The sequence below is a fragment of the Rana temporaria genome, chromosome 4 (assembly GCF_905171775.1).
Source record: "Rana temporaria chromosome 4, aRanTem1.1, whole genome shotgun sequence".
NCBI classification, from domain to species: Eukaryota; Metazoa; Chordata; class Amphibia; order Anura; family Ranidae; genus Rana; species Rana temporaria.
In genome coordinates this window covers 51,549,681-52,703,113 of record NC_053492.1, presented here as the reverse complement: position 1 = coordinate 52,703,113, position 1,153,433 = coordinate 51,549,681, and the positions used below count along the sequence as shown (strand labels likewise).

Below are 1,153,433 nucleotides of genomic sequence, written 5' to 3'. Positions count from 1 at the left end.
CCTGGTCTTCTGGGGTCCCTCGGCGGCTGTCTCGGCTCCCCCTCGCAAGAACTCATCACCTTCATGTGAGCGAGCTCGCAAGGTGATGAGTTCTTGCGGGCATGCTCCTGTGATACAGCCGGTGGCCATAGCCGCTCACTGTATCATTCGGCCCCGCCCCCGGCGCTCCGTGTCATTGGATGTGATTGACAGCAGCGCCAGCCAATGGCTGCGCTGCTTTCAATCAACTAATGAATGAGCCGAGAAGCCGGCCGAGAAGCAATCGTGTTCACGGCGCGGGACTTTCGAAGGGGTCAGGTAAGTAAAGGGGGGGGGGGGGGGGCTGGGGACCACTAATCTGCAGATGTAGAATGCATTAAGGTGAAAATTTGTTTACCTTTACAACCCCTTTAACATAAGACTACAAATCAATTAGTGCCTGTAATTTGGAAATTAAAACGTTGGATAAAGTGGTTTAGCAGAAGACAATTGACACCACTCAGTGCACAAAAATGTTGCGAGTTGCCATTCCACAACAGGAAATTCAGAGCTGGGTGTATTCCTGGCAGATGAATAGTTTTTTTTCTATACTTGCTTGTACAAAGAAGCAAGAAAAACCTGTAAATGTGCTTGTATTGCAGAGATATACTGGAATTTTCTTTTTTTATACTGTCTGTAATACTTTTTTTATTTGCACTAACATACAATTTTTCAGGACAAGCTTTCAGGGTATGTCCCCTTCTTTAACCACTTAAAGTGGAGGTTCACCCTATAAAAAATTTCTAACACTAGATCCAGCCCAGTTCTGCATATAAAATGACACTGACCTTTTTTTTTTTTTTTCTCGTAGATATCGTTTAGCCTTAGACTTCACCGCGGCCTTGGAATTCACCGCGGCTTCCGGGTAGGGAATCCTGCGGGAGTGGGCGTTCCCATTGACATGCCAATTGATTGACATACTAAACGACGGCGCACACAGCGCGTCACGACTTCCCGAAGGAAGCTCGGGTCGGCTCGGCTCTATTCGGCGCCGGTGCGCAGGCGCCGAATAGAGCCGAGCTGACCCGAGCTTCCTTCGGGAAGTCGTGATGCGCTGTGTGCGCCGTCGTTTAGCATGTCAATCAATTGGCATGTCAATAGGAACGCCCACTCCCACGGGATTCCCTACCCGGAAGCCGCGGTGAATTCCAAGGCCTTGTACAGACAAGCAAACATGTACGATGAAAGCGGTCCGCCGGACCGTTTTCACCGTATATGTCTGCCCGGGGATTTCTGTATGATGGCTGTACTCACCATCATACAGAAATCCGCGCGTAAACAATACGCGGGGCGTGGCCGCGCCGTCGCCGCGACGATGATGCCGGGACGTAGGTGGCCCTGCCAGTTCAATGCTTCCACGCATGCGTCAAAGTCATTCGACGCATGCGAGGGATGGCGGGTGCTCGGACATGTACGGTAGGTCTGTACAGACGACCGAACATGTCCGAGCGGACAGGATTCCAGCGGGCTGTTTCTAAACAAGTTAGGAAATATTTGCCCACTGGAAAAAGGCTCGGCGGGCAAATGTACGCTGGAATCCTGTCCGCTCGGGCCTACACACGACCGAACATGTCTGCTGAAACTGGTCCGCGGACCAGTTTCAGCAGACATGTTCGGTCGTGTGTACGGGGCCTAAGGCTAAACGATATCTACGAAAAAAAATAAAAAAAAGGTCAGTGTCATTTTATATGCAGAACTGGGCTGGATCTAGTGTTAGAATTTTTTTATAGGGTGAACCTCCACATTAAGACCCGGACCTTTAGGCAGCTAAAGAACCCGGCCAGTTTTTGCGATTCGGCACTGCGTCGCTTTAACTGACAATTGCGCGGTCGTGCGACGTGGCTCCCAAACAAAATTGGCGTCCTTTTTTTCACACAAATGGAGCTTTCTTTTGGTGGTATTTGATCACCTCTGCGGTTTTTATTTTTTGCGCTATAAACAAAAATAGAGCGATAATTTTGAAAAAAATGCAATATTTTTTACTTTTTGCTATAATAAATATCCCCCAAAAATATATATAAAAAAAAAATGTCCCTCAGTTTAGGCCGATACGTATTCTTCTACCTATTTTTGGTAAAAAAAATTGCAATAAGCATTTATCGGTTGGTTTGCGTAAAAATTTATAGCATTTACAAAATAGGGGATAGTTTTATTGCATTTTTATTTTTGTGACTGCGACATTATGGCGGACACTTCGGATAATTTTGACACATTTTTGGGACCATTGTAATTTTCACAGCAAAAAATTCATTAAAAATGCATTGTTTACTGTGAAAATGACAATTGCAGTTTGGGAGTTAACCACAAGGGGGCGCTGAAGGGGTTATGTGTGACCTCATGTCTGTTTCTAACTGTAGGGGGTGTGGCTGTAGGTGTGAAGTCATAGATTGTGTTTCCCTATAAAAGGGAACACACGATCGATTACGGCCCCACAGTGAAGAACGGGGAAGCTGTGTTTACACACAGCTCTCCCCATTCTTCAGCTCCAGGGACCGATCGCGGGACTCCAGCAGCGATCGGGTCCGCGGGTCCCGCGGTCACGAAGCTTCGGACCAGGTCGCGGGCGTGCTACCCACGGCTGGGCACTTAAAGAGGACGGTCCTTAAGTGGTTAAGGTCCCAGCATGTACTAAAGTTTTAGCAGCATGTTAAAAAAAACACAATCTCTGAGGCCCCTTTCAGACGAACGGCTGTTTTGCCGCAGCTAAAAACATGTTTATGTTTTGCTGGAATTCTAGACTGCACTTGTACAGTGCTTTTAGCTGCGGTTGCGTTTAGCCGTGGCACGATATTGAACGGGGATCCGACCTGGATCCCTGCCAATACCAAGCACTGCATTTGGGGGGGATGTGCAGGTCTTCACCGCTGTCTGGTTCTCTTCCGCCGGGGGGGCGCTTTCTTCTTTAGCTCTTTTACAGCGGCCCCCTCCAGGGCTTCTCATTCTCCTGCTCTCCAGGATTGAGTCTGAAAGAGTGACTCCTCCCCAGGGCAAGAACTAGCTCCAGTAGTAATCGGCGTACGGATCCTAGCAGTGGGACGTACGGCTCCTGGAGCCAGACAGGCAGGGCTTCCACCCCCAGCCTTCGCTTCAGCTCAGCCCCTGGTCCCCCCTGCCACGGCTGTCTGCTTTTCTCCGCAGACTCATCACCTGGCTTCCCCCCGGCCTACCTGACGTCCCCTGGCTCCCTCCTTCATCCCCTCTCCAGGGAGCCAACAGGTAAGCCTGTTCTCAGGGCCAGCTACTGGGATCGTGAGCGGCCGTCCTTTTCAGGACAAGCCGCCGCAGCGACCCGATCAGCACGGCTCTCCCCCTGCTCCTCACCCCCTCTGCTATATCCCCACATAGCCATCCATAACCAGGACTTACTCACCTACTCCCCCGCTGCAACCGCCCACCGTTTTCAGCGTTCTCCGGACATCCGCACCGGCCTATGGAGAGCCGCGGCAGCCGCGATCTAGGAAAGACCGCGGCTTCACCTGCGGCCTAGCGGTGCACCGCTTCCAACGCCCCATAATCTCAGCCAAATTGCCCAGAAACACCCCCCCACCCCAGAAGGTTACCTGTGCCTCCTGGCTACCGATCCAATCCTCCACAGTAGCACCAATCCACCAAAACAGGCAGCCCCCAGCCTGGTTCCTGCAGCCTGGTCAGTGACCATCTTGCTACACTCAGCAACAAGGATACCCCTCATGCCCACTCCCCCCCCTTCTCAATACAATCAGCACTTGATCCAGGTCTTTGTCCGATCGCCTCTCGGGGGGTCAGGAAGGAATTTTTTCCCCTGCCGTAGCAGATTGGCGTAGCTCGGCCTTCCTCTGGACCAAGCTAGGAGGGAGGATTAAGTTAATCTCCCCTCCATCACCCTTAAAAACTACCCCTCCACCCCCCCCATGGTGTTTGGCGACCATGGTTAATCTGCAATATTCGGCGGAAACCATTTGGGGTCTGAGGCGTTTTGCCGCAATACTACCAGCCATCACCAAAAAAGCACTAAGAATTGAGCGATTACTTCGACGATCAACTGTCAAGAATGTCAGCCATTCACCCAAGCCTAAGCACATATTATGTGCTTTGATCAACACAAGATCGGCAGTAAAACACTGACTAGAAATCCACGATCTCATTTTGCAATACGACTTAGACTGTCTATTCATTACAGAGAGCTGGCTCACAGCCGACTGTAACACCATTCTTGGAGAACTGGTGCCAGAAAACTATCGTATCATAACCGAAAACAGAATAGGGCAAAGAGGAGGAGGCCTGGCAGTGATCCACAGGAATCACCTGGCGATCACAAAACCAGTCCTCCAAAACCCCCTTCCATTCATGGAAACCCTTACTTTGCAACTGCAAACCAATCCCCAGGAAACCGTCAGCATTCTACTCTGCTATAGGCCACCTGGCCCAAAATCGCAGCTTCTCCCATCATTGACGGAGTTTATCTCCACTTACACCCTTAATAGCAAACACTTTTTGCTGCTCGGGGATTTCAACCTTTGGGCCAACTCCTCACAAGACCCCATTGCCGATGCCTGTATTGACCACCTGGAAGGATTAGGGCTACAGCAACTAGTATGTGGGCCCACACATGCTTCAGGTCACACGCTCGATCTTATTTTCAGACAAGATCTGGAAATAAACATTTTGAAAAATGAACCGTTGCCATGGACAGACCACCATGCAATCAAATTCATAATTTCCAAAATCCCCTCCTTAACAAAAACATCAAAACCAGTGACAACACACTGGACTAGATGTCAGAGGAAGCTCCATTCTGAACTCTTCAAAACCACATTAAGGGAAAAAACAAAAACAATCCAACCTCATCAAACGGCCTCAGAAACACTGAATGCCATAAATGCAGCCCTATTACAGTCAGCCGACTTAATAGCGCCGAAACGTAAAACCTGCATCCGGAAAAACACCTCTAGCTGGTTTAACAACCAGCTATCGTTACTGAAGCAAGAGCGCAGAAGGGCGGAAGCCGCCTGGAAAAGAAGCGCCTCAGAAGAAAATCTCATCATCTATAAGGTAATAACAAGAAAATACCATAAAGAAATTTTTAAAGCCAAGAAAAATTACTTTTCCAAGGCTATCAACAGCGCCCTAAACCGCCCCCGCGAACTCTTCATGCTGGTCACTCAGACCATGAATCCCGTCTGTCTTGAAGCCCCCAATTCAGACACCCAAGAGTTCTGCAATGAATTGTCGGATTACTTCATTAATAAAATTGAGGGAATCTGGGAAAGCATTCAACCAAACAATACCCCCCTCAACCCCCTCCGTAATTATTTACTTAATACCCACAGAAATTCACCACAATTAGGAAAATTCACTCTAGAACCGATTACCATCGACGACACTAAAAATATCATCGGAACTTTGCGAAACAGCACAGCACCAAATGATATTATTCCAACCAAACTGCTGAAGGAATGCGCCGATATCCTGGCACCTCCTATCACGCAGCTTATAAACCAGTCTTTCAAGGAAAGGTATAGTGCCCTCCCAATTGAAGGAGGGCATAATTCAACCCATCTTGAAGAAACCCACCCTAGACCCCAAGGACCCACTTCATCGCCGTCCCATAACAGGCCTAAACGTCCTCTCTAAGGTAATGGAGAAAGTAGTGGTACTAAAGCTGCAACAGCATCTAGATACCCATAACCTACTTGATCCACTCCAATCGGGTTTCCGCCCCGGACACGGTACGGAAACAGCATTACTCAAAATATGGGACGACGCTCTAGAGGCCGCAGACGAAGGAGAATCTTGTCTCCTGGTTCTACTGGACCTGAGCGCTGCCTTCGACACTGTAGACCACAAACTGTTACTGACTCGGTTAGCTGACGTAGCCAAAGTCGCAGAAGGTGATTTGCCTTGGTTCTCCTCTTTTTTGGAAAACCGGTCACAAACAGTGAAATTAGGATCTTTCACTTCTGAGAAACGCACGGTACCGTACGGAGTCCCTCAAGGATCACCTCTGTCGCCAGTGCTGTTTAACATCTATCTTCGTCCTCTTTTCGAAATCATTAGCAGCCAAAAACTGCTTTATCACTCCTATGCAGACGACACGCAACTGTATTTCCGCATTTGCAACAAAAAGGATCACCATCTCAATCTAGAGACATGCCTCTCTTCGATAGAGAACTGGATGACAAAGAGTTATCTTAAACTCAACGGAGCGAAAACAGAAATTCTCCTGTTTCTCGCCAAGCGTATGAATCAATCTGCAACAACCTGGATACCCCCACCCATTCTGGGCAAAATCATCTCCCCTAGCGCCAAAGTCAAAAGTCTCGGGGTCATCTTCAACTCCCACATGACAATGGACGCACAAATAGGGTCAGTAGTCAGTGGATCTCACCATCTGTTGCGCCTACTACGCAAACTCACCCCTTTTATTCCCAATGAAGACATAGCAGTCGTGGTGGGAGCTATTGTAAACTCCAGATTGGATTATGCAAACGCCCTTTACCTCGGGCTCCCAAAGTACCAAGTCGCCCACCTGCAAGTCGTTCAAAATACGGCCACCAGACTAGTGACTGGGAAAAAACCTTGGGAATCAATCTCACCTTCACTGAGAGCCCTTCACTGGTTGCCAGTTAAAGACAGAATTGTCTTTAAAGCACTCTGTCTAACGCATAGATGTATCCATGGGAATGCTCCCCATTATCTATGCGAAAAAATAAAAGCTCACAACTCCAATCGCATTCTGCGATCCACCAACCAAAATCTGCTCCAAATACCAAAAGCCAAATACAAGTCCAAAGGAGAAAGAAGATTCGCGGTCCAGGGTCCCAGACTGTGGAACGCTTTACTAACCAGCATTCGGTTGGAGGAAAATCACTTAGCTTTCAGGAGAAAGATCAAAACTTATCTCTTTTGATATCAAAGGAGACAGGAACAACAAGCGCCCAGAGGCGATTTAGTTCGCATGTGCCGCGCTATATAAGTTTTTCATTCATTCATTCATTCGACGTCTTCGGCGGGAGGTGCCCAGGCTTCTGTCGCCTTCTGCCTTCTTCTCCTTCTCTTCTTCTTCTCCTCCTCCTTCTTCTCCGATGTCTGGAGCATGATGGGACTGTGACGTCATAAGAGGCCTATATAAATTGGTGCGAGCCGCCGCACATGGCATTGCAGCGGGAGGAAGCGACGTGTCAACATCGGAGAAGAAGGAGGAGAAGAAGAGAAGGAGAAGAAGGCAGAAGGCGACAGAAGCCAGGGCACCTCGCGCCAAAGACGTCGAATGAGAAGCCCTGGAGGGGGCCGCTGTAAAAGAGCTAAAGAAGAAAGCGCCCCCCCCCCCCCCCGGCGGAAGAGAACCAGACAGCGGTGAAGACCTGCACATCCCCCCCCAGAAGACATCGAAGAAGCAGCCCCCCCTCGTAAAAGAGCTAAAGAAGAGAGGGGGGCCCTCGGAGCTGACTAATAAATTACTTTAATAACCATGTGTCATGTTATTTTTTACATATTTTTTTTTTCCGCCAGGTGAATGGGTAGGGGGTACGATGAGTACCCCATACTCATTCACCTAGGGAGGGGGGCCGGCATCTGGGGGCCCCCTTATTAAAGGGGGCTCCCGGATTCCGATAAGCTCCCCTCCCGCAGACCCCGACAACCAATGGTCAGGGTTGTCGGGAAGAGGCCCTGTCCTCATCAACATGGGGACAGGTGCTTTGGGGTGGGGGGGCCACAGGGCGCCCCCCTGCCCCAAAGCACCGACCCCCCCATGTTGAGGGCATGCGGCCTGGCACGGTAAAGGAGGGGGGGGATACTCGCTCGTCCCCACCCCTTTCCTGACCGGACGGGCTGCTGCTCAGAGAAACGTGTCTGGTATGGATTTTGGGGGGGAACCCCACGCAGTTTTTTCAGCGTACGGGGTGTCTCCTTAAAATCCATAGCAGATCCAAGGGCCTGGTATGCTCCTGTAGGGGGAACCCATGCCGGTTTTTTATTTGAAATTTGGCGTGGAGTTCCACCTCAAGATTCATACCAAATGCAGCTGACACAGTGCACTGCGGTTACCTGCGCTTATGTGCCGATAGTAGCGGAAGTTCGCAGCTGGACGCATCCAGTTCTATTTTTTCTATCCGCACAAAACCGCGGGGAACAAAACCGCAGGTAACCGTAGTGTGTGAATGATGTCATAGGAAAGTGTGCTTCTAGCTGCCGTAAAATCCGCAGCTAAAAGCACCATTCTATCCGTCCGTGTGAAAGGCCCTTGAGGGAAAGGAAATAAAAGAGAAAAACAAACACCCACAAACAAATGTACATAGCAATGGTAATAAAACTAGCATAGTTAGTGAGATAAGACAGAGGGCGGGCTATAGACTGGGGGGTGATAATCACAGAGGGGGGGGGTTTGGCTGCGCTCGGCTCCGGCGCCCCCATCTCAGGCCAAACGTGATACTGCACACCGCTTTGGCCTGAATCCTGCTCGTTTTGTGAGATAACACTCACAAACCGAGTTAGGATTTTTTTAAATACAGTGCTTTGAATATCGAAGTGTAAGGCCTCGTACACACGATAGGTTAACCAGAGGACAATGGTCTGAAGGACCGTTTTCATCGGCCAAAACCGATCGCGTGTGGGCCCCATAGGTTATTTAACCTTAGGTTAAAAAAATAGGAACTAGCTTTAAAATCATCCTATGGATTCCTAACCGATAGGTTAAAACCAATCGTTAGTAGGCACGACCATCGGTTAAAAAACCCACACATGCTCAGAATCAAGTCGATGCATGCTTGGAAGCATTGAACTTTGTTTTTTTTCAGCACGTCGTTGTGTTTTACGTCACCACGTTCTGACATGATCGGTTATTTAACCTATGGAGTGTAGGCATGACGAACCATCAGTCAGCTTCATCGGTTAACCTAAGACAACGGTCCTTCAGACCGCTGTCCTCTGGTTAACCTATCGTGTGTACGAGGCCTAAAAGTGTTGATCAATGAGTAAAACTGTTTTAGACTTTCTTCCTCTTCTCTCCATATGGTGAAGATATCTTCAATATAGCGATAATATCTGAATGGCTTTTGTTGTATGCTACTCAGGAATTTGTCCTCCAGATCAGCCATAAACAAGTTTGCATATTGTGATGCCATTTTACTTCCCATAACAGTACCCATACACTGGAGATAGATGGAATTGTTGAAAGTGGTAGTTGTGTGTATTGCCATGTACACACGGTCAAAATTTCCAACAACAAATGTTCAATGTGAGTTTCTTTTTAGAAAATCCGACCGTGTGTATGCTCCATCACACATTTGCTGTCGGAATTTCCGACAACAAATATTTGAGAGCCGGTTCTCAATTTTTCCGACAACAAAAGTTCTTGTCTGAAATTCCGACTGTCTGTATGCAATTCCAATGCACAAAAATCCTACGCATGCTTGGAATCAATTTGACGCATGCTCGGAATCATTGAGCTTAATTTTTCTCTAGGCTCATCACTACGATGTACATGCCTGTGTTCTTGACGTTCAGAATTTCCAACAACATTTATGTGACTGTGTTCATGCAAGACAAGTTTGAGCGATCAATCCGTCGGAAAAAAATCCACGGTTTTGATGTCGGAATGTCCGATCGTGTGTACGCGGCATAGGAATGAATTTGATGAGCTGTATAACATCCTCAGCACTGTACTTGTGGTTTGATGAGGATGATAAGAATCTGTGACATGCAACCAACTCATCCTTGTGGGGGATGTTACTGTACAGAGATCCAACATCCATAGTGACTAGAAGTGTATTTGGTGGTAATTGATGTATATTGTTGAACTTGTTCAGAAAATCAGTTGTGTCTTGCAAGAAACGCACAGTATTTATGATTAACGGTTCTAACATATTTTCTACAAGGCCTGAGATATGTTCAGTAAGTGTATTCATACCTGCTATAAAATAATGGAAGTAAACCCTTCAATAAAAAATGCTCCAATTTGTGAAACCAGATCAATCTATCTAAAAGTGTCACACACACAAATGGGACCTTCAATATCACGGGATCATAAATCTGTACCTCCAGTAATGTTGTGTACCTTACAACTCTGTATCCTGGCCTAGGCCAACAAGGCCCAGGCCTAGGGCAGCACGGAAAGAGTCCCCGCCGGCTTGTGCTACACTGTTAGTGTAACGCAAGCTGCTTCTAATTTTGACTGTCCTATTAGTCTGGACCACAAACCTTCCTCACTGTGCTATGTTTTTTGTTGAACCATTGGCTTGGCTATTGTAACGGTATCGGTATGATATCCCCGTCAAGCATTCCCTCCTCTCCATACAAGAACATCACAGGATCCCCCACACATGAGTCAAGACTGGATGCTGGAACCAAGACTGAGTTTAATGTTATAACACACAGCTTATATGTCATTTCCAAAACTGTTACAATGACAAATCTCCGCCCCCCCTCACACTGGGGCTTCCATACAGATGAGTAGGCAGACACGACGGAGCCGAGTCTGAAAACACATTTTCTTTAGATAATGACATCAGTGGAGTTGAGTACTAGTTGTACTAAATACATTAACTAGACAACTCGACCCCGCATATAGAGAGATAATTACCACAATGAAGCAATCAGAATAATTAACACAAGCCACATAAACACAGATCTCCTTCACACAACACAATAGATCAATTAACCTTTAGAAATAGTGAGGGGACATTAGCACTTCAATAACCGGATGGTAATCACAATGGCAAGCAGGGAGAGCATTAGACTGAAGCATATAGGCAAATGTATCACAATGGCCCCCCTTTTTCTCCCTGCTCCGGAAAACCCGGTTGGACCTTCCCTGGTCCAGTAGGGTTGACGGGTTCAGAGCTTTTAGTCCGAGGTTAACTCCGTTTGGCATGACTGACCTCCCTTGGCAACTGCTTCAGACTCAGGTATGCCACCGGGTCGTCAGATCACACGCCGGTCAGTCCCCAAGTCTTTGTGCGATCTGCAAAGTCACCAGAAGTCAGTGTGAAGACAGCGAATGGGTCTGTGTGCCGCCATCTACAGTAGGTGTTTGTGATATTGTGCTTTTAGCACGACAGCGTCGCGCTGATACTCGGCGACATGGTGCCGAGATCTCGCACTCACTGGAATAGTGACAGCACATCCCAGCAAGCGCGTCATAGAAGCGACGGGAGATCAGACTTGGATTCCCGCCAATTCTACACGTGTGCGGCGTTTGTTATGAATCCTGAAGGGGAAGTCCCCGCCGGATTTTAAATAAAAATCCGGCATGGGTCCCCCCTCAGGAGCATACCGGGCCCTTAGGTCTGTTATGGGTTGTAAGGAGAGCCCCCCTACGCCGAAAAAACGGCGTAGGGGGTCCCCCTACAATCCATACCAGACCCGTATCCAAAGCACGCTACCCGGCCAGCCAGGAAGGGAGTGGGGACGAGCGAGCGCCCCCCCCCCCTCCTGAGCCGTACCAGGCTGCATGCCCTCAACATGGGGGGGTTGGGTGCTCTGGGGCAGGGGGGCGCACTGCGGCCCCCCCACCTCAGAGCACCCTGTCCCCATGTTGATGAGGACAGGGCCCCTTCCCGACAACCCTGGCCGTTGGTTGTCGGGGTATGCGGGCGGGAGGCTTATCGGAATCTGGGAGCCCCCCTTTAATAAGGGGGCCCCCAGATACCGGCCCCCCACCCTAAGTGAATGAGTATGGGGTACATCGTACCCCTACCCATTCACCTGCAAGAAAAGTGGTAAAAACACAAATAAACCACACAGTGTATTAAAATATTTTATTTTTCTGCTCCGGAGGGGCCTCCCCTGTCTTCTTTATTAGCTCTTTTACCAGGGGAGGCTTCTTCTTTGACGTCTTCGGGTGGGTGGGGGCCGCCGTCTGGTTCTCTTCCACCGCCGGGGGGGGTGGCTTTTAAAAAGGCCCCCACCCCCCCGGCCGGTTTCCTCCGGCGTCTTCGGCGGGGCTCTTCTTCTTCCGCTATCCCGACGGGTCTTCTCCGCTATCCGGGGGGTCTCGCCGCTCTCCGCTGTTGACTCGTCGCACCCCGGTTCTTCGTCTCGCTGTCCGGTCCCTTCTTCCATGCTGTACGTCTTCTTCCGTGCTGTGAGTTCTTCTTCCGCGCTGTGACGTCATGTTCTTCACTTTTCTTCTCCCGATGTTGACATGCCGGTCCTCCTCGCTGAAATGACGGATGCGCGCCTTGCATCGGACCTATATAGGCCTCACAGTCCCATCATGCTCTGTACCTACCCATGTGATACCTACCCACGTGGGTAGGTATCACATGGGTAGGTACAGAGCATGATGGGACTGTGAGGCCTATATAGGTCCGATGCAAGGCGCGCATCCGTCATTTCAGCGAGGAGGACCGGCGAGTCAACATCGGGAGAAGAAGAGAAGTGAAGAACATGACGTCACAGCGCGGAAGAAGAACTCACAGCACGGAAGAAGACGTACAGCACGGAAGAAGGGACCGGACTGCGAGACGAAGAACCGGGGTGCGACGAGTCAACAGCGGAGAGCGGCGAGACCCCCCGGATAGCGGAGAAGACCCGTCGGGATAGCGGAAGAAGAAGAGCCCCGCCGAAGACGCCGGAGGAAACCCGCTGGGGGGGTGGGGGCTTTTTTAAAAGCCACCCCCCCCGGCGGTGGAAGAGAACCAGACGGCGGCCCCCACCCACCCGAAGACGTCAAAGAAGAAGCCTCCCCTGGTAAAAGAGCTAATAAAGAAGACAGGGGAGGCCCCTCCGGAGCAGAAAAATAAAATATTTTAATACACTGTGTGGTTTATTTGTGTTTGTACCCCATACTCATTCACTTAGGGTGGGGGGCCGGTATCTGGGGGCCCCCTTATTAAAGGGGGGCTCCCAGATTCCGATAAGCCTCCCGCCCGCATACCCCGACAACCAACGGCCAGGGTTGTCGGGAAGGGGCCCTGTCCTCATCAACATGGGGACAGGGTGCTCTGAGGTGGGGGGGCCGCAGTGCGCCCCCCTGCCCCAGAGCACCCAACCCCCCCATGTTGAGGGCATGCAGCCTGGTACGGCTCAGGAGGGGGGGGGGCGCTCGCTCGACTCAGAGCCCCATAAGGTCAGCCACCCCCTGCTCCCTCCGCAGCCGCCGGTTCTCCTCTTTGAGCTTCTCCAGCTCCATCTCCAGTTCATGGAGCCTGGGGGGGTCAGCCCGCTGTGACCTCAGGTTGTTGTTCTCCTCCTCCATGCGGCTTATGCACTCCTCCAGCTCCATGTACTCACGGATCAGCTCCTGCTTGCTCATGTCCTGCAGGCTTTCCACGTGGTCCTTCATCATCAGGAACTGGGTGGTGGTGTAAGGGGCCACCGGTGGGCCCTTGGCGAACATCTCGGCCCGCATCTGGGACGCCCGCTGCGACTCCCTCTCCTCCAGTCGCTTCTTCTCCTCCCAGGTCCGCTGGTTATATGACTTCCAGGACCTCTTCTTCTTGGAGGGTAGCTGGCGGTGCCTCTTTCTGCCCAGCTCCCTCCAAGGCCCCTCCGGCTCATGGCTGTCGCCCATGACCAGCTGACAATGGTGTTCCCTGTTGTCCGTAATAACAGATTGTACCATGAGGGCTTCGTAAGGGGTGCCCAATGGTTCTTCCTGAGCCAGCTCCTGGGGATCCCAAGCCGAGTCTACACAATGGGCTGCTGCTGGTGGGCGGTACCCAGGTTGAGACCAATTTGACCTGGTGTTGTCATTCATGGGGCAATTCTGCTTGAAGTGACCCAACTGTTTGCACCGGAAGCAGCGTTGTTCGTTCTCCTCCTGGCGTGGGTAGCGAGGGCTAGATGTCATCGGTCTGTTAGGAGGTTGGTATCTAGCGGCTGGTGGGTGTGAGGGCGCCGTTGGTCATGGAGGTTGTACCCGTGGTGTGACCTGGTTTGTCTTGCGAGTATCCGCATATTCATCCGCCAACTTAGCGGCCTCTGGTAGAGTCATGGGCCTGCGATCTCTCACCCAATCTTTGACGTCCATCTGGATGTGATTGTAAAATTGCTCCAGGAGCATTAGTTGCAAAATGTCCTCTGTGGTGGTGGCCTGGCTGCTGTTAACCCAGTTAGAGGCCGACAGGGATAACTGGCATGCCCATTCCGCATAAGAGTCTTCCGTGGTTTTGCGTGAGTCCCTGAACTTCTGTCGGTGGGACTCTGGGGTTACTGCATAACGAGCCAGGAGCACTTCTTTAACCCGGGCGTAGCTATGGATATCCTGATCTGGCACGGTCCGGAAAGCATCAGAAGCTTTGCCTGACAGTTTGCCTGACAATATTGCAACCCACTCTCTTCTAGCTATTCGGTGCAGGTTACATTGTCGCTCAAAATCCGCCAGGTAGTTATCAATTTCACAGTCCTTTTCATCAAAAGCTTTAAAAGCGCTAAACGGAATCTTCCTTGCGTCTGCTGTGCTGTACTCACTGTTCGGAGAATGTGCGGCTGCTTGTTGGACTGCTGCCAGTTTTAACTGTAGTTTTGCATCTCTTATTTGTTTATGCTTCTGTAGTTCTGCGTTTACTAACAGGTCCATCACTTTCAGCACCACATCCGGCGTTGGGCTTGGGCAGAACCACGCTAGCTTCTCTCTCATTAGCTTGTTGGCTGGTGATTCCTCTTCCTGAATCACTGGTGTCTCCATCTCTTGTACTGCTGGCGTTGCTGCAATCACGTTCTCCTGGTCTCGCTCCATTAATTCTGCTATGATGACCCGCTTGGTTTTGTTGCTAGCAATCCTTCCACGAACTTCCAGTAGTTCTTTCAGTGTATTTCTTTTAAGCAGGGTGTAGCAGCCTTCCATTCACTGTTCCCAGTGTCTGCTTGGAGTCCTGGTGTAAGGGAGAGTAGACGGGAAGATCCCGCTGCTGCCATCCAATTGTAACGGTATCGGTATGATATCCCCGTCAAGCATTCCCTCCTCTCCATACAAGAACATCACAGGATCCCCCACACATGAGTCAAGACTGGATGCTGGAACCAAGACTGAGTTTAATGTTATAACACACAGCTTATATGTCATTTCCAAAACTGTTACAATGACAAATCTCCGCCCCCCCTCACACTGGGGCTTCCATACAGATGAGTAGGCAGACACGACGGAGCCGAGTCTGAAAACACATTTTCTTTAGATAATGACATCAGTGGAGTTGAGTACTAGTTGTACTAAATACATTAACTAGACAACTCGACCCCGCATATAGAGAGATAATTACCACAATGAAGCAATCAGAATAATTAACACAAGCCACATAAACACAGATCTCCTTCACACAACACAATAGATCAATTAACCTTTAGAAATAGTGAGGGGACATTAGCACTTCAATAACCGGATGGTAATCACAATGGCAAGCAGGGAGAGCATTAGACTGAAGCATATAGGCAAATGTATCACAGCTATATCTCCTTAGTTCTCTCCATAAAATTAACAGAAATTTGTGCTTAAAGTAGAACTATAGGCATGGGGAGGGAGGGTTATAACCCCAGTCAGTTTATGCAGAGATTTCCCTTCACTTCCTGTCCCATAACCAAACAGGAAGTGAGAGAAAATCTATGCAAGTTAAGGGAATACATTGCCCCCCCCCCCTACTCCCTAAGAACTAGTGTCCCTACTTGAAAATGTCAGGATGGGTCTTAAACAGAAAGGGGAGTGGCCTTGACAGGAAGGGGTGGGTTTAATATTTAAATTAGGGGTGCATGAGTTTAGTCAGGCCTAGGGCAGCACAAAACGTAAATACACTACTGGTACCTTATCCAATGCAAAAGATGTAGCATAGGATCGTATGTTGGTGAAACAGGACAGAAGTTGCAAGCGAGGATAAATTTGCACAGAAATACCATCAAGGAACATGAAGAAGATGTTTCTGCCCATCTGTGGGACATCATTTCTCACAACCGGACCACAGTATAGAAGACCTCAATGTTTTAGTTCTTTAAGGGGATTTCAAAACTATCAAGGAAAGAAAAACTTTTGAACTAAGAATGATACTTCTATTTGACACAAAAAATAGCACCCTAAATTTAGATATGGGTTTTCATACCCATTATCCAACAGTTTTACCAACCCCGCTGTGATTATTACCCCCCCCCCCCCCCCAATCTATAGCTCTCCTTTTGTCTTATCTCGCTAAAGCCCCTTACACACGATTGGAATTTCCGATGGGAAAAATTCCGACCGTGTGCATGCCCCATCGGAGTAATTCCATCGGAGTTTACATAGAGAACATGTTCTCTTTTCCTCCGATGGAATTCCGATGTGAGTTTGGTCGGACAAAGGTGTGCAGGGCATAACTTTGCTAGTTGTATTACCATTGCTATGTACATTTGTTTGTGTGTGTTTGTTTTTGTTTTTTTATTCCCTCAGATTGTGCTTTTTTTAACATTCTGCTAAAACTTTTGTGAATCAGTACTGCTGGGATCTTGAAGAAGGGAACATACCCAAAAAGCTTGTCCTGAAAAATTGTATGTTAGTTAAAATAAAAAAGTTTCACGAACAGTACTCAGTTGTATCTGGCGCAGGTGCACAATATGGCTACAATCACCTCAAGCATGATGGAAGATACTTTATTTTGCCATGAAATCCGCTTTGAAGCGGAGTTACACCCAAAAGTGGAACTTCTGCTCATCGGATCACCCCCCCCCCCCCCGGCACGGTGCCATAATTGCCACCTTTCAGGGGGGAACGGACACCTGTCTTTGACAGGTATACTTTCCCACTTCTGGGAGTCCGGGCTGCAGTCCGCGACGTCAACGCGGGGCTCCCTCCTCCTCCCCTGGCCGCCGGGCCAGTAGGAGAGAGGAGCGGGCCTCATGCATGAGCAGTAGGGTTCCCGGCATGAAGCCAAAAGGCTACACTGCTGGGTACCCTTACCCCCAATGGAAACATCAGCTGCGGGTGCCAACATAGCTGGACTCCAGGACAGGTAAGTGTCCATTTATTAAAAGCCAGCAGCTGCAGTATGTCTAGCTGCTGGTTTTTATTTTATTTTATTTTTTGGGTGGGACACCGCTTTAACTTGGTAATATGAATGAGAGCAACAGGAGAGACCAAAGACTTTTTATTGATATAAAAAAGAAAAGGAAAATATTTTTCTAAGAATTTTATTTTAACTTGAAAATTGTTTATTTGAACCTAGAAGATCAGCTCACCAAAGTAATATTTCACTTTTGGGTACATGATAGCAGGTTGGATCACTCAATGGCCCAGATTCAGGTAGATTCGCGCAATATTTGCGTGGGCAAAGAGCAAAAAATTTTCTCTGCGCCCACGCAAATATTGCGCTTTGCCCGCGATTCACGGAGCAGTTGCTCCGTAAATTGCGCGGGCGATATGCTAAACAGCCGGGCGTAAGGCTGCCTAATGTAAATGATCCCGCCGGGGGCGGGAATCATTTAAATTAGGCGCGCTCCCGCGCCGAGTGAACAGCGCATGCTCCGTCTGGAAACTTTCCCGACGTGCATTGCGGCAAATGACGTCGCAAGGACGTCATTTGCTTCTAAGTGAACGTGAATGGCGTCCAGCGCCATTCACGGTTCACTTACGTAAACGACGTAAAATTTGAACGTCGCGAGCTGGAAGCGCAGCTATACTTTAGCATTGGTTGCGCATGCTATTAGCAGGAGCAGCCTTATTGCTAAAGTCGCCGTACGGAAACTCCGTACCTTGCGTGCGCAGGGCCCGCGCAACTTTTGTGAATCGGTGGTAGTATGCAATTTGCATACTATACGCCGATCACAATGGCCGCGCCCCCTAGCGGCCAACGCAAGAATGCAGCCTGGGATGTGAAGGCATAAGGAGGCTTATGTCTGTCACATCCTAGGCTGCAGTCGGTGTAACGAGGTTCCTGAATCAGGAGCACTCGTTACACCGGAGCAAGTAAGCCCTTGCGCCGCGCAACCTATGGTTGCGCGGGCGCAAGTGCTTCTTGAATCTGGCCCTATGACTTGATACATCTTTTAAGGATTCTAGCAGCTATAGTCTCTGTTACACTTCTAGGATCTGCCCTTCTTTTAACAAGTAGTCTTACGCCTTCAAAGGGAAGTATGAACCTTGTCATAATGTCGTTAAGAAGGATATCCCAAGTTAGTTGATGATCCAACATCCTAACATCTACTCAAATATAAAATATCGGCTTTGATTGGCCTGCATAAAATACATTTAAATGTAGAAATAAAATGCTTGGCTCTTCTCCACCATATCCTCATCAAAGCTGAAGGTCGAATTAAAAACAGGAAGGAGTGTTATCTACTGGAACTCCAAAGACCTGGACTTCACAGAGCTGGAGATAGGTCTGCTTCCCAGGAAGGACGATGTTCACATATCGGCCAACCATGCCGTTACACTGGAAGGATTGAGTGGCACCGTTCGGTATGTAGGTGATTTCTGAACAGCTGTATAAAAATAGTGAAATAGTGAAATATTAAACATAAGTGACAAGACATACAGTAACACTAATGATGCTGTGTTGATCACATTTAGCAGTCTAATGCCCCATTCACACAAGAGAGCATGAGCGTTGTTGCATGAGCGTTGTTGATTGGAGTACTGCTGGACTGCTGTAGACTCCAACCAATGCATATTGAGTGAAAGCAGCAATCCAGCTCTCCAGCCTGCGCCGGCATAAAGAAAGAAAGTTACCGCTCCAGGTGGATTGTGTTAGGATGATCAGTATGGTCTCAGGAGATCAAGGGTGCTGACAATGCACAAGGCAACAAATGGAAAAAGAAAATATGGACAGCCGCACTCCAAAAAACCTTGATGGTTGTCTGTATTTAAAAAAGGAAAAATGCACTACAAGTCACAGCACACAACACGGGAGTAAAACAACTGACGCGTTTCACACTATAAATTAGTGCTAAATCATAGCTATGATGGTAAAAGTTGGTGTCAATATTCCCATCAATGGCATTAATGGCGTTAGTGATGCCGCTGAACGTCGATGATTGGGTTGCTCGACCTCGAAGGGCAAGATTCCGATCTGCGTGTATAAAAAAAAATGTAACCATAAAATGAATGTGGTAATAATAGACTCCCTTCTACAAGGTTCCAGTATAGATAAAGGTCACAGCTATTATATCCAGAAATGTTTTTTTCATTCTGTGCACCCCAAACAATTATGGCTAAAGGCATTTGGAGCAGCAAAAAAAAAAGTTTCCACTGACACCATTGATCTTTTTAGCCATTTGTCAGGGGGCAATTCTTATTAATGACCACAAGTGTAAGAAACATTCTTCCCAATGACATCACATAATGTATCATGAGTTGTAGATATATAAATGTTTATCAAACGTTCCCCTTAGAAATAGAAAGTTATTTCAGTGGTTCTTCTGTGTTGGAAAAGGCTGAATTAAAGCGGCTGTACAGTATACCTCGCTTGGTGATTTTTATCTACAGGTAATCCTATCATAGGGCTTACCTGTAGGCAAAACGAATTGTAACGGGAGTCCCTTTTGGGCATAGGATGACTGAGAACTGATATCTCGGATTACATGAGATGGGACATTAATGATAATTCAGGTATTGCAGGATATCTTGGAATATTACAGGTTGTTTATTCTGACCACAACAGGTCAATAGAGTGTCTTATTCAATGTGTAACGTAGACTGTTGAGATGCTAATTAAGTCCACCTGGCTGTAGTGATGAAAGCTGTGATTGCATTCTGTTGTCCATTGTGCTAATTAGGTCTGCTCCTAAGATATTTCATTGTGTATGCTGATGACACTGTTTTGTGTGAAAATAGATGTGGAATGTGACTTGTCAGCTGTAGTAATTAACTCCTATAGATTCGGTGCCAGAATGTCTGTCTGGGATGTGGATTGAGGGGGAACTCATTAAGCACCCATTGTGTGATGTTTTGGGTGGAGAGTTTTATTGTCCCTGTGATTACTGTAACATGCTTGTAACTGTATATAACAAGGCTGAGTTACCATTAAAGCATTCATTCGTTTGGAACCAGAAAGAGAGCTGTGTGTCTCGTCCTTCTGGGGAATGGAATAGGTCCTGTCTGCTGGATTGTGGAGTGTCGGATAAGCTGTCTTGAATTGGTGGAATGGAATTCGTAAACGGTGTTAACCCCTGACCGTTACACGAATGTCTCCTAAATGTACACCCTTTAGGAGATATTAATCTTGCATGCAGCCTCTGACGTCAGCGCTTTGAAGGTCCGGCTTATTGTGTCGGAACTTCAGAGCTCCTTGCCAGAACGGAAGGCTCCTGCGCGCATGTGCTGGAGTGACGTTGCTGCGTCCACAGCACCGCAGCCTGGAAGAAACGCTGGGGGAACATGTCAGCTCCCTCAGCGGTCACCAGGCACTACTGCAGGGACTTTGTTCTATGGTAAGTATTCCATAATGTGCTAGCACATTATGCTATTGTCTTGCAGGGTTTTATTTTGCGGTTTACTACCGCTTTAACCTAACTAAAGCCTAATGCTGTACAGCACAAATATTTAATACTAAGTTACTAGATTAAAAGATCTATTACTGGAGTTGAAGATCTCATTAGCATTTTAACGGCTACAAGCAGGTTAAAAAAAGCTGTTACAGGTTTGGTGAATTATTAGAAATATTTTATGTAATTATGAAACCAATAAAATATTTTAGCAGTTATGGCATAGCTGTTTTTAAACTGTATGTCCAGCATAAACGTTTTTTATTTGTTGGATTTGAGCCTAGGTTCACACTGCTGCGAATTCAAAATCCATGCACAGTGCCCACCTATCAGTGCCCACCTGTGCCACCCATAAGTATCCATCAGTGCCACCCATAAGTGCCGCCCATGAGTGCCCATCTGTGCCGCCCATGAGTGCCCATCAGTGCCGCCTATGAGTGCCCATCAGTGCCGCATACCAGCGCCGCCAATCAATGCCACCTCATCTGTGCCCGTCAGTACTACCTCATCGATGTCCATCAGTGCCATCTCATCGGTGCCCATCAGTGCCGCCATATCAGTGCCCGTAATTGAAAGAGAAAAACTTATTTACAAAAAAATTAACAGACAAAAATAAAAACGTTTTTTTTTTCAAAATTTGCAGTCTTTTTTTAGTTGTTGTGCAAAAAAAAAAATCGCAGAGGTGATCAAATACCAACAAAAGAAAGCTCTATTTGTGGGGGGAAAAGGACGCCAATTTTGTTTGGGTACAGTGTTGTATGACCGCGCAATTGCCCTTCAAAGTGCGACAGTGCTGAAAGCTGAAAATTGGCTTGGGCGGGAAGGTGCGTAAGTGCCTGGTATGGAAGTGGTTAAGGGAATCCAGTGCCCCCCTCCCCCCCAGAACTAGTGTGTGGGTCCCCTGAAAATTACTGGGCGGGTCATACAAAAACAGGGTGTGACCCTGACAGGAAGGGGTGGGTCATTTTTCTATTAGGAGGTGCAGATATGTAGTCAGGCCTAGGGCAGAACAAAACCTAAATATACTACTGCATATTAGGGCTTATTTAGACCGGATCCGATTTACAGCGTGTTTTTATATTGTGGGAGGAAACCCACGCAGGCACAGGGAGAACATGCAAACTCCATGCAGATGGTGTCACGGGCTGGATTCGAACCAGCGACCGCAAATACCGTTGGAAATCAAATAAAAAATGACCGCCACTTTATTCCCTAGGGTGTCTGCTAAAAAATTATATATAATGTTTGGGGGTCCTGATTAATTTCCCAGGAACAAAATATAATTTTTACATGAAGGAGAGAAGTGCCAGAATAGGCGCGGTATGGAAGTGGTTAAAGTGAAATAATAAAAGTGAAATATTCCTTTAAATTTCAGACAGGGGGGAGGGGGTACACGCATGTTTCCCGTGCTTAGAACTGTCCCTGTACAAGATGTCATTTCTGAAGTGAAACAAAAAAAAGGAAGTTTAAAGTACTCATGGCTATAAAGAATACAGTCATTGCTCATTAAAAATAATAAAAAAAAAAATGGGGGTCCCTCCAAATTAAATTACCAGGCCCTTCAGGTCTGGAATGGATATTAAGGGGAACCCCGCCGTAAAAACCCCCCAAAAAAATGGCGTGGGGTCCCCCCAAATATCCATACCAGACCCTTCAGGTCTGGTGTGAATTTCAAGGGGAACTCCACCCCAAATTGAAAAAAAATGGCGTGGAGTACCCCTAAAAATCCACACCAGACCCTTATCCGAGCACGTTGACCTGGCCGGCCGCAGAAAAGAGGGGGGGACAGAGTGCGCCCCCCCCTCTCCTGAACCGCACCAGGCCACATGCCCTCAACATGGGGAGGATGTCCCCATGTTGATGGGGACAAGGGCCTCATCCCCACAACCCTTGCCCGGTGGTTGTGGGGGTCTGCGGGCGGGGGGCTTATCAGAATCTGGAACAAAGGGGACCCCCAGATCCTGGCCCCCCCCCTATGTGAAATGTTAATGGGGGACACAAGATGCGGACGAGGAGGCTGGCGGACGGACAGAGAAGAAGACAGGAGAAGACAACGGGCAAGATGCGGGACCAGAAGGCTGAAGGACGGACGGAGAAGATAGAAGAACACGTCGGGCAAGATGTGGACGAGAAGACCCAAGAAAGAAGCAGCGGAAGAAACCCGAAGGAAAGAAGAAAAGAAGATTTTATTAAAAGATTTGTCAAAAACCGGCTACTGTCATTTTTAACACTTTTGACATTTTTTTGGGGGTGAAATGGTAGAGGTACAATGTACCCCATTACCATTTCACATAGGGGGGGGGCCAGGATCTGGGGGTCCCCTTTGTTAAAGGGGTCTTCCAGATTCTGATAAGCCCCCCGCCCGCAGACCCCCACAACCACCGGGCAAGGGTTGTGGGGATGAGGCCCTTGTCCCCATCAACATGGGGACAAGTGCGGTTCAGTGTGGCCTGGTGCGGTTCAGGAGAGGGGGGGGGGCCGTACTCTGTCCCCCCCTCTTTTCTGCGGCCGGCCAGGTCAACGTGCTCGGATAAGGGTCTGGTGTGGATTTTTAGGGGCACTCCACGCCATTTTTTTTTTAAATTTGGGGTGGAGTTCCCCTTAAAATCCACACCAGACCTGAAGGGCCTGGAATGGATATTTGCCGGGAACCGCACGTCTTTTTTTTTTTGGTTTTTACGGCGGGGTTCCCCTTAATATCCATTCCAGACCTGAAGGGCCTGGTAATTTAATTTGGGGGAACCCCTACACATTTTTTGTTTTTGTTTTATGAATGAATCCCTTTAGAATTGTCAGAGCCGACAATTCATTATAGCCGCGTGTGAATTTTTAAATGACTTTTTTCCTTCTGAATGTCACTTTGTGCAGGGGCAGTTCTAAGTGCGGGAAAAATGCGCTATTTCACATGCTGACATTACACCCCCCCCTAGGTACGAAATTTAAAGGAATATTTCACTTTTAGTGTTTCACTTTAAGAATTATTAATTTCACTGCTCCCGAAAAAACGTCCGTTTTAAAAAATAAAAAAAGCATTGATACATGTCCCCTGGGGCAGGACTGAGGTCCCCAAACACTTTTTAGGACAAAACTTGCAGATTAGCCTTTAAAATGAACACTTTTGATTTCTCCCATAGACTTCTATGGGGAGTTCGGCGCGGCTTTACATATTACTTTCAATGCGCCGGCTGCTACGCTGGTTCATGCGCCCAATTAAGCCTCCACCCGGCGCACTAATTAAGGCATGAACCAGCGCAGCACACAGAGCATAGTAAATCAGGCCCTTTGTGTAGCAAAGCCCTAAAATATAATTTCTTACCTGTTATGTTGGTGCTCTGCAAGAATGACCAGCAGAATCAGGGAGCCTTCATGGCTATAAGTATGCAGCTGAAAATGATACGTCACATTATTATCTAAAGCAGAATTCCTATGGACAATAGGCAAAGCTGGTCCTTGATAATGGTTAGAAAATTCATATATATAAATTGCAGAATAATCAGACGGTGGCCCAGCCGATGCAATGAAGCAAATATTTAAACTGGGGGTTTCCAAACTATATTGATAGTAATAATGCCTAGAGCTTCGAGCTGTTAAGTTGTCACGACACAAGTTAAAAGGGCATTCCAGATAAAAGCGCTTTTTCAGTTGAGCTTGGTGGACTCAGCTATTGGCTCCTTATATTTCTTGGATGCTCCAGCAGTAAAGTTTCCTTGAAGTGTAGTATGTCTTCTTAGCAGTTTTCGCAACTGGGGGCGCGGGTTAGTAATTCTCGTTGTAATAAGGTGGATACAGTAGGAGGGTTCTTTTCTTCCCAGGTTGATTCTGGCCAGGTTTACCAGACTTATCCCTGTTTGAATGCATAGTTCTCCCTAAGAACTAATGCCTTTCTGATGGGAATGGTTCTGCATTTGCCTGGCCAGGAGACAGGTATAATCACCACTAATATGGTTCAATAAAGCCAAAGCTGGGTCAGGGAGGAGGGTGTCGTGTAAGAGGGTAGAGGCCATACGGAATATCAGCTTCCAGAACTGTTGTACAATGGGGCATGACCACCAGATATGCTCATGGGTACCCCTCTCTCCACAACCCCGGAAACATACTGGAGAATACAAAGGTGAGAATTTAGCTATCCTAGCTGGGACCAGGTACCACTGCATGAGGACTTTATAGTTGGCTTCCATGGCCACCACATTTTGAGTGGAGGACTTAGTGCGGGCCTAGATATTTGCCCAGTCCTCTGGTTCCAATGCTATTTGTAGGTCCTTGGACCACTGTGCAGCATATAGAGGGAGTTCAGAAGGTGGGGTCGTGAGATGGCTATAGATTCGTGAGATAATGCCGGGAGCATGTGGATCTGAGTTACATATATTCTCATAGAAGGACATACCGTCAAATGAGGAACAAGCACCCACCACTGTACAAGTGAAGTGGGATATTTGGAGGTAGCGAAAGTATTCGACAGAGGGTAACTTAACTTGGGTCTGGAGCTCTGAAAAAGTTTTCAAAGTGGTTTTATTCACTATATCGCTTATCCGAAGGACTCCGGTTCTACGAAAGCAGGATAAAAAAGTGGGTGGCCAAAAAACGAAAGTAAGGGGGCATGGGCGGAAACTAAATGGAAAGGGGAACGTAAAGAGTCCCAAAGTCTGAGCAAGTGACGCGTGACCGGGTTAGTAATGGAGGCGCGGACCGATGATGGTAACCATAGTAAATTGTGGACCAATAGGGGGGAAATATCAATGGCTTCCAAACCGACCCATATAGGGATTTCAGTGGACGCTTGAAGCAAAGTGATTTGTGCTAGCTGGGAAGCCTGATAATAACGAAGAAAGTTGGGAATCCCAAGTCCCCTGCTAAGCCTGCTGCGGAGAAGAATGGATCTGGAAACCCTTGGTCTAATAGGGCCCCAAATATATTGGAAGACTCGGGATTGAATAACTCTATGATAATATGATGGGACTGCTATCGGGAGGACTCTGTAAAGATAAAGTAATTTAGGGAGCAGGGACATCTTAACAGCAGCAACTCTGCCCATCCAGGACACACACGAGGGTTTCCAAGATTCTAGTAAAGACGATAGCTGTGCCAACATGGGGAGGTAATTGGACCGAAAAAGGGAAGCTGGGTCGCCCGTCAGCTTTATGCCTAAATATGGCAGGGAGACAGTGGACCAGGTGAATGGGAAATATTCTTGGAGATGAGCAACCTCGTCATTAGGGAGATTTACCAATGGGGCTGATTTACCAAGCCTTTACTCCATGACTCATGGAGTAAAAGCAGGAGTAGCAGCCGTTTGGCCATTTACTAAAGAAATACGCTGCTAGTGCAGTGTATTTCCCTAGTTACTAATGTGCTCCGTGCGCCCAGGAGAGGGCACATTGAACTGTAAATTGCGGGGGTTTGGGCGGGAGTTTATTAGGGGGGGAGGTGGGGGGATGCAGGGGAAGTGAAGTGACATGTGTTTTGAAGTGTTTGGCGGGCCGAATTGAAAGGGAAAGTGTTTTTTGAAAACAGATCCCCGTACGCTTGCACAGTGCGCCTGAACCTCGGGAGGTTCATTTGCATACTGGGCATGCGCAGAGAGAAAAGTCAGGGATTCCCGTGCGCCTTGTCAGTACGCCGTGAAAATCTTGGTAAATACCAAGCGGCGTACCCGTGATTGCGCTGCGTGACGCGGCGCACGGGAATCTCCGAGCTGTTTTCAGCCCTGAAGGGGAACTCCGCGCCAAATTTCAAACTTGAAATCGGCGCGGGTCCCCCTCCAGGGCTACATTAGGCTCTTAGGCTTGGTCCGGAACGTGAGGGGTTAAACCCGCGCCGATTCGGCGCGGGGGTCCCCCCCAGATCCAAACCAAGCCCTCATCCCAAGCATGCAGTCTGGCCCGGACAGGAATGGGGGCGGGACGAGCGAGCGCCCCCCCCCCCTCCTGAGCCGTACCAGACCGCATGCCCTCAACATGGGGGAGTGTGTGCTGTGGGGGAGGGGGGCACTGCCCCCCCACCCCACAGCACTCTTGCCCCCATGTCGATAGGGACAAGAGCCTCTTCCCGACAACCCTTGCCATTGGTTGTCGGGGTATGCGGGCGGGGCTAATCGGAATCTGCAAGCTCCCTTTAATAAGGGGGCCCCCAGATGCCGGCCCCCCACCCTATGTGAATGAGTATGGGGTACATCGTACCTCTACCCATTCACATGGGGGAAATGTAAAGTAAAATAAAACACCACACAGAATAAAATATTTTATTAATCTGCTCCGGAGCCCCCCCCTTTCTTCTTTAGCTCTCTTACAAGGGGGGGTTTCTTCTCTCCCGATCTTCCGCCGGGACCCTGGGCTTCGGGGGAGGGCGCCATCCCTCGGTCCTCTCTGGAGCCTTCCGCCGGATGCCCCCACCCCATTTAAGCTCTTTTTCATTAGGGAGGGGCATCCGGACTTCAGAGTCTTCTGCCGGGGGATGGCGCCTATCCCCCGGTCTTTCCGGTGCCTTCCGCCAGGGTTCCGGTCTTCCTGGTCTTCTGCCAGTGGGTGCGCCAACTCGTCGTCTTTTCTCTGCTCCCTCTTCTGCCTGGCTCCCCCGCGGAGCCAGGGCTTTCTTCCGTCTTCTTTCTTCTCTCTTCCTTCTTCTGCCTGTCTCCTCCGGGAGCCCAGGGCTTGTCTCCGCTGTCTTCTTCCTTCTCTTCCATTGGATGTTGACACGACGAGGTTCCGAGCTGACATGCCGTGTCAGCGGCGGGCATGGACTTATATAGGGTAATGCCACCATGTGACCTCAACCCATGTGACATCACATTCCCTGGGCATGATGGGAATGTGATGTCACATGGGTTGAGGTCACATGGGCATGATGCCCACTGCTCAGACGGCATTCCAGCGCCGGACCTCGTCGTGTCAACATCGAATGGAAGAGAAGGGAGAAGACAGCGGAGACAAGCCCTGTGCTCCGCGGAGGAGACAGGCAGAAGCGGAAGGCATCGCAGAAGCCTGCGGGTGTCGCCCCCCGGCGGAAGACACCGTAGAAGCCCGGGACCCTCCCCCAAAGGCAGGAGCCTCACTGGTGAAGGGGGTCCCGGTGAATTACGTCGCTGAAGACGGGGGTGGGGTGCCAGTGCACCCCCCCCACAGAAACCGTCGTAGAAGCCCGGGACCCTCCCCCAAAGGCAGGAGCCTCACTGGTGAAGGGGGTCCCGGTGAATTACGTCGCTGAAGACGGGGGTGGGGTGCCAGTGCACCCCCCCCGCAGAAACCGTCGTAGAAGCCCGGGACCCTCCCCCAAAGGCAGGAGCCTCACTGGTGAAGGGGGTCCCAGTGAATTACGTCGCTGAAGACGGGGGTGGGGTGCCAGTGCACCCCCCCCGCAGAAACCGTCGTAGTAGCCCGGGACCCTCCCCCAAAGGCAGGAGCCTCACTGGTGAAGGGGGTTCCGGCAGAAGATGGCGAAGCCCGGGGCCTAATGGGGTGGTGGTGGGGGGCCCCGGCAGAAGACCCCCGGCTGACTAATAAATTAATTTTTAAATGTGTGGTGTATTATTTTTTTCCATTTTTTTCCCCAGGTGAATGGGTAGGGGTAAAATGTACCCCATACTCATTCACATAGGGTGGGGGGCCGGAATCTGGGGACCCCTTTATTAAAGGAGTCTCTCAGATTCTGATAAGCCCTCCGCCCGCATACCCCGACAACCAACGGCCAGGGTTGTCGGGAAGAGGCTCTTGTCCCTATCGACATGGGGACAAGAGTGCTTTGGGGTGGGGGGGCAGTGCCCCCCTCCCCCACAGCACACACTCCCCCATGTTGAGGGCATGTAGTCTGGTATGGCTCAGGAGGGAGGGGGGCGCTCGCTCGTCCCCACCCCCATTCCTGTCTGACCAGACTGCGTGCCTGGGATAAGGGCTTGGTTTGGATCTTGGGGGGGACCCCACACTATTTTTTTTTGCGCGGGTTTAACCCCTTATGTTCCAGACCAAGCCTAAGAGCCTGGTATGCACCTGGAGGGAACCCACCTTATTTTTTTTTTGGGGGTCTGGAGTTCCCCTTCATGAACAGCGATCTGTCATTTACACATGTCAGTCCCACCCCCCCCCTACAGTTAGAACACACCCAGGGAACATATTTAACCCCTCCCTCGCACCTAGTGTTAACCCCTTCCCTGCCAGTGGCATTTTTAGAGTAAGCAATGCATTTTTACAGCACTGATCGCTAGAAAAATGCCAATGGTTCCAAAAAAGTGTTCGATGTGTCCGCCATAATGTCGCAGTACCGATAAAAATCGCTGATCGCCGCAATAACTAGTTAAAACAAAAAAATATATATTTTGTAGACGCTATAACTTTTGCCAAAACCAAACACTAAACGTTATTTGCGAGTTTTTGGAACCAAAAAGATGTAGAATACGTATCGGCCTAAACTGAGGGTTTTTTTCTTTTTTAGAATATATATTTTTGGGGATATTTATTATATCAAAAAGTAAAAACATTTTTTACATATGTGGGCGGGACTTACGCAAGTCCCGCCCACATATATAAACATCGTTCAAACCACACATGTGAGGTATTGACGCGTGCGTTAGAGCGAGAGCAATACTTTTACCACTAGACCTTCTTTGTAACTATAAACTGGTAACCTGGAAAAAAAAGAAAAAGGTCGCCTATGGGGATATTCACGGAATTAATTTTGGCCCCATTGCAGGAGTGTTTCCAATAGTAAAGCGTGACATGTAAGGTATCTATTTACTCGGTCTAACATCATCTTTCACATTATCCCCAAAAATTGGGCTAACTTTTGTGTTTTGTTAATTTTTAACCACTTGAGCCCTGGACCATATTGCTGGTCAATGACCAGGCCAGGCTGGAAAGCATGAGATCAGGGGGAAAAAAAAAAATCATGCCATTGCAGCTTGGTTCCTACATGTGTGGTGAACTGAGCATGCTCAAACACTTAGAAATAATCCTTTCTTTTTAAAAGGTGAAAATCTCTTGGATGGTCATAGAGCGTGGGCTGGGTTAATTAACCAGGTGTAAGCTCACCCACACTAGAGACTGAAATTTGTTCATGTGATTTCAATTGCTTCATTACTAGCACATATAAAAACCGTGCATCGATCAGTCCTCAGCTGCCCTCATAGGGGCAGGCAGAAATGCTGTTGTGGAACACAAATGTGGTTTGTTGCATGGGTTTTTATTTTGCCAATGGTTTTTGTTTATTTTTAAATGATGTTCACTTTGATGTATTTGTCTCTGCTGCCTTATTTTATGAAAAAATTGTGAAGATGTTGCGACTTTAAATCTGTTTATTTTGAGTTTTGAAATGTATTTTTGTTTGTGTGTGTTTGTTTTTTTTTTTTCTTTCCTTGTTTTGTTGACCAATAAAAATTACTTTAAAATTTTGAAGTTTGTTTTTTGTTACTTTTTCATGCAACATATTTTGACAGCTGCAGCTGAACTAGGTTAGGGCCTAACAAATTAGGTGTGATTTTTGTCTAAGCTTCTTTCCTGGTGTGTAATCATGAAATGTTTGCCATGTTTATTCCCCATGACTTTAAAGACAAAAACTGGTAAGTATTTTCTTTTAACTGTAGTGGTCCTCAGCCCTCAAGTACCCCCGACAGGACATGTTTTGTGGATTTCTCTTAAGAATTGCTGTCCAGACATGTGCAAGATGAAGGAAAACCTGCAAACATGGCCTGGGGGGGGGGGTTGCTATTGGTGGACAGGCTTGAAGTGCTGATTTACAGCACTGTGCTTAAATCTAGCGCAAGGCAATCCTATTCTAATTGTGGGTGTTTGAGGGAAGCCAAGTGAGTGTTAGAACCCCTGCTTGTGTTTTTTTTTTGGTGTTGAGCTTTGTGTCCCTTTTCTTAAAATTGGCTTCACTTCCTGTCACACAGCTGAACAGGAAGTGAGGTTAAAACCCTACCAGTGTCTTTTCTTGGGGACACAGGTCAATCTAACTAGTGTCCCCATTAAGCAAATTGCACTCCAGCACTGCTGTGTACACCCCAAATCATGGGTCTTCAAACTACGGCCCTCCAGTTGTTCAGGAACTACAATTCCCATCATGCCTAGTCATGTCTGTGAATGTCGGTGCATTACAAGGCATCATGGGATGTGTAGTTCTACAACAGCTGGAGGGCCATAGTTTGAGGATCCCTGCCCCAAATGATTATTTAGTTTGGGGTTTAGTAAAGGCAAAGCCACTCTGCAGTACAAGCATAGTTGCTGAAAATCAGAGAGGAAGCACTGATGGTTTTAACATCCAATCCTGTAGAAGCAAAGTTGTTTTGTTTTCTTCCTTGCTTTGCACTTGTAGTGCAAAGTGGATTTGCCTTTAGTAAATGGACCCCAAAGTCCAAGATCCCTAATAATTTGGGGTGTACACAGCAAAATACTAGAGTGCAATTTACATAATGGGAAACTATTTAGATTGATCTCTGTGTCCCCAAGAAAATATATTAGTAAGGTTTTACCCTCACTTCCTGTTTGGCTATGTGACAGGAAGTGAATGAATTTGAATTAGAAAGGGTGAAGACACCTCACAAATGTTCTCACTATCAGGGGTGCAGACATCCCCAAAAAAAAAGCAGATAATACTTATTTGCAAATTAAATTTTGTTTAGTTAACATTGGGTGGGGTGCTCTAACACACACATTCATACATATTAGCCACGCTGTATCCTGGCCTATTGGCATGGTTATATTTTCTTAGGCCTCTCAATAAAACTCTATGAAATTTGTGCTTAAACTAGAACTATAATCAACACTTTTTATTTTCTTTAATTTTGGATAGAGTGAGGGAGGGTTATAGGCCCTGTCAGTTTATTTTGTATTATCTGTGTCCAATTGGGGAGATTTGCCTTCACTTCCTGCCCCATAGCCAAACAAAAAGTGAGAGAAAAACTATGCAAATTAACCACTTCCCGCCCAGCCTATGGCCGATTTACGTCCGGGAAGTGGTTACACAATCCTGACAGGACGTCCTGCAGGATTTCATGCCGTGCGCGCCTGTGGGGGCACGCAGCGCGGCGATCGGTGATGCGGGGTGTCAGTCTGACACCCTGCATCTCCGATCTCGGTAAAGAGTCTCTCACGGAGACTCTTAACCACGTGATCAGCCGTGTCCAATCACGGCTGATCACGATGTAAACAGGAAGAGCCATCGATGGCTCTTCCTCACTCGCGTCTGACAGACGCGAGTATAGGAGAGCCGATCGGCGGCTCTCCTGACAGGGGGCGTTCGCGCTGATTGTTTATCAGCGCAGCCCCCCCTCGGATGACCACACTGGACCACCAGGGATGCCCACCCTGGACCACCAGGGATGCCCACCCTGGACCACCAGGGTGGGCAAAAAAACAAAAAAAATATGAAAAAAAAAAAAAAAAGCATTAAAAAAAAAGAAAAAAGATGCCAATCAGTGCCCACAAATGGGCACTGACTGGCAACCTGGGAAAATCAGTGCCACCCCACAGTGTCCATCAGTGCCACCCCACAGTGCCCATCCATGCACAGTGCCCACCTGTGCCACCCATAAGTATCCATCAGTGCCACCTATAAGTGCCGCCCATGAGTGCCCATCTGTGCCGCCCATGAGTGCCCATGAGTGCCCATCAGTGCCGCATACCAGCGCCGCCAATCAATGCCACCTCATCTGTGCCCGTCAGTACTACCTCATCGATGTCCATCAGTGCCATCTCATCGGTGCCCATCAGTGCCGCCATATCAGTGCCCGTAATTGAAAGAGAAAACGTATTTACAAAAAAATTAACAGACAAAAAAAATACTTTTTTTTTTTTCAAAATTTGCTGTCTTTTTTTAGTTGTTGCGCAAAAAAAAAAAACGCAGAGGTGATCAAATACCAACAAAAGAAAGCTCTATTTGTGGGGGAAAAAGGACGCCAATTTTGTTTGGGTACAGTGTTGTATGACCGCGCAATTGCCATTCAAAGTGCGACAGTGCTGAAAATTGGCTTGGGCGGGAAGGTGCGTAAGTGCCTGGTATGGAAGTGGTTAAGGGAATCCAGTGCCCCCCCAGAACTAGTGTGTGGGTCCCCTGAAAATTACTGGGCGGGTCATACAAAAACAGGGTGTGACCTTGACAGGAAGGGGTGGGTCATTTTTCTATTAGGAGGTGCAGATATGTAGTCAGGCCTAGGGCAGAACAAAACCTAAATATACTACTGCATATTAGGGCTTATTTAGACCGGATCCGATTTACAGCGTGTTTTTATATTGTGGGAGGAAACCCACGCAGGCACAGGGAGAACATGCAAACTCCATGCAGATGGTGTCACGGGCTGGATTCGAACCAGCGACCGCAAATACCGTTGGAAATCAAATAAAAAATGACCGCCACTTTATTCCCTAGGGTGTCTGCTAAAAAATTAGATATAATGTTTGGGGTCCTGATTAATTTCCCAGGAACAAAATATAATTTATACATGAAGGAGAGAAGTGCCAGAATAGGCGCGGTATGGAAGTGGTTAAAGTGAAATAATAAAAGTGAAATATTCCTTTAAATTTCAGACAGGGGGGGGGGGTTACACGCATGTTTCCCGTGCTTAGAACTGTCCCTGTACAAGATGTAATTTCTGAAGTGAAACAAAAAAAAGGAAGTTTAAAGTACTCATGGCTATAAAGAATACAGTCATTGCTCATTAAAAATAATAAAAAAAAAAAAAAATGGGGGTCCCTCCAAATTAAATTACCAGGACCTTCAGGTCTGGAATGGATATTAAGGGGAACCCCGCCGTAAAAAAAACCCCAAAAAATGGCGTGGGGTCCCCCCAAATATCCATACCAGACCCTTCAGGTCTGGTGTGGATTTTAAGGGGAACTCCACCCCAAATTGAAAAAAAAATGGCATGGAGTCCCCCCTAAAAATCCACACCAGACCCTTATCCGAGCACGTTGACCTGGCCGGCCGCAGAAAAGAGGGGGGGACAGAGTGCGGCCCCCCCCTCTCCTGAACCGCACCAGGCCACATGCCCTCAACATGGGGAGGATGTCCCCATGTTGATGGGGACAAGGGCCTCATCCCCACAACCCTTGCCCGGTGGTTGTGGGGGTCTGCGGGCGGGGGGCTTATCAGAATCTGGAAGACCCCTTTAACAAAGGGGACCCCCAGATCCTGCCCCCCCCCTATGTGAAATGGTAATGGGGTACATTGTACCTCTACCATTTCACCCCCAAAAAAATGTCAAAAGTGTTAAAAATGACAGTAGCCGGTTTTTGACAAATCTTTTAATAAAATCTTCTTTTCTTCTTTCCTTCGGGTTTCTTCCGCTGCTTCATTCTTGGGTCTTCTCGTCCACATCTTGCCCGACGTGTTCTTCTATCTTCTCCGTCCGTCCTTCAGCCTTCTGGTCCCGCATCTTGCCCGGTGTCTTCTCCTGTCTTCTTCTCCGTCCGTCCGCCAGCCTCCTCGTCCGCATCTTGTGTCTTCTCCGGACCCAGCGTTTGAATTTGATTTGGCCGCCGTGTTCCCGCTCCTGGGACCCGCCCCCCTCTGATGCCACAAATAAACTCCTTAGAAGGTCATGTGCGTCAGAGGGGGGCGGGGTCACAGAGCGTTACACAGCGGAGGAATTCAATTTCAATCGCGCCGCCCGGAGAAGAAGATGCCGCCGCTTCCAATTGAAGTTCCCGCCGTGTCACACTCATGTGACCCCGCCCCCCTCTGACGCACATGACCTTCTAAGGAGTTTACTTGTGGCGTCAGAGGGGGGCGGGTCCCAGGAGCGGGAACACGGCGGCCAAATCAAATTCAAACGCTGGGTCCGGAGAAGACACAAGATGCGGACGAGGAGGCTGGCGGACGGACGGAGAAGAAAACAGGAGAAGACACCGGGCAAGATGCGGGACCAGAAGGCTGAAGGACGGACGGAGAAGATAGAAGAACACGTCGGGCAAGATGTGGACGAGAAGACCCAAGAAAGAAGCAGCGGAAGAAACCCGAAGGAATTTTATTAAAAGATTTGTCAAAAACCGGCTACTGTCATTTTTAACACTTTTGACATTTTTTTTGGGGTGAAATGGTAGAGGTACAATGTACCCCATTACCATTTCACATAGGGGGGGGGCCAGGATCTGGGGGTCCCCTTTGTTAAAGGGGTCTTCCAGATTCTGATAAGCCCCCCGCCCGCAGACCCCCACAACCACCGGGCAAGGGTTGTGGGGATGAGGCCCTTGTCCCCATCAACATGGGGACATCCTCCCCATGTTGAAGGCATGTGGCCTGGTGCGGTTCAGGAGAGGGGGGGGGCCGCACTCTGTCCCCCCCTCTTTTCTGCGGCCGGCCAGGTCAACGTGCTCGGATAAGGGTCTGGTGTGGATTTTTAGGGGGACTCCACGCCATTTTTTTTCTATTTGGGGTGGAGTTCCCCTTAAAATCCACACCAGACCTGAAGGGCCTGGAATGGATATTTGCCGGGAACCGCACGTCTTTTTTTTTTTGGTTTTTACGGCGGGGTTCCCCTTAATTTCCATTCCAGACCTGAAGGGCCTGGTAATTTAATTTGGGGGAACCCCTACACATTTTTTGTTTTTGTTTTATGAATGAATCCCTTTAGAATTGTCAGAGCCGACAATACATTATAGCCGCGTGTGAATTTTTAAATGACTTTTTTCCTTCTGAATGTCATTTTGTGCAGGGGCAGTCCTAAGTGCGGGAAAAATGCGCTATTTCACATGCTGACATTACACCCCCCCTAGGTACGAAATTTAAAGGAATATTTCACTTTTATTGTTTCACTTTAAGAATTATTAATTTCACTGCTCCCGAAAAAACGTCCGTTTTAAAAAATAAATAAGCATTGATACATGTTCCCTGGGACAGGACTGAGGTCCCCAAACACTTTTTAGGACAAAACTTGCAGATTAGCCTTTAAAATAAACACTTTTGATTTCTCCCATAGACTTCTATAGGGAGTTCGGCGCGGCTTTACATATTACTTTCAATGCGCCGGCTGCTACGCTGGTTCATGCGCCCCAATTAAGCCTCCACCCGGAGTACTAATTAACGCATGAACCAGCGCAGCGCACAGAGCATAGTAAATCAGGCCCAATGAGAGCCCGCGATTTAGATTGATTAACTTCTAGACCTGAGATTTTAGCAAATTTATCGAGAATTCGTAGTAGACTTGGGAGGGTTAGACGGGGGGAAGTTACAAATAGGAGAGCGTCGTCTGCAAATAAACAAATCCTGTGAGAGGTAGAGGCAATTTCTAGTCCCTTAATTTCAGGGCTGGACCTAATCAGGGCAGCCAGTGGTTCTATTGCCAAGGCAAAGAGTAGAGGGGATAGGGGGCAGCCTTGCCTAGTGCCCCTACCAATTTGGAAGCTATCAGAGCGGAATCCAGAATATTTGACATATGCCTGTGGGTGGCTATAGAGGGAGCCCATCCATTGTAAAAAATGTGGGCCGAAACCCCATCGGGAGAGTATAAAATTTAGATAGGGCCATGAAACTGTGTCAAATGCTTTCCTGATGTCGAGGGACAACAGGTGCATGGGGATTTTACGGCTTCTAGCAACATGTTGAAGCAGGACCACTCTGCAAATGTTATCACTAGCTTGGCGGCGGGGAATAAAAACCCACCAGGTCTTTGTGTATCATTCCTCCTATGATGGGATTAAGACGTAAGGCCATAATCTTGGCTAATATCTTGATATCTAAATTGAGTAGCGAGATAGGTCTAAAATTGGACCAGAGGGTATTGTCTGAGTTGGGTTTAGGTATCATCGCTATAATGGCTGTCAAAGTGTCTCGGCCAAACGAATGCTGTTGCAGGATTGCATTAAAAGCTTTAGAGAGAAGTGGGGCCATTTGATTTTTTTACCCCCGTACTCACAGTGTAATCGTACATTATAGATTTCGGCTCCCGCGGGGAATGGGCGTGCCTATGGAGAGGGAGGATGATTGACGGCCGGCCCTGGCACGTCACTCTCCCCGAAGACAGCCGGAGTAGGTCTCGGCTCTTCACGGCGCCTGCGCACAGGCTATGCGCAGGCGCCGTGAAGAGCCAAACCTATTTCGGCTATTTCCGGAGAAGCGTGACGCGCCAGAGCCGGCCGTCAATCATCATCCGTCTCCATAGGCACGCCCATTCCCCGAGGGGAGTCGGTATCTTCACGGTATACACGGTGAGTACGGGGATAAAAAAATCGGGACAGGCATACTGTAGCTCGCGCTACAATGCCTGATTTTATGGTAGAAGAAAAAAAAATTTTTTGGGGGTTTATAGGGTGAACCCCCGCTTTAAGATATTCTGTCAGGGCAATCTGGATATCAAAACAATAGGACTGGTTAGTAAGGTGGGCTTCATTCAGACACCAGGTGCGATCTTTAGAGCGTGGAATCAAGGACAAGACTGAGGTTAATACTGCACAGTGGTCAGACCAGGTAATAGGCTGGATGGTGGAGCTAAGCAAAATAGGAGATGAGGCAACCGACACAAAAATATGGTCAATCCTGGAAAATGACTTATGGGGTAAGAATAAAATGTGTAGTTTTTCTTGGTTGGATTACATTCCCGCCATGAGTCAAGTAAGGAAGCCTGTTGGAGAAGTTTCCGAAAGCGCAGAGAGGGAGAGTACTGATCAGGAGTATAAGGGGATTTGTCCAGGTGGGGCTGTAGTATCAAATTTGAGTCACCGCATAAGAACAGAGTGCCCTTGCAATGGGAACGTAGGACCTGAAACAGGTATGAAAAAAAGGGAATTGGGTTGGTATTTGGGGCGTAATAGGAAACAAGAGTGACCTCTACTTCTTGGAGCAAACCAATCAATATAATGTAGCGGCCTTCAGGGTCACTGTAAAGGGGAGTGAGTGGTGTAGGGCAATGAGGACACCTCGGTGCTTTGTACTAGCTGAGGCAGTAAACACCTGAGGGTATTTAGGGCTAAAATATTTTGGAGTATTGCGGTCAGAAAAATTAGTTTCCTGGAGGGCCACTATGTCAGCCTTCAAGGAGGCAAATGTTTGAAACGCCTTAACCCGCTTGTTATAAGAGTTCAGGCCCTTGACATTCAGGGAAAGAACATTCAGGGGGGCCATTTAAGGCTGAAAAGATTACTATTCTGGGGCCTCACCAGGGGACCCCGACCACGCCGACAGGGAAAGAGAAGAGAGAAGAGAATAGAAAGGTGAGACAAGGAGGAGGAAGAAAGGGAAGGGGAGGGTTCGTAGGGCAAACCAGTAAACATCAGGAAGGGTGAGAGTCGAACTCTGTCGCCCGACCAAATAGTGCACCGATCACCGGCCAGCCAGCCAGCACGGGGGTGGGTGCACCGTAGAAAGGGGGAGCAATGACTGCTCCTCGCCACAAACGGGGGATGTAAAGATTGTGTATCATATGAATACGTGAAAGGAATAGCATACAGTAACTTCAAATCAAGCCTATTCCTAACAACAAAAAGTAAAAAACAAAAATGACAACTTTAGTAAAGTTTTCAAACTAAACTGAGGGCGTGTTTGGTTAACTATAACGTCATATACCAGAGGATAAGCACCCGGTCCTAGACCTGGGTGTTAAAATAACCCATTCTCTCAGGGGGACACTCAAGAGTGTAGCGGGGTAGGGAAGGGAGTATGGGCGAGGGAGGGTAAGGGAAGGTAAAGGAGGATATGGCGTTTTGGGGGCAGGGAGAGGATCTAGGGAAGATTAAGGTAAGTTGGGAAGGATAGGGGAAGGAGGGTAGGAGGGGGAAGCATTATTCCTGAGATATAAGTCCCGTGGGGGAACACAATGCAGAGCACATAGTAGGAACCAGGAGGCTCCTGATGGTGAACCAAACAACCATTAATAACTGTAAGAATGGAACTATACCTGTGGGGATAGGATTGTATTTGTAACACACATAATGCATAGGTATAACTTAAAAATGAACCTGGTAGGTGAGTGCAAAAATGTGTCATACTCACTCCAGGCCACAAAAAGTCGCGGCCCGAGACGAGCAGACTTAAAACTAAATGAAGAACATTCCTGAATGTATATGTATATATAAAAAAATAAAAGGCATAAAAAAGAAAAAGAAAAAATGGTAGATAGCAAAAAAAATAGAGGACTGGACCTGAGCAACTCCTGCAGGTTTCACAGGGTTGTAGGAGCCTCTCTCCGGGAGAATGGAGTGGAGAACCAATGCTGGCAGTCTCTCCTAGCTTCAGCTAGATCTTCCGCGGGTGGAGCAGTGCAGGGCAGCAAGCATCATCTGAGTATTAGTTCAGTTCGGCACTGGGGAAGAAAACAAGAAACAACGGAAAAAGGAAAGGGGGAGAGACCTGCAAAAAAAAAAAATGAAGTTAAACAAGCCTCTTCAGTGAGGCGAATACAGTTGACGGTCAGGAGCTCCATCTCTATGGGAGCGAGCAGGGGTCCCCTTGCGGACTGAGGAGGGACCCTGCTGTGCTCTCCTCGGGGTGAAGGAGTACAGATGAGTGGTGTGACGAGATCCTTCCTCGCCCAGGTCCTGCTCTCCCGACACTCCTCTGCTACCAGTGAGTCAGCTTGCAGATTGCAGCGTCTGATGGTCCAGTCATCCAAGGTTCCGGGGTCCGAATTACAGCTATGTGCCATTCAGACCCATTAAGAACAAACACCAGGCAGGCTGTATGTAAGTTCAAGCAGGACTCTTTATTTTCAAATACACAGCACACTTTTATACAGAATTTGGAACATCCCACTCCCAACAACCGCTTTCCTATTGGTCAATTGTAAAGTATCCAGTCTTCACTCAAGTCCTCCTTGACCATGCAAATGAGGACTTGAAATAGTCAACAGGGATTGGTCCAATAGCTTGGATAGAAAGACTTGTGTATTGAGACAGAAGCCCCAGGGGGTAATCAATGTACACAATAACCCGGTCTACTTAATTACTACCTCTGAGAGGTTACATTGCTTTAGACAATAGAATGCTAATTCAATGCTCCTGACAGGAGGCTTCTGACCTTTAGAACAGTACAAAGGCACTTAGCATAAACACTTACATCTTCAGACGGGCTGTCTCCGACAGAAGACACCCACACCTGATAATCACAAAGGCTTTAACCAGGCTTATCACATAATGGAAATGTCTCAATATAGCTCAGTAACCACTCCATTACTCCAAGGTCCATGACATTACTTCCCCTGGGAAACAGTCCAACAGCCGCAGTGGGACCCAAACGGGTCAACTCGAGGATGTTGGAAAAGTAGTCTTAAGGTTCCAGGACTGTCCGCTGGGATGACCCATCTGCCTTCCTGTTTTGAGGTCCTGGCCCATAATCGGATGGCAAGAGGCTTACATTCAGTCCTCTCCAAAAGCCCCTGTCCCGGCTAGGTCTGTCACACATCTCCCCCTTTGGCAGGAGACTAACACTGGGAGAGACCCCAATTCCGGTACCCACCCAGTACCCCAGATAACTTGTCCCAAACAGAGCATTACTCACCCAGCCAATCTCTGCCTCTCTCAGAGAACACGCCTGCCGCTGGGGAGAGGCCTGGACTGGCCCTTCTCCCTGGAGTCCTTTCAGCCGCTGGAGAGAAGACAGGGTGGCTGGGCTCAGTTCATCATGCCGTTGGGAATCTGGGCCAACTGGCCACCATTCCTGGGGTATACCAGTGGAGACTGCAGTCCCATCCACTGAGGCTAGGTAAAAATCCCCCGGTGCTTGCAAAGCAAAGCCGACATCCTCCTGTCTCAGTGCCGCACCATGTTCTGGGGTTGTGTCCGTGGAGATCGGAGTCCCATCCACTACCACCGGAACCCCCTCTTCTGTTAGTTGAGAGCAGAGGCCCGGGGCACTCTGCTCTGTTGCCAGCTCTTCCGCTGGGTTGCTGTGAGTGGGGACCACAGTCCCATCCACCGATATCCGCTCAAGCTGTAGTGGTGTGCAGCAGCCAGTAGCATCCTGCCCTGCTGCCAGTGATTCAGCTGGGAGTAACAGCTTCACTACCTCAGCTTGTTGCTGGGGAGGGGGGCCAACCGCCCCGGCTCCCTGGAACTCCACAGTTGGTCCCGGTGCTGGGCAGAGATGGCTAGCATTCTGCCCTGTTGCCAGCACTTCTGCTGGGGGTGCATAATCCATAACATCCTCTGAACAGTCCATACATTCTGTAATCTGTGGCTGGGGAGTGATCGCCATCTTCTCACCCTGAGCCTCCGGAACTGCCACAGGGGTGGGGCAGAGGTCTTGATCCCTCTGTCCGGTGACCAGCGCTTCAGCTGGGGAAGTTCCTTGTAACTCCACAAATACTGTCCTTGGTGCTGGGCAGAGCACAGTGAAGTTTGGCCCTGATACCAGCTCTTCTGTTGGAGGCTCCCCAGGTTGTTCTTCCTCAGCAGAAAAGTCTATCAAATCCCCTGTCTCTACAACTGGTGTCTGGGGATAGAGGTTCACCATCTCCTGTCCATGGAACCCAGCAGATGCTATGGGTACTGAGCAGAAGTTAGCAGAGCTCGGCCCTGCGGTCAGCACTTCAGCTTTGGGAATGGCAAGCTCCCGATTTTCCACTGCTGATTCATCAGCCAGGATTTCATCACTGTCAGCTGATATTTCCTCATAGTCCCAGGTAAAGGGAACCTCACCCTGCTGCTGAGCGGAGTCTAGCAGCTGTTTGTAGGCAATTTCCAGTTCCCATTCCTGAGCGGCCAGGAATTCCAAATCTTCCTGTAACCAGTGCACTTCCGGGACATTCAGTCTTCGCTCTCTGTGCTCCATTATTTCCTCCCAACGCCACTCCCGATCGCTCCCAAAGTTGGGATCCCTGGACATCCTCCAATACAACAATCCCAGGCCATCATAGTCAAAGCCTTCCGTGGGGCTGTCATCCGCTGACCACGGGCACTCTTGGACTACATACCACCGGAGGGCTCTGTAGCTCTCGTCCAACCGCATCTCTTCCCGGATCAGCCTGCTTAACTCTGCTGTCCACTCCTGCTTTGGTTGTTCCCCCAATAACAACATCCGTACTTCATACTGTGACCAGTACCTTACATGGATGGAGGGGAGAGCTTTTCCCTGGTGTCGCTGCTCGCAGGCTAGCGCTTCTTTCCAGAGTTCGCAGCGGATCGAATCAGACCATCCAAGCAGGACCTCCTCTGATACTGGTCCTCTGCGCTGTATCTGCTTCTCTCGCAACCTCCTTCTGAATTCCTCTTCCATGGTTACTGATATCTGTACCTCTCCTCTTCTTTCATTTGGTGCTGCTTCTTTAGGCGTTGTCACCGATCGCCGTATTTCTGCAATTCTCAGCTCCTGTTGCCGCTCTCGTTCTCTCTGTTGTCGCTCTCGTTCTCTCTGTTGCCACTCTCGTTCTCTCTCATCCTGCCGCTGGAGGTCTCTAATGGTATTCTGTATGGCGGTCTCTGATGGGTTCGCACCATATAATGCCAACCGCTGTTGAACTCGCTGCTGGAACAAGTCTTCAACTGACCGGGGTCCTGCATCACCATCCCTCTGATCCATCTCGGCTAGCGCAATGATCAGGGTGGCCTTGTTCTTCCCACCGGTCCCTCCACGGCTCTCAAGCAAGTCTTTTAGCATGGTTCTCCTCCAGGCTGCATAGCTGGTCATTCATGGTGGTGGTTTGGAGTTGTCCCAGTAACTGGAGAGCAAATCCCACCGCTGCCAACCAATGTGACGAGATCCTTCCTCGCCCAGGTCCTGCTCTCCCGACACTCCTCTGCTACCAGTGAGTCAGCTTGCAGATTGCAGCGTCTGATGGTCCAGTCATCCAAGGTTCCGGGGTCCGAATTACAGCTATGTGCCATTCAGACCCATTAAGAACAAACACCAGGCAGGCTGTATGTAAGTTCAAGCAGGACTCTTTATTTTCAAATACACAGCACACTTTTATACAGAATTTGGAACATCCCACTCCCAACAACCGCTTTCCTATTGGTCAATTGTAAAGTATCCAGTCTTCACTCAAGTCCTCCTTGACCATGCAAATGAGGACTTGAAATAGTCAACAGGGATTGGTCCAATAGCTTGGATAGAAAGACTTGTGTATTGAGACAGAAGCCCCAGGGGGTAATCAATGTACACAATAACCCGGTCTACTTAATTACTACCTCTGAGAGGTTACATTGCTTTAGACAATAGAATGCTAATTCAATGCTCCTGACAGGAGGCTTCTGACCTTTAGAACAGTACAAAGGCACTTAGCATAAACACTTACATCTTCAGACGGGCTGTCTCCGACAGAAGACACCCACACCTGATAATCACAAAGGCTTTAACCAGGCTTATCACATAATGGAAATGTCTCAATATAGCTCAGTAACCACTCCATTACTCCAAGGTCCATGACAAGTGGCATCACGGGCAGGGGTGCGGGGCAAGTTAGTCTCTGGTGATTGAGCAGGGACGGCGAGGTGGAGAGATTCCAAGAGGTGCTGCAAGGATTCAGGCGACGTGCAGGAGTGTTGTTGGCCTTGATGGGTGAATTGCAGGGCGAAGGGGAATCGCCAAGTATACTTCAGGTGGTGCTTGATGAGAACCTGCAGCTAGGGTTTCATCGCCCGTCTCTTAGCGATGGTGAGGGGAGCCAGATCAGAGAAGAGCTGATAGGTATGGCCCTGAAACAGGAGGGTATCTTTGTTCCGTGCAGCAGCAAGCAATTGTTCCTTCGTGCGAAAGAAATGCAGCTTGATGATAATGTCCCGGGGGGGGGGGGGGGGCCATCTTGCTGGCGGCGGGTTAGGGCCCTATGGATCCTATCGAACTCCAGGCGTTCAATTGGGATGGAGGGTGCAAGCTCTTGGAACAAGGCTGTAGAGAAGGATTGCAGGTCATCCACAGTTTCAGGGATGTTGCGGATACGTAAATTGGACCTGCGAGAGCGGTTTTCGGCGTCCTCTAAACGAGAGAGAAGCGTGGCGTTCTCCTCACGGAGAGCCGCCTGCTCTTGGGCCTGTTCCTGGAGGGTTAGTTCAATGTCATCCACCCGAGATTCGAGGTCTGATGTACATTGACCAAGCTCCCTGATCTCCCGGGACAGCCTATTGGTGATCTGATCCGAGGTGGTTTTGAGTGCTTTGTGAAGCATGGCCTCCATATATTTAAAGAAGTCCCCTTGTGACATACCTGATGGCGGTATAGTAGATGATTCACCGGGGTGTGCTTCGATGTCCTCATCGTCCTCACTTTCAGCACGGATGGATCTGTCCGGGAAGGCCACGAGCTGCTTAGCCAATGCCTTCGCCGCCATCTTGGACGAGGCGTGGGCCAAGGCCTCCTTAATGGGTTTAGGCTTCGTTTTGCCTCGATGTCCGGTCAGGACCATTCCGGGAGGTGCCTGGTGAGTACCGGAGGGGATTGCTGGAAAGAATGGGGTTGCTGGGCGGTCCAGATCGTCAGTCAGAGCCCGTTGTAGTGGCGGGGAGTGCGGAGCTCTAGAAGGACGCGTCTTCCATCACGAGCTTCGCGCATGCGCCCCTGACACAATCGTTTTTTTAACTGATGGTGTGTAGGCACGACTGACCATCAGTCAGCTTCATCGGTTAACCGATGAAAACGGTCCATCAGACCGTTCTCATCGGATGGACCGATCGTGTGTACAGGGCTTAACAGGTTTTCTTCTAAGATTGCCCTATATTTGGCTCCATCCATCTTCCCATCAACTCTGACCAGCTTCCTTTTCCCTGCTGAAGAAAAGCATCCCCACAACATGATGCTGCCACCACCTTGTTTCACGGTGGGGATGGTGTGTTCAGGGGGATGTGCAGTGTTAGTTTTCCGCCACACATAGCGTTTTGCTTTTTAGGCCAAAAAGTTTAATTTTGGTCTCATCTGACCAGAGCACCTTCTTCCACATGTTCGCTGTGTCATCTCACAAACTTATGGGTTTTTTTTCAACAATGGCTTTCTTCTTGTCACTCTTCCATAAAGGTCAGATTTGTGGAGTGCACGACTAATAGTTGTCCTGTGGACATATTCTTCCTACTTGTGGAGCTGTGGATCTCTGCAGCTCCTCCAGAGTTACCATGGGCCTCTTGGCTATTTCTCTGATTAATGCTCTCCTTGCCCGGCCTGTCAGTTTAGGTGGACGGCCATGTCTTTGTTGGTTTGCAGTTGTGCCATACTCTTTCCATTTTCTGATGATGGATTGAGCAGTGCTCCTTGAGATGTTCAAAGCTTGGGATATTTTTTTTATAACCTAACCCTGCTTTAAATTTCTACACAACTTTATCCCTGACCTGTCTGGTGTGTTCTTTGGCCTTCATCATGCTGTTGTTCACTAAGGTTCTCTAACAAACCTCTGAGAGCTTCACAGAACAGCTGTATTTATACTGATATTTAATTACACACAAGTGGACTCTTTTTTTCTAATTAAGTAACTCTTGAGGGCAATTGGTTCCTCTAGATTTTAGTTGGGGTATCAGAGTAAAGGAGGCTGTATACAAATGCACACCACACTTTTCAGATATTTATTTGTAACAAATTTTGAAAACCATTTATCATTTTCCTTCCACTTCACAATTATGTGTCAATTTGTGTTGGTCTATCACATAAAATCTGTAATAGAATAGTATGCACTACATATTAGCTCATTATGCAATACTTACCTTAACCACTTAACCCCCGGACCATATTGCTGACCAGAGCACTTTTTGCGATTCGGGACTGCGTCGCTTTAATTGACAATTGCGCGGTCGTGCGATGTGGCTCCCAAACAAAATTGGCGTCCTTTTTTCCCCACAAATAGAGCTTTCTTTTGGTGGTATTTGATCATCTCTGCGGTTTTTATTTTTTGCGCTATAATCAAAAATAGAGCGACAATTTTGAAAAAAAAATTTATTTTTTACTTTTTGCTATAATAAATATCCCCCAAAAATTATAAAAAAAAAAAAAATTCCCTCAGTTTAGGCCGATATGTATTCTTCTACATGTTTTTCATTAAAAAAAATCGCAATAAGCGTTTATTGATTGGTTTGCGCAAAAGTTATAGCGTTTACAAAATAGGGGGTATTTTTTTGGCATTTTTATTAATATTTTTTTTTACTAGTAATGGCGGCGATCAAAACAAAACAAAAAAAAACTGTGTGGCCGGAAGTGGGTTCAAATACCTGTCTTTAGACAGGTATCTGCACCTACCTGAAAGTTGTCAAATGTGACACCGAAGGGGGGAAGGGTTTCCGATGAGCGGAAGTTCCACTTTAGGGTGGAGCTCCACTTTAAGGTCTCACAGGCTGGGAATTTGTTTTGCTTCCCCTGCCTCTCAAAAAAGCTTCCAGAGCTTAGAGCTGGATATTCAAATCGGCCAGCCTGAATATTTTTCAGATTTCGGCCAATCGCTGGAGGGGAAGTGTCCAGAAGGGGGCAAAGTGAATCTAATTGTACAATCTCTATCAGATCTTCCATTAACTATGTGCAGGAATGGCTTGCTTGATTTAAAATAAATTGTTTAGGTTTGTCCTCATATTATATAATTTTAGTAAATCTAAAGGAGATCATAGATTGTATGGTCAGATTGTGATTTGTTTGGCCAGCTTTACTCTGTACTTGGCCTAATGATCACTGTCACCGGGGCTGGAATGGAGGGAAATCCAACATGTTACACTGATCAAATAGGGAAATCCACCAATTGGGACATTTGTTTTGTGAAAACTGCCATGGGTGTCCAACCTGCAGCCCTCCAGCTGTTGTGGAACTACAAGTTCCATCATGCCTCTGCCTTTGAGAGTCATGTTTGCAACTGTCAGCCTTGCAATGCCTCATGGGACTTTCCTTGCAATGCCTCATGGGTCCTGTAGTTCTGCAACAGCTGGAGGGCCACAGGTTGGACACCCATGGTCTAAGGCAGGGGTCTCCAAACTATGGCCCTCCAGTTGCTCAGGAACTACAATTTCCATCACGCCTAGTCATGTCTGTGAATGTCAGAGTTTTACAGTGCATCATGGGACGTGTAGTTCCACAACAGCTGGAGGGCCTTAGTTTCTAGATCCCTGGTCTAAGGGGTTCTTTCTAAATGTGTTTCCCTCTAAAGAGTGATCCACAATCAGATTGCTCTTTAAATGGCATTTGATAGTTAGTGAGGAGGTGTTATATCTCCTTCCCACCGCTTGTTTTAAACTTCTTAAACCCCACACCAGCATGGTGCAACTGTGTGCATTGCATGGGGTGCTCCCATTCAGTTGAATAGGGTGCGTTCAGCGGGCAGGACTGCCTGATTAACACAATAACTGCAACGATTTGCCACATAATATGCATACCCCTCTCCGCTGCCTTTGCAACTTGAGTGATAAAAATGAAGCCCAGCCATGCGTTCTTACCATTCCCAACCACAAGTGTTAACCAAGTCTTAGGCCTCGTACAGACGAGGGGACAGTCCGCTGAAAACGGTCCGCCGGACCGTTTTCAGCGGACATGTCCCCTCGGAGATTTCTGTCTGATGGTTGTACACACCATCAGACAGAAATCCGCGCGGACAGACAGTGCAGTGACGTGTCCGCGTCGTTGCCGCGACGATGACGCAGCGACGTGCGCGACGCTGGAAGGTCAATGCTTCCACGCATGCGTCGAAGTGATTCGACGCATGCGAGGGATGGCGGCCGCTCGGACATGTACGGTGAGTCTGTACAGACGACCAGGGCCGTCTTTACCACAGGGCAAATGGGGAAGCTGCCCAGGGCCCTGTCACTGTTGGGGGCCCACTTTTTAGGGGGCCTCACTGGGGGCCTCACTTTTTAGGGGTCCGGAGGTCCCCAGGGGCCCGGAGGCCCCCAGGGCCCCAGATGGCAACCCCCCTTTTTTTTATTTATTTTTAAATTAAAAAAAATATATTTTTTTAATATATTTTTATTTTATTTTTTATTAAAGGGCTAATTTTTTTTTGAGTTTTTCTTTTCAAAGGGACAATTTTTTTAGGGGTCCCCAGGGGCCCAGAGGCCCCCAGGGCCCCAGATGGCAACCCCCCTTTTTTTATTTATTTTTAAATAAAAAAAATATATTTTTTTAATATATTTTTATTTTATTTTTTATTAAAGAACCAATTTTTTTTAGAGGTCTGGGGGTCCCCAGGGGCCCGTAGTTCCCCAGGGCCCTGGATGACAACCCCCCTTTTTTATAAAAAAAATATTTTTTTATAAAAAAAATATTTTTTTATATATTTCTTTATTTCTTTTATATATATATATATATATATATATATATATAATATATTATTATTATTATTATTATTATTATTATTATTATTATTATTATTATTAAAGGATCCAGAGGTCCCCAGGGCCCCGGATGGCAACCCCCCTTTTTTATAAAAAAAAGATTCATATTATTTTATTTCTTTTTTTTCTTTTTATTTCTTTATATATATATATATATATATATATATATATATATATATATATATATATATATATATATATATATATATATATATATATATATATATATATATAAATATATATATATATATATATATATATATTTTTTTTATTATTATTATTATTATTATTAAAGGGCTCAGAGTTCCCCAGGGCCCCATGTGGCAAACACCCTGTTTTATTTTTTTTTATAAATGTTTATTTTTTTATTTTTGTTTATATATATATATTTTTTATTAAAGGGTCCAGAGGTCCCCAGGGCCTTGGATGGCAACCCCCCCTTTTTTTTATAAATGTTTATTTTTTATATATATTTTTTTTATTTTTTATTAAAGGGCCCAGAGGTCCCGGATGGCAACCCCCTTTTTTTGTAATTTATTTTTATAAAAAAAAAAATATTAAAGGGCCCAGAGGTCCCCAGGGCCCCAGATGGCAACCCCCTTTTTAAAATAAATAAATATATATTTTTTATATATATTTTTAATTTCTTTTTATTAAAGGGCTCAGAGGTCCCCAGGGCCCCGGATGGCTACACCCCTTTTTTTATATATATTTTACTTTATTTTTTTTTTATTTTTTTTTTTTGTAAAAGGCCCCCCGCTTCTAAATTCGCGGCAGCCCCCCCCACTGCTTCTCAATTTCAGGCGACAGCACCCCCCCCCCGGTTCTCTGCTCCAGGGGGCCCATGCCTGAAGCTGTTTAAGTGGCCCCATAATTCCCGATCCCTGCCACCCGTTAAGCCCCTGTGCTGCCCACAAATCAGGCTGAAAATCATCAGCGGCACGCAGCCAGTGACAGTACTGCTTCCCTTCCCAGTGTTTTAAAATGTACAGCACCCCTGGCTTCCCTTTAGATGTGCACTTCTCCCTTCCTGCCACTGGGTGCTGCTTGTATATAAAAGTGAATTAGAATGTGATTTTATAACATCCCCAATTTGCTCTTCCCGAGGCTGACTTCTTCATGTCCTGCTCCTCAAGGTATGTCACTGTTTGCTAATCTATATTGTAAATAGAAGTTTTCTGTAGAGTGTGCCCAAAGTCTTTATAATATTTGATGATTCACTGCAGGTCTGGTCAGTGTTTTAAAAAGTTCCTCTATTTTACACATGGCATGGCATGGGGGTCACAGCACCGTCTGTCCATTCTGCTTTAGCACCATGGGACCCCATGCCATGCCATGTGTAAAATAGAGGAACTCTTTAAATCACAGACCAGACCTGCAGTCCAGGCTGAGTAAGGCATCAGAGCACATGGCATTACTGTCTGTATTTAACTGCTTGATGGGCTTATTTTGGGCCTGGCTGGTTCACATGTATGTGTTTTGGCGGCCCACATTTGCGCAGGTACAGCAGCCCATTCATTTGAATGGGCCGCCATGCCTGCGTTTCCTGCAAAGAAAAGCGCATGCCTCATGTAATAGGCTGCGCACACGGCACGCCTATGCCCATCAAGCACTGAAATACAGCACTGTCTGTCCATTCTGCTGTCTGCTGTGACTTATCTGCAGTTCCCGCACTGTCAAACTTGCTGCATTTTTAGACGTTTAGGTCACGCTTTTAAAAACACAGTGCGTTTGTGTGTGTGCAAGAACTGCAGGTAAGTAGCAGGGTGCAAAAGCAGAATGGATTTCAAGGCAACTGTATTTTTAAAATGCTGAATGCACCTTCTGCAGGAAACAAAAGCATGGCAGCCCATTCAAATCAATGGGCTGCTGTACCTGCACAAATGAGGACCGCCAAAACATACATGTGAACCAGCCAGGCCCAAAATAAGCTGAAGGGGGGCCCAAAAAAAATGTTTGCCCAGGGCCCAAACCATATTAAAGACGGCCCTGCAGACGACCAAACATGTCCGACGGACAGGATTCCAGCGCACATGTTTCTTAGCATGCTAAGAAACATTTGTCCGCTGCAAAACGGTCGGCTGGACAAATGTCTGCTGGAAACCTGTCCGGTCGGCCGTACACACGACCGAACATGTCTGCTGAAACTGGTCTGCGGACCAGTTTCAGCAGACATGTTCAGTCGTGTGTACAAGGCCTTAAAGGGGTTGTAAACCTTTGTGTTTTTTCACCTTAATCTCTAGGTGAAAAAACACCTCGCAGTCACCGGCCCCCCGAGCCCCCGTTTTACTTACCTGAGCCCCGAATCTCCATGGGCACGATCCCTCGATGCTTTCCCCAGCTCTTGTCGGCTCTTCATTGGATGATTGATAGCAGCTTAGCCATTGGCTCCCGCTGCTGTCAATCAAATCAATGACGAGGCGCATCAGGGGGCCGAGTCATACACTTGGCGGCTGTGGCCGCCGAGTGTATCAGACGAGAGTGTGCCCGCAAGGTAACCCCCTTGGGAGAGAGCTTTCCAGAGGGAGTTATCTCTTGCGGGGAGGAGCCGCGAGAGCCGCCGTGGGACCCCAGAAGTGGACGATCGGGGCCACTCTGTGCAAAACGAACTGCACAGTAGAGGTAAGTATGACATGTTTGTTTTTTTTAAAAAATTAACTTTTGTAGCACCCTGCTCCCAAAGACCAGGCGCTATGTCAAATTTAGAGGTGCCTGAGCTGGTAGTTTAGCTCAGACTTTGTTAATTGGGGTTAAATCAGCCTCTGTTCTGGCTATGGCTGTGCCTGGAGGGATTTCCCTTTGTTTGCCTGTAGGTGGCGATACCACCACAGGCCACTGTTGGAACTAAGGCAGGTCATGGTGTTTGGGTGTCTTTCCTCGGGAACAGCCTAGTGGGAGTGGTCTCCCTGCTGGGCATCCTGGGGAAGGATACTTAACCTCTTGACCACCGAGGACATCCCTGGGACGTCCTCGGCTTTGTGCGGTGATATATGAAAGATGCCTGCAGCTACAGGCATCATTCAGATATCGCCGTCTTCAGCCGCCGATTCTCTGCACCATAAGAGTGATCAAAGCAGCTTGATCGTTCTTAGAGGCAGCGGGAGAGGACGTCCCCCCTCCAGCCACCATTCGGTGCTTCTCCGGGCTCTCCCGTGCAATCAAGGGCCCGGAGAGCGAATCGGTCGGCGCTGCTGGAAAGCATAGAGATGACTGGTGACCAGATGGTCACCAGTCATCTCTATGACCGTCGGAGGCCGGTACCCGGAAGTAAACAAAGCCGCAATCGCGGCTGTCGGCATGTGATCGTGATTTTTTTTTCACTGATTTCATGCTTGTAAGCCTGGAGGAGAGATGTGGGGTCTTATTGACCCCACATCTCTCCATAAACCTGTCACACTGATTCCTATTACAAGGGATGTTTACATTCCTTGTAATAGGAATAAAAGTGATAAAAAAAAAGGGTAAAAATAAAAAAATTAAGTAAAAATATTTTTTTTTCAAAACGCCCCTGTCCCCGTTATCTTGCGCGAAGAAGCGAACACGCATGCAGGTCCCTCCCACATATGTAAACGCCGTTCAAACCCCACATGTGAGGTATCGTTGTGTGCGTTAGAGCGTGTGCAAAAATTCTAGCACTAGACCTCCTCTGAAACTCGAAAATAGTAACCTGTAAAAAATGTTAAACCGTCACCTATGGAGATTTTTAAGTACCGAAGTTTGGCGCCATTCTATGAGCGTGACATGCTAGGTATCTATTTACTCGGCGTAACATCCTCTTTCACATTGTACAAAAAAAATTGGGCTAACTTTTCTGTTTTGTTATTTTTTAATTCATGAAACCATTTTTTTTCCCAAAAAAAGGCATTTGAAAAATCATTGCCCAAATACCGTGCAAGAAAAAAAGTTGCAATGACTGCGATTTTATTCCCTAGGGTGTCTGCTAAAAAAATATATATAATGTTTGGGGGTTCTGATTAATTTTCTAGCAAAAAAAATGAGATTTTTACATGAAGGAGAGAAGTGCCAAAATTGGCCCGGTGGTAAGTGGTTAAGGGCAGATGACATTTTTCGGGGCTCTTCGCCTCGTGGCACTCCTGGCGCGAGGTATGTGTCGTGTGATTTTTTAGCCTCGGGACCATGCTGGCCCAAGGCTGCATTTCGGCCTGGTAGGCCTATTTACCCTGACTGGGGCCTGTGCCATGGAGGTGATCCTGTGCTGTCTGTCCTGCGGGAGGAAGCCACTCAATGGAGAAAACCGTGGGAGGACCTGTCCCAGAAAGGACCGAGCGGAAGGCTGGTACTTTGGGAGAGGCCTGGTAACTTATTGAAGGATGCACCATAGCCTACAATACCTTACAGTGTGCCGGGTTGGCTTAAAGGCTCTAGAACTGTAAGGCTGGATCTCCAGGTGTCAAACCCTGTGGCAGAGGATTCCGGAATCCCTCATCTGAACTTGCAACCAGTCTGTGGCAGGGATTATTCTTGTGCGTGCATCATCTCGGCTGCTAGGTGAGAGGGGCCTATCCGGGTGAGCAATACCCACTTAAGAGAAAGTGGTAAGTGTGACTATGAATTCCCCAGTGATCTGCTTTGTGCGCCTGAACCTTCCACTGATCATTCCCCCCTCTACTTCTACAAGTGGTTTGAAAATAAAAGCAAAAGAAAAGGAACTATAACTTGTGGACATTGAACTTTTTGCTGACTCTCAACCCCTAGACGACGAGGAACGAGGTAACGTGCAAGGCCCAAAACAAATCAGCAGCTCCTACGGGGGTAGTGCTACACTTTAGTATCCCTTTAAAGCATTCCCCTCACTTCCTTCTTTGTCGACAGGAAGTGAAGGGAATCAACGGGACACAGATGGAAAAAAAAAGGTTTGGCTTCAGAAATATTTTACAAAACTGCCCTCATTGATATTTGCACTTTCATTAGAACAGTAAGGATACACTGATACATAATTTATTAAAGCCGGACTCTGGACAGAATTAACAAGATAAAAACAAATAGTCTGTTAAAAGATACAAAAACAGTTTTTGCTGTAAAATTCAACTTCAACCCAGAGATTTCCATCTGAAGTACTTTTTCTGCTGCATCATTCAACCCACTTAGCCTGAGCTCAAGACATCCTGCACCCTCCCCAAGCCTGTGATTGGACAGTGGAAGCGGCACAGCGATGAGCTCATGTCTCTGTCACTCTGCTCTCTCCTCTAAGGATGAGCTCCCCCTAGCATACATGCTAGGGGGAGTACAAATGGGGGGATCTGTGATGGAGAAGGATCTGGGGGTCTTGGTAGATCATAAGCTCAATAATAACATGCAATGCCAAGCTGCGGTTTCCAAAGCAAGCAAAGTCCTTTCTTGTATTAAGAGAGGTATGGACTCCAGAGACAGAGATATAATTTTGCCCCTGTACAAATCATTAGTAAGACCTCATCTGGAATATGCAGTTCAGTTTTGGGCACCAGTTCTCAAAAAGGATATCAGGGAACTGGAGAAAGTGCAGAGAAGGGCAACCAAACTGATAAGAGGCATGGAGGAGCTCAGCTATGAGGAAAGATTAGAGGAACTGAATTTATTCACTCTTGAAAAGAGGAGAATTAGGGGGGATATGATCAACATGTACAAATATATAAGAGGTCCATACAGTGGACTTGGTGTTGAGTTATTCACTTTACGGTCAACACTGAGGACAAGGGGGCACTCTTTACGTCTAGAGGAAAAGAGATTTCACCTCCAAATACGGAAAGGTTTTTTCACAATAAGAGCTGTGAAAATGTGGAACAGACTCCCTCCAGAGGTGGTTCTGGCCAGCTCAGTAGATTGCTTTAAGAAAGGCCTGGATACTTTCCTAAATGTACATAAAATAACTGAGTACTAAGATTTGTAGGTAAAGTTGATCCAGGGTAAATCCGATTGCCTCTCGGGGGATCAGGAAGGATTTTTTTCCCCTGCTGTAGCAAATTGGATCATGCTCTGCTGGGGTTTTTTGCCTTCCTCTGGATCAACTGTGGGTATGGAGTTGGGTGTATGGGATTGTACTGTGTTTTTTATTTTGTTTGTTTATTTTTTGTGGTTGAACTGGATGGACTTGTGTCTTTTTTCAGCCTGACTAACTATGTAACTATGTAACTATGTAACTATGTTCGACTCGAACATCGGTCGTTCGATCGTTCGTCGAAACTCGAACAAAACGGGTCGTTCGCGCCAAATTCGAATGACGCAAAACGTCCCATAATTCACTGCGGCGTTGAGCGCTGATGATTGGCCAAGCATGCGGGACATACAGCATGCTTGGCCAATCATCAGCGCTCAACGCCGCATCACAGCGCGCAAAAAACGAAGAGCCATAATTGGCCAAAGCCAGGCTGGCTTTGGCCAATTATGGCTCAGGGGGGTTTAGTACACGCCCCACACTATAAAAGGCAGCCTGCAAGGCTGCCTTGTGTAGTGTGTTCCGGCTTTGTGAAAGAGAGGAGCAGTCAGACAGTTAGAGAGAGAGAGATAGATAGAGACACAGTACTGGGGCTGATTTACCAAGCCTTTGCTCCATGACTCACGGAGCAAAAGCAGGAGTAGCAGCCGTTTTGACATTTACTAAAGAAATACGCTGCTAGTGCAGTGTATTTCCTTAGTTACTAAAGTGCTCAGTGCGCCCAGGAGAGGGCGCATTGTGCACCACTATAAACCTGGCGCACGGCACATTGAAATGTAAATATCTGGGATTCGGGCGGGAGTTTATTAGGGGGGAGGTGGAGTGATGCAGGGGAAGTGTAGTGACATGTGTTTGAATGTGTTTGGCGGGCCGAATTGAAAGTGAAAGTGAACTAGGTGGAGCTCCTGCGCTGTATAGGATATATGTGGAAGGGGGTGGGCCGGGAAAGGGGGCAGGGGGGTGAATGAAGGTAGATACTGCAGCAAACAAAAATGATTCTGTCCTCTCAAGACAAGGAATAATAATGCAAAAAATGTGTGAGATTGTCTGCGCTGTGAAGTAAAGAAATGGGGAGGGGGAAAGGGAGGGGTGAGTGGACAAAGATCCGTGGGCCTGTGGAGTGGGAAGGTGTACAGACACAAATGGAAGTGACCTACAACCAAAAGTTGGATAAGTGCAGTCTTGGCTGGACTGTATTGCGGTGAACACAGCAAAAAATCTTCCAGTGTAAGTGATTTATATACTGAAACTCAAAAAATCATGAATTGGAGGTAAAAATAAAAATGGAAAAACTGAAATCCTGAAAAAGTTCAAAACAGAGTGCAGTCCAAAAGTTCCAGACAAGTTTAAAGTGAAAGTAGGTGAATAAATGGTTGAATGTGGAAGGTTCCAGACTCAGGTAAGTGAAGGTATGTAATCAGGTGAAATCCACACACCGTGCACCCCTCACCAATAGTGAATCTTGACAGCTTACCTCCCTGCAGACATTCAGAGCCATAATCCATTGAAGACAGCGGAGACAAGAGGAGCCAGGCAGAAGCGGAAGGCACCGCAGAAGCCCGGAGGGTGGCGCCCTCCGGCGGAAGACAGCGGAGACAACCCCTGGCCCCCGCGGAGGAGCCAGGCAGAAGCGGAAGGCACCGCAGAAGCCCAGAGGGTGGCGCCCTCCAGCGGAAGACAGCAGAGACAACCCCTGGCCCCCGCGGAGGTGCAAGGCAGAAAAGGCCATCGAGAGGCACCCCCCCGAGCAGAAAGCGACGAAGCCCGGGGCCCTCCCCCATAAGCAAGGAGCTTCATGGTGAAGGGGGTCCCAGCGGAAGATGGCGCAGAAGACCGGGGGGTAGGTGCACCCCCGGCAGAAAGCGACGAAGCCCGGGACACTCCCCCATAAGCAAGGAGCTTCATGGTGAAGGGGGTCCCGGCGGAAGATGGCGCAGAAGACCGGGGGGGTAGGTGCACCCCCCGGCAGAAAGCGACGAAGCCCGGGACCCTCCCCCATAAGCAAGGAGCTTCATGGTGAAGGGGGTCCCGGCGGAAGACGGCGCAGAAGACAGGGGGGAGTAGGTGCACCCCCCGGCAGAAAGCGACGAAGCCCGGGACCCTCCCCCATAAGCAAGGAGCTTCATGGTGAAGGGGGTCCCGACGGAAGATGGCGCAGAAGACCGGGGGAGTAGGTGCACCCCCCGGCAGAAGGCCGGGGCCCAATGGGGTGGTGGTGGGGGGCCCCGGCAGAAGACCCCCAGCTGACTAATAAATTAATTTATAAATGTGTGTGGTGTCTAATTTTTTTTTTTTTCCCCAGGTGAATGGGTAGGGGTACAATGTACCCCATACTCATTCACATAGGGTGGGGGGGCCGGAATCTGGGGGCCACCCTATTAAAGGGGGCTCTCAGATTCTGATAAGCCCCCCGCCCGCATACCCCGACAACCAACGGCCAGGGTTGTCGGGAAGAGGCTCTTGTCCCCCCTCCCCCAAAGCAAACACTCCCCCATGTCGAGGGCATGCGGTCTGGTATGGCTCAGTAGTGGGGGGGGGGCGCTCGCTCGTCCCCACCCCCATTCCTGTCCGGCCAGACTGCGTGCTTGGGATAAGGGCTTGGTCTGGATCTGGGGGGGAACCCCGCACTGGTTTTCGGCGCAGGGTTTAACCCCTTATGTTCCAGACCAAGCCTAAGAGCCTGGTATGCACCTGGAGGGGAACCCACGTTATTTTTTTTTTGGTCTGGAGTTCCCCTTCATGAACAGCGATCTGTCATTTACCCATGTCAGACCCACCCCCCCTTCAGTTAGAACACACCCAGGGAACATATTTAACCCCTCCCTCGCACCTAGTGTTAACCCCTTCCCTGCCAGTGGCATTTTTATAGTAAGCAATGCATTTTTATAGCACTGATCGCTAGAAAAATGCCAATGGTTCCAAAAAAGTGTCCGATGTGTCCGCCATAATGTCGCAGTACCGATAAAAATCGCTGATCGCCGTAATAACTAGTAAAAAAAAAAATTAACAAAAATGCCATAAAAATAACCCCTATTTTGTAGACGCTATAACTTTTGCCCAAGCCAATCAATAAACGCTATTTGCGATTTTTTGGAACCAAAAAGATGTAGAATACGTATCGGCCTAAACTGAGGGATTTTTTTTTTATAATATATATTTTTGGGGATATTTATTATAGCAAAAAGTCAAAATTATTCTTTATTTTTTAAAATTGTCACTCTATTTTTGGTTATACAGTTGTGTTCAAAATTATTTAACCCCCCAATGCTGTAAAGGGTTTTAGGGAATTTAGTGCACATTTGTAATTGTATTCAGAATGAAATCCTACAAGGACTTCTTAAAGAACCATATGCAACTAAAATGACATCAATTGGTTTTGTAATACAGTAGTAAATGTGTATTTTGTGAATTCTTCATTTACACAATTATTCAACCCCTTAAAGACTACCACTCTGAAGAACAGAGGTTCATTGAAGTGTTTTCAATCAGGTATTGAAAACACCTGTGGATGTTAGGGAGCAGCAATAAAGCCTAATAAGCACCAATCAGGCAGCTTTAAAATGACTGTGATACTCAGCTCCTTCTAGACATTTACTGGTGTGGTTACAAACATGGTAAAGTCAAGGGAATGGTCCAGGATGACAAGAGAAGAGGTGATTACTCTTCACAGGAAGGGCAATGGCTATAAGAAGATTGCAAAGATGTTAAACATACCAAGAGACACCATAGGAAGCATCATTCGCAAATTCAAGGCAAAGGGCACTGTTGAAATGCTACCTGGTCGTGGCAGAAAGAAGATGCTGACTTACACTGCTGTGCGCTACCTGAAGTGTAGAGTGGAGAAAAGTCCCAGTGTGACTGCTGAGGAACTGACAAAAGATTTGTCAGATGTGGGTACTGAAGTTTCTGCTCAGACAATACGGCGCACACTGCGTAATGAAGGACTCCATGCCAGAACTCCCAGGCGCACCCCCTTGCTGTCTCCAAAGAATAAGAAGAGTCGACTGCAGTATGCAAAAATCATGTGGACAAACCACAGAAGTTTTGGGATTGTGTTCTGTGGACTGATGAAACAAAATTAGAAGTGTTTGGGCCCATGGATCAACGCTATGTTTGGAGAAGGAAGAACAAGGCCTATGATGAAAAGAACACCTTGCCTACTGTGAAGCATGGCGGGGGGTCAATCATGCTTTGGGGCTGTTTTGCTTCTGCAGGTACAGGGAAGCTTCAGCGTGTGCAAGGTACCATGAATTCTCTTCAGTAACAGGAGATAGTGGATAACAATGTGATGCAGTCCATCACAAACCTGAGGCTTGGGAGACGTTGGACCTTTCAACAGGACAATGATCCCAAGCATACCTCCAAGTCCAATAGAGCATGGTTGCAGATTAAAGGCTGGAACATTTTGGAGTGGCCATCGCAGTCACCAGACTTAAATCCGAGAACCTCTGGTGGGACTTAAAGAAAGCAGTTGCAGTGCACAAGCCTAAGAATGTGACTGAACTGGAGGCTTTTGCCCATGACGAATGGGCGAAGAAACCCCTAGATCGCTGCAAGACACTTGTGTCAAGCTATGCTTCAAGTTTAAAAGCTGTTCTAACTGTAAAAGGATGCTGTACTAAGTACTAAGATTGAATGTCAACTGGGGGTTGAATAAAAACTGATAATGATGTGAGCACAGAAAAGACATTTGTGGTTATTTCATTATAAATGTTATGTTATATTTGTCTGATCTACACGTGCCTCTTTGATTTAATTGTAAGCAGGATGACTGAATGATCAAAATCAATGTCAAACTGGGTAAAACAATCAATTTCAGTGGGGGTTGAATAATTTTGAATACAACTGTAGCTCTTAAAAATAAAAAAAACGCAGAGGTGATCAAATACCACCAAAATAAAGCTCTCTTTGTGGGAAAAAAAAAGGTTGCCAATTTTGTTTGGGAGCCACGTCGCACGACCGCGCAATTGTCAGTTAAAGCGGCGCCGTGCCGAATCACAAAAACTGGCCCGGTCATTGACCAGCAATATGGTCCGGGGCTCAAGTGGTTAAAAAATAACAAAACACTAAAGTTAGCCCAATTTTTGGTGATAATGTGAAAGATGATGTTACACCGAGTAAATAGATACCTTACATGTCACGCTTTACTATTGCAAACACTCATGGAATGGCGCCAAACTTCAGTAATTTAAAATCCCCATAGGCGACCTTTTTTTTTTCAGGTTAACAGTTTATAGCTACAGAGAAGGTCTAGTGCTAAAAGTATTACTCTCGCTCTAACGCACACATCAATACCTCACATGTGTGGTTTGAACGGTGTTTACATATGAGGGCGGGACTTACGCAAGTCCCGCCCACATATGTAAACATTGTTCAAACCACACATGTGAGGTATTGACGCGTGCGTTAGAGCGAGAGCAATACTTTTAGCACTAAACCTCCTCTGTAACTCTAAACTGTTAACCTGAAGAAAAAAAATGTGCGTGTTCGCTTCTGACTGGTAGGGCAGGGGCATTTAATTATTATTTTTATTTTTTTTTACGTAATAATTCACTAAGACCTCCCCTTCAGGCTGGAAAGCATTAGTTCAGGGGGGAAAAAAAAACTCTCATGCTTTCAGCAGCCATTGCAGCTTTGTTCCTGCATGTGAGATGAACTGAGACTGCTCAGACACTTAGAACATTTTTCCTTTCTTTTTAAAGGGTGAAAATCACTTGGATGCTCATAGAGAGTGGGTGGGTTAGTAATTTAAGGACATCCTTACCAGGTGTAAGCACTTACAAGCTCACCCAAACTAGAGACTGAAATTAATTAATTAGTACACATGTTATAAAAAGCGTGGATCGAGCAGTCCTCAGCTGCCCTCAGAGGGGCAAGCTGGCAGGAATGTTGTTGCTAAACAGAAATGTGGTTTGGAGCATGTTTCTTTTTATTTTGCCAATGTTTTTTGTTTATTTTTAAATGATGTTCACTTTGATGTATTTGTCTCTGCTGCCTTATTTTGAAAAAAAATTCTGAAAATGTTGGGACGGTTAACCTATGTTTATTTTGATTTTTGAAATGTATTTTTGTATTTTGTGTGTGTGTGTGTGTGTGTGTGTTTGTTTGTCTTTTTTGCTTTCCTTGTTTTGTTGACCAATAAAAATTACTTTCAAATTTTGAAGTTTGTTTTTTGTTACTTTTTCATGCTACATATTTTGACAGCTGCAGCTGAAATAGGTTTGGGCCTAACAAATTAGGTGTGATTTTTGTCTAAGCTTCTTTCCTGGTGTGTAATCATGAAATGTTTACTGCCATGTTTATTCACCAGGAAATTAAAAAGACAAAGTGGTGAGTATTTTCTTTTTACTGCAGTGGTCCTCAGCCCTCAAGTACCCCCGACAGGACATGTTTTGTGGATTTCTCTTATCAAGAATTGCTGTCCAGACTGTCTTTTAAAGCACATGTGCAAGATGAAGGAAAACCTGCAAACATGGCCTGTTGGGGGGGGGGGGGGGGTATTGGCGGACAGTGTCACGGAAGCATGAATCAGACATACAACAATAGATAAATGAAATAGGAAGGCTTTATTGAAAACCAAAGGTAAAAGGTAAGGTAAAAGTCCAAACGGATGATCAAACAGTGCAGAGTCTTCCACCAGAGCCAGGGATCAGGAGCCAGAAGGATAGTCCGAGCGAAGCCAGGGATCAGGAGCCAGAAGGGTAGTCCGAACAAAGCCAGGAATCAGGAGCCAGAAGGGTAGTCCGTGGAAGCCGGGTCGGTAACCAAAAGCAGCAGCACAATCTCAGGAGCATGTGAATACAAGAGGACCAAGCAAGGAACTGAAGCAACAGACCTCCTATATATATGCAAGGCATCCAGCTCCTCCCAGTGGGAAGGAGGAGCCGCGGAGTGTGGTAAGTTATAAGAAGCCCAGAAACCAACATGGCCGCCAGCACATGTCAGATGAAAGAAGCCAGCAAGAGGTAAGACCATGACAGTACCTCCCCCTCAAGGGCCCCTCCTCCGCGGCGCAAAAAACGGTTTCTGGGGGAAGCGCGCGTGGAAGTCTCGGAGCAAGGCAGGAGCATGGACATCTGCGGAGGGAACCCGTGCAACCGGAAGACCTCCCTGGCGAAAACCGTGGCCAACTCTTGTGCAGAGGGTAATTTCTTGAGAGGAACACAGTGGCACATTTTGGAAAACCGATCCACAATCATGAGAATGACCGTATGGCCTTGGGATGCAGGAAGGTCCACAATGAAGTCCATCCCAAGGTGTGACCATGGGCGCTCCCCGGTAGTGATGGGTTGCAGAAGGCCCAACGGAAGGTGCCGAGGGGATTTACTCTGGGCACAAACAGAGCATGCCGCTACATATGCGGCGATGTCAGAACGTAGAGAAGGCCACCAGAACAAACGTGAAACAGCCCAGGACAGCTGATTCTTTCCAGGATGCCCCGCGGTCTTGGAGTTATGGTAGGTTCGCAACAACCGAGTGCGCAACTCCTCAGGCACAAAACATCTGCCGTTGGGTCTCCCAGAGGGAGCACCAGATTGGGCCGCCAAAATCTGCTCTCCAAGGGGAGAGGTCAGGCTGGTGCGAATGGTGGCCAGGATCTGATTAGGAGGTATGACCGAAGTCGGTATCGATTCCTCCCTGGACAGCTCGGAGTATTGACGTGATAAGGCATCCGCCCTGACGTTCTTGGAACCGGATAGGTAAGAGACCACGTAATTAAAACGTGACAGGAACAGAGCCCATCTGGCCTGACGTGGTGTCAATCTCTTGGCCTCAGAAAGGTAAGTCAGATTCTTGTGGTCCGTCAGGATGAGAACCGGAACCACCGAACCCTCAAGCAAATGCCTCCACTCCTTGAGAGCCTGCACGATGGCCAACAACTCTCTGTCACCAATCTGGTAGTTGCACTCCGCGGGAGACAGTTTCCGGGAGTAAAACCCACAGGGAAGCAGAGGACCCTCTGGTGTTCGACGCTGAGACAGAAGGGCGCCTACTCCCATCTCAGACGCGTCCACCTCGAGAACAAAGGGCAACCCAGGGTTGGGATGAGACAGTATTGGAGCCGACACAAAGGCAGATTTTAGAGCCTCAAAAGCCCGGATGGCCTCGGGCGGCCAGACCTGGGAATTACTGCCCTTCCTGGTCAGATCCGTGAGAGGCTTGGCCAGCGTGAAGAAGTCCCTGATGAACTTCCGATAATAATTGTCGAAGCCCAAAAAGCGCTGCAGGGAACGAAGACCACTGTAAGACAGCCGAAACCTTCTCAGGGTCCATGGAGAACCCCTCAGCGGAAATGATGTAACCTAAGAAGGTTACCTGGGACCTGTGAAATTCGCATTTCTCAAGCTTAACGAACAGCTTGTTCTCTCGTAACCGTTGCAACACTCGCTTGACATCCAGAATGTGGGCCTCCATGGATTCAGAATATACCAAGATGTCATCCAAATAGACCACCACACACTGCTGCAACAGGTCACGGAAAACATTGTTGATGAATTCCTGAAAGACTGCGGGCGCATTGCACAACCCAAAGGGCATAACCAAGGATTCATAATGACCGGTCCTGGTGTTGACCGCGGTCTTCCACTCGTCACCAGCCTTGATCCTACCCAGGTTATATGCCGCCCTCAGGTCGAGTTTAGTAAAGACCGTGGCCCCTTTCAGGCGATCAAACAACTCGGAAATCAAGGGTATCGGGTATGCATTCTTGATCGTGATGCGATTAAGGCCTCTATAGTCGATGCAAGGCCTCAACTCTCCGCCCTTCTTTTTCACAAAGAAAAATCCAGCCCCTGCCGGGGACGAGGATTTGCGAATGTGACCACGGGAAAGCGCCTCCTTCACGTACTCCTCCATGGCCTCATTCTCCGCAACCGACAGTGGATAGACCCTGCCACGAGGAGGAACGGCACCAGGTTGTAACTCTATGGCACAATCGTATGGGCGGTGCGGAGGCAGGGCAACAGCGCGCACCTTATCGAATACATCCCGGTACCCCTCGTATTCAGGAGGCAACACAGAGTCCGTGGAAGTACACAACAACTTGACAGGCCCATGGATGCAACTAGCCCCACACTGTGGTGACCACGAGAGGATCTCGGCCGATCTCCAATCGATAGTCGGATTATGCTTCTGGAGCCAGGGGTACCCCAAGACCACAGAGTAGTGTGGAGACGAAATGACCTGAAGGCAGGCCGACTCCCTGTGAACGGCCCCAATGGCTATCCCCACTGGAAGGGTCTCATGAGTCACGTGTGACGGCTGGAGGGGTCTGCCGTCTTTCGCCTCGAGAACCAGCGGGGAAACTCGAGCCTGCAGAGGAATGGAGTTGGCGGCAGCGAACTTACTATCAATGAAAAATCCACCAGCACCAGAGTCCACCAACGCCTGGGTCGTCACCGAGCCCCCGACCCAGGAGAGAACAACGGTGATCAGTGGTTTATCAGCACGGGAAACCAGGGACGAAGAGACTCCACCCAAGATCTGCCCCCGACAGGATCTCAGGTGCGAGCGTTTGCCGGACGGTTCGGACATGCCAACCGAAAATGCCCACCGAGACCACAGTACATGCATTGGCCCTCGCGTCTCCGGAGTGCCCTCTCCCCCTCGGACAGGCGAGTAAACCCCAGCTGCATGGGTTCACCCCCAGACATGTCAACTCCAGGAGGCGTGGGAGGAGAGGGAGGCACGGGTGGGACAGCAAACGTAGGCGCCAATCTGTTAGGAGACCTCCGCAGGCTCTCCTTAAAGGAAGGTCTCTCCCTGAGTCTGGTGTCAATCAATATCAGGAAAGAAATAAGAGCCTCGAGCTCCACTGGTAGGTCCTTAGCTGCAACCTCATCCTTCAAGGCATCCGAGAGACCATGGGAGAAAGCAGCGACCAGAGCCTCATTATTCCAGCCCACCTCTGCTGCCAGGGTACGAAACTCAATGGCGTATTCGGCTACCGATCGTGAACCCTGTCTGACGGACATAAGGAGCTTCGCAGCAGAGGCAGAGCGAGCCGGTACATCGAATACCTTCCGAAGAGAAGCAACAAAACCGGAAAACTCGGCAACCACCGGATTGTTGTTCTCCCATAAAGGGCTGGCCCAGGCCAAGGCCTTGTCCGAGAGCAGCGAGATCAAGAAGCCCACCTTAGATCTCTCAGTAGGAAAGGCATGTGGCAGCAACTCGAAATAAATGCCCACTTGGTTAAGGAAACCTCGGCACTGAGTTGGCTCTCCCCCAAAGCGCTGCGGAAGGGGGGCAGAACCGGTCATACCCCGAGACACTGCAGGCGCAACAGGTGTCGGGGTAGACTCTGGCGCAACAACCGGAGCGGCAGTAGGAGCAGACCCAGGAGCGACAACCGGCCTATTGGCAATGGGAGTGAGATGAGCCATGCGTGCAAGCAGGGTTTGCAACGCCTGAGCGAACTGACCCAGCAGGTGATCCTGCTGATCAAGTCTGGCAACCAGCATGGGTAGCGAAGGTGGCCCTGTACCGTCAGAATTCATGGCTTGGTCCTAATGTCACGGAAGCATGAATCAGACGTACAACAATAGATAAATGAAATAGGAAGGCTTTATTGAAAACCAAACAGCAAGGTAAAAGTCCAAACGGATGATCAAACAGTGCAGAGTCTTCCACCGGAGCCAGGGATCAGGAGCCAGAAGGATAGTCCGAACGAAGCCAGGGATCAGGAGCCAGAAGGGTAGTCCGAACGAAGCCAGGAATCAGGAGCCAGAAGGGTAGTCCGTGGAAGCCGGGTCGGTAACCAAAAGCAGCAGCACAATCTCAGGAGCATGTGAATACAAGAGGACCAAGCAAGGAACTGAAGCAACAGACCTCCTATATATATGCAAGGCATCCAGCTCCTCCCAGTGGGAAGGAGGAGCCGCAGGGTGTGGTAAGTTATAAGAAGCCCAGAAACCAACATGGCCCCCAGCACATGTCAGATGAAAGAAGCCAGCAAGAGGTAAGACCATGACAGACAGGCTTGAAGTGTTGATTTACAGCACTGTGCTTAAATCTAGCGCAAGGCAATCCTATTCAAATTGTGGGTGTTTGAGGGAAGCCAAGTGAGTGTTAGAACCCCTGCTTGTGTTTTTTTTGGGTTGAGCTTTGTGTCCCTTTTCTTAAAGTTGGCTTCACTTCCTGTCACACAGCTGAACAGGAAGTGAGGTTAAAACCCTACCAGTGTCTTTTCTTGGGGACACAGGTCAATCTAACTATGTCCCCATTAAGCAAATTGCACTCCAGCACTGCTGTGTACACCCCAAATCATGGGTCTTCAAACTACGCCCCTCCAGTTGTTCAGGAACTACAATTCCCATCATGCCTAGTCATGTCTGTGAATGTCAGTGCATTACAAGGCCTCATGGGATGTGTAGTTCTACAACAGCTGGAGGGCCGTAGTTTGAGGATCCCTGCCCCAAATGATTATTTAGTTTGGGGTTTAGTAAAGGCAAAGCCACTCTGCAGTACAAGCGTAGTCGCTGAAAATCAGAGAGGAAGCACTGATGGTTTTGACATCCAATCCTGTAGAAGCAAAGTTGTTTTGTTTTCTTCCTTGCTTGTCCACTTGTATTGCAAAGTGGATTTGCCTTTAGTAAATGGACCCCAAAGTCCAATATCCCTAATAATTTGGGGTGTACACAGAAAAATGCTAGAGTGCAATTTACATAATGGGAAACTATTTAGATTGATCTGTGTCCCCAAAAAAAGATATTAGGTTTTACCCTCACTTCCTGTTTGGCTATATGACAGGAAGTGAATGAATTTGAATTAGAAAGGGTGAAGACACCTCACAAATGTTGTCACTATCAGGGGTGCAGACATCTCCAAAAAATGAGCAGATAATACTTATTTGCAAATTAATAATTTTTTAGTTAACATTGGGTGGTGTTTGTGGGTGGCCCTAACACACATTCATACATATTAGCAACGCTGTATCCTGGCCTATTGGCATGGTTATATTTTCTTAGGCCTCTCAATAAAACTCTCTGAAATTTGTACTTCAACTAGAACTATAATCAACACTTTTTATTTTATTTAATTTTGGATGGATGGAGGGAGGGTTATAGGCCCTGTCAGTTTTTTTTGTATTATCTGTGTCCAATTGGGGAGATTTGCCTTCACTTCCTGCCCCATAGCCAAACAGGAAGTGAGAGAAAAACTATGCAAATTAAGGGAATCCAGTGCCCCCCCTCCCCCCCAGAACTAGTGTGTGTGTGCCCTGAAAATTCCTGGGCGGGTCATACAAAAACAGGGTGTGGCCTTGACAGGAAGGGTGGGTCATTTTTCTATTAGGAGGTGCAGAAATATAGTGAGGCCCAGGGCAGCACAAAACCTAAATATACTACTGCATATTAGGGCTTATTTATACCGGATCCGATTTACAGCATGTTTTTATATTGTGGGAGGAAACCCACGCAGGCACAGGGAGAACATGCAAACTCCAGGCAGATGGTGTCATGGGCGGGATTCGAACCAGCGACCCTTTTGCTGCTAGGTCAAAGTGCTATGCACTACACCACAACGAACATGATTGCAGCTGAAAGCATGAGATCTTTTTTATTTTTTATTTTTGCAATACCATGCTTTCCAGCCTTATTGACCCCGCCTCTCTCCATAAAGAGGACCTGTCACACACTAGTCCTATTACAAGGGATGTTTACATTCCTTGTAATAGGAAGAAAAGTGATCCAAAATAAAAAAAGGGACAGAAAAGTGCAAAAAGAAAAATATTAGGTAAAAAAAAAAAAAAAAAACGCCCCTGTCCCTAGTAGCTTGCACTCAGAAGCTAACAATCTTGTAAGTCCCGCCCACATATGTAAACACCATTCAAACCACACATGTGAGGTATTGACACGTGCGTTAGAGCGAGAGCAATAATTCTAGCCCTAGACCTCCTCTGTAACTCTAAACTGGTAACCCGTAAAAAATAAAATAAAGCATCGCCTATGGATATTTTTATGTCCCAAAGTTTGGCGCCATTCCATGAGTGTGTGCAATATTAAAGCGTGACATGTTAGGTATCTATTTACTCGGTGTAACATCATCTTTCACATTATCCATAAAAATTGGGCTAACTTTACTGTTTTGTTATTTTTTAATTCATGAACCGTTTTTTTTTTTGGGCCAAAAAAAAAAGGCGTTAGAAAAATTATTGCGTTGGAAATCAAATAAAAAATGACCGCCACTTTATTCCCTAGGGTGTCTGCTAAAAAATTATATATATAATGTTTGGGGGTCCTGAGTAATTTCCCAGGAAATAAATATAATTTTTACATGGAGGAGAGAAGTGCCAGAATAGGCGCGGTATGGAAGTGGTTAAAGTGAAACAATAAAAGTAAAATATTAATTTAAATTTCATACAGGGGGGGAGGGGGGTATAACATGCCTGTGAAGCGCATGTTTCCCGTGCTTAGAACTGTCCCTGTACAAGATGTCATTTCTGAAGTGAAAAAATAAGTAATTTTAAAGTACTCATGGCTATAAAGAATACAGTCATTGCTCATTAAAAATAAAAAAATAAAAAAATATATGGGGGTCCCCCCAAATTAAATTACCAGGCCCTTCATGTCTGGAATGGATATTAAGGGGAACCCCGCCTTAACAAAAAAAATGGCGTGGGGTCCCCCCAAATATCCATACCAGTCCCTTCAGGTCTGGTGTGGATTTTAAGGGGAACTCCACCCCAATTAAAAAAAAATGGCGTGGAGTCCCCCTAAAAATCCACACCAGACCCTTATCCGAGCACGTTAACCTGGCCGGCCGCAGAAAAGAGGGGGGACAGAGTGCACCCCCCTCTCCTGAACCGCACCAGGCCACATGCCCTCAACATGGGGAGGATGTCCCCATGTTGATGGGGACAAGGGCCTCATCCCCACAACCCTTGCCCCGTGGTTGTGGGGGTCTGCAGGCGGGGGGCTTATCAGAATCTGGAAGACCCCTTTAACAAAGGGGACCCCCAGATCCTGCCCCCCCCTATGTGAAATGGTAATGGGGTACATTGTACCTCTACCATTTCACCCCAAAAAAAATTCAAAAGTGTTAAAAATGACAGTAGTCAGTTTTTGACAAATCTTTTATTCTCTTCTTTCCGCGGTTTTTCTTCTTCTTTCATTCGGGTTTCTTCCTCTGCTTCTTTCTTGGGTCTTCTCGTCCACATCTTGCCCGACGTCTTCTCCTATCTTCCTCTCCTTCCGTCGGCCTTCTCGTCCAACATCTTCTTGTTCTTCTGGGTGTCAGGAATGCTGGTAGATCAGACTGTGTGACCGCACAGAGGAACCAAACAAGGTGAGTAGTGAAATAAAAGGTGTTTATTTACAAATGTGTGAACCACCAGTGCACAATAAAACGACAAACAGTATGTACAAATAAAGGGGAATACCGTATTCATAAACGAGCCAAGCCAAGGTCATACACATGGGAGGTCAGTAGATGGGTAAGGATGGGGACAGGAATCAGGACACAGGGAGGACAAGTCCAGGCAGGGATCAAGGATCAGGTCCAGAAATCAGGGTCAAATTCAAGATCAGGGTAAGTAGACCGATACCAGGGCGAGGACTGATTGCACACGCCGGGTATATATAAGCCTGTTAATTACGTTCAGGTTACACCTGAACGCAGGAAGGGCTGTGTGCTCCACACTGCTAAGAATCCCCCGCTGGTGGATGCCAGTACTGCAGCCCAAGGATAACATAGCACCACCAGGGAAGAACTCCCCCGACAGTCCAAGACTGTCGGGAGACACCTGGTGGTGGGCCACAGTACTGCACGCCAAATACCAGGCAGTAACACCAGCAGGGGGAACCTTCCCTGACAGTACCCCCCAAAGGAGCGGCCTCCGGACGCTCCAATTAGATGTTGCTGGGGGAAGTCCGTGGTGTCAAGCTGGGTAGCAGATAAAGTCACATCAGGTTTGGCCGGATGAAAGTCCATGACTTTTAACAGGGCAAAGTGCAGCTCAAGCTGGGCAGCGGGTACAGAAATCTTAAGTTGGGCAAAAAGTACATCAAGCTGGGATGCAGATAGGGGCAAATCAAGCTGGGTAGCAGACTCCGGGTCGTCGAGCTGGGCAGCAAACTCCGGGTCGTCGAGCTGGGCAGCAGGCTCCGGGTCGTCGAGCTGGGCAGCAGGCTCCGGGTCGTCGAGCTGGGCAGCAGGCTCCGGGTCGTCGAGCTGGGCAGCGGGCAGGGACACCTCAGACTGGGCAGCGGATGGCACTGAAACAGGCAGGGCGGCTGGCACTGAAACAGGCAGGGCGGATGGCACTGAAACAGGCAGGGCAGATGGCACTGGCACAGGCAGATGGCACTGGCACAGGCAGGGCAGATGGCACTGGCACAGGCAGGGCAGATGGCACTGGCACAGCAACTTCAGGCTGGCAAACTGGCACAGCAACTTCAGGCTGGCAAACTGGCACAGCAACTTCAGGCTGGCAAACTGGCACAGCAACTTCAGGCTGGCAAACTGGTAGCATAGCAGGTAGAGGTTTGGCAGAATCAGGTTCAGCTGGCATGCAAGCAGACTGGAGCAGGTTGGTTGGTGTGGAGACAGGTTGGGTTACTGGCAGGATCATCTTGGTTGGGAAAAACTTTCGTTTTTTCTTGGGCTTAGCCACAGAAGCTCTGTAGGTAAGGGGTGCAGTGGACTGGAAAGGAGGATTGGGATATGGTAGAGTAGAGGGAACAGTAGCTGGAGGAAGTTTTTGTGGGTTAGTAGGCAGCTGAGAAGAGACAGGTGGGTTGTATGCAGGATAGGTACAGGGAGCAGAGACTGGATATTGGTATCTGGTGGGAAGCAGTGTATACTGAGCTGCGACTGGGGTTGCCATTGGTGATGGACAGATGGATCTTTGGGAAGGTGAGTGGTTAATGGCAGGGCTGGAAACAGGTGGTTTGGCAGAAATCAGGAGATCTGACCATGCCTGCAGCACAGACTGAACAAAAGCAGGTTCACACACACCTTGCCTAATCAGAGACTGCACAGAACAAATGCACTCAGACAACTTTTGCTGGGGACAAGAGGAATAATGCTCATCAAAAGACGCCGGATCATCCTCTAATAACCACACCAGGGATTCAACTTGGTCATGACTGAAGGGGGAAGAGAAATCGTCACTGCCATCAGGAATAAATGACAGAGCTGGCTTTACACACAACCGAATTAATGCCTGAACATCATCATAAGACATATAATAACCCTGATCCACCATGGAATGGGCTGATCGGATGGCTTCCATCAGCTGGTCACTTGTCCATCCCTCAAAAACCTGGCGACAATACTCCTCATCCTCCTCTGCCAGCAGAGAATAGTAAATGATTTCATTGAAATCCATCTTTAGAGCCACACACTACACCAGTATGGTTCCTCAAAGCAATCACGTCTGATCAAGGGATGGCCCTGGTATACAGGATCAGGAATGCTGGTAGATCAGACTGTGTGACCGCACAGAGGAACCAAACAAGGTGAGTAGTGAAATAAAAGCTGTTTATTTACAAATGTGTGAACCACCAGTGCACAATAAAACGACAAACAGTATGTACAAATAAAGGGGAATACCGTATTCATAAACGAGCCAAGCCAAGGTCATACACATGGGAGGTCAGTAGATGGGTAAGGATGGGGACAGGAATCAGGACACAGGGAGGACAAGTCCAGGCAGGGATCAAGGATCAGGTCCAGAAATCGGGGTCAAATTCAAGATCAGGGTAAGTAGACCGATACCAGGGCGAGGACTGATTGCACACGCCGGGTATATATAAGCCTGTTAATTACGTTCAGGTTACACCTGAACGCAGGAAGGGCTGTGTGCTCCACACTGCTAAGAATCCCCCGCTGGTGGACGCCAGTACTGCAGCCCAAGGATAACATAGCACCACCAGGGAAGAACTCCCCCGACAGTCCAAGACTGTCGGGAGACACCTGGTGGTGGGCCACAGTACTGCACGCCAAATACCAGGCAGTAACACCAGCAGGGGGAACCTTCCCTGACACTGGGTGCTGCGCTTGAAATTGAAGATCCCGCCGTGTTCCGCTTTTGGGGCCCGCCCCCTCTGACGCCACAGCTTAACTCATATGAAAGTCCGCGTGTGGTATATGTGCATCAGAGGGGGGTGGGGTCACATGAGCGTCACTCGGCGGGAACTTCAATTGGAAGCTCGTCTGCGTAGTGCGGCGGCTTCTTCTTCTCCAGACGGCGCGCTTGAAATTGAATTCCCCCGCCATGTGACGCTCTGTGACCCTGCCCCCCTCTGACGCACATGACTTTCAAATGAGTTTACTTGTGGCGTCAGAGGGGGGCGGGTCCCAGGAGCGGTCCCAGGAGCGGCTAATTCAATTTCAAGTGCTGCGTCCGGGGAAGAAAAAGATGTGGACGTGAAGGCTGGCGGACGGAGAAGAAGACAGGAGAAGGCACCTGGCAAGATGCGGGACCAGAAGGCCGACGGAAGGAGAAGAAGATAGGAGAAGACACCGGGCAAGATGTGAACGAGAAGACCCAAGAAAGAAGCAGAGGAAGAAACCCGAATGAAAGAAGAAAAGAAGAACCGCGGAAAGAAGAGAATAAAAGATTTGTCAAAAACCGGCTACTGTCATTTTGAACACTTTTGACATTTTTTTGGGGTGAAATGGTAGAGGTACAGTTACCCCATTACCATTTCACATAGGGGGGGGGCATGATCTGGGGGTTCCCTTTGTTAAAGGGGTCTTCCAGATTCTGATAAGCCCCCCGCCCGCAGACCCCCACAACCACCGGGCAAGGGTTGTGGGGATGAGGCCCTTGTCCCCATCAACATGGGGACATCCTCCCCATGTTGTGGCCTGGTGCGGTTCAGGAGAGGGGGGGGCCGCACTCTGTCCCCCCCTCTTTTCTGCCACCGGCCAGGTTAACGTGCTCGGATAAGGGGTCTGGTGTGGATTTTTAGGGGGACTCCACGCCATTTTTTTTTTTAATTTGGGGTGGAGTTCCCCTTAAAATCCACACCAGACCTGAAGGGCCTGGTATGGATATTTGCTGGGAACCGCACATCTTTTTATATCCATTCCAGACCTGAAGGGCCTGGTAATTTAATTTGGGGGAACACCCGCACATTTATTGTTTGTTTTATGAATGAATCCTCTCTGAATTGTCAGAGCCGACAATTCATTAGAGCCGCGTGTGAATTTTAAATGACTTTTTTTCCTTCTGAATGTCATTTTGTGCAGGGACAGTTCTAAGTGCGGGAAAAATGCGCTATTTCACATGCTGACTTTACACCCCCCCTAGGTACGAAATTTAAAGGAATATTTCACTTTTATTGTTTCACTTTAAGCATTATTAATTTCACTGCTCCCGAAAAAACGTCAGTTTTAAAAAATAAAAAAAGCATTGATACATGTCACCTGGGGCAGGACTGAGGTCCCCAAACACTTTTTAGGACAAAACTTGCATATTAGCCTTTAAAATTAACACTTTTGATTTCTCCCATAGACTTCTATAGGGAGTTCGGCGCGGCTTTACATATTACTTGAAATCGCCGGCTGCTACGCTGGTTCATGCGCCTAATTAAGGCTTCACCCGGAGTACTAATTAAGTCATGAACCAGCGCAGCCCACAGAGGATAGTAAAACAGCCACAAAGTGTTTTCTTTGCAGTAAAGGGGGATTTGGGGCTAGAGTATGAGTGTAGGGACAGTGCTGGAGAGGATTTGAAGGTAGGATTGTATTAAAGTGTATGACTGGATTGAGTGTGTTTTTGTTTTTAGGGAAGGGGGGTTAAAAGAGTAAGATTGAGTATGATTGGGTGAGAGTTGAGTTTTGGGAGGTGGGTTTTCAAGTCATGCCTTAAATTTATGTTCAAAGGTATGGATGTGTGTTGATTGTGATAAGCCCTTTAGTGGTAGGTAGGGATAGGTAAGTTGTTTAAGGAAAGTGTGTAGGCAGAGTGAAGGTAGGCGGTCAAGTTTCAGTAGGGGTAAGTGAGTAATATGTCTGAGCTTACATGATAAGGTGGTTGCTTGGGGGGAAAAAACTCATGGACATCGCTTCTTGGCCTTTTGGCTAAAATCAAGTGTAGTTCTGCTGCATTTTGACTTGGTCAAGACGTGCCCGGGGTACCCAACGGTTAGCCTTGGGGGGAATGTTCCTTTTCGGAGGACCCCCCCTTGCTGCTATTGGCCTTAGGCAACGGGAAGCGATCACCCATCTTAAGGCATTCAGAGTATGTTTCAGGGGCCCCTTTGGGGGTTCCCTTGGATGGAGGAAGAGGCGTGGTGCCTTTTGGTACCAAGATGGCGTCCCGTGGGATACGGGATTCCCTTACGGTTCTTCGTGAAGCCGGAATTTAAGTTATAAGTCAGCCTGAAGACGATTGTAGTCGATGTCTTGATGGAGTTCCTGGGCCTACGGGTAAGGGATATTGTGTGTTTACAGGATTTTCCTCAGCAGAGGTTATATGATATTACTTTCTCTTCTACCGAGATGTGCTGGAACATATATGAAAAGGTGAGGAATACAGATAATGTCTTATTAAGGAAGATGGATGTCATACCCTTGTTTATGCAAGAAGAAAAAGCAATTGTGGTACATATGTACAATCCCTTTGCGGATGTGAACCTGGTTAAGGCCTTTTTGAATAATTACTGTGAGGCAGGCCCGGACTGGGACAAAAAATAGGCCCGGGCATTTTAGACTGAGCAGCCCGGGTGGGGGGGGGGGGCGCGGCTGCACTTTGCGACGGTTAATCATGAGATGTGGGGTTCCAGCACCCTGCACCTCTGGACCCTTTACATTACACAACACCCTGGACCCCTTTACATTACACAGCACCCTGCACCTCTGGACCCTTTACATTACACAACACCCTGGACCCCTTTACATTACACAGCACCCTGCACCTCTGGACCCTTTACAATACACAGCACCCTGCACCTCTGGACCCTTTACATTACATAGCACCCTGCACCTCTGGACCCTTTACATTACACAGCACCCTACACCTCTGGGTCCCTTTACATTACACAGCACCATGCACCTCTGGGCCCCTTTACATTACATAGCCCACAGTTTGTTACACGGACACCCCCCTAACAGTTCTGGACCCCCTGCATGTTACACAGACCTCCCTACAATGCAGACCCCCTCCTTACAGTGCAGACCCCCCTACAGTAAAGACCCCCTCCCTACAGTACAAACCCCCCACAATACAGACCCCCCCTACAATACAGACCCCCCCTACATTTCAGACTCCCCTTACAATACAAAACCCCCCCTACATTTCAGACAACCCCTACAATACAGAACCCCCCCCCCACAATACAGAAACCCCCCCTACAATACAGACCCTCCCTTCAGACCCATAATGTACCTCATATCCGTGCGCGACTGCATGTCGGGTTCCCTCCCCCTGTGTAGACATAAAGGAGGCGACTTCACTCTGCGGCTCCGACTCGCAGCTGAGAGTGCACTGGGGGGGCAGAGGTGTATTTAGGTTTTGTGCTGCCCAAGGCCTGACTAAACGTGTGCACCCCCTAATTTAAATATGACCTACCCCTTTCTGTCAATGCCACACCCCTTAATGTTTAAAACCTGCCCTATCACCTGTAAATCACACCTCTTCCTCTTAAGGATCCACCTTGATGGCGCTATATAAGTACGTAAAATGAAATAAATGAATAACTAGTACAGTGATACGGCATATTTTTACCACTGATCACTGTATTACTGTCACTGGTCCCAAAAAAAGTGACAGTGTCTGATTTATCCACCACAATGGCCCAGTCCCACCATGTACATGAAAGAGTAAAGCCCAGGTATCCATAGTGTAAATTCATATAGTAGGAAGCGCTTGTAGCTTGGGAACAAGCAGTTTTATATGTGAGTAGCAGCTACTTGTAATGGGAGCAGGTGCTTTGTGAATACTGTTCTTGCCTCTCAATGTTACATCAGCGTAGCGCATATGAGATGTGCTACGCCCGCACAAATATATGCCGCTCTACGTGAGTCCGGGCCATGGTGTTTTTATCATTAAAGAGATAGGTGACAGGCAGGGACAGAAGCTATCAGACCCAGTAGCAGCTGGTGCTCCAAATTTTTGGAGGGGCGCAAACAAACTGAAAAATACTGAAAAAAAATCATCAATTGCAGCCTCACTGTGCCCATCAAATGCAGCCACTGCACCCATCAAATGAAGCCACTGCACCCATCAAATGCAGCCACTGTACCCATCAAATGCAGCCACTGTGCCCATCAAATTCAGCCACTGCGCCCATCAAATGCAGCCACTGCACCCATCAAATGCAACCACTGTACCCATCAAATGCAGCCACTGTACCCATCAAATGCAGCCACTGTAGCCATCAAATGCAGCCACTGTGCCCGTCAAATGCAGCCACTGTGCCCATCAAATGCAGCCACTGTGCCCATCAAATGCAGCCCCTATGCCCATCAAATGCAGCCACTTTGCCCATCAAATGCAGCCATTGTGCCCGTCAAATACAGCCACTTGTGCCCCATCTAATACAGCCACTTGTGCCCCATCTAATACAGCCACTTGTGCCCCATCTAATACAGCCACTTGTGCCCCATCTAATACAGCCACTTGTGCCCCATTTAATACAGCCATTTGTGCCCAATCAAATGCAGCCACTCCTGCCCATCAAATGCCATCACTTTTACCCCATCAAATGCCACCACTTGTACCCCATCTAATGAAATCACTCATGCCCATCAAATGCTGCCAGCTGTGCCCATCAAATGCTGCTACTGTGGCCCCTGCCTGCCCGGCACTTACTCCATCTCAGGCAGTGGGTGACGGTGTTGAGCTGTGGGACAGCTCCTGTGTCCTCCATTCTTTCCCCTCCTCTGTTGTTCCATTGCATCCAATAGGAGCCAATCAGGTAACGGGTATTAAACCCACGCTACCTGATTGGCGGAGAGGCGGTTCAGTGTTAGAAAAGCAAATATTAATTTGCTTTTCTAACACATCTGGGTGGACTGCAAGAACAATGCTTTGTGCTGGCAGTCCTCCTTTTTGAAGCCTGTTAGAGCCTACGGCTCTAATCAGGTGCTTCAAAAAAACACCCCTGCTGCTGTAATTCAGACGCCCGGCATCGGAAAAGAGGCCGGACGCATAAATAGGGGGTGGCAGCGGCAGCCATGGATAGATTCATGCAATGCATGAATCTATCCATTCTACATAGAGGGGGTGGCTGTAGAGAGGGGGCAGTGCCCATGTACCCTTAATGGACGGGACACCTCAGACCCATGTGGCATTTAATTGCAGCTTTTGTCCATGTCTGCACCAACAGGGACATTGCTGGAGCCATGTGTTTGCTGGGGACAGACCTATACAGCATGGATTGGAGCCATAGGAAGTGCTCTTAAAATCCTCCTCAGCTCTGTGCTAGCTACACAGGTCTGACTGACAGAAGGTGGGCAGAGACAGGAGCCAACAGCTAGGGTACATCAAACTCCTCCTTGGCTACATCGTGCCACACAGGCTTGGCAAGTGGCAGTGGAACTAGCACTTACATTTAGAAGGAGGATGCAATAGTGCTTTGCTTGCTGGACGTGCAGGTCTGCATGTAAGTTCCCCTCACTCATCCAGTCCAGAGAGCCCAGGCAGGAAGGATGGTGCGGAGGAAGGTGGGCGGAGTATTAGGCTCCGCCTCCGGCAATTGTAGTGAGTGCGGCCAGCCTGGACAATCACCGCTCAAGTTTTTTACACGGGGTTCGGCTGTAAGACACAGCACTGCTGGGGGGGGGAGACATGCCATGCCGCCCGAGGGCCGTCGCGGGCCACTCGCGGCCCGCGGGCCGCCACGGCCCACCGGGCAAATGCCCGGTATGCCCTATGGCCAGTCCGGGCCTGCTGTGAGGACTTGCGTGGTGGTGACAAAGTACTCAATAAATTTGAAATATGGACAGGAAAGTATAGGTTCTATGGGAAGTTCCGTTCCTACCCAGACTGTGTTGGGGTGAGGAGGCCCCCTGCGGTGTTTATTATTGCTGGAGAGAAGGGGACATACAAGTGGGGATTGTGACCGGGGAGTTATGTGTAGGTTCTGTGGGACTGAAGATTATTACTCTAAAGACTGTAGACAAAAAAAGATGTGCAACATATGTAAAAAAACAGGTCACCTTGCGAGACAATGTGAGCAATACTTTGCAGCAAAGAGGAACACGGCGTTGCACGAGAGGATAGCCAAGACCTTTGACAAAGAGGAGAAAGAGCAGCAAAGGCTAGGATTTATGTCTTGGAGGGAAGTAGCAGTGTTAGGCCTGCCAATGCGGGTCGGTCTGCTGCGTCCTCAGGGCGTAAGGCCAATGACACTGTGCCTACAGTGCAAGTGGAGGCGGTGAACAGGGAGGTCGACGGTGGCGCTGCTACTGTGGTTATGGTGGCAGGTGCTAGTACTGACTCTGGGAGCCTTGATACTGCTGTAGGGGAAGAACAGCAAGTGGATGTTGTGCATGGACCTCTGGCGGGTCAACAGGATGGTGGTTTGGAAGAGGAACAGAAGAGTCTGTCGATGACAAGCCCAGGACGTTTTTAACTGATGAGTGGGCTGTCATCCAGTGCAGAGGAAGAGGAGGACGAGGATGAAGAGATGTATAGTGACGAATTTTTGGAATGTGGACAGCGGCTTGTAATCTCTATGGGAAAAGAAAGAAAGTTTACCGCTCAGAGGTCCCAGAGAACAGCAAAGTGGAGTCCAAACACTTGGGTGCAGGCACTGCAATAGTATGCAAAAATGTGTAGCGCTTACCCCCGAAGGAGCGGCTAATTGTTTTGGGCCTGCACTCTGCTTTATTACCCCCCCCCCAGTATTCTGGGTCTCACTCCCCTGGCCACAGCTGTGGTGCAAACTGACACAATAGTTAATGCGCGACAAAGGAACCGTTTAGACACAAGTTAAACTTAAATAATCATTGACTTTACTAAACAGTTGTTGTAATACACAATCGGAACATAAGTGGTGCACATACAGTATTGCGAAAGGCTGTGCGCAACAATTTCTTTACACCCCCCCTACGGCCGCAGGTATTTTGGTGTCTCCAAGTGGGACTAGCGCGCAGGCCTTACTTCAAGCTGCGCGCCTTCCCACTTCCAGTACACAACCACACAGTATGTGCCACGCAACACCCAACAGAATAAAACACAACCGTAACGGGTAATCACTCAGTAACTTCCCTATGACAGTATCTGTCTAACAGTAACAGTGCGGCAAGGCCTTGCCAATAAAATGTAGCAGTATTAGTCCTTGATCTTCTTTCTTCGCTAGCAATGTGAACTCAATTTGTAATCCACAGGTATTTTAATAGTAGTTTGATGCAAACAGGGACTGCGGATTAAACGTGGAGGGTGACTGCGCACTCTTTCCTGGTTAATACACAATATTCAATGGCCGGTCATCAAGCAGTTGATTAAGGCTTTCAGGTCCTGGCACATGTGGCTTAGGGAAACACACTGGCAGCGTGGAACTAACGGTCCCAGCAGCACTCCCCGGCAGTCTAAGTGTGTGTGTGTGTGTGTGTAAACAGTACAAAGCTTTGGGCCCGAGCCCTCTCACCACACGAGGCCCAGATGACTGGATGCTCTCACCACACACGGCCTCCACCTGGTCTCTGCACTCGTCTGGTTGTCCAGTTCCCACTTTCAGAGACGATCGGGAACCCTCCAACACTTGCCTGGATACCGATGGCTTGCTTCCGCACGAGGTAGGCCAGAGCTCCACCTAACCCACTGTGAAAGGGTTCCTCCAGGATGTGGGTCCCGAGGCCGAGAGAGCTAAAAAATGGCCACACAAGGTCTTTTATCTCTTCCCAGCATGCCTTGTAGCCCTGAGTGTTCCTGGGTAATTATTCATATCCCTTCTGGATGTTCTGAAAAAAACAAACCTTGAACACGCCGTTCCATTTCTTCGCCAGTAGATGGCATCAGACGCTTATTTACATTATAAGACTATCAATTCTACCACTTCAGATCTGAGCATTCTTAATAGCAAAAATTGCCCCCGCTACATACTCCCCCCACTTTGAATCTTTGGTCCCCAAAGACATTTTTAACTCTACTGCACATTTTTGCCTCTATGCGGCTGCTCAATACAGACAGAGGAGCCTCCCACCACTTTTCATAAGATGGGAGGCTGTTCTGTGCACTCTCAGGTGACACCGCAGTGTCTGGTACAGATGTGTCCAGGGGTGAGTTGGGGTTCTCTCCTTCTAGGTTTACAGTAAGGAGACCAGGCATATCAGGAATTCTTTTGGGGGCAAGCCAGGCCTGTTCAGAACATTCGCCCAGAATATCATAAGTCAGTTTCTTAGGCGCATGAACTTCCCTCTTGACTCTTTGTCTTTTAGGAGTAGGCGCTGTCTCTTCTTCTGCCTCACACTCTTGCACCTCAGTGTCAGCAGGTGAGTGATCCTCAGAATGCCCACTTTGCGGCACAAATTCCGGGGCCTCAGGTCTCAAAGTCACAGTGTCTGTCTCCTGCTCATGAGGTAAGCAATTAGTATCAGTTTCCGGCATCTCAGGCGACCACAACCAGCTTATCTCCATCCCATCCTCTTTCTCACTACCTTCTGTGGCCAGGGATCCTGACTGAGACCTAGTTACAGGTCGAGGCTCAGCCATAGGCGATAGTTCCCGTCGTGGAGTTTTCCTGACTGCTTCTGTTAAGGGCAGAAGGTGATTCCGATGCCATACCTTCAGTGGTCCAGTACTCCCTTCTGGTCTGATTTCGTATACCGGTAATCCCGGGAGGCGCCTGCATATGATGAATGGCTGTGACTTCCAGCGATCAGCCAACTTGTGTTTTCCTGGTACACCCAGATTTCTCAATAGCACTCGGTCTCCAGGTTGCAGGTCTTGGATCCGCACTCTGAGGTCAAAGTTCCTCTTATTCCTGCGTCCCCTCGCATCTGAGGTGGCCCGAACTTTCTCATATGCGGCCTTCAAACTCTTCCGTAATCTGCCCACATATCCTCGATGAGAGGCCTCCGAAGTGTGGTCTAAAGAAGTACCAAACGCCAGATCCACCGGCAAACAAGCTTCCCGACCAAACATTAGGCGATAGGGTGAATATCCTGTGGCATCACTCACGGTGCTGTTATAAGCATGTACCATGGCTGCAATGTGCTTACTCCACTGTTGTTTCTGCTCCGAGGCCAGTGTTCCTAACATGTTGAGGAGAGTTCTATTGAACCTTTCGGGTTGTGGATCCCCTTGTGGGTGATAGGGGGTAGTCCTAGATTTTTTTATATCCAGCAAGTCCAGTAGCTGCCTAATGAGGGTGCTCTCAAAATCCCTTCCTTGATCTAAATGGATCCGCTGAGGCAGGCCGTAATGGATGAAGAATTTCTCCACCAAGATCTTTGCCACAGTAGGCGCTTGTTGATCCCTGGCTGGAAAGGCCTGAGCATATCTGGTGAAATGGTCCGTGACTACCAAAATATTTCCTTGCCCACTGAGATCGGATTCCACACACAAGAAGTCTATACATACTAGATCCATGGGTCCGTGGCTTTCCATATGGCCCATTGGGGCGGCTCTCTGAGGTAAAGACTTCCTTTGTATGCACCTGAGACAAGAGCGACAGTAATTCTCCACTTCAGATCGCATGTATGGCCAGTAAAACCTGTCTCTCACTAATTGAAGGGTCCTTTCCGATCCCAAGTGGCCATGGTGGTCATGCAGAGCAATCAGAACTCTTTCCCTATGTTTCTCCGGCAGAAACAACTGCCACTTCTCCTCCAGATCTTCAGAGGGGGCCCTCCTGTACACCACTCCTTGTTTCAGCTGTAACCGACTCCACTCCTTGCATAACAGGCGAGCTTCCTTCTTGGCGCTCTGTAGGAGTAGATCAGAATGTTGAGTCTCCAAGGCCTCCGACACAAGGCTACAGAGGGGATCTTCTTGCTGGTCTCTTCGGAGGTCCTTCCTGGACAGTTTAGGCAAACCCTCATCCACCACTTGAGTGACATTACAGTAGCCCCTAGGCACTCCCACAGCGGACACTCCTACCTCCTCAGCCCTGGCTCCACCCTTCGCCGGTTGTTCTGCTCCTTCACAAAGAGCCCTCACACCTTCAGGGGTAAGTTGGGTCCAACCTTTCCGGCGAGTTCCAATCGTAGTGGGGCCTTCTGGATAATGCATCAGCGTCCCGATTTCCGACCCCTGGACGGTATTTTAGACTGAAGGTGAATCCAGAGAGTGCAGCCAGCCACCTATGCCCTGTAGCATCTAATTTTGCTGTGGTGAGTAGGTAGGTGAGAGGATTGTTATCTGTCTTGATCACAAATTCTGCGCCATATAGGTAGTCTCTCAGTTTGTCCACTACTGCCCACTTCAAAGCCAGGAACTCAAGTTTGTGAGTTGGGTAATTCCTTTCAGCAGGTGTCAAACTTCGGCTCACATAGGCAATGGGTCGTAGGTGCCCGTCATACTCCTGGTAGAGTACTCCACCCAGTCCATCTCGACTGGCGTCCACATGCAGTTCATAAGGCCTGGCAGGGTCTGCGTAGGCCAAAACCGGGGCAGTAGTGAGGCTCCGCTTCAACTGTACAAAGGCCTCTTCACACTGAGTGGTCCATTGGTCCTCAATCAACTCTTTCTTCTTCCTGGGACCCTCCTTAGGCTTCCCAGGTCCATCAGGGTCCGACCCAGCCCCCTCTTGGTTCTTTAATAGTTCAGTGAGTGGGTGAGCTATCTTGGCGAACCCTTCAACAAATCTGCGATAGTAGGAGCAGAATCCCAGAAAAGACCTGAGTTCAGTCACATTTGTTGGCCGGGGCCATGAGGTGACAGCATCCAGCTTCTGCGGGTCCGTGGCCACTCCTTCCGCGGACACTATGTGACCCAGATAACTCACTGATGACTGGTAAAATTTGCACTTTTCCATCGAAAGCTTCAGGCCCTCTTCATGGAGTCTACTCAAGACTTTCTCCAGGCGCTCTTCGTGCTCTTCCAGTGTTCTGCCGAACACTATCACATCATCCAGGTATACCAGCACTTCAATTAAATTCATATCACCTACAGTCTTCTCCATCAACCTCTGGAAGGTGGCCGGGGCCCCCGACAAGCCTTGTGGCATGCGGTTAAATTCAAAAAACCCCACCGGGGTAATGAAAGCTGTCTTCTCCCTATCTTCAGGATGCATGGGAATCTGGTAGTACCCACTCTTCAGGTCCAGCACACTGAACCACTTCGCCCCCGACAAGCTCTGTAAGGCATCTTCTATTCTGGGGGTGGTGTATTGGTCGGGAATGGTCCTCCGATTCAGTGTCCTGTAGTCAATGCACAGCCGTAACGACCCATTCTTCTTTCTCACTACCACTATCGGGGAGGCATAGGGGCTCCGAGACTCCCGGATGATGCCTGTTCTCTTCAGCTCAGCCAGTTGCTCTCGCAAATCTTCCAGGTCTCCCAGTGGAATCCGCCTGACCCTTTCCCGGAAAGGTTTGTCCTCTTCCAGCCGGATCTTGTGTTCAGCACTTTTGGCCAGCCCCACATCGAACTCGTTTTTTGAGAAAGCCATCCTCCATTTTAGTAGCTGGGTCTTTGCTCTCTCCATCCATTCGGGTGACAGGGGGGTGTTTTTTGGGAAGAATTCTCCCAGAGGGATCTCCTCTCCTTGTTCTTTCAGCATTTCATACGGAGGAACTGGGGTTGCTGGCTGCACCTCCCCTAACAACACTCTAGCCGGCATCTTCACTGGGGATGTTGTGGTGTTCCGGACGCTGACGGAGACTTTCCCTCTTTTTCTCTTCAGTAATTTAGTTGGTAGCAATTCGGGGACTATCTCCAACTCGTTGTTCCCCTGTTTTCTGTCCGTCTCAAGGACGATGAAAGGTCCTGGTTGTTCCCAAGTGAGCTTGACAGAAGCTCGCAGGCAGACCACCTCACCAGGCTGTATCACCTTTTCTCGTCTATCCAAACGCCAGACTCTTCCCACTCCTTCGGCTGGGGCCCCCTGCTCATGCAGTAAGTTCTGATACACCTGGGTCAGTATGGGGTGTATTTTTATGGCTGAAGTGTCCTGCTTCTGCATAAGTGGTGTCAAGAGTCTCCGGACTAGGTTGGTGTTGGTCCCAATAATGATGGAACTCTTGTCCGCCCCTGGTGGGCGGGGGCATACTACTGCCAGAGCATCGAAGACTTCAGCCTCCCCGGCCACGCTTGGGTCGAAGGTGAGCTTAATAGGCAGGAAACCGTCATATGGGAAATTCTGAGTTCCTAGACCCCATATCTCCAGTTCCTCCAGCTTCTGGAGAGGCAGGTGCCTGAGGTGCTTCTCATAGAAGTCCCTGTAAAGGAGAGTTACTTGAGCTCCAGTATCCAGCAGGGCTTTGGTATAGATTCCTTCCACTTGGATAGGGACAATGGGAGAGGGCCCCACTAATTCAGGGGGGAATCCACGTGGGGTGGCAAGGTTAGTCTGTTTGGTGGTTCGTACCCTTACACCCTTCTTCCGGGGGTGTTTTTCCAACTTCGACCCCCGGGGGTCACTAGGGACCGGGACGGCGTATGGTTGTTTGGAGTTTACTATTGTGACCAGGCGCCCAGCTGACTCCTTCACTGGGGCCCTCTGGAGTTTTCCGCCGGCTTCTGGGCCCTTGCTTCTGTCTTCGGCGGGCTTGGACACACTTGGCGGTAATGTCCCACTCCTCCACAGTTGAAACAGGTCTTTGACCTCACCGGTCTCTCAATTTGAGTGACTGCGGGGTCCGGTGGGGCCTTCTGCCTCTGTGGGCCCTCTGGCCTAGCGGTCAACAAAGTCATCATCTCCAGTATTTCCTTCTGCACTTGAAATAGCTTTCCTAGTTCAGAACGGGGCATATCATCAGCGGTTGCTGTCAAAACACTAGTCTCCGGGGAGCTCTGTGAGACATCAGCGTTATGCCATCTGATCCTTGCGGTGATACCGGACTGAGCTTTCCCTTGCTTCTTCTCTCCCTCTGTTTCCATCCGGGCCGCCTCATTGGTCTCTTCAATGAGCACCTCATCTGAGGTGGAAGGATCATCCAGGTACTGTCGCAACTGGAATTTAACATAGTCACTCCTCAGTCCTGTAGCCACAGACCTCAAGAACTTCTTCTGGATGACTTCTGGCCCAAGATGTCCATCCGAATCTTCTTCTCGGGAGGCGGACAACAAGCGATCCTTCAGAGCGATGGCCCTGAACAGGAAATTCTGCGGGGTCTCCTGGGTGTCTTGTGCCATATTTATTAGTTGATGATACAATTCCGCAGCATCTTCCTCCTTATAGTAACTTTTTAATATCCTCCTGAGCTGTGTCAGAGTTAACCCATTCTTCATCTCCAACATCCTTCTGATGCTCAGATCCGGGCTAATGGCGTTGACTACGGCCTCTGTGATCTCAGATTCATGATAGCCCTTCTGAAGTCCCAGCTCCACCTGATGTAAGAGATTTGTATAGGACAGGCTTCCCCCTTGGTCTTTTTCCCCTATCCGTCCTTCGATTTTAAAATCCTTCCGGATCGTCACTTCAGGTAGGCGATTTTTGGTACGTCTCGAGGGAACTGAGGCAGACCTCGAGCTTAGCTTACTGTTATTTGAATCTTTGCACGAGACACTTAGCTCTTCAATGTGTCCTGCGATCACACCAGAGGCCTCCTTGAACCTTTCCTGTATGGTGCGGCACTGCCGTTTCAGGTCAGATAGCTGCTGCTCTGACTGAGAACCTCCCCTGTACTTTCCATATACAGGTTTTACCTTCCCTTGAGGGGGTCTTGAACTGGTATGGGCTGGGGTTGTTTTCTGATCAAATCCCAGCGCCGTTGGCTTTACAAGGCTAGAGTTGGCAGTGCTCTGACCAGACCCTTCTGGATGTGTCAGGTATAACTTGGTTCCTCCAGCTAGCTGTACACTCGGACCCCTGAAGTTCTCCGGAACTTCCGTCCTCCACTCCAATAGGGCATAGGTGTGGGAGGTTTCACAGTCTGGTCTGATGGCGATCACCCAGGCCTTTCTATTTGGGGACAGTGCCTTCACAACCTTTTTGATCTGCTCACTATCCCAGGTTTCTCCCGGGAGGGCGATGGCTACGCTCGCTTCGGAACGGGCGCCTTCAGTTCCACACCACCGAGCCACTGTGATAGGATCCATGCTGATACCAGGGATGGGTTTTATTTGCAGAGGTACAGGATCCCGGACGAGCCCCCACGTGTAGCGCTTACCCCCGAAGGAGCGGCTAATTGTTTTGGGCCTGCACTCTGCTTTATTACCCCCCCCCCAGTATTCTGGGTCTCACTCCCCTGGTCACAGCTGTGGTGCAAACTGACACAATAGTTAATGCGCGACAAAGGAACCGTTTAGACACAAGTTAAACTTAAATAATCATTGACTTTACTAAACAGTTGTTGTAATACACAATCGGAACATAAGTGGTGCACATACAGTATTGCGAAAGGCTGTGCGCAACAATTTCTTTACACCCCCCCTACGGCCGCAGGTATTTTGGTGTCTCCAAGTGGGACTAGCGCGCAGGCCTTACTTCAAGCTGCGCGCCTTCCCACTTTCAGTACACAACCACACAGTATGCGCCACGCAACACCCAACAGAATAAAACACAACCGTAACGGGTAATCACTCAGTAACTTCCCTATGACAGTATCTGTCTAACAGTAACAGTGCGGCAAGGCCTTGCCAATAAAATGTAGCAGTATTAGTCCTTGATCTTCTTTCTTCGCTAGCAATGTGAACTCAATTTGTAATCCACAGGTATTTTAATAGTAGTTTGATGCAAACAGGGACTGCGGATTAAACGTGGAGGGTGACTGCGCACTCTTTCCTGGTTAATACACAATATTCAATGGCCGGCCATCAAGCAGTTGATTAAGGCTTTCAGGTCCTGGCACATGTGGCTTAGGGAAACACACTGGCAGCGTGGAACTAACGGTCCCAGCAGCACTCCCCGGCAGTCTAAGTGTGTGTGTGTGTGTAAACAGTACAAAGCTTTGGGCCCGAGCCCTCTCACCACACGAGGCCCAGATGACTGGATGCTCTCACCACACACGGCCTCCACCTGGTCTCTGCACTCGTCTGGTTGTCCAGTTCCCACTTTCAGAGACGATCGGGAACCCTCCAACACTTGCCTGGATACCGATGGCTTGCTTCCGCACGAGGTAGGCCAGAGCTCCACCTAACCCACTGTGAAAGGGTTCCTCCAGGATGTGGGTCCCGAGGCCGAGAGAGCTAAAAAATGGCCACACAAGGTCTTTTATCTCTTCCCAGCATGCCTTGCAGCCCTGAGTGTTCCTGGGTAATTATTCATATCCCTTCTGGATGTTCTGAAAAAAACAAACCTTGAACACGCCGTTCCATTTCTTCGCCAGTAGATGGCATCAGACGCTTATTTACATTATAAGACTATCAATTCTACCACTTCAGATCTGAGCATTCTTAATAGCAAAAATTGCCCCCGCTACAAATGTATAAGAAAGAACCGGGACGGCCGCACTCCAAAAATAAAAATTTGTTCCTTTTAATAAAAACTGGTCACAACATGGATGTCACAGCAAAAAATCTGGAAAAAGGGCTAATGCGTTTCACACTCTCATACCGTGCTTATTCATTGAGTGTGAATTGCGTTAGCCCTTTTTCCTGATTTTTTGCTGTGACATCCATGTTGTGAGAATTTTTAATTAAAAGGAACAAATTTTTATTGTTGGAGTGCGGACGTCCCGGTTCTTTCTTGTAATCTCTATGGATGAGACTGCTCAGTCCTCCACTAAAAGAGCTTGGGAGGAAGGGGCAGGAGGGGAGGGGGAAGGTGGGCGCTTTCCCGATAATGGAGGCTCAGGATCTGAGTCTACCAGTTCACCTTTCATAAGGAAAAGACTGACATATGCGAGAGTGGCAAGCAAAGGGCAGGAGGAGGATACGCATTATTTATATGTTTTTGATATGGCTGGGCTAACTTTCTTGATATTTTTTGTGATGGCTTTGACTGTGAGCTCTGTAAATGTTCTGTGTGAAGGCGAGCTGTGGTTTTTGAGCATTTAATCAGGCTTAAAGCGGATGTGATTTGTCTGCAAGAGTGTGGAATATCAAATAATGAGTGGAAATGTGGAGTATTTTTGTGGTCCCCAGTTTGTGAGACCAGAAGTGAAGGTGTGGGGATCCCGGTCAATAATGGAAATATATGGTGTGTGTCGCATGAAGTCGTGGTACCAGGGAGGATGCAGGTAGCCATTTTTGAGATATTGCAAAAGAAGTTTTGTGTGATTAACTGTTATGAGCCTGCTGACAAGAAAGATAGATGCGCTTTTTTTTTAATATACTAAATCTATGGTTGCCTGGGAGGATGCCTACTTTTTTGATGGGTGATTTCAACTGTTAGGACGAATGAGGAGAGAGAGGGTGGTGGTGATGGGGGTGGTGTGGATAGTTCTTCAAAATTGTTAAATGACCTTGTGACTGATTTTCACTTTCAGGATGTGGTGGCTGTGGTGGAGGGGGGTGATTTTTCCTTTAATTTTCATTCAGATAAGGGAACTGTTAAGTCTAAGATTGATTTTATTTTTAGTTCCTCCTCTTTTGAGGTACAGGGGTATGAGGTGGTTCCTGTTGCGTTCTCTGATCACTCTGTAAAATTGGGTCGTATGAATTTGGAGGTGGGTGTTAAATTTGGAAGTGGTGTGTGGAAATTAAATTGCTCTATGCTTGAAGATGATAAAGTTTGCATGAGGTTTGAGTCCTTTTATGAGGTCCTGCTTTTTAAGAATGTGAGTTCGTGAATGCGCTGGAGTGGTGGAACTGGGCCAAAAAGGAAGTTGGTGCTTTTTTTTTTTTTTTTTGGAGAATGGGAAGGGAAGAAACGCAAGGAAAAAACGGGAGGAGGAGGAGCACTTGGAAAATAGGCTGCACTTTTTGTTTAAGTGTAAAAACATGGGAGTGGATGTGGAGGAGGAAAGATGAGAGTGGATGTGGAGGAGGAAATTAAAGCTGTGCGGGAACAGAGGAACGTGATGGTTAGGGATGAGCTTCGAGTTCGAGTCGAACATTGCCTGTTCGCCTATTCGGCGAACAACGAACAATTAGGGGTGTTCGCGGCAAATTCGAAAAGCCACGGAACACCCTGTTAAAGTCTATGGGAGAAATCGAAAGTGTTAATTTTAAAGGCTAATATGCAAGTTATTGTCCTAAAAAGTGTTTGGGGACCTGGGTCCTGTCCCAGGAAACATGTATCAATGCAAAAAAAAAGTTTTAAAAATGGCAGTTTTTTCAGGAGCAGTGAATTTAATAATGCTAAAAGTGAAACAATAAAAGTGTAATATTACTTTAAATTTCGTACCTAGGGGGGGTGTAAAGTCAGCATGTGAAAAAGCGCATGTTTCCCGTACATAGAACTGTCCCTGCACAAAGTGTCATTTCTGAAAGAAAAAAAGGCATTTAAAACCGGCTTTGCGGCTCTAATAAATTGTCGGCTCTGGCAATTACAGAGATGAATTATTCATAAAAAATAAAAATAAAAAAGCTGGGGGTCCCCCCAAATTTCATTAACAGGCCCTTCAGGTCTGAAATGGATATTAAGGGGAACCCCACCGTCAATTTAAAAAAAAAATGACGTGGGGTTCCCCCCAAATATCCATACCAGACCCTTCAGCTCTGGTGTGGATTTTAAGGGGAACTCCACCCCAAATTTAAAAAAAAAATGGCGTGGAGTTCCCCCAAAAATTCACACCAGACCCTTATCCGAGCACGTTAACCTGGCCGGCTGCAGAAAAGAGGGGGGACAGAGTGCGCCCCCCCTCTCCTGAACTGCACCAGGCCACATGCCCTCAACATGGGGAGGATGTCCCCATGTTGATGGGGACAAGGGCCTCATCCCCACAACCCTTGCCCAGTGGTTGTGGGGGTCTGCGGGCGGGGGGCTTATCAGAATCCAGAAGACCCCTTTAACAAAGGGGACCCCCAAATCCTGGCCCCCCCTATGTGAATTGGTAATGGGGTACACTGTACCTCTACCATTTCACGAAGGAAGTGTAAAGAGTTAAAAAAAACACACTGACACCGTAGAAAAAATCCTTTATTAATAAAAAAAAAATCCAGCGATGTGAATCCACTCTCGGCCCGGCCCACCCGCTCCAACGTTGTCTTCTATCCAGCGACGGATGATCTCCCCAGCAACGGGTGATCAGCGGTCCGGTGCAGCGATGAGAAGATCCCATCCGTCCAGAGCGCAGCAGGCGAGCTCCTCTCTCCGCTGGACACAGCCCAGCGGAATGACGCGCTGGAGCTGTGACATTTCTTATATAGGGGAAGCGGCCACCCGTCACGTGACCCCGCCCCCTCTGACGCACCCTCGTACGTCACTGGGAAAGACCAGGAAAGACGGGTCTTTCCCAGTGACGTACGATGTTGCGTCAGAGGGGGCGGGGTCACGTGAGGGGTGGCCGCTTCCCCTATATAAGAAATGTCACAGCTCCAGCGCGTCATTCCGCTGGGCTGTGTCCAGCAGAGAGAGGAGCTTGCCTGCTGCGCTCTGGACGGATGGGATCTTCTCATCGCTGTACCGGAACCGCTGATCACCCGTCGCTGGAGAGATCATCCGTCGCTGGATAGAAGACAACGTTGGAGCGTGCGGGCCGGGCCGAGAGTGGATTCACATCGCTGGATTTTTTTATTTTATTTTATTAATAAAGGATTTTTTCTACGGTGTCAGTGTGTTTTTTTTTAACTCTTTACACTTCCTTCGTGAAATGGTAGAGGTACAGTGTACCCCATTACCAATTCACAAAGGGGGGGCCAGGATCTGGGGGTCCCCTTTGTTAAAGGGGTCTTCCATATTCTGATAAGCCCCCCGCCCGCAGACCCCCACAACCACCGGGCAAGGGTTGTGGGGATGAGGCCCTTGTTGAGGGCATGTGGCCTGGTGTGGTTCAGGAGAGGGGGGGCGCACTCTGTCCCCCCCTCTTTTCTGCGGCCGGCCAGGTTAACGTGCTCGGATAAGGGTCTGGTGTGAATTTTTGGGGGAACTCCACGCCATTTTTTTAAAAAATTTGGGGTGGAGTTCCCCTTAAAATCCACACCAGACCTGAAGGGCCTGTTATGGATATTTGGGGGGAACCCCCACGTCATTTTTTTTAAATTGACGGCGGGGTTCCCCTTAATATTCATATCAGACCTGAAGGGCCTGTTAATAGAATTTGGGGGGACCCCCAGCTTTTTTATTTTTATTTTTTATGAATGAATCATTTCTGTAATTGCCAGAGCCGACAATTTATTAGAGCCGCAAAACCGGTTTTAAATGCCTTTTTTTCTTTCAGAAATGACACTTTGTGCAGGGACAGTTCTATGTACGGGAAACATGCGCTTTTTTCACATGCTGACTTTACACCCCCCCTAGGTACGAAATTTAAAGTAATATTTCACTTTTATTGTTTCACTTTAAGCATTATTAAATTCACTGCTCCTGAAAAAACGGCCGTTTTTAAAACTTTTTTTTGCATTGATACATGTTTCCTGGGGCAGGACCCGGGTCCCCAAACACTTTTTAGGACAATAACTTGCATATTAGCCTTTAAAATTAACACTTTAGATTTCAAATGTTCGAGTCCCATAGACTTTAACTGGGTTCTAAAGTTCACACGAACATTTGGTGTGTTCGCAAGTTCTGATGCGAACCGAACAAGGGGGTTGTTCGGCTCATCCTTAGTGATGGTAAAGGAGAAGGGAAAAGGCATAGTGTTCCAAGCAAAAGTGGAGGAGAAATTGAAGAATATTGTCAAGTGGTGAAAGGGAATCTGGAAGGAAAAGATGCTGAGGTTGTTCTAGATGCTGTGACGTAAAACGAAGTGGAGGATGTTCTGAGGAAAATGAAGAAAAACAAGACACCCGGTGGTGATCGAATCCCGGTAGAATTTTTATCTACGTTTTTGGCCTGTGATAAAAGATCAAGTCTTTGAGGTGGTTCGGTTCTGCATGGAAAGGAAGATATTATTAAAGTCCATAAAGGAGGGGATCATCACCCTACTCTACAAGAAAGGGGACCCACGCAAAGTTAAAAACTGGAGGACAATAATCTTGCTCAATACAGATTATAAAATTCTAGCCAGGTTGTTAGCAAATAGGATGAGGGAGGTGATCGGTAAGGTTATTGGTGAATATGGTCTGTGTGGTCCCAGGAAGGAGAATATCTGACAACCTTATCCTGCTGAGGGATCAAATTTTTTATGCACAGAGTAACAACTTACCTTTTGCAGGTGCCAGATGTGATCTGGAGAAAGCATATGACCGAGTATCGCATAGTTACCGGTTGATGGTCCTGAAGAGCCTGGGTTTTCCTGAAGATTTGGTGAGAATGGTGAAATACCTATACAGAGATATTAGTAGCAGGATTTGGGTTAACGGGAGCCTTACTGAAGCGGTGAAAGTGAGATCGGGAGTAAGACAAGGGTGTTCCTTGTCCCCGATAATATTTATCTGTGTAATGGAGCCCTTGATGAAGCACGTAACCTTGGATAAAACCTTTTAAGGGGATTGTTGTACCCGGGAGCGATGGAAGCAATGTTAAGGCCTTGTGCTATATGGACGATGTGACCTTTCTGTGCAGTTCAGCTAGAGACCTGAATAGGGCTGAACTCCAATTGAAGATCTTTGGAAGTATGTCCGAATTAAGCGTTAATTGGGAGAAAAGTAATGTGTGCGCCTTGAGTGGTACGTGTGACGTCTCCCGAAGAAGACTGAAGGAGGTGGAGAAGATTGTCTCTGTCTGGTAAGACGTTGGTAGTAAAGGCTATAATTATGCCTTTGCTATTATATTTTGGAATTATTTTTCCAATGAATAAGCGGTGGACCCAGAAGGTGACGAAGATGCTGTTTATAATTTTTTGGGGTTCCAAGATGGAAAGAATTACAAGAGAGACAGTGATAAAAACGGAACAGATGGGTGGATACAACTTCCCCAATGTAGAAAGGTTCCTCGAGGTACAGCGGTGGTTGGCCCATCATAAGGCTTTTTTGGCAGGTGGGAAGGTGACTTCCTTGATGAGATATTTAATAGGATGACCACTTTTGAAATGGGGGTGGTGCGAGAAAGATTTGAGGAGGACTATGTCCTTAGCTGGGAGAAACTGATATTTAAGTATGAGATCCTTTTTTGAGCAGAAGGGGCTCCTTGGACTGGGGCTAAATGCAGTTAAAAAAGCTTGCCTGTGGAAATGGTTGAATGTTAGACAAGTTTTCTGGGAGTGTGCTTTTGTGAAAAAAGTGTGAAGGAAGATGGAAGGCTTCTTAAGCAGAGTGTTTAATGTGGAAAACGTGTCTTTTGTTTCTGGTGTATATGGGTTGGCTGGTGGTGGAAAGGAGGCACGGCGGAAAATATGTATTTTTTCAGCTATGTTTAAAGAAGTGGTGTGGGAGGCGAGGTGTGCGAAAAATAAGTTTGTGTAGAATGGTATGTGGCGAACCTGTATTATGTGCTGGTGATGGAAAGGAGGAGGTTGGGGAGGAGGAGGCTGATGAGGTGTGGAATTTTAAGAGGTGAAAGGGGGGGGGGGTTTGTATTTTTTTTTATGTGTGTATATATGTATAAAGCTGTACTGTTTTTGATACTTGTGCCCAGATAAAGAAAGGAACACTGTCAGTGAAGGTGCCGTGAGTTCGTGCTGAGGAAGTGATTCAGTCTGATGGGATAAAAAAAAAAATCTGTTCTTATCAGTTGCCAGAGGAGGTGCTGTGCTACTCTCATGGGGAGAGCTATGCAAATACTGTTTCGGTAGGAACTATGCCAGTGCTGCCTGACAGATACTGGGGGCCGTCCAATGGTGAAGTCTGAGACATTCGGAAGGGTGCTCCTGGTGAGGATGGGTGCTGCATCGGCTCTGGCCTTTTGGCTGTTTTTTTCCAGCCTTCTGGCTACTATTGGTGTGGTCTCTGTTCCTGTCAGCGACCGGTGGAGGAGCTGGCATCACCCTGGCAAGGGACGGGGTGATGCCATGCAAATCTGTTGGAAATCTGTTGGATTGATGGGAGCCTGGAATGGCTAGTATTGGTGGAGGCTGTTAGCCCAAGAAGATATTTGCAATAAATTAAAGTTGAAACTGCATTTTAATGCCGCAGAAACTTTGATTCCTATTGGTCAACTGCCAGAAAATTAGGTAAAAGATGTTTGGGCAAAAGCTACCTGTAAACAGCTCTTTAATATTCAAAGACTTAGCATGTGCACGAATGTCTGCCTACCAAGGCATTTCAGCACAAGAGAGGAGTCACATCATCACCTAAGTGTCCAAGGTCCTTGTGCAGAGCTAATGAAACTGTAAAACACTTTCTATGGGATTGCTTCTACGCCAAAGAACTTTGGAGAAAGGCAAAACCACTTTTAGAACAGGTGGCAGGAATTAAAGAACTAAGGGCCAGATTCACAGCGGAGATACGACGGAGTATCTCAGATACTCCGTCGTATCTCTCAGAGTATCTATGTGACTGATTCATAGAATCAGTTACGCATAGATCTCCCTAAGATCCGACAGGTGTAATTGTTTTACACTGTCGGATCTTAGGATGCAGTACCGCGGCCGCCGCTGGGGGGAGTTCGCGTCGTAAACCAGCATCGGGTATGCAAATTAGGAGTTACGGCGATCCACGATGGATTTTCGCGTTCGCTACGTCGCCGCTAGTCTAGTTTCTAGTTTTTAGTGCCTTAACTTTACACAGCAATCGTATTGCTGTATAAAGTATGGCCGTCGTTCCCGCGCCGAAATTTAAAAAATAACGTCGTCTGCGTAAGCCATCCGGGAATACGGAATTACGCTACGCGCGGCGCCGTTCGAAAAAATGACGTCACTTCGCGCAAAGCACGGCGGGAGTTACGAAATGGAGCATGCGCAGTAGGTCCGGCGCGGGAGCGCGCCTAATTTAAATGGCACACGCCCATTTAAATTACGCGGGCTTACGCCGGAGGCCGCCGGCGTATGTTTTCATTGCAAGTGCTCTGTGAATCAGGCACTTGCGATGAAAACTTGCGGCGGTGTAACGTATCTACGATACGGTACGCCGCCGCAATTCTACCTGAATCTGGCCCTAAACTTTTATTTAGTTCTTTATGGTAAAGTGGACACTATACCACAGGCTAAATTTGTTGTCTTATGGAAAATGATAAACCGTTTCAAAGAAGCTCTGTGGAAAGTTAGAAATAAAATCTTTAATTCCAATGAGGTTACAGTCAATAAATGTATAGCTTTGAGCTTTAATGCAATGCGTGTATATGTTTTTGCTGGATGAAAAGTACTCCACAAACAATAGCAGGTTTTGGTGTCAGGAAAAATGGGTTACATTTTTTAAATAACTACTGAAAATTTGAATTCTACTGCATATGTACAGTCTGTTTCATTTACTAATGTATTTTTGTTGAAAGTTTTGCAAAGTTGAAAGGTGAACTTGTATATTTTTTTATTGACCTAATAAAGCTTTTAAAAAGTGAAAGTAAAAATGGTGGAGGCTGTTGTGTCCGGGTGGCTCTCCCTGAAAAAATCTAGAAGGGCTGTGCTGATCTGGCAGAGGGTTAGATGGGGAACTGAAAGCCTATGATGTATGCGCCTTTGGAGTGGCAGTAAAGGGGTGCTGTACAATCACTGTGAGCGAGGGTCACTTTGATTTATGGCACCACGGTCACTGCACCATATACACGTTTTTATTTTTTTCTCACCTTCCTCCTGGGCTGGGACCGGAGGAATTTTTTATTACTGCCAATTGTATTGCGCAATGGCCTCCTCTCCCTTACTCCCCCACTTTCTTTTATTTATTCCTTTGTGCGTCATTTTTTTGTATTTTTGTGTTTGTACACGTTTTTGCACGTGTGACTGGTAGGGTGTAGGTCCTTGGCCCTGCCCTAAAAAGTCTTGGGAGGGGGTGGACATGGCCTTCTGGCTTGGTTTGCCCTCTCTCATGGGGTCTCCCTTCTGGGGAGGGTGGGTCTGTTTTGGCCAGATGGACCAAGAGTAAAGTACCCTTGTCCAGTGTCTGGAGCCCAAGGCACTGGGGGATTTAGGGCAAGGCCCTCTGATTTTAGAAGGCTTGTGTACACCTGTTGCACGTTTTGTTGTCACCTTTTTTTTGTTATCACAGGGTGAAGTTTTTGAGTGCGTTTCACACGCCATGGGCTTTCAATAAAAAAAGAACCTCATGGACATCACTTCTCACCCTTTTGGCTAAGATCAAGTGTGTATCTGTTATTAGTTGCCAGAGGAGGCACTGTGCTACTACCATGGGGAGGGCTATGCAAATCTTCTGACGTAATTGCATCCCGGAAGGGCGGTTTCGGTAGGGGCTATGCCAGTTCTGCCCGACAGATACTGGGTGCTGGCCAATGGATGCGCCTGAGCCATCCGGAAGGGTGCTTCTGGGGAGGATGGGTGGCTGCATTTGGTCTGGCCTTCTGGCTGTTATTGGTGCGGTCGCTGTTTCTGTCAGTGTCTGGTGGGGAGCTGGCGTCGCCCTGGAGTGGACGTGGGGTGGAGCTATGCAGATCTGCTGAATTGAGGAGGGCCCGGAAAGGCTAGTATCGGTGGAGGCTGCTTGTAGCCGGTGGCTCTCCCTGAGAAATTATGGAAGGGCTGCACTGGTTTGGCTGAGGGCTGGATCTGAAAGTGAAAAAATTAAATGGTGTATGTGCTCCTGGAGTGGCAGTCCAGGGGTGCCGTACAATTACTGTGAGTGTGGGTCACTTTGATTTATGGCACCATGATCACTGTACCATATACACACTTTTTTTTTCTCTCCTTTTTGTACATGTGACTGGTAGGGTGTAGGTCCTCGTGCCTGCCCTGAAAGTCTTGGGAGGGGGTGAACATGACCTTCTGGGTTAGTTTGCCCTTTCTCATGGGGTCTCCCTTTGGGGGAGCCCCAGTTAGTACTTAGTGAGATTGTTATGGCAGACCCTCCAGAGCATGGGGTCCGTCTGGTTTCAGCCATATGGACCAAGTGTAAAGTACCCCAGTCTCCGTCTGGAGCCTAACGCCCTAGGGGATTAGGGCAAGGCCCTCTAATTTCAGATGGTTTGTGTAGCGGGTTTGTGTACATGCATGTTTTTGTGTCGCCTCTTAATGTGTATGCACCTTTGTTTTGGGCACCGGGTGAAGTTTTTGAGCGTTCCCACACCATGGGCTTTTAAAAAAAAAATACCTCATGGACAGCTGGAGTTTTTTCCCCAGGGTGTGCTCTAGATGTTCAGTTGAGGGAAGTGACAATATTAAGCAGGAAAGGACTCCCCAAAGGCAAAATGTTAGCTGATATGCCCAGGGGTTAGGGAGCAAGATTACCATGAGGCCACCTCCATTTGTTCCTCACAAGTGCCCTGCCCCCACCCTGTTAAAACTTCCAAATATTTCCCTAATCTATTAGACAACTACAACAACACGCTGAACAAAGGCTCCTGGAAATCTTATGCCAGCCATTCGTGGTTCGAATCTCAGCTGGGTCAGCAGAACCTGGCCAAGATTTGAACTGTTAATGGGCAGGCTAAATGTACCAAGCTGATCAACTTGGGTACAACCACCCTGCCAGATTGTCTTACAATTATTGCTAGTGGCTGCTATAGCCACTAGCAGTAATCACTGTCTTCTCCCAGCATGTCTGCATGCTATAGTCACAAGGCCCAAAGCTGTGGGCTGAGCAGAACGGAAGCTGAGAGGAGGTACAGTGATTGTACAGGAACGTTGGTACATGGCCAAGAGGGCTGAAGCGTAAAGCCTAAGCGGCAGTATTGCTAAAGAGAGCCAGGTGGCTTAGTATTTTCTGTTTAATTATTAATTTGAATGACAGCAGAAAAGTATTTCTGACAAACACACAAATACATCTGCCATGGATGATAATATAGGAAGAGGTTTAGACCTTTCCAGCGGAATATGGTGCTTCTGCCCGATGTCCGTCCTACTCCAAGACCACCTCCCTTCCACCATAGGGGAAATATATACTGTAGGCCCAAGAAACCACTCGCCCGCTCATAGCTGGGCCCTGGGTCTTCACCGCATAGTTAAGTACCAGGAACAGGCCAAACATCCTGAATGAACAACGCACAGAAACCAATTGATGTAGGGTCCATGGAGGAGGACAAAAAAGAGACACAGTCCATAGCGCTAAGCTCAAACTTATGGGTATGGGGTCCTATAGCATTGGAGAGGAGGCGGGGTTAACCCACGTGGGGTTAACCCACACGTAGTCTGCCATGGAGTCTATCGGGAAATTGGATTTCATTTTTTTTATTGGGTATGTTTTATAGCAGAATGTAATAAGTATTGTTTTTTTTTTCAAAATTGTTGGTCTTTCTTTGTTCATAGCGCAAAAAAATAAAAATCACAGAGGTGATCAATTACCACCAAAAAAAAGCATGAATTGTGGGGAAAAAAGGACATAAATTATATTTGGGTACAGTGTCGTATGACGGTGCAATTGTCAGTAAAAGTTACGCAGTGCCATATCCCAAAAAATGGCCTGGTCATTAATGGGGTAAATCCTTCAGGATCTTAAGTGGTTAAAGATTAGGAATAACAGTCTAACTATAACATCTTAATATCTTTGAGAACTCTCAGGTGTAAGCCATCTATCTGGTCCTGGTAATTTACTCACATTAAGTTTTTCAAGTATTTTTGAACACTGGCTTCTGTTAGCCACGTGGTAACATTCAGTGTTGTGCTACTAACAATACTGTCTTGTTTATTATACCCCTCCTTTTACTTTGTAAAAACTGAGGAGAATGTCTTTAGTACAGTTAGATAAAATGTAATCGTGCTAAATAGCTTAGCAGTTCATAAATGACAGAGTCTACCAGTGTTCATAACTATGGTCTTATTAATAAATCCATCCACCATTTTCCGCGTGTGAGTTCCACCAACGAATGAAATAGATGTCTCCTTACCAGATTTTCTTGACCCCCCCCCCCCCCATTACAGAAGCTCACAGAATGCCCGTAACAGTATACAAGTAAAATGCGCAAGGGCCCAAAAACAACTTATCTTGTCAGTATTAAATAATTACGGTAATGTACAAATTATGTACAATTAGTAAGGGAAGAGTCCAAGCTCTGGGAATGTGTAGGAAAAAGTCCAGGGACCGTAAAAGTCACATATACATTCTCAGGGCTGCCATCAGGGGGGAAACAGAAACCACAAGGGAAGAGGCGCCTCTGAGTGTTGACGTTTTAAAACAATTTAATACAGAAGTAATAGTACAGGCAACTTACATTTGTCTAAGGAGCACGACTGCCACGTCACACGCAGCACGCCAGCTCACGAAATGCGTCGCTGCTCCTCGCCTGCCTAGACGAACATCGCTCCAGGACTCGCTCTTAAGTTACTCAATCGCAGCCGGCTTTCTCTCCTCCATCAGCGATGTATAATAATCTCCAGCAGCACAGCGCCCCAGCAGGACTAGGATCGGATTGACTGACCTGATGATCCCCTTTCTCTTTTGGAATTCGTACCAATGCCTACTTTTACCTCGCTAAATGTCAGTTGCCTGTACTATTACTTCTGTATTAAATTGTTTTATAATGCCTACACTCAGAGGCACCGCTTCCCTTGCTTTGAATGCCAGTAACAGCCTAGGTTCTTTATCCAAGAAAAGGTCGTACACAGGGGCGGATTGACAACTCATGGGCCCCCCAGGCAATAGAAGATTATGGGGCCCCTGGGCTTACAGATGGCCACCATGCCAGAAGGCAGTGCAGAGGCGCGGCAGCTAAAATCTCGGGATTGGTGATGACGTCACGCCCGGGTCCCCACTGAAGCGTAAAAGGTGAAAGATGAGGCAGAGGTCCAAGTAAACGTCTCCTCCACTGCGGCACCTGAGACTTGCCAGCTGAAGACAGCACTCCCATGTGGATCCATTCAGTGGATGACAAGTCTGGGAATACGTGATATTCACTTGTGAACGTGTGGTTCTGGAAGTCCCCTGTGTTGTCAACCTAGCATCAAGGACTGACCTGCTAATTCCCTCTGGGAGTTTGGACTTGATTGTCTTCTAGTCTCATGCAGCAGATGTAATAAACATGTTTTTGTTAAACCAAAAAAAAATAAAAAAAATCTTGGGATTTTCACATCAAAAGCATGTCGGTTTCGGACATATCGGGGGCAGATCTAAAAAAAACATGGCATGGGGTCCTCGGGCAGTGCCCAAGTGACTCAATGGTCAGTCCGCCCCTGGTCGTACATCTAACATCCGGCTATCTCACACCCGTTGTCTCATACTTGTAACAGTGTATGGATGGTTATCATAAAAAAATAAAGGCTCCATATAGTGTAAAACCTTAATCACATTTATTCAGTTAAAATGTATTGCACTTACAGCATCCAAGTTACAAGACCGCCTTAAGTCTGCTGTGCCCACCAGCGCACAAACCCAATCAAACCCGTCCTGATAAACACAAGGTGACGTCAGGACATCGCTGGTCCCTACGCGTTTTGTGAGAGTTCACGTTGTGCAGGGGACCATCCATACACTGTTACGAGTATGAGACAACAGGTGTGAGAGAGCCAGATATTAGATGTACGACCTTTCCTTGGATAAAGAACCTAGGCGTTTACAGGCATTCTGTGACCTTCTGTAACAGGGGGTCTAGAAAATCTGGTAAGGAGACATTAATTTCATTAGGTGGTGGAACTCAAACACGGAAGATGGTTGATGGATTTGTGAATAAGACCATAGTTTATGTCATTTATGAACTGCTAAGCTGAGATTTGCTAAGCTATTTAGCGCGATTCTATTTTTATCTATTTGTGCTCCACTGTTTGTTATTTACAGGAGAATTGCTGCTTTTTTTATATTATTCATTTTGATTACTATTATGTGTGCTTAACATTTAGTAAAGTTGCCTTCTCCCTGTAACTTTTAACTAACTCCCCTGCGTTTTATTCTTTTTAATACACCCTTGCATTTAAATTCAACACACATAACATGCTTTCTATATATATACTGGAATGATGGTGAACTCAGATAACACATTTGGGAATACACACATGATGCTTAACAATTTTTATTAAGTAGTATTTGATTATTATTTTTTTTCTCTTCAGATTACTGACACATTAGCAATACAGTATAACCTTTATTATTTAATCATCTGTTCTTTTTAAGCGGGGCTTTCATTCCTTGTCGGCGGTCCAGACTTCAACTTCACATAAAGTAAGATATTGTGTTTGTCCACGTAAAATTATATTGACGTATCTGCCAACCAGGCCTCCACAGTAGAAGTTCTGTGTTCCTCCAGCTGGGATAGAGGTAACCACTGCACACCTGTGAAGGCAAATTATTAATACCAATAATAACAGTTCCAGAATAATTACGGTATACATGCATTTATTTATTTATCTTAAAAGCAGCAACATTATATGTAAAGCAGAATAGCTCAATAAAATATGAAATAAAACAGCAGCTTTTCCTCCAAAGTTTATTGCCAATCTGGAGCTATTCCCCACAATACTTATTTTTGGCCACTAGATGTCCTCAGTTTTCAGGTTAAATGAAAGTCAGCATCCCACCCACTTCCTCTGAGCCCAGAATGTCATGGACACAATCCCTGGGGTAGCATCATCATGCAGCCTGGGATCAAAGTATTACAGCACTACTACTGCTGCTAAAGAAGGAGAATGATGTAATTGGACCCGTCATTGTACCACTGGCAAAAAATGATATGCAGTAGCACACATATACTTGCTTTGGATTTTATATATATATATATTTATATATTTTATATATATATATATATATATATATATATATATATATATATATATATATATATATATATATATATATATATATTACACACAGGTATACCTGCTTTAGATTTGTATGGATATTTTTTGGAGGTGAACACCATGACATTTACCTCATACATAGAGTGTGGTGGCAACCCTTGGAACTGTAAAATATACAGCACCAGTGGCGGCTGGTGCTCAACATTTTGGGGGGGGCGCAAACGAAATAAAAAATGAAAAAAGCTGCAGCCTTACTGTGCCCATCAAATGCAGCCACTGTGCCATCAATTGTCACCACTGTGCCATGCCATCAAACGCAGCCACTGTGCCATCAATTGTCACCATTGCCATGCCATCAAATGCAGTCACTGTGCCATGCCATCAAACGCAGCCACTGTGCCATCAATTCGCGCCACTGTGCCATGCCATCAAACGCAGCCACTGTGCCATCAATTGTCACCACTGTTCCATGCCATTAAACGCAGTCACTGTGCCATGCCATCAAACACAGCCACTGTCCCATCAATTGTCGCCACTGTGCCAATTGTCACCACTGTGCCCTTTAATTGTCGCCACTGTGCCAATTGTCGCCACTGTGCCCATTTATGTCACTGTGCCCTTTAATTGTCGCCACTGTGCCAATTGTCGCCACTGTGCCAATTGTCGCCGCTGTGCCCTGTAAAATGCCCCCCCACCTGGCACTTACCTTTCTGGGGGTTAAATATATAAAATAATATTGCGCTACTCAAAAATTATAAGTGAAAAATAGATCAGCAGTTGTAGGCAGCCAACATACCAATGGATAATTGTGCAAAAGTGAAAACAAAAAATGTAGCGCCAACCTATGTGAGAAATATATCCACAAAGTGGCCCCAAATGGACAAACACCCTATAGGGAGATATGTCCAAGAACTTAGCTGGGTACACAGTGGAGAGAAGGATCATATATACCACGAACAAAAATAAATAACGTTCAAGGCTAAATATGAATAAGTGAAAATACAAAGGTGAAATAAAACAATTAATAAGTCCTGTAAGTCTGTGTGGCCACAGATATAATTAATTTGCACACAAGTGAAATAGTCCCATATATATGTGTGGGGGTGGTTCCTTATGATACATTCATAGCTCGTGACTGTGAAGTTGTTTTTCAACTGAGGGGAATATTTGAACACAGTCACGAGCTATGAATGTATCATAAGGGAACCACCCCCACACATATATATGGGACTATTTCACTTGTGTGCAAATTAATTATATCTGTGGCCACACAGACTTACAGGACTTATTAATTGTTTTATTTCACCTTTGTATTTTAACTTATTCATATTTAGCCTTGAACGTTATTTATTTTTGTTCGTGGTATATATGATCCTTCTCTCCACTGTGTACCCAGCTAAGTTCTTGGACATATCTCCCTATAGGTTGTTTGTCCATTTGGGGCCACTTTGTGGATATATTTCTCACATAGGTTGGCGCTACATTTTCTGGGGGTTAACCATCCTCCTTTCACGTCCCTCGAGCCGCTGGCTCTGATGGGCACTTCCGCACAGCCAACCAGCTGCCATTATTCAGGTGGCTGGCGCTCACCGTCCGGCCATCTGTATAGACCAGCGGCCGGCAACAATAACATAGATTCATGCAATGCATGAATCTATGTTATTGTAATCAGTGGCGGTGCAAGAGCCAGAGGGGGCGGCGCTCCAGCGCCCTCTATAGACGCACCGCCAGTGTACAACACCTTGAAAAAGTATTCATACCCCTTGACATTTTTCCAATTTTGTCATGTTACAACCAAAGATGTAAATGTATTTTATTGGGATTTTTTGTGATAGACCAACACAAAGTGGCACATAATTGTGAAGTGGAAGGAAAATGATAAATGGTTTTAAATTTTGTTTTAACAAATATGTGAAAAGTGTGGGGTGCATTTGTATTCAGTCCCCCTGAGTCAATACTTTGTAGAATCACCTTTCACTGCAATTCCAGCTGCAAGTCTTTTTGTGGATATCTCTACCAGCTTTGCACATCTAGAGAGTGATGCTTTTGCCCATTCTACTTTGTAAAATAGCTCTGTCAGATTGGATTGAGAGCGTCTGTGAACAGCATTTTTAAAGTCTTGCCACAGATTCTCAATTGCATTTAGGTCTGGACTTTGACTGGGCCATTGTAACACATGAATATGCTTTGATCTAAACCACTCCATTGTAGCTCTGGCTGTATGTTTAGGGTCGTTGTCTTGCTGGAAGGTGAACCTCTGCCCCAGTCTCAAGTCTTTTGCAGACTCCAACAGGTTTTCTTCTAAGATTGCCCTGTATTTGGCTCCATCCATCAGCCCATCAACTCTTACCAGCTCCCCTGTTCCTGCTGAAGAAAAGCATCCCCACCACCATGTTTCACGGTGGAAATGGTGTGTTCAGGGTGATGTGCAGTGTTAGTTTTCCGCCACACATAGCGTTTTGATTTCAGACCAAAAAGTAACATTTTGGTCTCATCTGACCAGAGCACCTTCTTCCACATGTTTGCCGTGTCCCTCACATGGGTTCTCACAAACTGAAAATGGGGCTTCTTATGGCTTTCTATCAACAGTGGCTTTCTTCTTGCCACTTTAGCACTCTTCAAGGCCAGATCTGTGGAGTGCAGGACTAATAGTTATCCTGTGGACAGATTCTCCCACGTGAGTTGTGGATCTCTGCAGCTCCTCCAGAGTTATCATGGGCCTCTTGGCTGCTTCTCTGATTAATGCTCTCCTTGCCCGGCCTGTCATTTTAGGTGGACAGCCATGTCTTGGTAGGTTTGCAGTTGTGCCATACTCTTTCCATTTTAGGGTTAATAGATGGATTGAACAGTGCTCCGTGAGACGTTGAACGATTGGGATATTTTTTTTAACCTAATCCTGTTTTAAACTTCTCCACAACTTTATACCAGACCTGTCTGGTGTGTTCATTGGCCTTTATAATGCTGTTTGTTCACTAAGGTTCTCTAACAAACCTCTGAGGGCTTCACAGAACAACATTACTTATACTGAGAAGAAATTACACAGAGGTGGACTCTATTTACTAATTGGGTCACTTTTGAAGGAAATTGGTATCACTAGATTTTTGTTAAGGGTATCAGAGTAAAGGGCACTGAATAGAAATGCACACCACACTTTTCACATATTTATTTGTAAAAAATACTATTCATCATTTTCTTTTCACTTCACAATTATGTGACACTTTGTGTTGGTCTATTACATAAAATCCCAATAAAATACTTTTATATTTTTGGTTGTAACATGACAAAATGTGCAAAATTTCAAGAGGAATGAATACTTTTTTTTTCAAATATAATTTTTATTGAGTAACACCAAGGAGAGAGGCCTCCACATTACAGTCAGTATAGTCACACAAAGCAGGGTACAAGTGCATCAGCAGGACATTGCATGTAAATGGATCTTTGCACAACAGTACAACATCATCTAGGGTAAGAATTACCAACTCAGAAAGGACGACTAGCAATATAGGACCTCTCCACTCCCTTTTCGCTTTTCCTTACAGAATCTCAGAGTGAGAAAGGTGTAGATGGGAGGAGGGAAAGAAAAGAGGAGAAGAGAAATAAGGGAGCAGGGAAAAAGCAGAGAAAGAAAGGGAAAAGAAAGAGAAAGGAAAGGGAGAAAAGGGGGGGGCAGACACACCAGGGAGGGGGGGTCAGTCCAGAGAGAGGGCGCCGGGGCAGGGAAGGATGCCAACGTCAAGCGGCGAACCACCGCCGGGTCACTGTTGCAGAAGCGTCATCCCTTCGTCAGAAAAAATGAATATGTTCCAGATGTTCCAGGTCTCAGAGAATTTCTCACGATCATGCCGCGCAGTGAGGACCAAATCCTCCATGTTTTTTATCTCCTCCACTTTTCTCAGCCAGCCTGAGATGGTCGGGGGAGCCTGCTGTTTCCAGAACAGAGGGACACAGGCCATGGCGGCATTTACTAAATGGCGCAGCAGTGACTTCTTGTATGATTTGAAGGACATCGTAGAGTGGTGAAGAAGGAAGAACGCCACGTCGTCTGGGATTTCGTATTCTGTAAAGGACTGAGTTATGCGGCGCACCTCCTCCCAATAGCCCCTCAACTTCGGACAAGACCATAAGATATGCAAGAGCGAGCCAACCTCCTTCCCGCACCGCCAGCAGCAATCCGAGGCGGACGGGAAAGATCTACGCAGTTTGGCCGGCTTGAGGTACCACCTTGTCAGGACTTTATAATTTGTCTCCTGGATTTTGGCGCAAATTGGAGTTTTAAGCGCACAGCTGATAATGCGCTGCTGTTGTGCTGTTGAGAAGCTTCGATCCAGGTCCCTCTCCCATCTCTCAATAAAGGGTAAGTGAGGCTGCGTGGGCAGTGGATTCAGCAGAGAGTACATTTTAGAGAGTGTCTGCGACACCGGGCCAGATTCAGAGCAGAGTTCTTCAAATGTCGTCAGCTGACGCGTGTAAGCCTGGGGGTCGGGGATAGAGTGCAAAAAGTGGTGCAATTTCACTGCACTCCAGAAGGGGAGCCGGAAGGCCCCTGTCTCCTCTGTCAGTTCCACAATAGTCGGTCATCTATTTGTCAATACGAATCTGGAGGCACACTCACCGCCCTCCTCCCTCAAAGTGGCGAATTCTGTGGAGCTCAGTCCCGGAGTAAAGTTGGGATTACCCAAAATCAGGTAAATCGGAGAGGAACTTGACGAAAGGGATGATCTCATAGCCGCCCTGTTGCCATGGCTCACAGTGGCCCCTATCGTTGGGTGTGACCTCAGTCTCGAATGAAGGTCGTTATGGCACCAAAGCGTGCTCCCCAGGGGCACCGACGCCTGTGACTGCTCGCGGTGCACCCATAATTTAGTTGTCTTGTTACGTCTCCAGTCTAAAATCCGGCCTAAATGAGTGGCAAGATAGTATTGTCTGACATCAGGTAGGGCAAGGCCTCCGTTTTGCTTGGGATGCGATAGTAAGTGCCGCCGCAAGCGGGGCTTTTTGTTCGCCCAAACAAAGCGGGTGAAGAGCATGTGTACCTGTCTAAAGAATGAGAGTGGGATGTTTATAGGGAGGGCTTGAAATAGGTAAAGGAACTTGGGTAGGATACACATCTTTATTAGGCTTACCCTACCGAACCATGAATGTAGGCCCTTGCCCCAGCCCTCCAGCAGCGAGCGAACCTTCGCGAGAACAGGCGGGAAGTTGAGAGCGAACGTGCGTGTGATGTCCTTTGGCATGTACGTTCCGAGATAAGATATAGCCGAGTACGTCCACTTGAAGCGTAAGATAGATTGCAGGGATCTCAGAGCTTGGGGGGGCATAGCCACCCCAATGGCTTCAGACTTCGAGAAGTTTATCTTCAGGTTCAAAAGGGCACCGTAAACATCGAATTCCTTAAGAAGATTTGGCAGGGAGACCAAGGGATTTGTCAGCGAGAAGAGGAGGTCATCCACGTACGCGGAAATTTTGCATTGGGAGTCCCCCACTGGCAGCCCCCGTATGTCCGGATTTAGCCTGATTTTGCAGAGAAACGGCTCAAGTGACAAGGCAAAGAGGAGGGGTGAGAGAGGGCACCCCTGTCGTGTTCCATTTCCAATGGGAAACGGAGATGAAAGCAAGTCATTCGCCTTCACCTGTGCCGTCGGGTTGGAGTAAATCTTTTTGATCCAAGAGATCATCTTCTCTCCAAGCCCTATATGGCGAAGTACTGAGAACATGTAGGCCCAACTCACCCTGTCGAAGGCCTTCTCGGCGTCTGTACTCAAGAAGACACAGGGAGTACCTCCCGAGGAACGCCACGTGGATAAGGTTCAACACCTTGATGGTGCTGTCCCTAGCCTCTCTTGTAGGGATGAAACCTACTTGGTCCAGGTGTACTAGTGACTGGAGGTGTTGTGCTAGACGGGAGGCCAGGATCTTCGAGAACATTTTTAAGTCCGCGTTGAGTAGGGAAATGGGCCTGTAACTCCTGCAGGAAGTTGGGTCCTTGCCCTCTTTGTGGATCAGGGAGATGTGGGCTTGCAGTGTGTCCCTGGGGAAGGTGTGGTCTGAATCCACTGCATTAAAGAAGGCCACCATGCGAGGGCCAATCAGAGGGAGAAATGTCTTGTAGTACTGAGTAGTATACCCGTCCGGGCCCGGGGCTTTGTCCGGTCTCATGGCCCCCACCGCACTCTGGATCTCCTCCAACAAAATTGGTGAGTCCAACTCCTCCCGTATTTCCACCGGAAGAGAGGGGACCTGAGAGGATGCAATGTATTCCTCTACAGTGGCCAGCGAAGGCGAGCTGTTTGGTAAGTTAGATAGAGAAGAGTAGAAGTCGCGGAATCCTTGCGAGATTTGCTCTTGCATTGTGACCATCTGACCATTTGCGCACTGAATATGCGGGATATAAGTCGCCTGTTTGTGTTCCGTCACTGCCCTAGCCAACGTCTTCCCACACTTGTCCCCCGACTTTTCTCTCAAAGTCTTCCCATTGCTGTCAATGGGAAAACGCCTATGTCGCCTGAAAAAAAATGTCCGAGACTTTTTTTCAGGCGACAGTCGTTCGGCGTCTATGAGATGTGAACCATCTCCATAGACAGCAATGGGAATTCTCCCCTCGAGCGACAGAAGCGTCCGGCGTTTTGACGCTCAGGTGTGAATGGGGTCTTGGGGACTTCTTGGATGAGAGCATTGTGTGGAAAAAAAAGCTTGTAGGCTGGGGTAGAGAGGAGATGACCGGGAGCTCACTCCAAACACGTCTCTACTCGGTCATGTCCAGAACACGCCCCCTCGGAATGAATACTTTTTAAGGCACTGTATAGTTGGCATGTTCAGGCACTCGCAGAACTTAGGCCCCATACACACTATTCGATTTTCTGCAGATTTTTTTAGCCAAAACCATATAATATGAGGTCAAACCTTATGAGTTTCAATTTGTATGCAATCAGACAAGCCCTTGCACTACATGGTTTTGGTAAATCTGAAGACAAATCTTCAGAAAATTAATAGTGTGTATGGGGTCTTGGGCTCCTTTCACACTAGCCGACTCCAAAGTTGCACGATTTCCAGTGCAACTTTAGAGTCCAACTTTAATATGACTTTGAAGTGACTTTGATAAGACTTTTACACTCTCTTGCATTCAAGGTGTATCAAAGTCGGATCAAATTACTGAAGTCACAGCGACTACAGTAGTATCAATTGGAACGGCTCTCAGAGATACATGGCGTTTTCCATGTCCTGCAACTTTCGGTCTCACAAGTCAAATCCTAAGTAGCACAAGTGTGAAAGTAGCCTTAACCATGATGCTCACTGCCCTCCAGATACAGCTGATTACAGATCGGGGTAAAGAGCCAGTCAATGACAGCTGATAACGATGTAAACACAAGCCGTTTATTGGCATTACTTTCCTCATGTTGTGAGAGGAGAAGAGAGCCGATAACCAGGTTGTGTGAAAGGAATATCTACACTGATAATCAGGGCACTAATTATCAGTGACCTGTTTCTCAGTGCAGTCTCTACAGTACCCACCAGTGCTGCCAATCAATGCTCATCAGTGCTGCCAATCGGTGCCTCTTCATCTGTGTCACCTATCAGTGTTGCCTACCAGTGCCCATCACTGCCACCTATCAGTATCCTTCAGTGTAGCCTATCAGTGCAGCCTCATCAGTGCCTCCTCATCAGTGCCCACCAGTGCCACCTTATCAGTGCCCATTAGTTCAGCTTATCAGTAAAAACTAAAAAACAGACATTTTGGAGGGGTGGGGACCTGCCGAAACACCAGTGCAAAAAGAGTAATTTTTTCCTTTCATTTTTCTTGTTGTTTTGCCTTAACAAGCTGACATTGTTTTAGATTTTTGAGAACATCCAGGCATTTGGTTCAGATAGTATGTTTGTACGAATCCTATATATGGAGACTACTTCATCATCAACATTTAAAACCAAAGGAATCAGCAGCCATCCCTGCCACTTTGCTTTCAATTCAGCTGTCAGACCAGGATTTTTTTGGTGGGAGTTGTTCATTGTGGTTAGCAAGAATCATTGTAGGACTTTTTGGATTTTCTTTTTTGGTATAAAGGACTTGTCAAAGTGTGTGGTGCGTTTATTTACTGTTAACTTTATTTTGTAAATGAGTGTGGGGGAGGGGGGGTTCCAGTATTAGGGTCCATCTTTCTTTAAAAGGGGGCTTCGAGATTGTGATAAACCCACTTGCCCACAGACCCCTACAGGTACATCTATTGGTCCAGAGTTGTAGGGAAGAAGCTCTTATTGTCTTCAACATGGGGACAATGTGCTGGCAGGGGGTTCCCCCTGGCAGGGTGGCATTCCTAGGTGGAGGGCATATTGTTTGGCATGGTTCAGGAAGGGGGTGCATAATCATCTCCCCTTGCCAGCCGAATGAGGTTTTGGTATGGATTTGGCTAGGGGATCCATTTAATTGTTCTTGTTTTTGTGTAGGGTATCCCCTGCCAGGATTTTGAAGGTCCCCATACATTCTTTTTTTTTTTTTTAATATGAGGTTTACCATAAAATCAACAGCAGGCCCTTGGCAAGTATAAGGTATGAATGTGTTTGCTTTTTATTATTAGCCTTGAAAATGGTCAAAGGAATTTTGGGAAAGCCCTCGTTCACATCGGACTGTTTTGTCATTTCGCTTGCCAAATCAGAGCCTATTGCCGGCAACGGCACCATCCAAATTGTACCTTTATCAGTTCCTGCACTACTTTTGGCGACTTTGGGGGCAATTTCAATAAACATCTGTCTGTCTCTCAAATCGCCCCCGAAGTCAGAATGAAATGCAGGTTTCAAATCGTGCAAGTTCAGCTGAACCCGCATTCAATGTGAACCTAGGCTCAAGCTGATATGAGCCAGATCTTTAGGTTAGCTTCACATCTATGCAGGTTTGCAGTTGATGCATTTTTCCGGGGAGTTTTACGGTGCGTTTTACATTTTGACGCATTTTTAATGCATTTGTTTTCTCATGTTTTTTGGAGTGTTTTTTTTTAACGCACTTTACACTTTCTGGCACTCAAGTAGAATCAAAATCGTATCAAAGTCACATCAGGCTCCATTTACACTTGTCGCAACGTTGATGCTACTTTAATGCGACTTTGGGTACAACTTGGATGTGACTTGGATGCGAGGGCAGCCGGATCTGGGGTCTACTTGTTAAAGGGGCTTACGGATTCTGATAAGTCACTCTCTGCAAAACCACCGGGCCAGGGTTATGGAAAGAAGCCCTTGTCCTCATCAACATGGAGACAAGGTGCTTTAGGGAGAGCCCCCCCTTCCCCAAACCACCCCCTCATGTTGAGGTTATATGGCCTGGTATGGGGGGGGGGTTAACCCTGACTTACGGGGCTGCATGCTCAGATAAGGGTCTGGTATGATTTTTAGGGGAACCCCACTCCATTTAAAAAAAATTGGTTTGGAGTTCCCCATAATATCTATACCAGACCTGAAGGGCCTGGTATGGATTGGTGTGTACCCCCAGGCAGTTTTAATTTAATGCTGCCATTCTTTTGTTTACATTCAGCTGTCAGCGGGGAATCCCGTTGACAGCTGATGAGTCATTGGTTGTTAAGGACAAAGCAGCCGCCTGCTCCTTACCAACCCGCTATTTACTGGCTGTTAGAGGTGGCCCGCTCCATAACCATAAGTCGCATCCAAGTCACACCCATCCAAAGTCATATCAAAGTAGCATCAAAGTTGCGACAAGTGTGAATGGAGCCTGATGCGACTTTGATGCTACTTGAGTGCCAGAGAGTGTAATGTGGTATCAAAATGGCATTAAAGTGGCATCAAAGTTGCACTACACGAACAGAACTGTCATTCTTTTCTATTAGCCTCCCCCAAAAAATGTAATAAATTAAATACAAAGAAAAGCACATTCAAAATGTATGTTCAAAAATGCACCGTAAAATGCGTCAGGAAAAACAAAACCTACATAGATGTGAACCTAGCCTAAAGATTTGGCTCCTATTAATGATGTTCTAATTCACATTCAGGACTTTTTAGCTGTTTGAGATCCAAACCCAGGTACGTTTTGCTCATTCCTACTTGTTAGCACTCCGGCCTTGGAGAACTGTGGTCCTTGGTTTTAATCCCAACATGAACACTACCTGTGTACAGTTTGAATATTCTCCCTGCTCTTTTGTGGGTTTTCTCCCAAACTCCAAAGACATGCTGCTAAGATAATTGGCACATGTCTAAATTGGGCCTGTTATTATTGTGTGAGAGGGTCCTCAGATTTGTAAGGGCAGGGACTGATGTGAATGTACATTATGTAAATAGCTGTTCAAATGTCTGTGCTTTACAAATACAGTAAAACCTTGAATTGAGAGTAACTTGGTTTGAGAGTGGAAATTGGGCAGTTAGTGGTTGAGTGTCCTAGTTAAATAAGGCACCGCATCCCTTAAATTGATTAAAAAATAAAAGGTGGAGGGTATTGGGATTATCATGGTGCTACAGAAAGAAACCAAGTTCTTAGTACAGTTTTATACAAAAATAAATATATATGTAGCGGGGTCGTCCTGTCAGAGTCCAGTTACAGGCCATCCTCGCTGGGACTCTATTCACGCTTGTAAATATGTAAGTTACCTTTAAGGAGTTATGCATTGTGGGAATGCAAGTAGCGGGAGATATGGACTCCATTGACTCTTAGGAGAAACAGACTACACATCCCACAATGCCCTGCAGCATCGTAGCATGTGACACCTCCGCACAGACTTATGGGGGAGGTTACTTAAGGAAAGGGCGAGGCTGATTTCGCTCTCTCGGGACCTGCATTCTTCTCTGCGGAGCTGCCGACACAACAGCTGTGCTGCTAGGCCAGAATCCTGGGCCTAAACCCACCGAGAGACCAGCCATCCAGAAGGAAGCAAGACTCCCGTATCCAGCCAGTGTTTCCGGAGATCGAAGTGGCAGCCCAGCTGACAACTGAAACAGTGGAGCACCCTCGTCCAGGATCCTTGTGCTGCGGAGCAGTGTTCTACCAACGCACCTTCTGAGGAGAATTCAGACAGATCGGCCTGTCGGGTGAGAGAGCACACGCTGAACTCCTACCTCCCCTTTTAGATAGACACCTTAGGGCCACCTCACAGGCCGGAGATACATGTTGGCCTCCCACTGAGACTTGGAGGCCCTATTAAATGTTTAAGTGTTCATAGAAGTGACTGACGCTGACGAGCGATCAGTTCACCAACGTTTACTGCTCTAGATACTCTGTTTTGTAGCTTTGTTCATCAATTGCCACTTGTGGATTATAAGTTTAACGTGCACCAACCGGCCGCAACGTGAGCTCTAACTGTTTACAGGACTGCCCGCTAGAGGGCGCTTGTGAGCATAGACTGCCTAGCTTAGTTAAGTGAATGGTACCATTCTTTAGTTTAAATCTTTACCTACCACATATTGATTTCTGATTCCTGCAAGGGCCCTTGCAAAATCATAGTGAGATATTGTCTAATAGTTATTTGTTTGTGATCTGAACCCATGCTTGTTCTTCAAGTTCATATACAGTAAACTTACCTTTCCTGCCTGCTATTGTGACCCCGGCGCAGCAGAGGTCACAATATCCTACCCACCAGACTTCTGATGTGTCAAGGGAGGGTTCGAGCCAATAAATAGGGGTGAGCCAAATCAAGAGAGTAGATCCCAAAACAAATCAGCGGCTCCTGCGGTGGTAGCGCTACACGTGGGGGCTCGCCCGGGATTCTACTTCTCAGCCTATCAAATACCCCCTTATATTGAACTTTTCCCCTTGCCAAGATCAGACATGGATGCAGCCGCTGCCACCCAATGGTGCATCGAAGAGGATGTCCCAGTGGACAAAGGGCTAGTGGCAGAAGTACGGGGAGAAACTTGGAGTGAAGGGGAAGTACTCTAGATCCTAAAAGCTTTGTCCACAGATCAGAAAGTCTGGGCGTCTGGCTCAAGGGTAGACAATGAGAACCCCCACACCTATGTCCTATGTAAATGGAAATATGGGGTTCCAGCCTGTTTTAAAGAGCCTAGTATCGAGACCCTGGATGGCACAAAACTTTTTCTGCTATTGCCTGAATAAGAATCAGCCACTCCCTCTTCCTTTGAGTGCCACCTCTTCTACTAGCACTTTGACCCCTGTTGGGGCTTCAGGACAAACAGTGAAGGGGTCTATCAAAGCACCACTTAAGAACTTTAACCCTGAGTTGTGTGCTGTCCTGGGGGAGATTGTAGCTCAATGTAAAAAAGACTCTCCAGATTATTTGACCACCAGGTATAGGAAGTTAAGAATTTTTTCTGGAAGACACCCTGTGCCCTCTTCAGAGGACGGGTTTGAAGAATGGATGGATCATGCTGTCCAAGCTCTAGAAGAATGGGGAATCCCAGAGAAAAATAATAAGCAGAGGATTATGGAAAGCCTCAGAGGGCCAGCCTTAGAGGCCATACGCAACCTCAAACATAGTAAAGAAGATTGCACTGCTCAGGATTATTTAGATGTTCTACAGAATGTATTCGGGAGGACGGAAGACATTAGTGAGCTCCGCTGTCAGTTGGAGCATTGTTTCCAAAAGAAAGGGGAAAGATTGTCCGAGTTTGTTAGCCGCCTGGACAAGATCCTACACCGACTGCTGGTAAAGAAAGGTCTGGAGTCAAAAAGAATGGATGAAACGCGCTTTCAACAAGTGATAAGGGGTGCCCAACCAATGGACACCATTGTCTTTAAGTTACAAGCTCAAAAGGGAGATGGAGTGTTGAAGTATCCCGACCAAGTCCGGATCATCCGACAGGAAGATCTCCTAGATCAGAAGAACAAATATCAAGCCACACAGGCTCCTGCACGAGTGCGTGTCGTAGCCACTGAGGATAGCGACCCCAAAGTCGAGTTCTTGTAATCACGAGTGTCTCAGTTGACTAAACTAGTAGCCGCTCTATCTGGCCAAGCGGGGTTTCCCTCTCACCAACCTAAGAGAGACAAGACCGAGAAGACAAACCAAGAAGGTTAATTTCCTGTTTCAATTGTGGAGGGATAGGACACACTAGAGAAATTTGTCCCAGCCCAACTAATGCCTACCCCTCAATGTACAGGCCGGCGGAAAACTCCAGAGGGCCCCGGTGAAGGAGTCAACCGGGAGCCCGCTTATTGTAGACAACTCCAAAAATGAAACAGAGGGACAGAGGCAGAAAGGAGAGCCCTCTTTTAGGCCAACTCCCAGCTCCAGTTCCCGTGACTGGGTAAAGTTCAAAAGAAGCCTACGAAAAAGAAGAGTGAAAATACGAGTCACAGGAGAAGGAGGGAAGGTTACACCTCGTAAGTTTCCTGCAAATTTAGTGGGGCCATCCCCGTTAGTGCCCATTCAAGTGGAAGGGATTTACACCAAAGCTGTCTTAGATACTGGAGCACAAGTAACCCTTCTGTATAGAGATTTCTATGACAAGTACCTCTCTCACCTGCCCCTACAGAAGTTGGAAGAGTTGGAAATATGGGGCATTGGGACTCAGAGTTTTCCCTATGATGGATATCTATCAATACGCCTGACCTTTGACCCATCGATAGCGGGAGTAGTGGAGACCTTCGACACCTTAGCGATAGTCTGCCCCCGACCTCCAGGGGCCCACAAGAGCTCCCTTATCAAAGGAACTAATACAGCTTTGGTCCGAAGACTCTTGACCCCCTTAACCGAATCAGCAGGAACCTCAGCTCAAAGGGTCCACCCAATGTTAAGGAGGGTGTACCACCAGCTGGTGATGGAGGGGAAGGCCCTGGAAGAAGGAGTAGGAAGGGTCTGGCGAATAGGGAAATCCACAAGAATTTTACAGCCTGGAGAGGTGACCTGCCTCAGGGTTTCCGTCAAGCTCACCTGGTCCCAGCCAGGCCCGTATCTTGTCCTTGAGCCTGACCCAGATGAACTCTCAGAGGGGTTAGAGGTGATACCTGAAGTGATTCCATTGAAGGTACTGGAGAAGAATCGTGGGTGGGTGTCCGTCAACATCCGGAATCCCACCATCAACCCTGGGAAAGTGCCAGCCAGAGTGCTACTAGGCCGGGTACATCAAGCCACCCCCGTTAACCCCTCCACCTGGAGGAAGGTGCAAAGGGAAAAGGCCTCAGACAGAGTCAACAGCCTGACTGCGCTGAACTCTCACTAGAATGGAAAGAGAGCATGGAGGCTCAACTTAGTAGGTGGCAGAAGATATTCTCAAAGACTGAGTTTGATGTCGGATGCGCAAGGAGTGCCACCCACCGGATTCGGCTGAAGGAAGACCAGCCTTTCAGAGAGCGAGTCTGAAGAGTCCCCCTGACAGATTTAGAAGATCTCAGGGAGCAACTGGTCAGTTGGTTTTTGTGCATAGGTGGTTGGTCTCGGATGCGGGTGACTTGGCTACCGTATTGGAGGCAGCTCATCTAGGGTCCTATGAGTCCCTCCGTCTGGCTATTCATAGGGGCATTGGTCGGGATCTCCCTCTTACTGATTCTATGAAGGCTACTGTTAAGGCTTGGGAGGAGGTGGTGACGTTAGCTTGTCCAAGTTACAAGGGTTTTTCCCCTTCAACCACCCTGTGGATGAACCCGAAGCTGCAAAAGTTCTATAAGTTTGATGACGCTGTGGGATGGGCATCTAAGGGGGTTAAATTGCTTAAAGATATTACTTGCAATGGGGTACTCTTGACGTTTGACCAATTGAAGGCCAAACATGATCTTCCTAATGCACAATTTTTTCGATATCTCCAACTGAGGAATGCATTTCAGACTCAGTTTGGGACAGAGAATCTTTCCCTTCTAGATTAGAGGACTTGCTTATGACAGACGACCTGCCCAAGACCTTGTCAGTGACATATAAAGAGCTATTTAAAACTAGTCCCAAGGCCTTGCTCAAGTGCAGAGAGCGGTGGGAGGCAGAAGTTCCAGGTATACAGGGAGAGGAATGGGATGACATGTGTAGTGTTGCTCACGAATATTCGCATTGCGAATATTCGTTACGAATATGGCATATTCGAATATTCGCGAATAACTCGAATTTCGCGGCCAATATTCGCTATTCTGATTATTCGTATTTTTTCAATTTTATTTTTAAAACAGATCACATCCTAGTGATCTCCATCGACGTCTAAAAGCATTGCTGGTATGATTAGAGACCCTGGGCCGAGTAGCTAAGCTGAGGCGATCCTTTTATGTTGCCGAATATTCGATTTCCGAATATTCGCAAATACTTTCTCCGCCCTTCTTTTGCATCAGAGCCAATCAGAGTTCTCCTACCAGAGTTGTCATAGGAGAGAGTGGAGTGTTTCTGTGCGTTTTTCCAGTGTATCACATCTTCAAAGAATTTTCCATCTTTTGTCCCGTGTCATCATCATTTGCATTTCACCTCTTTAATGAGAATAATAACTGTTTAACATAAAGACATTTAAGAGATGTCAACGTAAACGGTTTACTTGTATTTTCCAAATCTATGGTTATTCAATATTTATTAAACTAATCAATATACAAATTGGTCAAAGTAAACCCTCAAATCTATATAATAATGTATTTATTTTATTAATACCTTGTTAGTTGCAGGGTCCATTACGTAAAACCACACTTTTTCCAAAGGGCAGGTGAAATTGAATGTTTCAAAATTTCGCAATCAATTTCGCATTCGCATTAGCGAAATTTCGCAATCAATTTCGCATTCGCATTAGCGAAATTTCGCAATCAGTCTCGCATTCGCATTAGCGAAATTTTGCAAAATTTTTTTTTGATAACATAACACGAATATTCGATTTTAGCGAATATTTCACGAATATTCGGCTATATATTCGTGATCTATCGCGAAATCGAATATGGCGTATTCCGCTCAACACTAGACATGTGGGACCGTCCATTTAAATATTTGGTGGCGGCTAGGGACCGGCTGATTCAGTTTAAGTTCCTACATAGAGTGTATTATACCCCTGCCAGGTTGGCGTCGATATATCCATCAGTGCCCTCAGGGTGTTGGAGGTGTACGTTTGCTCCGGCGGACGCGCATCATGTATTTTGGGGCTGCTCCCAGATCCAGCAGTTTTGGACTGGGGTCACCTCCTGTATAGCGGAGGTTCTGGGGGTACCAATTCCACAAGAAATTTGTGTATGTCTGCTCGGCCTGGTGGAGGAAGTGGTCCCGTCAAGGGCTCACAGAACTTTACTCAGTATCCTACTATTCTATGGGAAAAAGGCTATTTTACTCAAATGGAGGAGTCCGGGGGCCCCGGAGGTTGCTTTCTGGAAAGGGCTGGTAAATGCTATGATTCCATATTATAAGGCGACGTACTTGTCTCGGGGTTGTGGTGGTAAATTTGAGAAAGTATGGAGGGCCTGGTATGAATCTGATTTGACAGTTGGGTAGCTAAGAAAGATCACTGATGTATGAAGGTGCCCGTATTGCATTGTCATTTCATTTAGTCCGGGTGCATCGGATTTAGCGAGTTGTATCTCGCATTGGGGAGGAGGAGGCTTCTATTCAATATGATTAAAGATATGGTATGACGGGGGGTAGGGAACTGAGTAGGGGGGGATGGGGTTAAGTTGTTATGACTGCTATCTGTGATGGCAAGGTTCTACGTTAGTATGTAACGGGTCATGTTGACCATTAGGTAAGCTTGGTGTCGTGCCAAGTAATGTATATCTTGTTATGTCCTAAAAAAATTCAATAAACAGAAAAAAAAAAAAAAGATACTCTGTTGTGTAGCTTCGTTCATCAATTGCCACTTGTGGATTATAAGTTTAGCGTGCACCAACCGGCCACAACGTGAGCTCTAACTGTTTACAGGACTGTCCGCTAGAGGGCGCTCGCGAGCATAGACTGCCTAGCTTAGTTAAGTGAATGGTACCATTCTTTAGTTTAAACCTTTACCTACCACATATTGATTGCTGATTCCTGCGAGGGCCCTTGCAGAATCATAGTGAGATATTGTCTAATAGTTATTTGTTTGTGATCTGAACCCATGCTTGTTCTTCAAGTTCATATACAGTAAACTTACCTTTCCTGGTTTAAGTATATTCACTGTGTGGAGTGTATTTTTCTCGTCTGGAGGGATCTTCCTTGAAAGCAGGTAATACTATTGTTATATTGTCACTGTATATTGCATGCCTGCTATTGTGACCCCAGCGCAGCAGAGATCACAATATCCTACCCACCAGACTTTTGATGTGTCAAGGGAGGGTTCGAGCCAATAAATAGGGGTGAGCCAAACCAAGAGAGTAGATCCCAAAACAAATCAGCGGCTCCTGCGGGGGTAGCGCTATATATATAATTTTTTTTTTTTTACAAAAAAATTATAAAAAGTCTATTCAATCACATGAACAGTACATTGTAAACGTGGGAGCAAAATATCGTGTGTACAAACGGTCAGGTCCTCTCGACTAGTTTCGCCAAACCCTTGGCTTCATCAGGGGATTTTGACGTGACCAGCTCAGTAAATAGCTCCAAATCCCCACAAGGATCAATCAGGGAAACACAGACCCCATTAGGGATGAAGTCGGATCCACAGAGCCCAAGCGTTCATTAACCGATGGTGTGTAGGTACATCAGACCATCAGTCTCATCGGATGGACTGATCGTGTGTACGCGGCCTAAGTGTAGCAATATGGTTACATTTATTGAAGGTACAACATTTAGCAACTCACATAGTTGATGATTAAAGTAGAACTATAGGCAAAACTTTTTTCCACATTTTGGATAGAGCAACCCCTGTCAGATTTATTTTCACCATCTATGTCCTGTTGTGGAGATTTACCTTCACTTCCTGTCTCATTGCCAAACAAAAAGTAAGAGAAAATCTCTACAAATTAAGGGAATTCTTTGGCAACCCCCAGGTCACCAGAACTAGTGTCCCTATTGGAAGATTTCCCCTCTCTTACTTTTATGGGACAACACCAAATTTTGAGATTTTCTGTTACTTGCACTTTCAATGATAATGGTACACAGAACAAATAGAGAGGGGGAATCTTCTTAACGGGGCACAGGCTGTAATAAAAACCCTGACAGATGTTCTAATCCATCTGCACTCTATCCAAACCTGAAAAAAAAAGTTTTGCCTTTGGTTATACTTTAAAACAGGCACATCTAAGTATGCCGGCATCCGGGGTAAAGCTGTCCACATAGACCATCGTTCACACCGCCATCAACATCATTCCTTCCATGAGCGGTTCAGGCCACTCTTTCAGATCGCTCTACTGCAGGGTAGTCTTCCCAGTCACGATTGACAGCAGTGAGAGCCGGAGGTGCAGAGGACTGTCTACATGGACAGCTTTACCCCGGATGCCTGCATACTTAGTGCCTCTTTTAATCATCAACTATGTAAGTTGCTAGACTAATGCCTTGTACACACGGGCAAAAGTCCGCCGTGAGCCTGTCGGAAGTCCGATGGACAGAAAGACGGACTTCGACAAAAAAAGTCAGATGGAGGCTACACACGGCCAGACTTTCCGAGGGGAAAAAAAGCCTGTCTGACTTTTTTCTCGGAAAGTCCGGCCGTGTGTACGAGGCATTAGAGACGCCTCTCTTCTGTTTTTTATACTCTGTAGCTCCTGCTGAGTTTTACTTCTAATCCCCTTGTTGAGGCTTCTATTTGTTGATGGACATTTTATGGTTACACAACCTATCACATTGCTATAATCTTTTTATGGACTATAAACTGAAGAATTTATGAATAAATGGTTGTGGAACGAATCGTTTGAGTTTCCATTATTTCTTATTGGAAAATTTGCTTTGATATACGAGTGCTTTGGATTACAAGCATATTTCCGGAATGAATTCTGCTCGCAATCCAAGGATTTACTGTACCTATATTAAATTAACGTTATCTGTAATCAGCTATATTTGACTCTGTCTCACCTTAGCTATTTTATTTTTCACTCTTCTCCTTTATATATTATTTTCCAGATTTTTTTTGTTTATTTCTATATTTTTTAATGATCATTTTCTTTTGTGTTGTTCTGTAACTTTTTTTTTTATTGTAGAATTAAAAAAAATGTTAAAGTATACATTTTTTTTTTGCATTTGTAATTTTCTTTAATATGCTGTGGATCAGAATCCAAATTTTTGTGTCATTTTAAACAGGACAAATTTTAGAATACAATTTGTACTTTTTATTTACTGTAACAATATTTTTTAAACTAACACTGATCAAAGTAGATAAAAGTGAGTTTAGTTTCATTATTATTTTTGTCGATGGATTGAATAATAAATTCAATCAAATAATGCAAGACTGTTTCACCAAAAGAAAGCCTTGATTGGCCTTAAATGATTATTATTACTATTATTAGTATTACTTTGATACCGTAACCCCTTAACGCCCGCCTCACGACTATTTACGTCCACAGAATGGCACGTGCAGGCAGAAGGACGTATATATATATATATATACGTCCCTGCCTTCTAGCGGGTGGGGGGTCCGATCGGGACCCCCTCCGCTGTGTGCGGTGGGCGGATTCCCTCGGGGAGCGATCCGGGACGACGGCTCGGCTATTCGTTTATAGCCGCTCCGTCGCGATCGCTCCCCGGAGCTGAAGAACGGGGAGAGCCGTATGTAAACACGACTTCCCCGTGGTTCACTGTGGCGGCGTATCGATCGAGTGATCCTTTTTATAAGGGAGACTCGATCGATGACGTCAGTCCTACAGCCACACCCCCCTACAGTTGTAAACACACACTAGGTGAACCCTAACTCCTACAGCGCCCCCTGTGGTTAACTCCCAAACTGCAACTGTCATTTTCACAATAAACAATGCAATTTAAATGCATTTTTTGCTGTGAAAATGACAATGGTCCCAAAAATGTGTCAAAATTGTCCGAAGTGTCCGCCATAATGTCGCAGTCATGAAAAAAATCGCTGATCGCCGCCAATAGTAGTAAAAAAAAAAAAATTAATATAAATGCAATAAAACTATCCCCTATTTTGTAAACGCTATAAATTTTGCGCAAACCAATCGATAAACGCTTATTTCGATTTTTTTTACCAAAAATAGGTAGAAGAATACGTATCGGCCTAAACTGAGGAAAAAAAATAATTTATATATGTTTTTGGGGGATATTTATTATAGCAAAAAGTAAAAAATATTGCATTTTTTTCAAAATTGTCGCTCTATTTTTGTTTATAACGCAAAAAATAAAAACCGCAGAGGTGATCAAATACCACCAAAAGAAAGCTCTATTTGTGGGGAAAAAAGGACGCCAATTTTGTTTGGGAGCCACGTCGCACGACCGCGCAATTGTCTGTTAAAGCGATGCAGTGCCGAATCGCAAAACCTGGCCTGGGCATTTAGCTGCCTAAAGGTCCGGGGCTTAAGTGGTTAAGCAATGACAAAGTTGTCACAGAAAAAAACAGGCTCATAGCAGAAATGTAAAAACTGCTCTGGTCTATAAGGAGTATATAGGAGAGAGAGCTGAAGTAGATGAAGGGTAAAAAATAAGTAAAGATCATCCATACCTGTTATTATTGTTTCCATTGTTGGTCAGACAGTTTCCAACGAGAATTTCAGCACCATTCAGTCTTTCACTCGCTGTAATTCTATTAGTGATCGTGATGTATTCAATTCTGTACGGTTTCAGCAAGTCCACCCTCCACCAAGGAGACATGTAATTATGTGTATGTGTGCAGGAACCATGGTTAAATTCAGGGTCCGGGTTCCCATCTATTGCATTTATTGCTTCTGACAGGTAGCCATATTCTACTATGTTTAAAATTGAGGACTGAGTTGCTCGACCTCGAAGGGCAACATTCCGATCTGTAAGACAATATGAGAATAGCAATACATATTACTCAATGTCCAAACAGTACAAGAGAGAACATATATGAGACATAATGCAGGAGCACATGGGGATTCTTAATAGCTTTTTATCACGATAGACATTTTGATGCATTTCCTTCGGCTCGAAATTCGAACAAAACGGGTCGTTCGCGCCAAATTCGAGTGACGCGTCACGGCCTATAATTCGCTGCGGCATTGTGCGCTGATGATTGGCCAAGCATGCACTATGACCCGCATGCTTGGCCAATCACAGCGCACAAAAAACGGAGAGCCACAATTGGATAAAGCCAGGGTGGCTTTGGCCAATTATGGCTCAGGGCTTTAGCACACGCCCAACACTATAAAATGCAGCCTGCAAGGCGGCCTTGTGTAGTGTGTTGCAGCGTTGTTAATGAAAAGATCAGTCAGTCAGAGAGAGAGAGAGAGAGACAGAGGGCCAGATTCTTAAAGACTTACAACGGCGTATCTCCAGATACGCCGTCGTAAGTCTGAATGGCCGCTGTCGTATCTATGCGCCTGATTCAGAGAATCAGTAAGGAATAGATTTGGCCAAGATACGAGCGGCGTAAGTCTCCTACGCCGTCGTATCTTGGGTGCAATATTTACGCTGGCCGCAAGGGGCGCTTCCGTAGATTTATGCGTCAAATATGTAAATTAGGTAGATACGCCGATTCACGAACGTACGTACGCCCGTCGCAATTAGTTACGCCGTTTACGTAAGACATACGCCGGCGTAAAGTTAAAGCTGGTCTCTAGGTGACGCAGCCCATGCAAGGTATGGAACAAGCGTATCTTTTTACGTCGTTTATGTAAGTCGTACGTGAATGGGGCTGTGCGTAGGTTACGTTCACGTCACAGACATTGAGCCGGCATATCTTTGGGAGTAAATACGACGTGATACTGAGCATGCGCCGTTCATGGGGTCAAGCCTCATTTAAATACAACACGCCCCCTACCAGCCTACTTTGAATTACGCGCGCTTACGCTGGCCCATTTACGCTACGCCGCCGTAACTTAGGACACAAGTGCTTTGTGAATACAGCACTTGCCTCTCTAAGTTGCGGCTGCGTAGCGTAAATACGATACGCTACGCCCGCGCAACGTAAAACAGCCCTACGTGAATCCGGGCCAGTGTCTTTTTCTACCAGATAGATAGAGCAGGCAGGCTAGTCAGTTTAGTTAAATTTACAAGGCCAGATTCAGAAGCAAGATACGACGGCATATTTCCTGATACGCCGTCGTATCTCTGAGTCCGGCCGGTCGTATCTATGCGCCTGATTCAGAGAATCAGTTACGCATAGATATCCCTAAGATCCGACTGGTGTAAGTGTCTTAGGCTGCATATTCACGCTGGCCGCTAGGTGGCGCTTCCGTATAGTTACGTGAGGAATATGCAAATTAGGTATTTACGCCGATTCAGAAACGAGCGACCGGCTTTTTTTTACGTCGTTTGCGTTAGGCTTTTTCCGGCGAAAAGTTACCCCTGCTATATAAGGGGTATGTGCGGCGTATCCTATGTTAAGTATGGCCGTCGTTCCCGTGTTGAAATTTGAAAATTTTACGTCATTTGCGTAAGTCGTTCGCGAATAGGGCTGGATGTAATTTACGTTCACGTCGAAAGCAATGACGTTTTGCGGCAGATTTTCGAGCATGCGCATGCGCCATTCACAAAAAAACGTCAAATACGCGGGTCAAGTCAAATTTAAATAAAACACGCCCCCAACATCCCCATTTGAATTAGGCGGGCTTACGCCGGCCCACATACGTTACGCTGCCGTAACTTAGGACGCAAGTTCTTTCTGAATACGGAACTTGCGCCCAAAGTTACAGCGGCGTAACGTATCTTAGATACGTTAGGCCGGGCGGATAGATACACCATTGTATCTGAATCCGGCCCACAGTGTGTAGAGGATATATATACATCCCAGGAGTTGTACATATATTTATACACTGTATAGCTTAGCTAGATCAGCTATTCCTATTTGTCAGGCAGTAGATTGTGCTAGCTGCAGTGTTCTAACGTGTTGTATTGCCCATGTGCTGTTTAGTTTGCACCTAAACGTACTTGTTGTTACTGCACTTGTGCTGTTTATTTGCACCTAAACGTACTTGGTGTTACTGCACTTGTGCTGTTTATTTGCACCTAAACGTACTTGTTGTTACTGCACTTGTGCTGTTTATTTGCACCTAAACGTACTTGGTGTTACTGCACTTGTGCTGTTTATTTGCACCTAAAGGTACTTGGTGTTACTGCACTTGTGCTGTTTATTTGCACCTAAACATACTTGGTGTTACTGCACTTGTGCTGTTTATTTGCACCTAAACGTACCTGTTACTGCACTTGTGCAGTATAGTTTGCACCTAAACGTATTTGTTGTTTACTGCACTTGTGCTGTATAGTTTGCACCTAAACGTATTTGGTGTTTACTGCACTTGTACTGTATAGTTTGCACCTAAACGTATTTGGTGTATACTGCAAGTGTTCTCATTAGTTTGCACATAAAGCTACCTGGTGTGTACTGCACGTGTCCTCTGCAGTTTGCACCTAAAGCTACGAGGTGTGTGTACTGATTTTGTCCTCTTCATGCTATTATAATGTCAGGAAGGACAACAAAGAGAGGCAGAGAGTCACGAGGGCAAGCAGGCTCTGCATCTTGAGGCAACAGTGCTGATGGTGGACATGGTGCATCCTCTTCAGCACGTGACCGTTGCACACGCGCGTCCTTCTTTTCGGGAGCTGGCCGTGTTGAGCCTCAACATGCAGACAAATTGGTAGAGTGGATGACCAAGCCATCCTCATCCTCATCCTCTCTCACCCAGGCTCAGGGTACTTTGTCTGGCAAATTAGCTGCCAAGGCGTCCTCTTCCCTCTGCTCAATGGCATCACTTACTCCTTCCCTAGTCCCACCATGTCCTCCTGAAGAGTCCCCGGAACTGTTTCAACACAGTGTTGGGTACATGCTGCTGTTACGACCCTGATTCTGAGAACACTCTGTCTCAAGTTTAGACTCCAGCTGTAGAGGCCTATCAGAATTAACCACCAGCTCACTCTCACTGAACTATAAGAGTATGGGGTCTATATCATCATATCCTCTGATTGGAGCAAAACATGTAGTAATAGTTTAATACTTGTTAAACTATATAGTAACCTTTGTCTAGAGCAATGACAAGGATAAGTCTTTAGTAAGTGCTTTTTGAATATATAGGTACTGAACTTGAGTCATGTAGGAAATTAGCACTCCTGATATAACATATAGAAGCAAAACCTCAATATATTTAGAGTAAGTATCTCAATAGTTAATATGTATTTCTGAAAGAGAGAGAAGGAGGTAGTCCAGACTATGGGCAACAACACTAACTATATGGCAAAATAGTCTTTAAACACAAGCAGTTAAAGAGGTAGTGTGGACCAGGTCAGTTTGCATAGTAGTAGATGGTAATCCCAATGTGCAATAATATGCTCTATATAATTATGCAGTTTAAGAAGTAGTGTGAACCAGGTCTGTTTGCACAGGAGTAGATGGTAATCCCTTTATGCAGTAATATGCTATATATCCTTATGCAGTTTAAGAAGTAGTGTGAACCAGGTCTGTTTGCACAGGAGTAGATGGTAATCCCTTTATGCAGTAATATGCTATATATCCTTATGCAGTTTAAGAAGTAGTGTGAACCAGGTCTGTTTGCACAGGAGTAGATGGTAATCCCAATATGCAGTAATATACTCTATATACTTGCGGTTAGGAGGTAGTCCAGACTGGGAAAATAAGCACAGGTGTAACGCTGGTGGTCCTTCTATCTAGTATAGCAACTAAGATCTAGATCCAAGTATCCCAAAAGTGAAGTTCAAGGTTGGTGTGAGTTGGTGGAGGGTCTCCAGGTGGCGACAGGGTCCAACAGGAATATTCCAACAACCTGTCGCCAGTGCTGGAGGTTTAAATAGCCCGGTCTCCCATGCACGCCGAGCGCCGCACACTGGAACGCACTTCCGCGTTCCAGCGTGGAGCGCAGACGTCCGCGTACCGGAAGTGACGCGGATGTCTTTGTGAATGGAGCGCAGCTGTCATATTAGGTAAAGCTGCGCTCCTAGTACATAAATTAACGCTAATAGCGTTACATACTCCCCTCCTCAAGGGGGCCCATCCGGGGCGCCTAATAGGAGATGGTTTATCAGGATATTTGTGATGGAACTGCTTAATAAGTCTAGGGGCATGAATATCTGATGATCATTCCCAGGAATCATCTGTGGGAGAATAGCCTTTCCAACGAATCAAGTATTGAATGGAAGAACCTCTCCTCCTAGAATCCAAAATTTTCTCTACTTGATATTCAGTCTCACCAAAAACTTGAACTGGTGGAGGAGGTTGTGGATCTCTGTTTGGAAAAGGGTTTGGTTTGAAAGGTTTAATTAATGAAACATGGAAGGATGGATGAATCTTCCAATCGGAGGGTAGAATTAATCTGACAGCATTATTGTTAATGATGTGGGAAATTGGAAAAGGTCCCGTGTACTGACGGCCAAGTTTCTTAGAAGGAATCTTGAGTCGTAAATTCCTAGTAGATAACCATACCAAATCTCCAATCTTATAAGATGGGGGTTTTGTTCTATGAGAATCGTAGTACTTCTTTTGTCTAATCTGCGCATCTTCAAGATTAGAACGGAGAGTATCTAGAGTATCCTTTATGGTTGATAAAAGATTCTGAACAGCAGGGACATTAGTTGAAGGAAAAGTAGACGGTAAATTATTAGGATGAAAACCATAATTTGCGTAAAAAGGTGAAAACTGGGAGGATGAACTGGAGGCGTTGTTGTAAGCAAATTCTGCATGTGGAAGTAAATGAAACCAGTCGTCTTGGAGGTGGGTGCAGTAACAGCGCAGATATTGTTCCAGTGTTTGATTTACCCGTTCTGTTTGCCCATTAGTTTGGGGGTGATAGGCGGTAGACATGCGATGATCTATTTGTAGCGTTTGACAGAGAGCTTTCCAGAATCTGGAAATGAATTGTGAGCCTCTATCTGAAATGATCTGAGATGGTAAGCCATGAAGTTTAAGAATATTGGATATGAAAGCCTTTGCCGTCTCTTGAGAGGTTGGTAACCTCTTCAAAGGTACAAAATGGGCCATCTTTGTTAAAACATCAACTGTGACCATGATGGTGTTTGTTCCATTTGACCTTGGGAGGTCAACTATGAAATCCATAGAAATAACGTCCCAAGGTCTATTTGGTACTGGGATAGAAGTTAATAGACCATAGGGAGGTTTTCTAGAATGTTTGTTGGTGGCACAGGTCTGACAAGAATTAACATAGTCCTGAACTGTCTTTGTGAGATTTGGCCACCAGTAATTTCTCTTGACTAGATGAAGGGTCTTAGTAATGCCAGGATGTCCTGCAAGTGGAGCATCATGAAGTTGTTTTAGTAACATAAGTTGCAATTTTGGTGGAACATATATCTTGTTGTTAAAAGTTAATAGTCCGTTAGACTCTTGTTGTAAACCCATAGGTAAATGAGATCTCTCTTTAGTGAGGGTTTGAATAAGCAACTTATTGAAGGTCATAGTAGTACCCAGAATCCTATTGGATGGAATAATTGAAAATGGTGGAATCTCCAATGTTTGTTCTTCATGCATACGAGACAAAGAGTCTGCTTTAGTATTTTGAGTGCCAGGAAGGTAGGAAATAACAAAATTGAATCTATCGAAAAATAGACTCCATCTGACTTGACGGGCAGAGAGAGTTTTGCAAGATTTTAAGTGTTGTAAATTTCGATGATCAGTGAGGATGGTGATAGTATGTGTTGAACCCTCCAGCAAATGTCTCCAGTTAGAGAGAGCATCTCTTATTGCTAGTAATTCTTTCTCGCCAATAGGATAATTTTTTTTCCGCTGAGGAGAGTGTCCTGGAAAAAAAGGCAACTGGATGTAGTGGTTCCGATAATGTAGGTTGTTGGGAGAGTACAGCGCCAAGAGCAAAATGCGAAGCATCTACTTCTAATGTAAAATGGTATGATGGATTTGGCAATTGAAGAATAGGAGCAGAAGTGTAACTATTCTTGAGTGTGTCAAAAGATTTCTGTGCTTCATCATTCCAAACAAAAGGTATCTTTGAACTGGTTAAGCTGGTTAATGGTCTCACAATAGCTGAAAAGTTCTTTATGAACTTTCTGTAGTAATTTGAAAAACCGAGAAATCTCTGAAGAGCTTTCCTAGTTTGTGGTGAAGGCCAGGACAGAATACAATCTACCTTAGATCGATCCATCTGAACTCCACTAGGAGTAATTTGGTAACCCAAGAAGGAAATAGTAGTTTGATTGAATACACACTTTTCAAGTTTTGCATACAAAGAGTGTGTCCTAAGCCTAGCCAGAACCCAGCGCACATGTTTGTGATGTTCATCCTGATTCTCAGAATAAATTAAGATGTCGTCCAAATAAATTACAACGCAAATATCAAGTAGATCATGAAAAATATCATTAATGAACCACTGAAAAGTTGCTGGAGCGTTACACAAACCAAAAGGCATTACACAATACTCAAAAAGGCCATATCGGGTTTTGAAGGCAGTTTTCCATTCGTCACCCGAACGGATTCTGATCAGATTATATGCACCTCTGAGGTCCAGTTTTGTATAGATCTTGGCGTTCTGTAGACGCTCAATGAGTTCCGGAATGAGTGGTAATGGGTATCTATTTTTTACAGTGATATTATTGAGGGAACGATAATCAATGATTGGTCGGAGTGAACCATCTTTATTTTTTACAAAAAAGAGAGCTGCACTTGCTGAAGAGGTGGAGTTCCTAATAAACCCCTTTTTTAGATTCTCATCGAGGTACTCTTTTAAATGTACAAGCTCTGGTTGAGAGAGGGGGTAGATTCGAGCAGTAGGAATAGGACTGTCGGGAATAAGGTCTATGGGACAGTCGTAAATTCTATGTGGAGGAAGTTTATCTGCATTAGTCTTACTGAATACATCAAGGAAATCATGTAAATATTCAGGTAGGTCATGTGGAATGGCGTCAGAGAAAGAGATGATGCATGGGGAATAACAGAACTGTTTACAATAATCAGACTGTAAAGAAATTGATTTGGTGGACCATAAGAAAATAGGCTGATGAAGAAGTAACCATGGGAGGCCTAGAACAATGGGAAAGACAGGTGAGGAAATAATATCAAATTTGAGGGTCTCAGAATGACCAGTGGCACATGTAACCTTTAGGGGAGATGTCTGAGATATAACAGGACCATGAGTTGAACTGGACCCATCAATAAAAGTGAGTGACACTGGATTTTGCTTAAACACACAGGGAATTTTATTTGATCCTACAATACTTGAATCTATAAAGTTGCCGCAGGCTCCGCTGTCGACCATTGCTTCAATGGAAATCTTTTCTTGATCCCACTGTAGAGTAAGAAGGATAAAGATATATCGATTAGACGTGGAAAGGGATGAGTCTAATTTATTAATGTGGGAAAATTTACCTTCAGAGTTTTTCTTAAGTAGAGGACAGGTAGACACAATGTGGTCTGGAGCTGAACAATAAAGACATAGATTATTGGCTCTACGGCGTTGCTTTTCTGCTGGAGTCAAAGGTCCTCTTATAGTTCCAAGTTCCATTGGAGACTCTTTTGAAGGCGATCTGAATCTCCTGAAGGAAGTGACTGGGTATGTATTTGCACGTTCTGCCTTTCTCTCACGCAGACGGCGATCGATAGTCACTGATAGGTGCATGAGGTCTTCTAGAGTATCAGGGAGCACGACGCGAGCAAGCTCATCCTTCATAGCCTCTGATAAACCCAAACGAAATTGATTTCTAAGAGCAATCTCTGACCATTGGGTCTCCCTGCTCCAGCATTTAAATTCTGAAATAAAGTCCTCCACAGGCCTCTTACCCTGTTTGAGGGTTCTGATTGAATTTTCAGCTGTTAGCTGTTTGTTAGGATCTTCATATAAGAGAGACATCTCATTAATGAAAGTATCAAAAGCTCCCAAAAGATCTCCATGTTCTTCTATGTATGTATCAGCCCACACTCTGGGTTCACCTCTGAGATAGGTAACTAAAGTGAGGATCTTTATTCTATCAGAGTAATAAGTGCGCGGACGTAATTCGTACATCAAACGACATGAACTAATAAATTGTTTATAATTCTTCCTTTCACCAGAAAAAAGTTCTGGTGGGCAGACCTTAGCTTCAGGTCTGTCTCTAGCTTGTGCATGATTGAGATTGCGTAAGGTATCATTCTGAACACGCAATTCATTCATGTTAGCAGTCAGGTTATCCACTCTTTGAGAGAGTGTAACTAAATGATTTGCAAGTTCAGCTGGATCCATCTTGAATGTTTCCCTTTTTTTTTTTTTTTTTTTTTTTTTTTTTTTTTTTTTTTTTTTAAAGGGGTTGGAATATTATGTTACGACCCTGATTCTGAGAACACTCTGTCTCAAGTTTAGACTCCAGCTGTAGAGGCCTATCAGAATTAACCACCAGCTCACTCTCACTGAACTATAAGAGTATGGGGTCTATATCATCATATCCTCTGATTGGAGCAAAACATGTAGTAATAGTTTAATACTTGTTAAACTATATAGTAACCTTTGTCTAGAGCAATGACAAGGATAAGTCTTTAGTAAGTGCTTTTTGAATATATAGGTACTGAACTTGAGTCATGTAGGAAATTAGCACTCCTGATATAACATATAGAAGCAAAACCTCAATATATTTAGAGTAAGTATCTCAATAGTTAATATGTATTTCTGAAAGAGAGAGAAGGAGGTAGTCCAGACTATGGGCAACAACACTAACTATATGGCAAAATAGTCTTTAAACACAAGCAGTTAAAGAGGTAGTGTGGACCAGGTCAGTTTGCATAGTAGTAGATGGTAATCCCAATGTGCAATAATATGCTCTATATAATTATGCAGTTTAAGAAGTAGTGTGAACCAGGTCTGTTTGCACAGGAGTAGATGGTAATCCCTTTATGCAGTAATATGCTATATATCCTTATGCAGTTTAAGAAGTAGTGTGAACCAGGTCTGTTTGCACAGGAGTAGATGGTAATCCCTTTATGCAGTAATATGCTATATATCCTTATGCAGTTTAAGAAGTAGTGTGAACCAGGTCTGTTTGCACAGGAGTAGATGGTAATCCCAATATGCAGTAATATACTCTATATACTTGCGGTTAGGAGGTAGTCCAGACTGGGAAAATAAGCACAGGTGTAACGCTGGTGGTCCTTCTATCTAGTATAGCAACTAAGATCTAGATCCAAGTATCCCAAAAGTGAAGTTCAAGGTTGGTGTGAGTTGGTGGAGGGTCTCCAGGTGGCGACAGGGTCCAACAGGAATATTCCAACAACCTGTCGCCAGTGCTGGAGGTTTAAATAGCCCGGTCTCCCATGCACGCCGAGCGCCGCACACTGGAACGCACTTCCGCGTTCCAGCGTGGAGCGCAGACGTCCGCGTACCGGAAGTGACGCGGATGTCTTTGTGAATGGAGCGCAGCTGTCATATTAGGTAAAGCTGCGCTCCTAGTACATAAATTAACGCTAATAGCGTTACAGCTGCATGAAGATGCGCAGCGTTTTGAAGGCTCCGATGATGGAACACAGATAGAGGAAGGCGGTAATGTGAGCCCAGAGAGAGGGGCTGCCCGAGAGGGACAGCAATCTGACAGTCATGTTCCCCCAGCTGCAGAGCATACTGCCAGGTTTTCGACAGTGATGAGGGAGGGGATGATGAGGTCACTGACTCTACGTGGGTGCCTGATAGGAGGAGGAGGAAGAGGCACAGGCACATCTCCAAAGAGGCAGGATGCCCTCCAGGGGCCAGCTTAAGGGCAGCACACCAACTGCATTACATCACAGAGCTACACCTGTGCAGGGCGCTGCTGTGTCTCAACATTACTGCAAAAGTTCTTTGGTGTGGGCCTTTTTTGAGACATGTGCATCAGATCGCACCATTGCTATTTGCAACATATGTCTCAAGCGTATCTCGCGTGGCCAAAACATCACCCGCTTGGGCACCACATGCTTGACCAGACATATGTCGACCTGCCATGCAGTTCGTTGGCAAGCATACCAGAAAGACCCACACCAAAGAGGACCTCCCCTTGCCCCTCATCAGCTGGGATCTCCAACCCCACTATACCCTCAGTCCTCTCTGAAGCCTGCACTGATAGGACTGAAGGTGTAGAATTAGGTGTGTCTCAACCTAGTACTACATGCGGGCAATCTACTATCGGTACACCGAGTTCAGATTGTACCAGCCAATTTCCCTGCCCCAGCTGCTGCAGCGCCGAAAGAAGTACTCTCCCAGCCATCCACATGCCCAGCGGTTGAATGCTAGCTTAGCGAAATTGCTAGCACTTTAACTGCTGCCTTTTCAGTTAGTAGATTCTGCCCCCTTCCGTGAGTTTGTGAAATGTGCGGTACCTCAGTGGCAAGTTCCCAAACGCCACTTTTTCTCATGGAAGGCGATTCTGGCTCTCTACCGCCATGTGGAAGGCAATGTCCATGCCTCGCTGGACAGGGCGGTCAGTGGTAAGGTGCATATCACCGCTGACTCATGGTCCAGCAGGCATGGACAGGGACGTTACCTCTCTTTCACGGCGCATTGGGTGACTCTGCTGGCAGCTGGGAAGGACGCAGGGCAAGGTACAGTAGTGTTGGAGGTTGTTCCGCCACCACGCCTCCAAAAAACTCCTACCGGTTGTGACACACCTCTCTCCTCCACCCCCTCCTCTTCTTCTTCCTCTGTGGCCTCTTCCTGTGCTGATGTGTCCTCGGAACCAGCCGTGCTCCGTAGGCGTACGAGGGGCTACGCAGGAATGCAGGCAAAGAGATGCCATGCGGTGCTAGAGCTGATGTGCTTGGGAGACAGGAGCCACACTGGGGCAGAGGTTCCGTCAGCTCTGTAGGGGCAGGCTCAGAGGTGGTTGACACCACGCCAGCTTAAGCCAGGAATGGTGGTACGGCTATGTGGGCAGCGGTGCCACGGTGCCACTCTGCCGCTTTTCAACGCTATTTTGGTGAATGGGTAAATGTACTTACTAAAATGAAGGGGGTGAGATCTGGGGGAACCCTTGTTAAAGGGGACTTCCAGATCCTGATAAGCCCCCTGCCCAAAAAAAACACAACCACAGCCAAGGGCCTGGTGTGGATTGGAGGGAAACCGCATGCTGTTTTTTTTAAACATATTTGTATTGCCGGCAATGGTATTATATTGTTGGAAATTTAAATGTGTTTTTTTTTTCTTTATAAATGTCAGTTTTTCTGCAACAGGTTCTAAACACAGTACAGATGCACCATTTTACAGGCAGACTAAGGGGACCGCCCACGCACTATAAAGGAATTTTTCATTTTTATTGTTTCACTTTAGGCATCATTAAAATCATTGCTAAAAATGTTTGCATTTACAAGTGTGCCCCACAGCAGTAGCCTTTCTATGGACAATAACTTGCATATAAACCTTCAAAATGGACCTGTTCGGAGCTGTTCGGCTCCAAAATGTTTGGAAGTTCTGTTTGCGAACCGAACTGGGGATTGTACGGCCCAACTCTGTTACTCGCTAAAGTTCTGCAGTTGACCTATGTCTCATATTACCATATGTGTCTATATTTCATGATTTATATGTGGTCTTATATAGGATTAATAAACTATTACAACATTAATGTCAGCCTAATATAGCCAAATTCCAAGCAGGCAGGACTTACACTGAGATGAAACCACACAGAGGATCCCCAAGAAGGCAGCAGTTTGTAGAAATATCATTCTCACGATTGCCTAGGTTTTACAGAAATTCACCTAAAGGAAAATGTAGAGAAAGTTAATAAAATATAGGTGTAAAGGAAAATGTAGAGAAAATTAATAAAATGTAGGTGTAGAATAAAACAGATTTTTATTTGCTGTTTGATTTTAGAATTCTTAGGTTTGTGTAGACATAACCATTACAAATCAATTCATAGAGCATAGGAATTGTCCAATTATAATAAGTCCTGAAGGTGCAGTTGCAAGTAAAGAACACCCTCAGTTGTGTAGTGATGTCGGATACACCCTTACTGCCTTTGAGGAGCAACTTGAGCATGACTGCGTGCTTTAGCCACAGATAAAGTAATACACACACTTGGTGATGAGGCACTGTGCTGATCCTATTCGGGGAGGGCTATGCAAATCCTCTGGTGTATTGGGACCTAGACGGCTTGTATCGGCAGGGGCCAAACCCGGGCTCTCCTCAGCAGAGGCGGCTTTGTGAGGCCTTAGGCAAATCTGAGATATGAGGCCCCACTCACGCCCAATCGCCCATAATGGGAAAAATAATTCAAGCAATAAAAATTAACTGTATAAATTGCATATATTAAGCATTTTAAATTCTATGAACTATGCATTCACAGTTTATAGAATTTTCTCTAACCAATACTTTAAGCAAATAAATATATATTACATATATATTACACGCATATTTGTCCATTTACATGAAGGTCAGGTTAATATAACCCAGCCTGTACAGAGTTCCCCCATATATCAGAGTCTGCAGGATTCCCCCTTACAGCGCAAGGGAACTCTGATATAAAGGGGAATGCTGTGGATCGTGATCTAAGGGGGAACCTGCAGACTTTGGTGTAAAGGGGAACTCTAATGTAAGGTGTGGGGGTGCAGGCTGGCGCTGGTTGTCCTTAGGCAGTCTCAGTGTGTTTAGTCTGGGTGATCACCCATGAGAGAGATCTCAGTTACAGCAAAATAAGACACACACGCGATGTAGCTGAAATCATCTCTGGTTTTAGTGATAATACTACTAAGAATATATGCATTACAAAAAGGGGAAGGGCCATATTATCTAAACAATATGTGATTGGCTAATAGAGATTTTTCTATTCATTAAGCGAGACACCTGCATGAACTAATTGGGGAAAAAGGAGTAAAGTATCACATAGTTGAAGTTGAAGATAAGAGTGTACAAAGTTAATTAGTTTTAACAATTACTAAGGACACCTGTGAAAATAATAAGAAGGAAGATACATTTGTCCAATTATTAAAGAATGTTACATGTGTAATGTTTTGTTCAGAGATAAGAATTAACAAGCAATTATATGTATGCAAGGCCATCTTAGAATTCTACTAACAAGAAAGAAATAATATTCACTTCGAAAACCTCTTAACATCTTAGGCCCCATACACACAAGAGGATCCATCCGCTGGAATTGATCCGCGGACCGGCTCCAGCGGATAGATCCCCTGGTGTGTACAATCCAGCGGATCTGTTTCCGCGGATTTTTATCCCCTGGGATGGATTTCCAGCGGATAAAAATTTGAAGACATGCTTTCAAATCTATCCGCTTGAATCTATCCCAACGGATTGATCCGCTGGTCTGTACAGACTCACCGGATCAATCCGTCCGAATCAATCCCCCGCATGCGTCGTAATGATTCGACGCATGCGCGGAATTCCTTATATGACAGCGTCGCGCACGTCGCCGCGTCATCATCGCGGCGACGGCGCGACACGTCATCGCGATGGGATTTCGGCGCGGATTTCGATCCGATGGTGAGTACACTCCATCGGATCAAAATCCTCGAAAATCCTCGAGAGGATTTATCCGCGGAAACGGTCCGGTGGACCGTATCCGCGGATAAATCCTCTCGTGTGTATGGGGCCTTATAGTATATGTAACAGTTAAGGAAGCACCCTAGCTTCAGAACATTAACCCCTTACATAAGGAAGCTCTGGTGACCAAAGATTACCTTTATATCAGAGTCCACTGCATTCCCCTTCACGTCACAGAGTTCAAATTTGCATTTAAAATGGGAACTCTAATGTAGAGGGGGCTCTGGAGCACCTTCCGTAGAGTTGGAGAGTCGCAGACATAATACAGTAGATGGCCGGAGACTGCAGACATGATACAAGAGATGGTCAGAGACTGCAGACATGATACAAGAGATGGTCAGAGACTACAGACGTGATGCAAGAGATGGTCGGAGACTGCAGACATAATACAAGAGATGGTCAGAGACTGCAGACATGATACAGGAGATGGTCAGAGACTGCAGACATGATACAGGAGATGGTCAGAGACCGCAGACGTGATACAGGAGATGGTCAGAGACTGCAGACGTGATACAGGAGATGGTCAGAGACTGCAGACGTGATACAAGAGATGGTCAGAGACTGCAGACGTGATACAAGAGATGGTCAGAGACTGCAGACGTGATATAAGAGATGGGCAGAGACTGCAGACATGATACAGGAGATGATCAGAGACTGCAGATGTGATACAAAAGATGGTCAGAGACTGCAGACATGATACAAGAGATGGGCAGAGACTGTGCTTACATACTACAGGAGAAGATCAGAGACTGCAGACATGATAAGTGCAGCCACTGTACCCATCAAGTGCAGCCCCTGTGCCCATCAAGTGCAGCCCCTATGCCCATCAAGTGCAGCCCCTGTGCCCATCAAGTGCAGCCCCTGTGCCCATCAAGTGCAGCCACTGTGCCCATCAAGTGCAGCCACTGTGCTCATCAAGTGCAGCCACTGTGCCCATCAAGTGCAGCTACTGTGCCCTAAATAGCAGCCACTGTGTCCTCAATAGCAGCGACTGCGCCCTCAAATGCAGCCACTGTGCCCATCAAATGCAGCTACTGTGCCCATCAAATGCAGCCCACTGTGTGTCGGTGTGGCTTTCCCCCTTAACCAGCCACAATGGATGGAGTAAGGATGGGATTGAGGGGTAGGGGGATGGATAAAGCTGGGATGGGATCGGGGGGAATGGATGGAGCCGGGATGGGATTGGGGTTGGGTGGATGGAGCCGGGGTGGGATAGGGGGTGGATGGAGCCGGGGTGGGATGTTGGGTGGATGGAGCTGGAATGGTATGGGGGATGGATGAATCTGGGATTGGAGAAATGGATGGAGCTGGGGTGGATGGAACTGGGATGGGATGGGGTGGATGGAGCTGGAATGGTATTGGGGTGGGGTGGATGGAGCTGGGATGTGATCCGGTGGATGGAGCTGGGATGGGATTGGGAGTGGATGAAGCTGGGATGGTATGGGGGAGGGATGGGGATGTATATAGATGGGATAGGGGGTGGATTGGACCAGGATGAGATGGGGGGGTGGATAGAGATGGGATGGGGGTGGATGGAGCTGGGATGGTATTGGGGTGGGGTGGATGGAGCCGGGATGGAATGAGGGTGGATGGAGCTGGGATGGGACAGGGGTGGATGGAGATGGGATGGGGGAGGGATGGAGCTGGGATGAGGGTGGATGGAGCCAGGATGGGATGAGGGGTGGATGGAGATGGGATAGTATGGGGGATAGATGGAGCTGGGATTGGATGGGGGGGTGGATGGATATCCTCTCCCCCAAAATCACTCCAAGTGAACTCTTTGCTTGTCCCCATCCCTCACCCTCTTCTTCATCATCATGCCCCCCTCCCCTCCTCTGTAAGACTCACTTTTAAATTACTCAGACGGTGCACTCACTGCACTGTGGGTGTGTGTGTGTCAAGCAGCTGGGGAGAGATGTCGGCAGGCTGCAATGCACAGTGGAGTGGAGCTCGCGGCGTGCGGAAACAGAGACACCCCACACAAGCCGCGAGCATTGCAGGACTCTGATTCGCCGGGACTCTGGATCACATTGCAGGACGGTCCCGGAGAATCATCGATGTTGTGGTATGGACAAATTAGGTGGCCGCGGGGCCCCTTTGGGGGCGAGGCCTAAGGCGACCGCCTAATTTGCCTAATTAGAGAGCCGCCTCTGCTCCTCAGTATTGGAGGCTGGCACTTGGTCGAGTCAGAAGGGTGCCCCTGGTGAGAATGGGTGCTGCACTGGTCTGGCTGGAGGCTGGGTCATCCCGGTGTTTTGGATAGGATTGGTGTGGTCTCTGTTGCTGTCAGCATCCGGTATAGGAGCTGTCACCCTGTCTTTGGGCAGGTCGGGGGGGTTGCCATGCAAATCCACTGGAATGATGGAGGCCTGGAAGGCTAGTATTGGTGGAGGCTGTATCTGGTGTCTGTGGCTCTCCCCGAGAAAACCACAAGGGCTCTCTATCTGGCAGGGACGGAGGTTGCACTGGTCTGGCTGAGGGCTGGGCCTGAAAGAAGCCTGTGGTGCATGTAACCCTGGAGTGGCAGTCCAGGGGTGCTGTACAATCACTGTGAGTGAGGGTCACTTTGATTTATTGCACCATGGTCACTGTACCATATACACGCTTTTTTTTCTTCTCACCTGCCTACTGGGCTGGAACCATAGGAATTTTATATTCCTGGCTGGAGGGCTTGGCCATTTCACTGCACAATGGACACCTTTTACTTCCCTCTACACTCCCTTCTCCCCCACTTTCTTTTTATTTATTCCTTTGTTTGTCACTTTTTTGTTTGTACACAGCTTTTGTATGTGTGAGGGGGTATTAATCCAGGGGTGTTGTAGCTTCACTGTGAGTGAGGGTCACTTTGTGTTAAAACCGAGGTCACTGCACTACCACACACTTTTTTTTACACCTGCCTCTTGGCTGGGACCAGAGGAATTTTTGATTCCTGGCTGAAGGGTCGGCAATTGTATTGCACTGCACAATGGTAACTTTAACTTCCTCTCTCCACTTTCCTCCCCTACTTCTTTTATTTATAGCCCATTTTTTTGTCTCTTTTTTTTTTTGTACATGGTTTTGCACATGTGACTAGTAGGGTGTAGATTGCCCTTTCTCATGGGGGAGCCCCACCTAGTACATGGTTGGGTCTGTGTCCTCCAAAGAATGGGGTCCATATGGTTTCGGCCAGAGGGACCAAGTATAAGTACCTCAATCCCCATCTGGAGTGTAACGTCCCGAGGGATTAGAGTTAATGTCTTTCTTCTTTGGAGGACTATATGTGCATGTTTTGTGTATCACTCTTTATGCGTATGCACTTTTTTTTGGCACCGAGTGGAGTTTTTGGAGTGTGTTCACACACCATAGACTTTAAAAAAAAACACCTTGGTGATGGCCAGGTATAAAGCATTGAAATGATGGAGGTAAACTTGCTTTTTGATTTTTGGATACATAGCCTTTAGGTGGTGATTAAATTGTATGTAAAACAAAATCCCGTTTTGGATAGACTAGGGAAGCATTAAAACCTGTGCCAGCTCCTTTTTTTATTAACTGTCTGTGACGAGACCCTTTCTCGCCCGGTTCTGCTCTCCCGACACTCCTCTGCTTCTATTGGATCAGCTTGCAGATTGCAACGTCTGATGGTCCAGTCATCCAAGGTTCCGGGATCCAAACTACAGCTATGTGCCGTTCAGACCCATTAAGAACAAACACCAGGCAGGCTGTATGTAAGTTCAAACAGGACTCTTTATTTTCAAGTACACAGCACACTTTTATACAGAATTTGGAACATCCCACCCCCAACAACCGCTTTCCCATTGGTCAATTGTAAAGTATATGCAGTCTTCACTCAGGTCCTCCTTGACCATGCAAACGAGGACTTGAAATAGTCAACAGGGATTGGTCCAATAGCTTGGATAGAAAGACTTGTGTATTGAGACAGAAGCCCCAGGGGGTAATCAATGTACACAATAACCCGGTCTACTTAATTACTACCTCTGAGAGGTTACAATCCTTTAGACAATAGAATGCTAATTCAATGCTCCTGACAGGAGACTTCTGACCTTTAGAACAATACAAAGTCCCTTAGCGTAAACACATACATCTTCAAACACACATAATAGATTCAATTAACCTTCAATCCACAATTCTAGCCAGACGGACTGTCTCCGACAGATACCCACACCTGATAATCCAAAGGTTTTAACACAGGGTTATCACATAATGGAAATGTCTCAGTATAGCTCAGTAACCACCCCAGTACTCCAAGGTCCATGACACTGTCTATTTGGGGAGGTTTCCCTTTTACTTCTCCTACTTTCTACGAAGTGAAAGGAATTTCCCTCTTAGACAGATATCACCAGAATAAGCATGCCCTTCTTGGTCACCTAGTGTCTTGATTTTGGCCACTATATATGAAATTTCAGAATTTATTTGTTTTAACTTAACTTTAGAATTAACTTCTAATATCTTTGCAAGCCACCAAAATTTGAATTCAGATCTTTCTCAGATGCTTTCTTGTCGGTTTCAAGATTGTGCTCCAATTGTATTTTGGAAGTATAGCATCCTATATTTCAAAAAGAAGGGTTACCCAATTGACTTCACTGAGGAACAGTTTATCTCTCAAATGGACTTGCCCCATAAAATTACAATTGACAAGGTGAAGCAATCTGGGAACACGGACAGATTTGTAACCACATATAACGACAAGTACAAGTCTATCTCTAATGTCATTAGTAAGCATTGTATAATTTTAATATTAGATCAGCACCTTGCCCCGATATTGCCCGCCTTTCTGCAAATTACTTTTAGAAAAAAAAATCACACAGTAAAGAACATTCTAGCTCCCAGTAAAATGGTAACCCTGAACAAGAAACCTTCTCGATATAAGATCGTACTTTGACCGAAGGATAGGCGTCTTTCAATGTCATAAGTTTGGTTACCTGACTTGCCAGTTCACAACGCACGGTAGTACAAATATTATAACCAACAATGGTAAAAAAACTTTCACATTAAACAATTCATTACTTGTTCAACTGAATTTGTGATTTATGTTCTACGTTGTCCGTGCAAGATGTTATATGTCGAACAGACTATATGTACCTTAAGAACAAGAAATGGTGAACACCAGAAGCTTATACACAAAGGGTGTGAAAAACATAGCTTCCTACATCATTTTTTTTTTTTTAAACATAAAAAGGATATTAAATGCCTCAAGGTTTTTGCTATTGAGGCTTTTTCCGATGGGCACACTCACGGCCAATGAAAGCTTTTCTCTCTTTTGCAGGAAAGAACATTTTTGGATTTTTATGATGGGGTCACTTTTGCCCCATGGCTTAAATGAAGACCTTGAGATTAATACCCTTATTTAAATTTGCTCACTCTATGCACATCTTATTTTAGGTAAATTTTTAGTATACAGTGGAACCTTGGATTACGATCATAATCCATTCCAGGAGAATGCTTGTAGTCCAAAGTACTCGCATATCAAAGCGAGTTTCCCCATTGAAGTCAATAGAAATGAAAATACTTTGTTCTGCATTGACTTCAGTGGCATGCAATACCACATGTGGCCAGAGGTGGAGGGGTACTGAAGAGTGTCGGAATCAATTGGAAAGGCCCGAGGACACCTCGACTGAATTCGGAAAACCTCGGAAAGGCTCATGAACGGAGTATTTCTGAAATTCTCCAAGCATTTCCGAACGGCTCTGCTCATTTCTGCCACCCCCTCACCTTAGGCCAAAGGTGAAATGGGAATGGGCTATCCCCTGATTACATTTTTGGATATTGGATAGACTTAAATGTGTGTATGGTCATGGGTAAAGTTTTTTTTTTGTTTATCATGTTATTATTATTTTTGCATAGGGACTGTTGTTTTTGATTTTGTTTTTGTTTGTTTTCTTTTCATATATATGACAATTATTTGTATTGCTTTTATTTTATAGCCTACCCCTTAAAGTGGTTGTAGACCCTTACAACACACTTTATGCTACAGTTAAGCCTATATTAAAGCTTACCTGTAGCTACCCTGGATATCTCCTAAACCTGCACGGTTTAGGAGTAATCCCCCTGTGTCTACATGAACCTTGGATTGCGAGTTAACAAGCGTTTTGCAATACGAGCACTGTATTTTTTAAAATCCGGACTCGATTTGCAAAACGAGCAGGATTCAAGCCAAAGCGGTGACGTCATCGCGGCTCCAGCCAATCACAGTGCCGGAGCTTATGATACCCGGTAGTCACTCCGTGAGACATGTCAGCGCCGGAGGGGGGGGGGGGACAAGGACCACTGCAGGGGCTTTGATCTCAGGTAAGTAATTCATAATGAGCTAGTATGCATACTAGCTCATTATGCCTTTGTCTTGCAGGGTTTTTTTTCAAGAAGGTTTACAACCATTTTAAGACTGAGCAGTGAGGAGGTTATACTTATCCTCAGGCTTGTAATTAGCTCTCTCTCTATATATTTAGCTTATGTTGCCGTCCTGGCCGTGATTATGACAAAGCACAGGCGCGTGAAACATGTAAGTCATGGCAACAGAACAGTGGGCGCTTACACAACTGACTTCAGGACACCTTTCCACTTCATCTCCGACACAGCAGTGATGTCAAGGAAGGCGCATAGGCGCGCTGAGAATATCAACCTTGCTCGGCTTGGTTGTTCCCTCTGGGGCCGTTTACATCACACAGTACTACTTTGGAATTTATTTGATCATTCTTTCAGACCGCTGCATTTTGTGTTTTTTTTTTTTACTGTCGCATCTCTTTCCATGCTGTGCTTGGTGCACTGGGTCTGATCCACTTATCTGATTACTCCTCATCAGAGCACTCTACTTGGCCCATAGACTTGCAGCGCTCCAGGTGTTCTCTATTTTAGATGAACACAGTCACTCTTTGGTGCAGTAAACAGTCCAAGGGTGTTTTTTTGGTGTTTTTATTTTTGGGGTAACTTGGATAAGGATTGGGGAAGAGTGGAATGCTACAAAAAAGAACTATGCACAAGATGAGTACACTAAAGTTCTTCTTCTGCAGCACTTTAAGCATAGTAATGGACTTGGCTTAGTTGAAGCAGATGAAAGTCATGACTTGTTTCAGCAACTCAAAGTCCCTTAGCACACAATAGGGTGGACAACGCTGGTCCCCCCTTTTTCCCTGTACTCTCAGCTGACTCTCTGACACAAGAGGGGTGGGTGGCAGTGGCCCACAGACTCAGTCTTTAGGATCTCTCACACAGTCTGTACTCACAAGCCTTCAGACGAATGGATGCCTCCTTCCAGGGTCTGCAAATAGTCCCAGAACAGATCCACCATGAGACAGTCCCTCAGTCAGCTTTCAGCCCAGCTGAGGTCTCGCAAACAGCAAGCACATGACAGGGTTGCCAGGGAGGGTAAAATGCCCTCCAAGCTGAACTTCTCCCCTCTAGGACAAGACAAGACTGCTCTACAGAGCAAAGTATTTTTTCTCTTACCCAGCAGCCACCAGTGCAAGGCTTCACAAGATTGGCTAAAACAGTATAAATAGTCATGCTGCCCATTACCATTACTCCACAACTGTATTCCAGAATTACCTAGGTAACCCCCAAGGATTGAGTGAGAGTAATTAACCACTTCAATACAGGGCATTTTCACCCTCTTCCTGCATAGACCAATTTTTAATCTTCAGCGCTGTCGCATTTTGAATGACAATTGCGCGGTCATGCAACACTGTACCCAAATTATTTAAAAATATTTATGTTTTTTCCACACAAATATAGCTTTCATTTGGTGGCATTTGATCACCTCTGCGGTTTTATTTTTTTGTGCTATAAACAAAAGAATAGAGACAATTTTGAAAAAAACACAATATTTTTTACTTTTTTATTTAATAAATATCACAATTTAAAAAAAAAATATTGTTTTCCTCAGTTTAGGCTGATATGTAGTATTCTACATATTTTTGGTAAAAAAAAATCCCAATATGCGTATATAGACTGGTTTGCACAAAAGTTATAGTGTTTACAAAATAGGGGATAGATTTATGGCATTTATTTTTTTTATTTATTTTTTACTAGTAATGGCGGCGCTCTGCGATTTTTTTTTTTTTATTGTGACCGTGACATTGCCACAGACATTTCGGACACTTTTGACATGTTTTTGGGACCATTCACATTTATACAGCGATTAGTGCTATAAAACTGCACTGATTACTGTGTAAATGTGACTGGCAGGGAAGGGGTTAACACTAGGGGGCGATCAAGGGGTTATATTTGTTCCCTAGGGAGTGATTCTAACTGTAGGAGGAGGGGACTCACAAGGGGAGGAGACAGATGTATGTTTGTCTGTACTAGGGATGAGCCGAACACCCCCACGTTCGGCTCGCACCAGAATCTTCGAACGTTCGCGCGGACATTTAGAACCCCATTGATGTCTATGGGACTCGAACATTCGAATACAAAAGCGCTCATTTTAAGGCCCAATATTCAAGTTATTGTTGTAAAACGTCTTTGAGAACCCAGGTCTTGCCCCAGGGAACATGTATCAATGGAAAAAAAAGTTTTAAAAACTGTAGTTTTTTCTGGAGCAGCGATTTTAATGATGCTTAATGTGAGAAAAAAATGCAAAATTCCTTTAAATATCGTACCTGCTAGGTGTCTATAGTATGCCTGTGAGGTGGCACGTGTTTAGAACTGTCCCTGCACAAAATGAGATTACTATAAGAAAAAAAAAAATTAATACTGCTTGCGGCTTTAATGTAATGTTTGGTCCCTGCAATATGGATAAAAATCACTGAAAAAAATAGCATGGGTTTCCTAGCCACCACTCCCCCCAGGTCATTACAAGACCCTTTGGCCCTATATACTTTGAACAGCAGTATACAGGTGGTGCAAACAAGACAAGGACTGTAGGTTTGTTAAGTAGAATCTGAACCATGTCATACTTTGCTGCTGCATATTGCACAATTTCCTAAAGAGACCCTCAACAAACTACATGACACTTGTGCCTGATGAGGCCATTGATATTCCAGTGGCGGCCCATGAGCCTGGCCATACAGGCTTGGCCCCCCAAAGCGCACGTGCTGTGTCGCAACAATATGTCGATTATTTTAGGGGTGGGGCCATTCCAATGCCAGATCTTGGCTGAATAAATTATTTTTTGAGGAAAGAAAAATTCTAGAAAAAAGGGGGTTGCCATCCGGGGCCCCCTTTGAACAAATTCTGTGAAGAACTCCTGTTCACTGAAGGCCTCCATTATTTCTGCAAGTCAAAATTAAGCAAAAAAAGCTAATGTCAGTCAAGCCTCTTACTACTAAGCTTTCTCCCTATATCTAGCCCACATACCTATCCACTGATCATTAAGTCCAAAATCAAGTTACGTACCGTTGTACTACACGATTGTTTCTTCCGCCTTTTTCTACAGACTGTGAACAACGTTTTCACTCACGCGATATCCCTTTATACACTGCGCATGCAAAAAGCTCCACACGTTTCGCCGCCCCTGACGATCTTTTTGGTGACAGTTGAAGTAGAGGAGGATCAGAGAGACAGGATCAAACAGCCTTTAAACACAATTCAAAGGATTAACCCCTTAGATTCCACAGTGGGTATAACAAGCATGCTTTACTGCATATACAGACTGATTTTTTCGTTGTGGGTTTAGTAACACTTTATCTACATGTACTGTACTTTTTATAGCAAGTTATAGAAACTATACATGATACAGCCCCCATTAAACAGTGAACCATCACCAGTCTACGCCTATGCATTCTACAATAAAGCCACATACCAGAAGAGTAAGGAAATAGCAGTAGCAAAATGCTTCCAGAAAATGTTTATCCTGCGAATCCCGGAGATACTTATTTTCTTTTTGGCTGAACATTACTCAGAGTTAACTGCTATATATATATATATATATATATATATATATATATATATATATATATATATATATATATATATATATATATATAAGTTTATGAGTTTCTGATGTTATCTCCAAGAGCAGATGGATGGCATAGTTACACCCAGTTTTTCCAGAACAGTTTATATAGCTCAAATTATAACTTTTATTATGCATAAAGAGTAATATAATATTTATAAGAATTTATTACATTTTGTCTTTGGCTGTTCTGCTGAAACACAATTAATCTGATTCATTCCTTTACAAACTAGGTGTGAGACTTTTCTCAAATAGTGACCTAAGAAATTAGGTAATTTGTTTTTTTACAAAGAATTTCCTTAAAAACTAGGTGTGTTACTTTTCTTTAGAAAGCAGTACATTTTTTGGACCAGGCAACTAACGATCAGCTTCAGGTCTGGTATGGATTTTAAGGGGAACCCTGTGCCAAAATGTAAAAAAAATGGCGTAGGGGTCCTTCCCAAAATCCATACCAGAGCCTTATTTGAGCATGCAACCTGGCAGGCGGCAGGAAAAGAGGGGGCATGAGAGAGCGCCCCCCTCCTGAACCGTATCAGACCACATGCCCTCAACATGGGGAGGGTACTTTGGGGTCCCCAAAGCACCTTGTCCCCATGTTGATGGGGACAAGGGCCTCATCCCCACAACCCTTACCCGGTGGCTGTGGGGGTCTGCGGGCGGGGGGCTTATCAGAATCTGGAAGTCCCCTTTAACAAGCTGACCCCCAGATCACGACCCCCCTATGTGAATTGGTAACGGCCTAACGGGTACATTGTACCCCTACCAATTTACAAAAAAATTGTCAAAGTCCTTTATTTAAAAAAAGGCCCGACGAGCCGAAAAAAAAATGCAACAGCTTCACCTACAAGGGAGGCTCCCACCGAGTGATGCTTCTTCCATGTGACAGCTGTTATATATCTGAGGGTGGGGCCACCCGGTGACGTAAACAGCTGACCCGCTTCTCTCTGACGCCATGTGAAGTCAGAGGGAGGTGGGGTAATTTTGCTGTGTTTTGTTCTAAACACAGGAAAATTGTGCCACTTTTCAGGCATACTATAGACACCCCAGGCACGTTTTTTAAAGGAACATTTCATTTTTATTGTTTCACTTCAAGCATTATTAACCACTTAAGCCCCGGACCATTTTGCAGCTAAATGCCCAGGCCAGGTTTTGCGATTCGGCACTGCGTCGCTTTAACAGACAAAATTGGCGTCCTTTTTTTCCCCACAAATAGAGCTTTCTTTTGGTGGTATTTGATCACCTCTGCGGTTTTTATTTTTTGCGCTATAAACAAAAATAGAGCGACAATTTTGAAAAAAATTCAATATTTTTTACTTTTTGCTATAATAAATATCCCCCAAAAACATATATAACATTTTTTTTCCCCTCAGTTTAGGCCAATACGTATTCTTCTACCTATTTTTGTTAAAACAAATCGCAATAAGCGTTTATCAATTGGTTTGCGCAAAATGTATAGCGTTTACAAAATAGGGGATAGTTTTATTGCATTTTTTTTTTTTTTTTTACTACTATTGGCAGCGATCAGCGATTTTTGCGACATTATGGCGGACACTTCGGACAATTTTGACACATTTTTGGGACCATTGTCATTTTCACAGCAAAAAATGCATTTAAATTGCATTGTTTATTGTGAAAATGAAAGTTGCAGTTTGGGAGTTAAACACAGGGGGCGCTGTAGGAGTTAGTGTTCACTTTGTGTGTGTTTACAACTGTAGGGTGTGGCTGTAGGATTGACGTCATCGATCGAGTCTCCCTTATATAAGGGATCACTCGATCGATACGCCGCCACAGTGAAGCACGGGGAAGCCGTGTTTACATACGGCTCTCCCCGTGCTTCAGCTCCGGGGAGCGATCGCGACGGAGCGGCTATAAACGAATAGCCGCGCCGTCGTCCCAGAGGGGATCCGCCCGCCGCACGCAGCGGAGGGGGTCTCGATCGGACCCCCCACCCGCTAGAAGGCAAGGACGTATATATACGCCCTTCTGCCTGTCTGTGCCATTGTGCGGACGTAAATAGTCGTGCGGCGGGCGTTAAGGGGTTAAAATCACTGCTCCTGGGAAAAAAAAAGTTTTTAACATGTATTTTTGCATTAATACATGTCCCCTGGGGCAGGACCCTGGGTCCCCAAACACTTTTTATGACAGTAACTTGCATAAAAGCCTTTAACCACTTAAGGACCTTGGCTGTTTTTCAGATTTGGCGTTTACAAGACTAAAACGTTTTTTTTTTGCTAGAAAATTACTTAAAACCCCCAAACATTATATATATTTTTTCTAACACCCTAGAGAATAAAATGGCGGTCATTGCAATACTTTTTGTCACAGCGCTCTTACAAGCGCACTTTTTTTGGAAAAAATTCACCTTTTTGAATTAAAAAATAAGACAACAGTAATTTTTTTTTTATATATTGTGAAAGATAATGTTACGCCAAGTAAAATGATACCCAACATGTCACGCTTCAAAATTGCGCCCGCTCGTGGAATCGCGTCAAACTTTTACCCTTAAAAATCTCCATAGGTGACGTTTAAAAAATTCTATAGGTTGCATCTTTTGAGCTACAGAGGAGGTCTAGGACTAGAATTATTGCTCTCGCGGTGATACCTCACTTGTATGGTTTGAACACCGTTTTCATATGTGGGCGCTACTCACGTCGGGACGGGGTGCTTTAAAAAAAAATAGTTTTCTTATTTATTTTTATTTATTTTATTATTTTTTACACTGAAAAAAAAAATGGATCACTTTTATTCCTATTACAAGGAATGTAAACATCCCTTGTAATAGAAAAAAGCATGACAGGTCCTCTTAAATATGAGATCTGGGGTCAAAAAGACCTCAGATCTCATATTTAGACTTAAATGCAATGCTATGGGGACGGGTGGGGGCCATCTTGCCTTCACTCATATCCCAGCCGAGGAGAGGAAAGGACCCGATCGCCTCCGCCGCTACTGATGTCTCCGGTAAGCGGCGAAGGGTGCGGGAGAGCGGCGGGAGGGGGGCCCTCTCCCGCCGCCGATAACAGTGATCTCGCGATGAATCCGCCACAGAGACCACCGTTATCGTTTACAGGACCGCTCACAGTAAAGATGGATAATTCGGTTGTGGCAGCAGCTGTATTGCGGCACGCCCAGTAATTCACACCTCCTTGAAGTCTCTAACACATAGAGAGCATCCTGCTGCACAGATGTAGTTCACAGGAGGGGGCAAGCACGTCACTGACCACCGCAGTAAAGCCTCCCTTCACGGTGGTGAGTAACAATCAGACAAGCAGGAAGTGAACAGAACAGAGAAAAAATAGAGCAACTTCTGAGCAAAAACGAACAATGAGGAAGTGAAAAGAGGAATATCTGCAGGTAAAGGATGCTTATTATGAAAAAAAAAAAATCCTTTACAACCCCTTTAAAGGGGTGGTTCACCCTAAAAACAAAATTTTCTTATTCCACTGCCCCCCCACATTACAATCCGATTAAGGCTCTTATTATTTTTTTCATGCTGTACATACCTTGCGGCCGTGATTTTGCCGCGATTTTGCCGCGATTTCGGCCGCAATTTAATGTAAATCGCGGCCCAAAATCGCAAAAAGTAGTACAGGAACTACTTTTTGAAATCGCAAATGCGGCGTCGCACTGATTAGGACAGTGCCATTGCCGACAATGGCCGCCGATTTGAGATGCGATTTGACATGTCAAATCGCATCTCAAATCGTTCCAAATCGTACCCAGTGTGAACCAGGGCTGAAAGGCTGCCTGCAAAGCTACTGGCGTTTTTTTATAGCTTTTATCAGCTTCAGTGTGCATGGAGCCTTACACTCAGCCACGCATGTTTATTATTAACCAAATTTCATTTAAATAATTGATTAGTTTCAATTAATTACACAATTGATCACGTGTTCAATATGCGCTACTATATATTTGTAGCAAAGCCTTGTGGGTGTATAGCTATGACTAAGCACTGTTGATAGTGTGAAATGCGTCAGTTTTTTATCCTGTACCCTGCTGTAGTGTGTACTTTTGTCATTTTGCACAATAAAGGCGTTTTTATTGGAGTGCTTCTGTCCAGAACTTCCCTCTTCTAATTGCACGGCCTGTTGGATGGTCGACAGAGTCTCCATTTTGAATCTTTCTTATTTTATATATTTGTTTAGAAAAGTTAGATCCATCACTGGGCGCCATGCCCCGCTTTTCTTCTGAACTAAGAAGAGGGGGGAGTGTACCCCCTAAAATTCTTCATCCCCCAGAACGTGCACTACTGCTCCCTGAGTCTTCAGCAAATCTACGTAAGACAGTAACACCTGCTTGATGGCACAGTAGTCCGAGATTGAGGCCACCCAGACATGCCAGAAGAGGAGCAAACAAGCCTGGGCGGGCGCAATCTCAAAAAGACTTTGCTGGTTCATGGACGTCTGGCTCTTAGCAGGCTTACGGAAGGATGCTTGCCCTCTGCTCCAGTTTTTTTTTTAAGTGCTTCCTACACCAGGTTTGTTTGGACGCTGGGTCGGCAAGCCAAGGGCGTTATCACAAGGCCCGCTTAGCCGTGACCGAGGATAACATGGTCCAAGCCATCAAACGGATCAGATCAATAGATGCCTACCCCATGAAGGCTGCTGCCAGCTCCTCAACTGCTGAGCTTCTGGCCAACTCCTCCGAAACACCCCTGAGTACGGAGTTTACATTTTCTGTCCAGACTTCCATAGCTTTAGCTGCTAGAGCCAGGGCAGCCCATAAATTCTTTTTAGGTCTTGATCTTTTTTTCACTCCAGTCCGTCCTTGAAGGACACCGCATCTTCTAAAGGAAGAGTGACATGTTTAGCCAGACGCATCAATGCTGCATCTACAAGGGGAGTGTTTTCCAGATACTTCACTTCTTCTGTTTTGAAGGGGTATAATCTGCCTGGTTGAGAATCCTGTATTCATACACTGGTGGGGTACCACACTACCACATACCCCCCCCCCCTTTGTTTTGACCCGGAGGGCGGAACACACCAGTACAACCTTCCCACTTTGGCATGACCATGTAAGCTACCACCTACATGGGCCAAACCTTGTCCCATCGGGTGAATTTCTCTATGTCCTCCTGCTACATTTACTCTGGTTCTACAAAGACACTCCCATGCTTTTTTACGTGTATGTTCCCAAAAGCGCTGTCTTCCCATTTCCCTTGGACCTATACTATCCACCTTGACAGTAGGGAGTTTACTAATCTTGGTACCTTTTTTTAAACAAGGCAGACATCTGAGCTTTAAGGGTCGGATATCGGTAAAGTTATAAAGTGCTCCCTCAATTTCCACTATACCACCCTTTTTCTTTTTACTTAATGTAGAAGGAACCACATTTTGAACCACTTAAGACCCGGACCATTATGCAGGTAAAGGACCTGGCCCCTTTTTGCGATTTGGTGCTGCGCCGCTTTAACTGACAATTGCGCGGTCGTGCGATGTGGCTCCCAAACAAAATTGGCGTCCTTTTTTCCCCACAAATAAAGCTTTCTTTTGGTGGTATTTGATCACCTCTGCGGTTTTTATTTTTTACGCTACAAACAAAAATAGAGCGACAATTTTGAAAAAAAATCAATATTTTTTACTTTTTGCTATAATAAATATCCCCAAAAAATATAAATATTTTTTCCCCTCAGTTTTGGCCAATACGTATTCTTCTACATATTTTTGGTAAAAAATGGCAATAAGCGTTTATCCAGCTCTTTCTGCCTGTGAGGCTGCCAAAGATCTTGTGGAGTGCGCTCTGATACCCTCTGGAATCTGTATGCCTCCTAACCTGTAAGCCTATTCAATGCCTTCTCTTAGCCATCTAGCTATTGTGCGTCTAGTAGCTCTATGTCCCTTCCTAGCTTCAGAATGCAAAATAAATAAGGAATCCGTCTTCCTTAGAGTTTTCGACACTTCTAAATAATGTAAGACGCATCTCCTGACGTCTAAGTTATGGAACTTTACTTCCTGTTCTTTAGAAGGATTCGGACAAAATGAAGGTAACACAACTTCTTGTTCCCTATGGAACCTCGAGATTACTTTTGGCAGGAATCCCGGGTCCATCTTAAAAACTATACGATCTGCAAAGATCTGAAAAAAGGGGGGGCTGATTTTTTAAGGCCTCTATCTCACAGACCCTTTTTGCTGTGGTGATTGCCACCAAAAAGACTGCTTTTAACGTCAGCGTCTTTAGGTTGCAATCCTCTAATGGCTCAAAGGGTTCCGCTGTCAAAGCCTGCAATACTAATGACAGGTCCCATTTTGGAAAGACTGAATTTTGTATAGGTCTTTGCCTGCTCAGAGATCTGAACGACCTGATTATCCAATGGGTCAGATGCTAATCTCTCCTCCAGGAACACTGACAGTGCGGATACTTGACTCTTTAAAGTACTAAGGCTTAGTCCTTTCTCTACACCACTCTGCAGAAACTCTAGGACGGCCACTGAACTCTGTGTATTGAAGGAGTTCTCTGTGCACCAATTGCTAAAGCACTTCCACACTTTGTCATAGATCTTACGTGTCTCCATATTCCTGCTTTTTAGCAGAGTCGCGATTAAGCGGCTCAAGAAACCCTTTGCTTTCAGCAGCTGCTCCTCAGATACCATGCGGCCAAGCTCCACCTTTCCATTTGAGGGCAGTATACTTGGCCTTGGGAGAGTAGATCTTCCTGGACTGGCAATAACCAAGGGGGCTCTATAGCTATTTCTTTCCACATAGAGAACCACGGTCTTCTGGGCCAGTGAGGTGCTATGAGAATTAGAGTTGTGTTCTCTGCACAAAGTTTCCTTATTACTGCTGGTATTAATACTGGTGGAGGAAAGGCATAACATATCCTGAATGTCCACCCTTGTGCCAACGCATCCACTCCTAGTGCTCCGTCTTCTCTTTCTAGCGAGAAGAACGTTCTGACTTTTTTGTTTCTTCTTGATGCAGATAAGTCCACCTGAGGTGTTCCCCATTTTTCAAGTCCCTTGAGTTATCTGGGACCCCAGATGTGCTCCCCATCCTACGCCACTTGCGTCTGTGGCAAGGATCTTGGAAATGGGAAGTGTCCACAGCCGACCTTTGGTCACAATTTCTAATGTCCTCCACCACCATAGTTTTTTTTTTACCTTTGTCGGTATTAGAACCTGAGTGTCCAAGGACCAGGGCCGTGTAACGCTATTAGCGTTAATTTATGTACTAGGAGCGCAGCTTTACCTAATATGACAGCTGCGCTCCATTCACAAAGACATCCGCGTCACTTCCGGTACGCGGACGTCTGCGCTCCACGCTGGAACGCGGAAGTGCGTTCCAGTGTGCGGCGCTCGGCGTGCATGGGAGACCGGGCTATTTAAACCTCCAGCACTGGCGACAGGTTGTTGGAATATTCCTGTTGGACCCTGTCGCCACCTGGAGACCCTCCACCAACTCACACCAACCTTGAACTTCACTTTTGGGATACTTGGATCCAGATCTTAGTTGCTATACTAGATAGAAGGACCACCAGCGTTACACCTGTGCTTATTTTCCCAGTCTGAACTACCTCCTAACCGCAAGTATATAGAGTATATTACTGCATATTGGGATTACCATCTACTCCTGTGCAAACAGACCTGGTCCACACTACTTCTTAAACTGCATAAGGATATATAGCATATTACTGCATAAAGGGATTACCATCTACTCCTGTGCAAACAGACCTGGTTCACACTACTTCTTAAACTGCATAAGGATATATAGCATATTACTGCATAAAGGGATTACCATCTACTCCTGTGCAAACAGACCTGGTTCACACTACTTCTTAAACTGCATAAGGATATATAGCATATTACTGCATAAAGGGATTACCATCTACTCCTGTGCAAACAGACCTAGTTCACACTACTTCTTAAACTGCATAATTATATAGAGCATATTATTGCACATTGGGATTACCATCTACTACTATGCAAACTGACCTGGTCCACACTACCTCTTTAACTGCTTGTGTTTAAAGACTATTTTGCCATATAGTTAGTGTTGTTGCCCATAGTCTGGACTACCTCCTTCTCTCTCTTTCAGAAATACATATTAACTATTGAGATACTTGCTCTAAATATATTGAGGTTTTGCTTCTATATGTTATATCAGGAGTGCTAATTTCCTACATGACTCAAGTTCAGTACCTATATATTCAAAAAGCACTTACTAAAGACTTATCCTTGTCATTGCTCTAGACAAAGGTTACTATATAGTTTAACAAGTATTAAACTATTACTACATGTTTTGCTCCAATCAGAGGATATGATGATATAGACCCCATACTCTTATAGTTCAGTGAGAGTGAGCTGGTGGTTAATTCTGATAGGCCTCTACAGCTGGAGTCTAAACTTGAGACAGAGTGTTCTCAGAATCAGGGTCGTAACATAATATTCCAACCTCTTTAAAAAAAAAAAAAAAAAAAAAGGGAAACATTCAAGATGGATCCAGCTGAACTTGCAAATCATTTAGTTACACTCTCCCAAAGAGTGGATAACCTGACTGCTAACATGAATGAATTGCGTGTTCAGAATGATACCTTACGCAATCTCAATCATGCACAAGCTAGAGACAGACCTGAAGCTAAGGTCTGCCCACCAGAACTTTTTTCTGGTGAAAGGAAGAATTATAAACAATTCATTAGTTCATGTCGTTTGATGTACGAATTACGTCCGCGCACTTATTACTCTGATAGAATAAAGATCCTCACTTTAGTTACCTATCTCAGAGGTGAACCCAGAGTGTGGGCTGATACATACATAGAAGAACATGGAGATCTTTTGGGAGCTTTTGATACTTTCATTAATGAGATGTCTCTCTTATATGAAGAGCCTAACAAACAGCTAACAGCTGAAAATTCAATCAGAACCCTCAAACAGGGTAAGAGGCCTGTGGAGGACTTTATTTCAGAATTTAAATGCTGGAGCAGGGAGACCCAATGGTCAGAGATTGCTCTTAGAAATCAATTTCGTTTGGGTTTATCAGAGGCTATGAAGGATGAGCTTGCTCGCGTCGTGCTCCCTGATACTCTAGAAGACCTCATGCACCTATCAGTGACTATCGATCGCCGTCTGCGTGAGAGAAAGGCAGAACGTGCAAATACATACCCAGTCACTTCCTTCAGGAGATTCAGATCGCCTTCAAAAGAGTCTCCAATGGAACTTGGAACTATAAGAGGACCTTTGACTCCAGCAGAAAAGCAACGCCGTAGAGCCAATAATCTATGTCTTTATTGTTCAGCTCCAGACCACATTGTGTCTACCTGTCCTCTACTTAAGAAAAACTCTGAAGGTAAATTTTCCCACATTAATAAATTAGACTCATCCCTTTCCACGTCTAATCGATATATCTTTATCCTTCTTACTCTACAGTGGGATCAAGAAGAGATTTCCATTGAAGCAATGGTCGACAGCGGAGCCTGCGGCAACTTTATAGATTCAAGTATTGTAGAATCAAATAAAATTCCCTGTGTGTTTAAGCAAAATCCAGTGTCACTCACTTTTATTGATGGGTCCAGTTCAACTCATGGTCCTGTTATATCTCAGACATCTCCCCTAAAGGTTACATGTGCCACTGGTCATTCTGAGACCCTCAAATTTGATATTATTTCCTCACCTGTCTTTCCCATTGTTCTAGGCCTCCCATGGTTACTTCTTCATCAGCCTATTTTCTTATGGTCCACCAAATCAATTTCTTTACAGTCTGATTATTGTAAACAGTTCTGTTATTCCCCATGCATCATCTCTTTCTCTGACGCCATTCCACATGACCTACCTGAATATTTACATGATTTCCTTGATGTATTCAGTAAGACTAATGCAGATAAACTTCCTCCACATAGAATTTACGACTGTCCCATAGACCTTATTCCCGACAGTCCTATTCCTACTGCTCGAATCTACCCCCTCTCTCAACCAGAGCTTGTACATTTAAAAGAGTACCTCGATGAGAATCTAAAAAAGGGGTTTATTAGGAACTCCACCTCTTCAGCAAGTGCAGCTCTCTTTTTTGTAAAAAATAAAGATGGTTCACTCCGACCAATCATTGATTATCGTTCCCTCAATAATATCACTGTAAAAAATAGATACCCATTACCACTCATTCCGGAACTCATTGAGCGTCTACAGAACGCCAAGATCTATACAAAACTGGACCTCAGAGGTGCATATAATCTGATCAGAATCCGTTCGGGTGACGAATGGAAAACTGCCTTCAAAACCCGATATGGCCTTTTTGAGTATTGTGTAATGCCTTTTGGTTTGTGTAACGCTCCAGCAACTTTTCAGTGGTTCATTAATGATATTTTTCATGATCTACTTGATATTTGCGTTGTAATTTATTTGGACGACATCTTAATTTATTCTGAGAATCAGGATGAACATCACAAACATGTGCGCTGGGTTCTGGCTAGGCTTAGGACACACTCTTTGTATGCAAAACTTGAAAAGTGTGTATTCAATCAAACTACTATTTCCTTCTTGGGTTACCAAATTACTCCTAGTGGAGTTCAGATGGATCGATCTAAGGTAGATTGTATTCTGTCCTGGCCTTCACCACAAACTAGGAAAGCTCTTCAGAGATTTCTCGGTTTTTCAAATTACTACAGAAAGTTCATAAAGAACTTTTCAGCTATTGTGAGACCATTAACCAGCTTAACCAGTTCAAAGATACCTTTTGTTTGGAATGATGATGCACAGAAATCTTTTGACACACTCAAGAATAGTTACACTTCTGCTCCTATTCTTCAATTGCCAAATCCATCATACCATTTTACATTAGAAGTAGATGCTTCGCATTTTGCTCTTGGCGCTGTACTCTCCCAACAACCTACATTATCGGAACCACTACATCCAGTTGCCTTTTTTTCCAGGACACTCTCCTCAGCGGAAAAAAATTATCCTATTGGCGAGAAAGAATTACTAGCAATAAGAGATGCTCTCTCTAACTGGAGACATTTGCTGGAGGGTTCAACACATACTATCACCATCCTCACTGATCATCGAAATTTACAACACTTAAAATCTTGCAAAACTCTCTCTGCCCGTCAAGTCAGATGGAGTCTATTTTTCGATAGATTCAATTTTGTTATTTCCTACCTTCCTGGTACCCAAAATACTAAAGCAGACTCTTTGTCTCGTATGCATGAAGAACAAACATTGGAGATTCCACCATTTTCAATTATTCCATCCAATAGGATTCTGGGTACTACTATGACCTTCAATAAGTTGCTTATTCAAACCCTCACTAAAGAGAGATCTCATTTACCTATGGGTTTACAACAAGAGTCTAACGGACTATTAACTTTTAACAACAAGATATATGTTCCACCAAAATTGCAAGTTATGTTACTAAAACAAATTCATGATGCTCCACTTGCAGGACATCCTGGCATTACTAAGACCCTTCATCTAGTCAAGAGAAATTACTGGTGGCCAAATCTCACAAAGACAGTTCAGGACTATGTTAATTCTTGTCAGACCTGTGCCACCAACAAACATTCTAGAAAACCTCCCTATGGTCTATTAACTTCTATCCCAGTACCAAATAGACCTTGGGACGTTATTTCTATGGATTTCATAGTTGACCTCCCAAGGTCAAATGGAACAAACACCATCATGGTCACAGTTGATGTTTTAACAAAGATGGCCCATTTTGTACCTTTGAAGAGGTTACCAACCTCTCAAGAGACGGCAAAGGCTTTCATATCCAATATTCTTAAACTTCATGGCTTACCATCTCAGATCATTTCAGATAGAGGCTCACAATTCATTTCCAGATTCTGGAAAGCTCTCTGTCAAACGCTACAAATAGATCATCGCATGTCTACCGCCTATCACCCCCAAACTAATGGGCAAACAGAACGGGTAAATCAAACACTGGAACAATATCTGCGCTGTTACTGCACCCACCTCCAAGACGACTGGTTTCATTTACTTCCACATGCAGAATTTGCTTACAACAACGCCTCCAGTTCATCCTCCCAGTTTTCACCTTTTTACGCAAATTATGGTTTTCATCCTAATAATTTACCGTCTACTTTTCCTTCAACTAATGTCCCTGCTGTTCAGAATCTTTTATCAACCATAAAGGATACTCTAGATACTCTCCGTTCTAATCTTGAAGATGCGCAGATTAGACAAAAGAAGTACTACGATTCTCATAGAACAAAACCCCCATCTTATAAGATTGGAGATTTGGTATGGTTATCTACTAGGAATTTACGACTCAAGATTCCTTCTAAGAAACTTGGCCGTCAGTACACGGGACCTTTTCCAATTTCCCACATCATTAACAATAATGCTGTCAGATTAATTCTACCCTCCGATTGGAAGATTCATCCATCCTTCCATGTTTCATTAATTAAACCTTTCAAACCAAACCCTTTTCCAAACAGAGATCCACAACCTCCTCCACCAGTTCAAGTTTTTGGTGAGACTGAATATCAAGTAGAGAAAATTTTGGATTCTAGGAGGAGAGGTTCTTCCATTCAATACTTGATTCGTTGGAAAGGCTATTCTCCCACAGATGATTCCTGGGAATGCTCATCAGATATTCATGCCCCTAGACTTATTAAGCAGTTCCATCACAAATATCCTGATAAACCATCTCCTATTAGGCGCCCCGGATGGGCCCCCTTGAGGAGGGGAGTATGTAACGCTATTAGCGTTAATTTATGTACTAGGAGCGCAGCTTTACCTAATATGACAGCTGCGCTCCATTCACAAAGACATCCGCGTCACTTCCGGTACGCGGACGTCTGCGCTCCACGCTGGAACGCGGAAGTGCGTTCCAGTGTGCGGCGCTCGGCGTGCATGGGAGACCGGGCTATTTAAACCTCCAGCACTGGCGACAGGTTGTTGGAATATTCCTGTTGGACCCTGTCGCCACCTGGAGACCCTCCACCAACTCACACCAACCTTGAACTTCACTTTTGGGATACTTGGATCCAGATCTTAGTTGCTATACTAGATAGAAGGACCACCAGCGTTACACCTGTGCTTATTTTCCCAGTCTGAACTACCTCCTAACCGCAAGTATATAGAGTATATTACTGCATATTGGGATTACCATCTACTCCTGTGCAAACAGACCTGGTCCACACTACTTCTTAAACTGCATAAGGATATATAGCATATTACTGCATAAAGGGATTACCATCTACTCCTGTGCAAACAGACCTGGTTCACACTACTTCTTAAACTGCATAAGGATATATAGCATATTACTGCATAAAGGGATTACCATCTACTCCTGTGCAAACAGACCTGGTTCACACTACTTCTTAAACTGCATAAGGATATATAGCATATTACTGCATAAAGGGATTACCATCTACTCCTGTGCAAACAGACCTGGTTCACACTACTTCTTAAACTGCATAATTATATAGAGCATATTATTGCACATTGGGATTACCATCTACTACTATGCAAACTGACCTGGTCCACACTACCTCTTTAACTGCTTGTGTTTAAAGACTATTTTGCCATATAGTTAGTGTTGTTGCCCATAGTCTGGACTACCTCCTTCTCTCTCTTTCAGAAATACATATTAACTATTGAGATACTTGCTCTAAATATATTGAGGTTTTGCTTCTATATGTTATATCAGGAGTGCTAATTTCCTACATGACTCAAGTTCAGTACCTATATATTCAAAAAGCACTTACTAAAGACTTATCCTTGTCATTGCTCTAGACAAAGGTTACTATATAGTTTAACAAGTATTAAACTATTACTACATGTTTTGCTCCAATCAGAGGATATGATGATATAGACCCCATACTCTTATAGTTCAGTGAGAGTGAGCTGGTGGTTAATTCTGATAGGCCTCTACAGCTGGAGTCTAAACTTGAGACAGAGTGTTCTCAGAATCAGGGTCGTAACAGGCCGGCCCTACCATGGGACCCGATGGTACCATTGTACCAGGCAGCACTTTCAGGGGGGCAGCAAATTTCCTGCCCGCACACCATCCCATTCCGCCAGCTCCACTCTCCACTCCACTGTGGGGCTAATTGCCGCCCGACCGCTCCTCCCGTTCCACTCTCCGCTCCACTGTGGGGTTAATTGCATAAATAGAGCCATAACAGGTCCTTTTTATACTCCTATATACATGTATAGAGCCATGATAGGTCCACTTTAGTTATCATGATATAAAATAATGGATGTGGGGGCATTTTGGTGAACGTAATTTTTTTTGGGGTGGGCAGCATTTCATTCTTGGTACCAGGCAGCACAATGTCTTGGGCCGGCACTGCCAAGGACTCCTGCTTGTGATCCCAAATCTTTAATAGGAACATTTGCAGTGGACGAAAATGCATGGCTGCCCATTGAACTGCTGGGATTGCGGATGTTAGTAACCTCAGTGTTGACATAACCTGTCTAATGGTGCATGGTAAATTTACCTGGATTGCCCTTGCTTCTTTTTAGATTTTTCAATTTTTTCTTTGGGTAGAAATATCCTTTGCTGAACAGAATCTATCACATATACCAGGTATGTTATTTGTTGTGTGGGTTGTAGGTTGGATTTTTCCACATTTATTAGCCACCCCAGACCCTTTAGAAAGGTCTGTGTGATCAAGGTTTTTTCGTAACCTCTCTGGGGATTCTGCAAACAGAAGCAGATCGTCCAAATATGCGATGATGGATATGCCTTGGACTCGCAAGGGTGCCAGGGCTTCCGCCAGAATCTTTGTGAAGATCCTGGGTGAGGAGGAAAGGCCGAAGGGTAAAGCTTGGTACTGTAGGTGTAAGGTCCTGTTTCCCATTTCTATCGCTAACCTTAGAAACTTTTGGCACTCTTTGTGTATTGGGACGTGTAGATATGCGTCCTTTAAGTCTAGGGAGACCAGAAAACAGTTTGGAGGTAGTAAAGCCTTCACTGAATATATTGAGTCCATTCTGAATCTCTTGTAGGTTATGGACACGTTCAGGGGCTTGAGGTTTAGCATTGGTCTGACCTTTCTGGTGGGTTTTTGTACTCCGAATATGTAGGAGTAAAACCTGTGTCCCCTTTCTTTTTTGGGTACCTCTACCACTACCTCCTGTTTCTTGAGATCCTCCAAGGCTCTCATTAACCCTTTAGCTTTTCCTCTGTCTTTTGGAAGTTTTGTTAAATAGAATTTCCTTGGGGGTGGTTTGGAGAATTCCAAATGATAACCGTCCTTTATTATTCTTAAAATTAATTGATTTATCTTTTCCCACCGAGGGAGGAAAACCCCCAGTCTTCCTCCCACTGCGAGCAACTTGTCATTTTTTATCATAGGCTTGTTCAGAAGGACGAAAAATAGCTCCTGCTTTGCCTTTCCCCTTCTGGGCCCAAGGTCTTTTTTGATTGTCTGCCTTGGGTGTTGTGAAATGGGGACCTTTTGGTATTCTTTGGTCTCCTTTTATTCTGCTGTGGCTGACTCCAAGGTGCTTTGCGTTTCAGCGGAAATGCTTTCTTTTTATCCGCTGTACGATCTAGCACTCTTTCTAGTCCAGGCCCAAAAAGCAAGTCCCCTATAAAAGGGATGCCGCATAATTTGGTTTTAGACGCGCAGTCCCCCTGCCATGTCTTTAACCATAGAGCCCGCCTAGTGGAGTTAGCTAGTGTGGATGATCTAGCTGCCATCCGCACAAGTTCAGCTGAGGCATCTGCAATATACGCTATGCCTCTCAGCAGTGTGGGAAAGGAGGATATGATTTTCTCCTTCGCAGTTCCTTCCTGCCTGTGAGCCTGGATTTGGTTTAACCAGAACTCCATGTTTCTGGCAACCACCGTGACTGCCATTGCTGGTTTTAAACTTCCCAGCGTGGAGTCCCAGGACTTCTTTAATACCGAATCCATCTTTTTATCCATTGCTTCGGATAAGATGCCCATGTCCTCAAATGCTAGGTCGGTATGCCTTGATACTTGTAAAAAAGCAGCATCTAGCTTTGGTGTTTTGTTCCATATTGAGGATGGGTCATCTGAGAATGGAAAACGTCTCTTTAAAGCTTTAGAAAAAAATTGTTTTCTTTCTGGTTCCTGCCATTCTTTTTTAATCGCTTCTACCAGAATGTCATGAACTGGAAAATTCCTCTTTTCCTGTTCTCCTAAACCTTCATACATCTGGTCATGTAGGGATAGAGATTTTTTCTCTGTTTGAATACCCAGAGTGGTATATATGGCTCCCAAGAGGTGATCTACATCCTCTAATGAGAGCTTATAGCGGGAAGGCTTCCTGGAATCACCTTCCTGAGCCTCCTCCTCTGACTCCTGGGAACCGGACACTGCGCTGTCAGGTTCCTCTTCTGGCTCCCCTCTAGGAGCTATTGAAGGGCCTGCACTGGTGGAAGGTCTAAATTCCGGTAGTATAGCTGCTGCCTGTACCGGAGGAGAAGCTGACTGAAGCTGCGGGATCTGGAAACTTTCAAAAAGTGTTTTAAAAGATTCAACAGTGCTGGATAGTTCCTAACAGATGATGCTAAGTCATTTTGCAGTATGCTCCTGTACTAGCTTGTTAATACAATCGCTACAAATAGCTTTCTTCCATGACTCCCTAAGTGTGACTTTGCAGGTTGGACACTTTCTCTTTGAACTGTGGGTAGTCTTATCTTTGTCAGTTTTCTGAAAGACACAAGGGAAAAGATATACCCCACAGTTAGTACCGTAACCTTCCCCCTGCCACACGGCAGGTGTGCAGTGCCTTCATACGGGCTTACCTCACTAGGGGCCCTATGAATCACCCTCTGACACTGAGGGCTTGATCCATCTCCCCTTCCCTATTGGGGAGAGGGGTGGTGGGTTTTTTAGGAGAGGGGAGATCCACCCTAGGTTCCCCTTACCTTAAAGCGGGAGTTCACCCGAATTTTTTTTTTTAACATTAGATTCATGCTCATTTTGTCAAGGGGAATCGGGTAGTTTTTTTTAAAAACGAAGCAGTACTTACCGTTTTAGAGAGCGATCTTCTCCGCCGCTTCCGGTATGGTCTTCGGGACTGGGCATTCCTATTTGATTGACAGTCTTCCGACAGGCTTCCGACGGTCGCATACATCGCGCCAGTAGCCGAAAGAAGCCGAACGTCGGTGCCACTCTATATGGCACCTGCGCACCGACGTTCGGCTACTTTCGGAAAATCGTGACGCGATAGATGCGACCGTCGGAAGCCTGTCGGAAGACTTTCAATCAAATAGGAACGCCCAGTCCCGCAGCCCATACCCGGAAGCGGCGGAGAAGATCGCTCTCTTAAACGGTAAGTATTGCTTCGTTTTTAAAAAAACTACCCGATTCCCCTTGACAAAATGAGCATATATCTAATGTTAAAAATTAACATTTCCGGGTAAACCTCCACTTTAACATGGCTGGAGCTGGTCTCTGCTGGAGCAGTATCTTTGCCTTCTGTCCCGGACATATCCGTGTCACCAGCGCTGCTTCTGCTGTCTCTACAGCGATTTCCGTTTTTGAGTTTCGTGGCCGGAACCCGCGAACCAGTGCACGCCCCCGTATGCCGGACATGACGTCACCCGCCGCCAGCTCCGAGCGGTCCCAATACCCGGCGTCACTGCGCTCTGGAATCCCCATTCCTGCTGTAGCCAAACGCCGATTCGAGCATGGGACGCTGGCTGCACTCCTTTACACCACACTCGGTGTTTGCAAAAACGGAGCCCCCCCGACCTACACCTGCGCTCAGGGATGTGAGGGTGGCCATCCTACACAGGTTAGTGACCTGGTCTTGCCTTAAGAGCCCCTGCTCTCTTTCTGGGCTGTCTGCCTGAGCCTTCCTTGGCTCTTCCTGGCTGGTTCCTAACGGTGTCTCCCCTCTGGAGGAAACACAAATAACTGAGGACCAGCAGGGGAAGAGGAAATTTATAGGAGGCTGGCGCGGTGTTTCGAATAGAGGGGAGGAGCCAAGGTCTCTCTCAGATGGCTGTCCTGAAAGACGATTAGGGGAAAATATCGTGTGCATTTTTCTCTTTCTTCCATATCTTTAATTTTGGCTTTAAACAATATTTCTTTGCCTTTTCTCTTCAATTCTTAATTTCTTTCCCCGCACACTTGCTGTATTTCTTCTTCTTCTAGCCCCAACCTTTTACATTTATATAGGAAATGCAGTTTTACAGTTTTAACATTCTCTTCTCTCCTCTCCCGAGCTTTCCTCACTCCTACATCTCTGAAGAACTCAGCCACCTGCTTCTTTACTTCATCCCACCAGAATAACATATTACCAAAATTATTCTTTTAGGCCACCAATTTTTAAAAGAACACAGCAAACTCATTATACACCTCTGGGTCTTGTAGAAGCAAAGTATTCAATTTCCAAACTCCTTTATCAAAAGAAATTTGCTGATCCACCTCCACTCTACAGCTTAAAACCACATGGTCATTAACCGCTTGCCGACCAGCGGCAAGCAGGTCGGCTCTGCTGGGTGAGATCACGTAGATCTATGTCATCTCGCCGAGCAGCCAATAGGGGTGCGATCGCTCGAGTGATAACTGGGAGCTGTGTGTGTAAACACACAGCTCTCGGTCCTGTCATGGGGAGAAATGACTGTTCGTCTGTTCATACAATGTATGAACAGCGATCTGTCATTTCCCCTATTCAGTCCCACTCCCCCGTCAGTTAGAACACAATGAGGGAACATGATTAACCCCTTCCTCGCCCCCTAATGTTAACCCCTTCCCTGCCAGTGACATTTTTACAGTAATCAATGCATTTTTATAGCACTGATTGCTATAAAAATGCCAATGGTCCCAAAAATGTGTCAAAAGTGTCCGAAGTGTCCGCCATAATGTTGCAGTACCGATAAAATTCACTAATCTCTATTACTAGTCAAAAATATATATATTAATAAAAATGCCATAAAACTATCCCCTATTTTGTAGACGCTATAACTTTTGCGCAAACCAATCAATAAATGCTTATTGCAATTTTTTACTGAAAAATATGTAGAAGAATACGTATCGGCCTAAACTGAGGGGAAAAAAAATTTATATATATTTTTGGGGATATTTATTACAGCAAAAAGTTAAAAAATATTCTTTTTTTTTTCAAAATTGTCGCTCTATTTTTGTTTATAGCGCAAAAAATAAAAACCGCAGAGGTGATCAAATACCACCAAAAGAAAGCTCTATTTGTGTGAAAAAAAGGACGCCAATTTTGTTTGGGAGCTACGTCTCGCACAACCGTGCAATTGTCAGTTAAAGCGACGCAGTGCCGAATCGCAAAAAGGGGGCCGGTCATTGACCAGCAAAATAGTCTGGGGCTGAAGTGGTTAATGCATAAGATGCATTAAGCTGAAAAAACATGAGGGTTTACAACCCTTTTAACTTTTTACACTTTTATTTACTATTTATTTTCACCAAACTTTATTTTTTATTACAAAAGGGTCAAAAAACGTTCCCTATGTGATGGTAGTTTTTTTGGTGACAGGTTCTCATTTAATGAGACGTCTTGTATAATTTTTACTGAATGAATGACTGGAGGAGGGTGGAAGAATGTCACAATCTTCCTTACTCCATACACAGAAAGTTTTGCATTCACTGAGATGAATATGTGACATTTATGAATGGATGTGATGCACGAGTGACCCGCTATTGGAACTGTACTCCAGAAAGAACTTTACATTTCTGATGTTGAGCGTTTAGTGTATGGGAGTAATGATACTAACAATTTTACTAAATGTATCAGCAGCCATACATCGGGTGCAAATCATTGGTGGTAACTTGTTATTACATTGCAAATTCCTAAAAACAGTTTTCACCCAGAGTTCAGCTTTAAAGGTTGACTCCAGTTTCGTGGGAAAAAAAAGTGTAAAAAAAAATATATATAAATAACAGCATATATAATTGCTACACAAGTCATATTGCAATTTAATGTTATTAAATATTACCTTTGCTTTTCAATCTGCGGCGCTGTAATTTTCTGTAACATTCAATGCAATATGGCAACTTGGAGGTGTTCTGTTCACTCTTTTGGAAATGTAGTTTACTGGTTGTGTGATTGCCTCACCGATTTTTCCCAGAAGTCTGCACTAAGATACAAATCAATTAGATTTTAGGCATCCTCTGCAACAAAAATATACTTTTTGGTGAGAAACCCTTAAAGGGTTAATCACTTCTAAAGGGATGTAGACCCTGCCACTTTTCTCATTGGAGCCCAGCAGGTGCATCAGCTGATAATAGTGATAACATCACTCCTTTTCAGATTTACCCTGCAGATTTACTTAGCAGCTTTTTCTTCAGATCAGAAACAAGTACATTTATTAAAATCCCTGCAATGTACATAGATTACCCAGAGAGAGGGGATTCTTTTTTTTTTTGCTTTTTTTTTTCCGACAAAAATAGAGATACTCTTTAAAGCGGGGGTTCACCCCCAAAACATTTTTTAACATTACATTCAGCCGAGTTGTCAGAATGACAATCGGCTGTTTTTTTTTATTTTATCGCCGTACATACCGTATTTTCACCGCCGCTTCCGGGAATGTCTTCTGCGAGACTGGGCGCTTCTAATTGATTGACATCCTTCCGACCGGCGCATACTGCGCGTCATGAGTTGCCGAAAGAAGCCGAACGTTGGTGCACAGGCGCCGTATAGAGCCGACTCGCAGTCCGGCTTCTTTCGGCAACTCGTGACGCGCTGTATGCGACGGTCGGAAGCCTGGCAATCAATTAGGAATGACCAGTCCCACAGAAGACATACCCGAAAGCGGCAGTTAAAATACGGTATGTACGGCGATGAGATAAGAAAAAAACAGCCGATTGTCATTCTGACAACTCGGCTGAATGTAATGTTAAAAAAAAAAATTTGGGTGAACCCCGGCTTTAAGCACTTTACAGGAAAGACCATTCTTCTAGTCCACAGCCTTGTCACTCTTAAAATAAATAGACTTATAAAAAAAATAAAAAAAAAATACAAAACAAAACTCTTACAATCAAGGTTCTTTTTTTTTTTTTTTTTTTTACACAATTTTATTATAGCGAAACATAACATATAGTAAGGATCTCCCAATAAAAGTGACATAAAAGATCAGTTTAAACACTGGCAGCAATTCAAAACATGAACAAAAAGCAGACCAAAAAAAAAAAAAAAAAATACGTTTTCCATTTAGGTTTGAAGCTTATAGTACCCAAACATATTGTATAGTATATGTGACATTATAATGATTTTATATATATATATATATATATATATATATATATATATATATATATACTACATATAAATATATATATATATATATATATATATATATATATATATATATATATATATATATATATATATAAAATGATAAATATAATAAAGTAAAAATGTAATACATAATATAAATAATATGCTGTATAATATAAAACATAATATAATAAAATTATATTTTATACAGTATATCGAGAGAGAGAGAGAGAGAGAGAGAGAGAGAGAGAGAGAGAGAGAGAGAGAGAGACATTTAAAAAAACCTTTACCTGTTTTTCTCTGAGGGTTTGAATATTTCCATTCACTTTTCTATCTGGAATAAGCTGCATATGAAAAACAACTGAACTTTAAATATATGTGTTAATAACCTATCAGTTTGGATTAAACTATGATTTTATCTGCCATTATAAATAAGGCAACACCCCAATGATAACACATTCATGTTCATTTCTATGTAAAGGTCATTATTAGCTGATAATATGCTGCACATAAAGAGGAAAGCATGGTTAGTAAAGTCTATAGAAGGTAGGGCTCATGGGCATAAAAAAAAACACATCATTTACAGGCATATAACATAATTTTAAATGTTTTTAACTTTTTTTTATATATATATTTTTTTATGTCTTTTATGTCTTTAAATGCAGTACTAAGTTAGCCTAGGTTGCCACACACATCAGGCATTTACATCAGCATTTTAAGAACAGCATTTTAGATCAGGGTTTGACAAATTTGCTTGGAATCTAGGAGCCAGCTAAAAAAGTTAGGAGCCAGAAAACGCGCCCCGTCCCGACGAGCTTGCGCGCAGAAGCGAACACATACGTGAGCAGCGCCCGCATATGTAAACGGTGTTCAAACCACACATGTGATTTATCGCCGCGATTGGTAGAGCAAGAGCAATAATTCTAGCCCTAGACCTCCTCTGTAACGCAAAACATGCAACCCTTAGATTTTTTTTAAACGTCGTCTATGAAGATTTTAAAGGGTAAAAGTTTGTCGGCATTCCACGAGCTAACGCAATTTTGAAGCGTGACATGTTGGGTATGAATTTACTCAGCGTAACATTAACTTTCATAATATTAAAAAAAATGGGGATAACTTTACTGTTGTCTTATTTTTTAATTAAAAAAAGTGTAATTTTTTCCCAACAAAGTGCGCTTGTAAGACCGCTGCGCAAATACGGCGTGACAGAAAGTATTGCAACAATCGCCATTTTATTCTCTAGGGTGTTAGGATAAAAAATATATATAATGTTTGGGGGTTCTAATTAGAGGGAAGAAGATGGCAGTGAAAATAGTGAAAAATTACATTAGAATTGCTGTTTAACTTGTAATACTTAACTTGTAATACCAACGGCCACCACCAGATGGCGCCAGCTCACATAAGGAAGAGCTGGGGACTTCACAAGGCTGCAAAGCCGCGGCCTCAATTAACGGACATCACGGGCCCCCCGCGATCGAGCGGCGGGGGAGGTGGGGGCCTAGTCCGCCGTGATCCTGGGGAAAAGGCGCTCCGCGGACTAGGCCGAAGCCGCGGCCTCACCTAAAACATCCTGCCGGCAGCGATCCTGGGAAATGGCCGCAAACGGCAGATGCCGCTCGCGGCCTTTTCCCAGGATCGCAGCGAGCTGTGGGCAGGATGTTTTAGGCGAGGCGAGGCTTCGTCCTAGTCCGCGGAGCGCCGGTCCTATGGAACAAAATATATATTTATTTATTTTTGCCCACCTCTTGCCAAGTCACCAAGATGCTATTTCTAGTTGCCATGGCGACCGGGATTTGTCGAGCCCTGTTTAAGATGCATAAAAAAATGCACCAAAGCTGCATTTAGAGAGGAGATTATGAACATATTTTATGTTTACTGTATATGTGTATATGCACACACATTTGATCTAGTGGCCAGAATAAATTTATATTCTGACAAGTAGAATGACCTTATACTCCACACCATGCACATGTAAACATGCATAATTACATGCCATAACAAGCATTTGTTATGCTCGATTACATGCATAACGCACATAATTACGTGCCAAAAAGAGTATTTTTACACTGGATTACGTACATACCACCGGTAATTACATGCCAAAACAAGTAACCAGCTTTTTTATGCTTGATTACATACATAAAACACATAATTACATGCCAAAATTAGAATTTTTTACGCTTTCTGTCATCTCCTGGCAGAAGAATCCAGCATAGACAGGAATGTTTTAATATGCCCATGTGCCCGCAGCCTTATGGCTGATTCATAGCATATGCAGCCTAGTGCATTTCTATTCTGCATCAAAAATGCATGGACAGTGTTTAGCATGGGTAACATGGATTCCGATGGCCCTAGTTCACACCACTGCAGTGTGTTCCAGCCAGTGGCAGCTGGTGCTCAAAACTTTTGGGGGGGCCAAACAAACTGAAAAAAAAAAAACATCAATTACAGCCACTGTGCCATCAAATGCAGCCACTGTGCCCATCAAACATTGCCACTGTGCCATCAAACGCAGCCACTGTGCCCATCAAATGGTACCACTGTGCCATCAAACTCATCAGTTTTTTTTTGCCATCTGTGTCCCATTGACAAAGCTCCCAAGTGTCCCTGATTTCGAGGGACTGTCCCTGATTTTGAACAAATCTGTCCCCTTTTCCTCCTCATTTGTCCCTCATTTTGGTCTGATCTATATAGTTGTATATAAAAAGCCTGATTTATCTTTCAAAAAGTGTTTTCCAGTACTAAATCTTTCATCCAAATTTTAAATTGCTGCATTTGTACATTTAAAAGCCAGTATAAAGGAATAGTAGTGGTAAAACAAAAGAGCTTGTAAGTTTACCTAATCATTTTTTTTTATATATAATTCCCCTTTAATGGGGCATGGCAGGGGGTGTGTCCTGTGCTTACATACTTTTGCTAATAAGTGTCCCTCATTCCCATCTCAAAAAGTTGGGAGGTATGCATTGTTGAGATTTCCCTTCACTTCCAGGAAGTTAGAGGAAATCCCTGCGAATTAAGGGAATTCCTTGGGCCCCCCAGGGAACCAGTGTCCCCATTGGAAGATTTCCCCTTTATTACTTTTTTGGAGACGACCCAAACTTTTAGATTTTTTTTTACTTTCAATGATAATGGTAAACGGGACAAATAGGGAGAATCTCTTTAACGGGGACACAGACAGCAATAAAAACTGAAAAAATTGATGTTGTAATCCTTCTCTACTCTATTCAAAACTAAAAAAAAAAAAAAAGTTTTGCCTTTAGTTATACTTTAACTGTATACAGTTGTCTGAATGCAATATTCTTTGAATATAGTGGTTCTCTAAAGCGAAGCTAACGTGTATCTGAACAACACAAACCAAAAACACGATTTAATAAATTTTTAATATTCAATGCAAACTCCCCCCATCCATCGGGAGCTTTCCAATCATGTGACTGCTATGACAGCAAATCATGGCGGTCCCGTGATAATAAACCCCGCCTTGCCTAAACCCCTTAAAGGTCCGGGAGGCACCAGCTCCATGGGGTTAAAGACTTTTATTAAATTTAAAGCCTAAAAAAATAGTTTCTCGTATTTGCTATATTGTGGTCTTTATTTTATCTGTTTAACTAGTTGCCGACCGCGCGCCGTCATTCTACGGTGGCAGGTCGGCTCTCCTGGGCGAGAGCCCCTAGCTCTACGTCGGTCGCGTGAACGGCAAGGGGGCACGCGTGCGCCTCCCCGCCGTTCCCAATGATCAGATTCGTTTCAGAACTGATCAATCATCAGGTCCAGGCCAATAAAATCTGGCCTGGACCTGGTGATCACTCTCAGCCAATGGTTGTTTTGTAAACATTGACAGGGGAAGTACTGCTCTCTCCCTTGTGTCGGTCTTTTCGTTCCAGACCGAGAGGGAGAGAGCATCTAAACGTGAGTTGCACAACAGCACACTAACACCAGGTCACATAGGCATACATTTAACCCCCCGATCACCCCCTGATCACCCCCCAAATTAACCCCTTCACTGCCTGTCACTGTGTCACCCAGTACAGCGATCAGATTTTTTTTTTTATCGCTGTACTAGTGTCATTAGTGACTAAAATAATTGTTAGGGTAATTAGTCTTAGGCCCTAATAAGTCAAGGGACCCCCCCTAACCCCCCCCAATAAAGGTTTAACCCCTTGATTACCCCCTGTCACCAGTGATCACAGTATAAGTGTCACGGGTGACACAGTTTAGCTAGTTTATTTTTTATAGCATCAAGGCACCCGCCATATGTTTTGCAATAAAGTTTTAACCCCCTGATCGCCCGGCGGGTGATCAAAGTTTGGTTTTAGCGCCAGATAGGGTCTGCGTCGCCCCCAGGCAGCGTCAGATTAGTTGAAAATATACAAAATGCCCAGACGGTGACCCTAAGGGGTAAGGTTACCTCTGGGCAAGAGGCTACTGTAGGCAAAATACGGACTATACTCAATTTATGCAAAAATATTAAATTTAATGAATTATTAATTAGTTACATAACATGATTAAAATCGATCAACTGTAAATACAAATTGAAAATGTGGCAGAGCTATTTGATGAAACAAGAAGCTCCCGCAATAGCGGTTGTGAAGTTATCAGACAAACAAAGTTCAGGTCAGTGCATGGGACACTTTTCTTTTTCTATTTAGCGTCAGATTAGTGCCAGTAGCGCTAACACGCACGCACCATACGCCTCCCTTAGTGGTATAGTATCTGAATGGATCGATACCCGATCTGATCAGATCTATACTAGCGTCCCCTGCAGTTTAGGGTTCCCAAAAACGCATTGTTAGCGGGATCAGCCAAGATACCTGCTTGCACCTGCGTTTAGCCCCTTCGCCCAGCCCACCCCACCCAAGTGCAGCATCGATCGATCGATCACTGATACAAAACACAAAAACACATAACTGCAGCGTTGGCAGAGTCAGGCCTGATCTCTGCGATCGCTAACAGTTTTTTTTGTAGCGCTTGACTCAGTCGCTAACAGGTCAGGTGCTTTTTTGCCTGTGAATCTTACCACTGTACCCCTAAATTTAGAGCCCAAAATTGCAAATCGAAGGTACAGTGGTGAAGAGGCCTACTTGTTTCTGAGCCTGGCAGATAGTGAGGAGGAGGTCACGCATCTGTCAAATTCTAGCTCAGAATACGATCCTGTAGACGACAGTGGCTCCCTGACATGATAGCTCTGACGACGGAGTTGTGGTCCCTGCTAGGGTCAGGCGTACCAGACCCCGATCTTCTGCTGTTGCTGAGGTGCAAGAACCGCAGGGCTCTCGTATGGAGCAGAGAAGTACTAGCGCCGCTATTCCTTCTGGTGAACTGGCAAGCACCAGCGGCCTAGTACATCCTGGTCATACATCCAGCACTGCAGTAACACTTGGTGATGTGGCGAGTCCCATAAGTGCAGGTCAAGCTGGAGAGGTGGCAAGCACAAGTAGTGTCCCGCTGCCACCAAGAAGAAGACGACAAAGACAGGCCCGTCCCCATAGTGCCCTTCCTGCTGCATTCGCCATTCCTGATTGGGTACCCACCACTTCTGCAGCACCCGTACTTCCCCCATTCACTGGCCAACCCAGAATTCAGGTGGATACAGTTGATTTTACGTCACTGGATTTTTATTCGCTGTATTTCACGGAAGATCTCTATAGATCTATTGTGGACCAAAGCAATTTGTACGCTGGTCAATACATCGCCGCTAATCCCCAGCTGTCCCTTGCCAGAGATTGGAAGCCACTTATGGTTTCCAAATTTAAGATTTTTCTGGGCCTTTCCCTCATCATGGGCATGACTAAAAAGAGTGAGCTGCGGTTGTATTGGTCCACGCACCCAGTTCACTATATGCCCATTTTCTCTGCCTCCATGGCCAGGACACGATATGAGCAGATTGCGGTTCATGCATTTCAGTGACAATGAACTCTGTCGTCCTCGGGGAGACCCTGGATTCGATCGGCTCTACAAAATTCGGCCCCTCGTAAACCACCTCAACGAACGGTTTGCAGCCTTGTATAATCCCCAAGTTGTCTGCGTTGATGAGTCCCTGATTAAGTTTTCTGGCCGCTTGTCATTCAAACAATACCTTCCCAGCAAGCGTGCCAGATACGGGGTCAAGATGTATAAGCTCTGTGACAGGGCAACAGGCTATACAGCTTTATGGTTTACGAGGGAAAAGACAGTCACGTAGAGCCGGAGAATTGCCCAGATTACATAGGGAGCGCTGGTAAGATAGTGTGGGAATTGGTGTCACCCTTATTCGGAAAGGGGTACCACTTGTACGTGGACAATTATTACACAAGTGTGCCACTTTTTAGTCACCTATTTGATTATGGAATTGGTGCATGTGGCACCGTGCGACCTAATCGCCGGGGCATCCCCCAACGGCTTGTAGAATCCCGTCTTAGTCGGAGGGAGAGAGCCTGCTTACAGTGTAATCATTTGTTAGCAGTGAAGTGGAGGGATTCACGGAATGTTTTCGTTCTGTCCACGCTTCACACAGACACGGCAGTCCAAATTCCTACGGCGGCTGGTGTTGTGGAGAAACCCCTCTGTATCCACGAGTACAACCTTAACATGGGAGGGGTGGACCTCAATGACCAGTTGTTGGCGCCGTACCTAATTGCCCGTAGGTCCAGACGCTGGTACAAAAAAGTGTCTGTTTATTTGTTTCAATTGGCTTTGCAGAACGCTCATGTGCTATACAGAGCTTCAGGACGGACTGGATCCTTCCTAAAATTCCAGGAAAAGATCGTCGAAGCCCTTCTGTTTCCAGATGGTGCTGTGCCCCACCTTCCCAACGCAAATGCAGTGAGCCGGCTGTATGAGAGGCATTTTCCTTTTGTCCTCCCTGGTATCCCTACCCAAAGAACCCGCCAAAGAAGATGTCGTGTCTGTAGCAAACTCGGATTTAGGTGTGACACCCGCTTTTATTGTCCCGACTGTCCTGACCAACCTGGTCTCTGCATTGGTGTATGTTTCAAATGCTACCACACACTAGTTGAGTTTTAGCGTAGGATACAGCACCACACAGTCCTAGGCACACTAACACAGGGTCTCGGGAATATGTGATGGCCATCACATTTTGAGAGACCATAATCTGCAACGTTCAGTTAACAGTTTTCTTACAGTTTTTATAAAAGTGAAAAAAAGTGGAAAAAAAACTCACACAAAAACACAAAAAATATATAAAATAAAAAATCCAAAAATAGTTGTGGTTGTATTTTTCTCCTCTCTTTATTGTTCTCTTATGTTCACTCTCTACTGTCCACTCACTATTGTTCTATATCTATTCTCTCTATTTTTACAATGTTTTATTGTATTTGCTTTGCAGGTATGGTATGTTATACTGTAATGTTTGTTTTATTGTTAACCATCATTTGCTTAGCAGGTACGCCATTCAGTTGCATCACGGATTTATTTAGCGTGACAGCAACAGCGTTTGCTCCCACGATATATAAAGCCGCGACTCCAACGCTGTAGGAGGTGATTTCACCACCACAGTTAAAAAAAGAGCATATATGCCGAAGCATGGGGGCATTAGGGGCGGAGGAACGATTTTGCTCCTAATGCCACGTACATACGGTCGAAATTCCGACGGAGGCTTGCCCGTGGAAAAGTTTGACCGTGTGTATGCGGCATAACTTTTTTTGCGGGGGGGATGCCCCCATGCTTCGGCATATATATTTTTTAGGCACAGGTTGCGTTAAAAAATGTTTTATTTTTTACTGTTTTTTTTTTTTTTTTGGTAGTTGCTTTGCAGGTATGGTATAGTAAGATCTTACTGTTAAAATGTAATGTTACTTTGTTATAATGTTAACCATCATTTGCTTAGCAGGTACGCCATTCAGTTGCAGCGCGCATTTATTTAGCGTGACAGCAACAGCGTTTGCTCCCACGATACATAAAGCCGTGACTCCAACACTGTGGGAGGTGATTTCACCACCACAGTTAAAAAAAGAGCATATATGCCGAAGCATGGAGGCATTAGGGGCGGAGGAGCGATTTTGCTCCTAATGCCGCGTACATACGGTCGAAATTCCGTCGGAAGCTTGCCCGTGGAAAATTCCGACCGTGTGTATGCGCCATAACTTTTTATGCGGCGTACATACGTGTGTGATCGGCATAACTTTTTTGCGTGAGGATGCCCCCATGCTTCGGCATATATAAATGGTGCATGTATGCCCATCATTAGAAGTGGGTGGATAAAGGGAGGTATTTCTAATGGTGGGCATACCCACCGATCAATCTCTTTTTTTCGTTCAGCCAACAGGCTGCATGAAAAAAAAAAAGATTACAATACATGTCCAACAAGAACCATCAACGTATGTAGTTGCTGGACTTTGAATGGTTATACCAGAATGATGCCTGCAGGTTTAGGTATCACCTTGGTATTATTCTTTTCAGCCAGCGGTCGGCTTTCATCTAAAGGCAATCCTTGCGGCTAATTAGCCTCTAAACTGCTTTTACAAGCAGTGGGAGGGAATGTCCCCTCCCCGGATATAAACTGCGCCATTGGGAAAGTGGGAAAACATTTTATCACACCGATCTTGGTGTGGTCAGATGCTATAAGGGCAGAGGAGAGATCTAGGGTCTAATTTTTTAAAAAAAGAGTACCTGTCACTAACTATTGCTATCATAGGGGATATTTACATGCCCTAAGATAACAATAAAAATTATAAAAAATAAATAAAAAAAGTAAGGAACAGTTTAAAATCAAATTAAAAAATCAAATTAAATAATAATAATAATAATTAAAAAAAAGCACACTTCCCCCCCCCCCCTTGCTCTCGCGCAAAGGCAAACGTAAGTGTCAGTCTGGCGTCATATGTAAATAGCAATTGTACCATGCATGTGAGGTATCACCGCGAAGGTCAGATCGAGTGCAGTAATTTTAGCAGCACACCTCCTCTGTAAATCTAATGTGGTAACCCGTAGAGGCTTTTAAAGACTTTTAAAAATGTATGTAGTTTGTCGCCACTGCGCATTTGTGCGCAATTTTAAAGCATGTCATTTAAGACCACTTAAGACCCGGACCTTTAGGCAGCTAAAGGATCCGGACAGTTTTTGCAATTCGGCACTGCGTCACTTTAACTGACAATTGCGCGGTCGTGCGATGTGGCTCCCAAACAAAATTGGCGTCCTTTTTTCCCACAAATAGAGCTTTCTTTTGGTGGTATTTGATCACCTCTGCGGTTTTTATTTTTTGCGCTATAAACAAAAATAGAGCGACAATTTTGAAAAAAATTCAATATTTTTTACTTTTTGCTATAATAATGATCCCCAAAAATATATAAAAAATATATTTTTTCCTCAGTTTAGGCCGATACGTATTCTTCTACCTATTTTTGTTTAAAAAAATCGCAATAAGCGTTTATTGGTTGGTTTGTGCAAAATGTATAGCATTTACAAAATAGGGATAGTTTTATTGCATTTTTATAAAAAAAAAATTTTTACTACTAATGGCGGCGATCAGCGATTTTTTTCGTGACTGCGACATTATGGCGGACATTTTTGGGACCATTGTAATTTTCACAGCAAAAAAAGCATTAAAAATGCATTGTTTACTGTGAAAATGACAATTGCAGTTTGGGACTCCAGGCTCAGCGGTCAGCTGCATTTGTACAGTGCTTTTAGCTGCGGTTACGTTTAGCCGCGGCACGATATTGAATGGGGATCCGACTTGGATCCCTGCCAATACCAAGCACTGCGTTTGGTATGAATCTTGAAGGGGAACTCCACGCCAAATTTCAAATAAAAAACCGGCATGGGTTCCCCCTACAGGAGCATACCAGGCCCTTGGATCTGCTATGGATTTTAAGAAGACACCCCGTACGGCAAAAAAACAGCGTGGGGTTCCCCCCAAAATCCATACCAGACTCGTATCCGAGCAGCAGCCGGGCCGGTCAGGAAAGGGGTGGGGACGAGCGAGCGCCCCCTCTCCTTAACCGTGCCCCTACCCATTCACCTGGCGGAAAAAAAATATGTAAAAAATAACACGACACAGGGTTATTAAAGTAATTTATTAGTCAGCTCCGGGGGCCCCCCTTTCTTCTTTAGCTCTTTTACGAGGGGGGGCTGCTTCTTCGATGTCTTCTGGGGGGGGGGTGTGCAGGTCTTCACCGCCGTCTGGTTCTCTTCCGCCGGGGGGGCGCTTTCTTCTTTAGCTCTTTTACAGCGGCCCCCTCCTGGGCATCCCATTCGACGTCTTCTGTGGGGGGGGGATGTGCAGGTCTTTACCGCCGTCTGGTTCTCTTCCACCGGGGGGGGGCGCTTTCTTCTTTAGCTCTTTTACAGCGGCCCCCTCCCAGGCTTCACATTCGACATCTTCGGCGGGGGGGGGGATGTGCAGGTCTTCACCGCAGTCTGGTTCTCTTCCGCCGGGGGGGGCGCTTTCTTCTTTAGCTCTTTTACAGCGGCCCCCTCCAGGGCGTCTCATTCAATGTCTTCGGTGGGAGGTGCCCGGGCTTCTGTCGCCTTCTGCCTTCTTCTCCTTCTCTTCTTCTTCTCCTCCTCCTCCTTCTCCGATGTTGACACGTCACTTCCTCCCGATGCAATGCCGTGTGCGGCAGCTCGCACCGATTTATATAGGCCTCTTATGACGTCACAGTCCCATCATGCTCCGGGCACCCAGAGCATGATGGGACTGTGACGTCATAAGAGGCCTATATAAATCGGTGCGAGCCGCCGCACACGGCATTGCAGCGGGAGGAAGCAACGTGTCAACATTGGAGAAGAAGAAGGAGGAGGAGGAGAAGAAGAGAAGGAGGAGAAGGCAGAAGGCGACAGAAGCCCGGGCACCTCCCGCCGAAGACGTCGAATGAGAAGCCCTGGAGGGGGCCGCTGTAAAAGAGCTAAAGAAGAAAGCCCCCCGGCGGAAAAGAACCAGACGGCGGTGAAGACCTGCACAACCCCCCCCCCCCCCAAAGACGTCGAATGAGAAGCCCGGGAGGGGGCCGCTGTAAAAGAGCTAAAGAAGAAAGCGCCCCCCCCGGCAGAAGAGAACCAGACGGCAGTGAAGACCTGCACATCCCCCCCAGAAGACATCGAAGAAGCAGCCCCCCCTCGTAAAAGAGCTAAAGAAGAGAGGGGGGGCCCCCGGAGCTGACTAATAAATTACTTTAATAACCGTGTGTCGTGTTATGTTTTACATATTTTTTTTCCGCCAGGTGAATGGGTAGGGGTACCCATACTCATTCACCTAGGGTGGGGGCCGGCATCTGGGGGCCCCTTTATTAAAGGGGGCTCCCGGATTCCGATAAGCTCCCCTCCCGCAGACCCCGACAACCAACGGCCAGGATTGTGACACAGTGCACTGCGGTTACCTGTGGTTATGTGCCGATAGCTGCGGAATTTCGCAGCTGGACGCATCCAGTTCTATTTTTCTATTTAAACCGCAGGTAATCGTAGTGTGTGAATGATGTCATAGGAAAGCATTGTGTGCTTCTAGCTGCGGTAAAATCTGCAGCTAAAAACACCATTCTATCCGTCCGTGTGAAAGGCCCCTGAGGGAAAGGAAATAAAAGAGAAAAACAAACACCCACAAACAAATGTACATAGCAATGGTAATAAAACAAGCATAGTTAGTAAGATAAGACGGAGGGAGGGCTATAGACTGGGGGGTGATAATCACAGAGGGGGGGGTCGAAAAACTGTAGTATAATGCGTAAGGAAACCCATGACTAAATTCAGGCCGTTATTTTTTGTGTCTTAGGCCTTGTACTCACGAGCAGACATGTCCGATGAAACCGGTCCGCGGACTGTTTTCATCGGACATGTCTGCCCGGGGACTTCTGTTCGATGGCTGTACACACCATCGAACAGAAGTCCGCGCGTAAACAATACGCGGGGCGTGTCCGCGGTGTCGCCGCGTCGATGACGCGGTGTCGCCGCGACAATGACGCAGCGACGTGGGCGGGCCTGCCTTTTAAATGCTTCCACGCATGCGTCGAAGTCATTCGACGCATGCGAGGGATGGCGGGCGGCCGGACATGTACGGTAGGTCTGTACAGACGACCGTACATGTACATGTCCGACCTGTCCGATCCGCCCGAAAATGGTCCGCTCGGGCCTACACACGGCCAAACATGTCTGCTGAAACTGGTCCGCGGACCAGTTTCAGCAGACATGTTTGGCCGTGTGTACGGGGCCTAATAGAAATATCATTCTTAGTTCAAAAGTTTTCCTTTCCTGGATAGTTCTGAGATTCCCTGTAAGAACAAAAACATTGAGGTCTTCTATAGTGTGGTCCGGTTGTGAAAAAAGATGTCCCATAGTTGTGCAGAAACATTTTCTTTATGTTCCTTGATGGTGTGTCTGTGCAAAACCTGTCCTGTTGGGGGGCGCATGCGCGGCGCGATGCTGAGAGGACTCGCCTGAGCCGAGCTACGCGAGACCTGGGCTTTCTGATCGGATTACCCAGGGCTTTTTTGCACCTTCAGCGGCGATTTCACCTGGCACCCCTGCGGGAACATCCAGTGCATGCCATCCGCTAGGAAGAAGCGGATTCGGAGCTCCGGCCATACCCTCACCAACTTTCTCCTCGATATGGAGCAGAGACACAGCAAGGTGTCCCAAGATGGCACCGGCCAGCACGAGGAGACACAGGCCTGCACAGACTTTCACTCAGCTCTATCCCACCCAAGCCAGCATAACAGTGAGTACAACTCCTCTCTCTCCAAAGCTGATCTGGACGCAAGCCTAACAGCAATATTTAATAAGCTGGTAGATAAAATTGAAAAAGAAGTCCATAACTCCACAGCGGCCCTTTCCCAGGAGATTGCCAGCATTGGTAACTGTACAGATCTCCTTGAAACAAAACATGACGAGCTCTCCCTGGCTCACAATGACCTTAGAAAAGACTATGAGAACCTGGCAGACAACTTTGCCTTTATGCAGGCACAGGTAGAGGACCTTGACAACCGAAATCGCCGCCATAACATCAGGCTGCGCGGGGTTCTTTCACAGTCTTTTGCCAGATAAACCACCATCTGCCTTCATTTGTGACAGGATTCACAGAGTGCTCCGTCCCAAACCCCCCTCTGACAACCCCCCAAGGGACATAATTATGTGTATGAGAGACTTCCTGATCAAGGATGACATCATGCGCGCCTCCAGGAATTCCCCCAATCTCATTATGGAAGGCAAGAGAATCCAGATTTACCTAGATATTTCTCCTGCTACCCTGGACAGGAGACACAGGATGAAAGAAGTCACCAACATATTGCAAGCCGCCAGAATTAAGTATCGTTGGGGATTCCCCTTTAAGCTTACACATAATGGATCGACATACACTGTATACAACGTCACTGAGGGAAAGGAACTGCTGGTAAAACTAGGCCTATTAACCCAAGACCCTCATATCCGCCCTCCCGCCACACCTAGGCCTTCTCCGATCTGGTCTTCCCCGTCCACCAGACGCAGTCAGAGAGACCAAAGAAGATTGATCCAATCTTTTCAAAATCAACCCTTCTGAATTTGTGTGGTCATTTTGCAACCGTTTTCATTTTATTTTTTCTCCTTTTTTCTTATTATTTGTTCCCCCCACCAGAGGATGCTACTAGCACGTGATACATCATCATCTTCTTCAGAGGTTCACCCAAGAACTCATCCCAAGAGACTCTCCTCAGCTGCCTACCCTTTCTGGACAGGTCATGGTAGGTCTGCACACTTACCATGAGTTCATGGTCACACGACTTTGTCCCAACACCAACTAACAAGATCTTGCCTTATCCCTGGTGTATTTTTGATCATAGCCGTGTCTCTGCTCTTGAAACTAAACTGACTATTATGATCATTCCTGTCTCCATAATTGTATTGCCCGTGACCAATGCTCTTCATATGTTGACTGCTGCATTTGCACTATGTGGTCTCGGTGCTGTTGGTCCGCTTCATTGCACCATTCGATCCGGTTGGGGCTCCCGCCCCATGCACATATTAACCCTTATTTCACTTAATTTTTTTTTTCTCAAGATGCCTGGAGCATCTGTCGTCGCTAGATTGACCCCACTCCTACAGCCGTACTTGACTGCTGCTCCATTTTCGGATTGGGGTATCACTCGTGCGGTTTGTGGGCTAGGGACATTTTTGTCTTTTGTCTTGCTACTTGTTTTTGTTGTATGATTGACAGGCTTCCTCCTGTCTCCAAAGTTTGTTTACTAGTATACTACTTATTTTTGTGGATCACGCTGATGGCCACTAAGGCCACTTATTTGATAAGCATCATTTTTGACAGTCACATGATTGATATATTCTCACTGGTTTGTTACTCATTCATTGTGTTATCTTTTGTTTCATTGCTCCATTTCAGATATGTATGCCAAATCTATGTTCCCTCTTATGATGCATTCTGGACAATACCCCTAGCGATAGCCATTAAGGCAGAGTATTACAGCTGGGGCCAGGGCCCCAGGTTTTACGTCCTTATTGAATTTTCTCTGCTGATAGGACCCACAATATCTGCCCATGGGTCTTAAGATTGTTTCCCACAACACGGAGGGTTTTAACTCACCCCACAAGCGCAAAAAGGCATTCCAACACTACAAGTGTCTGGGGCGGATATTATCCTACTCCAAGAAACTCATTTTGCCACATCCAATCACCCCACGTTTTTTAACAGGTCGTATGATCAACACCATTACACAACTTTCTCTAACAAGACCCGAGGAGTAGCGATATTTATCCGTAATTCCGTCATTTTCGATATTCATCACATATTTAAGGACCCTGACAGTCGCTTTATCATTATAAAAGGCACTATTAATAACAGAGCGATTACAATTGCATCTGTGTATGCCCCAAACGATTCCCAAACTACCTTTTTTTCTAACTTTTTTAACACCCTTGATCGTTTTCACTCCCCCCATATAATCCTAGGTGGAGACTTTAATCTAACTGCACACCCTGCCTTGGACAGAAGCAAAATCTCCCCCTCCTCCAAGTCGTTCTCCAAAACAATCAACAGACACATTAACAAGCTTCAACTTATTGATTCTTGGAGAGCTCATAACACAGGTGTTAAGGCATATACACATTACTCCCAGCCCCATGATTGCTACGCCAGGCTGGATTACATTTTCTTCACTCCTATTTTGCTAGCCAACTCATCTCAAGCACATATACATCCATACCCATGGTCTGACCATGACATCACTTAATTTGATACATCACATGTAGGCCTCTCCCCTTCATTATTTAATTGGTGCCTTAACGATTTCCTCCTGACGGACTCTGTCAGTAAAAATTCCATCTCAACCCACATTGACAACTATTTCTTGGAAAACATTAATGATGACACACCCCCCACATCTCTTTGGGTTGCTCACAAAGCAGTTCGGAAACTCGCAGCAACTAAGAACAGGGAAAGGTTGGCGGACATAAAATGCCTGACAAATGATTTAAATCATTTATATAACAAACTACAACACTCAAAATATCAGGACATCACACAAGAGATCCAATCCAAACGCCGGGCCCTTGACCTCATTTTGTCAGCTAACACGGAAAGATCCCTTAGGTTCTCAAAGGCCAAATTTCTATTGCACAGTAACTCTCCCTCGGTAATGTTTGCCAGGAAGCTGAATCAAGATAACAACTTATCTTGTACAAATTAAGAGACAACAATGGAAACCTTATCACACATCCACAAGGAGTACTTAGTATATTCACAGATTTTTACAAAAACCTATTGTCTGACCCAGGTATTCGATCAGATGTACATTTCAATTCCTGGCTGAACAATTTGCAACTCCCTTCCCTAGATCAACATCAAACTGATGCCCTTAATAGACCCTGTACAGTTGAAGAGATCTCCCATATAATCAAAACTCTTAAAGTGTCCATGGCCCCTGGCCCAGATGGACAACCTCCTATTACAGGGAGTGCAGAATTATTAGGCAAGTTGTATTTTTGAGGATTAATTTTATTATTGAACAACAACCATGTTCTCAATGAACCCAAAAAACTCATTAATATCAAAGCTGAATATTTTTGGAAGTAGTTTTTAGTTTGTTTTTAGTTTTAGCTATTTTAGGGGGATATCTGTGTGTGCAGGTGACTATTACTGTGCATAATTATTAGGCAACTTAACAAAAAAAAAATATATACCCATTTCAATTATTTATTTTTACCAGTGAAACCAATATAACATCTCAACATTCACAAATATACATTTCTGACATTCAAAAACAAAACAAAAACAAATCAGTGACCAATATAGCCACCTGTCTTTGCAAGGACACTCAAAAGCCTGCCATCCATGGATTCTGTCAGTGTTTTGATCTGTTCACCATCAACATTGCGTGCAGCAGCAACCACAGCCTCCCAGACACTGTTCAGAGAGTGTACTGTTTTCCCTCCTTGTAAATCTCACGTTTGATGATGGACCACAGGTTCTCAATGGGGTTCAGATCAGGTGAACAAGGAGGCCATGTCATTAGTTTTTCTTCTTTTATACCCTTTCTTGCCAGCCACGCTGTGGAGTACTTGGACGCGTGTGATGGAGCATTGTCCTCCATGAAAATCATGTTTTTCTTGAAGGATGCAGACTTCTTCCTGTACCACTGCTTGAAGAAGGTGTCTTCCAGAAACTGGCAGTAGGACTGGGAGTTGAGCTTGACTCCATCCTCAACCCGAAAAGGCCCCACAAGCTCATCTTTGATGATACCAGCCCAAACCAGTACTCCACCTCCACCTTGCTGGCGTCTGAGTCGGACTGGAGCTCTCTGCCCTTTACCATTCCAGCCACGGGCCCATCCATCTGGCCCATCAAGACTCACTCTCATTTCATCAGTCCATAAAACCTTAGAAAAATCAGTCTTGAGATATTTCTTGGCCCAGTCTTGACGTTTCAGCTTGTGTGTCTTGTTCAGTGGTGGTCGTCTTTCAGCCTTTCTTACCTTGGCCATGTCTCTGAGTATTGCACACCTTGTGCTTTTGGGCACTCCAGTGATGTTGCAGCTCTGAAATATGGCCAAACGGGTGGCAAGTGGCATCTTGGCAGCTGCACGCTTGACTTTTCTCAGTTCATGGGCAGTTATTTTGCGCCTTGGTTTTTCCACACGCTTCTTGCGACCCTGTTGACTATTTTGAATGAAACGCTTGATTGTTCGATGATCACGCTTCAGAAGCTTGCATCCCTCTGCAAGATATCTCACTATTTTTGACTTTTCTGAGCCTGTCAAGTCCTTCTTATAACCCATTTTGCCAAAGGAAAGGAAGTTGACTAATAATTCTGCACACCTGATATAGGGTGTTGATGTCATTAGACCACACACCTTCTCATTACAGAGATGCACATCACCTAATATGCTTAATTGGTAGTAGGCTTTCGAGCCTATACAGCTTGGAGTAAGACAACATGCATAAAGAGGATGATGTGGTCAAAATACTCATTTGCCTAATAATTCTGCACTCCCTGTATAAAAAAATGTTCCCCCCTTCTAGCCCCTAATCTTATGAAACTTTTCAATCATATTCTGGATTGCAACCAGTTCCCAGAGGAGATGCTTTTGGCTAACCTCTCACTGATCCCTAAACCCAACAAGGATCACACCCTCCCCCATAATTTTCATCCTACAGTATATCGGTATTAAATAACGATCTGAAGATCTTTGGTAGAATCCTTGCGGATAGACTGGCTAAGGTTATTTCCCCTTTAATACATCATGATCAAACAGGTTTCATACCAGGTAGGCAGATAGTAGACAACATCAGGCTGGTAACTAATGTTATCCAAGACGCCAATCTGTACTCTCGACAAGCCTGTCTCTTGAGCTTAGACATACATAAGGCTTTTGACAGCGTGAGTTGGTCCTTCTTAAATAAGCTTCTCCCCAAGTTTGGAATTTCGGGTAATTTCCTACAGGGCTTTAATGCTCTATACAATTCGCCTCAAACTCGTATTAGGATCCCGGCAACAATTCAGAGTTCTTTCCACTTGGTAGGGGTACAAGGCAGGGATGTCCCCTATCCCGCTCTTATTCGCACTAGCCATAGAGCCCCTAGCTCACGCCATAAGAAACAACACTGATATTCGAGGATACCTTAAGGACGGGTTGGAATTTAAAATCAGCATGTATGCAGATGATGCCCTGGTGTTCCTTACAGAACCCCTACTATCCATTCCTGTTCTTCTTGAAACATTAAATCATTTCCATGTCATTTCAGGCCTTAAAATTAATACTAATAAATGTTCGGCCCTCCCACTCAACCTATCTTCAGATTTACAGGGTTTGCTACGAAATAACTTCCCATTTATTTGGTGTCCCCACTCCTTTAGATATCTGGGAGTCAATATTACATCTTCACACACACTTCTATATAAGGCTAATTATCTCCCCATCATTACACGCATAGGATCTCTTCTGAATACCTGGTCCTCATATCACATCTCCTTTTTAGGCAGAGTCTGTGCTATTAAAATGAATATTATCCCTAAATTACTCTATTTTTTTTTGTTCCCTTCCTATAATCGTCCCAAAAACCAAGATTGAGGGCATCCAAAGAACCATCAACAAATTCATTTGGGCAGATAAGAAGCCCAGATACAGCTATGCTCTCTTGCGCCGTCCACAATCAAAAGGCGGTCTGGGTCTACCTAATCTCTGGCATTATTATCTGGCCACAAAACTTTCCCAATTGTCACAATGGTTCTCCCCTTCGCAGGATTTGCCATGGAAGAAATTTGAAACCACCTAATTTTACCATTCCATCTTCAGGGCATACTGTGGTCTAACAATGTGCTTTACAGAAAGCTCTCCGAACTTAATTTAATTGTGGCCCATCTCTTTCAACTCTGGATACAAATAAAAGACACCCACTTGCTTTCCTCGCCTATCTCCCCCCTCACATCCTTTCTAGGCAACACCAGACTCAATTTAGCCTATACTAACAGACAACACTTTTCATCTTGGATAGACAATAACCTTACTACACTGTCCTCACTACAATCCAAATGGGTGTTTAAATCCTTTGCAAGGATACAAAGGGACTACAATCTCCCCCCTTCAGAGATAGAGAACTACAGGCTGACAAAGTCTTTTTATACACAACACTTCTTACTCTCCACCCCCTCCACCAACACTTTATTTGAGAGGATATGTCTATCCTCCTCAAGAGATAGAGGGATGATCTCTCGCCTATATAACTACCTTAATAACCTTGACCTGCATGACAAGTCCACTCAGATGCTTCACTGGGAGGAGGATCTAGACAGCTCTATTCCATCAGAAACATGGTACTCTATGGCAGAGAATCTCCACAAATGCAACAAAGCTATATCCTTTAGAGAGACCCCAATAAAATTATTTTCCAGATGGTACTTTACCCCTTCAAAGTTACATTCCTTCTACCCTTCCGTCTCCCCAAGCTGTTTCAGGGGCTGCGCGGAGCAGGGCACATTACTACACACCTTTTGGAGTTGCCCCCTTCTAGACCAGTTTTGGAAATCGGCGGCATCTAGATTTGAAATGTCTTCAGGTTATAAAATCACCCTCACCCCTCAAATTTGTATCTTATATGCCGAGGTCCCAGGTATTCCTATGCCTTGTACCAGACTATTCCATTTTCCGTGTAGTTCCATACAATGGATGGTCGCACTCAACTGGAGATCTAGCACTATCTCCTGGACACAGGTACTAGATCGGGTGGAGATTCTCAAACTTTCTGAAATAGTCTACCACACTCTTAATGATAGCCTTCATGTGTATAACACCAAATGGTCAAATTGGTCCACCTCTCAATAACGATACCTCTAGTTGCATTCATCTCTACATTTCTTCTTTTTTCTTTCCCTTTTTTTGTTCTCGTTTTGCCTGACATAAAGTTGAGCAATATATTCTCATTTATTAATCATCTATTATGCAATGTTACCATACTCTGATCAGTGTACTCTTTACAATGACACTCCGTTGACTTTTGTACTGTCCACTTATTATTATCTGTATGTTTATTTACATTTATATTTACAATAAACTTTTGTAAACAAAAAAAACCTGTCCTGTTTCACCAGCATAAGATCCTTTGCTAAATCTTTTGCATTGGATGAGGTACGCAACATTACTGGAGGTACAGCTGTAAGATCCCATGATATTAAAGGTCCCATTTGTGTGTGACACTTTTAGATAGAGTGATATGGTTGCAGCGTTTTTTATTGCAGGGTTTGCTTTCATTATTTGTGACTTCATTATTAGAATGAATTTTTCTGCTGATTAGTTTATGTTTAAGGTTGGGTGGTTGTCTGAAAGTCAATATCAGGGGTTGTTGGAATATTTCTTTTAGAGCTTCATTCTCTATTATAATGGGTTGTAAATCTTTGATTATCTTTTTTATCCCTTCTAGTGCTGGATTGTATGTGAAGACTAGAAGTACAGTGGAACCTTGGATTACGAGCATAATCTGTTCCAGAAGAATCAATCTTTCAAGCTACCAGCTTTCCAATGATGAGAGGATCCTACTGACGAGAGGTTTAACCTTCTGCCCCCAGGCACCCCTAGATACTTTTGAGCTTACTAAGGATATTCACCTGTTTGCCAGGAAACTGCTTCTTAAGAGCCTATACTCCAAACCAAAAAAAGAAATCTCTTATGCTAGTATTCAACAACATAATGATGATATCGATTTACTTTTATCGTTATGCGATGAGGTGGACCTGGTAGACCCCAGTGGCCTATCGGACTTAGAAGATCTGATGTCCGAATTTACTCCAACTATACCACCTGAACCACTACGGAATACATTAAAAAATAAATCCGATAAGTTCCCCCCTTTACAAATGAATTCCAATCTAGCTGCCTTTGTGGCTCTTACCACGGCTGAGATTAAGAAATTACACAAATCCCGTAATGCTGGACGCATGACTTACCAACCTAATGAGGCACTTGAAAAATTAAAAGATTGTCATCAGCTTACCATTAAGCCTTCTGACAAAGGAGGGAATATTGTGATTCAAACCAATGATCAGTACAGGAGTATGTCTAAAGATTCTTTCCAATAAGGATTGGTACATTCCCATCCCAAAATCTACTATCATCAGATACGAAACTGAGTTTTATGCTCTGGTGGATGGAGCGTTCTCTCAGGGCGTAATTAATCAAGACACATGGGAATTTATCCGTATTAAATACCCGAAAATTCCAACATTTTATTGTTTACCCAAGGTACATAAGGACATTGTTAACCCACCAGGGCGACCCATTGTATCTGGCAATGGCGCCCTAACTGAGAATCTCAGTATGTGGGTTAATTCCCACCTCAAACCCTTTGTACTGCACCTCCCATCTTACATTAAGGATACCATCCACCTCTTACAAAAAGTCCAGCATTTTAAAGTATCCCCAGGAGCACTACTGGTAGCGATCGATGTGGAGGCTCTTTTTAGCTCAATCCCACACTCCTTGGGATTATCTGCTATAAAGAACATTCTCCTCCCAATTTTTCGGGGAGATCGTGGGCTCGGAGAATTTCTTATCATGGCACTGGAATTTATACTTTATCATGGCGTTTTTTCTTTTGATGGCTCCCACTTCCCCCAGGTGCAGGGGGTTGCGTTGGGGACTTTGTGTGCCCCATCGTATGCCAACCTGTACCTGGGGGAGTGGGAGAAGTTATTTTTGACCAGTACCCCTGTACAACCCCTTATTCATCTTGTATCTGGATGGTACCGATACATAGATGATGTTCTTATGATCTGGGAGGGTTCAATTCCAGAGCTTGAGCGGTTCATGACTATCATGAACTGCAATGATTTCAACCTTAAATTCACTATGAACTTTAGTAGCTCTCGGATTGCTTTTCTCGATGTCACCCTGCTAAAGAGCCCTGATGGGACCCTATCAACGGGACTCTTCATTAAACCCACAGTGGGTAACACCATATTACACGCCACCAGTGCCCACCCCTCTCCATTAATAAAATCAATACCATATAGCCAATACCTGCGCCTCAAGCAAAATTGTTCGACACAAGAAGATTTTCTTCTAAAGGCGGCAGGACTAAGAGATAGGCTACTACTTAGAGGCTATTCCAAGAAAAACTTAAAAAGATCCTTTCAACGTGCTAATGGGCACCCTCGGTCACTCCTTTTGACTCAGACAGGAAAGAAATCCTCCGATAACAATGAGGCTGTTAGGATAATTACAAAATACCATTCCCAACATCAACTAACTAGAGACATTTTGAAACGATTTTGGCATCTGCTTTTGATCGATCCCCAATTAGGACCTTTCGTACCAAAGGAACCTGCGATTACATATCGCCGAGCTCAGTCACTCAGGGACCACCTTGTGACCAGTGAGTTTAAAGGCATCTTTAGGTGTGATCCATGCAAGAGGAAAGGCACCTTCACTTGTGGAGGATGCTCTATTTGCCGTTATATTTACTCCGATCGGCAAATTGTTCTACCCAATGGCCAACTCCATAAACCCAGACACTACGCCAATTGTAAAACCTTTGGCGTAGTGTATTTGCTAACTTGCCATTGCAAGAGGTTTTATGTGGGTAAGACCAAACTACCCTTCCATAAACGGGCATCCCGTCACCTGCATGCCATGCGTACGGCCAATCCTGATTTACCCCTCGGGCGTCATATTCTGACCGAACACGATGGACACTTTCTGGGGTCAAATTTTTGATCCTTGATAGAGTCCATCCTAACCCCAGAGGGGGGGATTGGAACAAAGTCCTCTTACGGCTCGAAACTCGTTGGATCGCTGAGCTAGAGGCCAATCACCCTCCTGGTCTTAACGAGCAGATCAGTTTTAGGCCCTTTTTGGAGGGCTTTTCATCTGGGGGGTGCGAGAAAGATTGATACGATACTGTGTTATTTGGTGTTTTTGCCCTTTTTTTTTTTGCCTTTTGCATTTCATGTTTCTTGTCCAATTGATTTCTTTGTCTTCATCGTTGTGTAAACATTGATGACTTATGTATTCATTATCATGTCCCTGTATCCCCTGCGCATTCCCCTTTTTAGGGACTTCCCACAGGCTCAGAATTGTTGTCCGTGCGGTGTTTGTTTCACTATACATAGCTGGGCGTACGTAAGCCGTCCCCCTTTTGAGGGACGGCTTCCCCAGACCTGGTCCCTTCGCACCTTTCAGGTGTCGTTTGACCTAGGGTCTATACCTGCGCCCATAACAGGGATTTGGAAACTGCAGGGGTTTCATTTATTTTACCCCTGGCTTTCCTGCATGTCCCTGGATCTCTTTTTGGCCCTTTGTCCATATACTTACTACTTTAATACCTTTACCTCGTTTGTGTCCTTGGCCTGGTATACACTGAACAATGTCCCCTCCTTATTTAAATGGCCTTATTATTTTCCTATTATATATTTTATGCTTGGTGTCCTTCCCAGCAGCTTTCTCAGCCGTTTTTTACAACCAATAATCATTTCCCAGTTTAACCTTCATTGCTGACACCTTTTCAGCAGTCTTTATCTCCGCACCGCCCCTTCCCTTTACATTAGCCTATTCCCATTTTACTTCCTGTCCCACCCTCCTTTCCGTGTCAGGTGACTGACTGTCACCTGACAGGCCTTCTCTGTCTTCTCCCTATGCTATGACGCATCACACGTCGTGACTCCGCCCTCGAGGGCGGCGCTGTGGGATCCCAGCTGTGTGAACAGCGTCCTCTCGCCCCGCCTAGTCACGCCCCCTTTTATGACGCAATCGCGTCTGTTCACTACTGCCCACTTCCATACAACCGGCCTATTACGGCTCGCCTGGTCTCTCCGACCACGCCCGCCGTACCAAGGCCCGCCCCCTTACTTCCCTATATAAACCTCTAGCCGTCCAAACAATGTCAGACATTGCTGGACGGCAGAGGTACTAGTGACATGTCCGGTGGCCACACTGAGCGCTTGTCTCTTGTAAGTATTCCTTTACTCTGGATCTTTTTATTTACCACCTTTTGCATTGGTTCCCTCCTTCCTTATCTAATGCCTGTTTCTATTGCCATCCATTGTATTCACAGATTGGAGCTCTGCTAGCTCTCTACTGACACCTCTGGCCAAATTTAATATGACACATTTCTGCTAACCTCAGGTATGCAGTTATTTAATTATTTTTTGACATATTTTTCTACATATGGTTAGGTATTTCATTACATGTATATTTATCCTGCCCCTTTTTTATGGACAGGTTTTTACATTATCATATGTTACTTTGTGACTATATGGGCCTGAGGTCTTGCTATATGTGATTCTGCACCGCCGGCTTCCTTCCTCTTAATTTCATCCAGAGGAGTCTTTCTGCGTCCTGATAGCGGTGTCCTTTCTCTGGGGTGTGCAGGGTTGATTAAGCGCTGCGATTGGTATGTGTGTGTTTTTATCTGCACCTTTTGATGTATTTATTGCCATTTTCTATTTTGTAACACTTGCAACATATATGCTTTCTTTGTTTTTTAGAAAAGTGGTTCTTATACTCGTTGACTACATATACTTCGGCCCCTGATGAAGGGTAATCCTAAACGCGTAGGGCCGTGTATGTCTTCATGGACCTTGCTTTTCAATGACACCTAATCATGTACTGTTTTTAAATAATTCTATGTGATATATGTGTATAATTTCCATTTTTTAATATTAAATTACCTATTTTTTGGATTACTGTGATTACTGTATACATTTGTTGCCTTTAAAGCCCCATTTAGGGGGTCCCTCCACTTTTTCCTGTTCCAGAAGAATGCTCGTAATCCAAAGTACTTGCATATCAAAGCGAGTTTCCCCATTGAAGTCAATGGAAACTAAAATAATTTGTTCCGCATTGACTTCAATGGCATACAATACCGCATGTGTCCAGAGGTGAGGGGCGCCGGAGAGCCTCGGAAACGGGCAGAAAGGCCTGAGGACAACTCGGCTGACCTTGGAAAGACTCAGTTGCCAAGGTTTTCTGGGGTCAGTCGCGCTGTCTTTGGGCCTTTCCGTGCATTTCCGAACAGCGCCAATCGGCTACGAACGGCGCCGTTCAGCTGCGCTCGGCTCCGGCGCCCCCATCTCAGGCCAAACGTGGTACTGCACACCGCTTTGGCCTGAATTCTGCTCATTTTGTGAGACAACACTCACAAACCGAGTTAGGATTTTTTAAAATACAGTGCTCGTATTGCGAAACACTCATTAACCGCGTTACTCGCAATCCGAGGTTCCACCGTACACAGTTATTTTTTTTTCTCTTTGTATTGGAGAAGATTTTCTCTTTGGGTTTTCAAGGCTGTGTTTATGCTGTTGTTGATGGTTTTGTTTTTGTAACCTTTCTTATGGAAAGAGTCTGCTAGTGTTCTGAGATGTTTATCTCTGTCTTCTGGGTCTGAACAAATTCGGTGGTATCTGATGGCCTGGCTGTGTATGATGGCTCGTTTAGTGTGTTGAGGGGGAAAACTGGAACTATCGAGATAGCTGCATCGGTCAGTCGGTATTCTGAATATCGAAGTCTAAGGCCTCGTACACACGATAGGTTAACCAGAGGACAACGGTCTAAAAGACCGTTTTCATCGGTCAAAAACTATCGTGTGTGGGCCCCATAGGTTATATAACCTTAGGTTAAAAAAATAGGAACTTGCTTTAAAATCATCCTATGGATTCCTAACCGATAGGTCAAAACCGATTGTTAGTAGGCACGACCATCGGTTAAAAAACCCACACATGCTCAGAATCAAGTCGACGCATGCTTGGAAGCATTGAACTTTTTTTATTTCAGCACGTCGTTGTGTTTTTCGTCACCGTGTTCTGACAAGATCGGTTATTTAACCTATGGAGTGTAGGCGTGACGGACCATCAGTCAGCTTCATCGGTTAACCTAAGACAACGGTCCTTCAAACCGCTGTCCTCTGGTTAACCTATCGTGTGTACGAGGCCTAAAAGTGTTGATCAATGCGTAAAACTGTTTTAGACTTTCTTCCTCTTCTCTCAATATGGTGAAGATATCATCAATATAGCGATAATATCTGAATGGCTTTTGTTGTATGCTACTCAGGAATTTGTCCTCTAGATCAGCCATAAACAAGTTTGCATATTGTGATGCCATTTTACTTCCCATAGCAGTACCCATACACCCATACACTGGAGATAGATGGAATTGTTGAAAGTGGAGTAGTTGTGTATTGCCATGTACACACGGTCAAAATTTCCAATAACAAATGTTCAATGTGAGTTTGTTTTTAGAAAACCCGACCGTGTGTATGCTCCATCACACATTTGCTGTCGGAATTTCCGACAACAAATATTTGAGAGCTGGTTCTCAATTTTTCCGACAACAAAAGTTCTTGTCTGAAATTCCGATTGTCTGTATACAATTCCAATGCACAAAAATCCTACGCTTGCTTGGAATCAATTTGACGCATGCTCGGAATCATTGAACTTTATTTTTCTCTAGGCTTATCGTAGTGTTGTACGTGCCCGCGTTCTTGACGTTCAGAATTTCCAACAACATTTATGTGACTGTGTGTATGCAAGACAAGTTTGAGCGATCAATCCGTCGGAAAAAAATCCACGGTTTTGATGTCGGAATGTCCGATCGTGTGTACGCGGGATAGGAATGAATTTGATGAGCTAATAGGTAGATGAGGCACAGAAGGTCAAATCAGAGACACCACATCCCGGTATAAGAACAATAATAAAAGGTATGGAAGGGTAACAAACCCTGGGATTTTTAAGGTGTCATGATAAATAGTAGATCAAACAGATGTAATAAGCAAGCAATAATTTATTAGAAAATATAACATGGGATAAAAAGAGATACACAAAACATTGATCTGCTTACAGGTATTATTCCGGACATATGCAATTGCCGTTTGTTCAGGCATACTATCTTTATTGGTGTTTGATTCAACAATCCCATTGATGGTTTTTCCTATATATCTCCCTATTGTGTTTTGTTTCTCAATAGTACCCTGCACCTCTGGAGTTTTCCTTTTGCTAAGCTCAGACCAGTGATTTGGTTAACCCCTTCTAGGCTGGATTAATTACATTTTTCAGCTAAATTTGGAACTGACTCCCTTTATAAGATCAGGTATCTTTTTATCTCTATAATATCATGGAGTTTGATCTATATTTTTTTTGGCCCCTGTGTTTTAATCTATTGGGACCATTACATATACTTTTTACATTTACTATTTTTGCTTTTTTTACTGTAGCATCTGTGATCATCCTGCATGGATGGACTTGGTTCATTGGGGCTTTTTCGGGTGAGCAGGCTTTTGGTGGCAACAACTATGGAATTTCGTTCATAGCTATGGATATAGCTTTTATGGTTACACAACGTTGTTATTTAAAATCAATTGGATTACCTTGGCCCAGTCAGGTAGGATTGCTCATGGTCACTTCACTGGATGATTGTTAAACCAGTTTTTATGATCTGTACAGTTGCATCATTTATCATTATAACAAATCTATGTATGTCCAATATTTGATTGTTTTCAGTCATAAATTACATTGTGAATATGTTTTGACATTTATGGTTTTGTCCAATGTTGTTATATTATATGGCATCACTTACAATGCCCAATATTCATGGATTATTATCTCTTTGTATTTTTAGTTTACCCTGTTACACTGCTCCTGATGAAGCTTTTTTCCTGAGCGAAACATGTCAAACTCATTTCTAACATGCTCTGCTGTGGTTTTTCCTCAAAGCCGTAAATAATCCCAGGGATCATAAATGTTTTGTGTATCTCTTTTTATCCCATGTTATATTTTCTAATAAATTATTGCTTGCTTATTACATCTGTTTGATCTACTATTTATCATGACACCTTAAAAATCCCAGGGTTTGTTACCCTTCCATACCTTTTATTATTGAATTTGATGAGCTGTATAACATCCTCAGCACTGTATTTGTGGTTTGATGAGGATGATAAGAATCTGTGACATGCAACCAACTCATCCTTGTGAGGGATGTTACTGAACAGAGATCCAACATCCATAGTGATTAGAAGTGTATTTGGTGGTAATTGATGTATATTGTTGAACTTGTTCAGAAAATCAGTTGTGTCTTGCAAGAAACGCACAATCATTTATGATTAACGGTTCTAACATATTTTCTACAAGGCCTGAGATATGTTCAGTAAGTGTATTCATACCTGCTATAAAATAATAGAAGTAAACCCTTTAATAAAAAATGCTCCAATTTGTGAAACCAGATCAATCTATCTAAAAGTGTCACACACACAAATGGGACCTTAAATATCACAGGATCATACAGCTGTACCTCCAGTAATGTTGTGTACCTTACAACGCTGTATCCTGGCCTAGGCCAACAAGGCCCAGGCCTAGGGCAGCACGGAAAGAGTCCCCGCCGGCTTGTGCTACACTGTTAGTGTAACGCAAGCTGCTTCTAATTTTGACTGTCCTATTAGTCTGGACCACAAACCATCCTCACTGTGCTATGTTTTCTGTTGAACCATTGGCTTGGCTATATCTCTTTAGTTCTCTCCATAAAATTAACAGTAATTTCTGCTTAAAGTAGAACTATAGGCATGGGGAGGGAGGGTTATAGCCCCAGTCATATTATTTTTTTACCATCCCTGACCCATTGCAGAGATTTCCCTTCACTTCCTGCCCCATAGCCAAACAGGAAGTGAGAGAAAATCTATGCAAGTTAAGGGAATACATTGCCCTCCCCCCCCCCCCAGGCCCTAAGAACTAGTGTCCCTACTTGAAAATTTCAGGATGGGTCTTAAACAGAAAGGGGTGTGGCCTTGAAAGGAAGGGGTGGGTTTAATATTTAAATTAGGGGTGCACGAGTTTAGTCAGGCCTAGGGCAGCACAAAACATAAATACATTACTGGTACCTTATCCAATGCAAAAGATGTAGCATAGGATCGTATGTTGGTGAAACAGGACAGAAGTTGCAAACGAGGATAAATTTGCACAGAAATACCATCAAGGAACATGAAGAAGATGTTTCTGCCCATCTGTGGGAAATCATTTCTCACAACCAGACCACAGTATAGAAGACCTCAATGTTTTAGTTATTTAAGGGGATTTCAAAACTATCAAGGAAAGAAAAACTTTTGAACTAAGAATGATACTTCTATTTGGCACAAAAAATAGCAACCTAAATTTAGATATGGGTTTTCCATTATCCAACAGTTTTACCAACCCCTCTGTGATTATTACCCCCCCCCCCCAATCTATAGCTCTCCTTTAGTCTTATCTCGCTAAAGCCCCTTACACATGATTGGAATTTCCGATGGGAAAAATTCCGACCGTGTGCATGCCCCATCGGAGTAATTCCATCGGAGTTTACATAGAGAACATGTTCTCTTTTCCTCCGATGGAATTCCGATGTGAGTTTGGTCAGACAAAGGTGTACAGGGCATAACTTTGCTAGTTTTATTACCATTGCTATGTACATTTGTTTGTGTGTGTTTGTTTTTGTTTTTTTATTCCCTCAGATTGTGCTTTTTTTAACATTCTGCTAAAACTTTTGTGAATCAGTACTGCTGGGATCTTGAAGAAGGGAACATACCCAAAAAGCTTGTCCTGAAAAATTGTATGTTAGTTAAAATAAAAAAGTTTCACGAACAGTACTCAGTTGTATCTGGCGCAGGTGCACAATATGGCTACAATCACCTCAAGCATGATGGAAGATACTTTATTTTGGCATGAAATACGCTTTGAAGCGGAGTTCCACCCAAAAGTGGAACTTCTGCTCATCGGATCACCCCCCCCCCCCCGCACGGTGCCATAATTGGCACCTTTCGGGGGGGACAGGACACCTGTCTTTGACAGGTATACCTTTCCACTTCTGGGAGTCCGGGCTGCAGTCCGTGACGTCAGCGCGGGGCTTCCTCCTCCTCCCCTGGCCGCCGGGCCAGTAGGAGAGAGGAGAGGGCCTCATGCATGAGCAGTAGCGTTCCCGGCATGAAGCCAAAAGGCTACACTGCTGGGTACCCTTACCCCCAATGGAAACATCAGCTGCGGGTGCCAACATAGCTGGACTCCAGGACAGGTAAGTGTCCATTTATTAAAAGCCAGCAGCTACAGTATGTCTAGCTGCTGGTTTTTATTTTATTTTATTTTTTGGGTGGGACACCGCTTTAACTTGGTAATATGAATGAGAGCAACAGGAGAGACCAAAGACTTTTTATTGATATAAAAAAGAAAAGGAAAAGATTTTTCTAAGAATTTTATTTTAACTTGAAAATTGTTTATTTGAACCTAGAAGATCAGCTCACCAAAGTAATATTTCACTTTTGGGTACATGATAGCAGGTTGGATCACTCAATGACTTGATACATCTTTTAAGGATTCTAGCAGCTATAGTCTCTGTTACACTTCTAGGATCTGCCCTTCTTTTAACAAGTAGTCTTACGCCTTCAAAGGGAAGTATGAACCCTGTCATAATGTTGTTAAGAAGGATATTCCAAGTTAGTTGATGATCCAACATCCCAACATCTACTCAAATATAAAATATCGGCTTTGATTGGCCTGCATAAAATACATTTAAATGTAGAAATAAAATGCTTGGCTCTTCTCCACCATATCCTCATCAAAGCTGAAGGTCGTATTAAAAACAGGAAGGAGTTATCTATAACTTTTTTAGAATGCATGTTTTTTCTCTTTGTGACGTATTGACAAGTTAGACCCTCATTGCCTTAACTTGAAGTTATGTAGGTTTCACTCTGAGTGACCATAACCTGCCTCCAGGTAACAAAAGTGGTCCCATTAGGGGTTCCTGGGGGTGGATCGTGTCCACTTACTATATCGACCTATATGTAATGTGACATTTTGAAAACTTCCTGTTATCAGTTTTTTTAACCTGTTTGTGTTCAAGCACACAATCCTGAGACGTTTGTTACCGTCTCTTAATGTATGACAACGCTATACAATGTCTGTCTATATTTATCTTGTTTATGATAAACTTCAATAAAAATCTATTGTTGGAAAAAAACAGGAAGGAGTGTTATCTACTGGAACTCCAAAGACCTGGACTTCACAGAGCTGGAGATAGGTCTGCTTCCCAGGAAGGACGATGTTCACATATCGGCCAACCATGCCGTTACACTGGAAGGATTGAGTGGCACCGTTCGGTATGTAGGTGATTTCTGAACAGCTGTATAAAAATAGTGAAATAGTGAAATATTAAACATAAGTGATAAGACATACAGTAACACTAATAATGCTGTGTTGATCACATTTAGCAGTCTAATGCCCTATTCACACAAGAGAGCATGAGCGTTGTTGCATGAGCGTTGTTGATTGGAGTACTGCTGGACTGCTGTAGACTCCAACCAATGCATATTGAGTGAAAGCGGCAATCCAGCTCTCCAGCCTGCGCCGGCATAAAGAAAGAAAGTTACCGCTCCAGGTGGATTGTGTTAGGATGATCAGTATGGTCTCAGGAGATCAAGGGTGCTGGCAATGCATAAGGCAACAAATGGAAAAAGAAAATATGGACAGGCGCACTCCAAAAAACCTTGATGGTTGTCTTTATTTAAAAAAGCAAAAATGCACTACAAGTCACAGCACACAACACAGGAGTAAAACAGCTGACGCGTTTCACACTATAAATTAGTGCTTAATCATAGCTATGATTAAGCACTAATTTATAGTGTGAAACGCGTCAGTTGTTTTACCATGGTAAAAGTTGGTGTCAATATTCCCATCAATGGCATTAATGGCATTAGTGATGCCGCTGAACGTCGATGATTGGGTTGCTCGACCTCGAAGGGCAAGATTCCGATCTGCGTGTATAAAAAAAATGTAACCATAAAATGAATGTGGTAATAATATACTCCCCTCTACAAGGTTCCAAGATATAGATAATGGTCACAGCTATTATATCCAGAAATGTTTTTTTCATTCTGTGCACCCCAAACAATTATGGCTAAAGGCATTTGGAGCAGCAAAAAAAAAGTTTCCACTGACACCATTGATCTTTTTAGCCATCTGTCAGGGGCAATTCTTATTAATGACCACAAGTGTAAGAAGCATTCTTCCCAATGACATCACATAATGTATCATGAGTTGTAGATATATTAATTTTTATCAAAAGTTCCCCTTAGAAATAGAAAGTTATTTCAGTGGTTCTTCTGTGTTGGAAAAGGCTGAATTAAAGCGGCTGTACAGTATACCTCGCTTGGTGATTTTTATCTACAGTTAGGCCTATCATAAGGCTTACCTGTAGGCAAAACGAATTGTAACGGGAGTCCCTTTTGGGCATAGGATGACTGAGAACTGATATCTCGGATTACATGAGATGGGACATTAATGATAATTCAGGTATTGCAGGATATCTTGGAATATTACAGGTTGTTTATTCTGACCACAACAGGTCAATAGAGTGTCTTATTCAATGTGTAACGTAGACTGTTGAGATGCTAATTAAGTCCACCTGGCTGTAGTGATGAAAGCTGTGATTGCATTCTGTTGTCCATTGTGCTAATTAGGTATGCTAATGACACTGTTTTGTGTGAAAATACTATTGATAATAGATGTGGAATGTGACTTGTCAGCTGTAGTAATTAACTCCTCTAGATTCGGTGACAGAATGTCTGTCTGGGATGTGGATTGAGGGGGAACTCATTAAGCACCCATTGTGTGATGTTTTGGGTGGAGAGTTTTATTGTCCCTGTGATTACTGTAACATGCTTGTAACTGTATATAACAAGGCTGAGTTACCATTAAAGCATTCATTCGTTTGGAACCAGAAACAGAGCTGTGTGTCTCGTCCTTCTGGGGAATGGAATAGGTCCTGTCTGCTGGATTGTGGAGTGTCAGATAAGCTGTCTTGAGTTGGTGGAATGGAATTCGTAAACGGTGTTAACCCCTGACCGTTACACGAATGTCTCCTAAATGTACACCCTTTAGGAGATATTCATCTTGCATGCAGCCTCTGACGTCAGCGCTCTGAAGGTCCGGCTTATTGTGTCAGAACTTCAGAGCTCCTTGCCAGAACGGAAGGCTCCTGCGCGCATGTGCTGGAGTGACATTGCTGCGTCCACAGCACCGCAGCCTGGAAGAAACGCTGGGGGAACATGTCAGCTCCCTCAGCGGTCACCAGGCACTACTGCAGGGACTTTTGTTCTATGGTAAGTATTCCATAATGTGCTAGCACATTATGCTATTGTCTTGCAGGGTTTTATTTTGCGGTTTACTACCGCTTTAACCTAACTAAAGCCTAATACTGTACAGCACAAATATTTAATACTAAGTTACTAGATTAAAAGATCTAGTACTGGAGTTGAAGATCTCATTAGCATTTTAACGGCTACAAGCAGGTTAAAAAAAGCTGCTACAGGTTTGGTGAATTATTAGAAATATTTTATGTAATTATGAAACCAATAAAATATTTTAGCAGTTATGGCATAGCTGTTTTTAAACTGTATGTCCAGCATACACGTTTTTTATTTGTTGGATTTGAACCAAATTTAGGTTTACACGGTTAGCCAGGGCCTCGTTACAGAGATTTCCCTTCACCTGACATGGTCACAGTGACAATAATTTTAAACATAAAAAATAGAAAGCTTAGTGAGTCTCCTCCACAAAGGTCTCTCTGTGTCTGTTTTCAGAATTCCCCCTGCTATTGGAGAAGGAGGTAGAATGTAGAAGGTCCATGATTCCCTATCTAAAAAAAAAAGAAAAAGAAAAGCTGAACAGAAGTCAGGGCCAATCCATACGAGTGGCAGTTAATGCTATATTTTTTTTGGGGGGGGGCTCTGCGCCCCGAGCCCACCATTTTTTTTAGCCAGTTAGAGCCTCTGGGTCTAATCATGTGCTTCTAAGAAAAAAAAAACCATTGGAATCCATGCGTCCGGCTCCCTGCATGTAGATAAGGGGTCAGGCGCATGGATTAGGGTGGCGTATGGACAGCTTGCCACTGATCAATACTTGATTCCTAAAGGAATTCATCAGTTAAGACCGGTGCACAATCCCCACATATACCAAATAAAGCATTAAAAAAAGACCCCCAACACTTGTACACATCACAATACACAACACCCAGCACAGAGAAACACAATTTACTTGACTTAAATGTCCTTTATGGCTAAACACATTTGGAAGACAAATGATAACTGATATTTAATTTATTACAGGTACTTATATAGCGCCGTCAATTTTAAAAGCCCCGTGAAGGACAAAAGTAAAGGAAACCCATGAAAACACAGAAACATGACCGCTATATACTGTTGGCCAGATTCACGTAGAGGCGCGTATCTTTATGCTGGCGTAGCGCATCCTATTTGCACTACGCTGACGTAACATAGTGAGACAAGTACTGTATTCACAAAGCACTTGCCTCCTAAGTTACGTCAGCATAGCGCAAATGGCCCGGCATAACCCCGCCTAATTCAAAATAGGCAGGTAGTGGGCGTGCTTCATGTAAATTACCCGTGACCCCATGTAAATGAGGGCATGCTCAGAATCACGTCGCAAATACTCCTTTCTTTCGACGTGAACGTTACCTACGCCCAGCCCCATTCACGTACGCTTACGCAAACGACGTAAAATTCGACGGCACTTCCGACGTCCATACCTTGCATGGGCTGCGCCATCTTTTGGTGGTTTATCTTTACGCCTGAAAAACGCCTTACATAAACAGCGTATCGGGCGCAAGTACATTCGTGAATAGGCGTATCTTTCTCATTTACATATTCTAGGCGTAAATCAACGTACATGCACCTAGTGGCCAGCGTAAATATGTAGCTAAGATACGACGGCGTAGGAGACTTACGCTGGTCATATCTTAGCAACAGAGAAGCGTATCTCAGTTTGAGAATATGCTTAAAGATACGACGGCGTACATTCGGACTTACGACGGCTTATCTACTGATACGCCGTCGTAAGTCTTTCTGAATCTGGCTATGTGTGTGTATATATATATATATATATATATATACAGGGAGTGCAGAATTATTATGCAAGTTGTATTTTTGAGGTTTAATTTTATTATTGAACAACAACCATGTTCTCAATGAACCCAAAAAACTCATTAATATCAAAGCTGAATATTTTTGGAAGTAGTTTTTAGTTTGTTTTTAGTTTTAGCTATTTTAGGGGGATATCTGTGTGTGCAGGTGACTATTACTGTGCATAATTATTAGGCAACTTAACAAAAAAAAATATATACCCATTTCAATGATTTATTTTTACCAGTGAAACCAATATAACATCTCAACATTCACAAATATACATTTCTGACATTCAAAAACAAAACAAAAACAAATCAGTGACCATTATAGCCACCTTTCTTTGCAAGGACACTCAAAAGCCTGCCATCCATGGATTCTGTCAGTGTTTTGATCTGTTCACCAGCAACATTGCGTGCAGCAGCAACCACAGCCTCCCAGACACTGTTCAGAGAGGTGTACTGTTTTCCCTCCTTGTAAATCTCACATTTGATGATGGACCACAGGTTCTCAATGGGGTTCAGATCAGGTGAACAAGGAGGCCATGTCATTAGTTTTTCTTCTTTTATACCCTTTCTTGCCAGTACTTGGACGTGTGTGATGGAGCATTGTCCTGCATGAAAATCATGTTTTTCTTGAAGGATGCACACTTCTTCCTGTACCACTGCTTGAAGAAGGTGTCTTCCAGAAACTGGCAGTAGGACTGGGAGTTGAGCTTGACTCCATCCTCAACCCGAAAAGGCCCCACAAGCTCATCTTTGATGATACCAGCCCAAACCAGTACTCCACCTCCACCTTACTGGCGTCTGAGTCGGACTGGAGCTCTCTGCCCTTTACCAATCCAGCCACAGGCCCATCCATCTGGCCCATCAAGACTCACTCTCATTTCAGCAGTCCATAAAACCTTAGAAAAATCAGTCTTGAGATATTTCTTGGCCCAGTCTTGACGTTTCAGCTTGTGTGTCTTGTTCAGCGGTGGTCGTCTTTCAGCCTTTCTTACCTTGGCCATGTCTCTGAGTATTGCACACCTTGTGCTTTTGGGCACTCCAGTGATGTTGCAGCTCTGAAATATGGCCAAACTGGTGGCAAGTGGCATCTTGGCAGCTGCACGCTTGACTTTTCTCAGTTCATGGGCAGTTATTTTGCGCCTTGGTTTTTCCACACGCTTCTTGCGACCCTGTTGACTATTTTGAATGAAACGCTTGATTGTTCGATGATCACGCTTCAGAAGCTTTGCAATTTTAAGAGTGCTGCATCCCTCTGCAAGATATCTCACAATGTTTGACTTTTCTGAGCCTGTCAAGTCCTTCTTTTGACCCATTTTGCCAAAGGAAAGGAAGTTGACTAATAATTATGCACACCTGATATAGGGTGTTGATGTCATTAGACCACACCCCTTCTCATTACAGAGATGCACATCACCTAATATGCTTAATTGGTAGTAGGCTTTCGAGCCTATACAGCTTGGAGTAAGACAACATGCATAAAGAGGATGATGTGGTCAAAATACTAATTTGCCTAATAATTCTGCACTCCCTGTATATATACAGTATGGTATATATATATATATATATATATATATATATATATATATATATATTGTAGTAGTGTGGTACCCCAGGGGTGTGGTGACCCAGGATTCTCAACCAGGCAGGTTGAGGGGCTCCAGGGTATTTGCTGGTTTAAGAGGAAACTGGCTTTTCAGTTTCCTCTGTATTTACTAAAATCCACTTTGGGACCTGGAGCCCGGGGATTTCGTAGAGATCCGGGTGGGATGAAATCCCCAGTCCTGAGTTCAGGCTTTAGAGCTGATCAGCACACTGATTGTGCAGGTGTGTGTGTGGGCCTGATAGCAGACTCAGGACCAGCATTCTGGGCTCCACCCTCCTGAGGAGTCCAGGCTTGCAAGGGAGAACTCAGAGAGTGCAGGTGTGCACTGTGAAGTGGCTGGAGAAGCTGGAGAGTGCAGGCTGCACTGTGAAACCCCAGAGACCTGAGTCTAAGGTTGCTGACAGGAGTCAGGAGAGAGCTCCATGCTGGAGCCTGAGCAGTTGTGCTACTGCTGACAAGAGCCAGATGGCTTGGTATTTTCTTTGGCACGTATAAGCCAGGAGGCTGAAGGTACCGTTCTGTGTGGACAGTGAAAACCCCCTGCGTGGGAAACCTATGTTTGGATTTTGTTTATTTTTGCCTTTTCAATAAAAGTGGGCCAACAAGCCTTTAAACATAGTTCCGGACTGACGTGAATCGCTTAAAATCGCATATCCCACTTGAGCTAAACACCCCCAATATTCCAAGTGGTGGATTCAGCGGGCACAAGACGGTGGTATCCGGGTCCTTGCTCTACAGTGAGTTCACGTCAGGAACTGTTGGCTGTGTGCGGAAGTGCAGCCAGGAAAAAGGCATTGCATGTTGCAGGTTATGTACCTGTGAAAGGAGAATCTTGGCAGAACTGGAGATCCCTGCAAAAGTAAGTTCATCTGTTATATGAACTGTGTTTGTGTGCTTGAGACAGCACAATTTGTGTGCAGCTGAGGAGAGCTTGCATGAAGTGAAAAGCAACTTGCTTTAAAGTGACAGTGCTTCATTTTTTGTTTGACGGTGCAAAAGTTTGGTGGAGTTACTGCGAAGATGATGCAAGGGTTTGAGCTTGCCGGAGAGCATTGCAGACTGTTTTTTGCGAAACTAACGCCAGTTAAAGGGGAAGTGCATGTGGTTGCCCCTGGTAACGCTAGTACAAGCAGGCCAGCTGTTAATATGCAAAGTCCCATGCTTACAAGAGGATGCAGTTGGGGAGGCCCTGTTAAGGCTCTGAAGCAAGAGCGCTGTTTGCGGTGCAGAGAGTGGGGGCATGTTATCTCCAAATGCCCTTTGTCTCCGTCCCCAAGACAAGGTGACATCGCTAAACAAAAGCCTGCGACAATGTTTGGGAAGCCTGATTTGAGTGCCAGGAGTGTCCAAAAGGTGGATCCGAAGTTCACGAGGCATGTGGTTGCCCGTAGCAACGGTGGTGATGTCAAGTCTGCGGACCACGTGAGAAACGTATTGCCGACAGAGGAGCGTGGCAAGTTGACAGCGACAATGTTTCAAGGATCGCAAAGTCGCTGTGTTTGGGAGAGTCAGCAAAGTACAGCTGGAAGAGGACCGTCTCCCTTAGCAATGAGAGATCAAATAGTAACCGGAAGGAGGAGCTACAGTGGAGATGTGGAGAGGCGTCCCACTAAAGATGTGTGCAAAAATGTACCATGCCTGGAATGTGGTCAGTTTGGGCATGGAATTTTTTCTTGTCCCAGCTTATGGAACATGGCTGGAGACATGGTTACTGGGCAGGACACTTTGTCTGCAAGCCCAGGTCCTTGTGCAAGCATGTTTGCAATCACCTCTGGCAACAGTGAGGAAGTACCTGTTGTGCCTGCAGGGGGTGCTAAGGAGTCAGCAGTGGCTTTTGCAGTTTCATCCCATGGCCACCAGGGAGAGTTGGCCAGTGAAAGTGCGATAAAGGATGCACAACGTACTCAAATCAACATGACAACCCCTGTTACAGTGATCGGTAAGACTGTTGCTGGTAAATGCATAGAAAATGACTATGGGAATGTGCACACTGCAGTTGAAATGACCCCAAATGGGAGATCTGCTGTCTGTGTGGAACAGGACTTGCCTCGCTGCAGTGCCCTGTTCAGTGGGGAGGCAAGTGGTAAACTTGAATGTGACAGTGTGATGGGTAAAACTGACAATATCGTGTTGGCTAAAGTTGATGGCCCAGCTGCTAATGGGCTAGTGCAGCTCACTAGAGATATAAATGTTGATATGAATACAGTTAAAGATGTGCTATCTGCCCTAAAAACTGTGATGAATGCCACAGAGGTGTCCCTAGAAACCCCCAGGGAGCTCTGCGTTTTGGAGCCGGAGGTTGCCTGGGACAACTATAGTGCCGCTCTGAGGGATAAGACGGTACCTGAACATGGTGATGACAAAATGTTAAATGCTAAAACTGATATGTTTGAAAACACTCATGATGGAAGTGTCTTAATGCTGTCTGGCAATGACAGGTGTGAAGGTGTTCATGTGTTTAATGAAGCGCCACCAGAGCAAGGTGGTGAGAGTGTGGTATTGCAGCCTGCTCTGGTTAAAAATGTATTACCACAGTCTAGTTTAAACAAAAGTGACATGTGCAATGTGTCGGTTACTGAGCCACTCTGTCCCTCAGTTGGCACAGAGATAACAGACTGGGACAGTTGGGCAAAAAGCGTGTTGGCTTTGTTGGAAAAGGCCTCTGTTGGTAAGAGTGGAGCAGACATGATTTCTGCAGTGCCAGATGAAGGACCTGCAGAGCAACTTGTATGCAATGGTGCATTTGCTGCTGCAGATGATGTTGCTCACAAGATGGAAGCGCCAAGTAACGGCAAACGCACAGAAGAGGTCATGTCTGTGTTCCACAAAGGTTCTAATGATGTGGTAATGGATGGTCCCGTGCCAAATGAGCTGATGTTGGTGGAAGTGCCAGAGGGCACAGCAATAAGTGAACTGATTGTAGTCAAAGATCCAAATGTTGTGTTATGCGATGTTCAGCGGTCGGGACAGTTGCTGGCAGAGGATCTCATGCCAATGGAGTTGGTGTATACTGAAGCTGCCGGAGACAACCACACCGTTGGGTGTAGTTCCTCTCCAGATACTGCCCTGTCAAACATGGGTGAAATTAAATATGACAAATGCATTGATATTTCTGACCATGATGAAAAATGCAGCATGTTGGCGATTTTTGATGGTTTGGTTGCCATGGGTGACATCAAAAATAATGGTAAACCTGATGGTCTTGGTCAAGTTGATCTGGTTGGAGCAAACCCTGAAAATTGTAGTGAGACAGGAAATGATAGGTTTGACACAGAGGTAAAAGGTAAAGCAGAATTAGGCCCCCTACAGGTTCAGAAGGGTAATTCTGGGGAAGGTTTCCTGAGGTTTGAGGAACTTCTAGGATCTGAGAAGGATCCTGGTAAACAATGGTCAGAAGGAAATAGCCCAAAGCTTAGCAAGGTGTCACATGACTTAGAAACCTCAGAGTGGCAAGACAGTCAGGATGTCCTTCAGAGGGAGACTAGGATGAGGCCGCAGTCTTATGAGGGTGTTGGTGATGAAACTGACAGCATGAAGCATGCAGTGTACATGGGGAAACAAGTGACGCCAAGTTTGGACAGTAAGGGGGTGCCCGTACATAGAGCTCAGAGAGGGACCAGTGTCGCCCCAATAAAAGAGCCCCCACTTATCGCTAAACAAGGGTTTAAAAATCTGATCCCTTACAAATTAAATAAACGGAAAGGGGGTAGTCTATCGGAAATTGAGGGAGTCCTTGGTAACCTTAATGGTATCGGACCCTCAAAGCTCAGAAATCAGCCTTGGGTGAAAAAAGGTGCCAAGAGTAGTAAACTCCCTACTGATAAGGTGGCTAGTGTAGGTCCAAGGGAAATGGGAAGACAGCGTTTTTGGAAGCGTACACGTAAAAAGGCATGGGAGTGTCTTTGCAGACCCCGAGTAAATGTAGCAGGGGGACGCGGAGAAAGTCACCGGATGGGACAAGGTTGGGCCCATGTGGGTGGTAGCTTGCATGGTCATGCCAAAGTGAGGAGGTTGTACTGGTGTGTTCCGCCCTCTGGGTCGAAACAAGGGGGGGAGATATGTAGTAGTGTGGTACCCCAGGGGTGTGGTGACCCAGGATTCTCAACCAGGCAGGTTGAGGGGCTCCAGGGTATTTGCTGGTTTAAGAGGAAACTGGCTTTTCAGTTTCCTCTGTATTTACTAAAATCCATTTTGGGACCTGGAGCCCGGGGATTTCGTAGAGATCCGGGTGGGATGAAATCCCCAGTCCTGAGTTCAGGCTTTAGAGCTGATCAGCACACTGATTGTGCAGGTGTGTGTGTGGGCCTGATAGCAGACTCAGGACCAGCATTCTGGGCTCCACCCTCCTGAGGAGTCCAGGCTTGCAAGGGAGAACTCAGAGAGTGCAGGTGTGCCCTGTGAAGTGGCTAGAGAAGCTGGAGAGTGCAGGCTGCACTGTGAAACCCCAGAGACCTGAGTCTAAGGTTGCTGACAGGAGTCAGGAGAGCTCCATGCTGGAGCCTGAGCAGTTGTGCTACTGCTGACAAGAGCCAGATGGCTTGGTATTTTCTTTGGCACGTATAAGCCAGGAGGCTGAAGGTACCGTTCTGTGTGAACAGTGAAAACCCCCCTGCGTGGGAAACCTATGTTTGGATTTTGTTTATTTTTGCCTTTTCAATAAAAGTGGGCCAACAAGCCCTTAAACATAGTTCCGGACTGGCGTGAATCGCTTAAAATCGCATATCCCACTTGAGCTAAACACCCCCAATATTACAATATATATATATATATATATATATATATATATATATATATATATATATATATATAATCATTCACTTCAGTCCCTGCCCTCGAGGAGCTTACAATTTAAGTTCTAACTCGCATTCCATTAATACATACACATACAAATACAAGCCCCACTCGCTACAGGCTGCCTGCAGAATGCTGGAAGGAGCGGAGACAAGACCAGCTTTAGAGATCCCATGGCTGTTCACCAGTCTATCAAACCACTTTGTTAATCTAATTACTCATGTGGTTGAGATAAAAAGTATGATAAGCCAGAAAAAAACATGTCTTTAATAAACCATTTAAGTAAATAAAAGAATCAAACTTACTGGTAGGAGGGGAAGGGAAAAGAGGGTTCTGAGCACAAGCTGCAGACAGGATCCCAACAAGAATTGCCAAGTGTAGAAATGCCATTTTTAGGAGTTACACCTAATGAAAACCATGAGAAAATGTATTTCACACAGATGTTAATGAGTCTGGCAAGATAATATTATTTAGACTTTTAACAGACTTTAAGGAAAGGGCTGAATGCTGTTCTCATCAGTATCTCTAAAATAATTCTGTAGTTTATGTAAGATTCATATACATGCGAATCATAACGTGTCTTCGTTTTTATAACAACACAAACATACCTACATCAAAGGTAATTATTTCACCCCATATACAGTAACATGCAATGTGGAAAACTAGTAAACATGGTTGACCCCCTTGACCCCATAGACCAGGGGTGTCAAACTCAATTTCATTGTGGCCCGCAAAACAGCATTATGATTTCCCTCAAAGGGGCCGGTTCTATCTGTAAGATTAGATGTCCAGCACATCCCCTTCCCTTACATTAGATATCAGGAACCACCTCAACATCAGAAGTTGAGTCCCCCACTCTCACTTACATCACAGTGCACCCCCCTTTCCTTATGCTGCTGCTGGGAAGAAGCTGGATGCATTGCTTGAAAGCAGAAAGTAGGGGTCTGGAGGAGGGCCAGAGGTGGGTTGGAGCTCTCCTGCAGCTGCAGGAGAGGTGCGAGGGCCACATGAAATGGCATAGAGGGCCGGATTCGCCCCGCTGGCCTTATGTTTGACACCTGTGCCATAGACCATGTTTACCCTCTAAAGCTCCTGCAGCTATTCTTTTGCCTTTACAGCTTTACCTACTGTACCTAAAACCCAGTTGAGCTTCTGGATCAAGGTTAGCCAAGGGTACCCATCACATACCTCCCAACATTTTGAGATGGGAATGAGGGACACCTACCAGCAAACGTATGTAGGCATGGGACATGCCCCCTGCCACACACCCTTAAAGGAGAATTAACCCCCACCCCCAAAAAAAAGATCAATTAAATCCACAAGTGTTTTTTTTTTTACCACTACTATTTCTTTATATTGGCTTTTAAAATGTACAAATGCAGCAATTTAGCATTTGGAAGAAAGGTTTAGCACTGGGAAACACTTTCTGAAAGATAAAAAGTGCATTTTATATACATCTATATGGATTAGAACAGAATGAGGGACAAATGAAGAGCAAAGAGTGACAGAGGGGCATTGCTCCAAATCAGGGACAGTTGGGAGCTATTCCTATCATACCACTGGCTCAACGACATGCAGTGCAGAGAAGAATAAAATCTGTTCTGTGCCATCCATCTGCATGGAGGTGTCAGGATAGATCTGCATTCTCTAATGTTTCTTCTATCTTACTTTTAATCCAACAGCTATATGCAGGGGGGGGGGGCATCTTTGCAGACACAACTGTTGTATATTTTGTGTAGCAAAGCCCTAAAATATAATTTCTTACCTGTTATGTTGGTGCTCTGCAAGAATGACCAGCAGAATCAGGGAGCCTTCATGGCTATAAGTATGCAGCTGAAAATGATACGTCACATTATTATCTAAAGCAGAATTCCTATGGACAATAGGCAAAGCTGGTCCTTGATAATGGTTAGAAAATTCATATATATAAATTGCAGAATAATCAGACGGTGGCCCAGCCTATGCAATGAAGCAAATATTTAAACTTGGGGTTTCCAAACTATATTGATAGTAATAATGCCTAGAGCTTCGAGCTGTTAAGTTGTCACGACACAAGTTAAAAGGGCATTCCAGATAAAAGCGCTTTTTCAGTTGAGCTTGGTGGACTCAGCTATTGGCTCCCTATATTTCTTGGATGCTCCAGCAGTAAAGTTTCCTTGAAGTGTAGTATGTCTTCTTAGCAGTTTTTCGCAACTGGGGGCGCGGGTTAGTAATTCTCGTTGTAATAAGGTGGATACAGTAGGAGGGTTATTTTCTTCCCAGGTTGATTCTGGCCAGGTTTACCAGGCTTATCCCTGTTTGAAGGAATAGTTCTCCCTAAGAACTAATGCCTTTCTGATGGGAATGGTTCTGCATTTGCCTGGCCAGGAGACAGGTTAAAAAAAAAGCCCGCAGGGCTTGTGTCCCTGTAGTGGCAGTCCAGGGGTGGCGTAAAAATTCACTGAGGGATAATTCACTGCATTTTTAGTATGCCACCTTGGTCACAGCACCCTTGCATGTTTTTTTCCATACCTGCCTCCTGGATTGGGCAATTTGGCTGGGACAGAAGACATTTGTATACTGGCCACAAGGCTGGCTACTGTGTTGCACTTTGGCACCCCAAGGCACTTATTTATTTTGCACCTTTTTGCACAACACGTATGCACCTTTGATTAGTAGAGTGTAGGTCCTCGAAATTTCCCTGCAAGTCTAGGGGGGAGGACACGTGGCCGTATGGTCAGGTTCTCCCCCTCCCATGGTGTCTTCCTTTGGGATTCCCCTACCTAGTACTTGCTACACTTTCAGCTTGACTTAATGATTTCTCTTTTAGAAATGGTTCCCACACTGGCACATCAAATTTAAATCTTCTGATGAAGTGGGCACTGCCCCATGACTCACATTGAGATCCCAGTCCAAATGTAGATTCTCTAAAATATGTCTAACGTTGTATATATCTGTTTAATGTATATCAACATATGTACATCATGTCTGTGCTATGACACATGTATTGCCCATGTTTTCTACAAAATTTGAATTTAACTTCAATATGGAATTAAAAAAAAAATTCCTCTACATTATTGGCATAACTCAGTAAAGTTCCATGGGCAATTTTCTTTTCAAGTTTGTGCATTGTTTAAGGGACTGAGTTCTGCCATTGTCTCAGCACTTATGGCCTTTTCTAATTTGTGCTAGTACTTGGGTGGACCTTGCCTCGGCAGGTCCCCTGAAGAACGGGGTCCACCTTTGTTTCGGGTGGGTAGACCACGATTACTCCAGGCCCATCAGGTGTCTTGCACCTCGAGGATCAGGGACAGAGTTCTTTCTCTTCAGAGGAGGACCATGTGTACAGCCTGTGCACTTTTTTTTTTTGCTGACTTTTTTATTGCGCCTGGTCTTAGTTTTGAGTGTGTAATTGTCCACCTGGGAATTTTGGGTGTCCTTGACAACTTTTGTGTGTTCCAGCTCCTCCTTGTGCATTCTCCATAACATAAAATAATCAATCTAGCAGGGACGGTGGAAATCTTTCATAATAGTCAAATACAGTTTTATATATCCTTGAACTCAGGGCAGAGATCTCAACAACAGAGTTCATGAGAAGTAGAAGAAACTGTCAGGAAATGTAACTTTTCAACATCTACCAATAACTGAAAAAAAATTTGGGTGGCCTAACCATATACCTACTAAGCTGCAATCCGTATTAAAATTGCAGGATCCATATCCATTGCTAATTCCGCTAAAGCCTCAGTGAATATCCCTGCCAGATCCAGTCATCATTTACAATTATAGCACCCTGGTTCTAAACAGGGCTGCTAATAAATCTAGTTGTGCTAGGTGGTAACTAGCCTGGCTAGGTTGACCCACTGATTCCTGTCCTAAGTCTGAGTTTAGGATAGTCTCTCTCTTCTGTCAATAGGTGGCACTGTTGCTTTTGGCATTAGAATGATGGATTACCATAAATTCAGGTAATGGGTAACTAGGTTGTCTTAAGCCGATGGACCGTTTTCATCGGTTAACCGATGAAGCTGACTGGTGCTCAGTCACGCCTACACACCATTGGTTAAAAAAACGATCGTGTCAGAACGCGGTGAAGTAAAACACAACGACGTGCTGAAAAAAACGACGTTCAATGCTTCCAAGCATGCGTCCACTTGATTCTGAGCATGCATGGATTTTTGACCGATGGTTGTGGCTACTAACGATCGGTTTTGACCTATTGATTATGAATCCATCGATTAAATTTTAAGCAAGTTGGCTTTTTTTTAAACGATGGTTAAATAACCTATGGGGTCCACACACGATCAGTTTTGATCGATGAAAACGGTCCATCAGACCGTTGTCCTCTGTTTAACCTATTGTGTGTACGAGGCCTTAGCCAATCAGCAGGAGTTTCTTTAACCGCTGTGTATGCTGGGATAGGTTATTTAATTGGGAGGAGTCAGGTGATCTTCCCGCCAGAGGCTGCGGCCTGGGTGGGTATTGAGAAGCTTCTGGTTGCTAGGCCTGAAGCCTGAGGCTTATCCAGGAGGCATGTTGGCTGCCAGGTCCACTTAAGGGCTGTCCAGAAGTTCAGGGTTACGCAAATGAGGAGCAGCCAAGGGTAAGTCCGAAGCCTGGGGCAGAACCGCATGTGTTAGAGGCTTGGCCTGAGGGGAGCCTGATCGTTGTCGGAGGTAAAGGAGAAGCAGCTGTCACAAAGGGACTTCACTCCTATTACCGGAGGCAAGTTTGGAAAGGATGAAGTTCTGAAGGAGTACCAGAGCAGACTCTTCACTACCGTACAGTGAAGTGGTGGGAAAGCTTCAGAAGAGACTCATCCAGGAAGGCAACAGGTAGCTGTGAGTAAAGCTTGAAGGAGTACGGTGGGTAGATGTAAGTAAATCTTAAAGATAACTTACAGTGGTTAGCTGTGAGTCAAGCTCTGGGAATCCAGTGGGTGGCTGAGAGTCCAGTGAAGTGAAGTGAAGTGAAGTGAAGAAGTCTAGTAAAAAAAGATGGCGAGTTGAGCTTAAGGATCTACAGTGGGATACTGTGAGTTAAACTGTAAGATCTACAGTAGGATACTGTGAGAGAATTTGTTGCCATAGAAGACAACAGTTGCTAAAAGATATAGGCCCAGATTCAGGTAGATTTGCCCATTAGGGCAGCACAGTGGTGCAGTGAGTAGCACTTTCGCCTAGCAGCAAAAGGTTCGCTGGTTCGAATCCCAACCACGACACCATCTGCCTGGAGTTTGCATGTTCTCCCTGTGTCTGCGTGGGTTTCCTCCGGGTACTCCGGTTTCCTCCCACACTCCAAAGACATGCTGGTAGGTAAATTGGATCTCGTCCAAATTGGCCCAGTATATATGTATATATGTGTGTATGACTGTGTGTCCCTAGCGTGTCATGATCCTACGGGGTAAAAATGACCGCACCAGCCAAGAAGATTCTGGCTGGAAAGAGCGCCCAGAGGCGATTCAGTTCGCATGCGTTGCGCTATACAAGTCATTCATTCATTCATTAGTTGCACATGTGAAGAGCAGCTGATTTGCTCTGCGCTGGGGCAAATTGGAAAGATTGCCACCTGATTCAGGATTCCTTTTGTCTGCTAACTTGCTCCAGGGCCTAAGGCAGCGCAAGTGAAAGTGGGTGTGCCCTATGCAAATGATCTTTTTTCCACTCAGCAGTGGTTTGCGCCTATTTTCAGGGCGAATTCTGCCCAGCTGCTTGCACTGAGCAAATAAATAGGGGCAGACCTGCGCAGGTCCTGTGCAAAATTACATCCTGCTTCCCCCCCCCCCCCCCCCCCTGAGCAAGGTAATTTTGCCCTTTTTGCTGATATGGCACCTCCTCATGAAAAAAAAAAAAGAAAAGCTAATTTTATAGCTTCAGAGATGGAGATACTTCTTGTGGCACTCACGCGCCATAGTGATGTGCTGTATGGTGCCCAGCGGCAGCACTCCACTGTAGCCCAAAGGAGGGCTATCTATGATGGCATTACTCTGGACATAAATGCCCTGGGTAATGAAGAAAGGACGTGGGAGGACATTCAAAAGAAGTTGAATGACATGCGGCGTAGGGTCCGGGATAAGCTTGTGCTTATCCGTAAGCATACGAGTGGCACGGGAGGAGGACCACCCTGCAAGATCCGTCTAAATCCTGATGAGGGGGTGATCGTGCAAAGTCTAGCGCTGGAGAAGGTGGAGGGAGTCCCAGGCTACGACTCCACTGTTGGGGACTGGTAAGTTTTTTGTTTTCATATTTGCTGTGTATCATGGGAGGGGGTAGAAGTGAACATATGAGGGGGTAGAAGGGAACATGTAACAAGTTTTTGTTTCTCATATCTGCTGTGTATCATGGGAGGGGATAGAAGGGAACATATGAGGGGGTAGAAGGGAACATGTAACAAGTTTTTTGTTTTCATATCTGCTGTGTATCATGGGAGGGGGTAGAAGGGAACATGTGATAAGTGTGTTGCTCCAGCAACATTTTTGTTTTGTGTCATCCACAGATGTTGATGATGAGGCTGGGCCGTCGTCGGCTGTAGGGCGACCCACGCCATCCCCAGAACATCATGGGGTGCAGTCAGGCCCTCTGCAGATCCTGGGCATGTTGGTGGAGGAGGATATCGGCCAGAGCCCATCTAGGGAGGAGGAAGTGGTGGAGGAGGCCGTTATCCTCAATCTGGAGGAAGCAGTGTCCCTCCAGGAGGATCCCACCATCCCTGACCGACCCACCACCCCCCCGACCATAACATCATCCCCCTCCAGGGCAAGCCCCTCCAGTGTCCCTCCCTCCAGTGTCCCTCCCTCCAGTGTCCCCCCCTCCTGTGTGGCCCCCTCCCCTTCTGCTCCCTCAGTTCGTGCCCCAGCCTCTCCTCCAAGGAAGGCTCTTTCTAAAACTAGGGGTGTACCCTCCGGCCTCCGTGAGGGTCTGCAGGAGGAGCAGGCCCGGCAGACCCACCATATAGGGGAGATGGTGGGAGACCTGAGGCGGGTGGCGGACAGCCTGGCATCCTCCTCCTCCTCTGTCCAGCAGGCCCTCACCCACCATGCTGACCGGGGGGACCGACAGAATGAGACCCTGGAGGACGTTAGTGGCAACTGCGCAGCCATTGTGACCTGTCTGGTTGAACAGCAGGATGCCACTGCATTATTAACTTCGGAGGTGAGCAGGTTGGCAGGTGCGGTGGAGGCCAACACTGCTGCTGTGCGGGAGGAGGGGAGACTTACCCGACGGCAGTTGAGGATCACTACCACATGGCAGATGAGGATGTTGGGACAGACCAACACCGTCCTCAACCGCCTGGCCAACGCCATGGAGGGCTTGCAGGCACCACCTGCCAGGAGAGATGAAGTAGGGGTTGATTCTCCCCTCCCTCCATCCCCACCCCATGCTCCACCACGGCGTCTGAGGAGCCAGAGCCGGGGCACCCTTGGGCCAAGGATGTCCAAAAGAAAAAAATAATTTATGACCATTTTTTTTTTTTTTGGTGGCTCAGATTATGAGCTTGTTTTTTGGTTATGCTCAGATTTTGAGTTTTTTTTTTTTATTGATGCTCAGATTATGAGCTTTTTTTTATTTTGTAGCTGCCCCTGGCATGTTGGCACACAGATGTGAGATCCAGAAAGTGTGGGTGCTCTGCTTGTTCAGCTCGTCCGTCTTGGTGCTGCTGTAGTTGCTCTCCAGCTGACCTGTGGCCATCTGTTGCTAACTTGCCCCTGCTTTTATAAAGTGCAAATTTGCCCCGGCCAAACAGCTTGCGCGCTTTGGGAGCAAAATGCTCCTCACACGCGCAAGTTTATGAATCAGTGGCAGTTCCTCATTTGCATATTTGCTGAGGGAAAACCATGAGAGTGCAAGTTGCTCCCTGAGCAAAATTGCCCCTTAATTGCGCCGGGGCAGAGAAACTGCCTCCGTGCAAAAATGGCACATTTCAGGCTTAGCTTGCTTTCTGGGTCACCCGCAAATTTGCCTGGGAGCAAATCCGTACTTGCGCGGCGCAAATCACACTTGCTCCCGCGCAAGTCGTACCTGAATCTGGGCCCCAGATTGCTGCGTTTAGCTTAAAGGCCCTTGTTCTTTATCGCTGTCTGCCTAGTTCTATTTTTGTCTGCAGAGTTTGCCTTAATTGCTATTGCATTTGCCTAAGGGTGTCCTGTGCCTTTAACCATCTCTTCCCAACATTCCTGTTAAAAGAGATAAAACGCTCTTTGTTTATTTTTGTCAAAAAGTGACTGGCGCCCAATCTTTTCACCCTGCGCCACACCCACTATGCCTAGTGGCCTGCATCCTGAGGAGGCATGTCAGTTCTCCCTGGCCCTGGAGGTCAACAGAACATAATTTGATCCTAACAATGATCCATTTCCATATCACCTAATGGTTTAACCATTCCAATCACTACAATGTTAAACATCTATGCCCAAATTAAAAATGTGATTAGTCTAAAATGGCATATCTGAGAATTCTTTACATTAGACATGTGCACTGCTGAAAAGAAAAAAATGTTTTTGTTTTATTTTTATTTTTTTTCCCTTTTAGATTTTCGGGTCATTCGTTATGACTGCAATTCGTAAATCCGAAAATAAGAAAGAAAACCTGAAGATTCGAAAGAACGAAAATCCCAAAATTCTAAAGAATAACTAACTAACTAACTTTTAAATTATAGGTATTGGAACTTCCTTTCAAATTTGGCCATTAGTGAAGGTAACGAATACAAATTTATCCAAAGTTACGAATTATCCAAAATAACGAATACCGCATCTACACAAATGAAACAGAACAAATTAATAATAAATAAAAATAAAATGTTTTTATTATTTATATTATTATTGTTATATATTATTATTAGTTCATTACATTACATTCGTTTAGATACGGCATTCGTTATTTCGGATAATTTGTAATTTTGGATGAATTCATATTCGTTGCATTTACTAACAGCCACATTTCAAAGGAAATTCCAATACCTATAATTTAATAGTTAGTTATTATTTCAGATTCTAGAATTTTCAGGTTTTAGGATTTCGAATTTACATAAATTACGAATTTCAGAATTTTATGAATTTACGAATTTTCAAATATTCAAATTTACGAATATTCAGAAAAATTCAGTAAACAGGTTTTCGTTAATTCGGATGTTTCCGAATCAATGAATTTGTGAAAATTAAAACTAAACTAAACGAATTGCACATGTCTACTTTACATCCTGTTATGCATTTCCAGATTCCTCAGTATTGTATCGCTGTAGCTTTTACCACTCCCAATTCCAGAACATGTCATCTAAAACTTTATCTTATATTGTCATCATTATGGAACATTTTTATTCAAGTTAGGGTGGTTTTATCATTCATTCTACAAGAAAGTTTTCCATTCTTTCATAATCATAGTGGTTAATTTATGGGTAATATTCCTGTATTTTATGTAATTTTTTTGGCCTTGATGAAGATGGAAAGGGTTAGACATTAGTGTGTTTGCTGTTTGTACAGCATGAATTCATTCTATTATTGACAGTGGTTATATTTTTCATCAATGCCACATGGAATATCTTTATCAGTTCTACACAGATCATAGATTCTACTCATTCAATTTTCAATCTCAAATTCAACACACATAACATGCTTTCTATATATATACTGGAATGATGGTGAACTCAGATAACACATTTGGGAATACACACATGATGCTCAACAATTTTTATTAAGTAGTATTTGATTATTATTTTTTTTCTCTTCAGATTACCGACACATTAGGCAATACAGTATAACCTTTATTATTTAATCATCTGTTCTTTTTAAGCGGGGCTTTCATTCCTTGTCGGCGGTCCAGACTTCAACTTCACATAAAGTAAGATATTGTGTTTGTCCACGTAAAATTATATTGACGTATCTGCCAACCAGGCCTCCACAGTAGAAGTTCTGTGTTCCTCCAGCTGGGATAGAGGTAACCACTGCACACCTGTGAAGGCAAATTATTAATACCAATAATAACAGTTCCAGAATAATTACGGTATACATGCATTTATTTATTTATCTTAAAAGCAGCAACATTATATGTAAAGCAGAATAGCTCAATAAAATATGAAATAAAAAAGCAGCTTTTCCTCCAAAGTTTATTGCCAATCTGGAGCTATTCCCCACAATACTTATTTTTGGCCACTAGATGTCCTCAGTTTTCAGGTTAAATGAAAGTCAGCATCCCACCCACTTCCTCTGAGCCCAGAATGTCATGGACACAACCCCTGGGGTAGCATCATCATGCAGCCTGGGATCAAAGTATTACAGCACTGCTGCTGCTAAAAAAGGAGAATGATGTAATTGGACCCGTCATTGTACCACTGGCAAAAAATTATATGCAGTAGCACACATATACTTGCTTTGGACTTTATATATATATATATATATATATATATATATATATATATATATATATATATATATATATATATATATATATATATATTTTTATATATATATATATTTATATATATATATATATTTATATATATATATATATATTTATTTATTTATTTTATATATATATATATATATATATATATATATATATATATATATATATATATATATACACAGGTATACCTGCTTTAGATTTGTATGGATATTTTTTGGAGGTGAACACCATGACATTTACCTCATACATAGAGTGTGGTGGCAACCCTTGGAACTGTAAAATATACAGCACCAGTGGCGGCTGGTGCTCAACATTTTGGGGGGGGGGCGCAAACGAAATAAAAAATGAAAAAAGCTGCAGCCTTACTGTGCCCATCAAATGCAGCCACTGTGCCATCAATTGTCACCACTGTGCCATGCCATCAAACGCAGCCACTGTGCCATCAATTGTCACCATTGCCATGCCATCAAATGCAGTCACTGTGCCATGCCATCAAACGCAGCCACTGTGCCATCAATTCGCACCACTGTGCCATGCCATCAAACGCAGCCACTGTGCCATCAATTGTCACCAATGTTCCATGCCATCAAACGCAGTCACTGTGCCATGCCATCAAACACAGCCACTGTCCCATCAATTGTCGCCACTGTGCCAATTGTCACCACTGTGCCCTTTAATTGTTGCCACTGTGCCAATTGTCGCCACTGTGCCAATTGTCGCCACTGTGCCCATTGATGTCACTGTGCCCTTTAATTGTCGCCACTGTGCCAATTGTCGCCACTGTGCCAATTGTCGCCGCTGTGCCCTGTAAAATGCCCCTCCCCCACCTGGCACTTACCTTTCTGGGGGTTAACCATCCTCCTTTCACGTCCCTCGAGCCGCTGGTTCTGATGGGCACTTCCGCACAGCCAACCAGCTGCCATTATTCAGGTGGCTGGCGCTCACCGTCCGGCCATCTGTATAGACCAGCGGCCAGCAACAATAACATAGATTCATGCAATGCATGAATCTATGTTATTGTAATAAGTGCCGGTGCAAGAGCCAGAGGGGGCGGCGCTCCAGCGCCCTCTACAACACCTTGAAAAAGTATTCATACCCCTTGACATTTTTCCAATTTTGTCATGTTACAACCAAAGATGTAAATGTATTTTATTGGGATTTTTTGTGATAGACCAACACAAAGTGGCACATACAGTAATTGTGAAGTGGAAGGAAAATGATAAATGGTTTTAAATTTTGTTTTTACAAATATGTGAAAAGTGTGGGGTGCATTTGTATTCAGTCCCCCTGAGTCAATACTTTGTAGAATCACCTTTCACTGCAATTCCAGCTGCAAGTCTTTTTGTGGATATCTCTACCAGCTTTGCACATCTAGAGAGTGATGCTTTTGCCCATTCTACTTTGTAAAATAGCTCTGTCAGATTGGATTGAGAGCGTCTGTGAACAGCATTTTTAAAGTCTTGCCACAGATTCTCAATTGCATTTAGGTCTGGACTTTGACTGGGCCATTGTAACACATGAATATGCTTTGATCTAAACCACTCCATTGTAGCTCTGGCTGTATGTTTAGGGTCGTTGTCTTGCTAGAAGGTGAACCGCTGCCCCAGTCTCAAGTCTTTTGCAGACTCCAAAAGGTTTTCTTCTAAGATTGCCCTGTATTTGGCTCCATCCATCAGCCCATCAACTCTGACCAGCTCCCCTGTTCCTGCTGAAGAAAAGCATCCCCACCACCATGTTTCACGGTGGAAATGGTGTGTTCAGGGTGATGTGCAGTGTTAGTTTTCCGCCAAACATAGCGTTTTGATTTCAGACCAAAAAGTTCAATTTTGGTCTCATCTGACCAGAGCACCTTCTTCCACATGTTTGCTGTGTCCCTCACATGGCTTCTCACAAACTGAAAATGGGGCTTCTTATGGCTTTCTATCAACAGTGGCTTTCTTCTTGCCACTTTAGCACTCTTCAAGGCCAGATCTGTGGAGTGCAGGACTAATAGTTATCCTGTGGACAGATTCTCCCACGTGAGCTGTGGATCTCTGCAGCTCCTCCAGAGTTATTATGGGCCTCTTGGCTGCTTCTCTGATTAATGCTCTCCTTGCCCGGCCTGTCATTTTAGGTGGACAGCCATGTCTTGGTAGGTTTGCAGTTGTGCCATACTCTTTCCATTTTAGGGTTAATAGATGGATTGAACAGTGCTCCGTGAGATGTTGAACGCTTGGGATATTTTTTTTTAACCTAATCCTGTTTTAAACTTCTCCACAACTTTATCCCAGACCTGTCTGGTGTGTTCATTGGCCTTTATAATGCTGTTTGTTCACTAAGGTTCTCTAACAAACCTCTGAGGCCTCGTACACACGACAGAGGAACTCGACGTGCCAAACACATCGAGTTCCTCGTCGAGTTCAGGGATGAAGCCGCCGATGAGCTCGGCGGGCCGCCTTCTCCCATAGAACAACGAGAAAACATGTTCTCTATTTTCTCGACGAGTTCCTCGGCGGCTCCATCGGGCCAAAAGTGTACAGACGACAGAGTTTCTCGGCAGAATCAGGCTCTGACCGAGTTTCTCGCTGAATTCTGCCGAGAAACTCTGTCGTGTGTACGAGGCCTGAGGGCTTCACAGAACAACAGTACTTATACTGAGAAGAAATTACACAGAGGTGGACTCTATTTACTAATTGGGTCACTTCTGAAGGAAATTGGTATCACTAGATTTTTGTTAAGGGTATCAGAGTAAGGGCACTGAATAGAAATGCACACCACACTTTTCACATATTTATTTGTAAAAAATACTATTCATCATTTTCTTTTCACTTCACAATTATGTGACACTTTGTGTTGGTCTATTACATAAAATCCCAATAAAATACTTTTATATTTTTGGTTGTAACATGACAAAATGTGCAGAATGAAATACTTTTTTTTTCAAATATAATTTTTATTGAGTAACACCAAGGAGAGAGGCCTCCACTTTACAGTCAGTATAGTCACACAAAGCAGGGCACAAGTGCATCAGCAGGACATTGCATGTAAATGGATCTTTGCACAACAGTACAACATCATCTAGGGTAAGAATTACCAACTCAGAAAGGACGACTAGCAATATAGGACCTCTCCACTCCCTTTTCGCTTTTCCTCACAGAATCTCAGAGTGAGAAAGGTGTAGATAGGAGGAGGGAAAGAAAAGAGGAGAAGAGAAATAAGGGAGCAAGGAAAAAGCAGAGAAAGAAAGGGAAAAGAAAGAGAAAGAAAAGGAAAGGGAGAAAAGGGGGGGGGCAGACACACCAGGGAGGGGGGGTCAGTCCAGAGAGAGGGCGCCGGGGCAGGGAAGGACGCCGACGTCAAGCGGCGAACCGCCGCCAGGTCACTGTTGCAGAAGCGTCATCCCTTCAACAGAAAAAATGAATACGTTCCAGATGTTCCAGGTCTCAGAGAATTTGCAGAAGATATGCAAGAGCGAGCCCACCTACTTCCCACACCGCCAGCAGCAACCCGAGGCGGACGGGAAAGATCTACGCAGTTTGGCCGGCGTGAGGTACCACCTTGTCAGGACTTTATAATTTGTCTCCTGGATTTTGGCGCAAATTGGCGTTTTAAGCACACAGCTGATAATGCGCTGCTGTTGTGCCGTTGAGAAGCTTCGATCCAGGTCCCTCTCCCATCTCTCAATAAAGGGTAAGTGAGGCTGCGTGGGTGGTGGATTCAGCAGAGATTACATTTTAGAGAGTGTCTGCGACACCGGGCCAGATTCAGAGCAGAGTTCTTCAAATGTCGTCAGCTGACGCGTGTAAGCCTGGGGGTCGGGGATAGAGTGCAAAAAGTGGTGCAATTTCACTGCACTCCAGAAGGGGAGCCGGAAGGCCCCTGTCTCCTCTGTCAGTTCCACAATAGTCGGCCATCTATTCGTCAATACGAATCTGGAGGCACACTCACCGCCCTCCTCCCTCAAAGTGGCGAATTCCGTGGAGCTCAGTCCCGGAGTAAAGTTGGGATTACCCAAAATCAGGTAAATCGGAGGGGAACTTGACGAAAGGGATGATCTCATAGCCGCCCTGTTGCCATGGCTCACAGTGGCCCCTATCGTTGGGTGTGACCTCAGTCTCGAATGAAGGTCGTTATGGCACCAAAGCGTGCTCCCAGGGGCACCGACGCCTGTGACTGCTCGCGGTGCACCCATAATTTAGTTGTCTTGTTACGTCTCCAGTCTAAAATCCGGCCTAAATGAGTGGCAAGATAGTATTGTCTGACATCAGGTAGGGCAAGGCCTCCGTTTTGCTTGGGATGCGATAGTAAGTCCCGCCGCAAGCGGGGCTTTTTGTTCGCCCAAACAAAGCGGGTGAAAAGTGTGTGTACCTGTCTAAAGAATGAGAGTGGGATGTTTATAGGGAGGGCTTGAAATAGGTAAAGGAACTTGGGTAGGATACACATCTTTATTAGGCTTACCCTACCGAACCATGAATGTAGGCCCTTGCCCCAGCCCTCCAGCAGCGAGCGAACCTTCGCGAGAACAGGCGGGAAGTTGAGAGCGAACGTGCGTGTGATGTCCTTTGGCATGTACGTTGCGAGATACGATAGAGCCGAGTACGTCCACTTGAAGCGTAAGCTAGATTGCAGGGATCTCAGAGCTTGGGGGGGCATAGCCACCCCCATGGCTTCAGACTTCGAGAAGTTTATCTTCAGGTTCAAAAGGGCACCGTAAACATCGAATTCCTTAAGAAGATTTGACAGGGAGACCAAGGGATTTGTCAGTGAGAAGAGGAGGTCATCCGCGTACGCGGAAATTTTGCATTGGGAGTCCCCCACTGGCAGCCCCCGTATGTCCGGATTTAGCCTGATTTTGCAGAGAAACGGCTCAAGTGACAAGGCAATGAGGAGGGGTGAGGGAGGGCACCCCTGTCGTGTTCCATTTCCAATGGGAAACGGAGATGAAAGCAAGCCATTCGCCTTCACCTGCGCCATCGGGTTGGAGTAGATCTTTTTGATCCAAGAGATCATCTTCTCTCCAAGCCCTATATGGCGAAGTACTGAGAACATGTAGGCCCAACTCACCCTGTCGAAAGCCTTCTCGGCGTCTGTACTCTAGAAGACACAGGGAGTACCTCCCGAGGAACGCCACGTGGAGAAGGTTCAACACCTTGATGGTGTTGTCCCTAGCCTCTGGCCCCATACACACGGGAGGATTTATCCGCGGATACGGTCCAGCGGACCGTTTCCGCGGATAAATCCTCTCGAGGATTTCAGCAGATTTTAATGCGATGGAGTGTACTCACCATCGCATTGAAATCCGCGCCGAAATCCTCTGGCGATGACGTGTCGCGACGCTGTCATATAAGGAATTCCACGCATGCGTTGAATCATTGCGACGCATGCGGGGGATCCCTTCGGACGGATGGATTCGGTGAGTCTGTACAGACCAGCGGATCCATCCGTTGGTGAGTCCAACTCCTCCCGTATTTCAACCGGAAGAGAGGGGACCTGAGAGGATGCAATGTATTCCTCTACAGTGGCCAGCGAAGGCGAGCTGTTTGGTAAGTTAGACAGAGAAGAGTAGAAGTCGCGGAATCCTTGCGAGATTTGCTCTGGCATTGTGGCCATCTGACCATTTGCGCACTGAATATGCGGGATATAAGTCGCCTGTTTCTGTTCCGTCACTGCCCTTGCCAATGTCTTCCCACACTTGTCCCCCGACTCGTACGTGAGTTTGCGGGACCTTTGCAGAGCCGCCTTGGCCCTGTAGTGGAGGAGATCTGTAATCTGTCTACGAGTCAATCCAAGCTCAGCTTCCAGGGCCTGTGCGGGGGCGTGTTTATGTCGGGCCTCCAAAGAGTATAACTTGTCAAGGAGCTTGACTAGCTGCTCGTTCCTCTCTCTCTCTTTATGCGTGCTCCGTGCTTAATAAGCACTCAGCGGATGACCATTTTGTGTGCCCCCCATAACAAACCAGGTTCACAATCTTGGTTATCGTTTTCCCGGAAGTAACAGGTTATTTCTCTGGTTACTTCTGCCAACACCTCTGGGACTTGAAGGAGGCTCTCGTTCAGACGCCAAAAACGGGAGCGTGACAAGGCGCCCCCTGAGAGTGAATATGTAAGGGAGATCGGCACATGATCGGACCAAGTGATGTGGTCAATTGAGGTGTCTGCAACTGAATGCAGCTGGCTATGGGGGACCAGGAAGAAGTCTATCCTGGTATACAATTTGTGTGGAGGCGAGTAGAATGTGTAGTCTTGCTCGCCCGAGTGTTGCAAATGCCACACGTCAACCAGCTGCGCTCTATGTAGCGCGTTGGCTATGCGTTTCCTATGACTCTGGGGGAATGGAGGAGTGGCCAGAAGATGTGTCGGACACGGGAATCAAAGGGACGTTAAAGTCGCCCCCTAGGATTAGTTGGCCCTCAGTGAACTCCATGAGCTTGTCCAGGGTTGTTTTAACGAATGTGTCCTGATGCTCATTAGGGGCGTACAGTGTTGCCAGCGTGAGTTGCACCTCCCCGACCAGGCCCTTGATAAATACGAAACGACCTCCAGGGTCCCTTATCTCCGCCTGACACCTCCAAGGGAGTCTGTTGGAAATGAGGATGGACACTCCCTTAGACTTGGCCACAGGGTTGGTGGAGTGGTAGGCCACTGGGAAGTATCTACTTTTGAGGAATGGCAGACTGTTGTCCCTGAAGTGGGTCTCCTGCACAAAGGCGACATCCGCGTGAGATCTCTTGAGGTCATCTAGAAGCATGCGCCTCTTCTCCGGCAAATTGAGGCCCCTCGCATTCAGCGAAAATATTTTAACCGCATCCATCACTCTAGACTGACAGGACAAGAAGGGGGGGTGGGAATAGAGATAGAATGAGGGGTAGGGGTAGAAGTGACTACGCAGGAAAAGAAAAAGAAAAAGAGGTTACGAAATATAAAGAGAACTGGTCAGTAGACCCGTTAAAACTAAGTGTACAAGTACTAACTTGAGTTGACGTCACACTACCAGAATTCCAGAGGTGTGCGTCGGCCTAATTGGGGAAGAAGTTGAACAGTAACCGGGAAGAAAAGGTCCCGGCCTCCCCAACCACCCCAACCAGGGTAAAAGTGCAAAACAGAAGCATAACATATCTTAATCATAAACACAGCATGTTTTAATACAGATAACAACAATACCCACAGCAGCGTCAAACCGAGCCCAGGAGCGCTAACAATAACGCAGGCAGTATACATCCCTCTAGCCCTCAGAAGCGCATACCTCCTCCCCCTCCCATGAGACCCAACCCACCGTTTTCCAAGTAAAGGCCCGTTTCTCTGCTACCTCTTTGCAGAACCCGAGGTCCATCTCCCCCACATCGGCCCTAAAGGCCGCCTCCGCCGGATCGGCCAGCTCACACCCGCCAACCCCGAAGGCTGAGCAACGCCCCCCCCCCCGCCGGCCACGGGAGCCCAGGCCCCAGCTCCATCCGGGCCTCCCCAGGTCACTCCGCGGGGCGATCCCCCAGAAAACCTCCCCACCCACCCCCCACGCGCATCAGGGCCCCCCCTGCCCCCCCCAGGTATGGTGGTATAGACAACAGGATATACTGATAGGGGGCATGGAAGAGGGAAACAGTAAGGGACCCCACAGTAAGGCACCATTAACAGAGTAGGCACGTACATTCAGTCTGAATTCTCACCAGGTAGATCTTCTTCTCCTACCGTGCGTCTGGCACGTAGATAGTTAAAGGGGGGAGAGCGTCTAGGTGATGTGCTGGGGCGGTGGGACAGGGACCTCCATCCCTGAGCAGGTGGATGGCCAACTCTTCGCAAAGTGGGGAGTCCTGAGCCGGCAAGCAGACCCGGACAGTCAGGGGGGACAGAGGAGCGGTCAGGGGGCGAGAAGCACAGGCACGGCAGATGCAAAAAGGGCCGAAGCGGAGAAGGGGAGTAAAGTGGAACACAGCAGCCGGGCGAACGCGTCCAGGCTAGCTTCAACATGAGGGAGGGGTACCGGAGGCTCAAAAAAAAAAACACTTGCTCGGGGCTGGGATCGCTCACGCCTCTCGGGCGCTCTTCGGGGACGTCGCTCTCGGTCTCCGCCGGCTCCTTTGTGGCCTATAGGAGGGCCCGACAGAAATGCATATGCAGGAGTCACCCTGCCCAGGGGTCTCGGCAGAGAGCCCAGCCAGTCGGGGATCTCAAGCGGTTCCGCCTCCAGGAACCAAAATAGCGCTGGCAGTGCCTCCGGAGCGCGCAGAGTAAAAGAACGCTGCTCTTTATGGAAGGTGACTGCAAGGGGGAAGCCCCAGCGGTAGGTGACATTGTGACTCCTGGCTAAGTCCAACAGGGGCTTCAACATAGCCCGGTGCTGCAGGGTCGCTCTCAAAATGTCCGGCAGGATCTTCAGCAGTGCTCCGTCTAGCTCCAAATCCTGCAGTTCCGACGCTTTGTGGGCAATAATCTCTTTGTGGGTGTAGTGGTGCAGGCGGCATATTATACCCCGCGGTCTGGCGGGGTTCTCAGACCTCGGGCCCAACGCCCGATGCACGCGGTCAAACTCCAGGTGACCCTGAATCTGCTCGCCCGCTACTTTTTTGAAGATGTCTGTGACTGTAGCCAGCAGATCTGACGGCTCCGTAGCCTCCGGCAGTCCCCTGAGCCGCAGGTTGTTTCTACGGCTCCGGTCCTCTATTTCCTCCATACGCAGCTGCAGGGTCGCTGAAGCCTCGGCCTGAGCTCTCTGTGATGTCTCTAATGCTGACACCCTGTGGTCTAACGACGATAGGGAGGATTCACCTGTTGTCAGTCTGGAGGAGAGGGAGAGGATGTCCTTCTTAACGATCCCTAGTTCCTTTCTATGGGCTGCTTCCACTCGCCCCACAAGGGTCTCTATGTCGGACTTCGTCGGGAGCGCCTGGAGGATGGCTTTTAGTTCCTCGTCTGCTCTGTAAAGCAAAGGTACGTGTAGGGGCTGTTGGCTATCAGGTAGCAGGGACCACGGGGTACTGCGATGGATCTCAGGACTCAGCGAGCCCTCAGGGGAAGCAGGCCGGGCCTCAGCCATGAGGCTCGAGGACTGTGAGGCATGAGCCATCGCCATCTTGAATTCAGGAGAGCCCGACTGCAGCAGTTGGAAAAATCTCTGAATTTCGCCCGGGGAGGAAGCCGAAGTTAGCTGTGTGTTAGCCTTTTTGTTCTTCTTCTTAAGGGACTTCTTGGATGAGAGCATTGTGTGGAAAAAAGAGCTTGTAGGCTGGGGTAGAGAGGAGATGGCCGGGAGCTCACTCCAAACACGTCTCTACTCGGTCATGTCCAGACCACGCCCCCTCGGAATGAATACTTTTTAAGGCACTGTATAGTTGGCATGTTCAGGCACTCGCAGGACTTAGGCCCCATACACACTATTCGATTTTCTGCAGATTTTTGTCAGCCAAAACCATATAATATGAGGTCAAACCTTATGAGTTTCAATTTGTATGCAATCAGATAAGCCCTTGCACTACATGGTTTTGGTAAATCTGAAGACAAATCTTCAGAAAATTAATAGTGTGTATGGGGTCTTGGGCTCCTTTCACACTAGCCGACTCCAAAGTTGCACGATTTCCAGTGCAACTTTAGAGTCCAACTTTAATGTGACTTTGATAAGACTTTTACACTCTCTTGCATTCAAGGTGTGTCAAAGTCGGATCAAATTACTGAAGTCACAGCGACTACAGTAGTGTCAATTGGAACGGCTCTCAGAGATACATGGCATTTTACATGTCCTGCAACTTTCGGTCTCACAAGTCAAATCCTATGTCGCACAAGTGTGAAAGTAGCCTTAACCATGATGCTCACTGCCCTCCAGATACAGCTGATTACAGATCGGGGTAAAGAGCCAGTCAATGACTCTTTACCACGTGATAAGCTGTGTCCAATCACAGCTGATAACGATGTAAACACAAGCCGTTTATTGGCATTACTTTCCTCATGTTGTGAGAGGAGAGGAGAAGAGATCCGATAACCAGGTTGTGTGAAAGGAATATCTACACTGATAATCAGGGCACTAATTATCAGTGACCTGTTTCTCAGTGCAGTCTCTACAGTACCCACCAGTGCTGCCAATCAATGCTCATCAGTGCTGCCAATCGGTGCCTCTTCATCTGTGTCACCTATCAGTGTTGCCTACCAGTGCCCATCACTGCCACCTATCAGTATCCTTCAGTGTAGCCTATCAGTGCAGCCTCATCAGTGCCTCCCCATCAGTGCCCACAAGTGCCACCTTATCAGTGCCCATTAGTTCAGCTTATCAGTGTCCATCAGTGCAGCCTTGTCAGTGCACATCAGTAAAGGAGAAAAATTACCTGTTTGCAATTTTTTTTAACAAACTATGAAAAACGTTTTTTTTGTGTTCAGGTTTTTTTTTCATTTATTTAGCAAAACAATAAAAAACCCACTGGTGATTAAATACCACCAAAGGCTCCATTTGTGTGGAAAAAAATATATATATATAAATATATATATATGGGTATCGTGTTTCATGACCGCGCAATTGTCATTCAAAGTGTGAAAGCTGAAAATTGGGCAGGAAGGGGGTAAAAGTGCTGAATGGGCAAGTGGTCAAAGAACGAGAAAAATGGAAGCAAAAATGTGTTAATTAAACAGACATTTTGGAGGGGGTGGGGACCTGCCAAAACACCAGTGCAAAAAGAGTAATTTTTTCCTTTCATTTTTCTTGTTGTTTTGCCTTAACAAGCTGACATTGTTTTAGATTTTTGAGAACATCCAGGCATTTGGTTCAGATAGTATGTTTGTACGAATCCTATATATGGAGACTACTTCATCATCAACATTTAAAACCAAAGGAATCGGCAGCCATCCCTGCCACTTTGCTTTCAATTCAGCTGTCAGACCAGGATTTTTTTGGTGGGAGTTGTTCATTGTGGTTAGCAAGAGTCATTGTAGGACTTTTTGGATTTTCTTTTTTGGTATAAAGGACTTGTCAAAGTGTGTGGTGTGTTTATTTACTGTTAACTTTATTTTGTAAATGAGTGGGCCCTTGGCAAGTATAAGGTATGAATGTGTTTGCTTTTTATTATTAGCCTTGAAAATGGTCAAAGGAATTTTGGGAAAGCCCTCGTTCACATCGGACTGTTTTGTCGTTTCGCTTGCCAAATCAGAGCCTATTGCCGGCAACGGCACCATCCAAATTGTACCTTTATCAGTTCCTGCACTACTTTTGGCGACTTTGGGGGCAATTTCAATAAACATCTGTGTATGAATCCGTAAAGCTGTCTCTCAAATCGCCCCCGAAGTCAGAATGAAATGCAGGTTTCAAATTGTGCGAGTTCAGCTGAACCCGCATTCAATGTGAACCTAGGCTCAAGCTGATATGAGCCAGATCTTTAGGTTAGCTTCACATCTATGCAGGTTTGCAGTTGATGCATTTTTCCTGGGTGTTTTACGGTGCGTTTTACATTTTGACGTATTTTTAATGCGTTTGTTTTCTCATGTTTTTTGGAGTGTTTTTTTTAACGCACTTTACACTTTCTGGCACTCAAGTAGAATCAAAGTCGTACCAAAGTCACATCAGGTTCCATTCACACTTGTCGCAACGTTGATGCTACTTTAATGCGACTTTGGGTGCAACTTGGATGCGACTTGGATGCGAGGGCAGCCGGATCTGGGGTCTACTTGTTAAAGGGGCTTACGGATTCTGATAAGTCACCCTCTGCAAAACCACCGGGCCAGGGTTATGGAAAGAAGCCCTTGTCCTCATCAACATGGAGACAAGGTGCTTTAGGGAGAGCCCCCCCTTCCTCAAACCACCCCCTCATGTTGAGGTTATATGGCCTGGTATGGGGGGGGGAGTTAACCCTGACTTACGGGGCTGCATGCTCAGATAAGGGTCTGGTATGATTTTTAGGGGAACCCCACTCCATTTAAAAAAAAATTGGTTTGGAGTTCCCCTTAATATCTATACCAGACCTGAAGGGCCTGGTATGGATTGGTGTGTACCCCCAGGCAGTTTTATTTTAATGCTGCCATTCTTTTGTTTACATTCAGCTGTCAGCGGGGAATCCCGTTGACAGCTGATGAGTCATTGGTTGTTAAGGACAAAGCAGCCGCCTGCTCCTTAACAACCCGCTATTTACTGGCTGTTAAGGACGCCAGAGGTGACCATAAGTCGCATCCAAGTCACACCCATCCAAAGTCATATCAAAGTAGCATCAAAGTAGCATCAAAGTTGCGACAAGTGTGAATGGAGCCTGATGCGACTTTGATGCTACTTGAGTGCCAGAGAGTGTAATGTGGTATCAAAATGGCATTAAAGTGGCATCAAAGTTGCACTACATGAACATAACTGTCATTCTTTTCTATTAGCCTCCCCCCAAAAAATTTAATAAATTAAATACAAAGAAAAGCACATTAAAAATGTATGTTCAAAAATGCACCGTAAAATGCTTCAGGAAAAACAAAACCTGCATAGATGTGAACCTAGCCTAAAGATTTGGCTCCTATTAATGATGTTCTAATTCACATTCAGGACTTTTTAGCTGTTTGAGATCCAAACCCAGGTACGTTTTGCTCATTCCTACTTGTTAGCACTCCTGCCTTGCAGAACTGTGGTCCTTGGTTTTAATCCCAACCTGAACACTACCTGTGTACAGTTTGAATATTCTCCCTGCTCTTTTGTGGGTTTTCTCCCAAACTCCAAAGACATGCTGCTAAGATAATTGGCACCTGTCTAAATTGGGCCTGTTATTATTGTGTGAGAGGGTCCTCAGATTTGTATGGCAGGGACTGATGTGAATGTACATTATGTAAATAGCTGTTCAAATGTCTGTGCTTTACAAATACAGTAAAACCTTGAATTGAGAGTAACTTGGTTTGAGAGTGGAAATTGGGCAGTTAGTGGTTGAGTGTCCTAGTTAAATAAGGCACCTCATCCCTTAAATTGATTAAAAAATAAAAGGTGGAGGGTATTGGGATTATCACGGTGCTATAGAAAGAAACCAAGTTCTTAGTACAGTTTTATACAAAAATAAATACATATGTAGTGGGGTCGTCCTGTCAGAGTCCAGTTACAGGCCGTTACTGGACTCCATTGACTCTTAGGAGAAACAGACTACACATCCCACAATGCCCTGCAGCATCGTAGCATGTGACACCTCCGCACAGACTTATGGGGGAGGTTACTTAAGGAAAGGGCACGGCTGATTTCGCTCTCTCGGGACCTGCATTCTTCTCCTCTGCGGAGCTGCCGACACCACAGCTGTGCTGCTAGGCCAGAATCCTGGGCCTAAACCCACCGAGAGACCAGCCATCCAGAAGGAAGCAAGACTCCCGTATCCAGCCAATGTTTCCGGAGATCGAAGAGGCAGCCCAGCTGACAACTGAAACAGTGGAGCACCCTCGTCCAGGATCCTTGTGCTGCGGAGCAGTATTCTACCAACGCGCCTTCTGAGGAGAATTCAGACGGATCGGCCTGTCGGGTGAGAGAGCACACGCTGAACTCCTACCTCCCCTTTTAGATAGACACCTTAGGGCCACCTCACAGGCCGGAGATACATGTTGGCCTCCCGCTGAGACTTGGAGGCCTTATTAAACGTTTAAGTGTTCATAGAAGTGACTGACGCTGACGAGCGATCAGTTCACCAACGTTTACTGCTCTAGATACTCTGTTGTGTATCTTTGTTCATCAATTGCCACTTGTGGATTATAAGTTTAACGTGCACCAACCGGCCGCAACGTGAGCTCTAACTGTTTACAGGACTTCCCGCTAGAGGGCGCTTGTGAGCATAGACTGCCTAGCTTAGTTAGGGGAATGGTACCATTCTTTAGTTTAAATCTTTACCTACCACATATTGATTGCTGATTCCTGCAAGGGCCCTTGCAAAATCATAGTGAGATATTGTCTAATAGTTATTTGTTTGTGATCTGAACCCATGCTTGTTCTTCAAGTTCATATACAGTAAACTTACCTTTCCTGGTTTAAGTATATTCACTGTGTGGAGTGTATTTTTCTCGTCTGGAGAGATCTTCCTTGAAAGCAGGTAATACTATTGTTATATTGTCACTGTATATTGCATGCCTGCTATTGTGACCCCGGCGCAGCAGAGGTCACAATATCCTACCCACCAGACTTCTGATGTGTCAAGGGAGGGTTCAAGCCAATAAATAGGGGTGAGCCAAATCAAGAGAGTAGATCCCAAAACAAATCAGTGGCTCCTGCGGGGGTAGCGCTACACGTGGGGGCTCGTCCGGGATTCTACTTATCAGCCTATCAAATACCCCCTTATATTGAACTTTTCCCCTTGCCAAGATCAGACATGGATGCAGCCGCTGCCACCCAATGGTGCATCGAAGAGGATGTTCCAGTGGACAAAGGGCTAGTGGCAGAAGTACAGGGAGAAACTTGGAGTGAAGGGGAAGTACTCTCGATCCTAAAAGCTTTATCCACAGATCAGAAAGTCTGGGCGTCTGGCTCAAGGGTAGACAACGAGAACCCCCACACCTATGTCCTATGTAAATGGAAATATGGGGTTCCAGACTGTTTTAAAGAGCCTAGTATCGAGACCCTGGATGGCACAAAACTTTTTCTGCTATTGCCTGAACAAGAATCAGCCACTCCCTCTTCCTCGAGTGCCACCTCTTCTACTAGCACTCTGACCCCTGTTGGGGCTTCAGGACAAACAGTGAAGGGGTCTATCAAAGCACCACTTAAGAACTTCAACCCCGAGTTGTGTGCTGTCCTGGGGGAGATTGTAGCTCAATGTAAAAAGACTCTCCAGATTATTTGACCACCAGGTATAGGAAGTTAAGAATTTTTTCTGGAAGACACCCTGTGCCCTCTTCAGAGGACGGGTTTGAAGAATGGATGGATCATGCTGTCCAAGCTCTAGAAGAATGGGGAATCCCAGAGAAAAATAAGAAGCAGAGGATTATGGAAAGCCTCAGAGGGCCAGCCTTAGAGGCCATACGCAACCTCAAACATAGTAAAGAAGATTGAACTGCTCAGGATTATTTAGATGTTCTACAGAATGTATTCAGGAGGACGGAAGACATTAGTGAGCTCCGCTGTCAGTTGGAGCATTGTTTCCAAAAGAAGGGGGAAAGATTGTCCGAGTTTGTTAGCCGCCTGGACAAGATCCTACACCGACTGCTGGTGAAGAAAGGTCTGGAGTCAAAAGGAATGGATGAAACGCGCTTTCAACAAGTGATAAGGGGTGCCCAACCAATGGACACCATTGTCTTTAAGTTACAAAATTCAAAAGGGAGTTGAAGTATCCCGACCAAGTCCGGATCATCCGACAGGAAGAAGATCTCCTAGATCAGATGAACAAATATCAAGCCACAGAGGCTCCTGCACGAGTGCGTGTCGTAGCCACTGAGGATAGCGACCCCAAAGTTGAGTTCTTGGAATTACGAGTGTCTCAGTTGACTGAACTAGTAGCCGCTCTATCTGGCCAAGCGGGGTTTCCCTCTCACCAACCTAAGAGAGACAAGACCGAGAAGACAAACCAAGAATGTTAATTTCCTGTTTCAATTGTGGAGGGATAGGACACACTAGAGAAATTTGTCCCAGCCCAACTAATGCCTACCCCTCAATGTACAGGCCGGCGGAAAACTCCAGAGGGCCCTGGTGAAGGAGTCACTCGGGAGCCCGCCTATTGTAGACAACTCCAAAAATGAAACAGAGGGACAGAGGCAGAAAGGAGAGCCCTCTTTTAGGCCAACTCCCAGCTTCAGTTCCCGTGACTGGGTAAAGGTCAAAAGAAGCCTACGAAAAAGAAGAGTGAAAGTACGAGTCACAGGAGAAGGCGGGAAGGTTACACCTCGTAAGTTTCCTGCAAATTTAGTGGGGCCATCCCCGTTAGTGCCCATTCACGTGGAAGGGATTTACACCAAAGCTGTCTTAGATACCGGAGCACAAGTAACCCTTCTGTATAGAGATTTCTATGACAAGTACCTCTCTCACCTGCCCCTACAGAAGTTGGAAGAGTTGGAAATATGAGGCATTGGGACTCAGAGTTTTCCCTATGATGGATATCTATCAATACGCCTGACCTTTGACCCATCGATAGCGGGAGTAGTGGAGACCTTCGACACCTTAGCGATAGTCTGCCCCCGACCTCCAGGGGCCCACAAGAGCTCCCTTATCAAAGGAACTAACACGGCTTTGGTCCGAAGACTCTTGACCCCCTTAACCAAAGCAGCAGGAACCTCAGCTCAAAGGGTCCACCCAATGTTAAGGAGGGTGTACCACCAGCTGGTGATGGAGGGGAAGGCCCTGGAAGAAGGAGTAGGAAGGGTCTGGCGAATAGGGAAATCCACAAGAATCTTACAGCCTGGAGAGGTGACCTGCCTCAGGGTTTCCGTCAAGCTCACCTGGTCCCAGCCAGGCCCGTATCTTGTCCTTGATCCAGCCAGAGTGCTACTAGGCCGGGTACATCAAGCCACCCCCGTTAACCCCTCCCACCTGGAGGAAGGTGCAGAGGGAAAAGGCCTCAGACAGAGTCACCAGCCTGACGGCGCTGAACTCTCACTAGAATGGAAAGAGAGAATGGAGGCTCAACTTAGTAGGTGGCAGAAGATATTCTCAAAGACTGAGTTTGATGTCGGATGTGCAAGGAGTGCCACCCACCGCTCTCTGAAGGAAGACCAGCCCTTCAGAGAGCGAGTCTGAAGAGTCCCCCTGACAGATTTAGAAGATCTCAGGGAGCAACTGGTCAGTTGGTTTTTGTGCATAGGTGGTTGGTCTCAGATGCGGGTGACTTGGCTACCGTATTGGAGGCAGCTCATCTAGGGTCCTATGAGTCCCTCCGTCTGGCTATTCATAGGGGCACTGGTCGGGATCTCCCTCTTACTGATTCTATGAAGGCTACTGTTAAGGCTTGGGAGGAGGTGGTGACGTTAGCTTGTCCAAGTTACAAGGGTTTTTCCCCTTCAACCCCCCTGTGGATGAACCCGAAGCTGCAACAGTTCTATAAGTTTGATGATGCTGTGGGATGGGCATCTAAGGGGGTTAAATTGCTTAAAGATATTACTTGCGATGGGGTACTCTTGACGTTTGACCAATTGAAGGCCAAACATGATCTTCCTAATGCACAATTTTTTCGATATCTCCAACTGAGGCATGCATTTCAGACTCAGTTTGGGACAGAGACTGTTGAATCTTTCCCTTCTAGATTAGAGGACTTGCTTATGACAGACGACCTGCCCAAGACCTTGTCAGTGACATATAAAGAGCTATTTAAAACTAGTCCCAAGGCCTTGCTCAAGTGCAGAGAGCAGTGGGAGGCAGAAGTTCCAGGTATACAGGGAGAGGAATGGGATGACATGTGGGACCGTCTATTTAAATATTTGGTGGCGGCTAGGGACCGGCTGATTCAGTTTAAGTTCCTACATAGAGTGTATTATACCCCTGCCAGGTTGGCGTCGATATATCCATCGGTGCCCTCAGGGTGTTGGAGGTGTACGTTTGCTCCGGCGGACGCGCATCATGTATTTTGGGGCTGCTCCCAGATCCAGCGGTTTTGGACTGGGGTCACCTCCTGTATAGCGGAGGTTCTGGGGTTACCAATTCCACAAGAAATTAGTGTATGTCTGCTCGGCCTGGTGGAGGAAGTGGTCCTGTCAAGGGCTCACAGAACTTTACTCAGTATCCTACTATTCTATGGGAAAAAGGCTATTTTACTCAAATGGAGGAGTCCGGGGGCCCCGGAGGTTGCTTTCTGGAAAGGGCTGGTAAATGCTATGATTCCATATTATAAGGCGACGTACTTGTCTCGGGGTTGTGGTGGTAAATTTGAGAAAGTATGGAGGGCCTGGTATGAATCTGATTTGACAGTTGGGTAGCTGAGAATGATCACTGATGTATGAATGTTCCAGTATTGCATTGTCATTTCATTTAGTCCGGGTGCATCGGGTTTAGCGAGTTGTATCTCGCATTGGGGAGGAGGAGGCTTCTATTCAATATGATTAAAGATATGGTATGACGGGGGGTAGGGAACTGAGTAGGGGGGGGGAGGGATGGGGTTAAGTTGTTATGACTGCTATCTGTGATGGCAAGGTTCTACGTTAGTATGTAACTGGTCATGTTGACCATTAGGTAAGCTCGGTGTTGTGCCAAGTTTGTATATCTTGTTATGTCCTAAAAATTTTCAATAAACAGAAATAAAAAAAATAAAAAAAGATACTCTGTTGTGTAGCTTCGTTCATCAATTGCCACTTGGCCACGTGGATTATAAGTTTAGCGTGCACCAACCGGCCACAACGTGAGCTCTAACTGTTTACAGGACTGCATAGACTGCCTAGCTTAGTTAAGTGAATGGTACCATTCTTTAGTTTAAACCTTTACCTACCACATATTGATTGCTGATTCCTGCGAGGGCCCTTGCAGAATCATAGTGAGATATTTGTTTGTGATCTGAACCCATGCTTGTTCTTCAAGTTCATATACAGTAAACTTACCTTTCCTGGTTTAACCACTTCCAGACCTGCGCACGACGATGTACGTCCTGTTTTTAAAGATTGATATCTCGGTAACGGCAGCAGCTGCTGCCACAACCGAGGTATCGATCTTTAGTGTGCGCGGTCTGGTACACGATAACGGTGGTCTCCACGGCGGATTCGCCGCGAGATCGCCGTTATCGGTGGCGGGAGAGGCCCCCCCTTCCCGCCGCTTTCCCGCGCCCTCCGCCGCTTACCGGAGCCGTCAGTAGCGGCGGAGGAGATCGGGACTGTTCGGCAGCTGAGCGGGGACGAGACTGAAGGAAAAATCTCCTTCGCCCATCCCCATAGCTTTGCTGGGCGGAAGTGACGTCAAAACGTCAGTCCCGCCCAGCCTCTTAAAGAGACAATTTTTTTTTTGTCATTTGAAAAAATTACAGTTTCAAATTTTTTTTTTTTTTGCATTTTAGTCTAAATATGAGATCTGAGGTCTTTTTGACCCCAGATCTCATATTTAAGAGGACCTGTCATGCTTTTTTTCTATTACAAGGGATGTTTACATTCCTTATAATAGGAATAAAAGTGATCAATTTTTTTTTCAGTGTAAAAAGTAATAAAATAAATAAAAATAAATAAGAAAACAAAAAAAAAAATGTTTTAAAGTGCCCCGTCCCGACGAGCTCGCGCGCAGAAGCGAACGCATAGTAGCGCCTGCATATGAAAACGGTGTTCAAATCACACAAGTGAGGTATCGCCGCGATCGTTAGAGCAAGAGCAATAATTCTAGCCCTAGGCCTACTCTGTAGCTCAAAATGCAATCTCTAGAATTTTTTAAACATCGCCTATCGAGATTTTTAAGGGGAAAAGTTTGACCCCATGCCACGAGCGGGCGCAATTTTTAACCGTGACAAGTTGGGTATCATTTTACTCGGCGTAACATTATCTTTCACAATATATTAAATAATTGGGCCAAATTTATTGTTGTCTTATTTTTTAATTCAAAAAAGTGAATTTTTTCCAAAAAAAGTGCGCTTGTAAGACCGCTGCGCAAATACGGTGTGACAAAAAGTATTGGAATGACCACTATTTTATTCTCTAGGGTGTTAGAAAAAAAATATATATAATGTTTGGGGGTTTTAAGTAATTTTCTAGCAGAAAAAAATGTTTTAGTCTTGCAAACACCAAATCTGAAAAACACCTAAGGTCTGGAAGTGGTTAAGTATATTCACTGTGTGGAGTGTATTTTTCTTGTCTGGAGGGATCTTCCTTGAAAGCAGGTAATACTATTGTTATATTGTCACTGTATATTGCATGCCTGCTATTGTGACCCCTGGCGCAGCAGAGGTCACAATATCCTACCCACCAGACTTCTGATGTGTCAAGGGAGGGTTCGAGCCAATAAATAGGGGTGAGCCAAACCAAGAGAGTAGATCCCAAAACAAATCAGCGGCTCCTGCGGGGGTAGCGCTATATATATATATATATATATATATATATATACATACATTTTTTTTTTTACAAAAATGTTGGAGCAAAATATCGTGTGTACAAACGGTCAGGTCCTCTTGACTAGTTTCGCCAAACCCTTGGCTTCATCAGGGGATTTTGACGTGACCAGCTCAGTAAATAGCTCCAAATCCCCACAAGGATCAATCAGGGAAACACAGACCCCATTAGGGATGAAGTCGGATCCACAGAGCCCAAGCGTTCATTAACCGATGGTGTGTAGGTACATCAGACCATCAGTCAGCTTCATCGGTTAACCTTCGGACCGTTCTCATCGGATGGACTGATCGTGTGTACGCGGCCTAAGTGTAGCAATATGGTTACATTTATTGAAGGTACAACATTTAGCAACTCACATAGTTGATGATTAAAGTGGAACAATAGGCAAAACTTTTTTCCACATTTTGGATAGAGCAACCCCTATAAGATTTATTTTCACCATCTATGTCCTGTTGTGGAGATTTACCTTCACTTCCTGTCTCATTGCCAAACAGAAAGTAAGAGAAAATCTCTACAAATTAAGGGAATTCTTTGGCAACCCCCAGGTCACCAGAACTAGTGTCCCTATTGGAAGATTTCCCCTCTATTACTTTTATGGGACAACACCAAATTTTGAGATTTTCTTTTACTTGCACTTTCAATGATAATGGTACACAGAACAAATAGAGAGGGGGAATCTTCTTAACGGGGCACAGGCTGTAATAAAAACCCTGACAGATGTTCTAATCCATCTGCACTCTATCCAAACCTGAAAAAAAAAAGTTTTGCCTTTGGTTATACTTTAAAACAGGCACATCTAAGTATGCAGGCATCTGGGGTAAAGCTGTCCACATAGACCATCGTTCGCACCGCCATCAACATCATTCCTTCCATGAGCGGTTCAGGCCACTCTTTCAGATCGCTCTACTGCAGGGTAGTCTTCCCGGTCACGATTGACAGCAGTGAGAGCCGGAGGTGCAGAGGACTGTCTACATGGACAGCTTTACCCCGGATGCCTGCATACTTAGTGCCTCTTTTAATCATCAACTATGTAAGTTGCTAGACTAATGCCTTGTACACACGGGCAAAAGTCCGCCGTGAGCCTGTCGGAAGTTCGATGGACAGAAAGACGGACTTCGACAAAAAAAGCCAGATGGAGGCTACACACGGCCGGACTTTCCGAGGGGAAAAAAAGCCCGTCTGACTTTTTTCTCGGAAAGTCCGGCCGTGTGTACGAGGCATTAGAGACGCCTCTCTTCTGTTTTTTATACTCTGTAGCTCCTGCTGAGTTTTACTTCTAATCCCCTTGTTGAGGCTTCTATTTGTTGATGGACATTTTATGGTTACACAACCTATCACATTGCTATAATCTTTTTATGGACTATAAACGGAAGAATTTATGAATAAATGGTTGTGGAACGAATCGTTTGAGTTTCCATTATTTCTTATGGGAAAATTTGCTTTGATATACGAGTGCTTTGGATTACAAGCATATTTCCGGAATGAATTCTGCTCGCAATCCAAGGATTTACTGTACCTATATTAAATTAACGTTATCTGTAATCAGCTATAATTGACTGTCTCACCTTAGCTATTTTATTTTTCACTCTTCTTTATATATTATTTTCCAGATTTTTTTTTGTTTATTTCTATATTTTTTAATGATCATTTTCTTTTGTGTTGTTCTGTAACTTTTTTTTTATTGCAGAATTAAAAAAAATGTTAAAGTATACATTTTTTTTTGCATTTGTAATTTTCTTTAATATGCTGTGGATCAGAATCCACATTTTTGTGTCATTTTAAACAGGACAAATTTTAGAATACAATTTGTACTTTTTATTTACTGTAACAATATTTTTTAAACTAACACTGATCAAAGTAGATAAAAGTGAGTTTAGTTTCATTATTATTTTTGTCGATGGATTGAATAATAACTTCAATCAAATAATGCAAGACTGTTTCACCAAAAGAAAGCCTTGATTGGCCTTAAATGATTATTATTACTATTATTAGTATTACTTTGATACCTTAACCCCTTAACGGCCGCCGCACGACTATTTACGTCCACAGAATGGCACGTGCAGGCAGAAGGACGTATATATATACGACCCTGCCTTTCTAGCGGGTGGGGGGTCCGATCGCGAACCCCCTCTGCTGTGTGCGGCGGGCGGATTCCCTCGGGGAGCGATCCGGGACGACGGCGCGGCTATTCGTTTAAAAGCCGCTCCGTCGCGATCGCTCCCCGGAGCTGAAGAACCCCCGTGCTTCATTGTGGCGGCGTATCAATCAAGTGATCCTTTTTATAAGGGAGACTCGATCGATGACGTCAGTCACACAGCCACACCCGCCTACAGTTGTAAACACACACTAGGTGAACCCTAACTCCTACAGCGCCCCCTGTGGTTAACTCCCAAACTGCAACTGTCATTTTCACAATAAACAATGCAATTTAAATGCATTTTTTGCTGTGAAAATGACAATGGTCCCAAAAATGTGTCAAAATTGTCCGAAGTGTCCGCCATAATGTCGCAGTCATGAAAAAAATCGCTGATCGCCGCCAATAGTAGTAAAAAAAAAATAATTAATAAAAATGCAATAAAACTATCCCCTATTTTGTAAACGCTATAAATTTTGCGCAAACCAATCGATAAACGCTTATTGTGATTTTTTTTACCAAAAATAGGTAGAAGAATACGTATTGGCCTAAACTGAGGAAAAAAATAATTTTATATATGTTTTTGGGGGATATTTATTATAGCAAAAAGTAAAAAATATTGCATTTTTTTCAAAATTGTCGCTCTATTTTTGTTTATAGCGCAAAAAATAAAAACCGCAGAGGTGATCAAATACCACCAAAATAGAGCTCTATTTGTGGGGGAAAAAGGACGCCAATTTTGTTTGGGAGCCACGTCGCACGACCGCGCAATTGTCTGTTAAAGCAACGCAGTGCCGAATTCGCAAAACCTGGCCTGGGCATTTAGCTGCCTAACGGTCCGGGTCTTAAGTGGTTAAGCAATGACAAAGTTGTCACAGAAAAAAACAGGCTCATAGCAGAAATGTAAAAACTGCTCTGGTCTATAAGGAGTATATAGGAGAGAGAGCTGAAGTAGTTGAAGGGTAAAAAATAAGTAAAGATCATCCATACCTGTTATTATTGTTTCCATTGTTGGTCAGATAGTTTCCAACGAGAATTTCAGCGCCATTCAGTCTTTCACTCGCTGTAATTCTATTAGTGATCGTGATGTATTCAATTCTGTACGGTTTCAGCAAGTCCACCCTCCACCAAGGAGACATGTAATTATGTGTATGTGTGCAGGAACCATGGTTAAATTCAGGGTCCGGGTTCCCATCTATTGCATTTATTGCTTCTGACAGGTAGCCATATTGTACTATGTTTAAAATTGAGGACTGAGTTGCTCGACCTTGAAGGGCAACATTCCGATCTGTAAGACAATATGAGAATAGCAATACATATTACTCAATGTCCAAACAGTACAAGAGAGAACATATATGAGACATAGTGCAGGAGCACATGGGGATTCTTAATAGCTTTTTATCACGATAGACATTTTGATGCATTTCCTTCGGCTCGAAATTCGAACAAAACGGGTCGTTCGCGCCAAATTCGAGTGACGCGTCACGGCCCATAATTCGCTGGGGCATTGTGCGCTGATGATTGGCCAAGAATGCACTATGACCCGCATGCTTGGCCAATCACAGCGCACAAAAAACGGAGAGCCATAATTGGATAGGGTGCCAGGGTGGCTTTGGCCAATTATGGCTCAGGGCTTTAGCACACGCCCCACACTATAAAATGCAGCCTGCAAGGCGGCCTTGTGTAGTGTGTTGCAGCGTTGTTAATGAAAAGATCAGTCAGTCAGAGAGAGAGAGAGAGAGACAGAGGGCCAGATTCTTAAAGACTTACGACGGCGTATCTCCAGATACGCCGTCGTAAGTCTGAATGGCCACCGTCGTATCTATGCGCCTGATTCAGAGAATCAGTTATGCATAGATTTGGCCAAGATACGAGCGGCGTAAGTCTCCTACGCCGTCGTATCTTGGGTGCAATATTTACGCTAGCAGCAAGGGGCGCTTCCGTAGATTTATGCGTCGAATATGTAAATTAGGTAGATACGCAGATTCATGAACGTACGTACGCCCGTCGCAATTAGTTATGCCGTTTACGTAAGACATACGCCGGCGTAAAGTTAAAGCTGGTCTCTAGGTGACGCAGCCCATGCAAGGTATGGAGCAAGCATATCTTTTTACGTCGTTTACGTAAGTCGTACGTGAATGGGGCTGTGCGTAGGTTACGTTCACGTCACAGACATTGAGCCGGCATATCTTTGGGCGTAAATACGACGTGATACTGAGCATGCGCCGTTCGTTCGGCCATGCATCTACATGGGGTCAAGCCTCATTTCAATACAACACACCCCCTACCAGCCTACTTTGAATTACGCGCGCTTACGCCGGCTCATTTACGCTACGCCGCCGTAACTTAGGACACAAGTGCTTTGTGAATACAGCACTTGCCTCTCTAAGTTGCGGCTGCGTAGCCTAAATATGATACGCTACGCCCGCGCAACGTAAAACAGCCCTACGTGAATCCGGGCCAGTGTCTTTTTTACCAGATAGATAGATAGATAGATAGATAGAGCAGGCAGGCTAGTCAGTTTAGTTTAATTTACAGGGCCGGATTCAGAAGCAAGATACGATGGCGTATCTCCTGATACGCCGTCATATCTCTGAGTCCGGCCGGTCGTATCTATGCGCCTGATTCAGAGAATCAGTTACGCATAGATATCACTAAGATCCGACTGGTGTAAGTGTCTTACACCGTCGTATCTTAGGCTGCATATTCACGCTGGCCGCAAGGTGGCGCTTCTGTATAGTTACGTGAGGAATATGCAAATTAGGTATTTACGCCGATTCAGAAACGAACGACCGCCCGGCGCTTTTTTTTTACGTCGTTTGCGTTAGGCTTTTTCCGGCGTAAAGTTACCCCTGCTATATGAGGGGTATGTGCGGCGTATCCTATGTTAAGTATGGGCGTCGTTCCCGCGTTGAATTTTGAAAATTTTACGTCATTTGCGTAAGTCGTTCGCGAATAGGGCTGGACGTAATTTACGTTCACGTCGAAAGCAATGACGTTTTGCGGCGGATTTTCGAGCATGCGCACTGGGATTTTTTCACGAACGGTGCATGCGCCGTTCACAAAAAAACGTCAAATACACGGGGTCAAGTCAAATTTAAATAAAACACGCCCCCAACATCCCCATTTGAATTAGGCGGGCTTATGCCGGCCCACATACGTTACGCCGCCGTAACTTAGGGTGCAAGTTCTTTCTGAATACGGAACTTGCGCCCAAAGTTACAGCGGCGTAACGTATCTTAGATAAGTTACGCTGGGCGTATAGCTTAGCTAGATCAGCTATTCCTATTTGTCAAGGAAGTAGATTGTGCTAGCTGCAGTGTTCTAACGTGTTGTATTGCCCATGTGCTGTTTAGTTTGCACCTAAACGTACTTGTTGTTACTGCACTTGTGCTGTTTATTTGCACCTAAAGGTACTTGGTGTTACTGCACTTGTGCTGTTTATTTGCACCTAAACGTACTTGGTGTTACTGCACTTGTGCTGTTTATTTGCACCTAAACGTATCTGTTACTGCACTTGTGCAGTATAGTTTGCACCTAAACGTATTTGTTGTTTACTGCACTTGTGCTGTATAGTTTGCACCTAAACGTATTTGGTGTTTACTGCACTTGTACTGTATAGTTTGCACCTAAACGTATTTGGTGTATACTGCAAGTGTGCTCATTAGTTTGCACATAAAGCTACTTGGTGTGTACTGCACGTGTCCTCTGCAGTTTGCACCTAAAGCTACGAGGTGTGTGTACTGATTTTGTCCTCTTCATGCTATTATAATGTCAGGAAGGACAACAAAGAGAGGCAGAGAGTCACGAGGGCAAGCAGGCTCTGCATCTGGAGGCAACAGTGCTGGTGGTGGACACGGTGCATCCTCTTCAGCACGTGACCGTTGCACACGCTCGTCCTTCTTTTCGGGAGCTGGCCGTGTTGAGCCTCAACATGCAGACAAATTGGTAAAGTGGATCACCACGCCATCCTCATCCTCATCCTCTCTCACCCAGGCTCAGGGTACTTTGTCTGGCAAATTAGCTGCCAAGGCGTCCTCTTCCCTCTGCTCAATGGCATCACTTACTCCTTCCCTAGTCCCACCATGTCCTCCTGAAGAGTCCCCGGAACTGTTTCAACACAGTGTTGGGTACATGCTGCATGAAGATGCGCAGCGTTTTGAAGGCTCCGGTGATGGAACACAGATAGAGGAAGGCAGTAATGTGAGCCCAGAGAGAGGGGGTGCCCGAGAGGGACAGCAATCTGACAGTCATGTTCCCCCAGCTGCAGCATACTGCCAGGTTTTCGACAGTGATGAGGGAGGGGATGATGAGGTCACTGACTCTACGTGGGTGCCTGATAGGAGGAGGAGGAAGAGGCACAGGCACATCTCCAAAGAGGCAGGATGCCCTCCAGGAGCCAGCTTAAGGGCAGCACACCAACTGCATTACATCACAGAGCTACACCTGTGCAGGGCGCTGCTGTGTCTCAACGTTACTGCAAAAGTTCTTTGGTGTGGGCCTTTTTTGAGACATGTGCATCAGATCCCACTGTTGCTATTTGCAACATATGTCTCAAGCGTATCTGCACTGATAGGACTGAAGGTGTAGAATTAGGTGTGTCTCAACCTAGTACTACATGCGGGCAATCTACTATCGGTACACCGAGTTCAGATTGTACAAGCCGAATTTCCCTGCCCCAGCTGCTGCAGCGCTGAAAGAAGTACTCTCCCAGCCATCCACATGCCCAGCGGTTGAATGCTAGCTTAGCGAAATTGCTAGCACTTTAACTGCTGCCTATTCAGTTAGTAGATTCTGCCCCCTTCCGTGAGTTTGTGGAATGTGCGGTACCTCAGTGGCAAGTTCCCAAACGACACTTTTTCTCATGGAAGGCGATTCTGGCTCTCTACCGCCATGTGGAAGGCAATGTCCATGCCTCGCTGGACAGGGCGGTCAGTGGTAAGGTGCATATCACCGCGGACTCATGGTCCAGCAGGCATGGACAGGGACGTTACCTCTCTTTCATGGCACATTGGGTGACTCTGCTGGCAGCTGGGAAGGACGCAGGGCAAGGTACAGTAGTGTTGGAGGTTGTTCCGCCACCGCGCCTCCAAAAAACTCCTACCGGTTGTGACACACCTCTCTCCTCCACCCCCTCCTCTTCTTCTTCCTCTGTGGCCTCTTCCTGTGCTGATGTGTCCTCGGAACCAGCCGTGCTCCGTAGGCGTACAAGGGGCTACGCAGGAATGCAGGCAAAGAGATGCCATGCGGTGCTAGAGCTGATGTGCTTGGGAGACAGGAGCCACTCTGGGGCAGAGGTTCTGTCAGCTCTGTAGGGGCAGGCTCAGAGGTGGTTGAGGCCACGCCAGCTTAAGCCAGGAATGGTGGTATGGCTATGTGTGCAGCGGTGCCACGGTGCCACTCTGCCGCTTTTCAACGCTATTTTGGTGAATGGGTAAATGTACTATGCACCCCATACTTACTAAAATGAAGGGGGTGAAATCTGGGGGAACCCTTGTTAAAGGGGGCTTCCAGATCCTGATAAGCCCCCTGCCCAAAAAAAACACAACCACAGCCAAGGGCCTGGTGTGGATTGGAGGGAAACCACATGCTGTTTTTTTAAACATATTTGTATTGCCGGCAATGGCATTATATTGTTGGAAATTTAAATGTGTTTTTTTTTTTTCTTTATAAATGTCAGTTTTTCTGCAGCAGGTTCTAAACACAGTACAGATGCACCATTTTACAGCAGACTAAGGGGACTGCCCAGGCACTATAAAGGAATTTTTCATTTTTATTGTTTCACTTTAGGCATCATTAAAATCATTGCTAAAAATGTTTGCATTCACAAGTGTGCCCCACAGCAGTAGCCTTTCTATGGACAATAACTTGTATATAAACCTTCAAAATGGACCTGTTCGGAGCTGTTCGGCTCCAAAATGTTTGGGAGTTCTGTTGCGAACCAAACTGGGGATTGTACGGCCCAACTCTATTACTCGCTAAAGTTCTGCAGTTGACCTATGTCTCATATTACCATATGTGTCTATATCTCATCATTTATATGTGGTCCTATATAGGATAGCGTAATATAGCCAAATTCCAAGCAGGCAGGACTTACACTGAGCTGAAACCACACAGAGGATCCCCAAGAAGGCAGCAGTTTGTAGAAATATCATTCTCACGATTGCCTAGGTTTTACAGAAATTCACCTAAAGGAAAATGTAGAGAAAGTTAATAAAATATAGGTGTAAAGGAAAATGCAGAGAAAATTAATAAAATGTAGGTGTAGAATAAAACAGATTTTTATTTGCTGTTTGATTTTAGAATTCTTAGGTTTGTGTAGACATAACCATTAAAAATCAATTCATAGAGCATAGGAATTGTCCAATTATAATAAGTCCTGAAGGTGCAGTTGCAAGTAAAGAACACCCTCAGTTGTGTAGTGATGTCGGATACACCCTTACTGCCTTTGAGGAGCAACTTGAGCATGACTGCGTGCTTTAGCCACAGATAAAGTAATACACACACTTGGTGATGAGGCACTGTGCTGATCCTATTCGGGGAGCGCTATGCAAATCCTCTGGTGTATTGGGACCTAGACGGCTTGTATCGGCAGGGGCCAAACCCGGGCTCTCCTCAGCAGAGGCGGCTTTGTGAGGCCTTAGGCAAATCTGAGATATGAGGCCCCACTCACGCCCAATCGCCCATAATGGGAAAAAGAATTCAAGCAATAAAAATTAACTGTATAAATTGCATATATTAAGCATTTTAAATTCTATGAACTATGCATTCACAGTTTATAGAATTTTCTCTAACCAATACTTTAAGCAAATAAATATATATTACATATATATTATATATTACACGCATATTTGTCCATTTACATGAAGGTCAGGTTAATATAACCCAGCCTGTACAGAGTTCCCCCATATATCAGAGTCTGCAGGATTCCCCCTTACAGCGCAAGGGAACTCTGATATAAAGGGGAATGCTGTGGATCGTGATCTAAGGGGGAACCTGCAGACTTTGGTGTAAAGGGGAACTCTAATGTAAGGTGTGGGGGTGCAGGCTGGCGCTGGTTGTCCTTAGGCAGTCTCAGTGTGTTTAGTCTGGGTGATCACCCATGAGAGAGATCTCAGTTACAGCAAAATAAGACACACACGCGATGTAGCTGAAATCATCTCTGGTTTTAGTGATAATACTATAAGAATATATGCATTACAAAAAGGGGAAGGGCCGTATTATCTAAACAATATGTGATTGGCTAATAGAGATTTTTCTATTCATTAAGCGAGACACCTGCATGAACTAATTGGGGAAAAAGGAGTAAAGTATCACATAGTTGAAGTTGAAGATAAGAGTGTACAAAGTTAATTAGTTTTAACAATTACTAAGGACACCTGTGAAAATAATAAGAAGGAAGATACATTTGTCCAATTATTAAAGAATGTTACATGTGTAATGTTTTGTTCAGAGATAAGAATTAACAAGCAATTATATGTATGCAAGGCCATCTTAGAATTCTACTAACAAGAAAGAAATAATATTCACTTTGAAAACCTCTTAACATCTTATAGTATATGTAACAGTTAAGGAAGCACCCTAGCTTCAGAACCTTAACCCCTTACATAAGGAAGCTCTGGTGACCAAAGATTACCTTTATATCAGAGTCCTTTGCATTCCCCTTCACGTCACAGAGTTCAAATTTGCATTTAAAATGGGAACTCTAATGTAGAGGGGGCTCTGGAGCACCTTCCGTAGAGTTGGAGAGTCGCAGACATAATACAGTAGATGGCCGGAGACTGCAGACATGATACAAGAGATGGTCAGAGACTTCAGACATGATACAAGAGATGGTCAGAGACTGCGCACATGATACAAGAGATGGTCAGAGAATGTGCACATGATACAAGAGATGGTCAGAGACTACAGACGTGATGCAAGAGATGGTCAGAGACTGCAGACATAATACAAGAGATGTACAGAGACTGCAGACATGATACAGGAGATGGTCAGAGACTGCAGACATGATACAGGAGATGGTCAGAGACCGCAGACGTGATACAGGAGATGGTCAGAGACCGCAGACGTGATACAGGAGATGGTCAGAGACTGCAGACGTGATACAAGAGATGGTCAGAGACTGCAGACGTGATACAAGAGATGGTCAGAGACTGCAGACGTGATATAAGAGATGGGCAGAGACTGCAGACATGATACAGGAGATGGGATGCTACAATTCTTCTGATTGGAGCAAGTTTCTTGGTGATTGCTACTTTGTGTACCCCGTCTGGTACTTGAAGCTTGTTATGACTTGATTGACGTACGTCATTTCAGGTCCACCATCTTCGGTAAGCCTCCATTTACTACCACTGGTGGCGGTGATCACTCACTACACAATTTGTCTCGATGGGATTCTAATCAAGTTCCCTCATTTTGCACGTGGTGTCTACAGATATATGGACTTTGTGTTTACAACCATTGGACTCTATCTTTCACGAGAACTTTTTTATTGCATTTGTTACTTTATTTATGTTCCCATTGTTCCCATGAGGAACTACCATTATAGATATTAATTTGCCATAGCGCTACACAATTTTGTTTCTGTTTGTTCCAGCTAATGTGTCTTTGTTAGCAGTGTGAGCAGCTGGTCTTATTAATTAGTGTGTTTTAAGCAGCGCAGTATAATCACCCTTTTTTGTTTCATGATACAGGAGATGATCAGAGACTGCAGATGTGATACAAAAGATGGTCAGAGACTGCAGACATGATACAAGAGATGGGCAGAGACTGTGCTTACATACTACAGGAGAAGATCAGAGACTGCAGACATGATAAGTGCAGCCACTGTACCCATCAAGTGCAGCCCCTGTGCCCATCAAGTGCAGCCCCTATGCCCATCAAGTGCAGCCCCTGTGCCCATCAAGTGCAGCTACTGTGCCCATTAAAATCCAGCCCACTGTGTGTCGGTGTGGCTTTCCCCCTTAACCTGCCACAATGGATGGAGTAAGGATGGGATTGAGGGGGAGGGGGATGGATAAAGCTGGGATGGGATCGGGGGGGAATGGATGGAGCCGGGATGGGATTGGGGTTGGGTGGATGGAGCCGGGGTGGGATAGGGGGTGGATGGAGCCGGGGTGGGATGTTGGGTGGATGGAGCTGGAATGGTATGGGGGATGGATGAATCTGGGATTGGAGAAATGGATGGAGCTGGGGTGGATGGAACTGGGATGGGATGGGGTGGATGGAGCTGGAATGGTATTGGGGTGGGGTGGATGGAGCTGGGATGTGATCGGGTGGATGGAGCTGGGATGGGATTGGGAGTGGATGAAGCTGGGATGGTATGGGGGAGGGATGGGGATGTATATAGATGGGATAGGGGGTGGATTGGACCAGGATGAGATGGGGGGTGGATAGAGATGGGATGGGGTGGATGGAGCTGGGATGGTATTGGGGTGGGGTGGATGGAGCCGGGATGGGATGAGGGTGGATGGAGCTGGGATGGGACAGGGGTGGATGGAGATGGGATGGGGGAGGGATGGAGCTGGGATGAGGGTGGATGGAGCCAGGATGGGATGAGGGGTGGATGGAGATGGGATAGTATGGGGGATAGATGGAGCTGGGATTGGATGGGGGGGGTGGATGGATATCCTCTCCCCCAAAATCACTCCAAGTGAACTCTTTGCTTGTCCCCATCCCTCACCCTCTTCTTCATCATCATGCCCCCCTCCCCTCCTCTGTAAGACTCACTTTTAAATTACTCAGACGGTCAGACGAGCGCGCTCGTGGTGTGCCTCCTTCCCTCCTCCTGTTCCTCTGTACACAGGAAATCATTACAGCAAAGAAAGAGGAGGAGCGTGTTCAGTTCGCTCCGCGGTGCACTCACTGCACTGTGGGTGTGTGTGTGTCAAGCAGCTGGGGAGAGATGTCGGCAGACTGCAATGCACAGTGGAGTGGAGCTCGCGGCGTGCGGGAACAGAGACACCCCACACAAGCCGCGAGCATTGCAGGACTCTGATTCCCCGGGACTCTGGATCACATTGCAGGACGGTCCTGGAGAATCATCGATGTTGTGGTATGGACAAATTAGGTGGCCGCGGGGCCCCTTTGGGGGCGAGGCCTAAGGCGACCGCCTAATTTGCCTAATTAGAGAGCCGCCTCTGCTCCTCAGTATTGGAGGCTGGCACTTGGTCGAGTCAGAAGGGTGCCCCTGGTGAGAATGGGTGCTGCACTGGTCTGGCTGGAGGCTGGGTCATCCCGGTGTTTTGGATAGGATTGGTGTGGTCTCTGTTGCTGTCAGCATCCGGTATAGGAGCTGTCACCCTGTCTTTGGGCAGGTCGGGGTGTTGCCATGCAAATCCACTGGAATGATGGAGGCCTGGAAGGCTAGTATTGGTGGAGGCTGTATCTGGTGTCTGTGGCTCTCCCCGAGAAAACCACAAGGGCTCTCTATCTGGCAGGGACGAAGGTTGCACTGGTCTGGCTGAGGGCTGGGCCTGAAAGAAGCCTGTAGTGCATGTAACCCTGGAGTGGCAGTCCAGGGGTGCTGTACAATCAATGTGAGTGAGGGTCACTTTGATTTATTGCACCATGGTCACTGTACCATATACACGCTTTTTTTTCTTCTCACCTGCCTACTGGGCTGGAACCATAGGAATTTTATATTCCTGGCTGGAGGGCTTGGTCATTTCACTGCACAATGGACACCTTTTACTTCCCTCTACACTCCCTTCTCCCCCACTTTCTTTTTATTTATTCCTTTGTTTGTCACTTTTTTTGTTTGTACACAGTTTTTGTATGTGTGAGGGGGTATTAATCCAGGGGTGTTGTAGCTTCACTGTGAGTGAGGGTCACTTTGTGTTAAAACCGAGGTCACTGCACTACCACACACTTTTTTTTACACCTGCCTCTTGGCTGGGACCAGAGGAATTTTTGATTCCTGGCTGAAGTGCCGGCAATTGTATTGCACTGCACAATGGTAACTTTAACTTCCTCTCTCCACTTTCCTCCCCTACTTCTTTTATTTATAGCCCCTTTGTCATTTTTTTGTCTCTTTTTTTTTTTTTGTACATGGTTTTGCACATGTGACTAGTAGGGTGTAGATTGCCCTTTCTCATGGGGAGCCCCACCTAGTACTCGGTTGGGTCTGTTTCCTCCAAAGAATGGGGTCCATATGGTTTCGGCCAGAGGGACCAAGTATAAGTACCTCAATCCCCATCTGGAGTGTAACGTCCCGAGGGATTAGAGTTAAGGTCTTTCTTCTTTGGAGGACTATATGTGCATGTTTTGTGTATCACTCTTTATGCGTGTGCACTTTTTTTGGCACCGAGTGGAGTTTTTGGAGTGTGTTCACACACCACAGACTTTAAAAAAAAAACACCTTGGTGATGGCCAGGTATAAAGCGTTGAAATGATGGAGGTAAACTTGCTTTTTGATTTTTGGATACATAGCCTTTAGGTGGTGATTAAATTGTATGTAAAACAAAATCCCGTTTTGGATAGATTAGGGAAGCATTAAAACCTATGCCAGCTCCTTTTTTTATTAACTGTCTATTTGGGGAGGTTTCCCTTTTACTTCTCCTACTTTCTACGAAATGAAAGGAATTTCCCTCTTAGACAGATATCACCAGAATAAGCATCCCCTTCTTGGTCACCTAGGGCCAGATCCACAACGAGCGGCCGTAACTTAACTTTTCCAATTTAAGTTACACCGCCGCAAAATCTCTACATAAGTGCCCGATCCACAAAGCACTTACCTAGAAATTTTCAGCGGTGTAACTTAAATTCGTCCGGCGCAAGGCAGGCCCAATCTAATGGGGCGAGTCCCATTTAAATTAGGCACGCTCCCGCGCCGGACGTACTGCGCATGCTCCCGACGCGATTTTCCCGACGTGCTTTGCGCGAAGTTACGTTACGCAGAGTTTTGTGAATCGCGCCGGGTAAAATAAGTTGCGTCGGGAAAAAAAAGAGATGCGGCGGGAAAAAGAAATGTAAAAAAAAATTTGACAGCGTCGCGGGAAAGAAGGGTCTACTTTTACATGGTGTACTAACTTTACACTTTGTAAAAGTAGCCCTAATTTTGCGTTTGCAAACTAACAACTTACGGAGACTTCACGAAGGGAAACCGCTTCGTGGATCTCCGTAAGTGCTAATTTGCATACCCGACGCGGAATTTCTACGAGAAATTCCCCCAGCGGCGGCAGAGGTACTGCATCCTAAGATCCGACAGTGTAAAACTATTACACCTGCCGGATCTTAGGAATATCTATGCGTAACTGATTCTGTGAATCAGTCGCATAGATAGAAACAGGGATACGACGGCGTATCCCTTTTGTGGATCTGGCCCCTAGTGTCTTGATTTTGGCCATTATATATGAAATTTCAGAATTTATTTGTTTTAACTAAACTTTAGAATTAACTTCTAATATCTTTGCAAGCCACCAAAATTTGAATTCAGATCTTTCTCAGATGCTTTCTTATCTGTTTCAAGATTGTGCTCCAATTGTATTTTGGAAGTATAGCATCCTATATTTCAAAAAGAAGGGTTACCCAATTGACTTCACTGAGGAAGCGTTTATCTCTCAAATGGACTTGCCCCATAAAATTACAATTGACAAGGTGAAGCAATCTGGGAACACGGACAGATTTGTAACCACATATAACGACAAGTACAAGTCTATCTCTAATGTCATTAGTAAGCATTGTATAATTTTAATATTAGATCAGCACCTTGCCCCGATATTGCCCGCCTTTCTGCAAATTACGTTTAGAAAAAAAAATCACACAGTAAAGAACATTCTAGCTCCCAGTAAAATGGTAACCCTGAACAAGAAACCTTCTCGATATAAGATCGTACTTTGACCGAAGGATAGACGTCTTTCAATGTCATAAGTTTGGTCACCTGACTTGCCAATTCACAACGCACGGTAGTACAAATATTATAACTAACAATGGTAAAAAAACGTTCACATTAAACAATTCATTACTTGTTCAACTGAATTTGTGATTTATGTTCTACGTTGTCCGTGCAAGATGTTATATGTCGAACAGACTATATGTACCTTAAGAACAAGAAATGGTGAACACCAGAAGCTTATACACAAAGGGTGTGAAAAACATAGCTTCCTACATCATTTTTTTTTTTTAAAACATAAAAAGGATATTAAATGCCTCAAGGTTTTTGCTATTGAGGCTTTTTCCGATGGGCACACTCACGGCCAATGAAAGCTTTTCTCTCTTTTGCAGGAAAGAACATTTTTGGATTTTTATGATGGGGTCACTTTTGCCCCATGGCTTAAATGAAGACCTTGAGATTAATACCCTTATTTAAATTTGCTCATTCTATGCACATCTTATTTTAGGTAAATTTTTAGTATACAGTGGAACCTTGGATTACGAGCATAATCCGTTCCAGGAGAATGCTTGTAGTCCAAAGTACTCGCATATCAAAGCGAGTTTCCCCATTGAAGTCAATAGAAATGAAAATACTTTGTTCTGCATTGACTTCAGTAGCATGCAATACCACATGTGGCCAGAGGTGGAGGGGTACTGCAGAGCGTCGGAATCAATTGGAAAGGCCCGAGGATTTCCAATTTCCGAACGGCTCTGCTCATTTCTGCCGCCCCCTCACCTCAGGCCAAAGGTGAAATGGGAATGGGCTATCCCCTGATTACATTTTTGGATATTTATATATTGATAATCTTTTATATTAGACTTAAATGTGTGTATGGTCATGGGTAAAGTTTTTTTTTGTTTATCATGTTATTATTATTTTTGCATAGGGACTGTTGTTTTTGATTTTGTTTTTGTTTTTGTTTGTTTTCTTTTCATATATATGACAATTATTTGTATTGCTTTTATTTTATAGCCTACCCCTTAAAGTGGTTGTAGACCCTTACAACACACTTTATGCTACAGTTAAGCCTATATTAAAGCTTACCTGTAGCTACCCTGGATATCTCCTAAACCTGCACGGTTTAGGAGTAATCCCCCTGTGTCTACATGAACCTTGGATTGCGAGTTAACAAGCATTTTGCAATACGAGCACTGTATTTTTAAAAATCCGGACTCGATTTGCAAAACGAGCAGGATTCAAGCCAAAGCTGTGACGTCATCGCAGCTCCAGCCAATCACAGTGACGGAGCTCGTGATACCCAGTAGTCACTCCGTGAGACATGTCAGCGCCGGAGGGGGGGGGACAAGGACCACTGCAGGGGCTTTGATCTCAGGTAAGTAATTCATAATGAGCTAGTATGCATACTAGCTCATTATGCCTTTGTCTTGCAGGGGTTTTTTTTCTAGAAGGTTTACAACCATTTTAAGACTGAGCAGTGAGGAGGTTATACTTATCCTCAGGCTTGTAATTAGCTCTCTCTCTATATATTTAGCTTATGTTGCCGTCCTGGCCGTGATTATGACAAAGCACAGGCGCGTGAAACATGTAAGTCATGGCAACAGAACAGTGGGCGCTTACACAACTGACTTCAGGACACCTTTCCACTTCATCTCCGACACAGCAGTGATGTCACGGAAGGCGCATAGGCGCGCTGAGAATATCAACCTTGCTCGGCTTGGTTGTTCCCTCTGGGGCCGTTTACATCACACAGTACTACTTTGGAATTTATTTGATCATTCTTTCAGACCGCTGCATTTTGTGTTTTTTTTTTGACTGTCGCATCTCTTTCCATGCTGTGCTTGGTGCACTGGGTCTGATCCACTTATTTGATTACTCCTCATCAGAGCACTCTACTTGGCCCATAGACTTGCAGCACTCCAGGTGTTCTCTATTTTAGATGAACACAGTCACTCTTTGGTGCAGTAAACAGTCCAAGGGTGTTTTTTTGGTGTTTTTATTTTTGGGGTAACTTGGATAAGGATTGGGGAAGAGTGGAATGCTACAAAAAAGAACTATGCACAAGATGAGTACACTAAAGTTCTTCTTCTGCAGCACTTTAAGCATAGTAATGGACTTGGCTTAGTTGAAGCAGATGAAAGTCATGACTTGTTTCAGCAACTCAAAGTCCCTTAGCACACAATAGGGTGGACAACGCTGGTCCCCCCTTTTTCCCTGTACTCTCAGCTGACTCTCTGACACAAGAGGGGTGGGTGGCAGTGGCCCACAGACTCAGTCTTTAGGATCTCTCACACAGTCTGTACTCACAAGCCTTCAGACGAATGGATGCCTCCTTCCAGGGTCTGCAAATAGTCCCAGAACAGATCCACCATGAGACAGTCCCTCAGTCAGCTTTCAGCCCAGCTGAGGTCTCGCAAACAGCAAGCACATGACAGGGTTGCCAGGGAGGGTAAAATGCCCTCCAAGCTGAACTTCTCCCCTCTAGGACAAGACAAGACTGCTCTACAGAGCAAAGTATTTTTTCTCTTACCCAGCAGCCACCAGTGCAAGGCTTCACAAGATTGGCTAAAACTGTATAAATAGTCATGCTGCCCATTACCATTACTCCACAACTGTATTCCAGAATTACCTAGGTAACCCCCAAGGATTGAGTGAGAGTAATTAACCACTTCAATACATGGCATATTCACCCTCTTCCTGCATAGACCAATTTTTAATCTTCAGCGCTGTCGCATTTTGAATGACAATTGCGCGGTCATGCAACACTGTACCCAAATTAAAATTTTATGTTTTTTCCCCACAAATAGAGCTTTCATTTGGTGGTATTTGATCACCTCTGCGGTTTTAATTTTTTGTGCTATAAACAAAAGAATAGAGACAATTTTGAAAAAAACACAATATTTTTTACTTTTTGATTTAATAAATATCACAATTTTAAAAAAAAAAATATTGTGTTCCTCAGTTTAGGCTGATATGTAGTATTCTACATATTTTTGGTAAAAAGAAATCCCAATATGCGTATATAGACTGGTTTGCACAAAAGTTATAGCGTTTACAAAATAGGGGATAGATTTTTTTTTTTTTTTTTTTACTAGTAATGGCGGCGCTCTGGTTTGCACAAAAGTTATATCGTTTACAAAATAGGGGATAGATTTATGGCATTTTTTTTTTTTTTTTACTAGTAATGGCGGCGCTCTGCGATTTTTTTTTTTTATTGTGACCGTGACATTGCCACAGACATTTTGGACACTTTTGACATGTTTTTGGGACCATTCACATTTATACAGTGATTAGTGCTATAAAACTGCACTGATTACTGTGTAAATGTGACTGGCAGGGAAGGGGTTAACACTAAGGGGCGATCAAGGGGTTATATTTGTTCCCTAGGGAGTGATTCTAACTGTAGGAGGAGGGGACTCACAAGGGGAGGAGACAGATGTGTGTTTGTCTGTACTAGGGATGAGCCGAACACCTCCACGTTCGGCTCGCACCAGAACCTTCGAACGTTTGCGCGGACATTTAGAACCCCATTGACGTCTATGGGACTCGAACGTTCGAATACAAAAGTGCTCATTTTAAGGCCCAATATTCAATTGTTGTAAAACGTCTTTGAGAACCCAGGTCTTGCCCCAGGGAACATGTATCAATGGAAAAAAAGGTTTTAAAAACCGTAGTTTTTTCTGGAGCAGCGATTTTAATGATGCTTAATGTGAGAAAAAAATGCAAAATTCCTTTAAATATCGTACCTGCTAGGTGTCTATAGTATGCCTGTGAGGTGGCACATGTTTAGAACTGTCCCTGCACAAAATGAGATTACTATAAGAAAAAAAAATGTAATACTGCTTGCGGCTTTAATGTAATGTTTGGTCCCTGCAATATGGATAAAAATCACTGAAAAAAATAGCATGGGTTTCCTCGCCACCACTCCCCCCAGGTCATTACAAGACCCTTTGGCCCTATATACTTTGAACAGCAGTATACAGGTGGTGCAAACAAGACAAGGACTGTAGGTTTGTTAAGTAGAATCTGAACCATGTCATACTTTGCTGCTGCATATTGCACAATTTCCTAAAGAGACCCTCAACAAACTACATGACACTTGTGCCTGATGAGGCCATTGATGTTCCAGTGGCGGCCCATGAGCCTGGCCATACAGGCTTGGCCCCCCAAAGCGCACGTGCTGTGTCGCAACAATATGTTGATTATTTTATGGGTGGGGCCATTCCAATGCCAGATCTTGGCTGAATAAATTATTTTTTGAGGAAAGAAAAATTCTAGAAAAAAGGGGGTTGCCATCCGGGGCCCCCTTTGAACAAATTCTGTGAAGAACTCCTGTTCTCTGAAGGCCTCCATTATTTCTGCAAGTCAAAATTAAGCAAAAAAAGCGAATGTCAGTCAAGCCTCTTACTACTAAGCTTTCTCCCCATATCTAGCCCACAAACTCATCCACTGATCAATAAGTCCAAAATCAAGTTACGTACCGTTGTACTACACGATTGTTTCTTCCGCCTTTTTCTACAGACTGTGAACAACGTTTTCACTCACGCGATATCCCTTTATACACTGCGCATGCAAGAAGCTCCGCACGTTTCGCCGCCCCTGACGATCCTTTTTGGTGACAGTTGAAGAAGAGGAGGATCAGAGAGACAGGATCAAACAGCCTTTAAACACAATTCAAAGGATTAACCCCTTAGATTCCACAGTGGGTATAACAAGCATGCTTTACTGCATATACAGACTGATTTTTTCGTTGTGGGTTTAGTAACACTTTATCTACATGTACTGTACTTTTTATAGCAAGTTATAGAAACTATACATGATACAGCCACCATTAAACAGTGAACCATCACCAGTCTACGCCTATGCATTCACAATAAAGCCACATACCAGAAGAGTAAGGAAATAGCAGTAGCAAAATGCTTCCAGAAAATGTTTATCCTGCGAATCCAGGAGATACTTATTTTCTTTTTGGCTGAACATTACTCAGAGTTAACTGCTATATATATATATATATATATATATATATATATATATATGAGTTTCTGATGTTATCTCCAAGAGCAGATGGATGGCATAGTTACACCCAGTTTTTCCGGAACAGTTTATATAGCTCAAATTATAACTTTTATTATGCATAAAGAGTAATATAATATTTATAAGAATTTATTACATTTTGTCTTTGGCTGTTCTGCTGAAACACAATTAATCTGATTCATTCCTTTACAAACTAGGTGTGAGACTTTTCTCAAATAGTGACCTAAGAAATTAGGTAATTTTTTTTTTACAAAGAATTTCCTTAATAAACTAGGTGTGTTACTTTTCTTTAGAAAGCAGTACATTTTTTGGACCAGGCAACTAACAATCAGCTTCAGGTCTGGTATGGATTTTAAGGGGAACCCTGTGCCAAAATGTAAGAAAAATGGCGTAGGGGTCCCTCCCAAAATCCATATCAGACCCTTATTTGAGCATGCAACCTGGCAGGTGGCAGGAAAAGAGGGGGGATGAGAGAGCGCCCTCCTCCTGAACCGTATCAGACCACATGCCCTCAACATGGGGAGGGTACTTTGGGGTCCCCAAAGCACCTTGTCCCCATGTTGATGGGGACAAGGGCCTCATCCCCACAACCCTTGCCCGGTGGTTGTGGGGGTCTGCGGGCAGGGGGCTTATCAGAATCTGGAAGTCCCCTTTAACAAGCTTACCCCCAGATCACGACCCCCCCTATGTGAATTGGTAACGGCCTAATGGGTACATTGTACCCCTACCAATTTACAAAAAAATTGTCAAAGTCCTTTATTTAAAAATGAAAAAAGAAAAATGTCCTGCAAGGAAAATCCATCTCACGTCGCCCGACGAGCCGAAAAAAAATGCAACAGCTTCACCTACAAGGGAGGCTCCCACCGAGTGATGCTTCTTCTCTCTGACAGCTGTTATATATCTGAGGGTGGGGCCACCCGGTGACGTAAACAGCTCACCCGCTTCTCTCTGACGCCATGTGAAGTCAGAGGGAGGTGGGGTAATTTTGCTGTGTTTTGTTCTAAACACAGGAAAATTGTGCCACTTTTCAGGCATACTATAGACACCCCCAGGCACGTTTTTTAAAGGAACATTTCATTTTTATTGTTTCACTTCAAGCATTATTAACCACTTAAGCCCCGGACCATTTTGCAGCTAAATGCCCAGGCCAGGTTTTGCGATTCGGCACTGCGTCACTTTAACAGACAATTGCGCGGTCGTGCGACGTGGCTCCCAAACAAAATTGGCGTCCTTTTTTTCCCACAAATAGAGCTTTCTTTTGGTGGTATTTGACCACCTCTGCGGTTTTTATTTTTTGCGCTATAAACAAAAATAGAGCGACAATTTTGAAAAAAATGCAATATTTTTTACTTTTTGCTATAATAAATATCCCCCAAAAACATATATAAAAAAAAAATTTCCTCAGTTTAGGCCAATACGTATTCTTCTACCTATTTTTGGTAAAAAAAATCGCAATAAGCGTTTATCGATTGGTTTGCGCAAAATGTATAGTGTTTACAAAATAGGGGATAGTTTTATTGCATTCTTATAATTTTTTTTTTTTTACTACTATTGGCGGCGATCAGCAATTTTTTTCGTGACTGCGACATTATAGCGGACACTTCGGACAATTTTGACACATTTTTGGGACCATTGTCATTTTCACAGCAAAAAATGCATTTAAATTGCATTGTGTATTGTGAAAATGACAGTTGCAGTTTGAGAGTTAAACACAGGGGGCGCTGTAGGAGTTAGTGTTCACTTTGTGTGTGTTTACAACTGTAGGGGGGTGTGGCTGTAGGATTGACGTCATCGATCGAGTCTCCCTTATATAAGGGATCACTCGATCGATACGCCGCCACAGTGAAGCACGGGGAAGCCGTGTTTACATACGGCTCTCCCCGTGCTTCAGCTCCGGGGAGCGATCGCGACGGAGCGGCTATAAACGAATAGCCGCGTCGTCGTCCCGGATCGCTCCCCGACAACCACTTAAGACCCGGACCATTATGCAGGTAAAGGACCTGGCCCCTTTTTGCGATTTGGTGCTGCGCCGCTTTAACTGACAATTGCGTGGTCGTGCGATGTGGCTCCCAAACAAAATTGGCGTCCTTTTTTTCCCACAAATAAAGCTTTCTTTTGGTGGTATTTGATCACCTCTGCGGTTTTTATTTTTTTACGCTACAAACAAAATTAGAGCGACAATTTTGAAAAAAAACAATATTTTTTACTTTAATAATAAATATCCCCAAAAAAGATATATATTTTTTCCCCTCAGTTTTGGCCAATACGTATTCTTCTACATATTTTTGGTAAAAAATGTCAATAAGCGTTTATCCAGCTCTTTCTGCCTGTGAGGCTGCCATAGATCTTGTGGAGTGCGCTCTGATACCCTCTGGAATCTGTATGCCTCCTAACCTGTAAGCCTATTCAATGCCTTCTCTTAGCCATCTAGCTATTGTGCGTCAAGTAGCTCTATGTCCATTCCTAGCTCAAGAATGCAAAATAAATAAGGAATCCGTCTTACTTAGAGTTTTCGTCACTTCTAAATAATGTAAGACGCATCTCCTGACGTCAAAGTTATGGAACTTTACTTCCTGTTCTTTAGAAGGGTTTGGACAAAATGAAGGTAACACAACTTCTTGTTCCCTATGGAACCTCGAGATTACTTTTGGCAGGAATCCCGGGTCCATCTTAAAAACTATACGATCTGCAAAGATCTGAAAAAAGGGGGGTCTGATTGATAAGGCCTCTATCTCACAGACCCTTTTTGCTGTGGTGATTGCCACCAAAAAGACTGCTTTTAACGTCAGCGTCTTTAGGTTGCAATCCTCTAATGGCTCAAAGGGTTCCGCTGTCAAAGTTTGCAATACTAATGACAGGTCCCATTTTGGAAAGACTGAATTTTGTATAGGTCTTTGCCTGCTCAGAGATCTGAAAGACCTGATTATCCATGGGTCAGATGCTAATCTCTCCTCCAGGAACACTGATAGTGCGGATGCTTGACTCTTTAAAGTACTAAGGCTTAGTCCTTACTCTACACCACTCTGCAGAAACTCTAGGAAGGCCACTGAACTCTGTGTATTGAAGGAGTTCTCTGTGCACCAATTGCTAAAGCACTTCCACACTTTGTCATAGATCTTACGCGTCTCCACTTTCCTGCATTTTAGCAGAGTCGCGATTAAGAGGCTCAAGAAACCCTTTGCTTTCAGCAGCTGCTCCTCAGATACCATGTGGCCAAGCTCCACCTTTCCATTTGAGGGCAGTATACTTGGCCTTGGGAGAGTAGATCTTCCTGGACTGGCAATAACCAAGGGGGCTCTATAGCTATTTCTTTCCACATAGAGAACCACGGTCTTCTGGGCCAGTGAGGTGCTATGAGAATCAGAGTTGTGTTCTCTGCATGAAGTTTCCTTATTACTGCTGGTATTAATACTGGTGGAGGAAAGGCATAACATATCCTGAATGTCCACCCTTGTGCCAACGCATCCACTCCTAGTGCTCCGTCTTCTCTTTGTAGCGAGAAGAACGTTCTGACTTTTTTGTTTCTTCTTGATGCAAATAAGTCCACCTGAGGTGTTCCCCATTTTTGCGTGATTTGTTTGAACACCTCTTGGTTTAATTCCCAGTCGCCTTCTTTCACCTGAATCCTGCTGAGAAAATCCGCTACTGTATTTAAATCCCCCTTTAGGTGGATTGCTGATAGAGAGAGTATGTTTTTCTCTCCCCATCTCAGGATTTCCTCTGCTATTGCCCACAGGGTTCCACTTCGTGTTCCACCCTGCTTGTTTATATAAGCAATGACTGAGGCATTGTCGGACCTGATTTGTACATGATGTCCTTTTAGCTGTTTCTGGAAGGATTGAAGTGCAAGCCCTACTGCTTTCAATTATTTCCAGTTGGATGATCTCATCCTCTCTTCCCTCTTCCAAGTCCCTTGAGTTATCTGGGACCCCAGATGCGCTCCCCATCCTACGCCACTTGCGTCTGTGGCAAGGATCTTGGAAATGGGAAGTGTCCACAGCCGACCTTTGGTCACAATTTCTTATGTCCTCCACCACCATAGGGTTCTTTTTACATTTGTCGGTATTAGAACCTGAGTGTCCAAGGACTCCTGCTTGTGATCCCAAATCTTTAATAGGAACATTTGCAGTGGACGAAAATGCATGGCTGCCCATTGTACTGCTGGGATTGCGGATGTTAGTAACCCCAGTGTTGACATAACCTGTCTAATGGTGCATGGTAAATTTACCTGGATTGCCCTTGCTTCTTTTTAGATTTTTTCAATTTTTTCTTTGGGTAGAAATATCCTTTGCTGAACAGAATCTATCACATATCCCAGGTATGTTATTTGTTGTGTGGGTTGTAGGTTGGATTTTTCCACATTTATTAGCCACCCCAGACCTTTTAGAAAGGTCTATGTGATCAAGGTTTTTTCGTAACCTCTCTGGGGATTCTGCAAACAGAAGCAGATCGTCCAAATATGCGATGATGGATATGCCTTGGACTCGCAAGGGTGCCAGGGCTTCCGCCAGAATCTTTGTGATGATCCTGGGTGAGGAGGAAAGGCCGAAGGGTAAAGCTTGGAACTGTAGGTGTAAGGTTCTGTTTCCCGTTTCTATCGCTAACCTTAGAAACTTTTGGCACTCTTTGTGTATTGGGACGTGTAGATATGCGTCCTTTAAGTCTAGGGAGACCAGAAAACAGTTTGGAGGTAGTAAAGCCTTCACTGAATATACTGAGTCCATTCTGAATCTCTTGTAGGTTATGGACACGCTCAGGGGCTTGAGGTTTAGGATTGGTCTGACCTTTCCGGTGGGTTTTTGTACTCCGAATATGTGGGAGTAAAACCCGTGTCCCCTTTCTTTTTTGGGTACCTCTAGTACTACCTCCTGTTTCTTGAGATCCTCCAAGGCTCTCATTAACCCTTTGGCTTTTCCTCTGTCTTTTGGAAGTTTTGTTAAATAGAATTTCCTTGGGGGTGGTTTGGAGAATTCCAAATGATAACCGTCCTTTATTATTCTTAAAATTAATTGATTTATCTTTTCCCACCGAGGGAGGAAAACCCCCAGTCTTCCTCCCACTGCGAGCAACTTGTCATTTTTTATCATAGGCTTGTTCAGGAGGATGAAAAATCGCTCCTGCTTTGCCTTTTCCCTTCTGGGCCCAAGGTCTTTTTTGATTGTCTGCCTTGGGTGTTGTGAAACGGGGACCTTTTGGTATTCTTTGGTCTCCTTTTATTCTGCTGTGGCTGACTCCAAGGTGCTTTGTGTTTCAGCGGAAATGCTTTCTTTTTATCCGCTGTACGATCTAGCACTCTTTCTAGTCCAGGCCCAAAAAGCAAGTCCCCTGTAAAAGGGATGCCGCATAATTTGGTTTTAGACGCGCAGTCCCCCTGCCATGTCTTTAACCATAGAGCCCGCCTAGTGGAGTTAGCTAGTGTGGATGATCTAGCTGCCATCCGCACAAGTTCAGCTGAGGCATCTGCAATATACGCTATGCCTCTCAGCAGTGTGGGAAAGGAGGATAGGATTTTCTCCTTCGCAGTTCCTTCCTCAATGTGAGCCTGGATTTGGTTTAACCAGAACTCCATGTTTCTGGCAACCACCGTGACTGCCAATGCTGGTTTTAAACTTCCCAGCGTGGAGTCCCAGGACTTCTTTAATACCGAATCCATCTTTTTATCCATTGCTTCGGATAAGATGCACATGTCCTCAAATGCTAGGTCGGTATGCCTTGATACTTGTGAAAAAGCAGCATCTAGCTTTGGTGTTTTGTTCCATATTGAGGATGGGTCATCTGAGAATGGAAAACGTCTCTTTAAAGCTTTAGAAAAAAATGTTTTTCTTTCTGGTTCCTGCCATTCTTTTTTAATCGCTTCTACCAGAATGTCATGAACTGGAAAATTCCTATTTTCCTGTTCTCCTAAACCTTCATACATCTGGTCATGTAGGGATAGAGATTTTTTCTCTGTTTGAATACCCAGAGTGGTATATATGGCTCCCAAGAGGTGATCTACATCCTCTAATGAGAGCTTATAGCGGGAAGGCTTCCTGGAATCACCTTCCTGAGCCTCCTCCTCTGACTCCTGGGAACCGGACACTGCGCTGTCAGGTTCCTCTTCTGGCTCCCCTCTAGGAGCTATTGAAGGGCCAGCACTGGTGGAAGGTCTAAATTCCGGTAGTATAACTGCTGCCTGTACCGGAGGAGAAGCTGACTGAAGCTGTGGGATCTGGAAACTTTCAAAAAGTGTTTTAAAAGATTCAACATTGCTGGATAGTTCCTTAACAGATGATGCTAGGTCATTTTGCTCCGCAGTATGCTCCTGTACTAGCTTGTTAATACAATCGCTACAGATATCTTTCTTCCATGACTCCCTAAGTGTGACTTTGCAGGTTGGACACTTTGGGAAGTGTCCACAGCCGACCTTTGGTCACAATTTCTTATGTCCTCCACCACCATAGGGTTCTTTTTACCTTTGTCGGTATTAGAACCTGAGTGTCCAAGGACTCCTACTTGTGATCCCAAATCTTTAATAGGAACATTTGCAGTGGACGAAAATGCATGGCTGCCCATTGTACTGCTGGGATTGTGGATGTTAGTAACCCCAGTGTTGACATAACCTGTCTAATGGTGCATGGTAAATTTACCTGGATTGCCCTTGCTTCTTTTTAGATTTTTTCAATTTTTTCTTTGGGTAGAAATATCCTTTGCTGAACAGAATCTATCACATATCCCAGGTATGTTATTTGTTGTGTGGGTTGTAGGTTGGATTTTTCCACATTTATTAGCCACCCCAGACCTTTTAGAAAGGTCTGTGTGATCAAGGTTTTTTCATAACCTCTCTGGGGATTCTGCGATCTTCTCCGCTGCTTCCCGGGTATGGTCTTCGGGACTGGGCATTCCTATTTGATTGACAGTCTTCCGACAGGCTTCCGATGGTCGCATACATCGCGTCACGAGTAGCCGAAAGAAGCCGAACGTCGGTGACACTCTATATGGCACCTGCGCACCGACGTTCGGCTACTTTCGGAAAATCGTGACGCGATAGATGCGACTGTCGGAAGCCTGTCGGAAGACTTTCAATCAAATAGGAACGCCCAGTCCCGCAGCCCATACCCGGAAGCGGCGGAGAAGATCGCTCTCTTAAACGGTAAGTACTGCTTAGTTTTTAACCACTTGACACCCGCACGCCGTCATATGACGTCCAAAACGGGGACCTGTTATCCTGGGTGGACGTCATATGACGTGATGGGCTTTGCGGGGGGATATCTCAATGATGCCTGCACCCGGAGGCATCATTGAGATATCATTTTTTAGCGGCGGCGATCCTGCGCACCATAAGAACGATCATAGCGGCGGTTCCGCCGCTAGATCGTTCTTACAGGCGGCGGGAGGGGACATCCCCCCCCTCCCGCCGCCATCCGGTGCTTCTCCGGGCTCTCCCGTCCCACCGGGGGCCCGGAGAGATGATCGCCGTCCGCCGGATGTTTGCCATAGAGAAGACTGGTGACCATCTGGTCACCAGTCATCTCTATGACCGTCGGAGGCCCGGGCGCGATGTGATGACGTCACGCCCGGGTCCCCGTAAGTAAACAAACCGCAATTGCGGCTAGTTTGAATGAGATCTGTGAATTTTTTTTCACGATCTCATTCTTTCCAGCCTGCAGGAGAGATGTGGGGTCTTATTGACCCCGCATCTCTCCTTAAAGAGGACCTGTCACACACATTCCTATTACAAGGGATGTTTACATTCCTTGTAATAGGAATAAAAGCGATTGAAAAAAAAAAAAAGTGTAAAAAAAAGTGTAAAAAATAAAGAAATAAGTAAAAAAAAAAAAAATAATAATAATAAAAAAATTAAAATGCCCCTGTCCCCGGTAGCTCGCGCTCAGAAGCGTACGCACACGTAAGTCCCGCCCACGTATGTAAACGTCGTTCAAACCACACATGTGAGGTGTCGCCGCGTGCGTTAGAGCGTGTGCAACAATTCTAGCACTAGACCTCCTCTGTAACTCTAAACTGGCAACCTGTAAAAATTTTAAAGTGTCGCCTATGGAGATTTTAAAGTAACGAAGTTTGGCGCCATTCCATGAGTGTACGCAATTTTAAAGCGTGACATGTTAGGTATCTAGTTACTCGGCGTAACATCATCTTTCATATTTTACCAAAAAATTGGGCTAACGTTACTGTTTTGTTATTTTTTAATTTATGAAACCATTTTTTTTACAAAAAAAAGCAGTTTAAAAAATTATTGCGCAAATACGGTGCAAGATAAAAAGTTGCAATGACCGCCATTTTATTCCCTAGGGTGTCTGCTAAAAAAACATATATAATGTTTGGGGGTTCTGAGTAATTTTCTAGCAAAAGAATGAGGATTTGTACATGTAGGAAAGAAGTGCCAGAATAGGCCCGGGAAGGAGGTGGGTTTTAAAGCCCGGTATTGAAGTGGTTAAAAAAACTACCCAATTCCCCTTGACAAAATGAGCATGAATCTAATGTTAAAAATTAACATTTCCGGGTGAAAATCCACTTTAACATGGCTGGAGCTGGTCTCTGCTGGAGCAGTATCTTTGCCTTCTGTCCCCGACATATCCGTGTCACCAGCGCTGCTTCTGCTGTCTCTACAGCGATTGCAGCTCCCTGCAGCCTCTGCCTGGCTCAGTTTTTGAGTTTTGCGGCCGGAACCGGAAGCCGCGAACCAGTGCACGCCCCCGTATGCCGGACATGACGTCACCCACCGCTGGCTCCGAGCGGTCCCAATACCCGGCGTGACTGCGCTCTGGAATCCCCATTCCTGCTGTAGCCACACGCCGATTCGAGCATGGGACGCTGGCTGCACTCCTTTACACCACACTCAGTGTTTGCAAAAACGGAGCCCCCCCGACCTACACCTGCGCTCAGGGATGTGAGGGTGGCCATTCTACACAGGTTAGTGACCTGGTCTTGCCTTAAGAGCCCCTGCTCTCTTTCTGGGCCGTCTGCCTGAGCCTTCCTTGGCTCTTCCTGGCTGGTTCCTAACGGTGTCTCCCCTCTGGAGGAAACACAAATAACTGAGGACCAGCAGGGGAGGAGGAAATTTATAGGAGGCTGGCGCAGTGTTTCGAATAGAGGGGAGGAGCCAAGCAGTGGCGTATCTAGGCTATGGCACATATGGCTAGTGCCATGGGCGCCACATGAAGGGGGCGCTCGTGAGTGGCTGAGGATGTTCCGAGGATGCCTGACAGTTTGCCGATCCAACATGATCCTATCTGTGCCTCTGCAGAAATTGTCCGCCCCCCACAACCGACTCTCAGCCAATCAGCATTCAGATGCCTGCAATAACCCGCCCACTTCCTTCCACAGCCCGCCAAATTTGATGAAGAAGATATGGATAGCCAGAAGTGGGACTGTACTGTATGGGGGGAGTGCTGGGCTGACGTCTGAACTGTTGTTTGTGCTTTACCAGTAAGTAAGCAATGGCATTGCTACCTTTTGGCAGTTTTTTTTCTACAGCTGGAAACACACCTCCAGCTCGTGCCTGCATGTGTCCTCCTCCTTTCTGTCTCTCCCAAGCCTGTCACAATCTGCTCTACACCCAGGCTGCAGAGCTACACACTGTCCTCTACTCTCCAGCTGCTGCCTGGGTGTTCTGTGTATATGAGCCACTCGCTGGTGCAGTAACAATGTCCTCCGATGCCCGAGGTGGGCTTGCTGACGTTTTTTTGCTGCTGGACAGAGCTATATTCTATATAGGGGGTGTTTTGTTCAGGGAGGTCTGTACTATTGGAGGAGGGGGGTGGTCTGTGGTGGGGGACACAGCAGTGTGTCTCTCTGTAGTTGTGCAGGGCAATGTGTAGCAGTCTATGTACAGAGCAATGTGCAGCAGTCTGTCTCTCTGTGGTTGTGCAGGGCAATGCAGAGCGGTCTGTGCGCAGGGCAATGCGGAGCAGTCTGTCTTTCTGTGGTTGTGCAGGGCAATGCGGAGCGGTCTGTGTGCAGGGCAATGCGGAGCAGTCTGTGTGCAGGGCAATGCAGAGCGGTCTGTGTGCAGGGCAATGCGGAGCGGTCTGTGTGCAGGGCAATGCGGATCGGTCTCTCTACTCATGGCAATGTGTGCCAGTGTGTTGGCATCATCCGTGATATATTTTTTTTTTTGTTAAGGTTATCTGAAAGACGGGTTTCAAATGTTTTGACAGGGGCGCAGTTTCACTGCTTGCCATAGGCGCCATTTTCACTAGATACGCCTCTGGAGCCAAGGTCTCTCTCAGGTGGCTGTCCTGAAAGACGATTAGGGGAAAATATCGCGTGCATTTTTCTCCTTCTTCCATATCTTTAATTTTGGCTTTAAACAATATTTCTTTGCCTTTTCTATTCAATTCTTAATTTCTTTCCCCGCACTTGCTGTATTTCTTCTTCTTCTAGCCCCAACCTTTTACATTTATATAGGAAATGCAGTTTTACAGTTTTAACATTCTCTTCTCTCCTCTCCCGAGCTTTCCTCACTCCTACATCTCTGAAGAACTCAGCCTCCTGCTTCTTTACTTCATCCCACCAGAATAACATATTACCAAAATTATTATTTTCAGCCACCAATTTTTAAAAGAACACAGCAAACTCATTATACACCTCTGGGTCTTGTAGAAGCAAAGTATTCAATTTCCAAACTCCTTTATCAAAAGAAATTTGCTGATCCACCTCCACTCTACAGCTTAAAACCACATGGTCATTAACCGCTTGCCGACCAGCCGCCGCAGTTATACGGCGGCAGGTCGGCTCTGCTGGGCGAGATCACGTAGATCTAAGTCATCTCGCCGAGCAGCCAATAGGGGTGCGATCGCTCGTTACAGAGCGAGAACCAGGAGCTGTGTGTGTAAACACACAGCTCTCGGTCCTGTCATGGGGAGAAATGACTGTTCGTCTGTTCATACAATGTATGAACAGCGATCTGTCATTTCCCATAGTCAGTCCCACTCCCCCGTCAGTTAGAACACAATGAGGGAACATGATCAACCCCTTCCTCGCCCCCTAATGTTAACCCCTTCCCTGCCAGTGACATTTTTACAGTAATCAATGCATTTTTATAGCACTGATCGCTATAAAAATGCCTATGGTCCCAAAAATGTGTCAAAAGTGTCCGAAGTTTCCGCCATAATGTTGCAATACCGATAAAATTAACTAATCGCCATTACTAGTAAAAAAAAATATATTAATAAAAATGCCATAAAACTATCCCCTATTTTGTAGACGCTATAACTTTTGCGCAAACCAATCAATAAACGCTTATTGCGATTTTTTACTGAAAAATATGTAGAAGAATACGTATCGGCCTAAACTGAGGAAAAACATTTTTTTTATATATATATTTTTGGGGATATTTATTACAGCAAAAAGTTAAAAAATATTCATTTTTTTTTCAAAATTGTCGCTCTATTTTTGTTTATAGCGCAAAAAATAAAAACCGCAGAGGTGATCAAATACCACCAAAAGAAAGCTCTATTTGTGTGAAAAAAAGGACGCCAATTTTGTTTGTGAGCCACCTTTTTGCACAACCGCGCAATTGTCAGTTAAAGCTACGCAGTGCCGAATCGCAAAAAGGGGCCCGGTCATTGACCAGCAAAATGGCCTGGGGCTGAAGTGGTTAATGCATAAGATGCATTAAGCTGAAAAAACATGAGGGTTTACAACCCTTTTAACTTTTTACACTTTTATTTACTATTTATTTTCACCAAACTTTACGTTTTTGGTGACAGGTTCTCATTTAATGAGACGTCTTGTATAATTTTTACTGAATGAATGATTCCTTGTGACTGGAGGAGGGTGGAAGAATGTCACAATCTCCCTTACTCCACACATAGAAAGTTTTGCATTCACTGAGGCCCCATACACACGATAGAATTTATCCGCAGATACGGTTCAGCGTATCCGCGGATAAATCCTCTCTAAGATTTCAGAGGATTTCAATGCGATGGCGTGTACACACCATCGCATTGAAATCCGCGCTGAAATCCTCTGCCGATGACGTGTCGCGCCGTCGCCGCTATTATGACGCGGCGACGGGCGCGACGCTGTCATATAAGGAATTCCACGCATGCGTCTATTCATTACGGCGCGTGCGGGGAATCCCTTTGGACGGATGGATCCGGTAAGTCTGTACAGACGAGCGGATCCATCCGTTGGAATGGATTCCAGCAGATAGATATTCTGTGCATGTCGACAAATATTTATCTGCTGGAAATCCATTCCAGGGGAGATTTATCTGCGGATAAATATCCGTTGGCGTGTACACACCATAGGATCTATCCGCAGAAACCCATTTGATGGGATTTATCTGCGGATAGATTCTATGGTGTGTATGGGGCCTGAGATGAATATGTGACATTTATGAATGGATGTGGAGCACGAGTGACCCGCTATTAGAACTGTACTCCAGAAAGAACTTTACATATCTGATGTTGAGCGTTTAGTGTATGGGAGTAATGATACTAACAATTTTACTAAATGTATCAGCAGCCATACATCGAGTGCAAATCATTGGTGGTAACTTGTTATTACATTGCAAATGCCTAAAAACAGTTTTCACCCAGAGTTCAGCTTTAAAGGTTGACTCCAGTTTTGTGGGGAAAAAAAGTGTAAAAAAATATATATATATATAAATAACAGCATATATAATTGCTACACAAGTCATATTGCAATTTAATGTTATTAAATATTACCTTTGCTTTTCAATCTGCAGCGCTGTAATTTTCTGTAACATTCAATGCAATATGGCAACCTGGAGGTGTTCTGTTCACTCTTTTGGAAATGTAGTTTACTGGTTGTGTGATTGCCTCACCGATTTTTCCCAGAAGTCTGCACTAAGATACAAATCAATTAGATTTTAGGCATCCTCTGCAACAAAAATATACTTTTTGGTGAGAAACCCTTAAAGGGTTAATCACTTCTAAAGGGATGTAGACCCTGCCACTTTTCTCATTGGAGCCCAGCAGGTGCATCAGCTGATAATAGTGATAAAATCAGATTACCCTGCAGATTTACTTAGCAGCTTTTTCTTCAGATCAGAAACAAGTACATTTATTAAAATCCCTGCAATGTACATAGATTACCCATAGAGAGGGGATTCTTTTTTTTTTTTTTCGACAAAAATAGAGATACTCTTTAAAGCGGGGGTTCACCCCCAAAAAAAAATTTAACATTACATTCAGCCGAGTTGTCAGAATGACAATCGGCTGTTTTTTTTTATTTTATCGCCGTACATACCGTATTTTCACCGCCGCTTCCGGGTATGTCTTCTGCGGGACTGGGCGCTCCTAATTGATTTACATCCTTCCGACCGGCGCATACTGCGCGTCACGAGTTCCCGAAAGAAGCCGAACGTTGGTGCACAGGCGCCGTATAGAGCCGACTCGCAGTCCGGCTTCTTTCGGCAACTCGTGACTCGCTGTATGCGACGATCGGAAGCCTGTCAATCAATTAGGAATGCCCAGTCCCGCAGAAGACATACCCGGTAGCGGCGGTTAAAATACAGTATGTACGGCGATAAGATAAAAAAAAACAGCCGATTGTCATTCTGACAACTCGGTTGAATGTAATGTTAAAAAAAAATTTTGGGTGAACCCCGGCTTTAAGCACTTTACAGGAAAGACCATTCTTCTAGTCCACAGCCTTGTCACTCTTAAAATAAATTATAAAGCAAAAAAAAATACAAAACAAAACTCTTACAATAAAGGTAAATAATTTTTTTTTTACACAATTTTATTATAGCGAAAGATAACATATAGTAAGGACCTCCCAATAAAAGTGACATAAAAGATCAGTTTAAACACTGGCAGCAATTCAAAACATGAACAAAAAGCAGACCAAAAAAAAAAACAATACGTTTTCCATATATATATAAAATGATAAATATAATAAAGTAAAAATATAATACATAATATAAATATTATGCTGTATAATATAAAACATAATATAATAGAATTATATTTTATACAGTATATATATCTCTCTATATATATATATATATATATATATATATATATATATATATATATATATATATATATATATAGAGAGAGAGAGAAAGAGATATAAATTTAAAAAAAGCTTTACCTGTTTTTCTCTGAGGGTTTGAATATTTCCATTCACTTTTCTATCTGGAATAAGCTGCATATGAAAAACAACTGAACTTTAAATATATGTGTTAATAATCTATCAGTTTGGATTAAACTATGATTTTATCTGCCATTATAAATAAGGCGACACCCCAATGATAACACATTCATGTTCATTTCTATGTAAAGGTCATTATTAGCTGATAATATGCTGCACATAAAGAGGAAAGCATGGTTAGTAAAATCTATAGAAGGTAGGGCTCATGGGCATAAAAAAAAAAAACACATCATTTACAGGCATATAACATAATTTTAAATGTTTTTAACTTTTTTTATATATATTTTAATGTCTTTTATGTCTTTAAATGCAGTACTAAGTTAGCCTAGGTTGCCACACACATCAGGCATTTACATCAGCATTTTAAGAACAGCATTTTAGATCAGGGTTTGACAAATTTTCTTGGAATCTAGGAGCCAGCTAAAAAAGTTAGGAGCCAGAAAACGTGCCCCGTCCCGACGAGCTTGCGCGCAGAAGCGAACACATACGTGAGCAGCGCCCGCATATGTAAACGGTGTTCAAACCACACATGTGAGGTATCGCCGCGATTGGTAGAGCGAGAGCAATAATTCTAGCCCTAGACCATCTCTGTAACGCAAAACATGCAACATGTAGATTTTTTTTTAAACGTCGCCTATGAAGATTTTAAAGGGTAAAAGTTTGTCGGCATTCCACGAGCTAACGCAATTTTGAAGCGTGACATGTTGGGTATAAATTTACTCAGCGTAACATTATCTTTCATAATATTAAAAAAAATGGGGATAACTTTACTGTTGTCTTATTTTTTAATTAAAACAAGTGTAATTTTTTCCCAAAAAAGTGCGCTTGTAAGACCGCTGCGCAAATACGGCGTGACAGAAAGTATTGCAACAATCGCCATTTTATTCTCTAGGGTGTTAGGAAAAAAAATATATATAATGTTTGGGGGTTCTAATTAGAGGGAAGAAGATGGCAGTGAAAATAGTGAAAAATTACATTAGAATTGCTGTTTAACTTGTAATACTTAACTTGTAATACCAACGGCCACCACCAGATGGCGCCAGCTCACATAAGGAAGAGCTGGGGACTTCACAAGGCGCTCCGCGGACTAGGCCGAAGCCGCGGCCTCACCTAAAACATCCTGACGGCAGCGATCCTGGGAAAAGGCCGCAAACGGCAGATGTATATGTGTATATGCACACACATTTGTTCTAGTGGCCAGAATAAATTTATATTCTTACAAGTAGAATGACCTTATACTCCACACCATGCACATGTAAACATGCATAATTACATACCATAACGAGCATTTGTTATGTTTGATTACATGCATAACGCACATAATTACGTGCCAAAAAGAGTATTTTTACACTGGATTACGTACATACCACCAGTAATTACATGCCAAAACAAGTAACCAGCTTTTTTATGCTTGATTACATACATAAAAAACATAATTACATGCCAAAATGAGCATTTTTTACGCTTTCTGTCATCTCCTGGCAGAAGAATCCAGCATAGACAGGAATGTTTTAATATGCCCATGTGCCCGCAGCCTTATGGCTGATTCATAGCATATGCAGCCTAGTGCATTTCTATTCTGCATCAAAAATGCATGGACAGTGTTTAGCATGGGTAACATGGATTCCGATGGCCCTAGTTCACACCACTGCAGTGTGTTCCAGCCAGTGGCAGCTGGTGCTCAAAACTTTTGGTGGGCCAAACAAACTGAAAAAAAAAAAAAAAATCAATTGCAGCCACTGTGCTATAAAACGCAGCCACTTACTATTAAATGTAGCCACTGTGCCCATCAAACAGTGCCACTGTGCCATCAAACGCAGCCACTGTGCCCATCAAATGGTGCCACTGTGCCATCAAACTCATCAGTTTTTTTTTGCCATCTGTGTCCCATTGACAAAGCTCCTAAGTGTCCCTGATTTCGAGGGACTGTCCCTGATTTGGAACAAATCTGTCCCTTTTTCCTCCTCATTTGTCCCTCATTTTGGTCTGATCTATATAGTTGTATATAAAAAGCCTGATTTATCTTACAAAAAGTGTTTTCCAGTACTAAATCTTTCATCCAAATTTTAAATTGCTGCATTTGTACATTTAAAAGCCAGTATAAAGGAATAGTAATAATATATAAACTACAGCGCTACTAGATCCAAAATTACACCACACAATTAATAATCAAATGTAAAAAACTGCAGTATGTGAAAAAAGGTGACCAAACCATAAACAATGTAAATAATGTACATATGCGCTAAAAACAACTAATTAATGTGATATCTACTACAAAAGATCAGATGCCAAATGTGATAAAAAACAAACAAAAATTGCTAATACTGATGAGTGAACTCGGTATTGTTATCACCGCAAACAAATGTGATAAAATCAAAATAGCATCGACTGCATAAGGTTTCCAATAACCGTCCCTATAGTTGAATGGATATTGCTCTGAAGGGTTAACAGTGCGTGTTTAATCAGCAGAAAGTGAATGTCAGTGCAATCAAACCAACACAGCCTAGGATGGCTATTAAGCACTACAAATGGATACAGACCCGCTTCAGTGTGATGATACCACACAGCCTTGTTGAATGATATGCAATGCAGTTACTTCAGATCCACTCCACACAAATCACGGCAGGATGTGAGATATATGAGGGAGAGAAAGAAACACACAATAGTGTAATGCTGCAAAGCTCCAAAGCAGAATCAGAGGCGCTGTGCGCTGATACACTCACGATTTTCCCCCTCTTTGTGAAAGCCGCTCAGTAACGAATTGTAGAGATCCTCACTCGGGAACTTCCGACAGGTCTCGTATGGCAGGCTCCTCCCCCACGTGTATCGTCACTTGCCACGTGACTTAATCATGGGTAATGTCCATAGAGCATTGCCCATTGCTCTATGGACAAAAGGAATAGTAGTGGTAACACAAAAGAGCTTGTGAGTTTACCTAATATTTTTTTTATATATATAATTCTCCTTTAATGGGGCGTGGCAGGGGGTGTGTCCTATGCTTACATACTTTTACTAATAAGTGTCCCTCATTCCCATCTCAAAAAGTTGGGAGGTATGCATTGTTGAGATTTCCCTTAACTTCCAGGAAGTTAGAGGAAATCCCTGCGAATTAAGGGAATTCCTTGGGCCCCCCAGGGCACCAGTGTCCCCATTGGAAGATTTCCCCTTTATTACTTTTTTGGAGACGACCCAAAATTTTTGATTTTTTTTTACTTTCAATGATAATGGTAAACGGGACAAATAGGGAGAATCTCTTTAACGGGGACACAGACAGCAATAAAAACTGAAAAAATCGATGTTGTAATCCTTCTCCACTCTATTCAAAACAAAAAAAAAAAGTTTTGCCTTTAGTTATACTTTAACTGAATACAGTTGTCTGAATGCAATATTCTTTGAATATAGTGGTTCTCTAAAGCGAAGCTAACGTGTATCTGAACAACACAAACCAAAAACACGATTTAATACATTTTTAATATTCAATGCAAACTCCCCCCATCCATCGGGAGCTTTCCAATCATGTGACTGCTGTGACAGCCAATCATGGCGGTCCCGTGATAATAAACCCCGCCTTGCCTAAACCCCTTAAAGGTCCGGGAGGGTCCATGGGGTTAAAGACTTTTATAAAATTTAAAGCCTAAAAAAATTGTTTCTCGTATTTGCTATATTGTGGCCTTTATTTTATCTGTTTAACTAGTTGCCGACCGCGCGCCGTCATTCTACGGTGGCAGGTCGGCTCTCCTGGGCGAGAGCCCCTAGCTCTACGTCGGGCGCGTGAACGGCGTGTGCCTCCCCGCCGTTCCCAATGATCAGATTCGTTTCAGAACTGATCAATCATCAGGTCCAGGCCAATAAAATCTGGCCTGGACCTGGTGATCACTCTCAGCCAATGGTTGTTTTGTAAACATTGACAGGGGAAGTACTGCTCTCTCCCTTGTGTCGGTCTTTTCGTTCCAGACCGAGAGGGAGAGAGCATCTAAACGTGAGTTGCACAACAGCACACTAACACCAGGTCACATAGGCATACATTTAACCCCCCGATCACCCCCTGATCACCCCCCAAATTAACTCCTTCACTGCCTGTCACTGTGTCACCCAGTACAGCGATCAGATTTTTTTTTGATCGCTGTACTAGTGTCGTTAGTGACTAAAATAATTGTTAGTCTTAGGCCCTAATAAGTCTAGGGACCCCCCCTAACCCCCCCCAATAAAGGTTTAACCCCTTGATTACCCCCTGTCACCAGTGATCACAGTATAAGTGTCACGGGTGACGCAGTTTAGCTAGTTTATTTTTTATAGCATCAAGGCACCCGTCATATTTTTTGCAATAAAGTTTTAACCCCCTGATCGCCCGGCGGGTGATCAAAGTTTGGTTTTAGCGCCAGATAGGGTCTGCGTCGCCCCCAGGCAGTGTCAGATTAGTGCCAGTAGCGCTAACACGCACGCACCATAGGCCTCCCTTAGTGGTATAGTATCTGAACGGATCGATACCTGATCTGATCAGATCTATACTAGCGTCCCCTGCAGTTTAGGGTTCCCAAAAACGCATTGTTAGTGGGATCAGCCCAGATACCTGCTAGCACCTGCGTTTAGCCCCTTCGCCCAGCCCACCCAAGTGCAGCATCGATCGATCGATCACTGACACAAAACACAAAAACACATAACTGCAGCGTTGGCAGAGTCAGGCCTTTTTTGCCTGTGAATCTTACCACTGTACCCCTAAATTTAGAGCCCAAAATGGCAAATCGAAGGTACAGTGGTGAAGAGGCCTACTTGTTTCTGAGCCTGGCAGATAGTGAGGAGGAGGTCACGCATCTGTCAAATTCTAGCTCAGAATACGATCCTGTAGACGACAGTGGCTCCCTGACAGATAGCTCTGACGACAGAGTTGTGGTCCCTGCTAGGGTCAGGCGTACCAGACCCCGATCTTCTGCTGTCGCTGAGGTGCAAGAACCGCAGGGCTCTCGTATGGAGCAGAGAAGTACTAGCGCCGCTATTCCTTCCGGTGAACTGGCAAGCACCAGCGGCCTAGTACATCCTGGTCATACATCCAGCACTGCAGTAACACTTGGTGACGTGGCGAGTCCCATAAGTGCAGTTCAAGCTGGAGAGGTGGCAAGCACAAGTAGTGTCCCGCTGCCACCAAGAAGAAGACGACAAAGACAGGCCCATCCCCATAGTGCCCTTCCTGCTGCATTCGCCATTCCTGATTGGGTACCCACCACTTCTGCAGCACCCGTACTTCCCCCATTCACTGGCCAACCCGGAATTCAGGTGGATACAGTTGATTTTACGTCACTGGATTTTTATTCGCTGTATTTCACGGAAGATCTCTATAGATCTATTGTGGACCAAAGCAATTTGTACGCTGGTCAATACATCGCCGCTAATCCCCAGCTGTCCCTTGCCAGAGATTGGAAGCCAATTATGGTTTCCGAATTTAAGATTTTTCTGGGCCTTTCCCTCATCATGGGCATGACTAAAAACAGTGAGCTGCGGTTGTATTGGTCCACGCACCCAGTTCACTATATGCCCATTTTCTCTGCCTCCATGGCCAGGACACGATACGAGCAGATCTTGCGGTTCATGCATTTCAGTGACAATGAACTCTGTCGTCCTCGGGGAGACCCTGGATTCGATCGGCTCTACAAAATTCGGCCCCTCGTAAACCACCTCAACGAACGGTTTGCAGCCTTGTATAATCCCTATCAAGTTGTCTGTGTTGATGAGTCCCTGATTAAGTTTTCTGGCCGCTTGTCATTCAAACAATACCTTCCCAGCAAGCGTGCCAGATACGGGGTCAAGATGTATAAGCTCTGTGACAGGGCAACAGGCTATACATCTAGCTATATGGTTTACGAGGGAAAAGACAGTCACGTAGAGCCGGAGAATTGCCCAGATTACATAGGGAGCGCTGGTAGGATAGTGTGGGAATTGGTGTCACCCTTATTTGGAAAGGGGTACCACTTGTACGTGGACAATTATTACACAAGTGTGCCACTTTTTAGTCACCTTTTTGATTATGGAATTGGCACATGTGGCACCGTGCAACCTAATTGCCGGGGCTTCCCCCAACGGCTTGTAGAATCCCGTCTTAGTCGGGGGGAGAGAGCCTGCTTACAGTGTAATAATTTGTTAGCAGTGAAGTGGAGGGATTCACGGAATGTTTTTGTTTTGTCCACGCTTCACACAGACACGGCAGTCCAAATTCCTACGGCGGCTGGTGTTGTGGAGAAACCCCTCTGTATTCACGAGTACAACCTTAACATGGGAGGGGTGGACCTCAATGACCAGTTGTTGGCGCTGTACCTAATTGCCCGTAGGTCCAGATGCTGGTACAAAAAAGTGTTTGTTTATTTGTTTCAATTGGCTTTGCTGAACACTCATGTGCTATACAGAGCTTCAGGACGGACATGATCCTTCCTAAAATTCCAGGAAGAGATCGTCAAAGCCCTTCTGTTTCCAGATGGTGCTGTGCCCCACCTTCCCAACGCAAATGCAGTGAGCTGGCTGTATGAGAGGCATTTTCCTTTTGTCCTCCCTGGTATCCCTACCCAAAGAACCCGCCAAAGAAGATGTCGTGTCTGCAGCAAACTCGGATTTAGGCGTGACACCTGCTTTTATTGTCCCGACTGTCCTGACCAACCTGGTCTCTGCATTGGTGTATGTTTCAAATGCTACCACACACTAGTTGAGTTTTAGCGTAGGGTACAGCACCACACAGTCCTAGGCACACTAACACAGGGTCTCGGAATATGTGATGGCCATCACATTTTGAGAGACCATAATCTGCAACGTTCAGTTTACAGTTTTCTTACAGTTTTTATAAAAAGTAAAAAAAAAGTGGAAAAAAACTAAAAAAAACTCACACAAAAACACAAAAAAAAATATAAAATAAAAAAATCCAAAAATAGTTGTGGTTGTATTTTTCTCCTCTCTTTATTGTTCTCTTATGTTCACTCTCTACTGTCCACTCACTATTGTTCTATATCTATTCTCTCTATTTTTACAATGTTTTATTGTATTTGCTTTGCAGGTATGGTATGTTATACTGTAATGTTTGTTTTATTGTTAACCATCATTTGCTTAGCAGGTACGCCATTCAGTTGCATCGCGGATTTATTTAGCGTGACAGCAACAGCGTTTGCTCCCACGATATATAAAGCCGCGACTCCAACGCTGTAGGAGGTGATTTCACCCCCACAGTTAAAAAAAGATCATATATGCCGAAGCATGGGGGCATTAGGGGCAGAGGAGTGATTTTGCTCCTAATGCCGCGTACATACGGTCGAAATTCCGACGGAGGCTTGCCCGTGGAAAAGTTTGACCGTGTGTACGCGGCATAACTTTTTTTGCGGGGGGATGCCCCCATGCTTCGGCATATATATTTTTTAGGCACAGGTTGCGTTAAAAAAAATTTACTTTTTACTGTTTTTTTTTTTTTTTGGTATTTGCTTTGCAGGTATGGTAGTAAGATCTTACTGTACAAATGTAATGTTACTTTGTTATAATGTTAACGATCATTTGCTTAGCAGGTACGCCATTCAGTTGCAGCGCGGATTTATTTAGCGTGACAGCAACAGCGTTTACTCCCACGATACATAAAGCCGTGACTCCAACACTGTGGGAGGTGATTTCACCACCACAGTTAAAAAAAGAGCATATATGCCGAAGCATGGGGGCATTAGGGGCGGAGGAGCGATTTTGCTCCTTATGCCGCGTACATACGGTCGAAATTCCGCCAGAAGCTTGCCCGTGGAAAATTCCGACCGTGTGTATGCACCATAACTTTTTATGTGGCGTACATACGTGTGTGAGCGGCATAACTTTTTTGCGTGAGGATGCCCCCATGCTTCGGCATATATAAATGGTGCATGTATGCCCATCATTAGAAGTGGGTGGATGAAGAGAGGTATTTCTAATGGTGGGCATACCCACCGATCAATCTCTTTTTTTCGTTCAGCCAACAGGCTGCATGAAAAAAAAAAGATTACAATACATGTCCAACAAGAACCATCAACGTATGTAGTTGCTGGAATTTGAATGGTTATACCAGAATGATGCCTGCGGGTTTTGGTATCACCTTGGTATCATTCTTTTCAGCCAGCGGTCGGCTTTCATGTAAAAGCAATCCTAGCGGCTAATTAGCCTCTAAACTGTTTTTACAAGCAGTGGGAGGGAATGTCCCCTCCCCAGATATAAACTGCGCCATTGGGAAAGTGGGAAAACATTTTATCACACCGATCTTGGTGTGGTCAGATGCTTTAAGGGCAGAGGAGAGATCTAGGGTCTAATAGACCCCAATTTTTTCAAAAAAGAGTACCTGTCACTAACTATTGCTATCATAGGGGATATTTACATGCCCTAAGATAACAATAAAAATTATAAAAAAAGTAAGGAACAGTTTAAAATAAAATTTAAAAAGCAAATTAAATAATAATAATAATAATAATAATAATAATAATAATAAAAAGCACCCTTGTCCCCCCCTGCTCTCGCGTAAAGGCAAACGTAAGTGTCAGTCTGGCGTCATATGTAAACAGCAATTGTACCATGCATGTGAGGTATCACCGCGAAGGTCAGATCGAGTGCAGTAATTTTAGCAGTACACCTCCTCTGTAAATCTAATGTGGTAACCCGTAGAGGCTTTTAAAGACTTTTAAAAATGTATGTAGTTTGTCGCCACTGCGCATTTGTGCGCAATTTTAAAGCATGTCATGTTTGTTATCTATGTACTCGGCCTAAAATTAAAAAATATGTATTTTTGCCCAAAAAAAATCGTTTGAAAAATCGCTGCGCAAATACTGCATGGAAAAAAAAATGCAACACCCACCATTTTAATCTGTAGGGCCTTTGCTTTAAAATAATGTATAATGTTTGGGGGTTCAACGCAATTTTCTTGCAAAAAAAAATGTCTTCATGTAAACAAAAAGTGTCAGAAAGGGCTTTGTCTTCAAGTGGTTAGAAGAGTGGGTGATGTGTGACATAAGCTTCTAAATGTTGTACATAAAATGCCAGGACAGTTCAAACCCCCCCCCCCCAAATGACCCCATTTTGGAAAGTAGACACCCCAAGCTATTTGCTGAGAGGCATGTCGAGTCCATGGAATATTTTATATTTTGACACAAGTTGTGGGAAAGAGAATTATTATTTTTTTTTTTTTTTTTTTTTTGCACAAAGTTGTCACTAAATGATATATTGCTCAAACATGCCATGGGCATATGTGGAATTACACCCCAAAATACATCCTGCTGCTTTTCCTGAGTATGGGGATAATACATGTGTGAGACTTTTTGGGAGCCTAGCCGCGTACGGGACCCCAAAAACCAAGCACCGCCTTCAGGCTTTCTAAAGGTGTACATTTTTGATTTCACTCCTCACTGCCAATCACAGTTTCGGAGGCCATGGAATGCCCAGATGGCACAAAACCCCCCCAAATGACCCCATTTTGGAAAGTAGACACCCCAAGCTATTTGCTGAGAGGTATGGTGAGTATTTTGCAGATCTTGCTTTTTGTCACAAAGATTTGAAAATTGAAAAAATAAAAAATAAATATCTTTCTTCATTTTCAAAAATAAATGAGCGCTGTAAAGTACTCACCATGCCTCTCAGCAAATAGCTTGGGGTGTCTACTTTCCAAAATGGGGTCATTTGGGGGGGTTTAGTGCCATCTGGGAATTCCATGGCCTCCGAAACTGTGATAGGCAGCGAGGAGTGAAATCAAAAATTTGCGCCCTTAGAAATCCTGAAGGCGGTGCTTGGTTTTCGGGGTCCCGTACGCGGCTAAGCTCCCGAAAAGTCACACACATGTGGTGTCCCCGCACTCAGGAGAACCAGCAGAATATATTTTGGGGTGCAATTCCACATATAACCATGGCATGTGTGAGCAATATATCATTTAGTAACAACATTGTGCAAAAAAATTAAAAAATTTAAAAGTTTGTCATATTCCAGCAACTGGTGGCAACATATAAAATATTCCATGAACTCAACATGCCTCTCAGAAAATAGCTTGGGGTGTCTACTTTCAAAATGGGGTCATTTGGGGGGGTTGTGTGCCATCTTGGCATTTTATGGCCTTCAAAACTGTGATAGGTAGTGATAGGTAGTGAGGAGTGAAATCAAAAATTTATGCCCTTAGAAATCCTGAAGGCCGTGCTTGGTTTTCGGGGTCCCGTACGCAGCTAGGCTCCCAAAAAGTCCCACACATGTGGTATCCCCATACTCAGGAGAAGCAGCAGAATGTATTTTGGGGTGTAATTCCCCATATGCCCATGGCATGTGTGAGCAATATATAATTTAGTGACAACTTTGTGCAAAGCAAAAAAAAATTGTCATATTCCCGCAACTTGTGGCAAAATATTAAATATTCCATGGACTCAACATGCCTCTCAGCAAATAGCCTGGGGTGTCTACTTTTCAAAATGGGGTCATTTGGGGGGGGGTTGTGCTATTTGGGCATTTTATGGCCTTCAAAACTGTGATAGGTAGTGAGAAGTGAAATAAAAAATTTGCGCCCTTAGAAATCCTGAAGGCGGTGCTTGGTTTTCGGGGGCCCGTACGCAGCTAGGCTCCCAAAAAGTCCCACACATGTGGTATCCCCGTACTCAGGGGAAGCAGCAGAATGTATTTTGGGGTGCAATTCCACATATAACCATGGCATGTTTGAGCAATATATCATTTAGTTACAACTTTTTGTATTTTTTTTTTTTGTCATTATTCAATCACTTGATACAAAAAAAATAATATTCAGTGGGCTCAACATGCCCCTCAGCAGATTCCTTGGGGTGTCTACTTTCCAAAATGGGGTCATTTGGGGGGGGTTGTGCTTTTTGGGCATTTCATGGCCTTCAAAACTGTCTTAGGTAGTGAGAAGTGAAATCAAAAATTAGAAAAGTTAGAAATCCTGAAGGCGGTGCTTGGTTTTCGGGGCCCCGTACGTGGTTGGGCTCCCAAAAAGTCCCACACATGTGGTATTCCCGTACTCAGGAGAAGCAGCAGAATGTATTTTGGGGTGCAATTCCACATATAATCATGGCATGTGTGAGCAATATATCATTTAGTTACAACTTTTTGTAATTTCTTTATTCTTTGTCATTATTCAATCACTTGGTACAAAAAAAAAAGTATTCAGTGGGCTCAACATGCCTCTCAGCAATTTCCTTGGGGTGTCTACTTTACAAAATGGGGTCATTTGGGGGGCTTTGTACTGCCCTGCCATTTTAGCACCTCAAGAATTGAGATAGGCAGTCATAAAATAAAAGCTGTGTAAATTCCAGAAAATGTACCCTAGTTTGTAGACGCTATAACTTTTGCGCAAACCAATAAATATACGCTTATTAGCATTTTTTTTACTAAAGACATGTGGCTGAATACATTTTGGCCGAAATGTATGACTAAAATTGAGTTTGTTCGATTTTTCTTATAACAAAAAGTAGAAAATATCTTTTTTTTAAAACAACAATTCGGTCTTTTTCCGTTTATATCACAAACATTAAAAATCGCAGAGGCAATCAAATGCCATCAAAAGAAAGCTCTATTTGTGGGAAAAAAACTACGCAAATTTTGTTTGGGTACAACAATTACCGGTTAAAGCAGCGCAGTGGCAAATTGTAAAAACACCTCTGGTCTTTAGACTGACAAATGGTCCGGGGGTAAAGTGGTTAAGTGACCAAAAAAAAAAAGGAAAACTGTAATATTTTTAGAAATTTAGAGCTATCCTGTGTCCTCTGAACACTTTCTGCGCTATCTCAAGATTCTACTTAGCCCTCCTTGTTCTTAAAGCGGGGGTTCACCCGTACAGAACACTTTTTTTCCTTAGCTTCATGCTCGTTTTGTCTAGGGGAATCGGCTAGTTGTTTTAAAATATGAGCTGTACTTACCGTTTACGAGATGCATCTTCTCCGCCGCTTCCGGGTATGGGCTGCGGGACTGGGCGTTCCTTCTTGATTGACAGTCTTCCGAGAGGCTTCCGACGGTCGCATCCATCGCGTCACGATTTTCCGAAAGTCCTGCGTTCGGCTTCTTTCGGCTACTAGTGACGCGATGGATGCGACCGTCGGAAGCCTCTCGGAAGACTGTCAATCAAGAAGGAACGCCCGCTCCCGAAGACCCATACCCGGAAGCGACGGAGAAGATGCATCTCGAAAACGGTAAGTACAGCTCATATTTTAAAACAACTAGCCGATTCCCCTAGACAAAACGAGCATCCATCTAGGGGGATTGTTTGGAAAAAATTGTTTTATGGTTGAACCCCCGCTTTAACCACTTCCATACAGGGCACTTATACACCTTCCTGCCCAGACCAATTTTCAGCTTTCAGCGCTGTTGCACTTTGAATGACAATTGCGCGGTCATGCTACACTGTACCCAAACTAAATTTGTATAATTTTGTTCCCACTAATAGAGCTTTCTATTTGTGGTATTTGATCACCTCTGGGATTTATATTTTCTGCAAAAAAAAAAATTAAAAAGACCGAAAATTTTGAACAACAAATGCTTTTTTTTTGTTTCCGTTACAAAACTTTGTAAATAAGTACGTTTTCTCCTTCACTGATGGGCACTGATGGGGCTACACTGACAGGCACTGATAAGGCGGCACTGTTGGGCACCGATGAGGTGGCACTGATGAGATGGAATTGATGGGTACTGATGGGCACTAATATGCAGCACTGATGGGGCACTTATAAGCGGCACAGATGGGCACAGATAGGCCGCACGGATTGGCACAGATAGGCAGCATGGATGGGCACGGATAGGCAACACTAATGGGCACAGATAGGCGGCATGGATGGGCACTGATAGGGGGCATGGATGGACACTGATAGGTGGCACGGATGGGCATGGATGGGCACTGATAGGTGGCACGGATGTACTGTATTATATTGTACTTATGGATGCCAATCAGTGCCAAACAACAATGCCTGCCAATCAGTGATGCCCATTGTGAGCACTGATTGGCATCCATTGTGGGCACTGATTGGCATCCATTGTCGGCACTGATTGGCATCCCTGGTGGTCTAGGGTGGCATCCCTGGTGGTCTAGGGTGGCATCCCTGGTGGTCTGGTGGCATCCCTGGTGGTCTGGTGGCATCCCCGGTGGTCTAGTGGCATCCCTGGTGGTCTAGTGTGAGCATCCTCGGGGGAGCTGTGCTGATAATCGATCAGCACAACCCCCCCCCCCCCCGTCAGAGGAGCAGCCGATCGGCTCTCCTCTACTCGCGTCTGACAGACGCGAGTGAGGAAAAGCCGATAACCGGCTCTTCTTGTTTACATTGTGATCAGCCGATTGGACACGGCTGATCCCGTGATAAAGAGTCTCCGTCAGAGACTCTTTACCTAGATCGGTGTTGCGGGGTGTCAGACTGACACCCTGCAACAACGATCGCAGCAATGCACGCACCCGGGGGCGCGCAGAGGCTCAATATCCTAAGGACGTCATATGACGTCCAGTCAGGATATTGAAACCACTTTGCCGTCGTCATTTTGTAATAGGGCGGGCGGCAAGTGGTTAAAGGGTATGTAAAGGAATTTTTTTTTTAAATAACAAACATATCATACTTACCTCCACTGTGCAGCTCGTTTTGCACAGAGTGGCCCTGATCCTGGTCTTCTGGGGCCCCTCGGCGGCTGTCTCGGCTCCCCCTCGCAAGAACTCATCACCTTCATGCAAGCGAGCTCGCAAGGTGATGAGTTCTTGCGGGCGCTTCTGTGATACAGCCAGTGGCCATAGCCGAGAAGCAATCGTGTTCACGGCGCAGGATTTTTGAAGGGGTCAGGTAAGTAAACGGGGGGGCTGGGGGCCACTAATCCGCAGATGTTTTTTATTCTATGCATTAAGGTGAACAAACTATTACCTTTACAACCCATTTAACATAAGACTACAAATCAATTAGTGCCTGTAATTTGGAAATTAAAACGTTGGATAAAGTGGTTTAGCAGAAGACAATAGAAGAAAAAAAGGACGCCAATTTTGTTTGGGAGCCACGTCGCACTCAGTGCACAAAAATGTTGTGAGTTGCCATTCCACAACAGGAAATTCAGAGCTGGGTGTATTCCTGGCAGATGAATAGTTTTTTTCTATACTTGCTTGTACAAAGAAGCAAGAAAAACCTGTAAATGTGCTTGTATTGCAGAGATATACTGGAATTTTCTTTTTTTATACTGTCTGTAATACTTTTTTTATTTGCACTAACATACAATTTTTCAGGACGAGCTTTCAGGGTATGTCCCCTTCTTTAACCACTTAAGACCCGGACCTTTAGGCAGCTAAAGGATCCGGCCAGTTTTTGCGATTCGGCACTGCGTCGCTTTAACTGACAATTGCGCGGTCGTGCGACGTGGCTCCCAAAAAAAATTGGCGTCCTTTTTTTCCTACAAATAGAGCTTTATTTTGGTGGTATTTGATCACCTCCGCGGTTTTTATTTTTTTGCGCTATAAACAAAAATAGAGCGACAATTTTGAAAAAAATGCAATATTTTTTACTTTTTGCTATAATAATGATCCCCCAAAAATATATAAAAAATAATTGTTTTCCTCAGTTTAGGCCGATACGTATTCTTCTACCTATTTTTGGTAAAAAAAATCGCAATAAGCGTTTATCGGTTGGTTTGTGCAAAGTATAGCATTTACAAAATAGGGGATAGTTTTATTGCATTTTTATTAATTCTTTTTTTTTTACTACTAATGGCGGCGATCAGCGATTTTTTTCGTGACTGCGACATTATGGCGAGCACTTCGGACAATTTTGACACGTTTTTGGGACCATTGTAATTGTCACAGCAAAAAATGCATTAAAAATGCATTGTTTACTGTGAAAATGACAATTGCAGTTTGGGACTCCAGGCTCAGCGGTCAGCTGCATTTGTACAGTGCTTTTAGCTGCGGTTGCGTTTAACCGCGGCACGATATTGAATGGGGATCCGACTTGGATCCCTGCCAATACCAAGCACTGCTTTTGGTATGAATCTTGAAGGGGAACTCCACGCCAAATTTCAAATAAAAAACCAGCATGGGTTCCCCCTACAGGAGCATACCAGGCCCTTGGATCTGCTATGTATTTTAAGGAGACACCCCGTATGCCAAAAAAACAGTGTGGGGTTCCCCCCAAAATCCATACCAGACCCGTATCCGAGCAGCAGCCCGGTCGGTCAGGAAAGGGGTGGGGACGAGCGAGCGCCACCCTCTCCTTAACCGTGACAGGCCGCATGCCCTCAACATGGGGGGGTCGGTGCTTTGGGGCAGGGGGGTGCCCTGTGGCCCCCCCACCCCAAAGCACCTGTCCCCATGTTGATGAGGACAGGGCCTCTTCCCGACAACCCTGGCCATTGGTTGTCGGGGTCTGTGGGAGGGGAGCTTATCGGAATCTGGGAGCCCCCTTTAATAAGGGGGCCCCTAGATGCAGGCCACCCACCCTAGGTGAATGAGTATGGGGTGGGGGATGTGCAGGTCTTCACCGCCGTCTGGTTCTCTTCCGCCGGGGGGGTGCTTTCTTCTTTAGCTCTTTTACAGCGGCCCCCTCCTGGGCTTCCCATTTGACGTTTTCGGTGGGAGGGGGATGTGCAGGTCTTCACCGCCGTCTGGTTCTCTTCTGCCGGGGGGGGGGGGCGCTTTCTTCTTTAGCTCTTTTACAGCGGCCCCCTCCCGGGCTTCACATTCGACATCTTCGGCGGGGGGGATGTGCAGGTCTTCACCGCCATCTGGTTCTCTTCCGCCGGGGGGCGCTTTCTTCTTTAGCTCTTTTACAGCGGCCCCCTCCGGGGCTTCTCATTCGACGTCTTCGGTGGGAGGTGCCCGGGCTTCTGTCGCCTTCTGCCTTCTTCTCCTTCTCTTCTTCTTCTCCTCCTCCTCCTTCTCCGATGTTGACACGTCACTTCCTCCCGCTGCAATGTCGTGTGCGACGGCTCGCACCCGGAGCATGATGGGACTGTGACGTCATAAGAGGCCTATATAAATCGGTGCGAGCCGCCGCACATGGCATTGCAGCGGGAGGAAGCAACGTGTCAACATCGGAGAAGAAGAAAGCGGAGGAGGAGAAGAAGAGAAGGAGAAGAAGGCAGAAGGCGACAGAAGCCCGGGCACCTCCTGCCGAAGACGTCGAATGAGAAGCCCAGGTTGGGGCCACTGTAAAAGAGCAAAAGAAGAAAGCCCCCCGGCGGAAGAGAACCCGATGGCGGTGAAGACCTGCACACCCCCCCCCGCCGAAGACGTCGAATGAGAAGCCCGGGAGGGGGCCGCTGTAAAAGAGCTAAAGAAGAAAGCGCCCCCCCGGCAGAAGAGAACCAGACAGCAGTGAAGACCTGCACATCCCCCCCCCAGAAGACATCGAAGAAGCAGCCCCCCCTCGTAAAAGAGCTAAAGAAGAGAGGGGGGCCCCCGGAGCTGACTAATAAATTACTTTAATAACCGTGTGTCGTGTTATTTCACCTAGGGTGGGGGCCGGCATCTGGGGGCCCCCTTGTTAAAGGGGGCTCCCGGATTCCGATAAGCTCCCCTCCCGCAGACCCCGACAACCAACGGCCAGGGTTGTCGGGAAGGGGCCCTGTCCTCATCAACATGAGGACAGGTGCTTTGGGGTGGGGGGCCACAGGGCGCCCCCCTGCCCCAAAGCACCGACCCCCCCATGTTGAGGGCATGCAGCCTGGCACGGTTAAGGAGGGGGGGGCGCTTGCTCATCCCCACCCCTTTCCTGACTGGCCAGGCTGCTGCTCGGAGACGGGTCTGGTATGGATTTTGGGGGGGAACCCCATGCTGTTTTTTTGGCGTACGGGGTGTCTCCTTAAAATCCATAGCAGATCCAAGGGCCTGGTATGCTCCTGTAGGGGGAACCCATGCCGGGTTTTTATTTGAAATTTGGCGTGGAGTTCCCCCTCAAGATTCATACCAAACGCAGCTGACACAGTGCACTGCGGTTACCTGTGGTTATGGGCCGATAGCTGCTGAATTTCGCAGCTGGACGCATCCAGTTCTATTTTTTCTATCCGCACAAAACCGCGGGGAACAAAACCGCAGGTAACCGTAGTGTGTGAATGATGTCATAGGAAAGCATTGTGTGCTTCTAGCTGCGGTAAAATCTGCAGCTAAAAGCACCATTCTATCCGTCCGTGTGAAAGGCCCCTGAGGGAAAGGAAATAAAAGAGAAAAACAAACACCTACAAACAAATGTACATAGCAATGGTAATAAAACTAGCATAGTTAGTGAGATAAGACAGAGGGAGGGCTATAGACTGGGGGGTGATAATCACAGAGGGGGGGGGGTCGAAAAACTGTAGTATAATGCGTAAGGAAACCCATGACTAAATTCAGGCCGTTATTTTTTGTGTCTAATAGAAATATCATTCTTAGTTCAAAAGTTTTCCTTTCCTGGATAGTTCTGAGATTCCCTGTAAGAACAAAAACATTGAGGTCTTCTATAGTGTGGTCCGGTTGTGAAAAAAGATGTCCCATAGTTGTGCAGAAACATATTCTTTATGTTCCTTGATGGTGTGTCTGTGCAAAACCTGTCCTGTTGGGGGGTGCATGCGCGGCGCGATGCTTAGAGGACTCGCCGAGACCTGGGCTTTCTGGGCGGATTACCCAGGGCTTTTTTGCACCTTCAGCTGCGATTTCACCTGGCACCCCTGCGGGAACATCCAGTGCATGCCATCCACTAGGAAGAAGCGGATTCGGAGCTCCGGCCATACCCTCACCAACTTTCTCCTCGATATGGAGCAGAGACACAGCAAGGTGTCCCAAGATGGCGCTGGCCAGCACGAGGAGACACAGGCCTGCACAGACTTTCACTCAGCTCTATCCTACCCAAGCCAGCATAACAGTGAGTACAACTCCCCTCTCTCCAAAGCTGATCTGGACGCAAGCCTAACAGCAATATTTAATAAGCTGGTAGATAAAATTGAAAAAGAAGTCCATAACTCCACAGCGGCCCTTTCCCAGGAGATTGCCAGCATTGGTAACCATACAGATCTCCTTGAAACAAAGCATGACAAGCTCTCCCTGGCTCACAATGACCTTAGAAAAGACTATGAGAACAGGGCAGACAACTTTGCCTTCATGCAGGCACAGGTAGAGGACCTTGACAACCGAAATCGCCGCCATAACATCAGGCTGCGCGGGGTCCCTGAAACAGTCACAGATCTGATGCCTGCGTTATCAAAGATCTTTCACAGTCTTTTGCCAGATAAACCACCATCTGCCTTCATTTGTGACAGGATACACAGAGCGCTCCGTCCCAAACCCCCCTCTGACAACCCCCCAAGAGACATCATTATGTGTATGAGAGACTTCCTGATCAAGGATGACATCATGCACGCCTCCAGGAATTCCCCCAATCTCACTATGGAAGGCAAGAGAATCCAGATTTACCTAGATATTTCTCCTGCTACCCTGGACAGGAGACGCAGGATGAAAGAAGTCACCAACATATAGCCGCCAGAATTAAGTATCGTTGGGGATTCCCCTTTAAGCTTACGATCCCACATAATGGATCGACATACACTGTATACAACGTCATTGAAGGAAAGGAACTGCTGGTAAAACTAGGCCTATTAACCCTTGACCCTCATATCCGCCCTCCCGCCACACCTAGGCCTTCTCAGATCTGGTCTACCCCGTCCACCAGACGCAGTCAGAGAGACCAAAGAAGATTGATCCAATCTTTTCAAAATCAACCCTTCTGAGTCTGTGTGGTCATTTTGCAACCGTTTTCATTTTATTGTTTCTCCTTTTTTCTTATTATTTGTTCCCCCCACCAGAGGATGCTACTAGCACGTGACACATCATCATCTCCTTCTTCAGAGGTTCACCCAAGAACTCATCCCAAGAGACTCTCCTCAGCTGCCTACCCTTTCTGGACAGGTCATGGTAGGTCTGCACACTTACCATGAGTTCATGGTCACACGACTTTGTCCCAACACCAACTAACAAGATCTTGCCTTATCCCTGGTGTATTTTTGATCATAGCCGTGTCTCTGCTCTTGAAATTAAACTGACTATTATGATCATTCCTGTCTCCATGATTGTATTGCCCGTGACCAATGCTCTTCATATGTTGACTGCTGCATTTGCACTATGTGGTCTCGGTGCTGTTGGCCTGCTTCATTGCACCATTCAATCCGGTTGGGGCTCCCGCCCCATGCACATATTAACCCTTATTTCACTTAATTTTTTTTTCTCAAGATGCCTGGAGCATCTGTCGTCGCTAGATTGACCCCACTCCTACAGCCGTACTCGACTGCTGCTCCATTTTTGGATGGGGCATCACTCGTGCGGTTTGTGGGCTAGGGACATTTTTGTCCTTTGTCTTGCTACTTGTTTTTGTTGTATGATTGACAGGCTTCCTCCTGTCTCCAAAGTTTGTTCACTAGTATACTACTTATTTTTGTGGATCACGCTGATGGCCACTAAGGCCACTTATTTGATAAGCATCATTTTTGACAGTCACATGATTGATATATTCTCACTGGTTTGTTACTCATTCATTGTGTTATCTTTTGTTTCACTGCTCCATTTCAGATATGTATGCCAAATCTATGTTCCCTCTTATGATGCATTCTGGACAATACCCCTAGTGATAGCCATTAAGGCAGAGTATTACAGCTGGGGCCAGGGCCCCAGGTTTTACGTCCTTATTGAATTTTCTCTGCTGATAGGACCCACAATATCTGCCCATGGGTCTTAAGATTGTTTCCCACAACACGCAGGGTTTTAACTGACCCCACAAGCGCAAAAAGGCATTCCAACACACACTACAAGAGACTGGGGGCGGATATTATCCTACTCCAAGAAACTCATTTTGCCACATCCAATCACCCCACGTTTTTTAACAGGTCGTATAATCAACACCATTACACAACTTTCTCTAACAAGACCCGAGGAGTAGCGATATTTATCCGTAATTCCCTAATTTTCATAATTCATCACATATTTAAGGACCCTGACAGTCGCTTTATCATTATAAAAGGCACTATTAATAACAGAGCGATAACAATTGCATCTGTGTATGCCCCAAACGATTCCCAAACTACCTTTTTTTCTAACTTTTTTAACACCCTTGATCGTTTTCACTCCCCCCATATAATCCTAGGTGGAGACTTTAATCTAACTGCACACCCTGCCTTGGACAGAAGCAAAATCTCCCCCTCCTCCAAGTCGTTCTCCAAAACAATCAACAGACACATTAACAAGCTTCAACTTATTGATTCTTGGAGAGCTCATAACACAGGTGTTAAGGCATATACACATTACTCCCACCCCCATGATTGCTACGCCAGGCTGGATTACATTTTCTGCACTCCTATTTTGCTAGCCAACTCATCTCAAGCACATATACATCCATACCCATGGTCTGACCATGACATCACTTCATTTGATACATCACATGTAGGCCTCTCCCCTTCATTATTTAATTGGCGCCTTAACGATTCCCTCCTGAGTAAAAATTCCATATCAACCCACATTGACAACTATTTCTTGGAAAACATTAATGATGACACCCCCCCACATCTCTTTGGGTTGCTCACAAAGCAGTACTGAGAGGTCATATTATCAAACTCGCAGCAACTAAGTAACAGGGAAAGGTTGGCGGACATAAAATGCCTGACAATGATTTAAATCATTTATATAACAAACTACAACACTTGACATCACACAACAGATCCAATCCAAACGCCGGGCCCTTGACCTCATTTTGTCAGCTAACACGGAAAGATCCCTTAGGCTGCATTCACACCTCGGCGTATATACGCCTGAAGCGCAACGCTCGTGGCGCTGGAGGGGCAAATTTCCATTGATGTCTATGAGATGGTTCACATCTCACGCCGAAACACTGTACGCCTGCTGCCTGAAAACAAGTCCCGGACCCTTTTTTTCAGGCGGCATTGGCGTTCGGGCATAGACATCAATGGAAATTATCTGTAAAAAAAAAAAGTAAACAAATCGCGGCAAAATACGCCGCGTACGCGGCGTTACAATGTGAATGCAGCCTTAGGTTCTCAAAGGCCAAATTTCTATTGCACAGTAACTCTCCCTCGGCAATGTTTGCCAGGAAGCTGAATAAAGATAACAACTTATCTTGTACAAATTAAGAGACAACAATGGAAACCTTATCACACATCCACAAGGAGTACTTAGTATATTCACAGATTTTTACAAAAACCTATTGTCTGACCCAGGTATTGGATCAGATGTACATTTCAATTCCTGGCTGAAAAACTTGCAACTCCCTTCCCTAGATCAACATCAAACTGACGCCCTTAATAGACCCTGTACAGTTGAAGAGATCTCCCATATAATCAAAACTCTTAAAGTGTCCATGGCCCCTGGCCCAGATGGATTTACAACCTCCTATTATAAAAAATTTGCCCCCCTTCTAGCCCCTAATCTTATGAAACTTTTCAATCAAATTCTGGATGGCAACCAGTTCCCAGAGGAGATGCTTTTGGCTAACCTCTCACTGATCCCTAAACCCAACAAGGATCGCACCCTCCCACAAAATTTTCATCCTATATCGGTATTAAATAACGATCTGAAGATCTTTGGTAGAATCCTTGCGGATAGACTGGCTAAGGTTATTTTCCCTTTAATACATCATGATCAAACAGGTTTCATACCAGGTAGGCAGATAGTAGACAACATCAGGCTGGTAACTAATGTTATCCAAGACGCCAATCTGTACTCTCGACAAGCCTGTCTCTTGAGCTTAGACATACATAAGGCTTTTGACAGCGTGAGTTGGTCCTTCTTAAATAAGCTTCTCCCCAAGTTTGGAATTTGGGGTAATTTCCTACAGGGCTTTAATGCTCTATACCATTCGCCTCAAACTCGTATTAGGATCCTGGCAACAATTCAGAGTTCTTTCCACTTGGTAGGGGTACAAGGCAGGGATGTCCCCTATCCCCGCTCTTATTCGCACTAGCCATAGAGCCCCTAGCTCACGCCATAAGAAACAACACTGATATTCGAGGATACCTTAAGGACGGTTTGGAATTTAAAATCAGCATGTATGCAGATGATGCCCTGGTGTTCCTTACAGAACCCCTACTATCCATTCCTGTTCTTCTTGAAACATTAAATCATTTCCATGTCATTTCAGGCCTTAAAATTAATACTAATAAATAGAGTTGAGCGGACACCTGGATGTTCGGGTTCGGACCCGAACCCGGACTTTGAAAAAAAAGTTCGGGTGAAGTCAATGGGGACCCAGACTTTTGACTACAAAAATGTCTCTAAAAAACTAAGGGAAAGGGCTGGAGGGCTGCAAATGGCAGCAACATGTCGGGAAGAGCATGGCAAGTACTCTGGAAATAAATGTGGATAGGGAAATAACTTAAAATAACATAAAAAAAAAATAACACAAAATTATTGAACCCCCCCAATGCTGTAAAGGGTTTTAGGGAATTTAGTGTACATTTGTAATTGTATTCAGAATGAAATCCTACAAGGACTTCATAAAGAACCATATGCAACTAATATGACATCAATTGGTTTTGTAATACAGTAGTAAATGCAAAATTCAAGGCAATGGGCACTGTTGAAACGCTACCTGGTCGTGGCAGAAAGAAGATGCTGACTTCGACTGCTGTGCGCTACCTGAAGCGTAGAGTGGAGAAAAGTCCCTGCTGAGGAACTGAGAAAATATTTGTCAGATGTGGGTACTGAAGTTTCTGCTCAGACAATACGGCGCACACTGCATAATGAAGGCCTCCATGCCAGAACTCCCAGGCGCACCCCCTTGCTGTCTCCAAAGAATAAGAGTCGACTGCAGTATGACGAAAGTCATGTGGGCAAACCACACACGTTTTGGGATTGTGTTCTGTGGACTGATGAAACAAAATTACAACTGTTTGGGCCCATGGATCAACGCTATGTTTGGAGGAGGAAGAACAAGGCCTATGATGAAAAGAACACCTTGCCTACTGTGAAGCATGGCGGGGGGTCAATCATGCTTTGGGGCTGTTTTGCTTCTGCAGGTACAGGGAAGCTTCAGCGTGTGCAAGGTACCATGAATTCTCTTCAGTACCAGGAGATATTGGATGACAATGTGATGCAGTCCGTCACAAACCTGAGGCTTGGGAGACGTTGGACCTTTCAACAGGACAATGATCCCAAGCATACCTCCAAGTCCACTAGAGCATGGTTGCAGATTAAAGGCTGGAACATTTTGGAGTGGCCATCGCAGTCACCAGACTTAAATCCGATTGAGAACCTCTGGTGGGACTTAAAGAAAGCAGTTGCAGTGCGCAAGCCTAAGAATGTGACTGAAGGTGGAAGCGGCGGTGGAGGAGGAGGAGGAGGAGGTAGCCAACACAGCAGGTTTTGGTTTTTAATTGATTTATTTTTTAAATTAGGGTAAACCCCAAAATAGTGGGACAGATCTAGGGTTGCTACCTCAACACTTTAAACCTGAACACAGAGTTACACAGGTTCTGGGGCTAATTTGATGTCGATAAGGTACCAAGTGAGTTTAATTAGCAGCACCTTAATCAGCCAGAGAACCTGTGTAATTAATATGTTTTTGCTTTGAAAGGGATGAGATGGCAACCCTAGAAAGCTCAGAAAAAAACAATGGCTGGGTAAGGCCGGCCCGGTGTCTATTCTGCACAAGGTACGGACAACTTCTCTGGGATCCATGCCTGGTTCATTTTAATGAACGTGAGCTTGTCCACATTGGATCTGGACAGGCGGCTGCGCTTGTCTGTGATAACGCCCCCTGCCGTGCTAAATACACGTTCAGACAATACACTGGCCGCAGGGCAGGCCAGCACCTCCAAAAGGGTAAAGGGCAAGCTCAGGCCATGTGCCCAATTTGGAGACCCAGAAGTTTAAGGGGGCATAGCCGTCATTCAGTACGTGTAGGGGTGTGCTCACATACTGCTCCACCATGTTGCTGAAATGCTGCCTCCTGCTAAAACGTTCCATATCAGCTGGTGGTGCTGTTTGTTGTGGCGTGCTGACAAAGCTTTTCCACATTTCGGCCATGCTAACCCTGCCTTCTGAGGTGCTGGCGGTGCCCCTGCTGCGTTGGTGACGTCTTCCTCCTCCTCTGCCTTCACCTTCTGCTTCCACTGTGGCCCCGCTGCCAGGTGGGAATTGCACCAGCAGCGCGTCTAACAGCGTGCACTTGTACTCGCGCATCTTGCGTTCACGCTCCAGTGAGGGGATTAAGGACGGTACATTGTCCTTGTAACGGGCATCCAGCAGCGTGGCCACCCAGTAATCAGCACCTGTCATAATGTGCGAAACACGCCGGTCGTTGCGGAGACACTTCAGCATGTAATTGCTCATGTGTGCCAGGCTGCCCAGAGGAAACGAAAAGCTGTCCTCTGTGGGAGGTGTATCATCTGTGTCCTCTGTATCCCCCCAGCCACTCACCAGTAATGGCCATGAGCTGGTCTGGATGCCATCCTGCTGTGAACATGGTTCCTCCTCCTCCTCCATGTCTTCCTCCTCCTCATCCTCCACCGCGTCATCCTCCAGAACTGTGCCCTTGCTAGACAATTGTGTACCTGGCATTGGTTGGTGCACGAACCCACCCTCGGAGCCACTTGTGAATGACTGCCCTGAAAGCCTTGCAAATGATCCCGATTCCTCCTCCTCCTCTTCCTCCTGTGCCACATCCTCTTCCATCATCGCCCGTAGCGTTTTTTCAAGGAGGCATAGAAGTGGGATAGTCACGCTGAGAGCGGCATCATTGGCACTGGTCATGTTGGTGGAGTACTCAAAACAGCGCAACAAGGCACACAGGTCTCGCATGGAGGCCCAGTTATTGGTGGTAAAGTGGTTCTGTTCCGCAGAGCGACTCACGCGTGCGTGCTGCAGCTGGAACTCCACTATCGCCTGCTGCTGCTCGCACAGTCTGGCCAGCATGTGCAAGGTGGAGTTCCACCTTGTGGGCACATCACATATGAGGCGGTGAGCGGGAAGGCCAAAGTTACGCTGCAGCGCTGCCAGGTGAGCAGCAGCAGGGTGAGAACGCCGAAAGTGCGCACAGACGACCCGCACTTTCTGCAGCAGCTGTGGCATACTGGGGTAAGTTCTCAGGAAACTCTGCACCACCAAATTCAGCACATGCGCCAGGCAAGGAATGTGCGTCAAACCGGCTAGGCCCAGAGCTGCTACGAGATTTCGCCCGTTATCGCACACCACCAGGCCCGGCTTGAGGCTCACTGACGCCAAACACTCATCGGTCTGTTGTTCCATGTCCCTCCACAACTCCTGCGCGGTGTGTGGTTTTTCCCCCAAACAGGAGCGTTTTAAAACTGCCTGCTGGCGTTTACCCATGGCTGTGCTGAAGTTGGTGGTGAGTTTGTTACGCTGACTGGATGAGGAGGCGGTAGAGGATGAGGAAGCGGAGTAGAAGGAGTTAGGAACAGGAGGCAAACTGAAGCGCCCTCCAATCCTCGATGGTGGAAGGACATGCGCCAAACTGCTATCCGCCTCAGGCCCAGCCGCCACTGCATTTACCCAGTGCGCTGTTAGGGAGATATAACGTCCCTGACCGTGCTTACTGGTCCACGTATCCGTAGTTAGGTGGACCTTGGCACAGATGGCGTGGCGCAGTGCACACCTGATTTTGTCCCCCACTTGGTTGTGCAGGGAAGGGATGGCTCGCCTGGAAAAGTATTGGCGGCTGGGCACGACGTACTGTGGGACAGCCAATGCCATCAGGCTTTTAAAACTCTGCGTCTCCACCAGACGGAATGACAGCATTTCAAAGTCCAGTCATTTTGAAATGCTGGCATTCAGGGCCAGGGATCGCGGGTGGGTAGAGGGGTACTTCCTCTTACGCTCCAGTATTTGGGAGATGGAGAGCTGAATGCTTCCATGGGACATTGTGGAGATGTTTGGTGACCCAGGTGGTAGTGTTGCTTGCCGGTCCTCTAATTGAGGGGTGGCAGGTGGCACTGTCACTACGGAGGTGGATGAAGAGGCAGAGAGGCCCGAGACTGATGCAGAAGAGGAAGCAGGAGGAGCCAGAGACCTTTCTTGGTTTTTGCGGTGTCTACTCCACTGCAGCTCGTGCTTTGCACTTAGATGCCAGGTCATGCAGGTTGTGCTCAGGTTGAGAACGTTTATGCCTCGCTTCAGGCTCTGATTGCACAACGTGCAAACCACGCGTGTCTTGTCATCAGCACATTGTGTGAAGAACTGCCACGCTAGGGAACTCCTTGGACCTGGCTTTGGTGTGCTCGGTCCCTTGCTGCGTTGGGCAGTAGCAGGCGTACTGTCTAGGGCAGTGATGGCGAACCTTTTTGAGCCCGAGTGCCCAAACTCCAACACAAAACCTAATTTTTTTTTGAAGTGCCAACACTGCAATTAAACATGAATACCAAGGTTTTCGTTTAGAAAAATCAACTCGTACACTTGTCCAAACTAATTAACAGCTTTTGTTTTAAAAGAAAAACACAATAACAGAGCTTTCTATTAAACATTTTTTTTTTATTGAAAAAGATTCTCAACAACTGTACTTGTGCATGTATTTTTGGATAAGGATACATTTGCAGATCGCTGGTAAAGATGCCTTTGCTGATCGCTGGTAAGGATGCCTTTGCTAGGCATTTTCAAAGATGGCTTTGCTGGGCATTTCCAAAGATGGCTTTGCTGGGCATTTTCAAAGATGACTTTGCTGGGCATTTTCAAAGATGACTTTGCTGGCCATTTTCAAAGATGACTTTGCTGGGCATTTTCAAAGATGACTTTGCTGGGCATTTTCAAAGATGACTTTGCTGGGCATTTCCAAAGATGGCTTTGCTGGGCATTTCCAAAGATGGCTTTGCTGGGCATTTCCAAAGATGGCTTTGCTGGGCATTTCCAAAGATGGCTTTGCTGGGCATTTCCAAAGATGGCTTTGCTGGGCATTTCCAAAGATGGCTTTGCTGGGCATTTCCAAAGATGGCTTTGCTGGGCATTTCCAATGATGGCTTTGCTGGGCATTTCCAAAGATGGCTTTGCTGGGCATTTCCAAAGATGGCTTTGCTGGGCATTTCCAAAGATGGCTTTGCTGGGCATTATTAAAGATGCCTTGGTAAGGCATCTTTAAAGATGCCATTGCTGGGCATTTTTAAAGATGCCTTGTCTGGGCATTGGTAAAGATTGGTAAAGATGCCTTGGCTGGGCATTGGTAAAGATGCATTTGCTTACACAAGGGATAGAGATCTACAATGCTGTGATGGGTACAGGCACAGTATACTTTGCATAGCTAAAAGACATTATTGAACATAAGCAGAGGATGAGTCTAATGATCTATTGCTGGGCATTATTAAAGATGCCTTGGCTGGGCATTGGTAAAGATGCCTTAGCTGGGCATTGGTAAAGATGCCTTGCCTGGGCATTATTAAAGATGCCATGACTGGGCATTATTAAAGATGCCATGACTGGGCATTTTTAAAGATGCCTTGGCTGGGCATTGGTAAAGATGCCTTGCCTGGGCATTATTAAAGATGCCATTGCTGGGCATTTTTAAAGATGCCTTGGCTGGGCATTATTAAAGATGCCATTGCTGGGCATTTTTAAAGATGCCTTGGCTGGGCATTGGTAAAGATGCCTTGCCTGGGCATTATTAAAGATGCCATTGCTGGGCATTTTTAAAGATGCCTTGGCTGGGCATTGGTAAAGATGCCTTGTCTGGGCATTGGTAAAGATGCCTTGGCTGGGCATTGGTAAAGATGCCTTGCCTGGGCATTATTAAAGATGCCATTGCTGGGCATTTTTAAAGATGCCTTGGCTGGGCATTGGTAAAGATGCCTTGCCTGGGCATTATTAAAGATGCCATTGCTGGGCATTTTTAAAGATGCCTTGGCTGGGCATTGGTAAAGATGCCTTGTCTGGGCATTGGTAAAGATGCCTTGGCTGGGCATTGGTAAAGATGCAATGACACATTTTTGTTTTTTTCATTTTAGCCCTTTGGATTCTTCTTTGCAATTCTTGTAGATTAGAATCTACAGCAGCTTCCAGACCCAGCAGAGCAGTGGGCATTTTTAAAGATACCTTGGCTGGGCATTTTTAAAGATGCCTTGGCTGGGCATTGGTAAAGATGCCTTGCCTGGGCATTATTAAAGATGCCATTGCTGGGCATTTTTAAAGATGCCTTGGCTGGGCATTGGTAAAGATGCCTTGCCTGGGCATTATTAAAGATGCCATTGCTGGGCATTTTTAAAGATGCCTTGGCTGGGCATTGGTAAAGATGCCTTGCCTGGGCATTATTAAAGATGCCATTGCTGGGCATTTTTAAAGATGCCTTGGCTGGGCATTGGTAAAGATGCCTTGTCTGGGCATTGGTAAAGATGCCTTGGCTGGGCATTGGTAAAGATGCCTTGCCTGGGCATTATTAAAGATGCCATTGCTGGGCATTTTTAAAGATGCCTTGGCTGGGCATTGGTAAAGATGCCTTGCCTGGGCATTATTAAAGATGCCATTGCTGGGCATTTTTAAAGATGCCTTGGCTGGGCATTGGTAAAGATGCCTTGCCTGGGCATTATTAAAGATGCCATTGCTGGGCATTTTTAAAGATGCCTTGGCTGGGCATTGGTAAAGATGCCTTGTCTGGGCATTGGTAAAGATGCCTTGGCTGGGCATTGGTAAAGATGCAATGACACATTTTTGTTTTTTTCATTTTAGCCCTTTGGATTCTTCTTTGCAATTTCATCCAAACAGGCTACAAATCTCTCCAAGACCCGTCCTCTGCTTAGCCATCGTACATTATTGTACATAAGTAAAGTATTATACTGTGCCTGTACCTCATCAAGAAGTGCTTGAAACTGTCGAAAATTAAGAGCACGAGCCATGATGTAATTCACCATTTTTGTGACATCCTTGAGGATATCGTCTAATATTTTGCTGCTTTCCTTGGCACAAAGAGCTTCTTGATGTATAATACAATGAAATTGAATGACTGGGTGCTTTGCTTCTTTGACAAAAAACTGTATGAAACCAGATGTTACCCCCACCATGGAAGGTGCCCCGTCACTAGTAACTGAAACCACTTTTTCTGGCCTTATGTCTTGTGAGACAAAAGCCTCCATCACAGCATTGTAGATATCTATCCCTTGTGTTCTTCCAGGCAAAGACAACAGTTTCATGAGCTCCTCTCTCATGGTGTCACCAACAGCATAACGCAAAATTACTGCTAGCCTTGCATGATTATTTATGTCTGTGCTTTCATCCAAGCACATGGAGTAACAGGCTGCCTTTTGTAAGTCAGTGGTGAGCTGCTGACTAACATCACTTGCCATACGCAGGACTCTATCTTTAACAGTATTTCTGCTAAGTGGCATTTCAGAGATTCGTTGCTTAATTTTGTCCTTGTTTGGAAATTCATGAAAAAGGGAATTACTCACAGCCAACATGGCCGTTTTGATAAAATCGCCATCAGAGAGGGGCTTTCCATGTTTTGCTATGCACAGTGAAATTTCAAAGCTGGCATTTGCCAGATAATTTGTTTTAGAAAGATAGTTGCAAAAACTACGATACTGGCAGTGATATCTCTTCAATTTCCCATCAAGAAACTCTTTTCTTTCAGCTACACCAAGTTCGGCAACACTTTTGTGGTTGGTATCAAAATGACGTTTGACACTAGATGTGCGAGATACCACACTTTCACTACACAGAACACATAACGCTTTCCCATTGCGTTCAATCACTCCAAATGACTGTGTCCAGGTCTCTTGGAATGATCTTCCACTATCTGTTTTTAATTTTGCTTTTTTTGATGTACTCATTTTTGGTTGTTCATGTCTACAAAAAACACAAAATGTATAAAATAAGGATGGATGAAGCACCCAATACAAATCTATCCCTACCTACCTATACCAAAAATATTATTGCAACATTTCACAAAAAAGGTAGAACAACTCACGGTTTTGTAGACAGATATACATCGTCCAATATCCTGTGAAACAAGAAGTCGCGCTGTGCCGCTGCTGACACCGCTATGCTGGGTCTGGAAGCTGCTGTAGATTCTGAGGCCGGGTACACACGGACAAACATGTATGGTGAAAGCGGTCCGTCGGACCGTTTTCACCATACATGTCTGCCAGAGGGCTTCTGTACGATGGTTGTACACACCATCGTACAGAAGTCCGCGCGTAAACAATACGCGGGGCGTGTCCGCGGTGTCGCCGCGTCGATGACGCGGTGTCGCCGCGACAATGACGCGGCGACGTGCGCGGCCCGCCTTTAAAATGCTTCCACGCATGCGTCGAAGTCATTCGACGCATGCGAGGGACGGCGGGCGCCTGGACATGTACGGTAGGTCTGTACTGACGACCGTACATGTCCGAGCGGGCTGAATTCCAGCGGGCTGTTTTAAAACAAGTCCAGGAATATTTGTCTGCTGGGAAAAGGCCCGGCGGGCAAATGTTTGCTGGAATTCGGCCCGCTCGCGCCCACACACGACCAAACATGTCTGCTGAAACTGGCCTGCGGGCCAGTTTCAGCAGACATGTTTGCTCGTGAGTATGGGGCCTGAATTGCAAAGAAGAATCCCAAAGAGAGGGCTGTAATGAAAAAAAAAATATGTTTTCATTGTTGTCCATAGGGACACAGGAAACTACCATAGCTCGGGGGCCAGATGTGACCCTTAGCAACTTACGTTTCTGTAATGTAGACAGATATAAGCTCAAATCGTCCAATGTCCTGTGAAACAACAAGGCGTGCTGTGCCGCTGCTGACACCGCTCTGCTGGGTCTGAAAGCTGCTGTACATTCTACAAGATTTGCAAAGTAGAATCCCGGAGAGAGGGCTGTAATGAAAAAAAAAATATGTTTTCATTGTTGTCCATAGGGACACAGGAAACTACCGTAGCCCGGGGGCCAGATGTGACCCTTAGCAACTTACTTTTTTTAATGTAGACAGATATAAGCTCAAATCGTCCAATGTCCTGTGAAACAAGAAGTCGCGCTGTGCCGCTGCTGACACCGCTCTGCTGGGTCTGGAAGCTGCTGTAGATTCTACAAGAATTGCAAAGAAGAATCCAAAGGGCTAAAATGAAAAAAAAAAAAAAGTGTGTCATTGTTGTCCATAGGCCAGGACACAGGCCCAATAACAGCAATGATGGGGGTTATATGTTTGCAAATGACACCTATGCCCAATAACAGCAAACATATTACCTCCCTCATTGCTGTTTTTGGGCCTAGGTGTCATTTGCAAACATATTACCCCCCTCATTGCTGTTATTGGGCCTAGGTGTCATTTGCAAACATATTACCCCCCTCATTTGCAATGAGGGGGGTAATATGTTTGCAAAGGACACCTAGACCCAATAACAGCAATGAGGGGGGTAATATGTTTGCAAATGACACCTAGGCCCAATAACAGCAAACATATTACCCCCCTCATTGCTGTTTTTGGGCCTAGGTGTCATTTGCAAACATATTACCTCCCTCATTGCTGTTATTGGGCATAGGTGTCATTTGCAATGAGGGGGGTAATATGTTTGCAAAGGACAACTAGACCCAATAACAGCAATGAGGGGGGTAATATGTTTGCAGAACAAAGTTTCCCAAGTCAGTCAGCAACTGTCAGAACACCCACCAGCGAGATTAGCTAAAGTAATTGTTCAGCAAAATTTTACATTTTAGATTGGGTGATGTTAGCAGGGCAACCCATAAAACGACCCAGGTATCCCATGTCTAAATAGTATTCGAGTAATAAGTATTCTTACCTTTGTCTGCAGCTGAATCAAACTGCGCAATGAAGAAGATGGCTTCACGAGTCTTGCAGCTCTTTCCCGCCGTGCGTCTTCTCCTCATGCTCCCAGTCACGCCCAGCAGCACGTCAGGCAGTGGATGATCTGAGAGCTTTCATTGGGTAGCAAGCTAACACGTGACCTCCGGGCGCTCATTCTAAGTTACGCCCACTCGGACACGTCACCGCTAGCACAGGGTAGTGTGGGAAATGTAGTTTCTAGTTGCGGTTGACGATTTAATTTTTTTTTCTTTGACATTTCTGCATTGTCACCGCGTGCCCACCAAAACAGCTTGCCGTGCCGGGAGCGGCACGCGTGCCACGCGTTCGCCATCACTGGTCTAGGGGATGGACGCTCTGCTTTGGCACCCTGCTCCCTCTTCTGCTGTGCTGGTGGCTCTGTGCGACCACCGCCTCTTCCTCCGAACTACATGGGTCACCTGCATGAGGTTGATTCCATGTCGGGTCGAGGACCTCATCGTCCTCCACATCATCTTCCACCCAGTCTTCACCACTGCCCTCCTTGTCGGTCTGCACAATTGCAAAAGCACCAGCAGTTGGCAACTGTGTTTCATCATCATCATGCAAGACGTGCTGTGATGGTCCCCCCATGAACTCATCCTGAAATATAAGTGGTTGGGCATCGGTACACTCAATCTCTTCCCCTTCTGGGGCTGGGCTAGGTGGATGGCCCTGGGAACACATGCTAACAGACTCATCAAAAAGAAGAGACTGCTGCATACTTTGGGGCTCAGACTGCTTGGCTGATTTGCAAGGGGGTGAGGTGAAAGACTGATGGTGGACATCGGCTGCAGGCGCCAACTCTGAACTTTCAGCACAAGACTGGTTGGAAAACAATGTGAAGGAACTGGAGGCACTGTCAGCAACCCAATCTACTACCGCCTGTTCTGCTCCTGGCCTCAACATTCGTAGAGCTGGATGAGCTGAAGTCGGCTACTCGCACCTGAAAAAGGTGTTTCACTTGTGCTTGTAGCTGGCACAGATCGACCACGTCCTCTCCCTGTAACAGGAGCTCCACCAGCAGCACCACGACCGCGGCCACGTCCCTTATTTGAGGTTTTCCTCATATTTCTCAAATTTAGGGTCTTGCCCTAATTTTGAGAAATTTTAAATACAAAAATAGTGTAAGCTGGTGAAATAGGCAGAGATTCAGCTATATATTTCTCTACCTATAGCAAGAGGCAGGAACACAGCCCTAAACAATGTACTGGTGGAGTGCTGGTGAAATGGGCAGAGATTCACCTATATATTTCTCAAATTTAGGGTCTTGCCCTAATTTTGAGAAATTTTAAATACAAAAATAGTGTAAGCTGGTGAAATAGGCAAGAAGCAGGAACCCAGCCCTAAACAATTTACTGCACAGACAGTATATCACAGGGGAGAGGTGCAGTGCTGTTGAAATATTCCGAGTCACCTATAGATTTCTGACTGCCCCTATAGGAAAATTGCAGGAACCTGTCCCTGAACTATGTACTTGACAGAAAAACACAGTATATCACAGGTGCACAGGTGCAGTGCTGTTGAAATATATTCAGAGTCACCTATAGATTTCTGACTGCCCCTATAGGAAAATTGCAGGAACCTGTCCCTGAACTATGTACTTTATAGAAAAAGACAGTATATCACAGGTGCACAGGTGGTGGCAGGTGCAGTGCTGTTGAAATATTCAGAGTCACCTATAGATTTCTGACTGTCCCTATAGGAAAATTGCAGGAACCTGTCCCTGAACTATGTACTTGACAGAAAAACACAGTATATCACAGGTGCACAGGTGCAGTGCTGTTGAAATATTCAGAGTCACCTATAGATTCCTGACTGCCCCTATAGGAAAATTGCAGGAACCTGTCCCTGAACTATGTACTTTATAGAAAAACACAGTATATCACAGGTGCACAGGTGGTGGCAGGTGCCGTGCTGTTGAAATATTCAGAGTCACCTATAGATTCCTGACTGCCCCTATAGGAAAATTGCAGGAACCTGTCCCTGAACTATGTACTTTATAGAAAAACACAGTATATCACAGGTGCACAGGTGGTGGCAGGTGCAGTGCTGTTGAAATATTCCGAGTCACCTATAGATTTCTGACTGCCCCTATAGGAAAATTGCAGGAACCTGTCCCTGAACTATGTACTTGACAGAAAAACACAGTATATCACAGGTGCACAGGTGGTGGCAGGTGCAGTGCTGTTGAAATATTCAGAGTCACCTATAGCAATAAGCAGGAACCCAGCCCCAAACAATGTACTGCACAAACAGTATATCACAGGGGACAGGCGGAGTGCTGGTGAAATAAGCAGAGATTCACCTATATATTTCTCCACCTATAACAAGAAGCAGGAACCCAGCCCTAAACAATTTACTGCACAGACAGTATATTACAGGGGAGAGGTGCAGTGCTGTTGAAATATTCAGAGTCACCTACAGAACCTGTCACTGAACTATGTACTTTATAGAAAAACACAGTGTATATCACAGGTGCAGTGCTGTTGAAATATTTCCCTATCGTAAGTGAAGCACAGTCAGTGACAGGGAGCCAGATAGCATTAGATGATGCAGATATAAAAAAAAAAAAAAGTGTGTTTCTTGAGATTTCTGGAGCCAGCAGAGTACACCTAACACTGTCCCTGGACGCCAAATGCAGTCTTTCCCTATCGTAAGTGAAGCACAGTGACAGCGAGTCAGAAAGCATTAGATGATGTAGATATCAAACAAATAAAGTGTGTTTCTTGAGATTTCTGGAGCACAGAACACCTAACATTGTCCCTGAACGCCGAATGCAGCAGCCTTCCCCTATCATGAGTGAAGCAGAGTGACGATCTGTGCTGTGTGCCTCTTTCTAATATAGAGGCTGGTCACATGATAGGTCACATGCTACACTGGCCAATCACAGCCATGCCATAAGCAGGCATGGCTGTGATCAGTTCCCAGTCACAGTTGTAAAACGAATGGCGATTGGCTGCCGTGCAGCGCGCCAAAACATACCTGAACTCCGAACCCGGACTTTTTCCAATTATTCGGGTTCGGGTCCGGGTTCGGGAAAAACCCAAAGTCCGTACCGAACCCAAACTTTACAGTTCGGGTTCGCTCAACCCCACTAATAAATGTTCGGCCCTCCCACTCAACCTATCTTCAGATTTACAGGGTTTGCTACGAAATAACTTCCCATTTATTTGGTGTCCCCACTCCTTTAGATATCTGGGAGTCAATATTACATCTTCACACACACTTCTATATAAGGCTAATTATGTCCCCATCATTACACGCATAGGATCTCTTCTGAATACCTGGTTGTAACATCTCTGATGTTTCGCTGTGCAGAACGAGCGCAGCTGTGCCTTGTCCAAGCAGCTGCGCTCCGTTCTGCAAGATGTCCGCGTCATTTCCGGTGTGCGGACGTTTGCGCTCCAGCGTGGAACGCGGAAGTGCGACTCTGCGACCTTCCCCGTTTTCCCCGCGAATTCGGGGATATTTAAACTCCTCAGAGATGGCGGCAGGGTGTTCGGTTATTCTGTCGGATCCCTGCCGCCACTCGAGAAGCACCAACCCCCAGCACCAAGCCCTGGAACCAGTGCAGCACTCCTCACCTGCCTCTCTCCAGACGTCGGATCTCTGTCTCCCTGATCCACAGGCTGCATGCCTGCACCCTACTGCACTCAGCCTTAGCCTGACCGGAAATCCTCAGCTTCCAGGATTCTTGGACCCCGTCACCTACAACCTACAACGATCCTCCGGTGTACCACAACCACCAGCAGAACAGCAAGTATCTTGAATTAAGATTTGCTTCTTGCATTGTGACCAGATATCTAAATGCATACAAGCTGTGGGGATTGTTAGTGATGAATGCTGTACCTACAAGGATCTTTTCTAAACACATACTGAAGGACTGTTTCTATAGATAGTACTATTCCTAATATTGTGAAGGAACAATATGACTGCCAGGGATTAGTACTTGCTGCATTGAGATCTATCACATTTATACGGCATAGCAAAGTTAATACAGTCAGATTACATTTGTTTTGAAGGACTTTAACCTTATCCCCTTATTCTAGCTTATTGGGGAATAAGCTAGTATACCTTGATACCACATGTGAGGTTGTGATGATATAACCCCAAACTTTCTGCTACATAAGAGAGTGCACTGGTGGTTAAACCTGAGAAACCTCTAACTGCTGAGTTCCAACCATACTTCCTAATAATTAATAGGCAGGAGTGTCACACTGGTCCTCATATCACATCTCCTTTTTAGGCAGAGTCTGTGCTATTAAAATGAATATTATCCCTAAATTACTCTATTTTTTTTTGTTCCCTTCCTATAATCGTCCAAAAAAACAAGATTGAGGGCATCCAAAGAACCATCAACAAATTCATTTGGGCAGATAAGAAGCCCAGATACAGCTATGCTCTCCTGCGCCATCCACAATCAAAAGGCGGTCTGGGTCTACCTAATCTCTGGCATTATTATCTGGCCACAAAACTTTCCCAATTGTCACAATGGTTCTCCCCTTCGCAGGATTTTCCATGGAAGAAATTTGAAACCACCTCAATTTTACCATTCCATCTTCAGGGCATACTGTGGTCTAACAATGTGCTTTACAGAAAGCTCTCCAAACTTAATTTAATTGTGGCCCATCTCTTTCAACTCTGGATGAAAAAATAAAAGACACCCACTTGCTTTCCTCGCCTATCTCCCCCCTCACATCCTTTCTAGGCAACACCAGACTCAATTTAGCCTATACTAACAGACAACACTTTTCATCTTGGATAGACAATAACCTTACTACACTGTCCTCACTACAATCCAAATGGGTGTTTAAATCCTTTGCAAGGATACAAAGGGACTACAATCTCCCCCCTTCAGAGATAGAGAACTACAGGCTGATAAAGTATTTTTATACACAACACTTCTTACTCTCCACCCCCTCCACCAACACTTTATTTGAGAGGATATGTCTATCCTCCTCAAGAGATAGAGGGATGATCTCTCGCCTATATAACTACCTTAATAAGCTTGACCTGCATGACAAGTCCACTCAGATGCTTCACTGGGAGGAGGATCTAGACAGCTCTATTCCATCAGAAACATGGTACTCTATGGCAGAGAATCTCCACAAATGCAACAAAGCTATATCCTTTAGAGAGACCCCAATAAAATTATTTTCCAGATGGTACTTTACCCCTTCAAAGTTATATTCCTTCTACCCTTCCGTCTCCCCAAGCTGTTTCAGGGGCTGCGCGGAGCAGGGCACATTACTACACACCTTTTGGAGTTGCCCCCTTCTAGACCAGATCTGGAAATCGGCGGTATCTAGATTTGAAATGTCTTCAGGTTATAAAATCACCCTCACCCCTCAAATTTGTATCTTATATGCCGAGGTCCCAGGTATTCCTATGCCTTGTACCAGACTATTCCATTCTCTGTGTAGTTCCATACAATGGATGGTCGCACTCAACTGGAGATCTAGCACTATCTCCTGGACACAGGTACTAGATCGGATGGAGATTCTCAAACTTTCTGAAAGAGTCTACCACACTCTTAGACCCCATTCACACCTAAGCGACAAAACGCCTGACGCGGGACGCTTCTGTCGCTAGAGGGGAGAATTCCCATTGCCGTCTATGGAGATGGTTCACATCTCATAGACGCGCAACGCCTGTCGCCTGAAAAAAAGTCCCGGACCCTTTTTTTCACGCGACAGGCGCGTTTTCCCATAGACAGCAATGGGAATACTTTAGGGAAAAAAAAAATGAAACATTTGTAATCGCGGCAAATCTGCCGCTACACGCGAACGCGGCTGTCGCTTAGGTGTGAATGCAGCCTTAATGATAGCCTTCGTGTGTATAACACCAAATGGTCAAATTGGTCCACCCCTCAATAACGATACCTCTAGTTGCATTCATCTCTACATTTCTTTTTTTTACTTTCCCTTTTTTTGTTATCGTTTTGCCTGACATAAAGTTGAGCAATATATTCTCATTTATTAATCATCTGTTATGCAATGTTACCATACTCTGATCGGTGTACTCTTTACAATGACACTCTGTTGACTTTTGTACTGTCCACTTATTATTATCTGTATGCTTATTTACATTTATATTTACAATAAACTTTTGTAACAAAAAAAACCTGTCCTGTTTCACCAGCATAAGATCCTTTGCTAAATCTTTTGCATTGGATGAGGTACACAACATTACAGGAGGTACAGCTGTAAGATCCCATGATATTGAAGGTCCCATTTGTGTGTGACACTTTTAGATAGAGTGATATGGTTGCAGCGTTTTTTATTGCAGGGTTTGCTTTCATTATTTGTGACTTCATTATTAGAATGAATTTTTCTGCTGATTAGTTTATGTTTGAGGTTGGGTGGTTGTCTGAAAGTCAATATCAGGGGTTGTTGGAATATTTCTTTTAGAGCTTCATCCTCTATTATAATGGGTTGTAAATCTTTGATTATCTTTTTTATCCCTTCTAGTGCTGGATTGTATGTGAAGACTAGAAGTACAGTGGAACCTTGGATTACGAGCATAATCCGTTCCAGGAGAATGCTCGTAATCCAAAGTACTTGCATATCAAAGCGAGTTTCCCCATTGAAGTCAATTGAAACTAAAATAATTTGTTCCGCATTGACTTCAATGGCATGCAATACCGCATGCGTCCAGAGGTGGGGGGCGCCGGAGAGCCTCGGAAACGGGCAGAAAGGCCCGAGGACAACTCGGCTGACCTTGGAAAGACTCAGTTGCCAAGGTTTGCCAAGGTCAGTCGCGCTGTCTTTGGGCCTTTCCGTGCATTTCCGAACAGCGCCAATCGGCTACGAACGGCGCCGTTCGGCTGCGCTCGGCTCCGGCGCCCCCATCTCAGGCCAAACGTGGTACTGCACACCGCTTTGGCCTGAATTCTGCTCATTTTGTGAGACAACACTCACAAACCGAGTTAGGATTTTTAAATACAGTGCTCGTATTGCGAAACACTCATTAACCGCGTTACTCGCAATCCGAGGTTCCACCGTACACAGTTATTTTTTTTTCTCTTTGTATTGGAGAAGATTTTCTCTTTGGGTTTTCAAGGCTGTGTTTATGCTGTTGTTGATGGTTTTGTTTTTGTAACCTTTCTTATGGAAAGAGTCTCCTAGTGTTCTGAGATGTTTATCTCTGTCTTCTGGGTCTGAACAAATTCGGTGGTATCTGATGGCCTGGCTGTGTATGATGGCTCGTTTAGTGTGTTGGGGGGGAAAACTGGAACTATGGAGATAGCTGCATCGGTCAGTCGGTATTCTGAAAATCGAAGTGTAAGGCCTCGTACACACGATAGGTTAACCAGAGGACAACGGTCTGAAGGACCGTTTTCATCGGTCAAAAACTATCGTGTGTGGGCCCCATAGGTTATATAACCATAGGTTAAAAAAAATAGGAACTTGCTTTAAAATCATCCTATGGATTCCTAACCGATAGGTCAAAACCGATCGTTAGTAGGCACGACCATCGGTTAAAAAACCCACACATGCTCAGAATCAAGTCCACGCATGCTTGGAAGCATTGAACTTTGTTTTTTTCAGCACGTCGTTGTGTTTTACGTCACCGTGTTCTGACACGATCGGTTATTTAACCTATGGAGTGTAGGCGTGACGGACCATCAGTCAGCTTCATCGGTTAACCTAAGACAACGGTCCTTAAGACCGCTGTCCTCTGGTTAACCTATCGTGTGTACGAGGCCTAAAAGTGTTGATCAATGCGTAAAACTGTTTTAGACTTTCTTCCTCTTCTCTCCATATGGTGAAGATATCATCAATATAGCGATAATATCTGAATGGCTTTTGTTGTATGCTACTCAGGAATTTGTCCTCCAGATCAGCCATAAACAAGTTTGCATATTGTGATGCCATTTTACTTCCCATAGCAGTACCCATACACTGGAGATAGATGGAATTGTTGAAAGTGGAGTAGTTGTGTGTATTGCCATGTACACACGGTCAAAATTTCCAACAACAAATGTTCAATGTGAGTTTGTTTTTAGAAAATCCGACCGTATGTATGCTCCATCACACATTTGCTGTCGGAATTTCCGACAACAAATATTTGAGAGCTGATTCTCAATTTTTCCGACAACAAAAGTTCTTGTCTGAAATTCCGATTGTCTGTATGCAATTCCAATGCACAAAAATCCTACGCATGCTCGGAATCAATTTGACACATGCTCGGAATCATTGAACTTTATTTTTCTCTAGGCTCATCGTAGTGTTGTACCTGCCCGCGTTCTTGACGTTCAGAATTTCCAACAACATTTATGTGACTGTGTGTATGCAAGACAAGTTTGAGCGATCAATCCGTCGGAAAAAAATCCACGGTTTTGATGTCGGAATGTCCGATCGTGTGTACGCGGCATAGGAATGAATTTGATGAGCTGTATAACATCCTCAGCACTGTATTGGTGGTTTGATGAGGATGATAAGAATCTGTGACATGCAACCAACTCATCCTTGTGGGGGATGTTACTGAACAGAGATTCAACATCCATAGTGACTAGAAGTGTATTTGGTGGTAATTGATGTATATTGTTGAACTTGTTCAGAAAATCAGTTGTGTCTTGCAAGAAACAACGGTTCTAACATATTTTCTACAAGGCCTGAGATATGTTCAGTAAGTGCATTAATACCTGCTATAAAATAATGGAAGTAAACCCTTCAATAAAAAATGCTCCAATTTGTGAAACCAGATCAATCTATCTAAAAATGTCACACACACAAATGGGACCTTCAATATCACGGGATCATACAGCTGTACCTCCAGTAATGCTGTGTACCTTACAACGCTGTATCCTGGCCTAGGCCAACAAGGCCCAGGCCTAGGGCAGCACGGAAAGAGTCCCCGCCGGCTTGTGCTACACTGTTAGTGTAACGCAAGCTGCTTCTAATTTTGACTGTCCTATCAGTCTGGACCACAAACCTTCCTCACTGTGCTATGTTTTCTGTTGCACCATTGGCTTGGCTATATCTCCTTAGTTCTCTCCATAAAATTAACAGAAATTTGTGCTTAAAGTAGAACTATAGGCATGGGGAGGGAGGGTTATAGCCCCAGTCAGTTTATTTTCTTACCATCCCTGACCCATTGCAGAGATTTCCCTTCACTTCCTGCCCCATAGCCAAACAGGAAGTGAGAGAAAATCTATGCAAGTTAAGGGAATACATTGCCCCCCCCCCTACTCCCTAAGAACTAGTGTCCCTACTTGAAAATTTCAGGATGGGTCTTAAACAGAAAGGGGAGTGGCCTTGACAGGAAGGGATGGGTTTAATATTTAAATTAGGGGTGCATGAGTTTAGTCAGGCCTAGGGCAGCACAAAACGTAAATACACTACTGTTACCTTATCCAATGCAAAAGATGTAAGGGGATTTCAAAACTATCAAGGAAAGAAAAACTTTTGAACTAAGAATGATACTTCTATTTGACACAAAAAATAGCACCCTAAATTTAGATATGGGTTTTCATACCCATTATCCAACAGTTTTACCAACCCCTCTGTGATTATTACCCCCCCCCCCAATCTATAGCTCTCCTTTTGTCTTATCTCGCTAATGCCGGGTACACACGAGAGGATTGATCCGCGGATACGGTCCGCCGGACCGTATCCGCGGATAAATCCTAACTAGGATTTCCGCGGATTTTGATCCGATGGAGTGTACTCACCATCGGATCGAAATCCGCGCCGAAATCCCATCGCTATGACGTGTCGCGCCGTCGCCGCGATGATGATGCGGCAACATGCGCGACGCTGTCATATAAGGAATTCCGCGCATGCGTCGAATCATTACGACGCATGCGGGGGATTCATTCGGACGGATTGACCCGGTGAGTCTGTACAGACCAGCGGATCAATCCGTTGGGATGGATTCAAGCGGATAGATTTTAAAGCATGTCTTAAAATTTTTATCCGCTGGAAATCCATCCCAGGGGATAAAAATCCGCGGAAACAGATCCGCTGGATTGTACACACCAGGGGATCTATCCGCTGGAGCCGGTCCGCGGATCAATTCCAGCGGATGGATCCTCTCGTGTGTACGGGGCCTAAAGCCCCTTACACACGATTGGAATTTCCGATGGGAAAAATTCCGACCATGTGCATGCCCCATCAGAGTAATTCCATCGGAGTTTACATAGAGAACATGTTCTCTTTTCCTCCGATGGAATTCCGATGCGAGTTTGGTCAGACACAGGTGTACAGGGCATAACTTTGCTAGTTGTATTACCATTGCTATGTACATTTGTTTGTGTGTGTTTGTTTTTGTTTTTTTATTCCCTCAGATTGTGCTTTTTTTAACATTCTGCTAAAACTTTTGTGAATCAGTACTGCTGGGATCTTGAAGAAGGGAACATACACAAAAAGTTTGTCCTGAAAAATTGTATGTTAGTTAAAATAAAAAAGTTTCACGAACAGTACTCAGTTGTATCTGGTGCAGGTGCACAATATGGCTACAATCACCTCAAGCATGATGGAAGATACTTTATTTTGCCATGAAATCCGCTTTGAAGCGGAGTTCCACCCAAAAGTGGAACTTCTGCTCATCGGATCACCCCCCCCCCCCGCACGGTGCCATAATTGGCACCTTTCGGGGGGGACAGGACACCTGTCTTTGACAGGTATACTTTCCCACTTCTGGGAGTCCGGGCTGCAGTCCGTGACGTCAGCGCGGGACTCCCTCCTCCTCCCCTGGCCGCTGGGCCAGTAGGAGAGAGGAGCGGGCCTCGTGCATGAGCAGTAGGGTTCCCGGCATGAAGCCGAAAGGCTACACTGCTGGGTACCCTTACCCCCAATGGAAACATCAGCTGCGGGTGCCGACATGGCTGGACTTAAGGACAGGTAAGTGTCCATTTATTAAAAGCCAGCAGCTGCAGTATATCTAGCTGCTTGCTGTTTTTTATTTTATTTTATTTTTTGGGTGGAACACCGCTTTAACTTGGTAATATGAATGAGAGCAACAGGAGAGACCAAAGACTTTTTATTGATATAAAAAAGAAAAGGAAAATATTTTTCTAAGAATTTTATTTTAACTTGAAAATTGTTTATTTGAACCTAGAAGATCAGCTCACCAAAGTAATATTTCACTTTTGGGTACATGATAGCCGGTTGGATCACTCAATGACTTGATACATCTTTTGAGGATTCTAGCAGCTATAGTCTCTGTTACACTTCTGGGATCTGCCCTTTTTTTAACAAGTAGTCTTACGCCTTTAAAGGGAAGTATGAACCCTGTCATAATGTCGTTAAGAAGGATATTCCAAGTTAGTTGATGATCCAACATCCCAACATCTACTCAAATATAAAATATCGGCTTTGATTGGCCTGCATAAAATACATTTAAATGTAGAAATAAAATGCTTGGCTCTTCTCCACCATATCCTCATCAAAGCTGAAGGTCGAATTAAAAACAGGAAGGAGTGTTATCTACTGGAACTCCAAAGACCTGGACTTCACAGAGCTGGAGATAGGTCTGCTTCCCAGGAAGGACGATGTTCACATATCGGCCAACCATGCCGTTACACTGGAAGGATTGAGTGGCACCGTTCGGTATGTAGGTGATTTCTGAACAGCTGTATAAAAATAGTGAAATATTAAACATAAGTGACAAGAAATACAGTAACACTAATAATGCTGTGTTGATCACATTTAGTAGTCTATTGCCCCATTCACACAAGAGAGCATGAGCGTTGTTGATTGGAGTACTTTGTAGGAGCCATGCTGGACTGTTGTAGACTCCAACCAATGCATATTGAGTGAAAGCAGCAATCCAGCTCTCCAGCCTGCGCCGGCATAAAGAAAGAAAGTTACCGCTCCAGGTGGATTGTGTTAGGATGATCAGTATGGTCTCAGGAGATCAAGGGTGCTATGATTAAGCACTAATTTATAGTGCGAAACGCATCAGTGGTTTTACTTCTGTGCTGTGTGCTGTGACTTGTAGTCAGGGCTTTTTTTCTCAGAAAATAGGTGCAGGAACTCAACCACGACCCGTTCAGATTTCACAAACAGTAGAAGAGTCTTAAAGGTGCATTAAATACCAGGATTGCATTACATACAGAGTGTAGAGTTCAGGGGGTTACACACAGAGTGCAGAGCTGTCATTTGCAAACACAGAAACCAGACTTCTGTGTTTACAAGTGATTGTGGTGAGCAGGCACCGAAGGGTCTGAGCCAGAGGTGGTGGAACTGAGTTCCCCCAAGTTCCCCCTGAAAAAAAGCCCTGCTTGTAGTGCATTTTTCCTTTTTTAAATAAAGACAACCATCAAGGTTTTTTGGAGTGCGGCTGCCCATATTTTCTTTTTCCATTTGCTGTGCCGCCATAAGGCAAATTAGTACAAGGTTAAGCAGGAGCACAAAAAAATGCTTCATTCTTTAACTATAATTCAGCCTAATTGCATAACAAGTAAAAAAATAAAAAGCAAGACTTCGATGGGCCTTTTAGTAAAAACAAAAACCTAGTGACCTTGGATTGTTGTTTCCATTGTTTTGTAAGGAGTTTCCAACCAGAATGACGGCTCCATTCAGTCTCTCTCCACAGCAGTCTCCTCTGTTGGTGATGACAATTTGGGAAATTTTATGTGGCCTCAGTAGGTCCACCCTCCACCAAGGGGACACGTCAGGGTTTGTACATGAGCACGAACCATGGTAAAAGTTGGTGTCAATATTCCCATCAATGGCATTAATGGCGTTAGTGATGCCGCTGAACGTCGATGATTGGGTTGCTCGACCTCGAAGGGCAAGATTCCGATCTGCGTGTATAAAAAAAAATGTAACCATAAAATGAATGTGGTAATAATAGACTCCCTTCTACAAGGTTCCAAGATATAGATAAAGGTCACAGCTATTATATCCAGAAATGTTTTTTTCATTCTGTGCACCCCAAACAATTATGGCTAAAGGCATTTGGAGCAGCAAAAAAAAAAGTTTCCACTGACACCATTGATCTTTTTAGTCATCTGTCAGGGGGCAATTCTTATTAATGACCACAAGTGTAAGAAGCATTCTTCCCAATGACATCACATAATTGTTTATGAGTTGTAGATATATAAATTTTTATCAAAAGTTCCCCTTAGAAATAGAAAGTTATTTCAGTGGTTCTTCTGTGTTGGAAAAGGCTTAATTAAAGCGGCTGTACAGTATACCTCGCTTGGTGATTTTTATCTACAGGTAGGCCTATCATAAGGCTTACCTGTAGGCAAAACAAATTGTAACGGGAGTCCCTTTTGGGCATAGGATGACTGAGAACTGATATCTCGGATTACATGAGATGGGACATTAATGATAATTCAGGTATTGCAGGATATCTGGGAATATTACAGGTTGTTTATTCTGACCACAACAGGTCAATAGAGTGTCTTATTCAATGTGTAATGTAGACTGTTGAGATGCTAATTAAGTCCACCTGGCTGTAGTGATGAAAGCTGTGATTGCATTCTGTTGTCCATTGTGCTAATTAGGTCTGCTCTTAAGATATTTCATTGTGTATGCTAATGACACTGTTTTGTGTGAAAATACTATTGATAATAGATGTGGAATGTGACTTGTCAGCTGTAGTAATTAACTCCTCTAGATTTGGTGCCAGAATGTCTGTCTGGGATGTGGATTGAGGGGGAACTCATTAAGCACCCATTGTGTGATGTTTTGGGTGGAGAGTTTTATTGTCCCTGTTATTACTGTAACATGCTTGTAACTGTATATAACAAGGCTGAGTTACCATTAAAGCATTCATTCGTTTGGAACCAGAAACAGAGCTGTGTGTCTCGTCCTTCTGGGGAATGGAATAGGTCCTGTCTGCTGGATTGTGGAGTGTCGGATAAGCTGTCTTGAGTTGGTGGAATGGAATTCGTAAACGGTGTTAACCCCTGACCGTTACACGAATGTCTCCTAAATGTACACCCTTTAGGAGATATTCATCTTGCATGCAGCCTCTGACGTCAGCGCTCTGAAGGTCCGGCTTATTGTGTCGGAACTTCAGAGCTCCTTGCCAGAACGGAAGGCTCCTGCGTGCATGTGCTGGAGTGACGTTGCTGCGTCCACAGCACCGCAGCCTGGAAGAAACGCTGGGGGAACATGTCAGCTCCCTCAGCGGTCACCAGGCACTACTGTAGAGACTTTGTTCTATGGTAAGTATTCCATAATGTGCTAGCACATTATGCTATTGTCTTGCAGGGTTTTATTTTGCGGTTTACTACCGCTTTAACCTAACTAAAGCCTAATGCTGTACAGCACAAATATTTAATACTAAGGGCCAGATCCACAGCCCCGCAGCGCAACGTAACTTAACAGATTTAAGTTACAGTGCCGCAAATTTCCTAAGTTAGGTATCGATCCACAACACACTTACCTGGAAATTTGCGGCGGTGTAACTCAAATCCTACCGTCGCAAGGCGTTCCTAATCTAATGGGGCTAGTCCCATTTAAATTAGGCGCGCTCCCGCGCCGGACGTACTGCGCATGCTTGTGACGCAAATTTCCCGACGTGCTTTGCGCGACGTGACGTAATTTTTTGATCGGCGCATAGCGTATTTCCGTATTCCCGTATGACTTACGCAATCGACGTAAAATTAAAAAATTTGACGCGGGAAGGACGGCCATACTTTACACAGCAGTGCGCCTGCTGTGTAAAAGTAGGGCTGCTTTACAAAAGTGTAGATAAGCGACGGGAAACTAACGTAGCAGCGACGTAGCGAACGCGAAAAAGCTTTGAGGATCGACGTAACTCCTCATTAGCATACCCGACGCGTAATTTCGACGATGAATGCCCCCAGCGGCGGTCGCGGTACTGCATCTTAAGATCCGGCAGTGTAAAACTATTACACCTGCCGGATCTTCTGTCTATCTCTTGGAAACTGATTCTGTGGATCAGTTCCAAAGATAGAAACAGGGATACGCAGGCGGAACAGCAGATCCACCTGTGTATCTCTTTTGAGGATCTGGCCCTTAGTTACTAGATTAAAAGATCTAGTACTGGAGTTGAAGATCTCATTAGCATTTTAACGGCTACAAGCAGGTTAAAAAAAGCTGTTACAGGTTTGGTGAATTATTAGAAATATTTTATGTAATTATGAAACCAATAAAATATTTTAACAGTTATGGCATAGCTGTTTTTAAACTGTATGTCCAGCATAAACGTTTTTTATTTGTTGGATTTGAACCAAATTTAGGTTTACACTGTTAGCCAGGGCCTCGTTACAGAGATTTCCCTTCACCTGACATGGTCACAGTGACAATAATTTTAAACATAAAAAATAGAAAGCTTAGTGAGTCTCCTCCACAAAGGTCTCTCTGTGTCTGTTTTCAGAATTCCCCCTGCTATTGGAGAAGGAGGTAGAATGTAGAAGGTCCATGATTCCCTATCTAAAAAAAAAGAAAAAGAAAAGCTGAACAGAAGTCAGGGCCAATCCATACGAGTGGCAGTTAATGCTATATTTTTTTTTGGGGGGGGGGCTCTGCGCCCTGAGCCCACCATTTTTTTTAGCCAGTTAGAGCCTCTGGGTCTAATCATGTGCTTCTAAGAAAAGAAAAAAACATTGGAATCCATGCGTCCGGCTCCCTGCATGTAGATAAGGGGTCGGGCGCATGGATTAGGGTGGCGTATGGACAGCTTGCCACTGATCAATACTTGATTCCTAAAGGAATTCATCAGTTAAGACAGGTGCACAATCCACACATATACCAAATAAAGCATTAAAAAAAGACCCCCAACACTTGTACACATCACAATACACAACACCCAGCACAGAGAAACACAATTTACTAGACTTAAATGTCCTTTATGGCTAAACAAAGTTGGAAGACAAATGATAACTGATATTTAATTTATTACAGGTACTTATATAGCGCCGTCAATTTTAGAAGCCCTGTGAAGGACAAAAGTAAAGGAAACCCATGAAAACACAGAAACATGACCGCTATATACTGTTGGCCAGATTCACGTAGAGACGCGTATCTTTATGCTGGTGTAGCGCATCCCATTTGCACAACGCCGACGTAACATAGTGAGACAAGTACTGTATTCACAAAGCACTTGCCTCCTAAGTTACGTCGGCATAGCGCAAATGGCCCAGCGTAACCCTGCCTAATTCAAAATAGGCAGGTAGTGGGCGTGCTCCATGTAAATTACCCGTGACCCCATGTAAATGAGGGCATGCTCAGAATCACGTCGCAAATACTCCTTGCTTTCGACGTGAACGTAACCTACGCCCAGCCCCATTCACGTACGCTTACGCAAACGACATAATATTCGACGGCACTTCCGACGTCCATACCTTGCATGGGCTGCGCCATCTTTTTGGTGGTTTATCTTTACGCCTGAAAAACGCCTTACGTAAACAGCGTATCGGGCGCAAGTACGTTCGTGAATAGGCGTATCTTTCTCATTTACATATTCTAGGCGTAAATCAACGTACACGCACCTAGTGGCCAGCGTAAATATGTAGCTAAGATACGACGGCGTAGGAGACTTACGCCTGTCGTATCTTAGCAACAGAGAAGCGTATCTCAGTTTGAGAATACGCTTAAAGATACGACGGCGCGCATTCGGACTTACGACGGCGTATCTACTGATACGCCGTCGTAAGTCTTTCTGAATCTGGCTATGTGTGTGTGTGTGTGTATATATATATACAGTATGGGGTATATATATATATATATATATATATATATATATATATATATATATATATATATATATCATTTACTTTAGTCCCTGCCCTCGAGGAGCTTACAATTTAAGTTCTAACTCACATTCCATTAATACATACACATACACATACAAGCCCCACTCACTACAGGCTGCCTGCAGAATGCTGGAGGGAGCGGAGACAAGACCAGCTTTAGAGATCCCATGGCTGTTCACCAGTCTATCAAACCACTTTATTAATCAAATTACTCATGTGGTTGAGATAAAAAGTATGATAAGTCAGAAAAAAACATGTCTTTAATAAACCATTTAAGTAAATAAAAGAATCAAACTTACTGGTAGGAGGGGAAGGGAAAAGAGGGTTCTGAGCACAAGCTGCAGACAGGATCCCAACAAGAATTGCCAAGTGTAGAAATGACATTTTTAGGAGTTACACCTAATGAAAACCATGAGAAAATGTATTTCACACAGATGTTAATGAGTCTGGCAAGATAATATTATTTAGACTTTTAACAGACTTTAAGGAAAGGGCTGAATGCTGTTCTCATCAGTATCTCTAAAATAATTCTGTAGTTTATGTAAGATTCATATACATGCGAATCATAACGTGTCTTCGTTTTTATAACAACACAAACATACCTACATCAAAGGTAATTATTTCACCCCATATACAGTAACATGCAATGTGGAAAACTAGTAAACATGGTTGAGCCCCTTGACCCCATAGATCAGGGGTGTCAAACTCAATTTCATTGTGGCCCGCAAAACAGCATTATGATTTCCCTCAAAGGGGCCGGTTGTATCTGTAAGATTAGATGTCCAGCACATCCCCTTCCCTTACATTAGATATCAGGAACCACCTCACCATCAGAAGTTGAGTCCCCCACTCTCACTTACATCACAGTGCACCCCCCTTTCCTTATGCTGCTGCAGCTGGATGCATTGCTTGAAAGCAGAAAGTAGGGGTCTGGAGGAGGGCCAGAGGTGGGTTGGAGCTCTCCTGCAGCTGCAGGAGAGGTGCGAGGGCCACATGAAATGGCATAGAGGGCCGGATTCGGCCCACTGGCCTTATGTTTGACACCTGTGCCATAGACCATGTTTACCCTCTAAAGCTCCTGCAGCTATTCCTTTGCCTTTACAGCTTTACCTATTGTACCTAAAACCCAGTTGAGCTTCTGGATCAAGGTTAGCCAAGGGTACCCATCACATACCTCCCAACATTTTGAGATGGGAATGAGGGACACCTACCAGCAAACGTATGTAGGCATGGGACATGCCCCCTGCCACACACCCTTAAAGGAGAATTAACCCCCCCCCCCAAAAAAGGTAAATTAAATCCACAAGGGTTTTTTGTTTTTTTTTTACCACTACTATTCCTTTATATTGGCTTTTAAAATGTACAAATGCAGCAATTTAGAATTTGGAAGAAAGTTTTAGCACTGGGAAACACTTTCTGAAGGATGAAAAGTGCATTTTATATACATCTATATGGATTAGAATAAAATGAGGGACAAATGAAGAGGGACATTGCTCCAAATCAGGGACAGTCTCAAAATTAGGGACAGTTGGGAGCTATGCCTATCATACCACTAGCTCAACGACATGCAGTGCAGAGAAGAATAATATCTGTTCTGTGCCATCCATCTGCATGGAGGTGTCAGGATAGATCTCTAATGTTTCTTCTATCTTACTTTTAATCCAACAGCTATATGCAGGGGGAGGGGGGGGGGGGCATCTTTGCAGACACAACTGTTGTAGATTTTGTGTAGCAAAGCCCTAAAATATAATTTCTTACCTGTTATGTTGGTGCTCTGCAAGAATGACCAGCAGAATCAGGGAGCCTTCATGGCTATAAGTATGCAGCTGAAAATGATACGTCACATTATAATCTAAAGCGGAATTCCTATGGACAATAGGCAAAGCTGGTCCTTGATAATGGTTAGAAAATTCATATATATAAATTGCAGAATAATCAGATTGTGGCCCAGCCTATGCAATGAAGCAAATATTTAAACTGAGGGTTTCCAAACTATATTGATAGTAATAATGCCTAGAGCTTCGAGCTGTTAAGTTGTCACGACACAAGTTAAAAGGGCATTCCAGATAAAAGCGCTTTTTCAGTTGAGCTTGGTGGACTCAGCTATTGGCTCCTTATATAAGTGTAGTATGTCTTCTTAGCAGTTTTCGGAAACAAAATGCCAGTTCCCTTTCCCAGCTGGGGGCGCGGGTTAGTAATTCTCGTAATAATGTGGATACAGTAGGAGGGTTATTTTCTTCCCAGGTTGATTCTGGCCAGGTTTACCAGGCTTATCCCTGTTTGAAGGCAGAGCTCTCCCTAAGAACTAATGCCTTTCTGATGGGAATGGTTCTGCATTTGCCTGGCCAGGAGCCAGGTTAAGAAAAAGCCTGCAGGGCTTGTGTCCCTGTAGTGGCAGTCCAGGGGTGGCGGAAAAATTCACTGAGGGATAATTCACTGCATTTTTAGTATGCCACCTTGGTCACCGCACCCTTGCATGTTTTTTTCCATACCTGCCTCCTGGATTGGGCAGTTTGACTGGGACAGAAGAAATGTGTATACTGGCCACAAGGCTGGCTCCTGTGTTGCACTTTGGCACCCCAAGGCACTTATTTATTTTGCACCTTTTTGCACAGCACGTATGCACCTTTGATTAGTAAGGTGTAGGTCCTCGAAATTTCCCTGCAAGTCTAGGGGGGAGGACACGTGGCCATATGGTCAGGTTCTCCCCCTCCCATGGTGTCTTCCTTTGGGAATCCCCCACCTAGTACTTGCTACACTTTCAGCTTGACTTAATGATTTCTCTTTTAGAAATGGTTCCCATACTGGCACATCAAATTTAATTCTTCTGATGAAGTGGGCACTGCTCCATGACTCACGTTGAGATCCCAGTTCAAATGTAGATTCTCTAAAATATGTCTGTAACGTTGTATATATCCTTTTAATGTATATCAACATATGTACATCATGTCTGTGCTATGACACATGTATTGCCCATGTTTTCTACAACATTTGAATTTAACTTCAATATGTAATAAAAAAAAAAAATTTACTTTTTAAGGAAATGTTCCTCTACATTATTGGCATAACTCAGTAAAGTTCCATGGGCAATTTTTTTTTCAAGTTTGTGTATTGTTTAAGGGACTGAGTTCTGCACTTATGGCCTTTTCTAATTTGTGCTAGTACTTGGGTGGACCTTGCCTCGGCAGGTCCCCTGAAGAACGGGGTCCACCTTGGTTTCGGCTGATTAGACCACGATTACTCCAGGCCCATCAGGTGTCTTGCACCTTGAGGATCAGGGTTCTTTCTCTTCAGAGGACGACCATGTGTACAGCCTGTGCACTTTGTTGTGTGCTGACTTTTCATTGCGCCTGGTCTTAGTTTTGAGTGTGTAACTGTCCACCTGGGAATTTTGGGTGTCCTTGCCAACTTTTGTGTGTTTAAGCTCCTCCTTGTGCATTCTCCATAACATAAAATATTCAATCTAGCAGGGATGGTGAAAATCTTTCATAATAGTCAAATACAGTTTTACATATCCTTGAACTCAGGGCAGAGATCTCAACAACAGAGTCCATGAAAAGTAGAAGAAACTGTCAGGAAATTTAACTTTCGAACATCTACCAATAACTGAAAAAACTTTTTTGGGTGGCCTAACCATATACCTTCTAAGCTGCAATCCGTATTAAAATTGCAGGATCCATATGGCACGTATTGCTAATTCCGCTAAAGCCTCAGTGATTATCCCTGCCAGATCCAGTCATCATTTACAATTGTAACACCCTGGTTCTAAACAGGGCTGCTAATAAATCTAGTTGTGCTAGGTGGTAACTAGCCTGGCTAGGTTGACCCACTGATTCCTGTCCTAAGTCTGAGTTTGGGGTAGTCTCTCTCTTCTGTCAATAGGTGGCACTGTTGCTTTTGGCATTAGAATGATGGATTACCATAAATTCAGGAAATGGGTAACTAGGTTGTCTTAGCCAATCAGCAGGAGTTTCTTTAACCGCTGTGTATGCTGGGATAGGTTATTTAATTGGGAGGAGTCAGGTGATCTTCCCGCCTGAGGCTGCGGCCTGGGTGGGTTTTGAGAAGCTTCTGGTTGCTAGGCCTGAAGCCTGAGGCTTATCCAGGAGGCATGCTGGCTGCCAGGTCCACTTAAGGGCTGTCCAGCAGTTCAGGGTTACGCAAATGAGGAGCAGCCAAGGGTAAGTCTGTACTACCGTACAGTGAAGTGGTGGGAAAGCTTCAGTAGAGACTTATCCAGGAAGGCAGCAGGTAGGTTTGAGTAAAGCTTGAAGGAGTATGGTGGGTAGATGTAAGTAAATCTTAAAGATAACTTACAGTGGTTAGCAGTGAGTCAAGCTCTGGGAATTCAGCGGGTGGCTGAGAGTCCAGTGAAGTGAATTGAAGTGAAGTGAAGAAGTCTAGTAAAAAAGATGGCTAATTGAGCTTAAGGATCTACAGTGGGATACTGTGAGTTAAGCTGGAAGATCTACAGCGGGTTACTATGAGTTAAACTGTAAGATCTACAGTAGGATACTGTGTTGCCATAAAAGACAACAGTTGCTAAAAGATATAGATTGCTGCGTTTAGCTTAAAGGCCCTCGTTCTTTATCGCTGTCTGCCTAGTTCTATTTTTGTCTGCAGAGTTTGCCTTAATTGCTATTGCATTTCCCTAAGGGTGTCCTGTGCCTTTAACCCTCTCTTCCCAACGTTCCTGTTAAAAGAGATAAAACGCTCTGTTTATTTTTACAAAAAGTGACTGACGCCCAATCTTTTCACCCTGCTCCACACCTACTATGCCTAGTAACCTGCATCCTGAGGAGGCATGTCAGTTCTCCCTGGCCCTGGAGGTCAACAGAACATAATTTAATCCTAACAATGATCCATTTCCATATCACCTAATGGTTTAACCATTCCAATCACTACAATGTTAAACATCTATGCCCAAATTAAAAATGTGATTAGTCTAAAATGGCATATCTGAGAATTCTTTACATTAGACATGTGCACTGCTGAAAAAAAAAATGTTTTTGTTTTATTCTTTTTTTTTTTTTTCTCCTTTTAGATTTTCGGGTCAATCATTATGACTGCAATTCGTAAAACCGAAAATAAGAAAGAAAACCTGAAAATTCGAAAGAACGAAAATCCCAAAATTCTAAAGAATAACTAACTAACTATTAAATTATAGGTATTGGAATTTCCTTTCAAATTTGTCCGTTAGTGAAGGTAATGAATACAAATTTATCCAAAGTTACGAATTATCCAAAATAACGAATACCGCATCTACACAAATGGAACAGAACAAATTAATAATAAATAATAATAAAATGTTTTTATTATTTATATTATTATTGTTATATATTATTATTAGTTCATTATATTACATTCGTTTAGATACGGCATTCGTTATTTCGGATAATTTGTAACTTTGGATAAATTCATATTCGTTGCATTTACTAACAGCCAAATTTCAAAGGAAATTCCAATACCTATAATTTAATAGTTAGTTATTATTTCAGATTCTAGAATTTTCGGGGGTTTTAGGATTTCGAATTTACATAAATTACGAATTTCTGAATTTTATGAATTTACGAATTTTCAAATATTCAAATTTACGAATATTCAGAAAAATTCAGTAAACAGGTTTTCGTTAATTCGGATGTTTTCCCGAATCAATGAATTTGTGAAAATTCATTAAAAAACTAATTCAGAACTAAACGAATTGCACATGTCTACTTTACATCCTGTTATGCATTTCCAGATTCCTCAGTATCGTATCGCTGTAGCTTTTACCACTCCCAATTCCAGAACATGTCATCTAAAACTTTCTTATATTGTCATCATTATGGAACATTTTTATTCAAGTTAGCGTGGTTTTATCATTCATTCTACAAGAAAGTTTTCCATTCTTTCATTATCATAGTGGATAATTTATGGGTAATATTCCTGTATTTTATGTAATTTATTTGGCCTTGATGAAGATAGCAAGGGTTAGACATTAGTGTGTTTGCTGTTTGTACAGCATGAATTCATTCCATTATTGACAGTGGTTATATTTTTCATCAATGCCACATGGAATAACTTTATCAGTTCTACACAGATCATAGATTCTACTCATGCATCAGACAGATATTTGCTAGAAATTACACCCATGTTGTTGTGACGATCGATCGCTCGTCACTCTGCTGCCCCACCGCCATCCTCTGTGAGGGAACCATGAAGTGAAGCGCTCCGGCTTCACTGCCCGGTTCCATACGGCGCATGCGCAAGTTGCGCTGCGCCGTGCTGACTGGGTTCTGCTGTGTTCTGGGAGCCAAGTGTTTCCCAGAACACAACGGGGTGGGGAGGGTAGGATCTGACGTCCTGCCCGCAGTCTACCCGCATATTAAAAAAAGGGGAGGGAGAAACCAGAGGGTTTCAGAAAGAAATAGTCAGAGAGGAATACGGATTAAGACTGCAATTTATTGATTAGTTATCCACACAAAAAAAAAAAACTGTGGCCGGAAGTGGGTGCAAATACCTGTCTTTAGACAGGTATCTGCACCCCCCTGAAAGGTGTCAAATGTGACACCGGAGGGGGGAAGGGTTCTGATGAGAGGAAGTTCCACTTTAGGGTGGAGCTCCACTTTAAGGTCTCACAGGCTGGGAATTTGTTTTGCTTCCCCTGCCTCTCAAAAAAGCTTCCAGAGCTTAGAGCGGGATATTCCAATCGGCCAGCCTGAATATTTATCAGATTTCGGCCAATCGCTGGAGGGGAAGTGTCCAGAAGGGGGCGAAGTGAATCTAATTGTACAATCTCTATCAGATCTTCCATTAACTATGTGCAGGAATGGCTTGCTTGATTTAAAATAAATTGTTTAGGTTTGTCCTCATATTACATAATTTTAGTAAATCTAAAGGAGATCATAGATTGTATGGTCAGATTGTGATTTGTTTGGCCAGCTTTACTCTGTACTTGGCCTAATGATCACTGTCACCGGGACTGGAATGGAGGGAAACCCAATATGTTACACTGATCAAATAGGGAAATCCACCAATTGGGACATTTATTTTGTGAAAACTGCCATGGGTGTCCAACCTGCGGCCCTCCAGCGGTTGTGGAACTACAAGTTCCATCATGCCTCTGCCTTTGAGAGTCATGTTTGCAACTGTCAGCCTTGCAATGCCTCATGGGACTTTCCTTGCAATGCCTCATGGGTCCTGTAGTTCTGCAACAGCTGGAGGGCCACAGGTTGGACACCCATGGTCTAAGGCAGGGGTCTCCAAACTATGGCCCTCCAGTTGCTCAGGAACTACAATTCCCATCACGCTTAGTCATGTCTGTGAATGTCAGAGTTTTACAGTGCCTCATGGGACGTGTAGTTCCACAAGAGCTGGAGGGCCGTAGTTTCAAGATCCCTAGTCTAAGGGGTTCTTTCTACATGTGTTTCCCGCTAAAGAGTGATCCACAATCAGATTGCTCTTTAAAAGGCATTTGATAGTTAGTGAGGAGGTGTTATATCTCCTTCCCACCGCTTGTTTTAAACTTCTTAAACCCCACACCAGCATGGTGCAACTGTGTGCATTTCATGGGGTGCTCTCATTCAGTTGAATAGGGTGCATTCAGCGGGCAGGACTGCCTGATCAACACAATAACTGCGACGATTTGCCACAGCATATGCATACCCCTCTCCACTGCCTTTGCAACTTAAGGGAGTGATAAAAATGAAGCCCAGCCATGCGTTCTTACCATTCCCAACCACAAGTGTTAACCAAGTCTTAAAGGGGTTGTAAACCTTTGTGTTTTTTCACCTTAATCTCTAGGTGAAAAAACACCTTGCCCCCCCGCGCCCCCGTTTTACTTACCTGAGCCCCGAATCTCCATGGGCACTATCCCTCGATGCTTTCCCCAGCTCTTGTCGGCTCTTCATTGGATGATTGATAGCAGCTTAGCCATTTGCTCCCGCTGCTGTCAATCAAATCAATGACGAGGTGCACCGGGAGGCCGAGTCATACACTTGGCGGCTGTGGCCGCCGAGTGTATCAGACGAGAGTGTGCCCGCAAGGTAACCCCCTTGGGAGAGAGCTTCCCAGAGGGGGTTAGCTCTTGCGGGGAGGAGCCGCGAGAGCCGCTGTGGGACCCCAGAAGTGGACGATCGGGGCCAGTCTGTGCAAAACGAACTGCACAGTGGAGGTAAGTATGACATGTTTGTTTATAAAAAAAAAAAAAAACTTTTGTAGCGCCCTGCTCCCAAAGATCAGGCGCTATGTCAAATTTAGAGGTTCCTAAGCTGGTAGTTTAGCTCAGACTTTGTTAATTGGGGTTAAATCAGCCTCTGTTCCGGCTATGGCTGTGCCAGGAGGGATTTCCCTTTGTTTGCCTGTAAGATGCCTACCACCACAGGCCACTGTTGGAACTAAGGCAGGTCATGGTGTTTGGGTGTCTTTCCTCTGGAACAGCCCAGTGGGAGTGGTCTCCCCGCTGGGCATCCTGGGGAAGGATACTTAACCCCTTGACCACCGAGGACATCCCTGGGACGTCCTCGGCTTTGTGCGGTGATATATGAAAGATGCCTGCAGCTACAGGCATCATTCAGATATCGCAGTGTTCAGCCGCCGATTCTCTGCACCATAAGAATGATCAAAGCGGCGGTTCCGATGCTTGATCGTTCTAAGAGGCAGCGGGAGGGGACGTCCCTCCTCCCGTCGCCATCCGGTGCTTCTCCGGGCTCTCCCGTGCCATCGAGAGCGAATCGGTCGGCGCTGCTGGAAAGCATAGAGATGACTGGTGACCAGATGGTCACCAGTCATCTCTATGACCGTCGGAGGCCCAGGCGCGATGTTATGACGTCACGCCCGGTACCCGGAAGTAAACAAAGCCGCAATCGCGGCTGTCGGCATGTGATCGGTAATTTTTTTTCTACCGATTTCATGCTTGTAAGCCTGGAGGAGAGATGTGGGGTCTTATTGACCCCACATCTCTCCATAAAGAGGACCTGTCACACTGATTCCTATTACAAGGGATGTTTACATTCCTTGTAATAGGAATAAAAGTGATCAAAAAAAAAGTGTAAAAATAAAAAAATTAAGTAAAACATTTTTTTTTTCAAAACACCCTGTCCCCGTTATCTCACGCGAAGAAGCGAACACGCATGCAGGTCCCTCCCACATATGTAAACGCCGTTCAAACCCCACATGTGAGGTATCGTTGTGTGCGTTAGAGCGTGTGCAACAATTCTAGCACTAGACCTCCTCTGAGCTCGAAAATAGTAACCTGTAAAAAATGTTAAAGCGTCACCTATGGAGATTTTTAAGTACCAAAGTTTGGCACCATTCTATGAGCGTGACATGTTAGCTATCTATTTACTCGGCGTAACATCCTCTTTCACATTGTACAAAAAAATTGGGCTAATTTTTCTGTTTTGTTATTTTTTAATTCCCAAAAAAAGGCGTTTGATAAATTATTGCGCAAATACTGTGCGAGAAAAAAAGTAGCATGTTATTCCCTAGGGTGTCTGCTAAAAAAATATATATATAATGTTTGGGGGTTCTGATTAATTTTCTAGCAAAAAAATTGGCCCGGTGGTAAAGTGGTTAAGGGCAGATGCCATTTTTCGGGGCTCTACGCCTCGTGGCACTCCTGGCGCGAGGTATGTGTCATGTGATTTTTTAGCCTCTGGACCATGCTGGCCCAAGGCTGCATTTCAGCCTGGTAGGCCCAGTTACCCTTACTGGGGCCTGTGCCATGGAGGTGATCCTGTGCTGTCTGTCCTGCGGGAGGAAGCCACTCAATTGAGAAAACCGGGGGAGGACCTCTCCCGAAAAGGACCGAGCGGAAGGCTGGTACTTTGGGAGAGGCCTGGTAACTTATTGAAGGATGCACCGTAGCCTACAATACCTTACAGTGTGCCGGGTTGGCTTAAAGATCTAGAACTGTAAGGCTGGATCTCCGGGTGTTAAACCCTGTGGCAGAGGATTCCGGAATCCCTCATCTGAACTTGCAACCAGTCTGTGGCAGAGATTATTCTTGTCCGTGCATCATCTCGGCTGCTAGGCCAGGTGAGAGGGGCCTATCCGGGTGAGCAATACCCACTTAAGAGAAAGTGGAAAGTGTGACTTTGAATTCCCCAGTGATCTGCTTTGTGCGCCTGAACCTTCCACTGATCCTTCCCCCCTCTACATCTACAAGTGGTTTGAAAATAAAAGCAAAAGAAAAGGAACTATAACTTGTGGACATTGAACTTTTTGCTGACTCTCAACCCCTAGACGACGAGGAACGAGGTAACGTGCAAGGCCCAAAACGAACCAGCAGCTGCTACACTTTAGTATCCCTTTAAAGCATTCCCCTCACTTCCTTCTTTGTCGACAGGAAGTGAAGGGAATCAATGGGACACAGATGGAAAAAAAAAGTTTTGGCTTCAGAAATATTTTACAAAACTGCCCTCATTGATATTTGCAATTTCATTAGAACAGTAAGTATACACTGATATATAATTTATTAAAGCCGGACTCCGGACAAAATTAACAAGATAAAAACAAATAGTCTGTTAAAAGATACAAAAAAACTGTTTTTGCTGTAAAATTCAACTTCAACCCAGAGATTTCCATCTGAAGTACTTTTTCTGCTGCATCATTCAACCCACTTAGCCTGAGCTCAAGACATCCTGGACCCTCCCCAAGCCTGTGATTGGACAGTGGAAGCGGCACAGCGATGAGCTCATGTCTCTGTCACTCTGCTCTCTCCTCCTATCACCATCATTGGCTCATTGTGCTGCTTCTTCCTCTTTTACTCCGACCCTGCTATGCACTAATACTGGTTCAAATTCAGGTACCCAGCCTGCTTATATAAAAAAAAATGCATTTAGCATGCATTGCGCCCGGCGCAGTAAAGATACGCCGTTTCCGTAAGAGTTACGCTAGTTAAGTATGGCCATCGTTCCCCCGTCGAAATTTGAAAAATTTACGTTGTTTGCGTAAGTTGTCCATGAATGGGGCTGGACGTCATTTACGTTCACGTCGAAACCAATACGTCCTTGCGGCGTACTTTGGAGCAATGCACACTGGGATATGTACACGGACGGCGCATGCGTCAGGTCACCAATCATTTCCATAAAACACGCCCCCCCATCCTCATTTGAATTATGTGCGCTTACGCCGGTCACATTTACGCTACGCCGCCGTAAGTTAGGAGGCAAGTGCTTTGTGAATACAGTACTTGCCTCTCTGACTTAAGGCGGCATAGCGGAAATCCGATACGCTACGCCGCCTTAAAGATGCGGCGTCCTACCAGAATCTGGCTAATATTTGTTTATATCTGCCTGGAGTTCAGCTTTAAGTTTAACATCTCTAAACCACCAAACTAATGTGTATAGACCGGGTGTTTAGCATTAAATGTGAGGGCAAACATGGATTGAAGAAAGAATCTCTGTAGTATTGTTTGAATATCATGTCCAATATTTGCCTACACTTCACCTTTCCTGCTTCCCAGTATCAGGGATTTGTTTAATCAAAACTGATTAGAAGGAGAAAAAAGCCATAACGTGATAAAACACGGGTGTTCACCTGAGCTTTGATCAATATGTAGGTGTAGGCATATATGTATATACAGTACAAAGGGTCAGTACTAACCACTGGTGGAGTCAGTACCATAGCACCAACATAGGACAAAGCGCTGTACATAAATCTTCAAAGGGTTTTTGTCATGCTGCTTGTGGAACCAAACATTACCTACACTTAATTGCTAAAGTTAAAATGAAGCTGTGCAGCTGCCTGCAGACTTAATAGCTTAAAGTTGGAGTAAACTTCCATCTCTGACTGTTACCTATAAGTAAGCCTATAATAAGGCTAACCGTCCTATAGGTACTGCAAATATCTCCTACATATGCGATACAAGTGTTGCTGGCGCAAGTGAAATTATTCTATAATAGTGGGTGTGCTGTAATCAGAAGAGAAGGGGCAAGACAACCTATGGTGTCTAGTCCTTAAAAAATGAATGTGGTATGTGAATTGCGCTCCCCTGGTGGTTCATCTATCGCCACCTACTGGGCAATAGTTTTAATTATTAACCCCAATACATATCGGCCCAGATTCTCGAAGGCGTTACGACGGCGCAACACCATTAGCGCCGTCGTAACTCCTCATCTGGCCCCGGGTATCTATGCGACTGATTCTTAGAATCAGTTGCGCATAGGTACCCATTAGATCTGACAAGCGTAAGGCTGTTACGCTGTCAGATCTTAAAAGTAATTTTTTTTCCCGCCGCTAGGTGTCGCATCGTCGCTTTTCCCCGTCGTCTATGCAAATGAGGTAAGTACAGCGATTCCCAAACATACGCGAGGTCGACGCAGCGAATTAACGTCGTTTGCGTAGCGTACCCGACGCGTAAGGTTGCCCCTGCTATTAGCAGGGGCAACCAATGTTAACTATGGCCGTCGTTCCCACGTCGAATTGAATCAAAATTACGTGGTTTGCGTAAGACGTCCGTGAATGGCGCTGGACGCCATTTACGTATACATCTAGGCAAATGACGTCGGGGCGACGTCATTTAGCGCAATGCACGTCGGGTAATTTACCCGACGGAGCATGCGCAGTACGCTCGGCGCGGGAGCGCGCCTAATTTAAATGGTGCCCGCCCCATTTGAATAGGGCGGGCTTGCGCCGAGCAATCTAACGATACACCGCCGCAAGTTTACAGGTAAGTGTTCTGAGAATCAGGATTTAAACCTGTAGACCTGCGGCGGTGTAACGTAGAGCTCATACTTACGCTGCCCAGGAGCAGCGCGAATGTATGAGAATCTGGGCCATCACCTCTAAGGATGAGCTCCGGGGGGGGGCCGCATAGAACACGTGCAGAGCCCGCCAGGAAGTCGGCACCCGCGCTGCGCTAATCACAGCCAGGCAGACATTTCCCGATCTCTGCAGCCGAGCATCGGACAATGTCTGCCTGGCTGTGATTAGCGCAGCACGGCTGCCGACTTCCTGGCGGACTCTGCACGTGTTCTATGCGAACACGCCAGAGCTCATCCTTAATCACCTCCATTTGACAATACACCAAATAAATATAAATGTGTGCCAAGTGCCCATATACAGATATTCTTCTCAGAAAAAATGCAACAAAACATACATATATATGCTATACACTTATTAAATAGTGCTCTTATAAAGCATGTGTTCCCCTATGCCAGATTCAAAGAATCACTACCACAAAAACAAACAAATATTATAGTGTAGCGCCCCCCCCCCCTTTAAAGTTAGTGGGCGTTACGCTAAAGTTAGTGGGGAATGGGAGATTTCAGTTGCTCCCATTCACTAATTGTTAGTTTGTGCTGTTGCCAGTTCGGAACTGCCTCATGGGTCAGTCTGTGTGTCCAGGGGTGCGTTGACAGTTGGCGCTATAGGGGTTTCTGACAGAACCATTCTCCCCAGCAGCCAATCAGAGGAGTTTTCCCTCTTTGGGCATGCTGGTGGGGGGTATATCTGGGGCACCCGCCATTTTTTGGTTGTTCTCTGCGGGGCCCGAGATCCAGGTGCGGCATCCACCTTCAGAGTGCGCGCATCCACGGGCCCCATCCTCATGGCCTGCCTGGCTGCAGCTATGCACCTCGCGGAGCCTTCTTTTGATGAAGAGAGGGACCCCAGTGGCTTGCTGGGTTTCAGATCCTAAGCTGGGAGCTGAACGGTGGGGGATTGGCTCGGGAGAACCCAAGTACAGAGGTTGTTGGCGAGGTCTGGACGAACCACCGGGGATCTGGTCACCACGCTACATGACAGGTACCCTTTTTTTTTGCTGTCAGTAGTTGACCCTAAAGAATAGGACTTACTGGGAGGATTAGTTATCCTTACGTTTTGATTATACTGAGAAAATTTATTAAGCCTGTGGCAGAGGCATTGTTTCCTCCTAGTGATTTGATTATTGCAAGTGACCCTTGCGAGGGTGGCGACGTTTTGAATCGTCTGTGCCGAGAGCAGACTTGCTCTCTATGCTTCTGATATCCAAGGCCTGATGCTACAAGTTCTTCCTACTCATCAACCCTTTTCTCTACTGTGTGTCATGTTGATGATGGCCATTTTGGCCTTGGAATAAAGCATTGAAAACTCACGCTACCGGCTGGACACTTGCTCTTTTATCCACACTCACAAGTAAGGATGAGCTCCGGCGTGTTCGCATAGAACACGTGCGGAGCCCGCCAGGAAGTCGGCACCCGCGCTGCGCTAATCACAGCCAGGCAGACATTTCCCGATCTCTGCAGCCGAGCACCAAAGTCAAAAGTCTCGGAGTCATCTTCGACACCAACATGACAATGGACGCACAAATAGGGTCAGTAGTCAGCGGATCGCACCATCTGCTACGCCTACTACGCAGACTTATTCCATTTATTCCTAAAGAAGACATAGCAGTCGTGGTGGGAACAATTGTTAACTCCAGACTGGACTATGCAAATGCCCTTTACCTCGGACTCCCAAAGTACCAAATCACGCGCCTGCAGGTCGTTCAGAATACGGCCGCGCGACTTGTGACTGGGAAAAAACATGGGAATCAATCTCCCCATCACTGAGAAGCCTTCACTGGCTGCCAGTGAAAGACAGAATCACTTTCAAAGCACTCTGTCTAACGCATAAATGTATTTGGGGAAATGCCCCCCGATACCTATGCGAAAAAATAAAAACATACAACCCCAATCGCGTTCTGCGATCCTCCAACCAAAATTTACTCCACATCCCCAAAACCAGATACAAGTCCAAAGGAGAAAGAAGATTCGCTGTCCAAGGCCTGCGACTTTGGAACACTTTACCAACCTCCATTCAGTTGGAGGAGAACCATTTGGCCTTTAGGAGAAAGATCAAAACCCACCTCTTCTGAGCTCAAGGGAGAATGTGCTCAAACAAGCGCCCAGAGGCGATTCAGTTTGCCTGTGTAGCGCTATATAAGTTTTTCACTCACTCACTCACTCACGTGTTCTATGCGAACATGCCGGAGCTCATCCTTACTCACAAGTATTACCCCTAGACAGAAGAATTTGGTAACTTAATACGCCAATCCCAAATCAACCAGCGGCTCCTTTGGGGGTGAGCGCTACAATAGTAACTACAAAAAAATGTAAAATGTATATATGGAAAAAAACATGTGACAATTAGATAAAGGGTTTCTAGATTGGTCCTCTTCTCATTAAAGTCCCAATATGCTAATCAAGTGCTTATATGAATGCTTCTCCCGTGAGATGTTAAAACACAACAACATTTCACCACTTCAGTGATATTCCCGTCACCGTTAGAAATGGCCACTCACCAGATCTCATTTAATGAATGCCTTTGGTTCTGTCAGGGAAGGTTCCCCCTGCTGGTGTTACTGCTATGTTATCCTTGGGCTGCAGTACTGGCGTCCACCAGCGGGGCGTTCTTGGCAGTATGGAGCATACAGCCCTTCCTGCGTTCAAGTGTGACCTGAATGCAATCAGCACGCCTCTATAAATACCCGGCGTGTGTAATCACTCCTCGCCCTGGTATCGTCATACCTCCTGGACCTGAGCTTGTATTTGACCCTGATTTCTGGACCTGATCCCTGGACCTGATCCTGATCCTTGATCCCTGCCTGGACTTGTCCTCCCTGTGTCCTGATTCCTGTCCCCATCCTTACCCATCTACTGACCTCCCATGTGTATGACCTTGGCTTGGCTCGTTTATGAATACGGTATTCCCCTTTATTTGTACATACTGTTTGTCGTTTTATTGTGCACTGGTGGTTCACACATTTGTAAATAAACACCTTTTATTCCACTACTCACCTTCTTTGGTTCCTCTGTGCGGTCACACAGTCTGATCTACCAGCATTCCTGACAGTATACCAGGGCCATCCCTTGATCAGACGTGATTGCTTTGTGGAATCATACTGGTGTAGTGTGTGGCTCTAAAGATGGATTTCAATGAAATCATTTACTATTCTCTGCTGGCAGAGGAGGATGAGGAGTATTGTCGCCAGGTTCTGGAGGGGTGGACTAGTGACCAGCTGATGGAAACTATCCGATCAGCTCATTCCTGGGTGGATCAGGGTTGCATAACTTTCAATGATGTTCAGGCATTAATCCGTTTGTGTGTAAAGCCAGCCCTGTCATTTATTCCTGATGGCAGTGACGATTTCTCTCCCCCCTTCAGTCATGACCAAGTTGAATCCCTGGTGTGGTTATCCCTTTTATTCCACTACTCACCTTGTTTGGTTCCTCTGTGCGGTCACACAGTCTGATCTACCAGCATTCCTGACAGGTTCATATCTCCTACAAGCTGTTTAAGTGATATTTATTTTTATTTTTTTTCACAATCAAATGGTTTTATTGGGAAAAAGATAGCATAGTTACATGTTTAACAAACTTTTGTAACATAGAAAAGATAACAGTTATCTTGTAATAACATAATATTGACATTGCGCTCAGATAAGTGAAGAACTATGCATTGTAATAATCACTAATTATAGCTTCCGTGTTAGGAAGTATTAAAACTGATCCTAAAGAAATTCCAAGGATGTGAGTAAAAGTATAAAGAAGGAGGAAAAAAGAAGGGGAGAGAGGGAGAAGGGTGGGGTAATAAAAAGAGGTAGGGAAGTGGTATATCACACTAGAACATGCCCCGCTCATAGCTTTGGTATATAAGTTACTTGGAAAGTTGTAAAGACATCGACATAAGACAGTTTAGGATTTATTCAGGGTCATCCATATTTTCTATGTATCTGGAGAATTAAGAGTCTGATATTCTTTAGAGTATATGAATATTAACCAGTTTTTCCATGTTTTGTTGAAAGCCTGCCCATTTTCCTTCTTCATTGCTGTGATTTCTTCTAGTCTATAAATGTAATTGACCCTGTCCAGCCAATCTCTGACCGACGGGGCACGTGTTGTTTTCCAGTGCAATGGAATGAGAGTCTTGGCTGCAAGCAATAGGTGTCTGGTTAAAGATGTCTTGTATTTGCTCAAGGAATAAGAATTTATATGAAGTAGACATGCAGCAGCATTTAGGTTTATCTCAGTCTCTGTTATATGTTTAATCCAGAGTGAGATTTGTGACCAATAGCCAGAGATTGGTGGGCATTCCCACCATATGTGTAGGAAGGTTCCAATGTCTTCGTTGCAGCGCCAACAGAGATCAGATTCTGATGGGGACCAATGTCTAATTTTGTGTGGGGTGAGATACCATTGGGTCAAAACTTTGTACGATATCTCCTGGTATCTCGTGCTGATCGAGCATTTGTGTGTGAGGATACATGCTCTTTCCCATTGCATTTCGCTGAATGTAGTACCTAGATCTTTCTCCCATCTTTCTTTATGATGGGCAGAGTCTTTATGTGTGTATTGTTGTAGCCAGGCATAACAAATGGAAGTGGTTTTAAGGATCGGTCTCCTATTCAGGCAGATTGTTTCTAACGGGGATGTGTTTTGAAGGAATGCTTTTTTGTGTTTATTGTTCATTAGGAAGTCTTTAAGTTGTAAATAGAACCAAGGGTTTGGGGAAGAGTTCCCATATTCTGATTTAAGTGTGTCCAAGGATTTAATTTTACCGTCAGCTATGCAGTGAGAGACCAGAAATTTGGAAGTGTGTTTTGGGATGGGAAAGATTCTCTGGTTCTGACCTGGCAAAAAATCAGGGTTGTTGATAATAGGAGTGAGAGGGCCTGGAACGGAAGTTAATTTGTATCGTGTGGCAATTTGGTGCCATATCTTTAAGGTTGTCAACACCATAGGATTTTGTGAGCATCTATGAGGTTCAAGGCTTCAGATTTAGAATGGTTTACTTTAAAGTTGGAGATGAATCCAAATGTTTTAAATATCTTACTAAGGTTAGGGATAGAAATATGGGGGCTAGTAACAAAAAAGAGCAGGTCGTCTGCATAAGCAGCAATTTTGTATTCCCTGTTGTGAATTTTGAAACCTCTTACATCTGGTGACAAATTTATGGTCCTGATAAGGGGTTCAAGTGAGAGGATGAAGAGTAGTGGCGAGAGGGGGCAACCTTGTCTCGTGCCGTTCTTAATCTTGATGGTGTCGGAAAGGGTGGAGTTAATTTTTATTCGAGCATGAGGATTTTGGTACAGTGCTTCTATCCAATTCATCATGTTGTTGCCCATGCCTACGTGGGAGCAAGTGGACGACATGTAGTCCCACGAGACCCTGTCGAAGGCCTTCTCCGCATCAGTAGACAGGAGAAGGCCTCTCAGGTTCGATTCTCGAGCTAGATGAATTAGGTTTAGCGCTTTAGTTATATTGTCTCTGGCCTCACGTCCTGGCATGAAGCCTACTTGTTCTGGACCAATTATTTTGTGAAGCAGGGGTTTGATTCTATTTGACAATATTTTTGCTAGCAGTTTGATATCTACGTTGAGTAGGGAAATGGGTCTAAAGTTCGCACAGTCTGAATGGTCTTTGTCAGGTTTGGGGACTACTGCTATATGGGCTTCTAAAAGGGATGTAGAATTATGTTTATTTCGGGCCAGATAATTAAATGCTTTTAAAAGTGGGGTGGCTAGTAGTTGTGGGAATGTTTTATAATACTGTGAGGTAAATCCATCAGGACCTGGGCTCTTCCCTGTTTTTAAATCTGCTATTGCTAGTTGCAGCTCTGTGGTGGTTATAGGTTTCTCAAGAGTCAGGGTTTCTTCTTTGATAAGGGAGGGGATTTTGCTGTCTTTTAAGAATTGTTTAATCGTCTCCTCTCTGGATGTCAACAAGTGTAGTGGTTTATGTTGTTCTGGGAGATTGTATAGTTTTTCGTAGAAGTCGTGTAAGATTTTTGCTATTTTTTCTGGTGTATGTTCAAGCGTCCCCTTGCGGTCTCGTACAGCGTGGACATGGTTAGCAATCGTGGCATCCTTCAGGGTTCTGGCAAGCAGTTTTCCACTCTTGTCACCATGTTCGTAGAATATACTTCTCTTAAAGAGGAGAGATTTTTGTGTTTGTAGGTTTAGTATCTGTTTCAAGGAATTTCTGGCATGGATGAGGTCTTCCTCAACCTTGACCGCAAGAGAGCGCTTGTGCATTGTTTCTAGTTTGGCTATTGTGTCCATTAGTGAGTTAATTTCGTTATTCCTTTCCTTCTTCCGTCTTGAACCCCATTTTATCAGATCTCCCCTAATTATGCTTTTGTGTGCTTCCCAATTATTAAGGGGGTTTGTGTCAGAGTCAACGTTATTGCAGAAATATGTGGAGATGGATTTTTGTATATCATCCCGGATAGATTGATCCGTCAAAAGGGCGGCTTTGAGCCTCCAGTTGAATACAGCTTTGTGGGATAGTCTACTTTTTAGGGTTATAGCTGTGGGAGCGTGGTCTGATAGGGCAATTACACCAATTTCTGCTCTAGTGAGGTTTGACAGGTCTCTCTGTGAGATGAAGATTAGGTCTATTCTAGAGTACCTCCTATGAGGTGTGGAGAAAAATGTGAAGTCTTTCTCTGAGGGGTGTGTGGTTCTCCAGGTGTCTACTAGTGCTAGGGATTGTAGCAACGTCTTGATCCTTTTCAGGATTTTAAATGAAACGTGGGAGTAACCTGTGGAGGTGTCTTGGAGAGGGGCGAGGGGTATGTTAAAGTCACCTCCAAGGATTATGCAACCTTCCGCAAACCATTTTAGCTCAGAGATGACAGTATTGCAGAATGTTATGTGTGCCTTGTTGGGGAAATATACATTCGCCAAAGTAATGGGAGATCCCTCCCATGTGCCTTTCAAAAAGATATAACGTCCTTCTGGGTCTGACAGTTGCTGTTTAAATTTGAACGGTGTGTTTTTGTTCAGTAAAATTGTAACACCTTTTTTTTTTGCTAGTGGGTTTGTGGCGTGATATGCCGTAGTGAAAATATTGTCAGTGATTTTGGGTATGTCGCGGTTCTTGAAGTGTGTTTCTTGTATGAACACTATTGATGGGTTAACTTTTTTGATCTCTTTTAGGAATTTTGTGCGTTTCTCTGGAATATTAAGGCCATTTACGTTGTGCGATATGATGGTAGGGGATTTGCCAAGGAAAGAGTATGTCATGTTGGATTTAAGTTCGTGAAACCACTTTGGGGAGAGGAGTGTGAAAGGAGGGGGTGTAGGGGAATGGGGTTTAGGGGTGAAGGGGAAGGTATCAGGGTACCTTATAGGAGTCTCGTCTCTGAGTCTGTAACAGTACAGACAGAGTTGGCGGTAGTCGTAATGGAGACTACCCCTTTATCGACTCTTGGGGTTGGGTGGGAGGTGCGTCCGTGCGTGGATATTTGTAATGAATTAAAGGAAAAATCGAATAAATTGAGAAAATTGAAAAAATTGAAAATAAAAGAGGGAGTGTCTACAGGTGAAGTAGTACTCGTATATATGTGCGTCTGTTGTTGTGATTTCTGTACCCAACTATAAGACTATTTGTTAGGCCCAACCTCCTCACCGAGAGGACATTGGATATCAAGCGATTCTTTAAACGTCCAAATGCTGGAAAACTTAACAGTGTGAAAAAAAATGGGAAAAAAAGGCAACAAAGCATTCTATGGTCATCAGTGGTGTATATCTTAGGTGAACTATTACCAAGAATCTAATGTGCCTTCAATTGTATAGCTTTTGCCAAAATGTATAACCTATTAATACAATTTAAAACAGTATGGTCATAGTGCAAACAACATGAATTAGTATATCATTTAAATGCATATATGTTTAACATTGACAATCAAGGTGAAATACCCAGGCCTGGGTATGTCGTGTCCAATTCTGAAAAAAAAAAAAAAAGGGGGGGGGGGGTTGGGGGAGTCCATTCTCTCCTTCTCCTTTTGAAGAAAGCACCTCATTCATCTGGTAAAGTTGTTTAGCGGTAGTTACTCACTGTTAGGTCGATCTGTGGCAGCTGTTTGTGCAGTTGTAGTGAGTTGTTACCAGCTATGGGTGGCGGTGCAGTGCGTCTACTCTTGATTGCAGAAGTGACCTTGGATATTGAGGTAGAAGAACAAAAAAAAAAACCTCCAAAAAAGGGGGGGAAAAAAGGGGGGGGGAGATTAAATAAATAAGTCATAGCACAGAATGGTGTGAGAAACAGAAACTCAATGTGTCCCTTCTTTGTTAAATTAACAGGCGATGGGTGTGCATTAATAATCCATCTCGACCTTACTGTAGTCTTAGGCCCCATACACACGGGAGGATTTATCCGCGGATACGGTCCGATGACGTGTCGCGCCGTCGCCGCGATTATGACGTGGCGACGCTGTCATATAAGGAATTCCACGCATGCGTCGAATCATTACGACGCATGCGGGGGATCCCTTCGGACGGATGGATCCGGTGAGTCTATACAGACCAGCGGATCCATCCGTTGGGATGGACTCCAGCAGATGGATATGTTCTGCATGTCAGCAAATATTCGATCTGCTGGAATCCATCCCAGGGGAGATATATCCGCGGAAACAGATCCGCTGGCGTGTACACACCATAGGATCTATCCGCTGAAACCCATTTGCTGGGATTTATCTGCGGATGGATTCTATGGTGTGTACGGGGCCTTATTCATATGATCTTCCAGGTCTGCTGGCAATTATGGCTTTTGCGGTTATTGTTTGTCCATTTGCACACATTTGAGTGCACTCACATTTTCTTATGCAGTAAGCGTAATGGTGTTTTCAGTTAATAGTCTTAGGGCACCATCTAGTGGAAGGATTGAATGCACAATAAGTATAATAGTGGTTATTGAAAATGGTCTTAGAGCACCATCTAGTGGAGGAATGAAAAATCTGCCAGAGCCTACTTTGTAGAATGAGATAAATTCAGCTACATTAAGAATGAATGAGGGGAGTGAATTAAGTAAAAAAATATATATATAAAAAGGGAGAAAATAACCAAGGGGGCAAAAATATAAGGAGAAGAAGAGAAAAATAAAAAATATGAATAAATTGTTGACACTTCGATTGTTCATTCCACGTTGATATTGGAGTAGTTATGAACTGTACTATGACACATATTCACCAGTCTTACTGACAAGGAGGCCAACTATTGCCCAGAGTTCATCATCCTGGAGCCTTTGGCAGCAGGTGAATTGAAGTTGAATCTCTCAGAGTTCTTGCGTAGATGCCCCATATGATATGGTGATTTGGCGGGTGAGGGACCTTGCTTGGAGGGCACATTGTTAATTGCGGGGGGCATGCGGAAGTCAGCATACCACTCTGGCAGGTCTACTGGAGCTATCTGCAAGTTCTCACAGAACTTTAGTATGTCTTCAGGGATTCTCAAGAAGTGTTGTTTGCCATTAAAGGATGCTTGCAGGGCAAACGGAAATTTCCAACGATATGTGATTCCCTTCTCCTTTAGGACTTCTAGCAGTGGTCTCAGGGCTGTTCTGTTTCTCAGTGTTATGGGGGATAGGTCCTGGAAGAGCTGTACGTGTGCACCATTGAATGCAATCTGGTCGCTCAGCCTGGCTTTTTGCAGGATCTCTTCTTTAAGAACAAAATTTGGGAGACAGCATATAATATCCCTAGGGGAATTTTTATCAGGAGCCCGTGGTCTCAGAGCCCTGTGAGCTCTGTCGTATTCAATAGGGGATGCGTCGGGTCTGTCTAGGAGGCCATTAAAGATGGTGGACAGGGCAGGCTTGATATGTTCAGGGGTGACTGACTCTGGGACCCCCCTCACCCTGATATTATTTCTTCTTCCTCTATTGTCCAAATCTTCTAAATGTCTGTTCATATCGATCAGGTGTTGTGAGTGATCGACCACTATGTTGTCTAATCTAATCAGGGCCCTGTCGCTCCTCTTTCCTGCTCTTTCCCCCACCGCCATTTGCTCAGATAGTTTCATTAACTCTGATTTAATGTCTGTGATCGCTGCTGTGAACGAGCTTTTTATGTCATTAGCTATTTCCATCATAATGGCATAGTTCAGGGGATGATCGCTAGCAATGTTACCTCTGGATGAGTCTTCCGAAGCAGGCAGTGAGAGCTCATCATCCTCCATCGCATGTGCTGTCGGCGCCATCTTGGGTCTTTTGCTGTCGGCGTTGAATCTGAATTTACTCAGATTTGCTGGGGAGATCTTTCCTTTAGGGGTGCCAGTCGAACGCAGGGATCTGTTGTGTGTGCCCCTCTTGATTTGTGTGGACATATTCGGCCATTTGCTGGGTGTTTTGTCAGCCGAGATCTCCCGAGTATCAGAGCTCCTCTATTCTGCGTCCATGCACGTTGCGCGCCAAGCCACGCCCCCGATATTTATTGTATAAGCCAGTGGTCATCAACTCCTGTCCTCAGGGCCCACTAACAGACCAGGTTTGCAAGATGACTGAATTACATCACAGGTGATATCATTTGCTGCTCGGTGATTGCAGTATTCTAGTGTGCATCTCCCCAAGGAAATACATAAAACCTGGCCTGTTAGTGGGACCTGAGGACAGGGTTGATGGCCACTGGTATATGCAGCCAATGACGTCACCAGCACATGCGATCTGAAGGAACGGCCTCCCGGGCTGTACCTTTAGAGTTCTGTGCCGTAAATGGAGTGACGTCATATCGGCTCCGGCGAGTCACACAGCCGGAGTCCAAAGACACTTTAGGAAGATGGGTGAAGACAGAGCATCGCTGGAATGCTTTGTTTTTAGGTAGGTTTAACATAATGTGCTATGTGCTAGTATGTGATGCATACTAGCACATTATGCTTTGTTCTTTCAGGTAAAAAAAAAAAAAATCACCCAGCGGTTTACTACCGCTTTAAAGTGCTAGTTCACTTTTAGGGTTCTTTCCCATTGGCGGCTGGGAAGAGGTGAAAACAGGTGGCTAAGCTGCTGTTTTACTACCACCGTCCATTGAATCCAACAGAGGGCTGGGATTAAGACCCCTTTCACACTAAAGGCATTTTTCAGGCGTTTTAACGCTAAAAATAGCGCATGTAAAGCACCTGAAAAACGCCTCCCATGCCACCCCAATGTGAAAGCCTGAGTGCTTTTACACTGAGGTGGTGCGCTTGCAGGACGTTAGAGAAAGTCCTGCAAGCAGTGTCTTTGGGGATGGTGTATACACCGCTCTTAAACCGCCCCTGCCATTGAAATCAACCCCTTGTTAGCTCCTTCTTCGGGTTTAAAAATGACCACCCGCACAGCTTCAGTAAAGCGCCGCAAAAACTAGAGGCGCTTTACCGCTGACGCGCCCCAGTGTGAAAGGGCTCTAAGTATATTGTATTTAATTATGGTATTAACCTTTGAGTTTGGGGTGGAGGAACTTGACTGGTCTGAACAGAGTCCTGACCCCAACCCAAGAGAACACCTTTGGGATGGATTAGAGCGTAGACTGCGAGCCAGGCCATCTCGTCCAAAATCTGCCTGACCTCACAAATGTGCTTCTGGAAGAATGGTTAAACATTCCCATAGACACACTTCTAAACCTTGTGGACAGCCTTCCCAGAAAAGTTGAAACTGCTATAGCTGCTAGGAGTGGGCCAACTCAATATTGAACTCTACGGACTAAGACTTGGTTGCCATTAAAGTTCATGTGCATGTAAATGCAGGTGTCCCAATACTTTTGGTAATATGGTGCATGTGCACCTAAAATGTCCTGCTAGGTGTTTTTGCTGCTTTTGAGAAGACTGCTGTTCAGGCATCCTGATGTCCAGTTCCTCCTATGCCAGCAAGGGTGCCCCCAAGAAGAGAATGTAGAGTAGTGGAGATCTCTGTCTTTTCTCCTTCCTTCTTCAGCTCACAGCCTGGAGGCAGAGCCCCCTATGCCCTAGGGTCCCCTCCCAGGCCACATTACACAGCCTCAGCACTCCATCTTCGACCAGATTCCCCTGCTGTCCAGGTTCCACAATATTTATGGGCTGACCCAGCCACCCTCCCAGACCTCCTGCCTGGGGATTGGCAAGATTCTCCTAAATATGCAGACCATGGCCTCCTTACCTCCACCCACTAGCTTCTAGAAACTTCTCCAAGTTTTTGGAACCAGGGGGAGGTACCAGATGCCTGACCTGTAGAGCCCTCCAGCCTGACCTACAGTAACCCAGACCAATTCCCCAGACTCACCGAGACCACAGTGAGGCAGAATACATTTACCTAAAATTCTGCATAAACCCCTGTTTAGCTAGAGCCCTCCTGTAGTGATGTCATGTTTCAGTTGATGCTCATATATAAGTCAGGTTGGGAGGAGCCCTTGTACAGTTGAGAGCCAGATACCCCATCATCAGGCAGATGTAATCAGCAAGTATAGGACAGGGCTGGAGGCTGGATAGAGGTGGACCTGCACCCAGAAGTGTAGACTTCCTGACCCTTATGAAGGTGGGGGCTAAGGCAGGTTGCAAAAAGGCCTTTTAGGCCAGGCCAAGAATTCCCTGGAGAGAGGCTATCCCCCCTCAAGGGTAACAGGAGAGGTGTACCCCTGGCGGAGGTGAATGCAGAGATCCCATCTCAGTGAGTACTAATGACCCTGGATGGAGAGGGACTGTTTAACGGAAGATGGCTTACCAAAAAGGCTGCATTATGCTTTCATATATGCCTACTGTAGACCATCCACTAAATGTGATTAACAATAGACTGTCAAGTTACCCCGGACAGTATGGTGTGATGTGACTGCTTGTGCTATCCTCCAAGTTCCATCAGTAAAGTGCAGCAGTCTTATCTTTGCATGGGGATTCCTTCCTTTGGGGATATAAAGGTTAAACACCTGTGAATGTTGGGGGAGGGCTTCTGGTATGGAGTGGACACAAGATGATGGAGGGTTAAAGCCTCAAGCATGAGGGTTACTGTTCTAGCAGGAGAAAAAGTCAGATCGTGTGTACGGGCCTTTACTCTGTCTAACATTAAGAAAAAACATTTTGGCCTGAGTTCCCCAAATTTGTCTTTTTATTTACACTGCGTTTTCTGCTTAATGTTGACTCATTACACTGGAAATGTGTTATCACTGGGTGCAACCTTATCTCACCTTACCAAATAAAGTTTTGATGAAGACTGATAATTGTATGAATGCTTACATTTATACTCCCTGCTGTGCTTTCCCGAGCAGAGGAGAGAAAGGCCAGTCAACTAAGAAATTCAGACCCTCGCTCAGAAACAGGTAACTTCAACCATAATTCTAATACACTGTATTGTAAATCTTTTAATACACTGTACTGTAAATCTACCTAATTAGCTACTTGAAGATTTACTTAATTGCTGTATCATGTGTCTACCAATTTATAGGGTGTATTTGTAAAAGATTCCATGTAATGTGTCTAAAATGTGTGTTTACTATCATCATCAGTTCCATTTAAGGACCATAAAGAGGTATTTTCCCGATTGCGCTACTTTGGAAAAATATTGCACTAGGACACTAGATGGAGCTGGTGATCGCGGATTCGATGTTCGCTGGGTGCCTGCGATCGTGCCATGGAGCGGCAGAATGGGGAGATGCCTATGTAAACAAGGCATGTTCCAGTTCTGCCTAGCAACATGAAAAAAATCTACTGCTCTCTGTCATCGGGAGCAGTGATCTCTGTCATTCTGTAGTGAGCCCATGCCCCCCACAGTTAGAATCACTCTTTAGGACACACTTAACCCCTTGATCGCCCCCTAGTGTCCCCTTCCCTGCCTGTGTCATTTACACAGTAATCAGTGCATTTTTATAGCACTGATCGCTGTATAAATGACAATGGTCCCAAAATAGTGTCAAAGATGTCCGATGTGTCTGCCATAATGTCGCAGTCATGTTAAAAAATCGCAGATCGCCGCCATTACTAATAAATAACGGGACCCTCTTACAACCCACAGAGGTGTCCTGACCAGAAAGCATAGGAGGCGCAAAGGAGGACAGCCGGAGATCACTGCCGGGCAAGTACAAGTCTCCAGGAGTTCCACAGAGGCAGCCAAGAGGGCTGGTGAGTGTTCACACAGTCCAGAGGACTAGGAGGCTTGCCTGAGAGGACTGAGATGGAGCAGTCTGGGATGGGTGCAGAGCCAGTCTGGATGATTGTAGTGGCATGGGCAGATGAAAGGAGCAGCTGCAGCCAGGAGGGCTAGCAGTGCATGAAGAGGTGGTACTGGGAGCAGGGAAAGTCAGCACTGAGACTTTCTATATTTTTGCTACACCAAAGGGGCCCATGGTCCCTGCCTGCAAAGGGCATCTGCTTTAGGCCTGACTGAGCCAGTATCAGGCCTACTAATCAGTGCTAACTGGTTCGGGAAGTGCAGCAAGTGGAGTGCAGGAGGAAGAGAGGAGACTGTATATAGTACTGTGGATGTATATAGTTGATCCCAACATTGACTGTCAATTATATGGGCATCTCATAATTTTCCTATCCAAGTTAAATTCCCCTCAATACAATACAAAAAACAAGTGCAAGGACTATTTTATGTCTCTGGATGCTTGAAATTGTGTGCCTGGCTGGGCAGGGTGATGTACCACTACACTCAGCAGACCTTATGGGAGTACTGCTAAACATACAACTCACCCTGCCCATACGCCACACACAGGGCCGGCGCTAGCTAGCGCAAGGCGACATGGGCACTTGCCTTACGGCACCAGGGAACAGGGCTGAAAATTGACCGGTCCGTGACAGTCGCCTGATCATTGAGATAGAGTGTGTGTGGTGTGGGCTGCCACTGTGGGCGGCATCTGAAGGACGAGTCCCAGCAGCGGCGCTGACCTGTGCAGTCACTCTGTCTCAGTGTTTGACTGTCTCGTCCTTGGCTATGCGGCGCCTACGTCCTACTTCAGTGGGTGATGTAAGTGGCGTTCACCTGGCCGCTCAGCCGCATGATGTGAAGGTACGAGGGCTGCAGGAGGCGGAGCAGCAGACGGACCGGACCCGTACCAGCAGGCAGTGCAGCCTGCGGCGTCATCCTGGAGGCGACGGCGACCTTTTGAGGGACTCGGGACGGGAGCCACCTGGGGGAAAAAGATTGGTGTTCAGAAACAGGTAAGGGGGACCGACCTGTTTTAAAGTTTCCTGTTTAAAAAAAAAAAAAATTCACTTTTCAAAACCACAAAGAGTTTGTTTGCGATCTTTCTCTGTAAAAGATAAATAAGTTCTTCGGAAGGGGGAGCGGCAAAATGCACCTTTGCCTGAGTTGACAAAAATCCTTGCACCGACCCTGGCCACACACTCTATTTTTGGGCCAGATAAAATCATGTGGTGAGCCCTACAGTATGTGGCCCCTCCGGCTGAAGATCCCCACTCCATATAACAGACCAAAAGGGACCAAATAGGAGAAGTTCATTGTTAGGTTTTACATACACTGAGTTATGCTGTGGAAATGTGTCCAGAGAGATCACAAAACTTTTCTTATTTTTTTGCAGATTGCTAGAAGTATCAGATTTGGTCTCTCACATCTATGTATTGCATTCTCAGAATGGCGTCCCTGCACTTTTCTTCCCTCTTGTGGATCTTGTCTGTTGCTGCAGCTCGGAATTCTCAGTTCCCTCCGCTTGGTAAGTTGCATCTTTTATATAAAAAAAAAAGGGTTGTATACAAGATATTTTTACACCAGTCTAGCATACCTGCATTTCAAACTCAGAACCAGAAAACGTGACTCTTCAGATCAAAAATATTTTTTTGTATTTATTACAGGTATTTATATAGTGCCAACTATTTCTGTAACAGTTTAAAGCGGTAGTTCACCCCCCCCCCCCGCCCCATTTTACCATCGAGACAGGCATTGTAGCGCGAGCTACAGTATGCCTGTCCCGATTTTTTTAACCCCGTACTCACCTTGTAGTCGTCCATCGTAGATTCCGGCTCCCGCGGGGAATGGGCGTGCCTATGGAGAGGGAGGATGATTGACGGCCGGCCCTGGCACGTCACTCTCCCCGAAGACAGCCGGAGTAGGTCTCGGCTCTTCACGGCGCCTGCGCACAGGCTATGCGCACGCGTCGTGAAGACCAAGCCTATTTCGGCTATTTCCGGAGAAGCGTGACGCGCCAGAGCCGGCCGTCAATCATCCTCCGTCTCCATAGGCACGCCCATTCCCCGGAATCTTCGATGGACGACTACAAGGTGAGTACGGCGGTAAAAAATTCGGGACAGGCATACTGTAGCTCGCGCTACAATGCCTGATTTTAAGGTAAAAAAAAAAAAAAAAAAAATTTCCCCGTCGATAGGGTGAACCCCCGCTTTAAATACTGTACATTTACATCAGTCCTGCCTTCAAGAAGCTTATGCCGCGTACGCGTATGTTTTCAGGTTGTAAAAAATGACGTTTTTTTTTATGTCATTAAAAACGATCGTGTGTGGGCTTCAGAGCATTTTTCGGGTTCTGAAAAAGGGGCAAAAAATTTCGAACATGCTCTATTTTTTCACGACGTTTAACGTTGTCGTTTTTCGGGTTGTAAAAAATGGTCGTGTGTGGGCTTTAACGACGTGAAAAATCCACGCATGCTCAGAAGTAAGTTATGAGACGGGAGCACTCGTTCTGGTAAAACTACCGTTCATAATGGAGTAAGCACATTCATCACGCTGTAACAGACAGAAAAGCGCAAATCATCTTTTACTAACACGAAATCAGCTAAAGCAGCCCAAAGGGTGGCGTTATCCGAATGGAACTTCCCCTTTTTAGTGCCGTTATACGTCACCGCGCTTTGCTAGAGCATTTTTTTCACAATCGTGTGTAGGCAAGGCCGTTTTAATGATCGGGTTGAAAAAAAAAACTTGTTTTTTTTCTAGAGCCTGAAAAACGTTGTTTTTTTACAACCCGAAAAATGATTGTGTGTACATTACACTCTAAGGGCCAGATCCACAAAGAGCCGGCGTAACGTAAAAATTCCCATTTAAGTTACACTGCCTTAAAATTTCTACCTAAGTGCCCGATCCACAAAGCACTTACCTAGAAATTTCGGCTGTGTAACTTAAATTCCGCCGGCGCAAGGCGTTCCTCTTCAAATGGGGGCGATTCCCATTTAAATTAGGCGCGCTCCCGCGCCGGCCGTACTGTGCATGCTCGTGACGTCATTTTCCCGACGTGCATAGCGCGAAATTACGTAACGCCAAGCTTTGTAGATCGCGGCGGGTCAATAAAGTTGCGTAAAAAAAAAAAATAAAAAAAAAAAGGTACGGCGAAAAGAAAAAAAAAAAAAATTTAAAACAAAAAAAATAAAAAACGCGTCGCTGGACAGAAGGGTCTGCTTTTACAAGGTGTAAACAGTTTACACTTTGTAAAAGCAGCCCTAATTTTACACATGCAACTTAATACTTACGGAGAGAAAACGAAGCGTAAAAGCTTCGTGGATCTCCGTAAGTGCTAATTTGCATACCCGAAGCGGCATTTCGACTCGAAATGCCCCCAGCGGCGGATGCGGTACTGCATCCTAAGATCCGGCAGTGTAAGTCCCTTACACATGTCTGATCTTCTGCCTATCTTTTGGAAACTGATTCTGTGGATCAGTTCCAAAGATAGAAACAGGGATACGACGGCGTATCAGTAGATACGCCAGCGTATCCCTTTTGAGGATCTGGCCCTAAGGTCCCAGACAGGAGTCAATTAACATACCAGCACAGCCTTTCTCAACCAAGTTTTCCGTGGTACAGTAGGGTTCCTCCAAAGTTTGCCAAGGGTTCCTTGAGCAACAAATGTAAAGAGCATAGGGCCAGATTCACGTAGAAGTGCGGCGGCGTAACGGATCGTAGATACGTTACACCACCGCAAGTTACACCACCGCAAGTTTTCATCGCACGTGCCTGATTCACAAAGCACTTGCAATGAAAACTTACGCCGGCGGCCTCCGGCGTAAGCCCGCGTAATTCAAAGGGCCGTGTGCCATTTAAATTAGGCGCGCTCCCGCGCCGGACCAACTGCGCATGCTCCCTTTTGAATTTCCTGCCGTGCTTTGCACGAAGTCACGTCATTTTTTCGAACGGCGACGTGCATAGCGTACTTCCGTATTCCTGGACGTCTTACGCAAGAAGGAAAAATTTACAAATTTCGACGCGGGAACGACGGCCATACTTTATACAGCACATACGTGTGCTGTGTAAAGTTAGGGCGCCAAAAACGACGACTAACTTTGCGACGGGAAACTAGACTAGCAGCGACGAAGCGAACGCGAAAAACCGTCGTGGATCGCCGTAACTCCTAATTTGCATACCCGACGCTGGTGTACGACGCAAACTCCCCCCAGCGGCGGCCGCGGTATTGCATCCTAAGATCTGACAGTGTAAAACAATTACATCTGTCGGATCTATGAATCAGTCGCATAGATACTCTGAGAGATACGACGGAGTATCTGAGATACGACGGAGTATCTGAGATACGACGGAGTATCTTGGTTGTGAATTTGGCCCATTATTCCCAGTGACCCACAAGCTAGTATCCAGTAGAAAAAGTAATCAGTGGGGGTTCCATGAGCCTTGAAAGTTATCCCAAGGGTTTCACCAAGCTAGAAAGTTTGAAAAAAGGTTGTACTAGCATGTCTGGAGTGTGAAGGTGGAGTCCCCAGGAGAAACCCACACAAACACAGGAAAAACATTCACACCTGGAAGTTTTAAATAGTTTCTGCCCACAATTTCAAAACGCTCTGCTAAAATGACAAATCACGCTAAGCTAATTTCAGATGCATTTAGTGGCACCTAAAAACATGGTTGCAAGTGTGGCGAACCACATAGCGCGAAGATCGCCGCCTGAAAGAAGCTACTGATCCTTTTTTTTGGGTAACAAGCTTCACGCGATGCGGTTTGCAGCGATTGCAGTGCCATTTATCGTGTAACAATCACGGAAGACCCGCACTGCATTTTTAGGTATTAAAAGGAAATGTATCGGAAATTCGCATTGTGCGATTTGTCATCTTAGCAGAGCGTTTTGAAATCACTGGCAGAATCATAGCAATTCTGCCCACAATTTAACACGCCCAGGTGTGAATGCAGTCTTATGCCGCATACACACGACTGTTATTTATGTCATGGAAAAAAAAAAAAGCTGAGTTAGGCTTACCGGTAACTCCTTTTCTGAGAGTCTTCCAGGACAGCCCATGAGACCTAGGGCTCCTCCTACCAGGACAGGAAACACGTTAACCCCCACCAGATAAAAGGGCGGTCCTCCAGGCCCCATGCCAGTCTTCTCGAGAACCGTAGGACTACCCTGAAAAACATATGCATTAATAACACATAACTTCCATACAACAAAACCGGGTGGGAATCCGGCTGTCCTGGAAGACTCTCAGAAAAGGAGTTACCGGTAAGCCTAACTCAGCTTTTCTCTCAAGCGTCTTCCAGGACAGCCCATGAGACGATGAGCCAGAACTTACCAGTCTAGGGTGGGACAACTGCCTGAAGGACCTTTCGACCAAACGCCTGATCTTGAGCTGATAGCAGATCCAGGCGATAATGCTTAATAAAGGTCGAGTAACTGGACCATGTGGCAGCTTTACAGATTTGTTCCGGTGAAGCACCAGCCCTCTCAGCCCAAGACGCAGCCAAAGCCCTTGTTGAATGCGCTGTAACAAAAGGTGTGGGAACTTCTCTGATTTTATAGGATTCTGAGATTGCCTGCTTGATCCATCTAGCCAAAGTGGCTTTAGATGCACCTTTACCTTTGTGTGTACCTGAAAATAGTACAAATAAAGCGTCTGTCTTCCTGAAGGTCTTGGTGACCTCTAAATATGCAAGAAGGGTTCTTCTTACATCCAAAAAACTAAATTTCTTTTCCTGATCACCCTGTGGTGAACTACAAAAGGATGGCAGTACAATGTCCTGTGATCTGTGAAATGTACTAGCTACCTTAGGCAAAAAACCTGGATCAGTTTTTAATACAACTCGATCCTCTAGAATCGTGAGGAAAGGCTCCCTCACTGATAAGGCCTGTAACTCGCTTACTCTACGAGCTGAGGTAATAGCTACTAAAAAAATTGTTTTTAAGGTAAGTAGCTTAACAGAAATATCCTCTAAAGGTTCAAAAGGAAACTCTACCAGAGTTTGAAGTACCAGGGACAGGTCCCAAGTTGGACAACTTCTTACCACTACCGGCCTGGCCCTTGAAATGGATTTAAAGAATCTAGCTACCGTGGGATTTTCCAAAAGAGAAAACTGGAGGAAAACGCTGATAGCTGCCGCCTGTACCTTCAAGGTACTAACTGAAAGACCCTTGTCGACACCCTCTTGAAAAAATTCCAAAATAGAAGGAACATCATGCGTTGATCTTTGGTTTTCAGACAACCATGAATTAAACTTTTTCCAAACTTTGGAATAAATGGCTCTAGTGACTGGTTTTCTGCAATTTACCAAGGTTTTAATCACCTTGTCCGAAAACCCCTGAGCCTTCAGTATCTTCTCTTCAGATACCAAGCTGTTAAGCTTAATGAAACCACCTGTGGGTGTGACACTGGACCCTGCGACAGCAAGTCCTCTCTGTTCTGAAGTCTCAGTGGAGGCTCCGAGACCAGAGACTGTAGCAGGGAAAACCATGGCCTCTTGGGCCAGAAGGGGGCGATCAAAATAAGGTCTGTCTCTTCTAGGAGAAACTTCCGGAGTACTTCCGGAATGAGTCTGATCGGCGGAAAGGCATAGCAAAGGTCGAAGGGCCATGGATTTGCTAGGGCATCTATCCCCAGAGATCGATCCCCTGGGTTTAGAGAAAAGAACTCCTCTGTCTTGCTGTTTTCCTGATTCGCGAACAAATCTGCTTCGGGATAACCCCATTTGTTGGTGACCTCCGCAAAGACTTCTGGATGAAGTGACCAATTGTCTCGCTCCACCCTGTGGCGACTGAGGTAGTCTGCCAGACTGTTTTGTGTCCCCTTCAGGTGCACTGCTGAAATTGAGCCTAGATTTACTTCTGCCCAGGACAACATTTCTTGTGCTATTCCTTGAAGAATTCGACTCCTCGTGCCTCCTTGTTTGTTGAGGTACGCCACTGTCGCAATGTTGTCTGACAGAATCTGGAGATTGTGACCCCTGATCTCCGATTGAAAGGCTTGCAGTGCTCTGTGAACCGCTAGGAGTTCCCTCTGGTTCGATGAAGCTCTTGCTTCCTTCAAGGACCATTTTCCCTGTGCGACCTGATCTTTGAGGTGGGCTCCCCATCCCCAGGCGCTTGCATCTGTCGTGATCCTCTTGGATATCGAGATGGACCATGGCAGGCCTTTTGTTAGGTGCAGATTCTTTCTCCACCACCACAAACTTCTCTTTACCTTGGTAGGTAACCAAACTTTTGACTCTAGGGACCTGGCGTCCCCATCCCAATTTTCCAGAAGGAATCTCTGCAATGGTCTCTGATGGAACCTTGCCCATGGTACCGCAGGGAAACACGAGGTCATGAGACCTACCGTCCTTGAAATTTCCCTCAGCGAGACCAACTGATTGGTCTGTAAGGCTGACACTGCTTGCACCATCTTGGAGACCTTTTCTTCTGGGAGAAAAACTTTTTGGACTACTGAGCAAAAGTCGTAACCCAGGTACTTCACCCTCTGGGCTGGAATTAGGGAAGATTTTTCCCTGTTTATCAGCCAGCCCAGGGACTGAAGAAAGTCTAGCACAGTCTGGAGATCTGCTAGTAATTTTTGGTGAGATTCTGCCACTATTAATAGGTCGTCCAGGTAAGGGATGATAGTTATCGCCTTTAACCTTAGTGGAGCCAGCGCCTCCCCCAATACCTTTGTGAAGATACGAGGGGATGAGGACAGACCGAAGGGGAGGGCCTGAAATTGAAAGTGTCTGATTTCCGTTCCCATTTTTACCGCTATTCTCAGGAATTTCTGGAAAGCTGGGTGGATCGGGACATGTAGGTAAGCATCCCTTAGATCCAATGTGGCCATAAAACAGTTTGGGTAAAGCAGATTCTTGATAGAGAACACTGTCTCCATCCTGAAGTGCTTGTACCTGATCGATCGATTTAGAGATCGAAGGTTCAGAATGAGCCGATACTTCCCTGACGGCTTTCTGATGACAAAAATGTGGGAATAAAACCCTTTGTTCTGATCTGACCGGGGAACAGGAATCAGGACTTTTTGGTCTAACAATTCTCCTACTTGGAGACCCAGAGCTCTTGCTTTCTCCCGATCTTTGGGAGGAGAGGTGATCAAAAGACGTTCTGGTGGCTGGCAGGAAAACTCTAGTCTGTACCCATTTGCCACCAGATCCAGGATGAAGGGACTTGAGGTGACAGCTGCCCATTGTGGGAGAAAGGCCTTCAATCTTCCCCCCACTGGCAGAAGCTGGTCATTGTGGTTTGGCGGGTTGCTGAGGTGTGTTAAATAAAACACCTCCTCTACCTTTGCATCCGGTCCAATGTTTCTTGGGCCTATTGTCCTTTTCTTTAGGACCCTGTTGCCATGGCAGGCCTTTGTTTTGGCCACGAAAAAATTTTCTTCCAGTCTGTTTTTTCTTTTCTGGAAAGGCCTTTTTCCTATCGGCCGTACGTTCCAGAGCTTCCTGCAGACCTGGGCCAAAAAGATGCTCCCCTGTCAGCGGCAGCGCACATAATCTTAATTTAGATGCTGCATCCCCAGACTATGTTTTAAGCCAAACACTTCTTCTGGCTGAGTTCACCAAAGCTGAAGTCCTGGCTGTCATCCTTACTGATTCTGCCGAAGAATCAGCTAAAAACCCCACGGCACTAAACAGGAGAGGAAAGGATTTTAAAATCTCTTCCCTAGAAGTACCTGCCAAAAGATGGGTTTGGATTTGTGTAAGCCATTCCTCCAAATTCCTGGCTACACAAGTGGAAGCTAAAGCTGGTTTGAGATTCCCCATAGTTGAATCCCAAGCTCTATGAAGAAGGACGTCACATTTTTTGTCCATAGGATCCTTAAGCGTACCCATGTCATCAAACGCCAGGTCCGAATTTTTTGAAACCTTTGAAAGAGGAGCATCTAACTTAGGGTTTTTGTTCCACGGTAGCGCTGCGTCCTCATCAAATGGAAACCGTCTTTTTAGGTTACCAGAAAAGAAAGGTTTTCTCTCTGGATTCTCCCACTCCAGTTTGATCGTATCAAGGAGGGAATCGTGCACTGGAAAGTTTTTACTTCTCTTTTTGTGCAACCCTTTGTACATAAGGTCATGTTTGGACATTTGTACCTCCTCCTCCTCCATTTCAAGGGTAGTATAGATGGCTTTTAACAAGTTATCCACATCTTCTAAAGACAGTTTAAACCTTGAGCCCTTAGAGGATACTCTATCCCTAGTCTCTGTATCTGACCCTGAGTCTTCCTGAGAAGAATGGGTAGATTTGGCTTCAGCCTCGGAGTCTTCACTCTCTACGCTCACCTGTGGGGTGCTAGCAACTGAAGCCTTTCTTTTTGAAGATGTACCCTGTTGGGGAGCCTGAATTTTGTCAATTAGATTTCTAAATGAACCAAAAGTAGAAACAAGCTCATCCCTGACCGAAGTCAACATTTTTTGACATGAGGTCACTGGGTCATCCTTCACTAAAGCATCTATACATGTGCGACAAACTGCTTTGTTCCAAGTGGAGCTCAGTTTGTTACCGCACACCGCACACTTTCTCTTATGTGGCTGCGCTTGGGATTTTTCCTGGGTCTTGCCCTGGAAGACATAAAATAAATAAATAAATAAATAAATAACCCCCATAAGTAACAAACCACAATAAATACTCCATCACCACGTGCAGGAGAAGGGAAAGTGTGTCCCCTAACACCAAATCCTATGATTGGGAGGGGGGGGGGGAAGAACACTCAGCAGGATAGCAAAAAAAGTCCATACTTAGAGCTTACCTGAGAGGTGCTGGTGTTGGAGGCTGCATCTGCCTGAGAAGGAACTGCAGGAGAATCCATGCCGCCCGACTGGTATTCTAACAGCCTGTGCTGCTTCTACCAGCGATCACCAGCCAGCCATTTAAAGCTACTTTTTCGCGCCGTTTTGGAGACTGGAACCGCGTCTCCGGCGCCCGATGATGACGTCATATGACCCGGAAGCGACCCCTCCGGATCTTCCTGTGGGCCAGCTTGGAGCGCAGAAGCCCCGCCCCTCCAGCGCCAGTGACTTCCTGGAATCCTAGCACGAGACAGCCATGCTGTGTGCGGGACCCGTCACCACCAAACGGCTGCAGCGTTTGCCAAGACGCTAGGGACCCGACGCCATCCCGGTCTTGGCCCTCTCCAGGCACAGAAAAAAAGAGCCGCAGATTACCACCTCTCCAGTGGACACTGCACATGGCACGGAGGTTAGTTTAAAAATGAACACATACCCCATAACAGCCGTTAGAGCCTCTGCTCATGAGACCTAGGGGACCAGGTTCCTTGAAACATGTTACCCCCCGTCCGGAGGAAACACTAATACTGGCATGGGGCCTGGAGGACCGCCCTTTTATCTGGTGGGGGTTAACGTGTTTCCTGTCCTGGTAGGAGGAGCCCTAGGTCTCATGGGCTGTCCTGGAAGACGCTTGAGAGAAAAACTGTTTTTCTCGACGCGATTCCTCTCAAGCCTGCCCTTCATACACACGATCGTGATAAAAAAATGCTTGCAGTGACGTACAACACGTACGACGGCACTTCCATTCGAATGGCGCCACCCTTTGGGCTGATTATGCTAATTTCCCGTCTCATAACTTGCTTCTGAGCATGTGTGTTTTTTCCCCCCTCGTTAAAGCATACACACAACCATTTTTCACGACAAGAAAAACGATGACGTGAAAAACGACGAGAAAAAATAGAGCAGGTTCGTCGAGACAAATGCTCTGGAGCCTACACACGTTTTTCACGACCAATTAAAAAAAAATTCTCATCATGAAAAACGGTCGTGTGTACGACGCATTATCCTCTGTGCTTATAGAAAAAGATGTGGAAGGGATAAAAATTGCGTCACTCTTGGAGAAAGCAGAGTCTCAATACCCCATCAACACATGGCCAGTCTGAGAGGTACAATGGGTGTAAATAGCCGTCTAAAGGAAACCTCTATTGAGGAAAAGCTGCTGCTATCAGTGGCGGCTGGTGCTCAAAATTTTTGGGGGGCGCAAATGAAAAAAAAAAAAACACAATTGCAGCCTCACTGTGCCCATCAAATGCAGCCACTGTGCCCATCAAATGCAGCCACTGTGCCCATCAAATGCAGCCACTGTGCCATGCCAAACGCAGCCACTGTGCCATCAATTGTCACCACTGTGCCATGCCATCAAATGCAGTCACTGTGCCATCAATTGTCACCACTGTGCCATGCCATCAAACACAGCCACTGTGCCATCAATTGTCACCACTGTGCCATGCCATCAAACGCAGTCACTGTGCCATGCCATCAAACACAGCCACTGTGCCATCAATTGTCACCAATGTGCCATGCCATCAAACGCAGCCACTGTGCCCATCAATTGTCGCCACTGCGCCCTTTAAGTGTCGCCACTGCGCCCTTTAAGTGTCACCACTGCGCCCTTTAAGTGTCACCACTGCGCCCTTTAAGTGTCACCACTGCGCCCTTTAAGTGTCACCACTGCGCCCTTTAAGTGTCACCACTGCGCCCTTTAAGTGTCACCACTGCGCCCTTTAAGTGTCACCACTGCGCCCTTTATGTGTCACCACTGCGCCCTTTAAGTGTCACCACTGCGCCCTTTAAGTGTCACCACTGCGCCCTTTAAGTGTCACCACTGCGCCCTTTAAGTGTCACCACTGCGCCCTTTAAGTGTCACCACTGCGCCCTGTAAAATGCCCCTCCCCCGCCCGGCACTTACCTTTCTGGGGGTCAGCCACCCTCCTTCCACGCCCCTCGATGTCTTCTCCCGCCCTCGATGACGCTTCAGCCAATCAGGTTACCAGAACTGGTGAACCTGATTGGCTGAGACGCCTGTCAGTCTTATCCAAGGAACGCACCGCCGGTACGTCCCTTGAGAAAAGAAAAAAAGGGGGGTTCCCCTGGGTGGACTTTTAAGGCACTGATAATATTTCAAAATATACAGGATATTGAGAGTAAAAAAGGTTTTATTCACAATTGAACATATTCATCCAAAAAAAGTTTAAATATTAAATTAAAATACAGAGTTCTAAAGATTGTCACCATATAGGTGAATACAAGAAGAACCTTCTTTACACCTGATGCGTTTCGGGATAACCTTCTTCAGGGTTGTGTAGAAAAGGACAATTAGTTCATCTGGAGCGTAAGAATACATAGAGTTAATTACATGCGTTTTTAGCATTATTAAATATATACAAAAAGTTATATACAAAAAGTTATACACACACACACACGTAATTGTTCACTTACGTATTTTAAAGGATGATGAATATTTAATTGGATACGTTTTAAAAGAATTGAAAATATACAGCACGCTGGGTTCAAACAATGGGGTTGCCAGTCAAAGAAGGGTATCAGGATGTACAATTAATGCAAGTTTTGGATGTTCATCCCATTAGGGAGAAATTATTCCAAAGATCAAGATGCCGGTGGATCAGCCAGAAGGGATATACTGGGACTGGATTGGAGGTCCCTAAAATTATAAAAGATAATAAATACCAATGATAGTTTGTACCCAAATAAGGCTAAATAGTACATATTATATAAATAGAGTAATAATTTGCTACAATAGCAGTTTATATGTTAATGAAAGGTTATATGTATATGTACCTGATTATATGAGATCCGCAGCAAACCTAATAATGTCCGCTGTCAAAGAGTACACTGAATTACTACAGGGATAGAAAAAGATATGACATTACTATAGGGATTTATCTAGCCTTAATTTTAACCTCTATTTTTAAAAAAAGTATTTGTAGAGCTATTTAAATTAATATTATATACAAAAAAAAAGGGAGGGGGCTAAATCAAATATATGCACTATATAATGATATTTTCTGTTTTATATTTGTTCATAGAGGATAACATAAACAAATAAGTTTAAATAACTAAATCCAAACTAGGGAGTATCCGAGCATAGAGGTGATGGTTTAGTAAACGTAAGAGCTATGATAGTGTTGCATAATATCATTAAAGCAGGTAATATTGACTTACTTGACAGGAGCAACATCACAGCTTGCCAACCCAGCAAAGAATGCTGGTGTGAAGGTGTGAGTGCTCTGTATTTATAGCAAGATCCTCCCATCAGCTATCACAGTTAACTGAAAACAGCTGACTGCAAGAGACAAAAGTAGTAAGGAACTCCTAATTAGTACCCTGAATAAGGTGGATGCGAGCATATGGGTAGTGGTTTAGTAAACCTGTAGAGACCATATCTATGGAAGTCCACTAGAGGGTAGTGTTGCATAGAGTCATTAAAGCAGATAATATAGACATGGGACTTACACCACAGCAAACAATGCTGCTATGGAGGTATTGGTGCTCTGTATTTATATCAAGTATCTCCCATTAATATTGCAGTAAACTGCAGACAGCTGGCTGCAAGAAACCAAAGTAGTAAGGAATACTAATTAATCCCCTGGATCTAGTGAAAAAAAAAAACCCTATCTGTAGAGATACACTAGAGCAGTGGTTCTCAACCTGGGGGTCGATAGATGATTTGCCAGGGGTCACCAAATCCTGGGCTGTTCCTGAAGCCGGCACCGCTCTCCCAGCCTTTTTGTTCCTGGAGCACACTGCCACACACTCAGCCTCTTTGCATCCGCCTATTCAGTTCACAGCATGGCTGGGTGGCAGAGAATAGAGGTCAGCTGACTGGTGAGGAATGTGAAGTGGGAGGGACTGAAGGAGACCCCATCTCCTGATTTTGGCATAGGTGTCACTGCTATGAGACACTACAAAGTCGGAGACACATTGACTAACACTACCTGTGATTATAGTTGCCATTAAAAGTCCCCACCACAGTTCTAAGATCAGCAGATGACCTTGATCAAGAGCACCTAAAGTTGGCTGATCAGAACTCCCACCAGCATTGCCACTCATTTCCCCAACCCCCCTAGGAGTAAGAGAAGGAATAAAAATAGAGAATACATGGAAGAGAGAGGAAAAGAGGGGAGGAACAAAAGAAAAAGGAAGAGGGAGAATAAGACAAAGAACAAGAAAGATGGCTAGAGAGAGGGATGGGGGGAAAAAAAACAAGAAATTAGGGTAGAGAGAGATAAAAGGGAAAGAAAGGAGACCAAAAAGAAAGAGTGGTAAATCCTAAAATGTACCATAAGGGGTTTTAATACTGTATGAGTGGAAGGGACTCAGGGAGCGATAAATGTCCGTGGGTTAGGGGCTCAAATTAATAGTCTTGCCTTGGGTGTTGACAACCCATGCTACAAAAATAATTTTACTGTTAGGGGTCCCCACAACTTAGGAAATTTTATCAAGGGGTCACGGCACTAGTAGGGTTGAGAACCACTGCACTAGAGGGTAGTATTGCACGATATCATTGAAGCAGGTAATATGGAAGTGAAACTTATTAAATGACCTCACACCATAACAATCCAACAAGGAATGCTGATGTAGAGGTGTAGGTATTCTATATTTATTCTATATTTATATCAAGTCCCCTGCATCAACTATCGCATATAATCGCAGACAGCTGACCGCAAGAAACTAAAATAGTAGGGAACTCCTAGTTAGTCCCCTGGACCTAGTGTGCGCGGCAAAGCCCCCACCGCGCATGCACTAGGTCATCGCGTCGGGGCAGCGTTACGCACACCACATCCACCGACACAATAAGCCTCAACTGCGGACTAAGTATATCTGCTAGGAGTGGCAAAATAGAGAGTATGGGCGGGGATGGAAGATCAACCCACAGAGTCTCTGGCGCCGCCCAGGTTCGAAGAACCGGCGGCTTTGTGTGCCGGGCAATCCCTTCGATCGACCACCACAAATAATCTAATAATAATAATAATAAAGCAAAGACAAGAGATAGTAATACCCAAATATGACATAACAGTTTAATCAATAATAAGAGTGTTCAATATAAAATTGACTGGCATACCCCATAGATGTTAAATAAGACCTAACTAGAAGATAGCAAGATTACATAGGCAGATACATTAATCATGAATTGTAAGTTATAAAAGATTTAATGGTATTAAAAGGCAAACCAGCAGATATTAATATTACACTTACATTAGTGGCTCATTTTTCTATGCCACCTGAGGAGAAACCATCCAGAAAAGGTTTAAAGCAAATAGCCTCATTTAAGCCTGGAGGCAATGTAGCATTTAACTGGAAGATCCATCTCAGTTCCATCTGGAGGAGGGTTTTATTCCGGTACGTCCCTTAGAGCCGCTGGCTCTTATAGGCACTTCCACAACCAGCTGCCGTTATTCAGGTGGCTGGCGCTCACCATCCGGCCATCTGAATAGTGGGCGGCAGTGGCGAAAATACAACCTGATTGGCTGAGACGCCTGTCAGTCTTATCCAAGGAACGCACCGCCGGTACATCCCTTAGAGCCGCTGGCTCTGATAGGCACTTCCACACAGCCAACCAGCTGCCGTTATTCAGGTGGCTGGCGCTCACCATCCGGCCATCTGAATAGTGGGCGGCAGTGGCGAAAATGCATAGATTCATGCAATGCATGAATCTATGTATTTCAGTGGCTGTGCGAGAGCCAGAGGGGGCGGCGCTGCGGCGCCCTCTATGGACGAACCGCCACTGGCTGCTATTATCACCATTTTCTTCCAAAAGTGTGTGTTCCCCAACGTTCATGCTGGCTTTGTGTCCTCTGTACTTTCTAAATATCTGTAAAAAGGAATATATGTTAATGCGCAATCTGAAGGTCGCATATCTCAGCGACTAATGTAACACAAAATAATAAATGTAACGAAAAAATTAAGTGTTATGAAATAAGATGTGTTAGATTTGGTCCCTTGGAGTTAACCAGTGAAAGTGATCTGAAAAGGAACAAACAACAGTATCATTGCACCAAACCCTCAACACTTGTGATAAATGGTCATTCAAGTCCATAAAAATACACAAAATTAAAAAGGTACTAATGAATGGTGAAAACTTGGAAGTCCACGTAAATAACAAAAGCAAAAAGTGAAGTCCACAAAAAGTGTAACACTATGGCGAATAGGTTGCAGATTTTCATTCAAACAGGCATGGAAATAGAGATGTTAATCTTCAAGTCTAGACGCTTCTTTCATATAAGGTAATTGAATGGCCGCTTACCGGAACAGATGGACCCCCATTACAGAGATTAAATCAGCTCAGCACACACAAGATGGTTCATCTGGCTCCAAACGTGGAAGTCAATCCCCAGCAGGAAAACAGCCTTTAGGCCTCGTACACACGGCCGAGGAACTCGACGTGCCAAACACGTCGAGTTCCTCGGCCAGTTCAGCCCTGAAGCCGCCGAGGACCTCGGCGGGCCGAGAGCTCCCATAGAACAACGAGGAAATAGAGAACATGTTCTCTATTTCCTCGCCGAGGTCCTCGTCGGCTTCCTCGGCCGAAAGTGTACACACGACCAGTTTCCTCGGCAGAATTCAGCCAGAAACTCGGTCGGAAGCTGAATTCTGCCGAGGAAACTGGTCGTGTGTACGGGGCCTAAGTCGTCTTCAAGTCATCTTCAAAGATGAATCACTGGGATCCTTGGTGCACATACACCATCTCCTCTCAGGACAGCAGAGGGGGCGTTCAGTAGACATGTGCATTCGTTTTCGTTAGAATGCATTTTCGTCCGAAAATCTGTTTTTTTCGTTATCGTTTTAACAAACGATAACGAAAGTGCAAGAAACGAAAACCGAAAGATCCGACATAAAAAATGCTTTATTTTCGTTTTCGTTGCGGTAAAAATTCGATATAGAGAGATTCGACATTATAGGGAAAAGATTCGACATCATAGAGAAAAGATTCGACATTATAGAGAAAAGATTCGACACTATACAAATAATAGATTCGACATTACAGAGAATAGATTTTGATTTATGAGAAAATAGATTCGACATTATAGAGAATAGATTCGACATTATTACTAGTCATACAACATTAGAATTCTTGTAGGCAGAATATTCGAACGGAAATGTACGAACCGGCGCAGCGCATTGACATTAGTAAATCAGCCCCTATGTCTCAGATATTATGCAAAGAATCTAAAATCAAATATATAGCAATGCACCAATGTAGAAACCATTTAAGTGCTCTTGAAAAAGAGATTGCGGAGAAAAAAAAGGAGAAAAACAGAAAAAAAAGGGAGGGAAGAAGGAGGGGGGGGGGTTTTCCCTTTGTTATTCACATGTTCTAAGTGGGTGATACTTCTACTTAGGCCTCAATAAAGCTCAGCCAAGAAATCCAGTAGCTTTGAGTCTTTAAATGTTAACCAGGCCAACCATACCCTTAACTTCTCCGTAGTATCCTTATTTTCAGCTACCAGTTCTTCCATACGCATAATGCCATTTGGAGTCTCGATCCACTCCATAAATGAAGGAGTGGTAGATGACTTCCAGTACCTAGGAATTAATTGTCTAACTGCTGAGACAAATAGACATAGAGGAGATTTCCTAACTCAAGGTAAAATTTGGGGTAAAAGAGGAAGAAGGGTCACTTCTGTAGAATTAGGAACTGACTCACCTGTAACTAGATTATAAAGATTTATTACACGTTCCCATAGTTTGTTAATAGGAGGGCAGGCCCACCAAACATGAAGAAAATCTTCCATAGAGACATGGCAGCAGCAGTACGATTCCGACTGAGACGGAATGATGTGGTATAAATTGACTGGAGTGCGGTACCATCTTGATAGCAGTTTAAAATGATGTTCCATAGGCCCCGTACACACGAGCAGCGGACCGTTTTCATCGGACATGTCTCCTGGCTGCTTTTGGTCTGATGTGTGTACACACCATCAGACCAAAATCCCCGCGGACAGAGAACGGGGTGACATAGAAGACACCGACGTTCTCAAACACGGAAGTGCAATGCTTCCATGCATGCGTCGAATCAATTTGACGCATGCGCGGGATTTCGGGACGCTGGTTACACGTCATAACCAGCGGACATGTCCGATTAGGTGTACTAACCATCGGACATGTCCGACGAACATGTTTCCAGCGGACAAGTTTCTTAGCTTGCTAAGAAACTTTTGTCTGCTGGAAACCTGTCCGCTAGGCCGTACACACGGTCGGACATGTCTGCGGAAACTGGTCCGTGGACCAGTTTCAGCTGACTTGTTCGACCATGTGTACGCGGCCTTAGTGTCACCAGCCATTGAAAATGTATGGGTATTATTAACATTTTTATCCAATTCCTCTTCCTGAATTGAAAAACCTAGTTCTATCATCCACTTTACCGTGTACGTGGGTAAACCTGGTGAATCTAGATTAGATAATATTTTATAGATCTTAGATATAGAGTGGGTTGGGGATATGCACAATTGCTCGAATTCTGTGAGGCCTCGTACACACGACCGGACATGTCCGCTGAAACTGGTCCGCCGACCAGTGTCAGCGGACAGATCCGATCGTGTGTACAGGCTAGCGGACAGATTTTCAGCGGACAAATGTTTCTTAGCATGCTAAGAAACATGTCCGCTGGGAAGCTGTCCGGCGGACATGTCCACTGGTTAGTACGTCTAACCAGCGGACAGAAATCCTGCGCATGCGTCAAATTGATTCGACGCATGCGTGGAAGCATTGAACTCGCGCGATAGAGAACGTCGGTGTCGTCTACGTCACCGCGTTCTCTGTCTGCGCGGATTTCGGTTTGATGGTGTGTACAGCCATCAGACCGAAATCTCCCAGCGGACATGTCCGATGAAAACGGTCCGGCGGACCGCTTTCATCTGACTGTCCACTCGTCTGTACGGGGCCTAAGCGGTCGATGGATGGTAGTTTTCAGTGCCGGAGATAAAGTAGAAACACTGTGGGGCAGATTCAGATAGATCTGCGGATCTTTAGATCCGCTAGATCTACCTGGTTTACGATCCGCCGGTGCAATTTAGCGAGGCAAGTGCATGATTCATAAAGCACTTACCTCGCAAACTGCACCGTCGGATCCTATCTCCCCCCGGCGGAATGCAAATTCCGCGGCTAGGGGGAGTGTACAATTTAAATCAGGCGCGTTCCCGCGCCGATTTAACTGCGCATGCGCCGGGGCGAAAAAGCCCAGTGCGCATGCTCCAAATGACGTCGCTACGACGTCATTGTTTGCGGCGGTACGCAAACGACGTAGAAAATGTAAAAATCGGCGCGGGAACGTCGGCCATACTTAACATTAGCTACCCCTCATAGAAGCAGGGGTAGCTATCCGCCGGAAAAACCCGAACGCAAACGACGTAGAAAACGAGCGACGGGCGGGCGTACGGACGTGAATCGGCGGTTTTCCTCATTTGCATATGCGACGGGTAAAAAATTGCGACGACACCTAGCGGCCGGCGGGAGATTACAGCCTAAGATTCGACTGGTGTAAGTCACTTACACCAGTCGGATCCAAGGAAGATCTATGCGGAACTGATTCTTATGAATCAGTCGCATAGCTCCGACGGTGGGATCTCACAGATCCGACCGTCGGGTCTCACAGATACGACGGCGGATCAGGAGATCCGCCGGCGTATCTCTATCTGAATCTGCCCCTGTAACTGCAAATAGAGAAACCAGGGGCTTCTCGTCTGACCGTGTGTAGTTTGAAAATTTGAAAATGTAATGAATACATTTTTTTAAATCGTATGCCTAATTTTTGGCCAGAAAGATTTATCCCAGCTTAGAATAGCGTGTGGATGAAGACCAATAGGGAGAGAAGGATTATCTAATAATGGTGTAAGAGGACATGGGATAGAAGATATTGAAAATAAATGTAAATAATTATGCCAACACTCTATAACTGTATAAGTGATCAGTGGCCAGGAGGAGCACTGTCCTATATCTTTCAGAGAGATCCACAGGGCGGCTTTAGGATATAGTTTGGAAGAATCCATTTCTAGTTGGACCCACTGTTTATCGTGGGAAGGATGGAACCAGTCTAGAATACAGGAAAATATGGCTGCCTTGTAATAACGCTCGACATCTAGTAGAGCGGTGCCTCCGCGTGCTTTTGATCGGCAAAGCCTTTTCCGATTGATTTGAGGTTCGGTAGTCTTCCAGATAAATTGTAAGAAACATTTATTTTGATTATTAACAAAAAGTTTTGGGCAGTTTTATAGTTAAAGTTTGGAACAAATACAAGTATTTTGGTAAAATATCCATTTTAATGGGGTGAATTCTACCAAACCAGGAAATAGAGAGTTTTGACCAAGTTGAAAGTTCAGATTGGGTTTGTGTCAGAAGAGGAGAGAAGTTTAGATCATAGATAAGTGAAAGATCCGTGGGGATCATCACTTCTAAATATTTCACGGCTACATCCTGCTGATAGAAAGGAAATAAGGAAAGGTAACAAACTCCACTAGGTAACAAAATATTCAGTATATCTGATTTGCTTAAGTTGACTTTAAAATTACTTAAACGTCCAAATTTTTTAAATTATTTTAGAATAGAAGGAATGCTAAGCCTGGGTGAAGTGATGTAGAGTAGGACATCATCTACATAGAGAAAGATTTTCTAATCCAATTCCTTAGTGATAATGCTGTGTATGGAGGGGTTGTTACATATAGCCGTCGCTAAGTGCTCCATATTTATCACATATAATAATGAGGATACGGGGCAACCCCGACGAGTCCCGTTATTCATTTTAAATGGGGATGAAAGAGTGCCATTAATTCATACCTGTGCATGTGGGATGGAGTATAATGCCATTATTTTATTAATCATATTGTTGCCCAGGTTGATCTGAGGAAATGAGTGTAATGAGAATCTCCAGCTAAGACGGTCAAATGCCTTTTCGGCATCGATCGAAGGATGGAAGGAAGAGGGAGGGAGGGAGAGAGGGGGAGGGTGGAGAGAGAGAGAGGAGGAGGGAGAGAGAGGGAGAAGGAGGGAGAAAGAGGGGGAGAGAGAGGGGGAGATAGGGAGAGAGAGGGGGAGGGAGGGAGGGAGAGAGAGAGAAGGGGAGAGAGAGAAGGGGGAGAGAGGGAGAGGGGGGACATGGAGAGAGAGAGAGAGGGAGAGGGTCTAGTACACAGTTCATCAGCACCAGTTCCAGGGAACCCTCCTTACCCATCAGACATACGCAGCCAATAAAACATCTGGGACCTAGCAAGGTGGAAACCCACCCCTCCAAGAATTTCCCATGCCTTGGGGGGAAGTAGTGTGGGGGGGTCCCAGTACAGCACACATAGAGAGAGAGAGAGGGGGGAGGGATAGAGAAGGTAATAGAGAGGGGGAGCGGGAGAGAGAGAGGGAGGTAGAGAGAGGGAGGAAGAGAGCGGGGCAGAGAGTGGGGTGAGGGGGAGGAGGGAGAGAGAGTGGGAGGGGAGAGAGTGTGGGAGATGGGGAGAGAGGGAGAGAGAAGTAGAGAGAGGGGGACAGGGAGGAAGAGGGAGGGAGAGAGAATGGGAGAGAGGGAGAGAGAATGGGAGACAAGGGGTGAGAGGGGAGAGAGAAGGGGACAGGGAGAGAGAAGGGGAGAGGGAGAGAGATAGTAGGGAGAGAGAGGGAGAGGGGGAGAGAGGGAGGGAGAGAGAAAGGGAGGGAGAGGGTCTAGTACACAGTTCATCAGCACCACTTTCAGGGCACCCTCCTCACCCATCAGACATATGCAGCCAAGAAAACATCTGGGACCTAGCAAGGTGGCAACTCACCCCTCTAAGAATTTCCCATGCCTTGGGAGGAAGGAGAGTGGGGGGATCCCAGTACAGCACATAGAGAGAGAGGGGGAGGGAGGGAGGGAGAGAGAAGGGAATAGAGAGGGGAAGCGGGAGGGAGAGAGAGGGAGGGAGGGAAAGAGCAGGGGAGAGAGTGGGGTGAGGGGGAGGAGGGAGAGAGAGGAATAGGGGGAGGGGAAGAGAGGGAGAGAGAAGTGGAAAGAGGGGGAGAGGAAGGAAGAGGGAGGGAGGGAGAGAGAATGGGAAAGAGGGGGAGAGAATGGGAGACAGGGGAAGAGAGGGGAGAAAGAGGTAGAGAGGGGGTTAGAGAGAGGGAGGGAGAGTGAGGGGAGAGAGGGAGAGGGGGTCGAGAGAAGGAGGGAGAGAGAGGGAGAGAGAGAGGGGGGAGGGAGAGAGAGAGGTGGAGGAGAGGGGGAGAGAGTGGTGGAGGAGAGAGAGACGGAGGGAGAGAGAGAGAGAGGGAGCAGTGGGAAGGGGTGAATGGGGGAGAGAGAGAGACTAGGGGTGACACAGAGGAGGAAGGTGACAAAAAGAGGGGTGTGAGAAAGAGAGGGGGGTGAGGGAAAGGGGTGAGAGAAAGGAGGGTGACATAAAGAGGGGGGAGAGAGATAGGGAAAGAGAGGCGGAAGGAGAGAGAGAGAGATAGAGAGAGAGAGAGAGAGAGAGGAGAGAGTGAGGAAGGGGGAGAGAGCAAGGGGGAGAAAGAGGATTGAGAGGGAGCAGTGGGAGAGAGAGATAGGAGGAGGCGAGAAAGAGGGGGGTAAGGTAAAAGGGGTGAGAGAGATCCCAAGCCCTGTCCCTGCCTGCAGCCGCTCCTGTGCCCCATATCCCAGTCTGTGAGAGCACTGGGGGAGTTGAGAGCACTGGGCAAGAGCAGGAGAGCACTGCGGGGGGGGGGGAAGAACAGGGTGGAGCTGGAGAGCACTGGTGGGGGGGCAGAGAGTACTGGGGGGAGGGGGTAAAGAGCAGGGAGGAGCCGGAGGTCAAGGGGGGCAGAAAGCACTGGGAAAGGTGGAGAGCATAGGAGGGGTGGTGGCTGGAGAGCGCTGAGGGGGAGCTTGAGAGGAGTGGAGTCAAAAAGAATGGGAGTGGAGAGCAGGGGGTGCTGGAGAGCAGGGGGGTGGAGAGCACTGGGGAAGGAGCCAGGGAACACAAGGAGGGACCAGAGAGTAGAGGACGGAGCCAAGCAGAGGCCAGAGAGCAGGGGGCAGAGCCATGTAGCACAAGGAGGGTTTGAAGAGCAGGGGGCAGAGCCATGTAGCACAAGGAGGGTTTGAAGAGCAGGGGGCTGAGCCATGTAGCACAAGGAGGGAGTGGAGAGCAGGGGCGGAGCCATGGAGCATCCCTCTTTTTCTTTCTCTCTTTCCTTCTGCCCCTCTTTCTCTCACACTCCATCCCTCTTTTTTTCTTTCTTTCTTTCTTTCTTTCTTTCTTTCTCTCTCCCTCCCTCTTTCTTTCCTTCTTTCTTTTTTCTCTCTCTCCCTCCATTCCTCTTTCTATCTCTCTCTCATTCTTTCTCTCTCTCCCCATCTGTCCCTCTGTATTTATCCCTCTATCTCCCTCATCCCTCTTTATTTATTTATTTCTCTCTTTCTTCATCCCTCTTTCTCTCTTTCCCTCCCTCCCTCTTTCTCTCTCTCCATCCACCTTTCTTTCTTTTTGTCTTTCTTTTTTTTTCTTTCTTTCTCTCTCCCTCCATCTCTCTTTCTTTATTTCTCTTTCTTTCGTGCTACCTCCATCCCTCTTTTTTTATCTTTTTATATCTCCCTCCATTTCTCTTTCTCTCTTTTTCCCTTCCTCCATCCCTCTTTCTTTATTTGTCTCTCCTTCCATCCCTCTTTCTTTCTCTCTCCCTCTGTTGCTCATTCTTTCTCCTTTTCTCTCTCCCTTTATTTCTCTCTCCTTCCATCACTTTATATTTATTCCTTTCTTTCTCATTCTCTTTCTTTCTCTTCGTTCGTTTTTCTTTCCCTCTCTCTTTCTTCCCCTCTCCCTCCATCCCTCTTTCTTCATTTCTGTATTTCTCTCTTCTTCCATCCCTCTCTTTTTTTCTTCTTCAAATGCTCTTTCTTTCTCTCTGTTTTTTTTCTTTTCTTTCTTTCTTTCTGTCTCATCTCCTCCATTCCCTGTTCTGTCTCTCTCCCTCTATCCCTCTTTCTTTCTCTCTCCCTCCATCCCTCTTTATTATTTTTCTTTCCCTCCTTCTTTCTCTCTCCCTCCATCCCTCTTTCTTATTTTTCTTTCCCTCCTTCTTTCTCTCTCCCTCCATCCCTCTTTCTTATTTTTCTTTCCCTATATATTACCACATTCTTCACTATGTAAGTCATCGCAGACTCTATTTAATCACACCCCTTCCAGCCACACCCAATATTTCGTGTAATTTCTTTTAGACCACACCTACATATGAATGTCCCACCCCTAATTATATGAATAATCTGCCTACATTCAAAAAAGTGTCCCTAAAGATTTTTTCGGAATGCTGCCAACTATATAGGCTTGTACACACGATCCAACTTTATGGCCATAATTGTCTGACGAACGTGTTGTGTCAGATAATGCGACCGCGTGTATGCTCCAATTGTATGTGTATGCTCCAATTGTATGCATATGCTACAATTGTATGTGTATGCTCCATTTGTATGTGTATGCTCCAATTGTATGCGTATGCTCCAATTGTATGTGTATGTGTATGCTCCAATTGTATGTGTATGCTCCAATTGTATGCGTATGCTCCAATTGTATGTGTATGTGTATGCTCCAATTGTATGCGTATGCTCCAATTGTATGTGTATGTGTATGCTCCAATTGTATGTGTATTCTCCAATTGTATGTGTATGTGTATGCTCCAATTGTATGTGTATGCTCCAATTGTATGTGTATGCTCCAATTGTATGTGTATGCTCCAATTGTATGTGTATGTGTATGCTCCAATTGTATGTGTATTCTCCAATTGTATGTGTATGCTCCAATTGTATGTGTATGCTCCAATTGTATGTGTATGCTCCAATTGTATGTGTATGTGTATGCTCCAATTGTATGTGTATTCTCCAATTGTATGTGTATGCTCCAATTGTATGTGTATGTGTGTTCTCCAATTGTATGTGTATGTGTATGCTCCAATTGTATGTGTATTCTCCAATTGTATGCGTATGCTCCAATTGTATGTGTATGTGTATGCTCCAATTGTATGTGTATTCTCCAATTGTATGTGTATGCTCCAATTGTATGTGTATGTGTGTTCTCCAATTGTATGTGTATGTGTATGCTCCAATTGTATGTGTATTCTCCAATTGTATGCGTATGCTCCAATTGTATGTGTATGTGTATGCTCCAATTGTATGTGTATTCTCCAATGGTATGTTTATGTGTATGCTCCAATTGTATGTGTATGCTCCAATTGTATGTGTATGCTCCAATTGTATGTGTATGTGTATGCTCCAATTGTATGTGTATTCTCCAATTGTATGTGTATGCTCCAATTGTATGTGTATGTGTGTTCTCCAATTGTATGTGTATGTGTATGCTCCAATTGTATGTGTATTCTCCAATTGTATGTGTATGCTCCAATTGTATGTGTATGCTCCAATTGTATGTGTATGCTCCAATTGTATGTGTATGCTCCAATTGTATGTGTATGTGTATGCTCCAATTGTATGTGTATTCTCCAATTGTATGTGTATGCTCCAATTGTATGTGTATGCTCCAATTGTATGTGTATGCTCCAATTGTATGTGTATTCTCCAATTGTATGTGTATGCTCCAATTGTATGTGTATGCTCCAATTGTATGTGTATGCTCCAATTGTATGTGTATGTGTGTTCTCCAATTGTATGTGTATGCTCCAATTGTATGTGTATGCTCCAATTGTATGTGTATGTGTATGCTCCAATTGTATGTGTATGCTCCAAGTGTATGTGTATGCTCCAATTGAAAACTGTTGGCTGAATTAACGACAACGAAAGTTGGCTCTTCATGCTCATCAATTGTTGGGCAATAAATCTGTTACGTCGGATTATCCGATCGTGTGTACGCAAGTCCGTCCAACTAAAATCCGATGTACAAACACGCATGCTCAGAACCAATGTTAAACATCAGCCAACAATAGCAAAAGTTGCCCAAAGGGTGGCGGTAAAGAGCTGAAAGACCATGTGGTTTGGTGAATGTTGGCTGAAAATGTTGTGCCGTGTGTATGCAGAACAAGTTCACGGATAACGTCCTTCGGACCAAAATCCACAGAAAAGTTGGTTGGAAGTCCGATGGTGTGTACGAGGCTTAAGACATTAAAATCCACGGGAATATCCAACATATCCGTCTGGATTTTCAAATGCTCCACCCAAAGTTGAAATGATTTTTGACTCCATCCAAAAAAAAAAAAAAGTGTCACATTCATACAGCGTGGGTGAAGCGACAGAAAAATGACAATGGATTTTCTTGTCTGTAGAATGTGATCACATCTATGGGATGATTTATTGGTGTCAGTGGGGTCATCGAGATTCAATTTTTCAATTCTGGGTGGAACGATTCCTGATTTCCAGACGTTGGCTCCTCCCATGGCTGTGAGTGTGGACACATGGACAGTCTGGACCTTCCTGTTGGTTTCCTCTTTGTGGGGAGAGAGAAGTTGAATTGGCTTTATAGTGCTGCACTATATTATTTATAGATGTATTTTTAGACATTTGCTTGTTTACCAGCAGAGGGCGCGCGTCTAAAAGTTCGGGCTTTTCAGAGCTTGTGTTAAAAACCCGCGCATGAGCAGTACTGTCCCTGAATAATGTTGAAGTTCCCCGTCCCAGGCTGACAGAGGATGGGCGGGGTATAGGGGGGCGGGCCACGTGACGCCACGACCAGCTGTGGCATCGGCCGATGTGTCCCCTCCCACCTCCCCTTACTACGAGCGGAGGTGACGTCACGTGTCGGCTCGTGGTGCCCCAGTCAGTCCTGTGTGAAGCTCCGGTATCTGGTGTAAACGCCGTTTCCCACCATGGCCGCGCGCTGCGAGTACGTCACTGCCGAGCAGCTCAGCGGGTTCGACCGCTACAAGGTGGGTGTGGCGCCCGGGGGAGGGCGGGGCTCCGGTGTTCTCGTTCTGAATGGGGTTCATTGAGTGTGTCATCTCTTCCATGGAGGGCGGAGGTGTGGTGACGGCGGCTATGTGACGGACTTCCAGCCTTTGCGTCTCTATGTGACAGGATATGGGGCCCCTGGCACTACAGACGTCACACTCCTCTCAGCTCATTACACATGGCCCTTCAGTAATGGGGTCACCAATTGGGGCCCTCAGGTTCATTATATGTATCGCATGAGGAATAGGGCCCCCTGGGGTCATTGATTGGGGCCCTCAGGTTCATTTATGTGTAGCACGTGAGGAATAGGGGCCCCTGGAAATCACTATATGGGGCCCCTGGGGTCATTGATTGGGGCCCTCAGGTTCATGTATGTGTAGCACGTGAGGAATAGGGGCCCCTGGAAATCATATGTGGCTCTTCAGTCATAGGACCCCAGGGGCCACTAATTGCTACATATAATGAAGCTGAGGGCCCCAATCATTGACCCCTGGGGTCCTATGACTGAAGGGCCACATATGATTTCCTGGGGCCCTTATTCCTCACGCGCTACATATAATAAACCTGAGGGCCCCACATGAGGAATAGGGGCCCCTGGGAATCATTATATGTGGCCCGTCAGTCATGGGGCCTTCAGGTTTATTATATGTAGTAATTAATGACCCCTGGGGTCCTATGACTGAAGGGCCACATATGATTTACGGGGACCCCTATTCCTCATGTGGGACCCTCAGGCTCATTATATGTAACACATGAGGAATAGGGGCCCCTGGGAATCATTATATGTGGCCCGTTAGTCATGGGGTCGCTGATTGGGGCCTTCAGGTTCATTACATGTCGTAATTAATGACCCCTGGGGTCCTATGACTGAAGGGCCACATATGATTCCCAGGGGCCCCTATTCCTCATGTGGGACCCTCAGGTTCATTATATGTAGCACACGAGGAATAGGGGCCCCTGGGAATCGTATGTGGCCATATCAGTGACCCCAGGGGCCTTATGACTGAAGGGCCACATATGATTTCCAGGGGCCCTATTCCTCATGTGCTACATATAATGAACCTTAGTGGCCCCTGGAAATCATTATATGCAGCCCTTCCGTCATACGACCACTGGGGTCACTGATTGGGGCCCTCGGGTTCATTATATGTAGCACGTCAGGAGTAGGGGCCCCTGGAGATTATTATTTATATATAACAATGACACTTTAGTCATGGGGCCCCCTGGGGTCTCTGATTGGGGCCCTCAGGTTCATTATATGTAGCAGTTGAGGAATAGGGGCCCATAGAGATCATTATTTTTGGCCCTTCAGGCGCAGGACCCTCTAGGTGTACATGTTACCCCATCAGGCATGGGCCCCCTAGGATCCTTCTGCATTGCCCCTTCACCATGGGGCCCCCTGAAGATCTTTTATATGTTGTCCCTCTGACACGGGCCCCCCTGGAGATCGCTGTACATGACCCTTCAGTCATAAAGCCCCTGGGGTCATCAATTGGGCCCCCCAGGTTCCTTATATGTTTGTTGCTCCTGAGGCACAGGGCCCCCGCAAACATTCTTTTTGCCCCTCAAGGCCTGGGGGGGGGGGCTGAAGCTCATTATATATGGCCCCTCAGGCACAGCGTTCCCCTGGATTTATATATCTTCCTATATGCACAGGGGGCCCTGGGGGACCATTATATGTGGCCCCCTGTGGATCTTTATATATTGCTCCTTGGACATCATTATATGTGGCCCCCTTGGGTCATTATACACTCTATTACCAAAAGTATTGGGACGCCTACCTTTACACACATGAACTTTAAAGTGGAGGTTCCTCGTTATTGCCGTTTCATCCCTTGGCTTCCGGGTATGATTCTGGGCGCTCCTAGTTGATTGGCGTTCCTCCGACCGGCGCATACTGCGCGTCACGACTTTCAGACAGAAGCCGAACGTCATTGCGCAGGCGCCGTATAGAGTCGGAAAGTTGTGACGTCAAGTATGCGTCGGTCGGAGGAACGCCAATCAACTAGGAACGCCCAGACCCGCAAGAATCATACCCGGAAGCCGAGGGATGAAACGGCGATAACGAGGTATGTACGGAAAAAAAAAAAACAGCATACCCGCAGTGTAATCAGTCTTCTCAATGTATTGTTAGAATTTTTTTTTAGGGGGAACCTCCACTTTAATGGCATCCCAGTCTTAGTCTGCAGGGTTCAATATTGAGTTGGCCCTCCCATTGCAGCTATAACAGCTTCACCTCTTCTGGGAAGGCTGTCCACAAGGTTTAGGAGTGTCTATGGGAATGTTTGACCATTCTTCCAGAAGTGCATTTGTGAGGTCAGGTACTGATGTTGGATGAGAAGACCTGGCTCACATTCTCCACTCTGATTCATCCTAAAGGTGTTCTTACCGGTGGAGGTCAGGACTCTGTGCAGGCCAGTCAAGTTCCTCCACCCCAAACTTTATGGACCCTTGCTTTGTGCACTGGTTCAAATCATTTGATGTAGGGGGGGATTATGGCGCAGGGTTGCTTTTCAGGGGTTGGGCCCCTTAGTTCCAGTGAAGGGAGTTTTTAAGGTGTCGGCATACCAAGACATTTTGGACAGTTTCATGCTCCCAAATTTGTGAGAAAAGTTTGGGGATGGCTCCTTCTTGTTCCAACATGACTGCACACCAATGCACAAATCAAGATCCATGAAGACATGGATGAGTGAGTTTGGGGTGGAGGAACATGACTGGCCTGCACAGAGTCCTGACCTCAACCCGATAAAACACGCGTATACTTACCCCTGCTTCTATGAGGCGCAGCCAATGTTAAGTATAGCCGTCGTTCCTGCGTCGATTTTGATTTTTTTAACGTCGTTTGCGTACGCCGATTCAGAAACCCGCGCGTCGCTAGTTACGCTCACGTCAAAACCACTGACGTCCTAGTGACGTCAGTGGGAGCAATGCACGCCGGGAAATTTCGCGGACGGCACATGCTCATTTAAATCGGGTCGGGAACGCGCCTGATTTAAATAGTACACTCCCCCCCCCCCCCCCTAGCCGCAGAATTTGAATTCCGCCGGGGGATTTGCGAGACGCCGCCGCAAGTTTGGAGGTAAGTGGTTTGTGAATTACCCACTTGCCTCTCAAACTTGCGGCAGCGTATCTTAAAGCGGGAGTTCACCCATTTTAAAAAAAAAAAAAAATCTCCCCTTAGCTTCCTGCTCGTTCGGTCTAGGGGAATCGGCTATTTATATTAAAATATGAGCAGTACTTACCCGTTTTCGAGCTGCATCTTCTTCCGTCGCTTCCGGGTATGGGTCTTCGGGAGCGGGCGTTCCTTCTTGATTGACATTCTTCCGAGAGGCTTCCGACGGTCGCATCCATCGCGTCACTCGTAGCCGAAAGAAGCCGAACGTCGGTGCGGCTCTATACTGCGCCTGCGCACCGACGTTCGGCTTCTTTCGGAAAATCGTGACGCGATGGATGCGACCGTCGGAAGCCTCTCGGAAACCTGTCAATCAAGAAGGAACGCCCATTCCCGAAGCCCATACCCGGAAGCGACGGAGAGGATGCATCTCGTAAACGGGTAAGTACGGATCATATTTTAAAATAAATAGCCGATTCCCCTAGTAATAACGAGCAGGAATCTAAGGGGGAAAAGTGCCCTCTAAGGGTGAACCCCCGCTTTAAATCAGATAGATCACGCGGATCTAAAGATCTACTGATCTACCTGAATCTGGCCCAATGTGTGTAAAGGTAGGCATCCCAATACTTTTGGTAATAGTGTATGTGGCCCCTCGTTCACATGGGTGTATTTAGGTGTACAGCTGCATGTTTGACATGGGAATGCACAGGTGTCTGTTCAGGCCGTCCCATTCATGTCAATTGGAACACAGCAGCTGCTCCTATTTGGACATTCGTGGGCCCCTAAACTCACACTGTCTGCATTCAGGGGGCCCGCAACCACACGGCTGTGCAGTTGTGTCCGTACATCCAAATTGACATGAATGGGACTGTCTGCCCTTGCAAGATCGGAACGTCCTGCACCTGCCATGCGGGCAAACGTCCTGCACCTGCCATGCGGGCAAACGTCCTGCACCTGCCATGCGGGCAAACATCCTGCACATGCCATGCGGGCAAACGTGCCCCTCACAGAGGTGTACAGGCGAGTACGGCTGTGTGAACAAAGCGACTAACAGTTGTCAGGATTATTTTCTACGTTTATTTGGCCCCCTTCACACAGATTCTTACGATCAGCAGCGGACGAATTTAAACGAATGGCCAGCTGACAGTGGGCGCTGCTGTTGCCATGTAGCTGTACACAGAGTGCATAGCTGTGGTCACGGGCAGATATCAAAGCCAGGGGGCAGCGGAATGCTTCTAATTTCCTTGTTCTTGGGGTGCACCAGATCTCGCACATGTGCACCTGAGATCTACTGCAGCTTGTTGTTTAGCCATTGTCTCTGTAGGATAGAACTGAATGAAATATTATGGGAGATCTTTCTTTTCAGCTATGTGACAGGCCCTGGTGACGTAGCCTTCCCAGGAGGGCAGCTGGGTGCCACAGTCTGTGCCACCAGTGCCTGGGGGAAAAGTAGAAGAGGCGTTACCTTTTTAGCCCTTGTTCAGACTGGTGCACAACTTCAAAGCTGCACAGTGCGATTTGCACTGCCAATTGGATTGCGGCTTCATTTAACAGAAGTCTATGCAAGTCGCAATGAAATCAGTTGAACGTAGCACAGGAAACTATTTCAAAATTGCCGAAAAATGAGTTGCCGCAATATTAACGGGTTCCATTGCCGGCAATTCCAAATCGCATGACAAGTCGCACCGGCGTGAGTGGGGGCAAAAACTCCCCTGTTTGTTCTCACAGATCCCCTGCCTGTCAGTCAGCATCTCTCCTGCTCTGATCCTCCACATTGATTGGAGCGCTGAGCTGTGGAGGGGCGGGAGCTGAGACTGCCATCAGTCAAGGTAGCTGGCGGATCCACACTTGGGAAGTCAGGGTGACGCGGTCCCTCGACTGATTGCAGTGATGTCACCGAACTTCAGACCCGGCTCTCAGCTGAAAACGGGTCACAGGAGTGCAAAACCAATTGTACTGCTGTGACCCAGAGGAGAAGCCCAGCCTAAAAAGCTCAGGCTGGACTTCTCCTTTTTCTAAGTACCATCTTGGGTTCCGCAGCCTCTGACTTCATCCCGGTGACATCTCCACAGCCTCTTCACAGCGAGGGAGCCACATTCAGTAAGGACCACACAGGAGATCCTTTATGCCTAGCCATGGATTATCACATATGCTTGCTTGTTTCTACAAACCTGTGAGTTTCCGTAGATTAGGTGATTTTAAATACTGCACTTATTCTGGCGCTCCCCCGTGTCTTCCTACATATATGGGGGGGGGCCAGGAACCATGAGAGAAATGGTATGTGTTGTGTACTGGGAGTGAATGGGGGATGTTTTTGGATAACGGTCATTAAAAGGGAACTAACCTGCTAATGAAAGTTTAAAAAGAAATGCAGATTAACTGTTTATCAACAAGTTAAAAAAATGCACATTTGCAAACTTTTTTTTAAAAGGATCTTTCATTGGAGGAGATATTTGTAAACTGCAGTCACTAAATGACCAGAAGCACCACAAGGGCCCAGATTCAAGAAGCTATTGCGCCCGCGCAACCATAGGTTGCGCGGCGCAATAGCTGTTTTGCTCCCGCGTAGCGAATGCCCCTGATTCAGGAACATCGCTACGCGGACTGCAGCCTAGGATATGACCGACATAAGCCTCCTTATGCCTTCATATCTCAGGCTGCATTCTTGCGTTGGCCGCTAGGGGGCGCGGCCATTGTGATCGGCGTATAGTATGCAAATTGCATACTACCACCGATTCACAAAAGTTGCGCGGGCCCTGCGCACGCAAGGTACGGAGTTTCCGTACGGCGACTTTAGCGTAAGGCTGCTCCTACTCATAGTAGGAGCAGCCAATGCTAAAGTATAGCCGCCCTTCCCGCTCGTGAAATTTAAATTTCACGTCGTTTACGTAAGTGATTCGTGAATGGCGCTGGACGCCATTCACGTTCACTTAGAAGCAAATGACGTCCTTGCGACATCATTTGCCGCAATGCACGTCGGGAAAGTTTCCCGACGGAGCATGCGCTGTTCGCTCGGCGCGAGAGCGCGCCTAATTTAAATTATTCCCGCCCCCGGCGGGATCATTTACATTAGGCGCCCTTACGCAGGGCTAATTAGCATAGCGCCCGCGCAATTTACGGAGCTACTGCTCCGTGAATCGCGGGCAAATCGAAATATTTGCGTGGGCGCAGAGAAAAATCTTTGCTCTTTGCCCACGCAAATATTGCGCGGATCTACCTGAATCTGGGCCACGGTGTCTATGTACCACAACACTGTCCCCGGGAAGTACAGAGACCAGGCCTATGCAGGTAGGGGGCACCTACAGATAAAAAACAAACTGCAGCTCTGACTAAAGTTGGACAATGCTTTTGCTATAGATGTAGGTCTTTTATGTACTTCTCAGAGATGACATGATCCCATCCTACCTTGTTGCTAAGACATTCCCAGCCAGTACTGCTCACCATCACAAGACTCCGTTCTCAAATCCCTGCACTTGTGGTTCACTTACCCCTCTGTTGTGGTATCACTGAGCTCAAAGCTACCTCGGGCATGGTAGAGTATTTATGTAATGGGGTTTGGAGTGTCTTGGCAACAAAACAGGATGCCATCTCTGGGGCGTTTTTCTAAGCCAGGTTTCAGGAGGTAAGTATGGCCTACAGTCTAGGGGTAGGCAACCTCGGCCATCCAGCTGTGGTGAAACTACAAGTCCCATGAGACATTGCAAGACCCTGACAATCGCGACTCCTAGAGGCAGAGGCATGATGGTATTTGTAGTCTCACCACAGCTGGAGGGCCGGGGTTGCCTACATCAAGGGTATCTTTTCAACTTTAGTCAGAGCTGCACAGTTTATCTACACACCCCCCCCTCTTTTTTTTATTTTTTTTTACCGGAAGAGTCAGTTTTTGGTAACTAATGCTGCGTACACACGATCATTTTTCGGGTTGTAAAAAACAACGTTTTTCAGGCTCTAGAAAAAATGAAGTTTTTTTCAACTTCATCATTAAAACGACATTGCCCACACACGATCGTGAAAAAATAAATGCTCTAGCAAAGCGCAGTGATGTACAACACGTACAACGGCACTATAAAGGGGAAGCTCCATTCGGATGACGCCACCCTTTGGGCTGCTTTAGTCGATTCCCTGTTAGTAAAAGACGATTCGCACTTTTCTGTCTATTACAGCGTGATGAATGTGCTTACTACATTACGAGCGCTAGTTTTACCAGAACGAGGGCTCTCGTCTCATAACTTGCTTCTGAGCATGCACAGATTTTTCACGTCGTTAAAGCCCACACACGACCATTTTTTACAACCCGAAAAACGACACCGTTAAAAAATAGAGCATGTTCCAATTTTTTTTTTTTTTTTTTTTTCTGGACGTTTTTCAGAACCTGAAAAATGCTCTGAAGCCCACACACGATCGTTTTTAATGACATAAAAAAAACATGTCATTTTTTTACAACCCGAAAAATGATCGTGTGTACGCGGCATGACCCTTTTATTAATGAAGTATCAGCTTAGCCCCAAGTTGGAGTTTACACACATGTGGACCTTTGTAATTTCATCAATGTGACACGTGGTAATAGTTTTTGCTGTGGTTGGATGAGGAAGTTTGTTTTTCTTCTTGGTGTGGTAATAGCATTGTGTGTGGCATATGGTAACTTGCACTATAAGGGGAATAATAATTCTGCTTGGTGGGGGAGGGGGGGGGGGGGGGTTGTGGAATCTGCGATTTTCATTTCATCAGGGCAGGATAGATCCCGGGAGACAGGCGGCCCATCTGCCTAGAATATTACACTTGGCTTCTAGTTGTGTCCCTTTTATTGCGGCTGAGGGTGAGGAGGATGCTTTCAAACTAATTGTTTTCCTGAATCCAATACTAATTTCTCCTGAATCCTTGTCAAAGTGTGTTTTTGGCACTGATCGCATTTTATTTTGGCTCCAAAATGATTGTCACTGTACAGAGCCCTTTCCCTGTACTGTACTTCCCGTATAATAATTTCCCTCCATGTATTGGGTTGTAGTGGATTATTTCTCCTGCTTTTGACTATTGGAAGGTTGAAGGACCAGGAGGTGACTCCTGATGATATCATGTATACGCCTTTTTCTCTTTAGCTCCCTGAGCAGTGACCTCCAATTTCTGTTCTTGTTTAGTTTAAATGCAGTTGTATGAAGATTCTTTCTTAGCGTTAACGCAGTATAAAGTAAATTTTCCAAAAAAACGCTGACGGGCAAGGTTTCTATAACGGAAGAGCCCCTAGTGGTCTCCTCTGTCATAAAATGCTTCCCCTTGTCTGCCAGCGGTAATAATATCTGAGCCACACATGTGCAGCTCAGGTCGTTTATGGTTCCCGATGTGTGCCATGTTGAAGTGACTCCCGTGCGCACGGTCCGGACAGCAGAAGACCAGGCAAAGATGGAGGCCTCATTGAATGAGGGAAATTGCAGTTTCTTATAGCAGTGCCAGGTAATGAGGGCTGATTTGGTGTATCTGCCTCCATTATACCTCTTCTGTTCTCCCCTGTGTCAGCCAGCTGCAGGGGAGAGGAGGGAGTGCGGACAGTGGCTGCACCATAGGCGCTTATAGGTGACATTGATTCAAGCTCTCCCAGCCATTGTTGAAGCGCACTCTCTCCTCTCCAGCCACCAATGGCAGATCACATGTCCGGAGCAGGCTGACAATAAGTATACACGTGTTTTTTTTTTTTGCATTGAAGCAGGCTAGTCAGCATAGGTTATGGGGGGGGGGGGCATTTTTAAGGCTAGTTAGGAGACAATGGGGTTGATTTACTAAGGGCAAATCCACTTTGCACTGCAAGTGCACTTGGAAGTGCAGTCGCTTTAGACCTGAGGGGAAGCTCTGCTGATTTTATTATCCAATCATGTACAAGCAAAAATGCTGTTTTTTATTTTTATTTCCTTGCATGTCCCCCTCAGATCTACAGTGACTGCACCTCCAAGTGCACTTGTAGTGCAAAGTGGATTTTCCTTTAATAATTTGTGTGGGAGTGACATCACGGTCCAGACATTTAAGCAGCTGGGGAGCGTGAGCTCAGAAGGAAGACCACACAAAGATGGGAGCTTCATTGCATAAAAGGGAAATTGTAGTTTCTCATAGTAGTGCTCCTCCATTATACTTCTTCCATGCTCCCCTGTGTCAGCCAGCCATGGCTGCAGGGGAGAAGAGGGCATGCTGACAAGTCTGCGCCATGGGATCCTATGGGTGATGCCATCACTTCCAGCTTTCACAGCTATTGTCGGAGCGCTCTCTCTTCTCACCTCACCATACCAGGGGATCGCGTGTCCCAATCAGGCTGAAAATGGGTTAGTATGCACATCTGTTTTTCTACATTGGTTAGTCAGCACGGTTATTGGGGGGGGGGGTGCGCTAATGGCACTAAATTCTTCCCGAGTTAGCTAGGGTTTGGCTGAGGCTCCATTTAGAAGAAGCAAGGGCATTAACAACAAAGTACGTTGCAGCGTGCGTTGTCACTCATTTTGATGCATTTCTATTGGTTTATTTGGAAAACGCCTAGATTTATATGGGCCCTTAATATGGACAGATGGTGCTTTTTGTGGGCCAGAATAAACCCACTATTGCAGTACACACTCCATGCAGGGAAGTCGTCTCTTCTGGTGCTTGTGTGTCCCAAGTCCAAGCCTATACAGATTTAGTAGTTTTCTATCAGATCTGACCTGACATGGAGTCTGCTGACCTCTCCTTCATTAGCATGGCATCTACTGCTTCTCACATGGCGGCATGAGACATTGTGACCCTGCAAGTTTAGCTTATGTAATCAGAGTATGTGTGTCGTGCTCTCTGGAAAGCATGTCCTATTTTTGTAAGGCACGACCCAGCCGAGTATAACCAAGGTCAAAGGAAATCCTGGTGTAAATTTCACTCTCGGTTGTTTCTTTATAGCTTATTTATTTTTTACAAATACATTTTATAGCTTATTTAGTACAAGCACTGAGGCCCCATAGTCTTTTATTTGTTATGCATAACAAAGTGGCCCTGAACTTCAAAAGTACACGATTTGTTTTGTTAATTGTGTCCAAGCAATACTTTTTTTTTCTTTCCCCCTCTGAAATTCCTTGTGAAATATAGTGTACTATGTGAGTGTGCCTTGCCACTCCGGTCTCTGGCTTCTAGTATCAGGAGATTTGGTATTGTCATTACTGTGCTGCTCACGGTTCTTGTTGCTGAAGGTTTTGACATGAGGAAGCAAAGCCCTGCCTCCACCAAGATGGCCGCTTCCACAGAGAAGCACAGTGCAGAACAAGGCATGGTAAGTAATGGGGGAAAAAAGTTGGATGCAGGGAGTCCACCAACAATAACGGTGACTAGTTTTTATTTTTTATTTATTTTTCCCTCTGCCTGTCTTTTATTGGGCACAGGTTCATTCTGATTTAAATTGTAATAAACTAGATGTTGGCAAAGTAAAGTAAACAGGGTCAGTTATCCGGCTCTTCAATCTAAATGAGGGTTAATTATTCTTAATGAAAGTTGGTGGAACTAGCAGCCACTATATTGATACAATATAATCCATAAGCCAAAAAGTTCTGAAAAAAGTCCTTAAAGGGTTGTAAAGGAATTTTTTTATTTTTCCCTAAATAGCAGTCCTCTTTCACTTGCCTCTTCCTTCAAATTTGCTTTTAAATGTCCTTATATATTCTGAGAAATCCTCACTTCCTGTTCTTCTGTCTGTAACTACACACAGTAATGCGACACTTTCTCCCTGGTGTGGAGAAAGCCTCTTGAGGGGGGAGGGGGCGAACAGGAGTGTCAGGATGCCCACTAACACACAGCTCCTTTCTCTGTCTGCAAATTAGAGTGTGTTAAGGGGGGGTTCCACTCCTCCCAGGACCTCCTGCTCTCTAGCTCCCTTGTTACCCCCTCCGATGCTCGTCTTTCAGGACTTCTCCAGTGCCTCTCCTACCCTCTGGAACTCCCTGCCCCAGTATGTCCGATCAGCCCCTACCCTGTCCACCTTTTTAGGAGATCCCTGAAAACTCATTTATTCAGGGAAGCCTATCCCACACCCACCTAACAACTGTCCCCAAGCCTCCCCCATCAAATCATTCTCTGCAGCTATTCCCTTTTGTACCACCACCCCCTCCCTTTAGAATGTAAGCTCTACAAGCAGGGCCCCTCCTTTTTCCTTCTGTATTGTAATTGTACTGTCCCCCTCTACGAAGTAAAGCGCTGTGTAAACTGTTGGCGCAATATAAACTGTGTATAATATTATAATATCTAAACAGTTACGCTATGAGAATTGTTTTCCTTCATGTTTGAGTGAGATTAACTCTATTTGGAGTGTACCAGTCCATGGTCCTGGTGAATTATTTGAGAGATCTTGGAAGATGGTCCCTTGGCATTGTTTGGGCATAACATATCCAAAGCATTATTTGACATATTTCTGGTAAGTGCAATTCCTGTGGGGGGTGGATTCTCCATACACCTGATGAATTTCTATGAACTGTTGCCCAAGCATCTTGAGTGAATTTGTCTCGCCGGGTGTCTTGTAATATTGTCATCTAATGGTGTACAACATTATTTGGAAGCGCTGCTTTGCCTTCAGGCCTTTTTTCGGAATGAACTTTATGGCTTATAAACTAGATGTTGTGTTCCTCACCACACCTACTATTTTAAAAGAAGATTCTGTCAATCACCAGCTCTCTGTTCTGCTCCTCCAGTCATCTCTGGCGCGCTGGGCTGTGGAAGGGACGGGAGGGGCTGGACGGGAGAGGCTGGCGCAGTCTATCGGTTGATCACCAGGTGCTGATTACAGGCTTCTGGGCAAGTTGCCAACCATATGGTTCAGATCTTTTCAGAGCCTGGACCAGCTCTGTGACATCAGCTGATAGCGAGCTTCAGCCTTTTGTCAGGTGAACATGGATCAAAGGAGTGCAAAATGAACTGTGATCCATAGGAAAAGCTTTGGTCATGCAGTACTCCTCTGATAAAGCTGAACTCAAAGTTTAAGTGAATTGTGCAAAAGTTTTGGCCAAGCTGGTCCTAATGGACTGCTGCGGTTCCTGCCGAGTTGGCCACATTTTGATCCATGCGTGGCCAGCTTTATTGTCATGCTTTTCTTCTACTTTAAGATACAGATGTGGAAATGAGTACCTTGAAACGGATGGTAAATACTGTGAACTGGTAAAGTGACTAATCTAATCATCATATCTATTCTCAGTGATTAGCTTCTAGTAATGACATGTAATGGCTGCCACTATCTTTTATCTAGTTCTCTATAAACACGTGACTTGTTTGCATTGAAGCACAATCGCACACAATATACTGTGCAGAGATACCAACATTTCCTGACAGTAGCAGATTAGGAGTGTTACAGTTTTATGGCCGTCCTCATGTTTAGGTAGATTAATAATAATCTTTTAGCGCACGTTTTGTACTTCGCTTTTATTTAAGTGTGTTTTTATAGTATGTTTTGACTTAATGACTTAATTTGCTGTTTATACATATATATATATATATATATATATATATATTTTTATTACCGTATTTTTTTTTAAATATTATCTGTTGATTGTTGGGATCTTGTATACAAGAGATGTATCATTGCATTTTGCATCAGAAAGGCAAAATGAATGAACAGAAATCTAAAATGTTGTTTTTTTTTTGTTTTGTTTTTTCCCTTTTTAGGTTAATTATTGATTGATCTATAACAGCCTTTCTCAACTAGAGTGCCGGGGCACCCTGGAGTTCTGTTTGGGGTTTTGGAGAGTGATGTGCCGGTGTTTTTGCACAGTGCCATGCATTTCCATGGTAGCGATGGGACGGCTGCCAACACCATGGAAACGCATGACACTAATCCAGGGCATCCCCAAAATTAACCACTTAAGAACCGGACCAATATGCAGGTAAAGGACCAGGCCCCTTTTTGCGATTTGGCATTGTGTCGCTTTAACTGACAATTGCGTGGTCATGCAACGTGACTCCCAAACAAAGTTGACGTCCTTTTATCCCCACAAATAGAGCTTTCTTTTGGTGGTATTTGATCACCGCTGCGGTTTTTATTTTTTGCGCTATAAACAAAAATAGAGCGACAATTTTGAAAAAAAAACAATTTTTTACTTTTTGTTATAATATCCCCCAAAAATCTATGAAAAAAAATATTTTCCTCAGTTTAAGCAGATACATATTCTTCTACCTATTTTTGGTAAAAAAAAATCGCAATAAGCGTTTATCGATTGGTTTGCGCAAAATGTATAGGGTTTTCAAAATAGGGGATAGTATTATTGCATTTTTATAAATTTTCTTTTTTTTTACTACTAATGGCGGCGATCAGCATTTTTTTTTTTCTTATTTTTTTTTCGTGACTGCGTCATTATGGCGGACACATCGGACAATTTTGACACATTTTTGGGACCATTGTCATCTTCACAGCAAAAAGTGCTATAAAAAATGCATTGTTTACTGTGAAAATGACACTGGCAGTTTGGGAGTTAAGTGTGACCTTATATGTGTTTCTAACTGTAGGGGGCGAGGCTGGACATGTGACGTCATTGATCGTCTTTCCCTATATCCGGGAACAGACGATCAATGACAGCGCCACTGTGAAGAACGGGGAAGGTGTGTTTACACACAGCTCTCTCCGTTCTTCAGCTCCTGTGACTGATCGCGGGACTCCGGCGGCGATCGTGTCTGCGCGTGCCGCAGTCACAGAGCTTCGGACCAGGTCGCGGGCGCGCGCCCACGGCCGGGCATTTAACAATCACGTACAGGTACGTGATTGTGCCCTGCCGTTCCATTCTGCCAACGTATATCGGCGTTAGGCGATCCTTAAGTGGTTAAAAAGGGGAGGAAATCTACCTCTGTTCAGACTTGCTTCATCTCCAACCCTCTGTCATTCTGCAAAAAATTGGAAGGTAGGACTCCCTACAGCAGGGATCTTCAAACTGTGGCCCTCCAGCTGTTGCAGAACTACATGTCCCATGAGGCATTGTAAAACTCTGATATTCAGACATGACTAGGCATGATGGGATTTGTAGTTCCTGAACTGGAGGGCCATAGTTTGAAGACCCCAGTCCTAGAGGATTCTGATGTGAAGGGGGGGGGGTGAGAACTCTGATGTGAAGGGGGTACCCGGAGACACCCCCCCCCCCCCCCCATATTGAAGTGCCTCTAAAAAATCAATATGGAAAATATGTACTTTTATTTATTTTTACTTTTTATTTTCAGTCTTGCCGCATCCTATAGTGCTCCTTTCCACCTCCACCAGGAGTCCTGTGCTGCCATTTTAAAAGATGTCACTGGTGACCAGCATCTTCCCTGTTCTCTGCTGGCCCGCCCACCAATGATTCCTGCACCAGACACGGTTCATGTGCTGTACCAGATCTGTCTCCTTTTTCTATGGACTAGCTGAACACCCGGCGTTGCCCGGTCTTCCTATCTTAACCTTTTGGGGAGGAAAATCATAGTAATATAAATATACCCATCTTTTATATAAGAGTGTAGGTAAGGGTTAATTTAACTGTCATATATTTTTATTTGGCATATAAGTAATATGTGTACCAGGTATTATTGAAATATCTCCAGGCGTACAGAAGGTATGTGGGAACATACATTTCCCATTGATTTGCATGGGACTTTAAACAAAAACCCCGACCCTCACAAATGGGGGTAGTTAAGGGATAAATTAACTATCCTATAGTTTAAGTGGACATATAAGTAACATGTGACCAAGTGTTATCGAAATATCTACAGCCGTTTGGAAGTTATGAAGTATAGAGTTGAATGGGACTTTAAAGGAAAACCCCGACCATGGCAAATGGGGGTGGGTAAGGGTTAAACCACCTATCCTATGTTTGTTGCTGACATATAAGTAACCTGTGTGCCAAGTTTCATGTTAATATCTTTAGCCGTTTGGACGTGATGCTGGAACATACATACGTACACACACACACACACACATATATATATATATATATATATATATATATATATATATATATATAGATTATACATTATGGTGAGTTTCACCATGCCCATTCACACTCGCATTCCTGAAGGCATAATAACATATAAACAACAATAAAAAAAGCCTCTTCCTCCAGATTTTGCAGTTCATTCATGAGGTTTCCCTGGAAGGTACTGGTGATGAAGCCTTCCCAGGGGGAAGCTCTAAAGCCCATGCAATGTCACCAATGCCTCAGAAAAGTGAAAGAAATTTGAACGTAATTTTACATTTGACTTTAACATGTTTTTATATATTTGCATGCAGAGCTGGGGGAGATGCTTTAAACACAAACTTAAATGCCTCCAAGACCACATAGCATTGTTGCACTGCTTTAGCATAAAAAGTCTGCACATGTATGCAGTGTTAATTTAGACATCCAAATTTTGATTTAGTTATAGTCTTTGGACTAAAATGCCATTTTATTCCTATTTTGGTCATCTGAATTGTTTGTCCTATTTTAGTCGACTAAAATCTCCAGTATATCTAAAATGTTATGGGTTTAGTTAAACTTAATGCATTATTTAACCGCTTAAGGACCACTTCCTGCACATATACGTTGACAGAATGGCACATGCATGTACCTGTACGTCGTCTTTAAGAGCCCAGACGTGGGTCGCGCGCGACCCTATCGCCGCCGGTGTCCCGCGATCGGTCACAGGAGCTGAAGAACGGGGAGAGGTGTGTGTGTGAGTGTAAACACACCTTCCCCATTCTTCTGTGTGGGCAGTGTCACTGATCGTCTGTTTCCCTGTTATAGGGAACGACTATCGGTGACGTCACACCTACAGCCACGCCCCCCTACAGAAAGAATCACTGTAAATCGCAGTAAATTCATTTTTTTCTCCATTGAAGTATATTGAACCAAAAAAAACAAAACAAAATAGCACCGTTTTGCATTAAAAAGTCTTTGCCCTTTCCAAATACGCAGCAGCTGAAAAAAAATCCTGGATGTGAATGTGTCCCAATGGAAAACATGTAACCTAACTGTAGTGTGTTTCTGCAAAAAGCACCAAAAAAACTGAGGTGTGACCCAGGCCTGAGATGTTTAGTAACATAATGGGGTTAAAAAAAAAATAAGTACAAAAAGAGCAAATAATAGCTATTGTAAGGGGTTCATTTTTTTTACTGTGGGACAGTGAAAGTAATATTTACAGTAGTGATTTGCTTTTTTTTGTACTATAAAGGCCTAATTTTAGTTTTTTTTAACCCCATTATGTTACTGGCCGATTAATCGATTATGAAAATTTCATAATCGATTAGTTGTTTTGGCCACAATACAGTGTACATAGATTTGCACAACAATGGGATAAAGGAATATTCCGGAACTTTGTTTTATCCCATGGTTACTGTGTAATTGTGTAATCGCATCAATGCAGTGCATGTTATCTCAGCTTGCAGAGCTTGGATTCATTGAATGAGTTTACAAAAAAAAATTGCAGAATATACAGCCTCATGCTACATAAGCTCAATTTCATGCTGAATAAACTCAATAATGTATCTTAAATGGAAAACTATCTTTAGATATATTTTTACTCCAAAATGAATTTGATAAAAATAAACTGATTTTAAATAAGTCATTGATTTGAATCCACCTTGCTGGCAGGGGATCTTTCACCCTCCACCTAGGCAGATCAAAGGTGAGTCCAGTGAAAAAATGGACAGCTGCCCATAGAGCAGGATGGACTCTGCTCTGCATAAAGTGAGCAAACACAGACCTGTTATCCGTGCACTCTGCCCTGATTGGCAGGGAAACAGCGGACAGATGCCCAGCTGATCCAAATAGAGTCTGCCCCGTGTGAAAGGGGCCTAACAGAATATGTTGCTTATCTGTCAATCGCAAGCATTCTGCGCACAGACGCCAAATCCTTTAGGGCTCATTCACACTTGCTTTGGTCTCTGAGTGAGTGAGAAACTTTTATATAGCGCAACACATGCGAACTGAATCGCCTCTGGGTGCTTGGTATCCATTCCCTGGGCCCTCAGAAGAGATGGGTTTTGATCTTTCTCCTGAAGGCCAGGTGGTTTTCCTCGAGTCAGATGCTGGTTGGTAGAGCGTTCCACAGTCTGGGTCCTTGGACCGCAAATCTTCGTTCTCCTTTGGACTTGTATCTGGCTTTGGGTATCTGGAGTAGATTTTGGTTGGTGGATCACAGAACGTAATTGATGCTGTGAGCTTTTAGTTTCTCGCATAGATATTGGGGGGCATTTCCTTGAACACACTTATGCGTTAGACAGAGTGCTTTGGAAAGTGATTCTGTCTTTTACGGGCAACCAATGAAGGGATCACAACGAAGGTGAGATTAATTCCCATGTTTTTTTCCCAGTCACAAGTCGAGCGGCTGTATTTTGAACGACTTGCAGACGAGTGATTTGGTATTTTGGGAGTCTTTGAAGAGGGATCCGTGGATGCATTCATCACATGCCCATGTGTATGGGTTTCCTCATCAAAATGCCTTTTTTTAAATATATATATATATATATATATACACAGTATGTGTGTGTGTTTTGTATGTGATCATAAAGCAGGGTTTGACAAATTTGCTTGGAATCTAGGAGCTAAAAAAGTTCAAGTTTGCCCGCAGAAGCGAACACATACATGAGTAGCGCCCGCATATGTAAACAGCTCGCCCGCAGAACCGAACACATACATGAGTAGCGCCCGCATATGTAAACAGCTCGCCCGCAGAAGCGAACACATACATGAGTAGCGCCCGCATATGTAAACAGCTCGCCCGCAGAACCGAACACATACGTGAGTAGCGCCCGCATATGTAAACAGCTCGCCCGCAGAACCGAACACATACGTGAGTAGCGCCCGCATATGTAAACAGTATTCAAAACAAACATGTGAGGTATCACCACGATCGTTGGAGCGAGAGCAATAATTCTAGCTCTAGACCTCCTCTGTAACTCAAAACATGCAACTTGTAGAATTTTTTAAAGTCGCCTATGGAGATTTTAAAGGGTAAAAGTTTGTCGGCATTCCACGAGCGGACGCAATTTTGAAGCGTGACGTGTTTGGTATCAATTTACTCTTTCACAATATAAAAAAAATGAGGATAACTTTACTGTTGTCTTCTTTTTTTATTAAAAAAAGTGTATTTTTTCCCAAAAAAAGTGCGCTTGTAAGACCGCTGCGCAAATACGGTGTGACAAAGTATTGCAATGATCGCCATTTTATTCTCTAGGGTGTTGGAATAAAAATTATATAAAAAAATTATATATACTGTTTGGAGGTTCTAGTTAGAGGGAAGGAGATGGCAGTAAAAAAAGACACATTAGAACTGCTGTTTTACTTGTAATGCCAACGGCCCCCACCAGATGGCGCCAGGTTACGAAAGGCAGCTTGGGCCTTCACAAGGCTGCAAAGCCATGGCCTAAATTACCGGCCGTCGCGAGCCCGCCACGATCGCGTGGAGGTTGGGGCGCACGGAGACACAGGATCCTGTGCCTCCATGCGCCCCCCGCGACGGCCGGTAATTGAGGCCGCGGCTTTGCGGCCTCAATTACCAGCGGGCGCCAGGTCACAATTTCTTTTCGCAAATTGCGACCTGGCGCCCGGATTTTGTCGAGGCCTGTCATAAAGACGTGTTGTTCAAAGTGTGCTAAAATGTGTAATGGTTGAGTAAGACCCCATATACACTATACAAGTTTTGTCTGCTTTCCTTTAGATTTTCCACAACCATGTACGGTAGTGCAAGGACCTGCCTGATTGCATACAAATTGAAACTCTTAAGCTTTGACCTCACATTATATGGATTGATAAATCTGAAGGAAAGAATCTTCGAAGAATTGTATCGTGTGTATCCAGTTTAAGAGCAAACATCAAATAAAAAAACAGGAGAGGAACTGCCAGCAATACTTGGCTGGGAATTACAAAGCTGGGGGGGGGGAATCCTTCCTGGATTGTTATTTTTGGAACCAACTTCAGTTTTGTGGTTGGTGGAAACCATAATATCATTGTTTCTAGTTCTTAAGCAGGAACTTCTCTATTGCCACTCTCACTTCTCGCCTCGTGTGTTTTTCCTTCACTCTTGCTGTTTTTTCCACCAAAGCTGTACTCGCGGCGATTCCAGCTTTGTAGGGTCATGTTCTTTGGCATGACCAGCAGTCTCTCTTTGGGTTCTTGCAGGCATACCCCTTATAATGTAAATGTGCCACAGTGCATTATCAAGGAGCAACGTTGTAGCTTCTGTTACTGCCCATGGCGGGTGCCCCCTGCCTCTATGGTGAAGAGCATCAAATGTTCCTTGGATGTTTTTGAAGCTTTGACTGCCGTACAGGATGTTTAGACTTGTTTCGTGCCTTTCATCTACCCAGTGTGCTACACTATGCTATTTATTTAACTATTGCATAATTGGGGTACCATATTGTATTCACTAATATTGATCAGTTATTCATGTGATGACCCTTGTCTGCTACATCCGCCGTAACCTGGATACCTTTTTACTTTTGATACCTACTCCTGGGTGATGTACATATTAATGTGTATGCCTAAGCTCCTGAAAGAAGCGTTCCTATGCGTAACATGTAGAGCCGAGCTTCTACACGTTTTGGATCTACTCACACCAAGCCTGTTAGAATAATCATTATTGTCTCCACAAGGACTCCGCCATAACCACTCAGGAGTATATTCTTGGTGTTTGGGTTTTGTGACGTATTAGTCTATAGGCAATTCCTACTTTGCAAAGTTTTTAAACAAATGTTTGGTTGTCCTTTTCCTTGAATCAGTTGGTAATAAAAAATATATTTTTTATCTTCAATATTTTGTATATCCAGTGCCTATAAAGTCCAGTACCAATTTTTCCAATAGTATTTCCAATAGTACCTACAATTAATGGGTGGGTGTCTAAACTAAAAATGCCGTCTGGTCCTCCCCTCATGCATTTGTCAGACATAGAGTTCAGATGCTTTCCAGCCAGGACCTTTCCTTTGGTAGGAAAGTGCTTCAGGCTGTTGTCCCTCCTTAAAGGGGAGGTTCACCCTAAAAATGACTTTCTAGTATTACATTGGCCCCCCACATTACAATACAATTATGCCTATTATGTTTTTTTGTATGCTGTACATACCTTAGGAACAGCTAATTCACCCGTGGCTTCCGGGTTGCGAGTCCCGCGGGAGTGGGCGTTCCTAACATGCTGGTGATTGACGTGATGACCAAAAACGAGCTCCCCCCGTCGCGTAAGCTGCGTCACGATTGGCGAAAGGAGCCGAACGGCGGTGCGCAGTCGCAGTATAGCGCCGACTCGGCGTTCGGCTCCTTTCGGCAATCGTGACGCAGCTTACGCGACGGGGGGAGCTCGTTTTTGGTCATCACGTCAATCACCAGCATGTTGGGAACGCCCACTCCCGCGGGACTCGCAACCCCGAAGCCACGGGTGAATTGGCTGTTCCTAAGGTATGTACAGCATACAAAAAAACATAATGGGCATAATTGTATTGTAATGTGGGGGGCCAATGTAATACTAGAAAGTCATTTTTAGGGTGAACCTCCCCTTTAAGGTATAGTATCCTGCTTATCCTCTAAAGTAGCTGTCCTGGAAGTGGGGGGGGGGGTACCCCCGTTAGACTTGGCGGTAATGGTATTTCCAGGACAGCGTCTATATTCCCACCCTATTTTTCGTGTTTCTATGTTTTTGTTTTTTTTCTCTGCCGAGTACATTTTATTGGAGGTTTACTTGATCTTCTAAACAACTGAGGGCCAGAGGAAAGGGAGGGGCCTTTTAAATTGTATCTGATTTGTGTTTCCTGTAGAGGGCGGAGCCAATCATCTCAAGTAGCTGTCCTGGAAATGCTGTGATGGGGTGGTGGGTTGTTGGGGGTGATGTGATGGGTTGGTGGGGAGATGAGGCGGATGATTGTAGGGTATATGAGGGAGGAATCGGGTTATTCCAAACATACAGCACGCAGAACTGAACATATGCCAGGAAAGATTGCTGTCTTGGCTTATAGATTGGGTTGGGTTGTTAAATTCAGCATTTATTTGGCTACCCATGATCTGTCATCTCACTGCTACATAGGAGGTGGCATTTATCCAGTCGGAGCTCATAGTGTCTGCGATGGAGTCTAGGAACTGTAGGAACAGCCTGGTTATTCAACAGATTTTCTTTTAGGAACAAAGAGTGCGTATAACACAATGACATTTTTGTGTTTCACAGAACACAGCTTTTAAGCTGCTTTCCATTTTTTCACAAAAATATTTTCAGAAGAAATTTTAATAGGGCGTTTTAAACATTTTTATGAATGTTTCCAGTGCTAAAATGAAAAACTGCACTATAAAGATTGTGAAATCTTATTTTAATAACAAATATATCTGTCCTAATTTAACATTTTAATCCTATGCATTAAGTTGAAAAAACATCTGACAGTTGCAGCCCCCCGTTTTTACTTACCTGAGCGCTGGAATATCCTGCGTCGAGAATGCGCTTGATGTTTCCCCGGGGTTCTTGGCTCTTCATTGGATAGATTGATAGCAGCGCAGCCATTGGCTCCCGCTGCTGGCAATCAAATACAATGACACAGGCTCCAAGGGGCGGGGCCGAGTCCTGCATGAAGGTAAGCGCACCCCAGAGGTAACCTCCTTGGGAGAGCGCTTCCCATAGGGTGTTATCTGAAGTGGGGAGGAGCCGAGAGAACCACAGAGGGACCCCCAGAAAACGGCGTTCGGGACACTGTGCATAACAAGCTGCTTAGTGGAGGTAAGTATTATATGTTTGTTTTTAAAAAAAATTAACCTAAAGTATCACTTTAAAGGATAAGTTCACCTTTTTGTTACATGTTATGTCCATATTCCCAGTGTAACATGTTACAGATGCACCAGCACCCCCCATTCCCAGTTTTGACAACGAGCAGGGCCTCTTCTCCCCCTGCTTGCTGTCGTGATCTAAAATAAACGCAGCTATGCGGGGCTCTGCCCACCCAGCCCTGGTCATGTCATTCGTTTACTGTGTTTTGTGAATGTGAAAACTACACGTACCTGACAGCCTTTGCAGTGTTCTCAATTAACTACCAGGGCACTGTTGCGTGCTCTATTCATTCATTGAGTGTAACAACCTGTCCGTATCGGAGGTATGGGGAGACAGCCACAGGACCTTGGAATTACACCCACAATCTGCTGATCATGGGTTCAATGCTTTAAAGGTTTCTAATAAAAAATGCACACTAGCACATTATGTTGCACTTAACTGCAACAAGCCCACAATGTCCCCACTTGTGGCCGCTTCCATCTTCACCCCTCTTTTCCGGGGGACTCTGGCTCTGTGATTGTCCTGAGTCATGTGACGTCACTCCCGTGCATACGTGCCCTTTCTTCAGTGGGCATGCGCCAATGATGTCAGTGCAAGCGTATATGGTAAATATCCCCTAAACAGTTTAGGTTAGATATTTCCAGTACCTACAGGTAAGCTTTAATAGCCTGTAGGTAAAGTGGTACCGCTTTAACTTGTGTCAGAACAAAGTTGGCAAGTTTGTCCTAGCTGAGTGTATTAAAAAATTATATTTTATATGTGTGAATTGCTGTTACAAATTCTTCTTTGTCTTCAGCTTTTCTGCTGTAGGGAGAAATGACTCAAATTTTTTTTTTAAATGATAAAATGTAAGTAGTGGTAATAGGAAGCCACCAGGATGCCACCTCACCACCTGCAGGACCAGATGGATCAGTGTGGAGTACACACCTCTTGGCTCCGATTCAAAGACCGCTTAAGGCAAAGCAGTTTCCAGGCAGCGATGAGCTTGGGTGTGTTCAGACAGGGAACCAAATGCACGACTGTAATGCCAAAAAACTGTCTGCTGTATGGTCCCACATCTGAGAATGGGACCCGCAGCCACACGTACATGCCCCTTGTGTACACTGGGCAGTGAATGCCCTGGCACACGTACAGGTGACGGCTTCCTGGCAGGCTAGCACATGTGAGTTTAGATTGGAGTCCCACCACACCCAAGCTCATCACTAGTCTTAAGATTTGCAGAATGTCACCCCTTTGTCCCTATGAATCTTCCATATTGGATGTTGGGGATTCAGTGTGCCTCGTCTACATCCTTTCTGGTTAACATTGTTTGCCATATCAGAAATTACTGGTAGATCCACAAAGTAAGTAAAACCGCCTGTCATTGGCGAGCATGTGCAGGAGCACAGCCATACATCTCCATGATGATGATATAGTTGCACACGCACTTGGTAGTGTTTTATACTCAGTAATATTGAAAATTCTGCTGTGATTTGGTAGCATAATCACTGCTACAAATTGCTAATGTGAGCTATCAACGGTGATTTGTAGCTAGCGATTTGATCATTGGAATCACTGATAATGGTGATCCAGTACAGCATTGGGTTGTGCAATGCTACAAATCACTGAAGCAGAAGAGTTATTAATCCCAAAGAAAATCAGATTGAAATTCTTGGTGAGAAACCAAAAACAGGGGGAGGGTAATCGCTCATATAATATCTGCTTTAATGACCGGATGATTATTCATGTAACGGGGTGTAACGTTTTGTTGCCGTTAATCAGTACAAGATAGATGGACTGTGGACATTGGCAAAGGCTCAGATAAGAGCCGTGTGCTCCGCTGAGCTGCTGCATGGCATGAAACTTTAATGATCTTTACATGAAAAGGAACAATCTGAATCCTTGAAGCTGTTTACAGGATCCCATTATTATTTAAACACCTGACCTGCTGAGCATTCAATATTGTGCGTGCGCCATCTTTTTATGTATATTTTATATCTGGGTGGACAAATGCTTTCAGTATTCTCAAGGCAGCCTGTACAGTCTTGAAGCCAACATGTCATTTTAAAGAGGGACTCTGAGTGCAATTTCAGAGGATACACATTTCTTATTTTGTCATTGTAGTGTTTGTTGCAAAGTATCTTAAAGTCACTAAACTTTTTCAGTATGTATTCTTCTATTGCTCTCAGCCTCTTCCAACTGTCCAAACCCCCCCCCCCCCCTTTTTATCCTTTTGGACATTCATTCTACATAGTCCCTCTTCCAAGATGGACTGTGGGATGTGTAGTGTGCATAGTACAGTGTACATGGCCACAGCTAACATCCACCAGCGGATGTTTAAAAAAAGGCAGAAAAACACAGTAGGATATTTTAAATAGAACTATATGCAAAAAAATTCTCTTATCGTCCATGGACGGACACAGCTCCTTAAATCTTGACAAGTGGGTTATGTTCCCTGTTTAGGGAAGGAGAGGACTAGGCAGAAACATGTTAGATAATTAAATACATGTTGCATTAACAGTGTTGAACAGCCGCGCCCAGGGGGCGGTCCCTCCAGACATAACCCTCCTCACTGCAGCATGCAGCCTCCGTTTTGTTCTGCCTAGCAAAGGAGAAGGATGTATGGCTCCCTTTGGGCCCAGCGCCCTGAGGAAAAGTTTTTATTTTATTTTTGACTTCTGTCAACTGTCGGCTGAGACAGGCTGGATATTATAGATCCTTGTAGTCTTCTCAGTCCGGCCAGCAAGCTTGGGCACACCTTTGCAAAGAGGCTGGGTCTGCCACGCCATACCCCATGACTCCTGGGGTGGCCGGTGAGCTTTGCTTTGAGGTCCACATATGACTGGGCTGTGGTGTTGTCTCACTCACAGTGGACCGGGCCGACAGCTACCTCCATTGCGGTTGTAGTTCTGTCAGGAATGCGTCAGTGAAGTTGTCGTGTGGACGGGTAAGTACAGTCCCTCCCTCTTAGGTGGGGTGGTACGGCTGAGCATTCCTGGGGTTTGGATATCCTTTCTTCCCTGCTCCCTTTTTCCCTCTGCTATTTCATTGCTGTTGGGTGGGGGGGGGGGGGCACCTTGCTGAGGGACTGTGCGCTGGCCTATGTGTTTTTTACTGCTGGGGGTCCTCCTTTTCTGGAGGTTTTGTGGTGCTGTGCAGCCTTTTTTGGGTTTCACCGTTTAAATTGTGGCGTTTTGCCGCCATTCTGGCGGCTCTGGCGCCATTCTTTGGGTGATTTTCAATTCCTATTGAAAATCCCATTGGCGGCCATTTTGTTATAGCCACGCTGTGATGCAGCATATTATTGCAGCCAGCAATTTTCCTGTGGCCGCGTCAGGCTCCATTTGCTGCGCTCGGCGGCCATCTTCCCTGAGTCCTCGGCCTCTAGTGCTGATTCCTACGGCGCCGTTCTCCTCACACAGCACCACCGTAGATTACCTCACAGCTACCTCACGGTTTTCTCCTCACACAGGTGTGTGCTGGAAACGGGCAGAGGCTCTGAGCAGGCTCCTCAGGTGTGGTGAGTCCCCTGGGTAAACCCCCCGGTCAGCGCAGCAGGAGTGGTGGGTTTTTTGTTCAGGTCTGAACTGGGCCCTGTGAGTTTATTCCTTTATAATGGTGTCAGTATCTGGCTATGGAGTCAGTATCTGGGTCCTTCCCCAACATGCTGGTGATGGCAGCAGGTGTTAGCACCTGGGCTTCCCACAGAGGCTTTATGGTGGTCCTTGACACTTTTGTGCCAGGGTGGGGGCAGACTGCGGACGGGCGGGGGTTAAGAGTGCCCCCTCCCCCCGTTTATCCCCTGGGGAATGCTCTTATGGAGCCATGGACCAGATACCTGGGTCGGTGCAGGATAAGGCATTATGGGTGCGCTTCTCACTGCTGTACGGGACTCTCTCCAGCTGGATAGTGCAGGTGGGTTTCCGCTGAGGGCTCGTTTTTTTTTTTTATTCACAATTCAGACCGTTCTGTGTAGGTTTTTTCCTTCTGTGCCCTTCTTTGATAATTTCTTAGATGCGGAAAGTGAGGAAAGCCTCTGAGGGCTTTTGTAGTCCCTCACCGCCGGGCAGTTCAGTGCCCCTTTGAGGAGAGCCCTTTCAAGAGGTGGACTTTTCTCCGGTGGTGGACCCTCCGGGTGTAATGTGTAGGTGACCATTCTCCCTATTGGGGGAGGCCCCGCTTGTATGGATCTGACTGATAGCAGATCCAAAGTATTGACCCTTTCCATGTTTACCATGCTGGGGTCTGACTTGCGGCCTATTGTGTCCGCTGCTCTGGGGTCTCAGTCACTCACGGAGTGAGCATTTTGCACCAGACAGTGGAGGAGCGCCGACTTAACCCGAAGTTATTAGGCTAGCGGACCAGCTGGGACTGTCCTTTTCTTCATATTTTAGTTTTCATTTAAAAGCAGATACAAATAAAATAGAGTTCTTCTAAATGCTTGAATTTAAAAAAAATTGTTGATGGAAACCATTGGCAGTAATTGTGATGCATCGTGGAATCTAATTGAATCGTGACACCAGTGAACATGCACGCCTCCACCTAGATTAGGGAGTGTTTTTAGGACTACATACCACCTCTCTCTTCCAAATCAGGTGGAGGTGTTTAGTGATTTAGCAGACAACATGCTAACTGATAACAGACCAGAGGCAGAGAGTTATCTGCTCACAGGTAGGGATAAACTTCAGGTTTTAGTCCAAAGCCGGGTAATTGTCCGCCCGGAAGCAGTCACCTGTGGTCCAGTACCTCAGTATAGGTAATCGCTTTCTGACGGGTTCACTCATCTGCATTTGGCATGAAATCCCAACACTCCCAAGCTCTCTCCACTCGCACAGCACTTGTCAAACAGAAAAAAAATTTTGACTGTATATTTAACAGACCAAAAGGGGGCAAATGAGAGAAACTTATTCGCGTTTGCATATACTTTAAGCCGCACTAACATAGGATACTTTGTTTTGTGCAGGGCTGCCCTGCATTGCTGCACACCTGCTTTTTAGATGTTACCACAGCACAATGGTGTGAAGAAATTTTGAAGACCAGCGAGTGCACATTTTGAGTCATTTAATATAACCTTTTACTGGAGTTCAAAGAGCAAAAAAAAGTTCCAACGAGAAGATATGCCTTAATACCTTGAGGTATAATACTTGCCAATCTTAGATTATTATTTTTGATTGGACAGTAGCTTTGCATTCCTAACTTTGATGGCTTTTCCCTTTTTTAATGTGAATGTTTTTTTGTTTTTTTTTTATTCACATTTTTTCTGTTGAGTATTTTGATTGTACATATACAGATTTTTTCCCCTGTGCAGTATATGGAGCAGTACAGCCAGCTGCCCAGGTACATGTCAGGGATAAGATTGGTGATCCAGAGTCAGTCTGTTTTTAAATCACTGTCATTAAAAATTATTCTGAAATTGTAATGGCAAAAAAAAAAGTACCACAGACAGCACTCAGCTGTGATATAAGCAATGTGAGTAAACCCAGACTGTGAAAGAGGAACAATGCAATTGCTATTACTATGAAACAATACAAAGCAGAACAAAGAGCCTGCAATATAGAGCAAGTATGGCTCCTTCCACTTTCATGTTTCCATTATACATCGATTAAAAGGTTATTTACACTTTAATTGCGTACATGAGGCTGTTCTGAATCCTGTGTATAGAACTGTGGAGATACATCTACAAATGTTTCTTAAAAATCTGCATTGTCAACCTCTAGAGCAGGGGGGTCAAACTCCATTTCATCATGGGCCGCATCAGCATTATGGTTGCCCTCAAAAGCCCGGTTGTATCTTTTTAAGGTTATAGAAATGTATCTGTTCTTTATGTTAAATAATTGCTTCTGCATTAAATTATTACTGCTTTTAGTCATGATTTAAGAATTAACTTCTTGCGGAATAGCCGCCATGTATTTACTGTGGCAATGTGACGCTATTGCGTGAAACTACATGCCTGTATGTCGCTTCGTTCAATAGCCACTAGATGGTGCCATCGTATCGCCGGAGGCACCACCGCGCCATGATTAGCTAGCGGAGATGTCAATCAATGGGTCCTCTGGACCCGATGTCCGTGCCGGTGACTTGTCCTCAATGTTCCACTGTGGGGAAAGTTCCTTCACTGACTGCGCAGGCGCAAACTTCCCGACGGAAATTCCCGAACCTCGCCCAGCATCCAGGCTCATTCTTTAACATCCCCCGTGGATTGGAGGATGTTAAAAAAAGAGCCAGGAGGCCGAGCGAGCGAAGACGTGAGGCCGACTGGCCACTTACCTCAAAATCCACTTCGCCCTGGATGCCGGGCCGCCGTTCGGGGATTTTCGTCAGCAAGTTTGCACCTGCGCAGTGCTTGAAGGAACTTTCCCGCATCAGTTCGCGCATGCGCTGGAACTTCCAGGACACCTGGAACCAGCACGGCAGATCACCGGCCTCCCGCGATCATCCCCTGGGAGAGGCAGAATGGTGATCTGCCTTGTTTGCATAGGCAGATCGCCGTTATGCAAGGGGACAAGATGGATCTCTGCCCCCCCCAATCAGTGCAACCCCCCCACAGATGGCACCCCCTATGGAACACACTTGACCCCAGTGCAAAAAATAAACTGCAGAGGTGATCAAATATCACCAAAAGAAAGCTCCTATTTGTGGCGGAAAAAAGGACATCTATTTTATTTGGGTACAGTGTCGCACGACCGCACAATTGTCAGTTAAAGTAACGCAGTGCCGTATTACAAAAAATAGCCTGGTCAAGAAGGGGGTAAGCTGTAAAGGGCAGGTGCAGACCAAGACGGTGCCCATTCTCACTCCTGTAGCAAATGATGCAAGTCTGAAAAGGAGCGTCCCATAGCGTTGGCTCAAAATTCTTAAAGTGGAGGTTCACCCTAAAAAAATTTTTTAACATTAGAGCCAGCATAGTAAGGGCATATACTTTCGGCAGGTTTTTTTTTTTCTCCGTACTTCCCTTTATATTCTGATTTGGTACAGGGTTTCCGCGTTCTGACTCCGGGACTGGGCGTTCCTATCCCTGCCTCAGGGTTCCGATGACTGCGGGACTGGGCGTTCCTATCCCTGCCTCAGGGTTCTGATGACTGCGGGACTGGGCGTTCCTATCCTTCGGTTCGATGATTGACGGCTTGTGAAACAGGTGACCTGTCGCACAACGCGCGTCACCAGATTTCTGGAAATAGCTGAGCTGCGAGTCGGCACTATACGGCGCCTGCGCCCGCCGTGTAGAGCTGACATCTGGTGACGCGTGTTATGCGACAGGTCAACTGTTTCACAAGCCGTCGATCATCGAACGGAAGGATAGGAACACCCAGTCCCGCAGTCATCGGAAGCCCCGGAGAAAAACAGATTATAAAGGTATGTACGGAGAAGAAAAAAAAAAAAACGCCGAAAGTAAATGCCCTTACTATGCTGGCTCTGCTAGATGTAATATTAAAAAAAAAATTTGGGGGTGAACCCCCGCTTTAAGTAGTATGTAAAGTAGTAAATTATTTATTAAAAGGTTGTATAAAAAAATAAACAAAACATGTGAAAATACATAGCATGTTTAAACATATTTTCATAATTCTAAATACTGTAATTCCTGCACTTCATAGCCTTGGCTCTGCCATGGTGTTCTGTCTGAGCAGTCTTCAATAAAGTTACTTGTGGATGATTCTGGTGCTGTGCGATCTGCCTCTTTAAATGGCTTAGAATTGTATTATAATTAAATTCAGATGTCCAGAGCACCCCACCTGCCCTTACGTCAGATTTCAAGAGCCCCTCCCTTACATCAGTGTACCCCCATTACCTTGTGCTGCTTCTAGGAGGAAGCTGGGAAGCCGTGTAGGGTCTGGAGGTGGACCAGAGGAAGGCTGGAGTCAGCTGCAGGTGTCTGCTAAATGCTGAGTCCAGGGGAGGCAGAGACGGACGAGGGGGTCCTGTGTCTGTACGCAAAGGTGCAGGATCTGTAGAAGGCATTTCGTCGTCCTCTTTTACTGCTGAGACAAGGTGGGCGCAGAGACGAGGGCAGTGTCACTGTAGCAGGAGTGGTGCAAGGGCCCATGAAATGGGGCATGGAGTGCCCGATTCAGCCTGCTCGCCTTGTGTTTGACTCGTGTGTTCTGGAGGTAACTTAAAGCAGAGTTCCAGCTGAAATATGACATTTTAGGATAAAAATACCCCAAGAATACTCATGCCTTGTGCAATGTAACAAAGGTATGCTGTAAACTATTCCCAGTTTTCTATCTGCAGCATCGCTTTCTTTGTGAAGTTTCTGCACAGCGCGGCCATCTCCAGTGTGGACATCTGAAGCCACAGTGTCCTTCCTGGATTCCGTGCATGCTGGCTACCAAGCATTTTTTGGTGACCGGTTCTTTTTAATGAGAGATGCAGGGTGTAAAACACCCTGCATGTCTGCCCTGTGCTCTACTGAATGGAATGTAATGTAGATCGCACTGCATTACATTGTTTCCCGGGTATGCTGGCCGGGAAAACTGTCAGTGGATACTCAAAAGGGGTGGAGAGCAGTTGCATGTCTGCTTTCCTCTCTCCCCTCTACCTGGTGGCATCTGTTATGCCGGTCCCGCAGGTGGGAAAGCAAAGCTTAGGATACATAGCGGGGTGCCTGGAAGCATTCAGGTAGCAACACAGCCGGCCGAATGCTTCCATCCATCAAGTAGACCCGGCTGACAAAAGTCCAGGCGCCAGGGTGCAATTTCTAGTCACTATGGCGGCCTGGGATTCGTTGAGCCCTGAGTTGGGTGCAGTCTGAGCTGTTTATGGCCAATTTTGGCCTTTGAGTTTTTAACTGAAAGTAGAGGATGTATTATTACAATCTTCTTCTATTCTATCAGTATAAACGTTAAGAGTCGGTTCACACAGCAGCGGCACGACTTCGGGGACGACTTCAGAGGCGATCTGCAAAACGACTTCTGTATAGAAGTCAATGCAGGTCGCCCCGAGCCGCCCCCAAAGTCGTACAGGAACCTTTTTCTAAGTCGGATCGACGCTCCTATTAGAACGGTTCCATTGCATTGAATGGGACGCAACACGTAAGGCGACTGAGCCGCCTGTCGTGTCGCCCCAGTGTCAACTGGGTCTAACTAATCCATTGTAAATTATCTGTTGGCCTGAAAGTTGGCACTGAATTTCCTCCTTTATCTTTTAGAGGTCGTCATGTTCTCACATGGCTGCCAACACAAGTACTGTGTGACTAGACTGGATTTTGATCTCTTTTGCAATCATAATATGTTATAGAGGGGTTTTAGTCCTCTTGGCTTTCAGTTGAATCCTTTTATTTTTTGCCCCTGTATAGCATTGTGTGTGTACATGCTTTTCCACAATTGGATTGTATTTCATATGTATTTTAGATTGTTCCTCTAGTGGCAGTCTATGTATCAAAGAACGTGATTGACAACCTTGCCTAAATGTAGTTTTAAACCTTCCTACCTGCACCTTTTTGTGTTTTAAAAAAAAAAAAAAATCGATTTTATGATTCAAATCCTTTTTTTTTTTTATGGACTCCGTGCCAGTCCTGGGGAGCAGGCGTTTTTAGGCGAGGCAGGAACCCGCACAGATGTCTCTGAAATCACTGCCGAAGTCGGGCTAACATGCGGGTATGAAACCGTGCGAGTTTCTAATCCGCTGTCAGTGTGAACCTAGGCTAAATTTTCATAGTTCCTGTGTTATCAGTTTTTGTTTGTGTTTTAAAGTGATTGTTACCCCCAACACTTCATCTTCCTGATATGTGGCTGCTGTACCATGTACTAGTATGATAAACTCTCCTGTTCACTTTGCATTGCTGAAAATCCTTGCTTTCCCTGCCAATCCCTCTGTTTCCTATTAAAAACTGACCATACTAAGCAGGCAAGCGCATCATGGTCAGTTCTCTAGCTATGCTGGGAACTCGGCATCCTCCAATGATCAGACTTGTCCTGACACGCCCTCAGTGTGCTGCTGCTTCTCCTCCCCCAGCTCTTATGCAGCTGAGAACAGGGGGAATGTGATCACTTATAGGGGGGGGGGGGGGGGTCTTTTTGTAGTGTGTGTGTGTGTGTTTTTTGTATAGGTAAAAACACCATAACAAGCTAGCAGCTTGTTATGGTGGCATCCACCCCCTCCTGATTGGCTCCCACTGCTGTCAGCCAGCCAATGGCACTGCTGCTGTGTCTCAGCCAGTCAGGAGGGATTAACTTTTCATTTCTATTTTAAACTGGGTGTTTTACTAGTTGATCGTTTACATATACTCTAAACATGGGGCATGAATGTATTAGGATAGAAATCTTCTATATAGGTTAATGCATTATTCCTGTCTGTAATCTAAGGACTGACACTTTCTGTGAAGAAATGATATATCCCACAATCCCTGGCTCACTGTCTAGTGTTCGGCAGATGAGGGCTTAATAGAGTTGTAAAGTCTGAAGGTTTTTTTTTTATCTTGATACATTCTATGCATTAGGATAAAACGCCTTCTCTGTGCAGCATTCCCCCTCACCTTCCCCAATACTTACCTGAGCCCCATCCCTGTCCAGCGATGTCCACCAGTGTCTGAGCCGTCCAAGACTCTCCCTCCTGATTGGCTGAGACACAGCATCGGTGCCATTGGCTGGCTGACAGAAGTGGGAGCCAATCAGGAGGGGGGTGCTAAACACCCAGTTTAAACTAGAAATTAAAAGGTAATCCCTTCTGATTGGCTGAGACACAGCAGCAGTGCCATTGGCTGGCTGACAGCAGTGGGACCCAATCAGCAGGGGGCGGATGCCACCATAACAAGCTGCTAGCCTGTTATGGTGTTTTTATTTTATACAAAAAAACACACACAGTACAAAAATAAGTATATGTAGGCGAATAGCCAAAGGGCTCCTGGGGGCCAAATGAACAGGAAGTTGGAGTGGGGAGACTGACACCATATTATACATGCTACTTCTTAAGCCTCGTACACATGATCAGGTTTTCAGACCGGAGTTGTGTGATGGCAGGCTGTTAGCCGAAAATCCAACCATTTGTACGCTCTATCAGGCAACTGTATGGCAGGCTTTAACATTTTCCAGGGACAACGGTCTGTTGTAGGATTTTCCGGTCGTGTGCACACAAGTCCGTCCAAAGTACAAGCACGCATGCTCGGAAGCAATGCTTACCAAACATTAGCAGAAGGTGCCCAAAGGGTGGCACTAGAGAGCTAAAAAATGATGTAGTACGTCTCTACGTTCGTGTTTGTTGGCCGACAATTGTGTGCCGTTTGTATGCTCCTGGCCAATGCTCTTCGGACAAAAGTCAGACGCTTTGTCTGCAGAAAATCCGATCGTGTGTGAGGCTTAAGTTATAAAAATGGCTTATATTCCACTCAAAGTTTAAGCCAGAGGGAATGCGGGTCTGGAGCAAAAATTTGATCTGACAGCCACAAGCAGACAGAGCACTGCAGGGAAGAGATGAGCTTCATCACATAACACTCCCACATTAGTGATTCAACGCAGAGAAATGGCGAGGACGCTGCGTGACCTGGAAGAAGCAGCTGCCTGTCCCTTTTAGACAAGATGGTGAAATGGATACATGGACTTGGGGTAATCGATCTTCCATGACACTACAAACTGCAGGCACAACACAGGGAATCTACTAATGCCTACTAAAAACATTTTGCATGTATACAGTGCCCTTTAGGGCTAGTCGGATAAGTTGACCCAGAGTGCGTTGGGAGCAACGACACCCACGGCTGTCGCAATAACCAAACGGTGACTGAATCTGATTGGGTGCAGTCATTGTTCACTCAAGATTTTTCTGCCTGGCTCCTTCGATTTTCCGTTTGAAGGATATTGGATGGGAGGGTGATGGGCCCACCCACAGCTCAAATTTCAACCAATTGTCATTCTTAAAGCAGAACTCTACCAATTAATTTAAAGAAGAGCTCTGGGATTATGATACAATATTCATGTTTTGATAGATGAGCCAAAGTGCTAATGTGATTTTTCATAAAATGAAAGCTTTGCGTGAAACTCATTGTTTTAAAAAGCAGTGATGTCATTTTTTTGCTCAGTTTCTTCCTGAATCTCTGGGTTCTGAGAGGAGGAGTCTCAGAATCGGGGATGTCACTTCCTGTTGGTGTTCGCTGCTGCTCACTGAGACTACAAATTCTATCGTACCCTGTAATTTAGAGTCTTGAGTGGGCAGATCATAGTGTAATGCTCATAGTCACTGCCCACACACATTGCTGCACACTCTTCTCCTGCTATCACATTTTATGGGTGTGATTACACAATATATTGTCTACACAGTATCGTGCATGGATGTGGTAAGATTTTTATAACCTGCAGGCACTGACAGAAAGTCAGTCAGTGAGGTCATGGGAGGTGGGACAGACGGGGAGTCTCCCGGCCCAACAAAGTGTTATGCAGCACTGTGGGCAGAAAAGACCGGGCAGTCTGAGACTGCCAGGTAAACGATTTATTGAAGCACCTGTATATTGATATAAAGCATTTTTTCTTGGAGTTCTGCTTTAACTATTACCCAAAACCATTACTTTCAAGTAACTGTTTATGATGCCAGTTGATGGGACTTCATGTAAAGGTGGTGGAATACTGCAAGGAAAAACACTTCTGTAAAGTAAACCTGCTGATGTAGTTTTACACAGAATAGAGTTGAAATATTGTAACTCCAATACTGTATATTGTGCTTTTGCTACTCTGGGATCACATCCGAAAAATTAAATTTGTATGATTTTTATCTTTAACCACTTCACTACTGGCCCATAGTCATTTGACATCCACAGATGGAATCTCCCATTCTGGGTGGATGTCATATGACGTCCTGGGCTTTGTGCAGTTATATATGAATGATGCCTGCAGCTAGAGGCATCATTCAGATATCATTCTTTAGTGCCGGCGATTCTGTGCACCATAAGAATGATCTTAGCGGCAGTTCCGCCGCTTGATCGTCCTTATAGGCGGCGGGAGGGGACATCCCCCCCCCCTCCCGCCGCTGTCCGGTGCTTCTCCGGGCTCTCCCGTGCCATCAGGGGGCCCGGAGAAAGAACCGTCTGGCGCAGGCTAGGAAGCATAGAGATGACTGGTGACCAGATGGTCACCAGTCCCTCTCTATGACCGTCGGAGGCCAGGGCGCGATGTGATGCCTTCACGCCCGGGTACCCGGAAGAAAACAAAGCCGCAATTGCGGCTAGTAAGCAATACTAAGCATGAGATCGGTGACATTTTTTTCACGATCTTATGCTTTTCAGCCTGGAGGAGATATGCCGGGTCTTATTGACCCCGCATCTCTCCTTAAAGAGGACCTGTCACACACATTTCCTATTACAAGGGATGTTTACATTCCTTGTAATAGGAATAAAAGTGATTAAAAAAAAAGGTGTAAATAAATAAGTAAAATATAAAAAATATTAAAACGCCCCTGTCCCCGGTAGCTCGCGCGCAGAAGCGAACGCACATGTAAGTCCCGCCCACATATGTAAAGCCGTTCAAACCACATATGTGAAGTATCGCCACGTGCGTTAGAGTGCCGGCAACAATTCTCGCACTAGACCTCTGTAAATCTAAACTGGTAACCTGTAAAAAAAAATTCAAGCGTCGCCTATGGAGATTTTTAAGTACCGAAGTTTGGCGCCATTCCATGAGTGTGCGCAATTTTAAAGCGTGACATGTTGGGTATCTATTTACTCGGTGTAACATAATCTTTATTTTTTACAAAATAATTGGGCTAACTTTACTGTTTTTTGTTGTTTTTTAATTCATGAAACCATTCCCCCCCCCCCCCCAAAAAAAGGCGTTTGAAAAATTATTGCGCAAATACCGTGCAAGATAAAACGTTGCAATGACCATCGTTTATTCCCTAGGGCAGGGGTGTCAAACTGGCGGCCCTCCAGCTGTTCCGAAACTACAAGTCCCATCATGCCTCTGCCTGTGAGAGTCATGCTTGTAACGGTTAGCCTTGCAATGCCTCATGGGACTTGTAGTTTTGCAACAGCTGAAGGGCAGCCAGTTTGACACCCCTGCCCTAGGGTGTCTGCTAAAAAAACATATATAATGTTTGGGGGTTCTGCGTAATTTTCTAGCAAAAGAATGATGATTTGTACATGTAGGAGAAAAGTGCCAGAATAGGCCCGGTATTGAGGTGGGTATAAAAGCCCGGTATTGAAGTGGTTAAAAACATTTACAACAAAAAGCCTAAACCTACCCTAGCTAGCTGGTATCACTTAGCCCAATGTATTATGGTAAAGCAATAAGCAAAATATGTAAATTTTGGCATATAATCCTAAAATTGATTTAGTCGGCTTTGGAACTCCTCTAGCCCCTCCTCCCTTTTTTTTCTGCTTTGCAGTTGTCTGTCCAAAAGTCCAGCATCATTCGAGGCATATCTCTCAGCTCCTGGCACCAATCACTGGTTTACTTCAGGTGGACACATTGTAAGAATAAAGCTGGATATAAACAGTGGGGTTGAACGGAAAAAAAAAAGACGGATCCCCACATCAACACAAAGATGATGTAGGGATCTCTTGTGTTGCACTGTTGTGTTCCTAAAGTGAGTGTGCTTGGCTGTGGGAGCTGGCATTTTCCATTTATTTTCAATGGGGCTGTCTACCCGCAGCTAATCGAGAACGGTGTTGGGGTATTATTTGCAGGCCACGTGTGCCCTTTGGCCCCTGTTTTCTGTTTAAGAGTTGGGCCTTGCAGTGTCAAACCTGTGTGTGTGTATGTATGTATGTGTATATGTATGTGTGTGTGTGTGTGTGTATATGTGTGTATATATATATATATATATATATATATATATATATATATATATATATATATATATATATATACGTTTAGAGTACATTTCTACACACTTAAAGGGGTGTTCCAGCCATTTTTTATGTTTGATAAAAGTCAGCAGCTACAAAAAGTGTAGCTGCTGGCTTTTAATAAACATACACTCACCTGCTCCACGTTCCAGCGACGCGCCGGCCGGGGCTCCGCTTCAGGAGGAGTGGGACAGGAAGTCCCACTCCTCCTGAAGCCCCCACTCCCCCCCCCCAAAAAAAATTACATGCCAAATGTGGCATGTAAGGGGGCGAAGAGTGGATTAAGCGGAAGTTCCACTTTTGGGTGGAACTCCGCTTTAAAGAGGAAGTAAACTTTTTTTTTTTTTTTTTTTTTAACACCCTGCACGACCAAGGCATAATGAGCTAGTATGCATAGCATTCTAGCTCATTATGAAGTATTTGCCTGAGATCGAAGCCCACGCAGCGGTGCTCGGTCACCTCCTCTGTCGGCAGCATCTCTCCACGAGTCTCTTCGGCGCTGTGACGACGTCACTCCCGCGCGGGTGCTGCCACTAACTGCATGATCGCCATTAGTAACCATCGGTGCCTTTCTTTTGCAAAAATCTCCTAAACCGTGTAGGTTTGGAGATATTTGTTGCACCTACATGTAAGCCTTAATCTAAAATCTGAATTCTGGTCGTCCAAAATTAAATTGGAAGGTATTCTCACAGCTATGCTAATAGAAACACAACTGAACCTGCTTTAGGAACTAATAAATGCAGGCAAGGTGATATGAGAAGCATAATGAAAGTAGTTTGTTCTCTGATAACTTGTCTTTAGAAAAGCTGAATGCATGACTGCCAGTGTGAATGAAGCGTTGGGGACCACACTTTATCAAAGGTGCCTTGACATGGCTTCCACATGTGCAAATGCAGGCAACTAAAGCCTCTGTGTTTTTAACCTAAAGAGTTAAAACAGATTAGTGTTTATTTTTTTTTTTTACAGGTGTCCCCTTTGTACTAGAATTAAGACTGACTATATTTTTGTGTGTAATAAAATAAAAAAATTTACATTTTTATCAATATATTTTTTTTTTTCTTACAGTACAGTGCTGTGGACACCAATCCCCTCTCTCTGTATGTTATGCACCCATTCTGGAACTTTATAGTCAACGTGAGTATTTATTTGATTTCAAACTATGCTTCCAACCCTCAGACCCCTTTCAGATGGAGCGGACTCAGTCAAGAGGATCTCTCTGCTGATCCCCTCTGAGCAGGCGAATGACAGGTCTGTATCCGCTTCGCTATGCAGAGCGGACATAAACACGGACACGGCCCACTGTTCTCTATGGGGCGGTCGGGTGGAAACAGGCAGCTTATTCGTTTCCATCCGACTGTCATCCGATCTGCCGGATGGATGGTGAATGTACCCCAATCCTTCTCTTTATCGGATCGGATACCGGTGGGTGTCAGCGGACACATGTCTGCCAGAGCTGCACAATTAATCATTAAAAGATCGCAATCTCGATTCAACACCCCTCATGATCTTAATCTAGCTTTCCACGATTCAGTGCAGAGCTGTACTCATCCCAAAGCTGTTTCTATCAGGTTGAGGTCAGGGCTCTGTGCAGGCTACTTAAGTTCCTCCACCCCAAACTCGCGTATCCATGTCTTTTATGGACCTTGCTTTGTGTAATGGTCCAAATCATTTGATGGAGGAGGATTATGGTGTGGGTTTGGCTCGTTGGTTCCAGTGAAGGGAACCCTTAAGGCCTCAGCATACCAAGACATTCTGTACACTTTGTGGGAACAGTTTGGGGTGGTCCCTTCCTGTTCCAACATGAATGTGCACAATGCAAGGTCCATAAACCCATGGATGAGGTAATTTGACTGGTCTGCACAGTCCTGACCTCAACCAGATGGGCTGAAATAGAGAGGAGACTGTGAGCCAGGCCTTCTCATCCAACATCCGTGCCCGACCTCACAAATGCGCTTCTGGAAGAATGGTCAAACACTCCCATAGACACTCCTAAACCTTGTGGACGGCCTTCCCAGAAGAGTTGAAGCTGTTATAGTTGCAAAGGGTGGGCTAACACAATACTGACACCTACAGACTAAGGCTGGGATGCCATTAAAATAAAGTACATGTGCGTGTAAAAGCAGGTGTCCCAATACTTTTGGTTATATAGTGTTGCCCTCGCTGAGAATTGGCACCATATTGGCCTTCCTCTACTGGGAATATTGGGCCACATGAAGCATCCTGGACAGTTCCGAGTACCTTGATGGTTACAAGGAGCCCAGGATTACCTTTTTCAATAACCATGAATGCTATGGAATGACTCGCTAAGTTTTTTTCCTTGCATCGTCTTCTTTCTTCTGCTTCAGTGCTCTAAGTTCCTCTGACATCACCAAGACCGATGTAGGGCCTATAGCCCTGCATTGGATGTGAGGATGCTTAGGGACAGTACAGTGTAGAGGAGAGCATTGTCTGCTGGGGTAGTGGATAATTGGGAAAGTAAAATTGCTGTTCCCATCCCCTAGATAGAAAGGAGAAGCACATTTTTGCAGTGCGGGTGGGCAAAAGAAGACTTGTTGTTTTCCCAGAATTGGACGAAGTTTCAGGACATTCTATCCAGACGTTTAGGTTATAAAGAAGATCCCATGTCCTAGGCTATTTGTTTTACCTATGGACATGTTCACACAGAGATTGTACTTATCATCCATTCTTGTTATCAATGTTGTTTCAAATCTTTCTCTTCCAGTTTGTTCCCACATGGCTGGCTCCCAATTTAATCACTTTCAGTGGTTTCTTGCTGCTGGTCTTCAATTTCCTGATGATGGCGTACTTTGATCCTGACTTCTATGCGTCTGGTATGTTTTATTGTGGACACCATCTCTTCACTGATCTGCCACATTCCTTACACTGAGCACAAATATTACACCAGGGTGGTGAACCATTAACATGCTGTGTAGAGGGTTTATGATGATGATTAAAGAACATGCACTTGTAATCTTATGTCATCTTTAAAATATAGGTGTAACTTTTATATAAAAGTCTGTATGGAGTTGGGCTCTCCTTTACATTTCTATAGTCTTTATAGTGTAGTGTGCCTGCTCACTGCATTACAAACTCTAGGAGGAAATAGAATGTGAACACTGCCCAGGGCAACAGGGAGCCGGGTGATAAGTGGGACTTCACGGCATCTGAGGTCAGGGGAATCCATACACAGTTTGAAAGTACAAGAGACACAGCTGTACTTTTAGGTGGGTGTGTGTGTGTGTGTGTGTGTGTGTTGTTGTTGTTGTTGTTGTTGTTGTTGTTGTTGTTGTTGTATACATCCTGGAAAAGGGGATAATGAACTGGGCAGTAGAATTTTAGGTCCTGTATATTTGTATTCCATTGTCTCTATTTTTGGATGGGAATTCTTTAAAGGCAGTGCTTTCTCCCTGCCCACCTTTTTCTCTTCTCCCTGCCCACCTTTTTCTCTTCTCCCTGCCCACCTTTTTCTCTTCTCCCTGCCCACCTTTCTCTGTCCTCTCCCTGCCCACCTTTCTCTGTCCTCTCCCTGCCCACCTTTCTCTGTCCTCTCCCTGCCCACCTTTCTCTGTCCTCTCCCTGCCCCTTTTTCTCCTCCTCCACCAATGTACAGTTGTGCGCTCTCTCTCCCTCTCCCTCTCCCTTTTCTCTTATCTCTTCTTTTTTTTTCTTAGGTTCTCTATGGGCGAGAGAGAGAAAGGGATCTCTGTCCTTCCTATATCCACATCAGTGTTTATTGACTTTTAGATACATAGAAAAAAATATCTGTAATATGAGCAGTTGTAATGTACCAAAGATTAATATACTATGTTAATGCATTTTTAACTAGAAAATTTAAAAGTTAAACCTGAATAAGCCTTGATTGCTGAAGGCATTCATCTGCTCCATGCAATCATCATTTAGCCTTTTTTTCCCCCTCATTTTCCCAGCTCTTGTGCCTCATTAGGTTGATCATGCTGATTTTTAGAAGTATTATTCTCTTGAAATGTTTCTGTTTTAAAGGATGTTAAACTTCCCTCATGTTCTGTTTTAATTAGAAGAGGTTTTTAGTCTAAATCCACCTCCCCCGCAGAGTTTTATGGTGAATCGGCCTAGAACACTAGTGTAGTAGTGGAATCCCCTTGGTCTCTGTATCTCCTGTCACACTGGAGAATGTGCTGATAATGACTCCTCCGAGGATTCTGACATAATTGGTTTGTTAGGAATGAGTTGGAGAAATTACAGCTTTTAGCAGAACATAATCACACAGAGGTCCTTCATTTGTGGCAGAGCCAGCGTAATTCTACTTTGGTAATACTGAATGCACCTCATATCTATTTAGTTGTTTATGGCATGATTATCATGGCTGCCGGTTTGCATTTAAAAATATACACTTGGTGAATGTTCATGTGAATTCCAGTGGACAGACAGGAGATCACAAGGTTCAGTTGTGATAAGACATTCATTGTTCAGCCAGAGTAGCTACACTGAGAGTATCCACTGTTATCATAGATGGGAGATTGTAGGTCCAGATCATGTGGGTCCAGACACATGGTAGCAACTGAGTGCATCTACATATGGTGAAGACGACTTGCTGAAGTTTAAATTGAGCATCAGAATGGGGAAGAAAGGGGATTTAAGTAATTTTGAACGTGGCATGGTTGTTTGTGCTGGACAGGGGCGGGTCTGAGTATTTCAAAAACTGCTGGGATTTTCATGCACAACCATCTCTAAGGTTTACGGAGAATGGTCCAAAAAAGAGAAAATACCCAGTGAGCGGGAGTTGTTTGAAAGAAAATGCCTTATTGAGGTCAGAGGAGAGTGGGCAGATTGGTTTGAGATGATAGAAAGAAACAGTATCTCAAATTATAACTCGTTGCAACCAAGGTCTGCAGAATACCATCTCTGAAAGCACAACACATCGAATCTTGAAGCAGATGGGCTGTAGCAGCAGAAGACCACACCGGGTGCCGCTCCTGTCAGCTAAGAACAGGAAACTGAGGCTACAATTCGCACAGGATCACCAAAATTGGACAATAGAAGATTGGGAAAAGTTGCCTGGTCTGAGTCTCGATTTCAGCTGCAACATTTCAATTCTGCACAAACAAGAGCATGTATCCATCCTACCTTGTATCAACTGTTCAGGCTGGTGGTGTAATGGTGTGGGAGATATTTTCTTGGCACACTTTGGACCCCTTTGTACCAATTGAGCATCATTGAATCGCCACGGCCTATCTGAGTATTGTTGCTGACCATGTCCATCCCTTTATGACTACAGTGTACCCATTGCATCTTCTGATGGCTCCTTCCAGCAAGATAATGTACCATGTCACAAATCTCCAATCATCTCAAACATGACAATGAGGTCCCTGCACGCCAATGGCCTACGCAGTCACCAGATCTCATCCAATAGAGCACCTTTGGGATGTGGTGGAATGGGAGATTTACATCATGGATGTGCAGCCGACAAATCTGCAGAAACTGTGCGATGCTATCTTGTCACTATGGACCAAAATCTCTGAGGAATGTTTCCAACACCTTGTTGAATCTGTACCATGAAGAATTAAGGCAGTTCTGAAGGCAAAAGGGGTTGTGAGTGTAGTGTAGTCCAGTGAGTGTATGTCTGCAGTCTCTCACTGTCTCCTGTAGTAAGCCTGCTGTCTCCATCCAAACCTGTAATATATCAGTCGTGTCTGATTGTCCTTTTCCCTAGTATGTCTGCAGTTCCCCTTCAGCTTTCCATATACTGAAAATTATGGGCAGCCCTCCAGTAATAGGAGCCACAACTGAAGACAATCACTGCAGTAATTCATTATTGGCTTAGCACAGAAATGGGCAAACCATTGCAAAACGGGAGGAGCCATTCAGCCCAGTCAGGTGTTCTCATGCAGGCAGTAAACATGCTTTTAAAAAACAGTAGAAAAAGTTCAGAATGTTGGATTCCGGATTTTGTTTTTGCTTCTGTAACCTTTTTCATCTCTGGTTTACCTTGTCTCTATTTTTCAGCACTAGGTCATAACCATGTCCCCAGCTGGGTGTGGATAGTCGCTGGACTGCTTAACTTCACAGCATACACACTAGGTAAGTCCCTGGTAATTCTGATCCTGTGTGCGTCCATGTCTACACTATGCTACATGCTATCTATACACACAATGATATCACTTTTTGACCAAATGACTATTCCACAGAAAGCATCATATCTGTTATTTTTAACACCCAATAGGTGATTTGAGTCGATTATCATTTTTACTGAATATAAATGGACCTGGCAGAAAACCAAGTCAAATTCAGCCAAATGTTTTTGCTTTGTGTTGAGTGATCCCTATTGAGCAAGAGATCATTGGGTACAGAACAATCTAATCTATGACCAGTTAATTATTTACTGTTATGTCTATGATCCGTGTTCTACAAAAAAAAAAAAAACTTGATGCACTGTGTCAGAAATATAATGAGGTAATAATCCTTTTACTGCCCAGGATGTATCCTCTGTGGCAATCAAAGAGTTTCAACAAGCTCATAGCTTCTATTTTAAAAAGATCTTGCAGAATAGAAGTGATCTGGGTGTGTGTAAGACATCCCAATCTCTCTTGAGGCTCGTTCACACTGGCATTGCTCTTTGAAGAGCAACCCGTGTTCGTATCACTTTTCAGAAAGCATATGATAGGCATGGGTGATGACGCGGAAGGGACATTTGTATGGTACCTGCCTAGAGTTCTCCCCCCTGAATGGCGACTGTTTCATTATGGTTTTGTTCCCACTCTCTGCATCGCCGGGTTGATTTCCCATCATTGCTGTATACATTTTTGATGTATACTTGTGAAACTATGCAATCATCTTGACTTTTGTACTGTCATTAGTTTGCGTGTATGTTTTGTCTTCAAAATAAAAAACTTTTACTGTGAGAAGTACTCCTTCTCACAGTAAAAGTTTTTTATTTTGAAGATTTTATCAAATTTCGCCTGACCGTTCCTGCTCTCGTATGTTATCCTATAATAGTGGCAGCACTCTATTAATCATCCCTAGCCAAGAGGACTTAGTGGGGAGGTCAGGTCCCCGCCATCGGAGCAAGATCTCCCTTCTAGCATAGAACAATGCGAAGGTGATGTAAAGGTTGGTATACCTATCCCCCTCAACGTCACCCACGTAACTGAGAAGGAACAGTCTCGGATCCAGCGGCAACTCCACCCCGCAGCGATCTGAGAGTGTCTCCGCCACCTCCAAACGACTCGGACATCCAACCGTGGTTGCCATATCTTAACATTTTTAGGGCATGCCCTACTCTTGTATATTTAAACTTTGGCAGATCCCCATTTACCATGCGGTAAAACTGTTGAGCTGTGGGTGGATGAGCTTCTTTCCAGAGCAACAAGATCACTTTTTGTGCATAAAATAGTAGCACGCATAATAAGATTCAAGTATAGGTCCTAGGAGTCATTCAGGATACCTAAAAGTCTGATTTCCCTGGTCTGCGGTATTGGAAGATTAATCTTATGCTCAAATAGAGAAAATAAATCATGCCGAAATAATATTGTCAGTCCTGAACAATTTTCAAAACATATAAAGAATATCCGCACCAGCGAATCCACAGCTACAGCAAGTAGACAGGATTTTGCCAGGATTTTCTGCAAATGAAACCTGATGATTTTGAGGCGAACTTGGCCTTTAACTACTTAACCCCCGGACCATATTGCTGGTCAAAGACCAGAGCACTTTTTGCGATTCGGGACTGCGACGCTTTAACTGACAATTGCGCGGTCGTGCGACGTGGCTCCCTAACAAAATTGGCGTCCTTTTTTCCCCACAAATAGAGCTTTCTTTTGGTGGTATTTGATCACCTCTGCGGTTTTTATTTTTTGCGCTATAAACAAAAATAGAGCGACAATTTTGAAAAAAAATTATATTTTTTACTTTTTGCTGTAATAAATATCCCCCAAAAATATATAAAAAAACATTTTTTTTCCTTAGTTTAGGCCGATACGTATTCTTCTACATATTTTTCGTAAAAAAAAATCGCAATAAGCGTTTGATTGGTTTGCGCAAAAGTTATAGCGTTTACAAAATAGGGGGTATTTTTATGGCATTTTTATTCATATATTTTTTTTTACTAGTAATGGCGGCGATCAGCGTTTTTTTTTTTCGGTACTGCGACATTATGGCGGACACTTCGGACACTTTTGACACATTTTTGGGACCATTGGCATTTTTATAGCGATCAGTGCTATAAAAATGCATTGGATTACTATAAAAATGCCACTGGCAGTGAAGGGGTTAACACTAGGGGGCGGGGAAGGGGTTAAGTATGTCCCTTGCCTGTACATTGTATGAACAGAAAATCAGCATTTCCCCTGCTGACAGGACCGAGAGCTGTGTGTTTACACACACAGCTCCCGGTCCCCGCTCTGTAACGAGCGTTCGAGTGTGCCCGGCGGCGATCGCGCCCGCCGGGCACACGCACGGGAGTCGGGGGCGCATAGCTACGGGCTCTCGCCCAGGAGAGCCGACCTGCCGCCGTATAATGACGGTGGCTGGTCGGCTAGTGGTTAAAGTTGCCAAGTGCAAGTCTCCTGTTTTAATAAAAATTGTTGCTATTGTGCAATGGCTATTGTAATGGATAACCTACAGACGCAAACTATTGATGTGTACAGAAGCAGGATGTTTTAACAATAGACGCAAGTTAAAGTGAAGGTGATCCCCCCCCCCCTTTTTTTCTTTTCCAGGGCCCTACTGAATACTTAGCCTGTGTTCTTAATGTACTGTATAATCTATTTGCAGATGGAGTTGATGGCAAGCAGGCTCGCAGAACAAACTCCAGCACTCCCCTGGGAGAACTGTTTGACCACGGACTGGACAGCTGGGCCTGCATCTTCTTTGTAGTGACTGTGTACTCCATCTTCGGGCGTGGGGAGTCAGGAGTCAGTGTCCTGGTACTTTATCTTCTCCTGTGGGTGGTGCTGTTCTCCTTCATCCTGTCACATTGGGAGAAATACAACACTGGAATCCTTTTCCTGCCCTGGGGATATGACCTCAGCCAAGTGGTGAGTCCGGCATTTCCTGCCCTCTGTTTTTCCAACAGTATTTCTCTTATCGTCCATGGACGGACACAGCTCCTTAAATCTTGACAAGTGGGTTATGTTCCCTGTTTACAGGAGAGGACTAGGCAGAAACATGTTAAATAGTTAAATACATGTTACATTAACAGAGTTGAACAGCCCCGCCCAGGGGGCGGTCCCTCCAGACATAACCCTCCTCACTGCAGCTTGCAGCCCCAGTTTCGTTCTGCCTAGCAAAGGAGAAGGACGTATGGCTCCCTTTGGGCCCAGCGCCCTGAGGAGAAATTTTATTTTATTTTACTTTACTTTTTCTTGAAGAATCTTCTTTCAACTGTTGGCTGAGAGACAGGCTGGATATTATAGATCCTTGTAGTCTACTCAGTCCGACCAGCAAGCGTGGGCACACCTTTGCAAAGAGGCTTGGTCTGCCACGCCATACCTCATGACTCCTGAGGTGGCCGGTGAGCTTTGCTCCGAGGTCCACATATGACTGAGCTGTGGTGTTGCCTCAATCACAGTGGACCGGGCCGACAGCTACCTCCATTTCGGTTGTAGTTCTGTCAGGAATGCGTCAGCGAGTCCTCGCTCGGACGGGTAAGTACAGTCCCTCCTGCTTCGGTGGGTTGGTACAGCTGGGCATTCCTGGGGTTCGGGGGTCCCTTCCCCTTACTTCCCTGCTCCTTTCCCTTGCTGCATTGCTAACATTGCCACTGTCAGGGGGGAGGGGGCCTTCCTGAGGGGACTGTGTTATCTGGCCTGTGTTTTTTCTTTTTTGTATTGGGCTTTCCTGTGAGGTAAAAAGCCCTGTGATGAGCACAGATGTTTATGATTATACTTCAGCAGACGCTGACTGATTGGTGACACCTGTAACGGTTTTGCTTTTTATGCTGTATCTGTGTCTTATCCTTAAATAAAACAGCCCTAGGAGGCTTTTCCTGTTTAAACACAGGTCCCTGCAAAAGTTACCTCACGGTTCTTTTCCTCACAGGCAGCGCTGTGCAGTCTCCTCCTGAGGGAGTCCCCTGGTTACCCCTGGTCAGCGCAGCAAGTGGGTGAGAGGCCCTGAATAGGGCTCTAGGAGCTTTTGTCTATTTGTATGGACAGGTGTGCATATTATAATACACACTATATGTAAATATTGGAGTCAGTATCTGGGTCCTTCCCCACATGCTGGTGGTGGCAGCAGGTGTTAGCACCTGTGATTCCCACAGAGTTTTTATTGTTAGTCCTGGACACAGTTTGTGCCAGGGTGGGGGTGGACTGCGGGCGGGCGGTAAAAGAGTGCCCCCTTCCCCCGTTATCCCCTGGGGAATGCTCTGTTATGGAGCCATGGACTAGGTACCTAGTTAAAAAAAAAAAAAAAAAAAGGCAGAATAAGGCATTTATGGGTGCGCTTTTTACTGCTGCAAGGGACTCTCCTAAGCTGCATAGTGCAGCTGGGTTTCCGCTGAGGGCTCGGTCTTTTTTGGATCACACAAATCAGACCGCTGTGTAGGTTTTTTCCTTCTGTGCCCTTCTTTGATAATTTCTGAGATGCGGAATGAGAAAAGCCACTGAGGGCTTTTGTAGTCCCTCACCGCCGGGCGGGAACCCCTACTTGTATGGATCTGACTGATAGAAGATCCGAAGTACTGACCCGTTCCATGTTTACCATGCTGGGGTCTGGCTTGCGGCCTATTGTGGCCACTACACTGGGGTCTCAGTGGTCGCTGGCGCTATTTTTTGGGAGATTTTTCAATTACATTGAAAACTCCCATTGGCGCCCATTTTGTCGTAGCCACGCTATGGCGCAGCTTACATTGTGCTGGCCTTTTTCCTGTGGCCGCGTTCTGAACGCTCGGCGGCCATCTTGGAGTAGTCCTGACCCCTAGTGCTGTATACAACTCACAGAGTGAGCATTTTGCACCAGACAGTGGAGGAGCACCGACTCTCTCCTGAGGTTATTAGCCTAGCGGACCAGCTGGTCCAGGGCCTCATATAGGTCTGTGATGCTTCATTGAATGCTGCGCCCTTGTTATCCAGGGCGTCTGTTTCAGAATGGTTTTATGCACACGGTGGTGTAGTGCTTAACTCCATTACTTGGCAGCAAAAGAGTCATTGGTTCGAATCTGCACACTGACGCCAATCTGCACACTGACGCCAATCTGCCTGGAGCTTGCATTGTCGCTCCCTGTGTCTGTGTGGGTTTCCTCCGGGTACTCCGGTTTCCTCCAAAGACATGTGTGCATACACCTACATAATATACATACACACTATGTGTGTGTATTATTTAGTGGCAACCCTCCCAGGCCGTCAAAGGCCCAGCTGTGGGACTAATCTGTCCCTGGGTGCATAAGCCGATCACGCCGGCACCCAAATCCTGCCAATGTATATAGCCTTCCCTCCCTGTCTCTAGGTGGGAGGGGCGGCTTGCAGGTTCACAATTCAGTGAAACCTCCCTGCTCTCCGACTAGTGGGTCTGCGAGGTGGTCTCTTCGGAGTACTAGATAGGGTTTCCTCCTATCCACAGAACAAAGTTCTGTCCTTGTGTCTTCCCCTCCCGGCCCGTCGGTCTGCCTTGGGCAGTGTGGGATTTGCTAAGCTGCAAGGTAATTTTACCTTTCCTGCAGGACGAGAGTTTTGGGGTTTTCTATGGGCCTCAGGCCCTAAATACCTTTGTGAACGTCGGGTAGTTCCGCATGGAATCCATTTGTTCGGTGGTAGCTGCGCTTCATCCGGGGGATGTCCTGACGTCCTCGGACATCAGGGACGCATACATGCATGTCCCGTTTTGCACATGTCACAGTGTTTTTTTCTGTGCTTCGTGATGAGAGAAGGGTCTCTGTCAGCCTGTGGCCCTCCCTTTTGATCTGGCGTCAGCACCATGGGTTTTCAGCTAGGAGCTCGCACTTATTTGAATTTTGTTGGGACAGCGAGGCTTTGCCTCATTGGCTACTTTGACGACTTTCTTCTGAGAGCAGCTTCTGTCTCCGACCTAGTGGATGGGTTATTCCCATTCAGACCCTCCGAAGATTCGGGTGGATGTTAAACGTTTAGGCCAGAAAGTGTAGCTCAGTGGCAGCAAGCCTGCCCTACATGTGTGCGACCCAGGGTTCAAATTATGGGCATGCTAGGTTCCGACTCAGCGTTGGAGTATCTAGTGTTGATCCAGACTCCTCAGTGGCAAAGGTCCTTCTTCCCCTGGAGAAATTGCAGACTCTTCAGTCTGCGGAGAAGGTATTGGCATCACGCAATCGGTCTTCTCTCCGGGCGCCTGCTGGTTCAGGGTCTGTGGGTAGCCTCCTTCAAGGTGGTACTGTATGCCCAGTTCCACACCCTGGTTTTCCAGTGGAACTACTGTCCAGGTGGTAAAAATCTCTTGTCTCTGAAATCATTAGATTCCTGTGCACCACCTAGTCAGAGTCTCTCTGAGTTGGTGACAGAGATTCCCGACTCTTCGGTCCGGGAAGTTGTTCCTTCCTTCCAGTGGTCGGTGTTTACGACGAATGCCAGCTCACGGGTTGTGAACCTGGAGGTTCACAAAACTGGGGGGTCCAGTCGGCCCTGAGTCGCTGGACTTGCGTGGACCTATGACCACACCTCCTTGAATGTGTCTGGTCTCGGTAGCTACCCAGGGTCGGGCCTGGCTAGTGCCTGGTGGAAGACCGCCTGGGAATACCAGGTGCTGTCTACTGTTCATTGTCCTACTATTTTAGGCGATCAGGCTATGCTTCTCCTTGTGGTCGACCAATCTGGTTTCAGCCGGACAACGCCACGGCCGTGGCTTCAGTCTACCATCAGGTATGCCGGCAGGCAGACTACTGGAGTCGCCAGATGCTGGACCAGGGCGACTGGTCTTTGTGCTTGGGGTGTTTCGGCTCCCTTGCAGGAGGTGAGCCTCACATGGCATGGATCTCCTGGCAGCTTGTCTCCACCGCAAGGGTGTCAGTTAGTGGCCAGGTCTAGTGATCTTGTACAGACGCGTCAGTCGCGCTGGTCGCCCTGTGTTGTCTGTATCGGTGATTTTTTGCCATTCCTCCATGGTAGTTGCTTCCTCGGCCGCTCCACAGAGTGGATGCTGAGGAGATCCCGATGATTCTAATCGCTCCAGATTAATCTCGGCGTCCTTGGTACGCTGATATCGGGCGCCTGGTAGCGGAGGCACCCTGGCGATTGCCAGGGCAGGAGGTTCCTGTCTCAAGGTCCCATACTTCCTCCTGTTGTACAGTCACTGACTTGCTTAACATGGTTATTGGAAGCCAGACTTTAGGTGACCAGGGTCTGTCTGACTCGGTCATCTCAACAGGGCACCGTAGTCTTCTTCCGGAGGATCTACCGTCGCACCTCTCTTGGTGCGAAGGGATGGAGTGACGTCCACGGGCGTACTTTCAATGTCCAGGGTCCTGCTGTTTTTAAAGCTTGGATTGGATCTGAAAAAATTGCTTAAAGCACCGTTTGGGGGCAGATTTCAGCCTTGGCTGTGTTCTTTTAGTGGCCTTTTTGCGGCCCGTTCCCTGGTGGGTCCCCTTTTTTTGTGTACAAGGGGTTTGTCATATACTTTCCCCTCTTGGCCCATCTCTTCCCCCATGAGTTTTGACTCTGGTGCTCTCGGTTCTTCAGGAACCTTCCTTTTGGAAACATCAGAGAGATTTTCTCTTGACACTATCTCAGAAGGTGGCCCCTTTAGTGGCCTTTACCTCTGTTAGAGGGGTTTCTGAGTTGGCGGTCTTGTCTTGCAAGCCGCCATGCTTGATCCCCCATAAGGATTAGGTGATGGTGCGCCCGCGACCTTCCCTTCTTCCGAAGGAGGTTTCGGCCTTTCATACTTTAGGCGTGGTACGCGCTTTGCGGGTATACCAGCCTACTACGGCTCCATTTCGGAGCTTCTGACTCTCTTTTGTGTCGGTGTCTGGTCCACAAAAGGGCCTGGCGGTCTCGTCGACCACCATTTCTCGGTGGATCGGGCAGGCCGTCATACAGGCCTATGCTCCTAAGGGCGGGCCCCCCTTTCCGGTCCCGGCACTTTCGACCAGGGCAATTGGTGCTTCCTGGGTTTTTTTTTTTTTTTTTTTTTTCCCGACATCATGCGTCGGTCTCACAGGTGTGCGAGGCGGCGATTTGCTCGTCCGTTCACGCTTTTTCCAGAATTTACATGGTTGCTGTGAGTGCATCTTATGATGTTTTTTTCAGCCGCTAGTTTTTGCCGGCGGCTGTTTAAAGTTGCACCTCCTCCGTTGAGGAGCTCTGCTTGTTTTGGGGTGAAGTTAAAATTGTTTTTACTGATATATTTCCCACCCCTCGTTTTTTGACACTGCTTGGGGACGTCCCACTTGTCAAGATTTAAGGAGCTGTGTCCGTCCATGGACGATAAGAGAAAATAGGATTTTTTGTACTCACCGTAAAATCCTTTTCTCTGAAGTCCATGGACGGACACAGCTCCCACCCCTCCTTTTTAGGTTTGTACTGCTTGTTACGAACTGAGGCTGCAAGCTGCAGTGAGGAGGGTTATGTCTGGAGGGACCGCCCCCTGGGCGGGGCTGTTCAACTCTGTTAATGTAACATGTATTTAACTATTTAACATGTTTCTGCCTAGTCCTCTCCTGTAAACAGGGAACATAACCCACTTGTCAAGATTTAAGGAGCTGTGTCCGTCCATGGACTTCAGAGAAAAGGATTTTACGGTGAGTACAAAAAATCCTATTTTTCTGATCTCACACCTTAAGAGACCATTCTTTTTGTTTCAGACCATTTCACTGGTGTACCTGGTAACTGCAGTGGTGGGAGTGGAGGCCTGGTACAAGCCCGTTGTGTTTAACATTTTGTATCGTGACTTCTTCACTACCATGATAGTTGGTAAGATCCTTGTTTACATGATGTGGAGCTCTGTGTCTATGAAAGCTGCCGCTGTTTAATCATTTTGTAGGACATTCAATGTATGTAAACCCTTAATGAACTGTTTGATCTGATCAATTATACCAATGCTTTTAATGGTATCTGTTCAAAAAATGGGGGAAAAATAAATACCTTTTTAATTCTGATAGAAATCCAGTGAACCTTGTAATTTAATGCCCTGAAATTTAAAGCAGTGTTATCCATTCTGTCCAGTTTGCCTATGTAAACTATAGAACACCGTCCTTCTAGAGAGATCTGTAGCCCCAAAGTTAGCCATACACTGATGGTGTTTTTTTTTTTTTTTTTTTATTTTTTTTTTTTTTATTTTATATATTTATTTATTTTTTTATATATATATATATATATATATATATATATATATATATATATATATATATATATATATATATATATATATATATATATATATATATATATATATATATAATCTCTCTCTCATAGAAAGATTATATAGATGTATATCTCTCTCATTCAGCTTGCAGATTCCTTTTTACAGCATAGTTGGACAAAACTCCCGATGTGCCTAATGTATGAAAGTCGGCCCCATCAGGTGTCAAAATACCCAAACTATGGCTGCATCTGCCTTTCAGCTGATCATTTTCCACCTGACTCCTTTGATTTTTCGATTGGGAAATGCTGGGCGAGAGGTGGCCAACAGGGTTACCCACCCAAATTCTATACAGTGTATGGCCAGCATAAGACCCTTCCTGTCCTAGGGTGGTGACACATCTCCATAGGTTCAGTACAGTCAGTGAGCATTGTCCTCCTAGGACAGGAAGTGTTACTGTCAGGATCACAAGGGAAAAACAAAGCTTGAAGAAAAAAAGATTGCATTAGTTTTATCTATACAAGAACTGGTAAGCTGAAAAATAAAATTTTAGGGTTAATTCCTCAAAAGGAAGCTAGTACTGAGCTGTCTGAAATACCTATATGTCGAAGGCTTTATTACCTAATTGTGTTTACCCATGCTTGCTATTCACTTCTTCTCACTTTACTCCCTTATTTCAGCTTTATGGGTTCCTGTGTTGATGCAAATCTTCAGTTTTCTCTGTGCCCTTGCATGAGTTGTGTTGATCCAATGCCCTTAGTCGTTCACAGTTAATGCAATCAATGCCACAGGCTGAATAATTACCATATTTGCTTCATTTTGGGTTGAATCGTGAAAATCTTACCTGTTGGTGATTTGAGTTGAGAACCTACTTTAGAGAACAGGTTGAGAAGAATTACGAATTTTTCTGCAGGAGGGGGGGGGGCGGCCGGTTTCCCTGGTTCCTGCAGGAGGGGGGGGCGGCCGGTTTCCCTGGTTCCTGCAGGAGGGGGGGGTGGCGGCCGATTTCCCTGGTTCCTGCAGGAGGGGGGCGGCCGGTTTCCCTGGTTCCTGCAGGACGGGGGGGGGGGGTCGGCCGGTTTCCCTGGTTCCTGCAGGGGGGGGGGGGTGGCCGGTTTCCCTGGTTCCTGCAGGAGGGGGGGGCGCCGGTTTCCCTGATTGCTGCAGAAGAGGGGGGCGGTTTCCCTGGTTCCTGCGGGAGGGGGGCGTGCCTGGTTTCCCTGGTTCCTGCAGGAGGGGGGACGGCCGCCGGTTTCCCTGGTTCCTGCAGGAGGGGGGGGGAGGCCGGTTTCCCTGGTTCCTGCAGGAGGGGGGACGGGGGAGGCCGGTTTCCCTGGTTCCTGCAGGAGAGGGGACGGCCGCCGGTTTCCCTGGTTCCTGCAGGAGAGGGGACGGCCGCCGGTTTCCCTGGTTCCTGCAGGAGAGGGGACGGCCGCCGGTTTCCCTGGTTCCTGCGGGAGGGGGGCGTGCCTGGTTTCCCTGGTTCCTGCAGGAGGTCAGTTTGCTTATATAGCTTATTCTAGTTGTGTAATTAACAGTTTGCTTAGGACTCTACTTTGAGAATTGCATACTAAGCTCTGCAATTAGTTCATTTGAGGTAATTTGCTGTCTTCAGTTACTTGAGTTTCAAGAAGGCAACACCACATGTGGCATCTCATTTAATCTCTAACATATGCTATTCCAACACTTTCACTAGATGCTGTATAGGAACATTTTGATTTTCACTGAGCAGTAATCTGCTTTGGGCACACCGGGTAGCCACAGATTACAGGTAATCTTGGGTGTCTGGTTTCAGAAGATCAGCTTAATTGTAAATTACCATCCCTCAGAAAGCAATATTGGATTATATTTGGAGATCTAAATGGCTTTGAAAGAATGTGATTGCTGTTTTATGTTTTTTAAATCTATTCAAAAGTGCTGTGCTTTTATTTTTCAGGTTGTGCAGTTACAGTCACTCTTCCTATGAGCCTGTACAACGTTATTAAGTAAGTTACATAGCAAGATATTTATAGCTAGGTTGATCAGTACATATGAGCAAGTTGGATAATTTACTCCCTATCGAGCTGCATTGCTACTGCAACAGAAATATCCTATACAGATTTTTTATATTGTATATCTATAAAGTGTGCATACCTCTGAAGATCTGTAATGGTTCAGCCCAACTCCTAACATTCCTAGCTTCAAAATGAACTTGCCTAACCCAGTGCATCAAATTGCATACCATTCTCTATGTGAGCTGATTACAGGAGCAGAGAAGATTCTTTGAAACACTGTTTAAAAAATAAACACTGATGCCACTCCTATAAAAATAAATACATTTAGACCTTGATCCGAATAACATAAAATTTGGACGTATTTACGAGCCGGGGAGCCACAGTTGCTGCCTACAGAAATCCATTAAAAAATGCGGGTATACACCAGTATATTCATAAGTACACAGATTTGTGCCCCTGGTCATAGACAGCCTGTGTAGTTCATACATGTGCACATGTTTACACTAATAGCAGAGTACAGCCACATCTTGTAATTGATTTCTATGGGCTTCTGCACGCAGCAGATGTGGACCTTGGGCAGGGAAATATGGCCAAATGTTATGATCTGTGGCCCAAGGCTCCCGTGTAAACTTGGGTTTTAAACAAAAATGTTTTACCTAAAAAAAAATTAAATGCTATACCAAAGTGTGTACTGTATGTGTGTGTTTAAACGCTTGCCCTTCGGATAGTTTTACTCCCTTCATGACCCAGGCCATTTGTTGCTATTTAGTACTGCATTACTTTAACTGACAATTGCGCGGTCCTGCAATGCTGTACCCAAACAAAATCTATATAATTTTTTGCACACAAATGGTTTTCTTTTGGTGGTATTTTCACCACTGGGCTGCTTTTTTTTATTTTTTTTTTGCAAAAATTAAGAAGAAAAAAATAAAGGATTTTTTACTTTCTGCTTTTAAAAGCTATCCAATAATTAATAGAAAATAAATAAACACACTGTAATGCAAGGCTTTCTCCCTGGTGTGGAGTGTCGTGCTCGCCCCCTCCCTTAAGGGGGCGAGCAGGAGAGTCCGGACGCTCTCTGCGTTGCAGATAAAGGAGCTGTGTGTTAGTGGGCGTCCTGACTCTCCTGTAGTCCAAGGGAGGGGGCGAGCGTGACACTCCACACTGCACTAAGGTAAAGGAAGCTATTTTAGGGGGAAAAAGTTTACCTTTACAACCCCTTTAATCCATATGTGATATACATAATTCACTACAATCATTAATATCGACATTTATCTACCATGTTATTTCATTATCAAAATCCATGAATCCATCAGTGTCTAGTGCAACAAAAGTGCATCGAAGGGGCCTGTGCTCCAATAAAGGGCATAAATCTTTATCTGTCAAACAATCTTCCTCCACAGCCCTCACACCTCTTGTGTGTCTAACCTTCCAATCTAACAACTCAACAGAGGTAATGATCAAGCCGCTCTTGTCTGGTATTACTTCATGGGATCGGGATCAACTTTCTTCCAACCCCTTCAGGATTATTGCATTTATTATTATTGCAGATGTGATAGCAGTTTGTTTTTCCTTAAAAGTCTAGCTTTGTTTTGTATGTTGTAATAACGTATTTAACTGTTTTATCTTTGTAGAGCTTATCGCAACAACACTTTGAAGCATACAACGTTATACGAGTCAATGCTTCCAATCATCTCTCCCGTGCTGCTCTTCATATTGTCCGCAATCTGGATCTTTGCCTCTCCCACTAAAATCCTGGATGCCTACCCTCGTCTTTTCTACTACATGGTGGGGACCACCTTTGCCAATATTACTGTAAGTCATTTTTCAGAAGCCTACAGGCTACCCTGAGTTGGCGGCATTCAAGGGGCAGCATTTTCTTAGAGCTGAAATGCTATTTTTATCACATTTCATGCTAGTAGTTTTCTACCTCTATTACTTGTGACAAGACCAGTGGGTCTTATGTGTAAAGGGTAAATGCAGGAAAAACAATTGTAGTTTTGCTGAACAAGCAGGGGCATTCCTCAGAGAAACTTCTATATTTTTTAAGCAATTCTATACAAATGCAATATACAAATGATGTTGTTTTTGTGTAGTCATACACAGATTGATTGCAGCATGATCTGTAAACAGTCTGCTAGGATGATCCCATGAAAGGATTACCCAATAGTGGTGAGCAGAAGCACATTTTCTTATGTACAAAAAAAAATTCTTCCTACTTGGTGTATACTAGTTTTTTTTTTTTTTTATCCCTTTGCAAACACAAGTAAAGAAAAATACCTGTTGATCCTGACAGAAATAACAGTGAGCTTCTAGCTTCCTTCCTAAGGGATACGGCCTCTTCTGCACTGATATCCCATGTGGTGTTGCCACTCCTTCTGTAGTTCTCCCCTGCGGGATTAGGGACCACCCCACCTCCCTTATGGACATAAGGAAAGTGGTATGTTGTGTAGTAGGGAAAATCTCCAGCAGAGATGACAACACTGCTTAGAATTTTAGTGCGACAGAGACAGCATTTTCAGTTCACTGGATTTGTTGGGGGTTTGCTGTACTTGCTGCATTTGCAAATGGATAACACCCTGCTTATGTCCTGCTCAGTTTACTTGCCACCCCTTTACCAACTTCTTAGACCCCTTTCACACTGGCGATTTTCAGGCGTTTTAGTGCTAAAAATAGTGCCTGAAAATCATCTCTCATTCATTTCAGTGTGACTTTTTACACTGGGACGGTGCAATGCAGGACGTTAGGAAAAGTCCTGCAAGCAGCATCTTTGTGGCGGTTTGGGAGTGCTGTATACAGCACTCCCAAAACGCCCTGCCCATTGAAATGAATGGACAGCACTTCCAAATCGATTCTTCAGCCACTAGCGTGGTTACAAGTGCCCCTCTAGTGCCCGAAAAGCACCCTTAAACAAATCGGTAAAGCGCCGCTGAAACGAGCGGCGCTTTACTGCGAACGCTTGGGCAGCCCCAGCGTGAAAAAGGTCTTGGGCTATGCCTCCAAAATGTACAAAAAAAAACCCAAAAAGGTCTGCTTAGGCCTTGGTGTATGATGTGCTTTACACCATCACTCTGAAATTGGACTAGTCAGTGTTTTTGCTTTAGCAAATGGTACTTGGCAACAGATGAACAAACGGATTTACATGGCTATATTTTGGGATAGGTTTAAAGTGTTTTTTTTGCCTTAATTCATTCCTTGCATTGAGGTAAAAAATGTTTAGGCATTGGTTTTGGCACCTTGCAACCCCCTCATGTACTCAAGTTGCACTCTTTTTGATCATTGTATATGTTAGGTGTGGGTCATAAAACATGGAGAATGTACTTGTATTGTATTGTATTGTATTGTATTGTAGAGTCTCTAATCCAATCCAGAGTCTGGGTTGTATTTGTACCCCAGTAGCTTTCTATTAGTGCAACGTTTTCTATTGTAAACCGTTTTATGCCTTTCCCTCCCTAATGTGCCTTTGTTCTTGTTTGTGTTGCAGTGTAAGCTGATCGTATGTCAGATGAGTAATACAAGATGCCAACCCCTAACCTGGCTGCTCGTCCCCTTGACACTAGTGGTAGTTGTCGTGGTCTCGGGGTTCGCCAATGAAACTGAAGCTCTCCTGCTAATTCTACTGACAGTAGTAGTAACCATGGCACACATACACTACGGAGTATCAGTGGTGAGTAAAGCAGAAGGCCCCTTTCTCTTGTTACTAGGCCCTATCACAGCTCTTCCTGGTTGTACCCATTCAGAAGAACATTTTCCATTTCAGTCGTTTATTTTTTATTTTTAGGGTAAGGTCTAAAAAAAAAATTGCCCACGCCAGGGGCAACAAAGTGCAGTGCCAAAGATCATAGATGGGAACTGGGGTGCAAGGATTCAGTAAAACTACAGATTGCAGCCATCCTAATTTTTGGAAACCAAAAATGATGATGTAGAAAAGGGAAGAAAATCGTCGCTGATCTAAAAATCTTTATTTAAACACCCTCTATCAATAATTATCCATGTAGTGTAAAAATTAAGAATCCTAAATAAAGTGCAAGAGTACAGTGCAAAATAAAGTGCACAAAATCAATGACAAAATGTGAGATATATACAGTAAATTTCATGAAAAAAATAGTCCATAAATGTAGTGATCCAAAAAGTTATAATCAAATTCTAAATTATTGCAAGTGTTAAAGCGGAGTTCCGCCTGGGCAATACAAAAATTAAGTCAGCAGCTACAAATACTGAGGCAGCTGACATTTAATAAATGGACACTTACCTGTCCAGGGAGCCTGCGATGTCGGCACCCGAAGCTGACCCGTCGCTCGGCTCCGGGTGCAGGCGTTTCACCATATATTTTTTTACCGCTTTGATGAACTTATTAACACTTGCAATATTTTATATATATTTGTATGATTTTAACTTTTTGGATCCATACATTTATGGACTATTTAATTTTTTTTTAGGTTTTTACTGTATATAACACATATTTGTCATTGATTTTTAGCACTTTCGCACTTTAGACCCCTTCCACACTGGGGCCGCCCGAGCATTGGCAGTAAATCGGTGCTTTTACCGCTGTTTATGCAGCACTTTTCGTCCGCTAGCGGGGCACTTTTTAACCCCCGCTAGCAGCTGAAGGAGGGCTTAAAAGCGCCGTGTTGCGACGCTTCAGAAGTGCTGGCCATTTATTTCAATAGGCAGGGTGTTTTGGCAGCGCTGTATACAGCACTCCCAAACCGCCCCAAAGAGGCTGCTTGTAGGACTTTTCCTAACGTCCCACAGGCACACTGCCCCAGTGTGAAAAGTCACACTGAAATGAATAGGAAGCGTTTTTTAAGCACTTTTCAGGTGCTATTTCTAGAGCTAAAACGCCTGAAAGCCGCCTCAGTGTGAAAGGGGTCTTATTTTTCACTGTACTGTATTTGTTGCACCTTTATTTAGGATTCGTTTAGGTTATTTAATACACTATAAGGATAATTATTGACATGAGGGTGTTTAAAAGATTTTTAGATCAGCGCTGTATTTCTTCCCCTTTCTACAAGCCTGGTAATGGGATGGTGCAAGAGAGCTGTATTATGGATCATTTTGGAGATAAGAACATTTTCTTTCATACCAAGGTAATCGCTAGGAATAACCCACATTTTCCTCAAAATCTGCCTCTCCCCCTCTAGAGCATGTCCCAGCATGAACTAGTCTTGTACCTTCTGTAGTGAGAAACCATTTGTATTAATCCCTGTGAGGTGACCACAGGATTTGTAAAATTCTTGCATTGTCCTTGGTCTGTTTCTATTGATGTAGGCACCCATTTTTAGATCTACTTTTTTCAAGAGCTCTGTCTCTACACACTGTGCAGGCCGGTGTCTTGGCGATCTAGTTCCCCCAACGAGATGGTTCCCTGCCTGACTGCGCAGGCGCAGACCAAGCCCATGGAAATCTCCGAACCTCAGGCGGCATCCAGGCTCATTCCTTAACATCCCTGTGGATTGGAGGATGTTAAAAAAAGAGCCAGGAGGCGGAGCGAGCGCAGCGAGGACGTGAGGCCGACTGGCCACTTACCACAAATTCCACGTCGCCCTGGACGTTCAGTGATTACCGTCGGCAAGGATTGCGCCTGTGCAGTCAAGACAGGAACCATATCGATAGGAGGAACAATATCGTCAGATCACCGGCTATTTTAAAGTGATAAAGCATGGCCACATATAAGGTTTTAGACAGGTTCTGCCTTATTATCAGACCATTGCTGTAGCCTTATCGCAAGTATCAGACTTAATATCTTCACTACTTGCAGTACACTTCTTTGAACATTCTTTTACCACTAATGCACCCTTCTCTGTTCCCCACAGTACCCTCACTCATAGCAATGGCTATAAACATTTGAGATACTCTTAAATGTTTTTACTCTTACAGATTCAGCCCTACAAGCACCTATTGCTGCAATTTCTGTTTGTCAAACTGCGCCTAATTGAATGGACAATAATCAACAGAATTCTGTCTTCCAGACACCAGCTCTTGTGGAACACTGACCAACACTACCTTCTGCCTTAAGCCTTGTACACGCGATCGGATTATCCAATGGGAATTTTGTGACGGCAGGCTTTTGTTGGGAAAATCCTACCATTTGTACTCTCTATCGGACGATTGTTGGATTTTCTGGCAACAAATGTTGGATAGCATGCTTTAAAATTGTTCGCCAACAAATGTGTGTTGGATTATCCGATCGTGTGTACATGCATTCTCAGAAGCAATGCTCACCATAACACAACATTAGCAGAAGTTGCTGAAAAACCATGTAGTTTCGTGTTTTTTGGCCGACAATTCTTTGCCGTTTTGTATGCAATGCAAGTTCCTGGCCAACGCCCTTCAGACAAAAGTCCTACGTTTTGTGTACGGAAAATCCGATTGCGTGTATGAGGCTTAACTCTTCTGTGTTTGATGCTTCAGAAGTCTATGACACAGATTTCCCAAATGGCGTTCATTTCTGTCCATGTGCACAGAATTTTATGGCTGCATTCACACTATAACTATATTTTGCCGCGACAAATTGCGGCGTATTGTACCGCGATTTGCCGCGACAAAACGAGTCGTTTTAACTTTTTTGTAAAAAAAAACAAAAACATTGTTAACATTGTTATCTATGCCGAAAGCCGAGGGACTTGTTTTGAGCTTCAGGCGTTTCGGCGTGGAGATGTGAACCATCTCCATAGACATCAATGTTAAATCACCCCTCCAGCGGCACGAGCGGCAGGCGTAAATACGCCAAGGTGTGAATGCAGCCTTATGGCTGAAAGACTGGTCGGCTGAAGCTGCTTGTGACAAGTGCATAAAGGAAGTCACAGGAGTAAAGGTCCTCCTTCCACAGCAGAAGACTCCAAAAACCCTCTTCAGGGGCGTTTGCCTCCTCTAAATGCATGGTGCACCATCTGTTCTCTTCAGGCTTCATCTTCAAAGCAAACATTTTACAACCTGTGCACTGTTAGTTTTTTTTTAAAGTCACCAGGTAGAGGCTCTATTCAGCACAGGTTTTTTACCACGCCAGCACGGGTTATTCATTATAAGTAAATTAAGTGTGTCTTGCTTAACCTAGTAAGGCTTCCAATTGGTTTTCAATTCATGCCTTCTCCAGTTTCTTCCGGGTTGATGGCCAGGCCTCTGCGGATGCAGGCTTCAGCACTGAGTTGAGTCCTAGACCCTTGTCTGTTTTGTTGGGCCCATTGGCTCAGTTCTTTTTGCCTTGTTGCCCATCTCTATAATTCATTGCTTGGGGTTGTCCTGGAATCTGAGTCTCTAGCCTAGTGTCTTATTTTACTATTAAGATAAAAGGAATTTATACTTCCCTGTACATTCCATACTTGGAGTACAGTTCAGGACACATGCCACCCTCCCCTCTGTTCCTATGTTCTGCATTGCTTGCTAAAAAACTGAGATCTCAGAGTAAGATTAGGCTTATGAAGGTACGGCCTAGCGGGCATGTCAAAAAGCTTTGCCTGTGTCAAACCACCTGAAGGTAGCAGCCCATAACCCAGATTCTGTGAATATCCTGCCTGTGTCATGGATATACACCAATACAAAACTGACCTTTAAATCTCTCTGATGGTTTTTCAAACTGTGACTGGTGGCTCACTGTCTGTCTGTTTTTTTCCTTCTCTTACAGGTTAACCAGCTAAGTAAACACTTCAACATCTTACCGTTTTCACTCAGAAAACCCAACACGGACTGACTAGAGGAGGAAGAGAAAATCGGCTTGCAGTCTGCAGAAGTTGTGTAAGAATCACCTTCTGGAACTTTGTCCATCACCACCCAGAACAGCGTTGGCCCACTGGGTCTCTAGAAACCAACAGTCCGCATTTCTTTTTCTTTTAACGGGCCGCTGGAGAACATGACAGGACTGCTTATTTGTAAATATTAGACCAATTGAATGTTCCCGGACCAGCCTGCCCCTTTCCCTTCATCTCCATTTATGTTTGGATTACTTTTTAATTATTTTTTTTACCTGCCCTTATGCACATGAGATGTAACTGGAGTCAGGCTGTGTCTAATATCCAGGTGAAGGTCATGGCACAGGAGCCAAATGAGTGAGTCTTCAGCACATTGTGATGTTTGTATCATGCTATAATCAGGAGGTCTATCTATTTTTTTTTTCTTTTTTATTAATCAGGTCGTCTGATCGTATAGACACTTGTATCAGAAACAAGACCTAGAAAGAAAGGTGGGCATTATGAGCGAAAGTGACAGGACAGCAGTTTTAAAGGATCACTAAAGGAATTTTTTTTTTTTTTTTAAGCTAAATAGCTTCCTTTACCTTACTGCAGTACTGGTTTCATGTCCTCATTGCTCGTTTTTGCTTTGAAGTTGCTGTAATTCTGCTCTGATCTCCACACTTCCTGGTTGTCTGGCTCCTTATGAAAAATCTCATGGCAGCTTTTCACTGTGGTCCAAGATGTGTGTCTAAAACTCCTCAGAACCAATCAGATTCATTTTAAAAACAAAACACTGCCCTGGATTTGTTTTTGTTCTGTGGGTCTCTTTACTTCACAGAAACGTGAAACCAGTTTAAAAACGAAAGTGAAACTGCAGGTACATTATATGATTGAATTTAATCTATTTTTAATATTTTTTTTTCCTTTAGTGACCCTTTAAGTGATGCTTAAATAAACCCCAACCATAGGATCTCTGTGCCAGAAGTCCAGCTGGTCCTTTGGGGCTTGTCCCCACTTCACTTATCTCCATAAGCTCTTGTACCTTTTGTAGTAATCTGCCTACCTGTACACGTGGAACGCTGATCATGATCTGTTTTTTAACAAACCTTTCTGAGTACAATATAATCAGGGTATTTTCCTGCTCATCACAGTACAGGTACTGCCAGACTTGTATATAGGATGATTTGTTTTGCAAATGGCTAAAGCAGAACTAAACCTTCCTATCCTTTACAGTCATGGAAGCTACCATACACATGGTTACATAGTCAGGTTGAAAAGACACAAGTCCATCTAGTTCAACCATAAAAAATAAATAAAATAAAAGATATCGTACAATCCCATATACCCAATTCTATACACACAGTTGATCCAGAGGAAGGCGAAAAACCCCAGCAGAGCAAATTAAACCATCTTGGTGTTTTGATCTGCAGTTTGCATGGTGCTGCACATGTGATTAGTTATGACACCATTATAACAGAATTAACAGAAAAAACAACCTTTTATATAGTTAAGTATATTTTTCTGAACCCTGTGCTTGTAAAATTCAACCACTACCTAGAAACAATGGTTTTTAAAATGTTCACATATGATCAGATTATTTACATCAAGCCAATCACAGTTGAAGACACAAGTGCAATCTTATAGGTTTCCTGTGGATATAAGTGTGTGCGATTATCTGAGAGTTCAACAGAACTCCTTTCGCTGCTGTGTATACTTTGCATGCATAACAAAGGAAGTTTGACACATGAACAAAGCCCAAAGGGGGGTCTGTGTAATTGTGTAGATGGGAAAATGGATAACTGGATACAGCAGACTGTATATGATACTGGGTGCTCTATCCTGATCTGTTACATACTTGGTGTATTGGCTACCTCTGCTGACGGGCAAATTAAACTTTTATACCTGTCTGCTGTATTGTAAAGGTCACCACATACAGTACCTCAATTTTTATTTATTTTTTGTTTAGCCCAAGGCTCCATGCGCACTGGCATAAAAAACGTTGCTTCCACAGGAGTTTTGTGTTCTGCCTGTAGAAGCAACTCAATGTTATCCTACGTGGCTATGCTCATTAGGACGTTAAGGCCGCGTACACACGGTCGGTCCAAACCAATGAAAACGGCCTGAAGTCCAGTTTCATCGGTCCAAACCGACCGTGTGTACAGCCCATCGGTCTGTTGTCCTTCGGACAAAAATTAGAGAACTTGCTTTACAATCGAACCGATGAACGGCTGTCCATCGGTCCAAACCGATGGTTAGTACACAAAAGCATCGGTTCAAAACCTGCGCATAGTCAGAATCAAGCCGACGCATGCTTGGAAGCATTGAACTTCGTTTTTTTTCAGCACGTCGTGTGTTTTACGTCACCGCATTCTGACCCGATCGGTTTTTGAACTGATGGTGTGTACGCACATCAGACCATCAGTCCGCTTCAGAGGTGAACCGATGAAAATGGTCTGTCGGACCATTCTCATCGAATGGATCGACCGTGTGTACAGGGCCTAAGAGGCATATTTTGAGAACAACGTTAAAATGCGCGTTTCTGATTGGAGTTCGCTGGCAAAAAAAAAAATACGTAAAACTCTCCTAAACTCATCTAAGCATTGTACAAAAATGCTCTATATGGACATTTATTACTCCAAAGAGAACAGCCGTTTTTTTAAGCCCAGTGTGCATGGAGCCTGAATGAGAGAAAAGCAGTTGATTTTCCCAATTTACATTCGGGCACCCTGAATGCAGTAGCTTTGCTGAACAGTGACTGCATCTAATCGGATCTAGTATCTATCCGGCTGACCAGTTTCCACCTAGTCCAGTCGATTTTTGCATCTACATTTGTAAAGTTAGAGCTCGCAAGGACATCGGTGCTTTGAATGTCATCCGATTCAGCAGGAGTTGCTTAAAATTCAACCCGTCTACATGGACATTCAGTGACAGAAAGATCTAAGATTACTTATTCAACTTTTCTTGTCTGGCAGATGTGATATTGTAAAACATTGAAATAATCAACTTTTAAATACCACATTTTTTTTTTTTCTGGTTGTTCATCCAAGTTCTTAAATAATTTACGTTTGGTGAGAAATGGATCTTCTCAACATAATGTTGGAACTATGCTCTACTTTGGTGGATGTCTCTGTGGTGCCAAAAATGTACTCATCGCTAGTGTTTAGGGCAAAGCTATGAGCGTTGGCATAGAGTCAGATATTTCCCACTATGCTTGTGTACCTCAGCCAAAACACACTTTTTTGGTTTTGGATGGATTGCTGAAGGATTAGAAGTGTTATCAAGTTTTCATTGCTATCTGGAGGCCCGTTGGAGAGATTATCTCTCACTTCCTGTCCTGCTGATAATGGTTTTATCAGACAGGAAGTAAAGCAAAATCTGACTGGGGTTCTACCCTTCCCATGCTCAAGAAAAGCCATTTTATTTCTCTGTGCTGCTGTTGGTGAGTTCCCCTCACTTTCTGTCTGGTAAAATGTCAGCTGGGGAGTAAATGTATCGGATGGACCCTTGATGGCAGTAAAAATGTACAGGGGATCGAATCCTTCCAACACTGGCTGGACATGTCTTTTCAAACAAGTGTAACACCCAGAGATTTGCAAGAAGAATTATTTTCGAGTTCTGTAAAAGGGTCAGCCGCTGACGTCATGACATACAGATCTTTAATCCTGCAGCAGAATTGACAAAATGAAAGCCCACGTGTGGCCAAAGGTGTTGTTCACATTGGTCATTATAGGGGCTCATAATCAGTTTGTCAGAATGAATTTAGTAAAATAGGTCAAAAGGACCTTTACAGACGGTCTGTACATTACTGTAGGAAGTTGTGCCCAAGATGAGCGAGCAGAAAAAGTATCAAAAATCATTTGATTTCACTGCATTGTCTTATTATGTCAAACATGCCAGTAAAGTGGACAGGAACGATAAAACTGCTTAAAGTTGAACTAAACGGTATTTGAGCTATTGAATACATTTATAATATTCAAAGGAAACTTGCTCATCCATTCATGTTTCCATTTTTTTATTTTTAGGTTTCTTCTGAGAAATCACTTTGGAAAAACTTGCCCCTAGCATTCCTGGCCGTAGTCATCTTGAATAAGGCAGGATGATTAATGTAGCATTTGCTTCTTATCTATCTGCCCTTAGCTCAGGCAGGCAGGAGGGTGGGCTTAGCTGAGAAAGCCCCTCCTCCAGATGAAAAAAGTGTCCATGAAGACTCCTGGGATGTGCTCAAAATTGTGGGAAAATTGACTTTGTAGGCACGTTTGTAAAATATAACAATTTTAATGTTTCACAATTGTGACATATTGATAAACAAATACATCTAAAAATAGAATACACAAAATAAATAGAATACATTACAAAAAATGGATCACGTGATAAAACTCAAGGTTTTTGTATTGTATTCTATTTATTTTATGTGTTCTATTTTTAGATGTATTTATCAATATGTCACAATTGTGAAACATTAAAAAAAATATATTTTACAAACGTGCCTACAAAGTCAATTTTTCCACAATTATGTTTAACCCATTCAAAATTAGGACGTGGCACATTTGTAATTTAGGGTGTTGATTACCACCCAAGGGCACCTGTAATCAATTTATATCTCATGAGACTCCTTGTATCATTTGGGCCTAGGCCAGGAAGAAACTGAAGAAATTTTTTTTTTTTTAAATAAGTACCGTATTTATCGGCGTATAACACGCACCCTAACTTTAAGAGGGATGTTTCAGGGAAAAAACGTTCCACACCCCCTGCGTATAACACGCAGGCACAGTTTACCCTCTATTTTCAGGGTAAATAAGTGAGTGTTATACGCCAGTAAATAGAATATACCATTCTATCTACTATTGATGGCAGCATAAGGATTGAAAATAGTTCCCGTTGATTGGGAGTTTAGTTCTGCTTTAACCAGCAGTGATTGTCCTTTTTAGCCTAATGAAAGCCAGTTACAAACCTAAATTGGTTTTGGTTGGGCATTAAAATTCCGTTTTCCCACATCTGTACAAAGTAGGTGAAAGTTTCTTGTACATGTGGAGTCACGAGCCGCCCTGTGTACTGCATCTTTTTAAATCAAATTTCTACGCCCTACTAAGACGGCTTCCTGGTCTGCTGGTCATGTGAGGTCACCAATCCTTTGTCCTCCAAAGACACGAACCACAGAAACCGGGAGATGCATACGATTTGCAAGTTGTTTTCTATATGGGACTCAGTTTACATTTGTAATGCAGTTAAATACATGAAAAGCTAAAGGCAAAAATGGTGGTCATTGCATAATAGTCAATGCCACGAGAACCGCTCCATTGCATACCATGGCGCAAATCTCAACCTTCATTTTGTACAGAGTTTTGCATATATTTAATTGTGAATTGTGCCCAAGTCTTGAAGTGCATCTTTAGGCTGCTTTCACATTGGGCAGCGGAGGTGCGGTGACGGTATAGCCGCGCTATTTTTAGCGGCGCTATACCGTCGTATTTACCGCGATATTCAGGCGCTAGCGGTGAGGTTTTAACCCCCGCTAGCGGCCGAAAAAGGGTTAATACCGCCCGCAATGCGCCTCTGCAGACATTTCCCATTGATTTCAATGGGAAGGCGCGGTATAGGAGCGGTAAACACCCCGCTCCTATACCGCTCCAAAGATGCGGCTAGCAGGACTTTTGGAGCGGTCCTGCTACCGCACCGCTTCAGTGTGAAAGCCTTCGGGCTTTCACATTGAAGCCTGCAGGGCAAGATTTATTCATGCGGTATAGCAGCGCTATTTTTAGCGCTGTACCGCATGAATAACGCCTCAATGTGAAAGGGGCCTTAGACTACAAACACTGGGGCAACTCCAGAATACACTAGAACGCAACAAATGCACGGCATGTTTTAGACAGCAACGTTATTATGTAAATAAGCTGTACCTTTTTTTTTTTTATATCATTTTTTTATTTTATTTTTTGCTTAGTTTTATTGAAATATGTGTTGAAAACATGATTCCTTCTGTCAATCAGGGACACGGGCCCCTCCCCCCCCAGCTTTTTTCCAATCTGCTCCCTCTTTTTGCCATTGTCTCTCTTCGTCTGGTGCTAATTTTTCTACTCTAGGTTGGTTCGCCCAGATTCGGTGGTGGGAAAGCGTAGCATGCCGGTTTTCTTTTTTTTTTTATATATATGGTAGGTTATTTTATTTAAAGCCTTCTTCCCCGTGCTTGAATGAAGGGTGTATCTAAACCCATTGTTTTATTTTGGACAGGGTACACTTGGAGGTACCAAGTGCGGTCAAGTGGTATTATATGTAATTTAATAGTATTGCTCAGTGTGGGATCCGCAGATGCATTTTTCTTTTTTTTTTCTTTTATTAAACGTGTCTGTGGGTGGATTCTGATATCAACCATGAGAAATAGTTGCCAATAACTTATTTTCTTTTTTAAATATGTACATGTACAATATACTGTGTGTTTCATGTTGTGACCGTCATATTTTTTTTAACATTTAACAATGATTACTTGAGTTTGGGTGAGGACACACTGGGGTTCCAGTGTAGCTGAAATATTAGAAAAGCAAATTTATAAACTAATGCTGTTTGTCTTTTTATTTATTTATGGAGAAAATGGTAAATATGCATTATATCTTCAACCTGTTCTGTTGCATTATTTATAGATAAAGCATATATATATGCTCAAGCAGTGAGCAAAATAATACCAAGAATCCCCTGAGTGATGTAGTTTGCGATGACTCTTCTAACATTTGAGCTGAAGTCTGCATACCAAAAAAAAGGAAAATCTTTTAGTGTTCCATGTTGTATAAAACTTCCATTGTTCCTACCTTCTGTTGCAAGAATCAAAACGGAAGGAACTCGAAATTTATCTAAAGCTGTGTTTTTTTTTAATTCTTACTTTTGTTACAAGTTGGGATGGTTGAAGCTGAAAATCTGCTTATATTTTGCCTTCCCTCTTTCCTCTCCCAACCCCCCCATCATCAACAAACTAATGACATTTTCAAATAAAATCGTACTGTTATTTTATTTCATTACATTCATTTAGTCCCAGTGATGTCATCACTGCCTCCCTGTGCTTCTCTTTGTAAAGGAGGCAGATCATGGCTGGTGGGAGGGGCCTGCAAGGTGCTGTACATCCCTAAAAACATCACAGCACCTGGCGTCGGTGATCCTAATGCCCACATTTAAAGCTGAGCCTCTATGGTTGAAATAATTAGAATTCATTGAAAAAGGGGATGGGACAGTCAGGCTGGGGGGGGGGGGACTATATAATTACAGTTACATAGTTAGTAAGGTTGAATAAAGACATTAGTCCATTCAGTTCAACCTGTGTATGTGTGTTCAACAGATTAGTTTGGCATGGGCGACCTTTCATAAATCCATGCCGACTATTGATGCTTTATTCATTAGCAAAACCTTGGATAATAGTCCCTTATCATCCCCTCCAGTTGTTTACATACTATCGATGTTAGACTGACTGGCCTATAGTTTCCAGGAATATATCTCGCCCATTTTTTTGAATATTGGTACCAAGTGGGCTTTTTGCCAATCGGCTGGTACCATTCCTGTCAGTATGCTGTACATAAAAATTAGGAATGGTGGTCTGGCTATAACCTGATTGAGTTTTTAGAGGACTTTCGGGTGCAAGTCATCCCATAATGATGGACATCTTCCAAATTAGGCAGATAATATCTGACTTGCTGAAGCTTCTAATGCATAGTGTGAAAAAGCTCACAATGTGCAGTGGAAATCAGAGTTGGTAAAATCAGTACAGGAGAGAAGCCTGTACAGCTGTGCAAGACTGGACGTCTGCTTTAATATATGAGCAGGAGGACTTGTCCTTGAGTTCAGCAATGTACTGTGAAATTGTGCACAGACTTTGAGAGGTATAATGCAGCCGTCTACTCTTTCCAAGAAAGCTGTGTTAAAAGGGACCCTGTCACCAGGTGAAGAACGTAGAACATTCAACAGCCGTCCTCTGTAATAGAGGAAGCTTTATAATTGCCCCTTTGGCAGGCAGTGCATTGAAACTTGGCTGGGTGCTGTGGTCCCCCCACCAACCCTTCACTACAGAACAGGGTAGTGATGTAGGGGGGCAGCAAGAGAAGCCAACACTCCCAGGAGGTGACCCACCAAACACAGAAGTGTCAGAAGCTGTCTGCAAAGTGTTTTTAAGAGTAAAAAATGTATGCAAATATTTGCTGCCCACCTGGGAGGTATTGTTATACAGGCTTTATAGAACGCCTAGAGTTTGTGCAGCAATTTATAAGATAAAAGGAGACGAGCAGTGACAATTCAATATCAATACAAGGGGGTTAGGAGGGCCCTGCCTCTGACAGTGTGTGTGTGTATGTATGTATGTATGTATGTGTGTGTGTGTATATATATATATATATTAGAGCGAGAAGAGTTGGATTCAAACTAAAAACCTGTTCTAATTAAAACATAAGAGCAGTTTAACATCCTTTAAACAGAAAAATTCCAAGAAAATAAGCTTCTATAAATCAGCATGATCAACGTAATGAGGCGGAATAGCTGGCAAAATGAGAAAAAAAACTACTAAATGATGAATGCATGGAGCAGATAAATGCCTTCAGCAATCAAGGCTTATTCAGGTTTAACGTCTCAATTTTCTAGATAAAATTACATTAATATTGTATATTAATCTTTGGTACAGTGCAGTACAACTGCTCATATTACAGTTAAACAGAAAACAATAACTTAAAGGCAATAAACACTGATATAGATGTAGGAAGGAGTGAGAGAGCCCATGGAGAACGTAAAAAAAAAAAAGCGCAAGAGCAATACATTCATGTTTCCCTGCAAAAAAAAGGCTGCTAAAAGAATTCCCAGTGATCTTCCACAAAGCCAGTTGGATTCAAAGTTCCCACCGGGAGCCGATGACGCTGCCTCTGTTGCACGACTTCCAACCAGTGTTGTAGGCCTTGCTGGAGTTTTCTCCTGCTGGACTACCGAAGACCCCTTGTTATGAAGAGAAGGTAAAGGAGGGAGCTGTTCTGTTGTCCAGCAGAGGAAAATGCTTGGGATTTCGGGCAGCGTATTCATCTCAACTACACGAAAAATCAGTGCTTCTGGTAGTTTTTGGAGAAATGTCTGTTTTGCAGAGATGTACTACATGCCTGTGGGTTTTTATTTGTTTTTGTTTAGACATGCACTACATTTCAAGGAGAAGGGCATTGGGGGGGGGGGGGCAATCTGAGCATCCCTTTTGGACTCGCTTTCTCTGACTGTGGCCTGTTAACTTTAATGTGTATGTACATCTTTTCAGAGAAAAAGCCCTACACCCAACCCAAAACTACCCCCACTGTACTTACCTCTGTGAGTGATGAGCCGTCAGTACCCATGCAGCCAGTGCAGTGGTCTGGGGATTTCAATGCCCCATTCCTCTCCCCCTTTCTGAAGGGTGGATCGGAGCGACGATCTGTGTCGGCACTGACCTATCAGTCTGTTCCGGAAGCCCTACAGAAAGAAGAGCGGTGATTTAAAATCCCTGGACCACTACACTGGCTTGCATGGGCACTGAGCTCAGCACCCACAGAGGTAAGTAAGTACACCGGGGCCCAGGGTTGTGGGGATAGTGTACAGTGTTCACTTTTTTTTTTTTTCATTTTTTCTGAATGATCTTCTAACCCTTTAATGTGTAAGGGAAAGGTTTTCCTTTTAATCTAACGACTTCTAGGGGTGAATTTACTAAACCGGAGAGTGCAAAATCTGGTGCAGCTCTGCATGGAAGTCAATCGGCTTCTTCAGATTTTTCAATTAAGCCTTGCCAAAAAAAAAAGCTGGAAGCTGATTGGTTACAATGCAGAGCTGCTCCAGATTGTGCACTATGCAGTATTCGTAAATCAACCACCTAATGTCTTTGAAGATGAATGCAGATAGCTGAGTAATATCTGAGGGCAGCAAAAGGACGGGATGAGGTGTAATGTTTCTTTTCCTGCAGGATATCATTGTGATTTCTATGATCTTCTTTGGAATTTTATGATGTAATCCTGTTAAAAATAAAAACAGCGAACGGTACACTAGTGTGTCCTCACTCCACCAACACTTTGGTTTTAAAGGGAATCTGTCAGAATAGAAGTATGGGAGTGGGGCTTCTCCTCTCAGGGCTCTTTGCCTTTTATCCTTCAGTGTGGAGTCTTTGACCGGGAACATGCATAGACCTATCAGGCATCATTCGGAGTTAGTAATTAAGTAAGAAAGCAAGGAAAAAAGCAACAAGCCAAACAAAAAATAAAAATACGTAGAACACCAAACGAAGAATCAATGGACAATATTTGATTTATTGTTGGGAACTTTCCAACACGTTTTGGTGGTCAGACGCCCCTTTCATCAGGGCTATGGCGAGAATATAATACAGTATCTACAACATCTGATAATACATTAAAACTAAAATAAAATGTATTAAAATAGTTGCATAATTATAAACTGATATAGTGCTGAGAAAACGATTGTGTCAGCAGTGGGGGTCCCCCCTTTTTTTTATCCTGACAGATTCTCAGTAACTACTGGTACATGTTGGCTTCGCCTTTCTATGACTGGAACCGTATTGTTAATCCGCTCCCGGCTGTGGTGTGATCTGTGAATATTATTGCTAGCTGCAGAAATGGACTCTGTTTAGTATTCAGTTGTTACTTTTAGCTTTATATATGAGAATGTTGAATGTGAAATCTCTATTGTATATTTTTTTTAACTCAACAAGAAGCCAGTTACTCATCTGTGTAAATATATTTCTAGTATACATCTAAAACAAGACATATCTTTCTGGAGTTGTCAAGGTTTTTTTTTTTTTTTGTTTGTTTTTGTTTTTTGTATGGCTTCAACTTTTCTTTTTATCTGACCAAAATCTACTGAGCGTTTTTTAAAGTGCATCTTCATCTCTAAGGTAAAAATTATTATGTTCAACTTTCGTTATGTTCGTGTTTTTTTGACCCTCTTCCTGATCTCTCTTTTTATTGCTGATTCCGTCTGGCCCCGCCTACTTTTTCTGATTTTGGGGGACCTCATGTGCATACATATCCAAGTGGTTATTGGAATTGCCACAACTTCTCTGTAGCTGCTACTCATGCACATTGCAGCTTACAGCAGATTCATGAGAAGCAATGCATGGAAATTATTATTATTTGAAAAATAAAATGCGTAGCTATTCATCCAGCAAAACTGCTAGTACATTTATTCTGTGCAAATGTTTCTTCTTTTCTCAACAGAAAACACTTCATTACATCCATTAAATGGAGCTGATGATTATTTTTATTCCTCCGCTCCATCTAGTGGTCGTAATGTGGGATTTTCCTTAACACCACTTTATTTTTATGAATGAATAAGGTTTAGCTTGTTGCGGAAATAAGAGAACCTTTGATTTTGCCCCTTTCGCACAGCATGAAATTTACCACCAGTTTTGCTGGACAAATAGCTTTTATATATATATTTATATATATATATATATATATATATATATATATATATATATATATATATATATATATATATATATATATATACAGCACAAAGCCTTATCCCCTTTAAAACTGACTGAAGGACTTGTGGACAATTTGAAGGGAAACTATGGTTTATTTGAAGTGAGCACTTGTGTCATTTTTGTACCATTTCCTCCTGTACGGTTTGTTCTGGATTTCTATTATTGTATAACATGTTTATAAATTATTTGCAAGAGACAGGCAGCTCATTTATCCAGAGGCGGCTTTAGGCTTTGTGGGGTCTTAGGCAAAACTTAGACACAAGGCCCCACTCCGTCCATCCGCTACGCGGCAGGCCTTCCCAGATTGCGATCCTCGGTAGGCCTTCCCAGATTGCGATCCTCGGTAGGCCTTCCCAGATTGCGATCCTCGGTAGGCCTTCCCAGATTGAGATCCTCGGTAGGCCTTCCCAGATTGAGATCCTCGGTAGGCCTTCCCAGCTAATTGAGATCCCTATACGGTGGATGGGGGGGGGGGTGATGTGAGTGGACGCAACGTCACTCCTCATTGGCTGGTAAGCAAAGCTCCAGAAGTCTTGGGTTATGTGAGGGGCGAGTGTGACAGGGCTCTTAACGCAGTCTGCACACAGCATTAAGGTGTCCTCTCACCTCTAAAATAAAGTTACGCTGCAAATCAATTGTTCGGCTGCCACGAGGCCCCACTTAAGTGATACAGCTCTTAACGCTGCCCGCGCGGAGCAGCTTTAAGGTTCCCTGTCCTCAAAACTGGGGCAATACATCAGACAAATTAAGCGGCCGCGAGGCCTTAGGCGACCACCTACTTTGCCTAATTAAAGAGCCGCCTCTGCGTTTATCCCAATACAGAGTTCATCTTTCCTACTTCCCTTCAGCTCCATCTAGTGTTGGGGGAAGCAGCTGCTGCAGGATGAGATGATGCAAACAAATTGCTTCCACAGCTGGAGGTACAATGAGACGGGGATGCCAATTTATTCCAGTACAAAGTGTACTGCTTTCTCTTTCCCTTCAGTTTGCAATAGTGGTGGAGGGAGCAGCTGCCGTAGGAAGAGTAAATATGTAAATATACTGCTTCAAGGCTGGGGACCTGTTCGGGATATACCGTAACACCCTTTACAGGGAGCTGAAGCAAGACAAGAGATGGGCTGCGCCCAATACAAAGTGTATCACTCACCTTCCTTTGTTTCCTCTAGTGGTGGTTGGGAGCAATGTTGCTATACACTAGAGCTGCACGATTAATCGTCAAGAATCGTTATCGCGATCTTTTTCCCGTTGCAATTTTTGATACAGGGCTTCACGATCTTTGACATGAATATAATTTTCTCTCTGCACTTTGGTATGCAAAGAATTTCCTGTCTGCTCTCAGCCAAAAGTCAGTCTGGGCAATCTGCCAAGTCTGGGCAGCCTGCCAAGTTTTAAAAACATTCTTTATCAGTGGAAAGTTAAGTCTAAACATTGTATCACTTCAAAGGAATAAACTTCTGTATGTAAATTAGGGAAGTTTAACCACTTAAACACCAAACCTTTTTCTGACCGCTCTTTTCAAGTTAAAATCATTTATTTTGTTTTGCTAGAAAATTACTTAGAACCCCCAAACATGATAGATTTTTTAGTAGAGACCCTAGAGAATAAAATGGCGGTTGTTGCAATATTTTATGTTGCACTGTATTTGCGCAGCAGTCTTTTTAAATGCTATTTTTTTGGAAAAAAATACTTTAATGAATTAAAAAAAAAATAGCCAGTAAAGTTAGCCCATATTATTTTTTTTTTTTTTATAAATGTAAAAGATTTTACGCCGTGAGAATCGTGGTCTTCATTCTAAGCAAAAAAAATCGTGATTCTCATTTTGTCCAGAATCGTGCAGCTCTACTATACACCATTGGAAGCATTTATGTGCAATGCTGTCTGGTAAGCATACCAACTGTCTGTATACTTTATAGTTAAGGTTATGGGAAATTGAACAAACTGTAAGGGTACTTGCACACCAGGTGTGGTAGGACTGCATTGGGAAGCTATACCAGGTGTGGTAGGACTGCATTGGGAAGCTATACCAGGTGTGGTAGGACTGCATTGGGAAGCTATAGCAGGTGTGGTAGGACTGCATTGGGAAGCTATAGCAGGTGTGGTAGGACTGCATTGGGCAGCTATACCAACGGTGTCCCATCACAAGAAAAGGCAAACTGTCTGTTTCCTACCTGGCCAGTTCACACCACGTGGTGGTGTGCACTGAAAAAAGTACAGTTTAAAAATATATATATATCTATCACAATGTGGGGAAATCCACCACCTTGCACAGCCTGAAATACTGTAGTTGCAGACTTTTAACAAAAGGACACTTGCCTGTCGAGATCCAGCACTGTCGTTACCCGGCCCAGTTCTACGCCAGTCTTTAGCTCCCCACTGTGGGAAGCCAGCTTCTACTTCACAGCCAACTCCCCACTTCACATGCCGTGCTGCATCCTGTAAATTGGTTCAGCAGCCTCCTGGGATTTATATTTCCCAAGAGGAGGGCCAGTCTTTGCTTGAATCGCCTAGGTAAACTGGATAGGCGTGGAAGCGGTACCTGTCAAAACCAGGACCCCCCTCCCAGTTCAATGGAGAAGGCAGAAAAGTAGAACTTTTTTCTTTCGGGGGGAAAGTTCTGCTTTAATGAAATGTCACTGTTGAACATCTCAATAAAATTCATAAAAAAAAAAAGCAGTGATCGGCGCATTGGAAAAGCTGCCATCATACTGCACACCAGACGCTGAGGTGAATGTACCCTTATACAGGGTCTGTGTAGAAGTGCTCTGGAACCTGTTCTGTGTAACCTCCTATTCTACTTCCTCCTTCATACACATTAAGGCTGTTTCCACTAGTGCACCCCCAAAGTTAGGTGATTAACAATGCGACTTTGAAATGTGATTTTTGATGCGATGTCATGCGACTGGTGAGAACAAGTCGCGCTGGAATCGGAACAAAGTAGTGCAAGAACCTTTTTTGGAGTCTCACCAATTAGAACGGGGACCATTGAAATACATGGGTTTTGACTTATTATGCAACTTCACATTTGTCAAGTCGCACAACAACTCACAGTAGTGGAAACAGAGCCTTAGACTTCCTAGGCACCTTTGCATCTAATTGGGGGTGAAGAAATATCTTAGTACTGACATTTCCAGGGAGAGGCGGTGTAGAGGGTGTTCCATCGTTACCACCAGGCGTGTTCCAGGATCAAGATTAGACATGGGAGTAAAGTGAATTGGTGTATTCTAGCAATGTCGGTCAACATGTTAACTGTTCTCAATATATCATAAGGTTTCTGACTAGTGTTGTATCTTTAACACACCATAGTTTCCCTTTATTTATATATATATATATATATATATATATATATATATATATATATATATATATATATATATAAATAATCAGGGTGAACTTGCACTTTAAACATGTGTAAAGTGTTCTCTGTAAGGTATACGGGTAGTAATAAATGTATCCATCCCGTGTACTATACTGATTCAATGGATGTTGTGCCATGTACATGTATGTAGCTTATGTGTGAATAGAAGTATCACATTTTATCCTTTTCATATGAAGTCTTGTCTTTTTACTTTTCATACCAAAGTCTCACTTTTGTGGGTTGTGAAACGCCTTCCTGGAGGATCATCAGAAACTGAAAGGAGAATTCCAGACAAGGCATATAATTCAACAGGAAATCTGTCTACTTAGCTGACCATTGATGGGTGGAATTTCAAACAAAACTTGTAAGAAAGTTTGTTTTTCTAATCCCTAACCACTTGCCGACCAGGCTTTTTCTGACACTTTTAGTTTTAATTCATATTTTTTTGCTAGAAAGATACTTATAACCCCCCAAACATTATAATATGTTTTTCTTTTTTTAAGCAGGGACCCTAGGGAATAAAATGGCGATCGTTGCAATTTTTTTTATGTCCTAATGTATTTGCGCAGTGGTTTTGCAAACGCAATTTTTGGGGGAAAAAATACACTTTAATAAAAACAAAACACAATAGATACACCATTTTTTTTTGTATAATGGGAAAGGTATCCATTTACTAAGGAAGGGATATGGGATAGGGGAATCTGCGCTAGGTGAAAGCAATAATAAAGCAATTAAGGGTGGGTCCCGGGAAGGACGTCCTGCAGCTGAACACAAATGTTTAGATACAAAAACAAAAAAAACGTATGAAAAAAGACAGTGCAGCGCTAGACAAAATATAACATCAAGTGTGAAAAGTGTGTCAATAGAATATTTAAATAAATCAATAAACCATGAATGAAAAATTATATAAGTGAAATATAAAAATAACACAATCTACTATGCCAATTATCCTCTGAAGTAAACAGGAATGTTGCAAAAAATAAACATGATTACTAAACCTGTGAAGGTAAGTGATGCCTAAAACAAATGTATTTCTGCAGTGAAGCCAGAGAACCTGTCTCAGTGTTCCAACAAATCAGTGTAAATTATGCCACATAAATAATCACAGTGATAATGATACACAGTGTTTCAGTATAAGTCCATGTTTCAAGGAAAGTATAAATAAAGGTGAGTAAAATTAAATAGAGTCCACAAAGGAAAAAAAACGAGGGAGGGGTTTTGTAGTCCCCTCAGGTGAAGATGAGTAAAATTAAATAGAGTCCACAAAAGAAAAACCCGCGGGGGAGGGGTTTTGTAGTCCCCTCAGGTGAAGATGGTAAAAGAGCAGAAGATCCACCAAAAGACCGCAAATGGAAATAGGAGGAAGCAATCCACAGACAATCCAATGTAAATAGAAATGGAGGCTTACCGGAAAGCCTGTGACCCGACCTTCTCAGGAAGGGTCTAAACAGGCGTGTTGGGATACAAACGTCCCTCAGGCAGTGGAGATGGATCGATATCCTTCACGGATCAAACATCAGGGTCCACAGCGTCGTAGCTCCTCATATGGGTCAGGGATGACAGCACTCACAGAGATATGTAGCAACGGTGGTCAGCAGATGTCATATGAAAAAAGGAAAAATTTCCATAGTATTGATATTGGTTTATTTAAAAATTCTATTAAAAATCCATTAAAAAGATGTCCCATACATAGGGAACAAATATACAGAGTCCTTGCAAGGAAAAGAAAAAGCTCCAAAATTTAAACAGACCGCCTTGGGCCGTTAGCGCATGCACAGTGCGTGTGTTGCAGCCCGACGATCGTTTCGTCCTAATGACATCATCAGGGGCACGCACACCTCACTGTGCATGCGTGATTAAAGGGGTGGTTCCCCCTAAAACACATTTCTAACAATAGATTCGAAAGACCCGTTACACTGCGGGTAGGCTGGCTTTTTTTTTTTTTTTAAGTACATACCGACATCTCAGCGTTTCGTCCCTTGTCAGTGGGCGTTCCTAGTTGATTGACGTTCCTCGGACGGGCGCATACGTGACGTCACGACTTTCCGAAAGAAGCCGAACGTCGCTGCGCAGGTGCCGTATAGAGCCGACTCTATACGGCGCATGCGCAATGACGTTCGGCTTCTGTCGGAAAGTCGTGACGTCACGTATGCGCCCGTCCGAGGAACGTCAATCAAATAGGAACGCCCACCGCCAAGGGACGAGACGCCGAGATCTCGGTATGTACAAAAAAAAAAAAAAAAGCCAGCCTACCCGCAGTGTAACGGGTCTTACGAATCTATTGTTAGAAATGTGTTTTAGGGGGAACCACCGCTTTAATACAGCCCAAAGCTAAAGCGAAATGAGCTCATTGGCCAAGGCGGAGTTAAGACAGAAATCACAATAGGCTGTACTTCTCATTGATTTACAAAAGAAAAAAGAACCATGCCATCTTGTGGATAAAAAAGCGTATTACCGCTCAAAAATATCTATACTTCAAAAATAATTTAAATTGACATGGAACCCGAAGATAGGGCATAAAGAACATACACTAACATTAATTATAATGGTGTGTATGAACAAAAAATGATTGTCCAACGGAAATATATATATAAAGGTTATATGTTAAAAAAAAAAAAAATATGCGTGCGCGGTCGCTTCTGTGCGTGAGCACGGAGGGATGGGAGTGCTTTTAGATTACATTTTTTTTTTTTTCAGTGCAAATTTTTTTTTAATTACACTTATTTCTATTGCATGGAATGTAAACATCCATTGGAATAGGGCATGACAGGTCTGCCTTTTGAAAATATGGGTCAATCAAATCATGTTAACTCCTTTCATCGCCTATGGGACCAGACGGCCGCACTGATCTGAGCCAGAAGTGGGGACGGGTACCTGTCAAAACCAGAAACCTGTTCCCCTCCCAAAAAGTGCCAAATGTGGAAGGGGGGGGGGATGTGCAAACAAGCAGAATTTCCCTTTTGGGTGAAGCTCTGCTTTACTAAGGTGGTATTAAACCTAAAAGCAAAGCAAACATTTGTTATATTGCAGCTGATCAATTCTTAAGCTGCGTACACACGACCATTTTTCATGTCATGCAAAAAAACAATGTTTTTCTTGATGTGATTCTTGTCAAGCCTGCCATGCATACACACGATCGTGAAAAAAAATGCTCTAGCAAAGCGTGGTGACGTACGACGGCACTATAAAGGGGAAGTTCCATTCGAATAGCCCTTTGGGCTAATTATGCTAATTTCCCTTCTCATAACTTGCTTCTGAGCATGCACGTTTTTTTTCCCGTCTTTAAAGCCTACACATGACTATTTTTTACGACGAGAAAAAATAGAACAGGTTCTAAATTTTTAATGGCCATTTTTCTCGTCGAGAAAAATGCTCTGGAGCCCACACACAACCGTTTTTAACGACCAGTTTAAAAAATTGCATTTTTCTCGTCATGAAAAACGGCCGTGTGTACGCGGCATGAGATGTGATGGCTGCATTCGTTTTTTTTTTGTTTTTTTTTTAGGATGTCCTTCCTTTTTAGTTTCATCTGGTGATTTAGCCAGTGAGTATGTTTCTTTTCAAAAGAACAAGCTCTCTTGCAGATAGAGGGTAGAGACAAGCCATTTAACTCTGGTAGGGGTGCTTACAAAGATTAGATTTTATTTATGGTAAAACCTGTTAGCTGTAACGTCTTACAGTGTTAGCTGGGGTTTAGTGTCTAAATCTGCTAGTACATCTAGCACTCCACTCCCCCCAGACTGACAGTGCTGCTGTGCCTTCATCCAGAGTCCAGGAAGTTTAATAAAGGGGGCATGTTACTAGCCAGATCATAAATACAACAAACACAAGTCACTGCCCCTACCTATGACCTATCAATACAATAAGGAGCGCTGGAAAGGGTGCATAAACATAGAATATCCGGGCTCAAACTTACTGACCAATCAGCAACCAACCAAATTCACCTGTCTGTGTGCATTAAAAACAGAGGTTTAGTTGCACGCATTTTCAAATGCATGTGTAAGCTGCAGGCCCCGTCAAGGCACTCTGTGTACTGCAGTCCTAACTATACGGCCCCATACACACGAGAGGATTTATCCGCAGATACGGTCCAGCGGACCGTATCCGCGGATAAATCCTCTCGAGGATTTCAGAGGATTTCTCTGCGATGGCGTGTACACACCATCGCATTGAAATCCGCGCTGAAATCCTCTGCCGATGACGTGTCGCGCCGTCGCCGCTATTATGACGCGGCGACGGGCGCGACGCTGTCATAAAAGGAATTCCACGCATGCGTCAAATCATTACGACGCGTGCGGGGAATCCCTTTGGACGGATGGATCCGGTAAGTCTGTACAGACGAGCGGATCCATCCGTTGGAATGGATTTCAGCAGATGGATATGTTGTGCAGCACAGCATATATTCGATCTGCTGAAATCCATCCCAGAGGAGATTTCTCCGCGGAAACAGATCCGCTGGCGTGTACACACCATAGGATCTATCCGCAGAAACCCATTTGCTGGGATTTATCTGCGGATGGATTCTATCGTGTGTATGGGGCCTACCTATACTGACCAAATCACCAGGTGGAAATAGAGGGAAAAAAACTGCAGCCACCACATCTAAAGATTGGTAAACTACACGGTTACATTTTTTGGTTGGAGGGTTTGATACTGTTTTAAACGTACACCCTTATGAGGTCTCTGATTTGCCTACATGAGATTCACAAGTGTTCTATGCATCCATGTATATGCAGCCCTATTCATGTCAATTGGGATGCAGCTGCTGCTCCCAATTTGACATCATTGTCTCAAAGAGCACAAAGTGTAATTTCTGTCTGCTGCTTTTATTCCTCTGCTCTCTCACGTTTCACTGGCACCAAGAGAAATAAAGGTGAGGGGGGAAAAACTTTCTGTGTGGAGGGGGGATGTGTCTCTTCCCTCCAATCAGCTCTCTCCTCCCTGAGCTCTGCAGTGTGTAATTTCAGCTCTCTGCCTTCTGTGTTCTAAAAGCTCAGACAAGCTTTATAAATTCTGAACTTTGATGCAGAGATGACTACAGATGAACAGGTACATCTTATGTAGGAAGATTTGTTTTATCTCTGTGTATTACCTGAGGCCAGTCATTTCAATGGGTGTATGGAAGGGTTTTCAACCCAAGTAAGACCGTGTGAACGAGATCGAAAAATGCAAGATGCCTGCAATTTTCCTCAAGAATATTATTTTTGATATATATTTATTACAGATATTTATAGAATGACATCTTTCCTTGACTTACTGTACATTTGCATCAGTTTCTGCCCTCAAAGAGTTTACAATCTAATGTGCCTACTCCCATAACACACAAACCTATGCTAGGACCCATTGGTCTATAATAGGGAAAATATGCAGGTAGTGTCCTGGCTGGATTTGGAACCAAGGAGCCCAGTGCAAGGCCGGAGTGTTAAGCACTAAGTCACACATACAGGCAATCATTTTTAGTGCGTTTAGCCTGCATTACTCGTTGCACCAAGTGTGAACAAACAGTTCATATTTAAAGGGGGGTGCCACTGTTTGCAAAAATGTAAGCAATGCACCCACATAACTAATATAACCACTTTCCAACCGTGCACAAGTTTTACTGGTACAGTGTGTGCCGGCTGTGCAGAATCCTGTATACCGTATATACTCGAGTATAAACCAAGTTTTCAGCATATTTGTTTTGTGCTAAAAATGCCCCCCCTCGGCTTATACTCGAGTCACCTTTTTGCGCCTAATCCCCGGAATTTGGGGAACCGTTGCCGGCCGGCCGGCCGTAGGTCCGCTGGACCCCAAACTTGGCACACATGTAGAGCCACTCTTCTACTACAAGTGTGCAAAGTTTGTTGTCCGGGGGAACAATGGTTGGGGAGCTCCGATTTTTCGAATCCAGGCACCCCTTCTATATACTCCCATGTTAAATGTAAGTCTAGTCATGGACACATTGAGGCATGCAGATGGACACCCTAGGCTTATACTCGAGTTGATACGTTTTGCCATTTTTTTGTGGTAAAATTAGGTGCCTCGGCTTATATTCAGGTCGGCTTATACTCGAGTATATACGGTAAGTATGTGATTCTGCATTTTCAGGTAGCGGGTATGCCTGCCCGCGCTGTCACTGGCTCCAGCACATGCCAATCGGCGGTTCTTGGCCAATGATTTAGGACCAGGACCCACCAATCGCAGGAGCGAGTGCCAGAAGAAAGCTTTGTGTATGTAAACAACACAAAGCTCCCTTCTGACAGGTTTTTGTTTCCCTGCAAAGCATGACCATGCAATCGGCAGGTAAAGTAGCGCTGTGCCAAATGGCAAAAAATGGCCTGGTCATGAAGGGGGTAAAATCTTCTGGAGCTGAAGTGGTTAAAAAAATCATGTGCATTTAATACAATTGCTTTAAAGCCTGCGGAGCATTGCAGTCTTGATCAGGGAATGGTGGGTGCAATGCACAAGGTCCTGCAGACTTTTCCCCCCAGGTCTGTACTGTGGTACAGCACTACTGTTACGGGGCTGGACAATGTAAAAAAGTGGAGTGCAACTGTCACTATGCCACCGTATGTGCTTCTGTGGGATCTCTGCCGTGGTGGAAGATTGAACGTGTAGCCTCTATATGTGATTAGAAGACACAACTTTGTGGATGGAGCCATACAAAGCTGTGCGAAGTTCAAAAACTAAAGCCTTCAGGGAGAAGCACCCCACAGTGATTCAGGTAAGGAAAGGGGGGGGGGGGGTGCTGGAGAATGCTACTATGTATTATGTTACACTCTAAATATAGATGTATCGAGCCATGGTCCCAAAGGTGGAATTGGCCTTTGAAAGGTGATTTTTATCTAAAATTATAGACTTGCGTACACAGGTCTACCGTTCCTTTCAATTAGCCTACCTGCTGCTCTATTTGTGGGGAAAAAAAGGACGTCAATTTTGTTTGGGAGCCACGTCGCACGACCGCGCAATTGTCAGTTAAAGCGACACAGTGCCGAATCGCAAAAAGTGCTCTGGTCTTTGAGCAGCCAAATAGACCGGGGCTGAAGTGGTTAATATTACTGTACTCCTTTAAATGAATCTTCTGTTACCACTAGTATTACCATTCTTCTCATTATTACATCCTTAGTACCCTCAGTATTACTGTCCTTCCCTTATTACTCCCTCAATATTTAACAGTTGGCAAATCGTTAGTGAGTTATGGTAGGGCAATTCCTCAGGAGTACGGTGAGCGAAAAGAAGGTTGTTGGTGAGGTAGGAGCTAAGACCGTTGTAGACTTATGCCACGTACACAGGGTTGTAATTCCTGACAAAAGTTCGATGTGAGCCTTTGGTCGGAAATTCCGACCGTGGGTAGGCTCCATCTGACTTTTTCTGGATTTCCGACAGCAAAAATTTGAAAGCTGGTTCTCAATTTTTCCGACAAGAAAAGTTCTTGTCGGAAATTACGATCGTCTGTATGCAATTCCGACGCCCAAAAAACACGCATGCTCGGAATCAATTTGATGCATGATCGGAATCATTGAATATCATTTTTCTCGGCTCATTGTAGTGTTGTACATCACCATGTTCTTGACGGTTGGAATTTTGTGTAACACAAGTTTGAGCCAACATTCCGTCGGAAAAAAATTCCATGGTTTACTTGTCGGAATTTCCGATCGTGTGTATGCCGCATTAGCGTTCTAAAAGTTTAGAGATGAATGGGAGCAATGAGATGGGTCTTAAATTGTTCAGGTTGGTGGGGTCCAGTGAGGACTTAAGTATGGGGGTGATCTGTGCATGCTTTAGAGGGGAGGGTGTTCCCTTAGAATTGCCATCTTTCCCAGTATTCCTCCCCTGGTACCCCGGTAGTCCTGTCCTTCCCATTGTTACTCCCCTATACCCCTAGTATTATTGCCCTTTCCATTGTCACTACCTTGGTACACCTGCCCGCCCCCTTCCGGTATTACTGTCCTTCCCAGCATTGGTACCCTGGTCCTCCCCACCCCCATATTTCTAATGATCCCTTCTGTGTATACCCCCCCCCCCCCCCCCAGAATTGCTGTCCTTTGCAGAATTACCACCCTGGTAAGCCATTTAACCTTTTATATATATATATATATATATATATATATATATATATATATATAGTACTGTGATTTCCATCGCCACCCCCCTCCCCAGTATTGTTGTACTCTCACCAGTGTCCCCAGTATTTTTCTTCCCTAGGTACCATGTAGTGGTGTTCTTCCCTGATCCTCCCTGTAGTAGTTGTGCTAATATAGTGCAGCCCCATGTCTATACTTTGCAGGTCTCCTAACCAAAGACACGTGTAGGCACTAAATGGCTGCACATTGCATGGGAAGAAGAGGGAAGTATTTACAGCCGCTGATCCGGGGGGAGTGTGTGAGACACTGGAACCGAAACCAGTCATAGGAGAGAGGATCGTTCTCCGTACTAGTAACAGCTGACTATCAGACTTAGACCGTGCGGGGAATGGTGCTGATGGGACTTGTAGTTCTGCAATACCGCCCCTGCCGGTGACTGTACGGGATAACCCAGCTAGAGTCTGTCCGGGAACTACAACTCCCATGATGCGCCCCGGACACAGCGCATATTGCAGCAGGCACAGGATAGAAACAGGGGCGTGGACGGGGAAGGGACATCCGGAGAGCGGACAGGTGATTGGCTGGATACTGGGCCGAGTATCCTAGCAACAGAAGGTAACAGCGCAGAGAGAGAGAGAGAGCAGGTGAGTGGAGAAACAAGATATTTTATACTTGTATGTATATACACCGAGCTTCATTATTACACTGTTTGTGTGCCCTCCACTACATGACCGATATCGTACCCTGATATACTGTGTGCACCACTAACTGTGCCCCCCCCACTACATACCTGACCCTGATATACTGTGTGCACCCAATAACTGTGCCCACTGCCCCCCACTACATACCTGACCCTGATATACTGTGTGCACCCCTAAACTGTGCCCCCCACCACATACCTGACCCTGATATACTGTGTGCGCCCCTAAACTGTGCCCCCCCACTACATACATGACCCTTATATACTGTGTGCACCCCTAAACTGTGTCCCCCACCACATACCTGACCTGATATACTGTGTGCACCACTAACTGTGCCCCCCCCCCCCACTACATACCTGGCATACTGTGTGCACCCAATAACTGTGCCCCCCACTACATACCTGACCCTAATATACTGTGTGCACCCCTAAACTGTGCCCCCCACTACATGACCGATACCTGACCCTGAAATACTGTGTGCACCCCTAAACTGTGCCCCACACCACATACCTGACCCTGATATACTGTGTGCACCCCTAAACTGGGCCCCCCACCACATACCTGACCCTGATATACTGTGTGCACTCCTAAACTGTTCCCCACACCACATACATGACTGATACCTGACCCTGATATACTGTGTGCACCCCTAAACTGTGCCCCACACCACATACCTGACCCTGATATACTGTGTGTAGGGTTGCCACCTCATCCCTTTAAAAAGGAACACATCTGAATTACACAGGTTCTGTGGCTTATTAAGGTGGTAATTAAACTCACTTGGTGCCTTATCTGCATTAAATTAGCCTCAGAATCTGTGTCATTCAGATGTGTTCCTTTTTAAAGGGATGAGGTGGCAACCCTAACTGTGTGCACCCCTAAACTGTGCCCCACACCACATACCTGACCCTGATATACTGTGTGCACCCCTAAACTGTACCACCCCCCCCACATACTTGACCCTGATATACTGTGTGCACCCCTAAACTGTGCCCCCCACCACATACCTGACCCTGATATACTGTGTGCACCCCTAAACTGTGCCCCACACCACATACCTGACCCTGATATACTGTGTGCGCCCCTAAACTGGGCCCCCCACCACATACCTGACCCTGATATACTGTGTGCACTCCTAAACTGGTCCCCCCACCACATACCTGACCCTGATATACTGTGTGCGCCCCTAAACTGGGCCCCCCACCACATACCTGACCCTGATATACTGTGTGCACTCCTAAACTGGGCCCCCCACCACATACCTGACCCTGATATACTGTGTGCACTCCTAAACTGGCCCCCCCACCACATACCTGACCCTGATATACTGTGTGCGCCCCTAAACTGTGCCCCCCACCACATACCTGACCCTGATATACTGTGTGCGCCCCTAAACTGGGTCCCCCACCACATACCTGACCCTGATATACTGTGTGCACCCCTAAACTGTGCCCCCCACCACATACATGACCCTGATATACTGTGTGCACCCCTAAACTGTGCCCCCCACCACATACATGACCCTGATATACTGTGTGCACTCCTAAACTGTGCCCCCCCCACTACATACATGACCCTGATATACTGTGTGCACCCCTAAACTGTGCCCCCCACTACATTATCGATACTGTGTGCATCCCTCACACCACTGCTGTCTTTCTTATTATTACTATCCCCAATGTTACCATTCTCCCTTTTATTGATTCTCCATCACCCCGTATTGTTCACCTTGCCATTATTACTCCCTCAGTACACCCAATATTACTTTCCTTCCCATTATTACCCCTAATATTACTATCTATTCCATTATTACTCCTCCACCACCCCTAATATTACTGTCCTTCCAATTATTGCTTCCCCAGTACCCCTAATATTACTGTCCTTCCAATTATTACTCCCTCAGTGTTACTGACCAGCCTATTATTGCTCCTGAGTACCCCCAGTGTTACTGATTTGTCTATTATTGCTCCCGAGTACCCCCAGTGTTACTGATGTGTCTATTATTGCTCCCGAGTACCCCCAGTGTTACTGATTTGTCTATTATTGCTCCAGAGTACCCCCAGTGTTACTGATTTGCCTATTATTGCTCCTGAGTACCCCCAGTGTTACTGACCTCCCTATTATTTCTCCAGAGTACCCCCAGTGTTACTGATTTGCCTGTTATTGCTCCTGAGTACCCCCAGTGTTACTGATTTGCCTATTATTGCTCCTGAGTACCCCCAGTGTTACTGACCTCCCTATTATTTCTCCAGAGTACCCCCAGTGTTACTGATTTGCCTATTATTGCTCCCGAGTACCCCCAGTGTTACTGATTTGCCTATTATTGCTCCTGAGTACCCCCAGTGTTACTGACCTCCCTATTATTTCTCCAGAGTACCCCCAGTGTTACTGATTTGCCTATTATTGCTCCCAAGTACCCCCAGTGTTACTGATTTGCCTATTATTGCTCCTGAGTACCCCCAGTGTTACGGATTTGCCTATTATTGCTCCAGAGTACCCCCAGTGTTACTGACCTCCCTATTATTTCTCCAGAGTACTCCCACTGTTACTGATTTGCCTATTATTGCTCCTGAGTACCCCCAGTGTTACGGATTTGCCTATTATTGCTCCAAAGTACCCCCAGTATTACTGTCCTTAAAGGTGTTGTAAAGGTTTTGTTTTTTATTTTCTAAATAGGTTCCTTTAAGCTAGTGCATTGTTGGTTCACTTACCTTTTCCTTCCATTTCCCTTCTAAAAGTTTTTTTTCTTTGTCTGAATATCTCACTTCCTGTTCCTCCTCCATAAGCTTGCCTCCATCATCCGAGCAGTTCTGGCTGGGGGTAAGTCAGCGTGCTCGCCCCCCCCCCCCTGGGACTACATCCCTGCGGGAAGACTCAAGCTTACAAGTGCCCCTGGGTCTCCTGCCTTACCTTATATGCCCACAGGTTGCAAAAGCTTGGAGTTCCAAACATTGCAAAATATTATCAGCACAAATCTTCCAGCTCACCATGCTCCAGGCTACATCTGACATCCCAATCTGGGTTCTTTTGGCGATCCCCAACTGTGCACTGGCCCCCATTTCCACCCTACTATGGCTCACCCCTAAACTGCCTCCCCCTCAATCAGTCCCCTAATGGCTCATAGCCTGAAACTTTGGGACATGGTCCAGTGTAGGCTCATGTCCCCGTCTCTTCCACTCCTCCCCCTCTTGAATGACCCCATGTTTCCTCCTGGCCAGGAACAGCCACGTCTACTTGTGGTGGCAACCATTTCTCAGATCTCGCACCTTCTCCACGTGGTCTTCGATCCAAGAGACCTACGAAGTTCCTTTAGTTGTATTTTTACGCTACTTTTTAATTGCGACACTGGATAACCTCTCTTAGACGCAATGATACTTTCCCGTATCAGAAAACCACCTTCGAGCATACATGCCTGCACTCCCCAGGACCTCCTGGTACCATATCCTTGATATACTCCTCCCTGAATTCTAGCAGGACCCCAGTTTCTCTATCTTATGTACTCAAGTGGGAGCGAGATTTACCCCCCATTGATTTGGCAGATTGGAGTAAAGCCTGGTCCAGTATTGCAAAGTGATCCTTTATTACAGCCACAATGGAGGCAGCCTATAAGGTATTGGTGTTGGCTGGTTTTGGGTCCCAACCCGCATTGCCAAATCAAACCCCAATCAGTGATAGATGTTTCTGGGGGGTGTGGTCAACAAGGAGACAAACTAACATCTGGTGGTCCTGCCCCCGATTAGTGGGATTTTGATCGAGGGTCTTTGGACTTCCATGTATCTACCCACAAAGACTCTAAATTGGCATTCCTTTACTGTCCAATCACAGGCCTCTTCTCCTGTCAGCAGAAATTGGCCACTTATTTATTGCCGCTAAACGTGCGGTAGCTACGGCCTGGAAATAGCCGACTGTTTCCATTGCAGAGGTAAAGAGCATCTTGACGACTTAATGAGAAGATGATTAGTATTCTCCAAGACTCCTACACTGAATTTCTTCATTTGGTGGCCTTATTCTCGTCTTACTTTGCACCTGACCAGCCTGGGCCTCTCTAATTGACCTCTTCTGCCTCCTAGCCTGGGTAGGGTGACCACGTGTCCTGGATTGCCCGGGACAGTCCCGCATTTTGCAGGTCTGTCCCGGGCACATTCATTCCAGGACAATACAGTGTCCCGGAATGAAACTGACACAGTCATCCCCCGGGGCAATATGATGCCCCCCAAAAAAGGCCGCCACATCACCACTTTACTTACTGACAGTACTTGTCCTGGCCGGGAATGCCTCGAGGAGCACAGTCCCGCCCCCTGCTTGTGATTGGAGAAATCATAAATCCAGCCTATTGTGTCAAATCACTGTGCTGTGATTCCTTACAGCACAAGCTGATTTTTTGAAGGGGGGTGTCCCTGAATTGTAGTTTGGAAATGTGGTCACCCTAGTCTGGGGGAATTTCCTCCCCCCCTATTCACTTATATTCCCCCTTTTTTTTTTCTACTGTGTCCCCTCTCACTTCTCACTTCCTCCCCCTTTATATGACCCCCCTCCCCTTTTCTCATCCCCCCTCTTCCCCTCCTTTTTGTTCTTGTGTGTCCAGTCTAGGACTTGTTTATACCCTGTGTTTACCCCCGGCTCTGACACCCTAGGCGAAACCTCATTTTGCTGCACCCCCTTGGCTCCACCCCTTTGTTCTGCCCATGTATACCCCACCTTTTAAATATAGTGCCCATCAAATGCAGCCTCACCAGCGCCCATCAAATGCAGCCTCACCAGCACCCATCAAATGCAGCCTCACCAGCGCCCATCAAATGCAGCCTACTAGTGCCCATCAATGCAGCCTACTAGTGCCCATCAATGAATGTTTGCTTCCATTCAAACCATCCATTCAATCCTCCACCGTCGCTGCGCCTCTGACACTATGTACGAACGGAGCGGCTGCTGATGCTGAGACTTAGTTGCTTGTTGCAGAGAGAAGAGACTAGGAATATCAGTGGCCGGGCGCCCCTAGGCAGCAGTGTGCCCCCCTGGTGGCTGCCTAGTTTGCCTAGTGGTATCACCGGCCCTGTAGGGCTACCTGGAGGTGTTCTGTACACAGATGGTGTTCTGTACACAGGTGGTGTACAGAATTTCACCAGAAACATTGTTTCCTGCTTCCTGCTGTGATTGGCTCACTGATTTTCCAGAAGTCTGCATTAAGGTACAAATTACAATTTAGGCATCCCCTGCAACATACATTTCATTTTCGGTGAGATAGTCCCAAGGGGTAAAGCCTTGTACACATGATCATATTTTCCAACGGGAATTGTGTGATGACAGCCTGTTGGCCGAAAATCCGACCTTTTGTATGCTCCATCTGACAATTGTTGTTGGATTTTCCTCCGACAAATGTTGGATGGCAGGTGTATAAATTTTCCACGGTCAACGGTCTGTTGTCAGATTTTCCTATTATGTGTACACAAGTCCATCAGACAAAAGTCCAAAGTACAAACACGAATCAATGCTCACCAAACACGACATTAGCAGAAGGTGCCCAAAGGGTGGTGCTCACGTGCTAATAAACCACATAGTACGTCTAGTATCTCACTACGTTCGTGTTTGTTGGCCGACAATTGTGTGCTGTTTGTATGCAAGACAAAATCCAGGCACACGCCCTTCGGACAAAAATCCAATCGTGTGTACGAGGCTTTAATGACATCTAAAGAGATGTAAACACCTCCACTTTTCTCATTAGAGCACTGCAAGAGCATCAGTTGATTAATATTGAAAAAGTCGCTCTTAAGCCCCGTACACACGATCGGAAAAGAGAACATGTTCTCTGTCTAAAGAGTCAGAGGGCCAGATTCTCGTAGATCGGCGTATCTTTGTGCGGGCGTAACGTATCCTATTAACGTTACGCCTCCGCAACTTAGACGGGCAAGTGCAGTATTCTCAAAGCACTTGCTCCGTAAGTTGCGGCGGCGTAGCGTAAATAGGCCGGCGTAAGCCCACCTAATTCAAATGTGGAACAGGGGGGCGTGTTTTATGTAAATAACTTGTGACCCGACGTGATTGACGTTTTTCACGAACAGCGCATGCGCCGTCCGTGGAATATCCCAGTGTGCATTGCTCCAAAGTACACCGCAAGGACGTATTGGTTTCGACGTGAACGTTAATGACCCATTCACGGACGACTTACGCAAACAACGTAAAATTTGAAAATTTTGTCGCGGGAACGACGGCCATACTTAACATTGTTACGCCGCATGTACGCCTCATATAGCAGGGGTAACTTCATGCCGGGAAAAGCCTAATGTAAACGGCTTATCTGTACTGCGTCGGCCGGGCGTACGTTCGTGAATTTGCGTATCTAGCTGATTTACATATTTCTGACGCGTTTCGCACTATAAATTAGTGCTTAATCATAGCTGACCATGATTATGCCCCATCAGACTTTTTTTTTGAGGAATTTCGTCAGAGTTTAGATAGAGAACATGTTCTCTTATACTCCGCTGGAATTCCGATGTGAGTTTGGCCGGGTAATAGCCCAATCGTGTGTACGGGGCATTACTCAGATTCACTCTGCAGGCATCAAACCACTTTTTCATCAGAGCAGAAACCGGTAGGAATCTGCAACAAAGCTTGTTAAAAATCCTTTTAATATACATAGAACACCCAGAGGGGATAGTTTTTATTCATTAACAAAAATGGAGTTGTTCTTTAAGTATTGATGACTCTTTGTCTGCAGAATTCCTGCAATTTCTGTCACTGTCACATTCACATCATGAGCTGGGACTCTGGAGCTGCGGACAGGGAGGAAACTGCAAACCCCGGCCCCTCCCTGGAATCCGAGGACCAGCAAGAGAGGATCCAGGCAAGAAGGCTGCGCATCAATGCCAGGATTGAAGCCAAGAGACGGTGAGACGCTACACACATCCACATATCATAGACAAATTCCCATCGCCAGGTGACATATGATTGGCACAAAATCTTTACTGTAGTTTGAGATGCCCCAAGTACTGTGAGTACCTTACCATTCAATCTGTCCTCTTCCTGCACTGTGGTGGAGGTCAGGGGAGGACTGGAACCCTTTGGGAGGCAAACACAACTAGAGGTCGACCGATATATCATCAGGACGATATATCGGCCGATATTTGGCCGTTTTGGAGAAATCGTCATTGGCCGATTTTTATCCAAATTAGGCCGATATTTAACATGGCCGCTAGCGGTGCCACGGCTCCAGAGCTAGGCCGAAGCCGGATCCACGGATTGCCGCCGCGGACACAGCATTAGGAAAGGCCACGGCTTCGGCCTAGCTCTGGAGCCGCGGCCATCTTGGTACACCCAGCGCGGCGGCTCTCCTCTCTGTATACACCCACAGAGGAGGAGGGGCCCGCGCTCGTGGGACACACACCGCTCTCTGGTGTCTGTACTACGGGGGGCAGGGGGGGTCTATACTGGAGGGAGAGGGGGTCTGTACTGAGGGGGGCGACACCATTTTTTTTGCACCAGTGCCACCTGCCAGTGCCACTTGCCATCCAGTGCCATCTGCCAATGACACCTGCCAGTGCCAATACCAGTGCCACCATCCAGTGCTAATTAGTGCCACCTTCCATCCAGTGCCATCTGCCAATGCCACCTGCCAGTCCCAATACCAGTGCCACCATCCAGTGCCAATTAGTTCCACCTTACATCCAGTGCCACCTGCCAGTGCCACCTACCACTGCCAACTAAAGCCATCAGTGCCACCTGCCAATGCCAACCAGTGCCATCTGCCAGTGCTAACTATTGCCATCCAGTGCCAATTAGTGCCACCTGCCAGTCAGTGCCAACCAGTGCCACCTGTTAGTGCCACCTGCCAGTGCCATCTGCCAATCAGTGCCACCTGCCAGTGTCAATTAGTGCCACCTGCCAGTGCCAATAAGTGCCACCTGCCAATAAGTGCCACCTGCCAATCAGTGCCATCTGCTAGTACCATCTTTCATTGCCATCCAGTGCAAACTGCCAGTGCCAATAAGTGCCACCTGCCAATCAGTGCCTTCTGCTAGTGCCATCTTCCAGTGCCAATTAGTGCCATCCAGTGCCACCAAAAAAAAAAATAAAAAATTGGCCGCAAAAATCGGCATCATATATCGGCCATCGGCCGCCCTGATTTCTAAATATCGGCATCGGCCAGAGAAAAACCCATATCGGTCGACCTCTAAACACAACCAACCGTTTTTTTCATGTTGGGGACAGATTCCAGTGCGCTAAAAAAGGGCACCACACACAGACTGCCCTGCTGTGATTTGTGATCAACAGAATTTTATTATAACATTGATTCATATATATATATATATATATATATATATATATATATATATATATATATATATATATACTAAAAAAGAAGGTTGTAGGGGATGCATTATAAATGGTGAAGTATGTTATGAGCTGAAAATTATACGGACCTACATTACCCGCTTCCAGGATAAAACACAGGCGCCACACTAAGTGCAGTATAAAAGTACATTTAATTCACAAACAGTTATAGGTATAGGGCTTCCTGTGCGTTCCAGATCCAGGAAGTGTCGGTGACCACCGGCGCAGCCCGCTCTGAGCCACTAGCAAGCAGCTCCACGGATGTACTCCATTCATGGACACTCGGCAATTTGTGCCTAATGCTTGTTACTACCTTACTCTTGTGAGTACCTATACCCGTTTGTGAATTAAATTTACTTTTATACTGCACTTAGAGTGGCGCCTGTGTTTTATCCTCAGCTGTTCCAGATGTTGCTCCTTACCTTCCACTGGGCTGCCTTCAAGGTGCTAGTACACGGACTTTATGGACTTTTTATTAGTCATTTTCTTTAAATATTCTCCCTGACCAACCCCACCCCCCATGTGTTAAATAGGCTGGTGTGCCAACACTGAGCCTTTTGCAAGCGCCAACTTATTTCTATGTGTATTACCTGCTTCCAGCCCGTCCCTTTGAAGTAAAACAGTCAGTTTTTTTAGGCATCTCCATCCCATTGGGGAGATTTCCCTTCACTTCCTGTCCCATAGCCACAACAGGAAAGGAGAGCAAATCTCTCCAAAGTGAGGCAATGCCTGGTTGTCACCAGAACTAGCGTCCCCATTGGAAGACTTTTTCTCTATTCCTGTTCTGGTGACAACCCTAGATTTGGTATTTTCTTTCACTTTCACTGATAATGGTAAACCAGACAGATAAAGAGAGTGAATTTCTTGAGGGCACAGACAGTTATAAAAACCTGACAGGGGTTCTAATCTCTCTCCACTATATCCAAACATTGCCTTAAATGATACCTTAACTACTTCAGTCCCGGGCCATAGTAAAAAGACGGCCTCAAGATGGCTCTATAAATCCGGGAGGCTGTCTTTTTACGGCCTAGGGTCTTCCGGCCACTGGGGGGCGCGCAGGCGCGTCACCGCGATGCCGATGCACATGCCTGGCGGCTGCGATGTCCGCCAATTACCCGCAATCGGCAGTTTTAGAGCAGGGAAGTGGAGCTCTGTGTGTGTAAACACAGAGCTCCACGTCCTGTCAGGGAGAGGAGACTGATGCTGTGTCCCTTGTACATAGGGACACAGCTTCGGTCACCTTCCCCAGTCAGTCCCCTCCCCCGCACAGTAAGAATCACTCCCAGGATACACATTTAACCCCTTCCTCGCCCCCTAGTGTTAACCCCTTCCCTGCTAGTCACATTTATACAGTATCAGTGCATTTTTATAGCACTGTTCGCTATACCAAAAATATGTAGAATACATATCGGCCTAAACTGAGGAAAAAAATAGTTATTTTTTTAACAAATGGGATATTTATTATAGCAAAAAGTAAAAAATATTGGCCCAGATTCAAGTAGAATTGCGCGATATTTGCGGGGGAGCAGGGCAATGATTTTGCCCTGCGCCCCCACAAATATTTTGCGCTGCCCTCGATTCACGGAGCAGTAGCTCCGTGAATTGCGAGGGCGCGCCGGCAAATTTGCCCGGCGTAAGCGCGCGCAAGTTAAATGATCCCGCCGGGGGCGGGAATCATTTCAATTTGGCGCGCTCCCGCGCCGAGCGTACAGCGTATGCTCCGTCGGGAAACTTTCCCGACGTGCATTGCTGCAAATGACGTCGCAAGGACGTCATTTGCTTCTAAGTGAACGTGAATGGCGTCCAGCGCCATTCACGTTTCACTTACGCAAACGCCGTGAAATTCAAATTTCACGGCGCGGGAAGGCCGGCTATACTTTAGCATTGGCTGCCCCTACTATTAGAAGGGGCAGCCTTGCGCTAAAAGTAGCCTTACGGAAACTCCGTACCTGGCTTGCGCAGGGCCCGCGCAAGCTTGTGAATCAGTGGTAGTATGCAATTTGCATACTACACGCTGATACACAATGGGAGCGCCCCCTAGCGGCCCCCGCAAGAATGCAGCCTAAAAACTGCAAGGCATAAGAGCCTTATGCCGTGCAGATTTTAGCCTGCAGTCGGTGTAACGAGGTTCCTGAATCAGGAGCACTCGTTACACCGGAGCAAGTAAGCACTTGCGCTGCGTAACCTATGGTTGCGCGGGCGCAAGTGCTTCTTGAATCTGGGCCATTGTTTTTTTGTCAGTTAAAGCGACGCAGTGCCGGAAGCTAAAATTTCGTTTGGGCAGGAAGGGAGTGTATGTGCACAGTAGCCAAGTGGTTAAGGGGGCGTGGCAGGGGGTGTGTCCTATGCTTACATACCTTTGCTAATAGGTATCCCTCAGTCTCATCTCAAAACATTGGGAGGTATGTCCTTCTATGGCCAGCCTTAGATCAGTCTGGATTACATCCTCTCACTTGTGACTTACTACAAAGTATTGTATTTCCCAGGAGAGGAGACTGAGAAAATGCTTCCTCTTAACTGCAGCAAACCAATGACATTATTCTCCCAGACTGCACTTCTAAGCCTTGGTACAGTCACCTGATTGGGCTTCTTTTTAATTATAAAAGATGGAGCTTTGTTTGAAAAATTTTGATGTATACCGCGTATAGTATAGAATGTATCATTGCAAACCTGTCGGTTGCTGCGTTGTGCACTTTAAAATCATTCCCTTTGGCCTCAGACATTTAAAAAAAAGTCATGATGGTAAAAAAATAAAAATAAAATAAAAATCAGCTTGTTTACAGTCAGTGTAAGTGGTCAATCTATTTTCCTTTCTCTTGTGGCATTCAGGGAGGCACTTGGCGAGGATCCGGCTTCCATATTGGATCAGAATGAAGAACAACGCAAGAGTTACAAGCAGATTGAGGACAGCAGACAGGTGAGAGTCCAATGAAGGGCCACATATACGAAGTACTTCACATAAGTGAAGGATTTATCTATACTGATAATCAAGCATTCCATACATTTCTCCATAGAGATCTACAACTGGAGTGGCCCCTTCAACTTTATATAGACCCCTCTCAGACATTCCTCGCACACCTTCTTTGTACGTTTTCAGGCCCAATTTCTTTTTTATGTTGGAAGAAACTCACAGTTACGACAGCTCTTAAAGTGACACTAAACAATATTTTTAGGCTTGGTTCCCACTACTGCAATGCCATTATGCTCTGATTTGCAGTTCCATCACGTAGTGCGACTTTGATTGTGTTTTGGATGTGGTTTGCATATTCCATGGGGCCAAACGGCATTGTAAGTTACACCAAAGTAGCACAGGACCCTTTCCCAAACCTTATCACAGCTGTGCTGCATTGATGTATACAATTAAAAAATGTATGTAAAGTGAAACTGTTACAGAGAAAGATCAGGGGCCATATTCTTGTAGAAAGTAGGCGGGCGACGCGTAAGTCATTTACACTCCGCCGCCCCAACCTACAGGAGCAAGTGCTGTATTCCCCAAACACTTGCTCCGTAGTTTGGGGCGGCGTAGTGTAATTGGCCCGGCGTATCCCCGCGTAAATCCAAGGGGGCGGCTTCTATTTAAATTAAGCGCGCCCCCGATTCGAACGAACTGCGCATGCGCCGGGCTTAAAATAGCCCAGTGCGCATGCTCCAGTTCTCGGCGTAAAACGTCAATGACGCCGACGTGTGCGTCATTGACGTAAAGTCGTATTCAACAACGACTTAGTAAAACGACGTACCCGACGGGAATACACGACGCGGACCCGACGCCATACTTAACATGGCCTACGTGGGACTGGCGTAAGGTTACCCCTCATATAGCAGGGGTAACCTTACGCCTACGCAAACGACGTAAGAGATGGTTACGCGACGCGAATTCGTTCAGGAATCGGCGTATCAGGCTCATTTGCATAAACAAATGAGACCTGAACGTAAACGCCACCTAGCGGCCGGCGGAGTAATTACATTTAGGATCCGACAGTGTAAGTGTCTTACACTAGTCGGATCCTAGCCTAAATCCGGCGTATATTGTTTTGTGAATACAAAACAATGATACGCCGGCGGGAATTTCGAATTACGCCGGTGTATCAGTAGATACACCGGCGTAACTTGTTTAAGAATATGGCCCCAGGTCTCCACCATGGTGGTCAGAGCTCAGCAGCCCTGATTTTCGTGGTCAGCGCAGAGAGGGTGACACAGAAAGTTGAGGGATCAGGGAGGGTTTTTTACCCTTTAGGCCCCTTTCACACTGGGGTGTTTTTCGGGCGTTTTTCGGGCGTTTTACAGGCGCTTTATCGTTAAAAAAAGCCCATGTAAAGCGCCTGAAAGAAGCCTCATCTGCAATCCCAATGTGAAAGCCCTGGTGAGAAAGGGTAACCGCTCAGATGTAGCCAAAAGAGCCTCCTCACCGAATCCAAACCATGGGTGCCGGCAATGCAAAAATACGGAGGAAAACTTGGACAGCCGCACTCCAGATAACGTTCCTTTTATTAAAACAGGTCACAAAAAATACATGTCACAGCAAAAAATAGAACAGAAACTGACGCATTTCACACTGTAGCTCAGTGCTTATTCATAGCTAGTGCTTTCAGAGCCCTTTCACACTGCCAGCGCCCGAAAAACGTTGGTAAAGCTCCGCTAAGACCCCTTTCACACTGGGCATTTTTCAGGCGCTTTGGCATTAAAAAAAGCGCCTCAATGGGAAGGGGGCTTTAGGAGCGGTGTATTAAACGCTCCTAAAGCGCTGCAAAGAAACTGTTTGCAGGACTTTTTTTGACGCCCTGCCAGCACAGCGCCTCAGTGTGAAAGCACTCGGGCTTTCGCATTGGGATTGCAGATGCAGCTTCTTTCAGGCGCTCTACAGGCGCTTTTTTTAATGCTAAGACCCCCTTCACACTGGGGCATTTTTTAGGCGCTTTAATGTGAAAGCACTCTGGCTTTCACATTGGGATTGCAGATGCAGCTTCTTTTTAGGTGCTTTACAGGCACCTGTAAAGCACCTGAAAAACGCCCCAGTGTGAAAGGGGTCTTAAAAAATGTATGTAAAAAATGTGCTGTGGGTTAGAGTTCAGCATTAAAGTGTTTGTTAATCCATATTATGAAGTCTATGCCAGCCCCTCTATTAGAGCCTGGCATAGCACACTGTTACCCGTCTTTTCTAAAAACAAGGCTTGTAAATGACTCGCGCACACAGTATAGCTCCGATGGATAACTTCTGCAGGAGGGGCCGAGATCTCCCTCTGACGTTAGCCGGGAGATCAGTAGCCCTGGAAACCAGCCGAGAGTCACGTGACTGGCCTGAAGATCGCAATATCGGTACTTACAAGCCTTGTTTATTTAAAAGATTTATACAGTTTGCTATGCCTGTGTATTATAGAGGGGCTTGGCAGTGACAATTTATAAATTTTTATCTTTACGAATAGCGGCGGGGGGTGGGCGTGACACAGACGCAGAGATGACAGTCAGGAAGGAGGGGGTGAGGGGGAAAGATGAGAGGACAGCAGCGGATGATAAAGGGATGTACTCTGACCATGGAGGTCAGAGCTCAGCAGCCCTGATTTTTGTGGTCAGTGCAGAGAGGGGGCACAGGAAGTAGAGGGATCAGGGAGGATTTTTTTACCATTTAGAGGGGAGCAGATTACACAGCACAAGCACTGTGCTGTTTAATCTGCTTTAAGGGACCAGAATCAGTATTTTTTTTGTTTTGTTTTGGGGTTAACAAACACTTTAAAAGAAACTTGCAGTGAGGATATATGAATGCTACATTGCTGACCTCTTAAAAAGCTAGTTAATGTCATGATTACTGTGTAATTTCCTCAGAACAAATCTGCAAATCAGGAGTTCAAAGTTCACTCTCAATGGTCCCTTTTCATTCTGGTGTTAAAATGGTCAAGTTGAAGCAGATGTATTTTTTCTAGAGTTCCCTGAAGTCCGGGTATAACTCAAATATATCTATCGTGTTGACTGGATGTATAAAACTTTTCAGTCCCAGGGAGTGCAAGAAGACGTGGGGACACACAATGAGATTGGAGGAGAAGCAGTTAAACCTTTAAAGTGACACTAAAGGTTCAGTTTTATTTAAACAAATATGTCATACTTACCTCTACTGTGCAGCTCGTTTTGTACAGAGTGGCCCCGACTCACCTGTTCTGGTGTCCCACGGCGGCTCTCGCGGCTCCCCCCCGCATTAGATGGCCCCCTTCTGGGAAGCTCTCTCCTGAGGTGGTTACCTTGCGGGCTTATGAGTCATACACTCGGCGTCCATAGATGCCGAGTATGTGACTCTGCCCCGCCCCCGGCGCCTGTGTCATTGGATTTTATTGACAGCAGCAGGAGCCAATGGCTGCACCTATCAATCTATCCAATCAATGCTGGCACTCCGTGGAGAGAAGGGCGGCGGGGACGCACCCACGGAAATTCGGGGCTCAGGCATTTAAGGTAAGAAAACACGTAGGTTTACAACCCCTTTAAGCTGCGTAGGGGGTTTTCACTGTCAGGGCGGTAAGGATGTGGAACTCTCTTTTACAATCTGTGGTGTCGGCAGGAAGTATGGATAGTTTTAAAAGACTCTTGGACGTGCATCTTAGCAAACACAGTATAAGGGGATATGGGGAAACAATTCTACACACCTACACAGGTTGAACTGGATGGACTGTTGTCTTTTTTCAAACTTACCAGCTATTTAACTATGTACCATCAATTGTTCCTAAACTCAAAAGCTATTTTTTTTCTAGAAATGTTCATTATGCCTAAGTAGTGCCCTGAAAGCTTTACCTTTTGCCTCCTAAAAAATAACAGTGCAATTCCCGTGCCTAGGCACTCCTGTGTTTTCAACCTTATGACTGTATATCTGCAGTGTGCAATCATCTAAGGCACTGCTGCTTCTGACTGCTAGTCTCAGGAGATTTGGAGTGAGATTTGGTAATGCCACTTCTGTGCTGCTTAATGTTCTCCTTGCTGGAGTGTAAGCTGTACTTGAACAACTGCAGTGCAAGGATCTTCCTGTTTTTGCTTCATTAACCACTTCAGCCCCAGAAGATTTGGGTGCCCAATGAAAGGGCCATTTAAATAGAGCTTTCTTTTGGTGGTATTTGATCGTCTCTGAGATTTTTATTTTATTTTTTGCGCTACAAACAAAAAAAGAGTGACAATTTTGAAAAAAACACAATATTTTATACTTTTTGCTATAAGCCTCAATAAAAATAAAAATAAAAAAAGCAATTTTTTTCTCAGTTTTGGTAATAAAAATCAAGATATATGGATTGGTTTGCACAAAAGTTATAGCATCTACAAAATAGGGAATAGATCTATAGCATTTTTATTATTATTTTTTTTTTTTACTAGCAATGGCCGCGATCTGCAATTTTTTATCGGGACTGCGACATTATGGCGGACACATCGGACACTTTTGAAACATTTTTGGGACCATTGTCATTTAAACAGCGATTAGTGCTATAAATAGCCACTGATTACTGTATAAATGACACTGGCAGGGAAGAGGTTAACACTAGGGGGCGATCAATGGGTTAATTGTGTTCCCTAGTATATGTTCTAACTGAAGGGGGGGTGGGACTGACGTAGAGGAAATGATAGATCGTGGTTCCTAGATATTAGGAACTCACGATCTGCATTTCCTCAGCTCACAAAACAGAGATGTGTGTGTTTACACACACGTCCCTGTTCTGCCTCTCGTGCCCAAAGATGGCTCCTGGCTGGTGGTCATCGTGACCGCTGGTCACGAGCATGGGCACTCCCGCGATACAGCGGGCACACGCGCGTGCCTGCTAGCCCGCTTAAAGCGACCGACGTACATCTACGACGGTTTGCCCAGCGGAGCCAACCTGCCACAGTATAACTGCGGTGGCTGGTCCGCAAACGGTTAAAGGATTTATTGTGGCAGTGAGCTAAAATAGCTGAAATTTGAACAAAATGGTTTCTTCTGATGTAATGTTCCTGCTTGTAAAAAGTTCTGAGTAAAATGTTATACATGTGAGTGTGATTAGAAAATAGTTCAGAAATTCCAAAACGCTTGCATCCAACTCCCCCTATCTTCAGGATACAAAGTGACCCTATTAGTGGCTGATAAATTAGGAAGATAACAGACTGTAGGTGTTATGCACTAACAAGCTCTTTAGAGGTTTACAAAATGCTTTAGGAACTGTAATTGATCATAAGCTTGCACTTGGCTCCTTGGCGTGAGCAGAGAGTTGAGTGACTTTGGCTAGCAAAATAATTACCGTATTTTCCGGCATATAAGACGACTGGGCGTATAAGACGACCCCCTAATTTTCCAGGAAAAATTTTGGTTTTGGGATATACTCGCTGTATAAGACTACCCCCTTCTTACTAGTCTTTCTGGAAGCTGAGGGGTAGCCAGAACCGCTGACAGAAACAGGCTTTTTCAAATCTCACTGTGCCATTACATTACATTCCTCACTGTGCCATTACATGCCCCCACTGTGCCATCACTTGCCCCTCACTGTGCCATCACTTGCCCCTCACTGTGCCATCACTTGCCCCTCACTGTACCATCACTTGCCCCTCTCTGTGCCATCACTTGCCCCTCACTGTGCCATCACTTGCTCCTCTCTGTACCATCACTTGCTCATCTCTGTGCCATCACTTGCCCCTCACTGTACCATCACTTGCCCCTCTCTGTGCCATCACTTGCCCCCCAGTGCAATCACCGCAAACAGACAGTGCAATCACTCACTTTTTTGTGTGAATAGACAGGCGGTGACAGTCTCCGTGCTGCGCGCGTCAATGATTTAAAAGACGCTTCTTCTCTTCAGAGTGTTCTGTGATAGGCGGAACACAAATTTTCCCAGGAGCGCCTCTGTTCTGTGTTCCGCCTATCACGGACGTTTTCTCATCTCGTCCGAGGATGAGAAGGCATCTGTGATAGGAGGAACACAGAACAGAGGCGCTGCTGGGAAGATTTGTGTTCCGCCTATCACAGAACACTCTGAAGAGAAGGAGCGTCTTTTAAATCATTGACGCTCGCAGCACGGAGACCGTACCCGGCGTATAAGACGACCCCCGACTTTGGATGCATTTTTTTGCATCCAGAAAGTCGTCTTATACGCCGGAAAATATGGTAGTTTGTTTTCCTGCATGTCTACTGTCCCGAGTCCATTACTGGTTTTCCAGAATTCATAGAGCTTTTCTGCTGCTACAATATAGCCAAAGCTCTTTTGGCTGTATGTCTCCAATGAATCACAGGGGTGCAGTTCATTCCGCCTTTTTAGCCAACAGCGGCCTAAAGTCTGCTGTTGACTGAAGTTACTCAGCCTGTCCAGGCTCGTAAAAGATCCCAACTTTACAGTCAGGATCCACCCAGAAGCCTAGGCCAGCAACTGGCTCAGCCTCTCAGTGAGCCCCTGGGAAACTGAGCCAGAAGCTCCCATCCCCTCCACAGCCCAGAGAGCAGAGGGACTGACAGTCACCACTCTCTTCTCAGAGATGAGGGGGAGAATTGCTGTTTGAACGCTCAGTTCTTGGGGTAGAGTCGGGCAGGGGGTGGCTGCAGCTTTGTTCGGTGCTGCAGCCATTTAGTTGAGTATGATTTTTTATTTTTCTGTAAAAGAATACTTTTAATTCAATGGCTTTGTGCTTTTTCTACTTCCCCTGCTCCTTCCTGAACATTACCCTCCAGCCAGCCAGATCTCCATTTATCAGAGGGAGCAGCTCTGACATTAGGAAAGAAGGACCTGCCTCCACCAAATTGGATACCTCCACAGAGAGGTACAGTGCAGAGCAAGTGAAGGGTGGTGTAACTCAGTAATGGGGAAAAATCATCTGCAGCTAGCCAACAGAAAATACCGGTGACTAGTCTTTTGCCCCCTGCTTGTCGTCTTTGGGTCTAGCTTCTACAGTTTATTCTTTCTTATAATTGTACAGCTCCTTCTACTTGGTGGTGGCATCAAAGAGTAAGGAGTGTCAATGTCAAGTTAAATGGAAAGTTAAAGCTATGCCAATTGTCTTTTTACCACAGAGGCTTGGTAAACTGGTGAATGACGGTACCCAGCTGGTGACAAATATACAGATTGCTGCAGATGCCAGAGAAACCCAGCGGCGGGCCACAGAGGAAGAGCTGAAGAGATTGAGGTATATGATGAGTTAATTTATTTATTCATTTATTTATATAAGGTACTTATAAGTGAGTGAGTGAGTAACTTGTGTAGCGCTACCCCCGGAGGAGCCGCTGCTTAGATTTGGGATCGGCGTATTTAAGTTACCTCTGTGTTGTGTCTAGGGGTGACGATGGTGATGAGAGCAGTAATAGAATGTCCAGACCGTTGGTTGACGTTTTCAATGCTTTATTTCCTGGTCAAACACAACCAACATGTCAACTTGAGGTAGACAGGATAGGTTGGTGAAGGAAAAATAACTTTGCAGAATCAGGCTATGGATAAAGAAAGCAGTCCTGCCTTCTATAATTGTATTTGTCTCGTTGCCACTCCAGCCGGAGTGGGTAAAGTGCCCCTGGACAGACCTCTCTCACAGGCCTGGCAGCCAGAGTGCTACTTAGAACTTCTGGGGAGGAACAAGTCTCTGCCACCGATTTGGCTCTAATTAAATTAGGATGTTAAGATGAGACCTCTGCCACAGGCCTAGTGCTTGAAAGTTTAAATGGTAGAGCAAATCCTCCCAGTATGTCTTTTTGGGGTCACCGACTGACAGTCTGAATGCAGGCTGTCCGTGTCCGGTCACCCAGATCCCCGATGGTTCGTTCAAGCTCTATTGGATCACCTGCCTCCGGGTTCTCCTCAGACCGATCCCCCACCGAACATCACCCAGCTTGGGATCTTCTCAATAGAAATGGGAACCCAGTAAGTGACTGGGGTCCCCTGGCAGCATCAGTTGCTCCGGGCTATGAGGCCTGGTAGGCCATAGTGGTGGGGCCCGTGATGTGCGCACACCCTAAAGGTGGGTGCCGCACCTGGAACCAGGAACCCGCGAAGAACCCCGAACAACGGCCTCCGCCACATAAATACCCCTCCCCAGCATGCCTTGCAAGGGAAAACTCCTCTAATTGGCTGCTGGGAAGAAGCAGCTCCGCCTGGACCCCTCTGGCGCCACCTGCCATCCAGAGATGAAACTGCATCTCTGGAATACAGACTTACCCACAGGACAATCCAGAACTGGCGACAGCCAAATTTAACAAATCAATGAATGAGAGCAACATAACTCTCTCATTCCCCCACTAAATTTAATATAGCACCTGTACGAAAATGTACACAGGCGCTACACTTGTATAGCGCTACAAATGCGAACTAAATCGCCTCAAGGCGCTTTGCATGCAGTGTCGTCCTGATCCTTCAGAAGAGGTGGGTCTTAAGTTTTTTCCTGAAGGCACGGAACTAGTCAGCATAACTGTCTTTGGAAGATGTGTTTCAAATTTAAGCAGGGTTTAACCTCCCTGGCGGTAATCCAGAGTATGGCTCGGGGTTACATTTCAGTACCATTAGCGGTAACCCCAAGCCACAAGGGTTACTTAACTTGTCCCCAGGATCCTGCAATGTCCCCCCGCTGTGTCTACGGGCTGTGTCCTCCGCCTGATGCCTCTGTGCCGGGCTCCATTCCCTGCAAGCGTTGCGATGCACGGGGGTGGAGCCCAGCGGCAAATTCAAACATTACAAAATTCATAATAAATAATTTCACATCCCTTTTGTCCCTAGTTCTTTGTCCAGTGCCCTGCCTGCACTTTTATATTATATATACTGTTCTTTCTGCCTGGAAACTTGAGATTGGTATTTGCTCCCCCTGTGGAATCCAGGTATTTGCTCCCACTTCCGGGCATAGATCACGGCAGTGACTTATGCCACGTCCAGGACCTACTCCGTCCCCCCCGCTGTCTTTTGGGAGACACACAGGTCCCAGAAGACAGCAAGGACCAGTGGGAACACGCAGCGCCACTCGCGCGTGTGCAGTGGGGAACCAGGAAGTGAAGCCGCAAGGCTTCGCTTCCTATTTGCCTTACCGAAGATGATGGTGCCTCCACCCGAGAGCCGAAAGACAGATCAGCTCCGGGTGCAGACATCGCGGGCGCCCAGAACAGGTAATTGTCCATATATTCAAAGTCAGCAGCTGCAGTATTTGTCGCTACTGACTTTTAATATTTTTTTTGGCGGAACTCCGCTTTAGGAGGGAATATGTTTGTAATATACAAATCTCTAAATGGGTACTCTAGCATTGGGAGGAAACTATTCAATCCAAGGTCTCTAAAGAAGACATATGGCTATACAATGAAGTTGGATGAGACTGGTTTAAGCTTAAACTGTCTAAGGGGTTGTTTATTGTATAAGTGGTAAGGATGCAGAACCCCCTTCCACAGTTGGTGGTGCCAGTAGAGAGTGTAGATAAAATAATAAGTCTATTAGCCATGTTTCTTAGCAAACAGAATGTACAAGGATATGGTAATTGGTAATGCCATTGACACCCACACACACAGATTTTAACTGGATAGACTGGTGTCTTTATTCAGCCTTACCAACTATGCATCATCAAAGAAAGGAAAGAAAACCACTTACTGACCCAGTGCATGAATTTGTGAATGAGTGTGGCCTCAGCCAGTACCGCTCCAGCCACGCCCTTTGACATCTTTCGCACCGGACACCAGGGATTATGACCAAGCCCCAATGTACGGGGTGAAACATGTCAGAGAGCGTGGCTGGAGCAGCACTGGCTGAGGCCACACTCATTCACATATTCGTGCACTGGGTCGGTGAGCGGAGTTCCTTCTTTTCTCTGATGATACTTCTACACCACTGAATGATGCATAGGTGCCTGCTCACTTCACTGCAAATGACGGGGAGATCTTTGCACCAGCTTAGAGTACGTTATACCTTACCAACTCAGTAACTATGCATACTGGCAGTGCAGAATTCGCTTTTTCGCAATGTCAGTAAAGCCTCATACACACCGTCGGACTTCAAACAAACTTTTCTGTGTATTTCTGTTTGAAGGGCGTTGGCCGTGAGCTTGGTATGCATACACATGGCAGGACTTTTTCAGCCAACTTTCACCAAATCACGTGGTTATTCTGGTCTTTTTTCTGCTTTTTACTACCACCCTTTGGTCAACTTATGCTATTGTTGGTTGATTTTAACATTGGTTCTGAGCATGCGTGTTTGTACTTTGGACTAAAGTCCGATGGACTTCTGTACACACGATAGGATTTTGCACCGTAGGACTTTTTGCTGCCGAAAAGTTTGTCCGTTTGCAGAGCGAACATTTGTCCGATGAAAACCGAAAAAGTTTGTCCGATGGAGCGTACATGCGGTCAGTTTGATCGTGTGTATGGGGCTTATGAATGATTTGTAAGTAGATAGTACTCTGTTGTTACTACAATGATAATCCGGATCTTTTCTGTAGATTCAAGTCCAGGCAGGTTTTCTGTGGCTTGCAACTGGATTGTAGGATTGATGTGTCCTCTGTGTTTCTCCTCCAGGGTCGAGAAGATAGATAATGAAGCCAAGAGCGGTTATGAGAAGTTTCAGACGATCACCAAGAAGTGGCTGCTGAGTCGGGAGAAGCAGATTCCCCAGGAGCTCTGGTCTCTACTGAACTCTCAGCAAGAACAATGTGCGCAGCTGATTGAGGCCAAGAACAAGCTGATCGGGGAGCTACAGCAGGTGGGCACAACTGACATTTGGATTATGTTTTCTACACAATTACCAGGACACTGCAATAGTTTACACAACTTCTTTGAAAGACGGGTGTGTATCTTTATATTAAATATCATCTAATAGGCAGTGGCGGCTGGTGCTCAACATTTTTTGTGGGGGTGCAAACAAACTGAAAAAAAAACATCAAACGCAGCCACTGTGCCCATAAATTGCCTCCACTGTGCCATCAAATGCAGCTACTGTAACCAATTGCTGCCAGTGTGGGCCCCTCAATTACTGCCAGTGTGCCCCATCAACTGCCACCAGTGTGCTGCCAGTTTGCCCCATCAAATGCCGCCAGTGTGCTGCCAGTTTGCCCCATCAAATTCTGCCAGTTTGCCCCATCAAATTCTGCCAGTGTGCTGCCAGTTTGCCCCATCAAATTCTGCCAGTGTGCTGCCAGTTTGCCCCATCAAATGCCGCCAGTGTGCTGCCAGTTTGCCCTATCAAATACTGCCAGTGTGCTGCCAGTTTGCCCCATCAAATTCTGCCAGTGTGCTGCCAGTTTGCCCCATCAAGTTCTGCCAGTGTGCTGCCAGTTTGCCACATCAAATTCTGTCAGTGTGCTGCCAGTTTGCCCCATCAAATTTTGCCAGTGTGCTGCCAGTTTGCCCCATCAAATGCTGCCAGTGTTCTGCCAGTTTGCCACATCAAATTTTGTCAGTGTGCTGCCAGTTTGCCCCATCAAATTCTGCCAGTGTGCTGCCAGTTTGCCACATCAAATTCTGTCAGTGTGCTGCCAGTTTGCCCCATCAAATCCTGCCAGTTTGCCCCATCAAATTCTGCCAGTTTTCCCCATCAAATTCTGCCAGTTTGCTGCCAGTTTGCCACATCAAATGCTGCCAGTGTGCTGCCAGTTTGCCCCATCAAATTCTGTCAGTGTGCCTCCCCATTGCCCGGCACTTACCTGTCTCGGGCCACGGCGCTGTCCTCTGAGTCCTCTGTCTTCTCCCGTCCTCTTCCGTCTTCTGCTATGACAGTGACGCTGTGATTGGACGCCTGATAGACGTCCAAACACAGCGCCTGTCACTTCAGCCAATTAGGTGACAGGTAACCAAACCCGGTGCACCTGATTGGCTGAGAGGCGAGTCAGTGTTAGGGACGCGATGTATTCGCTTCCTTAGCACACCACTGAGTAATCAGCGAACGCACAGCAGTGAGCCCGCTGCTTACCATTTTGGAAGCCTATTAGAGCCCACAGGCACTTCCAAAACACACCCGCTGCTGTAATTCATATGCCCGGCGCCCGACAAGGGGCCGGGCACATGAATAGGGGGTGGCAGCGGCGACAATAGATAGATTCATGCAATGCATGAATCTATCTATTGGTAATAGAGCGGTGCAGGAGAAGGGGGCGGCGCTCCTGCGCCCTCTATGGACGCACCGCCACTGTCTATAGGCCTTATTATAGCCTTGCCTATAGGTACAAACACACCAGGGGAGTTTACTTCCTCTTTAATAAACCCACTCCAATGTCTTCAATGCCAAGAGCCATAATGGGGGATTATTATACTGTAGTGCACTCATGTAATCACTGGAGAAACAGAGCACAAACTGAACAAGGCAGGCAGACCTTGCAAAGGTGTAGCTAAGCAATGCCCATCCACAAATGCAAGTCCAGTCAAGCAATGTACAAAGCAGAATGCACATCTAGAGGATCCTTGATACTCTTTGTTTATGATCCTGGATTGGAGACATATATTCGTCCTACTGACATGGGCCTGTGATTATAGCTCTCCGAGTGCAGGGAAATAAAAGTCAGACCTTCTATTTTCAGAGTTGTTTGTTACCCCTGGATGTATTAAAATAGCAGTTTTATTTTTTATTGATATTCATTTTTCCAGAGCAACATTCGGATTTTAGAAAAACATAGTAGGAAAATGAGGTGAGAACAAGCTAAAGAGAGCTAAAACAAAAACATTGTGTCAAGCCTCGTACACACGCTCGGTTTTCTCTGCAAGAACCAGCAAGAAACTTGCTGGCAGAGTAAACCGAGCGTGTGTACGAGGCTTTCAGGTTTCTCGTCTGGAAATCTGGCCAGAATCTCGACGAAAAAAATAGAGATCCTGCTCTCTATTTTCTCGTTGAGATTTTTTTCTGCCTGCTTCCTGACTAGAAACCCAAGAGTGTGTATACTTACCTGTCGCCGTGGAAACCCGCGCATGCTCGAAATGACTTAGACGCAAGCGCGGTAGCTTCCACGGCATAGGTAGGGTGAAGCAAGATGGCGGCGACAGCATCGAATGTGAGGAGCGCATGCTCGTCATAGGCGATGACGTCACAGCGTTCTTGCCTTTCAAGAGAACCGCGGTTCTTTTGAAAGGTCTGTGCCTACACTCGGGCGGCACTGAGGTGAGGATTCTAATGACCTGTTTGTTCAACGATTGGATCCAAGAAGTTTAAGTATTTGTATATGGACTCCTGAACTTTTTTAGGAGCTGAAGAGGAAAGATGACCAGTATGTGAAAGATCTAAAAAAACAGGCCGAAGACATTGACCTGCTGATCGAGAGAATGGAGAACCAGGTGAAAAACCTCATCAAGACCCATCGGGAAGAACTCCTGCTTATTGAGGTACAGCCTAACTTTTCCTTATCTCTATTAGTAAATTAATATTTCATTTGCCGATGCTTGTATCAAACTTAAAGTGACACTAAAGGTTCACTTTAAAAAAATAAAAAAATAACAAACATGTCATACTTGCCTCCACTGGGCAGTTCGTTTTGCACAGAGTGGCCCCGATCCTCCTCTGCTGGGGTCCCATGGCGGCTCTCGCGGCTCTTTCCTGCAAGAGTAAACCCCCTCTGGGAAGCTCTCTCCCGAGGAGGTTACCTTGCGGGCGTGCTCCCGTGTCATACAATCGGCGCCCATAGCCGCCGATTGTATGACTCGGCCCCGACCCCTGGCAGCCGCTTCATTGGATTTGATTGACCGCAGCGGGAGCCAATGGCTGCGCTGCTATCAATCTATCCAATAAAGTAGTTCTCAATAAACTGTGAGGGTGCTGATGAGCATTTTCGTAGTTCATTGACAATTCATCCAGCTTTGAAACAGAAAGCCTGTACACAGGTATGGGAAGAAATCTGCAGGCAGTGTCTGCAGAAGCCTGACATTGCACCTGTGATCTGCTCATCGAAGGTGCAGTCCTCTACAGGCTCCTGAGAAAAAAACTCATAAATGGACATTTTATACCTGCCAAAACATGTGCATGTATTGTTTATAGGTTAAAAAATTCACTTGGCCTTTAACTTGACTGTAGAATTTAAGAATTTTAGAATTTTGAGAAGGGTTCATTCAATTGTTACATTTTTACTGGGGTCAAACCGAGCTTCATTTTCAACCATAGTAAGGAGGAAACAGGATGGAAGATATTCATCAATGAATGATTTTCTAACTCTATGTGGTTTTTATTTGGGAAATTACATTTATTCCAAATGTGAATGTTAGAAGCAAACACATTTTTGAATTACATTTTTTAAGTCATCGAATGCAGTAGAATTTGCACTGAGAAATTCGAACATTTGTTCTAAAAATCTCTTATGCCACATACACACGACCGTTTTTCATGACGAGAAAAACTTAGTTTTTTTTCCATGACATAAAAAAGGGTCGTGTGTACGCGGCATATGCGTTTGGCCAGTTTTAGACAACCTGAATGATTTCAGCATTATTGTGGTGTAACTCTTAAAATATAATTTTAGGCTGAACTCTTAAATAACTGCCACCCATAGCTCATTGGCATTGTACCACTTTGATAAATAACCCCAACTGTTTCATTCCCCATCCTAACCTGTACACTAAATCTCAATTTCCATGTCTTGTAGAAATCATTTGAACAAGAACGAAGAGAGTTGTTAGACAAGGATCGAAAGAGGTGGGAACAGGGCATGCAGAATCGCCAGGACAAGGAGGTAATGGCTGAATTTCCATATTTAGTAAGCATTTAAAAAATATAAAGTGTTATTAAACCCACTTGATAAAAAAAAAATAGGGTTGCAGACTAGAGATGAGCTCCGACGTTTTCAGATCCTAGTCTGAGGCATTCCCCACCCTGCAGTCATGCATATACACATTACTTCTGTACAACTGGCTACAGGCCCAGAAATGCCTAGGCTGGAGATGATTGGCACAGTACAGATGACAGCTTTTGACCAGCTCACTCAGGGAGGATCTGACTAGGATCCAAACACACCTATGCTAATCCCTACTGAACACAAGTTACCAAGTGTTCTGTGTGCTTTCCTGAAAGAAACTACCATATGTGCTTTCTCCTGACGAAGAACTACATGCCAACCGCTCAATTCTACATGTATTGACACGCACACACAAACCCAAAGCCCATGACATCAAGCCTCTCTCCCGTGTCTCCCTGCAAGCAGTTGTTGGACAGTGGCTCCTGAGACTCTTGTTCTTGTTATTCAATTGTTTAGTCGTGTCCGACTCTTTATGACCTCATGGACCATGACGTGCCAGGCTTTTCTGTTCTCCACTGCCTCCCAGGGCTTGCTTAACTTCATGTTCATTGTTTTGATGATGCTATCTATCCATCTTGTTTTCTGTCGTCCTCTTTTCCTTTTTCCTTCCATGTTTCCAAGCATCAGGGTCTTTTCCAATGAGTTCTCTCTTTGCATTAGTTGGCCAAAGTATTTGAGTTTCAGCTTCAGGATCTGTCCTTCCAATGAATATTCAGGGTTGATTTCCTTCAGGATTGACTGGTTTGATCTTCTTGCCGTCCAAGGGACTTTCAATAGTCTTCTCCAACACCATAGTTCAAAAGCATCAATTCTTCGGCGTTCAGCCTTCCTTATGGTACAACTTTCACAGCCATAGTGTACTACTGGGAATGCCATAGCTTTGACTATACGGCACTTTGTCGGTAGGGTGATGTCTCTGCTTTGTATAATGTTGTCTAGGTTTGACATTGCTTTCCTCCCAAGAAGCAAGTGTCTCTTAATTTAATGGCTACAGTCAACGTCTTGGAGCCTAGGAAGACAAATGGCTACAGTCAACGTCTTGGAGCCTAGGAAGACAAAACCCATCACTGTTTCTTCTCCTTCTATTTCCCCAAGGAGTTACCATGATGTTAGTTTTCTTAATGTTCAATTTCAGGCCAGCTTTTGCGCTCTCCTCTTTCACCTTCATTGATAGACTCTTTAGTTCTTCTTAACTCTCTGCCATTAATGTGGTATTGTCTGCATATCCCAGGTTGTTGATATTTTCCCCTGTGATCTTAATTCCAGCTTGTGATTCATAGATCCTGGCATTTTTCATGATGTACTCTGCATATAAATTTAACTCAGTTTTCCCAAAAATGTGTTAATCACAGTTCATTCATGATTAAGGCAGGCAATCACTTTTTTACATAGGGTCAGGCAAGCTTTTTTTCCCCTTAATAAATAAAATCATCATTTAAAAACTGCATTTTGTATTTACTCGGGATACCTATGCATAATATTAAAATTTGTTTTATGATCTGAATTATTTAAGTGTAACAAATATGCATTTAAATCAGGAAGGGGGCAAATACTTTTGGACAGCACTGTATGGAGAGTCTACGCTTTCAGATAAAAAAAATGGAGTTCCAGACATTTTTGGGTTTATTAAAAGCCAGCAGTTACAAAAAGTGCAGCTGCTGACTCTTAATAAACACACTCACCTGTCCCATGATCCAGAGATGCAGTCGCCCAAATCCTCTCTTTTCTCCCCAGCGCCGGCATTGCAAGTGTGAGCACCCGGCTCTGACAGCTTGCGACTTCACAGCCAGGTGTGCACTGTGCATGCGCAAGTCACGCTGCACCTCCTCAATGGCCAGGCAATCTTCTGGGTCCTGTGACGTGTCCCAAAAGGTTGCAGAGAGGGAGGGGGAGAGGAGGGGGTTTAGGAGATATTTACACTAATTACAGGCACCAATGTCTACAGCGCATGCATGAGTGAGTGAGTGAATAACTTGTATAGTGCTACAAATGCGAACTGAATCGCCTCAATGTGCTTGGTATCCATTTTCTTCCTTATCCTTCAGAAGAGGTGGGTCTTGAGTTTTTTTCTGAAGGCCCGATGATTTTCTTCCATTCGGATGTTAGTTGGTAGCGCATTCCACAGCCGGGAAAAAAAAAACGGATATGTGGCGCACGATCCAGCAGAGCAACCAGTGAATAAACTGAGGTATATACAATTCTAATACTAGAGTCCAATAATAAAAGTGTCCATGAAAGTCCTGGATCAATAGAATGTGGTACAAGTGGCTGTGGGGAACACTTAGCGGCAGCACCTTAAAGCAGAAGCATTGCTCTGAAACGATCAAAAAAGAAACGATCAAAAAAGAAAAGACAGAGTGCGCCAATCTGAGTGCAGTAAGCCCAAATTTAATAGCTGGAGTGAAATAAATATACATATACAAAATGCCTACTCACAAACAAGAAGTAGATGGTAGGCAAAGAGACCAGAATGGGGAGATGTAGGCGATCAGCAAATGGATATGTGCCTGGAGTCCTGCAGTAGTCCTGGCTGGCGGGCATCCAGAGTGTAAGCTGTAGCAGATTGATGGAGATCGGTGTCAGGGAACAGGAACACCGGAGAGCCACAGAGGATGCGGCGTGCGCTTCACCGTGGAGCGCAGCGTGCCGTCGTCGCGCCGGAAGTGACGTGCAGGTCCGTGCCGGCCAATAGGATTACGCGTTTCACAGCGTCAGCTGTTTCATCAGATCCATGCTGTCCATAGGGGACAGACGTATTAAAAAGGAAAGGAAGTGCTGTGATAGGCTGGCGGCAAGCATCAATTTAACAACATTGACTAGAATGACAGAGATGGCAAACGTATAAGCACTGGAACAGCGCAATATACAATGCAACTAAAATATATTATTAATATGTAAAACAAACATTATGGGATATTATACAGCTCACATAGAAACGAAATGTTAGAAACCAGGTAATGAAAAAGGGGAATTATAGATAAATGAACATGATAACATAAATATATAATATATATATCTAGGAAATGTATATAAAAAGGAAAGAAGAAATCAAAACATATATACATATATGTAAAAAAAATAATAATAATAAAAATTAGTTATTATACATATATATAAAAAAAGGGGGGGGGGGGAGGGAAAAAAATATGTAATATCCATAAAAATCATCATTACCAGTATTTTAAATGTTTTAAAATCCCTCACATTACGAAAAATAATAATAAAATATTACAAAAAATAGTAATAGATTGTTTAAAAGATTAATTATATTAAAAATTATTATTATATAAAAAATATAAAATATATATATATATATATATATATATATATATATATATATATATATATATATATATATATATATATATATATATATATATATATATATATGCATAATATATATATAATATGCACACATATATATTATTATATTCGGACTTATCAAAGGGATAGAAAATGTATATATATATACATATGTACATATATGCATCCATGAAAAATACACATATACATGTACACACATATCACCATACATATACATATGTAGTATGAACACATGTACATATATAGTAATGGTATGGCCCACGCAAATGCAAACAAATACAAGACTGGTCATATAAGAATGTATATATGCACGTACTCTCCAACAGAACTACTCCTAATATAGCGACAATAAAAAAAGGAAGAACAATAGGGCACATAATTGATAAAAATATATGTGTGTGCGCAGAGGGTCTCAAAAAGACGCAAAAGACATCAGATGACATTATTAGTGTCAATTTCTTCATTCAAGCCATACGGCGACATAGTGTTGAGAGAATAGATCCAATAGGTCTCCTGTTTACATAAACGTTGGAATCTTTCTACTGCTGTAGGGGTTTCAGGAATTGCTTCAATAACCCAAACTTGCAGTAGGGATGTATCGCAGTGATGATGGGAAGCGAAATGGCGTGCTACACTATATTTGGGATTAGCTCCTTGAACAGCCCGCCTATGTTCACCAAATCTTGTGCGAAGAGGCCTGATAGTACGGCCAATATATAACAGGCCGCAAGGACAAGAGATACAGTAGATGACATAGGTGGTCGAACAATTGTAAAAAGAATTCAATGTATAAGTCTTGTTATTAACTATAAAGTTCTTCTTGCCATGCGGAACATGGCCGCTACATAGACGATATCATCATAATATGGGATGGGCCCATTACTAGTATCAGCGATTTTGTAGCTTACTGCAATGATAATTCTTTCGGCCTCAGTTTCACCTCAGTAAGTGACCCGGACTCATTATGTTTTTTAGACCTAGAGCTTTTTCATAATAATGAGATTATCAGTGCGAAGAATTTCACCAAACCAACAGCAGTTAACTCATATCTCCACTATTCCAGTTGTCACCACCCTAAATGGATTAATAATGTTCCCAAAAGTCAGTTCCATCGACTTAAAAGAAACTGTACCAGACCTGAAGATTACAATGAATTGAGCTCTAACCTCAAAGATAAATTTATTTCTAAGGGATATCCCCCTAATCTTGTAAAAAATGCTTGTGATTTATATTTGAGTGACCCTCCACCTCCACCTCAAAAAACCAATACAGCACCAATCACTCGTTTCATTACCCAATATCATGCCAAACACAAAAAAATGGAGAAGATTTTTGTAAAACATTGGTCTATTTTAACTCAGGACCCCCACTTATCTTCTTCCATTACCCCTTTACCTAAATTTGCTTATCGTAGAGCACCCAATATAAAAGGCAAGATTGCGCCCAGTAAAATCAAACCCACAGATAATTCTAAATTAGTAAGACTCAAACAATTAACTCTTATCCCCTTGATTGGGATGTACCAATGTAAAAAATCTAAATGTCTGGCCTGTGTTAATGTTCCGCATGGCAAGAAGAACTTTATAGTTAATAACAAGACTTATACATTGAATTCTTTTTACAATTGTTCGACCACCTATGTCATCTACTGTATCTCTTGTCCTTGCGGCCTGTTATATATTGGCCGTACTATCAGGCCTCTTCGCACAAGATTTGGTGAACATAGGCGGGATGTTCAAGGAGCTAATCCCAAATATAGTGTAGCACGCCATTTCGCTTCCCATCATCACTGCGATACATCCCTACTGCAAGTTTGGGTTATTGAAGCAATTCCTGAAACCCCTACAGCAGTAGAAAGATTCCAACGTTTATGTAAACAGGAGACCTATTGGATCTATTCTCTCAACACTATGTCGCCGTATGGCTTAAATGAAGAAATTGACACTAATAATGTCATCTGATGTCTTTTGCGTCTTTTTGAGACCCTCTGCGCACACACATATATTTTTATCAATTATGTGCCCTATTGTTCTTTCTTTTTTATTTTCGCTATATTAGGAGTAGTTCTGTTGGAGAGTACGTGCATATATACATTCTTATATGACCAGTCTTGTATTTGTTTGCATTTGCGTGGGCCATACCATTACTATATATGTGCATGTGTTCATACTACATATGTATATGTATGGTGATATGTGTGTACATGTATATGTGTATTTTTCATGGATGCATATATGTACATATGTATATATATATATACATTTTCTATCCCTTTGATAAGTCCGAATATAATAATATATATGTGTGCATATTATATATATATTATGCGCATATATATATATATATATATATATATATATATATATATATATATATATTTTATATTTTTTATATAATAATAATTTTTAATATAATTAATCTTTTAAACAATCTATTACTATTTTTTGTAATATTTTATTATTATTTTTCGTAATGTGAGGGATTTTAAAACATTTAAAATACTGGTAATGATGATTTTTATGGATATTACATGTTTTTTTCCCTTCCCCCCCCCCTTTTTTTTATATATATGTATAATAACTAATTTTTATTATTATTATTTTTTTTACATATATGTATATATGTTTTGATTTCTTCTTTCCTTTTTATATACATTTCCTAGATATATATATTATATATTTATGTTATCATGTTCATTTATCTATAATTCCCCTTTTTCATTACCTGGTTTCTAACATTTCGTTTCTATGTGAGCTGTATAATATCCCATAATGTTTGTTTTACATATTAATAATATATTTTAGTTGCATTGTATATTGCGCTGTTCCAGTGCTTATACGTTTGCCATCTCTGTCATTCTAGTCAATGTTGTTAAATTGATGCTTGCCGCCAGCCTATCACAGCACTTCCTTTCCTTTTTTATACGTCTGTCCCCTATGGACAGCATGGATCTGATGAAACAGCTGACGCTGTGAAACGCGTAATCCTATTGGCCGGCACGGACCTGCACGTCACTTCCGGCGTGACGACGGCACGCTGCGCTCCACGGTGAAGCGCACGCCGCATCCTCTGTGGCTCTCCGGTGTTCCTGTTCCCTGACACCGATCTCCATCAATCTGCTACAGCTTACACTCTGGATGCCCGCCAGCCAAGACTACTGCAGGACTCCAGGCACATATCCATTTGCTGATCGCCTACATCTCCCCATTCTGGTCTCTTTGCCTACCATCTACTTCTTGTTTGTGAGTAGGCATTTTGTATATGTATATTTATTTCACTCCAGCTATTAAATTTGGGCTTACTGCACTCAGATTGGCGCACTCTGTCTTTTCTTTTTTGATCATTCCACAGCCGGGGTCCTTGGACTACGAATCTTCATTCTCCTTTAGACTTATAGAGTAGACAACGGCGCAGGCGCACTGAAAGTCTATTTTTTCTTAATGGCATAACCAGGGTTAATGCAGTATTCCCGCACGCATGCGCGGGAGTGACGTCATCGCTGCTCCGGCCAATCACAGCGCCAGAGCTGCGAAAACAGGAAGTATCTGCGAGGGGACATGGCGTCGGTGAACGAGGAGGACTTTGAGGGCTTCGATATCAGGTAAGTGTCACATAATGAGCTAGTATGCTATACATACAAGCTCATTATGCCTTTCTCTTGCAGGTTTTTTCCCCCCATTTTTTGGGGGGTGGGGTTTACTACCTCTTTAAATGCCGTTGATTTGACATGTCAGATTGCATGTCAAATCGCACCAGTGTGAACCAGGGCTAAGCAACATTTACTTGGTGGATTTGAGTATAGAAAGCCATAAAAGTGCAGTGTACTACTACAATTGCACCAATATTTGGACTTAAAATGTATTTTTATTGTGTTTAGTCTTTAAAAAAAAAAAACATAAATTAAATAAAGTCAATAATAGTGGCATGAGTGGTGCCCTCCTTTACTGGGTTTTAAAGTGTATCTAAAGGTTTTCTTTTTTTTTTTTTGTTTCGGATATATGTGATAATTTGGAAGGGTTAGAACCCCTGTCCTCTGGGGAGATTCAGCGCCCTATATTTGTCCCGGTGATTATTGTCAGTTGGACAGAAAGTGATGGAAAAAACTGAATTTAAGGTTGTCACCAGAACACGAATAAAGAGGAAAACTTCTGTTGGTGACAACCGTTGAAGATTTTACATCACTTTCCCGGAGATTTCATCTCACTTCCTGTTCTGTCTCCAGCACAGAAAGAAAAGACACACAAAAAAAAAAAAAAAAGATTTGACAGAGGTTCTAACCATTCTGTACTCAAAATCTAAATAAATTGTTTCTGCCTTTTTTAATAAATTTTAGGAGAGAACATATAGAATGCAAATATAGAATATAGAACTAAGTCAGGGTTTGCGTTATTTAAAATATAACAATTGGAAATCCAGAGACCCACATGACTAATACAAACGTACAGCAGTGTGTTAATCAGAACGGTGATTGAATCAGTGTAAATGAATAAGCTGCCCTCTAATTGCGTGTATTGTATATGGCAGATGGAGAATCTGTTAAACCGTATGAAGAAGGTGGAGGAGTGCGAGAAACAGCTGAACCAGCTCCGGGTGCAGGATGGCGAGGAATACAACATTATCAAGATCAAACTGGAGACCGATGTGCAGGTCAGTGTTACATTTTCTGTCCATGTTCACACGATACTCACATGCAGAATGGGAGATTTTCCTAGCTTGTGACGGAAAATATTAATTATATGAAGACAGGAGGCGAGTATCTTATGCATTATCTTTCTTTTATTAATGCTCACAGCAGAAAAGTGTTTCTAAAAATCTTCAGTGTAAAAAACTAAAACAACTACCACCCCCAGCAGTCCGTACAGTCACTAACCACGCCCCAACGGGGTCTCCATAAAAGGGGGCTGCTTGTGGTGGTTCCTCCTCTTTCTTGCTGCGACACTCTCTTGGGTAGAACGGTCCCAAACGAAATGTAGAGGTGTGATCCTGGAAACTAGACCGGCCGGTCGACGTCCAGAATCTTCTGTGAAGAAGAGGAAATCCTCCACTGTGACCCAACATGGATCCAGGAAACGAGCGATCCCAGCGGAGAAAAGAAACGAAACAGGTCTATGTTTCAACCTATGGACGGGATTACGTCATCCTTTAAACTGGATACTCCGTCTGCAACGCGCAGGTTGTCCGTCAATAACCTGAGAGGAAGAGAAAAAACAATCGTAATAGGGAGGGTAGGGAGGGAAGATACTCGCCTCCTGTCTTCATATAATTAATATTTTCCGTCACAAGCTAGGAAAATCTCCCATTATATATCAGACAGGAGGCTCATATCTTATGCAAGTTCAAAGCTCATGTAACAACATATCAATGATATAATATATGATAACCTTAAGAGAGAACTGACCTAGAAATGTGATCCCTAGGCCTGAAATAAAATTGGCGGAACGTGGTCTCCGAGGACCAGTCCGCTGCTTTCAATAAATCGTAAAGCGAGCCTCCTGAGACGATCACCTTGGTGGCCATGGCACCTCTGGTGGAATGGGCCCCGAAGAGGGTGACGTCAATCCCCGCCATATCCATGGCGGTCCTAACCCATCGCGCCAAAGAGGCAGACGAGACTGGTAGATGGGGTTTCACATAGGACAGAAGGAGCTGTGAAGAGCCCGAGGGGCGCAGAGCAGAGGTCTGGGATTCGTATGTCTGTAGACAACGAACGACACAGAGAAGTGGGTGATCCGGAAATGAGGGGTAGAAAACCGATGTGATGCCGGTTTTCGTCCTACGTGTAATGGAAAATTCAACTCCCTGTGGTGAGAATTGTCGTCTGGCAATGTCCAGAGCTCTAACATCTGACACTCTCTTAACGGAGATGAGGCATAGAAGTACTGTTAGTTTAATGGATAACATTTTAAGGGAGAGATCTGAATTGTCCCCCCAACTGGCGAACATATCCAGCACCTTGGAAACATCCCAGGTCGCTTGGTATCTAGGCCTGGGGGGACGTTGGAATTTTGCGCCTCTCAAAAGCCGACACACCAGAGGGTGTCTGCCAATGGGTAGGGAATCTACGGGATGATGATATGCTGAAATAGCTGACCGGTAAATATTAATAGAGCTATAGGAGCTGCCGGAATCAAAGGAGTCGGCCAGATAGTTAACCACTAGTGACACAGGGGCTTGAATGGGATCAACTTGCCGTTGATCACACCAACAAACCCATCGTCTCCAGGCTGATCGATATGCCGATCTAGTCCCGGGGGCCCAGGCCATGGCGAGGAGGTTCCGAGCCGACTCTGAAAGCACTCTATCAGGGGAAGGGATCCCGATACTAGCCACGCGAGGAGTGGAAGGTTGTTGTCGAGCACTAGGGGGTGAGGATCCCCGGTCGGGTTGGTGAGGAGGTGAGGAAGTTGGGGAAGAAGTCTGGGAAAATCTATCGATATTGCTAGCAACCGAGGGAACCAAGGTTGGGTAGGCCACCATGGTGTTAACAGCACCACCGTTGCTCCCAGGTTGGTTATCCGGAGGAGAAGTCTGGATATTATTTGAAAGGGGGGAAAAGCGTAGTGTGTTCCCTCCGGCCAAGGTTGGCGAAGAGCGTCCACTGCGTAAGCCTCCGGGTCTGGCCTCCAGCTGAAAAAGCGAGGCAGTTGACGGTTGAGTCGAGAGGCGAATAGATCGAAAGATAGCGGACCCCAAAGCTCTTGCAAGAGGAGAAAGGTTGATCGATCTAGTCTCCAATCGCTGGAATCTCGAAGATATCGAGAGTTCCAGTCGGCCACGGAGTTGAGGATACCCGGGATGTATTCCGCTATAGGAGTGATGTTGTGGGCCAGACAAAAGTGCCAGAAATCCCTCGCGATATACGCCAAGGTTTTCGATCTGGTGCCTCCCAGGCGGTTGACATATTGCACCGCTGCAACGTTGTCCATGCGGAAAAGAATACAGCGTGCGGGAGAATGAGGCATGAAGCTCTTGAGAGCAAACAGAGCTGCCAGTAGTTCTAGTGCATTGATATGGAGGGATGTCTCTGCTTGCGACCAGGTCCCTCCTGTAGAGGCTACGCCGCACCGAGCGCCCCAGCCCAAGCGGCTGGCATCCGACTCTATGATCACATCCGGATTGGGACTGAATATGGTTCTGCCGTTCCACTCGACGGCATGGTGGAGCCACCATTTCAATTCCTCGGTGGTTTCTTGGCAAAGAGGTATCTCGTCCGAGTACCTGAGGCCCTGTCTTAGGTGCATGATCTTGAGCCTCTGAAGGGCTCTGTAATGCAGAGGGGCTGGAAATATGGCTTGGATAGAGGCCGCCAGCAGGCCCACCAGCCGGGCCAGAGTACGTAGGGAGAGGCATCCCTTGCGGAGGGCGGCACGAATCTCCTTGCGGATGAGCGTAAGTTTTACCTTGGGGAGGCTGAGGGTAGAGTGGATGGTGTCCACTGTAAACCCTAAGAACTCCATCTGTCTGGATGGGATAAGAACCGACTTGTCGCGGTTGATTATGAATCCTAGCCTCTGTATGAGTGACATGGTCCATGACATGTGGAGGAGAGCTTGGGGTTTTGAATGGGCCATAATGAGGATGTCGTCCAGATAAATGATCAGACGCACTCCTCTGCTCCTTAGTGCCGCCACCACGGGTTTCATGATTTTGGTGAAACACCATGGGGCGGATGACAGGCCGAAGGGGAGGCAAGTGAATTGCCACATCCTGCCCTTCCACGGGAACCGCAGCAAATGCTGGGAATCCGGGTGTATGGGGACCGTCAGATATGCGTCTTTGAGATCTACTTTCACCAGCCAGTCTCTGGGTTGGAGAAGGTCTCGTAGGAAGTGAATCCCTTCCATTTTGAAGTGACGATATTGGACGTGTTGATTTAAATTTCTGAGGTTGATCACAGGGCGGTAGCCCCCTCCTTTTTTGTGTACCAGAAATAGGTTGCTCATGTAACCAGGGGAAGAAGGGTCTACCTCCATGATGGCTTGCTTGGTAAGCAGGTCTAGCACCTCCCTGTCTATGAGCCTGCTGTTTCGTTTTGAGAAACGAATGGGAGGAGGAATGACATTGAGGAGTGGTAGGGTAAGTAATTCTATCCCGAACCCCTCTACAGAATTTAAAATCCACGCGTCTGCCGTAATCGCAGACCAGGCGTGGGTAAAATACCTCAGCCGACCTCCCACTGGAATGTGATCGAGTGTGGTGTAGTGTAAACTCACCGGTATAGGGTCTGGATCGAGGGTATCCGCGTCCCCCACGTCCGCGCCAGGGTCTGCCTCTGGGAGGGAAAAACGGTGCTGGCTGAGCCACCGGAGCGGAGTAGGTTGGAGCCTGGTACTGGTATTGGGCGGAATTTCTACCCTGTGGCCTGTAAAAATTAGCGCGGCCGGCAGAACGGCCTCTACTTCTGCCGGCCCTGTTGAAAACCTTATTGGTTCCCGTGCGTCTCAAAGAGCTTTGCGCTTTATCTAAGCTGGAAAATAGGCCGACAAATTTGTTAATGTCCTTTATGACTGAGTCCCCAAATAGCATGCCCTCGGCCGATGGGCCGGGTTCAGACTCTGCTAGGTGTGAGAGTTGGGGATCCAGGCGCATCAGGATGGACCTGCGCCGTTCTACAGAACATGCCGTATTGGCGGTGCCTGCTAAACATAGGGCTCTTTGCGCCCAACCTCTCAGTTGTGGTAAATCAACTGCTTGTCCCGAGGTTACTGCTTGTTCGGACAAGTTGAGGATTTTGGTCAATGGTCCCATAAGATCCAGGACGCGATCTTGTATTGACCTAAAGGACCTCTCTATGCCCTTCTTTTGAAATTTACCTGTTTTGATCAGGTATTTCGTAAGGACTGGGTCTACCTCCGGGGTAGCCACCACTTTCTTGGGTAACGAGGGTCTGGGGCACTCAGCCCTCAATTTGTTGCGAGCTGTTCTGTCCAGGGATTTCCTGGCCCATAACTCAACATACTGTGCCACATGTGGCAGGGGTGTCCAGTCCCCGGACCGTGGGTGCGTAATCGCGTCCGGGTGGAATAATGGTTCCCCTAAAGCGTCCAGGAGGACATCGTCCTGTGTAACAGGATTGGCGATTGTGTCAGTCGCCGTGGCCCCAGCATCATGAGTGATAGATTGGGAATCTGAAAACTCTGATTCGTCAGAAAAACCGGCTGATTCCTCCGCGGAGGAGTCCTCGTAGGAGTCCGGCTTAGTCCTTCTAGCGGACCTATACCCCTTTTGAGTCTCCCTGGGGTCCAGGGGTCGAGTAGAGTCAGATAGATGCTGGGGACGGTGGCCCGTGGTAGGGGCTACCTGATGCACGCTATTGTCTTCCCCTGCCGGGGAGTCAAGTACCACCAGGGTGTGCTTTCTTTTGTGCAAGACTTTACCCTTTTTTAAAGGTGGTTCGCCGCTCTGAGGCGGTGGTGTAGGTGCCACAGTGGGCTGTAGCGACCAAGCGGCCGGGGTAGTGGAGGCCAGGGCTGCTTGGATGGACATTTGGATAATGTCCTGCAGTTGTGCAGCACTTAAGTTATGAGAAGTGCTATTGGGATTACCCTCTCCATTAAGTGATTGAGAGTTATTTTCAGACATTATCAATATAGGTCTGTAGTCTGTATTATAATACTCAACTAGTGTGACAGTAATTTTTTAGATTATGTATAAAGTTTATGCTGTACAGTATCTCAATATAAGCATCTACTGTATGCAAACCGTATGGCTCTCTCAGGGATTTTAAGCCTGCAGTAAAGATATATATATCCTGTTAGGGATGTTATGTGCCCTATCCCCTGCGTGATATAACCTGCTAGGGATGTATATAGAAAGGGTGTGAGCGGGAGCGCTATTACCCGGTGATGCAGGGGAAAATTGAAGTGCCTCAGGCTCCAACTGTTCTCTCTCCTTCCGTAGGCGCCGAATGGCGACGGAAGGGAGAGGAGCTAAGGCTGCCCCAGCGGCCCGGGAACGAAGTCTCGCGAGACTTCGGCCGCTGGGCGCTGATTGGAGGAGCGATCGGAGAAGACGCTCCGCCCCCCCCGAACGCGCGCTGACTGCAGTAAGAGCTGAGGGAGACGTGTTCTCCCTCAGAAGGAGGTAAAATGCCGGGAACGCGGCGGGAAAGGCAGCGGGGTATATAGTAATAACGCTGCTGTTATAAAAACGGAAACAACGCGGTCTAAGAGAAAAAACTTCTGTCAAAATAACCATCTAGGGAAATAAGACAGTGGAAAATAATTTGGAAAACACTAGATAGGCATATATAGTAGGTATATATATAGTACAATAAAAACACTAGATAGGTATATATAGTAGGTATATATATAGTACAATAATGTAACAGTGTACACAGAGGGAAGAAAAAGGAACAGGGCTGGAAGGATCCCTGAAATTCCCTAGTAACAAAACTGACATCAACTGATGATAAAATAAATGTACTTATCTGATCCTGTGAGCAGAAAGAAAGAGGAGGAACCACCACAAGCAGCCCCCTTTTATGGAGACCCCGTTGGGGCGTGGTTAGTGACTGTACGGACTGCTGGGGGTGGTAGTTGTTTTAGTTTTTTACACTGAAGATTTTTAGAAACACTTTTCTGCTGTGAGCATTAATAAAAGAAAGATAATGCATAAGATATGAGCCTCCTGTCTGATATATAATTGTTTATTGCTGTAACAAGGTTAATAAATCGAGTACCTTAACCACTTCCATACAGGGCAGTTATACACACATCCATACCAGGCCTATTCTGGCACTTCTCTCCTACATGTACAAATCATAATTTTTTTGCTGGAAAATTACGCAGAACCCCCAAACATTATATATGTTTTTTTAGCAGACACCCTAGGGAATAAAACGATGGTCATTGAAACGTTTTATCTTGCACGCTATTTGCGCAATAATTTTTCAAACGCCTTTTTTTTGGAAAAAAATTGTTTCATGAATTTAAAAAATAACAAAACAGTAAAGTTAGCCCAATTTTTTTGTAAAATATGAAATATGATGTTACACCGAGTAAATAGATACCTAACATGTCACGCTTTAAAATTGCGCACACTCATGGAATTGCGCCAAACTTCGGTACTTAAAAATCTCCATAGTCAACGCTTTGAAATGTTTTACAGGTTACCAGTTTAGATTTACAGAGGAGATCTAGTGCTAGAATTGTTGCTGGCACTCTAACGCACGCAGCGATACCTCACATATGTGGTTTAAACGGCGTTTACATATGCCGGCGGGACTTGTGTGTGCGTTCGCTTCTGCGCGAGAGCTACTGGGGACAGGGGCGTTAAAAAAAATATTTTTTATTTCTTTTTTTTTTTTTACATATTTATTTCTTTTTTTACACTTTTTTTTGTAATTTTTTTTTTTTTATTATCACTTTTATTCCTATTACAAGGAATGTAAACATCCCTTGTAATAGGAAATGTGTGTGACAGGTACTCTTTATGGAGAGATGCGGGGTCAATAAGACCCCACATCTCTCCTCCAGGCTGGAAAGCATGAAATCGGTGAAAAAAAAATTCACCGATCTCATGCTTGCTGTTGCTTAGCAGCCGCAATTGCGGCTTTGTTTACTTACGGGGACCCGGGCGTGACGTCATCACATCGCGCCCGGGTCCTCCGACGGTCATAGAGATGACTGGTGACCATCTGGTCACCAGTCATCTCTATGCTTCCTGCCAGCGCCGGACGATTCGTTCTCCGGGCCTCCGATGGCACGGGAGAGCCCGGAGAAGCACCGGATGGCGACGGGAGGGGGGGATGTCCCCTCCCGCCGCCTGTAAGAACGATCTAGCGGCGGAATCGCCGCTATGATCGTTCTTACGTTGTGCAGAATCGCCGGCACTAAAGAAGGATATCTGAATGATGCCTCTAGCTGCAGGCATCATTCAGATATCCACCCGCAAAGCCCAGGACGTCACATGACGTCCTCCTGGATCGAGGATGTAATGTAATAGAAAAAAAAATGCGCATGTGCAAGAAAAGAATATTCCCAGAGAGAAACGAATATTCCCGGCAACATGAAGGTTTGGTCGGCCGAATTTCGAAAATCAATGGTGGCATCATCGGATCAGAAAAAAAAAAAAACGTTCTGATTTTGAAAAGAAAATTTGTTCGAAATTCGACCGTATATGCCGCCTATATGGCCTGCTTAAGACTCTTTCACACAGGCGGACCGTTCAGGTTCCCCTGCCAGTTTTTTAGGCAGACCTGAACGGGCACTCTATGCTCCTCTGTGGAGCCACGGATGTCAGCGGTGACATGCCCGCTGACAACCGACCCACTCCGATCTGCCAAAGTGTGATGGAGGAAAACCCTATTTCCTTCCATCTGGCGGATCGTATCGGGTGACAACGGACTCTACGGTCCGTCGTCATCCGACCCCTCATAGGGGAGAGCGGCGCTCTGACAGGTCGGTCCCTACACAGTGTGCAGAGACAGACCTGTCATCTGCCGGCTCAGCGGAGATCGATGGAGCGATTCCCGTTGAGCAAAGCAGAGCCCGAAAACGCTTCGCCCCGTGTGAAAGGGCCCTAACACAGTACAAGACTCTACTACTGCTATAACATAACAATGAAAGAGAGAGGCTTAGTGGCAGTAGGTAACAAGAGTGGTTCCAGAAGAGATGCTTGACCGTAAGGTTTACAATTCATGGGACCCAGTATTCCTCCTGTAACAGCCGAATAAGTATGGCCAAAAGTTTGTGGAAACCGGAACGTCACACTTTCTGGCCAAAATATGTAGAAGCCCCTCCAAATTATTGAGGTCAGATGTTTCCAGTGAAGGGTTTTGTTAATCCTACATTATACAAAGATATTTTAGACACATGGGCACTTCCAACCTTGTGGGAACAGTTTGGGGGAAGATTATTTACTGTTTCAACATGACTGTGCCCCTGTAGACAAAGCCAGCTCTAGGAAGTCATGGTTTGATGCATTTGGTGTAGATCAAGTCAAGTGGCCTGCACAGATCTCAACCCTACTGATCACCTTTGGCATGAATTGGAATGCTGATTGTGAGCCAGGTTTTCTCAACCAAATCAGCACCAGACTATGCTAATGCTCTTTTTCCTAAATGGGCACAAATTCCCAAAGACCCACTCCAAAATCTTGTAGGAAGGCTTCTCAGAAGACTGTTATATCTATAAAGGCAGGCCAGCCCAATATTAATGCCCTTTATTTTTCGAGAGTCCAAAAAGCTCATATAGGTGTGATTGTCAGGTGAGCATGTACCCAGTGTAAACTTCCCACCCGCTGCCGTGTCCACCAATGCAGCCTGCCCATGTCCACCAATGCAGCCTGCCCATGTCCACCAAAGCATCCTCACCCCCATGTCCACCAAAGCTGCCTCACCCGTGTCCACCAAAGCAGCCTCACCCGTGTCCACCAAAGCAGCCTCACCCGTGTCCACCAAAGCAGCCTCACCCGTGTCCACCAAAGCAGCCTCACCCGTGTCCACCAAAGCAGCCTCACCCGTGTCCACCAAAGCTGCCTCACCCGTGTCCACCAAAGCAGCCTCACCCGTGTCCACCAAAGCAGCCTCACCCGTGTCCACCAAAGCAGCCTCACCCGTGTCCACCAAAGCAGCCTCACCCGTGTCCACCAAAGCAGCCTCACCCGTGTCCACCAAAGCAGCCTCACCCGTGTCCACCAATGCAGCCTCACCCGTGTCCACCAATGCAGCCTCACCCGTGTCCACCAATGCAGCCTCACCCGTGACCACCAATGCAGCCTCACCCGTGACCACCAATGCAGCCTCACCCGTGTCCACCAATGCAGCCTCATCCGTGTCCATTATGCTGCCTACCTGTGTAGATAATGCTGCTTACCTGTGTAGATAATGCAGGGGAACAGAGGAGAGGAAGAGCATTAGCCGAGGGACAGCTTTGATTTAAATCGCTGAGTGTTCCCGCTGCTCGGCGACACATACAGCCCCGCCCCTTGGCCAGGGAACTTTGATTCATGTCACTCGTCCCGGGATTGGACAGGTGATCTGTCTATAAAATTCCCAGAGACCAGAGGGCGTGGCTGTGTGTGACAGCGAGTGCGGGGAACATTTGGCTATTGCAAAGAAAACCGCTAGTGATATCCCCCGTGCTCTGAATCATACAGCTGGCTCTCTCCTCTCTCTTCCCCTCCACAAGCGCTGGGAGAAGGACTCCCATACAACCCGCCAGCTGGCAGTGCTCGCCCCCCCTCTCTCCCAGGCAACCCTTCCTCGCCAGACATCAAAATCCACTCGCAAAATGCGAGCAGGCGAGTGGATTTTTTGAGGGCTGTATATAGTACATGCTAATGTCAAAGTTCCTAAGTAAAGTATGGCCCCATTCCAATGTCAAAGTACCTGTATAAAGTGTGGTCCCATTCTATTGTCAAAGTGCCTACATAAAGCAAAATCCCACTACTGTATATACTCGAGTATGAGCCGACCCGAATATAAGCCGAGGCACCTAATTTTACCACAAAAAATGGGAAAACTTATTGACTCGAGTATAAGCCTAGGGTGTCCATCTGCATGCCTCACTTTGCCTCACTGTGCCCATGCCTCACTGTGCCCATGACTAGACTGAAGTTTAACATGGGAGTCTATAGAAGGGGTGCCCGGCTTTGAAAAATCGCTGCTGCCCAGCCGTAGGCCGTAGCTGTGAATGGGGCTACATGTGTGCCAAGTTCCGGGTCCAGGGGACCTACGACCGTCCGGTACCGGATCCCCAAAGTCACCGGAGAAATTACCATTTAACATGGAAGTCTATGGAAGGGGTGCCCAGCTTTGAAAAATCGGTGCTCCCAGGCCTTAGGTCCCCCAGACAAAAAACTTTACACACTTGTAAAGGACAAGTGGGGCTACATGTGTGCCAAGTTTGGCCAGCTGGTACGGGAGATCAGGCGCAAAAAGGTGACTCGAGTATAAGCCGAGGGGGGCATTTTCAGCACAAAAAAATGTGCTGAAAAACTCGGCCTATACTCGAGTATATATGGTATATTGTTGAAGTGCCTATAGAAAGTGTGTCCCACTTGAAAGTCTAAGTGCCTTTTATAAATTGTGCTCCCACTTTAATCTATGGGAGAGCCGTCACAGGAGCAGGAATACCAATAAATAAATTGTGGAGGTCCCACTCAGATACAATATCTAATCATTTTCCTTTCTCTGATGGGCACAGATCCTCCAGCAGCAGCTTCAACACATAAAAGCCACCTTTCAACTGAATCAAGAAAAATTGGAGTACAACTTCCAAGTGCTGAGGAAGAGGGATGAGGAGAACACCATCACTAAATCCCAGCAGAAGAGAAAGATCACAAGGTAACTTCACCAACCACCACTCTTATGGCCCGTACACACGATCCGAATATTGGACGAAAACGATCGTCCGAGGAAGAATCCTACGATTTTCGAATCGTGTGTACACTACTTTCGAGAGCCAATCACGACAGTTCATCCAATATTATTCGATCGGACAAGCACGAAAATTTTCCTCGTACGATGCCAGATCGTACGATTTTCATTTAGGCAGTACAGTTGTCGTCAGAAAATACAATACAAATACATTAAAACCCATGACATTACTTCCGATTTTTTTTTTCTGTCGTACGAGAATTTTCGTGACTTTAATAGCCTATTCAATTTCTACTTGCGACTATTAAGCGAAAAAAGTTGTACGATCCGTTGTACGATATTCGGAGCGTGTGTACGGGCCATTAGGGGAAGGGGAAAAAGGCGAATTTTAGAGCAATCCAACACATTCAAAGGAACCTCATATTAACCAGTTTGGGTCCACCCTATGGCAGTTTTACTGCTACAGGGCGGCACCTGTGTGCCGGATCATGTATATACAGTGGGTAAAATAGGTCTTAAACAAGTCACCATTTTTCTAGTTAAATATAAGGGTTGTCGGTAGCAATCCATACATATAAAAAAAAAAAAACAAATGGGTTCAGAAATTAAGTTATGACTAATAAAATGGAATGACACAGGGAAAAGTATTGAACACACCAAGAAAGGGAGCTGCAAAAAGGCACGCTAACTGAAATGTATTTAATACTTAGTACAAAATCCTTTGTTGTTAATCACAGCTTCAAGACGCCTCCTGTATGGAGAAACTAGTCGCATGCATTGCTCAGGTGTAATATTGGCTCATTCTTCCACACGGTCTTCAAATCTTGAAGGTTCTGTGGGCCTCTTCTATAAACTCTGATCTCTAGTTCTGTCCATAGATTTTCTATTGGCTTCAAGTCAGGTGATTGGCTGAGCCATTATAGCAGCTTTATTTTCTTAAAACCAATTGAGAGTTTCTTTGGCTTTGTGTTTGGAATCATTGTCTTGCTGTAGTGTCCACCCTCATTTCATCTATATCATCCTGGTAGATGGCAACAGATTTTTTTATCAAGAATGTCTTGGTTCATTTTTCCATTCATCCTTCCTTCAATGATATGAAGTTTGCCAGTACCGTATGCTGAAAAACCACACCAGGATGTTCCCACCTCCAAACTTCACTCTTGGTATCGTGTTTTTGAGATGATGTGTCATTTGACCTACAAACATGGTGTGTATTATGGCCTTGTTCTAAACAAGGCAGATCGCCGTTCTGTCAGTAGGTGAAGCAGGGACACAGATCCATGCCTTCCCCTAGCAAAAGCACCTCCTACACCGTACACAAACACAGACTAGGTACACATTTTGACAACCCTTTGATTGTCCCCAATGTCATCAGAACAGGTGTTCCTGTCACCACTGGTGACAGCTGTAAAAACTTAGACCATCTTATCTTGGTGACAATGGTTTTTGCTTTTAACCGCTTGCCTACTGGGCACTTTCACCCCCTTTTCTGCATAGGCCAATTTTCAGCTTTCAGAACTGTGAATAACAATTGCACAGTCGTGCAACACTGTACCCACATTAAAAAAAAATTCACACAAATAGAGCTTTCTTTTGGTGGTATTTAATCGCTGCTGAGTTTTTTATATTTTTTCTAACAAAGGTTGCAAGATGTTTTGAACAATCTGAGAATAAAACTTGACAAACAGATCAAGCAATACAAGGACGACAACCAGTCGCTGACTGATGACTTTAAGAGGATTGTGGAGCAATACAAGGAACTGCAGAGGAAGATAAGGTCAGTTATTTTCTATTAATTGAATGCTGGAACACTGTCCATTAAGCCAATGCTGAGAGAGAGAGGTCTTTTGGGTGAGTGTTGGGATTTCTGACAAACCCAGAGCTGGAACGAGGGGTGGGCAGGTGCCCCTCCTGCCCACCCCAGTGAAGCAAAATACATGCAGGGTGGTACACCCTTTCTACATCATGTATCAACAGTGGGGGAGGGGGCATTCTGGATCCTTGCCTTGGGCGCTGGATGAGCCTGTCCCGCTACTGGACAAACCCAATAAAGATACCAATATCACTCAGACTGACTTTTTCAGGTCACCTAAATTCTCAGCTGGATGTCTTCCATCATCACGCCCCCCAACCCCCTCATTAGGAAAACCAGCTAATGTAATTGAGCCAATGCTAGATGCCTGTTCAGTGAGTGTTTTATGCTTTAAGCCAGCCAGACAGATTGAAGTTCGTCCTATTCATCAGGACCCCGCCAATTATGGGTCGCAGTCTAGTTGTACTGAAGTCGAATCTCCCGCTGTCAGAATGCAATAGCGCAGCGGGATTACTCCATTAACTCTGCCTGTGTGTGATTTTCTTTCCTTCAGCCTTTGGTGTACAGTATATATAATGTATTACCAGTCTTTAAAGCTTTAGGATGTCTCTAACCCAGCCGGATCCATGTAGAGTGTATATGATGGCCTCGCTGCTCCACTGACCTCTATGACTTGGCTTCGGTGGGTGGGGCGAGATGCAGCAGTAGGCGTAGGAAGTGGAGCAGCATTGGCTGAGGATGTCATATACACTCTACATGGATCAGGCTGGATGAGTGGCCTCTTAATCCTTTTCTACTGGCAAGTCAGGATGTGTGAGATTTGACAACCGCACCCCTATTCCTGAGCACCAGAGGGGAAGCAATCTGCGCTCTTGCATGGAGTGTTGCTACAAGGTCTGACAGGTCACAGTGTGGCCAGTCTTAGTATATCATAGTTTTTTCTTCTTGTCTTTACTTCCATTGTCCAGAAATGTACATAACTGTAACCATGGAGAGAAAACTATCTCCATCCTTTCCACCAGGGTAGGTATAAGCCCTTCGTCTTCACCATAGCATGTGCAGAAAAACGATTGGCCTAATATAAAGTCCATATAAAGTCCATATTTCGTAAAATTCACAACTTGCTTTTGTTGAAACTTTATGGACCAAGTATTTAGGGACCCCTTGATTTTTTTTTTTCCAGTAAAGGGTACTGTTTCACTATTAATGCTACAGCATCCACAGATCTTGTAGACAATTGTGCTTTTTCGAACCTGTGGTAGTGGTTTCGGAAGGTCCTTTTCTCTTCCAGCATGACTGTGCCCCTGTACAAAGCCAGCTCCATAAAGGCATGGTTTGATGAGTTTGGTATGGAGGAGTGAGTGACCCAAGCCCTGACCTCTGCCCTTACTGAACAGTGATGAGCGTGGTGTGGAGGAACTTGACTGGTCTGCACACGGCCCTGATTTCAACCATACGGAACTCCTTTAGGGATTAGGGATTTAGAAATTCTGATTGTGCAAGGCAATTCTGCTCATCCAACATCAGCACCTGATCACACAAAGGCTTTTTTGTGCAAAAGACACAATCTTGAGGAAAGTCTTCCCAGAATAGTGAAGGGTGTTATAGCCACGAATAAGGTAAATTCTATATTAAGACCCATAGTTTTGGAATGTTGAATGAATCCAGCATGCCCATATAGATGTGTCAGCTGACGAAGAAGGACTTTTTCTTCTATTGCATAGACTCTCCTTTTTTTGAAGTTTTTTTAAAAGTAAACTTGTGATGAAAAGGAACTGTTTGTTTAAGGGAGCAGGAACCCAGAAATAATTGTAGACCTTAGCTCACTTCCCTGAAACTTTAAACCCTTATACACAGTGCATGTAGTTTTAATTACTTGAGATCGCAGCTCTATTTTATTGCCATTATACATACAAACCATAGGTGTACACAGCCTATTGCATTAGGGTGTGCACCCCAAAGCTCAAACACATATGTGTGTATGTATGTGTGTGTATATATGTATATATGTGTGTGTATGTATGTATATATATATATATATATATATATATATATATAAATACAGTATATATACAGTATATATTGTCAGTGTCCGTAGAGCAGAGATTGGTGTCAGTAGAGCACTGGACACTGTCAGTATGGCAGTGGGTGGTGCCAGTATGACGGTGGATGGTGTCAGTGGGCGGTGTCCGTTGGGCAGAGATTGGTGTCAGTAGGGCAGTGGACGATGTCAGTAGAGCAGAGATCGGTGTCAGTAGAGCAATGGACAGTGTCAGTATGGCGGTGGATGGTGTCAGTGGGCGGTGTCCGTTGGGCAGAGATTGGTGTCAGTAGGGCAGTAGACGATGTCAGTAGAGCAGAGTTTGGTGTCAGTAGGGCAGTGGACGATGGCAGTAGAAGGTGCCAGCAGGACAGTGGACGGATCCGGCAGGACAGCGGACGGTTCCGGCAGGACAGTGGACGGTTCCGGCAGGGCAGTGGACGGTTCCGGCAGGGCAGTGGACGGTTCCAGCAGGCAGTGGGTGGTGTCAGTAGGGCAGTGGATGGTGTCAGTAGGGCAGAGATTGGTGTCAGTAGGGCAGTGGATGGTGTCTAAAAAAAAAAAAACTACAATTACAGCTTTATTTTTTATTATCATTTTACAATATTTTTGGGAGGCCCCTTAAGGGGCTTTGGTGAAATATCAGGGGTCTAAACAAGGGGAATCTGCGCCACGTAGGGTAATTAGGGTGTGAGATCTTGGAAGCAGACGTTGAAATGTTAACATAAAGACATAAGACTTTCTGGAATGAGTAAATAGAGTGACAGAAGAACTTAAGTACTTACCTGGTAAAAATACTGATCCAAAATCCTGTTTGTACTGGTCACATGTATGCAAAACGTTTCAACCCTTGTGCCCCCCAGAAAACGTACCTGTCTCCTCTCACAATCCAGCACAGTCCCGGCTGCAACTCTTCTCCCCAGCCTTCCTACTCTCATAGGAGACCCTGACAGCAGCGGGAACCATCCTGCTGCCATCAGTCAAATCCGGTGAGGAGGGAGCAGGGGCATGACTTGGCTATGATGACACACGTGTGTCTATTGACACACACAGCCCAGCTTCAGAGCACGCCCGCATGGGTGCTCTTCCAGCACTTAGCTTGCTGAGGGGGCACCCAGTGGAGAAGAGGAGTAAATAGTGCTAGTGGGGGATTCCAGAAAAGGAGGTAAGAGACCACTCTGCAATACCATTGCGCAGAGGAGGTAGGTATACCCCTTTTTTAAATACTGTTACTATATCTAAGGTTATAGATAGTGGGCGGTGTACTGAACATGTAACTTTCTTGGTAGACATTTTGCCTGTGTGGATGCTAAGAAGTTCCATGACATCTGGATAATGAATGAGGAGGAGATCAAACAGCTGGTGTACCGAGCACTGGACGCCGATCGAATCATCCAAGAGCAGCAGCTTGGCCTGCCATGGATTGCTCCAGATCTTGAGTTTATGGACAATGTCGGGCCTCTGGTACCTCAACCCAAGCAGCAAAAGACTGCAACCAAGCTGGCACAGGAAGTCATGTGTGCTGCAGGTGAGAGTTGAGTCTTGTATTAGATAAACCTGACCACACTGATATTGTGGGAAACGCAAATATACATGAAGTTTTCCTGAAAGGTTAGGTTTCCCGCCCCCCCCCCCCCCCCCGTTGTGTTGAAACACACGGCTCCCAGAACACAGCGGGGACCAGTGAGAACGGCGCAGCGCATGCGCACTAGGGAACCGGGCAGTGAAGCCGCAGCGCTTCACTTCCCGATTCCCTCACCGAGGATGGCAGCGTGGGAAGCCGAGAGCCGAGCAGTAGCTCGGCTTCGGCTGCCGCCGTCGCGGGCGACCTGGACAGGTAAGTGTGCATTTTTTAAAAGTCAGCAGCTGCTGTATTTGTAGCTGCTGGCTTTTAAAAAAAAAATCCAGGTGAACCTCCGCTTTAAGCAGCGAGCCACTGACAGATGAAATGTAAACAAAACAATGCCGACAATACAAAAATGTAAAAAAATTGGCGTGGGGTCCCCCCCAATCCATACCAGGCCCTTCGGGTGGTCCGCGCCAAAATCCATACCAGATCCTTATCAGAGCATGCAGCCTGGCAGGTCAGGAGAGGGGGGGGTGATGAGTGATTTTTCATTTTTATTGTTTCACTTTAAGTGGGGTTCCTCTATGGGCAGGGGGCTTATTGGAATATGGAAGCCCCCTATGTGAATGAGTATGGGGTACATTGTACCCCTACTCATTCACCAAAAAAGTGTCAAAAATAAAGAAAAACAGTAGACGGTTTTTGACAAGTCCTTTATTAAAAAATATATCCATCGTAATCACGACACCTCCCCCACACTCCCGGACCTGTAAAAAAAAGAAAAAAGCTCTGCCCGCGACGAAGGCTAACCACCTAATGTCTACTCTGCCGGGTGACCGTTGTTAACCAGTTGTTAAGGACATGGCGGCTGGCTTCCCGGTCCGCTGCTTAACAACCAGCTAATTTTCACACAGAATTCCAATTGGTTAATCATTTTTGTGAGGGGTGTACTCTTGTGAGGCACTGTATAATACACCGATAAATGTTCCTCATTATTTCAGAGGTTTGGTTTAGGGCTAATGTCTCTTTCTTCTTTTGTGTCAGCTGCTGATGGACAGAGAGATCCGGTAAAAGCTACCGATGAGGAAAGCCCGAGTGCTGAATCTCAGCCATTCTCCCCGCGGACTGTGAAACAGATCCTGGAACTGCTGTGTGATGAATCTGTAAGGGAGTAGGGAAGGGCTATTTTAATTGCAGGTGGAGTCTTTTAGGCTTTTTCTATCTCTTAGGGACTCCAGATCTGAGGTTTCCAAGTCCTCAACCATAGTTCTTGACTGTTCTTGCCCACTTTGGACTTCTGGAGTTCACCTCCACTCAAGGGTGTTCCCACTTCTCTTCTTGCGTTCTCAATAATATAAGTAATGTTTGCAAAGTGAATTTTCTTCCTTAAAGGGGAGTTCCAGCCTTTTACTGTTTATTAAAAGTCAGCAGCTACAAAAAGTGTAGCTGCTGACTTTTAATAAACAGACATTTACCTGCTTCATGGTCTAGCGACGCGGCCGCCCGGAGCTCCTCTCCTCTCCTTTCCCCCCCTCTCCGCCGGCGCCTCCATTCATAGTGTGGGCACCCGGCCGTAGCAGCTTTCGGCTTCACGGCCGGGCACTCGCTGGACAGGAATTCTCCTGGGACCTCCCACGAGATCGCCTCAAGGGAAGGCCGCCTAAGCCAAGAGGAGGAGTCGCTTAGGCGGTCCCTGGGTGGAAGTAGGAAGTTGGACAGGAAGTCCCACTCCTACTGAAGCCCCCACTCCCCCACAAAAAAATGACATGCAAAATGTGGCATGTAAGGGGCACTATAGGGCTTTAGGGCTTTAACCACTTGCCGACAGCTCTATAGCAGATTTACTGCTACAGGGCAGCCGTTCTGTGCAGAATCACACATATATATGGATGCCTGACCACACCCGCTGATCAGTAACGAGAGAGGCTAATCAGAGCTCTGCATATGTAAACAATGCAGAGCTCCGTCCTGTCAGCAGGTTTGTGATGTTTTTTTTCCCCCCTGCAGGGAATAAAACCTAGCACATCCGTTAGTAAAAGCAGCACACAGTACACATATAAACACTGGTTAGCACACATTTAACTCTTTAATCGCCCTAGATGTTTAACATTTTCCCAGCCAGTGTCCTTTAGTTCAGTGGCAGTGCATATTTTTAGCACTGATCGCTGCATTAGAGTTCCCACAAAGTGTCAGTTAATGTCAGATTGGCTGCTGCAACGCAGTCCTGCTAAAAGTTGCTGATCACAACCATTACTAGTATAATAATTCCAGTATATATACCATGGTTTGTAGACACTATGGGCCAGATTCAGGTACATTTGCGTATCTTTGCCCGGGCGTAACGTATCCGATTTACGTTACGCCTCCGCAACTTAGACGTGTATTCTCAAAGCACTTGCTCCGTAAGTTGCGGCGGCGTAGCGTAAATTCTGCCGGCGTAAGCCCGCCTAATTCAAATTTGGATCAGGGGGGCGTGTTTTATGTAAATCTACTGTGACCCGACGTGATTGACGTTTTTCCCGAACGGCGCATGCGCCGTCTGTGGAATTTCCCAGTGTGCATTGCTCCAAAGTACGCCGCAAGGACGTCATTGGTTTCGACGTGAACGTAAATGACGTCCAGCCCCATTCACGGACGACTTACGCAAACGACGTAACTTTTTCAAATTTCGACGCGGGAACGACGGCCATACTTAACATTGTTGTGCCGCACTTATGCCACCATATAGCAGGGGCAACATTACGCCGGGAAAAGCCTAACGTAAACGGCGTAAATTTATTGTGTCGGCCGCGTGTACGTTCGGGAATTCGCGTATCTAGCTAATTTACATATTTTGACGCGTAAATCAGCTTACACGCCCCTAGCGGCCAGCGGAAAATTGCAGTTACGATCCGACGGCGTAAGAGACTTATGCCTGTCGGATCTAATGGATATCTATGCGTAACTGATTCTAAGAATCAGGCGCATAGATACGACGGCTCGGATTAGGAGTTACGACGGCGTACATGGCGCTGCGCCGTCGTAAGTCCTCTGAGAATCCGGGCCTATAACTTTTGCACAGACCATAGACCTCAAGTTTACATCATGGCAAAATTGCGCGACTTTCAAATCGCGGCAGTATGAAAGGGGCCTTAAGCTGGCGTTGAAGCTTGGTAAATTGAGCTAGTTGTTTGCCTTTGTAATTTACATCACCAATAAAATTGTTTCTGTTTTTTTGTTTTTTTTAGGGCTTTCTCATAGAGAGTAAACTGCTGCAGCTCCTGTCTCCTCTGGAGAAAGACGATCGCTCCCTTATGAAGCTGGACTCCATATTTGGGGTATGTAGAAATTCTGGAAAAGTTAATGCTTGTAATTATAACATTTCTTATAGACTTTATAAAGTTTGAACAAAAATACAAAACTCTAACTCTGGGTCAACGGCTTTGCAAAATTTATATTTAAATGTTTAGCTTAAAGCGGTATTAACACCAAAATCTAAAATGTAGTGTTTTGCAGCTTACCGTGCCTTAGATGTGGTGGCTGCATTCGTTTTCTTTTTTAGGCTTTCTTCCCTCTGGTGATCTGGCCAGTAACACACCTTCTGTATTAGAGCGCCCCCACTCTGGACGAAGGAGCACAGGGTCAACTTTGGACAGCAGCATTGTTAGTCACTTTTCCGGCCTATTGCAAAATGATGGTCGGGCGGGACATTTGTTGTTCCGGGTGGATGTCATATGATGTCCTCCAGGAAAGCGCCTCACGCAGAGTCCCTGCGGGTGCAATCTGTCCACCGATGACAAATCACTGCACCATGTGTTCGTTGTGACCAAACATGACAATTATACACAATCGATGGCTTCCTTACATGACATCCAGTGTGTGTATAATTGTATTGCTAGCTGTGATTGGCCACAGTGATCACATGGTACACAGGGCCAATCACAACCCATCTGTACGATGTGATTAGATGTGGCCAATCACAGCTAGTCACAAAAATATTCACTGAATGAATCAGTTTCATTCAGTAAAAATGGTTGCTTATACCAACGAAATTCATTGGTATAAGCAATCCTAATGTGTAAAAAAAAAACCTGATCACTTCCCCAGAGTAGTACAGTGTTATTATGGTAACACTGCATTGCTCTGGTCACAGTGTGTTGAAAAAATCGTAAAAGAAAAAATATGTAATACATTTTTTTTTTAAGAAAAAAAAATCGTTTTTTATAATTAATTTCCCCCAAAAATTACAACTTCAAAAATCTTGCTATGCCTCTTACTAAATACCCTGGACTGTCTACTTTCCAAAAAGGGGTATTTGGGGGATATTTTTACTGTCCTGCCATTTTCGGGATTGATCGATGTTCAGATATATACACCATAGTTTGTTCCTTTCCTACTAAATAATATATACTGATTTGGGTTATTTTCACCAATGAAATGTAGCAGAATTCATTTTGGCCTAAATTTATGAAGAAAGATTATTTATTTGCAAAATTGTGTAACTGAAACTAAGAAAAACCTATTTATTTTTTTCAAAATATTTGGCCTTTTTTTTTCATTTATTTAGCAAAAAAAACAAAACTGGTGATTAAATAAATACCACCAAAAAAAAGCAATTTTTGTGTGAAAAAAATGATCAAAATTTAGAGTACAGTGTTGCCTGACCGTGCAATTGTAATTCACAGTGTGACAGCACCGAAAGCTGAAATTTGGCCTGGGCAGGAAGGGGGTAAATGTTCCCTGTATTGAAGCAGTTACAGTGGTTGTAAATGCTTTACAACCACTTTTACCTACAGGTAAGCCTAGATTAAGGCTAATTGTAGGTGCTGGAAATATCTCCTAATCCTCCACGGTTTAGGAGATATTTATAAAAATGACATAGACAACGGCGCAGGCGCGCTTTAGCAACGGCGAACATGCCTTTCCTAAAGGAGGCCGTGCCGTGACTGGCAGCTCCCGTGCGCATGCGTGGGAATGACGTCATTGCGGCTCTGGCCAATCACAGCGCCGGAGCCGCGATACCGCGGTGTACGAGGACGGCTGCAGGGGCTTCGATCTGAGGTGAGTATTACATAATGAACTAGCATGCTATGCATACTAGCTCATTATGCCTTTGTCTTACAGGTGTTTTTTTTTTTTTTTTTTAAAGTGGATTTACTTCCTCTTTAATCTTTGGGGCTTTGGAGGGTGGGAGTTGAGTGTTAGATGTACTAGCTGATTTAGATACACTAATAAATTGAAACCAAACTCCAACCTTTTTCCTTTTGGGATAAAGGTTTTACATAATAACTACAAACATTTTTATAAATTACTAAAAATTCTCTAAGGCCCCTCTCACACTGGGGCAGGACGTGCGGTGGCGGTATAGCACCGCTAAAAATAGCAGCGATATACCATCTATATTGCTGTGGAAAAGGGGCCTAAGGCTGGGGTGGCGGTAAAGCGGCGCTTTACCGTCGGATTTGCAGTGCTATTCGGCTGCTAGCGGGGTGGTTTTACCCCCGCTAGCGACCGAGAAAGCGTTAAAAACCACTGCAAAGTTTATATATATATACAGTAAAACCTTGGTTTGTGAGCATAATTCATTCCAGAAACATGCTTGTAATCCAAAACACTTGTATATCAAAGCATTTTTTTTACAGGGTATAAAAGAAAAGAGAGGCACCTCTAAGGGTAGCAGCAATATGTTGCTAAATGTTTGACCTTCATTAAATGGAACCATATTGCTACACTTATACCGCGTACACACGATCGGTCAATCCGATGAGAACAGTCTAATGGACCGTTTTCATCAGACCAAACCGATCGTGTGTGGGCCCCATAGGTTATTTATCCATCGGTTAAAATATTTGAAACTTGTTTTAAAATTAACCGATGGATACCTAACCGATAGAAAAAAAAACGATCGTTTGTAGGCACGTCCATCGGTTAAAAATCCGCGCATGCTCAGAATCAAGTCGACGCATGCTTGGAAGCATTGAACTTCATTTTTTTCAGCACGTCGTTGTGTTTTACGTCACTGCGTTCTGACATAATCGTTTTTTTAACTGATGGTCATCAGACCATCAGTCAGCTTCATCAGATAACTGATGGGAAAATCCATCAGACCGTTAGAGTCTCCTCTATTCTTTTTTTTATACTCAGTTGTGACATGACGCTACTCTTATATCAAGACATCACTTATATCAAGGCAAAATTTATTAAAACACTTTGCTTGTCTTGCAAAACGCTCTCAAACCAAGTTACTCTCAAACCAAGGTTTTACTGTATTCATAACTTCCATTTAAGCTGTGTATAACACACTCACCCGTGACATCTAGTGGTAGAAATGAAAAATGACATATAGGTCTGTCCCGGGCACATTCATTCTAGGACAATACAGTGAATGTGAATGAAACTAACACAGCCACCCCCCAAGGCCAAATCTGATGCCCCAAAAAAGGCCGCCACATCAACACTTTACTCACTGACAGTTAGGGGTGCAATGGATCGTGCCCGATCCGCGACCAGAATGGGCCAACCTGTTCGGATCAGCACAGAATGCGATCCGCTGAGCGCGCCGCGGCCTTAGGAAAGGCCGCGGCTTCGGCCTAGCTCCGGAGCGGTCGGCAATCTTGGTACACCTGGCGGCGGTGCGCGCTGACGTCATCACCCCTCCCTCTGCTCGTGGATCTTCTATTCTGCAAGAGCGCGCTGTCTGCATGCAACCGAACCGAGTACAGTGAGACTGAGTAGTACAGTGAGTTGATTCATGTTGGCTATATTACAGTGGGAAAAAGGGCTATACATATACAGTGTACGTTACTGAGTGTTTACTAGTGTGGGGGCCGGGGCAATGTTGGCTATTATTACAGTGTGGGAAAAATGGCTATTACAGTGTTACTTTTTTTTTTACTGATCCGAAAATAATCCGATCCGGATCATTTTTGAGTTTTTTGATCCGTAGCACCCCTACTGACAGTACTTGTCCTGGCCGGGATTGCCTGGAGGAGCACAATCCTGCCCCCTGTTTGTGATTGGAGAAATCATAAATCCCGCCCCTTGTGTCCAATCACTGTGCTGTGCTTCGTTACAGCACAAGCTGATTTTTGGGAAGGGAGGGTGTGCCCTGCATGGCAGTTTGGAAATGTGGTCACCCTAGTCCTGAGGCCTGGGAGCAACATGCTACCCCAGGGGTGGGAAACTGCGGCCTTCTAGCTGTTGCAGAGCTATAAGTCCCATCATGCCTCTGTCTCTGGGGGTCATGCTTGTTCACTGTCAGTCTTGCAATGTCTCATGGGACATGTAGTTCCATAAACGCTGGAGGGCTGCAGTTTCTCAACCCTGTTCCACCCTGTTGACACTATGTTACTTTTTTAGTGCTATCCATACCTTTTTCAGTTTTTATATTTTTTTCTTAAATTTTAACTACTAGCCGACCGCGCACCGTCATTATACGGCGGCAGGTCGGCTCTCCTAGGCGAGAGCCCGTAGCTATACGGCGGCTCTTCAAGCGGCCACTAGGGGCACATGCGCGCCCCCCCCCTCGCCCCCGACTCCCGTGCGTGTGTCCGGCGGGCGCAATCGCCGCCGGGCACCCGCGATTGCTCGTTACAGAGCGGGGACCGGGAGCTGTGTGTGTAAACACACAGCTCCCGATCCTGTCAGGGGGGGAAATGCTGATCTTCTGTTCATACAATGTATGAACAGAGGATCAGTGTTTCCCCTAGTGAGGCTACCCCCCCACAGTAAGAACACACCCAGGGACATACCTAACCCCTTCCCCGCCCCCTAGTGTTAACCCCTTCACTGCCAGTGGCATTTTTATAGTAATCCAATGCATTTTTATAGCACTGATCGCTATAAAAATGCCAATGGTCCCAAAAATGTGTCAAAAATGTCCGAAGTGTCCGCCATAATGTCGCAGTACCGAAAAAAAATCGCTGATCGCCGTAAAAAATATATATTAATAAAAATGCCATAAAAAAAACCCTATTTTGTAAACACTATGGGCCAAATCCTCAAAGGAGATACGCAGGCGGAACTGCTGTTCAGCCTGTGTATCCCTGTGCCTATCTTTGGATCTGATCCTCAAAAGGATTTTTCCAAAGATAGGCAGAAGATCCGACATCTGTAAGACACTTACACTGTCAGATCTGAAGATGCAGTACCGCATCCGCCGCTGGGGGCATTTCGAGTCGAAATGCCGCTTTGCGTATGCAAATGAGGACTTAAGCAGATCCACAAAGCTTTTTAGCTTTGTGTTTTCTGCGTAAGTTACGTTTTGCATACGTAAAATTAGTTCTGCTTTTACAAAGTGTAAACTAGTAACACCTTGTAAAAACAGACCTTTTTTTCGATCGCCGCGATTTTTTTAAAATTTTGATTTTTTTTTCCCGGCGCGTAACTTTTTTTTTACCCGACGCAACTTTATTGTCCCGTCGCAATCCACAAAGCCCGACGTAACGTAATTTCGCGCACTGCCCGTCGGGAAAAATGACGTCACACGCATGCGCAGTACGTCCGGCGCTGGAGCGCGCCTAATTTAAATGGGATTAAATGGGGTTTTATTTTTCAAAGATTTTCATTGGTGACAGCTTCTTATATATTTGTTTGCTTTATTGTATTTGTATCTTTTTGCCTGACGAAGAGGTCCTGCGTGGCCTCGAAACGTTGCTCTTTTTGACATAATAGATATGCATTAAATCTTTGGACGTTATGATTCCTGGTGTGCTGGCGAGTATATATATATATGATTTGCTTTCCGGTTCCCAGCCGGTGATCGTTTCAGCACCCTTTTACTACTTGGCCATTTTTCCGGAAGGTGTGCAATCGGAATATTTTTGAGATAATTTAAATGGGAATCGCCCATTTGAATTAGGAACGCCTTGCGACGGACGGAGTTAAGTTGCACTGCCGCAATTTTCCAGGTAAGTGCTTTGAGGATCGGCACCTAACTTCGGAGAATTGCGGCAGTGTAACTTAACTCTGAAAAGTTAAGTTACGCTCCGTTTCTGAGGATTTGGCCCTATAACTTTTGCGCAAACCAATCAATAAACGCTTATTGCGATTTTTTTTTTACGCAAAATATGTAGAAGAATACCTATTGTCCTAAACTGAGGAAAAAAAGGTTTTTTTTATATATATTTTTGGGGGATATTTATTATAGCAAAAAGTAAAAAATATTCATTTTTTTCAAAATTGTCGCTCTATTTTTGTTTATATCGCAAAAAGTAAAAACCGCAGAGGTGATCAAATACCACCAAAAGAAAGCTCTATTTGTGGGGAAAAAAAGGACGCCAATTTTGTTTGGGAGCCACGTTACACGACCGCGCAATTGTCAGTTAAAGCGGCGCAGTCCCGAATCGCAAAAAGTGCTCTGGTCTTTGGGCAGCAATATGGTCCGGGGGTTAAGGGAGTTGTTGGGAATACAACAACTTACTAGCAGTCTCTTGTAATGTGTCTTCAGTCTATAACTCTTCAAAAGCCCACCCCCCAGTCCCAGACAACTCCCTTAGCACGTTTGCAGTCTCTTTCAACATCTGGTAGTGGTGTGCATTCTGTGCCAGTGGAAGCAACAGGTGGTGCCAACGGTAGCCCAATGGCTCATGGCAGTGGATGACATTGAACGGATGGAGGATCTGACTTTACTGGGATATTTTCTGCTTCTCCGATTAATTCCTCCAATGCCTGATTGGTAACGAGGTTTCCTGCTCCTCGTGGGCGACTCCCTCCCCTCTCTCCCCCCTGCTCCCCTTCCCTGTTTTTTTTTTTTTTTGCCCTTTCTTTTGCTTACCCCCTTTTCCTCTTTTATTCTTTCCTTTTCTTGGGGTTCTCTTCCTCTCATACTTATTTAACGATAAATCTGTGTGTACAGGCCCTAGTTGAACCCCCCGCATCAGACTCGCCCCTGTGACTCTGTAGTTACCTCCTGAGGACAGAAGGATTCTCTATTAATACGTGGTTAGCTTATGTATGGCCTGGCCAGATGGTTCTGCAGTCTCTAACAGCTTCTTCAACATTACATTGACTGAGTATTATGTGTGGTCCAAGGATGATGTCAAGGGCTGCACTTTAGAAAAGCGTGTTATACTTTATAAAAGCGGAAATGCAGTCTTCTCACATAATTTGTAATAAAAACATCTTTGCCATTCTGAAGCTTCCCTCCAACCACTTTGCATATTATTTTATATATACTGTGATTCTGCACTTGCCAACTATGCTGCAGAAATCTCTCTCCACTGAGTCTGGCTGCAACCATTTTGACTATGGGCAGCTGAAGCTGCTGGCTGTTTTTTTGCTGAAAAAGTCCCCCCTCAGCTTATACTCGAGTCTCCCTGCCTCACTGTGCCCATCTGCTGGCTCATACACCTGCTCTCCTGGCGCTGTGACGTGCAGTCTAGTCGGCGGCCGTCCAGTGTAACAAAGCCCCGCCTTCTCCTCGTCCTCATCCGTGATAGGCGGAACACTGATTTGCTGCTAGGAACCTGAATCAGTGTTCCATCACGGACGTGGAGGAGGCGGGGCTTTGTTAAACTGGAGGGCCACCGACTAGATTGCATGTCACAGCGCGTGGGCTGCAGATGGACACAGTGAGGCAGGGAGATGGGCACAGAGAGTCTGAAAATGGGTACAGTGAGGCTGCAAATGGACACAGTGAGGCTGCAAATGGACAGTGAGGCTGAAAATGGACACAGTGAGGCTGCAAATGGGCATTGTTGACCCTCTTTTCCTCTTACAGTAGCTGCTGCATTTCTCACCCTAGGCTTATACTCGAGTCAATACGTTTTCCCATTTTTTTTTTTTTAGGTAAAATTCGGTGCTTCGGCTTAGATTTGGCTCGGCTTATACTCGCGTATATAACGTACATGACTCCTGCATGCATCCTTACCTGTCAAATATCTCCCCTTTAGCTGTTTGGAGCCCTGCAATACTCCAGATTCTGTGGGCAGGTCTGTTGTCCAGGGCTCGGTGGGTGGAGTCATGATGTCAGTAGACTCCCCATCCACCTCTACACTCCCCTTGGTCAGGCATCGATATTTCTTACACTGAACTTCTGCTGGTCTGTGGATTATGCCCCATGATCACTAACATCCAGTCAAAACCCAGGAAAGTCAACCCCATGACTTCAGCATGCCCAATCATGCTGAGGTGTAGAGCAGCCAATCCTGGGAGACCTGTAGAAGAAATTAGGAGGGATGTGAAGTACACAGAATGCTTCTCTCACACTCCTGCATGAGATGAGGAAATCACCTGTCACTCACAGCAAGGGGGAAGAAACAGACACCTATTTCTCTGTGTGTCTGTTTTTATCTTACAGAAGAAAGATAAGAGGATTGCTCAGAGCTGGATTAACTCTTCATGGCAAGACTGGGCACAGATGAAATGACGTTCTCTGCTGTAACAGATATACGTTTTAATGAAAACCTTTTTTTTTTTTTGAGTTTACATCCACTGTAAACCTTACATAATATACTATGATAGATAGATAGAGATAGATAGATAGATAGATAGATAGATAGATAGATAGATAGATAGATAGATAGATAGATAGATAGATAGATATTACACAGGTCACTCCCATTACTTCATGCCATTTTTTTTCAAATTTGCACTGAAAAAAGATTCTGTATATCTATCTTGAGGTGCGAGGACTCATACAGTGTGAGATGACCTGAGAGCTATGTGTTGTTTTCTAGGCCCTCCGGATCGAGGTGGAGGACGATGTGTACAAACTGGTGGACTTTTTCTTGAAGTACAGACAACGCGATGAGTCTCTGCAGGTAAAACTTCCCTCCTTTATCCCAAACACTAAAATGTAAAGCAATTCAGTCACATCCAGTTTGTATGTTCTTTCCTTCTGATATTGTTTAACTGAATTGAACTACATTTCATCTGAGCACCACAAACCAAAAATGCTATTTAATTCATTTTTATTTTTCAAAGCAAACTCCCTGATCCATCCATGTCTCTATGCTTTATTTTGCTGAGAAATCACCTTGAAAAACACCCCCCTAGCATTTCTAGCAGTGCCTACCCTGAGTAAGGGCAGATGATTCATGTAGCATTTACTTCCTGGAATCCATCTGCCCTTAGCTCAGGAGTGCAAACAGGAGATGTGCTTAGGTGAGAAAGCCCCTCCTCCCCTACTGAAGACTCCTGGGATGTATGACATCATTTGCCTAGGCATGCAAACCAGGAAGTCACTGAAGAAATGTAAAACAACAAATATGATATACTGTACTTTCCTATTTATTTACTAATGCCAGCAGCATAAGGATTAAATATAGTCAATGTTGATTGAGAATGAGTGAAGTTCCGCTTTAAAGGGGTTGTAAAGGTAATTTTTTCCCCCTAAATAGCTTCCTTTACCTTAGTGCAGTCCTCCTTCACTTACCTCATCCTTCTATTTTGCTTTTAAATGTCCTTATTTCTTCTGAGAAATCCTCACTTCCTGTACTTCTGTCTGTAACTCACCACCGTAATGCAAGGCTTTCTCCCTGGTGTGGAGTGTCGTGCTCGCCCCCTCCCTTGAGCGGGGAGGGGGTGAGCAGGAGAGTCAGGACGCCCACTAACACACAGCTCCTTTCTCTATCTGCAATGTAGAGAGCGTTCTGAATCTCCTGTAGTACCTCGTGAGTGCACCCGCTAGTGCTGGAAACGTAATGTTCCCGGGCGGCCCACGATTGCGGTCGGCAAAGGCAGAACAGGGGGATGCCTTTGTAAACAAGGCCTTTCCCTGTTCTGCCTAGAGACATGTCAGGGATCTACTGTTCCCTGTGTTTGGGAACAGTGATCGCTGACGTGTCACTGGTAGCTCCCCCCCCTCACAGTTAGAATCATTACCTAGGACACACTTAACCTCTTGATCGACCCCTAGGGGTTAACCCCTTCACTACCATTTTTATAGCACTGATAGCTGTATAAATGACAATGGCCCCAAAATAGTGTCAAAAGTGTCCGATGTGTCCACCATAAAGTCGCAGTCGCGATAAAAATCACAGTTCGCCGCCATTACTAGTAAAAAAATAATAATAAAAAAATGCCATAAAACTACCCCCTATTTTGTAGATGCTATAACCTTTGCACAAATACGCTTATTGCAATATTTTTTTTTAACCAAACATATGTAGAAAAATACGTATCTGCCTAAACTGAGGAAAAATTTGTTGAAAAAAAAAATGGGATATTTATTATAGCAAGAAGTAAAAAAATATTGGGCCAGATTCAGGTACATTACCGTATCTTTGTGCCGGCGTAGCGCATCTCATATGCACTACGCCGACGTAACATTGAGAGGCAAGAGTAGTATTTACAAAGCACTTGCTCCCAAAGTTACGTCGGTGTAGCGTAAATGGGCCATCGTAAGCCCGCCTAATTCAAAGTAGCAAGGCAGTGGGCGTGTAGTATTATAATGAAGCGTGACCCCATGTAAATGCATGGCCGAATGAACGACGAATGCGCGCGCATGCTCAGAATCACGTCGCAAATACTCCCTAAGATACGTCGGCTCAATGCTTTCGACGTGAACGTAACATACGCCCAGCCCCATTCACGTACGACTTACGCAAATGACGTACAATCCGACGGCTGTTCCGACGTCCATACCCTAACATGACTTACACCTGCTTTGTGAGGGATAACTTTACGTCGGACGTACGCCTTACGTAAACGGCGTAGCTTACTGCGACGGGCGCAAGTACGTTCGTGAATCGGCGTATCTAGGTCATTTACATATTCGACACGTAAATCAATGGAAGCACCCCTAGCAGCCAGCGGAAATATGCACCCAAGATACAACGGCGTAAGGAGACTTACGTCGGTCGTAGGAAGCCAAAATTCAGGCGTATCTGCTTTCAAGAATACGGCACATAGATACGACGGCGCATCCTACAACTTACGCGGGGTATCAGCAGATACGTCGGCGTAAGTTGTACCTGAATCTGGCCCATTGTGTTTTTTGTTCAAAATTGTCACACTTTTTTTGTTTATAGCGGAAAAAAAAATATCGCAGAAATGATCAAATACCACCAAAAGAAAGCTCTATTTGTGGGAAAAAAAGGGCGTCAATTTTGTTTGGATACAGCGTCGCATGACCGTGCAATTGTGAGTTAAAGCGACGCAGTGCCGAATCGCAAAAAGTGGCCAGGTTATTTGACAGCCAAATTGTCCGGGGCTGAAGTGGTTCATTTCTATGAAGACATTGGGCTAGATTCAGAAAGAATTTACGTCGTCGTATCTATTGTTACGCTGCGTAAAATCAAAGCTGCGCTGGCGTATCTTCTTTCTGTATTCAGAAAGCAAGATACGCCGAAATTAGGCTAAGATCCGACTGGCGTAAGTCTCTTACGCCGTCGTATCTTAGTTGCATATTTACGCTGGCCGCTAGGTGGCGCTTCTCAGCGTAGAATATGCAAATGAGCTGGATACGCCGATTCAGAAACGTACGTGCGCCCGGCGAATTTTTTTACGTCGTTTGCGTAAGGCTTTTTCCGGCGTAACGTTGCTCCTGCTATATGAGGCATAGCCAATGTTAAGTATGGAGGTCGGGACAGCGTCCAATTTTACGTCGTTTGCGTAAGTCGTTCGCGAATAGGGCTTTGCATAAATTACGTCCACGTCGAAAGCATTGACTATTTGCAACGTGATTAGGAGCATGCGCACTGGGATACGTTCACGGCTGGCACATGCGCCGTTCGTGAGAAACGTCATTTACGCGGGGTCATGTTTCATTTACATAAAACACGCCCACCTCTTCAGAATTTGAATTCGGGCGCGCTTACGCCAGCAGATGTACGCTACGCCGCCGTAACTTAGGGCGCAGGTTCTTTGTGAATCCAGCCCCAGCCTCACTAAGTTACGGCGGCGTAGCGTATCTGAGATACGCTACGCCCGCACAAACTTATGGCGGGCTAGCCCATTGTTGATAAGGTGTATCTATATATTTATTTTATGCCTTCAGTTTCTGTCTCTTCTGATGGTCTTTGTTTTTTCCAGGAAGAGGCAGGTGTCCAACATCCTCCTCCATCAACCCCCAGTGATCTCATTCATCCCAATGATGTCCTTCAAGCCTTGAGAGACTTCACCATGGAGTTCCACCGTTCTAGGTTCGGTTGAATCATAAGATTTGTCAAACTGTAGAGTTCCCAGATTCACAAATAAAATAATTTCCCAAATGATGTAACCGAAAAGGGAAATTATGATAGGTTTGGGTAATTTTTTATGTTTATAAAGTTTTTTTTAAAAGAAAACATTTATGACATGGTGTATACATAACATTAGGTTTGGAAGCATCATTTGTTTGTATAGTTGTCTAAGGATGAGCCGAACACCGTTTGGTTTGCAGCAGAACTTGCGAATATGCAATAAATTTGTTCGAACACCGTTAAAGTCTATGGGACACGAACATGAAAAACCCAAAGTGCTCATTTTAAAGGCTTATATGCATGGTATTGTCATAAAAAGTGTTTGGGGGACCTTGGTCCTGCCCCAGGGGACATGTATCAAAAGTTTTAAAAACTGCAGTTTTTCCGGAAGCAGCGATTTTAATAATGCTTAAAGTGCAATATTTCTTTAGATTTCGTACCTGGGGGGGGGGGGGGGGGGGAGGTTGTGTCTATAGTATGCCTGTAAAGTGGCACATTTTTCCCCTGTTTAGAACAGTCCCGCAGCAAAATGAAATTTCTGAAGGAAAAAAAAGAAAATTTAAAACTGATCGCGGCTGTAATGAATTGTCAGGTCTCGGCAATATAGATAAAACGTATTAAAAAAAACGGCATGGGTCCCCCCCTGTCCATTACCAGGCCCTTTGGGTGTGGTATGAATATTAAGGGGAATCCTGAACCAAAATGTAAAAGAAAAAATCACGTGGGGGCCCCCCCAAATTCCATATCGGGCCCTTCAGGTCTGGTATGGATATTAAGGGGAACCCTGCACCAATTTAAAAAAAAATGGCGTAGGGGTCCCCCTCAAAATCCAAACCAGACCCTTCAGGACTTACGTTCGACTCGAACATCGGGCTCATCCCTATAGGTGTCTAATAAGAAAGCCCAGCACTACATTTTATGCTTTCTGTATTAATACACTAGGATATTGTCATCTTCACCAGCAGATCATTCAGGTCTATATAGCAAAACGGCTGTTATATGAGACTCCAGCTACATAGAGCTCTATCTGCTGGTTGAAAATATTAAAAATAAAATATATCCCCGTGTAATGTAGGTGAGTTATCCACAACATGACATCACTCATAATAGTCACATTCGGTTGGACTTGTTCTGTAATGTTTAGGATGTTTCACAACTTACCTAAGCAGTGTGTGTTCAACATTACAGAACAAGTCCAGTTGTATCTGATTATCTACTATGAACTATTCATAATAGTAATATAGAAGAATTCATACACTTAATAATCTGCAATACATTTATTTAACAAAAAGTACATAGAAAAGCTATATAAAATCAATAGAGCTAGCCCAATAGGGTTCAACAATATTTGTTACAATACATGTCAAAATGGTTGACGCGTTTTAATATTTCTGCTTCTTTAGAACCAAATATTCTTGACTTGCGTATCAGAAGAACCTTAATTAGAGAATAGGAAGAGATAAAGATCATTTACAATGGTTGCATTAAACCTATGAGGACAGAAAGTCATTGGGCTAGATTCAGGTAGGGGCGCGCATAGTTACGGCGGCGCAGCGTATCGTATTTACGCTACGCCGCCGTAAGTTAGAGAGGCAAGTGCTGTATTCACAAAGCACTTGCCTTCTAAGTTACGGCGACGTAGCTTAAATGGGGCCGGCGTAAGCGCGCGTAATTCAAATGTGGATGAGAGGGCGTGTTTTATGTTAATGTATGATGACCTGACGTGATTGACGTTTTTTACCAACGGCGCATGCGCCATCCGTGTACATATCCCAGTGTGCATTGCTACCAAGTACGCCGCATCGACGTATTGGTTTCAACGTAAACGTAAATTACGTCCAGCCCTATTCGCGAACGACTTACGCAAACGACGTAAAAAAATTCAAAATTCGAAGCGGGAACAATGTCCATACTTAACATTGGCTGCGCCTCCTAATAGCAGGAGTAACCTTACGCCGAAAAAGCCTAACGTAAACAACGTAACTAAATTGCGCTGGGCTTATGTATGTTTGTGAATCGGCGTATCTAGGTCATTTGCATATTCTACGCCGAAAACAGAAGCGCCCCTAGCGGCCAGCGTAAAATTGCACACAATTATACGCCGCCGTATTCAAGTTACGTCGGCGGAGGAAGCCTATTTTTTGAACGTATCTGCCTTTGAGAATCGGCGTAAAGATACAACGGCGCAGATTTGAAATTACGCCGCGTATCTCCGTATCTGCTTCCTGAATCTAGCCCATTGTCTCATTTATTGAGATCTCCACAAAACTCATTAATCGTATAAAATAAATCGCAACTTACATGTTGTGAACCAATTGGACCAGCCAGAAGCGCGTCGACCATTTTGACATGCATTGTAACAAATATTGTTGAACCCTATTGGACTAGCGCTATTGATTTTATATAGCTTTTCTATGTATTACTTTTTGTTCAATACATTTATTGAAAATTATTAAGTGTATGAATTCCTCCATGGTACCGTGATAATCCATCAGGTTGTTTTATTTGTACATTGTACAAATACAGCCCTGGGCCTTGTAGAATATGTAAACTTTGACTTTGTCAGCCAAGCCACACTATTTAAAACCAAAGACCATCCTCCTTTCCCAGGTGACATCACTCATTTTTCACCAATTAGCTACAAAAGCACCCAGCTCTGAATTATGAGAGGCAACAAGGGTGGGTGCATGTGTGCTCCTGTCCCTGAAAGTAGCAATGGGTGTAGGCACTTTAGGAGGACTTGGCCTTAAAGTGGATGTAAACCCGATTCATGAAATAAGAGCTGGGCACATATATGTGCAGTATTTTGTTCTCTCTCTTCAAAGAGCTAAGTTCCATTGCTCTCTCCTGACCCATTACACTGTTATCAGCGTGATAACTCCTGACAAATTCTCCAACACATCAGATAAAAGCAGCCTGAAATTTCTGTCCCGGGAGGTTGCTATAAATAGATTAGCAGGCAGCTGGCCCTGTTACAAAACACCTCTGAGAGTCTCTCCCTTTGAGGAGAGTGGGTGTGTGCCTTTCCTCTAATCAGCAATTTTAGCTACCTTGGCTGTATGCCCAGACATCACACTCTGTGTTAAACAGTTAGTTCAGATTGTGTTAAGAAATTTTCTAAACAGTATATAAATGTGAAGACAGCAGATATACATGTAAAACCTTAGTAGGGAGATTTGTTTCATCTCTGTGGATCATTTGAGGCTGTTCACGTCACTGGGTGTGTGGAGGTTTTACATCCACTTTAATAACTGTCTTTCCCCTGGAAAGAAACTGGCATTTTTACCCATTTAGGACGAATGGAGGGTGTCTTTTGAATCGCCCAACCCAGTGATAGCGTTCCATTACCTCCTCACTGCTCCTTTCTCCGTTGCAGCTGGCACCAGAGCTGGTTGCAGAGCTTAGCCATGTGCTCTGTCCTAATGAATGAGCAATGTAATAGTGTCCTTCTGATTAGTTTAAAGAGTGAGTGAACAGAAGAAGGATTGTTTCAGTACAAGCAACAACGGGGGAGAGTAGGAGCAACTGAATACCATTGTTAGCATTGATGTCTGCATAGTTCTCTTTTATTGTTTTTAAGCATCTGATATTTAAATTCCCAACTCCTGCCAAAATGTATTATTTTCATTTTGGCTACAGTACGGAAGGGTTATAACCCTGTCAGTTTTTTTTTTTTTTTTTTTTTTCTCTGTGTCCCTGTATTTCAAAGTGGCACTTTTTTACATTTTGGATAGAGTGGAGAGGGATTAGAACCCATGTCAGTTTTTATTACTCTCTGTGCCACTGTTAGGGAGATTTGCTCTTTGTCTTGTTTACCATAATCATCAAAAGTAAAAGAAAACCCCAAATTTGGGGTTAACATAAGAATAGGAACAGAGTGGAAATCTTCCCATGGGGACACTAGTTCTGGTGACAACCAGGGATTCCCTCACTCTGGAGGGATTTCCCCTCACTTCCTGTTTTGGCTATGGATCAGGAAGTGAAGAAAAAGCTCCCCAATGGGACACAGATGGCAAAAAAACAAACAAGTTGACAGGTGTTATAACCCTCCCTTACATTATCCATATTTACTGACACTTCAAATTCTGTCCTGGTGACCAAATGGGAAGTGAGGAGATGGAAAGTCTATGAGAGACATAAAGATCTTGAAGTTTCTCACCCTCTTTGCGCTACTTGGGGGGGGGGGGACGTATCACTGTTTGTGTACTATTTGGAAAGATTTTAAACGCTGCCTGTCTCAGGGACTGGACAGCCTTATGGTTGGAATTGTGCGTTAAAGATGAACTCCAGCCAAAACTTTTTTTTTTTTGGTTGTGTGGGGAATGTGCCGGATTTTTACTAACTGTATTTCGAATGGGGCAATGTCCAGATGTCACAGTTATATAAATGTGTAATAATAATACCATTAGAGTGTAAGCTCTTCTGGTGCAGAGACTGATGTGACTGGCTTGGTGTTCTCTGTACAGCACCGCAGTATATGTCAGAGCTATATAAATGCGTAATAATAGTGTGTGACTGTGATGGGTCATTAGAGTGTAAGCTCTTCTGGTCCAGAGACTCATGTAAATGATTCTGTGTGCAGCTCTTTGCACAGCTACTGTGTGTATATATATATATATATATATATATATATATATATATATATATATATATATATGTGTAATGCTCTGTGTAAAGTTATATGGAGCTGTATAAAAAGGTCAATTAACTAAAAATTGTATAAATTGCATTTCAGAGAAAAGCTCTCCCATGTGAGACAGGACAGGTTAGAAGACAGAGACAGCAGTGAGGATGCTGTCTACTGGGAGACAGTTGCACATGTCATCCCCGAGTCCCGACTCAAAGTGTGGGATGCCCTGGAGTCCGCCATGGAGAAATATCAGTAAGTCTGGTGACTAGTAACTGATCGGTTGCAGTCCTGTCACTGACTTTGCATCAGCTGGTAATGCAAATTTATTTAAGACGGCAACCAATCATCTTCATTGTCAATCTTCCAATGTACTGACTGGTAAAAGATGAAATCGCCGGTCCCCTCACATTTTATATTTCAGTTTTTAGTGGATGCCGAATAGTTTAAAGTAGAAATCCATGTTTGATTTGACATTAAAGGTGTTGTAAAGGAAAAACAATGTTCCCCTAAAAAGCTTCCTTTACCTTAGTGTAGTCCTCCTTCACTTACCTCATCCTTCCATTTTGCTTTTAAATGTCTTTATTTCTTCTGAGAAATCCTCACTTCCTGTTCTGTCTGTAACTCCACACAGTAATGTGAGGCTTTCTTCCTGGTGTGGAGAAAGCCTCTTGAGGGGAGAGGGGGCAAGCAGGCAAGTCAGGACACTCTCTACTTTAGAGATAGAGAAAGGAGCTGTGTGTTAGTGGGCGTCCTGACACTCCTGCCTGCCCCTCCCCCTCAAGAGGCTTTCTCCACACCAGGGAGAAAGCCTCGCATTACGGTGTGTAGTTACAGACAGAAGAACAGGAAGTGAGCATTTCTCAGAAGAAATAAGAACATTTAAAAGCAAAATTGAAGGATGAGGTAAGTGAAGGAGGACTGCACTAAGGTGTAAAGGAAGCTATTTAGGGGCATTTTTTTTCCTTTACAACCCCTTCAAATAGTTTGTTCAGATCAAGCTGGCCCAATCAAACTATTTCCATTACATAGACATGTGGCTTGTGTGCTGTAAAGTACTGTAGTAGCAATTGCTACATACCGTAAGTGGCGAAGTAGTCCAGCAGCAGTATAAGAAAAGGATGAGAAGGGTGCGCTTATTCAATAATGTGCCATAAACTAATATACTCAATGAATGAATATGATGAGTATCCAAACATACAAATATATAAATGTGAATAAAAGTCCAACTAAAGCCCAATGGTAGAAGTCAGTTCATATAAAGGTAAAAATCTCATAGGGATACCTTGATAGAAGAAAAAACAGATAAAACATCAATTTAAACATTGACTGTTAAATTTATGAATTGGCCGCTCACCTCCGACAATGACCCAAGGGTCAAACAAGGCTCATCAGATAGTCAGATAAGGAATCCTGCTGATGGATCTGTAAAGGCATCCAGGTTCCAGGTGAAGACGAAGAACTACGTCCAAAACTTGGCATCAAAACATCTTGGGTAATTCCATATATAGAGGAAACAGCTCGCTCCAAGGAATGGCACTTCTTGTATAAATGGCGCTCAAAGGAAACAAAGAACAGCCATAGTGCAATATTGCCAAATTAAAAGTAAATGTATTTAGTAAAAGAAACTGCTTACCTCAAGTAAGGATAAAAACCGCAATGGGAGTAGTGACACTCTCGCCTCCTCACCGTGTACTTCCGTAAAACACCACCGGAACTGACATCACAAGGCTCCACCCGACGCATTGCGTCACTGGTCACGTGACTTCCTCAGGGACCTTATAACACCAGCAGCAGTATAGGTGCCTTTTATCTGCTGCCAGAATAAAAATAGCATCGGTCTGAGTGCTTCTCAGCCATTCAGCGCAATCCTTGTATTTGTATCTATGATTACTAGGCTTATTGTGATTGGCAGAGGTGGAAATTGTGACCCTGCCTCTCTACCTTGGCCAATCAAAGGAAGCCTTGTATTCTTTTATAAACTTACAAGGCTTCTCTAAATGGCAAAAAAGCATTCAGCCCAACTTTATTTAATTCTGGAAGCAGATGGGTAATCGCCCGTACTACTGCAGGAACACAGCGGAGCTTACTGTATGTAGGTTATGCCACTACAGTTCATTACAGCACACACAGCAATAGCCTCGTTATGTAAAAGAAAGAGTTTGTTTGGGCCATTTTTGCCCATATAAAGTTAAATTAAACCCACAGTTCTAGATTAACCACAGGAGAATGTATTCTGTCTCTTGAGGGCTTTTCGCGCGATCTCTATACTGAATTCTGGCTCTGCTGTGTCTATTATGAGGCCTTCCACCTTCCCTGCCAGATTTAGTTTTATTTTATATTAAGGAGAAAATTACAGGAAGGACACACAAGAGTGGACAGGAACATACAACAAAACTCCCAGGTGGACAGAAAGTTGTGGATTGTGGCAGGGAAATGTCGCTGCTGGAGCATCCGAGACATATCGGAAGCACGAGATTCACTAAACGCACCTAGCTGTGTGTAACATTCAACTATCACTGATGCCTAAAATGTGATTGGTTGTAATGAGTAAATTAACCATATTTACATGTGATATACTGGATACAGGTGGCCACTGTAGGGAGAATTAACACATCTGCAGAATAAATACATCGAAATATTGAACACGTTTCCTTTATTTTACGTTCACCACTTAAGGTATTTCCCTACAGTTCTAGCGGGATGATGCCTTCAGCTGCAAGCGTCATCCCGGTACCTTTTTTTAGAGCGCGTGGTCAGCTCTCTTGTAATAGCAATCAGAGTGGCTAACTAGCTGCTCGATTGCTATTACAAGCAGCGGAAGGGGGTTCCCCCTCTTTCAGACACCTTCTGCGGCTTGCTTGTGCTCTTCGTCCCACCAGAAAACCTGTGCGCGCCGGCTGGCTGGACATCCAGACAAAACCGAGATCAGCTTTAATCGTACTTTAACTCACTAAAATATGTGGTGCTTATGAGCATAGGGGAGTATGTGACTCGTTCCACTTCCTTCCACTCTAAAGCACTGGTTCTTGGCGTATGATCACATTGAGGTAGGAAGAGACTTGGTCCTGAGTAAGCTCTGACTAATTTGACTTGGAGATTACTTAGGGCTTCTTCTCACTACCCATGAAAGAAGCAGTGGGGGGAGCACAGGGTAGGTAGGTATTGTACATGCAGTTTCCAAGGCTTGCTTTAAAACAAACCTGTTGCTTTTTCTATCTTTTCTATCTTTTCATATCTTACGATATCTCTGTACAATTTTCAGTCAGAGAGCCTGAAGGCAAACACCTTGTGCCATGCCTTTTCCTTAGAAAATCCTGAACTTTCTGAGAATTCTGTGTCACAGCTTCATCTTCTATTAAAAGTGTATTTCTAAAATAAAAGGTTATATATAAATAGTAAAAAAAGATAAATATAAAACATTTGTCTAAAACATATAAACATTGACCTTCCAGATGCTCAGTTTTCATTTTTACTACAATGACCCCCCCAATGCTCACTAAACAGTATAGAGCCAGTGCACTACCCCACGCTTTCAATGCTACTAAACTTTTAATAGCTCAGATATCATGGGTCCTGCAAAGACCAATATGATAGATGTTATATATGGGCTTCTTGGATCCAGTACTTCACATCCTCTAACTTGGGAGCACCAATCCTAGATGAGTTTTCAATCCCATTGCTCATGGCAACCACACACTCTTTAGGGGCAGTTTGACTGAAACATCGCTGCTCTCCTATTTCCTATCTCACCTTCCCTTCCACCGGTACTCCACCTTCTCTCCTACCCCTACCCCACCTTCCCTTCTACCCCTACCTCACCTTCTCTCCCACTTCTACCCCACCTTCTCTCCCACCTTCTCTCCCACTCCTACCCCACCTTCTATCCCACTCATACTCCACTTTCTCTCCCACTCGTACTCCACCTTCCCTCCCATCCCATTCCTACCTCACCTTTCCTCCCACCAGTACTCCACGTTCCCTTCCACCAGTACTCCAAACTTCCCTCCCACACCTTCTCTGCCACCCCTACCCCACCTTCTCTCCCACCCCTACCCCACCTTCTCTCCCATTCCTACCCCACCTTCTCTCCCACTCCTATCTCACCTTTCCTCCCATTCCTACCTCACCTTTACTCCCACCAGTACTCCACCTTCCCTTCCACCAATACTCCAAACTTCCCTCCAACCCCTACCACACCTTCTCTCCCACCCCTACCACACCTTCTCTCCCACCCCTACCCCACCTTCTCTCCCACCACTACCCCACCTTCTCTCCCACCCCTACCCCACCTTCTCTCCCACCCCTACCCCACCTTCTCTCCCATTCCTACCCCACCTTCTCTCCCACTCCTATCTCACCTTTCCTCCCATTCCTACCTCACCTTTACTCCCACCAGTACTCCACCTTCCCTTCCACCAATACTCCAAACTTCCCTCCAACCCCTACCACACCTTCTCTCCCACCCCTACCCCACCTTCTCTCCCAGCCCTACCCCACCTTCTCTCCCACCCCTACCCCACCTTCTCTCCCACCCCTACCCCACCTTCTCTCCCACCCCTACCCCACCTTCTCTCCCATTCCTACCCCACCTTCTCTCCCACTCCTATCTCACCTTTCCTCCCATTCCTACTTCACCTTTCCTCCCACCGATACTCCACCTTCCCTTCCATCGGTACTCCAACCTTCCCTCCCACCCCTACCCCTCCTTCTCTCCCACCCCTACCCCACCTTCTCTTCCACCTCTACCCCGCCTACTCTCCAACCCCATCCCACGTTCTCTCCACCCCGACCCCACCTTCTCTCCCACTCATACTCCACCTTCCCTCCAATCCCATTACTACCTCACCTTCCCTCCCACCGGTACTCCACCTTCCCTCCCACCTCTACCCCACCTTCCCCATCCCCTCTGACCCCCAACACACTACCTTTCATATATACCTCTCCACCAGGGTTGCCAATAAATTTATGGACAGTTTATAAAATCGGCTGCCTGTAAAAAAATATGTCCGTGGGCTGACTTTTGAGCTGCACATGTCATGTCATTTCTTGTCAGTAAAAAAAGTCATGAGAACTTGTCACTCCTGCACTCCACCTATTTATGTTGGTGGAGCCTACTTCCATACGGTAATAAAACCAAGACTGAATGCCATAAAAGCGATGGCACTGTTAAGTATGTTGTCTTTATTTGCATAATCTTGAATATTTGTATCTTTTAACACTTGGAAAAAGCATTGTAATTAAATTTCAATGCTCGTAACATCCAGGATAATCAAAACAAAAGTTGTACAAAAAAAATGTGACGTCCTAAAAAAAATGTAAAAACAAAACTGACGCCCAAACTGTTATAATTTCCTTTTACAATGGATCTTTTCCATTTTTCCACTTTCGGGAATATATTTGGTTTGCGAGAATATTTTGCAGCAGAGCCGCTGCTTCACGTTTCTGTTTTGTACTATTTATCATTTTTCACTATGATTTGTTCTTATTTTCCAAGCGCAGTTTTTCTGTTGGTACAATAAATTTGATCCGACATTCACTCTGTGTTTTAGTGATGTTCTGACAAATCGAGGGCAGCTTATCTCTGAAACTTCAGCGCTGAGACAGCAGAATGGAGAGCTGAGGATGTTGTTACATCAGTACCTCAACTCCAAGGTAAGAAATATCACTTTGATTGGATTAAAGTCTCCATCACACCTTCTCATTTTTTTGCCATTTTTTTCTTCATGAAATATATGTTTAAGGGTCGTATTTATCACATATATAGTAAGTAAGTAGAGTATAGTAGAGTAAGTGTCTGTGCCTTATATCTGACAGCAGGTTTTTATATATTTTTTAATATTACCCTGACATGAACATTACCACAATACCAAGATCCACATTAGTGCTCATCATTGGCCAATCACAAAGCTTCCCTGAAGTAGCTGAGGGCTGTATTATCATTGTCACCCTCCCAGGCTCTTGCTTATTAGGGAGATCTATGTAAGAAAGCTTGTCTCCTGTTTAAAGGTAAAAAGGGTCTCAGTGAATTCCCCTTAGACGTGTATGTATGCCCCTGGCCACAGACACAAGAGATAGAACTGCTTTGTATCTTGTATCTGTGTGTGTCTCTCAGGGTAGCCTCCCGATGTCCTCTCATAGAGCTGAGCAGGGTTGCCAACCGCCAGTAAATTTACTGACAGTTTGTAAAAATATGTGATTTTTTACCACTGCCAGTAATTATCAGGGGCTGATAATTTCATGCTGTGTTGAATTTTTAAATTTAAATCAAGCAAATTTGTTAAACTTATTATTATTATCAGTGTTTCCATATCATGTTTATACTGTTCAAACATTCACTGTGTTAGTTTTCGATAGGAGTTCTGTAATTTCTCAGATTGCCAGTAGAAAATGTGCTCTGCCAGTAATTTTCCATGTTTTATCAGTAAAAAATGCTATGGCTGGCAGTAGGAGCGCATACACAGGGGACCTCTGCACTTACAGGGATATGATACTCCTGGAAGAGTGAAGAAAAAGTATCAAATTATTTTAATATTTATTACTCCCTACTGCTGATATTAATTTCATTTAAAAATGAAGGCTGGTGAAAGGATCCTTTAAGGCCAAAACCTACATTTACAAGTCATTGGATGTGGAATGGTGAGCAAGTGAAAGTGGTTCTAAAGGCAAACCTTTTTCTTTATAAAAAATGTTTTAATTATTTTAAAAAAAGGAAAATGAACAGCCTCTTCCATAATGGACATACATCAACTGTATATAAGTAACCAACAACATATCATCAAATTCAATATCGTTTAACCTTGACGTTGAATCTGGGGGAATATCAATGACTGGAAATATCTCCATCTATAGTCCACTTTCCAAATTGCTAACTGAACCTGGTCAGGTGGGAACGCAACCCCTGATTCAGGACCCGGCACAGCAACTCCCCCCTTAATGTTCCAGACATAACAGCTAATATCTGACTATTCCCCTCCTTTCCTTTTTCTGCCCCCTCCCCCCACCTTAAAGGGAAAAAAAAAGAAACCTAAAAGGAGAACCCTTCCAAATTCCACCACCCCCTCCCCCAAAAGGCTCTCCCTCCTCTCAAATTAAGTTATACGATACATGTCCTCCTCCCTCATTTCCTGGAGGTCACATCAATAGTTTTCTTCCTTCCTCTGAAGAAACAAAAAGATTCCATGGTGACCATGTTTGCATATAGATTTTTCATTTTTGTCGAGATGTCCAGACTACATCTTCCATTCGGTTTACTTCCTCTACTTCCTAAGCCATATTCCCACTGTGGGGGGCTGTGTCTGTTCCCAAGTAAGGGGCAAACATTTTTTTAGCCTTCTTTGCATTCTCTGCAATACAGTGGATGTAAACCGATTCATGAAATTTGAGCTGGGCACATATATCTGTAGTGTTTTCTTATCTCTCTTCAAAGCACTATGTCCGGTGTCTTTCTGCTGCTCCGTTCCTCTGGTATCAGTATGATAACTTCTGACAAGTTCTCCAACACATTAAATACAACCAGCCTGAAATGTGTGTCATGAGAGGTTGCTATACATTGGGGATCGAAAGTTTGGGCACCCTAGGTAAAAATTTGTATTAATGTGCATAACAAAACCAAGGAAAGATGGAAAAATCTCCAAAAGGCATCAAATTACAGATTAGACATTCTTATAATATGTCAAAAAAAGTTAGATTTTATTTCCATCATTTACACTTTCAAAATTACAGAAAACAAAAAAGTTTGGGCACCCTGCAGAGTTAATATCTTGTACTGCCCCCTTTGGCAAGTATCACAGCTTGTAAACGCTTTTTGTAGCCAGCCAAGAGTCTTTCAATTCTTGTTTGAGGTATCTTTGCCCATTCTTCCAGTTCTTTCTGGGCTGTCTGTCACGCACTGCTCTTTTATGGTCTATCCATAGATTTTCAATTATGTTGAGGTCAGGAGATTGTGAAGGCCATGGCAAAACCTTCAGTTTACGCCTCTTGATGCAATCCCCTGTGGATTTTGAGGTGTGTTTAGGATCATTATCCATTTGTAGAAGCCATCCTCTCTTTAACTTCAGTTTTTTCACAGATGGCATCAAGTTACCATCCAAAATTTGCTGAAATTTTATTGAATCCATTTGTCCTTCTACTCGTGAAATGTTCCCTGTGCCACTGGCTGCAATTCAACCCCAAAGCATGATTGATCCACCCCCCATGCTTAACAGTTGGACAGAGGTTCTTTTCTCATTCCGGCGAAAAAGTTCTATTTTAACCTCATCGGTCCACAGAAATTGTTTCCAAAATGCATCAGGCTTGTCTATATGTTCATTTGCAAAGTTCAAACACTGATTTTTGTGGTGAGAACGTAGAAGAGGTTTTCTTATGATGACTCTTCCATGAAGACCATGTTTGTACAAGTATCTCTTTATAGTGGAATAGTGTACCACAACTCCAGTGTCTGCCAGATCTTTCTGGAGGGATCGGGCAGTCAAACGTGGGTTTTGAATTGCTTTTCTCACAATCCTGCGAGCTGTTCTGTCTGATATTTTTCTTGGTCTTCCAGATCTTGCTTTAACTTCCACTGTTCCTGATGACTGCCATTTCTTAATTACTTTCCGAACAGAGGATATTGACATCTGAAAACGCTTTGCTATCTTCTTATAGCCTTCTCCAGCTTTGTGAGCGTCAACTATTTTCAGTTTCAGTTTTCTAGACAACTGCTTAGAAGAACCCATGGTGCTGATTGTTGGGGCAAGGTCAGATGAGTCTGGGCATTTAAAACCTTTGAGATTGACATCACCTGGTCTTCCCAGACGATGATTGAGAACAATCCATGACACTGGCAGGTCTCAGCTTTGCAAAGGGGGCAGTGCATGCTATAAATTCTGCAGGGTGCCCAAACTTTTGCAGACGCCATTTTTTTGTTTTCTGTAATTTTGAAAGTGTAAATGATGTAAATAAAATCTAACTTTTTTTGACATATTATCAGAATGTCTAATCTGTAATTTGATGCCTTTTGGAGATTTTCCATCTTTCCTTGGCTTCGTTATGCACATTAATACAATTTTTTATCTGGGGTGCCCAAACTTTCGATCCCCACTGTAAATAGATTAGCAGGAAACTGAACTATTCACAGAATAGCTCTACAAGTCTCTGCCTATGTGGAGTGGGGGTGTGTGCCATTCCTCCAATCAGCTATCTTGGCTGTATTCCCAGGCTTCACACTCAGTGCTGAACAGGATGAGAAAAAAGAGATTTTTAATACAGCTTACCTGTAAAATCTTTTTCTTGGAGTACATCACGGGACACAGAGCGGCATTCATTACTATATGGGTTATATGGAGTACCTTCAGGTGTAGACACTGGCAATCTCAAACAGGAAATGCCCCTCCCTATATAACCCCCTCCCATAGGAGGAGTACCTCAGTTTTGTAGCAAGCAGTATGCCTCCCAAAATGGTCCTCAAAAAAGAGGGGTGGGAGCTCTGTGTCCCGTGATGTACTCCAAGAAAAAGATTTTACAGGTAAGCTGTATTAAAAATCTCTTTTTCTTTATCGTACATCACGGGACACAGAGCGGCATTCATTACTATATGGGATGTCCCAAAGCAATGCTTACAATGAGGGGAGGGAGAACATCTCCAAGACAAAAGGATTTAATTTAGAGATATACTCAAATCATAATAAATCCAACTTAGTTGAGAAAAATAATTTTAAATTTTAAATTTAACTCAAAAAAGAGGAGCCCCCGGAATCCGAGGGTCTCAAACTGCAGCCTGCAGCACTGCCTGCCCGAAGGCAGTATCAGTATTCCTTCTTACGTCCAACTTGTAGAATTTTGTAAACGTGTGGACAGAAGACCAGGTTGCCGCCTTGCAAACTTGAGCCATAGAGATCTGGTGGTGTGCTGCCCAGGAGGCGCCCATGGCTCTAGTAGAATGAGCCTTTAATGATACTGGAGGAGGCAACCCTTTCAAGCCGTAGGCCTGAGTGATTAATTGCTTAATCCACCTAGAAATGGTGGACTTTGCAGCTGCCTGCCCCTTCTTGGGCCCATCCGGTAAAATGAACAGCACATCTGTTTTCCGGATCTTCTTTGTAGCTTTAAGATAGGCCTTCATGGCCCTGACAATATCCAAGGTATGCAGCAACCCTTCCTTTCTGGAAGTAGGTTTAGGGAAGAAGGATGGTAATACCAAATCCTGGTTCAAATGAAAACTGGATATGACCTTCGGTAGGAAGGAAGGATGAGGGCGGAGAACGACCCTGTCCTTATGAAAAACAAGATATGGTTCCTTACAGGATAAGGCCGCTAGCTCCGAAACTCTTCTTGCGGAAACTATGGCAACCAAAAATACTAACTTCCTTGTCAGTAGAACCAAAGGAATTTCAGCCAACGGCTCAAACGGTTGTTTCTGTAAACTTGACAGAACAAGATTTAAATCCCACGGACAAAGCGGGGATTTAACTGGAGGTCTAATACGTAAGACCCCTTGAAGGAAGGTCTTAACCAGCGAGTGGGTGGCCAGCGGCCGCTGAAACCACACTGACAGAGCAGAAATCTGTCCTTTGATTGTGCTTAATGCCAATCCTTTATCCACTCCTAGCTGGAGAAAACTTAATACTCTATCGATGGTAAATTTGCGAGAAAGCCATCGCTTGGACTCACACCAGCCTACATAGGCCTTCCAGACCCTGTAATAAATCACCCTAGAGACCGGTTTCCTGGCTCTGATTAGGGTAGAGACTACTTTCTGAGACAGACCTCTACCCCTGAGAATCAGGGATTCAGCTTCCAGGCCGTCAAATTTAGATGCCGTAAGGCAGGGTGGAGGATCGGACCTTGCGATAGCAGGTCTGGCCGTAGAGGAAGAGTCCAAGGGTCTCCCACTACCATCTTTAGGATGAGTGAGTACCATGCCCTTCTGGGCCATGCTGGAGCTACCAGGATGACTGGTATGTGTTCCACCCGGATCCTGCGCAGCAGGCGGGGTAGTAACTGGAGCGGGGGAAACGCATAAAGAAGTTTGAACTGATGCCAAGGGCAAACCAACGCATCGGTTCCGCAGGCCATCGGATCCCTTGAGCGGGATATGAACCTGTCTAGTTTCTTGTTGAGTCTCGATGCCATGATATCCACGTCCGGCACTCCCCATCTTTGGCAGAGTGCTTGAAAGACTTGTGGATGCAGAGACCATTCCCCCGGCCATAGAGTCTGGCGGCTTAAGAAGTCCGCCTGAAAGTTGTCCACTCCTGGAATGAATATTGCCGATATGCAGGGCACATGCGCCTCTGCCCATAGGAGAATCAAGCTCACCTCTCTCTGAGCGGCTTGACTCCTGGTTCCCCCTTGGTGATTTATGTATGCCACGACCGTGGCATTGTCTGATTGAATTCTCACCGGGAACCCCTGCAATTTTGACGTCCAAGCCCTGAGGGCTAGTCGAGCAGCTCTGAGCTCCAAGATGTTGATGGGCAACTGCTTCTCTGGCTTTGCCCAAGTACCTTGGCGAGTGCAACCATCCAAAATTGCTCCCCAGCCCGTCAGGCTGGCGTCTGTGGTCACTATCTTCCAAGCCACTGGGCTGAAAGACTTCCCCTTCAGTAGATTCTGAGGGTCTAACCACCAACACAGACTTTGTCGGACTCTTGATAAGAGCGGCAACGGGATATCCAAGGCCTGTGGCCTTCTGCTCCATGCTGACAGGATGGCTGCCTGTAGGATGCGAGTGTGGCTCTGGGCGTATGGTACCGCCTCGAACGTGGCCACCATCTTGCCTAGTAACCTCATACATAGGCGAATAGTCGGTTCTTTCTTGCTTAGAACCAGTAGGATTAATTCCTTGATGGCTTTTACCTTCCTCAGAGGTAGGAACACTCCTTGTTGTTCTGTGTCTAATCTCATGCCGAGATATTCCAACTGCCTTGTGGGCTGGAAAGCTGACTTTTCTCGATTTAGGACCCAGCCGAACCTCTCGAGGTATTGGACCGTGAGGGCCACTGCTCGCTCCAAGCCGGGAGACGAGTGGTCTATGACTAGGAGGTCGTCCAGGTATGCTAGGATCGTGACCCCTTGGATCCTTAGCTTGGCTAGGATCGGAGCTAGGACCTTCGTGAACACCCGGGGGGCCGTAGCCAACCCGAAGGGAAGCGCCACGAATTGGAAGTGACGCGAAGCCACCATGAAGCGTAGATATCTTTGATGTGGCTGATAAATTGGAACATGAAGGTAGGCATCCTTTATGTCTATGGACGCCATGAAGTCGTCCTTCTGGAGTGTGGCAGCTGCTGACCGCACGGATTCCATCCGAAATGAGCGGATCTTTAGATATGCATTTACCATTTTTAGGTCCAAAATTGGCCTGACATCTCCATTGGATTTTGGGATGATGAATAGGTTGGAGTAGAAACCCAGCCCCTGTTCCAGGACTGGCCGGAATCCGAGGCGGATCGTTTGGAATCCTCGACTCCTGGAAATGAGGAGGAGGAAACCTTAGGAAATCTAATTTGTAGCCTGTGGCCACGGAAGACCGTACCCACTCGTCGGGAATGCTGGCTTCCCAAATCTCTGAAAAGAGTCGCAGCCTTCCCCCCACCTTCGTGGGTGGGGGCGCCCCTTCATAAGGTTGGCTTGGGGGCTGGTTTTGCTGGTTTGCGAAACCACTGCCTTTTGCCTCTAACAGCCTGTCCTTGTGATTTGCTGTTGAAGCCGAAGTTTGCTTTTGCAGGAGGCCGTCGATACTGCTTGGCATTAGAGGGCCCCTGCCCAGGGGAATACTGTCGTTTAAACGCAGGCCCCTGAACCTTCTTCTTAGTTGGCAAGAGAGTACTCTTGCCGTTTGAAATGGTCTGAATGTATTTATCTAGGTCTTCTCCGAAGAGTCGTCCTCCATGGAAGGGGAACCCTACCAGGAGCTTCTTGCATGGGGGCTCAGCCTCCCAGCCTTTTAACCATAAGAGTCTTCTCATATGGATAAGGGATAACGATAAACGTGACGCTTGCTGGATAGAATCCTTGATTGCGTCTACCGTAAAACATATGGCCTTAGGGACATCCGAAAATTCTTCTGCCTGCTGGGCAGGAATAAGTTTAAGCATCTGCTTAAATTGATCCGATAATGCTTGAGCGACCCCAATCGCAGCCACAGCTGGCTGTACTACTGCCCCTGCAGTAGTGAAGGAGTTCTTAAGTAGTGCTTCCAAGCGCTTATCAACTGGATCCTTGAACACCTGTATGTTTTCTACAGGGCATGTTAACGATTTGTTAACACATGAGATGGCTGCGTCCACTGCAGGAGTAGCCCATCTTTTGGAAAAATTTTCTTCCATAGGATATAGGACAGAGAACTTCTTAGGTGGTAAGAAGATCTTATCTGGCTTGTTCCAATCTTGGAACAAAACTCCCTCTAATAGAGGATGGATCGGAAACACAGCATTGCTTTGAGGCGCCCTCAGTGAGCCCAAAGCTGAAACCGTCGATACCTGGAGATCTGGTACTGGCAAGTTGAATGCCCTATGGACCAAGTCCGACAATCCTTGAATCCACCAGCTCTCCCTCAGGGAGACTGCCCCAGACTCCTCTGTATCCGGATCTTCGATCCCTGAACCTACTTGGTCCTTGTCCAAGAGGTCGTCCAATTCCCCTGAGGAAAGGACCTCCTCTTCTGAGGGTCCGCGCTCGGGCGACGGAGATCTATTCCGCTTACTGCCCCGCATAGCTGCGGCTATCATTTTACCCATGCTTTTCTGCATCTCTTTTAAAGAGGTGAGTAATACCTCCTCCGTGACCATCTTAGGGTTGGACTGACCCGCGTCAGCTCCAGCCCCAGATCCCGATGGCCCCAAGGCTCCCTGTGGGGAAAGCAGCGGCATAGCTTTGTCCGAGACCTCAGACTCTCTGGGGGAATCCCCACCTCTTGTACCCTTGTTTTTTGATGCCATGGTACAATACCGAGGTACACCTGCTACTTATTGGTACCTGGGACTTATAAATAGTTAAATGCCCAAACACCTGTTTGGGGGATAAAAAATGCTTCCTCTCCCCTAGATGACACTTTTTTTTTTTTTTTTTTTTTTTTTTTTTTTCAAATCTAGGAAAGAAAAAACATTCTGTCCCCCTGAGTAGTATTGCAAGAAAAACTATGAGATGGAAAAGAAACAGCCTATTCCTAGGCTTGAAAACAGTCTTTCTGAAGACTGCAATATTCTTTCTGGCCACTGTGTGTCCTCGGCGCCCCGTGCTTGCCGTTCTGGTCTTTCCTCCTCAGTTCCAAAGTATTGAATGAGCTATATGGAACAAACAAGGAAGGGCCGCCCCTTCCTTAAGCCACTGACCCGCCCTTCCCCCCCAGCAATCTCAAACAGGAAATGCCCCTCCCGACAGGGGGGGGTGGGGTTGGGAGGAAGGGACCTCTCTGCTCCAGCAAACTGCAGCCTGCAGCCTGGAACCATGAGGAGGTCAGCGTTTTGCCTGCTTTGCAGGCCGTGAGGAGGAAGACTGAATGGAGCATCGCCTGGAGGCTTGCAGGTAAGCACAGCTCTCTGACACACACATATACTTTTATATCACACAGGCCCCACTCAATGCTTTTCCAACACTACAAGGGAGGTCACATCTTATGGGGAATAATACATATAGAGCCATCCTATCTTTATGATATGTGACTAGTTTGCCAGATGCAGCGCATAACTTTAGGCATGTCCCCTGTGACCCCCCAGAAAAAACCTGCTAAGAACCAAGTTCCGCAAGTTTTCCCCTCACTTACCTGCTCCATGCCGCAGGACTTTGCCAAGCAAGAGGCCCAATCTTCCCCCATCTCGGTGGGGATGTCTAGACCTTCAGGCCCTGGGTTCCTATGAAGGATCCACTGTCCTGGGCCCATATAGCACTCTGGCAACAGAAACATTAGGCACCCAAAGGTTTCTAAGTTCTGGGCCCAGGGTCCAGCTCTCTAAAAAGAAAAGCATTATGGGCTATACCCCAAGGGTTTGGGGTCCGGTTACTGACCACTTTAGCGCTGAGGCTTTTTTGGACAGAACCGGTTAGCTCACCTAATCCCAAGGATGTGGAGGCAAGCTAAACAATGACTAACACCTAAGACACTGGCGGAAAAACTGAGGTACTCCTCCTATGGGAGGGGGTTATATAGGGAGGGGCATTTCCTGTTTGAGATTGCCAGTGTCTACACCTGAAGGTACTCCATATAACCCATATAGTAATGAATGCCGCTCTGTGTCCCGTGATGTACGATAAAGAAAAGTGTAACACAATGTGAACTTCCTAAAAAATATATAAAGCTGAAGACAGCAGATATACATGTAAAACTTATGTAGGGAGATTTGTTTCATCTCTGTGTATCATCTGAGACTGTTCACTTCACTGGGTATATGTGAGGGTTTACATACACTTTAAGGTAAAAAAATCCCCCCCCCCCTTAAATACTTACCTGAGCCCTATCTGTATCCTGTGCTGTGCCCGTCTGCAGCAGCGCTGTCCTTCCCTCCACTCATCTCACAGGAGGTTTGACAGCAGCAGTAGTCATTGGCTCCTGCTGCTGTCAGTCAAATCCTGCGAGGAGGGAGCAGGTGGCAGGGCTGAGCCGTGCTATGTGTGTCAATAGATGCACATGGCCTGGCTTGGGATCAAGCTACACAGGTGACACACTCAGAAGAGAAGGAGCCTGGGGCACCAGCAGGGGACCCCAGGAGAGAAGGTTTGGGGCCACTTTGTGCAATACCATTGCACAGCGCAGGTAAGTATGACATGTTTGTTATTTTAAGGGAAAAAAGTACCTTTGCAATCAATTGAATGATGTTCTGCAAGTCCTGCAAAGGAATTAAAGGCCAAATCATTGATAAAATGCAGAAATAATCAGACTTGGGCTTGTGGTAACATTTGCTGTAGTATATGCATGACAGATATTACTGAGACCTGGATTTAACATTGAACAATGGGAAATTCCAATCCAGTGATGAGTCAACTTGCTAAATGGTTTCCTTATAAATATCAGTAGGGATCTGTAAGGACAGTCACCTTATCATTTGCTGGCTGCAGAAGAATATGTAACTGTATAGGATTATAGGAACTCCCTATGGATGAAAACTGAAATAGAGATTGAGTAAAATAAAATCCCATAGTATCATATTTCTAGATCACATATTACAAACCTAAAATAAATGTGCAAAGTGTAAAAATTCCCTACACTCCATCAGTGGACGGTCTCCCGGCGCCCTTATGTCCATTGCAGGGCCTTTAGAACCACTTTGAATTGTTTGTACTCCTTGCTGGTACACCAGAGTGATGTGATCCTCCTGTCAAACCTTCTGACTTTATATTATGTCAGATCACTCATATTGTCCTTTTTTGTTTCCATTTAAAGATCAACACAGAGCTAGAGATTCCTCCGACGCAGATAATGAAGGTGGATTTCGGTCAGAGTTGATTCACCAGGAAGTAAATTTATCATTTGTGTAAAAAGAAAAATGACAATAAACGTAGTTTTCTGTTTGTGTCAAATTTTTATTTTGTGTTTGTGAAGGTTATCGATTTATTCATACTATACCTAGTTACCTGCATTCAACTGGTCTTGTTCTTTAATGTGGAATGCATTTTACATTTCATCTCATTAGCATACTTGGTAGCCTCCTCAGTTCCAAAGAATGTCAGGAATAAACCACAGCATTCATAAGCACACTCGACAAATGTCCAACATTGGAGGGCAAACTCTGCGGGTCAGAGCTCAGCAGTCTTCCTACATGTAGCCCTGGTTCACATTGATGCTACTTTGAAATCGCGCTACTTTACTTGAAGTATCGTGATTTCAAAGTAGCAAGGTCAGCGCGATTTCAGGGGCTACTTGATAGACATTTGTGTTGCTTCATGCACAGGTGTCTATTGAAATCGCACCTCAAATCGACAAAAGTAGTGCAGGAACTACTTTTGCAAATCGGTGCGGCACCGCAAAATCGGTGTCGTACCGATTGGAACACTGCCATTGCCTCCAATAGGCTACGACTTGTCATGTGATTTGATCTCTCAATTCGCATTACAAATCGCTTCAATGTGAACCTAGGCGTAATGGAATAAGGACAGCTAGGGCCACATCATGGACAGAGAGAACATTTGGTTCTCAAGAGGCATGAGAGAGACCATCTATGTCATACTGGAAGAACTATCCCTAAGCAGGAGTGGGGGCCTTCAACGCCACCTGTCAGCTATTTGAAATGCTGTTTTAACATCTCTACCCTGGTGATTGGACAATTCACAACTTCAGAACACAATGGTTTCACAAACCTCCACCCTGCACCATTCTGTTTTTGGACAATCGGCATCTGCCTTGACAAATTTCATGGTGATTTCATCAAGATGACTGAGTCTCCTGTGTGACTAAAAAAATTATGGGGGTATATCTTGCCACTCATTAGAGGCAGGACACATGCTCGGTTTTCTCAGCAAGAACCAGCAAGAAAACTGCTGGCAGAGCTTTCTTGCCAACTAAACCGAGCGTTTCTCGTCTGGAAATCTGGCCATAATCTCGACGAGAAAAATAGAGATCCTGCTCTCTATTTTCTCGTCGAGATTCTTGTCGGCCTGTTTCCTGGCGAGAAACCCGAGAGTGTGTATACTTGCCTATCGCCGCGGAAACCCGCGCATGCTCAAAATGACTTTGACTCATGCACGGTAGCTTCCACTGCATAGTTAGGGTGAAGCAAGATGGCGGTGACGGCATCGAATGTGACGAGCGCATGCTTGTCGTACGTGATGACGTAACAGCGTTCTTGCCTTTCAAGAGAACCGCTGTGAACCGAGTGTACACTTGGGCGGCAAGAGATTCTTGCCAAGAATCTCGTCGGGAAAAACTACATTTTTTTTTCCTGACGAGATTCTTGCCCGTGTGTACGAGGCCATACAGTGTATTTTATTCTTGCAGGTGGATTTTCCTTATTTTACACCACTAAGAATGCATATAAGAGAAACTCGTGATTTCACAATGACTATGGCAGGAGTGGCAGACCATAAACACTGCCAGGGAGATCTTTCCCAATAGTCCTAGAAAAATGGAATGGTTGGACTACAAGACACTGTTGACAATCTAGGCATAAAAATAAACAGAATATTCTTCTTCTACCAGTGTCCCAAACCGGCCCAACTTCTCACCTACTCCCTCCCACTCAGGTACTTTTACAACCCCAGCCCCCTCAATCCCTATGCCTGCATAAAGATCCCATGCGGTAGTCAAAACCTTTCACAATATCAGCAAATCTCCTGTTTGTTACCCTATGTAGACCTTCACTTACCGTGGACGCACTCAACACAGTGCTATTTTCTATCTATATACATGCTTGACTTATGTTGTTTTAACATCTCAAGTCCTGAAACATTTTGAAGAGCAATTTTTTATTATTTCTATTTTTTTCTCTTTTTCATGTATGTTCAGGGTATGCCCAATTGGCGTTGTTTTGTAATAAAACCTTTTTTGAATACAATAAATACTTTAAATTTAAAAAAAAAAAATAAACAGAATCGCCACCTTATGTTTTCAAATATGTTCCTTTAATCCAATGTCAATGAGTGAAATTGTTCATACAAAACACAGGCTAGAAAAATAATCATATACAGAACTCAGTTTCTCTCTCAATATTAAATCTCTGTATTCCAATAATGGACCTATAAGACGCCTTCAATACATCATTAACTGTAAACATCGCAGTCATCTAAGTGGGTACTTGGATGACAATCCTTAAATGAGGTACTTTGTATTTTACTCCATTTAGTGTTGCACTATAGAGACTAGTTAGGCTACTCTGGGGCATTTGGTAGGTTACAGGTCACACCGATGAGCTGTACCTTGACTGCCCCTGGTGGAGATGAAAAAGTTGTTTAGAAATGGGGCTTCATGCCGGTCATAGAATTTACAAGACCTATGTATGTATGGAGGTTATAAACTGAATTTGAAGAAAGCATACTATAGATCTCAAGTTTATAAGGTGAGAGGGCCCAAAAAATAGATCCTCGCCCCTATTTACTCCCAGTATTAAGATGCTAACACACGTTTAAACGAACTTGATCTATTCAATTGATCCTTGAACTTGAATGGTGGTAAATTCCTGCCTATGATGCCACTACAAGTTTTTTACTACTACATTTAGTACCCAGAAAAGCCTCTTCTTTGCTTCTCTTTGATTTAGTGTCCCTTTGTTACTGGGGCCTAATTTTCCCCAACAAACCCTGCCAGCTACCATTCCACTATCCAGTCTCATTGAATAGTGTAGTGCAGGGGTGGCCAACCAGTGGCCCGGGGGCCACATGGGGCCCGCGGAGCCCTCTGATGTGGCCCGCAACCTCCTGCTCTGGAATGGTGGGTTGGCAAGCCCAGATCGCAGGTCAAAGCATCAGTGTTGTGAATAAAGCTGGTGGTAGAGGAAGAAAGCGGCTGCGGAGCAGAGCTCCATAAACCGATGCTTCCTCTACAGCGTCAGCTTTTGCCACATGTGGAGTCTATGGCAAAGTTCAGCTAACCCACACGATAGACACAGGTGCACTACGCTGCACCAGCGGTGTGGGTAAACCACAGTGCATCAATGTGAAAGCAGCCGTAGGCCCTTTTCACGCGATCAGCCCGACCAAATGGGACCCTCAATTCACCTCTATAGAGCGACAGGTGTCTGTTTACGCCCGCCTACCTCCAATCCGAAAAACAGCAGGGAATTTTTCTCCTTCATCCTTCATCAGGGCGGATCGGAGGGCCTATAGAGTAGCCGTGACCTGTCATCCGCCCGCTCCGCTCATTGTGGCCCTCGACTGGTTACCAAGTTGCTTAAGTGGCCCTCGCTCTTCAAAAGGTTGGGCACCCCTGGTGTAGTGTATGTATACCTTTTGCAAGGATATAACAGCTAATAATTATAAAAAATTGTGTCAGACTGGGTTTTTAGATTCATTTTATATATTCATCTACAGTATGTTTGTAACTAGGGAGACCTTTAACCCCTAAAATATGTTGGCTCATCTTGTCAATTACAAATAAAATTGAATTCTGGACTCACATAAGTGGAATGGTTCTCCTTTTTTTCCCCCTTCATCCCTTCTCCCTTAAGGACCAACTATAGGTGGCCTATAACCAGCAGAGCGTCCTGCCAACCTCCGATAAACACACAGGTATACGTAGAAGTCTTAATATTAGACTCCGTGGCCAGTAAAGGCATTGTAATTTGCCATCAGAGCTTAGTATCACAAGTCAGGTAAAGTCATGCCCCAGTTATAAAGTGAAACTAAATTAGAGAGGGGCACAGAAACATTTCTGGCTAATGATAGTAGTAGTAGGCTTCTTGTAGTGTCTGCTTTATGGCAGACATTTTACTTTTCTAATTTTACAATGGACTATATGTTGAATTTGGCTAGGCAAGCCCATGAGTCTGTCTGTTAAGCTATCGTTATAATACACATTTATCTACTGGTCTGGTTTGTTGACCAGATGCCAGTGAGTATAAGCTAGGTAACAGCAGAGAACAGAAAAGAGAAACAGCTGGCCAAGGGGTCCAAAGATCTCCCTTAGCCCTGGTTCACATTGATGTTTCTTTTGAAATCGCGCTACTTCACTTGAAGTAGTGCGATTTCACAGTAGCAAGGTCAGCGCGATTTCAGGTGCTACTTGATAGACATCTGTGTGGCTTCATGCACAGATGCCTATTAAAGTTGACAAAAATAGTGCAGGAACTACTTTTGCAAATCGGTGCAGGCGCTACAAAATCGGTGTTGCACTGATTGGAACAGTGCCATTGCCTCCAATAGGCTGCGACTTGTCATGCGATTTCAGCTATCAAATCGCATAACAAATTGCTCCAATGTAAACCTAGGCTGAAAAACTGAAATTTGATAATTCTCTGCAGATTACTGTCTAGAAATTTAGACAAAATGAGGTACGGCTCTGTGCGCTTCCAGTCTTCACAAAAAAAATAACTGCATGTTCAAATTAATTGCAATTCTACAGTCTTGGTTATTTGCTGACTCTGGATGTTCTTGTAGCTCTTTTTTAAGCAACCATTGCTTCTTCAATAGAAGACACCAAAAACATACCTCTCTGTTGGGCGGCTAGTCCAAACTCCGCTGTCTTCAAACAGTACAGCCTTGGGGAAAGTCTTTACTATTTAACAATTTTGGGAGTGTGGACTGTCTGTGAATGTGAATATATACAATGTGCCTTCTGCCAATGAAGCATGAAAGCCCAACTCCAGACATTTATTTTCCTCTGTTATTTTTGGATAGAATATTAAATAGAGCCTCTGATGGGCTTTTGTAGTTGTCTGTGTGTCAGTAGGAGTGATTTCCCCTCCTTCCCTGTTCCTGATGGCATGGTGCCAGTTACAGTGGTAGTGGACCCTCCACAATGCTAGATGAGTGTAGACCCTAAAGATAGCCAAGGCTCAGATTTAAAGAAGCCTCTTAGTATTCACACATGCACCCGCAAGCAGTGATGGGATTGCAAAAGCTGAAAAAAGTTAGATGTAGTACAGAGTTGAGATTGAGGTCAAATAGGTCTGGACAGGAGGCAAACAGGGGTCTTTGAAAAAACAGGCAGAGCCCATTAACGGGTATCAGAAACTGGAAAAGAAGTCGCAGGTACAGGCCTGGGAACATAATTCCAGAAAGGTCTTTGCTTTGACAATTCCCAATTGCAGTGAGCAAGTTTAAATTGCTTTTATGTCGTATGACATGATTGAAAATCTCTCCAATGGGGACACCTGCTCGGGTTCTAATTGTTCTCATTTTCTTGATGTCCCAGTGATGCCCATTCCCCCCTGTTACAGAAACAAGAAGTGAGGAAAGATGTCTCCAATGCATTCACAGTCATCACAGATTTTATAGAAGTTATAATTCTTCTTTTTTTCCTCCCTTATCCAAATGTAGCTGGAGTTGGGCTTAAATGATGGACTTACCATTCTGGAGAATATTAAGGATGCATCTGTGGGCTCTAAAAGGTGTTTTTCTCCATTTCTTAAATAATGTTTTACAACTGACACTACTAAGGTGGGAAAACAGTATACCCAGTTGTGGTTGCCTGTGGTAGCAAATAATAGAGCTGGGTTGGCATAATAAGCACCTTTTCAATATAGTTGGTTACATCTAGGATGTCTGTCCTCAGTGTCAAATTCATCTACCAGGATTTATAAATCTCTGGTTGAGCACCCCGGGTAATGTGTACAAAGCCAAGGCCAAAAACGTCAACAGCATGCAGGTCAACAACAGACCAAAGACATGCCACTTGTAATTCCTCCACACCAGTACGCACACTATACGCATCGGGTTAAGCAGCCACATCAGACTAGTATTAGGACGACTGGACGATGGATGGAGTCACCATTTTATTGTAACAAACAAGTCAAATAACAGCCACAACAACAAACACAAAAATAGACAAAACAAAAAAGAGAAAAGAAAAAGAAAATAACAAATTATAATTCACACAATAAAACTTATAAATAAAATTCTTTACAACATACACAAACTGAAATTAGTGCAAGGCAGGGAGGTACTTCCCTATATCATAAAGAAGGAAGAAAGTAACAATAAAATAAAAAGAGGCATGATGGTGGAAAAAATAAAACACTGCTAGAAATGTCATGATATCACACCTTAAATGCAAACAATGGTGAATGATGTGTGGATTGAGAGACTTTACCCTGTGCTCTTTAATGGATATTGTGCTTTGATCATCACTGAATGCATGGGGCTTATTGCATTGTGTTTCATGTCAAATAATTTTGCATATCCCCTGTTCTTGAAGTTGCAACTTGTCTGCATGAGTGGAATGAAAAAAGAACTATTTCCTAAAAGAAATATATTTTAAAGTTTCTATTTGCAGAGCTGTAACACACAGGTCATACCGAGGCCGTATAGAAGGCCTTGGTGCTCAACCCTTTTTTGGATACTGAAACCTATTCTATTTTTGAGATCCATGGATTGCAAGCTTTCACATTTTTTGCAGTTTTGGAATACGTACGACAATGAAACTTAAAGAAGAATTCCAGTTATGGATTTGTTTACATGGACCAGCTTGGACCTAAGTAACTAGGCATATACAGTACCTGTTGGATCCCTCTAGCAGCTGGAAATCACTGTAGTAGACACAACTATTCCAGAGATCTCCACCAGCTTCTGGGTCCTATCCCAAGCGGCTGCCCTGCTGCACTGTTGAGCTTTAAGAGGAGGTTGACCGTTTGGAATGCTTTGCTCAATGATTGCAAAACGTTCTCTGTTTGAATGAGGAGAGGCTGGGTGGTAACGTCATGCTAACCACCTTGTCCAATCAGAGAATGCTTTGCAAGCTGGACCAATGCAACTATGGAAGAAATGCCATACCTGGAATGCCTCTTAAAGGTTCCACAATCCTCCAACATGAGGGGCCCAATGAAAGTGGTTGAGAATTACTGGTTTATTAAAGCTCAACTGACAGTTTTTCTTTTATTGAAATATGAAAGGCCCAGACCTTGTTGAAATAAAATATGCAGCTCTTGCTACAATACTCACCTCCTTTCCAGTTGTAGACTCGTCGCTCTAGGCGCCCAGTGTCATTAAACCAGATTCCTGCTAGCGGACAGTGTCAAGGACCTGCCCCCTGGAGGCATGTCACCAGGTCATGATGACTTCACAGGAGAAAGTTGTAAAGACTGGCGACACATCATAATGTGGTGCCTCTCTCTATGGTATTTAGGACGAGGACATCGCTAAAGGAAGAGGACCTGTGATGTTATACTACCCTACCAAAGACTGCTGGAAAATAGTTATGTTTACAAATGGATTCAAAATAAAATGTACAAGGGGGCTGGAGGGTAGGGGGGGGTGTAGTTGGACTTTAATAATAGGATGTAAGTTGTGAGGCTGTTAGCTGTAAGATTTTACTGAGAAAATTGTGCTTTAGGTATATATAATTAAAAGTGCCTTAAAATCATATCCACAAGACCAGCTGGAACCTGCCAGAAGTATTTTAAATATATTATTATAATTACTACTATTATTAAAATTACTACTATTATTATTGTTATTACTATTTGATTTTCAGTTATTACACTGGAATGATTGATACCTTAAGGCTCAGATTAATTGATCATTTTGTCAAAATGATAAATAGTAAACCCAACTGGAAATGAATGATGTTCATTTGTGCAGAGAAAACTTTCAATTTTGGGGGAATAAAAAAAGAACTACAAAGAGTATTCTTGAATTACAGATTTCAAAACAACATAACATTCTGATAACCGTCTTTTAAAATACAACCCTTGGTGTACCTATACACAAGCAAAAATTGGACATATGGATCGATTCTAGTTGTTTTGGAAGACTGTCTATGGGTTTGCAAAGGTCAGATCTGAATATAATAATAATTTTACACGTTTTGTTTGCTTGGTCATGTGAAGGGCTGAAGATAAGCTGTTGATCCATTCTATGAGGATACATTTTCCTTCAAAATATATATTTGCACCTGATTGGAACTTATTTAACAATTTCCCACTGGATATTTGAAAGCGGATATCATTAAAACATGATCCACTGTTTCACTGCCCACCCCACTTGTTTAAACCCATGAAAGGCAGTAGAACAATAAAATACTAATTTAGGCTGTAGAAACTTCTGATCTGAGATTCCATAGCTAACTGGACATGTGACCAAACATTTTCCTGTGTGTTCACTATCAAGGAGAGGGTCAGCCAATGATATTGCACTTGAGCTGAAGGATTCTAGAGCAGCCATTTCTAGAGTTAAGCAGATTGTGGTTTCTGCTACCATTTACTGTATTGGGTTTTAGAGAGTGGGATTGGTGGGGGAGTGAAAGAACGCAGTATGATTGGTTGGGGTATCTTGAGGTGTTTGGTTTAAATTGTATAATAATGAAAATGTCCACTTCAGTGTATTTGAAAGTGTCCCCTTCCTATTTTAAGGATTTAGAATCGGGAATACAGGCAAGTGGGGAGAAAGATCCAGTTACTGCAGTTATGAGTAAATTTGCATAATTCAAAAACCATATCAACTAACATCCCTGTCTGGCTCTCTATCAACTATGAAACTATAATTCTCGTCATGCCCTACTAGCCAAGAAATCATGAGGATGATCTCAAAACTACTAGGATTTTAATAATAAAGCAAGCCTAAGTGTCCTACTCTTTGAACAAGGCTCATAAAACCATATTTTGACTTAACTGAAAGGATCCTGTATTGCAATATGGAATCCTAACCAACATTTACATCTTTACCACCTGTATAACTTTGGTCAGCGTTAAAGAGACAGTCACAGATTGGAAAATTCTACTGGTCTTGGTTTGGTTAGTGTTATGCCTTGTGTTGGGCAAAAATGTTCATAAACTCAGTGACAGTCTAACCTATATAACTCTCACCAAAGAGAATTGTTTCTAGATTTGAATGTTCTGTAAATAATCCAGGCTAGTATCTAAAAAGAAGGAAGCTTTTGTTGCTAAAGGAAAAAAAAAACAGTTTGAAGCCTCATCTTTTTCGGCAAATGTTAGCTTTTCCCCCTTTCAGTCGCTTCTCAGTAGAAACTAAAACAAAAATTCACACAGGAAATGTTTTGCTGAAACCCATCACAAAACTATACAGTCTATGATGGAAAGGACAAACGTTTTGAGCAAGGATAGGCACTGCAGAGTCTTTTCTTCTTGGGCTTCTCTTCATGCTCCCAACAACTTCTTGACCATGTAGCCTGGCATGCTGTACAGGAAGAGTGCCACCATCGCCAGTAGCAGCAAGGCCAAGACGATCTTAATGATGAGCCACTTGTAGCGATTACAGATGAGGTACTTGATGGACTTAAGCGGGTTAAGGAACCAAATGAAGGATGTGTCGGGCCGACTGTCCAAGGTGGCAAGAACCAAGCAATGTGGGCAGCAAAGATAGAGGAGAGAAATAGTTGTGGTTAGTAGAAAAATATTAGCAGTGATGTCTCTGAAATGTAAAATTAGTTTGTTAGTTGTCCAACAAAAGCATGCAGAGGGAGGGCTAGCAGAGGTAAAAGAGAAGGTGGGGATTAGCCTCCAGAGTCCTCCTGATTTGTTTTAGACTTCATTGGAACACAGCTGATATCACCCTTCATGTTACTATTAAAACATTAAGTTCTGGTCTGTGAATATGTCATTTGGTGGAGTCACTAATAGCCATTTTCTTTCTGAGCTTACCAGTGGACTTTTATTTGTTTTGCTAGTGATGAGTAGACAAGGATCTAAAGCTTCCTGCAGATATAGTATGCACATGATGGAACACTTAGGCCTCGTTCACACGGACAGACTGTCCGATGAAAACGGTCCGCCGGACCGTTTTCATCGGACATTTCCGCTGCCGGATTTTGGTCTGATGGTTGTACACACCATCAAACCAAAATCCCTGCGGACAGGATACGCAGTGACGTGGCCGCGCCGCGACGATGGCTTTCGGCTGAGCGGACATGTCCGGTAAGTCGTACAGACGACCGAACATGTCCGACGGACAGGCTTCCAGCGGACATGTTTCTTAGCATGCTAAGAAACATTTGTCCGCTGGAAACCTGTCCGATCCACCGGAAAATTGTCCGGTCGGACGTACAGACGACCGAACATGTCCACTGAAACTGGTCTGCGGACCAGTTTCAGCAGACATGTTCGGTCGTGTGTACGAGGCCTAAAACAGTCAAAAGATCTCTCCATTAACATACAGAAATGAATTGGCCAACTACTGTATGCATTCAATAGGAAATCTTCAGGCATGGTTCAAAATCATTATTGATCTGCAAGGGTCATCCAAACCAGGCAATCGATTCTTTGTCCAGGATATGTCTGGGAAGGTTAAGACGTGCCCACACACATACTATCATCTCTTAATCCAACTGGATTGGGTGATCATTTTATGTTGGTAAGTACCTTTTCAGTGAACTTTTGCTTTACTTTTTTGCCACATTCCTCAGCAGTACTTGCCTACTTAGCTTTCACTTCCCCCATCACTCTGTTTAGTTGGCAAGAGTTAGGAAAGGAAGCTCTATGTAATTTATGAGTCACTATAATTGGAAATTACATAGACCTGAGAACTCTCTCTCTCTGTCTGCATGTGACAGTGCAGGGCCAATCATCAAGCACGGGAGTATTCTGCAATTGCAACTTATTGGCTTGTATCCACAGTTAGGAGCTATGGGTAGAAATGATAATGTACATATCAGAGTTAATTTTACATTATGTAAGTGTGCTAGGCTTATGGTGTACATTTTACCTTCATATACACTATCACTTTACCCATTCAGGTGTTACTTTCATCCTGGCTTCACATTTTTACCAAGAGATCTACAACACCTCCCTGAATTCAGGGATAAGCACTGCCTACACATCTTTCTCTGTCCAATGCAAATACTGACTTTTGTGACTAACTAGGTAATTGCGAGCATCATTTAAAAGCTAAAATAGCTGAGTGAGTCTTCTAGTCCTTCCCCAAGCCCCCTCAACAGGTAATGTTTTCTAAATTACCACCATATGAAACAGGTGTAGTAGTTACAAAGTCCAGCTATGCTGATTGCAATACCAGCCCAAGATCAACTCATATAGCCGGATTCATAGAGACTTACGTACGTCGTATATTTACGCGTATTCTGAAAACCAGATATGCTTAAATTTGGCCAAGATACGACCGACGTAAGTCTCCTACGCCGTTGTATCTTATGTGCATATTTACGCTGGCCGCTAGAGGCGTGTACGTGGATTTACGCGTCGAATATGTAAATGAGCAAGATACGCTGATTCACAAACGTACGTACGCCCCTTCGCAGTAAGATACGCCGTTTACGTAAGACATACGCCGGCGTAAAGATAAACCACCAAAAAGATGGCGCAGCCCATGCAAGGTATGGACGACGGAACAGCCGTCGTATTTTACGTCGTTTGCGTAAGCGCACGTGAATGGGGCTGGGCGTAGGTGACATTCACGTTGAAAGCAATGAGTATTTGCGACGTGATTCTGAGCATGCGCACGCATGGGCCGTACCAACGGCCCTCATTTACATGGGGTCACAGGTACTTTACATGGAGCACACCCACTACCTGCCTATTTTGAATTAGGCGGGGTTACTCCGGGCCATTTGCGCTACGCCAACGTAACTTAGGGAGCACGTGCTTTGTTAATACTGGCCTTGCCTCTCTATTTTACGTCATACGCCGATATATGTGTATCTGGCTAACAGATCCTGGAAGCATGACCTGTTGACGGATCTTGAGGATGGAAGTGGAGAAACACTGTTGTAGGGGGCTCTGCTGGTGAGATCTTTCCTCTTGAGTTCCCAGCTCCACACATCTGCTGCAACCATTATAAGTCCCACTTTCCCTATTTAGATTACAATGTATTTTATATTGAGGAGAATGTGTCAGAAATAACTCTTTGGTTAGTGGCAACAGATAAGGTACGCAGAAAAAAGAAGATGTAGCCAATGGACAAATAGCCAGCCCACCAGACACTTACTACAACCAGAACATCACTTTTGTGTGGACTGACCCTATAAAGCTGAATTCCAGGCAACGACTTTTAAATTTCATATATGGGAGCTGCCAAAAGATTTTATTTCTGCCCATTCAGTTGTGAGATTAATACAGCACAGCTCTATCTCACAAGACAGGAGACCTGATTTTACTCTTACAGGGCTCGTGTAGGGCTGTGCTGTATGGCTCTTGTACTCCCCAAACCGGTGATTAGACAATGAAAGGAAAAGCAATAGAGTGACTGATGAGCTCATCTATAATCTCTCCTCCTACCAGCATGCTTTTTGTTAGCACATGAGACCAGCAGCATAACTGATTGGCTACATGTGCTGCTACTTCTTCTCTCAGCCTAAGCGCTGCTGCGTAGCGAGAGCAGGTCAAATTGAGGTAGATTCAGGTAAATTTAATGATGAATTTGTGAATATAAATCTTCATTATTTTGTGTCTTTTATATCTGCCTGGAGTTCAGCTTTGATTTTTAGCACTGTGAAAGTCTGAATGACAGAAAAAAGTGAAAAATAATTGGTGAAAACCTGATTTAGAGAATGACAGTGAGATAGGAGAGGACAGTACCATGGCAGACCCTCCTCAGGCTCCGAGGATCTTCTTCACTAGGTATCCAGGCATAGAGTAAAGGAACAGGCCCACCATAAGGAGAAGGAGGATGAGGATGAGGATTTTCAGAATCAGCCAGCGGTAAGTATGCCAGATAAAGTAGCGGATAGACTTCAGGGGGTTGAGAAACCAAAGGAAGCTTGTGTCTGGCCGGCTGGTGAAGGGAGGAGGTGGAAATCAGAAGACAGGCAGCCCAAAAATAAAAGGGAGGAGAGTAATGAGAAAGTCAACCTAGGGTTACATGTGTGAGTGAGAGAATGTTTGCATGCATGACACTTTCTATTCTTCATTCATTGTTCACAACTGGTTTAGGAGGACCGAAAGTAAAGTACTTGTCACCAGTATTGCCCGTGGTCTCCCTGCAGCTGACCCTTTACCCATTACTGAGTAAGCATTTGTTCTGTCTGTGTTGTCTATGTTGAAAAGTTAGTTTGAGAGACATTGGGCTCCATTCGCATTCACAATGCAGCAAGTTACCGCTTTGTGAATGGAGCCCAATGTCTCTCAAACAAACTTTTCAACATCAACACAGACAACACAAAACAAATGCTTACTCTGTAATGCGTAAAGGGTCAGCTGCAGGGAGACCACTGGTGACAGGTACCTACCACATCCGAGTTTGCAGTAAGATTCCACACAGCCATTTTCAATTGTTTTGGCATTCACCTAAGAACGATACTAAAATGCTGCATGCGCTCTTTTATGAAGTCATGTGGTATTTTAGTAGTAAAAGCCTGCGGTATGGAGTGGGGCTTGGTATGGATTGGAGGGGGACCTAACACCGTTTTTTCCCCAGATTATTTAATGCTGGTAATTCATTTCTTTACATTCAGCTGTCAGCTAATAACTAATCAGTTGTTAAGTATGCATCTGCCGCCATGCTCCTTGAGGCTGGGTTCACACTACTACACTACTTTCATCCTACTTTGCTCTGCTACATTGGTCCTACATTTATCCTACATTGGTCCTACATCCATCCTACTTTCATGAACAGGATACTACTTTGGTCCGACTTCAATGATATTCAATGGGCCTGAAGTAGGATCAATGTAGGACCAAAAGTAGTACAGGGAGCATTTTCAAAGTCGGACCGACTTGTGTAGGACGCTACAAGACGCTCTCATAGGGAAACATTGAACACAGAGCAAAGTAGGATGAAAGTAGTGTAGTAGTGTGAACCCAGCCTAACAGCCATGTTGTTTACTGGTTGTTAAGAACGCCGGGGGCCGCCTGCTCCTTAACAACCAGTACACATTCCTTAAATATTGCATGCCTCGACTGCTAATTAATTACCGCATGCAATTAATTATTTATTTAATCTGTGAATTGAGTTTAATGCCCATTCATGCGGTATTTACCAAGCATTTTCAGCATTTTGCAGTAGATACCGAAAGTTGACAGTCGAAAGTTCAGAGAACTTTTGTGTGACCGTATGTTTCAGAGGAATTCCGTCAAAAAAAACACCCAAGGTTTTTCCGACGGAAAATTTGATCGTGTGTATGCGGCATTACAGATTTTTTTTTTCATGAACCTATAAGGTCACTATAAACTAACAATACCACTGATGTAACAGGTTTCCGTTGACAAGGCAAAAAAAAAAAGATGTCTGCCAAAACACAGTGAACTCTAATGCCCTGTACACACGACCGGTTTTCCCGTCGGAATAAACTCCAACGGTTTTTCCGACGGAGTTCCGACAGAAAGAAGTTCTATGCTTCCGAGCATGCGTCCAATTGTTTCCAAGCATGCGTTGTTTTTAGTCCGTCGGAATTACATTCAGACCAATGGAAATGTATGCATCCAGACGAATGGATGTTCTCTATCTAATTCCGCTGGAATTTCCGACGGAAAAAGTCAGATGGGGCATACACACGGACGGAATATCTAATGAAAAGCTTCCGTCTGACTTTTTCTGTTGGAAATTCCTCTCATGTGTACAAGGCATAAGACACCTTATATTCATAGCATAGTTGCCAGCTGCCCATGAATTGTAGAGTCTGGGCCAGGAGTTGGTCATTGTATAGTCTCTGATTCTCAGTGCTGACCTATAGTGATGAGCAGTGAATCTGCCTTGGTTTAGTTCCAGAACAGTTTTGCAAATGAACTGAACCAAGGCAGATTCGCTCTTCACATATCTTGCTCAAAGTTTGTGAACTTTGTGGCAAACTTTCTTGAGCTTATGGTGGTGGGTGGCAAATCAAATTACTAAATTCTGGCTATTTGTAGACATAATAAGCAAGCTAGTGTCAATCAAAAGGCATGGGAAGCCTGGCACTGCTATGGGGGATGTACCAATGCCAAAAAAAATAAAAAACAGTATCCCTCCATAACTTCACATACAGACAATATGGCTGCTGTGAGCCCAACCTTTTATAGTGAGGGGAGGGGGATGGGTTATACATTGCTTCCAATCATTAGCGCTTGTGACTTAGCTGTCTAGGCAAAAAGCTATGCACTGCATTATGGGTTCCTCCTTTTTCCTGGCAGCAAACCTGCAAACATTTCAAGTTTGCAATTTGCGAACTTAGTAAATCCTGAGGAACCTCATCCCTATTGACCAATTACAAAAAAACGTCCTTTTATGCGACTGTTACAACCTATTCATTTTCTGCAAGCCCGTTAACTTGTAGAAGACTTTAGCTGCTAGGATCTGTTCACAACATTGTGTTTTATGTGCGCTACATGGCAGAATTACAGCGTGCTAGACACATGAAAACTAGTTGCCATTTTAATCTATGAAGCTCTACACATCAGTGCATTGCATATTTAATGGTGGCTGGGAGCATGCAGCAAGTATATATACGTGGCAACCCAAATTAAGGTCCATGCCATGCATGCAGTAGTCTCAAGGCTTTTGGATGTCTGCACAAGGGAGGATTTTACAGGTAAATAACATGCCTAAAATATGGTACATGCACATATAATCTTATGGGGAGATTTTTGTTGAAATGAATGGTCTGACTACAACAGGGTCTCTTTAAGCCCAAGCAACACCAAAGGCCATTGAGGCACTCATTCAGAGATGCTTAGAGTCTGTCTTGGAGTCTGGCCCCTAGTAAAAAGTGAAGCTAGTTTCAGAAAGGCATACAGAGGAGAGTTTATTATTTGGTATATATATATATATATATATATATATATATATATATATATATATATACACTATAATATTGCCAAAAGTACTGGGACACCTGCTATCACACGCACATGAACTTTTATGGCATCCCAGTCTTAGTCTGTAGGGTTTAATATTGAGTTGGCCCACCCTTTGCAGCTATTACACCTTCAACTCTTCTGGGAAGGCTGTCCACAAGGTTTAGGAGTGTGTCTATGGGAATGTTTGACCATTCTTCCAGAAGCTTATTTCTGAGGTCAGTCACTGATGTGGACAAGAAAGCTTGCAGACTTCACTCTAATTCAGTGTTTCCCAACTCCAGTCCTCAAGGCACACTAACAGGTCATGTTTTCAGGATTTCCCTCAGATGAAACGGCTGTGGTAATTACTAAGGCAGTAAAACTGATCAAATCACCTGTGCAAAATAATGGAAAGCCTGAAAACATGACCTGTTGGTGTGCCTTGAGGACTGGAGTTGGGAAACACTGCTCTAATTCATCCCAAATGTGTTCTATCAGGTTGAGGTCAGACCAGTCAAGTTCCTTCACCCCAAATATGCTCATCCATGTCTTTATAGACCTTACTTTGTGCACTGGTCCAAATCATTTGGTGGTGGGGGGATTATGGTGTGGGGTTGTTTTTTAGGGGTTGGGCTTGGCCCCTTAGTTTCAGTGAAGGCAACTCTTAAGGCATCAGCATACCAAGACATTTTGGCCAATTTCATGCTCCCAACTTTGTGGGAACAGTTTGGGGATGTCTCCTTCATGTTACAACATGACTGAGCACCAGTGCGCAAAGCATTGGTCCATAAAGACATGGATTAGCGAGTTTGAGGTGGAGGAACTTGGCTGGCCTGCACAGAGTCCTGATCTCAACCCGATAGAACACCTTTGGGATGATCAGTGCCTGACCTCACAAATGCACTTCTGGAAGAATTGTCAAACTTTTCCATAGACACACTCCTAAACCTTGTGAACAGCCTTTCCAGAAGAGTTGAAGCTGTTATAGCTGCAAAGGGTAGGCCAACTCAATAGTGAACCCTACGGACTAAGACTGGGATGCCATTAAAGTTCATTAGCGTGCAAAGGCAGGTGTCCCAATACTTTTGTTAATATAATGTGTATGTATGTATGTATGTATGTATGTATGTATGTATGTATGTATGTATGTGTATATATATATATATATATATATATATATATATATATATATACACACACACACACATATATACAGCTATGGGGATGTGGTACAGGAGGGCCTAGGCCCACTCACATAAGTACACTGCTATTTTCCAGGAGGAATTCCAGACAAAATCAAGATTTTTCAGGTACTGCTTAGGTACAATCAACACTTCTACATGTTCCCATAACACACCAAATCTTTAGTTTTTGAGTTCAAGTCCACTTTAAAGATATTTTTAAACAGGGACTACTTCCTGCACTTCTACTATACTGTATATTACCCGGTTGATTGATGCAGAGTGGGATTTGGTAGCTTTGCACGGGATGTTAATCCTTCCCTGTGTCAGAGCGATATCTTCTACCCATGTCACAATGTGGATTAGCATGACAGGAGGCTCCTCAGAATTAAAAGAACACGCTACTTTATATAGAATTATTACTCACAGGGATTTTATACTCATCTCACTTACTTTGGTTTTTCCAGAGGATCCGGCTCATTGCGTCCGAGACCTGCCGGTGATTTCTCCGCCTCTTCTGCTGATAGTAGGTGGAGCTCTGCCTCCACTTTACCCTGAGGAAAAAGAATAGTGGGTAATATTATTACCAAAGCCTGACATTTTTTAGTACCTGACAGAATGAAAAAGACACGATTCTGTGACACTCGAATAAAGAAATAGGGGTCAGCAATTGTCATTTTAATCCTACCTTACTAAAAATGTCCTATCAGGAAGAACGGGGTTCAGCTTGAAGGCATCTCGTTGCTATTACTATAGGGCCTGAGTTTTTATGTGCAAATAAAAAGTGAGCATTTTTCACTTTCATAGAGGGTTAAAGAAAAAAATGTTTTAGTCTTTAATTATTATTATTATTATTATTATTATTATTATTATTAGTATACAGGATTTAAATAGCCTCAACAATTTGCACAGCACTTTACAAAATTAAGGTAGACATTACAGGTACAATACAAGTTGGTACAAGAGGATTCAGAGGGCCCTGCTCGTTAGAGCTTACAATATAAGAGGTAATAGTGATACAAAAGGTAATAGCTGTGTGGGAATGTGCTGATGGAGAAAGTAAAAACACAATGGGCTAGATTCAGGTAGCTTTGTGCATTGTTACGGCGGCGCAGCGTATCGTATTTTTGCTGTGCCACCGTAAGTTAGAGAGGCAAGTGCTGTATTCACAAAGCACTTGCCTCCTAACATACAGCGGCGTAGCGTAAATGGGGCCGGCGTAAGCACGCCTAATTGAAATGAGGATGAGGGGGGCGTGTTTTATTTAAATTAATGGTGACCCCGCATATTTTAAGTTTTTTTACGGCGCATGCGCCGTTCGTGAAAGAATCCCAGTGCGCATGCTCGAAATTCCGCCGCAAATCGTCATTGCTTTTGACGTGAACGTAAATTACGTCCAGCCCTATTCGCAAACGACGTAAAAAATTCAAAATTTGAAGCGGGAACGACGTCCATACTTAACATTGGCTGCGCCTCATAATAGCAGGAGCAACCTTACGCCAAAAAAGCCTAACGTAAACAACGTAACAAAATTGCTCCGGGCGTACGTACGTTTGTGAATCGGCGTATCTAGGTCATTTGCATATTCTACGCCGAAAACAACGGAAGCGCCTCTAGCGGCCAGCGTAAAATTGCACACAAGTTATTCAAGTTACGTCGGCGGAGGAAGCCTATTTTTTCAACGTATCTGCCTTTGAGAATCGGTGTAAAGATATGACGGCGCAGATTTTAAATTACGGCGGCGTATCTGATACGCCGCCATATGTTGTTGCTGAATCTAGCCCAATGTATAGTTAGAAGCAGGATGGGCTTCTTTAAAGAGAAGGGTTTTTAGGGATTGTCCAATGAAAGATGGGTTAGGAGACAGTTGGACAGGTTGGGGTAGGGAGTCCCAAAGAATGGGAGAAGCTTTGGAGAAATCCTGGAGGTGAGCATGGGAGGAGGCGACAAGGGAGCTAGAGAGCAGGAGGCCTTGGGAGGACCGAAGAGAGTGACTTGGTTGATATTTTGAGACCAGGCTAGTGATGTAGCTGGGGAGAGTTGTGGATGGCTTTATTTATGGTTGGCTAAGTGGAAGTCAGTGGATAAATTGGCAGAGAGGGGTGGAGGACACTAAATGGTTGGTAAGGTGGATAAGTCTTGCATCAGCATTTATGATGGACTGCAGGGGGGATAGCCGATGTAAAGGTAATCCAATGAGGAGGGAGTTGCAGTAGTCGAGACGAGAGATAACCAGGTAGTGAATTAGAACCTTGGTGGTGTCATTGTTTAAAAAGGGGCGTATTCTGGAGAAATTGCAGAAAGTTGGGGTGGCATGTTTTGGACAGGGATTGGATGTGGGCCTGAAAGGACAATTCAGAGTCCAGGATTACACCTGGTACCCTTGTATGTGAGGACGGACTGATAGTTGTGCCATTGATCTTGACAGAGAAGTCAGATGAAGGGGAATGTGGGGGAGGAAATATTATGAGCTTGGTTTTAGATAGATCGGTTGTAAGATGTCCAGTCAGATATGTCTGTTAGTAAATCAGTGATGCGTGAGAAAACTGATGGGGTGAGCTAAAGGACAGAGAGAGAGATTTGGGTGTCATCAGCATATAAATGGTAGTGGAAGCCATGGGAGGCCATCAACTGACACAGGGAAGAGGTATAGATCAACAATAGGAGTGGTCCAAGGACAGAACCTTGGGGCATACCAATGGTAAGAGGAGTAGGAGAAGAGGAAGTAGAGTTGGAAGTGACACTGAAGGTGCCGTGAGATGGGTAAGATTTGAACCGATGGAGAGAACAGCCACTGAGACCAAGCAAATCAAGTTTTCTGAGGAGGATGGGGTGGTCAACTGTGTCCAAGGCAGCGTAGAGGTCCAAGAGTAATGCCGTGTATACACAACCATTTTTCGGGTTCTAAAAAATGAAGTTTTTAAGGGTCTAGAAAAAACAACGTTTTTTTCAACCCGATCATTAAAACGGCCTTGCCTACACACGATCGTGAAAAAAAAATGCTCTAGCAAAGCGCGGTGACGTACAACACATACCACGGCACTATAAAGGGGAAGTTCCATGCGGATGACGCCACCCTTTGGGCTGCTTTAGCTGATTTTGTGTTAGTAAAAGACGATTCGCGCCTTTCTGTCTGTTACAGCGTGATGAATGTGCTTACTCCATTACAAACGGTAGTTTTACCAGAACAAACGCTCACGTCTCATAACTTGCTTCTGAGCATGCGCGTTTTTTCACGTCTTTAAAGCCCACACACGACCATTTTTTACAACCTTAAAAACGACAGCGTTAAAAACGTCGTGAAAAAATAGAGCATGTTCGAAAATTTTAATGCCCATTTCTAAGATTGTGAAAAATGCTCTGAAGCCCACACACGATTGTTTTTAATGACATAAAAAAAACGTCAGTTTTTTTTAGAAACGGTCGTGTGCGGCATAAGGCTTAATGTACAGACATTTTACAACCTCCATGAACGATTTCACTTGACAGATAGACAACATTTAGAAAAGTCAGTTTTGCCGTGTTTGCGTTTATAAGAGCTTTTAAATTATTATATATATTTTTTGCAAATGGTCAAAAATGTAAAACACCTGTAAACGAAACGCAGTGAAACACAAGTTACAGTGTTTACAAGCTGGTGCAGGCATTTGGTGTTTCAAATGCCTCTGAACATGCGTTCTGAACAAATTTTTTTTTGCTTTTAAAAAAATGCTTTTGAATTCAACTGCCTAGAAAGGACTATAAACGACCCTGTGTACATGTACTGATAAGATAACATAGAGGAGAGTTCAGGGGCAGCTGAAAAAAAATCCCAACTGCTTTACCAGCAGCAGTGTACATGAATCCCAAGAATAGAATAGTGACTGTTGGTTTTAGCTTTAAAGTTTGAAATAAATTTGAAACGCTGTATGTATGTGTATTTCATTTTGTACTCTCTGTTTACTGCAGCAAACATCCTTGGCATCATATTAACTCTAGTGCCAGTATACTGTATATATCATATAGATATCTCTCTAGCCTACCCTCTTTGAGTCCTTTATTGGACCTTCTATATATTTTTTATGTAGTTAGTGTCAGTTTTTTATGCTATTTTAGCGTTTCAGCTGAACATTTTTTTTATCATCCCTCTCCTTTCATGGTCTACATCTGGCATCTCGTTTAACCACTTAAGGACCGGACCAATATGCTGCTACATGACCCACGGGGTTATTACAATTCGGCACTGCGTCGCTTTAACAGACAATTGCGCGGTCGTGCGACGTGGCTCCCAAACAAAATTGGCGTCCTTTTTTCCCCACAAATAGAGCTTTCTTTTGGTGGTATTTGATCACCTCTGCGGTTTTTATTTTTTGCGCTATAAACAAAAATAGAGCGACAATTTTGAAAAAAATTCAATATTTTTTACTTTTTGCTATAATAAATATCCCCCAAAAACATATATAACATTTTTTTTTTCCTCAGTTTAGGCCGATACGTATTCTTCTACCTATTTTTGGTAAAAAAAAATCGCAATAAGCGTTTATCAATTGGTTTGCGCAAAATTTATAGCGTTTACAAAATAGGGGATAGTTTTATTGCATTTTTATAAAAAATTTTTTTTTTTACTACTAATGGTGGCGATCAGCGATTTTTTTCGTGACTGCGACATTATGGCGGACACTTCGGACAATTTTGACACATTTTTGGGACCATTGTCATTTTCACAGCAAAAAATGCATTTAAATTGCATTGTTTATTGTGAAAATGACAGTTGCAGTTTGGGAGTTAACCACAGGGGACGCTGTAGGATTTAGTGTTCACCTAGTGTGTGTTTACAACTGTAGGGGGGTGTGGCTGTAGGACTGACGTCATCGATCGAGTCTCCCTATAAAAGGGATGACTCAATCGATGCAGCCGCCACAGTGAAGCACGGGGAAGCCGTGTTTACATACGGCTCTCCCCGTTCTTCAGCTCCGGGGAGCGATCGCGACGGAGCGGCTATAAACGAATAGCCGCGCCGTCATCCCGGATCGCTCCCCGCGGGAATCCGACCGCCGCATGTAGCGGGGGGGATCCCGATCGGACCCCCGACCCACGTCTAGGCAGGGACGTACAGGTACGCCAATGTGCATGTACGTCTATTCTGCCGACGTATATCTACATGCGGCGGTCGGGAAGTGGTTAAAGGGGTTTTAAAGGTTTGTTTTTTATATTCTAAATAGGTTCCTTTAGGCTAGTGCATTGTTGGTTCACTTACCTTTTCCTTTGATTTCCCTTCTAAATGTTTTTTTTTCCCTTTGTCTGAATTTCTCACTTCCTGTTCCTCCTTAGAAAGCTTGCCCCCATCATCTGAGCCATTCTGGCTGGTGGTTAGTCAGCTTGCTCGCCCCCTCCCTTGGGACTACATCCCTGCGGGCAGACACTGTGAACGTTCACAGTGTCTCCCCGCAGGGATGTAGTCCCAAGGGAGGGGGCGAGCACGCTGACTAACCTCCAGTCAGAACAGCTCGGATGATGGAGACTTGATTGAGGTAGAGAGTTCCAGTGAATGGGATGGGCTCTGTAGAAGTCCTGGAGACGAGCAAGGGAGGAAGAGACAAGAGAGCTAAAGAACAAGAGGGCTTGGGAGGAGCGGAGAGGGCCGTTTGGGTGATATTTGTAGACAAGATTGGTGATGAAGATGGGGGCAGAGTAGTGGATAGCTTTGTATATTGTTGTTAGTATTGTAAATTTAAATTGCTAAGCAATGGAAAGCCAGTAGAGGGATTGGAAGAAAGGGGTGGCAGACACTGAGCGGTTGGTAAGGTAGATGAGTCTAGCAGCAGCATTTATGATAGACTGAAGGGGGATAGCACATGTAGAGGTAGGCCTAGAAGATGGGAGTTGCAATAGTCAACATGAGAGATAACAGGGAATTAGCTTGTTGGTTTCATTAGTTATAAAGGGTGAATTTGTAGAGATGTTACGGAGTGAAGTCTACAAGCTTTTATACAGTGATTGGATTTGGAGCTGAAAGGACAGGTCTGAGGCTAGGATTACACCTAGTACCCTGGCATGAGGGTAGGGACTAATAGTTGTACTAAGCCCACAGGATGGTGAAACTATTAGAGGGGCGTAGCAAGGGAGCAGACTAGCTGAAGCCAGTCTTTACTTTATCACACCAGGCTTAATGTAAGTGTGGTGCTTCATCATTTATTGCATGCTCAGTGGTGTCAGGCCAGTGTTTATACTCTTTAATTCATTTTTTTGCTTCCTGTTTCCCACTGGGAAGATTTTCCCTTAATTTCCTATCCTGGAGATGAAACTCAGTAAATGAGAGGAAATCTCTCCAAGGCGTCAGGAGCGTCTAGCGCTCCTGCTCCTCAATCCAGCATCCTGGTTTTGGCTGTGGTATTCTCCTTGTCTGTCTGTCTGTCCACCCGCAGGGTGACTGATGTGGCTAGACTCTGGGTGGAGACCAAACCTGATTTAAAGTGATCAAGCTGTCTGTTTGTCAATCCTGCTCTGCTAGATTAGGTTTCCCTGTGTATGACCTCAGATCAGATAAGGACTGTACTCTAAACTCTGCCTCCCTTTTACCTGGACTGTCGTTGAACCACTCTGTCTGTCTGGCAACTGCAAGTACCTGTGTGCTTTGCTTAGTTCACACCTGCCCTGGTGTGGTGGCCAGGCACTATATCATTGTGTATAAGGGGCCTTTCACACTGGTGCGTTTTTGCCGCGTTTTTGCGGAAAAATAGCGCTATTAAAACGCTCCCCATGCCCCTCTCCATTGAAATGAATTAAAAACGCGGTAAAAACTTTTTTACCGCGTTTTTACAGCGTTTTTTAATTCATTTCAATGGAGGGGGCATGGGGAGCGTTTTATGAGCGTATTAATAGCGCTATTTTTACCGCGAATACGCGGCAAAAACACACCAGTGTGAAAGGGCCCTACGTCCTGGGGCAACCGAGTACCGGTAGGCCTGCTTTATGGGAAAGGGGGCTGCTATAGGTGAAGAACACAATAGCCAGCTATAGTGTCTGACCACCTGCATTAGGGGTAAGCATGACATTAAGTTTATGGAATTCCCATCTAAGGGAGCTGTCACTGGATAAGGCATTCCCATTGGAGGAGTTTCACTTTATTGATACCTCAAAATATTTGGATTGTCCATCCCTTTCTGTCTCAGTGACAACAATGGTCACCCATACCAATTAGGAGTGAATCTCTACGAAAGGGGACACAGTCAGCTATAAAAACTTGACAAAAGGTCTAAAGCCTCGTACACACGGCCGGGTTTCCCAACAGGAAAACTGCGAGGAGAGCTTTTCCCGGCCGTGTGTATGCTCCTCGCAGTTTTTCAAACAGGAAAACTGCCCAAAAACCGCCAGACAAAAAAAAAAGAGAACCTGCTCTCTTTTTTCCGCCGGGATTCCCGGTGGACTTTTTCCCCCGGCAGTTTTCCTATGGGAAAAACTGCGATGGAGCATACACATGGTCGGGATTTCCAATCACAGCTCTCATCTGAGTTTTCCTGATGGGAAAACCTCTCTTGTGTACGGGGGAAAAGTTACAGAGCAGGTTCTCGGTTTTCCCCCTGAGATTTTCGACGGATCTTTTCCCGTCGGGAATCACGGTCGTGTGTACGAGACATAACGGTTCCACCAAAACGAACAAAAAATGCTTCTTCATACACTTTTATGTTGCACATTTTCTTGCTTTTGTCACCACTTTTAAATTTGCAGAAAGGCCAACAGAATATTTATATTTTAATGGAAAACTCAATGAAATCACGCAACCTGGATCAAATTTTAAAAACAGATGCTAAAACAAGGAGAAAATATTTGGCAGCTTACAGTAAGTTCAAGTTCATCATTTTCATTTCTGGCAACGAACGGCCACCATCCTTTCACCCTCTTCTGTTTGAAGATAGAGACCATTGGCAAATCCACCTCAGGTGCCACCATGTCTATGGAGCATTGTTTCGCTGTCTTTGCTCCTCGAGGGAAACGGTTTAAGTCTAACTCGATGGCGCCTATAGGAGGGAAATATGACCAATGCAGTAACATGCTACAAACTGAAACACCCTTAAAAGATTTTCATAGGCATGACACAAATTTACCCGCAAACCTAGCCCTAATTACTGCAGCAATTTTTCAATAGTAAAATATATTAAATAAAAATAGAAACAGATCTTCTTGCAATGGCTTAATTATGCAATTTGGCACACATTTTCATCAAAGGTATTCCCAAACCTCCATTAGCTTGCCACAAAGGTATCATCAGTTTTAAGAGGGCTGATTCCCATGGACAGTAAGCACTACATGGTCAATGTTAAAGGGGTTATAAAGGTACAATTTTCCCCCTAAATAGCTTCCTTTACCTTAGTGCAGTCCTCCTTCCCTTAACTCATCCTTCAATTTTGCTTTTAATTGTCCTTATTTCTTCTGAGAAATCCTCATTTCCTGTTCTTCTGTCTGTAACTCACCACCGTAATGCAAGGCTTTCTCCCTGGTGTGGACGCCCACTAACACACAGCTACTTTCTCTATCTGCAATGTAGAGAGCGTCCTGACACTCCTGGGAGGGGGCGAGCATGACACTCCACACCAGGGAGAAAGCCTTGCATTATTGTGTGGAGTTACAGACAGAAGAACAGGAAGTGAGGATTTCTCAGAAGAAATAAGGACATTTAAAAGCAAAATGTAAGGATGAGGTAAGTGAAGAAGGACTAAAATATACTCCATTATTCACCGTCAGTACAATTCACATTATGTAATGTACAGTCATACCCAGGAAGTCATCAGCAGAGAAGTGGTCAGCATCCCAGACCTGTAGGGTAAGTCGTGCTGGAATCTTGTATTCTGTCTCATCCCAGGAGAACATAGACTCTTTCTTGGAGATGACAATCTTCTCCTCGGCCATCAGATAATCAAATGGATAAATGAACCTCCAGTTGAAGTTGCCCTCACCAGTAAGAGAGTGATAGTGGACGTCTGTATCTTGCTTGTCCTCCTGTTGTCCCTTCAGCCACCTACATGTCCCATCCAGAGACAGTCAGTAGACATACTTACATACAAAAATGCTAAGGATCATTAACTGTAATGGCACGCTCTAATACTGGGGAGAGTGGGGGTTAATTACTAGTATTTGTGTAAGGAGAATTTTATACAGGTCACTACCTCCATATTCTGGCAGACAGGGTTGTTTTAGGCTTAACTTGTTAGTACTTGACATGGTCATGGGGGACTTGGGTCTTGCCCAGTCAGTATCTGCTCAGATTGTGGTGGATGAAAAATCTGGTTGTATGATGACTACATGCATGCTAAAATTATCTAGGTATGACAAATATGAGGTCCAGCACAGTCCAAAATGGGTTCTGAAAATCCACATTAGAAGGAACACTCTCTAGTATACTTCCAAGCATAAAATGTAGATATCTCTACATCACACATAGAACTAGAAAACTGACATTATTTAATAGTACATTTTATCTAGTTCGTTGTTTGCTCTGCCTAGGAAATCTAAACAGCAGTGCTCAACTGTTAACACAGCACTTACCTTAGACCAACAAAGACTTCTAAAAGCCTAAACGTTGTCTAAAGCTATATATTACCCCACTTTTGAAGCTATGTTCAATACTACAAAATAAATCTGCCTATTGAAGAGTCAGTCCAGACAAAACATATTACTGTTCTAAATAGAAGTTGGTATTTTGAAAGGGCAACTCAAGGAATTCTTAAAATTCTCCCTTGCAATGGGGCTGTACTTGTACTGCAAGGGTTAACTGTTCCTTTAAGACTGGTACACACAATCCAAATAACAGAAACCTGCCACCATTCGACCAGTGTGTATAGCAGCCTGTCCGACAGAAGCCAGCCCAACATCCAGCTCCTGTTAAACAGGCATACTGAAAAACCAGCAGTCAATGGGCAGCCAATGGCTGCCAGAACTGACCAGTATGTTCTGGCGGGGAAACTCCCTCATCAGAACACAATAGCACAGCAGGGAGATTGCAAGCTCCTGTAAAAAAACACTTACAGTGTGTACCACGCATTATTCTTGTCTAGGGCATAGTAAAAACTGCTTTACTTACCTAATTCTCTTCTCCACCAGCAGATGGTGCTCTCCTTTGATCCACCTATGGCAGGGGTGCCCAACCTTTTGAAGAGTGAGGGCCACTTAAGCAACTTGGTGACCAGTCGAGGGCCACAATGAGCGGAGCGGACGGATGACAGGTCATGGCTACTCTATAGGCCCTCTGATCCACCCAGATAGAAGGGGACAAATGTTTTTCGGATTGGAGGTAGGCTGGCGTAAGCGGGCATGTGTCGCTCTGTAGAGGTGAATTGAGGGTCCCATTTGGTCGGGCTAATCATGTGAAAAGGGACTGCTTTCACATTGTTGTGCTGCGGTTTATCCACACCGCAAGTGCCGCTGTGTCTATTCTGCAGGTTAGCTGAACTTTGCCTTAGACTCCGCCTGTGGCAAAAGCCGGCGTTGTAGAGGAAGCATCGTCTTATGGGGCTCTGCTCCACAGCGGTTTTCTTCCTCTACCACCAGCTTCATTCACAACACTGATGCTGTGGTATGGCGGGTCGACAACCTGCAATCTTTGCTTGCTAACCTGCCATTCCAGAGCAGGAGGTCGCGGGCCACATCAGAGGGCTCCGCGGGCCACCGGTTGGCCACCCCTGACCTATGGAATGTCCCTCACAGCCACCATGTCCAATAACATCAAGACCTTAAGCCGGCCTTAGACGGTTCAAATCTCTGCCTGTTCAGCGGGGACCAGCCTGAGATTCGAACCATGTGTGTGCAGGCTGATTGTATCCAGGTTGATCAATCACCATATATGGGCAGGCTGATTGTATCCAGGTTGGTCGATCAATCAACTTGGGTACAAACAGCCTGTTGGATTTTTCATGTGTTTATTGCCAGGGGGCATTGCTATTGCTAGCAATAATCACTGTGTGTTCTCCCAGCTGGGACGGCTCCCCCTACAGGAGAATAGCGCTACAGGAGGACAGAGCCACAGGAGGGATTCTCCCATCGACACTGACTGTGTTGATAAAAGGACCAAATGACATTCTTTCCTGCCACCCATGGTGGCAGGAAAGAAAATCAAATCATCTATGGCTGGCCTTAGAATGCTGGAGTATGGAGGAAAAGATGCTGAAGGGACTGGTCTAGCAGTGCAGAGGAGTGGAGGATCAGGTAAGTAAATCTTTTCTATGCCGCCTCGACCTGAATGAGCAGTTAACCCTTGCAGTGTTGGCGCAGCCCCACTACAACAGAGAATCTTTCAAGTTTCCTGGAGTTTGGCTTTAAGATTGTGGTCGTCAGAAGACTAAACTTGAGTTCCCAATTCCATGTTCCTGCTGCAACCTTTACAAGGGTTGGGGAAGATCTAATTTTCCCAGCTACATTAATATTATGTTTAAGAAGGAAGCTCTTGAGGTAACATTTATTCCTGAAATCCTGTAGATATATAAAGAGCCAGAGGGTCTACAGTTCTGAGGGCTTCCAGGGCTGCCTACAGAGGGGAGGAAGTGTAAACCTGGCCCTGAAGATTGGTCTTTGGACCTAAAATGGTTGCAGGTGGAGGCTAAGTTCATGAACTGGCAAGGACAGTACTTGATTAGTAAAATATCCCAATATGGGAGTCAACTTATTGGTTTAGAGTGGACTGACCCTTTGATGACAAAACTCCTGTAATATTTTTTTTTTTCTGACATAAACATTTATGTACATATTAAATAGACATTCTTGAGCAGCATAACATTTACATGCTAAACATACACAACAGAAAATACACACAGACATAAACCCACATGCCCCACACAGGAAGGAAGTACAGAGCTATGCACATAGATATTTTGTTAACAGATATTAGTGTAGACATGAATGAAGGAAAATGAGAGGAAATGTTGCATGCAGTATACGCCGTTGATGCATCATCTTCGCCTTCACAGTCAGCTTTCTCTCTGCAGATAACCTCCTTGTTACTGGAAGGTCCAAAATGAGTTTTAAATGTGTATATGTTGCATAGACATAAGGGAAGCAGCCATTGTTTTCTGGGGAATTTTAACAAGTCCCAGTCCCAAATTTAGTTACTATGTGATACTGTACATAGGCCTCAAAACTTCCTTAACCTTTCCTGACTGAGCCAAATCCTCCATGATTTGTGTCTCACACGCTTCATCTCCCAGACACTGCAGCTCACACTGGGAGGGTTTCAGCAATAGAGGCAGTGCTGTCATTCAAGAAATTAGTTGGCAGGGCTAGGTGTGGCCAGGTGTTGACTGACAATCCACAGGATTGTGAATCAGCAGTGTAAATGCCGATAGCCACGAACCAAGCAGGCACAGACTACATTATTGTAGAATCATATTTACCTAGGCTCTAAGGCTGAGAACTGAGCGATCAAACACTGCCGATCGCTCAGATCTCAGAGCTCCCGACTGTCAGTCACTGCCTCTGCTCCGCCCACCCCTCTGTGCTTACTGGAGCGCTGGACTATGGAGAGGGCGGGAGCGGCCAGCTCAGGCTCTCAGTGAGAAGCTGAGCCGGGTGGAGATCCAGGCATGTGTGCAGATCCCGACTTTATGGTCGTGATCTTTCCCGAGCCTAGCCCGGCTCTGTGACATCAGCTGACAGTGGGCCTCAGCTTGCTGTCTACTAAAAACAGGTCACAGTAGTGCACAATGAACTGTACTCCTGTGATCCACAAGAGAAGCTTTGGCTGTACTTCTCCTTTAATGAGAGGCCCTAATTCTATTTTAAAGTGACCCCTTCCTTTATACATGAAAGTTTAAAGATAAGAGTCACATAAACTCTTCCGCTCCCAAACAAGATATTCTCACCCAACAGACTGGGAAAGGAAAGTCTTGTGTAAGCTCCGAACTGATTTGTCAGAGGTGACACAGGATACATTTGTTATTTTGACTGAAGTTTACCTTTACATAAAATATAGAAATGTTGCATAAACTTTCTTGGATCATGGTCAATGAAAAATTTACCAGAATCCTTAAAAACAGACAGGCCAGATTTGACAGGGTGTGGTCCCCCTGGATTAAGTACATCCAAGCCCTATAATCTAGAACTGGATAGTGGGGGGGCCTAGGCCAAGGGAAATTACCTCTGCTTTGGATTCCTGACCTTTACTCTTCTCCCTTTTCTCTCCTTCATCTTTTCTCTCCTCCCCCTCCTCTTCCTTATTTTATTTGAATAAATTTTACTCTAATTTATTTCTCTTTTCTTCTTCCCCTCCTCTTTTCTCTTTTTATGTTCAATGATTCAACTTATGGATACAAATGGAAAGTCCTGGAGCCTCTCTCTACTTGACACCAATGTGGGAGCAATGTAAAATAACTCTACTGTAAATACCTAACCACCTTTGGTAATAGGGGCCCTTATCTTGAGCTATGTTAAAGGCACTAAAACTTGATCCAACGTTACCGAGAAGTTATAAGTACTCTTTTCAGGTTCGAGCAGGCAGTAGCCTAACTCAACTGTAATTATCGTTATAATTGTTTTTGCATTACAGCCATATGGATTAGACACTTGGTCACCTCTTAAGAGTGCATGGATCTTTCTGTACTGACTTACTATTTGTATCCTAACAAAAATTTGTTAAACTTTTGAATAAAAATCTATTGCAAACAAAATATAGAAATGTCACTGTATCCAATGATTTGGCTACATGTAATAATTACTGGACAAATCAACAACGTAGTCTACACATTACTGTGATTTTACCTGTTCTATCAGTCCAATATACAACCATGGTGTTTGCCCTTGATCTTGGTTAATTTATGGTTTGCATTCCCGAAATATGTTTTTGTCATGGTCAGCAGCTACATTTAAGGACTCTCTCAGAAACAAGGAGGTGTGAAAGGCACTTACCTGGAATCTGGGAACACAATGCAAAAACATTTACATACTGTGCAAATAAAAGCCCTCTTATTGTAAACCTTGGTGCAAACACATGAATCACACTGTATGCAGACACACCCACTCCTGGAGGCATCGCTAGCTAGTGGGATTGTGTGGTGGAACCAGGGCGAGAAAGACCTCTCCAGTGCTGAGGGTGGACATCATCACACCAGGAGTCGGGATTGAAAATAGATTTTGTTCAAAACATTTTACCCCATATTAAGTAGAAAGGAAGATATTGGATCCTGAACAACGTAACTTTTTATGTTCAGGATCAATACATAATAGTCCCTTTAAATATTTCTTGCTAGTAAACATGAGACGGTCAGAGTTTTTTTTTTACCTTATCTTTCTAAATCCAAATAAGTTAGCTTGGGTGCAAGTTGTGTATCTATACCTGAATTATTAATAATTTATTTTCACTTGTGGCTAATTTTGCTGGTGTACCTAAACTGGTTCCTGTGTATCAGTATCTCAACTCAGAATAAGAATGATGTAAATTATATATTATATTTTATTACTTAAAAAATTTCTTGTGTTTTGTCCTAAAGTGTATTTCTGTTACTTTTAAAGATTTTTTGGACGATCCAATTTACGATGAGTAAAGTCATTTGGAATTAATGCCAGCTCCTTAGCTGATGTTCCCTTTATATATTTTTCCTGGTAATGAATATTATGATCTTATGAAGAGGTTAATTAAAAACATTAATAGTGGAAATTATTAAATAATATTATACATATCTGTGATTATCTGCCACAGATCAACATAGTGCAATCTGTGCTTGCAGAAAAGCTAGGCCAATGGATCACCTATCTTTATCATTAGATCATTTTTTACATGGACTTTTGTTTAATTGTTTTGGTAAAGAACATTTTGGAGCGATGAGATTTCCAATTTATAGCAGTCAAAGCAAGGAATTCAATTTAAATCGGGGCATATAAACCTGCGAAAGGTGGTGACAATTTTAGTTATGACCCTGGAAGTGTCCAGTAATTTTCCTGCACACATAATAAATTGGTGAAACGTAAATCAATTTGAGGACCTCAAAAACTGAAGAGTATTTTCATGGTATCAAAAAACCCAATAGATCCACCACATTGCAACCCAAAGACCAGCTAGAGATGGGAGCGAGCAAGCAAAAGGGTGTAGCAGACCAGTGCAGTTCAGTGCAGTGACACAAGCAGTGATGAGTGACAGGGGATATGCACAATTGCTGCGCCCAGGGAAGAGGGTTAGGCAGGTTAGAAGGGATGGGGGGTAGGGTAGGGTGTGGGTGTTAGAAGGGTCCGGGCCGTGCATCATTACCCCTTGACATAGATGTCTGACATCTTCTCTCCTGTCATGAAAGCATCATCTTCTAGAATCACTTCATCAGTGTTCCAAATTATAACACGTAGTTCAAAACTAGTTTTCAAGAGTGCGACGGTAAACATGAGGTAGACAAAGAAATCAAACAAAAAAAAGGGAGCAAAAAAAGCAAAATTCTGTTATTCACACACAACACAAAAGCGTAAAACCGGCAACAAAGGCAGCATGGGAACTGGTGTGTGCGCCACAAGTGTACACAGAAGCCCACACACAACACAAGTCAACCTTTTTTCACTGGTACGTACCCCCTGACAAAAATGTCACTAGACTTTTCTCCTGTGAAGTAATCATCATCTTCCAGGATTACCTCATCGGTATTCCAAATTATCACTCTAAGCTCGTATCTGGCAAGGAGATAGTGAGACAAGTGAGATGTGGGCACATAGGGACTGAGAACACGGGGAATTGTTTGGAGGTTCTAGATTATCTCCTTTGTTCTGGAATCTTGAATCCACCCAGTTGATGGACAGAAGTCCAAGAGATGTCATTATTTCAAGATGTAATGCCTATTTTCCAGCAAAGTAGATAGTTGGGTTCCATAATGATTGTCAACTGGAGGAACTGGTTTATCTGCCAGGATATTACTTGGCGAGTTCAGAGTGATATCAAAATTATTAAACTAAAAGTATACTAAGACAATACAATATCAAGATTTGTGTCTGAACAAAGCAGAAAATACACTTCAGTAAAACCATTGGAAATTAGGTTGAACTCCTATAGATAGAACACTGTTCTCTTAGACACTGGTACAATGTAAGGTCTTCCTATTAATACACGATGGCTTGTACTGTAAATCCCTGAAAGGGCAGAAGTGATTCACTTCAAACCCTCAACCAATGTACCAACGTCCAAACATAATGTCCTACCAGTTGCCCAGAAGAGCAGTGTTCTTCCTGTAGCTTTAGTACCCACCAATACAAGGTTAATTCATAATGCAAAACATACAAGGTCACTTGTGTATGAAATACAAGCAAGCAGCGCTACCTCTAAAATGTGATACTCTTACCTATTTTAATCCTGTGTCAGTATATGACAAAATCCGGTGTCAATATTTACTCCTGGTGATTTCACTGCACCAAATAACACATAAAGTAACTCATATAGTGCAGCGCCACTGAATATACCGCTTTAAAATCTTATGTATTCTGTGTTCTTAAAAAAGTCCTTTGCATAAAAATCAATTATATATATAATCCACCGCAGTGGTCTTCAATCACCAATCGGCATATGTCACCATTAGTGCACACCACCACCAGTTGAAAGACTTGCTCACCTCAAAGATGAGTTCAATAGGCTCTATGTAAAAAACACTCCTGCGATATACCCTTCTCCGATCTCCTTCTTCCCCTCAAGGGATCTAGCTCTGTTAGCACATCTCTTTGCTCAGCAAACCACACGCAATCAAAAAGGCAGACTACATAGTGCTCTCCATTTCAACACATTTATTAAAACGTCCCCATAAAAACACACTTACAGGATATACAAATAAAAGGAGCTTTAGTGTCTAGCACGTCTGCTTCCTCGCCACTCCACATGGATCGTGGTGGCTGTGTGACGTCACGGGCTTAGCTCCTTCCTCCTATACGCATGTCGCCCTCTCATTGGGCTTCTTTAGTAGCCTACTGAAGAAGCCCAATCTTCTTATTTACCACTCTGCATGGATCACGGTGGCTGTGTGATGTCACAGGCTCAGCTCCTCCCTCCTATATGCGTGTCACCCTCTCATATTCTTATTTAGTAGCCCACGGAAGAAACCCAATAAGAGGGTGACACGCATGTAGGAGTTAGGAGCTGAGCCTGTGATGTCTGAAGAAGCCTTTCTGCTTGCTCACCACTAGGCATGGATTGCGGTGGCTGTGTGACATCACAGGCTTGGCTCCTCCCTCCTATACGTGTGTCACTCTCTCATTGGGCATCTTTAGCAGCCTACTGAAAAAGTCCAATAAGAGGGCGACACACGCAAAGGAGGGAGGAGCCGAGCCCGGGACATCATGCAGCCACTGTGATCCGTGCGGAGTGGTGAGCAAGCAGACGTGCTAGACATTAAAGAGCTTTTTAGTTGTATATACTGCAAGTGTGTTTTTATAGGGGCGTTTTACTAAATTAGTTGAAATGGAGAGCATTATGTAGTCTGCCTTTTTGATTGCATGTGGTTCGCTGAGCAAAAAGACGTGCTAACAGAACTGGATCCCTGGAGGGGAGGAAGGAGATCGGGGCAGGGTATATTGCAGGAGTAATTTTTACATAGAGGTAATTGAACTCATCTTTGAAGTGAGCAAGTCTTTCAACTGGTGGTGGTGTGCACTAATGATGTCATATGCCGATTGGTGATTGAAGAACACTGTGGTGGATCATATATATATATATATATATATATATATATATATATATATATATATGGATTTTGTTTTATGACACATTTGATTAGATTTTTATGCAAAGGACTTTTTTTAAGAACACAGAATACATAAGAGTTTAAAGTGGTATATTCAGTTGCGCTGCACTATATGAGTTACTTTATACAAGGTCACTTCTTAAATAATTCATTTGCAATGTCATTTGAAAATTCAACGCTGATCTGTAGCCTCCCTAATAAAGTTCTATTCATGTTTCTAATGCCCAGAGATGTAGGCACATAGGGGCCGAGAACACGGGGAATTGTTTGGAGATTCTAGATCATATCCTTTATTTTGAAATCATGAATCCTCCATTCAGTTGATGCACAAGGGCCAAGTGATATTATCATTTCAATAAGTAATGCCTATTGTCCAGAGAAGTGGATAGTTTGATTCTATAACAATTCTCAACTGGAGGAACTGGTACATCTGGCAAGCTATTACTTGGAGAGTTCAGGGTGATATATTTTCAAAAACTTTTAAACAAATCTTTCAAAAATGATGTGGAATGTCTACAGAGGGAACACGGGGCCAAATTCCCAAAAAAGCCGCCTAACTTAACTTTCAGCAGTTAAGTTACACAGGCGTTAAATTTCTACCTAAGTGCCCGATCTTCAAAGCACTTACCTAGAAATTACACGCCGTGTAACTTAAGTGCCTCCATCGCAAGGCGGTCCTCCTCTCCGGGGGGCGATTACAATTTAAATGAGGCGCGCTCCCGCGCCGGCCGTACTGCGCATGCGTGTGACGTAATTTTCCCGACATGCAGCGCGTGAACGTAATTTACGCCGGGCTTTGTGGATTGCGACGGGACAATAAAGTTGCGACGGGTGAAAAAAAAAATAAGCGCCGGGAAAAAAAATTCAAATTTAAAAAAAAAACGCGGCGATCGAAAAAAAGGTCTGGTTTTACATGGTGGACTAACTTTCCACATTGTAAAACCAGCCCTAACTTTGCGCAAGCAAATCGGAACTTACGCAGAAACCACAATGCTTAAAAGCTTTGTGGATCTGCTTAAGTCCTCATTTGCATACGCAAAGCGGCATTTCAATGAGAAATGCCCCCAGCGGCGGATGCGGTACTGCATCCTAAGATCTGACAGTGTAAGTCTATTACAGATGTCAGATCTTCTGCCTAACTTTGGAAAAATCCTTTTGAGGATCGTTTTCAAAGTTAGGCACAGAGATACGCAGGCTGAACAGCAGTTCCGCCTGCGTATCTCTTTTGAGAATTTGGCCCACTGTGTGTAATGTTTCCTTATTAAAATATAATAGGTTGAATTGTAATAATTCGGGTGCCGATACTAAGTATTTTCATGTGTACTAGTACTCGTAAAAATGCTCAGATACCCAAAACCGATACCTTTGCAGTGTGATTCCTGTTACAAATCGTATGCGATTCTTTTCAGTGCAATTTGAATCCATTAATGTTGTATGTGCTCCAATAGCACTGCAAAGGTATTGGTACTTGGAATCTTTAAGTACTTGGCCGAAAGTCTCGTACACGTACTAGCTGGTAAAAATACAGTATTGGTGCAACCCTGGTAATAATGCTCCTACAAGGAAATACGGTGTAATCCTAAAAGGACATAAAGTGGTTCTTGGGAAAGGCTCACCCGCTGTACCAGTATCTAAACATGGGGGTTGTTTGACTAAAACTGGAGAGTCCAAAATCTGGCGCAGCTCTGCATTGTAGCCAATGGCGCGGCTTTTTCTTTTGTTTATTTTCTATTGTGTTTTCGCACGCCAGCTGCTGCCGGGGACTGGAGGGCGGGGGGGATATTAGCGCGGTTTTTTGTTGTTTGTGATTGCAGCTTCTAACCTCAGCTTGTTTAACAACTTGCCGACCAGCCGCCGTCGTTTTACGGCGGCAAGTCGGCTCCCCTGCGCGAGAGCACATAGCTATACGTCGGCTCTCGCGCAGGCCACTAGGGGCGCTCTCCCCCGACTCCTGTGCGCGTGCCTGGCGGGCGCGATTGCCGCCGGGCATGCGCAATCGCTTGTTACAGAGCGGGGACTGGGAGCTGTGTGTGTAAACACACAGCTCCCGGTCCTGTCAAGGGGAGAAGTGCTGATCTTCTGTACATACAACGTATGAACAGAAGATCGGTGATTTCCCCTAGGGAGGCCATCCCCCCTACAGTTAGAACACACCCAGGGAACATACTTAACCCCTTCCCCGCCCCCTAGTGTTAACCCCTTCACTGCCAGTGGCATTTTTATAATAATCCAATGCATTTTTATAGCACTGATCGCTATAAAAATGCCAATGGTCCCAAAAATGTGTCAAAAGTGTCCAAAGTGTCCGCCATAATGTCGCATTACCGAAAAAAAATCGCTGATCGCTGCCATTACTAGTAAAAAAAATATTAACAAAAATGCCATAAAAATGCCATAAAAATACCCCCTATTTTGTAAACGCTATAACTTTTGCGCAAACCAATCAATAAACGCTTATTGCGATTTTTTTTACGAAAAATATGTAGAAGAATACGTATCGGCCTAAACCGAGGACATTTTTTTTTTATTTATATATATATATTTGGGGGATATTTATTATAGCAAAAAGTAAAAAATATTCATTATTTTTTTCAAAATTGTCGCTATATTTTTGTTTATAGCGCAAAAACTAAAAACCGCAGAGGTGATCAAATACCACCAAAAGAAAGCTCTATTTGTGGGAAAAAAATGACGCAAATTTTGTTTGGGATGCACGTCGCACGACCGTGCAATTGTCAGTTAAAAAGACGCACTGCCGAAACGCAAAAAGTGCTCTGGTCTTTGACCAGCAATATGGTCAAGGTTAAGTGGTTAATGAAACTTTGACAAAAAAAACTGAAAGCTGTATGGTTTCCATGCACAGACTCTCCAGTTTTAGTAAATCGATCCCATGGTGTCCTGCCAGTTGCATTCTTCCTGTAGCTAATACAGGGTTTATTCATATTACTAAATATGCAGGCCACGTCTTAAATAATTTATTTTTATTTGGCATTTGGATAAAGCGGATCTGTAGCCACTCCCATACAGTATTTGTATTTCTAATGACTAGGTATTTTGTAGGATGTATGTATTACCTGTGAATTCCAAGTTATTGCATTTGAAATCACTTGTTTTTTTCTCTATTGAAAGCCCATACCAGCAGCTGAAGAATGTCTGATATGCGTACACACAATCGTTTTTTGGCTTGTAAAAAACAAAATTTAAAAAAAATGTCATTAAAAACGATCGTGTGTGGGCTTCACAGCATTTTTCGGGTTCTGAAAAACGACAACATTTCCAACATGCTCCATTTTTTAACAACGTTTTAAACAATGTCGTTTTTCGGGTTGTAAAAAATGATCGTGTGTGGGCTTAAACGACGTGAAAAACCTGCGCATGCTCAGAAGCAAGTTATGAGACGGGAGCGCTCGTTCTGGTAAAACTAGCGTTTGGAATGGAGTAAGCACATTCATCACGCTGTAACAGACAGAAAAGCGCGAATCGTCTTTTACTAACACAAAATCAGCTAAAGCAGCCCCAAGGGTGGCGTCATCCGCATGGAACTTCCCCTTTATAGTGCCGTTGTACGTGTTGTACGTCACCGCGCTTTGCTAGAGCATTTTTTTTTTTTAACGATCGTGTGTGGGCAATGTCGTTTTAATGATCGAGTTGGAAAAAACATATTTTTTTCTAGAGGCTGAAAAACATTGTTTTTTACAAGCCAAAAAATTATTGTGTGCACGCGGCATGAGACCACTGTGTACAGGAGCCCCCGTGAGTTAGCACAGATCAGCCACCAAGAAGCCATCATCGTCATTTCATGGGAACATTACATTAATAGACCACATCATGGGCAGAGCATGTTTTCCCGCATCCCTCCTTCAGACCATTGCTTGTATTACTGCTCTGCAGTCGTACAATATGAGGGGGAGCCAATGGTCCAATTGAAGCAATTAAAATGTAACGACTTTACATGGTAACATCTTTAGAGAATAACACTGGCACAGCTGCATGACCTGGGTTTCTCTAAATGGCTACAGATCAGCTTTGACATGCTTATGAAACAAAGTAATAATATTAATAATACATTTTATTTATAGGCGCCTTTCAGAACACCCAAGGTCACCTTACAATGATATCAACAAGTACAATACAAAACTACCTTTGGTTTACATGGAAGCTTAAAACAAAACAATTTTTTGGCAATGTGGTCCTGGTGGCAGGGAAAGGTTTTTGGATAAATCAGATATTTGCATATCGGTTTTATATAAATTACATAACAAATGTATTTTCTTAAAGGTGTGTGGCTGCCCCTGAGCCTCCTCTCAAAACAGATACAGTGCCTTGAAAAAGTATTCATACCCAGGGCCGCCATCAGGAATTATGGGGCCCCTTACACAGCTTCAGGCATGGGCCCCCTGGAGCAGAGAACCGGGGGGGGGGGTGCTGCCGCCTGAAATTGAGAAGCGGGGGGGGGGGCTGCCGCGGATTGAGAAGCGGGGGGGCCCTTTACACAAAAAAGAAGAAATAAAGAAAAAAATATATAAAAAAAAGGGGGTTGCCATCTGGTGACCTCTGGGCCCTTTAATAATATATAAATGTTTGTGTGTGTGTGTGTATGTATATATATATATATATATATATATATAAAGAAATTACAAAAAAGGGGGGTTGCCATCCGGGACCTCTGGGCCCTTTAATAAAAATGAAAAAAAGAAACCTCTGGGCCCTTTAATAATAAAAAAAAAAAAAAAAAATATATATATATATATATATATAAAAATAAACATTTATGAAAAAAAAGGGGGGTTGCCATCTGGGGACCTCAGGGCCCTTTAATAATAAAAAAAATATATATATATAAACAAAAATAAAAAAATAAACATTTATAAAAAAAAAAAGGGGGGATTTGCCACACATGGGGCCCTGGGGACCTCTGAGCCCTTTAATAATATATATATATATATATATATATATATATATATATATAAAAAATATATAAAGACAAAAAAAAATATATATAAAAAATATATATAAAAAAAATATAATTTTTTTTATAAAAAAAGGGGGGTTGCCATCCGGGGCCCTATAAAAAAATATATAAAGACAAATATATATATATATATATATATATATAAATATATATATAAAAAAAATATATAATTTTTTTTTTATAAAAAAAGGGGGGTTGCCACCCGGGGCCCTGGGGACCTCTGGGCCCTTTAATAATAATAATAATAATATTATATATATATGGGGACCTCCGGACCTCTAAAAAAAAAAAAATGGCCCTTTATTAAAAAATAAAATAAAAATATATAAATAAAATATTTTTTTTATAAAAAATAAATAAAAAAAGGGGGGTTGCCATCCGGGGCCTCCGGGCCCCTGGGGACCTCCGGACCTCTAAAAAAAAAATTGGCCCCTAAAAAAAAAAATGTATTTTTTTTTTTTTTAAAGGGGGTTGCCATCCGGGCCCCTGGGGACCTCCGGGCCCCTTACAGGTGTAATGCCTGTACCCCCCTGATGGCGGCCCTGTTCATACCCCTTAAAATGATCCTAATTTTGTCATGTTACAACCAAAAAAGTAAATGTCTTTTTTGGGGAATTCATGTGATAGACCAACACAAAGTGGCACACTATTGTGAAGTGGAAGGAAATTATAAATGGTTTTCAATTATTTATTTTTTTTAAAGTGTGGCGTGCATTTGTATTCAGCCCCCTTTACTCTGATACCCCTAACCAAAATCTAGTGGAACCAATTGCCTTCAGAAATCACCTAATTAGTAAATAGAGTCCACCTGTGTGTAATTTAATCTCAGTATAAATACAGATGTTCTGTGAAGCCCTCAGAGGTTAGTTAGAGAACCTTAGTGAGCAAACAGCACCATGAAGGCCAAGGAACACACCAAACAGGTCGGGGATAAAGTTGTGGAAACGTTTAACACAGAGTTAGGTTATAAAAAAAATATCATAAAGATTGGATATCTCACGGAGCACTGTTTAATCCATGATCCAAAAACGGAAAGAGTATGGCACAACTGCAAACCTACCAAGACATGGCCGTCCACCTAAACTGACAGGCTGGGCAAGAAGAGCATTATTCAGAGAGGCAGCCAAGAGGCCCATGGTAACTCTGGAGGAGCTGCAGAGATCCACAGCTCAAGTGGGAGAATCTGTCCACAGGACAACTATTAGTGCAATCCAAAAATCTGGCCTTTATGGAAGAGTGGCAAGAACAAAGCCATTGTTGAAAGAAAGCCATAAGAAGGCCCATTTGCAGTTTGTGAGAAGCCACTGTGGAGGACACAACAAACATGTGGAAAAGGGTGCTCTGGTCAGATGTGACCAAAATTCTACTTTTTGGCCTAAAAGCAATCCATCCATGTGTGGGGATGCTTTTAGTCAGCAGGGACAGGGAAGTTGGTCAGAGTTGATGGGAAGATGGATGGAGCCAAATATAGGGCAATCTTAGAAGAAAACCTGTTAGACCGCGTACACACGGTCGGACAAAACCGATGAGAATGGACCGAGGTTCAGTTTCATCGGTCCAAACCGAGCGTGTGTATAGCCCATCGGTCTGTTGTCCTTCGGTCCAAAATGTTAAAACATGCTTCAAAATCGAACCGATGGGCCGCTGCCCGATCGGTCCAAAGCGATGGTTAGTACAGAAAAGCATCGGTTCAAAACCCGCGCATGCTCAGAATCAAGTCGATGCATGCTTGGAAGCATTGAACTTAGTTTTATTCAGCACGTCGTGTGCTTGACATCACCGCGTTCTGACCCGATCGGTTTTTGGAACGATGGTGTGTACGCACATCAGGCCATCAGGCTACTTCAGCGGTGAACCGATGGAAATGGCCCGTCGGACCAATCTCATCATTTTGTCCGACAGTGTGTACGCGGCCTTAGAGTCTGCAAGAGACTTGAGACTAGGACAGAGGTTCACCGTCCAGCAGGACAACAACCCTAAACATACAGCCAGAGCTACAATGGAATGGTTTAGATCAAAGCATATTCATGTGCTAGAATGGTCCAGTCAAAGTCCAGATCAAAATCCAATTGAGAATCTGTGGCAAGACTTGAAAATTGCTGTTCACAGACGCTCTCCATCCAATCTGACAGAGCTTGAGCCATTTTGAAGAATGGACAAAAATGTCACTCTCTAGATGTGCAAAGCTGGCAGAGACATACCCAAAAAGATTGCAGCTGTAATTGCAGTGAAAAATGGTTCTACAAAGTATTGACTCTGGGGGCTGAATACAAATGCACACCACACTTTCCACATATTTATTTGTAAAACATTTTGAAAAACATTTATAATTTTTCTTCCACTTCACAATTATGTGCCAGTTTGTGTTGGTGTATCCTATAAAAGGGGTATGAATACTTTTTCAAGGAACTGTATTTCAGGTTTTATTGTTATGTGATTAGCTGTGTTTCTCTTGTCTCCTATATGTCCCAACAAGAATGCCATTTCAAAATGGAATGTCTGCATCAAGGCCACTCCAGTAGGTTCTCCAGTCTTATCTAGTACGGTTGAGTTAAGCTCATGGGAACTCTTCAGCTGTCCTATTGGAACTATCCAATGGGGAGGGATGGGGGAAGTTGGTAAGATACAGAATGAAAATATAATTCCAAACCTTTATTTCACACAAATTTAGATGCTGACCAGTTGCCACCAATAGTTGAGAGAAGCGTGTCCCTGAGTGTAATCAGCCCAAAGGGCACATGATGGTATCACAAGGAATAAAATGAACTATTGATAACTATTTGAAAAAATGTGTGTCCAGGACAATTCACAACAAGCATTGTCTTAGGTCCCTTTCACACTTGTACAACTTGTCATGCAACTTTTCAGTCCCAAGTCTTATGCCGCGTACAGACGGTCGTTTTTTGTGATGAAAAAAAAAACCGACGTTTTGAATCATGAAATAAAACGACGTTTTTGAAACTTCATTTTCAAAAACGACGTTGCCTACACACCATCGTTTTTTAAAATGCTCTAGCAAAGCGTGGTTACGTTCAGCACGTACGACGGCACTCTTTTCCATTGAAGCTAGCTTCATAACTTGCTTCTGAGCATGCGCGGGTTTAAAAACGTCGTTTTGAAACGTCGTTTTGCCCACACACTATCATTTTCATTGACACAAAAAACTACGTTTTGAAAAACGACACAAAAAATTCGAGCATGTTCGAATTTTTTTTTTGTTGTTTTTCAGAAGACATAAAACGACGTTTTCCCCACACACAGTCATTTTAAATGACGTTTTCAAAAACGTTGTTTTTTTTCATCACAAAAAACGACCGTCTGTACGCGGCATTAGGACAAGCCATTCGCCATGATTTCCAATGACAACCATTCATATTAGTGCGACTTCAAGTCGTGCCGACTTCAAAGTAGTCCCTGCACTACTTTGGTCCGACTTTAATGCAAGTTCAGGTTCATTGGGCCAGATCCACAAAGAGCCGCCGTAACTTAAATATTCTGATTTAAGTTACACTGCCGCAAAATTTCTACCTAAGTGCCCGATCCACAAAGCACTTACCTAGAAATTTTCGGCTGTGTAACTTAAATCCGTCCGGCGCAAGGCGTTCCTATTTTCATGGGGCGAGTCCCATTTAAATTAGGCGCGCTCCCGCGCCGGACGTACTGCGCATGCTCACGACGTCATTTTCCCGACGTGCATACCGCGGTTTTACGTTACGCCGAGTTTTGAGTCGGGAAAAGTTGCGTCGGGAAAAAAAAAGATACGGCGGGGAAAAAAAAAAAAAATAAATAACAGCGTCGCGGGTAAGAAGGGTCTACTTTTACATGGTGTAAACAGTTTACACTTTGTAAAAGCAGCCCTAATTTTACAATTGCAACGTAAGTATTTACGGAGATTTCACGAAGCTAGACCGCTTCGTGGATCTCCGTAAGTGCTCATTTGCATACGCGAAGTGGCATTTCGACTCGAAATGCCCCCAGCGGCTGATGTGGTACTGCATCCTAAGATCCGGCAGTGTAAGTCCCTTACACATGTCGGATCTTCTGCCTATCTTTTGGAAACTGATTCTGTGGATCAGTTCCAAAGATATAAACAGGGATACGACGGCGTATCAGTAGATACGCCGGCGTATCCCTTTTGAGGATCTGGCCCTTAGACCTCAAGTCTCCCTGAAATCACGTAAAAATTGAATCAAACTCGTGGCAAAATCATACGACTTTGAAGTTGCAGTAGTGTGAAAGGGGCCTTAATTATAACTCAATTCAATTGATATAAAAAGATCCGATTTTGAAATGGAGAACATTTTGATCAGATGGAAAAAGGTTTTCTTGTACCTTTTTGGTTTCCTTGGAGAGATATCAATGGCAGGACCCGGAGCTGGCATGTCCATGGGGAACATATCTACCCACATTTCAATACGACCCTGCAAGAAAGAAGCCTTGCTTGAAAATTGCTTCATTGAACAAAATAGATGACCTCATTATGTATGTAAAATTGGTGTACATTTTGCAGATTAAGAACCTTTGCATTTATTTTACCTGTTCAATTCCTGGCTTGTCTGGATTTAACAGGGGTCGTGTCTCTACATGTTCCGGAATCAACCTGCAGCCAACTCGCGGAATCTCCTCCCAGTGCTGAAGAACCGAAAGGGCCAAATGTTCGTCTGTTTGTTTCTTCTGACCTGCAGGTACAATATTGTTAGAAGATCTTAAAGGATAATACAAAGATATGTGTTTGGGAATTAACTCTCCTTCTAAGAGAAACAGTACTGAATTAAACCAACTACATTTTTAAGGACAATTTGAGGAAATGCTAGCCTTTTTTTTTAAAGGGTAAATTTTATTTATATTCAGTACACAACAAACAACAAAGAAAACGATGGGGTAGATTCAGGTACCAATTGCGTCTGCGTAACCATAGTTACGCAGCGCAATTGCTTACTTGCGCCGGCGCCTCGAATGCTCCTGATTCAGGAACCTCCATACGCCGACTGCAGCCTAAGATATGACTGGCATAAGGCTCCTTATGCCGTCGTATCGTAGGCTGCATTCTTACGATGGCCGCTAGGGGGCGTATAGTATGCAAATTGCATACTAACGCCGATTCACAACCCTACGCGAGCCCTGCGTACGCAGTTTATGTCGTTTCCGTTCGTCGGGTTCCGCGTAAGGCTGCTCCTGCTATTAGCAGGGGCAGCCAATGCTACGTATACCCGTCGTTCCCGCGTCGCGAATTTAAAATTTAACGTCGTTTGCGTAAGTGAATCATGAATGGCGCTGGACGCCATTTACGCTCACTTTGAAGCAAATGACGTCCTTGCGACGTCATTTGCCGCAATGCACGTCGGGAAAGTTTCACGACGGAGCATGCGCACTACGCTCGGCGCGGGAACGCGCCTAATTTAAATGATCCACGCCCCCTATGGGATCATGGGTACTGAACTGTGACTCACCCCATATTTTGAAAACGTTTAATCAAAACACAGGGGAGGGGATGTGAATTGTGCACTTTTTTTCAGAAGCAAGGACTTTGGTTTTTATCTGGAAGTCTGTTGTATTTCACTGAACAATAAAAGATGATTGCTCAGAGCTGGATTAACTCTGTGTGGCAAGACTGGGCACAGATGATAGGAAATCTTATACTCTACATTGTGACATAAAAAAAAAAAATGTTGGGTTTACATCCACTTTAAAGCGGGAGTTCACCCGAAAAACAATTTTTAACATTAGATTGAGGCTCATTTTGTCAAGGGGAATCGGGTGTTTTTTTTTAAATCGAAGCAGTACTTACCGTTTTAGAGAGTGATCTTCTCCGCCGCTTCCGGGTATGGTCTTCGGGACTGGGCATTCCTATTTAATTGACAGGCTTCCGACGGTCGCATACATCGCGTCACGAGTAGCCGAAAGAAGCCGAACGTCGGTGCGGCTCTATACGGCGCCTGCGCACCGACGTTCGGCTACTTTCGGAAAATCGTGACGCGATGTATGCGACCGTCGGAAGCCTGTCAATCAAATAGGAACGCCCAGTCCCGCAGCCCATACCCGGAAGCGGCGGAGAAGATCGCTCTCTAAAACGGTAAGTACTGCTTCGGTTTCAAAAAAGAAAAAACCCGATTCCCCTTGACAAAATGAGCCTTAATCTAATGTTAAAAATTAAGTTTTTGGGTGAACCTCCACTTTAATCGTATAAAGATGAGAAAGTGTATGTAGTAGTAGCATTCTGAAGGCACAAAGAAAAAATGTTGTTGTGAAATAGTACCGGGGATCAAATTAGAAGTAAGAATTTCACAGCAGTATTCTATAGTAAATTTGTCAATTAAAAAGAAAAAAAGTTTTGATTGAAGTAATTAAAAAAAAAAAACATACAAAAAAAATACATCAGTTTATATACTTGTAAACTTTCATAAAATGTACATATTTAGCACCGGACCAAATGCAAACATTTAATGGAGTAAGAGAATCGTCTCACCGTTTTCATCTTCAATCTCAATGGGACCAGTGAAAACACGATTTAGAACTTTGACTCGTCCTCCGGGGCCATAGTGGGGGCCGTCAATTTTCCCTTCTTTGCAGAGTTTGGACAAGATCTGGGTAGGTTTCATGGGATCTCTCCACATATTATAACCATGTCTGAAAACAGAACCAAAACTTTACTTACTTTTATCTTTCTTGTAGACTCTAGAGTGTCAGAGCTGTTTGGACCTAAACTATGTTTTGTGCTTTTGGCTACTCCCAAGACCATTGCTAAAATGAACATTAGCTGATACCCTAAACAAGAAGCACAGAATATTTTTCAAAGCTGGTGCCATGTGGTAGCACAGGACTACTAGATATGAGGTGCTAGTGCTTTTGGGTTTGACTAATGCCGCGTACACACGATCAGTCCATCCGATGAGAACGGACCGATGGACCGTTTTCATCGGTTAACCGATGAAGATGACTGATGGTCCATCGCGCCTACACACCATCGGTTAAAAAAACTATTGTATCAAAATGTGGTGACTTAAAACACAACGACGTGCTGAAAAAAACAAAGTTCAATGCTTCCAAGCATGCGTCAACTGGATTCTGAGCATGCGTGGATTTTTAACCGATGGACGTGCCTACTAACGATCAGTTTTGTCCTATCGGTTAGGAATCCATCGGTTAATTTTAAAACAAGTTGCCTTTTTTAACCGATGGTTAACTAACCGATGGCGCCCACACACGATCGGTTTTGACCAATGAAAACGGTCCCTCAGACCATTCTCATCGGTTTAACCGATCGTGTGTACGCGACATCAGAATTGATCTTCCTTCAAATGGACTGGGAAACAGTGGCTGTGCTGTGTAGAATGGACCTTCTCCTGGTCCTGGGCTGCCATCACCTATATTCCCCAAAGAGGTCTTGCAGTAGATATCAAAGCTTGGGGTGGATGTTCAGGAGTGCCCAGTATGAAAGTTTATGACACGCAAGACTTTCAGTCAAATTCTTATTTGACAAAAAGTATCAACAGATGCCAACCGGTTTCTCTTTAACCACTTACCGGGCACTTAAACGCTTACCGGGCACTTAAACCCCCTTCCTGCCCAGACCACTTTTCAGCTTTCGGCGCTGATGCACTTTGAATGACAATTGCACGGTCATACAACACTGTACCCAAATGAAATTTTTATCATTTTTTTCCCACAAATACAGCTTGCTTTTGGTGGTATTTGATCACCTCTGCGTTTTTTATTTCTTGCTAAAAAAAAATTGTATTTTTGTTTTTATAATTTTTTTATATTTTGTTATAACATTTTGCAAACAGGTAATTTTTCTCCTTCATTGATGTACGCTGATGAGGCTGCACTGATGGGATCCGATAAGGCGGCACTGATAAGCAGCACTGGTGGGCACTTATAGGTGGCACTAGTGTGCACTGAGAAGGGCATTGATAGGTGGCACTGGTGGGCACTGATAAGTGGCACTAATAGGTGGCACTGATAGTTGGCAGTGATGGGCACTGATAAGTGGCACTGGTGGGCACTGGCAGGGGATACTGATTGGCACAGATGAGGCAGAATTGCCTCTTTCTTTTCGGGACCGATGTCCTTTGCACATAAGCCGGTGATGGGTTTTTTTTTCTCCTCACGCATTTAGCGTGAGGAGAAAAAAAAAGATTATCGAGCTTTTGTTTACGTTATGTGATCAGCTGTCATTGGCTAAAAGCTGATCACGTGGTAAGGGGCTGTGATCACCCAAGTCGCAGTGACTCGGTGATTACATCGTTTGCCGCACACACCCTGCAGGGGCGCGCGGGGAGCATGCGAAGGGGAGGAAGTCTATTGACAGCCTCCCGGCAATTGAGGTCTGCGCTGTGGCCGTCATTCGACTATAGCGTGGATCTCAAGTGGTTAAAGACTTTTTCTTCATGTATTTCTGATTATATTGTGTTGGTTGTAAAATGTGTGCAATAATTTTCAGGAAATAAGGACTAAGCACATATTATGGCTTTCTTAGATGTTTAAAAGAATAGGACAAATGATGTGTACTATGAGATAAACAATTACAACATATAATAGATAACATATGAGGCAATATATCTGATTATACATACATGGCGTATGTCTGTGATATCCCACATGTTGCTCTGTGCTTGCTGTAATAACGGTTCTCTAGATCGATCTTGGTCTCTCCAATCAAGTCATCAGTCCCCACCAAGTCCCAATCATAAACTGCCACTGTTAGCATGGACTCCATGGGGAATGTGGCCTCAATGTCAAATGACCTAGTAAAAGAAAAAACTATATCATTGGAAGGTACTAGGAAAAACAAGCTTGGAAATATACACCGATCACCCATAACAGTATGAGCATGGACAGGTAAAGTGAAAAACATTGATTCTCTCATTACAACTAAAAGTGAGTGAAATATGTTAGGCAGCCAGTGAACATGTTGTCCCTGAAGTGGTTGTGTTGAAAGCAGAAAAAAAATGGGCAAGTGTAAGGGTTTGAGTTACTTTGACAGGGGCCACATTGTAATGGTTAGACGAATGGGCCAGAGCACCTCCAAAACTGCAGGTCTTGTGGGATGTTCCTGGTCTACAGTGGTCAAGACCTAACAAAGGTGATCCAAGTAAGATAAACCAGCGAACCAGTGACAGGGTCATGGGTAGCCAAGGCTTCTTGATGCATGTGGGGAGCGAAGCCCAGCCCATGTAGTCTGATCCAATAGAAGACCTACTGTAGCTTAGATTGCTGAAGAAGTTATGGCTGATTCTGATAGAAAGGTTTTAGAACACACAGTGCATTGCAGATTGCTGCATAGCTGCAAACAAGTGAGGATGCCCATGCTGTCCCATGTCCACAGTCAAAAGTGCCTACAATGGGCATATGAAGAGCTTCAGAACTGGACCATAGAGCAATGGAAGAAGGTGGCCTGGTCTGAATGGTTTGAGGAACACAACAATAAGTTTGACGTGTTACCTTGTCCTCCAAATTCTCCAGATCTCAGCCCAATTCAACATTTATGGGATATGCTTGAAAAACAAGTCCAATCCATGGAGGCCCCATCCATATATGAAGCCCTACGTAAACACTTTACTGTGCCCGAAAGCAAGCACCCAGCATAGTAACGAATGGGTACCGGAAAGCTCCTGATTCATACTTGTGATCGGAGCTTTCTGATCATGTGACTGCCAATCACAGCAGTCACATGATTGAAATGCCTGCCTCTGCCTCCCGGCATTGAGATCCACTTTATGGGCCGGGAGGCAGCAATGGCAAGGGGCTAAAGGATATCTTACTAATGTCTTGGTGCAAGATACCACTGCATATCTTCAGAGGTCTAGTGAGGTCCATACCTTGATGGGTTATGGTGGGTGGTCATAATGCTATGGCAGATGGATGTATGTTATGTATTGCATGTTGTGTCTGTAAACACAGGACATATTATACTCAATGGCTCCTATGAAAGATCAACATGACTTCTGCCTGGTTAATGAAATTTAATATGACAGACAAATAATATAACATAGGTGACTCACTTTCCAAAGACAGGATTTAGTTGTTTGGAGATGTAGTTCTCTTTGTCTTTGATTTCAGTTTTTCCCAGTTTTATAACAACATAAGGATCAGCTTTCCCATTGATGTCAGCAGGATGTAAATCTGTAGCCTACAAGGTAAATGAAAAGTTAATATTTTTCACTATTATTACTTTGGGTTGATAGGTTTCTCTAACAATAATTGTCTACTTTACAATGGAAAAACTACAGCTATATTGGAAAGCTGCAGGACACAAATGGGCGCATTTTTCAATCAAAGGCTCCACCAAGCCCCAAGAACCATCTTCAGACAGTAATCTCAAACCTCTTTGTATACAGCAGCTGTAGGAATTTAGGGTGCAGAAAAAAAGGGTGTCTATTATTTTCAGGTGTGTCATTTCGTGACCTCCAGAAGTTTTCCCCCCTTCATGATCATGCCCTTTTTTGCGATACGGCACTGCGATACTTTAACTGGCAATTACGCGGACATGCAACACTGTACTCAAAATTTATGTCATTATTTTCCCCACAAATAGAGCTTTCTTTTAGTGGTATTTGATCACTAATACAGTTTTAATTTTTTTGCACTATAAACAACATTTTTTGAAAAAACAATATTTTTTACTTTCTGATATAAAATATATCCCCCCAAAAATAGAAATAATCTAATTTCTTTATCAATTTAGGTCAATATGTATTCTGCCTCATATATTTGGTAAAATAAAATCTCAATAGGCGTATGTTGATTGGTTTGCACAAAAGTCATAGCGTCTACAAATTATGGTATATACTGGAATTTTTATATATACCATATTTATCGGCGTATAACATGCACAGGCATATAACACGCACCCTAACTTTAAAAGGGGCGTTTCAGGAAAATAACTTTCCACAGCCCCTGGTGTATAACACGCAGGCACAGTTTACTCTCTATTTTCAGGGTAAAAAAAGTGAGTGTTATACGCCAATAAATACAGTATATTTTTTATACTGGTAATGGCAGGGATCAGCAACTTAAAGTGGGACTGTCATATTGCGGTAAACAATTTGACACTAACTGACACTTTTGACACTTTGTGGGAACCAGTCACACTAATACAGTAATCAGTGCTAAGAAACATGCACTGTTACTGTACTAATGACACTGGCCGGGAAGGGGTTAAACATCTAAGGCGATCAAAGGTTTAACTGTGTGCCTAGCCAGTGTTTATCTGTAAATGGTGCGCTGCTTTTACTAAGGAAAACAATGTCCTTTGCAGGGACACAAAATCCACAATTCCCCCCCTGTCAGAACAGAGCACTGCCTTTACATAGGCAGAGCTCCATTCTGTGTCTCTGCCTGATAATTGGCGGGTGGACATCCATTGCCCGGCACCCAAAGATCTGCTTCTGCTGTGAGTAATCATAGCAGAATAGGCCCGCCAGTAGCATGCGCACACACCCCCTAGGCATGAGTGCAGTATCACGTACATATATACGTGACGTCACAAAAGGGGGGGTCTCATGGTGATGTCCACTGGATGGCCACGCCCCATGGCTATATAAGAACTGGCAGACATCGGAGATGACAAAACAGTGGGAGCCAGCATTGCAGGAGGACTGGGTTGGCGGCGGAGAAGACAGCAGCAAGGGGAGAAGACCAGATGAAGAACGCATCACTGGAAGGAGAAGACAGCAGATCATGGAGAAGACCGTAGAAAGAACACATCACCAGAGGGATGTGTAAAGGGGGCTTCCAGATTCCAATAATCCCCTGCCCGCAGACCCCCACAGCCACTGCCCAGTGTTGACGGGAAGAGGCCTGTGTCCCCATCTACTTGGTGTCAAGGTGCTTTGGAGTGGGGGCGCAGACCCCCCTGTCCCAATGCACCCACCCCCCATGTTGAGGTCATGTGGCCTGGTATGGCCCAGGGGGGCACTTGCTCGCCCCCTCCTTTTCTGACATGCAAGCCTGCATGCTCAGATAAGGGTTTGGCATGGACTTTGGGGGGACCCCACACCATTTTTTCTTGCCGTGGGGTTCCCCTTCAAGATCCTCAGAGCCACAAGTTGGATCAGTTATGATGATGATCCGACTTGGATGCGACTTCCATTCAAATCATAAGCTGAAATCGTGCCCAAGTTGGACCAAAGTAGTGCAGGAACCTTTTTCAAAGCTGGACCAGGTAGGACGGCTCTCATAGGGAACCATTAATTTTGACATGTCATGCAACTTGCGTTCTCGATATTGGAACAAATGTCGCAGTGTGTGAATCGGCCCTAAGACTGTCAAACAGGAGCCTATAGTTATACTTTAAGTCCTGATCTTACAACAGAAAGGAAATATTATGTTTACCCTTTAAATATGAAACTTAACTCTAAACATTAATTATTGGAAAAACCAAGGTTGGGTCCACCTTTCCTACACTTCCTCTTTACAGGCTTTATGTTCATTGGGAGCATACTATCATACAAAACACATTGGAACTGCTGCTCACCCTCACAACGTAGACTCGTACTAGTACATTCATGGGATCATTACTGGGAATTCCTTGGAACATGCCATAGTTGGGATCATAGCCAGCTTCTTTGGTGATATCATCAGGTAGTGGAACCTTATACACACACATAGAACCCTGTGGAGGAAATATGGATTCATGAATCAGAAAAAAACAAAGGAAAATCTTTGTTTGGTGGAATCTTCTAACACCCAATTGGAAGTTAAGTATAACATCAGTCTAATGTCTAAAGCCGACTATACACCTGTAAATGTTCTATCAATTTCACCAACTTTTTGAGGAACTGGGAATTGTACAAATAATCCAAAATAATAATCAGATACTAAGCAGTCAAACAATCAGGCATTTGGTCAATCAAAAATGTTTAGTTGATGGTGAAGTCAAAACTGCTAAATGAATTTACAGCCTCAATAGAATTATTTGATATGGAACTTTAACTGGAAAAATGTATAATTTTGTCAAAAACGATCCAGCTTTTCCATCACATTCCAAATGCTTGTGGCCATTTGAAACCATCATTTTATGTCTTTGGTTGCTTTTGCGATTTTAACCAAATTATGGACTTCCCTTTTCTTATTCTAAGCATCATGTTATTTCTTAAAAATGCATTGGGTGTGATTACTAAAGGCAAATAGACTTTGCAATTTGCAAGCACAGTTGCATTCTGCAAGTGCAGTTGCTCCAAAGCCTAATAAATTGGATATTCTTAGTAAGTGAAGCTTTACCTAATCAAATGCAAGAAAAAAAAACGAAAAACAGCATTTTGCTTGGACATGATTGGATGATGGAAGCCAGCAGAGATTCCCCTCATTTACTAAACTATGAAAAAACTGCACTTGCAAAGTACGCAGTCTATGTGCCTTTAGTAATCAAACCCATTATGTCACAAAATGAAATAAATATTGTTATGTCCATAATTTTTATTGTGTCCACCAGTGTTATTGAGCCCCGCAGCACCTTATTGGACACTGTTTGATACTCACTTTAAACCTCCCCACTATCCGTTCCTCCTCGCTGACTGTGTCATCGTCATCCCCGATCTTCCCTCTTAGTAAGTTGAATGTGTGCAGCCAGTCTTCAAAACAGTCAAATTCAGTTTCTAGTTCTTTGTTGAAGACCTGGATTTGGCCAAACATAAGGGCTGAAGTCAAGAGACAGCAAACATTCATAATCCACATGTGCAGAAATCATAATACCCAAATTAAAGTGGAACTTCACTCTCTCAATTAACATTGACTATTTGTAATCCTCATGCTGCTAGCATTAGTAAATAGATAGGGATGTATATCATATTTCCTAGTTTTAAATATTTTTGTTATGGTTATTTAGTTACTAGTTATGTAGCTATTTACCAGTAACCACCTGTCAACCCACGGGAGAGAACAGCCAATCAGAATGTGTTTCGGAGGCTAGTTAGCCATGCTCAGGCGAGGAAGCAGGCGTGGCTAGCTAGCCTCTGAAACGCGCTCCGATTAGCTGTTCTATCCCGTGGGTTGACAAGTGGTTACTGGTTCATGATTGCTCGTTCTTCAGCGTCTCCTCCTATCCATCTATCGGAGCCACCGTGGCGAGGACTGACTACACGATACTGTGTGGGATCACCTCCTGAGCTCCCTCCAGTCCCCGATCTCCACAATTGACACCCTGTGAGTGGAATTTGTTATTGGCTTTTAATTTGTCTCTAATAAACTGTGCTACACCATTGGTCGCCTGGCGTCTCTCTCTCCCTCCCCTTTTTTATTTTATCATAGAATAACTAATCATAAGGACTGCCATTGCTGACTTTCTTCCAAAAAAGAATCTTGTTTATTGGCTGCTAAACTGATCCTTTGGCTTTTGAGTTATAGCCGGGAGCAAGTGTGAGGATAAGGACTTAAAATCTTCAACAAGTTTCCTAGTCTACACAATTGATCTGGGTTATTATTGGAGGCAAAGGATCAGCATAAAAGCCATATAACTAGAAATTTCAGAAGGCCAGTGATGGAAACTGTCTTAATCAATATTCCAATCGCACACCTTCCTGGAAAAACGGCCAAAAATGCAAAAATGGGTGCTGAAGTGATCACCAGCTGGGAACTGGAGCAGCAATCATACGAACATATTCGCCAGCACACCGCGGATCGTACAAAACATCCAAAAGTTTAATGCAGTGAAAACATCACAAGGATTGCAATGTTTCGAGGCCACGCAGGACCTCTTCGTCAAGCACTTGCCTGACGAAGAGGTCCTGTGCGGCCTCGAAACGTTGCAATCCTTGTGATGTTTTCACTGCATTAAACTTTTGGACGTTTTGTATGATCCGCGGTGTGCTGGCGAATATGTTCGTATCAGTGATGGAAACTATCATATGTTTTTTTAAAGCAGACCTTTTATTAAAATGCAAGCTCTCCTCTCTACCCACCATGTGTAAAAAAACATAGTTACATAAAAAAAAAAAAGACTTACTCTGAGGGTACCCGGGGTTCTGGTTAGCTCACCAAGGTGAAAGAGGCATCACAGAGCCTTCTTCTGAATTTCTGGGAATTTGTAAAGCTGAGGAACCTAAACCTTACAAGTACACAGTGCTAAAGTGACTTGGGCACCTCACTGTTCCCTAGGACCGAAGAAGGCTCAGTGACATCACTCTTCCTTATAGGAAGCAGATGGAAGTGGGGGGCAGCTTTTACCTTTCTTTAAATGTTTTTAACTATGCTTTTTTTCCCATGGGGTTTTCAGATGGCTTACAAGATAAACTGACTTTGCACTTTGATACAAGTTCCGCTTTAAGAATATTATAAATGTGTGGCCAGGTTATTCCACTGCTCAGCTTTCCTACATTTCTCTTGCCTGACATCAACCAGTCAATTATTATAGGAAGGATGTCTTCAATGGTCATGAGAACAGTATCAATTGGAAAGAATTGGCACTTAAAAAAAAAATTGGGAACCATAAATACATTCAACAAGTGCCAAGAAGCTCTAATAATTTAATAAGATTAAATTAAGATTACATCCACTTCCTACGCACCTTTAACTCGTCAATCTTCTGTTTGTTCTTTTTCTCTGCTTGCTCGGCTTGTTGCTTCTTTTTCTTGTCCTCTTTGGGCACTTTCACTTTGTCTTTGTTCTTCGCCTGACCCTTGGCGCCTTTCATGGGAGATTCATCAATTTTGATCTCTGAGCCATCACACAAGGGTTGGATGGAGTGGAGATGGAAGGAACCAACACAAGACACTAAACCACAATGTGCATGAAAGTTGACAGATAGTTCGGAGCAGGGGGTGGGTCTAAGACCTCCAGCTCCAGCTATCACCTTCTAAATTCATGTATATTTCTTTCTCTATGAACGGCACACTGAGGTAGGATAGGAGGTCATCAAACCTCAACAGAAATAATACATGTATTGTAGAAGCCACAATACTTACCAGCCCTATTTTCTACTATAATGTACAATATTTATTAATGTCTTAAAGTGTACTGTACATTTTTTTAAATCTAGCCATTAGTCATCTATACCTTCATTGTGATAACTAATAGGAGTCTTAAAGCGACATTAAAGGTTCTTTTTGTAAAATAACATACATGTCATACTTACCTGCTGTGTGCAGTGGTTTTGCACAGAGTATTTCCCATCCTCCTCTTTTCAGGTCCCCTGCCAGCACTCTTGGCTCCTCCTCCTCAGCCAGTGCCCCCAATAGCAATTTGCTTGCTCTGTGGGCACTGAGGCATTCTTGCTCTCGAGCCCTGCTCTATGCGTCCATAGGACACATAGATCTGTGGCTTAGCCCTGACCCCACTCTCTTCTCATAGTCTTACTGGCTGTGATCGACAGTAGCAGGAGCCAATGGCTCCCGCTGCTGTCTTAGCCATTGAGGGATGAGACACCCAGGAGAAGCTCAGCTCTCATGTGCATTGCTGGTTCGAGAAGGGGCTCAGGTGAGTATTAGGGGGGTTGGTGGGGGTGCATGAAGGTAAAAAAGCTTAAGCCTTTAAAACCACTTTAAGCTTACCATAGATGGACTGTTTTAATGAAAAGATTTCTCAATCCACACAATTGAAGTAGACAAAGGAGTCCTCCCCATGAGACAGTCTATTCTGACAGCGGAGAAACATTTCTCAACAAACCCATTCAACAATATTGTTAGATCAACTTCTGTCAAGTGTGAGCGGCCACACATGGATCACAATTTGGCCTGTCCCTGCTGAACTGGCCAAATTATGGTCCATCTATACCATTTTGGATTTCACCTACCATATGACCTGTGTGTCTCTGAGTTTTTAATGTAACTCAATTTATAAAATCTAGCTCTGCATGTTCCTTAGGCTAATCTAATGACTGTATATCTAAAGGGATGTCTTCTTTATACATAATTTCCTGTAATTCTCTCCTCCCCTACCCTCACATTTTCTATGTTCATGCTTCCAGGAATCTCATAAAAGGCATGTTCTATACAGAAATAATGATTTGGGCTGTTGCCATTGGTTCAGCCAGGCATTAGGAATAATTTCAGATAGTTTGAGTCTGCACCCACCCCTTTCACTATAATATTCTGATTGGCAGCTCAAGATACACAAAGCAAAACACCAAAATATTCAATTGTGCCATGGGGGCTCAATGTTTTTGACTGGTTGAGTCCTTCTATGCTAAGGAGGGAGAGTTTCCAGATAACAAGAACAATACATTCAAAATCTAAGGCTTGGTTCACACATATGCGGGCGCGGGTTCGTGCCTGGGGTCCGGTGCGTGTCTGTTCACTGGTTCAGGTGCCATTCAGGTCAAAATTTTTGCACAAATTCACACCTATATCTGATCCAAATACGCACCGGATACTTTTTCAATCCGGACCACGACCACCCTACACATGTGTGAACTGGCTCCATTAAGAGTAGGTCACACTTTCCTGTAATGCAAATTGAATGCGGGAAAACCCAGCCTAAGAGCCCATTTACACCTGAAACTGCACATAGCTGCACATATTTAACTGCCTGTTTACATGCATTTGAAGCGCACTTGACACACGCTTAAATGCGTTTTGTGCTGCGTTTGCAGTGCATTTTTCTATACTTTTTGGGCTTGGCTTTCTTGGCTTAAAGGGGCGCAGTGCAGGGTGTTTGAAGCACATTTATAGTGCATTTGTAGAGTGGAAAAAGCAGAATGCTCTACTTTTTTGAACTACGATGAACTGCAAAAGATGTAAACTATACCTATAGGATTACCTTGATTGTGGGCTGTCTTTGCAGTTGGAGTGCAGTTCAAAATGCATCCAACTGCAGCCAATTGCATCCAACTGCGTTCGGTGTGAAAGGGCCCTATTACTACTTGTGACACAAAAATTCCACATAAAATATTTCAATTTTTTATTACTATTAGTAATAATAAGGAATTTATTAACTCACTAAATTCAGTTTGCCAAGTTAAAGTAAAAAGCTGGATAACGATGCTGATCTTGTAAGGTTAGAGGCTGAAGAAGGTGACTTCTTTAAGTTATTACAATGAAGGTTCTAAGCAAGTAGCCAAATTACTTTAACTCTTATAGCTCTCTCAAACGACATATTGTACTAATACAGTTGCAAGAAAAAGTATGTGAACCCCTTTGGAATGATATAGATTTCTGCACAAATTGGTCATAAAATGTGATCTAAGTCATAGCAATAGACAATCACAGTCTGCTTAAACTAATAACACACAAAGAATTAAATGTCACCATGTTTTTATTGAAAACACCATGGAAACATTCGCAGTGCAGGTGGAAACAGTATGTGAACCCCTAGACTAATGACATCTCCAAGAGCTAATTGGAGTGAGGTGTCAGCCAACTGGAGTCCAATCAATGAGATGAGATTGGAGGTGTTGGTTACAGCTGCCATGCCCTATAAAAAACACACACCAGTTCTGGGTTTGCTTTTCACAAGAAGCATTTCCTGATATGAATGATGCCTCACACAAAAGAGCTCTCAGAAGACCTACGATTAAGAATTGTTGACTTGCATAAAGCTGGAAAGAGTTATACAAGTATCTCCAAAAGCCTTGCTGTTCATCAGTCCACGGTAAGACAAGTTGTCTATAAATGGAGAAAGTTCAGCACTGCTGCTACTCTCCCTAGGAGTGGCCGTCCTGTAAAGATGACTGCAAGAGCACAGCGCAGACTGCTCAATGAGGTGAAGAAAAATCCTAGTCTCTGGCATATGCCAACATCCCCGAATCTACGATATGTAAAACACTAAACAAGAATGGATTTCATGGGAGGATACCACAGAGGAAGCCACTGCTGTCCAAAAAAAACATTGCTGCATGTTTACAGTATGCACAAAAGCACCTAGATGTTCCACAGCAGTACTGGCAAAATATTCGTGGACAGATGAAACCAAAGTTGAGTTGTTTGGAAGAAACACACAACACTATGTGTGGAGAAAAAGAGGCACAGCACACCAACATCAAAACCTCACCCCAACTGTGAAGTATGGTGGTTGAGGCATCATGGTTTGGGACTGCTTTGCTGCATCAGGGCCTGGACGTATTGCTATCATAGAAGAAAAAAATGATTCCCAAATTTTTCAAGACATTTTGCAGGAGAACTTAAGGCCATCTGTCCACCAGCTGAAGCTCAACAGAAGATGGGTGTTGCAACAGGACAACGACCCAAAGCATAGAACAACAGAATGACTTAAACAGAAGAAAATACGCCTTCTGGAGTGGCCCAGTCAGAGTCCTGACCTCAACCCGATTGAGATGCTGTGGCATGACCTCAAGAAAGCGATTCACACCAGACATCCCAAGAATATTGCTGAACTGAAACAGTTCTGTAAAGAAGAATGGTCAAGAATTACTCCTGACCGTTGTGCACGTCTGATCTGCAACTACAGGAAACAGTTGGTTGAAGTTATTGCTGCCAAAGAAGGTGTGATAGATTAGAATAAAATTCCTATTTTTGAGTTAAACTAATTCTTTTATTGGAACCACTGAAATGTTTCCTCTTTTTATATTCTTTTGATTTCTTTTTTATAATCTTTTATATTTTCATATTGTTTTTATATTCATTATCTATATATGCATGTGTGAAAAATATGTATCACAATAGTGTTTATTTTCCTTGAAAAGATTTGTCAGATATTAAGTTTTAAAAGTTATAAACTCAGCATTGGAAATGAAGGACAAGGAACTGAAATCAAGAACAGATGTGTCATCCCTTCACTCCAAAAGCTCCTTGTTCTCCAACCCCTCCTCCTCCTTCTCCCCCCTTCTCCTCATTTCATTTAAAGAAACTTTGTGTTATATCATATATGGCCAGACCCTTGCAAAAGCTGTCCGAGAACCCCTGTATATGTATATTGGACAAAGGATATTACATGTGCTCCACTCTGCCAAGAACAGACGTCACAGGGGGCGTGTAAATGGGAGTGAAATGTATAAGCTAACCAATCTGAATGCATATGTTTTGTGATGTCATGTTGCTAATAAAAGCAGTTGCCCAGACTGCAGCTAGCTCTCTTGCTGGTTAAACATTGAAAGGTGAGTTTGCAGTGTGTCTCTCAGCTCCCTGCATGTCTCACTATTATGAATTTGGGTCAAGCTGCAGAAATGGGGTTAAGCCCTGAGATTGTATCAGGAAATTAATCGTTATCAGAGGTTCAACCAATTATTAAATCCAAGGGTTCACATACTTTTTCCACCTGCGCTGTGAATGTTTACATTGTGTGTTCAATAAAAACATGGTAACATTGAATTATGTGTGTGTTATTAGTTTAAGCAGACTGTGATTGTCTATTGTTGTGACTTAGATGAAGATCAGATCACATTTTATGACCAATTTGTGCAGAAATCCATATCATTGCAAAAGGGTTCACATACTTTTTCTTGCCTTGACATCAATAATGATAATATGTAGTAAAATATTTCAGATAAGCTTTACACTAACTAAAACTACATTGATCATAACATTTGATAGAATCAGATCTAAAATTTACTTATACATGTTGAAGCCATGTTGTGCCAACTTTCATAGCTTTAAGTCATGGAGATGGAGTGAAGTTGTAGACAAAGAAAAACACCTCACTCTCACATTTTTAGACATTTTTCTTCTATGAAAATACTTTTAAAAAAAAATAACTGCTTCCCAGAATCCCCTGTGCCTGAGAACATGTCATCTAAACATAAAAGGGGAAAGTGAACTTTTTCAAGAATTACCCTCTGCGATTTCCATCTCCTCCTTCTCCTCAGCTTCTGCTGCTGCGGCTTCTTGCTGACGCAGTTGCTGAATTTGATAGCAAAAAAAGAAAAATATTACAAAAGCACAATACATGGAATTATTACCAGACATCATTTGACAAATTTAATAGGAAATATGCTGTGAAATCAGTCTAATAAACTGGGGAGGCAGCCATGTTATTCATTGTAAACATCTCATCCTTAGAACCATGAAAGGTGGCATGTCATTGGAAACTTGTATAAAAGCTAATGGTGGAATAAAAGGGTCATTGGTTTGAAAATCATATGATATTGCAGAGCATTTTGCCCCCTTTTTTCCCCACTCTGAGTAACTGAGGTTTTTTTCTGTGATTTAAAGGATCACTATAGGAATTTTTTTTTTTGCTGAAATTACTGTTTACAGGGTATAGAGACATAATGGTTAATTGATTACTTTTAAAAAATGATTAAAAACAGATAAAAATCAATCATATAATGTGCCTCTTTGATACAAAAACGAAACTGAAAGTAGTTTAGTCTTTGCATGTTATTTTATGCCTCTGTGCTGGACAGTGCCATAGAGAGTCATGGCTAGGAAAACGAAACTAAACTCTCCCATGACTTTTTTCATAAGGAGCCAGACAACCAGGAAGTGTCCAGAACAGAGTAGTATTACAGCAATATCAGAGCAAAAACGAGCAATGAGGACATGAAACCAGGACTGCAGTAAGGTAAAGGAAGCTATTTAGCTAAAACAATTTTTTCCTTTAGTGACCCTTTAAGTCCACAAATTAGGTAAAGTTAAAGGATTCTGGTTGGAGAAGAAGTTCTTCAGAGGTAGTCAGAGTTCCCATTCCCTGGGAAAATATAGACCAGAAAGCATGTGCAACCTGGGATATCCTATTGGGTCCATCATGTGACTGAGTGTGCTAGCTTTTCCTGGGTGAACACGGATCAGGGAACCTGTTTCCCCTATGATATATTACTACGCCCATCATAATTACATAGTAGGCAAGGTAAAAAAAAGACACAAGTCCATCAAGTCCAACCTATGTGTGTGAATATATGTCAGTATTACATTGTATATCTCTGTATGTTGTGGTCGTTCAGGTGCTTATCTAATAGTTTTTTGAAACTATCAATGCTCCCCGCTGAAACCACTGCATGTGGAAGAGAATTCCACAGCCTTACCACTCATACAGTAAAGAACCCTCTACGCAGTTTAAGGTTAAACCGCTTTTCTTCTAATTTTTCGTGAATGGCCATGTGTCCTATTAAATTTCCTTTCGCTGAAAAGTTTTATCCCTATTGTGGGGTCATCAGTATGGTATTTGTACATTGAAATCATATCCCCTCTCAAGCGTCTCTTCTCCAGAGAGAATAAGTTCAGTGCTTGTAACCTTTTCTCATAACTAATGTCCTCCAATTCCTTAGTTAGTTTTGTTGGTCTTCTCTGGACTTTCTCCTATTCCACCACATCCTTCCTGAGGACTGGTGCCCAGAACTGGACAGCATACGCCAGGTGCGGCCGGACCAGAGTCTTGTAGAGTGGGAGAATTATCATTTTATCTCTGGAGTTAATCCCCTTTTTAATGCATGCCAATATTCTGTTTGCTTTCCTTACATCAGCTTTGCATTGCATGCCATTGCTGAGCCTATCATCTACTAGGACTCCCGTGTCCTTTTCTGTCCTAGATTCCCCCATGTGTCTGAGAGGGGGTGTTTCCTTTGCCTGAGCCAGTACGGACCAGGAAGGATGTTCAATCTTGGATATTTTACTAGGTTCAGCATGTGACCAAAAGCCGTGTCTCTTTTTCCCTGGGCAATTACAGATCAGGAAACATGAACAACCTGATATATATTACTAGGTCCAGTATGTGATCAAAGGATGTGTTTCTTTTCCCTGGGCGAACACAGGTCAGGGAGCATGTTCGACCTGGCATATCTTTATTGGCTCATTATATGACAGAGAGACCTGGACCAGGGAGCATGTTTCCCCTGAGATATCAGAGAGATGGAAGAAGATGATGAGAGATGCTGGAGATGCTAACTGCTAATTGCACCAACTATACTACTGACAATCTATGACAAATGAAGATGTTGTTAACTATGTTCTAGCTTGCACCTGGCCAAAAGGCAAGATGTTATACATTACCAGTTTAGTAAGGTTTTACACAAGAGCAGTGGTATGATCCTTGTGTGCAGCAGTGCTATTAAAGATTGTATGAAGGGGGTGCAGAGATAATTGCAAGGTACAGAAAGTCATCTGATATAACAGGGTAACTATCAAGAAGGAAATTTGAGGAAGAACCTCCTGGGTTTCATGGTGTTCTTGGTTCAGGTTCTCATCAATGACTCATACTTCTCACTTATCACTAACTGTCTTCTGGCTGACCTTGACACAACAAAAAAAAACATAATTTTCCTGGAATACCTTCCCATGTCTCACCTCTTTCAGCGTCTCGATAGAAGCAAAGTATTTGGACCACCAGTCCAGCATGCTCTCATCTGGCTCCTCTTCTTCAATCTCTTCCCCTTTCTTCTTTTTCTTCTTCTTTTCTTTCTCATCCTCAGTCTGAGGGAGGACAAATGCAAGGTCAGTGAAAATATCAATGTCAACTTAAATCTGCACCAACATTTGAGTTCTCGGAGTGCCTTATTACATAAAATACAACTAAAGTCTCCTATTTTATGGTATAAACAAGTAGCTAATACAGTTACTATGTGATGCAAAGCCTCATACAGTAAACAGAAAATTATTGTTACCTTCTTTAACTGAGTCAAATCCTGCCTCATTGGTGTCTCACACGCTAATGTCTAGTAGACATGTGCACAATATTAGTAATTAGCAAATATTTAGTTTCGGAATTTAGTTTTCGTCCGAAAAATACATTTTTAGTTACTCCCTAAATTCGTTTTTATTTATTTTGTTTCATTGTATGACTAGTAATAATTATATTTATTAATTATTATTACTAGTCAACCAACATTAGAATTCTTCTATAGCCTATGGGCGGAGCATTTGACCATAAATGTCTGTTTGTAGAGATCGTATGTTTTTAGCTGCTTCGTCGAATCTTCATGGTCTCTATAATGTCGAATCTTCTCTCTTTATGTCGAATATTCATGTCTCTATAATGTCGAATATTCATGTCTCTATAATGTCGAATCTTTTCTCTCTATGTCGAATAATCTTGGACTAATAGAGTTAAGTTAGGCACATTCGACCTCAGGTTCGATAGCCACAGATCCCTATTGTCACCGTCATGTCGAATCTTCTATCTATATCGAACTATTGTCACAACGAAACAAAAATAAAGCATTTTTTATGTTGAATCTTTCAGATTTTGGTTTCTGCACATTCGTTATCGTTTATTAAAACGAACGTGAAAATCCCTGAAATTCAGACGAAAGTGCATTCGGACAAAAATGAATGCACATGTTTAATGCCTAGTGCACACTGACCAAATGTCAGCCGGTACGACAGAAGCCAGCCGCATGGCCGGCTTCTGTTGGACGGGCATGCTGGAAAACCAACAGCCGACTGGATCACGATTAGCACTCTCAGCCAATGGCAGAGAGCGCTAATAGAAGTGTTCTGTCGGGGGGAGGGGGCGTGCCCCTGTCAGAGCACAGCTCAGCGGGGGACATCGCTGTGCTAACGTTGGATCGTTAGTATAGAGGCTCCGACCGGAGCTGTCATTTCCTTTTCGTTCAACCCAGCGGGTTAAACGAAAAATAACTATTAGTGTGTAACAGGCTTTACACTCCCAACAATTGCCGCTCATAGTGGGAGGGGCTAGGTGTGGCCAGGTAATTCAGAGAGCAATGGGCAGGGCTAGGTGTGGCCAGGTGCTAATTGATAAGCTACAGGCTTGCAGATTAGCAGTGACAATACAAATAGCCATGACCTTGTAACAATTCTTCATCCCACTGTAGTGCAAGAAGGCACAGCCTACATAAGAGTGGCAACTCTGCTTTGAATTCAGAAGCAGTGCAGTAGCCATAGCCACCCCATGCTTACTCTTGTGGTCACACATCAAGTGAGTGTAAATACCAGTTTTGAAGACTGCTGTACATTCAAGAACATGATCCTCTTGATCTGTGCCAGTTAACATACAGTATCTCACAAAAGTGAGTACACCCCTCACATTTTTGTAAATATTTTATTATATCTTTTCATGTGACAATACTGAAGAAATTACACTTTGCTACAATGTAAAGTAGTGAGTGTACAGCTTGTATAACAGTGTAAATTTGCTGTCCCCTCAAAATAACTCAACACACATCCATTAATGTCTAAACCGCTGTTAACAAAAGTAAGTGAAAATGTAAGTGAAAATGTCCGAATTGGGCCCCATTAACCATTTTTCCTCCCCGGTGTCATTTGACTCATTAGTGTTACAAGGTCTCAGATGTGAATGGGGAAGGGTGTGTTAAATTTGGTGTTATTGCTCTCACTCTCTCATACTGATCACTGGAAGTTCAACATGGCACCTCATTGCAAAGAACTCTCTGAGGATCTGAAAAATAGAATTGTTGCTCTACATAAAGATGGCCTAGGCTATAAGAAACTTAGCTTTAGCACGGTGGCCAAGACCATACAGCGGTTTAACAGGATAGGTTTCACTCAGAACAGGCCTCGCCATGGTCGATAAAAGAAGTTGAGTGCACGTGCTTAGCGTCATATCTAGAGGTTGTCTTTGGTAAATAGATGTATGAGTGCTGCCAGCATTGCTGCAGAGGTTGAAGGGGTGGGGGGGTGTCAGCCTGTCAGTGCTCAGACCTTACGCCGCAAACTGTATCAAATTGGTCTGCGTGGCTGTCATCCCAGAAGGAAGCCTCTTCTAAAGATGATGCACAAGAAAGCCCGCAAACAGTTTGCTAAAGACAAGCAGACTAAGGACATGGATTACTGAAACCCTGTGCTGTGGTCTGATGAGACCAAGATAAACTTATTTGGTGTCAAGCGTGTGTGGTGGCAACCAGGTGAGGAGTACAAAGATAAGTGTGTCTTGCCTACAGTCAAGCATGGTGGTGGGAGTGTCATGGTCTGGGGCTGCATGATTGCTGCCTGCACTAGGGAGCTACAGTTCATTGAGGGATCCATGAATGTCAACATGTACTGTGACATACTGAAGCAGAGCATGATCCCTCCCTTTAGAGACTGGGCCGCAGGGCAGTATTCCAACATGATAACGACCCCAAACACACCTCCAAGATGACCACTGCCTTGCTAAAGAAGCTGAGGGTAAAGGTAAGGCTGGCCAAGCATGTCTCCAGATCTAAACCCTACTGAGCATCTGTGGGACATCCTCAAATGGAAGGTGGAGGAGCGCAAGGTCTCTAACATCCACCAGCTTAAAAGGGCTGTAGAGGTTCGTTTTTTATTTTCTAAATAGGTTCCTTTAAGCTAGTGCATTGTTGGTTCACTTACATTTTCCTTCGATTTCCCTTCTAAATGTTTTCTTCCTTTGTTTTCTTTGTCTGAATTTCTCACTTCCTGTTCCTCCTCAGTAAGCTGTTCAGTAAGCTGTTCTGGCTGACTAACCCCCAGCCAGATGATTGGGGCAAGCTTACTGAGGAGAAACAGGAAGTGAGAAATTCAGACAAAGAAAACATTTTTTAGAAGGGAAATCAAAGGAAAAGGTAAGTGAACCAACAATGCACTAGCTTAAAGGAACCTATTTAGAAAATAAAAAACAAACCTTTACAACCCCTTTAATAACTTTTATATAGACCCCACCAGAAGCACATACTTATCACTCCCTTCACTCTCCTGCTGGAAAACACAAGGCACTAAATGCAATATCATTTTTTTTTTTTGATGAGAAAAGTCCAGTAAAACAATACGATCTTGGTTTAATGTATTCCTAGAATTGTATCCATCAAATAAAGTGTTAGCCTATGTGTGAAACTGCATTTGAAAAAAAAAAAAAACATTATGCAAACCATAAGCAGTGTATGTATCAGATTAAGATGTCAGTTATTTAATTTTTTTTCTGATTTTCATTAGATGTAAGGCAACCCTTAAAGTGACTCTTTAAGCCATTCCTGCAAGAATACAGAAACGACTTAACCCCGCTGCCCTCATTATCAAACTAAGGTTCTTTGAAAGTCGAAGCTCTGCTGAAGAATGTTCAGCATTTAACGCTTCTGGGAGTGACAGATGTTTGCGTACGCCATTGTGCTCTGTGATGTCCTCCGCCAGGACACAGCATGAGGCAAAAGGACCCACAGAGCACAACAGGGGGATCAGGCATCCAACACATCTGGAAGTGAATGGGATGCTGAAGATCTTTTCTTGGACCTGCAACAAAGCACGGGCAGCAGTACAGGTATGTACTCTTCATTTTTTTTTAAATAGCGACAGAGTCACTTTACACTTTAATAAACATACCACAAGCAGTGATCCCAACTTCATGCTGATTATTTTACATTCTCAAACACTCATTGGAATACATCATGGTGGTGAACAAGTTGTGTTACATGCAAGGTATGTGCAATGGTGCGTTAAACAATAACAACTTACCATATCTACTTTAACAACTGCATCGGAATTCTGTCACACAGAGATGGAGGGGGATGGAAAGAGAACAAACCATGTTTACAGACAGACAATTACAATGGCAGACAAAATACAAGGAAAACACTGCACAAAATGGTCAGTTCCATAAAAAAATACATATTTGCATTTCAAAACAAAGAATTATTATGCAATAGATATGTATTTGTCTTCCTTGTACCTCCAGAGAGATCGTTTGTGTTTTAGATTGTGAACTTTCTACCTGCTACCTTATGTTTTCATTCATTGGGTCATTTGTCTGAAAAACATTTCACCTGTGAGCATAGTTCTGTAAGCATCCATGATATGGACATACACTACCAAATTCATCCATGGCACTAGAGTTGGCAAAGTCACTAAAGAATAATATGTAAGCTTTCTATATGACCAAAAGCTCCAAATTACCGAGTTGAGGTGTCTCCAGTGAAGGGTGATGTTGATGTTACAGCACACAAAGACATTTTAGACAATTGTATGCTTGGCCCTTTTCTGTTCCGGCATGGCTTTGCCCCTGTATACAAAGCCAGTTCCATAAAGACACCTCCTGGTGTGGAGGAACTCAAGTGTCCTACAAAGAGCCCTGACCTCAACCCTACTGAGCACTCCACTGGGATGAACTGAAAGCCAATTGCGAGCCATTCTCATCCTACATCGGTATCTGACCTCAGATGCTCTATTTTGACAAATTTGCACAGGTAAACTTCAAACACTTGTTGAAAGCCTTCCCAGAAGAGTGGAGGCTGTTATATTTGCAAAGAGGTAGAACTCCATATTAATGCTAATGGTTTTCAAACAGGATATCCAACAAGCTCATATACAGTAGGTGTAATGGTCAGATGTCCATGATCAGTCGGTTATATAATGCATATATGCAGCAGCAGCAGCAGCAACATATCTGGGAAAAGTTCCTGGCTCTGTTTCTATATTCATCCACTTTTATAGTTCAATATTTCTTTATTGGTCAATTATTAACTTCCATTATGGGCAGCAGGTAATGTAAATTAGTATTGTTACTTCGTTAATACAGTGCAACACATTCAGCGATACAGAAGGTTTGGAATTACAAGGTATACCGTGGGCAATTATAACAATGTACATAAGAAAAATTAAGTATTGCCTCCTTGCTCCATTTTTTACATTGGTAGACAAAAAAGACATATCCTGCCGATATAGAGCAAAAAGAGGAACAACATAGGGAAGGAAGACTAAGACAGGGGTAGATGGGGAGGGAATAGGTGTTGAGGGTATTGAACAGCGAAAGAAAAAATACAAAACATACCAGTCTGAGTTCACTGAAAGGTGGTTACTTAGTCAAACTAAAATGTTGCATATAGGGTTAAATAACCAGGGGGGCCACTTGCTCAGGAATTTATTATAATTACAGTTGAAATGCAAATATTTTCCCCATGGAGCAAGAATGGTTGAAGTCATGTACAGTTATTAGGAGATCGGAAGAAGCAGTAGAGTTTCAGAGTCTAGCGACTGTGGCCATTACAAGTAAATGTATGATAATGACCCTAGTTGATGGAAGGGATTCCTAAAGTCCTATATGTAAAGGGCTAATGCAGGGGAAGGAGTTATGAAAACTGTAGATATTTCAGAAATGTGTCTTAAAATCTGGTTTCAGTATAAGCGAAAGTATTTACAGTGCCAAAACATGTCAGAAAGAGAGCATATACAGTACTACCTCATTGTCTTCGACATTGCAGAGATTTTAAGGGATATTGACATCTTGACACTATGATACAGTTGTGCTCATAAGTTCACATACCCTGGCAGAATTTATGATTTCTTGGCCATTTTTAAGAGAATATGAATGATAACACAAACACATTTCTTTCACTCATGATTAGTGATTGGCTGAATCCATTAATTATCAATCAACCTTTTTTTTTACTCTTTTTAAATCATAATGGCAACAGAAACTACCCAAATGACCTTAATTAAAATTTTACATACCCTGGTGATTTTGGCCTGATAACAGGCACACAAGTTGACACAAAGGGATTTGAATAGCTATTAAAGGTAACTGTCCTCACCTGTCATCCGTGTGCTTGTAATTAAAAATATAAAAGGTCAATGAGTTTCTGGACTCCTGACAGACCCTTGCATCTTTCATCCAGTGCTGCACTGACGTTTCTGGATTCTGAGTCATGGGGAAAGCAAAAGAATTGTCAAAGGATCTGCGGGAAAAGGTAGTTGAACTGTATAAAACAGGAAAGGGATATAAAAAGATATCCAAGGGAGAATGCCAATCAGCAGTGTTCAAACTCTAATCAAGAAGTGGAAAATGAGGGGTTCTGTTGAAACCAAACCACGGTCAGGTAGACCAACTAAAATTTCAGTCACAACTGCCAGGATAATTGTTCGGGATGCAAAGGAAAACCCACAAATAAGTTCAGGTGAAATACAGGACTCTCTGAAAACATGTAGTGTGGCTGTTTCAAGATGCACAATAAGGAGGCACTTGAAGAAAGAGGGGCTGCATGGTCGAGTCGCCAGAAGAAAGCCATTACTACGCAAATGCCACAAAGTATCCTGCTTACAATATACCAAACAGCACAGAGACAAGCTTCAAACCTTCTGGCACAAAGTCATTTGGAGTGATGAGACCAAAATTTAGCTTTTTGGCCGCAACTGCTACATTTGGAAACAAGTCAACAAGGTCTATGATGAAAGGTACACCATATTTACTGTGAAACACAGAGGTGGATCACTGATGTTTTGGAGATGTGTGAGCTACAAAGGCACAGAAAGCTTGGTCAAAATTGATGGCAAGATGAATGCATGTTATCCAAAAATACTGGAGGAACATTTGCATTTATCAGCCAGGAAGCTGCGCATGGGATGTACTTGGACATTCCACCATGACAATGATCCAAAACACAAGGCCAAGCTGACCTGTCATTGGCTACAGCAGAATAAAGTGTAGGTTCTAGAGTGGCCATCTCAGTCTCCTGACCTCAGTATCATTGAGCCACTCTGGGGAGATCTCAAACGTGTAGTTCATGCAAGACATCCCAAGAATTTACAGGAACTGGAGACTTTTTGCCAAGAGGAATGGGCAGCTTTACCATCTGAGAAGATAAAGAGTCTCATCCACAAATACCACAAAAGACTTCAAGCTGTCATTGATGTTAAAGGGGCAATACACGGTATTAAGAACTGGGGTATGTAAACTTGATCAGGCTAATTTGGGTAGTTTCTGTTGGAATAATGATTTAAAAAGAGTAAACGCAGTTGATTGATAATAAATGGCTTCAGCCAAACACTAACCACGAGTGAAAGAAACGTTTTTGGTTATCATTCATATTCTCTGAAAATGGCCAAGAAATCAAAAATTCTGTAGACTTATGAGCACAACTGTATACCCTCTGTGAATTATTCTCTGTAGATATTCCCAGTGGTTAGCACAATAAGATGCAGTGTAAGAACGTTGGAGATCTCTTTTCCAAGATTGCAATCCACTTGAAAAAAGGGATTTGTACTCCAAAATGTTTTGATTCCCACATCCACTTGCACACTGAAGGTATTTTCTGGTATCTATCCATGTATTTTTATGTTTGTTAATTGCTATATTGTTAACCTGGATCTCCTTGTTCTAATGAAAATGTATATGATGCTTGTAGCTATGAGTTTGCCTCTGTCTTGATAGAGAAATTGTGGGGAGATCTTGTGCATGTACTAAAATGTACCTTTTTCACTTTATATGATAATTCCTTTCAGAAATACAGTATATGAAACCTGAAATGTTAGCTGCCTGAGTGCTGCCTAATATTTATTTTACAGTGTATTTTTCCTGTGTTTTTCCTGATGAGATCCAATTTATGTTTTCAGAACGCTTTTTTGTGTAATTAACTCTTTATGCAACTCTTTATGTGCTAATGTTTTGATGTGGGTGTGTGTTGGCTTCTTTTTTCATTTTACTAAGGTCTCCCCCAGATTTTAGTCCCCATTTAATCATTGTGGAGATTTTGGTAAAGGATGCTTGGGTAATTGATGTATTTTATAATAAAAATATACCCTTAGTCTAATGATTAGGGTTAGGAACTAGAAATTGGGAAGAATAATATGAAGTTCCACCTCTAAGGAATACTTCAGCAAAAAAACTGTGAAACTGCAAATACTGTATTTATTGGCGTATAACACTCACTTTTTTACCCTGAAAATAGAGGGTAAACTGTGCCTGAGTGTTATACGCAGGGGGCTGTGGAAAGTTTTTTTCCTGAAACTTCCCTTTTAAGATAAGGGTGCGTGTTCTACCCCCTGTGCATGTTATACGCCGATAAATACGGTAATTAGAGTGTTCAGAAGATGGGAGTTTGAATTACATGCAAATAAAATCAAAGGACTTCATACCATTCAGGAAGGAGTATATGTTGGAGGGTGGTTATTCCACACTTGACCCACTTATGTAGGTTTAACCCCTTCATGCCAACCGTACACAAATATATGTTCATGGCTTGAAGGGATTATACCGGGGTAATGCCTGCAGCTGGCATCACCCTGCTACTGTTTTTTAGAACCAGTGGTTGGCTTTTTAGTAATAACAACCGGTTCGGCTAAAAGTTGCTCGACTGTTATCCTAAAGGATCGAGAAGGGGCATCCCCTCTCCCGCCGCCTTCTGCCACTCTTCCCAGGCCTTACATCACACCTGGAGGCCTGAGACACCATTTGGCTCATCCACCGACTAGGCTGAGACCCGTAGGTTTGTTATTAGACTTGTTGAGTTGTTAGTGAAAATTCAAATCCATAAATATCGTATGGAGGTAAGAGCCCATGTGCATGGATAGTTATGTTGAAGGTGCAATTGAATGAGTAGTATGGGCACGTTTAGAGCCAGGATTTGGGCTTTGTGCTCCTTGAACTTGTAGTATGAAACATTACTAAATAATGGCAAGACTCTTTGGAGTATAGGTAAAGTTAAGAGTTGGTCAGAGGCCATCAGGATCATGTCATTATTAAATACACAGAATTTGTGAGGATGCCATGATAATGGATTGGATAAATGAACAGATAAAATAGAAAAACTCTATAACAAAACTAAGGTACTTTGTTTTCCATTTAAGCTTCATGCATCTGGTTACTCACCGCCTCTAGTTTGACCATAGTCTCCATCTTCTTAATGGGCACCTCAGGCTCCATATTGACAACAATTTCACCTGTGGGGCGAGAGTAGGTCCCTCCGTTGGCCAGTGCCATATAGCCACTCATCAATTTAGCTGGACAGAGGACAGAAAAGGACAGAGCACAGGACAGACTCAAGATGAGAGATAATAAAGGGAGAAGTCACAGCATGCATAACAGTGTGGAGTCAAAGAAAATGCATGCTTAGACTGGAAATAAGGCAGAAATGAGTGCTGAGTGTAACTTACAGGTAATCAGTAATCATGGAAAAAATTTACTCTTACACAAATCATAGTGCACTGAAAGCAATGGATATTCTACTCAAATGTCATATTTCAGTTACAGTTGGAGTCTGATGAGCCAAGTCACCCACTGGCTTCCTGAGGACTCCGGAGATGTGGTCTCCTGGCTATAATTCATATCACTGGTCCTGGCCTTTCCTATGAGGTGGTTTAATACAAGTGTTTTTTCAGTGCTCTTGGCTGTCTCATCCTCTTGAAAATACCAATTTCCTTTTTACTTATACAACCTAAATTACTGCACTGAAAGGGAGTGCAATGAGGGAGGGATGGTCACTACTCTCTCAGTACAATGCTAAAAAACTTTTCCTTTTGCCAAGTATATGTCTGTGCAGCTTTAAAGCTGTACTGTCAGGGTTTTGTTATCGATCAGGCCATCTAAGATCATTAGGTTAGAGCAGTGGTGGCCAGATGTGGCCCTTTGCTTGCCTGAACCGGCCCTTGGAGCACTATTCCTCCCACTGATACAAGACACAATTCTGCCAATTGACATAAATGAGGCACCATTTCTCCCACTGACATTAACAATGGGGCACTTTTCCTCCCAATGATACCAACCATAGGGCACTATTTCTCCCTCTGATACCAAATGGGGTGATGTTCGCTCCCACTGATGCCAGAAAAATTTCCTGTCTTGCTTGCCACAGTCCAGCCCCCCTTAAAGTCTGAAGGACAATAAACTGGCCCTTTGTTTAGAAAGTTTGGAGACCTCTGGGTTAGAGTATAAAGTGAATGAGACATTGAAATAACCATACCAGTGGTGTTCCAATGCTGAGACTTCTTGTCCGGTGGACGGTAGATAAATTTACGCAGTGAGCTGACAGCATGGGAGCCCACCAATGTATATCTGCCAAATGCACGGCAATCCACTACCCGAATATTCAGAGGAGGATGAAGCAGCTCATTTTCTGGAAGATCCTGTAAAATGACAATTGTTCAAAGATAAACAAATTTTACTTTCACAACATCAATACCTATTCTGTAATAGACGTTTCAAAATTAACCCAAAAGGGGAAGTTTCACTTTCTCCCCCCTCCTCTGCCATATATTTCATTCCGTTTGCTAAGTTAATTTGAGTGAAAGTTCAACTCTTCTGTCCTCCCTGCAACCTTCTGGGACAAGTCACAGGTTCAGTAACAAGGTGCAGCATGACTTGTGCATGTGCAGTGGGGAGCCAGCTGTGAATTTGCAAAGAGGCACATGCCAGCAAAGGAGACTGGAAGACCCATGAAGAACCAGCCTGCATGAGGATGGTGCTGTATCCCTGGACAGGTGAGTGTCTGTTTATTAAAAGTCAGCAGCTACCATTTTTGTAGCTGCTGACTTAAAATTTTTGGAAACCTGACAGAAGCTCCTCTTTAATACATTAAAAAAATTAAGGTAAACTATTAGCGCAAAAGACTAGTGCATAACAAATGGACAGAGGATAGATCTAAAAAACACAATCACAGTCCATGTGCTGGTATATGGTGATAACCAACCCTTTAAATGGGGGGAGAGAGGATGATAAGAGGATGGTAGGTGGCAGCTGTCCTCAGAGAAAGCCGGCTCTGTGAGGGGAAGACAGGGGAACAATACAGAAAGTGCCACCTAAGTGCAATATGTCAGTCTCAATTTATTTGGTTAAAAGGAAATGCACTTACAAACATGTATTAAAAACTGGCTCATCTGTGTGTAATAATTGCGGTGCGGTCCAGTTTCAGGTGCATCCATGCTCACAGGTAGGCAGGAAAGTGTTGTTATTCATCCTGTGGCCATCAGGAAGCCGGCCAGAACCAGCGTGGAACGCAGATGATGACGCAGAGAGAGCACCGGGGGAGAGACAGTATGGGACAAACCACGAGAAACGACCTAGTTTCTCAGTGGTTTGTCCCATATTGTCTCACCCCGGTGCTCTCTCTGGTTCCGCTTCCGGGGATGTCATCGTCTGCATTCCATGCTGGTTCTGGCCGGCTTCCTGATGGCCTCAGTTTTGCTGAAGTTAAGCCATTTTTATTTTATTTTTTTGCTGCTGGAAGTATTCTTTTGGTTGCCTTAAGGGGAATAAAGACCTTCTGTTTGTTTAAAAAAATGGCTTTGGGTGCGGTCCTGGAGCACTACCACAGCTGCTAATACCCCCAAACTTTATAGAGCTTATAGGGAAAACAACAAGACGTGACTGGCTACCAAAAGCATAGTTTGGCCATTGGACATTCGGTGGTATTATGAAATTAAGAACATCAGCCAAAATATTCTAGCAAAGCTTAGAATTTTTTTTACATTTCATTTGTATGTCAGTATAGTCCTCATAGAGGAAACAAAACCATCTACATCCAAATAAGCCTAAAGCCCCTGCTAATGGTCAGTCAGAAATATACACTTGCATCAACTTGGGTGAAAGCCAGTAGATGTTAGGGTCATGGAAGGACATCCACGACAATGCAGGGAGGATAAAAAATCTATGCAGACAATTTTCTAGGTTGGAAATATTTCTATAGATCAAACAGGGACAGTCATCAACTAAATGCCTGCACTTCTAATAGGCTACATTTTTGCCCCTGGAAAGCCTCGGCCTGCAAATTTTCTAGACCTGTTCCTTTATGTATTTTCCACATACCACTTCAAACCATTTCACCAAAGTGCTGAAGTTTGGATTCTTCTTGTAGTTCTGGATGAGGGCAGATTGGACTCCTTTCCCCGCACACTCAATGTCCACCCTTGGCCTGTCCACCTGGGCAAGATTCACTCTCTTCAGATCTCTCAATCCCCAGAAGAGGATCTGTGGATAGACATGTAATAGTCAATGTAGTTATAGATGAAACTATCATTTTGTTATTTATATATTTATATAGCATGGCCATCTTCTGCAGCACTGCAAGAAGGGATATATAGGGAATTTAAAAATAACATTAAACATACACGAATAGAATTCTGACCACAAGAGCTTACAGTCGAATGAAAGATAAGGACATCTTGCCAGCAGATGTTATAATGTGAATGTCATTGTGTAGCTGGCTGGCATTTTTTTAATTAGATTATAATGCTGTAAGAAAAGGTAACAGTTAAGGGAGGATTTCAAGTTTCTCTCAATCCAATAGTAACATAAATTTTGGAATAAAAGATTGATTGGTGAACTTATCTACACATTTAAAAAAATATACTGTAAGCCCCTGTTTACACCGGTGTGACTTGTCATGCAATTTGACAGTTCCAAATGCCATGACAAGTCGCACCCCGTTCATATTGGCACGACTCATGTTGCAACGTTTAAGAAAAAGGTTTCTGCGCTACTTTTTACCGATTTCATTGCAACTTGCATAGACTTTTAAATGAAGTTGTTAAATGAAGTTGCAATTAAATTGGCAGGGCAATTCGCACTGATGTGCGGCTTTGAAATCGTGATTTCAAAGCCACACCAGTGTAAACAGGGACTAATATTATATTTGATTGGACAAACCCTTTAAAAATGTAGATGTTGGTGAGTACATTTAGGGGTACTCTCCTACTCCAAAGCAGCCAGTCAAGTTTTTATTCTATTGTAGTTCCCCATGTTTAAAATACCAACCCTGGTGACATCAGTGATAAGTGTAGACCAGAGGGGAAGGCAGAAGCTGTTGAATAGGGGGAAGGCTCATTATTTCATTACAGGAAATCTTAACATACTGTACATTCTATATAATCATGCATTATGCAGTCTATACCTCGACTCTGTATTTACTGAGAACGGGTCGGATGCCCATTGGGACTGGAAGGATGGGTCCTCTCTCCATGTCTGTTGGTCCATCAATAGGTGGAAGATCAGATTTTCCAGATGGGCCAATCTTTAGGAGTAGAAAAACATTAATTCATCAAGGTATTAAAACAAACCTAAAGTCAGCTGATATGCAAAACCTATGGTCCACCCAACTAACTAAAACTCAAGCTGAAACTAAGCTCTATCAGCATTATCAGGCAACACAAGCTGTTACCATACCTTCTGTTAAACTTTCCGTTAAACTTTCCATTAAACTAGCATCTGATTAGGCTTAGGCATATACTTCAGCCCCCCTTTGTTACAATACTCAGGTTTGAGTGTTTGGAGTGACGCTAAGGCAAAGCAGTCATACATCAGGCTTCTTGAAATATGATTAGGTCACGTCCAAATGATGATGGCTAGTCTGGGGAACAGCCACTGTTTGGTAAGACTAGTAAATATTGCAGCTCTTTTATTTCTTCCTCTTTATTAACTATGCATGCCACTATAGGTTACTTTTTTGGGGCTAGGCTACTTTTAAGTAACTGCAAGTCGTAATATGCGATTTATTGAAAATGTGAGTAATCAGGAAATTGTGGTCCCAATTTTTTTTCCCACTTGGTTAACAAATAGTGGTACCACTAGCTAACAAAGACTTTTAAATATTGGCAATTTCTTGCCATTCATCTAGTTTGGCTATGCTTTAAGGTTGCATAGATTAAAAGCTGAATGCTGCAAATACACAGTTAAAATCCATATATGCAATTTATTCAAATTACCAAAGGATTTGTAATTCTGTTTAGACAGTTTGTTATCCAGGCACTTCTTCCAAACAGCACAGTAAGATCGTAGACCTTTCTGCAGACTACACTGCAGGTAAGCAACAATGTCTGGTCCAGCCAGTATCTAACTTGACAGCCTGGTTTGGATACTTATCATCCAATATTCATTTTATGCAACAGAAAGCTTACAAGTGTTCATATTATGTTGACTATTAATGGCTAGGGAGACAGTTGAAAGTGGGTGAATGTCGCCCCCTGTGATACCACTTTCTTTTAAGTTATTTTCAAAAACCCTTGAACTTTTCATATTTACTCATGACTTTTCTTATGTTTAACATATCATTACATTTAGCCTCATGTTAGAATGCATTTGTCAAGTGACACAGTATTTTAAACACTCTCATGGTTTAGTATTAGACTAGAAACTCCAGTCAGAGATTGGCTCATACCTGGAGTAGCTCGAAGGCTGCTAGAAGGTCCCCAGCGGTAGAGTTTCCACGGTATATCTGGTAATACTCAAGCTGTGGTGGGAATCTAGGTGTACAGTATCCCTCATCAGCCATTTTCACCACTGGTTTGGCAAACGTCCGGCCCATGAAGTCTGCCTTTCCCTGAAACATAATGATATTACAATCAGGGCCAGATCAGCGGACAGGTCACTTAGACCATGATCTAAAAAAGGGAAAACATATTGTGGCCAGCATGCTGGGCCTTCTTTCTTAATCTGATTATAATATACTGTATATTTGGTTGCACAACTCTTTACAAATTTTCATTAGACATAAATGATTTACCCAAATGGCCTGCATAGAGCCCTAACCTCAACCCTTCTGAACAACTTTGGGATGCATTTCAGCACTGACTGTGAACCAGGTCTTCTCATCAAACATCAGTACCTGATCCCAAAAATTGTCTTTTGGCTGAATGGGAACAAAATTCTACAAAAGAGTAAAAAGCTGGTATAGCCACAAAGGGAGGGCGCCACCATATTAACCACCATGGTTTTGACATGGGATGTCCAGAAAGATCATACAGGTATGATGCTAAGTTACCACAAACGTTTGGCCAGAAAGTGTATCACTGGCTACTAACTGGCTACAAGAAAGGATGCAACTTACATCTCTTCTGGCCAATCAGTTTTTTATATCTGAGTTTTTATTAGATCATCAAAGTTTTAATCTGCTGCCCTAGATTAGAAGCTTGAACTAATATATTGCTGAAATATAACTTACAATAGATGGATGGTCTTACCACAGTATCTTGATCATAGATCTCAATGACAATGATGGGGGGATCATCACGCATTTCATTGGCCTCACCATAAAGCTCCACATTGTCAAACACCAGTAACTGGTCCCATGTCGGGCACAGAGTCTCATTCAGGACCTGAAATGTTGGATAAACAAAAATAAAGAAATATAATTTCTCGTAGATGGTAAACCTATAATTGACAAGACTGGAATATCACTTTAAAGGATCTTTACAACCAAAACTGATGGTTCAGTGTTTGCTGGATACTGGAGTGTTAAACTAGTTGACTACTATTGAGTAGACTTCAGTAGTATGTGTGAAAAGGGTTAATAGCTAATGTCATAAATACTGTATTTATTCTTCCAGACAATTATTGAGCAGTTTGCCCAGTTATGTAAGTTAGGGAAGTCGATACATATTTGGAACAACCTTTTAGAGAGTTCTCTTTTCCTCTGGGATCCTGCCCAGTGGGTGTGTGCTAAGTTCTTCCCCCTTGGGATCCTGTCCAGTGGGAGCTGTGCTGATGTTGCCTGGGTCTTTATCCAGAGGAGATCTCTATCAGAACTCTCCTCGGCTGGTACAGCTGCACTTGAGAACTTGCAATACTGTCATCCACTGCAACTAAGACTTAAGTACCCTCAACTGCCTATATAGAAAAAGTGAAGGTGAACTGGTTGATGGGGAGAACAGATGACCCGTAACTGCAGTTAGAATAGTTGAGCAGACACCACAACCTTTACTTTGGAGGATCCTGTTAAGTCCAGCCACCCTATGTGTGCATTGGGCCTGCAAGAAGAAAAGTGCTATAATGTCTTAAAACACTGATGTTGCTATTAAGTTGTGGCTGTGTTGGCTATTCTGATTTTAAGTTATCTGTCCTGTTTAGTGCCTTCGTACCGAAAATTAACAAGTCCTGTTTAGTGCCTTAGTACCGAAAAGTTACAATATCTACTAAAGTGACCAGGGCCATCTAGTTTGCACCCACTACATGCCAAGTATCCAGCCCTGAGTGAAAGATGTGTAGAGCTACATTGGAGTAAGTGGACTGGGGCATTTGGAGTGTACACCTATTACTTGAGGGCTATCTCACATGAGCATGGAGGTAGTAGCATTACTTATACTAATATGCTTTTATACAGTGCTCCATTTTTTACCCAATCAAAATACTAGAAGACAAGGACAAGGATGTCCTTCAAAACTGGGAACTTAAGAGCAGGGATTTCAATATCATAATCCATAAGAGACAAATTAATGTGTGACATAATGAGATAACCAGCAAGCAACTGCCAAAGGGGTAGTCTGGCTGTGAGAGAATTCTTTGTAAAATAAAATTAGTGTACAGTTGAACTGACCCAAGAAATTTGATTATCCAACTCACCTCTGTGCACTGACTCTGGGTATTGAAGAAAACTCGAGCGAAGGGATCTGAAAGACCACTGCTATCTGCTGCAAACAGGCTACGTGCTTGGTACATGTGTGCACGCAGCTGGAAAACTTGTTTCTCTGGAAGACAAAAAAGATAAGAGTCATCAAATTCCACATAGTTTCAAAGTTTCATAACATTTTATAAAATTCCACAAGTTCCACATAATGACCCTTTTTTGACACAGAAGAAGAATGGACAGGAACAGTTTCACCAGGACAAAAAGATACAGACAGCAATAATAACAACTCAAATGCCTTCCTGGAGATATGTAGAGATTTCCCATCACTTCCTGTCCTGTCAGTGTATGAAGAGAATTTCTACAATGGGGTCATCAGAAAATGTTTTGTCAGGAGATGGGCTTTAAAATGTGTAGGAAGGGCTACTCTATGACAATTCCACATAAGTTCCCGGTGAAACCTTCACAGACAGGCATTGTATAACTGTGATGCCTTGTACACACAACCGTTTTTTCAGATGGGAAAACTGCTATTAGAGGTTTTCGACGGGAATCCTGGCCGTGTGTATGCTCCATCGCAGTTTTTCCGATGGGAAAACTGCCGTACAAAAAAAAGAGATCAGGATCTCTTTTTTCCCAGTCGGGCTAAAAATCCGAGCTATAAATCCGTTCGTCTGTATGGTTTTCCGACGGGCAGAATACCACGCATGCTCAGAATCAAGTATGAGACGGGTGCGCTCTTTCTGGTAAAACTAGCGTTCATAATGGAGATAGCACATTCATCACGCTGTAAAGGACTGAAAAGCATGAACACTGAAAAGAGCGAATTATCTCTCACCAAGCTTTTACTAACATGAGGATCAGCAAAGCAGCCCAAAGGGTGGCGCCGTTGGAATGGAACTTCCCTTTATAGTGCAGTCGTACGCGTTGTACATCACTGCGCTTTGGACGGGCGGACTTTTGTCTGAGTGTGTGTATGTAAGGCAGCCTGAGAGGAATTCTGTTGGGAAAACCGTTGGATTATTATCCATGGGAATCCCGTATGTGTGTACTAGGCATAAGAAGAGAAGGCAATCTAAAATAGTTGTACTGGTTCTTACTTGTATAGCTGAGGCTGATAGGAGGGAAACATTGCAGGCCTGGCCCCTTTGCAGCTTTAATTTCCTCAAACCCACATGGAAGACCACACAAAAAGTCCTTCCTCTGCTTGTTCAGGCCCAGCCACATGTAGACTTCCATCTTGGCCTGTACAGTCCAACCGGCAGGTCCAAAACCTCGCTTTCCTGGCAACTGGGAGAGAAACATAAGGAGAAAGAGAAATTTATGTACACAGAGGCTCACACTCTCTCTTGTTACTGTACATATACAGGTGCACCTCAAACAATTAAAATATCATCAAAAAGTTAATTTCAGTAATTCACTTCAAAAAGTGAAACTCGTATATTATATGGATTCAATACACACATAGTGATATATTTCAAGCATGTCTTTATTTGAATATTGATGATTATGGCTTACAGCTACTGAAACCCCAAAATTCAGTATTTCAGAAAATGTGAATATTACATAAGACCAATAAAAAAAACATGATTTTTTAATACAGAAATATTAGCTTACTGAAAAGTGTGTCCATGTACAGTATAGTATAGCATGTACTATACTAATACTTGGTCGGGGCTCCTTTTGCATGAATTACTGCATCAATGCAGTGTGGCATTGAAGGGCTCAGCCTGTGGAACTGCTGAGGTGTTATGGAAGCCCAGTTGCTTTGATAGCAGCCTTCAGCTCGTCTGCAGTGTTGGATCTGGTTTCTCTCATCTTCCTCTTGACAATACCCCACAGATTCTCTATGGAGTTTAGGTCAGGCGAGTTTGCTGGCCAATAAAGCACTGTGATACCATGATCATTAAACCAGGTATTGGTAATTTTGTCAGTGTGGGTAGGTGCCAAGTTCTGATGGAAAATGAAATCAGCATTTCCATAATGCTGGTCAGCAGTGGTAGATTACATCCATGAAACGCATTGGCCTGTTGGAAATTTTACATCTTGTGATATGAATGTTCTATTTGACTAGTAATTGATTTTAATGGTTGTATTTTGATATTCAATAAATTATTTAAATCACAATGAAATATATACTGTTTTATAAATGTTTCTAATAAAGAATTCATATTTTATGTAAACATGATGGGCCTACAAAGTCCCAACGGTACTTTTTTTCACTTTTCTATCAGAGCTTACTAAGTTTCAAAGAGGTGCCCGCTTAGCTTGTGCCTCTGCGACTGAAGTTGCCAACTTATTTGCAGTGTCGTGAGATACAGTATCAAAAGTTATGACGTCTGATAAGTAAAAGTGCAGTCGTCATAGTCAACTGACCGAAAGAGACAAAAGGACATCGCGCAGGATTGTGACCCAGAATAAGAAAATAACTGCCGCAAAAGTGACTGCAGAGCTCAATCTCAGTGTCCACAAAAACTATGGGAACTCCATAAACAAAACATTCACAGGCAAGTTGCAATTGCCAAACCAATTGTCAGCGGTGGAGTAGGGTGCTTCGGACCTTCCGCTTACGAGCCTGCTCTCACCCAGACCTGGCAGTCAGAAGCTAGGCAGACTCTCCATACCTGTGCTGCACAAGGAACAGCTCCTAGGAACCAGGAACCAGCTCCTTTCTCTCCTCGTGGACTCCATCTTTCTCCGCAGGTAAGACCCTGTCTCTCAGGGCCTGCCATCCTGGGGAATCACTGACGGCCGTCCTTCTCAGGGCAGCCGTCACACAGACCCCACACTGCGGCTCTCTGCCCTGTCTTTCGCCCGGCATCGCCGCCCGCACGGCCACCCACGATTGTGGTGGCCCCCAGACACCCCCCCTGGGTGTATTTTCGGCGTTTCTACACGCCCGCACCAGCCTACTCCTTTTCGCGGCCGCCACGCCTCAGGAAAGTCCGCGGCTTCAGCCGCGGCCTACCGGCGCGCCGACCGTTCTCTCTGCACTTGCTACCAATAGTGCAGATCGCTCTGGATTATCGCCCCCGCACCCCTAGAGGTCCCCTCCACCCCCTGTTCAGCAACCAGATCGGTAGAATTATTTTTTTACCAAGCTGACTGCCCCCCCAGCCTGGGTCCTGTGTTTTTGCCTGGCGGCCATCTTGGTACACCCCAGCAGCAGTGACACCCAGCATCCCCCCCTTTTCCCCTCCATAAGCCAACAGTCTTTGATCCAGGGTTTGAGCCGATCGCCTTTAGGGATCAGAAAGGAATTTTTTTCCCTGCCGCAGCACATTGGCTAGCTTGCCCAGGGTTTTTTTGCCTTCCTCTGGACCAAAAATTGCCGAGAGCGAGGATTCTGCGAATCCTCTCTCACCCAACACCCGCACCCCCGCCCACGGTGACTGGCAACAATGGTTAAATTGCGATACTCTGCAGAAACCATTTGGGGTCTGAGACAATTCGCAACAATATTACCTGCCGTCACCACAAAAGCCTTAAAAACAGATCAACTCTTGAGGGTCGATCGTCGATCGATCATCAAAAATTTCAACCATTCAACACAGCTCAAGCACATATCATGTGCGTTGCTTAACACTAGATCGGCAGTAAAACACCGATCAGAAATCCATGATTTCTTACTACAAAACGATCTAGACTGCCTCTTTATTACAGAAAGTTGGATTTCAGACGACTGCAACACCATTCTCGGAGAACTGGTACCAGCAAATTATCGCATCTTAACGGAAAATAGAATAGGGCAAAGAGGAGGAGGCCTGGCGGTGATTCATAAGTCTCATATTGCAATCACTAAACCGGTCCTTCAAAATCCTCTACCCTTTATGGAAACCCTTACGCTTCAACTTCAATCTCACTCCCAGGAGACCGTTCACATTCTCCTCTGCTATAGGCCCCCTGGGCCTAAATCGCAGTTGCTACCAGCATTAACGGAGTTCATATCCACTTACTCCCTCAACAGCAATCATCTTTTGCTGCTCGGGGATTTCAATCTGTGGGCCAACTCCTCACAGGATCCCATCGCGGAGGCCTGCATCGACCACCTGGAAGGGTTAGGACTACAGCAACTTATATGCGGACCCACGCATGCTTCAGGTCACACACTCGACCTTATTTTCAGACAAAATCTGAAAATAAACATTTTGGGTAATAAACCTTTGCCATGGACAGACCACCATGCAATTAGCTTCATAATTCCCAGAATTCCACTAGTTATAAAAGCACCCAAGCCGGTGACAATACACTGGGCTAGATCTCAGAAGAAGCTCCACTCGGAACTCTTCAAATCTACCCTGGGAAACCGAATTGGGGCTATTCCTCCTCAGCTAGCAGCCTCAGATACACTGGATGCCATAAATGCAGCTCTGCTACAGTCAGCCGACTTAGCAGCACCAAAGCGCAAAGTCCGCAGCCGGGAAAAAAAGTCCAGCTGGTTCAATAACCAGCTGTCGCTTCTGAAGCAAGAGCGCAGAAGGGCGGAAGCCGCCTGGAAAAGAAGTCCTTCAGAAGACCGCCTCAACTTCTACAAAGCAGTAACAACACGATATCACAAAGAAATTTTCAAAGCCAAAAAACATCACTTTTCCATGGTGATTAACAGCGCAGTGAATCGCCCACGAGAACTCTTCAGGATGGTCACCCAGACCATGAATCCGGGATGTCTTGAAGTCCCCACTTCAGACACCCAAGAGTTCTGTAATGAACTATCGGATTTCTTCATCAACAAAATTGAAAAAATTCGGGTAAGTATTCTGCAAAACAATACTCCACTCAGCCCCCTCTTCAATCAACTACAAAACACCGACAGAAATCCTCTACAATCAACTAAGTTCATTCTGGAACCAATCTCCGTCAATACCACCAAAAATATCATTGGTGCGTTGCGGAACAGCACAGCACCCAATGACATCATTCCCACCAAGCTACTGAAGGAATGTGCCGACATCCTGGCGCCTCCAATCACACAGCTTATAAATCAGTCATTTAAAGAAGGCATAGTGCCTTCCCTGCTGAAAGAGGGCACAATCCTGCCGATCTTGAAAAAACCTAATTTGGATCCTATGGACCCAACTCACCGCTGTCCCATAACAGGTCTAAATGCTCTGTCCAAGATAATGGAGAAAGTGGTGGTAAAACAGCTGCAACAGCATCTGGATACCCACAACCTACTTGATCCATTTCAATCCGGTTTCCGTCCCGGACACGGGACAGAAACGGCCTTACTGAAAATATGGGACGATGCGCTCGAGGCCGCAGACGAAGGAGAATCTTGTCTCCTGGTTCTGCTGGACCTAAGCGCAGCCTTCGACACAGTAGACCATAAATTGTTACTGAGACGACTAACAGAAGTCGCCGGAGTCACAGAAGATGCTTTACCATGGTTCTCCTCTTTTCTCGGAAACCGATCACAAACAGTGAAACTGGGATCTTTCACGTCAGAAAAACGCACGGTGCCATGTGGGGTCCCCCAAGGATCCCCCCTATCACCGTTGCTGTTTAACCACTTACCCCCCGGACCATATTGCTGCCCAAAGACCAGAGTACTTTTTGCGATTCGGGACTGCGTCGCTTTAACAGACAATTGCGCGGTCGTGCGACGTGGCTCCCAAACAAAATTGGCGTCCTTTTTTCCCCACAAATAGAGCTTTCTTTTGGTGGTATTTGATCACCTCTGCGTTTTTTATTTTTTGCGCTATAAACAAAAATAGAACGACAATTTTGAAAAAAATGAATATTTTTTACTTTTTGCTGTAATAAATATCCCCCAAAAATATATAAAAAAACATTTTTTTTCCTCAGTTTAGGCCGATACGTATTCTTCTACATATTTTTCGTAAAAAAAAATCGCAATAAGCGTTTATTGATTGGTTTGCGCAAAAGTTATAGCGTTTACAAAATAGGGGGTATTTTTATGGCATTTTTATTAATATTTTTTTTTACTAGTAATGGCGGCGATCAGCGATTTTTTTTTCGGTATTGCGACATTATGGCGGACACTTCGGACATTTTTGACACATTTTTGGCACCATTGGCATTTTTATAGCGATCAGTGCTATAAAAATGCATTAGATTACTATAAAAATGCCACTGGCAGTGAAGGGGTTAACACTAGGGGGCGGGGAAGGGGTTAAGTATGCCTGGGTGTGTTCTTACTGTGGGGGGGGGGGTGGCCTCACTAGGGGAAACACTGATCTTCTGTTCATACAGTGTATGAACAGAAAATCAGCATTTCCCCTGCTGACAGGAACCCGTTCCCCGCTCTGTACCGAGCGATCGCGTGTGCCCGGCGGCGATCGCGCCCGCCGGGCACACGCACGGGAGTCGGGGGCGAGCGGGGGGCGCGCGCGCGCCTCCGGCGGCGCACGTGCGCCCCTAGTGGCGGCTAAAAGGCAGGACGTCCATTTACGTGGTCTCGCCTAGGAGAGCCACCTTGTGGACGTATAATGACGGTGCGGCGACGGCAAGTGGTTAATATCTATCTTCGTCCTCTCTTTGATATTATCAGTAGCCAAGAACTACTCTATCACTCTTATGCAGACGGCACGCAACTGTATTTTCGCATCTGCCACAAAAAGGATCATCATCTCAGATTAGAGAAATGTCTCTCTTCAATAGAAAACTGGATGACTAAGAGTTATCTTAAACTCAATAGCGCTAAAACAGAACTCTTTATGTTTGATGCCAGTCGGAAGAGTCAACTGGCAGCAAACTGGACACCATCGCCCATTCTGGGACAAATCATCTCCCCTAGCTCCAAAGTCAAAAGTCTAGGAGTCACGTTTGACACCTTCATGACAATGGACGCACAAATAGGGTCAGTAGTCAGCGGGTCGCACCATTTGAGGCGCCTACTACGCAGACTTATTCCATTTATCCCCAAAGAAGACGTAGCAGTCGTGGTAGGAACAATCGTGAATTCCAGACTGGACTATGCAAATGCCCTTTACCTCGGGCTCCCCAAGTACCAAATCGCTCGTCTACAAGTCGTACAGAATACGGCCGCCAGACTGGTGACTGGGAAAAAATCTTGGGAATCAATCTCACCTTCACTGAGATCCCTTCACTGGTTGCCAGTGAAAGACAGAATTGCATTCAAAGCACTCTGCCTGACACATAAGTGCATCCATGGGAAGGCTCCAAGATATCTATGCGACAAGATCAAACCGCACAATTGCAACCGCATTCTGCGATCCACCGACCAAAATCTGGTCAAGGTTCCAAAAACCAAATACAAGTCCAAAGGAGAAAGAAGGTTTGCGTTCCAGTGCCCCAGGCTTTGGAATGCTTTACCAACCAGCATTCGGTTGGAGCAAAACCACCTGTCCTTCAGAAAGCAGATCAAAACCCTGCTTTTCTGATGGCATGAGACACAAACAACCAGCGCCCAGAGGCGATTCAGTTCGCATGTGCCGCGCTATATAAGTTTTTCATTCATTCATTCATTCAAACCACTAGTGACATGTAAAAATGCTCATAAGTAGAGAGAGTGGTGCAAAACCCATAAATTGTGGATTATCGATCAATGGAAGATTGTAATATGGTCTGATGAATCGAGCTTCACACTGATCCCAACCACCAGACATGTTCTTGTGTGATGAACACTGTCACAAGCTTACAACCAGGACTGTCTCGTGCCAACGGTAAAGCATTGGTGGTGGCGTAATCATGGTTTGGGCAGCCATATCTTGGCATTCTGCAGGCCGCATCATCACTTTGAAAAGAAGAGTCACTGCCAGTGACTATGGGGGTAATCCACAAAGATCCGGCGTAACTTAATTTTTTCCATTTAAGTTACACTGCCTTAAAATTTCTACCTAAGTGCCCGATCCACAAAGCACTTACCTTACACTAGCTGTGTAACTTAAATTCCGCCAGCGCAAGGCATTCCTATTTTCATGGGGGCGATCCCCATTTAAATGGGAATCGCCCCCATGAAATGAGGAACGCCTTGCGCCGGTGGAATTTAAGTTACACGGCCAGAAATTTCTAGGTAAGTGCTTTGTGGATCGGGCACTGAGGTAGAAATTTTAAGGCAGTGTAACTTAAATTAGAAATTTGCCGTTACGCCTGGTCTTTGTGGATTTGGCCCATAATCTTTGGTGCCCTAATTATTGTGAAGCTTCTGCTCATAGTAGGAACAATATTGATGGGATGTAGACTGGTCCAGATGTATTTGCCCATCCAGATTCCTGCTGTTCAGTTACCATTACAAAAAAAAACAAAAAAACATTTTCATCAAGTTCACTGTTTCATAGGTCTTAACTATTTATTATATCCAGCTCTTAATTCATGTCCAAAAAGTAACTTACCACTTGCAAGATAAGGACAAGGTACCAAAGTTCTAAAAGGCTGGGCCACACAGTGGCTTAGTTGTTGGCCCTTTTAACTTGCAATAGTGGGTTCCTTAGATTAAATCTCAGCCAGAACACTATCAGCATGTATGTTCTTCCTGTGCTTGTATTTCTTCCTATACACCACAGACATGCTGGTAGGATGATTGACCCTAGTGTATGTATACAGTATATGGAGAACTTAAGTTGAGTATACACTTGTAGAATTTTGAATTAAGATTCTTTCATTTAGGCAAGCCATACATGGTCGAATTTAGAAAGAATTGTATGTTTTGTGATCTGATGGTGCCACCATTGATTTTGTAATTCGACCAATCAAGCCTTCAATTTCACCTCATGTTGCTACAGAAAATTGTTTTTGTGTCTGGCAATCTTCTTTTCTTTCCGGGAATTTTCTTTTCTTGCACATGTGCATTTCTTTTTCGATTACATTTCTCGCACGATTCACCCATCATTGATTAGAAAATCATTTGTTTTTCAAAAAATTTCCAACATGTCCGATTATTAAAATTTAAAGAGGAAGTAAACCCTCTTGAAAAAAATCAGAAAAAAAAACCCTGCAAGAAAAAGGCATAATGAGCTATTCTGCATATTACTTACCTGAGTGAGTGAGGGAGTGAGTAATTTATATAGTGCTACAAATGCAAACTAAATCGCCTCAAGGCGCTGATTTCCATCTGGTGTCGTCCTTATCCTTCAGAAGAGGTGGGTCTTTATTTTTATACTGAAGGCCCGATGGTTTTCTTTCATGCCTGAGATTGAAGCCCTTGCAGCGGTGCTCGTTCCTCACCTCTGCCGCCGCTGCCATCTTTCCCCGAGTGTCTTCTTTGTATCGTTGCTCCGGCTGTGACTGCCGGAGCCGCGATGACGTCACTCCCGCACATGCACGCGATTGACGCCACTAATGACATGATCGCCGTTAGTAACGGCTTGCTCAGTGCACCTGTGCGCCGTTGTCTACGGCGCATGCGTCGTAGACATCAGTGCATGTCTTTTGGAAATATCTCCTAAACCGTACAGGTTTAGGAGATATTTCGAGCACCTACAGGTAAGCCTTAATCTAGGCTTACCTGTAGGTAAAAGTGGTCTGTAAGGCCGTGTACAGACGACCAAACATGTACGATGAAACCGGTCCGCCGGACCGTTTTCACGGTACATGTCTGCCCGGGGATTTCTGTATTGTGGCTGTACTCACCATCATACAGAAATCCGCGCGTAAACAATACGCGGGGCGTGGCCGCGCCGTCGCCGCGACGATGACGCGGCGACGTGGGCGGCCCTGCCAGTTCAATGCTTCCACACATGCGTCAAAGTCATTCGAAGCATGCGAGGGATGGCGGGCGCTCGGACATGTACGGTAGGTCTGTACAGACGACCGAACATGTCCGAGCGGACAGGATTCCAGCGGGCATGTTTTAAAACAAGTCCAGAAATATTTGCCCGCTGGAAAAAGGCCCGGCGGGCAAATGTATGCTAGAATCCTGTCCGCTCGGGCCTACACACGACCGAACATGTCTGCTGAAACTGGTCCGCGGACCAGTTTCAGCAGACATGTTCGGTCGTGTGTACGGCCCATAAGGGTTTACAACCACTTTAATGGCCGCACGAAAATTGTCTGTTGCTGCAGCCCACTAATGGTGCAAAATACGAATGAAAATTTTAAGATAAGATTTGCGAAAGAAAATTATTTCAAAATTCGACCCATGTCGATTTTTTTAAGAAAATCTTTCATTAAATGTTTTTGAAAGTAGTTGAAGAATTCATTTGCTTTTAACATTCAAATTTGGAATGAACGGACCAAACGAAAACGGAATACACTTTTAAAAATTCATACATTTGAGAAAAATTTTCCATCCTGCTCCTTTAAGTTTTTTTTATCACTGCAGCTGAAAACGAACGTCGATTTCACCCCACTAACGAGCAACCAAATGTTCTTTCAACAAAATTCTGCTAGTATATACCCAGCTTTGAACTGTAAGCTCAGTGACAGTAGAGACTGGTGTTAAAAGAACAATATATTTTGCGCTGGAAAATTATCGAAGCTATATAAATGCATGTTATTAATAAATATGGCTTAAAACGGCTGACAGGTTAGCTTTCTGGAAAAAAAAAAGGTCATATGTGTGTAATTATTTTTATTTTGCTGTTATCGCTGTTTGATTCAATGCTACTGACCAATTCTATTATTTCACTTTTTAACATCACAACTTTTACATTTCGCCTTGACATATACTGGAAAAAATATTGGCGGTGACACCAGGAAACATGCGCTATAACAAAAAGAAATGATTCTGTTGATCTTAGTAATTAGCCTCCCTATATCACCCCCGCTCCTGGGAGATTCGGTACTGCATTGTAATGAGAGCTGGGTGACACTTGTAGCTTTCCTGATAAATGTCTTCTCATCATAACAGGAATTCATTCTGTCATAATATCTATTACGAGTGTAACAAAGTAATTGTGTTACACAGAAGGTATATGAGAAGCTGAGTCAGGGCGTTCAGATAGTAATAACCCGCTCCATTACCCACTCTAATAGAGGGCATATATCAGGGCTCAGTGCACTCACATCATGATACCCACACTGTTCTGTGTGCGGGAGAAACGTGCACGTCTACCAGATACAGCGTTATACATTTGAGGAAGGGCAGATCTGCTTTACACAGATAGAAAATTGCCAACAGCCAATCAGCAGCTTCACATTAATGGATTAACCACTTGACCTCCAGAACACTTGACCAGGCCATATTTTGCGATACGGCACTGCGCTACTTTTGCGTTACAATTGCGCAATCATGTGACCCTGGTCCCAAATAGAGTTTGCTTTTGGTGGTATTTGATTACGCTATAAACAAGAAAAGACTGACAATTTTGAAAAACTTTCTGCTATAAAACATATCCCATAAAAAAATACAAAAAAATCTAATTTCTTCATCAATTTAGCCCAATATGTATTCTGCTACATAGTTTTGGTGAAAATCCCAATAAATGTATATTGATTGGTTTTCACAAAAGTTATAGGGCCAGATCCACGAAGCGCGGCGCTTCTTTCCGTCCGGCGTAGCGTATCTCTGATACACTACGCCGCCGTAACTTACAGCCTATTTTCTGTATCCTGAAAGAATTTGCGCCGTAAGTTACGGCGGCGTAGTGTAACTTTGGCGGCGTAAGGGCGCGCAATTCAAATGTATGAGATGGGGGCGTGTTTTATGTTAATACATCTTGACCTGACGTAAATGAAGTTTTTTTTGAACGGCGCATGCACCATCCGTGGGGGTATCCCAATGCTTACGACGTGAACGTCATTCTTTGCAAAGCCCTATTTGCGAACGACTTACGCAAACAAGGTAAAATTTTCAAATTTCGACACGGAAACGACAGCCATACTTAACATAGGATACGCCTCATATACCAGGGGTAACTATACGTCCAAAAAAGCCTTACGGAAACGACGTAAAAAAATGCGCCGGCCGGACGTACGTTCGTGGATGGCCGTATCTAGCTAATTTGCATACTCGACGCGGAAATCGACGGAAACGCCACCAAGCGGCCAGCGTAAATATGCACCTTAGATCCGACGGCGTACTAAGACGTACGCCAGTCGGATCTAGCCCAGCTTCAGGCGTATCTTATTTTGTGGATACAAAACAAAGATACGCCGGAGCAAAATAGAAGTTACGCGGCGTATCAATAGATACGCCGTCTAAACTTCTTCGTGGATCTGCCCCATAGTGTCTACAAATTATGGGATAGATTTATGGAATTTTTATTTATTTAATAATTTACTAGTAATGGCAGCCATCAGTGACTTATAGCAGGACTGGGGTATTACGGCGGACAAATCAGACGCTAACTTTTCGGGGACCAGTGACATTAATACAGTGATCAGTGCTAAAAATATGCACTGTTACTGTACTAAGGACACTGCCTGGGAAGGGGTTAATATTAGGGGAAATCAAAGGGTTAACTGTGTGCCTAGCCAGTGCTTGTGTACTGTGTGTGAGGTGCTTTTACTAGGGGAAGTTATTGATCTGCTTTGCAGGAACAAAGCATCCATGCCTTCCCTACTGACAGAACAGCGATCTGCCTTGTTTACATAGGCAGATCGCAGTTCTGACTCTCTTCCTAATGATCGGCAGACCGGAAGTGCAGGATCATGTACTAGGTACGTGATCCTGCGCAGCAGAGCTGCCTTAGATATTTAAGTTATATGGTCAGCAAGCGGTTAAAAAGTTAGAGCAATTTTTCAATCAAAACTTCAGACTAAAACGCTGCCATGTAATTCTATTCCTCAATAGCCACGAAGGTTATCGATCCACTTTGTGTGCACCAAATGCCTTTTCAAACCTAGATATTACCGTACTTTATGTAGTGCTGACATCATCACTGTGCTGTGCATAGCCTGTTCAAAGAGCAGAGCTGTGGGAGGGGCCTGACAGGCTCCACCCACTAAAGGCTGCCTGCAGAGAACTACAGGGAGGGGCGGAGACAAGACCAGCCACTCTGCACAAGGAGTGAGAGCAGCAGTGAGCGGTCTTTATTACAGGAAGCTCCTGCACAGAGGTAAAGATTACTGTACAGATCTGGAAAAAATACACAAAACACACCAAGAGTCAAGGAAAAATACAAATGACGATTGGATTTAGACAATATTTACTTATCCCAGAGTTCAGCTTTAATACAACAGACATGACAGCCTAATGTAATGTAACTAGTTGATTTTTAAAAGGCAACTCTCTTGTAACCACGTGATCAGCCGTGTCGAATCACGGCTGATCACGATGTAAACAGGAAGAGCCGTTGATCGGCTCTTCCTCACTCGCGTCTGATAGACGCGAGTAGAGGAGAGACGATCGGCGGCTCTCCTGACAGGGGGGGTTTGTGTTGATTGTTTATCAGCGCAGACCCCTGGGATGCCCACACTAGACCACAGGGAAGCCGCCTGGACCACCAGGGAAGGGGGCAATATGTGGATGGCCAGGTACATCCCCCATGACAATCCACATGTAAGAAAATAGGCACAATAGATGCCAATCAGTGCCCACAAATGGGCACTGACTGGCAACATAGGCAACATTGCAAAATAGTAAATAAACAAGTGCCACCCCTCAGTGTCCATCAGTGCCACCCCTCAGTGTCCATCAGTGCCACCCCTCAGTGTCCATCAGTGCCACCCCTCAGTGCCCATCCATGCCCAGTGCCCACCTATCAGTGCCCATCTGTGCCACCCATATGTACCCATCAGTGCCACCCATATATACCCATCAGTGCTACCCATAAGTACCCATCATTGACACCCATAAGTGCCCATCAGTGCCGCCTATCAGTGCCGCCTCATTGGTGCCCTAATTGAAAAAGTAAACGTACTTATTTACAAAAAAATTAACAGAACAAATTTTTTTTTCTAAATTTTCGGTCTTTTTGTAGTTGTTGCGCAAAAAATTAAATAGCAGAGGTGATCAAATACCACCAAAAGAAAGCTATATTTGTGGGAAGAAAATGATAAAATGTTTGGGTACAGTGTAGCATGACTGCGCAATTGTCATTCAAAGTGCGCCAGCGCTGAAAGCTGAAAATTGGCTTGGGCAGGAAGGTGCGTAAGTGCCTGGTATGGAAGTGGTTAAGGTTGTATTTCATGGCATATCAATTAAAGCCAACTCTTACCTTAAGGAAGACAGCCTTGACTTTCCCACAATCCTTTCCAGTCTCCTCATCCACAATGGAGTACAAGATATCCTTTGATGGTATACGGGCATAGGCGATACGCTTGTTATTGCTCATCATCCAGATAAAGACATCCGGGATACTGTACTGGGGCTGGGGGGAAGTAATGTAGAATCAAAGATGAATTAATAGAGGAGCATCCGAATAGAACCTAAAACTGTGTCTATAGACAAAACTAGAATGAAAGTATTTATATTATATAATCGCATCCTAAAAATCTGACATGCGGGTTGTACCCAAGTCGATTGATGGGTCGGCTTGGGTACTATCAGCCTGCCCATACCTGGTTTGAATTTCGGCTGGTCCCTGCTGAACCTGGCCGAGTCTCTAACCGTCTATGGCCAACTTTAGACTAAAGAACACAAAGGGGTCTATTTGTAAAAAAAATTCACTAGACAAAAGGAACGGGCATTCACCCAACCCTGACGCATATTGGGGTAGATTCAGGTACAGCTGCGCGCTCCTTACGGAGGCGCAGTGTACCCTTTTTAGCCTGCGCCTACGCAAATTATTTGCGCTACGCTTCATTCATGAAGCAGTAGCCACGTAATTTGCGTGGGCGCTCTTCAAAAATGCCCTGCATAAGGGCGCCTAATGTAAATGATCCCGTAGGGGGCGGGAATCATTTAAATTAGGCGCGTTCCCGCGCCGAGCGTAGAGCGCATGCTTCGTCGGGAAACTTTCCCGACGTGCATTGCGGTAAATGACGTCGCAAGGACATCATTTGCTTCAAAGTGAACGTAAATGGTGTACAGCGCCATTCACGATTCACTTACGCAAACTACGTAAATTTCAAACCTCGCGACGCGGGAACGACGGGTATCCTTAGCATTGGCTGCCTCTGCTTTTAGCATGTGCAGCCTTACGCGAAACCCGATGTATGCAGACGACGTAAACTGCGTACGCAGGGCTCGCGTAACGTTGTGAATCGGCGTTAGTATGCAATTTGCATACTATACGCTGACCACAACGGGAACGCCACCTAGCGGCCAATGTAAGAATGCAGCCTAAGATATGAGGGCATAAGAGCCTTATGCCACGCATATCTTAGGCTGTAGTCGGCGTAACAAGCTCTCTGAATCAGGAGAACTCGTTACGCCGGGGCAAGTAAGCAATTGCGCTGCGTAACTATGGTTACGCAGACGCAATTGCTACCTGAATCTACCCCATTGACTGTATTTTGCCCAATACAGTTATTTCTATGATCATCAGCTTCATCTAGTAACAATTATGCTGTATTTTTCCTGACTGAGGATCGGGAAAAAAACTGCATTATGGCCACTGGATGATCATAGGAAAGAATTTGTAAGAGCTGGGTGAATACCTGTGACTTTTATCCAGTGAATGTTTTATAAGTAGATTCCAAAGTGTTGGGGGCAGTAAAGGATAATGGGGCTAGTCCAAAATTAGCTTTGGGGCCCATTGGTCTGTAGCTACATTAGTGTCCAATAGTCACTTTTAGAATGGTTCATTTTATATAAGGGCTAGGACTTCACGTCACACAGTTCTTGGCACTGCATTTCAAGATACATACCTCTCAACATTTTAAGATGGAAATGAGGGACACCTACTAAAAAATGTATCTAGGCATAGGACACACCCCTGTCACACCCCCTTAAAGGAGAATTAACCCACAAAAAATGCAATTAAATTAAATTATTTCTTTATATTGGCTTTTAAAATTTACAAATACAGCAATTTCGAAATGGAATGAAAGGTTTAGCACTGGGAAACACTTTTTGATAGATACAAAGTGCATTTTATATACAACTATATGGATCAGACAAAAATGAGGGACAAATGAGGAGGAAAGAGGGACATTGTTCCAAATCAGGGACAGTTCTTGAAATCAGAGACAGTTGGGAGCTATGGAAGATATGCAAACAGCTTTGATAACTTTGTGCCCCTGAGAATGTTCCTTGGATGAGCCAAGGGTTCTAAAATCATAGAACAGCTCTCTACTGTGTAAGAAGAACTACAGCCAAAACTTTCTAGCTCTGAACAGAATAGGGAAGGTCTTTAATCTCTTTTAGGTTTTTATTGCTGTCTTTGTCTCCTTTGGGTACATCCATACAAACAATCAGTGCTGATGGTCATGGAGGGGAGCATGAGGTGAAATCTATAATATTACAAGTGTCAGCAGAACAGGAGTGAGATCACTCTGACCCCGTTCTTCCCAGGGGGGGACATAGACAGCACTAAAAAACCCGACAAAAGTTCTAGCTCTTCCCAACTCCTTCTGAAACCAAAATGGCAAAACTTCCACTTAAAAGTGTATTTAAACCCAAGAATTTTTTTTTAATTTATTGCTGCTTGGTCCTTGGATGTGATCATAGCACAACTTTCTATTTATAAGACGTTTTCTTCGTTGTTACCCAGGCTGACCTACCATACACTCCTCCTATATATAGAGGAGGCGTGTTGTAACCCCAGGTTGACCTATCGTATCTATAGAGGAGGAGTGTTGTAACCCCAGGCTGACCTACCGTATCTATAGAGGAGCAGTGTTGTAACCCCAGGCTGACCTACCGTATCTATAGAGGAGGAGTGTTGTAACCCCAGGCTGACCTATCGTATCTATAGAGGAGGAGTGTTGTAACCCCAGGCTGACCTATCGTATCTATAGAGGAGGAGTGTTGTAACCTCAGGCTGACCTATCGTATCTATAGAGGAGGAGTGTTGTAACCCCACACTGACCTATCGTATCTATAGAGGAGGAGTGTTGTAACCCTAGGCTGACCTATCGTATCTATAGAGGAAGATGGTTGTAACCCCAGGCTGACCTATCGTATCTATAGAGGAGGAGTGTTGTAACCCCAGGCTGACCTACCGTATCTATAGAGGAGGCGTATTGTAACCCCAGGCTGACCTATCGTATCTATAGAGGAGGAGTGTTGTAACCTCAGGCTGACCTATCGTATCTATAGAATAGGAGTGTTGTAACCCTAGGTTGACCTACTATATCTGTAGGAGGAGCAGTATTGTCACTCCAGGCTGACCTACTATATCTATAGAGGACAACTGTTGTCACCCTAGGCTGACCTACTTTATCTATAGAGGAGCAGCATTGTAACCCAGGCTGACCTACTATATCTAAAGAGGAGCAGCATTGTAACCCAGGCTGACCTACTATATCTATAGAGGAGCAGCATTGTCACTCTAGGCTAACCTTTTATATCTAAAGAGGAGCAGCATTGTAACCCAGGCTGACCTACTATATCTATTGAGGAGCAGTGTTGTAACCCTAGGCTGACCTACTATATCTATAGAGGGGCAGCATTGTAACCCAGGCTGACCTACTATATCTATAGAGGGGCAGCATTGTAACCCAGGCTGACCTACTATATCTATAGAGGAGCAGTGTTGTAACCCTAGGCTGGCCTACAATATCCATAGAGGAGCAGCGTTGTCACCCAGGCTGACCTACTATATCTATAGAGGAGCAGCATTGTCACCCAGGCTGACCTACTATATCTATAGAGGAGCAGCATTGTCACTCTAGGCTAAACTTATATATCTATAGAGGAGCAGCATTGTCACGCTAGGCTAAACTTATATATCTATAGAGGAGCAGCATTGTAACCCAGGCTGACCTACTATATCTATAGAGGAGCAGCATTGTCACCCAGGCTGACCTACTATATCTATAGAGGAGCAACACTGTCACTCTAGGCTGGCCTACTATATCTAAAGTGGAGCAACGTTGTTACTCTAGTTTGACCTACCATATCTATAGAGGAGCAGTGTTGTAACCCTATGCTGACCTATTAGGCATGTGCATTTCATTTAGTTCCGAATCGAAATTCGGACAAATTTTTCATTATTCGGACATTCGGATGCATACGAATTCCCGAATTGCAATATTAATGAATTTACCGAATCCGAACGAACGTTTTCGATTCCGAATCGAAAACCCGCGGACGAAATTCAATCGGAATTCGAAAAAAAAAAAAATTCGATCGGAATTCGGAAAAAAATAAAAATAATTAAAAAATTTCTAATCGAATTCGAAAACAAATTCTATTCGAAAATAGACTATTTGTTTTCGAATTTGGTCGAAATATTTTCGAATTCGACCGGATTTTTCGAAATTCGGTCGAAAACGAACGAATTCCGAAAACAAATTTAACACATGTAACGAATCTAACTTAACGAAATTAATTAAATAACGAATTAAAACAAAACGAAACAAATTTTTCCCTTTTGCACATGCCTACCTATTATATTTATAGAGGAGCAACATTGTCACTCTAGGCTGCCCTACCATATCTATACAGGAGCAGCATTATCACCCCAGGCTGACCTTCTATAGATATAGAGGAGCATTTTTGTCACCCAGGCTGACCTCTTGATTTGGATTACAAACATCTCTCCCTTCCCCTCCACATGCGGGAGGTATTTTATAATTTACAGAAGATACCAAGGATATATGATAACATTGTTTGAGGTTTCAGTTCAGTACGAAAAGTTATTAGGACACTGGATTTCTGTGAGTATCAGCAAATATTTTCTGTATTTGCAGAAAATGTTCTTAGCTTAAATATATATAAAAAAGGAATGCAGCTACCACATCTATGAATTGGTAAGCTGCAATATATTACATGTTTGCTCTTGGGTTTAGATATTCTTTCAAAAATGAAGCTGATGCTCACGCTGCTTGCTATCCACCCACAAACATAGGTGTGCACACAGGGTGTGCCAGGATATGCCTAGGCACACCCTAATAACCCCTTGCGGTGCTCACTCCCCCTGTTTCCTGTCTCCCCCCTGCAGTGCTGCCAGCTTCCCTCCTCTCCTCTGAGGAGTGGGGAAGGGGTTGATAAATATTTCATTAACTGGCCCCTTCCTTTCCTGAACGAACACTGTGAGAGATCTGTACCGATCGCTCCTGCCTTCATTCTTAACTGAAGCATAGTAAACTGCAGGGAAAGGGGCTGGGGAATTTCTGTTCTTAGTTTCTTTTTCTTTTTTTAAAAGTGAGACAACGGGAGTCTGTTAAGACCCTTGATATTTCACCAAAACCCCATAATGAGGGCTTGTAAAAAAAAATGTAAAAAAGGAATAAAAAATTATATTGTAAAAAATGATTTGAAAAAAAATATATTTTGTAAAAAATTATAAAAAAATAATAATATTGTAAAAAAATATATATTTTAAAATATAATTAAAAATAATAAAAAAAAAACTACTGACACCATCCCCTGCCCTACTGACACCGATCTTTGCTTACTGCCCACTGCTCTGCTGTATTACACGCACATGTGTTTGTGTTCTGGGGTGCACACCCTAATGCAATGGGCTGCGCACACCAATGCCCACAACCATGTATCCTATGGGGTCTTTTAATAAAACATTTGTTGCACAAATGTCAGAAGCATGCGTGTAAGATGAACGAAATGTGACTCAGATTTGTAAGAGATTGCTTGTATATTCAGCTCCGTCTAGTGACCAAAATGCGGGAGACTTTTCTGAAACACCTCAATGAGAAAACTTTACCACATTTTGGCCACCAGATGGAGCTGAAGATACAGGCATTATTCTCTAACTAAAATTACAGTCACATTTCATTCAGCGTGCAGCAATGCTTCTCATATTTGGGCAACAAATATGTATAAAAAAACTCCTATGTGTGTAGTAAAGTGATGTATGACGTAGCTCACCTCATCAGCCAGGAATCGCAGTTTGTGCAGGAAGTTCTGGACCAACTTCAGTTTATCTTTTACAGTGTTCTTCTTCACCTGAGACCTCATTGTCTTGGCCTGGGTCCCCATGTTCTCCTGCAGAGATGGAGGCACAGCAAGGACACACATTGCATATGCAGCATTGGCACATAAAGAATTAAATTCCATCATTTAAAGTGTTACTAAACCCACAACAGTAAAATCAGTCTGTATATGCAGGAAATCATGCTTGTTATATTCACTGTGGAACCTAAGGTGTTAATACTTACTCTCCATTGTGTAAAAAGGCTGTTTGATCCTGTCATCTCTGTTCATCCCCTTCTTCCACTGTCCTCAATCCATCTCCTGATAACACAGAGCCTTGGGGGCGCTCTGCACATGCTCAGTTTGGTGTGTATTGGAGAGGGGTTTGTTTTTGGCAGGGGGTGTGATCAGCACAGGGCCAATCAGCACTGTCCAGACAGAGGGTCAGGGGTCATGCAGCCTTATAGGACTGTCACAGGAGAATGAAAACACCTACTACAAGCTTTAACCAGACACTAATAGAAGTCACAAAACTGCTATACACTGCTGGTGAGAAAAGGTATTTAGTTGTTTATATTTACTAGAATAATTGCATCCTATGTTCTATGTATTGTGGGAGACCAGATTTAGTGAATGCAGGGTCCGGGGTTTTGTAACACTGTAAGGTCAATTTGAAAAGAATAGAAGACCACAGCAAATCAGTCAACATCCTACTCTACTGATCTGACCTCGGTAGTATAAACTTTGATTGGCTGATGGATGTTAGTGCACTTTTTGACATCTTTCCCCTCTATCTTGCCTAATTAAATGAGAAATGAAAGCTGTGCCAGGACTTACTAGTTCTCGCATACAGGATTTTAATCGCTCGCGGTCCAGTTTAGTCCGGCCATTCGTATTCTGATCCTTGTTGGCCAATGTGACGAAGCGGCTGCAAAAGAAAGTTAAAGAACAACTGAATGTCCCTGCATGACAATCTAAAAAGTACACAATCAAGGTACTATGGGATGCACATAAAAACTCCTTTACCTTCCCTGACTGAGCCAAATCCTCCATCACTGCATCTCATACACTCCCCCTCCCAGGCACTGCAGCTCACAGTGGGAGGGCTTCAGCCACAGAGGCAGTGCTGCCAATCTAGAAATCAGTGGGCAGTACTGGGTGTGGCCAGGTGCTGATTGACAAGCTTACAGGCAGCGACAATGTTGACAGCCAGACTTGGCTGTGGGAAAACACTTTTTAGCACCGGAGAATGATTTTGCCCTTACTCATCACTGAGCACTTTATAGCAGGCCATACACGGTCGAATTTCAAACAAATTTTCTTTTCAAAATCAGAAAGTTTTTTATTTTGTAATCCAATGATGCCACCATTGATTTTCGAAATTCGGCCATGTTGCCGGGAATATTCTTTTCTCTCCGGGAATATTCTTTTCTTGCACATGCGCATTTTTTTTCTATTACATTTCTCGCACGATTCTCCCATCATTGATCAGAAAATCGTTCGTTTTTCAAAAAATTTCCAACAAGTCGGATTTCTCAAATTTGTTTGCCGCACGAAAATCGGCTGTTGCTGCAGCCCACTAACGGTGTGAAATTCGTACGAAAATTCTTTGATACGATTTTCGAAAGAAAATTCTTTCGAAATTCGAACCGTGTATGGCCGCCTTGAGGCACTCACTACTTATGTGAAGCTAGACTTTCACATTTGTTTATGAACTTTTGTTCTTTTTCCACATTTGTGAAAAAGCATTTGTGATATGTTTGTCCTTATTCATCACTGAGCACCAAGTGGCACTTGAAATTAATGAAGAGTTGTTTTTTATATATGTAAAAAACGCGTATAAGATGACTTTTTGGATGCAAAAAAATGCATCCAAAGTCGGGGGTAGTCTTATACGCCGGTGACAGGCTCCGCGCTGCGAGCGTCCATGATTTAAAAGCTGCTCCTTCTTCTCAGCGTGTCCTGTGATAGGCGGAACACAAATCTCCCCAGCCGCGCCTCTGTTCTGTGTTCCTCCTATCACAGATGCCTTCTCATCCTCGGACGAGAGGACGTCCGTGATAGGCGGAACACAGAACAGAGGCGCTGCAGAGAAAATTTGTGTTCCGCCTATCACAGGACACGCTGAAAAGAAGGCGCAGCTTTCAAATCTAGTTAGTGGGCGTCCTGACACTCCTGCTCGCCCCTCCCCCCTCAAGAGGCTTTCTCCACACCAGGAAGAAACCCTCTCATTACTGTGTGGAGCAGTGATGGGGAACCTCGGCCCTCCAGATGTTTTGGAACTACATTTCCCATGATGCTCAACTACACTGCAGAGTGCAAGAGGATCATGGGAAATGTAGTTCCAACACATCTGGAGGGTCGAGGTTCCCCATCACTGGGGGAGTTACAGACAGAAGAACAGGAAGGACATTTAAAAGCAAAATGGAAGGATGAGGTAAGTGAAGGAGGACTGCACTAAGGTAAAGGAAGCTATTTAGGGGGAAAAAAAATCCTTTACAACCCCTTTAAGTGACATTGAACGTGGCATGGTTGTTGGTGCCAGACCGGCTGGTCTGAGTATTTCAAAAACTGCTGATCTACTGGGATTTTAACACGCAACCATCTCTTACAGAGAATGGTCCAAAAAAGAGAAAATATCCAGTGATGTCAGAGGAGAATGGGCAGACTGGTTTGAGATGATAGAAAGGCTACAGTAACTCAAATAACCACTTGTTTCAACCAAGGTATGCAGAATACCATCTCTGAATGCACAAAACCCATCAAACCTTGAAGCAGATGAGCTACAGCAGCAGAAGACCACACCGGATGCCACTCCTGTTAGCTAAGAACAGGAAACTGAGGCTACAATTCACACAGGCCTAAAGGGGAGTTCCAGCCAATATTTATGTTTATTAAAAGTCAGCAGCTACAAAAAGTGTAGCTGCTGGCTTTTAATAAACTGACACTTACCTGCTCCAGCGTTCCAGCGACGCGCCGGCCGGGGCTCCGCTTCTCTCCCCCCCCCCCCGGCCGGCGTCTTCATTGTCACTGTGGGCACCCGGCCGTGACAGCTTTCGGCTTCACGGCCGGACACCCACTGCGCATGCGCGAGCGGCACCGCGCATGCGCGCGGCGCTGTTTGATTGGACACATGTCACGTGTCCTAGGCGATCGCCTACAGGGAGGGGCTGCCAAAAGGCGATTAAGCTTAATCGCCTTTGCAGCCCCTCAGCGGAAGGAGGAAGTGGGACAGGAAGTCCCCTTCTCCTGAAGCCCCCACTCCCCCCCCAAAAAAATTACATGCCAAATGTGGCATGTAAGGGGGTGAGGAGTGGGATAAGCGGAAGTTCTATTTTTGGGTGGAACTCCGCTTTAAACAAATTGGACAATAGTAGATTGTAAAAACGTTGCCTGGTCTCGATTTCAGCTGCAACATTCAGATGGAAAGGTCACAAAGAATTAAGGCAGTTCTAAGGGCAAAAGGGGGCCCAATCCGGTACTAGCAAGGTCTACCTAATAAAGTGCCCGATGAGTGTATATATTGGCACAGAAACAAGAACCTGCTGGAAAATTTTCTGAGCCAAACGTAACTCCCAACTGTCCATTTTTTGGACAGCAAGTTAATATAAACCTACAGACTTGCTCACTCGGAAAAGTATTATACAATTAATGAGTCAAAATTGCCTTGATTTCAAACTGTACAATTCTTAGAACATCATGCAGATCTACATCAAATAAAAATAAAAAGTTCTGATCCACAAAATCTGTTGATTCGGCCAGCCTTCATTAGCTAGAAAAATGTATTGGCAAAATAAAGCAATCAGCAATGAAGCAATTACCCGAAAATTATAGACAGGGTCCAAAATGTCACATTCTGCAACCACTAGTCAAAGTTTGTGGGAATGCGTGTGATAACAATGACTACTGCCAATGGAAAGCATTCCTTCCTACTTTTCTACCTTGTTCCTAAAAGCAATGATCACTTTATCATTTATCTGGTCTTTTCCATGGACACAGTCTGCATGTCTTAACATCAACCAGCAGGAGGCAGTAAAAACCTTACAAATTATCAGAGCAATAATGTATTCAGCAGGGGCAAGATGATAAACCAGACATATTATACCAGGGGCAGTTGCAGGAGGCAACTGACACTCCTATCATACTTAATCCAAAATCTGGCAGTAGACACTACAATCATACTGCATTGTGGGGGAATCAGCCACTCCAATCATACTGTATCCAAAAGGGGGCAGTAGACACTACAATCATAATGTATCCAGCAGGGGGCATCAGGCACAACAGTCATTGTGTATCCAATAATTAGACATGTGCACTGCTTGAAAAATTCGCTAGTTTTCGTTTCATATTATACGATTTTTTTTTCTGGTTCATTTGTTATGATCAAAATTCGTTATTTCGAATAGATTCGTAACTTTGGAAAAATTATAATTTGTTATTCCATTCGTTTAGATGCGGTGTTCGAAAATTAAAAAATTCGGAAGTTCGGAAACTCGAAAACTCAGAGATTCGGAAATGCGAAAATCCAAAAGAAATTCAGAAAATTTGAAAATCAGAAATAATAACTGACTAATAATAACTAAGGCCCCATACACACGGGAGGATTTATCCGCGGATACGGTCCAGCGGACCGTTTCCACGGATAAATCCTCTCGAGGATTTCAGCAGATTTTAATGCGATGGAGTGTACTCACCATCGCATTGAAATCCGCGCCGAAATCCTCTGGTGATGACGTGTCGCGCCGTCGCCGCGATTATGACGCGGCGACGGGCGCGACGCTGTCATATAAGGAATTCCACGCATGCGTTGAATCATTGCGACGCATGCGGGGGATCCCTTCGGACGGATGGATCCGGTGAGTCTGTACAGACCAGCGGATCCATCCGTTGGGATGGACTTCAGCAGATGGATTTGTTGAGCATGTCAGCAAATATTCATCTGCTGGAAATCCATCCCAGGGGAGATTTATCCGCGGATAAAGATCCGCTGGCGTGTACACACCATAGGATCTATCCGCTGAAACCCATTTGCTGGGATTTATCTGCGGATGGATTCTATGGTGTGTATGGGGCCTAACAGTTAAATTAAAGGTATTGGATTTCCCTTTAAAAATTGGCTGATAGTCAACGTAACGAATATGAAGTTATCCGAAGTTACGTATTATTTAAAATCAGGAATGCCATATCTAAATGAATGGACTATAACGAATTAATAATAATAAATAATAATAATAAAAAGTTTTTATTAACCTCACTGGCAGTATGATTATTTCAGATTTTAGGTGCTGAAAGCGGTACCATTATTTGCAAGGAAATTTGGCATTTTATACTGTAGGCCTGTAATTTTTAGGAATAACTCACTTAAATCTGACCAAACAAGAGTCTAGTAGACATCCCAGGTATGATTTTTTTTTAAAAATAAAATTATAAATTATAATATAAATAATTATAACAAATAATAATATAATTATAATAAAAATTATTCAATAATGTAATCAACTCAAAATCACTGAAATTTGCTCAGTTGCAGAATTGTCGCTGTCATTACTTTTATTTTTTTTATGACAAATTTCCCCACAAATCGCTATCGCTCAATTCTGCAAGTGATTATAATTTATTATCGCTGTTTTATAGCTGCTCTAAAACCATTTTTGACATAAAGGGACACTTTTGGTTGCTATGGACGATCTACAGTTTGCAGGCAGAAAGAACAGTTTTTATTATATAAAATGACATGTAGGGCACTGGGCAGACCACTAGGGACAAGGGGGGGGGTGTATTTTTTACATACAGTACTGTAATCTATAAGATTACATTATACTGTATGTAATGTGTTGGTTTACCTTTTTGAATTTGGCGCCGTTCTCCGCCCCCGTGATCGTAACGTCGCAGGGAACGGAGATTGGCGGCACACATAGGCACTGTCAGCGCGGTGGCATCGCTGGATCCAGGGACAAGGTAAGTAAACTAAGCCTGTGGATTCAGCGAGGCGAGCCCGAGTCTGACTCGGGGTTACCGATCGTAGTCAAAAAATGTAACCCCGAGTCAGACTCGGGAATACCGCCAGGGGGGTTAATATTATTATTATATCGTTACAATCCATTCATTAAGATACGGCATTCCTTATTTCGGATAACTCGTAACTTAGGATAAATTCATATTCGTTACGTTCACTGACTGCTAAATTTGAAAGGAAATTCCAATACCTATAATTTAATAGTTAGTAATAGTTATTATTATTAGTTAGTTATTTCGGATTTTAAAATTTGGGGATTTTCGTTCTTATTTTCATTCTTTTGAATTTTTGGATTTTCATTATTATTTTCTGATTTTCGTTTTCGGAAAAATTTGTTAAACGGGTTTAGGTTAATTTGAATATTTCCAAATGAATGAATTTGTCGAATTTAGTTGAAATTCGGAACAAAACAAATTGCACATTGTCTAATTATAATGTTGTGGACACCCTAGATTCTCTATCTATTCCAGGTATTATCCCAAAGTTGTGTACGTTAATGTATAGTGTACTTACAAGCTGGCACTGCTCAGCTCCTCTAGCACCCCCCGAAGTCTCCTCTCTGGATATGGCTTCTCTGTCTTTATCATCTCATGGACATCATTCAATCCTTCCTCCTGCAGGAGCGGAGAAAACAGGCTAAATTCAGTCTTATAAATTTCACTTTGCTGATGAAAAACATAAAAAAGATCACACGGCACAAGCAGAGCAGATACAATTCACATACCCCAACACCAATCTCAAAGCACAGAGGCTCTTTTAACTCTTATTACCATAACATAATTCAAATGCTGGTCATAATAAAGTCAGAAAAGTTGTATCGTCTGGCGTTCTTTTTTTAAAGCAGATGTACCGTATATACTCGAGTATAAGCCGAGTTTTTCAGTACATTTGTTTGTGCTGAAAATGCCCCCCTCGGCTTATACTCGAGTCACCTTTTTGCGCCTGATCTCCCAAACTTTGGGGACCCGGTACCGGCTGACCGTAGGTCCCCTGGACCCCAAAGTTGACACACATGTAGCTCTCCTCTACAAGTGTGCAAAGTTTATTGTCGGGGGGACCTATGGCCGGGGAGCAACAATTTTTCAAAGCCGGGTACCCCTTCCATTTCCATTTCTCCGGTGATTTTGGGGACCCAATACCGGCCGGTCGTAGGTCCCCTGGACCCGGAACTTGGCACACATGTAGCCCCATTTCTCCTCTATAAGTGTGTGGGGTAAGGAGTTCCATAGGCTTGGAGAGGCTCTGGAAAAATCCTGGAGACGAGCATGAGAGCAGGTGATGAGAGAACTAGAGAGTAGGAGGTCTTGAGAAGAACGAAGAGAACGATTAGGTTGGTATTGAGAGACTAGGTCATTGATGTAGCTGGGGGCAGAGTTGTGAATGGCTTTGTAGGTAATTGTTAGTAGTTTGAATTTAATTGGTTGGGTGAGCAGAAGCCAGTGGAGGGATTGACAGAGAGGAGTAGCAGAGACAGAGCGGTTGGTAAGGTGGAAGAGTCTGGCAGCAGCATATTATAATCCCTTTTCTCTCCTGGGTTCTTCTGACAATTAACTAATACAGCTTAGTCCCGTTACAAGGTCTCCTGTGCTGCTGTGCAATTAAGTCCCTCTCGAGAGCTGCCGTCAGACATAGCTACACTTGTAATTAGCGTTTCGTACAGTGCAGGTGTCAGCACTTCTGAGGCTACATCAGCTGCATTTCTCAATGTGAATATTAGATGCTCATTCAGTCCAGGGGTGCAGGGAGAAGGTGTATTACTTACCTTATTCCTGGTTCTGGCAGACTCCCTCTATCCAAGCAACTGGTCCCCCACAAGCTTCCTTTCTATGGAGCTTCGGGCTGCAGATGCATGCTCGCCTCCTCATGTACAATGCAGGGTTAAAGCATAGTGTGCTAGTATGCACCACAAAATAGCGCATTATGAAATACTTACCTTACACCAAAGCCCTCCAGCGACGTGCTGTCACTGCTGCAGAGGCTTCCATCTTTACCCGGTCTTCCTTCCGGGTTCACGGGCTGCGGCCATTTGAATCGCTGAGCCACGATGACATCACAGCCACGGCACAGAGCTTTGAAGGAACGGCACGGGTATGCATTCCTTTAGAACGCATGCGTCAGTGACATCACCGGCTGCTGCTCACTGGAATATCTCCTAAGCGATTCACGTTTAGGACATTTTACTTACTGTACAAGTAAGCTTTATTATAAGCTTACCTGTAGGTAAAAATAAAATTGAATTCCAATTTAATAGTTCTGAGATGTAGGTAATAATGCCCAGAGACTGCCTACAGCCTAAAGCTTGAGGAAATAGCTTAATCTTACAGTAATACAGCTTGTAGGTGGGGTGCAGCTTGGTGCAGCAAAAAAACAAACTCAGTCCCAGTGCAATGAAAGACCCTGCACCCTGACATTGTACAGAAATAATGCAAAGATAGTTCACAAATAACCCAGTTGAAAGGCAGCCACTCACAGTTCCATCGGCGTGTAGAGAGCAGAATGTAGCAGAGCTGTCAGCGTCTGTAGAGAGGGGAAAAATGGGGCCTGGCCGTCTCATGTCCCAAGCGGGAAGGTGTCCATAGAGTTTGCAAGCCCTATGCATTCCCTCCTCTTCAGAAAACTTTACCTGCTGCTGGAACTGTCCCTACCAAGCGGGGTACCTGTCCCTACTATGCCAGCTTGCAAATGTGTGCCAAACCTGGGAGCCAGGGCCCTATAAAGGCTCTGCCTGATTCAAGATGGCTGCTAGAGTCACATGGGGTGGCAGCATCCAATTGGATGCTTCCCCAGTGACCCAGGAAACCATAGAGGAACCATGTTCATCCTGACTTCCTTTCCAACTGCAGTGCCGCTGCAGAAGAGCACCGCCTGCAGTGGAGAAAGTAGACTGCACCTGCCTACAAGCTTATCCCTTATGCCCTGTACACATGATAGGTTAGTCTGATGAAAACGGTCTGATGGATTTTTCCATCAGTTATCCGATGAAGCTGACTGATGATCAGTCGTGCCTACACACCATCAGTTAAAAAAACAATCGTGTCAGAACACGGTGACGTAAAACACAACGACGTGCTGAAAAAAATGAAGTTCAATGCTTCCAAGCATGCGTCGACTTGATTCTGAGCATGCGTGGGTTTTTAACCAATCGACGTACCTACAGACGATCCTTTTTTTCTATCGGTTTTTTATCCATCAGATAATTTTAAAACAAGTTCCTATTTTTTTAACCTATGGATAAATAACCGATGGGGCCCACACACGATCGGTTTGGTCTGATAAAAACGGTCCATCAGACCGTTTTCATCAGACTAACCTATCGTGTGTACGCAGCATTAGACTTATCCAATATATTAAACAAATATTTAACCTAGTAGTGTGGGGGGCTCCACTGAAAGGGTTGCCTTTGTCTCATTCAGGTTTAACTTCACTCCAGGTATGGGGACATTATAGTAGAAGACATTAAGGCTGAACTTCAGGAAGCTTGAAGATTCTCCCTTACAATGGGGCTGTGCCCGCATTGCAAGGGTTAACTGCTCTTTTAGGTCTAGGGGACATGAAAAAGTGGATTTGCTTACCCGACACCTCTGCTTCTCTGTACAACTAGACTGGTCCCTGCAGCATCTTCTCACCTATGCTCCAGTGGTATAAGATTCTGGCATCATCATGACCTATGCAGGGTCGATAACCCTGCATTGGACGTGAAGACGCAGAGGGACAGGCAACTGCCAGAGCATGGGGGAGCACTATCTTCCAGGAAAGTAAAGCATTGGATAAGTTAAAGGTGCTTTTGCAGCCCCTAGACTAAATGAGCATTTAACCTTTACAGTGCAGGCACAGCCCCACTGCTATGGAGAATTTTAAGGTTTCCCAGAGTTGGTCTTCAAAGGACTCTAAAAGGGTGTTTTTTCCAAACCTAAAAAGGAAGCCCACCCCTCTAGGGCAAGGGGACTTCAGAAACAGCTGAATAAATGTTGCTATTACTGACCAGCTTGTCTGCAATCTTGTCCATGATGTTGGCATTGTAGAGTCTTCTCCTCTGGTCCTGCCACCAGCTCTTGATATAGATGCAAGGCTTGCGGTCAAAGTACGGGAGGTGGAAGTAGTTTCTGCAGATAAACACGTACAACAGGCGGATGAGTGACAGTTGACACAATAAGGGCTATGTAGAGGTCATTCCATACTGGGATCACATCTCACTGTGAGATGCACCGCATAAAATCTGAAGTATAGTATGCAACTCATAGGAATAAGTCAGATGGAAAATTCTATTATGGGAGGGGTGCTCTGTGTGTTATAATAAGTCACTGACATGTGATATGGTGGTAGGTGCTCCTTGAAATTAGAAGGGGTTGCTGTGTGTCATGATGGGGAGGTTGCTCTATCATCACACCCCTTTCAAGAAGAATTTGAGGTATAGTTTGGATCAATGTAATTATATAAATACCCATATGTGACGAATATCTTTAAAGGATGGAAATCACTGTAGTAGGCACCGCTACTCTACTGATTTCCACTAATGTCCAGGTCTCCTGCCGAGCAGCTGCCCGACAGGAGAGTGGCCACTTGGCATGAGTGTCATTCAGAGAATGCTTTGCACTTCCTGAATTAATGCAATGTTTTCTCTGATTAAACAAGGTGGGTGAAGTCACGCTGTCCACCTTGCCAAGTCAACCAATGCTTTGTGTATTGCATAGCATTCTACGAATACTGCCCTTGCCAGTGGCCGACCTCCTGTATTTATAAATATGCAGGACAGCCGCTTGGTACAGGACCTGGAAACTATCACTGGAGCAGCGGTGTCTACTACAGTGATTTCCAGCTTCCAGGGCATCAGCCATGTATGGTATATACAGAGTTTCATTGGTCTAATAGCTGGATCAGTGTAACTATGTACAAAGTGCCATACCTTGAATTTTTCCTTAAACACACTACTCTTGGCATCACTCACAGTTATCCATTGTACTATACCTAATTGCACAATGGTGCCCAGGGTTAAACTAAAACCCCTGCATTGCTCATTGTCTGTTGATATTTCACTATGGCCACACCAATATGTAGTTTTCATTCAGACTGATCTGAGAAGGTCAATAGAAACTCACAGACTGATATAGTCAACGTAACACACCACTAACACTATACAGTCAAACAGTAAACTTCTCCTAAATTAAGGTGACCAGATGTTTAAAATGAAATCCGCGGTCATATTTTTTTTTTATTAGTAATGGTGGTAATCAGCGACTCTCTGCCCGTCGCCACCGCCCGCCTTACAGCCTATCAAGTTTGGCCGGGACTTAAGCCAGGGCAGAAGAACATGCCAGCGGAGTTGAATGGGAATGCGCCTGAAACTGAAAAAATATTCCCTCCGCTCCGTCCAGCACATGGTCATCAGAAAGGGGCACAGATAATGGATAAAAAATACACCCCCCTAAGCTAGTAGGTGCAGTGGAGCAGGGGTGTGTATTTTTTTTTTTTTTTAATTCTGCACTTACTGTCTTTGAAATTGCCCCAGCCCCATTCAAATCCAATCCGGGGACAAAACCGGGGACAGAGTTGGTCAGGGGACAGTGTTCTCATTCCAGGGACTGTCCCCAGAAACCGGGGATGTCTGGTCACCCTATCCTAAATGGAGATGGAAGCCCACAGAAAAGAATATGGAAATATAAATATAAAAAAATAATTCCTGTGCCCATGCCTCAGCTCTCGCATGGCCTTCACTAATAATCCCTATAATTTATTTAATATGTGCATATTCTATGATTGTCAGCTCCATCTATTGGCCATAATCAGGAAATGCTGCATTATGGCCACTAGATGGAGCGGACGATCATAAGAAATACACATATTAGACACATTACATTGATTATTTGTAATGGCTGTGTGGAAGCACAACCATTTTTCTTAATAAATACACTGCTTTATGTATTGCAATGAAAATACTTTGAATACATTTACTGATATACTGTGAAGACATTCTCATCACTATTAGCACTTTGAATTTTCAATTTAGGCAATGTGTTTTATCTGTGTGTAGCGCCCCCTTACTTTCAGTATGGGCACTACGCTAAAGTTAGTGGGATGAGTTACTTTGCTCCCATTCTGAATTTGTTAAAATTGGGACTTCTGTCACTCCAGAAACGTCCACTGGGTCAGTCTGTGCTCCAGGGATGCAATACCATCCCTGGCCAGTAGTTGGCACCAGAGGGGTTCTGGCAGAGCAACTTTCCCCAGCAGCCAATCAGAGAAGTTTCTCCCTCTCAAGGCATGCTGGGGAGGGGTATATCTGTGACAGGTGTCATGTGCAAACCGAGTTTCGCGGGGTCCCGGTTCCAGGTGCGGCATCCACCTTCAGGGTGCACGCATCCATGGACCCTGCCAGCGAGGCCCACCAGGCCAGAATTGCAGTCTACCTAAACCCTCATCCTGAGGTAAAGAAGGGACTCCAGTGACTTACTGGAATCCCGGTTCTATTGAACGGATCCCAGGCTGGGTGCCGTTCGATTGGGGAGCCGGCTTGAGGGGAACCCGGAGGCAGGTTGTCCAACAGGGCTTGAGCGAGCCAAGCTTTGTTATCCACCTGCACCCATATGCCACATTAGGGTAACTCAATATGCCGATCCCAAAAACAAATCAGCGGCTCCTGCGGGGGTAGCGCTACGCGTGGAATTGAGGCACTTTACTGTTTGTGGGTAAAGATTGGTGGAGATGGCTTCTTTGGAATATTGACTGTTATTTATGCTTTTGTTATATTTATCTATCGAAGGAAAGGCACGGCATTAGGAATATTTATTTTTAATATAAAAAATAGGGCATACATGTTCTGCTTTGGATTTTATATTTTGTGGTGACTTTGTGACTGTGAAATACACCATCATAAGATGCATCTACAGAAAGCCAAAAATGTTCACGATGACCACTTCTTGAAATGACACGGGGACCACATCTGCATAGAGAGTGTCTGTTTTCTATGAATCTTTGTAGGTTTTCCACCAAGCATAAAGTATCCTGGTAGGTTAGTTTGCTTTCTCCCAAATTGGCTTTTGGTTGTATATGAGTGTGTTAGGGACTTCAGGTTGCAAGGTTGATGTAAATCTATTTACGGTATATTTAATGGGCTGTATAACATATGAATACTAAACATGTAGTAGGAAGACTGGATACTTGTTAAGGATTAGAAACTCAGAAAGGAGTGAAGCCAGAGGTTCAGCATAACAGCATAATAGTCAACTTTTTAGGCGGTCTTTGATGAGATCAGACCTGGTGTGTGTCCATCTCACCTGTCTGTTATAGATGGTTTCATTGATGGTGAAGAGGAGACGGACTGCATTTCCCCATCATCCTCTGCTTCATCCTCACTAGAGTTCTGTAAGAGTTCCGTCTCTTCCTCTCCCCCATCACTGCCTTCCTTTTTTTTCCGAAGATTTGGCCGGGTCGTCCCATCAACTTGGTTCCCATAGTTTCCTATAAAATACAACGACAGCAAGAACAGTAAATAGCCTCATCTTTAACAACAAACTATTTTGGTTTGGGAGTTGTTTTTTAAAAAAAAAATAATAAATAGTTTTTTACTATTTATAAACATATTTTAACTATTTAATATAAAGTGCACCTATAACAATGGTATCACCAAAGCATCATAGATTTTGAAACAGAAAAAATACAGCAGAAACTGCTTGCTTTCAGACTGTCTCTCTCTAACTGATGTTCTGTGCAGAGATGTGCAAAAAGAGCAACATGGTAGGGGTAGGGTGACCACGTGTCCCGGATTGCATGGGACAGTCCCGCATTTTGCAGGTCTTTCCCGGGCACCTTCATTCCAGGACAATATAGTGTCCCGGAATGAAACTGACAGAGCTACCCCCCAAAAAAGGTAGCCACATCACCGCTTTACTTACTGACAGTACTTGTCCTGGCCGGGAATTCCTGGAGGAGCCCCTGCTTGTGATTGGAGAAATCAGAAATCCCACCTCTTGTGTCCAATCACTGTGCTGTGCTTTGTTACAGCACAAGCTGATTTTTGGGAAGGGGGGTGTCCCTGAATGGTAGTTTGGAAATGTGGTCACCCTAGGTAGGGGATCAGTTTCTCCACTTCCTCATTCATATACGAGTTTAATGTATTAAACCATTGCACTCAGTAAAGCACAGCAAACAGTTAAAGATGAGCTTCAGCCAGGTTAAAACATTTTTTTTTTAAGTCAGCAGCTACAAATACCAGTTTAGGGATCTAGTACTTACTTCTCCAGTCTTCAAGTACCCTGTGCCACCATGTTGACTGTGGGAAGCCGTCTGTGACTTCTTGAGGCTTTACAGTCAGCCCCCCTCTGCGCATGCCTGAGTCGTGCTATGCTATCTGAATGATCCCACAGCCTCCCAGAACCTGTGACGTGTCCCCGGAGGTCGCAGTCGGGGGGGGGGATGGGGGGGTGCAAACTAAGTAAAACTTAGTTTGCACCCCCCTTCCCCACAGTAAACCTGTTTCTCCTCTCCCCTAGAGCAGTTAACTCTTGCAGTGCATCCCCATTGCAAGGGATCATTTTTTATCTGCCCCAAGTTGGGCTTTAACTATCATTTTAACTATCAGCTAAAGATATTCCAGGTGTATCGAAAAAGTTGTGCAGAGTCTTACAGATTTCTTAAGAAAGCAGCCGCAGCCTGAGTAGTAAATTCTGTCTCCTGTCATTATGCTGCAGAGATGGACCCTTGCTTGCTTATGGAAGCAGTGGTCTCTCTGCTAGAAGCATGACACACACCTTGCTGAGTCAAAGCATTTGTTTTGAACGAGGAGAGTGTATTTGTGTATATGCGTGACAGGGGCTCTTTAATTCACTAGATACACAGAAAAGGGTAAAACATTTACCTATTGTAACCTCAAAGTTGATGGGTTTATCTCCGCTCTTGCGATCTATCATGGTGGCCTCCAGGAAAGCTCCGAAGAGGAAGAATTCCTCCATTTTACCGGTACAATTCTGAGGAGACACAAAAAAAGGAATGGCTGGAATTGTTATAATGTTATGTTATACACCCTAATGGCCAGGGGCGGACTGACAACTCATGGGGCCCCCGGGCAATAGAAGATTATGGGGCCCCCGGGCAATAGAAGATTATGGGACCACACAGTATACACATACAGTATAGATACACAGTATACACACACACACACACAGAATACACACACTGAAAAGGCACTGGAGAGGCGGGGCAGTTATAATCTTGGGATTTTTAGACCCTAATGATGTCAGGAAAAGGACATTTCAGGGACAGATGTAAAAAAAAACATATTTTTACATACTGTCCCTGGTTTTACTGAGGCTGGCAACCCTGATGGGGCCCCCTAGTGGCATGGGGCCCTCGGGCATGGTCAGTACGCCCCTGCTAATGGCCTGTACACACGATCTGAAAATCGAATGAACAATACCGCTTTCGAAGCGATCGTACGATAAGAGCTTTCGAGAGCCAATCATGACACTTCATCTGATATTGTCATATCATAAAATAGTTGGATAGTGATTTAGGCTCAGTTCACATCTGGCGATGTGAGATCTAAATCACACAGTAATAGTGGTAAAACGCACCATGCATTCATTTTTAATATACTGTGATTGTCATGTGATTTATTGTGCAACAATCACAGTAAAACCATGTAATGGGAGAGGTGCTTTTACTAGTTGAAGGCATGGATTGGTGTTCCTGCTTTTTTTTTTTTAGGAACACAGGATTCATGCCTTCTGTGCTGACAGAATGGCAATCTGCCTTGATTACATAGGCAGACCTCCATTCTGCCTGTGTGTCGGCGGACATCGGGTACATGGGACCAGCTGATCACCTCCCACTGTGAAAAATCACAGCGGGAGGGAGCCGTCGGAAGCGCACAATACCCGGAAGTGCAGAATCACGTGTGTATATATATATATATGAATATATATATATATATATATATATATGTATATATATATATATATATATGTGATCCTGCGCAGCACATCTGCCCTGTAGCAGTAAATGTGCTATGGGGTAGCTGGCAACTGGTTAAATCATAATTAAAAAATCATAAAAATGATTGCACAGAGATTGTAAAGGCAGATTGTAGAGTGTATGTGTATGTCTTATTGTGCACAGGAGGTGAGTTGTACAAATATTTCACCTGAATTGTAAAATGTATGAGCTCAGAAAGGATCAATACTTACATCAGCCACCGGGGGCGCTCCTTCCACCTGCACATCGGTGGAGCTGGTGAGCTCAGGAGAAGTTGTGTCTAAAATCTCTACAGCAAGACTCAAGAGCAACCGGGCCCGAAATGACACCCCCTCTCCGAGACCCTCGTTCAGATCTTGGTGCTCATCCATTAGGGTGTAGTTCCGTGTGGAGCCGTACATGTTAACCCAAGCTGGACCCAGGGTTGGGAGGAAACCTGCACAAGACAGAAAGGAAGTAATCAAACTAAAATCTCATTTAAAGGGTTAGTTCACTTTTACCAAAAAACTGATTAAGCCGGTAAGGAGGACCTGTAGATAAAAACAAAGGGGCAGATCCACAAAGGTATTACGCCGGCGTATCTCTTGATACGCCGCGTAATTTAAAATTTTGCGCGTCGTATCTTTGTTTTGTATCCTCAAAACAAGATACAACGGCATCTCGGCTAGATCCGACAGGCGTACGTCTTAGTACGCCGTCGGATCTAAGCTGCAATTTTTTGGCGGCCGCTAGGTGGCGTTTCCGTCAAATTCTGTGTCGAGTATGCAAATTAGCTAGTTACAGCCATCCACGAACGTACGTCCGGCCGGCGCATTTTGTTTACGTTGTTTGCGTTCGGCTTTTTCCGGCGTATAGTTAAAGCTGCTATATGGTGGCGTACTCAATGTTAAGTATGGCCATCGTTCCTGCGTACAATTTTGAATTTGCGTAAGTCGTTCGCGAATAGGGATTTACTTAGAATGACGTCACCGTCGTGAGCATTGGCTTGTTCTGGGTTAATTTCGAGCATGTGCACTAGGATACCCCCACGGACGGCGCATGCGCAGTTAAAAAAATTTTTTGTTTACGTCGGGTCACGACGTATTAACGTAAAACACGCCCCCATTACATCCATTTGAATTCTGCGCCATTACGCCGCCAAAGATACACTACGCCGCCGTAACTTACGGCGCAAATTCTTTGAGGATTCGAAAAAAATAAAAATAAAGTTACGGCGGCGTAGTGTATCTTAGATACGCTGCGCCCAGCACAGAGGTACGTGGATCTGCCCCAAACTGTGCAGCTTTGAAAAAAGTTGAATAATGCCCTTGCTATAGGTGTTGACCATCAATGTACCTCCCGAAGCCTGGCTAAAAAACTTCCAGAGATGTATTTATTGTTTATTTATTTAATAAATGAGCGCCATCAATTCACGCAGCTCTTTACACATACTGTATATTGCACATTCACATCAGTCCCTGCCCTCAAGGAGCTTACAATCTAATGGCACCTTCCTATCATGCCTTATTGCTAGGACAATGCTAGTGATGCTAGAATGGAGGAATCCCTCCCGTTGAGCTATTGAGTTCTGACAGTGGGGAGATTTCCTGCTGTCAGAAAACACTAATCAGCACTGCCGGCTGCATCTGGCGGTGCTGATCGAGAAAAATGTTTCCAACAGGCTGGTTGTACACAAGTCGATCGATAGAGCAGCAGTGTCTACTTGCCCATAAATTGATCAAAACTCAGGTGGTTCCTGCTGAACTAGATGCATTTTAAACCCTGTATGGCTGGCTTAACTCCTATTCTATCTATTATATTATCACTGCTAATTCTGTATTCCCTGATCTACAGAACTGGGGAATAGTGGGACATCACAAAGGGGCGGGGTCACCCAGTGTTCTCACCGGGTGACCCCGCCCCTTACTGTATTTAGTGTCGGGTAGGCAACAGAGCTGTCCTTTGGCAGGAACAAAGCATCGGGTGTGACTCACTTTACGTTTTTTTATGTGCAGGTCGGCAGCTGGCTTTCATTGTGATTGAGGCTGGATTTACTTTTTGGGGGCATTACATTTTTGGGAGGGGAGGTCCCTTTTTTTTTGTTTGCTCTGACCATTTTTTGGGGTGACGAGTATGTACCCCTTGCTTACTTACAGTGGGGTGGGATCTGGGGGCCCCTTGTAATGGGGGCTTCCAAACTCTGAGAACACCTCCATAACCACTGGGCCAGGGCTGTGGGTGGGGGGAAGGTTCATCAACATGGTGACAAGGTGCATCCTCCCCATGTTGAGTGCATGTGGCCTGGTATGGTTGGGGTTGGGGTTGTGGGCGCTTGCCCCCCCCCCCTCCCTGGCCTGCCAGCTGTATGCTAGGATAAGGGTCTGGTATGGATTTTGAAGGGGACCCCACACTATTATTTTTTTATTATCTTGGCATGGGGTGCCCCTTAAAATTCATACCAGACCCAAAGAAGACCAATTCTAATTTAACACATGGATTTATTTATTTATTTTAGTGAATTGACTTTAACACTGTTTTATGCTGTATTTGCAGAGCGTCTTTGCTTTTTGAGGTAAATACCGCATGAAGGGATAGTGATTTGAAATGCTCAGTATAGCATGCAATATTTGGGAAAAAAGTGTCACGTGATCCAAATATCGCATAGGCTTTAGTGAATGGAGTCCAATGTCTTAAATCCACCTGGAAATGTCGGCTTTACCTTTGTCGCCTTCATTGGAGATTTTGCGCAGATCTATGAAGTGGGTCCCGATGGCGACATCGTTGACTTTGTCAGAATCTCGGATCTGTATTTTCATTCTCTTACACAAGGGTGGGAACATCTCAGTGAATATAATCTGCTCGTTCCACATGGGCTCATAGCTACTCTTCTGGACGGACGTCTTCCCCTGCAACACAAAGAACATGCCTGAAACATTGTTGGGGTTCAAAGTGAGTAAGGGGCGATAGACTATTTTGTGTCCTAGGCAAGACCAGCTACTTGCCCTACCAGACACCCCCCCCCCCCCCAAAAAAAAAATAAAAAATTCAACATTTTGAAAAACACTATTATATTTTAAAAAGCATATCAATCTGTAGTCCAAGTACAACTACTAATAACTCTTGGTGGGCAGTCACATCCTTAGACCTCAAGGGTTCATGCTGGGACGTATTGTCCTTCACTAGTTGGAGGGTGTCCTATCCTCAGCTCTGAGAGTTTCATGCTGGGACCTGTAGTGCATCACCTTTAAGGGTCACATCCCCCAAAAATGAAGGGCTACATGTCCTAGCATGAACCCCTGAGATTTAAGAATGTGACCACCTCCCGTTCCTCCACGGGTGTCATCTGTCCTCCAGCAGCAGCTCAGCTGCCATCCTTTCTGTATGGGTCTCTGCCCGACTTCCTCGTAACATGTGGTTCCATCCGCGGCACCTGGCCTCACCTCAAAGGGTAGGATGAGACACTCAAATGCAGTTCATTTCCCTCTGAGCAGGGGGCCGCCGCCGCTGCAGAGGCTGGAGTAGGTGGTTGGAGCTAAGCACTAGGAGGATAGGGTGACCATGTTTGTTAAGGAGCGGGGCCCTTTCGAGTCTGGTATGGACTGGGGCCCATGCCCCCCTTAGGTGTCAAAAATCATATTTTATTAAGAATGGGGGGGGGGGTTCCACTGGTGTTTTAGGTATGGTCCTATTTTAGGGCCCATTCACAAAACCAAGTGTTTTGCAGGAATTTCCACATGTGCTTTTACATGTCATTTGGCTCCATTACATTTGGCGTTTTCGGATCTCAGGCAGAATCGCAACCTCAAATCACACTACAATCACAAAACGCATGTTCAGGTGGCATTCATTTTCAACGGCACCCAAAGCGCAGTACGGTTTTGCCGCAATTTTAGCACTTTTACAATTGCGGCAAACCACAACGTGGGAAGCTGGTCGCCCCAAAAAAGGAGCAGGAGCAGTTTGCTGCCATTGCCACGTGATAATCAAAGCAAAACCACACCGTGTTTCGGTGCCATTGAAAATGAATGGCCCCCGTGGAGCTGCGGTGGCTCAACGCGATTGGCACTGCTGACAAGCCATTCACCTCTGCAGCTAGGGGTTCGGATCCCGGTCTCGGCTACATGTGAATTGAGTTTGGTGGTCTCAGCCCGGCTCCCGGTGGGTGTGCTATGCAAGGTAAGCCTGCGCTTAGTACGCCCACCCCCCTCCCACAAAAACCACCACACTTACACGCACTCGAAATTGGGTTAACATGCACGCACTTTGACCACACGGTCTCTAAAAAGAGAGGCGAAGGACTAACGGGGCTGGTTGAGCGGGCTAGATCCTCTCACTCCCTTATAGGGAGTCCCTCTGCCCCGTTGGGCTTCAAAGTGGAGCAGGTAGGGCGGGCTGTGTGGGAGGACCCCCTCACACCCGCCATTGCCACCCGGGGCATAGAGAAAGGTGGCAGATTGCCTCTGGGGGAGGCCTCCCAACTCCTGCAGTCCGGCTCCTCTCTCGAGTACACGCACAAAATACACTTAAAAAAAAAAGAAAATGAATGGCCCCCGAACATGTGTTTTGTGATTGTAGTGCAATTAAAAATTTTGTCGTGGAGAATGGCAGATCATCAAGAAAACACAATTCCATGTGCTGCATTGTATTTACACACATTTATGTGTGTTTGTGTTCCCAAAAATAATTTTCACTGCATTGCAACACAATGCTCACACCTTGCACAGCGTTCCGTGTGAATGGGAGCCCTCGGCATCACACGGGTAGAAATACATGACGCTTTTAGCACTCTTTTACACATGAGGTTGAAAGCCACTAAAACCACACGGTTGAGTCACACTTTTACCACCCCACAACTACTCCCCTTTAGCAACAAGTGTGACCTTAGCAACCACGGTACTTCCGCCTCTGGTGTCAGTAGTTTTTACATTTTTAGTATTTAAAGTGGATGTAAACCCCATTCATGTAATCTGACCTGGGCACATACTGTATATCTATATTCTGTTATCAGCATGATAACTTGTGACAAGTTCTCCGACACATGAGATAAAAGCAGCTGAAAATTTGTGCCGGGGAGGTCACTTAGAGACAGATAAGCAGAGAGATTGTCTATTCACAGCACAGCTCTGCAAGTTTCTTCATTCATTACTCTGCCTATGGGAAGGAAGGGGGATGCCTTTCCTCCAATCAGCTGTCCCACAATGTATGCCCAGACTTCCCTACTACTGCTTAAACAGGAAGAAACATTTCTAACACGATACACACTTTCTAAACAGTATATAACGCTTAAGACAGAAGACATGCATGTAAAACGTATGTAGGGAGATTTGTTTCATCCACTTGAATTTTTTTATTATTATTCACATTATTATTTATTATATTACCAATTTTTTTTTCATAATAATATTTTTACTATTATTATTTTTAATTTTAGGACCCCCATTGGGCTCTAAACAAACCTCTGATGTTTCACCATTGGGACAGAGAAAGGAGATTGAGGACACCTCAATCTCCTTTCTCTGCAGCCTCAGCAGCATAGAATGGATGAACAGGAACTACTCTGTACAGATCTTCCCATTCATTCACAAACTTAAGCATAGTAAACACAGTTTACTATGCCTCAGCTGTGAATGGAAAAAAACAAAACAAGGAAAAGCCAGTGATCATGACTCATCATCAACTCTTTTCATTAAGACAAAGAAGGGGCCGGTAAATTACACATTTACTGGCTCCTTCCCCGCTCTCCATCCTGACAGATCCCCTGCAGCAGCCGACGAGAGGTGGGAGGGGAAAATCTGGCAGCACTGGGGGGGGGGGGGGGGGGCAGAACAGTACACAGGGGCCCAGGGCAGCAGGACATGGATAGGGAGGCGATGGTTGTGGCATGTAGAGCAATTGATGCTCTCCATTTCTGTAGCCCCTGTCTGCAGCAGGGAGAGGAGAGGTGGACATTCAGAGGATGCATGGAGGAATCGGTTCCTCTACATCCCGCCACCCCTCCCATCCTGGTGTGGCGGACAGGCCCCCTGCAGCATTAGGCTGGGTTGCGAGCCCCATGTACATATGCCCCAAGCATGTAGCTTTCCCAATGTTGAGCCTGTCTGTCTTTAAACGGCCTTTTCTGCCTTTTCTGTCTGCTTGTCGTGTTTGGGGTGCCATAAACAATAGATGGCAGCACAAATGGGACACATGTTTTTTATGCATTTCGTAAACACAAGCAAAAATGTGAGATTCTGTTCATGTTTATGAAAACCCTCAGGTATGAACGGAGTCTGATGCCGCGTACACACGATCGGTCAATCCGATGAGAACGGTCTGATGGATTTTTCCATCAGTTAACGGATGAAGCTGACTGATGGTCAGTCGTGCCTACACACCATTGGTTAAAAAAATGATCGTGTCAGAACGCAGTAACGTAAACCACGTACGACGGCACTATAAAGGGGAAGTTCAAATCCAATGGCTCCACCCTTGGGGCTGCTTTTGCTGATTCCGTGTTACCGCGTGTTAGTAAAAGTTTGGTTAGAGCCGATTCGCGCTTTTCTGTCTGTTACAGCGTGATGAATGTGCTATCTCTATAACGAACGCTTTTTTTACCAGAACGAGCGCTCCCGTCCCCTAATTTAGTCTGAGCATGCGTGGATTTTTAAAACAAGTTTCACATTTTTTAACCGATGGATAAATAACCGATGGCTCCCACACACGATCGGTTTGGTCTGATGAAGACGGTCCATCAGACCGTTCTCATTGGTTTGACCGATCGTGTGTACGCGGCATTAGGAGATAAAAACGGGCAGCGAGGAGGCGACATATTTGGAGAGTGAAAAATCTGGTGCATTGTAGCCAATCAGCTTCTAACTTCAGCTTGTTCAATTAGGCTTTGACAGAAAAAAAAAAAAAAGAAACTGATTGGTTTCTGTGCACATCTGCACTAGATTTTGCACTCTCCAGTTTTAGTAAATCAATCCCATTGCCCCCTCATCGCCTGTCAAATGCCTCTGAAAAGTGATTTGAGCATTGATCACCTTTCAGAGGAGCGGCAGTTCTTGCCGCTAGTGTGAACAAAGCCTTAAAGGCATTTTATTACATTTGTATGCCTCTGAACACAGTACTATTTTAGCTAATGTGTCCATGCACATTGTGGCGTTTAGGTTCGTATCTCAGAGCAGCATTCCGGGGGGGGGGGGGGGGGCATAAAATTCCCCCAAAGCTGCATTCAGAGAGGGGCATACTGGCATAATTTACACACATATGTGCATAAACGCATGTATGTAGGCATATAAATTAACTTCAGTGGCCAGGGTAAATGAATATTATAGCTAACAGAATGGGTATGGCATACACTTCTAAACGCCTATAAACACTCATAATTATGCACAGAAATAAGCAAATTATACAAATGGATTTTTCTGCGAGCCACTAGTAGAAAGATCCAGTGTAAAAGTATTTTAATTCTCCCATGTGCACAAAGCCTTAATCTCACAGGGCTCATAGTTTATTGGGTCCAATGTATTTTGGAAATAAGTAGTGTATATGAAGATGTTAATGTGCTATACTACTATTAGGCCACCAGATGGCAATCCTGCCCTATAACCCCACCTCCGGTCTTGCTCCAGTCCTCCATAATTGATGCCAGCTTTTAAACTTGGACAAATTTAACTCTAGGTAGTTTCGGCTCGCTGACAGCGTAAAATATAATCATTAAATCCTCCCAGGAATACGGAGCCGTTTCATGAATTGCTAAAACGCTTCTTGTGCCGGAGTTAATTTATGGTAAAGACTTGAGGAGTAGGCTTGTTCCAGTGAAATATGCTTTATTAGTTGAATTAAAAACTGGTGGTAGGTTGTGACATTATTAAATTTGCGCTGTTTCCTGCCCTTAACTGCCAGCGCTGAGCCATAGGGATATAAAATAATTGCTTCTGTCAGGATCTGGGGGTTATTAAAGCTTTCAGTCTGTCTTAGTCTTCCTGTTCTCTGACATTAAGGGATGATAACTGCGAAATAGAGGAGATACATTCTGAGAATTGTACGCATTCCTCGAAAACTTTAACAAGCGAGAAGTTTGAGGTTGTTATGTTGAGCTGTTATTTGTACAGGTGTACTGCAGTCAAACGCCGGCATTTTTCAGATACAATTACTTAGAGGAGCAGCTTCAATCCTGAGTGCCTAGATCTTGGCATTCACTTTGCCCAGCTGGATGGCAGGCTAACTTAGGCCCATATTCACAAAGGACTTACGACGGCGTAACTCCACGTACGCCGCCGTAAGTCTGATTGTGCGCCGTCGTATCTATGCGCCTGATTCTTAGAATCAGTTACGCATGAATTTTGCCTAGATACGAGCGGCGTAAGTCTCCTATGCCGTCGTATCTTGGGGTGAATATTTACGCTGGCCACTAGGGGCGCTTCCGTATATTTCCGTGTTGAATATGCAAATGAGCTAGATACGCCGATTCACGAACGTACGTGCGCCCGGCGTATCAAGATACGTCGTTTACATAAGGCGTCTGACCGGCGTAAAGTTACCCCTCATAAAGCAGGGGTAAGTCATGTTAGGTATGGACGTCGGAAACGCCCGAACAGCGTCGTATTTTACGTCGTTTGCGTAAGTCGTCCGTGAATGAGGCTGGGCGTAGGTTACGTTCACGTCGACTAAGAATTAAGGGGGCGTAATTTTCTTTGAAAGTTCGACGTGATACTGAGCATGCACGCGCATGCGCCGTTCGTTAAGCGCGTCATTTACGTGGGGTCACGAATCATTTACATACAACACGCCCCCTACCAGCCTAGTTTGAATTAGGCGGGCTTACGCCGGCCCATTTACACTGCGCCGCCGTAACTTAGGGCGCAAGTTCTTTCTGAATACGGGACCTGCCGGTCTAAGTTACGGCGGCGTATCTGAGATACGCTACGCCCGCCTAAAGATAGGCGCTTCTTTGAGAATCTGGCCCTTAGTCTTTTAGCTCGCTGGTATCCATATTGTCTTAAAGTAGGCCTGGACTCAAGAAGATTTGTTATGCTGAAGATTTGCTATATATATATATGTAATACTGATGGTGTTCTGTACCATCTAGTTAGAATTTTATACCCTTCCTCTTGGTATCTGCTCGCTACTGAGGCCTTATGGTTAAATACCAGAATCCTGTCTCTCTGCTCTTGGGAGAATATCATCCCCAGGTCCCTCTCCCATGCTTGAAGGAATGTAAGTTCTTGTGTTTTTTCTAAATTAATTAGTGTTGCATAAAAATATGATAACGAGTGTCTCAGAGGGTTCCCTTTCAGGCATATCTGCTCAAATCTTGACAGTATTCTTACTTCTGTATATGTATTTGCCTTTGTTCGAATAAACACTTCTAATTGCATAATTCTGAGAAAATCTAGTTCTGGTGCTACCTCTCTTTTTGTCATTAGTCTGTTATCTCTTGAGAAATGCACAATCCTACTGATGCCCCTTTGTCGCAAAGCAACACATTTTCGATCTGTCAGCCCTGGCTAAAATGCCATGGTACCCAAAATCGGGGTCATCGGGCTCGGTATTTTGACATAGTCGTTTTTTTTTAAATCTTTTTAGTTATTCGTATAGTAGTGCCTATCGTCGGATGTTTCTTTATTTTCGGTGATATTTCCGCTTCCGGAGTCCAAACAAGGCCTTTCCAGAGGTATATCCACCATCGCCTGTTCCATCCTTATCCAAGGTTTCTTATTGAGCCCACACCACTCCACTACTCTAAGTGAGACGCTTTCTGATATTTTACCGGGTCCGGAAACCCAATCCCTCCCTCTCCTTTAGGTAGTGACAGAATAGATCTTCGTACTCTTACCCACGTGAATTTCAGAAACCTTGACCTAAGATCTCTTAAAAAAACTTGGGGGGATTTTTATTGGCAGGGGTCTCTATTAAGTACAGAAGTCTCGGTAGTACATTCATCTTTATGATATTTGTCCACCCGAACCATGTAAAGATTTCTTTATCCCATCTCAATAAATCTAATTTAATCCGTCTCATCAATGGTACATAATTAAGTTTAAACAATTTATTTACATTTTTCGACATTTAAGTCCCTAAATAGCTTATGTAGGTATCTGTCCAACCAAAGCATCATCAAAGCATCATCGAAGCCTCATCGAAGCACCTGTGTTAACAGGACTGTAAGCTAACCATTTTATTTAGTGACAGGAGCTTTGACTGGCATTCAGAGAGCTTTATGTACAAAATGGAAGGGGTATGGAAGGGGTATTCAGAGAGCTTTAACAAAGCCTGTCCGAAGCCTTGTTTTGAAGCAAGTATAAACTAGCCCTGAGTGTATCAAGGCACTCCTAGCTTTAGATCTGCAGTGTGAGATCATCTAAGGCACTGCTGCTTCCAACTGTCAACCTCAGTAGATATAGCATGAGATTTGGCAATGTCACTAATGTGCTGTTCACTGTTCTCCTTGCTGGAGGATTTCACATAAGGAAGCAAAGCCCTGCCTCTGCGAAAATACGAATCAATTCGAAACAACGGATATAAAAATATACAAAACGAATTCCGAAAATGAATCATATTAACATAACGATTATGATGAAACAAAGTGATTAACTTAGCTATTGAATCCGAAACTAAACACATTTGGAAGCAGAATAGGTATAAGTACTCCATGCTATGGTGAAAAAAACTATAATTAGTGTTAAAGCTTCTCCCTTCAAAGTAAAAACAATAATGGAGGGTGAATAATAAGGGGGTGCTAATTAGCGCCCCCTTATTGTTATACACCCTCCAAATTTGAAAGCAGGGATTGTGGGAGCCCCTCAAAGTGGGCACATGAAGTGTACAAAGCCAGAAACTCAGAGCAAGGATGGATGGAGCCCTTCATAATGGAGGTGTACAGACCTGAGATCTCAAAGAAAAGTTCACAAGAGAAAGGAACTATCAGAGGGTTTAACTCTTCAGCATCTACCAAATGATGACATATCAGTCTTCTTGGACTGGCCCTTTAAAAGGGAAGAATGGCCAATGCTTTTTTTGGCCATACTTTTCTACTGGGTCAAAGAAGTTAAATTCTTTCTGCATTTCTGTGACCCAGATTCAGTGGAGAACAGGCTAAAACCTTCTGTCAGCTGAAGTCACAGAGCCAGTTTGAGACTCTGGAAGAATCTTGATGCACCCAAATGTCTGGACCAGCCTCTCAGTGTGCTGCTGAGAGCCTGTGCCACCTGCTTCCACACTCTCCATAGCTGTTGCTCCAGTGAGCACTGGATTGGGGGGCAGAGTAGAGACTGACATCCACCAGCTCTCTGCAAACTGAGAGCTGAGCGATCAGCTGTGTTTGATTGCTCAATTCTCTGTCTTAGAGGCGGTGGGGGACAGATAGGTAGCTGAATATGTATGTTTTATTTTTTTTTCATTTCCCACACTTTACGTATTTTCATATCAATTACCTTTTGCCCGGCAAATGTGATTTGGACATAGGGATCCACCAAGTCCTTGTTTTCCCCGATAAGTGCCTTTTTAACGTTGGCCATGATACTAGTGTTCATCCTGGGTAGACCCTCAGCGCGGTAGATCTTAACGTAGAAGCGAGCCCACTGGCGCTCTGGAGGTACCCCATCTGGAAGCAGCAGGTTTCTGGAGAAAAAAAGTGTTAATCATTTTAATGAAGACCTACACAATGGTGAAGGTGGGAAATTTACATCAGCAGCTCCAAGGCTCTGTTCCAGATGTCAGCACTTTATGTTGACATCAAATCGTACAAGGAATGCATTGATTTTAATAAGTCAGATGACTCATAGACTGGAATTTTGCAGCACCACAAAGCAGACGGCTTCAGTAGTATTTTCTCTATATAAAATCTTTATAAAATCTATAATGTTCTGTGACACCAGTGTCTTGCCAATTAGTAGGAAGCATGAGCTTTGCTGATTGGGGAGCTCTAGCTCTGACTCAGATCTCTGCAGAAACACCACTGATTCCAAACAGAGTGCTAGCAGGGGACAATCTTTTTTTTTTACGCTTTAAATCCTTTTTATATATTTATCTCCTTTCTGCTTTCATGACAGCACTTCGCCCTTTTGACTTCTTTTTTTTTTTTATTGTGGTAATTAGAATATTTAATAACTCTTCCATAGGTGTGTGCAGCCTTTTGCATTAGGGTGTGCACCCCAAAGCTCAAACACATATGTGTGTGTATATGTACTAATGGTGTCAGTAGGGCAGTGGACAGTGTCAGTAGTTTTGTTTTTTATTCTTTTTTAAGATTTAAGTTTTAAATTTTTTTATTTGGTGAAATATCAGGGGGGAATATGCACCACACGGTGCGATTAGGGTGTGCCCAGGCACAACTGGCACACCCTGTGCGCACGCCTATGAACTCTTCATAGGTAGATTCACATAGAATGGTGCAAAGTTGCAGAGGCTTAGCTTAGCGTGTTTAGGCGTAGCCTAAAGCGGGCGGGCGTAAGGGCGCCTAATTCAAATGTGTCTAAGGGGGGCGTGTTTTATGTTAATGGGGCTTGACCTTAAGTTTTTGAAGTTTTTTTTAAACTGCGCATGCACCGGGCGCCTACATTTCCCAGTGTGCATTGCGGCTAAGTACGCCGCACGGGCCTATTGATTTTGACGTGGACGTAAACGACGTAAATCCCTATTCACAGACGACTTACGCAAACAACGTAAACATTTCGAATTTCGAAGCGGGAACGGCGGCCATACTTTAACATTACTATTCCATCTATTAGATAGAATAACTTTAGGCCTGATGTTGCCTTACGGAAACGGCGTAAATGTACTGCGGCGGCCGGGCGCACGTTCGTGAATCGGCGTATCTACTAATTTACATATTCTACGCCGCCCGCAATGGAAGCGCCACCTAGCGGCCAGCCTCAATATGGCAACCTAAGATAGGACGGCGCATCTTAGATATGTTTAAGCGTATCTCTGTTTGAGAATACACTTAAACATAAGTCGGCGTAGATTCTGAGTTAGGTCGGCTTATCTACTGATAAGCCAGCCTAACTTTTTCTGAATCTACCTATTCAGTGTCCAGCAATGGCTGCTGGATCCCCTAACCTGGATACATCTGGTACTGCTGAAAAGAACAGCTCACAGCAGTTGCAGGAAAGGAGCTGTGCATTCAGGGAAGTCTAAAGAACATTTATTAATGTTATATCCTGTCCATTTCATGTAAAATGTGAAGAAATGTATATAGAAAATTATGTAAGGAAATGTGCTAAACGTTGGAGGTCATTTTAGATATACTGTAATCCTAAAACAATGTAACAGCATATGGGAAGCATCTGCAATATTGTTTCTGGGATGATTTCTTTGAGAACGCCTACTAGAACCATTTTCTTGTCAGTTGTCAGTCTGATGGAATGTATGATCTGTATAAGTGCTGTATATGTACTTTCCAATATCTCCCCACATACGTTTTGTTGTCTCTTCACATCTACAAAACCTCTTCTATGAAAACCACTGGGACACTAAAACATCAATTAGCTTCAATAGCTTGTCACAGTGAAAATAATAAAAATATCAAACTAGCCCTGAATCAGTGGGAGCAGTCTCAGTGTTGCATCTCTACGATTAAGCCCAGTGGTGAAATGTGCCAATGGAGGAGGTCCCAGTGTTGTATCTTTATTATTAAGCCTAGGGGTTGGGTGAAACATGTCAGTGGAGGAGGTCCCATTGTCGTATCTCTACAATTAAGCCAGGTGTTGCGTGAAATGTGTCAGTGGAGGAGGTCTCAGTATTGTATCACTAAAGTAATTAGGCCATGTGTTGGGTGAAACAAGTCAGGGGAGGAGGTCCCAGTGTTGTACCCCTATGATTAAGTCTATCGTTGGTTAAAACATATCAATTTTGTTGGGTGACACATATCAGTGGAGGAGATCTCAGTGTTGTATCTCTATGATTAAGTTTGATGTTGGGTGAAATGTGTCAGTGGAGGAGATCCCAGTGTTCTACCTCTATGATTAAGTCTGATGTTGGGTAAAATGTGTTAATGGAGAAGGTCCCAGTGCTGTATCTCTATGATTAAGCCCATTGTTGGGTGAAACATGCCAGTGGAGGAGGTCCCTGTGTTGATTTGCTACAATTAAGCCTGCTTTTGGTCGAAACATGTCAATGGAAGGGGTTCCAGTGTTGTATTTTTATGAATAAGTCTGATGTTGGGTGAAACATGTCAGCCAAGGAGGTCCCAGTGCTGTATCTTCATGATTAAGCCCAGTGTTGGGTGAAACATGTAAGTGGAGGAGGTCCCTGTGTTGAATCTCTGCAGTTAAGCCCGCTGTTGGGTAAACATGTCAGTGGAGGAGGTCCTAGTAAAGTATCTCTATGCCTAAGCCCATTGTAAGTTGAAACATATTGGTGAAGATGTCCCAATGTTGTATCTCTATGATTAAGCCCACTGTTGGGTGGTATGCATCAGTGAGGAGGTCCCAGATGTGGATCCTTTTAATTGTGTCCTGGAATAAAATGCTACCATCATACATTATGATGTGCTGTTTTCCCTTGATGTGTTGGCAGTTTGGAGTAAGAACAAGCCCCTGTTGGCATCTACAACCAATCATCAGACGGAACGATTCCCTAATTAGGGCTTAGCAGTAATGGGAAAAGCCCCCACTGGTTTGCGATACACTGTTAGTGTAGCGCCAGCCTTATGGGGCGGACTGGGCTGAGAGGCAAATTAGTCTACCGCCCCCATAAAGCGAACGCAATGCTTCCGGTATGCAGGCGGTCGGCATTCTTCAACTGTAGGGGGGGGGGGCGCTGCTTCTAATTTTGACTGTCCTATCATTCTGGACCACAAACCTTCTCACCGTGCTATATGTTTTCTGGGGAACCGTTGGCATGGTTATATCTTCTTAGTCCTCACCATAAAATTATCAGAAATGTGTGCTTAAAGTAGAACTATAGGCAACACTTTGTGTTTTCATTTTGGATAGAGTGAGGGAGGGAGGGTTATAGCCCCTGTCAGTTTATTTATTACCATCCCTGTCCCATTGCAGAGATTTCCCTTCACTTCCTGCCCCATAGCCAAACAGGAAGTAAGAGGAAATCTATGCAAATTAGGGGAATTCATTGCCCCCCCAGGCCCTCAGAACTAGTGTTCCCACTCGAAAATTTTAGGCCGGGTTTTAAAAAGCTAGGGGCGTGGCCTTGACAGAAAGGGTGGGTCATATTTAAATTAGCGGGTGCACAAGTTTAGACAGGCCTAGGGCAGCACAAAACCTAAATACACCACTGACCCTAGGACAGAAAATGTGTGACTGGTCAGATCGCCAGAGAAAAACAAAAGAAAAAAAAGCCTAAAAAAAGAAATGCAGCCACTACATCTAAGATTTTTTTTTTTACATGTTTGATTTTGCATTTAGATTACAGTGATTGTTTTATTTGTATTATAATGCTTTAACCAGTATTTATTCTAGCATATCCTCTTAACTCCATGTCTGTCACAGTCTACACGAAGCTTAGCTGTTTACTCCATCCAGAATTCAAAGCTGTCATTTTGTCCTCTGGCAGAATCCCGTGAGACGGTGAGAGCTGAGGGGGCTCCCCGATGTACAAGATGGCTTTGAAGCCTTTCTGATCAGCACATCGGGTCCCCCTCTTCGTGTTACATAAAGATGAAGAGGATTGAGAAGCGTAAGGAGGGCAGGATTTACATCTTCTACATACCTAACGACTCTTCTATTGGAAGCATGGGATGGGATCATACAATTCCATTTCAAATGTTATATAAAGCAGGATAAACCAGGCCTAAAGGGTGTTCTTATAGGAAATAAACTATTTCAGGTGAAATTAAACCTGGGATTTCTACTTCCTCTAAGTGAAGCGGTTGCATTGGCCTGCAGAAAAAACAAGGTTTCCCCTTTCAGCTACACTTTTATCTTTTTATGTTAGTGAGGTGACTGTAATGAAACATTGACATTAAACAAAACGATCGGGTAATTCAATCAGTTTAACATTTCTGTGCGGTAAGCGATGGACTTAATGAGGGCTGGGGGCTGGTGATAATGAAGTGACAGATACGCCGGATTTAATGAGGTATGCCATGCAGTGGCCTCATTTCATGTAGTGCATGTGACTTACAGCTGAAGGAGGGAGACTACGTCTATAACACAAGATAATGACAGATAAGACATTAGATGGATGTAAAGGAAGCCGTACTCTCATTCCAGCTTCCTAATTAACCTTTAGGCATAGCTCCCTACTGTCCCTCATTGAAAGGGACTGTTCTTCTGCCAAACCCCTCCGTCCCTCTTTCCTCCCCAATTCTCCTTCTATTTTGGTCTGACCTATAGACCTCTGGAAAAATATTTTTACCTATCAAGTCTTTTATTGCCTTAATCTTCTCATGCAACCTCTAATTATTGCAATTATTATTTTAAAAAGCCAGTATAAGGGAAAGTAGTCAACCTCCCTGGCGGTATGATTCTGTCTGGAATTACGTACCAAAAGCGGTACAATTATTTTGCAAGGAAATTTGGCGTTTTATACTGTAGGCCTGCAATTCTTAGGAATAACTCATTTAAATCTGACCAAACAAGAGTCTAGTAGGCATCCCGGGTATGAATTTGTTTTAAAAACAAAATTATAAATTATAATATAATAAATAATTATAAATAATTATAACAAATAATAATATAATTATAATAAAAATTATTCAATAATGTAATCAACTCAAAATCACTGAAATTTGCTCAGTCGCAGAATTGTCGCTGTCATTACTTTTATTTTTTTATGATGAATTTCCCCACAAATCCTTATCGCACAATTCTGCAAGTGATTATAATTTATTATCGCTGTTTTCTAGCGGCTCTAAAACCATTTTTGACATAAAGGGATACTTTTGGTTGCTATGGACAATCTACAGTTTTCAGGCAGAAAGAACAGTTTTTATTATATAAAAGTACATGTAGGGCACTGGGCAGACCACTAGGGACAAGGGGGGTGTGTATTTTTTACATATAGTACTGTAATCTATAAGATTACAGTATACTGTATGTAATATGTTTGTTTACTTTTTTGAATTTGGCGCCGTTCTTCGCCCCCGTGCGTCGTAATGTCGCAGGGAAAGGAGATCGGCGGCACACGGGGACACTGTGAATCGAGCGAGGTCCCGCTTGCTCACACAGCGGGGATGCATCGCAGGATCCAGGGACAAGGTGAGTAACTTGTCTGAGGATTCAGCGAGCAGGTAAGCCGCACCGCTGCACGCTCTGCACATCTACCCCGAGCTTGACTCGGGGATACCGATCTTGGCATAGAAAAACAACCCTGAGTCACGCTCGGGGATACCGCTAAGCAGGTTAAAGTAGAACTAAAGGCAAAACTTTTTTTTTCCGTTTTGTATAGACCAAGGGTGTCAAACTCAATTTTATCGTGGGCCGCATCAGCATTTATTGCCCTCAAAAGGGACGGTTTTATTTGTAAGATTAGATGTCCAGCACATACCTCCCAACTTTCTGAGATGGGAATGAGGGACACCTATCAGCAAAAGCATGCAGGCATAGGACACACCCCTTGCCACGCCCCCTTAAAGGAGAATTGTACAAAAAAATAAGATTGGTTAAACCCACAAGTGCTTTTTTTACCACTACTATTTCTTTATATTGTCTTTTGGAATTTACAAATGCAGCAATTTAGAAATCAGATGAAAGTTTAGTGCTGGGAAACACTTTTTGATAGATAAAAAGTGCATTTTATATACATCTATATAGATCAGACCAAAATGAGGGACAAATGAGGAGAATGAGGGACAGAGGAACATTGCTCCAAATCAGGGACAGTCCCTCGAAATCAGGGACAGTTGGGAGGTATGGTCCAGCACATTCCCTCCCCTTACATTGGATGTCAAGAGCCACCCCACCATCAGAAGTTGGGTCCCCCACCCTCCCTTACATCACAGTGCACCCCCCTTACCTTATGCTGCTGCTGGGAAGAAGCTGGCTGCATTGCTTGAAAGCAGAAATGAAGGGTCTGGAGGAGGACCAGAGGAGGGCTGGAGATCTATGCAGATGAGGTGCGAGGGCCACATGAAATGGCCTGGAGGGCCGGAAACGACCAATGGGCCTTGTGTTTGACACCTGTGGTATAGAGGGATCCTACAGGTATGGTATATGCATAGTTACATTGGTCCAAGCTTGACCAATGTAATCGTGTTAAAATGTCCATACCTGGATTTCCTCTTTAAATAGTTTTAGAGGGTCACAAGTCAACTTTGTTAGCAGCGGCTTGCCTTTTCCAACCTCAAAGATAAGTCCTGAGTTGAGTTATAGGGGTCTGATAATGTTGAGATATGTATATATATATATATATATATATATATATACACACAGTAGAACCTCGGCTTGCAAGCAAGTGGTTAACGAGTGCTTCGCAATACGAGCATTGTATTTTTTTAAATCGTAACTCGGTTTGCGAGTGTTATCTCGCAAAACAAGCAGGATGCAGGCCAAAGCGGTGTGCAGTACCACGTTTGGCCTGAGGTGGCGCCAGAGCCGAGTGGAGCCATTCAGAAATGCACAGAAAGGCCCGAGGACAGCTCGGCTGACCTTGGCAAACCTCGGGAACTGAGTCTTTCCGAGGTTTGCCGAGGTCAGCCGAGTGTTCTTCTTGAACTTTTCGGCCATTTCCGAGGCACTCCGGTGCTCCCCCAGCTCTGGCTGCATGCAGTATTGCATGCCATTGAAGTCAATGCAGAACAAATTATTTTCGTTTCTATAGACTTTAATGGGGAAACTCGCATTGATATACGAGTACTTTGGATTACGAGCATTCTCCTGGAATGGATTATACTCTAAATCCGAGGTTCCACTGTATATATATATATATATATATATATATATATATATATATATATATATATATATATATATATATATACACACAGAGAGAGAGAGAGACTATCACTTTAAGAATTTGTAATGCACTTGTTTTTCTCTTTTTAGACACAAAGGGCCAGATCCACATACCCTGGCGCATATTTTCGTCGGGCGTAGCGTATCTCTAATACACTACGCCGCCCTAACTTACATTTTTTTTTGTATCCTCAAAGAATGCGCGCCATAAGTTATGGCGGCCTAGTGTAAATTTGGCGGCGTAAGGGCGTGCAATTCAAATGGATGTGATGGGGGCGTGTTTTATGTAAATACGTCTTGACCCGATGTAAATGACGTTTTTTTTCAACTGCGCATGTGCCGTCTGTGGGGGTATCCCAATGCGCATGCTCGAAATTAAACCGGAACAAGCCAATGTTTACGACGGTGACGTCATTCTACGCAAATCCCTATTCGCGAAGGACTTACGCAAACTACATAACATTTTCAAAATTTGACGCGGGAACGACGGCCATACTTAACATAGGATATGCCTCATATAGCAGGGGTAACTACACGCCGGAAAAAGCCGAACGTAAACGACGTAAAAAAATGCGCCGGCCAGACGTACGTTCGTGGATCGCCGTATCTAGCTAATTTGCATACTCAACGCGGAATTCGACGGAAACGCCACCTAGCGGCCAGCGTAAATATGCACCTACGATCCGACGGCGTACTAAGACGTACGCCTGTCGGATCGATCCCTCATTCAGTCATATCTTGTTTTGTGGATACAAAACAAAGATACGACGCTGGAACTTTGAAATTACGCGGCGTATCAATAGATACGCCGGCGTAATTCGTTTGTGGATATGGCCCAGAGTTTTCAGTCTATGATAACCTTCACCGCCAGATAAGAAGCAACAGTTTACTCCCTTTTTGCTCTGAGAATGGACTGTCTTATGTAACTAGTTTGATCCAGAAATGTCATGAAGGCGTCCGTGTTTCTTTCAGTTTCTGTCGGTCACATAATGTATACACCCATTTAACTGTTCCCTTGCTGCGAAGAAGACATGAATGCTGATTTGGACTAACCATACGGTCACACCTAGATTACAGCCTAAAACAAACCTAGACCTTATGTATATTCATAAGTAGAAAATTGTGTAGCCTGTAGATGTATCCTCAGAAACACTTTCACTTTACTCGCTTATAGTAGTCGAGAACTGTGTTGTATTTCTCAACTGAAGTGAAATAAAATTCACCTATTTGGATCTACTATCTCATCCGAATGGTCTTGTTTGGATACTCTCTAACCTGATTTAACAGTTTCAACTCCAAAGCTATCTCATTATCCAACCCTGTGGTGCCCCTATTGGGCCTGAATTCCATTTTTAAAAAGTTAAGAAGGTTCCTTTCATGGCTTATTTAGCCTAAAACAGCTGACACCATGAAATGTGTTGCAGAAGTCCCATAGTGCCACACAGAAACCTCAAATGAAAAATTAAGCCAGCAAAATAGGGAAAATAGAGGGATGCAGCCAAGTACAAGGGCTGAGACACTCACCCTTCAATGTCATCATCATCAGTCTCGTTAGCTTTGTGAGGTGTCTTTATATTGTCCCCTTTTCCAACGACGGCAACGTCACATTTCAGGTAACCTTTAACCCCCGCTGTGATGTCATCAGGGTCAGAAAGAATGGCCCATTTGTGATAGAATTGGTGTTCTAGAATGACGATGCAAGAGATGAAAGTTAAACATGGATTTAAAAAGTTTAATTTAAATATAATTAGGCACCAGCCTACAAAGACGTACCAGGTTGTGTATAGACCGTCCCCACATCCAGCTTGAAGGATCCGACCAATGTGCCACTGCGCAGGAGATTCTTGGAGTGGATGACCTATGGGAAAGCACAAAGCCCCATATACAGTAAGTTATAACAAATATTGTTCACAAACCAAGTTTTTACTTTATTTTTTCACTCTCCGTTTACCAATAAACAAAAGGGAGTTGCAGCTTTAAGGTTGGCCTAATACTTATGTGTTGAGATAATGCAACTTCAACACGCCTTTGATACATACCCCAACACATGTGCATTGTAGCGTAACAAACCACACAGAGGGGAACCAGATGTGATACACTGCATAAAAAAAAAAGTTTTCTTTGCATTGTTGTGCGTTGGCAGCCCATTTAAAATGAATAAGTTACCGGTATATTAAATATCGCACAATTAATACTGCAACACACCAGACCGGTGTGAAGGAGCTTTAAGGGGCCAGCTAATTCTGCCTGACAATAAGTGATGGGAAATCTCCCCAATAGGGACACAGGTTGTAGAAAACTTTCTTTATCCAAAACCAAATAGAAACGTTTTGGCTAGCGTTGGGATCACAATCTCAGCAGGTGCTTACTGCCAGTCAATATTCCCAGGACCAAAGGGAATATTTTATTCGACTTGTACTATCTTAACTGAAAATTTTCGCCACTATATAGGAAAATAAGTGACATCACAGACAGGTAAATTGGGCTGATGCTGATGTCATTTCACCTAAGGCCGCGTACACACGGTCGGTCCAAACCGATGAAAAACGGCCCGAAGTCCGAACGGCCAGTTTCATCGGTCCAAACCGACCGTGTGTACGGCCCATCGGTCTGTTGTCCTTCGGACAAAAATTTGAGAACTTGCTTTAAAATCGAACCAATGGACGGCTGACCATCGGTCAAAACCGATGGTTAGTACACAAAAGCATCGGTTCAAAACCCACGCATGCTCAGAATCAAGTCGACACATGCTTGGAAGCATTGAACTTTGTTTTTTCAGCACGTCGTGTGTTTTACGTCACCGCGTTCTGACCCGATCGGTTTTTGAACTGATGGTGTGTATGCACATCAGACCATCGGCCTGTCGGACCATTCTCATCGGATGGATCGACCGTGTGTACGCGGCCTCACTCTAGTCTGGAATTTTTCGAAACTGTTGGCGCTATATAAATCGTGTATAATACTAATAATACAAATTTTATCTGTGAACTGATATGATAAATAACAGACATAAAACCTTTTTTTTCATGTTTTTCTTCTCAAACTAAGCCACCATACTCATTATTGGATGCATAAATATCGCTCTGTGTTCTTGGTGAACACTGAGAAATAAAATCAATATTCCCTGGAGCCTCGAATGAAGCCAACTGAGGTTGTAAAATGTGTTTGTGCTGATGGCTGAAGTGATCGCTCACCACACTGCTCAGTGTTTTATGTCGATAGGGAACGGCAAACATTGTTACTTACTGACAGTTTGATAATTTTGTCAAACATCACATCCGGAGGCACGTGGAAATCAAAGACGAAGTACTATGGGAAGGAGGAGAGACATTGATTATAAGAGACAGAATTCAGATAACAGAATGCAGAGAGACACGTATTTAAACCCTAACAATTAATGTATCTTATGGGTTTACTTGTGATCTGTTAAATATGCCATTAAATATATATAGCACCCTCTAGCTCAGGTAGGTGCTAGAGATAGTTTTTTTTGAGTGCAGGTAAATTTAGGCTTAGAATAGGCTGGTGACTCACAGCTAGTTTAATCTTTCGGTTATCTCCCTTCTGCTTCTAGAAGAAAGGTGGGAAAGAGAGATGGAGTTGTCTAGGGTGTTCTAAGATGCCCCGACCAATCCCCAACCTGGATTGGCAGGCCTCCTTAAATACCTAGAGTCACAAAAGTAGGGTACCCGACTTCTAATGTAAAAACTGTTGCTGCTAGCCCAATACGATTAGAAAAAAGGGGAAAGGAGACTCCCAGGGGCTTAAGCGCATCCGAAAAAATTGTAGACTCTTGAATAAAGTTTTTATAATAGTATTTATTAATAAATATCAAAAATTGTTGTACATAAAAGGATGAGGAAAAATGGATCCAATAAATACAGGGATAACATTAAGAGGTCTGTTATGCAATTGATATATGATGTTCACATATACATGTGGATCCGTATGTGGCAGCCAAATGGTTAATTGCATATGGTCATTGTGAGATATAGATATGTATATGTGAAAATCATATATCAATTAATGATATTATTAAATACATTTATAAAAACTTTATTCAAGAGTCTACAATTTTTTTCAGCTGCGCATAAGCCCCTGGGAGTCTCCTTTCCCCTTTGTTTTTCAAATACCTAGAGTCAGCCCAGCTGGGGAGGAGTTGTTCGGGTGGAAGAACTGGAGATGGAGTGTTGGGATATCTGGGCCTTTGAGGAAGCTCCCCAGTCTGGGGGGGATGACCCTGGGCCAGGGACTTGGAGCTGTACAGGAACCCCACACAAACCAAGGGGTGTCCTGAACAGGAGCAGAAGAGGCCATCGGGAAATACTTTCAGGCAAGTCTTCAGGAGGGATCCACCAGGTGTCAGCGAGTGGCAGGCACATTCAGGAGAGCTAGGAGCGGCATGCCGGAGTGGACTGGGAGTGTGCAGTCTGAGATGGATGGCAGGAGAGAGTGTGATATTACTGGCAGTAAAGTTGGGCCACTGCAGCCGAGAGGGCTGACTGGGATCAGAAGTCCACCAAAGAGGGCAGGTAGCACCAGAACTTTTTGTTTTCTACACTATAGATCAATTGATCAACTTGGCCGATAGCAGAAACCACTGTGTTCTCCCGCTGGGGATGGCTCTTCACGCTCCCCACTGGGAGAACACAATAGCTCTACGGGGGAGATTCCCCCATCAACACTATCTGTGTTGATGAAGGAATCAAGCAATTTTGTTTTCTGCGGAAAAAAAAATCGCTCCATCTATGGCCGGCATTACAGCGGTGGTAAGAATGCTACCCTTAAAGAGAGCTAAAAAGACTAGTAGTGTCATGCTTCGGGCTCTGCCTAGTGGTGTTGGCCTTGAACTAAGTAACAACCACCATCAAATGGAAGGTCATTCAGCTACAGCTGAAGGAATCCAAAGGAACTCTAGGGTTCCCCTGGAACCCTGGTTAAGAATGGCTGCTCTAGAGATAAACTTATGCAGCTATGCTATATAGATAAACTTATGCAGCATATTATAGTTTAGTAACATTGGAAGTAGAGATAGTCCCGAACACCATTAACGTCAAGCTGCAGAGCGGAACTTTATTCATGTGGTCTGGAGCTGTTCCAAAGTACGACCATTCCAACCTGACATTTCAAGCCTCTCTCATTTCTCATTTCTCTTGGATTTATATCAGCAACTCCACTCCATGGTTATTAGGTATAATAAATGATTTGGAAATAGATAGTGCTTGTAAATTCTTCTCCCATCTCTTCTTCTATGCCTAAAAAACTATTAAGCTGGCCGTACAGATGATTTTTGTTGGAATGTTATTGAAAAATTGTTCATCAGAATGCTTTTTTCTTGCCATCATAGAGTCAACAACTTTTGCCCAAAAGTCCTTAATGTTCCATTCAAACCTGATACTTGAATGATATCCCATTTATTTGAATGGACATTACAATATAAAGTATATCATTTTCCCACATTCACAGTTAAAAATTCTTCCATTGAGAGAAATAGACATCCTGCATCTTCAGATTTTCTCATTGCTAGGCTTGAAAACCAACTTTGATTTGACCCCACTAGGAAAATCGAACAAATGTCCTAAAAATTATTATTTTCAAACAAAAGTTTACCTGTGCATGGCCAGCTCTAACAGTAAGCTAAAAAAAAACTAAACCACTCAATGAGAAAGAAGGATAAACTAGCCCTTATAAAAGTATATGGTGGCTTATGAGGTCAGAGGTTGCCCACAAAAGTTTTGAAACATATGGTTCTGTTTCAGGGTTCATGCACACTGGGCTTAAAAGAAAAAAAAAACACTAGTTCTTTTGGCAGAAAAAACACTCATATAGACCGTTTTTTGTACAGGCGATTAGGAACATTTAGCGTTTCTTTAAGCCAATGTGCCTGAACCCTCATGGAAGCCTCAAAATTCTCAAGAAGACCTACCAGATGAATTCAGTGGAAAAAATATGACTTTATGATATGACTTTACTGACTAAATCATAACAACCAAAAACAACAAAAGTTTTACTTTAGTTTAGTATATGTAATAGTGTATCTAAACCCAAAAGCACAAAAAATAATATATTGCAGTTTACCAATCCATAGATGTGGTGGCTGCATTTAATTTCCATTTTCATTTTTTTCCCCCATCATATTAAACTAATTATCCTTCTAGCAGGGCCTGTGTTCTTTCAAAATAGCCAACTCGTCAGAAACTCTGTGTCTAACGACTTAACTTCCGTTTTTTTATCCATCAGTAATTTAATATTTTGACAAATTGCTGTTTGGACACAACACCGGCAACCGAATAGAGTAGGGTGCATGATATTATGAGCAGGGATTGTTACTTCTCTCCGATACTAGCCAACAAAAATGCTTCCTCCTAGGCGGTGACAACTTTGTCTTTGTTAGCCACTGTGCTGTAAAAACAGCAAAATCTTCCTGTACCGGACTCTATTCGGTTGTCGGTGTTGTGTCCAAACAGCAATTCGTCAAAAATCTCCAAATACTGATGGTTTGAAGAAACCGGAAGAAACGTAGTTGGAGTTTCAGACGAGTTGGCTAATTTGACAGAACATCAGGACTAAAGAGAGGGAAGGGGGCTGGAGGGACAGCTGCCCTGGGCACATTGTCTTTAGAAGTTAAGGGTGGGCAGTGCTGCAAAGCAGCAACACACAGAGTAGATTCAACCAAGCCCGCCTTTACCACTTCCATTCTTTACTGACCCACCCTGTTGCCTGGGGACTGCCCTACCTCAGAGGAGCCCAAGCAGAGGAGCAATGATATTTCTGGTGGTGAGGTCCATTGTTTGCACCAGTGGTAGACAAAGGGTGGTGTGGGGGTGCAGTCCACATTGGGTGTTGGCTAGCTGACTGCCCAACATTTATCTCTGTTGAAACTTGCAACTGCCAGACAGGCAGAAGCAGCACAGTTATGTTAGTATCATAAATCCCAAGTGCAAAAGACAATCGGAGTACCCGAGGGGGGGGGGGGAGTGGGCACAGTTTGGCATCTTCAACCTGGGCAGTAGATGACTTTGTCCTGGCAATGCCAGTAACATTCTTCCTGTTCTTGGGTGATTTTTTTGTTCTTGGGTTTAGGTACACTTTAGAGGGTTTAAAGCAACTTTCAGCTGCTGAATGAATCATTTACTAACTATGCAGCTTCTGTATCTTTTAATCCTTGTCTATATTCCAGTTCAAGCTGGTGCCATGATTGCTGTCCCAGGTTTCTTATTTCAGGGTGGCTCCTTTCTCTTGAAGCATCCAATGGAGACACCCTTGCATGTAGGGACTAGAGTTTTGTCTTCCTACACTCTGTGCATCAAGTCTACAACACTAGGATGGCAAGGCACTCTCCTGTTCTTCTCTTCTCCTCCTTCCTCTCAGCTAACAGACTAAATGGAGACTGCACTATCCACTGTCAATGCTTTTCTCTGAAGGCTTTTTTTTTTACGTCACAATGTAGAGAATACGATTTCCTATCACCTGTGCCCAGTCTTGCCACACAGAGTTAATCCAGCTCTGAGCAATCCTCTTTTTATTGTTCAGGGAAATAAAACAGACTTCCAGATAAAAACCAAAGTCCTTGCTTGAGTGACAGGTTATTTACATATGTCGTGCACTGCTTGCAGACATACACAGCTTCTGTAAATAGTGCTCAATTCACATCCCCCTCCCCTCTTCCCTCCAGCTCTTTGTATATTCTGATGGCTGTTGCATTTTCTCATGGCACTGAACTGTGACTCACCCCATATTTTGAAAACATTTAATCAAAACACAGGGGAGGGGATGTGAATTGTGCACTTTTTTTCAGAAGCAAGGACTTTGGTTTTTATCTGGAAGTCTGCTGTTGTATTTCACTGAACAAAAAAAGAGGATTGCTCAGAGCTGGATTAACTCTGTGTGTCAAGACTGGGCACAGATGATAGGAAATTGTATACTGTACATTGTGACATAAAAAAAAAAAATGTGGGGTTTACATCCACTTTAACTAACAGCTTACTGGAGAAAGTTTATTCTTTTATGCTTAATGTGTTCAACCTACAAACACAGAGAGTTATCACTACTTTAACCACTTGCCGACCTCCTCATGTAGATATACGTCAGCAGAATGGCACAGACAGGCACATCAACATACCTGTACGTGCTCTGCTTGACGTGGGTGGGGGGGTCCGATCGGGACCCCCCCCCCCGCTACATGCGGCGGTCGGTAAGCCTCGGGGAGCGATCCGGGACGACGGCACGGCTATTTGTTTATAGCCGCTCCGTCGCGATCGCTCCCCGGAGCTGAAGAACGGGGAGAGCCGTGTGTAAACACGGCTTCCCCGTGCTTCACTATGGCGGCGCATCGATCGAGTGATCCCTTTTATTAGGGAGACTCGATCGATGATGTCAGTCCTACAGCCACACCCCCCTACAGTAGTAAACACACACTAAGTGAACACTAAATGTTACAGCGCCCCCTGTGTTTAACTCCCAAACTGCAACTGTCATTTTCACAATAAACGATGCAATTTAAATGCATTTTTTGCTGTGAAAATGACAATGGTCCCAAAAATGTGTCAAAATTGTCCGAAGTGTCCGCCATAATGTCGCAGTCACGAAAAAAATCGCTGATCGCCGCCATTAGTAGTAAAAAAATAAAATAAAAATGCAATAAAACTATCCCCTATTTTGTAAACGCTATAAATTTTGCGCAAACCAACCGATAAACGATTATTGCGATTTTTTTTTACCAAAAATAGGTAGAAGAATACGTATCGGCCTAAACTGAGGGAAATTTTTTTTTATATATGTTTTTGGGGGATATTTATTATAGCAAAAAGTAAAAAATATTGAATTTTTTTCAAAATTGTCGCTCTATTTTTGTTTATAGCGCAAAAAATAAAAACCGCAGAGGTCATCAAATACCACCAAAAGAAAGCTCTATTTGTGGGGAAAAAAGGACGCCAATTTTGTTTGGGAGCCACGTCGCACGACCGCGCAATTGTCTGTTAAAGCGACACAGTCCCGAACTGTAAAAACCCCTTGGGTCTTTAGGCAGCATATTGGTCCGGGGCTTAAGTGGTTAAGGACCAGTCTTGTGGAAAATTGCTTTCTCTCACATAGGGGCCTAGGGAGTTACATTATCCATGTTACCTAATATATGTTCTAATTTTAAAACCTGTAAACATCTAAGGCTACTTTGCATATCTTGAAGGTAGGAACACTCTGTATTCTGATGTAATGTTAGTACGTTTTTTTTTTTTAATATGCGTTGCAAACACAAAGCAAATAAAGAAAAAGACGATAGTGTAATAAAGCAATTACTAGTTTGAATAACATTCCTCCAGTGTATACTGTCAGCCCGGCTGTAATCAAGCTAGCTATTTATAAGATTTCTTTCCTGGAAGATCTCTCTTTATCACAATCCTTGAAAGCCGATAATGGTCTGCGGTTTAAAAGTACTTACCTCATTATAGTACGGGCAGTTGGTGGACTCTTTCATGGAGGTGTATTTCTTCTCATCTCCAACCTCAACACAAACCACGGGATCCATGTTTAATCCCACCAGCTGCCGAGCCTCGATCACTGTAATACTAACCTGCAGGAGAGGAAGGTCAGAAAATTAACCCTTTCATGACTAAGCCTATTTCTGACATTTGGTGTTTACAAGTTAAAATCCGTATTTTTTGCTATAAAATTTACTTAGAATCCCCAAACATTATATATATATATATATATATATATATATATATATATATATATATATATATATATATATATATATATTTTTAGCAGAGAATCTAGAAAATAAAATGGCGATTGTTGCAATATTTTATGTCACACGGTATTTGTGCAGCGGTCTTTTAAACGCAACTTTTTGGGAAAAGGGCACTTTCATGATTTAAAAAAAATAAAAGAAGTAAAGTTAGCCAAATTTTTTGGTATAGTGAAAGATGATGTTACGCCGAGTAAATAGATACCAAACATGTCACGCTTTATAAATGCATGCACTCGTGGAATGGCGACAAACTACGGTACCTAAAAATCTCCATAGACGACGCTTTAATTATTTTTTTACGGTTACCAGGTTAGAGTTACAGAGGAGGTCTAGTGCTAGAATTATTGCTCTCGCTCTGACGATTGCGGCGATGCCTCATATGTGTGATTTGAACACCGTTTACATATGGGGTCGCAACTTCCGTACGCGTTTTTTTGCTGCGCGAGCTCGCGGGGACGGGGTGCTTTAAAAAAATGTTTTTCCTTGTTTATGATTTAAAAAAAATAAAAGAAGTAAAGTTAGCCAAATTTTTTGGTATAGTGAAAGATGATGTTACGCCGAGTAAATAGATACCAAACATGTCACGCTTTATAAATGCATGCACTCGTGGAATGGCGACAAACTACGGTACCTAAAAATCTCCATAGACGACGCTTTAATTATTTTTTTACGGTTACCAGGTTAGAGTTACAGAGGAGGTCTAGTGCTAGAATTATTGCTCTCGCTCTGACGATTGCGGCGATGCCTCATATGTGTGATTTGAACACCGTTTACATATGGGGTCGCAACTTCCGTACGCGTTTTTTTGCTGCGCGAGCTCGCGGGGACGGGGTGCTTTAAAAAAATGTTTTTCCTTGTTTATTTTTATAATATAAAATTGTGTTTTTAAAAAAAAAAAATGATCACTTTTATTGCTGTCACAAGGAATGTAAACATCCCTTGTGACAGTAATAAGTGGTGACAGGTACTCTTTATGGAGGGATCGGGGGTCTAAAAGACCCTCGATCCCTCCTTTGCACTTCAAAGTATTCAGATTGCCGAAAACGGCGATTCTGAATACTCTGGCCCAGATTCTCAAAGGACTTACGATGGCGCATCGCCATGTACGCCGTCATAAGTCCTAATCTGACCCGTCGTATCTATGCGACTGATTCTTAGAATCAGTTACGCATAGATATCCATTAGATCCGACAGGCGTAAGTCTCTTACGCCGTCGCATATAAACTGCATTTTTTTTTGACCGCTAGGTGGCGCTTCCATCGAATTCCGCGTTGAGTATGCAAATTAGCTAGATACACAAATTCCCGAACGTACGCACGGCCGACGCAGTAAAGTTACGACGTTTACGTTAGGCTTTTCCCGCCGTAAAGTTGCCCCTGCTATATGAGGTGCAGCCAATGTTAAGTATGGCCGTCGTCCCGCGTCAAAATTTGAAAAAGTTACGTTGTTTACGCAAGTCGTCCGTGAATGGGGCTGGACTTCATTTACGTTGACGTCGAAACCAATGACGTCCTTGCGGCATACTTTGGAGCAATGTACACTGGGAAATTCCACGGACGGCGCATGCGCTGTTTCCGAAAAAACGTCAATCACGTCGGGTCACAGTAGTTTTGCATAAAACACGCCCCCCTGATCCAAATTTGAATTAGGTGGGCTTACGGCGGCCGATTTATGCTACGTCGCCACAACTTACGGAGCAAGTGCTTTGAGAATACAGCACTTGCCCGTGTAAGTTGCGGAGGCGTAACGTAAATCAGATACGTTACGCCTGCACAATTTTACGCGGCTCTACGTGAATCTGCCCCTGTGTACTTTTTTAAAACCGGCGCCATTGGCAGCCAAGTAAACCGGAAGTGACGTTGTTAGCCGCATTGGTTGTTATGCCTGGATAGCCAATCGCCCGCTCTAAACAACGGTACCGGGATCATGCCTGCAGCTGCAGGCATGATCCCGGTATATTCCCTGAAAGCCGAGGCCGCATATATGCGTGCGCTCGGTGGAAAGGGGTTAAAGGATAGAAAGAGAAACGCTGATGCTTAGGTATGGAAATGTATTACATAGTTATATTGGTACAGCTTGGGCCAGTGTAATTACAGAAACATAGAAAAGTGACGGCAGAAAAAAGACAGAGTAGTCCATCAAGTCTGTTTATACATTATACACAGTATCTCACAAAAGTAAGTACACCCCTCACATTTTTGTAAATATTTTATTCTATCTTATCGTGTGACAACACTGAAGAAATGACACTTTGCTACAATGTAGTGAGTGTACAGCTTGTATAACAGTGTAAATGTGCTGTCCTCTCAAAATGACTCAACACACAGCCATTATTGTCTAAACCGCTGGCAATAAAAGTGCATACACCCCTAAGTGAAAATTTCCAAATTGGGCCCAATTAGCCATTTTCCCTCCCCGGTGTCATGTGACTCGTTTTAATACTTGTTGTTTTCATATAGCCAGATTCAAGTAGACCTGCCTAACGTTAGGCAGGCGTAGCGTATCTCATATATACGATACGCCACCGTAAGTTAGAGAGGCAAGTGCTGTATTCACAAAGCACTTGCGTCCTAAGTTACAGCGGCGTAGCGTAAATGTGCCGGCGTAAGCGCGCCTAATTCAAATTGTGAAGAGGTGGGCGTGTTTTATGTAAATAAAGCATGACCCCACGTAAATGACGTTTTTAACGAACGGCGCATGCGCCGTCCGTGGACGTATCCCAGTGCGCATGCTCCAAATTACGCCGCAAAGACTCATTGGTTTCGACGTGAACGTAAATTACGCCCAGCCCCATTCACGGACGACTTACACAAACGACGTAAAAATTAAAAAAATTCGACACGGGACCGACGTCCATACTTAACATTGGCTGCGCCATCTTCTTGGTGGAATATCTTTACGCCTGAAAACGCCTTACGTAAACGGCGTATCTTTACTGCGACGGGCAAGCGTACGTTCGTGAATAGGCGTATCTCGCTGATTTACGCATTCTAGGCGTAAATCAGCGTACACGCCCCTAGCGGCCAGCTTAAATAGGCAGCTAAGATACGACGGCGTAGGAGGTCGTATCTTAGCTACATTTAAGCGTATCTCAATTTCAGAATACACTTAAATGTACGACGGCGCAGATTCTGAGTTACGACGGCATATCTACTGATACGCCCGTCGCAAGTTTCCTGAATCTGGCTAATAATGTCTATAGTCTGGACACGGGTTCACATTAAACTGCAAAACATTTGCAAAAATTAGAAGAGAACATTATCCTGAGGACTTACTTGGTAATCCATTGGCCTCCCAGCACTGGGCTCCATTTTAATGTCAGGCTTAGACCTACAGAAAAAAGAAATACGTTACATAACACTAACATTAAAGTAAGCCTTCCAAGAAACAAATGCAGGGATTCAATATAAACAGTATAGGAAATCTCAGGGGGCTCGTTATGTCTCTGGCTCACAATACAAATATTGACACAGATTTCCCGCACTGCGATATTGAACACATTTTGTATATCAGCATAAAGGGATTTGCTGCTACCATGGTTTCGTGGCGAATCCAAGGAGTTTTTGACCTAAAACTTTGCATGTTCACCACTAGACATAAGGAACGACCTATAATGCAGTGCATAGTTGTTGTCCCTGGTCAGCTGAGTCACAGGAGCCACAGGAGTACATTAAGGTAAATCAGGGTTCTCAGAGCACCCCCTACATCAGAGTTTCCCTTTACACCAGAGGCCACAGTGTCCCCCCTTACATCAGAGTCATCCCCATGCATGAGAGTTCTCAGTCTTCCCCCTGAAATCAGGGTTCCCAGAGCATCCCTTATGTCAGAGTCCCCAGAGTTCTTCCTTACATCAAAGTCTGCAGAGTCCCCCCTTACAGTATAAGGAAACTCTGTGAGTTCAGATATAAAAGGGGAACTCTGTGGACTCTGATGTAAAGGGGGACTTGTGATTAATTTCATATGATTGGAAATGTTATTTAATTGCAAAATATATGTATAGTTCATGCTAAAGTGTTGGGGTTTGACTTGAAGAAAAGGTGGCAGCCCTAATCAAGCTTCCCATACTTTTTGTTTGACAATAGCCGTTTGTTTTTTTGCCCTACAGGTGGCCAGAATTAAATAACATGATTTGCCCCCCATAGACTTCATTGGGATTCCCTACAAAGGTTGCAAACTTTAAACTTTGAGCAAGATTTTCAAAACTGTTCATAAACCAAATCCAAAGAGGTTTTTTTAACTGCCGTCTCAGATATTAAATGGCAGTTAAATTAAAATGTAACTGCTAATACTATCCGGAAACTGATAATTGCCCCATACCGTAAAAATTATGATTAATCTATAGAGGAGCAATTTAATAAGAGAATGAGCACCTTGTACACAAAGACTACCAGACATGTGTCCCCCAAATGACTTCATTGCACATGCTGGGATGCTTGACACTGCATGATGACGTCATCATTGCACTTGCCATAGTGATGATGCAGGTGTTTGCATATGGGAGGGAGGAATAGGTACAAGGGGCCAGATTCACAGTCCGGCGGCGCAGCGTAACGTAACCCGTTTACGTTACACCGCCGCAAATTTTTCGATTTAGTGCCCGATCCACAAAGCACTTACCTGGAAATTTGCGGCGGTGTATCGTAAACAGGTCCGGCGCAAGGGGCAGGTACCATTTAAATTAGGCGCATTTCCGCGCCGGACGTACTGCGCATGCTCCCGTCGCAAATTTCCCGACGTGCTTTGCGCGAAATTACGACGCACCAACGTTTTGTGAATGGCGACGTGAAAAAAAGACTTGCGCCGGGAAAAAGAAATAATTTTAAAAAAATTCAAAAGCGACGCGGGAAAGACGGGCATACTTTAACATGGTGGAGTACTTTTACACAATGTTAATAGTGCCCTATCTTTGTGATGGAAATCTAACCATCGCAAAGACGTAACGACGGGAAAAATCTTCGTGGATCGCCGTAACTCCTAATTTGCATACCCAACGTTGTATTACGACGCAAACTCCCCCCATCGGCGGCCGCGGTATTGCATCCTAAGATCCGACAGTGTAAAACCATTACACCTGTCGGATCTAAGGGCTATCTATGCGTAACTGATTCTATGAATCAGTCGCATAGATAGAACAACAGATACGACGGCGTATCAGGAGATACGCCGTCGTATCTGCTCTGTGAATCTGGCCCAAGGTTTATAAAATGCTGGAATATCCTATAGCACCTATGAAGGCGTCATCAATTTACCTTTTATTGGAGACATTAGTTGTGAGGGCCGTGACAGAGGCAAGAGATATGGTGTCTGGGTCTAGTCCACCACCCAGCCGCATCGCCTTCCTGTCCAGGTCTTCTGTCTCCAAGACGGCCGGTTCATCTGTAAATACATATAATGTCATTTAGAGATCTATTTTTACATAGTTTTTAGATATGTTTAGAAATTTGCATGGCTCCCAACTGTCCCTGATATCGAGGGACTGTCCCTGATTTGGAGAAATGTCCCTCTTGCCTCCTCATTTGTTCCTCATTTTGGTCTGATCCATATAGATGTATATAAAATGCACTTTTTATCTTTCAAAAAGTGTTTCCCAGTGCTAAGCCTTTCTTCCAAATTATAAATGGCTGCATTTGTACATTTTAAAAGCCAATATAAAGGAATAGTAGTGGTAAAAAAAAACCTTGTGGATTTAATTAACCTTTTTTGGGGGTTAATTCTCCTTTAAGGGGGTGTGACAGGGGGCATGTCCCATACCTACATACGTTTGCTGGTAGGTGTCCTTAAATTTCCAATTCAAAATGTTGGGAGATATGCATTTGTCCCCCCAGGACTATGCATTTTTAGTGCTTTTTGCATTTTGCATATTTGCACTACAGTCCATATACCATGGTTTCCTATGGAACACGTTCTGTAGTGCAAAGCTGCAAAAAGCAAAAAAGCACTAAAAATGCATAGGTGTGAATCGGGCCGAAGAGACAATTGCAGACAGGGCCGGTGCTACCACAAGGCAAACTAGGCAGCCGCCTAGGGCACCCTGCTGCCTAGGGCGCCCAGCCACTGGTGTTCCTACACTCTTCTCTCTGCAGCAAGCAACTAAGTCTCAGCATCAGCAGGCAGAGACCGCTCCGTTCGCACATGGTGGCAGAAGCACAGTGGCGGCAGAGGAATGTGTCTGTGTCCCGACTCCCGAATAAATGGAAGCAAGCAAACATTCATTGATAGGCACTGGTAGGCTGCATTTGATGGGCGCTGGTGAGGCTGCATTTGATGGGCACTGGTGAGGCTGCGTTGATGGGTGCTGGTGAGGCTGCATTTAATGGGTGCTGGTGAGGCTGCATTAGATGGGTGCTGGTGTGGTGAGGCTGCATTTGATGGGCACTGGTGAGGCTGCGTTGATGGGTTCTGGTGAGGCTGCATTTGATGGGTGCTGGTGAGGCTGCGTTTGATGGGCACTGGTGAGGCTGCATTAGATGGGTGCTGGTGATGCTGCATTAGATGGGTGCTGGTGAGGCTGCATTGATGGGCACTGGTAAGGCTGCATTAGATGGGTGCTGGTGAGGCTGCATTGATGGGCACTGGTAAGGCTGCATTAGATGGGTGCTGGTGAGGCTGCATTAGATGGGTGCTGGTGAAGCTGCATTAGATGGGTGCTGGGTGGGATTTACATGGGCAGGGCAAAGGGGGTTGGGTCAGGGGTGGAGCCAAAGGGGGTGGAAAAATGAGGTTTCGCCTAGGGTGTCAAAAATCCTTGCACCAGCCCTGATTGCAGATACCTTCTGTTTTGTTGTGCACTGGATTAGTGGTGGGGTGTTTTGGTTTAGTTTTTGCACACCTCATCCTAACCTGTTTGGTTATACTGCCTACTCTGCAGCTGCAAATCCCTGAGTCCTCTTTACCTAGCAGGAGACATCTGAGCAAGGTGGTTCTCCACAGTCCTTGTAGCCTTATGCCCCGTACACACGACCGGTTTTCCCTTCGGAAATAGTCAGATGAGAGCTTTTGGTCGGGAAGCCCGACCGTGTGTATGCTCCATCGGACTTTTTCCAACAGGAAAACTGCTGGAAAAAAAGGAGAGCAGGATCTCTTTTTTCCCGTCAGGAAAAAATCCTAGCGGGAAAACCGTTCATCTGTATGCTTTTCCGATGCACAAAAAAACACACGCATGCTCGGAAACAAATGGACGCATGCTCAGAAGCATAGAACATTGTAGTCTTTTACGTCAACACGTTCTTGGCAGTCAAAATTTCACCAAACTTTTGTGTGACCGTGTGTATGCAAGGCAGGCTTGAGAGGAATTCCGTCGGAAAAAACATAATTTTTTTTTCCGACGGGAAAACCGCTCGTGTGTACGGGACATCAGAGATTTTTTTCTTTCTAGTGTTCACTATGCTTGTCTCCTGTATTCTGATTGCCTGCCTGTCTAACCACTTCTTATGACTTCTACTACCAACCCCACATCGTCTGCCCCGAGCTTTGCTCTGCAGAGTATGCTTCTGCCTATGGTCTTGGCATTATATGTCAGCTCCTGTGCATTAGCGGTTGACCAAATGAGAAACCCAAAGGGGCAAACCTGATTTTCTTGCGGGACTCACCGAGATGATTAAATAAGCATCCCTCAAGGAAACCGATCCATACCACTGGTGACACAAAGGTTCCAGTGTAATCGCATCATGTACTCACTAGGACAGCCTTTCTCAACCAGGGATCATCCAGCGGTTCCTTGGGTTTTATAGAGCAATGAGCAATTTCTACCTCTAAAGCCCTGTACACACGATCGGATATCTAATGGAATCTGATCCGATGGATATTTTCAGCGGATATCCGATGAAGCTGACTTTCATCAGTCTTGCCTACACACCATCAGTCAAAAATTCGACCGTGTCCAAACGCGGTGACGTAAAACACTACGACGTGCTGAGAACAATGAAGTTCAATGCTTCCGAGCATGCGTCAACTTAATTCTGAGCATGCGTGGATTTTTGACCGATGGACTTCCACACAGACGATCGTTTTTTTCTATAGTTTTTTTATCCAAAGGAAAAATTTAAAACAGGTTCTATTTTTTTTAACCAATGGAAAACAAACCAATGGGGTCCACACACGATCGGTTTGTCCGATGAAAACGGTCCTATTGATCTATTGATACGCTGCGTAACTTCTACGATGCCCCGACGTATGTTTGTTTTGTATCCACAAAACAAGATACGAATGAATGGGGGCTAGATCCGACTGACGTACGTCTTAGTACGCCGTCGGATCTTAGGTGCATATTTACGCTGGGCGCTAGGTGGCGCTTCCGTTGATTTGCGCGTAGAGTATGCAAATTAGCTAGATACGCCGATTCTCAGAACGTACGTCCGGCCGGAGCATTTTTTTACATCGTTTACGTAAGGCTTTTTTCGGCGTAACGTTACCCCTGGGTCTATGAGGCGTACGCAATGTTAAGTATGGACGTCGGGCCAGCGTCAAATTTTCCGTCGTGTACGTCGTTTGCGTAAAACGTTCTCGAATAGGGCTTTGCGTAAATTACGTTCACGTCGAAAGCATTGACTATTTGCGACGTGATTTCGAGCATGCGCACTGGGATACCCCCACGGACGGCGCATGCGCCGTTAAAAAAAAACTTCATTTACGTGGGGTCAAGTTGAATTAACATAAAACACGCCCACATCTTTGTCATTTGAATTCCGTGCCCTTACGACGACACATTTACGCTACGCCGCCGTAACTTTAGACGCAGGTGCTTTGTGAATACAGCACTTGCCTCTCAAAGTAGCGACGGCATAGCGAAAGTACGATACGCTACGCCTGCTTAAAATTACGCCGATCTACGTGGATCTGGCCCTACAAGTGCAAAGTGCACTTAAATTTGCACTAAAAGTGCACTTGGAAGTGCAGTCGCTGTAAATGAGGGGTAGATCTGAAATGAGGGGAAGCTCTGCTGATTTTATTATCCAATCATGTACAAGCTAAAATGCTGTTTTTCCTTGCATGTCCCACTCGGATCTACAGCGACTGCACTTCCAAGTGCACTTTCCGTGCAATTTCATGTGCACTTTGCACTTGTAGTTTGCACTTGTAGTGCAAAGTGGAATTGCCTTTAGTAAATAACTCCCTCTGTCTCCATTCCACCCAAAATGGGAAAACACCTTTTTGGATTGGGTTGCGTTTAAATTAACACAAAGTTATTACAAGTTGTATCTTCTGCATTCCCTATATACTAATGTCCTAAAAATATCAAATATAAACTAAATTTACTGCACCAGCTCATAAATCATACTGTCTGAAAGTTATTGTGTTATTGTGTTATATGAGTATAATGAAAGGAAGGAAAAAAAAAAAGTCAATAAAACTTATATAAGAAATAAACATCCGCACATTCAGAGGGAAACGAGAAGCTTCCCGACTCGTAAAGTTTTTTTAGTGCAGTGACAGTTATGTGGGCAAATTGAATTTATTTTGATTTTGTTATATTGCAGTTTTTAGACAAGATCAACCGATCAGCAGTGTAAGGACCTGAAATTGAAGCATCATACTCTTGCAGTCCCTATACAGCAAGGGAGGAAAAAGCAGCACAAGTAGCCAATCAGTTATGTTGCAGTTCAAGAAGCGTGCTGATAGGAAGAGAGAGCAGCGTGACAGCGCTCATCAGCCTGCCTCTCCCTCTCCTTGAACTGCAACAAAGAAAACTCAATCTTCTGCCCTGTCAAACAGATGTGTATAATATGTAGCAGGGCTATGTTACATAGTTACATAGTAGGTGAGGTTGAAAAAAGACCACCAAGTCCTACCTATGTGTGTGATTATATGTCAGTATTACATTGTATATCACTGTAAGTTGTGGACGTTCAGGTGCTTGTCTAATAGTTTCTTGAAACCATTGATGCCCCCTGCTGAGACCACCGCCTGTGGAAGGGAATTCCACATCCTCGCCGCTCTTACAGTAAAGAACCCTCTACGTAGTTTAAGGTTAAACCTCTTTTCTTCTAATTTTAATGAGTGGCCACGTGTCTTGTTAAACTCCCTTCCGCAATTTTTTTTTATCCCTATTGTGGGGTCACCAGTATGGTATTTGTAAATTGAAATCATATCCCCTCTCAAGCGTCTCTTCTCCAGAGAGAATAAGTTCAGTGCTCATAACCTTTCCTCATAACTAATGTCCTCCAGACCCTTTATTAGCTTTGTTGCCCTTCTTTGTACTCGCTCCATTTCCAGTACATCATTCCTGAGGACTGGCGGCCAAAACTGGACAGCATACTCCAGGTGCGGCCGGACCAGAGTCTTGTAGAGCAGGAGAATTATCGCTTTATCTCTGGAGTTGATCCCCTTTTTAATGCATGCCAATATTCTGTTTGCCTTGTTAGCAGCAGCTTGGTATTGCATGCCATTACTGAGTCTGTCATCTACTAGGACCCCCCCCCCCCCTGGTCCTTTTCCATCCTAGATTCCCCCAGAGTTTCTCCCCCCAGTGTATAGATTGCATTCATATTTTTGCCACCCAACTGCATTATTTAAAATTTTTCCACATTAAACCTCATTTGTCATGTAATTACCCACACCATTAATTTGTTCAGATCTTTTTGCAAGGTTTCCACATCCTGTGTAAATCTTAGGTCTGGGTGGACAGAAATACAAATCCTTTGCCAGGTTAAACAGCTCCCTTATATGTATTTCAGCTGTGTACTGTATTTAGCTGTTTGCCTGGAATTCAGCTTTAATGCCTTATTACTTCCAATTCGTATACTACCATTTCTGGAACTTCATTAAACATTTAACTTCTCGCTATCTATCTTTGTTGTAATGAAAATGTTTGAAAAGCCAATAATCCAAAAAGAATTACATGTATTTATTAGCCCCATTGCAGCTTGTGAAATTAACCGAAAAACAAACAGTGTATTAGATCTTCTCAGTTATTTATTGTTATATTGGTCTACTTAATTTTACTTTTCCTTATTTTTTTGAATATTAAATAAATAGAGCCCTGTTGTCTCTGGACGCCGCCAAGGCGTCTGATAGCATAGAATTGTGCTATCTATAGAAAGAGCTTAAATGCTTTGGCTTTGGCGACGTCTTCTGCAACTGGGTTAAACTCTCATATGCGTTCCCTAGAGCAGTGGTCCTCAACCTATTTGGCACAGTGGACCGGCATTGTGGAATAAAATCGTGCCAAGGCCCGGGGGGGTGGGGGTATGCGGCAATTTGTTTGGGAAATAGCAGTTGTTAGCACTTCAATCATCACAGCACCATGGTTGTTATGGTGTCAGGATGATTGACGCACATTATTTCTGTCATTACATTGTAATATAAAATGAAATAGTTCAACTCACCATAATGCAGAATCTGCCGCCAGATGCAGCGTGTCACCTGCCACGTTGCCTGCCACCAGATTTTGATTGCCACATGCCACGTCACCTGCCACCAGATGTGGATTGCCACATGCCACGTCACCTGCCACCAGATGTGGATTGCCACATGCCACGTCACCTGCCACCAGATGTGGATTGCCGATTGCCATGTCGCTTGTTTGCCACCTGCCACCAAATGTGGTTTGCCACCTGCCACCAAATGTGGTTTGCCACCTGCCACCAAATGTGGTTTGCCACCTGCCACCAAATGTGGTTTGCCACCTGCCATCAGAGTTTTTTTTGTCACCTGGCACCAGGTGAGGTTTGTCACCTGCCATAGTGGCAGCACAGGCCAGTGAGGGAGAACAGCGGTGATGCAGGGTGGGCGGTGAGAGACGATCTCATCCCTCTGCTCCCCCCACCTCACCTCCAGCAGTGTAACGGCTGTGTGGGCGGAAGTGCGGTGATCCAGGCAGGCGATGAGAGATGATCTCATCTCTCTGCTCCCCCGCCTCACCACAGTGTAGCGGCCCCGCTGTGTGGGTGGAAGAGCGGTGATCCGGGCAGGCCGGGAGAGATGTAATCTCTCTGCTTGCCTGCCACCACACATCAGACAGTGCAGCCTTCATGGCCTGGCTGCAAATAGGCCACAGCCCGGCAGTGGGCCGCGGCCCGGGGGTTGGGGAACCCTGCCCTAGAGCCTCCGTACGAATGAACAGGATGATGTCCACTCCTTTCCCTTTGTCCTGTGGGACCAGACAAGTGTCTGGTCCCACAGGACAAAGGGAAAGGAGTGGACATCATCCCGTTGACCTTTTGTTTTCAGGCACTATAGAGCCTCTTGCGGCCTCCTGGGTTGTGTGGCTTTTGCAGGGAAAAACACGAAGATGAGATAGCTTTATGAGGGGACGACATGTTGTTGTTCATGGCCAATACTCAGGGGTCTTTGTCCATAATTAAGAACTTAAGTGTCTTCTCTGGCCTTACAATAATTTGGGATAAGCCCATATTACTTTCATTGGACCCTCATGAAGGCCCTCTTTAAAACCAGCGTGTTGAATGAAAAAAAAAAAACTCTGAGCTCCAGTCGGAGCTGCTGTACGATCGGACGTTAGTACAACAATCTCCCTCTGTTGAGCTGCTGTGTTCTGAAGGGTGTTCTAAAGGGTGGATGCCCCCCGCCAGAACACTACAATCAGTACTCTTAGCCATTGGTCAGGAACTGGTCGGCTGCTGGTTTTCCAGCATACTCGTCCGACAGAATCCAACTTCTGTTGGACAGGGTGCCATACACAGGTACACAGGAGCCGAATGTCGGCATTTGGCCCGTGTGTACAGGGCTTTTCTTTCCAGATTTAAATCCCAGGGCAATGTGTGGTGCCTCTTTCTGTGGGTGGCCACTCTAACTTTTTAAAAATGATATGGATGCCTCATTTTTTTTTTCTTTTTCCACAATTTACCCTGCTGGATTCCTCAAAAGTATTTAAAAAAAATTCGTACTGTTTTTGGGAGCCTAATATGGCATAAAAAGCCCCATAGAATTAAATATGATTTTTTACATCTGAAAGCTCAAAAGGGGCCTAGCAGGCAGCACCAAATCCCGGTATATATTCTGGCAACCCAACTTCAACATCTTGCAGGTTGGGAAAATAGTGGTTTACAAATATATCTTTATGTAATATACTTTCAATATAAAGTGCATAAATTAATAACAATTAATCAATCAAGTAAAAGATTCATATATATCAAAAACTGTAAATAAAAATGTGTTAAAAAACATTCATAAATAATCCAGTAAAGTCCATCAGAAAACAAGAAGAAAAGAAGTGCTTTGTGCAAAAAGTTAATTTATACTTGTGTATCAACAAAATTAATCCATATTTCAGTGTGGATAGCAAAATCTTCACACCCAACTCCCAACCCGCTTATCGGCTACTCTGACCCTAAGATGGGGGTCTGGCTGCACTTTATCCCAGTATCCCCATGGGATGGATGGATGGATATCAGTAGCCAAGATTCCCGGATGGGTTACCATACAACCAGGATGTTCAACAGTGGTCTCAGCAAATGGGGGAGACAAAGGAGGAACTCATAGTGCAGTAATAAAAAAGTCAGGCTTTTTAATGAAAAGTTATAACTACTTACAAGATGGAAGGAGTAAAATCATTTTGGGAGGAGCGACAGCGGTGACTTTATTACACCCGCTGAGGTGTCTGCATGTGATTGATTGTTCTATATGCGATTTTACTCCTGCCTTCTTGTAAGTAGTTTTAACTTTCATTAACCACTTACTGACCGCCCGCCGTCGTTATACGTCGGCACTTTGGAGAGGAATATCATTGTATCCTCTTCTTCAGCAGGCCGGTCCGCTTTCAGATAAAAGGGTTCTCTGCGGCGGATTCTCCGTGAGATCATTTTTATTTGGGGCTGGAGATGGGCCCTCCCTCCTGCCATGCTATGGTGGTCTCTGCCGCTTACCAGAGCCGCCGGTAGCGGCGGAGATGATCGGGTCTTCTCTCCCACTTGGCTGGCTGTCGAGTGAGGGGAAGATTTTTAAGGGTAAAAGTTTGTCGCCATTCCAGGAGCAGGCGCAATTTTGAAGCGTGACATGTTGGGTATCAATTTACTCGGCGTAAGATTATCTTTCACAATATAAATTTTTTTTTTTGATAACTTTACGGTTGTCTTATTTTTAAAATTTTAAAAAGTGTATTTTTTCCCAAAAAAGTGCGCTTGTAAGACCGCTGTGCAAATACGGTGTGGCAGAAAGTATTGCAACGACCGACATTTCATTCTGTATGGTGTTAGAAAAAATATGTATATATATAATGTTTGTGAGTCTGAAAAATAGACCTGTCCTTAAAGTGGGTGTAAACCCACTTTAAAAAAAAAAAAAAACATCACCTTTAAGGCTGCATTCACACCTGAGCGTCGGTCGTTCGGTCGTTTTTTCGGGCGTTTTGACGCTCATATTCATGCTTATTTGCGCGTTTGCATACAGCGTCGACCGACGTTTTTGTACTTCGACGGTTTTTATTTTTGCCAATAGGAAAAATGATCATCTTTTCATCACTTGTTGCTATGTTGGTAGATTTTTTTAATCTTCTGCCTGGGTGAAAAGTTCTATTGATTAAAGCGACGAAATGCCCGTAGCAAACGCTTGTCGCGCTAGTCGCTTGAATCGAGCGTTTCCATTACTTTCTATGGGAAATGGAAACGCTCAAATACGCCAAAACCGCCCGATACGCGCAACAAAAAAGGGTCCGGAACTTGTTTGAGCTTCAGGCGTTCGGCGTCAGGCGTATTGGCGTGCAGATGTGAACCATCTCCATAGGGAATAATGTATTTTTTCCCCTCTAGCGTATTTGAGCGTCGCGCTTCAGGCGACAAAACGCTCAGGTGTGAATGCAGCCTTAGACAAAGGCATAATGGGCAAGCTAGCTCATTATGTAATACTCACCTCAGATCGAAGCCCCCGCAGCCGTCCTTGTACACCACTCCGGCGGCCGACATTTTTCCCGGGGGTTACTTCCGGGTTTTGCAGCTCCAGCGCTGTGATTGGTCTGCGCTGGAGCCGCCAGTCACGGTACGATCTCCTTTAGAAACAGCACGATCGCCGTTTCTAAATTGTGCACGCGCCGTAGACATCAGCGCCCGTCATTGTAAATATCTCCTAAACCGAGGAGGTTTACACTGTGTGCACGCCTATGATCCATCCCATAAGGATACTGGGATAAAGTGCAGCCAGACCCCCATCTTAGGGTCAGAATAGCTGGTAAGCGGCTTGAGAGTTGGGTGTGCACTTTTGGGTGTAAAGATTTTGCTATCCACACTGAAATATGGATTCATAAAAAAAAAAAAAAATTACTTTTCCAAACAGAGACATATATCCATGCACCCAGTGGTGCCTGCAATACCCCCCTTCGATTTGTGGCACCTAGAGGGAGCACACCTGATGCCCCCACCCTTGTTACCCGTCTGTTCCCAACATCTGAAACCAAAATATCTGTTTGGGGGGGACTGATTATTTGTAAAAATGGCTCAATAATAAATAAATGAAATAGTGAAATGTAGAATTGCTGGAGAAGCACATAAGGTGTTGAAAGCGTGCCCTGAGAGGTCCTGGATCAAGCACTGCATTAAATAATTATTGTGAGCCGAGAGGGGGATCAGTGGAAGTAGCGGGATCGCATTACCTTGTCTTCTGCCGTCATCTTTCGGTGGACGTGTCTTGCCGAGCTTCATGGCGGAAAATACTCCTTTACCAACTCTGTCAAATAACAAACAGAGATCATTAATTAATTTAAATAGGGGAGGCCATGTATGACTTCAAGTATGTCTAAACCCAAAAAATAAAATGTAATATACAGTATTAGCAGTCCTTTGATATGATGGCTGCATTAATTTCATTTTTTTTCATTTTTTTTTCACCTGGTGATCCTGCCATTAAAGCGGTAGTAAACTGCAGGTGAAAATTCTGTGCAAGGCAATGTCGTAATGTGCTAGTAGACTTACCTTAGAACGAAGGCTTCCAGTGTCGCAATGTCACAGCTGAGACGGCTGACATCTTCCTCCGGTCTTCCTTCCAGGTTTGCGGCCTCCGGCTACATGAGCGGCCGGGGGCGCAATGACGTCGTTCCCACGCATGCGGCACAGGCGCATGCGCGGGTGATGTCATCGGCTACATAACCTCTGAATAACTCCTAAACAAGTTTAGTGGATATTCACAGTACCTATAGGTAAGCCTTATTATAGGGTTGCCTGTAAGTATAAGTGGGAGTACAGAGTTTACTACCACTTTAACATACTTCATGTCCTGGGATGACAATGCTCATTCATTGAACTGGGACTACGAAGGAGTAGCTCTGTCACCCTAGATTGTTCTCCTGATTTGGACTACAAACCCCTCTCTTCATCTCCGTTATATAAGGGGCATTCTTTAGTAGTTCACAAAAAATAGATGGTGAAGCTAATAACATGTTGGATAGATCAGTTTACTGCACATATAGTTATAAGAACACTTGGATCCTGGCAGGGTCAATAGGTATTTTTCTGTTCTAAGAAAATGTACTCAACCTGGAAAAAGAAAATAAATGATCTCCTGCTGGTTCTACATCGAAGATCCATGTCCATTACCTCACTGCCTTATTGACTACCACAGCCAGGGGGGCTCCCCATGCTCTGCCCCTCCTGTTCTTGTCTGTCTATCCCTGGCTTAAATACTTTCTGAATTACTGATCTGGGGCAAGCCTACAATCAGTGAAGCCAGCACAGACTCAGATTTTCCTGATCTGCACGCTTTTGCTAAGTCAGCGGCTCAAAGTATTAAAGGCAATTTTATGTGTGTAAGGGTGCATTGGCAGCCAATTCATTTTGAAAGAGCTAAATAATAATACATACTAAAGCACTGCAGATAAGTATATGCTAATTCAACATCTAAAGTAGCAGCATGCAATAAGGATTGGTATGCACAGTCTTTTAAATACATGCTGTATATTAACATGTTACTAAAAAAAACTATAAATACCATATATATGCAATTTTATGTTCTACAATTGTTTATACATTTATTAATTTACTCTGTAAGGATTTCAGACACTTGACTTTTCTCCCTGTGCACAGCAAGGAGAGAGAGAAAAGGGAAGAAATAGATACAAAAAGAGTAGGAAAAGAATAAAGAAAAAGGTGAGAAATAAAGAGAAAGAGAGAGAAGGAGAGAAAGAAAGAAAGAAAGAAAGAAAGAAAGAAAGAAAGAAAGAAAGAAAGAAAGAAAGAAAGAAAGAAAGAAAGAAAGAAAGAAAGAAAGAGAGAGTGTGAGAGAAAGATAGAAAATAGAGCGACAAAAAAAGAGAGAGAGAGGGAGAGAGAGAAAGAAATAGAGCGAGGGGAAAAAAGAATTAAAGAGAGAGAGAGAGTGAAAGAAAGATAGAGGGCAAGAAAAAAAGAGAATAAAAGAAAGAAAGAAAAAGGAGAGTGTAAGAGAAAGAGAGAAAGAAAGTGTGACAAAGAAAGACAAAGAAGGAGAGAGAAAGAAAGAGAGAGTGAGAAAGAGAAAAAGAGAGAGAGAGCAAGAAAGAAAGAAAGAGAGAGATAAAGAAAGAATGAAAAAGAGAGAGCAAGAAAGAAAGACAAAGAAAGAGAGCAAGAAAGAAAGAGAGAGGGCAAGAAAGAAAGAGAGAGGGCAATAAAGAAAGACAAAGAAAGAAAGCAAAAAAGAAAAAAAAGAAAGAAAAAAAGAGAGAGGGCAAGAAAGAAAGACAAAGAAAGAGAGCAAGAGAGAAAGAAAGAAATAGCAAGTGAAAGAGAGAGAGAGGGGGGGGGGGAGAGGGAAAAACAGAGAGAGAAAGAAATAATGAAAGAGAGAGAGGGCAACAAAGAAAGACAAAGAAAGGGAGAGAGAGAGAGAGAGTGAGAAAGAAAGAATGAAAGAGAGAAAGAAAGACAGGGAGAGAAAGAAAGAAAGAACGAAAGAAAGAGAGAGCAAGAAATAAACACAAAGAAAGAGTAAGAAAGAGAGAGGAAAAGAAAAGAAAGAAAAGCAAAGAGAGAGAGAGAGAGAGAGAGAGACGGTGAGGGAAGGAGGGGTGGGGAGATAGAGAGAGAACAAGAGGAAAAGAGAGAGAGAGAAAGAAAGAGAGAACAACAGAAAGAGAGAGAGAGAAAGAAAGAAGGAAAGAAGGAAAGAAAGAAAGAAAGAAAGAGAGAGAGAGGGCAAGAAAGAAAGATAAAGAAAGAGAGCAAGTGAGAAAGAAAGAGAAAAGAAAGAAAAAGTGAGAGAGAGAGAGAGAGAGAAAGAGACAGGGAGAAATAAAGTAAGAAAGAAAGAAGGAGAGAGAAATAAAGAAAGAAAGAAAGAAACTGAAAGAGAGAGAGAGAGAGAGAGAGAAAAAGAAAGAAAAAAAAAAGAAAGAAAGAGAGAAAGAAAGAAAGAGACTGAAAGGGAGAGAGAGAGAGAGAGAGGAAAAGAAAGAAAGAGAAAGAAAAGAAAAAAAAAAGAGAAAAAGAAAAAAAGAAAAAAGAAAGAAAGAAAGAAAGAAAGAAAGAAAGAAAGAAAGAAAGAAAGAAAGAAAGAAAGGAAGAAAGAAAGAAAGAAAAGTGAAAGAGAGAGAGAGAGAGTTAAAGAGAGAAAGAAAGACAAAGAAAGAAATAGAGGGAAAGAAAAGGAGAGAGAGTAATAAAGAGAGAGAGAGAGAGAGAGAGAGAGAGAGAGAGAGAGAGAGAGAGAAAGAATTACAAAGAGTAAGAAAGAAAGAGTGATATAAAAAGAGAAAGAAACAAAAAAAAAGAGAGCGCAAGAAAAAGAAAGAAAAGTGAAAGAAAGAAAAAAAGAAAGAAAGAAAGAAAGAAAAAAGAAAGAAAGAAAGAAAGAAAGAAAGAGAAAAAGAAAGAAAAGTGAAAGAGAGAGAGAGAGAGTGAAAGAGAGAAAGAAAGACAAAGAAAGAAATAGAGAGAGAGAGAAAAGGAGAGAGAGTAATAAATAAAGAGAGAGAGAGAGAGAGAGAGAGAGAGAGAGAGAGAGAGAGAGAGAGAGAGAGAGAGAGAGAGAGAGAGAGAGAGAGAGAAAGAATGACAAAGAGTAAGAAAGAAAGAGTGATATAAAAAGAGAAAGAAACAAAAAAAAAGAGAGCGCAAGAAAGAGTAAGAAAGAGATAAAGAAATAGAGAGAGAGGGTGATAAAGAAAGAGAGAGAGTGTGAGAAAGAAATAAAGAGATAGAGAGAAAGAAAGGAAGGAAGGGCACGGTTTATCCAGTCTACAGGTAATTTCCATAATTCTTTGTGTGATCTCCACAGCTGTCATGCTGATCACATGATTGCTAACCAGGCTGGTTGCACTGATTCTCAACCAGCAGACAAAACGCGTTGATCTGTAGAAGATGTGTGGGGGTGTAATTAATTGTTAATGGCACCCCCACACATCGGAAAGCACATCTTTGGGTGAAGGAAACTACATAATGCACCATACAGTTTCCTTGCAGGTGTGTTTTGAAAAAAAGGAAGTGAATTCAGCGCTAAATACTACTAAACAAAATATATATTAAATTTAAAGCTGCTCCTCTGAGTTAAAGTGTGAACTGTAATATATTGAAGGTGTGGTAGAGGACGCTCTCCTATAATGTTAAACTACCAAAATTCAACTTATAGTTGGATACACATCAATAATACAAATATATAACCGTTCATATATAATAATTACTGTGGAAAAATAGTGCACAATCCCTAGTGCAATAAATACAATAAATAAAAGTCCCAATAATGGAGTTGTAGTGGTCCAATGATAGATCTTCCAAACAACTTGACGTGCAATTTGCGTAAGGTGATATTTTTTCTCCTCCACCAAACATTATACTCTGTCTTCACCCAAAGTGCTCAGATGTAAAATGCACTTACCAAAAGTACCTGACTTCTTTAATGAAAAAGAAAGTCAGACATAACGTTGACAGGATTGTGCCTGTACACATAATCGTTTGACAGGGAAATTCTTTATTGCCTCACTCCCGGAGTTCAGGTTAGATAAAAGATATTGTTAGATATGTTTTTTTTTTATAGAGAGTAAACCATGTATGTAACCGTTTAGCTGAAAGGTACTGTGGCTGCATTACTATTGGTTTCCATTTCCCCTTATGAGCTGTAACGAGACTCATAGACAGACTACAAATACCGTGATCCTTTGTGACCAGGCTTGCCCCCTGAAGACGTAAACCAACGAAACGTACGTCATCAGCGGTACCTTGTCACGTGTCTGCCCACGCCATCTCCGGCGCCTGAAGAGCTAGCAGGGTCCGGTGGAACGCACGCCATCACGGAGGCGAGATTATAGCGGCACCGCAAGACTTATTGGTGACATATCTGCAGCCCCAGTGCCAGGAGGCACATTAAAATGTAAGAAGCCACTTGGCATTTTTTATCCATTTTTTTTAAAATAAAACAGTATTATGCTATGGGCTTTTCTGTTTGCTTTTTTTTTATCTAACCTGAACTCCGGGAGTGAGGCAATAAGGAATTTCCCTGTCAAACGAGTATGTGTACAGGCACAATCCTGTCAACGCTATGTCTGACTTTCTTTTTCATTAAAGAAGTCAGATACTTTTGGTAAGCGCATTTTACATCTGAGCACTTTGGGTGAAGACAGAGTATAATGTTTGGTGGAGGAGAAATAATATCACCTTAAAGGAGTTGTAAAGGAAATTTTTTTTTGTTTTTTCACCTTAATGCATAGATTGCATTAAGGTGAAAAAACATCTGATGATGCCAAACTCCCCCCCCCCCCCGAGCCCCCGTTTTACTTACCTGACCCCTCGAAAGTCCCACGCTCGGTCCCGAGATCCTCTTCGCCGCTCAGCCTGGCCGCTGATTGGCTAGAGCGGATGGATTGAGAGCAGCGCAGCCATTGGCTGGCACTGCTGTCAATCACATCCAGTGAAGTGGCGCACCGAGGGGCGGGGCCGAGTGATACAGTGAGCGGCTATGGCCGCTCGCTGTACCACGGGAGCGCGCCCGCAAGGACTCATCACCATGCGAGCTCTCTCGCATGACTGTAGTGAGTTCTTGCGGGGAGGACCAGAGACAGCTGCTGAGGGACCCCAGCCTAGCCTCTGCAATGTAGCTTAACGTTTGCATAAAACAAGAACTACAATATACAGTATCTAAGAAGGTTATTCTCCATATTGGGAGCATCTGGGAATTAAACATTTTAACACAGTACAGCAATACAATTAGCAAACAAAAAGGCAGAGAGCTTTTAGACATTTAGGGAAATGATTCATCTTGTATTTCCCTACAGCGTATTTTGTTTAGCAACGCATTTCAAAGTTTTGGTCCTTTTCTATTGTTTGAAAAATGATGTGATGTAAAACTTTCTTTTAAAATGAGAATTTTCATTTTGCATATTATAAATGACACCATGTTGGTAGTTATAAAGCTTTAATCTTCTGCTGACAGCTCCCAGGAACTCATTATCAGCCAGTAAAAACTCAATATTTGTGGGATTAGTGCTGCCCACACAGGGCACTGTACTGGCACTGCTCAGAGACAGATGTGCTGGTATTCGGACAGTGTCATCAGTCTTGAAGGCTAATCCTTGCCAAAACTAGAAGTTTAATTTTGGGTGAAAGTAGTAGGCGATATGAAATATAATACAAAGTTTGCCTTTTCCCTGTCAATCTTAGAAATCCCCCGCACTGTCCAAAAAGAACATAGCGGAGAACAGAGACAGGATTTGGAGGATTACAAAAATGGAGTTTGAGGGATGATGGGTACACAAGGAATGTGCTCTGTCCTGTTCCTAATTTAAAGTAGACATGTCACAAGCCTGGGACAGTTCAGATATAGACACCTGAAAAAAAAAAACGGTCTCAGCATTCGCACAGCCGTCACAAATTATCCACATAATGGGGCAGATCCACAAAGAAGTTACGCTGGCGTATTTATTGATACGCCGCGTAACTTCTAGTTTGCTCCGGCGTATCTTTGTTTTGTATCCACAAAACAAGATATGCCTGAAGCTGTGCTAGATCCGACTGGCGGACGTCTTAGTACGCCGTCGGATCTAAGGTGCATATTTACGCTGGCCGCTAGGTGGCGTTTCTGTCGATTTCCGCGTCGAGTATGCAAATTAGCTAGATACGGCGATCCACGAACGTACGTCCGGCGCATTTTTTTACGTAGTTTGCGTAAGGCTTTTTCGGCGTATAGTTACCCCTGCTATATGAGGCATATCCTATGTTAAGTATGGCCGTCGTTCCTGCGTAATTTTGAATTTTTTACGTCGTTTGCGTAAGTCGTTCGCGAATAGGGCTTTGCGTAGAATGACGTTCACGTCGTAAGAATTGGTTTGTTGCGGGTTAATTTCGAGCATGCGCACTGGGATACCCCCACGGACGGCACATGCGCCGTAAAAAAAAATACGTAATTTACGTTGGGTCAAGACGTATTTACATAAAACACGCCCCCATCACATCCCCTTGAATTGTGTGCCCTTACCGAGCCAAAGTTACACTACGCTGCTATAACTTACGGAGCAAATTCTTTCTGGGTAAGGAAAATACGCTGTAAGTTACGGCGGTGTAGTGTATCAAAGATACGCTACGCTGGACGCAACAATGCGCCAGGCTACGTGGATCTGGCCCAATGTGTCTAATATGTATATTTCCTATTATTGTCAGCTCCATCTAGTGGCTATAATGCTGTATTTTCCAAATTGAAGCACTACAGTATAGGAAAATACTTGGCCTTATCTCTTTCTGTTAGTTAGGTCTCTCACATGGGAGGCAGAAGTGGATGATCTAGGTCAGGGGGTCTCTAAACTTTATAAACAAAGGGCCAGTTTATTGTCCTTCAGACTTTAGGGGTCCAGACTGTGAACCAGTGGGAGTTGAAAATACCCCAGCATCAGTGGGAGGTAACAATGCCTCAGGGTTAGTAGGAGGAGGTCCCCATTATTGGTATTAGTGGGAAGAATAGTGCCTTATCATTGGTATTAGTGGAAAGCATAGTGCCCCATCATTGGCATTAGTGGGAAGAATAGTGTCCCATCATTGGTATTAGTGGGAAGCATAGTGCCTTATCATTGGTATTAGTGGGTAGAATAGTGTCCCGTCATTCTTATTAGTGGGAAGAATAGTGTCCCGTCATTTTTATTAGTGGGAAGAATAGTGTCCCGTCATTTTTATTAGTGGGAAGAATAGTGTCCCATCATTGGAATTAGTGGGAGGAATAGTGCCATACCATTGTTATTAGTCGAAAAGCATAGTGCCCCATCATTGGTATTAGTGAAAAGCATATTCCCCAATCATTGGTATTAGTGGGAAGAATAGTGTCCCATCATTAGTATAAGTGGGAAGCATAGTGCCCCATTATTGGTATTAGTGGGAAGAATAGTGTCCTGTCATTTATATTAGTAGGAAGAATATTGTCCTGTCATTTTTATTAGTGGGAAGCATAGTGCCTTATCATTGGTATTAGTGGGTAGAATAGTGTCCCGTCATTCTTATTAGTGGGAAGAATAGTGTCCCGTCATTTTTATTAGTGGGAAGAATAGTGTCCCGTCATTTTTATTAGTGGGAAGAATAGTGTCCCATCATTGGAATTAGTGGGAGGAATAGTGCCATACCATTGTTATTAGTCGAAAAGCATAGTGCCCCATCATTGGTATTAGTGAAAAGCATATTCCCCAATCATTGGTATTAGTGGGAAGAATAGTGTCCCATCATTAGTATAAGTGGGAAGCATAGTGCCCCATTATTGGTATTAGTGGGAAGAATAGTGTCCTGTCATTTATATTAGTAGGAAGAATATTGTCCTGTCATTTTTATTAGTGGGAAGAATAGTGTCCTGTCATTGGTATTAGTGGGATGAATATTGTCCTGTCATTTTTATTAGTGGGAAGAATAGTGTCCCATCATTGGTATTAGTGGGAAGAATAGTGTCCCATCATTGGTATTAGTGGGAAGAATAGTGTCCTGTCATTCTTATTAGTGGGAAGAATAGTGTTCAGTCATTGGTATTAGTGCGTAGAATAGTGTCCCGTCATTCTTATTAGTGGGAAGAATAGTGTCCCGTCATTTTTATTAGTGGGAAGAAAAGTGTCCCGTCATTTTCATTAGTGGAAAGAAAAGTGTCCTGTAATTTTTATTAATGGAAAGAATAGTGTCCCGTCATTGGTATTAGTGCGTAGAATAGTGTCCCGTCATTCTTATTAGTGGGAAAAATAGTGTTCTGTCATTTTTATTAGTGGGAAGAATAGTGTCCCGTCATTCTTATTAGTGGGATGAATAGTGTCCCGTCATTCTTATTAGTGGGATGAATAGTGTCCCGTCAATTTTATTAGTGGGAAGAATAGTGTCCCATCATTTTTATTAGTGGGAAGAATAGTGTCCAGTCATTTTTATTAGTGGGAAGAATAGTGTCCCGTCATTTTTATTAGTGGGAAGAATAGTGTCCCGTCATTTTTATTAGTGGGAAGAATAGTGCCCCGTCATTGGTATTAGTGGGAGGAACAGTGCCCTATAATTGATGTCAGTGGGGGGAATTATGCCCTATTGTTGGTGTCAGTGAAAGGAATGGTGCCTCACAGTTGTTGGTAGTGGGAGTATAGTGCCTCGTTTCAATGGGAAGAGTAGTACAGCAAGGATTGGATAAAGACAAGCAAAGGGCCCCATCTGGCCCATGGGCCACTGTTTGGAGACCATTGATCTAGACATTCATGAAACAAGCTGAGATTTGCCTATAATTATGTAATGGATTATTTTTACATGCAGTTTTTATTGAAGGTCCCCTCTCCTATGGCAGGTTTTCTGTCATTGTTAGTGTAGTAGCTAGTGGGAGATCTCCAATAAAATGTGAGGGAGAATCCATCAGTGAAGACACTAATTCCCATGACAATTCGGTAAGATGTAAATTTCCCACTCTTTGGGGAGATTTCCTCCTATTTTATATTGCATCTCCAAGATGGAAGTGAAGGGTAATATCCACAGTGGGGACAAAACGTGCAGGCTCTGCTTTTTATAGTAAGGCTGCATTCACATCTAGACGGACGAAATCGCGGCGTTTTGTCGCCGCAAATCGCGGTAAAAATAGCGGCGTTTTGTACCGCGATTTGCGGCGACAAAACGCGGGTATTGTCCGCCTAGATGTGTCCCAAGATGACCCCCTCTATGGAGATGATTGCCATCTCCTAGCCGAACGCTCGAAGACGCCTGAAAAAAAGGTCCGGGACCTTTTTTCACGCCGCAGGCGACAGGCGTCCGGCGTCCGGCGTGGAGATGTGAACCATCTCCATAGAGGGACATGTATTTCCAGCCCTCTGGCGGCAGAGGCGTAGCGCTACAGGCGTAAAAACGCCTAGATGTGAATGGGGTCTAAATGTGATCAGGTGGTCCCTCCTGCTTGTGCAGGCTCTGCTTTTTATAGTAAATGTGATCAGGTGGTCCCTCCTGTTTGTGCAGGCTCTGCTCTTTATAGTAGAGGTGGTCAGGTGGTCCCTCCTGTTTGTGCAGGCTCTGCTCTTTATAGTAGAGGTGATCAGATGGTCCCTCCTGTTTGTGCATGCTCTGCTATTTATAGTAGAAGTGATCAGGTGGTCCCTCCTGTTTGTGCATGCTCTGCTCTTTATAGTAGAGGTGATCAGGTGGTCCCTCCTGTTTGTGCAGGGCTCTGCTCTTTATATTATAAGTGATCAGGTGGTCCCTCCTGTTTGTGCAGGGCTCTGCTCTTTATAGTAGAGGTGATCAGGTGGTCCCTCCTGTTTGTGCAGGCTCTGCTCTTTATAGTAGAGGTGATCAGGTGGCCCCTCCTGTTTGTGCTTTATCTAATAAAAAGAAAATGGCTTTACATAGACATAAAGAGGACTTTTTGACCTGCCTGCCTTACGATATCTAATTTTCTGGGAAGGTAAAATTACTCTTTAAATCGCCCGTTTCCCACGGAAGGAATGTTAGCAGGAGTCGGAGTTTCCCAGGGAACGGTGCGCACTTCGCAGAGCCCTCTTCATCTCTCATTTGAATTTGCCGTCTTAATTGCAGATAATAGGATCAGCGATTTTCTTAATTGCTTAGTGTTATGGTTTTAATGAATAATTAATAAAGTGTAAAATTAATCTTCCCAGATTTTATTACATAATTACCTTTTCCTTCTCCTCGTTGTAACGACGACATTCTCCATATAATAAAGTAATCACCCAGCCCTCTTCTGTTGTCACAGGATGATGGTGACACAGGGAGGCTTCTGTCGGGATGTCGTATGGCAAATGATAAGAGGTGTTGGAATTATTGGGGAAATCTATATTAGGGTATTATCGTAACATGGACATGCAGGTCATTTTTGAGAAGACATATTTTTACTTGATTTCCATATTCGATTGATGTAGTATGTATTTTATAGCGAAGTGTTGGTTTATTCATTTAGTTGTATGATTATTATTATTTATATATTGGTTTTAGTTACGCCATTTACCTGATTTACTAAAAAGATACGTGTGCAGGTAAATCGTGTGTGGACAAGCAAGAATTACGAGGCACATGTGTGCACAGGCTAAGGCGCGTCTATGTGGAATTTACTCCAGCTGTCGAGCATCACTAGCTGAGCCTTGCTGTGCCCAAAATCAAAATCAAAATTCCCCATTTTTTTTTTTTTTTAAATGCAAATTTCATCTGATATCATCATCATATATCACGTACGATTAAAACTACCTAAAGTGGAACTTTACCCATACCAAAATGAGTGTGTGCCTCCAGCATTGCTCCTGTTTCTTCTTTCTGGGGCATTGTTTCTCAACTTTTTTACCTTTGAGGAACCCCTGGCAAAAGTCTGGGATCTCACGAAACCCTTGAAACAATTTTCATGTCTACAGCTCACGGAACATTGATGTGATCAGTGAGCTGTGGATATAACAATTATTCTTAGAAATAGCATTAAATAACAGAATAAAAAATAAAACTTGTGCTTGCTTTTTTTGCACAGGTGCTCAATTCTGTGTCAAGCTTTAGATAAGCAGTGAACAGGCAGTCAACAGGGCAGAGAATAGGAGATCCAGGAGGGAACATTATAGCAGAGAAAGAAAGAAAGTTACCGCTCCAGGTGGATTGTGTTAGGATGATCAGTATGGTCTCAGGAGATCAAGGGTGCTGGCAATGCACAAGGCAACAAATGGAAAAAGAAAATATGGACAGCCGCACTCCAAAAAACCTTGATGGTTGTCTTTATGTAAAAAAAAAGGAAAACTGCACTACAATTCACGGGACCACAATACGGGAGTAAAACAGCTGACGTGTTTCGCACTATAAATTAGTGCTTAATCATAGCTCATGATTAAGCACTAATTTATAGTGTGAAACGCGTCAGGTGTTTTACTCCTGTGTTGTGTGCCGTGACTTGTAGTGCAGTTTTCCTTTTTTTAAATAAAGACAACCATCAAGTGATGTCACACAGTCACACGCAGGCATCTGGGATAGAGGGGAGGGCCGGCTAGGATGGGCACGTGATGTCAGCTGTGCTCTGCAGCCTGTCAGCTATGTGGGGATGCTATCCACCATTCATCTGCTTGTGATGAATGGCAGATCGTGGTGAAACCCTTGGGGAGCTCTTGGGAACCCCGGTTGAGAAACACTGTTTTGGAGGCTGCCATTTTGCTGAAGCCCAAAGCTTAGTAGTAAATCTTTAGGCTGTCAGCAGATCAGCTTCTACAAATGTGGCACAGTACCAAAATAGATATCAACTGAGCACGTGCAGAGCAGGGTGAGACAGTGTATTACTGGATTTTAAACAGTATAGGCACTTATTTTACATAGCTATACCTGCAAAAGAGGCCAGTTTTGAAGTAATCTAGCAGGAGTTAATTTTCTGACTAAAGTTCCACTTTAAGTGCATATGGCTATCATCAAAGGAGACTGTTAGGCCTGGTTCAACAGGGGGTACTTAAAGAGGAGCTTGAGTTAGAATAACAGACTGGAAGGAGGGTGGTGCTTAAAATCATTGTTTTTCCTCTGTTAACCATGGTTACCTGCAAGGAAACACTCAATTGTTGTGAAGAAAGACAAGCAAGCGCTAAGACCCGTCTCCTACAGTTGATTCAGCTGCGGGATCGGGGCACCACCAGTACAGAGCGTGCTCAGGAATGGCAGCAGGCAGGTGTGAGTCCATCTGTGAGGAGAAGACTTTTGGAGAATGGCCTGGCATCAAGAAGGGACAAAAAGAAGCCACTTCTCTCCAGGAAAAACTTTAGGGACAGACTGATATTCTGCAAAAGGTATAAGGATTGGACTGCTGAGGACTGGGGTAAAGTCATTTTCTCTGATGAATCCCCTTTGCGATTGTTTGGGGGCATCTGGTAAAAAACCTTGTCTGGAGAAGAAAAGGTGAGCGCTACCATCAATCTTGTGTCATGCCAACAGTAAAGCATCCCGAGACCATTCATATGTGGTGTTGCTTTTCAGACAAGGGAGTGGGCGAGCCTCATTCACAATTTTGCTTAGAAACCTCACCATGAATAAAGAATGGTACAAAAATATCCAACTAAGAACAGTTGGTGATCAACAATGTCTTTTCCACCATGTTGGAGCACCTTGCCATAAGGCAAATATGATAATTAAGTGGCTTGGGGAACAAAACATTGCAATTGGGTCCATGGCCAGGAAACTCCCCAGACCTAATCCCATAGAGAACTTGTGGTCAATCCTCAAGAGGCGGTTGAACAAAAACCCCCCACAAATTCTGACAAACTCCAAGCATTATGGAAGAATATTTTTTGAAAGCCTATGACGTGTTAAAAAAACCCCAAAAAACTCCACCCGGTGCAGAAAAAATGTGCACACACATAAAGAGTGTTCACAAAAACGTGCAAACCGGTGCAACGTTAAGTGGTCCTCCTGTGAAGAGGGACCCAAACCCTGATCCCCTGGGGCGTTAGGCTCCAGAGAGGGACTGAGGTACTGTGGTCCGAGCAACCGAAGCCGACACGGACCCAACTTCCTCGGAGGGACTGCCGAAAAAGAACCCTCCCAGTACTAGGTGGGGCTCCTCCGAAGGGAGACCCCATGAGAGCAGGCAGACTAAGCCAGAAGGCCATGTCCACCCACTTCCAAGACGTTCAGGGCTGGCCCGAGGACCGGCACCCTAATAATCTCACAGTGATCAAAACGTGCACAAACAAAAATAAGACAAAAACGTGACAAACATAGGCCTGAATAAAAGAAGGTGGGGGAAAGGGATAGTGAAATGAAGTGGTCATTGTGATTAACAATGACCAGGCCCTCCGGCCAGGAATAAAAAATTCCTCCGGTCCTAGCCAAAAGGCCCGGCCCAGGAGGCAGGTGCTAAAAAAAAGCGTGTAGCTGGTGCAGTGACCGTGGTATCTTTAAATCAAAGTGTCCCTCACACCCAGTGATTCTCAGATACCCCTGGACTGCCACTCCAGGGGCACATGCACCATAGGCTTTTCGTTCCAAATCCGACCCCCCAACCGGCCAGTGCAGCCCTCCACCCCTGCCAGCTAGAGAGCCCTTCAAGATTTTCTTAGGGAGAACTACCACGCCAGTTAGCAGCCTCCACCAATACCAGCCCTTCCAGACCCTCGGTCAACCCGGCGGATTTGCATGGTCCTACCCCGTCTTATCCCAGGGCATTACCAGCTCCTCCTACCGGATCTCTGATAGAGATAGCACTTACACCAGCCAGCCAGAAGGCCAGACTAGAACTCCAGACCAGTGCAGCACCAATCCTCACCAGGAGCACCCTTCCAGATGGCTCAGACTCGACCATGGGCCGGCCCCCAGTATCTGTCGGGCAGCACGGCGTAGTCACTGCTGAAACCATCCTTCCAGGTGCAATGACGTCATTGGATTGCATCCACCCTCCCCATGTAGGAGGTGCTTCAGCGCTCCGCTGACAACTGATAAGAACAGATATTACACTTGATCTTAGCCAAAAAGCCGAGAAGCGAGCATTATGGAAGAATGGGCTGTTGATTGACAGTATGCCAGGGAAAATTGCAGAGGTCTTGAAAAAGAAGGGTCAACACTGCACAGTATGATCCCTGACTCTCAAGCTAGGGAGAGTCAGACTCAGACAATTTAAAGCTAAATATGAGGGCAAGTCTAATAGGGAATAGGTAGTTGAGAGCATACAGACTAAGAGGGACCCAAAGTATTAGGGTTCTGCTCATAACAGCTTATATCTAATAGGGGACAGGAGGTACAAGGGGCCTGCTCATTTCAACTTGCAGTCAAACCGGGAAAAGGACGTAGGAGGGTCCCAGTTTTTAGATCTAAATATCTAAGAGGGGACAGGAGACATGAGGATTCTCCTCATTATACACTATCTAATAGAGAACAGGATGTATGAGGGTCTTGCTCCTAGAGCTTGCAGTGTCCAGCTGGGATCTGTAAGCAATTGAGTGCTGGAGGAAGACGAGGAGCTGTATATATAGCATATGGGATCATTAGCCCTGCTTTAATGATTTGTAATTCTGTGTAATCCACACCAGCTAGACAGCACAGACAGATCATGGACCTATAATACAACAGCACTAGGTACATTTCAGGGGAAAAGCTGAGCCGAGTTCTGGAAGGATCCCTACAATATTGTTGGGATCCACCTGAATGACAGCTGGTTTCACCATATTGAGTGTGACTGAAAGCTAGAGCCAGCCACCCAGCCTCCCAGTCACTTCAGTGAGCATTGGAGGGACAGAGCAGAGATCGGTGACTAACAGTCCCTGCTCTCCACTTGCAGCATACTGAGAACTGAGAGATCAGTGGACTAGTGATTGCTCAATTCGGTCTTAGAGCCGGTGTGGCACAGCTGTATCTTGACACAGATGATGCAGTATGGAAGTAAGTATGAATTTTTCTATTTTTTTACTTATCCAATACTTCTTCTTAGAGTAATGACAAAGTTATTGCCGAATGAGTAGGCCCATAGCAGAAAACGTCAAAGTGCTCCAGTCCATAGGTACTGAAGTGGTTAACGTCGAAGATAGACAAAGATAGATGTCGGTGTCACAAATCACTGATGAACTGAGTTACTGAGACCATGCCTGTGCAACCTGACCAGACCAAACCTGTCTATCTACCATTGTGATAGCATCTACCCATACAGCGGAACCCACCATTTGTCATGTCACTGCTGATAACAATGAATGACTTCTTAGTAGATATACTTTATTATTAACACAGTATAAATCTTTACTGACATATAGCTGAGTACATAAATTATTGACATAACATCCGCACTTACTAACAGATGCATATTTACGTATTGATGGCGAGACTAACTACTACAATATCATGCACACACCACACCACATAGAAAATAGAACTGGTTACAGACATAAAATAACAAACTCAACAGATACTCTGTTTACTAACACAGTACAAACACTAACATTCAGCCGAACCGCGAATCACCAAATGCATTGACTAACATTGAACATTCATAGACAACTGCTCTCCATGGGAATTTGTTCTCCTTTAGCCAAAGGAGCGTTTGTGAGGTCAGGTGATGATGATCCATAGCTGGCATTACAATTAATAGGACAGAAGTCAGGGGTCTGTGCGGGCCACTTGAGTTCTTTCACTCAAAACTCACCAAATTATGGGGTTGATTTACTAAAACTGGAGAGTGCAAAATCTGGTTAAGCTCTACATAGAAACCAATCAGCTTCCAGGTTTTATTGTCAAAGCTTAACCGAACAAGCTAAAGTTAGAAGCTGATTGGCTACCATGCGCAGCTACACCAGATTTTGCACTCTCCAGTTTTAGTAAATCAACCCCTACGTCCTTATGGAGCTGGCTTTATAATGGGGGGCACAGTAAAGCTGGAAGAGAAAAAGATCCCAAAACGGACACACAGGTTGGAAAAACACAATTGTCTAAAATACCTTTGCATGCTGTAGAAATAACAATACTTAAAACACCTCAACCATTTTAAGGAGTCAGTTCACAAATTTCAGCACCACAATTATATATATAGGCCCCCAGCTATAGATCATCCAACCACTACTTTGTTACCCGTTACTGGAAATACCTGAACTCAATCATTTCATAGGGGTCAATTCACAAATATCCATACCACTGCTATATATTGGCTTCCAGCTGGGCAACCCTTCACCTAAAACACCCAAACTCAATCATTTGAAGGGGTTCACTCACAAGTATCAACATCACAGTTGTATATATTGGCTTCCAGTTGGGTTATCCTTCACTGGAAATACCTGAACTCAATCATTTCATAGGGGTCCATTCATAAATATCCACACCGCACTGATATACATTGGCCTCCAGCTGGGCAACCCTTCACCTAAAACACCCAAACTCAATCATTTGAAGGGGTCCACTCACAAGTTTCAACACCACTGTTGTATATATTGGCCTCCAGTTGGGTTATCCTTTACTGGAAACACCTGAACTCAATCATTTGTAGAAGTACTATTCTTTTGGCAATATAGTGTATTTAATTTCTGGAATTCGATTGTCTACCTCACTAAAGACATATCAGACTGGTCTATTGTTAAATAATAGAATATCACCAGATTGGCGTATACGATCCTAAAAACTGTCATAGGAGAACGCTGTGACTACTTGTATAATCACATCACACACAATACAATTTGCATGGAGCTTATGTAAAGAAAAAATGTTAGGCTCATCAAATTGCTGTCTCATGCAACCTCATTAAATTTGTATGATTGGACTGGATCTTATAAAACCACATATTGTAACCTCATGCAAAATAATACCCTCGACAATAAGTAAAATGCATTTTTGTTAACTCCATATGTTATCTAGTTATTGGTGATACATAAAGGGCAAGGAAATGAAAGTGGGCATCCACATAAGTTCAGTACAGCAAGTTTATAACAAAATGAAAAGACAGTGTAATACAATTTTGTGCATATTCTGATGGAGCTGATACAAACAGAAGACACCCTACTCATCAAGAGTCAAACTTTCCTGACCAGCCATAGTCATAATCCACCAAATAACTCAACCATGTTTCTACCATGCTTGATTTTGAGTAAAGGACACATATCATGGTCATATTCTTTAGCCTGATTCAGTAATAAGGGAAAAGAAGATTAGAAGTGGTCCTGGAAATAGGGACCATTTCTGAAAAAGACACAGTTGACATGCTACTTACCAAGAGCTGACCTTCCTTGACCAACAAAACTGTTCTTTCACCAATGATATCACCCTTGTATTCGTTAAGCTGGCCAATAAGCATAAAACACAAATTATCCCATGGCCTTGTCCCCTGGCCTTCGTCCTTTCAGTAATATTGGGATAAAAAGAGCAGAAAGTGTCCCAGGAACAGAGGAAGGGCTGGTCTGAGAGAGATTGAAGCTGCTGTCAGGTGATACCCAACATGAATATTGGATGAGGCCTACAGAACCTGAGACAAGGCTGGGCACAGCTCTGTAACTAGACCAGGTGACACAGAGAAGACAGACATGACAGCTGCAGCCATCTTGTCCTGGGTCACATGATCCAAACACCAATATTGTTGACCATTCTTCCAAGTTCTTCTGAACACAGCTGTTTTGGTACAATAAACTCTGGAGTGCCCGTTTGTAGGAACCTGTTTCTATGGCAACTTCCCCTCATTACGTGTCATAGAGGCTGATGAGTTTTGGATCCGGTTACTCTGAGGACATTAAATATTTACCGACAGACAACACACAAATACGGCTTTGGGTTTCGGCTCTTCAATGAGTCTTTTATGTTGCAGATGTGCCTGAGACTGATATCTTATTTTTGGCAATAAGATGAGAGAACAATCTGGGTAACCTGTAGCACATGCCTCGAAGGGGGGAGGATTAAATGACTGACAAGAAGAGTTACCCCAGGAATCTGCATAGAGGCGCCCTTATATCTCAATCAAACCCGACCTTTTCAGCTTCTGTTCAGCTATTAGATTTTTCCTATAGAGACTTTTTACATCAGATGCACTGGGCATGAGTGACATAGTCACTAAAATGTAAGCCAACAGAACTTAATTAATTGTCACTTGCAACTTTTCAATAAAGTTCTAACAAAAAAAGTAAAGTGCGATGTGCCAGGATAGGCACATTGGAACTGTATCCTTTCATGGCCGTTCATTCAGCCTGACTGCTGGTATGAGAGAGCCCTTAAATGTGGATTTGTCTTATTTGTTCAAAGGATAACACATAAATACAGCTTTGAGTTTCGGGTCTTCAATGAGTCTTACGTTGTAGCACTCAGCATACATCTTGGAGGAGAGGGATTAGGTAAGTATAAGAATTTGGGCTGGTGCACATTGAAGTTGTACCTTATGCACAATTTCAATGTGCACCAGCCCAAAGTCTAATGCCGCGTACACACCATCACTTTATGTGATGAAAAAAAACGACGTTTTTAAAAACGTCAATTTAAATGACCGTGTGTGGGGGAAAACGTCGTTTTATGTCTTGTGAAAAACGACCAAAAAAATTTGAAGCATGCTTCAATTTTATGTGTCGTTTTTCAAAACGTCGTTTTTTACTTCACAGAAATTGACCGTGTGTAGCAAAAAACGACGTTTAAAACAAAGTTTTTAAACCCGCGCATGCCCAGAAGCTAGTGATGAAGCGAGCTTCAATGGAAAAACGTGGTGAACGTAACCTCGCTTTGCTAGAGCATTGTGAAAAAACGATGGTGTGTAGGCAACGTTACTTCACAGAAAATGACGTTTTTTTTCATCACATAAAGTGATGGTGTGTACGCGGCATTATACTTACCAAATCCTTCTCCTCCAAGATGTATGGTACGCTGGGTGCTGCAAAGCCTATACATCAACAATTTCCCACTTGGGCTTCTTTATCCATGAGGAGGAAACTTAGGGCCAGATCCACATAGAAATGGATAGGCGCAGCGTATCAGAGATATACGCTACGCTGCCGTATCTTACCTGGCTTTAAGTCGAATCCAGGAAGATTTTGCGCCGTAAGTTACGGCGGCGTAGTGTATTTCTGGCGGCGGATTTCAAATCGACGATTAGGGGGCGTGATTCATTTAAATGAAGCGCGTCCCCACGCCGATTGAACTGCGCATGCTCCGTTTACAAATTTCCCGCCGTGCTTTGCGCGAAATGACGTCGCAACAACGTCATTTTTTGAGCTTAGACGTGACTTACGTCCATCCTTATTCACGGACGACTTACGCAAATAAAAAAAAAATTCAAATTTCGGCGCGGGAACGACGACCATACTTAACATGGCAAGTCTACCTATAAGCCACAAAATAGCAGCTTTAACTATATGCCAGAAAAAGCCAACTAGAGACGACGTAAGAGAATGCGACGGCCGCGCGTACGTTTGTCGATCGTCGGAAAAAGCTCATTTGCATACCCGACGCGGAAAACGATGCAAACTCCACCCAGCGGACGCCGAAGTATTGCATCTACGATCCGAAGGCGTACGAAGCTGTACGCCTGTCGGATCCAACCCAGATGCCGTCGTATCTTGGTTTGAGGATTCAAACTAAAGATACGACGCGTACTCTCACTGTGGATCTGCCCCTTAATTTATTTCTGTAGAAAAATTCATCCACCACTGGAACAAATAATAGACAGACTTTTCATAGGCATCAATGTATATTCTTCTGTGCATTAGACATTCAGGGCCAGATTCACGTAGAATAGCGCAAAACTGCGGCGGGGTAACGTATGACATTTACGTTACGCCGCCGCAAGTTTTACAGGCAAGTGCTTTATTCTCAAAGAACTTGCCTGTAAAGTTGCGGCGGCATAGCATAAATACCCTGGCGCATACCCACGTAATTCAAATGAGCCGGGTAGGAGGCGTAGAGCATTTAAATTAGGCACGTTCCCATGCCGAACGTACTGCGCATGCGCCGTCCCTAAAATTTCCCGTCATGCATTGCGCTAAATGACGTCGCAATGACGTTATTGGTTTCGACGTGAACGTAAATGGGGTCCAGCCCCATTCACGGACGAGTTACGCAAACGACGTAACATTTTCAAATTGCGACGCGGGAACGACGGCCATACTTAACATTGGCTGCGCCTCATATACCCAGGGGCAACTTTACGCCGGGGCAAGCGTAACGTAAACGTCGTAACTTCACTGCGTCGGCCGGGCGTACGTTCGGGAATTCGCGTATCTAGCTAATTTGCATACTCGACGGGGAAAACCACGGTGGCGACACCTAGCGGCGAAAAAAAAAAAATTTAAGATCCGACGGCGTAAGAGCCTTACGCCTGTCGGATCTAATGCTTATCTATGCGTAACTGATTCTAAGAATCAGTCGCATAGATACGACGGCCCAGATTAGGACTTACGATGGCGTACATGGCGTTGCGCCGCCGTAAGTCCTTTAAGAATCTGGGCCTCAGTTTTGAGGTTTTGTGGCTCCCAGTAAATATCTACAGTAGGTGCACGCGATATTGTGTCAATCTCGCTCCCTTTCTCGGCGAGATTAAGCACCTACGAGCCCCATCGCGGGAGCCAGCGCCGAGCTGGCTTGCCACGATAGAGACAAAGCCGTCATAGAAGCGACGGGAGATCCGACTTGGATTCCCGCCAATTCTACACGTGTGCGGCGTTTGTTATGAATCCTGAGGGGGAAGTCCCCGCCGGATTTTAAATAAAAATCCGGCATGGGTTCCCCCCTCAGGAGCATACCGGGCCCTTAGGTCTGTTATGGGTTGTAAGGAGAGCCCCCCCTACGCCGAAAAAACGGCGTAGGGGGTCCCCCTACAATCCATACCAGACCCGTATCCTAAGCACGCTACCCGGCCGGCCAGGAAAGGAGTGGGGACGAGCGAGCGCCCCCCCCTCCTGAGCCGTACCAGGCTGCATGCCCTCAACATGGGGGGGTTGGGTGCTCTGGGGCAGGGGGGCGCACTGCGGCCCCCCCCACCTCAGAGCACCCTGTCCCCATGTTGATGAGGACAGGGCCCCTTCCCGACAACCCTGGCCGTTGGTTGTCGGGGTATGCGGGCGGGAGGCTTATCGGAATCTGGGAGCCCCCTTTAATAAGGGGGCCCCCAGATACCGGCCCCCCACCCTAAGTGAATGGATATGGGGTACATCGTACCCCTAACCATTCACCTGTAGGAAAAATGTCAAAGTTAATAAACACACCACACAAGGGTTTTTAAAATAATTTATTTTTCTGCTCCGGAGGCTCCCCCTGTCTTCTTTATTAGCTCTTCTACCAGGGGGAGCTTCTTCTTTGACGTCTTCGGGTGGGTGGGGGCCGCCGTCTGGTTCTCTTCCACCGCCGGGGGGGTCGCTTTTAAAAAAGCCCCCACCCCCGGCGGGTTTCCTCCGGCGTCTTCGGCGGGGGGCTTCTTCTTCCGCTATCCCGACGGGTCTTCTCCGCTATCCGGGGGGTCTTCTCAACTCTCCGGGGGTCTCCTTCTATGTTCGCCGCTCTCCGCTGTTGACTCGGCGCACCCCGGTGTCAGGGCCAAAGCGCTGTACTTCCTCCTTTAACACACCAGCGTAGTAGATTGGCTTCCCGGCGGCTAACTGGGCACTTTAGGCGTGTGCGCATACGCATGTGACCTCTCGGGGCCAATCACCAGCGTGACTGCCCTATTTAAACCAGCTCCTGTCAGTAGACAGATTGCTGGTTTATCGTCAGCTACTTCCTGAACCTGTGTCTCTGGAAACCATTTCCTGTTGGAATTCCGTCCGACTCACCTCTCACCTGGAACCTGACTTCGGATTGCTTCACCACTCTATTGAACTCTTCTGACCCCGACCTCGGCTTGTGACCTGGACTCTGTTGTTGTTTCTCCTGCCCTTGAACCTCTTGGCTTGTTACCCGGATCTGCTGTCTTCTCTGCTCCCCGAACCTTGGCTTGCACCCCGGACTTTCCAGTTTGTTTCTTGGACTCTTTCAGTACCGGTTATCCGGCTTCAGTATCGTGTGTTCCTGTTTCCGTCTGCAGTCACCCAGAAGCACCTGTCATCTACAACCGTCACCGGTCAACGCTTCTCCACTGGCACCGGTACCGCCTCGTGCTACCGCCACCTGTTCCAAAACTCAGTGGGCGGGCGCGCTTGGTCGTAAAGGTGAACCACCCTCGGCAGTTCGGTCTCGGTGAGTACTTGATTCCTGATACTCGGTTCTTCCTCCAGCTGTCCGGTGCCTTCTCCTTCAGCGCTGAACGTCTATCTACCTATGTGGGTAGGTATCACATGGGTAGGTACAGGGCATGATGGGACTGTGAGGCCTATATAGGTCCGATGAAAGCAGCGCACCTGCCATTTCAGCGAGACGAGCCGGCGTGTCAACATCGGGAGAAGAGAAGAAGAGAAGACGTCACAGCACAGCGGCCTGAAGGGAGAAGTAGAAGTCGTCACAGAACAGCGGAAGAAGAGGAGAAGACGTCACAGAACAGCGGAAGAAGGAGAAGGCACCGGACAGCGGGAGGAAGAACCGGGGTGCGCCGAGTCAAGAGCGGAGAGCGGCGAACATAGAAGAAGACCCCCCGGAGCGGAGAAGACGTCACAGAAGAGCGGTGAAGACCCCGGAGAGCAGGAGAAGACCCCCGGAAATCGGAAGAAGAAGCTCCCCCTGGTAAAAGAGCTAAAGAAGACAGGGGGAGCCTCCGGAGCAGACTAATAAAATATTTTAATACCCTGTGTTTTTATTTGTGTTTTTACCACTTTTCCTCTAGGTGAATGGGTAGGGGTACGATGTACCCCATATCCATTCACTTAGGGTGGGGGGCCGGTATCTGGGGGCCCCCTTATTAAAGGGGGCTCCCAGATTCCGATAAGCCTCCCGCCCGCATACCCCGACAACCAACGGCCAGGGTTGTCGGGAAGGGGCCCTGCCCTCATCAACATGGGGACAGGGTGCTCTGGGGTGGGGGGGCCGCAGTGCGCCCCCCCTGCCCCAGAGCACCCAACCCCCCCATGTTGAGGGCATGCAGCCTGGTACGGCTCAGGAGGGGGGGGGGGGCGCTCGCTCGTCCCCACTCCTTTCCTGACCGGCCGGGTAGCGTGCTTTGGATACGGGTCTGGTATGGATTGTAGGGGGACCCCCTACGCCGTTTTTTTCGGCGTAGGGGGGCTCTCCTTACAACCCATAACAGACCTAAGGGCCCGGTATGCTCCTGAGGGGGGAAAACATGCCGAATTTTTATTTAAAATCCGGCGGGGACTTCCCCCTCAGGATTCATAACAAACGCCGCACACGTGTAGAATTGGCGGGAATCCAAGTCGGATCTCCCGTCGCTTCTATGAGAATCAGCGCGATGCTGTCATGCTAAAAACACAATATCACAAACACCTACTGTAGGTGGAATGAGACGACTTGGAGGAAAAGGGGATAGCAAAGGCTGGTAACATTAACCGTCTTCACATTTTAGGCCTGAAGATTAGTTCAAACCCCCAAAGATAAATATTTTCTGAAAGCAAAGATCCTGGAGAATAAGATGGGGGTAGCTGCAGTTTTTTTTACATCACATATATCTGCGCACATGTTTATGAAACCCAAATTTTCAGTAAAAAAATACACTGAAGTTAATTTTAGCACATACAAACACAATATAATACCCAATTTTTTGGCACAATATAAAAGATGAGATTGCGTAAATAGATCCCAAACAGATCAGGCATAAAATTACAACAAACTACAGTACCCAAAATTGTTAATAGGAGATGCTTTAAAAGCCTTTACAGGTTATCAATTTGAAGTTATAGCGGTTCCTTGCCTAGTTCGAAAAAAAAATTAAAGTCAGCAGCTACAAATACTGTAGCTGCTGACTTTTATTAAATGGACACTCACCTGTCCATTTGTCCATTGACATGCTCACCCGAACCGGTTCTTCAATAGTCGGCATGCCCACTGCGCTTTGTGAATGGTCCCACAGCCTTCTGGGACCTGTGACAAGTCCCAGAAGGTTGCGAGAGGGGGTGGAGGGACAAAAACTATCGGTGGATCACCAGAAGTGGGAGTGTGTACCTATCAAAGTACTCCCTGACAAGTACCCCCCCCCCTCCACAAAATGTGCCAAATACATACCGTATTGATCGGCGTATACCGCACACTTTTTTGCCCTGAAAATCATGGCAGTATCGTGGGTGCGCGATATACGCCGATACCCGCTTCCCGCGCCGAGTTTGAACCACTGCGCCAGCATATACCGAGCGCAGTACACTCGGGTATAGTCGGGCAGGCTCGGCTCCTCTCGTGGTCACGTCCTGGACGTACAGGACGCGCAGGACGTGACCGCGAGAGGAGCCGAGCCTACCCGACTATACCCGAGTGTACTGCGCTCGGTATATGCCGGCGCAGTGGTTCAAACTCGGCGCGGGGATCGAGCGGCGGAGGACACCACGATGGCTGCAGAAGGACGCCGGACACGACGAGGACACAACTGAAGCCGCAGACGGACCCAACGAGGCCGTCGATGGACACCGCGCAAGACACCGAAAGTGTAAGTACTAAAATGTTTTTTTTTTTACAGGAATGCGGGTCCACATTAGGGGTGCGCGATATACGCCGGAGCGTGCAATACCCCGATAAATACGGTAAGTAGAGGGCATAAAGCGGAACTTCTTAATGGGTGAAGCTCCGCTTTAACCATGAGTGACAATTATTCGTCTAAGTCTGTGTGCTATGATGCCTAATATGTGGAGTGTAATCTGCTCTTTTATACTTAAAGCGGAGTTCCACCCAAAAGTGGAACTTCTGCTTAATCCACTCCTCGCCCCCTTAGGGTCTCTGTAAAACAGTATAAGTTATTTCATGTAGTGTATTTTTGGGGGGGGATTTGTGGTTTTGTTCCTTTTTTGTGTATTTGAATATTTGTGTAAGTCACTTTACATTTTAAATTTTTTTCCACTATTTATTATTATTTTTTTATGTGAAAAAAATGCTAAATAATAAGGCTAACCAGGGGTTGATTTTTGGCACCAGAACAGGTCCAGAATTGCTTCAACTAATACAAATCTAGGGCCGGATTCACATACATCGGCGCATATTTCTGCCGGCGTAGCACATCTCATATGCGCTACGCCAACGTAACACAGAGAGGCAAGCAAAGTATTCACAAAGCACTTGCTCCCAACGTTGCGCCGGCGTAACGTAATTTCGTAGGCGTAAGCCGGCCTAATTCAAAGTAGGTGGAAGTGGGCGTGATACATTTAAATGAAGCGTGACCCCATGCAAATGATGGGCCGAACGAACGGCGCATGCGCCGTCCCGTGGACATATCCCAGTGCGCATGCTCAGAATCACGTTGAATATACTCCCTAAGATACGACGGCTCAATGCCTACGACGTGAACGTAACCTACGCCCAGCCCTATTCACGTACTACTATGTAAACGACGTAAAATACGACGGCTGTTCCCTGGTCCATAGCTTAACATGACTTACACCTGCTTTATGAGGCTTAACTTTACGCCGGACGTACGACTTACGTAAACCACGTATAATAATGCGCCGGGTGCAAGTACGTTCGTGAATCGGCGTATCTCACTCATTTGCATATTTGCAATGAGGCGGCCAGCGTAAATATGCGCCCAAGATACGCCGGCGTAGGAAAGTTACGTCGGTCGGAGGAAGCCTATTTTCAGGCGTATCTAGGTCTATGGGTACGGTGCATAGATACAATGGCGCACATTTACACTTACGCGGCGTATCTCGAGATACGTTGGCGTAAGTGCTACTTGAATCCGGGCCCTAATCTCTTGATTTTCTCTGAAATTGCAGAAAAAAGAAAGCTCTCGATTTCACCCATCCCTATTTTTTATACAAACACAGCTCTGTTTTTCACGTAAACCCGAACACATTCTTCCCACACAGCACCTTTTAAAATTCAAGACGAGCGACATATTAATTGTTTTATACATTTTTTCTGCTTTTCTGAATTTAACCCACAATAAATGTAAATAGTTTTTCACAGTCGCACGTTGCTGGTTTTTGAACTGTCAATATTATACTCGCTTCCCACGTTGGCTGGTGATAAGAACCATCTGTCTACAACTTGCAAAACTCTGAATTAACCCCAAACTTTCATTTGCTTGTGTGTGGTACAAGGACGCCAAAATGTGGCCCCTATCTAAACTCGGTATAGGACTGTATTGCATGTTGTATGCTTGTTGTATACTTTCCTTATGTATTGCACACTGCACTCATTATGCACATAGCATTAATAATGTTTTGATTACGTATTCACATTCTTTCTAGTCCTGATAACAAATTAGCCTGCCTATGTTACGCCCCATCTTACCATAAAAGCACAACTGCAATATTAACCGCATGACGATATAAGTTGGCATAATGGCATGGCTGCGCAAACGGGCGTACAGGTACATCCCTTTTAAATCGTGGCATAGTGGGCGCGTGCTGCAGAACGGGGAGATACCTATGTAAACAAGGCATTTCCCTGTTCTGCCTAGTGACATGACAGGGATCTACTGCTCCCTATCATCGAGAGCAGTGATCTCTGTCATGTCAGTGGTAGCCCATACCCCCACCGTTAGAATCACTTCCTAGGACACACTAAACCCCTTTGATTGCCCACTAGTGTTTAACCCCTTCCCTTCCAGTGTCATTTACACAGTAATCAGTGCATTTTTATAGCACTGATCACTGTACAAATGACAATGGTCACAAAACAGTGTCAAAAGTGTCTGATGTGTCTGCCATGTCTCAGTCACGATAAAAAAATCACTAATAAAAAAAAATTATAACAAAATGCTATAAATCTATCCCCTATTTTGTAGACGCTATAACTTTTGCGCAAACCAATCAATGTACGCTTATTGCAATTTTTTTTACCAAAAATATGTAGAAGAATACGTATCAGCCTAAACTGAAGAAAAAAATGTTTTTACCGTATTTATCCGCGTATACCGCACACTTTTTTCCCCGTCCCCTTAAGAGAGGGGAGCCGAGCCTGGCCGAGTGTACCCGTGTGTACTGCGCTCGGTATATGTCGGCGGCGGCGTTCAAACACAGCGCGGGAAGCGGGGATCGACTCAGAAACAGCGTGGGAGAAGCGGGGAGGACACCACCAGGGCCGCAGATGGACGCCGGACCGGACAAGGCCGCTGATGGACGCCGGGCAAGACACCGACGAGGGGCATTCAAACTTTGAGTATTTAATTTTTTTCCTGAAATTTCCCTTCCAGGTTGGGGGTGCGCGCTATACGCCGGAGCGCGTTATGTAAAGATAAATACGGTATATATATTTTTGGGGATATTTAATATAGCAAAAAGTAAAAATATATATTTTTTTCAAAATTGTCGCTCTTTTTTTGTTTATAGCGCAAAAAATAAAAACCGCAGAGGTGATCAAATACCACCAAAAGAGAGCTTTATTTATGGGAAAAAAAGGACGTCAATTTTGTTTGGGTACAGCGCCGCACACGACCGCGCAATTGTCAGTTAAAGCGACGCAGTGCTGTATCGCAAAAAATGGCCTGGTCATTGAGCAGCCAAATCTTCCAGGCTGAAGTGGTTAATGTGATACCTACGTAACCATGTGCATAAAAAACGTCAATTGGGCCAAATAAACAGTTTATGGGAGTATATAAAATCTGTACTGGTCTGTGCTTTGTGGACCGATGAGTGGTCTGGGGGGGTTACAGAAGCTCACATTGGATATGTAGTTGAAATTTCTTCTGGAATAGCGTGTGCATTCCTATGGTCACCAGGGGTTTAAACCCCAGGTAACGTTTCAGGCCTTTTTCTTTCTCTAAATTGCCCTGTATCCCCACATTATGATGTGAGGCCAATTCTTGCTTGGATTCAGCTTTAAGTACCTTTTTTTCCCTCTCAGTAAAAATGCTGCTTCCTGCCCTCAAATTGCAATGTTCTGTAGTGGCAGAGCTGAGTAACAGCCACACCCCTCAAGTGTCCTCACCCAGACTTGTATTGCAGGAAGGGGAGGGGGCATTGGCTCCAGTTAGCTAAGTGCACTCATGGGCCCGGATTCACATACATTGGCGCATACCTATGCGGGCGTAACGTATCTAATATACGCTACGCCGACGCAGCGCACAGATGCAAGCAATGGATTCACAAAGCACTCGCCCCCAAATCTACGCTGGGTTTCCTCGGCGTAAGCCTTCGTAGGTGGAAGTGGGCTTGAGCCATGCTAATGAGGCGTGACCCTATGTAAATGATGGACTGAGCGTCATAAAGATACGAATAACGTACGGCGCATGCGCCGTCCCGTGGACGCAACCCAGTGCGCATGCGCAGAATCACGTCAGAACTACTCCCTAAGATACGACGGATCACTGCCTACGGCGTGAACGTAACCTACGCCCAACCCTATTCACGTACTACTACGTAAACGACGTAAAATACGACGGCTGTTCCCTGGTCCATACCTTTGCTTGAGTTGCGCCTCATAGATGGGGAATAACTATACGCCGGACGTAAGCCTTACGCAAACCACGTATATTATGCGTCTGGCGCATCTACGTTCGTGAATCGACGTATCTCCCTCATTTGCATATTTGCAATGAGGCGGCCAGCGTAAATATGCGCCCACGATACACCGGCGTAGGAAAGTTACGTCGGTCGGATGAAGCCTATATTCAGGCGTATCTAGTTCTGTGGGCACGGCGCACAGATACGACGGCACATAGTTATACTTACGCTTCGTATATCGAGATACGTCGACGTAAGTGCTTTGTGAATCCGGGCCATGTTGTCTAACTTTGGTGCCTATTGGACTGCACAGCCATATTTAGACATCCTGTAGATGTGCTACAACAGTAAAGTGGAGATGACACTGAGAAAATAGAATAAAAGTACAATGTATACCTGACTGCATATCTATTTCTATGTCAAGAACTGGGTTTCAGAATACTACAGAATCCTCCTCTAAAGTGGTTTGTTCTAATATAGTCACTGGTGGGAGATGGAGACATGCAGCTCTGTAATTGTCCCAGCCATGAGTGTCAGGGAGGAGGGAAGTCTCACTCAATGGTGCTCTGGGGCTCCATTCATAAATATAGATTGCATTTGCCGAACCGAGTAGCGTGTAGTGTGCGCCGCCATCTTTCTGCCGGTGAAAGCCGGGCTGTGTAATGACATGTGCCAGGGGACACTTTTCTCATTTTTAAAACGTTCAACTTGTCAGGAAAAGCTGGGTAGCTTTTCTCGATCTCCCACTGGTTGCTATATTAGTAAGAAGGTGTTTTATTATTATTTTAGCATGGTGTGTTTTAAAGATAAAATACATACATGAGAGCTGTTCTAACTGCCAAAGGACTTGTATTTCTGTCCATCTAGTCTTATGATGTACAGTGTCTTGCAAAAGTATTCACCCCCTTGGCTTTTTACCTATTCTGTTACATTACTGCCTTTAGTTCAATGTTTTTTTATCTGAATTATATGTGATGGATCAGAACACAATGGTCTAAGTTGGTGAAGTAAAATTAGAAAAATATCTACATAAAACAATTTTTCAGAAATAAAAAACTGATAATTGGTATGTACGTATGTATTCACCCCCTTTGTTATGAAGCCCATAAAAAGCTCTGGTGCAGCCAATTACCTTCAGAAGTCACAAAATTAGTGACATGGGGCCAGATTCTCGTACTTTTCCTGCGGCCATAGCGTAAGCCATTTACACTACGCCGCCCCAACTTACTGGAGCAAGTGCCATATTCCTCAAGCACTTGCTCCGTAGTTTGCGGAGGCGTAGTGTAAAAGGCCTGGCGTATCCCCGCGTATTTCAAAGTGGGGGCTTATATTTAAATTAAGCGCGCCCCCGTTCCGATCGAACTGCGCATGCGCCGGGCTAAAAATAGCCCAGTGCGCATGCTCCAGTTCTCGGCGGAAAACGTCAATGACGCCGACGTGTGACGCTGACGTAAAGTCGTATTCAAGAACGACTTAGGAAAATGACGTACCCGACGGGAAAAGACGACGCGGACCCAACGCCATACTTAACATGGCATACGTGGGACTGGCGTAAGGTTACCCCTCATATAGCAGGGGTAACCTTACGCTTACGCAAACGACGTAAGCGACGGTTACGCAACGCGATTTCGTTCGTGAATCGGCGTATCAGGCTCATTTGCATAAACAAATGAGACCTGAATGTAAACGCCACCTAGCGGCCGGCGGCGAATTACATTTAAGATCCGACAGTGTAAGTGACTTACACCTGTCGGATCTACAGCGTATCTATGCGAAAATGATTCTAGGAATCACTCGCATAGATACGCGGGTCAAAAAAGAGAGATACGACGGAGTTTCCTGAGATACACCGTCGTAACTCTTCTGAGAATATGACCCATGATGTCCACCTGTGTGCAATCTAAGTGTCACATGATCTGTCATTACATGTACACACCTTTTTGAAAGGTCCCAGAGGCTGCAACACCTAAGCAAGAGGCACCACTTACCAAACACTGCCATGAAGACCAAGGAACTCTCCAAACAAGTAAGGGACAATGTTGTTGAGAAGTACAAGTCAGGTAGGTTATACAATCTTTGATGATCCCTAGGAGCACCATCAAATCTATCATAACCAAATGGAAAGAACATGGCACAACAGCAAACCTGCCAAGAGACGGCCGCACACCAAAACTCACGGACCGGGCAAGGAGGGCATTAATCAGAGAGGCAGCACAGAGACCTAAGGTAACCCTGGGGGAGCTGCAGAGTTCCACAGCAGAGACTGGAGTATCTATACATAGGACGACAATAAGCCATACGCTCCATAGAGTTGGGCTTTATGGCAGAGTGGCCAGAAGAAAGCCATTACTTTCAGCAAAAAACAAAATGGAACGTTTTGAGTTTGCGAAAAGGCATGTGGGAGACTCCATGTATGGAGGAAGGTGCTCTGGTCTGATGAGACTAAAATTTAACTTTTTAGCTATTTTTTTTTTTTTTGCTAAATAAAGGATTAAAACTTAAAAAAATACATATTTTTCATAGCTTGTTATAACATTTGGCAAACAAGAGATTTTTCTCCTTCACTGATGTGCACTGATGAGACTGCGCTAATGGGCACTGATGGGGCACCACTGATGGGCACATAGGCTGCACTGATGAGGCGGCACTGATGGGCACTGATAGGCTGCACTGATGAGGCGCTCTGGTGTGCACTGAAAAGGAGACACTGGTAGGCGGCATTAATGAGGAGGCACTAATGGCCACTGATTGGCAGCATTGATGGGCACTGATTGGCAGCACTGGTGGACACAGATTGGCAGCACTGTTGTGCACTGCAGGGACTGCACTGATAATCATAACACTAATAATCAGTGCCCTGGTTATCAGTGTAGATGTCCCTTTTAGACCCCTTTCACACTGAGGAGTTTTTCAGGCTGTACAGCGCTAAAAATAGCGCTGCTATACTGCCTGAAAAACTCCGGCCCAGCAACCTCAATGTGAAAGCTGCCCCCCCCCATCATACTGGACTCCCCTATCCCCCATCATACTAGACTTTCCTACCTCTCCCTCCCAATCATCCTGGATTCCCCCCTCATCATCCTGGACTCCCCTACCCCCCCCATCATCCTGGACTCCTCTATCTCTCCCCCCCATCATTATTATTATTCTACATTTTATAAAGCGCCAACAATTTGTGCAGTGCTTTACACAATGAGGACAGATATTACAGTTACAATACAATTCAATACATAAGTTTACGTGTATATTTGTTTTTTGGAATGTTGGGGCGGAGTCGGAGAGCAAATTTGCATGAGGGGGACCAAGAAAATGTTTACCGAGGGTCCAATCAATATTAAAGATGGCCCTGAATACATACCAGCCTTTCTCAACCTTTTTTTCCCAAGAAGAACTCTTGACATATTTTTCATAACTTGTGGAGCCCCTGCTAAAATTGTTTATGACTACAGTTCATGGTCTAATCATTTGATCACAAAATTGTAGAACATATGAACATATAGGCATACCTATCATTTGAGGTCTATTAGTTTGCTCACTGTAGAACATTTAAAATATAAGAATAAATAATATGGTCAGTGTAGATAGGAGATCACTTACCATTGCTCACCGTTCAAGGAACCTCAGGTAAACTCAAAAAGAACATTAGGTTTCCACAGAACTCTGGTTGAGAAATGCTGATATATATACTGCTCAAAAAAATAAAGGAACACTTTGAAAACATATCAGATCTCAACGGGCAAAAATCTCATGCTGAATATCTATACTGATGTGGACTAGGTAATGTGTTTGGAATGAAAGGATGGCACATCATTTGATGGAAATTTAAATTATCCACCTACAGAGGGATGAATTCAAAGACACCCTGAAAATCTAAGGCCCTGTACACACGACCGGATCTGTCCACTGGGATTTATGCGCGGATCAGTTCCAGCAGATAGATCCGGTCGTGTGTACGGCCTTGCGGACAGTTTTCCATCGGATAAAAATCCAGCCAACCGTTTTCCAGCGGATAAAAATTTCTTAGCATGCTAAGAAATCTATCCGCTGGAAACCTGTCCTTCGAAATTATCCGGTCGTCTGTACAGACTCACCGGATAAGTCCGTCCGATCCCCATCCCTCGCATGCGTCGAAATGATTCGACGCATGCGTGGAAGTATTTACCTTCCAGAGTCGCGCATGTCGCCGCGTCATCGTCGCGGCGACGGCGCGGCCACGTCACCGCGGATGTTTTCCGCGGGTATTTTGATCTGATGGTGTGTACAGCCATCAGATCAAAATCCAGAGGAGAAATGTCCGATGGAAACGGTCCGGCGGACCGCTTCCATCGGATAACCTCTCGTGTGTACAGGGCCTAAGTGAAAAAATTATGCAGCAAGCTAGTCCGTTTTGCTGAAATTTCATTGCAACGACTCAAAATGGTCCTCAGTAGTTTGTATGGCCCCCAAGTGCTTGTATGCATGCCTGACAACATCAGGGCATGCGCCTAATGAGACGACGGATGGTGTCCTGGGGTATTTCCTCCCAGATCTGGACCAGAGCATCACTGAGCTCCTGAACAGACTGAGGTGCAACAAGCTGGCGGCACCGGATGGACTGAAAAATAATGTCCCAGAGGTGTTCTTTTGGATTTAGGTCAGGTGAGCGTGGGGGCCATTCAATGGTATAAATTTCTTCATCCTCCAGAAACTGGCTGCATGCTCTCACCACATGAGGCAGGGCATTGTCGTGCAACAGGAAGATCCCAGAACCCAATACGCCAGCATAGGGTCTGACAATGGGTCCAAGGATTTCATCCTGATACCTAACAGGGTGCCATTGTGTAGCCTGTAGAGGTCTGTGCGTCCCTCCTTCATGGATATGCCTCCCAGACCATCACTGACCTACCAACAAACCGGTCATGCTGAACAATGTTACAGGCAGCATAAAGTTCTCTGCAGCTTCTCCAGACCCTTTCACGTCTGTCACATATGCTCAGGGTGAACCTGCTCTCATCTGTGAAAAGCATGGGGCACCAGTGGCGGACCTGCCAATTCTGGTGTTCAATGGAAAATGCCAATCGAGCTCCACAGTGTCCAGGCAGTGAGCACAGAGCACACTAGAGGACATTGGGCCCTCAGGCCACCCCCATGAAGTCTGTTTCTGTTTGGTCAGAGACATTCACACTAGTGGCCTGCTGGAAGTCATTTTGTAGGGCTCTGGCAGTGCTCATCCTGTTCCTCCTTGCACAAATGAGCATTTACCAGTCCTGCTGATGGGTTAAGGACCTTCTAAGGCTCTGTCCAGCTCTCCTAGAGTAACTGCCTGTCTCCTGGAATCTCCTCCATGCTCTTGAGACTGTGCTGGGAGACACGGCAAACCTTCTGGCAATGACACGTATTGATGTGCCATTCTGGAGGAGTTGGACTGCCTGTGCAACCTTTATAGGATCCAAGTATCGCCTCGCGCTACCAGTAGTGACGCTGACCCTAGCCAAATGCAAAACTAGTGAGAAACAGTCAGAAACGATGCGTAGGGAAAAAAAATGTCAGACACCTCCACCTGAAAAAACATTCCTGTTTTGGAGGTTGTCTCATTGTTGACGATCTAGTGCACCTGTTGTTAATTTAAATTAACAGCAAAGCAGCTGAAACTGATAAACAACCCCCTCTGTATACACCCCTCCCCCTCTGCTACTTAACTGACCAGATCAATATCCCAGGAGTTCTGATTCAAAAGTGTTCCTTTAATTTTTTTGAGCAGTGTACTATCAGTTCAGCTTCTTTTGAACAATGTAAGCTTTTTAATTTCTCAGCCTACTTGTCACAAGCACCACAGTTTCAGCATTAAAGGCTTTCCTCATTTAGATTGAAGTGGAACACAATGGCACAATGATGGGAGACAGTCCCTTTGAACAGGCGTTGCTCTGATAGCTTCGATAAAAAACAGTTCAGCCTCAGAAAACTGGTATCCCAAAATGGGTTGAGTCATAAAGAAGCTGTTCAGCTACCAAGCCAAAAGGCAATCAGAAATACGTTGGCACATGAGCAGACTTTCCATCTCCGGCAGGGTAGGATAAGTGCACTATACCTTTTCAGCCCATATCTCTAGCCACTGTTCATATCAATCTTTTTGGTGGAAAGTTATCGGTATATTATCAACATTATGTTCACAATCACCTGCACCTTAAGAAAGGCACCCTGAGTGGTCCTGGAACACTGACAATGATCGTGAAACATAAACCATCAAAGAGCCCACATCACACTGGTGACATCAATTATTTGAAGACATATCACAAGACCTCTATGGGGTTTCAATGATGGGATCAAGGCTCACTAAGGAACTCGCTACTACTCGGCCACTGCATCTGTCATATACTGTAGTCATGTGTAGTGGCCAGCAGAGCTGTGCTCAGTGACTCTGACCCTGTATTGTTACTGGCTATGCATCTCTTAAGTGGTTCGGTCCCCAATCCTGCCTGTGTGCAGATGCAGTGGCCAGGTAGGTAGCATAGTGATGCTGAGACTGTGATTTTATCAGACTCAGTGTTACTGAGTTGCACTGAGGATGGAGTGTCCAGTGTGGGCATTCCAGCGTCAGTTCCACCCTCATCATGCCTCCATGAGTGCCACCTGAGGAAGCCACCTCAGTTGTCCTCATTAGTGGATTGGCCCTAGTTTTGTCCACAAATCCACTTAGTCTGGCCTTCTGCTGCAAAGACTGATGCCAGCAGTATGTTGAGAACTGTCTAACCCAACAAGAAAGACATCCAAACCAGACCAATGTTTGAGGAAAATTCAGTCAGTGTTGGAGATCAAATAGCGAGGTGGCTGAATATCGTCTTTATCCATAAGATGTGGAAAAGCCCCTGTGAGGTTAATCCAATTGTTAAGCAGCTTCGGTGTGAATTTTTGTTTTTTACCATATCTGTATACCTTTATAAACAATACATACCAGCCTTTCTCAACTTTTTTTTTGTTATATATAAGAGGAACCCTTGACATGTTTTTCACATCTTTCGGAGCCCCTGTTTCGTCAGATATGGCGACCTGTCAGTAAGTGTAACGGAAGTGAGGTTTCGTCGCTGCCATCTTGCTACACCCCACATTCCTCCATAGTAAGGATACACTGAGAAGGGGGAAAGCGGACATCTTGTTACTCCCACCGGAGTTTTGCATCCTACACGTTTTTTTTAACAGTAATGTCAGTTGATATAGTGAAATACGGTACTTACAACTCCATCTTACAATTTAGATGTTGGATTTTAAAAGCTGCGGCAAAAGCGTCCTGATCTTACAGGTTTATCAATCCGACAGAAGTTGGCTGCTTTTAAAATTCAACATGTAAACATTCACACAGAGTTAAAAGTAAGTAAGTAAGTTAAAAAATGTGTAAAATGCAAAACTCCGGTGGGTGTAAGAAGATGTCCACCTACCCCCTTCTCAGTGTATCATACAATTGACGAGTGCAGGGTGTAGCAAGATGGCGGTGATGAAACTTCACTTCAGTTACACATTCTGATGGGTCACCTAATCCGATGAAACACCCCTGCTAAAAATTACTTATTTTTGTGGTTTATTAGTTTGCTTAATTTGCAGAACATTTTAAATATAAGTATAAATTATATGGACTATTTACTATATTTGAAACCCAGAACAGGTGATTTTTTTGTACCCTCCTTCTCTATAAAACATAATTCTCAGTAATAATCTTGACATTAAATTAATAATAATAGCAATATAAAAGTAACATAGACAGTTAAAATGGTGGTGTTCCCTAACCTTAGTGGTCAGTGTAGGTGTGCCTCCTTGAATTGATGATTGGTGTAGTAGGTTAATCTGGCATTGCTCAACGAACCCATAGAAACCTAAGGAGGAACTCTACGGTTCAATGGCTATAGAGATATACTAATAGTTCAGCCTCTGTTGAATGATTTAAAAGAGATTTCCAATGGCTTGGCTTGATGTCGCATGTACCAATGTTTTCCATGTTTACACTGAAGTGGAAATCCCGCAATCCACTGGTGGAGGGGGTATCATTTTGAAATACTGTCCAACAAGCTGAACAGTTCACCAAGCCAAAAGCCAATCGGATATGAGTTGGCAGTTGGACAGATTTTACAGGCTCACTTTAGAGTGTATCTCTAGGCACTCTTTACGTCTGTAAAGTTGACATGCATGTGGCATATCCTTTTCTTTCATTTTGTAGATCAGCAAACCAGGTAAAAAACGTTCTCCCATTTAGTGAGAGCCAGTCACATCAAAAGAAACACTGCACTATTATCACTCGAAAAATAAACTCACACAGGTTACGTAAAGGGAACACTTATAGTTACAGATCAACAAATTTAGGGATAGATGATCCACCAGGTTTCCTTCTCTGCAAATCATAAACCAGCAGATCAACTGGTATAGGTAAATTTGCATAGTGGATGCAGTGGTGGGATCACTTATTTTTGCCAATGAATTAAAGTAGTGGTGTTAGATGCCTCCTAAGGAAGCTGTTGTTCTCTGAGTCCTGTGTTTCGTGTTAGTCTTTTGGTAGTGACACCAATAGTAGTAAATTGTAGTGAACCAGAACATGTCCAGCTTCACTGAAAACTACAAAGGAACTAGAGAATTACAACCTTCCTTGGAAGCATCTCTTACCCATTTATTTTGCTTTATGACAAATTCCCTTAAGTAACTCTAAAGCAATCTACTTATCAGTGTTGGACTAGGGTACGAAAGGCTTGCCACAGAAACAACTGCTTTAGGAAGAACATATGTGATACTGGTTTCAAACTGATTGAAACTAAAATTGAAAAAGTGTATTCTCTTGTTGTGAGTCTGCTATGCTTATAGAAGCTAGGGTCTATCTAGGTCCTATTATCAATACTTCAGATGTGACCAGACGATTATAGACTCTTTGGTGGAAAGTTTTTGATTTATTATCAACACCAACATTTTTCTATCATCCAGGCACCCTGGAACCTTGATGATGGCTGTGATAAAATATGAATAAACCATCAAAGAGTCCATAGCTTACTGGTGACATCTATTACTAGAAGACAAATCACATGAGGGCTAAGGAGTATTTAAGGATCAGGGCTCACTAAGGAGCTCTCCACCTGTTGGATTCTCTGGTAGGGTAAGAGCCCACTAGATGACTCTCAGAAAGAGATTGTTCAAATGGAGTAGTTATCCCATTCAGGGACTCTTAGGCAGGGTAGGGTGGTCAGTGGAGGATATTTTGCCAGGATTGGGACCCACTAGCTGTCTCTCTGGAAGGGCCACAGCCTAATCAATTCTCTGGTAGGATGTCAAGTCACAACCCTAGGTATCATGGGGACGTTCTCTTATGTAAGGTTCATAGGTGACAAAGATTCTCTGGTAGAGTCACAACCCATTTGTGATTTCTCCAAGGGTATATTGAAGGAATCTTTGGTAGAGTCAGTATCTACTGGTAAAGGAGAGGATCCCTAGTCAGTTCCCACTAGATCAGGGGTAGGCAACCTCGGCGCTCCAGCTGTGGTGAAACTACAAATCCCATCATGCCTCTGTTTCTAGGAGTCATGCCTGTGATTTTCAGGGTTTTGTAATGCCTCATGGGACAGCTGGAGGGCCAAGGTTGCCTACCCCTGTACTAGATGATACCTGGTTTAATTTTTTAATTTACTGGTGGGTTCCCTGGGCCAATCTGGGATCTCTGGTTGGATCAGAATCTTCTTAAAATATCTTTGGTAGGGTCAGGGCTCCCTAGTGGATGCCCTAGTAGGGTTGGAGTCAACTGGTAAGTTCTCTGTTTAAGCCCATTTTGGTCTTGGCTAGGATCATAAACAAGTGAAGAATTTTCTGGCAGTTTCGAAAGCCAGTCCAACACTGATGTTCATCTACTGAACACACACAATACGTACTTCTCTTTGCCATCCTTAGCCTTGTTCTTGTCTTTACTCTTACTGTTAAGGGAATGTAGACAGGATGTAAAAAAAAAAAAGGCAAGAGCATTAAAAATACAATATCATTAAATAATACAACTAAGGATGAACTCCAGGAAGCCACCTAAAACAATCAGTGAATTGCAAATGTTTTCCAGGTAAGTTTGGATCTGTGCTAAAATCAGAATTCTTTCTCAACTTTAAACGAGATATAATAGCCAGATTTTGAAGACTTTTCAGAGTGCTTTTATTATGGGGTTGCAACTTCCTTTCACATGATTTACACAAATGTAACAATTCTTTCAAAGGCATTTTGATAAGTTCAGAGTCAGGGATATTGAGAAAATATAGAAAACTGCAACAATCAAAATGTATTAAAAGATGGCTACCACAGAAAAAAATGATGACAACATCTTTACGGGTAAAGTAAAGGTTAACTTAAAATCTAAGCATCAAGCAAATATTAAAAATGCCAACTGCAAGTAGTATAAGTCTCTTAGGTAGATTCAGATAGAGTTAGGCCGACTTATCAGTAGATAAGCGTATGCTCAAACAGAGATACGCTTAAACATATCTAAGATAGGATGGCTTGCGCCGTCCTATCTTAGATTGCAATATTTTGGATGGCCGCTAGGTGGCACTTCCATTGCGATCGGCGTAGAATATGTAAATGAGTTGATACGCCGATTCACGAACGTACGCCCGGCCGCCGCAGTCAATTTACGCCGTTTCCGTAAGGCATTAGCAGGCCTAAAGTTATTCCATCTATTAGGTGGAATAACAATGTTAAAGTATGGCCGCCGTTCCCGCCGCGAGATTCAAATTTTTTACGTCGTTTGCGTAAGTCGTCCGCAAATCGGGATTTACGTCGTTTACGTCCACGTTGAAATCAATAGGCCCGTGCGGCGTACGTAGCCGCAATGCACACTGGGAAATGTAGGCGCCCGGCGCAAGCGTAGTTAATGAAAGACGGAAAAAACGTGAGGTCAAGCCTCATTGCCATCAAACACGCCCCCCTCCAAGACATTTAAATTTGGCGCCCTTACGCCCGCCCGCTTTAGGCTACGCCGCCGTATATAAGCAGGCAAGTACATTGAGAATCATGTACTTGCCTAGCTAACTTACGGCGGCGTAGCCTAAACAGGCTAAGCTACGCCGCCACAAGTTTAGGCACTTCTCTCTGAATCTACCTATCTGAATTTATTTATATTCACGTCCTGTCCAGGAGTTCTCAGACTGGGAGTGGAAGGAGGAACAGTAGCAGCCAATCAGACTCTTCTGCAGTACACATATGCATATGCTGTTAGGGTCATTGTGCTGCTGCTCCTTCACTGCTCAACCAATGGGCAAGGAGGGTTTCCTTCACTAAGCTCTGCTACAGCAATAGAAGTTAATGATCTTGTCAAAGCCAGTGAAGCCATTTTTAGGAAGGCACATATAGGAGAGTTTTTCCTTGCTGACAAATGTAACCGCAGGAATACTGTGATGTCTGCTTTATTCAGGGCATATGGCCAAAGATTCTTTTTAAAGCATATCTAAACCCAGAAAGTTTTCAGCTCGCAAGATTTCTGGTATGATCGACATGTATTTTTTGACACTTATTGAACAGGTGTGATCATCATCAAACTTTTCCAATCGTATATTTAACAGCCTGAAAGGGAGCAAGGAGGAGACGTTTATTGTTTGGGTTTATGTAGACTTTAACCACTTAAGACCCGACCATTATGCAGGTTAAGGACCTTGCCCCTTTTTGCGATTCGGCACTGCGTTGCTTTAACTGACAATTGCGCGGTCGTGCGATGTAGCTCCCAAACAAGATTGGCATCCTTTTTTTCCCACAAATAGAGCTTTCTTTTGGTGGTATTTGATCACATCTGCGGTTTTTATTTTTTGCGCTATAAACAAAAATAGAGCAACAATTTGCAATATTTTTTACTTTTTTGTAAAAAAAATATCCCCAAAAAAGATATAACATTTTTTTCCCCTCAGTTTAGGCCGATACGTATTCTTCTACCTATTTTTGGTAAAAAAAAAAAAAAAATAAGCATTTATCAATTTGTTTGCGCAAAATTTATAGCGTTTACAAAATAGGGGATAGTTTTATGTCATTTTTATTAATCTTTTTTTTTTTTACTAGTAATGACAGCGATCGATTTTTTTCATGACTGCGACATTATGGTGGACACATCGGACACTTTTGACACATTTTTGGGACCATTGTAATTTTCACAGCGAAAAGTGCTATAAAAATGCATTGCTTACTGTTAAAAAGCCAATGGCAGTGAAGGGGTTAACCACTAGGGGGCGCTAAAGGGTTAAGTGTGCCCTAAGGGAGTGATTCCTACTGTAGGGGGGCGTGGCTGTAGGTGTGATGTCACTGATCATCGTTCCTTATATCAGGGAACAGACGATCAGTGTCACTGCCACACAGAAGAACGGGGAAGGTGTGTTTACACACACCTCTCCCTGTTTTTTAGCTCCTGTGACCGATCGCGGGACACCGGCGGCGATCGGGTTCCGCTGGCGCGGTCACGGAGCTTCAAACCGGGTCGCAAGCGTGCCGGCGGTGGTGCGTTTACGACCCCACGGCTGGGCTCTTAAAGGCAACGTACGGGTACGTGCCTGTGCCCTTCTGCCGACGTATATCGGCGTGAAGGGGTCCTTAAGTGGTTAAAGTGATTGTAAAGTCTTGTTTTTTTTTAAGTTAAAAATAACAAACATGTTATACTTACCTGCTCTGTGCAGTGGTTTTGCCCAGAGCAACCCAGATCCTCCTCTTCTCGGGTCCCTCTTCAGTGCTCCTGACTCCTCCTGTTGAGTGCCCCCACAGCTAGCAGCTTGCTATGGGGGCATCCGAGCCGAGCCACAGCTCCATGAGTCTATTCAGACACAGAGCTGTGGCCCGACCCCGCCCCTTTCTCTCCTCATTGGCTGATTGGTAGACATGTGCACTGCCAAAAAATTCGTTTTTTTCGTTTATGTTATTTTCGTTTTTTTTTATTTTTTCGTAAATTCGTAAATTCGGGAAATTCGAAAAATTATTTTTTTCCGTTTTTGTTTCATTCGTTTTTTTTTTTTTCGGAAATTCGTAAATTTTGAAAAAACATTTTTTTTTCGTTTTTTTGCTTTTTTCGTAAATTCGGGAAATTTTCGGATTTCCGAAAAAGCAAAAAAAACGAAAAAAAAACGAATGAAACGAAAAAAACGAATGAAACGAAAAAAAAAAGAATTTTCGGAAATTCGGAAAAATTTCTAATTTTTTCAATTTTCGTAATTTCGAAATTTTGTATTTTCGAAATTTCGAAATTTCGTATTTTCGTAATTTCGTATTTCGAATTTTTCAGTTTTCGAATTTTCTAATGTATCACTTTTCGAATTTTTCAATTTTTGAATTTCGAATTTTCCAATTTTCGAAATTTCGATTTTCGAATTTTTCAATTTTCGAAATTTCGATTTTTTGACATTTCGAATTTTTCAATTTTCGAAATTTCGAATTTCGAATTTTTCCATTTTCAAATTTCGAATTTTTCAATTTTCGAAATTTCGAAATTTTGTATTTTCGAAATTTCGTATTTCGAATTTTTCAGTTTTCGAATTTTTCAATTTTTGAATTTTGAATTTTTCAATTTTCGAATTTTTCAATTTTCGAAATTTCGAATTTCGAATTTTTCAATTTTCGAAATTTCGATTTTCGAATTTTTCAATTTTCGAAATTTCGATTTTTGACATTTCGAATTTTTCAATTTTCGAAATTTCGAATTTTCGAAATTTGAAAAATTCCAATTCTGAAAAATTCGAAATTGGAAAAGTGATTGTTAAAATTCGAAAATGGAGAAATTTCGAAATTTTGTATTTTCGTCATATTTACGTAATTTCGATTTTCGAATTTTTCAATTTTCGAAATTTCGATTTTCGAATTTTTCAATTTTCAAATTTCGAACTTCGATTTTTTCAATTTTCAAATTTCGAATTTTTCAAATTTCGAATTTTTCAAATTTCGAATTTTGGTATTTACGAATCTCGAAAATTCGAAATTTCGAAAATTAAAAAAAAATAAATTGAAAAAATCGAAGTTCGAAAATTGAAAAAATTGAAATTCGAAAATTCGAAATTCGGAAATTGAAAAATTCGAAATTTGAAACATTTTTCAATTTCCGAAATTTCGAATTTTCGAAATTCGGAAATACGAAAATTCGAAATTTTAAAAGTGAAAAAATTCGAAATTTGAAAAATTCGAAAATTCGAAAATTAAAAAAATTGGAAATTGGAAAAATTCGAAAATTGAAAAATTCGAAAATTCGAAAATTCGAAAATTGAAAAATTCGAAATTGGAAAATTCGAAAATTGAAAAATTCGAAAATTGAAAAATTCGAAAATTCGAAAATTCGAAGAATGAAAAATTCTAAAATTGGAAAATTCGAAAATTGAAAAATTGAAAAATTCGAAAATTGAAAAATTCGAAAATTGAAAAATTCGAAAATTCGAAAATTGAAAAATTCGAAAATTCGAAAATTGAAAAATTCGAAAACTCGAAAATTGAAAAATTCGAAAATTCGAAAATTGAAAAATTCGAAATTGGAAAAATTCGAAAATTCGAAAATTTAAAAATTCGAAATTGGAAAATTCGAAAATTTAAAAATTCGAAAATTCGAAAATTGAAAAATTCGAAAATTCGAAAATTGAAAAATTCGAAAATTGAAAAATTCGAAAATTGAAAAATTCGAAAATTCGAAAATTGAAAAATTCGAAAATTGAAAAATTCGAAAATTCGAAAATTTTCGGATTTCCGAAAATCCGAATTTCCGAAATTCGTAAAAAAACGGAAATAAGAAAATTCGTAAATTCGAATTTTCGGAAATACGAAAATTCGTAAATTCGTATTTTTCAATTTTCAAATTTCGAACTTCGATTTTTTCAATTTTCAAATTTCGAATTTTTCAAATTTCGAATTTTTCAAATTTCGAATTTTTCAAATTTCGAATTTTGGTATTTACGAATCTCGAAAATTCGAAATTTCGAAAATTAAAAAAAAATAAATTGAAAAAATCGAAGTTCGAAAATTGAAAAAATTGAAATTCGAAAATTCGAAATTCGGAAATTGAAAAATTCGAAATTTGAAACATTTTTCAATTTCCGAAATTTCGAATTTTCGAAATTCGGAAATACGAAAATTCGAAATTTTAAAAGTGAAAAAATTCGAAATTTGAAAAATTCGAAAATTCGAAAATTAAAAAAATTGGAAATTGGAAAAATTCGAAAATTGAAAAATTCGAAAATTCGAAAATTCGAAAATTGAAAAATTCGAAATTGGAAAATTCGAAAATTGAAAAATTCGAAAATTGAAAAATTCGAAAATTCGAAAATTCGAAGATTGAAAAATTCTAAAATTGGAAAATTCGAAAATTGAAAAATTGAAAAATTCGAAAATTGAAAAATTCGAAAATTGAAAAATTCGAAAATTCGAAAATTGAAAAATTCGAAAATTCGAAAATTCGAAAACTCGAAAATTGAAAAATTCGAAAATTCGAAAATTGAAAAATTCGAAATTGGAAAAATTCGAAAATTCGAAAATTTAAAAATTCGAAATTGGAAAATTCGAAAATTTAAAAATTCGAAAATTCGAAAATTGAAAAATTCGAAAATTCGAAAATTGAAAAATTCGAAAATTGAAAAATTCGAAAATTGAAAAATTCGAAAATTCGAAAATTGAAAAATTCGAAAATTGAAAAATTCGAAAATTCGAAAATTTTCGGATTTCCGAAAATCCGAATTTCCGAAATTCGTAAAAAAACGGAAATAAGAAAATTCGTAAATTCGAATTTTCGGAAATACGAAAATTCGTAAATTCGTAAATTCAAAATTTTCGGAAGTCCGAAAATTCGTAAATAAAAAATTTGTAAATAAGAAAATTCGTAATTCACGAATTTCCGAATTTTCGTAAAAAAACGAATTAGAAACAGAACGAATTGCACATGTCTACTGATTGGCAGCGGCGGGAGCCAATGGTGCCACGCTGCTGTCTAAGCCATTGAGGAGGTGAGTCCTGGGCAGCTGAGACATTCCTGCAACATCGCCAGATCTAAAGGGGCCTCAGGTAAGAATTAGGGGGCTAAGGGGGGCAGAAGACATTTTATCTTAATGCCTTTATAATCATTTTAAGATAATTAAATTCAGATTAAGAATACTTCATTAATCCCAAAGGGAAATTATAGCACATGTTGTTTTTATCTTGGCACCATCAATGTGTATGTTGTGAATATGCCGCTCTCAGCAGGGACAGTATGTTTGTGAAATGATGGAGGAACTGAAGACGAGACCGATAGAAGCTGTTCTTGTTGGAGAACCCTTTGCAGCCGCCGATCTCCGGCACATACTGTCTTCTGGCAGTAATACAGCTGAACCAGCTGCCCTGGGCTTCATTTGTATTAATTATTCTGATGCGTTTTATCTAATCGGCATACCTGAGCCATTATGCGTTTCTCAATAATAACCCCCCCTTGGCTCCTATTTTGTATCTCCTGCACCGCCCTGATCAACACAGTTTCAATCATAATCCGCTGACCGGGAAATACCTCCTCATCAATTTTTGTTTCATCCTCTGTGGGGGGGGTTATAGAATTTTATCTTAATGGATATTTATGATTCAATCAAACCTAATCGAAAAAGTTATATACTAATAATGTACATGTGGTATAGATTTAGAATGAATCAATCCATTCTTAGAGATGGCATTATACAGTCATGCTCTGTAGCTTCTGAAGAGGACCTGTTTGTATACAGAACAAAGGCAATCATTTTATGTAGGAACAAGATGACTTTTTGAAGGCAAGACTAATGCCCCGTACACACGACCGGATTTCCCGTCGGAAAAAAGTTTGATGGTTTTTCCGACGGAATTCCGCTCAAGCTTGTTTTGCATACACACGGTCACACAAAAGTTCTCTGAACTTTCAAGCGTTAAGAACGCGGTGACGTACAACACTACGACGAGGCGAGAAAAAGAAGTTCAATGCTTCCGAGCATGTGTCGAATTGTTTCTGAGCATGCATGTTTTTTCCTGCTCTCTGGGCCATATTCTCAAATAATTTACGCAGGCGTATCAGCAGATACGCTGACGTAAGTCCGATCCTATGTTTAAGTGTATTCTCAAACTGAGATACACTTAAACATGCCTAAGATACGACGGCCTGCGCCGTTGTATCTTAGGCTGCAATATTTACGCTGACCGCTAGGTGGCGGTCAGCGTAGAATATGCAAATGACTAGTCACGCCGATTCTCTAACGTACGCTTGCCCGCCGTAGTGTTTTAACGTTGTTTCCGTAAGCGATACGCGGCGTAAAGATAAAGATGCCCCCTAGGTGGCGTACTCAATGTTAAGTATGGCCGTCGATCCCGCGTCGAAATTTGAAAATTTAACGTCGTTTGCGTAAGTCGTCCGTGAATGGCGCCATTTACATTACAGTCAAAACAAATGACGTCCGTGAGACGTCATTTAGTGCACTGCACGTCGGGTAATTTACCCGACGGAGCATGCGCATTACGATCGGCGCGGGAGCGCGCCTAATTTAAATGATCCACGCCCCCTACCAGGATCATTTGAATTAGGAGGGCTTGCGCGGGTGGACTTTACGCGACGCCGCCGCCGCAAGTTTACAGGTAAGTGGTTTGGGAATCAGGCACTTGCCACTTAAACTTGCGGCGGCGTAATGTAAAGGACATACGTTCCGCCGCCTCAGATCTTTCAGAATATGCCCCTCTATCTTTTTCCGGCAGTTTTCCTGTTGGAAAAAGTCTGATGGAGCATACATACGGTCGGGATTCCCAACCAAAAGCTCTCATCTGGCTTTTTCTGATGGGAAAACCGATCGTGTGTACGGGGCATGAGGGGGTTGAAAGGAAACTCCAGTCCTCTGCATAGTTTTAGCTGTACAGTATATGTGAAGCTGATTGGCTTGACATGTACAGCTTGATCTAAAGGTTTAGGCTGGGTTCACACCATCGCTGCATTCGGCTCCCAGCAGGGGTCTGGTGCGTCCTGGTTCACTGTTTCAGGTCCCATTTCACCCTGAATTTTTTGCAACATTTTGGACCTGAAACAGACCAAAATACGCACCGGAGCTGCAGCGGAGATATGTAAAATGGCTCCAGAGAGAGCCAGTCAAAATCTCCCGCTATTGCGAATTGGAGGCTGTGACCCCAGCCTTAAATTTTTTTTACCTTAATGCATTCTATGCATTAGGTAAAAAAAAAAAAAACTTCTCCAAGCGGTTCCCCCTCAAGTCCCACCTTTTAATTCTTGATCCAGCAATGTAAAAGACTCACTCACCTAATTGGACAAAGAGGCAACGGCAGGAACTATTGGTTCCTGCTGCTGTCAATCACAGCCAGTGAGGAGGGAGTGGGGGGCAGGGCCGAGCCACGATCTGTGTCAATGAACACACAGAGCAGGCTCAGAAACAAGCATGCACGAGTGCTTGCTATGGGGGCACTCAGCGGGTCTGAGGAGCCAGGACCTGAGAAGAGGAGGACTGGGGCTGCTCTGTACAAAACCATTGCACAAAGCAGGTAAGTATAACGTGTTTGTTATTTTTTTTTATTTATTTTACCTTTAGAATCACTTAAAGCGGAGGTTCACACAAAAAGTGAACCTCCGCTTTTTGGAACCCTACCCCATCCGGTGTCACATTTGGCACCTTTCAGGGGGAAGGGGGTGCAGATACCTGTATAAGACAGGTATTTGCACCACTTCCTGGTTCTGACTCCCACGGGAGTCCAGCCCCTTTACGTCACCCCTCCCCCCACTGTCTTCTGGGAAGCACTGTTTCCAGCAGAGAGCGGGGACCAGTGACGGCGCGCCGCGATAGTCGCGCATGCGCAGTAGGGAACCGGGGAGTGAAGCCGCAAAGGCTTCACTTCCTGATTCCCTTACCCAGGATGGCAGCGGAAGCAGTGGAGGACCGAACGATTGCTCAGCCTCATCTGCTGACATTGCTGGCGCGCTGGACAGGTAAGTGTCAATTTTTTAAGTCAGCAGCTGCAGTATTTGTAGGATAGGATGCATTAAGATAAAAAAAAAAACAAGCCTTTACAACTACCTTAAAGCGGGGGTTCACCCTAAAAAAAAAAATTTTTCTAACATGCCATCTAGCATACTAACGCGAGCTACAGTATGCCTTTATTTTATTTTTTTGCGCCGTACTCACTGTTTAATCCCGTTGTTAAGTTTCAGTCTAGTAGGCGTTCCTATGCAGAGGGGAACATGATTGATGGCCAGCTATGGCGCGTCACGCTTCACGGAAATAGCCGAAATAGGACTTGGCTCTTCACGGCACCTGCGCATTCAGCTCCTAGGCGCCGTAAAGCGCCGTGAAGAGCCGAGTCCTACTCGGGAAGCGTGACGCGCCATAGCTGGCCCTCAATCATTGTCCCCTCTGCATAGGAACGCCCATTCCCCGCGGGGAGTCTGAAACTTATCTCCGGGATTAAACAGTGAGTACGGCGCAAAAAAATAAATAAAGGCATACTGTAGCTCACGCTACTATGCTGGATTTCATGGTAGAAACTTGCATTTTAGGGTGAACCACCGCTTTAGGGCCTGACTTTGACCTGATATCAGTCTATTGCAGTTCCCTATACAGGGGAGCCCAGAGTGGGTAAAGGAGAAGCAGCACAAGGAGCCAATCAGTGCATTCAATGTTCATGTGCCAACAAGGAGCATGCTGGTAGAAGACAGGAGAGCGACAGAGAGATAAGCTAATATGTCTACTGCTTGTCTTTTCACCAGAGGCGTAGCTTGAAGCTTGTGCGCCCCGATGCAAAAGTTGACCTGGCCCCTGGGTTGTTCTCACCCTATGCTCCTCTCCATTCAGGAAATGGCTCACAGCTTGTCCACAGCCAATGAGAATGGAGGGGTATGGACTGTGGAAGGCAACGTGGAAGCCCAGTACTGGAGCGTGGCTGTGGAGCCCTTGGGCAGATCGGAGCTGGACTTTGTGGAGGATATGATATGACAGGGAGGCTGCAGGGGACCCATGGAGCTAGGGGTTGGGTTGCAATTGTGACCCCTGCAACCCCTTATGCTACGCCCATGCCTTGTCCAGTCACAGGGCGAAAGACCTGAAGGGTTACTGAACTACAGCAGAAGAAAACCAGGTCCCCTGGCAGGTAAAACAGTTCCTGTATATGCATTTCATCTTGTATTTTGTGTATTGTAGCTATTTGCATTGAGTTTAGCTTTAGCCATACAGTGAATCACCTCCTTGTCTAACACACAATGTTATTCCCGGTTAATAATGTAAAATTCTACTCTTTAGTTGTGCTAAGATGACAGTTGCTATTAAGGCCGGTTCATTGCATTATTTTTTTCTGCTCATTGAGAAAAAGAGGATTAATCGGTGGCACCAAAGTGACGCTCTAATGAAGTTTAATTGGAATAGTTTGGATGATAATGAAATGAGGTGGTTGGGAATCACTGAACAGTGTAAGAGAGAAGTCAGATGATTGTGTGGGAGTAGGAGGATTCGGCACGACGATTCTACGTCTGATTTTATTTAGAATTTCTACTCCGTTCCCCCCCCGCTCATCCGCCGGCCAAACGGGCTTCATTAAAAAGGATTTGTCAGCCAAATTAGCAGAAAAATAAAACATATTAGAACTGAGAACGCTTCCTATGGCAAACGAGGGACATATTAATTAATTGGCAGTCTGCGACTTGGAAATATTGAGATGGAGTTTATTTGTGGCTGTGGTTATATGCTTTTTTTTTTGCCTGACATGTTGAAAATTTAAAGCTTAAAACCCAACTACGGGTTGCTTTTAATTTTTTGCAGTGGAACCCCACCACCTCTCCTCCTATCAGTATGTGCTTTGCACTGTAGCTGCTTCTACCTCTTCCAGTCTGAGTTTTTCTGTAGAGGGACTGCAAGGGGCTGATAAGGTTGTTGCAGAGGCGTAGCTTGAAGCTTGTGGGCCCCGATTAAAAAGTTGACCTGCCCATCCCCCATTACCACCCATCACTTCCACCGTGCATGCAGATACACCCACCACCAAGATACTCAAAAAGTGGCTTAAGAGTTTTGAGTTCCCAGAGTCCCTCCTTACATCAGAGGGCAGGGATCACCACTGGAGAATCAGAGGGCAGGGATCACCGCTGGAGAATCAGAGGGCAGGGATCACCGCTGGAGAATCAGAGGGCAGGGATCACCGCTGGAGAATCAGAGGGCAGGGATCACCGCTGGAGAATCAGAGGGCAGGGATCACCTCTGGAGAATCAGAAGGCAGGGATCACAGCTGGAGAATCAGAGGGCAGGGATCACAGCTGAAGAATCAGAGGGCAGGGATCACAGCTGGAGAATTAGAGGGCAGGGATCACAGCTGGAGAATCAGAGGGCAGGGATCACAGCTGGAGAATCAGAGGGCAGGGATCACAGCTGGAGAATAAGAAGGCAGGGATCACAGCTGGAGAATCAGAGGGCAGGGATCACAGCTGGAGAATCAGAGGGCAGGGATCACAGCTGGAGAATCAGAGGGCAGAGATCACAGCTGGAGAATCAGAGGGCAGGGATCACGGCTGGAGAATCAGAGGGCAGGGATCACCGCTGGAGTATCAGAGGGCAGGGATCACCGCTGGAGAATCAGAGGGCAGGGATACCGCTGGAGAATCAGAGGGCAGGGATCACAGCTGGAGAATCAGAGGGCAGAGATCACCGCTGGAGAATCAGAGGGCAGGGATCACCGCTGGAGAATCAGAGGGCAGGGATCACCACTGGAGAATCAGAGGGCAGGGATCACTGCTGGAGAATCAGAGGGCAGGCCTGGGATCACCGCTGGAGCATCAGAGGGCAGGGATCACCGCTGGAGAATCAGAGGGCAGGGATCACCGCTGGAGAATCAGAGGGCAGGGATCACCGCTGGAGAATCAGAGGGCAGGGATCACCTCTGGAGAATCAGAGGGCAGGGATCACAGCTGGAGAATCAGAGGGCAGGGATCACAGCTGAAGAATCAGAGGGCAGGGATCACAGCTGGAGAATTAGAGGGCAGGGATCACAGCTGGAGAATCAGAGGGCAGGGATCACAGCTGGAGAATCAGAGGGCAGGGATCACAGCTGGAGAATAAGAAGGCAGGGATCACAGCTGGAGAATCAGAGGGCAGGGATCACAGCTGGAGAATCAGAGGGCAGGGATCACAGCTGGAGAATCAGAGGGCAGAGATCACAGCTGGAGAATCAGAGGGCAGGGATCACGGCTGGAGAATCAGAGGGCAGGGATCACCGCTGGAGTATCAGAGGGCAGGGATCACCGCTGGAGAATCAGAGGGCAGGGATACCGCTGGAGAATCAGAGGGCAGGGATCACAGCTGGAGAATCAGAGGGCAGGGATCACCGCTGGAGAATCAGAGGGCAGAGATCACCGCTGGAGAATCAGAGGGCAGGGATCACCACTGGAGAATCAGAGGGCAGGGATCACCACTGGAGAATCAGAGGGCAGGGATCACTGCTGGAGAATCAGAGGGCAGGCCTGGGATCACCGCTGGAGCATCAGAGGGCAGGGATCACCGCTGGAGAATCAGAGGGCAGGGATCACCGCTGGAGAATCAGAGGGCAGGGATCACCTCTGGAGAATCAGAGGGCAGGGATCACAGCTGGAGAATCAGAGGGCAGGGATCACAGCTGAAGAATCAGAGGGCAGGGATCACAGCTGGAGAATTAGAGGGCAGGGATCACAGCTGGAGAATCAGAGGGCAGGGATCACAGCTGGAGAATCAGAGGGCAGGGATCACAGCTGGAGAATAAGAAGGCAGGGATCACAGCTGGAGAATCAGAGGGCAGGGATCACAGCTGGAGAATCAGAGGGCAGGGATCACAGCTGGAGAATCAGAGGGCAGGGATCACAGCTGGAGAATAAGAAGGCAGGGATCACAGCTGGAGAATCAGAGGGCAGGGATCACAGCTGGAGAATCAGAGGGCAGGGATCACAGCTGGAGAATCAGAGGGCAGGGATCACAGCTGGAGAATCAGAGGGCAGAGATCACAGCTGGAGAATCAGAGGGCAGGGATCACAGCTGGAGAATCAGAGGGCAGGGATCACGGCTGGAGAATCAGAGGGCAGGGATCACGGCTGGAGAATCAGAGGGCAGGGATCACGGCTGGAGAATCAGAGGGCAGGGATTACCGCTGGAGAATCAGAGGGCAGGGATCACCGCTGGAGAATCAGAGGGCAGGGATCACCGCTGGAGAATCAGAGGGCAGGGATCACCGCTGGAGAATCAGAGGGCAGGGATCACCTCTGGAGAATCAGAGGGCAGGGATCACAGCTGGAGAATCAGAGGGCAGGGATCACAGCTGGAGAATCAGAGGGCAGAGATCACCGCTGGAGAATCAGAGGGCAGAGATCACCGCTGGAGAATCAGAGGGCAGAGATCACCGCTGGAGAATCAGAGGGCAGGGATCACCGCTGGAGAATCAGAGGGCAGGGATCACAGCTGGAGAATCAGAGGGCAGGGATCACGGCTGGAGAATCAGAGGGCAGGGATCACGGCTGGAGAATCAGAGGGCAGGGATCACGGCTGGAGAATCAGAGGGCAGGGATTACCGCTGGAGAATCAGAGGGCAGGGATCACCGCTGGAGAATCAGAGGGCAGGGATCACCGCTGGAGAATCAGAGGGCAGGGATCACCGCTGGAGAATCAGAGGGCAGGGATCACCTCTGGAGAATCAGAGGGCAGGGATCACAGCTGGAGAATCAGAGGGCAGGGATCACAGCTGGAGAATCAGAGGGCAGGGATCACAGCTGGAGAATCAGAGGGCAGAGATCACCGCTGGAGAATCAGAGGGCAGGGATCACCGCTGGAGAATCAGAGGGCAGGGATCACCACTGGAGAATCAGAGGGCAGGGATCACTGCTGGAGAATCAGAGGGCAGGCCTGGGATCACCGCTGGAGCATCAGAGGGCAGGGATCACCACTGGAGAATCAGAGGGCAGGGATCACCGGCAGAGAATCAGAGGACAGGGACCCATGGCAGGTCACTTGGCAGAGCTTCTTTCCCATCCCAGCACTTTATACGGCTCCTCACCCCCACACTACACAAGGCTGAAATCACATTCCGTTACACATAGTCTGCCAGCCTTCACAGGGGGTATTTGGCTTTTATGTTGCTGTTCTGACCTGTAAAATTCTCTGGTCAGAACGGCAGGGCAGTTGCAGTAGGCAGATACACCCTGTGCAGATTGTGGCTGTGTTGTAAAGGAATGTGATTTCAGCCCTGCGGAGGAGGAGCAGTATAGAGAGAGTATTGTAATGGAAAAGGAGCTCAGCAGCCAGGCATAGCATCCAGGATGGAGGGGGTGGTCCAGGGGCTTTAGGGGGGCAACTTGGATCTGGGGAGGCAAATTCATGTAACACGAAATCTGGAGCCTGCAGCCCCTCAGGGGCCCCTCAGAAGGTGTTAAGGGATTTGTTTTAGCAGTTTCAGTGATGGCAGGTCTTGGGGGAAGGTCACCTCCCGGAGGTGTTTGTCTTTTCCCCAGTTGTCAGGGAGGTGGGATAAGCGGACATTTAATGGTGGGGGTAAAGAGAATGCCAGCTGGAGACTAGGAGACACTGAGCGATGGCTTACCTCACCAGTGACATCGGTCTCTTCGTGGCTACAGGACAGCACTTTCCTCCTCTTCACTCTGCCCTTGGGCAGATCGGATCTGGACTTTGCGGAGGATATGATAATATAACAGGCAGGCTGCAGGGGCCCTCTGGAGCTAGGGTCGAGGTTTGCGATTGTGACCTCTGCAACCCCTTATGCTACGCCCATGGGTTGTTGGACTTTTTAACATTTTTTTTATTATTTATTTTGGATATCACCAAGATACCTATGGACATGACTGAATCAAAAGTTAAATCTGGGAAACAGAATTACACAGCAGGGGGTTAGCAGCAGGCGGTCACAAGTTAGGTAAGGATATGCTGGAATTTTTTTAATGGGGGCCCATCATTGAGGGCAGGTAGTCTAACGTTGCTCCAGGTCAATAAGTTTGCCTGCAGTGTCACAGCGCCATCTGCTGGAGGATGTTAATAATCTTGCCAGAATGCCACCAAAATTTAGGACTGGATAGAGAACTCTCAAGGGGCAGGCAAGGGGATGGGGTGTAGGTATGGATGGTGTCTGATGTGCTTCTATGTTAAAGCGGTTGTATTGTCCGCTTGGTCATTTTTACCTATGGGTTATCCTCAAATTTCAAATAATTTTCAAATCAAATTTGAATTACTGAAGAGAATAAAATAGAATAGAATATAACGGAGTAGAATAGAAAATAATAGAATAGAAAATACAGAGGAACCTCGGATTACGAGCATAATCCATTCCAGGAGAATGCTCGTAATCCAAAGTAATTCAAAGTACTCGCATATCAAGCAAGTTTCCCCGTTGAAGTCAATGGAAACGAAAAATAATTTGTTCCGCGTTGACTTCAATGACATGCAATCCCGCATGCGGCCAGAGGCAGGGTAGCCTCAGAAACAGCCAGAAAGGCCTGAGGATAGCTTGGCTGACTTCAGCAAACCTCGGAAAGGCCCAGGAACATAGTATTTCCGAGGCTTTCTGAACTTTTTTTTCAAAATACAGTGCTCCAATTGCGAAACGCTCGTTAACCGGTAATCCGAGGTTCCAGTGTAAAATAATAAACAATAATAGAGTAAAACAACAGAGCAGAATGCAGATGAAAAAAATAGAAAAAAATTCATAGAAAATAAAGGGAAAACATAAAAAAGAATATAATAGAATAGAAAAGAATAGACTAGAAAATAAAATAATTATATATAATAGTAAAACAGAGCAGAATACAAGCTAAAAGAATAGAAAAAAAATGAATGGAATATAAGAGAATAAAAAATAATAAAAATAGAATAGGATAAAATAGAAAGAATATAAACTTCTCCTGAAATTTGAATAGAATAAATTCAAATTTGAATAGAATAGAATAAAAAAAACAATAGAATGAATATAACCATTTCGAAAAAATCTGAATGGAATGAATTTGAATTTGAATAGAATACAAAAAAATAGATTGGAAAGGAATAGAAAATAAAAGAATAGAATTGACTAGAATATAAAAAAAAACAATATCTGAAATTCCAATACAATAAATATGAATTTGAATAGGAAAGAATAGAAAATAAAATAAAATAATAGAATAGAATAAATAATAGAAAATAATAAAATAGAAAGAATAAAGCAATATAGCGTTTTCTGAAATTCAAATTTTGAATAGAATAGAATAGAAAAGAATAGAATAGAATAACAAAAACAATAGAATGAAGAAAACAATATCTGAAATTCCAATAGAATAAATATGAATTTGAATAGGAAAGAATAGAATAGAAAGTAAAATAATAGAATAAACAATAGAAAATAATAGAATGGAAAGAATAAAACAATATAGCGTTTTCTGAAATTCAAATTTTGAATAGAATAAATTTGATTCAGAATGGAATTTGATTCGACTTCGACTGCAACTCAAATTTCAATCAATTTGAATTTTTAGAATTCGGTCCAATTAGAATTTGAAAAACAAAACAAAAAAAAAAAAACGAAAACCAATACAACTATTTAAACTAATTTAATTAAACAAATGTATGTCACCAATGAATCGAAATGAAACAAATATTTTTAGTTCTGCACACGTCTAGTGTTAGGAAGATGGAGGGAGCAGTTTTGCGATTAGTTAGTGATCACCTGGAATTCCACTTTAATTTGTCACAGTAAAGCCCTGTACACACGGTAGGACTTTTGGCCAACCAACTTCAAAATCTGCAACTTTTCAAATTTGTCCGACCGTGTGTACGCTCCATCAGACCAACTTTTTCTGGTTTCATCCAACAAAAAGTTGGGTCTGCGAACGGACCAACTTTTCGGCAACAAAAGTCAGATGGTGCTTTGTGTGACCGTGTGTACAGCAATCCAACCAACTTTTGGACAAAGTGCAAATACGAATGCTCAAAACCAATGTTAAAAGCAACAAACAATAGCAGAAGTTAACCAAAGGGTGGCGGTAAAGAGCAGAAAAGAGCAAAAAAAAACACGTGATGTTAGGAAACTTTTAGAAAAGTTTGCAGAAAAGTCTGACTGTGTGTATGCTATGGGTGTGGCAGGACAAATCAATTAGGACAAAAATCCAAGGGAAATTTTGTTGGATGTCCTACCGTGTGTATGAGCCTTAATGCCGCGTACACACCATCGTTTTCTGCGATGGAAAAAAACGTCATTTTCAAAAACGTCAATTTAATTGACCGTGTGTGGGCAAAAACGTCGTTTTATGTCTTCTAAAAAACGACAGAAAAAAATTGAAGCATGCTTCAATTTTATGTGTCGTTTTTGGCCGACGTCGTTTTCTGTGTTCTAAACATTGACCGTGTGTACGTAAAAACGTCGATTTAAGCCCGCGCATGCTCAGAAGCAAGTTAGGAGACGGCAGCGCTCATTCATGTAAAACGACTGTTCAGAATGGAATCAGCACATTCGTTAAGGTGTTTTTCAGCTTATAGACAAGAAAATAAACCGCATCTTTAACCCCTGCTTTTAACTGCTACCCAGAAATGGACGTTTGTTGCGGCTGATCTTGTTGCATAGTTATGACAAGCTTTTAATTAGTTTCTTTCTTGTTTGATAATGTTTATGTTTGTGTTCTGTTATTTAGTTGTATCTTCCATCTTAAACATTTTAAATATATATATTGGTCCACCTTTTATTTATTTTTAAAATTTTTCTCACCAATTTGATTAGTAATCTCTATTATTTTTTTATTTAGGAGTGTGTGAAGTGTCTGCAACAACCTAATTTTTTAGTTTACTCACCCACAAGCATGTTTTTTTACCTTGTTAATGTTTTCATTATTTTTTTTGTCATGGGTCTGCCCACTCAATACTGATCTCTCAAATCTACAATAAAGAAACATGTTTAAATTTGGCTGAAAATTAAATTTTTATTTTAGTCTTCATAAAAATTTAGAAAAAAAAAAAGTGGCAAACCAAAAACACAACATAATAAAAACAAAGATGCCAGGGTAGGCAGCACTTTAGAGCATGCTTGTTTTTTTCTGAAAACAAGGGTCCCCGAAGCCACAAATACAGCCTGTGAGTCCACATAAAAATTCCATCAGGGGCACCGTATTATTTCTTCGCCCTTTTCTTCCCAGCAGCCTTCCCTGCAGTCTTCCCTGCAGCCTTCCCGGAAGCCCGAGTCCTTGGGGGCTGGGTTCCTGGAGGAGATGAGGTGGCAGGAGCCATAGCAGCCTCATGAGGTGGAGAAGCAGGAGCAGGTGGAGGAGCAGGAGCAGGTGCAGGAGCAGGAGCAGGAGCAGGAGCAGGAGCAGGAGCAGGAGCAGGAGGAGCAGCAAGGACAGGAGGAGCAATCCGCACAATGTGGGTGTCGTCATCGAGCTGCCCCAGGGATGCCATGGTTATGGCTTCGAACATGAGGAGTTCGCAGCGCACACGCTGGCTCTGCTCCAGATTGTACAGCTTGGCTGCAATGAGCGCTGCGAACCCCTCAACTTCACTGGGTGGCTCTCGGATGGCTGCAGTAGCTTGGCGAAGCAGGCCCTGGGTCTCCTCCTCCATCTGTCGCATACTCCTGAGCCGTTTATTGGGATTGCGGAATGGAGGGATCCGGGAGATGGTATCCCGCCGGCGTGCCTCCTGGGTCCCACTGGGGCCTGCCACCTCCTGGCTCCCAGTGGGCTCTGCCACCTCCTGCCTTGCAGTTGGCCCTGGCTCCTCCTGGCTCCCTGTGGGCCCTGTCTCTTCCTGGCTCACTGTGGGCCCTGGCTGTTCCTGGCTCCCTGTGTGCCCTGGCTGTTCCTGGCTTGGGTCTGCCTGTGTATGAAAAAAAGGAACATATGTTATTTGTGTTTGTCATTAATCACACACATTTTTACAATCATGAGTGATGCAAATTGAATGTCAATATATATTACACACAGGGTCGCCATCCTTAATTATGTGGCCCCTTAAACACCTTCAGACATGGTCCCCCTGGAATTATGTGGGTTGTTGCATGCCTAATTTAGTAAATAAGTGGCCTTTTCCCCAAAAATTAGGTTAATCAATTTAGTGTCAACTAGATAGTACTCAAAAAGGGTGTCTTCCATCTGGGACCCCTTGCAGGTGTATTGCGTTACTCCCCCCCTACTGGCCTATCTGAAAATGCCACCCACTCCTTCATCAACATTATTAATTTGCCCATTTTGACCCCATCATGTTTTCCCACTACTGACTATTGATCCTATCCCTAAACTTTACGAGATTCACATAGAATTTAGAACAATAGTAACATACATTTACCATTATTACTATACTTGTCATATACTAACTAAATTCAAACAAAAAACACATACCATTCTCCACGGCTCACAATTGGGGTCCTCCAGGAACTCTTCCTCTTCCTCCGAGCTTGTCTGCTCTTGTCTGCAGGGAAGACTGGAGGATTGGCTGCTGGGAAGCTGGGAGCTACCTCTTGGGGGAAGGGTAGACAGGGATGGCCTGGTCTCTATGTGGTCGTCCAGGAACTGCAGCTGACTGTAGTACCACAGGGTTGGTTTGTAGATGGAGTCAGCTGCAGCCCCAGACCTCATTGAGGCCAGGACTTGGACCCGTTGGGCCCTGTAGGTGCCCCTGATGGAATTGATTTTATTTTTCACAGTGGCTGTTGTGGCGTTGGGGACCCTTGTTTTCACAAAAACAAGCATGCTCTGTCTAGCTTTCTCCCTGGCATCTTTGTTTTTATTTAGTGTGCTTTTGGTTTGCCACAGAACTGGATGTTCTTTCCATTTTTGGATGAAGTCTGTGAGGAAGTCCGCATCCTTGAAGGCATCCATTCTTTCTGCACATGAAACAGAAGCCAAAACATAATGTAATTAAAGGCACTAGCTTACTTCCCCTAACTAGCCCACAAACTCATTCCCTATTCACTATAATAAAGTCGGAATTAAAAACTTACGTCTCGTCGTTATTAGGAAAGATCGGGAATTACGACTTCTTCCACAGACTATGCAGGCCGTTTCCAAACACGTCCCATCCCTTTTACACTACGCACGCGTGACGCTCCGCACGACACCCCGCCCCTGACGTTCGGTATCGTCCTTTCCACGCCCCTTCTCTGTCGTTTGGTGAGGGAGAAAAGATGGACAACATGGAGGTGTATTCCAGCTCAAGCCAGGAGGCAGGCCAGGCCCAACCACGCCGCAGATTCCGCTGCAGAGCCTCCAACATGTCATTTAATGAAATGGTGGAGATGGTCACCATATTGAGGAGGGAGGACTATGATGCCAAGCATGGCCCCTACATGCATCCCAATAAAGTAAAAGCACAAATTATGGAGAAGGTCATCCGTAGGCTCCAGCGGAAGTTTGGTAAAACCAGGAGCAGAGAGCACCTGCGCAAAAGGTGGTCGGATTTGAAAAAAAGGGAACCCCACCAACTTTACCGAATTAATAAGGTGATTCGAAGAAGAAGTAAGTTTTTTCCATGTGTATTTAATTATTTTTGTGTGTTCTTTGTGCCCTTTTTTTTTTTGTGCCAGGTTGACCATAAAATGAATATTATGAATGTGGACGCATGATGCAGTCGTCGTAGTCGTCGTTCATTCGGTGACTTTCAATAATCCAAGACCATATTAACGAGAAATGGCATCATGCCTAGTTGGCATGTGCAAAGGGGAGTTGAAGCACTGTATCTGATCAAAAATCGTAAATTGAGGAATTGTGGGCGAATGAACGACGACTCCTATGACCAATTAGTCGACACAAATATGAAAGTTGTGACATTTTTGGGGCTTAAAAAAAAGGTGTATTCAATTCTGGAATATATGGAAATGTGTTTCAGCTTATTTTAGAAGAAACGTAAATACCTTGAGATTCACAAAAAGGAGCGTTTGCTACTCCTTTTTTTATTGAACATGTGTACTCAGTAGCACAATTGTTTGTCACAATCACAACCTATGTTGGGTCACACACAGGGGTGAGCAGATCCAGGGGAGACTTGTTTAGCTTACATATCTAAACGTAAAAATTGTGTTAACTGATTTGAGATTACTTTGTGAATGGATTAAATATTGGTCTATTTTATTGATAATTTTTTAAAAATCAACAATAGTGACCTTTTGTTTAGCATTTTTTAATTTTTGGGTGTCATTTCAGGCCGCTCGTAATGGTTGAACCTCATGTTTTCCCTTTCTTCAATCTTGTAGGGCACAATGAAGCACAAAGGCAGGAGGCACAAGCCAATCAAGCCACACCCCCGAGGGATGTAGAGGAAGAGGAACCTGCCTCAACATCCGGTAAAGTAACATCTACCACATTTTCTGTGAATATAGATATAGGCATACAATCTTTTAACACATGTTTTGGTTCCACATTTCAGGAGGAAATCGGGCTGGTCAGGGACTGGACACGTATAGTGCCCAGCTCCTCATCGGCGAGGTTCTCACCTGCAGGGCCCAAGTTGAGGACATACGTCTGGCCTGCCGTGAAATACGCCACAAAGCCAAGACGCTGGAACGGCAGCTAAAAAATTTTATTAATGTTTTGGGGAGGGTTTAATTTTTGGTGTATTTTCTTTTTTCCTTGAATTTTTTAAAAAAAAAAAAATAAAAAAAAAATTATATTTTCTAATAATCAAAAAAGACCAAAAAAAAAAAAAAAAAAATTATATTTTGTAATAATCAAAAAAGACCAAAAAAATAAAGAAAATATATTATATTTTGAAATAATCAAAAAAGACCAAAAAAAAAAAAAAATAATTTATATTTTGAAATAATCAAAAAAGACCAAAAAAAAAAAAAAAAAATTTATATTTTGTAATAATCAAAAAAGACCAAAAAAATAAAGAAAATATATTATATTTTGTAATAATCAAAAAAGACCAAAAAAAAAAAAAAAAATTTATATTTTGAAATCATCAAAAAAGACCAAAAAAAAAAATAAAATGATTTGTTGTACTAATCAAAACTAAAAAAGTAACAAATAAATAACATTTTGGACTCCAAACAATTTGTGTGTAGTTATTGGTATCAATGCAGACTCATTCAATTACTCAGGCATATTTGTAGAGTTATTAAGATTTAACACTCATGGGAATTTATTACATCCCAAACACATGGCTGGATGAGAACCTACGAAAAAGAAACATTACCCCCCAAAACTTACAAATAACTAAAATCAAACAAATAAACACTGTTTCATCAAACAAAAAGTAAATTTATTTTTTTAAACAAGATCAGGCATTGCAATGGCCCCCCTCCCCATAAAATAGTCCACATAGGATTGACGCACTGCACGTGCGGTTTGGGGGGCCAAGCCTCTATGGCTAGCCTGATGTCCCGGCTCCGGAGCCACAAGATCAGCCTCATCAGGCAATACCGTCAGGTACGTTTGAGAATTTCTTTTCAAAAAATTGTGCAAAATGCAACAAGATAGTATAATATAATTCCACTTGTATTCCGCCATGTTTATTGCTGTTAAAAACAATCTGAATCGGCTGGCCATGATTCCAAAGGCATTCTCTACCACACGTCTTGCCCTGGCCAGCCGATAATTAAAAACCCTCCTCTCATGGGTGAGGGTGCGTACGGGAAATGGCCTCATGAGGTGGGGACCCAAACCAAAAGCCTCATCTGCTACAAACACGAAGGGCAGACCCTCTTCGTTCTCCTCCGCAGGTGGCAATCCTAGGTCCTCCAACCGAAGCCGTTGTGCGAACTCCGTCTCCGCAAAGACACCGCCGTCCGACATCCGGCCATTTTTCCCAACATCCACGTACAAAAACTCGTAATTTGCTGAGACCACCGCCATCAAAACAACGCTGTGGAATCCCTTATAATTGAAGAAATGGGATCCACTATGGGGTGGGGGCACAATGCGGATGTGCTTGCCATCAATGGCTCCTCCACAGTTCGGAAAGTTCCAACGCTGGGAGAAGTCCGCTGCCACAGTCTGCCATTCCTGTGGCGTGGTGGGGAACTGGATAGAAAGAAAAAATAAAAAACATTAGAACAAAGATTTTAAACAGAATATAGCTAAAATTACAAGGGATCCCACCAACAATTCAACAAAAAAGGTTAGTATTAAAAAAAAAAATGTGAACAATTAAGCATATTAATCACCCCCCTCTGATGTTTCAAAAATATATTTAGGGGGAGTGGGGCTCAAGATGAGATGAGAAACAACCCCCCAAAAAATATCTAAATAAGAAAAATAATTATTAGTATGTATTTCAAAAATCTAGGGGGGGGGGTTTGGACAATGGAGGCCACAAATAAACGGGGATATAGGGACACACAAAATGCAGCACTACAATGGAGGCCACAAATAAACGGGGATATAGGGACACACAAAATGCAGCACTACAATGGAGGCCACAAATAAACGGGGATATAGGGACACACAAAATGCAGCACTACAATGGAGGCCACAAATAAACGGGGATATAGGGACACACTAAATGCAGCACTACAATGGAGGCCACAAATAAACGGGGATATAGGGACACACAAAATGCAGCACTACAATGGAGGCCACAAATAAACGGGAAGATAGGGACTATGCTAGGTGGGTTTGCCCACAACATAGAATGATGGACAGGTTGGCTAAATTAAATAAACATGTAGGGCTTTACTAATTGTGTAGAACAGCATACATAGAGACAAAGTGAGCATTCTGAGCATATTAGAAAATTATTACTTTTTTTTTTTTTTTTTTGGGAATTAGTTTGACCATTGAAAGAACACCACTTACCTTAACATAGTCCTCCTGAAGAACCTGAATGATGGCCGAACAGGTCTCAGGGATTATGAGGCCCAGAGCCTGGGGGGAGATGCCCGTCGAGAACTTCAAGTCCTGCAGACTTCTCCCTGTTGCAAGGTAGCGCAACGTAGCAACTAGCCTCTGCTCAGCAGTGATGGCTTCCCGCATAACGGTGTCCTGCCTGGTGATATATGGCGACACCAAAGCCAAAAGCTGCTGAAATACGGGGTCAGACATCCTAAGAAAATTCCTGAAATCATCAGGGTTATTTTCTCGGATCTCCCGCAGCAGAGGCATATGAGAGAACTGGTCCCTGCGTAGCAACCAGTTCTTGGTCCACAACCTCCTCCTCACCCTGTTCATGGACCGTCGCTGGGATGCAGCACACATCCTAACAACAAGCACAGCACGATCTCGGCGACGAGTTCGTACCCGCAACATGGCTAGAAAACGGTCGTCAAATCAGATCAGACTAAAAATTACGCCCTGAAGTAAAGAATGGCCTTTGAAGAACGACCTGCTAAACAGCACCGTGCACACCAAACGTAATGCCTAAACAAATACGTCCTTAGTACAAGCACTGTATCACAGATCCGACAACAAATAGACAAACTGTACGACAGAAAACGAAATTTAAAGCACAGTCACTGAAAATCACGAATCGTATCTCACCAAACTTTTACTAACACGCAGCAACACGATATCAGCAAAAGAGGCCGTCTTCCGCATGGAAACGACCCTTTATAGTGACGTTGTGCGTGATTGACGGAACTGCGCTTTGCTAGAGCGTTGTGAAAAAGCGATGGTGTGTATGCTACGTCGTTGTTCAAATTGAAGTTTGAAAAATGACGTTTTTTTAAAGCACATAAAGCGTCGCATTTTTCCATCGCAGAAAACGATGGTGTGTACGCGGCATTAAGAGTTCATTCACACAAGCTGTTGGGGGGTGGTAAAGCCCCATGGTTGAGGTGCACTTTTATCACCCCCAACTGCTACCAGCTTTAGCTGCAGAGGCAGCAACCAGAGGTGTACACATGCTGCAGCTGCGAAGGAAAGCAAAGGAGTTATATCCTCTGTAATGCACGTGGTTGCAGTACACTAGTGTGGGCATCAAGGGGTTAAAGTTGGCGGTGAGAAAAGAACATTTTTTTTCTGCAGAAATTCCGAGTCATCTGCCGGATGATGTGCGTTCAGCTGGATTGGCTCCGCAGTGCTGTCACTGGGTTTTAAAGAATTATTTGTACATACAATCCCCCACACTGTCCTTTTCCTGTGCCATCACCGGTTATCTGTGTCCTATCTCTGCCTGAGCGCGATACAGATGGCGAGTTTAAACTCACTTTCTGTTCCTCTCTTCTGCACAGCAGGCGTTCACCTGTCTGCCAAATTTACCCAGCACGCTGTATCCCTACAAGCTCATTAGTCCGTTGTGCAGTTAGAAGACGCGGCACACTCAGAGACCGTGAGCGCACCCAACTTTTCCCTCTCCGTGACTAAATCTGTGTAGGCCACTGTGATTTATACCAGAAGGTATACAGAAGCACTGTCAGGATATTATTGTTCTTTCACCCTGGTGGCCAGGAGATGGTAAAAATGGTTCTTCATCCCCTGGCTGCCCACCCGATTGCTAACCTTTTCAGCAGGCATGTAAGCATTGTCGCCTGTCGCACAGTCCTTAGAGCGAACCTAAACACATGGAAAATACAGTATGTCTGTGATCCATATCAAAAGCCCATGTACCCAAACCCTTAGGCCCCATGCACACGAGACGCTGGTAAACTCGAGTTCAGAGGCATTTGGGCATTTTTTTCAACTGCCCCTGAACGCATTTAATGTTATCCTATGTGTCCATGCACACATTCACCTTTTTTGGCGTTTTAAAGCAGTTGGGTTTAGGCTTGTTTTTTCAGACGCAAAATTTTGGGTTCAGACGCAAACATTTTTGCGTTTCAAAGCTTTAGGAGGGTCTACAATGTCTTTGTTATGAACGCTGATAGCCTCAAACGCGGTAAAACGCAGCTAAACGCGGCAAAACGCAGCGAAATTCGCAAAAAAAACGGGCGCTTTAAACGCCGGTTTTTGCCTTTGAAAACTTGAGCTTACATGTGTTTGCATTTGCTTCTCGTGTGCATGGGGCCTGTAAATAAATATAATACAATATCTAAACCCAAGAACAAAAACATCATATAATGCCAGGACCGGACTCCTCCTGCACAACTCTTGCTTGCAGACTATTGCTCTCTCTCTCTCTCTCTCTCTCTCTCTCTCTCTCTCTCTCTCTCTCTCTCTAGAAGCAGCTAGCACATGGTTAGGCCTGACACTGGCTCAGCCAGTTCCTAGGAATTTCCCTTTGCAGGCAGGGGACATGGGCCCCTATAGTGTAGCAATATAGAAAATCTCCTTAGTACTAGCTGTCCTTCTGGTGGACTACTACTCCCAGTCAGTCCTCTTCAGGCTATGCCAGCCCTCCTGACTGAAGCTGCCCGACTTCACTGTCCATGACATTGCAATGCTCACTACTGGCTCCACACCCAGCTCTGACTGTTTCCTCCCAGTCCTCTCTGGCATGCCTCTCCAGTCCTCTTGATAGCACATGTCACTCACCAGCCCTCCTGGCTGCAACCGGTGGTTCCCTCCTGGAGACTTGCTGGCAGTACAAGCTCCTGCTGTCCTCTCTGACTCCTCTTGTGCCTCCTGTTGGGATCCCTCATGAGTTCTTGAAGAAATCTGTCCTGCACTCGAGTCCCAGGCCCAAGGCCACCCCCCCCAGACTGGGGAGCTCCCTCAAAGGCCCCTGACAGCCTAGTACTCCATCCTCAGTTCTTCAACCTGACAACTCCTCCCCAGCTGGGTTGACCCTGGGTATTTCAAGGAGGCCTGCCCCCTGCCAATCCTATCTGAGGATTGGTCAGGGCTCCCTAAGACACCCTGAGACACCCCAGACAGCTCCACCTCTCTTCCCCTTCTCCTCTTCTAGAAGAAAGAGGGAAGTAACAGTGAGGTGATGCCTGCCTAAATCTACCTCTACTTAGAAAAATCCTACCCTCTAGCACCTACCTATGTAGAGGGTACTACATCTCTGTGACTGGGATCTCCTGAGAACACCTGGGAATGTGATCATTAGTATTTACAGTTTTTGGTATATAATTTATAGTTTTTATTTATTATTTTTGCTCTTGTTTATACACATCCCTTTATATAGGATTTTTTGGCAAGTCATATTGATTAATTATAGTATTTACTTCTTCTGGGTCCACAGATAGTTCTGATTGGGAGTAAGTTCCCTCCCCTTTTCAATACATGCTTTTTGCTCCATGCAAGACCTATACTGCCTTCTCAGATACCATTTTGACTTGAGACTTTTTTGACGTGTCTGTGGCACAAGTAAGTTAGGAATTTCAGTATATACTGGGGATGGTATATGCAATTTTAAATCAAAATGACAAAATGATTGTTACTTTTGTATACATCAAATTTTTATTAGCGGCAACTTGTCCCTTGAGCTCTTCCTTTTCCACCTGGCTGCCTGATAGGATCCCAGGATGTGTCCTTTAATTGGGTTGGTCTCCACCACAAACATCCCAGAGGTGTTCTATTGGGTCAAGTTCAGGACTCTGTGCAGGCCAATCAAATTCCTTCACCCCAAACTCGCTCATACATGTCTTTATGGACCTTGCTTTGTGCACTGGTCCAAATCACTTGGTGGGGGGGGGGGGTGTTGGAAGGTAACAATTTGAAAGTTGAAAGTTGACCCAGCTGGATGTTGAATCAGGCCCCTGGCAGGGGCTAAAACTTGGCTCTAAACCAACTGGTGTGATAAAGATTGGAATGCTTGATTAACACTCTGCAAACAAGCTTCAAAGCTACCAAGACGATTGATGAGGTGGGCTACATAAGATCAAAGGGCCAGCAGTCATTGAAGATGACCCAGGTCACATAGCGATGATACATGGACGAATGCTGCCCCTAGAGGCCAATACAGCAGGATGGACAGAAAAATATATTAAAAAGGACTTTTTTTTAGCTACTTTGATTCGTCAGAAACCTAGATGGGCTGGCAATGGGGTTGGGTCTTTATGGTGTATGAATGGTGTTTAAAAGTGTTGACCAAAGGGAAATCGCTCTCTTGCTTCTATTAGCCTCATGGCTCTCTTGCCATTTTGAGCCCAGCTGACGAGACAATATCTAGAGGACGACCTTACATAACGTATGCTTAATATTTTTGTATTTTATATGCTCTGTAATATTTTCCTTTAGTGTTTTTATGATGGCATTTCCTATTTTCTTGGGAAACAAATAATACGTTGTTTTACTAAGCAGTATGTTTATTTTCATAGCTAATCTTATATCATTGTACCAACAGTAACATTATCAGAGCTTTAATAGACTAGCTAACTATAGCAAAAGACAAGTTAATACGTATATAAAATAAATAGAGGGAATCCACAACCACCTAATATTTCTTTTAAGATTTATTTCAGGGGATTATGGTGTTGTTTTTCATTGGTTGGGCTTGGCCCCTTAGTTCCAATAAAAGTAACTCTTAAGGCATCAGCATACCAAGACATGTTGGACAATTTCATGCTCCCAACTTTGTGAGAACAGTTTGCGGATGGCCCCTTCCTGTTCCAACATGACGGTGCACCAGTGTACAAACAAAGGTACATATAGACATGGATGAGCGAGTTTGGGGTGGAGGAACTTAACTGGCACAGAGTCCTGACCTCAACCGCTTTGGGGTGAATTAAAGCAGAGACTGAGAGCCAGGCCTTCTCGTCCAATATCAGTGCCTGACCTCACAAATGCGCTTCTGGAAAGAATGGACAAACATTCCCATAGACACGTTCCTATACCTTGTGGACAGCTTTTCGAGAATAGTTGAGCCTGTTAGAGCTGCAAAGGATGGCCAACTCAATATTGAGCCCTATAGACTAAGACCGGGATTCCATTAACTAAACATGATACATAAAGAAAATCTATAAACAAATTTACGTTGTTAGTATAATTTGTACCTGAAGATTCCTGTCTTTTTCTCCTTCCCTTTTGCTCTGAAACCACAAGAAGCAGTTAGATGTGAGACGGCGCAAACTATGGCAGATATCGAATAAGAAATGGATCAAGCTTGTGCATTTGCCACGAAAAATTCTCCACATTTCAGGCTTAGCTGAGCCACATTGCACATGAATGTAGATGTTTAGTTAATTATTGGGAGAGGACTGGCTGCGGCTTAGTTAAATGTCATTTAGCTGACGATGCCGGGGATGTCTGTTGCCATGTAATGGTGACAATAATTATGGGCTTGACCTGGGATTATCCTTATCTGGCTGAAAAAATAATGTAATATCTTCTATTTATCAACAGATAAAAATGTCCCATTAATCAGTATGGTGGCTAAAAATGTACTCATATCTCCCAGTATGGGGGCTAAAAATGTACTCATATCTCCAGTATGGGGGCTAAAAATGTACTCATATCTCCAGTATGGGGGCTAAAAATGTACTCATATCTCCAGTATGGGGGCTAAAAATAATTTTTGACTCTATTTGAATCTATTTTCTTAAAACCCAATAGAACGTTCCTTTTAAAGTGAAACTAAACCCATTGATTTACCAGTTACATTCTGGGCACTCCAGGAATGCTAACGGTTCCATTTGCTTGTCAAACTGTCAAACCATCAAACTGGTATCATAACTGGGTGAGTAAGTGAAAAACTTATATAGCGCAACACATGCAAACTGAATCGCCTCTGGTCACATGTGCAGCACCATGGCAGTGGAAGATCAAACAGAGGCCAAGATGGCAGCTTCCTTGGCTGAAGAGGATAGGAGGGTTTATTTACGCTTTAAATCAAATAAATACAATCCAAGGGCACCAAAACAAAAAATGTTATGTCTAGGGCCCATTCATTCTTAAAAATGCAGCATTGCCTGCCTTTTTATAGTGCACACCAACTCAGTTTATTGGTATGAACTAAATTAATAGGACATAAGGCAAACTGTGTTGTCTATGCAATGGAACTGCATTGGGCAAAGCTGCCCAACGCATATGGTGTGAAAGAACCCTTGCAGTCCATTTGCTTTAGAAAGCAAACCAAGCTGGAGTAAAGAAGCCCATCCTGTGGTGGTATGCTGCAGAAAAAGACCCTTACCCTTTATGTGGAAGCAGTGGTCTCTCTGCAAAAGTCCAACAAACCCGTTTTGAGGGGGCATGTTGCTACTCATGCGCATTATGCATGTTGGAGTGCGGCAGTGCTGCAGTGCGGTTCTATCTGAAAAGAGCCCTTATGCCCTGTACACATGACCGGTTTTCCCATCGGAATAAACTCAGGTGGTTTTTCCGATGGAGTTCAGACGGAATTCCGCTCAAGCTGTCTTGCATACACAGGGTCACACCAAATTTCCGACGGTCAAGAACGCGGTAACATACAACACTACGACGAGCCGAGAAAAATGAAGTGCAATGCTTCCGAGCATGCGTCGACTTGATTCTGAGCATGCCTGGTCTTTAGTCCGTCGGAATCGCATTCAAACGAACGGAAATTCCGATTTTTTTTCATCTGAAAAATTGAGAACATGTTCTCTATCTAATTCCGTCGGAATTTCTGACGGAAAAAATCAGATGGTGCATACACGTGGATGGAATATCAGATGAAAAGCTTCCGTCTGACTCTTTCCGTCAGAAATTCCGCTCGTATGTACAAGGCATAACGCTCCTTCCCGACACAACCACACTGGAAAGCACAACACACAGTAATACACTACCATGCGTTGTGGTATGCTGCCCCAAAAATGGTGCATGCCCTTTTTTTTGCATTCTGTTAGGCTATGTTGTCAGTACTCCACAAAATGTTTTGGGACCATGCATGGACCCTGCATCAGGCATCACATTCTTGATGAAAGGTCCCTGGGTAGTCCTGAAATGTTTTATCATGCAGTAAAACAAAGTTTTCACTTGGAAACTAGTTTGTTGATGTACTTCCAACATATCTTATCCACTGTGACCAGTTGGAAGTCATTACAACACCCTGTTAACCATGCCAATTTCATTATGGTGTCTGTGTAGGGGAATATACTTAATTTCTGGTGCATTAGCCAACCTATTGAAACAAATGGGATTCCTTAATCTGTTGGAGAACAGATGCTGCTGAATGTCAGCAAATTAAAGAAAATCAAGATTGAGGTGCTGCACCGGGTTAGAACATCTAAAAACATGTTTTATTGGTGTCCATGTCTTTCTGTCCCCATGACAACCACTGCTCACATTTCTTTTATAGGCAAAAGAGGGGTAGGAAAAATCTCCCATATTGGTTCACATAAAAAAAAAACAGAACTGTTCTCCAAAACTGAACATCTGGATCAACTTTATTTTTAAAACCAAATAAAAGGAATGTTCACCATTCCAACTCGTTTCATTGGTCAAGACAATGCCTCCTTTATCAGGGCTTAAAATTATTAAAATTGAGCGCTGGACTGGAAACTGCTATTGTTGCGAATGTAAGGTGAGTTGTAGCTGGGATGATATGGGGGATCTCCAGCCAACAGACCTTTTTTTGTCAGGACACAATCCGAAGGAGGAGCACACGAAGACCTGGCATTCCTGCCAGTATCTAACATGGCCACACCAATGCACGGGTGTGCGCATGAATGTGCACTGGCACACAGGTGCATGAACCAATGCGTGCTGGCACACGCGTGGCCCGGACTGGCGCCAAATGACCTTTATAAGGGAGACAGTTTCTCTCTCTATGATTGCTGGTTGATCTTCGGCTCCCCAGTGCATTTGTTCCTGTGATACCCTTGCATCTGTGAATACCTGTTCCTGACTCTGCATTCCCCTGCCTACCTCCTGATCTGACCTCAGCTTGTTAAATGGACTGTCTGATCCTACTGTCCTGTGTATGACCTTGGCTACCCTCCTGTCCTGACCACGCTTGCTCTTGTCCACACCTGGTACCTGACCCTGGTTTGAACTGGCTTCTCTCCTGACTCCTGCTCTTCCCGAGTCCTGCTACTTCCCATGGGCGCTACCTGTCTGCAGACACTATCGTGGTGTCTCATCTGAGAACCTGGACATCTTGCCTGACAGCACTCCAGTCAGAACACCCCTGCAAGCAATTCCAGCAGGCAGGCCCCTGCTTCTTTGAGCATGACTCCTCCTGTTCTACCTTCAGGGGAGTCTGGAGCTTAGCCGCAAGGGAAGCCCTCTCTTCATTGGCCTCCAGTACCAGGTACATGATACGTTGTAAAAGCAAAGCTGTCTTTATTTTCATCAACCAGACAAAATACTTTCTTGCCAGAATAAAAAACATTAAACAGTCCATAGCTTCTGGAATACAAAAACAAAACTATGGCTCACCACCAGTAACACTTGTCCCTTAACAGGATTTTAAAGTCTATGGGCCAGATTCTCGTAGATATCTCCTTTACGTTACTCCGCCGCAAGTTTAACGGGCAAGTGCCTGATTCCCAAACCACTTACCTGTAAACTTGCGGCGGCGTAGCGTAAAGTCCACCCGCGCAAGCACTCCTAATTCAAATGATCCTGGTAGGGGGCGTGGATCATTTAAATTAGGCGCGCTCCTGCACCGATCATACTGCGCATGCTCCGTCGGGTAAATTACCCGACGTGCATTGCGCTAAATGAAGTCGCACGGACGTCATTTGTTTTGACGGTAACGTACATGGCGTCCAGCGCCATTCACAGACGACTTACGCAAACAACGTTAAATTTTCAAATTGCGACACGGGAACGACGGCCATACTTAACATTGAATACGCCACCTAGGGGGCATGTTTATCTTTACGCCGCGTATCGCTTCCGGAAACGACGTAAAAACACTACGACGGGCAAACGTACGTTCGTGAATCGGCGTGACTAGTCATTTGAATATTCTACGCTGACCGCAAAGGAAACGCCACCTAGCGGTCAGCGTAGATATTGCAGCCTACGATACAACGGCGCTGGCCGTCGTATCTTAGGCATGTTTAAGTGTATCTCAGTTTGAGAATACACTTAAACATACGACGGCCTTAGATTCGGACTTACGTCGGCGTATCTGCTGATACGCCGGCGTAATTCTTTGAGAATATGGCCCTATGCCTGTTTCAGCAAGGTTTCAAGAGCCCAGCAGGGAGCCAAACAACAGCCTCCAGTCCTCTCACAACTGTGTGCTGTTCCACACTACACCTCACAGACACCTGCTGAATGCTTCCTGTCCCTTTTCAACCCTCGCTCACAGACAGGTTAGGGCTCTCTGGACCACAGTACCCGTATTCGGGGTTGGAGGCTTTTTCCCAGCCAAAATCCTGGGAAAACTGCATGTCAATTTTCCCCTTTTACCAGATCACCCCGGAACACCTTGCCCTGCATAGAAGAGAATCACCTGCTACTTGTCATGTGCTTAAAGGGACCATAACCCAAAGGGAACAAATACATCACATCCATGACTTATCCATGGCATCCTGTACACTGGTTTATTATTGGAATACACAGCATGTGAGCACCTGGTTTGAGTGATCGCTTAAACCAGCGGCTGACGCCAATGGCAGTTTCCAGCCTAGTGCTTAATTTTCATCATTTTTAAAGTATATTTTCACTTTTGCAGCCACATTGGGCTAATACCTATTTTGTTACATGTTCCCATTAACAAAGCACAACTTAAAGTGGTATTAAACCCCAAATCAATTCTTAGCCAGCCATGATACCTCCTTAGAAACATTAAAGTGGAGGTTCACCCGTACATAAAAATTTGTAACCTTAGATTCCTGCTCGCTTTGTCTAGGGGAATCGGCTAGTTTTTTTTAAATCGAAGCAGTACTTACCGTTTTAGAAATGCATCTTCTCCGCCGCTTCCGGATATGGGCTGCGGGACTGGGCGTTCCTATTTTGATTGACAGTCTTCCGACAGGCTTCCGACGGTCGCATCCATCGCGTCACGATTTTCCGAAAGTAGCCGAACGTCGGTGCGCAGGCCCAGTATAGAGCCTCACCGACCAGCTTCTTTCGGCTACTCGTGACGCGATGGATGCAACCGTCGGAAGCCTGTCGGAAGACTGTCAATCAAAATAGGAACGCCCAGTCCCGAAGACCATACCCGGAAGCGGCGGAACAAGATCGCTCTCTAAAACGGTAAGTACAGCTTCATTTTTAAAACAACTAGCCGATTCCCCTAGACAAAATGAGCATCAATCTAAGTGTACATTTTTTTTTATAGGTGAACTCCCGCTTTAAGGCACAGGTGTCAAACACAAGGCCCGCGGGCCGAATCCAACCCGCCAGGCCATTTCATGTGGCCCTCGCACCTAGGGTTTTTTTTTGCCAGAACCCTGCACACTGTGGATAGCACACTCCTCAACCCTGCACTCTGTACACATTGCACCCCTGAACTTTGCACTCTGTACAATGCACATCCCCTGAATCCTGCACTTGGTACATAGCGTACCCATGAACTCTGCACATAACGCACTCCTGGTATTTATTACTCCTTTAAGATCCTCCCACCGGTAGTGCAATTTGTGGTCGAGTTCCTGCACTAATTCTAAGAAAAGAAAAGCCCTGGATAAATGTATGTACTCTTACAAATACAACCGGCCCTTTGAGGGCAACCATAATACTGATGTGGCCCTCAATGAAATTGAGTTTGACAACCCTGCATTAAGGTAACAAATGTTTTATTAGGTATGCTGTGTGAATGGGAACACATAAAAAACATATAGTGGGGGCTTTCTAAAATGTGACTGCAAAAAAAGAAAGACCCTTTTAAGTCTTGATGAACAGGGCATTGTTTTATCCCTGAAAAATGTTGGCTTGGTGACCATTGCTTTGATTTTGAAATAAAGTTGTATCTGGACATGCATATTTTTTAGTGTGGCAATATTGACTTTTTTCAGTTGCAGGCCAGGGGGGTCAGTGGAGATCCGCTAGTTTGGAGAGGCAGGCTTCCCCCAATCCGATACCTCAAAAAGAAACATGTTAATCATCTATATCAAAAAGACAATCCTAGGGCCTCAGCACTTCTATGCTATTTTTCTATTAATAATAAGGAAATGTCATGATTCATTGGGAACATTTTGGGTGAATGTCTACTAATTTTTCTTTATACATTGGGTGAATGTTGGGCAAATTGCCGAATTGTTTATAGATATAGAGTACTCCATGCTAGACATCAACAGCACACTATGCCGAAGAAGAGATCTGAGATGTGAAATGGGAGCTTGATTCATTTCTTCAACCTTGGAGACATCAAAGCCAAACACAGTACACCGCAAACACATAAATGGAAAGTGTGGAAATATTTCTTAATAGATATAGTAACCAATAGGAATTCTTGTCTCATTTTCATTTCTGATGATTCTGTAATATCATGGAGGTCTTATGGTGGCCATACACACTTTGATAAATGATCAATTGCTCTTCCAATCAATGTGTTCCTTTAGGAATAATTGATCTATTGTCAACAACCCGTTTGATCGGTATGTCACACACAGGGTAATGGATTTTGATTGATAGTTAAGACACGGTTGTAACTTATGATCGTAAATTCTCTGTTTCCACCATGTAATCTCATAATCTGATCTCTTGAAATGTTATTGTATTCATGAACAAAGTATCTTAGTGCTGACAAGATGACCAATAACTCATTTTAATTTTTAGATCATTTTGAATTTGAGTCTAAACCAATTGGAAGGGAAGTTATGGTTATTTGATTGTTTGCAGAATTTGAATGCCTTGATTGAATTACATACTGATTGGATAAAAAAATCTAAAGATTGTATGGCCACCATAAATCTTAAAGCCAGTGCACAGGAAAGGGTCTTATGGTGGCCATACATGCTTTAATAAGTGATTGATTTCTTTTTCAATAGTAATTAATATGCCACACTATGAATTTCAATTGATAACTTGAAGATATCATCGTAATTTAACATTATAAATTATCGACTGCATCTGTTTCCACCATGTAATCTCTTAAACTAATCAATGGCAATGTGATCATATTCATGAAAAAGTATCTCAGTGCTGCCTAGTGTTGCAAAATGATTGATAATACTCCACCCTGGCCGATCACCTCAAAGTCGAAGGGAAATTATGACTTTTTGATCATTCGAGGATTTGTTCACTTTGATTGAATCGCACATCGATCGGATAAAAAAAATAAAAATGAGGCGTGTATGGCCACCATAATTCATAAAGCCAGTGCAGAGAACTGCTATGATCTCGGCACCTTTTCTGGTTACAGCCTGGATGAAAAAACTCAAATCGCTTGGGAATCACATGAACATCAGTGACCAATCAGAATTCACTGGCCTGGATTCAAAGAGATCTGCGCATTATTTACGGAGGCGCAGGGCAACGATTTTGCCCTGCGCCCCTGCAAATTTGCTCTGCTGCCCTTGATTCACGGAGCAGAAGCTCCGTGAATTGCGTGGGCGCGCCGGCAAAATTGCCCGGCGATAGAGCACGCAATTTAAATGATCCCGTAGGGGGCGGGAATCATTTAAATTAGGCGCGCTCCCGCGCCGAGCATAGAGCGCATGCTCCGTCGGGAAACTTTCCCGATGTAATTGCGGCAAATGACGTCGCAAGGACGTCATTTGCTTCCAAGTGAACGTGAATGGCGTCCAGCGCCATTCACAAATCACTTACGCAAACGACGTGAAATTCAAATTTCGCGACGCGGGAACGATGGGTATACTTTAGCATTGGCTGCCCCTACTATTAGAAGGGGCAGCCTTACGCTAAACACGCCGTACGGAAACGACGTAACTGGGCCACTGTATTATCAGAGCACAGAAGCAAACAAGAGTACTGATAGGCCCGTGCACTTTCCATGGCTGGAGGTTTCAAATATATTCTATTATTAAAGGAAAAACTCAGAAAGGAGGAAAGACAATCAATCAAGACAAAATAAAATAAAAAATCTAAATAAAACACCATGCAAATACCTGAGCTCATCCAGCTCCTCTCTGAATAAAAAAAACAAAACAAATGTAAATATGACTGGTCTTTGTCATTAATTACTTGATCACACGACAACACAGTTTGTTTTTTGCAGAGTAAGAGTAGGTTCACAATTGTGCGGGCTGCACGTGCGCATTGGTGCGGGCACGTTACGGGTACAGCAGCCCATTCATTTGAATTCAATTTTGAATGGGATGCCTTAATGCAACACACATTGAAGCAAAGCATAGTGAATGTCAAAGGGCATTTGTTGACACACCACAATGCAGTGAATGATCCTTGAGGGAAAAAATCGCACTTTAACTCTTCAGCATTTACCAAAACCTTACATTTACATGGTTGGAAGATATTGACCAAATCAGCACATGTATGTCCAGCTTTTGTTTTGCGTAGGCTGACCCTTTAAATGCTAAGGATCTTTTTATTTGCCCCCAGTTCTATCACCTGTACCACTGTTTTTCTTCTTCTGAACATCGCTGGTTTTGTAAAAAAAAACAGCACCACGTTTCTTTATGCACAAATGGCTATAATTTGCTAATCCCATTCAGTGTATTCATTTTATGTGGAATAAACTCCTCGTCTTCTGAACAAAACAACTCCAGATAGCAATGTGTACAATCCAATTGTCAGCAGACGCCGTACTTATCCCATTGTGCGCTGTTTATCCACTACATCATACTTGACAATACTGAAGTGTGGTTTTACGCTGCACCATGCAGTTGACGTTTGATTCAATATTGTTTTGAATTTGTTCTATATTTCAGGGTTTACTGACTGCCCACTCACAGCCAGTTCTTAGGCTGAGAGATAATCAGACACCCAAGAGATTAAAGGGCTAGTTCATATTTACCAAAAAATTGCCTATGCCGGTAAGGGGAGCTTGTATATCAGTGGTTCTCAACCCTCTAGTGCTGTGACCCCTTGATAAAATTTCCCAAGCTGTGGGGACCCCCAACAGTAAAATTATTTTGTAGTGTGGGTTGTCGGCACCCAAGGCAAGACAAGTAATTTGTGCCCCTAACCCACGGACTTTTGGCGTTCCCTGAGTCCCTTCTACTCATACGGTATTAAATCCTTTTATGCTACATTTTAGGATGTACCACTTTTTCTCTTTGTTCTCCTTTCTTTCCCTTTTATCTCTCTATCCTATTTTTTTTCCCATCACTCTCTCTAGCCGTCTTTCTTGTTGTTTAATGGCAACTATAATCACAGGTAGTGTTACTCACTGTGTCTCCGACTTTGTGGTGTCTCGCAGCAGTGACACCTATGCCGAAATCAGGAGATCGGGTCTCCTCCAGCCCCTCCCACTTCATTCTTTACCAGTCAGCTGACCTCTAGTCTCAACCCCCCACCATGCCATGAACTGAATGGGTGGCTTGTGAAGAGGCTGACTAGGTGGCCGCAGGCTCCAGGGACAGCCCTGCTGGGTGGCTGCAAAAAGACTAGGAGAGCTGTGCGGGCTTCAGGAACAGCCCAGGATTCGGTTACCCCTGGCAAATCGTCATTTGACCCCCGAGGGGGTCCTGACCCCCAGGTTGAGAACCACTGTTGTAGATAAAAGCAAACTGTGCAGCTTTGACCAAAGTTGAGTAATGCCCTTGCTATAAGTGTAGGCCATTTACGTACATCCCAAAGCCTGGCTGAAAAACTTCTAGAGATGGCAATCCCCCAGTATGCCTTGTTGCTAGGATGTTTCTAAGGCACTCACAGCTGTTACTGCTCATCCCCTCCCTCACAGAAGCAAGCTCTTAAGCCCCAGACCCACGATCGGAATTTCCAAAGGGAAAAAGTCAGACGGAGAAACTCCATCGGAAATTCCGAGGAATTCCATCAGAGTTTAAATATAGAACATGTTATGTTTTGGAGATCGTACTGGCCTCTAAAATCAACCTAGGCATGCTCTGGTTAAATATATTATATTTCACTGCAAAACAATTAGAAAACCGTGCAAGAGATGACGGGAACAAACCAACCACTGCACACATTACTTGCCTTGTTACTGGCTTATACCCATCATTCACCTTGTTCCGAATGTCAGTAACCTTGCTGATATGCAGGAAAAGAGAAACACAAATGTAATAATCTAGAGCAAGGAAGCAAAGAAGAGATACACCATATGGCCAAAAGCATGTGGCCACCTGACCATCAAACCTATCTACATGGCCAAAAGTATATGGACAATATGGTAATAATAATAATAATAATAATAATCAGTTCCAATTCAGATGGCGCCACCCTTTGGGCTGCTTTTGCTAATTTCATGTTAGTAAAAGTTTGGTGAGAGACGATTTGCGCTTTTCAGTCTTCGTGCTTTTCAGTCTGTTACATCGTGACGAATGTGCTATCTCCATTACAAACGCTAGTTTTACCAGAACGAGTGCTCCCGTCTCATTAATTGCTTCTGAGCAATGCACGTTTTTTTCCTGTCGTTAAAGCCCACACACGACCGTTTTTCACAACGTGAAAAACGACGAGAAAAATTAAAGCATGTTCTAAATTTTTAATGCCCATATTTCATGAGGAGAAAAATGCTCTGGAGCCTACACATGATCGTTTTTAATGACCAATTTAAAAAAAAAAAATTCTCGTCATGAAAAACGGTCGTGTGTACGTGGCATTAGTTTTAGAACTAAAATGGCATTTTAGTTTTAGTCCCATTTTAGTCTTCTGCAAGTGTTTTAGTTGTATTTAGTCAACTAAATGTTCAATACATTTTATTAGACTAAAATCTCCAGTACAGTTTATTTGACCAAAATCATTTTAGTTGACTAAAATCTAATGGGTTTAGTTAAATTGTAATGCATTATTTAAGCATTTCTTTACAATTTCCAAACTCATTATATACTCCTAGAGTAAAAAACCTAGTTGGTTATTATTTATGATATTAAGGTTTGAACATGCACTACAGACAGAGATTTAGTCAGTATATGAGGTCTTTAAGGTAAACCAAGTTTACTCCCATTGGCCAGTAGGGAGAGCCAATCACCGGGTCTGGCGGACAAAATGTCTGTCGGCCACCCGCGATCGTTGCCCGCAGTGACAGAACGGGGACCTGCCTGTGTAAACAAGGCAGATCTCCACTCTGACAGGGGATATCACACAGATACTGTCTTTCTGCTAAGCAGGAAGACTGATCTGTTTGTTTCCCCAGTCACAGTCTCCCATAGAGGTAGAACACACCTACAGGGAACACATTTAACCCCTTGATCGCCCCTGATGTTAACCCCTTCCTCGCCAGTGTCATTAGTACAATAACAGTGCATATTTTAAGCACCAATTACTGTAATAATGTCACTGGTTCCCCAAAAAGTGTCAAAAATTTCAGTTAGGTGTCCGATCTGTCTGCCGCAATGTTGCAGTCTCACTAAAAATACATGAACGTGTGTATGCAAGTCAGGCTGGAGAGGAATCATGTCGGGAAAAACGTTGTTTTTTTTCCTGCCAAGAAAAATGGTCGTGTGTACGAGGCAATAGTATTAAACACAGTTGCTAAGGGTTAGTATTGCACTTTCCACATAACGTTTTGTCTATGCACTGCTTTGTTGAATGGGTTTGTGGTTGTAACCTCTTTCTTAGAGAACGCATTCGAAAACAATTCTACAAATAATTAAACTTCTACATTTCTCTTAATATCAAACTGCCGCTTTGAACTGTTATTTAGTTTCATTGTAATTCCTAATTAACTTGAAAGAAACAAATTAGGTGTTTTTGTTTTACAATGAAAAAAACAGGCATAATTACCCAACCAGACGTCTATTATCTTCCTGGCGTTCTTCATCGTGGCTAAAATGATTTGAATACAAAGTGTAAGGGTTTTGGTTCTTGTCTACTAAATGGTGATAGTATATAAAAGACAGGTGTTATTATAATATGTCTTTCTAGTCTGGTGACAGCTGCCCTTGGGGTGACCGAATCATGGGCAATCACAGATTTAGCACTTTGTGTTTCAGCTGCAAAATCTGCATGTAGAACTGTCTGATGTGCAGCCCGTTTGCTGATTTGCTTGGTTTAGGTTCTTTGGGCTTTCTTGACAGAATACAGAAGTAGATTGCTAGTCCTGTCTTGTGCTCAGGAAATAAATTTAAAGGATAGTTAAGTTAGCTGCGTATTCACTTTTTCATGACCAGAGGTCATTGAAGCCTAGATGCCAAGCAGATTAGATTTAGTAGCACCAGGATACACTGGTTAACCCAACAACAACTCTGCTTTCCTACCTAGGCTGAAAAAAGGGAAAACATTTGGGGAAAAGTTTGTATTTTTTATTTACATTTTTATTTTATTTGTAATTATTGTTTTTTGAATACTCTAAATGTATCAGTACAATCACAGTATGAAATAGTCATGCTGCCACCTTCAGGCTGCAGTGGCATCTGCAGGCTGAAAATGTTTATTTTGTGAATAAACCTATATTCTGCATGGGACCAACATTATGGCTGTCATGGTGATCACATAATGAGGAAACATGCTGATCAGCTTTTGATTGAAAGCAGAGACCTGTCAGCTGTACTTCGACAGCAGGGTGTGAGAACTACAATTGTGCAAAGGTGCACATTCCTAGTTTTCTTTTCACCTAAAATTTGAATTAATGTTCTCAAATCATCAATGTTAATTGTGAGATTGCAGATGGCATCTGGTTAGCCTATCGAGATATATTTGGCCTGTGGGAGGTACCTGGAGCAAAGATACGCAAACTTGGGGTGATCATTTAAATCTACAAAGTGACTGGCGAGTACAGACACCAGCCCATTTACTGCACCATTTAGTAGACATGCCCTCCCCCATGTGTATCAGGAGAGTAGAATAAATTACATTATATTCTTATTTTTGTCTGCAGCTCTGCGGTGTACCCTCATCCTGATACACAATGTATTCCATTCAGTCACAATTTTGTACACATCTGGAAACAAACAAAATGCAAGCAACACACCAAACACGGAAAAAAAGGGCAAAAGAAACTTTGAGCACTCAACACACAAATATTAATCCCAGCAGAGAACCATTGGACTCTGTTTGTCCTAGGAAGGTGTAATGATCATTTCACTAAGGGAAAATGTATAGCCATAGCAAACCATTCTACTGTACGGGGGCCCAGCAGGGTCTAGCAACAGAGTAAATTGTGCAGGTAGCAATAGTCTTAGGCAAATTCTGGTACATTGAAAAAATAATCAATGTCTATATGGTTTAGAAACCTCTGCACAGTGATCTAAAGGCCATATTCTGTATCAATAGAGGACTTTCTTTTTTAAGATAGAGGTTAGAAAAGCAAGGGGTTGCTTGATGGTTTTGTTATGGGGCCCCATTACCCAGAATGAAAGAGTATCTGAATTAACAACTGAAGATCTGCTTTGTTGTAAGGAACATCTAGATGTTATTTGTGCTAAAGCCAGGTCCGGATTTGCTCTCCCTGCTGCCCCAAGGCCAGGTTCCGCAATGCACCCCCTCCTTGCCAACCGAACCACCCCCCCCAAATCAACGGAGAATGGCAACTGGTTAGTTCAAATTTTTTTTTTTTTTTTATTGTTTATCACTTTTTTTTATTTTGTAGCTTGTCGTTTACTTTTATTTTTGTATAATTTCTTATTTATTTTAATATTTTTCTTATTCTTCACTTTTTAATACATTTTTTATTTTTAAAATTTAATTATTATTTCTTATTTTTATATTTTTTATCATTTTTTTCACTTCACTTAATTGCTATCACACAGGAGAAAGCAATTCCCTGTGTGATAGCAATTGGAGGTGACAGGTTCTCTTTATTGACCCTGTCACCTCCAAAACAGGAGTCCTAGCACTGTGCTAGAACTCCTGTCACAGCTGAGATGGGAAGAGCACAGCTCACCCCTCTCACTGTGTACATCAGCGGCAGGGACGGTCACAGGAGACAAACTCGGTGGCCTGGGGGAGGACGGAGTCCCGAAGACAGAGCCAGTAGAGAGAGGTATGTGGGGGGGGGAGGGAAGGACGGACGGCAGCACACATTTTACAAGTGATTGCGGCGACATCACCGAAATCACTTGTTAACGAGCGAGCGGATTCCAGAAAGAAACTTACCGCCCTTAACTAGCCGTCGGGGGATTCCATGCCACTGACGCCCCTCTGCACCCTGCCGCCACCAAGGCCTGGCCTTGGTGGCCTTGTGGGAAATCCGGGCCTGGCTAAAGCAGTACTCTGAAGGATATAACTTTTTCTTGAACTCCTCCTGAACAATAGCAGTGCAATTGTTGTGCATAGGCAATCCTGTTCTGTAGCCTGATAGCTGTATAAGTGCAGTGTGAGATCATCCGCGGTACTGCTGCCTCTGACTGCTAGTCTCAGTAAATTTGGAGTGACATTTGGTGATGCCCCTAGTGTGCTACTCACTGTTTTCCTTGCTGGAGAGAAAGCTGTACCTGAAGACCCACAGCCATGCATCTCCTTGCATCTGTTCTCTTCATTATGTAGATATGCTTACATCGTTACCCCTCCTGCTGCCTGAAAATTCTGTCTGACGGTTATCAGGGAGGCAGCTCTGACAAGAGGAAGGAAAGCCCTGCTTTTACAAAGATGGCTCCACACAAAAACAGTGCAGAAACAAGGTATGGTTCATGAGTAATGGGGAAAATATCAGCTGCAGGGAGACCAAAGGCAATACTGGTGACTAGTGCTTTCTCTTCCAACTGCACTTTTTGGGAACAGCTTCCAGAGTACAGCTCCAATTTAAAGGAGAAGTATGGCCAATGATTTTTTTGGGCCCTACCTCTCCTATAAATCACGGGAGTGCAGTACATTCTGCACTCCTGTGACCCGTTTTAAAGTCTGCTGTTGACTGAAGTCACTAAGCCAGTCCAGGTGCTGGATCTTTACATTCAGGATCCACCCAGCGGTCTGGACTGGCAGCTGGCTCAGCCTCTCAGCGTGCTGTTCCTGCCCCCTCCACAGCCCAGCGCTCCAGTGAGCGCTGGATGGGTAGAGCAGAGAGTCGGAGACTGACAGTCAGGGCTCTCTGTTTAGAGCTGAGAGGAGAACTGAGCAGTCAGCAGTGTTTGATCGCTCAGCTCTCAGTGTAGAGGAGGCAGGGGGCATCGATCTGATGCTGCATCCACCTAGGTGAATATAATTTTTTTTTTTTGGTGAAACCTGAACTTTTCTTTTAAGGTTCTGTTTCTCACGTCTAGGCCTAATCTAGAGTGAAAAAAAAAATCTTAGGCCCAGATTCTCAAAGGGCTTACGACGGCGCAACGCCATGTACGCCGTCGTAAGTCCTAATCTGGGCCGGCGTATCTATGCGACTGATTCTTAGAATCAGTTACGCATAGATAACCATTAGATCCGACAGGCGTAAGGCTCTTACGCCGTCGGATCTTAAATGCAATTTTTTTTTCGGCCGCTAGGTGTCGCCTCCGTCGTTTTCCCCATCGAGTATGCAAATTAGCTAGATACGCGAATTCCCGAACGTACGCGCGGCCGACGCAGTAAAGTTACGACGTTTACGTTAGGCTTGTCCCGGCGTAAAGTTGCCCCTGCTATATGGTGGCGCAACCAATGTTAAGTATGGCTGTCGTTCCCGCGTCGAAATTTAAAAATGTACGTTGTTTGCGTAAGTCGTCCGTGAATGGGGCTGGACGCCATTTACGTTCACGTCGAAACCAATGACGTTCTAGCGACGTCATTTGGAGCAATGCACCCTGGGATATTTTACAGACGGCGCATGCGCAGTACGTTCGGCGCGGGAACGCGCTTAATTTAAATGCTTCACACCCCCTACCCGGCTAATTTGAATTAGGCGGGCTTGCGCCGGGTGATTTACGCTACGCAACTTTACAGGCAAGTTCTTTGAGAATAAAGCACTTGCCTGTAAAACTTGCGGCGGCGTAACGTAAATCAGATACGCTACGCCCGCCCAGTTTTGCACAATTGTACGAGAATCTGGGCCTTAGTTCCCATGATGCAACATGAAATGTCCCTGTGTTTCCTTTGTCCTCGCCTTCCAATATCGGTAATAAAAACTCAAAAGGAAATACTAAAGCCAATGCTCTGCAGAAAATCGCTGCCCTGAACGGCTGAGCTAAATTCTAAGCGACAAATCTTGTTAGTGGTGTGATATAGGAGTAGAGGAAATTGAATTGTGTGCAGGTCCCTAGGAGCGGGGTTCTTCTAATTCCACCAAGGGGGGTTTTCACAGCCATAATGAAGAGTTTTGTGTCTGACATCTGTGATTTCTGCTCCCGGCAAATATACAATGATTATAGTGTAATATAATGCTCCCCCGCTGACAGGTGTCAGAGGCTTGTACTGCAGAGGAGCTGCGTTATGTCTCTGGGTGTGTATCAGAGATGAGAATCTGAAGCAGAATATGCATGAAAGTAGAGTACTGGCACTATGAGGAACGCTGGAGGTATCGGAGGAACAGGGACAAGACAATTTTGGCAGAACTAGTGGCCATAGCTGAACATACTGTAGGTTCAGCAGGGACTGGCCTAATTTCTATCTTTCTGTAGCACCCTCTAGTTATTTTTTTCTCTCTCTGTGCAGTGTAGGTAAACTGTCAGTGATGGCTGTGTTTTTCTGGGTCAGGGTTCAAGTGACAGGCTGGCTCATATGACTCACAGGCATTATCTCTGAGGCCCCCCTACTTCTAGAAACTTGGAGAATATTCTAGAAGGATGGGAGTGGAGGGGAGGAGGAGCTGCCTGGAGTATTCTGAGGGCCCTGACCAATCCCCAACAGATGGGTTGGCAGGGGGCAGGCGCCCTCAAATGATTTTGGTCAGCCCAGCTGGGGCAGTAGAATTTGAATGTAAGCTGGAGATGGAGTGTTAGGCTGTTGGTGGCCTTTGAGGAAGTCCCTAGTCTGGGAGGGGAGGGTGACCTCTGGCCTGGGCTCAGGTGCGGAAGGGACCCTCTTCATATCATACAGAGGCGTCCTGACCAGGAGGCATGGGAGTAAGTGGAGGACAGCAGGAGAACACTGCATGGCTAATCTCCAGGGAGGGAGACATTCAGGAGGGCTAGTGAGTGTTACAGTCAGAGGACTAAGAGGCATGCCTGAGAGGACTGGGTGCAAGCAGTCTGGGATGGATGCAGAGGCAGTCTAGCATGAATCTATCCACGGCCACTGCGGCCACCCCTTATTCATGCGTCTGGCTTCTTTCAGGGCACGGGGCACATAAATTACAGCAGCCAAGTTTTTTGTTTTTTTAGGAACCTGATTAGAGGCTCTAATAGGCTTCAAAATAGGGTGTGCTCAGATCACAGAGAGTGCGAACGGTGCCCACCCAGATGTGTTATAACAGTGAATGTTATTATTCGCTGTTGTAACACTGATCCTCAATCCGAAGTGGGTGTGAGACCCATTTTCCGATTGGCTGAAAAGAGAAGACTCACGATTGCCTGCCAAGGAGGAGGAAACAGAGGCTGCTTCCATGACCCGCGGAGGACAGGAGAACGGGAGGCCGCCGCCTTAACCAACCGAGGGGGTGACAAACTGTTTTCCATCCCCCAAAAAAAGATTCCACCGGCCGCCACTGCTGGGAAGACTGTGGAGTCTTAGACAGGAGGGCTAGTGAAAGGGGCAGATGCAGGCAGGCGGGCTGGCAGTGCCTGAAGAGGTGGTGCTGGCATCAGTAGCCACAGGAGTAGGACAGCTGAGCACTGGGACTTCTGTTTGCTACACAACCAAAGGACCCTGCCTGCAAAGGGCATTTGCTTCAAGGCTTATCGTGCTACTATCAGACCATTCATACAGTGCCAGCTGGTCCTGGGAGTTGTTGTTTTACAAGCAAGATTGTGCTGGAGGTAGAAGGAGAAGTGTATATACAGGCTGTATATAGTTTTTGTCCCTGAAGAGTTCTGCTGTTTGATCCCATAATACCCTCAACCCTATCCAAGTTCAATTCCCCTAATAAAATACAAAAACAAAGCTTGATGATGCTGCATTGATGGGCGCTGGTGAGGCTGCATTGATGGGCACTGGTGGGCTGCATTGATGGGCACTGGTGGGCTGCATTGATGGGCACTGGTAAGCTGCATTGATGGGCACTGGTAGGCTGCATTGATGGGCGCTGGTGAGGCTGCATTGATGGGTGCTGGTGAGGCTGCATTGATGGGCACTGGTGAGGTTGTATTGATGGGCACTGGTGGGCTGCATTGATGGGCACTGGTAGGCCGCATTGATGGGCGCTGGTGGGCTGTATTTGATGGGTGCTGGTGAGCTGCATTGATGGGCGATGGTGGGCTGCATTGATGGGCACTGGTAGGCTGCATTGATGGGCGCTGGTGGCAACAAAATAGTGGATAGTTTTATGTCATTTTTATTAATATTTTTTTTATTACTAATGGCTGCGATCAGCTATTTTTTTTTCGTGACTGCGACATTATGGCGGACACATCAGACACTTTTGACGCCATTTTGGGGACCATTGTCATTGATATAGCGATTACTTTAACCACTTCAATACCAGGCACTTATGCACCTTCCTGCCCAAGCCAATTTTCAGCTTTCAGCGCTGTCGCAATTTGAATGACAATTGCGCGGTCATACTACACTGTACCCAAACAATTTTTTATCATTTTGTTCCCACAAATAGACCTTTCTTTTGGTGGTATTTGATCACCTCTGCGGTTTTTATTTTTTGCGCAACGAATAAAAAATTACCAAAAATTGTGAAAAAAAAATATGTTTTTATTTGTTTCTGTTAAATTATTTTTTAAATAAATATGTTTTCTTCTTCAATGACTGCCACTGATATGGCTGCACTGACTGGCACTGATAAGGTGGCACCGATGGGCACCAATGAGGTGGCACTGATAAGCACTGATGATGGGCACTGATAGGCGGCACTGATGGGCACTCATAGGCAGCACTGAAGGGCACTCATAGGTGGAACTGATGGGTACTCATAGGCGGCACTGATGGGTACTTATGGGTGGCACTGATGGGTAATTATGGGGGCACTGATGGGTACTTATGGGCGGCACTGATGGGTGGCACAGATGGGCACTGATAGGTGGGCACAAATGGGCACTGATAAGTGGCACTGAGGGACACTGAGTGGCACTGATTACTGGTGGGTGGCATTAATGGGCATCACTGTTTTAACTACTGTACTGTTGTGCCAGTCAGTGCCCATTTGTGGGCACTGACTGGCATATTTTTGGTATTTTTTGGAACATGTGGATGGCCATGGGGGATGTACCTGACCATCCACATGTTGAAGGCTTTCCTGGTGGTCCTGGCAGCTTCCCTGGTGGTCCAGTGTGGGCATCCGAGGGGGGGCTGTGCTGATGAATAATCAGCCGAACCCTCCCTGTCAGCAGAGCCACCGATCTGCTCTCCTCTACTCGCGTCTGTCAGATGCTGTTTACATCGTAATCAGCCGTGATTGGACGCGGCTGATCACATGGTAAAGAGCCTCCGTTGGAGACTCTTTACCAAGATCGGTGTAGCAGTGTGTCAGACTAACACACCGCACCACCGACCGCTGCGATGCGCGGCGGCTTTTATCCTTCAGGACGTCAATAGACGTCCAGTCAAAACCACTTCCCGAACATCAATATACTATTGACCGGGCGAGAAGTGGTTAAAAATGACACTGGCAGTGAAAGGGTTAAGTGTGTCCTAGGGAGTGATTCTAACTGTGGGGGCGTGGCTATGTGTGACATGACACTGATCACCGCTCCCGATTACAGGGAGCGGTGATCAGTGTCCTGTTGCTAGGAGGAATGGGGAAATACTTGTTTACATCAGCATTTCCCCATTCTTCCTCTCCGTGAGACGGTCGCGGGTATCCCCACGGACATCAAGTCCGTGGGAACCGCGGTCGGACTCACTGAGCTAGCGGCGGGCACGCACGTGCCCACAATGCCGCATCTTAAATGGGATGTACTTGTACTCCCATTTGCTCAGCCGTTGGTTATGGGCCATTCCTTATTTCTGGTGACAACATTTGAATCCATAGGTTTGAGATTTGTGGACTGTGTGAACCCCGAAGATTTGCTATGATTCCATGGTAGCAGTGGACCAGAACCTCAGCTTAGGTTCCCCCACGGCCTCCCCTGCCAACATCATTGACTTTCTTTTCCTTACCTTTTTTATCTATTTTATCATTCATTTTCATTCTATCATTCTGTAGATCCCCATTTTCTCTTGCTTTCTTGTTTTTGACATTTTTAAAATACTCATGCAGTCTGTTTAGGTGTTTTATTTCTTAACTGTTTCCATATTAGCTTTTCATTTACTTTGCTACATTGATTTCTTGATCATGCGTTCTTAGATTTAAATTAACTCTGCGCTTAGATTCTGAAAATTTTTAATGAGTTCTGCACTTCGGTATTGCTGTGTGCTATTACTGCAGAACTACAGATCAGAAGATTGGGTTTCTATGGCCTGAGGGTGGTAGGTTTGGGCTGTGCAGAGTAGAATACAAATTTAAGTAATGTCCTTGGTTTCCTAGGTACTGAGGCAATGATTGAGGGACCACTAAGCCTTGGTAAGACGAGGGCATCCTTTAGTGGCGGTTCAGACTTACCGTATTTTCCGGCGTATAAGACGACTGGGCGTATAAGACAACCCCCTAATTTTGCAGGAAAAATGTTGGTTTTGGGATATACTCACTGTATATAAGACTACCCCCTTCTTACTAGTCTTTCTGGAAGCTGAGGGGTAGCCAGAACCGCTGACAGAAACAGGCTTTTTCAAATCTCACTGTGCCATTACATTACATTCCTCACTGTGCCATTATATTACATGCCCCGACTGTGCCATCACTTGCCCCCACTGTGCCATCACTTGCCCCGACTGTGCCATCACTTGCCCCCATTGTGCCATCACTTGCCCCTCACTGTGCCATCACTTGCCCCCTCACTGTGCCATCACTTGCCCCCATTGTGCCATCACTTGCCCCTCACTGTGCCATCACTTGCCCCTCACTGTGCCATCACTTGCCCCTCACTGTGCCATCACTTGCCCCCTCTCTGTGCCTGAGCTTGCCCCCTCTCTGTGCCTGAGCTTGCCCCCTCTCTGTGCCTGAGCTTGCCCCCTCTCTGTGCCTGAGCTTGCCCCCACTGTGCCTGAACTTGCCCCCCAGTGCAATCACTGCAAACAGTGCCATCCCTCACTTCTGGATAGACTTGAGGCGGTGCGGTGCGGTGACAGTCTCCGTGCTGCGAGAGCGTCAATGATTTAAAAGACGCGCCTTCTCCTCAGACTGTCCCGTGTTAGGCGGAACGCAAAATTTCCCAGCAGCGCCTCTGTTCTGTGTTCCGCCTATCACGGACGTCTTCTCATCTCGTCCGAGGATGAGAAGGCATCTGTGATAGGAGGAACACAGAACAGAGGCGCTGCTGGGAAGATTTGTGTTCCACCTATCACAGAACACACTGAGGAGAAGGAGTGTCTTTTAAATCATTGACGCTCTCGCAGCACGGAGACCGTACCGGCGTATAAGACGACCCCCGACTTTGGATGCATTTTTTTGCATCCAGAAAGTCGTCTTATACGCCGGAAAATATGGTAGCTGCCCGTCAAGTCGTGCTCCATGCATTGCAATGGAACCGTTCTAATAGAAGCGTCTCAAATCACCCCGACTTAGAAAAAAAATCCTGTACTATTTTGGGGAGACTTTGGAGCGGCTTGCATTGACTTCTATACAGAAGTCGTTTTGCATGCCGCGCTGAAGTCACGCTGTACGGGGCGGCTTCAGAGTCAGACAACTTTAAAGCCGCTCCCGTGAGAACCGGCACTAAAAGGGTGAAGGACTTTTTTTGTTAGATGTTGACTTTTTCCTTTTTCTCTCTGGGACTCTTGATAAGATCTCTGCACTGAGTTCCCAGGTCTGCCTACCTGCTGTACCCATTTAGAGGAGCTCCCACCTTCTCAGCTGGATTATATTATTGTAAATTTAACAGAAGTTTGGGGGTTTGCTTCCAAATCTGTCGCATGAGGCCCTTTGGTATTTATTGTGTGGCCCTTGTAGTAGTAGGAGCCTGGACTTGTAAAGGGACTGCAATGGTAGTAAATATTAGCAGTCCATTTTAAAGTAACTAGTTCCCAGTCCCTGTGTCCTGTAGCTAGTTACATAGTTAGGTTGAAAAAAGACACAAGCCCATCTGTTTCAACCAATAAAAATTAAGAAAAAAAATATTCATACAATGCTATATACACAATCCTATACCCACAGTTGATCCAGAGGAAGGCAAAAAAAAACAGCAAAGCATGATCCAATTTTCTCCAGTGGGGGAGAAATTCCTTCCTGATCCCCCAAGAGGCAATTGGTTATTCCTTGGATCAACATTACCTATCAATGTTAGCCCCCTCTTATATTATGTACATTTAGGAAAGAATCCAGGCCTTTTTTAAAGCAATCTACTGAGCTGGCCAGAACCACCTCTGGAGGGAGTCTATTCCACATTTTCACAGCTCTTACTGTGAAGAAACCTTTCCGGATTCGGAGATTACGGTAAATCTCTTTTTCCTCTAGACATAAAGTCCTCTTTGATGGCCTTAAAAAAATTATTTTCTAAATGTTTTTATGGCTTACAAAGTGATATTAAAGACAAGGGGCCAGATTCACGTACGAGCGCGTAACTTTCTGCGGGCGTAGCGTATCCTATTTACGCTACGCCTCCGCAACTTGGACGGCAAGTGCAGTATTCACAAAGCACTTGCTCCGGAAGTTGCGGCGGCGTAGCGTAAATGGGCCGGCTATGCCTGCGTAATTCAAATGTGGAAGAGGTGGGCGTGTTGTATGTAAATCAATCGTGACCCCACGTAAATGACGCACCGATCGTACGGCGCATGCTCAGTATCACGTCGAATTTACGCCCTAAGATACACCAGGCCCAATGCCTGTGACGTGAACGTAACCTACGCAGAGCCCCATTCACGTACGACTTACGTAAACGACGTAAAAAGATACGCTTGCCGACGTCCATACTTTGCATTACCTACGCCTCATATAGCAGGGGTAACTTTACGCCGGACGTAAGCCTTACGTAAACGGCGTAGCGGCCGCAAGTACTTTCGTGAATCGGCGTATCTACCTAATTTACATATTTGACGCGTAAATCTACGGAAGCGCCCCTTGCGGCCAGCGTAAATATTGCACCCAAGATACGACGGCGTAGGAGACTTACGGCGCTCGTATCTTGGCCAAATCTATCCGTAACTGATTCTAAGAATCAGGTGCATAGATACGACGGCTTGGATTCGGACTTACGACGGCGTACGTGGAGATACGCCGTCGTAAGTCCATCGTGAATCTGGCCCAAGATGTATTATTGTTACTTTTTCCTCAGTAATTCAGAATAAAAAAATAGGAGTTTGGCTGTGCAGTACTGTAGTAGGGTTTTAACATTTATTAGTTATTTTGCTTGAAGTCCAACTTTAGACTGAGTAAAAAAAAAAAAAAAAAAAAAAACTGCAGAAAAATATATCAACTTGACGTTGTTGTACACACTTCCTCTGGAAACATGTAACACTTTGGCTAACTAACACAAACAGTTTGTGATTATTTTTATTCCAGGAGATGGGGAATTGATAAAATAAAGAGGTGGGTATGCTCCACCGTGTCTGCCATTAAATGCCAAATGCGTCAGCTGACAGCAGACTGTGAGGATAGAACAGGATGCAATAAGACAAGAACAGCTGTAGTTAATTAGGTCGTGTTTGTGCTTTATTTCTAGCATTGTAGATATGAAGCGGAGGTACAGCGATCATCTAACAGTGAACAAGTCATATCTGTCACTGTACAGGTGAAGGCTCACCTGTACTTCATCTCTATCGCCATCTAGTGAGGTAAGAAGTTCAGTGCAGCAATCTATTGTCTCCTGGTACACTCATTTCACATTTGAACATTTCACACTTGTGCAGAAGAGTGCAATGTTGGTGCAACTTTGGATGGGTGCAACTTGGAAAAGACTTTGGCTTTGTCCAGAAATAGTGGACAACTGTTGCACACAAGTTCCATTGTATAACATTCAGGTACGACTTTCATGTAACTTCTGAGGGCTAACATTGAAGTCTATGGCCCTCAAGTTGCATGAAAGTCGGACCAAAGTAGTGAACTACTTTTATGTTGCTGCAATGTTGGTGCATATATTAACCAATTCAGCCCCAGACGTCCGGGAAGTGGTTCTGAAATCCTGACTGGACGTCTATTGACATGCCGGCGCGCCCCCGTGGGGGCGCGCAGCGCGGCGATCAGTGATGCAGGGTGTCAGTCTGACACCCTGCATCTCCAATCTCGGTAAAGAGCCTCTTTACCACGTGATTAGCCGTGTCCAATCGCCGCTGATCACGATGTAAACAGGAAGAGCCGTTGATCGGCTCTTCCTCACTCGCGTCTGACAGACGCGAGTAGAGCAGAGCCGATCGGCGGCTCTCCTGACAGGGGGGGGTTCACGCCGATTGTTTATCAGCGCAGCTCCCCCTCGGATGCCCACACTGGACCACCAGGAAAGCCCACACTGGACCACCAGGGAAGGGGGGCAATAATAAAAAATAATAATAAAAAAATGAGAATAGATGCCAATCAGTGCCCACAAATGGGCACTGACTGGCAACATGGGCACTGACTGGCACAGTATGGGATCAACATGTGATGCCCAGCAATGCCATCAGTGCCACCCCTCAGTGTTCATCAGTGCCACCCTCAGTGTCCATCAGTATCACCCCTCAGTGCTCATCCATGCCCAGTGCCCACCTATCAGTGCACATTTGTGCCACCCATAAGTGCCCATCAGTGCCGCCTATGAGTGCCCATCAGTGCCGCCCATGAGTGCCCATCAGTGCCGCCTATGAGTGCCCATCAGTGCCGCATACCAGCGCCACCGATCAGTGTCCATCAGTGCCGCCTCATCGGTACTCATCTACTATAGCCTTTCTCAATGTTTTTAACCTGAAGGAACCCTTGAAATAACTTTCCAGGCTCAGGGAGTGCCTACAAAAAATGACTTTGTACAGCAAGCAGTACATTAACATGACGGTCACTTTGAAGAATGCTCCTTACATTTGTGGTCATTGGGAATAATCTCCCATTACAAGATCAGTGGTTACGTTTCCGAGTCAGGAACTGTCCATTGCTCATAGGTTGGATTTAATGGACTTTTTTCAACCTCACCTACTATGTAACTATATGTAAGCCCTAGCAGCTTCTGGAGGAACCCAAGGGTTGAGAAAGGCTGATCTAATGTATACCATTTCAGCAATGAATCTTGCTACATATCTTGTAAAATGTTGGAAGTCACTGCACACAGATGAAGTCACAGCAAGGCAGCACACCATGCAGGAATAACGGCACACCATATACCTAGAGAGTAAGGAGCACTGGCTGTTATTATCTCCCTCTCCCCCATCATCCTCACTGTTAAATTCATCCCCATCTTCTTCATTCCTGGAGGTAAATAAAACACAGGGATGAATAATGCACACCCAATGTACAAAACCACAATGCAGCACACATGACAGTCCAGGGCTGAGCGCACTGCTGCTCTTATGATGATCGGGAGATCGCGGCTCAGCTAGTGAGGAAGCTGGAAGAATATAATGATCATATCACACAGAGAACTCCGCTTCTTCTGAAAGATTTGTATGCATTATAAGCAAAGCGTAGGATCTCTTGCTTGGAAAGCAACCATCCTGAAAATTTCAGTAATAAGCTACTGTCTCTATGAATAGCATTTGCTTTACGGTTATTTTATCTGGCTTGAACCTGAACTCCCAGCAGATATAAAAGACATAAATTATTGAAATCATAAAATTAAATTAGAAATAAAGGCAAACAATTTTTTTGGATAGCGTAAGGGAGGTTATAACTCCTATCAGTTTTTTTTGGCCTTCTGTGTTTAATTGGGGAGATTTCCCTCACTTCCTGTCCCATAGCCAAACAGGAAGAGAAAGGAAATCCCTGCAAATTAAGGGAATTCCTTGGGGGCCCTCAGGTCACCACAACTAGTGTCGCCATTGGAAGATTTCCTCCTTATTACTTTTCTGGAGACAACCTAAAATTTGGGATTTTCTTTCACAATGATAATTACTTTTCTGGAGACAATCCAAAATTTGGGATTTTCTTTCACAATGATAATGGTAAACAGGACAAATAGAGAGGATGAATCGGGGGCACAGACATCAATAAAACCTGACAGGGGTTCTAATTCACTCTGTTATTCGTTCCAAGGGATGAACTTCCTGGTGGTGTATTCTAATTAGACACAGGGGGAGGAGATCAGTCTATTATGATTACGCTATATAATGGACTGGAACGCAAGGGAACTTCCTGCTTTTGATAATGTCGCACTTTAAACGCGTCAAGGCTGAAGTCCCGAAACGTCACATCCGGCACGGACGTTGGAACACACACGGGTCTGCAGACATCGCTATTCAACAGATAATGACAAGGGGGGGTGTAATGGCGCTTGCAACAGGATGTAATTAAAACTAAATATCAATAACGATTTCCATAATGTGAATAAGTTGTCAGCAAAATGTGCTCCACTGGTTCCTGTGTAAAATGTGTTCCCCTCTGAATAAAATCATATACCCACCCAACATTAACTGAGTAATGTGGAGAGTAGTAAGAGTGGATAAATGATGATAAAAAAGACAAATGTGCCAGTGACCCGCACAATATTAATAGCGAGTGATCTGGAATCGTTCAGATAAAATTAACAAGCAGTAGCTATCGTCATAAACATATAACATATATAGTGCAAATATGCAAATGAGCTCAAACCAATCCAAAGTGCATAGTGCAATAAATGAATAATATCCATAAAAGTGAAAAAAACATCAAAAAGTAGAAGAAATATAAATAATAAAATTCCAATCCATGCATAAAAGTGAAAAAAATTTCAATCCATAAATGACTGCAGTGAAAAATGTCCCATATAATTCCGATAGCTGCATGGGGACGTTTCTTACCAGAGATTTTTACCTAAGAGGTTTACAACTTTTAAAGGAGCTTTTTATTATAAAATGCCTGAGTTGAATAAAGGTTTTTAAAGGATCTTGCGCTATGAGGAGACCTCTGTTTGTATATTCCATGCCTGCAAATCCTGGATTCTGAGTGCCGCTATAGGAGGCCAACCCAAACAGTGGAAGTGTCTGGCGATAATCGCAGAGGGATAGGTCCTCCTTAAGGACGCTTTCACACTGGGGCAGTATGTGCGGTAGCGGTATAGCGCCGCTATTTTTAGCGGCGCTATACCGTTGGAATTGCGGCGGTATTCGGGCCTCTAGCGGTGCAGTATTAACCCCCGCTAGCAGCCGAAAAAGGGTTAATACTGCCGGCAATGCGCCGCTGCAGAGGCGCATTGCCGGCGGTATTACCGCAGTGTCCCATTGTTTTCAATGGGAGGGAGCGGTCAGGAGCGGTATACACACCGCTCCTCTCACCGCTCCAAAGATGCTGCTTGCAGGAGATTTTTTTTTCTCCCGCCAGCGCATCGCCTCAGTGTGAAAGCCCTCGGCCTTTCACATTGAGAATGCTGGGGCAGGATTATTTCAGGCGTTATTTATGTGCTATTTTTAGCGCTAAAACGCCTGAAATACGCCTCAGTGTGAAATGGGCCTAAGAGACCTAAAGCACAGTTGACTCTTCTTGCCATACACAGAGCAGTCCAACCCATCTGGTGAGTGCGGAATCACACAGTGGTGGAATTACAAACACCTTCGGAGCATGGACCACCAAGCACTTTGTTTTGCTGTATTTGCACATATTATCACTAGTCACTTTATTACTATTATTTAAATCAAATCACTATTATTAATTATTTATGTCACATTAGAATTATTAAGTGCTACTTTATTTTTATTCTCTTTATTGGTTTTTCAAGAGGTAACAGAGTTACAAAAACAGAGCCTTTGGGCATTCCTCGGCTCGAGAAAGTACCACTTATAAATCAATACTATAGGTTATCTACCTAAACAGTACTATTAGCGACAGAAAAACAAAAAACAATGATACAAACAAGAAAACACCACTGCTCATTCACTCCATTTGGATAAATTCTGGAAGGAGAATGTGCTACTCAATAGAGGTGAGGTTTCCCAAGAGGGAACTTTGGTACTAGGCCTAGAATACTAAGAGATTCAAATATAGGGGTATCATTCATGAGGGTCTTAGCAGGTGTTAGCACGGAGGGAATAGTTAATGTGCATCAGATAAACCTTCTTTTCTTGAGCAGCATTAGTGGAGGCAAAGTCAAGCTATAGTTTTTACACTTTGTCAAATTTAGCAATACACCCACAGGAGTGATATGTAGCTTTATACAATAGAATTGTAGAATTGACCAGGGCTTTTTAAGAGTTCAGAGAGGGTGCATCTGATTGTTTCCATGTTAGCAATATTGCTTTACGGGCATAAAAGAGCAAAAGTCCTATGAGGGTCTTAGCTGCTGTGCGGTGCGCTAGATAGCCCAGCAAGCAGACTGGTATAGTCTGCAAAATTGGGATTGTTAACAGCGAGGCTATAAACTGTGTTACCTCTACCCAGAAAGAGTGCACTTTGGGACAGGACCACAACATATGACAGAAACCGACCCAGGATAAATTCTGTTCAGCCGCTGTGGCGTTAAATACACCCGGTGTACAATCCTAAATTGAATTAAGCGGTCCTTAACTGCCAATAATTGAAGAAAAGGGTATTCCCACATATCCTCCCAATAATCCTTTCTACAGCCACCAGTGTATTTATTTATTATTTAAGCATATAGATTTCATTAGATAGAAGTGGGGTGGGGAAAGCGCTGTCTGATTCAAACCAACCATCAAATTGTGTTCCCCTTTGCAAGGGAACGGTATACACAACAGCGACCAGATACAATCACACCCTAACACCAAGGCACGAGTGTCACACAATTTACAGGGGTTCTAATCCCTCTTCACTTTATCCAAAATGAAAAAAAAAGAAGAAGTTTTGCCTTTAGTTATACTTTATACATCATTAAAAGCCTACTAACACCAGCCGCAGCGATACAGCGCAGCATCTGTTGTGTGGTGGTGTACAATAGAATCACAGCAGTGCTGATGCGTCAATTGCAGCACATCGCACAGTTCACTTTTTTTTTATGAACTTTAATGAAATGTCACACAATGACATTTCATTAAGTTCTAATACCGCTGCATGGTGGGAGACAGTGGATTGCCTTGCATTGCGTTATGTTGGTAAAAAATATAGCTTCAGACATGTACGGAGCTTGAACAAAATAATAAGTGAAGGCCATACATGACAGGGTGGAAGTAACTATCAGGCTGTAGTAGGTTACATTTAAGGGGTAGATATAAAAGTCAGGGGCTCCTGCCTGATTGGATAAGCTATGGGGTTATTAGGAGGAGCTGGATGCATAGTAGTTGAATTGAGGAGCAAAGGGGAGTCCCTTGCAGACTGGAAATTGTATGAGAAACGTCCCTCTCCCGCCCTGGTGAAGATGTCTGTAGAGGATGGTCGCTGGCGGTTGGGGTCCTTAACGAGGGTATAAAACATGAGGAAACGGTGGGACCCATCTCAGGTATGGAGCCCTCCGGTTGGTCTTGTTCAGTCTAGACTGACCGGGTAGTTAAGGTGGTAGGGGGCCTGTGGTCAGTTAGGGTGTTTGGCGGCTGGGACAGAACCTAACTTAACAGTATCACAGATTCCAAAGTTGTGGGAGACGCAACCATTTATTTCCACCTTAAAAGTCCCCATTTTTTTTAACTGTCCATGTACAACTTAGATAACATACTACTCTCTTACATCAGTAAGGTGAAAACAGTAAACAGCACTTAGAAAAGTCACCCTCCTTATATTTTGGGGCCAATAAATGATAATAAAGATTCAGGGCTTATGGGGTTCCACAGGTGTCATCCGAGCTAACAGGTTGAGAAACTTCTCCTTACATCCATGTGCCAGTACTGGATGCTTAGGCAGCCAATTACTAAGCACCACATCGCTGTCACATGGGAGGAAGTGGAGTGAGCCTTCATACTTACAAGTATCACGTATTTATATTGGCTCCTAGCAGCAGAATAGAGCAAGGGCTTGTCTACACCTACACCAAGGGTGCATGTGACAGGGTGACAATGAAGGAGCACAACTGATAGGTAGGGATAGAGCATTGTCAACCTATCACAGGAAGTGCTTGAACAAGGACATTCATGGCAGGATCACCAGGTATTATTTTAATGAAAGCTGCAGAGATAAATAGATTGAAAATGACTTTTGAAAATACATGTTAAAAAATATGCAATTTTAGTAATCAGCTTTACATCTACGCCAAATCACATACATGTACATGATTGATTTCAAGTAGTTATACCAAGTTGATGCCTGGAACTACAGACATCATTGTTTTTTTATGCAAAATCCATCCTAGTGGCTAATTTACAGATGGTGGGAGGGGAAGGGTTCTGTTGTCCTACCGGTGAGACCAGAATGAAGCTGTGGTTTCGCTGGCTTACCATAGAGCGCACAAGGACCCGAAAGTCCCTCGATGAGCTGTATGGTATAGGAATCCTGAAACAACAAGTATTATTGTCACATTCAGTTTCCCCAGATGTAAACAGCTCTATTTTTAAATTTGGAAAGTATCTGATCACACCAATCTTGGTGTGATCAGATGCTTTTACAGGCAGAGGAGGCATCTGGGGTCTAATAGAGTTAGGCTTAAGTGAACCTGTTGCCATCCTCAGGGGTCTCCAAACTTTTCAAACCAAGGGCCAGTTTATTGTCCTTCAGACTTTAGGAAGGCCAAATTGCGGCCAGCAGGGAGGGCAGAAAATTTCCTGGGCCCAGCATCGGTGAGAATAAATATGGCCTTAAGGTTGGTGGTCAGTAGGATGAGTAGTAGTGCCCCTTTTAGTAATAGGAATTGGTATCAGTGGAAGAAATAGTGCCCCCTTGTTGGTGTCAGTGGGAGAAATAGTGCCTCAAATCGGTGGAAGGAATAGTGCCCCAAGGGCCAGATAAAGGCTAGCAAAGGGGCACATCTGGCCCTCAGGCCGCAGTTTGGAGACCCCTGATCTATGGGCAAAAGCACAGGTTCACTTTATGCACCCAAAACATGGTGATTGAAGAAGTGCATTGGTGACAGAATAAACAAATGAACCTTTTTTGGCTCTCCCCCTCTCCCCACTCCGGGCTGAATAGCAATGGAGATTCTGGAATTTACTACATACTAGACCTTAAAACCTGCATTTCTTATTACAAGATGCACTTAGCAGTAATTAGCTGCTTAACAGTATATTTTATGAGCATCGTCCCCTTGCCAAACTGCTACTTAAAACACATTTACAGTCTATTATAGAAAGTGTTTTACTGCTCAATAACTTGCCGATGCCAGCAGAGGTGATGGGGAGGGGGTGAGGTGAGACTGGGCTGCAAGATGCATTATCCAGATAGCCAACATGGAGATCTGATAGGGAGATGTGAATGCAATTATGCATTCGCTCGGATCGTGATTAATGGAGGCAAAGTTACATCAAATTGTGTGGTTGCTGCACATACAAATCACACCTGAAATAATAATAGACTCTAACAGGCAATATTGCTAATCTGCTTTAAATGGTTTAAAAAACAACTCTAGTTCAAATATAAAAATATATATACAGTATAATAATTCCCCAGGATCAGTTATAATAGGAAACCAGCAGTGTTTTCTGCATTGCTTAGGCACTCCCTCCCCGTCCCGCAAATTCAAGAATCTGCACTGGTCCTCTTCCGGGTTGAACCCACTTGGTGTGAGACCAGGGTGTCAGGGGCCCGCCCCTGGGGGTTATGACATTACTAGATATGTGCATTCCCGTTCGTACGAATGTTATTTTCATACGAAAATGTTAATTTTCGTACCCGCAGAATAATGTGTACATACGAAAAAAATTAAAGCACCAAAATACGAAAACGACGGGATTACGAATGAGCCGCATAACGAACAACCGCAAATACGAACGAACGATCCGCCGAAAATACGACAAAACGAAAACAGCAAAAGAACGAAAATTTTGTTTGAATCCTTGTTCTGTTCGTATTTTGATTTTCAGTCGTATGTTCATATGACATCTAACAAAGGATTTTCATTCTGTATTTTGTTTGAATCCTTTTTCTGTTTGTATGTTCATATGACATCTATAACAAAAGATTTTCATTCTGTATTTTGTTTGAATCCTTTTTCTGTTTGTATGTTCATATGACATCTATAACAAAAGATTTTCATTCTGTATTTTGTTTGAATCCTTTTTCTGTTTGTATGTTCATATGACATCTTATAACAAAAGATTTGTATTCTGTATTCTGAATTTCTTTGTTCTGTTCGTAATTTGGTTTCAAAATACAGAATACAAATCTTTTGTTATAGATGTAATTTTCGTTTTTTGGAATGGACAGTGAGTGTAGTTAGTGAAGCAGCTTCTCTTTTGTGCTGAGTACAGTAGTACAGTAAAGCCAAATAAACTTTTCTGTGGATTTTCGTCTGAAGGGAGAGATCAGTTGGCCAGACTTTTGAACCTGGAACCCAAAAATGGTTTTCTGATGGAGTTTAAAAACGAACGTTCGGTAAAACGATCGTTTTTATGTTTGTTGTTAAAAAAGTCTGACCAAGTGTATGGAGCTTAACAATAGTTAATATGGATGAGCCGCGTGTTGAAAGTGCCGCGAATCCCGCGATATATTTACGAAAGTACAAAACGACGAAAATTCACGAAAAATTATTGTCTAACAAGTAACGAACATGAATTAAACAGAATAACGAACCATCCCGCATGTACGAAAATAAAACGGTAACCAAAATACCAAACGATCGGAATACGAAAAAATTGCGTCGTACGAAAAATGAACAGGAACGAACAGGAAAACGGGCGTCTTACGAAAAACGAACGGAAACGAACCTACGGAACGATACGAAACGGAACAAAAAAAAAAGAAGAATACTGCAGAGAGCAGTACCATTTCAATGTATGGTGTTACACTTTGCAGCATTGAGGACCTTGACACCGCTAGGAGAAGAGGACTTCTGATATCAGGCCATCAGATCGGAGACCCATAGAGAAAAGCATTAGTCAAAAGGGGGGGTATCTTATAGGTCATCTTAAATTTGTAAGCATATTCTTCTTGTACAAGAGATCACTAAAGTTAAACGGTAAGTTCTAAAGCCCAGGCCAGAACACACCAGTTAGCGCTCTCATCCATTGGCAGACCTTTTTCGGTCATGCCCCTTCAACAGAAGCTAGACATTCGTCCAGTTTTGTCGGACCGTCTGCCGCACACAGGGCCGATCCGCCCTATAGGCTCACTATGCAAGCCGCTTAGGGCCCCGCAAAGCTGCGAAGGGGCCCCCAAATTACTAGAGGCCCTGCCTGGTGAGAAGTCATTTTCGCCCCCTCACCCCGCTTCTCAACTCGCTGGCTGCATGGAAGAAGAGGTAAGAAGTCAGCACCCCCCTGCTTCTCAATTTAATGTAAGATGTCATTTCCGACAGCAGAACACCCCCTCCCCCCGCTTCTCAACTTTCTTTAATGTGACATGTCACTGTCTTCAGCGCTTCTCATTTTTAATGTGCTATGTAATTTTGCTTAGGGCCCCAGGGAGGTCAGGATTGGCACTGGCCGCACACACTGGCTGAATGTAGGCCAATCTCTATCAAATTGGCCAGGGCCACCCAATGTTTGGTACGTTTCTACGGGGCTTAAAGTGTTATTAAACCCAGGACCCTACATTTTGCAGGAGGAGTTTTCTGACTATCCTAAGAGACTACATGACCCCTTACCCTCTGTCTGGGCAGTGCTGATTGGTCCTGTGCTGATCACATGCACCCTCCCAAGAAAAAAAAAACACCTCTCTAGCAATACACACCAAACTTAACATGTTGTCCGTGAACTTGTTCTGCATACACAAGGTAGAACATTTTCAGCCAACATTCACCAAACCACGTGGTTTATCAGCTCTTTACCGCCACCCTTTGGGCAACTTCTGCTATTGTTGTCTGATGGTTAGCATTGGTTCAGAGGGTGTTTGTACTTTGGATTTTAGCCGGACAGTTTTGCGTACACACGATCGGATAATCCGACGTAACAGATTTATTGTCAGAGCATGAACAGCCAACATTTGTTGTCGTTAATTCCGCCAACAATTGTCTGATGGAGCATACACCCGGTCGGATTATTCGACACAACACGTCCATCAGACAATTATTGTCGTAAAATCTGATCGTGTGTACAAGCATTAAGAGTCAGTGACAGGGGTTGGGAAAGACTGTAGCTGGACATGGAAGTTTTAAGTTTCGCCTGTTCAGCTAACAAGAGACAGAGAAACTCACTCAATTCCCCCATCCATGCTAACACCTGTGTATTCAGCAGGCTATAGTTTGTGTGGTTGCTGCTATTGCCAAACAGTGACTCATTTTCCACCTGTTTTAGCTAATTTTTAAATATAATTTTTAAGCTGAATAATGTTTGTTTGAATTGTGGCTAATTCAATAGAAACTCAAGCCATTTGTGGGGCCTTAAAGTGGATGTAAACCTGAAAAAACTTTTTTAACCGGTTCCCGACCGGTGCACGACGGTGTACGTCGACAGAATGGCACGGCTGTGCAAATGGGCGTACAGGTATTTCACATTTAATTTGCGAGCCGTGTGGTCGCACGTGCCGCAAGCTCCATGACCGTGCCCGCGGGCCCGATCGCCGCTGGTGTCCCGCGATCGAGTCACAGAGCTGAAGAACGGGGAGATGTTAGTGTGAACACAACATCTCCCTGTTCTGACTAGGTGACACTGTCACTGGTCGTGTTCCCTGTCATCGGGAACAACAATCAGTGATATGTCACGGCAAGCCACGCCCCCTAACAGTTACAAGCACTCCCTAGGACACACTTAACCCCTTCAGCGCCCCTCAATTTTGTTTGGGAGCCACGTCACACGACCGCGCAATTGTCAGTTAAAGCGACGTAGTGCCAAATCGCAAAAAGTTGCCCGGTCTTTGACCAGCAAAATGGGCATGAGAGAGTATTACAATTCCAGCTTCACATCCCTCCTCCTTTCTTCTCCAGCTCTCCCAGGATTGGCTGTTCCACACCTCAGCATGATTGGGCATGCTGAAGTCATGTGGTGCCTTTCCTGAGTTTTGACTGGATGTTACTCAAAACTCAGGAATAGGAGAGTGTAGAGGTGGGCGGGGAGCCTTGTGACATCACGACTCCGCCCACACGTTCCGGCAAAGAGACCCACCCATCGATTCCAGGGTTTTGCGGGGCTCTTACTGCTGCAGATGGTGACATATGAATAAGGTAGGGATACGTGCAGGAGGCTTGCATGTGTATATATACATTAATACTGTGCCATTAGTTTATACTGGGTGAGTGGTGGGTTTACAATCACTTTAAGTCACAGCCAGTGGTGAATGAGCAGTTTTAACTATGTTTTTTTTATAAAATAAAATAAATGATTGGACCAGTTCACATGGATATTTTCCAACAAATTTCCTTTTGTAATAAAGTGCATCTCTGGTATTATCCCCTTGAAGGTCAGACTAAGCCTAAATATTACAAGTGAGGCACTCGTTATCAGCCCTGAGAGGCCAGAAATGGTACAATCTCTGGGTTTGAGCACCGTGTATTGGGCCTTTACAAGGGGAGGTTCCACCTCACCCCCAGGAATGTCAGAAATCATAAGGCTTCTGTATTAAGACCTGGATTATCTGCTGGTGGCACTGTGGTTCTCAGAATGGAAGGTTGTAGTAGTGGTGTCCCCCTTTTTAATTCAGAACCCGATTCCCGCTGTCTTTTACTTCTACCTTGTACCCTGCTGCCTCATATCTGCTCCCCATGTTCCCAATCCCAGTCCTGGCTCCCCCTCTTCCTTGCATCTCCGGTATTACCCTGTTCTTCATTTTGGGGAACAAAAAGCACCAAAGGGCCCCTATGAGAGAATAATGTTTTTGAATATGATAGATAGATAGATAGATAGATAGATAGATAGATAGATAGATAGATAGATAGATAGATAGATAGATAGATAGATAGATATGCATACATAGAACTGAGGAGTTGTCTAAGCAATATTCTGATATGTGTACGGTCAATAGTATACAACTGAGGTCAGACAGTGAAAACCACTTCACTTTCAGGCTGGGTTTACACTAGTTCACATTGATATCTGCGAACTGATAGGAATGTCAATGTAAAGTTAAGGACACCCCCACATTGGTTCGCAGATTGCAGTGTGAGCTGTCAAATGGTGCAGGAATCTAATCACACTGGTGTGAACACCCATGAAATACAATTTCAGTGTGGACCAAAATAAAAGGGTACTGCACCATTTTGGTACACATGTGATGGGATTTCAGCCATACAGTTTGTGTGAACCAAGCCTCAGTCCAAGTGGTGTCCAGAGGAAATGGGAGAGGCCTTCTGTGTGTCTCTGTGCTGGTCAATCAAGACGTGAAGGAAAGTGAGGCCTGAAGCGAAATAAAAGAAGAGCTAAGTAGAGAAGGGCCGGGCATGACAGTGTGAAAAGGGGAGGCAACACAGGGTTAAAAAGCATGCAAGTTTTGCAAGGAAGGGGAAAAAAGGATTGGTGTAAAAGATCAGAGTTAGGAGGGTTTTGTTTATTTAAGGGGGAGGCAGGGCTCCCGGACATCAGTGGTAGGGGTAGAAGATTAGGAAGCAGTTTCCCACCCACCCTCCCTGTTTGTTTTTGTCTGCTTCTTTTCTTTATTTTCAGGAGCAGTGTAAGCAGGTTCCATCATAGCAGATGAACGGTGGTGGTGTTTTGGTCTTTGATGGTGTCAGGAAGACATACGAGATGGAAGTGTTGGGGAATCATCGGTAGTATGTGCCCCTTTGGTGTATTCCAGTTAAAACTGTTAGCTGGAATACGGTAATGGTTGCACTGCGGGTAGTGGGTTGTCTCCGAGCTGGTGTGGTACGGCTGGAGGCCTATCATGGAAAAAGGTCCCGTAGTGTAGAGGTGGAATATGTGTTACTTTTGGGGTGCCATCAAAGACCAACAGACTGAGCGATTCATAATTTTGTTTACAGATGTTTATGTGTAAAGGGTTGTGAAATTTTAATATTTTGTTAATAAAAAGGCTGCTGTGACCATTTATACTCCAATTCCAGGTGTGGTCTAGTTAATTTAGGTAACGGTAAGGTGGAATATGAGTGGTTGGGCAGATATAAAGAAGGTTGGGGGACATCTGGGCTACACTGGTCAAGGGTCACTGGCTGGTAGAACAAACCAGGAGCTAATTTAGGTTATCATAAAGAATGCCTCCTGCTTCTAACCTTCCCTAGAAGTGAGCAGTGTCCAGGCCTACAGAATGCAGGCAGTCTTCTCTCCACATCTAATATAAAAGTCACCAGAGGGCCCCAGTGCACTTACACAGTCTGCACATAGAGTTTAATTGGTCCTGGTCGTTCCTCTTTTCCATAAATGTCTCTTTATAATACATTAATTATTTGCTGCAGAATTGTCTGGTTGTTGCTCTTCCCCATAGCTATATAATAGAAACTGACTGGTATTTATAAATGAGAAAATCCAAGTTTACACGGCATTGATCTGAAAATTGTCTACAAGGTCTGCAATCATGCATCAATGACAAAGCACGCCGGAGCAACGAGCGTGCTGTCAATTTCCACACCATTAGACGATGCAGAGATGTCAACCGTCGTTACTCTCTGCAAGGAGATATTTTTAAGCCGAGCACTAACACGATAAATTACAAACATCGAAAGTCTGTGGTACAAATTGTCACATACCAGGCTATTATTATAGGCATCTGCAGACATGTTAATGGGTGTCTGACAAATAAATTGTATTTAAAGCTTTCCTTTTGGCACATGAGCCATTTTGTATCATAAGATGTATCGGGAGAATTTACCTCAAACTTAGAAGAGCGTACTACCAGCCACCACTGACTCCAAAGAAAAGTCCGTAGCAAAAAGAAAAGAAGAAATGAGCTCAGGGCTACACAAAATGGGACCATGTAGGCTGGGCTAGTGAGGGTTAATTATTTCCTGAAGTTAACTTGAGCTCACAGGTTATTGGTCAGAGCGGTGGGAGGGGGAGGCAGTGGAGACAGAAGGTCAGAGGTACAGACTACCGGTCAGCACACGAAAATAGGAAAAGCTCCTGCCCGCCTGCCCTTATTATTTGAGATTGGTTGCATGGAAAATTGATAATGTTGGTTTGTTTTTCTGTGTTTTTAGTTTTCTTTTTGTGTTTCATTTTCTTTTAGGAAGGCGGTTGGGTCTTTGGAGGCATTTGGAAGTAAAATGATGGAATTAAAGGTTTGGGGCACATCTGAGGTATGGGTCCCCGGTGAATGCCAGTTATGTGGTTAACTGGGAGTTTATGGTTGGAACACATCTGTGGTATGGGTCCCCGGTGAATGCCAGTTATGTGGTTAACTGGGAGTTTATGGTTGTAACACATCTGAGGTATGGGTCCCCGGTGATTGCCAGTTACGTGGTTAACTGGGAGTTTATGGTGGTTGGGACACATCTGAGGTATGGGTCCCCGGTGAATGCCAGTTACGTGATTATGGTTATCTGCTGAAGGTGGTTCGTCCCAGAGTCGGATGCAAAGTGACAGGGACCATAAAATGGTTAAGCAGATATAAAGTAAAGAGTTAGATACGTAGTGCCTCCAAGGATCGGCAACCAAAAAGTTTATGCTTGTTTTGGTTTATACTCTAAAAAAAATTATTTAATAAAGGGGCCGTAAATGGACAGTTTTATCCCAACCTTTGGTGTCAGACTATTTTTAGTACCATTAATAAGGGGCTACAATATGGGTAAAAAGTTATGGGTATTAGTGGTAAAATATAAGACAGTATACATAGGGGTTACCTTTTCATGATAAATACTGTTGATGATTTATCAAGGTATTTGTACTCCTTCACTGTCCAACCAGTAGGCAAGTTGGTGACACCACTGTATTCCTCAAAGCCCAACTCTGGAAAACTTGAAAATTCTTCACTGCAGTGGGGGTTTGCCTGCACTGCAAGGTTTAATTGCTTTTTTAGGTCTGGGGGGCATAGAATAGAAGATTTATTTATCCGATCCTCTGCTCCTCTGTGCTGCTAGACCGTTCCCCTCAGAATCTTCTCCCCAATGCTCCAGCAATCTTGGGGCCTGCATTGGACATGATGACGTTATAGGACATTCCAGATTCGGAGCATAGGGAAGCGCCGTCTGCTGGGGAGTGGAGGATCAGGTAAGTAAAAGTACTCTCCCAGACCTAAACTAGCAGTTAACCCTTATAGTGTGGATGCAGCCCCACTGCAAGGTGAAATTTTTATATCTTCCATGGTTGGGCTTTAACCGCTTGCCGACTAGCCGCCGCAGTTATACGGCGGCAGGTCGGCTCTGCTGGGCGAGATCACGTAGAACTACGTCAGCTCGCACGCGTGCCCCCCGCTCGCCCCTGATGCCGACGCGCGCGCCCGGCGGGCGCGATCACCGCCGGGCACCCGCGATCGCTCCTTACTGGACACTTGCTCTTTATTCACACTTACAGAAATCTTACAGAAATTCACCCCTAGACCAAGTCAAGAAGGTAACTCAGTAAGCCGATCCCAAACTAATCAGCGGCTCCTTCGGGGGTGAGCGCTACACGTATACCCATGGATTATTTGTCTGCAGGAAGACCAACATACCTCATTAAACCATCAAGACATTTGGAACAAATTGAAAGAATGTGCAATTTAATGCCATGGTGAATATAATACCATGCACGTGGCGTGTTTTTGACCCTTTGGTTTTTCTGACAACGTTGACTGTAATCTAACCACTTTTGATTGTGAGACAGTCAATTATGCTATTTTTTATAAATCTTTTTTTTTTTGGATCGCAACAGCTCACCTATATAATTCCTTTTTTTTTGTATTGTATTAAGAGTCAGGTTTGAGAGCTAGCCAACGTTGTGGTATTTAGTCATTTTCATAGTATCGGTTTTCTCTAACCAAATACTCTGTAGTGTGCAGAAATCATTTTGGGGGGACTGATCTTCTTTCTGTGAGTATTCTGCAGACATTTGGCCAATAACGGGCCAGTTTCTGTTGATATAAAGTCTGCGAGTTGTTTATATTGCTTTACAGCTGAATCCTGCCGGGACCACTTGGCTTAGCTCTTCTGGCTCTTTGGCATCGGAAGAACGCGGCTTATAATTAGAAAAAAAGAGTTGAGGGAAGATATTCTCTGCTCACGCAGTGTAAATCTCTCTCTTCTAGTTTTGTGTGTGCTTTACCTAGATTTTCCTCAACAGAACCCACACCCCCCACTGCATATATATACCCACTGGTGGCTCAGCGCCCTCTGCTGCCTGTGGTCAGTATAAACACTTTTTATTTTGGACCCATTTACACAATTGAGTTGGGGTTCCCGCAGCACACGGAAAAGCATGTTACTTGCATTGTTGCTTTGTAGTGTCGTACATGTTGAATGGCACCTCAACCCACCAAGGCAACTCACCTGCAACGCATGATAGTTTATTGTGGTGCATTGCGTAACAAAACTTCCACATTTCAGGTAATGTTGGTGAATTGAAAGCCCATTTATTTAAATGGTCTGCCTTAACACAATACATGTTACACTATACCTGATCTAACACATGTTAATGAACCACAAAAATGTAAATGGACCTTAAGGGACACCATGCACATTACAATCTGACCATACAGTTCCTGTATAATCCATTTTACCAAAACTACCTCATCTATTCAATCAATTTGTGTCTGTGCACTACACAATTGTTGGTAGATATAAAGTAAATTGTACAATCAGAATTCACAAGTGTATGACCAGCTTTAGATCTACCAATATGTATTTAGATCAAGTGTCTGTCAATCTACATATGAACTGATTGCATAGTTTATGTAGGCCTCCATATTACATAGTTTTGTTAAATGTAATGTTGATTGTACAAAGATTGTACAGTCAGATGAGAATGGACCGAGGTTCAGTTTCATCGGTCCAAACCGACCGTGTGTATAGCCCATCGGTCTGTTGTCCTTTGGTCCAAAATATTAAAACATGCTTTAAAATCGAACCGATGGACCGCTGACCGATCGGTCCAAACCGATGGTTAGTACAGAAAGCATTGGTTCAAAACCCGAGCATGCTTAGAATCAAGTCGACGCATGCTTGGAAGCATTGAACTTCGTTTTATTCAGCACGTTGTATGTTTGACGTCACCGCGTTCCGACCCGATCGTTTTTTGGAACGATGGTGTGTACGCACATCAGACCATCAGGCCACTTCAGCGGTGAACCGATGGAACTGGCCTTTCGGACCATTCTCATCGGTTTGGAACGACCGTGTGTACGCGGCCTAAGTGTTTATCATTGAGCTCTAGAGAAAACTCAAAACTACCGTTGCAGTGGTGCTCCCCCACACTTCAAGGGATAAATGCTCATTTTTGTCTAGGGTATAGGTAACCCTTTCTCCTCCCTTAGACCCAGGCCCTTCAAAGCTGCTTCTCTCTGGCATACCACCCAGTGCTCTCTGACATCATCAAGTACAATGGCGGACCAGCAATCCTCCAAGTGAGAATAGCGCAGGCCCACCCGCACCCCCAAAGCGTTCCGGCTGCCAGAGGAGCGAGGGATAAGGTAAATAAATCAGCTTTTTAACCCCCAAGGGTAGATTTAGAAGTTTGCCCGGATTTCAGATTTAATTTAATTTAGCTTAGCAGCAACCCATCGTAAAAATATCAGCCCTTCGTAGAATTAAACCCAATCACTAGAACCTGATGTAAGCCATTTCAAACAACCGGCTTCTGTCAAACAGTCCTGCTGGAAAACTAGCATTCCATGATCCATCCCACTGATCTGTGTATTCTGGCAGGGGTGGTGGCCTGCTCTTGGCCCAATGGGGACACGAGCTCTGTTGACAACCAGGGATTTCCTCACTTTGGAAGGATTTCCTCTCTCTTCCTGTTGTGGCTATGGCACAGAAAGTGAAGGAAGAGCTCCCCAATGGGGACACTAGCTCTGTTGACAGCCAGGGATTTCCTTACTTTGGAAGAATTTCCACTCTCCTCCTGTTGTGGCCATGGTACAGAAAGTGAAGAAATATCTCCCCAATAGGGACATTAACTCTGTTGACAACCAGGAATTTCCTCAATTTGGAGGGATTTCCTGTCACTTCTTGTTCTGGCTATGTGACAGGATGTGAAGGGAAACCTCCCCAAAAGGACACAGATGACAGAAAAAAAAACCGACATGGGATATAACTTTCCCGTTATCAAAATAAATTGTGTACAGTTCTACTTTCAGTCTTTAAGGAATCATGACCACCAGGACTACAGATTACATAAATATCAGTAAGATCTGCAAGCACATTATCTGGTGCATCCAAACTAATCTAATGCTTTCTCAGTCATTGCCATCTACTGTATAGTTTTATTGATTCTTGTTCAGGCAGCTTTGCCCATCCACTTTCTAAAGACGGCAATAAAATAATTAGGAATTACTGGTACATTTTTCAGTCTGTTCCAAACTTAAAACACAACATCTGGTGCCCCCACTGTGTCCGTCCTCTTTGTCGCAGAACCCGACAGAAGCTCTAATGATAATGCAAGGGAAAATTGGAAGGAAAAGCAGCTCGTTTCATTTGTATTCCACACTGGTCAGCGGAGAGTTCATCTGTCAAGATTTGGAAGGATTTTTCTCGTTAACACAGAGAATCTCCACAGAGCTGTCACAAGTAACGCGCACGGGACAACCCGAGCAAAGGAACGATCTCGCTGCGCCAGCTGGCTGAGGGCTGGAAGGAGGTTCATATGTATCAGTCACAGACAGAAAGGCAATTAATTAAACAAGAGGAGCCGGAGTGTTACCTCTTTCGAATCTGCATTAGTCTCGTGGCACTCTGGAGTTCTTTTGCATGGGCTCTCCCAGAGTCTCCATAGGAAATGGGGCAGAAATAAAAACTTCACCCCTGGAAACTCAGAAAAAGGTCCAACCTGGCCCAACCAGAAATCAGGTCGACCATTCCAACCACTGTGCCTGCAGACTATGTCTGGCTCTGTCCCCAGATGCAAGTCTATGCCCAAGAGTGATTCCCCATCACACAGAAGAATAACAGGTTTACAGGGTATCTTCATAATGCTGCCAATTTTAAGTATAAAGTGTCACTAAATTAAAAATTTTAAATTTAAATTCTATTCAAGTATATATTCTTGACTCGGAAAAGCTCCTTCTATTGCTCTCGGCTTCCGCCATAGCTCCAAATTTCAAATTTTTGCTATTGTGATCTGATTTCCTTTAATAGGGTGGCTATGTTTGTCCTCCATGGTCCCACTGCATGTAGGAATGTAGCCACCCTCTCCCTCCTGAGAAAACCTTGGAATTTTGAACTATGTGATTTGCAGTGTGCATAGAGCAGTTCACATGACCACAACTAACGTATGCTGCTTGTTCCAAATAAATGTAAGTGTGGGGGGGGTTCAAGAAGCAAAAAAAACACAGTAACAGACAAGATGAATGGGCTGCCAAACCCATCACAACAGACCAAATATTATGCATTTTTGGTGGTGGTGCATTGTCAGGCATTGTGCTGTGCTGGAATGCATGTTCATTGGCAATATGCGTTGAAGTGCCATTTATTGCTCATGTGGCAGCAATATAGTGTGAATGGGCTCTTAATGTATTAGGTCATGCATACAGTAAAGTCATGTACCCCTTCCCCTTCTTTCCTCAAGACAGTATATATTAGGTTGCTCCAGTCTCTCCTGATATATTTTATCCCTCGGGCTTTGCACCATTTTTGTTGCTTATCTCTGGACTGGTTCGACTTTATGAATATATTTTTGTATGTTAGGTCTCCAGAACTGGACACAGTATTCTTTTGCAGCTAGATACACTACATGGCCAAAAATTGGTAGACACTTGACAATCACACCTACATGAGCTTGTTGGACAGGCCTTTTGGCTAAGATCAAGTGTAGTTTCTGTTCTTATCAGTTGCCAATAGGTGGTGCTAAGCTGACTGTCCCCGGTACCCTGTGAGAGGGGGAAAGGGATGGCAGTCGGCGGACGCTAAGCCTGTTGGCGTGGAGGTGAAAGCCTTCTGATCGGGACAGAGAGGCATGAGGTCAAAGCCAAGAGGCCGGGTCCCTGGCCTTTGGCCTGGATTTGGTGGTATCTGCCCCAGTCAGTTGTTCTGGAGGGAACCCTTGCTCCTCTTTTAACCGGGAGGAGCGGGTAGTACTTCCAGAATGTGATTAGGTGGGAGAGATAGGGGTTGTGGGTAGAGCCTGCCTAGGTGGACTCTCCCCGACCTCTTCTCCTACCTTCCTGGCTGGGAAGGGTGCTGCCGGTCCGGACCGGGGGCTAGGGACCGTTGAAAAGCCTGTGGAGATAGTGCCCCTGGAGTGGCAGTCCAGGGGTGCCATACATTGCACTGAGTGTGTGAGGGGCACTCAATGTGTGGCACCTTTTTGGTCACTTATCTCCACAATACACCTTTTTGACACCTGCCGCTAGGGCCCGGCCTTTTGGCTAGGACCAGTGGAGGGCCGTCCCTCCGAGGATGTTGTGTCCTTGTGGCTTCGGCTGCTTGGACCAAGATGGGTCCATATGGCTACGGCTGTATGGACCACAGTAACTCTTTTCCCTGTCAGGAGCCTAACGCCCCGGGGAATCAGAGACGGGTCCTCTTTTGAGGACCATTGACGATGGCACCCGTCGCAGTTTTTTGTGTTTCACTCTTTATGTGTGTGCACATTTTTTCCTGCACCGGGTGGAGTTTTTGGGTTGTGTTTTGCACGCCACAGGCTTTTAAAAAAAAAATAAAAAAATATCTCATTCTGGAACCATGGCCAATAATGAATGAAATTGCCTTCTTTTGCAGCTCTAACAGCCTCCACTCTTCTGAGGAAGTATTTCACATGATTTTGGAGCATGTCTGTGGGAACTGGTACTCTAGTTAGCCAAAAGAGCATTTGTGAGGTCAGGTACTGATGTTGAATGAGAACTGGTCCACAGTTGGCATTCCAATTAATCCCAAAGGTGTTCAGTAGGGTTGAGGTCAGGGGTCTGTGCAGGTCACTTGACTTCTTGATTTTCTATACACCAAGCTCACCAAACCATGTCTTTATGGAGCTGGCTGGTGTACCGCCCTCCTAGTTAGTACAGGTTGCTAGGAAATTTAGTTCAGTAATCAGTGGAGCAGGGGTTCATTGTTCTAGCCTACTCAGTGCAATGCCCCATACACACGGCCGAATGTCGGGAGACAATGGCCAGTTAAAAATGAAATGTTCTGAATTTGGCCTGTGTGTATGTCTGTCTGTCTGTCAAATGTGCATGCTGGAAAACCAGCAGTCAACCAACTCCCGATCAGTGTTCTTAGCCAATGGCAGAGAGCGCTGATCGGAGTGTTCTTGCAGGGAGGCCACCCCCCAGTCAGAACACAACAGCTCAGCCTGGGGGAGATTTCTGAACTAACCTTGCATGGTTAGCACAGTGGCTCCGACTGGAGCTGACAGTTTTTTTCCATGCAACCTTGGTTGCATGAACAAAAAACTAATAGTATGTACCAGGCTTTACACAGGCTGCTGGTCTGATAGCTTTCCCTTGCATTCTGGAAGATTCTGGAATTACAGCGGAAGTTAGGATGGGAGACCAGCTTAAATATTTATGGAAACTCAGCCAATCCTTGGAGGGATGTGTCAAGAAGGTGGTTGAAAATCCCATAAATGGTCTGAAGCACCAGAGCAGAGGGTTCTTGGATCCTGAACTAGCCCTGCTAGAGGAATCCCCTGTCTGAGAGGCTCTGCTCCTCTGGGAAGTCTGCTGAGACATTGTGTGGAGATCATCAAGGTCCCAGCCATATTTTAGGCTGGGGGTCTATTCTCTAAAACCTGGGGTTTCTCGCATATGATCTTGGGAAGCACTCTGGAGGATACTTTGTGGAGACTGGACAGAAGAATGAATGAATGACTTGTATAGCGCTACACATGAGAACTGAATCGCCTCTGGGCGCTTTTTCCAGCCAGTGTCTGCTTGGTTGGTGCGGTCATTTTACCCCGTAGGATCTCAACACGCTTCGGACACACAGTCATACATATATATACTGGGCCAATTTTTGGACAGGATCCAATTTACCTACCAGCATGTCTTTGGAGTGTGGGAGGAAACCGGAGTACCTGGAGGAAACCCACGCAGGCACAGGGAGAACATGCAAACTCCAAGCAGATGGTGTCGTGGTCGGGATTTGAACCAGCGACCCTTTTGCTGCTAGGCGAACGTGCTACTCACTGCACCACTGTGCTGCCCACTTGTTGGTGGTATTGTGGGTTTGCATCTCCCTCACTAAGAAGTGTTGATTGGATGTCATAAGATGGCAGATGATGTCTTGAGGCCTGCGAGTACTGGCCTAAGCCTATTCCCTTTAGAGAATGTATACAACTACTAGTTCTAAACAGAGGCAAATCTAAAGCATTTCTCCTAGCAAGTAATGACTTTGTGGAAGTTCCCTGCAAGTATAGTGTGAAGAGTCCACAGTTACTTCATTTTCTTTGGGGCATTCCATGCCTCCTCCATACCTACCCTAAACTGTGAAAATACTGTTGGGTAGATTCACGTATGGGCGCCTAAAATTAGGACGGCCTAGCCTACTCTTTTTAGGCTACACCGCCGCAAACGACGTAAAAAATGTAAACCTCGTGGCGGGAACGGCGGCCATACTTAACATTGTTATTCCACCTCATAGGTGGAATAACTTTAGGCGGCCTATCGCGTACGGAAACGACGTAACTCGACGGTGTAGGCCCGGCGTACGCTCGTAAATCGTCGGGAATCGGCGTATCCCCTCATTTACATAATCTAGGCCGGCCGCAATGGCAGCGCCATCTAGCGCCCAAAAGAAACATTGCAACCTAAGATAGAATGGCGCAAGCCAGCCTATCTTAGGTATGTTTAAGTGTACCAGTATCTCTGTTTGAGAATATACTTAAACATAGGCCGGCTTAGATTCAGAGTTAGGTCGGCTTATCTGTAGATAAGCCGGCCTAACTCTTTGTGAATCTACCTATGTGTGCCTGGCAGTGTGTGCACTAAGTGGGGAAACAGGACCATTCCAAGCCAGCAGCTCATTCAGGTGAGGCACAGTCATGCTGGACCAGAGAAAGACCTTCTCCAAACTGTCACCACAAGGTTGGAAGTGCACAACTGTCCAATCTGTCTTTTTATTGATGCAGCAATAATAGTACCCTCCACTGGAAACCTTTGAACTCAATCATTTTGGCCATATAGGTAGGTGTAATGGTCAGTTGTCCACAAACGTTTGGCCTTGTAGTGTAAAGTGTAGTCCTTATTGGAACATATACACAACTGATTAACAGTGGAACCCTTGGATTGCAAGTAACACGGTTAACCAGCGTTTCGCAATACAGGCACTGTATTTTTTTAAATCCTAACTCGGTTTGTGAGTGTTGTCTTGCGAAACGAACAGGATTCAAGCCAAAGCGGTGTGCAGTACCGCGTTTGGCCTGAGGTGGATGGGAGCGGGAGTCGAGTGGAGCCGATCAACGCCGTTCGGAAAATCTCTGAAATACGCTGTTCTCGAGCCTTTCCAAGGTTTGCCAAGGTCAGCTGAGCTGTTCTCAGGCCTTTCCGTGTGTTCCCGAGGCTCTCCGGTGCCCCCCCCATCTCTGGCCACATGCGATATTGCATGCCATTGAAGTCAATGTTGAACAAATTATTTTCGTTTCCCTTGACTTCAATGGGGAAACTTGCTTTGATATGCGAGTACTTTGGATTACGAGCATTCTCCTGGAACGGATTCAAGGTTCCACTGTATCCATGTCAGTTCACCCCATTGGGTATATTTACTAAAACTGGATCACTCAGAATCTGGTGCATGGTAGCCAATCAGCTTCTAACTTCAGCTTGTTCAATTAAGCTTTGACAATAAAACCTGGAAGCTGATTGGTTTCTATGCAGAGCTGCACCATATTTTGCTCTCTCCAGTTTTAGTAAATAACCTCCACGTGTCACTCCACTCTGACCATTTGTAGTTACAACATGTGAAAAATCTTGTATTTATGATTATATACAGGAAACACAAGACTTTTTTTCTCCCAATAAAACGTGTGCCATTTTCCCAGATCTGTTATGTATGACTCACCGACTAAGTGGATTTATGTTGGGTAAACAGAATGTGTTATTGATATGGATTAGACACAGGGATTTCCTGTCTACGGCATTTCATCGCTTATATCCGAACACTTCTGGGAATCACTTCCTGAAACTCATCACCATACAAAGCCCTGACAAGAAAAGGCCCGATATCTTACAAGCAGCCTACCATGAGTAAGACAGCACTTTTTACGTATATATAACTAAAGGAAATTGTTTGGGGAGTTTTGGATAGATTAGTAAGGGTTTAGAACCACAGTTAAACTTCAATTGCTGTCTGTGCCCTCCCCGGGATATTCACCATCTCAATTTGTTCTGATTAATGTCACCATGAATGAAAGTGAAGGTAAATTCATATTTTTTAATTGCCATTGGAACAAAATTCGGGGGAAAAAAATCTGGAAACTTGTACCAGTGACTGGAGATATATTGGATAGTTAGCCTTTCACCTTCTGAGCCTTCAGATCAGGAAGTGAAAGGAAATCTCCCTAATGGGACAGCAGTTTTAACCCTCCCCTACTCCGCCCATAAAAGTTTTGTCCTTAGGTATAATTTCACACTAGGGTTATAGTTAGTGCTGTGTCTGCTCTATTGTGTACTGTTTTATAATACAAAATGTTCTTATATGTATAGTTAGTTACCTAGAGTATGCCAAAAGCCAAAATATGTTTTCTGCGGGTGTCACAGTGCATCACAGCAGCTGGTTTAGGCTTCCAGATCTAGCTACTGTGTCTACACAGACTACACTATCAATTTAATTTCCTCCACCAAGAATTCTGTGAACCCAATCTTCATTCTTATCATTATACCCCGAACCCTGATGAAGGGTGTGCCTTCTGACCCCTGAAATACATTGGCTACAAATGCTGTACACATTGATCTGTTTTAATCAAATGAAAGCCCCACTCTGGCAAATCGAACTTATCGCTACATTAAAAAAAACTATCTGATAGTCCTTTTTACCTACTTATAGCGGTGGTCATGCAGACATCCCAACCTGCAAAAACGGATTTCAGGGAGGGGGCAAACTAATTTCAGGGAGGTGCCAGATGAAATGGAATCAGCATACAGAGGTTTACTCCTTCTGAGAGATATTAAAGGAATGCTGTAACCACCATGACCACTTCAGTGATTTGAAGTGGTTATTTTGGTAGGAGTAAGTATGTGCTGTGTTTCTGCTTGAAACAGGTGTGGGGCTGAGAGAAAGAGAGAGAGAGAGAGGGGGAGGATGGAGGGACTAAGAGGGGGGCCTGACAGAGAAAGGGGGGACCATAAGAGAGGAGGGAGATCAGAAGGAGGGGGGCTGCCAGAGAGAGGGGGGAGATGAGAAGGAGGGGGTCTGCCAGAGAGAGGGGGAGATGAGAGCGAGGGGGGAGATGAGAGAGAGGGGGGCTGACAGAGAGAGGGGAAGATGAGAGAGAGGGGGGCTGACAGAGAAAGGGGGAGATGAGAGCGAGGGGGGATATGAGAGAGAGGGGGGCTGACAGAGAGAGGGGGGAGATGAGAGAGAGAGGGGAGCTGTCAGAGAGAGGGGAAGATGAGAGAGAGGGGGGCTGACAGAGAGAGGGGGGAGATGACAGAGAGAGGGGAGCTGTCAGAGAGAGGGGAAGATGAGAGAGAGGGGGGCTGACAGAGAGAGGGGGGAGATGAGAGAGAGAGGGGAGCTGCCAGAGAGAGGGGGAGATGAGAGAGAGGGGGGCTGACAGAGAGAGGGGGAGATGAGAGAGAGAGGGCGCTGACAGAATAAGGGGGGAGATGAGAGAGAGGTGGGCTGACAGAGAGAGGGGGGAGATGAGAGAGAGAGGTGGGCTGACAAAGAGAGGGGGGAGATGAGAGAGAGGGGGGCTGACAGAGAGAGGGGGAGATGAGAGAGGTGGTGATGAGAGAGAGAGGGGGACTGACAGAGAGAGGGGGGAGATGAGAGAGAGGGGGGCTGACAGAGAGAGGGGGGAGATGAGAGAGAAGGGGGCTGACAGAGAGAGGGGGAGATAAGAGAGAGGGGGGCTGCCAGAGAGAGGGGAGAGATGAGAGAGGGGGCTGACAGAGAGAGGGGGAGATGAGAGAGGGGGGCTGACAGAGAGAGAGGGGGAAGATAGAGGGGGGCTGACAGAGAGAGGGGGAGATGAGAGAGAGGTGGGCTGACAGAGAGAGGGAGGAGATGAGAGAGAGGGGGGATGACAGAGAGAGGGGGGAGATGAGAGAGAGACAGTTAAGCCATGTCACTATCCGCAGTCCCTCCTCTGCCCCCCATCCCAGGGCTTGCTGGGCTTCATACTTCCAACCCACATATCCCCTTCTGGTAGGCAGACCATACCGTCAAAGAGTGCAGGCCGGGCAGACACAGGAGGGGAGGACGGGAAGAGGAGGATCAAAAGCAGCTCTCTCTCCTGTCTGGCTGTGCAAGCAGTGGGGGGGGGGAGTGTCTGCATTGGCTCTGCTGAGCGTCTCTCAATGAATTGGCCCTGCAGTCTGGATATTGTGCTGCACTTGCGGGTGTAAGGGAGCCCCAGCGAAAATGCGGGAGACTCCCACCCCTTGCGGGAGACTTGGGATGTCTGGGTCATGTGACGATTCTGCCCAAAGTTTTTTTTTTTTTTTTTTGTACCATCTATGTCTGGTGAGTTGAACTGCTTAGCACCAGACTATGTATTTTTGGATTTATACTCCCATAAAAAACATAGTACGTTATAAGCGAAATAAAGGTACTGAAAACACCCTACAATGTATTTACGCACATGGCTACAAATATTCTGATGAAAAATACTGTAGGCTTTAAGGGAAAAAAATGGCCCCATGCAGTGGACTCATTATTTCATACTGTCTTTTTTTTATCCTTGCTGATAAATTGATATTTATTTTTACAGATAATGCCCTACAGTTCGCTCCAAACTGTCCTTGATTTGGAACAAAATCCCTCTGTCCCTCTTTCCTCCTAATTTTGGAATGATCTATATAGTTGTATAGGAAAATGCACTACCTATCTATCAAAAAGCGTTTCCCACTGCTAAACCTTTCATCCAATGTCTATACTGCTGCATTTGTAAATTTCAAAAAGCCAATATAAAGAAATAGTAGTGGTAAAAGAAAGCACTTGTTTAACTAATCTTTTTTTTTTTATAATTCTCTTTTAAGGGGGTGTGGCAGGGTGTGTCCTATACCTACCTACTTTTGCTAGTAGGTGTCCCTCCTTCCCATCTCAAAAAGTTGGGAGGTATGAGTAGGCCAGTTTTTCTTCAAAGTAGTGGTAAACCCTTATACATAACCAGTAAAGTGACTGGCCTCCTACATAAGTTGTACCTGTATATCTGAGTCTTCTCTTCTCTACATCCGTTCAAAGTGCTGAATATATAAAGATTATCTGAGCTGTTCAAAAACAGGGGGTGAAGAGATGAAATTACACTCTGCAGAGATCAGGGGAGCTCTAAGAGCTGATTGGAAGGAAGGGACACACCCTTCTTCACACAGCACACAGGTACAGCGCTGAGGCTGTCAATAACAGACTGTGTGCTGGAGCTCCCTCCCTTGTCACCTTTTTTTCTCTTGGTGTCGGGAAAACTTGGCAGAAGAGATAGCAAAGAAACAAAGCAGAAGACAGAAATGACACTTGGGGCCAGATTCACATACAAAAGCGTTACGCTGCGGCGGCGTAACGTATCCCATTTACGTTACACCGCCGCAAGTTTACAGAGTAAGTGCTTGATTCACAAAGCACTTACCTGTAAACTTGCGGCGGCGTAGCGCAAATCCGCCCGGCGCAAGCCCGCCTAATTCAAATGGGGCGGGGACCATTTAAATTAGGCGCGTTCCCATGCCGAACGTACTGCGCATGCTCCGTCTCTAAAATTTCCCGACGTGCATTGCGCTAAATGACGTCGCAAGGACGTCATTGGTTTCGACGTTAACGTAAATGGCGTCCAGCACCATTCACGGATGACTTACGCAAACAAAGTGAAATTTAAAAATTTGACGCGGGAACGACGGCCATACTTAACATTGGTTAAACCACCTAGCGGGCATGCTTAGTTTTACGCGACGCATCTCTACGGAAACAATGTAAATTTAGATCGACGGGCAAAGCGGACGTTCGTGAATCGGCGTAACTAGTCATTTGCATATTCTATGCCGACCGCAATGGAATCACCACCTAGCGGCCGGCCTAGAATTGCAGCCTAAGATCCGACGGTGTAACACAGTTACACCTGTCGGATCTTAGGGCTATCTATGCGTAACCTGATTCTATGATTCAGGCGCATAGATACGACAATCGTATCTCAGAGATACGACGGCGTATCAGGAGATACGCCGTCGTATCTCTTTTGTGAATCTGGCCCTTAGTGCTCTAGATTGGGAAAAGTACACGCTACAAAGGGATATGCTTTGTTCATATTTCATGTCTGAGGTTTGCAACCACTTTAATGTGGTTTAGAAATATTCATTTGTTCTGATTTTCTATAAGTACAAAAACAGAAAACTAGACTGCAATGAAGAATGTTCTGTGCAAGAGAAAATGCATTGCTTGCAATTTCTATTATCACAGTTGTGTTAAAATAATATATATCTAAGCCCATTTTTCAGATAAAAGTAAAGAATGGTTTAAGCCCCACATTTTTTTATTTTCCATTAGGGAGCCCACTCCCCTCCCCCTCCCTCTTTAGGGCTAAACATACAGAAAACAATATATAATACAATTGAAAACATACATCCATGAAATATGGAAGTTAATAAATAGTGCTAAATGAAACTGTATACCATCTGCAGATATTTTTTTTTACATTTAGTATAGCTATGTATAATAAGAAAAATACGAAAAAATTGTGAAATCATCTGATTAATAGTCTTAATATGCATTTTCACATAACACCTAGATCTATGAAATCTACAATCATATAAAATGTTACACAATATAATCATAAAAAAATCACAGGGGTTTTATGTTAATAATGCCTTTATTGTTTCCTACATGTTTAGCACTGGAGAAGGGGAAGGTTTTTCCTTTGAAACTCATTAGCTTTTTTTAATCAATTAACATTTTAGCCAATCGGCAATCCATCTGATGCCTGTCTGCTATAGTAAGGACCAAGGCTTCCCAATATTCCCTATCCTCATCTCTCCTCTTCATTTCCTTTTCATACTTTTCTACTTTCTAATTCATATATAAAGTACACCCACACGTCTTATATAGGTAGCCTATGCATGATGTAGTACTTGGACTCAGTGGCGTACTAAGTGGGCCGCACCGGGGTGCCACACACTGTGGGGGTGTCAGGCCGTGACTGAAGCGGTGACAGCGCCAGCGTCGTGGACTCGGAGTGACTTGGGCAGCCCGCTATACAAGAGGAGGAGGGCCGCTGCTGCCATCCATCCCCTCCTCTCACGGCCACGGGCTGTGAGCGGTCTGACGTCAACACAGGCACAGCCGAGTGAAGCCGCCTTCACTGTATACATATCTACATAAGTACTATTTATTGTATACTAACGTAACTATTCACTCTAAAGCCCCATACACACGATCTGACTTTTTGACAACAAACTTCAAAATGAGTAGGTTTTCCAAAAAATCCGAACGTGTGTACACTCCATCGGACAAACTTTTTCGGTTTTCATCGGACAAAGGTTCGCTCTGCAAACGGACAAGCTTTTCGGCAACAAAAGTCCTACGGTGCAAAGTCCTATCGTGTGTACAGAAACCCATCAGACTTTAGTCCAAAGTACAAACACGCATGCCCAGAACCAATGTTAAAATCGACCAACAATAGCAGAAGTTGACCAAAGGGTGGCAGTAAAGAGCAGAAAAGAGCAGAAAAATCACGTGATTTGGGGAAAGTTTGCAGAAAAAGTCCTGCCGTGTGCATGCTATGGGTGTTCCCGGCCAACGCAATTCAAACAAAAATCCATGCCCAGAATGCCCAGAACCAATGTTAAAATCAACCAACAATAGCAGAAGTTGACCAAAGGGTGGCGGTAAAGAGCAGAAAAAGAGCAGAAAAATCACGTGATTTTGGGAAAGTTTGCGGAAAAAGTCCTGCCGTGTGCATGCTATGGGTGTTCCCGGCCAACGCCCTTCAAACAAAAATCCACGGAAAAGTTTGTTTGAAGTCCTACCGTGTGTATGGGGCTTAAGTTAGTGTCCTATTTTGGCATGAGTGTGGGCAGGCGCAGTCTACTTTCTCCACAGCAGGTTGTGCTCAACCACATATATACAATGCTCCAACCAGGAGAGGTTGAAAAGACAGAGGGGGCTCAAAGAATAACAATATGTATCATGTATCAAAAGATGTAAGAAACTTTATTGTGATCAAAAGCATGGTGGGTGGACAATAAATTAAGGAACTCAAATTACATGGTCTGGTCGGTAAGTCCAAGCAGACCAGTAGTTAGCCACAAATGACAAGGACATACATGACACAAAAACATGTAACAAAAGGACCGTCCGGACGGCAGGTAATTAAAGGCAAGTCATCTCCTCCCGGGAAATCCTATGGTAACAGATGAGCTGTATAGAGAGCAGACCCACATCCAAACCCTCCTGGAGGCTCGAGCCTATGAAGCAAGAAGTAGGACAGTGGGAAGGGCTGGGGGCGGTATCTATTGGCTTACTGGATGCGGGGAGCCGGGAGGTGGTGGGGAGTAATGGGGAACAAAGTCCATCAAATATCTCCTCCAAAGGTCCACAGCTATGCTCGTGCAACAATAGCGCCAATCATATAATGCCCAGCACCTACATTGTTCCATCAAATATCTCCTCCAAAAGTCCACAGCTATGCTCGTGCAACAATAGTGGCAATCATGGAATGCCCAGCACCTACAGCGTTCCATCAAATATCTCCTCCAAAAGTCCACAGCTATGCTCGTGCAACAATAGTGGCAATCATGGAATGCCCAGCACCTACATTGTTCCATCAAATATCTCCTCCAAAAGTCCACAGCTATGCTCGTGCAACAATAGCGCCAATCATGAAATGCCTAGCACCTACAGCGTTGTCCACCCACCATGTTTTTAATCAGAATAAAGTTTCTTACATCTTTTGATACATGATGCATATTGTTATTCTTTGAGCCCCCTCTCTCTTTTCAACCTCTCCAGGTTGGAGCATTGTATATATGCAGTTAGGGGTTAAATAACCATTCTTATCTTGAGATCTGCATGGTCCACTACAAGCTTCGGTTGCAATACTTTTTTCTGCGCTCACCTGCATAAGCAGTGCAAAGGGAGAGGAAGTTGAGAGGCATATGCTTCCTCTATGGTTACCTGGGTCACTGGGGGAGATATCCAATTGGATGCTCCCGCCCCATGTGACCCTGGTGGCCATCTTGGGTCAGAAAAAGTCTATTTAAGACCCTGGCTCTTGGGCTTGGCACAAATTTTGCATGAGGGTAGTATAGGGACAAGTCATTCATCTGACTGGGACAGTATTAGTGGTAGGAAGAGGTTCCAGATGAGTAGGGAGAGAGCACAGACACACAAACCTTCCTGGAAGCCTCCCAATTTGGGCACAGACCGGCCAGTCTGCATTCTAGATGCTTTCAGCACATCTGAGACCTGCTGTACACTGTTCTCTACAACATTCTGTGAGTGAACCCGGACTGGTTGTCTTCCCAATAGGTAATTGTGCTTGTTTGGACTTTAATCACAATACAGTTCTATTACCGCATCTGGAGTGTTTTCTACCGCCGCACCATGCTGCACCTCCCCACGTGAGCATGTACTTTACTTTTGGCAATTTTCCAATAAACACTTAATAAACAAAAAAATAGCTATATAATTTATAACATTGATTTAAATTGTCAACGTGATGGGCTTCAGTTGCCGAGTCTGTATACAGGTAATAACAATAAATCCAGCAATCTGAGCAGTAGTTGGGCACTGCTTGTCATAATTTTGGGGGTTACTAGAAATCCCAAGACAAATATAGTCACTAGTATAGCCACAACACTTGTAAAAAAACACACTGAGGAAAACCACCCTTATGAGCTCTAATAATCACAAATACAAACAAACAATAAGTTTGGTATATATTTAAAGACTGCGGCAGGAACTATGCAGATTATTCCATAAATCTCGAGTTGCACATCACATATAGAACCAGATGTTTATAGCCCAGATAGACCCTACCATTTTAAAGCCATTACAGTGGTTTCAGAATTATTGAGTTGCGGGCTACAGTATGTTAGTGGACTCTTCTCCAACAAGACAAGGTTGAACATAGATACGTGGGTAGAAGGTTATAGCCTACCATGAGTTCTGATTTAAGACGAGAAGGGTTGAAGGAAAGTTTCAACTAGGCATGCAATACCATCCTTAAAAGTATGCCAGGAACAATAGGGGGAAAAGAAGAATTGTTACCTTCGGAATGTCCTCTCCCCAGAGTGCAGACTTTGGTGTGACCGGCCTGGTGACGTGGCAGAATTTTGGCTATGCCCAGAAAGCAAGCTGTCCGTCTCTAAGTGATAGTTGATGTCAAGTTCAGACTGTATGTTTGTGTTGCCCAAAAACTCGCCATCGTTCCAGGCACCCACGGACCCATCCATGGTCTGATACCTGAGCTCGATACTGACACTGGTCTGAAAAGTAACAAATGACAATAAAACATTAAAATTGATGTAAACCCTCCCCTATACCCAGTGAAGTGAATAGCCTCAGAGGATACACAGAGATTAAACAAATCTCCCTACATAAATTTTACATGTGTATCTACTGTCTTCAGCTTTCTGCTTTCTTTAGAAAGTGCACTTCGTGTTAGAAGTCTTTCTTCCTGTTTCAGGAGTCGGAATGGAGTCTGGGCATGCACTGTGGGGGTTATTTACTAAAGGCAACTCCACTTTGCACCACAAGTGCAAAGTGCAATCGCTGTAGATCCAAGGGAAAATAAAAAACAGCATTTTAGCTTGCACATGATTGGATAATAAAATCAGCAGAGCTTCCCCCCATTTCAGATCTTTCCCTCAGATTTACAGCGACTGCACTTCCAAGTGCACTTTCAGTGCAATTTCAAGTGCACTTTGCACTTGTAGTTTGCCCTTGTAGTGCAAAGTGGATTTGCCTTTCGTAAATAAACCCCTGTAGGTGAGCTGATTGTAGAAAAGGCACACAGAGGAATGAAGAAACTAGCAGAGTTGCAGTGTGAATAGGCCAGCTCTCTGCTAATCTATTTACATCACCCTCCCCAACACAAATTTCCAGCTCCTTTTATCTCCAGTGTCTGAGAACTTGTCAGAAGTTATCATGCTGATAACAGAGGAACGGAGCAGCAGAAAGACACGGAACTTAGTGCTTTGGAGAGACATAAGTAAACACTACAGCTATATGTACCCAGGTCAGATTTCATGAATGGGGTTAACCCCTCTAAGATAAAGAAACATTACCAGCTAGGTTTCTGTCTAGTTAGACTTCAGACCTTTGCAGTGAAGTGAAGGGTTTGTCAAACCACACTTAGTAACATAGGCCTGTTAAATCCTACCTGATCAAAGGTCATTGAATCCTAGATGCTCAAACCAAATTTAGCACCTTCGTCCATAAGCTTGAAAATAACTCTAATTTGCAGACTAAATATTAGATTTTACAATAGGCAAAAATAAAAAATAAAACATACAAAACTAGTTTAAACATTCTGTAATGCTTTCTAACTCATTCTCTATGCTCAAACGGATGGGGGCCCAGTGTTCTCTTCAGGCTGGCGTGTAAACAACCTAAGAATATTGGCTATCACAGTGATCACATATGTGAGAACCAGCGCTGATTGGCCTGTGTGGTCTCAGAACTAGGAGCATGCACATTTATTGGTTCATGATGGGTTTAAGAGAAAAATAAAGAATTATTAAACCCCAACATAAAACATTCCCTATCCTATTAGAGAATGTCCCTAGCGTGCATGGTGCTATAATACTTACCTTATTAGCGTGAAAAGTCAATGCAGTGTGCCTGTCCAATCGGCTTCCTTCAGCTGTTTTGGCTTTCTGAACCCACACCGTATGTATTTCTTATCCTGGGGTGACAAAGCTGCACCTTTAGAAGATTAGGGAGGTTTGCCACCCTAGCACTGAAAGTCAAAAAAATGCTAGGATCACCAGGGAAGAATATTATAATTGAAGAAAAGAAGAAGCAAACTTTGATGCCATCACAAAAGTGAAGAATAAGTGGTTGGTTGTGGTCGGGTGGGGGGGTCCCACCATCACTGATGGCGTTATTTTCTTTATTTTATATTATGGGGAGTGTAACAGGAGGAGCATGAACTCACAAACGTTATACGGCAACACCCAACACTCCCAAGTGGACAGGAACAGTCAGGAATTATGGAAGTTATATCTTTTGGGAATATGCAAGTCCTACAAAAAATTAGGAACTGACTCAGCCCACCAGTGTCCACCTACAACTCAAATATCACCTTTAAATGATAGAAAAATGGATGAAACCAATCTGCAATGTGTGAACTTCTCACCTTCTTCAAAGTGTAATATAAAGATATTCTGCTGTCTATGCCCTGCTGAGGTTTCCACTCACTTTTTGTTCTGAAGACTCCACAGGAAATAAAAGGAAATAGGTCTTAGGTAGGCCATAGCATCAGCAATTTTGCTGTGGTTTCAGGAAAGAAAATAGCTAGATTCCCCCATCAAAACATTCAGGCCGCGTACACACGGTCGATCCATCCGATGAGAATGGTCCGACGGACCGTTTTCATCGGTCTACCGCTGAAGCGGCCTGATGGTCTGATGTGCTTACACACCATCAGTTCAAAATCCGATCAGGTCAGAACGCAGTGACGTAAAACACACGATGTGCTGAAAAAAACGAAGTTCAATGCTTCCAAGCATGCGTCGACTTGATTCTGAGCATGCGCGGGTTTTGAACCGATGCTTTTGTGTACTAACCATCGGTTTGGACCTATCGGTCAGCGGTCCATCGGTTCGATTTTAAAGTTCTCTAATTTTTGTCCGAAGGACAAAAGACCGATGGGGCGTACACACGGATGGTTTGGACCGATGAAACTGAACTTCGGTTCATTTTCATAGTTTAGGACCGATGGTGTGTTAGTGTTGATGGGGAATTCCTCCCGTGGAGCTATTGTGTTCTCTTGGCGTAGGAGTCGTCTTTGCCCTGAGAACACAATGATTATGCTAGTGGCTATAGCCGCTGGCAATAATCGCATGCAAGAAATCCGACATGCTGGTTGTACCCAAGTTTATTGATGGATTGACTTGGGTACAATCAGCCTGCCCATAGATGGATCGAATCTCATCTGGTCCCTGTTGAACTGGCTGAGATTTGAACCATCTATGGATGGCTTTAGAGAGCAGTCATAGGAACAGGTGCCCACTTTCAGGAGTTCACCTCTTGCTTGATGACAGCTCACATTTTTTGGATTTCCTCTTATGTCGCATACACACAGTCGGAATTTCGGTTGGGAGCTTTTCATCGGATATTCCTGACCGTGTGTATGCCCCATCAGACTTTTTCCATCGGAATTTCCGACGGACTTAGATAGAGAGCAGGTTCTCAATTTTTCCAACGGAAAAAATTCCTATCGGAAAATACATTCGTCTGTATGGAATTCCGACGGGAAATAAAACACGCATGCTCGGAAACAATTTGATGCATGCTCGAAAGCATTGAACTTCTTTTTCTCACCTCGTCGTAGTGTTGTACGTCACCGCGTTCTTAACGCTCGAGAGTTCAGAGAACTTTTGTGTGACCGTGTGTATGCAAGCCAAGCTTGAGTGGAATTCCGTTGGAAAAACCTTCCAACTTTTTTCCGATGAAAATTCCGCTTGTGTGTACAGGGCATTACTTTCAGTCATGGTGACAATGGTCACTACTTGCCAGGACAAGTAAGGTAAATCTCACTTGCAAGGATACAGACAGCGATAAAAACATTAAAAGGGGTAAAAATGCCTCCCTAATCTAAAATGCCTTTACATACACTTTTTTTGTAAAAGCTTTTCTACTAATTTTGAAAAAAAGAAAGGGGCACAAACTTCATAAGGCCTCATCCACATAGGGAGGGCCTGATGGGATGATGACAATGCAACAATAATAATACTACAATTTGGATCTGCAAGATAAGGAGTTTTCTAATCCCGTGTACACACGATCGAATTTCTAATGGAATAAAATCCGATACATTTTTTCAGCGCAATTTCGATGAAGCTGACTTTCATCAGTCTTGCATACACACTATGGCCCGGATTCACGTAGCGTAAGTGCACATATGCGCCGTCGTATCTATGCACCTGACTCTGAAAGCAAGATACACCTGAAAATAGGCTTCATCCGACCGACATACGTTTCCTACGCCGTCGTATCGTGGGCGCATATTTACGCTGGCTGCAAGGGGCGCTCCCATTGATTTACGATTCGAATATGCAAATGAGTGAGATACGCCGATTCACGAACGTACTTGCGCCCGGCGCATTAATATACGCGGTTTACGTAAGTCGTACGTCTGGCGTAAAGTTATTCCCCATCTATGAGGCGCAACTCATGCAAAGGTATGGACCAGGGAACATCCGTCGTATTTTATGTCGTTTACGTAGTATTACGTGAATAGGGCTGGGCGTAGGTTACGTTCAAGTCATAGGCAGTGATTCAACGTAACTTAGACAGTTGTTTCGACGTGATTCTGAGCATGCGCACTGGGATGCGTCCACGGGACGGCGCATGCCCTGTACGTTAATCGTACCTTTATGAGGCTCAGTCCATCATTTACATGGGGTCACGCCTCATTAGCATGGCTCAGGCCCACTGATACTTACGACGAGTTATGCCGAGGGAACCCAGCGTAGATTTGGGAGCAAGTGCTTTGTGAATACTGTGTTCGCCGCTCTGCGCTATGTCGGCGTAGCGTATATTCGATACGCTACGCCGGCATAACTATGCGCTGCTGTATGTGAATTCGGGCCTATCAGACTAAATTCTGACCGTGCCAAAACACGGTGACGTAAAACACTACGACGAGCCGAGAAAAATGAAGTTCAATGCTTGCGGGCATGCGTCGACTTGATTCTGAGCTCGCATGGATTTTTCTCCGATGGAGTTCCACACAGACGATCGGTTTTTTATCCATCGGAAAAATTTAAAACATGTTCTATTTTTTTACACCAGTGGAAAAAAGACCGATAGGGCCCACACGAGATCGGTTTGTCCAATGAAAAAAGTCCATCGTGCTGTTTTCATCGGATAAACTGATCGTGTGTACACGGCATAAGTCTTTTTAAGTGCAGCAAGCTCTCTACAGTATTTCACTCCCTATGAGAGATTTTGTGTAACGGTATTGAAACTGGGGAAATCGGAGGGAGCTCCCAGTATCCCACATCAGCTGTAAATGATTATTGAATGGTAATTAAGGAGCCAGTATCACTGACATGGGGGTGAATGTTGTATAACTGAGGTTTCGCTGTAGAAGATGAGCTATGTAGACATATAATAGGTTTTGACATTTGAAAGTCTGTAGGCGTTGATGGGTTATCCAACCATGATGCTCCAACAGTAATGAAGGCCTTCACATACCCTTTTAACAGACTCTCACAACTTTATACTGGCATACTGAAAGAACTTGATATTGGCAAAGTTCATTTTCTCCAGACAATTTACTCTGACAATGACAAGTTCGGAGTTTTGTCTAAGCTCTGAACTCTTCTGACATCCATTTAACGACATGCTATTTTTAAACACTTTTTGTACACTTAGAAAACTGTCTCAATTTGAAGTGGAGAATATAAGTGGATAATACGAGATCAGACAAGTCAAATGGTCTGCAACATCAACATTTTACAAAGAGAATGTCTACACAGGCAGTTGAAGCTTATGAAGGAATGGGGCAATTATATTCCATAGAGTGCTATTAAAACTCTGCACAAGACACTTTTGTTAAAAAAAAAAATCTGAAGACAGGACAATTAAATATTGTATTTGAAGAAAGTTGATTCTTAAGCGATTTGCTTAGTGAACTCAAAGTTACTGAAAGTGACCCTGTCATTAGTATAGCATATTCCAAGCAGTGATATCATGTAAAAGAACATGTCAAACTTTCCTGTCATGCTACTGTGTCCACACTTCACTGTCTTGGAAAGATATAGCTTCCTCTGCACTTCAACACTCCCAAGCACATGGGATAGCATGTCCCCTTCTTTCCACCGGCTGCTGAATCACTGCAAAGTACACATGGTGCCATAGTGCCCAGTGGAGTTGTGCTATGCCATGTTAGAGAGCAGGGGAAACTCAGCGGATTAGTGGTACTGGTTACTTCTGCTAACTGGGTTAAATTCTGCTTGCATGTTCTTCACGAACCCTGGTTCCTCCTGTACTCCAAAGACATGAAGGTAGGTTAATTGGTTACTAATTAAACTAGGGTGACCAGACATCCCTGGTTTCCGGGGATAGTCCCCCAGAATGAGAACACTGCCCCCGAACCAAGTCTGTCCCTGGTTTTGTCCCCGGATTGGATTTGAACAGGGGCTGTGGCAATTTCAAAGACAGTCAGTGCAGAATTAAAAAGAAAAATCTGAATTACACACCCCCACTCCGCTGCTCCTACTAGCTTAGGGGTGTGTGGTTTTTTTCCCATTATCTATGCTCCTTTCTGATGATCATGTGCTGGTTGGAGCAGAGGGAATATATCTTCAGTTTTGGGTGCATGCCAATTCAGCTCCGCTCGCATGTTCTTAACCACTTCCTTACTGGGCACTTAAACCCCCTTCCTGCCCAGAGGACTTTTTGCGATTCGGCACTGCGTCGCTTTAACTGACAATTGCGCGGTCGTGCGACGTGTCTCCCAAACAAAATTGACGTCCTTTTTTTCCCACAAATAGAGCTTTCTTTTGGTGGTATTTGATCACCTCTGCGGTTTTTATTTTTTGCGCTATAAACAAAAATAGAGCGACAATTTTGAAAAAAATTTACTTGTTGCTATAATTAATAGCTCAATTTTTTTTTTATCCTCAGTCTAGGCCGATACGTATTCTACATATTTTTAGTAAAAAAAAAAAAAATCGCAATAAGCGACTGGTTTGCGCAAAAGTTATAGCGCCTACAAAATAAGGGACAGAATTATTATTTTTTACTAGTAATGGCGGCGATCTGCGATTTTTATTGCGACTGCGACAATATGGCGGACACATCGGACACTTGACACCATTCACATTTATACTGCAATCAGTGCTATAAATATGCACTAATTACTGTATAAATGTGACTGGCAGGGAAGGGGTTAACACTAGGGAGTGAGGAAGGGGTTAAATGTATTTCCTATATAGTGTTCTAACTGTGGGGGAAGGGGGGTGACTGGGGGAGGTGAATACACAGATCCGTCTCCTCCTCTCCCTGACAGCACCGCTGTCTGTGAGAGCCGGCAATGAGAAATGATCTCATATGTAAACATATGAGATCATCTCTCATTGGCCGCACAGATCGCCTAGAAAACGGCCACTCCGATTGGCCGTTCACGGCGATCTGTGATTGGCTGTGTCCAAGGGACACGGCCAGCACAGAAGTTCCCTGCTGCGCGCTCGGGAGCGCGCGCGGGGAACGCGGAAAGGGGCGGACGTCAAATGACGGCGCCCCAGAGAAGTAGAACCACCCTGCGGCCGTATATAGTCGTACGGCCGTCGGGAAGTGGTTAAGTCCCCGCCAGTCGCCTACCTGCTTATCTCCTTGACTTCCCTGGTGGAGTGATCTTCCTCCGCTCCCCACCCAGTAGTAGTCAGGGCCCGAAGAGTAAGACTTGACAGGCTGTGAGGCAGGCGGCGATGGGCAGAGAGTCACTGATTGCCGCCATTACTAGTAAAAAAAAAAATATGTCCCGGATTTTATTTTAAAAATCTGGTCACCTTAATCTAAACTGACCCTAATATAGGTGTGTGTGTACCCATGTGAGTTAGGGGACCTAGGATTGTAAGCTTCTTAAAGCGGGAGTTCACCCGGAAAAAAAAAATTAACATCAGATTGGGCCTAATTACGGGAAGCAGAATCGGGTGTTTTGTTTAAAATCAATGCAGTACTTACCGTTTTAGAGATAGATGTTCTCCGCCGCTTCCGGGTATGGTCTTCGGGACTGGGCGTTCCTATTTGATGCACAGCCTTCCGACGGTCGCATACAGCGCGTCACGAGTTGCCGAACGTCGGTGCGGCTCTATACGGCGCCTGCGCACCGACGTTCGGCTACTTTCGGAAACTGGTGACGCGCTGCATGCGACGGCAGGAAGGCTGTCAATCAAATAGAAATGCCCAGTCCTGCAGCCCATACCCGGAAGCCACGGAGTACATTGATCTCTAAAACGGTAAGTACTGCATTGATTTTAAACAAAACACCCGATTCTGCTTCCCGTAATTAGGCCCAATCTAATGTTAAAAATAGATTTTTTGGGTGAACCTCCACTTTAAGGGCAGGGACTTCTGTGAATGTACAGTATGTAATGCGCTGGGTGGAATTTTTGGTGCTATAAATGCTTGTAATAAATACTGTATGTAGCATCTGCTGGTTAGCCCCAACCAGGAGTGTATTAGTGTGAGCCAAGAGAGCTGGAGGAGTTGCCATAGTCCCCCCTGTGAGAGTGAGGTGTTTTTAAGTGGCCAAGACCTGTGGGCTGTGTGCAGATCCAGTGTGTGCCTAAAGCCCTGGAGGGAAGGGCTCAGGGGTGGTCATTGCTGCACCAGAACTGTGCTGATGTAAGCTGGCATCCTGGCAAGATACTGATAAGAGACTATGGGGTTGATTTACTGAAACTGGAAAGTGCAAAATCTAGTGCACCAGTGCATGGTAGCCAATCAGCTTCAAACTTCAGCTTTGACAAAAAAAACTGAACGGTGCTTGGTTTCTATGCAGAGCTGCACCAGATGTGTTGCTGTGATGGGCATTACAGTCTGCAGGAGATACTGACCGAGAGAATACAGCTTTTGTTCCAGTTTCCAGCTGTTTTGGTATTCTACTGTTCCACTGTCATGCTACCACATGAGACTACGGCCCTGTAAACACGGTCAGTCAAAACCGATGAAAACGGACGGAAGGTCAGTTTCATTGGTCCAAACAGATCGTGTGTGGGCCCCATCGGTCAGTTATCCTTGGGTCAAAAATTTTAGAACTTTAAAATTGAACCGATGGACGCCTAACCGATAGGTCAAAAAAGACGGTTAGTATGCAAAAGCATTGGTTAAAAGCATGCGCATGCTCAGAATCAAGTTGACGCATACTTGGAAGCATTGAACTTTATTTTTCTCAGCACTATGTTGTGTTTTACGTCACCGTGTTGGACTCGATCATTTTTTTTAACTGATCTGACTCCACTTAGGAACTACAGCTTTGTTCCTATACATAATGATCAGAGTGTAGAAGTGTGCCATCCAGGCCTGGAATGTTCTCAGGAAGACTTCACTACTACTACTGCAGTGGTGTGAGGCCTGTTGGCCATTTTAAAGTGTTTAGTTGATTGTTGTTACCAGTATTGGTGTCCGCAGGGGCATTCTGCCAGGAGTGCACTATGCTATTACTCAATTTTCTCTGCTAATTTGTGGAGAGAGCATTCCACTGAAAGTAAACAAGTGCCTCCAAGCTGTCAGAAATTAGCTAGTATTCCACAAGACAGTAGCTAAGTAGGGCCTATATAAACTGTACTAATATTGCCAAAAGTATTTGTATCGCCATCCGTGACCTTACTTGTATACCGTTTAAGGCTGCATTCACACATCAGCATTTTGAATTGTGGGCAGATTTGCTGTGAATCTGCCTGCGATTTGAAAGTGCGTATGTGTGAATGACAAATCACGGGACTTGTATTTGAGATGCCATTCATTAGAATGACACCTCAAATCTCTGGTGCAGGGCAGGAAGACCCAAACAAAGTAGTGGCTCCTCTGGGGAAAGTGCTACAAATAATAATAATATAAATAATAATAGCTGTACTGCCTGTAACTCTTCAAGACAGCAAAAGCTGCACTGATATGCAGCACTGATCGGCACTCATAGGTGAAACTGATGGGCACTGGTAGGCAGCACTGATGGGCACTGATAGGTGACAGGTGACACTGGTGAGAAGGCACTGATGGGCACTTATTGGCATCACTGATGGGCACTGATTTGCAGCACTGGTGGGCACTGATTGGCAGCACTGCTAAGCACTGTTGGGACTGCACTGATAATCAGCACCCTTTAACACAAGCTGGTTATCGTCTCTCCTCATGCTGTCAGCATGAAGAAAGAAATGCCGATAACTGGCTTATGTTTATATCCGTGATAAGCTGGCATTGAACACAGCTGATAACGTGGTAAAAGGCCGCTGTGATAGGCCTTTTACCCTGATCTGTGGTTAGCGGAGTTCGAAGCACTCATCGATCACAAAGCTCGCCACCCACGCTCAGAAAGGGGGTGCACAGACAGCACTTTCATGGGAGGACATTGATAGGCGCCCTTCTGACAAAGTAAGCTCATGCTGTAGCCGTCATTCGTCTATAGGGAATAGTGATCACGTTGTTGTTTGCACTTTGCAAAGGCTTACTTTTACTATTCTAATTGTGAATTTGTCATTTATGATCAAAATTTTATTTAGCACCTAGTGCTCACCTAGAGTTGTATATCATTTTTCAGTACTGTGTAATTTACACAGAAAAGTGTATAGAGCAGCAAGGGAGACACCACATTTATAGGAACACCTGTGGCGCAGTATACACATTTGTCTGAGCTACCTCCGCTGCCCGTCCCAGTAGGTGCACCTTCGACTCCAGTCACCTTGGCTCAGTGATAGTTGGACTGAAGATACAGCTTGCAGAGAACAAGAGGTAGACTTACTTTTCTTTTAATGTAGTTTTGGCTGTTACCGCTGCAGAACATACATTTTTGGACAGTGATAAATTCTGTGTGGGTTGTTATGGCAACTAGAAAATATTATATTTAGAACTATATAGAAATAAGAGAAAAAAATTGAACTCGTCAGTTTTCAGCCCCAAGAAAATGTTAGCTTCCAATATATAAAATATTTATCTCTAGTGCAGACCATCTCAAATCCTTGAGAACGCTATTGTTGCTGATATAATAGATCTGGATTATGAAACCCAAAAAATAAATAAAAAAAAGCTTGCAGACAAAGAACAAAATTCTTAATATCAGTCACCTGTACTTTCCTGTAGAGCAGGACATTGTGCTTTCCTCCAGGTTCTTTTATGCAGTTTGAGGAATGGGGGCCACAATGAAGATCATCTTTAAGGGTGCTGTCACTGGTGGCAACCTGCCAGCCTGGTCCTTCAATTCCTGGACCAGCACAATGTCACTGAGGAAGTGACACCCATTAAAGGGACACTAAAGCTTTGATTTTTTTTGTTTAAATAACAAAAATTTCATACTTACCTTCACTGTGCAGCTCGATCCTGGCGTGGCCCCGATCCTGCTGTTCTGGGGTCCCTCGGTGGCTGTCTCTGCTCCTCCCTGCAAGAACTTTCCACCTTCATGGGAGCTCTCTCCAATGGGGGTTAGTTCTTGCGTGCGCGCTCTCGTGATACAGCCGGTATCAATCGGCCCCGCCCCCGGCACACCACATCATTGGTTTGATTGACAGCAGCGGGAGCCAATGCTATCAATCAACCAATGAATGAGCCGAGAAGACAGCGTGTTCGCGTTGCGGGACTTTCGAGGGGTCAGGTAAGTAAACGGGGGGGGGGGGGCTGAGGAGCTGCTAATACTAAGATGTTTTTTCACTGTGAAAAAACATGTACCTGTACAACCCCTTTAAGGGAAGTGGTTGATTGTGTCCCTAGCAATAATTAAAATCAACCATCTAAGATCTCTCTTTGGGAGATAGCACTTATTACCAAAAGTATTGGGACGCCTGGCTTTACACGCAGATGAACTTTAATGGCATCCCAGTCTTAGTCCGTAGGGTTCAATATTGAGTTGGCCCACCCTTTGCAGCTACTGTATAACAGCTTCAACTCTTCTGGGAAGGCTGTCCACAAAGTTTAGGAGTGTCTATGGGAATGTTTGACCATTCTTCCAGAAGCAGATTTGTGAGGTCAGGCACTGATGTTAGACAAGAAGGCCTGGCTCTAAATTATCCCAAAGGAGTTCTATCGGGTTGAGGTCCATAAAGACATGGATGAGCAAGTTTGGGGTGGAGGAACTTGACTGTCCTGACCTCAACCCAATAGAACACTTTTAGGGTGAATTAGAGCGAAGACTTCGAGCCAGGCCTTCTTGTCCTACATCAGTGCCTGACCTCACAAATGCTCTTCTGGAAGAATGGTCAAACACTCCCATAGACACTCCTAAACCTTGTGGACAGCCTTCCCAGAAGAGGTGAAGCTGTTATAGCTGCAAAGGGTGGGTCAACTCAATATTGAACCCTACGGACTAAGACTGGGATGCCATTGAAGTACATGTGGTGTAAAGGCAGGCATTCCAATACTTTTGGTAATATAGTGTATGTTGTCTAGAAGAGGTGCCTGAATTACATGACTGGCTGAACAGACAGCTGCCACAATCTCTTCTATACATATATTAGGCTAGTAGAAATTGTCTTAAACTTAATCTAGGGGTTTGTTCAACTGTTATTTTTTGCACAATCTTAGTATTTGACAGAATGATTTAGTATTACAGCTAATTGCTCTAATTTTAGATACATACTCTGATTGCTGAATTATTGTCATCGATGAGAGTGTCTGTCACTTCCAGTTGAGCCTCTTCCACCACTTTCTGGAGGACCATGCGGAATGTTCCAATGAGTCTGTAGAGAAATAACGCAGTCAGAGATTTATGCTAAATATTCATATGACATAAAAATAGTCTGATGATGTGGACTTTAAAGAGGACTTGCGCAATGAGGATGACAACTAGACATGTGTGATTCGGTTTCGTAACGAACGGATTTTCGTACGAATTTGTTAGTTTTCGTACATTTGGATCAATTTGAACAACCGAACAGCTGAAAGTACTAAAATGCGAAAATTACGGAATTACGAATAAGCAAAATAACGAACAAGCAAAAATACGAACGTACGATTGGACAAACTTACTAAAATACGAAACACGAAACAGCAAAAGAACGAAAATTACATCTATAACGAACGATTTGCATTCCGTATTTTAAATCCTTTGTCTGTTTGTAATTTCGTATATTCGTTTTTTTTTTATTCGTATGTTCGTATTTTCATTTGTGTGTTTTGTAAATCCGTTTCTTTGTCTGTTCGTTAAATTTGTGTACTTGAATCGTTCTTTCGAATGGGCACTGGGCAGTGTAGTTAGTGAGTGATGTATCTTACTTGATATCTTAGCCAATCAGCTTATCTCTTTTGTGCTGAGTCACATTGGACAGTGTAAGGCCTTGATTTTTTGGAAAACGCTCATTTTGAAGTTTGTTGGCAAAAAGTCCGACCGTGTGTACGGGGCTTAAGAGAAAGTCTATCTTAACCACTTGACACCCGCCCGCCGTCAAATGACGGCGGGCAGGAATGCTCTATTGTTCTCACAGGACGTCATATGACGTCCTGTCATTTAAAGCCTCGTCGCGTCACTGGGAACACCCGCGATTGCCCAGTAACTGAGCAGGGACGTGAAGCTCTGTGTGTGTAAACACAGAGCTCCACGTCCTGTCAGGGAGAGAGGAGACCGATCTGTGTCTCTTGTACATAGGGACACAGATCGGTCACCTCCCCCAGTCACCCCCTCCCCCTACAGTTAGAACACACCCAGCATACACATTTAACCCCTTCCCCGCCCCCTAGTGTTAACCCCTTCCCTGCCAGTCACATTTATTCAGTATTCAATGCATATTTATAGCACTGTTCACTGTATAAATGTGAATGGTCCCAAAAATGTGTCAAAAGTGTCCGATGTGTCCGCCATAATGTCGCGGTCCCGAAAATGCGGATTGCCGCCATTCCTAGTAAAAAAAAAAAATCATTATGTCCCCTATTTTGTAGGCAATATAACTTTTGCGCAAACCAGGTTATTGCTAATTTTTTTTTTTTTTTACCAAAAATATGTAGAATAATACGTATCGGCCTAAACTGAGAAAAAAATATATATTTTTTTAAAAAATTGGATATTTATTACAGCAAAAAGTAAAAAAGATTGTGTTTTTCAAAATTGACGCTCTTTTTTTGTTTATTGCCCAAAAAATAAAAACCAAAAGAAAGCTCTATTAGTGGGGAAAAAAATGACGTCAATTTTGTTTGGGAGCCACGTCGCACGACCGCGCAATTGTCAGTTAAAGCGACGCAGTGCCGGAAGCTAAAATCTTGTCTGGGCAGGAAGGGGGTGTATGTGCACAGTAGGCAAGTGGGTAATATGGATTAGCCGCGTGTTGAAAATGAAACTAAAATAAGATTGCGAATGACCGCGCCGCAATGTATTTACGAAAGTACAAAATTACGAATCCATTAAACGAAAATTATTATCTAACAAAATTACGAATTTCGAATCAACGAAAATAAATTAGACAGAATTACGAATCATTCAGTATCAACGAAAATAAAACTGTTACGAAAATACGAACGGGTCCAAATAGAAAACTTGCGTCTTACGAAATTACGAATCTTTACGAAACAAAAAAAACTAAATTTTTTGTTGTGCACATGTCTAATGACAACACTTTTTACGCTTTTCATTTCAGCATACCCCATGTTTGCAGGCAAATGCTCATCATCGCCTGTAATAAGATGACAAAAGCCTGATACAGGCTTTTAGCTGGTGTCTTGCAAATTGGCATTTTATGTAATCAGGACTAACAATGATTTAATGGCTTTTGAATTAAGTGAACAGCAATACTGCATTAAAAGAAGCCCCCATCTCACATTAACCATTTCCTCTCTGGAGCATCGTTTGTCTGTTTTTTGCACACATCTGCATTTTTGGCTATACATTTACTTAAAACCGCCAGATTGGATTTTTGTTACTTATTTGCACAACTGCTTATCAAATCTTTATTTTCAGAGAAATGTAAAATTGAATTTAGTACACACGTACGCACACAGACAGACACACACAGACACACAAACACACAGACACACATCCTGAATGCGCTGTGATGCAGACAGTATTAATTCTTTCCTATTATAATATTTTAAATGTTTTAACATTTTAAGTTTTTTTTTTCAGTTAACTTTATTGTTATTACAAGGGAGCTAACTTTCTTCCTGTGTGATGGCAGCGGGTGGGTGATAGTTTGGGGGTTATTTACGAAAGGCAAATCCACTTTGCACTAGAAGTGCAAACTATGGGCCGGATTCACAGACATTTGCACTTGCGCCGTGTATCAGTGATACGCTACGCCGCCGTATCTTAGCTGGCAGAATTTCAAATCCTCAGTGATTTTGCGCCGTAAGTTACGGCGGCGTAGTGTTTTTCTGGCGGCGTATTTGAAATTGGGCAGGTTGGGGGCGTGATTCATTTAAATGAAGCGCGTCCCCACGCCGAATGAACTGCGCATGCTCCGTTTTGACATTTCCCGCCGTGCTTTGCGCGAAATGACGTCGCACCGACGTAATTTTTTGAACTTAGACGTGAGTTACGTCCTTTCCTATTCACGGACGACTTACGCAAAAAAAAAATTCAAATTTCGACGCGGGAACGACGGCCATACTTAACATGGCAAGTCTATCTATACGCCGCAAAATAGCAGCTTTAACTATACGCCGGGAAAAGCCGACTAGCGACGACGTAAGAGAATGCGACGGCCGCGCGTACCTTCGTGGATCGACGGAAAAAGCTAATTAGCATACACGACGCGAACTCCACCCAGCGGGCGCCAAAGTGTTGAAAAGTGTTGAAGTGTACACCAAGTCTAATGATTGCCATATTGTCCTTGCAATGCAAAGTTATGAACGCCTGGAAACTTATTTAATCTTCAGGCTCCATGCACACTGGAATAAAAAACGTTGCTTCTACAGGAGTTTTGTGTTCTGCCTGTAGAAGCAACTCAATGTTACCCTTTGTGTCCATACACATTAGGACATTTACAGGCATATTTTTGAGAACAACGTTTAGAGGCAGGAAAACAAAACCTTCTCATTCGTGTTTCTGATTGGAGCTCACTGGCAGAAAAAATGTAAAACTCTCCTAAACTCGTCTAAACTTTGTACAAAAAATGCTCTATATGGACGTTTTTTACTCCAAAAAGAACAGACGTTTATTTAAGCCCAGTGTGCATGGAGCCTAAAAGAATTTAAAAGTATTTTTTGGAATGTTTGAATGCTGTTAGCCTAAAATAATCTACAATGGTTTGGGGTAAATTAAATTTTAATTGTTTTTAGTTTTTTTTTTTTATTGTATGCATACACTCTTTGAAAAATAATCATTTAATATATGACAAAAGATTATCAGAGCACCATGGGTTTTCTAAAGAAAGGGCACGGTATAGGTCTTTCCTTTCCCTCATTCAGTCTTTGATGGAGGTAAACATATGGCCCAGGTTGTTAAAATTCAGCTTCAGCTATTGAGCTATGTAAATAGCAGTTTGTTTTTCCACAAAATATTATTATGCAATATTTCACAATTAGCTGCTTATTCTTTTTAATCTTTATTTTTTTTTTAATGTATTTTTAGCCTTAAACACAATAAAGAAAGAAGAAGAAGAAAAAAAAAAATGAAAACCGCAATCGGTTTTCCTTTTAAATTTAACCCATTTCATGATCCCTGTATGCCATGGTTTTCAAATTGCAGTAAGGAAGATTTTTCAGAGTGGAGTGGTTAATAATTGAGAAAAGTGTTGTGTCAGGTGTTTCCTCCTGTGATCTTCCCTCGTCTTCGCAATAAAATATTAATCTGCGCTCTATACACTATTTTACTTTCAGATCATTCATAATTCACAACACACTTCCCAATCCTCACAGGCTGCATCCATAAAGTATACATGTAGGATGGAGTCAAATTCTATAATGAAAAAGCTACATTCCGCATTTGAGATTTTTAAGGCAGTATATCACAAAATATGTTTAAAAGACAATCATGTCAGTCTTTATTGTATCACAAAATAATAACACAGCAGGTTCTTTGTACATATACAGTGCATTACAATATATACAGTGCTGTGAAAAAGTAATTGCCCCCTAAACCTAATAACTGGTTGTTCCACCCTTGGCGGCAACAACTGCAATCAGTCTTTCACATCGCTGTGGAGGAATTCTGGACCACTCTTCTTTGCAGAATTATTTTAATTCAGCCACATTGGAGGGTTTTTTCCGAGCAAGATCATGCCACAGCATCCCAATCGGATTTAACCACTTTTTTTTTTTTTTTTTTTTTTCCGCCTCAGAGAACTATCAGGATATTCAATCAATTTGCGTTCAATTCGCAGTCTCCTTAGTTCGCATCATGGTTGGAAAATGTATTTATCTATCCATTTCATTTTCTTCCCTTTTTTTTTTTTTTTTTCCCTTTCCCTTTTTTTTTTTTCTTATTATTTTTTTTTCTTTTTTTTTTTTTTTTTTTCCTTAAATATATGTCAGTAAATATACAAAAGGAGAGAAAGGAAAAAATACTTAATTACATAAATAGATACATTAGTTTCCCCTAGCCGAACAAACCCTCGTCCCACCCTCAAGCCGCCTCCAGCCCTTATCCCCTCCTTCCCGCCCTCCCCTATCTCCGGAAATCTGTCTCCTATTGAATCACTCTTTGCCCATTAACCTTCCTACACTATATCATATCATCCTATCTATATACCTTGGTGCAAGTTTAAAATTAGCCCAGTCCTGCCATTTTCGTTTAAATCCGCCTTCTCCTTCCTCTCCCATGTACCTGAGCTGTTCAGCATAATATATATCATTGATTCTGCAAAACCAGCTCTTCTCTGTCGGACTCATAGGGTCCTTCCATTGTTTGGGAATCAGACTCTTTGCTGCATCTAGTACGTGAGGAAGTAAAGTTCTCATGTACTGTTTAGTTGACATTTCTGTCCCATGGAACAAGCAGACCCATGGATCAGGAAGTATTTTAATTCCAGTTATCTCCTCAATTACCAATAATACATTATTCCAGTATGTTTTAATTTTTGGGCAGGTCCACCATATATGTGACATAGTTCCCACTTCAAGACAGCCCCTCCAGCAATATTTGGAGGTGTCGTCTTGATAACGGTGTGCTATGGCCGGGGTTATATACCATCGTGCTAAACACTTAAAGTTCATTTCGATCAATGCACAATTAAATGAAGTCGTATGCGTCCTTTCTAATATTTTCCTGACCTCTGTCTCGGTTTTACCCGTTCCCAATTCCTCTTCCCATTTATTAATATAAGGAGGGAAACCGGGGTCTTTCAATCCCATCAATATTTTATAAATTGCGGAAATCGCGCCCCTTCCCTTCCCAAATAAATCCGCACATGCACAAAATCACATTGGCATCCACGTCTATATGGGATAGGGCACATAAAAAACATAGATGGGGCTATAACTCCCCACTAATCCCTTTATTTGACACCAATTTTTTTGTACCAGGGAAAATGGACCTGTTTGGTAACTGGATTAAAAAACCAGATGCACAATTAAAAGACATATTAAAAGATGGCAAAATTCTCACCTACCAGGAACTAAGTAAAAAAAAAGAATTGTTTGAGTTGAACAGGTGGCGATACTTGCAGTTGACGCATTTTGTAGATTCCTTCCCCTCCCCCCTGAGGTCAGATAGACACTTGCTTCCTTTGGAGCGTCTGTGTTTGGATTTAACCACTTAAAGACCTTAGGTGTTTTTCAGATTTGGTGTTTGCAAGACTAAAACAGTTTTTTCTGCTAGAAAATTACTTAAAACCCCCAAACATTATATATTTTTTTTTCTAACACCCTAGAGAATAAAATGGCGGTCATCGCAATACTTTTTGTCACACCGTATTAGCGCAGCGGTATTACAAGCGCACTTTTTTTGGAAAAAATTCACTTTTTTGAATTAAAAAATAAGACAACAATAAATTTGGCCCAATTTTTTTATATATTGTGAAAGATAATGTTACGCCGAGTAAAATAATACCCAACATGTCACGCTTTAAAATTGCGCCCGCTCGTGGCATGGCGTCAAACTTTTACCCTTAAAAATCTAGATAGGCGACGTTTAAAAAATTCTATAAGTTGCATTTTTTGAGCTACAGAGTAGCTCTAGGGCTATAATTATTGCTCTCGCTCTAACGATCGCGGCGATACCTCACTTGTGTGATTTAAACACCGTTTTCATATGCGGGCGCTACTTGCGTATGCGTTTGCTTCTGCGCGCGAGCTCGTCAGGACAGGGCGCTTTAAAAAAAAAAATTTTTTGTTTTCTTATTCATTTTTATTGATTTTATTATTTTTTACACTAAAATATAAAAAAAATAAAAATGATCACTTTTATTCCTATTACAAGGAATGTAAACATCCCTTGTAATAGAAAAAAGCATGACAGGTCCTCTTAAATATGAGATCTGGGGTCAAAAAGACCTCAGATCTCATATTTAGGCTTAAATGCAAGAAAAAAAAAAAAAAGGAAAATTTGTCATTTAAAAAAATGACAAAAAAAAAATTGTCTCTTTAAGAGGCTGGGCGGGACTGACGTTTTGACGTCACTTCCGCCCAGCAGAGCTATGAGGACGGGTGGGGGCCATCTTGCCCTCACTCAAGTCCTCACTCTCCAGGCGGCAGCATCGGATCTCCGCCGCTACCGACGGCTCCGGTAAGCGGCGGAGGGCGCGGAAAAGCGGCGGGAGGGGGGGGCCCTCTCCCGCCACCGATAACGGCGATCTCGCGGCGAATCCGCCGCGGAGACCGCCGTTAATGTTTACACGGCCGCCCGCTGAAAACATGGATATCTCAGTTGTGGCAGCAGCTGCTGCCGTTACTGAGATATCCATGTTTAAAAAGAGGACGTACATTTACTATACGCGGGTCTTTAAGTGGTTAAGTCCGGATTTTGACTAGGCCCCTTCAAAACCAAAACTTTGTTTTTTCGAGCCATTCAGAGGTGGACTTTCTGGAGTGTTTCGGATCATTGTCCTGCAGAATAAACCAAGTGTGCTTGAGCTTGAAGTAAGAACTAATGGCCGGACATTTTCCTCCAGGATTATCTGGTAGAGAGCAGAAGTCATGGTTTCATCAATTATGGCAAGTCACCCAGGCCCTGAAGCTGCAAAGCAGCCCTAGACCATCACACTACCACTGTGATGGAAGTACTAAAATGAATATTTTGTGTTATGATTAGAACCACTGAAGTGTTGTTTTTCTTTCATTATATTTGTCTATTTCTTTATATTATTATATTGTTTTTATTTCTTTATCTATTTAAGATATATAGAGTTATTATGTATGGGTATATACTACAATACTGTTATTATCCTTACATGAAGAAACAGATAATGTTTTAAAGACACAGTACATATCAGCTTGAAAGGAGACAAAGAGCTATTCAGCTGTCATCCCCCCTCACTCCTCATTCCAAAGCCCCCTCCATCGAGTGAAGTCCCTGGAAAATTGAGAATGGGACCCTGTCTCTGGACATTCCATAAGGAACTTTACACAAGGCTGTTTGTGCCCAAAGATGGACTTGCAAGAAGAAACCACCCTTATATGAACTGACCTATGAGTATGCTTATCTGTATGATGTCATGTTGTTTATAAAAAGACCAATAAAACCCCCTCCCCTTCCTCTCTGGTTGAACGTTGGGAAAGGTGAAGGATGTAGACTGTTTCTCTCTCTGGTCTGTGTGTTTCACTATTATGATTTGGGTCAAATGGCAGAATGGGGTTCGCCCTGAGAATTGTGCCAGGGGTTAATCAATCTTCATCACCACCACCATGTTTGACTGTTATGTTCTTTTTGAAATGCTGTGTTAGTTTTTCGGCAGATGTAACGGGGCATATGCCTTCCAAAAACTTTTGTCTCATCAGTCCACAGAATATTTGCCCAAAAGTCTTAGGAATAATGAAAAAGTTTTTTGGCAAATGTGAGATGAGCCTTTGTGTTCTTTTTTGGTCAGCAGTGGCTTTGGCCTTGAAACTCCCCCATGGATGCCATTTTTTTAAAATCAAGTAGCAAGTTTATTGAGATGTCAATGTCAAATACAAAAAGCCAATACAAATAATACACATACCACCAATGAGCCATTAGGAATAACAAGTAACATTGCAAGTAATCTGGAGTTACCAATCCCCCCTTCATTATCCCCTACAGTCCTATTAGTAGACATGAACAAAATGGGATAGGGAGACCCCCTAGTCAATCAAAGGAGTACTCTTTCCATAATTAAATCAGTTGGAGCCAAACCTGGAGTACCCAACCAGCTCCCCCATACCGTCTCAAATTTGAAGGGGCTTTTTCAAACTGCAACATGGTTCCCATCTGTTCAAGCCACATTTTAGCTGTAGGAGGGTCTGGAGAATTCCAGTGTATAAGTATAAGTCTGCGGGCCTTTAATAGTGCCCTCGCTGCCGCCCTTTTTTATATTTTTCCCTGAACAACGAAGTATACAAAATTCCGTATTTAGGTTCCACTGGAATTGAGGCCTGTAGGGCATTATTGATTGTAGCTACTACTGTACCCCAATAATGGTGGATCTTTGGATATATCCATATGAGATTAATTAAATCACCTATATCCCTCTCACATCTACCACATAAAGAATTTGGATGAACACCCATGTGGTGGGTCCTAAGTAATACATAGAGCTGAGACATCCTCTGCGAGACAATCAATGAGCACAATCAAACGTTTTCTAAGGCCTTCGCCCAATTATCTCCCGGTATGTCTTCCACATCCGTTATCCACCTATCGCAGGCCGAGCTAGGATACCTGTCCAAGTATGTTCCCAGAAGGGAGGCATAACAGTTAGAAATAAAGCCTTTGGTGGAACTAGACTGTTGCATAAAAGTGAATACTGATGTGGTGGGGAAGGCAAGGTGAGAGATTTAGGGCCAGATCCACGAAGCGTTTACGCTGGCGTATCTATTGATACGCCGCGTAGCTTCTAGTTTGCTCCGGCGTATCTTTGTTTTGTATCCATAAAACAAGATACGCCTGAAGCTGGGCTAGATCCGACTGCCGTACGTCTTAGCACGCCGTCGGATCTAAGGTGCATATTTACGCTGGCCGCTAGGTGGCGTTTCCGTCGATTTCCGCGACGAGTATGCTAATTAGCTAGATACAGCGATCCACAAACGTACGTCCAGGCCGGCGCATTTTTTTACGTTGTTTCCGTAAGGCTTTTTTCGGTGTATAGTTACCCCTGCTATATGAGGCGTAGCCTATGTTAAGTATGGACGTCGTTCCCGCGTCAAATTTTGAAAATTTTACGCCGTTTGCGTAAGTCGTTCGCGAATAGGGCCTTGCGTAGAATGACGTTTACGTCGTAAGCATTGGCTTGTTGCGGGTTAATTTCGAGCATGCGCACTGGAATACTCCCACGGATGGCGCATGCGCCGTTCAGAAAAAACGTAATTTACGTTGGGTCAAGACGTATTACCATAAAACACGCCCCCATCTCATCCATTTGAATTGCGCGCCCTTACGCCGACACAGTTACACTACGCCGCCGTAACTTATGGCGCAAATTCTTTGAGAATACGGGGAATACGCTGTAAGTTACAGCGGCGTAGAGTATCTGAGATACACTACGCCGGCCGTAAAGAAGCGCCACGCTTCGTGATCTGGCCCTTAGTCGACTAAATACGACTAAAACAATTCCAGAAGACTAAAATAGGACTAAAACTAAAAAGCCATTTTAGTCCTAAGACTAATGCCCTGTACACACGCTCGGTTCGTCTGATGAAAACAGACCAATGGACCATTTTCATTGGACGAACCGATCGTGTGTAGGCCCCATCAGTTTTTTTCCCATCGGTGAAAAAAAATAGAACCTGTTTTAAAATTTTCGTATGGTTAAAAAAACGATCGTCTGTGGGGAAATCCATTGGTCAAAAATCCACGCATGCTCAGAATCAAGTCGACGCATGCTCGGAAGCATTGAACTTCATTTTTCTCTGCACGTCGTCGTGTTTTACGTCACCGCGTTGGACACGATCGGATTTTTAACTGATGGTGTGTAGGCAAGACTGATGAAATTCAGCTTCATCGGATATCTGATGAAAAAATCCATCGGTTCGTTTTCATCAGACAAACCTATCGTGGGTACAGGGCATAAGACAAGCGAAATCCTGCCAAAATTAACACTGCTCCATGCTCATCTCTGCCCCCATCTCAGCAGTCAGCAGCGGAGAGGAGAACAGAATTATTCCTACAGATTCTGTACCTTACTGTGCAGCTGCAGCACTCCCTCATGTCTACCTCCCCTGGTCTCAGCATTCAGCAGACTCCAGCCCTACTCTGGTGCTTCTCCAGACCCTGTACTTTCTGCTTACCAGTTCCACCCCAGCTTCTTCCCAGCAGCAGCACAAGGTAAGGGAGGTGCACTGTGATGTAAGGGAGTGTAGGGGACTCCTGACTTCTGTTGGTGGGGTGGGGTGGGGGGGGAGGGTAGCGCTTGACATCTGATGTAAGGGGAGTTGGGGTGCTCTGGACATCTAGTCTTACAGATACAACCGGCCCTTTGAGGGTAGCCATGATGCAGATGCAGCACACGATTAAACTGAATTTGATACCCCTGGTCTATATGAACGGATACTCACTTTTTGTGCTTTTTCTAATACTAAACATAATATGCTGGTTGGTTATGATCTTTTTAACTTCAATGTACTCTCTCTTCTTTCTCTTGCATTCAAAAGTGGATTCAGTGGTCATCTAGTGGTCCTATACAGGGGTGTGACCCCAGCCTGCATCCTGACCATGACTCTGCCTGCTGGCCTGCCTCCTGTCTGAATCCAGGATTTCTCTGGTGTACTAAATTCAGAGTACTATACCTGATAAAGGGGAACATTTGAGCCCCAGAACATGTTGGTTTTTATGTAATAATTCATAATAAAATCACTTCTGGGCTTTATGGGCCAGATTCAGGTACCTGCGCCGCGGCTTAACGTATCCCTTTTACGTTACACCGCCGCAAGTTTTCAGCGTAAGTGCTTGATTCACAAAGCACTTGCCTGTAAACTTACGGCGGTGTAACGTAAAGGCGTGCGGCGCAAGCCCGCCTAATTCAAATTGGGCGTGTACCATTTAAATTAGGCGCGCTCCCGCGCCGGACGTACTGCGCATGCTCCGTTTTGAAATTCCCGCCGTGCTTTGCGCAAAGTGACGTCATTTTTTTGAACGGCGACGTGCGTAACATACTTTCATATTCCCGGACGTCTTACGCAAAAAAAAACAAAATTTGAAATTCGATGCGGGAACGACGGCCATACTTTAACATGGCTCGTCTAAAGTTAAGCCATGTAAAAGCATGCTTAACTTTGCGTCGGGAAAAAATTACTAGCGACGACGCAACGAACGCGAAAACCTTCGTGGATCGCCGTAAAAGCTCATTTGCATACCCGACGCTGGAAAACGACGCAAACTCCACCCAGCGGTGGGCCGAAGTATTGCAGCCTAAGATCTGAAGGCGTACGAAGCCGTAAGCCTGTCGGATCTTAGCCAAAAGCCATCGTATCTTGTTTGTGAATCACAAATTAAGATACGACGCGGCAAATTTGAAAATACGCCAGAGTATCAGTAGATACTCCGGCGTATCTCTTCTGTGAATCTGGCCCCATATTTTCAAGACACTCTGCCTCACCCAAAAATGTATACAGGGGAACGCTCCCCAATACTTAAGCGAGAAAAATAAAACCCTACGTCACCAAGCGCGTGCTCCGGTCAACCAACCAAAACCTTCTACAAATTCCTAAATCCCGCTACAAATCGAAAGGAGAACGCAGATTTTCGGTCCAAGGACCACGGCTCTGGAATGCTCTACCCACTACCATGCATTTGGAGGAAAACCACCAGGCCTTTAGGAAAAAACTAAAGACCCACCTCTTCTGAAGGACCGGTACGACTCTGGATGTCAAGCGCCTTGAGGCGATTAAGTTCGCATTTGTTGCGCTATACAAGTTACTCACTCACTCACTATATTACTGGGCTGGCACTTTCCTCTCTATGGTTTGTGCCCCAGCTAAGAAGATTTTCCATCACATTCAATTGTGTCATCAGAACAGGAAATGAACAGGAAGTGAAGGGAAACAAAGATAGCTGTAAAAATCTCACAGAAGTTCTGAGCCTTTCTTTCTCTATCCAAAATATAAAAGAAAGAAGAAGAAACAAAGCTTTGTGAATTTACCTAAATACCCTCTAAAATGAACTCACTTAAAAGAAACAGATTGTTTTGTAGACTAGCGATCACACCACAGGTTGTATAATTACTCAGCCAACGCAAAAACTTGACGACAAATGGATTTCGCACAGTCAGAGGCTGGAAGAATAAAGAAGTTTTGGAGAAAAAAACAACTGTTCCTTCAGCTAAATGAAAGCAATACAAGTCAAGAGAATCGCTTTTCACAGCGGAGGGGATACAATGTGGAGAATGAGGTTTAAAGGAATTATTGACTTCTGCATGTCAGTAAAATTCCCCAGGAAAATGGAAGTTCTGGAAGACGTGAGGGGACTCCAAACCAGGACGTCCCAATTACACGGCCCTTTGACAATTTAATAGCTGCTTTCTTATGACTTATGTAGCTCAGGCCCCCGCAGGAGATGCTGGTACTTTGCCCAGGTATTCGCCACATTTGCTCCGCAGCCATGCTGATTCACACAGCCAGGTGTACACACTATTCCACTTGTTGCCTTCAATAATCAGTCTAGGGCACAGGTGTCAAACACAAGGCCCGCGGGCTGAAACCTGCCCTCCATGCCATTTCATGTGGCTCTCGCACCTCTCCTGAAGCTGCAGGAGAGCTCCAGTCCTCCTCTGGTCCTCCTCCAGACCCCTACTTTCTGCTTTCAAGCAATGCATCCAGCTTCTTCCCAGCAGCAGCATAAGGAAAGAGGTGTGCACTGTGATGTAAAGGAGAGTGGGGGGACACAACTTCTGATGGTGAGGTGGTTCCTGATATCTAATGTAAGGGGAGGGGATGTGCTGGACATCTAATCTTACAGATACAACCGACCCTACAGAACCCAGTTTGTTCCTGGCACTGTTTCTGTGCCCGTCTGCATGAATGAATCTGCTCATCAATCTTTAGTGGAATAACTCCAGTTTCTACTCTAGAGGCTCACGCCTATCCTTGACTAATCTGTGGGCATTCATAACCCTCTATTGCTCCAACATTACAAATGACCTTATCTGGGGAGTTTGGGATGGAAAAGCAAGACAAGTTGCCCTTATTATTTTACCCCTCCACCAGGTATATGACAACAATAACATACGTTATTTTTCTATATCTATTTTTTTGGGGCGTGATACCATTTTTACATGTGAGTAGCCACATTTACTGTATTCTTAAAGGCTGTAGACTACATAACCCAGCACTAAAAAGGCACTCCAAACAAGGACACTCTCAGAGAGTGCCGACTAGTTCTGAGTGACAGAGAGGCTATTGGTTCCCCCCATTGGAAACACGTGACAGGTGCACTTTAATTATGAGTGTTCATCAGCCTTTGGCTCAGTTCCAGTCATCAGCGGAGATCAGATTCTCCGGTGATTAGCCATGCGACGAGTGACGGGAAGGAACATTAGTCAGCTCAGAGGTGACACCGGCGTAGGTCTTGTTCTTATCTTTATTATTTAATTATTCATCCCCGCTCTGTATCACTCGGACCACTATCAGATGTCTATTATTTCTCTGCTGAACGGTGTCCATTATTCATCACAAGCCTCCGTTGTCACAACGCTTCTTTGTTGAATCAGACGTTTTAGTCAAAGCCCATTCTTTTCTGGAGCAAAAGGCAAGAGCTGTCCAGGAAATTGGTTTCTATATTCATTTATTTCATTAATATTGGACCTCTCGCTTTGTTATTAATGGAAAATTTAAATGAAGCTTTAATGTATTTTAAATGACTCCTATTAAAGGGAATATATATCATATATCTTAATGTGTGACACCTAAAACTGTAATGAGTGTAGTATGACAATCCTGACATGGCTCTTAGGCCCCGTACACACGTCCGAGAAACTCGACGGGCGAAACACATCGTTTTGCTCGTCGAGTTCCTTGTGAAGCCGCCGAGGATCTCGGCGAGCCAAGTTTCCCCATTGACTAACGAGGAAATAGAGAACATGTTCTCTATTTGGCTCGACGAGTTCCTCGTTGGTTTCCTCGGCCAAAAGTGTACACACGACCGGTTTCTCGGCAGAATACGGCTCTGATCGAGTTTCTGGCTGAATTCTGCCGAGAAACTCGGTCCTGTGTACGGGGCCTCAGTTGGGGCTTAAACAAATACTCTCTGTCCAATATCTAGCAATACAAGTTATGACTTAAAGTATAATTGAAGGTAAAACTAGTAAACTTTATCACCGAACTTGAAAGTCAAAGGAAATCCCGAGTTTTAAGTAGTCACCAGAATAGCAATAGAGGGCAAATCTTCCAATAGGGACTCTAGTTCTGGTTACCCTGGTGACAACTTCCTTCAGCTGTGGCTATGGGGCAGGAAGTCAAAGGAAATCTCCCCCAATTGGACACATATGGCAAAAAAAACTCCCTTAGGGCTCTTTCACACTGGCGGCCCGTTCAGGTCCGCCTGCCAGTTTTTTTGGCGGACCTGAACGGGCGCTCCGTGATCCTCTATGGAGCCGCGGATGTCAGCGGTGACATGCCCGCTGACATCCGACCTGCTCCAATCCGCCAAAGTGTGAGGGAGGAAAAACCTACTTTTCCATCCGTCTGGCGGATCGGATCGGGTGAACACGGACATACGGTCCGTGTTCATCCGATCCCCTCATAGGGGAGAGCGGAGAAAAGACAGGGCGGTCCCTGCACAGTGTGCGGGGACCGCCCTGTCATACGCCGGCTCAGCGGGGATCAACGGAGCGATCCCCGCTGAGCATATGGAGGTTCACGGGGCGGATCATTACTGATCCGCCCTGTGTGAAAGGGGCCTTACTCTATCCAAAATGAAAGAAATGCCTTCAGTTCTACTTTAAAGCGGAGCTCCACCCTAAAGTGGCACTTTCGCTCATCGGAACCCTCCCCCCTCCGGTGTCACATTTGACACCTTTCAGGGGGGAGGGGGGTGCAGATACCTGTCTAAGACAGTGTATTTGCACCCACTTCCAGCCACACAGTCTGCGGGTAGACTTCGGGCAGGATGTCAGATCCCGTCCCCCCCGTTGTGTTCTGGGAATCACACGGCTCCCAGAACACAGCGGGAACCAGTGAGCACAGCGCAGCGCGACTCGAGGAAAGGAGGAAAGGAGAAGGAAGGGACGAAAGGAGAGGGAAGGGAAGAAAGGAGGGGGAAGGGAAGAAAGGAGAGGGAAAGAAAGAAAGGAAAGAGAAAGAAAGGAGAAGGAAGGAAAGAAAGAAAGAAAGGAGAGGGAAGGGAATAAACGAGAAGGAAGGGAAGAAAGGAGAGAGAAGGGAAAGGAGAGAGAAGGGAAGGAAGGGGAGAAAGGAGAGTGAAAAAGGAGAGGGAAGGGAAGAAAGGAGGGGGAATGGAACAAAGGAGAGAGAAGGGAAGGAAGGGAAGAAAGGAGGGGGAAGGGAACAAACACAGTAGGGAGGATGGGAAAGAAGGATACAATGAAGCCAAGCAAGAAATCAAGAGGAAGGTGTGAAGAAAATTAAAGAAGGGAGGGAGAAAGTATAGGAGAAAAAGGGGAAAGAGAGAAGGGAAGGAAGGAAGGAGTGAATGAGAGAAAGCAAAAGTAAAAAAAGAAAAGGAGCTAGAGTATAAGAAAAGTAGGATAGAAGGGAAAGAAGCAAGGAGCAAGAGAGAAGGGAAGATGGAAGCAAAGAGGAAGGAGGTGGAAAGAAGAAAAAAAACAGAAGGAGAAAGAGAAGAAAGGAGAAGGAAGTGAAGAAAAAAGAGGGAAGGGAAGAAAGGAGAGGGAAGGGAAGAAAGGAGAAGGAATTGGAGAAAGGAGAAGGAAGGGACGAAAGGAGAAGGAAGGGACGAAAGGAGAAGGAAGGAAAGAAAGGAGAAGGAAGTGAAGAAAAAAGAGGGAAGGGAAGAACGGAGAGGGAAGGGAAGAAAGGAGAAGGAATTGGAGAAAGGAGAAGGAAGGGACGAAAGGAGAAGGAAGGGACGAAAGGAGAAGGAAGGAAAGAAAGGAGAAGGAAGGGAAGAAAGGAGAAGGAAGGGAAGAAAAGAGAAGGAAGGGACGAAAGGAGAAGGAAGGGAAGAAAGGAGAAGGAAGGGATGAAAGGAGAGAGAAGGGAAGAAAGGAGAAGGAAGGGACGAAAGGAGAAGGAAGGGAAGAAAGGAGACGGAAGGGAAGAAAGGAGAAGGAAGGGACGAAAGGAGAAGTTAGGGAAGAAAGGAGAAGGAAGGGATGAAAGGAGAGGGAAGGAAAGAAAGGAGAGGGAAGGGAAGAAATGAGATGGAAGTGAAAAAAAAGAGAGGAAAGAAAGAAAAGAGAGAGAATGGAAGAAAGGAGGGGGACGGAAAGAAAAGAGGAAGGAAAGAAATGAGATGGAAGTGTTGCCATATGGTTTTTGGGGGAAAAAAAGAGGGGGAAAGGAGAGAGAAGGGAAGAAAGGAGGGGAACGGAAAGAAAGGAGAGGGAAGGGAAGAAAGGAGAGGGAAAGGAAGAAAGGAGGGGGAAGGGAAAGGAGAGAGAAGGGAAGGAAGGGAAGAAAGGAGAGGGAAGGGAAGAAAGGAGGGGGAAGGGAACAAACACAGTAGGTAGGATGGGAAAGAAGGATAACATGAAGCAAAGCAAGAAATCAAGAGGAAGGAGTGAAGAAAATTAAAGAAGGGAGGGAGAAAGTATAGGAGAAAAAGGGGAAAGAGAGAAGGGAAGGAAGGAAGGAGTGAATGAGAGAAAGAGAAATAAAAAAAAAGAAAAGGAGAGAGAGTATAAGAAAAGTAGGAAAGAAGGGAGCAAGAGAGAAGGGAAGGATGGACGCAAAGAGGAAGGATGTGGAAAGAAGAAAAAAAATGGAAGGAGAAAGAGAGGAGAGAAGCAAGGAAAGAGGGAGAGAAGGGGAAGGAAGGAGGGGGAGAGTAAAGTAGGAATACGGTATGTATATTGCATAAGGGCAAGAAGAAGGAGGCAGGAAGGTGAAGGTAGGAAAGAATGGAAACGGAAAATGAAAAAAAAAATGATAATCCCGTTTCACTCTTTTCTGAAGCATGTTTTAGTTTAGTTGTAACTTTTTACTTATCGACACCAAGGGCGCGCTGGACAGGTAAGTGTAAGTGACAGGTAAGCGTAACCTCCGCTTTAATCAGCTCAGCTGTGTTTTGCAGTAATAGCAGGTTTCCTCTCCTGCGGTGTGACAATGACCTTGATGGCATCACCCGGGCACACACAGGCCATGGGATGAGGGCACGGAGCACTGACCTGTTTGTGAAGACTTTGCTGTAGTTAGACACTTGTATTTCCAGCATCTCATTCCCGTCTATGTTACTGGCGATCGGCCAACGGAAAGTCTGCAAGAAGAGAAGGCAGCCATCAATAATCACAGTCTTACCTGCACACAATGCACTACACTACACATGTCCTACTTTTATAGCAATCATTTCTACCATCCCACACAATATGCAGGAATTAGGCTGTATAGCGGGAAATACAGATTATCACCTTGAGGGTTAAACTATTGTTTAGGGCAAGGGTAGGCAGCCAGTTTGTCTCCAGCTGTTGCGGAAGTACATTTCCCATGAGGCATTGCAAGGCTGGCAGTTACAATTACTCCCAGAGGCATGATGGGACTTATAGTTCTGCGACAGCTGGAGGGCCCCAGGTTGCCTACCCCTGGTTTAGGGACTGGGCAATAATACAAACCTTATTGCTTGCATCAATAGGCTTTTTTCTACAGGACCTGTCCCCCAAATCTGCTCTTCCGGTCAAAAGCCCTCCAATTTTATCTTGTACAATGCAGGACTGCATTGTACAGGAGGACATTGAAGACCCGCCAACATCCTGGGAGTATCGAATAAGGTAAGCACTCCAGGCATTTTTTTAGTATTCTTGAGTTCAGTTTTGGGCCTCATTCACACTACCAAACGGGGCATGGTGCAGCAAGTATCTAGGCCCAAGCTATTTGCATCCATGATTTCAGGTAATTGTTTCATGTGTGATTACATGCAAACACCGATGGACAGCTGCAGTTCGTGATTGCTCTGTACCTACTTGCCAGCTGCAGCCCACACACACATGGGCTTCCAGTCGCAGTTGTTCCGCAAGGCACTTGCCACACCAAGGCTGTTCGAATCAGGCCTTATAGGAGATCTATATTTTGAAAATGCCAGTTACCTGGCTGTCTGTGTGTTCAACACTCTGAATCAGTGACCTGGAACAAGTATGCAGCAGGCAGGGGCGGACTGACAACTCATGGGGCCCCCTGGCAATAGAAGATTATGGGGCCCCCGGGCTTACAGATGGCCACCAAGCCAGGAGGCAGTGCAGAGGCGGGGCAGCTAAAATCTCGGGATTTTCACATCAAAAGCATGTCGGTTTCGGACATATCAGGGACAGATGTAAAACAAAACACAGGTTTTTACATACTGTCCCTGGTTTTACTGAGCCTGGCAACCCTGATGGGACCCCGTAGTGGCATGGGACCCTCGGGCAGTGCCCGGGTGCCTCAATGGTCAGTCTGCCCCTAGCAGCAGGTGATGTCAGCAGAATTTCTGATCTGAATTTTTTTTTTTGTATTCCAGGGCAGGTAAGTGTCCCGATGTTAAAAGTCAGCAGTTACAGTATGTGTAGCTGTTAACTTTAAACTTTTAAAGGGGCAGGCAGAACTCCTCTTTAATATTTGGTGGAGAAACCCTTGTTGGCAAGCACAGATGTAAGACGTTTCTTATAGTTGGTTACCAGGTTTTCACACATCTCAGGAGGGATTTTGGTCCACTCTTCACAGATCTTCTCTAAATCCTTAAGATTTCTTTGCTGTCGCTTGGCAACTCGAAGTTTCAGTTCCCTCCATAAATTTTCTAAAGGATTACGTTACGGGAACTGGCTAGGCCACTCCATGACCTTAATGTGTTTCTTCTTGAGCCACTCCTTTGTTGCCTTGGTGATATGTTTTGGATCATTGTCATGCTGGAAGACCCACCCATTTTCAGTGTTCTGGCTGAGGGAAAAAGGTTCTCATCCAAGATTTTACAATACATGGCCCCGTCCATTGGCCCCTGAATTGGACAAAGTCGGCCTGTACCTTTAGCAGGGAAACAACCCCAAAGCATAATGTTTCCACCTCCGTGCTTGACTATAGGGATGATGCTCTTATGCCCCGTACACACAATCAGTTTTCCTGTTTGAAAAAGTCTGGTGAGAGCTTTTGGTCAGGAATCCCGACCATGTGTATGCTCCATCAGACTTTTTCCAACAGGAAAACTGCTGGAAAAAGATAGAGTGCAGGATCTCTTTTTTCACATCAGGAAAAAAACTATTCAGACACGCTAAATTCCGATGCATGCTCGGAAACAAATCGACGCATGCTTGGAAGCATAGAACTTAATTTTGGGGCTTGTCGTAGTCTTTTACATAATCATGTTCTTGGCAGTCAAAAGTTCACCAAACTTTTGTGTGACCATGTGTATGCAAGGCAGGCTTGAGAGGAATTCCGTCGGAGAAACCATCCAACTTTTTCCAGACGAGAAAACCGATCGTGTGTACATTAGGGTCATAGTCAATATTTTTATTCCTCCAAACACAGCAAGTCCAGTTAATGCCAAAGAGCTCAATTTTGGTCTTATCTGACCACAGCACTGACCTTCTCTGAAATATTTAGATGGGCATTGGCAAACTTCAGACCCCTGTACATGTACTTTCTTGAGGAGGGGAACCTTCTAGGATTCCAATCCATGGCGGCGTATTGTGTTACCAATGATTTGTTTGGGCTGACCCTTGGGCTGACCCTTTACTCTTTTTTTTTTAAAGGGTATTTTGTGCGTGTACTCGAGAGAGGAGCCGGGCTGCAGGAGTTGGGAGTAGGCAGGCCTCCCCCAGAGGCATTCTGCCACCTTTCTCCATGCCCCAGGTGGCAATGGCAGGTGTGTGAGGGGGTCCTCCCACATAGCCCGCCCTACCTGCTCCGCTTTGAAGCCCAACGGGGCAGAGGGACTCCCTATAAGGGAGTGAGAGGATCTAGCCCGCTCAACCACCCCCATTAGTCCTTCGCCTCTCTTTTTTTAGAGACCGCGTGGTCAAAGTGCGTGCATGTTAACCCAATTTCGAGTGTGTGTGGTGTTTTTTTGTGGGAGGGGGGTGGGCGTACTAAGCGCAGGCTTACCTCGCATAGCACACCCACCGGGAGCCGGGCTGAGACCACCAAACTCAATTGACATGTAGCCGAGACCGGCATTCAAACCCCTAGCTGCAGAGGTGAATGGCTTGTCAGCGCAGTGCCAATCGCGTTGAGCCACCACAGCTCCCTTACCCTTTACTTTTCTCATGATCATCCTTACCCCATGAGGCAAAATCTTACATGGAGCTCCAGACCAAGGGCAATTGATGGTTATGTTATATTTCTTCAATTTGCGAATAATCGCTCCAACAGTTGTCTCCTTCTCACCAAGCTTCTTGCTGGTGGTCTTGTAGCCCATTCCAGCCTTATGTAGGTCTACAACCATGTCCCTGATGTCCTTTAACAGCTCTTTGGTCTTGCCTATGATGGTGGGTTTGAATGGAAGAAAGAGATGTGGACAGGTGTCTTTTATACACATAACAAGTTGTCGTTAGGAGCACCTTCTTAAATGGACAGGACTAACCTGTGTACCACATAAGCACATACTGTAGCCTCTCCTATCCCTTACTCTGCTGCCCACAAGTGAGTTAACCTCTCCCTCTGCCCGGGGTCAAAATTAACTACGGCCACTCCTCCCCGTGACCAATGACCATCACCCCCCCTCCCTTTTTACTAACCTACTTCCTATAGGAACTTCCTTGTTCTCTCCCCACAGCTGTCCACAGTCATGCCAGCCCTTCACCCAGGTTCCCTTGAGTTACGGGCCTGTTCTGGACTTTTGGTTGATATTTTGTCTCTATCATTTAAAATACAATATGATAAATATTATAGACCCTTCATTTCATTGTAAGTGGGCAAACTCTGCAGGGGATCAAATACAAATTTTTCCCACTGTACATTACAAAGCATGCATATCTTTATATTATTGGAAAGGTAAGTACTGTATATAACAGAATTCTCCATTATAGTATTGATACGCAGACCCCTTTGCACCATTGTTCTTGATATTCCTTTTTAAGACATAAAATGAAACCTCTGCAACCGCCGGGCTATTTCCATACTGAAATCAGTTCAAAGCCCAGAAACATCTTAATATTCCAGAGTGACAATGCCGGTAATTGTTTCCAGACTGCGAAGAACAGGGCAGAAAATAATCAGTGCAGATTTGGGTACAAAGAGTTTGTGGCTAATGAAGGCAAGAGAGGAATGGAGACACAATACATGAGAAAAAAAGCCCCAAAGGCCTAATTTCTGCTTTATCACGGCACACAGGCTGTACATTGGAGAGAGAAGAAGAAACAGCTTATCAGTTATGCTCTACGCTGGCGTTCCCAGCACTGCGATTAACATTTTCTGTTCACTGTGTGAGTTTTCTGTATCAGGGGCCGGAGGAGAGATTTCTGAGTAAACTGAGAAACTAATGACAATATGGAAGTTTGAAGAAAGATGACACTGAAGGCGACACAGAAGCCAGTTGAGTTATATGACAACTCCCTGAAGAAGGGGGAGCCAGCATTGAATCGGCTGTGTCTCACCATGAACAATCAATGAAGATTTTAAACAAATTGCCAAGTTGTCTGAATTAGGTGTTCCACAGCACACATTCACAGATCAATTGTCTCATGAACTACATCCACACTGGTTCTGCTGCAGTGGAGCAGCCTAAAGGCCCGTACACACGATCGGATATTCCGACAACAATTGTCCGACGGACGTGTTATGTTGGACAATCTGACCGTCTGTATGCTCCATCGGTCAACAAATGTTGGGTGTTCATGCTCTCAAATTGTCCGACAACAAATGTGTTACGTCGGATCATCCGATCGTGTGTACACAAACCCATCAGACTAAAATCCAAAGTACAAACACGCATGCCCTGAACCAATGCTAACCATAAGGCCTCGTACACACGACCGAACATGTCCACTGGAACTGGTCCGTCGGACCAGTTTCCGCGGACATGTCCGACCGGACAGGTTTCCAGCGGACAAATGTTTCTTAGCATGCTAAGAAACATGTCCGCTGGAAGCCTGTCCGTCGGACATGTCCGACGGTCAGTACGACTCATCGGACATGTCCACTGGCCCGAGAACCCACGCATGACGTCGAAGTGATTCGACGCATGCGTGGAAGCATTGAACTTCCGGGTTCGCGCAAGTCGCCGCGTCATCGTCGCCGCCACGTCACCGCGTCGTCTGTCCGCTGGGAATTTGGTCTGATGGTGTGTACAGCCATCAGACCAAATGATCCCAGCGGACATGTCCGATGAAAACGGTCCACGGGCCATTTTCATCGGACAGGTCCGCTCGTCTGTACGAGGCCTTAGACAACATTAGCAGAAGTTGCCCAATAGGTGGCGCTAAAGAGCTGAAAAACCATGTAGTAAGTCTTTTACGTACAAAGATACAAGTCCAAAGGGGAAAGAAGATTTGCTGTCCTGGGCCCTCGACTTTGGAACACTTTACCAACCTCAATTCGGTTGGAGGAGAACCACTTAGCCTTTAGGAGAAAGATCAAAACCCATATCTTTTGAGGTCAAAGGAGAACTGGTTAAAAAAGCGCCCAGAGGCGATTCAGTTCGCATGTGCAGCGCTATATAAGTTTCTCACTCACTCACTCACTAGGTTCGTGTTTGTTGGCCGAAAATGTTCTGCCGTGTGTATGCATACCAAGTTCAAAACAACGCCCTTCATACAAAAATCCACGGATTTGTCCGATGGAAGTCCGATCCTGTGTATGAGGCTTAAGACCATTACATGGTCCCCACCATTGCATGGTTGTTTTCCCAAGCTGGGTGGACAAAGAAGTAACTAAACCCTGATAAACATCTAACCGAGCCTTGAAGAACGGGGAGACCCAAACCCCCAAAGCGTAATAGCAGTATCTAACCATCAACAACCAATGAAGACTGTTAGACAAGTTGAATGACTATCTGTATTGGTGACTGCACACCATGCACTCACAGATCAAACGTCTCATGAAGTACATCTACACTGGTTCTGCACATCACCACCATTGCAAAATTGCACCCAAGCTGGGTGGACATCTGAGTGACTGAAACTTGATTGATATCTGGTCAAGCTCTAAAGCAGGGGTGTCAAAATAAATTTCATTGTTGGCCGCATTAGCATTATGGTTGTTTGGTTGTTCTCAAAGGGCCGGTTGTATACGTAAGACTAAATGTTCACCCCCCAAACTTTGGATGTCAAGAGCACCCCTACCATTCAAAGTTAGGAGTCCCCCACCTTCCCTTACATGACAGTGCACCCCCTTTAGCTTGTGCTGCTGTTCCCAAGAAAAAGCTGAGGGTGGAGCTGGGAAGAAGAAATTGCGGGATCTGAAGGAGGACCAGAGGAGGATTGAAGTCAGCTGCTAGAGTCTGATGAATGTATTACCAGGGGAGGCAGAGACGAAAAGGGGATTGCGGATGCTCAGAGAGGTGCAGGATCTGTGGGAAGAGTTCTGTCCTTCTCTCTGCTGGTGATTGCTGAGACAGGGATGGGAATGGGGGTCTGCTGTTGACTGCTGAGACGGGGACGGGGACAGGGGGGGTTGCGGGCGATGACAGAGACAAGCCTCTCCCTGGATGCATGGAGAAGCACAGGATCCAGTGTTTGACATATGTTTCCAGAAGCAAGGGAGACATAATCCCCAAAGAGTGTTAGCAGTATCACATCATCAACAACCAATAGGGACTAGTCACCAATTTGTTCTATCTGTATTAGGTGCTCCTCACCAAGCTCTAACAGATAAACTGTCTTCTGAACTACATCCCTACTGGTTCTTTTAGGAGTTGAGCAGCATAAAACCATAACACAATCACATGACCACCGCTGCATGGCTGCACCCCAAGCTGGGTGGACAAAAAAGCAACACAACCCTGACCAATATCTGTCCAAGCCCTGAAGAAGGAGGAGACCCACTCCCCCAAAGCGTCTCGGCAGTAGCGCTTCATCTACAACCAATAATGGCTAATCGCCTAATTGTATGACTATCTGTATTAGATGCTCCCCACCAAGCTCTCACAGATCAATTTTCTCATGAACCACATCCCCACGGGTTCTATTAGGAGTCAAGCACTCAAAAGCTGGCCATAGATGGATAGAATTCAAATGAAAATTCTTGGGAAAAGACGGTTCTAAGTAAATTTGTTTATTTTTCTAATCCTTGGTGGGCAAGATCGATGTTTGTTTTTGACAAGAAATTCCAAGGAGCAGGATGAAAATGTTTCTTAAATGAACGAATTTCAGCACATGAGGTTTTTGTTCTGTAAAGTCCATTAATTCAAAGATCACATTTTAAAAACAAATAAAATCTTTTGAACTACAGAATGTTCAGAGAATTTTCCTAAGACTTTTTTTAAGAATGTTCGATTGAAATTCTATCCATCTATGGCCGCTTAAGAGCATACCACGGTCTCTGCACATCACCCCTGTTCACTCCAAACTGGTTGGACAACCAAGTAACCGGACGCTGCCCAGCAAATCACGTACCAGATAGAGGTTTTTTTTGTCTGTTTTTATTTGCAGTCTTGAATTTGATTAACAGCATTTTTTTAACCTATGCTCTGAGTAATAGAAAAACGGGAAGCCATTTTGTATTATCTGTGAGAACACTCTTAGGAATATTATTGTAGTTTACCAACAAGTATTTTTTGACCTGGCTTTTATTATTTATTGCAAACTTGCTATTCTATATGTTTATTGTGTTTCTTTAACCGCTTGGGATCCGCGCTATAGTCAAATGATGGCTACAGCGCGGATCCGAAAATCCAAGTGGACGTCAATTGACGTCCGCCCCTTTGCGCGTTCCCCGCGCGCGCTCCAGAGCGCGCAGCGGGGAAACTCTGTGTTGGCCGTGTCCCTTGGACACAGCCAATTACAGATCGCCGCGAACGGCCAATCAGAGTGGCCGTTTGCGATGCGATCTGTGCGGCCAATGTAAACATATGAGATCATCTCTCATTGCCGTTTTACACAGAGACAGCGTCCTGTCTCTGGAGAGGAGACCAATCTGTGTCCCTTGTACATAGGGACATAGATCGGTCACTCCCCCCCCCCCCAGTCACCCCCCCTCCACCTACAGTTAGAACACAATGCAGGGAATACATTTAACCCCTTCCTCACCCCCTAGTGTTAACCCCTTCAATGCCAGTCACATTTATACTGTAATTAGTGCATATTTATAGCACTGATCGCAGTATAAATGTGAATGGCGCCAAAAATGTGTCAAAAGTGTCCGATGTGTTCGCCATAACGTCGCAGTCCCAATAAAAAATCGCAGATCGCCGCCATTTCTATTAAAAAAAAAAATAATTCTGTCCCCTATTTTGTAGGCGCTATAACTTTTGCGCAAACCAGTCGCTTATTGCGATTTTTTTTTTTTCACCAAAAATATGTAAAAGAATACGTATCGGCCTAAACTGAGAAAAAAAATATATATATTTTTTTTTTTAAATTGGGATATTTATTATAGCAACAAGTAAAAAATATTGTATTTTTTTCAAAATTGTCGCACTTTTTTGTTTATAGCGCAAAAAATAAAAACCGCTGTCTGCTCAGTGTAAGCAGGCGATCTGCACCCCCCTTGGGCACAGCAAATGTTATCTTCTCCTTGTGCCAGCCTCTCTAATTCATAGTCATAGCTGGATACCACCTGCCTCCCCTGCACTGCTGCCATCAGGACAAAGTGCAAGCTCTGGGGCCAACATTTGTCACACTCAGTCTTGAAGTGGCCATGCATATTATAGTCTTATAGTACAATCTAATAAGATTGAATGCACACTGTATTGACCCTTTATTATTAAAGTAGATGTAACCCTAACTGAATGACATTTAGCTTTAGCTTGTGTTACATAAACAATTGGCATGATAAAAAATTAAATACACCCCCCCCCCCCTTCAATGCCAGTCACATTTATACTGTAATTAGTGCATATTTATAGCACTGATCGCAGTATAAATGTGAATGGCGCCAAAAATGTGTCAAAAGTGTCTGATGTGTTCGCCATAACGTCGCAGTCCCAATAAAAAAATCGCAGATCGCCGCCATTTCTATTAAAAAAAATAATAATTCTGTCCCCTATTTTGTAGGCGCTATAACTTTTGCGCAAACCAGTCGCTTATTGCGATTTTTTTTTTTTCACCAAAAATATGTAGAAGAATACGTATCGGCCTAAACTGAGAAAAAAAAAAATATATATATATATATATTTTTTTAAATTGGGATATTTATTATAGCAACAAGTAAAAAATATTGTATTTTTTTCAAAATTGTCGCACTTTTTTGTTTATAGCGCAAAAAATAAAAACCGCACAGGCGATCAAATACCATCAAAAGAAAGCTCTATTTGTGGGGAAAAAAGGACGTCAATTTTGTTTGGGAGCCACGTCGCACGACCGTGCAATTGTTAGTTAAAGCGACGCAGTGCCGAAAGCTGAAATTTCACCTGGGCAGGAGGGGGGTATATGTGCCCAGTAAGCAAGTGGTTAAAAGAAATACTTGCTTTTGCTTTTTTTGATTCTTTGTTTCAACTCAGTGCTGCTGATTATCAGTCCTTCCAGGGTCGGTTTCATGATGGTGACACCACTGGAGCATGCTTGTTTAATATGTGTTTAAATGGCTGTTTGCAACCTCGATCAAAGGCAATGTGATTGCACAGGAGTGCAACTGGGAGAAGGAAGCACCTAAACGAGGACCTTCATGGCAGGATCATCGGGTATTCTTTTAATGAATGCTGCAGATTAATGAAGATTCAAAATGACTTTTTAAATGACAATAACATGTTAAGGGACCTTGGTGATTGGGTTTGGGTCTACTGTAACTACCTTCTATATTCATGCATTGTCTCCATTGCTGTATGAGGCCCGTCTGATAACATGAGAATATCTGATTCCAGATCCTGTGTGCCCCATCTGTCTGCTCAGTGTAAGCAGGCGATCTGCACCCCCCTTGGGCACAGCAAATGTTATCTTCTCCTTGTGCCAGCCTCTCTAATTCATAGTCATAGCTGGATACCACCTGCCTCCCCTGCACTGCTGCCATCAGGACAAAGTGCAAGCTCTGGGGCCAACATTTGTCACACTCAGTCTTGAAGTGGCCATGCATATTATAGTCTTATAGCTAGATTCAGGTAGGGGCGCGCATCTTTAAGGCGGCGTAGCGTACCGTATTTACGCTATGCTGCCTTAAGTCAGAGAGGCAAGTACTGTATTCACAAAGCACTTGCCTCCTAACTTACGGCGGCGTATCGTAAATGGGTCCGGCGTAAGCGCGCCTAATTCAAATTAAGATGGGGGGGCGTGTTTTATGTTAATGTTTGGTGACCCGACGTGATTGACGTTTTTTACGAACGGCGCATGCGCCGTCCGTGTACATATCCCAGTGTGCATTGCTCCAAAGTATGCCGCAAGGACGTATTGGTTTCGACGTGAACGTAAATTACGTCCAGCCCCATTCACGGACGGCTTACGCAAACGACGTAAAATTTTCAAATTTCGTCGCGGGAACGACGGCCATACTTAACATTGGCTAGGCCAGCTATTTGTTTGAATAAATTTACGCCGGAAAAAGCCATGCGTAAACGACGTAAAAAAAATGCGCCGGGCGCACGTTCGTGAATCGGCGTATCTAGTCATTTACATATTCTACGCCGAACTCAACGGAAGCGCCACCTAGCGGCCAGTGGGAAAATTGCACCCTAAGATACGACGGCGTAGGAGACTTACGCCGCTTGTATCTTAGCCTAATTTAAGCGTATCTGGTTTCCAGAATACGCTTAAATTAGCGCCAGCGTAGATTCAGAGTTACGACGGCGTATCTACTGATACGCCGGCGTAAACGTACCTGAATCTGGCTATTATAGTACAATCTACAAAGATTAGATAGAACGCACACTGTATTGACCCTTTATTATTAAAGTAGATGTAACCCTAACTGAATGACATTAGCTTTAGCTTGTGTTACATAAACAATTGGCATGATAAAAAATTAAATACAGCCCCCCCCCCCCTTTTAAAAAAAAAATCTTTGCAGCATTTAAATACTGCCGATGTCCTACAGCCTCTTTGTAGCCACTGTCTGTCTCCAACCACTCTAGTAATGGCTGCATTACATTTCTGAGGGGGGGTTCCTGATGATGACAACAGTCATCTGCTTAACCACTTAAGGACCCATTCACGCCGATATACGTCGGCAGAATGGCACGGCTGGGCACAATCACGTACATGTACGTGTCTCTTTAAGCCCAGCCGTGGACCCGGTCCGAAGCTCCGTGATCGCGCACGCGGACCCGATCGCCGCCGGTGTCCCGCGATCGGTCACCGGAGCTGAAGAACGGGGAGAGGTGTGTGTAAACACACCTTCCCCGTTCTTCATTGTGGCAGTATCACTGATCGTCTGTTCCCTGATATAGGGAAAGACGATCACTGACGTCACACGTCCAGCCCTGCCCCCCTACAGTTAGAAACACATATGAGGTCACACTTAACCCCTACAGTGTCCCCTAGTGGTTAACTCCATAACTGCAATTGTCATTTTCACAGCAATCAGTGCATTTTTATAGCACTTTTTGCTGTGAAAATGACAATGGTCCCAAAAATGTGTCAAAATTGTCCGATGTGTCCGCCATAATGTCGCAGTCACGAAAAAAAATCGCTGATTGCCGCCATTAGTAGTAAAAAAAAAAATATTAATAAAAATGCAATAAAACTATCCCTTATTTTGTAAACGCTAGAAATTTTGTGCAAACCAATCGATAAACGCTTATTGCGATTTTTTTTTACCAAAAATAGGTAGAAGAATACGTATCGGCCTAAACTGAGGAAAAAAAAGTATTTTTTTATATATTATTGGGGGATAGTTATTATAGCAAAAAGTAAAAAATATTGAATTTTTTTCAAAATTGTCGCTTTATTTTTGTTTATTAGATGGAGAAAATTCCTGGACTGCCGCACTCCTTGAAACAATGTCTTTATTCAGCAAAAAAAAATCAAAAATACAAAACAACCAAAAACAGTGCAGTCAAAAAGGAGAGGTGGACAAAAGGAAAAGGGGTGGCTGACATGTTTCACATCTTTCGATGCTTAGTCATAGCCACCCCTTTTCCTTTTGTCCACCTCTCCTTTTTGACTGCACTGTTTTTGGTTGTTTTGTATTTTTGATTTTTTTTTTTGCTGAATAAAGACATCGTTTCAAGGAGTGCGGCAGTCCAGGAATTTTCTCCATCTAATGCACCTGTGCACAGCCAGCACCCTTTTTGGTTCAGTGGGACGGAAGCATAGCAGAGGGATCAGAAGTTTTTAGAGCGGTATTTGCTTTTACTATTTTTGTTTATAGCGCAAAAAATAAAAACTGCAGAGGTGATCAAATACCACCAAAAGAAAGCTCTATTTGTGGGAAAAAAAGGACGCCAATTTTGTTTGGGAGCCACGTCGCATGACCGCGCAATTGTCAGTTAAAGCGACACAGTGCCGAATCGCAAAAAGGGGCAAGCTCCTTAAAGCGGGAGTTCACCCATTTAAAAAAAAAAAAAAATTCTCCCCTTAGCTTCCTGCTCGTTCGGTCTAGGGGAATCGGCTATTTATATTAAAATATGAGCTGTACTTACCCGTTTTCGAGCTGCATCTTCTTCCGTCGCTTCCGGGTATGGGTCTTCGGGAGCGGGCGTTCCTTCTTGATTGACATTCTTCCGAGAGGCTTCCGACGGTCGCATCCATCGCGTCACTCGTAGCCGAAAGAAGCCGAACGTCGGTGCGGCTCTATACTGCGCCTGCGCACCGACGTTCGGCTTCTTTCGGAAAATCGTGACGCGATAGATGCGACCGTCGGAAGCCTCTCGGAAACCTGTCAATCAAGAAGGAACGCCCATTCCCGAAGCCCATACCCGGAAGCGACGGAGAGGATGCGTCTCGTAAACGGGTAAGTACTGCACATATTTTAAAATAAATAGCCGATTCCCCTAGTAATAACGAGCAGGAATCTAAGGGGGAAAAGTGCCCTCTAAGGGTGAACCCCCGCTTTAACCTGCATAATGGTCCGGGTCTTAAGTGGTTAATGTGTGTTGAGATGGCCTCTTATAGTCTTTAACAGGGGCATTTGTGACAGTGTGACAACACAAAAGCACATTTGGGAGACAGTTGTCACCTTTTAATAGAAGTGTGTCTGAATAAAGACTTTCATGGTAGGATCACCAGATAAAGGTGAACGGCAGGTTTAAAAATATTGAAAATGACTTTTGAAAAGAAAATTAACATGTTAAAGCTTGTATGAGATTTTAGTGATTGGGCCTATACCTAAGATACATTTGCTCATTGCACACAGATATACTGTATATAAGGATATATATACATATATACAGTGCCTTAAAAAAGTATACCCCTTGACATTTTCCACATTTTGTCATGTTACAACTAAAAACTTACCGTACAGGCATACCCCGCTTTAAGTACACTCACTTTACATACACTCGCGAGTAAGGACATACCCGTAAGTGCCTTACAAGTACTGTACAGACATTTTGCAGCCGCGGTAGAAGGAACTGAAGCTCAGAGAGCATAGCCCGCCCTGTTCCAGTGTGCCCCTGACACCCCCACTACAGCCCCTGAGACCTCAACTACAGCTCCTGACACCCCCACTACACCCTAGAAGTGAAAAAAGGTGTTGTTTCACTTTAAGTACATTTTCGTTTTACATACATGCTCTGGTCCCATTGTGTACTTAAAAGTGGGGTATGCCTGTATTTGTATTTTATTGGGATTTTATGTGATAGACCAACACAACGTGACACATAATTGTGAAGTGGAGGGAAAATGATAAATGGTTTTCAAAATGTTTTACAAAGAAATATGTGAAAAGTGTGGTGTGCATTTATATTCAGCCCCCCTGAGTCCATACTTTGTAGAACCTCCTTTCACTGCAATTCCAGCTGCAAGTCTTTTTGGGGATGTCTCTACCAGCTTTGCACATCTACAGAGTGACATTATTGCCCATTCTTCTTTGCAACATAGCTCAAGCTCTGTCAGGTTGTATGGAGAGTGTCTGTGAACAGCAATTTTCAAGTCTTGCTACAGATTCTAACACATGAATATGCTTTGATCTAAATCATGTCATTGTAGCTCTGGATGTATGTTTAGGCTGGGTTCACACTACTACACTACTTTCATCCTACTTTGCTCTGTGTTCAATGTTTCCCTATGAGAGCGTCTTGTAGCGTCCTACACAAGTCGGTCCGACTTTGAAAATGCTCCCTGTACTACTTTTGGTCCTACATTGATCCTACTTCAGGCCCATTGAATATCATTGAAGTTGGACCAAAGTAGTATCCTGTTCATGAAAGTAGGATGGATGTAGGACCAATGTAGGATAAATGTAGGACCAATGTAGCAGAGCAAAGTAGGATGAAAGTAGTGTAGTAGTGTGAACCCAGCCTGAGGGTTGTTGTCCTGCTGGAAGGTAAACCTTCGCCCCAGTCTCAAGTCTTTTGCAGACTCTAATGCCGCGTACACATGATGGACCGTTTTCATCAGACGAACCGATCGTGTGTGGGCCCCATCGGTTTTTTATCCATCAGTCAAAAAACTAGGAACTTTTTTTAAAATTATCTGATGGTTAAAAAAAACAATAGAAAAAAACGATCGTCTGTGGGTACGTCCATCGGTTAAAAATCCACAGATGCTCAGAATCAAGTCGACGCATGCTCGGAAGCATTGAACTTCATTTTTCTCAGCACGTTGTTGTGTTTTACGTCACTGCGTTGGACACGATCGGATTTTTAACCGATGGTGTGTAGGCACAACTGATCATCAGTCAGCTTCATCGGATATCTCATGAAAAAATCCATCAGACCGTTTTCATCAGATGAACTGATCGTGTGTACAGGGCATAACAGGTTTTCTTCTAAGATTGCCCTGTATTTGGCTCCATCCATCTTCCCATCAACTCTGACCAGCTTCCCTGTCCCTGATCAAGAAAAGCATCCTCACATCATGATGCTGCTACCACCATGTTTCACGGTTGGGATTGTATTATCAGGAGGATGTCCAGTGTTTTCTACCACACATTACGTTTTGCTTTTAGGCCAAAAAGTTTAATTTGTGTCTCATCTTATCAGAGCATCTTCTTCCACATGTTTGCTGTGTCCCCTACGTGGCTTCCCATCAAACTGCAAATGGGACTTCTTATGGCTTTCTCTCAACATTGGCTTTCTTGCCATTCTTCCATAAAGGCCAGATTTGTGGAGTGCACGACTAATAGTTGTCCTGTGGACAGATTCTCCCACCTGAGCTGTGGATCTCTGCAGATCCTCCAGAGTTATCATGGGTCTCTTGGCTGCTTTTCTGATGAATGCTCTCCTTGCCCAGCCTGTCAGTTTAGGGGGACGGCCATGTCTTGGTAGGTTTGCAGGCGTGCCATACTCTTTCCGTTTTCAGATGATGGATTGAACAGTGCTCCATGAGATGTTTAAAGCTTTGGATGTTTTTTATAACATAACCCTGCTTTAAACTTCTCCATAGCTTTATTGCTGACCTGTCTGGTGTGTTCCTTGGCCTTCATGATGCTGTTTGTTCACCAAGGTTCTCTAACAAACCTCTAAAGGGGCTTACCAGAACAGCTGAATTTATACTGATATTAAATTACACCCAGGTGGACTCTATTTACTAATTAGGTGACTTCTGAAGGCAATTGGTTCCACTAGATTTTAGTTAGGGGTATCAGATTAAAGGAGGCTGAATACAAATGCACGCCCCACTTTTCAGATATTTATTTGTAAAAAATGTTGAAACCCATTTATCATTTTCCTTCCACTTCACAAATATGTGCCACTTTTTGTTGGTCTATTACATAAAATCCCTACAAAATACATTAACATTTTTTGGTTGCAACATGACAAAATGTAAAATTTTACTGCTCCCCAAGCCCACCCAGTTGTGTGAATATTTGCCATTGACTTCCTGATTCTCGCCCCGGCCAATCCCAGCTCAGGAAGCGGGTCCTGAGACCCAACTGGCCGAAAGCAGAAGCGATCCTATTGGCCGCTGAGGTGGAGGAGGGAGGAGACGCAGGGGAAGCCACGGCGCTTTGAATCAGAGAAAGAAGGAGATGCAGGGTGAAGCTGCCGCCCGCTGCCCAGAGGAAGCCCGCAACCTAGATGGGCTAAGAGCGGAGACCGATCGAACAACCTGGGGGAGGTTGCATCTGACGACCCCCCCAAAAATATACCATCAGCCGCCACTGACACTTGCGCAAAGTTTTTGAAGGAACTCCGTAGGTAGGGACTCCCGTTCATGCTGCTGATATGCAGTAGTGGTGGTGCACATTGGACAGTGATGTGCACTCTTCGGTCTTCCTCACGCCAAGAGAAAGCCGTGTCCTGTACAGCCTGAGAAAATGCAGCTCTTTTCACTCCTGGCAATCTTTCTAAGAAATTAAGCTCAAAAGCTCTTGATTACAGTAGAGTCTCCCTCCTCTGGACAACAGTCCCCACCATGCAGTGCTGTCTGCACAGCAGCTCCCGCTGATTTAGCTATTAACCAGTTCATCTCTACAGAGAGCAGCTGCAGCCAGTTTCTCTCACTCTCTGTTCTTAGCCAAGCACCTGGACACACATGTATATCTACATATATGATATACATTATGCAATTCATAAAGTTTATACAAAATTAAACGAATATTGACCCCAAACAATCCTAGTTTCTCGTTAGGTCCTCCTCTCCTCCTGCTGTTTCGGCCAGCACACAGACATAATAACACGTCCGATGTGTATTCCTGCCACTGTAGGAATCTTTATTTAGTGGCGTATACGGGTAAGCAGGAAATAAAACCTATGCTGCGGTTTATACCCCATTAGGGAACACGTTGCCGTGTTATGTGAACGTTTGAAGTAATTCACTTTCCGAAGCCGGGGGCTTCATTTCATCTTCTAGCTGGAGGCTTCCAGCTGCGGCTAATGAGTTAGGATCCAACGCAGCTGTTGTTTGGGGGATGAATAGACTTGTGTGTACATTGTATGTCTCTTAATAAGCCAACACGATTTGTGTGAGGAGCTCAAATGTCAAATGATTTTCCTACAGGGAAAGGTCTACGATTAGCCCACAGTCAGGAAACCTCTCCGAAGGATTGCCGGCGCTGCAGCGAGTACGATGGCATTTCCATACAGCAAGTCTGTGCCTAGATGGCTCATTTGTGGCACATCAAAACAAGTAATTACCTGATACCCAGCTTTCCCTACAAAAACACTGGCAATGATGGTGATGGTCATCAACTCTTCCTTCAGATTAAGGCTTATCTCCGGGCACAAGAATAATTTTTATCATATATATATATATATATATATATATATATATATATATATATATATATATATATATATATATATTTTTTTTTTTATATATTCCTCAACAGCCCCCCTTTACTATACACCACAGATCTCGAAGAAATACACAACTTTCCATCTATTAAATCCTCTGCTGCTCTGTTGTTTTAACTTTGGATAGTAAACATTTTTTTTCTGCCAGTAAATCCCTTATACAGCCCACTTCCTGTTTCTTGTCTGGTCATTCGCCTAGGCTTATGACATCATGCACAAGCCGTGCATACAGACAGCCATACAGACGGCCATTCAAAGCAAGAACGCTGTGACGTCATTGACTACAACGAGCCGGCACTTGTCACATTCGATGCTGTCTCCGCCATCTTGCTACACCCCACACTAAACTTGTATGCTACCGCGCATGCGTCAAACCCACATACAGACGACCAGTTTTCTCGGTAGGAAACACTCTGTCTGGAATCCGGACAAGAAAACAGAGAGCCGGGTTCTCTATTTTCCCGTCGGGATTCCCGGCTGTTTTCCTGATGAGAAAATTGCTAGGGAGCATACACACGGCCGGGATTCCCAACCAAATGCTCTCCTGGCAGTTTTCTGCCGGGAAAACTGGTCGTGTGTACAAGGCTTAAGACCCGCTGATCCAATGCCACTGGATCTCCTGAGCTTTTCCACACTTCTCACTGAGTATCTTCCTCAAGCGTCACCCTCCACATCTCTGCTGGGTCCCTAGTTGGCACTCACAGATACTCCTCAAGCGTCGCCCCCCACATCCCTGCTGGGTCCCTAGCTTGGCACTCACAGATACTCCTCAAGCATCGCCCCCCACATCCCTGCTGGGTCCCTAGCTTGGCACTCACAGATACTCCTCAAGCGTCGCCCCCCACATCCCTGCTGGGTCCCTAGCTTGGCACTCACAGATACTCCTCAAGCCTCGCCCCCCACATCCCTGCTGGGTCCCTAGCTTGGCACTCACAGATACTCCTCAAGCATCGCCCCCCACATCCCTGCTGGGTCCCTAGCTTGGCACTCACAGATACTCCTCAAGCGTCGCCCCCCACATCCCTGCTGGGTCCCTAGCTTGGCACTCACAGATACTCCTCAAGCGTCGCCCCCCACATCCCTGCTGGGTCCCTAGCTTGGCACTCACAGATACTCCTCAAGCGTCACCCCACTGGCCTGCTCGGTCCCTGGCTTGGCACACAAGACTGCTCTGCAAGAGTCACCTCTGCTGGCTGGGTCACTGGCTTGACCTCTGCCGAAGTTTCCCAATTTTTCACCGTCCGCAGTTGGTGAAAATGCCACTCTGGTACTTGCTTCGGCTATTCACGATGGTCCCTGGTTATAAAGTTGATGTCCCTTAGTGGCGACAGCTTCCCCTCTACCTGGTTCTCCAGATGACAGAACCGTCACTTCTGGTTGGGTTGCAAACCGCAATCCCAACCCTACGCTGCTCTCTTGCTTCTGGATAGGTCCTTAGACAGCCTAGCATCCAGTGTCCCTGGAATAGGCCTCAGGCTCTGGCCTAGCAGCCTGGGACAATACAATATACGTTCACCCAGACAGCCATCCAGGTGTCACAGAACACAGATCACCTGACCTCACCCAAATAAATAGGCTCTCCCAGCAGGTAAAAGGGACCCAAGAAGATCCCTGCCCATTGGCTGAGATACCCCATCTATTCCTAATCTGTGCCTGCAGTGCCCTTGTCTTATCTAATGCCACCAGACACCTGCCCATCTAGTGACAGAAGAGAGAAGTGCAGCAATTCCAAAATTGGGGTGGAATCAATTGACCTCCTATAAATTGGCCAAGACAACTATCACTTGGCAGATATATTAAAGAGCAACCCTGCCTAAACATCAGGGTGCTACACAGGGCCGTTCGAAGGAATTTGGGGGCCCCAAGCAAAATAGACATGGAGGTCCCCCAAACCACCCCCCCCTCGCACACATGCAAAGCCTCCCCCACTATGCTTTTTTACTCCCCCCATGTTCTTTTTTCTCCCCCCCCCCCTATGTTCTGATACCAAGTCACATACAGGACCTCACACTGCTTGTAATGATAAAATACATTTAATAAGGAATAATGATTACAGAGCTGTTGGGATTTAAAGCGGATGTGCCACTAAAAAACTATATTAAAAGCAAGCAGCTACAAATACTGCAGCTGCTGACTTTTAATATAAGGACACTTACCTGTCCTGGAGTCCAGCGGTGATCGCAGCAGATGACGAGCCGATCGCTCGTCACCCTGCTGCTCCCCCCTCCATCTACGGTGAGGGAACCAGGAAGTGAAGCGCTCCGGCTTCACTGCCCGGTTCCCTACGGCGCATGCGCGAGTCGCGCTGCGCCCGCCGATTGGCTCCCGCTGTGTGCTGGGAGCCGAGTGTTCCCAGCATACAACGGGGGACGGACGGGAAGCGGAGAAAAAACCCGTCCTTCGCCCGTATCGTAGGGCCGGAAGTGGGTGCAGATACCTGTCTGTAGACAGGTATCTGCACCCCCCTCCCCCCTGAAAGGTGTCAAATGTGACACCGGAGGGGGGGAGGGTGCCGATCAGCGGGACTCCACTTTAGAGTGGAGATCCGCTTTAAGCTTTAACCCTCTATGATCCATAATAGAGGAGTTTTGGCTTTAGATATACAGGATGTCAAAGAGAACCAGTCCCTTTGCGAACAATTTATTTACTCAGTTTTAATGACATTTTGTTCATAAATTTTCCTTTTTTAGTGTTCCTCTTATCTCAGCTGTATAGTCTGGCCTGCGGTGTCTATGCTAAGGGAACTCTGCCTCACTGATGTCGCCTGATCTGATGAAGTCAGAAATCTGTAGCAAAAGGAGGCCACACTGCTAACTCTTTCCTCCCCATCCATCGGAGACCATGGCATCGCTGTATCTTGCCAGTGACAGGAAATTCCCATCTGGCCTCAGTCAGAGCTGGCACGGGCCCAGAGAAGCCCAGTTAATGCAGCAAATATTTCTGTTTGTTCACTTCCATGCTGATAATAACAAAATAAACACAGTTTGCCTTCCCAGATCCCAGTACTAATTAAAGCAGAAGTGTGTGGGAGGGAGCTGCAATCATCTATATCAGTGCTTTTCAACTCCAGTCCTCGAGGCACACCAACAGGTCATGTTTTCAGGCTTTCCATTATTTTGCACAGGTGATTCGATCAGTTTCACTGCCTTAGTAATCACCACAGCCGTTTCATCTAAAGGAAATCCTGAAAACATGACCTGTTGGGGCGCCTTGAGGACTGGAGTTGAGAAACACTGATCTATATTCAGTGCATTTAAAGATGAACTCTGAGCACAAAAACTTTCATTAAAAAATATTCCTCAATAACCACAAAGGATAAAAATCCACTCTGTGCACTCAATGACTTGGCAAACCCAGATATTAAATTATTAAAGTAATAGTGACATCATCACTGTGCTGTGCATAGCCTGTGCAAAGAGCAGAGCAGAGCTGTGGGGGGGGGGGGGGGGGGGGGGGGGGCAAGCAGGCTCCACCCACTATGGGCTGCCTGCAGAAAACTACAGGAGGGGGTGGAGACCAGACCAATCACCCTGCACAAGGAGAGAGAGCCATAGTGAGTGGTCTTTATTACAAAAAGCTGGACAGGGGTAAAGTTGTAGTTTTCTGCAGGCAGTTTGTAGTGGGTGGAGCCTGTTGGGTCTCTCCTACAGCGCTGCTCTCTGCACAGGCTATGTACAGCACAGTAATAGTGTCACTGCTAGAATCACAAAGTAATATCTGGCTTTTTAAAGACATTTGGTGCACACAAAGAGGATTTATATCGTTTTGGGTTATTAACTGCTTGCCGTCCGCCCATCGTCAAATGTTGGAGGGACAGTGCGTCTCTCATTCTGGGTGGCCATCATATGACGGCCCACCCGAACGGCCGCTCCCCTGCACCCTCGGGGTGAACGCAGACGTGCCGTGTTGCTAGGACACAGCATGACCCCAATCTCTGTAAAGAGCCATGGCTCTTTAACCATGTGATCGGCTGTGTCCAATCACAGCCAGTCACATGTAAACACAGAAATGCCGATAATCGGTTCTCATCGCCTCACACTGACAGAGTGTGTGGCGAGGAGAGCCGATCAGCGGCATTTCCTCACAGGGGACAAATCTAGATATGTAATCAAGGCACTGATCATCAGTGCCCTGATTACAATACAGCGCCACCAGTGCTAGCAATCAGTACCCACCAGTGCCAGCAATCAGTACCCACCAGTGCCACCAATCAGTGCCAGGGCCACCAATCGGGGCCCATCAGTAATGCCAGTCAGTGCTGGCTATCAGTGCCATCTATCAGTGCTGCCCATAAATGCCCATCATTGCTGCTCATCAATGCCCATCCGTGTCACCCATCAATGCACATCAGTGCTGCCTATGAGTGCCACCCATCAGTGCCACCTATCAATTCCCACCAGTGCCACCCATTAGTGCTGACTATCAGTGCTCATCAGTGCCACTTATTCAGCATATTAGTGCCTCCTCATCAGCGCCACCTAATTAATGCCCATAAGTGCCGCCTCATTAGTGCCCATAAGTGCCACCTCATCAGTGCAGCAGTCAGTGCCCATCAGTGACGCCTCATCAGCACCGATCAGTGAAGGAGAAAAATTACTTATTTACAAAATTTACTGGCAGAAACTAAGAAAAACTTATTTTTTTTGTAAAAAATAAAAATCCCAGCAGTGATTAAATATCACTAAAAGAAAGCTCTATTTGTGTGAAGAAAATGATAAAAAATGTCACATGGTTACAGTGTTGCATACGCAATTGTCATTCAAAGTGTGACAGCGCTGAAAAATGGCCTGGGCAGGAAGGGGGTGAAGGTGCTCTGTAGGTATGTGGTTAAGGAACATATTTAAATATTTATGTCCAGAGTTCATCTTTAAAGGGGTCTTGTCACTAGAGTCTTCAGGGGATCATGTAATAATATAGGGATCAGTCATTGGACACCTCCGCACCAATCCAAAACCATCATGGATCACTTTTAAGTGCTAGCTGGCAGCTTTAGTTTTTTTTCTTTTTATTTCTTTGTTCTAATTCCATTTGTACTTCCTCCTTCCTACTTTCTTTTTCTGCTCTCTACTACCTCCCTTCCCTCCTTCCTTCCTTCTTTCTTTTCCATTGGAAATCCTTAATGCTCTTAATTTCTTTAAAGTGGAAGTAAACTATTGATTAATTATACCTATAGGTAAGCCTATAATAAGTCTTACCTATAAGTACTGTAAATATCTTCTAAAACGTGCACCATATTTACTGTATATGCAGCCGATGTTGACATTGGTGCATGCGCTCTGAAGGAACGACTGCCCGTCCCTTGACTGGGAGTGGAGTGACGTCACATGACTCGACTCCGGCCAGTCACACAGCTGGAGTTCACAAACCCGTAAGGAAGACGGATGAAGATGGTTGCGGTCTCGTTTGCAGGTAAGTTTCACATATAGTGCTAGTATTCATTCTCTCTCTCTCCCTCTCTCTCCTTCCCTCTCTCTCCCTCCCTCCCTCTCCTTCTCTCTCCTTCCCTCCCTCTCTCTCCTTCCCTCCCTCTCCCTCCCTCCCTCTCTCTCTCCTTCCCCTCTCTCTCTCCCTCTCTCTCTCTCCCTCCCTCTCTCTCCCTCCCCTCTATCTCCTTTCATTCCCATCCCTCTCTCTCCCCCCTCTCTCTCCTTCCCTCCCTCTCTCTCCCTCCTTCCCTCCCTCTCCTTCCCTCCCTTTCTCTCCTTCCCTCCCTCTTCCTCCCCCTCCTTCCCTCCCTCTACCTCTCTCTCCTTCCCTCCCTCCCCCCCTCCCTCTCCCTCTCCCTCTCCCTCTTCCTCCCCCTCTCTCCCTCTCTCTGCCCCTCTCTCTCCCCCTCTCTCCCTCTCCCCCTCGTTCTCTCTCCCAATCCCTCCCTCCCTCCCCCTATCTCTCTCTCTCCCTCCCTCTCTCTCTCTCTTAATCCCTCCCTCTCTCTCACTCCCTTCCCCTCTCTCCCTCCCTTCCCCTCTCTCCCTCCCTTCCCCTATCTCTCACTCCCTCCCAATCCCTCTCTCTCCATCTCCCTCCCTCTCTCCCCCCTCTCTCCCCCTCCCTCCCTCTTCACACAGCAAAATGTCTAAACCACTGGCAACAAAAGTGAGTACACCCCTAGTGAAAATGTCCAAATTGGGCCCAATAAGCCACTTTCCCTCCCCGGTCGGTGTCATGTGACTCATTAGTGTTGCAAGGTCTCAGGTGTGAATGGGGAACAGGTGTGTTAAATGTTGTGTTATTACTCTAATTCTCTCATACCGGTCACTGAAAGTTCAACATGGCACCTCATGGCAAAGAACTATCTGAGGATCTGAAAAAAGAATTGTTGCTCTACATTAAGACGACTTAGGCTATAAAAAGATTGCCAAGACCCTAAAACTGAGCTGCAGCATGGTGGCTAAGACCATACAGTGGTTTAACAGGACAGGTTTCACTCAGAACTAACCTCGCCATGGTTGACCAAAGAAGATGAGTGCGCGTGCTCAGCGTCATATCCAAAGGTTGTCCTTGGGAAATAGAAATATGAGTGCTGCCAGCATTTCTGCAGAGGTTGAAGGGGTGGGGGGTCAGCCTGTCAGTGCTCAGACCATACGCCGCACACTGCATAAAATTGGTCTGCATGGCTGTCGTCCCAGAAGGAAGCCTCTTCTAAAGATGATGCACAAGAAAGCCTGCAAACAGTTTGCTGTAGACAAGAAAACTAAGGACATGGATTACTAGAACCATGTCCTGTGGTCTGATGAGACCAAGATAAACTTATTTGGTTCAGATGGTGTCAAGCGTGTGTGGCGGCAACCAGGTGAGGAGTCCAAAGACAAGTGCATCTTGCCTACAGTCAAGCATGGTGGTGGGAGTGTCATGGTCTGGGGCTGCATGAGTGCTGCCTTCGCTGGGGAGCTACAGTTCTTTGAGGGAACTATGAAAGCCAACATGTACTGTGACATACTGAAGCAGAGCATGATCCCCTCCCTTTAGGAGACTGGGCTAGACAGTATTCCAACATAATGACCCCAAACACACCTCCAAAACGACCACTGTCTTGCTAAAGAAGCTGAGGGTAAAGGTGATGGACTGGCCAAGCATGTCTCCAGACCTAAACCCTATTGCGCATCTGTGGGGCATCCTCAAATGGAAGGTGGAGGAGCGCAAAGGTCTCTAACATCCACCAGCTTCGTGATGTCGCTATGGAGGAGTGTAAGAGGACTCCAGTGGCAATCTGTGAAGCTCTGGTAAACTCCATGCTCAAGAGGGTTAAGGCAGTGCTAGAAAATAATGGTGGCCACACAAAATATTGATACTTTGGGCCCATTTTGGACATTTTCACTTAGCGGTGTGCTCACTTTTTTTGACAGAGGTTTAGACATTAATGGCTGTTTGTCGAGTTATTTTAAGGGGACAGCAAATTGACACTGTTATACAAGCTGTACACTCACTACTTTACATTTCTTCAGTGTTGTCACATGAAAAGATAGAATAAAATATTTACAAAAATGTGAGGGGTGTTCTTTCTTTCTTTCTTTCTTTCTTTCTTTCTTTCTTCTTCCCTTTGTTACTCCCTTCTGTTCATCCTTCACTCTCTCATCCTACCATTCTTTTTTCTTTCTCATCCTTTTGTCCACACTTCTTTTTTTTTTTTTTTTAATCGTTCTCTTTTTCCTGCCTTCCTCTCTTTACACCTAAGTTATATATATAAAGTGGGGATCGAAAGTTTGGGCACCCCAGGTAAAAATTTGTATTAATGTGTATATGAAGCCAAGGAAAGATGGAAAAATCTCCAAAAGGCATCAAATTACAGATTAGACATTCTTATAATATGTAAAAAAAAGTTAGATTTTATTTCCATCATTTACACTTTCAAAATACAGAAAACAAAAAAATGGCGTCTGCAAAAGTTTGGGCACCCTGCAGAATTTAGAGCATGCACTGCCCCCTTTGCAAAGCTGAGACCTGCCAGTGTCATGGATTGTTCTCAATCATCGTCTGGGAAGACCAGGTGATGTCAATCTCAAAGGTTTTAAATGCCCAGACTCATCTGACCTTGCCCCAACAATCAGCACCTTGGGTTCTTCTAAGCAGTTGTCTAGAAAACTGAAACTGAAAATAGTTGACGCTCGCAAAGCTGGAGAAGGCTATAAGAAGATAGCAAAGCGTTTTCAGATGTCAATATCCTCTGTTCGGAAAGTAATTAAGAAATGGCAGTCATCAGGAACAGTGGAAGTTAAAGCAAGATCTGTAAGACCAAGAAAAATATCAGACAGGATTGTGAGAAAAGCAATTCAAAACCCACGTTTGACTGCACGATCCCTCCACAAAGATCTGGCAGACACTGGAGTTGTGGTACACTATTCCACTATAAAGAGATACTTGTACAAATATGGTCTTCATGGAAGAGTCATCAGAAGGAAACCTCTTCTACGTCGTCACCACAAAAATCAGCGTTTGAACTTTGCAAATGAACATATAGACAAGCCTGATACATTTTGGAAAAAAGTTCTGTGGACCGATGAGGTTAAAATATAACTTTTTGGCCCGGAATGAACAAAGGTATGTTTGGAGAAGAAAAGGCACAGAATTTAATGAAAAGAACCTCTGTCCAACTGTTAAGCATGGGGGTGGATCAATCATGCTTTGGGGTTGTATTGCAGCCAGTGGCACAGGGAACATTTCACAAGTAGAAGGAAAAATGGATTCAATAAAATTTCAGCAAATTTTGCATGGTAACTTGATGCCATCTGTGGAAAAGCTGAAGTTAAAGAGAGGATGGCTTCTACAAATGGATAATGATCCTAAACACACCTCAAAATCCACGGGGGATTACATCAAAAGGCGTAAACTGAAGGTTTTGCCATGGCCTTCACAATCTCCTGACCTCAACACAATTTAAAATCTATGGATAGACCTAAAAAGAGCAGTGCGTGACAGACAGCCCAGAAATCTCAAAGAACTGGAAGACTTTTGTAAGGAAGAATGGGCAAAGATACCTCAAACAAGAATTGAAAGACTCTTGGCTGGCTACAAAAAGCGTTTACAAGCTGTGATACTTGCCAAAGGGGGCAGTACAAGATATTAACTCTGCAGGGTGCCCAAACTTTTGAAGACGCCATTTTTTTGTTTTCTGTAATTTTGAAAGTGTAAATGATGGAAATAAAATCTAACTTTTTTTGACATATTATAAGAATGTCTAATCTGTAATTTGATGCCTTTTGGAGATTTTTCCATCTTTCCTTGGCTTCGTTATGCACATTAATACAAATTTTTACCTGGGGTGCCCAAACTTTGATCCCCACTGTATATATATATATATATATATATATATATATATATACACACACACATTACATTGAATCTGCCCCCCTCCGTCCTGCAGGTCACAGATCATTCTCTAGAGATGAAATGTGATTAACCGGAAGATCGGCTTGTCATCTGCTTCCCCCTCAGGCAATTGATTTATGACTTGTTTATGGAAAGACTTCATTAATTCCATCATTCTCACTGGTAATGAGTCTGTCCTCTGTCTGATGACTGTCTCTAAGCTGTGCCAATGCTGGAATTCCAGCGAGGCTTTCAGAGGAACACACATTTCTTCTTTATTTATAGCCATCATTTCAGCAACAGAGCCCCCAAATGAAAGAAGACGTTGCCAGCAGACATGTGCGATTCCGTTCATAACAAATGTTTTTTGGTACAAATTTGTTAGTATTCGCACAATCGGATCAATTCAAACATCCCAATACCTGAAAGTACTAAAATACGAAAATTACAGAATTACGAATAAGCCAAATAACGAACAAACGAAAATACGAACGCACGATTGGACAAACTTACTAAGATACGAAACACCGAAACACTAAGGCCGGGTACTCACGACCAAACATGTATGGTGAAAGCGGTCCGTCGGACCGTTTTCACCATACATGTCTGCCAGAGGGCTTCTGTACGATGGTTGTACACACCATCGTACAGAAGTCCGCGCGTAAACAATACGCGGGGCGTGTCCGCGGTGTCGCCGCGTCGATGACGCGGTGTCGCCGCGACAATGACGCAGCGACGTGGGCGGCCCGCCTTTAAAATGCTTCCACGCATGCGTCGAAGTCATTCGACGCATGCGAGGGACGGCGGGCGCCTGGACATGTACGGTAGGTCTGTACTGACGACCGTACATGTCCGAGCGGGCAGGATTCCAGCGGACTGTTTTAAAACAAGTCCAGGAATATTTGTCCGCTGGGAAAAGGCCCGGCGGGCAAATGTTTGCTGGAATTCGGCCCGCTCGCGCCCACACACGACCAAACATGTCTGCTGAAACTGGCCTGCGGACCAGTTTCAGCAGACATGTTTGGTCGTGAGTACGGGGCCTCAAAGAACGAAAATTAAATCTATAACGAACGATTTGCACGCTGTATTTCTAATCCTTTGTCTGTTCATAATTTCGTATATTCATATTTTCATTCGTATATTCGTATTTTCATTTGTGTGTTTTGTAAATCCGTTTCTTTGTCTGTTCGTTAAATTGAATCGTTCTTTCGAATGGGCACTGGGCAGTGTAGTTAGTGAGTGATGTATCTTACTTAATATCTTAGCCAATCAGCTTATCTCTTTTGTGCTGAGTCACATTGGACAGTGTAAAGATTTTTTGGAAAACGCTCATTTTGAAGTTTGTGGACAAAAGTCCGACCGTGTGTACGGGGCTTAAGAGAAAGTCTATCTTAATATGGATTGGCCGCGTGTTGAAAATGAAACTAAAATACGAGATTGCGAATGACCGCGCCGCAATGTATTTACGAAAGTACAAAATTACGAATCCATTAAACGAAAATTGTTATCTAAGACAGAATTACGAATCATTTAGTATCAACGAAAATAAAACGAAATACGAACGGGTCCCAATAAGAAAAACTTGCGTCTTACGAAATACGAACGGGTCCGATTAGGAAAACTTGCGTCTTACGAAATACGAACGGGTCCGAATAGGAAAAATTGCGTCTTACGAAATACGAACGGGTCCGAATAGGAAAACTTGCGTCTTACGAAATACGAACGGGTCCAAATAAGAGACTTGCATCTTATGAAATACGAACGGGTCCAAATAGGAAAACTTGCGTCTTACGAAATACGAACGGGTCCAAATAGGAGACTTGCATCTTATGAAATACGAACGGGTCCGAATAGGAAAACTTGCGTCTTACGAAATACGAACGGGTCCAAATAGGAGACTTGCATCTTATGTAATACGAACGGGTCCGAACAGGAAAACTTGCGTCTTACGAAATACGAACGGGTCCAAATAGGAGACTTGCATCTTATGAAATACGAACGGGTCCGAATAGGAAAACTTGCGTCTTACGAAATACGAATGGGTCCGAATAGGAAAACTTGCGTCTTACGAAATACGAACGGGTCCGAATAGGAAAACTTGCATCTAATGAAATACGAACGGGTCCGAATAGGAAAACTTGCATCTTACGAAATACGAACGGGTCCGAATAGGAAAACTTGCATCTTACGAAATACGAACGGGTCCGAATAGGAAAACTTGCGTCTTACGAAATACGAACGGGTCCGAATAGGAGAACTTGCGTCTTACGAAATACGAACGGGTCCGAATAGGAAAACTTGCATCCACTAAATACTGGAATATCGATTTTTTGGGGTAAGATCCGTGGAGGATGTTTTCCGCTCCTCTAGGAATTTTTGTCCTCCTGTTGAAGTGTCCAGTAAAGTATATTTCTAACCATCTTACTGTTCATGTACCTTCATCTGGCTGTACAGTTTAAAGCCTCGATCGAATATTCCGACAACGTGACAGACGTGTTTTGTCGGATAATCCGACCGTCTGCATGCTCCATCGGACAATTGTTATCGGAATTTCCGATAACAAATGTTGGATAGCCATGCTCTCAAATTGTCCAACAACAAATGTCTTCTGTCGGATTATCCGTCAGACTAAAATCCAAAGTACAAACACGCATGCTCCCAACCAATGCTAACCATAAGACAACATTAGCAGAAGTTGCCCAAAGGGTGGTGCTAAAGAGCAGTAAAACCACATAGTTTTGTGAATGTTGGCTGTATGCAGAACAAGTTCACGGCCAAAGCCATTCGCACAAAAATCCACAGATTTGTCCGATGGAAATCCAATCACGTGTACGAGGCCTTAGAGGAACTCCTATATATCTGATTGACCACTCCAGTCACTTGCTAAGACTTGCTCTTTAAATCTCCCCTGCTGAGATAATGAGCCTGATGTGGAGAAAATCAATTTCAGACTGAACACTAACATTCATCATATATAAAGCCTTATCCCCGTGGACCTGAAGCTAATGGTCCGCCTAAAGCTAGGCTTTACATGCAGGTTGGCTGTGTCTTCCAATAAAGTACAAATATATCCATGTCTCTGTGAGGACCAGATAGAGGATTCCATCCTACAGCATGGAGGAACATACCGCATTCATACATCTCTAAGGCCTCGTACACACGACCGAGTTTTTCGGCAAAAACCAGCAAGAAACTTGCTGGGATTTTTGTTTTGCTGAGGAAACCGGTCGTGTGTACATTTTTCGACGAGGAAACTGTTGAGGATCTCGTCGAGCCAAAAAGAGAGTATGTCTTCTTTTTCCTCAATGGGAATGGAGAAACTTGCCTTGTCCAGTTCCTTGACAGCCTAACAAGGAACTCGACGAGGAAAACGATGTGTGTCGCCCCGTCGAGTTCCTCGGTCGTGTGTACGAGGCTTCAGGCCTCGTACACACGATCAGAATTTCCGATGGAAAAAGTCCGACTGACTTTTTCCATTGGAAATTCCGACCGTGTGTATGCCTCATCGGAAAAATTCCATCTGAAATTCCGATGAATTCCATAGGAGATTACATAGAGAACAGGTTCTCTTTTCCTCCGATGGAATTCCAATGTGAGTTTGGTTGGGCTAAAGCCTGATCGTGTGTACAGGGCATGAGAGTTTTTTTTAAACTGGTATAATTTTCAGCATAGCTTATTAGGACAATCACTATCCAAGCTCACATGTACTTATAAGAGGATGATGTGACCATGGCAGGTTAAAGGGCTCCTTCGCACTACTGTGCTGTGTTAGTTCGGGCACCTAATGCCAAGTGGGCTGTGTAAAGGCAGATCAATCATTTAAAAGGCTGCCTAAAGCCTCATACACAGGATCGGACTTCCATCTGACTTTTCCGTGGATTTTTGTCTGAAGGGGCGTTGGCCATTGACTTGTTCTGCATACACAAGGCAGAACTTTTTCAGCCAGCATTCTCCAAATCATGTGGTTTTTCAGCTCTTTACTGCCACCCTTTGGGCAACTTCTTCTATTGTTGCCTGATGGTAAGCATTGGTTCTGAGCATGCGTGTTTGTACTTTGGACTTTTGTACACACGATCAGATTATCATCCATCGGACATTTGTTGTCGGAAAGTTTGAGTGCATACACAGCGAACATTTGTCCATGGAAAAACCGACAACAATTGTCTGATGGAGCATACAGACAGGCAGATTGTCCAATGTAATAAGTCCGTCAGACCGTTGTTGTCGAAAAGTCAGATCGCGTGCATGGGCCTTAACACACCATAACACACCAAAAAAGGTGCAAGTACCATTATTGGCAGAACACCATTGGTGTATTGCAGCACAGCACTATTGGCAAGGTCCATTGGGGTGCAATTCAATGGCCTACAACATTTTTGAATGAATAGCACCATACTGCACCATTGTACATTGCCTACATTGCAGTAAGTCAGCTGTCCTTCTTTTTGGTCTAATGTACCAATATCTATGAAAATGTACTATTCAAATACTAGAAGTGTTTTCCGACAACAAATATGTGATGGAAGGGTTTTGTTGTATAGCATGCTGTCAAATTGTCCGACAACAAATGTGTGCCGTCGGATTATCCGATCGTATGTACACAAGTCCGTGGCAAATAAATCCAAAGTACAAACACGCATGCTCAGAAGGAATGCTAACCATAAGACAACATTATCAGAAGTTGCCCAAAGGGTGATGCTAAAGAGTTGAAAAACCACGTCGCTTTGTATTTGTTGGCTGACAATGTTTTGCCGTCTGTATCCAAAACATGTTCACGGCCAATGCCCTTAGGACAAAATTCCACGGCTTTGTCCGAAGGAAATCTGATCATGTGTATGAGGCTTTAGGGCCCGTTCAAACATGAGATTGGAGGTATTACCGCCTTCCAGCATCTAAACATGCCGCGGCTGTGATGCTTTGCTTCGTGGTCATGGCAGAAATGACACTCCATGTCGCTTTTGGCCCGCTGACTGCGACCCATTCAAGTGAATGGGGCTGCTCTACGAGAGCACTGTGCAACCCCTGTTGCAGTGTACTAGTGAACAAGGGGTTAAAGCAGGCAGTGAGGAGGTCATGCAATGTCACCAAAAATGTACATTAAAACAAGATTCTATCACATTATACATCTATTTCTATTCAATATACCGAATCTTATTCAATGTTCATAAATCACATTGCCTTTTAAAAGAAGGTTTCCTACATCATATACCCTCCATTTACTCACACTCATACATTCTCATTCAGCCTGCCATCCAAAAAAAATATATATATATATGTCCCTTATATTTTCTCTCTTTCCATCTAATCATTCTATATTTCCCTTTTTTATAAATTTTTTTCTTTATTATATATATTCTTTCATTCCTTGTGAGAGCTGAAATTCAACCCATTTTTGCCATATATCTGGCATTGGACTATTTATTTATTCTTCTTCTCTTATCTGTCTTTCCATATATTGTATTTCGTTCATTTCACATATCCATTCTGCTATATTTGAACTTTCTTTCCATTTGCGGGCTATTATTGTTCTAGTTGCTGATGTCATATGGTGAAAAATATCCTTTGAAGAGCATTCTGAATGCAAATCATACTTCAGAGAGCACCTCATGTGTGAACGAGGCCAGAATTTTTTTTTTTTAATAAGGGGAGGAAGGTTTTAGTATTGGGTTTTAATTTAAAAAAAAAATAGAAAATTACATTTGAAAAGTTTATGCAAGATTTTAGTGACTGGGTTTCCATGTACTTTAACTATGTCTGCTTTGTGGTATTGGATGTGCTCTTTCCTAAAGAATGAATAGACAGAATTCTGGGCCTGTGTGTAAGCAGGTTGAAATAGATAGATAGGTGCTGTCCCAGCCGGAAGGGTATGAGTTAATACCTTTCCCGTTTCTTTGGTCTTTTGGTGGGTTCTTCTCTGGGTCCGGCCCACTAATCATGTGACTTATAAATATGCTACAGTGGTCTGGTACGAGAAAACACCCTGGAGTGGGGAGGTTAGCCCTGAGAGAGTTCCGTTCAGGGGAAAGAGAGTTCAGGGAGTTTCCCTGTGGGGAGCCCAAGAGAGAAAGCTAAACCGGGGCTCGTAAGAGAGAGAGAGATGGAGAATGATGCCTGCGAGGAGCAAAAGGAGCATGTCTATCACCATCGGGATGCAAAATCGCCCCAAAGACACCAGGACTGGAGCATGCCCCTGAAAGACTTACATCTTCATGAAAGTGCCTCTGAAGGACTGTAGTTGTTGGACTTCACCTTTGCAGGTATGCTGGGGCAGCACAAGCCTGTAGTTAGGGGTAGGGACGAAGGAAAAAACTTGTACTTGTATGTTGGACTTTGGAATGTTCATTTTGCACTTTTCCTAAGTAAAGTATTGAAATGTTGTCCTTCCCTGGTCTGAAGTTACTAAAGAGGTGTAGCTGGCACACATAGTTCATCAAGTGGGTCTTAACACATTGGGGTATGAAGGTATCCATGTGGAGTGGAATTATGTGAAGACACAAGTGGTTACCTAGGCCCCTTTCACACTAGCGCTGCTATACCGCCTGAAAAACTCCTGCCCAGCAACCTCAATGTGAAAGCCCAAGGGCTTTCACACTGAGGCGATGCACTGGCAGGAGAGAAAAAAATCTCCTGCACGCAGCATCTTTGGAGGGGTGAGAGGAGCGGTATGTATACCGTTCCTTTACTGTTCCTTCCCATTTAAAACAATGGGATACCGCGGTAATACCACCTGCAATGCGCCTCTGCAGAGGCGCATTGCTAGCGGTATTAACCCTTTGTCGGCCGCTAGCGGGGGTTAATACCGCAACGCTATCGGCCAGATCCCGTGGCAAATCCGGCGTTTTAGCGGCGCTATACCGCCACCGTGCCTCCCGCCCCGGTGTGAAAGGGGCCTTAGGGTAATGAAAGTTTAACAAGCAGCCTGTAGATTGCTGAAGGTTCATTAGCTAGTCCTTCTAAACTCTAAGGCCCCGTACACACGAGAGGATTTATCCGCAGATACGGTCCAGCGGACCGTTTCCACGGATAAATCCTCTCAAAGATTTCCGCTGATTTCGATGGGATGGAGTGTACACACCATCGCATTGAAATCCGCGCGGAAATCCTCTGCCGATGACGTGTCGCGCCGTCGCCGCGATTATGACGCGGCGACGGGCGCGACGCTGTCATATAAGGAATTCCACGCATGCGTCAATTCATTACGACGCGTGCGGGGAATCCCTTTGGACGAATGGATCCGGTAAGTCTGTACAGACGAGCGGATCCATCCGTTGGAATGGATTCCAGCAGATGGATTTGTTGTGCAGCACAGCAAATATCCATCTGCTGGAAATCCATCCCAGGGGAGATTTCTCCGCGGAAACAGATCCGCTGGCGTGTACACACCATAGGATCTATCCGCAGAAACCTATTTGCTGGGATTTATCTGCGGATGGATTCTATCGTGTGTACGGGGCCTATATGTTTAATTTTTTATCTTAATGCATTCTCTGCATTAAGGTAAAAAAAAAAACTCTCTGCTACTTGTCCTACTCGCCCCTATCCCTAAAGCCTTTCCTGGCTCCTGTCACCGCTCCAGCGCTGTTCCAGATGCTCCTATAGCACACAGCTTGCTTGGAAGGCACCTAAAGGTAGGAGGAGTGGAGAGTGTCATTGGAGGATCACCAAAAAGAAGGTAAGCGATGGCTCTGTGCAATATCGTTGCACAGAGCAGGTGAGCATAACATCTTTTAACAGCCTTTAGCCCAGGTTCACACTGGGTACGATTTGCTTCGATTTGAGATGCGATTTCACTTGTGAAATCGCATCTCAAATCGACACATTTGCCGGCAATTGTCAGCAATTGTCAGCAATGTCCTAATCGGTGCGACGCCGCATCTGCGGCGCTGCACCGATTTCAAAAAGTAGTTCCTGTACTACTTTTTGCGATTTAGGGCCGCGATTTACATAGACATCTGTGCAGAAACCTGCACAGATGTCTCTTAAATCGCGGCCGAAATGGGGACTGCCAGCGGAAGTGAAATTGTGCGAGTTCAGCTAAACTCGCACGGCTTCACTCCCGCAGCCTAGTGTGAACCAGGGCTTAACATCACTTTAAAGTACTATTAAGGGCTTAAATAATAATTAAAACATGTTTTTATATTTTCCTGCTCTGTGCAAGGCTTGATGTTCCTCTTCTCGGGTCCCCCACCAGTGCTCTGAGCTCCTCCCCCCTGCCTAGTGCCCCCATAGCAAGCCACTTGCTATGGGGGCACTTGTGCGTGCTTGCTCCTGAGTCCTGCTCTGTGTGTGCACAGGACATACAGAATGAGGATCAGCCCCACTCCTACACCCTACTTACTGGCTGTGGTTGACAGCAGCGGGAGCCAATGTCTCTCAGCCAATAAGGGGACAGAGACCTGGGAAAGCAGCCACTCTTATGCACATCGTTGGATCAGGCTCAGCTAAGTATTAGAGGGGGCTGAGGAGGAGCAGCATACTGAAGCTTTTACAACCACTTTAAGGGCTTGTTCATACATGCAACAGCCTTGACCACCCTTGCCCTTTTCAGAGGTATTTGACTATTTTAACCCTAAAAATGCCTACCCAACAACCCACAACCTTGTGCATTGCATACACATGCAGAGTGGTTGTGACGCAGCCAGTTTCACTTGAATGGGTTAAGTTTGCTGGTAGTACCACCTGCTGAATGCAACAAACAGTTAATTTTTTTTGCTGCACCTGTGGATCTGCAACGTGTACAGGCCGGAGCGACGTCATGCCCTAGTTTAGAAGGATGGTCAAGGAGCAGAACAACTGCGGCTCAGCCGTCTGCTTTTAGTGCCCCCAGCTGCCCATGTGTAAGATCCCTAATAATTAAAAGGACAACTATAGTGTATGTTTGCAAAGTACACTCTTAGGGCCAGATTCTCGTACATCCGCGCAATTTTGTGCGGGCATAATGTATCCTATTTACGTTACGCCTCCGCAACTTAGACGGGCAAGTGCTGTATTCTTAAAGCACTTGCTCCGTAAGTTGCGGCGGCGTTGCGTAAATCGGCCGGCGTAAGCCCGCCTAATTCAAATTTGGATCAGGGGGGCGTGTTTTTTGTAAATCTACTGTGACCCGACGTGATTGACGTTTTTCCCAAACGGTGCATGCGCCGTCTGTGGAATTTCTCAGTGTGCATTGCTCCAAAGTACGCCGCAAGGACGTCATTGGTTTCGACGTGAACGTAAATGACGTCCAGCCCCATTCACGGACGACTTTACGCAAACGACGGAACTTTTTCAAATTTCGACGCGGGAACGACGGCCATACTTAACATTGGTACGCCGCACTTATGCCTCATATAGCAGGGGCAACTATACGCCGGGAAAAGCCTAACGTAAACGTCGTAACTTTACTGCGTCGGTCGGGCGTACGTTCGTGAATTCGCGTATCTAGCTGATTTACATATTTCGACGCGTAAATCAGCTTACACGCCCCTAGCGGTCAGCGGAAAAATGCAGTTACGATCCGACGGCGTAAGAGACTTACGCCTGTCGGATCTAATGGATATCTATGCGTAACTGATTCTAAGAATCAGGCGCATAGATACGATGGGTCAGATTAGGACTTACGACGGCGTACATGGCGCTGCGCCCGCGTAAGTCCTTTCAGATTCTGGCCCATGAGTTTGGACCCATTCAAGTGCTCCATTGCAAAGTGATAATGGGGGAGATTTACTAAAACTGGTGCATGCAGAATCTGGTGCAACTGTGCATAGTAACCAATTAGCTTCCAGGTTTTATTGTCAAAGCTTAATTGAACAAGCTGAAGACAGAAGCTGATTGGTTACTACGCACAGCTGCACCAGTTTTAGTACCTCTCCCCCATAATGTGTTAACACATATTACTGTATAGAACGTGATAATGCATATTGTGGTAAAGCAGCCTATTCATTATGAATGAGCTTTCAATGCACCACATGGCTCTTTTTTATACAGCGCACCACAGCATTGTGTATTGGGCTTTACTGTACAATGTGTTGGGGTACAATTCACAATAAATATGCCACACACACAGCAGGTGCATTGCCATGCATTGTGTTACTGTTGCCACAACGCACAAATGTGACCTGGCACTCATTATTACCACATTTATCTGATTGTATCGTCTACGTTTCCAGCTAATGAAGGAGAAAGCCTGCTGGAGAAATGCAGAGACAATACAGGAACCCCCCAAAGACCTCATTTGTGTGTTATCACAGATTTCCAACACGGCTCAGCGCCTGTTCACGGGAGAGGGAGGAGAGCCGGCTTTTTACTCCTTCTGTGCCGCTGTTCCCACCGCCGCTGACATTTCCTATTCTGTGTATTGACGGCTGTAGAGACTTTGCCATGCAAAATAAATACGTCGGAATGTGGAATTTTCTGCATTTTTTTGCTAAGGCAGCATTCTGTACATGGACAGCGAGGGATTTACACAACATACACCTTATACATCAAGTCCAAAGTCAGCGCAGCCGTCTACCAGGAAATTCTAGAGCACTTCATGCTTCTCTCTGCTGACCAGCTTTATGGAGATGGTGATTTCATTTTCCAGCAGGACTTGGTACCTACCCACATCGCCAAATGTGCCAATACCTGGTTTATTGATCATGGTATCACTGTGTATGATTGGCCAGCAAACTCGCCTGACCTAAACTCCATAGAGAATCTGTGGAGTAATAATGTCAAAAGCAATGGCGGCTGTAGCTCAAATTTTTTTTTGGGGGGGGGGGCGCAAACAAACTGAAAAATTCTGGAAAAAAAAACACATCAATTGCAGCCACTGTACCAAACACTGCCACTGTGCCCATGAAACGTAGCCACTGTGCCCATCAAATGCTCCCACTGTGCCCCAAGTGCTGCCACTGTGCCCCAAGTGTTGCCACTGTGCCCCAAATGCTGCCACTGTGCCCCAAATATTTCCACTGTGCCCCAGGTGCTGCCACTGCGCCCCAAATGTTTCCCCTCTGTCCCAAATGCTGCCACTGTGCCCCAAATATTGCCACTGTGCCCCATGTGCTGCCACTGTGCCCCAAATGTTACCACTATGCCCCAAGTGCTGCCACTGTGCATCAAATGCTGCCACTGTGCCCCAAATGCTGCCACTGTGCCCCAAATGTTACCACTATGCCCCAAGTGCTGCCACTGTGCATCAAATGCTGCCACTGTGCCCCAAATGCTGCCACTGTGCCCCAAATGTTGCCCCTCTGCCCCAAATGCTGCCACTGTGCCCCAAATATTGCCACTGTCCCCCATGTGCTGCCACCGTGTCCCATGCGCTGCCACTGTGCCCCATGTGTTGTCACTGTGCCCCAAATGTTGCCACTGTGCCCCAAGTGCTGGCACTGTGCCCCCCATCATCTGCCAGGCACTAACCTTGTCTCGGGTGGGCAGTGGGTGACGGCGGCAGGTGGCCAGCGTGTCTGGTGTCCGGTGTCCCTGTCCTCCATCTTCCCCTGATTGCTTTTCCTGCCCGCTCCTTCTCTCGCCTGTTGCTTCAACCAATCAAGTAACGGGTAACACAGACCCTAACATACAGCTGAGTGAGAAGCGAACGCACAGCGTTGCGTCCGCTTCTCACTTTTTTGAACGCCTATTAGAGCCTATGGCTCTAATCAGGTGCACCCAAAAAACACCCCCACTGCTGTAATTCAGGTGCACAATGACCAATAGGGGGTGTCAGCAGCGACCATAGATAGATTCATGCAATGCATGAATTTATCTATGGTAATTGGAGAGTGACAGGAGAGGGGGGGGCGGCGCTCTTGCGCCCTTTATGAACGCACAGCCGCTGGTCAAGAGGAAGATGAGAGACACCAGACCCACCAATGCAAAAGAGCTGAAGGCCCAGCAGGTGTACAGACCCAGGAACTCAACATAGGGATGGTTGTAATCCCTCATAATGGGCACAGCAGGTATACAGATCAGGGAACTTAGCACAGGGATGGTGGGAACCCCCGATAATAGGCACAGCAGGTGTATAGACCCAGGAAATCAGTGTAAGTATAGTGGAAACCCCTGATAATAGGCACAGCAGGTGTCAAAATAGTCAAAATAGTCATTGGAGAACCACACTGTTCTTCAATGTGAATATTACACTCACAGGAGGAGTACCTTATCATCGTGTGTTCATATACACATATATCTTGGAGGACTCACATTGTTTCCTTTTTCACTTACTTATTTTGGGACTTGTTGCTTTACACCTTTATTTGTATCACTGTGTTAATTTTGATATATCTTGTCACAATTGTGTCACATGTAATTTTGAGCATAATCCGTTCCCGGAGAATGCTTATAATCCAAAGCACTCGCATATCAAAGCGAGTTTCTCCATTGAAGTCAATGAAAACGAAAACAAATTTGTTCCGCGTTGACTTCAATGACATGCAATACCGCATGTGGCCAATGGTGGAGGGGGGGCGCCAGAGACGTCTCTCGCATTTCAGCCAATAGGGCCACGCGCGCCCCCTGCTCGCCCCTGGTGCCGACGCGCGTGCACGGCGGGCGTGATCACCGCCGGGCACCCGCGATCGCTCGTTACAAAGCGAGAATCGGGAGCTGTGTGTGTAAACACACAGCTCCCGGTCCTGTCAGGGGGAGAAATTAAGGATCGTCTGTTCATACAATGTATGAACAGCGATCAGTCATTTCCCCTAGTCAGTCCCATCCCCCCTTCAGTTAGAACACACCCAGGGAACATACTTAACCCCTTCCCCGCCCCCCAGTGTTAACCCCTTCCCTGCCAGTGGCATTTTTATAGTAATCAATGCAATTTTAAAGGCACTGATCACTATAAAAATGCCAATGGTCCCAAAAATGTGTCAAAAGTGTCCAATATGTCTGCCATCAAGTCGCAGTACCGATAAAAATCGCTGATCGCCGCCATTACTAGTAAAAAAAATAAAAAAAATAAAAATGCCATAAAACTATCCCCTATTTTGTAGACACTATGGGCCAAATCCTCAGCCAGGCGGCGTAACTTAACTTTCAGCAGTTAAGTTACACTGACTTAAAGTTTTTACCTAAGTGCCTGATCCTCAAAGCACTTACGTAAAAATTTCAAGCAGTGTAAGTTAAGTGCCGCCGTCGTAAGGCGTTCCTCCTCTCCGGGGGGCGTTTACAATTTAAATGAGGCGCGCTCCCGCGCCGGCCGTACTGCGCATGCGCGTGACGTCATTTTCCCGATGTGCATCGCGCGAACGTAATTGACGCCGGGCGGCTTTGTGGATTGCGACGGGACACTAAAGTTACGACGGGTGAAAAAAAGACGCGCCGGGAAAACAAATAATTATAAAAAAAAATGACAGCGTCGCTCGGCATGCATTCCTGAGGGAGAACTCCATGCCAATTTTCAATGAAAAAAACGGCATGGGTTCCCCCTCAGGAGCATACCAGGCCCTTAGGTCTGTTATGGGTTGTAAGGAGACCCCCCTCCGCCGCAAAATTGACGTAGGGGGTCCCCCTACAATCCATACCAGACCCGTATCCAAAGCACGCTACCCGGCCAGCCAGGAAGGGAGTGGGGACGAGCGAGCGCCCCCCCCCTCCTGAGCCGTGCCAGGCCGCATGCCCTCAACATGGGGGGTTGGGTGCTCTGGGGCAGGGGGGCGCACTGCGGGCCCCCCCACCCCAGAGCACCCTGTCCCCATGTTGATGAGGACAGGACCTCTTCCCGACAACCCTTGCCATTGGTTGTCGGGGTCTGCGGGCGGAGGCTTATCGGAATCTGGGAGTCCCCTTTAATAAGGGGGCCCCCAGATACCGGCCCCCCACCCTAAGTGAATGGATATGGGGTACATCGTACCCCTATCCATTCACCTGTAGGCAAAAAGTAAAAGTTAATAAACACACAACACAAGGCTTTTTAAAATATTTTATTATTCTGCTCCGGACGCCCCCCCTGTCTTCGTTATTAGCTCAATTACCAGGGGGGGCTTCTTCTTCCACTCTCCGGGGGTCTTCTCCGCTCTCCGGGGGTGTTCCGCTCTCCGGGGGGGGCTTCTCCGAACTCCGGGGGGCTTCTTCCATCTTCTCCCCCTCTTCCGCTCTTGACTCGGCGAACCCCGGTTCTTCTGCAGCTGTCCGGTGCCTTCTTCTTCAGCGCTGGCTGCCTGCTATGTTTGTGTGTTAGCTCGATTTCAAACAGGCAGCCGGCGCGGTCTTCTGTGGCGTCAGGGTCTTCTGGTCTTCTCCCCTCTTCCGATGTTGCCTCGTCGCCTGTTGTCGCTGTAATGATGGAAGCGCGCCTTGCATCACATTTATATAGGCATCACCGTCCCATCATGCTCCGGTAGGTACCCACGTGGTGGGTGCACGTGGGTAGGCACCCACCACGTGGGTACCTACCGGAGCATGATGGGACGGCGATGCCTATATAAATGTGATGCAAGGCGCGCTTCCATCATTACAGCGACAAGAGGCGACGTGTCAACATAGGAAGAACAGAAGACCAGAAGACCCTGACGTCACAGAAGACCGCGCCGGCTGCCTGTTTGAAATCGAGCTAACACACAAACATAGCAGGCAGCCAGCGCTGAAGAAGAAGGCACCGGACAGCTGCAGAAGAACCGGGGTTCGCCGAGTCAAGAGCGGAAGAGGGGAGAAGATGGAAGAAGCCCCCCGGAGTCCGGAGAAGCCCCCCCCGGAGAGCGGAACACCCCCGGAGAGCGGAGAAGACCCCCGGAGAGTGGAAGAAGAAGCCCCCCCTGGTAATTGAGCTAATAACGAAGACAGGGGGGGCGTCCGGAGCAGAATAATAAAATATTTTAAAAAGCCTTGTGTTGTGTGTTTATTAACTTTTACTTTTTGCCTACAGGTGAATGGATAGGGGTACGATGTACCCCATATCCATTCACTTAGGGTGGGGGGCCGGTATCTGGGGGCCCCCTTATTAAAGGGGACTCCCAGATTCCGATAAGCCTCCGCCCGCAGACCCCGACAACCAATGGCAAGGGTTGTCGGGAAGAGGTCCTGTCCTCATCAACATGGGGACAGGGTGCTCTGGGGTGGGGGGGCCCGCAGTGCGCCCCCCTGCCCCAGAGCACCCAACCCCCCCATGTTGAGGGCATGCGGCCTGGCACGGCTCAGGAGGGGGGGGGGCGCTCGCTCGTCCCCACTCCCTTCCTGGCTGGCCGGGTAGCGTGCTTTGGATACGGGTCTGGTATGGATTGTAGGGGGACCCCCTACGTCAATTTTGCGGCGGAGGGGGGTCTCCTTACAACCCATAACAGACCTAAGGGCCTGGTATGCTCCTGAGGGGGAACCCATGCCGTTTTTTTCATTGAAAATTGGCATGGAGTTCTCCCTCGGGAATGCATACCAAATGCCGTCGCTTGAATGGGCCTTTACAAGGTGTGACTAACTTTACACTTTGTAAAAGCAGCCCTAGTTTTACACCAGGCAAACTAACACTTACGGCGAAAAAACTAGGTACAAAAGCTTTGAGGATCGCCCTAAGTGCTAATTTGCATACTAACAGAGGCATTTCGACTCGAAATGCCCCCAGTGGCGGATGCGGTACTGCATCCTAAGATCCGGCAGTGTAAGTCCCTTACAGATGTCGGATCTTCTGCCTAACTTAGGAAAACTGCTTCTGAGGATCAGTTCCAAAGTTAGAACCAGAGATACGACGGCTTACGCCGGAGTATCTCTTTTGTGGATTTGCCCCTATAACTTTTGCGCAAACCAATCAATAAACACTTATTGCGATTTTTTTTTTAAAAATATGTAGAAGAATACGTATCGACCTAAATTGAGGAAAACATATGTTTTTTTATATATTTTTGGGGATATTTATTACAGCAAAAAGTAAAAAATATAAAAAAAAATTCAAAATTTTCACTCTATTTTTGTTTAGTAGCGCAAAAAATATAAACCGCAGAGGTGATCAAATACCACCAAAAGAAAGCTCTATTTGTGGGGAAAAAAGGACGCCAATTTTGTTTGGGAGCCACGTCGCACGACCGCGCAATTGTTAGTTAAAGCGACGCAGTGCCGAATCGCAAAAAGGGGCCCGGTCATTGACAAGCAATATGGTCCGGGGCTAAAGTGGTTAAAGACAAAAATCTGATTCACCGTCTATATGTCAGGGGAGGGTGGTCAGTTGTCAGAAACAAATCTGGAGGATATGCATCTAATGCCGCGTACACACGACCGTTTTTAATGTCATGGAAAAAACAACGTGATTCTTGTCAAGCCTGCCTTGCATACAAACGATCGTGAAAAAAAAAGTAAAGCGCAGTGACGTACAACACATACAACGGCACTATAAAGGGGAAGTTCCATTCGGATGGCGCCACCCTTTGGGCTGCTTTTGCTGATTTCGTGTTAGTAAAAGTTTGGTGAGAGACAATTCGCAATTTTCAGTCTTCGTGCTTTTCAGTCTGTTACAGCGTGACAAATGTGCTATCTCCTTTACAATTGCTAGTTTTACCAGAACAAGTGCTTCCGTTTCATAACTTGCTTCTGAGCATGGGCGTTTTTTTTCCCGTCGTTAAAGCCTACACAAAAGCGTTTTTCACGGCGTGAAAAAACGACGGCGTGAAAAACGACACGAAAAATTAGAGCATATTCTATATTTTTAATGGCCAATTTTCACGTCGAGAAAAATCCTCGGCAGCCTACACACGATCGTTTTTAATGACCAATTAAAAAAAATGCCATTTTTCGTGTCATGAAAAACGGTCGTGTGTACAGGGCATAAGACATTTTGGGCCAGATTCAGAGAAGAAGTACGCCGGAGTATCTGCTGATACTCCGTCGTACTTTCAAATTTGCCGCGTCGTATCTTTATTTGTAATTCACAAACAAAGATACGACGGCATTTGGCTAAGATCCGACAGGCGTACGCCTTCGTACGCCTTCGGATCTTAGGATGCAATACTTCAGTGGCCGCTGGGTGGAGATCGCGTTGTTTTCCTCGTCGGGTATGCTAATTAGCTGTTTACAGCGATCCACGAAGGTACGCGCGTTCGTCGCATTCTCTTACATCGTCGCTAGTCGGCTTTTCGCGTCGCAAAGTTATGGCTGCTATTTAGGTGGTGTAACAATAGACAGCCCATGTTAAAGTATGGCCGTCGTTCCCGCGTCGAATTTCAATTTTTTTTTTTGCGCAAGTCGTCCGAGAATACAAAAGTACGTAACGCACATCGCAGTTCAAAACATTACGTCAGGGCGATGTCATTTCGCGCAAAGCACGGCGGGAAATGTCAAAACGGAGCATGCGCAGTACGTCCGGAGCGGGAACACGCCTAATTTAAATGGTACACGCCCCATTTTCAGTCTTCGTGCTTTTCAGTCTGTTACAGCGTGACAGATGTGCTATCTCCATTACAATTGCTAGTTTTACCAGAACAAGTGCTTCCGTTTCATAACTTGCTTCTGAGCATGGGCGTTTTTTTTCCCGTCGTTAAAGCCTACACAAAAGCGTTTTTTCACGGTGTGAAAAAACGACGACGTGAAAAACGACACGAAAAATTCAAGCATATTCTATATTTTTAATGGCCAATTTTCACGTCGAGAAAAATCCTCGGCAGCCTACACACGATCGTTTTTAATGACCAATTTAAAAAAATTGCATTTTTTGTGTCATGAAAAACGGTCGTGTGTACAGGGCATAAGACATTTTGGGCCAGATTCAGAGAAGAAGTACGCCGGAGTATCTGCTGATACTCCGGCGTACTTTCAAATTTGCCGTGTCGTATCTTTATTTGTAATTCACAAACAAAGATACGACGGCATTTGGCTAAGATCCGACAGGCGTACGCCTTCGGATCTTAGGATGCAATACTTCAGTGGCCGCTGGGTGGAGATCGCGTCGTTTTCCGCGTCGGGTATGCTAATTAGCGATCCACGAAGGTACGCGCGTTCGTCGCATTCTCTTACGTCGTCTCTAGTCGGCTTTTGGCGTCGCAAAGTTACGGCTGCTATTTAGGTGGTGTAACAATAGACAGCCCATGTTAAAGTATGGCCGTCGTTCCCGCGTCGAATTTCAATTTTTTTTTGCGTAAGTCGTCCGGGAATACGAAAGTACGTATCGCACGTCGCCGTTCAAAACATTACGTCGGGGCGACGTCATTTCGCGCAAAGCACGGCGGGAAATTTCAAAACGGAGCATGCGCAGTACGTCCGGAGTGGGAACGCGCCTAATTTAAATGGTACACGCCCCATTTGAATTAGGCGGGCTTGCGCTGGACGGCTTTACGCTACGCCGCCGCAAGTTTACACGCAAGTGCTTTGTGAATCAAGCACTTATGATGAAAACTTGCGGCGGTGTAACGTAAAGGGGATACGTTACGCCGCAGCGCAAGTACGTGAATCTGGCCCAAAATTTTTAATTTGAAAGTATCTAAGGAAATTCACGTATATCTATATATTTGTTGGTTTGCAAATCAATTCACTCATTCTTAGCTGTCATCATTTCCATTGGGCAACTTCTGAGAAGAAGTAATTAATGTCATGCAGAGGGTCTGATGTTTTCAGTCAATCTCAGCAGACTGGTAGACATCTGAGTGAGGAAGGATCAGTAGGGCACAGTCGGTGTACACCACTACAAAGAAGGAAGCAGAAGCTGCTTATGGACAAAACAAATATGGCTGTCTTATGTACATATCTTATACGTATTGCCTGCTATTCTTATCCCATATTTATTATTAAAAGGCATTGCAGAAAAGAAAACTTCCTGTGTTCACTGGAGATTCTGCATGTTTCTGGGAGTGCTCATCTCATAGAGCAGACTGACCAACTGTCAATATATATGATGCTTCTAAAGCCTGGTACACACAATCGGATTTCCGACAACAATTGTGTGACGGCAGGGTTTTGTCAGAAAATCCGACTGTTTGTATGCTCCATCGGACAATTGTTGTTTTATAGCATGCTCTCAAATTTCCAACAACAAATGTGTGCCGTCGGATTGTCCGATCTGTACAGAAGTCCGTCGGAATAAAATCCAAAGTACAAACATGCATGCTCCGAACCAATGCTAACCATAAGACAACATTAGCAGAAGTTGCCCAAAGGGTGGCGCTAAAGAGCTGAAAAACAACGTAGTACGTCACTACAATCGTGTTTGTTGGCTGAAAAAGTTCTGTATGCATACCAAGTTCACGGCCAACGCCCTTCGCACAAAATTCCACATATGCACACCCTGCAGAGTCATCACTTTCCTGCAGCTGTCAATTGAGGCTTAGAAGATGCCGCTATATGCAGTATGGCCTGGTTCACAGCTATGCATTTTTTTAATTGTAATGTTTTTATTAAAGTAGTAAGACATTGGGGGTTATTTATGAAAGGCAAATCCACTTTGCACTACAAGTCCCAAAAAAAAAGGGGAAAGTGCTCTTGAAATTTTAGCTTGCACAGGATTGGATAATAAAATCAGCAGAGCTTCCCCTCATTTCAGATCTACCCCTCAGATCTACAGCGACTGCAATTCCAAGTGCACTTTGCACTTGTAGTTTGCACTTGTAGTGCAAAGTGGATTTGCCTTTCGTAAATAAACCCCCCACTGTCATTTAACCGCTTAACGGCCACCGCATGTATATGTACGTCCACAGAATGGCACGTATAGGCATATGGGCGTACACGTACGTCCCTGCCTTTCCGCGGGTCGGGGGTCCGATCGGGACCCCCCCCCCGGTACATGCGGCGGTCGGTAACCCGTGGGGAGCGATCCGGGACGAGGGCGCTAGCCACCCCCTCGCGATCGCTCCCCGGAGCTGAAGAACGGGGAGAGCCGTATGTAAACAAGGCTTCACTGTGGCGGCTGCATCGATCGTGTGATCCCTTTTATAGTGAGACACGATCGATGACGTCAGACCTACAGCCACACCCCCCTACTTTTGTAAACACACACTAGGTGAAACATAACTCCTTCAGCGCCCCCTGTGGTTAACTCCCAAACTGCAACTGTCATTTTCACAATAAACAATGCAATTTAAATGCATTTTTTGCTGTGAAAATGACAATGGTCCCAAAAATGTGTCAAAATTGTCTGAAGTGTCCGCCATAATGTCGCAGTCACGACAAAAATCACTGATCGCCGCCATTAGTAGTAAAAAATAATAATTAATAAAAATGCAATAAAACTATTTTTTGCAAACGCTATAAATTTTGCGCAAAACCAATCAATAATCGCTTATTGTGATTTTTTTTTCCAAAAATAGGTAGAAGAATACGTATCGGCCTGAACTGAGGGAAAAAAAATGTATAGATGTTTTTGGGGGATATTTATTATAGCAAAAAGTAAAAAATATTGAATTTTTTTCAAAATTGTTGTTCTATTTTTGTTTATAGCGCAAAAAATAAAAACCACAGAGGTGATCAAATACCACCAAAAGAAAGCTCTATTTGTGGGTAAAAAAGGACGCCAATTTTGTTTGGGAGCCACGTCGCACGACCGCGCAATTGTCTGTTAAAGCGACGCAGTGCCGAATCGCAAAACCTGGCCTGGGCATTTAGCTGCCTAAAGGTCCGGGGCTTAAGTAGTTAAAGCACAATTTAAAGGTAAGGGCAAGGAGATCAGAAATGACACCACATCCCAGTTTAACATATGAAAAAAGGAGAGGAGGAACAAGCCAGGGGACTTTTAAGGGGCCAGTAGAGTAAATTGATTACAATTGATAAAATTCAATACATTTTTATATGACAATACAAATTAGAAAAAAGTTCAAAAATAATCTTTTATCAATTTTTTATTGTCATAATAAAATGTAATGAATTTTATCAATTCTAATCAATTTACTCTACTGGCACTTTAAACAGTCCCGTTGTTTGTGCCTCCTCTCCTTTTTTCATATAAAGCACAATCTTTGCACAATAGTTCAAATTGGTGTGAAACCGTACATAAACATAGGAGTATTCTCCCATAAAATATGCATAGACATAAAACTTCCTAATGTAAAACATAAAAGACAAGAAAACTGTATATTAAAATGCAATTATTACCAATAGGGTCGAGGAATATGTCCAATCTACTAGGGATTGATTGCGCAATGTCCCATTAGGCATCGTGGTATGTGAAACTGGTTATGATTATATCACAGGGAAAAAACGTAGGGGCAGGGAACAGGAGGGAAGGTAAAAAAAAAGGGGGGAGGGGGTGGGACAGAGAGAGAGAGAGAGAGAGAGAGAAAAAAAAGGGGGGACCTCTAGAAACGTGGCTCCCGTGTACCTTCCTGAGAGTATCATCAGCATAAAATAAATGTGTTCTATCAGTACATTTCGCTATTATTGTAGAAATTACACAAACACAAAGATAAAAATGTAAGGAGAAAAAGAAAGAAAAGAGGGTAGATCAATCAAAAGAAAGAGAGAAAGATGAGAAGGGAAGAGAAGAGAGGGCCAGCCAGAAGTTCATTAGTTTACAGATAAGTATCATATCCATGGGTCACATGTTGCATCAAATGTCTTAGTAGAGTTACGAAGAATACAGGTAAGTCTATAATTTTCCATTAGGGCAGGGGTGCCCAACCAGCGGCCCAGGGGCCACATGTGGCTCGCGGAGCCCTCTGATGTGGCCCACGACCTCCTGCTTTGGGATGGCAGGTTCGCAAGCCCAGATCACAGGTTGCCGACCCGTGTGAAAGCAGACTTAGACCCATTTCACATGATCGGTTCAACCCACATAGACCCTCCATTCATCTCTATGAAGCGGCAGATGTAAACAGACTTGTCTCCATTTGCACCCACCTACCTCCAATCCAATCCACAAAAAAAACAGAATGGGATCTGTCCCCTTCCATCTGGTTGGATCGCATGGGAGGGCCCACAGAGTAGAGTTGGCTGTGTCCGTGTCCGCTCTGCATATACAGAGTGGACACGGATTCTGTCTTCCGTCCGCTCCACTTTTTGTGGCCCGCAGTCAGTTACCAAGTCGCTTATGTGGCCCTCGCTCCTCAAAAGGTTGGGCACCTCTGCATTAGGGGGTGTGGCAGGGTGTGTGTCCCATGCCTACGTACTGTACTTTTGTTTATAGATGTCCCTCATTCCCATATCAAAAAGTTTGGAGTTATGCCACTCTAAATCACACTGGATTCTACTTCTGAGTCTTCTTGGTGAGTTGACACTACCTGTGGAACTCGTCAAGTCAGCAAATGAACATAATATCCATTCAGATTGGGTCTCAGGAGATATGGCTTTTGCATATAGTAACAAATGAGACAAAACAGTTCTAGTGTGTCCAAATGTCCAGCTAAAGCAGAGTGGCAGCAATGCATATCAGTGTATTATGAATAACTGTGGCTAAAATATATTTTTTTTAATAAAGGTTCGTGTTTTTTCACCTTAATGCATCCTATGCACCTGTCAATCACCGGCCCCCAGCCCCCCGTTTACTTACCTGAGCCAGTTCACCCACTCTATGTGTCCCCAGCGTCCTCTTCTCCACGGAGTCTCGGCATTAATTGGATAGATTGATAGCAGCACAGCCATTGGCTCCAGCTGCTGTCAATCAAATCCAATAACGTGGCTGTCAGGGGGGCGGGGCCGAGTTTATACACTCGGCGGCTGTGGACGCCAAGTGTATGACGTGGGAGAGCGCCCGCAAGTTAACCCCCTCTGGAGAGAGCTTCCCAGATGGGGTTAGTTATTTCCGTAAGGAGCCGCGAGGGCCGTCGTGGAACCCAAGAACAGGAGGATCGGGCCACTTTGTGCAAAACGAGCTGCACAGTGGAGGTAAGTATGACATGTTTGTTATTTACAAAAAAAAAAAAAACTGAACCTTTACAACCACTTTAACTGTGGTTCCTTCCACCAGCTCCTATGTCACTTCTGTGTCCTGCAGGGGTGGGGAAGGGGAAGTAGAGTACAGCTATCCTTGAAGTCTTGAATGCTATAGATTCTGCTGGAGACAGTAGATCTTGAAAAAAGTGACTTGTCACCCACCGGAGAGGTAAGTATTAAGGGCCAGATTCTTGTAGAATCTGCGGCGGCGTAGCGTAAGCCATTTACATTACGCCGCCGCAACTTACTGGAGCAAGTGCCGTATTCTCCAAGCACTTGCTCCGTAATTTGCGTCGGCGTAGTGTAATTGGCCCAGCGTAAGGCCGCGTAATTCAAAGGGGGCGGCTTGTATTTAAATTAAGCGCGCCCCCGCGCCGATCGAACTGCGCATGCACCGGGCTTAAAATAGCCCAGTGCTCATGCTCCAGTTCTCGACGGAAAACAGTATTCGCGGACAACTTAGGAAAACAACGTAACCGACGGAACAAGCCGACGCTGACCCGACGCCATACTTAACATGGCATACGACGGACCTACGTAAACTTGCCCCTCATATTAGCAGGGGCAAGTTTGCGCTTACGTAAACGTCGTAAATTCTCTGCGTCGTTCGCGCGTACGTTCGGGAATCGTCGTAAATTGCTAATTTACATAAGCGACTGGGAAAACGACGTCGGCGACACCTAGCGGCGGAAAAAAAAAATGCATTTAAGATCTGACAGCGTAAGAGCCTTTACGCTTGTCAGATCTAAGGGATATCTATGCGTAACTGATTCTAAGAATCAGTCGCATAGATAGGCCGGGCCAGATGAGGACTTACAACGGCGGAAATGGCTTTGCGCCGTCGTAACGCCTTTGAGAATCTGGCCCTAAGACTCCTCCTTGCATTGGGCTTTTATTCGATGTTTCAAGCAACAGAGTCCCATTAAAATGATATTCATGATGCATGGCATTCCTATTCACATATTATATGGGATTAAATAAAAAGGTTATAGGCTTTCCAAACACACATAACGCGGTAATACCAAAGTTTACTGGGAAATGTTATTCTAGACGAAGTTCTATAAGATAAGAAGGCTATATAAAAAGCCCAAAGTGCTTGGGTATATAACCAATGGACCAAAATATGTATTCGGGATTGTAAAACCTTTTCCTGCAAAGTCTCTATCTCGGCTGAAATCAATTCTCTCCTCATTAGTTCTCAGAAGTCGGAGGATGTGAACGATGAACTCACTGTTCAATGAACAATACAGCACTGGGGCTGAAAGCTCAGCGGGAAGTAAAATTAGATTGGAGTCTCGGGGTTTGAATAATACACCTGTCATAAGTTGGCGAGGTCCTCCGAAGTATTATCTGACTCCAGGCACAGAGGAGAGCAAAGACTGCTTAACGGGAATGTACTTATATACTCTATTCAATTATGTTTTTGGGATATACATGTAAAAGACACCAGCAGGATGTAGATAATCCTACCAATTTGTGTTCATATCAAAGCAGAAGTTTAAAAAAAAAAAAAAATGAGCAGGCATATTCTTTGTTGCAGAAGGGACAGAACTATGTCTCTTCTATAATAAAACAAGCTTACCTATCTGTTCACGATCTTTTATAAAATGTGCAGCTCAGTATACTTTCCCAGCACAACTTGGAACCAGATGAATGAATTCCTATGCGCATGTACGGGAGTAATGTCATTTCAGCCCACGCCAATCAAGATGGGTAAAGACAGGGCTGGACTGGGACAAAAATGTGGCCCTGGACTTTATCCAGACTGGCCCACTTTGACAGGTCTCTCCCATGGCGGCCGGATAACCCCCCCCCCCCCGGCCACCCAAGCCCCCTCTCCCCCTTTACTAGCCACTAGCCATTCTACTTTATTAGAGTAGAACGGCTGGTACTGGTACTCTTATAGGCAGTACCAGTGGGGAAGCTAGACATTATTTCACCCGGGGCAAAGAATCAGTTCAGTGCCCCCCTTATGGGACAAAATTAGGCAGAAGTGAGAAACTCCCAGGCCATAGCTGTTAAGTCAGCTGTCTGTCCCCTCCCCCATGGTCCTCTATTGTCCCCCCTGCTCCTCTGGTCCTCCCCTTGCTTCTCTGTTCCCCCCAGGTGAGCGCTGCGGGGAGGGAGAGGAGGTGAGCGCTGTGGGAAGGGAGAGACAGAGGGGAGGCGGTCTGCTGTCACTGAAGCCGGCCCACTGAGCCATCGGCCCACCGGGAAACTCCCTGTAGTCCCAGTGGCCAGTCCATCCCTGGGTAAAGATCACACACCCAGAAAGAGACCAAGTGTTGCATACCTAGGTGGAGGCCAAAGTGTTAAGACTGGTCAGAAGCCAAAGCCAGGGTCTTTTATAGATCAGTAAGGTTGAAGATAGCAGAGTGGTCTGGAGCCAAAACCAGACACATACACAGTTGATCAGTAAGGTTGAAGGTAACAGAGTGGTCTGGAGCCAAACCCAGACACATACACAGTTGATCAGTAAGGTTGAAGGTAACAGAGTGGCCTGGAGCCAAACCCAGACACATACACAGTTGATCAGTAAGGTTGAAGGTAACAGAGTGGTAAGGAGCCAAAGCCAGGGTCATACATAGTTGATCAGTAGGGTTGAAGGTAACAGAGTGGTAAGGAGCCAAAGCCAGGGTCATACATAGTTGATCAGTAGGGTTGAAGGTAACAGTGTGGTCTGGAGCCAAACCCAGACACATACACAGTTGATCAGTAAGGTTGAAGGTTACAGAGTGGTAAGGAGCCAAAGCCAGGGTCATACATAGTTGATCAGTAGGGTTGAAGGTAACAGAGTGGTCTGGAGCCAAACCCAGACACATACACAGTTGATCAGTAAGGTTGAAGGTAACAGAGTGGTCAGGAGCCAAAGCCGGGGACATACACAGTTGATCAGCAAGGTTGAAGGTAACAGAGTGGTCTGGAGCCAAACCCAGACACATACACAGTTGATCAGTAAGGTTGAAGGTAACAGAGTGGTCAGGAGCCAAAGCCAGGGTCATACATAGTTGATCAGTAGGGTTGAAGGTAGCAGAGTGGTCAGAAGCCAAAACCAGGGTCATATATAGTTGATCAGTAGGGTTGAAGGTAGCAGAGTGGTCAGGAGCCAAAGCCAGGGTCCATGGTTTTGTTATCGGAATGTCCGATCATCTGTATGTGGCATTACACAGTTTGACGCTGACACACAACCAATCACAAGTCCCCTTAACAGGCCTCTACGTCACTACTGCCGAACCAGCATTTGACACTTCGGAAAGTGTTGAATCTGAAATATTCTTCAGTAAACTTGGATCTACAGCTTATGCCATTGACATGGGACAGGTAAGTATTTGTTGCTTTTTTTGCAGTGATCATAGGAGTGTGCACCCTAAACCTCAAGCACGCATGTGTGCCTACATACTGTATATATATGGCACAGGCAAGAAGATCAATCTTCCTGCAGGCACAGTGAAAGAGAAGAGACTTCTCCCATGGCAGGGCTGGTAAGATGGAGATCTTTCTCATCTTCCCGCTGGCACACAGATCGATAATCCTACTGTGCATGGGGTAATTAGGGTGTGCCCAGGCAGTGATACTTCATTTAGTTCTTTAACAGAACAATTAATCTGTTAATTGGCTGAATGATCAGACAGAGAGTAACTGTAACCTGCAGTTTACTCAACAGGTGTTAAAATGTAAGGAAAAACATAAAAAACAGGTTCGGGTTGACAAAAACCAAACATGCATACACTGCAGAATAATGAAAGCTACACAAACATAGACTCTTCTCAGGGGCGGATTGACCACTGAGTCACTCGGGCACTGCCCGAGGGCCCCATGCCACTAGGGGGCCCCATCAGGGTTGCCAGGCTCAATAAAACCAGGGACAGTATGTAAAAATATGTGTTTTTTTACATCTGCCCCTGATATGTCCGAAACCAACATGCTTTTGATGTGAAAATCCGGAGATTTTAGCTGCCCCACCTCTGCACTGCCTCCTGGTGTGGTGGCCATCTGTAAGCCCAGGGGCCCCATAATCTTCTATTGGACGGGGGCCCCATGAGTTGTCAGTCCGCCCCTGGACTCTTCACAGAAATGTCTATGTGACTCAATCAGGGTAACATGTGGCTGCATAGCATAGTCTCTATAAGACAATAAAATAAAAGAGTTCAGAACACAAACAGCTACTAAATTGTGAGAATCCTCATGAAAGGGGTTGTAAAGTCAGATTTTTATTTTTATTTTAATGCATTCTATGCATTAAGATAAAAACCCTTCTGTGTGCAGCATCCCCCTCGGCACCCCCTAATACTTACCTAAGCCCATCTCGATCCAGCAATGTTTCAGGAGCAAATATTTAAAAATATATATTACCTATAGGTAGACACCCCAATAAATGAATATTGATAAATACATGTAACAACACACACAAATCACAAAAAACAAATGTCAAAATGTCCAAAAAGATTTTCCTGTAAAACAACCAATGACAGAACGTTCAAAGAAAAAATGTAAAATGTGCACAAATATAATACATATGATGAAGACAAAATTAATAAATAAAGTCTGTTTCATAAGAGTTCATATGAAATAAAGCAGATTTGCAACACCCTGTGACAAGTCTTTAGTTGAGTACATGAGTAAGCTGCAGAGCCCGCGCCAATGCTCTCTGCGATCTGCAGTCCTAACTAAACTTTTGAAGTCTCCTCAATGGAGGCATGTAAAGACTAATGGGTAGATGGAGGACAGGTGACTAGGGGTGTGTCCCCGCCTCCACCTATGCTTGGTATTGTGGTGAAGAGCACTGGAAAAAAACGCATAATAGTATAAGGGTATCAGCAAAACGCATCTCCATCCCTATATGGTACAAAGAAAACTAGGGTTGGGACTTTAAATGAGGCGTATGAAAAACACACGCCTCCATCCCTATTGAATACAAAAAAAGGGGGGGGTTTTGGGACTTTAAATGAGATGCGTTTTTAAACAAACAGTAGTATAAGTAAAATAGTAAACGTTTATAACCAGGCTCATACATACCACCCAAACAGCAAGCCAAATTCAACTGTCTAACTGTATATGTTAAAAGCAGAGATTGGTTGCACGCATTTGCATTGGAAAGCTGCAGAGCCCGCGCCAAGGCTCTCTGCGATCTGCAGTCCTAACTATTGTATTCAATAGGGATGGAGGCGTGTGTTTTTCATACGCCTCATTTAAAGTCCCAACCCTAGTTTTCTTTGTACCATATAGGGATGGAGATGCGTTTTGCTGATACCCTTATACTATTATGCGTTTTTTTCCAGTGCTCTTCACCACAATACCAAGCATAGGTGGAGGCGGGGACACACCCCTAGTCACCTGTCCTCCATCTACCCATTAGTCTTTACATGCCTCCATTGAGGAGACTTCAAAAGTTTAGTTAGGACTGCAGATCGCAGAGAGCCTTGGCGCGGGCTCTGCAGCTTACTCATGTACTTGCAAATGCGTGCAACCAATCTCTGCTTTTAACATATACAGTTAGACAGTTGAATTTGGCTTGCTGTTTGGGTGGTATGTATGAGCCTGGTTATAAACGTTTACTATTTTACTTATACTACTGTTTGTTTAAAAACGCATCTCATTTAAAGTCCCAAAAAAAAAAACTTTTTTTTTGTCACCCAACCTAGGTAGTAACAATCCTCCACCACAGCAGATGGCCAACCCTCCTGGCATTCCTAAACTCCAATCCGGAACCTCTGAGGATCTCAAATGGGCACAAGCAGGTAGCACACTGAGTGTTGCAGGCTTAGTAGTAATCCAGTAGTAATCCAGCAAAGATGAAAGGAAAAACGGATATTCTCGTGGGTAAATAGGTCCAAGGGACCCGAGACGGTGTCCTTTGAGTGACGAAGCACGTAGGGTGAGCGATGTGCTGACGTCACAGCGCTTCTCCACGCTCCGTTGTGCACGGGCGTGCTTTTTATATGCCGGTTGGTGTTTGAAGAGGAGGATCTGGGCTGCTCTGTGCAAAACCAATACACAGAGCAGGTAAGTATAACATGCTTGTTATTTTTAACTATGTAAGGACCAGCCGCCACAGTTGTACTGCGGCAATGTGGCTGCTTCCCACAAATCGCTGTCATTGTATGTCGGCTCATAAACAGCGATCTCTATGCATGCCCGCGCACCCACTGGCCAGCGGGGGAGCCAATCAGCGGGTGGGGCAGACTCAATGTCTGCCGGCCACACGCGATCATTCCCCGCAGTGACAGAATGGGATCTGCCTGTGTAAACAATGAGAATCTGACAGGGGAGATCATACAGATCCTGTCTGTCTTTCTGCTAAGCAGGAAGGTGGATCTGTGTGTTCACCCAGTCACACAGTCCCCCATACAGGTAGTGAACACACTGAGGGAACACATTTGACCCCTTGATCTCCCCTGATGTTAACCCTTCCCTGCCAGTGTCATTAGTACAATAACAGTGCATATTTTTAGCACTGATCACTGTAATAATGTCACTGGTTCCCCAAAAAGTGTCAAAAATGTCAGTTAGGTTTCCGATCTGTCCGCCGCAATGTCACAGTCCCGCTAAAAATCACTGATCGCCGCCATTACTAGTAAAAAATAAATAAATGATAAAAATTCCATAAATCTATCCCCTATTTTGTAGATGCAATAACTTTTTTGAAAACCAATCAATATACGCTTATTGCGATTTTTTTTACCAAAAATATATAGAAGAATATATATCAGCCTAAACTAATGAGAATTTCTTTTTTTTTTTTGGGGGGGGGGGTGATATTTATTATAGCAAACATTTAAAAACATTGTTTTTTTTTTTTCAAAATTGTGGTCAAATACCACCAAAGAATTTTGTTTTTAGTACAGCATCGCACGACCATGCAATTGCCAGTTAAAATGGCGCAGTAACGTATTGCAGAAAATGGCCTGGACATTAACCACTTCAGCCCCGGACCATTTGGCTGGCCAAAGACTAGATCACTTTTTGCCATTCGGCACTGTGTTGCTTTAACTGCCAATTGCGCGTCGTGCGACGTGGCTCCCAAACAAAATTGACATCCTTTTTTTCCCACAAATATAGCTTTCTTTTGGTGGTATTTGATCAGCTCTGCGGTTTTTATTTTTTGCGCTATAAACAAAAATAGAGTGACAATTTTGAAAAAAATGCAATATTTTTTACTTTTTGCTATAATAAATATGCCCAAAAAATATATAAAAAAAAAATCTTTTTTTCCTCAGTTTAGGCCGATACGTATTCTTCTACATATTTTTGGTAAAAAAAAAAAATCGCAATAAGTGTTTATTGATTGGTTTGCGCAAATGTTAAAGCGTCTACAAAATAAGGGATAGTTTTATGGCATTTTTATTAATATTTTATTTTTTTTACTAATAATGGCGGCGATCAGCAATTTTTATCGTGACTGCGATATTATGGCGGACACATCGGACGCTTTGACACCATTTTGGGACTATTGTCATTTTTACAGCGATCAGAGCTATACAAATGCACTGATTATTGTAAAAATGACGGTGAAGGGGTTAACCTGTAGGTGGCTAAGAAGGGGTTAAGTTTGTCCTAGGGAGTGATTCTAACTGTTAGGGGCGTGTCTACGAGTGGCATGTCACCAATGACAGGGAACAGACGATCAGTGACATGTCACTAGTAAGAACAGGGAGATGTTGTGTTTACACTGATATCTCCCCGTTCTTCAGCTCTGTGACCCAATCGCGGGACACCAGCGGACATTGAGTCAGCGACAGGGCCACGAGCGCGCCGGCGCGCAACCACATGGTGGCAAATTAAAGGGTACGTACCCGTACACCCATTTGCCCAGCTGTGCCATTCTGTTGACGTAAAAAATGGAGACTTTAGTATCACGTTCACATCCTTCTCAGTGAAGTCCAGGGTAGATGTGGTAGTACAGGAAAACAACTGGAGGGACCCAAGCCCCAAGGACACGGAGGGGCGCACCATTGGAGATGTAGTACTCTGGTAGCGTTTGGGGAGTGGCTTCCCACAGAACCTGTGTATTTTGGATAAGCTGTGATAAGTTCTGACAGTGGAGGGCCTCTCACCTGGCTGCAGATCATTCACCCAGATACCTGTGCCGGAGCCTCTGTGGGCTGCTGATGGAGGGAAGTGAAGAATTTATACTCCCTGCATATGTCCAGGAACCAAAATAATTGTGGGGGATGAATTTAAAAGGCCCTGCATCTGAGCATGGCGAGCTAATGCTCACGCAGCCACAGTACTTTTTTTAATACCTGAGCAATGATCTGTTCACTGATCACATCCACGGACAGGATTATGACTTAGTGTATACCTAAAGGAGTACTAGTGTATACCTAAAGGAGTACTAGTGTATACCTAAAGGAGTACTAGTGTATACCTAAAGGAGTACTAGTGTATACCTAAAGGAATGTTGGGGAAGGGGGGGGGGTGAATTTGAAAAATGCCAGAATAAATCTGTTATATTTACAATGGGCTAAACAAAGAGAGGCAGGGGACTGCCATGGAGACTTAATAATTGAAAACGCTTTATTTTGAAATCACAGAGGCTCTGTAAAGGGTAAGTGATAGAACAGATTCCTCTATAATGATAGATTCTTTATGAATTGTGATAGACCCGTCTCCGGTTCTGGGTGATGCCTGAATAATATGTGATGACAGGGGAGACAGCGTGTCCTTCTCACCGTCTCTGACACCTCAGAACATTCACGCTCCAATTTTTTATGGCATCAATTTGTTCTACATTATGTAAGAGTCGCAAATAGCAGGCTGCTCCAATCAGGCCTTTATATATTGGTCATTCAACTTCTGTACGAACACACGGGATCATCTGATCGATTTTAGAAGAGCTCTGGTCAGGGGACTATTCATCTATACACCCTTCATTGGTAAATATACTCCATGTAAACGTTATTGCTTTGACAACTTAATGCAAATAGTTTTTTGTATATGTTATAAAATGATATTGATAAGCATAAACAACATATATGTATTTTTTGACAGAAAATCAATCCCCTGAGGAAGACTTTGACCACGTAGGTCGAAACGTGTTGGAATTTTGCACCCAGACATTTTATTATAATGCTGAATATCTCTGTATGTTTACATATGTTTGTAAAAATGTTAATGGTGTTATACCCCCTGACCAGAGCTCATATTTTAAACGTCTATGGGGCAGATCCACATAGATCTGCACCCGCGCAGCGTATCAGAGATACACTACGCCGCCGTACCTAACCTGGCGTTCTTTCAAATCCTCAAAGATTTTGCGCCGTAAGTTACGGCGGCGTAGTGTATTTCTGGCTGCGGGTTTCATTTAAATTAAACGCGTCCCCGCGCCGAATGAACTGCGAATGCGCCTTCTGAAATTTCCTGGCGTGCATTGCGCTAAAAGACGTCGCTAGGACGTCATTTTTTTAACTTAGACGGGACTTACATACATTCCAAATCACGGACGACTTACGCAAAAAAAAAAAAAATTCAAATTTCGACGCGGGAACGACGGCCATACTTAACATGGCAAGTCTAACTATACGCCGCAAAATACCAGCTTTAACTATATGCCGGAAAAAGCCGACTAGAGACGACGTAAAGGAATGCGTCGGTCGCTCGTACGTTCGTGGATCGTCAGAAATAGCTAATTTGCATACCCGACGCGGAAAACGACGCAAACTCCACCCAGCGGACGCCGAAGTATTGCATCTACGATCCGAAGGCGTACGAAGCCGTACGCCTGGCGGAGCAAACCCAGATGCCGTTGTTGCTTGGTTTGAGGATTCAAACTAAAGATACGACGCGGGAAATTTGAAAGTACGCCCGCGTATCAGTAGATACGCCGGCGTACTCTCACTGTGGATCTGGCCCTATGTGTCTAGTTTATATTATCTTTTTCAATAAAAAAATATATTTTTTACTTCTTTGAATTTGTGTAACTTGCTGCGACAATACCCCATTAGGGGAGTTTTTCCCATATTACAATTTATCTGGGGTGGCAACACCATTATCACTCATGCCATGTGTCTTCCCTATGCTATTCAACTTCACAGGGAAAAAGAAGTGACCCTTCTACATGGAGGGATTTATAAAAACGATATTACACCCCAAAAACCAAGTGTTTGTATCTGGCTCTATCTCCGATAGTTGGATATTTATTTTATTTTTTTTACCTTTTTTGTGCTGCAGAGATGCACTGCCTCCTTTCTTCCCTAGGCAAGAATTATGTTGTGCCCAATCGACATATGCCCAGATGACGGAGAGCCCAGCAGCAGCAGCTCTGTGCACGCATGGGGGAGTGAACAAGAAAGTGCAGTGCTTTGTGTTTGGTCTGCGAATGGCGAATGCACCAATCTTCGGCACATGTGTAGACCAAATATATTTTCCTGCAGATTGCTAATTGCATTGCGGTTGTTCCCCAGCACATGACTTGTACATCTGCCGCAGGGCTCTGCCAGGTCCCGAAGGACAGGCAGAGTACAGCAACACATCTGCGCATGGTCTTCATAGATGGAGGCACCTGTATGAGGGGGTGGGTCCAGCAGTTAGACATGTGCACTGCTGAAAAATGTGTTCATTTTCATTTCATTCGTTTTTTTAGTTTTTTTTTGTAAATTCGTAAATTCATAAATTTGGAATTCGGAAATCTTTTTAAAAATCTTAAAAATCAGGATATGCAAAAACTCGAGAATTATGAAATCTGAAAATTCGAAAATCCAAAAATAAGAAATAAAATCCGAAAATTCAAACTAACTAATAATAACTTACTATTAAATTATAGGTATTGGAATTGCCTTTCAAATTTGGCTGTTAGTGAACGTAACGAATACAAATTTATCTGAAGTTACAAATGATCCGAAATAACGAATGCCGCATCTAAAAAAATGGAACGTAACAAATTACTGTAATAATAATTATAATAAAAAGTAATTTGTTACGTTCAATTCATTTAGATACGGCATTGGTTATTTCAGATAATTCGTAACTTCGGACAAATTCGTATTCATTATGTTCACTAACAGCCAAATATCAAAGGAAATTCCAATACCCATAATTTAATAGTTTAGTAATAGTTAAGTTATTATTAGATAGTCATTTCAGATGTAGACAATTTTGAATTTTCATTCTTATTTTCGAATTTCCGAAATTTTTTCTTTTCGAATTTTCGAATTTCTGAATATCCGAATTTTCGGAAAAATAAACGAAAACGGGGTTTCGATCATTTGAATATTATCAGATTAACTAATTTGTAAAAATTCATTAAAAACTAATTCAGAACGCATTTCACATTTCTACCAGCAGTAAAGGAACTCAAGTTCCTGTCTAAATTCTGTGTGTCAAAATTGTCCGAAGTGTCCGCCATAATGTCGCAGTCACGAAAAAAATCGCTGATCGCCGCCATTAGTAGTAAAAAAAAAAATTATAAAAATGCAATAAAACTATCCCCTTATTTGTAAACGCTATAAATTTTGCACAAACCAATCGATAAACGCTTATTGCGATTTTTTTACCAAAAATAGGTAGAAGAATACATATCGGCCTAAACTGAGGAAAAAAAATAATGTTATATATATTTTTGGGGGATATTTATTATAGAAAAAAGTAAAAAATATTGTTTTTTTTTCAAAATTGTCTCTCTATTTTTGTTTATAGCGCAAAAAATAAAAACCGCAGAGGTGATCAAATACCACCAAAAGAAAGCTCTATTTGTGGAAAAAAAAAGGACGCCAATTTTGTTTGGGAGCAACGTCGCACAACCGCGCAATTTTCAGTTAAAGCGACGCAGTGCCGAATCACAAAAACTGTACGGGTCCTTTCGCTGCCTAAAGGTCTGGGTCTTAAGTGGTTAATTGTTAATAAAATTTCTAACTCTTACAGGGCCCTGTAAGCAGTCCACTGTTGTCTCATCTTTGTCCCTTTGCTTTTATGCTTATCCAGTAAAGTTCCATTGGTTAAGCTTAATCTGTGAGCAGTTCATTTGTCTTACTGGGAGACCAGTGCAACCCAAGGTAACAATTTCTTTGCATATTTATTGTGGTGTGATATTGTGCTTCCCAACAACCATTGGGGTCCACAATCCTTACTAATACCAGTTGTGCCAAAGAAAAGGGGCCGCTCATGTTTGGAAATCTTCAAGGTGATTGCTTCTCCCAGAACCATGGGTGCAGGCAATGCATGTGTGATTGCAAAACAAAAGAACAAATTCTTCTGGACAGCCGCACTCCGAATAAAAAAATTGCCTTTATTGTAAAAATCCAAAAATAGAAAAACAGCACTGCATGTCACAGCACACCGGTAAAGCTGACACGTTTCACACTGTGTTAGTGTTTAATCGGAGTGCGGCTGTCCAGAAAAAATTGTTCTTTTGTTTTGTAAAACCAGTTGTGCCAAGGGAGGGTTCGAGACAGTTTCAGGGGTTGATAGCCAGAGCGTAGACCCAAATCAAACCACCAGCTCCTTCGGGGGTAGTGCTACATTTATTTTCTAAATAAGTTCCTTTAAGCTAGTGCATTGTTGGTTCACTAACCTTTCCCCCCGATTTCCCTTCTAAATGTTTTTTTTTCTTTGTCTGAATTTCTCACTTCCTGTTCCTCCTCAGCAAGCTGTTCTGGCTGACTAACCCCTAGCCAGAACATGGGGGCAAGCTTACTGAGGAGAAACAGGAAGTGAGAAATTCAGACAAAGAAAAAAAACATTTAGAATCAAAGGAAAAGGTAAGTGAACCAACAATGCACTAGCTTAAAGGAACCTATTTCGAAAACAAAAAACGGACCTTTACAAACCCTTTAATGCAGAGGAGGAGGAGAAATAGTCTGTATGGTGATATGCAGGGAAAGAGACTGTAAATGTTAGTAGTACATCAGTTCTTCAAGGCTAAACCAAGTCATCAATGTTCAATAAATATGATGGCCAAGCAACATGTTCTATGGGCATTTCTTATCTCCTATATCCCAACCAAGTTATATCCCCCAATAAACAAAACAATGCAAATGACTGTTGATTGTCTCTGAGGTGATATATGGGGGTCTGGCAGCAGGGTGATATGGTGGATGTTAGTTACCAGTAGCAACCAAGCGCTACATATATATTTTTGTTTGCCTTTAAGATCAGTTTATGGCGTTAGATATTTTTCTTCTTTTTTGTTTTGTTTTTCTACTATTCATCACCCAGAGACACGGGGACACACGATCTGCAACAATTGATTAGGGGAGAGATTTGATCTTGGCTCTCCGCATGAGACATTAGCCTTAACTTCGGTCCTTCTGGCAGTATAAATAAGACTGACTAGTGACCTCAATTGAGATCCCACTTCAGGGACTGACCCCATGTAATTGCACTGAAGTGTATCCAGCATGCTTGTAGAGCTACTTGTAAACTTTAATTCCCTGGCAATTCCCAGGCTGAGCGGTATGAGTCATGGACTGAAGGCTTACAACCCATTCCTGGAAATACACACAGCGCCTGGAGATTACCTGCATACCACCACTGTGCTGGAGCATGGCACGGGTCACCGGCCAGGGCTGCCAGTACCCCAGCGTGGGCTTCCGAGAGGATCAGGGGAGACTTACACCCAATAATGTGAATTCATCATAAGAGATTAGACTTCGAAACAAAACAAAATGCACATGGAGCCAGAACTGAAACTTCCCTTTAGTTTAACTTATACATTGCAAGGATTACAGCAAACCTTCCGAATTCTTACCAGCTTCTACTCTGCAAATGTTCAGTGTCTGACACTCTCATAAGATGTGCACATCCCCTTCAATGTACTGACAGCCAGCAAAACTCATGCATGGGAGAATTTATGATGATAGCTTTCCTGTTTCTCCTTCCCGGTGCAGGACTAATCAGCCATGGTATGCTGGAAGAACAGTCTAGATCAGTGGTTATCAGCTAACAAGGTAAAAGGGGTCCCTGATGTCACCAAGGGGCTACACATAATACTCAGTACATGTAATGCTGCCTACAAAGGACTCTCAGAGACTGTGAACGTGATACTAACTGGAGAATGTCAGAGACTGCAGACATACAGAACTACAGGGGATGGTCAGAGACCGCAGACATAGTACAGGAGATGGCCAGAGACTGCAAACATACTACAGGAGATGGTCAGAGACAGTAGACATAGTACAGGAGATGGCCAGAGACTGCAAACATACTACAGGAGATGGTCAGAGACCGCAGACATAGTACAGGAGATGGCCAGAGACTGCAAACATACTACAGGAGATGGTCAGAGACCGCAGACATAGTACAGGAGATGGCCAGAGACTGCAAACATACTACAGGAGATGGTCAGAGACCGCAGACATAGTACAGGAGATGGACAGAGACTGCAAACATACTACAGGAGATGGTCAGAGACCGTAGACTTACTACAGAAGATGGTCAGAGACCGTAGACATATCACAGGAGATGGACAGAAACTGCAGACATACTACAGGAGATGGTCAGAGACTGCAGACATACTACAGAAGATGGTCAGAGACTGTAGATATACCACAGGAGATGGTAAGAGACTGCAGGCAATGTACAGGAGATGGACAGAGACTGCAGGCATTGTACAGGAGATGGACAGAGACTGCAGACATAGTACAGGAGATGGACAGAGACTGCAGACATAGTACAGGAGATGGACAGAGACTGCAGACATAGTACAGGAGATGGACAGAGACTGCAGACATAGTACAGGAGATGGTCAGAAACTGCAGGCATACTAGAGGAGATGGTCAGACTGCAGACATAGTACAGGAGATGGTCAGAGACTGCAGAAATACTACATACGATGGTCAGAGACTGCAGGCATTGTACAGGAGATGGACAGAGACTGCAGACATAGTACAGGAGATGGTCAGAAACTGCAGGCATACTAGAGGAGATGGTCAGACTGCAGACATAGTACAGGAGATGGTCAGAGACTGCAGAAATACTACATACGATGGTCAGAGACTGCAGACATACTAGAAGAGATGGTCAGAGACTGCATACATAGTACAGGATATGATCAGAGACTGCAGACATACTAGAGGAGATGGTCAGAGACTGCAGACATACTACAGAAGATGGTCAGAGACTGCATACATACTACAGGAGATGGTCAGAGACTGCATACATACTACAGGAGATGGTCAGAGACTGCAGATATACTACAGGAGATGGTCAGAGACTGCAGACATAAAACTGGAGAATGTCAGAGACTGCAGACATACTATTAGAGACAGTCAGAGACTGCAGCTATGTTATTGGAGATGGTCGGGGACTACAGATATACTACTGGAAATGGTCTGAGACTGCAGATATGCTACAGGAGAGAGTCAGAGACTGTAGACATACACAAGGAGAAAGTCAGAGACTAATGACATGCTACAGGAGATGATCAGAGTCTGATTGGAGACTTGCTGTAGGAGGCAGTTGTAGACTTGTTGAATGAGACTGCTAGAGATCACTACTATTATTGCCATTTATAAATCAATGATGTTACTTCTGACTGCTGTGGTATAGGGTGGGCATGGCATGCACCAAAAAAGAGCACATGGTCATCAGGCTACCAGTTGCCAACCAGGAGGGCATACTAAAGAAATAATTTGATAATAATCCATTGTTATATGTATTTAGTGATTTAGGGTTCATTCACGCTTACAAATAAAGCTGTTTGCGATTACCTGCTGGAGACTCAGTGGGGTTCCCTACGATTAGCTGTAAGCTATTTGCCTTAGTTCGCAAGTATTCGCTGTGAATTACCTGTGAATGATCGACCCTGGAAACAGATAGTCTAGTCATGCAAAGGGCCAAGAAAATCTGTGGGTCAGGCTTCCATTGCTTTTAATCGATCTTCCCACCCGCAGCTAATCACAGGGAACCCCACTGAGTCTCCTGAGGGTAATTGCAAAGAGCTCCAGTCGCAAGTGTGAATGGGGTCTAATGGATTAGTTATACGCTGGGATAATTCTGAGCTGCCTTTTATGTTTTGTCATATCATGATCAGCACTGCAGCCCAGAGGACAGCTCCCGGCCTACACGCACATACACGCACATCCTATTCGTATACAAGCCACTGTTTACCAGACACAGCCCGCAGCCATTTAAAAGTGAATAAATATTTGTGAGGAGACCTCTCCATGGAACTCCCTGGGTGCTACCAAGTGGGACTCTCACATGTGTAGAATAAAATACAGCAGCGTGATAGCAAACAAAGAAAACTGGGACACACAAATAAACGGGGGAAACTTGGCAGTGCAATAAACCTAAAACAACTAGCCAAAGTGGACCTGTGGATGTCACAAGTGACTAAGCTAGCATTATTGTCAGTGTGGAGGCACCTTGATGTTATTCCAAAACTACGTCTGTGTGCCTCGGGGGTGACCGGAACATAAGAATGCCATTTATGTTAAAGCCTGTCCATTCTTGAACAAAGGCACATTATTCAGCGATTGTAACGGTACTGTCCCTGCCAGGACTTCCAGAACTCCCATTTTTACTATCTTGTCAGGACTTCCAATTGTACTCACAGAATCCCTGCCAGGAATTCCAATGATACCTGAGGAATTTCTCCCAGGACTTCCAATGGTATTGGCAGAATCTCCTTTAAGACTATCAATGGTACTCGCAGAATCCCCTGCTACGACTCCCAAAATTATTCACAGAATCCCTGCCAGGGCTCCCAATGATTCTCACAGAATCCATGCCCTGACTTCCAATGGTAGTTGCAGCATCCCTGCCAGGACTTCCAATGTTACTTGTAGAATCCCTTCCAGGACTTCCAATGGTACTTGCAGAATCCCCTGCCAGGACTTCCAATAGTATTTGCAGAATCCCTGGCAGGACTCCCAATGTTACTCACAGAATCCCTGTCAGGACTTCCAACGTTCCTTGTAGTATCCCTGCCAGGACTTTCAATGGTTCTTGCATAATCCCCTGCCAGGACTTCCGATTGTATTCACATAATTCCCTTACTAGGACTTCCAATGGTACACACAGAATCCCTGCCAGGACTTCCAATGTTACTCACAGCATCCCTGCCAGCATATCCAATGTTATTCACAGCATCCCTGCCAGGACCTCTAATGTTACTCACAGCATCCCTGCCAGGACGTCCAATGTTGCTCACAGCATCACTGCCAGGATTTCCAATGTTACTCACAGCATCCCTGCCAGGACTTCCAATGTTACTCACAGCATCCCTGCCAGGACCTCTAATGTTACTCACAGCATCCCTGCCAGCACATCCAATGTTACTCACAGCATCCCTGCCAGGACTTCCAATGTTACTCACAGCATCCCTGCCAGGACCTCTAATGTTACTCACAGCATCCCTGCCAGGACTTCCAATGTCACTCACAGCATCCCTGCCAGGACTTCCAATGTTACTCACAGCATCCCTGCCAGGACTTCCAATGTTACTCACTGCATCCCTGCCAGAGCTTACAATAGTACTCGCAAAATCTCTGCCAGAACTTCTAGTGGCAGTCACATAATCAATGCCAGGACTCCCAATGGTCCTCACAGAATTCCTGCTAGGATTTCCAATGCCACTTACATAATCTCTGCAGTATACGTGTCAGGACTTCCAATGTTACTCACAGCATTCCTGCCAGGACTTCCATAGGACTTCCATAGTTTCCTGAAACAACACTGAGCAGATCCTCTAAACAAAAGGGTATTTAAAAGAGAATGTGAGGATTTTTTTTCTCAAGAATTATACTTACCTAGTTGGAGGCAACATCAGTTTGATGCTGCATCAGTCTCCCCACCGGCTCTAACACTGAGAACCGAGCGATTAAGAACTGAGCGATCAAAAACCTCTGATCGCTTGGTTCTCGGAGCTCTGTGAGCAGAGAGACAGTGACTGTCAGTCACCAGCTCTCTGCTCTGCCCCCCCCACACTCACTGGAGCGCTGGGCTGTTGAGGGTGTGGCTCAGGCTCTCACATCTTGCTGAGAGGCTGAGCCAGGTGCTGGTCCAGGGTTGTGGGTGGATCTCGACCATATTGTCGTAATCTTGCCCCACCTGGACCATCTCTGTGGCATCAGCTGACAGCTGGTTTCAGCCTGCTTTCTGCTGAAAACGGGCCACGGAAATATAGAACTAACTGCACTCCAGGGAGCCACAGGAGAAGTACTGTACAGCAAAACAAGCTTTGGCTGTACTTCACCTTTAAGCTTCAGTGCTTGTAGTGTCTAGTACTGTGTGTTATTGCCTTGTTCGAAAAGCTATAATACTTACTTGTGAGATTTCCAGACCATCACAGACAGGCATATCAACGGATCTATAACGTCCAGGGGGATGCCTCCTGGGAGGGCCGTGCTGTCAGGACCAGCATGGAATCCAGGCAACCGGAAGTGATGTCAGAGTGGGCAGTACTTGTTTCTGAGCACGTACACTGTGACGTCACTTCCGGTTGCCTGGATTCCATGCTGGTCCTGACAGCACGGCCCTCCATCTTGGATCAGAGAGACAGTATTTACCACCGCTGGTCGGCTGGAACTTCCACCGGCACCTGTCCTCACACCCGGGACGCATCCCGCTGGACGTTATGGATTAATTGATTTGCCTGCTTTTCACTTCCATCTTGTACGTGTTTTTAACCCTTCCTTGTCATTAAAGTGTTTTATTACTGCACTTAGAAGCGCCTTCCTCTCTGCTTTGTTTTTCCTATAGAGTGTGCTTCCCTCTTCTGAAGTGCTGCTGTGGTGCAATAATCACATCTCAAGAGCCAGTCATGTACTGTTTGTGAAAATCTCCTTGTTATCCCGTATTCTCCACACTCCTTGACCCTGGATGATGCCTGAACGAATATGGCACCTTCCTTCTCAAGAGTAAAGTCAGTGGGCCATATTCTTAGATATCTCCGGCGGCGTAACGTATGTCCTTTACGTTACTCCGCCGCAAGTTTAACTGGCAAGTGCCTGATTCCCAAACCACTTACCTGTAAACTTGCGGCGGCGTAGCGTAAAGTCCACCCGCGCAAGCACTCCTAATTCAAATGATCCTGGTAGGGGGCGTGGATCATTTAAATTAGGCGCGCTCCCGGGCCGATCGTAATGCGCATTCTTCCGTCGGGTAAATTACCCGACGTGCATTGCGCTAAATGACGTCTCACGGACGTCATTTGTTTTGACGGTAACATAAATGGCGTCCATCGCCATTCACGGACGACTTACGCAAACGACGTTAAATTTTCAAATTTCGACGCGGGAACGACGGCCATACTTAACATTGAGTACGCCACCTAGGGGGCATCTTTATCTTTACGCCGCGTATCACTTACGGAAACGACGTAAAATCACTACGACGGGCAAGCGTACGTTAGAGAATCGGCGTGACTAGTCATTTGCATATTCTACGCTGACCGCAAAGGAAACGCCACCTAGCGGTCAGCGTAGATATTGCAGCCTAAGATACAACGGCACAGGCCATCGTATCTTAGGCATGTTTAAGTGTATCTCAGTTTGAGAATACACTTAAACATAGGACGGCCTTAGAATCGGACTTACGTTGGCGTATCTGCTGATACGCCGGCGTAAATTCTTTAAGAATATGGCCCAGGGAAGGCATTGCCAGGGGAGCAATGTGATCTCCGAGAGAAGTAATAAATACCTGGAACTGTTACAATGACACATTAATAAGCATGCACAGATTTAACACACAATAATATCTAATGCCAGCTCCACTAACAGCTCAGCTTTGTGTTTCTTCAGATGTATTTGACAATAAAATGAGGACTTTGGTACTGCAAGCTGCTGGACAATCTATAACCAGGATGCGGCATGGTTAATTCTTATCAGAGTGGTGCAGTCTCGCAGATTCCGGCCCAGCGCGCAAAGCAGCCCCACTGAGCGCATACACTACCTTGGATGGCTGTTGTGAAAATAATTAGCATCCTTCGCTGACATAAGCCATAACATTCCCAGCAATCATTTACTCCTGACTCCGCACAATGTGATCAGCGCTCGCAAACCTCCTTTTCATCTCTCATTCTGAATTATGCCATCGGTGACCGAGAACTGGGTATCAGGCGCAATTCCGCATTCTATATAATGTGTTTTTTTTTACAAGCAACTGGGCAGCCGGCGGCAAGAAAATGCAATCAGCATAATAGATTTTCATCTGTTCCACTTTGATCTTTTCTAAAGAGTATGTTGTTCGGCTCAGCCGTTTCTGGTTACCGTGGGGGGGCTTTAAAGCCCAACTCCAGCTTTATAAGTACATTAAAAAAATTATTCCTTAGCATGGGTAAAATCATCTGTCAATCACTAATAGATAGATTCATGCATTGCTATTTTTTGGAGGAAGCACCTGATTGGAGCCATTGGCTCTAATTTGCGTCCTGATTAGTGCCATAGGCTCTAATAGGCTTCCAAATTGGTAAACAGCGGGCGCAATGCTGTGCGTTCGCTGTTTACACAGTGTTGTGTTAGGGAAGCAAATAAATTGCTTCCCTTAGACCCCGTACACACGTCCGAGAAACTTGACGGGCAAAACACATTGTTTTGCTCGTCGAGTTCCTTGTGAAGCCGCCGAGGATCTCGGCGAGCCAAGTTTCCCCATTGACTAACGAGGAAATAGAGAACATGTTCTCTATTTGGCTCGATGAGTTTCTCGTCGGTTTCCTCGGCCAAAAGTGTACACACCACCGGTTTCCTCGGCAGAATACGGCTCACATCAAGTTTCTGGCTGAATTCTGCCGAGAAACTCGGTCGTGTGTACGGGGCCTAAGACTGACCCGCCTCTCAGCCAATCGGGTGCTCGAGTCTGGTTACCCTGTCACCTGATTGGCTGAAGTGACAGGCGCTGTGATTGATCGCCTATCAGGCGTCCAATCATAGCAGAGGACAGGAAGAGGATGGCAGAAGACATGAGGACTCGGAGCATGGAGTACAGTGCCGGGCAGGGGGGGCACACTGGCAGATTTTGATGGGGCACAGTAGCGTCAATTGATGGGGCAAACTGGCGGCAATTGATGGGGCACACTGGTGGCAATTGATGGGGCACAGTGGTGGCAATTGATAAGGCATATTGGCAGTAATTGATGGAGCACACTGGCGGCAATTGATGGGGCACACTGGCGGCAATTGATGGGGCACACTGGCAGCAATTGATAAGGCACACTGGCGGCAATTGATGGGGCACACTGGCGGCAATTGATGGAGCACACTGGCGGCAATTGATGGAGCACACTGGCGGCAATTGATGGGGCACACTGGCAGCAATTGATAAGGCACACTGGTGGCAATTGATGGGGCACACTGGCGGCAATTGATGGAGCACACTGGCGGCAATTGATGGGGCACACTGGTGGCAATTGATAAGGCATATTGGTGGTAATTGATGGAGCACACTGGCGGCAATTGATGGGGCACACTGGCGGCAATTGATGGGGCACACTGGCAGCAATTGATGGGGCACACTGGCAGCAATTGATGGGGCACACTGTCAGCAATTGATGGGGCACACTGGCGGCAATTGATGGGGCACACTGGCGGCAATTGATGGAGCACACTGGCGGTAATTGATAAGGCACACTGGCGGTAATTGATAAGGCACACTGGCGGTAATTGATAAGGCACACTGGTGGCAATTGATGTGGCTCACTGGCAGTAATTGGTGGGTACAGTTGCTGCGTTTGATCGCACACTGGTGGCAATTTATGGGCACAGTGGCTGTGTTTGATGGGCACAGTGGCTGCGCTTGATGTTTTATTTATTTTTTAGTTTGTTTGCGCCCCTAAAAATTTTGAGCAACAGCCGCCACTAGTTGTATTGCGTCACACTTTGACTAAAGCCAAAACGTGCTACAACACAACATGGTGCGTCCAATGTTTGGGTCATTTGGGTGTTTTGGCAGCCCATTATTTTCAATGCATGCACCATTGTAATGCACCCTTGGGGTCTTTGGCTTTAAATTCATACATTTTTTCCAGTTGTAGAGAAGACGAATGTTTGATTGAGTGCATCCTAGTGAAATGCTTTGCCTCTTAAATGTTTATCCTTCGAATCCTTTTGTATTCATAATACTTCTATATTGTTGCCTTGACTATAAAACCCTAAAAAGGGGTCAGTGCCACGATAACACAGCCAGACGATACATTTGGCGATAATTGAAGGTAGCGCACACAGCTGAATGGTGAGGGTCAATGTTACAGATCAAGGCTAGCTGTATGCCATTTATAAACATTATAGCATATAATAAATACAACTGGATCCATGGTTACATGACAACATAAGCCAGTTATTTTAATACTAGTTTTTTCTATAATTAGTCGGTAAAATCCGTGTATAGCAAGTAGACAGTGCTGCTGAGGAGTTGCTGGTTTAACCCCTTCATAGTTACATAGTTAGTCAGGTTGAAAAAAGACACAAGTCCATCCAGTTCAACCCAAAATAAAAAAACCAACCCATATACACAATCCTTCACCCAAACTTGATCCAAAGGAAGGGGCATTACCTCACGTTGTCTATTGCAGTGGTTCTCAACCCTGTCCTCAAGTACCCCCAATAGGCCATGTTTGGGGAATTTTTCTTAGATAAAATAGCTGTCCAAAATACCAAGCCATTGACTCTGATTTAAAGCACCTGTGCAAGATAAAGGAAAACCTGCAAACATGGCCTGGTGGTGGTACTTGAGGAAAGGGTTGAGAATAAGGATGAGCTCCGGCGTGTTCGCATTGAACACGTGCAGACCCCGCCAGGAAGTCGGTACCCGCGCTGCGCTAATCACAGCCAGGCAGACATTTCCCGATGCTCGGCTGCAGAGATCGGGAAATGTCTGCCTGGCTGTGATTAGCGCAGCGCGGGTGCCAACTTCCTGGCGGGCTCCGCACGTGTTCAATGCGAACACGCCGGAGCTCATCCTTAGTTGAGAACCACTGGTCTATTGTGGCCATAGTAATAGGTTTAATTCAAAAATATCCTCAAGAAGTGTGCAAGAAAGTGCAGTCCACAAAGAGGGTGGTATAAATACTCCCTCAACATTGATTGGGTTCCTCCCAATGTCACACTTGCGTTTTCCACGAGGGAATGCATCAGCACCTGATCGGCTGTTGCCGTCCAAGTTTTGGTGCCAACTGTAGATCAACATTGCCCTGCAGAAGGAGTGTTATCTGCGTTCTATTTTGGAATCGGCAGCACGCACCTGTAAACACTACTCATTCCATGACAGGTAGACTAACAATCGGGAACAAATTAAATTGGACATCCATGGTTAGTTATTTTATTGTTCAAAACCCAAATGGATCCCCTTATCCACACAAGCCACAAAGAAACCCTCTTCCCTGTGGCATTGTGATCTGCAAGTGGGACTCCACCGTTGTCAGAATACACTGATCAGTGGCTGCAGCAGCTGATCAATAAAAGTTTTCCAGTGTAGCTGTTTGACAGAAGCTGATCTAATGATCGGCTTCTGTCGAAGGCCAGCCATGGTTCAAATCCTGGTCGGTTCAGCAGGGACTATTATAGCCTCTAGCAGTAATCATAGTGTTCTCTCCTATCATCACTGACTGACAGACTGATTTTCTTTTCTGGAACCTGTGGTTGCAGGAAAGTAAATGGCTCCATCTGTGACTGGCTTAACAGGAGGGCCACACACAGATCAGAGTTTGGCTGGTCCCTGCTGATGTGGCCAAAGTTTGATCTGTCTTTACCCATTCTTAGTTTTGTTCCTGGTCATTCAATCCCTTTGTCAGCTATGATATGATGGCTACTTACAAGATTTAAAAATCACGTGCGAAAAGTTGTCACACGTGACGTCTTCCAATGCCCCTGGAAGACGTCACGTGTGATGAAACATGTCGGGTGGAGCTACGCACTGTTGCACCCCATGTGAGGTTTTCTATATGCGCATACGATTTTTAAATCTTGTAAGTAGCCATTTGGCTTTTCTTTCTTATTAAACTTGGTTTGGGGGAGCTGCGGTGGCTCAACGCGATTGGCACTGCGCTGACAAGCCATTCACCTCTGCAGCTAGGGGTTCGGATCCCGGTCTCGGCTTCATGTGAATTGAGTTTGGTGGTCTCAGCCCGGCTCCCGGTGGGTGTGCTATGCAAGGTAAGCCTGCGCTTAGTACGCCCACCCCCCTCCCACAAAAAACCACCACACCTACACACGCACTCTAAATTGGGTTAACACACACACTTTGACCACGCGGTCTCTAAAAAGAGAGGCGAAGGACTAATGGAGCTGGTTGAGCGGGCAAATCCTCTCACTCCCTTATATAGGGAGTCCCTCTGCCCCGTTGGGCTTCAAAGCGGAGCAGGTAGGGCGGGCTGTGTGGGAGGACCCCCTCACACACCCGCCATTGCCACCCGGGGCATGGAGAAAGGTGGCAGATTGCCTCTGGGGGAGGCCTGCCTACTCCCAACTCCTGCAGTCCGGCTCCTCTCTCGAGTACACGCACAAAATACAAAAAAAAATACAAAAAAAAAAAAAAAAAAAAAAAAAACTTGGTTTGAATGGTATGACACTATTAGAGACTTTTTTCATCCTATGCAAATTATGTGGATGATCCTGAGATATCGCTGTGAGTGGAGTGGTGGCCATATTAATATCTACCTGCAGTTTGACTACCTTCAGGGGCTTTCCCCGTTACCTCGCAGAGGTTATTCTTCTTGCTCACTCAACCATCCTAGGGATAGGTGGTCCTGAGTATCTGGTAAGAGTCCCTGATTACCACTTTTGGTGTGACACTGAAGATAACTTATCACCTGGTGGAGGATTATACTACATTCACCAAGAATTTTCATCACAATATGGACTTATAATTTGTATACTTATAGCTAGATTCAGAAGGAGTTAAGCCGGCTTATCAGTAGATACGTCGGCGTAACTCTGAATCTAAGCCGTCGTATCTTTAAGTGTATTCTCAAAATGAGATACACTTAAATGTAGCTAAGATACAACGGCCTGCGCCGTCGTATCTTAGCTGTCTAGTTCCGCTGGGCGCTAGGGGCGTGAACGCTGATTTATGCCTAGAATGCCTAAATCAGCGAGATACGCCTATTCACGAACGTACGCTTGCCTGTCGCAGTAAAGATATGCCGTTTACGTTAACCGTTTTCAGGCGTAAAGTTATTCCACCAAAAAGCTGGCCTAGCCAATGTTAAGTATAATCCTGCGTCGAATTTTGAAAATTTTACGTCGTTTGCGTAAGTCGTCCGTGAATGGGGCTGGACGTAATTTACGTTCACGTCGAAACCAATAAGTCCTTGCGGCGTACTTTGGAGCAATGCACACTGGGATATGTCCACGGACGGCGCATCCACCGTTCGTTAAAAACGTCAATCACGTCGGGTCACGAATCATTAACATAAAACACGCCCCCCTGTTCCTCATTTGAATTAGGCGCGCTTAGGTCGGCACATTTACGCTACGCCGCCGTAACTTAGGACGCAAGTGCTTTGTAAATACAGCACTTGCCTCTCTAACTTACGGCGGCGTAGCGTAAATACGATACGCTACGCCGGCTCAAACATACGCCGCCCTACGTGAATCCAGCTATTAGTCTTTTTGTAATTTTTTGCACTTTGCACTTTATTATACTAATAGAGTGTTGTTAGCAATTATTTGATCATTTACAGCGATTAATTGTCTATTAGTTTTATCCATCTAATTATTAGATTGTCAATTAATTTTGCACATTTTTCATCAACTGCTAGTTCAGTCACTATTTAATCATTAATACGTTTATTAATTATCGTGATTTTTATTTTGTACTCATAAACTTTGACTGATTTGCTAGTAAAAAAAATTGTTTACAGACTTCAATAGCTGAAAGTCAGAGAAACATTTCCATTAGATATTCAGTTAGCTCAGCCTGCTTTAGAACAATTATTTGATATACTGAAAGGAAAGTACAAAAAGTGTATATGAAGCAGTCATCATTATAAGAAAAGAAAAACACAGCAGCCTGGATGTAGATGTGACCGCAGTGACCCCCTGTTCATACTTCGCCTGTGAAATTACATAAAATGTGACTGTTGCATTAAAAATGTTCCAATGTGTAAGAAAATGTGCACTCGCTGTTCCCCAGCCCGGCTCATTAGATAACAGTGTAATGACTTTACTGTCCTCGCCAAGAGAAATGCAAGGCATAATACCGCCACAGATCAAACAATGACCCCAACACAGCAGATAAAACAAATATGTGAAGGAAAACCGCCTTATCAGCCCTGGCGGAGATTGTATTATTACCGGGACAATGGCATGGGGGAGCCAAATCCCTCATCACACTACATTAATACAAAGAATTAAAGAGGACTGGAATCTTTATAAAGGTTTTTTCTTTAACCACTTGTCGAACGGACCATAGCCGATTGACGGCTACAGCGCTGCCAGCGAATTCTGGGAGGGCGTACAATGACATCCTCCCGGGAACGAGCTTCTAGCGTGCCCCCTGGGGTACACATCCGGTAGTGTCCAAGACAGCCGGGTCCTTGGGACCCGGTGCATCACGGATCGGGGGAAAAGGACCAATCCCAGAGGCCCTTTACCACCTGATTGCTCCGTCCAATGATGGAGCGATCACTGTCAAGAAACCGGCATACTGTCCAGCTCTTCTCCCGGGTGCTGCAACGTGAGGATACTTTAGTTTTTTTCTTCTATATTCCAAGTGCCCAGCAGTGCCACATCCATGCCACATCTGTGCCCCAGCAGTGCCACATCCTGCTGTGCAGGGGTGAAGTCCTGGGGAAAAAAGTGTGGGAACTCCCACCCAAGATCCACTCCCCCACCAAAAAAAAAAAAAAAATGATACGCTCATATGCATAATTACTAAACCGCATGTTTTTTTTTCCTAATCCCGCGATAACTTGCGGCAGACCTCCGCAATGTCTCCTGGGAACAATGACAAAAGCGAGACATTGCGGCATCCAGGACGTGACGGAATATCCGCACACTACCTGATGAATCCATATACAGGAAGCAGCCAGTAACATAAAGGATTACAAAGGTTCGCCTGCCCCTGACAGTGACTCGAGTTGGGCATCACCGCTTAGTGAAGAATTGGCTCGGGCGGCTCGGCTGCTCTTGGCTGCAATAGTCCTGCAAAGGGAACTGCGTTCCTGCTGTGAAAAAAGTGCAGGAACTCCGTTCCCACGCGTTCCCGCAGGACTTGAGCCCTGCTGCTGTGCCTGCACTGCACAACTGCTAATTTTGTCTAGGGGTGTGGAAAAAAACTTTACTCACCCAATCCTTCATTTCACTGGAAAACTCTGCTCCCCCACAGTCCAATGGTGGACAGTTTCTGGTCTATGGAGTCTGCTCTGGGCTCAAGGCCGCTGGAGCATTAGGGGACTGGACTGGTCTTCTTCTGGGAGGATCAGAGGATTAGGTAAGTGAATCTCCTTTCTCCTCTCCCCTAGACAAAAACAAGCACTTAACCCATGCAGCGTGAGCACAGCCCCACTGCATGGGAAAACTTTTTTATTTTCGCTCAGAGATAGGCTTTAACACCTGCACTTGTGCCAATGTGTACTTGTATTCCCTGTTTGCAATTCCTGGGGTGCTGCACAGGAGGAGCAACACCCCTGAAGAGGGGTTTATCAACTTGGTCTCCATGGGAAACCTGTTGATGGTCGGCAGTGTGTTTACAGAAAATCTTAGAAAACTTTTATATCTACTCTAACGCATCTACTTGGCCATTTCCTGTGCAGACCTAGCCCCATTCCAACCCATGGGAGACCTGGTCTGCAGTGTGTTTACATAGAACCTTAGAAAACTCTTGTATACATAGGGCTGTATTCACGATTTTTACGGCGGCGCAGCGTATGGTATTTACGCTACGCCGCCGTAAGTCAGAGAGGCAAGTGCTGTATTCACAAAGCACTTGCCTCCTAAGTTACGGCGGCGTAGCGTAAATGGGGTCGGCGTAAGCGCGCCTAATTCAAATGAGTATGTAAATTATTGGTGACCCGACGTGATTGACGTTTTTTACGAACGGCGCATGCGCCGTCCGTGTACATATCCCAGTGTGCATTGTTTCAAAGTACGCCACAAGGACGTATTGGTTTCGACGTGAACGTAAATTACGTCCAGCCCCATTCACGGACGACTTACGCAAACGACGTAAAATTTTCAAATTTCGCCGCGGGAACGACAGCCATACTTAACATTGGCTACGCCACCTAGGGGGCAGCTTTATCTTTACGCGGCGTATCTCTTACGGAAACGGCGTATCTTTACTGCGACGGGCAAGCGCACGTTCGTGAATCAGCGTATCTAGTCATTTACATATTCTACGCGGAAATCAACAGAAGCGCCACCTGGCGGCCAGCGGAAAAATTGCACCCTAAGATACGACTGCGCAGGCTGTCGTATCTTAGCTAGGTTTAAGTGTATCTCAGTTTGAGAATACACTTAAACTTACGACGGGCTCAGATTCCGAGTTACGTCGGCGTATCTACTGATACGCCGGCGTAACTCTTTGTGAATCCGGCCCATATTTTCTTATCCATCTACTTGGCCACACCCTGTGCAGACATGTCCCTGATCAAACCCACTGGAGACCTGTTAATGGTCGGTAGTGTGCTGACATAGAACTTTGGGAAGCTCTTTTATACATCTTCTTGCTCACATCCTGTACATACATAAAACACAAGAAGCTTTTATTTCTTTTGAATATTGTTCATGATACAATAAAGTGCGGTCTCAGCATATTTTTAATCTAATGCCGCGTACACACGGTCAGAATTTCCGACAACAAATGTTCGATGGGAGCTTTTTGTCGGAAATTCCGACTGTGTGTATGCTCCATCGGATATTTGCTGTCGGAATTTCCGACAACAAAAATTTGAGAGCTTGTCGTCAAATTTTCCAACAACAAAATCCGATCGTGTGTGGACAATTTCGACGCACAAAATTCCACGCATGCTCCGAATCAAGTACGAGACGGAAGCGCTCGGTCTGGTAAAACTAGCGTTCATAATGGAGATAGCACATCCGTCACGCTGTAACGGACTGAAAAGCATGAGGCTGAAAAGCGCGAATCCTCACTCCCCCCCTCTTTTCTGCGGCCGGCCAGGTTAACCTGCTCGGATAAGGGTCTGGTGTGGATTTTTAGGGGGACTCCACACCATTTTTTTTTAAATTTGGGGTGGAGTTCCCCTTAAAATCCACACCAGACCTGATGGGCCTGGTATGGATATTTGCGGGAACCCTACGTCATTTTTTTTTTTTTTTACGGCGGGGTCCCCCTTAATATCCATTCCAGACCTGAAGGGCCTGTTTTTTTAATTTGGGGAACCCCACACATTTTTTTTTTCTTTATGAATGAATCATCTCTGTAATTGAAAGAGCCGACAATTCATTAGAGCCGCAAAGCCGGTTTTAAATGGCTTTTTTTCTTTCAGAAATTACACTTTGTGCAGGGACAGTTCTATGTACGGGAAACATGCGCTTTTTCACATGCTAACTTTTCACCCCCTAGGTACGAAATTTAAAGTAATATTACACTTTTATTGTTTCACTTTTAGCATTATTAAATTCACTGCTCCTGAAAAAACGGCCGTTTTTAAAAAAAATATTTGCATTGATACAGGACCCGGGTCCCCAAACACTTTTTAGGACAATAACTTGCATATTAGCCTTTAAAATTAACACTTTAGATTTCAAATGTTCGAGTCCCATAGACTTTAACGGGGTTCTAATGTTCACACGAACATTTGATGTGTTCGCAAGTTCTGATGCGAACCGAACAGGGGGGTGTTCAGCTCATCCTTAATGATGATCTACTCCTAAGACATACATTAAAGAAACATCAAATAAAAGCCATCTAAGCAAAGGTCGTCAACTCAATTTTCCCAGGTATTTGCCGACCATCTACAGGAGCCCTTATTGAATACATGGCTAGTGTTCTACAGCAAAAATAAATACAGACTTGTAAGTGATTGTGCAGTTCTGTCATCGATCCAACTCATAGGGAACCTGTTGATGGTCTGCAGTGTTTACACAGACCCTAGCTCTCTTATATCTACTTGGCCACATCCTGTACATATATAAAACACAAGAAGCTTTTATCCTCTTGGGTATTGTCATCTATTGTTGAAGATACAATAGAGTGTGGTCTCAGCGTGTTTTTAATGTGACACATTCCAGTATTTACTTGTGTCAGCACAATGTTGTCTTACTGCATTAAAGTTTACTGATGATCTCCACCACTGCGGTTTATTGACATTGATCTTCTCCATACTAAGAGATTTACAAGCCATACTATGGAGAGGTGTCAATGAAAAGCCATCTAAGCACACCTTTAGGTTATTTATTTATCCTTGAGTGTTTTTTTAAAAATGTAGGACCTAGTCTGTGCAAACCTGGTCGCAAATACCAAATGGCTCTTTTAATTTTCTAAATGTGCTCGCTACGCTTTGACAGGCGCATAACAGTTAAACTAGGAAGCCTATTTATAATGATCACCTACAATTAATGCTGTCTTTGTTAAGCTATAATTTGCCGGATTTTTCTTCTTAGGCCCCGTACACACGATTCAGCCAGAAACTCGGTCGGAGCTGGATTCTGCCGAGAAACTCGGTCGTGTGTACACTTTTCAGCGAGGAACTCGTCGGACCGAAAAGAGAACATGTTCTCTATTTCCTCGTTGTTCAATGAGGAGCTCGGCGGCTTCCACACTGAACTCGCCGAGGAACTCGATGTGTTTGGCACGTCGAGTTCCTCGGTCGTGTGTACGGGGCCTTACACAAGCTGTACTTCCCCTATGATAATCAGAAAATTCTGATGCTTCTCCAAATGAACAAAAGATACCTGTGGCAGCTGAAAAAGCACAATTGAGTTTGAAAGTTAAATGCCAGATAAAAAAATAAATGTTTCCTAAACGCCACAAACGGTTCTTATAGAGACATGGTCATCTTGACGTGCCAATGTAGGATGACCAGGGCTTTTTTTCAGCTGGAACTTGGTGGAACTCAGTTCCACCACCTCCAGCCCAGGCCCTCTGCTCCCTGCTCACCACACACAGAAGCAGGACCTCTTTGTTTACAAGTGACAGCTTGGCTTCCTCAGATCTAATCTCCTGAGTAGCTCCCACTGAGTGCAGGATGGGGAGAAGGGGGATGCAAGTGCCCGGAGTGTGTGCAGGGCATGGTTGAGTTCCTGCACCTATTCTCTGAGAAGAAAAGCCCTGAGGGTGACAATATCCATATAAATGCTCTCTCCCCCTCCAACCTCTTATAATTACTTTAGCAGCTTCCCACTGTTCTTGCCTCCATTGCAACCAACACTAAAATGCCTAGTATCAGCTGGGGTCAAATGCTAAGTGAGCAGTGACATCATATCTTTGATGAGTTAAACGACTGGCTGCTAGGCTCCAGCATTGTCACTGGGGAGGAAGTCACATGCTTCCCCATTACCAGAGACACTGGGCCAGATTCAGAAAGAAGTTACGTCGGTGTATCTGTTGATACGCCGCGTAACTTCTAGGATGCGCCGGCGTATCTTTTTTCTGTATTCAGAAAGCAAGATACGCCGGAATTTTGCTAAGATACGACCGACGTAAGTCTCTTACGCCGTCGTATCTTAGTTGCATATTTACGCTGGCCGCTAGGTAGCGCTTCCGTAGATTTACGCGTAGAATGTGCAAATTAGGTAGATACGCTGATTCACAAACGTAGTTGTGCCCGGCGTATCTATATGCGTCGTTTACGTAAGGCGTCGGACCGGCGTAAAGTTACCCCTGCTATATGAGGCGTACGCAATGTTAAGTATTGACGTCGGGACAGCGTTGAATTTTCCGTTGTTTACGTCGTTTGCGTAAAACGTTCGCGAATAGGGCTTTGCATAAGTTACGTTCACGTCGAAAGCATTGACTATTTGCGACATGATTTCGAGCATGCGCACTGGGATACGTCCACGGACGGCGCATGCGCCGTTCTAAAAAAAGAAAAAAAATATACGAGAACACTGCTGCCCCAGCTACTAAACGCAGCGAAAAGTTTAATCCCTAGACAGTGGCAGGACCTCAAGAGCCCTTCGTTGAGGAGTTGGTTCTGTAAAATAAACAACATGTATAATCTGGAGCTTCTAAGGTTCAGTGGGGAGGCAGGAGAAGTAGGGTTTGAAATGAAATGGAGTGACTGGCTAAAGTATAAGCAATCACTGAAATATGCCAAAAGGATGGGAGCATAGATAGAGAGAAGGTAAGGGGAGTGAGAGGGGTGGTAGGACAGGAGATAGTATTGTTGGAGAGAAGAGGGGGGTTGGTAGGAGGGGGTTAGAGTGGGGGAGGGGTAATTTAAACTCAAACTGAGGTAATATGTATAAGTAGGGCCGGGTCCTGATTGAATTTTGTAAGTATTTTAAAACTCAATAAAGAAATTGAAAATAAAAAAGAAATAGTGTACATCAACTAGGGATCTGACATTCTCTGAGATTGTTAAAACTTTGGGCTTGACCATTGAGAATATCCGATGGATTTGTCAAAGGCTGAGTCATGTACCAATGACTTCGGAAGACACTACAGCAGCCTTGGTCAACCTTTATACCCTGGAAGAACCCTTACAGATAATTTCTAGGTCTTCTAGGTCCATTGCTGAGCCTATCATCTACTAGGATCCCCATGTCATTTTCCATCCTAGATTCCCCCAGAGGTTCTCCCAAGGTGGTTAGATTGCATTCCTTTTTTTGCCACTTAAATGCATTATTTTTCATTAGGCAGCAATATATTGAATTTGTCTGCTTTTACATTCTGACCTTTAATTGGAAAATGTAATGAAGGGGGGTTCATACATTTAAGTTCAATTACAGCTATAGCCAAACCTCTTTTTTTTTCATTCAAAGCCCTGTTGCAGAAATTTCCTTAATTTCCTGTTCCAGAGACATGAAATAAAGTGAGCGGAATTCTTTAAAAAGTAAGGGGAATCTCCTCTTAGATAAGTGTCCCTATAGGTAAAAAAATTTCTTACCAATTCCCCACTATATCCAAAACTGAAAAAAGGCTATGGCAAAAGATGCATTTTAAATACTAAAGTAAACAGCCAAAAGTTCTGAACAAGATATAATACAAGGCAAAAAGGACAAACCCACTCATCTTTAGCAAATGACATTCCAAAACCATATGCATGATATCGATCAACCTTTCTCAACCCTTTTACCACGGGAAACCCTTTCAGAAAATATTCAGGTCTCATGGAACCCCTGCTAAAAATGATTTTATATATACAAATTGTGGTGTGTAAGCCACACCACATTGGTGGTTAATGAAAGGTGGTTCCCTTACAATAGTGATCAGTGGAAAGAATGTTCCTTAAATTGATGATCGGTCAGAAGTGAGATGAATGCCCTCCTCCTGGGGCAGCTAACATGATCAATGGTTCCCGCAGTTTATTTACTAACAAAAGAGCTCCACTGGTCCTATGCTGTTGGCTCTGTCAAGTGGCATTGGTGACAAAATTTTGCAGGCAATATCAGATGAGAGTTTATTCTACCACTGCTCAAGGAACTCCTAGCAATCTCTGGAGCAACCCTATTTGAGAAAGGTGGATGTAGATAATGAATAATCTTCAAGATAATATCTACATAAATCGCTCAAAATCCTGCACAGAAATACTTAGGCCTCGTGTGTGGGCCCCATAGGTTAATTAACCATCGGTTAAAAAAAAGCCAACTTGCTTTAAATTTAACTGATGGATTCGAAACCAATAGGTCAAAACCGATCGTTAGTAGGCACAACCATCGATTAAAAATCCACGCATGCTCAGAATCAAGTCGACGCATGCTTGGAAGCATTGAACTTCGTTTTTTTCAGCACGTCGTTGTGTTTTACGTCACCGCGTTCTGACACGATCGTTTTTTTAACCGATGGTGTGTAAGCGCGACAGAAGATGGGTGTTGCAACAGGACAACGACCCAAAGCATAGAAGTAAATCAGCAACAAAATGGCTTAAACAGAAGAAAATACGCCTTCTGGAGTGGCCCAGTCAGAGTCCTGACCTCAACCCGATTGAGATGCTGTGGCATGAAGTTATGCTGCCAAAGGAGGTTCAACCAGTTATTAAATCCAAGGGTTCACATACTTTTTACACCTGCACTGTGAATATTTACATAGTGTGTTCAATAAAAACATGGTAACATTTAATTCTTTGTGTGTTATTAGTTTAAGCAGACTGTGATTGTCTATTGATAAAGAGAAAACTGCGCCCAAAAAAATATACTAGCAACCAAAGGCTATATATACACTGTAAATAAAAAATATATGTGGATATCAAACACATAAATATATAAATAGTGTCCAAAATTGTGCTGATTAAATTGCGTTGGTGTCCGCAATCAAGACAAACAACACCACAGTGAGCTTCAAAACATCCATGAGGGACCGCCACCACATGGAAAACCGTCTACAATCAGTCTGGTGAAAGGAAAAGCTATTTCTTCCCAACAAAAGCTACGGACCACATGCTTGGAGAGATTATAGCAACTATACGATCTGAGGTTACACCGTTGGGGCTCCGGTCATCCAGTGGTTCTACTTGTGGACGGAGGCTGCACTTTTCATTGCTGTTTAAACCTGTCATTTCGGTAAGCGGCTTTCCATGTGGTGGCGGTCCCTCACGGATGTTTTGAAGCTCACTGTGGTGTTGTTTGTCTTGATTACGGACACCAACGCAATTTAATCAGCACAATTTTGGACACTATTTATTTATTTATGTGTTTGATATCCACATTCATTTTTTATTTATATATAGCCTTTGGTTGCTAGTATATTTTTTGTTGGCACAGTTTTCTCTTAATCTATATTATTTGTGTTTATACCACTTAATTGCAGCCTTCTGATTTATCATTGCCTGTGTTTATTTGTTAAGGTTAGTGCTTTTTTTTTGTATTATGTGATTGTCTATTGTTGTGACTTAGATGAAGATCAGATCACATTTTATGACCAATTTGTGCAAAAATACATATCATTCCAAAAGGGTTCACATACTTTTTATTGCAACTGTATATTGTGGAGGTGTCCAAATGTCCCTTCCTAATTGCGTGTTAGCCACCCCGTGTTCAATGTTGACCCATCTTTCCTCATTTATTGTTTTTGCCCATTCTACCACTCGTATTAACAATACTGCCTCATAATATTTTTGAAAATCGGGTACACCCAATCCCCCTTGATTTTTTTCTTTCTGCAATGTCGTCAGTGCTATTCTATGTTTTCTGTTGTGCCATATTAATTTTGTTGTTAGTGTTTTTAGTACTTTCAAAAGTATTTTCATTTTTAGAGCGTTAATCCTGCCTGTCCATGAAAGAGGAAGTACTTTTATTCTCTTTATTTCTATTTTGATTTCCTCCAGTAGTGGGATATAGTTTCTTTGGTGAGGCCGTTAATTTAATCCCCAAATATTTTATTTCCGTCTCTCTCCATGGAAATGGGAATTCTTGTTGTAAGATTTTTGCCTCTTTTGCTTTCATATTAATATTTAGAATCTCTGATTTATTTGGATTAATCGTAAAATTGGAAAGTTCACCGTATACTTTTAATACTCTCAAAAGATTAGGCATCGTAATACAGGGATTAGATATGTAAAATAATACATCATATGCAAATGCAGCTAGCTTATGCTCTTCTTTTTCCACCCTAAAACCTCCAATATCCTCGTCCCCCCGTACCATTGCCAGAAGTGGTCTCAGTGCTAAAACGAACAAAAGCAGGGACAGGGGACACCCCTGTCTTGTCCCATTTTTCATCTCAAAGGGGGGCGATAATATACCATTGACCCTTACCATGGCCCTAGGCCCTTTATATAATGTTTGTATCCACTGCCTCATTCTGGGGCCTATTCCCATGCTCTCTAGTGTGTTCATCATAAATCCCCAGTCTACCCTGTCAAATGCTTTTTCGGTGTCTATTGACAGGAGTAGACCGGGGGACCCTTCCCTCTCTAATTTTTTGAAGGAGTAGGAGTGTTCTTACTCCATTATCCCGCCCCTCTCTGCTTGGGATGAACCCAACCTGATCCCCAACCTGATCCAGATGGACCAACTCCGTCATAAACTCTTCATGTTGAACTGGTTTTAGGGACCCCTCAACCATTATTCACCATGAATGCACATAAGGTTAAACATAAATACACACCCCACGCATATTTTAAAAACCCATATTAATCTATTTTAAACTAAAACTTCCAACAATCTCCAAAGATATCCCATGACACCCGATCAAGCAGTGACAGGTCAGGGGAGGAAAGAATAGGGTCCCCCCTCCCTTAATGATCAAAATCCATTTGAGCACAAAGGAAGTTCCTGCCACTGTCATGGTAAGCACCCACCTCTGTGGAAGGAGTACCCTGAGACATCACTGCCCATCCTGGACTAATACCAATTATGTGTATTTTCCAGCACTTTCAATAGACATGTAGGAAGCAAATATCCCAAGTGTCGAACATCCAGAAAAACCTAGATAGAGCTTGGCTGGAGGCTGCTTTTGCTATAGACATTTTTAAGGCCCGTACACATGATCGGATTTTTTGACTGGAATTGTGTGATGGCAGGCTTTTCCGACAACAAATGTTGGATAGCATGCTTTAAAATTTTCCAACAACAAATGTGTGACAAGTCCGTCGGAAAAAAATCCAAAGTACAAACACGCATGTTTAGAAGCAATGCTAACCATGAGGCCTCGTACACACGGCCGAACATGTCCGCTGAAACTGGTCCGCCGGACCAGTTTCCGCGGACATGTTTGGTCGTGTGTAGGGCCGACCGGACAATTTTCCGGCCTAGCGGACAGGTTTCCAGCGGACAAATGTTTCTTAGCATGCTAAGAAACATGTCCGCTGGAAAGCTGTCCATCGGACATGTCCACTGGTTAGTACGTCTAACCAGCGGACCGAAGTCCCGCGCATGCGTTGAATTGATTCAACACATGCGTGGAAGCATTGAACTCGCGCGATAGAGAACGTCGGTGTCGTCTACGTCACCGTGTTCTCTGTCCACGGGGATTTTGGTTTGATGGTGCGTACAACCATCAGACCAAAATCTCAGAGCGGACATGTACGATAAAAACGGTCCGGCGGATCATTTTCATCGGACTGTCCCGTCGTGTGTACGAGGCCTGAGACAACATTAGCAGAAGTTGCCCAAAGGGTGACGCTAAAGAGCTGAAAAAACATGTAGTTTTGGTTTGTTGTACGACAATTCTTTGCCGTTTGTATGCAATCCAAGTTCACGGCCAACGCCCTTCGGACAAAAGTCCTACGCTTTGTTTGCAGAAAATCCAATCATGTGTACGAGGCTTTAGGCTTTCCTGGATGTGTGGCACTTGAGATCTTTTCTTATTACATGTTTACACATTGAGAAAAGCTCTCCCCTAGGTTGCACTCTTTAGCAGGAGACACCGGACCTGGACAGATAAGGAGCCTGGAGCGGCACCCCTAATCTATGATTTTGGTTCTCAGTAGACAATTGTTGCATGTTTAGTAGAAAATGCAATGATTCGACAGTTAAAATCAGACAAATATTAGTAAAAATAGGTCCATGTCATATCAATGCTCAGGGGAGGTAACATTCATCCTTTTGTTACAGAAGATGAATGTTACAATCAAGACCTTTTCCTATTGAACAATAGATATTGATGAATCTCTAGAAATGTAATAACAATTAGTGTATCTTGAGCAATTTTTAACACTAATTTGACATGATACTGTACATGTTCACCAAAGAGTTCTGCGCAAATATTGGATCAATAATATACCCCGTAGACTGAATTCACATCTTTGTATTTTTGATGGATGTGTTTTTCATTGAAATCAATGGAAATGTATTAAAATGCATGCATGTCCCAGCTCTGGTGGCCTCTCATCAAGATCATACAGAGCCAAGGTCTCAAATCTATAGAACAATGTACCACTCATTAGCCTTAGGCCTCGTACACACGATCGGTTAACCAGAGGATAACGGTCTGATGGACCGTTTTCATCGGTCCAAACCGATCGTGTGTGGGCCCCATAGGTTATTTAACCTTTGGTTAAAAAAAAGCAAACTTGCTTTAAAATTTAACCGATGGATTGCTAACCGATAGGTCAAAACCGATCGTTAGTACGCACAACCATCGGTTAAAAATCCACGCATTCTCAGAATCAAGTCGACGCATGCTTGGAAGCATTGAACTTCGTTTTTTTCAGCACGTCGTTGTGTTTTACGTCACCGCGTTCTGACACGATCGTTTTTTTAACCGATGGTGTGTAGGCGCGACGGACCATAAGTCAGCTTCATCGGTTAACCGATGACAACGGTCCGTCGGTCCGTTCTCATCGGATGGACTGATCGTGTGTACGCGGCATAAGAATCCAGGACCCTGAGCCTTGTAGGTACCATATATGACCATTTACACTTCAGCATATGTAATGTCTACTCCTTAACTACTATCATAACTGTACAGATTCATATTAGTTACTTTGGGCAACACAGATAAAACATTATTTCCTTTTACATTAAACGTTCCATTTCCACATTTGCTAAATTTGTATAGATATATAAAAAAAAACATTATAAACACGCCCCCCCTCTTTTTTTTTATAAGTCAACACATTCCCTCTGTTCTGAGCTGCATAAGAGTTGGGGGAGGAGAAGCGGCAGTACACTGAGCTTTAGGCCTCGTACACACAACCGAACATGTCTGCTGAAACTGGTCCACGGACCAGTTTTCCGCGGACATGTTCGGTCGTGTGTAGGGCCGACCGGACAATTTTCCGGCGGATCGGACAGTTTTCCAGCGGACTAATGTTTCTCAGCATGCTAAGAAACATGTCCGCTGGAACCATGTCCGCCGGACATGTCCGATGGTCAGTATGACCGATCGCACATGTCCGCTGGCCCGAGAACCCGCGCATGACGTCAAACTGATTCGACGCATGCGCGGAAGCATTGAACTTCCGCGTCAGAGAACGTCGGTGTCGTATACGTCACCGCGTTCTCTGTCCGCGGGGATTTTGGTTTGATGGTGTGTACAACCATCAGACCAAAATCTCCGAGCGGACATGTCCGATGAAAACGGTCCGCGGACCGTTTTCATCGGACATGTCCCCTCGTGTGTACGGGGCCTAACAGTGAATGGCTGTCCAGGGTGGGGGAGTGTCAGGACAAGTCTGATGACTGGAGGAGAGTAGGCTGAGTTCCCAGCATAGCTAGTACATGGTACAGCTGGCACATATAGGGAATGTGAAATGTTGGGGTAACAAACTCTTTAGAATTAACACATGCATAGTATTTCCGTTCAGGTATCCTATTAGACACAATTAGATAGTGGGAGGAGCTGTGACAACAGTAATGTAGAACAGCATCAGCCTCTAGGTACAGGAAATCTAAATTGGCAAACACAGTTGCACAGAACATATTCCCAGTACTTTTTGAACAAACAAGGAACAGAAGATCAGTATATACCGGTATATATTTTTTTAAAGTGTTTTTCCTTTTTTTATCTTTATTTTTTCTTTTTCTTTTTAATAATTTCTTCCCGGCAGAAGCTGTCCCCACTACTTGATCACAAGGTAATTCACCTCCCTTCCCTATGAAAGTATCATCATCCAGTAGACATTACGAATGCTGTAATTGAGTGTATTGATTGGCTGGGAATGCAATCAAGAGATACTTTGCAGTTATTATTGAAGAATATACTCTCATACCTCATCAAACTTGGCCTCATCCTCGCAGTTCTCCAGCACACGGGTGTAAAACGAGAGGCCTGAAACAGAAGAAGAGACATTTTATCAAAGAGTGAGAAGACTGATGAGATAACATGGTTATTAGGTAACACCACTTATGCCCTGTACACACGATCGGTTCGTCTGATGAAAACGAATGAATTTTTTCACCGGATATCCGATGAAGAAGTCGTGCCTACACACCATCGGTTAAAAATCCGATCGTGTCCAACGCGGTGACGTAAAACACAACGACTTGCAGAGAAAAATTTAGTTCATTGCTTCCGAGCATGCATCGACTTGATTCTGAGCATGCGTGGATTTTTGACCGATGGATTTCCCCACAGACAATCGTTTTTTTCTATCGGTTTTTTAACCATATGAAAATTTTAAAACAGGTTCTATTTTTTTTCACCGATGGGGAAAAAAACTGATGGGGCCCACACATGATCGGTTCGTCCGATGAAAACGGTCCGTTTTCATCAGACGAACGATCGTGTGTACAGGGCATTAGCCTATTAGGGGTTCAGAGCTGGAACACACTGGGCAACCCATATTTTGGGTCTTAAGTTCACACATGGTACACCAAACCTCTTCAAGAGTTGTGGCTAAAGACAACCAGTAGACATTAGATGACATCCTCCAATTCATTTTTTTTTTCACCTGGACCCATCTAATATCTATGGAAGTCTCATAAAATGTAAGCCCAACTCTACAACGGTTAAATGCTTGTTTAGGTATAGGGGACTTCTTAAAGTAGATTTACTTACCCAACCCTCCACTCCTCCATGCTGCTATACCAGTTCCCACAGTGTCTTCTCCCCCATGCTCCAGTGGTCCAAGGTTCTGACGTCATCAAGAGCAATGGCTTGCATTGGACATGATGACACAGAGGGAAATGCCAGAGAGTAGGGGAGAACCCCTTACAGAGGAGCGGTGGGTCTGGTAAGTAAAAGTACTGTTACTCCCCTTTAGACTAAACAAGCAGTAACCCTTAGGCCCCGTACACACGACCGAACATGTCTGCTGAAACTGGTCCGCGGACCAGTTTCAGCAGACATGTTCGGTCGTGTGTACGGCCGACCGGACAGGTTTCCAGCGGACATTTGTCCAGCCGACCGTTTTCCAGCGGACAAATGTTTCTTAGCATGCTAAGAAACATGTCCGCTGGAAGCCTGTCCGTCGGACATGTTCGGTCGCCTGTACAGACTCACCGTACATGTCCGCTCGGCCGCCATCCCTCGCATGCGTCAAAGTGATTTGACGCATGCGCTGAAGCATTGACCTTCCAGGGCCGCGCACATCGCCGCGTAATCGTCGCAGCGACGGCACGGCCACGTCACCGCGTATCGTGTACGCGCGGATTTCTGTCTGATGGTGTGTACAACCATCAGACAGAAATCTCCGGGCGGACATGTCCGCTGAAAACGGTCTGGCGGACCGATTTCAGCGGACAGTCCGTCCTTGTGTACGAGGCCTAAGTAGTGTAGTCCCACTGCTAAGGATAGTTTCCAAGTTTCCTTTGTCAAACGTCATACCATACATGATAAACTATTCACTGCATTTATAAAAACAGTGGCCCAGATTCAGGTAGATCCGCGCAATATTTGCGTGGGCAACGATTTTTGCTCTGCGCCCACGCAAATATTTCGATTTGCCCGCGATTCACGGAGCAGTAGCTCCGTAAATTGCGCGGGCGCTATGCTAATTAGCCCGGCGTAAGGGCGCCTAATGTAAATGATCCCGCCGGGGGCGGGAATCATTTAAATTAGGCGCGCTCCCGCGCCGAGCGAACAGCGCATGCTCCGTCGGGAAACTTTCCCGACGTGCATTGCGGCAAATGACGTCGCAAGGACGTCATTTGCTTCTAAGTGAACGTGAATGGCGTCCAGCGCCATTCACGAATCACTTACGTAAACGACGTGAAATTTAAATTTCACGAGCGGGAAGGGCGGCTATACTTTAGCATTGGCTGCTCCTACTATTAGCAGGAGCAGCCTTGCGCTAAAGTCGCCGTACGGAAACTCCGTACCTTGCGTGCGCAGGGCCCGCGCAACTTTTGTGAATCGGTGGTAGTATGCAATTTGCATACTATACGCCGATCACAATGGCCGCGCCCCCTAGTGGCCAACGCAAGAATGCAGCCTGAGATATGAAGGCATAAGGAGGCTTATGTCTGTCATATCCTAGGCTGCAGTCCGCGTAGCGATGTTCCTGAATCAGGGGCATTCGCTACGCGGGAGCAAAACAGCTATTGCGCCGCGCAATAGCTTCTTGAATCTGGGCCAGTACCTTTATTGCCCACATAAAACACATAAAAACATTTGCTAAAGCCCAATTAAAAATGTAAATAAAAAATTGCTGCCATGTCCTTTATAATATTCTTCAGTGATGGCTATCCATTCATATAATTGGAAAAAAAATGGGACTTTAAATGAGATGCGATTATAGCAATATGCGATTAAGAATAAATATGGAAAATAAAAAATTGTTTCCATAATTTCATTTGCCAGACCAACTATAGATAGGGGCAGATCTAGGTTGCCATCTGCTCCCTGTCTATTGATTGGCACACCTGTGCTCCTCCTTTGGAGGCCTTAAAAATTATAGTTAGGACTGCAGTTACACAGAGTGCCGTGACGCTTGGCCTGCAGCTTCCCAGGTATTTGCAAATTCCTGCAACTACCGTAAACCTCTGTTTTAATTACATACAGTTAGACAGATTAATTTGTTTAGTGCTTCTTGGGCTGGTAATTTTGAGCCTGGTCATTATGGAAACAATTTTTTATTTTCCATATTTATTCTTAATCGCATATTGCTATAATCGCATCTCATTTAAAGTCCCAATCTTCAATTTTTTAACCCTTGCAGGGATGGAGGCCTGTGGTGGTCTAAGCCACGTGCCTCATACAAAGTCCCAACACCATTTTATATTTTTTTAGTCATATATACCCTATAAATTCTCAGCATGAGGGATATTTTTCAATGTTCATTGGTAAACTAAATAAATACTGGAGACCTCAAAGGATTTCCATACTGGGAAACTTTCCATGAATAATTCCACATTACATCCAGGGCCATCTTTAATGTTGATTAGACCCTGGGCAAAACATTTTTTGGGCCCCAAAACAAATGACAGAGCCCAGGACAGCTGCCCCTTTTGCCCTGCCTTAAAAGGTCCCTGATTTCATCTACGTTTATATGTGATATATGTAAGATGTAAAGCAGCAAGCTTCATTCATAAATGTTCTCAGTACACATCTCTTCTAGAATACATTAAGCACAATCCTAAAGTTCCAATATAAAGTCCATCAGGATCCTTAGTTCCTTTATATATGAGCCTTGTTTGTATTCTGAATAATAAATCCACGAAGATCAATATAACAGAGTAATCTCCCCAATGGTGTAATGAACTATGGTGTAATATTACATTTGGTCCCAGCAAATGACTGTTGTTATTTGTTCATTAGGCCCCACAGGTAAACCTCAGTGCTGAGGTTATGAAACACAAAAACACCCGAGCTATAACTGCTTGCCACCCAGGCCAATTCTGACATTTCTTTTCTATATGTAGAAATCATGATTTTTTTTTGCTAGAAAAATACTTAGGGCCAGATTCACGTACAATTGCGGCCGTGTAACGTAACCTGTTTACGTTACACCGCCGCAAGTTTTCAGTGTAAGTGCCCGATCCACAAAGCACTTACCTGTAAACTTGCGGCGGTGTATCGTAAACACGTCCGGCGCAAGCCCGCCCAATTCAAATGGGGCGAGTACCATTTAAATTAGGCGCGCTCCCGCGCCGGACGTACTGCGCATGGTCATTTTTTAGAACGGTGGCGTGCGTATCGTCTATTCGTATTCCCGGACGTTCTACGCGAAAACAAAAAAAAAATTGAAATTCGACCCGGGAACGACGGCCATACTTTAACATGGCTCGACTAAAGTTAAGCCATGTTAAAGCAGGTGTAAATTTGCGACGGGAAAAATTACTAGCAACGACGTAACGACAGGAAAAACCTTCGTGGATCGCCGCCGTAAATCCTCATTTGCATACCCGACGCTGGAATACGACGCAAACTCCCCCCAGCGGCGGCCAAAGTATTGCATCCTAAGATCCGACGGTGTAAGTCAATTACACCTGTCGGATCTTAGGGATATCTATGCGGAACTGATTCTATGAATCAGTCGCATAGATAGGACAGGAGATACGACGGTGTATCAGGAGATATGCCGTCGTATCTCCTCTGTGAATCTGGCCCTTAGAACCTCCAAACATTTTTTTTTTTTTAAGCAGAGGCCCCAGAGAATAAAATGGTGTGTTTTGCATTTTTTTTATGTCACTTGGTATTTGTAAAGCAGTTTTTCAAAGTTTTTTGGAAAAATAAAAATGTTTAATCAAATTTAATGCACACAAACACAATATAAAACCCATTTTTTTAAAATAGAAAAGACGATGTTACACGATGAGTAAATAAATGCATAACATGTCATGCTTTAAAAATTGTATATGCCCATGGAAGGGTGCCAAACTACAGTATCTAAAAATCTCATAGTGAATGTTTTAAAAGCCTTTGCAGATTACCAGTTACACAATAGGCCTGGTGCTAGAATTATTGCTCTCACTCTGATGTTCCTGGTGATACCTCACATGTGTGGTGTGAATACCGTTTACATATGTGCGGGAAACTTACGTATGCCTTCGCCTTTGCACGCAAGCATGAAGGGAACTTTACATTTTTTTGAATTTTATTATTGCTTGTACTTTATTCCATGCGCCATCCCGGCTGCTAGGCCAGTGAGAGGGACCTATCCGGGTGAGCAATACCCACTCTGGCTAGAGTGGCGACGAGAACTGTTTGCTGGAAGCAGCAGTGTTTCCTATTTGAGATTATACACCTGAACCTACCTACCTGTTTACCCTTCCACCCCTCCAACTTCTTTTCTACTAAGTTCTGCAAATAAATCCTAGAAAAAGAAGTGTATCGTGTGGACATTGGAATTCTTCAGACTCTCTTTTATCACCCTGGACAGCGAGAAGATAAAGGTAACATGCCGCCCAAAATACTCAGCAGCTCCTTCGGGGATTAGTGATACAGAAAGATTTTCCATCGTTTCCTGTTCTGCTGTCAGTGGTTTTACAAGACAAGAAGTGAGGGAAACATCTGAAACAAGGCATAGACAGAAATAAAAATCTGACGGGGCTCCGAAACTTCCCCGACTTTATGCAAATTTAGAAAAACTTTTTGGCTGGACAGAAAAAGTAACAGAACATATATTAAGGTTTGTGCAGCAATGCAACAGAAGCACAGATGTGAGTGGGGCCCTCCCGGAGATGGCACTGGTAGATTCCATTTTGGTGCAGATATATTGGATCTAGGTGCTATTAGATGTGATTTTGGCACTGATAGAAGAGATCTTTGCACTGGTTGGTATGATCTTGCTACTGGTTGGTAGGACCTTGACATCGGTTGATAAGATCTCAGCACTGGTTGATCTGACAGTAATTGATGAAATCTTGACACTAGTTAATGAGATCTTAGCATTGGTTGATCTTAGCACTAGTCAGTGAAATCTCAGCACTGTTTGATGAGATTTTTGCACTGGTGGATGAGATCTTGGCATCGAGTAATGAGATCTTGGCACTGGTGGGTGGGATCTCAGCACTGGTTGATGATTATACCTTGGTACTGTCTCATGAGATTTCAGCACTGGTTGATGAGAGCTTGGCACTGGTGGATGAGATCTTGGCATTGGTTAATGAGATCTTGGCACTAGTGGATGAGATCTCAGCAATGGTGGATTGTATCTTGGCACTGTCTGATGAGATCTCAGTCTGGGTGGATGAAATCTTGGTACTGGTGGATGAGATCTCAGCACTAGTTAATGAGATCTCGCCACTAGTGAATGAGATCTCAGCACTGGCGGGTGAGATTTCAGCACTGGTTGATTATATCTTGGTACTGTCTCATGAGATCTCAGTACTGGTTGATGAGATCTCAGTACTGGTTGATGAGAGCTTGGCACTGGTTAATGAGATCTTGGCACTTTTGGATGAGATCTTGGCACTTTTGGATGAGATCTTGGCATTGGTTAATGAGATCTTGGCACTGGTGGATGAGATCTTGGCATTGGTTAATGAGATCTTGGCACTGGTGGATGAGATCTCAGCACTGGTGGATGAGATCTTGACACTTGTGGATGAGATCTTGGCATTGGGTAATGAGATCTTGGCAGTGGTGGATGAGATCTCAGCACTGATTGATTATATCTTGGCACTGTCTGATGAGATCTCAGCATTGGTGGATGAAATCTTGGTACTGGTGGATGAGATCTCAGCACTGGCGGGTGAGATCTTGGCACTAGTGAATGAGATCTCAGCACTGGTGGATTAGATCTTGGCACTGGTTAATAATATCTTGGCAATGGTTATTGCAATTTCAGCTCTGCTAGATTTCGGTGCATAAATGGTCCACGCAAAGTGATGGGATGATAAAGCAAAGATGTCATCAGAACATAAATAACGAGGAAAATTTCCAATAGGGACACTTGTTCCTGTGACAGCTGTCACAGGGGATTTCCCTCCAGGATATGTCCTCTAATTTCCTGTTCTGTCTTCTGAACAGGATTTTAAAGGAAATTTCCCCAATAGGATGCAGACACTAAAAATACCCTAAATGGGATTTAACCATTCCGTGTTTCACACAAATAATAAAAAAGTTTTGGCTTCATATGAAAGTATATGTTAACCCCTTTTGTTCCTTTAAAAGGTTCTGAAAGCTGGGGGCAGAGAGGATCAGCAACCATGTGACCACTGTGATTGGTTGTCACAGTGGTCACATGATCGGGAGCCATTTCTGCCAGCTACTAAATGTTAGTGGGGTTTGAGAGCTGTCTTTGACAATTGGGTCTCTATGCTGGGAGTGCACAGCGAATGCGCTCTCAGCAATGAAAGATTGCTTGCCCAGTGAAGTATATTTACGGCATGTGGGAAGTAAAACACATACGTATAGTATGTGTTATGTGGGCAGCAACAGGTTAACCTCAAGGGTCCTTTCACACAGGGCCGGATTAACAATGGGGCTGATGGAGCTGCAGCTCCAGGCCCCTTTCTCAAGATAGGCCCATTTGCCAAAAAAAAAAAAAAAAAAAAATTATTTCTTTTTTTTTTTTTTTTTTAAGATTTTTTTTTCCTGAGATCGAATTTGGGGGGTTGTAGCTCGATGACCAGAGGTCACAGAAACCCCACATTTGGGGGTAGGCATGGGAAGAGCTACCCCACAACTAGTTAAAATATGGGACGACTATCATTTATGGTTCCGGAGATACGGAGATGCTTGCACAGCCTGTCAGAAGCTACATTCAGAGCGGCCAATATAAATACAAGCTGACACACTACAGCAGGCTGATAGGATCACAGTGCTTATAATAATTATTTGTATATTACTCATGGTAATTAACCCCTTGCCACCCAGGCCAATTCTGACACTTCTCTACTACATGTAAAAATCATCATTTGTTTTTTGCTAGAAAATGACTCTATGGTGGTCTTTGCACTTTTTATGTTGCAGGGTACAGAGCTGCACGATTCTGGCTAAAATGAGAATTGCAATTTTTTTGCTTAGAAGATAGATCACGATTCTCTCACGATTGTTGCGGCGTAACATCATCTTTCACATTAAAACAAAAAAAAAAAAAAATGGGCTAACTTCACTGTTTTGTTTTTATGGTTTTTATTATTCATTGAAGTGGGAAAATGCAGTGTGACATAACATATTGCAGCAATAGCCTTTGTATTCCCTAGAGTCTCTGCTAAAATATATATAATGTTTGGCGGTTCCAAGTAATTTTCTAGCAAATAATATTGCTTTCTAACTTAAGAAACAAGTGTTGGACTTTAAGTGGTTAAATTTAGTTACAATGTTAGTTAGTTACAATGTTTCATTTTGTTTACAAACTTCGCAGACTGCCCAGATTTGTTCTTTACACACAGAAGTGTATCCCTTTGATCTAAGAAGGAAGTGTTAGTTACAATGTTTCCTGTTAAAAACTTGGCAGACTGCCCAGATATTTTCTTTTGACAGCTGAAAGTCTCTCCACTTGTTATATGAAAGAATCAGCAAACTCTGCATTGGAGATCGTCAGGGGGGTTGAATCGAGATCACGATTTTTTTAACGATTAATTGTGCAGCTCTAGCACGGTATTTTGCGCAGCAATTTTTCAAACATGTTTTTTTGGAAAAAAATGTTTCATTCATTAAAAAAACAGTTAGTTAGTTAGTTAAGTTAGCACAATTTTTTTTGGTATCCTAAGCGATGCTTTACATTTTTTTAGGTTACATGTTTAGAGTTACAGAGGAGGTCTAGTACTAGAATTATTGTTCTCGCTCTAACGATCGTGGCGTATGTAACCTGTGTGTATCTGACTCTGATACTACCAGTGCCTACCCAGCCACTGACTAGTATCTCTCCCCAGCCTGTCCCCACACACCCTCTCACCTGCTGATCTGTGGATGGGGGAATCACTCCTGCAGTGTTATTGTGTTCTGCCAGTGCGTACAATGATCAGTGTTGCTAACTTTAGCTGGCAGCACTGATTGTTTTAAGAAAAAAAAAACAGGCTGGTTGTACTCAAGTTGATTAATAGATTGACTTGTGTAAAACCAGCTAGCCCATACATAGATTGAGTATGGCTGGTCTCTGCATAATTGGCGTCATTTCAATCCATGTATGACCCGCTTAACCACTACTCAGTCCCTAAATATCCTTCCACTCCTGTACATAGTGCCCACTGTCATACCCTACACACTCCTCTCCTGTACATAGTGCCCACTGTCATACCCTCCACACTCCTCTCCTATACCGAGCGCCCACTGTCATACCCTTCACACTCCTCTCCTGTACATAGTGCCTGCTGTCATACACTTCTCTCCTGTACTTAGTGCCCACTGTCGCACCCTCCACACTCCTCTCCTGTACATACTGCTCACTGTCATACCCTCCACACTCCTCTCCTATACATAGTGCCCACTGTCATACCCTCCACACTCCTCTCCTATACATAGTGTTCACTGTCATACCCTCCACACTCCTCTCCTATACATAGAGCCCACTATCATACCGTCTACATTCCTCTCCTGTAGATACTGCCCACTGTCATACCCTCCACACTCCTCTCCTGTACATACTGCCCCATCATACCCTCCACACTTCTCTCTGGTACGTACTACCCTCTGTCATACCCCCTCACTCTTCCTGTACATACTGCCCATTGTCATACCCTTCACACTCCTCTTCTGTACATAGTGCTTTTTTTCGTACCCTTTGTACTCCTCTCCTGTACATAGTGCCCACTGTTAGACCCTCCACATTCCTCTCCCTCACCTGCACATACTTCCCACTTATATACCGTCCATACTCCTCCCCTATGTCGCTTACCCACAAAAACAGTTCTTTAAAATTATACTGAATATCCTCAATGTTACCAGCTCTAGAATGGACACACTTTTGTTAGTTCAACTAAAGGAAATATCAGTTCTCATATTTGTTCTGCCCCATTATTAGTACTCATTTAATTTTGTGATTACTACTATGATGTATAGAGGAACATCTGGGATCTCAGCTACTCTAAATATAGCACTTATCTAAAAAAGTGGCCCTGAAAATATTTTTTAAATGTTGGCAACTGTGCACTTAGGCACTGCCCAAGGGCCACCGTCCACCGGGTCAGTAGGGGGCCCCATGAGAGGCTCCTGGGATCCTGTGATAATAAAGCGGTAGTAAACTTTCCTGACATTACTACTTTTTAGAGGCCCTGGGGTAGGTTATGCCACAACGTACAAGTATGCACAGCATATTAGCACATTAGGGTACACTTCAATTTTCAGACTGAGCCCTCCAGTGCTGCGCTGCGCTGAATCAGGCGGGGCCCGGGCACTTCCATCTTCACCCGGTCTTCCTTCTGGGTTCTGTGCCTTTGGTCACTTGCCTTGGCTGGGCTGCGTTAATGTCATTCCCACGCATTTATTTATTACACCCCATTCACACCTCCGCGACAAAACGCCCGACGCTGGCCGCTCGTGCCGCTGGAGGGGAGAATTCCCATTGCTGTCTATGAGATGGTTCACATCTCATAAACGCCGTACACCTGCGGCATGAAAAAAAGTCCCGGACCCTTTTTTTCAGGCGGCATTGGCGTTCGGCCATACAAAGCAATAGGAAGGATTTGTAAAAAAAAGTTACACTATTCGCGGCAAAATACGCCGCGTACGTGGCGTTACTTGTCGCGGAGGTGTGAATGCAGCCTAAAAGGCCCCACCAAAATCCTCAGCACCAGGCCCATGATGTTCTTAATCTGGCCCTGCTTTCACACAGCAATTTCCACCAGAGTACAACAATTTGTAAATGCCCACTGATCATTCGATCACATTCTGCAAAAGTACTACAAAATTTGGACTAGCCTTTAGCTCAAGATTGAAACAATGTAAGTGTTTATTAAAGTCAGGCTGTACCATGGAATAAATAAATGTCCGTATTCTAGGCTGTATCTGTGCCGCAGCGGGTGTGTATGGAAGGACTCCCATGGTATGGAATAACCCCCTTTGTGGATCAGTAATGGATGACATTCTATTACTGCACAGTAAGTGACACAATGCTTAGCTTACAAAGCTCTCTCCTGACTATAAGCCGTGATTGGCTGCACACAAGATCAATGTGACACTTTCATTGATTCTAAAATTGCCGCTGTTCTTCCCAAGCTGGTGATTCCTGCTTTTATTTGTGGAGAGGATCTGTCCCCATTATCGGCTATTACATGGAATTACCATCCTCCCGATAACATCATCATTCCTCTCTATAACTACTTCTATTATCTGCAGTGTCTCTTCTAAGGGACCCGGTGACATACAGGGACCCACCGTCTGTTTGTTTTTATCTTTTTATTTTGACTGGAGGTGATCAAACACAACAGGGTCCATTCACACCTGTCTAATCTGGTGCACTGCGGCAAAACTGCACTTTCGCCAATTTGGGCGGCGTGTGTGGCGGCAGTAACTCACTCAGACAGGTGCAATGGAAAACTTGTTCAGTTCACAACAACCCGGCGGGATGCATGCCCAACCGTGTACACTCACGGTTTCCAACTATGTTAAGATGAAAGGGATCAGCCAGGTTAACAGTGTCTGGAATGCGGCCTGGCCATCTGGTGCCCTAGCGGGAAGATGTCCAAAGAGTTGAGACCCTAGGCCCTATAATCTGTCTTGTCAGGAACCTTTCCCTACTGCTAGTACAGTCCCTAACAGGCGGAGTACCTGTCCCTTCTCTACAAACTCACAAAAAGCACGCCAAAACCTGGGAGCCAGGTCCTATATAGGCTCTGGCTGACCCAAGATGGCTGCCAGTCACATGGGGTGGCAACATCTAATTGGGTGCTTCCCCTGTGACCCAGGAAACCATAGAGGAACTGTATTCTTCTTGACTTCCTCTCCAGCTGCAGTAGAGTGCCACATGCAGTGGAGATGGTAGACTGCATCTGCTTCACTTTGCAAAGAGTACCCATTCAAGTGCAAGGAAAAAATAAATTCACTGGTGTTAAATTTCTTCTATTGGCCCACATAATTGCTATTAGTTACAGCCAGGGCTTTTTTTCTCAGAGATTAGGTGCAGGAACTCCTCCCTTCCAAGTCACCCTTGACTCCGCCCCCTACCCACCTCCGAGCAACAATAGGACCCCCTGCAAAAATAGATCCCCTCCAGCAACAATAGATTCCCCAGTAGCCAGCATCAATAGACCCTCTAGCAGCCAGCAACAAAGACTCCTCTCTCAACAGTACATACCTCCTAGCAATGACTGATCCCCCAGCAACAACAGATCCCCCACGAGCAACAAAAGAACTCCCCAGCAACAACAGATCCCCCACGAGCAACAGAAGAACTCCCCAGAAACAATAAACCCCCTTCCTTCGCAAAAATAGATCCCCTCCAGCAACAATAGATTAATCAGTAGCCAGCATCAATAGACCCTCTAGCAGCCAGCAACAAAGACTCCTCTCTCAACAGTACATACCTCCTAGCAATGACTGATCCCCCCAGCAACAACAGATCCCCCACGAGCAACAAAAGAACTCCCCAGCAACAATAAACCCCCTTCCTTTGCAAAAATAGATCCCCTCCAGCAACAATATATCCCCCAGCAGCCAGATTCAATAGACTCTCCAGCACACCCCAGCACCTTTTTCCATTACATACATTCAGTTTGGGAGGTGCTGGAACTGCGTTCCCCCACGTTCCTGCTGAAAAAAAGCCCTGGTTACAGCAGAAAATAGCTTTATATTAGGGCTGTGGAAATTAAAGATTAATTCCACGATTAATCGTTCATTTTTTTGATCGATCAAAATCTTTTTGATCCATCAGAATTCTTTTGATCGGTACTAGTGGTGCAACGGATCGTAAATGATCCGTCATCTGAAGGGGTCACCATATGCGGATCGGCACACCACATGATCCGCGGAGCTCGGCTGCTGCCTCGGCCATAGGAAAGGCTGCGGCTTCGGCCAACATCCCGGAGCGGTGGCCTAGGTGAGCCTAGAGCGGCGCGCTGACATCACCCGGCCACAACTGCTCGTGTTCGGCCGGCTTCTCTGGTAAGACTAAGCAAGCACTAATCTTCTTATACAGTGGGGAGATGTGGACCATATTACAGTGGGGAGATGTCTGTGAATATTACAGTGGGGGAGATGTGGACCATATTACAGTGGGGAGATGTCTGTGGATTACAGTGGGGGAGATGTCTGTGGATATTACAGTGGGGGAGATGTCTGTGGATATTACAGTGGGGGAGATGTCTGTGGATATTACAGTGGGGAGATGTCTGTGGATATTACAGTGGGGGAGATATCTGTGGATTACAGTGGGGGAGATGTCTGTGGATATTACAGTGGGGGAGATGTCTGTGGATATTACAGTGGGGAAGATGTCTGTGGATATTACAGTAGGGAGATGTATGTGGATATTACAGTGGGGAGATGTCTGTGGATATTACAGTGGGGAGATGTCTGTGGATATTACAGTGGGGGAGATGTCTGTGGATATTACAGTGGGGAGGGGAGATGTCTGTGGATATTACAGTGGGGAGATGTCCGTGGATATTACAGTGGGGGAGATGTCTGTGGATATTACAGTGGGGGAGATGTCTGTGGATATTACAGTGGGGAGATGTCTGTGGATATTACAGTGGGGGAGATATCTGTGGATTACAGTGGGGGAGATGTCTGTGGATATTACAGTGGGGGAGATGTCTGTGGATATTACAGTGGGGGAGATGTCTGTGGATATTACAGTGGGGAAGATGTCTGTGGATATGACAGTGGGGAGATGTATGTGGATATTACAGTGGGGAGATGTCTGTGGATATTACAGTGGGGAGATGTCTGTGGATATTACAGTGGGGGAGATGTCTGTGGATATTACAGTGGGGAGATGTCTGTGGATTACAGTGGGGGAGATATCTGTGGATTACAGTGGGGGAGATGTCTGTGGATATTACAGTGGGGGAGATGTCTGTGGATATTACAGTGGGGGAGATGTCTGTGGATATTACAGTGGGGAGATGTCTGTGGATATTACAGTGGGGGAGATATCTGTGGATTACAGTGGGGGAGATGTCTGTGGATATTACAGTGGGGGAGATGTCTGTGGATATTACAGTGGGGGAGATGTCTGTGTATATTACAGTGGGGGAGATGTCTGTGGATATTACAGTGGGGGAGATGTCTGTGGATATTACAGTGGGGAGATGTCTGTGGATATTACAGTGGGGGAGATGTCTGTGGATATTACAGCGGGGGAGATGTCTGTGGATATTACAGCGGGGGAGATGTCTGTGGATATTACAGTGGGGGAGATGTCTGTGGATATTACAGTGGGGGTGATTGTGGATATTACAGTGGGGGAGATGTCTGTGGATATTACAGTGGGGGAGATGTCTGTGGATATTACAGTGGGGGAGATATCTGTGGATATTACAGTGGGGGAGATGTCTGTGGATATTACAGTGGGGGAGATATCTGTGGATATTACAGTGGGGGAGATGTCTGTGGATATTACAGTGGGGGAGATGTCTGTGGATATTACAGTGGGGGAGATATCTGTGGATATTACAGTGTGGGGAGATGTCTGTGGATTACAGCGGGGAGATGTCTGTGGATATTACAGTGGGGACTATATATGGTGGTGATTCGAAAAATGTATGTGTATTATGATTAATCAAAATTAGTCGGTTAATCGATTTAAAAAAATCGATTAATCGAACACTAAAATTGTAATCAGTAACAGCCCTACTTTATATAAGAAAGCTTGTAATATCCACATGTAAAATAAATAATACTACATAGCAAATGCCAACGTGAGCAGTATACAACATGGCAACAGACACAGATACATAGTAGACATCAATATATCAGGATATCAGAAAAGAAAATGTGCATAGCTTTTCCGCCATCAATATTTTATCTAAAGTATTTCCGTGTGCATAGGGAAAAATCGAATGTTCTCAGGCTACCATTTTGTACAGATCAAACGTGTGAATTGGGAGAATACTACATATTATGGGCCACTAGGTGGAGCTGAGGAGCGTATATATTTTCTATGATAGTCAGCACCATCTACTGGCGATAATGAGGTGTTTTCCACATTCACACTTTCAAAGAGCAGAAAATATAGCTAGAAAATGTTTGATTTTACCCCATTTGTACAAAACTCATTTACATGAAGATATGATGGACCGTCAGCTAACTGATTTTTTACATAAAAATACCTCCTAGTACCTGGGACCTATGAGATAGGACCTAGTATAGACTTTGCACTCATATATTCTTTGTATTAAAGTGCCTGTATAAGGATACTTTTAATGTGAAACATACAGTATATTGGAAATGGTTACAGCAGTTTGGCTGCTCTAAGGAAAGGACTGTACAATATGGAATATGGAAAAACACAAATTCTGAAGGAGATTATTTCATCAGTAAACACAGAGATGGTCTGAATGACAAATCATATTACATAATAACAGGACGGAGGGGAGAAGTGCCTATGGGCATCCACAATACTAACGATTCATTAACATTCTCTTGTCAATCAGCATTTCCTGCAGTGAGACTAACGAGGCTGTGCAGAGTCCTGACAGTTAAAGCGGAGTTCCACCCTAAAAATGAACTTTCTATTAACAGCTTGCCTTTAATGTAAAAAAAAAAAAAAAAATTAAAAACATTTTTTTTACTAACTTCTATCTGGCTGTTACTAGGCAGATTTCGTAATCTGCCTAGTTCCTGGTTCTACTTCCTGTCCTAAGACCCCATTGCCTCCTGGCAAATGATGACACTTGTTTCCCAGGAGTCTCTGGGCATTACTGTGCCTAATAATCGCCCAGCATGCACCTCTCCCTGAAAACCAGGAAGAAAAAGCAACTGAATTGCGCTAACTTATATTTATATAAACATTTTACCACGACTGATCCTGTGAACTTGTTACTCAAAAAAACAAAAAGTACCGTATTTATCGGCGTATACCGTGCACTATTTTGCCCTGAAAATCAGGGCAAAATCGTGGGTGCGCGATATACGCTGATACCCGCTTTCCCGCCACGAGTTTGAATACTGCGCCGGCATATACCGAGCGCAGTACACTCGTGAATCTTCGGGCAGTCTCGGCGCCTCTTGCACTGACGTCCTGAGCGTACAGGACGTCAGCGCGACAGTTGCCGAGCCTGCCCGAAGATTCACGAGTGTACTGCGCTCGGTATATGCCGGCGCAGTATTCAAACTCGTGGCGGGAAACGAGCGGGGAGGACGCGAGGACGCCGCAGAAGGATGCCGGACCCGCCGAAGAGTACACCTGACCCGCCGAAGAGGACACCCGACCCGCCGAAGACGGACGCCGGACCCGCCGAAGAGGACACCCGAAGCCGCAGAAGGACGCCGGACCCGCCGAAGAGGACACCCGACCCGCCGAAGAGGACACCCGACCCGCCGAAGACGAACGCCGGACCCGCCGAAGAGGACACCCGAAGCCGCAGAAGGACGCCGGACCCGACGAGGCCGCCGATGGACGCCGCGCACGACACCAAAACTGTAAGTACAAAAAAACTTTTTTTCCACAGGATTGGGGGCCACTTTAGGGGTGCGCGGTATACGCGGGAGCGCGTTATACCGCGATAAATACGGTATGTACATGTGTCTATGATTATTATTTAATGTGCAAACAATCAACAAATAGTGTGCAATAAATACCAATACAGTGCCCTGTGCCAAACTATAACATATGAATCTCTCAATCCATCAAAAAATTTGAAATAGATCCAAAAAGATTTCAAATATGCTACTGTTACATTCCACAGATTGAATGTGCCCCAAGAAAGCAAGAAAAATGTATTGTATACGAAAAAAATATATAAAAAATAAAAAATATATATATATGTATATGTGCTAAGAAAGCCCTTAATAGATAATTTCTTGCAGTGATGCCCGGCTATGTTTCCACCTTTACCGCAAATAGTGCCTACACCGTCACCGGATAAAATGGCCACTCACCAGATGGACCCAGAAATCTGCCTTTGGTTCATATGGATAACCACTCCCCCTTATCAGCAATCACTCCAGTGGCGGTCCGTCCATAGAGGGCGCTGGAGCGCCGCCCCCTCTGGCTCCGCACCGCCACTGAAAATAACATAAATTCATGCATTGCATGAATGTATGTTATTGTTGCCAGCTGCCGCTGGTCTATTCAGGTGGCCGGAAGTTGAGCGCCGACCACCTGAATAACGGCAGCTGGTTGGCTGTGAGGAAGTGCCTATCAGAGCCAGCGGCTCTGATAGGCTTCCCGTGTACAGCCCTCGTCTCCCGGGTGTCTTATCCAGGGAATGTACGGGGTGCGTTCCTTGGATAAGACTGACGGCCGTCTCAGCCAATCAGGTTCGCCGATTCTGGTTATCGGTAACCTGAAGCGTCACCAAGGCGGGAGAAGACATCAAGGGACATCGAAGGATTAAGGTAAGTGCATTTTACAGGGCACATCGGCGACAATGGGCACAGAGGCGACAAAGGGCACAGTGGCATCAATGAGCACAGTAGTGACAATGGGCACAGTTGCAACTATTAAAGGGCACAGTGACATGCACAGTGGCAACAATGGGCACAGTAGTGACAATAGGCACAGTGGCATCAATGGGCACAGTAGCGACAAATAAAGAGCACAGTGGCGACAATTGAGGGGCATAGTGGTGACAATTGGCACAGTGGCGACAATTGAGGGGTACAGTGGTTGCGTTTGATGGCATGGCACAGTGGTGACAATTGATGGCACAGTGGCTGTGTTTGATGGCATGGCACAGTGACTGCGTTTGATGGCATGGCACAGTGACTGCGTTTGATGGCATGGCACAGTGACTGCGTTTGATGGCATGGCACAGTGACTGCGTTTGATGGCATGGCACAACGACTGCGTTTGATAGCATGGCACAGTGACTGCATTTGATGGCATGGCACAGCGGGTGCGTTTGATGGCATGGCACAGTGACTGCGTTTGATGGCATGGCACAGTGACTTCATTTGATGGCATTGCACAGTGACTGTGTTGATGGCATGGCACAGTGACTGCGTTTGATGGCATGGCACAACGGCTGCGTTTGATAGCATGGCACAGTGACTGCATTTGATGGCATGGCACAGCGGCTGCGTTTGATGGCATGGCGCAGCGGCTGCGTTTGATGGCATGGCACAGTGGTGCGAATTGATGGCATAGTGACTGCATTTGATGGCATGGCACAATGGTAATAATTGATGGCACAGTGGCTGCGTTTGATGGCATGGCACAGTGGTGACAATTGATGGCACAGTGGCTGCCTTCACTTTCAGTTCCAAAGACACAACAGGAAATGAGAGGATATCCCGTCTCGGACGGCTGTCACTGGAACAGGTGACCCTAGGCTATCATCCAGAGCACAGAGCTTGAGTTACTATTACTAGCAGCCTGTTGTATAGTAAGTGGCATCCCCATGAATATCTTCAAGTTTACGGTTTAATGTCAGGTGGGGTTTTTTGTACTGGACGCTGCATGCCTACAAATACCAAAGCTGAATCCAGTAAGGGCTTGTTCTTACATGTTACTGAGGGGTGGTAAAAGCAGAAGGTTGAGCCGCAGTCTTACTGCCCCCAAATGCCCCCCATCTGAATAAGTAGATGCATCCACTCAGTGCTGTTCACATGCTCTGGCCATGATGCTTTGCTTCATGCCCGTAGCAACAATTTAACGTTATGTCACATTTTGGCGAGTGGTGCCACTGTCGAAAGTGACCCATTCAAACCCGTACCACAACTGCATGCAATGCAATAGGTTGGCATTTTTAGGGTTATAAGAGGCAATAAGGAGGCAACATATCCACTGCTGATCGCTTTTCAGAAGGGCAGCAAGGGCTTTTGCATATATGAATGAGCTCTACGGCACACTCCAAACGGATTTAGTATGATTTGAACCACTTCACCCCCGGACCACTTTGCTGGTCAAAGACCGGGCCATTTTTTGCGATTCGCTTTAACTGACAATTGCGCGGTCGTGCGACGTGGCTCCCAAACAAAATCGGCATGCCCTTTTTTCCCACAAATAGAGCTTTCTTTTGCAGATATTTGATCACCTCTGCATTTTTTTTTTTTTTTTTGCGCTATAAACAAAAATAGAGCGACAATTTGGAAAAATTTTTTATATTTTTTACTTTTTGCTATAATAAATATCTCAAAAAAATATATATGTAAAAAAAAAAACTTTTTTTATTCTCAGTTTAGGCCGATACGTATTCTTCTACATATTTTTGGTAAAAAAAAAAATCGCAATAAGCGTTTATTGATCGGTTTGCACAAAAGTTATAGCGTTTACAAAATAGGGGATAGTTTTGTGGCATTTTTATTAATATTTTTTTTTACTAGTAATGGCGGTGATCAGCGATTTTTTTCATGACTGCGACATTATGGAGGACACATCGGACAATTTTGACACATTTTTGGGACCATTGTCATTTTCACAGCGAAAAGTGCTATAAAAATGCACTGGTTACTGTGAAAATGAAAATGAAAATGAAAATGGCAGTGAAGGGGTTAACAACTAGGGGGCACTGTAGGGGTTAAGTGTGACCTAATGTGTGTTTCTTACTGTAGGGAGGCGGGGCTGGAATGGTGACGTCACTGATCGTCGTTCCCTATGACAGGGAACAGACGATCACTGACACTGCCACAGAGAAGATTGGGGAAGGTGTGTTTACATACACCTCTCCCCATTCTTCAGCTCCTATGATCCGATCGCGGGACACCAGCGGCGATCAGGTCCGTGGGTCCCGCGGGTGTGGACACGGAGCTTCGGACCGGGTCGCGAGCACGCTGCCGGTGGTGCTCTCACGACCCATGGCTGGGTTCTTAAAGGGGACATACATATACGTCCTTGTGCCTTGTGCGGCGGTCCTTAAGTGGTTAAAGGAACCTATTTAGAAAATAAAAAACAAACCTTTACAACCCCTTTAACTGTATCCTGTTATTTAGGAGGAGCTGAGTAGGCTTTTACTCACTGGGGCAGATCCACAGAGCGAGTACGCCGGTGTATCTACTGATACGCCGGCGTACTTTCAAATTTCCCACGTCGTATCGTTGTTTTGAATCCTCAAAACAAGATACGACGGATCTAAGATGCAATACTTCGACGTCCGCTGGGTGGCGTTCACTTCGTTTTCCGCGTCGGGTATGCAAATTAGCTATTTCCGACGATCCACGAACGTACGAGCGGCCGGCGCATTTTTTTACGTCGTCTGTAGTCGGCTTTTTCCGGCGTATAGTTAAAGCTGGTATTTCGTCGCGTATAGTTAGATTTGCCATGTTAAGTATGGCCGTCGTTCCCGCGTTTAATTAGATTTTTTTTTTTTTGCGTAAGTCGTCCGTGAATCGGAATGTACGTAAGTCACCTCTATGTTAAAAAAAAAGACGTCATTTAGCGCAAAGCACGGCGGGAAATTTAGGGACGGCGCATGCGCAGTTCATTCGGCGCGGGGACGCGCTTCATTTAAATGAAACACGCCCCCTAATCGCGATTTGAATTCCGCACAGTTACGCCGCTTGAGATACACTACGCCGCCGCAACTTACAACGCGAATTCTTTGGGGATTCGAACCAGAAAAAAGTAAGTTACAGCGGCGTAGCGTATCTCACATATGCTGCGCCAATGTATTTGTATGTGGATCTGCCCCACTGTTATTATAATGAGCTTACACACACTTGTTTTTTTGTGTTTTTTTGTGTTTTTATTCCCTTATTTGGTTCTGGGAATTTTATTGGCGAGAAAATGTCTTAGTCCTTGATGGCTTACACCTGTGAGTGTTGGGCTACCTCCTGGCGCTGTTTTTGTGCATTATCTAAACTCAATATAGAGATTGTTAAGAAAAAATGAGAACATTGGAATCTCATTTCTTAGGTCTGACAATAAAGTGAAGTCACTTCCAGCAATGCAGGATGTGGAATGTGACGGACGTCAAGTAAATGGATTTAACAAGCTTTGAGGAGTTCTTTGTAATTTTCTTGCAGGAAGACGAGGAAGAGGTGGGATCCTTGATAAGAGAACGTCGCGTTCCCCCACAGTCCTTTGTTAGAAGTCATTGTCTGGTCACCAGCAATCAACAGCGTCCTAATCCGCCCGTCAGGCTGGAACGTAGGCAGCGGCTGACGGGTTATGACAACTCGGCTAAGCATTATTGGAACCTAACAGTCTTATCAGAGCGATGTGGTCAGGAAACCCAGCATTCTCTTTATAAATCAGAGCTAGGATTTCATAGAGTCCCATGTTCCTAAACGAAGGTCACAGATTGGATCTTTGGTTCCTTTGTTGTGTTCTCATATCTCCAGGCTGTTCTGGGCAAGTATTCTCATCCAGCATTTCATTTGGACACAACTTTGTGCCGGAGGAAGGTAGAATTTAATACTCTACAGTATATTGCCACAAGTATTGGGACACCTGCCTTTACACACACACACAAACTTTAATGGCATCCCAGTCTTATAGGTAGATTCAGGTACGAAGGTGTAAAGTTACGGCGGCGTTGCTTAGCCTGTTTAGGCTACGCCGCCGTAAATTAGCTAGGCTAGTAATGATTCTCAATATACTTGCCTGCTAATCTACGGCGGCGTAGCCTAAAGCGGGCGGGCGTAAGGGCGCTGAATTCAAATGACTTGGAGGGGGGCGTGTTTCATGATAATGAGGCTTGACCTCACGTTTTTGACGGGTTTTTTTTCACTGCGCATGCGCCGGGCGACTACATTTCCCAGTGTGCATTGCGGTTACGTACGCCGCACGGGCCTATTGATTTCGACGTGGACGTAAACGACGTAAATCCCGATTCGCGGACGACTTACGCAAACGACGTTAAAAATTTGAACCTCGCCGCGGGAACGGCGGCCATACTTTAACATTGTTATTCCACCTAATAGGTGGAATAACTTTAGGCCTCCTAAGGCCTTACGGAAACGGCGTAAAACGACTGCGGCAGCCGGGCGTATGTGCGTGAATCGGCGTAAAAACTCATTTACATATTCTACGCTGGCCGCAATGGAAGCGCCACCTAGCGGCCATCCAAAATATTGCAACCTAAGATAGGACGGCGCAAGCCGTCCTATCTTAGATATGTTTAAGCGTATCTTTGTTTGAGCATACCCTTAAACATAGGTCGGCGTAGATTCTGAGTTAGGTCGACTTATCTACTGATAAGTCGGCCTAACTCTACCTGAATCTACATATTAGTCCGTAGGGTTCAATATTGAGTTGGCCCACCCTTTGCAGCAATAACAGCTTCAACTCTTCTGGGAAGGCTGCCCACAAGGTGTGTCTATGGGAGTGTGTCTATGGGAATGTTTGACCATTCTTCCAGAAGTGCATTTGTGAGGTCAGGTACTGATGTTGGGGAGAAGGCCTGGCTCGCAGTCTCTGCTCTTATTCACCCCAAAGGTGTTCTATCAGGTTGAGGTCAGGACTCTATGCAGGCCAGTCAAGTTCCTCCACCCCAAACTCTCTCATCCATGTCTTTATGGACCTTGCTTCGTGTTGGAAAATGAAGAGGCCATCGCTAAACTGTTCCCACAAAGTTGGGAGTATGAAATTGTCCAAAATGTCTTGGTCTGCTGACGCCGTAAGAGGTCCCTTCGCTGAGCTAAGGGGCCAAGCTGAACTCCTGAAATCCACCCCGCACCATAATCCCCCCTCCACCAAATGATTTGGACCAGTGCACAAAGCAAGTTCCATATCCATAAAGACATGGATGAGTGAGTTTGGGGTGGAGGAACTTGACTGGCCTGCAAAGAGACCTGACCTCAACCCGATAGAACACCTTTAGGATGAATTCTAGTGGAGACTGCGAGCCAGGCCTTCTCGACCAACCTCAGTGCCTGACCAATGGTCAAACATTCCCATAGACACACTCCTAAACTTTGTGGACAGCCTTCCCAGAAGAGAGTTAAAGCTGTTATAGCTGCAAAGGGTAGGCCAACTAAAAATTGAACCCTACGTACTAAGACTAGGATGCCATTAAAGCTGTGTGTGTAAAGGCAGGCGTCCCAATACTTTTGCCAATATAGTGTACGAGAGGTCTTCAAAAAGTTTCTGCACTTTTATAAATATAACCTAGTTTAAAAAAAGTGTAGAAACGTTTTGAAGAACCCTCAGTGGGATAATATAATCCCCAATCATTGGTGTCACTGAGATAAAATAAGTTTTCATCAGTGTTAGTGGGATAATATAATCCCCAATCATTGGTGTCACTGAGATAAAATAAGACTCAATCAGTGTCAATGGGATAAAATAAGCTCCAATCATTGGTACCAGTGGGAGTAAAATGAGCACCATTGTTGGTGGAAAAGGTATAAAATATGCTCCATGGTTGGTATCAGCGATATTTAATAAGTCATATTGTTGATGTCAGTGGTAATTAAAAATGCCCCAATCATGGGATAAAAGGAGCCTCATTGTTGGTGTCAGTGAAATAAAAATGTCCCCGTTGTCGTATCAGTGAAATAAAATAAAGCTGATCATTAGTAATAGTGTGAGAAAATAAGCCTCTTCGCTGGCTCTAGTGGGATAAAGTATTCCTTATCTGTGGTGTAAGAGGGATAAAATAAGCCTCAATCATTGGTCTTAGTGGTAGTAAGATAAGGGTCAATTATTGGTGTTAATGGGATAAAAAAGCCCCAATTATTGGTGTCAGTGGGATAAATTGGCTGCAATTATGGGCATCAGTGGGACAAATAAGCCACCAATTAGTGGTGTAAGTGAGATAAATAAGCTTCAATTATTGGTGTCACTGGGATAAATAAGCTTCAATTATTGGTGTCACTGGGATAAATAAGCTTCAATTATTGGTGTCACTGGGATAAATAAGCTTCAATTATTGGTGTCACTGGGATAAATAAGAACCAATTATTGGTGCCACTGGGATAAATTAATCCCAATTATTGGTAACGGTGGGATAAAATAATCCCCAATCAATGGTGTCAGTGAGGTAAAATAAACCCAATTATTGGTGTCATTGGTAGTACGATTGGAAAAAAACAAAAATCTGCGCTAATCAACCAAAAAAATTATAACTAAAAGGCAGCAGCTGGCGTGCGATACACAAACAGGATAAAAAGAGAACAAAGTCGCGCCACAAACTCTATACAGTATTCGTGATGAAGATATGGTATGAATCAAGTCCATAAACAGAGGTAAATCAGCATGGAAGAATCAGCATGGATCTCCTGTTAGGTATAGTTCATGCAAATGAAATCCTGGGAATTCACACCACCAAAGTGACAGATAATAACATTTGAAGTGATCCCTTCACCAGTAATATGAGACCTCTTACCAGAGGGCAAGCAAACTGTGCATTCGGCTATAGCCCAGCTGCGGCCTTTAAAACTCACAGGATCCAGGGGGGAACAGATCTCAGGAAAAACACGACAGGAACAATCTCCAGTTCACCCAATAATGGAATGAGAAAGAAGGTGCACCATAGCATAATTCCGTTTGTAAAAAGTATAGCAGTTATTAAAACATAGATGTACTCACAAACATCGAAGTAAAAACAGCATAAGATCAAAATGTGCCGGCCGGCAGATTCTAGGAGCCCTTTCTCCTTAGCGTGGTGACGTCACTGCGCGTCCTTCCAGCCGCATTTCGTCATCAATAGGACGTTTCAGTTGGTCAAAGAAACCTATACCCCTAATAGGAGGATCTATAACATTAATTGCCACTTGGTTCCTTATAGACTGAACCCCCCTAAAAACATAGTTGGACGCTAGATAAGACATTACCAATGCCTGCAGTTTTTATCTAAAGAGGGGGGTTAAACTATTTGCCTTTTCCATTGGTGCTGGTATTTGCAGCGCTTCAGGTGGCGCTAGAGAGCATTCTTAACGAACGAATAGGGAGTCATGCGGCTTGTGCCAGTCCAGCTCTATCTATTGTTGTGGTCTTCCTATTGTTTAACCGTTAACGGCGCACTCTAGCCAATAGTAGTATTTTGTTATTTATTTTCAATATATTTCCAATAAACTTTTTGGTTGCCCGGGGGTGTAGCGCCGCACCACCAACTATGGGCACTTTTACCTCAGTTAAGATGGTGTCCATGCGGCTATTGCCTGCACTTCACAATGAGGCTTGGTCCTATATAAACTGGTGAATCACTGCTATGCCCTATCCCATTGAAAACGTCCTATTGATGACGAAACGCATCTGGGAGGACGCGCAGTGACGTCACCACGCTAAGGAGGAAGGGCTCCTAGAATCTGCCGGCCGGCACATTTTGATCTTATGCTGTTTTTACTTCGATGTTTGTGAGTACATCTATGTTTTAATAAATGCTATACTTTTTACAAACGGAATTATGCTATGGTGCACCTTCTTTCTCATTCCATTATTGGGTGAACTGGAGATTGTTCCTGTCGTGTTTTTCCTGAGATCTGTTCCCCCCTGGACCCTGTGAGTTTTAAAGGCCGCGGCTGGGCTATAGCCTAATGCACAGTTTGCTTGCCCTCTGGTAAGCGGCCTCATATTACTGGTGAAGGGATCACTTCAAATGTTATTATCTGTCACTTTGGTGGTGTGAATTCCCAGGATTTCATTTGCATGAACTATACCTAACAGGAGATCCATGCTGATTCTTCCATGCTGATTTACCTCTGTTTATGGACTTGATTCATACCATATCTCCATAACGAATACTGTATAGAGTTTGTGGCGCGGCTTTGTTCTCTTTTTATTGGTAGTATGATTAGTGCCAATCATTGGTGTCACTGGAATAAATAAGTCACAATTATTGGTGTCAGTGGGATAAATAAGCCCCAATTATTGGTGTCAGTTGGATAAATAAGCCCCACTTATTGGTGTCAGTTGGATAACTAAGCCCCACTTATTGGTGTCAGTTGGATAAATAAGCCCCGCTTATTGTTGTCAGTGGGAGTAAAACACTTGCCAATTCAGGAATAAAATAACCCCAAGTTTGCTGGGATGGACTGTGATGTCACCATTCTGCTGCAGGCAGGAGGAAGCATTTCCTCAGTCTCCTCTCCCCCAGGGATCGTACTGTAACCCTAGGTACAATAAGTATTTTATAAATGCATTGCTCAGGAGCTGGCTGGTTCCAGGTCATTGCAGAGTGCCAGGCTGGCAGCTGCCCCCTTCCCCTCGTGGCTACCTGCAGTCTCCTGGCATCAGATTACGCCCTGCGCCATACAATACCGCTCCTCCAGTTACCACTGAGCTTGTCTCTAAATTATTCATCCAAACTCTTTCAGAAGATCTCTTTCTTTTCAGCTGTGTTTCCCATCTGACAGAGGTGGCTCATTAGCTTGTGCGGCTGCCTGGGCACTGTCTAATGGTCTGTTTAGGCAGCTGGAGCACGTCTGCGGAGAGACGCCCGATAAAGGGCACCTGTCACTGCCCCCCGGCTACAGTTGCAGTATATACAAAGCATTTCTTTTCATTAAAGGAAAATTGCCCTAAGCACTATTCATATCTCCAATCACAGCATAATGAGCACCACAACAAATCAGGAAAATCAACAGACTGAACGTGTTTCTCTGTCCCCTCAATAGATGCCTGAGAGTCGGATTCTATCTATGTTTAGAACTGGTAATGATAACAGCAGGAGAAAGATACCTCGGCTGTGGTGAAACTACAAATCCCATCATGCCTCTGCCTCTGAGAGCCATGCCTGTGGCTGTTAGAGTCTTGCAATGCCTCATGGGGCTTGTAGTTCAAATTCCAAGGTTAGCTACCCCTGATCTAGAGGCTCTACCTACAGTGCTGTGATAGTTTGACTGACAAATACTCCGTCCGTCATGCAACATTGTGCCCAAATTCATTTTATATAATTTTTTCGGGACAGATAGAGATTTCTTTTGCTAGTATTTAATAACCGCTGACCACACATTTGGGATTGATCACAATTACCTTTTTTTACCTTTAAAAATCAGTCTCATAATCATTGATGGTCAGTGGCACTTTAAACCAATCAAAAAATGATCCCATAATCATTGATGGTCAGTGGCACTTTAAACCAATCAAAAAATGATCCCATAATCATTGATGGTCAGTGGTTAACACTTAAGACCCCGGACCATTATGCAGGTAAAGGACCTGGCCAGTTTTTTGAGATTCGGCACTGCGCCGCTTTAACTGACAATTGCGTGGTCGTGCGATGTGGATCCCAAGCAAAATTGGCATCCTTTTTTTCCCACAAATAGAGATTTCTTTTGGTGGTATTTGATCACTTTTCTGCGGTTTTTATTTTTTGCGCTATAAACAAAAATAGAGCAACAATTTTGAAAAAAAAAAACAATATTTTTTACTTTTTGTTATAATAAATACCGTATTTATCGGCACTTTTTTGCCCTGAAAATTAGGGCAAAATCGTGGGTGCGCGATATACGCCGATACCCGCTTCCCGCTCAGAGTTTGAACCACTGCGGCATATACCGAGCGCAGTACACTCGGGTATAGTCGGGCAGGCTCAGATCCTCTCGCGGTCACGTCCTGGACGTACAGGACGCACAGGAAGTGACCGCGAGAGGAGCCGAGCCTGCCCGACTGTACTGCGCTCGATATATGCCGGCGCAGTGGTTCAAACTCAGCACAGGAAGCGGGGATCAAACAGGGAGGACACCACGATGGCCGCAGAAGGACGCCGGACCCGACGAGGCCGCCGATGGACGCCGCACAAGACACCAAAACTGTAAGCACTAAAATGTTTTTTTTTACAGGAATGCGGGTCAACATTAGGGGTGTGCGCTATACGCCGGAGCGCGCAATACCCCGATAAATACGGTATCCCCCAAAAAGATATAAATTTTGTTTTTTTCTCAGTTTAAGACCGATACGTATTCTTCTACCTATTTTTGGTTAAAAAAATCGCAATAAGCGTTTAACGATTGGTTTGCGAAAAATTTATAGCGTTTACAAAATAGGGGATAGTTTTATGGCATTTTTATTAATATATTTTTTTTACTACTAATGGCGGCGATCAGTGATTTTTTTCATGACTGCGACATTATGGTGGACACATCGGACAATTTTGACACATTTTTGGAGTTAAAGTGGAGGTTCACCCTCAAAAAAAGTTCTGACATCACATGGAGTCCTACCGACAGAATGCCGGTGTTTTTTTTTTTTTTCTCAGCACATACCTCGTTATCACGATTTTCACCCCCCGGCAATCCCACGGGAGTGGGCATTCCAAAGCACTGCCTGTGATTGACAGGCTTCCGAACCGCGCATACTGCGCGTCACAGGTTGCCGACAGAACCTGAACGTCGGTGCGCAGGCGCCGTATAGAGCCGCACCGACGTTCGGGTTTTTTCGGCAACCTGTGACGCGCAGTATGCGCCGTTCGGAAGCCTGTCAATCACAGGCAGTGCTTGGGAACGCCCAGTCCCGCGGAATTGCCGGGGGGTTAAAATCGTGATAACGAGGTATGTGCTGAGAAAAAAAAAACACACTGGCATTCTGTCGGTAGGATAGCTCAACTCCATGTGATGTCAGATTTTTTTTTGAGGGTGAACCTCCACTTTAAGGAGTTTAGGAGTTAACCACTAGGGGGCGATGTAGGGGTTATGTGTGACCTCATATGTGTTTCTAACTGTAGGGGGGCAGAGCTTGGGCACTTAAAGAGGACGTACAGGTACGTGCCTGTGCCCAGCCGTGCCATTCTGCCAACGTAAATGTGCAGGAGGCGGTCCTTAAGTGGTTAAACCAATCAAAAAATTATGCCATAATCATTGATGGTCAGTGGCGCTTTAAACCAATCAAAAATGATTCTATAATCATTGATGGTCAGGGGCAATTTAAACCAATCACAAAATGTTTCCATAATGATTGATGGTCAGTGGCACTTTAAACCCTCCAAAATATCCCATATTCATTGGCAGTCAGTAGAACTTTAACCACTTAGTCATTACAAACAAAAATCCACAATCATCGGTGACCAGTAGCACTTTATTCCCCTCCCATCTCCTTTAGGCCGGATTCACACCTATGCGAATTGGTTGTGGCTTAAACCCCATCCAATTCGCATAACATTATAAAATACATTGTTTTCAATGAGGCTGGTTCACATATCTGTGATGCATTCGCACTGCGCATTGCCGAAAAAACGCGTGCCTTTTCTAGGCATTGCGGTGCGGCTCAGGTGCGAATTCAGGCCCATTATCTTCTATGGGCACGCATCCAATTCGCAGATGTGTTCATTTCTCTTCAGGATTTGTCTCATTCACCTCAATACACTTCCCCCTCCCCTCTCCCAGGTCTCCAAATTCGCATCTAAAAGTTGCTGGTCTGCTGAACACTTCTCTTATCTCTCTGCGGAGATAAGAGAGCTGAAATTCGCACAGCACTAGTGTGAGTCCGGCCTCAATCTAATGCAGAAATCCTTTTTGCAAAAAACGGACAGTTTGTCCGTTTACATCTGTTTTTCATCTCATCTGGATTCTGGGGGTTTTTAACGGGAAAAAATTGAGTTTTGATCCATTCCAAAAAATGGACGTTGATGGAAGCAGATGTTGTAAATGGATGTATATTGATGATCACCCATTTACATCCGTTTTTCCATAGAGATGCATTGATGTTCGTTTTTCATCCGTCAACGGACAAACGATCTGCATGTGTGAAAGGGACCTAAAGTGTGAATGGGGCTAAATGATAATTGTTTTAGGGAAGTCTGTGACAGTATTTACCGTATTTATCGGCGTATACCGCGCACTTTTTTCCCCTGAAAATAGGGGGAAAATCACGAGTGCGCGCTATACGCCGATAGCATACCTCGGAGGGGAACGAGCGCCCGCCGGAAATCACCGAGCCGTCATCTCCGCTCGGCTGTCACGTCGCACACGCACAGTCCCGCCTCCGCCACCAGCATTGTTCTGTCTGTCACAGGAGATGGTCCAATGCCGATGGCGGTGGCGGAACTGTGCGTGTGTGACGTGAGAGCCGAGTGGAGATGACGGCTCGGTGATTTCCGGCGGGCGCTCGTCCCCCTCCTTTCCCTCCGAGGTATGCCATAGGAATGCGCTACAGTCTCGGCCAGCGCTGCCTGCGTTTAAGCGTTTCCTCACCCTCCCCTTCACCACAGACTGCTGAACATTTGAGTGAGTGAGTGAGTGAGAAACGTAATCGCCTCAAGGCGCTGGCATCCAGAGTTGTACATGTCTTTCAGAAGAGGTGGGTCTTCAGTTTTTTCCTAGAAACCCGATGGTTTTCTTCCAAGCGGATGGTCGTGGGTAGAGCATTCCAGAGCCGTGGTCCTTGCACAGAGAATCTACATTCTCCCTTAGATTTGTAGCGAGATTTGGAGAAGGTTTTGGTTGGTTGATCGGAGCACGCGCTTGGTGTATAGAAGCCCCAAGCCGTGCTACGGTCCCGGTCAGCGCTGCCTGCGTCTGAGAGTTCCAGCTCCCTCCCTTCCACCATCGAGTGCTGACAGCTAGAAGCCCTAAGGTACTGTGGGCCAGATTCACGAAAATTTGCGGCCGTGTAACGTAAAGTCGTCCGTCGCAAGCCCGCCCAATTCAAATGGGGCGGGTACCATTTAAATTAGGCGTGCTCCCGCGCCGGACGTTCTGCGCATGCTCCGTTCGCAATTTTCCCGAAGTGCTTTGCGCGAACTTACGGCGGCCCGACGTGTTTGTGAATCGCGACGTGCGTAACGTACTTACGCCGGGAAAAAAAAATTCAATTATTATTTGGCAATGGGGCTGCACCACAGCAACGTCCAAGGCACGCAGTTGCAGCACAGCCTGGCGGGATTTCAATTTAAAATGCCCCCTGTGAATAATAAAAATGAGCGTTCAGAAGACGGCATCGCGCCTCCTGAACACTTGCTGACTGGCTCTTCTGAAAAATGATCCGTCGCTAACCACTTCTCAGTGGTGTTTGCAAACCTTCCGCATGTGTAAACAAGGGCTAAGACTAATAATGGGAAATATTTGCCCACTGGAGATACATTGTAGTATTCTTCTATAGCACAGGAACATCTCTACATAGATGACCAAGCGATGAGAGGTAATGGAGCAGGAACAATTGTGTTAGACGGCGGGGAGCGATATTCCTCTCTACGTGTAATTAGCTGGATCTCAGAAGCGCTGCAGCTGGAAAGGTTTAAAGCTCGAAGCGCATCACATTACAAAGGAGTCGCTTTAAAGGAAGCTTTGTCTCCGAGCCAAGAGCGGATGAACTCCCAGATTATGATACACAGGTAAAGGGGCAGATCCACAAATGAATTACGCCGGCGTATCAATTGATACGCTGCGTAATTTTAAATTTCCCGCGTCGTATCTTTGTTTTGTATCTACAAAACAAGATACGACGGCATCTGGGCTCGATTCGACAGGCTTAGTCTTAGTACGCCGTAGTACGCCGTCGGATCGTAGATGCATTTTTTCCGCCGGCTGCTAGGTGTCGTTTCCGTCGAATTCCGCATCTAGTATGCAAATTAGCTCGTTACGGCGATCCACGAACGTACGTCCGGCCGGCGCATTTTTTTACGTTGTTTGCGTTCGTCTTTTTCCGGCGTATAGTTACCCCTGCTATTATGAGGCGTACTCAATTTAAGTATGGCCGTCGTTCCCGCGTCAAATTTTGAATTTATTACGTTGTTTGCGTAAATCGTTCGCGAATAGGGATTTACGTAGACTGACGTCACCGTCGGAAGCATTGGCTTGTTCCGGTTTATTTTCGAGCATGCACACTGGGATACCCCCACGGACGGCGCAAGCGCCGGTCAAAAAAAATGTCGTTTACGTCGGGTCACAACGTATTTACATAAAACACGCCCCCATCACATCCATTTGAATTCCGCGCCCTTACGCCGCCAAAGATACACTACGCCACCGTAACTTACGGCGCAAATTCTTTGAGGATTCAAAAAAGTTACGGCGGCGTAGTGTATCTTATACGCTACGCCCGGCGGATTAATGCGCCGATCTACGTGGATCTGCCCCAAAATCTTTATTTGAAAATGACTTTTAAAGTAATGTATTTGTTTGCAGTCTCAAATTCTGTGGAGCGTGCCACTGACCCGCCTCCCAGCACCCCTGACTCCCACCCATCCATGTCTCTCCAAAGCAAACCCTCCCACTTCAAGACTGATTGCAACTGTCAGATAGGAATTAAGTATAACCACTAGGGATGGGCTGGATGTTCAAGTCGAACGTAAGTTTGACCCGAACAACAGCTGTTCGTTTGTCCGTAAAAAAAACCCAAAAAAACATATGGGGCCACGGAGCACCCTATAATGCACCTGACTTGCATGCTTTGGCCAATCACAGCGTAATGTGCTGTGAGAGCCATGATTGGCCAAAGCAGGGTGCCTTTGGCCAATCATGACTCAGGGGCTATGTCACACCCCACGCTATATAAGGCTGCTGCTTACACGGTGGCCATATATAGTGAGTTAATGTAGATTAGGTAGGGATTCAGGCCCTGTACACACGATCAGTCCAAAATGATGAAAACGGACTGAAGGTCCGTTTCATCAGTCCAAATTAACCTACCGTGTGTAGGCCCCATCGGACTGTTGTCCTTCAGTCCAAAAATTTTGAACTTGCTTTAAAATTGGACTGATGGACGCCTGACCGATCGGTCAAAACCGATGGTTGGTACGCAAAAGCATCGATTCCAAACCCAGAATCAAATCGACGCATGCTTGGAAGCATTGAACTTCATTTTTTTTATGCACGTCGTTGTTTTTTACGACATTGCGTTGGACTCGATCGGTTTTTGAACTGATGGTGTGTAGGCACATCAGACCATCAGTCAGCTTCGGAAAACGGACCTTTAGTCTGATCGTGTGTACAGGGCCTCAGTGTAGTGTGCAGTCAGTCAGTGTAGTATATATATAATACCATTCAGAGTATTTAGTGCAGTCCGTGTAGTATATATATAATACAGTTCAGATTATATAGTGCAATCCGTATAGTATATATAATCAGGGCTTTTTTTCTCAGACAATAGGTGCAGGAACTCCCCTTTTCCGAGTCGCCCCTTTTCTCCGCCACCTATCCACCTCCCAGTACCGCCCCTTTTAGACAATATAGAACCAAGTATCATTTTGTGGTGCTAAGTAATTTATATGGAATTTGGTAATGATATCAAGAAAAGCAGTAAAATAGATCCCCTGCAGCCAGCAACAATAGACCCCCTAACAACAATGGACCACCCACAGCAAAATGTCCCCGCCAGCAACAATAGACTCACGGCAGCATCAACAGATCTCCGTACAGCCAGCATTAATAGACTCTCTGGCTGCCATCAACAATAGACACCTCCCCCAACAGTAGATCTCTTTCAGCAACAACTGACCCCCCCAGAAACAATAGGTCCCCCACCAGCAACAATAGACCCCCCTGCAAAAATAGATCCACAGCAGTGAGCATCAATACCCTGCAGCACACCCCAGCATCCCTTGCTATTACATACAGTAAGTTCAGAAGGTGCCGGAACTGCGTTCCCCTGCGTTCCCGCTGGAAAAAAAGCCCTGTATATAATACCATTAAGAGTATATACTGCAGTCTGTGTAGTATATATAATACAGTTCAGAGTATATAGTGCAGTGCGTATAGTATATTTAATACCGTTCAGAGTACATACATAGTACTGTGTAGTATATATAATACAGTTCAAAGTATATAGTGCAGTCCGTGTAGTATGTATATATATATTTGTATATATGATACAGTTCAGAGTATATAGTGCAGTCTGTATAGTACATATAATACAGTTCAGAGTATATATAGAACAGTCAGAGTAGTATATATAATACAGTTCGGAGTATATGGTGCAGTCTGTGTAGTATATATAATACAGTTCCGATTATATGGTGCAATCCATATAGTATATATATATAATAGTTGAGCATATAGAGTGCAGTCTGTATAGTATATACAATACAGTTCAGAGTATATAGTGCAGTCCATGTAGTATATATACTGTAATCCAGTTCAGAGTATATAGTGCAGTCCATGTAGTATATATACTGTAATCCAGTTCAGTATCTAGAGCAATACAACGTTAACTGTATGCCTAACCAGTATTTTGTGTGTACAATGTGCTGCTTTCAGTAAGTGATGTGCTGGATTTTATTCCCTGCCTTGCAGGGAAACAAAATCCAGCACATCCCGGCTGACAGGATGGAGCTCTGCATTGTTTACATAGATCAAGCTCCATCCAGTGTGTCTCCTCGCCAATCAGTGGGTGTTGGCAGCCATCCTTTGACCCGCTGATCGGCTTCTGCTGTAACCAATCACAATATATATATATATATATGTGTGATTCTGCACAGAGCAGCCATCCTGTTGGGCGTCCGTGTATTTAGCTATAGTTTGGAGAGTCCTGTTTTAGTTGAACCTTGAAGTTTATCATACAGATCTTTAAGGCCTCGTACACACGACTGAACATGTCTGCTGAAACTGGTCCGCAGATCGGACAGGTTTCCAGCGGACAAATGTTTCTTAGCATGCTAAGAAACACGTCCGCTGGAAGCCTGTCCGTCGGACATGTTCGGTCGTCTGTACGACTTACCGGACATGTCTGCTCGGCCGAAAGCCCTCGCATGCGTCAAAGTGATTCGACGCATGCGTGGAAGCATTGACCTTCCAGGGTCGCGCACGTCGCCACGTCATCGTCGCCGTGACGGCGCGGACACGTCACCGCGTATCCTGTACGCGGGGATTTTGGTTTGATCAGACCAAAATCCGGCAGCAGACATGTCCGATGAAAACGGTCTGGCGGACCGTTTGTTCACTGAGGTTCTCTAACAAACCTCTGAGGGCTTCACAGAACAGCTGTATTTATACTCGAAAATACTCTCTAAATACTCTGTTTACTAATTAGGTGAAGGCAATTGGTTCCACTAGATTTTAGTTAGGGGTATCAGAGTAAAGGGGGTAGAATACAAATGCACGCCTCACTTTTCAGATGTTTATTTGTAAAACATTTTGAAAAACATTTATCATTTTCCTTCCACTTCACAATTATGTGCCACTTTGTGTTGGTCTGTCACATAAAATCCCAATAAAATACAGTCACGTCTTTGGTTGTAATATGACAAAATGTGGAAAATGTACTATGCACTATATACCAAAGTTTGTAGTATAGCTGCGCAAATAATTGTTGAAAAATCATTATTGCAATTCAACCCCCCTCACAATCTTAATACAGCATTTCCCTGATTTGTGTTAAACAAGTGCAGAGCCGAGCAGAGTTGTCAAAAGAACCTGGAAAATGTTTATCAACAGCGATAAATAGAAACAATTAGGTAGATTCAGGTAGGGGCGCGCAAAACTAGGTCGGCGTAGCCTAGCGTGTTTACACTACGCCGCCTTAAGTAAGAGAGGCAAGTACATGATTCTCAAAGCACTTACCTCCTTACTTAGGGCGGCGTAGTGTAATCGCGGCGGGCGTAAGGGCGCCTAATTCAAATTGGTTGGAGGGGGGCGTGTTGTATGGTAATGAGGCTTGACCTCACGTTTTTTGACGTTTCTTGCTACTGCGCATGCGCCGGGAGCCTACATTTCCCAATGCGCATTGCGGCTAAGTACACCATACGGGCCTATTGATTTCGACGTGGACGTAAACAACGTAACTCCCGATTCGCGGACGACTTACATAAACAACGTAAAAAATTTGAAACACGCGGCGGGAATGGCGGCCATACTTTAACCTTGTTATTCCACCTCATAGGTGGAATAACTAAGGCCTTACGGAAACGACGTAATTCGACTGCGGCGGCCTGGCGTACGTTCGGGAATCGGAGTACAAGCTCATTTACATAATCTATGCTGGCCGCAATGGAAGCGCCACCTAGCGGCCAATCCGAAAAATTGCAATCTAAGATAGGACGGCGCAAGCCGGCCTATCTTAGATATGTTTAAGCGTATCTCTGTTTGAGCATACGCTTAAACATACGGCGGCGTAGATTCGGAGTTAGGCCGGCTTATCTACCGACCTAAATGTATCTCTTGGTTCTTTTAGATCAAAGGAATGAACTTCTGTCTGTAAATGAGGTCAGTTTAACCACTTAAAGCAAAGTTCCACCAGCCCCTTAAAAAAAAGTCTGCAGCTACACACACTGTACCTGCTGACTTTTAACATTAGGCGACTTACCTGTCCTGCACTCCAGGATGTTTACATCGGCTGGTCGGGTGCTGCCACCGCCATTGCAGGTAAGGGAACCCAGCAGTGTAGCCTTTTGGCTTCACGGCCGGGTCACTACTGCGCATGCATGAAGCGCGCTGCGCTCTCTCACTGGTATGCTAGAATAGGAGGGAGGAGGAGGAGGTGGGCCAAGCTGCTGACATAATTCTCCGTGGCCCGGTCTCCCGGAAGTGGGGACAGTGAGCTGTAAAACACAGGTACTCGCTCCCCCCTCCCCCCAAATGTGTCAGTCAGATAAGCAAAAGCTCTTTTGGATGTAACTACGCTAAAAAGAACTAAGAACCTTTTTTGACACTTGTTGCTTACAAGTTAAAATCTGTATTTTTGTGCTAGAAAATTACCTGAAACCCTGAAACATTATGGGCCAGATTCACGTAGATCAGCGGATCTATAGATCCGCGTGATCTATGTGATTTAAGATCCGCTCCCGCAAGTTTGAGAGGCAAGTGGCTAATTCACAAAACACCTCCAAACTTGCGGCGGCGGATCCTAAATCCCCCGGCGGAATTCAAATTCCGCGGCTAGGGGGAGTGTACTATTTAAATCAGGCGCGTTTCCGCGCCGATTTAAATGCGCATGCGCCGTCCGGGGAATTTCCTGGCGTGCATTGCTCCCACTGACGTCACTAGGACGTCAGTGGTTTCGACGCTTACGTAAACGACGTCCATCCGTATTCTAGAACGACTTACGCAAACGACGTTAAAAATTTCAAATTCGACGCGGGAACGCCGGCTATACTTAACATTGGCTGTGCCTGATAAAAGCAGGGGTAAGTATACGACGGGTACGCCGCTACGGAAACGTTGTAAGAACACTGCGTCGGGTCCGCGTACGTTCGTGAATTTGCGTATCTCGCTGATTTACATATTATTCAAGGTAAATCAGCGGGAACGCCCCCCACGCCATTTTTAAATTGAAAAAAAGATCCGACAGTGTAACACAGTGTAACACTGTCGGATCTAGCCCTATCTATGCGTATCTGATTCTATGAATCAGGCGCATAGATAGGACCAGTGTAAGTCAGAGATACGATGGTGTATCTGTAGATACACCATCGTATCTCTTTGTGAATCTGGCCCAATATATATATTTTTTTTAGCAATGACCCTAGAGAATAAAATGGAGATCGTTGCAAAATTTTATGTCACACGGTATTTATGCAGAGGTCTTTCAAAAGCAATTTAGGAAAAAATATACTTCAATGAATTTAAAAAAATGTAACAGTAAAGTAAGCCAAATGTATTTGTATAATGTGAAAGATGTTACCCTGCAGACTTGATGTCCGCCGGGCTCCCCGCGATCGTGTCACGGAGCTGCAGAACAGGGAGATGCCTATGTAAACAAGGCAATTCCCTATTCTGCCTAGTGACAGGACAGAGATCTACTGCTCCCTGTCATCGGGAGCAGTGATCACTGTTGTGTCACAGGTAGCCCAGCCCCCACACAGTTAGAATCACTCCCTAGGACACACTTAAAGCGGGATTCCACCTGCGATCAAATACCACCAAAAGAAAGCACTATTTGTAGGAGAAAAAGGAAGTCAATTTTGTTTGGGTACAACGTCGCACGACCGCGCAATTGTCAATTAAAGCGACGCAGTGCCGAATCGCAAAAAGTGCTCTGGTCAGGAGGCGGAGACATTTTTCTGAGGCTGAAGTGGTTAAAGTGGTGCAGTGCTGAATAGCAAAAAGAGCTCTGGTCATGAAGGGAGTAAAATAGGTTTATATACATTAGCACACATTGAAAAAGAATATTTACAGCAAGTTGATGTTGTGTACATGTTTACCTATGAAGTATAGAAATGGCTATGCCTTTCCCTTCCCAGATCCTACATTGTTTGTAGCAATCTTCAGTGTCAGGGTCATCCCCCATGGACAATGTACATCCATTCCGTACCTCCCATCCATTCCACCTCTGAGATGAGGAGGCAGTCCAGACTAGGGTGACCACATTTCCAACCTACCATTCAGGGACACCCTCCCTTCCCAAAAATCAGCTTGTGCTGTAACGAATTACGGCACAGTGATTGGACACAAGAGGCGGGATCAGGCCCGTCGCTACAGGACAGGCAAAACAAACAATTGCTTGGGGCCCCAAGCTGGCCTGGGGCCCCCAACTTCCCCTTCCCAGTATGTAGCATGGCCAAGCTCCTCTTCCTTCTACCTGGAGTCCTGTCAATCCGGCCAGGTACCGCGCGTGGTACAGGAGATTTAGTTTCCTGTTCCCGGCCAGACTGACAGGAAGTGCACACTGAGTGCTCACTTCCTTTCAGTCTGGCCGGGAAGACAGAAAACTGAATCTCCTGTACAGCACGGTACCCGGCCCGGCCCGGGCACTATCTGATAGGGGACTGGGGAAGAGGCAGGGGGAAGAGGAGCTCGTCCACGCTACAGCGGCAGCCTATAGGGAAGATAGGGGAGGTAAGAATAGAAAAAAAATTGTGTAGCGTTAACGTAGGCTTTGCATCCCATTTTGCTTGGGGCCCCCAAATTCCTTCAAACGGCCCTGGGCGGGATTTATGATTTCTCCAATCACAAGCAGGGGGCGGGATTGTGCTCCTCCAGGCAATCCCGGCCAGGACAAGTACTGTCAGTTAGTAAAGCGGTGATGTGGCGGCCTTTTTTGAGGGCCTCAGATTGGCCCGGGAGGTTGCTGTGTCAGTTTCATTCCGGGACACTATATTGTCCTGGAACAAATGTGCCTGGGACAGACCTGCAAAATGCGGGACTGTCCCGGGCAATCCGGGACATGTGGTCACCCTAGTCCAGACTCCCTTTAAGGTGTCACCAGGGCAATCACAAACACCAGTCTATTTGATTCTTTTCATGCGCTCCCCGTGTGGATTGCCCGCTCTAACATTTCCCTGTCACAGAAAACGTACTTTAACTTACAACATATCTTAATCGAAGCAATAGGGTGGCCGGGTGACTTCGACAGATGAGGCATGAGGAATAATTGACCACCCAGGGATTGTTCATTACCATCGAGGAAATCACTTTACCCCAGAAGAGGAGATCTTGACACCCAATAATCTATGTAAGAGGCTGTTCTCATAGTTATAAAGCCATTCTTCAACGCTCCATATGGTGGAAGCAATGTCAATTTAACGTCAGCGAGAACTCCGGAGCTAGAAACATTTTATTACAATCTTTCCGTTCTAGAACAAAAGACTGGAGATACTGAGGATGACATTGTGATATAGTTGTTTGGAGAATATCAAAGTTTATTTTTCATTGCAAAAGTTTTAAAACGTATGTGTTATATCTGTTTGTTTAGAAGTACACTATGGCCCGGATTCACAGACACTGGCGCATATTTATGCCGCCGTAGCGTATCTCCTTTATGCTACACCGACGCAGCGCAGAGAGGCAAGCACTGAATTCACAATGCCTGTGCTTCCAAATCTGCGCTGGGTTTCCTAGGCGTAAGCCGGCGTAGGTGGAAGTGGGCATGAGCCATGCAAATGAGGCGTGACCCCATGCAAATGATGGGCCGAGCGCCAGACAGATACGTATCGCCAACTGCGCATGCGCCGTTCCGTGGACGCATCTCAGTGCGCATACTCACATTCACGTCGGAACAACTGCCTAAGATACGTCGGATCACTGCCTACGACGTGAACGTAATCTTCGCCTAGTCATATTCACGTCCTACGTAAACGTCGTAAAATACGTCGGCTTGTGTTCCCTGGTGCAGCCCTTTGCATGGATGCTGCTGAGTTACACCTCCTTTATGGGGCATAACTTTACGCCTGACGTATGACTTTATGCGCACTGCGTCGGACGGACGTACGTGAATCAGCGTATCTCCCTCATTTGCATATGTGAATAGAAAATCAATGGGAGTGCCAACTACGTCTAGCGTAAATATGCGCCCACTCTACGCCGGCGTAGGCAAGTTACGTCGGTCGGATGAAGCCTATTTTCAGGCGTATGTAGTTTTGTGGGCATGGCGCACAGATACGAAGGCGCATATTTGCACTTACGCGGCGTATCTCGAGATTCGTCGGCGCAAGTGCTTTGTAAATCCGGGCCATTGTTCCTATTATGGAAAGCCTCTAAGGCTGATCCCTTGAGAGAATCACCTTATCTTTTGGAGAGTTACCCGCTATATAAGAGGATCACTCCAGAATTTAGGACTTTTATCACCTAGTGAAACGACGAGAACTCCGCCCAGCGGACGCCGAAGTATTGCATCTACGATCATGCTTATTCTGGAAAAAACATTTTTCCTTTACAACCCCTTTAATGACATAGTGGTTCGCATGAATAGAGCATTCATATAAAAGGGCCTTCTCCTCTAAATCCTCTCCAATGATGTATCTGCTATGGCCGCTGGCTCACGCCACTCCCGCGGGGTCTCAGATACCTCCACTAGCCTATCATCCAACATGACAAACAATTGCACAAAGATGAGGAGGAAGAGGAGAAAAACAAGCCTCCAATAGTGAAGTACAGTAAAATATGTTGGGGCACTTTATTAATAAACTGAGGATGGACTCTTACATGGGGAAAAATGACAATAAAGCAAAAAATATATGAGACGCGGCGTACTAAGCGCCGTCTTACATCTCCTCCGGTCACTTCCGGTCTGTGTCAGCCTCGCGTAATCCCTACGGCGTTACGTCACGTACCTCGTGACTTCTTCCGGAGCCAGACACGAAAACTTTCCTCGGTCGACAGCCCATCGTACGTCAATCGTGTAATCAGTACAGTATGCGTTCGATAAAAGTCGATAGACAAACACCACGCATGATCGGAAACACAAGATGGGAGAGTGTAAACAATGTTCGTACCGTGAAAATGCCCCTCTATACGAACAGAAACTCGCCCGTAGCCGATCATAATATTCTCCAAGAATCAATCAACACACGATAATATTGTAGTTAATTATTTATCATATTACTTGAAAAGAGTATGTAATTATTTATTATGTCATTTATTGATTGCACTGTAATAATTGTTACCCAAATAAAATAAAATAAAACTTTAAAGAATATTTTTAAATCAGATCATGTTTATTAACCTCTTGGGACCCGCGCTATAGTCAAATGACGGCTACAGCGTGGATCCTAAAATCCAAGTGGACGTCAATTGACGTCCGCCCCTTTGCGCGTTCCCCGCGCGCGCTCCAGAGCGCGCAGCGGGGAACTGCTGTGCTGGCCGTGTCCCTTGGACACAGCCAATCACAGATCGCTGCGAACGGCCAATCAGAGTGGCCGTTTGGTAGGCGATCTGTGCGGCCAATGAGAGATGATCTCATATGTAAACATATGAGATCATCTCTCATTGCCGTTTTACACAGAGACAGCGTCCTGTCTCTGGAGAGGAGACCGATGCTGTGTCCCTTGTACATAGAGACACAGATCGGTCACCTCCCCCAGTCAGTCCCTTTCCCCCACAGTTAGTAACACTAGGCAGGGTACACATTTAACCCCTTACTCACCTCCTAGTGTTAACCCCTTCAATGCCAGTCACATTTATACTGTAATTAGTGCATATTTATAGCACGGGTCGCAGTATAAATGTGAATGGCGCCAAAAATGTGTCAAAAGTGTCTGATGTGTCTGCCATAACGTCGCAGTCCCAATAAAAATCGCAGATCGCCACGATTTATAGTAAAAAAAAAAAATAATAAAAAATAATAATTCTGTCCCCTATTTTGTAGGCGCTATAACTTTTGCTCAAACCAGTCGCTTATTGCGATTTTTTTTACCAAAAATATGTAGAAGAATACGTATCGGCCTAAACTGAGAAAAAAAAAAGTTTTTTTTTTTTTTAAATTGGGATATTTAGTATAGCAACAAGTAAAAAATATTGTATTTTTTTCAAAATTGTCGCTCTTTTTTGTTTATAGCACAAAGAATAAAAACCGCAGAGGCGATCAAATACCACCAAAAGAAAGCTCTATTTGTGGGGAAAAAAGGACGTCAATTTTGTTTGGGAGCCACGTCGCACGACCGCGCAATTGTTAGTTAAAGCGACGCAGTGCCGAAAGCTGAAATTTCACCTGGGCAGGAGGGGGGTATATGTGCCCAGTAAGCAAGTGTTTAAAGTATTAAAGTGAACGGATAGCCGAAAGGCGTGGCAGAGACAGGGGTCACACGTATTTGACATCATTTCCGATACGTAGCTACGCACACCGGAAGGTTTTTCCGGAATCCTACAACAAAAATCTTTACTTAATAGAGCACATTTTGCATTGCTGCATTCGACATTTGTTTTATGCAACTTAAGCCTCGTACACACGATCAGTCCATCCGATGAAAACGGTCTGAAGGACAATCGTCTTAGGTTAACCGATGAAGCTGATGGTCCGTCACGCCTACACACCATAGGTTAAATAACCGATCGTGTCAGAACGCGTTGATGTAAAACACAACGATGTGCTGAAAAAAAGTGAAGTTCAATGCTTCCTAGCGTGCGTCGACTTGATTCTGAGCATGCGTGCGTATTTAACCGATGGTTTTGCATACTAATGATCGGTTTTGACCTATCGGTTAGCAATCCATAGGTTAAATTTTAAAGCAAGTTGGCTTTTTTTAACCGAAGATTAAATAACCTATGGCGCCCACACACGATCGGTTTGGACTGATGAAAATGGTCCATCATACCGTTTTCATCGGTTTAACCTATCGTGTGTACGAGCCTTAAAGTCGGATCATCTGTCGTACGATAATCTGATCGTGTGTACGGGGCATTAGTCTGTAGGGTTCAATATTGAGTTGTTCCCCCCCCTTTGCAGCTATAACAGCTTCAACTCTTCTGGGAAGGCTGTCCACAAGGTTTAGGAGTGTCTATGGGAATGTTTGACCATTCTTCCAGAAGCTCATTTGTGAGGTCAGGCACTGATGTTGGACAAGAAGGCCTGGCTCGTAGTCGCCTCTCTAATTCATCCCAAAGGTGTTCTATCGGGTTGAGGTCAGGACTCTGTGCAGGCCAGTCAAGTTCCTCCAACCCCAAACTCGCTCATCCATGTCTTTATGGACCTTGCTTTATAGACGTTGCTAAAAAAAAATTTAAACCAAACTTTGTCATAAATTTAGGCCAAAACGTATTCTACTACATGTCTTTAGTAAAAATTCAATCCCAATAAGTGTATATTAATTGGTTTGCATAAAAGTTATAGAGTCTATACACAAGCTATGGTACTGTATAGATACAGGGATTATTTTTTTTTTTAATACTAGTAATGACAACAATCAGCAACTTATAGTGGAACTGTGATAGTGCAGCGGACAATCTAACACTAACTGATGCTGGGTGGGAACTGACTAAATGACACTGACATCTCCAGTGTTATGAAGTTGGCTCCCTCTTTGTGGCTATAACAGCCTGCGCTCCTCCTTGAAGGCTGTTCACAACTGGAAGGCTGGAGGGGTGTCTGTGAGAATTTATGCCCAGTAGGCTAAAACTGCATTGTGAGGTCAGTAGGGTTGAGGTCAGGGCTCAGGCCACTTAAGTTCCTCCAAAGAAAACTCATTAAACCATATTTTTTTGGAGCTAGCTTTGCACACGGGGCCCAGTCATGCTGGAACAGAAAAATGGCCTTCTCCCATATGTTACCACAAGTTTGGAAGAACACGATTGTGTAAAATGTGTTTGTATGCTTTGGCATTAACAGTACACCCTTCACTGAAAACATCTGAACTGAAGTCATAGAGATATATAGGTAGATTCAGAAAGAGTTAAGCCGGCTTATCAGTAGATAAGTCGACCTAACTCAGAATCTACGACGACCTATGTTTAAGTGTATGCTCAAACAGAGATACGCTTAAACATATCTAAGATACGACGGCTTGCGCTGTCCTATCTTAGATTGCATTTTTTCGGATGGCCGCTAGGTGGCGCTTCCATTGCGGCCAGCGTAGAAGATGTAAATGAGTTTCTACGTCGATTCACAAACGTACGCCTATGAGGTGGAATAACAATATTAAAGTATTAAAGTATGGCCGCCGTTCCCGCCGCGAGGTTCGAATTTTTTACGTCGTTTGCGTAAGTCGTCCGCGAATCGGGAGTTACGTCGTTTACGTCCACGTCGAAATCAATAGGCCCGTACGGCGTAGTTAGCCGCAATGCGCACTGGGAAATGTAGGCGCCCGGCGCATGCGCAGTACGCAAAAAACGTCAAAAACGTGAGGTCAAGCCTCATTACCATAAAACACGCCCCCTCCAACCCATTTGAATTAGGCGCCCTTACGCCCGCCACATTTACACTATGCAGCCCTAAGTAAGGAGGTAAGTGCTTTGAGAATCATGTACTTGCCTCTCTTACTTAAGGTGGCGTAGTGTAAACACGCTAGGCTACGCCGCCGCAAATTAGCGCGCCCCTACCTGAATCTACCTAATACAGTGTATATATAGTAGTGGTGAGCCACATGGGGGTTCCCTGGTTTAATCCATTCACCTTCATAAGCTACAAATACAAATAATTCCAAAAAGAGGGAATGAGGCATAATTCCTTTTATCAATGGAACTATTGAACAATGGTTGGAGAAAGGAAGTCACCGCTCAAGATAGAAGATGCAAATGATGAACCTTTTCACCGGATCTGAAGCCACGGGTGCTGCTGGCAATGCATGTAGTAATGCAAAATGAAGGGGAATGTCTGGACAGCCACACTCCAAAAAATATATTGCTTTTTATTGTAAAAATAGGATCACAGGATACATGCCACAGCAAACAGGATACAACTGACGCGTTTCACACTATAACTTAGTGCTTAATCATTGCTGATTAAGCACATTGTTATTGTGTGAAACACGTCAGCTTGTTTAGGCTTTGGACCACCCAGAAAGTGGGTGTGACCTGGACAGTAACTCCCAGAAATTGGGTGGAATCAAGAATACCTGACAGGAACACCCAGAAAGTGAATTGGATCTAGGCAGGACCACCTGGAAGGTGGGAGTATCAAGGGAGTATCAAGTATGGGTCGTTGGCGGGGGTGCCAGCTGATATGACTGAAGGGCATTAGCTGAGTGGTTTGCAGCTGTGCATGGGTGGTTCCTCATAATTAGGCTTTAGATCACCCAGAAAATGAGTTTGATCTGGACAGGACCACCCAGAAGTGGGCTGGATCTAGGCAGGACCACCTGGAAGGTGGAAATATCATGTTTGGGCCATTGGTGAAGGCGACAAAGTCCCGGGAACTGGGACGATGATGTAAAAATACAACAAAAAACTATATGTGTATTTTACCAATTATGTTACCAGTCACCGATCATTTCTATGGGCCCCCAAACATGTTGAAGCAGTGAGCAGGGCCTTGTTTACTACAGAGAAGAATTGTTGTTTCGGAAAATGGGACAGAAAGGTTTACATGTGAAAGAGAGACAGTTCATATTTTCTTTCCATAGAGTGACCCCCATCATCATCACCTGTCCTTAGCGTAGTATATTCATGTCAGAGAGGGTTTATAGCGACAAAGTAACACTGACACTCCGCGATTGTGTTGTATTGTGTAATATGTCCTATCCATCACCGACATGTCAATGATGATGTAGTAAAGAGCTCCCTCGGCTCTCGGCTCCTCGTCACCTCCAACTATTGATCGCACCACAAAGGAAAAGAGGTTTTTACAGCTGAGAATCCAGCAGCAGCTGGAATGAAAGTGAATTAACGTTACGACGGGAGGGAGAAAGGAGAGAGATGTGACAATAGGGAAAACAGACCTGGCAGCTATTACCCAGGCCTCCAACAATCAGCCGCCCGTGAGATTGGCTTTGCCTACAGCACTCAGCGCACCAGATGATCAGCAGTAATCTTATTTCAGGTCGAAAACTGGAGATTGTTTTGAGAATTACATTCAAATTCTTGTATGTAAAACGAGTAATAAGCTAATAATCTTGTAGATTAAAAAAACAGTGCTACAGGAACACGTAAAACCGCAGAGGTAAAGCCCTATTATAAATGCAAGAATGTGATCTTGCGCTGAAAAGTGATACCACTATAAACACTGGAACACCCTATAAATGGGAATTCTATTCAAAGTTAAAACGATGAGAGAATGTCGAATGAACAAAAATTATACATGAAACAATCAATACATAATTAGCTAGATTCAGAAAGATTTACGCCGGCGTATCAGTAGATACGCCGACGTAACTCTGAATCTGCGCCGTCGTAAGTTTAAGTGTATTCTCAAACTGAGATACACTTAAACCTATCTAAGATACGATGGCTTGCGCCGTCGTATCTTAGGGTGCAATATTTAGGCTGGCCGCTAGGTGGCGCTTCTGTTGAGTTTGGCGTAGAATATGTAAATGCATAGATACGCCGATTCACGAACGTACGTGCGCCCGTCGCAGTAAAGATACGCCGTTTCCGTAAGAGATACGCCACATAAAGATAAAGCTGCCCCCTAGGAGGCGTAGTCAATGTTAAGTATGGCCGTCGTTCCCGCGTCGAAATTTGAAAATTTTACGTCGTTTGCGTAAGTCGTCCGTGAATAGGGCTGGACGTAATTTACGTTCACGTCGAAACCAATACGTCCTTGCGGCGTACTTTGGAGCAATGCACACTGGGATATGTACATGGACGGCGCATGCGCCGTTCGTAAAAAAACTCAATCACGTCGGGTCACGAGTAATTAACATAAAACACGCCCCCATCCTTATTTGAATTAGGCGCGCTTATGCCGGCCACATTTACGCTACGCCGCCGTAAGTTAGGAGGCAAGTACTTTGTGAATACAGTACTTGCCTCTCTGACTTGGGGGCATCAGATTGGCCCGGGGGAGTAGCTGTGTCAGTTTCATTCAGGGACACTGTATTGTCCTGGAATGAAGGTGCCCGGGACAGACCTGCAAAATGAAAAGTCCTTCCAATAACTACAAGTGAGCGAATGGTCCAAGTGAAATAAAATAAGTTGATGGATCTAGGACCTTCCTGAACCATAGGCAACAATCTATAGATCCCAATGACAATATCAAAATAGAATAAATGGTGCTTAATATCCACAGACTGGTCTCCCAGAACTCTCACCTCATTGAATGTGGCAATTCACATTAATTGTACGTGTATGTGATACGACCTCGGGCAAAGTAGTCACCAAACCCTCTCTTCGAATCACTCCGGCTCTGTGGTAGCTCTAGCTGTTAGCCTCCACTGTTCCTGCAAGCCGCAAATATCTTCCACTAGCCTGTCTCAATACGCTCCAATATATGGGACATACAGATGGGGAAGGAGAGAAGAGATCTCCAATAGTGTAGTATGTTAAATATAATAAAAACTATTTTATTAGGCACTTTCAGGGTGGACTCTTACATCAAAAACAAGCAAAATAGTGAAATTGCGACGTTTCCATCGCCTTCTTACGTCACTTTCGGTTTACGCCAGCCTCTAGCCCTCCCTACGTGTTACGTCACACCACGTGACTTCAAAGCCCTATTATATTTTTAACAAAAACTCTCTAAAAGTCTGCTGGTCAAAGGTATAGTTTTGTATATCAAATACATCAGACACAATGCTGTGAAAAAGTATTTGTCCCTTTCTGATTTTTTTGCATGTTTGTCACGCTTAAATGATTTTGATCATCAAAACAAATATTAATACTACACAAAGATAACCCACGTAAATAAAAAATGTAGTTTTTACATGATAATTTCATTTATTAAGGGAAAAAAGCTGTCCAAACTGGCCCGGCCATATGTGAAAAGGTAATTGCCGTTCCCCTTACTAAATCATGAATGAACCGTCATTAATCACATTTTTTGGAAAGCAAAGTTACTGCCAGACCTGTTGAATCAAGTAATCACTGTCTGACAAAGTGAAGCACGCTAAAAGATCTCAAAAACCCACACATCATTAACAGATGAGAAACAAGGCTTTGGCCGGCCACATCACTGGACCGCGGGACAGGTCAGTGTCTATTTATTAACCACTTCACATCCCGCCCATAGACATATGATGTCTGCAGGAGGGATCTCCCATCCTGGAAGGGCATCATATGGCGTCCTGGGCTTTCCGGCCGCCTGGGGGGCGCATATTTGATCGCTGCTGCGGTTTTTAGTTTTTGCACTATAAACAAATAAAAAACACTGACAATTTCGAGAGAAAAAACAATATTTTTCACTTTTTGCTATAATAAATATCCCCATAAAAAAAAAGAAGAAAAAATTATTTGACATTTTAGGCAGATATAAATTCTTCTACAAATTTTTGATAAAAAAAAAAAGTTATAGCGTCTACAAAATAGGGAATATATTTATGGCATTTTTATTATAATTTTTACTAGTAATGGCGGTGATCAGCGATTTTTTAGTGGGAAATGTCACTGTCAGGGAAGGGGTTAACTCTAGGGGGCGATCAAGGGGTTGAGTGTGTCCTAGGAAGGTGTTTCTAACTTTGGGGGGGAGTGGACTGACTGGGAGCACAGAGAGAGATCGCTGTTGAATGAATGAATGAATGAAAAACTTATATAGCGCGGCACATGCGAACTGAATCGCCTCTGGGCGCTTGTTGTTTGTGTCTCATGCCCTTCAGAAAAGCAGGGTTTTGATCTGCCTTCTGAAAGACAGGTGGTTTTGCTCCAAACGAATGCTGGTTGGTAAAGCATTCCAAAGCCTGGGGCCCTGGAAAGCAAACCTTCTTTCTCCTTTGGACTTGTAATTGGTTTTAGGAACCTTGACCAGATTTTGGTCGGTGGATCGCAGAATGCGGTTGCAATTGTGCGGTTTGATCTTGTCGCATAGATATCTTGGAGCCTTCTCATGGATGCACTTATGTGTCAGGCAGAGTGCTTTGAATGCAATTCTGTCTTTCACTGGCAGCCAGTGAAGGGATCTCAGTGAAGGTGAGATTGATTCCCAAGATTTTTTCCCAGTCACCAGTCTAGCGGCCGTATTCTGTACGACTTGAAGACGAGCGATTTGGTACTTGGGTAGCCCGAGGTAAAGGGCATTTGCATAGTCCAGTCTGGAATTCACGATAGATCCCACCACGACTGCTACGTCTTCTTTGGGGATAAATGGAATCAGTCTGCGTAGTAGGCGCATCAAATGGTGCGCCCCGCTGACTACTGACCCTATTTGTGCGTCCATTGTCATGAAGGTGTCAAACGTGACTCCCAGACTTTTGACTTTGGAGCTAGGGGCGATGATTTGTCCCAGAATGGGAGATGGTGTCCAGTTTGTAGTCGGTGGTTTCTTCCGACTGGCATCGAAGATAAAGAGTTCTGTTTTAGCGCTATTGAGTTTGAGATAACTCTTAGTCATCCAGTTTTCTATTGAAGAGAGACATTTCTCTAATCTGAGATGATGATCCTTTTTATGGCAGATGCGAAAGTACAACTGCGTGTCGTCTGCATAAGAGTGATAAAGTAGTTCATGGCTACTGATAATATCAAAGAGAGGACGAAGATAGATATTAAACAGCACTGGTGATAGGGGGGATCCTTGGGGGACCCCACATGGCACCGTGCGTTTTTCTGACGTGAAGGATCCCAGTTTCACTGTTTGTGATCGGTTTCCAAGAAAAGAGGAGAACCATGGTAAGGCATCTTCTGAGACTCCGGCGACTTCTGTTAGTCGTCTCAGTAGCAATTTATGGTCTACCGTGTCAAAAGCTGCGCTTAGGTCCAGCAGAACCAGGAGACAGGATTCTCCTTCGTCTGCGGCCTCGAGCGCATCGTCCCATATTTTCAGTAAGGCCGTTTCTGTCCCGTGACCGGGACGGAACCCGGATTGAAATGGATCAAGTAGGTTGTGGGTGTCCAGATGCTGTTGCAGCTGATTTACCACCACTTTCTCCATTATCTTGGACAGAGCATTTAGACCTGTTATGGGACGGCGGTGAGTTGGGTCCATAGGATCCAAATTAGGTTTTTTCAAGATCGGCAGGATTGTGCCCTCTTTCAGCAGGGAAGGCACTATGCCTTCCTTAAATGACTGATTTATAAGCTGCGTGATCGGAGGCGCCAGGATGTCGGCACATTCCTTCAGTAGCTTGGTGGGAATGATGTCATTCGGTGCTGTGCTGTTGCGCAGCACACCAATGAATTTTTTTGTTGTATCGATGGAGATGGGTTCCAAAGTGAACTTAGTTGATTGTAGAGGCGTTCCGTCGTTGTTTTGATTGAAGACGGGGCTGAGTGGAGTATTGTTTTGCCGAATACTTACCCGAATTTTTTCAATTTTGTTGATGAAGAAATCCGATAGTTCATTGCAGAACTCTTGGGTGTCTGAAGTGGGGACTTCTAGACATCCCGGATTCATGGTCTGGGTGACCATCCTGAAGAGTTCGCGTGGGCGATTCATTGCGCTGTTAATCACCCTGGAGAAGTGAAGTTTTTTGGCTTTGAAAATTTCCTTGTGATAGCGCGTTGTTACTGCTTTGTAGAAGTTGAGGTGGTCTTCTGACGGACTTCTTTTCCAGGCGGCTTCCGCCCTTCTGCGCTCTTGCTTCAATAGCGACAGCTGGTTATTGAACCAGCTGGACTTTTTTGCCCGGCTGCGGAGTTTGCGCTTTGGTGCTGCTAAGTTGGCTGACTGTAGCAGAGCTGCATTAATGGCATCCAAAGTATCTGAGGCTGCTAGCTGAGGAGGAATAGCCCCAATTCGGTTTCCCAGGGTAGATCTGAAGAGTTCCGAGTGGAGCTTCCTCTGAGATCTAGCCCAGTGTATTGTCACCGGCTTGGGTACTTTCCTGACTAATGGAGTTCTGGGGATTATGAAGCTAATTGCATGGTGGTCTGTCCATGGCAAAGGTTCATTTCCCAAAATATTTATTTTCAGATTTTGTCTGAAAATTAGGTCGAGTGTGTGACCTGAAGCATGCGTTGGTCCGCATATAAGTTGCTGAAGTCCTAATCCTTCCAGGTGGTTGATGCAGGCATCCGCGATGGGATCCTGTGAGGAGTTAGCCCACAAATTGAAATCCCCGAGCAGCAAAAGATGATTGCTGCTAAGGGAGTAGGTTGAAATGAACTCCGTTAATGCTGATATCAACTGCGATTTGGGCCCAGGGGGCCTATAGCAGAGGAGAATATGAACGGTCTCCTGAAAATGAGCTTGAAGTTGAAGCGTAAGGGTTTCCATAAAAGGAAGAGGATTTTGAAGGACCGGTTTAGTGATTGCAATATGCGACTTATGAATCACCGCCAGGCCTCCTCCCCTTTGCCCTATTCTATTTTCCGTTAAGATGCGATAGTTTGCTGGCACCAGTTCTCCGAGAATGGTGTTGCAATCGTCCGACAGCCAACTTTCCGTAATAAAGAGGCAGTCTAGATCGTATTGTAGTAAGAAATCATGGATTTCTGATCGGTGTTTAACTGCTGATCTAGTGTTAAGCAAAGCACATGATATGTGCTTGAGCTGTGGTGAATGATTGAAATTTTTGATGATCGATCGATGATCGAACCTCAAAAGTTGATCTGATTTTAAGGCTATTGTGGTGGCGGCAGGTAATGTAGTTGCGAATTGTCTCAGACCCCAAATGGTTTCTGCAGAGTATCGCAACTTAACCATTGTTGCCAGTCACCGAGGGCTGGAGTGCGGGCGTAGGGTGAGAGAGGATTCGAGAATCCTAGCTCAAGGGAAATTGGGTTTTATTTTTTATTTTATTTTTTTTGTCTGTTTAATCACTAGGAACAGACAATCACACTGTACTCCTGACAGAATGGGGATCTATTTGCTTACATTGGCAGATCCCCGTTCTGCCTCTCTGAGGAGCGTTCGCGGGTGGCCGGCGGACATCGCAGCCGGTGGACCCGCGCATCAGCTCCCCCGCTGCAGCACGTGCACGCCCACAGTAACTCGTGCCACTAGATGTCTTCATTGTGATGGCCAGCATCGTTAAACCCACTTCTTCTCAGCCCAGGTCACCCTGGACCCACCCCCAGACCTTGGCTGGACAATGAAAGTAGAAGCAGTACAGTGATGAACTCATCTCTCTGTCACTCAGCTCTTTCCTATCAGCATGCTTCTTTTAAGCACATGAACTGGTTGGCTCCTTGTGCTGCTTCTTCCTCTCACGCTCCAGCCCTGCTGTATAAGGACTGCAAGAGGCTATATGCAGATACCACCTACATAAGTGGGGATAAATAAAAAAAGGCGGGGGGGGGGGTGGAGTAATAGAATGCGTGTGAGATTTGTATTGCTTTTGGAGCTGTAAGGCTGCATTCACACCTGAGCGACAAAACGCCCGACGCCGCTAGAGGGGAGAATTCCCATTGCTGTCTATGGAGATGGTTCACATCGCATAGACGCCGAACGCCTGTCGCCTGAAAAAAAGTCCCAGGCCCTTTTTTTCAGGCGACAGTGGCGTTTTCCCGTTGACAGCAATGGGAAGACTTTGAAAAAAAAAAAAAAATTGAAAGTTTCACACCCGCGGAAAAATACGCCGCTACCGCCGAACGCGGCTGTCGCTCAGGTGTGAATGGAGTCTAAGCGGGAGAAACTGGATACAAAAAATCTATGGGATTTGTAAAATATTAGAAAAACAACCCTTGTAAGGAAATCTACAAAGAATCAATACCTATACTGAACCTACAGCAATATTGATACAAAAAAATCACTGGCGCTCAATGGGAAATAACTAATATCCCATGAAATACTTGAAACCCTCGTATGGGCTGAGAACAGTCCGTGCTGCAGAGATCCGGATACCCTGAAGTACCACAAATACACAAATACACCAAAAAGGAAAACTCTGCGCCCCACCTATAATTGGTGAACTTTCAGGAGCGCAGAGTTTTCCTTTTTGGTGTATTTGTATACTGAACCTACAATAATCAATAATAGAAATGAAGGAAGAAATCGTTCCCACGGTATTATGTCATTCATATTAATATATTGGATTGCCTTTTAGGTGTTAAAGATCTATAACGGGTTGAAAAGTCTCTAATGAAGCAGATCACAGAGAGAGAGCCAAGAGGGTCACCTCAGATAATGCCACCAAGAATATGAAAAGAGCGACATTTGGATTGATGAGATTCCAAATAAAATATTTATCTCCTATAATAAGAACCTAAATCGTCTATTTATAAAAAAAAAAAAAAAAATCACCACATTTACATAGCTGCGGCAAATATTACCCATAATGTGTCTGATATGTGCATTTCCTATGATCGTCAGCTCCATCTAGTGGCCATATTGTGGTATTCTTCTGAAATATTTCAATCTGGAAATTACTGCATCATGGCCACTAGATGGAGCTGTCAAACATAGGAAATACACACATTACATTACACATTACAGGGGTAATTTGGGGCTGCAGTGTGAATGTGGAGGCATTCGCACAGCAATGATTTTAGGAATAGAGTCCTAAGTATTTTTAGGGTCTCGTGGTTGATGATATACCAATATTTTATAGACTGGAAACAGAGGGTGTGCATTAAAATGTAATAGCTGGTCTCATAGACTTCCAGCACAACACCTGGCTCATCCACATACACAAGAGATGACAATATATATACTCACTATGAGGGGCTTCCACTGAGTTCCCAGGCATATACACCCCCTGGGCCTATTATGGGGAGTTCTCACCATCCCTGCATTCAGTGGCGGCTGGTTCTCAATAATTCAGGGGGGCAAACCAACGCCAACGATATTCATTCGCTATTGTCACACAACTGGGTGGGCTCAGGGCGTGAGCCCACCCTTTTTTTATGAAGTCAATTAGAGCCTCTGGCCCAGATTCTCAATGGCACCATTTGCGCCGTCGTAAATCCTAATCTGGCCCCGGGTATCTATGCGACTGATTCTTAGAATCAGTTACACATAGATACCCATTAGATCTGACAAGCGTAAGGCTCTTACGCTCTCAGATCTTAAAAGCATTTTTTTTCCCGCCGCTAGGTGTCGCATCGTCGTTTTCCCCATCGTCTATGCAAATGAGGTAATTACGCAAGATTCCCGAACATACGCGCGGTCGACGCTGAGAATTTACGTTGTTTCCGTAGCGTACGCGACGCGTAAGATTGCCCCTGCTATTAGGAGGGGCAACCAATGTTAAGTATGGCCGTTGTTCCTGCGTCGAATTAAAAAAAAATTACGTAAACGTCTAAGCAAATGACGTCGGGGAGACGTCATTTAGCGCAATGCACGTCGGGTAATTTACGCAGTATGCTCGGCACGGGAGCGCGCCTAATTTAAATATAGCCCTCCCCATTTGAATTGGGCGGGCTTGCGCCGAGCGCTTTTACGATACACCGCCGCAAGTTTACAGGTAAGTGTTCTGAGAATCAGGCACTAACGCTGTAAACCTGCGGCGGTGTAACGTAAAGCACATACGTTACGCTGCCCAGGAGCAACGTAAATGTATGAGAATCTGGGCCTCTGGCTCTAATCACAAAAAATGGACGGGCCGCCACTGCCTGCATTGGGTTCCTGGGTCTGCACACTTACAGTAGCCATTCATGGACTTATGGGTGCATATCCAAGTTTCCAAGCACTCAGGTGCACCACCAGCCCTTCACAATGAAGACACTACCTTACCTTCCACCCACATCAATGGGCTGCGCTCACGCAATGCGTAGCAGGCAGACGCACTTACTATTGAAGGAGTTTCAATCAAGGTGGGCGAGTATTGGATTTTACTCTGATTAATATTTATTTTCCAGTCTGTTTATTTCTCATCCAGTTTTTTCCCGCTTCACCGTTAATCATTTCTATTTCAATGTTGTCTGACCTGGAGTTCAGTTTCCCTCTATAAATTCAGAGATAAACAGATCTCAATGATTTCCTGAAGAATCCAATAAATGTGCTCAGTCCTCTCCAACAGACGGCGAGGATCAGGGACAGATGACTGAACCCAGCGTGCCCAGCGTATGATAGAGACCAAAGATCTTCACATGGGGCACCAATCCCAATAATGTATGCTGTGGCCTTACAGCTCCGGGGTCCTGTGCTCACCCAGCGTGCCCGTATGATAGAACCCAAAGATCTTCACATGGGGCACCAATCCCAATAATGTATGCTGTGTCCTTACGGCTCTGCGGTCCTGTGCGCACTAGGGTGACCACGTGTCCCGGATTGCCCGGGACAGTCCCGCATTCTGCAGGTCTGTCCCGGGCACCTTCACTCTGGGACAATACAGTGTCCCGGAATGAAACGGACACAGGTCCCAGCATCAACCCCTCAGAGCTTAAGATGTGACACCCCCCAAACTAGTGAAGAACTACAGGTCCCAGCATCGATCTGTGAAATCTATGGGGTCACACCCTTAGATCTCATGGGTTCATGCTGGGAGTTTCAAAATTGGGGGGGATGGGGGTCACATCTTTAGATATCATCAGTTCATGCTGGGATTTGTAGTCCTTTACTTTAGGGGGGTGTGACCTCCCCAAAGTTAAGGACTATAGGTCCCAGCATGAACCCCCCCCCCCAGAGCTAAAGATGTGAGACCCCCTGCCCCCCAAATAGTGAAGAACTACAGGTCCCAGCATGAACCCCTCCCCCCCCCCCCCCCAGAGCTGAAGATGTGAGACCCCCTGCCCCCCAAATAGTGAAGAACTACAGGTCCCAGCATAAACCTGTGAAATCTATGGGATCACACCCTTAGATCTCAGGGGTTTCATGCTGGGTGTTGTAGTCCTTCAAATTGGGGGGGGGGGGCACATATTTAGATATTAGGAGTTCATGCTGGGACTTGTAGTCCTTCACTTTTGGGGGGAATGTGACCCCCAAAAGTGAAGGACTACAGGTCCCACCATGAACCCCTCAGAGCTGAAGATGCGACCCCCCCCTCCCCAACTAGTGAAGAACTACAGGTCCCAGGATGAACCAGTGAAAACTATGGGGGGTCACAATTTTTTTTTATAAAAAGTTATCTTTTTCTAGGAAGGGGGGGGGGGGGTGTCCCTGAATGACAGTTTGGAAATGTGGTCACCCTAATGGGGCACCGATCCCAATAATGTATGCTGTGGCCTTACAGCTCCGGTGTCCTGTGCTCACCCAGCGTGCCCGCATGATAGAACCGAAAGAGAGAGCAAAGATCTTCACATGGGGCACCAATCCCAATAATGTATGCTGTGGCCTTACAGCTCTGGAGTCCTGTGCTCAACTCCCACCACAGTTCTCTAGAGAGGGCCAGATCCTCGTAGCGCGGCGCATTGTTGCGGCCGGCGTAGCGTATCTCTGATACACTACGCCACCGTAACTTACAGCGTATTTTCCTCAAAGAAGTCGTGCCGTAAGTAACGGAGGCGTAGTGTCATTTTGGCGGCGTAAGGGCGCGCAATTCAAATCGATGTGATGGGGGCGTGTTTTATGTAAATACGTCGTGACCCGACGTAAATGACGTTTTTTTTAACGGCGCATGCGCCGTCCGTAAGGGTATCCCAGTGCGCATGCTCGAAATTAAACCGGAACAAGCCAATGCTTACGACGGTGACGTCATTCTATGCAAATCCCTATTCGCGAACGACTTACGCAAACGACGTAAAAAATTAAAAATTTGACGCGGGAACGACGGCCATACTTAACATAGGATACGCCTCATATAGCAGGGGTAACTAAACGCCGGAAAAAGCGAACGCAAACGACGTAAAAAAATGCGCCGGCCGGACGTATGTTCGTGGATCGCCGTATCCAGCTAATTTGCATACTCGACATGGAATTCGACGGAAACGCCACCTAGCGGCCAGCGGAAAAATGCACCTAAGATCCGACGGCGTACTAAGGCGTACGCCTGTCGGATCGAGCCCAGATGCAGTCGTATCTTGTTTTGTAGATACAAAACAAAGATACGACGCGGGAACTTTGAAATTACGCGGCGTATAAATAGATACGCCGGCGTAATTCTTCTGTGGATCTGGCCCAGAGTGTGTATATCCGTCTCCTGAACTCATACTTGTGTCTTCAATGTCTTCTGCTTTTGTCGGCACTAATAATATCACTATGGGACATTAGATTGTAAGCTCCTTTGGTTCAGAAAACTGATGAGACTGGCTCAGTGTTCTCTGTACAACACTGCAGAGTATGTCAGAGCTATAGAAATGTATAATAATATAGGGCCAAATCCTCAGCCAGGCGGCGTAACTTAACTTTCAGCAGTTAAGTTACACTGACTTAAAGTTTTTACCTAAGTGCCTGATCCACAAAGCACTTACGTAAAAATTTCAAGCCGTGTAAGTTAAGTGCTGCCGTCGTAAGGCGTTCCTCCTCTCCGGGGGGCAATTTAAATGAGGCGCGCTCCCGCGCCGGCCGTACTGCGCATGCGTGTGACGTCATTTTCCCGACGTGCATCGCGTGAACGTAATTGACGCCGGGCGGCTTTGTGGATTGCGACGGGACACTAAAGTTGCGACGGGTGAAAAAAAGACGCGCCGGGAAAACAAATAATTATAAAAAAAAATGCCAGCGTCGCTCGGCATGCATTCCTGAGAGGGAGAACTCCATGCCAATTTTCAACGAAAAAAACGGCATGGGTTCCCCCCCCAGGAGCATACCAGGCCCTTAGGTCTGTTATGGGTTGTAAGGAGACCCCCCTCCGCCGCAAAATCGACGTAGGGGGTCCCCCTACAATCCATACCAGACCCGTATCCAAAGCACGCTACCCGGCCGGTCAGGAATGGGAGTGGGGACGAGCGAGCGTCCCCCCCCCCTCCTGAGCCGTGCCAGGCCGCATGCCCTCAACATGGGGGGGTTGGGTGCTCTGGGGCAGGGGGGCGCACTGCGGGCCCCCCCACCCCAGAGCACCCTGTCCCCATGTTGATGAGGACAGGACCTCTTCCCGACAACCCTTGCCATTGGTTGTCGGGGTCTGCGGGCAGAGGCTTATCGGAATCTGGGAGTCCCCTTTAATAAGGGGGCCCCCAGATACCAGCCCCCACCATAAGTGAATGGATATGGGGTACATCGTACCCCTATCCATTCACCTGTAGGCAAAAAGTAAAAGTTAATAAACACACAACACAAGGCTTTTTAAAATATTTTATTATTCTGCTCCGGATGCCCCCCCTGTCTTCGTTATTAGCTCAATTACCAGGGGGGCTTCTTCTTCCACTCTCCGGGGGTCTTCTTCCACTCTCCGGGGGGGGGCTTCTCCGCTCTCCGGTGGGCTTCTTCCATCTTCTCCCCTCTTCCGCTCTTGACTCGGCGAACCCCGGTTCTTCTGCAGCTCTCCGGTGCCTTCTTCTTCAGCGCTGGCTGCCTGCTATGTTTGTGTGTTAGCTCAATTAGTAACAGGCAGCCGGCGCGGTCTTCTGTGACGTCATCTTCTCTTCTGTTCTTCTCCCCTCTTCCGATGTTGCCTCGTCGCCTGTTGTCGCTGTAATGATGGAAGCGCGCCTTGCATCACATTTATATAGGCATCACCGTCCCATCATGCTCCGGTAGGTACCCACGTGGGTAGGCACCCACCACCTGGGTACCTGCCGGAGCATGATGGGACGGTGATGCCTATATAAATGGGATGCAAGGCGCGCTTCCATCATTACAGCGACAACAGGCGACAAGGCAACATCGGAAGAAAGGAAGAGAAGACCCTGACGCCACAGAAGACTGCGCCGGCTGCCTGTTTGAAATCGAGCTAACACACAAACATAGCAGGCAGCCAGCGCTGAAGAAGAAGGCACCGGACATCTGCAGAAGAACCGGGGTTCGCCGAGTCAAGAGCGAAAGAGGGGAGAAGATGGAAGAAGCCCACCGGAGAGCGGAGAAGCCCCCCCCCCGGAGAGCGGAAGAAGAAACCCCCCCCGGAGTCCGGAGAAGCCCCCCCGGAGAGCGGAGAAGACCCCCGGAGAGCGGAAGACCCCCGGAGAGTGGAAGAAGAAGCCCCCCCTGGTAATTGAGCTAATAACGAAGACAGGGGGGGCATCCGGAGCAGAATAATAAAATATTTTAAAAAGCCTTGTGTTGTGTGTTTATTAACTTTTACTTTTTGCCTCCAGGTGAATGGGTAGGGGTACGATGTACCCAATATCCATTCACTTAGGGTGGGGGGCCGGTATCTGGGGGCCCCCTTATTAAAGGGGACTCCCAGATTCCGATAAGCCTCCGCCCGCAGACCCCGACAACCAATGGCAAGGGTTGTCGGGAAGAGGTCCTGTCCTCATCAACATGGGGACAGGGTGCTCTGGGGTGGGGGGGCCCGCAGTGCGCCCCCCTGCCCCAGAGCACCCAACCCCCCCATGTTGAGGGCATGCGGCCTGGCACGGCTCAGGAGGGGGGGGGGACGCTCGCTCGTCCCCACTCCCATTCCTGACCGGCCGGGTAGCGTGCTTTGGATACGGGTCTGGTATGGATTGTAGGGGGACCCCCTACGTCAATTTTTCGGCGGAGGGGGGGTCTCCTTACAACCCATACCAGACCTAAGGGCCTGGTATGCTCCTGGGGGGAACCCATGCCGGTTTGGAATTTACAAATTGCCGTGGAGTTCTCCCTCGGGAATGCATACCAAATGCCGTCGCTTGAATGGGCCTTTACAAGGTGTGACTAACTTTACACTTTGTAAAAGCAGCCCTAGTTTTACACCAGGCAAACTAACACTTACGGCGAAAAAACTAGGCACAAAAGCTTTGAGGATCGCCCTAAGTGCTAATTTGCATACTAGAAGAGGCATTTCGACTCGAAATGCCCCCAGTGGCGGATGCGGTACTGCATCCTAAGATCCGGCAGTGTAAGTCCCTTACAGATGTCGGATCTTCTGCCTAACTTTGGAAAACTGCTTCTGAGGATCAGTTCCAAAGTTAGAACCAGAGATACGACGGCTTACGCCGGAGTATCTCTTCTGTGGATTTGGCCCATAGTGTGTGACTGCGGGGGTATACAGTGCCTTGAAAAAGTATTCATACCCCTTGAAATTTTCCACATTTTGTCATGTTACAGCCAAAAACGTAAATGTATTTTATTGGGATTTTCTGTGATAGACCAACACAAAGTGGTACATAATTGTGAAGTGGAAGGAAAATTAAACATTTTCAATTTTTTTTTTTTTTTACAATTGTGAAATGTGAAAAAATAGAGCATGTTCAAAAAAATTTTTGGCTGTTTTTCAGAACCCAGCCCCATTCACGGACGACTTACGCAAACTACGTAAATTTTAAAATTTCAACGCGGGAACGACGGCCATACTTAACATTGGTTGCCCCTCATATAGCAGGGGCAACTTTACGCCACGCAAAACTAACGTAAACGTCATAACTTCACTGCGTCGACCGCGCGTACTTCGGGAATTTGCGTATTTAGCAAACTTGAAATTTTCCACATTTTGTCATGTTACAGCCAAAAACGTAAATGTATTTTATTGGGATTTTCTGTGATAGACCAACACAAAGTGGTACATAATTGTGAAGTGGAAGGAAAATTAAACATTTTCAATTTTTTTTTTTTTTTACAATTGTGAAATGTGAAAAAATAGAGCATGTTCAAAAAAATTTTTGGCTGTTTTTCAGAACCCGAAAAAAAATCTCTGAAGCCCACACACGATAGTTTTTAATGATATTAAAAAAAAAAACGTCATTTTTTAGAACCCGAAAAATGGTGGTGTGTACGCGGCATAACAGGTTTTCTTCTAAGATTGCCCTGTATTTGGCTCCATCCATCTTCCCATCAAATCTGGCCAGCTTCCCTGTCCCTGCTGAAGAAAAGCATCCCCACAACATAATGCTGCCACCACCATGTTTCACGGTGGGAATGGTGTGTTCAGGGTGATGTGCAGTGTTAGTTTTCCCACACACATAGGCCCAGAATCTTGTATATGGGCGTAAAACTGTGCGGGCGTAACGTATCTGATTTACGTTACGCTGCCGCAAGTTTTACAGGCAAGTGCTTTATTCACAAAGAACTTGCCTGTAAAGTTGCGGCGGCGTAGCGTAAATCACCCAGCGCAAGCCCGCCTAATTCAAAGGGGGCGTGTAGCATTTAAATTAGGCGCGTTCCCGCGCCGAACGTACTGCGCATGCGCCGTCCGGAAAATATCCCAGGGTGCATTGCTCTAAATGACGTCGCAAGGACGTCATTGGTTTCGACGTGAACGTAAATGGCGCCCAGCCCCATTCACGGACGACTTACGCAAACTACGTAAATTTTAAAATTTCAACGCGGGAACGACGGCCATACTTAACATTGGTTGCCCCTCATATAGCAGGGGCAACTTTACGCCACGCAAAACTAACGTAAACGTCATAACTTCACTGCGTCGACCGCGCGTACTTCGGGAATTTGCGTATTTAGCTAATTTGCATACTCGACGGGGAAAACGACGGAGGCGACACCTAGCGGCAAAAAAAAAATGCATTTAAAATCCGACAGCGTAAGAGCCTTACGCCTGTCGGATCTAATGGATATCTATGCGTAACTGATTCTAAGAATCAGTCGCATAGATACGACGGCCCAGAGTAGGACTTACGACGGCGTACATTGCGTTGCGCCGTCGTAAGCCCTTTGAGAATCTGGGCCATAGCGTTTTGCTTTTGGGCCAAAAAGTTTACTTTTCGCCTCATCTGACCGGAGCACATTCTTCCACGTTTCCTGTGTCCCCTACAAAGAGCAAACTGGACTCCCTATGGGTTTCTTTCAACAATGGCTTTCTTCTTGCCATTCTTCCATAAAGACCAGGGCCCAGATTCACAAAGAAATTACACCGGCGTATCTCGAGATGCGCGGCGTACGTGTATATATACGCCGCCGTATCGATGCGCCGTACCCACAGAACCAGATACGCCTGAAAATAGACTTCTTCCCCAATTGCCGGGAGGACATGCCCCGCCACTGCCAGTGCCACCTGCCAGTGCCCACAGTGACAACCAGTGCTACCTGTCAGTGCCCATCACTGCCACCCATTAATGCCCACCAGTGGTGCCAGTCAGTGCCTCATCAGTGCCACCTAGCAGTGCTGCCTATCAATGTCACCTAACAGTGTTGATCAGTGCCCATCATTGCCACCCATAAGTGCCTATCATTGCCACCTATCAGTGCACATTACTGCCACCTATCAATGCCACCTATTAGTGCCAATTCTCAGTGCCCACCTGTGCCACCTATCAATGCCCTTTAGTGCCACCCATCAGTGCCACCTCTCCGTGTCACCTCTCAGACCCCACAAATGCCACCTCTCAGTGTCCATCAGTGCAGCCCATCGGTGCAGCCGATCGATGCCCAATAGTGCAGCCCATCAGTGCAGCCTCATCAGCGTACATCAATGAAGGAGAAAAATTACCCATTTGCAAAATTTTATAACAAAATATAAAACGGTTTTGTATTATTTTATTTTTTTATTCTGTCTTTTATTTTTGTGATCAAATACCACCAAAAGAAAGCTCTATTTGTGGGGGGAAATTATAAAAAATTCATTTGGGTACAGTGTTGTATGACCGCGCAATTGTCATTCAAATAGTGAGAGCGCTGAAAGCTGAAAATTGGTCTGGGCAGGAGGGGGTTTAAGTGCCCAGTAGGCAAGTGGTTAAAGTGTAAGCTCCTCTGGTGACTGGCTTATTGATCTCTGTACAGCACCATGGAATCTATCAGAGCTATATAAATATATAATAATAGTGTGTGACTGTGGGGGTACATTAGAGTGTAAGCTCCTCTTATGCAGACGGTGATGTGACTGGCGCACTGTTTTCTGTTCAGCACTGCAGTATATGTCAGAGCTTTATACAGTATCTCATAAAAGTGAGTACACACCTCACATTTTTGTAAATATTTTATTATATCTTTTCATGTGACAACACTGAAGAAATTACACTTTGCTACAATGAAAAGTAGTGAGTGTACAGCTTGTATAACACTTTGCTGTCCCCTCCAAATAACTCAACACACAGGCATTAATGTCTAAACCGCTGGCAGCAAAAGTGAGTACACCCCTAAGTAAAAATTTCCAAAATGGGCCCAATTAGACATTTTCCCTCCCGGGTGTCATGTGACTCGTGAGTGTTACAAGGTCTCAGGTGTGAATGGGGAACAGGTGTGTTAGATTTGGTGTTACCGCTCTCACTCTCTCATACTGGTCACTGGAAGTCAGGGGTGTACTCACTTTTGTGAGATACTGTAACTGCATACTAAAAATAGTAGTGGGCCGGATTCAGATACCTGAGCGTATCTATCCGGCCGGCGTAACATATCTTAGATACGTTACGCCGCTGTAACTTTGGGCGCAAGTTCCGTATTCAGAAAGAACTTGCGCCCTAAGTTATGGCGGCGTAACGTATGTGGGCCGGCGTAAGCCCGCCTAATTCAAATGGGGATGTTGGGGGCGTGGTTTATTTAAATTTGGCTTGACCCCGCGTATTTTACGTTTTTTTTGAACGGCATTGCTTTCAACGTGAACGTAAATTACGTCCAGCCGTATTCGCGAACGACTTACGCAAACAACGTAAAAATTTCAAAACTTGGCGCGGGAACGACGGCCATACTTAACATAGGATACGCCACACATACCCCTCATATAGCAGGGGTAACTTTACGCCGGAAAAAGCCGAACGCAAACGACCTAAAAAAAATGCGCCGGGCGGTCGTTCGTTTCTGAATCGACGTAAATAGTAATTTGCATATTCCTCGCGTAAACAAACGGAAGCGCCACCTAGTGGCCAGCGTAAATATGCAGCCTAAGATACGACCGTATAAGACATCTTAGGGATATCTATGGGTAACTGCTTCTCTGAATCGGTCGCATAGATACGACCGACCCCACTCAGAGATACGACGGCGTATCAGGAGATACCAGTGTTTGCGTCACGGTCATAAGGGCATTAGAGTGTAAGCTCTTCTGGTGCAGAGACTGCTATGAATTGTTGTGTTCCCTGTACAACACTGCGGTATATGTCAGAGCTATATAATTGTATAACAATAATAGAGTGTGACTCTGGTGGGACATTAGAGTGTAAGCTCCTCTGGTACAGAGACTGCAGTGATTGGCTTACTGTTCTCTGTACAGCACTACGGAATATGTCAGCTGTAAAAACGGCATACTAACAACAGTGGGCTAGATTCAGGTAGCTGTTACGGCGGCGTATCTCCAGATACGCCACCGTAATTTCAAATCTGCGCCGTCGTATCTGTACGCCGATTCTCAAAGGCAGATACGTTCAAAAAATAGGCTTCCTCCGCCGACGTAACTTGAATACGGCGGCGTATAATTGTCTGCAATATTACGCTGGCCGCTAGGGGCGCTTCCGTTGTTTTCGGCGTAGAATATGCAAATGACCTAGATACGCCGATTCACAAACGTACGTACGTCCGGCGCAATTTATTTACGTCGTTTACGCTAGGCTTTTTCGACGTAAGGTTGCTCCTGCTATTAGGTGGCGCAGCCAATGTTAAGTATGGACGTCGTTCCCGCTTCGAAATTTGAATTTTTTACGTCGTTTGCGTAAGTCGTTCGCGAATACGGCTGGACGTAATTTACGTTCACGTCGAAAGCAATGACGTTTTGCGTCGGAATTTCGAGCATGCGCACTGGGATTCTTTCACGAACGGCGCATGCCGGGGTCAACCTTAATTTAAATAAAACATGCCCCCCTCATCATCATTTGAATGACGCGCGCTTACGCCGGCCCCATTTACGCTACGCCGCCGTAAGTTAGGAGGCAAGTGCTTTGTGAATACAGCACTTGCCTCTCAAACTTACGGCGGCGCAGCGTAAATACGATACGCTGCGCCGCCGTAATACTGGGCGCATCTACCTGAATCTAGCCTAGTGTGTATGTGACTGTTATAAAGACTTTAGAGTGTAAGCTCCTATGGTGCAGAGACTGGTGTGAATTGCTCAGTGTTCCCTGTAAGAGCTACTGTATATAATCGTTATATAATCTGACAGTCGCGTGTTAGGACATTACAGTGTAAGCTCCTCTGGTACACCAACTGATGTAGGTATTTAAATATACTGTACTGCACTATGGAATATGTCAGAACTATATAGGTTTAAAACAACATTGCCTATATGACGATAATGAGGACATTAGAGTGTAAGCTCCTCGGGCGCACAGACTGATGTGACTGGCTCAATGCCCCCTGGATGGACCTGTGACTTTTCTCAAGCTTACAAAGCATGTAACTATATCAGCACCGTATTCATGTACAGTAATTATAATAACAGAGGAAGTCATGTCATCCCCTCCGGGGCAGAAACAGATCTGCCTAGATTAACATACTCTGTACAGCGCTGCAGTATATGTCAGAGCCATATAAATGTATAATAAGAACAGTGTGTGACTGTGGTGGGATATTAGAGTGTTAGCTCTTCTGGCGTAGAGGCTGATGTGACTGGCTCAGTGTTCTCTGTACAGCATTGCAGAATATATTAGAGCTATATAAGCAGGATTTTTTTTTCTCAGAAAATAGGTGAAGGAACTCAACCACAACCCCCCTAAACCCCCCTCCTCCCAGGGGTGCGCTATGTGCAGAGTTCTTGGGTGTGCTTGGTACATAGTGCAGAGTTTAGGGGCGCGCTACGTGCAGAGTTCCGGGGGTACGCTTGGTAGATAGTACAGAGTTTAGGGGTGTGCTATGTGCGAAGTTCGGGGGTGTTCTATGTACATAGTACAGAGTTTAGGGGTGTGCTATGTGCAGAATTCCAAGGTACACTTGGTAGATAGTACAGAGTTTAGGGGTGTGCTATGTGCAGAGTTCAGGGGTGCGCATGGTACATAGTACAAAGCTTAGGGGGCAGCTATGTGCAGAGTTCCAGGATGCGCTTGGTACATAGTACAGAGTTTAGGGGTGCACTACGCGCAGAGTACCGGGGTGTGCTATGTACATAGAACATAGGTGTGCTATGTGCAGAGTTCCAGGGTACGCTTGGTAGATAGTACAGAGTTTAGGGGTGTGCTATGTGCAGAGTTCAGGGGTGCGCATGGTACATAGTACAAAGCTTAGGGGTGTGCTATGTGCAGAGTTCCAGGGTACGCTTGGTAGCTAGTACAGAGTTTAGGGGTGTGCTATGTGCAGAGTTCAGGGGTGCGCATGGTACATAGTACAGAGTTTAGGGATGCGCTACATGCAAAGTTTGGGGGTGTGCTATGTACATAGTGCAGAGTTCAGGGATTTGCTACCTGAACCAGAGGTGGTGGAACTGAGTTACACCAAGTTCCAGATGAAAAAAAGCCCTGTAAATAAGTATATAATACTAAGAGTGTGTGGCTGCATTAGGGGCATTAGAGTATAAGCTCTTCTGGTGCAGAGGCTAATGTGACTGGCAAAGTGTTTTCTGTACAGCACTACAGAATAGGTCAGAGCTTTATAAATGTATAATTATAACAGCAATAGAATGTAAGCTCCTCTGGTACAGACAGTGATGTGACTGGCTCAGCATTCCCTGTACATCGCCACGGAATATGTCAGAGCTATATAACTGTATAATAACAATAATGATTGACTGTAGTGAGACATTATAGTGTAAGTCCCTGGAGCACCGCAGTATACTGTATGTCAGAGGCAGAGAAAATAAAATAATTTGTGCATGTGACCATGGAGGGGCATTAGATTGCAAGCTCTTCAGACAAAATTATCACACAGCTCTTTAGACTAAGGCAGCACTATGATAATAATAATAATAATAATAGTAATAATAGTAAAAAATAATTGGACAAGTATTAAATTGCAAGCTCTTCAGAGAAAGGGTTTACACAGCTCTGCAGAATAAGGCAGCACTATAATAATAATAATAATAATAATAATAATAAATAGATGGACAAGTATTAAATTGCAAGCTCTTCAGACAAAGGCATCACACAGCTCTGCAGAATAAGGCAGCACGGTGATAATAATAATAATAATAATAATAATAATAAAAATAATAATAATAATAATAATAATAATAATAATAAATAGATGGAAAAGTATTAAATTGCAAGCTCTTCAGACAAAGGGATCGAACAGCTCTGCAGAATAAGGCAGCACTATGATAATAATAATAATAATAATAATAATAATAATAATAATAAATAGATGGACAAGTATTAAATTGCAAGCTCTTCAGACAAAGGGATCGCACAACTCTGTAAAATATGTCAGAGCTATGTAAATTAACTAATATTGTCAGTGTATGTGACCATGGAGGAGCATTAGATTGCAAGCTCTTCAGAGAAAGTAATCATACAGCTCTGCAGAAAAAGGCAGCACTATGATAATAATGATAATAATAATAAATAGATGGACAAGTATTAAATTGCAAGCTCTTCAGACAAAGGGATCGCACAACTCTGTAAAATATGTCAGTGTATGTGACCATGGAGGAGCATTAGATTGCAAGCTCTTCAGAGAAAGTGTTTACACAGCTCTGCAGAAAAAGGCAGCACTATGATAATAATAATAATAAAACTTAGACGGACAGCACTATGATGACGATGATGATAATAAAAAATAATAATAATAAATGGATGGGTATTAAATTGCAAACTCTTCAGATAAAAGGATGGTACAGCTCTGCAGAACATGTCAGAGCTATGTAAATAAAATAATATTGTCAGTGTATGTGACCATGGAGGGGCATTAGATTGCAAGCTCCTCAGAGAAAGTGATCATACAGCTCTGCAGAATAAGGCAGCACTATGAGAATAATAATAATAATAATAATAATAATAATAATAATAATAATAAACAGCATTGCATAAGAAGGAGATGTAGGTCCCGTCCTGCTCAGCAAGGGTTAAAGGCTACCCCGCCACCTCTCCCCTCCTCCGGTTCTGCGGAGAACTTTTGCTCCCCCCCCCACCATCGATGTATATACACACACACACACATATATATATATATATATAAACAAATGATATCTAGGCAGGGATGGTGCATCCCTCAGACAGGATCCATACAGCACAAGCCATGCAGAAGAAGCGGGCTACCTCTGAACATGACTTTGGCGATGCGGTCCCCCTTCCCGCGCAGGTCGCTGACGGTCTTCAGGTGTACTATTAAAGCCATAGCGATGGATGGGAGGACGGCTCATCCAGGCAGTGCGATAATCCTGTCTCCGGAGCTCAGCTCCTCTCTCCCTCTCTCACACACTGACAGAGGAGGGGGATTCTACTCCGTATACTCTCATTCTCCTCCCACCATAGTCACAACCACTAACTCTGTCCCCTCTTCCTTCCTTCTGCCCAAACCAGACCATTAAATTATTCACAATTCCTCTTCACTCTGTGTCCAGCCAACGTCTTCCCTCCGCAGAACACACTGCGCTGTACTGTCAGCGGACCTGAAGATCTCTGCGCCGCGTCTCAAATACGTAACAGATACTTCGCTGTCAATGCCAATGGAATCCAAGACCCTGTAGTCTTACACTGTATTTTTTTTATTATTTATTACAGGTATTTATATAGCGCTGACAATTTGATAAAGCACAATTTGTGCGAAACATGTAAGGCGTTCCTCCCTTGCTTGTACATGTAGTGCTCCTCATGTTCTCCATGGTTTTATGAATAAAGGAATTTGGATCTCAGTTTGGTGTGCAGCCATCCGGACTTTCCTTTCATTACCCTATAGTCCTGCACTGTATATTTGTATTATTTATTACAGGTATTTATATCACTGACAATTTGATAAAGCACAATTTGTGTGCGAAACATGTAAGTCGTTCCTCCCTTGCTTGTACATGTAGTGCTCTTCATGTTTTTCATGGTTTTATCTGAAGAATTTATTAGGGCATTTATATAGTGCTGACAATCTGATAAAGCACAATTTGTGTGCGAAATATGTAAGCCGTTCCTCCCTTGCTTGAACATGTGGTGCTCCTCATGTTCTTCATGGTTTTATCTGAATAAAGGAATTTGGATCTCAGTTTGGTGTGCAGTCATCCCGACTTTCCTTTCCTTACCCTATAGTCTTGCACTGTATTTATTATTTATTACAGGTATTTATATAGCGCTGACAATTTGATAAAGCCTAATTTGTGCGAAACATGTAAGGCGTTCCTCCCTTGCTTGTACATGTAGTGCTCCTCATGTTCTTCAAGGTTTTATGAATAAAGGAATTTGGACCTCAGTTTGGCGTGCAGTCATCCCGACTTTCTTTTCCTTACCCTAAAGTCTTGCACTGTATATTTTTATCATTTATTACAGGTATTTATAGCGCTGACAATTTGATAAAGCACAATTTGTGTGCGAAACATGTAAGGCGTTCCTCCCTTGCTTGTACATGTGGTGCTCCTCATGTTCTTCATGGTTTTATCTGAATAAAGGAATTTGGACCTCAGTTTGGTGTGCAGTCATCCCGACTTTCCTTTCCTTACCCTATAGTCTTGCACTGTATATTTTTATAATTTATTACAGGTATTTATAGCACTGACAATTTGATAAAGCACAATTTGTGCGAAACATGTAAGTCGTTCCTCCCTTGCTTGTACATGTGGTGCTCCTCATGTTCTTCATGGTTTTATGAATAAAGGAATTTGGACCTCAGTTTGGCGTGCAGTCATCCCGACGTTCCTTTCCTTACCCTATAGTCTTGCACTGTATTTATTTATTATTTATTCCAGGTATTTATATATAGCGCTGACAATTAATGCTGAGCTTTACATACTGTACAATCACATCAGTCCCTGTTCTCAAGGAGCTTACAATCTAATTCTCAAGTCCCTGGGTCTTTACACCTGCTGAGCCCATTATGAGGCGTTCTCTGATTGGAGGGGGGCAGAATAGAATAGATAGTGTGGGGGGGGATCCTTCCATCCACACTATGGAGGATTTTGTTAGCCACTTAAGACCCGGACCTTTAGGCAGGTAAAGGACCCGGCCAGTTTTTGCGATTCGGCACTGCGTCGCTTTAACTGACAATTGCGCGGTCGTGCGACGTGGCTCCCAAACAAAATTGGCGTCCTTTTTTTCCCACAAATAGAGCTTTCTTTTGGTGGTATTTGATCACCTCTGCGGGTTTTATTTTTTGCGCTATAAACAAAAAGAGCAACAATTTTGAAAAAAAAATAATATTTTTTACTTTTTGCTATAATAAATATCTACCAAAAATATATAAATATGTATTTTTTTCCTCAGTTTAGGCCGATACGTATTCTTATACCTATTTTTGGTAAAAAAAATCGCAATAGGCGTTTACCAATTGGTTTGCGCAAAATTTATAGCGTTTACAAAATAGGGGATAGTTTTATTGCATTTTTATAAAAAAAATTTTTTTTACTACTAATGGCGGTGATCAGCGATTTTTTTCGTGACTGCGACATTATGGCGGACACTTCGGACACATTTTTGGGACCATTGTCATTTTCACAGCAAAAAATGCATTAAAAATGCATTGTTTACTGTGAAAATGACAATTGCAGTTTGGGAGTTAAGTGAAGGGGTTAAGTGTGACCTCATCTGTGTTTCTAACTGTAGGGGACGGGGCTGGACCTGTGATGTTATTGATCGTGTTTCCCTATAACAGTGAACACACGATCGATGACGGCGCCACAGTGAAGAACGGGGAAGCTGTGTTTACACACTGCTCTCCCCGTTCTTCAGCTCCAGGGACCGATCGCGGGGCTCAAGCGGCGATCGTGTCCCGCGGCCACGGAGCTTAGGACCGGATCGCGCGCGACCCACAGCTGGGCACTTAAAGAGGACGTACCTGTACGTGCTTGTGCCCAGCCGCGCCATTCTGCCGACGTATATATGCAGGAGGCTGTCCTTAAGTGGTTAGACCTGTGGTTGGGGCAGAGGCAGCTGGTGCTCAAAATTTTTGGGGGGCGCAAACAAATTGAAAAATACTGAAAAAAAACCATCAATTGCAGCTTAACTGTGCCCATTAATTGCAGCCACTGTGCCCATCAAATCCAGCCTCACTGTGCCCATCAAATGCCATTGTGCCCATCAAATGCAGCCACTGTACCCATCAATTGCAGCCACTGTGCCCTTCAAATTCAGCCTTACTGTGCCCATCAAATGCAGCCTCACTGTGCCCATCAAATGCAGCCTCACTGTGCCCATCAAATGCCATAGTGCCCATCAAATGCAGCCACTGTGCCATCAAATGCAGACTCACTGTGCCCATCAAATGCTGTCTCACTGTGCCCATCAAATGCAGCCACTGTACCCATCAATTGCAGCCACTGTGCCATCAATTGCAGCCACTGTGCCCATCAATTGCAGCCACTGTGCCCATCAATTGCAGCCACTGTGCCCATCAAATGCAGCCTCACTGTGCCCATCAAATGGAGCCACTGTGCCCATCAGATGGAGCCACTGTGCCCATCAAATGCCACCACTGTGCCCATCAAATGCTGTCATTGTGCCCCATCAAATGCAGCCACTGTGACCCCCGCCCTGTCCGCTGTCTACCGGCACTTACCCCATATTGGTGGCGGGTCAGGCAGCAGTGAGCCGTGTCCTCTGTGTGTCTTTTCTTGCTTCCTGCTAGGCGTCCAATAGCAGCGCATGTCTTTTGAGCCAATCAGGTGATGGGTATCAGACCCGTGGTAACTAATTGGAAGAGAGGAGGTTCAGTGTTAGAAAAGCAAATTTTCATTTGCTTTTTTTACACTTCTCGGTGGACTCTGAGCGCAGGTGCTTCAAAAAAACACCCCCGCCGCTGTAATTCAGGCCCCCTAAAAACGCCCCAAAACCGTGTGCAATGCGCATGGCTGCAGCACAGGGGTAGGACATTTAAAGGGTTAAATCAGCATCTATTGTTATATCGCCTCGTCACTGCCTGTTAAACACCTCTGAAAAGCGATCCAAACACAGACAATTTAGCCGCACACCTAAACTTAGCCTTAGATTTCTGCTCAGACGATATCTACACGCGTACGCCCAGCTTAAAATGACACTAAACGAGATCCTTATTCTCCAAACATACACATCCACTATTTTTCATGAGCTCATTTCTTATTGTACTTTTCTGCCTCCTTGTAACGTCCTCTGTGAGCTCCTGAACCTTTTCTTTTCCCCTTCGCTTTCTTTGGAACAAGTAGGGCATGTTAGTTGTAGTCATGTACAATGCTCTCTGTACACTACAAATCCACATATTCAATTTCAGGAGCGAGCAAGAGAGGTAGACTACATTCCTACATACAGTAGGACCATGCAGAACGAACGTAGAAGCCTTCTAACAAGAAGTCAGATCACAGCAGGGAAAAAAAGGAATTTGGAGGAGGCTGAGAGCAATAAAAGAGACTTTTATGAGAATACATATTAGTATAGGCTTTTTTTTAGACCAGAGCTTAAAGGGGTTGTAAAGGTAAATGTTTTTTCACCTTAACCACTTAAGGACCGGACCAATATGCTGCTAAATGACCCAAGGGGTTTTTACAATTCGGCACTGCGTCGCTTTAACAGACAATTGCGCGGTCGTGCGACGTGGCTCCCAAACAAAATTGGCGTCCTTTTTTCCCCACAAATAGAGCTTTCTTTTGGTGGTATTTGATCACCTCTGCGGTTTTTATTTTTTGCTCTATAAACAAAAATAGAGCGACAATTTTGAAAAAAATGCAATATTTTTTACTTTTTGCTATAATAAATATCCCCCAAAAACATATATAAAAAAAAACATATATGAACATTTTTTCCCCCTCAGTTTAGGCCGATACGTATTCTTCTACATATTTTTGGCAAAAAAAATCGCAATAAGCGTTTATCGATTGGTTTGCGCAAAATTTATAGCGTTTAGAAAATAGGGGATAGTTTTATAATTTTTTTTTTTTTTACTACTAATGGCGGCGATCAGCGATATTTTTCGTGACTGCGACATTATGGCGGACACTTCGGACAATTTTGACACATTTTTGGGACCATTGTCATTTTCACAGCAAAAAATGCATTTAAATTGCATTGTTTATTTAGAAAATGACAGTTGCAGTTTGGGAGTTAACCACAGGGGGCGCTGTAGGAGTTAGGGTTCACCTAGTGTGTGTTTACAACTGTAGGGGGGTGTGGCTGTAGGACTGACGTCATCGATCGAGTCTCCCTTATAAAAGGGATGACTCGATCGATGCAGCCGCCACAGTGAAGCATGGGGAAGCCGTGTTTACATACGGCTCTCCCCGTTCTTCAGCTTCGGGGAGCGATCGCGACGGAGCGGCTATAAACAAATAGCCGCGCTGTCGTCCCGGATCGCTCCCCGCGGGAATCCGACCACCGCATGTAGCGGGGGGGGGGTCCTGATCAGACCCCCGACCCACGTCTAGGCAGGGACGTACAGGTACATATACATGCGGCGGTCTGGAAGTGGTTAATGCATACTATGCATTAAGGTGAAAAAACATCCGACCGTACCGCCCCCCCCCCCCCCGAACCCCCGTTTTACTTACCTGACCCCTCGAAAGTCCTGCGCGCGTCCACGTGATCCTCTTTGGTTCCCAGCCTGACCGTTGATTGGCTAGGCTGGACGGATTGATATCAGCGCAGCCATTGGCTGGCGCTGCTGTCAATCACAGCGGATGACGCAGCGCGCTGGGGGCGGGGCCGAGTGATACAGCGGCGACTATGCCCGCGGCTGTATCACGGGAGCGCACTCACAAAAGCTTTCCACCATGCGAGCTTGCTCGCATGAAGGTGGAAAGCTTTTGCGAGGAGGAGCCGAGACAGCTGCCGAGGGACCCCAGAAGACAGGGTTCGGGGACGCCCCGTGCAAAACGAGCAGCACAGTAGAGGTAAGTATAACATGTTTGTTATTTAAAAAAAAAAAAAAAAGTTTGCCTTTAGTGACCCTTTAATGTCACTTTAAGGTCCCTATCTCCCATACTACTTTACGTACCAGGATGTATTGAGAGGAAACCCACACAAGCACAGGAAGACCATGCAGACTCCATGCAGATAATGCCCTGGTCAGGTTTCAAACCAAACACCACATTGTTATAAGACAGATGTGCTAACTACTGAGCCACTGTGCTGTAATGGGATAGCTACAGCGGGGTTGCCCATTTCTGGAAGGGCGTCTATCGACATTCTTACCGAAACTGTGCCCACCCCCTTCACACAGCACACTTCCTGTAATAAAGACCGTTCACCGATTCTCTCTCTCCATGTGCAGGGTGACTGGTCTTGTCTCCGCCCCTCCTGCAGGTGTTTCATCAGATATGGCGACCCATCAGAATGGGTAACGGATGTGACGATCCGTTACCACCATCTTGCTACACCCAGCATTCCTCCATAGTAAGGATACATACACTGAGAAGAGGGCAAGTGGATATCTTGTTACACCCACCAGAGTTTTGCATTTTACACTTATTTTCAGAGGCGGCTCTCTAATTAGGTAAATTAGGCGGTCGCATTAGGCCTCGCCCCCCACAGGGGACTTGCGGCCGCCTAATTTGCCTAAAGAATTGGTTAGAGAAAATTCTATAAATGATGGATTCATAGTTCATCCATCTTAAAACTCTTAATTAGAGTTGAGCGGACACCTGGATGTTCAGGTTCGGTTTTAAATTGTTTTTATTATTTTTTTCCACATAAATAGAAGAACTTTACATACTTTCTCTGCAAAAATGTTTTTTTTTTTTTTAAATATCAGTCATTATAAAATTCACAGGTTCTTCATACATATAACATTAACATATACAAACTACATATTACAAAAATAACAGAAAACATTTGTGTGGGTACAGAGCTGGGTCCATCCTTACAATACTATCTCTATAATGATATCCTTTAAACTAGGGGCACATTCTCCTCTCCCCTCTCCCCAGTCAACAAAACAAAACAAAAAAAACATAAAAAAAAAAGGGGGGGGGGCCAAAGTGAAAAAATTTGAGAGTGTTAAAAAAAAAAGAAAGAAAAGAAAAAAAAAAAAGAAAAAATATAAGGGGGGATTAAAACACCCCCTAACAAACGTATCCCTTTTATAATATAACCCATCCCTATAACCGTGTCCTTACTTTTTAAGGAAGTAAGATGGTGGACCTTCTGTCCTCCCCCTCACTTCAAATTATGTGAAAAAGAGTGAAGGGAAGAAAAAAAAAAAAAAAAAAAAAAAAAACCCGAAGAGAGAGAGGGAAGGAGACAGCTCCCTTTCTGGATATCAGCCTGCAGGTTATCTTCTCACCCCATAACCTTCAGATAAGTCTGGGATTGCTTAAAGTATATCCATTTCCCCCAGATTTCTTGGAATTTTATTTCTGCCTCTTCCTGATAACTTTTTAGCTCTTATTTTATCTACCTCACTAAACCATTCTTTTATTTTTGGTGGATCTTTAATTCTCCAATTTCTCGGAATTAATGCTTTTGCTGCATTTAAGAGAAATAAGGTGAGGGATGCTCTGTAATCTTTCCTCTGACCTTCCATAGCATGAAATAAACATGAAATAAACATGTTCAGGTTCGGACCCGAACCCGAACTTTAAAAAAAAAAACGAACCCGAACTCCGAACCCCATTAAAGTCAATGGGACACGGACTTTTAGTAAAAAAAAAAAAAAATGCGCAGAGGTCTCCCCAAATTCAATAACCAGACCCTTTAGGTCTGGTATGGATATTAAAGTGGAGGTTCCCCCTAAAAAAAAAATCTAACAATACATTTAGAAGACTGGTTACACTGCGGGTATGCTGTTTTTTTTTTTTTTCGTACATACCTCGATATCGCCGTTTCATCCCTCGGCTTCCGGGTATGATTCTTGTGGGTCTGGGCGTTCCTAGTTGATTGACGTTCCTCCGACCGACGCATACTTGACGTCACGACATTCCGAAAGAAGCCGAATGTCGCTGCGCAGGCGCCGTATAGAGCGACTCTATACAGCGCCTGCGCAATGACGTTCGGCTTCTGTCGGAAAGTCGTGACGCGCAGTATGCGCCGGTCGGAGGAACGTCAATCAACAAGGTCCAGCAAGAATCATACCCGGAAGCCGAGGGATGAGATGGCTATAACGAGGTATGTACGAAAAAAAAAAAAAAACAGCATACCCACAGTGTAATCAGTCTTCTGAATGTATTGTTAGACATTTTTTTTAGGGGGAACCTCCACTTTAAGGGGAACCCCGCCGTCAATTTAAAAAAAAATGACGTAGGGTTCCCCCTAAATATCCATAACCAGACCCTTCAGGTCTGGTGTGGATTTTAAGGGGAACTCCACCCCAAATTTAAAAAAAAAAATGGCGTGGAGTTCCCCCTAAAATCTACACCAGACCTTAATGTGGATTTAACTGGAAACTGCATAGAGGGTTCTTTACGGTAAGAGTGGTAAGAATGTGGAATTCTCCTCCACTAGCAGTGGTCTCAGCACTATTAGATAAGCACCTAAATGGATTACAACATACAGGAATATCCAATGTAATTGCTTGTGGAAGGGAAATCTACATTCTTACCACTCTTACCGTAAAGAACCCTCTATGCAGTTTCCGGTTAAATCGATTTTCCTCTAATCTTAGTGAATGGCTGCGAGTCTTTTTAAATGCTCTTTCGCTGAAAAGTTTTATCCCCATTGTGGGGTCACCAGTATCGTATTTATAAATTGAAATCATAACCCCTCTCAAGCAGGTTGGACTTGTGTCTTTTTTTAACCTTGTAACTGCTACTTTTACAAAGAAACATCTAGGTTTGCAAAGGTATTTGGTGATCAGAAAGTCCTTTGTGGCTATTAAGGATTTGATTTGATTTTTTTCCTGGAGCTCAGCTTTAAATGCTGAAAATCACCCAGGCACAGATGGGGATTGAACCCATGATCTTTGGTTTACGAGACCAACGCCTTACCACTTGGCCACTGCGCCCTCCTCTTACCTGGACTGAATGATGACTTTTCCAACAGGACAGCTAGAATATTGCTTGTCACCCCCAAACATTCACTTTCTGAAAGCAGAGGCCCTGGAGAATAAAATAGTGGCAGTTAAAAAAAATTACGCCCCAGGATATTTGCACTGTTTTGAATCAAGCGCATATTTTCAGGAAAAAAAAACAATGGGGTAGATTCAGTAACATCTGCACTTTTTTTACGTAGGCGCAGGGCACCGTTTTTGCCCTGCGCCCGCGCAAATATTCTGCGCTACCCGCGATTCACGGAGCAGTAGCTCCGTAAATTGCGTGGGCGCTCCGGCAAAATGCCCGGCGTAAGCGCGCGCAATTTAAATCATCCCGTAGGGGGCGGGAATCATTTAAATTAGGCGCGTTCCCGCGCCGAGCGTAGAGCGCATGCTCCGTCGGGAAACTTTCCCGACGTGCATTGCGGTAAATGACGTCGCAAGGACGTCATTTGCTTCAAAGTGAACGTGAATGGCGTCCAGCGCCATTCACGATTCACTTACGCAAACTACGTAAATTTTGCGACGTGGGAACGACGGGTATACGTAACATTGGCTGTCCCTGCTAATAGCAGGGGCAGCCTTACGCGAAAACCGCCGTACGGAAACAACGTAAACTGCGTACGCAGGGCTCGCGTAACGTTGTGAATCGGCGTTAGTATGCAATTTGCATACTATACGCTGAGCACAACGGGAACGCCACCTAGCGGCCATCGCAAGAATGCAGCCTAAGATATGCGGGCATAAGAGCCTTATGCCACGCATATCTTAGGCTGCAGTCGGCGTAACGAGGTTCCTGAATCAGGAGCATTCGTTACGCCGGCGCAAGTAAGCAATTGCGCTGCGTAACTATGGTTACGCAGGCGCAATTGCTCTTTGAATCCGGGCCACTGTGTTGAGTAACTAGATACCAAACATGTCAAGACATATAATTGTGCGTGACAGTGAAATAGCTAAAAATGACGGCACTTTAAAATGTCAGCTATGAAAAATGTTAGGTACCATAATTATTTCAGTTTAGAGTTAATCGAGAGTTATGGCGCTAGAATGATTGCTTTCACTCTGATCCCTTACATGTTTGGTGCATGTTTACATATACATGCAAGCATGTGTATGCATTCTCGTGTATATACGGGGCAGATTGGGGGTGCATTTAAATTTGTTGAATTATTTATTTTATTACAAGTGTAGCAGATCCCTGAGGGAGCTGCTTTTGTTTGTTCAGCCCGTTACTGTCTCTGCCTTTCAACCCCACTGAACTGTCCCAGCCCCTTTGATTGGACACGGCTGATCACGTGGTAAAGAGCCTCCGTCTGAGGCTCTTTACCGAGATCGGAGATGCAGGGTGTCAGACTGACACCCCGCATCACCGATCGGCGTGCGCCGGCATGTTATCCTGCTGGACGTCAATAGACGTCCAGTCAGGATAACACAACCACTTCCCGGACGTCAATATACTATTGACCGGGCGGGAAGTGGTTAATGGAAGAACTCAGCAGGAATACACAACACAGTTCTTCTTGTAGTTTACTTGAAGAAAAGTAAAATTCAGGTTAACGTCAGTCAGCCAGGACCTGTGTAAGTACCCAGGACTTGGTTGAAACAGTTTAAAGAAAACTGTCAGGAACACTATGCAAACAATGAAAGCAATAGGTAACAAATATGTACAGCTTAAATAGACTCCCCAATAACTTTTGGTGTGTGTGTGGGATGCTGTGGCTAAAGGGGAACCCCAGGCCGGCCTAGGATATCTCTAGTACACACCCAGTGAAATGATCTCAATACCCGTTGTGTGTCCCCTTTAAGAGCAACCGCGGTAATGTCCTGGAGGCAAAGCTTTACATTTTATTATCTTCACCAGCAATGTAGGAGCTCTATGGACAATATTTAGATGTGGCATTCTATGAAAAGCTTTAAAGGTTCCTAGGCAAAGCCCCTCACCAAATCCTGTGCACAGTCAGCGGTCCTCCCCTGAGCGATCGATTGATCTTAGATGCAGGTGTGTCGCAGTGGCATTCAGTCCTTGAGCTGTTGCAGGGTGTCCTTCTTTAGCATGGACAGTCTGTTCCTCTGGGTTGGATCTGCAGGCTGTGTGCCCCTTGGTAGGCCGCGATTCCACACACACATAGAGCATAGTTGCCAACATTTGAAAAAAAATTCCAGGGACACTTTGCAGCACAGCTATTAATTAATTACCACACTCACTTCCCCGAAGCTCCACCCACTCCGCATAATCTTCGCCTACTTATCAGATTATAGGGTCTACTCAATAAAGAGAGAATTACAGGAAATTGAAACAGGAATTTCAAACTTAAGACCAATGTAGCAGAGTTGGAATAATTCTCCCATTCAGCTGCACTACTTCTGCTTAAAGTTTAAAATTCTTATCACAAAAATTAACCCACATGGCATAAGTAAAAATTAACCCACATGGCATCAGTAAAAATTAACCCACATGGCATCAGTAAAAATTAACCCACATGGCATCAGTAAAAATTAACCCACATGGCATTAGTAAAAATCAACCCACATGGCATAAGTAAAAATTAACCCACATGGCATCAGTAAAAATTAGCCCACATGGCATCAGTAAAAATTAACCCACATGGCATCAGCAAAAATCAACCCACATGGCATCAGTAAAAATTAACCCACATGGCATCAGTAAAAATTAACCCACATGGCATTAGTAAAAAATCAACCCACAGGGCATAAGTAAAAATTAACCCACATGGCATCAGTAAAAATTAACCCACATGGCATCAGTAAAAATTAACCCACATAGCATTAGTAAAAATTAACCCACATGGCATCAGTAAAAATGGTGGCACAGTGGCTGCGTGTGATGGGCACAGTGGCGACAATTGATGGGCACAGTGGCTGCGTTTGATGGGCACAGTGGCTGTGTGTGATTGGCACAGTGAATGTGTTTGGGCACAGTGGCGACAATTGATGGGCACAGTGGCTGCGTTTGATGGGCACAGTGGCTGCATGTGATGGCACAGTGGCTGCGTTTGGTGGCACAGTGGCTGCATGTGATGAGCACAGTGGCAACAATTGATGGGCACAGTGGCTACGTTTGATGGGCACAGTGGCTGCATGTGATGGCACAGTGACTGCGTTTGGTGGCACAGTGAGGCTGCAATTAATGTTTTTTTTTTCTTTAGTCAGAGAAGGCAAGCTCAAAATAACAAACATTTTTTTAAACTGCTATTTTTTATTTAATAAATTATGGTCACCTCAGCCTGAGGTGACCATAATTTTTTAAATAAAAAATAGCAGTTTAAAAAAATGTTTGTTATTTTGAGCTTGCCTTCTCTGACTAAAGAAAAAAAAAAAACATTGAGGTCCTCAGCTCAGTCCAACACCCCCCTCCCCAATACACAATACTTTCTTACTCTTTAGTCTCTGACTTGTCTCTGTCTTCTTGCAGACAGTTTTTACTGTAGGCAGGCCAGGCCTAGGCGCCGCAGCAGGCTCCTCGTGACTTGTCTGTCTTGTTCTCTGGCGCCGACAGTCACTCTCGCTCCCTCCTCCCTCTCTCACCTCTCACCTCCGGCCGCCGGCGTGACGTCACGCGGCGCACGTCGGTGGAATGAACCAAATCAATCCTCCATGGAGGGGGGGGGTGCGAGGAGATGCACAGGAGGAAAGGGAGCCAGCCAGGAGTGCATGCAGCAGCCAGTGAGTCGGCGCCAGCGGGCACACAGTTTAGTGACTGCGCTGTCACATCTGGGGGGGATTTTACCATACCTGTCCCCCCCGCATTATTTCCTGGGGGGGGATGCGCCCCCCCCAGTTCCTACGCCCGTGGCCCCTGCCGAGACCCAGAAGCCGCACCTGCCTTCCCCACTAGCCGGGACAAGTCCCGGCAGGCTAAATTAGCCGGGACTAGGTCCTATTTGACGGGACTGTCCCGTTAAAAACGGGACAGTTGGCAAGTATGCATAGAGTGCAGGAGATGCTCTCCTGATGGGGTGCAGGCAAAAAGAGGCTCTGGCCTAGTTCCTCTGGCTTTTTATCTCCTCCTCCACAGTCCTTTGCTGCTGCCTGATGATTGTAAACTCCCTATTGGAAGAGCCTGAGCCAGACAACTTCCAATAGGGAGTTTACAAACAAGCAGTTCTGGGTGTCTGTGTGAAGAGAGAAAGGGCGGATGAAAAAGCCCACGCTGCTGCAGCAGACAGCTCTGCCATCATAGATTAGATCAGTCTGCAGAAGTACCTGCTACACAAGTATTATGCTTTTTTCATTCAACTTTACTGCTATTACAAGGGGGCTAACAAACACAGAAAGGTTCTCTTTAGGGAGACATCAGTTGCAGCCATAAGCTTGTTTTACCAATTGAAGTCCAGGAAGTTTTAAAACACCTAAGGACATCAATTGATTAAAGTGGAAGGAAAGGCTATGTAATAAACCAACCAGTAACCAGTGTTACTAAACCCAGGACCCTGCATTTACTATATCTGGTCTCCCACAGTGCACAGAACATGGAAATTAAATTATTTTAGTAAATATAAACTACTAAATACCTTTTCTCATCATCAGTATATAGCAGTCTTGTGACTTATATCAGTATTTGGTAAAGCTTGTAAGAGGAGTTTTCATACTGCACTGAGCTGTCCTATCAAGATGCAGGACCCCTGACCCTCTGTCTGGACAGTGCTGATTGGCCCTCTTATGGTCACATGCACTTTACCAAGAAAAAAAAACTCTCTAGCAATACACACCAAACAGAGCGTGTGCAGCCTGACACCAAAGGCTCTGTCTTATCTGGACATGTTCTGGAGTCAGTGGAAGAAGAGGAGGATCTGTGCATACAAGATCAAGCAGACTTTATACACAATGCAGAGGATTAACCCCTTAGATTCCACCGCGAGTAACATAACAAACATGCTTTACTGCATATACAGACTGATTTTACTGTTGTGGATTTAGTAACACTTTAAATGTGCCCTTCCCTGGCCCTCCATACATTTTATAACAAACCCCTAGGTAAATGCCTTTTTTAGCATGTTTTTCAATGTGGCCATGTGGCTGCACAAAGAAACATAAGAGGGCACCATCTAAGTGCAGCAAATTAGATCCTTTATTAAAAATAAAAAAAGCAAATTGGGCACTCACATGTAATAAGTAGAAAAGTGCATATCATTGTGACGTTCCTGTATTGACTTGATTTAATTAATTAATTAATTAATTAATTAATTAATTGGATCTCAGCTGCGGAGGTTTCTCAGGTGTCAACCACTTAGTCACTCTTTTGTAGGTTTAAAGAGTTGAGGGTTTATTTCATCACAACCTCAGCTGGAGTAACCAACATAATTAAGATGTATATTAATTCATAAGCGTATATTCCTTAGAGTAAAGTGTCTGTCAAAATATATGCGCCAGCTAGGAACTAGTAATATGACATAAAACAAAAGTATATGAATACAGTCTCTGGAGAGAATCAAAATAGTGTTCCAATAATAAGTACTTCAGTTTAAGGGCATGTAATTGCAACAAGTCTCATCTGATCAGAATAAGGGTAAACTAACAAGCAAAGTTCCATAGAAGTTCAATATAGTAAACCCTGATTAGACTGTTAAGTTCAGATATTGATACTTGCGGTTCTGTTGAACATCTGATGTAGGAACTGTAGGTTTGCTCCTGGAATGTCAAAGAGGACAAGGTGGTAGGAATCCTTGCTGATGTCAGCAGACAGACTGGATGGGAGATCCCTGGAGAGTTGAAGCCTGGAGGGAGGTGCAGCTCAGGGAGCTGGATGAGGGATCCCTGTAGGATTGGAGCCTGGAACGAGGTGCTGCTCAGGGAGCTGGATGAGGGATTCGTTCTCTGGACAGCTGGTTCAGAGGGTTGGTCAGCGGGTCCCAGGTGACGGCAGGGGTCCAACAAAATAGTGGAACACCCTGCCGTCATTGCTGTGGGTTTAAATAGCCCGCTGAGCGCGGGGAATTGACAGCGCAGGCTGCGGCGCGCTTCCGCGTTCCAGCGTGGAACGCAAGCCGCGGCGCACCGGAAGTGACGCGGCGAATACAGGGAGACGAGCGCAGCTGTAGGAATCAGGTAAGGCTGCGCTCGTTTCACACAGGATAACGCCAGTAGCGTTACAATCATAAGCTATGTGGTCATTCTTTATAAATGTGAGGATCCAAGGCAGATGGAGCAATAATCTCCAGTAACAAGCCCACAGACTGAATTGACAGCGTGGGAATCAAGTTATAGACATTAGACACCGAGAGGTGTAAAAGAGGGGTAACCAGATACCTGGAAGCATGAAGGAAGTGTGGCTACGCGTTTCAACCCGGTGATGCCTTTTTCTCAAGCCTCTAAGGATCTTAGTTGGTTAAAGTGGAAGGAAAGGTTAAGCAATAAACCAACATTTTAATGTTTCCTTCCCTGGCCATCTATACATACCAATGTAAATACCTTTTTTTAGCAGTCTAGTTTTATCTAGTGGCATGGTGCCCGAGTGCCCGAATGGTCAGTCCGCCCCTGTCATTGTCTCTCCAGATCTCCCATCGGAGATGTCACGCAGAGGCGTTGCTAGGGGGGTGCGGTCCGCATCGGGTGACACCCGCTAGAGGGGTGACACCATCCCGTTTTTTTGTTTTTTTTAGCTGACATGCCCAGCCTGCCCTGTGCAATCCCAGCCTGCCCTGTGCAATCCCAGCCTGCCCTGTACCACCCCAGCCTGCTCTGTGCCACCCCAGCCTGCCCTGTACCACCACAAACAGCCCTATACCACCCCAGCCTGCCCTGTACCCCCCCAAACAGCCCTGTACCACCACAGCCTGCCCTGTGCCACCACAGGCTGCCCTGTACCACCCCAGCCTGCCCTGTACCACCCCAAACTTTCCCATGCCACCCCAACTTGCCCTGTGCCACCCTAACTTGCCCTGTACCACCCCAATCTGCCCTATGCCACCATAACTTGCCCTATACCACCCCAACCTGCCCAATGCCACCCTAACTTGCCCTGTACCACCCCAACCTTTCCCATGCCATCCCAACTTGCCCTATGCCACCCTAACTTGCACTATACCACCCCAACCTGCCCTGTACCACCCTAACTTGCCCTATACCACCCCAACCTGCCCTATGCAACCCTAACTTGCCCTATACCACCCCAAACTACCCTATATTACCCCAACATGCCCTATACCACCTTAACCTGTCCTATACCACCCCACTACACCAACCTGCTACTATACCACTCTATACTACCCTAACCTGCCACTATACTGCCCTATACTATCATTTACAGGGGCTGGTTTGGGGTGCGCCCCGTGCCCGTGCGCTGCCTGCTTGGTGCTGGGCAGCCTAGACAGAGGGGGGGTGACACCATGTTTTACCGCACCGGGTGACACCAACCCTAGTGACGCCACTGATGTCACGGAAGGATGAACATACATAGGCTTGGAGCATACATGTACAAAAGGCCTCAAAAAGGGTTATCCGTAGAATCAAACAAATGCTGAATAATTATTAAAATGATTACGCAGCAATCTTACACTGAAAATTGCAGTAACTGAAGAAGGAGATAAAATCAGAAGTAGCAGGTTGGAAATGTCTCCTTTGATCTTCTATTAATCTGGGATAGTAATGCATAGATAATTGGGAGTATCTCCGCTCTCAATAATGACTAATAGGCGGTAAATAAATGATGTTTGGTAACAGAAGGATCATCTATAGCCCTGGTGTCCAACCTGCAGCTCTTTGGGATGTGATGTGCGGCCCTCAGAAAAAATGAATCATATAAACAGTTTATAAACATCTAAAATGGGCAAAAAGCTTAGCTAAAAAAAAAAGTCTTAAAGGAGTTATAAAGGAAAACATTTTTTTTGCTGAAATGACTGTTTACAGGGTATAGAGACATAATAGTTAACTGATTCCTTTTAAAAATGATTAAAAATACATAAAAATCAATCATAATGTACCTGTAGTTTCTAGTTTTGTTTTTGCATGTTATTTCCTGCTTCTGTGATGTACAGAGCCACAGAGCCAATACAGGGCAGTGATGGTTTGGAAAACGAAACTGATTGGTGCTGTGGGGTTTTAGACACACAGTAATCACACCTCCTTGATTAGTGACCACAGAGAGAAAGCTCCCAGTACTGTGGTCATCAGGAAACAGACAACCAGGAAGTGTGGAGATCAGAGAAGAATTACAGCAACTTGAGAGCAAAAACGAACGATGAGGACATGACAACAGCACTGCATTAAGGTAAAGGACGCTATCAAGATAAAAAAAAGGCCCTGTCTCCCATTGTGAGGTGGAGCCTGGGCCTGCACAGAGTCCTGACCTCAACCTGATACAACACCTTTACATGGGCACCTGGTTTTACCAGGTACCCACTCACACTTCTGACTGATCTTGCCACGGCAAAGTGAGACGGAAGTTCGGCCCCCCTCCTCCTCCCCCCACCGCTGAGCCATTTACAAAGCCACTTACAAAGCTTGCGCAGTAGGGGAAACATTTCTCTTAGTGGAGATGGTGGCGGCAGCACCCGAAAGCCGACTGAAAAATAGGCTTGGGTGAAGACACCGTGGGATCCCTGGGTTGGTAAGTGTCCTAATATTAAAAGTCAGCAGCTTCAATATTTGACTTTTATTTTTTTCTGAAGGAGCCTAGAGCTCCTCATTAAAGGGGTTGTAAAGGTTTGTTTTTTATTTTCTAGATAGGTTCCTTTAAGCTAGTGCATTGTTGGTTCACTTACCTTTTCCTTCCATTTCCCTTCTAAATTAGTTTTTTCTTTGTTTTCTTTGTCTGAATTTCTCACTTCTTGTTCCTCCTCAGTAAGCTTTTTTAGCTGACTAACCCCCATCGGATGATGGGGGCAAGCTTACTGGGGAGAAATCGGAAGTGTGAAATTCAGACAAAGAAAAAAAACATTTAGAAGGGAAATCGAAGAAAAAGGTGAACCAACAATGAACCAACAATGCACTAGCTTAAAGGAAACTACTGTATTTATCGGCGTATAATGCACAGTTTTTTCCCCTTAAAATCAGGGGGAAATCGTGGGTGCGCGTTATACGCCGATCCCCGTTGTCTCTCTGAGCCTAGAGCCGAGCCGAGTGTACTGCACACTCGGCTAGGCTCGGCCATGCTCGGCTCCGCCCGCAGCCACGCGAGAGGAGCCGAGACAAGCCGAGAGGAGCCGAACACACAGGAAATCCGCCTCCTCTCGGCGCCAAATCCAAAAACAAACACCGCTGCAACCCAGGGCAAGGTGCGGATGGACTCGCAGATGGACACGCTGGACAGAGACGGACACCCACAAGGCTGGATGGACCCCGCGCAAGGAAGCCGCAGACGGACACCCACAAGGCTGGACAGACCCCGCGCAAGGCCGCAGACGGACACCGGACAAGGCCGCCTATGGAAACAGGGCAAAAATTTAAGTTTTCTTTTTTTCCTTAAACTACCTTTCTAAGGTTGGGGTGCGCGTTATACGCCGGCGCGGTATACCCCGATAAATACAGTATTTAGAAAATATAAAACAAACCTTTACAACACCTTTAAGATGTAAATGTGACTTATGCCGCATACACATGTAGCGGCCTGCTATTTTTTAGCCGGCGCTGCTTTAAATTTAGATGGTGGTCTGAGAGGTAAATGACTCAGACCGTTATGATTTTACTAAATTTGGGCCTCTGTTCCAGCCATGGCTGTACTGCGAGTGACCACTATTGTTTGTCTGGGGTGTCGGTACCACCCCAGGTCAAGGATGTTAGAAGTCAGTCCAAGGTGTTTTGGGTGTTCTTCGTCGGCAGCCAATCAGTGGGAGTTGATCGTCTCGCTGTGCATGCTGGAGAGGAGTACTTAAGAAGCAGACGTCATTGGACCGCGGTCGTCGATCGCTGGTCTGTCGTCCCACCACCAACCGTGAGTGGCCCTCCTGGCCGGGGGGGTGCGTGTTCCTGTGTTCCTGGCTCCTGAACCACGTTGGTCAGGAGTTAAGATCTACCAAGTAGGCCCGGTAGTCAGACTGGGTCTACGGTTGCCACTTGATTGAAGGTCGCTTGTCAGTCCTAAGTCTACAAGAGTTCACTCAGGAGAGAAACAGGTGCTAAATCATGTGTTAAGAAGATTTTGGACCGAATATACCTCCATCAGTTGGAAGGTCTGTGGCATAGACTTTACCAATTTTCCGTGCGCCATCCCGGCTGCTAGGCTAGTGAGTGAGGCCTATCCGGGTACGCAATACCCACTCTGGCTAGAGTGGTGACAAAATCTGTGCTGTTGGAAGCAGGAGTGTTTCCGGATAAAAGTTATGCACCTGAACCTATTACCTGTTACCCTTCCACCTCTTCAACTACTTATTTTCTTCTTTAACCAAAGTTCAGCAAATAAATCAGAGAAAAATAAGTATACTTTCTCTCAGCTCTCATCGGATACCCTAGACAGCGAGGAAATAGAGGTAACATGCCACCCAAAACAAACCAGCAGCTCCTCCAGGGGGAAGTGCTACACGTGGGGGCTCGTCCGGGATTTGGCTGATTAGACTTTATTTTGCCATTGAGAGTCTGAATTTATCGAGGTGTTGGACTGTGCTTGTAAAGAAGAGGTTAAGGTCAGGTTGCTCAGCCAAAGGCGTTGGCTGCACATGTAACGGAGTGACGTGCCTGGACAGCATGCCAGAAAAAGAACTGAAAGTGGGAGGAGTTACCTGCCCCTGCGTGAGACGTGAGTGTATCTGGCACCAAAAGACAGCGTGTATTGCCCGTCCTGGAGAGAGGATCATGTGCAGCTATGTCGAGGTACTTTCCGAAGGCGTTGGGCCTTCGGAAAGTCTGAGGCCTGTTATGTCTCTGACTGGAGCTAGTGCGAGTCCCGCGTCAACCGGAGCTTCATTGACAGATACGGGGATCCGTATGAAGCCGCGGAGGCGTTTTGTGTTTTAAACAAGCGGAAGCGTGGAGGCGCTCAGTGTGTCCTGCCCAAGGTGTGAGGGTCTGGCAGTCCGGATCCAGCCTTTCGGCCAATATCTACCATGCAGTAAATAAGTACCTTTTTGAAGTGGACCAGCCTACTGAGTCGTCCCAAGCTTATCAGGTGGACTGGATCACAGGGGCCGTTACTGAGGAGGAAGCTACTCCATGGCCTGCTACGGCTACTACTTTGCCCGATACGCCTGCTGTGTCTGCTGCCGCAATTGACTTTCCCAGAACTGATGCAAATGTTTCCGAGGCAGGTGTGGATGCTACGACGAAAATCACGTGTATGGCGATGGTACCTGCCCGGTTCGCCGCAAAGAAGGTGGGCTACGTGAAAGCCTCCCGCGGCTGTGGTCGAGGCCTACCCCAGCATATACCGGGACCGGACTCCGAGGAGGATGTTGCCCTCGTCGAGGCCAAGACAGGAACTGGTAAGCGGGCTGGGGACAATGTGAGCAAAGTTATGCGTACCTGTTTGCCCGCAAAAAAATATGCAAGCTCTGAGATAGATTCATCCTCTGAAGCGGGGGATGATCATTGGTTTGAGCCAGAATTTCCTGAACTGACATGGGATAAAAGATTTCATGCTGCCACTACCCGCAATTCAGGGAAATGTTCACCCATGGACTCTGGGGATACTACGCCGCAGGCGGAAATCCCGAGTGTAAATTGGGAGGTTGTGTTCGATAAAGGTGATATCACCGGAGGGAAGGATGTGCCTCCAACCATGACACCTACTTTGAAAAGGTCTCCTGAGGCCTGTGTGATGCCGGGGCTGGGACACTCCCGCACACTACCCAAACTTTCCCGCTTACAAAAAATTCTCATGGAAAGGGTAGCACTTGAATATGGGTCGGAGTTCCCCTATGTGCCCGAGGCCACCATTAAGGAGATTGAGGACAACCGTGAAGGATGGTACCGAGAAGCCATCTGGGACTACCTCAAAGTTCCAAAGCCGTCTTGGGACTTTAATTTGTCGTCCATCTTAACTCATTGGTTTGAAGGTTGTCGGCAGTCCTGGAGCTATGGACGGCACATCTACAGTGATCGGGTGGTTATTCAACGGCCTGGAAAGGATGACCGTGTCTATTCGATTACCACCCTTGATGATCAGGGTAAAACCCTCACCTTGCCTGATCCCAGGTTCTATTTGTAGGATAAAGAATGAGAACCAGCAGAACTTGCTCGTAGGGTTTGTTTTTCCCTCTTTCAAGAAGCCCATGAGGAACTATTTTTTTTGTGAAATTCAGACAAAGAAAAAAAACATTTAGAAGGTAAATCGAAGGAAAAGGTAAGTGAACCAACAATGCACTAGCTTAAAGGAAACTATTTAGAAAATAAAAAACAAACCTTTACAACCCCTTTAAGATGTAAATGTGACTTATGCCGCAAACACATGTAGCGGCCTGCTATTTTTTTTAGCCGGCACTGCTTTAAATTTAGAGGGTGGTCTGAGAGTTAAATGACTCAGACCGTTATGATTTTACTAAATTTGGGCCTCTGTAAGAGACTTACGCCAGTCGGATCTTAGGCAAATTTCGGCGTATCTTGCTTTCTGAATACAGAAAGAAGATACGTCGGTGCAGATTTGAATTTACGTGGCGTATCAATAGATACGCCGGCGTAAATTCTGTATGAATCTAGCCCTTTGTTTTTTTCCTCTCTCCATTTTTTTTTCATATTTTTGCCTGCCACTTAGTTTTCAAATGCTCTTAAGGAGGTAGGAGTAAGCTCCATCTTTAACCACTTAACCCCTGGACCATATTGCTGGTCAAAGACCAGAGCACTTTTTGCGATTTGGCACTGCGTCGATTTAACTGACAATTACGCAGTCATGCGACGTGGCTCCCAAACAAAATTGGCATCCTTTTTTTCCCACAAATAGAGCTTTCTTTTGGTGGTATTTGATCACCTCTGCGTTTTTTAGTTTTTGCACTATAAACAAAAATAGAGCGACAATTTTGAAAAAAATGAATATTTTTTACATTTTGCTATAATAAATATCCCCCAAAAATATATAAAAAAAATTTTTTTTTTCCTCAGTTTAGGCCGATACGTATTCTTCTTCATATTTTTTGTAAAAAAAAAAAAAAATCGCAATAAACGTTTATTGATTTGTTTGCGCAAAAGTTATAGCGTTTACAAAATAGTGGATAGTTTAATGGCATTTTTATTAATATTTTTTTTTACTAGTAATGGCGGCGATCAGCGATTTTTTTTTCGGTACTGCGACATCATGGAGGACACTTCGGACACTTTTGACACATTTTTGGGACCATTGGCATTTTCATAGCGATCAGTGCTATAAAAATGCATTGATTACTATAAAAATGCCACTGGCAGTGAAGGGGTTAACCACTAGGGGGCGGGGAAGGGGTTAAGTATGTTCCCTTGTGTTCTAACTGTAGGGGGGGTGGCCTCACTAGGGTAAATGACTGATCGCTGTTCATACATTGTATGAACAGACGGTCAGGCATTTCTCCCCTGACAGGACCGAGAGCTGTGTGTTTACACACACAGCTCCCGGTCCCCGCTCTGTAACGAGCAATCGCGGGTGCCCGCCGGGCACGTGAACGGGAGTCAGGGACGAGCGATCGCGCCCGCCGGGCACGCGCACGGGAGTCAGCCCCTAGTGGCCGCTTCAGGGAGCGACGTATAGCTACGGGCTCTCGCGCAAAAACGACAGCGGCTGGTCGGCAACCAGTTAAAGAAGATGCAGTTTCGCTCTGCCTTGGGAAATGTATATTGTTCAGTATTGTGTGTGTGTTTCTATCTTATGTTTTTATTTTATTTTTTAGGTCCAGTTGATCTTCTATCAAGACTGTCGGAGAATGGGGCAAACTAGATAGATAGGAATGATAGTGTGAATTGTACAGATACTGTGATGTGATAACACTTGTAAAATGTTATTCTTTCTCCTTTCCCTTTCTTCCCCTTTGTATTGTTTAAGTGGGTTCAGGTGTGGGTGCTCAGGCTTGAGACGCCATGGTTCTGACACTGGGGACAGTGTCTAGTTCAGTGGGGGGAGTGTGAACATTGAACTTTCTCTCAGCTCTCATCGAATACCCTAGACGGCGAGGAAATAGAGGTAACATACCACCCAAAACAAACTAGCAGCTCCTCCGGGGGTAGTGCTACACACACGATTACGACAAGAAAAGTCCAATGTGAGCTTTTGGTCGGAAATTCCGACCGTGTGTATGCTCCATCTGACATTTGCTCTCAAAATTTCCGCCAACAAAAGATTGAGAGCTGGTTCTTTATTTTTCAGACTAAAAAAGTTCCTATTGGAAAATCCGCTTGTCTGGATGCAATTCCGATGCGCAAAAAAAAAAAAACATGCATGCTCAGAATCAAGCAAAAGAGCCGAACTGCCTATTGAACTTCATTGATCTGGGCTCATCGTACGTCTTGTACGTCACATCGTTCTTGACGGTCAGAATTTCCGACAAGATTTGTGTGACCGTGTGTATGCAACAGAAGTTTTAGCCAACATTTCCGTCAGAAAAAATCCACGGTTTTCTTGACGGAATTTCCGATCGTGTGTACGCGGAATTATGTGTCTAGTTCCAAGGGACAGGAGGAACATCTTGTCACAGGAAGCTGACAAGATCCAGGATTGAGTGTAGATAGAGAGGTGATTATGGGATCATCCTGTATTACTAAATGGAATCTTCATCCTTCCTCAACAACAGGATGGGACCAGGGGAAAGACTATGAGAGTCTATGAACTGTAAATGTAGGATGCTAGGTACATTAAATCTATCGGGAGCGATTGGGGGCTTTCTGATCATGTGACCGAAATGCCCGTCTCTGCCTCCAGGCGCCTGAAACCTCCTAAAGGGCCGGGAGGTGCCAACGCTAAGGTGGTTAAGCATAAAAAACACTTGGGGCCAGATTCTCGTAGCTTGGAGTAAAACTGTGCGTGCGTAACGTATCTCGTTTACGCTACGCGGCCGCAAGTTTTACGGGCAAGTGCTTGATTCACAAAGCACTTGCCTGTAAAGTTGCGGCGGCGTAGCGTAAATCCTCCCGTGCAAGCCCGCCTAATTCAAATGATCCAGGTAGGGGGCGTGGATCATTTAAATTAGGCGTGTTCCCGCGCCGATCGTACTGCGCATGCGCCGTCCCTTAAATTTCGCGACGTGCATTGCGCTAAATGACGTCGCAAGGACGTCATTGGTTTCACGGATGACTTACGCAAACGACGTAGATTTTTAAATTTCGACGCGGGAACGACGGCCATACTTAACATTGGTTGCCCCTCATATAGCAGGGGCAACTTTACGCGTCGCAAATGCTACGGAAACGTCGTAAATTCACTGCGTCGACCGTGCGTACTTTCGGGAATCTCGCGTAAATAGCTAATTTGCATAGACGATGGGGAAAACGACGTCGGCGACACCTAGCGGCGGGAAAAAAAATTGCATCTAAGATCTGACAGCGTAAGAGCCTTACGCCTGTCAGATCTAATGGATATCTATGCATAACTGATTCTAAGAATCAGTCGCATAGATACGCTGGGCCAGATTAGGACTTACGACGGCGCAAATGGCGTTGCGCCGTCGTAAGCCCATTGAGAATCTGGCCCTTGAGGCGTGCAAATGCACCTATAAATGCCTAAACGTTAGGTGTGTTTAGCGCTTGAGTGTTCATTCATTCCAATGGCAACAATAAATTCCTGTTGTGGCTAATTAAATCCAATAAAGAGCTTGACGTGCCTATACACATTTAAATGCATGAGAAAAATGGAAAGGTGTACAGGGGAGCTCAGCAAATAATAAATGATGTTAAGATCAATGACGTGAATTGTCACAGTTGTTTACAAAAAGTTAAGGTGGTCACTGATGGTTCAAATCTCGGCTGGTTCAGCAGGAACCAGGGATCTCTGGATTAGCAGAGATTTGAACCATCTATGGGCAGGCTGATTATACCCAAGTTGATCCATCGATAGACTTGGAGAGAACCAGCGTGCTGGATTTTTACATGCGATTATTGCCAACAGCTATAGTGTTCTCCCGATAGGGACGGCTCCCCGCCCATGGTTTCAGGGAACAACATTGCATCATCTATGGCCTGTCTTAGTTAGGGGCCCCATCAGAATTTTTCTCTGGAGCCCCACGATACGTAATTACATCCCTGACCAGGAGTGTTGCTAGTTTGGGATTTATACACTTTAACCTACGGGAAGGCAACATGGGCGTCCTCATACGTTTTTTCGGAGGGGGAGCATAATTTTAAGGAAGTCCATGCTCTGACGCTTTTCAGCATTGTCATTATCACAGTCAGAGACTGCGGACGTAGTACAGGAGATGGTCAGAGACTGCGGACATAGTACAGGAGACGGTCAGAGACTGTGGACATGGTACAGGAGATGGTCAGAGACTGCGGACATAGTACAGGAGACGGTCAAAGAGTGCGGACATGGTACAAGAGACGGTCAGAGACTGGGGACATGGTACAGGAGATGGTCAGAGACTGCGGACATGGTACAGGAGATGGTCATAGACTGGGGACATGGTACAGGAGATAGTCAGTGACTCCGGACATGGTACAGGAGACAATCAGAGACTGCGGACATAGTACAGGAGATGGTCAGAGACTATGGACATGGTACAGGAGATGGTCAGAGACTGCGGACATGGTACAGGAGATGGTCCGAGACTGCAGACATGGTACAGGAGACGGTCAGAGACTGCGGACATGGTACAGGAGATGGTCAGAGACTGGGGACATGGTACAGGAGATGGTCAGAGACTGGGGACATGGTACAGGAGATGGTCAGAGACTGCGGATATAGTACAGGAGATGGTCAGAGACTGCAGACATGGTACAGGAGACGGTCAGAGACTGCGGACATGGTACAGGAGATGGTCATAGACTGGGGACATGGTACAGGAGACGGTCAGAGACTGCGGACATGGTACAGGAGACGGTCAGAGACTGTGGACATGGTACAGGAGATGGTCAGAGACTGCGGATATAGTACAGGAGATGGTCAGAGACTGCAGACATGGTACAGGAGAAGGTCAGAGACTGCGGACATGGTACAGGAGATGGTAAGAGACTGGGGACATGGTACAGGAGATGGTCAGAGACTGGGGACATGGTACAGGAGATGGTAAGAGACTGGGGACATGGTACAGGAGATGGTCAGAGACTGGGGACATGGTACAGGAGACGGTCAGAGACTGCAGACATGGTACAGGAGACGGTCAGAGACTGCGGACATGGTACAGGAGATGGTCATAGACTGCGGACATTGTACAGGAGACAGTCAGAGACTGTGGACATGGCACAAGAGACTATCAGAGATTGCATACATGGCACAAGAGACTGTAAGAGGCTGAATACATGTGGGGGTGACAGAGAGAGACAGAGGGGGTAGACCGAGTGACGTCATCCTGCCCACCCATTGAGGCCTTCGCTGTCCCGCTCCTCGCACCAGCTGTCACCGGCTGTGTACAGGTGCGAGCAGGGTCGGCGCTAGGATAAGGACTGAGTGGGGAACCCCCGATGCCCCCCCTTGCCCCTACCTGCGGACGCCCATGCTAGGCAACCTCGGCCCTCCAGCTGTGGTGAAACTACAAGTCCCATGAGACATTGCAAGACCCTGACGATCACAGGCATGACTCCTAGAGGCAGAGGCATGATGGGATTTGTAGTTTCACCACAGCTGGAGGGCCGAGGTTGCCTACCCCAGCATTTAACCCATCGGCTCAGCCTTAGGTAATACAATTTTACCATGTTGTCTACTCTGCACGACTTTTTAACAGTTGGCATACATTATGCAATCTGTACAATCTTATATACATTTATCAATACTGTGTAATATGAGGACAAACCTATACAATGCACCCAATGTCTATCCAATCACACATATAGCTGGATTCACGTAGGGTGTCCTAACTTTGCGGTGGCGTAGCTTAGCGTGTTTACACTACGCCGCCGTAAGTTAGCGAGGCAAGTACATGATTCACAAAGTACTTGCCTGCTAAGTCACGGCGGCGTAGCGCAAGCGCGCCTAATTCAAATTCCGTTGAGGGGGCGTGTTTTATGATAATTAGGCTTGACCCGACGTGATTGACGTTTTTTTGGAACTGCGCATGCGCCGCGCGCCTACATTTCCCAGTGTGCATTGCGGCTAAGGCCGCCGCACGGGCCTATTGATTTCGACGTGTACGTAAACGACGTAAATCCCTATTCACGGACGACTTACTCAAACAACGTAAAATTTTCGAATTTCAAAGCGGGAACGGCGGCCATACTTTAACATTACTATTCCAACTCGTTGATGGAATAACTTTAGGCCTGATAAAGCGTTATGTAAACGGCGTATCTGTACTGCGTCGGGCAGGCGTACGTTCGTGAATCGGAAACTAGTGATTTACATATTCTACGCCGACCGCAATGGAAGCGCCACCTAGCGGCCAGCCTAAATATTGCACCCTAAGATAGGACGGCGCAAGCCGTCGCAACTTACATAGGTTTAAGTGTATCTCTGTTTGAGAATACACTTAAACCTAGGTCGGCGCAGATTCCGAGTTAGGTCGGCGCAGATTCCGAGTTAGGTCGGCGTATCTACTGATACGCCGACCTAACTCTACCTGAATCCAGCTAATAGTTTTTAGGTAAATCTAATTTTCGATCACATTGTATAAAGTATGGTCCCTCCTAAGTAAGAATTAACTTTATTATGAACTGTCATTAGTTTTTGGCTCCTTTTATCTAGTTTTGTCTCACTTCAGCCTGTACCCCCAGGCATGTCACAGGCTGAAGACGTGTATTGTGTAGACTGTGGTGTTGTCAGGTTGCTCGGTGACGGTCACCAGGGAGACGCAGGTTAGCGTGTCAGGACAGAGCTGTGTGTCCCGGGTACTGAAGCCTCCAGCCAAGGGTCTTGGGTTTCCCTGTGAGTCACATTGGTCACGGCACCGGGTGACAGATGGCGTCCAGAAGTGCCGGCACATTGATCACCCACAACAATGCCACCTACATCCCACCTGCTCTCATGCCTGGGTAAGTGTCAGTGGATGACATATGCTCCATGTCTGCACACCTAGAGGACAACTGATCCCTCTCCCCTCCCCACCCCCTCACTGGGTCACTGCCTAGTGCATTGTACATGTGGATTAGCTCTGACATATACCACAGTGCTGTACAGAGATCACTGAGCCAATCACCTTCTCTGCACCAGAGGAGCTTACACTCTAATGCCCCACCACACACACAATAGTATTATACTTTTATATAACGCTGACATATGCTACAATGTTGTACAGTAAACACAACAGACTCTCACCAGAAGAGCTTACACTCTAATGTCACACACAGATATTTTTCTTATACATTTATATAGCTCTGACATATACCACAGCACTGTACAGAAGACACTATGCCAGCAACATCACTGTCTGTACCAGAAGAGCTTACACTCTAATGTCCTCCCACAGTCACACACGTCTATTATACATTTATATAGCTCTGACATATACCACAGCACTGTACAGAAGACACAATGCCAGCGACATCACTGTCTGTGCCAGAAGAGCTTACACTCCAATGTCCTCCCACAGTCACACACGTCTATTATACATTTATATAGCTCTAACATATTCCATGGTGCTGGACAGAGATTACTAAGCCTGTCCCATTCGCTGCACCAGAAGAGCTTACTCTCTAATGTCCTCCCACAGTGAAACACGTCTATTATACATTTATATAGCTCTGACATATTCCATGGTGCTGGACAGAGATTACTAAGCCTGTTCCATTCGCTGCACCAGAAGAGCTTACTCTCTAATGTTCCCACCACAATCACACACAATATTATTATACATTAATATAGTTCTGACATATACCACAGCGCTGTACAGAAAACACTAAGCCAGTGACATCAGTGGGGTAGATTCACGAACGATTTACGCCGGCGTATCTACTTTCTGTATTCAGAAAGCTAGATACGCCGACATTAGCCTAAGATACGACTGGCATAAGTCTCTTACGCCGTCGTATCTTAGGGTGCATTCTCACGCTGGCCGCTAGGTGTCGCTCCCGTAGTTTTCAGCGTAGAGTATGCAAATTACCTACTTACGCCGATTCACAAACGTACGTTTGTTTTTTACGTCGTTTGCGTTAAGGCTTTTTCGGCGTTACGTTGCTCCTGCTATTAGAAGGCGCAACCAATGTTAAGTATGGACGTCGTTCCCGCTTCGAAATTTGAATTTTTTACGTCGTTTGCGTAAGTCGTTCGCGAATAGGGCTGGACGTAATTTACGTTCACGTCGAAACCAATACGTTGTTGCGCCGTACTTGGAAGCAATGCACACTGGGATATGTACACGGACGGTCCATACAAAACGTCAATCACGTCAGGTCATCATAAATTTTAATAAAACACGCCCCCTTCCACATTTGAATTACGCACGCTTACGCCAGCCCAATTTACGCTACGCCGCCGCGACTTACGGAGCAAGTGCTTTGTGAATACTGCACTTGCTCCTGTAAGTTGCGGAGGCGTAGCGTAAATACACTACGCTGCGCCGCCGTAACTTATAGCGTAGATACCTGAATCTACCCCACTGTCTGTAATCAGAGGAGCTTGCACTCTAATGTCCTCCCACAGTCACACACTACTATTATACATTTATATAGCTCCATGGTGCTGTACAGAGCTCACTAAGCCAGTCACATCAGTCTCTGCACCAGAAGAGCTTACACTCTAATGTTCCCACCACAGTCACACACAATATTATTATACATTAATATAGTTCTGACATATACCACAGCACAGCGCTGTACAGAAAACGCTAAGCCTGTCTGTACAAGAGGAGCTTACACTCTAATGTGCTCTGACATACAGTGGAACCTCGGATTGCGGTAACGCGGTTAACGAGCGTTTCGCAATACGAGCTCTGCATTTAAAAAAATCCTGACTCATCTTGCGGGTGTTGTGACAGGATTCAAGCCAAAGCGGTGTGCAATACTGCGTTTGGCCTCAGGTGTGGGGGGGCACCAGAGCCGAGCAGAGCCAAAAGACGCCAATCGGCAGCAATCGGCGCCATGTGGAACCGTTCAGAAATGCTCAAAAAAATCTCGGAAGTACTCCGTTCACAAGCCTTTCCGAGGTTTTCCAAGTTCACCCGTGGAGTCCTCGGGTCTTTCCGAGTGATTCCGAGGCTCTCCGGTGCCCCACCTCTGGCCACATGCGGTATTGCATGCCATTGATGTCAATGCGGAACAAATTATTTTCGTTTCCATTGACTTCAATGGGGAAACTCGTTTTGATATGCGAGTACTTTGGATTACGAGCATTCTCCTGGAACGGATTATACTCGTAATCCAAGGTTCCACTGTATACTGTACCACAGTGCTGTACAGAAAGCACTAAAGCCCTGTACACACGATCGGTTTGTCTGATGAAAACGGACCGATAGACCGTTTTCATGGGACGAACCGATCGTGTGTGCCCCGATCGTTTTTTTTTCCATCGGTGAAAAAAAAATAGAACCTGTTTTAAATGTTTCCTATGGTTAAAAAACCGATAGAAAAAACGATCGTCTGTGGGGAAGTCCATCGGTCAAAAATCCACGCATGCTCAGAATCAAGTCGACGCATGCTCGGAAGCATTAAACTTCATTTTTCTCAGCACGTCATAGTGTTTTACGTCATCGCGTTGGACACAGGGCCGGCCTTAGGTGTTCAGGCGCCCTGTGCGAGTTAATCCCGTGGCGCCCCCCCTCGTCACCTAAACATACACAAAGAGGACAAAAATATTTGTAACAAATAATTTGTTTTAATAAACAGACAATTTTAGTGCATGTGCAAACAATCCATGCATCTCTATGGACCCTTTCACACTGAGTCCTGCAAGCAGCATCTTTGGAGCAGCTTTTGGGCGCTAAAAAAACCGCTACAAAAACGCCCCTCTCTGTAAAAATGCCTTAGGCCCCTTTCACACTGAGGCACTGCAAAAACACATAAAGCACTTGTTAGGCAACACAGTTAAGCCTTTAATTGCCCTAGATCAGGGGTCTCAAAACTGCGGCGTGGGGGCCAGATGTGGCCCTTTACTTGCTTTTATCTGGCCCTTGGGGCAATATTTCATCTTCTGACATAAAAAATGGGGCACAATTCCTCCTAATGACACCAACAATGGGGCACAATTCCTCCTAATGACACCAACAATGAGGAACAATTTCCTTCTAATAACACCAACAAAGGGGCACAGTTCCTCCCAATTACACCAACGATGGGTTATTACTCCTCTCACTGACACCAAAAAATGTGGCATTGTTTAATGCGTCACTGGTTCCCACAAAGTGTCAGATTGTCCGTCGCAATATCGCAGCCCCGCTATAAGTCACTGATCTCCTCCATTACTAGAAAAAAAAAGAAATTCCATAAATATATCCAATAGTTTGTAGACACTTATTAGGATATTTTGTACCAAAAACATTGGCCTAAATCAGTGGTCTCCAAAATGCAGCCCGGGGCCAGATGTGGCCTTTGCTTGCTTTTATTTCAGCCCTTGGAAACAATTCCTCCTACTGCCACCAATGATAGGGCACAATTCATCCAATGACACCGATAATGGGGCACAATTTCTCCCAATGACTCCAATGATGTGACACAATTTCTCTCAATGACACCAATGACGGGACACAATTTCTCCTGACAACACCGATTATAGGGCAACCATTACTCCCATTGACATCAATGATGGGACACAATATCTCTTAATGACACCAATTATGGGGCACAATTTCTCCCATTGACACCAAAGATGGAGCATTGTTTTTTCCCCACTGACATCAGGACCTTTTTTACTCCAAATGGCCCTCCTGAAGCACAAAAAAAAAATTGGATAAGGCCCCTTTCACACGTGCGGACCGTATGTCCGCATTTTCATCTGTCCGTTGCGGATGAAAACGGGACATACATGGGTCCCTATGTGATTACGGGTGTCAGCGACACCCGTAATTTGTCCGCCTCCGCAAAGATCCGCAAAATTGGACGGAAGAAATCCTATTTTTCTTCCGTCTGCCAGATCGGATGAACACGGACATACGGTCCGTGTTCATCCGATCCCCCATAGGGGAGAGCTGAGGAAAGACAGGGCGGTCCCTGCACAGTGTGCGGGGACCGCCCTGTCAGTTGCCAGCTCAGCGGGGATTTTACGGAGCTGTACGGACACATTACTGATCCGCCCCGTGTGAAAGGGCCCCAAGTTATATAGCAGAAAGTAACATTTTCTTTTTTTTTTTCAAATTTGGTCTTAAAAAAATATATAAAATAAAAAAACAAGGAAAAAAAAAAATAACGCAGAGGTGATCAAATACCACAAGAAAAAAAAATACAAATGTTATTTGTGTACAGCGTCGCATGACCGTGCGGTTGTCAGCTTAAGTTACGCAGTGCACATTGCAAAAAATGGCCTGTCATGAAGGGGGGGGGGGGTAAATCTTCCAGAGGTCACGTGGTTAATCAGTGATTTACGCCCCCCCTTCATGGCAGGCCATTTTGTATATGTGCACTGCATTACTTAAGCTGACAACTGCGGGTGGTTTTTGATCACCTCTGTGTTTTATTTTTTTCCTTTTTTTTTTTTTCAACAAAAGACCAATTTTGACAAAAAAATATAATTTTTGCTATATAACATCCATTTTTTTTTTTTTACGTTTTTTTAAAAAAACTGGCTCACATCTGGTGCCTGGGAAACAGGTGAGGTGGGAGGAGGGATGACACCTATCAGCCTTCTAGATAAGGTGGAGGGGACGGGCGGCCTTACCGTTACCTTTCTTCAGTCCCGTCCTGTTCTGGTCCCGCCGTTAGACTTTGAACTGCATGCATTACGCATGCACGCAACGGCGCCGCGCTACCCAGGACAGTACCACCTGACCTGAGACAAGACGCAGGGACCCGGACGGCGGCCTCCCGACACACATCATTTATTTATTTAAAATGATTGCGAGCTGTGACGGCCGCACAGCGCCCCTGTTGTCATGGCGCTCTGTGCGGTCGCACAACCCGCACACCGCAAAGGCCGGCCCTGGTTGGACACGATCCGATTTTTAACCGATGGTGTGTAGGCAAGACTGATGAAAGTCGGCTTCATCGGATATCTGATGAAAAAATCCATCGGATTAGATTCCATCAGATATCCGATCGTGTGTACAGGGCTTTAGCCAGTAATATCACTGTATGTGCCAGAGGAGCTTACACTCTAATGTGCTCTGACATATACTGTACCACAGTGCTGTACAGAAAACACTAAGCTTGTTACATCATTTTCTGTACAAGAGGAGCTTACACTCTAATGTGCCCACCACAGTCATATACTGTTATTATTACTATTTTTGTACATTTATATAGCTCTGACATATACTGCAGTGTTGTACAGAGAACACTGAGCCAGTCCCATCAGAAGAGCTTACACTTTAATATCTCTACCACAGTCACACACTATTATTATATATTTATTTAATCCACACATATTCCAGTGTTGTTCAAAACACTGAGCAATTTACACATACACAGCAAAGGGTGTATATATATATATATATAATGCATAGTAATTTAACCAGGGAAATTTCATGTACATTCGTTCTATGTGAATAGAGCAAAAAAACAAATATTCTTAGGCTTTTCCTGTGCTTGTTGAATGTTTTTTATTTTTTTTTAAATGGAAAAATAACACATTTGGCCACTAGATGGTGCTAAGTATTACAGGAAATTCCTATATGTGGCGCCATATAGTGGCCATATGCAGTATTTTCCATTTTAAATCAATTTAAAAAAATTGATTAGCACTGGAAATAGTCTAATATGATGAATTTTTGGCCAATTTGCACAGAATGAATGTGCATGCACTTTTACTGGCTGAATTGTTATGCAGTTTGTTTTTAAAAATGCACCCTAAAGTGTCCCTTCTACACCTTTGTGAATGATCCCCACGATTGCAATTCTCCATGTTTGCCATCATTAACCCCTTGCCTACAGGGCATTTTCACCCCCTTCCTGCCCAAGCCATTTTTCATCTTTCAGCGCTGTCACACTTTGAATGACATTTGCCCGGTCATGCTTTCTTTTGGTGGTATTTGATTATCTCTGCAGTTTTTATTTATTGCGCTATAAACAAAAGAAGAGGGACACGTTTGAAAAAAACACATTGGGCTGGATTCAAGAAGAAATTGCGCCTGTGTAACCATAGTTACAGCGCTAACTGTGTAACCACAGCACACAGCGCTAACTGTGTAACCATAGTTAGCGCTGTGTAACCATAGTTACACAGCGCAATTGCTTACTTGCCCCGGCGTAACGAATGCTCCTGATTCAGGAACCTCGTTACGCCGACTGCAGCCTAAGATATGCGCGGCATAAGGCTCTTATGCCCGCATATCTTAGGCTGCATTCTTGCAATGGCCGCTAGGTGGCGTTCCCGTTGTGCTCAGCGTATAGTATGCAAATTGCATACTAACGCCGATTCACAACGTTACGCGAGCCCTGCATACGCAGTTTACGTCGTTTACGTACGATGGTTTTCGCGTAAGGCTGCCCCTGCTATTAGCAGGGGCAGCCAATGTTACATATACCCGTCGTTCCCACGTCGCGAAATTTCAAATTTACGTAGTTTGCGTAAGTGATTCGTGAATGGCGCTGGACGCCATTCACGTTCACTTTGAAGCAAATGACGTCCTTGCGACGTCATTTGCCGCAATGCACGTCGGGAAAGTTTCCCGACGGAGCATGCACTCTACGATCGGCGCGGGAACGCGCCTAATTTAAATGATTCCCGCCCCCTACGGGATCATTTAAATTGCGCGCGCTTACGCCGGGCATTTTGCCGGCGCGCCCACGCAATTTACGCAGCTACTGCTCCGTGAATCAAGGGCAGCGCAGTAAATTTGCGGGGGCGCATGGCAAAAACGTTGCCCTGCGCCTCCGTAAAAAAAGCGCAAATCTACCTGAATCCAGCCCAATATGTTTTACTTTTTGCTATAATAAATATCCAATTTATTTTTTTTAAACCAAATTTTTTTCCTCAGTTCAGGCCGATACGTATTCTTCTACATATTTTTGGTTAAAAAATCGCAATAAGCGTTTATTGATTGGTTTGTGCAAAAGGTATAGCGCCTACAAAATAGGGGATAGAATTATAGCATTTTCATTATTTATTGATTTTTTACTAGTAATGACGGTGATCTGCGATTTTTGTCGTGACTGCGATATTGCGGCGGACACTTTTGACCCAATTTCGGGACCATTCACATTTATACAGCGATCCGTGCTGTACAAATGCATTGATTGCTGTATAAATATGACTGTCAGGGAAGGGGTTAACACTAGGGGGGCGATCAAGGGGGTTAATGTGTTCCCTGGGGAGTGATTCTTACTGTGGGGGGAGGGGACTGTGGGGGGAGGGGACTGACTGGGGGAGGTGACACAGCCTTACACACACAGATCCACGGTCCTGCTCAGTTACTGAGCAATCGCGAGTGCCCAGTGGACATCGCGCGCCGCCGGGCACGCGCATTGGGTTCTCAGTGACGCGGCGCGCGCGCCCCCTAGTGGCTCGGGGAGGCGCGACATCATAGAGAGGTTCTCTGTCCCTCCATCATATGACGGCGGGCGGTAGACAACTGGTTAAAGACTGAGGGGCAGATCCACAAAGAAATTACGCCGGCGTATCTATTGATACGCCGCGTAATTTCAAAGTTCCCGCGTCGTATCTTTGTTTTGTGTCAACAAAACAAGATATGACGGTATGAGGGATCGATCCGACAGGCGTACGGATCCTAGGTGTATATTTACGCTGGCCGCTAGGTGGCGTTTCCGTCGAATTCCGCGTCGAGTATGCAAATTAGCTAGATACGGCGATCCACGAACCTACGTCCGGGCGGCGCTTTTTTTTTCCGTCGTTTATGTTCGGCTTTTTCCGGCGTATAGTTACCCCTGCTATATGGCGGCGTACTCAATGTTAAGTATGGCCGTCGTTCCCGCTGAATTTTTTACGTCGTTTGCGTAAGTCGTTCGCGAATTGGGATTTGCGTAGAATGACGTCACCGTCGGAAGCATTGGCTTGTTCCGGTTTAATTTTGAGCATGCGCACTGGGATACCCCCACGGACGGCGCATGCGCCGTTAAAAAAAAAACGTTGTTTACGTCGGGTCACAACGTATTTACATAAAACACGCCCCCATCACATCGATTTGAATTGCGCGCCCTTACGCCGCCAAAGATACACTACGCCGCTGTAACTTACAGCACGCATTCTTTGAGGATTAAAAAAAAAAAGTAAGTTACGGCGGCGTAGTGTATCGTAGATACGCTACGCCCGGCGGTAATATGCGCCGCTGTACGTGGATCTGCCCCTGAGTGGACAATATCCAGGCAGACAGACTTGGTCTGGTAGACCTTGCAGTGAGATAGAAGGGTCAGCATGGCCACATTGGAAGACAGAAATCAGGTTCTCATTATATAATGGCCCCCATCTTCATCCGGTATATAATTATTATTATTATTATTAATATTATACACAATTTATATAGCACTTTACAATGTAGAGGGGGGGCAGCACAATTACAGTACAGTTCAATACAATATGATTACTGCCTACTGTATACATAGAAGCCTAAAACCCATTAGAAGAACGCAGTCTCCTTTTGTGTTCTAATTTGCAGGTAATTTGTAGCAGAGATCTCAGAATAGATACGATTGTGCGCGCAACAATCCGAGGAAAAAAAAAACATTTTACTACTGTTTGGAAAAGATCCCTTGGAGTATTGTGTGTACACTACCGCCCCCTGCTGTCACATTGACATGATGTCATATTATCTTTTAATTCATCAACTCACACTGCGAGTTCCATGATATCATAGATCCCACCGCTCCCCCCGTCCCCCTCTGGTGTGTAGATTTCTGCCAAATGTTTTTCCTGCAGTCAGTCTTCCATCCAAATTCTAATTGATTGCATTTGTGATTGTGAAAGAAGAGCATTTGTCGGTATAACTAATATTTGTATATTGCATAAAATTGTGTGCAAATAATAATAATAATAACAAGAAAAGAAACACACAGGTAGTAATTGCACTTCCCACTTACATTGGTGGTCAATATAGTGCCCCCTTCCATTGCTGGATAGTTTAGTACCTCCTCACATTGGTGGTCAGTGTGGTGCTCCTCTTACATTGGTGGTCAGTATAGTACCCTCTTCCATTGCTGGATAGTTTAGTACCTCCTTACATTGGTGGTCAGTGTGGTGCTCCTCTTACATTGGTGGTCAATATAGTGCCCCCTTCCATTGCTGGATAGTTTAGTACCTCCTTACATTGGTGGTCAGTGTGGTGCTCCTCTTACATTGGTGGTCAGTATAGTACCCTCTTCCATTGCTGGATAGTTTAGTACCTCCTCACATTGGTGGTCAGTGTGGTTCTCCTCTTACAATGGTGGTCAATCTAGTGCCTTCTTTTATTACTGGATAGTTTAGTACCTCCTTACATTGGTGGTCAGTGTGGTGCTCCTCTTACATTGGTGGTCGGTATAGGGCTTCCTTCCATTGCTGGATAGTTTAGTACCTCATTACATTGGAGGTCAGTGTGGTGCTCCTCTTACATTGGTGGTCAGTGTAGTGCCCCCGTACATTGGTGGTCAGTGTGGTGCTCCTCTTATATTGGTGGTCAGTATAGTACCCCCGTACATTGGTGGTCAGTGTAGTGCTCCTCTTACATTGGTGGTCAGTATAGTGCCCCCCTTCATTGGTGGTCAGCGTAGAGCCCCATACATTGGTGGTCAGCGTAGAGCCCCATACATTGGTGGTCAGTGTAGTGCCCCATACATTTGTAGTCAGTATAGCTCTCCTTAATGCTGCACAGAGGTAAGTCATGATGCATTATTCAATGGTCCTCTGTACCATAGCGGTTCCTGTGTTCACTCATACGCCGTTTAGCTGAGAACAATGATCATTATAAGGGAGCGTATTGTGACCTCCCATGGTGGCAGAGAATTCCTCTTATGGTGTTTACAGAAGCCTGGCATTCAGGGGAATACCAGGGGGTGTGTTATCTGTTGGTGGGGGGAGCAGAGAAGATGGAAATATCAGTCTTAAATCTTTCATTAAATCTTGTGTATGGTAGACGTTTTCCAAGACAGCCCCGTAATTGGGCTTTATTTTATTATCTGTATAATGGAGCACAGGGGGGCAATCCTGGCTGGTGATGGATGGCAGGCTGGCAGCCCACTCACCACTCATACTGATGAGGATTGGAATCGCACATCATTTGTGATAATAGTTACACACTGGATGGGGGGGGCCCTCGGGGGGTCATTTCATTTCTTATTTTAATAGCAGAATTTCTTTCACTGTGGTTATTAAAATGATATTCCATGTCAGGGATATTTACTCCCCGCCAAACGGAACGCTTTTCCTACTAGTTATAAACCTTCATAACGTTATTTTAAATGGCGCTGTCTGTGCCGGGGCTTCTGAAAGCGATCACCTTGTAAAACAACCCATTCAGTTTCAAATAGGAATAAAAGGCAAAACATTTTTATATAGCTATAAAATGTGACAGTGGCACTAATGTGCAGCACTGATGGGCACTGATGAGGCATGGACTGTTTTAGTGGGGTTTTTTTGTTTGTTTTTTACAATTTTATGTTTTACAATTTCTTTTAATTTTTCTTTACAGTTTTATATATATATATATATATTTTTTTTTTGCAATGCCTTCTTTTTTCAATTTAACTTTGAAATACTTATTAAAATTCTTTCTTTTCTTTTTATTATTATTTTTTTTCTGCCCTGCTTGGGGGGGGGGGGGCTTTGGTGAGATATCAGGGGTCTAAACACATTTTGTAATTTTTTTGGGGTGGGGGTAGACAGTGTCAGTGGGTTTTGTTTTTTTTACAATTTAACTTTGAAATATTTTATTTTTATTATAATTTTTTTATCAGCCCTACTGGGGGGGGGGGGCTTTAGTTCGATATCAGGGTCTAAACAGACCCCTTATATCTCCCCTTTGAGACATAGAAAGGGACTGAGGACACATATTTCCCAGTCCCTTTCTCTGCAGCCTCAGCTGCACAGAAGATGAATAGGCAGGACACAGAGGCTCCTCCCCATTCATAAACTGAAGCATCGTAAACACAATGTACGATGCTCAGTTATGAATGGACAGTCAGTGATCACTGACTCTGTGTATTCCGAAAATGTCAGGTTTACCGACTCCTTTTTCTGCTCTCCATCCTGAAAGATCTGAGACATGGGGAGACCGGAGAAGGACATGGAGAGCCGAAGAGGATGCAGGTGGACACAGAGGATGACACAGAGGGGGACCTGGAGGACGAAACAGATCGGGGCCTGGGGGCGGACACAGGGGGCACAGAGGGGAACCCGAAGTACGAAACAGATTGGGACCTGGGGAAGGACACAGGGGGCACAGAGGGGGACCCGAAGTACGAAACAGATTGGGACCTGGGGAAGGACACAGGGGGCACAGAGGGGGACCCGAAGTACGAAACAGATTGGGACCTGGGGAAGGACACAGGGGGCACAGAGGGGGACCCGAAGTACGAAACAGATTGGGACCTGGGGAAGGACACAGGGGGCACAGAGGGGGACCCGAAGTACGAAACAGATTGGGACCTGGGGTAGGACACAGGGGGCACAGAGGGGGACCCGAAGTACGAAACAGATTGGGACCTGGGGGAGGACACAGGGAGCACAGAGGGGGGACCCAGAGGACGGATCGGGGCCTGGAGGACACAGGGAGCACAGAGGGGGACTCGGGGGATGAAATGGTTTGGGACCTGGAAGAGGACACAGGGAGCACAGAGGGGGGCCCAGAGGACGGATTGGGGCCTGGAGGAGGACACAGGGAGCACAGAGGGGGGCCCAGAGGATGGATCGGGGCCTGGAGGAGGACACAGGGAGCACAGAGGGGGGCCCAGAGGATGGATCGGGGCCTGGAGGAGGACACGGAGCACAGAGGGGGACTCGGGGGACGAAATGGATCAGGGCCTGGAGGAGGACACAGGGAGCACAGAGGGGGGCCCAGAGGACGGATCAGGGCCTGGAGGAGGACACAGGGAGCACAGAGGGGGGCCCGGAGAATTAAACGGATCGGGACCTGGGGGGGGGGGGGGGACACGGGGAGCACAGAGGGATTAGGAAACTCAAAAATCCGAAAATTTGGAAATTTGAAAATGAAACAATTTAAAAATCCGAAAATTCCATAATCCAAAAATAAGAACAAGAATCTGAAATTTCAAAAACCTGAATATTTCTAAATCTGAAGAGCTTTCTTTTGGTGGTATTTGATCATCTCTGCAATTTTTATTTTTTGCGCTATAAACAAAAAAATAAAAGAAAAATTGAAAAAAAACACAATATTTTTTACTTTTTGTTATAATAATATTCCAATATTTTTTTTTAATATTTTTTTTTTTCTCAGTTTAGGCCGATACGTTTTTACATATTTTACATATTTTTGTTAAAATAAAATCGCAATAAGCGTATATTGATTGGTTTCCGCAAACGTTATAGTGCCTACAAAATAGGGGATATATTTATGATTTTTAATTTTTTAGTACTAATGGCGGCGATCTGCGATTTTTTTCAGCACGTCGTCGTTTTTTACGTCACAGCATTCTGACACGATCGTTTTTTTTTTTTGTAGGCGCGGCGGACCATCAGTCAGCTTTATCGGTTAACCGATGAAAACGGTCCATCGGCCCGTTCTCATCGGATGGACCGATCGTGTGTACGCGGCATAAAGGGTCACTGGGAGTGTACTTCTTAAATCCTTTACCCTGGAACCCCCGCTGTCACTCTCTTTCCTTTAGCACTAATTACATTCCAACTTCCAAAACAACTTTGATTCCAATCTAAGTTCTCTTTCTAATTTTCGAAGCCTCGGTTCACACAAGGAATTACAAGTCACATGCGATTCGGTGCGGTGCGATTTGAGCCCATTCATTAGCCAAAGTAGTGCATGCGCCAATTTTTGAAACAGACTGCAACCAGATCACATGGTTTTGATTTTTTTTTACAATGCGACCTGATGCAGACAAACAGACTGCGTTTGAGACCTGCGTTTTGGATGTCATTAACACTGCACTAACAGCCGCTGCAGCGCAGGAAACGCACGGATTGCTTTTTCCGGCACCCTGTTCTAGTATGAACTGGGGCTAACTGTTCACTCATTGGTTTCTCTTATTGCTTGAAATTGCTCTCTAAAAACATATATAGGGAATATAACGTGTATTTTACTAATCTAAGACGCTTTGTTGAAAATGTCCTCCTCCTGCACTTTTACTGTGAGGGCGCAGTGGCCAAGTGGTAAGGCGTTGGTCTCGTAAACCAAAGATCATGGGTTCAATCCCCATCTGTGCCTGGAGCCATTATCTGCTGGCGATGGTTTCTTTATGATGTCTTACATATAATCTATTATTTATTAACTGGGGAAAATGCTGAGTTCATTCCAAATGTCCTAATAGGATAGAAAAGCAGTGGCCATTGGGAATTGCTCATGTGTCAGTGTCATTATTTATTAAAAAACATACAACATAATAAAAACATATCTATATATATATATATATATACAGAAAAAATAAATAGATATATACAGTATATACATTCACTGGCCACTTTATTAGGTACACCTGTTCAATTGCTTGGTAACACAAATTGCTAATCAGCCAATCACACGGCGGCAACCCAATGCATTTAGGCATTTAGATGTGGTGAAGACGACTTGCTGAAGTTCAAACCGAGCATCAGCATGGTGGAGAAACGGGATTTAAGGAAGTTTGAACGTGGCATGGTTGTTGGTGCCATACAGGCTGGTCTGAGTGTTTCAAAAACTGCTGATCTACCTGGATTTTCACACACAACCATCTCTAGGGATTACAGAGAATGACACGAAAAAAGGGAAAATATCCAGTGAGAGTCAGTTGTGTGGATGAAAATGCCTTGATGTCAGAGGAGAATGGGCAGACGATAGATTGAGATGATAAAAAGGCAACAGTAACTCAAATAACCACTGGTTACAACCAAAGTATGCAGATTACCATCTCTGAACGCACAACACATCGAATCTTGAAGCAGATGGGCTACAGCAGCAGCAGGAGACAACATCTAGCTAAACTATACAGTGTATAAATATATGTACAACACCTGGGATGTATATATATCCTCTATACACTGTAAATTTAACTGACTAGCCTGCCTGCTCTATCTAGCTAGAAAAAAAAGACAGTCTCTCTCTATGTGACTGATATCTAACCAGCGCTGCAACACACTACACAAGGCCGCCCTGCAGACGGCCTTTTATAGTGTGGGGCGTGTACTAAAGCCCTGAGCCATAATTGGCCAAAGCCACCCTATTGTTTTCTGTTCTTTTGAAAAGGACAAAATCTACTAGTACTCCTCCCCAGACTTCCACCAAAGAGCAGCACACCACCCACCGCGCTTTTTACATTAGTAGGAAATATTTATTGAAGGCAGTGTTTTGAACACAAAGGATTTGGTTTTACAGAGGCACAGATGGGGATTGAACCCATGATCTTTGGTTTACGAGACCAACGCCTTACCACTTGGCCACTGTGCCCTCTTCTTTCTCCTTGTCAAAATATTTTATTGAATAGTACAGAAGTACAAATTGCATAAAGTAAATACAATATCATACAGTCAGGGGTGAGAAGCTCAATGTTAATTAATTGAGAATGTAATAATAACTATTAAATAATATTGAAACAAGATCGATTAAAACTTTAGAAGGTATTTAAAGTTCTTCAAAAGGTGTCAAGCCTAGAGATATTGTAGGAGTAACCTTCTTATTTGCGTTCTTGAGTAATTCAGATTATCATATACCGTATTTATCGGCGTATACCGCGCACTATTTTGCCCTGAAAATCAGGGCAAAATCGTGGGTGCGCGATATACGCCGATACCCGCTTTCCCGCCACGAGTTTGAATACTGCGCCGGCATATACCGAGCGCAGTACACTCGTGTATCTTCGGGCAGTCTCGGCGCCTCTCGCGCTGACGTCCTGAGCGTACAGGACGTCAGCGCGAGAGTTGCCGAGCCTGCCCGACGATACACGAGTGTACTGCGCTCGGTATATGTCGGCGCAGTATTCAAACTCGGCGCGGGAAACGAGCGGGGAGGACGCGAGGACGCCGCAGAAGGACGCCGGACCCGACGAAGAGGACACCCGAAGACGCAGACGGACGCCGGACCCGACGAGGCCGCCGATGGACGCCGCGCAAGACACCAAAACTGTAAGTACAAAACATCTTTTTTTCCACAGGAATTCGGGCAACTTTAGGGGTGCGCGCTATACGCGGGAGCGCGCTATACCCTGATAAATACGGTAATTAAAAAAAAAACAGGAGCTTTAAATCATAAAGAAAAATTCTAATTATTACCAGAAAAAATAAATAAGTAAAAAAATAAATAAAGAAAAAGTAAAGACAATGGAAGGAGAGAAGAATGGAATGGAAGGGGTCTGCGAGGTCAGCCAGAGAGCCTTCTCCTTTCTGAGACTTGTGGGACACACAGCAGGGAAATGTTAAACCCTCTTCCTCTTCCCCATAATAGGAAAATATGTTAAAGGGGTTGTAAAGGAATTTTTTTTTTTTTCATAATAAGCATCCTTTACCTGCACACATTCATCTTTTCACTTCCTCATTGTTCATTTTTGCTCAGAAGTTGCTCTATTTCTTCTCTGCTCTGTTCACTTCCTACTTGTCTGATTGTTACTCACCACCGTGACAGGAGGCTTTACTGCGGTGGTCAGTGACGTGCTCGCCCCCTCCTGGGAACTACATCTGTGCAGCAGGACGCTCTCTAAATGTTAGGGCCCTTTCACACGGGCGGATCAGTAATGATCCGCTCCGTGTGCCCGCAAAAGCTCAGCAGGGATCCTCCGTAAAATCCCCGCTGAGCTGGCAGCTGACAGGGCGGTCCCCGCACACTGTCTTTCCTCCACTCTCCCCTATGGGGGATCGGATGAACACGGACCGTATGTCCGTGTTCATCCGATCCGATCCGGCAGACAGAAGGAAAATAGGATTTTCTTCCGTCCGCAAATGCGGAGCTTTGCGGAGGCGGACGATTACTGGTGTCAGCGGATGGTCATCCGCTGACACCCGTAGTCACATAGGGACCAATGTATGTCCCGTTTTCATCCGCAACGGACTGATGAAAATGCGGACATACGGTCCACACTTGTGAAAGGGCCCTTAGAGACTTCAAGGAGGTGTGAATTACTGGGCGTGCCGCAATGCATACTGGGAAATGTAGTTCTTACATAAACGAGCGCCGCAAACCAGGAAGTGAATGAGAGAACAGAAACTAGAACGCCGGAGGTGATATAGATGAAGGAATTTAATAGGTATTTACTCGTTTTTTAACAGAATCATTACACTATTCTGTCTGTCTACCTTGCAGACATTAATTTTAGGCAAAAATGTTTTTTCCTTTACAACTCCTTTAAGGTGGCTGTTATCAGATCTTTTGTTGAAACTTTCTCCTACAATTGACGCTCAGAGAGGGCACAGTGGCCAAGTGGAGGGTTGCTCGGATGCATGTCTGGCAAGATCAACATCTAAGGCAGGGGTGTCAAACTGGCGGCCCTCCAGCTGTTCCGAAACTTCAAGTCCCATCATGCCTCTGCCTGTGGGAGTCATGCTTGTAACTGTCAGCCTTGCAATGCCTCATGGGTCTTGTAGTTGTGGAACAGCTGGAGGGCCGCCAGTTTGACACCCCTGATCTAAGGTGTATCTTGGGCATGTACCAAGAAGATGATTGCTAGAGTACTACTGTCAATCTAAGGGCCTCTTATTTTATTGTGAAATCCTTTAATTCCGGTAGCCCTCTATAGGCATTTTTTTTCCTGATAAACGGGACTAGACCAGGGGTCTCAAACTGGTGGCCCTCCAGCTGTTGCAAAACTACAAGTCCCTTCATGCTTCTACCTGTAGGAGTCAAGCTTGCAACTGTCAGCTTTGCAATGCATCATGGGACTTGTAGTTTTGCAACAGCTGGGGGGGGGGGGGGGTCGCCAGTTTGAGACCCCTGGACTAGACTGATACATTATTATAATACTAGAAAATGTTTTTTTTTTATGTAGTGCATCATGACTAAACTGAAATCTCACAATTTGAGGGCAATGTCTACTACTGGCACAGATGGGGATTGAACCCATGATCTTTGGTTTACGAGACCAACGCCTTACCACTTGGCCACTGCGCCTTCGCCTTTTGTTTGATCAGAAACCTAACTCTAACACTATTCTGAGACCCAATGACACACAGCAGGGGCATTTTAAACCCTCTTCCTCATAATAGGGAATTAAATGTCTTTCTTTTCATATGTTAATGTGGCTGTTATCAGATGTTTTGTTGCAACTTCCTCCCACAATCGACACTCAGTGGCCAAGTGGAGAGTTGCTCGGCTTAATGTGTGTGAATTTGTCTGGCAAGATCAACATGTGTATCTTGGGCATATACCAAGGCAGTGATACCTCGGCACACCCAGATGTTTTGGAACTACTTTTCCCATGATGCTCAACTGCACTACAGAGTGCATGAGCATCATGGGAAATGTAGTTCCAAAACATCTGGGGTGCCAAGGTTCGCCATCACTGTTCCAAGGGGATGCTTACTAAGGTACCCCTGCTGATCTAAGCGCCTCTTAGGCCTCGTACACACGACGGGACATGTTCGATGAAAACTGTCCGCGGACCGGTTTCATCGGACATGTCCGCTGGCGGATTTTGGCCTGATGGCTGTACACACCATCAGACCAAATTTCCTGTGGACAGCGAACGCGGTGACGTGGCCGCGCCGTTGCCGCGCCCTTTCGGCCGAGCGGACATGTCCGGTGAGTCTGTACAGACGACCGAACATGTCCGACGGACAGGCTTCCAGCGGACATGTTTCTTAGCATGCTAAGAAACATTTGTCCGCTGGAAACCTGTCCGATCCGCCGGAAAATTGTCCGGTCGGCCGTACAGACGACCGAACATGTCCGCAGAAACTGGTCCAGTTTCAGCAGACATGTTCGGTCGTGTGTACGAGGCCTTCGATTATTGTGAAATCCTTTTATTCCGGTAGCTCTCCATACAGTGGCGGCTGGTGCTCAAAATTTTTGGGGGGGCGCAAACGAAAAAAAAAAAATTGCAGCCTCACTGTGCCCATCACATGCAGCCACTGTGCCATCAAACGCAGCCACTGTGCCATGCCACCAAATGCAGCCACTGTGCCATCAATTGTCACCACTGTGCCATGCCATCAAACAGCAACTGTGCCATCAATTGTCACCACTGTGCCATGCCATCAAACGCAGCCACTGTGCCATCAATTGTCACCACTGTGCCATGCCATCAAACGCAGCCACTGTGCCATCAATTGTCACCACTGTGCCATGCCATCAAACGCAACCACTGTGCCATCAATTGTCACCACTGTGCCATGCCATCAAACGCAGCCACTGTGCCATCAATTGTCACCACTGTGCCATGCAACACAGCAACTGTGCCATTAATTGTCACCACTGTGCCATGCCATCAAACGCAGCCACTGTGCCATCAATTGTCACCACTGTGCCATGCCATCAAACGCAGTCACTGTGCCATCAATTGTCACCACTGTGCCATGCCATCAAACGCAGCCACTGTGCCCCTCAACTGTTGCCACTGTGCCAATTGTCACCACTGTGCCCTTTAATTGTCACCACTGTGCCCCATGATGCCACTGTGCCCATTGTCACCACTGTGCCCCATGATGCCACTGTGCCCATTGTCACCACTGTGCCCCATGATGCCACTGTGCCCATTGTCACTCACCACTGTGCCCCATGATGCCACTGTGCCCATTGTCACCTCTGTGCCCTTTGTCACCACTGTGCCCCATGATGCCACTGTGCCAATTGTCACCTCTGTGCCCTTTGTCACCACTGTGCCCCATGATGTCACTGTGCCCCTTTCCCTGTAAAAAGCACTTACCTGAGGATTCCATGTGCTCCCTCGATGTCTTCTGCCGCTGTGGTGAAGCTTCAGCCAATCAGGTTCCTGATAACCAGAATCCGGGAACCTGATTGGCTGAAACGGCCGTTTGTCTTATACAATGAGCGCAGATTGCCTGCGCTCAGAGTATAGACAGCTGAGAGCCGGAGAAAAGCCTATCAGAGCCGCTGGCTTTGATAGGCAGTTCCCCTCAGCCAACCAGCTGCCGCTATTCGGGTAACCGGCGTCCCTCATCCGGTTATCTGAATAGTCTGGCAACCAACAATAACATACATTTGTGCATTTATGCACGAATGTGTGTTATTTGCGTGAGGGGGTGGTGCTGCAGCGCCCTCTATAGACGGCCGCCAGAACTGCGGCTAAAATGTAAAAATGACATTTTAGCCGAATAAAAGTTCTTAAAGGGCCCGTTTTTTTATTTTTATTTTTATTTATTTTTGACTGTGGGAGGGGGGGCGGCGCCCGTGCGTCCCTATGGACGGGCCGCCACTGCCTCCATAGGCATGTGTTTTCCTGATAAATGGGACTAGACTGATGCATTATGCTTTATTATAATACTAGGAAATGTTTTTCATCACATTTACTGTTTTTTTTATGTTGTGCATCATGACTAAACTAAAATCACAAGATTTCAGGCAATTGCCTAGAACAGGCTCAGATAGGGATTGAATCGATGGTCTTTGGTTTACGAGACCAATGCCTTGCCACTTGGCATCAGAACCCTCAACAACAGAAAACTTACGTCTCATAGACAGTATATTGAGGTTTGCGGGAGACCTGGCAGGATAATTGTAAAGTCTGAATCCTTCAGATGGGCTAAAAAATTGTCTATTTACTTGGCTTGGCTGATTTTAGATGCTTGGTTGAAAACGTCCATACCCAAGAGCCACTCGAGGAAGGCAGTGTTGCCAACCTACCAGATTGAAATTTACTGGCACGACACCCAAAATTTACTGGCGCAGCCACGTTTTTACTGGCATTTCAAAAAAGTTACTAAATTACATTTTTAGGTGCACATTTCAGTATTTAGGCTACAAACAAGTACGCTAGGCAAATCGCAGTGTGATTTAAGGTAGATATTAAGGTAAAGAAACATATTTTTGTTATTTTTGATAAAATAAAGGGCAAATTATTGAGTCACATCACCCCCTGCCTCCATCCCCCTCTGCCACCAACACCCCCTGCCTTCACCCCCCTCTGCGGTGCCACAATCTCCCCCTGCCTCCAATCTCCCTCTGTCTCCAATCACCCCCTGCCTCCATCCCCCTCTGCCACCAACACCCCCTGCCTTCACCCCCCTCTGCGGTGCCACAATCTCCCCCTGCCTCCAATCTCCCTCTGCCTCCAATCACCCCCTGCCTCCAATCACCCCCTGCCTCCATCCCCCTCTGCTGTGCCACCAACAACCCCTGTCTCTATCTCACACCCTCTGCGATGCCACCATCCCCCTCTGTGGTGCCACCAACACCTCCTGCCTCCAATTACCCCCTGCCACTAACACCCTTGCCTCCAATCTCCCCCTGTCTCCATTGCCCCCTGCCTCCATCCCCCTCTGTGGTGCCACCAACACCTCCTGCCTCCAATTACCCCCTGCCACTAATACCCCCTGCCTCCAATCTCCCCCTGCCTCCATTGCCCCCTGCCTCCACCCCCCTCTGCGGTGCCACTGCAGCCACCATCACCCCTTGCCTCCAATCTCCATGCACAGTTCCAAGCTGAACCGATCTTGGCTATTTTTACTGCCACATTCCCGCAACCACGGACATTTACGAACGGGGAAAAAAGTGCCCGTTTTTACGAACTGTCAGTAAAAATACAGGTGGTATGGTGTGGATCTCAGAACCCACATTTGGGTTAAAATGCCATCTGTGCCTGAAGCCATCAACTGGTTGTGTCAGTTTATTTATGATGCGGTACATATACACTAGCATAAGTCTTCCTATCTATTAAACAGGATTAATGATGACGATCACAAAGCACACACAGGCACAGATGGGGATTGAACCCATGATCTTTGGTTTACGAGACCAACGCCTTACCACTTGGCCACTGTGCCTTCCTCTTCCTCCCATCTGACACCAAACTCAAACACCATACTGAGAATTGGGGACACTCCATAGGGACATTTTAAACCCTCTTTCCTCCTACTATGGAATGAAAAGGCTTATTTTCCTATGTTTGTGTGGCTGCGCTTAGTTGTTTTGTTGAAACTTCCTCTGACAGTTGATGCTCAGGATGGAAACGGTGGCCAATTGGAGAATAATAATTCATAGGGCAATGATTTGTGGTGAATGTTGTGTAGTTACAATGTCAGCAGTTAGTGGAGGAATGCTCAGACGTGCTAGTGTGTGTACTTACCTGGCAAGATCAACGAATATATCCAGGGTATGCTACTTATTTGGGGGTGATTGGGTGTGCTAAAGCAGTGGTTCTCAACCTCAGCCCTTAAGTACCCCCAAACAGGCCATGTTTTCTGGTTTTCCTTGATCTTGCACATGTGCTTTAAATCAGAGTCAATAGCTTGGTATTTTGGACAGCTTTTTTATCTAAAAGAAATTCCCAAACATGGCTTTTTCGGGGTACTTGGGTGCCACTGTGCTAAAGCACCTCAGCTGAGTATATTTTATTGTGAAATCCATTAATCCTCCATGGTTCCACAAAGAAACACATGTTTCCATAGCTGCTACACTATGCTTTAGTATAACATGTCGGAAATGTTTTTGCTAGATTTGTATGTAGAGCATTGTGATCAAACTCAAATCACAAGCTGAATTTCTAAGGTTAATACAGGCACAGATGGGGATTCAACCCACGATCTTTGGTTTACGAAACCAACGCCTTACCACTTGGCCACTGTGCCCTCAGCTGCAGCAGTCCTAAGTCTAATAGACAGTATACTGAGGCTTGGCAGGCTAATTGTAAGATCTAAAACCTTCTGGTGGGCTACGAAATGGTCTAGGTCAGTGATGGTGAACCTTGGCACCCCAAATGTTTTGGAACTACATTTCCCATGATGCTCATGCACTCTGCAGTGTAGTTGAGCATCATGGGAAATGTAGTTCCAAAACATCTGGGGTGCCAAGGTTCACCATCACTGGTCTAGGTTTATACACTTTAATAAACAACTACCGTATTTTCCGGCGTATAAGACGACTGGGCGTATAAGACGACCCCCTAATTTTCCAGGAAAATTTTTGGTTTTGGGATATACTCACTGTATAAGACTACCCCCTTCTTACTAGTCTTTCTGGAAGCTGAGGGGTGGCCAGAACCGCTGACAGAAACAGGCTTTTTCAAATCTCACTGTGCCATTACATTACATTCCTCACTGTGCCATTACATTACATGCCCCCACTGTGCCATCACTTGCCCCCACTGTGCCATCACTTGCCCCTCACTGTGCCATCACTTGCCCCTCACTGTACCATCACTTGCCCCTCACTGTACCATCACTTGCCCCTCACTGTGCCATCACTTGCCCCTCACTGTACCATCACTTGCCCCTCACTGTACCATCACTTGCCCCTCACTGTACCATCACTTGCCCTTGCCCCTCACTGTACCATCACTTGCCCCTCACTGTGCCATCACTTGCCCCTCACTGTGCCATCACTTGCCCCTCACTGTGCCATCACTTGCCCTTGCCCCTCACTGTACCATCACTTGCCCCTCACTGTACCATCACTTGCCCCTCACTGTGCCATCACTTGCCCTTGCCCCTCACTGTACCATCACTTGCCCCTCACTGTACCATCACTTGCCCCTCACTGTGCCATCACTTGCCCCTCACTGTACCATCACTTGCCCCTCACTGTACCATCACTTGCCCCTCACTGTGCCATCACTTGCCCCTCACTGTGCCATCACTTGCCCCTCACTGTGTCTTCACTTGCCCCTCTCTGTGCCATCACTTGCCCCCACTGTGCCTGAACTTGTTGCCCCCCAGTGTAATCACCGCAAACACTCACTTTTTTGCAGGCGGTGACAGTCTCCGTGCTGCGAGCGCGAGCGTCAATGATTTGAAAGCCGCGCCTTCTCTTCAGAGTGTTCTGTGATAGGCGGAACACAAATTTTCCCAGCAGCGCCTCTGTTCTCTTTTCCGCCTATCACGGACGTTTTCTCATCTCGTCCGAGGATGAGAAGGCATCTGTGATAGGAGGAACACAGAATAGAGGCGCTGCTGGGAAGATTTGTGTTCCTCCTATCACAGAACACACTGAGGAGAAGGAGCGTCTTTTTAATCATTCACGCTCGCGCTCGCAGCACGGAGACTGTCACCGCTGGAAAAAAAAGTGAGCACGGAGACCGTACCCGGCGTATAAGACGACCCCCGACTTTGGATGCAAGTTTTTGCATCAAGAAAGTCGTCTTATACGCCGGAAAATACGGTACTTGGCTATTCTTAGATTCTTCCTTCCCCAAGATCTGCATATGGAGGGCACAGTGGCCAAGTGGTAAGGTGTTGATCTCAAAAAACAAATTTCATGAGTTCCAATACCATCCTTGCCTGAAGCTGGAGGTGTTGGTTTACTTATGATGTACTACATATAAACTAGCAAAAATATATCTGTTCATTAAACAGGATAAATGCTGGTTTAATTAAAAATGTCCTAATAGTATAAAAAAAACATAGTACAGCAATCTATAATGAGATTGTACCGTTGCAATGTCAGTGGAGGATTGCTAGGATGCATGTATGTTCCTGGCATGATCAACAGGCATATCCAGCCTCAACAGATGAAAGCATTATCTATTTACTGTGAGATGCTGGATTTCTATTGATTTTCTATAGATGTCCTCTATTTATGGGGGCAATGGCCAACTGGTAAGGGGTAAAGTTTGGTACGAAAGTTGTTATTATATCTTATGTTTAAAATGTAACTAAAATACACATGACATACAACATACCCTACTTAAAGCGGGGTTCCAACCACAATTAGCATTTTTTAAATGTATGTCCTTTCATCCTGCGTTTTTATAATATAAATCTGGTCACTTACTATTTTACAATCCGCCGCCGCTCTACATAGTTTTTCAAAAAAGATAGTTTATAAAACTATGTCCACACCGTTGTCATTTTGCTTGTGGGCATTGGGAAGCCCACAAGCACTTACTTCCTGGAAGTCTTGGATGGGGAGTTATAATGTGAAAGCACACAGCATCCTGGGAAATGATGACACACATTTCCCAGAAGCATTAGCGTGCTGAGGAGCTGAGGGAGATGTCAGAATCCTAGGTGATTCCGAAGGCAGATTCCGTGGGACCGCATAGCAACAGGCATTTTTTTATTTCTTTTTTAGGTCTAATGAGCACAATAATGAAAAAAAAAAATTGGGATGGAAACTCCACTTTAACACAAGGTTACATCACCTGTGAACCTCTTGTGGGGTGGTAAGCCTTCAGACTATCGCTGACTGAAGTTGAACACCTGATCAGGGAATTAATTTATATACCGTATATTTAAAATTTTTATTTTTATTTTTGCCAAAATTATAAAGTTAAAGAAACGCTGTTAAACACAACTGCCTAAAAACGGCAATAAACAAGACTGTGTACATGGTCACATAGGATAACATTTAATGAGTTCAGGGGCAGTTGAAAAAAGCATCCAACTGCCTTTAAGGCTCCATTCACATCTAGGCGGACGAAATCGCGGCGTTTTGTCACCGCAAATCGCGGTACAAATAGCAGCGTTTTGTACCGCGATTTGCGGCGACAAAACGCCGGTATTGTCCGCCTAGATGTGCCTCAGATGACCCCCTCTATGGAGATGCTTCCCATCTCCTAGCCGAAAGACGCCTGAAAAAAAGGTCCGGGACCTTTTTTCAGGCGGCAGGCGTCAGGCGTCCGGCGTTCGGCGTGGAGATGTGAACCATCTCCATAGAGGGAAATGTGTTTCCAGCCCTCTGGCGGCAGCGGCTTAGCGCTACAGGCGTAAAAACGCCTAGATGTGAATGGGGGCTAAATGTACGTTTAGCAGCGTCCCGTGTACATGGGGCCTTACAATAAAGACTTCAGATGGAATCTCTGTCTATGCGTTTGAATAAATGGGGGTATAGCCTAGAGGTCGACCGATATGGGTTTTTCTCTGGCCAATGCCAATGCTGATATTTAGAAATCGGGGCAGCCGATGGCCGATATATGAGGCCTAGCTCCGGAGTGGCGGCCATCTTGCTCCACCCCCGTGTGCTTGTCAGAGCACAGCGTGACACGCCTCCCTGCCTCAGCGCGCTCACTTCAGACCCGGAACTGCCTGCAGACATGTGGAGACAGCATCGGTGAGCTCTGCACCTGCAGGTAGGAGCTACACCATCACCTGGGGAGCATGTCTGTGCACCAGGGTGGAGGGGGGTGACGCCAGGGTGGAGGGGGGTGACACCGGAGTAATGATAGTGATTAGGTGGGTGTAACAAGATTTGGCTTTTTTTTTTTTTTTTTCTGATCTGAAAATGATTCGGTCCGTGACTCCTGATCCGAGGATCGATCCGATCCGTGATTTTTTTTAAACATTGCACCCCTACCTACACAGCACAAATACTTTGCACACATCCTCCCCAGGCTGAAGCCTGGAGGAAAGAGAGGCTCACCAGACCTCCCCAAGCTTCTATGGCTTCCTCCAGCATGCACCTCTAAAGGAAACTACTAGTGGGAGCCAGAAGGTAGATAAAGACTCAACAGCACAAGATTTGCTACCATCCCAGAACAAAGACCCTAAGTGTCAGTGGCCCATAAGGCAACAGTAAGGAACTGCAGAGGTTCTAGAACATTGGGGAGAAGCCAAATGAGAAGCTACAAATTGTCTCTGGAAATCTACTACCTAGGAAGGGTACATTTACATACCTCCCAACCGTCCCGGAATCCGCGGGATCCTCCCGCAATTTAAAGTGTGTCCCGGGGTCCCGCGGACTAGACTAGAGTCCCGGAAAACAGGGCCCCTAGGCGCGACATTTGGTGGGGCGACATTCCGTGCCTCCATGTTTGTTTTCGTTTCCCGCCGTTATGTTTGAGTCCGGTGCCCTGTGATTGGGCGTATGGTGGTCATGTGCGGCGTGGGGCTGGCCTGTCAGCGATCGTCTAGAAGTCTTAAAATGTTGGGAGGTATGCATTTACTAGACACTCTCGAAATGCAAGGTGACCACAATAAGGCCACTGTCCTGGGAAAGAAATATATGTTTGGTAACCCTAATAACAATCATACCAGTTCAGGGGCAAAGATCACCCCCGGGCTGAGCTTTCCCTGGTGCAACTTTTGTGTACTGGTTACAGCGACAAGGCATACATTTCATGAAAACCAACCTTTTCTCCACTTTCCCAGATTACATACTGGGAGCCGAGTGAACAACAATTCTCTAGAGACAAGTAAAACTTCATAGCTGTGTAATTCGTTTGAGTTAATTATTTATTTATTCCAGATCAATTATTTATTGAAGGGCCATGTCACTTTGCAACAAATATCAGATTGTTAGCGTTGAGACAAAGCAGCTGAAAAATACAAGAAATTGGCCAATGTGATACTTTATACAGTACTATATGCAAACCCTTGGAGCAATGGTATAGGTTATTGTTATTTGGGGACAAAATATAGAGGCAACTTTTACACCAATAAATATGGGGGTGGTAAAAACAGGCATTTGAGCCACATTTGTACTGTTCTCCCTTGAGTTGCCAATTGAGTGGAGAGGAGTGAACATATGCCATGGCTGTGATGATTAGCGGCAAAAATGATCCTAGCTGTTGCATTCGGCACAGAATTGAAACTTTTTTTAATTTGCACTTTGCGGGGCAGATCCACATACATCTGCGTGGGCCCAGCGTATGTGAGATACGCTACGCCGCTGTAACTTACTGTGCTATTCTTTGAATCCTAAAAATAATTTGCGCCATAAGTTACGGCGGCGTAGGGTATTTCTTGCGGAGTAAGGGCGCGGAATTCAAATGAGGCGAGGAGGGGGCGTGTTTCATTTAAATGAAGCGCGTCCCCGTGCCGAACGAACTGCGCATGCCCCGTCCGTCAAAACTCCCAGGGTGCACTGCTCCAAATGACGTCGCAAGGACGTCATTGTTTTCGACCTGAACGTAAATGGCGTCAAGCCCCATTCACGGACGACTTACGCAAACAACCTAAAATGTTCTAAATTATACACGGGAACGACGGCCATACTTAACATTGAATATGCCACCAGATAGCAGCTTTAACTATACGCCGGAAAAAGCCGAACAGAAACGACGTAAAAGAATGCGACGGCCGCTTGTACGTTCGTGGATCGTCGGAAATAGCTAATTTACGACGGGAACGCCACCTAGTGGACGTCAAAAAATTGCATCTAAGATCCGAAGGCGTACGAAGACGTACGCCTGTCGGATCTAACCCAGATGCCTTCATATCTTGTTTTTAGGATTCAAAACAAAGATACGACGCGGGAATTTTGAAATTACGCCGGCGTATCAATAGATACGCCGGCGTACTTTCTTTGTGGATCTACCCCTACATTTTTTAGGACTAACTTTTTGGTGTCTACCCCTTTCTACTTTGTCCAAGTCCTACTGATACACAAACGTTTAGTGAAAAGAAGGGGGTAGCCCCCTGTAAGTTTGTCCTGAAAATTGAAAGTGGTATTAAATCCAAAAACAAAAAATATAATATATTGCAGCTTACCAATTCTTATGCCCTGTACACACGATCGGACCTTTGTCTGACCATATTCACATCGGAATTCCGACGGAGTAAAATAGAACATGTTCTCTATGTAAATTCTGATGGAATTCCTCAGAATTTCCGATGGAATTACTCCGATGGGGCATACACACGGTCGGAATTTCCGATGGAAAAAGTCAGTCTGACTTTTTCCATCGGAAATTCCGATTGTGTGTACGGGGCTTAAAGCAGGGTTCCGGTCACAATTAATTTTTTATTTTTTGGCCATTTAAATAGTATTATATTAAAGATTACATTAATAATAATAAAACATCCCCAATCGATCGCTAAAGAAATAAAAGCACTGAAAGATGTGGCCGTTGCCATCCTAGGTGTGGGCATCTGAAGCCCAGTAATTTTTTCTTACTTCTCTCCGTGGAGAGGTGCATGCTGGGTAACCTCTCGATCTCGTGCTTGCGCATTAGATCGCTACTCGTAGCGGCGTTTGTTTGTGCCGTTGCCATAACAACGGGCGGCGGCGGATACGTCCCGCCCCGTTGTTATGACAATGTAGATAACACAGATGTGCACGCTCTATCTTTCTCTCTCGTGCTGCTTGTAAGTAAAGGCTTTGTGCCCTTTTTGAACACGGCGCGGTAAACATCTGTGATCGGTTTTTGGGCACAGAAGAGCGCACAGAAATGATGACACTAATTTCCCAGGAGTCTGTGCGGCTTAGTGAGCAGAGGAGAAGGACTACGGTCCAGAAAGAGGGCAGATTAGAAATTCTGCCTAGCAACAAGCTAATCCAGGGAAGTAAAACATTTTTTTTGCATAACTGTATTAAACGGATTAAAAGGAACATATTAACGAAAAGTGATTTTAGGGTGGAGCTCCGCTTTAAGATGCCATTGTTGAATTAGTATTCCTTTTTTTCTGCTTTTTTTTCCCCTTTATTTTCTCCTGGTGATCCAGTCAGTAAGTCTGTTTTTTTCCCAACTTCCTTTAACAGACTAAGCTGTCCAGCAACAGTAATTGAAACAGAAAAGCGTGTTAGGTGAGCCTGTAAGACTATCCTGCCCCAGCTAAGCTGGGTGTTATGTAAGAAGGCTGATAAAACATTCATCCAGCAAGTAAGCTGCAGCTTTTTTTCCGTTCCAATTTAGAGAAAAGAAAGACAAGTGGGACAGTTTAGAGTGTAGTAGACAGGAAAAGTTAAAATGTATGTCCAGCCAACATTTTTTTAGTTAAAGCGGAGTTCCAACCACAATTAGCATTTTTTAAATGTATGTCCTTTCATCCTGCGTTTTTATAATATAAATCCGGTCACTTACTATTTTACAATCCGCCGCCGATCCGCATAGATATTCAAAAATGATAGTTTATAAAACGATATCTACAACATTGTCATTTTGCTTGTGGGCATTGTGAAGCCTACAAGCACTTACTTCCTGGAAGTCTTGGATGGGGAGTGATAATTGGACAGCGCACTGCATCCTGGGAAATGATGACACACATTTCCCAGGAGCATTAGAGGGAGATGATGTCAGAATCCTAGGTGGTTTCAAAGGCAGATTTCGTGGGACCGCATAGCAACAGGCATTTCCAGATGAGTAAAAAAAAAATTTTTTTTGTTTTTTAGTCGTAAGCTACAGTTTAACCACTTAAGCCCCGGACCAATATGCTGCCTAAAGACCCAAGGGGTTTTTACAGTTCGGGACTGCGTCGCTTTAACAGACAATTGCGTGGTCGTGCGACGTGGCTCCCAAACAAAATTGGCGTCCTTTTTTCCCCACAAATAGCGGTTTTTCTTTTTTGCGCTATAAACAAAAATAGAGCGACAATTTTGAAAAAAATTCAATATTTTTTACTTTTTGCTATAATAAATATCCCCCAAAAACATATATAACATTTTTTTTCCTCAGTTTAGACTGATACGTATTTTTCTACCTATTTTTGGTAAAAAAAAATCGCAATAATCGTTTATCGGTTGGTTTGCGCAAAATTTATAGCGTTTACAAAATAGGGGATAGTTTTATTGCATTTTTATTTTTTTTATTTTTTTTACTACTAATGGCGGCGATCAGCGATTTTTTTTCGTGACTGCGACATTATGGCGGACACTTCGGACAATTTTGGCACATTTTTGGGACCATTGTCATTTTCACAGCAAAAAATGCATTTAAATTGCATTCTTTATTGTGAAAATGACAGTTGCAGTTTGGGAGTTAAACACAGGGGGCGCTGTAGGAGTTAGTGTTCACTTTGTGTGTGTTTACAACTGTAGGGGGGTGTGGCTGTAGGACTGACATCATCGATCGAGTCTCCCTAATAAAAGGGATCACTCGATCAATGCGCCGCCATAGTGAAGCACGGGGAAGCCGTGTTTACATACGGCTCTCCCCGTTCTTCAGCTCAGGGGAGCGATCGCGACGGGGCGGCTATAGACGAATAGCCGCGCCGTCGTCCCGGATCGCTCCCCGAGGCTTAAGGACCGCCGCATGTACCGGGGGTGGTCCCGATCGGACCCCCCGACCCACGTCAAGCAGAGGACGTATAGGTACATGCATGTGCCTGTCCGTGCCATTCTGCTGACGTATATTTACATGAGGCGGTCCTTAAGTGGTTAAAGCAAAATTGTTTTTTTGATGGAACCTCCACTTTAAGAAAAGAATAGGCACGAATTGTAACCCTAGTTGGTTTTTACTGCTATCTGGGACTCACGTGAGAGATTTAGCCACACTTCCTGTTCTGTTGATAGCAGTTTAACCGGACAGGAAGTGAGAGAAAATCAGCAACAAGGACACTGACAGAAATAAAAATCTGACAGGGGTTCTAACCTTTCCACACTACAAAAAAAAAAAAACACTCGCACACATTTTCTTTTTCTGCCTGTGTTGCTGTTGGACATTTTCCCTCACTTCCTGTCTTCTTGTTTAGAAGTAAAATTCCAGCAGGGATTTCCAATACTTCCCCAATTTATTAAAAAAAAAAAAAGGTTTGGATATAGACGTGGTACACCTATCCTTAAAGTGGATCTGTGTACGGTAAGCTCCGCTTGGACATGTTCAGCAAGGGCATGGTAGTTTGTTTCTGGTGAACCTTGAACTCTTTGCTCCTCCAATGAACTTCCTAGTTAAGCCATGTCTATGCACTTCCTGTTCCTGTCCAGATTATTGTGTTCTTCACCATCCAATATCCCGCTCCTGTGCTATCTGTATCTTCACTACCACTTGCTATCTACCTTTGGCTTGTCCATCAACTACCTGCAACTACTTGTTACTGACCTTTGGCTTGTTTACTGACTATGCTTCTGCTTGATCCTTACCTATTACATATGTTACCTCCTGGTGTGGTGATCCTGAAAACTGCAACCTGGCACTAGCATGCTGCGAAACCTATCTCTGCCATCAGGTTAGTGCTTAGACCACTCATGTGTCATCAGGGCAGTCTTAATAGCATCATAGGCCCCTGGGCAAAGTATGGCTCTGGGGCCCCTACAATGATGACAGTGCAGGTAAACAGACATCAAGTAGATAGGAGGCAGACTGCCTCCCCTGTGCATCTATCACTCTCAGTGCCATCATGGTGCCCCAAATTTCGGGGCAGCGTGGGCTCAGGGACAAGCTGCTTCGGGGAAAGTGCAGGAGCCCCCTATGCAGCTGGGGCCCCTGGGCAGTGCCCAGGTGTGCCCTCTCATTAAGACAGCCCTGTGTGTCATGAGTAAGCCCTGAGATATCGCCAAACACATTGACCCTTTTTCCTGGCCCCTGCATTGTCTAGGAGCGATTTTCAGATTTTTATGTCTCAATAAAGTTGGATGTTTTATCAGAGTGCAGTTGTCTGGATTTTTGGAATGTTTTTATGCATGCAGTTATGCAAACTGGGCTGGCACCTGAATATGTGAGGGGTTAAAGGATAACAGTGTTGGTCTTCTCTTGAGCAGCGGCTTATTGTCTACTATTCCAAAGCTATGCCCAATATTCAGTGCCATTCAGCCATTCTTATTTTTTCGTGTGGCGTGTTATGTGTCGGGCATGTCCTCTGTATCCCAAGGTGTCCCTGTTTCTCAAGCTCCAAGTTTGGCAGGTTTGCCAAAACATACTTATTCAACTAATTTCTTGCCAACACTTCGTACCAGCCTTGGCTACAAATTGTGCCAATTTGATGCGGCACCAAAGATTTCCACACTCTGCTTGGTTGACCACTTCCCGACCAGCCGCCGCAGTTATACTACAGCTGGTTGGCTCTCCCGCGTGAGCCGTCGTAGCTGTACATTGGCTCTTTAAGACGCTTTAGCAGGCGCGCACGTGCACCCACAGTGTGTCCCCGGAACCGATCCGCGATGACCGCTTGGCACATGCGTTCACTCATGAAGGAGCGAGAACCGGGATCTGTGTGTGTAAACTCACAAATCCCGATTCTCTCAGGGGAGAGGAGACAGATCGTGTGCTCCTACCAAGTAGGAACACTGATCGGTTTCCTCCCCTAGTCAGTCTCAACCCCCCACAGTTAGAACACACCTAGGGAACCCCTTGATCGCCCCCTAGTGTTAACCCCTTCCCGGGCAAATACATTTATACAGTAATCAGTGGCTATTTTTAGCTCTGATCGCTGTATAAATGTCACGGGTCCCAAAAAGTGTCAGAAGTGTCCGATCTGTCCGCGGCAATGCCGCAGTAACGATAAAAATCGCTGATCACCGCCACTGCATTCTATGCATGAAGGTAAAAAACCTTCAGTGTGCCGCTTCCCCATAATACTTACCTAAGCCTGATCCTGATCCAGCAATGTGCACAAGAACAGCAGCTCTCCCGGGTCTCTCCCTCCTCATTGGCTGTGATGCAGCAGCAGTAGCCAGTGGCCATTGGCAATGAGGCGGGAGTGGGGGGTGGGACCACGCTCTTTGTGTCTTTGGCTTATTGGCTGTGATGCAGCAGCAGTGACCATTGGCAATGAGGCGGGAGTGGGGGGTGGGGCCACACTCTCTGTGTTTTTGGCTCATTGGCTGTGATGCAGCAGCAGTGGCCATTGTTAATGAGATGGGAGTGGGGGGGGGCACGCTCTCTGGGCTAGATTCAGATACATTTGCCCTGGCGCAGCGTATCAGTGAATTGCTACGCCGCCGTATCTTACCTGGTGGAATTTCGAATCCACATCGATTTTGCGCCGTAAGATTTGGCGGCGTAGTGTTTTTCTGGCGGCGTATTTGAAATTGGGCGGATAGGGAGCGTGATTCATTTAAATGAAGCGCGTCCCCGCGCCGCTTGTACTGCGCATGCTCCGTTTTGAAATCGCACCGACGTCATTTTTTTAACTTCGACGTGAGTTACGTCCTTTCCTATTCACGGACGACTTACCCAAAAAAAAAAAAATTAAATTTGACGCGGGAACGACGGCCATACGTTAACATGGCAAGTCTATCTATACGCCACAAAATAGCGGGCCAGATTCACAGAAGAAGTACGCCAGCGTATCTACTGATACACCGGCGTACTTTCAAATTTGCCGCGTCGTATCTTTAGTTTGAATCCTCAAACCAAGATATGACGGCTTCTGGCTTCGATCCGACAGGTGTACGGCTTTGTACGCCTTCGGATCGTAGGTGCAATACTTCGGCACCCGCTGGGTGGATTTTGCGTCGTTTTCCGCGTCGGGTATGCTAATTAGCTTTTACCGGCGATCCACGAAGGTACGCGCGTCCGTCGCATTCTCTTACGTCGTCGCTAGTCGGCTTTTCCCGGCGTATAGTTAAAGCTGCTATTTCGTGGCGTATAGATAGACTTGCCATGTTAAAGTATGGCCGTCGCTCCCGCGTCAAATTTCAATTTTTTTTGCGTAAGTCGTTCGTGAATAGGAAAGGACGTAACTCACGTCGAAGTTCAAAAAATGACGTCGGTGCGACATCATTTTGCGCAAAGCACGGCGGGAAATTTCAAAACGGAGCATGCCCCCTACCCGCCCAATTTCAAAAAATTCCAGAAAAACACTACGCCGCCGTATCTTACGGCGCAAAATCGCTGTGGATTCGAAATTACGCCAGGTAAGATACGGCGGCGTAGCGTATCACTGATACGCTGCGCCAGGGCAAATGTATCTGAATCTGGCCCAGAAGCTTTAACTATACGCCGGGAAAAGCCGACTAGCGACGACGTAAGAGAATGCGACGGCCGCGTGTACCTTCGTGGATCGCCGGAAAAAGCTAATTAGCATACCCGACGCGGAAAACGACGCAAACTCCACCTAGCGGGCGCCGAAGTATTGCACCTACGATCAGAAGGCGTACAAAGCCGTACACCTGTCGGATCGAAGCCAAAAGCCGTCGTATCTTGGTTTGAAGATTCAAACTAAAGATACGACGCGGCAAATTTGAAAGTACGCCGGTGTATCAGTAGATACGCTGGCGTACTTCTTCTGTGAATCTGGCCCGCTGTGTCTTATGCACCAAGGAAAACAGCCTAAAAAATAAGGCAGCCACCATATCTAAGAACTGGTAAGCTGAAATATATTATATTTTTTTTCTGAGCTGTAGATACACTTTCACTGATAGGAAGTATTGCAGTACGTCCCCTCTGGCTGTGGTAGAAAACTGGCCAGATTTCTGTTACTACATTGTGACATTAATCCAGAAACGTTATTTCATCTATCTAATTAGTAAACTGCTACGAACCCAAGCACTCAGTTCATGGGCACAAATATCCTATGAAAGGTATACAGTGACCCGTCATTAATTACATTGTGTGTGTCCTAAAACCATTTACACTGCGTTTCTCTATTTTGTTTGATTGGTACAATGTTAAGCATGAAGTATGCCCTTGTTTCCGGAGATGTGATATCACCCGGCTTGTTACATTATACATGGCTGCTTTTAAATATTTACATAGCTACAGGATTCATTGCATGTATGGTGAAGTGGCAGCTGGTATGTGCTTTCTATGTACACCAATGGGCCTTCTAGATGTAATATATATAATATATACACATATGTCTATACACTGAGCCATTACATTTTCATTTCTAGGACATGCAGCATAGTTTTACATGGATGAAATTATTCTGATGGAAGAAGGAAAGTCTAGAAGCCCAAATAATTATCAAAAAAACAAAAACATTCTTATAGAAAAAAGTTTGCTAACTCACAGAGAGTCAGGATCCAACAGTCTTCAAAAAGACTTCCTTACAATGGCCCAGATTCAGGTACATTTGCGCGATATTTGCAGGGGGAGCAGGGCAACGATTTTGCCCTGCGCCCCCGCAAATATTTTGCGCTGCCCTCGATTCACGGAGCAGTAGCTCCGTAAATTGCGAGGGCGCGCCGGCAAAATTGCCCGGCGTAAGCGCGCGCAATGTAAATGATCCCGGCGGGGGCGGGAATCATTTAAATTAGGCGCGCTCCCGCGCCGAGCGTACAGCGCATGCTCCGTCAGGAAACTTTCCCGACGTGCATTGCGGCAAATGATGTCGCAAGGACGTCATTTGCTTCAAAGTGAACATGAATGGCGTCCAGCACCATTCACGAATCACTTATGCAAACAACGTGAAATTCAAATTTCACGTCGCGGGAGCGGCGGCTATACTTTAGCATTGTATTCTAATAGTAGGGGCAGCCTTGCGCTAAAGTTGCCGTACGGAAACTCCGTACCTGGCTTGCGCAGGGCCCGCGCAAGTTTGTGAATCAGTGGTAGTATGCAATTTGCATACTACACGCTGATCACAATGGGAGCGCCCCCTAGCGGCCCACGCAAGAATGCAGCCTAAAATCTGCGTGGCATAAGAGCCTTATGCCGCGCAGATTTTAGGCTGCAGTCGGTGTAACGAGGTTCCTGAATCAGGAGCACTCGTTACACCGGAGCAAGTAAGGCTCCATTCACACCTAGGCGTTTTTACGCCTGTAGCGCGACGCGCACAAACGCCAGAGGGACGAAAAGTAATGAAAGGCAATGGGGATGGTTCACATCTGAACGCCTAAACGCCTGTAGCCTGTAGCCTGTAGCTCAAAAAAGTTCCGGACCCTTTTTTGTCGCTCCTAGCGCGCGATATGCGCGTATTTGAGCGTTTTTTTTTACATTGAAGTCAATGTAAAACGCCTGATACGCGCGTATTGCGCGTAAACACGCGCTTGTACAAGCGTTTTGACGCCTGTGTTGCTGAAATCCGGAAGAGGTATATTCACCTAGGAAGAGGAATAAAAAATTCCTAGGAGAGCAACAAGTGATGTCAGGGATGATCATTTTTCTTATTGGCTAATATGGAAAAAGACAAAGTACAAAAACGTCGAACGCCACTGTGCGAAAACACGCGCATACGCGCGCAAACGCGCATATACACGCGACAAAAACGTCGGTAAAAATCGCCTGTAAAAACGCCTGTACGCCCTACGCCTAGGTGTGAATGCAGCCTAAGTATGGTTACACGGGCGCAATTGCTTCTTGAATATGGGCCAGTGGTTTTACCTTACTGCTCCTTCTCACAGTGCAAGTCTACAAGTCACCAGAATAGTTTAAAACAATGCACTGCACGTGCGGCTAATTCCTTATCTCAGAAGGGCAGCTGAGCAATCACAGTGAAATACAGAGCTCCCTCTAGTGATTAAACTACATATCTCTATCTCATCTAGTTAATCAAAATAAGAAAGTCCCATCAAAAATGCATTCACCCCTCTTCTTCTCGGAATCTGTGTTCCTCGGCAGAATGTCCTGTGCTGGGACTATTAAAAAAAATTGATAGCTCCAATTTCCATTTATGACCAGAAACCATTTAAAGGGGTTGTAAAGGTTTGTTTTTTATTTTCTAAATAGGTTCCTTTAAGCTAGTGCATTGTTGGTTCACTTACATTTTCCTTTGATTTCCCTTCTAAATGTTTTTTTTCTTTGTCTGACTTTTTCACTTCCTGTTTCTCCTCAGTAAGCTTGCCCCCATCATCCGAGCCATTCTGGCTGGGGGTTAGTCAGCGTGCTCGCCCCCTCCCTTGGGACTACATCCCTGCGGGGAGATGCAGAGTAGCCACGGGCTGGTGGAAAGAGGCAGTTTGAGAGTAGGAGGAGATGTGGTAGTTTTGTGCCAAGACTATATTTCACCCTATGGGCCGACTTGGCTTGTAGCAATATTCTAGATTTTGAGGCCTGAGGATTAGGAGTGAAGTATGTTCTATTAACATGCATTGTTCTATAAACCCAGGATGTATTGTGTCTTTTTCCACCAGTAAAACATTGAAAGGGACCTGACTGGAAGTTCTTTATTGGGAAAAGGGACCTTTATTCCTGTGGTATGGCCTTGGGTCAGGAGCATATGTATGGAAACAAGATGGCATTGGCAGAACTTCCCTTGTGAGTAGGAGGGTCCTAAATCTTTTCCCCCCTTGTGTTCTACAAGGTTCCAGAAGGGTGTCCCTGGACCAGCACGGTGCATTGTTCCAGAAGGGTGTCCCTGGGCCAGCACGGTGCATTGTTCCAGAAGGGTGTCCCTGGGCCAGCACGGTGCATTGTTCCAGAAGGGTGTCCCTGGGCCAGCACGGGCATTGTTCCAGAAGGGTGTCCCTGGGCCAGCACGGGGCATTGTTCCAGAAGGGTGTCCCTGGGCCAGCACGGGGCATTGTTCCAGAAGGGTGTCCCTGGGCCAGCACGGGGCATTGCTGGTGAGAAATAAGGGACCTGCTTACAGGCAGATTCTGAATTCCGTAGAGTGCATCCATGTAATGACATATGGCCACCATTCTCTGCCGCATTCTCCTGTGAATCTAGGGTAGTGGGTGGAGTCTTGATGCTTTGGGCTCATAGGAAGTGGGTTGAATAGTCATTATTCAATCATACAGTATAGCCTTGGTTCTATGTAAATAGCTAATTTTGAATAGAGTCACACTCCTTCTGATTCTCTCATTTACGTGCAGCTTTATTTCAGAGGGTAGGTCTAATTGGTTTAACCACTTAAGCCCCGGACCAATATGCTGCTAAATGCCCAAAGGCGTTTTTACAATTCGGCACTGCGTCGCTTTAACAGACAATTGCGCTGTCGTGCGACGTGGCTCCCAAAAAAAATTGGCGTCCTTTTTTCCCCACAAATAGAGCTTTCTTTTGGTGGTATTTGATCACCTCTGCGGTTTTTATTTTTTGCGCTATAAACAAAAATAGAGCGACAATTTAAAAAAAAAAATTATATTTTTTACTTTTTTCTATAATAAATATCCCCCAAAAACATATATAAACATTTTTTTTCCCTCAGTTTAGGCCGATACGTATTCTTCTACCTATTTTTGGTAAAAAAAATCGCAAAAGCGCTTATCGATTGGTTTGCGCAAAATGTATAGCGTTTACAAAAAAGGGGATAGTTTTATCATTTTTTTTTTTTTTTACTACTAATGGCGGCGATCAGCGATTTTTTTCGTGACTGCAACATTATGGCGGACACTTCGGACAATTTTGACACATTTTTGGGACCATTGTCATTTTCACAGCAAAAAATGCATTTAAATTGCATTGTTTATTGTGAAAATGACAGTTGCAGTTTGGGAGTTAACCACAGGGGGCGCTGTAGGAGTTAGGGTACACCTAGTGTGTGTTTACAACTGTAGGGGGGTGTGGCTGTAGGACTGACGTCATCAATCGAGTCTCCCTTATATAAGGGATCACTCGATCGATACGCCGCCACAGTGAGGCACGGGGAAGCCGTGTTTACATACGGCTCTTCCCGTTCTTCAGCTCTGGAGAGCGATCGCGAGGGAGCGGCTAGAAACGAATAGCCGCGTCCTCGTCCCGGATCGCTTCCCGCGGGTTTCCGACCGCCGCATGTAGCGGGGGGGTCCTGATCGGACCCCCGACCCGCGGAAAGGCGGGGACGTACATGTACGCCCATATGCCTGTACGTGCCATTCTGTGGACGTACATATACATGCGGCGGTCGTTAAGCGGTTAAGGAGTTTTAAAGGTTATTTTTTTATTTTCTAAATAGGTTCCTTTAAGCTAGTGCATTGTTGGGTTCACTTACCTTTTCCTTCGATTTCCCTTCTAAATGTTTTTTTTCTTTGTCTGAATTTCTCACTTCCTGTTTCTCCTCAGTAAGCTTGCCTCCATCACCCGAGCCGCTCTGGCTGGGGGTTAGTAAGCGTGCTCTCCCCCTCCCTTGGGACTACATCCCTGCGGGGAGACGCTAAAAAAACCTATATAGAAAATAAAAAATCTTTACAACCCCTTTAAGAACCACAGATTTTCCACATATATGGATAGTAACCACAGACGATGTGATCAGGGCTGCCTAGGCATAAAGACGGGGAGCTGCGATACTATCATTTTGTAATATGCCCTGTTGAATAGGGGTGCAACGGATCGCAGTTGATCCGTGATCCAAACGGGTCACCCCCTTCGGATCGGAACACACTGTGATCCACGGATTGCCGCGGCTCCGGAGCTATGCCGAATCCGCGGCCTTTCCTAATGTTATGTCCGCAGGCTCCGGAGCTAGGCCGAAGCCGCGGTCTTTCCTAATGTTATGGCCGCGGCTTCGGCCTACCTCCGGAGCCGCCGCCATACCGCTAGGAAAGGCCGCGGCTTCGACCTAGCTCCGGAGCCGCAGGAATAACATTAGGAAAGGCTGCGGCTTCGGCCTAGCTCCGGAGCCACGGCCATCTTGGTCCACCCGGCGGCGGCCCTCCTCTGTTTACACCCACAGAGGAGGAGCCCGCACTTGTGGGGAAGAAGCAAACGCTGGGAGTGTCTGTACTGCCCGAGGGGGGTCTCTTGCCCCGAGAGGAGGGGGGGGGTCTCTTGCCCCTAGAGGAGGGGGGGTCTCTTGCCCCTAGAGGAGGGGGGTCTCTTGCCCCGAGAGGAGGGGGGGTCTCTTGCCCCAAGAGGAGGGGGGGTCTCTTGTACTGAGAGGAGGGGGGTGTTTGCACCGAGGGGGTACTATAGTTGGTGGGGGGGGGGGGTGAACAGTGGGGGGGGAAGATGTGTATATTACAGTGGGGGGGGAGATGTGTATATTACAGTGGGGGAGAATTTTTTGAAAAATGATCCGATCCGTGACTCCTGATCCGAGGAACGATCCGAACCGTGAGTTTTTTGATCCGTTTCACCCCTACTGTTGAAGCACGTGAAATGTGAATTCTAAAGATACAGGGAGTGCAGAATTATTAGGCAAATGAGTATTTTGACCACATCATCCTCTTTATGCATGTTGTCTTACTCCAAGCTGTATAGGCTCGAAAGCCTACCACCAATTAAGCATATTAGGTGATGTGCATCTCTGTAATGAGAAGGTATGTGGTCTAATGACATCAACACCCTATATCAGGTGTGCATAATTATTAGGCAACTTCCTTTCGTTTGGCAAAATGGGTCAAAAGGAGGACTTGACAGGTTCAGAAAAGTCAAAAATAGTGAGATATCTTGCAGAGGGATGCAGCACTCTTAAAATTGCAAAGCTTCTGAAGCGTGATCATCGAACAATCAAGCGTTTCATTCAAAATAGTCAACAGGGTCGCAAGAAGCGTGTGGAAAAACCAAGGCGCAAAATAACTGCCCATGAACTGAGAAAAGTCAAGCGTGCAGCTGCCAAGATGCCACTTGCCACCAGTTTGGCCATATTTCAGAGCTGCAACATCACTGGAGTGCCCAAAAGCACAAGGTGTGCAATACTCAGAGACATGGCCAAGGTAAGAAAGGCTGAAAGACGACCACCACTGAACAAGACACACAAGCTGAAACGTCAAGTCTGGGCCAAGAAATATCTCAAGACTGATTTTTCTAAGGTTTTATGGACTGATGAAATGAGAGTGAGTCTTGATGGGCCAGATGGATGGGCCTGTGGCTGGATTGGTAAAGGGCAGAGAGCTCCAGTCCGACTCAGACGCCAGCAAGGTGGAGGTGGAGTACTGGTTTGGGCTGGTATCATCAAAGATGAGCTTGTGGGGCCTTTTCGGGTTGAGGATGGAGTCAAGCTCAACTCCCAGTCCTACTGCCAGTTTCTGGAAGACACCTTCTTCAAGCAGTGGTACAGGAAGAAGTCTGCATCCTTCAAGAAAAACATGATTTTCATGCAGGACAATGCTCCATCACACGCGTCCAAGTACTCCACAGCGTGGCTGGCAAGAAAGGGTATAAAAGAAGAAAAACTAATGACATGGCCTCCTTGTTCACCTGATCTGAACCCCATTGAGAACCTGTGGTCCATCATCAAATGTGGGATTTACAAGGAGGGAAAACCGTACACCTATCTGAACAGTGTCTGGGAGGCTGTGGTTGCTGCTGCACGCAATGTTGATGGTGAACAGATCAAAACACTGACAGAATCCATGGATGGCAGGCTTTTGAGTGTCCTTGCAAAGAAAGGTGGCTATATTGGTCACTGATTTGTTTTTGTTTTGTTTTTGAATGTCAGAAATGTATATTTGTGAATGTTGAGATGTTATATTGGTTTCACTGGTAAAAATAAATAATTGAAATGGGTATATATTTTTTTTTTTGTTAAGTTGCCTAATAATTATGCACAGTAATAGTCACCTGCACACACAGATATCCCCCTAAAATAGCTAAAACTAAAAACAAATTTAAAACTACTTCCAAAAATATTCAGCTTTGATATTAATGAGTTTTTTGGGTTCATTGAGAACATTTTTGTTGTTCAATAATAAAATTAATCCTCAAAAATACAACTTGCCTAATAATTCTGCACTACCTGTAGATCCTCTTTTACTAGAACATAATTGTAGGTGACTGGAAAATTTCTTTAAGAAAAAGATAAATCTGAATTATCTGAATGTTATTTTCCCTTGACTTTAAAGGATCTCTGCAGCATAATGAAGCTTTAGAAATCAATTATAGCCTAATTACACGGCAATCCCCAGATAATCGCTTGCCTCTGCAGAAACGCATTCTGAACGTGGAGCTGCCAGATTGGTTTCATTGGAAGAAAAACAATTATTGTTCATTTTGGAAGGTGATTAAACTAAGTCACGAGGAGATTGAGAGAGTGTTGGCGTTTCAGTAATTAAATGCACTATCTTCCCTTGCAAGCTCATTCGTTCAGGAGAGTATTGCTTTTTCCACCATTGACCACTGGCATTTTACCTAAAGGGCATCTCCAACCTAACATCTACCTACAGCAGCAAGCCACACCGGTATGCCTCACTTGCTGATTCGTGAAGAATTCACATTTATATGCTTGTTCTGTTTCAAACACTACTTTATGCACCTCGGTCTAAAGGTGGTCTTTCAATGCATAAAGTAGTGTTTGATGGTCTATGATGGTCACCTGCTAAATAAGTACCCTCAACAGACAGTTCAACTCTCCAATAATACATGGCAGTTTAATCCAACTTAGTTTTACTTGGAACTCCACTCTGGAAAATAAAATTTAAAGTCAGCAGCTACAAATACTGTAGCTGCTGACTTTTAATATGAGGACACTTACCTGTCCAGGGATTCCACAATGTCGGCACCCTGCGCCGATTCACCAATTAGCTTTGGGTGCAGGTGCTGGCGCTGGCATTGTAAGTAAGGGAAACCTGCAGTGAAGCCTTCGTGCTTCACAGCTGGTTTCCTACTGCTCATGCTTGAGTCACGCTGTGCTTTCTCAAAAGTCCTGCCATCTTGATATAGCGTGGTCTTACCCCAAAGGGTCCCGATGCGCTTACACACACAAACTAGGACCAATTTATAGACAGGATCTGATTAACCTACAAGGATGTCTTTGGAGTCTGGGAGGAAACCGGAGTACCCAGAGGAAACCCAGGCAGAACATGCAAACAAGCAGATGGTGCTGTGATTGGGATTTAAACCAGTGACCCTATTGCTGCTAAGTGAAAGTGCTAGCCACTACACCACTGTGCTCCCCATCTTCTGGGACCAGTGGGGGAAGGCATATAAATAAATACATGTAGATCGCCGATCCTACCCAGAAGTTGGAGCGGGTACCTGTCAAAACTAGGTACCCGCTCCCCCCCAAAAAAAGTAGGAAATGTGGCAGTGTATGGGGGAGGGTGCGAACAAGTGGAGCTTCATCCTTTTAGGTGGAGCTCCGCTTTAAAAGGCAGTACATGAGATGTTCACTGGTCACTTGCCCGTGTAATGGTCCAAGCCTTTTGTGTGCTTTGAAGGATGGTAGCTTATTTAGGAAACATGAAGAAGGGGTCTATCTAAGGGCTAAACCAACTAGCCCCAACCAATGGCATCCCTAGGGGAGCGTCAGAGGCGGCCCTGACCCCCCTAACATTATGCTGTGCCCCACCATGTGCCCCCCCAAAATTATTATTTTTTTGCATTTTTTTAATTTTTGGTATTTTGCTCGGGATGCCGCTGGAGTAACACAGTCTCTCCTGAGAGGGAGAGCGTCCCCAGTCAGCTCCTGCGGGGGATTCCTCCCCCCTTCCTCTGCTCGCTGGCACTGCATAATGCAAGCGCTCACACAACCACAGCCGCTCGATCTGCTCCTTCCCCTGCATCCTCATTGGCACGGAGAAGAGCGAGTTGCAAGAAGGGCTCCATGAGCACTGTGGGGGGGCAAGCCTTTATCTCAGTTACTGAAAAAATAGACTGATTTCTCCTGTCCATTTGTGCGACCGTGTGTATGCAAGACAAGTTTGAGCCAACATCTGCCGAAAAAAAAATCCACGGTTTTGTTGTCGGAATTTCCGATCTGTACGCGGCATAAAACGCATACACAGGTATCCAATTTAAATTGCTGGCTGTAGCTTTTAGCAAGCTCCAGGTAGCTATGAAGTCTGGAAATACCTTGTTTCAAGCTACATTCAAGAAACCCACTAAGATCTGTATTTAACAATATTAGGCAGAAGCTGAGGAAAGTCACTTGAAACGTTCTGAAAGTATTGTAAATCCTTATTGCATGCATTCATCTTCAGAATAGTAAACTCCAGTATGTGGCCATTTCTCCTTCTATATCTTGAGTTAGAACCTGGAAGCTATTGCAATGAGAGCTTATGCCACAAGCTCCAGCTAAGCATTTGCTTTATGACAGCTTTTACAGCTACTGTCTGGCAAATTTGCACAAATCTTCCTATTGTGGCCTGTGATCTCTCAGTTAGTTAGTTAGTTAGTTAGTTAGTTAGTTAGTTAGTTAGTTAGTTAGTTAGTTGGATTGTAATGCCGCGTACAGACGGTCGTTTTTTGTGATGAAAAAAAACTACGTTTTAAATCATGAAATAAAACAAGGTTTTTGAAACATCATTTTCAAAAACGACGTTTCCTACACACCATCGTTTTTTCACAATGCTCTAGCAAAGCGAGGTTACGTTTCACCACTTTTTTCCATTGAAGCTCGCTTCCTAACTAGCTTCTGGGCATGCGCGGGTTTAAAAACGTCGTTTTAAACGTCGTTTTTTGCTACACACGGTCAATTTCTGTGAAACAAAAAACGACGTTTTGAAAAACGACACAAAAAATTCAGCATGTTCGAATTTTTTTTTGTCGTTTTTCAGAAGACATAAAACAACGTTTTCCCCCACACACGATCATTTTAAATGACGTTTTCAAAAACGTCGTTTTTTTTTATTACAAAAAACGACCGTCTGTACGCGGCATTAGGCTCCATGCACACTGAAGCTGATAAACTGCAGTTTATTGGCGTTTTGGCTTTTTTTTTTAAAGCACATAAACTGAACTCTATGTTAGCCTATGTGCCCATGCACACCGGGGCGTTTTTTAGTGTTAATGAGCTTTGGAGTTTATTGGCTTTTTTCTGAACGCCCGAAATTTGCGTTCAAAGTGCAGTTTTTCGGCGGGAAAAAACGCAAAAAAATGCAAAACGCAGAAAAACGCTCAAAAATGCAGAAAAACACTTAAAAACGCTCAAAAACGCTGGTGCCAAAAAAGTAAAAAAAAAAAAAGCTACACTCAAAAACGCTGATTAAAGCTATTGCAAAAACGCTAAAAAACGTTGAAAGGTTCCCTGAGAAGCTACTGGCGTTTTTTTATAGCTTTTATCAGCTTCAGTGTGCATGGAGCCTTATTGTTAAAGCTGCATTATACCTTATGCTGTAGAACAGAAGACATGACATGGTGCAAACTGGCGCCGCAGAGGTGGGGACGCCGAAGCTCCAAAGTGCTCCCCTCCCTCCTCCCTGTCTGTGTCCAGAGGCGGAGCGCATGTAGCGGGTGCTGCGGTTCCCCATCCCGCCTGCTCTTTCCGCTGGTAACTGACAAGAGCGCATAACTCCCACTGTCTAATGGGGGACACCTGCTGGGGGGACTCTGATGGGCGACACCTGCTGGGGGGGCTCTGATGGGGGACACTAATGAAGACTTCCTAGGGGAGCATCTCTGTGTTTGAGTCGTAGCCATAGAAACATGTGTGAAGGGGAGGAGTTAGTAAGATGACCACGCCCATGTTGGGGCGCCAGAAATATTACTACACCCAGGCGTCTGTGACCCTAGGATCGGCCCTGATCAAAGGACATAGGTAGGATTACAAAAGAAGGTGTAATTTAACTTTATCTAAAGAAAGTTCATCTTGCTGTATTCACAGGTACCGTGGACATATTCCAACTGAGGCATTCACCTATGGAGATACGTATGGAAACACCACAGCGCGCTGCTTCCAGGATTTCCGTTCCTCAGCTCTCAGTTCAAGCCAGAGTCCTTACTGCAAAGGAGGACAGTTCCCTACCAGTTACTCCAATGACCCTGCACTGGTGCTGAGCAATCGATCCCGTGGCTGGGACAGGTTCTTATACAGTCCTAACTGGTCCCGATACCACGTAGACCATAACAGGACCCAGGAGCTGGACCAGTTCAGAAAGGTTTGGAACTCTTTCCTGCATTCATAAACTACACCATCTGACAGTCTACACTACATATGTCAAACAGAAGGCCCACGGGCCAAATACAGCCCAACAGGCCTTATCATGTGGCCTTTGCAACCAGTTTTGCAGCAAGAACATGGTGGAATTCCATTATGCCACCTCTGGCTCTCACCCTCTGCTCCCCACTGTTATTTGTAAACACAAAAGCCTTCTGTGTTTACAAGGGACAGCTTTGCTTTCAGCGGCTCTGGGAACGAACAGATCCCTACACTCACTAATGGCATGGTGGGGACCAATCTCCCGAATCTGAGAAAGAGAATGATCTCCCCGCAAGGTGAGGCAGAGCAGCCTACATTGGAAGGTCGCACGCTGTGCATAGCGCACTCCTAAACCCTGCACTCTGTACACCGCACACCCCTGAACTGGGCACCGTGTACGTAATGCACTCCTAAACTCTGCACTCTGAACACAGCACACCCCTGAACTGGGCACTGTGTACGTAATGCACTCCTGAACTCTGCACTCTGCAAATGTCGCGCCACAGATACAACTTGGCTCTTTGAGGGCAACCTTACTGCTCATGTGGCCCACAATGTAATTGAATTTGACACCATCTGACAGTCTAAACACACTCTGTGCACATCTCAAAACCAAAAAAAAGTCAAGGTTGATTAGAAAGGCCAAAAATCTAATAATGAATGTCAGGTAACTCATCATGCCTCCAGAGCCAAGAAAACACTGGCCATTAAAGAGTAGGTTCACTTTTAGTGCACTTGCCCAGTGCTCTCCCCCCAGGGTCCCTGGCAAGTCACATACTTGCCTGTACTGTACAGCCTCTAGTTGAAAACCCTCAGTGTTACATCCTGCTTCTCCCACGCATACACATCCCAACCTCCAATGATCACAAAGGAAAATTACCCACTTTCCCACTCTTCTGGGAGGAGCAGAGGTGATGGGAAAGACAGAAAGACATTGGGATCACAAAGTTCACAAACCCTTTTAGCTACTCATTCCAAATATATGACCAATCAGTCCTTATTTTTATCACTCCTCTTCTTTTTTAGAGTGCTCAGCAACACAGAGACCACTACCGAGACAAAACCGGAACTGTGCCACAAGTGCCCCACTTCATCTTACCTGTGAAGAATGAGGACAATTACCCTCTACCCCAACAATGGTAAAATTGTTTAATGAGAAAAGTATATATTAAAATCATCAATATCATTCCACATGGTTTTACAGTAAATTAGGCTAGCGGCTACACTTTTTTTTTTTTTACAGTAAGGCTAGCGGCTACACTTTAGAAGGTATTGTACCAGCCTGTGGTGAAGACGTAAGTGGTAAGTTTTCAGATAAGTCCAAATAATAGAGCCTACATCAGTGATGGCGAACCTTGGCACTCCATATGTTTTGGAACTACATTTCCCATGATGCTCACCTACACTACAGAATGCATGAGCATCATGGGAAATGTAGTTCCAAAACATCTGGAGTGCCAAGGTTCGCCATCACTGGCCTACATCATGATGCCCTCTATCTGCTCATCAAGAATAGCCGGAAGATGGTCCAAAGAATTTTTTTTTATTCCTTCTGAGTAATCGCCCCTATGTTTACAATCCAGGTATGATAATCGGGTGCTACGTCTTAAAAGTCACTAAATTCTGCAATCTAGTTCAGAGGAGAATACACACACAACAAGATGTCAATGTAGGCACAGATGGGGATTGAACCCATGATCTTTGGTTGACGAGACCAACACCTTACCACTTGGCCACTGTGCTCAATCCTGACACTCATGTGTATCCCTTATGTGTAGTATATATTCAGGGAAATTTGTGTATATACACAAATTGTTTTGACCAGCCTAGGCACTGCCAATTTATTACCTTGTTTTTGATCACTGATTTCAATTTTTTTTTCCAATTTTTCAATTTGCTCCTCCAATGTACAGATCACATCTGATTACACCCCTACCTGATCTTCTGTATCTTTAATTTCCAGTCTGGTTTAAACATTTTTGCTTTGTCTCCTTTTTAAGTGGTTGCCTCCATGTTTATTTTTTTTCATCCAGATATGGTAATCTTTTTTTTTTTAAATCAGATAATTTTTTATTGATTTTTTAAACAAACAATGCAAAATCACCTTGAAAAAAAAAAAAAAAAAAAAACAACTATAAGCAAATCCCTCTCTCTGTGAACTTGCACTGAAATTACCGTATTTATCGGCGTATACCGCGCACTTTTTTGCCCTGAAAATCAGGGCAAAATCGTGGGTGCGCGGTATACGCCGATACCCGCTTTCCCGCGCCGAGTATGAACACTACAGGACGTCCAGGACGTGAGCGCGAGAGTAGCCGAGCCTGCCCGACTATACCCGAGTGTACTGTGCTCGGTATATGCCGGCGCAGTGTTCAAACTCGGTGCAGAAAAGCGGGGATGACACCGAAGAAGGACGCCGGACCCGACGAAGAGGACACCCGAAGCCGCAGACGGACGCCAGATCCGACGAAGAGGACACCCGAAGCCGCAGACGGACGCCGGACCCGACGAAGAGGACACCCGAAGCCGCAGACGGACACCGGACCCGACGAAGAGGACACCCGAAGCCGCAGACGGACGCCGGACCCGACGAGGCCGCCGATGGACGCCGCACAAGACACCAAAACTGTAAGCACTAAAATGTTTTTTTTTTACAGGAATGCGGGTCCACTTTAGGGGTGCGCGCTATACGCCGGAGCGCGCAATACCCCGATAAATACGGTACCTTTCTATTCCTAATTCAACATTCAGTATCTTCCATATTTTATAAAATTTCCCTGGATAACATCATTTTTTTTTAAGTGGTTGTAAACCCTTTACAACAACTTTATGCTACAGGTAAGCCTCAATTAAGGCTAACAAAGTTATACGCCTGAACCTACTACTTACTATCCCTTCTCCTTCTTCTTCTACTACTACAACTTTTATTATTTTACCCCGTTGGGTAATAAAGCACAGAAAAAGCTTGGACATTGCAGTTCTTCCCAGCTCTCATTGTACACCCTAGACGGCGGAGGAATAGAGGTAACATGCCACCCAAAACAAACCAGCAGCTCCTTCGGGGGTAGTGCTACATGAGACCCTGTCCCTTTTATCCAGCAGTGCTATTATTATGGATTTATTTAATTTTAATTTAAGCCTAAACTCTAAGAATTGAAAGAATCTTTGATTTGGGACCCCATATTCAATACTTAATTGTGGAAATGTTTTTAACACATCATTCTGAAATAATTGTGCTATATACCTCAGACCTTTCACCTTCCACAAATCAAACCCTTCCAGTTTGATTAATTCTCCATAGCTAGAGTTATTTCTAATTGGAGTGAATAGTGTATACCTTTATTATTTTTCATCTCCTGCCATACTTTATCAAAAAGTTTATCCGTCAAAAAACCTTTATCGCGTAACTGGTTTCTTGTCTCCAATAAAGATATTAATGACAATCTAGTCATGAGGATCAATGAATTCATTGAAACACATTTCGGTCATCCTAAAAAGTTTTCTGGGCTCAATTGTGATTACACCTCGGCCTAATCTTTGGTCTGGCTTAACAAGCTGTATCATTCATGCATGATAATATGGTGCCAATTATTGAGGATAACTGTGTCTAGTAGAACATGTTCCAATGTGGCTAAAAGGTCAAGAGCACATGGTATGGTTGGCACATCAGGCACAGGTAGGGATTCAACCAACGATCTTTTTTAAGGAGACCAACACCTGTGCCATCTTTTAAAGCTTGCTTGGGCAGGCTTTATCAGACTGATACATTGTACCATCTATGTGTAATATGTATTCAGTGAAATTTGAGTATATAGATATTTAGGTAGATTCAGGTAGAGTTAGGCCGGCTTATCAGTAGATAAGTCGACCTAACTCAGAATCTACGCCGACGTATGTTTAAGTGTATGCTCAAACAGAGATACGCTTAAACATATCTAAGATACGACGGCTTGCGCCGTCCTATCCTAGATTGCAATATTTCGGATGGCCGCTAGGTGGCGCTTCCATTGCGGTCGGTGTAGATTATGCAAATTAGGAGATACGCCGATTCACGAACGTACGCCCGGCCGACGCAGTACTTTTACGCCGTTTATGTAAGAGAAAGGCCGCGTAAAGTTAGAGCTAGGCTCTAGTGGAATAGTAATGTTAAGTATGGCCGCCGTTCCCGCCGCGAAATTCAAATTTTTTACGTCGTTTGCGTAAGTCGTCCGCGAATCAGGATTTACTTAGTTTACGTCCATGTCGAAATCAATAGGCCCGTGCGGCGTACGTAACCGCAATGCACACTGGGAAATGTAGTGGCCCGGCGCATGCGCAGTGAAATAAAAACGTCAAAAACGTGAGGTCAAGCCTCCCCTCCAAGTCATTTGAATTCGGTGCCCTTATGCCCGCCCGCTTTAGGCTACGCCGCCATATATTAGTAGGCAAGTACATTGAGAATCATGTACTTGCCTAGCTAACTTACGGCGGCGTAGCCTAAACAGGCTAAGCTACGCCGCCGCAAGTTTAGGCAGATGTACTTGAATCTACCTAATTGTTCTTTACCGCTTCTTATGCATCACTGACCATGGCCTTTCCATTTTTTTTTTACCACATATTTAATTTCAAACTTTGGGCCAGATCCACGTACAGCGGGCGCAACTTAAATATTTGGATTTAAGTTACACCGCCGCAAAATCTCTACCTAAGTGCCCGATCCACAAAGCACTTACCTAGAAATTTGCAGCGGTGTAACTTAAATCCATCCGGCGCAAGGCGTGCCCAATCTAATGGGGCGAGTCCCATTTAAATTAAGCGCGCTCCCGCGCCGGACGTACTGCGCATGCTCCCGACGCGATTTTCCCGACGTGCTTTGCGCGAAGTTACGTTGCGTCGAGTTTTGAGAATCGCGACGGGCGTAAAAGAAAAAAAAAGAGTTGCGACGGGAAAAAAAATGTTTTTAAAAAAATTTGACAGCGACGCGGGAAAGAAGGGTCTACTTTTACATGGTGTACTAAGTTTACACTTTGTAAAAGTAGCCCTAATTTTGCGACGGCAAACTAACACTTACGGAAAAAGCTTTGTGGATCTCCGTAAGTGCTAATTTGCATACCCGACGCGGAATTTCGACGAGAAATTCCCCCAGCGGCGGCCGAGGTACTGCATCCTAAGATCCGACAGTGTAAAAGTATTACACCTGCCGGATCTTAGGGATATCTATGCGTAACTGATTCTGTGGATCAGCCGCATAGATAGAAACAGGGATAAGACGGCGTATCAGTAGATACGCCTGCGTATCCCTTTTGTGGATCTGGCCCAAAGTTTTTATATATATATGCTTTTCTAGTTTACAACTCAAATCTGATTATTGTGCTATTTAATCTCCTGTGGTCTTGTTTATCAACCTTGGCTATGTCTTCCTTTTGAGTTGTCACTTTCATGTTCAGGTATATCATCCAGGCATGATAATCTGGTGCTGAGCCACTGATCCCAGATAAACATAATTCAATCAACGAAAAAGGCATGCATCAGGCACAGATGGGGATTGAACCCATGATCTTTGGTTTACGAGACCAACGCCTTACCACTAGGCCACTGCGCCTTCACTCAAGGGTTGCTGTTTGAGTGTCCTTTATTCGTACAACTGATGTGTATTGTATTCAGTGAAATGTGTGTATTTACACATTGTTACTGACAACCTTTTTGTCAATCACAGCCCCACCCCTGCCCGTTGCTTTAATTTTGTACTTTGATTTCTAATCTTTTTATGGTATGTTTGCTCCTCCAGTTTACAGCTCAACTCGAATTGCGCTGCTACCTAATCTTTTGTGCCTTTTGTTGCCAGTCTGGTTTATCAAGCTTGGCTTTGTCTTTCTCTTGAGTTGCTAATGTATTTCTGGCCTGAGGGCAACTGTGTCCAGTTAAACAAAATTCAACCATCCAAAAAAGACGGGGCTACTAAAATTAAAGTGCACCTTGCGTGGTTTATCTAAATAAAAAAACAGGAGCATTTCATAAGCTGTAATCCGCATCTCATTATGCATATAGGGGGTAATCCACAAAAGGGATACGCCGGCGTATCTACTGATACGCCGTCGTATCCCTGTTTCTATCTTTGGAACTGATCCACAGAATCAGTTTCCAAGAGATAGACAGAAGATCCAACATGTGTAATTGAATTACACTGTCGGATCTTAAGGATGCAATTCTAGGCCGGCCGCTAGGTGGCGAGGCCATTGCGGCCGGCCTAGAATATGCAAATGAACACTTACGGCGATCCATGAACGCTCCGGCGGGCCCGTCGCTCTAATGCTACGTCGTTTACGTAGAGTTACGCCGTGTAAAAATAGGGCTGAGTCCTATTTGACTAAACCCTATTAAGTATGGCCATCGTTCCCGCGTCGAAAATTCAAACTCTACGTCGTTTGCGTAAGACGTCCGTGAATGGCGCTGGACGCCATTTACGTTACCGGCTAAGCAAATGACGTCGGAGCGACGTCAGTTAGCGCAATGCACGTCGGGTAAGTTACCCGACGGAGCATGCGCAGTACGTCCGGCGCGGGAGCGCGCCTAATTTAAATGGGACTCGCCCCATTAGATTCGGCACGCCTTGCGCCGGACGGATTTGAGTTACACCGCCGCAAATTTCCAGGTAAGTGTGTTGTGGATCGATACCTAACTTAGGAAATTTGCGGCAGTGTAACTTAAATCACTTAAGTTACGTTGCGCTGCGGGGCTGTGGATTTGGCCCATAGTGAGTACCTTAAAAAAAAAAAGTTGAAAAATATGTTTTTAGATAATTATGTAAAAGGGTGGCTATGAAAAAAAACGACATGGATCTTCTTTTCCACTGTACACTCTATCATCAGAAATAGGAGTGCTCACCTTTTGGAAGCAGGTATGGGATTTATTATCATCAAGAGCGTGAGTCAGAAGAGGAATAGCAATCCAAAATGGAGTAAGGTTTACAGAAATAAAGTGGTACAGCAGTTCAAAGAAAATCTACAACGTTTCACCTTCATAGCTTTATGGCTTTATATAATTTTTATGGAGCTCTAGGCTCGGATAACTTACCTTTGACTGTTATCTATTATTTTAAACTATAACAATGAAAAGAAAAGTATACTACAGCAGACTGGAAAGATCAATAAATCATAAATGTATAATTATCTTGTACTTATTATACATTTATGCCTTGTAATTCTCTGCACCTGCAAAATGTAGAAAATTCACCATTGAGGGAGGGAGATACTACAATCCATCAGGTGGTTTAACCACTTCCATACCATGTACTTACGCACCTTCCCGCCCAAGCCAATTTTCAGCTTTCAGCACTGTCGCACTTTGAATGGCAATTGCGCGGTCATGCTACACTGTACCCAAACAAAATTGGCGTCCTTTTTTCCCCACAAATAGAGCTTTCTTTTGGTGGTATTCGATCACCTCTGCGATTTTATTTTTTTGCGCAACAACTAAAAAAAGGCTGAAAATTTGGAAAAAAAATTAAGTTTTTATTTTTTTCTGTTAATTTTTTTGTAAATAAGTTTTCTCTTTCAATTACGGGCACTGATATGGCGGCACTAATGGGCACCGATGAGATGGCACTGATGGACATCGATGAGGTAGTACTGACGGGCACAGATGAGGTGGCACTGATTGGCGGCGCTGGTATGCGACACTGATGGGCACACATAGGCGGCACTGATGGGCACACATAGGCGGCACTGATGGGCACACATAGGCGGCACTGATGCTGATGGGCACACATAGGCGGCACTGATAGGCACACATAGGCGGCACTGATGGGCACTCATGGGCGGCACTGGGCACTCATAGGCGGCACAGATGGGCACTCATGGGCGGCACTGATGGATACTTATGGGTGGCACAGATGGGCACTGCTAGGTGGGCACTGGGCATGGATGGGCACTGTGGGGTGGCACTGATGGACACTGGGGTGGCGCTGATGGACACTGGGGTGGCGCTGATGGACACTGGGGTGGCAGCACTGATTGTTGCCAGTCAGTGCCCATTTGTGGGCACTGACTGGCATCTTTTTTTTTTTTGTTTTTTTTTTTTTTTTTTTTTTTTCTGGTTTTTTTTTTTTTTTTTGCCCACCCTGGTGCTCCAGGGTGGGCATCCCTGGTGGTCCAGTGTGGCGATCCGAGGGGGGGCTGCGCTGATAAACAATCAGCGCTAACCCCCCCTGTCAGGAGAGCCGCCGATCGGCTATCCTCTACTCGCGTCTGTCAGACGCGAGTGAGGAAGAGCCATCGGCGGCTCTTCCTGTTTACATCGTGATCAGCCGTGGTTGGACACGGCTGATCACGTGGTAAAGAGTCTCCGCCGGAGGCTCTTTACCGAGATCGGAGATGCAGGGTGTCAGACTGACACCCCGCATCACCGATCGCCGCGATGCGCGCCCCCACGGGCGCGCGCGGCATGAAATCCCGCAGGACGTTCTAGAACGTCCTGTCAGGATTTCATAACCACTTCCCGGACGTAAATCGGCCATAGGCCGGGCGGGAAGTGGTTAAAAAAAACCTATACAGTATACAGGCAGTCCCCGAGTTACAAACATCCAACTTACATCCAACTTATACAAACGGAGGGAGACAACAGGAAGTGAGAGTAAAACTACCTAGGAAGAGAATTCACTCCTGTTATGCCGCATACACACGATCGGTTCGTCTGATGAAAACGGTCTGATGGACCGTTTTCATCAGACGAACCGATCGTGTGTGGGCCCCATCGTTTTTTTATCCATCGGTTAAAAAACTAGGAACTTGTTTTAAAATTATCTGATAGTTAAAAAAACGATAAAAAAAAACGATCGTCTGTGGGCACGTCCATCGGTTGAAAATCCACGCATGCTCAGAATCAAGTCGACGCATGCTCGGGAAGCATTGAACTTAATTTTTCTCAGCATGTCGTTGTGTTTTACGTCACCGCGTTCTGACACGATCGGATTTTTAACTGATGGTGTGTAGGCAAGACTGATGAAAGTCAGCTTCATCGGATATCTGATGAAAAAATCCATCAGACCGTTTTCATCGGATGAACCGATCGTGTGTACAGGGCAAAAGAGTTATCATGGGGAAAAGGTGTATCCACTGAAGCTTTATCACCAATCCTTGTTTCCACGACAACCCACATTTTTGAAAATCCAATTGTCACAGGAACAGAAAGTGTCAACCCTTCCATATGCTATCCAAAAAATTTAAAAATTATTTATTTGGCTGGGTTTACACTTAAAAAATGTACCTGTTCCAACTTACATACAAATTCAACTTACCTACAGAAACGTATCTTGTTTGTAACCCGGGGACTGCCTGTAGTCAGGGCACATGTAGGTTGCCATTGCTGAATGTTCTTTCCAAAAATTTTAGTTGTCTGGCTTTAATGCCGCACAAATTGCTTGAATAGTTTTTGCATCACTGACCCAGAACAAGGTTCCATGTCTTGGCTTAGACGCTGTAAAAAACTCAACTCAAAAGTAGTATATTATTAAAAGGAATTTACATAGCTTTGTTTAAAACTTTTGTAAACCGCAAAAAAATTAAAAAAAACAATGGGCCCCCCTTGCAGTTTTAACTCAAAATGTACTAGTATGCACCACATACTAGCACATTATGACATACTTACCTGTACACAGAGCCCTCCAGTGCAGCCATCTTCACCCGGTCTTCCTTCCAGGTTCACGGGCTCCAGCTGTATGAATGGCTGGGGCCATGAAGACATCACCCATGCACATGGGAGCCCTCAGCTCCAGGGTGGAGCTCTGAAGTTCTGGCACAGTATGCCAATCCTTCCGAGCGCATGTGAGTGAAGTCACTGGCTGCATGTTGTGTGAATATTTCCTAAACGGTACAAGTTTAGGAGATATTCACTGTACTTACAGGTAAGCCTTATAAGCTGAGCTGTTGGTAAAAGTTCAAAAGTGGAGTTAAATTTGACTTTATAGATGTATTTCAGATGATAAAATACATAAATACAGCACCACTCAAGTTCAGAGGAACCCGTAATTCCATTTGAAATTCGTGGAAGTGGTAGTCCTCTTTTCCCAGATGTTCTTGAAGAAGTCCTGGGTGGGCTCAACCAGTCTTTTTTTCAAACAACGTATGATAAAAAATACTAGAATCACTCCATTGCCACATCTGTAAATCTAACTATGAACAGAAAAGGGAGAAGGGGACCACTTGGTAATTAGGACTACAATATTTGTATTAAAAAAATCCATATTTTATTTATAGACAAAAAAAGTTTACAAAATATCAACAAATGTACATAGAACAGTGCCATCTGAAAACATGTGTTCATATATGTAGAAAACACGGTCAGCAGATACGCCGACGTAAGTCCGATTCTAAGGCCGTCCTATGTTTAAGTGTATTCTCAAACTGAGATACACTTAAACATGCCTGCACCGTTGTATCTTAGGCTGCAATATCTACGCTGACCGCTAGGTGGCGTTTCCTTTGCGGTCAGCATAGAATATGCAAATGACTAGTCACGCCGATTCTCTAACGTACGCTTGCCCGTCGTAGTGATTTTACGTAGTTTCCGTAAGCGATACGCAGCGTAAAGATAAACATGCCCCCTAGGTGGCGTACTCAATGTTAAGTATGACCGTCGTTCCCGCGTCGAAATTTGAACATTTAACGTCGTTTGCGTAAGTCGTCCGTGAATGGCGATGGACGCCATTTACGTTACCGTCAAAACAAATGACGTCCGTGAGACGTCATTTAGCGCAATGCACGTCGGGTAATTTACCCGACGGAGCATGCGCATTACGATCGGCGCGGGAGCGCGCCTAATTTAAATGATCCACGCCCCCTACCAGGATCATTTGAATTAGGAGTGCTTGCACGGGTGGACTTTACGCTGCGCCGCAAGTTTACAGGTAAGTGGTTTGGGAATCAGGCACTTGCCAGTTAAACTTGCGGCGGAGTAACGTAAAGGACATACGTTACGCCGCCGGAGATCTCTAAGAATATGGCCCAGGGTGATCAGTGGCTGCTATAGGACCTGAGGGTGGAAGGAGGCTTCATTAGGGAGTCTGATGAGGCTAATTAAAAACAGGAAATCTGTGTGCAAGAACACACAAAGCCAATACTGTATCATTAGGGTTGGAGAGGATGCTGCCGACACTTACCCTTTATCTCATGTGACATTTCTATTTCAATTGTTTTTATTGTTTTCTTAGAAAAAATACAGAAATATATAACACTAGTAAAGAAATAACAGAAACCCCACGTGGGGTAAATACATGACTAAAGGATTCGTCAACTTTGGTCCTTACCATTAAAGACACGGGGCCAGATTCATTAATAGATCCGCCGGCGGATCTCCTGATCCGCCGTCGTATCTGTGAGACCCGACGGTCGGATCTGTGAGATCCCACGGTCGGAGCTATGCGACTGATTCATAAGAATCAGGTTACGCATAGATCTCCCTTAGATCCGACTGGTGTAAGTGACTTACACCAGTCGAATCTTAGGCTGTAATCTCCCGCCGGCCGCTAGGTGTCGTCGCTTTGTTTTACACGTCGCATATGCAAATGAGGAGAACCGCCGATTTACGTCCGTACGCCCGCCCGTCGCTCTTTTTCAACATCGTTTGCGTTCGGCTTTTTCCGGCGGATAGCTACTCCTGCTATATGAGGGGTAGCTAATGTTAAGTATGGCCGCCGTTCCCGCGCCGAGATTAAAAATTTTAACGTCGTTTGCGTAAGTCGATTTGGAATCCCGATGGCTGCAATTGACGTACCCGCCGCTAACAATGATGTCCTAGCGACGTCATTTGGAGCATGAGCACTGGGCTTTTTCACCGGCGGCGAATGCGCAGTTAAATCGGCGCGGGAACGCGCCTGATTTAAATTGTACACTCCCCCTAGCCTCGGAATTTGCATTCCGCCGGGGGGAGTTACGATCCAACGGTGCAATTTGCGAGGTAAGTGCTTTATGAATCATGCACTAGCCTCGCTAAATTGCACCGGCGGATCGTAAACCAGGTAGATCGAGCGGATCTAAAGATCCGCTGAGCTACATGAATCTGGCCCTCGGACTACGTGACATGGGTTTTATATGGCCACAGCAGACACATTTTATTAACCAAATTATTAAAATAACATCACGTAAAATATACCTGCAAATTCATCAAAGTAATGCCCAACAACAAGAGGTCTTTGGGTGTCTTTAAGGCACAATTTTAACTGGAATGGTCTATGGCCTTAGCCGTGCCCCAACCGGCTCGAAGACGTTTCGACATACTTCCATATTCCCCTCCCATAGGGGACCTAGCTCCTGGGAGAACCACTGCTAACCAAGTGGAAGCGCCATACCTTATGGCCCCACTAATCCTGCAACCATGTAATTCCTCACTGACCCCCCAAAGAACCCTTAAACCGCCAACTGCTGTGACAAAATTGAGCAATATACACCAGTCAGTAAATATACTCATATACATGTTTATCATTTATTCATGTTCTTAGGTTTCTCTTTGTCATATATATATATATATATATATATATATATATATATACATGCCCCTACTACCTGTCTAATGTTATAACTCCTAACACCAGGGCGGGAGGGTGGGTAGTTGCCACTTCTCCTGACTCCTTGAAATGTTGCAGAATACGCCCCCTACACAAGACCCTCTCCTCTGGACCCTGCCCATTTTAACTTCTGCCTCCAATCGGGTAAGGACTACACCCCTACCCACAACACTGACCTAGCTGACCGTTCCCTGACCCTGTTTCTCACCTAGTCATGCAGCCCCCCCATCCATTTTCTCCTCCGGGTCTCACTGTATATCTGAAAGCGCTCACATAGATGTACTAACAAAAAATATTTGCCACTGTGCATTTCAAGTAAAAAAGTGGACAGATGTCAGCCACACAGGAGAAATCTTCAGCAACAGACACGTAATAAAACACTTATACTGTATACAGCTATGAGGCTGTAGGCACAGGGGGCCAGATTCACAGACACTTACGTTACTCCGCGGCGGCGTAACGTATCCCATTTACGTTACACCACCGCAGGTTTACAGCGTAAGTGCCTGATTCACAAAGCTCTTACCTGTAAACTTGCGGCGGTGTAACGTAAATGCGCTTGGCGCAAGCCCACCTATTTCAAATGGGGCGGGCACCATTTAAATTAGGCGCGTTCCCGCGCCGAACGCTCTCCGCATGCTCCGTGTTTAAATTTCCCGACGTGCTTTTTCGCGAAATTACGGCGCCCCGACGTCTTTTTTTAACTGCGACGTGCGTTACGGCGCTTCGTATTCCCGGACGTCTTGCGCGAAAAAAAAAAATCGAAATTCGACGCGGGAACGACGGCCATACTTTAACATGGCTGATCTAAAGATAAGCCATGTTAAAGCAGGTGTAACTTTGCGATGGGTAAAAATGACTAGCGACGACGTACGGGATTGCGACGAACGCGCGGATCTTCGTGGATCGCCGTAACTAGTCATTTGCATATTCTACACCGACCGCTATGGAATAGCCACCTAGCGGCCGGCCTAGAATTGCATCCTAAGATGCGATGGTGTAAGTCAATTACACCTGTCAGATCTTATGGCTATCTATGCGTAACTGATTCTATGAATCAGCCGCATAGTTAGGACGGGCGGATCACAGAGATACGACAGCGTATCAGGAGATACGCCGTCGTATCTCTTCTGTGAATCTGGCCCTGGAAGTGCACTGCTATTTTTCTGGGGGAATGTAAAACAAAAGGGTTCTGCTTAGGCATAATTTACTTTTCTAGATTTTCCCTATAATTTAGCAAATCTTCACTTTAACTCTTTACAATCTAACAAAACTAAAATATGACTTTTATTTCAACTAACCTTTTTTTTTTTACGACATAGGTTATAATGTTTTTTATAATTCCAGATTTATGAATTGATTTGTTTGTATTTATATTAATTTTACATTTTTTCCTTTTTTTTCAACCAGGATCTGAAATGGCTTTACTTTCCTCCATGAATACAAGGAACCCAAAAACACCATTATTGCCATCAATGGACTGATATAATAAATAAATATTGAGTCTTATCAGTAGATCGACTTGTGTCTTATGGGAATGAAAATCAAAGGGAATACATTTAATTGTATTTATCCACTGGATACTAGATGATGGAATACTGCTAATACTGAACATGATTATCTTTGTGGAAAAAATAAAATACATCTTTGTATATATACTGTACATACACATGAGGCTACAGTGATGGCGTGGTGACAATATATATATATATATATATAAAAATAAAATGCCAGGACACTGTAAATTGCATAGCTCAAAAATATTCTTTAGGTCAGGGGTGCCCAACCAGTGGCCCGGGGGCCACATGTGCCCGCGAAACCCTCTGATGTGGCACCCTACCTCCTGCTCGAGGCACACCATTCTAATTTGTAGAAAACAAAACATAATGCAGCAAAATCCACACATGCAGGACACCCAACCTCGTACACACGACCGAGTCTTGTCATAGAAAAATTAATAACGCACGTACATAATTAATAATCAGCGATTCATAAAAATATTAATATCGCACGTAACTAATTAAAGTAAACTATGAAAACCTTTTTGTCTATATAAAAATTAAAGCAAAGAATATCGCTGCGGAAAAGGGAAAAGTATTACATTTATTGATACATAGAAGAAACTTGTATTACTCTAATATTTACAACTATAACATCACACAATTATACAAACAATAAGATGGCTAGATCAGTATCTCAAGACAATTCATAGGAGAAGAAAAGTTACAGAGAATAAGTTAAGGGAGAGAGAGACAGAGAGACAGAGAGACAGAGAGAGAGAGAGAGAGAGAGAGAGAGAGAGAGAGAGACAGAGAGACAGAGAGATAGAGAGAGAGAGAGAGAGAGAGAGAGAGAGAGAGAGAGAGAGAGAGAGGGAGAGAGAGAGAGAGAGAGAAAAAGAGAAAATATATTTGCAGAGTACTTCACCAAATGTTCCCAATCAGCTCATGATCCAGTCTGTCTCTTAGTCAAGCTAGCACTGTTTTTTTATACCCTCTAAGAATTAAGAAAAAAAACCCTCTGCTGTGATTGGTCGAATATGTGTCCTTTTCAAGATGGCAATTAAAGACTCCCGACCCACCCAGTATCGCCCTGTCCGTCCTGTCCTATTGTGGCTTGTAATTAGACAAAGGGTGAAAGGAATCTCTTTTAATATACACACCCACACCTGGTATTATTATCTGATTAACACAGTCCTAAATTTGGTCCTAAAACAGGAGATGACCGGAAATTCTTGTAATTCAATGAGGAGATACTTCTTATCAGACAATATATTGTGCTGTAAATAAAAATGGTATGCAGCTATTCTTGGACAGAGTAGTCATACCAGTATGCTAAGGGCCCCTGCTGTTTCTGGCCTCCCTTCAGAACAATAGGACAATGTGACTAATTGAATTAAAACCTGACACCGGTAACTGGTTCTCAAGACAGCAAATGCATGTACAGTAGTGGCTCTGTCTTATACATTAATATTTTTCCCAATGGTTCCCCTGGTACAAATATGAAATTCAACATTTCTATAACAGTACCCCCTCAAGTTCATTATTGAACTTATATCCTCCTTCAATGATCCGGTACCCACACACAACGGCCCGGAAGCCCCGACCCTTCCCCCACCACCACTGCGGCCTTTTCCTTTCTTAAACTCGTCGTAACTCATCAAGGTAGACTTGAGACAGTCCTGGTGCCTTTGAGACTTCCGATCCGAACCCTGAGTGTCTGTACGGCAATGTTTCATCGCCCCTCTGCATTGGAGGAGTGGAATTCCAACATTGATGGCGGGATCCTTATATATTTAGTCCTGTATCTTGGAAAGATGGTGTTCTGATTGTCACCATTGGATCGGACCGCGAGGCAGCACTTTTCCAGCATGGTGAAGAAGGGTTTCGGAGTGTCTTATTCATGGCACGTTTGTCTTCTAAAAGAAAAATGACTTGGTTGTCGTTGTTTCTTCAGGTGGTGGTTGGGTGGGCCTCCAGACAGTCATGTATGAATACAAAAGGAGAAAGGAGAACGTCAGTGTACAGTTATTGGAGGAATGTCAGACAGGAGCCGTGGGGTGGCCTTTATAACTATAAAGCCGTAGGTAGACTAGGGTAGGTAGAATTACTTTAAGACATGAAAACCTGGATGTCCAGGGATACAATATGGCACTGGCGGGCAGGAATGCTCACGTGCCTTAAAAACAAAATATGACTGAAGTTCTAGTTACATTATCCTGAGAAGATGTATGATGGAAGCCAAAAAGAAAAACTTAGAGAGCATAAAATTAAAGGAGGAAAGGAAGAGAGGTGAGTAATGAAAAAGAATATGGAGAAAAGAAAAAAACAAAAAATAAAAACTACAGATTTAATGCTGCTCCAACCAAGCTCTCCAGTTTAGATTCCACTTTCGATTGTTAAAGCGCATTGAATCGGTATTCAAAAAACGTAATAAAAAATAAAAAAAAATAGAACATTGTTCCGTTCAAAAAAAACGACTCCTCTCTCTTACTAGTAATTGGTGGTATTTTTGCTGGTCAGGTACACAGATAATAACGAGAGAGAGATGATTTAAATTTGTAGACTTTGGGTAAACCTGACCGCACGTTATTATTACAAATTGAAGAGGCTTATTCCTAGATCAACAGGAAAAAAAAATATAGTTCTAGGGTCCTCTCTTAAAAAAAAAACAAGAACAAAACACAAAAAAACAAACAAAAAAAAATAGACTCTTCTGCCCTATTGGTGATCAACAGGTGATCATGATCATGGTCACTTAATAATGTACAAGTCGGGTTAAAAACAAAAATAAAAAATATTAAAAAGGAGCGACTAAACAATGGTTGCCAAGAAACTTTTTAGAATTTAGTCCAACCCGACTGTACTTCTTACTAAAAATTTTTTTAGAGGCTCTTCCCCAAACCAAAGGAAAATAATAAAAAATAATATATAGTTCTCCAACAAGAGGGCAATTAAAAACACTGCATTATTTACTATTTTCCTCTTCCAGGTCTATGCACTACTCCCCCCTTCAGGTGGAAAAAGTTCAAACCTTTTGGAACTTTTCTCACCTGAATGAAATAAGAGGAAAAAAATAACTAAATAAAAATAATAATGAAAAACTTTAAAAAAATTAAAAGTAAAAAAATTATAACCATAACCCTTCAGGGAGAAAAATGAGAGAAAAAATATAAAAATTAAAACGGACAACAAAAAACTGATAAAAATGAGAAATGAGAAAAAATGTATTCAAAATTACTAAAAATTGATATAAAAACGAGAAAGAAAAAAATGAAGAAGAAAAAAACTTTTACAAAAAAAATAAATAAATAAAATGTATAAAAATTAAAAGTAAAAAATTGTAATGGATAAAAAATGAGTACAAAAATAAAAATAAAAAATAGAAATTAAAAATTATTACACGAACATGATAAAAATTTAAATTAGGAGTATAAAAAAAACGGTACATTTGTACTGGTCTGGATTGGAACTGGCTTCTTCAGAAATTTGTTTCTGAGTTAGTGGCTTTTCCTTGAGAGAAGATACCTCGTTGAGGTGCACATTCTCATAGTTTTGGCGTTCATTCTCCTGATAGTAATGCACATCATTACTTGCATCAGGGAGAGCAGTAGAGCTACACAGATTAGGACAACGACAGGGTGGAGCAAAATGTTTAGGAACGCTGACGCGTTAGGACTATACCCAAATATACTTTCCCACCAGGAAATCTTAGCGTCTTCCTCTAAAGCGTGGGATACTTGGATCAACTTATTTTGATCATGGGTGAGTCGTATAGTGGCTTGTTTCTCAGCATCTTTCAGCACTTTTAATATTTCATCCTGTTGTCCAAAATCTACCAGCCAAGCCTTTAACTCAGCCCCAAATCCCAGAGGAAGTTTCTGTAGATGTATGGGGGTGTCAGGTTTGATATCAAGCCTTTTCTCTGGGGTAATAGGGGTACGTCCTTGTGTCCCGGCTATATCTATTCCCAGGACCGGGGAAGATGTACAGTAGACTCCCTGAGGTAATGTACCCCGTTGAGTACAGTTCAACCCGTAGGCCGAATATAGAGCATCATTGGACATTTGATACCAGCACCAATACCCTTGCCCCAAGTATTTTACATAAGGTTGGGACAATTCCTCGGCATCCATGAGACATGACCCTTCTTTGTGCCAGCATTGTTGTCTCATGATCCTATCCTGTTTCCCTTGACACAATACCACCCCTTCCTTCCTCCAGCACCCATCCGTATCAATCATTTGAGGTTGTTTGGACTCATAAACCATCAGATCATGATGGACTCGGGGGTGTAACACGGTAGCCCGCTATCTGTCCGGTGAACTTGTTTCATTATCTCAGACAATGAGGCAATAGCATCAATATGAGCATGTTGTAGATTTTCAAGAATATGATTCACATCTAGCTGCCCCTCAACCCCTTCCCCAACCTGCTGTGCCAACCTACCTAGCTTGTTTATGAGTACCTCTAAATCCCTTGAGACGGGCCTTTTTATTCACACCTTGCACAAACTGTTGGCACCATTTAAATCCTGTTGCCCGAAGTTTAACTACCTAACTTTTAATTCCTCCCCGAATCCCAACGGAAGTTTCAATAAGTGTAAAGGGGATGTCAGGTTTGCTATAAAACCTTTCTTCAGGGCAACTCGGGGTGTAACCCGGGGTTCCGTCTATATCCATCCCAAGGACAAGAGAATAGGTACAATAGACTCCCCGAGGTAGCGTGCCCAGCTTGGTACAGTTCAACCTAGTGCTGATAACCGTGCATCATTAGACATGTGATACCATCATTCGGTATTGAGTCCCACAGCACATATACCATTGAAACAATGACAAAACCCACAAAAACTCCATCCCTGTGACTTGATTTCAGTGACCATGCCCCACTACCACCAGGTAGGTCCAAGGAACACCCTAGTTCCATGACTAACACCCCATCGGTATCCTCTAGGACAAAGAAACAAAACCCGCCTATGTCCTAAATTATACCTAGGTGTTTCCTCCCCCGTAATGATCTTCCCATCCAGAACCCACAGTGAAATACCTTCCCAACATTCCTCCTTCACTACCGGGTATTGACCTGGAATGCAAAAGACATTGTGGTCACACTTCTGACAGGGGGAAATATCAACCTGCTCTCAGCTTCCGTGCCCTCTGATCACATGTGGGTCACTTAGCCCCAAATGCACCAAGATAGAATCCCCAGTCAGTAAGCTCATTGATGCCAACCTATCTACAGACCGAGTCTGCACTTCCGTATATGGGATCATACAGCACCTCATTTCTCACAATCCAAACCAGTACAGCCCATCCCGGCATTTGACTACCATTTTGGATTAGTGTACGCGACGAGTTTTGTCAAAGTCTTACTGAATGGTGATGCTAACTCCTCAGGCTACCGCCCATCATACAGAGATTTGGACACTCAGCATGATCCTGGTCAATAACTCCGCCTGCCCCTGCATGTACGCCAGAGTCAATGACATATTTTTGTTCTATACCCTTTCATACTCTCTTCCAACCTCTTAACATGGTCGATAAAATCGTGAGCCATATTGAACTGGGTTTTCATGTAACTTTGTTGCATGTTGTCACAATTGTCACCAATCTCTCTGAGCAACAAAGCCGTGCTTATTGTCTGAAGCCATGGCTGCGGGTCTGTTCCTCAGGAGACCGCTGTCCACTCTATTACTAACACCCATCCCAGCTCCTATTCCCCCTCTATAGTGCTGAATACCCTCCTCCTCTGTTGGGTTACTCCCCAGAAAGAAGCGTCCTGCGTGAACCTTATGCTGTGTCTGCACATCTCTGGGAGAAAGCCACTGGTCACTTAACAATCACTTGATTCAGCGTATACTCAGCACATACAGGGTAATAGTCTTATCAACCACTCTGTACCCTGTTAGCCCGCGTGTATTCCCTTTATTTGACAGGGCATGTTCCTGTATGTAGTTACTGGCATTACTTGTGCAGGGATTCAACCTCTCAGGTGAGACCTTAACTAGGTGTACCTCTCCCATGTCCAGTAACTGAAAGCTTCTTTATAGGACTGATAAGCATGAGACACCGCCTCTACGAGGAAGTTTTCACCCCATTGATGTATCACCTGGCACCCTCTAGTTTGGCCAACAGACACCCTATTAGGCATAGATGCCAGTCTCCTGGGTACCTGCACCACATACATTTATGTCATACTAGTCACCCATTCCAATATTTCTTTCAATTCCTGTCTAGACTCACGACCCTCAGAACAGGAATGGACTCCAGGGTATAACCCAGTAGAGTCAGATAGGATAGTACCCAAATTGACCGTGATATATGCACAAAGTTCCGTCCATGCCCAAAGTTCCTTCCCTGCCCTTAGGGATGAGAATAGAATGAGTTAGATTTTTCTAACCCTTCCCTGATATGTAGCCCAGGGCCTCTCAATGTGTTCTTGATTATCTCCAGCTCTATAGTGATTACGGTATCCAATTACCCACCTCCCGCTCCAAAGACAGGCGCCATTGAGCCTCTTTTAAGTATGGGAAATAGTCTGGATACCCGGATTGAAAACCACCTGCCACCAGGTACACCCGATCCCTCATAGAGGCTGCACACCTTCTCCCTCCTCTATCAATTCAGTAATTAGACTATGTTATCCTTCACCCCTACAAAACAAACTGCCTTCACCATTCAGATAGGACTCCCATGAAAGACAGGAGTCTAGTGCCACCCTGGGGCACTGATATTCTTGGCATGCAAGTCACAGACCACCAGTTAAGGTACCCAAGTAATCTAGGACAGGAAGGACACCTATGGATATTAACTGAGGAGAATACTGCATGCCCACATATATATCGGAAGTGAGGGCCTCTGGAACAGCCAAGAGCTGATATCACCTCATACAATCTTCTTGCACACCTTTTCTCCAGACTCAACCCAAAAACTATACAATACGAGGCCATACCTATGCACTTTCAACTCGTATGCCACCAGGCAGGCCCTCGTACTACATGTCTGCCGGTAACTCTAAAAGAAATTGGAAAACAAGAATTGCATAATGTGTATCCAGCTCAAGGCAACGGGTGCTGACCAATAGACTAAGAAAATTCCCTTGTAGCACTGAGGCAATGCAACCTTGTACAGCCAGGCTTAACAGCGGGGGGGGGGGGAGTTTAAGAAGTCCTAAAAACACAAGTCTGGCCAAAGTAACATCAGGATTTTACCTATTGGATCTATGGAACTACACGTGTCAGCATGGCTGATCTTGGGTAAATAAGAAAACCATATGCCACGGATCTATGGCCGATCCATTTCAACCGCTGGAGAATACCCCAAAACCCTTGTAACACTAAGTGTGGTACCCCTGAATGCTACTTAGCCTAATATATGTGTTAGAGTGCCAATTATCCCTTGCAGTCTTACTCAATTTTTCATAAAAAACTAATACACGGACCTCAGTTAGTTGGTTCTGCTATTCAGTGGATCAGCACATGTAACCCCCACTAGGTGGTCCAAAAACATAGCCAAATGGACTGACCACTAGACGTTCCAACTAGATAATGGTCATGAAAACTTAAACCTTGTGAAACCCGACCGACTAACCAACCTAAAGATTTCCTCTTATTCTGAAATCCTGAAAAACACAGTTATCGATTCTGAGGGATAAAACACAAAATAAAAGTTTAGTAATAAACATTCAATTTTTTCTTAACCTGGAAACAAAAAACAATGGTTATATATCTGTAACAAGACATTATCATATAAAACACAAATATACATTACATTATATTACATAAACCGTGCACTTTCTTTTAAAATACCAAAAATTGTTGAGCTCAACGTTTCATTAATATGTATTACTATAATACATATTAATGCCATATGGATTTTTGTTCTATGGTATACCAATAATTCCCCCCTAAAAATGTATTCACCATGGTTAAAAATGAGCAGTTTTAAAACAAACACATTTTTTATAAGTTTCCCTTTTGTCTTGCAAGACAATCCTACTTACCTATTCTGAGTACATTGGAAAACTTCAAAAAGAAACTTCTATGGAAACAAAGATTACCGTTAATACAAAAAAAAATACACACACATATATATATATATATATATATATATATATATATATATATATATATACATACACATAAGGCATCTTACTTTCGCTTTACCATTCACTCGGCTCACTCAATTTGCATGACAATACAGCTGTTTCACACACCCTCACAAAATAGAAGGGGGGGTCATTCGGGCTGTCAGCGCTGAGTCAGCAGCTGAGAACACACGTCACACACTCTCACACTCCATTTATCTAGGTCAAATATGACCTCAAGACCTTACATGTTCTATATCCTACTTACCCATAAACTCTGTTCATCATCACTTCTCTGGGGATGTGGATTCCCTATTAAAAATACTCACCTCATCAGTTCTGATATCCTACCATCCCTGCCCTCCAAGCATCTTTTTTCATTTGTTCGTATCATCTTCCCGTGGTGACTGCACCACAGGGCTTCCCAAGCGCTTGGCTTGAAAGTACCCTTTTTCGAATATTGCTTTCCTGTCCACTGATCCCAATCTTTTATATATTTCACAACCCAAGGTCCATATTCATCTATCATTTCTTCCTTCGGAGTCACGTGGTAAGGCTCCCCCCGGTTCGACATCCGTTTTGAAGCGATTTGATTTCCCATCCTTTTTGCGGACGAAGGACCTTGAGCTGATCCCGCAAACCCTTAAAGGTCGCTTTTTCCCAAAGTTAGCTACGCTTTGACCCCTGATTGAGTGGACCGGTACTGCCCCTCTGCTGATCTTTTTTCACTACTTGTCAGAACAATGACTGACTATAGTCCTTCAAAAAATTAGCCCGGGGATTTTCCCAACTAAATTAGTTGTCCTCCCGTGAACTTTTCTGCAACATTCTAAAAGAAATGCTTACTTATTAGATCGTTATGATTGCTTGCAGTGCAAGAGGCACCTAATTGCACTAATTTAACTGACGCTTACCTAATAATGATTTTTAGCAGTTACAATATAGTCAGTGTTTACAGATCTTATTACACCGCTTACCATCCCCAGTTATTTGATTAAACAGAGGAATAGATTCACATACATCCAGATAATTCAGTGTGATTTTAGTCTCCGTTTCCACTGATGTGATTTGCCATGCGACTTTGGACCCAAAGTCGCATTACAACTCGCAGCCCATTGATTTCAATAGCACCCATTCCACTCTATGTGGCTCAAGGCTGCAGCGACCGATAAAGGTACCTGCACCATTTTGATGCGACTTCTGGATCAAAAAAAACGCATTTAAAGCCACATCACAGTCGCACTAAAGCTGCATTTCCAAATCGCACCTTGAATCAGGCCACATTGGAGTTGCACCAGTGGAAACGCAGCCCAAAAGCATAGGTGCTGACAACAACTGAAAATTAACATTTGTGAGATGGATAGGGAAGCTTTGCTCAACAAGAAAAAGCTTCATTAAGCACCTACTATGGATCTGGCCTTTATCACAGTATACAGCAACCAATACCAACAATTGGAAAAGATCTTCAAAAAGTGTTGGCCCATTTTCAGAGAGCACAGAACTTTAGTAGCGGTATTGCCATCACGACCCAGACTCACCCACCGCAGAGCACCAACACCACTAACACACCCCGTCCACAATGCACTCGATCCCCCCAGGGAAGCGAACACCTGTCCAGAATCTGAAGGACTCCACGGATGCCAGAGATGTCCACCGTGCAAAACAAATAAACCCCAGCCTCTGAGAAAAAAAACAACATTCAAGGCCCCTGTACATAATAGAGAGGTTTAATAACCACTACACCCACACCTTATTGAATATTAATCATTATAGCGGCGCCATCGCCCCACTGTTTATTTACCAAAGCATAGGTGTGTTTCACTCACAAAGATTGGCCTAATCTCATTCAAAGGGTCAGCTGCATAGACGCACACAGGCCCAGATTCACAGTCAGCGGGGTAAATTTGTGCGGGTGTAACGTATCCGCTCTACGCTACGCCTCTGCAACCCAGACGGGCAAGCGCTGTATTCTCAAAGCACTAGCTCTGTAAGTTGCGGCGGCGTAGCGCAAATCAGCCGGCGCAAGCCCGCCTAATTCAAATTTGGATCAGGGGGCGTGTTTTTTTTTAAATCTACTGTGACTCGACGTGATAGACGTTTTTGCCGAACGGCGCATGCGCCGTCCGTGGAATTTCCCAGTGTACATTGCTCCAAAGTATGCTGCAAGGACGTCATTGATTTTGACGTGAACGTAGATGACGTCCAGCCCCATTCACGGATGACTTACGCAAACTACGTAACTTTTTCAAATTTCGACGCGGGAACGACAGCCATACTTATGCTTCATATACCAGGGGCAACTATACACCGGGAACAGCCTAACGTAACTTTACTGCGTCGGCCGGGCGTACTTTCGGGAATTCGCGTATCTAGCTAATTTGCATACTCAACGCGGAATTCGACGGAAGCGCCACCTAGTGGTCAGGAAAAAAAATAAAAATAATAATATGCAGTTACGATCCGACGGTGTAAGAGACCTGCGCCTGTCGGATCTTATGGATATCTATGCGTGAGCGATTCTAAGAATCAGGCGTATAGATACGACGGCTCGGATTAGGACCCACGGCTGCGCACCTGGCGTTGCGCCGTTTTAAGTCCTTTCTGAACCTGGGCCACTGTCTCCAAGATTCCAAACAGAAATCCCTGCTACAATTTCATTCTATATATATATATCTACATTATTCAAAATCAGTCTCATAAACACATTCGCATAGACAAAAAGAAAAGGTTAAGTTCTGAAGAGTAAGTTTGTTAGGTATTCAGACAGGTTAAAACAAAATAGACCTAAACCAGTTCTGTCTACCATACAATAAATCATATCTATCCAAACTTTAAACCCTCCTCACTACACGGGGCACCATCTTGTCATAGAAAAATTAATAACGCACGTACATAATTAATAATCAGCGATTCATAAAAATATTAATATCGCACGTAACTAATTAAAGTAAACTATGAAAACCTTTTTGTCTATATAAAAATTAAAGCAAAGAATATCGCTGCGGAAAAGGGAAAAGTATTACATTTATTGATACATAGAAGAAACTTGTATTACTCTAATATTTACAACTATAACATCACACAATTATACAAACAATAAGATGGCTAGATCAGTATCTCAAGACAATTCATAGGAGAAGAAAAGTTACAGAGAATAAGTTAAGGGAGAGAGAGACAGAGAGACAGAGAGACAGAGAGAGAGAGAGAGAGAGAGAGAGAGAGAGAGAGAGAGAGAGAGAGACAGAGAGACAGAGAGATAGAGAGAGAGAAAGAGAGAGGGAGAGAGAGAGAGAGAGAGAGAGAGGGAGAGAGAGAGAGAGAGAGAGCGAGAAAAAGAGAAAATATATTTGCAGAGTACTTCACCAAATGTTCCCAATCAGCTCATGATCCAGTCTGTCTCTTAGTCAAGCTAGCACTGTTTTTTTATACCCTCTAAGAATTAAGAAAAAAAACCCTCTGCTGTGATTGGTCGAATATGTGTCCTTTTCAAGATGGCAATTAAAGACTCCCGACCCACCCAGTATCGCCCTGTCCGTCCTGTCATATTGTGGCTTGTAATTAGACAAAGGGTGAAAGGAATCTCTTTTAATATACACACCCACACCTGGTATTATTATCTGATTAACACAGTCCTAAATTTGGTCCTAAAACAGGAGATGACCGGAAATTCTTGTAATTCAATGAGGAGATACTTCTTATCAGACAATATATTGTGCTGTAAATAAAAATGGTATGCAGCTATTCTTGGACAGAGTAGTCATACCAGTATGCTAAGGGCCCCTGCTGTTTCTGGCCTCCCTTCAGAACAATAGGACAATGTGACTAATTGAATTAAAACCTGACACCGGTAACTGGTTCTCAAGACAGCAAATGCATGTACAGTAGTGGCTCTGTCTTATACATTAATATTTTTCCCAATGGTTCCCCTGGTACAAATATGAAATTCAACATTTCTATAACAAATCTCGTCGTAAAAGAAATGACGTTTACCTCGACGAGGTTCTTGTCAAGCTTTCCTTGCATACACACTGTCAAGACAAAATCTCGTCGCTCTCAAACGCGGTGACGTACAACACGTACGATGGTACTATAAAGGGGAAGTTTGTTTCCACTGGCGCCACCCTTGCTAATCTCATGTTACTGCGTGTTAGTAAATGTTTGGTGAGAGACGATTTGCGCTTTTCAGTCTGTTACAGCGTGACGAATGTGCTATCTCCATTACGAAAACGACTTTTACCGCACGCTCCCATCTCATACTTTATTCTGAGCATGCGCGGGTTTCTAAGCATACACACGAACGTGTCGTAAACCAGCCAGACGAGAAACACGACAAGAAAATTGAGACTCCCGACGAGAAAAAAGAGAACATGTTCTCTTTTTTTCTCGTCGAGATCCACAACAGTTTTCTCGACGAAAAACATACACATGACCGTTTTTCTCGTCAAAAATGCTCTACCAGCATTTTTCTTGATGGATTTTGCCGGTTGTGTGTACGAGGCTTTAGGCCCCATTCACACGGACGGATCGTTCAGATCCGCCTGTCAGTTTTGACGGCTGACCTGAACGGCCGCTCCATGCATCCCTATGGAGCGTCGGATGTCAGCGGAGACATGTCCACTGACATCCGATCCGATCCGTTAAAAACAGACGTATAGGGGGCACGTCCCCATCCGTCCATGCGGATCGGGTAAGATCTGATGAAAATGGACATGCTGTCCGTTTTCATCAGATCGCTCCATAGGAGATAGCGGTGCCCGACAAGCCCCTCCCCGCTCAGTGAGCAGAGAGGAGCTTGTCATCCGTCGGCTCAGCGGAGTTCTGCGGACTGATCTCCCGCTGAGCTGGCGGGAGCAGGCGGACTCCGTAGCAACGGAGTCCGCCTCGTGTGAATGAGGCCTTAGTGGTGATTTACCCTTTCAAAGCAAACACAACTTAGCACACTGATACTGGTTAATATTCCAACATTTCTCTTCTCCCTCAGTTTCTCATCCTTACTCAGCTAATGTGACCTCGTTCCTGATAAAGTAGCATTTCTTCTAGGAAATATTCACATGGTTTCACGGATGAATAGTATATTGAGTGACCTTCAATAATGTCATTGTTTCAAGAGTTCTCGGACAGACTCATTCATCTCAGCAGCAGATTATCCTTTTATCACACGGCCTGTATATACAGAGAATATAGCTGTGCCGTCTGTACCACACCCAGGGTCGTACCTAGAGCATTTTGCACCCGGGGTGGATCCAATATCTGGCACCCCCCCACGTTAAAATGTAAAAACACCCCACTGTGCCCCCTGCATACTTCTGCATCCTTCAATATCTCTTTGTTACTACTGTGTACCCCCTCTCCACAACTGCACCTCTGGACCCCTTTATATTACACAGCCCCTTGCACCTTTGGACCTCTTTACATTACACAGCATCCTGCACCTCTGTACCCCTTTACATCACACAGCACCTCTGTACCCCTTTACATCACACAGCCCTCTGGACCCCTTTACATCATACAGCCCTCTGGACCCCTTTACATCACACAGCCCTCTGGACCCCTTTACATCACACAGCCCTCTGGACCCCTTTACATCATACAGCCCTCTGGACCCCTTTACATCACACAGCCCTCTGGACCCCTTTACATTACACAGCCCCCTGCACCTCTTTACATTACACAACACCCAGCACCCTTTTACATTACACAGCACCTCTGCACCCCTTTACATTACACAGCACCTCTGCACACCTTTACATTACACAGAACTCTGCACCCCTTTACATTACCCAGAACTCTGCACCCATTTACATCACACAGTCCTCTGGACCCCTTTACATTACACAGCCCCCTGCACCTCTTTACATTACACAGCACCCAACACCCTTTTACATTACATAGCCCCCAGCACTTCTGCACCCCTTTACATTACACAGCCCCCTGCACCCCTTTACATTACACAGCATCTCTGCACCCCTTTACATTACACATCCCCCTGCACCCCTTTACATCTTACAGCCCCATGCACCTCTGGACCCTTTTACATTACACAGCACCCTGCATCACTGCACCCCTTTTACATTACACAGCCCCCTGCACCTCTGGACCCCTTTACATTAAACAGCCCCAACAGCTCTGGACCCCCTGCATGTTACACAGACCCCCTTCAGTGCAGATCCCCCTTCAGTTCACACCCCCCTTTCAGTGCAGACACCTTCAGTGCAGACACCCTCAATGCAAACCCCCCTAGTGCAAACTCCCCTCAGTGCAGACCCCCCCCAGTGCAAACCCCCTCAGTGCAAACCCCCCAGTGAAAACCCCCCCTTATTTCAAAACACCCCCCCCAGTGCAAACCCCTCCTTAGTTCAAAACACCCCCTCAGTGCAAACCCCCCCTTAGTGCACCCCCCCCCATTCAGTTCCTCAGATCAGCGCAGCGACGGCACCTGGACAGAAGGTCCCCTCCCCCTCTGTACACATAAACAGAGAGGAGGGGGAGGCAGCTTCACTCGGCTGTGCCTGTGTAACGTCAGACCGCTCACAGCCCGTGGCCGTGAGAGGAGGGGATGTATGGTGCAGCGGTGTCACCCCGCAACCCCCCCTCCCCTTGTATCACGGCGCTGCCTAAGTCACTCTGAGTCCGCGGTGCTGGTGCTGTAACCGCTTCAGTCACGGAGGGGGGGCCGGCCTGACACCCCCCATTGTGTGGCACCCCGGTGCGGCCTGCCCCCCGCTCCCCACTTAGTACGCCACTGACCACACCCACATCACAGACATCTCACACTTTATTCACACTGACAGTGTGCAGAGAACATCGGAAATCCATAAACTGAACATAAAGCAGAGTTCCACCCTAAACATGAACTTTCTATTAACAGCTTGCCTTCTTTTTTTTTTACTCACTTCTATCTGGCTATTACTAGGCAGTATTCAAAATATGCCTAGTTCCTGGTTCTAGGTGGTTCAACTTCCTGTCCTAAGACCCCATTGCCTCCTGGGAAAGATGACACTGATTTCTCAGGAGTCTCTGGGCATTACTGTGCCTAAAAATCGCCCAGCATGCACCTCTCCCTGAAAACCAGGAAGAAAAAGGAACTGGGCTCCACATGCCCACACATATAAACACACAAAAAAATCACTGGCGCTAAACAGGGATAGCAAAATTCCTGATATAAAAAGTCATTACTGATATGTAGGGTGTGGAGAAGATAGTCCAGGGCTGCGAGAATCGTGGTACCCGGAGCGCGGCTTTTTGGTGTGTTTCCCACACATATGATGGATACAGCCACAACATGAGCTGGAGGATATAAGGCAAGTGTGTGCAATGATTTCTGGGACGATTGGGGAGCTGTTAATATGTTTTAGGGACTATTTAATGTGATTAATTTTAGCTTGCAAAAAAAATGATGCCCGGAAACCCCGCTTTAACTGCTTCCCATCCAGGGCAACTGTCTTCTTCATGACCACATGACAGTTGTTAGATACAATTACAGTATTAAAAATATATATATTACAGTTTAGGGGTGAGCGGGATTACTAGATACAAACTTCTTAAAACAAAACAGGTTTTATTAAACTAAAAAGGTTCACAGCAGCAAAATACCAATCCATATAACTTGAAACCACCTTAAATGCTCTATGCCATTTTAACATAGCTCCATAACAATACAGAACTAAGTAACAAAGTCCAAATGTCTGAGATACTACAAGGCCCAGCCAACCATGGAGCTTCCTAGCTGGTTTCTACAGTTCAAATGTGCAGCACACATCTCACTACCTGTTCATGCTTCCTTCGGACTTATCAGCCCTTTCATTTATTAACACCTAGAGGGTTCACCACCTGACACACCGAGGGGATACATACCTGCCATCCAGGATGTCCCTTGTGGCAGTACATATCCCCCCATCAACCTCAACTTGGAGGAGGTATAGACGTCAATCAAGCTCAAACAATGGACTCAGCAAAGATTATACACATTTTGATGAAGCTTCCCGGGTGTATGCTCCACCAAAAAACAGAACTTTTGGAGCACCAGGAACCACCAGGCTATCCATGCATTTGCCCCCTCATTTCATTGCAAGTACATCAGAGGAGCATGATCAGAGTCAACTTCCTTCCTGAAGTCAACCATACTTGGATGGGAACCCTGGTTGTACACAAGTTGATCAGACCACAACCAGCCTGTTGGGTTTTTCTCAAACGATTAGTGGCACTGGCTGCAGCCTGGCAACACTAATCATTGTGTTCTGTCAGCAAGGAAGCGGGAAGTTCTACCATTTGACTCCCCACAATAGGGCTGCGGGAGGATTCTACCCATGGTGGAAGGAAAGAAAATTGTAGAATCTATGGCCTGCTTAAGATTGGCAAAAGACAGCAGGCTTTAAAATTAAAACATTCCCACCATCCACGCAAGCAAGTCAGGACTCCTTTGCTCTCAGAATACACTGATCAGTGCTGCAGCCAATGATAGAGAAAGATTTTCGACAGTCCCATTCGACAGAAGTCAATCATTTGATCAACTTCTGTCAAAAGGGAATAGGTATAAATATTCAGTCCCTGCTGAACCAGCCAAAATTCAATTTATCTGTGGCCATCTTAAGGGTTAATATCAGAATGACTCTAAGGCCGCGTACACACGGTTGTTCCAAACCGATGAGAATGGAACGAAGTTCAGTTTCGTTGGTCCAAACCGACCGTGTGTATGGCCCATCGGTCTGTTGTCCTTCGGTCCAAAATTTTAAAACATGCTTTAAAATCAAACCGATGGACCACTGCCCGATCGGTCCAAACCGATGGTTAGTACACAAAAGCATCGGTTCAAAACCCGCGCCTGCTCAGAATCAAGTTGACGCATGCTTGGAAGCATTGAACTTCGTTTTTTTCAGCACGTTGTGTGTTTTACGTCACCGCGTTCTGACCCGATCGGAATTTGAATTGATGTTGTGTACGCATGTCAGGCCACTTCAGCGGGGAACCGATGGAAATGGCCCGTCGGACCATTCTCATCGGTTTGGAACGACCGTGTGTACAAGGCCTAAGGCCCATTCAGTGGAGGCTGTTGCTGGAAAAAAAAAAATTCCAGGTCTGCACTCACCCTACAAACGCAACCCTTCAGTGGTCACGGCTCCCCTGGTACCCAGTCCTTGTTTACCTGGTCTTCTTTTCGGGTTTCAATTCTTCAGCCTCTGTCCTGATTGGCCAGGACAAGAACCCGGTAAGCAATGGCGAATATTGATTTGCTAAAATCACATGTGGGAGGGTTCGGGGCACGGTGCTCTGCGCCCCGAGGACAACCTAAAACAAACCAATTAGAGTCTCAGTCTCTAATCACATGCTTGTAATAAAATGACAGACTTAATAGAAACCTATTAGTCTGACACCACGCACATTGCACAGCCAAACACACATAGAACGATTGATTTTTAAATAAATGATATTATGACTAACATTTAACTTTAAGATCTTAAAACATGTTAGTCATATTATCAGTTATTTAAAAATAAATAGTTCTATGATTAGATTATGCAAACTAGGGGGGTGGCTCCCCTGTGCCCCTTATGGACCAGCCGCCACTGGGCCCATTTAATGGTCACACATTCCTGTTCGAATATAGCATAGTTTTTCTTATCTGTTTTTAACCACTTGCCGACCGGCCACCGCCGTTATACGTCGACAAGTTGGCTCAGCTGGGCGAGAGCACGTAGTATGACGTCCTGTCTCCCAGCCGCCACTAGGGGCGCGCGCACGCCCCCCGCTCGCCCCCGACTCCCGTGCGTGTGCCCGGCGGGCGCGATCGCCGCCGGGCACACGCGATCGCTCGGTACAGAGCGGGGACCGGGAGCTGTGTGTGTAAACACACAGCTCTCGGTCCTGTCAGCAGGGGAAATGCTGATCTTCGGTTCATACAATGTATGAACCGAGGATCAGTGTTTCCCCTAGTGAGGCCACCCCCCCCTACAGTAAGAACACACCCAGGCATACTTAACCCCTTCCCCGCCCCCTAGTGTTAACCCCTTCACTGCCAGTGGCATTTTTATAGTAATCCAATGCTTTTTTATAGCACTGATCGCTATAAAAATGCCAATGGTCCCAAAAATATGTCAAAAGTGTCCGTAGTGTGCGCCATAATGTCGCAGTACCGAAAAAAAAAATCGCTGATCGCCGCCATTACTAGTAAAAAAAATATAATAAAAATGACATAAAAATACCCCCTATTTTGTAAACGCTATAACTTTTGCGCAAACCAATCAATAAACGCTTATTGCGATTTTTTTTTACGAAAAATATGTAGAAGAAAACGTATCGGCCTAAACTGAGGAAAAAAAATGTTTTTTTATATATTTTTGGGGGATATTTATTATAGCAAAATGTAAAAAATATTAATTTTTTTCAAAATTGTCGCTCTATTTTTGTTTATAGCGCAAAAACTAAAAACCGCAGAGGTGATCAAATACCACCAAAAGAAAGCTCTATTTGTGGGAAAAAAAGGACGCCAATTTTGTTTGGGAGCCACGTCGCACGACCGCTCAATTGTCTGTTAAAGCGACGCAGTCCCGAATCGCAAAAAGTACTCTGGTCTTTGGGCAGCAATATGGTCCGGGGGTTAAGTGGTTAAAGTGATAATTTAGTCAGAAAATTAAATCCTGCTAGATCACTTCATGCCGGTCCCTTTTGCAGGTATAGCAGGGTACAGTATGTAAAACATTAAAATAAGTTCCCATACTGTTCAAATGCCCGGTAATACACTTTTTCACCTTGCTCTGCACATGCTCAGCTGTTCTCTATTTTTTGGTACTGTGCTAAAAATAAGAGCCACTAGAGGCCGAGCTGCTGACAGCCTAAATATTTACTACTGCTCAGGGGGGTCTGGGTTTTAGCAAAATGGCAGCGTCCAGTCTAGCAAGAAGAAACGGGAACAATGCTGGAGACAGTGTACAGCACATTCATTTTGATAGCATAATTATTAATGTAAGTGTATGTTCCTTAACTGCTTGCCGACCGCCCACCGTCATATTACGGCGGCAAGTCGGCTCCCCTGGGCGAGAGCACATTATATAGGCCACACACAGCTCCCGGTCCTGTCAGGGGGGGAAATGCTGATCCTCTGTTCATACAATGTATGAACAGAAGATCAGTGATTTCCCCTAGTGAGGCCACCCCCCCTACAGTTAGAACACACCCAGGGAACATACTTAACCCCTTCCCCGCCCCCTAGTGTTAACCCATTCACTGCCAGTGGCATTTTTATAGTAATCCAATGCATTTTTATAGCACTGATCGCTATAAAAATGCCAATGGTCCCAAAAATGTGTCACAAGTGTCCGAAGTGTCTGCTATAATGTCGCAGTACCGAAAAAAAATCGCTGATCGCCGCCATTACTAGTAAAAAAAAAAATATTAATAAAAATGCCATAAAAATACCCCCTATTTTGTAAACGCTATAACTTTTGCGCAAACCAATTAATAAGCGCTTAATGCGTATTTTTTTTACGAAAAATATGTAGAAGAATGCATATCGGCCTAAACTGAGGAAAAAAACTGTTTTTTTATATATTTTTGGGGGATATTTATTTTAGCAAAAAGTAAAAAATATTTTTTTTTTTCAAAATTGTCGCTCGATTTTTGTTTATAGTGCAAAAACTAAAAAGCGCAGAGGTGATCAAATACCACCAAAAGAAAGCTCTATTTGTGGGAAAAAAAGGACGCCAATTTTGTTTTGGAGCCATGTTGCACGACCACGCAATTGTCAGTTAAAGCGACGCAGTGCCGAATCGCAAAAAGTGCTCTGGTCTTTGGCCAGCAATATGGTCCGGGGGTTAAGTGGTTAAAGAATTATTTTTTATAAAGTTGTTATGAGTAAAGTTCCGCCTTAGCTTCCAAAGGAGAAAAACCACGGGGTGCTCCTATAACATTGGCCCAGATTCAAAGAGATTTGCTCTTTTTTTGCGGAGGCACAGGGCAACGATTTTGCCCTGCGCCCCCGCAAATTTGCGCCGCTGCCCTCGATTCACGGAGCAGTAGCTCCGTAAATTGCGAGGGCGCGCCGGGAAAATTGCCCGGCGTAAGCGCGCGCAATGTAAATGATCCCGCCAGGGGCGGGAATCATTTAAATTAGGCGCGCTCCCGCGCCGAGCGTAGAGCGCATGCTCCATCGGGAAACTTTCCCGACTTGCATTGCGGCAAATGACGTCGCAAGGACGTCATTTGCTTCAAAGTGAACGTGAATGGCGTCCAGCGCCATTCACGAATCACTTACGCAAACTACGTAAAATTTGAACGTCGCGACGCGGGAAGGGCGGGTATACTTTAGCATTGGCTGCCCCTACTATTAGAAGGGGCAGCCTTACGCTAAAGACGCCGTACAGAAACTCCGTACCTTGCGTACGCAGGGCCCCGCGCAACTTTGTGAATCGGTGTTAGTATGCAATTTGCATACTATACGTTGATCACAATGGGAGCGCCCCCTAGCGGTCAACGCAAGAATGCAGCCTAAAATCAGCGTGGCATAAGAGCCTTATGCCACGCAGATTTTAGGCTGCAGTCGGCGTTACGATGTTCCTGAATCAGGAGCATTCGTAACGCCGGAGCAAGTAAGCAATTGCGCTGTGTAACCTATGGTTACGCATGCGCAATTGCTTACTGAATCTGGCCCAGTTATCATTGTTCTTGCCTATAAAAAAAAGGTATGTAATTAGTTATTGCTCTATAATTCAGTGATTCCAAGCATACTAAGGCTGCTGAATTTGGCTTGGACATCTTGGCTTGAAAGGGTTAAGTTGTGTTTTCTACATTTGTTCTAGATTTCAACCCAGGTGAGGGAATTCCAGCTTCATTCATCATCGTATATCTATTCAGGCTTAAAATGTAGGAACTGGGACAGTGGATGTCTCGCTCTGCAATTGTTTACACCCGGGATCTTATTGTTGGCAGGCGTTCAGCATCAAACATCTGTCCGCTTGTCCCCATGACTCGGATACATTCACGTGTTCTATAATAACTCTCTGGCTTGTAATATCTAGCCATAAACCATCAGAAAAACTTGCTGCATCCAACTACGCTGACCCATTTTCATTCAATTTCAATCTAAAATGCACAGAATTAGGGGGAGAAGGTGCAGCTCAGCCAGCACCAAGTCCATCCTGCGCAGATAAGTCAAGCTTACATATTTATAGTGGAGCTAAAAATAAATATTACGGGCCAGATCCACGTAGATCGGCGTAATTTTAAGCAGGCGTATCGTAGTTACGCTACGCCGCTGCTACTTTGAGAGGCAAGTGCTGTATTCACAAAGCACTTGCGTCTAAAGTTACAGCGGCGTAGCGTAAATGTGTCGACGTAAGGGCGCGGAATTTAAATGACAAAGATGTGGGCGTGTCTTATGTTAATTCAACTTGACCCCACGTAAATGACGTTTTTTTAACGGCGCATGCGCCGTCAGTGGGGGTATCCCAGTGCGAATGCTTCGAAATCACGTCGCAAATACTCAATGCTTTCGACGTGAACGTAATTTACGCAAAGCCCTATTCGCCAACGTTTTACGCAAACGACGTACACAACGGAAAATTCGACGCTGACCCGATGTCCATACTTAACATTGCGTACGCCTCATAGACCCAGGGGTAACGCTACGCCGAAAAAAGCCTTACGTAAACAACGTAAAAAAATGCGCCGGCCGGACATACGTTCTGAGAATCGGCGTATCTTGCTAATTTGCATGCTCTAAACGGAAATCAACGGAAGCGCCACCTAGCGGCCAGCGTAAATATGCACCTAAGATCCGACGGCGTACTAAGACGTACGTCAGTCGGATCTAGCCCCCATTCAGTCGTATCTTGTTTTGTGGATACAAAACAAAGATACGACGGGGCATCCTAGAAGTTACGCGGCGTATCAATAGATACGCCGACGTAACTTCTTTGTGGATCTAGCCCTACATCCACAGGCAGTGGCGGTGCGTCCATAAAGGTCACCACCTGTCTATCACCATGGATAGATTCATGCATAGCCAATCAGGAGGACTCTCCTCCTGATTGGCTAAGACACAGCAGCGGCTGTCAATCAAAGTCAGTTAGCCAATCAGGGGAGAGAGGGGGCAGGGCTGAACAGCTGCTACCTGTCTGAATGGACACATTAAGCTGCAGCTCGGCTCAAGTGCCCCCATAGCAAGATGCTTGCTGTGGGGGCACTCAATAGGAGGGAGGGGTGAAGAGGGACCAGAGAAGAGGCGGATCCAGGCTGCTCTGTGCAAAACCATTGCACATAGGGGGTAAGTATAACATGTTTGTTATTTTTTTAACTTTTTTAAACAAGACTTTACAATCGCTTCAAGGCCCCTTTCACACAGACGGACCGTTCAGGTTTTTCAGCGGGCCTGATAGGGCGCTCCATACAAGCGGTGACAATGTCGGCTAACATCCGATTCGATCTGATCCGCTAAAATCAGATGTATGGCGATACGTCACCATCCGTCCTGGCGGATCGGATCGAGTGAGATCTGAGATGCTGTCCGTTTTCGTCTGATCTCTCCATAGATGAGCAGCGGCGCTTGACAAGCTCCTCCTGGCTCAATGAGCAGAGAGGGACCTGTCATCCGCCGGCTCAGCAGAGATCAACGGAGAAATATCCCGCTGAGCTGGCGGACGCCGCTGATGGATCCACCTTGTGTGAATGAGGCCTAATGCCGCATACACACGACTGTTTTTCGGGTTGTAAAAAAAAATGTTTTTAATGGTCTAGAAAAAACAACGTTTTTTTCAACCCGATCGTTAAACCGGCCTTGCCTACACACGATCGTGAAAAAAAAAATGCTCTAGCAAAGCGTGGTACGACGGCACTATAAAGGGGAAGTTCCATTCGGATGGCGCCACCCTTTGGGCGGCTTTTGCTGATTTCGTGTTAGTAAAAGACGATTCACGCTTTTCAGTCTGTTACAGCGTGATGAATGTTCTTACTCCATTACGAACGCTAGTATTACCAGAACGAGCGCTCCCGTCTCATAACTTGCTTTTGAGCATGCGCAATCTTTTCACGCCGTTAAAGCCCACACACGTTAAAAACGACGTGAAAAATTAGAGCATGTTCTAAATTTTTTATGCCCATTTTTTACATCGTGAAAAATGCTCTAGAGCCCACACACGATCGTTTTTAATGACATTAAAAAAAACATCATTTTTTACAACCCGAAAAACGGTCGTGTGTTTACGCGGCATAAGACTTTGCACAAGCAGCACATTAATTACAAGAAAGCTTAATTTCTGTTATTTTGGAACACCTTATTAGTTTCACTGTGATACAAACTCTTAAACACCTTGTAGAACTTGGAAACAAAGGGCCAGATCCTCAAAAGGGATACGCCGTTGTATCCCTGTTTCTATCTATGGAACTGATCCACAGAATCAGTTTCCAAAAGATAGGCAGAAGATCCGACATGTGTAAGGGACTTACACTGCCGGATCTTAGGATGCAGTACCGCATCCGCCGCTGGGGGCATTTCGTGTCGAAATGCCGCCTCGGGTATGCAAATTAGCCCTTACGGAGATCCACAAAGCTTTTACGCTTCGTTTTTTCTCCGTAAGTATTAAGTTGCATGTGTAAAATTAGGGCTGCTTTTACAAAGTGTAAACTCTTTACACCTTGTAAAAGTAGACCCTTCTTACCTGCGACGCTGTTGTTTTTTAATTTTTTTTCCCGCCGTATCTTTTTTTTTTCCCGACGCAATTTTTTTGACCCGGCGCGATTCACGAAGCTCGGCGTAACGTAATTTTGCGCTATGCACGTCGGGAAAATGACGTCACGAGCATGTGCAGTACGTCCGGCGCGGGAGCGCACCTAATTTAAATGGGACTCGCCCCCATTTGAATAGGAACGCCTTGCGCCGGCGGAATTTAAGTTACACACCCGAAAATTTCTAGGTAAGTGCTTTGTGGATCGGGCACTTAGGTAGAAATTTTGCGGCAGTGTAACTTAAATCAGAATATTTAAGTTACGGCGGCTCTTTGTGGATCTGGCCCAAACTGCACAAAAGGACATTCCAAAGAGATGGGGAGAAACAATTTGTTCCAATGATACTTCTCTGCAAAGAAATTCTAGTAAAAGGCTGTTATTATATAAAGAACCTAACATTAGAATGTAAGCACTTAAGTAAACTATAAAATAATGATTTTTCTCGTCACAAAGCTTGCTTCAAGTTTTAGGCTCAATCTTGACATGTTAAGGGCCGACTTAGGATTCTGACCACCCACCTTTTACCTGCTACCCACTTTACCCCCTTTACCAAAATTAACGACTGACACCGGTGTGGAGTAAAGTTGGCCTTACGGCCGATTTTATTTAACAAAACTAATATTAACATAAATAACCATTTTCTATAAACAACGTATTTCACAACTTTTAAACCATCTGGTGGTCTAAAGACCACAACTTCAACTGGCCACTGGGACAATAACTGTTTTTTAACTTCGGCCTCAGTCGCAAACCCCAGACTCGGAGGCAGTACCCCTGTCCACAGTGACCTACACATGAACTCCTTCCTGGTCAACCTTGTTGACCGAAAGGTACCCGTATCCCCATATACCTATGGGTACAACCGTTTGCAAGCAAACGTCCTGCCTTTACCCTCTCCAGAAACCCCAAACACCGCCTTCCCCTTACTACCCGCCTATCACATGGGAGGGTGGGTGGGACGTTGTTCCGATGAGCTAAGATGGAGGAGTGACGCTACGTCACTTCCTCCCTGCAGTACAGAGCCAGCCAGCCCCTCCTTCCTCCCCCAGCCTGCTCCACTCTCTTAAAGCAGCGCTGCACTTATTCCCCCACGGACCCTCCTATCTTAAAACGGCCACAGCCACTGTCTGTCCTGCGGTCCCCCCCTGTCATGCCGTCCCTCCTCCTACCGCTGCACTCCCGGCTCTGGGACTCTCTTTCCTTTCTTTCCTCTCCTGTTCAAATCTCTTCCAGCCAAAATATCATTATGTAGTCATTTTCTATCAAAACCACCTGAATTGTAATGTCCAGATAACGTTGTCACTCAAAGCAGTTCTTTGATGGTTCTTCCTGGCATGAATTCAATCCGTGTACAATGTTATAAGACTGTGCATGCAAATTTTCTGTCACTAGAAGCTGCTCCTAAAAAGGTGATCATTTGTGATGAGCCTTTCTGTTCATCATAGGGGAATGACCAAGCTACTAACAAATAAAGATGTCTGTTACTGATTACAATTTTCGTGTTCGATTAATTGATTTTTTTTTATCGATTAATCGACTAATTTTGATTAATTATAATGCACATACATTTTGTAATATCCACAGACATCTCCCCCACTGTAATATCCACAGACATCTCCCCACTGTAATATCCACAGCCATCTTCCCCACTGTAATATCCACAGACATCTCCCCACTGTAATATCCACTGACATCTCCCCCACTGTAATATCCACAGACATCTCCCCACTGTAATATCCACAGACATCTCCCCACTGTAATATCCACATCTCCCCCACTGTAATATCCACAGACATTTCCCCACTGTAATATCCACAGACATCTCCCCACTGTAATATCCACAGACATCTCCCCCACTGTAATATCCACAGACATTTCCCCACTGTAATATCCACAGACATCTCCCCCACTGTAATATCCACAGACATCTCCCCACTGTAATATCCACAGACATATCCCCCACTGTAATACCTACAGACATCTCCCCCACTGTAATATCCACAGACGTCTCCCCACTGTAATATCCACAGACATCTCCCCACTGTAATATCCACAGACACCTCCTCACTGTAATATTCACAATCTCCCCCAATGTAATTTCCACAATCACCCCACTGTAATATCCACAGACATCTACCCCACTGTAATATCCACAAACATCTCCCCACTGTAATATCCACAGACATCTCCCCCACTTTAATATCCACAGACATCTCCCCCACTGTAATATCCACAGAGATCTCCCCCACTGTAATATCCACAGACATCTCCCCCACTGTAATATCCACAGAGATCTCCCCCACTGTAATATCCACAGACATCTCCCCCACTGTAATATCCACAGACATCTCCCCACTGTAATATCCACAGACCTCTCCCCCACTGTAATATTCACAATCTCCCCCATTGTAATATCCACAGACATCTCCCCCAATGTAATATCCACAATCACCCCCACTATAATATCCACAGACATCTCCCCACTGTAATATCCACAGACATCTCCCCCAATGTAATATCCACAATCACCCCCACTGTAATATCCACAGACATCTCCCCCACTGTAATATCCACAGACATCTCCCCACTGTAATATCCACAGACATCTCCCCACTGTAATATTCACAATCTCCCCCACTGTAATATCCACAGACATCTCCCCCAATGTAATATCCACAATCACCCCCACTATAATATCCACAGACATCTCCCCACTGTAATATCCACAATCACCCCACTGTAATATCCACAGACATCTCCCCACTGTAATATCCACAGACATCTCCCCCACTGTAATATCCACAGACATCTCCCCACTGTAATATCCACAAAGATCTCCCCCACGGTAATATCCACAGACATCTCCCCCACTGTAATATCCACAGACATCTCCCCCACTGTAATATCCACAGACATCTCCCCCACTGTAATATCCACAGACATCTCCCCCACTGTGATTTATATGAAGACCTCTCAGTAGAAAACATAACATGAGATTAAAGTACCATCATCCTAACATAATTTTGAATAAAGATAGAGTTCGTTGGGACCCCAGAGACCCAAGGAAGCCAGGGGGAGTAGATGGGGGCTAGTGGACTGTATCGGTACTAGGTAAATCAGTTATACAAAAAAGTATAGTAAAAGTAAAAAGGTTCAATTTATTAAAAATAACATAAGGAAGTTGAGGAGTACACAATATTTTAAAATTACAACAGTAGTAGTGTAAAACAGATAGATTATACGACCAGCCAACACATCATAGAGATGGTATACAAGCCCTAGTCTGCGGGCAGCGATGAAGCGGAGGAGGTTGTATAGATCAGGATCTCTACTAGTTTCGCTACTCGTGGTAGCTTCGTCAGGAGATATTGGTCTGTGCACACAAATTCACTCCTTGGGGGAGCCTGAGCCCAGCGTGGAGAAAAGGATCTCACACGGGGTGAGGATCTGTGGTGACTGTATAAAATATTAAAAAATTTAGGGCCCTAGGACCTAACTGGTAGTGGGCAGGGACCAATAAGGAACCACCAAATACAACGCTGGAGAAAACCAGTTGAAGGATACCAGCAATGAGGGTAAATTAGTTTAAGACCGCTTGTGGTAGGTGTACCGTGAAGCATGTCCCAGGGCCGGGTGTGTATCACACCCGGCCCTGGGACACAGGCCGGGTGTATAATCTATCTGTTTTAGACTACTACTGTTGTAATTTTAAAATATTGTGTACTCCTCAACTTCCTTATGTTATTTTTAATAAAGTGAACCTTTTTACTTTTACTATACTTTTTTGTATAACTGATTTACCTAGTACCGATACAGTCCACTAGCCCCCATCTACTCCCCCTGGCTTCCTTGGGTCTCTGGGGTCCCAACGAACTCTATCTTTATTCAAAATCTCCCCCACTGTAATATCCACAGACATCTCCCCACTGTAATCCACAGACATCTCCCCCACTGTAATATCCACAGACATCTCCCCACTGTAATATCCACAGACATCTCCCCACTGTAATCCACAGACATCTCCTCACTGTAATCCACAGACATCTCCCCACTGTAATCCACAGACATCTCCCCACTGTAATATGGTCCACATCTCCCCCACTGTATAGGAAGATTAGTGCTTGCTTAGTCTTACCAGAGAAGCTGGCTGAACACAAGCAGCTGAGGCCGGGTGATGATGTCAGGGCGCCGCTCTAGGCTCACCTAGGCCGCCGCTGTGTGGACCAAGCTGCCACCTTGGTCTCTTTTTGATCTGCAGCTGCCATGGTACTACACATTGGATCAGTTATGACACCAGCTATTTGATGGTTTGACAGTTTGTTTGAGAACACAAGCAAAAATTCCTAAATTCCTTGTGTTCTCTTCCTGTGCTGCTCTCTTCTCAGTTACATTGTTATTTCTTGGGGACTACAGAATATGTCCCCTCTATGATAGGTAGATGTGGAGGAGGAGATGTTCTGTAGTCTGCAGGGCTGGTGCAACTTTTTTTTTACACCCCAGGCGAAACTTAATTTTGCCGCCCCATGGCTACGTCCCTAAATCCACCCCCTTTGCCCGAGCATCAGTGTGACAGAAGCCGGCACTAGAGGAAGCATGCAGCTGCAGTAGAGAGCACAGATCATAGAGGCATGCAGGGGATGTTTGCTTCAGTTCCATCAGAACATGTCCTCCAGTGCTGCGCCTCTATAATGACAGAGCGGCTGCCTGAGTAACATTTAGCAGAGGCATCCCCTATGTCCCCCTAGATATTCATGCTTTATCCCAACAGTGCCTACTAGAGGTTATAGCATTTATTACAGAGGTATTTATAATACAGCACTAAAAACTTACATAGGACAGAGACAGAGAAAAGTGGTGAAACCAGCAGCCGGGTGCCCTAGGCAGCAGTGCACCCTAGGCGGCCACCTAGTGTGCCTAGTGGTAGCTACAGGCCTGGTAGTCTGCTCCTAGCATGACAGCCTACAACATCTAAGGACTGGTAAGCTGCGATATATTATATTTTAGTTTTTGGATTTAGATCAGTGATCCCCAACTGTGGGACACGGCACACTCAGATTTGCAGGTGTTCCTTGGGAGTTTTGAAAAATATTTAAAATTGCTAGCGCCTTGAAACCTTGAACATATCGTAAAATTAAATGGTAAATCAATGTCACAAAAGTTAAAAAAGTAACATATATATACAATTGCAATGTCTGTCAGTCTGTCATTCATTGGTTCCTTTCGTAACGCATGACTTGTGTGAGATCTCGGGAGAACTCGATCGCTCTAATTATATTATAATAATAGAGAATTCTGCCATTTGTGTCTTTGTGGTTTTGCAAGTTTGGATTTTCAGCATTGACTGAAATCAAATCAAAAAAGAGAGACTTCCTAAAATCGACGATGAAATGCACTCATTTTTGTGGACTTTGGAACCTCACTTCAATCTGATTTGCTCTCGAAAACAGGCACATCCTTCACATGAAATTTTAAATTTACCGTATTTATCGGCGTATAACGCGCACTTTTTTCTCCTTAAAATCAGGGGAAAATCGTGGGTGCGCGTTATACACCGATCCCCGCTGTCTCTGAGCGCCGCCGAAAAAGACCGACAAAGACCGAGCCGAGTGTACTGCTCTAATTATGGCCAAATTGTAAAAGTAAAACCCAAAACCAAAACTGCGCACTCAGCTAGGCTCGGCTAGGCTCGGCCACGCTTGGCTCCGCCCGCAGCCACGCGAGAGGAGCCGGGAGAAGCCGAGAGGAGCCGAACACACCGGAAATCCGGCTCTGCACAGCTCGACCGAGGAGCTAAACTCAAACACACAACGCTGCAACCCCCGGCAGACGGAAACGTCAGACACCGACAAGGCTGGACGGACCCCACGCAAGGCCGCAGATGGACGCCGGACAAGGCCGTTGATGGACGCCGGGCAAGACAGCGGACAGACACCGACAAGGTTGGACTGACCCCGCGCAAGGCTGCAGACGGACGCCGGACAAGGCTGCCGATGGACGCCGACAGCAGACGGACACCGACAAGGCTGAGCATCCAAAATGTACGTTTTTTCCTAAACTTCCCTTCTAAGCTTGGGGTGCGCGTTATACGCCAGCGCGCGGTATACCCCGATAAATACGGTATAATGCAGTATATGTAAAAATAAATAAGTTCTTCCCCACAAAAATTGTTAAATATTTTCAGATGTGCCGTGAAACTTTTTAGATCTTTTTGGAGCACCGCAAGACAAAAAAGTTTGAGAAACACTGGTTTAGATACACTTCCAAATTATGTTTCAGATCTAGTAAATAAATTACTCAGCGTTTGAACTGCTGTGTCTAGAATAACAGCTTAAATTTTATGACTCCAAAATGAGTTTACCTCGGTGACGCCTTCCTTCTCAGTCTTCGATGTAGAATGGACGGGTATGGCTTTCTTAGCATTATGTAACACGGAACCTTGAACAGGAAGTGCTCCCCTTACCAGGAACAAACCATTATTGCTCGCATTGTACAATTCTGAAAGACAAAGCTATCTACCGTAGATGCTAATGTGTGTTGTGTTCTGTCTCATCTACAATGAACCAGCGTATATCCACAGATAATGTTATCTGTTCATAGCAACAAAGTGTGTTCATTATTCTGGAATACATTAAGACTGAACTCCAGGCAGATAGAAAAGACAAAAATGAACACGGATTTGTACTCATTTATACATCATTAAATGTTTGTTTTAAAGAGACCATGTTACCAACGTAAAAATTTGCATTGCATTTGATGGTCAAAAAGCTTGAAACAGCTCTATGGAATTTGGAATAATTGGCTCAGTAATTAGGTGCTAATTGCACAGTTGGATTTGTAGGCAGGCAACACAAGGCCCACTTGTACCAGGTACAGTGACTAAGTGGTAAGGCATAGGCCTTGTAAACCAAAGATCTTGGCCCAGATTCACGTAGGAGATACGACGGCGTATCTCCAGATACGCCGTCGTATCTCTGAGTGTGCGGCGTCATATCTTGGCACCTGATTCAAAGAATCAGATACGCCAGAATTTCTCTAAGATACGACCAGCGTAAGTCTCCTATGCCGTCGTATATTAACTGCATATTTACGCTGGCCGCTAGGGGCGTGTATGCTGATTTACGCCTAGAATATGTAAACCAGCTAGATACGCCTATTCACGAACGTACGCCCGGCCGTCGCAGTACAGATACGCCGTTTACGTTAGGCTTTTTCCGACGTAAATTTACCCCTGCTATATGAGGCGCAGTCAATGTTAAGTATGGACGTCGGGCCAGCGTCAAATTTTCCGTCGATTACGTCGTTTGCGTAAGTCGTTCGCGAATAGGGCTGTGCGTCATTTATGTTCACGTCGAAAGCATTGGCTTTTTGCGGGTTAATTTGGAGCATGCGCACTGGGATACTTTCACGGACGCCGTTCGTAAAAAGCGTCATTTACGTAGGGTCACAATAAATTAACATAAAACACGCCCACATGTTCCATATTTGAATTAGGCGGGCTTACGCCGGCCTATTTACGCTACGCCGCCGCGACTTTGCTTTTTGAATACTGCACTTGCCTTTCAAAGTTGCGGAGGCGTAGCGTAAATAGGATACGTTATGCCCGCTCACAAATACGCGCTCCCTACGTGAATCTGGCCCCTTGCGTTTTACACCTGTCTGTAGTGCTTTCTAAAAATGTTTTGTATGCCTATCACAATATTCATCTCTCTTTGTCTCAGCAATTACCCAAAAGTCATCATTAGTGTAGCGAGTTCAATAGCTCATGATCAATTCCTACTCCATTGATGGATTCCATACACTGCTCGTGCAGGGCTTTCCTTTCTATTATTATTTTTTTTATTCACTTGCAATGTGCCTTTAAATTTGCTAGAAAATGTGATTACCCCAGGAGGAGTCAAATCCCTAGAAAAGTCCCCTCCTTCCTTGTATGTCACGGATTCTGGTCCAACTCCTCCACCCCTCCATTCATCTTCATACATAACTGTAAGGAGCCTTCCCCAAGCAAGAGTGGACCAGATTCTTAAAAAACTTACGACGGCGCAACGCCATTTGCGCCGTCGTAAGTCCTAATCTGGCCCGGCGTATCTATGCGACTGATTCTTAGAATCAGTTACGCATAGATATCCCTTAGATCTGACAGGCGTAAGGCTCTTACGCTGTCAGATCTTAAATGCAATTTTTTTCCCGCCGCTAGGTGTCGCCTCGTCGTTTTCCCCATCGTCTATGCAAATTAGCTATTTACAGCGATTCCCGAACGTACGTGCGGACGACGCAACGAATTTACAACGTTTCCGTAAGCGCAAACTTGCCCCTGCTATATGAGGGGCAAGTTTACGAAGGTCCGTCGTAAGCCATGTTAAGTATGGCGTCGGGTCAGCGTCGTCTTTTTCCGTCGTTTACGTCGTTTTCGTAAGTCGTTCGCGAATACGACTTTACGTCAATGACGCACACGTCGGCGTCATTGACGTTTTCCGTCGTGAGCTGGAGCATGCGCACTTGGCTATTTTTATGCCCGGCGCATGCGCAGTTTGATCGTCGCGGGGGCGCGCTTAATTTAAATACAAGCCGCCCCCTTTGAATTACGCGGCCTTACACCGGGCCATTTACACTACGCCGCCGCAAATTACGGAGCAAGTGCTTGGAGAATACGGCACTTGCTCCAGTAATTTGCGGCGGCGTAGTGTAAATGGCTTACGTTACGCTGCCGCAGATTCTACCAGAATCTGGGCCAGTATCCATAGATTACATTTTATGTTGTTGCTAGGCTGTAGTCATCCTGAGCATGAATCATTCATTTTGCTTTTGTTAGCCTTTCCCTAAGCCTACATTATTTCTGCTGTCGGGGAGTGTCCCTGGCAACAGAGCAAGAAGATACAATAATTTAATATAATTATTTCTTTCTGACCAATTACTACTAGTTTACTACTAGTTTTTGGGAGGTTATAAATATTTGGGGAGACCTTTTATATAAAGGTATTTTGTCCTTGCCTCCTGTGCTGCTGGCAAGAGACAGCGTTGAAGTTGAGGCCTCTCTGCCTCCCAAGTCTGCTGCCTGAAGAGGATGAAGCCAATATCGGGTCTGAGTTTGGGGCCTGAAGGGCCTACACTGCCTTGCTGGAGGGTACATCCGGAAGGAGTGAAGCTGGTGCCTGGATGGAGCACAAGGGGAAAAAGCTTCACTACTAAAGAGAATCCTGAAGAGCTGGGTGCAAACTTCTGCTGGTGGACAACTGTATTTCGTAGGTGTTTGTAGGTTTTGTAGGTGTTAGTACTGCCTGATATGATTTGCCAGTCTACGCTTAAAAGTCCACTTTTCTGTATTGCCTGTTCTTAGCAGAACTGGCATTTTTTGTTGCATTTTGGTTATCCTGTTCTCTTAATCCAATAAGCTTTTGTCAAATGTTCTACATCAGTGGTCATCAACCCTGCCCTCAGGGCCCACTAACAGACCAGGTTTGCAAGATAACTGAAACACATCACAGGTGATATAATTTTCTGCTCAGTGATTGCAGATTTATGGTCTGTATCTCCCCAAGGTAATACATAAAATCTGTCCGGTTAGTGGGCCCTGAGGACAGGGTTGATCACCACTGTTCTACATTGACTGTTGCCCAGTCCCTTCCACCCCACAGAGACATAATTAAGCCCAGGGGTTTGAAATTTTAGTCAACTGAGCCGTCTGGGGGTCCTCCTCATCTGCCCAGGGGTGAAGGGGGGTACTACATAACCTTTAAAATAGCTGTCAGGGGGAGGAGAGTTTTAGGAAGGTGTCGTCCACACCCGAGCCCAGGTTCAAGCCCCCCTCCCCCAGACTAGGGAGCTCCCTTAAAGGTCACGACAGCCTAACACTCCATCTTTAGCTTCCACCTGGACAACACCTCCCCAGTTGGGCTGACCCTGAGTATATGAGGGGGCCTGCCCCTTGCCAATCCAAGTTGGGGATTAGTCAGGGCCCTCAGAATACTTCAGGCAGCTCCACCTTGCCTCCCCTCCCATTCTTCAAGAAGGTTCCAGAACATTCGAGAAGTAGGGGGAGGTCTTAGTGATGCTGCCTGTGAGTCACCCAGCTCTCCCTGGATTTCTGCCCAACCCAAGAAAAAACACAGACAGGCCTGGCTTCTAGCCAATATAGCTATATACCCCACTGCTTGCTGGTTTTTGTAATGCCTTCTTTCCTTTACCATTAAAAGGCTACCTTTTTAAGTTTTTTTGGTGTGCGGCTGTTCATATCTTCTTTCCAAGTTTTGGCTTCTAGCCAAGCCTGCAAAAATGTACCTACACTTATACCAAAAAAAAATATCTACACTTGCACTAGAGGGTGCTACAATATAAAAGTCCAAATGTGAAATCTTGAAAATAATGAAAGTCCACGTGCAAGAATCCCAAACCACCTCATAGGCAAGTGTGCCAGTTCCCTTAGCAAACAGTAAAGATAACCAAATGATAAGAGACAAACAGTACATAAATCATCCAATCACCACTCAGAAAACTAGTGACTCTAACCAGTGGCGGCTGGTGCTCAAAATTTTTGGGGGGCACAAACGGAAAAAAAAAATTGCAGCCTCACTGTGCCCATCAAATGCAGCCACTGTGCCATCAATTGTCACCACTGTGCCATGCCATCAAACGCAGCCACTGTGCCATTAATTGTCACCACTGTGCCATGCCATCAAACGCAGCCACTGTGCCATTAATTGTCACCACTGTGCCATGCCATCAAACGCAGCCACTGTGCCATCAATTCGCACCACTGTGCCATGCCATCAAACGCAGCCACTGTGCCATGCCATCAAATGCAGCCACTATGCCATCAATTGTCACCACTGTGCCATGCCATCAAACGCAGCCACTGTGCCATGCCATCAAACACAGCCACTGTGCCATCAATTGTCACCACTGTGCCCTTTAATTGTCACCACTGTGCCCTTTAATTGTCACCGCTGTGCCCTTTTATTGTCACTGCTTTGCCCTTTAATTGTCCCCACTGTGCCCATTGTCCCCACTGTGCCTATTGTCGCCACTGTGCCCATTGATGTCGCCGCTGTGCCCTGTAAAGTGCCCCCCCCCGCCCGACACTTACCTTTACTGGAGTCAGCAATCCACGTCCCTCGATGTCTTCTACCGTCCTCGATGACTGACAGGCGTCTCAGCCAATCAGGTTACCAGTAGCCAGAATCGGCCAACCTGATTGGCTGAGACGCCTGTCAGTCTTATACAAGGAGCGCTTCCCTAGTGCGTTCCTTGTATAAGCTTCCGGGACCCGAGGGCTGTACTTCCATACAGCCAACCAGCTGCCGTTATTCAGATGGCCGGACATGAGCGCCGACCATCTGAATAGAACAGCGGCAGCGGCGATAATAACATAGATTCGTGTAATGCATGAATCTATGTTATTAGACTCAGTGGCGGTGAGAGCCAGAGGGGGCGGTGCTCCAACGCCCTCTATGGACGAAACGCCACTGACTCTAACGCCTCCACGGTACTTCACTGGTTATCCCGAAGCCAGCACCTCAAAGTCATAATGGGTTGGAGAAAGAACAAAAGACATAAAGTAGTATGCTAAAACCACATGATTTATTGAAGGTAGATATAATTACAAAAAATACAGAGTTACGCACCACACCAGGGATCAACAGTGGGTTTACAAAATCATATGGCACTGGCCTCACCCTACACACGTTTTGTCTGGTGCAACAGACCTCTGAATGTTATAAATAAAATACATAAAATGTTTACATAAATATTACAGGAAGGTTTGTCAAAATGAATGGTCTCATTACATGCAAGCAGTAAAAGTACCTGGTTTCAGCCTTTTACAGCCTACCATACAGCAGAAATGGATGAATAAACAGCACAATGTGCCAGTCAGGTGTGTTGCTGTTCAAAGAGCATGCTAAAAGGAGGGAAGAGCAAAGTGACGGACATATGACCTCATCAGCTCCTCCTTTCACTGTCCAGTCACAGGCTGGGGATCATGAAGAAGACCTGTAAGTGAATGTACAGCTGTAGTAGAGAAAGAACAGTTCCTCTCCTCTACTAGACAGGGCTGTACTATGTGGCTGAACTATATAAATCGCAGAACTGAGTGGACAGAAAATACAAATCCTTTCAGTGAGTGGAACGGCTCCAATTTCTGTATTTAAAATAGTAATGAGCAGTAATGAAAGGCTAAACACTTTTGTATAAATATAAAAAAATATATAAATACCTATTTTCCCTTTTTTATAAGTGATCACATTCCCTCTTTTCTCAGCTGCATAAGAGCTGGGGGAGGAGAAGCAGCAGCACACCGAGCTTGCCAGTGAATGGCTGTGCAGCAGGGGGGGTTCTGGGTTTGAGGAGTCAGGGCAGGTCTGATCATTGGAGGAGAGCAGGCTGAGTTCCCAGCATAGCTAGAACGGTGTGTTCTAATGCTTAGTGTGGTCAGCTTTTAATAGGAAAGTAGAGGGACTGGCAGGAACACCAGGGATTTCACATAAAGGAAGCAATACAAAGAGAACGGGAGACTTTCTCATACAAGTACATGGTACAGCAGGCACATATCAGGAATATGAAGTGTTGGGGTAACAAACACTTTAAATTGTCTATCTGGAGTCAAGCTTTAGGGCCCATGCACACTGGTCCAGTCTGTTACATTATATTGTGCATTAACATGCATTGTGGTAAGGCAGCCCATGTATAGAATTATTGGAATGTGTGAAAAGAAACCATTTGTTCTGTGTAAAGAAATGTAAATTTTGTGTTATGGGTGTTTCCTCCATCCCTAAATGCATATTCGGAAAAACAAATATATATAGTCTATTGGTTACTCAATCTACAATCAGAGCCTGTTCTCTATGCATCTATGCAAGGCGCAGTGGCCAAGTGGTAAGGCGTTGGTCTCGTAAACCAAAGATCATGGGTTCAATCCCCATCTGTGCCTCGTGGCTGCTTTTGTCCAAAAATCTTTGAAATGCCTCGTATAATACCCCACCTCCCATTTGTTGGCTTTATGTGTAAGCATTTCCCGAGGAGTCATCATCTTTACTACTATGAATACAGATCGTAACAGAAAATCAATATTAATACTTGGCTGAAACACTTCTGAGTTTTAAAGAAAGACAAAATAAAAGATGCCCAAAGCAGTGCCGTATGCCATGAAGGCCATTGGCAAAAAAACACCAGATAGTCCTGAAGAAGTACTAGTAATAGTTGTAGCCTCCTTCCCGTTAACTTTTAAAACCTTTTTTATGCTTAAATAGATTGATTAATATTAGTCATTATAATAATCTATACATTTACTCTGCGTATTTAAAAAATAAAAAAGGCATATAGTGGCAGTATTTTAATGTTAAAATAAGGGGGCAGATTCACATAGATTTGGAATGGCGCAGCGTATCAGAGATACGCTACGCCGCCGTATCTTACCTGGCTCTAAGTCGAATCCAGGAATCCAGTAAGTTACGGCGGCGTAGTGTATCTCTCGGCGCGTAATTCAAATCGGCGGGTAGGGGGCGTGATTCATTTAAATGAAGCGTGTCCCCGCGCCGATTGAACTGTGCATGCTCCGTTTTGAAATTTCCCGCCGTGCTTTGTGCGAAATGACGTCGCAACGACATAATTTTTTTAACTTAGACGTGACTTACGTCCATCCCTATTCACGGACAACTTACGCAAAAAAAAAATTCAAATTTCGACGCGGGAACGACGGCCATACATAACATGGCAAGTCTATATATACGCCGCAAAATAGCAGCTTTAACTATACGCCGCAAAAAGCCGACTAGAGACGACGTAAGAGAATGCGACGGCCGCGCGTACGTTCGTGGATCGTCGGAAAAAGCTAATTTGCATACCCGACGCGGAAAACGACGCAAACTCCACCCAGCGGACGGCGAAGTATTGCATCTACGATCCGAAGGCGTACGAAGCCGTACGCCTGTCGGATCGAACCCAGATGCCGTTGTATCTTGGTTTGAGGATTCAAACTAAAGATACGACGCGGGTAATTTGAAAGTACGCCGGCGTATCAGTAGATACGCCGGCGTACTCTCTCTCTGGATCTGCCCCAAGATGTATAAGCTGTGGACACTGTGAGGGGGAGAACTATTTTCATATTACTGGGTTTAGTAACACTTTCAGAGAGTTCAGTAGCTCAAGAGAAAAATTACACAAACAATTAAATAAGTCAAAGCAGTGTGCTCTCCCCTCCCTTCAACCCCAAGACTCTAGCTAAAGCTAGCCATATACTATACAACCTGATTGTACATTCTCCTTTAGATCTGCCATAAAGTATGTAGTGCACACAACTGCTTAATTGGATAGTGTAAATGGATTATTTAGATTTACCAAAACTATGCAAAATGAAGACACACCTAAAAGAGATTGTACAAAGATTAGACAAAAGAGAAGCTTTCTGCTGTATGCTCACTTTAAAACCAGAACAAAACATAATACTCTGTAACCATTGTCTCATTGATGTGCACTTGGTCTGCATGTTATGAAGTAGAGGTGTCAAGGCATTTCGTAAACTTGAAATTCCACATTCTCCATCTGTACCTGGTGGAAGCTATTCACAAAAACATTACTATATATTTCTAATCGTCTCAGCACTTCCCCAGAATTCACCAGCTGGGGATATACTATCAAGTAATCAGTGCATTTTTATAGCACTGATCGCTGTACAAATGACAATGGTCCCAAAATAGCATCAAAAGTGTCCGATGTGTCCGCCATAATATCGCAGTCATGATAAAAATTGCTGATCGGCACCATTACCAGTAAAAAAAATAATAATAAAAATGCCATAAAACTATCCATTATTTTGTAGACGCTATGGGCCAGATTCTCAAAGAGATACGACGGTGTATCTCCTGCAATTTAAAAATGGCCACTGGGGGCGTTCTCGCTGATTTACGCCGAGAATATGTAAATCAGCGAGATACGCCAATTCACGAACGTACGCGGGCCCGACACAGTGTTTTTACGACGTTTACGTAAGGGTTTTCCCGGCGCATAGTTACCCCTGCTTCTATGAGGCGCAGCCAATGTTAAGTATGGCCGTCGTTCCCGCGACGAAATTTGAATTTTTTACGTCGTTTGCGTAAGTCGTTCGCGAATACGGATGGAAGTCATTTACGTAAGCGTCGAAACCAAACGATGGTTTGGTTGCGACGTCATTTGGAGCAATGCACGCTGGGAAAATTTCCGGACGGTGCGTGCGCTATTCGATCGGCGCGGGGACGCGCCTGATTTGAATAGTACACTCCCCCTAGCCGCGGAATTTGAATTCCGCTGGAGGAATTACAATCTGCCGCCGCAAGTTTGGAGGTAAGTGTTTTGTGAATTACCCACTTGCCTCTAAAACTTGCGACGGCGGATCTTAAATCAGATAGATTACGCGGATCTGGCTCTATATCTTATTGCGCAAACCAATCTATATATACGTTTATTGCGATTTTTTTTTACCAAAAATATGTAGAATAATACATATCGGCCTAAACTGGTGAAAAATATTTTTTTTTTTTTTTTTTTTTTTTTTTTTTTTAAACAATATTTTATTGAATTTTTTTTTTTTTTAAAACGATAAAGGAGGATACAGAAAAGAAACGAAACAATATAGTGACATGGTACATGTATATCCAGCGAAAAGAATAGTGAAGTATGTCTGTAAGCATCGTAGCCGCTGGGGCCAGTGATCAAGGTATCTGACTTCTAAAGAATACTAATTGCATCATATCATGAAAGCAAGATATCATATGACAAGAATAACAACCTATAGTCAAGGCAGGTACCAAGAAGAGAGAACGAAGAAGTATAGCGAGGAAAAAGGTATAGGGAGAAAAAGAGGAGGAGGGGTGGGGGAAAAGAAAGAGAGAGGGGGAGAGAAGGAGAAGAAGAGAGGAGAGGAGGCATAGCATAAGGGCAGTATAATCGTAAGCAAAATCAACGAGATCTTAGCCTATGCAGATGAATAAAAACATATAGAACAACAAGGTAGCGTTTCCTGTCTGAAAAAATCGGTTCACTAATCTTCGACCATCCCTAAAAGAGTCTATACATTGCAATGAAATAGATAGCAGGTAGTGGATACTTTAGGGTTCATATATCGGTGGATTGGTTGAACAGTCAGAAGGGGGGGTTCACACTTCCGATAGGGCTCTTATCTAAGAATAGAAAAGGACTAGTCGACAGGGCCGAGCGTTCAGATGTAGATAGGGCGATGTTAGCGAACAGCGACCACTTCTCGTCAAATTTCTCTCTCGAGTGTAGATGATGATTATGGGAGTCCAGGTTTTCCCTGTATAGTAAGGATCTTAAGCTCCCAATCATTGCTGCAAGGGAGGGGGGGGTGGCCGATATCCAATGGCCCAGGATGGTCCTGCGGGCTACCAATAGCGTGGTAAGTATCCAGTTACGGAGGCCGCGAGGGAGGTGATTATAAGCACAGGACCGTTCTGTGCTATCGGGAGGGCAACCAAACAACAATAGTCTAGGTTCTTTTTCCAGGAGGCAGTCCGTCACCTTATGTATATAGTAGATTATATTTGACCAAAATTCTTCAATAGCAGGACAGTCCCATAGCCGGTGTAATAGGCTAGGTTTGTTCCTCAAACACCAAGGGCACGCAGGCCCTATGTCAGGGGAGCGTGTCATAGAAAAAGGGTAATATGCTCTATGCATTATTTTGAATTGCGTTTCCCTCCAGGATTCGCAGGGAGTGACACCCCTAGTGAGTCTATAACCCCGGACAATATCTTCGACATCTATTGGAGCCGAGAAGTCCTTGGACCAGTTAGTCATAGAGGTGGCGCTCAAGGGCTTAGAGAACTGCATATTCAGAGGAGAGTAAATGTCTGTTATAGAGTATCTGTTACCTGTTATCAGTTTATCCAGGAAGGATGGCTGGAATCTAATAAGCTTTTTGGGGCACACTTTACCAATGAAGTCAACAATTTGCATGACTAATAGAAAATCCCCTGTAGGCATTAAATATTCCCCTGATAGCTGTACAAGAGGTTTGGGGGTGCCAGTTGAGTCTTGGAACAAAGAGCATACCCTTGTCAGCCCCTTGTCTTTCCACTTAGAGAAAGGTTCATAGCGTAAACTGGGCGTAAACATGGGGTTACCCTGGATCGGCAGATGCATAGATACATGAGGGGAGAGTCCTGACTTTTTCCTCACCTCTCTCCAGGCCACTATCGTGTCCCTGAAGAGTAAATTTTGTTTTATGGGGTTAGGAAGGCTTTGGAGGGAACTATGAAGGAGCGCAGCCAAGTTCACTGGAGAGACCATGGCTGATTCTAATTCATAATTAGTGTAACGGGAAGAGCACCGTATCCAATCTATTCCAACCCTCAACAGACACGCCAGATTGTAAAGTCTAATATTCGGGAGGCCCGCCCCGCCCTCGCCCTTCGGGAGATACAGCTTCGCTAGTGCAATCCTCGGCCTGCTTCCTCCCCAAATGAATTTGGTAACCGCTTTATTTATAGACTGAACATCCTTGTGCTTTAAAAGCAAAGTCAATGTCTGCAGAGGATAGAGCAGGCGTGCAAAGCTTACCATCTTGAACAACGCACATCTCCCAAAGAACGAGAGCGGAAGACCTGCCCAGACCCCTAGTTCATTTACCATCCTATCTATCAATGGTGGGTAGTTTAGATAGTAGAGAGAGGACGGTTCCTTACCAATTTTGAGTCCCAGATAGGTGATATGTCTGTTCGCGATCCGAAGGGAGGAATAAGGGGACAAGCTTCGATGGGGGGTATATGACCCGACGGGGAGAATCTCACTTTTAGAAAAATTTATTTTTAAACCCGAGCACTTACGAAAAGTGTCAAAAATCGTCTGTATGGCAGGGACATCAGTCTGGGGGGAGGTGGAAAAGACAAGTATATCGTCGGCAAAGAGAGCCACCCTCAGGTCCTCACGACCAAAAGTCACACCATGTAAAAGAGGGGTAGCACTTAGGAGGCGTGAGAGAGGCTCTATGGCTAGATTAAAAAGTAGAGGGGAAAGGGGGCAACCTTGTCTCGTGCCTTTGTGCAGTCTGAAGGGAGGTGACTGTATCCCTGCTGCCGTCACCGTAGCCGAGGGAGCAGAGTACATGTTGTGGATAAATGTACTAAAGGGGCCCACCAGACCAAATCTAAGCATCACTAGGGACAACCAGCGGAAACTAACATTATCGAACGCCTTTTCGGCGTCTAATGTGATTATTGCTACTTCTTGCGAGGGATGAGATTGTGCATAATCCAGGGCCACTAGCACTTTACGGATGTTGGCTGATGCAGACCGCCCTTTAGTGAAACCCGACTGCGCAGTGTGTATAATGGAGGGCATAATGTCACCTAGCCTGGAGGCCACTATTTTGGAGAGTATCTTAGAGTCTACGTTTAGTAGGGAAATAGGGCGGAAGGAGCCAGGGTCCAATGGGTCCTTGCCCTTCTTCGCGATGAGCTTGATATTAGCCAAATGGCCAGTCGGGAGGTACGGCCCGCCACTCCAAATATGGTTATACCCAGAGAGGAGCGTAGGGGCCACTTCTGCCTTCATCAATTTGTAAAATTCAGGGGAATAACCATCTGGACCCGGGGCCTTGCCGGCGGAGAGACCGCCTATGGTGGTTCTGATCTCTTCCAGGGTGATAGGGGCGTTCAATCGTGTCAACATTTCAGGGTCAATTTGCGGTAATATAGCATTATCTAGCCATTCCTGAGCCACTCCCTCGTCTATGGGCTCCAGGCCATAGAGATGAGTGTAGAAATCCTCCAACGTTTTGTTAACATCTTTGGGCTCTGTGGACAATGAGCCGTCTGGGTTACGTAAAGCAGCAATATGTGTCGGAGTGAACGAGCCCCTCGTGAGTCTCGCGAGTAGCTTTCCGGCTTTATTGCCAAATTTGTAATAGTGGAGCTGAGAAGCAGAATACTTCATCGACTCCACCTTCTCTGCCCAAGTATCAAATTGGTCTTTAGCTTCCTTCCAAGCTGTGAGATTCTCATCCGTACGATTAGAATTTAAAAGAAATTGGGCCGACCTTACCCGGGTGCTAGCATCTAAATATTTCTTCCGCGTGTTCTTAGTATACGCCGCCGTAAATGAAATAATCCTCCCCCTCAAACAGGATTTGCTCGCCTCCCAAAATAGATTCGGGTCATCCACATGTTGGCTATTGTTATGCGCAAAATCAGACCACGCTTCAGCGAGCATCGTCTTAAAGTTGTCATTCTGAGTCAGGTGTGACGGGAACCTCCATTGCCTAAGCCCTGGGCCGATTTGTGAGACATGTAGCGTGACAGCTATAGGAGAGTGGTCAGAGATCACCAGGTCATGTATATCAGTAGTATTAACTTTGGGTAACAAGGAAAGGGTGCATAGTAGATAATCCAGCCTAGCAAAAGATCCGTGTACCGGGGAGAAGAAGGTGTACTCTCTATCTAAAGGGTGTTGCAGCCTCCACGTATCAACCAGGTTGAGAGCCTGGACCATATGTGAAAGATGTGTCGAACGAGTCAGACGGGTCGTTGGAGCGCTACGTTGTGTGCCTGACCTATCTTCTGTATCACAAAAGGTAGAATTGAAGTCTCCTCCTATGAGGTGAGGGATGTCTCCGTCGGCTGCCAGCAGGGATGTCAGTTTGGTAAAGTAAGCTTGGTCGGGGGAGTTTGGAGCGTAAATATTAGATACCCTGAGGTTCCCGGAGGGGAGCTTGAGATGCACTGAGATCCGTCTGCCCTCATCGTCCCTGTCAACCGATAGTACATCATAAACTAAATTTTTATTAAACAGGATAAGAGTGCCCGCCCTGCGGCCAGCAGAGGCCGACCCTAATACCTTCCCCACCCATAACTTCTGCATCCGGAAGAAGTCGCCTTCCCCCAGATGTGTTTCCTGGAGTAGAGCGATGTCGGTCCCAAGGCGTTTCAAGTGCCTTAGGACCTTCATGCGTTTGGCAGGTGACCGGAGCCCCTTTACATTCCATGAGACTACACTAATCTGAGCCATGGAATATGTAATGTAAGGTTACACGTGTGAGGTCGCGAGCGCGCGTGTTGTGTTAAGAGCTGACCTTGTGTATCGCGGAGGAGAGCGCAGATCCTTGTTGTTCGGAGATATCGTGGGTGGAACCATCCTCTCATCAGGAAAAGGGGTGCAGTTAAAAGAGTAAAGAAAAACAAAGAAAACAAGTTAGAGACTAAAGAAAATATCACAAACCGAGACTTCACTTTTTTCCGCATGCATTTCCTCTACCGGATGTACCGTCAGGCCGCGATCATGGGATACACAGATAACCGAACACTGCCCCCTCATGAAAGCAGTGAAAATAGATAGTCACCACCCTACTAGTATTTAGTAAGCGTTCCCATCCTCGGGGAGGCCCAGCAGCGGGAATGCATGAACACCCTCCTCGAGGGTAGAACGATAAAACAATAGGAGCACATTAACATAATCAACCTGGTGCGTAATAAACTGTCAAGAAAAAAGAGAACACACTATAACTAGGGCTGGTCACAGTACTTCGCATTAATGCAAGAGCAGCATAACATATTGGTTCTGCGTGCATGACTAACAGCACCCATCTGCAGTAACGGTGACAAAAGAAAGAGAAAAAAAAAAAAAAAAAAAAAAGGAAACAGGGGCAGCGGGTGGGCAGTAGCGCCAGTCTCCCTGTGTCGTCTCCGTGAAGATCATATAGGGCTAGGGTAGACACAAACGGCGTATACCGACCCCCCCAGGTCGGGAGCATGAAGCATGGTATTCGTCAGTCAGCCGGAATCCTGTTGACCAGGTGCAGTTGTGGGCTTCAGGCGCTTTGGCGGGTCCTTCCTGGGGCTTCTTTGGTCTCTGGGGCCCTGTTTAACTCTGTCGGCATAAGTGACCGATGATGTGCGATCGGCATTAAGAGACTGGAGATATGCACGGGCCTTGTCAGGAGATTGTAATGTAAGCTGGTCGCCATTTGGGGCTTGCAGGCGTAAAATGGCGGGATAAGCCAATGTGAAGCGTATGCCTCTCTTGTATAGCTCAGCACACATAGGTTGGAATTCCTTGCGCTTTCGAGAGACCTCCACGGAGTAGTCCGCAAAAATCAGTAGTTTGTGGCCATCCAGCTCCGCCGCTCGCGCTTTGCGAAAGCTCTGCAGGACATCCATACGGTCAGCATAGTTCAAGTATCGTGCAATTACAGGCCTGGGTCTGGCGCGGTCTTCCGACACAGCCCCTATGCGATGCGCTCTTTCCACTACGCACTTGCGGCCTAGGCCCAAAGACTCGGGGAGGGCAGTAGAGCAGATATCGAGCAGGGAGCCTGGTTTGTAAGTCTCAGGGAGGCCAATAATCCTCAAATTATTCCTCCTGGAGCGGTTTTCCAGATCTTCCATGCGTTCATGGAGGTGTTGCTGGTCCTGGATAAACCGCTCCATGGACCCATGTGTGTTGTATTGATCATCCTCTACTGAGGACAGCCGCTGTTCCGCAGTGGATATTCTCAAGGAGAGCTCTCCCACTTCCTTGCGAAGCTGCTGCATGCCCACCGCAACTGCCTTCTCCACAGCAGCTGTGATGGTGGGTGAGAGCAAAGCCGCTACCGCCTTGGCTATCCTCTCGTGTGTACTGTCCTGCGCCACATAGCAAGCAGCCACCGTGTCCATGTCTTCCTGCGGTGAGGTACCTTGTGCAGGGGGTTCGTGTGTAGGCTGGGATTGAACGCCCTGGAGAGGAGGGTTACCTCGTGGTGCGGTCGCCATATTGGACGATGCCGAGGCGTCCGGTGAGACCTCCGTTGCGCCGGGTTCTCTGGGTGTCCGCTGCTGTGTGAGGTATCGCTCCATACTCCGGGGCTAGGGCGATGTGTAGGCGCGGTGGATAGCCGAAATCCGGGTCAGTATCGGGGTTTTATATGTAGGTTTCTCAGCGGTCTAGACGGAGCCTCCGGTGCTTGCGACTCCTACATGCGGCGCCGGAACCGGAAGTCGAAAAATATTTTTTTATATACATTTTTTTTAGGGATATTTATTATAGCAAAAAGTAAAAAATATTGCTTTTGTTTCAAATTTGTCGCTCTTTTTTTGTTTATAGCGCAAACAAAAAAAATACGCAGAGGTGATCAAATACCACCAAACGAAAGCTCTATTTGTGAGAAAAATACGTCAATTTTGTTTTGGGTGCAATGTTGCACGATTGCGCAATAGTCAGTTTAATTTCCCGTCCCCCCAGGACTCCGGCTAAGGTTTTCACTAAGGCCCCATACACACGAGAGGATTTGCGAGGATTTTGATCCGATGGAGTGTACTCACCATCGGATCGAAATCCGCGCCGAAATCCCATCGCGATGACGTGTCGCGCCGTCGCCGCGATGATGACGGCGAATCATTACGACGCATGCGGGGGATTGATTCGGACGGATTGATCCGGTGAGTCTGTACAGACCAGCGGATCAATCCGTTGGGATGGATTCAAGCAGATAGATTTGAAAGCATGTCTTCAAATTTTTGGAAATCCATCCCAGGGGATAAAAATCCGCGGAAACAGATCCGCTGGATTGTACACACCAGGGGATCTATCCGCTGGAGCCGGTCCGCGGATCAATTCCAGCGGATGGATCCTCTCGTGTGTACGGGGCCTTATGGTGTTAAAGGAGACCAGTTCTGGCCTATAACTGTTCTAGAAAACTCACAATGCTTTGCAACTCATTAATTTCAAGGCAAGTGTCTGCTACAAGCTATCCCTTCCCAGGCACAGTGGCCTTGTAAGATCCAAAGATCATGGGGCAGATCCACAAAAGAATTACGCTGGCGTATCTATTGATACACCGGCGTAATTTTACATTTCCCGCGTCGTATCTTTGTTTTGTATCCACAAATCAAGATACAACAACATCTCAAGTCGATCCGACAGGCATACTCAATGTTAAGTATGGCCGTCCTTCCCGCCTAGAAATTTGAAATGTTTACGTTGTTTGCGTAAGTCGTTCGCGAATAGGGATTTGCGTAGAATGATGTCACCGTCGGAAGCATTGGCTTGTTCCGGGTTAATTTCGAGCATGCGCACCGGGATACCCCCACTGACGGCGCATGCGCAGTTAAAAAAAAAGTTGTTTACGTCGGGTCACAACGTATTTACATAAAACACGCCCCCATCACATCGTTTGGAATTCAGCGCCATTACGCCGCCAAAGATACACTACGCCGCCGTAACTTACGGCGCAAATTCATTGAGGATTCGAAAAAAATAAGTAAGTTACGGCGGCGTAGTGTATCTCATATACGCTACGCCCGGCGCAATAATGTGCCGTTGTACGTGAATCTACCCCCATGGGTTCGATCCCCGTCTGTGCCTAATGGAAGCTGTTCCCAAACAACTACATGTCTGTAAAAGTTCCTGGTTATCCAGTAGTAGTAGTAGGTAGTCATATTTAAACAGACATTCTGAAATGTTGATATAATTTAATACGGCGGCGTAGTGTAACTGTGTCAGCGTAAGGGCGCGCAATTCAAATGGATGAGATGGGGGGGTGTTTTATGTTAATACGTCTTGACCCGACGCATGCGCCGTCCGTGGGGGTATCCCAGTGCGCATGCTCCAAATTAACCCACAACAAGCCAATGCTTTCGAAGTGAACGTCATTCTACGCAAAGCCCTATTCGCGAACGGTTTACGCAAACGACGTACACAACGGAAAATTTGGCGCTGGCCCGACGTCCATACTTAACATTGGCTATGCCTCATATAGCAGGGGTAACGTTACGCCGAAAAAAGCCTTACGGAAACGACGTAAAAAAATTTGCCAGGCGGACGTACGTTCGTGGATCGCCGTATCTAGCTAATTTGCATACTCGACGTGGAAATCGACGGAAGCGCCACCTAGCGGCCAGCGTAAATATGCACCTTAGGCCCCATACTCACGAGCAAACATGTCTGCTGAAACTGGCCCGCAGGCCAGTTTCAGCAGACATGTTTGGTCGTGTGTGGGCGCGAGCGGGCCGAATTCCAGCAAACATTTGCCCGCCGGGCCTTTTCCCAGCAGACAAATATTCCTGGACTTGTTTTAAAACAGCCCGCTGGAATTCAGCCCGCTCGGACATGTACGGTCGTCAGTACAGACCTACCGTACATGTCCAGGCGCCCGCCGTCCCTCGCATGCGTCGAATGACTTCGACGCATGCGTGGAAGCATTTTAAAGGCGGGCCGCGCACGTCGCCGCGTCATTGTCGCGGCGACACCGCGTCATCGACGCGGCGACACCGCGGACACGCCCCGCGTATTGTTTACGCGCGGACTTCTGTACGATGGTGTGTACAACCATCGTACAGAAGCCCTCTGGCAGACATGTATGGTGAAAACGGTCCGACGGACCGCTTTCACCATACATGTTTGTCCGTGTGTACCCGGCCTTAGATCCGACGGCGTACTAAGACGTCCGCCAGTCGGATCTAGCCCAGCTTCAGGCGTATCTTGTTTTGTGGATACAAAACAAAAATACGCCGGACCAACTTTAAAGTTACGCAACGTATCAATAGATACGCCAGCGTTGACTGCTTTGTGGATCTGGCCCCCTCTGTCTATATTGTATGCTTTATAGGTTACTCTTAACACAGACAGCAAACTCCCATTCATCCTAAAATGGGAGGACAACCATTGTGTCTCCTCTCCTTCTCAAATAGACAGAATGCTATACTTTACACACAAATCTTCAATCGGTGATGACCCCCTGGTATAGAGTATTGGCTCTCCTATACCAGCAGGGCCGATCCGCACTACAGGCTCACTATGCAAGCTGCTTAGGGCCTCGCAGAGTTGTGGAGGGCCCCCCAAATTACTAGAGGCCTCGCCTGGTGAGAAGTCATTTTCGGCCCCTCACAACGCTTCTCAACTCACTGGCTGCATGGGAGAAGAGGCAAGAAGTCAGCACCCCCAGCTTCTCACTCTAATGTAAGATGTAATTTCTGACAGCAGAACACTCCCTTCTCAACTTTAATGTGACATGCCACTGTCGGCAGCTCCTCGCTTCTCAACTTTAATGTGACATGTCATTTTGCTTAGGGTCCCAGGGTGGTCAGGATCGGCACTGTCTACCAGTGATGAGAAATGCTCTTTACTACTCATTGTCCTGGAGTTGTCCAAAACAAGACAGTTTCTAGACATCAGTCCCATCGATCGTCTAGAAATTTCATGTGCCTCTAGGCATCATCCTTCTGCATCATTAATTGATACCTCTCAAAAATTACAAAAACTCTGCCATTATACACCTAATCAATAAGGCTACAGCATGTATCCCTACATTGTGGTATTGGTCAGACCCTCCAAAGTTGAAATGATGGTTTGCCCGAATTCAAGATATCACAAAATATGGGAGGCTCTACCTCAAGGTTAAAGGGAAGTAGAGACCTTCAGACATAGACTGGATGGAATACATAGACTGGATGGAATACATAGACTGGATGGAATACATAGACTGGATGGAATACATAGACTGGATGGAATACATAGACTGGATGGAATTTGTGTTCTCCCCAGAATACATTACATTCACTTTTTTTTTGAAGAAAGTGCTTTGATTTTTCTCTTAAATTACATGCAAAAGCAGAAAGTGCAATCAGCGCAAACAAAATATAAATCAACTCCCCCCCCCCCCCCCCGTATGCAAGCTGAACACTGAAGAATTTTCACGTAATTCAATGGCAATGATAAAATAGATAGTAAGTGCAGCGCAAAAAATACCAAAACATAAACAATTAAAAGTCTTTAAAATAGTGGAGATAGTCCAAAAAGGTGGTGAGCAACTGATTCCACAAGATCTAATCACCAGTGCTGATGAGGTAAACAACTGTGACAATCCCTCCACCTCTAGGCTCTCTAAACACTCTCACCTCATGAAATGGATCCCTCAGTAAACAGGTGGTCATATGAGCAGATATCAAGATAAATGGTCAAACGTCCAAAAGTACTTCTGCCCCGCTGAGGAAGTTCTGTTAGAATGTAACGCGTACGGGGGAGGAGCTGCTCATGACGTCACCTGCTGCCGTACGGAACCACCATTGATAGGATATTGTTTACATGCCGGCCTTTTATCTTTATATGTGAGTAGTATGTGTTTATGTACAAAATACAGTTTATTGTAAAATAGTGAGCACTTAGATTGTCTCTCTTTACACATGACCTGGCGTCTTGGATGACATCTAAGGGAACGAGACATTAGTGCTTTTGGACGTTTGACCATTTATCTTGATATCTGCTCATATGACCACCTGTTTACTCAGGGGTCCATTTCATGAGGTGAAAGTGTTTAGAGAGCCTAGAGGTGGAGGGATTGTCACAGTTGTTTACCTCATCAGCACTGGTGATTAGATCTTGTGGAATTTTTTTTCCCTCCCCCTCCCCCTTATGATCTCTCCTCTAATTAGAGAGAGGGAGGGGGAGACTTCTTAGGTAGGTGGCCATCACATAGAAATATAAATATAACTTAAAAAATGTAGCTCACATGGGGATGAGTTAATCACAGCTAGAGAGGGTTTTTTTTGTTTTTTTTTCTCTTCCCCTTCCCCTTCCCCCTGTGTCCTCCATGCCTCTACATATCATATTAGTACCTGTATCAGGAACCATTCCGTGTCGATCTGTATATATACCGGAGAGGCTTTCTCCCTCTTTTTAAGTGAACTGGGGAGAATGACATGTAAAGGCCACCATAGAATAACCTAAATAAGGGATTATAGTGAGACCATGTATGTGTTGTTATATGTATGTCAAAATATAAATGTAATAATGTGAATGTCAAGTATTTGTCAAAAATATTTAATAAACATTTTTTTTATTGCGAAAAAAAGATCTTGTGGAATCAGTTGCTCACTATCTTTTTGGTCTATCTCTTTGGACCTCTCTGGGAAGATTCTCCACTATTTTAAAGACTTTTAATTGTTTATGTTTTGGTATTTTTTGCGCTGCACTTACCATCTATTTTAAATTATTACATGTCCTGACCCTAGCGGTGCCAGGGGGCCCTCCCCCACCCCGTCCTACCCCCAGTCATTCTTCCTCTCCCCACTTCATAACTTGTTTACCTTTTTTCTTCTCTTTCAACCAATCTTTCTATTACTACCTCATTTCCGTCTCCAAAGATGACACAGGAATCCTCCCCGCTATGGTATTGTATTCTGACAGCCGGGACTCCTCCGCTGCCAGAATACACTGATCAATGCAGCAGCCGATCGAATAAATTTTTCCAACATGCCAGTCCGAAAGAAGTTAATCATTAGATCGACTTCTCTGGAGTGGGAATGGCCATAGATTGATCAAAATGTAGCTGGTCCCTGCTGAACCAGGGGAATTTTAATCCATCTATGGCCAACTTAGGCTACAGGAGTAGTCAATGAAACCTAGTCAATTAGGAAACTATATATCATATAAGCTGAATTATCCCTTTGTATGCTACTCTGTATTAAATACTATTAAAATAACTATTACAAAAAAAAAAACAAGCAAGCAAGCAAGCAAGCAAGCAAGCAAGCAAGCAAGCAAGCAAGCAAGCAAGCAAGCAAGCAAGCAAGCAATGTAGTATAAGGCACAGTGGCCAAGTGGTAAGGCGTTGGTCTCGTAAACCAAAGATCATGGGTTCAATCCCCATCTGTGCCTGAGGTCACCACATCCCTTAAATATTTATGCCAGGGTCTCAATATTTACCCATAAGCAATAACTGCTTGTTAAAAAGTTTAAAATATTCCAGAACGAAAATGTACAATTGGCTATAAAGAGTATAGTGCAGGGATATGCAATTAGCGGACCTCCAGCTGTTGCTGAACTACAAGTCCCATGAGGCATAGCAAGACTCTGACAGCCACAAGCATGACACCCAGAGGCAGAGGCATGATGGAACTTGTAGTTTTGCAACAGCTGGAGGTCCGCTAATTGCATATCCCAGGTATAGTGTGTCTTGAAACTCTGACCATGTATCAACAGGGGGGTAGATTCAGGTAGGGGCGCGCACTAACCCGGCGGCGCAGCTTATCGTCTCTACGCTACGCCGCCGTAAATTACAGGAGCAAGCGCTGTATTCACGAAGCACTTGCTCCGTAATTTGCGGCGGCGTAGCGTGAAAGGGGCCGGCGTAAGCGCTCGTAATTCAAATGATCCGGTAGGGGGGCGTGGATCATTTAAATTAGGCGCATTCCCGCGCCGAACGTACTGCGCATGCGCCGTCCCTAAAATTTTCCGACGTGCATTGCGGTAAATGACGTCGCAAGGACGTCATTGGTTTCCCCGTGAACGTAAATGGCGTCCAGCGCCATTCACGGACGGCTTACGCAAACGATGTAAAATTTTCAAATCGCGACGTGGGAACGACGTCCATACTTAACATTGGCTGCGCCTCCTAATAGCAGGAGCAGCCTTACGCCGAAAACGAGTTATGCAAACGACGTAAAAAACTACCGCCGGGTGCACGTACGTTTGTGAATCGGCGTAAGTATGTAATTTGCATACTCTACGCTGACAACTACGGAAGCGTCACCTAGCGGCCAGCGTGAGAATGCACCCTAAGATACGACGGCATAAGAGACTTATGCCAGTCGTATCTTAGGCTAATGTCGGCGTATCTAGCTTTCTGAATACATAAAATAGTTACGCCGGCGTAGCTTTGAATTTACGCGGCGTATCTATGGATACGCCGGCGTAAATCGTTCCTGAAAATACTCCAGGGTGTAGAGCAGGAGTCTAGCGACCCTCCAGCTGTTGCAAAACTACAAGTCCCATGGGGCATTGCAAGGCTGACAGTTACAAGCATGACTCCCACAGACAGAGGCATGATGGGTGTGTAGGTTCACAACAGCAGGAGGGCCGCCAGTTTGAGACCCCTGGTGTAGAGGTTTGTAGTTCCAACTATCATATAGGTACTGCTACCTCCCATTATATCCTGCCACTATAATACCTGTGTCCAGGCTAAGGCAGCTGAATCCTCATTCACATCAATCCAGAAAGACAGTCCGCACCAC

General features: G+C 44.6%; 8 protein-coding genes, 1 long non-coding RNA gene, 8 other non-coding genes and 1 pseudogene across 33 annotated transcripts; 7 read left to right on the top strand and 11 right to left on the bottom strand.

The window, feature by feature from the left end:
• Positions 1-99,462: 99,462 nt before the first annotated feature.
• LOC120936216 (fucolectin-4-like) lies at positions 99,463-165,820 on the bottom strand. 4 transcript variants are annotated; one of them, XM_040348406.1, is made up of 5 exons: positions 165,749-165,820; positions 164,179-164,319; positions 132,567-132,657; positions 120,544-120,841; positions 99,463-99,673 (listed from the first exon to the last, which is right to left on the bottom strand). In XM_040348406.1, exons 3-5 carry the CDS (start codon positions 132,622-132,624, stop codon positions 99,523-99,525), a joined length of 507 nt encoding a protein of 168 aa, XP_040204340.1. In that variant the 5' UTR covers positions 132,625-132,657; positions 164,179-164,319; positions 165,749-165,820; the 3' UTR covers positions 99,463-99,522. The 4 variants fall into 4 exon arrangements, with proteins under 4 accessions (XP_040204340.1, XP_040204342.1, XP_040204341.1 ...); XM_040348408.1 differs by having other exon boundaries at positions 164,179-164,314; positions 165,749-165,804; XM_040348407.1 differs by lacking the exons at positions 164,179-164,319; positions 165,749-165,820 and adding an exon at positions 143,783-143,867.
• A 23,459-nt stretch (positions 165,821-189,279) lies between these two features.
• LOC120935287 lies at positions 189,280-189,794 on the top strand. Its single transcript, XR_005748393.1, has 3 exons — positions 189,280-189,306; positions 189,411-189,481; positions 189,578-189,794. It is a non-coding gene; the product is annotated as an uncharacterized LOC120935287 (long non-coding RNA).
• A 26,527-nt stretch (positions 189,795-216,321) lies between these two features.
• LOC120936212 (fucolectin-like) lies at positions 216,322-271,047 on the bottom strand. 2 transcript variants are annotated; one of them, XM_040348400.1, is made up of 5 exons: positions 271,002-271,047; positions 256,385-256,564; positions 245,169-245,259; positions 240,062-240,359; positions 216,322-216,598 (listed from the first exon to the last, which is right to left on the bottom strand). In XM_040348400.1, exons 3-5 carry the CDS (start codon positions 245,224-245,226, stop codon positions 216,448-216,450), a joined length of 507 nt encoding a protein of 168 aa, XP_040204334.1. In that variant the 5' UTR covers positions 245,227-245,259; positions 256,385-256,564; positions 271,002-271,047; the 3' UTR covers positions 216,322-216,447. The 2 variants fall into 2 exon arrangements, with proteins under 2 accessions (XP_040204334.1, XP_040204335.1); XM_040348401.1 differs by lacking the exons at positions 256,385-256,564; positions 271,002-271,047 and adding an exon at positions 254,211-254,400.
• Positions 271,048-313,770: 42,723 nt separating this feature from the next.
• LOC120936211 (fucolectin-like) lies at positions 313,771-319,836 on the bottom strand. The gene is made up of 3 exons (XM_040348399.1): positions 319,741-319,836; positions 315,226-315,511; positions 313,771-314,335 (listed from the first exon to the last, which is right to left on the bottom strand). Exons 1-3 carry the CDS (start codon positions 319,823-319,825, stop codon positions 314,167-314,169), a joined length of 540 nt encoding a protein of 179 aa, XP_040204333.1. The 5' UTR covers positions 319,826-319,836; the 3' UTR covers positions 313,771-314,166.
• Positions 319,837-351,303: 31,467 nt separating this feature from the next.
• Positions 351,304-353,735, bottom strand: LOC120936210. Its single transcript, XM_040348398.1, has 2 exons — positions 351,575-353,735; positions 351,304-351,408 (listed from the first exon to the last, which is right to left on the bottom strand). The coding sequence occupies exon 1, from the start codon at positions 353,553-353,555 to the stop codon at positions 351,579-351,581; it is 1,977 nt and encodes a 658-aa protein (XP_040204332.1). The 5' UTR covers positions 353,556-353,735; the 3' UTR covers positions 351,304-351,408; positions 351,575-351,578.
• An 18,957-nt stretch (positions 353,736-372,692) lies between these two features.
• SELENOI (selenoprotein I) lies at positions 372,693-434,904 on the top strand. The gene is made up of 10 exons (XM_040348397.1): positions 372,693-372,863; positions 410,514-410,582; positions 412,171-412,279; positions 415,431-415,505; positions 418,197-418,459; positions 424,198-424,306; positions 426,631-426,679; positions 428,323-428,503; positions 430,173-430,355; positions 434,316-434,904. The coding sequence occupies exons 1-10, from the start codon at positions 372,804-372,806 to the stop codon at positions 434,379-434,381; spliced, it is 1,164 nt and encodes a 387-aa protein (XP_040204331.1). The 5' UTR covers positions 372,693-372,803; the 3' UTR covers positions 434,382-434,904.
• A 22,957-nt stretch (positions 434,905-457,861) lies between these two features.
• On the top strand, positions 457,862-544,217 carry DRC1 (dynein regulatory complex subunit 1). The gene is made up of 18 exons (XM_040348396.1): positions 457,862-457,896; positions 464,666-464,835; positions 469,108-469,195; positions 476,270-476,382; positions 479,729-479,912; positions 482,381-482,518; positions 483,769-483,855; positions 491,767-491,889; positions 502,392-502,531; positions 504,207-504,341; positions 507,708-507,946; positions 509,030-509,148; positions 511,213-511,302; positions 519,643-519,726; positions 522,941-523,050; positions 527,825-527,971; positions 533,269-533,371; positions 544,077-544,217. Exons 2-18 carry the CDS (start codon positions 464,702-464,704, stop codon positions 544,137-544,139), a joined length of 2,097 nt encoding a protein of 698 aa, XP_040204330.1. The 5' UTR covers positions 457,862-457,896; positions 464,666-464,701; the 3' UTR covers positions 544,140-544,217.
• Positions 544,218-548,592: 4,375 nt separating this feature from the next.
• On the bottom strand, positions 548,593-1,013,619 carry OTOF (otoferlin). Of its 12 annotated transcripts, none has more exons than XM_040348386.1 (47): positions 1,013,429-1,013,619; positions 945,939-945,997; positions 857,094-857,182; positions 839,393-839,492; positions 827,140-827,357; positions 703,408-703,481; positions 693,119-693,245; positions 691,145-691,199; positions 687,558-687,689; positions 681,368-681,430; positions 679,895-679,979; positions 679,646-679,805; positions 670,700-670,886; positions 662,002-662,188; positions 659,516-659,739; positions 658,189-658,297; positions 656,609-656,792; positions 653,320-653,440; positions 649,851-649,951; positions 644,159-644,249; positions 643,277-643,393; positions 637,557-637,709; positions 624,636-624,825; positions 623,532-623,656; positions 622,154-622,288; positions 621,352-621,513; positions 620,089-620,208; positions 619,005-619,166; positions 617,164-617,326; positions 616,074-616,204; positions 610,949-610,978; positions 606,866-606,991; positions 604,417-604,483; positions 599,260-599,408; positions 597,237-597,371; positions 596,233-596,370; positions 593,759-593,886; positions 592,331-592,501; positions 590,221-590,381; positions 588,291-588,433; positions 588,087-588,175; positions 576,325-576,423; positions 569,873-570,114; positions 568,938-569,116; positions 561,573-561,673; positions 556,765-556,960; positions 553,467-553,555 (listed from the first exon to the last, which is right to left on the bottom strand). In XM_040348386.1, exons 1-46 carry the CDS (start codon positions 1,013,505-1,013,507, stop codon positions 556,780-556,782), a joined length of 6,042 nt encoding a protein of 2,013 aa, XP_040204320.1. In that variant the 5' UTR covers positions 1,013,508-1,013,619; the 3' UTR covers positions 553,467-553,555; positions 556,765-556,779. The 12 variants fall into 12 exon arrangements, with proteins under 12 accessions (XP_040204318.1, XP_040204317.1, XP_040204323.1 ...); XM_040348390.1 differs by lacking the exon at positions 576,325-576,423 and adding an exon at positions 576,633-576,731 and having other exon boundaries at positions 599,260-599,378; XM_040348393.1 differs by lacking the exon at positions 576,325-576,423 and adding an exon at positions 576,633-576,731 and having other exon boundaries at positions 599,260-599,378; positions 616,074-616,144.
• Positions 717,540-717,646, bottom strand: LOC120938699 (annotated as a pseudogene).
• An 8,519-nt stretch (positions 1,013,620-1,022,138) lies between the features above and the next one.
• Positions 1,022,139-1,022,210, bottom strand: TRNAT-CGU. Its single transcript has one exon. It is a non-coding gene; the product is annotated as a tRNA-Thr (tRNA).
• An 18,786-nt stretch (positions 1,022,211-1,040,996) lies between these two features.
• On the top strand, positions 1,040,997-1,100,822 carry FAM166C (family with sequence similarity 166 member C). 2 transcript variants are annotated; one of them, XM_040348381.1, is made up of 5 exons: positions 1,040,997-1,041,197; positions 1,086,316-1,086,589; positions 1,087,657-1,087,769; positions 1,087,874-1,087,932; positions 1,100,579-1,100,822. In XM_040348381.1, exons 1-5 carry the CDS (start codon positions 1,041,124-1,041,126, stop codon positions 1,100,650-1,100,652), a joined length of 594 nt encoding a protein of 197 aa, XP_040204315.1. In that variant the 5' UTR covers positions 1,040,997-1,041,123; the 3' UTR covers positions 1,100,653-1,100,822. The 2 variants fall into 2 exon arrangements, with proteins under 2 accessions (XP_040204315.1, XP_040204316.1); XM_040348382.1 differs by lacking the exon at positions 1,087,874-1,087,932 and having other exon boundaries at positions 1,040,998-1,041,197; positions 1,100,579-1,100,658.
• On the top strand, positions 1,054,502-1,054,573 carry TRNAT-CGU. Its single transcript has one exon. It is a non-coding gene; the product is annotated as a tRNA-Thr (tRNA).
• TRNAT-CGU lies at positions 1,055,717-1,055,788 on the bottom strand. Its single transcript has one exon. It is a non-coding gene; the product is annotated as a tRNA-Thr (tRNA).
• On the bottom strand, positions 1,058,366-1,058,437 carry TRNAT-CGU. The gene has a single exon. It is a non-coding gene; the product is annotated as a tRNA-Thr (tRNA).
• TRNAT-CGU lies at positions 1,062,196-1,062,267 on the bottom strand. The gene has a single exon. It is a non-coding gene; the product is annotated as a tRNA-Thr (tRNA).
• TRNAT-CGU lies at positions 1,092,140-1,092,211 on the bottom strand. Its single transcript has one exon. It is a non-coding gene; the product is annotated as a tRNA-Thr (tRNA).
• A 36,494-nt stretch (positions 1,100,823-1,137,316) lies between the features above and the next one.
• Positions 1,137,317-1,137,388, top strand: TRNAT-CGU. The gene has a single exon. It is a non-coding gene; the product is annotated as a tRNA-Thr (tRNA).
• A 14,618-nt stretch (positions 1,137,389-1,152,006) lies between these two features.
• TRNAT-CGU lies at positions 1,152,007-1,152,078 on the top strand. The gene has a single exon. It is a non-coding gene; the product is annotated as a tRNA-Thr (tRNA).
• The last annotated feature ends 1,355 nt before the right edge of the window (positions 1,152,079-1,153,433 follow it).

Excerpts from the sequence above, each read along its gene's own strand:
- FAM166C (XM_040348381.1), top strand. The coding sequence starts at position 1,041,124 with ATGGCGTCCAGAAGTGCCGGCACATTGATCACCCACAACAATGCCACC. Across the intron at positions 1,086,590-1,087,656 it reads AGCTGGACCAGTTCAGAAAG|AGTGCTCAGCAACACAGAGA; the intron begins GTTTGGAACTCT and ends CTTCTTTTTTAG. Across the intron at positions 1,087,770-1,087,873 it reads TACCCTCTACCCCAACAATG|TAAGGCTAGCGGCTACACTT; the intron begins GTAAAATTGTTT and ends TTTTTTTTACAG.
- LOC120936211 (XM_040348399.1), bottom strand. The coding sequence starts at position 319,825 with ATGTCATTTCTACACTTGGCAATTCTTGTTGGGATCCTGTCTGCAGCT. Across the intron at positions 315,512-319,740 it reads TTTCCCTTCCCCTCCTACCA|ATCGGAATCTTGCCCTTCGA; the intron begins GTAAGTTTGATT and ends TTATACACGCAG. Across the intron at positions 314,336-315,225 it reads AATGGAAACAACAATCCAAG|CTGTTCAGAAATCACCTACA; the intron begins GTCACTAGGTTT and ends ATTTTTATACAG.
- OTOF (XM_040348384.1), bottom strand. The coding sequence starts at position 1,013,507 with ATGGCTTTAATAGTACACCTGAAGACCGTCAGCGACCTGCGCGGGAAG. Across the intron at positions 703,482-827,139 it reads GGGGAGAGGACATTCCGAAG|AGTTGGTAAAGGAGTATTTT; the intron begins GTAACAATTCTT and ends GTTATTTGACAG. Across the intron at positions 588,434-590,220 it reads TGAGATTGAAGATGAAAACG|GTCAGAAGAAACAAACAGAC; the intron begins GTGAGACGATTC and ends TTGTACCTGCAG.
- SELENOI (XM_040348397.1), top strand. The coding sequence starts at position 372,804 with ATGGCCGCGCGCTGCGAGTACGTCACTGCCGAGCAGCTCAGCGGGTTC. Across the intron at positions 412,280-415,430 it reads TCCTGACTTCTATGCGTCTG|CACTAGGTCATAACCATGTC; the intron begins GTATGTTTTATT and ends TCTATTTTTCAG. Across the intron at positions 418,460-424,197 it reads GATATGACCTCAGCCAAGTG|ACCATTTCACTGGTGTACCT; the intron begins GTGAGTCCGGCA and ends TTTTTGTTTCAG.
- DRC1 (XM_040348396.1), top strand. The coding sequence starts at position 464,702 with ATGAGCTGGGACTCTGGAGCTGCGGACAGGGAGGAAACTGCAAACCCC. Across the intron at positions 479,913-482,380 it reads TGATCGGGGAGCTACAGCAG|GAGCTGAAGAGGAAAGATGA; the intron begins GTGGGCACAACT and ends GAACTTTTTTAG. Across the intron at positions 519,727-522,940 it reads AACGCGATGAGTCTCTGCAG|GAAGAGGCAGGTGTCCAACA; the intron begins GTAAAACTTCCC and ends TGTTTTTTCCAG.
- LOC120936212 (XM_040348400.1), bottom strand. The coding sequence starts at position 245,226 with ATGATATTTCTACAAACTGCTGCCTTCTTGGGGATCCTCTGTGTGGTT. Across the intron at positions 240,360-245,168 it reads CTGTGTGGTTTCAGCTCAGT|ATCGGAATGTTGCCCTTCAA; the intron begins GTAAGTCCTGCC and ends ATTGTCTTACAG. Across the intron at positions 216,599-240,061 it reads AATGGAAACAATAATAACAG|GTGTGCAGTGGTTACCTCTA; the intron begins GTATGGATGATC and ends TTGCCTTCACAG.
- LOC120936216 (XM_040348406.1), bottom strand. The coding sequence starts at position 132,624 with ATGATATTTCTACAAACTGCTGCCTTCTTGGGGATCCTCTGTGTGGTT. Across the intron at positions 120,842-132,566 it reads CTGTGTGGTTTCATCTCAGT|ATCGGAATGTTGCCCTTCGA; the intron begins GTAAGTCCTGCC and ends ATTGTCTTACAG. Across the intron at positions 99,674-120,543 it reads AATGGAAACAATAATAACAG|GTGTGCAGTGGTTACCTCTA; the intron begins GTATGGATGATC and ends TTGCCTTCACAG.
- LOC120936210 (XM_040348398.1), bottom strand. The coding sequence starts at position 353,555 with ATGGGCAAGGTTCCATCAGAGACCATTGCAGAGATTCCTTCTGGAAAA.